Source organism: Mobula birostris, chromosome 16 (assembly GCF_030028105.1).
Source record: "Mobula birostris isolate sMobBir1 chromosome 16, sMobBir1.hap1, whole genome shotgun sequence".
Classification (NCBI taxonomy): domain Eukaryota; kingdom Metazoa; phylum Chordata; class Chondrichthyes; order Myliobatiformes; family Myliobatidae; genus Mobula; species Mobula birostris.
In genome coordinates, this window is record NC_092385.1 from 4,305,062 (window position 1) to 5,287,320 (window position 982,259).

General features: G+C 43.5%; 6 protein-coding genes across 10 annotated transcripts; 2 read left to right on the forward strand and 4 right to left on the reverse strand.

The window, feature by feature from the left end:
* Positions 1 to 42,749: 42,749 nt before the first annotated feature.
* Positions 42,750 to 533,763, reverse strand: eefsec (eukaryotic elongation factor, selenocysteine-tRNA-specific). Of its 2 annotated transcripts, XM_072280243.1 has the most exons (8): positions 533,434 to 533,763; positions 401,662 to 401,869; positions 374,094 to 374,190; positions 367,133 to 367,297; positions 272,515 to 273,144; positions 220,142 to 220,298; positions 63,295 to 63,508; positions 42,750 to 42,830 (listed from the first exon to the last, which is right to left on the reverse strand). In XM_072280243.1, exons 1-7 carry the CDS (start codon positions 533,708 to 533,710, stop codon positions 63,330 to 63,332), a joined length of 1,713 nt encoding a protein of 570 aa, XP_072136344.1. In that variant the 5' UTR covers positions 533,711 to 533,763; the 3' UTR covers positions 42,750 to 42,830; positions 63,295 to 63,329. The 2 variants fall into 2 exon arrangements, with proteins under 2 accessions (XP_072136344.1, XP_072136343.1); XM_072280242.1 differs by lacking the exon at positions 42,750 to 42,830 and having other exon boundaries at positions 63,172 to 63,508.
* A 1,513-nt stretch (positions 533,764 to 535,276) lies between these two features.
* Positions 535,277 to 616,880, forward strand: ruvbl1 (RuvB-like AAA ATPase 1). The gene is made up of 11 exons (XM_072280244.1): positions 535,277 to 535,529; positions 536,906 to 536,992; positions 545,479 to 545,611; positions 563,352 to 563,503; positions 567,527 to 567,616; positions 569,232 to 569,381; positions 576,984 to 577,047; positions 579,222 to 579,420; positions 585,211 to 585,313; positions 603,585 to 603,676; positions 616,549 to 616,880. Exons 1-11 carry the CDS (start codon positions 535,389 to 535,391, stop codon positions 616,706 to 616,708), a joined length of 1,371 nt encoding a protein of 456 aa, XP_072136345.1. The 5' UTR covers positions 535,277 to 535,388; the 3' UTR covers positions 616,709 to 616,880.
* A 45,387-nt stretch (positions 616,881 to 662,267) lies between these two features.
* LOC140210955 (protein transport protein Sec61 subunit alpha-like 1) lies at positions 662,268 to 692,185 on the reverse strand. Its single transcript, XM_072280246.1, has 12 exons — positions 692,006 to 692,185; positions 684,835 to 684,902; positions 681,280 to 681,345; positions 679,171 to 679,249; positions 675,936 to 676,067; positions 674,310 to 674,419; positions 672,999 to 673,152; positions 670,841 to 671,001; positions 669,043 to 669,240; positions 667,099 to 667,290; positions 666,807 to 666,883; positions 662,268 to 663,407 (listed from the first exon to the last, which is right to left on the reverse strand). The coding sequence occupies exons 1-12, from the start codon at positions 692,010 to 692,012 to the stop codon at positions 663,221 to 663,223; spliced, it is 1,431 nt and encodes a 476-aa protein (XP_072136347.1). The 5' UTR covers positions 692,013 to 692,185; the 3' UTR covers positions 662,268 to 663,220.
* A 34,224-nt stretch (positions 692,186 to 726,409) lies between these two features.
* On the reverse strand, positions 726,410 to 791,063 carry kbtbd12 (kelch repeat and BTB (POZ) domain containing 12). 2 transcript variants are annotated; one of them, XM_072280248.1, is made up of 6 exons: positions 791,020 to 791,063; positions 762,790 to 763,988; positions 753,543 to 753,813; positions 749,864 to 750,014; positions 728,766 to 728,963; positions 726,410 to 727,240 (listed from the first exon to the last, which is right to left on the reverse strand). In XM_072280248.1, exons 2-6 carry the CDS (start codon positions 763,866 to 763,868, stop codon positions 727,071 to 727,073), a joined length of 1,869 nt encoding a protein of 622 aa, XP_072136349.1. In that variant the 5' UTR covers positions 763,869 to 763,988; positions 791,020 to 791,063; the 3' UTR covers positions 726,410 to 727,070. The 2 variants fall into 2 exon arrangements, with proteins under 2 accessions (XP_072136349.1, XP_072136348.1); XM_072280247.1 differs by lacking the exon at positions 791,020 to 791,063 and adding an exon at positions 770,120 to 770,374.
* On the forward strand, positions 776,113 to 814,342 carry LOC140211302 (monoglyceride lipase-like). The gene is made up of 7 exons (XM_072281011.1): positions 776,113 to 776,264; positions 782,026 to 782,132; positions 786,787 to 786,923; positions 791,431 to 791,538; positions 798,755 to 798,844; positions 810,658 to 810,873; positions 814,169 to 814,342. The coding sequence occupies exons 1-7, from the start codon at positions 776,113 to 776,115 to the stop codon at positions 814,280 to 814,282; spliced, it is 924 nt and encodes a 307-aa protein (XP_072137112.1). The 3' UTR covers positions 814,283 to 814,342.
* Positions 814,343 to 859,432: 45,090 nt separating this feature from the next.
* Positions 859,433 to 973,769, reverse strand: mgll (monoglyceride lipase). 3 transcript variants are annotated; one of them, XM_072280251.1, is made up of 8 exons: positions 973,156 to 973,238; positions 937,541 to 937,830; positions 936,158 to 936,264; positions 920,127 to 920,263; positions 885,055 to 885,165; positions 880,837 to 880,926; positions 861,833 to 862,048; positions 859,433 to 859,641 (listed from the first exon to the last, which is right to left on the reverse strand). In XM_072280251.1, the coding sequence occupies exons 2-8, from the start codon at positions 937,543 to 937,545 to the stop codon at positions 859,528 to 859,530; spliced, it is 780 nt and encodes a 259-aa protein (XP_072136352.1). In that variant the 5' UTR covers positions 937,546 to 937,830; positions 973,156 to 973,238; the 3' UTR covers positions 859,433 to 859,527. The 3 variants fall into 3 exon arrangements, with proteins under 3 accessions (XP_072136352.1, XP_072136351.1, XP_072136350.1); XM_072280249.1 differs by lacking the exon at positions 937,541 to 937,830 and adding an exon at positions 973,560 to 973,767 and having other exon boundaries at positions 859,434 to 859,641; positions 973,156 to 973,298; XM_072280250.1 differs by lacking the exons at positions 885,055 to 885,165; positions 937,541 to 937,830 and adding an exon at positions 973,560 to 973,769 and having other exon boundaries at positions 973,156 to 973,298.
* Positions 973,770 to 982,259: the final 8,490 nt, after the last annotated feature.

Consider the following 982,259-nt stretch of genomic DNA (forward strand, 5'->3'; position numbering starts at 1 on the left):
TCAGAATAGAGGGATGTCCCTTCAGAATGGGGATGAGGAGAAATGTCTTTAGCCAGAGGGTGGTGAATCTGTGGAATTCATTGCCACAGGCAGTAGTGGAGGCCAAGTCATTGGGTATATCTAAAGTGGAGGTTGTTAGGTTCCTGATTCGTCAGGGTATGAAAGGTTATGGGGAGAAGGCATGAGAGTGAGGCTGAGAGAGAAATGGACCAGCCATGATCAAACGGCGGAGCAAACTCGATGGGCTGAATGGCCTAATTCTGCTCCTATGTCTTATGGTCTAAATATCCCCACTATCTGGACCATGGCATCTTCTCACTGTTCCCATCGAGCAGGAGGTACAGAAGCCTGAAGTCCCACACCACCAGGTTCAGGAACAGCTACTTCCCTTCAACCATTCAGTTCTTGACCCAGCTGGCACAACCCTAATCTCTACCTCAGTTTAGCAACACAATGACCTCTTTGCCGTAAAGAGGACTTTTTAAATTCTATCTGTATTCTTTCTGGTGTATGTTGTATCTGATTTATGTTTAATTTATGATTTTCTTGTGAATGCTGCTTTCCTGATACTCCGTTCCTGTGATGCTGCTGCAGATATGTTTTTCAAGGCGTCTGTGCAAACGTGGACTTGTGCAGACGACAATCAATGAATTTGCAGCCTATCAGTCTTTTGGAAAAAATATTTTGATTCATTAAATAGAACTGGTCCTATGAACAATGGCCACGAAAGTACCAACGCATCGAATTCTGCAGGGAAGATAATCCATCATTTGTTATGCATTTATATAGAGGGGCAGTGGAGGTTGGTTGTAGGGGATTCGCAGCCCGTTCCTTAGAGCCTTCAGCATTTTGGGCATCGAGGGAGAGAGGAAGAGGAGAGCCATCCGCAGTACCACCGATGCGGCAGAGAGGGCCTCAAGATGGCTGTGGCTCAAAAGAGGGGAGCCATGGAGTCATAAGTAGCTAGCCATCTGGACACAAGCTGGGGTCTGATCAGCCCCGGCTGGGTCATCTGGAGGGGGTTGTATGATGTTGAAAGACCCAAAACACCCGATGATTCCAGGAACACCACTGAAGATGTGTCCAGAAGCATCAGTAGATGTACGTACACAGCTATAGAGGGGCAGTACAGTAGCATAGTGGTTAGCACAACACTTTACAGTACAGGCGACCAAAGTCCTTTACGCTTTACAGGCACAGTCCAAAGACAGACCAGCTGGTAGGTTAATTGGTCATTGTAAATTGTCGTGTGGTTAGGCTGGGGTTAAACTGGGGGACTGCGGGGGTCACGGCTCCAAGGGTGGGAAGGGCCTATTCTGCGCTGTGTCTCAGTAAGTAAATAAATAACGGGTAAAGTTCAGTGTGGACAAATCCAAGTTGTTGCACTTTGGGAGGTAAGTGCAAAGTAAGTGGCCGCACTTCTAGAGGCAAGGATGTGCCGGGGATCCCGTGGTGCAAACCCATAGCTCCCTGAATCCGGCAAGATTAGATACCCTGCTCTGTGACGAACTGAGGCTGAGGCTGTGGCCTGCTCCCGCTGCCTCAGGCTTCGTGTCTGAGGACTCACTTTCACTCTAAAAGCTATTTGCTTATTTTTATTGTTTGTATGATTTGGTTTTATTTCTCTCTCTCTCTCTCTGCACATTCGATGTTTGGTGGTCGTTTGTTTCATGGGTTTCTTGTTTTGTGGCTATTGTAAGGAGACGAATCTCAAAGTTGCAGAATGTAATAAATGCACTTTGAATGGCCAAGAAGGCTTAAAGCTTACATTCATCGGTCAGGGTGCTATATAAAATTTGAGAAGTGATGTTGCAGCTACATTAAACTTTGGTGAGCTTGTGTTTGCAGTATTGGGTGGAGTCCTGACCTGATTTTACAGGGCTGAGGCGGAGGCTTTGAAAAACGTGCAGAAGAGGTTCACCAGGATGTTGCCTGGATTAGAGAGTCCTATAAGGAGAGGTTGGGTGAACTTGGATTGCCTCCTCTGAAGTGTTGGAGGCCGACAGGCAACCTGATGGAAGTATACAAAATTATGAGATGCACAGTACAGATGTGGTATATAATTCTTCAAGCTTCCAAACTTTCAAATTAATGTTATAGAATATAGAATGGTACAGGCCCTTTGGTTCACAACCTCTTAATCTACTCTAAAATCAATCTTACCCTTCCCATCCTCATAGGCCGCCATTTTCTATGGGTGTCTTAAATGTCCCTAATGTACCTGCCTCCATTATCACAGCTGGCACCCGCCAGTTCCTTGTAAAAAAAAATTACCTGACAACCCTCCATACTTTCCAACAATCACCTTAAGATTATGCCCCTCTTGTATTAGCTATTTCTACACTAGGAGAAAGTCTCTGGCTGTTCACTCTGTCTATGCTTCCTATCATCTTGCACACCTCCATCAAGTCACCTCTCATCCTCCTTTGCTCCAAAGAGAAAAGCCCTGGCTCGCTCAACCTGTCTTCATAAGGCATGCTCTCTAATTCAGGCAGCATCCTGTTAAATCTCCTCCGCACCCTCTCTAAAGCTTCCACATCCTTCCTATAATGGAGTGATGAGAACTGAACACAATATTCCAAGTATATATCCTCTCCAGAAAAACACAAGAGATTCTGCAGATGTTGGAAATCCAGAGCAACACACTCAAAATGCTGGAGGAGCTCAGCATCTATGGAGAGGAATACAGAGTCCATGTTTTGGGCCCAGACTTTTCATCGGACGTCAACCACTTCAAGTGTGACACAGGTGGAGAATGGAGGCACATTGGTGAGGCTAGAAGTTTTGACCTTCCTGCGTGGCCCTAAACGGATGAGGCGGTTAGGAGTCCATCACTAACAGGCCTTTCCAGCTCTTTGAGCTGTGTTGCCCGGCAGTCCTCTGATTTAATCCTGGCCTAATCACGGGAGAATTTACAATGACCAATTAACCTGCCAAGCAGTACGTCTTTGAACTGTGGGAGGTAACTGGAGCACCCAGAGGAAACACATGCGGTCACGGGGAGATTACACAAATTCCTTACAGACAACGATGGGAATTGAACCTGGGTCACTGGTTCTGTAGAGTGTTGTGCTAACCACTGTGCTACTGGGTCACCCTTTGCCCACGTTTCCAACTGATCAATACCCTGGTGAATTCTTTGACAGTCTTCCTCACCATGTACAACTCACAGCTTTTGTGCCACCTGTAAATTCACTAATCTGCTCGCCTACATTTTTATCCAGAGTAACACACACAAAGTGCTGGAGGAACTCAGCAGTTCAGACAACATCTACGGAGAGGAATAAACAGACCACGTTTTGAGCGAAGACTCTTCATCAGGATTTCCAGCATCTGCAGAATCTCTTGTGCTTTTCATCCAAATTATTCGTATGTATCACAAACGACAAAAGAGGTGATTTGCAAAGTAACACGAGCCCAGAGAAGGTAAAAATTCAGAAAGATGAACAAAATTGCCAAAGGAATTTGGAAGGCTGAAAGTTTGGAACTAAGTAGTTGGAAACAGTTGTTGGAGTATTTGTCTATTCTTATAGAGTCATGGCATCATAGAAAAGTACAGCACAGAAACAGGCTTTTGGCCCATCTAGTCCGTACCAAACTATTTGAACTGCCAAGTCCCATCCATGTAACTATCCAAACTCCTGGAGTCATAGAACTGTAAGTTTTCTGACAGTGATAGCACAAAGATATTGTAGGCTGTTTTTTAATTGATAGAAAGTGAGCTAGAAAGTTAATTATTCTTGAAATGTTATGAGAATTTTTTTTTAACAGAATGAGGTATTTTGGTAGAGCCAATATGTTGAAGGCACTTGTAAGATTGACAGAAACAACCCATGTACGTGTTTTCTGTTGGCAGCTCTCCATCAGTCTTGGATTCAGGACGTTCTTTACCAGGAGGTAGAATTGGTATTGAGAAATGTGTGAAAGGCTGAAGAACGCGTCCCAATAAGACCAGTGTGTTGGCGCATTTTGACTACCTACTTCAGAGGCATGGGAGACTCATTCCAAGTTAACATGGTGGAGAGAGTCTCCAGATTGCTATGTTGGCTGGAAGCAAGGCAACACTTGTGGGCTGCACAGCACAATCCTCACTGATTTGATTTGATGAAAATGACACACTTCACTGTATGTTTCAATGTACACGCGACAAATAAAGCTGATCTTTATTCCCCTCCCTATCCCAAGTATATAGTCATGAACTTTGGTAGAAGGAACCAAGGTGTAGACTATTTTCTAAACAGGCAGAAAATTCAAAGGGGCTTGGGAGTCCTTGTGCAAGATTCCCTGAGTGTTAGCCTGCAGGCTGAGTTGGTGATGAGGAAGGCAAATGTAATATTTGCATCCATTTCAAAGGGACTAGGATATAAGAGCAAGGATGTAATGATGAGGCTTTACAAGGCGCTGGTCAGACCGCGCTTGGAGTACTATCAGCAGTTTTGGGCCCCTTATCAAAGAAAAGATGTGCTCGCTTTGTAGAGGGTCCAGTGGAGGTTCACCAGAATGATTCTGGAAATGAAAGGATTAACATGAGGAGTGTTTGATGGCTCAGAGCCTGTACTCGCTGCATTTAAGAAGAATGAGAGCGGAACTCATTGAAAACTATCGAATATTGAAAGGCCTAAATTGAGTGGATGTGCAGAGGAAATTTCCTCTGGCGGGGGAGTCCAGGACCAGAGGGCACAGCTGGAGAATAGAGGGACACCTCTTTAGAACAGAGATGAGGAGAAATTCCTTTCGTCAGATGGTGGTGAGTCTGTGGAATTCGTTGCCAGCAATGGCCATGGAGTCGTTGAGTATATTTAAAGCAGAGGTGGATAGTTTATTGATAAGTAGGGGCATCAAAGGCTACACGGAGAAGGCAGAAGAACAGGGTTGAGAGGGACAATAAATCTGCCATGATGGAATGGCGGAGCAGACTCGATGGGCCAAATGGCCTAATTCTGCTCTTATGTTTTATGGTCTTATAGGGTTATGGACTAATTAAGAACCTATCAACCTCTGCTTTAAACGCACCCAATGACCTCACATTCACAGCCGTGGTCACTGCTCTAACTGTGCCCCAATAGACATTATGTAATTGTTCAGTGAACTTTCCAGTAATTACAGTACGGTTGCTTCTGTATTTTGGTTTTCAGCAGCAGGTTTCAAGCTACTTAAATCAGGGTGATTTTTTTGTTACTGGAATTTTTATCGTCTCTTGTCTGAGTATGAGACCATGAGAACTTTTTCCTTTGTATTTTCTTAATTCTCTCTGCTTCTCTTGTTCATTTTCTGCCTTTGTATCACTTATTAAAACAATGGTAAGCAAAAAGTTTTATGCCTCTTTCTTGACTTCTGAAGACCCTTTGGATCACAAACACATCAGCATCCAACAAGAGGAAGGGAAGGAAGAGTGAGGGGAAAAGGACAGGTGAAAGAAGAAAATTGTCCGGTGACTTCACAGTGAGGACATTCAGAATTAGATTTATTATCTCTGCCACAGGACATGACATTTGTTGTCTTGCATCAGCAGTATAGTACAAAGAGATAAAAATCAACAAATGGCACAATTAAATAGTGAAAGAAATGGGATGTTCCTGGACTGTTCAGAAAATCTGATGGTGGAGGGGAAGGAACTGTCCCTAAAATGTTGAGTGTGAGTCTTCAGGTTCCTGGACCTCCTCCCTGATGGTAGAAATGAGAAGAGGGCATGGTGAGGAGCCTTCATGATGGATGCTGCCTTTCTGAGGCACTGCCTTTTGAAGAGATCCTCGACGGTAGGGAAGTTGTGTCCGTGATGGAGCTGGCTGCATTGACATCCCTCTACAGCCTCTGGTGCTGATGCATCCAAACAGAGCGCTCTACTTCATAGAGCACAGGAACAGGTCATTCAGTTCAAAACGTTGTTCATTGTCATTCATACACGTATACCGCCAAATGAAACTCTGCTCCTCTGGAGCAAGGTGCACAATACAATACATAGAACTCACACCCAACACATAAGGTAATATTACCACAAATAAATTAACAAATCACAAGAACACCAGTCAAAAAGTAGACAGTAAAATGCTACTGCCGTTTCATACGTGATGAGACCTGGGCAGTGGCAGGGAGTTCAGTAGAGCCAGGGAAAGAAACTGTCTCTCATCGTAACAGTTCTTGTCCTAATGCTATGGTACCTCCTGCCTGGTGGTAGGGGGGTCAAACAGATTGTGGGACAGATGGGAGCAGTGCCTGACATTGCTGAGGACTCCACAAGCACAGTGCTTCTAGTTTATGTGCTGGATGGTGGTTGGAGAGAGACCCTGATGATTCTCTCAGCAATCCTCACAACCTGTCGGAGGGTCTTGAGGACAGATCCTTGTGGTTCCCTTACCTGACAGTGATACAGCTGGTCAGGGCACTCTCGATGGTGCTCTGGTAAAATGTGGTTAGAATGGGGGTGGGGAGCCTAACTCACCTCAATCTCCTCAGGGCATAGAGATGCTTCTGTGTTTCCTTGACCAAAGAAGTGGTGTTGAGGGACGAGGTGAGATCGTCCATTATGTGCACTCCCAGAAGATTGGTGTTCTGAACTCTCTCCATGGAGGAGCTGAGCATATGCAGTGAGAAGTGGTCACCTTCCTAAACTCCACAGTCATCTCTTTGGTCTTGTCCATGTTAAGACCCAAGTTGTTATGCCCATACCATTCTACCAGCTACTCTGCCTCATCTCTGCTGTTACAGATCCATTTACAGAGAGGTGTTAACTTAGTAATCAGTGCCCAAATAAACTAATGTCTTCTATCTACATGATTTTCACATCCCTCCATTATCTGCTCATTCATGTGTCTACCAAAGCCTTTTGAGCAACTCTGTTGTACCTGCCTCCCCAGCACCAACGGCAGTGCACTTCAGCCACTCACTGCTCTCTGTGTGAAAAAACTTGCCCTGCACATCTTCCTTGAACCTCCCACCCACCCCCCACCTTAAATGCATGCCCTCTAGTATTAGACGTTTCAACCCTGGGGTAACAGATGTCTATTGACATTTGTAATAGATTTGTATACATTGTGAAGGCGGGAGGAGAAGATGGCAGCGTGACGCAGCGCACACAGCTCTCCGGTGAAATGATATCGTATCTGTTAAACAGGGGCCGTGGACAATTCTGATTTGATGGAGACAGACTTGAGAAGGCACAGAGGAACATTTGGAGAAATTTTTGAAATGCCTGATTCGCTGCCGCTGCTACTGTGCAATCGAGAATCTCTGGAGGGAAGGCCCCAAAATCTCCGGCTTTGCCTGCTGCCGGCAACCGAGGCTGAGGTCGATGCATTCGGATAGAGATGGTGCTCGGTACTCAGTTTCGGAGGGCTGATCAGAGCTCGAAGTTTTCGGACGACTCAGAGTCAGACCGTGGTCGGGCATGGCAGGGAGAGTTTTCTTCCTTCTTCCGTCTGCGTGAGATGTGGGACTTTCCAGAGACTTTGAACTTTTTTACTGTGCCGTGGCCTGTTCTTCATCAAGTTATGGTATTGTTGCACTGTTGTAACTATATGTTATAATTATGTGGTTTTGTTAGTTTTTCAGTCTTGGTCTGTCCTGTGTTTCTGTGATATCACACCGGAGGAATATTGTATAATTTCTTAATGCATGCATTACTAAACGACAATAAAAGAGGACTGCGCATCCTCATAACCTAATCTGATCTAATAGTCCTTTGTGTTTTACAGCTAATGGAACACTTCTGAAGCAAGTACGGTATTTGAGAGGCCCATCTATGCACAGCAAGACCCCAAGCTACAAATCACGTGCTGCTGATGCTGAGTGAGTTTTGCTAAATACTGGGCAGCACTGAGGACACTTTGAAAGGCCATAAGATTGCTTGTACCCACCTGGTGTTTAAATGTTTGACATTTAAAATTTCCATACCAGGACAGTGCTAACCCTCTTACTGTGCATAAATGTTTAGTTTATTGTGTGGGCATTTGGGATGGGATGGGATGGGATAGGATGGGATGAGTAAATAACTCAGCACCTCAGCTAAAAACTCCATGTACAATTTAATGTCAAGATACTAAAAAGCTGGAGTTCACACTGGGACGAGCAGTCAAACTCAAAGTAGAGTTAATATGAAAGTACATACATGTCACCATATACAACCCTGAGATTGCTTTTCTTGCATTTGGCATTTACAGGAAAATAAAGAAGTACAACAGAATTTATGAAACCTATGCGTGTGTGTTCGTCTATCGTTGGCGTCGATGAGGACCTTGACACCATTATGATGGTGTCGAGACTAGCGTGTGATTTGGATTTAAGTGAGGGAGAGTCGCGCAGCGTCAGCCTCACTCTCTCTTCCCAATTCCCATCTGGATCCAGTGGCAAGACAGAGTCTAGACGGCTGGAGATGGGACTAGGCACAGTGGATGACCAGGACGTCTTCTGTGTCTTGTCCCACTCTACACGTTCCACGACGCTTGCAGAGACTGCCTTCTCAACCGTTGGACCTTCCATTGGTCTCATCCGCTCAATCCGCTGGAGTCTGTCTTCACATGCTGGGATAGACAACTCCCGATCTCACCGAGGGTTTGAGACCCGTCGGCTACCCTCACCTGGTTTAACCGGCTTGTCGAAGCCGTTGCCCGGGGTGTGGCCACTGTCGCATGCAAACAGCTATTGGGAGCCACAGGTGAGAGCTGAGTGCCAGGTGGGGACCAAAGGTGGACTAACCGCCTTGAAAAGGACGCGACATGTTACCTCACCAGAGGTGCTACCCCTCTCTGACACCCCATACACCCCATGAAAACTATACATAAACAAAGACTGACACAAAACCAATGTTCAACAAAGACAAATTGTATAAATAAAAAGGAATTGTAGCGACCTTGAAAGTGAGTCTATAGGCTGTGAAGTCAACTCAGAGTTGTTCTGAGTGAAGTTATCCACGCTGGATCAGGAGCCTGATGATTGTAGGTTAATAACTGTTATGTTTTTTTCATTTCTTATTTATTTCATCTATTGAGATACATGTGGAATAAGCCGTACCAGCCCTTCAAGTCGCGCCACCCAGCAATCGGAATAGAATCAGGTTTAATATCACCGGCATCTGACGTGAAATTTGTTAACTTTGTGGCAGCAGTTCAATGCAATACATAATAATATAGAAAAAAACTATGAATTACATATATACATATACTTATTTATTAAATAAGTAGTACAGAAAATATTAATAAGAGAAGTAGTGAGTTAGTGTTCATGGGTTTAATGCCCTTTCAGAAATCAGATGGCAGAGGGGATGAAGCTGTTCCTGAATCGTTGAGTGTGTGCCTTCAGGCAAAATTGCAAATGTCACTCCACTCTTTAAGTAGGGAGGAAGGCAAAAGAAAGAATTTATAGGCCAGTTAGCCTAACCTTAGTGGTTGGGAAAATGTTGGAGTCTATTATTAAGGATGAGGTTTGGGGGTATTTGGAGACTAATGACAAAATAAGTCAAAGTTGGCTTGGTTTCTGTAAAGGGAATTCTTGCCTGACAAATCTTTTAGAGTTCTTTGAGAAAGTTACAAGCAGGGTGGACAAAGGACAGGTAGTGGATGTCATTTACCAGGATTTTCAGAAGGCATTTGATAAGGTGCCACACATGAGGCTGCTTAACAAGATAAGATCCCATGGCGTTACAGGAAAGATCCTGGCATGGATAGAGGAATGGCTGACAGGCGGGAGGCAGCAAGTGGGAATAAAGGGGGCCTTTTCTGGTTGGCTGCGGTGAGTTGTGGCGTTCCTCAGGGGGTCAGTATTTGAACTGCTTCCTATTTCATTTCTTGTCATTGATTTGGATGATGGACTTGAATGCTTTGTGGCAAAGTTTGCAGATGAGATGAAGATAGGTGGAGGGGTAGGTAGTGCTGAGGAAGCAATGCAATTGCAGAAGGACTTAGACAAATTGGAAGAATGGGCAAAAAAAGTGGCAGATGGAATATAGTGTTGGGAAATGTGTGATAATGCATTTTGGTAAAAGGAACAATATCTAAATTGGGCGAAAATTCTTCATAATTGCATTGATATCTTGGGCCCAGGATAGATCTTCAGAGATGTTGACACCCAGGAATTTGAAAATGCTCAGCTTTTCCACTGCTAGCTGTTTGATGAGGACTGGTGTGTGTTCCCTCAATCTCCCCTTCCTGAAGTTCACAATCAACTGCTTGGTCTCATTGACGTTGCGTGCAAGGTTGTTGTTGTGACACCACTAAAGCACTCGAGCAGCATACCTCGCTCCTGTACTCCTCCTCGTCAGCATCTGAAACTCTGTTGCCAACAGCAACAGGTTATGATGATGATAGATTAATTTCCGAAGGCTGTGATTCAGGTGTGACTGAAGGCGGAGCAGGTGTTTTGGAATGTGAACCTGAAAGTAAAATAGATGCAAATAAGATTGGAGGGAGACATAACATGGCATTGTGTAGATGAATGGGGAACTGTGTTCTCCTTAACGTATTCCAGTCACTAAGGCTTGGCACTCGCCAGTTCTGAATGCTCCCTATTGCATAATTAGCTTGAATTTGTATGCACGCCTTGAATGGGCGCCTGCTTGGTGATGCTGTTTGGTATCACCTCCGCAGGGAGGATTGGAGCTCAGGCCAACACAATGAAAAGCACGTTGCTTTTCTTTGCTTTCTGGAAACAAGGACATTGTGCCCGCTTCATGCCAGCAATGTTCCCTGTCCAATTTCCAGCATATGCTCGCCTTTGACCAGTAATTGTTTTCTTATACACAAAAGCACTGCCTGCTCCAATTAAAACCCTCTGAAGGATAAATTGGCTTGAATCCAAGGATCAAGGAGCAACTTTATTTGCCATATATATTTACATGTATTTGGAATTTGCTGCAGTGTGTTGGCGTGACATGCAACAAAAACAACATTCAACAATTATAAATAATAAGGAATTCTAAAAATTAAAGCTAGAAGTACAGACATGGAATAAAGTGTGCGTCAATATGTAAATATCAACATTTATTTACAATGTAAGCATCATCATGAAAACTGGCAGAGTAGTAATGGGGGAGTAGATAGAGGCGATGGGGGAGGCTAGCTAGAATGGTTGATCTGATTAACTCTCTAGATGAAGAAACTTTTAAGCCGGCGTGAAGATTTTGCTTTAATAGCTCTATGGCTCTTTCCAGAACACTAGAGAATGCTTCCCCTCCCCTGTCTTCTTCCCCCTTCCTTTCCAGTCCTGATGACAGGTCTGGGCCCAAAACATTGACTCTTTATTTCTCTGCCTGACCTGTTGAATTTTTCCAGCATTTTGTGTGTCTTGCTCTTTCCAGAAGGGAACTTTTGGACTCTGATGAGAGCGTGTGTAAAACTATTAATCGAGAAGCAATCCCGGCTATTTTTTCAATTAGATTTTGTTCTTTCAAAGCTTTCCTAAATAAGTCGCTGCCCTAATTAATCAACAACTCAATTGACCGGAATCCAATGTATTTCTCGATGCGTGGACAGAAGTGGGCATGAGGAAGATAATGGAGACACAAGAGATGGGAAAAAGCTGGAATCCGCAGCAAAATCAATTCACAATGTTGGAGGCACTCAGCAGGTAAGGCAACACCTGTAGAGGGAAATGGACAGTCGGTATTTCGGGTCGGGACACTTCATCTGGATTCATCATCTTCATCATCATCATTATGTGCCTCGTCCTATGATGTAGGCAATCACGGTCTGTGACCATGATTGTTCTTGGTAAACTTTTCTACAGAAGTGGTTTGTCATTGCCTTCTTCTGGGCAGCGTCTTTACAAGACTGGTGACCCCAGCAATTATCAATACTCTTCAGAGATTGTCTGCCTGTCATCAGTGGGCGCATAACCAGGACTTGTGATGTGCACCAGCTGCTCATACGACCATCCATCCTCATGGCTTCACGTGACCCTGATCGGGAATTGGGCGGGGCGGGGGGGGTGGGGGAGGCTAAGCAGGTAGTACACTTTGCCCAAGAGTGACCTGCAGGCTAGGGAAGGAAGGAACGCCTTGCACCCAATGTTTCCTCTAACTTTTAGTAGTCACTGTGCGCAAAAATCTTACGTTGTGCAATTTTTTTTTCCTGTGACAAAAGTATGTGCGCTCTGAATGCACACATGGCACAGTTTATGTAGGTTTACAAAATATTTAACATAAAACTGCACAGAATAACAACAAAATAACATACATATTTAAGTCACAGTTATTTTTTCTCTCTCCTGTCTTTGGCATTTACCCATTCTTTGTAAATTCTATCTAGACTAATAGAGCTTCCATCCAGTTAATATCTTTTGATTCTCATTAACATATCCAAATGACATTCACCTAAACGGTTTCTCAGCTTGTTTTTGAGTTGATTCATTAGGCTAAAACCTTGCTCACTGTCCGCACTAGTCGCAAGAAAGATTCCCCCAATGTCCATCAGCTGTGCAAGGTTGCAAAACCGTTCCTTTTGAAGTACAAATGCCATAACTTGAGCAAAGTTTGAAATTAGTTTGGATTACATTTTTTCTTGCATGGAAAATTTGAAATCATTGAACTGTCTAATTATTACAGTATTTTCAGCTAGAAAATCATGATATTTTAGACATAGGGTATTAACTTGTTCATCGCCAAATGTGAAGTCACAATATGCAATTGCGGAGAAATCAAAAGCTGACCATTCTTGTACCTCATCTTCAGGAAACCTTTGTTCTAAATGAACACAAAGACTATTTATAAAAGTCAACAGCGAACTTGTATCTACTGTGATGTTTTCTTCACGTTGTTGGCTTAGCAAAACTTTAACTTTGTCACTCCACGAAACATTGTCTCCCAGATACTGCTTTCTTATCTTGTTAATTTTGCCTCATGCAAAATGAAGTGAATCAATTGATGTCAGGCCACTCTTTTGCAGAATCTTGCACAGTGCAGCCAGCTCATCAAAGACATCACTTCAAACCTGTAAAGCTACTTTGTATGTGATGGTTATCAATTTCTTGTGACAGTATTTAGCCACAGGGTCATTTGACAGATATTTTTCAATAAAAACTTAGAAAGCTATCTACAGGATTTGAAACAGATCTTTGTAAACTTTACGATATGAACATTGTCTGCCGTGATGCAGGTGTACAAACCGGAACAGGAAAGGTGAGGTGACGTAAATTAGTGACGTGCATTGTGGTATTTGAAAAACCGACTAACTAGTTAACAGAAACATTTAGCTAGAAGATTATTTTCAGTAAGTATAATTATTAATTACTACATTATTTTAGGTAACTAACCTTTTGTGCGCACATTGATTTCCTTTGTGCACTGGTTGAAAAACGTGTGTGCTCGTGTACACACGCACAGCTTGGAGAGAACATTGCTTGCACCTAAGGTGCCAATAACCTGCCTTTGCATTCTCCTGTCAATTGAAACAGTTCTGCCGGGCTTAGTAGCTAAACCGGATAAGAAAGCCAGGAGCAGGACCTGGCTGTCAGAGGTTGTTTGAGGCCCACACCATTGGGGGTATTTAATAGGTAGTGGGAGCTTGTCCCCATTACCAGCCCTAGCTACAACAACCTTAAGAAACCACTAGAAGTTTGAGGAGACTTGGTATTCAAAGATTCAAAGTACATTTATTATCAAATTATTTATACGGTATACAACCCTGAAATTCGTCTTCTCCACTGACAGTCGCAAAACAAAGAACCATGGAACCAACTCGATCAAAGAAAAATATTAAACATCAAAGCCCACTCTCCTCATGCGCAAAAATCACTCTAATGGTAACAAAAAATGAGCAAAAACACAGAATATAAAACACAAGGCTGAAAGGCATATTTCAGTTCACTTCAATATGTCACCAAGGACTAACAGATTTCTACAGATGTACTGGGGAGAGCCTTCTAACTGGTTGCATCGCTGTCTGGTGTGGAGGGGCCAGTGCACATGATCGGAAAAAGCTGCAGAAAGCTGTGAACTCATTCAGCTGCGTGGTGGGCACTAGTCTCCACATCAGAATCAGGTTCACTATCACCAGCATGTATCGTGAAATTTGTTAACTGAGCGGCTGCAGTACAATGCGATACATGATAATATAGAAAGAATAAATAACTAACTAAACAAATAAATTGATTACAGTAAGTATATATATGTATATTAAATAGATTAAAATAGTGCAAAACAGAAATAATATGAAAATAAAAGCAAGGTTGTATTCATGGGTTCAATGTCCATTTCGGAATCGTACAGCAGAGGGGAAGAAGCTGTTCCTGAATCACTGAGTGGGTGTCTTCAGGCTTCTGTACCCCCTCCCTGATGGTAACAGTGAGAAGAGGGCATGTCCTGGGTGATGGGGGTCCTTAATAATGGATGTCACCTTTCTGAGGCACTGCTCCCTGAAGATATCTTAGATACTGTGGAAGCTAGACCCAAGATGGAGCTGACTAATTTTTACAACTTTCTGTAGCTTATTTTGGTCCTGTGCAGTTGCATGCCCACCCCCTGAGCCAGACAGTGATGCAGCCTGTCAGAATGCTCTCCACGGTACATCTATAGAAGTTTTCAAGTGCTTTAGGTGACAAACCAAATATATGAAATATAGCTGTTGTCCTGCCTTCTTTATAGCTGCATCGATATGTTGGGCACCAGGTTAGATTCTCAGAGGTGGATGACGTTTTCAAAAAGGTGACACCCATCACTACGGACCCCCATCACCCAGACGTGCCCTCTTTTCACTTCTACCATCAGGGAGGAGGTGCAGGAGCCTGAAGACCAACACTCAATGCTTGAGGAACAGCTTCTTCCCCTCCATCATCAGACTTCTGAATGGTCCATGAACCCATGAACACTACCTGACTGATTCGCTCCATTTTTGCACAAATGGTTTATTTGTAACATTTCGTAGTATTTATGTCTAGCACTGTAATGTCATAAACCTGACTCTGAGTCTGATTCAATCAGCTGTTTGATGATAAGGCGATTGCTACACATCGAGTTGCATCTTTCTCATGCAGGGCCGTACCAATCAATTTTCAGCTACGTCTATTATATCTTTCATTTCAGTTTTGCCCTGTTCAAAGCTAGAAAGTTCAATTTCTGTCCCACCGGCTTCACACCCAATACCACGTGTTTCATCTTAAGTCAGAGGACTTTAACATGAATCAGACTCCTTTGAACTTTGCAATGGACAGTCTCAATAAGAAGCAAATGCTTTGAGAGGCTGGTCAAGGACTACATCGGCAGCTTGCTACCACTCAAACTAGATCCCCTACAATTCGCCTACCAGCACAACCGATCGACAGATTTTACAATAGACAGAACTCAACACTCACCGTCCCACACATTATGTGAGAATGCTATTCTTAGATTACAGTTCAGCATTCCCTCCAGGCTCGACAAGAAGCTGAGAGACTTTGACCTACACCCTGTCTTGTGTAGCTGGATCCTGGACCTCCTGTCAGGCGGTAACAGTGGGCTCCCTCACCTCTGCCCCTCAACACAGGTGCCCCTCAGGGCTGTGTACTAAGCCCCCTTCTTTACTCTCTGTATACCCATGACTGTGTTGCCACCCACAGCTCCGATCTGCAAATTAAATTTGCTGACAACACTACTCTAATTGGCCTAATCTCAAATAATAATGAGGCAGCCTACAGGGAAGAAGTCATCACCCTGACACAGTGGCGTCAAGAAAACAACCTCGCCCTCAAAGTCGTAAAAACAAAGGAACTGGTTGTGGACTACAGGAGGAATGGAGGCAGGCTAACTCCTATTGATATCAATGGATCTGGGGTTGAGAGGGTGAACAGCTTTAAGTTCCTCGACATAAACATCACCGAAGACCTCACGTGGTCTGTATATACCGGCTGTGTGGTGAAAAAGGCACAACAGCGTCTCTTTCACCTCAGACTATTGAAGAAGTTTGATATGAGCCCCCAGATCCTAATAACTTTCTACAGGGGCACAATTGAGAGCATCCCGACTGGCTGCATCACTGCCTGGTATGGGAACTGTACTTCCCTCAATCGCAGGACTCTGCAGTGAGTGGTGTGAACAGCCCAGCGCATCTGTAGATGTGAACATGAACTTCCCACTATTCAGGACATTTACAAGGACAGGTGTGTAAAAAGGGCCCGCAGGATCACTGGGGACCCAAGTCACACCAGCTGCTACCATATGGAAAACGGTATCACGGCATAAAAGCCAGGACCAACAAGCTCCAGGACAGCTTCTTCCACCAGGCCATCAGACTGATTAATTCATACTGACGCAACTCCACCCTGTTGTACATACTATTTATTATAAATTACTATAATTGCACATTGCACATTTAGACAGAGACATAACATAAAGATTTTTACTCCTCATGTATATGAAGGATAGAAGTAATAAAGTCAATTCAATTCAAATTCTCAAGCCTACTGGAAAGGAGGATGGTTTGACATGGGGTTAGAAACTCCATCCTGTAAAAACCCAGAGCTCCAGAAACAAAGACCTCATCCAGGGAGAGGAATGACCTTTGAAGATGGGCCACATCTGGGGACAACTTGAGGGTCTGGCCCAGGACAGGGCATTCTTACGACCTGCTGCCGGCAGCCTATGCCACAGTAGGGGTGATTGGCCTGAAGGCAAGAAGACCCTTTTGCTCTTCAGCTGCAGATTATTCATGTCAGTCATACCTGTTGCACCTCATCACACTGGGGTCTCTCTGGTTTCACCTTCAATCTTACCTACACCACAAGTACTCCCCGTACCTAATAAAGTTGGCCACTGTGTTCATCTACTGCAACCCATCCACTCCAAGGTTTGAAGTGTTGTGCATTTCAGAGATGTTTGTAATGTGTGGCTATTTGAGTTGCTGTCTCCTCGTCAGCTTGAACCAGTCTTCCCATTCTCCTCTGACCTCTCTCATTAACAACTCATTTTCACCCACAGAACTGATCACTGCATGTGTTTTGTTTTTGTTTTGTACCATTCTCTGTAAACCCTAAGGACTGTTGGGTGTGAAAATCCCAGCAGGCCAGCAGTTTTTGAGATATTCAAACCACCCTGTCTGGCACCAATAATTATTCCACGGTCAAAGCCACTCAGATCACATTTCTTCCCCATTCTGATGCTTGGTTTGAACAACAACTGAACCTCTTGGCCATGTCTACGTGCTTTTATGTGTTGAGTTGTTGCCTCATGATTGGCTGATTGGATATTTGCATTAATGATCAGGTGTACCTAATAAAGTGACCTTTCATCTTCAATCACACCTGCTTCAACTTTGTAGAACAGTACAGAGCTTTAGGCCCACAGTATTGTGCCAGCCCTTTAACCTACTCCAAGAACAATCTAAACCTTCTCTTCCACACAGCCCTCCATTTTTCTTTCATCCATATGCCTATCTAAGAATGTCTTAAATGTCCCGAATGTATCTGTCCCTACCAACACCCCTTGTCATGTGTGTTCCACACACCCACCACTCTCTGTGTAAAAAAGTCTACCTCTGACATCCCTCCCCTGTACCCTCCTTCAATCATCTTTAACTTATGCCCTGGTTAAAAAAGTCTCCGGCTGTCCACTCGATCTATGCCTCTTATCACCTTGTACTTCTCTATCAAGTCACGTTTCATCCTCCTTTGGTCCAAAGAAAAATGCCCTAGAACGCTCAATTTATCCTCATAAGACATTCTCTCTAATCTTGGCAGCATCTTGTAAATCTCCTGCGCACCCTCTCTAAAGCTTTCACATCCTTCCCATAAAGCGAGATGACTAGTATTTAATTGCACCCTTTTCATCCTTAAAGTCTTCTATCATCCCCTATCCACCTGTGTAACACCCGTTGCATATTCTAATGCATGTTTTAAATTTCCTTGCTCCTTTTCACCTTGAAATGTTGCCGTTAACCATGTGTTTAGACCTCAGTCACACCTGGATCCAGCTCATGTATCATAGAAACATAGAAACATAGAAAATAGGTGCAGGAGTAGGCCATTCGGCCCTTCGAGCCTGCACCGCCATTTATTATGATCATGGCTGATCATCCAACTCAGAACACCGCCCCAGCCTTCCCTCCATACCCCCTGACCCCCGTAGCCACAAGGGCCATATCTAACTCCCTCTTAAATATAGCCAATGAACTGGCCTCAACTGTTTCCTGTGGCAGAGAATTCCACAGATTCACCACTCTCTGTGTGAAGAAGTTTTTCCTAATCTCGGTCCTAAAAGGCTTCCCCTCTATCCTCAAACTGTGACCCCTCGCTCTGGACTTCCCCAACATCGGGAACAATCTTCCTGCATCTAGCCTGTCCAATCCCTTTAGGATCTTATATGTTTCAATCAGATCCCCCCTCAATCTTCTAAATTCCAACGAGTACAAGCCCAGTTCATCCAGTCTTTCTTCATATGAAAGTCCTGCCATCCCAGGAATCAATCTGGTGAACCTTCTCTGTACTCCCTCTATGGCAAGGATGTCTTTCATCAGATTAGGGGACCAAAACTGCACACAATATTCCAGGTGTGGTCTCACCAAGGCCTTGTACAACTGCAGTAGTACCTCCCTGCTCCTGTACTCAAATCCTCTCACTATAAATGCCAGCATACCATTCGCCTTTTTCACCGCCTGCTGTACCTGCATGCCCACTTTCAATGACTGGTGCATAATGACACCCAGGTCTCGTTGCACCTCCCCTTTTCCTAATCGGCCACCATTCAGATAATAATCTGTTTTCCTATTTTTGCCACCAAAGTGGATAACTTCACATTTATCCACATTAAGTTGCATCTGCCATGAATTTGCCCACTCACCCAACCTATCCAAGTCACCCTGCATCCTCTTAGCATCCTCCTCACAGCTAACACTGCCACCCAGCTTCGTGTCATCCGCAAACTTGGAGATGCTGCATTTAATTCCCTCATCCAAGTCATTAATATATATTGTAAACAACTGGGGTCCCAGCACTGAGCCTTGCAGTACCCCACTAGTCACCGCCTGCCATTCTGAAAAGGTCCCGTTTATTCCCACTCTTTGCTTCCTGTCTGCTAACCAACTCTCCACCCACACCAATACCTTACCCCCAATACCGTGTGCTTTAAGTTTGCACACTAATCTCCTGTGTGGGACCTTGTCAAAAGCCTTCTGAAAATCCAAATATACCACATCCACTGGTTCTCCCCTATCCACTCTACTAGTTACATCCTCAAAAAATTCTATGAGATTCGTCAGACATGATTTTCCTTTCACATATCCATGCTGACTTTGTCCGATCATTTCACCGCTTTCCAAATGTGCTGTTATCACATCCTTGATAACTGACTCCAGCAGTTTCCCCACCACCGACGTTAGGCTAACCGGTCTATAATTCCCCGGTTTCTCTCTCCCTCCTTTTTTAAAAAGTGGAGTTACATTAGCCACCCTCCAATCCTCAGGAACTAGTCCAGAATCTAACGAGTTTTGAAAAATTATCACTAATGCATCCACTATTTCTTGGGCTACTTCCTTAAGCACCCTGGGATGCAGACCATCTGGCCCTGGGGATTTATCTGCCTTCAATCCTTTCAATTTACCTAACACCACTTCCCTACTAACATGTATTTCGCTCAGTTCCTCCATCTCACTGGACCCTCTGTCCCCTACTATTTCTGGAAGATTATTTATGTCCTCCTCAGTGAAGACAGAACCAAAGTAATTATTCAATTGGTCTGCCATGTCCTTGCTCCCCATAATCAATTCACCTGTTTCTGTCTGCAGGGGACCTACATTTGTCTTTACCAGTCTTTTCCTTTTTACATATCTATAAAAGCTTTTACAGTCCATTTTTATGTTGCCTGCCAGTTTTCTCTCATAATCTTTTTTCCCCTTCCTAATTAAGCCCTTTGCCCTCCTCTGCTGAACTCTGAATTTCTCCCAGTCCTCAGGTGAGCCACTTTCTCTGGCTAATTTGTATGCTTCTTCTTTGGAATTGATACTATCCCTAATTTCTCTTGTCAGCCACGGGTGCACTACCTTCCTTGATTTATTCTTTTGCCAAACTGGGATGAACATTTGTTGCAGTTCATCCATGCAACCTTTAAATGCTTGCCATTGCATATCCACCGTCAATCCTTTAAGTGTCATTTGCCAGTCTATCTTAGCTAATTCACGTCTCATACCTTCAAAGTTACCCCTCTTTAAGTTCAGAACCTTTGTTTCTGAATTAACTATGTCACTCTCCATCTTAATGAAGAATTCCACCATATTATGGTCACTCTTACCCAAGGGACCTCTCACGACAAGATTGCTAATTAACCCTTCCTCATTGCTCAAAACCCAGTCCAGAATAGCCTGCTCTCTAGTCGGTTCCTCGACACGTTGGTTCAAAAAACCATCCCGCATACATTCCAAGAAATCCTCTTCCTCAGCACCTTTACCAATTTGGTTCACCCAATCTACATGTAGATTGAAGTCACCCATTATAACTGCTGTTCCTTTATTGCACACATTTCTAATTTCCTGTTTAATACCATCTCCGACCTCACTACTACTGTTAGGTGGCCTGTACACAACTCCCACCAGCGTCTTCTGCCCCTTAGTGTTACGCAGCTCTACCCATATCGATTCCACATCTTCCCTGCTTATGTCCTTTCTATTGCGTTAATCTCTTCTTTAACCAGCAACGCCACCCCACCTCCCCTTCCTTCATGTCTATCCCTCCTGAATATCGAATATCCCTGAACGTTGAGCTCCCATCCCTGGTCACCCTGGAGCCATGTCTCTGTGATCCCAACTATATCATAATCATTAATAACAATCTGCACTTTCAATTCATCCACCTTATTATGAATGCTCCTTGCATTGACACACAAAGCCTTCAGGCGCTCTTTTACAACTCTCTTAGCCCTTATATAATTATGCTGAAAAGTGGCCCTTTTTAATGCTTGCCCTGGATTTGTCGGCCTGCCACTTTTACTTTTCTCCATAGTACTTTTTGTTTCTACCCTCACTTTACACCCCTCTGCCTCTCTGCACTGGTTCCCATCCCCCTGTTGTGAACTAACCTCCTCACACCTAGCCTCTTTAATTTGATTCCCACCCCCCAACCATTCTAGTTTAAAGTCACCTCAGTAGCCCCCGCTAATCTCCCTGCCAGGATATTGGTCCCCCTAGGATTCAAGTGCAACCCGTCCTTTTTGTACAGGTCACGCCTGCGCCAAAAGAGGTCCCAATGATCCAAAAACTTGAATCCCCTCCCTCTTTCATGTATTAATATAGCTCTTCAAGCACATCTGTTCAAAGTTCAAAAACATCTTCTCAGATTCAAACACATCTGTTCAAAGATTAAACACATCTTCTCAGTCAAACACATCTGTTCAAAGATCAAACACATCTTCTCAGTTTCAAACACATCTGTTCAAAGATTAAACACATCTTCTCAGTTTCAAACACATCTGTTCAAAGATTAAACACATCTTCTCAGTTTCAAACACATCTGTTCAAAGATCTAACACATCTTCTCAGTTTCAAACACATCTGTTCAAAGGTCAAACACATCTCCTTAGTTTCAAACACATCTGTTCAGTTTCAAACACATCTGTTCAATTTACAAACACATCCATTCATGTACAAATACCTTCTGGTCAATGTTCAAGTTTTTTCAATTGTATAAAGAGTAAAAGGGAGGTGAGAGTTGATATTGGACCACTGGAAAATGATGCTGGTGAGGTAGTAATGGGGGATAAAGAAATGGCAGAGGAACTTAATAAATACTTCAGTGTTTACTGTGGAGGACACTGGCTGTATGCCGGAGATCCGTGAGTGTCAGGGAGCAGGAGTGAGTGCCATTGCTATTACAAAGGAAAAAGTGCTAGGCAAACCCAAAGGTCCTAAGGCGGATAAGTCACATGGACTAGGTGGACTACATCCCAGAATCCTGAGAAAGGTTGCTGAGGAGATAATGAATGTATTGGTCATGATCTTTCAAGAATCACTTGATTCTGGCATGGTCCTGGAGGACTGGAAAATTGCACATGTCACTCCACTCTTGAAATTTAGAAGAATAGGTGGGGGCCTCATTGTAACCCCCCCCCCCCGAATGTTGAAAGGAACACACACTACATGCTGGAGGAACTCAGCAAGCCAGGCAGCATCTATGGAAAAAAGTACTGTCCATGTTTCAGGCCAAGACCCTTTGGCAGAACTAACCCTAATAAGGGATAGTGTAGGGGGCAGGATAATGGGATTGAATGGGATCTGGGATCCGCCATGATGAAGTGGTGGGGTGGACTGAATGGGCTAAATGACCTAATTCTGTTCCTATGTCTTATGGTCTTATGGTTCAAAGTTCAAACACATCTGTTCAGGCACAAAAATATCTGTTCAATAATTAAACACATCTGTTCAGGTACAAACACATCTGCTCAATGTATAAACACATCTGTTCACAAACACATCTGTTCCAATTCAAGCACATCTGTTCAGGTTCACATACATCTGTTCAAAATTCAAATATATCTGTTCACATTCAGACACATCTGGGTAAGGCTCAGGCACATCTGGTTAATGTTGAGACACATCTGTTCAGGTACAAGTGTACCTGTTTGGGTACAGGCTGGTCTGTTCAATGTTCAAACACATCAGTTCTTGTAGAAAAACATCTGTTTTTTTTTATTTACTCATTTACGGGATGTGGGTGTCACCAGCTAAGCCAGCATTTAATGTCCACCTCTAGCTGCCCTCGAGAAGGTGGTGATGGGCTGCTTTCTTGAACCGTTGCGGTCCCTGAGGCGTAGGTCCACCCACAGGGCTGATAGGGAGGGAATTCCATGATTTTGATCCAGTGACAATGAAGGGATGGTGATATGTTTCCAAGTCAGGGTGGTGAGTGACATGGATGTGATTGTTCAGGTACAAACACATCTTTTCCCACTCAGGCACGCTTGTTCAGTGTCAGACACATCTGCTGAGTGTCAGACACATCTGTTCAGTGTCAGGCACACCTCACCAGGTTCAGGCATGTCTGTTCATGTGCAAACACATCTGTTCCAGTAGAAACACATCTGTTCGATGTTCAAACACATCCATCCACCCACCTTCCTCCCTCACCTGATCTCACCTATCACAGGCCAGGTTATACTCCTCCCCATCCCCCAACTTTTTAATACTGTCTTCTGTCCCCTTGCTTTCCAGTCCTGATGAAGGGTCTCAGTGTAAAACATTGACAATTCATTCCCCTCCATCCACAGATGCTGCTGTTCCTCCAGCACGACGTGTGAGAATTTTTAAATGAATTTTGTGGAAATCAAGACAGCTTATATGAAGTCAGAACATCAAGGGTAGGAACAAAGCAATGTCCTTATCTCATTGCAGTTCCTTGAATGTACCAGTTAATTGGAAATCCTTAATCATCCACTTAATGTTGTCACCCTGAGGGTTATTGGAATTAAGAGTAATTATACGATGGTGTCCAATTTAAAATGCAGGAATACACCTGCACAAAGCACCATGATTTCAATGTGAGTTAAAGATTGAAAGATTATCTTTATTTGTCCCATGTACAGTGAAGTGTGTCTTTTTGTGTCACAGTGCGGGATGTGCTGGGGGCAGCCTGCAAGTGTTGCCATGTTTCTGTTGCCAACGTAGCATGCCCACAACTCACAGACCCTTACCCGTACGCCTTTGGACTGTGGGAGGAAACTGGAGCACCTGGAAGAAACTCATGTGGTGACAGGGAGTATGTACGAACTCCTTCAAAGATCAGTGTGAATTGAATCCCAATCTTCCCATCGCTGGCACTGCAAAGTTTTGCTCTGCCTCTGGGCTACAGAGAAATCAACTATTCTAACTGGCCCTTCCGGTCCTTCGAGCTACACCACTCAATAACGCCTGATTTAACCCCAGCCTAATCATGGGACAATTCACAATGACCAAATAACCTACAAACTGATATGTCTTTGGACTGTGGGAGGAAACCGGAGCACTCGGAGGAAACCCACACGGTCACGGGGAGAAAGTACAAACTCCTTACAGACAGCAGCGGGAATTGAACCTGGGTCGCAGTACTGTAAAGCGTTGTGCTAACCACTACACTACCACGCCACCACAACGCAAGCGATGAACTCACCTGAAAATTCAGAGGTCATTGAGGAATAGAACATGGAAAGAACATCGATCATCAGGGACCCCCACCACCCAGGACATGCTCTCTTCCAACTGCTGTCATCAGGAGGAAGATACAGGAGCCCTAGGTCTCACACCACCAGATTCAGGAACAGTTTCTACTCCCCAACCTTCAGGCTCTTCAACCAGAGGGGATAACTTCACTTGCCCATCACTGAATTGTTCCAATTGACTCACTTTCAAGGACACTAACTTTCATTTGCTCAATGTATATTGCTTATTTGTTTATTATTATTTCTTTTTGGATTTGCACAGTTTGTTGTCTTTTGCACACCGGTTGTCCACTCTGCTGCAAGACAATGAATCTCAGAGCTGTATGTGGTATTCTTTGGAGCGTAGAAGGTTGAGGGGGGACTTGATAGAGGTATTTAAAATTATGAGGGGGATAGATAGAGTTGACGTGGATGGGCTTTTTCCATTGAGAGTGTGGGAGATTCAAACAAGAGGACATGAGTTGAGAGTTAAAGGGCAAAAGTTTAGGGGTAACATGAGGGGGAACTTCTTTACTCAGAGAGTGGTAGCTGCATGGAACGTGCTTCCAGCAGAAGTGGTTGAGGTAGGTTCGATGTTGTCGTTTAAAGTTAAATTGGATAGATACATGGACAGGAAAGGAATGGAGGATTATGGGCTGAGTGCAGGTTGGTGGGACTAGGTGAGAGTAAGCGTTCGGCACGGACTAGAAGGGCCGAGATGGCCTGTTTCCGTGCTGTAATTGTTATATGGTTATATGACATATATGTACTTTGATAATAAATTTACTTTGAACGTAGGATGTAGAACACAGAACAGTAGAGCAAAGTACAGTCCTTCCTGTCCTCATTGCTACCATCAGGGAGGAGGTACAGGAGCCAGAGGACCCACAAGCTACTATTAAAGGAACAGCTTTTTCTCTGCCATCAGATTTCTGAATGGTCTATGAACCCATGAGCAGTACCTCATTATTCCTTTTATTTCGCACCGTTTTGTTAATTACTATAATTTATCATTTTGTAAATTGCCATTAACCTTGTATTCTGCCTTCAGGTTTAACTTTCTGTAGGGAGAAGCTGCTTGTGAAGCTGAAAGGTCTGAAGGTACATACATTAGTCGAACCAGATGGACTACATCGCAGGGGCCTGAAAGAGGTGGCTGAAGAGATTGTGGAGGCATTCGTAATGATCTTTCAAGAATCAACAGATTCCGGAATTCCACTCTTTATGAAGGGAGGGAAGCAGCAGAAAGGAAATTATAAGTCAGTTAGCCTGAACTCAGAGGTTGGGAAGATGTTGGAGTTAATTGTTAAGGATGAGGTTTCATTGTTCTTGGAGCAAAGTGATAAAATAGGCCAAAGACAGCATGGTTTCCTTAAGAGCAAATCTTGTCTGATGAATCTGTTGGAATTTTTTGAGGAAATAATAGGCAGGATAGACAGACGAGAGTCAGTAGATGTTGTTTACTTGGGTTTTCAGAAGGCCTTCATTTCGAGAGGATGAGAGTACAAGAACAAGGATGTGATGCTATGGCTTTGTAAGGCATTGGTCAGACCACACTTGGAATATTGTGAGGGATGTCCATTCAGATGAAAAGGAATTTCTTTAGCCAGGAAGTGGTGAATTTGTGGAATTCTTTGCCACAGGTGGCTGCGGAGGCCAAGTCATTGGGTGTATTTAAGGGGAAGGTTGATAGGTTCTTGATTAGTTGGGGCGTGGAAGGTTATAGGGAGAAGGCAGGAGAATGGGATTGAGGGGGAAAATGGATCAGTCATTATAAAATGGAGGAGCAGACTCGATAGGCCGAATGGCCTGATTTTGCCCCTATCTCTTACGGTTTTATAATCTTATGAGGATAGACTGAGTGAGCGTAGGGCTTTTCTCTTTGGAGCGAAGGAGGATAAGAATTGACTTGATAAAGGTGTGCAAGATGATCAGGCACAGATGGAGTGAACAGCGAGAGACTTCTTCCCAGGGCGGAAGCAGCTAATACAAGACAACATCACTGAGCTGTGGCTGAAAGAAGATCATAGTTGGGAGCTTAATGTCCAAAGGTGCACATTGTATTGAAAGGACGGGTGGGTAGGCAGAGGGGATGGGATGGTTGGTTAAAAATGAAATCAAATCCTTGTGTGACATAGGATCAGAAGACCCTACTGGTAGTTATATACAAGCCTGCAAACAGTAGCCAGGACGTGGGATATAATTTACATTGGAAGATAGAAAAGTCATGTAATAAGGGTAATGTTACAATAGTCACAGGGGATTTTAATATGAGTGTCTTAACTCAGCCCACAAGGATTCAACATCTTCCAATCCCATGTCATATCTTTCTAATGATTTGATTCCATTCTTTACCAGCAGATTTATTATTATTCCCAGCAGAGCCGTGTCACTCCCTCTGCCGACCTTCCTATCCCTCCGATACACCATGTAACCTTGGTACTGCCTGACCTGTGGAGTATTTCCAGTATTTAAGTGATGGACATCTCTTAATCAAAGATTCACATTCATATTCAGATTTATTTCTCTCATGTACATTGAAACATACATATTCTGGCACCTCCATACCATGTACGGCAGAACACGCCATCGTCTGTAAGGAGTAAGTGCGTTCTCCCTGTGACTGCTTGCGTTTCCTCTGGGTGCTCCCATTTCTTCCCACAGTACAAAGATGTATTGGTTGTTTGGATAATTGGTCATTATAAATTGTCCCGTGATTAGGGGTTGCAGAGCAGCACTGCCTGAAAGGCCTGTTCCGCACTGTATCACAATAAATAAATAAATTACACAAACCACAACAAAACAGAACATACCAGACGACAAAGCAACAACAGGAAAACAAGCCCCTGCCCACTTCCCCCTAATGAACCCACCCTCAGACCTCTAAACCTCCTTGGTCTCCAGCCTCCACTGGACTTGTGGAGTTCCAGATATTGGGCTTTTGACTTGCTGAGCAGACTCACAGACATTCACAACCTCGAGGCTCTGGCCATCAGGCCTCAACTTCTGGACTCCCAATCAACCCTGGCACTTTGATCTTTGGTATCACCCCAGGGTTTGCCAATGGCGACAAAAGGCAGCACGAACTCCACGCCCTGAGCTCCAGACTTGCCAAAAATGGGACCCCAAGCACTAGGCCTCGAGCTCAGGTCTCACCAACTCACGTACCTAGGAGACACCCCCGTCCCCCATCCCAAAATCCAGTCAGCCATGAAATCGGCCATAAAGTGGCAGAACATCATCAAGGAGTCAGCCAACCTCCTTCTGCTTATACCAACGCGTCACTAAAGATAATTCAAAGCCAACAACATTGTTTAGGACATTTTCAATTATCACCATCCTGATTTCTCATCACCCTGTATGAACACGGACAGAGATGCAAACAAGGGTTAGCAAACAAAGGAAACTGGATTCCCGATATTAAACTACCGATCCATGTCAGTGAGATTGCATAAATGCATAGATAATGTACAATGGAGGGTGCGTGTTTTCCAGCACAACATCCCCATCAAATATTTATAAGATATATTCGCTTCCTTGCCATGTTTGCCAGGATTAATATGCTCCAATTAATGCTCCTTGTTGTAGATCTTGACTTGGCTTCACTCAGATAACCTGACCCTGTATTAAGACGTGAACTAAATATTGTTAGCTGTGCTCGGTTGAATCTGAAGTGAGCTGTCCCACATATATGTTAAAATTAAATACTGGAGCTCACGCACCCCAGCTCATGTGACATTACTATTTGTATCAATTTTTTTAAATTTCCATAATCTTTTTTGAGAGACACATTCTGTTTCCTAATTTTTCAACAAGCAAGTTGGTGCAGGTATCTCCGCTCAGCCCATTGTCCTCCACAATGATCATTTCGTTCATCTCCCCTCTGCTCAATGCCAATGTCCAGCTTCGCAAGGAGTTTGTACGTTCTCCCCATGACTGCATGGGTTTCCTCCACAATAGAAACTTAGAAACATAGAAAACCTACAGCATAATACAGGCCCTTCGGCCCACAATGCTGTGCCGAATATGTACTTACCTAGGGTTACCCATAGCCCTCTATTTTACTAAGCTCTACGTATCTATCCAGGAGCCTCTTAAAAGACCCTATCGTATCCGCCTCAACCACCGTCGCTGGCAGCCCATTCCACACACTCACCACTCTCTGCGTAAAAAACTTACCCCTGACATCTCCTCTGTACCTACTTCCAAGCACCTTAAAACTGTGCTCTCTCGTGCTAGCCATTTCAGCCCTGGGAAAAAGCCTCTGACTACCCACACGATCAATGCCTCTCATCGTCTTATACACCTCTATCGGATAACTTTCAACCTCCGCTGCTCCAAGGAGAAAAGGCCGAGTTCACTCAACCTGTTTTCATCAGGCACGCTCCCCAATCCAGGCAACATCCTTGTAAATCTCCTCTGTACCCTTTCTATGGTTTCCACATCCTTCCTGTAGTGACGCGACCAGAACTGAGAACAGTACTCCAAGTGGGGTCTGACCAGGGTCCTAAGTAGCTGCAACATTACCTCTCGGCTCTTAAACTCAATCTCACGGTTGATGGAGGCCAATGCACTGTATGCCTTCTTAACCACAGAGTCAACCTGCGCAGCAGCTTTGAGTGTCCTATGGACTCGGACCCCAAGATCCCTCTGATCCTCCACACTGCCAAGAGTCTTACCATTAATACTGTATTCTGTCGTCATATTTGACCTACCAAAATGAAGCAAAATGAATTGGTCATTGTAAATTGTCCTGTGATTAGGCTGGGGTTAAATTGAAAGATTGCTGGGTGCCAGGCTCAAAGGGTCAGAGGGGCCTTTCTTGTGTTGTATCTCAATAAATAAACACATTTCACCGTCGGCACTCCTCCAGCTCCTCCTGCCACAGCGGTGCACAGCAAGATCCCACAAAAAGGAAACCGGTCAGAGGTGCGAGGGCATCCCTTGCTGAGGTGAAAATCAGAGACACTCGGTAAGATTTGGCTGATCCTACTGCTGCCGATGTTGCTGGAGCCCATTGCCTCCTTTGTCCATAAAGCCAAAGTCAAAGTGGAGTTTATCGTCATCTGCACAAGTCTATGTACAAGTCTATCTACGTACAAGTTTATCGTCATCTGCACAAGTCTATGTGTGCACAGGAGCATTGAAAGCTTACTTTCAACGCATAACAGGCACATCGCATTAGAGACATGAGAAGCTAGTAAATTGTTAAATTGGTTTACTATGGCCACATGCAGATTCGTTAGGGATATATATGAGTTTTTTTAGCACATGGATGAAAGAAAAGAAAAAAGTATTTATTGAGATACAGCATAGAATAAGCCCTTCCAGCCCTTTAAGTTGCAGTTGAGTTTTAACCCCAGCCTAATCATGGGACAACAGTCTTTGGACTGTGGGAGGAAACCAGAGCACCTGGAGGAAACCCAAGCGTTTATAGGAAGAACGAACAAACTCCTTACAGGTAGCAGTGAGAGTTGAACCCGGGTCCCGGGTACTGTAGAGCATCGTGCTAACCACAACACTACTGTGCTGTCCCATGGAGGGCTATGTAGGAAGGAAGGGTTAGATTGTCTTTAGAGTCGGTTAAAAGGTCAGCACAACATCGTGGGCCGAAGGGCTTTACTGTACTGGACTCTTTTATGACCTACGTTTCATGGAGGTACAGTGAAAATCCTATCTTGCATACTGTTCATACAGATAATTTAATTATAACAATGCATTGAGGTAGTCCAAGTGACAACACAAACTCAATGCAGAATAGAGGGCACCCGTATGGGTCCTAGCTATGCCTGCCTTTTTGTTGGGTTTGTGGAACAATCTATGTTCCGTGCCTATTCTGGTATCTGCCCCCCACTTTTCCTTCGCTACATCGACGACTGCATTGGCGCTGCTTCCTGCACGCATGCAGAACTCGTTGACTTTATTAACTTTGCCTCCAACTTTCACCCTGCCCTCAAGTTTACCTAGTCCATTTCCGACACCTCCCTCCCCTTTCTAGATCCTTCTGTCTCTGTCTCTGGAGACAGCTTATCCACTGATGTCTACTATAAGCCTACTGACTCTCACAGCTATCTGGACTATTCCTCTTCTCACCCTGTCTCTTGCAAAAACGCCATCCCCTTCTCGCAATTCCTCCGTCTCCACCGCATCTGCTCTCAGGATGAGGCTTTTCATTCTAGGACGAGGGAGATGTCTTCCTTTTTTAAAGAAAGGGGCTTCCCTTCCTCCACTATCAACTCTGCTCTTAAACGCATCTCCCCCATTTCACGTACATCTGCTGTCACTCCATTCTCCCGCCACCCCACTAGGAATAGGGTTCCCCTGGTCCTCACCTACCACCCCACCAGCCTCCGGGTCCAACATATTATTCTCCGTAACTTCTGCCACCTCCAACGGGATCCCACCACTAAGCACATCTTTCCCTCCCCCACTCCCTCTGCATTCCGCAGGGATCGCTCCCTACACAACTCCCTTGTCCATTCGTCCCCCCCATCCCTCCCCACTGATCTCCCTCCTGGCACTTATCCGTGTAAGCGGAACAAGTGCTACACATGCCCTTACACTTCCTTCCTTACCACCATTCAGGGCACCAAACAGTTCTTCCAGGTGAGGCAACACTTCACCTGTGAGTCGACTGGGGTGATATACTTCGTCCGGTGCTCCCGATGTGGCCTTTTATATATTGGCGAGACCCGACGCAGACTGGGAGACCGCTTTGCTGAACATCTATGCTCTGTCCGCCAGAGAAAGCAGGATCTCCCAGTGGCCACACATTTTAATTCCACATCTCATTCCCATTCTGACATGTCTATCCACGGCCTCCTCTACTGTAAAGATGAAGCCACACTCAGGTTGGAGGAACAACACCTTATATTCCGTCTGGGTAGCCTCCAACCTGATGGCATGAACATCGACTTCTCTAACTTCCGCTAGGCCCCACCTCCCCCTCGTACCCCATCTGTTACTTATTTTTATGCACACATTCTTTCTCTCACTCTCCTTTTTCTCCCTCTGTCCCTCTGAATATACCTCTTGCCCATCCTCTGGGTCCCCCCCCCTTGTCTTTCTTCCCGGACCTCCTGTCCCATGATCCTCTCATATCCCCTTTTGCCAATCACCTGTCCAGCTTGTGGCTCCATCCCTCCCCCTCCTGTCTTCTCCTATCATTTTGGATCTCCCCCTCCCCCTCCCACTTTCAAATCTCTTACTAACTTTTCCTTCAGTTAGTCCTGACGAAGGGTCTCGGCCTGAAACGTCGACTGCACCTCTTCCTAGAGATGCTGCCTGGCCTGCTGCGTTCACCAGCAACTTTGATGTGTGTTGCAGAATAGAGGTTACAGTTATACTGTAGAGAAAGTGCAGTGCAGGTGGACATTAACAAGGCCATAACTAAGTAGTTTGTGAGGTCAGGAGTCCATCTTATTGTACAGCAAGTCTGTTCAATGGTCTGATAACAGCGGGGCAGAATCTGTCCTTGAGTCGGCTGGTATGTGTATCTTCTACCTGATGGGAAGGGAGAAATGAGGGAATGTTGTAGAGATCTTGCCTGGATTGGAGGACTTTCGTTCTGTGGAGAGATGGTATAGACTCGACTCATTTCCCCTAGAGCAGAGGTGGTTGATGTTTCAGATCGAATCTCTGCGTCAAGACATAACGTTCGTATGACCACTCATTACTGACCTTCACAACAATGACAACGATGGGTGATTCGACAAGAGATTCCTACTGGTTTAGAGCCACAGAGTCCGTACAGCACCACTGCCCTTCAGCCCATCTAACCTATGCTGATTTGGTCTTATGCTTCATTCCATCTGCCTGCGGCCGAACCATGCCCCTCCCATCCAAACTTCTCTTAAATGCTACAAATGAACCTCTATCCACTGGCAGCTCATTTCACACTCCAACCACCCTCTAACTGAAAAATCTCCCCTCATGTTCCCCTTAAATATTTCACCTTTTAAACCCAAACCCGTGATCTCTAATTCTAGCCTCACCCAGCCTGTGTACATTCACCCCATCTATATCCCTCAGGATTTTGTAAATGTCTGTAAGATCTTCCCTCATTGTAAAGTCCTAACGTATTCAGTCTTGTCCTATAATTGACGTGTTCAAGTCCTGGCGGCATCCTTGCAAATTTTCTCTGTACTCTTTCAATCTTATTGACATCTTTTCTGTAGGTAGGGGATCAGAACGTCACACAATACTCCATAATCGATCTCGCTGATGTCTTAAACAACTTCAACATAAAATTCCAACTCAATATCCTGATTTATGAGGGTTAATGTGCCAAAAGACCATAACACAATAAGACATAGGAGCAGAACTAGGCCATTTGGTCCATCAAATTTGCTCTGCCATTCCATCATGATTGATTTATTATCCCTTTCAACCCCCATTCTCCTGCTTTCTTTCCGTAAAAGTTTTCTTTATGACCCTGAATTCTCATATGCAAAAACCACATCTCCATGAACAAAATTGCAGAAGACATTCTCCAGGGTAGAACCATAGAGTCCTGGATCACAAAGCACAGAAATAGGTTCTTCAGCCCTTCTAGTCCATGCCAAATTAGTATTCTTCCCAGTCCCATTGACCTGCCCGCCATTCCTCTCCCATCCATGTACTTATCCAAACTTTTCTTAAATTTAGAGGATATTTAGATTATGACACGCAGTCCTCTTTCACTGTCATTTAGTAATGCATGCATTAAGAAATGATACAATATTCCTCCGGTGTGATATCACAAAAAAAAGGACAAACCAAGACTGAAAAACTAACAAAACCACATAATTATAACATATAGTTACAACAGTGCAACAATACCATAACTTGATGAAGAACAGTCCATGGCACAGTAAAAAAGTTCAAAGTCTCTCGAATGTCCCACATCTCACGCAGACGGGAGAAGGAAGAAAGCTCTCCCTGCCATGTCCAACCACAGTCCGACTCTGAGTCGTCCAAAAACTTCGAGCTTCCAACCAGCCCTCCGACACCGAGTACCGAGCACCATCTCTGCCGAACGCTTCGACTCCAGCCTCGGTCACCAGCAGCAGGCAAAGCCGGGGATTCTGGGGCCTTCCCTCCACAGATTCTTGACTGCACAGTAGAAGCGGCAGCGAACCGGGCATTTCAGAAATTTCTCCAGATGTTCCTCTGTGCCTTCTCACGTCTGTCTCCATCAGATCAGAATTGCGCATGGTACCCTATTTAACAAATACCATATCATTTCACCAGAGAGCTGCGCGTGCTGCGTCGCGCTGCCATCTTCTCCTCCCGCCTGAATTGGAAGACTTTAGTTATGGGGAGAGATTGAATAAACCTGTTTCCACTTTAGTTTTCCTCTAGCCAGAGGGTGGAACTCACTGCCACAGATGGCTGTGGAGGACAATTCATTGGGTATATCTAAACCAGAGATTGACAGGTTCTTGGTTACTAAGGGTGTCAAAGGTTACAAGGAGAAGGCAGGAAAATGGAGTTGAGAGGGATAATAAATCAGCATGATGGAACGGCGGAGCAGATTTGATGGGCTGAATGGCCCAATTCTCCTCCTATGTCTTATGATGCTATGGTCCTACAGAGAAAGGGGGCTGGGGTTGGGGGGGGTGGTGACCGGATAGAGGCCCACTTAGGCTCAATGGTCAAAGCTGCTGAGCCAGAGCAATCCGATTCATTAAACTGCCAAACTTAAAACAAAAGATGAAAACAGAGCTGGTTTTGCTTGAAGCCAAGGTTTGGAGGGCAACCAGTCTGCATCCAATAAAACAACCGATAGATAAGAGACACATCAGAAACTGGGTGCCTCCGACGCATCCTCGTCGGGTCCGCTCTCCGAGATTGAGACTGATACTCCCCAGAGAGGCGGATATATCAAGTTCAGCCATCTCTTCAAATCGGAAAGGAAATGCAGCAAGATACTAAATTAAATCCGCTATTGCGTCCTCTCAGTTACTTTCTGTTGACAAGGTCCAGACTCGCTTTAGTCTCCACTTGGCAACCGGGCTCGCGCTGTCTGTGATTCTCAGTACGTTGACATACTGCACAAGATGAAAGGAAATGAAAATTTGAAGATAATTATTCCCAAAATAAAGATGGCTTGATACACCCCTGGGTCATGGGCACAATAAGTTAAACAGCTCCCTGTGTCAGTCTCTGATCTATCACACTCCTCACCTCTGAAACCTCTCATCCCCCACACACCTCCCAGTCCCTGGTACATGTGTACCGTGTACCTACACAGGGAATCCCAATCACAGTTATAGAAATGTACACATACACACATTCTTAATCATTGGTGCACACACAGATAAATGTGCTCCAAGTCTCCCTATCTCCTCCATTCACTCACATACCTCCCTGCTGCCGTCCGTAAGGAGTTTGTACGTTCTCCCCGTGACCGCGTGGGTTTCCTCCGGGTGCTCTGGTTTCCTCCCACAGTCCGAGACGTGCTGGTTGGTAGGTTAATTGGTCATTGTAAACTGTCCCGTGATTAGGCTGGGGTTAAATTGGGGGATTGCCTGGCAGCACGGCTCAAAGGGCTGCAGGGGCCTATTTCATGGTGTAGCTCAATAAATAGGTAATACTCACACACAATCCCAATCACAGGCGTACACAGATATATGTAATCCGAGTCTCTCTCTCTCTCTCACACACACACACAGTCCTAATCACAGTCACACCAAATACAGTGAAATATGCAAACAATAGCAATCACAGTCACAGACATCCCACATACACACAGAGAGATAAATCCCAATCTCACACACAGACACAGACATACAAAGGTGTATTTATCACCTATTCTGACTGCACTCAACCTAACAGTCATTCTGGGCTGTTTCACAGGACCCTTGGGTTCACATTGTTGGATGTAGAGTCACATAAAGGCAAGGGCCGGTAAGCACGGAAGATTTTCTCCTCTTGAACGGCATTTGCAAGACTATGAAATGATGCTCCACTACAATAAGACCATAAGGCGTAGGAACAGCATGAGGCCATTTAGCCCATCAAGTCTGCTCCGCCATTCATTCATGGCTGATCCTTCTATCCCCCCTAGCCCCACTCTCTAGCTTTCTCTCCATAACCTTTGATGCCGTGGCCAATCAAGAACCTATCAAGCTCTGCCTTAAATACACCCAACGACCTGGCCTCCACAGCTGCCCGTGGTAATAAGTTCCACAAATTCACTATCTCTGGCTAAAGAAATTTCTCCGCATCTCTGTTTTAAATAGACGCCCCTCTATCCTGAGGTTGTGCCCTCTTGTCCTAGATTCCCCCACCATGGGAAACACCCTTTCCACTTCTACTCTGTCTAGGCCTTTCAACATTCGAAAGGTTTTATTGAGATCCCCCTTCATCCTTCTAAGTTCCAGTGACTACAGGCCCAGAGCTATCAAACATTCCTCGAATGATACCCTTTCATTCCCGGAATCATCCTTGTGAATATCCCCCGAACCCTCTCCACTGCCAGGACATTTTTTTCTTAGATGGAGAGCCCAAAACTGTTGATGATACTCAAGATGAGCCCTCACCATTGCTTTATAAAACCTCAGCATCACATCCTTGCTCTTGTATGTTAGACATCCTGAAATGAATGCTAACATTGCATTTGCCGTCCTCACCAATGACTCAAACTGCAAGTTAACCTTTAGGGTGTTTTGCACAAGGACTCACAAGACCCTTTGCAGCCCAGATTTTTGGATTTTCTCCCTGTTTAGAAAATAGTCCGTACATTTATTTCCTCTATCAAAGTGCATGACCATGCATTTTCCAACTTTGTATATCACTTGCCACTTTCTTGTCCATTCTCTTAATCAGTCTGTTCTTCTGCAGGCTACCTGTTTCCTCAACACTACCCGCCACTCCACCAATCTTTGTATAATCTGGAAACTTGGCAACAAAGCCACCTATTCCATCATCTAAATCATTGATATACAATGTAAAGAGAAATGGTCCCAACACCAACCCTTGTGGAAAACCACTAGTCACTGGCAGCCAAACAGAAAATGGTCCTTTTATTCCCACTCACTGTCTCCTATTAATGAGCCAAGGCTCTAGCCATGCCAGTAACTTCCCTCTAACATCACAGGCTCTTAACTTGGTAAGCAGTCTCATGCGTGGCAGTGTGTCAAAGCCTTTTTTAAAGTCCGAATATGCATTGCATCCCCTTTATCTATCCAACTTCTAATCTCCTTAAAGAATTCCAACAGGTTCGTCAGGCAAGATTTTCCCTTAAGGAAACCATGCTGACTTTGTCCTATCTTGTCCTGTGTCACCATAACCTCATCCTTAATAATTGACTCCAACATCTCCCCAACCGCTGAAGTCAGGCTAACTGGTCTATAATTTACTTTCTGCTGCCTTCCTCCTTTCTTAAACAGTGGAGTGACATTTGTAATTTTCCAGTCCTGAGTTTTGAAAGATCATTACTAATGCTTCTACCATCTCTACTGCGACCTCTTTTGGAATCCTAGGGTGCAGTTAACCTGGTCTGGTGTACCTTTAGGTCTTTCGGCTTTTTGAGCACCTTCTCCCTTGTAATAGTAACTGCATTCACTTCTCTTATCTTCTCTCACACCCTTCAGCATCTGGCACACTGCTAGCGTCTTCCACAGTGAAGACTGATACAAAATACACATTTAGTTTATCTGCCATCTCTTTGTCCCCCATTATTATTTCTCCAGCCTCTTTTTCTAGTGGTCCTATACCCACTCTCATCTCTCTTTTATTTTTCGTATACTTGAAAAAGCTTTTACATCCACTTTGATATTGTTTGCTAGCTTGCTTTCATATTTCATCTTTTCTATCTTAATGATTCTTTCAGTTACTTTCTGTAAATTTTTAAAAGCTTTGCAATCCTCTATCTTCCCACTAGTTTTTGCTTTGTTGAATGCCCTCTCTTTTGCTTTTACATTAGCTTTGACTTCCCTTATTTGCCACGGTGGTAGTATTTTGCCATTTTGAGTGTTTCTTTGTTTTTGGAATACATCTATATGCACCTTCCTCATTTTCCCCAGAAACTCACGTCATTGTTGCTCTGATGTTCTCCCAGCCAGTAAGGAGTTTATATGTTCTCCCAATGACTGTGTGGGTTTCCTCTGGCTGCTCTGGTTTCCTCCCACATTTCGGAGATGTACGGTGTCATCATCCTGCAATCCTCTGTGACTTGCCATCGAGCATTTGGCTTCAGGGTTTCTCGAGCACCTGCGTTTACTAATTGTTAGAGCCGTTAAGCCCAGGTGCTTTTGGTTTAATCTTGTCAAGGTAATTGTGAGCAGCATATCTTTTCCCGTTTCCATAATTATTTAAAGGGGACCCTCATTGTGCTCTGTTAAGCAGAGTCCTTGTGTTGAGAATGATTTGTTTCGCCATGTTGCTTGGTCATACCTCCGATGCTCTGTTGGTATACCTATGTCTAACTTTTGTTTGCAACTCTTCACTGTTCCTCTGACCCTGGGCTGAGTCGTCACTGGAGCTCTCCGTGACAGAGGTAGTCTGCCGTTCCTCTGCATGTGGGTGCAGTCCTGCGAGCGTGCACCGTGACACGACGAGTTAGGGTTAGTAAGTTGTTGGCAATGCTATGTTGGTGCCAGAAGCGTGGCAACACTTGCAGGTGACCTCCTCCCCAGCATATCCTCGGACTGTGTCGATCGTTGATGCAAAACGGAACATTTCACTTTGTGCTTTCATATTTCAATGTACAGTACATGTGACAAATAAAGCTAATCTTTCTTCTGTTCTACCTCAGTGCTCTGTGTTGTGTATGGACAGTCTGCAAGACAAGCCTTTCACTGTATCTCAGTACATGTGACAATAATACTTATGAACTCACTTTCAAGGATTCTTCATCTCATGTTCTTGATATTTATTGCTTTTCTTTCTTTCTTTCTTTCTTTCCACAGTTTGTTGTCTTTTGCACATGGATCGAACACCCAAGTTGGTGTGATCTTTTATTGATTATGTTATGGTTATTATTCTATAATGAACTTACTGAGAATGTCCCCAAGAAAATGAAACTCAGGGTTGTATGTGGTGACATGCACGTACTTTTATTATAAGTTTACTTTGAACTTTGAATTTTAATAAGCCAATTCCAATACCAATTGGTGAGCCATATAGCAATCCTGTAGCTTGATGAATATCATTTTTAAAAACAGCTGGTTTCTTTAAAACAAAAATCCAATGACCAGCTAAGCTTTACGTCGACCATTGTGATGAAGGGATTTGAACTCAGATCTTCAGGTCTCCGAACTTCAGCACAGACCTGTGTCCACATCACAGATCAACACAATCTGACTGATTAAACAACAACAACTTAGATTCGCATAGCACCTCATGAGAAGTAGGTGCTCTAAGAGGATGGGATGGAATAAAATTTATCTCCAAGCCACCTTAAGGACAGACTGAGGTGTGGGTTTCGGGGATATCAGAAAGGAAGAGAGGAAGGAAGGTTTGGGGAGGAGAGAACCTTGGCATCAGAAGGCACATGACCATCAAATGGTTTATCAATTAGTTTATAGACGCAAGATACGATGAAAAATGCTAAACTGATTTCCCAACCTACAGACTCACTTTCCAGAACTCTATAACTCTTGATCTCACTATTATTTATTTTAGATTTGTTTTCTTTTGCACATTGTTTTGTTGTCAGTCGTCATTTATGTTTTGTTTTTCATACATTCTATTGTATTTCTTTATTTCCCTGTAAATGCTTGTGAGAAAATGAATCTCATGGTCATACACGGTGATATATTCGTAACTTCACTCACCTCAACTCTGAACTGACTCCACAACCTACGGACTCGCTTTCAAGGACTCTACAACTCATGTTCTTAGTGTTATTGTTTTTATTTCCACAACCTGTCTTCTTTGTACATTGCTTGTCTGTCAGTCTTTGTTGTCATAAATTCTATTGATTTCCTTTATTATCATGTAAAGTAAATGAATCTGAAGGTAGTACTGTATATGATGATATACACTCAGTGGCTATCTTATGAGCTACCTCCTATACCTAATAAAGTGGCCATTGAGTGTATGCTCGTGTCTTCTGCTGATGTAGTCCATCCACTTCAGATTCGACATGTTGTGCTTTTCTGCCACTCACTGGATATTTTTTTCTTTCTCGCACCTTTCTCTGTAAACCCTAGAGATGGTTGTGCATGAAAATGACAGGAGGTCAGCAGTTTCTGAGACACTCAAACCACCCCATCTGGCACCAACAATCTGTCCACGGTCAAGGTCACTTAGATCACATTTTTCTCCATTCTGATGTTTGGTCTGAACAACAACTGAACCTTTTGACCCTGTCTGCAGGTTTTTATGCATTGAGTTGCTGCCACATTGATTGGATACTTGTACCTAAAAAAAAAATGGCCACTGAATATACATCAGGAAATTTGCTGTTTTGTAGCAGCAGTGCGGTACAATACACAAAAATTGTCATCAGTTATGAACAAAATAAATAGCACAAAAGATGAATAGTGAGGTAGTGTTCATGGGTTTATGGAACGTTCAGAAATCTGGTAAATCAAACAAGTGACCGACTTGGGGAGAAATGCTCATCTCTCTCAACGAAGCTACTTTCCTGGTGAAGATTTCACGAGGAACAAAGTGAACGAGGAAAGAGTCTGAAGACTTGGATTCTACATGCACAAGTGACCAATGAAGATGTCACTATGTTGAAAAGAAGAAGTCAGGCGGTGAGAATCAGCTTTCTGGTTTTGTCTCTCAGCAGTGAAACGCAAGGACGTGATGGGGACATGGCCAGCCCACACCATGAGCAATGATCGGCACAAAGTTTAACACACCTGTTAACTACACAGTCAGAGTGTAGTTTTACAGTACTGTGCAAAAATCATAGGCACATATATATAGCTAGGGTGCCTAAGACTTTTGCAAATACTGCAGTAATTTTATGCATTGCACTGTACTGCTGCAAAAAAAAACGAATTTCATGACATATGTGAGCAATGATAAACCTGATTCTGATATGGGTCTCTGGTGTGGACTGAGAGTGGGAAGGGGACAGTGAGAGAGGGAAATCACGGTTGGGAAAATGGGAAGGGGGAAGGGAGTGGGAAACAGCAGAGAGACCTGTAATGATCAATAAACCAATTGTTTGGAGTCAAATAACCTTACCTGGTGTCTCAGGACTGGGTGTACAACCCCACCACCCCTGGCACTCCTTCTCTGCCACCTGTTCCACACCCCTCCGGCGGTGCTCCACCCTCACCATTCCCAACATCCTTTGCTCCCGCCAGATTTACAAACGCTCTCCACTCCACGTTGACAAATACAGTCCTGTGCAAAAGCCTTAGGCACCCGATATATATATATATATATATATATATATATATATATATATATGCGTGCGTGTGTGTGTGTGTGTGTGTGTGTGTGTGTGTGTGTGTGTGTGTGTCTCTAAGACTCTGGCACGATACTGTACATACCACCCACAGAGATGGTTAGAATACATCAGTACATTGAGCTGTACAAAGAGAAAAACAAGAACAGAATGCAGGAAATCATAAACACAAGAGATTCTGCAGTTGCTGGAAATCCAGACAAGCACACACAAAATGCTGGAGGAACTCAGCAGGTCAGGCAGCATCTACGGAGATGAATAAACAGTCGACTTTCAGGCCGAGGCCCTTCATCAGGGCTGCAAGAAGGGGGGAAGACACCAGAATAAAAATGGGGGGGAGGGGAAGGAGGGCAAGCTAGAAGGTGATAGGAGAAGCCAGGTGGGTAGGAAAAATAAAGGGCTGGAGAGGAAGGAGCCTGATAGGAGAGGAGAGTGGACTGTAGGAGAAAGGGAAGGAGGAGAGGCAACAGAAGGAGTTGATAGGCTTTACAGTTTCTCGGGGTCATCGGCAGAGCAGATGCCGTAGCAACCCATGATGTAGCTGGATAGGATGCTTTCTATGGTAACTCAATAAAAATTGGGAACATAGAATATACTGTCGAAAGTACAGATCAGTACAGGTTCTTTGGCCCACAATGTTTTGCTACCCTTTTAACCCACTCTAAGATCAATCGAAACCCTTCTAGCATAGCCCCCCCATTTTTCTGTCATCCATGTGTCTATCTAAGGGTTTCTTCAATGTCCCTAGTGTAATCCCTCTTAGTTACATACACACAAAATGTTGGAGGAATTCGGCAGGTCTGGGTCCAGCCAACATCTGTGGGAAGGAATAAAGGGTCGATGATTCGGGCCAAGACCCTTCAGCATGCTGTATTTCCTCAGCTTTCTGAGGATGTAGAAAGATGGTGATCTCTCTCAACCACGGTATCTATATGGTTGGACTAGATCATGCTTTTGGTGAGACTTATACCTAGGGACCTGAATCTCGCCACCATCTCTTCAGCACCACCGACACGCAGAGGCAAGCCCAACTTGCATTCCTCCCCCTCCCCCTTATTCTGGCTTCTGCCCCCTTCCGTTTCAGTCCTGATGAACGGTCTCTGCTCAAAATGTCAACTACTTATTCCCCTCCATAGATTCTGTCTGACCAGTGTTTTGTGTGTGTTATTCTGGATTTCCAGCATCTGTAGAATCTCTTGTGCTTATGTTGTGTGCCCAACCCTGCTTCCTGAAGTCAATGGCCAGCTCTTTTTCTAAACATATACTGAGGGGTGTGATGCTGGGAATACAGATTCTAGAAGAGGCCTGAATTAATGTCGGGCATTTTAAAACAACACTCAGCTTTAAGGTGGGGGAGACAGGACAGTTTGTGAACCTTCAGATCAGTTCCCTTCTTGGCAACATATGTGACCATTTCACACAACCATAGCTCCATCTACAGGACTCAACCAGAACACACCAAAAACTTCAAATTAGATCTTAAATGTTTAATATCTCAGAATACAGCTTTCCAATCTATAACAGAATTGTTTTACTGGGTCTTGATGAAAGTTCTCGGCCCAAAATGTCAACTGTTTATTCATCTCCATAGATGCTGCCTGACCAGCTGAATTCCTCCAGTATTTTGTGTGTGTTGCTTTGGATTTCCAGCATCTAAACAGAGAGTTTTATTTGTTATCTGTACATCAAAACATTCAAAGAAATATGTTGATAAAATCAGCAAGGATTGTGCTAAGGACAGCCCGCAAGTGTCACCAAGCTCCTGGCGCCAACATGGTAGACCCACAACTTAATAACTCTGACTCATACAGCTTTGGAATGTGGGAGGGAATTGGAGGACATGGTCATGAGGAGAATGTACTCACTGCCCATTACGCTGCTGGCACTTAGGGCAACAATGAAGGTCCTCCTTCTCTGACGGTGTTCGGGGCTTCCTTCGTTGTGTCAGCTTTCACTACTGTCAGTCAGTCATGCAAGTCCCAGGTGGAGACTCAGGAATACAGTCACACTCAGATGTGGAAAGATTGTTCATTGCTGTGTCCATAACAATTTTGTTTGACCAGTCAGGGTTGTTAGCCCTGAGCTGAACCCCCAAACCTGGAGGACTGGTGGACTCTTAGTCTGATCTTACCCTTTGACCTGTTTGACATGGGTGACCCTACCAAGAGCCAAGCATAAAGCCCCGACTCCAGCCAACACAGCTCTCTGGCTCATTGAGGCATGTAAGCCTCCAAACCATGGAGGATGGGGACAGTGTTTAAGTTCCTTACAAACAGCAGTGGGAATCAAACGTCACTCTCACAGGCAGTGCTGCAGAGTGTGGTGCTGTGTTGTTTAGTAATTGTCTTATTGTAACGATTCCTCATACCTCTGGCCACTCATCTGTCAGTGTTACCACAGTCGCTGCTCTTCACTGCGTCCCTGTGGAGATACAAACCCATGGGGATTCACATAGCTTTTAATACAATCCAGTTCATACCCAACGCAGGACCAAATACACAAGATAGCAATGCAAACTCTGGGTGAGAAACAACTTGGGCACCCAGGCTGAAGAAAGCGTTCATACAAAAAGATCAATCCTCATCTATTTTTCTCCGGTCCTGGGGAAGAACCTTGGCCCAAAATGTCGACTGCCCTCTTTTCCATAGATGCTGCCTGGCCTGCTGAGCTCCTCCAGCATTTTGAGTGTGTTGCTTGGATTTCCAGCATCTGCAGATATTCTCTTGTTTGAGGTATTTATATTTCTTTCTTCATTTACAAGACCTCAGCATTGCTGACAAGCAAGATGCTACCAGCTGGCTTCGAAGAGGTGATATAGAACCTTGAACATAGAACACCACAGCCCAATACAGTACAGGTCTTTTGGCTCACAATGTTGTGCCGACCTTTTAACCGTCTCTAAGATCAACCTAACCCTTCCCTCCCACATAACCCTCCATTTTCCTGTCATCCATCGCTTATCTAAGAGTTTCTTAAATGCCTCTAGTGCATTTGCCTCCACCACGCCCCGGCAGGGTGATCAAAGCACCCACCACTCTGTGTAAAAAAACCTGCCTCTGACATCTCCTCATACTCTCCTCAGCAGGGTATAGCCATTGAGGGATTTGAAAATAAGAGTTTTAAATACAGTCTTCTGGCTAATCAAAGTATGGAAAAATGTTTGTGGTTTGAACATAGAGCAGAGTACAGGCCCTTCAGCCTGCAGGTTGTGCCAAAGATCAAACCAACCCTTCCCTCCCACAGAGCCCTCCGTTGTTCTATCATCCACGTGTCTTTCTAAGAGTCTCTTACATATCCCTAAGTATCTGCCTGTACCACACCCCCTCGGCAATGTGTTCCACACACCCACCTAACGAATTAAACTGGATTTATTTATCACGCGTACATCGATAGAAACAGTGCAATGTGTCATTTGTGTTAACAACCAACACAATTTAAGGATGTGCTGGAGGCAGCCCGCAAGGGTCACCACGCATTCCGGCGCCATGGTAACATAGTGGTTAGCGGGACATTATCAGGGTGTCGGAGTTTGGAATCAACTCCGGCACCTTCTGTTAGGAGTTTGTACGTCCTCCCTGTGAATGCTTAGGTTTCCTTTGGGTGCTTCAGTTTTCTCCCACAGTCCAAAGATGTCCTGGTTGACTGGTCATTGCAAGTTGTCCTGTGATTAGGCTGGTATTGAATAGGCGGGTTGCTGGGCCGTGTGACTCGTTGGGCCAGAAGGGCCTGGTGACCCCTTACACCAGATGCCCCTGACCATGGCGGCTGGATCATGAACTTGTGAGATGGTGTTGAAGAAGTCTTTGTGAGTTTTGTTTCAAACTCAGGAAATTTATTATCAAAGTATGTACAATAATATACTACCTTGAGATTAATTTTTGCAGGCATTTCAAATTTCAACGTACATTTATTATCAAAGTATGTATACATTATACAACCTTGAGATTTGCCTCCTTACAGGCAGTCACAAAACAAGAAAGACAAAAGTACCCATTAAAAAAAACCCATCAAGCTCCTAATGTGCAGAGAGAGAGAAAAAAAACACAAATCATGTAAACAATAAAAGCAAGCAACAGCATTCAGAACAAAAGTGACCCTATAGATGGGAAGCCCAGAGCAGGCATGTACAGGAAAATAAAGAAATACAACAAAATTTACACAAACCTGTACATAAACAAAGACTGCAAACAACCAATATGCAAAGAAATGCAAATAGTGTAAATAAAAAATAAATAATACTGAGGAAATGAGTTGTAGAGTCCTGGAAAGTGAGTCCATAGGTTGTGCAATCTGTTCAGAGTTGTGGTCAGTGAAGGTATCCATTCCGGTTCAAGAGCCTGATGGTTGAGGGGTAATAACTGTTCCTGAACCTGGTGATGTGGGACCTGATGGTTGAGGGTAATAACTGTTCCTGAACCTGGTGGTGTGGGACCTGATGGTTGAGGGGTAATAACTGTTCCTGAACCTGGTGGTGTGGGACCTGATGGTTGAAGGGTAATAACTGTTCCTGAACCTGGTGGTGTGGGACCTGATGGTTGAGGGGTAATAACTGTTCCTGAACCTGGTGATGTGGGACCTGATGGTTGAGGGTAATAACTGTTCCTGAACCTGGTGGTGTGGGACCTGATGGTTGAGGGGTAATAACTGTTCCTGAACCTGGTGGTGTGGGACCTGATGGTTGTAGGGTAATAACTGTTCCTGAACCTGGTGGTGTGGGACCTGATGGTTGAGGGGTAATAACTGTTCCTGAACCTGGTGGTGTGGGACCTGATGGTTGAGGGGTAATAACCGTTCCTGAACCTGGTGGTGTGGGACCTGATGGTTGAGGGGTAATAACTGTTCCTGAACCTGGTGGTGTGGGACCTGATGGTTGAGGGGTAATAACTGTTCCTGAACCTGGTGGTGTGGGACCTGATGGTTGAGGGGTAATAACTGTTCCTGAACCTGGTGGTGTGGGACCTGATGGTTGTAGGGTAATAACTGTTCCTGAACCTGGTGGTGTGGGACCTGATGGTTGAGGGGTAATAACTGTTCCTGAACCTGGTGGTGTGGGACCTGATGGTTGAGGGTAATAACTGTTCCTGAACCTGGTGGTGTGGGACCTGATGGTTGAGGGGTAATAACTGTTCCTGAACCTGGTGGTGTGGGACCTGATGGTTGAGGGGTAATAACTGTTCCTGAACCTGGTGGTGTGGGATCTGATGGTTGAGGGGTAATAACTGTTCCTGAACCTGGTGGTGTGGGACCTGATGGTTGAGGGGTAATAACTGTTCCTGAACCTGGTGGTGTGGGACCTGATGGTTGAGGGGTAATAACTGTTCCTGAACCTGATGGTGTGGGACCTGATGGTTGAGGGGTAATAACTGTTCCTGAACCTGATGGTGTGGGACCTGATGGTTGAGGGGTAATAACTGTTCCTGAACCTGATGGTGTGGGACCTGATGGTTGAGGGGTAATAACTGTTCCTGAACCTGATGGTGTGGGACCTGATGGTTGAGGGGTAATAACTGTTCCTGAACCTGATGGTGTGGGGCTCAAGGCTTCTGCACCCTCTTCCCAATGGCAGGAGCAAGAAGAGAGCATGGCCTGGATGGTGGGGGTCCTTGATGATGGATGCTGCTTTCTTGTGACAGCGCTCCTTGTAAATGTGCTCAATAGTGGGGAGGGCTTTGCCTGTAGTGATGGACTGGGTTGTGTCCACCACTTTCTGTAGACTTTTCCATTCCTGAGTTGTTGCAGATGGTACATACTGCAGCCACAGGGAATCACTGATGGTGAATCAGAATCAGGTTTATTATCACGGAGTGAAACGTTATGAAATATGTTTGTCATAGTACCGTACAGCACAGAAACAGGTCCTTTGGCCAACTCGTCAATGCTGACCAAGGTGTCTTCATGAGCAAGTCCTATGTGGAATGACACCGTATCAAAGATAGCTTAGCTCTTGGTAGGGTCACCCATAGCAGTAAGGGCAAGAGGGAGGTCCCAGACCAATGATTAAGACCTCAACAGTGGAGCTGGTGGAAGATGATGACACATCACAACGGCTGTGAAGATGAAGCAAGACGGGTCCCCAGTCACCTGGCACTCCATCTCACTGGACCCTGATCCCAATCTGTAAAGGAACGTGTGGTGGCTCCCTGTGCATCAGTCACCCCACCTTAAACAAGCATCTCCATTAAGACAATATGTTGTGTATTTAATATTCCAATAATATTTGAGCAATACTGTAAATACATTATTTGATTCAGAATTTTTTTTGTGTAAATTATTCATTATGAGTTATCTATAAGAAGTTCGTTAGTGGCATATATTATTACACCACCCTGTGCATGCCTCACTAAATGTCAAATGAAGTAGACAAGATATATCCAACTCCTGTGTTTGTTTTCGATTAGTTTTTGGAGTTTGAAAGCATAAGGACAGCTCCTTGGGAGAACATCATACTCAATTCGAGTAATTGCACTGCCATGCACTGGACTGCAGGAGGTTACAAAGGGTCATAGACACAGCAAGCTCCGTCAGGGCACAACCATCCCCACTGTTGAGGACATATTCAAGAGCTGTTGCCTCGGGAGAAGGCACCCATCACTATGGACCCTCATCGCCCGGGACACGGCCTCGTGTCATTATTACCATCAGGCGCACAGTCGACCATTCAGGAAGACACACATTCAAAGATTCAAGAACAATATCTTTCCATCCGTCATCAGATTTCTGAACAGTCAATGAACACTACCTCATTGTTCCTTTGTTACACTATTTATAACCATATAACCATATAACAATTACAACACGGAAACAGGCCATCTCAGCCCTCCTAGTCCGTGCCGAACTCTTACTCTCACCTAGTCCCACCGACCTGCACTCAGCCCATAACCCTCCATTCCTTTCCTGTCCATATATCTATCCAATTTTACTTTAAATGACAACATCGAACCTGCCTCAACCACTTCTGCTGGAAGCACGTTCCACGCAGCTACCACTCTCTGAGTAAAGAAGTTCCCCCTCATGTTACCCCTAAACTTTTGCCCTTTAACTCTCAACTCATGTCCTCTTGTTTGAATCTCCCCCACTCTCAATGGAAAAAGCCTATCCATGTCAACTCTATCAAGTCCCCCCTCAACCTTCTACACTCCAAAGAGTAGTAGTATATTTATAGCAACTGTCCTACACCTACGCTCTGTCCGCCAGAGAAAGCAGGATCTCCCAGTGGCCACACATTTTAATTCCACATCCCATTCCCATTCTGATATGTCTATCCACAGCCTCCTCTACTGTAAAGATGAAGCCACACTCAGGTTGGAGGAACAACACCTTATATTCCGTCTGGGTAGCCTCCAACCTGATGGCATGAACATCGACTTCTCTAACTTCCACTAATGCCCCACCTCCCCCTCGTACCCCATCCATTATTTATTTATATACACACATTCTTTCTCTCATTCTCCTTTTTCTCCCTCTGTCCCTCTGACTATACCCCTTGCCCATCCTCTGGGGTTTTTTCCCCCTCCCCCTTTTCCTTCTCCTGTTCCATGATCTTCTCATATCCCTTTTGCCAATCACCTGTCCAGCTCTTGGCTCCATCCCTCCCCCTCCCCCTCCCACTTTCAAATCTCTTACTAACTCTTCCTTCAGTTAGTCCTGACGAAGGGTCTCGGCCCGAAACGTCGACTGTACCTCTTCCTAGAGATGCTGCCTGGCCTGCTGCGTTCACCAGCAACTTTGATGTGTGTTGCTTGAATTTCCAGCATCTGCAGAATTCCTCGTGTTTGGTATATTTATAATATATTTTATGTCTTGCACTGTACTGCTATCGCCAAACAACACATTTCATTTGGTGATAATAAAACTGATTCTGATCCTGAGTTTGTTTAATTGCTTGAATTTTAATTCTCTGCTGGGATCTGTACACTTCCCAGGATGTCCCAGGGTGGAATGCTTTACTGTGTGGGTGGGAAAGGGGCATATTCTGCTGTGGTTGTTCTGATGAACATTGTGGGACATGCTATGACCTGAGTGCATGGAGATGCTTGTGGGCTGCCCTCAGCACATCCTTGACCATTTTGGTTGTTAATGCAAATAACACATTTCATTGTGTGTTTCAATGTACACATGATAAGTAAATAAATCTGAACAGTGCAGGTCTCTGGTTACTGGTTCAGTAACCTAAGCTATAGAACTCCTGTAATAGTTTGATGAAAATGTCCAACAAATCCAAAATACAAAGGGGCCTTCTATACCTGGGGAATAACAGTCCCTCCAATTATTTCTCACAGCTGCATGGACCAACCATTGCTCTGAGCAGGATTTTTTTCACTGTCAAGTCAAGTCAAATTTATTTATATAGCACATTTAAAAACAACCCACGTTGACCAAAGTGCTTTACAGATCAGAGCAGAATAGCTAAAATTACCAATTCGAGAAACACAGACACAACCAATAAGGCAAAGAGCTTATAGGCACAAAATAAACAACACAAGGGCCTAGGCATAAGCCAAAAATCTGCCACATCAGGAGGATTCAAACACTGGCAAATAAAAGTAAGTTTTGAGCCTGGATTTAAAAGAGTCGATGGAGGGGGCAGATCTGATAGGGAAAGGAATACTGTTCCACAGTGTAGGGGCTACAATAGCAAAGGTGCGGTCACCCCTGAACTTAAATTTAGATTGTGGGACAGCCAGGAGCCCCAAGTCAGCCGACCTGAGGGACCTGGAAGTAGAATAAGGGGTTAGAAGGTCTGTGATATAAGAGGGAGGGCAGCCCATTTAGGGCTTTATAAACAAACAGGAGAATCTTAAAATCAATTCTGAACCGCACTGGCAGCCAGTGGAGGGAGGCCAGGAAAGGAGTAATATGGTCCCTCTTCTGGGCACCTGTCAGGAGCCTGGCTGCGGCATTCTGGACCAGTTGCAGACGGGACAGGGATGACTGACTAATCCCAGTATACAGGGAGTTGGAGTAGTACAAGTGGGAGGATATAAGGGCGTGGATGACTTTCTCAAGATCTTTGAAAGAGAGAAACTGCTTGATTTTGGCAATAGTACAAAGCTGGAAAAAACTGGCTTTTACTACTGCATTAACTTACTTGTCGAGCTTAAAGGCGGAATCAAATATCACACCAAGGGATTTAACATGGGGTTTGACAAGGATGGACAGGTTACCAAGACTGTTGGTAATCACTTTGATGGAGTCAGGGGGGCCAAATAGGACAACTTCAGACTTGCCTTCATTCAGCTGTAGGAAGATTTGTGCCATCCAACACTTTATATCCTCAAGGCAGTTCATGAGGCTGGCTAGATTTGACTGGTCATTTGGTTTTAGAGGGAGATAAAGCTGTGTGTCATCAGCATAATAGTGGAAAGAAATGTGTTTTTGAATGATTTGGCCGAGGGGAAGCATGTATATAGAGAAAAGAATGGGACCTAGGATGGAACCTTGTGGGACCCTGCGGGAGAGACTAGCTGGGGGAGAAGAGAACTTGCCTATGTTGATGGAGAAGCTTCTATTTTTGAGGTAGGATGTGAACCAGTTCAAGGCAGTGCCATCAACACCAACCCTGTACTGGAGAAGGTCTATTAAAATGGCATGATCCACAGTATCGAATGTTGCGCTGAGGTCAAGAAGAATTAGGATGTCAGAGTCACCTGAGTCGGTAGAGAGGAGCAGGTCATTGTACACTTTCAGCAGGGCAGACTCTGTGCTATGATAACCCTTAAAACCTGACTGAAATCTTTCCAAGATGTTGTTTTGGTGTAAGTAGGGCAGCAATTGACTGAGAATAACCTTTTCGAGAACCTTTGACAGGAATGGAAGTTTAGAAATAGGTCTGTAGTTACTAGGTAAGTAGGGTCTAAGTTGGGTTTCAAAACTGCGCAGTATATTATTTTTTTTGTATATTAATTAGTTTATATTAATTAATTTGAGTCAGTATATTAATTAATTTTTTTTGGTAATATGTGCATCAAACAAATACAAACCACAACTCACAAGTAAACAATGTCAGGCAGTCAAAACAACTGACAGGCACAATGGGAAAAATAAAATGTTTTGATTAGATGGTGTCAGCGTTCAGCAGGCCGGTGGTTTAATAACAATGAGCTACTGACTAACATTCTGTGTTTATTGTTACAATTTGCTGCAATTTGAAACACGAACACTGCAAATACATTGAAGTTCTAAAACGTTTCAAAGAAAAGGTTATGGTGCATTTATTATTTAGAAAATTTATGGCTTATATTTATTAGCACCTAATTAATTACAGGGTATATCACAATTATATTAGCATAGATGTCAAAATTATTACCATGATATAAAAGAAAATTCCAGCTGTGAGGCAACAAAGGCTATGTGCATGGAAATATTTCAGTTACTGTGTGGCCATGTACACTCCCTCAATAGTCATCATCATCACTACATGTCATGTCGTATGACGTGGGTGATCATGGTCTCATAACCATGATCGTTCTTGGCAAATTTTTCTACAGTAGTTTGCCATTACCTTCTTCTGGGCAGCATCTTTAGAAAATGGGTGACCCCAACCATTATTAATACTCTTCAAGAGATTGTCTGCCTGGTGTCAGTGGTCGCATAACCAGGACCTTTGATACGCACCAGCTGCTCATTTGACCATCCACCACCTGCTCCTATGGCTTCACGTGACCCTGACTGGGGGCTAAGCAGGTACTACACCTTTTCCAAGGGTGACCCTGCAGGCTAATGGATGGAAGGAGCACCTTACACCTCCTTTGGTAGAGACATGTGTCCAACTCCCCCAACCCTCAGTATTAGCTCTGGAAATTTCAGTTTTGGATCATGAGTCCCAAGGAAGGTGAGAGAGTATCCCAGGAAAATCAGGAGAATATCCCAGGAAGAACATCTGGAATGCACTGCCAGGGGTGGAGGTGGAAGCGAATATGATAGAGCATTCAAGGGGCTCTTTGATAGGCACATGCATGTGCAGGAGATGAAAGGAGATGGACATTGTGTAGGTAGAAAGGATTTGTTTAGTTGGGCATTTGATTACTCATTTAATGGGTTCAGCACAAAATTGAGAGCCAATGGGACTGTTCCCGTGGTGTACTGTTTTATGCTCTATGGAACAAACTTAGTTAGCAAATTGATACTGTCAGTAAATCAAATGGATCACTGAGCTATCAATAAAAGGTTTCTGACACAGTGGTGTGATGGGTGTAAGAAGAGAGAGTTAAGTGTGCCTCTGGTCTGCCAATGGAAAAGGGTTCAACATTAGAACTGAGTGACCTGGGAGTACAAGGACAGGGTTCCTTGGAAGTGAATTGTAGGTGGTGAAGAAGGCATCTTGCACACTGGCCTTTATCAGTCAGGGTAGAGAGTATATTAAGGTTTGTTATGTTGCAGTTGTACAAGATGTTACCGAGTGTGCTTTTGGGATATTGTGTCCAGTTTTGGTCACTCTGCTGTAGGAACGATGCCATTAAGCTTAGTAGAATGTAGTATGTGATAGAAAAATAGAGGACATAGATCAAGTGAATAACCAGATACTCTTTTTTTCCCAGGGTGGAATTTTCTAATATGACCTAGCATAATTTTAATGCGATTGGAGGAATGTACAGTGGGGATGTCAGGGGTATGTTTTTTACACAGAGAGTGGTGGGTGCTTTGAACACCCTGTCAGGGGTGATGGTGGAGGCAGATGCAGGGTGGTAAAGCACGGCTAAAGTCCTCCCCACCATTGAGCATATCTGCATAAAACGCTATCGCAGGAAAGCGGCATCCATCATCAGGGACCCCCATTACCCAGGGCATGCTCTCTTTTTGCTACTGCCTCAGGACTCGCACTGCCAGGTTTGGGACTGGTTATTACCCCTCAGACATCAAGCTCTCGAATCAACGGGGATAACTTCACTTGCCCCCATCTTTGGGATGTTTCCACAATCAATGACTCTTCATCCTTTGCTCTTGATATTTATTGTTTAAATATTTATTATTATTAGTTCTTTCTTTTTGTCTTTGCACAGTTTGCTGTCTTTTGCACTCTGGTTGAACACCCAAGTTGGGCGGGCGGTCTTTCATTGATTGTGTTATGGTTATTACCCTATAGATTTATTGATTACGTCCACACAAAAATGAATCTCAGGGTTGCTCAGAGATACAGAGCAAAATCGGCCCTTCCAGCCCTTTGAGCCATGTCACCCAGCAGTCCCTCAGTTTAATCCTAGCCTAATCACAGGGCAATTTACAATCGCCAATTCACCTACCAAACAGTGGACTGTGGGAGGAAACTGGAACATCCAGAGGAAACCCACATGGTCAAGGGGAGAATGTACAAAGTTACAGGCAGCAGCGGGAATTGAACCCAGGTCACTTGTACTGTAAAGCTAGTGGTTAGCATGCCCAAGTTGTATATGGTGACATATATGTACTTGGATTATACATTTACTTTGAACTTTAGGAGCATTTAAGATACTCTTAGATAGACACATGGATGATAGAAAAATGGAGGGCTACGTGGGAGGGAAGGGTATTGTGAGCCGTAAGTCCTGAAGGGCCTGTACTGTGATGGCATGGTCTGTGTTCCATGTTCTAAATTCATGAGGGAGTAGATAGGGTAAATTTGCACAGTCTTTTCCCAAGTGTTGGGGAATGAAGAATTAGGGGCACAGGTTTAAGCAGTGAGGGGAGAGAGTTAATAGGACACTCATTCATGCAAACGGTGATGGCTACATGGAACGAGCTGCCAGAGGAATTGGTGAGAGAGTTAAGTTAACAGCATTTGAAGGGAACTTTGACTGATACTGTACATGATTAGGAAAGGAATGTGGGCCAAGCGTAGCAAATAGGACGGGGTCGGTCGGCACGGACCGGCTGTGTGCCTGTTTCCCGCAGTGTCAGATTGTGGAGAAGAGGAACGTCAAATTCAAGTAAATAATTCACAAATATTATTTATTTATTTGATACAAATTCACTTTGTTCGTCATGCAGAGTAACTCAGATTGCATCAATTTCTAGAAACCTGTATTTATACATTTCAGTGCAGTGCCTATAGATCTCTGATCTGAGTGAACTTGGCACGTGGTGCGACGTGAGACGGTGCACAAGATTACCGTAAGAATCCTGAGACCACCCACAGGTCTCCCTTTGTCCCAGTGCACATCTCAAGGAGAAATAAAACACCTCAGCAACACACACCAAATGCTGGAGGAACTCAGCAGGTCAGGCAGCATCCGTGGAGAGGAGTGTGCAGTCGACGTTTTGGGCTGAGACCATTTAATAGGACTGGAAAGGAAGGGGGCAGAGGCCCGAATAATAAAGTGGGGGAAGGGGTAGGAGTACAAGCTGGCAGGTGACAGGTGAGACCAGGTGAGGGGAAAGGGGGATGGGTGGGGAAAGGGGAATAAAGAAACTGGCAGGTGACAGGTGAGACCAGGTGAGGGGAAAGGAGGATGGGTAGGGAAAGGGGGGGGGTGAAGAAACTGGCAGGTGACAGGTGAGACCAGGTGAGGGGAAAGGGGGATGGGTGGGGAAAGGGGGATGAAGAAACTGGCAGGTGACAGGTGGAAGAGATAAAGGGCTGAAGAAGAAGGAATATGATTGAAGAGGAGAGTGGACCATGAGAGAAAGGGAAGGAGGAAGAGGAGCAGAGGGAGGTGATACCAGGAGCAGAGAAGAGAATGGGTAAGAGGGGAGCCCGAATCCAAAATGGAAAAAGAGAGCACTGTTATGCCTTAAGCACTAATCTTTATTTATTTATTCATTGAGATACAGGGCAGAATAGGCCCTTCCAGTCCTTTGAGACACTCTGCTCAGCAATCTCCCAGTTTAACCCTAAGCCTAATCATGGGACAATTTACAGTGACCAATTAACCTACCAACCAGTATGTCTTTGGACTGTGGGAGGAAACTGGAGCACCCGCAGGGAACCCACGGGGTCACAGGGACAACGTACAAACTCCTTACAGGCAGCAGTGGGAATCGAACCCGGGTCGCCGGTACTGTAAAGTGTTGTGCTAACCACTACACTACTGTGCAATGGGAATTGTACCCGGGTCACTGGTACTGTAAAACGTTGTGCTAACCACTACACTACCATGCGGTGGGAATTGAACCCGGGTCACTGGTACTGTACAGCATTGCGCTAACCACACTACCGTGCTGCCTCAGGTCACTCACATTAGCCCAGGACACTGGAGCGGTCTGCCCAGAAGTAGCTCTAGCTTCTCAGTGGATAGGTGACTGACTCAAAGGACGGAGCCGAGAGCTTAGGGGAGGCGTGTCCAGCTTGGGGCAGTGAGAAGATTACAGGACAAAAGGGTTGTGTTGGTTCGCAGGAGCAAGGTTGATAAGTTCCTTATTAGTCAGGGTGTCAAAGGCACAAGAATGGGGTTGAGAGGGATAATAAATCAGCCATGATGGAAGATCTCTGTGGGGCATCGGGCCACGGATACCAGGAAAGGACATGGGAGACTCAGGAGGAAATCTGGAGCAACAAACAATCTGCTGAAGGAACTCAGCGGGTCGAGCATCATCTGTGGGGCCCTAACGCAGGATTTTGACCCGAAATGTCAAAAATTTCCCCCCTCTCGTCCCCACACATACGCACACAGATTCTGGGTTTAACAGTCAAGTTAAAAACCAGGGGACCTGGTCGGCGTGGGGGTGGGGGTGGGAGGAACTAAATAAGTTCAGATGAAAGAGTTATCGGGACTGAAGAATACTTCACAGGCGTTCAGTGTAAAGCATCAAAAGTAGAGCAAACACAGTGAGCAGTTGCAGTTCTCCGGGTATGAATGTCCACACTGGAAGTCACAGTAAATGATCTGCCGATCATTACCTGAGAAACCGAGTGTGTGGGAAGCATTGCTGCAGAATGAGTCAGAATGGAACTGGTGGCTTGGACAGCTCACTCATGGTAACAGCCATAGGCTACCCTGGCATTTCCAATACATACTAGCAACCAATAACATACTCTAGACACTCAATGTGTACCAGATATGTAACAATCTCAACAGACAGGTACTGATTAAGGATAGTCAGCATGGCTTCGTACACAGTAGGTCATATCTAACCTATCTTACAGAGTTTTTTGAGGAAGTTACCAGGAAAGTTGATGAATGTTGATGAAAGATGGATGTTGTCTTTTGTTAGCTAGTGAACTGGATTAGCTCTGTGGGAGAAGCCAGAGAGTGGTAGTAGAGGGTTGCCTCTCTGACTGGCGGCCTGTGACTAGTGCTGTGCTGCAGGGAGCAGTGCTGGGTCCATTGTTATTTGTCATCTAGATCGTTGGGACCTCTTTTGGGACAGGCGTGACCTGTACAAAAAGGATGAGTTGCACTTGAATCCGCAGGGGACCAATATCCTAGCAGGAAGGTTTGCCAAGGCTATTGGGGAGAGCTTAAGCGAGAATTGCTGGGGGGTGGGAACCAAACTGAAGAGACGGAGGAAGGGGCTGTTGGCTCACAAATAGAGAAAGCTTGTAGGCAGTGTGAGAGGGAGGGAGGATAGGCAGGTGATAGAGAAGGGATTCGCTCACATTGATGGTCTGAGATGTGTCTATTTTAATGCAAGGAGTATTATGAACAAAGTGGATGAGTTTAGAGCGTGGATCAGTACTTGGAGCTATGACGTTGTGGCCATTACAGAGACTTGGATGGCTCAGGGGCAGGAGTGGCTACTTTTAGTGCCAGGTTTTAGATGTTTCAGGAAGGACAGGGAGGGAGGCAAAAGAGGTGGGGAGTGGCACTGCTGATCAGAGACAGTGTCACGGCTGCAGAAAATGAGGAAATCATGGACAGATTGTCAATGGAGCCTCTGTGGGTGGAAGTTAGAAATAGGAAGGGGTCAATAACTCTACTGGGTGTTTTTTATAGACCACTCAATAGTAACAGGGACATTGAGGAGCAGATAGGGAGACAGATTCTGGAAAGGTGCAGTAATAACAGGGTTGTTGTGATGGGGGATTTTAATTTCCCCAATATTGATTGGCATCCCTCTAGAGCGAGGGGTTTAGATGGGATAGAGTTTGTTAGGAGTGTTCAGAAAGGTTTACTGACACAGTATGTAGATAAGCCTACAAGAGGAGAGGCTGTACTTGATCTGGTATTGGGAAGTGAACCTGGTCAGGTGTCAGGTCTCTCAGTGGGAGAGCATTTTGGAGATAGTGATCATAATTCTATCTCCTTTACCATAGCATTGGAGAGGGATAGCAACAGACAAGTTAGGAAAGCATTTAATTGGAGTAAGGTGAAATATGAGGCTATCAGGCAGGAACTTGGAAGCATAAATTGGGAACAGATGTTCTCAGGGAAATGTACAGCAGAAATGTGGCAAATGTTCAGGGGATATTTGCATGGCGTTCTGCACAGGTACATTCCAATGAGACAGGGAAAGGATGGTAGGATACAGGAACTTAGTTGTACAAAGGCAGTTGAACATTTAGTTAAGAGAAAAGAAAAGCTTATGAAAGGTTCAAAAAACTAGGTAATGATAGAGATCTAGAAAATCATAAGGCTAGCAGGAAGAAGTTTAAGAATGAAATTAGGAGAGCCAGAAGGGGCCATGAGAAGGCCTTGGCGAGTAGGATTAAGGAAAACCCCAAGGCATTTTACAAGTATGTGAAAAGCAAGAGGTTAGGATGTGAGAGAATAGGACGAATCAAGTGTGACAGTGAAAAAGTGTGTATAGAACCGGAGGAGGTAGCAGAGGTACTTAATGAATACTTTGCTTCACTATTCACTACGGAAAGGGACCTTGGCGATTGTAGGGATATGCTGGAGCTTTTGGGAAGCATCAAGTTGGATAAGTCACTGGGACTGGACGAAATATACCCCAGGCTACTGTGGGAGGTAAGGGAGAAGATTGCTGAGCCCTGGCAATGATCTTTGAATCATTAATGGGGATGGGAGAGGTTCCGGAGGATTGGAGGTGTGCGGATGTTGTTCCCTTGTTCAAGAAAGTGGGCAGAGATAGCCCAGGAAATTATAGACCAGTGAGTTTTACTTCAGTGGTTGGTAAGTTGATGGAGAAGATCCTGAGAGGCAGGATTTATGAACATTTGGAGACGTATAATATGATAAGGAATAGTCAGCATGGATTTGTCAAAGGTAGGTCATGCCTTAAGAGCCTGATTGAATTTTTTGAGGATGTGACTAAACATATTGATGATGGTAGAGCAGTAGATGTAGTGTATATGGATTTCAGCAAGGCATTTGATAAGGTACCCCATGCAAGGCTTATTTAGAAAGTAAGGAGGCATGGGATCCAAGGGGATGTTGCTTTGACGATCCAGAACTGGCTTGCCCACAGAAGGCAAAGAGTGGTTGTAGATGGGTCATATTTTGCATGGAGGTCGGTGACCGGGTGGTGTGCCTCAGGGATCTGTTTTGGTACTCCTTCTCTTCGTGATTTTTATAAATGACCTGGATGAGGAAGTGGAGGGATGGGTTAATAAATTTGCTGATGACACAAATGTTGGGGGTGTTGTGGATAGTGTGGAGGGCTGTCAAAGGTTACAGCAGGACATCGATAGGATGCAAAACTGGGCTGAGAAGTGGCAGATGGAGTTCAACCATAAGTGTGAGGTGGTTCATTTTGGTATGTCAAATATGATGGCAGAATATAGCATTAATGGTAAGACTCTTGGCAGTGTGGAGGATCGAAAAGATCTTGAGGTTCAAGTCCATAGGACACTCAAAGCTGCTGCGCAGGTTGTCTCTGTGGTTAAGAAAGCCTTCATCAATCGTAGGATTGAGTTTAAGAGCCGAGAGGTAATGTTACAGCTATATAGGACCCTGGTCAGACCCCACTTGGAGTATTGTGCTCAGTTCTGGTCACCTCACTACAGGAAGGATGTGGAAACCATAGAAAGGGTACAGAGGAGATTTACAAGGATGTTGCCTGGATTGGGGAGCGTGCCTTATGAGAATAGGTTGAGTGAACTTGGCCTTTTCTCCTTGGAGTGACAGAGGATGAGAGGTGACCTGATAGAGGTGTACAAGATGATGAGAGGCATTGATCGTGTGGATAGTCAAAGGCTTTTTCCCAGGGCTGAAGTGACTAGCACGAGAGGGCACAGTTTTAAGGTGCTTGGAAGTAGGTACAGAGGAGATGTCAAGGGTAAGTTTTTTACGCAGAGAGTGGTGAGTGTGTGGAATGGGCTGCCAGCGATGGTGGTGGAGGCGGATACGATAGGGCCTTTTAAGAGACTTCTGGATAGGTACATGGAGCTTAGAGAAATAGAAGGCTATGGGTAACCCGAGTTAATTTCTAAAGTAAGTAAATGTTTGGCACAGCATTATGGGCCAAAGGGTCTGTATTGTGCTGTAGGTTTTCTACGTTTCGATGTTTCTATCAACGACCTGGATGATAATGTGATTAACTGGAGCAGCAAATTTGCGGATGACACCAAGTCTGGGGGTATAGTGGACAGCAACAAAGAGTATGAGAGGTTGCAGCAGGATCTGGACCAGCTGGAAAAATGGCAGATGGAAGTTAATACAGATAAGTGCAGTTTAACCAGAGTAGATCTTACACAGTGAGTGGTTGGGCACTGAGAAGTGTGGTAGGATAAAGGGATCTGTTAATCCAGGTCCATAATTATTAGAAAGTGGCGTCACAGGTAGACGGGGTCTTAAAGAAAGTTTTTGGCATATCGGCATTTATAAGTCAACGTATTGAGTACAGAAAATGGGATGCTGTACTGAGGTTGGATAAATCGTTAGTGAGGACTAATTTGGAGTATTGTGTGTAGTTTTGGTCACCTACCTATAGGAAACATGTAAATAAGGTTGAAAGATTGTGGAGAAAATTTACAAGCATGTTGCCAGGACTGGAGGACCTGAGTTATAAGGAAAGATTAAATAGGTTAGCACTTTATCCTTGGAAAGTAGAAGATTGAGAGGAGATTTTTGGTATACAGAACTATGAGGGGTAAAAGTAAGCAGGCTTTCTCCACTGAGGTTGAGTGGGACCACAACCAGAGGTCAGGGATTAAGGGTGAAAGGTGAGAAGTTTAAGGGTAACATGAAGGGAACTTCTCCACTCAGAGGGTAGTGAGAGTGTGGGCCAAGATGCCAGCACAAGTGGTGCATGTGAGTTCGATTTCAATGTTGGAGAGAAAACTGGATAGGTACGTGGAGAGTAGGCGTCTGGAGGGCTATGGTCTGGGTGCAGGTCGATGGGACTAGACAGTTTAAGTAGTGCAGCATGGACTAGATGGGCCAAAGGCCCTGTTTGTATGCTGTACTTTCCTATGATTCTTTATCTAGGATTAACAAATAGTCCTGACGAAGGGTCTTGGTCTGAACGTCGACTATTTATTCCTCTCCGTAGATGCTGCCTGGGCTGCTAAGTCCAGCATATAGTGTGTGTTACTCCAGATTTCCAGCATCTGCAGAATCTTTTGTGTTTAGGATTAACAATGATCAGTTTACACAGGATAACGTACACAGCAGACAGAATCTTCAGTGACGGTGTAAATGCAAACTATACTCAACCAAAGTGTATTGCCACCACACATTCAAGCTCCTAGACAAGAGCAATTAACCTTTCAGTAGTTATGTCTCTGGTGCTGAATCAATGCACAGTGCACCTGCAGGGTTGGAAATGGCTCCAATCTCAGGCAGAGCAAGAATGCCTGAAAGTGTGGAGGAACAGAGCAATCTTTGGGTTCACATCCACGGATCCCTCAAAGTTGCCGCACAAGTTGACAGTGTGGTTAAAAAGGCATGTGGTGTGTTGGCCTTTATTAGTCGGGAGATTGAATTCAAGAGCTGCCAGGTAATGCTGCAGCTCTGTAAGACCCTGGTTAGATGGACACTCCAGAGCCTGATTCTGTGCTGTAATGTTCTACGACTCTGGATCACACTTTGGGCATTGTGTTCAGTTCTGGTCGCCTCACTATAGGAAGGGTGTGGAGGCTTTAGAGGGGGTGAAGATGAGGTTTACCAGGATGCTGACTGGTTTAGTGTGGATATCCTGTGAGGATAGCTTGAGCGAACTAGGGCTTTTCTCTTTGGAGTGAAGGAAAGTGAGGGGTGACTTGATAGAGGAGTATCAGATAAGAGGCATACATAGAGTGGACAAGGAATGAATTTCTTGGGTGGAAATGTCTAATATGATGATTGGAGAAAGGTAGAAGAAGGCTGTCAGAGATAGGTTTTTTGCAGGGTAGTGGGTGTGTTGATTGCCTTGCCAGGGGTGACGGTAAAAGGCTAATATATTGAGGAGAATTTTAAGATACATTTAGAGGTAGGGACATTTAAGAGATTCTAAGGTACATGGATGATAGAAAAATGGAGGACAGTGGGAGGGAAGGGTTAGATTGAACATAAAAGTAGATTTCTGTTTTGCTAACCTGTCCATCCCTAATTTTTCATATCTATTTGGCTACACATTTGTAAACTCTTAAATTGCCTCACAAAGCCTCATCATCCGTAACACCATGACCAAGCTGCTAGTCACTGCTCCTAACACCTCACCTTTCTGTTGTGATCATGCCTCCTTTGTGTATGTGCAATGGGTAGCGCCACTACCTCACTGCTCCAGACACCCAGGTTCGATCCCGACCTGCCGTGTTTGAAGTTTGCACGCTCTTTCTGGTTTTCCCCAGGCGCTCCAGTTTACTTCCACCTCCCAAAGATGTGCGGGTCTGCAGGTAAATTGCCCCTACACTGTTGTAGAATTTGGTGACAGGTCATGCACAATGTTCCCTCTAAGTTGTAATGACCAGTATGCGCAAAAATCTTGCGCTGTGCAATTTTTTGCCCAGTGACAACAACGTGTGCTCACTGGATAATTTCTTCAATAAAAAGAATATAATTAAGCCAGTTCTAAAATCTGCAGACAAATCATTGCAAACTCCATGTTGTCAACACTGTCTGTATCAGAAACTGGAAAAGGAAATTATGTACGATTGTGAAATATACTTAACATGCCAACAAGGTAGAGGGTGACAATCGTTTGTGCGCAGTTTAAATTCCTTTGTGAGCTAGTAGCAAAATATGTGTGTATTCATACCATAGAGGGAATATTGGTGATGGGAACGTGGGGAGAAGAAAATAGGAGTCAATAAGTGTAAGTAATTGGAGGACGGCCAGGAAGTATTTGTGCGCCAAATAGCCTGTTTCCCAAGATATATTAGCCGAACTTTATAGAATAGATCAATAGTTAGATCAGTCAAGGCACTGAATTTAAATTCCTCATTTTCAAACCCTTCTGTAGTCGTCTTGCTCCACAATAAAGGTTGAATAGGTTGAGGCTTTATTCTCCAGAGTGCAGGAGAGTGAAGGAGCAGTTGACAGAGATATACAATTATAAGGGTATAAAGAGGGTAAATAAGCTGAGGATCTGAACTTCAAGCAGTAAATGAAAACGTCTGATGGTCTCCACCCTCTATCGTCTATCTGTCTTTTCCCTAGGGTCAGTAGGCGGGAACCTCTCAATAATCCAACCCTACGTCCCCATTGTGAGAGGTGGAAACGGGTAAGGCTGGCCAACAGGGCTCTGGTGAAGCTGTATAGGCCAGTACCCTGTACAGTGGATGCAATGGTTTGCAGAAATGTTGATGGAAAAAATCGATAGCCAAAGCTTCACTAGGAGCTAAGGGCCCAAGAAGAAGAAGGAGTAGGGGAGAGTTGGGGAGGTTTGCAAGTGACTGCGATCTTCGGACAGGATTTCCATCGACCTCACTTGTACACTTTTATAATGAAACCCAGCTCAGGGGAGCAGCAGCTCATCTCTCAGTCAGCCTTCTGAACTTGTTATTGAGTTCAGCAATTTCTGATCCAGCTGTGGGTAACGCTTCTTCTGTCCCAACCTTTGTGAGTTCGCTCGGGAAGTCAGACCCCAAATGTCTGCAAACTGGCAAGACCGCTGGAGGCTGGAGGCTAAGGTGGCCTGCCTGGGGGTTAGGGGACTGTGTGTGTGCACGGGTGGGTAGGTGGGATGGAGGAACAGGGCTTACTTTGCTGTTGTTGCTCTCTGGTTTGGTATATTCTCTTTTGTTGTGTTCTGCATTGTTCTGCTGAGGGTTGTGGGCATGCTGTGGTGGTGCCGGAATGTGGGTGTGTTGGTTGCGAACACAAATGACACATTTCATTGCAAGTTTCGATGTACATCTGATAAATAAAACTGAATTTGAATCTTGTTTCAGTTCTCACCCTGTGAACAACCCTCCCAACCCATTTGCATTTAATGTTTTCTGGCTTTCGCCCTACCCCTCTCCCCTTTCCCCCTGGCTTAACCACTTGCCTTAACTTTCTTCTTTTGCTGGTGTTAACTCCTGTTCCACTCTCACTGGAGACTTGTTGGACAATTTATGCTTTATATTATTAGTATTAGCACTGTAACAGGCTCTAAACAACCCGACTGGCCCAATTACACCCTGTGACCAATTAAGCCACTAACCTGTACGTCTTTAGAATGTGGGAGGAAAGCAGAGCACTTGGAGGAAACCTCCAGGTCATGGGCAGAATGTACAAACTCCTTACAGAGAGCGGCGGGAATTGAACTCTGAACACTGGCATTGTAATACCATTATTTTAACCACTACATTACCGTACCAGTCCACAGTCCCTGCAGCGTATAGATATGACCCATTTACATTTTGCAAGCCCTCCCCAAGCAGTGGTGTTTGGAGCTTGTCAGACCTTGCCTGTGCTGGTGTAGCTGATGTGGTACATTTGATCACCAGTCAGAACAGCCAGTGGACAGTGTCTATGAACTGCGTAGCCAGCTGGAAGTGAAAACCAACCCATCAGAAAAAATAATAGTGTTTTTTTTAAAACAGATCTTTCAGCAATCAAAAGGGATTAATTTCAATTTTATTCCTTCAAAAATGGTTAAACACACCCCAGAATCGAACTTTAAGGCAAGGAAACTTTAAAGGAGGTTTTAAATCCAATCCCACCTTTCAATAATCCTCTCCTTCGAAAATAAACACTTTTAAGACTGAATCATCTTTTTCTGTGGGTCGAATAAGTATCTCTTAAAGGCTAAGGTGATGGTTATGGGCTGTGCATCACTTTTCTCTTCCTCTGTCTTCACTGAGTCGCCCTTTGCACCCTTGGCTTTCTTCTTGCTGGTCAGTGCGAGCTGCTGCTTGGTTTCTGGGCTTAGCCCATCTGTGGGGAGAGAACACACATCATTATGCCAGAAAGTGGTAGAAACAGGTCCTCATGAACAGGTTGGCCAAAAATACATACCTCCCTACATTAATCCTGTTAACCTGCATCAGGTCTACAGTTGTGCAGACCAACCATTGCTCTGAGCAGGAAATTTCTACACGGCCTGAACACTGCACCACACTTTAAATAGTTTTAATTGTAATATGCATACTATGAATATTTAGAATGAAAACTTGAAAAATCACATTCTTTTGATTATATTTATTAATTGAAGGGAGTAATGAAATACAGTACAACAAAGAAAATCTTCCACATTTTGTAAACTTTTTCTAGCTGCGTCCAATTCTAGCTGCATGGCAACAAAGGCTATGTGCGTGAAAGCATTTCAGTTACTGTGCGGTCACATAGAGGGAACAATGATGTGCACTGACCTCCCCACCACCCCTGAAGATAATCACTAAGTCTTTTATGACATTGAGGGAATGGTTGTTGTGTAGGTACCGTGTTACTAAGTTCTCTGTCTCCTTCAGCTGAGCAAGGATTTGCATGGTACTCTGATGTCTAGGACAATGACCTAATCTAGAACGCAGAACAGTACAGCACAGGAACAGGCCCTTCAGTCCATGAGGTTGTGCTGAATTAGTTAATCTAGTAACTAAATGCTTCACCAAACTAATCCCTTCTGCTCACACAATGTCCCTATCTCTCCATTCTCTGCCCAATTGGTGGTTGTCTGTCACGTCCGACGATGACAGGAAATCTGTGCGGGAGGGTTTTTAAAATGGAAAAGTCATTTGAACTGGGGCAGTTCCACTCTCTTGACCTCAGAAGTCCAAGTCCAGTGGTACGAACAAGCGTCACAAACAGGGGTCTTCCTTGGTTGCAGTGGATGACCATGATTTTTTCTGTGACACGTCATGCCCTTCGCTTTCCGCGAAGTGTTGCAGTACCACCTTCCTGGCCATTGGATCTCATCCGCTCAGTCTGCCGGAGCTGACTCATTTAAGCCGCGTCAACTTAAGAGCCTTTTAAACACCTCTATCGTGTTTGCCACCATCACCACCACTGGCAGTACATTCCAGGCATTCACCATTCTCAGTGTAAGAATAAACTTGCTCTGCACATCTCTTTTGAACTTATCCCCTCTGACCTTGAAAGCATTTCCTCAAGTATTAGATATTTTGACCCTGGGAAAAAGTATTGACTGTCCATACTGTCTATGCTTCTCATATCTTTCACAACACTGAGTCATGTCATCTGCAAAAATTCTCTAATGACTCAGCAATAGCTGGGTGTATAAAGGAGGACAGGAGAATGAATACAGGGCCCTGGTGAAGGACTTCGTCAAATGATGCAAGCTGAATCATCTGCAGCTCAACATTAATAAGACAAAGGAGGTGTTGATAGACTTTAAGCTTGCACTGCTCCCTGTTACTGTAGACGGCGAGGACATGGTTGTGGTGAGGACCTACAAGTACCTGGGGGTGCACCTAGACGACTGACTTCAGTGGAGCACCAACACAGAGGTTGTGCACAGCAAGGGCCAGAGTCGCCTCTACTTCCTGAGAGACTGAGGTCCTTTGGAGTATGCAGGCCACTCCTCCAATTATTCTACCAGTCTGTTGTTGCCAGTACAATCTTCTGTGTTTGGTGTGCTGGGGCAATGCCATCAACACCGGTGATGCCAACAGGCTCAATAAACTGATTAGAAAGGCTGGCTTTGTTATAGGAGTCAAACTGGAGACACTGGAGGCTGTGGTAGAACAAAGGACCCTACAGAAAATCCTGGCAATTCTGGACAATGTTTCTCACCCTCTGCATGCCGCCTTGGCTGAACAGAGGAGAACTTTTAGTAATAGACGAAGGCAACTGCACTGCTCCAAAGAGCGCCATGTGAGGTCATTCTTACCCTTGGCCATTAGGCCCTATAATGAGTCAACCTACAGCCGGGGAAGTGATAACCCCCTCCTGTTAGACTGTTTGTAGTAATTTAGTTTTTATTCTTTCTACTTCTCTTCTAATATTTTTATCTGTGCACTTGTAATGCTACTGTGACACTGTAATTTCCTTTGGGATCAACAAAGTATCTATCTATCTATCTATCTATCTATCTATAATCTTAGAAACTTTTGTCAGGAGATGAAGTATCAGAATCTGAATATGAATCTTCTCATTAAAACATTCTCTGTTTTCCAAAGCTAAAATAAGCTGTGAAAGAGTTAACAAAACCCCCGTTCAAGCACTTCTCGTGTATTTCTGCGTATTCCACGACAGAAACTGTGGTATCTTTGGCATCGTTTCAATCACTGGCAGAGCCTGGGGAAAAGGTGGCACAAGGCACGCCATCACCACAGGGAGGAACTCAGACACAGGAGTTGAATAGGTTGAAAAGGTTAGAACTTTATTTCCTGGAATGTCGGAAAATTGGGAGATTTGATAAAGGGACTCAAAATTATGTGGTATAATTAAACAGAGCTTTGTAATGTCACCAAAGACTAGCAAATTTCTAAGAAGTACTGTGCAGAGCATTCTAACTGACTGCACCAGCACCTGGTATGGAGGGGACACTGCACAGGGTCGTTAAAAGCTGCAGAGGGCTGCAACTCACCCAGCTCCATCATGGGCACTATCCTCTCCAGCATCGAAAACATTTTCAAAAGGTAGAATCCATCAATAAGGAACCCCCCCCCCCCACCTCACCTATCATCCAGGGCATGCCCTCTTCTCATTGCTTCCATCGCGGAGGAGGTACAGGAGCCTGAAGACACACACTCAACATTTTCGAAACAGCTTCTTCCTTTCTGCCATCAGATTTCTGAATGGACATTGAACCCATGAACACTACCTCACTACTTTTACTTTCTTTTGGCACTAGTTATTCAATTTAATTTCATGTATATATGTGTACATATACAAATTAAATGATAATACTTTATACCTTATTGTCACCAAACAATTGGTAGTAGAACGTACAATCATCACAGCGAACAACAGGAATTCTGCAGATGTTGGAAATTCAAGCAACACACATCAAAGTTGCTGGTGAACGCAGCAGGCCAGGCAGCATCTCTAGGAAGAGGTACAGTCGACGTTTCAGGCCGAGACCCTTCGTCAGGAAACGTCGACTGCACCTCTTCCTAGAGATGCTGCCTGGCCTGCTGCGTTCACCAGCAACTTTTATGTGTGTTGCTTTAATCATCACAGCGATATTTGATTCTGCGCTTCACACTCCCTGAATTACAAATCGATAGTAAATATTAAAAATTTAAATTATAAATCATAAATAGAAAAATAGAAAAATGGAAAGTGCAAAAAAAAACGAGATGCAGGTCCGGATATTTGGAGGGTACGGCCCAGATCCGGGTCAGGATCCGTTCAGCAGTTCATTTATATACAAATTAAATGACAATAGGAAATATAAGTCTATTTCTTATAGTGATCTATAGGTTTTTTATGTATTGCGTTATACATGGGGATTGATGTTCTTGTTGCCGTTTCCGTGATTTGCTTTTTGTGCATGGGGAGGGGGTGCTGTTTTTGCTTTGAACAGGTTCCATGGTGTTCCTTTGTTTTGTGACTGTCTGTGGGAAGACGAACCTCATGGTTGTACACTGCATACATACTTTGATAATAAATGCACTTTAATACTGCTGCCGCAAATTTCATGACTTATATCAGTGATAACCTGATTCTGATTCTGAAAAAGTCAATGTCAAAGTAAAATCTATTTATAGTACTATTTAAAGTACTTATATGTTACCATATGCGATCTTGAGATTAATTTTCTTGCAGACATTTACAGAAAAATAAATACAATAGAGTTTATGAAACTATACATAAACAAACAGCCAAGGTGCAAACGAAGACAAGTTCTGCAAATAAAAATAATACTGAGACCACGAGTTGAAAAGAATCCTTGAAAGTGAGTCTGTAGATGGAATAAATTGTATAAAACAAAGAAGTAAATATATAAAATACACTGTGAATGCAAACTGGCATTTTCCACTGAGGTTGGGTGAGACTAGAATGAGAGATCATAGGTTAAGGGTGAAAGGTGAGCCTGAGGAGGAACCTCTTCACTCAGAGGATGGTGAGAGTGTGGAACGAGCTGCCAGTGAAAGTAGTGGATGCGAGGTCAATTTCCACATTTAAGAGAAGCTTGGATAAGTTTGGGGTATGGAGGGCTATGGTCCAGTGCAGGCTGATTGGAAGAAGCAGAATAGCAGTCCAACACTGAATATATGAGGTGAAGGTCCTGTTTCTCTGCTGTACTGCTCTGCAACAGAGGGCAAGTATGCAGGCAGATGAGGCCCTTGCAGGTATTCTGAATATGTACAGTCATACCTTATCTTGAAACACCAGATCAGATAACTAGTTCTGCTCCCATGACTGAAAACAGATTGCTAGGGCAGGCCGCCACCATGGATCTGACCAATCGTGAAGGGATTCCATCCACAAGACCCTGGTGCCTGGAGGTCTGCAGATTAAAGCAAGCTCATCACGGACTGCTTGGCAAGTGCAAAAGGTGGCAGACAGAGCTCCACCTAATCTCACAACCACATCTACCTACTTCTGAGGATTTCTCCGGTTATGCAAAACATGCTCCCTTTCGCTTGAAGGGGAATTGTGAAAGGCCAAAATATTCCCTTGATCATGTTAAACAAGGAACGGGCACTAACAGTACAGAATATGGAGTCTGCCAGCATATCGAGATGTCCGTGGAGGAATGCGGCTGGCTGGCACGCTCCAGGCTGCTGGAGTACATGCTGAGGGATGTATTAAAGCTCAGTGGGGAAGGACCACAGTGTAGGGATCTTCTGCGACTGGAGAGGGAGGGGCCGGGTTGGGTGAGATAGTCACTAAGTTATTATTGTAGTGTCCCACCCCAGGGGGCAAGATGCGTGGCAGCAGTGTTATTGGGGGTGTAGGAATATAATAGAACAGTACTGAAAGCATTGACTATGAACGTAAGAATGAAATTAGGTGCCACGATAGCGTAGCAGGCAGCAGGTAGCACAAATCTATTATAGCTGGAGCAGTTCTAGAGTTTGGAGCTCAGTTCTGGTGCGGCCTGTAAGAAGTTTGCACTTTCTCTCCAAAACTGCGTGGGTTTCCTCCGGGTGCTCCTGTTTTCTCTCTCAGCCCAAAAACATACCAGTTAGCAGGTTAATTGGTCTATGTAAATTGTCCCATGATTAGGCTAGTGTTAAATAAGTGGTGCAGCTCTCTGGACTGGAAGGGCCTGTTCTAAATAAAAAAAAAGGCATTGCACTGTTTATTCTTGTAAATATTTCTTAATCTTTTTAAAATCAGCCATGAGTAAATAGTAGAGTAAACTTGATGGGCTGAATGGCCTAATTCTGATCCAATGTCCTATGGTCTTATTATGAATACATCTATTTTAATAAAAAAATCTATTGTACTAATTTCCAGCATCAGTAATAGATGACAGGATCTATATTTAAAACTCCTGAACATTAGCCTGACTTAACCCTTTCAGGATTAAAGGTTAATTGCCAGTAAGAGAGACAGCTGACTCCACTGAAGTAACATGAACTCGGTTTCTCAAGGGATCCTCGGCAATTTACTACCTCATAATCACAAGTAGTTTATTGAACATGTTGCTTCAGAATTTATGGGCCTAAAATTAGATACTGAAGGTATTCTCTGGACAGTAATTGAGAATTAGAATCAGGTTTAATATCACTGGCATATGTCGTGAAATTTGTTTTGTGTCAGCAGTACAGTGCAATACGTAATAAAAACACACTAGATTGCAGTAAGAAATATATATATATAATTTAATTCAATAGGTAGTGCAAAAAGAGAGGGAAAAATTAGGGAGGTGGTGTTCATGGGTTAATTGTCCAGTCAGAAATCGGATGGCAGAGGGGAAGAAGCTGTTCCTGAATCGTTGAGTATGTGTCTTCAGCTGCTCTATGTCCTCCCTGATGGTAACGATGAGAAGAGGGCATGCCCTGAGTGATGGGGGTAATTAGAGAGGGGTGATACTTTCTCCAGGCATCACCATTTGAGGGTCTGCTGGGTGCCAGGGCGGTGAGTGCACACGATGGAGCTGGCTTAGTCTGCAAGTTTCTGCAGCTTTCCCCGATCCCGTGCAGTGACCCCCCCCCTCTGCACCAGACGGTCATGCAACCAGTTAGAATGCTGTCCACGGTACATCAGAACGAGAATCAGGTTTAATATGTTGTGAAATCTGTTGTTTTGTAGCAGCAGTACACTGCAATACACAATAATAAAAACCTGAATTTACACTATGCATATATACTATATACAGTATATATATGTACTCTCTTTTTGCACTACTTATCTAATTTAATATACATAAACTGAAATTAAACAAGTAGTGCAAAGAGAGAGAACAAAAGTACTGAGGTAGTGTTCATGGAACAATGTCCATTCAGAAATCTGATGGCAGAGGGGAATAATTTATTCCTACATCTGTAGAGATTGGCCTGAGTCACAATAATTGATAAAATGGACGCGCCTACTTGATGTGGTTGAAAATCAGGCTGAGTGGTGTCATAACAGCAACCTCTCACTCAATGTCAGCAAGACCAAGGGACTGAATGTAGACTTCACTTATTTATAATATATATTCTGATTGCACAGTTCATTGTCTTCTGCACTCTGGTTGATCTTTCATTGATCCTGTTATAGTTACTATTCTATAGATTTGCTGAGTACACCAGCAGAAAAGTGAATCTCAGGGTTGTATGTGGTGACATATATGTACTCTGATAATAAAATTTACCTTGAACTTTGATTGAAAGGGCTTTCATTTTGAGATTTTAATTTAGCTTCAGTTTGGGGGCATTTTTTCAATTTTTTTCCACACAGAGGGTGATGGGTAAATGGAAGGAGCTGCCAGTGAAAGCGGTAGAGGTGGACATAATTACAATATTCAAAGGACGTTTGGGCAGGTTATAGAATCATGGAGCAAGTCAGCATGCATACAGCCCGTTGGCCCAAACTGTCCATGATGTCCACTCGGCTAGTCCCAATTTCCTGTGTTCAGTTCCTCCAAGCCCTACCCTCCTTCACCCATATCTCCTGAAAGCCAACGTCCCTAAACCTGTTATCTTTACCTTTTATTCTGACAGAACATACAAGCTTTGTACTCTCAAATTTTCATTTTTGAAGGCCTCCAACTTTCCAAGTACACCTTTGCCAGAAAACAGCTTTTCCCAATTTACACTTGCCAGATCCTTTTTGTTACCATCAAAATCAGCCTTTCTCCAATTTAGAATTTCAACCTGCGGACCAGACTTATCTTTTTCCATAATTACTTTGAAACTAACAGCATCATGCTCACTGGATGCAAAGTGTTTCGCTACACTTTTAGCCAGAGGGTGGTGAATCTATGGAATTTGTTGCCATGGGCGGCAGTGGAGGCCAAGTTATTGGGTGTATTTAAGGCAGAGATTGGTAGGTATCTGAGTAGCCAGGGCATCAAAGGTTATGGTGAGAAGGCAGGAGAGTGGGACTAAATGGGAGAATGGATCAACTCATGATAAAATGGTGGAGCAGACTCGATGGGCCGAATGGCTGACTTCTGCTCCTTTGTCCTATGGTCTTATGGTTTTCACAAACTTCTGTCACCTGCCCTGTCTCATTCTCTAATAGCGGATCAAGTATCACACACTCTCTTATTGGGACTTCAACGTACTGATTAAAGAAACTTTCCTGAACACACTTAACAAACTCTATCTCATCTAGTCCTTTTACAGTATGGAAACACCAGTAAATATGTGGAAGTTAAAATCAGCTTCGATAACAGCTTAAAGTTTCTTGCAGCAGTCTGCGATTTTGCTACAAATTTGTTCCTCTGATTGTTGGGGGGGGGGTCTGTAACATAGCCCCATCAAGGTGGTCAAACCTTCCAGTTCAGGTGAAAACCCCCTCTTCTGTATGTCCTACTTTCCCTGGAAGAGAGCCCAACGATCCAAAAATCCGATGCTAACCCTTTAGCCCCGTGTTAAACTGCATAATCTTCCTAGTTCTGGCCTCACTAGCACGTGGCATGGGTAGCAATCCTGAGATCGCAATCCTTGAGGTCCTGTCCTTTAATTTAGCACCTAACTCCCTGAGCTCCCCCTGCAGAACCCCGTCACTCGTCCTACCCATGTCATTGGTACCTACATGGACCACGACCTCTGGATGTTCACCCTCCCACTTAAGGATGCTGAGGACTCTGCGTAAAAAATAGCAGTTTAAGGACAGTGTGGGTGACAGGGGCCATGATGCTCTCCTTGTGCACAAGTAAAATAAAAAGAATGTTTGAGTCATAAGAGTGCGTGTGTCCTGGGCCCAGTTAGTTTAGATATTTTATTTTATGTCATTATCAGCGATGACAAGGGTAGACAGTCAGCATCCTGGTCTCAGAGCAGAAATGTCAAATATGAGGGCACAGCTTGTTTGCTTTATTTATTGATTGACTGAGTAACAGTGTGGAATAGGCTGTTCCAGCTCTTCAAGCCGTGCCGCCCAGCAAGCCCCCGATTTAACCCTAACCTCATCACGCGACAATTTACAATGACCTATTAACCTCTCAACTGGTATATGACCGGCTGGTGGCGCAATGGCATCAGCGCCAGACCCCAGAGCGAAGGGTCCCGAGTTCGAATCCAAGTCGGGCCACCCTCCCCCCCCCCCGAGCACGCTTTCCATCCGTGCTGGGTTGGGCGTCGAGCTAGCCACTCGGCCTTGCAAAAAAAAGGGTCGAGTCAGGAACGTTCATATCATGACCCGGTTAATCCGAAAGGAGACCAATCCTGACACCACACAACAGACAAAAATGGCTGACTGTCTGGTGCGACATGCTAAAAAAAGAAACTGTTATATCTTTGGACTGTGGGAGGAAACCGGGGTGAGAGGGGGACAATTTAAAGGAGATGTGTGGGAAGGTATTTTTTTCACTCAGAGAGCGGTTGGTGTCTGGAACGGGCTGCCAGAGATGGTAGTGGGAGCAGATACAATAGAGGTGTTTAAGAGGCAGTGAGACACATGCGGGGAATGGAGGAATAATGATCACCTACGGCCGAAGAAATTTAACTTGGCATTAAGGTGAAGGTAGGCCGAAGGGCTTTTTCCTGTACTCTACTGTTCATGTTCCATGTCTTTTACCTGTGACCTCTGAAAATCCTGATGACACTAGGGAGAATAAGGTGGTTAGCGCGATGCTTTTGCAGCTCGGGGCATCGGAGTTTGGAGTTTAATTCTGGCACCGTATGCAAGGTGTTTTTGTACGTCTTCCCTGTGGAATGTGTAGGATTTCCCTGGGTGCTCCGATTTCCTCCCATGGTCCATAGACTTTCCAGGTCATTGTAAATTATCCCTTGATTAGGTTAGGGTTAATCGGGATTGTTGGGGGTTGCTGGGACGGCATGGCTCGAAGGGCCGACTCCACGCTGTATCATTAAATATATCAATAAACCAATAAACAAGCAAATAACCAGACAGATAGAGGTCACAGAAAAAGCATTTGAGAAAGCAGACAAAACGATGAGGGGTACAGATAAGGTAAATACAAGCAGGGTTTTCCTGCTGATTTTGGGTGAGACTAGAACTAAAGGTCATAGGTTAAGGGTGAAAGGTGAAACGCTGAAGGGGTACTTCTCCACTCAGAATGTGGGCTGAGCTGCCAGCAGAAATCCAAGTTCAAGTTCGATTGTCATTCAACCATACATGAATACAGCCAAATAAAACAGCGACCCTCCGGGGCCAAGGTACAAAACACAGCACCAACAGTCACACACAGCACAAGGCACATACAGCACATATCAGATAGCAGTAAAATACAGTCACACATAAAAAAAATACAGTCCAAGTCCCTGAGCCCATGCATGTTGCAGCAGAAGTAGTTCATGCAGGATCAATTACAACATTTAAGGGAAGTTTGGATAAATATGTGGATGGGAGGGGTGTGGAGGACAATGGCCCAGGTGCGGGTCAATGGGATGAGACAGAATAATAATTCGGCACAGACTAGATGGGCCAAAGAGCCTCCTTCTGTACTGTAGTGATCCATGATTCTAAAATAAAGAGGAATAAAATTACTTGACGGAGGAATTGCCTAGATCTGGTCCTGAAAACTTCACATTAATAGTCTGCGAAGGGGCTGTGTGACAAATTGCAATGGAACGAATGGCTTTTACACCGTGATTCACACAACATGACTGGGAGAGGAGAGAGCAGATAAATGCATTTGGTTTTCTCTTTCTCTCACAGTATGGTTGAAATACACTTCCCTCCTGTCAGCACTGCGTCTGTTGACAAACCGCCATCCCGTTGCCAGCTTATTTGCATTCTTGCTTTTGTGCAGTGCTGACTCACCTGAAGATACGAGGCTCTGGCCTCTGCTCTGGATCTTTTGGCTCGCTACAGGGAGATAAGACAGCGACCACAGTCGCTGGCAGCCTGATGACTGGCAATCGGCGCAGGCGATCTTAACAACAATGCCCGGACTGGCGACAGACTAGATTACAGCAGGCAAAATACCCGCAGCCTGAACAAAGCAGGCCAAGGGTGCCGAGGATGCCTGCGAGCTCTCACTTTGTGCTCAGCCCCTATTGCAACATGGCCTGCATGTAAACAGTGGGGAGAAGCAACAAGGGCGTTTCGAGGCAAACCTTCGAAACAAAAGCTGTCTGCAGATGCCTGCCGGCTCCCCATCTACTGGCAGAGCACCAAGTATGCTCTGACTGGAATTTTAAAACATACAGTATAATTGAGCAGGAAATAGGCCATTCAGTGGAGTCGAGCCAGACTAACAATTTTCCTACACGAGGATCTCTCACCGTACCAGCATTTCCTGCATTCCATTCAGCTTCTATTCCGTGAAGTGCTGAGGGGTATGAGGGGTTAATGCAAGTAGCCTTTTTCCTCTGAGGTTGGGTGAGACTAGAACCAGAGCTCAAAGTTCAAAGTAGACTTACTATCAAAGTACATATATGTCACCATATACAACCCCGAGATTCGTTTTCTTGTGGGCATTCACAGTAAATACAAGACACACAACAGAATCAATAACAGACTGTCCCCAACAGGATGGACAACCAGCGTGCAAAAGACAACAAACAATGCTAATACAAAAGAGAAAAAAAAAATAAATCGATAAGCAATAGAGAACATGAGATGGAAATTCCTTGAAAGTGAGTCCATAGGTTGTGGGAACAGTTCAGTGATGGGGCCAGTGAAGTTGAGTGAAGTTATCCCCTCTCGTTCAGGAGCCTGATGGTTGAGGGGTAATAACTGTTCCTGAACCTGGTGGTGTGAGTCCTGAGACTCCTGTACCTTCTTCCTGATGGCAACAGTGAGAGGAGAGCATGACCTGGGTGCTGGGGGTCCCTGATGATGGATGCTGCTTTCTTGCACCAGCGCTCCAAGTAGATGTGCTGAATGGTGGGGAGGGCTTTATCTGTGACGGACTGTCCCTACAAAAGACTGCAAAGAAAGCTGAGAGAATCATCAGGGTCTCTGCTCCATCCATCAGAGATATTTATCAGGAGCGCTATGTATGCAAGGCCATAGATCAATGATTTCTCTCGTCCGTCCATCAGGCAGGAGGTCCGGTAGCACTAGAACAAGAACTGTTGGGATGGGAACCAGAAGACAGACTACTGAACGACCTGCCACCAGCCAGGTCTCATCATGTATGAAGAGCCAGTAGTGTTATATTGTTTACTTTGTAACTTGCGTCATAAATACACCTTATTATTTGTTAATTGATTTGTGATCATTATGGTAATATTACTTTATGTGTTATATATGTGAGTTATATGTGCTGTGTTATGCACCTTGATCTGCAGGAATGTTGTTTTGTTTGACAATATATATGTCTAACAGTAAATTGAATGACAATAAACTGAACTTGGACTTGTATTTTGACTGCAATCAGCAAATTGCACTGACATTATCATAAACACAAGACATTGTGCAGATGCTGAGATCCTGAACAACACACACAAAATGCCGGAGAGACTCAGCAGGCCAGGCAGCATCAACAGAAAAGAATAAACAGTCGATGTTTTGGGCTAAGAGCCTTCATCGGGACTGGAAAGGAAGGGGACAGAAGCCAGAATAAGAAGGTGGTGCGAGGGGAAGGAGTACAACGTGGCAGGTGATAGGTGAGACCAGGTGTGTGGGGAAGGGGGGATGAAGTAAGAAGCTGAGAGGTGATAGGTGCATGAGGTGAAGAACTGAAGAAGAAAGAATCTGATAGGAAAGCCGAACATGGGAGAAAGGGAAGGCGGGCCACCATAGGGGGGAGATGGGTAGATGCCTTTAAGAGTGGTTGAGCACTTTTCTTAAATGTTCGATCTCAAGTTCCAGTGATGTCAAGATCAGCATTGGAAAGGAATGAGTGACCCTTTGAGTCCAGATCATAGAGGACAGAAACAGGCCCTTTGGTCCATCTAATATGTACCAAGCTATTACTCTACCTAATTTCATTGATCTGTACCTAGACCATACCCCTCCCACACAGGTCCTTATTTAGATTTCTCTTAAATGGTTGAAATTAAACCTGTATCCACCACATTCACTGGCAGCTTGTTCCACTCTCACACCACCCTCTGAAAGAAGTTCTCCCCTCATGTTCCCCTTAAAGATTTCATCTTTCACTCTTAACCCATGTCCTCTCACTGTATGTCAGCAAGACCAAGGATGGGATTATTGACTTCAGGATCAGGAAACCAGAGGTTCATGAGCATCAGAGTAACAGAGATGGAGAGGGTCAGCAACTTTAAATTCCTCGGTTTTATCATTTCATAGGATCTGTCCTGCACCCAACATGTATGAAGAAATCATGGCAGTGCCTCTACTTCTGAAGAAGTTTGCAAAGATTCGGCATGACATCTGAAACTTTGACAAACTTCTATAGATGTGTGGTGGAGAATGTACTGACTGGTTGCATCATGGCCTGGTATGGAAACACCAATACCCTTGAACGGAAAGTCCCCAGAAGGTAGTGGACATAGCCCAGTCCACCATGGGTAAAGTCCTCTCCACCATTGAGCACAATCTATACGGAGAGTTGTCACAGGAAAGCAACATCCATCGTCGAAGACTCCCACCACCCAAGACATGCTCTCTTCTTGCTGCTGCCATCAGGAAGAAGGTACAGGAGCCTCAGGGCTCACAGCACCAGGTTTAGCTTCACTCAGTGTCACTTGCCCCATCATCAAAATGTTTCCACAACAAATGGACTCACTTTCCAGGACTTTTCAGCTCTTGTTCACGATATTTATTGCTTATATTATTTCTTTTTGTTCTACTTGCACAGTTTGTGGTCTTCTGCACTCTAGATGAATACCCTAGTGGGTGGACTTTTATTGATTCTGTTATAGTTATTATTCTATAGACTCCTTGAGTATGCCCACAAGAACATGAATCTCAGGTTTGTATATAGTAACGTATATATACTGTACATTGACAATAAATTTATTTTGAACTTTGCACTTCTGAACTTTGAACATAATCAAAGATATTCTCTCTGCTCCCTCTCCCATTAGAGATCTATCTATTTGAAGCAATCTATCAGAATGTTTAAACATTATTTATTTTTTATGTAACTTTTAGATTTTTATGTCTTTGCTCTATACTGCTGCAAAACAACAAATTTCATGTCACATGTCAATGAAAATAAATCTAATTTGGACTCTGATAACCATTAATTTTACATGTCAATTAATGCTCATTTCAAAGCTGTTGAAATCTGCATCTACTTTGCACAGAGACTTCTCTGGCCTGAGGCAAACAGCAGGCAGCTACTCTATAACATTTAAGAAATATTTAGGCAAGGACTTAAGCTGGTAAATTGGTTTATTATTGTCACATGTACCAAGGTCCAGTGAAAAACTTTGCTGTGCCTGTCATCTATACAGATCATTTGATCACATTGCTACTTTGAGAGGTTACAAGGTAAAACAATAACAAAGTGTTACAATCACAGAGAAAGTGCAGTGTAATCAGATCAAGGATTCAAAGTACGTTCATGATCAAAGTACAGTATGTATGTAGAATTCAACCCTGAGATTCGTCTTCTCCACAGACAGCCACAAAACAAAGAAACACCATGGAACGCATTCAAAGAAAAAATTCCCACCAAATGTGTAAAAAAAGACCAAATTGCACAAACGTCAATAAAATTGAGTGAAAACCACATAATATAAAACACAAAATTGAAAGAGTCCAGGCATATTCAGTTCAGTTCAGTTCTAGTTTAATCTAGTGCTGTGACATCCGTTATCTGCAGGCATGCAGTGTACGGAATAAGGTAAATGAACTTGCTGCCCTGTTACAGATTGGCATGTATGATGTTGTAGGCATCACTGGATCATAGCTGAAAGAAGGTTATAGCTGGGAGTTTAACATCCAAGGATATGCCTTGTATTGAAGGGACAGGCAAGTAGGCAGAGGGCGTGGTGCTGCTCTGCTGGTAAAAATATGAAATCAAATCATTTGAAAGAGGTGGCATAAGTTCAGAAGGAATTGAATAAAACCATATGTTGCGGACAGAGCTAAGGAACGGTGGTAAGGATGTGGTCTACAAATTACGACAGGAGATAGAAAACGCATGCCAAAAGGGCAATGTTACAATTATCACAGGGGTTTTTAACATGTAGGTAGATTGGGAAAATCAGGTTGGTGCTGGATCCCAATACAGGGAGTTTCTAGAATGTCTACGAGATGGCTTTTTAGAGCAGCTTGTGGTTGAGTCTACTAGGGGATCAGCTATTCTGGATTGGGTGTTGTGCAATGAACTGGAATTCATTAGAGACTTTAAGGTGAAAGAACCCTTAAGTGATAAGTGGTACGGTAGCGTAAAGCTTTACAGTGTCAGTGATAAGGGTTCAATTCCCACCATTGCCAGTAAGGAGTTTGAAAGTTCTCCCATTACTATGTGTGTTTCCTCTGGGTGCTCTGATTTCCTCCCACATTCCAAAGTTTATTAAGTCGTGCGTATGCTATGTTGGTGTCAGAAGTATGGAGACACTTGAGGGCTGCCTCCAGAACAATCCTTGGGCTGTTTTGACCATTGATGCAAATGCCACATTGCACTGTATTTTTCAAAGTACACGTGACAAATAAAACTAATTTTAATCTTTATAGCGGTTGGATAGCAGCTGCCCTTGAAACATCATTACATGCAGGAAAAGATGGGCACCTGATCCTTGGCACAAACACAGTGGGCCGTAGGGCCCAGTTCTGTACTCAGTAGACAAACTGTCCACAGGTCCCTCCAGTAACATTTCACAGTTGCCACCAGTTAAATGCCTTACGTCAAATGGCCTTTTAGAGCTTCACAGATGCAGGGAGGTGAAATGGTTTCAGATTTGAGTCAAAGCCGAGGCAGCGGACAAGGGGGGCTTGGAGAAATGGTTTAAATCTGCAGCTACTCTGCTTGACCTTGAGAACACGGTACTTCACATTGTGGGACATGGAATTAAACTGAATCGTATTGGAGTCAACGACTTCCCCTTCCCTGCATTAACATTATTGTAATCTAATCACCCTTTAATATCCTTTCCTTCTTGCTTTGTCTCCATTTTCCCTTTCCAAATCCAGTCTCCCAACAGTTTACGAAAGCAGTAAGAATTTCTGGGCGCATCGGGTGAACAGGAAGCAGGGAGAGGACAACTGCAAGAGAGCAAGAATGGGTGAAAGGGAAGCAAGAGGAGTAAAGAGAAGAGATGTTTGCTGGAAACGTGCACCACGAAGCCATGATCCATTTATGTAGCAATTGCAGGCACTCTGGGCTGTTTGGAAACAGCTTCAGTTCCCACTGAGCTGCTGTGGACCCATTCACTGCTGGACAGAGGCACTCGCCGAGTCTGGGCTTCCACATGAAAGTGACGCCAGCAATTGGAAGTAATTTGCTGAACTGTTTGAAGATTAAATTAATCATGGCACCAACAAACAGCACTCGGGAAACAGTTTTGTTTTTATGCATTCTTTTCTGATTACCCAAAATGAAAGCCAAGAGACAAAACGTGCTCCTGGTGCTGGAAGCTGAACAGCAACAAACACGCTCATTCTCACTGCTGTGTTTATAATTACTTAATACTTGAAAAGACTGAGTCAGAATTTTTTTTACACTGTATACATTTGGTCTTTGTTCCTTACTATTGCAGCATGGTTCCCACTCTCTCTTATCAAGGAATGGAACTCTTTCCCATTCTGACTCCTGCCCAACAGTAATTGGCCTGTGGTTAAGTATCTGGCTCCGTCACAGCTTCCTGCAAGCACTTGTAGCCTTGATCTACAGAGGTGAATTAGCCAATCTTAACCCCCGGTGTAAGGGGAGATCCCGTGGGTCTCTGTGACACACAACCTCTTTTTCCATTAATCTGCTGCACTGACAGCTGGTATAATGGCAGTTTCAGTAGCTACTTCACACACGTCACTGTCCCACAACTGTTCATCTGTGCAATGCTTTGTCCATTGTGGAAAGAGTTACAGGAAAGATATCAAAGAGCACTGAGAAAATTTACAAGGATGTTGCTGGGCCTTGAGGACCTCAGCGATAGGGAAAGATTGAAAAGGTTCATCACCATCATTACGTGCCGTGTCATACGATGTGGGCGATCAGGATTGTTCTTGGCAAATTTTTCTACTGAAGTGGTTTGCTATTGCCTTTTTCTGGGCAGTGTCTTTACAAGACGGGTGACCCCAGCCATTATCAATACTCTTCAGAGATTGTCTGCCTGGCGTCAGTGGTCACATAACCAGTGGAGGGAAGGAGCACCTTACACCTCCTTGAGTAGAGACGTATCTCCATCCTGCTACCCAGTTTTATTCTCTGGAGCGTTGGAGGATGAGGGGAGATTTGATAAAATATGAGGGGTTTAGTTAGGGTAAATACAAGCAGGCTTTTCCACTAGAACTAGAGGTCATGGGTTAAGAGTGAAAGGTGAAATATTTAAGGGAAATCTGAGGGGGAACTTCTTCACTCAGAGGGTGGTGTGAATGTGGAACGAGCTGCCAGCAGAAATAGCGGATGCAAGTTCAAGCTTAGCATTTGAGAGAAGCTTGGATAGGTGCGTGGATGGGAAGGGCATGGGGTATGGAGGGCTATGGTCCAGGTGCAGCGTGATGGGATTAGGCAGAATAATAAATTGGCACAGAGTAGATGGGCTGAATGGCCTGTTTCTGTGCAGTAGTGCTCTTTGACTCTACAAATCATGACTTGGACTCTGAGTGGTTACTCATTCCCTTTCAGTGATGACCTTGAGGTCACTTATTAATACCGCGCCTCTGCATTGCACCATTAGAGTTACAGTTACTGAATCGTGGACGTGCTATGTTGATGCCGGAAGTGTGGCAACACAAGCGGGCTGCCCCCAGTACAATCCACGCTTGATTTGACTTGATGCAAACAACACATTTCACTGTATATTTCGATGTAATGTGACAAATAAAGCTAATCTTTATCTCTCTCTTTAATTAACCTGCTAACCTATGTGATTTGGAATGTGGGAGGAAATGGAGAACCCGGAGGAAACCCACGCGGTCACGGGGAGAACGTACAAACTCCTTACAGACAGCAGCAGAGCTAAAACCAGGTCCCTGGTCCTCTAACGGCGTCACACGAACCTCTACACTGCCCTGTTACGTATTCGTTTGACAGTAATCATGTATATAGTTAAATGACAATAAACTTGACTTGACTTCACTTCATATGTAAAGGTGTATAAGATCACAAGGGGCATAGCTAGAGGGAATGGGCACTGTCCTTTTCCCAGGGTTGGGGAATCAAGAGGGCATAGGTTTAAAGTGACTGGGGGAGATTTAAGAAGAACTTGAGGGGCAACTTCTTCACACAAAGGGTGGTATGTATGTGGAACGAGCTGCCAGAAGAAGTGGTTGAGGCAGGTACAATAACAAAAGACAACTGGACTGGTTCATTGATTGGAAAGGTTTGTTAAGCTGGCAAATGGGACTAGCTTGGATGGGGCATCTTTGGTCAGCATGGGCCAGTTGGGCCGAAGGGCCTGTTTCTGCGATGTATAACTCTAAAGCATCCTCCCAAAGTACAAACAACTAAAGATTTGCAACTGCAGTGCCACCTCTCTGACTTGTCAGGCAACACTGTTCCATTTCTAGACTCTTCACAGACCTACTAGAGGTGCTGACGCAGTGGTACATGGAGTCACAGAGTGACACAACACAGAAATGGTTCCTATGGCCCAACTCATCCATGCTGATGAAGATTACCATCCAAGTTACTTTCAGTTGCCAGCCTTTGGCCCATATCCGTCAGAACCTCTCCTATCCATGTACTTACCCAAATATTGTCTGAATGTTGTTACTGTGCCTGCCTCAACCATTTCCTCTAGCAGATCCTTCCAGAAGCTCGGCACTCTGTGTGAAGAAGCACCCCCCCCCCCCGCCCCCGTTCATTCTAGATCTTTCGTCTCTCACCTTAAGTCTATGCCTTCTAGACAACTCAGGCACCGGGCGAGATCGAAAAGGTCAGGGTGTCAGGTGTTGGGGCCCAAGGCGAGGGTCAAGCCGGATCAGCTCGCTGCCCTGAACTGCGCTCGACAAACTCTCTTTACGGACTCCAGTTCAGAACATTATTTCCTTGCGTTTATTGTCTGCATGATTTGTTTTTTTTCCCTCCGTACACTGGGTGTTTGAGGGCCTTCTTTTTAATGGGTTCTTTTTTTTGTGACTGCCTGTAAGGACACAAATCTCAAGGTCGTATAATGTATACATACTTTGATAATAAATGCTTTTTGAACTTTCCATGGGAACAAGGCCATATCTGTTTGCCCTATGGTTTTATACACCTTCCATAAAGTCACTTCTCAATCTCCAATGCTCCAATGAATAAAGTCCTAGTCTGCCCAACCTCTCCTTACCACTCAGGCCCTGTGTCCTGGCAATGTCCTCATGCACACTCTCTAATTTAATGATGTTTTCCTACACGAGGGCCACCAAAACTCTCCGCAGTACTCCAAGTGCAGTCTTGTACAACTGTGACATAATGTCCCAACTCTTGTACTCAGTGCCCTGACTAGGGAAGGCCAATGTGCCAAACACATACCACACCGCTGAGTCTGCCTGTGATGCTGCTTTTAGTGATTGGTACCTGTATTCCCCCTGGCTGCTCTGTTCCACAACACTCCCCAGGGGCTGACTGTGTACAGATGTGAATGATTAGAAAGCAGGTACTCCCATGGACTGCAAGGGTAACAAGGCAGGGAGATCTTCTGGTGATGATCACTAACACTGGAGAAGGCCCAGAAGATGATCCTGGGAATGAAGGGGTTAATGTATGAGGAGCATATGACGGCTGTGGGCCTGTACTCACTGGAGTTTAGAAAAATGAGGGAGCATCTCATTAAAATCTGCAGAATACTGGAAGAGCTAGATAGAGAGGATGCTTCTAATAGTGGGGGAGTCTAGGAGAGAAGGCACAGCCTCAGAATACAAGGACTTCCCCTTAGAACAGAGATAAGGAGGAATTTCTTTAACCAGAGGGTGGTGATCTGTAGAATTCACTGCCATATATAGCTGCAGTGGCCAAATCATTGGGTATATTTAAATTGGAGCTTGATTAGTAAGGGTGTAAAGGGTTAATGGGAGAAACAGGAGAGAGGAGTTGAGGGGGATAATAAATCAGCCAAGGCGGAAGGGTGAGCAGACTAGATGGGCTGAATGGCCTCTCGAAAGTCATACTCTCTATTTGTTTGTTTGTTTCTTTATTTAGAGATACAGCACAGAACAGGCCCTTCCAGCCCAATGAGACACACTGGCCAGTAACCCACCTACTTAATCCTAGCCTAACAGGACAAGTTATAATAACCAATTACTCTATTAACCGGAGCACCCAGAGGAAACCCACAAGGTCACAGGGAGAATGTACAAATTCCTTACAGACAGCGGTGGAATTGAACCCAGATCACTGGCACCGTAAAGTTTTTTAATTGCACCTGTGTACCCATACTTGTATGGAGGACAATAAACTCAACTTTGTGTTTGAATGTGCTCTGGGCAGCAGACTTCTGCATCCATTACCAGCAGCCCTGGGAGAATTACCAAAGGCCAGGTCCTGAAGGAATTAACCAGAGAGAACCACTGTGTGTGGGGGGAAATAAAGTTGTGGATCTGAAAAGCGATAAAGACGGGTTAAGAAAGTCTGCTAACACATGGACGTTGGAGTGTGATGAGGGGAAATGCAAAATTATCCACTTTGAAAAAAAATCATTGAATTATTTACAAGGCACTGGAGGGACCACACATTAAGTATTGCAGACAGGTTTGGACTTTTTATTTATTTGTTGAAGAGGCCATTCAGTAGGTTGATTACTGTACAATGGGACTGTACTATAAGCACGAATCATGCAGGTAGGGACAGCGCTCTCTGGAGATCAAAATGAGAGATGGTCACATTGAAACAAAAGATTCTGAGTGCGATTGATGGTGTAAGCTTTGTGAGGGCTTTTCTCCTTCGAGGAAGACTGGAAATTAGATATGCAATGTTTGAAAGTAAAGGGAGCTGAATTTAAGATGGAAATGAGGAAGAACCACAGCACAAAAAGAGGCCTCAAGTCTCTGCTTACTATCAAACTACAAGAGGTCTACGTATGACCTCAAGAAAGCCATCTCACATGCGAAGGGGCAATTGTGGGCTAAACTTGAAACAGAGAGGATGCTGAACAGTTGTGGCAGGGCTTGAATGTTATCACCTCCTACAAAGTGAAACCAAGCGACGTAAAGTGGCAACAAGGTTTTTCTCCCAGATGAGCTCAATACCCTGCATGCTTGCTTTGACCACCTTCACGAACTTCCACAGCCGACGACAACTCCGTGATTTCATTCTCTGAGGCTAGCGTGAGAGCATCTTCCAGGAGGGCAAACCCATGGAAAGCATCTGGCCCAGGCGGTGTCTGAGGAGCGACTTGGATCTGCTCCAATTTGCCTACTGTCACAACAGGTCAACAGCAGATACCATTTCATTGGCTCTTCACTCAGCTCTGGAACAGCTGGACAGAGAAGATGTACAGTATACATCAGGATGCTCTTCATTGACTACAGCTCAGCATTCAATACTATCATCCCCTCAAAACTAATCACCAAGTTCCTTGTGCAACTGGATCCGTGATTGCCTCACTTGCCGACCCCAGTCAGTTTGGACTGGCAACAACATCTCCACGATCTCCATCAGCCCCCTATTCTACTTGCTTTATACCTAAGTACTGCTCCAATGCCATCTTTAAGTTTGCTGTTGACAACACAGTTGCAGGCCAAATCAAAGGTGGTGATGAATTGGCATTTGGAGGGAGATTGAAAACCTGGTTGAATGGTGCCACAACAATAACCTCTCACTAAATGTCAGCAAAGAGCTAATTACTGACAACAGCAGAAGAAGCCAAGTGGGGGGGAGCATGTCCATGAGCCAGTCCTCATTAGGGGTTTGGAGGAGGAGAGGGTCAGCAACTTTAAATTCCTTGGCATTATCATTTCAGAGGATCTGTCCTGGAACCTGGGACCAGCATGAAAGTGTCGTTACAAAAAAGACAATCAATGCCTCTACTTTCTTAGAGGTTTGCACAGATTTGGCATGTCACCTCAAACTTTGATAGGTGCTCAATGGAGTCACAGAAAATGAATCTCAGGGTAAATTGGTGACATGTATGTATTTTGATATTAAATTTATTTAGAACTTTGAGCATTAATATCAGATCCACCAAAAACACATTTTTTTTTCTCTTCTGGGGATTGCAGATCTTTGGAATTTGTTAACTGATGGAGCTGTGAGTGACAAATCATTAGACATTTTCATATCCAAGGAAGATTTTCGGACTGCAGGCAAATTGAGAGTGAAGTGGGAATCAAGAAAACTGAGTTGAAGCCATGAAGAATTTTAGTCACAGAATGACAGAGTCACAGAATCACAGAGTGACAGGGTCAGAGTGACAGAATCACAGAGTGACAGAGTGACTGGATCAGAGTGACAGAATCACAGAGTCTCAGAGTCACAGAATCACAGAGTGATAGAGTGACAGAATCACAGAATGAGAGTGAGAGTGACAGAGTCAGTCACAGAATCACAGAGTGACAGAGTGACTGAGTCAGAGTGACAGAATCACAGTCTCAGAGTCACAGAATCATGGAGTGACAGTGACAGAATCACAGAGTCACAGGATCACTGAATCACAGAGTGACTGAATCACAGTCTCAGAGTCACAGAATCACAGAGTGACTGAATCACAGTCTCAGAGTCACAGAATCACAGAGTGACAGAGAGATTCACAGAATCACAGAGCCACAGACAGACAAAGTGACAGGGTCAGAGCCACTGAATCACAGAGTGACAGAGTCACAGAATCACAGAGTGATGGAGTCACAGAGTGACAGAAACACAGCCACTGAATCACAGAGTGACTGAGCCATGCAGAGTAGAAGACAGGCTCTTCATTCCAACTTGTCCATGCCGGTCACTTCCCCTAACAGCTAATCCCTTGCCCACATTTGGCCCAAATCTTTCCAAACCTTTCCTATCCATGTACCTGTCCCAATTTTTCTCAAATCCCTCTAAACCAGGTGTTCGCACCCTTTGTTATGCCAGGGCCCAAGGACATTATGCAAAGGGATCTGTGAGCCCCTGGCTGGGAATCCCTGCTCTAAACCTTTCCTGTCTCTGTACCCGCCTGAAGTTACTCAACACCATTATCATTCCTGCCTCTAACACTCCCTTCAGCAGCTCCTTTCACATACGCATCACCCTCTGTGAAAAAGCTGCCTATCGGGTCTTTTTAAAATCTTTTAACTCTCACCTTAGCCTTTAGTTATGGACTCTCCTACCTTGAGGAAAACACTTTGGCTGTTATGTTATCTGATTTTACAAACTGTAAGAGGTTCCCTCCTCGGCCCCCAACGCTTCAGGGAAAATTGTTCCAGAACAGAACACAGGATGTAAGACAGGACAGCACAGTACAGGCCCTTCGGCCCTCCATGTTGTGCTGACCCTTTAAACTACTCTAAGATCAATCCAACCTTAGGTACCTTACAGCAGGGTTCCTAACCTGGGGTCTACGGACCCCTCGGGGGTCTGTGAAATTGGATGGGAAAAAATTTACATCTTTATTTTCACTAACCACTAACTGAAATTTAGCATTTCCTTCAATTATGAATGTAGGCAACAAACCACAGTAGTATTAGCAGTCCCTGTGACTTTGTCACCAATAGAAATCAGATATTTTCATGTCACATTACAGATGTTACAACTATCTCAAAATATCATTTATGGCATGCTTATCCCTACGTGTTACTTAATGCCTTAATAAAAAAGCATATATATTACTGTACCACAAATTTGTTTTTTAAATTTATTTTGATTGCTGTATTTCAATATAATTGGTTTCTTTTGTAATCCTATGTCTTTGATTTTATATATTTAAATACATTAGAGTGGATAGAGGAGAACCAGTGGATGTGGTATATTTGGATTTTCAAAAGGCTTTTGACAAGGTCCCACACAGGAGATTAGTGTGCAAACTTAAAGCACACGGTATTGGGGGTAAGGTATTGATGTGGATAGAGAATTGGTTAGCAGACAGGAAGCAAAGAGTGGGAATAAACGGAACCTTTTCAGAATGGCAGGCAGTGACTAGTGGGGTACTGCAAGGCTCGGTGCTGGGACCCCAGTTGTTTACAATATATATTAATGACTTAGATGAGGGAATTAAATACAGCATCTCCAAGTTTGCAAATGACACGAAGCTGGGTGGCAGTGCTAGCTGTGAGGAGGATGCTAAGAGGATGCAGGGTGACTTGGATAGGTTGGGTGAGTGGGCAAATTCATGGCAGATGCAATTTAATGTGGATAAATGTGAGGTTATCCACTTTGGTGGCAAAAATAGGAAAACAGATTATTATCTGAATGGTGGCCGATTAGGAAAAGGGGAGGTGCAACGAGACCTGGGTGTCATTATACACCGGTCATTGAAAGTGGGCATGAAGGTACAGCAGGCAGTGAAAAAGGCGAATGGTATGCTGGCATTCATAGCAAGAAGGTTCGAGTACAGGAGCAGGGAGGTACTACTGCAGTTGTACAAGGCCTCGGTGAGACCACACCTGGAGTATTGTGTGCAGTTTTGGTCCCCTAATCTGAGGAAAGACATCCTTGCCGTAGAGGGAGTACAAAGAAGGTTCACCAGATTGATTCCTGGGATGGCAGGACTTTCATATGATGAAAGACTGGATCGACTAGGCTTATACTCATTGGAATTTAGAATATTGAGGGGGGATCTTATTGAAACATATAAAATCCTAAAGGGATTGGACAGGCTAGATGCAGGAAGATTGTTCCTGATGTTGGGGAAGTCCAGAACGAGGGGTCACAGTTTGAGGATAAAGGGGAAGCCTTTTAGGACCGAGATTAGGAAAAACTTCTTCACACAGAGAGGGGTGAATCTGTGGAATTCTCTGCCACAGGAAACAGTTGAGGCCAGTTCATTGGCTATATTTAAGAGGGAGTTAGATATGGCCCTTGTGGCTAAAGGGATCAGGGGGTATGGAGGGAAAGCTCCTCCAGGGTTCTGAGTTGGATGATCAGCCATGATCATACTGAATGGCGGTGCAGGCTCGAAGGGCCGAACGGCCTACTCCTGCACCTATTTTCTATGTTTCTATTATTCTGAGAAGGGGTCCATAGGCTTTACTAGTCTGCCAAAGGGGACCATGGCCATAAAAAAGTTTAAGAATCTTTGCCTTATATAGTCCCCCCTTCCACACACACATAGCCCTCCACTTTCCTATCATCCATGTGCCTATCTAACAGTCTCTTAAAGATCCCTAATGTATCTGCCACTACCACCACCCCTAGCAGCACGTTCCACCCACTCACTGCTCTGCGTAAAAAAACTACCTCTGACATCCGCCTCCCACACATTTCCTTAACTATGCCCCTTCGTTTTAGCTACTTCTGCCCTGGGAGAAAGAATACGGCTGTCCAATCGATCTGTACCTCTCATCATCTTGTACACCTCTATACTGAGAGCATCCTGACTGGCTGCATCACTGCCTGGCATGGGAACTGTACTTCCCTCAATTGCAGGACTCTGCAGAGAGTGGCGCGCACAGTCCAGCGCATCTGTAGATGTGAACATCCTACTATTCAGGACATTTACAAAGACAGATGTGTAAAAAGGGCCCAAAGGATCATTGGGAACCCGAGTCACCCCAACCACAAACTGTTCCAGCTGCTGCCATCCGGGAAACAGTACGGCAACGTAAAAGCCAGGACCAACAGGCTCCGGGACAGCTTCTTCCACCAGGTCATCAGACCGATTAATTCACGCTGATACAACTGCATTTCTATGTTATATTGACTGTCCTTTTGTACCATATTATTTATTATAGATTACTATAAATTGCACATTGCACATTTAGATGGAGATGTAACATCTCATGTATATGAAGGATGGAAGAAATAAAGTCAATTCAAGTCTCCTTTCATCCTCCTTCACTCCAAAGAGAAAAACCCTTGCTCACTCAACCTATCCTCATCAGACATACTCTCTAATCTAGAGAGCATCCTGGAAAATCTTCTCTGCACCCTCTCTAAAGCTTCCACATCCTTCCTATAATGTGACAAGCTGAAATGAACACAGTACCCCAACTGCAGTCTAACCAGACTTGTATAGAATATCTCTAAAACTCAAACCTTTCCTTCCTGGTAAAATCATCATCCACGTTTCTAATTCCATTCCAGTTTAATGGTATCCTACCCGTAAGGAGGCACCAGAACTGTACGCAGTGTTAAAAATGTGGCCATTTCAAAGTCAAAGTTCAAAAGTTCAAAGTAAATTTATTACCAAAGTATTTATATCATCATATACTACCCTGAATTCATTTTCTTTCAGGCATTCACAGTAACTATGGAGAAACACTATCGAATCAATGAAAGTCTGCACACAACAGAGATGGACAAACAATCAACGTGCAAAAGGCAACAACTATGCAAATATGAAAAGAGAGGAAAAAAGACAAAATGATGATAATGCTTATAATAATAATAATTATAGGCATCTGTTAGTCTCGTGAGACCATGGATTTCGTGCCTTGGAAGGTTTCCAGGGCGCAGGCCTGGGCAAGGTTGTATGGAAGACCGGCAGTTGCCCATGCTGCAAGTCTCCCCTCTCTACGCCACCGATGTTGTCCACGGGAATAATAATAATAATTAAACCAATGAATATTGAGATCTCAAGGCTAACAATCATGACTGGTAAAACAAAATTGTTACGGAAACAGCAATGAAGAATCCTTCTACACATGAGTGCAATAGTATTCCTGAGTCTCCACCCAGGACTTGCGTGACTGAGAGTAGTGAAAACCGAGAGGAAGCTACTGACATGATGAAGGGAGCTCTGGACACCACCAGAGATGGAGGATCTTCATTGCTGCCCTAACAGGCAGCAGTAATAATAATAATATCATTCAGAAAAATCTTGCTTTAAAATACAAATCACACCTTTCTATAAATACAAGCCTGATCCAGTTTTGGAGTCAGAAAACCACAAATGATATTACGACTGATCCATTATTGCAGATAGGACAATCCATAATAATCTTTCAGATATAATACAGGATAAATAAGCAAGAACAACTTATATAATAGATATAGCCATTCCAAACACACATAGCTTACAGAAATCAATAAATGAAAAACACCAGAAATATGCTGAATTAAAAGAGGAAATTGAAAGACTTTGGAACATGAACAGGGTACACATTGTCCCAGTAGTAATATCTATAACTGCTGTCATCCCAAAGGCACTACACAATAGCACTAAACAATTAGGGCTACACAGTAATATCTGTGTAAATCTTCAGAAAGCCACAAAACGAAACACCACTAGAATGGTGTTAATGTGGTAAATTGGATCAGCAAGTTTAATGTGGTAAATTGGATCAGCAAGTTTGCTGATGATACAAAGATTGGAGGTGTAGTAGACAGTGAGGAAGGTTTTCAGAGCCTGCAGAGGGACTTGGACCAGCTGGACCAGCTGGAAAAATGGGCTGAAAAATGGTAGATGGAGTTTAATACTGACAAGTGTGAGGTATTGCACGTTGGAAGGACAAACCAACGTAGAACATACAGGGCTAATGGTAAGGCACTGAGGAGTACAGTGGAACAGAGGGATCTGGAAATACAGATACAAGATTCCCTAAAAGTGTCGTCACAGGTAGATAGGGTCGTAAAGAGAGCTTTTGGTACGTTGGCCTTTATTAATCGAAGTATTGAGTATAAGAGCTGGAATGTTATGATGAGGTTGTATAAGGCATTGGTGAGGCCGAATCTGGAGTATTGTGTTCAGTTTTGGTCACCAAATTACAGGAAGGATATAAATAAGGTTGAAAGAGTGCAGAGAAGGTTTACAAGGATGTTGCCGGGACTTGAGAAACTCAGTTACGGAGAAAGGTTGAATAGGTTAGGACTTTATTCCCTGGAGTGTAGAAGAATGAGGGGAGATTTGATAGAGGTATATAAAATTATGATGGGTATAGATAGAGTGAATGCAAGCAGGCTTTTTCCACTGAGGCAAGGGGAGAAAAAAACCAGAGGACATGGGTTAAGGGTGAGGGGGGGGAAGTTTAAAGGGAACATTAGGGGGGGCTTCTTCACAGAGAGAGTGGTGGGAGTATGGAATGAGCTGCCAGATGAGGTGGTAAATGCGGGTTCTTTTTTAACATTTACAAATAAATTGGACAGATACATGGATGGGAGGTGTATGGAGGGATATGGTCCGTGTGCAGGTCAGTGGGACTAGGCACAAAATGGTTCGGCACAGCCAAGAAGGGCCAAAAGGTCTGTTTCTGTGCTGTAGTTTCTATGGTTCTATGGTCTGAAAGTTCCCAGCAATTGACAAATAAGTGTGCTTGGCTATGCCCGTACCTCAGGTTTTACTAGCTTGAGCTGGGAAAAAATATAAATAATGATAATAATAAGAATCAAGATGAATACATGAATTGGAGGGCTGTGGTCTAGGTGCCGGTAGATGAGACTAGGCAGAAGACCATGTTGGCATGTAGTAGATGGGCTGGATGGTCTCTTTCTGTGCTGTAGTACTGTATAACTCTATAGCAGACCCGCAACTTACTCACCCTACCTGTATACCTTTGGAATATGGGAGGAAACCAGGGCACCCAGAGGAAAGCCAGTCACAGACAGAACATACAAATTTCTTACAGACTGCGGTGGGAATTGAACCCCGTCCTTACATGAGTAGGAGCAGGTATAATGCACCCCATCCTGGGTACATCTCTCTGGATCAGAGAGACCTAGGGTGCAGGTACATCGTCATTAGAACATGGTAGCACAGGTAGACAGGGTGGTGAAGAAGGCATTTGTTGTGCTTGCTTACATCAGTCATGATACAGAGTACTAAGGCTGGAACATCATATTACAGCTGTACCTCTCTTCTCACTGCTCCCACCATCAGGCAGGAGGTACAGGAGCCTCAGGACTCACACCACCACATTCAGGAACAGTTACTACCCGTCAACCATCAGGGTCTTCAACCAAACAGGCTACCTCACTCAACTTCACTCAACCCAACTGTTTCCACAATCCATGGACTCACTTTCAAGGGCTCGTTGTCTCACGTTTTCAATATTTATTGATTGTTTTATTATTAGAAACGTAGAAAACCTACAGCACAATACAGGCCCTTCGGCCCACAAACCTGTGCCAAACACGTCCTCACCTTAGAAATTACCCAGGGTTACCCATAGCACTCTATTTTTCTGAGCTCTATGTACCTGTCCAGGAGTCTCTTAAAAGACCCTATCGTATCCACCTCCACCTCTTTACAGCAGCCCGTTCCACGCACTCAGCACTCGCTGCTTAAAAAACTTACCCCTGACATCTCCTCTGTACCTACTTCCAAGCACCTTAAAACTGTGCCCTCTCGTGCTAGCCATTTCAGCCCTGGGAAAAAGCTTTTGACTATCCACACGATCAACATTATCAAAGAATATTATTTATTCTTTTTGTATTTGCATGCTTTGTTGTCTTTTGCGTACTGGTTGTTTGTCCACCTTGTTTGGTACGATCTTTCATTGACTCTATTGTGTTTCTTTGTACTTACTGTGAACTCCCACAGGAAAGTGAATCTCAGGGTTGTATATGGTGGTGTATATGTACTCGGATCTTTGAATAAGGAGATAGAGGGAGAGGGGACGAGTAGAAGCTGACAGGTGATCGGTGAGACCGGGTGAGGGGGAAAGTGGGGAGAGGAGATAAAGAAGCTGGGAGCTGATAGGTGAAAGAGGTAAGGGCTGAGGAAGAAGCAATCTGATTGGAGAGGTGAGTGGACCATGGAAAGAAGGGAAGGAGGAAGGGAGCCAGAGGGAGGTGATGGGCAGACGGTAGAAGAGAAGGGGTGAGAGAGTAACCAGAATGAGGAATGTAAAAAGAGAGGACAGGAAGAGGTGAAGAATTTTCAGGGGTTCTCCACTCACCCATCTTCCCCCTCAGCTGGTTTCACTTATCACCAGCCAGTTTGCACTCGTCCCTTGACCACCATCTTCTTATTCTGGCTTCTGCCCCCTTCCAGTCTTAATGAAGGGTTTTAGCCCGAAACATTAACCCTTTATTCCTCTACACGGATGCTGCCTGACCTGCTGAGTTCCTTTGTGGGTGATGCCTGTAATTTTAATCTCACTCTTCTATCTTATATTTTAAACCTAATTTTTTAGATCTGGAAAGAAAAGGAGACTAAAGTATCAACTTCCACAGCGAGTTTGCAGTCCAGAGTTTTAGAAGCACCATGCCAAAACAAATGAATTTTTATTATTTTTTACAGCTCTGGCACAATGCACAAAGACACAAGGGTTGGGAATTAAAGCAGGGCTTCAGTAATGACTGAGAATTTATTTAGCTGATTTAATTCCCCTCAAATTTTGCATGTATTCTACACCAGCTCAGCTTCAGCTCCATTTTTATTTGATTTTCAATCTCTTCTCGTTATCCTGGGCATTTTTATTCAACAAATTTCATAAGAAACTAGTTCATATTTTAATTTACTGCTTAAGTTAGAATAATGTTCATCTCTGCCTGCTTCAGTCAACAAAAAGACATAACTTACATCAATCATCAACAAATAAAAAACAGTTTAAGGGTCAAAAAGGATTACTGTACTTGGCATCATATCTGGTTGGTGCCTGATAAGCATTACGTAACGGGAGATTATTGTCTTCTGTGCAAAGTTAGTGCCACCAATGAACGATCTGGAGAACTTTGTGCTGTAAAAATGAGGCAGAGGGATGGATGTAAGTGGTAGAGGTGAAGGACAGAATGGGCAAAAGTGCACAATGACACAGGTGAGGTGAAAATATAGAACAGAACAGGTTCCTTAAGGGTGTTATAGCCAGGGATGGTAATAGGGATAAGCTCCCACTACCTATTAAATGGTCCCAATGCCATGCATCTCAAATAGCCTCTGACAACCAAGTCCAGCTCTTGGCCTTCACGTGTGCCTTAGCTACTAAGCCCAGCAGAACCATTTCTACTGACAGGAGAAGGGGCAAAGGCAGGTACTGCTACCTTAACACCAGTCGCTTTGGGCAGAAAGGGCTCGTCAGCTGTCGTTGGCAGCTCATCCAGGAGAAGGAAAACTTTGGTCTCAAACATCCGCTGCCTTGTGGCTATACCCACTCATGGGGGAGGCTTCGGGAGTAAACCCCAAGGGAAAAATCCAGAGCTGGAGTCCTTAAAGCAGTCCTACATTGAGTTCAACGCTGACTGGCAACTCCTGTGACGCTGCTGGTGCCAAACTGTATCGACCTCTGCCGTTCTTTTGGGTTCATCAGATGTGTGGAGAGGGAGAGCCTGAGCATGGGTAATGGCTGACTCTATATCGCACTGCCAGACTTGTGTATCTAGACAGTGTGAATGCAACCTCCATGGTCGAGTCTGACTGATGGAAACCTCCAGAACGGCACAGGCCATTGTACCCTTTCAGTCAGGTTTTAGAGCAAACCTCAGCACAAAGACGACCTTTACAGAATTGTCAGCGACTTTAGGCTCAGCACTGATTCCAACAGAGTCTCAGTTCTAATTCTTCTAGATCTAAGTGCTGCCTTTGACACAATTGATCACAACATTCTCCTAGAACGCCTTGAGTACTGGGTTGGCCGTGCTGGTAATGCCCTTAATTGGTTCATTTATATATCTTATATGAAAACTTTTTGTCTGTCTTGGAGACCAATTTTCTAAGAGATACAAAGTACTATTAGATGTTGCTTGGGGAAGCAGTCTTGGTCCCCTACTCTTCTCCTTTACGTGCTCCCATTAGGAGATATCAATACAGAGCATAAACTTGATTTCCACAGTTATGCAGATAACACACAATTGTATTTCTCAGTTAAGCCTGATGATGATAACCCTGTCTAGCATTTTCTCTGACTTCTGGTTTGGCTGCGATAAAGAAATGGATGAGCAATAATTTCCTAAAATTAAATGAAGATAAAACTAAAATACTTTTAGCTAGAAGAGATAAACTTCTTGATAAACTTGGGAACTTGGTTTCCATTGTAAAATCAGAAGTAACAAGCCTGTTATCTTTGATTCACATTTGAATTTTAAATCCCATATGAAGAAAGTGACCAGAGCAGTATTTCTAGACTGAAGAAATATTGCTAAGGTATATCCGTTTCTGTCCGAAATGATACCGAAAAGCTAATTCACACCTTTATATTGAATTGATTAGATGCACTTTTAACTGGCCTTCCAAAGCAATCTATTGACAAACTTCAACTCATTCAGAATGTTGCTGCTAGACTTTTAACCAAAGCGAGGATGAGGGAACACATCACTCCCGTCCTGACTACTCTTCATTGGCTCCCTGTATCTTTTAGAATTGATTTTAAAGTTCTTTTTACTTGTTTTTAAAGCTCTTAGTGGTCTGGGACCAGAGTATATACAGAATCCTTTTTGTTTTATAATCTTGTTGAACTCTCAGGTATTCTTCTGCTGGTCTCTTAAATTTAAACAATCTCCCTCAGCCTATTTGAACTACGCTTCTAAACTGTGGAATTCAAAACCTAAAACAATAAGGGATACAGACTCAGTTGACACTTTTAAACACTAGCTCAAAACCTATTTATTTAACCTTGTTTTAAATTAACATCTTCTTGTCTTTTATTTTCTTATTTATTTTTATTTTTAACTATATTTGCACTTTTATCTCATTGTAAAACAATTTGGTCAGTGGCGGGGTGGAGGTAAGTCTCTACCAAAGGAGACGTAAGTCACTCTTTCCCTCCGCTAGCCTACAGGTCACCCTTGGACAAGGTGCAGTACCTGCTTAGCCCCCCTGATCAGGGTCACGTGAAGCCATGGGAGCAGGTGGCAGATGGTCATATAAGCAGCTGGTGCACATCACAAGTCCTGGTTATGCGACCACTGACGCCAGGCAGACAATCTCTAAGGGGTATTGATAATGGCTGGGGTAAAGACACGGCACAGAAGAAGGCAATGGCAAACCACTTCTGTAGAAAAAAATTAGCCAAGAACAATCACGGTCATAGAAAGACCATGATCACCCACGTCACATAATGATGATGATGACGAAAGCACATTGAACTACGTCATCTGTATAAAAAGGCCTAATTCTCCTTCTATATCTTATGGCTGAATAAAAAGGAATCTGATGGAAGAGGGGAGTGGATTATGGGAGAAAGGGAAGGTGGAGTGGCACAAGAGGGAGATGATAGGCAGGTGAGGAGAAGACATTGGTTAAAAGGGGAACCAGAATGGGGTAAGGAAGAAGAGCAAAGGGGCAGGGGAGAGAAATTACCGGAAGTTAAAGAACGATGTTCATGCCAGGTTGGAAGCTACCCGGATGGCATATGAGGTGTAGTTCCACCAACCGGAGAGTGGCCTCATCATGGCAGTAGAGGAGCCCATGGCCTGACATGACAGAATGGGTATAGTATAAGGAAGTGGAATTGAAATAGGTGGCGACTGAGAAATCCTGCCTGTTGCCACTGGTGCAAAGGTAGTCCATTGGTGTGGATACAGCAGATCGAGGGTGCTGCAGGAAGGGAGCTATTCTGACTGTAAGCCTGTGACCAGCGGTGTTCCATAAGGATCAGTGCCAAGACCTGATTTCTGAATGGACATTGAACCCACGAACAGTACTTTACTACATTTTTTTTTCTCTTTTTGCACTACTTATTTAATTTAACTTTTAATAAAAAATGTATATACTTACTGTAATTTACAGTTTTATTATTATGTATTGCAATGAACTGCTGCCGCATAACAACAGATTTCATGACATATGCTGGTGATATTAAATCTGATTCTGATTCCGAAATTTTCTCTGCTACTGTCATCACCTCTTAGAGGCCTGGCTCTAATTTTAAGGTTATGCCTCCATTTGAAACAGTTTCCTTTCTCATTACCTTCTTAAATTCTTTTAATGAAGTGGAACATCCCAGTCATAGCTTCTGCACTCAAGGGAATAGTGGGCTGTTCTGAACAAACTCTCTGCATAAGGGTCCTGTTTTAATTCTGGTGTTGGAGCCTCGATAGACAATTACAGTGCATGGTGAATTCGTGGAGGGGTTTTAAAGACAATTTATGAGGAGATGAGGAGATGACAATTTATGATGTGTGGGCACGTGGCCAAGTGGTTAAGGCATTCAACTAGCGATCTGAAGGTCGTGAGTTCAAGCCCCAGCCGAGGCAGCGTGTTGTGTCCTCGAGCAAGGCACTTAATCACACATTGCTCTGCGACGACACTGGTGCCAAGCTGTATGGGTCCTAATGCTCTTCCCTTGGACGACATCGGTGTCGTGGAGAGGGGAAACTTGCAGCATGGGCAACTGCTGGTCTCCCATATAACCTTGCCCAGGCCTGCGCCCTGGAGAGTGAAGACTTTCCAGGCGCAGATCCATGGTCTCGCAAGACTAACGGATGCCTTTACTTTATGAGGAGATGGGAGCCCTGTGTAGCCTCAGCCAAGTCCGTGAATAGGCCAGGGTGCAGGACAAGTAGTACACTGCATATGTTGGAACGAACAAACTGCGTGACATAGAACACAGAACAAATCCAGCAAGTAGCAGTTCTGTGGGTGAAAATGCCTTGTTAATGAGAGAGGTCAGGGGACAATGGACAGACCGGTTCAAGCTGTCACGAAGGTGACAGTAACTCAAATAATCATACATTACAACAGCAGTGTGCAGAAGAGCATCTCTGAATGCACAACACATTGAACCTTGAAGCTGATGGGCTACAGCAGCAGAAGATCACGAACGTATGCTCAATGGCCACTTTATTTGGTACAGGAGGTACGTAATAAGCTGGCCACCGAGTGTATGTTATTATGTACAGTACTACTTTGAGATTCATTTACTTGCAGACATTTACATGATAATAAAGGAAATCAATAGAATTTATGACAACAAAGACTGACAGACAAGCAATGTACAAGAAGACAGATTGTGCAAATAAAAACAATAACACTAAGAACATGAGTTGTAGAGTCCTTGAAAGCGAGTCTGTAGGTTGTGGAATCAATTTGGAGTTGAGGTGAGTGAAGTTATTCACTCTGGTTCAGCAGCCTGATGACGGAGGGGTAACGACTGTTCCTGAACCTGATGGTGTGGAACCAAAGGCTCCTGTACCTCCTGCCTGATGGTGGCAGTAGCGAGAACAGAAGACAACCTGGATGGTGGGGGCCCGTGATGGTGGGTGCTGCTTTCTTGCGGCAGCACTCCACGTGGATGTGCCCGATGGCGGGGAGAGGTTGGCCTGTAATTTTCAGCTAACTGCTATCATTTCCACACACAAAAAGTAGAGATGGATGGAGATCTTTGCACAGATCCCTGCAATGGCACTTAAAATAAAAGGTAAAAAAAAAATCACTGCATTGCACATTGGAATCTGAAAAGGGATAACTAAATTTAAGGATGTTCCTGTTAGAAGGGCAAGGATCTCTGGAGTCATAATGCCTTATAAAATAACTGACAGATTTTACACAAGGATAATCGATGGCAGATGTGGTTCAATGTGGTTCTTTTACACATTGGTTGTTTGTCAGGCTTTCTCTTGATATATTTCTTTATAAATCCCACTTTCCTGCATTAATCCCATATCCCTCTGTGTCCTGCTCAATCAAATACCTGCTCAGATGCCTCTGAAATATTGTTACTCTTCTTTCCAAGTCATGTTCTCAGTATTATTATATTATTTGTACAGTTCGTGCTCTCTTGCATATTTGTTGTTTGTCAGTCTTTGCTTAGATGTAATTTTCATAAATTCAAAGTACAAAAGTAAAAAGTTCAAAGTAAATTTATTATCAAAGTACATATATGTCAGTATATACAACCCTGAGATTAATATTCTTGCAGGGATTCACAGTAGGTACAAAGAAATTCTTCTACTGAGCTACAGAAAAAACAGAAAGTTGGTGGAAAAATTTTATTGCATTTCTTTACTTTCTTGTAAATGCCTGCAAGAAAATGAAACTCCAGGTAGTAAAGTTATAGAGTCATAGAAAAGTACAGTGCAGAAACAGGCCCTTCTGCCCATCTAGTCCATGCTGAACCAGTTAAAATGCCTACTGCCATCGACCTGTACCAGGACCATAGCTCTCCATACCCCTACCATCCATGTACCTATCCAAACTTCTCTTAAATGTTGACATCGAGCTCACATACACCACTTGTGCTGGCAGCTCGTTCCACACTCTTATGTTTGGATCGTTCAGATCCAAAGATGAATCTCTGATTGTGGTCCAGGCATTTTTTTTTTTGGTTTTTGATTTATTGTTGTCACATATACCCTAATACAGTGAAAAGTTTGTCTTGCGTACTGTTCATACAGATCAGATCATTACACAGTACAGCTTGTTCCACACTCTTACAACCTTCTGAGTGAAGAAGCTTCCCCTCATATTCCTCTTAAACTTTTCACCTTTTATCTTTAACCCATGACCTGCAGTTGTGGTCCCACCCAACCTCAGTGGAAAAAGCCTGCTTGCATTTACTCTGCCTATACCCCTCATAATTTTGTATACCTCTATCAGATCTCCCTTCAGTCTTTTGCATTCCAAGGAATAAAGACCTAACCTATTCAACCTTTCCATATAACTCAGGTTCTCTAGTCCTGGCAACATCCTTGGAAATTTTCTCTGTACTCTTTCAGCCTTATTTACACCTTTCCTGTAGATAGATTACAGATAGATGTAGGTTTGAGGGTCAGCACAACAATGTGGGCTGAAGGGCCTGTACTGTGCTGTACTATTCTAAAACTGCACACAAAACTCCAAATTGGGCCTCACCAATGTCTTATACAACTTCGGTATATGATGACATTTATATACTTTGATAATAAATTTAATTCGAATTTGGCTTTGAACACTGACAAAGAGGCAGGCCACCATCAAGGACATTTATACAGAAAGGTGCCGTAACATCATGAAGGATCCTATCACCCTGCTTATGGACTGTTTGTCCCACTCCCTTCAGGGAGAAGGCTATGTAGCATCAATGCCAGGACCACCAGACTCAAAAGCAATTACTTTCTCCAAGCAGTAAGCCTGCTCAACACTTCCATCCCTTCACACTCCTAACTACCACTACTTTATCATTTCCTGTCAGTCACCTTATGCAGACACTCCTGTGCCTAGTGTCAATTTATGGACATACAGTACAATCAATCTATGTATATAAGCTATTTTATGTGTTTATATTTATTGTATTTTTTATTGTGTTCTTTATCTTATTGTGTTTTTTGTTTAATCCTTTCCTGTCAGAGTCACCATATGTACAGACACTCCTATGCCTAGCGTCACTGTATGGATATACAGTCAATCTATGCGTATAAGCCATCTTATGTATTTATATTTATTGTGTTTTTTAATCATTGTGTTCTTGATCTTACTGTGTTTTTTTTGTGCTGCATCAGATCTGGAGTAACAAATATTTTGTTCTTATGTCCTGGAAGTGATATTTTGGTGAAAAGAGACACCAGTAGAATGAGGTAGGATAGATTTTGTAAACAGTACTGGGATATTAGAACAGTGGTAAATTAATGGATTAGTATCCAGAGATCAAAACTATTAACCTGGAGACACAAATTGCAGCCAGCGAATTTAAAATTCAAGTAATTACATAAATCTGAAATTTTAAAAAGTTTGTATCAACAATAGTGACCATAAAACAACCAGCTCAACCTTAAATTGGTTGACATGGTCCTCATAGAGGGATCAAAAGTGGAAAAGTGAGCAATTTCAAGTTCCTGGATGTCAAGATCTCTGAGGATCTATCCTGGACCCAACATATCAGTGCAGCTATAAAGAAGGCAAGACTGGCTATCTTTCATCAGGAGTTTGATTTGGTATGTCACCAAAGACACTTGTAAATTTCTACAGATATACCATGGAGAGTATTCTAACTGGCTGCATCACCAACTGGTGTGGGGATGGCGGTGGGGGGGGGCACAGTACTGCATAGGATCGAAATAAGCCTCAAAGAGTTGTAAACTTAGTCAACTCCATCATGGGCACTAGCTTCCCCAGATTCCAGGACATCTTCAAGGAATGATGCCTCGAAAAGGCAAGTCCATCATTAAGGACCCCCATCACTCAGGACGTGCCCTCTTCTCATTGTTACCATCAAGGAGCAGGTACAGAAGCCTGAAGACACACACTCAATGATTCGGGAACAGCTTCTTCCCCTCTGCCATCCGATTTCTGAATGGACATTGAATTCATGAACACTACCTCATTACTATTTTTACTTTTATTTGCATTGGACTGCTGCCGGGAAAGACAACAAATTCCATGACATACGATGGTGTTATTAAACCTAATTCTGATAGAAAAATGGAGTGTTGTGTCGGTTGGAAGGGCTAAACTGATCTTATAAGCTGGCAGAACATCAGTGGGCCGAAGAGCCCGTACTTTTTCTTCTTTTTCTCACTCTTTCCACCCTGCCCCCCCCCCCCCCACCACTGCTGGTCTGCTGTTTGGAGATATTTGGAGAGGCCAATCCACGCTTGAAAAGTTCTTTGGCAGTGTGGACAAAACACGACAGTTACATTGGGTTGTTAGTCGCTGTGCTGTAGTATTCGAACTTAGTATAATAGATGAGCTTCACTAGCCTTTGAAAGCTTTACTTGGTGATGCTGCTGAGTGCCTCAAGATAAAAATGAAGGTGATTGACTCATAACTATGAAGTCATGAGGTTCATGGGCAACTTGGCATTGGCAAGAAATGTTGACCTGCCCAGTGGCCAATAAGACCATAAGGCATAGAAACAGAATTAGGCTATTCACCCCATAGAGTCTGTTCTGCCATTCCATCGTGGCTGATTTAATTTCCTTCTCAACACCATTCTCCTGATAACCTTTGATCAAGAACCTATCAACCTCCACTTTAAATATACCCAATAATTTAGCCTCCACAGTCCTCTGTGGCAATGAATTCCACAGATTCACCACCCTCCAGCTAAAGACAGCTTTTACTCTCTGTTATAAAGGGATATCTTTCTATTGTGATGGGGTCCTGGAATTACCCCTATGGACTGTGCTTTTGAAAAGAGAGAGAAAGAGTTGTGGAACACAGACACCTTGTTCAAAAGAAAGAGAAAGAAAGAGAGAGAGGCAAAGACTGCTTTGAGTTGGTGTTATGGCTTTTTGGCAGCATGTTTACACTTTTGCAAGGACATTAGTAGCTTCCACATTCTTACAGAGAGAGAAGGGAGGAGCTGTTTGAGAGACAGTTGGTATTCAGCACGGTGAGATAAATAGAAGGTCAGATGATAGACCTACAGGCACATGGTTTTGGACACTGAATGAGCTTTGTAGTGCCCACAGAAAAAGTGGGTTTTGGAGGATCGATCAGGCAGATTGATCAGTGGCTCTTGCAGTGTGAAAAGGGTGTGACCGGTGGGGAGTTATTCGTGTGTCCAACCCTCACCTGGGTTGATAATTCCACCACAGAAGAACGGTCCCCTTTGTTGTGGTCACAGTTGGTGACTTCTAAAGGAGTTTGGAGGACAACGGGAAGATCGACGGTGTCAGCTCACCTGAAGACTCAAATCTCTCTCTCTCTCTCCAGCACTACTCAACTCAATACCACGAACTGAACTGAACTCATCATCGTACGACTACCTAATTACCCCTAGACTTGAAGAAGCTTGATTTTCATGTATTTCCACACTTATATAGTCATTGCTAACCTGTTTGATATATCTGCATTTATATTACTATATTGCGTAGTTACTAATAAATACTATTAGTTAATAGCAATACTGGACTGCAAAGTGTTTTCCATTTCTGCTGGTTCTTTAACCCGTCACGGGGTACGTGACACTATTCTGAGGTTATGCCCCCGGGGCCTCTCTGAGCATCACTGGTCAGAGAAACCCACATCCTGAGAACAAGCAAAGAAGTTCTGTTTACTGGATCTGCCAGTTGATTCTCTCTCCTGCTCATTGCTGTCTCAAAGAGAAAGGAAAAGGCTAGCTCAAAGGGTGGGAACAGGGTGGCAGGGTAGCAAAGTGTTTAGTGTGATGTTACTACAGCGCCAGCAACTCGGGTTCAAGGGGTCTGCATGCTCTGCATAGGTTTCCTCAGTGCTCTGGTTTCCTCCCACAGAAAAGCTGTACGTTTCCGGTTAGTGAGTTGTGGCCGTGCTATAGAGTCGTAGTGTCATAGAGTACTAGAGCACAGAAACAGGCCCTTTGGCCCATCTAGTCCATGCCAAACTATTATTTTACTCATCCCATCGACCCACATCTGGGCCATAGCCCTCTGTAACTCCTCCCATCCAAGTACCTACCCAAACTTCTGTTAAATGTACTCAAAACCGCATCCACCACTTCTGCTGGCAGCTTATTCCACACTCGCACCACCCTCTGAGTGAAGAATTTCCTCCTCAGGTTCCCCTTAAATATTTCACCTATAACCCTTAACCTACGACCTAGTCTCACCCCAAGTTGGCTCCGAAAACGTGATGACGCTTGTGGCCTGCCCCCAACACAAACCTCGCTATTTTGATTTGAGACAAATGCTACATTTCACTGCATGCTTCGATGTACATGTGACAAATAAAGCTAATTTTTACGAACTTCTTTCTGTGAGACACTGGCAAAACTTTCCTTGATCGCACTCCTGTGAAGTGATTTTATTGCTCTGATGACCCAGTATGAATGTGTGTGATTTTTGCTGGAAGGTTGAAAGAACCCTTGGCTTAATACGGTAATAAAAATTAAAATAAGGGAGAAAAACATATTAGCAGGAAGTTGTTTCTGCATTCATGGCTGATCATTCTTTCTTGACTTGGACAAATCAAATTGGAACATTTGACTCATCCTCCTAATTCACTTTTTGTTTTCAAGTTATTAAATTTTGAACATTTAGACAATCATCTGACATCAACATTTTGACAAACGGTTTTGAATGTGACCTGCCTCTTTAAGAGGTCCAGGCCTTTCATGTGGTTTTCTCTGATCTTTCCCTGTGATTCTCTCCCTTAAACGGAAGTTGTGCTTCATTCAGGAAAACAGCCCAGTGTCTTGCGTTTCTTTCAAATGGTCTGCTCCCTTGTGTAACAGCCAGTTGCCCAAATCCGAAAAAAAAGGAAACTTATAACGCAAACATCCCAAAATAGTGCATTGCTGTTTGATGAAAACTGTATTACTTATGATGTCTTACAAAGATCAAACAAAACCACATCAAAGAACTCGGTCCTTAAAGGAACAGCTCCGATCACAGGCGTTTACTCCCGCTCGTCGCTGTACTTGCAAATGTCAAAATGCCACCTTTTGAACCGCAATTAATGAAAATTGCTCAATTTTTAACATCACCATCACATGAAAACGGAACACATTCACACAATGATCTTCTCTTCATTGTTAAAACAGAGTAATGCGTCTCTCTGTTTTAGTTGGACTGCCAGAAGAAGGCACGGCAGTGGCTCTGTTTTATGAGCATTTTGAAATCTGGCATGTCACTAGAGACTCTTGAAAATTTCTACAGATGCACAGTGAAAAATATTCTGACTGGTTGCATCACCACTTGGTATGGAGATTCTACAGATGTTCAGTGGAAAGCATTCTGACCTCTACGGAGGCTCCAACGCACTGGATCACAAGAGGCTACAGAGGGTTATAGTCACAGCCAGCTCCAGCACGAGCACAACCCTCTCCACCATCAAGGACATCTTCAAAAGGCATGCCTCAAGAAGGCAGCATCTATTATTAAGTCCCCTCACCATGCCCTCTTCTCATTTTTACCATTGGAGAGGAGGTACAGGAGCCTGAAAACCTATGATTCGGGAACAGCTTCCTTCCCTTTGTCATTAAATTTCTGAGCAGTCCATGAAACCATGAAAACTACCTTGTTATTCCTCTTTTGCACTATTTATTGTAATGTATAGTGAAGATACGTCTCTGCCAAAGGATGTCTCTCCACCAGCCTGCATGTCATCCTTGGGCAAAGCGTAGCACCTGCTTAGCCCCCGATCAGGGTCACCTGATGCCATGGCAGCAGGTGGTGGTTGGTCGTATGAGCAGCTGGTGCATATCACAAGTCCTGGTTATGTGACCACTGACGTCAGGCCGACAATCTCTGAATGGCTGGGGCCACCCGTTTTGTAAAGACACTGCCCAGAAGAAGGCAATGGCAAACCACTTCTGTAGAAAAACCTGCCAAGAACAATCATGATCGCCCACGTCAAATGACATGGCACACAACGATGATGAACATATAGTAATTTTCAATGTCTTTACGCTGTATTACTGCCACAAAACACCAAATATCACCACACTTTAGATAGAGATAATTAACCTGATTCCGATTTTAGATTATGGAACTTCAGGACAAGACACGACGTTCTCGATCACTACATGATCAGGGCCTGAATTCTCACACACGGCATATTGTTGGTTCATTGACCAGGACAGTAAAGCTGACCATCGTTCATAATCCCTGTTATCTGGTGGTGATCTCTGTGTTTTGGTCAAGGAGAAGTTAAGACTCTTGACTTCACAGTCATCTTGTTACAGGCCTTACACCTTATTGTCTGCCTGCTCTGCACTTTCTCAATAAATGTAACACTTTATTTTGCATTCTGTTATTGTTTTCCCTTGTACTATCTCATGCACTGTTGTAATGAAATGATCTGAATGGATGGCATGCAAATACCCAGGTACATTTGACAACAATAAATCTATTTATTAAAAAATTTACCTTGCTGCAAGATGGCGCCAGCGACCAACGCGACGAATGGTGACGCCTGCAGACAGTTCCCGAAACTACTTCTTTTAAGTAGACTCCTGCGTGCGATTGGAGCCTGTAACTTACATCTTGATAATGTGTTTTTGGGCCGACCAAGTGATCTGGCACTTTTGCTGTCTCTGAGGGAATCTGGCCTGGTTAAGAGCGAGCTTTATAACAAAGTGTGTGGCCTAATGACGGAATGCAGGCACATGATCAGCTCCTAGTCTCGATCAACTTGCAGATTAAAGCCTCGAACAAAATTGAAATCAATGATGGTGAGATCGGAAGGCGAGTGGGTGCTCAGCACCTTTGGCCTGCGTTTGACCGGCCTCCCTCTCCCTCTTGCTCGCTGCTGCAGGAGGAAGGGGCAAGAGTCTTGAGTCTTGGGCAAGATTTGATCAGTGTGGTTTGTGGACTGGACTCGTTTTTTGAGGACTCTGCAGTTCATTTTATATGTGTTCCTGGTTACTTTTTCATTGCTATTTTATGTGTTTGATCAAGGCGGACTGGCTCTGCAGCTCCCAGTGAACAATCGACACAGCACTAAACTGAACTGAACTAAACTGAACTGTTTCGAGGACTCTGCGGTTTGATGTTTAATATTTTGTGTGCTATTTGCTCGCTTTTCTGCCATTTGTGCAATTTGTTCATTTTTTTGCACACACAGCATTTGATTCACACAGATAAAAGTTGCTGGTGAACGCAGCAGGCTAGGCAGCATCTCTAGGAAGAGGTACAGTCGACGTTTCTGGAAAATGAATGGATTCCATGTTGTTTCTTTGTTTTGTGGCTGTCTGTGAGAATATGAATCTCAGTGTTGTATACTGCATACATACTTTGATATTAATGAACTTTGAATCTTTGCCTGGCTGTCTGACCGGCTGTGTCACCGCCTGATTTGGGAACTATACTGCCCTCAATTGCAGGGCACTGCAGAAAGTGGTGCAGACCACCCAGCACATCTGTAGATGTGAACTTTCCACTATTCAGGACATTTAGAGCAGCAGGTGTGTGAAAAGGGCCCAAAGGATCATCAGGGACTCCAGCCACCCCAACCACAAACTGTTTCATCTGCTTCTGTCTGGCAAACAGTACCACAGCATTAAGGCTGGGACCAACAGGCTCCGGGACAGCTTCTTTCACCAGGCCATCACATTTCTAAATGCACATTGATCTGATTGCATATCGGACTGTACATACATTATGCAAAACAATTCTGTATACCATCTTAGTGTTTGGGCAATATCCTCCCTCATTTCCCTTCCTTATTGCCTGTACATAGTGTCAACAGATGCAACATAAAGATTTTTACTCCTTTATGTTGTGAGATGGAGGTAAAAAATAAAATTCTAATTCTAATTAAGAGAGCTATAGATAGGCTAGTGTCGCCGGTCTTTTAAACATTGTCAGTCTTCTTCCCGGGGTGGAAATGGGCTCAGGTGGTGTATGCGATCTTGATTTCAATGATTAAGAGAAGTTTGGATAGGTACGTGGATGGTAGGGGCATGGAGGGCTATGGTGCCCGAGCAGATCAATGGGAGTAGGCAGCTTAAATGGCTCGGCACACACTACGTGGGCTGAAGGGCCTGTTTCTGTGCTATCCTTTTCTATGACTCTATGATTCTATGACTTGAGGACCTAAGTTATAGGGAAAGGTTGAAATGGATAGGACATTATTGCCTGGAGCGTAGGAGAATGAGGGGAGATTTGGTAGACTCCATCAAATGACAGGACAATGATTGAAAGAATACAGAGAAAATTTACAAGAATGTTGCCAAGATAGGGTCCTAAAGAAAGTTTTTGACACACTGGTCTTCATAAATCTGAGTATTGATAACAGAGATATACAAAATGATTAGAGGTATACAAGATTATGAGGGGTGTAAATAGAATAAATGCAAGGAGGCTTTTTCCACTGAGGTTGGGTGAGACTAGGACTACAGGGTGGAAGGTGAATGGTTTAAGGGAAACTATGCACTCAGGATGGTGAGAGTGTGGAATGAGCTGCCAGTGGAAGTGATAGATGCGGCTTCAATTTAAGAGAAGTTTGAATGAGTACATGGATGGGAGAGGTGTGGAGGGCTGGGTCCGGGTGTGGGTCGATGAGACTGGGCAGAGTAACGAAATAAATGTGCTAAAGGGCCGGGTTCTGTACTGCAGTGTTCAATGACCCTGTGGTCAAACAGCTCTGCCTTAAGGAAATATTCTGTATCTGCCTTCACTTTAAATATTCCAGTATTTATAGACAACGCAGGGTTCAAAGGTGGGAAGGACATTAAAGGGAAAAAGTGCAGTGAAACTCCCCGGGTTTGAGGGCAGTTCCTCGCAGGTTGGCAGACAATAAATCTAACTGAGATCTGCAAGAAAGCGAGGGAAGAGGGGAATACAAAATGGTATTTAGTTACTCTGGCATGTCAGGGAAATGCTGGAATTCATTATTAGTGGCAACTAGACTTCTATGAAATCATAATCTGATTAGACAGCTGACATGATTTTTTATGACAGGGAAATAGGGTTTAACAATTTAATAGTTTTTTTGAATAACTAACAGAGGCAGTAGTATACTGTATCTGGGTCTCCAAGAGGCGTTTGAGAATGAACCACTGTTTCATAAAATAAAAGCTCACAGGAATTAAGGAAAAATATTAGCGTGGATATTGGATTAGTTAAAGGACAGAAAAAATGAGTAGGAATAAATGGGCCATTTTCAGAAAAGTCATACTGTTGTGGCGGGCTGCCATAGGTATAAGTACCGGGGCCTTGGCTATTCGTGACTTATTTTAATGAACTAGATGAAAAGACAAACTATAACATGTTCAGGGTCACTGGCAATATAACCATAGTGGTTAGCGTAATGCTATTACAGTACCAGCAGCCTGGGTTCAATTGTAAACTTACGACAGCTCCATCACAGACACTAGCCTCCATAGTTTGCAGGACATCTTCAGAAAGACGGCATCCATCTTTAAGGGTCCCTATCACCCACGCTCTGTTCTTATTACTACCATCAGGAAGGTGGTACAGAAGCCTGAAGGCACACACTTAATGATTTAGGAACAGCTTCTTCCCCTCTGTCATCCGATTTCTGAATGGACATTGAACCCATGAACACTACCTCACTACTGTTTTTATTTCCATTTTTTGCACAAATTATTTAATTTAATTATTATATATACTTACTGTAATTCACAGTTGATTTCTATTATTATGTTTTGCATTGTACTACTGTTGCTACGATGGCGCTTAACAGCGACTCTTTCAAGTTCATCTGTGGAAACAGCCTAATTTCTACCTCTGATGTCTCTCTTTCTCCTTTTCAGGGTGGATGGGGGTTGGAAACCATGACCTGGACTTACACTCAGACTTCGGTTCTTTGCAGTGGTGGGACCTGCTCCCAGGGGCTCAAGACCGGTCACTTTTCGAAATCCTAACGACGCGGCCATGAAAACCGGACGCGCCTTTGGGGTTCTGGGGCTCACGGCCCTGTGGACGAGCTGACTCTAAGGCAGTACTACTGACTGAAGCGTCACGGGAGAAAACAGAACGTCGGGAACAGCAGATCGGCTGTTGGGAGCTCTGTACTTAGCGAATTGTGCGCTCTCTCTCTTGTTGGTGGGGAGAACTTATTGCCAATTCTTGAGTTGGAGAACTCAGAAAGAAGGCATTGGGGCGGACTTTTATCATTGCAAATCAGCGAGTTGTTTTGTTATGTCTCCCCTCCCGCTGTGAAAGGGTGACATCTCTAATGGGGAGGGAGGGAGACTAGTATGTCAAATGGTCGGGTGAACAATTAGTTTTTGTTGTACTGCAGATCGTGGTCTTTCCTGGGGGTTTTGCTATTGCCTGCTTGGTAGGTGGAGGTTGCTGATGCCTTTTCTTGCCGAAGTAAGTGGGAGAGAGGTAGGGTCATTGCTTTGCCTGTTGCTTGTGTGTGGGAGGAGGGAATGGAGGGGCTTTGGGGTTCTGACATTTTTATTGCCACTCATTCTTTGGGGTACTCTTCTGCTTTCGTAGATGTCTGCGAAGAACAAGAATTTCAGGATGTATATTGCATACATTTCTCTGGTATTAAATGGAACTATTGACATATGCCGGTGATATTAAACCTGATTCTGATTCCTGCTGCTGTCTGAAAGGAGGTTTCCTCCGGGTGCTCCAGTTTCCTCCCACATTCCAAAGTTGTATGCATTAGTTGATTAACTGATCACATGGGTAAATTGGGTGGTGTGGAATTGTTAGACCAAGAGGGACTATTACCATACTGTATCTCTAAATAACTCCATAAAGAATGCATAAAAGGGCCACATAGTGATACACACAAAGAATCAGTGGAGAAAATTCAGTAGGCAGGGAGCATCTATGGATGGAGATGGACAGGACCCAGATGATGCAGTTCAATTTGAAAACCTGACTGTCCAGCTCCTGACCCACTGAGCTTATCCAGCTCCCATGTGTGTTGTTCCAGATTTCAAGCAGTTGCAGTCTCTTGTTTCTACAATGTCACGTTACAGCACACAGGACGCTGGAGATGGCACACTTGGGGCAGTGTGTGCAGTCCTGGTCACCCATACTATGAGATGGATATGGTTGAACTCGGGAGGGTGCAGATAAGATTCACAAGGAGACTGACTGACTGGAGGGGTTGTGTTATAAGGAGAGGCTGGATATGTCTATATACAGTATAAATTAAATAAGTAGTACAAAAATAGAGCAAGAAAAGAAAAAGAAGTGTTGGTGGAGGGTAAGAAGCTATTACTAAAATGTTCAGTGTGTGCCTTCAGGCTTCTGTCCCCCCGACTTGATGGCAGCAATGAGAAGAGGGCACGTCCTGGGTGATGGGGGTCCTAAATGATGGAGGCCACCTTTTGAAGATGTCCCCGATGCTGGGGAGTCTCGTACCATGATGGAGCTGACAAGTTTACAACCTTCTGCAACTTACTCCAATACTGTGCAATGGCCCCTCCATATCAGATGGTGATGCAACCAGTTAGAATAGTACATCTGTAGAAATTTGTGACAGTCCTTGTCATATGAGGAGCCGTTGATAGCTCTGAGCCTCTACTCACTGGAATTCAGGAGAATAAGGGGTGACATCATTGAAACCTATCAAATGGTGAAAGGCCTCGGTAGAGTGAATGTGGAGAAGATGTTTCCCATGGTGGAAGAGTCTAGGACCAAAGGACACGGTCTCAGAAAAGAGGGGCATCCTTTTAGAATGGCGATAAGGAGGAATTTCTTTAATTAAAGGGTGGTGACTCTGTGGAATTTGTTGCAACTGGTGGCTATGAAGGCCAAGTCACTGTGTATATTCAAAGCGGAGGTTGATAGATTCTTGATTAGTCAGGACATGAAGTGATACTGAAAGAAGGCAGGAGATTAGGGCTGAGAGGGGAAATGGATCCTGTCATGATGAAATGGCAGGGCAGACTCAATGGGCTAAATGGCCAAATTCAGCTCCTATATCTTATGATCTATAGTCTTTGAGATAGAGTTGATAGTCACAGTCCTTATCCCTAGAAAAAAGGGGTCACAAACTAGAGGTTACAGATTTAAGGTAGATGGGGATTTAAAAGAAGCTTGAGGAACAAGGTTTCCACACAGAAGGTGGTGGGTATATTGAACAAGATGGCTGACGAAGTCGTAGATGCAGGTGCAATTAAGATTTAAAAGTCAATTGGTCAGGTGCATGGATAGGAAAGGTTTAGAGCAGAGTTTCCCAACTTTTTTATGCCATGGTCCCTTACCATTAATGGAGGAGTCTGTGGATCTCAGGTTGTGAACCCCTGGTTTAGGGGGATAAGTGCCAAATGCAGGCAAGTGGCTAAGATGGGGATCTTCATGGACCGGACAAGAAGTACTGAAGGGCCTGTTTCTGTGTTGTATGTCTATGAATCATTGTCTCGGTTCAGTTTTAATCAATTTTCTAGTGCTCTATTTCACCTGGTTTCTAATTTTTAAAATTTTCAATTTCATCAGGGGTTGGAGGACACTTGGCATGACACCAAAGACTCTCACAGATCCTGCCTTTTAGAGTCATAAAGTACTACAGTAGAGTAACAGGCCCTTTGGCCCATTTAGTCCATGCCAGACTGTTATTCTGCCTACTCTCATTGATCTGCCCCAGGACCATTGCTCTCCATATCCCTCCCATCCATGTACTCATCCAACCTTCTCTTAAATGTTGCATTCAAACCCACATCCTCCACTTTGTTGGCAGCTCATTCCACACTCGCACCTGGACAACCCCAACTCTTATGTCAGAATGCTGTTCATTGACCTTAGTTCGGCATTCAATACTGTGATCCCCTCCAAGCTGATCGCCAAACTTCGCCAGCTTGGTATCAGCTCATCCCTCTGCAATTGAACCTTGGACTTTCTGACTAACAGACCCCAATCAGTTAAGTTAGACAACCTCTCCTCCACTCTCACCCTGAACACCGGCGTGCCTCAAGGCTGTGTGCTGAGCCCTCATCTGTACTCCCTTTTCACCTATCACTGCGTTCCTGTACACGGTTCTAACTCCATAATCAAGTTCGCAGATGACACCACGGTGTTGGCCTGATCAGAGGGGATGACGAGACGGCCTACAGGGATGAGGTCCAGCACCTGGCCGCGTGGTGTGCCGATAACAACCTGGCCCTTAACACCCAGAAGACCAAGGAGATCATTGTGGACTTCAGGCATGCTAGGAGCCACACTCTCGCCCCCATCTACATCAACAGAGCTGTAGTGCAGCGTGTATCAAGCTTCAGGTTCCTTGGTGTCCACATTTCCGAGGACCTCACCAGGTCCCTGAACTCCTCCATCCTGATCAAAAAGGTGCAATAGCGCCTTTATTTCCTGCGGAGCATCAAGAAAGCTCACCTCTGCCCCAGGATACTGACGGACTTTTACCGCTGTACCATTGAGAGCATACTAACCAACTGCATCTCAGTCTGGTATGGCAATTGTCCCGTATCGGACCGCAAAGCACTCCAGCGTGTGGTGAAAACTGCCCAGTGGATTATCGGCACCCAATTGCCCACCATTGAGAACATCTACCATAAACGCTGCCTGGGCAGGGCGAAAAGCATTATCAAGGATGCATCTCACCCTAACCATGGACTTTTTACTCTCCTCCCATCCGGTAGGCGCTACAGGAGCCTCCGCTCCCGCACCAGCAGGCACAGGGAGAGCTTCTTCCCTGAGGCTGTGACCCTGCCGAACCTCACATCACAGCGCTAAGCAGTATTGTACCCATATTGTACTGTCTCAGTACTTTTATATTTGTGTGCTGTAGCACTTACTTTTTATTTGCAGTTATTTTGTAAATAACACTATTCTTTGCATTTCTGATTAGATGCTAACTGCATTTCATTGGCTTTGTGTCTGTACTTGGCACAATGGCAATAAGGTTGAATCTAATCTAATCTCTGAGAGAAGAAGGTCCCCCTTAGGTTCCAATTAAACATTTCACCTTTCACCCTTAATCCATGACCTCTAGTTCTAGTCTCACCCAACCTCAATGGAAAAAGCCTGCTTGCATCTACCCTAGCTATACCCCTCATAATTTTGTATACCTCTATCAAATCTCCCTCAATCCCTACGTTCTAGGGAATAAAGTCCGAACCTATTCAACCTTTCCTTATAACTCAAGTCCTCCAGTCTCAGACTTGTAAATTTTCCTTGTAACTTTTCTCTGTAATCTTTCCTGTAGATAGGTGACCAGAACTGCACACAATACTCCAAATTAGTCCTCAAAGATGTCTTATACAATTTCAACATAAAATCCCAACTCCTGTACTCAATACTTTAATTTATGAAGGCCAATGTGCCAAAAGCTCTCTTTATGACCCTATCTACTTGTGATACCTCTTTCAAGGAATTATGGATCTGTATTCCCAGATTCCTTTGTTCTACCGCACTCGCCAGTGCTCTACCGTTCACTGTGTAAAACCCACCCTGCTTGGTCCTCCCAAAGTGCAACACCTCACACTTGTCAGCATTAAGTTCCATCCGCCATTTTTCAACCCATTTCTCCAGCAGGTCCAGCTCCCGCTGCAAGCTTTGATGGCCTTCCTCTCTGTCTATCACACCCCCAATCTGAAGTACAACCTCAGTTTCAGCATTATACAACTTGAACTTCTTATGGAAGCTTGCTATATACCAACTGACTACCAGATTTCTTGCAGTAGATGAGTGCTTCAAAGAATGCTTTACTTGGCACAAAATAAAAGCCCACATATAAAAGCAGCCTCTTATTTTTCTGTACTATTTTCTACACTAAAGTTGTGTTATCAATACAAGTTTCTGCTTAGCTTCTCTTCCCATTGCAAGGCAATTTACAAATCCAATTTTCCAGCTCGACCCACCCACACAGTCCCAGTCGAGATGTATTAAGAGAAAGACCAAGCTTTGATTTTTGAGAATTGTTTTTCTCAAATCCTAAGGAGGGCACAGGCATTTTCTGGCAGATAAAAGAGGAAGAAGCAGAATTGTATTTAAGAAAGTACAGCATTAAACAGCCTATATATAATTACAATGGTCATAGCTCAGGGCCAAGGCATGAATTACCATGATTTGAAGCAACGTTTTGCATTGCGTTTAATTAACAGTGATATTGATTATGAATTAAAATTGAACATCAGAGAGGGAAGAAGGGGGGGGGGAGGAAGAGGGGGGAGGGAGAGGGAGAAATGCACACCTCCAGCCCCACTATTATATTTATAAAACCATATTTTCAGAATCTGTTGTAAATTCTTTGTTTTTAGCTACAGCCCACCCATAAACAAAGAGACAGGACTGTAATAATTCAGCAGCAGCAAAAGAGAAGGATTTCTTTTAAGTCCCTGAATGAAGAGACAGAACCAAGCTAGTTCATTTGTCATTCCTATTTCTCTTTCTCCCTGCTCGCCAGAATCAACATCATTTTCAGAGATTCTCGACTGCAGCGAATAATGTCGTTAACTGTCATGTGTTAAATATATGTGAGTAATCACTTCTTGAGATGTTATCTTTGGTAATATTCCGCCTCAAACTCTGCCTCCCACCCACGTTATTCTGTAACCTCCAAACCCCGAATGCCACTTCTAATTAGATTCAAGATTCAAGATTGTTTAATGTCATTTCCAGTACACAAGTGTAAAGGAGATCAAAATAGTTCTTACTCTGGGTCCAATGCAGCACAAAAAAACAAAAAGATAAAGAAAATAATAAGAATAAATACATAATAAATAAGATGGCTTATATCCTTGGGTGGTGGGGTAGAAATACGTCTTCCCTCTGCTAGCCTGCAGGTCACCCTTGGGTGAAGTGTAGCACCTGCTTTGTCCCTCCCCTCGATCAGGGTCACGTGAAGCCATGGGGGCAGGTGGTGGATGGTCGTATGAGCACCTGGTGCATATCACAAGTCCTGGTTCTGGACCACTGACAGCAGGCAGACAAGCTCTGATGAGTATTGATAATGGCTAGGGTCACCTGTCTTGTAAAGACACTGCCCAGAAGAAGGCAATGGCAAACCACTTCTGTAAAAAAATTTGCCAAGAACAATCCTGGTCATGGAAAGACCATGATTGCTCAAGTCATACAACGAGGCACATAATGAATGAGCTTACACCCAGAGATTGATTGTATGTCCTTAGGTGGTTTATCAGCCAGTTAAACTATGGGGTCTTCACTCTAACAATGTACAGTGAAAAACTTGTATTTCCTTCATACAGATCATGATGTTAATTGAGGGGCAGAATACAATCCCAGCTACTGTGTAAGGTTGGGGTTTAATCATCACCACTTTCTGTAAGGAGTTTGTACCTTTTTCCCGTGACCATGTGGAATTCGTCCAGCTGCTCTAATTTCCTCCCTCATTCAAAAGATGTATGGGTTAGGGAGAGTATGTTGTGGGCATGCTACGTTGATTCTGGAAACATGGTGACACTTGTAAGCTGTCCACTGCACATTTTTGGACTTCGTTGGTTGTTAAGACCATAAGATATAAGAGCACTTGGCTCATCAAGTCTGCTCCGCCATTTTATCATGGCTGAACATGAGGAAGATAGCTTTTTAGAGCAGTTTGTCATTAAGCCTAATAGGGGATCAGCTATACTGGATTGGGTGTTACGTAATGAACCGGAGGCGAGTAGGAAGCTTAACATAAAAGAACCCTTAGGAACCAGTGATCACAATATGATTGCAAATTGCAACTTAAAATTTGATAGGGAGAAAGTAAAGTCTGAAGTAGCAGTATTTCAGTGGAATAAAGGAAATTACAGTGGAATGAGAGAGGAGTTGGCCAAAGTAAAATGGAAGGAGCTGCTGGCAGGGATGTCAGCAGAGCAGCACTGCCGTGAGTTTCTGGGAAAAATGAGGAAGGTGCAGGAGATGTGTATTCCAAAAATGAAGAAGTAGGTCAAATAGTAAAATAGTACTTTAATGGCAGTTACATACAAGCCTCCCAACAGTGGCTGGGATGTGGACCACAGGTTACAACAGGAAATAGAAAAGGCGAGTGTAAAGGGCAATGTTATGGTAGACATGGGAGATTTTAATATGCAGGTTGATTAGGAAATCAGATTGGTAATGGATCTCAAGAGAATGGATTTGTTAAATGCCTAAAATAGTACAACCATGGCTGTCAAGGGAAGTCAAAGCTATTGTAAAAGCAAAAGAAAGGGCATACGACAAAGCAAGTATTAGTGGGAAAATAGAGGATTGGGAAGATTTTTTAAACCTGCAGAGAGCAACTAAAAAAATCATTAGGAGGGAAAAGATGAAATATGAAAGCAAGCTAGCAAAAAATATCAAGGTGGATAGAAAAAGTTTTTTTCAAGTATGTTAAAAATAAAAGAGAAATGAGAGTGGATATAGAACCGCTAGAAAATGAGGCAGGAGAAATAATAACAAGAGACAAGGAGATGGTTGATGAACTAAATGAGTATTTTGAGTCAGTCTTCACTGTGGAAGACACTAGCAGTATGCCTGATGTTGTAGTGTGTGAAGGAAGAGAAGTGGGTGCAGTTACTGTTACGAGAGAGAAGGTGTTCAAAAAGCTGAAAGGCCTAAAGGTACATAAGTCACCCGGACCAGAGGAACTGAACCCTAGGGTTCTGAAAGAGGTAGCGTTAGAGATTGTAGTGACATTAGAAATGATCTATCAAAAATCATTGGACTCTGGCATGGTGTCAGAGGACTGGTAAATTGCAAATGTCACTCCACTCTTTAAGAAAGGAGGTAGGCAGCAGAAGGAAATTATAGACCAGTTAGCCTGACCTCAGTGGTTGGGAAGATGTTAGAGTCCATTGTTAAGGATGAGGTGATGGAGTACTTGGTGACACAGGATAAGATAGGACAAAGTCAGCATGGTTCCCTTCAGGGAAAATTCTGCCTGATGAACCTGTTGGAATTCTTCAAGGAGACTACAAGTAAGATAGATAAAGGGGATGCAGTGGATGTTGTGTATTTGGACTTTCAGAAGGCCTTTGACAAGATGCCACTCTTGAAGCTGCTTACCAAATTAAGAGCCGATGGTATTATAGGAAAGTTACTAACGTGGTTAGAGAGCATTGGCTGATTGTTAGGAGGCAAGTGGGAATAAAAGGATCCTTTTCTGGTTGGCTGCCAGTGACTAGTGGTGTTCTGCAGGGGTCGGTGTTGGGACCACTTCTTTTTATGCTGTATATAAATGATTTAGATGATGGAATGGATGGCTTTGTTGCCGAGTTTGCAGATAATATGAAGATTGGTGGAGGGGCAGGTAGTGTTGAGGGAACAAGTAGGATGCAGAAGGACTTAGATTAGGAGAATGGGTGAGAAAGTGACAAATGAAATACAATGTTGGTAAATGCATGGTTATGCACTTTGGTAGTAGAAATAAATGTATAGACTATTTTCTAAACGGGGAGAAAATCCAGAAATCTGAGACGCAGGGTGACTTGGGAGTCCTTGTGTAGAACAGCCTGAAGGTTAACCTGCAGGTTGAGTCGGTGGTGAGGAAGGCAAATGCCATGTTAGCACTCATTTCAAGAGGTCTAATTCTGAACTCTGTTGTTTCTCCTCCTACTACCTCGATGAACTGATGTGGTGAATGACAGTTAAGGACAGCATGGAAAATGTTTTTCACTGTACCTTGGTACATGAGGCATTAATAACCAATTTACCAGTTTATATCAGTGCATTGAGGTTGAAGTCTGTCATACTGAAACAGAACTGATCAAATGTAAACGCAGGAGATTCTGCAGATGCTGCAAGTCTTGTGCAACACAGACAAAAGGGTGGAGGAACTCAGCAGGTCAGGCAACATCTATGGAGGGGAATAAACAGTCGATGTTTCGGGCCAAGACCCTTCATCAGGACTGGCAAAGAAAGGGGGAAAGAAGCCAGAATAAGAGGGTGGGTGAAGGGAAAAGTACAAGTTGGCAGGTGATAGGTGAGACCAGGTGAGGGGAAGAGAGGAATGGGGGGAGGAGGAGGAATGATAAAAGAAGTTGGGAGGTGATAAGTGGAAAAGGTAAAGGGCTGAAGATGAAGGAATTTGACAGGAGAGGACAGTGGACCATGAGAGAATAGAGAGGAGGAGAAATGGAGGGAGTTAATGGGCAGGTGAGGAGAAAAGAAGGGGTGAGATGGGGACCAGAATGGGGAATGGAAAATGAGAGAAGTGGTAAGGGTGAAAAATTACCGAAATTGGAGAAATCGATGTTCATGCCATCAGGTTGGAGGCTGCCCAAATAGAATATGAGGTGTTGTTCCTCCAACCTGAGTGTAGCCTCATTATGGGAGTGGGGGTAAGTTTAACCTGCTGTGTTAGTCCATCCCTTAGATGGGCTAACGGTCCAGGCCCCATTGCTCAATGACCCTGCCAACTGAACCCTTTTCTTTAGTGCACATGGCCTGAAGGACCATCCTCTTTGATACGAGTGTACAAAATATAATCAATGTTTCTAATTTTATAACCACGTTCACTTGATTATCTGAGAGATGTGTAAAATGTGTGGAAATTTGCAACAACCTATCTACGCTAACCAGTCCTGATAAAGTGTCCCTACCCAAGACGTCCCAACCTCCAGAGGAGGTTCACAAGAATCCCAGGAATGAAAGGGTTAACATCTGAGGAGTGTTTGATGGCTCTGGGCCTGCGCTAGCTGGTGTTCAGAAGAATTGGGGAGGGGGATCTTATTGAAACCTATGATGTACTGAAAGGTCTGGATAAAGTGGTTGTGGACAGGATGTTTCCTATAGAGGGGGGAGTCTAGGAACAGAGAATTTCGGGACACCCATTTAGAACAGAAATGAGGAGGAATTTCCTTAGCCAGAGGATGGTGCATCTGTGGAATTCATTACCACTGGAGCCTGTGGAGACCAAGTCATTGGGTATATTTAAGGCGGAGGTTGATAGGTTCTTGATTAATCTGGGAGCGAAAGGCCATGGGGAGAAAACAGGTGAATTGGGTTGAGAAGAATTATAAATCATCCATGATGGAATAGCAGAGCCAACGCCATAGGCTGAATGGCCTAATTTTACTTCTATGTCTTATGGTCTTATGCCAACTGTCCGTTCCCTTCCATAGATACCTCCTGACCTGCTGAATTCCTCCAGCATTTTGTGTGTGTTGTTCTGGATTTCCATCATCTGCAGATTTTGTATTTGTGCCTTAACTACAGGTGCCTGAGGTGAGAATGCAATGTGTACTTTTGTGTGAATCTTATAGGTTGTGTGTCTGCACATCTGTGTGTGTGTGTGTGTGTGTGTGTGTGGGGGGGGGTGTGTGAGTGTGTGTGGGGGTGTGTGTGTGTGTGAGTGTGTGTGGGGGTGTGTGTGTGTGAGTGTGTGTGTGTGTGAGAGTGTGTGTGTGTGGGGGGTGTGTGGGTGTGTGTGACAGAGTGTGTGTGTGTGTGGTGTGTGTGTGTATGTGTGTGAGTGTGTGTGTATGTGTGTGAGTGTGAGTGTGTGTGGTGTGTGTGTGACTGTGTGTGGTATATGTAAGTTATCAGAATCAGGTTTATTATTCCTGACTTGAAAGTCATGACATTTGTCTGGTGGCACCAGTATAGAAAAGTAAAATTACTATAAATTACAACAAATTGATAAATAGTACAAAAGAAATGAAATAGTGAGGTAGTATTCATTGGTTCATGAACCATTCAGAAATCTGATGGTGGAAGGGAAGAAGTTGTTCCTAATCTGCTGAGCGTGTGGCTTCAGGCTCCTGTATCTCTACCCCAATGGTACTAACAAGAAGCGGACATGTTCTCTTAAGAAATTACTGTTAACTCTGTGTGCTTGTTATAATTGCTTTTCTGATGCTGTTGTTGCTTTAGAAACATAGAAAACCTACAGCACAATACAGGCCCTTCGGCCCACAAAGCTGTGCCGAACATGTCCTTACCTGAGAAATTACCCAGGGTTACCCATGGCCCTCTATTTTTCTAAGCTCCATATACCTGTCCAGGAGTCTCTTAAAAGACCCTATTGTATCCACCTCCACCATCGTTGCCGGCAGCCCATTCCACGCACTCACCACTCTCTGCATTAAAAAAAAACTTACCCCTGACATCTCTTCTGTACCTACTTCCAAGCACCTTAAAACTGCGCCCTCTCGTGCTAGCCACTTCAGCCCTGGGAAAAAGCCTCTGACTATCCACACGATCAATGCCCCTCATCATCTTATACACCTCTATCAGGTCACCTCTCATCCTCCGTCACTCAAAAGAGGTCCCAATGATCCAGAAATCTGAATCCCTGCCCCCTGTTCCAATCCCTCATCCACGCAATTATCCTCTACCTCACTCTATTGCTATAATCACTGTCATGTGACACAGACAGTATTCCCAATAGACAATATCCTGAGATGACTACCTTTGTGGTCCTGCTTCTCAACTTCCGTACTGACTCCCTCTGTTGCTTGTTGTGTTCTGTACTGTTCTTCCAAGCATTATGGCCTGCTATGTTGTCACTAGAATGTGTGGTGACTCTTGCGGATTGCCCCAGCACTGTCTAGGTTGTGTTGGTTGTTAACACAAACAACACATTTTACCATATGTTTTGATGTACACGTGATAAATAAATCTGAATCTGAATCTCATTGTTTACTGATTTTTTTTGTGGTCGTGTAATTTTGGCTGTGGTGGAAAATGAAGACAAGTCTTCATGACATTTGAAAATTCAATGGATTTCCGTTAATTGGGACACACCAGGACCAGTATATTTTGTCCCAATTAAGCAGCTGCCCCAATTAGCCAGTTTCATAGAAATAGTTTAAAAAGTATAAAAAAAACAAACTACCATTTAATTGTAACAAAATATGTATTTAAATGAAATACAGAACAAGTTAGAACACTACCACTAACTACTACAGTACGATAAAACTATTAGTTCCTAATAGTTATCGATGGAGGAATTAATCCAGTGGACGCTGCTGTACTCTTTTGATTGACTGTAAGTGAACAAAATCAATGCAGACACCTAGCGTAGATAATGGATTGCCTTTATACAATGCTATCAATGATTGTATCCTCCTAATCTTCATTTTCCTTGTAGCATTCAAGATTATTGTCAATACTTTCAAATTTTTTAGTAGTTCCTAACTTGAAGGAGTGAAATTGTTTCATTTTCACTCCAGGCCATTTCTGGCATCTCCAAGCCTGAATGATTGAAACCACAGTGAGCAAAAGAGTTCTGAATTGTCTTACTGCTTGTATCTCACCAACTATCAGTTTTTGGAAAACAAACACACACACCTGACACTATTTAAAAACTGCTTACTCTAAGCACAGTACAGTGTCTAACAGCCACACACATACACTTGATTGATGCTAGTTAGAAACTGTTTGGCAACAGTCTTCTGTCTAAGTTAAGTGACATAGAGTCCCAAATAAATGAAGGGAATCACAGCTATTCTTTTGATTAGTTTCTGTTCTTTAACAGTTAAGAGTCAAATAAGCAGCTGCTCCTATTAACTGATGGCACTATTAACGGAATCCACTGTATTTAATTTTGATTTCTAAGGAAGGCTATCTTCTTAGGCAGGTGGCGTGGTGAAGATACGTCTCTACCAAAGGAGGTGTAAGGTGCTCCTTCCCTCTGCTAGCCTGCAGGTCACCTGCATAGCCCCCTGATCAGGGTCACATGAAGCCATGGCAGCAGGTGGTGGATGGTCGTATGAGCAGCTGGTGCATATCACAAGTCCTGGTTATGCGACCACTGATGCCAGACAGACAATCTCCGAAGTATATTGATAATGGCTGGGGTCACCCATATTGTAAAGACACTGCCCAGAAGAAGGCAATGGCAAACCATCTCTGTAAAAAAATTTGCCAAAAGAATCATAATCATAGACCATGATTGCCCACGTCATGGACACGGCACATTATGAATAAATCTTCCTTGGGTAGACCTGTAATTGAGAAGACCAGTAACCTGCATGGTTTTAATTGAATTTTGTTTGCCCATTAAAATTGATTGGCACTTGTTATGAACGAGGCATAGTTACACATACTAAAATGTCTAATTCTGGGATGATTAAGTTGTGCACAGTTGAAGGACGACAAATTAAAATTGCTCAGGAAACCATTTAGAGGAAACTTTTATTGATGATGTTGTGACCGTTATTTGCAAAACAGACAGTTGTCCCTTGAGTTCAGGATAATTTGCAAGCTTCTCTTTGTATGGTTTCCAATTTGAAAAGATTTGATATAATTGCATCCACAAATCCAATTTTTGTGGGATTATTCAGGAAAATCGCATTAACTCAAAACTCCAGGGAACTCCTGTTAGAAGTGCTTCTTGTATAAAAACATAAATCAGAGAATAGTACAGCACAGTACAGTACAGGACTTTCAGCCCATGATGTTGTGTCAACTTTATAACCTACTCTAAGATCAATCTTACCCTTCCCTTGTGCAGAGCCCTCCATTTTCCTATCATCCATGTGCCTATCTCAGAGTCTCTTAAATGTCTCTGCCTCAAAATGCGTCTTAAAATTCTCTTCAATGCATCTGCCTCTACCATACCCCTGGCAGGGCATTCCACACACCCACCTCTCTCTGTGTAAAAAACCTACCTCTGACATCCCCCTATACTTTCCTCCAATCACCTTAAAATTATGCACATCCTCCCCCTCCCCCTCAGTATTAGCCATTTCCGCCCTGGAAAATAGTCTCTGACTGTCCACTCGATCTATGCCTCTTATCATCTTGTACACCTCTATCAAGTCACCTTTCATTCTCCTTCTCTCCAAAAAGAAAAGCCCTAGCTCACTCAACCTATCCTCCCATCTTCATAAGACATGCTCTCCAATCCAGGCAGCATCCTGGTAAATCTCCTCTGCACTCTGTAAAGCTCCACATCCCTCCTTGAGGGAGGCAACCAGAACTGAACACAGAACTCCAAGTGTGGCCCAACCAGGGATTGTATAATTGAAGTTCCAATCCATTTGTCTTTGGAAGTGGAATTCCTGTTGTTGGTGGCTACAACTCTTACTCGTCAGATTTTCGATTGCTTTGCATGCAAGAGTTATGTTATCCAGGCAATATACAATCCACAGGTGTTTTCTAAACAAGTACAAGTACAAGGAATCAAACTCAGACAAGTGTGAAGTGATACATTTTTGGAATTTAACCCAGGGCAGGACAAACACAGTGAATGGCATGGTCCGAGAGAATGTTTAGAGGAAAAGAGTGGCTTACTGATACAAGTCTATAGTTCCCTGAAAAAGGGGTCACAGTTTTACATGGTGGTGAGGAAGTAATATGGTGTATTTGCCTCCTTTGGGACTGAGATAGGTTCATTTAAACTTGAGGTTGAGAGGTTCTTGATTACAAAGTTCAAAAGTTCGAAATATATTTATTATCAGAGTATGTATACATTATACAACCTTGAGATTTGTCTCCTAACAGGCAGTAGGGGTGTCAAAGGTTATGGGGAGAAGGCAGGAGAACGGGGTTCAGAGGAAAAATAAATCAGCCACAATGGAATGGCAGAGCAGACTCGATGGGCCAAATGGTCTGATTCTGCTCTTGTGTGTTAAGGTCTTAGGGCCTTAAAATGCAGCTTTACAGGGGTATGATCTCACCTGGGTTACAGCTTGCTCACTCTGTCAGTGATAAGGAGACCACAAATTCCACCTGGGTGAAGTAAAATGCTTTTCCAAGCTATGCTCTTTTCTTGCTGCTGTCATCAGGTAGAAGGTACAAGAGCCTCAGAACTCACACCACCAGGTTCATGGAGAGTTACTACCCCTCAGCCATCAGGCTCTTAAACAAAAGAGTATAACTATACTCACTTAGGGACTCTTTTATCTTGTTATTTATGCTCTTAATAATTTGCTATTTATTTTTATTTGCATTTGCAGTTTGTTGTCCATTGACCCTGTTTACAGTAATTGCTAAGTATGCCTGCAGAAAAAGAATTTCAGGGTTGCATGTGGTGCCATGTATGTACTCTGTTAATAAATCTGACTTTGTCTTTACTGTGACTTTGTCTTTTGACTTTGAGAAACAGGTAGGAGATCCTGAAAGTCTTTAATTTCAGCTCCACAACTCATCTCCTCAGACCCCTACAGGACTTGTCTCCCCATAGGGTGGGAGGCAAGCGTTTTGTTATATTTTCCTATCAATATTTTATTGACTATCAACTTACAAATTAAAAGACTGCGTTACTTCCTCTGGTTTGGAAGTGCATGCACCTTCAATAAGTGCCAGATACCAATAAAAATTCAATGCAGTTTAAATATTGTCCTTAACAGTGTCATAAAACATAAGTAAACCTGAATGGGCAAAACCCATTTAACTATTGTGGGAGTCAACAGAGAAACAGTATTGGCTCTGAGCCACAGCCGGCCTGAATTATCCCAAGTTGTATTTATCTCGGTTAGGATTATCTGAATGGGACGGGGAACATTACTGTCAAGGAGATTTAATTTCTGCTCACCTTTATTCTCGTCTCATCTCCTGCCAAGGTTACATGTCACTGCGATGACTGTAATTCAACTTCCTATCCTCCTCTATCTTGTTGGCAACGTTTCTAGCTCTCAGGGGGGAAAGTTGTCTTTGGTGCTGCTTTCTTCTCCACAGGACATAAAACATTACAGCCTGGTACAGGCCCTTTGGCCCCCTGATATTGTGGCAACCTTTTAACCTACTCTAAGATCAATCTAACCCTTCCCTCCATTTTTCTTTCATCCGCGAGCCTCAGAGCCTCTTCAATGTCCCGAACGTATCTGGTTCTACCACCACTCCTGGCAGGATGTCCTATGCGCCCACCACTCACTGTGTAAAGAGCTTACCTCCGACAATCTCCTATACTTAAAACTACGCACCCAAGCCCGACTGTGAAAGGAGAAGGGTTGGACATGGGGCTAGCAACCCCATCCCATAAAAAACAGAGCCACCAAAAGCTCCAAAGACCTTATCCCTGGGAGGGGAAGGATCTTCAAAGAGGGGCCCAGGACAGAGGACCCTAGTGAGCTGCTGTTGGTGGCTTATGCACCAGCAGGGGTGATGGGCTTAAAAAAAAACTCAATGTACTTATGTGATGAAATGATCTGTATGGTTGGCATGCAAAGATTTTCACTGCTGCTGGGTAAATATAACAATAATAAATCAACTCAACTCAACTCAATCCAATTCTGAATCCTGATGAAGTTCTCAGGCTGAAATTGTGTTTGGTGTTGATTGTGTGGATTGTCAGAGGCTTTTCCCCAGGGCTGAAATGGCTAGCACGAGAGGGCATAGTTTTAAGGTGCTTGGAAGTAGGTACAGAGGAGATGTCAGGGTAAGTTTTTTACGCAGAGAGTGGTGAGTGTGTGGAATGGGCTGCCGGTGGCGGCGGTGGAGGCGGAAACGATAGGGTCTTTTAAGAGACCCCTGGATGGATACATGGAGCTTAGAAAAATAGAGGGCTATGGGTAAGCCTAGGCAGTTCTAAGGTAAGGACATGTCAGCACAGCTTTGTGGGCCGAAGGGCTTGTATTGTGCTGTGTTTCCTATGTTTCTAAATGTTGACTGTTTATTCCACTTTATAAAAGTTGCCTGATATCCTGCATTTTGTGTGTGTTGCTCAATTCAATTCAATTTAATTCAACTCCACTCAACTACAGAGCATCCCAAATTTTTGGAAGTTGTGGTTATAGACTTTGATGAACACGTTCCAAAATTCTATGGCTTCTGGAGTGTTGGAGGTGCAGGTAACCAGTTACTTTAAAAAGCTGTTCAGTGCAAGTGCATTTACCATTCCCATTCCTACTGATATTTTCTCAGTACCATCTTCCTAAATAAACACTAAAGTAAACATTACCTTTTACAAATGCTTGCCTTCTCCTGAGTTTTTTTTATCATCTTCTTTGCCTCTTACAGGCCCCACTCCTCTTACTGGATGGCCAGAGATCATTCTGGTTGAAGGAGTTGAATTGAAATGCCTCCCCACTATAAACTGCAGAGAGCTGTAAACTCAGTCAGCTCCATCATGGCCACTAGCCTCCCCAGCATCAAGGACACCTTGAAAAGGCGATGACTCAAAAAGGCGACATCCATCATTAAGGGCCCCATCACCCAGGCCATGCCCTCTTCTCATCAGGGAGGAGGTACAGGCGCTTGAAGACACACACTCTACGCTTCAAGAACAGCTTCTTCTCCTCTGCCACATGACCATAAGATATAGAAGCAGAATTAGGCCATTCAGCCCATCGAATCTGCTCCACCATTCCTTCATGGCTGATCCTGGATCCCAATGAACACCATACACCTGCCTTCTTGCCATATATTTTGATGCCCTGACCAATCAGGAAACGATCAACTTCCACCATCACATTTCTGAATGGACAATGAACCCATGTCCACCAACTTGTTATTTTTTACTCTCTTTTTGCACTACTTATTTCATTTGACTTCTTATATATTATTTTATATTAGAAATAATATTTTATATCATTATTTATTGCTTATATACATATATATATAATTTATAGTTTTTATTATGTTTTGCGGTGTACATTTGCTGCAAAATAACGAGTTTCACAACGTAGGCCAATGATATTATACCTGATTTTGATTCAGAAACCACCAAATATTGAAAGGCCTAGATAGAGTGGACTTGGAGAGGATGTTGCCTATAGTGGGGGTGGAGGGGGGGCTAGGACCAGAGGGCATAGCCTCAGAATAGAAGGACAAACCTTTAGGACAGAGATAAGGAGGGATTTCTTTAGCCAGAGCATGGTGACTCTGTGGAATTCATTGCCACAGATGGCTGTGGAGGCCAAGTCATTGGGTATATTTACAGCGGAGGTTGATAGTTTCTTGGTTGATAAGGGCTTCAATAATCATGGGGGGAAGGCAGAAGAATGGGGTTGAGAGGGATAATAAATCAGCGATGGTGGAATGGCAAGCAGATTTGATGGGCTGAATGGCCTGATTCTGCTCTCACGCCTTGTGCTCAGTGATGTTTGATCTCCTTGGAATCCAGATGGGCCAGGTATCCATGGGGGAGTTGTTGTGGTGTGTGATGATTTGAAGGACAGAATGCCAGCATTATAGGGAGGAAAGGTGACACCACAGGAGGAGTTGTGGGGGAAAGATGGTGGGGAACAAATGTCAGCGATCTATGTCATGTGAAAGAACCCCGCTTGTTAATATTAATACAACAATATTACCTCGGCATTAGCCTCTATACACCCATGCTTTGCAACGAATTGGAAAACACTGGCAAAGTTACCACATTCAAAAGGAACAGAAAATGAATAGGAAATAAAAGAGGGATTAAGAGGATTATCTGAAAGACCAAAGAGAATACCCGTCTAATTGATCGTTAATGGGGATCAAATGCCATATGGGACAGGGAGTATGTGTTTCGCCTGTTCATAGAACTATATGTAACTTTGTCATGTTGGTTTCATTTCACATTGCCCCAAAGTCCTTCTGTATCACGTTCACTAAAAAGTATGCTGGAAAGGTAATGAATTTTAATTGAAATAGGCCATCTGGGTATTGCATAGAACATAAAGAAGTACAGCACAGTACAAGCTCTTTGGCCCACGATGTTGTGCCAACCCTTTAACCTATGCCAAGATCAACCCAATCCTTCCCACCCGCACAGCCCTCCATTTTTCTATCATCCATGTGCCTGTCTAAAAGTCTCTTTAAATATCCCTAATGCATTTCCCACAACTGGCAGCAAGTTCCCCACATCTTGCTCTCTGCGTAAAATAACTACTTCTGACAACTGCCCTTAATTTCCTCCAAACACCTTAAAATTATGCCCCTTCCTATTAACCATTTCTGTCCTGGGGGAAAGTCTCTGGATGTCATCTCTCCCTACACCTCTTATCATTTATACACTTTTCATCCTCCTTCGCTCCAAAGAGAAAAGCCTGAGCTCGCTTAACCTATCCTCATAAAATATGCCCTCTAATCCAGGCAACATCCTAGTAAATCTCCTCCGCACCCTCTCTAGAACTTCTTCAACCTACAATCAGGCAGCCAGAACTGAACTATTGTGGTTGAACTTTGAGTATAAGAGTAAGGACATGATATTGCAACTGTATAAAGTTTGGTTTAGGCTGCACTTGGAGTATTGTGTACAACTGTAGTCGTCTTGCTAAAGGAAGGATGTGGAGGCTATAGAAAGGTGCAGAGGAGGTTCAACAGAATTCTGCCTGGGTTAAAGTGTACGAGCTCCAAGGAGAGGTTGCACAAATTTGTGTTGTTTTTTCTGGAACACGGTAGGCTGAGGGAAGAGCTGATACAAGCCCATAAAACTATGAGAGGTGTATTTCCCACGGTTGAATACTAGAGACCATGCACTCAAACTGAGGGGGAGCTAGTTTAAAGGAGCTGTGTGGGAAAAGGCTTTCACACAGAAAGTGGCGGGTGCCTGGAATGGGCTGGAAGGGCTGGTGGTGGAAGCATATCTGATAGCGGGGTTTAAGAGACTGTCAGATAAGTTCATGAATATGCAGGGAATGGAGAGATATGGATGAGATTTAGTTTGATTTGGCATTGTGTACAGCAGAGAAGTTGCAGCCTGCAGGACCTGTTCCCATGCTGTTCTATGCAACCTAATTGCTTTAATTACCTATCATGCCTGCATTAGAATTTAGAAAACCAATTTATTTGGTAGCGTTTATTACTATTGATGTGAGAGCATCTTTCAGAAGGGAGGCAGGATGGTATGGAAGCACCTATGCCTTTGAATGGAAAATCCAACTAGAAGTATTGGATACAGCCTAGTCCATCATGGGCAAAGTCTTCAGCGCCCTTGAGCACACCTACAAGGAGCACTATTGCAGGAAAGCAGGATCCATCATCAGGAATCCCCATCATTCCGGCCATGCTCTCTATTTGCTGCTACTATCAGAAAGAAGGTACAGGAGCCTTAGGACCAACACTACCAGGTTCAGGAACTGTTATTACCACTCAACCATCAGGCTCCTGAACCAGAGGGGATAACTTCACTCACCATTTATTCATTTATTTATTGAGATAGAGCGTGGAACAGGTCCTTCGAGCCACGCCACCCAGCAACCCCCGATTTAACCCTAGCCAAATCTCTGGACAATTACAATGACCAATTAACCTATTAACCAGTAGGACTCCGGGCCTTGGGAGGAAACCAGAGCACCTGGAAGAAACCCATGAGGTCACGGGGAGAAGGTACAAACTCCCTACAGACAGGAGTGGAATTTGAACCTGGGTCACTGGTGCTGTAAAGCGTTGTGCAAACCACTACAGTACCGGGTCATCCTTGACCCACCCCAACACTGAACTGTTCTTACAATCTATAGACTCAATTTCAAGGACTCTTCATCTCATGTTCTTGATATATATTGTTTTTTTTGTGTACTTGCACATCGGCTGTTTGTCCATCTTTTGTGCGGTCCTTCATTGATTTCTATTATGTTTCTTTGTATTTACTGAGTTTGCCCACAAGAAAGTGAATTTCAGGGTTGTACATGGTGACATATATGTACTTTGATAATAAATTTACTTCGAACCTCTGTGCAGCTCTATGTGCTCGATGATGAAGTCAGCTATGTAGGCAGGCAATGTACTATCCAAACACTCAGACACTGGGATACCGAAGCAATTGGAGTTCAACCCAACGGGAGACACCGTGGACTGACCAGCTGGAGTAAGCAACCAAACCTGACCCCTCTCTGATTCAGAGCTCTTTCCCCTGTTGCCATCTCTTAATCCCATTAGATTTGAATTTAGAACATAGAACAGCACAGGCCTTTTGGCCCACAATGATGTGCCGACCTTTTAACCTACTCCAGGATCAATCTAACCCTCCCTCCCACACAGCCTCCATTTTTCAATCATCTATGTACCTATCTAAGACTCTCTAGACTGCACACCGTCTCTGCGCACTGACTCTGACGCCTTCCTGGAGCAGATGGTAACGTGATCCGCACCAAGTCCAGTTCCTCCGCTATCGAGAAACTCTCCAGTGGGGTAGACCTGCAGTGATAACCAGCAGTATCTTGAGATTGTGAAAAAAGATGTAAAGCACAAACAATGGCACCTTTGGTTGGACCTGGAGCGGCCACTGTGACCATGAGCGCTGCCATCTTCCCAGAAGAGGAAAGTAATTAAAAGGAATCAGAATCAGAATCAGAATTGGGTTTATTATCACCGGCATGTGTCGTGAAATTTGTTAACTTAGCAGCAGTAGCTCAATGCAATATATAATATAGAAAATTAAAAAAAAGTAAATCAATTACAGTATATGTATATTGAATGGACTAAAAATTGTACAAAAACAGAAATAACTTACATTAAAAAAGTGAGGTGGAGTTCAATGTCATTTAGGAATCGGATGGCAGAGGGGAAGAAGCTGTTCCTGAATTGCTCAAATAACCACACGTCAGCAGAGCTTCTCTGAACCCACAACATGCCGAACCCCAAAGTGGACGGGCTACAGCAGCAGAAGCCTACACTGGGCTCCACTCCTGTGCCTAATAAAGTGGCCACTGGGTGTACTTCTGGACGGATGCAGCGAGCTTCAGTATGCTACACGCTGCAGGATAAATGGGGTATGGTTATTGTTGTGTTGCGAACGGCGGAACAAAGAGACAATGCTGAATTGTTGTCTTCATTCAACCCAGTTCTGTGACGGTGACAGCTGTGCTCCCACGTTTGGGGTGGAGCGGACGGGGATAACAAGAGATAACTTACAGGGTATGGGTTTCGGTTTTCCTATTACACAGATTAACATTTTTTATGACGGAGCTGGATATGCACTTTGATTGAGCCCCACACAGGAAATGTAACCAAGGTGACACATCCTCTCTTAATTTTACACAAAAGAGGTCAGTAATGCAAACCGAGGCACAATGGAATAAAAGGCTCGGTTTCTAAAATGTACATTTTGGTGCTCACAGTTCTCTCTGGTTTCAGCTGGAGATCAGCTCAGAGAAACACCTGACAGAACCTAGAAACAAGCCCTTTGGCCCAACCATTCAGTGCTGAACTGTTATCTATCCTGGGCCAAACACATTGATGTGATCATGAAGAAGGCATGCTAGTGGTTTCACTTTGTTAGGAGTTTTACAATACCTGGTACGTCCTTCTTGAGCAAGCTAGAGCAACTACTTAGCTGCGTACCCCCCCACCCTATAATCAGGGTCACGTGAACCCATGGGAGCAGGTGGTGGATGGTCGTATGAGCAAATGGTGCCTATCACAAGTCCTGGTTATGCAGCCACTGACACATGGCAGACACTCTCTGAAGGATATTGATAATGACTGGGGTCACCCATCTTGTAAAGACACTGCCCAGAAGAAGGCAATGGGTAATTACTTCTGTAAAAAAATTTGCCAAGGACAATCATGGTCATAGACCATGTTTGGCCTTGGCACATGCACCAGCTGTTCACAGATCATTATCGTCCACGTCATACAACTTGGCACATAATGATGATGATGGTTGCATGTTTCTATAGATGTGCGTTGGGGAGCATTCCCACTGACCTGCACACGGACCACTGCCCCCTATACCCCTCTCATCCATGTACTTATCCATGTACTTATTGTGAGTGTTCCTAATCTACTATCCTCTGCTTTAAATATACCCAATGACTTGGCTCCACAGCTGCCTGTGGGAAAGGATTCCACAGATTCACCACTCCCTGGCTTAAGAAATTTCTCCTCATCTCTGTTCTAAAAGGACACACCTTATTCTGAGGCTGTGTTCTCTGGTTTAGACTTCCCCACCATGGGAAGTATCCTCTCCACATCCACTCTATCAAGGCCTTAAAATATCTGATAGGTTTCAATGAGGTCACGCTTCAGTCTTCTGAATTCCAGTGAATACAGGCCTAGAGCCATCAAACGCTCTTCATATGACAAGCCTTTCAATCCTGGAATCATTTTCTTAATCATTCTTTGAACCCTCTCCAAAGTCAGCACATACTTTCTTAGACAAGAGGCCGAAAACTGCTCACAATACTTTGTGAGGCCTCACCAGTGCCTTATAAAACCTCAACATTACATCCTTGCTTTTGTATTCTAGTCCACTTGAAATGAATGCTAACATTGCATTTACCCTCCCCACCACAGATTCAGCCTGCAAATTAACCTTTTAGGGAATCCTGCACAAGGACTCCCAAGCCCCTTTGCACCTCAGATTTTTGAATTTTTTTTCTATTTTGAAAATAATCAACTCTCATTTCTTCATACAAGATGCATGACGATACACTTCTTGACACTGTATTCCATCTGCCAGTTCTTTGCCCATTATCCTAAAGTGTCTAAGTCCTTCTGTAGCTTCTCTACTTCCTCAAGACTACCTGCCCCTCCACCTATCTTCGTATTATTTGCAAACTTGGCCACAAAGCCATCACTTCCATCATCCAAGTCATTGACATATAACATTTAACGAAGAGGTCCCAAAACAGATAGTAACAGTGAATTGATAGTGATTTAATCTTGCTCATCCACTGGGTTCACTAAAATGTTGTGAAGTTAAAATATTGTAAGCAACACACATAAAAGTTGCTGGTGAACGCAGCAGGCCAGGCAGCATCTCTAGGAAGGGGTACAGTCGACGTTTCGGGCCGAGACCCTTCGTCAGGACTAACTGAAAGAAGAGCTAGTAAGAGATTTGAAAGTGGGAGGGGGAGGGGGAGATCCAAAATGATAGGAGAAGACAGGAGGGGGAGGGATGGAGCCAAGAGCTGGACAGGTGATTGGCAAAAGGGATATGAGAGGATCATGGGACAGGAGGCCTAGGGAGAAAGAAAGGGGGACGGGAGGAAGCCCAGAGGTTGGGCAAGGGGTATAGTCAGAGGGACAGACGGAGAAAAAGGAGAGAAAGAAAAAGAATGTGTGTATATAAATAAATAAATAATGGATGGGGTATGAGGGGGAGGTGGGGCATTAGCGGAAGTTTGAGAAGTCGATGTTATTACAATTACAAAATATTGTAATTGCTTACAGCAGGGTGGTGATATTACAGATTAATAAACACACACCGGTCATTATTGAGGGCTCAGTGGTGAAAGGGATGAGCAGCTTCAATCTCTTGGGCATCAACATTTGGGAGATGCATCCTGGGCCCCACACATTGATATAATCATGAAGAAGTTGTGCCAGTGGCTTCACTTTGCTAGGAGTTTAATGAGATTTGATATGCCACCAAAGACTCCTGCAAATTTCTACAGATGTACGTCGGAGGGCATTCTGATAGGCTGCATTGTAGCCTGGTACGGACGGTCCACTGCACAGGATTGAAAGAGGCTGCAGAGGTTTGTAGAGCCAGCCACCTCCATTATGGGCACAACCCTCGTCACTACTGAGGGCATCTTCAAGAGGTGGTGCCTCATCCAGGCAGCACTCTTCGTTAAGGAGCCTCACCATCTGGACATGCCCTCATCACGATGAGCTTGACAACACGCGCTCAACATTTCAGGAACAGCTTCTTCCCCTCCGCCTGCAGATTCCTGAATGGTGCGCGAACCCATGAACACTACCTCGCTCTTCCTTTCCTTTCACATTATTTACTTATTTTTGTAATTCAAAGTACTTTCATGTCTTTGCACTGTATTGCTACTGCAACACAACAAATTCCACATCATATACTCTAAGTCAGTGATAATATACCCTGAAGGGGTTTGTGAACCACTGTAATGACCCATTACAGTCGGTGTGGAAAGCTTGGGTATTCCAAGAGTTTTACCCTAGTAACCAAGTCATTGTTACAGTGAGTTACAGCAATGAAAATGGCCCTTCAGCCCATCAAGTCTGTGCTGACCATCAACCTACTATTTGCTCTTAACCTGGAATTTTCACATTTATTTAAATAATCAGAGAATCAGGTTTAATATCACTGGCATACAGTATGTCGTGAAATTCGTTGTTTTGCGGCAGCAGTACATTGTAATGCATAATAATAAAAACACTATTATTACACTAAGAAATACAAATATAAAACATTTAAATTAAGTAAGTAGTGCAAAAAGAGAGCAAAAGAAAAGAAAAATAAAGTGACGTAATGTTCGTAGGTTCATTATCCATTCAGAAACCTGATGGCACAGTAGAAGAATCTGTTGCTGAAACACTGCGCGTGTGTCTTCAGGCTCCTGTATCTCCTCCCTGATGGTAGCACTGAGAAGGGGGCATGTCCTGGGTGATGGGGGTCTTATTTTCAGGCATCCCCTTTTGAACTTGTCCCTAGTGCTGGCGAGGCTAGTGTCCGTGATGGAGCAGACTAAGTGAATAATGAAAGGATGGCAGTATATTCCCAAGTCAGGATCCGATGCTGATTCCTTCTTTGGCAGAACTCACAAGTGAGTATACACTGACTCAAAGGCTGCATCTTTTAAAGATGTTTTCTGTTTCATTTTACATCTGCAGTTACATTTTATGGCTCTTTCACCTTGTCAGCATCCATCATCAAGGACCCCCACCACCCAGGCCATGTTCTCTTCTCACTGCTGCCATCAGGAAGGAGGTACAGGATCCTCAGGATTCACACCAACAGGTTCAGGAACAGTCATAACCCCTCAACCATCAGGCTCCTGAACCAAAGGGGATAAATTCACTCAACTTCACTTGTTCCATCATTGAAATGTTCCCACAACCTATGTGTTCACTTTCAAGGACTCTTCACCTCATGTTCTCGATATTTATTGCTTATTTATTTATTATTATTATTATTATTATTTCCTCATTTGCATGGTTTGTTGTCTTTTGCACACTGGTTGAACGCTCTAGTCAGGCGGTCTTTTGTTGATTCTGTTATGGTTATTGTTTTATAGATTTATCGAGTATGCCCACAAGAAAATGAAACTCAGGGTTGTATATGGTGATATGTACGTATTTTGATAATAAAATTTACTTTGAACTTTCTCCTGAGAGTGTTAACAGCCAGGAAACGTTCTGAAGTTTTGCAAGACTGTAAAACAAACTTCAGCAAAATCAAACGTAAGACTCAAGATTGTTTATTGTCATTCTTCAGTAAGGAGAACGAAATTCAATGTAACACAAACCCAAACACTGGCGGAAATGTGAGGAGGGAGACACGTCAGTGAGGCTGAAGGTGGAGCAGGACGCAGTGAGTGGAGATGCCCTTTTTAAAAGACCCTGTCAGTTTTGGTAGCATTAAAGATGCTGACAGGGAGAGGGAGGTGAAGCAAGGAATGCCATCAGTCTGTTTTTTGATGTTACATAGTCAGTCCTAAATGGTGGATGTGTGCACTCCACAGCACTTGGCTGTTCTCTGGCATTTTCACGCTGGTGGTCTGTGCAGATGCACTCAATTTGGCATGGACCGGGTTCAGAAGTTCAGCTGGGATTCTTAACCTAAGGGTGGGGACCACACTGCTGTCATCACGTTCGACCCTCAGGGCTGAAACGTGGGAAAGAACTCATTCCTCCCTCCCTGTCCACTCACTCTCCCAAACCACCCTTCTCCCCTGCAGTTAGCATAACATTTTACGGAGCCAGCGACAGGGGTTCAATTCCTGCTGCTGTCTGTAAGGAGTTTGTATGCTCTTCCCGTTACCAGGTGTTCTGGTTTCCTGCCACCTTCCAAAGGTGTATAAGTTAGGGTCAGTAAGTTGTGGGCATGCCATGTTAATGCTGTAAGAGTCGGGAATTGTAGCCTAATTCTCGGTGCTGTAAAGCATTACGCTAGCCGCTACGCTAGCATGATTTGGATTCCAGTTGGTTAGTACTAATTTGGTACCATGCCATCAACATAAAATGACGGCACAGACAAGTTTTGACATACCGGGGAGAACGCAACAAAGTCCTCCAAACACCAGAAACAGATACAAAGAGATCTTTATTTCCCCTAACAGAAGAGCCGCTGTACCCTGTGGTTCTTGTAACACATTCCGACTCAAACTGCCACTGACAAACAATTGAAGTGGAAGAGAAGAGGAGAGGTGCTTCCTCCCTGAGGTGGAATGACTTTCACACGTGCACTGCCAGTCTCCCGGCTTCAATAGCAGGAGGAAATAACAGCAATAGTCTTCTTCGCGACATAATATCTTGACAAATGGGCTCCCACTGAAAAAAAAACACTTAACTTGCTATCAAGATTCAAAGATTTGAGAAAGTTATTGACCAAGATATGGTTTCAAGATCAGGGCCAAGTCATAGAAGAGACCTCATTGTACTCTCCCTTCATTGTTCACATCTTTTCCTGATTAGTAACTTGTTCATATCACAGAATGATATCTCAACCTCGTCCTTAATCCTATCCTGCCCTTGTGTGAATACTAGGAATCCTGGAAAATGAGGGCGTGTGCAGGAAATTTACGGGAGAAGTGCGCATGACTAGACTGTCCTGTCGGGTAAAACAAGACATTCCACGTAGGGACTGAAAGAGGGTAAGAGGTAATTTGATAGAGGTGTACAAGATGATAAGAGGAGTAGACTAAATGGCTTGCCAGAGACTTCTTTTCTCATGGTAGAAATGGCTAATACGAGGAGGCATAATTTTGAAATGATTAGAGGAAAGTATAGTGGGGGGGGGGGGGATGTCAGAGGTATGGTTTTTACACAGAATGTGATGGAATGCCCTGACAGGGGAGTTGGTAGAGGCAGATGCATGGATATTTAAGAAACTTTTAGATAGGCATATGGATGATAGAAAAATGGAGGACTATATTGGAGGGAAGGGTTAGATTGACCTTGCAGTAGGTTAAACAGTCGGCACATCATTGTGGGCTGAAGGGCTTGTACTGTGCTGTAATATGTAATGTTCTATGTATGACAATGAACTAATCTGAATTGTGTGAGAGAACTGATTGAAAACTTAAAAAGATTGAAATGCGTAAATAATCAAACATAATTTCCTTTCATAAATCTACATTAAATAATTAATTGTATTATTTTCTAAATGTCTTGATATTATGTCTTTTATTATAAATTGCAGCATGTTCCCCACCTCTGACAACAGGCTATGCATCTGTATTCTCAGTTTAGTCTCCTTACATACCAGGGCCACGTTACCTATTGTCCAGCTGCAGGAATCTTTTGGGATTTAGGTTATAAGGACGACACAACATGATGGGCCGAAGGGCCTGTGTTGCGCTGTACAGCTCTATGTTCTGTGTTTTTAAACCCGAAACACTCACTTTGATTCTTTCCCTGTAGATGCTGCCTGACCTGCTGAGTACTGCCCCCACCAAGCTCTAACTGTTGTCATCAGGAAGCCTCAGGACTCACTCCACCAGGTTCAGGAACAGCTATTACCCCTCAACCATCAGGCTATTGTATCAAAGTGGATAACTTCATTCAACTTGAAGTGGATAACTTCACTCATCCATCACTGAAATGTTCCCACAGCCTACGGACTCACTTTCAAGAACTCATAATCTCACGTTGTTGATATTTATTGCTTACTTATTATTATTTCATTCTTTATGTATTTTCATAGTTTGTTGTCTTTTGGTTGGTGCGGTCTTTCATTGATTCCATTATGCTTATTATTCGATTATGGATTTATCAAGTATGCCCACAAGAAAATGAATCTCAGGGTTTTATATGGTGACGAACTTTGATAATAAATTACTTTGCACTTTGCTTTGGAATTCTAGCATTATGATGTTTTTTTTAACCCAACGACCTTCGAAAGGGAACTGGATATACATTGTAGTCAAAACTCTGTGAGGATCCAGGGAACGATATTCGTGGACAGAAGCATGAAGAAGCTAAGGCCGATTTTTTTGACTTGCTGAGTTATTCCAACATTTTATTTGTATTTCAAGTTTTCCACTCCTGCATTTTCATCAACCCCAGCTCGAGATTTCAAAAAATATTTTAAAATGTGCTTACTAACTTTTCTCAACAACACACATCAAAGTTGCTGGTGAACGCAGCAGGCCAGGCAGCATCTCTAGGAAGAGGTACAGTCGACGTTTCAGGCCGAGACCCTTCGTCAGGACTAACTGAAGGAAGAGTGAGTAAGAGATTTGAAAGTTGGAGGGGGAGGGGGAGATCCAAAATGATAGGAGAAGACAGGAGGGGGAAGGATGGAGCCAAGAGCTGGACAGGTGATTGGCAAAAGGGATACAAGAAGATCATGAGACAGGAGGTCCGGGAAGAAAGACAAGGAGTGGCGGGGGGGAATCCAGAGGATGGGCAAGAGGGACAGAGGGAGAAAAAGGAGAGTGAGAGAAAGAATGTGTGTATAAAAATAAGTAAGAGATGGGGTACGAGGGGGAGGTGGGGCATTAGCGGAAGTTAGAGAAGTCGATGTTCATGCCATCAGGTTGGAGGCTACCCAGACGGAATATAAGGTGTTGTTCCTCCAAACTGAGTGTGGCTTCATCTTTACAGTAGGGGACACCGTGGATAGACATGTCAGAATGGGAATGGGATGTGGAATTAAAATGTTGTGTTGTTTACTAACTTTTCTCACCGTTTTTACCTCATCTTCTCTATTTGCAGCAATACACACAAAATGCTGGAGGAACTCAGCAGGTCAGGCAGTATCCATGGAAATGAATAGAAAGTCAACATTTCGGGCTGAAACTTTTCTCCAGGACTTTTCTATCTACTTGCCTTTTGATCACCGCTAAATCTTTTCTTAATCTCTTCAGGCTCCCATTTTCTCTACTTTCACTGTCGAACCAAAATGCTTCATGTCTGGTAGCATTCTGGCTAAGAACATCCATGCCAGGACCACCAGACTCAAAAATAGTTACTTACCCCAAGCAGTAAGGCTGATCGACACCTCCACCCACTAACACACCCCTTCACATTCACTGCCACCACTACTTTACCATTTCCTCTTACCTTATATACAGACAATCTATTAAGTAAGCTATCTTATGTATTTATATTTATTGTTCTTCATTTGTTTAAGTTTTTTTTTGTGCTCCATCAGATCCAGAGTAACAATTATTTTATTCTTTTTCACATTTGTGTACTGGTAACGACATTAAACTATCCTGAATCTTGAATTTCCTAACCTGCATATCCAAGTTCTTGGCATCTCTTTTACATGGTTCAAGTGCAGAGTACATTTATTATTAAAGTATGCATACTATATACAACTTCAAGATTTGTCTCCTTACAGGCAGCCCGGCAAACACCTAACGTGCAGAAAAAACTAATTGTGCAGACAATAAAAGTATGAAAATAACATTCAGAACTGAATTTCATGAAAGTGAATTCACAGCTGTGAATCTAGTCATCACTGCAATCGATTCAGAGTCCATTAGACCATAAGACCTTAAGATATAGGAGCAGAAGTAGGCCATTCAGCCCATTAAGTCTGCTCCACCATTCAGTCATGGGCTGATCCAATTCTTCCAGTCATCCCCACTCTCCTGCCTTCACCCCATACCCTTTGATGCCCTGGCTAATCAAGAACCTACCTATCTCTGCCTTAAATACACACAATGACTTGGCCTCCACAGCCGCTCGTGGCAACAAATTCCACAGATTTACCACCCTCTGACTAAAGTAATTTCTCCGCATCTCTGTTTTAAATGGACATCCTTCAATCCTGAAGTCGTGCCCTCTTGTCCAAGAATCCCCTATCATGGGAAATAACTTTGCCATATCTAATCTGTTCATGCCTTTTAATATTTGGAATGTTTCTAAGAGATCCCCTCTCATTCTCCTGAACTCCAAGGAATACAGTCCAAGAGCTGCCAGACGTTCCTCATACGGTAACCCTTTCATTCCTGGAATCATTCTCGTGAATCTTCTCTGAACCCTCTCCAATGTCAGTATATCCTTTCTAAAATAAGGAGCCCAAAACGGCACACAATACTCCAAGTGTAGTCTCACAAGTGTTTTATAGAGCCTCAACATCACATCCCTGCTCTTATATTCTATACCTCCAGAAATGAATGCCCACATTGCATTCACCTTCTTCATCACTGACTCAACCTGGAGGTTAACCTTCAGGGTATCCTGCACAAGGACTCCCAAGTCCCTTTGCATCTCTGCGTTTTGAATTCTCTCCCCATCTAAATAATAGTCTGCCTGTTTATTTCTTCCACAAAGTGAATGACCATACACTTTCCAACATTGTATTTCATTTGCCACTTCTTTGCCCATTCCTCTAAACTATCTAGGTCTTTCTGCGGGCTCTCTGTTTCCTCAACACTATCCGCTCCTCCACCTATCTTTATATCATCTGCAAACTTAGTCACAAATCCATTAATTCCATAGTCCAAATCATTGACATACATTGTAAAAAGCAGCAGTCCCAACACCGACCCTTGTGGAACTCCACTGGTAACCGGCAGCCAGCCAGAATAGGATCCAGGCCACAGCCCCAGTTCAGTACAGGGAAGAGTAACCCACATGGCCCGTCCCCCACCTCTAGCCCCAACACTCTGACCTTTTCAAACTAGCCCGGTACTTAAATGGGCAAACCTCAGGTCGCTGCTCGCTCTCGAGGATTATCAAAGTACATATATGTTACTATATGCTACATCATAAATCATTTTCTTACAAGTTTTTAGTGGAAAAAAAGAAATACAATAGAATTGACATAAAACTATGCATAAACAAAGACCGATAAACTATCAATGTGCAAAAGAAGGTAAATTTTTTTAACCCTTTTTTTGTGCAAATAAGAATGAATACTGAGAACATGAGTTGTAAGGAATCTTTGAAGGTGAATCTGAAGGTAGCAGTTGTCGTAACACTTTGCAGTGCCAGTTGTAAGGTGAGGGTTCAATTCCCGCTGCTCTCGGTAAGGAATTTCCATGTTCTCTGTCTGACGGCACCGGTTTCCTCCCACATTCCAAAGACCTACGGGTTAGGGTCATGGTTAGTGAGTTGTGGGCATGCAAAACTAGCACCGTTAGCTTGTGGGCTGTCCCCAGCACATCCCCAGAATGTGTTGGTTGTTGAAGCAAACGGTGCATTTCGCTGTATTACACAATGTTACGATGTGACAAATAAAGATAATAAAGCTAATCTTTAAAGAATTAGTTCATAGTGGTGAGTGAAGTTATCCACGCTGGTTCAGGAGGGTAATAACTGTTCCTGAACCGGGTGGTGTGAGACCTAAGGCTCCTGTACCTCCTACCTGATGGCAGTAATGAGAAGAGAGCATGGCCTGGACGATGCAGGTCCTTGATGATGGATGCTGCTTTCTTTGTATCATGCTTACATTCAGTAGTGATTTGAAATGCTTTACTCATTTTCCTGGTTTATCCATGAGCTTACAAAGCTAAGGGTCCAGTTGCCATCATTATGTACCATGTCCATGGTGTTGGCAATCATGGTTTCATGACCATTATTGTTCTTGGCAAATTTTTACACCAAAGTAGTTAGTCGTTTCCTTCTTTTGGGCCTTGTCTTTGCAAGACAGGTGACCCCAGCCATTATCAACACTCTTCAGGGATTGTCTGCCTGGCGTCGGTGGTCGCATAACCAGGACTTCTGATATGTACCGGCTGCTTATTCGACCATCAGCACCTGCTCCCATGGCTTCATGTGACCCTGATCGATGGTGGTGGTGGGGGGGGGGGGGACAGGTGCTACATCTTGCCCAATGGTGACCTGCAGGCTAGCGGAGGGTAAGAGTGCCTTACACCTGCCTTGGTGGAGATGCGTCTCCACCCCGCCTCCCTAAGGGTCGAGAGCTGTTTCTACAATCATCAGGATTTGCTGGGTGTGAGTCAGAGGTTATTTGAGCTAAAGACAGCGCAGAAAAGAGTCCCAAGGATGTTTCTGGGACTGGAGATCTTGAGTTTTAAGGAGAGAATGGATAGGCTGCGACTGTTTTCCTTGGAGCGAAGGAGAGTCAGAATCTGCTTTAATATTACTGGTATATATAACCATATACCAATTACAGCACCGAAACAGGCCATCTCGGCCCTTCTAGTCCGTGCCGAACTCTTACTCTCACCTAGTCCCACTGACCTGCACTCAGCCCATAACCCTCCATTCCTTTCCTGTCCATATATCTACCCAATGTAACTTTAAACAACAACATCGAACCTGCCTCAACCACTGATTCAACCACTATGTTCAAGGTAGCAGCTTGAAGATTTAAAGGAGACTCAAGGGGGAAACTTTTCACACAGAATGTGCTGTGCATGTGGAATGAGCTGCCAGAGTAAGTGGTAGAATTATAGAGAGCAGTACAGCAGGGATACAGGCCCTTCGGCCCAACCAGGCCATGCTGACCATGGTGCCCGCTCAGTTAGTCCCAATTTCCTGCAATCAGCCCATACCCCTCCAAGCCCCGTCCCTCCACGGACCTAGCCAAGTGTTAAATGATACTATTGAACCTGCCTCAGTCACCTCCTCTGGCAGCTCCTCCACCTTCAGCATGGAAACACACAGTGAAATGCGGTTTGTATCCACAAGCAACAGTCCAAGGATGTGCTGGGGGCAGCCGGCAAGTGTCGCCACGGTTCCGGTGCCAACATAGCATGCCCATGACTGACTGACCCTAAGGAATGTGCGAGGAAACCTGACGTAACTGAGGAAACACACACAGTCATGGGGAGAACCTACAAGCTCCAAACAGATGGCAGAGGGATTTGATCCCCAGCCTCACAGATGGGGCTGTAAGCGTTACGCTAGCCGCTATGCTTCAGTGCCACCCTATTGGCAAACTGGCTCCTTTAAGTGCCGCAATATTCTACGGCAAATGAAACGGGAAGAAAGTCGGCTGATACCAGAAATCAGAAATAAAAACAGACTGTCATAATGTAGCCCTGCTGAAACACAAACCTGAAGCCAGCCTTGAATAGAATTCCTGCCTCCCGCAGCACCAGCTGCATTGCTGAAGTAGCTTTCACAACTAATACGTCCAATCGTTACTTGAAAGAGCAGCTTGTTTCTTCAACGAATGAGTAATCTTGGCAATTCAAAGTTGATTAGAAGCTCTACATACACATTATAAACGGTTGCATATCATTCAAGCTGAAACGGGTGGTGAGAGTTACATCTCTTTCATCTTTGAGGATGCATTAACACAGCATGGTCGCGTGGTGGTTAGCACAACGCTTTACATTACAGGTGACCAGGGTTCAATTCCCATTGCTGCCTGAAAGGAGTTTGTACATTTTCCCCCTGACCGTGACGAGGTGCTCCGGGTGCTCTGGTTTCCTCCCACAGTCCAAATATGTATCGATTTGGGGTGATTAACTGGTTATTATATATTGTACTGCAATTAGACTCGTGTTAAATAGTTGGGCTGCTTATTCCATACCATTTCTTTAAATAAATAAATATGATTCACAGGGTAGTATATGGTGATGTATGTACTTTGCCAGGCAGATGGGGTTCATCAGCCACGGCTGGCAGGTCATCTACCAAAAGGAAAACTGATCACAAGCCTTCGCTGCCTTGTGGCTCTACCCACACATGAGGAAGGCACTGGGAGTAAACCCTTGAGTTCAACGCTGACTCATAACTCCTGTGACACCGCTGATACCAAACGGTATCGGTCTCCGCCGTTTCTCCGAACACATCAGCTGCATAGAGTGGAGCAGCCTGCTACATGGGCAACAGCTTGCTCCTGTATTGGCCTGGCTTACATACCAGCTTCAACGCAGTCAGCAAGGATGCAGCATCAACGGTTGACCCCGGCCAACGGAGGGCTGCACATGTACTTGATAATGAATTTACTTTGAACGTTGATAGAAATATCGATAGCAATTATGCATCATTAGCACAAAACTGTGCCCAGTGGACAATTGGAATCACTCTGAGAGAGTGGAATAATTCATTTTACACACAGTATTGGTTGCGTATTGCGTGCCTGATAGATAAATAAATAAGTACAAGCTGTTTCTCTGCCACCCAGCGATCCAAATGTACAGCGGATATAAATCTCTCCTGTGGCTGGTTTTCCATCCAGAGACCTCCAAAGTCAAATAAGCAAGAAAGAACATCAAACTATAATAATGGCTTTTCTCAAGTCTACATTGCCACCACGGGAGAGAAGATTAATGCAGGCCATAACTGTAAAGTATATGTTTTCCCCTAAAGCCATCTTCCTGGGCTTCCTCTACATTGTCTGTGTTTAACCTTCTGCACTCGACGACATTGCACTTTGCAAAGCTAAAACAAAGGATGGCTTAGTTCTGACTCCAGCTCTTTGTCGTCTGGGAAATTCAGTTACGGAGACTTCACTTAGGGGAATTGCTCGCCAGACTCTCTGAGGCTGCGCTGTCTCGGCACTAGGGGTTAATTTACAGACAGTAGAAGCCCTTGTCAGTGCACTCAAAGGAGTGACAGACCTAAGTGACCCAATCAACTTTTGGCTGACTAGCCTTTGCTAATGCTTCGGGCTAAAATAACTGAATGGTGCCAGGAAGATTTTTGGTTTTGGTGATGTTCTGGGAGTGACGGGGGTGGGAGACACTGGGGTTACTGCTAAGCCGTGATTCCACCCTGACAATAATTCCTCTGTTACTGCGAAGGGGAAAGGTTATGCAGAATATACACGGTGTAATAAAACTGTCTGAGATCACAAATGAAGGTTTTCTTAAGCATATAATTACTTTTTAAGAATGCAAAGGTCACTTTCATTCTGAGGATTCTGTTATATATTTAATAGTAGTTATCCTTTCCATTAATCATGCTGCACCATCACTAAACTGGTAAATTGGTTGATTACTGTCACATGTACAGAGGTAGTGGAAAACTTTGTTTAGTATGCCTTTTGTACAGATCATTTTATTACAGCAGTGCATCAAAGGAAAATAATTACAGAGAATGGAGTGTTACAGTTACTGAGAAAGCGCAGTGCAGGAAGACAATAAGGTGCAAGGTTATCGTGAGGTCCAAAGTCCATCTTATTACGCTAAGGTAGCTCTCAACAGTGTTAAAACGGTGGATTTTATTTATTTATTTATTGAGCTACAACACAGAATAGGCCCTTCTGGCCTTTTGAGCCATGCCACCCAACAATCCTCTGATTTAACCCTAGCCTAATTACTGGACAATTTACAATGACCAATTAACCTACCAACCAGTACGTCTTTGGACTGTGGGAGAAAACTGGAACACCCAGAGAAAATCCATGTGGTCACGGGGAGAACGTACAAACTCCTTACAGGCAGCGGCAGAAATTGAGTCTGCGTCGTCTGTACTGTAAAGCATTGTGCTAACCACTATGCTACCGTGTAGATGCTGTCCTTCAGCCTGACATACATTCTTTCTGGCTTTTGTACCTCCTGCCTAATGGGAAGGGGAAGAAGAGAGGATGTCGAAGGTGTGTGGGAGGAAATGATCCATGAACCAGTTGCAAACTGCATTTAAGTTGACTCAGAGCAAAGCAGACTTGATTGGCCGAAAGACTTAATTCTATTCACAAACAAGAGAAAATCTGCAGATGCTGGAAATCCAAGCAACACACACAAGGTGCAGGCCAGGCAGCATCTACGGAAAAAAGTACAGTCGATGTTTCAGGCCCAAACCCTTCGGCAAGACTGGAGAGAAAAAGCTGAGGAGCAGATTTGAAAGGGGGGGGGAGGGGAGAGGGAAGCACCAGGAGATGGGTGAAACTTGGAGGGGGAGGGATGAAGCAAAGAGCTAGGAAATTGATTGGTGAAAGATTGGTGGTTGGTTTGTCAGTGTGTAGTTTTTCATTGATTCTATTGTATTTCTTTGTTCTCCTGTGAATGCCTGCAAGAAAGTGAATCTCTGCGTGGTCTGTGATGACATACACATGCTTTGATAATAAATTTACTTTGAACTTTGGGAGGCAGTTTCAAGCAGGATGGAAATCACAGTGGATGCATTTTTCCAGGGAACTAATGAAGAACAAAGCTTGCAAACATAGAACATTACAGCACAGTGCTGACCCTTTGGCCCATGATGCCGTGCCAACCTTAAAACCTACTCTAAGATCAATCTAACCCTTTCCTCAAAGTTCAAAGTACATTTATTATCAAAGTACATATACCATATACAACCTCAAGATTGTGAACCCACTTAGCCCTCCATTTTTCTATTATCAATGTGCCTATCAAAGAGTTTCTTAAATGCTCCTACTGTATCCGCCTCTACCACCACCCCGACAGGGTGTTCCATGCACCCACCACTACCTGTGTAAAAACGTACCTCTGACATCACCCCTTATACTTTCCTCCAATCACCTTAAAATTATGCCTTCTCGTATTAGTTATTTCTGCCCTGAGAGAAAGTTTCTGGCTGTCCACTCGATCTCTGCCTCTTATCATTTCTCTGTAAGAAACCCACCTCAGACATCCCCGTATATAGAAGATAGGTGCATGAGGGCTATGGTCCCGCTGCAGATTGATGGGAGCAGACAGTTAAAATGGTTTAGTATGGATTAGATGGGCTGAAGGGCCTGTTTCTGCACAGAACTTTTCTATGCCTCTAAGAAAGGGCATCCTGGGTAATTTTCTACAACTGGGACCTGCTGTTTTAATTTGTGTGTCCTGCTGATCTTAAAAGACAGTTCCCATTCTATATAGTGCATTGCACAACCTCCGTTATCATACAACTGATGTGTTGGAAAAATTGAGCAAAGTAACACTTCCATAAACATCACGTGGTAATAGCCACATCACAAAGACCCTCTTTGAATCCTTTCACCAAGGTCTCACTTCGACGCCTCCTCCAAAAGACAGTCCTTGTTCAACACTACGCTGGGAGGGCGGCGTGGCTCCTGCCCATGATGAACTCATGATCTTCTGACCAAGACCTAGCCTTGATGGGCCGAAGAGCATGCTTCTGTGCTGTGATACTCTTTGACTCCATGGCATGCAAAGTTATTAGCAGAACTCCAGGGAACTTTTGTAGTGGAGCACTGAGTTCACACAGCCAGCCGGTGGTGTAGTGACATCCGCACCGGACTTTGAAGTGAGTGGTCCTGTGTTCGAATCAGGCCAGCTTGAGCATCAAGCTAGCAACTCAGCCTCAGACAAAAAGAAAACAGACAGATGCTAAAGAAACAGCAAGATTGCCACCCAATGCACCACAAGGCACGGAGAGGCACACAACAACAATTGATTTCACAGCATGAGCTTTGGAGAAGGCGTGTCATCGCACAGTAGCGTAGTAGTTAGTGTAATGCTTTACAATGCTGGTGATCAGCATTCGGGTTCAATTCCTGCCATTGTCTATAAGGAGTTTGTGTTTCTTCCTGTTGCTCCATTTACTCCCATATTCCAAAGGGGTATGGGATAGGGCTAGTAATTTGTGGGCATGCAATGTTGGCACAGGGAGTGTGGTGGCACCTGCGGGCTGCCCAGCACTATTCTCGGACTGGGTTGGTCATTGACGTAGATGGTACATTTCACTGGATCGATGTTTTGATGTACATGTGACAAATAATGCTTATGTATTGCACTGCTGCTGCCAAAAAAAACTTTATGACATATATGTGTGATGATAAACCTGATTCTGATATGGGTCTCTATTGTGGACTGAGAGTGGGAAGGGGGCAGGGAGAGGGGAATCATGGTTGGGAAAAGGGGAATGGAGAGGGAAGGGGGATGGAAGCACCAGAGAGACATTCTGTAATAATCGATAAACCAATTGTTTGGAATCAAATGAGCTTGCCTGGTGTCTCAGGACTCTGCATACGTGCACCCGCGTCACCCCCCCCCCAATCCCTGCCACTCCCTCTCTGCTACTTGTCTCCCACCCCTCCCACAATGCCCCACCCTTGCCATTTCCAACATCCTTTGCTCCCGTCAGATTTACAAACTCGCCCTTCACTCCACATTGGTAAAGACATCGCTGTGCAAAAGTCTCAGGCATCCCAGCTACATATGTGTGCCTAACTCTTCTGCACGGTACTGAGCAAGCTGGGGGTAGTGAGTTGTGGGCATGCCACGTTGGTGCTGGAGGTGTGGAGATACTTGCAGGCTGCCCAACACAATCCTCGCTAATTTGATTTGGCACAGATGATGCATTTCACTGTATGTTTCGATGTTTCAGTGTGCATTCAGCAAATAAAGCAAACCGTGCGGGTTTCACCCTTACCTTGGCCAGCGCATGGAATCAATCAAGCAGTCCTCAGGGATCAAACAGTAGCCATAGGTGAAGTGTCATTTAAATGTCTGTCAGTTCACTAAACATTGCCAACTGAATCTCAGTTTATGGGGACTATTGTCATCGACACAAGTCCACGGGTGCAAGTAAAAACTTATTTGCAAAAGCATCACGGGCACAGAGCATCAGATAAAGAACATTCACAAAATTAAATATAAATTAGACACAATCTTTACTGGAAAGAACACAATTAGAACAAAAAGCTCCATTTTAGTGCAAAGTGATTAATGTAGTTGCTACTACTAAGGTAGTGGTTAGGGTTGCATCAGTTGGTTCAAGCACGGAATGGTTGAAGGGAAGTAGCTGGTCCTGAACCTGGTGGTGTGGAAACTCAGGTTTCTATACCTCCTGTCCAACTGTAGTTGTGAGAAGGTGGTATGGCCTGGATGCTGGAAATCCAAAGCACAAAATGTTGAGGGAACTCAGCAGGTCGGGCAGCATCTATGAAGAAGAGCAAACAGTGCAACCCTTCCTCAGAACTGAGAGGGAAGGGGGGGGCACGGGCAGGGAAGAAGATGCCAGAATTAAACAGTGGGGAGAGGGGAAAGAAGCTGGCTGGAGGGTGACAGGTGAAGCCAGGTGGGTGGGAAAGGTCAGGGGCTGGAGAAGAAAGAATCTGATAGGAGAGGAGAGTGGACAAAAGGAGAAAGGGAAGGAGGAGGGGACCCAGGGGAAAGTAATAGGCAGGTGAGAAGAGGTAAAAAGGTCATAGTAGGGAATAGAGAAGGGGGAGGGGGGAAATTTTATTCTGTTGTTTTCTTGAGGCAGCCCCTCCTGTTGATAGTACCAATAGTGGGGAGGGAATCCACACAGATTGTGGTCTTCCGGTTAGGAAGTCGAGGATCCATATGATGTATTCTCATGAGATATTAGGCAACATCCACTACTCTCTCTGCAGCTTTTTACATTAGTGTGCATTTGAATTAACATACCAGGCCGTGATGCAACCAGCCAAGATACTTTCAACAGAGCATCTGTAGAAATTTGTTAGCCTGCTGGAAGTTAAGCCGAACCTCCTTAACCTCCTGAAAAGGTAAAGGTGCTGTTGCACCTTCCTTATGATTAGGGGCACAGGGCAGGTCCCTGATATTTTAAATCCCAGGAATTTAAAGCCGCTGACTCTCACCACTGCCGATCCCTCCCAGTGAAGACGGCCCCTTACTTCAACTTTTAATCAAATGGCCCGTTGCAAAAAGTTTGCTTGGAGCTTGCTCAAACCAGATTAAATGACAGGGCGACTGAAGGATTAAGAAAATGTGCTGTTACATTTTGTTGGCAATAAAGTTAAACAGGTTAGACAACATCAAGCTGTACATGCTGACCGGAATAAGCCCTGAGGTTAAGATCATAAATTACAGATTTAACAGAACCTGTGAGGCATCAGTTTAGAATAGAATAAAAATCACAAAGACTGAAAACTTGGGATATCCAATTACACTAAACAGACGCTAAGTAGGTCATTTACTGCAGCCGAAACATCCCGCGTGTGGCCTTTCCATCGTCCCTGTCAGATACTTAGCAAATTAACATCAGAATTGGTAGCAATATTTTCCAGATTTAACCATGCATTTAATAGTTCTTCAGAAGAGTAACGATTTAAGAGAGAATGTTTAAAAACACAGGAGATCCTGCAGATACTGAATATCCAGAGAAGCACACACAAAGTGCTGGAGGAACTCAGCAGGCCAGCCGATGTCTATGGAGGGGAATGCCCTCTAATCCAGGAAGCATCCTAGTAGATCTCTTCTGATCCCTCTCTAAAGCTTCCAAATCCTTCCTATAATGAGTCAACTAGAATTGAATACAATAGTCCAAGTGTGGTCTAAAAAGAGTTTTGTAGAGCTGCAGCATCATCTCATGGCTCTCGAACTCAATCCCCCGCATAATAAGACCATAAGACCATAAGATACAGAAGCATAATTAAGTCATTGGGACAATCAAGTCTGCTCTGCCACTTCACCATGGTTGACATATTTCCCTCTCGGCCCCAATCTCCAGTCTTCTCCCCATAACCTTTCATGCCCTGACTAATCAAGAATCCGACTCTGCCTTAAATATACCCAACGACTTGTCGTTCACAGCTGCTTGTGACAATGAATTCCACAGACTCACCACTCACTGACTAAAGAAATTCCTCCTCATTTCTGTTCTCAAAGGATGCCCCTCTATTCTGAAGCTGTGTCCTCTGGTCTGAGACTCCCCCACCAAAGGAAACACCCCCTTCACATCTACACTACTGAGACTTTTCAAGGTTTTATGATATGATTATGAGGACACGCAGTCCCCTTTTATTGTCATTTAGTAATGCATGCATTAAGAAATGATAAAATATTTTTTCCAGAATGATATCACGAAAAACACATGACAAACCGACTTAAAAACTAACAAAAACCTCATAATTATAACATATAGTTACAACAGTGCAAAGCAATACCGTAATTTGATAAGAACAGACCATGGCACAGTAAAAGTCTCAAAGTCTCTCGAAAGTCCCATCATCTCACGCAGACGGTAAACCTCCAGCACCGCCAACTTGCTGGTGCAGCATCCCGGAAGCATCCGACCGCAGTCCAACTCTGCGAAAAACTCCGAGTCTCCGACCACCTGTTCGACACCGAGCACCGAGCACCATCTCTGCCGAGCATTTCAACCCCGGCCCCGGCAACAGGCGATACGCAAAGCCGAGGATTTGGGGTCTTCGTCTCCGGAGATTCTCAATCGCACAGTAGCAGCGACAGAGAAGCAGGCATTTCAGAAGTTTCTCCAGATGTTCCTCCATGCTTCTCACATCTGTCCCCATCAAATCCGGATTGTGCATGGCCCCTAGTTACACATACAATATCATTCAGAATGGCCGCACGCACTACATCGCGCTGCCATCTTCTCCTCCCTCCTCCTAGTTTGACAGGTTTCAATGAGATCCTCCACTCATTCTTCTGAATTCCAGTGAGCACAGGCCCAGAGCCAACAAACGCTCCTCATACAATAAGCCTTTCTATCCAGGAATCATTTTTGTGAACCTCCTTTAAACCCTCTCCAATGACAGCACAGATGAAGACCAACACTCCATGTGCCTTCTTAATCACACAATCTTTCTTCCTTTTGAAGTGATCACTTGCTGTTGGTTTCAGTACAAGTTTGGAGAATTAGTAAAAGGTACAATTGGAAGTAAATGGTGTTTCACATAAGATGATATTAGAGTGAGGTAGAATGATCTGTTGTTATATTTGTAACACAATAAGACAATAGGAGTTCATTAAGGTTTTTATAACCAAGGGAGGTAGTGGGGATAAGCTCCCACTACCCATTAAATACTCCCAATGGCGTGTGTCTCAAATAGCCTCTGTCAACCGAGTCCAGCTCCTGGACTTCACATGTGGCTTAGCTACTAAGCCTGGAGGAACCATTTCTACCAACAGGATAAGAGGCAATGGCGGCTTACTGGTGCTTTAAAACCAGTTGCTTCTGGCAGATGGGACTCATCAGCCATGGTTAGCAGATCATCTAGAAGAAGAAAAACTCTGATCTCAAACCTCCACAGCCTTGTGGCTATACCTACTCATGGGGAGGGCTTCAGGAGTAAACCCTGAGGAAAAGTCCATAAGGCAGTCCTATGTTGAGTTGAACACTGACTGACAGCACCTGCGATGCTGCTGGTGCCAAGCTGTATCAGTCTCTTCCATTCCTCTGGATTCATCAGCTGTGTGGAGAGGGGGAGTTTGTTACATGGGCAACAGCTTGCTCTCCATATCGTACTGACCGGGCTTGTGTGACAGCTAGGACATAACATCCATGGTCAAACCCAACCAATGGAGGTCTTCTAGACATAGGAGCAGAATTAGTGCATTCGGCCCATCGAGTCTGTTCTGCCATTGATCATAGCTGATTTATTTTCCCTCTCAATCCCATTCTCCAGCCCCCTCCCCATAATCTTTGATACTGTAACTAATCGAGAACCTATCAATTTCTGCTTTTGCTTTGAAATAACTCCAAACAACCTACTCCAAAATCTTCAGACCACTTTTAGGTCAGATTTAAGTGGGTGAGCTGACATGGAAAACAGAAATAAATCTCCCCTGCTCATCAGATGCACAGAAGACAAAGGATAGGATGGCCTTCCACGGGCAGTAACTGACCTGGGAGTGTGACCCCTGAATGGGGATGATAAGAATTCATAAAGAAACTTTAACAATTCAGGATTTCATACACAATGAAACATATTTCAAATTATATCTCATTCTGGAAAAGGAGGCTGGCACATGGCTCGTCAAAGCAAAAGCAACAAAATTAAAGAGCTGGTTGTTGATCTTACGACCAGTTACCAGGGCAAGTGCTCCTTGTTACGTCAGCAGTTCTGATATCAAGAGGGTTGAGGGATTCAAGTTCTTAGGAGTGAACATCACCATGTCCTTTTTCACTCATGTCACACCAATGCACCTGCTTCCTCAGCAGGCTAAAGAAATTTGACCAATTTTCATCGATGCGTTGTAGAAAGCTTCCTGTATGGATCCACCATGGCTTGGCATAGCAACTGCTTTGCCCATGTCCGCAAGAGACTGCAGAGAGCTGAGTTGTGAACATAGCTCAGCACATCACGGAAAGCAGCCTCCCCTCCATAGACTCAAATTTCAAAGTAAATTTAGTATTAAAGCATGTACAGTATATGTTACTATATCCTAGTCTGAGATTCATTTCCTTGCAGGCATTTACAGAAAAAAAAGAAATGCAACAGAATTTACGAAAAACTATCCATCAACAAAGGCCGACAAACAAACAATGTGCAAGAGAAGGCAAACTGTGCAAATAAAAATGAAATTCTGAGAAAATGGGTTGTAAAGAGTCCTTGAAAGTGAGTCAGGAAGTAGTACAATCAGTTCAGGGTACTGAGCGAAGTAATCCAAGCTGGTTCAGGAGCCTGATGACCCACAATGTTTTCGGAACAACTTCCCCTCTGCCATCAGATTTCTGAACTGTCCATGAACCAATGAACACTACCTCACTTCTCCTCTTTTGAATTATGTATTTATTATTGTGACTAATTTTTTTTTGGGATGGCAGGGTGGGGATACTTCTCTACCAAAGGCACTCCTTCCCTCCACTAGCCTCCAGGTCACCCTTGGGCAAGGTGTAGAACCTGCTTAGCCTCACGATCAGGGTCACGTGAGGCCATGGGAGCAAGGGGCGGATGGCCGATTGAGCAGCTGGGGCGTATCACAGGTCCTGGTTATGTGACCACTGAGGCAGACATTGGCAATGGCTGGGGGTCACCTGTCTTGTAAAGACACGGCCCAGAAGAAGCAACGGCAAATCACTTTTGTAGAAAAATTTACCAAGAACAATCATGGTCATGGAAAGACCATGATCACCTATGTCACATGACATGGCACATAATGATGATAATGACAAATAATTTGTATTTATTTATTCATTTATTTTTCTTATTGTAACATCGTAATTTTTTTAAAGTATTGCCTTGTACTACTGTCGCAAAACAACAAGTTTCATGACATTTGGTAGTGATAATAAACTTGACTCTGCTTCTGCAGACTGGCCATTACAACGAGTCCTTCACTTGAGTTGTAGAAATGCACAGCACACAAGATTGCCATTGGTATCTTATTAGGCTTCAGACAACTCTATAAACCAGGGGTTCCCAATTTTTTTATGCTGTTGTCCAAGCCGTTCCAGGTTGGGAACCCCTGCTTTAAACCAAGGCAACTACAACATCTTTCTCTTGCTCATGCTTAAATAAAAAAAAAAATCTCTTTTTCTACCTCAAAGCCCCATGACCTGGACTTGTCACCCTACCCTTCCTCCTGCTACCATCTGCCCATCACCCCCTCTCCCCTCATCTGATTCCATGATACCACCCATTACCAACGAACTTCTCTCTCATCCCTGTCCCTCATCTCTTCACACATGCCCGCAGTCTTCATGCAGGCTCCTGACCTAAAAATTAACCATCTATTTTCATGCACAGATGCTCCTGGACCTGCTGAGCTTCCCAGCAGCTTGTGTGTTTCTCCAGATTCCAGTCTCTCGTGGCTCCAGAAGATCTATCGATGTTTTTACCATAATGGCTACTAGAGTCAACTTGGCTGTGAACTGGTCATGCATCTCATTGCTACTGGCATCAGCATCTGGTACCGATGAGCCAAAGCATAGATTCGGAAGAAGCTGCAGAGGGTTGTAATCTTCAGCCAATTTGATCATGGACACCAGCCTCCCCACCTTTGAAGACATTTTCAAAAGATGGTGCTTCAAAATGGCCACATCCATCATTAACGACCTCACCACCCAGGACATGTCCTCTTTTCATTACTACAATCAAGGATGCAGGTAAGGAGTCCGAAGACACACACATTTAAACTTTAGGAACAGCTTCTTCCCCTCCACCATCAGATTTCTGCATGGTCCACAAATCCATGAACATCTGCAGTGGTTAGCACGAAGTTTGACAGTACCAGCAACCTGGGTTCATTTCCCGCAACTGCCGGTAAGGAGTTTCTACATTTTCCCCCTGACCACGTAGGTTTCATCTGGGTGCTCCGGTTTCCTCCCACGTTCCAAAGATGTACCAGTTGGTGGGTTAATTGGTCATTGTAACTTGACCTGTCATTAGGCTAGAACTGAAAAAGAATTGGGAGCTTGCTGGAAGGCATGGCTCGAGTGGCTGGAAGGGCTTATTACACGCTGCATCTCAGTAAATAAATAAGTTAATTAATTGCCTCACTTTGATGTTGCGGTTTTCGCCAAGCGTGGCAAATAGCTTGCCGACATTTCATCACCAGTCAAGGTGACAACCTCAGTGTGCAGTCGAGGGCGCCACCTCGAATGGTGATGTAACTTCCGCAGGCTAATTGCCAAACGGCTAAAAACTGCAACATCAAACATCTCAACCTGAGCTGCTAATATCCATCATCATCCTAAATCACCTCAATATTTCGCTCTCTTCTTGCATCACGTATTTATCTCCAGTATCTGGATATTTATTTATTTTTCTTATTGTAGTTTATAGCACATATTATGTACTGCACTACTGCTGCCACAAAACAACAAATCTCATCAGATATATCAGTAATAGTAAACCTGATTCTGATGTGGACTGCAGGGTACTAGTGTGCGTTAGACTCAGTGTATGACTGTATTAAGCATGATGACTCCCACGGTGACACAGAGGTACAGCGGCCTCATAGATACACAATCCAGATCACAGATACGCAACCCGGGTTCAAAGATACACAACTCAGATCATAGATACACAACCCGGATCACAGATACACAACCTGGGTTTATAGATATACAACCCGGGTTCATAGATACACAACCCGGGTTCATAGATACACACCCGGGTTCAGAGATACACAATCCCGGTTCAGAGATATACAACCTGGGTTATAGATACACAACCCGGGTTTATAGATATACAACCTGGGTCATAGATACACAACCCAGGTTTATAGATACACAACCTGGGTCGTAGATACACAACCCGGTTCGTAGATACACAAAACGGGTCGTAGATACACAACCCAGGTTCATAAATAAACAACCCAAGTTCATAGATACACAACCCGGGTTCAGAGATACACAATTCCGGTTCAGAGATATACAACCTGGGTTATAGATACACAACCAGGGTTTATAGATATACAACCTGGGTCATAGATACACAACCCAGGTTTATAGATACACAACCTGGGGTATAGATACACAACCCGGGTTTATAGATACACAACCTGGGTCGTAGATACACATCCCGGGTCATAGATACACATCCTGGGTCATAGATACACAACTCGGGTTCATAGATACACAACCCGGGTTCATACACAACTCAGGTTCATAGATACACAACCCGGGTTCATACACAACTCAAGTTCATAGATAAACAACCCAGGTCAGAGATACGCAACCCGGGTCAGAGATACACAACCCGGGTTCATAGATACACAACCTGGGTTCATAGATACACAACCTGGGTTCAGAGATACACAATCCTGGTTCAGAGATATACAACTTGGGTTATAGATACACAACCCGGGTTTATAGATACACAACTGGGGTTCATAGATATACAACCCAGGTTCATAGATACACAACCCGGGTTCATACACAACTCAAGTTCATAGATAAACAACCCAGGTCAGAGATACGCAGCCCGGGTCAGAGATACGCAACCCGGGTTCATAGATACACAACCTGGGTTCACAGATACACAACCCGGGTTCATTGGTAGGTTCTGGAGCGAGGTGATGAGAACAAGAGGATAACACTTTGCAGTTGGTGTTAGATTAGAATCAAATCAAGGCTTGATAGTCAGCAGGGAGTCAGTGGTCTGTAGGATCTGTTCCTGTGCTGTTATTTACTGGGCTTCAGCATATTCTGATGCAAGGACACCTGAACTTTATCACTCTCAGAATAATTTACCACAAAGATACTGTGTTTTTTTTTTCCTGAAAAGTACCTGCACTGCTTTGTCCCTGGCATCGTCTTAATCCTTTGCTTTCTTCCTCTTGTTAAGAATATGAGGCATACCAGGTTGGCAGGTCTTTTTAACTCAGCATTTATAAGACTTTCATTCATGACAGATAATGAACATACCCTTCCACTTCCTTTACTTTCTGTCATAATAAAGGCTACGACTCTTTCTTTATTTTAACAAGAGTGCACATAATCTAACTGTCTACAAAAGAGCAGGTAAAGCACACCATTAACTTAAAACTAGCAGCTAATATTACAGCCTGGGCCGCCTAATCCAGCAGCTAACAATCATTCAATACTGAGAAAGGCTCGAAATAAACTTACTTAGAGAATGACAACAAATCTTCTGCCACAGACTCACCTGGTTTATTAACCAGGTTGCCTCTCCCAGCACAAAGCACTTTTAAAAATGTAGTCACTGTTCTAACTTAGGGATGTGGCAGCCAGCTCGACTGCTATAATCACAGTGATAAAGGCGTCATGGTAGCAGTCAGTCTCAGGCTTTACACGCCAGCGATCCCACTTCGATTCATGCCAAAGTCCTGTAAAGAGTTTGTATGTTTTCCCTGTCGGTTTCCTTCGGATGCTCCAGTTTCCTCCCACATTCCAAAGATGTATGGGTTAGGTTTCGCAACCTGTGGGCATTCTGTATTGATGCCGGGAGCACTACACGCTTGCAGGCTGACCCCAGCACAATCCTTGGACTGTGTTGGTTGTTGACGTAAATAACATATTTCACCGCAATGTTGGTTTGTTATGTGCTGTGTCGTATGACATGGGTGATCATGGTCTTTGACCATAATTGTTCTCGGCAATTTTTTCTACAGAAGTAGTTTGCCGCTGCTTTCTTTTAGCCAGTGTATTTACGGACAGGTAACCCCAGCTATTACCAATACCCTTCAGAGATTGCCTGGCAACAGAGGTCGTGTAACCAGCACTAGTGACAAATAAAGTTGATCTTTATCTTTATCTTGAAGAGTTAAGCTGTCTACTTGATTTTGATCATGAAAGAAAATATTAACCAAGGCACGAAGGAGAACCCCTTGCCCACTTTCAGAACAATATCCAAATTGTTAATGTACATCATAAAGTCATTGACTCATACAGCACAGAAAGAGGCCATTCAGTCCAACTGGCTCATGCCAACCAAGGTGCCCACGCAAGCAGGTCTCCTTTGCCCATGTCTCTCTAAACCTTTCCTATCCGTATAGCTGTGCAAATGTCTTTAAATGTTGTTCAAGTACCGACCTCTAGTAACTCGTTCCATGTACCCACCACCCTCTGTGTGAAAAGGTTGCCCCGCAGGCCCCTTTACAATCCCCCCTCATCTGAAATCTATGCGCTTTAGTTTTTGGTTCAAAGTTCAAAGTAAACTTATTTATTATCAAAGTGCATATATTTCACCATATACAACCCTGAGATTTGTTTTCTTGTGGGTATACTTAATAAAACCACAAGATAAAGGAGCAGAATCAGGCCATTTGGCCCATCAAGTCTGCTTCACCATTTCATCATGATTGATCTATTTCCCTCTCAGTCCCAGTCTCCTGCCTTCTCCCCAGTAACCACAACAGAATCAATGAAAGATGGATAGCCATTGTGCAAAAGACAATAGACTGTGCAAATACAAAAAGAAAGAAGAAATAATAATAATAAATAAGCGATAAATATTGTCAACATGAGATGAAGAATCTTCGAAAGCGAGTCCATAGGTTATGAGAACAGTTCCATGATGGGGCCAGTGAAGTTATCCCCTCTGGTTCAGGAACCTGATGGCTGAGGGGTAATAACTATTATTCCTCAACCATCAGACATGAAGGGGTTCCCTATCCCTGAGGAAAATAACTGTGTGCATTCACCTCATATTTTCATATACCCTGTAAGTATGCCCCTCAGTCCCCAGCACTGACCCCTGCAGCACACTGCTCTCCACTGATCACCAACCAGAGAAACAGCTATCCATTTTTATTGTTACATTATTATTGTGTATATTATTATTCTGTAATTATTATTGGTTAAATCTGCACACTGCGAAGTGTGTTTTTAAATGTTGCTGCTGTAATGAAAGAATTTCCCACGGGATCAATAAAGTAATTATTATTATTATGATTATGATGATGACTATTATTATGATTATTATCCAACACCTTCTATACATGTATGGTGGAAAGTATCTTAGCTGGTTGCATCATGCCCTGGTATGGAAACACCAATGTCTAGGAACAAAGGAAGTCTAAAGTAGTGGATACAGCCTAGTACATCACAAGCAAAGGCCTCCGCATCATTATGTATATTTACAAGGGGTACTGCCACAAGACAGGCTATGCCTTCTTCTCACTACTACCATCAAGAAGGAGGTACGGAAGCCTTAGGTCCCACACCAGCAGATTCAGGGACAGTTATTACCCCTCAACCATCAGGCTCCTGAACCAGTGAGGTAACTTCACTCACCTCAACTTCAAAACGATTCCATAACCTACAGACTCACTGTCAAAGACTCATGGTCTCAGTATTATTTACTTTCTTATTTGCTTTCTTTTGCACATTGTCAGTCTTTATTTATGTAAAGTTTTTCATAAACCCTGCTGTACTTTATTTTACTGTAAACAACTACAGGATAATGAATCTCTGGGTAACATGTGGTGACATATACATACCTTGATAATAAACTTACTTTGAATTTTAAGTTCCAAAAACATAATTTAAAAACCATCAACCTTACCAAGGTGCTACACTGGTTAATTTACATCTTCCTGGTAGCGCTTTACAGTACCAGTGACCTGGGTTTAATTCCCACTGCTGTCTGTAAGGTGTTTGTATGTTCTCACCATGATGTGTGGGTTTCCTCCAGGTGTTCAGGTTTCCTCCCACATTCCAAAGATGTACCAGTTGGTGGGACAATTGGACATTGTAAAGTGTCCTGTGATTAGGCTCGGATTAAAGCGTGGCTCAATGTAGCCGGAAGAGCCTATTCTGCCACGTACCTCAATAAATAAACATTTCAGAATCAGGTTTAATATCACTAGCATATGTCATGAAATTTGTTAACTGCAGCAGTAATACAATGCAATACATGATAATTAATATATTAAAAAAACTAAATTACAGTTATATATGTATATTAAATAGTTAAGTAAGTAGTGCAAAAACATAATTAAAAAGTAGCGAGGTAGTGTTCATGGGTTCAATGTCCATTCAGAAATCGGATGGTAGAGGGGAGGAAGCTGGTACTAAATCGCTGAGTGTGTGTCTTCAGGCTCCTGTACCTCCTCCCTGGTGGTAGCAATGAGAACAAGGCAGGTTCTGGGTGATGGAGGTTCTGGGTGATGGGGGTCCTGAATGACGGACGCTGCCTTTTTGAGGCATCGCTCCTTGAAGATGTCCTGGATACTACGGAGGCAGTGCCGATGATGGCGCTGAGCAAGTTTACAACTCTCTGCAGCTTATTTCGATCCTGTGCAGTAACCACCCCCCCCCGACGCTGATGCAGCCAATTAGAACGCTCTCCACGGTACATCTGTAGATATTTTCGAGTGTTTTAGCTGACATTCCAAATCTCCTCAAATTCCGAATGAAATAAAGCCATTCTTTGCTGTATGTTCAACGTACATAGCTAGCTAAATAGCTTTCAATGAAAACTTTATTTATGTTTAAATATTTCTTATTGTAAGATAGTAATTCCTTTTTGTACTGCTGCCACAATGACAAATGCCAGTGATAATAACCCGGTTTCTGATTCTTTAAGCAGCCATGTTTTAACATTGTACATTGTCACTTCAAGCCCGTATCTTTGCGGCTTATTTGTCTCTGGGATTCAAAGGAATATTTTAACTGAATGGTTTAGGAGTTACATTTGCTCCAGAGCACTGTTTGGATGATAAGCCATTCATTTTTTCAAACATCTGCTGAAGGTGGAGAGCCCTGTTTGGGGTGGTGACCACCACACAGTGACAAACTGGCTGCAAAAGATGGATTTTATTGCATCCTCGGCTGACATATCTCATTAAAGTACAAATCACCTCAGCAGGAGATAAAAGGGGACAGTGAAAGGGCTTGGAGAACTGAGCAGAGCTGCAACAGAGTGGATTCAGTTGAAATAAATACCTGACAGGACAGCAGGGACGAATGAGAGAACAGAAACTGAAGGGGAAGGAAAACTGAATGATTCTTCGGATGGAATGCAAACCTCCCTCAGGGTATCAGGCCTGGCTTCATTCATAGCAAGCATTTAGGAAGCTGCACTGGTTTTATTTCTTTCCCAGTTTGACCCCAATTACATTAATGAAATACCTGAGAGAGTTACTGCCTTTAGGATAGGTATTAAGCTTTTGTCTTTATGCTATCAGGCATCAACCTGAGAGAGGGGATGCCGGCGTGAGAGTGAAAGAAGGAAACTTGGAAGGCCGGAGTGAGGGATAGGGAATGAGAAATGGAGAGACAGCACGAGAGGCAGTGAGAAAGAGAGAGGGAGAGGAGGAGGGAGATGGGAAGACAGAGAGATGGTGAGGGAGGGTGATGGGGGGAGAGGGAGAGAGATGGACAGGAGGGGAGAGGGAGAGGGAAGGTGAGAATGAAGGAATGAAGGAAAGGAGGAGGGAGGGAAAGTGAAGGAGATGGGGGGAAGAATGAGAATGGCAAGGAAAGAGAAAAGGGATAAGGAGGGAGGAGCAAGTGTGAATCAAAATCCGAGCAGTTTACTATCACTGATATATGTTGTGGAATTTAAAAACGCAAACACGAGGAAATCTGCAAATGCTGGAATTTCAAGTAACACACATAAAAATTGCTGGTGAATGCAGTAGGCCAGGCAGCAATTTTTATGTGTGTTGTGGAATTTGTTGTTTTGTAGAAGCAATACAGTGAAATACATAAATAATTACTATAAGTTACAACAATAAATATAAATTAATAAATAGTGTACAAAGTGAGCAAATTAGTGAGGTAGTGTTCATGGGTTCGTGGACTGTTCAGAAATTTTTGAGTGTGTGTCTGCAGGCTCCTGTACCTCCCCTCCGATGAAGTAAGAAGAATTGGGAATATCCTTGGTGGTGAGGGTCCCAGGAGGCTGTGAGGATTACGTTAATGATGGATACACCTTGAGACATCACCTTTTGAAGAGGGGCTAGGTCCCACCATCGAGAGCTCTTTTCAATCCTGTGAATTGGAGCTTCCGTACCTCACAGTGATGCAACCACTCAGAATGTTCTCCATGGTACACTTGTAGAAATTTGCTAGTCTTTGATGACATACGTATCGAATATCCTCAAAATCCTAATGAAGCTGATGTAGCTTCTTTGTGATTGCATCACCATGCTGGCCCCAGATGGATCCTCTGAGACGCTGATACCCAGGAAATTGAAACTGCTCACCCTTTCCACTGCTGACCACTCGATGAGGACTGGTGTGGGTTCCCTCGACATCCACTTCCTGAACTCTACAATTAATCCCTTGGTCTTATGGAGTGAAAGGTACGTTGTAAAATAGTTGGAGAATCAGGCAGAAATACAGCAGAAGAGATCAGACAAAAGATTTTAAAAGATTAGCTCTATCTGTCAGATGTACATTGAAACATACAGTGAAATGTGCCATTTGGGTCAAGTTTAATCAGTGAGGATTGTGCTGGGGGCAGCCTGCAAATATTGCCACGTTACTGGTGCCAACATAGCACGCCCAAAACTTTCTAACCCTAATCTGTACGTCCTTGGAACATGAGAGGAAACCTGAATACCCAGAGGAAACCCACGTGATCACAAGGAGAAAGTACAAACTCCTACGGACAACGCAAGAAATGAACTCGAATATTACAGCTGGCTCTTTAGCTGCCAACTATTAAAAGCATTCTTTTCAACTAATCTCAGATCATTCCTTTTTGAGTACGCTATTTTATAATTTCTTTAGAACATGGTTTGAACTGATAAATTATTGCCGGAAAATGAAAGAGGTCAGAAATAGCAAGCGGCAGCAGAAGATACAAAGCATTAGACCAAAGGTAGGCCAAGTCTTAGCATGTGAAGTCACCTGGATGGACGAGATCTACAGTGAGATCCAACGGCAAGGAAGGCGGTTCTGCAACGCTCCACGGAGAGCGAAGGGCTTGACAAGGCACAGAGGATGTCACGGTCACTCGTTGCTACCAAGGAAGACCCCAGTTTGTGATGTTGTTCATACCAGAAGATATAGGAGCTGAATTAGGCCATTTGGCCCATTGAGTCTGCTCTGCCATTTCATCATGGTTGATCCATTTCCCCCTCAGCCCCAGTCTCCTGCCTTCTCCCCGTATCCCTTCAAGCTCTGACTAATTAAGCATCTATTGTTCATATCACTGGACCTGGACTTCTATAGTCGTGACTGTGGAACTGCCCCAGTGCAACTACTTTTCCACTTTATAAGCTCTCCTGCACAGGTTTTCTATCATAGAACATAGAACATAGAAATTTTCAGCACATTACAGGCCCTTCGGCCCACAATGTTGTGCCGACCATGTAACCTACTCTAGAGACTGCCTAGAATTTCCGTCGCACATAGCCCTCTATTTTCCTAAGCTCCACGTACCTACCCAAGGGACTCTTAAAAGACCATCTTCGGACACGATGGATAACCACTAGACCAAGTCAGAATACAAGCAACTGAATGTTGTGTGATAGAGCGCAGTTGAGGGCTGTATGTGGAAAAGAACACCATCAGGCATTGAACATGAGAGATTCTGCAGATGCCGTACATCCAGAGAAAACACACACACGATATGTGTTACTCTGGGTTTCCAGCATCCACAGAATCTCTTGTGTTCACAAAACAAGGAACTCAGCAGGCCAGGCAGCATCTATGGAGAAGAATAAACAGTTGACAATTTGGGCTGAGAGTCTTCATTAGAAATGCATTAGGGATTAGACCTTCAGAAATACTGTACAAATGCTTCAAGCTGGGTCCAGTCTTTTACAACAAGCACCACCTTTCCAAACCATCTGACTCACTTGGAAGTTAAAACCCTTATTTACATTTTTAGTGCGTTCGCTGTGCAACAATTGTTGTGCACCTTTAATAAACATCTTGTCCTGAGTTATAGGCAATGATAACTTACTTTCAACACAAATGGAATAAAATGCTCGAAAAGATTTACTGGCTGAATTGTTTCCAAAAATATTTACTCATTGTATCCATTACTTACAGTCTGGAGCACTGAGACAACACGGATGCTTGTCATATAAAACCATTCAACCCTTTCCTATAATGGATCAGGCCCAAGTGTTGGTTTTAAGTTACAAATCGGAACAGAATTCACATTAAGTCAGCAAGTGCCTTGAGACTGTTCAGGCCGTTTTTTTGGTGCGCGCGGCAAAAAAGACAGAGACTAAGAGTGAGGGGGAGGGAGAGGTAGAGAAGGAGGGAGAAAGAGAGGGGTGAGGGAAGGAGAGAGCACGAGAGAGCAAGAGAGAGATGGAGAGAGAGAGAAGGAGAAAGAGAGAGGTGATGAGGGATGGGGAGGGAGAGAGAAAATATGGCTGTATATAGTTTAAATTCATAAATTCAGGGACAAAAGTAAAGATAAAGAAAGATTAAGTTAGCTTTATTTGTCACATGTACTTCAAAACATCGAAACATGCAGTGAAATGCAGGGATCAACATGGTCGAATGGGCAGACGACAAGTGTCACCATGCTCCCAGTGCCCACGAAACTTGTCTACAACTTACTAACCCATACATTTTTGGAAAGTGGGAGGAAATCAGAGTACCCGGAGGAAATGGCTAATATAAGAGGGCAACATTTTAAGGTGATTGCAGGTAAGTGGAAGGGGGATGTAAGAGTTTGGTCAGTGCATGGAATGCATTACCAGTGGTAGTGGTGGAGGTGGACACACTAGGGACATTTAAGAGACTTAGCAGGAATATGGATGAAAGAAAAATAGAGGCCTATCTGAGGGCGAAGGGTTAGATTGACTTTAGAATAGGTTAAAAGGTTGGCACAAAGCTGTAGGTCAAAGAGGCTGTACTGTGCTGTAATCTTCAATACTTTCTGTTCTCTGTTCCATGTTCTATGTTCCATGTTGTTTTCTCTGTTCCATGTTCTACATTCCATGTTCCATGTTTTATGTTTTATGCTCTGTGTTCTATGTTCCATGTTGTTTTCTCTGTTCCATGTTCTACATTCCATGTTTCATCTTCTCTCTTCTAAGCTTTCTTTCCGGTAGCAATTTTCTTCATTTCATGTTGTCAACTCTTCGACAGATATTGTCCCCTGTGACTGGGCCTCTGCAATTGGAGTCTTGACTTTCTCAGATGGCGACTATCGTCAGTCTGAAATAACAGCTCCTCCTCAGTGACAATCAACACCCGTGCACCTCAAGAAAGTGTGCTTAGCCTGCTGTTCTACTCACTCTACACTCATGACTGTGTGGCTAGGCACAGATCAAATGCCATACATAAATTCACTGATGACACAGCTCTTGTTAGCAGAATTTCAGATGATGACAAGGAGGCATACAGAAGTGAGATAGATCAGATGGTTCAGTGATGTTGCAACAACAATCTTGTACTCAACGTCAGTAAGACCAGGGAACAGATTGTGGACTTCAGGAAGGGGAAGTCGGAAGACTCATTAGCGGTCAGCTGTGAAAAGTGTGAGCAGTTTCAAATTCTTGAGTATCAACATCTCTGAAGATCTATCCTGGACTCAACATATTGGAGCTATTACAAAGAAGGCATGCCACTGGCTACACTTCATTAGGAGTTTGAGAAGAGAAGCAGAACTAGTTTTCTTTTCTCTCTCTCTCTCTCTTCCCACCTCTACCTCAATTTTTAACAACGATACCTATTTCATTACAAGTTTGAGGAGGTACGTACTATGGTTCCACTGGTTCTAACTGGCTCCACCATTGTCTGGTATGGAGGCACCACTGTACAGGATTGTGAAAAAGCAGCAGAGGGTTGTAAACCCTGTCAGCCCCATCATGGCCAATAGCATCTCTGCCTTCGAGGACAGCTTCAAATGGTGATGCCTCAGAAAGGCAGCATCCATTGTTAAAGACCCATACCATCCAGGATGTGTCCTCTTCTCATTGCTACCATAGTATTGTTCTATGCTTAGCTTAGTACGGCAGACAGAAAATAACAAGTGTCATGAAAAGGCCAGTGATCATAAACCTGATTCTGATTCTCAATGATGGCAACTTATTTACTAATCAATAATAAATTTTATTAATCTGAATACAATGGGGAGGAAACCGAGTCTTTTTCCTCTTCTCACAATTTCTTTGTCCTCAATCAGTAAACTAACTTTGGCCCTGATGATCTAGTTGGCAATAAAGCAAACTGAATAGTTTGAACAAAATTATAGAGAAGAGAAAATGTTCGACAGTGCATTATCACTGTGTATTAACATCTGCTCATATTATCCTCGGGAAGAAGGAAACTGTGGCTCTATTGAGAATAACTGGTAAACACCACATGAACTGATTTAAGTAATTTTTATCTGTGATGTAACAGATCAGTAGGATTTGAGATTGTTTATTTACCGCAAGGGCAGGTCAGGTCAGCAATGGAAACATTATAAGCGGTTCGAGTGGGATTGGCTGTGGTCAGTTTGATTTTCTGCCTGTGTAGATCTGTATTGACTGAGGCTTGAGTCTTATTGTCATACAACAGGAAAACAGAAAAACCTATCCATGTCAGACAAGATGTCTATCTGAACGAGCCCCATTTCCCTGCATTAGGCCCTTTTCCCACTAAACCTTGCCTATTCATGTACCTGTCCATGGTACCCACATCCCCTTTCCTCAATTCCCTGCACCATTGGAACTTATCCTCCTTTACAAAGCCCATCAGATCCATTTCAATTCTTTTGATCATTAATGTCAACAGGCAATTTACAGCAGACAATTAAACCACCAGTACCTCTATGAGATGTGGGAGGAAACCAGAGCACCTGGAGGAAAGCTAGAAAAAACCTGCTATATCAGCTCAGATATCAGGAGGTCCACCCGCACATGGAGAACGATCAACACTTTGACAGGTGGAAAGGCAGACAAGATTAAAAAGATAATTAAAGTTTAGCTTTATTTGCCACATATAGATTGAAACGTACAGTGAAATGCACTGTTTGTGCCAATGACCAACACATTCTGAGGATGCGCTGGGGGTAGCCCACAAGTATTGCCGTGCCCACAACTTACTAACCCGAATCCGTACGTTTTTGGAATGTAGGAGGAAATGGAAGCACCCGGAGGAAAACAGCACGGTCATGGGAAGTAAGTATAAACTTCTTATAGACAGTGGCAGGAATTGAACTCTGATCATCGGTGTTGTAACTGCCATGCTACCGTGCTGCCCTGTATTGGTGTTGTTAATCTTTAAATTAAGGTGGCAGGATGGAGTTAACTCTCTACTGAAGGAAGTCTACAGTGCTCCTTCTTTTTGCTGGCCTGCAGGTCACCGTTGGGCAAGGTGTAGCACCTGCCTAGCCCCCTGATCAGGGTCACCTGAACCCACAGGAGCAGGTGGTGGATGGTCTTATGAGCAGCCGGTGCATATCACAAGTCCTTGTTACGCGACCACTGACACCAGGCAGACACAATCTTGGATAATGGCTCGGGTCACCTGCCTTGTCAAGACACTGCCCAGAAGAAGTCAATAGCAAACCAACTTCTGTAGAAAATTTACCAAGGACGTCTTTAAGGAGCGGTACCTCAGAAAGGCAGCATCACCATTAAGGACCCCCAGCACCTAGCACATGCCCTCTTCTCATTGTTACCATCAGTAAAGAAGTACAGAGGTGTGAAGGCACACACTCAGCTGTTTAGGATCAGCTTCTTCCCCTTTGCCATCTGATTCTAAATGGACATTGAACACTACCTCACTACTTGTTATTTTTATTTTTGCACTACCTACTTTATTACTTAATTCTGCACTATTTAATATACATATATATACTTACTGTAATTCAGTTTTTGTTCTACATTTATCATGTATTGCATTGTACTGCTGCCACAAAGTTAACAAATTTTACAAGATATGCCGGTGATATTAAACCCGATTCTGGTCACAAGACCATGGTCACCTACGTCTTTATATGAATGAGATGGGTTAGAGTAAAAACGGGTGATGGAGGGTTGGTGCGAACTCAAGGAGCAAAGGGGCTTGTTCACTTGCTGTTTGTCTCCATGACAAGCATGCAGTGTACTGAAGCAAAGCACTTCCTAGACGAGGCTTTATAAGGCATTGACGAGGCTTTATAAGGCATTGGTCAGACAGCACATGGAGTATTGTGAGAAGTTTTGGGCCCCTTACCTAGGAAAGGACGTGCTGGAATTGGAGAATGTCCAGAGGAGATTCATGAGAATGGTCCTGGGAATGAAAGGGTTAACATATGAGGAGCGTTTGAGGAGAGCCTGTACTTGCAGGAATTTAGGGGAGTTTGGTACATTCTCATTGAAATGTATCAAATATTGAAAGGCCTAGATAGAGTGGACAGGAAGAGGATGTTTCCTATAGTGTGTGAGTCTCGAACCAGAGAGCACAGCCTCAGAGTAGAAGAACGTCCCTTTGGAGGAGGAATTTCTTCGCTAGAGGGTGGATAATCTCTGGAATTCATGTCCACGGATGGCTGTGGAGGCCAAATCATTGGGTATATTTAAAGCAGAGTTTGATAGGTTCTTGATTAGTCAGGGTGTCAAAGGTTATGGAGAGAAGGCAGGAGAATGGTGTTGAAAGGGATAATAAATCAGCCATGATGGAATGGCAGAGCAGACTCGATGGGCTGAATTGCCTAACTCTGCTCCTGTGTCATATGGAGTAAATCCCAAGTTTGCAAAGCTTCTTTATAAGTGTGCACTTTCTCCCGGGGTAGAAAAAGCTAATAAGAAGGGGCAAATTTTATGGTAATTGGGGGGAAAAGTATGGGAGGCGACGTCAGAGGTAGGTTTTTTACACAGAGAGTGATTGGTGCATGGAACACACTGTGATGGTGATGATAAGGACAGATACATTAGGGACATTTAAGAGACTCTTAGGCACATGGATGATAGAGAAATGAAGGGCTAAGGGGGAGAGAAGGGAGAGGTTGAGTAGGTTAATATCTGCATAACATTGAGGGCTGAAGGATCTGCACTGTGCTGTACTTTGGAATAGAGTCATAGAAAAGTACAGCACAGAAACAGGCCCTTCGGCCCATCATACTGTTCAATCCCTTTCACTCTCCTACGCTCCTTTGCTCCAAGGTTTTAGGCTGTCCAACCTCTCCCTTCAACTCGGTCCCGCAAGTCCTCGCAACATGCTTGTAAACCTTTTTGCATGAGGGAAGAGGTACAGAAGCCTGAAGACACCACTCAGTGTATAAGGAACAGTTTCTTCCCCTCTGCCATCAGGACAATGAACCCATGTACACTACCTCAGTATTTTTATTCTCCTTTTTGCTCTCTTCATGCAGTACTTATTTAATTTACGTATAGACATAGAATATATAGATTTTTAAGTTATGCATTGCAATGTACTGTACTGCTGCTGCAGAACAACACATTTAATGACACATGCCAGTGATATTAAACCTGATTCTGATTCTGCAATCTTTCCAGTTTAATAACATTTTTCCCATAGCAGAATGATCAAAACTGAACATAATACTCCAAGTAGTTTTTTTAAAACTACTTTTGGTAATATGAAAAAATAACTGTGTACATTCTTGAAGCATGACGTGGAAGCAAATCATGATAGAATTACATTTCTTTAATTCAGCTTTAAGAGTGTAAACCTTATGTTCCTGCCATTTGTAATCAATCTTACTGTCAAGTTCAGTCAGGTTTTGCTTTGTTGGAACAATGGATTATTATTGGAAAACTTCCTAACTTGGACACTTTATATTAGAAATGAAACTACAAAAGACAAGTATCTTCAGTCAGATTCGGTTTATCCTTCGTGGAAGACGGAAGGTGGGGGCGAGAGGAGTGGTGGTGGGGGGGTGGGGAGAGTGGTATTCAGGGCAGACCAGACAGCTATACGATTGGTAGTCCAACCCTCAGAGGGCTGGTGCTGGTAGGTAGAGTGTTACTAGACCTTCGAAGCGAGCATTAAACCCACCAGATTCTACAGATGCTGGAAATCCAGAGCAACACGTACAAAACGCTGGAGGAACTCTGCAGGTCAGGCAGCTTCTACGGAGAGGAATAAGCAGTCGATGCTTCGGCCAAGACCTTCCATCAGGACTGGAAAGGAAAGGGGGAAGAAGCCAGATTAAGAAGATGGAGGGAGGGGAAGGATTTCAAGATGGAAGGTGATTGTTAAGACCGGGTCAGAGGGAAGGTAGGTGAGTGGGAAAGCGGGGATGATACTGGCTGAACTGCTGAGTTCAAAAAAACATCTGGAAATTAGGAAATGGGCCTTAAACACTACAGATTCCTCAGATGCTGGAAATCCAGAGCAACACAAGCAAAATGCTGGAGGAACTCAGCAGGTCAAGGAGCATCTGTGGAAATGAATAGATAGTCGACGTTTCGGGCTGAGACCCTTCTTCAGGACTACTTGGCTTCAATCTTTGCTGCAAATTCCCTCTTCCTTTCTAGTCCAGGCCTGAAACAATAACTGTTTATTTCTTTCCATAACTGCTGCCTAATCTGCTGAGTTTCTTCAGCAATTTTGATTGTGTTGCTAAGAAAAGAGCCTGAAGCCGCCTAGTCAAGAGCCAGCTCCTATAAAATTCATCTAAGTGATGTGTGTATGTGTCACTGGGATGGTCAGCCTTCATTGGCCCAGTACAATTGCAGCCTTCGTGAAGTACTGCGTTGTTGGGTAGAAAAATACAGGAAATCCTGGATTGATCCAGGGTTTAGCTGAATGACGTTTAATGCTTCTGAGCACTAAATGTTTTCTTGGAATTTACACACTGGTTAACTGCCAGGATAGTATGCAATTTGGTGTTATTTCCAAATGTTTGAAACTCTTGACCTTGGATTCAGATTTATATATCACATATATAGTATATCAAAGTATTCAGTGAAATGTGTCGTTTGTGTTAACTACCAGCACACAAGGACATAGCAAGATGTGTGGGGGCAGCCCACGAGTGTTGCCGTGCGTTCCAGCTCCACCACAGCATGCCTACAATGTTCAGCAGAACAACACAAGCAACAACAATAACAGAACAAAACAAGACAACAGCGAAACAAATCCCTTTCCCACACTCCCACCAATCCACCCCACTCATTCACACACACAGGCAGGACTCCAACCCCAGAACAAGCCACCTCCAAGCCTCCAGTTTTTGGCCTCGGACTCTCAGATTTAACCTCCGGGCCTCTGCCTCTGGACTTTGACCTTTGGGGATCTTCGGGGAGTTTGGGATGGATTCCAGGCAATTAAAAGCAGTTCATTTTGTGGATGGCAAACACTGCAACCACAGGGTGCCAGTGGCAGAGGGAGGAAGCTTTTCACTGACGTCTTGTAGACGAGAAGGCTTATCACTCTTCCCGTGTTGGAGATCTGTGTGGCTTCAGAGCAATGCTTGTGGATAACTGCCGCCAGAGGAGTTTCAGCAAAGCACTCATCCAGTCGTACCAATCTGTAAGGAATCGCAAGGGTAGCTCACTACTCTTTCCTAAAGGCAAGTCGTTCTGCCCTAGGGCAGCACTGTGGTGTAGCAGTTAGCACCACTTTGCATTGCCGGCTGGGTTTGATTCCTGCTGATGTCTGTAAGGAGTTTGTACGTTCTCCCCGTTACTGCGTGGTTTCCTCAGGGTGCTCTGGTTTCCTCCCACATTACAAAGATGTATGGGTTAGTAAGTGAGGGTTAGTTAGTTGCAGGCATACTATGTTGGTGCTGGAAGTGTGGTGACAGTTGTGGGCTGCCCAGCATTTCACTGTTTGTTTCGATGTACATGTGACAAAAAAAAGCTCATGTTTCTGGCTATCCGCTCTGTCATTTTGTACACATCTATCAAGTCACCTGTCATCCTCCTTCACTCCAAAGGGAAATGCCCTCGCTCACTCAACCTCTCCACAAAATCACATGCTGTCTAATCCAGGCAGTATCTCTTCTGCACTCTCTCTAAAGCTTCTACATCCTTCCTCTAATGAGGTGACCAGAACTGAACACAATATTCCAAAAGTGGTCTAAGCAGGGTTTTATAGAGCTTCAACATTACCTTGTGCCTCTTGAACTCAATCCCACCGCCCCGACCACTGAAGGCCAACGCACCATATCCTGTCAACTTCAGTGTCTCCACACAGCTAAGAATTCCGCATTAATCCTGTATTCTTCTATGTACTATTCTATGTTCTGTGTTCTATTCTGCTTCAAGTTCAACCTTTCAAAGTTAATTACTTCACACTTTTCCAGATTGAACTCCATCTGCCACTTCACAGCCCAGTTCTGCATCCTGTCAAATTCTGCTGTAACCTATGACAACTTTCCACAGTTCTTTCACATTTCAGTGCTTTTTATATTCAACAGGGCTAGATGCAGTTATTGAAGACTGTTCACATAGAGTTTCATCATTCAGATTTAATGACCAGTGACCCTTTAGAATACCAAATATCTTTTGGAAGCCTTCGAATTTTGTCCAGCTGGATTAATTGAGCGTCACAGTAGTGTAGAGGTCAGTGTGACGCTGTAGCAGCTCGGGTGTCAGAGTTCACAGTTTAATTGCATCTTCCTCTGTAAGGACGTTTGTACGACATTCCCATGTGTGCATGGATCTCCTCTGGGAGCTCTGGTTTCCTCCCACAGTCCAAAGACATACCGGCTAGTAAGTTAATTGGTCATTGCAAATTGTCCCCTGAATAGGCTGGGGTTAAATCAGTGGGTTGCTGGGCAGCACAGCTTGAAGAGACAGAAGGGCCTGTTCCATGCTATGCCATTAAATAAATAAATAATCAATCAATCAATCAATCAAAAATCAGCAAAAGTTAAAGGCATTATCTAAGATGACGGAGACACGAGATTTTCTGCAGATGCTGAAACTGCACACGAAAAATGCAGCATCTATAGAGAGGAATAAACAGCAAATGTTTCAGGCTGAGACCCTTCATCAGGACCTGAAAATGAGTGTCATGAACCTGTTTACATGTAGGGATTATTTCCTGGTTTAGAGGAATTGAGTGAGAAATATGAAACTCATGTTACTTCATGCATGGTAGTGTAGGAGTTAGCACAATTGCTTTACAGCACAAGCAATCATTTATCAGTGTTCAATTCCCACCACTGTCTATCAGGAGTTTGTACGTTCTCCCCGTGACCGTGGAGATTTCCTCTGGATACTCTGTTTTTCTCCCACATTCCAAAGATGTACAGATGAGGTTGAGTGAGTTGTGGACATGCTGTGTCGGAGCCAGAATCATGGTAACACTTACGGCCTGCCCCCAGCACAATCCCTGCTGATTTCAATTACATAAACATACAATTTTCATTGTATTTTCAATGTTTTAATGTTCAAGTGACAAATAAAGCCAATCTTTAGTCTACCATACACACCAGCTATGTCTATATCCCATTCTGTTCAAAGTACAATTATTATCAAAGTATTATACAACCTTGTGATTTGTCTGCTTACAAGCAGCCACGAAACAAAGAAACCTCAAAAGAACACATTATAAAAAAGACAAACACCCAATGGCAGAGAGAGAAAAAAGCAAATCGTGCAAACAATAAAAATAAGCAAATAGCTTCTGAATTGGAGTTTCACGAAGGACACAAAACCAGGCGTCACCGCAGCAGGAGCAGGCCACAGCCTGAGTTCAGTCTGGAGGATGAGTAACATTGCGGGCAGCGAGCAGAACCGGGTAGATCTGGTCCCGACATCTTGACCTTCTCAATCTAGCCCTGTGCTTAAGCTGCCTAAATATAGGGCTGTTCCTCGCCCTCGGACTGCTCTGGGGCCTGAGCCCTGTCGCTGTGATCCAGCTTATACCCCATCTTTCCAATTCGACCCAGTGCTTAAAGCAATCAGACACCGGGGCTTTCCTCGCTCTCCATCTTAAAATGGAAGCGAATGATAAAGTCAAGTAGCAGAGAAACAGGTCCTTCAGCCCAACTGGTCTACACCAGTTCCATTTGCCTCATATTCCTGCAAACATTTCCTATCCAGGTACCTTTGAAATGTTGTTACTGTAACTACCTCAACCATTCGCTCTGGCAGCTTGTTCCATTTACCGATCACTCTCTTGGCAACAACACTGCCCCTCAGGTTCTTATTAAATCTTTATCCTGCACCTTAATATGTCCCTACAGTTCCAATTCAATACGAACCTGAGGGGCAACTTTTTCATCCACAGTATGGTCAGTGTATAGAATGAGCTGCTAGAAGATGTGGTTTGTTCATTATATGCCATGTCCTATGACGTGGGCGATCATGGTCTTTCCATGACCATGATTGTTCTTGCAAATTTTTCTGCAGAAGTGGTTTGCCATTGCCTTCTTCTGGGCAGTGTCTTCACAAGACGGGTGACCGCAGCCATTGTCAATACTCTTCAGAGATTGACTGCCTGGTGTCAGTGGTCACATAACCAGGACTTGCCATACCCACCAGCTGCTCATACGACCATCCACCACCTGCTCCTGTGGCTTCACCTGACCCTGATCGGTGGGGGGGTTGCAGAGTTAAGCAGGTGCTGGACCTTGCCCTAGGGTGACCTGCAGGCTTGCGGAAGGAAGAAGCACGTTAAACCTCCTTTGGTAGAGATGTACCTCCACCCCGCCATCCAAGAGGAGGTGGTTGAAGCAGGTGTATTATAAACACAAAAGATTCTGCAGATGTTGGAAATCTTGACTTGAGCAACACCCACAAAGTGCTGGAGGAACTCAGCAACACTTCAAAGGCACTTGGACGGGTACGCAGATAAGAAAGCTTTACAGAGATGTGGGCCAAACACGGGGAAATGGGATGAGCTTAGATAGAAATCTTGGTCAGCGTAGAGTAGAGCAGACTTGATGTGCCAAATGGCCCAATTCTGCTCTCATACCCTCTGGCCTTAAGGATCAGAATCAGATTGGATTTGATTATCACAGACTGTGAAATTTGCTGCTTTGCAGTGGCAGGATAGAGCAAAACATAAAATTAAATGAGAAAGATAAATAGTGCAACAAAAAAGGAGTAATGAGGTGGTGCTTTTTAATTTTTTTTATCTAGAGATGCAGTGTTGAACAGTCACTTCCAGCCCTTCAAGCCGCGCCACCCAGCAACTCACTGATTTAACCCTAGCCACATCACAGGATTACAATGACCAATTAACCTATTAGCCGACCCATCATTGGAATGTAGGAGGAAACCAGAGCACCCGAAGGAAACCCACACATGGAAGTTACAAACTTGCTGATGAGGACGCCAGAAATGAACTCTGAACTCCGACGCCTTGAGCTGTAATAGCGCCACGCTATCCACTACACTACCGTGGCGTTCATGGGATCACGGCGCATTGAGAAAGCCGCTGAATCGCTGAGTGCAGGTCTTTGGAGTGAACAGATGCTTGATGGTTAGGGGCAGGGGGACCTGGTGAGCTAATGGGTCCATCTCTGTTTGCTTGATAGAACCCCTGAATGTGATCAGGTAGGTGCTTCAGATAGGGTACCCGGATTCGGCAGCACCAACGTGTGATACAAGGATGACAGCTGACTTCACAGAGGTGTACAAGATTATAAGAGGTGTAGATGGAGTGTGTGTGTGTGTGTGTGTGTGTGTGTGTGTGTGTATTGATTAAGCATTCCTGTTCATTTAAATAATTAATTACACATTATCTGTATGAATACCTGAAATGCATACATCATCACTTTACCCTGTGATACCTGCGTGCCTCACTTAAAGTGAACTCGAAGTCAGACCCGCATTTCGGACTCCCGTGCCTTCCTTTGAATTAGTTTAATGGTTTGAAGTTACAAGACATAACAGACAGCCAGAGATGGAAATGGCTAAAGCCAGGGGGCATAATTTTAAGGTGATTGGAGGTAAGTACAGAGGGATGTCAGATGTAGGTTTTTCATACAGAGAGCAGTGGGTACCTGGAACGCCCTCCCAGGGGCGACGGTGGTAGGGGCAGGTATATTAGGGGCATTTAAGAGACTCTTAGATGGGCACATGGATGATAGAAAAATGGAAGCTATATGTGAGAGAACGGTTAGATTGATCTTAAAGTGGGCTAAAAGGTCGGCACGATATTATGGGCCGAAAGACCTGCATTGTGCTGGACTGTTCTGTGTTCTATGCTCTACGTTCTATGTACCCCAGGATCAGTCTGTGTGAAATGGAAAAATATTTGTAGCGTGCAACAACTGATAGAACATAATTTACAGAAAAACTATTATCTGAAAGCCAACCATTCCTTTGAAAATATGTGTGGTCTAACCTCAGCGAACAATAAAACTGCTTGGACTTTTAATTTATTACATTCTTTTTTATCCATAAAAAGGAATTCGAGGATTCAAGTCTCTTCTCCCTTGAAAATGCAAACTGATAGAAATCTGTGTGTCCAATTCTAAACAGTGACCTTTCAAAAAGGTTAACATATGAAGTGAAAGAGATAAACGTCGTTAGCGGTACTAAGTTACAGCGATAAGCTGGGTAAGATGATCGACCAGTGCCGTGGAAAGCTATCTCTGTGGTTGCGTGCACATATCATCTGCAGAATTTACCTGACAAAAAAAAAACGGGACTTCTATAAGTGAAAAGGACAGACAGGAATATGGGGGAGGGGTGGAGATGGGGGGAAAGAGAGAGTCTTCAGTGAAATAACTGCAATGCAAAAAAAGCATGCCCTGGGTTTCAATCACTGCCTTTTAACCCTTATTATGCACTTTAGGGATCCAGTTCTGATTCCTATCAAAGCATTACAGTGAAATTTAATATTGCAAACTATTTAAAAAGGCCAAATGCATTCTTTGGCAGCCTCCCTCCCCCAGTACTGAGCAGCCATCTTGGCTCCAGAGGCCGATGAGTGGTCCTGCCACAGATGATCAAGGGCCCTTGAGCAGGAGGCTGATTTAAGGTTGGGAGGAAGGTGGGGGCGGGGGCAGAGAACTCCCCAGAGGAGACAAGCCGGCCAGTGTAACCCCTTTCCAGATCCATCCAAATAAACAATCAGACCTGCCCCGTGCCCTCACCAAAGGCACAGCTATTTACCTAACCCCTGAACTGCTCAAGTAATCAAATGCAGCTTATTAAAGGCACAAACACACAGAGCCAGGGATTCCTCAATAATCATTCTGGCTCATTCACACCTCCCAAAGGCACAGGATGTTTACGCAGACTCTATTTTGAAGAGAAAAACTAATACTCTGCAACCTGTTCAATATTTCCTTTTATTAGGGTGTGTATTTGAAGGAAAAGGACTTGAGTTTACGTAGAACCTTATACGGCCTTAGGAAGACCCAAAATACTTTAAACCCACATTGACCTAACTTCTGAAATGCAGGCATAGTTGTGGTGGCCAACTTAAAACCACGTAAGCAACAAAGACCATACAGTCGGAATCAGAATCAGAAGCAGGTTTATTAGCACTGACATATTTGTGCTTTGTCGTGAAATTAGTGTTTCGGTGGCAGTTGTACAGTGCAATACAAAAAATACTATCATGTACAAAAAGAACAATAAGAAATAAACAAGTAGTGCAAAAAGAGAGTAAAATCGTTCATGGACCGTTCAGAAACCTGATGGCGGAGGGGAAGAAGCTGTTCCTAAAGCAGTGTGTCTCTTCAGGGTCCACTACCTCCCAGATGATAGAAATGAATCAGAAAGAGAATGAGAATCAGGTTTATTATCACCGGCATGTGACGTGAAATTTGTTAACTTAGCAGCAGCAGTTCAATGCAATACATAATCTAGCAGAGAGATAAAATAATAATAATAAATGAATAAAATAAAACATAATAATAAATAAACAAATAAATCAATTACGTATATTGAATAGATTTTTAAAAATGTGCAAAAACAGAAATACTGAATATTAAAAAAAAAGTGAGGTAGTGTCCAAAGCTTCAATGTCCATTTAGGAATCGGACAGCAGAGGGGAAGAAGCTGTTCCTGAATCACTGAGTGTGTGCCTTCAGGCTTTTGTACCTCCTACCTGATGGTAAGACTGCGAAAAGGGCATGCCCTGGGTGCTGGAGGTCCTTAATAATGGACGCTGCCTTTCTGAGACACCGCTCCCTAAAGATGTCCTGGGTACTTTGTAGGCTAGTTCCCAAGATGGAGCTGACTAGATTTACAATCCTCTGCAGCTTCTTTCGGTCCTGTGTAGTAGCCCCTCCATACCAGAGCGTGATGCAGCCTGTCAGAATGCTCTCCACGGTCCAAGTATAAAAGTTTTTGAGTGTTTTTGTTGACATGTCATATCTCTTCAAACTCCTAATGAAGTATAGCTGCTGTCTTGCCTTCTTTATGACTACACCGATATATTGGGACCAGGTTAGGTCCTCAGAGATCTTGACACCCAGGAGGGTCCCTGGTGATGGATGCCGCCTTGCCGAGGCATCACCTCCTGAAGATGTCCTGGATGAAGCTGGCTGAGTCCACAGTTCCCTGCAGCCTCTTATTTTGGCCAGAGGAGCAGTCACAATACCTTTCCAGCCAGAATCTTGGAATCTGAGAGGGAAGATGGGGCCTTGGATTAAAGTTTAATCGGTAAAATAAATCCTACGGAATCACATCACTGACGATGGAGCCCACAGAGAACCAGTATCCTCTGGAGGACAGTGGAGTCCTCAGCTTCTGATCTAGAAGCAAATGATTGCCCACCTTGTTGAAATCAAGCACACTTTACTGTGTTAATGTCAAATTCCATTTTCTACTTTTATGAGGTAAATGTGAGCCCATTAAATATTGTGGCTGCCACATCGCTCCAGTGACCTCCACCTCGAAGTCAGCAGATCGGGGCCCAAAGATCATACCCATGCTCAGCAAGTTCTGGGGTCTAGGCCCAAAGGCCAAACCCATGATTGGTGAGAACTGGGGCAAAGTCCAAAGTCGGAGGCCCGAAGTCTTTGAGCCTTAGGCCACGGACTGGAGGCCCAGAGGAGGCCTGTCTGTGTGTGTGAGTGGCTGGCGGTGGGGGTGGGGGGGGGGGGAGAGGGCAGGAACGGTATTTGTTTTTTTGTCTTGTCTTGTTTTTTTGTTGTTGTTCTTGTCTTTGCTGCTGGTTTTGTTCTGTTGATCATTGTTGTTACTGAAATGTGTGGCGATTTATGCGGGCTGCCCCAAAAACAGCCTTGCGTATAGAAATTTAACACGAATGATGCATTTCACTGTATGCTTCAATGTATATGTGATAAATACTGTAAATAAATGTAAAATCTAATCCCCCAACACTGTCTATGTGGAGTTTGCACCCTCTCTCTGCAACCATGGAAGTTGTGAGGGAACTTTGTTCCTCCCACATCACAAAGAATGGTTAAGAATAGTTTAGGCAAGTGTTCAGAAAACTGTGGGGTGGGGTTAGGGTGGTGCTGACGTTGATTTAATATAACATTACAGCGCAGTAAGGCCCTTTGGCCTACAATGTTGTACCAAGCGTTTCACCTGCTCTAAGATGAGTGCAACCCTTCGCTGCCACATTGTGGCTGTTGCTCCTCTCCACGCCTTGTGGCAATTCTGGTAGCAACCTTGCCATTTCTTTAGCATATTTTCTTCTGTTTTGTTAAGACATGCTCTCTAATCCAGGCAGCATCCTAGTAAATCTCCTCTGCACCCTCGCTAAAGCTTCCATATCCTTCCTATGATGAGGTGATCAGAACAGAACACAAAACTCCAAGTGGTGTCTAACCAGGCCTTGTAGTGTGATCCACACACCCACCACTCTCTGTAAAAATCCTACCTCCGACCTTTCTCCAATCACCTTGAAAATACGTCCTCTCATATTAGCCATTTTCACCTTGGGAAAAAGTCTCTGGCTATCCACTCAATCTATTCCTCTTATCATCTTGTACACCTCTATCGAATCACCTCTCATCCTCCTTTGGTCCAAAAAGCGAAGCCTTAGAACATAAGAGATAGGAGCAGGAGTCGGCCATCTGGCCCATCAAGCCTGCTCCACCACTCAATAAGATCGTGGCTGATCTGACCATGGATTTAGCTCCACCTACCTGCCTTTTCCCCATAACCCTTAATTCTCCTACTCTGCAAAAATCTATCCAACCTTGTCTTAAATGTAGCTACTGAGGTAGTGTCCAATGTTTCGCTTAACCTTTCCTCATCAGATAGTTAGGGAGAATCTGAGAGAATAAATAACAGGGAAGTAAATGTGGGAATGCCAGCGAATAAATTGTCATAAGGAGGTATGAATATTGAGAAAAATAGCTTAAAAACAAATTAGAATAAAAAGTTCTAGGGCAAAACACACAAAATACTGGAGGAATTCAGCATGTTAGCTTGCATCACAAGAACTCTGCATGTTATCTTGAATTTCATGGTTTCTTCAGCTTCAGTGCACTTCCCCGTTAATTACTGCCTCAGCCTAGAACCACCACAACAGTCCTACGATCAGAGCTGACACCCGAGAGACTGTTAAACCTGCCAGAGCAAGCAATACTGATTTAAGAGATGTCAACACATGAAGAAATTAATCAGCAGATATCAATTAGCAGGAAATTAATATGCCCAAGGATTGGTTTAATCATGACCTGTCCCTTTCTCACTTCCAACTGATACTCCAGGAAATAGTATTTATCAGAGCTACACTATTAAGTTAAACCTTAGCAGGAGAAAGTGGGCAGAAGGGAGAGCAGAGCAGTTCATTTCTTTCAGAACCCTCACACTGGACATCGTTTTCAGCTTGCTGTCCCTGGATTTCAGCTTGATTATGGTAACTGCTCTGCCCATGACCACCAGAAATTGCAGAGAGCTGCAGACACAGCCCAGTCCATCAGTCAGACCAGCTTCCCCTTCTCTGACTCTGTCTATGCTTCCCACTGTCTCGGGAAAGCAGTCCACACAGCATGCCAACCACATACTAACCCTAACCGGAATGTGGGTGGAAACCGGAGCACCCGGAGGAAACCCACGCGGTCATGGGGAGAACGTACAAACTCCTTACAGACAGCAGCAGGAACTGAACTCCGGTTGCTGGAATTGCTAAGCATTATGCTACTAAGGAGGTTCAGGAGTCTGAAGACCCACATTCAATGATTCAGGCACAGCTTCTTCCCCTTTCTGATCAGATCTCTGAATGGTCCATGGGTCCAGGAACAGTACCCCACTGTTTCTTTTTGTTTGTATGAACTTATTTTGTAAGACCTCCAAGAAGACTGCAGCCTTGTCATGGTTGGGAGGCTTGCTTGCCTCAGTGACCCAGAAAACCATGTTGGCTGGAGTCAGGCTTTATGCTTCAGCTCTTGATAGGGTCAAAGGGTAGAGTGGTTCACCAGTCTTCCTGGTTCAGGGGTTCACCTCAGGGTTAACCACCCTCACTGGTCAAACAAAACTGTTAGAGTGCGACGGTATCCCCAAGTCTCCACCTGGGACTTGCATTACTGACAGTAGTGAAAACTGAGAGGAAGCGACTGACGTGATGAAGAAAGCCCTGAACACCACCAGAGACAGTGGACCTTCATTGCTGTCTGAAATACCAGTGGCATAATGGGCAGGAAATAAGTAAGTATTTGGCAAGAATGGACTCTTGACCTCACAGTCTACCTGGTAATGACCTTGTGTCTTTGCCTTACTGAGGGACACTGCACTGTCTCTGTAACTGTGACACTTCATTCTGCATTCAGTTATTGTTTTTCCTTGTTCTACCTAAATACACCATGTAATGAATTGATCTGCGTGGACGGTATGCAAGACAAGCTTTTCACTGTACCTTGGGACATATAACGATAATAAACCAATTTACCATTTCACCAATTTTAATTTATAGTATATTTGTCTTTACAGTGTCCTTTTCATGTCATATAAGACAGCGGACACGCACATAATGATGATGATAAGACAATGTTAATAAACCTGATTCTGATCCTGATTCAATTTCAAAGTTCAAAGTTTAAAGTTTAAAGGAAATTTTTTTATCAAAGTAAATAAATGTCACCATATACAACTCCGCGATCTTTTTTCTCTATGGGCATACTCAGCGAATCTATAGAATAGAAACTATAACAGGATCAATGAAAGATCAACCAGAGTGCAGAAGACAACAAACTGTGCAAACCCTAAAGAAATAACAATAAATAATGAGAACTTGAGATAATGAGATGAAGAATCCCTAAACCAAGATCATTGGTTGCAGGAACATTTCAATAATAGGGCAAGAGAGTGTAGTTGTCTCCTTTTATTTAAGAGGCTGACGGTTGAGGGGTAGTGACTATTCCTGGACCTGATGGTGTAAGTCCTGAGACTCCTGTCCCTTGTGCCTGGTGCAGCAGTGAGAAGAGAGCGTGACCTGGGTGGTGGGGGTCCCTGATGATGGATGATGATGGAGTTAACAAGCAGAAGATCCAGTTATCCTGCTAGTCACAGGAGTTAGCTGCGTGCATATTAGTTTCTACAAACCCTACATCACAACACTGACCATACTTCCAAGTGTAGTGGCTAGTATAACATCTACAGCGCCGGTGATTCCAGCCAGTGTGTGTAAAGGGTTTGCACGTTCTCTCTGTGACCGCATGGGTTTCCGCCAGGTGCTCCGGTCTCCTTCCACATTCCAAAGTTCAAAGTTCAAAGCAAATTTATTATCAATGTATGTATATGTCAGCACGAGATTCATTTTCTTGCAGGCGTTCACAGGGAAGCAAAGAAATACAATTGAATCAATGAAAAAGCTACACACAACACAACATGTTGGTCCAAGGCCTCCTCTTGTGCCACAAAGACGCCACCCTCAGCTCAGGTTGGAGAAACAACACCTTATATTCTGTCTGAATACCTTCAACTTGATGGCGTGAATATCTCCTTCTAGAAAAAAAATGTCCCTCACCCTCTCCTCTTCTGCTGTTCCCCACTCTGGCCCCTTACCTCTTCTTACCTACCCGTCACCTCCCCCTGGTGCGTCTCCTCTCCCCCTTTGTCCTAAGGTCCACTCTCCTCTCCAGCCCTTTACCTTTCCTACCCACCTGGCTTCACCTGTCATCTTCTAGCTATCCTCCTTCCCTCCCGCCATCTTTTTATTGGGCTGAATTCCCCCTTCCTTTCCAGTCCTGAAGAAGGGCCTCAGCCTGACATGTCGACTGTTTATTCATTTCCATGGATGCTGCCGGACCTGCAGAGTTTCTGCAGCACTTTCTGCGTGTGTTGCTGATAATCGAAGACTGACAAACAACTAATGAGCAAAAGAAGACAAACTACAAATCCAAATAAAGTAAATAAATAACACTGAGAGTGTACAGGTTAGGATTAGCAAGCTATGGGCGTGCTAAGTGCGACAACACAGCGGACTGCCTCCAGTACAATGCTCGGACCATGTCGGTCGTTGATGCAAACAATGCTTTTCACTGTTTGTTTAAATGTGGATGTTCCTTGGAACGTACACAAATGCCTGCTTGCATTTACAAATTATGAGGGGTATAGATAGGCTTTTCCCACTGAAGTTGGGTGGGACTAGAGGTCATGGGTTAAGGGTGAAAGGTGAAAGGTTAAAGGGGAACATGAGGGGAAACTTCTTCTCTCAGAGGGTGGTGAGAGTGTAGAATGAGCTGCCAGTGCAAGTGGTGCACACAGCTCGATTTCAACATTCAAGAGGGGTTTGGATAGGTACATGGATGGTAGAGGTATGGAGGGCTATGGTCCCGGTGCAGGTCAGTGGGAGCAGGCAGTTTAAATGGCTCAGCATGGACTAGATGGGCTGAAGGGCCAGTTTCTGTGCTGTACTCTTCCGTGACTCAATGTGGCAAAGAAATCTAATCTTTAAAAGTAATATTTTTCACAAAACTTATTCTATTTGTTTCATGGCACGCTGAGACATTGAGGTTGAGAGAAACGACTGTATGGAACTGTCCACTCTCACTGCATTGGGGTGATTTCCCGTGGTACAGATGCCACTCCTTTGCAGCTGTAAAGATGTTTGCACTCAAGAGGTCAAGAAGGAATGCTGCCTCTCGCGTGGTATTGATGGAACATAACACTTTCAAGAGCAGCTCTCTATTGAGAAGGCCTGCAACTAATAAGGCCATGGTTTATGGCTTCCCTTCACAAGCTACTAAAGATTTGATGGGTGAGCGCTGATAAGAATATTCACAACGTCAGATTAACCCACCAAGTCCAATGGATAGTTGTGTATTTAACTGACAGTCAGGGCCGCCACCAATAGAAATTATAATGCTGTGTACATTGTAAATACATGCTGGAATTTGTATTTATTCACATTTTAGTCCATATATGTACTTTTATCTCATTTTTATCTTATATTTTTATCTAATTTTTTAATTCTGTTTAATTGTTGAATGTTGTTGCTTTATTGCATATAGTAGTAATGCACCACAGAAATATCCGAATATATACAACAGACTCATCGGATGTTACACCACAGATACAAGCCCTTCTGAACTAATACTCTGCCTAGTTCATCGATCTGCACCTGCACCATACCCTTCCGATCCATGTACTGATCCAAACTTCCATTAAATGTTGAAATCGAACCTGCATCCACCATTCTCCCTGGCAGCTCGTTCCACACTCTAACCACTCTCTGAGTGAAGAAGTTCCCCCTCAGGTTCCCTTTAAGTATTTCACCTCTCACCCTTAACCCTGACCTCCAGTTCTAGTCTCACCCAACCTCAATGGAAAAAGCCTGCTTGCCCCCTCATAATTTTGCATACCTCTATCAAATCTCCCTCATTCTCCCACTCTTTAGGTCAGGGGTTCCCAACCTTTTTTATGCCATGGACCAATACCATTAAGCAAGGGACCTGTGGACCCAGGTTGGGATCCCCTGCTCGAGGGAGTAAAGTCCTGGACCTCCTCAACCTTTCCCTATAACTCAGATTAAGTGTGCAAAAGTATATGGCAAATGAAGTTGATTTCTGAAGTAATTAGGAAAGATTGTGTAAATAATCGATTTAGGAGCTCCTCGGATGCCAAATACAAATCTCGCTGTCTGACCATTGCCCTGGATAGTTCGCAGTTCTGCCAGTGAAGATGGGGAAATCAATGCATATTTTGGGGTTTCCTGTGATGTTAACATGTCCAACCTTGAACTCAACATGTGAAATATTCAGCAGTGTTATCTTAACCTTTGCAGAGTATTAGGGGTATGCTTTCATTATTTTCTGAAGAATGTGCTTCTCTGAATTCTTTGTGTGCAAAAAAAAAAAAGAAAAGTCAGATGTGGTGGCTTGAGTAGGAAGATATAAGCAAGTGATTTAGTGCATTGCACTTTCCCATAAAGAAAGGTTACTTTGGAAGTTTTGCAGATGGGAACTTGTAACTGAAACAAGAGACAAGTTTTTGATCACTATGAGAACTTGGATCCCATATTCTTTCCCTGTTCCTTTTAAATTAAAGTCAATGTAAATTTATTATCAAAGTATGTATATATCACCACATACGACCTCGAGGTTCATTTTCTTGCAGGCATTTACAGAAGAATAATAAAATACAATAGAATTTATGAAAACTGTACATAGACAAAGACTGACAGACAACTGATGTACAAAAAGAATAGTTGTGCAAATAAAAAGTTAATAAATAATACTGAGAACAAGAGTTATAAAGAATCCATGGAAGTGAGTCTGTAGGTTGTGAAATCAGTTCAGAGTTGATGTGAGTAAAGTTATCCACAATGGTTCAGGAGTCTGATGGTTTGTGGGGTAATAACTGTTCCTGAACCTGGTGCTGTGGGACCTAAAGCTTCTGTGCCTCCTTCTCTATCAGCTTTATTTGTCACAATTCACTGAATGTGTGAAATGCGTCGTTTAGCAGTCAGAGGATGTGCTGAGGGCAGCCTGTAAGTGTTGCTGTGCTTGTGGTGCCAACATAGGATGTCCAGTAATTACTAACACCAAACCATCCATCTTTGGAATAGGATCATAAAGTCATAGAAAAGTACAGCACAGAAACAGGCCCTTTGGCCCATCAGTCCATTGTGAGCCATTTAAACTGCCTACTCCCATCAACCTGCACCTGAACCATAGCCACCATGTACCTATCCAAACTTCTCTTGAAGGTTGAAATCAAGCTCGCGTGTACCACTTGTGCTGACAGCTCGTTTCACACTCTCATAACCCTCACGTTCCCCTTAAACTTTTCACCTTTCACCCTTAGTCTGTGATCTCTGGTTGTAATCCCACAAATCTCAGTGGGAAAAGCCTGCTGCATTTCCCCTACCTATACCACTCATAATTTTGAATGTGTGAGGAAACCAGAGCACCCAGAGGAAACCTACGCAGTCATGGGTAGAACGTACATGCACTTTACAGACAGTGGCGGGAACTGAACCCCGAATGGTGATTGCTAGCGCTCTAATAGTGTTACTTTAACCACTACACTACGATGCCACCACTACTTCTCTGGATCAAGTTCTATTTGCTGCTTTCCTCTTCAGATCACCTGTTTATTCCTCCCTTCCTGTAGTCTCCCTCCTGTAGATTACATGTGATTCTAATTCCATTGAAACATCACTGATATTCTGCCAAGAGAACTCCACAGGTTCTTCAATCCCTGGGTGAGGAAGTTTCTCCTCTATCTCACATAGTGAGGCTGCATTTGGAATACTGGTCCAGTTTTGTTCACCTTGTATAGGAAAAATCCCACCGAGCTGGAAAGAGTGCAGAGGAGATTTACGAGAGGTTGCCAGGGCTTGTGGGACTGTTGTGAAGAGTGATTGAGCAGGTTGGGATTGATTTCATTTCAAGTTCTTGAACCAAAGGGGATAACTTCACTCAACTTCACTTGCCTCATCATTGAAATGTTCCCACAACCTATGGACTAACTTTCAAGGACTCTTCATCTCATGTCCTCAATATTTATTGTTTATTTATCTATATTACTGTTTCTTCTTTTTGCATTTGCAAGTTTATTGTCTTCTGCACTCTGGATGAACACCCGAGTTGGGCAGTCTTTCATTGATTCTGTTATAGTTATTATTCTATAGATTTGTTGAGGGTGATCGTATAGAGATGTGGAAAACTGTGAGGGGCATAGATCGGGTGAGCGTGCACAGCCTTTTTCCCAATGCTGGGGAATCAAGAACTAAAAGGGCGCAGGTTTATGTTGAGAGGGAGTAGATTTCATAAGAATCTGAGGGGTAATGTTTTCATCCAAAGAGAGGTCAGTGTAGAAGCTCCCAGAGGAAGTGGTTAACGTGGGGATGTTAACAATGTTTAAAAGGTACCTGAGCAGGTACTTGGATGAGACAGGTTTTGGGCCCAAATGCAAATTGTGAGAAGTTCTGGACTCCTTATCTGAGAAAGGGTGTACTGTCATTGGAGAGGGTCCACAGAAGGTTCACAAGAATAATCCCAGGAATGAAAGGATTAACACATGAAATGCATTCCATGGCTTTGGGCCTGAACTTTCTGAAGTTTAGAAGAATGACGGGTAGAATTTCATTGAAACCTATTGAATATTGAAAGGCCTAGATGGAATGGATATGGAGAGGATGTTTCCAATACTGGGAGGGTCTAGGACCAGAAGGCACAACTTCAGAAAAGAGGAACATCCCTTTGGAACAGAGATGAGGAATTTCTTAGCCAGAGGGTGGTGAATCTGTGGAATCTGTGGAGGCCAAGTCATTGGGTATATTTAAAGTGGAGGTTAATAGGTTCTCATTAGTAAGGGTGTCAAAGGTAGGAGAATGGGGTTGAGAGGAAAATAAATCAGCTGTGATAGAATGATGGAGCAGCCTCAATGGACAGATAGCCTAATTCTGCTCCTCTGTCTATGGTCTTACGGTCAAATGGAACTACTTTCGATGGGGACCTTGGCTGGCATGGACCAGTTGTGCTGAAGGGCTTGTTTCCATGCTGTATGACTCTGTGACTCTTCATTCTCTGACAAGCTGTTCAGTTCTACATTAATTACAGCCGGAGATTAAACTCTCAGACCCCGTAAATGCTTAAGCAGATTTTGTGAACGGCATGGGAAGCATGCTTGGTTCTTATGGGTACAACTTTCAGATGGGAAGGAAGGCACATATCTTGGCTCAGAAACCTTCGCCCCATATCTAATCTGTAGTGTCCCAGTCCCAGACATCCCACCCTGCAAAAACTCATTTCAGGGAGGTAGCACCATCAATTTGCGGGAGACTCCTGGAACTTCCGGGAGAGGTGTAATGTCTGCAAGAGAGTAGCTCCTTAGCAGCGAGCCAGCTAGTTTAAATAACGTTGGCTATGCTAATGAACGAATGACACCTGTTAAACTCACCTCAACATGTCTTTTACAGTCTTAACCCACCATGGGCAATAGAAAAGTCACTGTTGCAATCAGTGCAGTGAGCAACACTGTCATTATTTTGACCCCTATTAGGCAGGGGTACACTTTAGGGTAGTCTGGGGTGATGTACGTTTTATATTTTCTTTTTTTGGGACACTCTGCCATGGCGCGTCCTCGTTTGCTTGCTCTCTCTCTCTCTTGTGTTCGCTCTCACTTGCTTTCTCTCTTGCTCTCTCGCTCGCGCGCTCTTGCTTGCTTGCTCTTGCGCTCTCTCGTGCTTTCTTTCTTTCGCTCTCAAAAAAATTGATTTCCGTGATATTGTATATAATTTGCAGGCATTAGGGAGCCACTATCAATATGTGGGAGACTCCCGGAACTTCCGGGAGAGGTGGGATGTCTGCAGTCCGAAAGTGTTTCATGATACAGTGCAGATGGAGCTTCACTCTGTGTCCTTCCCTACCTGAGCAACAGAGGCCCCACAGTGTTTGGTTGGTGTGACCACTCAGAGAAAGCTACAATTTAAACTGTGTTGCCCCTGCCCTGGAAGTGTTCGATGGCACAATGTAGACGGAATGTTATCTTATTAGGGACGAAGTTCCTTCAGGTTGTTATAGCCAAGAGTGGTAGAGGGGATAAGCTCTCACTACCTATTAAATATTCCTGATGGCATGCATCTCAAATAGCCTCTGGCAACCAAGTACAGCTCCTGGTCTTCAGAATCGGAATCAGAATCAGAATCGGGTTTAATATCTCTGGTATATGTCGTGAAATTTGTTACCTTTGCGGCAGCAGTACAATGCCATACATGATAAATATGGAAAAAAGTGAATTACAGTAAGTATATAGATATATATTAAATAGCTGAATTAAGATAAGTAGTGAAAAAACAGCAACTAAAAGAATAGTGAGGTACTGTTCACAGGTGCAATGTCCATTTAGAAATCAGATGGCAGATGGGAAGAAGCTGTTCTCGATTCACTGAGTGTGTGTGGTTTAGCTACTAAGCCTGGTGGAACTGTTTCTATTGACAGGAGAAGGGACAAAGGCAGGTTACTGGTGCCTTAAGACCAGTCGTTTTGGACAGAAGAGGCTCGTCAGCTGTGGCTGGCAGCTCACCTAGAAGAAGGAAGGCTCCGATCTCAAACCTTCACTGCCTTGTGGCCGTACCCACTCATGGGGAACGCTTCAGGAATACACCAAGGAAAACTCCGCAGCTGGAGTCCCTAAGTCAGCCCTACATTGAGTTCAGTGTTGACTGGTAACTCTTGCAATGCTGCTGGTGTCAGACTGTATTGGTCTCTGCCATTCCTTTGCTTCGTAGAGAGGGGGAGCCTGCTACATGGGCAACGGCTTGCTCTCCATATCGTATGCCCTAACTTGCAAATCATGTACGCAAACGCGAGGAAATCTGCAGATGCTGGAATTTCAAGCAACACACATAAAAGTTGCTGGTGAACGCAGCAGGCCAGGCAGCATCTCTAGGAAGAGGTACAGTCGATGTTTCGGGCCGAGACCCTTCATCCTGTCTGTAGTGTTCATGGGTTCAGTGTCCATTCAGAATCAGATGGCGGAGGAGAAGAAGTGACAATCTTTATTATTATCTTTATCTTTAAAAGGTTGGCTGAACATAGTGGGCCCAAGGGGGCTGTACTGTGCTTATATCAAGCCTATGTTATCCCTTCTTTGGAAGTGCATGAAGGAAGAAGTGGAGGGAATTTACTCTATGTTTAACCTGAGCGATGGGGCTGTATAGTGGAAACTTTCACCTGAGCTGAACTAGTCTTAATATACTTGGTGGGACAGCAGTGGTAGAGTTTTACCATACGCACTCAGTGGCCACTTCATTAATTACACCTGTATACCTGCTCGTTAATGCAAATATCTAATCATCTAATCATGTGGCAGCAACTCAATGCACACAAGCATGCAGACATGGTCAAGAGGTTCAGTTGTTCCCCAAACAGAAGAATGGGGAGGAAATGTGATCTAAGTGACCTCGACCATAGAATGGTTGTTGACGGCAGACAGGATAGTTTCAGTATCTCATAAACTGCTAGTCTCCCGGGATTTTTACGCACAACAGTCTCTAGAGTTTTACAGAGAATGGTGCAAAATACAAAAAAAAACATCCAGTGAGCAGCAAGTCTGTGGACAAAAACACCTTGTTAATGAGAGAAGTCAGAGGAGAATGGCCAGACTGGATCAAGCTGACAGGAAGGCGACAGTAACTCAAATAACCACACGTTACAACAGTGGTGTGCAGAAGAGCATCTCTGGATGCACAACACATCAAACTTTGAAGTGGATGGATGACAGCAGCAGATAGCTTCTGTCCTGCTGTTCTAAGATCATTGAATGGACTTCTTGTATAATAAGAGAGACTCTTGGCCTCACAATCTACCTCATTATGATCTTGAACTTTATTACCTGCACTGTACTTTCTCTGCAGCGTTTACACTTTATTGGGCACTGTTATTGTTTTGCCTTTATCTAGCACAATGCACTGTTGTAATGACTCGATCTTTATAAACAGTACGCAAGACAAGCTTTTCACTGTATCTTGGTACATGTGACAGCAGTAAACCAATTCCAATTTCACAACCAAATCTGGTGATTGGAGACGCAAGAGACAGCAGATGCTGGAATATAGAGGAACACACAATATGTTCAAAGAACAGCATCCGTGCAAGGAAAGAAACTCAATGTCTCGGATTGAATCCCTGCATCAGTCGTTTTTGATTTCTAATTAAATATTTCTGTACATATATGATATTTTCACTAATTAATGAAGTGTAATGCATTTTCAGCTAAATGAATTTAATTTTATTTGAAGTTTCTATTTTAAATAGCATTTCATTATTACATTATCTCATTCCTTGACGTAGAAGATCGTGAAGAACGTCATTGTGCTGTTCAAGGTCACGAGGGCAGTGCTGGGGTTGGGTTTCAAGGTCCTGGTCAGCTGCTCCAGAACACGGTCTGTCCTGTGGAGCACAGTAGATCAGCGCGGCTGCAGGTAGAGAACTCGTGGCACAGGGCGTGTTTAACCCAATGCAACTCCTTGAGACAGAGGTTCAGATCACTATGTGACTGTGTGTGTGGGCGGTGCAGTAGTGTAGCGGTTAGAAACATAGAAAACCTACAGCACAATACAGGCCTTTTGGCCCCCATGTCTTTACCTTAGAAATTACCTAGGGTTACCCATAGACTTTTATTTTTCTAAACTCCATGTATCTGTCCAGGAGTCTCTTAAAAGACTAATGCTTTACAGTGCTAGCGAACCGGGTTCAATTCCTGCCACTGTCTGTCAGTACGTTCTCCCTGTGACTGTGTGTGTTTCTTCCGTGTGGTCCAGAATGTTATGTTGGCACCAGAAGCATGGTGACACTTGCGGGCTGCCCTAAACACACCTTCAGGGCGTACTGGTCGACGATGGAAACGACAACGTTCACTGTATGTTTCGATGCACATGTGAAAACAACGCTACTCTTTAAGGGTCCTTAATTTTCCTTCACTCAATATATCACTAAAGCACCACTTCACTGTGTGTTGGAAATTGCTAGGGGCAGATAGTCCATTCATTACATGTCCACACATACTACAATTCAGTCCTGATGAAGGGATTGGGCTCATAACGTCAACTCTTTATTCCTTTCCATTGATGCGCTTTGGTCCGCTGAGATCCCCGTCATTCCAGACGCACCTATACAGCTCACTGGCTTGATGATTCACCGCCAAGATAGAGCTGCTGTGTCTTTCAAGGGCAGAGGAGGTGGAGTACACTTTATGGTTAATACCTCGTGCTGCACAAATGAGGCGGTTCTATCCCGGTCCTGATCACCCGAACAGAAACATCTAATGATCAAGTGCCATCCATTTTCTCTGCGGCAGGAGTTTTCAGCCATCATTTTGGTAGAGGTATATGTTCCACCTCAGGCCTATGTCAAGCAGGCTCTAGACGAACTGAGCGAAGTAATCAACAGGCATGAAACAGCACACCCTGATGCCTTCCCCATCATTTTTTTTGTATTTTTAACCAGGCCAGCTTGAAAAAGTCTGTAAATAATTATCAGCAATATATCACTTGTGGAACCAGAGAAGTCAACACACTGGACCACTGTTATACCACCACCAAGAACGCTTACTGTGCCATCCCATGTCCACACTTTGGAAAATCCAATCACGTAGCTGTACTTCTACTCAATAAGTGTAGACTGAGTCTGAGGACCACACATCAGTAGGGAGGACTAAGGACGTACGGACTGCTTTGAGTCGGTGGACTGGACAGTATTCAGGGATTCATCTTCGAATCAGAATGAATACGCCACGGCTGTCACTGATTTCAGTAAAACCTGTGTGGATGAGTGTGTGCTTACGAGAATGGACCATACATACCCGAATCAAAAGCCGAGGATGAACCAGGAGATTCGTAGTCTGCTGAGGCCCAGTTCTGCGACATTCAAACCTGGTGATCCAGGACTATATAAAAAGGCCAGGTACAACTTATGAAGGGCTCATGGAAAAAATTTTAGGCTTAAATCCTATCAGAAGGGATTAATAGCATCTATTTATGATATAATTATGAAAATACAGCCAGGTATATCTGATAAAATTAAAAATGAATGGGAAAGGGAACTTCAACCTCACTTACCTATACAGAAAAGGGAGAAAATTTTTCAGTTAGTTAGCTCTTCCTCTATATGTGCTAAACATACACTGATACAATTTAAGGTAGTGCATAGGGCCCACATGTCTAAAGATAAACTAGCTCATTTTTACTCCCATATAAATCCTATTTGAGTGACAGATGTCACTCTGAGATGGCTTCTTTGACTCATATGTTCTGGTCCTGCCCTCTCGGAAAAATTTTGGAAAGATACCTTTGATATCATTTCAACAGTTTTGCATTTTGACTTACAACCCCATCCTATTATATCAATTTTTGGTTTGCCAATGATGGAACATAGCTCTTTATCCTCTTCAGCCTGTCAGATGATTGCATTTATTACATTAATGGCCAGAAGGTCCATTTTATTGAATTGGACCTACTACATTTCAATGGTTTTCTCAAACTACAGTATATTATGTTTAAATTTAGAAAAAATCAGGTGTCATTTTTGATCCTTCGGTTAAATTTGAAGAGACTTGGAAGCCATTTATTCAACATTTTCATATGATGTAGTTTGACCTTTTCCAAATTCTTTTTATTAACTTAGAATATATGAATAGAGGAGTGGAGTTGACGACATTAATGAATGTATTCAATCTAATATATTGGTTCAGCCCTGTTTTGTTCTGTTTGTTTTTTTCCCCCCACCTGTTTTTTGGGGTTTTTCTTTGTGATATCCTTTTCTTTTTATTTCTTTTCGCTTCATGATTAATTATATTAACAGTTTGGAAGTCTATTACACTTGTAATATTTGTAATTTCTCTTGTATATGCTTATTACCAATAATGTAATTCCAATCTCTTTATATCTCTGTTGTTATTATGTTTATGAACTTGAAAACAAATAAAAAGATTAAAAAAAGAAAAAAAACTTATGAAGGGCTACCTCAAGAGCGAAAGAACAATTCCAATTAAATTAGATGCAGAATTGGATGCACATCAACTCTGGCGGGGTTTACAGGCCATTGCATCATGAAAGGCAGTGGTGCTCCACTCCCAGATGAACGCAACACCTTTAATGCATGCTTTGAAACGGCGAATAATACTGCAGCGCCCAGTGACCCTGTGATTTCTGTCTCAGAGACTGAAGTCAGGTTGCCTTCAAGCAAGGACTTGGACCCACTGCCTGTTGCCACAATAGTCTATAGTGGACGAGATCCCACTGGCTCTCTCATGCAGCCTTGGATTGCCTGGACAGTACTAATACGTCAGGCTGCTGTCTATAGACTGCAGCTCAGAGTTTAACACAATTATTCCTACAGTTCTGATTAAAAAGCCCCAGAACCTGGGCCCCTGTATCTCCCTCTGCATCTGGATCCTCAACTTCCTCACCTGAAGACAACAGTCAGTGCGGATCAGAAATATCAGCTCCACTTCACTGACAATCAACACTGGTGCACCTCAGGGTTGTGTGCTTGGCTCAGTGCTCTACTCCCTTAACTATGTAGTTAGGCATAGCTCAAGCACCATCTATACACTTGCTGACGACACAACTACTGTCGGCAGAATTTCAGATGGTGATGAGAGGGCGTACAGGAGCGAGATAGATCAGCTGGTTGAGTGGTATTGCAGCAACAATCTTGCACTCAACGCCAGTAAGACCATAGAACTGATTGTGGTCTTCAGAAAGGCTAAGACAAGGTAACACACATCAATCCTCATCAAGGAATCAGAAGTCGAAAGGGTGAGCAATTTCAAGTTCCTGAGTGTCAACATCTCTGAAGATATACCCTGGGCCCAACATATCGATGCAGTTACAAAGAAGGCATGCCAGTGGCTATATTCCATTAGGAGTTTGAGGAAATGTGGTATGTCTTCAAAGACAATCACATATTTCTATAGATTACTGTGGAGTGCATTTTTACTGGCTGTATCACCATTCTGGTATAATTCTACAGAGTACCGTGGAGAACATTCCTACTGGCTACATCACTATCTGGGATTGGGGGTGGGGCACTGGAGAGGATCGAAATAAGCTACAGCAAGTTGTGAACTCAGTCAGCTCCATCATGGGCACTAGCCTCCCCAGCATCCAGGACACTGTCAAGATGAGATGCCTCAAAAAGGTGGCATCCATCATTAAGGGCACCCCACCTCACACAAGGACATGCCCTCTTCTCATTGCTACCATCAGGGAGGAGGTACAGAAGCCTGGAGACACACACTCAATGATTCAGGAACAGCTTCTTCCCCTCTGCCATCCGATTTCTGAATGGACGTTGAACCCATGAACACTACCTCACTGCTGTCCTTTACTCTTTTTGGACTGCGTATTTAATTTAACTTATTAATTGTACAACAGTAATTTATAGCTTTTATTACTATGCATTATTATTATGTATTGCAATGTACTGAGGCTGCATAACAACAAATTTCATGACATATGTCAGTGATATTAAACCTGATTCTGATTCTGATTCCTCCAGCATGTTGTGTGTGTTACGCTTGAATCTTGAATCTACTGAGTGGGTGGGAGAGGCACACACCTAAAAGTAAAGCACCTATTTTAAGGAAAGAAATAATTACCATGCAGGGAATAACTTTGGAACCAAGAACATGCAGAAAGAAATATGACCCATGTGCAAAATCTTAAGTCCACTTAAAATTACATGTCCTCAAGCCAGCCTCACTGAAATAAATCAGTGTGCAGGATCTATCCTGTGCCTCTCAAGAGGAAATACCAAAATAGTTAAGATTCGACTCCTTAAAAAAAAATTATAATTTATTAAATAATTGAAGACATCCTGTGTTATTGTGGGGACATATATTTCCTTGTGTAGAGTGTGCGGCGTCACTATACGGTCACATAGAGGAAGCTTTTCATGTTTTCCTGAAATTATGTCAATTATCAGCATTAATACATCAAAGGTCAGTCTCCAGTCACTCGTTTGATGTTTGATCTGAAGTTGTTACAGAGAAATTTGCTGATCTGCGATTGCAGCAAAACGTTTATCCCGGCTCCCCTCCACGAATGCGCGTTAACGTTTAAACTGTCAACTCGTTAAGGGGAACCCACTAAAAGCCCATCTCGAGGCTTCCCTTTCATGTCAAAGTTTCCTTTGGCCAGTGTGTTGGGTGGATTTACTGAGTGAGCTGTTAGACCATAAGACGATGAAACACAGGAGCTAAATTAGGCCACTCACTCCAGGAGTGGTTGATGTGTATTTAGTGGTAGTCGGGGGGGGGGGGGGGTGTTAATGGGTGGAGGTGTTGATCAGCCTGACAGCTTGGGGGAAATAGCTGTTTCTGAGTCTGGTGGTATTGGCCATTCAGGAGTCTGCTCCGCCATTTGATCATGGCTGATGTATGGTATCTTCCCCTTCAATCCTATTCTTCTCGTAACCTTTGACACCCTTACTAATCAAGAACCTAATAACCTCCGCCTGAAATATCCCCAATTACTTGTCCTCACAGATGTCTGTGGCAGTGAAATCCACAGATTCACAACCTCTGGCTGAAGAAATTCCTCCTCACCTCTGTTCTAAAGGAACATCCTTTTAGTCTGGTCCTAGGCTCTCCCACTATAGGAAATATTCTCTCCATACCCTCTCCAGCTAGGCTTTTAACTATTCAATATGTTACAGAGGTCGCCCCTCATCCTAAAGTCCAGTGAGTACAGTCCCAGAGCCATCAAACCACTCATACATTAACGTTTTCATTCTCAGAATCATTTTCATGAGCCTTCTTTGGATCCTCTCCAATGTCAGCACATCCTTTCTTAGATATGGGGCCCAAAACAGCTCACAATACTCCATGTTAGGGACCTGAAAGGTGTTTAGATAGGCACATGAATGTGAGGAAATGGAAGGATATGGACATTGTGCAGGCAGAAGGGATTAGTTTGGCTGGCCATTTGATTACTAATTTAATTGGTTCAGGATAACTTTGTGGGCCAAAGGGTTGTATTGTTCTAAGTTCTACATGTGGTCTGACCAATGCCTTATTAAGCATTATGTGCAACACACATAAAAGTTGCTGGTGAACGCAGCAGGCCAGGCAGCATCTCTAGGAAGAGGTACAGTCGACGTTTCGGGCCGAGACCCTTCGTCAGGACAAAGTTGCTGCGTTCACCAGCAACCTTGATGTGTGTTGCTTGGATTTCCAGCATCTGCAGAATTCCTCGTGTTAAGCATTATATCCTTTGTTTTATATTCTAGTCCTCTGGAAATGAATCTCAAGCCTGGTTTTGCCTTCCTTAATACCCACTCAAGCCAGAAGTCAATCTTTGGTGAGTCCTGACACAACGAGGGAAGCCCTGAACACCACCAGAGATGGTGGACTCTCATTGCTTCCCTAAACCCCTGTGGTGTAGTGGGCAGTAACTGTGTAGCAGGGAATGGTTGGATGAATACACAATGATCTTAGGGTAGATTAAAAGGTCAGCACAATATTGTGGGCTGAAAGGTGTATACTGTGCTGTAATGTTCTATGTTTAACAGCTTTATTTCCAACTAAACACCTGATGCCCCATGTCCCTGTCTCTTCACCAATGTTCTGTGCATCTCATGCTTGGGAAAAATGACAACAGAATGAATCCCAGTGAAGTGAAGTTCAGATTTAAATCCACAAGGGCAATAGCTTCTTTTCAACAGAATCATTTTCTTCTATTTCCAAGAAATCGCCTTCAGCTCAAAGACTGGAATTGATTAATAACACACAACTCACTGGCCCTACCCCAGGCCCATCTGCACCACAGTTTACATGATATTTCCTACCTCTCTCACAACAGTTGATTCAGGAAATTACCGAGACCTTTAAAATTGCCGGCAAATCAGGCACCTTCATGTCGGGGAGGTATCAAGATGGCGGGGGGAGGGGGTGGGTAGTGGGAGCAAATTTCCTGGGCCAATAACAACAGCTAAAGCAGAGAGAGATCTGACAAGCCAAGCATTCAAAGAGCAATTCTCCCTCAGTCCTTACTCGGTCCAGAATTGAATCAAATTGAATTAAATTACCACAGGAAAAAGCCACTGTGGCTTTGAAAAAGTGTTTATGCTTCTATGGCAGTATCTACGGCAAAGAGTACAGTCGACATTTCTGGTCGAAACCCTTCGGCAGGATGGCACAGATGCTGTCTGGCCTGCTGAGCTCCTCCAGCATCTTGTGTGTGTTACTCAGATTTCCAGCATCTGCAGATTTTCTCTTGTTTATCCTTCAAAATTATATCCTGTGAATTTCTATAGCTCCTCTAAAACTTACGGGTGCCATGGTAGCGTAGTGGTTAGCGAGGCGCTATTACAGCACCTCAGTCCTGGTTCAGTTTCTGCTGCTGTCTAAGGAGCTTGTATGTTCTCCCTGTGACTGCGTGGGTTTCCTTCGTGAGCTTCCTCCCCCATTCCAAATACATACGGGTTAGGAAGTTAGAAACATAGAAATTAAGAAACCTACAGCACAATACAGGACCTTCAGCCCACAGTGCTGTGCCAAACATGTCCTTACCTTAGAAATTACCTAGGGTTACCCATAGCCCTCTATTTTTCCAAGCTCCATGTACCTGTCCAGAAGTCTCTTAAAAGACCCTATCGTATCCACCTCCACCACCGCTGCCGGCAGCCCATTCCATGCATGCACCTCTCTTTGCGTAAAAAACTTACCCCTGACATCTCCTCTGTACCTACTTCCAAGCACCTTAAAACTATGCCCTCTCGTGCTAGTCACTTCAGCCGTGGGAAAAACCTTCTGACTATCCACACGATCAATGCCTCTCATCATCTTGTACACCTCTATCAGGTCACCTCTCATCCTCCGTCGCTCCAAGGAGAAAAGGCCGAGTTCACTCAACCTATTCTCATAAGGCATGCTCCCCAATCCAGGCAATATCCTTGTAAATCTCCTCTGCACCCTTTCTATGGTTTCCACATCCTTCCTGTAGTGAGGTGACCAGAACTGAGTTCAGTACTCCAAGTGGGGTCTGACCAGGGTCCTATATAGCTGAAACATTACCTCTTGGCTCCTAAACTCAATCCCATGATTGATGAAGGCCAATGTACCGTATGCCTTCTCAACCACAGAGTCAACCTGCGCAGCAGCTTTGAGTGTCCTATGGACTCGGACTCCAAGATCCCTCTGATCCTCCACACTGCCAAGAGTCTTACCATTAATGCTATATTCTGCATCATATTTGACCTACATCTGCCACTTCTCAGCCCAGTTTTGCATCCTATCAATGTCCTGCTGCAACCCCTGACAGCCCTCCACACTATCTACAACACCTCCCAACCTTTGTGTCATCAGCAAATTTACTAACCCATCCCTCCACTTCCTCATCCAGGTCATTTATAAAAATCATGAAGAGTAAGGGTCCCAGAACAGAACCCTGAGGCAGACCACTGGTCACCGACCTCCATGCAGAAAATAACCCATCTACAAACTTCTGTGGGCAAGCCAGTTCTGGATCCACAAAGCACTGTCCCCTTGGATCCCATGCCTCCTTACTTTCTCAATAAGCCTTGCATGGAGTACCTTATCAAATGCCTTACTGAATTCCATATACACTACATCTATAGCTCTACCTTCATCAATGTGTTTAGTCACATCCTCAAAAAATTCAATCAGGCTCGTAAGGCACGACCTGCCTTTGACAAAGCCATGTTGACTCTTCCTAATCATATTATGCCTCTCATTAATGCTCATGAATCCTGCCTCTCAGGATCTTCTCCATCAACTTCCACTGCTAGCTCCTTTACTTCCTGAGAAAGCTAAAGAAATTTGGTCGGTCCCCTAACACCCTCACTAATTTTTATAGGTGCACCGTAGAAAGCATTCTTCTAGGGTGCATCACAACCTGGTATGAAAGTTGTCCTGTCCAAGGCCGGAAGAAGCTGCAGAAGATCATGAACACAGCCCAGCACATCACACAAACCAATCTTCCGTCCTTGGGCTCACTTTACACTGCACACTGTCAGAGCAGTGCTGCCAGGATAATCAAGGACATGACCCACGCAGCCAACACACTTTTCATCCCTCTTCCCTCCGGGAGAAGGCTCAGGAGCTTGAAGACTCGTATGGCCAGATTTGGGAACAGCTTCTTTCCAACTGTGATAAGACTGCTGAACGGATCCTGACCTGGTTCTGGGCCGTACCCTTCAAATATCCGGACCTGCTTCTCGGTTTTTTTGCACTACCTCACTTTCCCTTTTCTATTTTCTATTTATGATTTATAATTTAAATTTTTAATACTTACTATCGATTTGTACTCCAGGGAGTGCGAAGCGCAGAATCAAATATGGCTGTGACGATTGTACGCTCTAGTATCAAGATGTTTGGCGACAATAAAGTAAAGTAAAGTAAACTTACCAACCACTGAAGTAAGACTCACTGGTCTATAATTTCCAAGGTTATCTCTACTCCCTTTCTTGAATAAGGGAACAACATCCACAACCCTCCAATCCTCCGGAACCTGTCCCATCCTCATTGATGATGCGAAGATCATTGCCAGAGGCTCAGCAATCTCCTCCCTCGCTTCCCACAGTAGCCTGGGGTACATCCTGTCCGGTCCTGGTGACTTATCCAACTTGATGCTTTCGAAAAGCTCCAGCGCATCCTCTTCCTTAATATCTACAAGCTCAAGCTTTCCAGTCCACTGTAAGCCATCCCTACAATCACCAAGATCCTTTTCCGTAGGCAAAGCAAAGTATTCATTAAGTACCTCTGCTATCTCCTCCAGTTCCATATACACTTTTACACTGTCATGCTTGATTGGTCCTATTCTAGTTGTGGGCTGTTGACTCAAAAGACACATTTCACTGTATATTTCAATGTTTCGATGTGCATGTGACAAACAAAGCTAATCTTTCTTTTGTTCTACTTCACTGCGCTGCGTAATGATCGGATCTGTATGAACAGTATGCAAGACAAGCTTCTCACTGTATCCCAGTACATGGCAATAATATGCCAATTCCAATACCAGTTGGTGAGCCATATAGATATTTACAACAATCCAGTAACTTGATGAATAACATTTAAAAAAACACCTCCTTTGTTTTTGCAACACTGAGGGAGAAGTTGTTTTCTTGACACCACTGTGTCAAAGTGATGACTTCTTCTCTGTAGGCTGCCTCATTATTATTTGAGAATAGGCCAATCAGTGTAGTGTCGTCAGCAAATTTAATTAGCAGATTGGAGCTGTGGGTGGCGACATAGTCATGGGTATACAGAGAGCAAAGGAGGGGGCTTAGGACACAGCCCTGAGGGGTACCTATGTTGAGGGTCAGAGGGACAGAGGTGAGGGAGCCCACTCTTACCACCTGCTGGCAATCTGACATCCTTAAAGAATTTAACCAGGCTCATGAGGCATGACCTGCCCCTCACAAAGCCATACTGACTATCTCTAATCAGATTGCACTTTTCCAAATATAAATCCTTTCTCTAAGAATTCTCTCCAATAGTTTGTCCACCATTGAAGATAATTCTCAGGGTTATCCCTACTTCCTTTCCTGAACAAAGGATTAACATTTGCCTCCTTCCAATCATCTGGTACTATTCCTTTATTCAACAGGAATAAATTTTAATTGGAACTATTATAAATCCGCACACTTCAATATTGATTTTGAGAACCTAAAAGCCAGTAAATGTTTAAATAAAATTTGAAACAAATAAACTATCAAATTATACCTTTCTTCTAACAAATGAGTGATACATTTATCTTTTTCTATTTATGAAATACATTTGAAAAACTTGAGCGAGGGGGAGTTGTTAAGTATAGATTTGCACTGAGGTGCAGGAAGCAATATCCCTAAATACATGTTAACCTGAGCAGGAATACTGATTTCACTCCACGTTCAGTATCACTGACTCAATTCCCGAACATAAGCCATCCTCAGCCCATTCCTAGCAGATCATGGAGGAGGGGTGGTGGGAGTCAAAATATAAAAGATACAATAAAATGTCAAGGAGGATCCGGTTTCCTAAATCTGAACCTTTCAGGGTTATCTGATTAAACGATAACAAACCCCAAAGTGAACAGAAACATGCAGTCCCGGACCAGCAAACAGCAGCCTTGCATTAACTGAATCTTCACGGGAGTAAAGACAACTCTGGGGAGAGGGTATCAACGTTTGAAAGGATCGAAGAGATGCTAATGAATAAATACGATGGCTGAACTTGTAACATCTCCACGGATAGAGCAGAGCTCAGGGAGGGGGAAAGCAAGCAGACAGTTTAGAAAGTATTGTACACTGTGAGAGAAAACATCTTGCATATCCATGTGAAAAAAGGAAGCCAGACAAGAGTAGGTGAAAAATTCAAAGATTCAAAGTGCATCTATTATTAAAGTATGTATGCAGTATACAACTCTAAGTATATATCTCTTCAGCAACGATTTTTAAAATCTTTAGGAAACTAAAGAAAGTAGATTAATTTTAAATGTGAAGACGGAAACAGAGTCAGAATCAAGTGGTGGAATTTGTTGTTGTGTGAGAGCAACACTGCGCAAGGCATCAAAAAAACTAGAATAAAAATACCACAATAAAAAATAAATAAATACGTAGCGTAAGAGAGAAATAGCAAGGTAGAGCTCATGGACCATTCAGAAACCTTACTTATTTAGAGATACAGCGTGGATCGGGCCCTTTCTGCCCAACAAGCCACACAGCACAGCAACCCAGCACACTCAACGTTTCAGAAACAGCTTCTTCCCCTCCACCATCACATTTCGGAATGGACAATGAACCCATGAACATCACCTCACTATTTTTGCACTACTTATTTACTTGTTTAAATATATATATTTCCTACTATCATTTATAATAATTTTTCTGGCATCTTCTCCCTTCTTTGTTAGTCCTGAGAAGGGTCTCAGCCAGAAGCATCGACTATCTATTCATTTCCACAGATCCTGCTGACTTCCTGAGCTCCAGCATTTTGTGGGTGTTGCTTTATGTTTCCAGCATCTGCAAACTTCTTGTGTTTATAATAATTTTATTTATTGTTCTGTACTGCTGCTGCAAAGCAACAAATTTCACGACATACATCAGTGATAATAAACCTGATTCTAATTCTGAAAAATGAGTAGTCTATGGTCAGTTTTACCCTAATCAAGTGGGGCCAACACAAGTGCAAAAAAGTGGTATCAGAGAGAGGAGGGGGTCAGCAGCACACACCTCGTTCTCCACTCTGAACTATTCCCTTGCCTAAATGCAAGCACAACCATCTTTCTGATGTCGACTTCAGCCCCAAGCAGTACATAACTGGAATACTTCAGTCCACTCCAACACCTTGACTGCCTGAACTGGCAAACAACATTCCTCCGGACACACTGTGAAACCCAGCGAATTGTGGGAATTAAATGGTTCCCGATTGATCCGGACCACACAAATCCCTCCTGAACCCACACACCCAGCCTCTAGTTTGTTGACGGCATTCGGACTGGTTGCATCACGATCCGGTGGGGCAATTTGAATGTGCAGGGATGTAAGAAACTACAGAGAGCGGTGGACTCAGCCCAATCGATCATGAGCACCATTGTTCAAATTTACAGGAGGTGCTTCCTCAAAAAGGCAACACCCATCATCAAAGATGGCAGCTTCTCGAAGCTGCCATAGACAGGAGGTACAAAAGCTTTAAGTCCCACACCACCAGGTTCAGGAACAGCTACTTTCCTTTAACCATTCAATTCTTGAACTGACCAGGACAACCTTAATCACTACCAGAGTTTAGCAACACTCTGACCACTCAGATCACTTTGCACTACAATGGACCTAGTTTGTTTTTGTTCTAATTATGTTTTCTTGTAAAAATTATGTATAATTCTTTCCCCATGAATACTGCTTATCTGATGCTGTGTTCCTGTGATGCTGCTGCAATCATACATGTATTTGTGCATTTGACAATAAACTTAACTTTGACTTTGTCAAGTGAGAAGCAGCTTTGAAAGGCAAATAAGATGACACAAGGAATTTTTTTTAAATTTCAAATATACTTTATTCAAAAATATATACAATAAACCATTCAATAACTTTTCATCCTTTACATACGTTTCCATTATAGTCAGTACATATCCGTATTTATAGCCACCCACGTGGCACTCCAGTAGTTCAGCTTACCACATCATTGTTGAGGGGTATACTCCCCGCCCCCCGCCCCCTCCCACTCCCACGGGTGGAGAAACCTATACTGTGGTCCTTCCCCACCGGGCCCTTGCGGTGGCTGCACCGAGTTTCAATGCGTCCCTCAGCACGTACTCCTGCAGCCGAGAATGTGCCAGTCGGCAGCATTCTCCCACGGACATCTCCATGTGCTGGCAGATCATCAAGTTTCGGGCCGACCAAAGAGCGTCTTTCACTGAGTTGATGATCTGCTAGCAGCACCGGATGTTGGTCTCCGTGTGCGTCCCCGGGAACAGCCCGTAGATCAGAGAGTCCTCTGTTACGCAGCTGCTGGGGATGAAACGTGACACTAGCCCATCCATCCTCCTCCACACCCTCTTTGCGAACTGGCAGTGTGCAAAGAGGTGGGTCACAGACTTCTCTTCACTGCAGTCCTCCCGTGGGCAGTGGGGTGCGGAGACGATGTTCCGGGCGTACAGGAGGGCTCTGACTGGGAGGGCCCCTCTCACCGCCAGCCAGGTGAAGTCTTGGTGCCTGTTGGTGAGATCTGGCGATGAGGCATTTTGCCAGATGAACTGGACAGTCTGCTCAGGGAACCACCCCACTGTGTCCATCACGTCCTTCTCCTGCAGTGCCTGCAGGACATTACGTGCCAACCACTGCCTGATGGCCCTGTGGTCAAAGGCATTCTCCTGGAAGAACTTTGCTACGTAGGACAGGTATGCCGGCAACGACCAGCTGACTGGGGCGTTGTGTGGGAGTGGGGCCAGACCCATCCTTCGTAGCCAGGGCGACAGGTAGAACCTGGGCACATAGTGGTACTTGGTGCCCACATACCTGGGTTCTACACACAACCTGATGCAGCCACATACGAAGCTGGCCATCAGGGTGAGGGCGACATTGGGGACGTTCTTGCCCCCGTTGTCCAGGGACTTGTGCATGACGGTCCGTCTCACCCGCTCCATCTTGGATCCCCAGACGAATCTGAAGACAGTTCGGGTGATTTCCAAGCTGCAGGAGTGGGGGACGGGCCACACCTGCGCCAAGTACAGCAGCCCTGAGAGCACCTCACACCTGATGACCAGGTTCTTGCCCGTTATCAACAGGGAGCGCCCTCCCCACAGTCCCAGTTTCTGTTTCACCTTGGCAGTCCGCTCCTGCCAGTTCTTGTTGCACGCCTCAGCCCCTCCGAACCAGATCTCCAACACTTTCACGTGGTCAGACCTGATGGTGAAGGGGACGCTGGATCGGTCGGGCCAGTTGCCGAAGAGCATGGCTTCACTCTTCGTGCGGTTGACCCTGGCCCCCGACGCTAGCTCGAACTGTTCGCAAGTGCCAATCAACCTGCGAACTGACCTCGGATCAGAGCAGAAGACGGTGTCGTCATCCATGTACAGGGAGGTTTTCATTTGGGTCCCTCCACTGCCTGGCAGCGTCACCCTTCTTATGCCCTCCTCCCTCCTGATGGCTTCCGCAAAGGGTTCTATGCAGCAGACACACAAGGAATGACCCAACAACAGTGGTTCCTTTGCAAGACCATAAGACATAGGAGCAGAATTAGGCTATACAGTCCATCGAGTCTGCTCCACCTTTACATCATGGTTAATTTATTATCCCTCTCACCCACATGAGATTCATAGAATCAGAGGAGAACAGCACAGAAATGGGCCCTACGGCCCATCTAGTCTATGCTGAAACCACTTAAACTGCCTACTCCTATCAGGACCACAGCCCTTCATACCCCTACCATCCATGTACCTATCCAAACTTCTCTTAAACATTGAAATTGAGCTCACATGCACCACTTGTGCTGGCAGCTCGTTCCACACTCTCACCACCCTCTGAGTGAAGAAGTTTTCCTCATGTTCCCCTTAAATTTCTCACCTTTCACCCTTAACTCACGATCTCTGATTGTAGTCCCACCCAACCTCAGTGGAAAAAGCCTGTTTGTATTTACCTTATCTATACCCCTCATAATTTTGCATACTTCTATCAAATCTCCTCTCAATCTTCTATGTTTGTAAAGAATAAAGTCCTAACCTATTCAATCTTTCCTTATAACTCAGAGCCTACAGATCCAGCAGCATCCTTGTAAATTTTCTTTGCACTCTTTCAACCTTGTTTACATTCTCTTGCCTTGTCCCCATAACCTTTGACTCCCTGATAATTAAGAACCTATCAACCTCCACCTTAAGCATACCCAATGACTTGGCCAGCACAGCTGTCTGTGGCAAGGAATTCCACAGATTCACCACACATTGTAGGTTATGTTCAGTCATAAGTGACCCATTCACAATTTAAATTAAAAGCTTCTTCCACAAGGGACTATGGTAATTTGGAGTTAGGGTTAGGGGTAAGTCTAGATGGACCAAAGAGTCTTTTTCAGTGCCGTAGTGCTCTAAGATTCTATTTGACTCTAATAGTTATATCAGTGAAGTCACTTTATGAAGTGGACAATGAAATTCTGTTTTTCCTGGTCACTTTGTTTCAGATATTAAAGACACAAATGAGCCCTAGCACAGTCAGATACAAAGGGCTTTCTGTCTTGGACAATGTTATTCGCAGCCTGGCACCTCAACATCTAGTACTTGTCTTCTGTCATCAGATTTCTGAATGGTTTATGAACACTGCCTCACTATTTCTCTTTTGCTGTCCATCCATCTATTGATCTATCTATCTATGTACCTATCAATCTATCTACCTTTCTCACTATCAATCTATCCAAATACCTATCTATTGATCTATCTTTCTCACTATCAAACTATCCAGCTGTCTATCTATCTATCTATTGTAATTTTTAAATATCACATTGCACTGCAGTCACAAAATGACAAATTTCACAACAGATATCAGCGATAATAAACCGGATTCTGACTCTGTTTGAACAATATATTTCCATCTATTTGAGTGAGATTTCCAATTTTTGCTTGATTTGATGTTCAATGTGATCAGGACTGAGACTGGCAACTTATTCTCCCATGGACTTTCCTCATCCCACTGGCTGAAGCTAAATTTAATTTCAGGTCGCAGGAAGATATTCATGATTAATATTTAATATTCTTCTATGCGAGGCTTTTCTTGGTATTTTGTCTATCAGAATCAGCATCAGGTTTAATGTCACTGCATATGCTATAGAGGTTGGGTTGCCCTGTTGTAGGGAAGATAGGATTAAAATGCCAAATAGAATTACCAAATTGATCAGGATAGGTCTTAATTCGTTGGAGAATAAGGCACACATTATAGAAACATGAAGATTATGATAGGCAAGGGTAAGGTAGGCATTAACAGTTCTATCCCCCAGGGAAGAGGAGTTCAAAATGATAGGGCAAAGGGTAACACTAATGCTTTTGAATGGACAATCCTACAAAGGGTAGTGGATTCAGCCCAGTACATCACGGGTAAAGCTCTCCCAACCATTGTGCACATCTACGTGAAATGCTGTCGTAGGAAAGCAGCATCCATCATTAAAAATCCTCACCACCCAGGCCATGCTCTCTTCTCGCTGCTGCTATCAGGTAGAAGGTACAAGAACTTCAAGGCTCACATCACCAGGTTCAAGTACAGCTACTACTCCACAACCATCAAGCTCTTGAATAAAAGGGGATAACTACACTCACTTGTCCATCCATTGAGATCTTCCCACAACCAATGATCTCACCAAGGACTCTTTATCTCATGGTCTTGTTATTTATGTATATACACATTTGCACAGTTTGTTGCACTCCAGTTGATCTTTCATTGATCCTGTTATAATTATGATGCTATAGTAATGAACACAAGAAAATGAATCTCAGTGTTGTATGTGATGACATTTATGTACTCTGATAATAAAATTTACTTTGAACTTTGAAAGTGAGGGGGTAAGGATTTAAAAAGAACCTGAGGGGTGACTTTTTCACACAGAGGGTGCTGAGTATATGTAACAAACTGCCAGAAGAAGTGGTTCAGGCAGGTATAATAGCATCATTTAAGGAACACTTGGTAAATTGGTTGCCACATCTCAAAAGTTCAAAGTTCAAAGTAAATTTATTATCTAAGTACATATATGTCACCATATACAATCCTCAGCTTTGTTTTTTTTTGCCGGCATTCATAATGAATACAAAGAAACACAATAGAATCAATGAAAAACCACACACAACAAAATGGACAACCAGTGTGTACAAGACTATAAACTGTGCAAATACAGAGAAAATAATAATAATAATAAATAAGCAATAAATATTGAGACCATGATTGAGACCTTAATTCGAATGTTGAAAGGCATGGACAGAGTGGATGTGGCAAAGTTGTTTCCCATGGTGGGGGAGTCTAGTTAGAGAGAGCATGACTTAAGGATTGAAGGGCGTCCATTCAGAACAGAGATGCAAAGAAATTTTTTTAGCCAGAGGGTGGTGAATCTATGGAATTTGGGCGGCAGTGGAGATCAAGTCATTGGGTATATTTAAGGCAGAGGTTGATAGGTATCTGAGTAGCCAGGGCATCAAAGGTTATGGTGAGAAGGCGGGGGAGTGGGACTATATGGGAGAATAGATCAGCTCATGATAAAATGGTGGAGCAGACTTGATGGTCCGAATGGCCAACTTCTGCTCCTTTGTCTTATGGTCTTATGGTCTTTCATTCCCGCATTCATCCCTGTGAACCTTCTCTGAACACTCTGCAATGCCAGCACATCTCTTCTTTAATGAGGAACCCAAAACTGTTCACAATACTCAAGATGAGGCCTCACCAGTGCCTATAAAGCCTCAGCATTACATCCCTGCTCTTGTATTCTAGACTACTTGAAATGAATACTAACATTGCGTTTGCCTTCCTCACCATCAACTCTACCTGCAAGTTAACCTTTAGGGCGTTCTGTACAAGGACTCCCAAGTCCCTTTGCATCTCAGATCTTTGTATTTTCTTCCCAATTGGAAAATAGTCTGCACATTTATTTCTACTGCCAAAGTACAAGACCATACATTTACCAACATTGTATTTCATTTGCCACTTTCTTGCCCATTCTCCTAATCTAAGTCCTTCTGCAGCCTACCTATTCCCTCAACACTACTTGCCCCTCCACCAATCTTCGTATCACCTGCAAACTTGGCAACAAAGCCATCTATTCCATCGTCTAAATAATTTACATACAGCATAAAAAGAAGTGGTCCCAACACAACCCCTGCGGAACACCACTAGTCACTTGCAGCCAACCAGAAAAGGACCCTTTTATTCCCACTCACTGCCTCCTACCAATCAGGCAAATACTCTAACCATGCCAGTAACTTTTCTGTAATACCAAGGGCTCACTCTTAACTTGGTAAGCAGTCTCACGTGAGGCACCTTGTCAAAGGCCTTCTGAAAGTCCAAATATACAACATCCACTGCATCCCCTTTATAAACTTCTATAGACATACTGTGGACAGCATTCTGACAAGCTGCATTACTGTCTGGTGTGGGGGGCAGGGGCTACTGCACAGGACCGAAGGAAAATGCAGAGGGCTGTAAATTCAGTTGGCACAATCTTGGGTACTAGCCTGCAAAGTCCCAGGGCAACTTCAAGGAGCAGTGTCTCAGAAAGGCAGCGTCCATTATTAAGGACCTCCAGCACCCAGGGCATGCCCTTTTCTCACTGTTACCATCAAGTAGGAGGTACAGAAGCCTGAAGGCACACACTCAGCGATTTAGGAACAGCTTCTTCCCCTCTGCCATCTGATTTCTAAATGGACATTGAACCCGTGAACACTACCTCATTTTTAAAAATATATATTATTTCTGATTTTTGCACAATTTTTAATCTATTCAATACACGTAATTGATTTACTTAGCTGACTTATTTATTTATTATTGTTACTATTTTATTATTTTTTCTCTTCTTCTATATTATGTATTGTATTGAACTGCTGCTGCTAAGTTAACAAATTTCACGACACATGCCGGTGATAATAAACCTGATTCTGATTCTGATATATCCTACATGTAATCTCATCAAACAATTCCAACAGGTTCATCAGGAAAGATTTGCCATTTGAGTATTTCTTTGTTTTTGGAATACATCTATCCTGCACCTTCCTCATTTTTTTCCAGAAACTCATGTCATTGCTGTTCTGCTGTCATTCCTGCCAGCATCTCTTTCCAATTTACTTTGACCAACTCCTCTTTCATACCACTGAAATTTCCTTTACTCTACTGAAATAGTGCTACACCAGACTTTACTTTCTCCCTATCAAGTTTCAAGTTGAAATCAATCATATTGTGATCACTGTCTCCTAAGGGTTCTTTTACCTTAAACTCCCTAATCACCTCCAGTTCATTACATAACACCCAGTCCAGTATAGCTGATCCCCTAGAAGGCCCAACGAGAAACTGCTCTAAAAAACCATCTTGTAGGCATTCAGTAAACTCAGTCTCTTGAGAACCATTACCAATCTGATTTTCCTGATTGATCTGCACGTTGAAATCTCTCATGACTATCATAAAATTTCCCTTTTGACACGCCCGTTGTAATCTGTGGCCCACATCCCAGCTACTGTTGGGAGGCCTGTTTACTATTGCCAACAGGGCCAACAGGGCCCCTTTACTCTTGCAGTTCGATTAAGGTCACAGGTACATGGAAAGATGCGGCTGGGAGGAATAAGGGCTGAATGCAGAAAGTTGGGATTAGCTGGGAGGGCAACATTGTCAGCATGGACTGGTTAGGCTGAAGGGCTGTATTTTCTTTGACTCTAAACTTGTCTAGAAGATGCACTCCTCCACTCCAAGTAGGCAATGGAATAAAAGTTTAACTTTCTTTAAGAACTGCATAAGGGTAGGTATGTATTTCCATTAGATACAGGAGCAGAGTTAGGCCATTTGGCCCATCGAGTCTGCTCCTCCATTTCATCATGGCTGATCCATTTTTCCTCTCAGGCTCAATCTCCCGCCTTCCCCCCATAACCTCTCATGCCCTGACTAATCAAGAATCTACCAACCCGGTACACGGTAGTGTAACGGTTAGCGTAACAGTATTACAGCACCAGCGACCTGGTACACGGTAGCATAACGGTTAGCATAACGGTATTACAGTACCAGTGACCTGGGTTCGATTCTGCTGCTGTCTGTAAGAAATTTGTACTTTCTTCCATGACTGGGTGAGTTCCCTCTGGGTGCTTCAGTATCCTCCCACATTCCAAAAACGTATGGGCTAGGATTAGTAAGTTCTGTGTGAGCTATGTTGGCGCAGGAGGCATGGTGACCCCTGTGGGCTGCCCACAGCGCACCCTCAGACTATGTTGGTTGTTGACGCAAAGGACGCATTTCACTGTCTGCTTCTATGTCGTGTGACAAATAAAGCCTAACTTTAATCTTGAACCTCCTTCTCCCAACCACCAAGTCATGCCTATTGAAATACCCCTTACGTAACGGTTAGTGTAATTATATTGCAGCACAAGGAAACCAGGCTCAGTTATGTCGCAGTCTGTAAGGAGTCTGCATGTTCTCTTTGTGACCACAAGGGTTTCCTCCCCCCGTCCAAAAATGTATGGGTTAGTTTGACACATGGATGTATTTGGTCATTGTGGATTCATTGGGCCTGTTACCAAACTGTGCCTCAAAGTAAAATATTCAATTGATTGGAAGAGAAAAACAAAGCAAGACAAATAATTTAATTTCTTTTGCACAAACTCCCATAGCCCCTAATGATCCATCACAAATTCCCACAGCCCTCAATGATCCATCACAAATTCCCACAGCCCTCAATGATCCATCACAAATTCCCACAGGCCTCGATGATCCATCACACATTCCCAGAGGCCCTGATGATCCATCACACACTCCCACAGGCCCTGATGGCCCATTATAAAATTCTTCAGCCCACTGTGATTTGTCTCTGAGGCCAACATGAGAGCATCCTTCAGAAGAATGAGCCCACGGAAAACATCAGACCAGATGGGATATCTAGCCAAGTACTAAAGACCTGTGCTCATCAACAGGCTGGAGTGTTCACTGATATTTTTAACTTCTTGCTTCGACAGTCTGAGGCACCCGCCTGCTTCAAGCAGGCTACAATGAACGTGGTAACCTGCCTCAATGACTATCATCCAGTAGCACATATATCCACAGTGATGAAGTGTTTTTAGAGGTTGGTGATAAAACATTTCAACTCCTGCCTGAGAAGTGACTTGGCCTACCAGCACAACAGGTCCACTGCAGATGCTATTTCATTGGCTTTTTACTCAACCCTGGAACATCTGGACAGCAAAGATACATATATCAAGATGCTCCTTATCAACTACAACTCGGCATTCAATACTATCATCCCCTCAAAACTAATCAATAAGCTCCAACACATTGGCTTCAATAATTCCTTGTGCAATTGGATCCGGGATTTCCTCACTTGTGGACCGCAGTCAGTTTGGATTGGCAACAACATCTCCTTCATGATCTCTATCAGCACAGGTGCACCACAAGGCTGTGTGCTTAGCTCCCTGCTCTACTCACTTTACACTTATGACTGTGTGGCTAAGCACAGCTCCAATGCCATATTTGTTTGCTGATGACACCACTGTTGTGGGCCAAATCAAAGGTGGTGATGAATCAGCAGGCAGGAGGGAGAATGAAAATCTGAATGAGTGCAGCTACAACAACAACCTCTCTCTCAATGTCAGCAAGACCAAGCAGCTGATTATTGTCTGGAGGCCCATGAGCCAGTCCTCATCAGAGGTTCAGAGGTAGAGAGGGTCAGCAACTTTACATTCCTCAGTGTTATAATTTCAGAAGACCTGTCCTGGGCCCAGCACATAAGTGCAATTATGAAGAAAGTATGGCAGCTCCTTAACATCTTTAGGAGTTTGCAAAAACTTGATGTAACATCTAAAACTTTGACTATCTTCTATAGCTGTGCAGTGGAGTGTAGATTAACTGGCTGCATCACAGCCTGGTATGAAGAAACCAATGCTCTTGAATAGAAAATCCTACAAAAATTAGAGGATATGGCCCAGTCCGTCATGGGTAAAGCCCTCCCCACCACTGACCACACCTACATGGAGCGTTGTTGCAGGAAAGCAGCATCCGTTATCAGGGACACCCACCGGCCAGGACACGCTTTCTTCTGGATGCTTATTCAAGAAGAAGGTACAGGAGCCTCAGGATTCACAACATCAGGTTCAGGAACAGTAACTACCCCTCAGCCATCAGGTTCTTGAACCAGTGAGAATAACTTTACTTGTCCCATCACTGAACTATTCCCACAATCTATGGACCCACTTTCAAGGACTCTACATCTCATGTTCTCTATATTTATTGCTTGCTTTCTTGCTTATTTATCTATTTATTTATTTATCTATCTATTTATGTATTATTACCATCATCATCATTTCTTTTTCTTTTCTTGTGCTGCCCTGTTGATATGGTCTTTCATAGATTCCATTATGGTATTGGATTTATTGAGTATGCCCGCAAGAAAATGAATCTCAAGGTTGTATATGGTGACACATATGTACTTTGATAATAAATTCACTTTCAACTTTGCACTACGGAGTAAAGGAATTCTCTGGAACCATCAGCACGTGAAGGGTTAAAGCAGATTGGAATTTCTATTTTTGATTTTTAAGACACATTAATCAGCTATTTATTGTAAAACATTGGTCTGAAATGGTTTTAATTAGGAATTCTGCCAGGAAACTAACATCCGGTGCCATTTAACCACAAGCATTTTACGTCAAAAAAAGCCTTTGAAGAAGGAGTTCAGTTGTTGCATTTTGAATATGCCCTGAATAAAACTGCACATGGGCCAGAGGTAATGTACAGAGTGACACTGAGGAAAGAAAAACTCTCCACAGGAAACGTTTCCCCTTTCGCCACAAACCACGGCAGACACTCCCGCAGCCCCAAGCAGGGATCTGAACTGCACTTGACATCTACCCTCCACATCAATCATTTCACTCACAGGAACCTTTGCCAACAAAACAAAACTTGAATTTATGATGGAGCTCTTCATAACACTTGACAGCCAGCCAAAATTACTTTCAAGTTACCATAGGAAACACTGCATCCAATTTGTGCACAGAAAGATCCCATAAAAGGTAATGGGCGGTCATAAAAAGAAATACAAAGAATTATTTACAAGCTCAGGGTGTCACGGAGGATTTTACGACCAATAAGCTTGGGTGGCAGAGTAGCATAACCGTTAGCATATCGCTATCAGTGATGGCGTTTATTTTATTTTTAAAATAAAAATTAATTTTAACTTGCCTGTATTTTAAATGTATAGTCTTATTATTTAATGTATTAATAAAGAAGCACATACACAGTATTACTATATCACAAATCTGTTTTTTTAAAATATTTTGATAACTGTATTTCAATATAATTGGTGTCTTTTGTAACCCGATGCCTTTGATTTTATATATTTAAATCTCTATTTCTTGAGGAGACTGAGGTCCTTTAACATCTGCCGGACGATGCTGAGGATGTTCTACGAGTCTGTGGTGACCAGTGCTATCATGTTTGCTGTTGTGTGCTGGGGCAGCAGGCTGAGGGTAGCAGACACCAACAGAATCAACAAACTCATTCGTAAGGCTAGTGATGTTGTGGGGATGGAACTGGACTCTCTCACGGTGGTGTCTGAAAAGAGGATGCTGTCCAAGTTGCATGCCATCTTGGACAATGTCTCCCATCCACTACATAATGTACTGGTTGGGCACAGGAGTACATTCAGCCAGAGACTCATTCCACCGAGATGCAACACAGAGCGTCATCGGAAGTCATTCCTGCCTGTGGCTATCAAACTTTACAACTCCTCCCTTGGAGGGTCAAATGCCCTGAACCAATAGGCTGGTCCTGGACTTATTTCCTGGCATAATTTACATATTACTATTTAACTATTTATGGTTCTATTACTATTTATTATTTATGGTGCAACTGTAACGAAAACCAATTTCCCCCGGGATCAATAAAGTATGACTATGACTATATTATTCTGAGGAAGGGTCCATAGGCTTCACCGGACAGCCAAAGGGATCGGTGACGTAAAAATGGTTAAGAGCCCCTGTTCTAGAAGCCCATACCACATAGTGACCACTCTCTGGATGCTACAATTACCACCCCCCCCCCCCCCCGTTACTATTAAACTTTCCCTTCGCACCTTAAACCTACGGTCTCTAGCTCTTGACTCCCCAACCCTAGGTAAAAGACTGTGTGCGTTCACCCTGTCTATGTCCTACATGATTTTATACATTTCATGTTTGGCGTGGCATGAGAGAGAATCTGATGATGGCAGAAAGACTGGGCTCCAGTGACGGCAGAAATGAACAGATTTAGCTCTGGATCCTATGAGATTTGTCAACGATCGTCACCTAGCTCAGCCGTCTCCATTAAACCTGTATCCACTGATCCCCTCCATCTCTCCCTCTCTCTCAGTATGTTCAAGGAAAATGCACACGTACTGTGCAAGTCTTAGGTACATGTCAAAGAGAATTCTGTCAAGTGGAGATGCCTTCAAAAACAATGAAAAGTTTCTAAATATCAAAAACTTACCATAAAGAGCTAAACAGCTAAAAAACTAAATCAAATCAATATCTGATGTGACCAACACACACAGAATGCTGGAGGAACTCAGCAGGCTAGGCAGCATCTATGGAAAAAAAGTACAGTCAACGTTTCTGGCTGAAACCCTTCACCAGCCCTAAGGGTTTTGGCCCGAAATGTCAACTGTACTTTTTTCCATAGATGCTGCCTGGCCTGCTGAATTCATCCAGCATTTTGTACGTGTTGCTCGGATTTCCAGCAGCTGCAGATTTTCTCTTGTTTTTAATATTTGGTGTGACCATCCTTTGCCTTTATATCTGCACCAATTCTCATAGGTACACTGTTGTGCAGTTTTATAAGTAAATCAGTTGGTAAGTTGTTCTGAGCACCTTGGAGAATGTGCCACAGTTTTTCAGCAGATTTTGGTTGTCTTATTTGCTTCTGTCTCTCCTGGTAATCCCAGACAACCTCAATGATATTGAGATCAGGGCCCTGTGGAGGCCATACTATCTGAAATCATACAAAAACTCTAGGGTGCCTAAGTCTTTTGCACAGTACTGTATACCCTCTTCCAGAATGTAGAACACAGAACAGTAAGAGTACAGGAACAGGCCCTTCAGCCCAAGATGTGTCAAACTAATTAAATCTGTTTTAATTTTAGAAACAGCTTCTTTCCCTCCGCTGTCAGATTTCTGAATGGTCTATGAACCCATGAACACTGCCTCACTATTCCTCTTTTAAGTACAGAGATTTTTAAAATGTATTGCACTAAACTCCTTGGGTGGTGGGGTGTAGATATGTCTCTATCAAAGGAGGTGTAAGGTGCTCCCTTTCTCCATTAGCCTGTAAGTCACCCTTTGGCAAGGTGTAGCACCTGCTTAGCCCCTGTTCAGGGTCATGTGAAGCCATTGGTGGAGGTAGTGGGTGGTTGTATGAGCAGCTAGTGCATATCACAAGTCCTGGTTATGCAACCACTGACGCCAGGCAGACAATCGCTGAGGAGTATTGATAATGGCTGGGGTCACCCCTCTTGTAAAGACTCTGCCCAGAAAAAGGCAATGGCAAACCACTTCTGTAGAGAAATTTGCCAAGGACAGTTGCGGTCATAGGACCATGACTGCCCACGTCATATGGCACGGCACGTAACCATGGTGATGATCCAGCACTGAGGAACCTCTCCATCTGGGAGTGGCCTTTTCTCATTACTACCATCAGGGAGGAGGGACAGGTGCCTGAAGATTACAAGAAGTGCAATCGTTGAACAACCCACATGGACAGGAAGGCTCACGTCATACAACATGGCCCATAATGATGATGATGACTCTACTGCTGCTACAAAACAACGCATTTCACAACATATGTCAGTGATGATAAACCTGATTCTGATTCAAATGCCTGACTAAAGTAATCCCTTCTGCCTACACAATGTCCATATGCCTCTGTTTCCTGCACTTCAGGTGGCTATCTAAGAACCTCTTGAAGGCTTCCATCATACCAGCTTCAGCTGTGCTCGCCTCACACTTTTCAGAAACAATAATCACATGCCGTGTCTGCTCGTTCAGTCAAGCCATGTGCACCTTGTCATCCTCAGAACTGGTTTATTATCACAGACATACGTCGTGAAATTTTTTTTGTTTTGTAGCAGTACAGTGACAAACATTAAAACATTACTAAAAGTTACAATAAGAAATATGAAGTTAATTAAACAAACAAACATGGTACATGTGTAGAAATCTGCTCTTTGGTCTCAAAAGACTTTTCGAGCAGAAGTCTTTGGTCACATACTAAATCTCCTTAAGCTCATCATAAATTATAGCAGTTGTTGTGTCTTCTTTATGATTTCATCAATATGTTGGGCCCAGGATAGACCCTCTAAGATGCTGACACCAGGAACTTGAAGCCGCTCACCCTTTCCACCACTTGGCCCTCAATGAGGACTGGTGTGTTCCACATTGTTTACAATTGATTCCAAGCTTCTGCAAGTTTAGAAATTTTACTCCTCAAATCTGAAGCCACTCCTTGCTGTATTTTAGACATACTAGGCAGGAAGGAACATGGATAGGAAAGTTTTACAGGGATATTGAGTGCCATTCTGATTGCCAAGATGTTATTAAATCAGAAAGATTGCAGATGTTAATGAGTTCTGGCAGCTCGAGCTATAGGGAGAGATTGGACAGGCTGGGGCAATTTTCCCTGGACAATAGGTGGCTGAGGTCTGACCCTGTAAAGGTTTATAAAATCATGAGGGGCAATGGTGGCAGTCTTTTTCCCCAGGGTAGAGGAGCCTGAAAGTCAAGGGGCAAGATTCAAAGTTGACCTGAGGGTAAATCTTTTCACACAGAGGTAGGTATATGGAATGAAGAGCTGGAGAAATTGGTAGAGGCAGGTATAACGATATCTAAAATATGATTGATGGGCTCTTGGACAGGAAAGGTCAATGGCGATATAGGCCAAACGCAGGCAGGTTTCCATGATGTGGACAGCTTGAGTTTGAAGTAAATTTATTATCAAAGTACATGTATGTCACCAATTACAACCCTAAGATTCATTTTCCTGCACGCATACTCAATAAATCAGAATTATAACCATAACCATAACATAATCAATAGGAGACCATATCAACTTGGGCATTCAACTAGTGCGCAAATACAAAAAGAAAGAAATAAGAATAATAAATAAATAAATAAGCAATAAACATTGAGAACATGAGATGAAGAGTCCTTGAAAGTGAATCCATTGGTTATGGGACCATTTCAATGATGGGGCAAGTGAAGTTAATCAATTTGGTTTAAGGGCCTGATGGTTGAGGGGTAATAACTCTTCCTGAACCTGGTGGTGTGAGTCCTGAGGCTCCTGTACTACAGTACTTCATTGCAAAGCTGGACTGTACACTAATATTGTACAGCAGCCTGAAGAAGAAGGCAAATGTTAAGTTAGACCAGATTTGCTAAATACTGTGGACATTAACAATGAACCAGTTGGAAAGGTTGGGTACAAGGTGAATCGAGGTGGCGGCGCCCGGGTCCGAGAGAGAGGAACGACCAAGGACCCAAGGCTTGGATGATTTAAGCACCGGGCCAGATTGAAAAGGTCAGAGTGCAGGGGCCAGACGCGAGAAATGGGCTGGCTCAGCTCACTACTTAGTAAGGTTCACTCATCTCTACGCTGAACTGAGGATGTGGCCTGCAGCCAACAGTCTCCCGAATCGGCTGCAGTGATGACCGGCTTCATGGCTGTGGACTCACTTTTGTCAACTTCAGTTGTTTGGCTGGCTTTTGATGTTTACACAACTAGATGGTTTTCTGCCCATTGGGTGTTTGACAGTCTTTTTTTAATGGGTTCTATTGGGTTTCCTTGACTTGAGGCTGGCCTGTAAGGGGATGAATCCTAAGGTTCTATGTAGTATGCATACTTCAATTATAAATTTACTTTGAACTTTGATACACGAGCAACTCAAAATCAATGCAAATAAACCATGAAGTTCAAAGTTTAAAATCCAAAGTAAATTTTTTATCAAAGTATATGCCACCACAGATTCATTTTGTTGCAAGCATTCACAGTAGAAAAAAGAAAGGCAATAGAAGCAATGAAAAACTACACACAAACAAGACTGACAAATAACCAAAGTGCAAATGTGAATCCACAAAATTCTGCAGACGCTGGATATCTTGACGAACACTCACAGAGTGCTGGAGGAACTCTGCAGATCAGGCAGCAGTTAGGGAAAGGAATAAACAGTCAACGTTCTGGGATAAGGCCTTCTATCAAGATCTTGATGAAGAGCCTCGGCCTGAAACATGGTCTGTTTATTTCTCTCCCAAGTTGCTACCTGACCTTATGCAGAAAGTAAGAAGTTAATAACTCATCGCCTTCTACCTTAGGCCACGAACTTATCAATCACCCCGATGAGATATTAACTGACGAGTTATTAACCGCAACCTTTCTGCATAATCACTCAAAGAGTTGAACTGCATGTGCACGTAACGAGAGCTGTATAATTCATCTCCTTCTACCTTAGGCCACGAACTTATCAATCACCCCTGCTGTGGACACTTTCTGGAGGTCCAAGATCCATATGCTCCACGACCACTGGACTAAGTGTGAAAATGTAGGAGGGGACTATGTTGAAAAATAAATGTGCTAGGTTTTCTAAAATTGACTCCTTCTACCTTAGGTCACGAACTTATCAATCACCCCTCGTATATGAGCAAACTCAGAAGAAAATGTCACGGATAGATGGATGTCCGATAAACCATGGCTCAATATGCAAATAACTACATGCCAAGTAATATTTGAGGTGTGCATTTTCCCGTTTTAATTAACTTAAACCAAAGGTAAGAAAATCATAGCAACTTAACTACTGAAATAAGTTCATTTTATTAATAAAATACTCTGATATCAACAAGTGTCATCAATGCAAAGTTTAAATTTTCAATCACATTTCTTCCAAAATGCATCTCCAAACCACAGACCTACTTTATGTATCTGTTTGCATTGGTCAGTGGCAAGACAATAGTGATCTGGTGGATGATAGCAAGTTCTAAGAAGGTAATTTCATTTTAAATACCACATATTATTACCAAATTCAACCTACTTGTGCTCGAGAATGGAACTTCATGTATTGATTGGCTGAAGTTTATCAATAACTAACAACACCAATTTACTAAAAATATAGAATATACATCCAAAATTGGAATAAAAAGGAAAAAAATTAAGCATCGTTTGGCTGAAGTTTATCAATAACCAAAGACATCAAATACTAAAAATAAACAGAAAACACACTTAAGATTAACCAAAAATAAGAAAAAGGAAAATTTAAGCCCCAAATGTTGTCACTCATCCTAGAGCAAAATAAGACGCAGATCTGGGAAAGAGGGATCTAATTGGACAGAATTTTGTTTGGGAGCTCGCACAAGTACAAAGGGAGCAATTTACTTCTCCCTTGTTGAAATAATTCCTTGGCTAAGTGAGCACCTACCTGGAATTCGGATTTTGAATTTGCCGCTCTGGCCAAAGCCCCCATCGATCACTCCGACTTCACCCATTGACAGTTTGACCTTCATTCCAACAAACAGCTGTATGTTGGTCTCCTTCTTGAACAGGGAACGGCCAATGACACTATAATCGTCCAAGACCTGAAGGGGAGAAAGCAAACAGCCTCAGCGGGAAGTCAAACTTCCATTTCACTCCTTGGAAAGCTGACACTTGCTGGTGGAGTGCACTCACAGTCAAAGTTGAGTTTATTGTCATCTTCACAAGTACTTCTACACACAGGTACAATGAAAAACATACTTGCAGCAGCATCACGGGCACCTCCTCCATAGCTGTTACACTTTATTCTGCATTATGTTATTGTTTTACCTTGTACTCCCTCAATCAATGTGTAAAGGTCTGATCTGTATGAACAGAATCAAGACAAGCTTCCCACTGTATCTCTGTCCATGTGACAATCATAACCAATTCCTATACCAATACAGTGCTGGCTTTCGTAGGGAAAAGACAAGAAACTGGGGGCCATAGGACTTTCTGTATAAGTTCCAAGTTTTAAAGAAATATTACTAATAAAAAGAAATAAATATATTTAGCTTAATTGGAACCCTGAATGAAATGAATGGGAAAATATGGTAGATGGAGCAAATGAGGCAGCAAAAGAGCTTAGCCTGTGCGTGAGGGGAGCACGGCACGTCAATCTCTGCTCCTGCTCGACCGCGCACAGATCACCATTCACATGCTGCAAGGCAGCCAGCTGAGCCCCGATCCTCATCCACCTTCCAATCACTCATTAAACAGTGGCCGGGTGTGACGCAGCAGGACACCCTACAACACGCTCTAACAGCAAGTGATTATGGCAACTCTGTTTTAGATAATTAAGTGTTAGAAGTTGCCAGGTTTTCCATATCAAAATCCTTATCAGAAGGGGGTTAATATGGAAAGCCTGACATGGCCTGTTTTTGTATTAAAACAGTTATGAGTATCATGAACAAATTGAAGAATGGGCGGGGTTGTCTTCAGCAAGGCCAATGAATGAGTATGCAGCAGGAAGCTGGTTCAGTTTGCCTGCTACTGACCCATGGGTGTTATAATACTTTAAAAATGTGACACGAAGGCTTCTGTTACTGCAGTGGAGTCATCTTCCAGAAACTCCTAAACTGCTAAATGATGGTGATCTCCAATTATCTTTAACTAAGTTGCAACCAGATATGCAAAAACCCACTAGTTTGCATCAGGTGCAAAGATCTCACTAGTTTAACGTTCAAAGTTTAAAGCAAACTTATTATCGAAGTACATATACAGCCCTGAGATTCATTTTCTTGTGGGCACACTCAATAAATCCATACTAGAATGACAACCATAATAGAATCAATGAAAGACCCACTCCAGCTTGGGTGATCAACTAGTTTGCAAAAAAAAGAAAGAAAGAAAAAATAATAATAAAACATAAATGAGTAAAAAATATCAAGAGCATGAGATGAAGAGCCTTTGAAAGTGAGTCAAGCCCATTGGTTGTGGGAACATTTCAATGATGGGACAAGAGAAGTTGAGGTGAAGTTATTCGCTTTGGTTCAAAAGTCTGATAGTTGAGAGGTAATAACTTCCTGAACCTGGTGTTGCGATCCTGAGATTTCTGTACCTTCTTCCCAATGGCAGCAGCAAGAAGAGAGCATGTCCTTGGTGCTGGAGGTCCCAGATGACAGATGCTGCTTTCTTGCGACAGTGCTCCATGTAAATCTGCTCAATGGTGGGGAGGGCTTTATCTGCGATGGGCTGGGCTGGGCTGTGTCCACTACTTTCAATAAAATTTGCCATTCAAGGGCATTGGTGTTTCCATATCAGGCTGTGATGCAGCCAGTCAATATACACGCCACCATATCTATAGTTGTCAAAGTCTTAGATGTCATGCCAAATCTTTGCAGACTCCTGAGGAAGTAGAGGAGCTGGCATGTTTTCTTTGTAATTGCACTGAAGTGCTGGGCCCAAGACAGGTCCTGTGAAATGATCCACTGAGTAATTTAAAGTTGCTGACCCTCTCCACCTCTGATCCTCCAATGGGAATCAAATACCCAAAGAAACAATATCAAGCTCTTTTTCGTTGCTGGTTGGAGGAACATTATATATACCCAGTTCAGAGCTTTGAAATAGTTTTATTTTTCATATACACTTCGGACATTATATATTTAACATATAATAATACCTATAACCTGTTAAGGCACAGATTGAGAGCTTATTAGAATTAAATAAAAACTTTAGCAACAAACGTAGACGATGGAGGGTGGGGGCCAGAGAGGTAAATGAAAGTCACAAGAGGGCCATGAGCAGAAAGAGTTTGAGAACTGCAGTCACAGAGCAATAACACATGGATACGGGCCCTTCGGCACAACCAGCTTATGTTGACCACAGTGCCCACCCAATTTCCTGTGTTTGGAAGCCCCATCCCTACGTGCACCTGTCCAAATTCTTCGTAAATGATACCATTGTACCTGCCTCAACCACTTCCTCTGGCAGCTCGTTCCATACACTCACTACCCTCTCGGTGAAAAAGGTCCCTCTTAAATATTTCCCCTCTCATCTGAAACCTGTGTCCCTTAGCTTTGGATTGCCCCTACCAGCGGAAAAGATTGTAACCATCCACTTTATCTATGCCTCTCTTAATTTTAAACATTTCTAAAAGGTCACCCCTCATTCTCCTGTTAAGTTAAAGTCTGTCCTCAGCCTTATAGGCTCATCAGGCCGGTGCTTATGCCGGTTTCTGTGGCGTGAAGCGACTGAGAGTACGAGACTGCCCCCCGGATAGGACTCCAGTCTATCGCAAGGTTAACCCCCAGCATTTTGCCAGTACCCATTTTCATCTGGGTGGACTGGAGTAGTGTGTGGTTAAGTGTCTTGCTCATGGACCTCACAACCTTCAGATCGCTAGTCCAACACCATAACCATCTGGCCACGCGCCACATTCATTCTCCTGTGATTCAAGGAATAAAGACTTAGCCTAGTGAACCTCTTCCAATAACTCAGGCCTTCTGGTCTTGGTATCATCCTTGTCAAACTTTAATCTTGCTCCTGCCCCACACTAATAACAGCGTCTGAAAATAATGCCTCGGACTCTCCGCCCACACAGCTGACTGGCATTCACAGGTGTTTGCAGTGATGTACACACCACCTCAGCTCACAGAGTCACACACCACACAAAATGACCCTTCTTTCACCCATTATCAGTTAGAGTTCTGAGTACACCGTTGCTGATACTGTGACAGGAGCTCAAATCCCTCCAAGGAATCTTAAAAACAACAAAATTAGAGCAACACACACAAATGTTGGAAGAACTCAATAGGTCAGGCAGTATCTATAGAGAGGAATAAACAATTGACATTCCAGGCTGAGACCTTTCATCAGGACTGGAAAGGAAGGGGGCATGAGCCAAAACAGGAACACATGGGGAGAGGAAAGACAACCTAGCACTTGACAAGTGAGATCAGCCGAGGGGGTAAAATGGATGCGTAGGGGAAGAGTGATGAAGTAAGAAGCTGGGAGCTGATAGCTGGAGGAGGTAAGGGGATGAAGAAGAAGGAATCTGATTGGAGAGGAGAGTAGACCAAGGGAGAAAGGGAGACAGGAGGGATGCCAGAAGAAGGTGATGGGCAGGTGAGAAGAATGAGGGGGTAAGAGGGAAACCAGAATGGGGAATGGAAAAAGACAGAAGAGGGCAAGGGAGAGAAATTACTAGAAGTTAGAGAAATCAGAATCAGGTCTATTATCACTGAGATATGTTGGGAAATTTGACTGTAGCACTGTTGAATATCAATGACTGGCAGACAGCGAGGTGGTTGACTCTTGTTAGTTTAATCTCTAGGATGTTTCCTGTAGTGGGACAGTCTAGGATCAGACTGTACAGCCTCAAAATAGAAGGATGTCCCCTTAGAACAGAGCTAAGGAGGAATTTCTGTAGCCAGAGGGTGGTGAATCTGTGGAATTCATTGCCACAGGTAGCTGTGGAGGCCAAGTCATCGAGTATATTTAAGGCGGAGGCTGGTAGGTTCTTGATTAGTCAGGATGTCAAAGGTTACAGGGAGAAGGCAGGAGAATAGGGTTGAGAGGGATAGTAAATCTGCCATGATGGAATGGTGAAGTAGACTGAATGGGCTGAATGGCCTAATTCTGCTCCTATTTCTTATGGTCCTGATGAAAATTTGCTTGTGGCAGCATTGAACATAAATGACAACTGTCAGACAGAGAGTTGGCTGACTCCTATTAGTTTAAACTATAATGCACCAGTGCTTTCTGAGCCCAGTTCGACCCAAAACCCACGGCCACCAACTTCTGCCCCAGTTATTCATTCAAAATGATCAGCTGTCTTGTAGTAATCCTCTCCTTTCACTTTCAACAAGTGCCTGACTAACTGATTCCAGCGCCCGTGATGCGAGGAGCCACACAAAAACACCTCTCCACCAGTAAACCCGAGCAGCTCACTCGGCAGCGAGAACGTACAAATAATGGGCACAGTTATGAGGAATAAATAGCGGTGCAAAGGGCAGACCGATTTTATTAATGCCAGACAAAGATCAAAACCTCCTTAATGCCAGACAGAGACAACGTTAAAGTGGATTTCCCTACAACATAAACAAAAGATTAGGTAGAGAGAAAGTTGAAGGCCCCTTGCCTTTCTTGTTCCTGATGTCACATGAGCTGCGGAGGTAAAGACAGATCCCAACTCCCGATCTAATCTTCTTACAATCTATAGGAGCTTTTCAACATCCCTTGGTGAACTCCAGGCTGAGAGAAGACTTGATATTCAAGAGCGTTCAACCACACACACACACAAATCATTTTTACGTTTGCACTACATGTGTAATGAAAGTGGAAAGATTTCTGAAAATCGGGCGTTGTGGTTAAAGCAGCAGTGATCATCAGCTGGGGTTCAATTCCTGCCACTGTCTGCATGGTATTTGTACATTCTCCCCATGACCACGTGGGTGTGCTCTGAATGCTTCAATTTCCTCCCCCATTCCAAAGACGCACAAGTCAGGATAAGTTGTGGACATGTTATGATGGCGTAAGAAGCATGCCGACACTTGTGGGCTGCCCCCAGCACATCCTCATATGTGTTAGTCATTGATATAAATGTACACTTCACCGTATGTTTCGATGTTTTGATGTTTGTGTGACAAATAAAGCTAATCTTTCGCTCTTTCCTTCTGAATCTTTCCTGCACACTTTCCAGCTCAGTGACGTTCTTTCTGCTGTGAGGCAAACAGAATCCACTCTCTTCTAAACGACAAAGGTCAGTATGGTAAGGTAGTGTAGCGGTCAACGTAACACGTTCCACTGCCAGTGACGGCGGTTCAGTTCCTGCCCCGTCAATAAAGAGCTTGTACGTTCTTTCCGTGACTGTGTGGGTTTCCTCCTACATTCCAAAGATGTACGGGTTAGGGTTAGTAAGTCGAAGACATGCTATATTAGTGTCAGAAGAATGGTGATACTAGTCGGCTGCCCCCAGCACATCCTCGGACTGCGTTGGTCATTGACACAAACAACACATTTCACTGTATGTTTCAATATTTCAATGTACATGTAAGAAATGAAACTAATCTTAAATTTTTAAAGAATATAGAGTGAACTTCTTTATTCACTCATGACTGGGCAATTCTCATCCCAGATATTAGCCTTATGAACCTCTTTTAGATTGTTTCCATTACCACTGTAACATTTTTTAAATAAGGGGAACAAAATGACTAAATAGTTGCAACAGACACAAAATGCTGGAGGAACTCAGCAGGCCAGTCAGCGTTGATGGAAAAGGTCTGAGAACCTTCATCAAGACTGAATTGATGGCTTTGTGAGCTAGTTTGCGGACAATACGAAGGTAGGTGGAGGGGCAGGTAGTGCTGAGGAAGCAGAGAATCTGCAGAAGGACTTAGACTAACTGGGAGAATGGGCAAAGAAGTGACAGATGGAATATAGTGTAGGGAAGTGTATGGTCATGCACTTTGGTAGAAGGAATTAAGGTGCAGACTATTTTCTAAATACGGTGAAAATTCAGAAATCAGAATTGCAAAGGGACTTGGGAGTCCTTGTGCAGGATTCCCTAAAGGTTAACTTGCAGGTTGAGTTGGTGGTAAGGTAGGCAAATGTAGTGTTAGCATTTATTTTGAGGCAACTAGAATACAAGAGCAAGAATGTAATGCTGAGGCTTTATAAGCCATTGGACAAACCTCATTTGGAGTGTTGTGAGCAGTTTCGAGCCCGTTATCTAGGTAAAGGTGTGCTGGCATTGGAGAGGGTCCAGAGGGTTCACAAGAATGATTTTGGGAATGAAAGGGTTAACATACGACTCTGTACTTGCTGGAGCTTAGAAGAATGGGGGGTGGGGGGGATCTCATTGAAACCTATTGGATGTTGAAAGGCCTCAACAGAGTAGATGGAGAGAGGGTGATTCCTATGGTGGGGGAGCCTAAAACCAGAGGACACAGCCTCAGAGTCGACGGATGTCCCTTTAGAACAGAGATGAGGAGGAATTTCTTTGGCTAGGGCACAGTGAATCTGTGGAACTCATTGGCATAGACGGCTGTGGAGGTCAAATTGGGTATATTTTAGACAGAGGCTGATAGATTCATGTTTAGTCAGAGAGTTTATGGGGAGAAGGCGAGGAAATGGGGTTGAGAGGGATAATAAGTCAGCCATGATGGTATGATGGCACACACTTGATGGGCTGAATAGTCTAATTCTGCTCCTATGTCTTGAGGTCTAACCACTTCCTTGTTAAACCTTGTGGTTCAGGCACATTAACGTCCAGACCCTTCTGTCTTGATCTCCTCACTGTCTACCTGTGCTTACTGTCTACCCACCCTGTCCTCACTGTCTACCTGCACTGCACTCTCTCTGTAACAGTAATACTGTATTCCGCACTGTCCTCGCTGTCTACCTGCACTGCACTCTCTGTAACTGTAACACTGTATTCTGCACTGTTACCTGCACTTACTGTCTACCCACCCTGTCCTCACTGGTTACCTGCACTGCACTCTCTCTGTAACAGTAACACTGTATTCTGCACTGTCAACCTGCACTGCATTCTCTCTGTAACACTGTATCCTGCACTATGTTGCTGTTTTACCTTTTACTACCTCAATACTCTGTGTAATGATCTGATCTGTATGAACAGTATGCAAGACAAGCTTTTCACTGTATTTCAGTCCATGTGATAATAAACCAATTTATTAATCTTTCTCCAGTTACATATTAGTTTACCTTTAGATTCCTCTCATCAAGGTGCACACTAAACTCACAGTTTCTTACAGCAAAATCCATTTTCACTCACACATTCAATATATCTGTATCCAGTTGCTGACTGTTTCAATCAGTAATTGGTTTATTATTGTCATATGTTAAAGTCAAAGTAAATTTATTATCGAAGTACCTATATGCCACCACATACAATCCTGAGATTCATTTTCTTCTGGGCACACTCAATAAATCCATAACAGAATAATAATCATAACATAACATGAAAGACTGCAGCAACTTGGGAGTTCAACCAGTGTACAAAAACACTACCATGCAAATACAGACAGAAAGAAAGAATTAATAATAATAAATAAATAAGCAATAAATATTGAGAACATTAATGAAGAGTCCTTGAAACTGAGTCAATAGGCTGTAGGAACATTTCAGTGATGGGGCAAGTGAAGTTGAGTTAAGTTATCTCCTTTGGTTCAAGAGCCTGATGGTTGAGGGGTAATAACTGTTCTTGAACCTGGTGGTGTGAGTCCTGAAGCTCCTTATACCTTCTTCCTGACAGCAGCAGCGAGAAGAGAGCATGACCTGGCTGGTGGGGGTTCCTGGTGATGGATGCTGCTTTCCTGCAACAATGCTCCGTGTAGATATCCTTAATGGTTGAAAGAGCTTTACCTGTGCTGGACTGGGTCATATCCACTGCTTTTTGTAGGACTTTCCGTTCAAGGGCTTCAGTGTTTCCATTCCAGGCTGTGATGCAGCCAGTCAATACACATCTATAGTTTGTCAAAGTTTTAGATCTCGTACCAAATCTTTGCAAACTCCTTAGGAAGTAGAGGCACTGCTGTACTTTCTACGTCCTGGGCCCAGATAAACTAACACAGAGGAATTTAAAGTTGCTGACCCTCTCCACCTCTGTCCCTCTGATGAGGACCAGCTCATGGGCCTCTGGTTTCTTCCTCCTTAGGTCAATAAACAGCTCCTTGGTCTTGCTGATGCTGCATAGGAGGTTGTTGTTATGGCATCACTCAGCTAGATTTTCAGTCCCAAGTATGGGTATACAGTGAAATGTGCACGACCTAAATAGATCGTAATTAGCTTGTGGTAAGACAAAACAAAAAGCATGAAGAGAATGCAGAATAGAGTGTTACAGAGAAAGTGCAGTGCAGGCAGACAAATAAATTCCAACGGTCATGACCAGGGTAGATTGAGAGATCAAGAATTCACCTTGAACATCTGAGAGATCTGCTCGATAGTCTGATAACAGTGGGTTAGAAGCTGTTCTTCAGCCTTGTCGTACACATCCTCAAGCTTTTGTACCTTCTGCCCAGTGGAAGGGGGGGAGAAGAGAGAATGACCGGGATGGGAGGGGGTCCTTGATTATGTCTACTGCTTTCCTGAGGCAGTGGGGCGTGTAGACAGATTCAATGGCGAGGAGGCAAGATGTGCTGAGCTGTGTCCACAACCCTGCAATTTTTTAAGTCTTGGGCGGAACAATTGCCATACCAAGCTGTGATGCATCTGTATTACTGTCTTCATTGCAACATGCTCTCTTTACCGTCTCATTTATAATTGAGACACAAGGCCCCACAAAAAAAAATTCTGCTACCTGAGATCATGACTGATATGTAACCTAATCTCATACACTCACTCCTGCCACATTTCTACAAAATCCATCTACCTCAGGTTGAAAACTATCAGCATTAGTTGCAACACACATCAAAGTTGCTGGTGAACGCAGCAGGCCAGGCAGCATCTCTAGGAAGAGGTACAGTCGACGTTTCAGGCCGAGACCACATGAGTTTCAAAGAGTTTTGGACTTCCACCACCCCCTGTACATTTCTTAGCATCATTGATCTGGCTTTAAATATTTAGATTTCCAACAGCTTCCCTCTCTTAACAGAATGAAAACTTTGATCAAATCATCACTAATTATCTAGATTTCAATTAATAAATATTTGTCTGAGAAGCCTCCCTTCAAACCCAAACAGAAGTTTATAAAATTACCAGTGTCAAATCAGATTCAGATTAATTTCATTTATCACATGTACATTGAAACATACAGTGAAATGTGTCACTTGAGTTAACAACTAATACAATCTATGGATGTACTTGGTAGTGTCGTCACACATTCCGACAATGACACACTCCATAGATAGAGTGAACAGCCAGATTCTACAGGTATGTCTCAGGGTCAAGATGTCTAATACTTGAGGGCATACACTTGAGGGGATAGGGGGCAAGATCGAAGGAGATGTGCTGGAAAGATTTTTAACAGAGAGTGGTGGTCCTTGAAATGCACTGCCAGGGCTGGTGGTGGAGGCAGGCACAGTGCTGTGCAAAAGTTTTCGGCACATATATATATATATATAGCTAGGGTGCCTAAGACTTTTGCACAGTACTGTGTTTGTCAACACAGAGTGGAGAGCAAGTTTGTCAGTCTGGCGGGAGCAAAGGATGTTGGGAATGGCGGGAGGGGTGTGGGACAGGTGACAGAGGAGTGCCAGGGGCAGGGGCAGGGTTGGCTCTGGTACAGATACACCCAGCCCTGAGACACCAGGCAAGGTCATTTGATTCCAAACAATTGCTTTATTGATCATTACAGAATGTCTCTCTGGTGCTTCCCACTCCCTCCCTTCTCGCCTTCTATGATTCCCATCTCCCTGTCCCCTTCCCACTCTCAGTCCACAATACAGACCCAGATCAGAATCAGGTTCATCATCATCACTCACATACGTCATGAAATTTGTTTTCTTCTTGTGTCAGCAGTACAGACAATACATAAAATTACTACAGTACTCTGCACAAGTCTTAGGCACCCTAGCTATATACACACAGTATGTGCCTAAGATGCTTGCAGAGTACTGAATGTGTGGACATTATAAAGAGGCTAAGGTTAATTAGTTTAGCACCGTATTTGTGGGCTGAAGGGCTGGTCCTGTGCTACTCTGTTCAATGTACTTTAATCCTTGGAGTTCAGGAAACATTCTGGTGAACTTAGTGGCTTTCATGCTTAGGTCAATATACTGCATCCATTCTGAGACGTGGTTTCCAGAACAGCTCAGTGTCCCAGCACAGTACACACCCTACTTTCTGTACCCACTAACGGCACTGCGCCAGTGACCTGGGTTCAATTCCTGCTGCTGTCTGCAAGGAGTTTGCATGTCCGCCCCATGACCACCTGGCTTTTGTCCGGGTGCTCTGCTTCCTCACACATTCCAAAGATGTACGTGTTCTGGGTGCAATTGGGCAGTGCAGTTTTGTCAGGCTGGAATGGAATGACTTGCTGTATCTCTAAATAAGATAAACTCACAAGCCTTGTCACACCACCACAGAATCCAGTTCTTCACGATTAATAATTCAAAAATTACTTAACACAGTTTTGCGCATTTGCTCAAAATATTAGCGTCTTTGTGGTTCCTTAAGGTTGTTATAGCTAGAGGAGGTAGTGGGGATAAACTCACACTACCTATTAAATGCTCCCAATGGTGTGCGTATCAAATAGCCTCTGACAACCAAGTCCACCCCCTGGCCTTCATATGTGGTTCAGCTACTAAGTCTGGAGGAACCATTTCTACTGAAGGGTAGAGGCGGGTTACTGGCACCTCAAAGCCAGTCACTTTCGGCAAATATGGCTCATCAGCCATAGTTGGCAGCTCATCTAGGAGAAGAAAAACTCTGATCTCAAACCTCCACTGCCTTGCAGCTATACCCACTCATGGGGAAGGTTTCGGGAGTCAAGTGTCTTTCTCCACTAATACCGCTCACAACGCTGCTGGTGCCATTGGCAAATTCTGAGACGTAGCTACATTATTCAATGGAGTTGAGATCCTTGCTGGACAACTCTGGTCACACCCAGCCAGTCCTATACTTAGTCTAGCCTCTGTGGCTCAGCCAATTTCTTAATCAGTAATTCAAGTTCAAGTTGAAATTTAATTGTCATTCATCCATACATGAATACCCATGAATGTAGTCAAACCAGACAGCGTTACTCTGGGTCCAAGGTACAAAACACAGCTCCAACAGTCACACACAGCACAAGGCACAAAAAGCACATATTAGGTAGCCAGTCCATATAAGATATCAGTAAAATACAGTCACACAAAAAAACATAGTCCAAGTCCCCAAGACCATGAATGCTGCAGCACTCTGCAGTCAAACACAATACAGCTCGTCTTCTGTCGAGTGAATACTGAGGGGGGAGGCCGCGCGGACTCCACCTTACTGCCTCTGGTACACTGGTGGAGTGCCCAACTCTGACGCCTTCCCCTGGGTGGCTACAAATAGTTGACATTGGGGCTTGGGGCCTAGTCCTTGCTACAACTGAGGGCACACAGCTCCCTCGCTGTTCCCCAGTTCACCAATGAATCAAACTTGCAACATTCCACACCACGAACGTCCAACAGGGTCTTCCGATCACAAGAAAAGCAACTAAGATGATCACTTGCTGTTTTTCTGCACACCTCTCTGTCGCAGGCAGCATCACGGTCCACACCGACTCCGGCTCCTTCAGTTTCTCCGCCAACAAGCAACTCACTGATGGGATAGGCCTGCAGCACTTCAAGTTCTTAATGTCCAGCAGGTCTTTGCAATTGTAAAAACTACATTTAAAAAAGACAATAACACTTTTGGTTGTCCGTGCAGAAGCTGCTGCATCCGAGTGCTCCACCGTCTTACCAGAAATAAGATTTGCTTTTAATTCAACAACCTTTCATATTCCCCATCCACCTCTTATGATTCCACATGAATTTCATCCCCTGTCCTTCAAGTTCGATCAGGTCAACTAAGGTTGATCCGCCCTTTCCAATTCCATGCTGACTCATTCAGAACAACTAAAATTCTACAAGATGTTCTTGATCAAAGACTCCAACAATTTTGTAACAATAGACAATAGGGTAACAGATCTGTAATTCTCCTCTCCACTTTGTTAATGCATGACAAAGAACAACTTTCTAACCTAACCAAGGGCTTCCTGAATCAGAACGGAGGAACTAGGAGCAGGAATTGCCTCATCGAGCCTGCTCTGCCATCAATAAAACCATGGCTGATCTGACTGTGGCCTCATCTCCACCTACTTGCCTTTTCCCCAGAACACTTAATTCCTTTGCTATTCAAAATCTATCTAATTGTGTCTTAAATATATTTACAGAGGCAGCCTCATTAAACATATTTAAGACTATTAGGGCCAAAGGGCCTTTACTCCATGTTGTGTGCCTCTGTGCCTACTGGGACAGGCTCAGTAGAACAGCGGTCCCCAACCACCAGGCCGTGAGGAAACGATATGAGTCAGCTGCACCTTTCCTCATTCCCTGTCACACACTGTTGAACTTGAACATAGGGTTGCCAACTGTCCCGTATTAGCCGGGACATCCTGTATAGTGGGCTAAATTGGTTTGTCCCATACGGGACCGCCCTTGTCCATTATTTCCCCTGCTAAGGTTCCCAGATCCAAAAAATAACCTACCAAATCATACTAAATAACATATAAAACTGAAAATAACACTAACATATAGTAAAAGCAGGAATAATATGATAAATACACAGCCTATATAAAGTAGAAATAACGTATGTACAGTGTAGTGGGAAAGATAAAGGCAAAACCGATTTGTGGGAAAAAAAATCGGCACGTACACACATGCACACATCACATGCGCACACAAGTGCCCGCGCAGGGCTTCATGTCATGGTAGTCTTTCCTGGGGTAAAGTGTCCTGCGATTTGACTGCTACTTTTATCCCTTATTTGGGAGAGAGAAAGTTGGCAACCCTAACTGTAAAAGACATGTTGAGGTGAGTTTAACCCTACTTGAACACCGCCGGCCCCCTCTCCACCACCCCCGGTCGGCTGGTCCACAAGAATATTGTCAATATTAAATCAGTCCGCGGTGCAAAAAAGGTTGGGGACTCCTGCAGTAGAACATACCATACAATTGGAAGCAAAAGTATTCCAGGACATTCCAGAGGATAAAAAGGCTGCATTGAGATATTTTTCTTTTCTCTCTCCCAATCCATGACCTTTCTTTCTGGTCACTCCTTTTTTGTTGCTGTTCTGTGCAATTTTGATCGAGGCAGACTGGCGCTGCGGCCTGCAGATAGCAAGCAGTGTGGCATTGGATTGAACTGAACTGAATATGCCTGGACTCTTTCGACGTCTTTGCAATCTTTGTAATTTGGTGTTTTGTACTGTGTTTTTTTTTGTCGGTTGTGCGATTTGTTCTTTTTTTTGTGCGTGGGGGGGGTTTGATGTTCTTTAAGTGGGTTTTATAGTTTTGCCTGTTTCGTGTCTGTCTGTGGGGAAAACAAATCTCAGGGTTGTATACTGCACAAATACTTTGATAATACATGCACTTTGACTTTGACTCCTTTCTCTGCTTCGTCCCCTCTTTTCCTTTACAGAATACGTTACCCCTTAAGCACAGATTTCTTCAATGTACAGTGTAGTTGTAATGAGGGCACCTGGCATCTTCATCATCAAAGCAGCATCCATCATCAAGGACCCCCACCATCCAGGCCGTGCTCTCTTCTCGCTGCTGCCATCGGGAAGGAGGTACAGGAGCCTCAGGACTCACACCACCAGGCTCAGGAACAGTTATTACCCCTCGACCATCAGGATCTGAACTGATTCCACGACCTACAGACTCACTTTCACGGACACAACTCATATTTTCAGTGTTATTTACTTCTTTATTGAGATACAGCACAGAATAGTCCCTTCCAGTTCTTCCAGCAGCAGCGCCTAGCAAACCCTCAATTTAATCCTACCAACCAGTACGTCTTTGGAGGAACTCCCCGCAGTCACAGAGAGAACGTACGAACTCCTTACAGACAGTGGCAGGAATTGAACCCAGGTCGCTGGTGCCATAAATCTTTGTGCTAACCACTATGCTAACGTGACACCCCCTTGCACAATTTACTAACATGCATTGGTTACTTGTCAGTCTTTCTGTACGTACAGTATTTCATACATTCTATCTTTTCTGGTAAATGCCTGCAAGAAAATGAATCTCAAGGTAGGATATTGTAACAAAATGTTGGATTAGGGTGTAGAATTGTTATTTTTCTTTTTGCTTTACTTTCACACTGCTTGCTCATATTTTTATATAAATATCTATATTCATCAAATGGTTCAGTGAATTTTCAAATAATAATGGCACAGTTATTCCTGCTTTTTCCAGAAACTCCTTAGTTCCCGGTAGCAGGTGTCAGGCCTCTTGCATCTGGCTATCTTAAAGGTTAATAGTTATCACTGGAATTTGCTGTTATCTCTAGCCTGGTAAGAGATGATCACGACTACTTTTCAGTCTGGTCTTTTCTTTGTTCTCTTGACACTTCTTTACTCTTCTAACATTTAATAAAATGATTGTAAGCTACAAGTTTTATGCCTCATTCTTGACCTTCAAAGAACCTTTGGATCGGAAAAACATCAGAATCAAGCAACATACATACGCTCATAACAAATATACTTTGATTTTGACTTTACATAATGCAGTACTAGCTTCAATTATACCAACAACTACAGTACATACGATCCATGGTTGAAATCTTTAAATATTAACATCTTTTACCAAATAAGGTATCAGGACACTGTACTGCCAGCACTTGGGAAACTGAAACCTGTGAACTGGAAAGAGATTTAGAAAGAAAGGCAGACAGATTAGAAAAGGGAAAAAAAAGTGGAGACAGGGAGAAATGAACAATTCAACACAAAGTAGAAAAGAATGAAAAAGTGAACGAGAAAGACAAGAAAAAGGAGGCCACCCTGTGAAGATCACATTGAAGTTAAATGGGCTTTCACAGGAACTAGTTTCTTATTCAGATCCTCATTCCTGCTGTGGGCTTGGATTTACAGTAATTGCCTCATACACTTGTGTAAACATTGTTGGAAAAGCTGAGTCAAATATCCAGTTCATAACTAAAATTCTTTTTCTTAATGTTTGCTAACCTTTAATTGGCCTTTATCACAAAGGAATCAGAATTTTTTGGTACATTTTTACCTCCTTCCACTCCCCTCCCCCCACTCTCCGCTTTCCACAGGGATCACTCCTTCCGTAATTCCTTTGTCTATTCGTCACTACCCACTAATCTTCCTCCTGGCATTTGTCTCCCGAAGTGGCCAAAGTGCTACAGCTGGCCATTCACCTCCTCTCCCAGCTGCAATCAGGGCCCCAAACAGCCCTTCTGGGTGAGGAAACACTTCACACGAATATCTTTTAGGGTCATCTACTGTATCTGGTTCTCCTGGTGCAGTCTCCTCTACATTGGTGAGACCTGATGTAGGCTGGGGGACTGCTTTGTTGAGCACCTTAACTCCATCACAAAAAGTGAAATTTTCTGGTGACCAACCATTTCGATTCCTATCCCCCTTCCCGTTCTGACATGTCAGTCCACGGCCTTCCCTTCTATCATGATGAGACCACACTCAGGTTGGAGGAGAAACACTTCATATTATATCTAGATAGCCTCCAACCTGATGGCATGAACATTGATTTCTCCAGCTTCCAGTAATTTCCCCTTCCTTCCCCTTCCTTCTTCTTCATTTCCCCACTCTGGCCTCTTACCTCTTCTCCTCACTTGCCTGTCACTTCCCCCTAATTCCCCTTCTCCTTCTTTTGCTCTCATTAGCGACTCTCCCATCAAATTCCTTCTTCTCCAACACTTTGCCTTTTCCGCTTATCACTTCCCAGCTTCTCTCTTCAATCCATCCTCCTCCGCCACCTAGCTTCACCTACTACCTTCCAGCTTGACCTCCTCCTCTTCATCTTCTAATTCTGGCTTCTGCACCCCTTCCTTTCCAGTCCTGATGAAGGGTTTTGGCATGAAATGCCAACTGTTTATTCATTTCCATAGATGCTGCGTGACCTGCTGAGTTCCTCCAGCATTTTGTGTGTGTTGCTCTGAATTTTAGGAACAACTTCTTCCTCTCTGTCTGAACAGACAATGAACCGACGAACGCTACCTCCGTATTCTTGCTCTCTTTTTGCACTACCTACTTAATTTTTAAAATAGATATTTCTTATTGCAGTTTATAGTATGCAGTATTTTGTGTGTGGCAGTGTACTGCAGCCCCAAAACAAGTTTCACAACATCTCAAAGTTCAAAGTGTAAAGTAAGTTTTATTATCAAAGTACATACAGGTCACCAAACACAACCCTGAGATTCATTTTCTTGTGGGCATACTCAAATCCATAATAGAGCAATAACTATAATAGAATCAATTGAAGACCACACCAACTTTAGCATTCAACCACTGTCCAAAAGACAACAAACTGCAAATACAAAAAGAAAGCAAAAATAATAAATAAATAAGCAATAAATATCAAGAACATGAGATGACGAGTCCTTGAAAGTGAGTCCATAGCTTGTGGGAACATTTCAATGATGGGGCAAGTGAAGTTGAGTGAAGTTACACACCGAAGGGTCTTGGCCTGAAACGTTGACTGTACCTCTTCCTAGAGATGCTGTCTGGCCTGCTGCGTTCACCAGCAACTTTGATGTGTGTAGCTTGAATTTCCAGCATCTGCAGAATTCCTCGTGTTTGAGTGAAGTTATCTCCTTTGGTTTAAGAACTGAATGGTTGAGGGGTAATAACTGTTCCTGAACCTGGTGGTGTGAGTCCTGAGGCTCCTGTATCTTCTTCCTGATGGCGGCAGCGAGAAGAGAGCATGGGCTAGGTGGTGGGGGTGCTTGATAATGGATGCTGCTTTCCTGTGACATTTCGTGCAGATGTGCACACAGGGGGTGGGGGGCTTTACCCATGGTAGACTGGGCTGTGTCCACAGGCTTTGTGATAATAATCCTGATCCTGATCCTGATCCTGAGCATCAGAGTGATGTCAGACTCAGAATCAGAATCACATTTATTATCACTGGCACGAGCGGTGAAATCCGTTAACGTAATAGCAGCAGTGCAATGGGATACATGATAATGTAGAAACAAAAAAAGTAAATCAACTACAGTGTATGTCTATATATGTATATATATATATATATATATATATATATATGTATTAAATAATTTGATTAAAAATAGTGCAAAACATAAATAATATATATAGAAAAAAGTGAGGTAATATTCATGGGTTCAATATCCATTTAGAAATTGGATGGCAGAGGGGAAGAAGCTGTTCCTGAATCGCTGAGTGTGTACCTTCACGCTTCTGTACCTCCTTCCTGATGGTAACAATGAAAAGATATCTCACTTGAATTATAAAGCCTCTAGGAAAGATATCTGGAATATTGTATTTAAGAATGACCTTTCTACTTATGGAACGATATACTTTCAATAAAGGCCCAGCACAAAAAAGAGTTCTGCAGGCTACTTCCTGGTGTGGACGGGAAGAGAGTAAGCAGAATGAGTCAGTGCTCCCCAGAGATGAGAACAGCAAGAGGCGACCTCGTTGAAGCAAACATAAGTCTTGCAGAGCTATGACAAGAGACTGCCGATGCTGGAATCCGGGGCAACAAGCAACTTGCAGGAGGGTCTGAGTGGATCGAGCAGCATCTGGAAATGGGCAAAGGAAATGCCAAAGAAAGGAATTGCCAAAACACCTACGATTCCTCACCACCCACCCCCGCCCCTTCCCATCTCTCCAGGGTGCTGCCTGGATTAGAGAGTATAACTTATGAGGACAGGCTGAGTGAGCTGGGGCTTTTCTCTTTGGAGCGAAGGAGGATTACAGGTGACTTGATAGAGGTGTACAAGACGATAAGGGGCATCGATCAAGTGGAGAGCCAGAGACTTTCTCCCAGGGCAGAAGTGGCTAATACGAGGGGGCACAATTTTAAGGAGATTGGAGAAACAAGTACGGGGCATGTCAGATGTAGGTTTTTTTACACAGAGATTGATGGGTCTGTGGAACGCTCTGTGAGGGGTGTGTGGAACACTCTGTGAGGGGTGTGTGGAATGCTCTGTGATGGGTGTGAGGAACGCTCTGTGAGTGGCGTGTGGAATGCTCTGTGAGGGGCGTGTGGAACGCTCTGTGATGGGTGTGAGGAACGCTCTGTGAGTGGCGTGTGGAATGCTCTGTGAGGGGCGTGTGGAACGCTCTGTGATGGGTGTGTGGAACGCTCTGTGATGGGTGTGTGGAACGCTCTGTGATGGGTGTGTGGAACGCTCTGTGAGTGGCGTGTGGAATGCTCTGTGATGGGTCTGTGGAACGCTCTGTGAGGGGTGTGTGGAACGCTCTGTGATGGGTCTGTGGAACGCACTGTGAGAGGTGTGTGGAACGCTCTGTGAGTGGTGTGTGGAACGCTCTGTGAGTGGTGTGTGGAACGCTCTGTAAGGGGTGTGTGGAACACTCTGTGAGGGGTGTGTGGAACGCTCTGTGATGGGTCTGTGGAACGCTCTGTGAGGGGTGTGTGGAACGCTCTGTGAGTGGTCTGTGGAACGCTCTGTGAGGGGTGTGTGGAACGCTCTGTGAGGGGTGTGTGGAACGCTCTGTGAGTGGTGTGTGGAACGCTCTGTGAGGGCTCTGTGGAACGCTCTGTGAGGGGCATGTGGAACGCTCTGTGATGGGTCTGTGGAACGCTCTGTGAGGGGTGTGTGGAACGCTCTGTGATGGGTGTGTGGAACGCTCTGTGAGTGGTGTGAGGAACGCTCTGTGAGGGGCGTGTGGAACGCTCTGTGAGTGGCGTGTGGAACGCTCTGTGAGTGGTGTGTGGAACGCTCTGTGAGGGGTGATGGTAGAGGCAGATACATTCAGTACGTTTAAGAGACTCTCAGAAAGGCACATGGATGAAAGAAAGATGAACGTCTTTGTGGGAGGGAAGGGTGAGATTTGATCTTAGAGTAGGTCAATGGGTCAGCCCAATATCATGGGCCTGTACTGTGCTGTTCTGTTGTATGTTTTATGTACTGTAATTCATGCTTGAAAGCTAGACAGGTTTTGCTGTGAGGAGCTGTGCACAGCTTCATTTGCAGAGGATTATGCACAGGATTGGAAAAAAACTGCTGATGGTTGTAGGTTCATTATGGACAGCCTGCCCACCATGTACAGCTCTCAAGAAGGTAGCATCCAACATTAAGGACACTCAAACACGAGGAATTCTGCAGATGCTGGAAATTCAAGCAACACACATCAAAGTTGCTGGTGAACGCAGCAGGCCAGGCAGCATCTCTAGGAAGAGGTACAGTCGACATTTCAGGCCGAGACCCTTCGTCAGGACTAACTGAAGGAAGAGCTAGTAAGAGATTTAAAAGTGAGAGGGGGAGGGGGAGATCCGAAATGATAGGAGAAGACAGGAGGGGGAGGGATGGAGCCAAGAGCTGGACAGGTGATTGGCAAAAGGGATATGAGAGGATCATGGGACAGGAGGCCCAGGGAGAAGGGAAAGGGGGGGGGAACCAGAAGATGGGCAAGGGGTATAGTCAGGGGTAAAGAGGGAGAAAAAGGAGAGAGAAAGAAAGAATGTGTGTATATAAATAAATAACGGATGGGGTACGAGGGGGAGGTGGGGCATTAGCGGAAGTTTGAGAAGTCGATGTTCACGCCATCAGGTTGGAGGCTACCCAGACGGAATATAAGGTGTTGTTCCTCCAACCTGAGTGTGGCTTCATCTTTACAGTAGAGCAGGCCATGGATAGACATGTCAGAATGGGAAGGGGATGTGGAATTAAAATGTGTGGCCACTGGGAGATCCTGCTTTGACACTCACCAGCCAGGACGTGCCCCCTTCTCATTACTACCATCATGGAGGAGATACAGGAGTCTGAAGACCCACACTCAACATTTTAGGAACAGCTTCCGCCCTTCCTCCATCAGATCGATGGAGAATGAACCCATGAACACGACCTCATTATTTCACTCTCTTTTTGCACCACTTATTTAATTTTGTATATTTCTTATGGTAACTTTTTCACAGGAACCAGTTTCCTATTCAGATCCTCATTCCTGCTGTGGGCTTGGATTTGCAATGATTGCCTCCTACTCTTGTGTAAACATTGCAGGAAAAAGCTGAGTCAAATATCCAAATCATAACTAAAATTATTTTTCTTAATATGTGTTACCCTTTAATTGGCCTTTATCTGAATTTTAGGAACAGCTTCTTCCCCAGTCATCAGGTTTCTGAACCGACAGTGAACCCATGAACCGACGGCTCTCCGTTGGTCAGGATCAAAAATGGATTTTGTTTCTAAGCTGTTGAAGTTGATATGCAAGCCAGGGCAGTAAGATATGGAGAGCAATAGGTTGCCAATGTAGCAGGCTCCCCCTTTCCATGCAGCTGATGAATCCAGAGGAACAGCAGAGAGTGATACAGTCCGGCACTAGCAGCATTGCAGGAGCTGCCAATCAGCATAAGACATAGGAGCAGAATTAGGCCATTCAGCCCACTGAGTCTGCTCTGCCATTCCATCATGGCTGATTTATGATACCTCTCAATCTCATTCTCCTGCCTTCTCCCTGTAACCTTTGACACCCCGACTTATGAAGAACATCTGAACGTTGGGTTAAGTTGCTCTTCGATTGTGGCAACTTACTAGCAAACACTTTCTCACCATATGAGGAGACATCATCATTGCACTGTTAATTATGGTATGTCCTCAACTAGTCAAGATGGCGCCTGCATACAATGCTCCTTTGGTCGACATCTTCAGGATAGATCATATATTCCACTTCTTTTATGTCTTTTACGTTTGTTTTTCATCTTGATTGTGATTCTGGAACTGTTGGAGCCTGTGATTTGAAGTTGGAGATCGTTTGGGTGTTCCAGCGCTCTGCAGTCTCTTGAGAGGATTCTGGGAGCCAGAGGCAGCGTGAGCGAACTTTGTGGTGAGAAAGCTGTGGGATGGCTGCAGGGCGCAAGCTGGTGTTCGGTTGTATTTCACCAATTAAAGCTTCCATTGTTTGGTGATTAAAGTGACAAAGGAGATTGAAACATTGAGCCAAGGTGAGCGCCAGCTGCCTGCCTTTTGATTGCTGGTGGGATCGCTCTGCTATCAGAGGGAAAGGGCTGCTGGGCCCAGAGAATGTTACCCACATTCTCTGCATTATCTTATATGGACTTTGGTTATAGACAGTTTTTTTACATTCTGTGTTTTTCACCGAAACTTTCTCATTTTTTTGTATGCAGGGGAAGGACATTTGGGAGCTAATGTGCCTGTTCTGTTTTTGTTCATGTTTGTGCAGGAAGGAGGATTTGGGGGTTGGTGATTGTGCTGCAGTTCTTCTCTTTCTTGTTTTTGTGGCTATCTGGAGAAGAAGTTGTTCAGAATTGTATACTTTGATAATAAATTGAACCTTTGAACCTTTCCTCCAAATGCTTGCCGTTTCTATGCTTACCAGCTGTTAGGTCATCATTTCAGAAACTCAGTTGTGATGTGGGGAGGAAATCATGTCACTGATTGGCCGTGTGGAGAACTTCATGCGTTGTGGTCTGGAACTTTGCGCACATCAGCTCATAAATAGGATCGAGGTCTACATGCTTGTTCACAGAATTGTTGATGGATCTATTTCGAACCTATGGACCTCTGTTTTAAATATACCCATTGGCTTGAGCTCCACAGCCATCTGTGGCAATGGATTCCACAGATTCACCATCCTCTGGCTAAAGAAATTCTTCACCATTTACACCTCGGATTTCAACTACTGCACAGAGTCTTGTCATCTTCAGAAGTTTTCGGATGACTCTGCCATAGTTGGATGCATCAGCAAGGGAGATGAGGTTGAGTACAGGGCTACGGTAGGAAACTTTGTCACATGGTGTGAGCAGAATTATCTGCAGCTTAATGTGAAAAAGACTAAGGAGCTGGTGGTAGACCTGAGGAGAGCTAAGGTACCAGTGACCCCTGTTTCCATCCAGGGGGTCAATGTGGACATGGTGGAGGATTACAAATACCTGGGGATATGAATTGACAATAAACTGGACTGGTCAAAGAACACTGAGGCTGTCTACAAGAAGAGTTAGAGCCGTCTCTATTTCTTGAGGAGACTGAGGTCCTTTAACATCTGCCGGACGATGCTGAGGATGTTCTACGAGTCTGTGGTGGCCAGTGCTATCATGTTTGCTGTTGTGTGCTGGGGCAGCAGGCTGAGGGTAGCAGACACCAACAGAATCAACAAACTCATTCGTAAGGCCAGTGATGTTGTGGGGATGGAACTGGACTCTCTGACGGTGGTGTCTGAAAAGAGGATGCTGTCCAAGTTGCAAGCCATCTTGGACAATGTCTCCCATCCACTACATAATGTACTGGGTGGGCACAGGAGTACATTCAGCCAGAGACTCATTCCACCGAGATGCAACACAGAGCGTCATAGGAAGTCATTCCTGCCTGTGGCCATCAAACTTTACAACTCCTCCCTTGGAGGGTCAGATACTCTGAGCCAATAGGCTGGTCCTGGATTTATTTCCTGGCATAATTTACATATTACTATTTAACTATTTATGGTTTTATTACTATTTATTATTTATAGTGCAACTGTAACGAAATCCAATTTCCCCCTGGATCAATAAAGTATGATTATGACTTTGACTATGACTTATCTCCGTTCTAAATGGATGCCTTTACCAATAAGAAAGACTCATGTTCTTTCCACTCACATCCTGTTCACTAGGTCACGGGTTTCTGGATGGAATTCAGCCTTCAGCTGCTTTTTGTCCAAGATGGTCTGTGGGCAGTGTAGTTGTCAAAGAGCGCAGCGTAAGGAATGAATGAAAGACAATAAAATTATTAAAATAAAATACGAAAGGTAAAGGTAAAATGAAAGGAAGAATTAAGGAAATAATAGAAAAGGACAACTGGTTGCAAGCAAATAAGAAAAGGTTAAACAAGGAGGACAGAGCAGTAGAAACTACATACAAACACTGTTTGCTCTGGTTATCCAAAATCAAAGGTCACGAATTGAGCTTATCAAATGCAAGTTAGTTCGGGGCAAACATTTTGCTATCAATGATGTGAGGTCAGGAGTGCCACTGAGCTAAAGTGGTATATTATTGTCATACATACAAAATGTTGGTGTTTAGCATTTAAAAAAAAATTACTATATATTACTTTGTACTGCTGCCACATAACAATGAATTTCACGACACATGCCAGTGATATTAAACCGAATTCTGATTCTGATGTACCGAGGTACTGTGAAAAACTTTATTTTGCATGCCATCCACACGGATTAATTTATCACCTCAGTACATCGAAGTAGTAGAAGAGAAAACAATAACAGAAGGCAGAATAAAGTGTTACAGTTACAGAGAAAGTGCAGGCAGACAATAAGGTGCAAGGTTATAGTGAGGTCAAGAGTTTATCTTATCATTCTAGGGGGACGGTTTGAGAGTCTTATCAAATAGAAGCTGTCCTTGAGCCTGGTGGTACGTGCTTTCAGGTTTTTGTAACTTCTGCTCGATGGGGTAGAGGAGCAGGCAGAATGTCCGAGGTGGGTGGGATCTTCGATCATGCTGGCTGCTTTACCGAGACAGCAAAGGGAAGCTGGTTTCTGTAACGGGCTAGCTGCATCCAGTTTCTTGCGGTCATGACCAGGCCTTGATAGAGTGCATTGAAAAAAATTGGTGCAAAACAATAGGGGGATGACAACCTTTTTTTTTTAGCTTCCTGAGGATATAAAGATATTGGTGAGCTTTCTAAGCTGTGGTGTCCACTTCTACTCCCACCTCTGTAAGGAGTTTAGGTTCTCCCTGTTACCGCATGGGATTCCTCCGGTTGCTCTGATTTTCCCCCACATAGCAAAGATGTACCTGTACAAGTTAGGGTTAGTAAGTTGTGGGCATGCCCTGTTGGTGCTGGAAGCCTGGCCCCAGGATATCCTCAGACTGCACTGGTCTTCGATGCCATCAAAACATTTCACGGTATGTTTCGATGTACATGTGACAAATCTCTTCCTTTTTTCCATCTCACCTGTTGTACTGCCTATTATCTCGGTATTGGACATGAGAAGGTAGGAACACAGAACTGGTGCTGAGATCACCTTCAGAAGGGGAGCAACTAAAATCTGAACAATTCATTGCGGTGACCACTTTTAGATGGCAGGAACCAAACGGATGAATTAATGGTTGTTATATAACCCCACAGGACCATTTCCCTTCAACTATGTTTCACCCATCCTGCACCTTTTTAATCTGTGCAAGGAGCTTGCTCGCTGCATTCTTTCACTTTTGCTTTAAGCAGACTTTCTGCAACCAAGCGAAACCAAACAATGCATTTCTCAGACTTCAAACGAGTAAAATATTTAATTCGGCGTCAGTGCAACCCCACAGTTCGGCGAGGTACATAATGCGGGGAGGTATTTACTCACGCTATGGACTCTGAATAACCTAAGACATGCCACCCACAGCTCCTCGCTTTCAGGGCGTTTAAAGCCAATACAACCTGATGAGATGCTGCTCTCAGTCTTATTCTTCCCAGTCTGGAAAATTTAATATATAATGGAGACCTTTAAATAAGTGAGGTCACCCTCAGGTTCTCGGTCAGCAAATTGAACTGATCTTATCGGATTTTGACTCTGATATTGTTTTTTTTTCTCTCCTCGACATAATCCTTTGAGCCATGGATTGTCCTTGTGGTTTTTCTGTTGCTCTCGCTTTTAAATATTTATATTTCCTGAAAATTTCCAACAACAGCTTAAATCAAATTGCCTTTCTACATGTCTTTAATGTGGTGAAACATCTCAAAGGGCTTCAGCAAAACAAAGGACAACAAGCCAAGATGGAAATGTTTGCAGGCCTCTGGCTTGCTTTAAAATTACCCTCCTCTCCAACAGACTGGTCGATGAATGCTTGACCTGAAAATCTGCCAGTCCTTTTGGACGGAGGTCGAATTGCAGGAAATCAGGACTAGCTGGGTGGGCACAGTAGCCAGCATGGACTGGATGGGCCAAAGGGCCTGTATCTGCCCTGCACTTTTCTATGGCTCCTAGATCTCATCAAGTAAGCTCTGGCAGGAGACAGTCAATTCACTTCAATGAAATTAGTATTCCTACCAATGATCTCCTTACTACACACTCATGCAATTACCTTTACATCTGTGAGTTCCTGTTTGTGTGGGTGACTGCAGGAGGATAGGCAACTAACAAAAGCTGGCATGCCTCCTTTGAACCTCACTAATTTTTATCAGCGCACGTTAGAAAGCTTCACGGCTTGGGTCAGCAACTGCTCTGTCCGTGGACACAGTTCAACGCCGCACAAGAACCAGTCTCCCCTCCATGGACTCTTGTCTACACTCCTTGCTGTCTCAGTAAAGCAGCCAGCATGATCAAAGACCCCACCAATCCTGGACGTTCCCGCTTCCCCCCCCTCCCATCAGGCAGAAGACACAAAGAACGTCCCACCAGTATCAAGGTAAGTACTACCACTGTTATCAGATGCTTGAATGGTCCCCTAGTATGATAAGAAGGACTTTTGACCTCACAATTTTCCTTGTCATAGCCTTTCACCTTATTGTCTGTGTGTACTGTGCTTTCTCTGTAACCGTTACACTTTATTCTGTATTCTGGAATAGTTTCCCTTGTACTACTTCAGTGAACTGATGTGATAGAATGACTTGGGTGGATGGGATGCAAAATAAAATTTTCACTGTGTCTCAGTGTGACAATGATAAACCATAACACTTCTGACCTCACATCAATGGTGGCAAACGGTGTGCCCCAAACTAACTTGCACCTGATTAGCCCAATATATCACAAGCAAAGATCTTGCCACCTTTGAGCACCTCCAAAATGACCGCTGCCACAGGAATGCAGCATCCATCATCAGGGACCCCCACCACCCAGACCATGCCCTCTTCTCACTGCTGCCATCAGGAAGAAGATACAGGAGCCTCAGGACTCACACCACCAGATTCAGGAAGAGTTATTACCCCTCAACCAACAGGCTCTGAATCAGCATGGATAACTTAGCTCAACTCTGAAATGATTCCATAACCTGAGGAGCAGTGGGACCTGGGAGTACATGTCCACAGATCCCTGAAAGTCGCTTCACAGGTAGATAGGGTAGTTAAGAAAGCTTATGGGGTGTTAGCCTTCATAAATTGAGGGACAGAGTTTAAGAGTCACGAGGTAATGATGCAGCTCTATAAAACTCTGGTTAGGCCACACTTGGAGTACTGTGTCCAGTTCTGGTCACCTCACTATAGGAAGGATGTGGAAGCATTGGAAAGGGTACAGAGGAGATTTACCTGGATGCTGCCTGGTTTAGAGAGTATGGATTATGATCAGAGATTCAGGGAGCTAGGGCTTTACTCTTTGGAGAGAAGGAGGATGAGAGGAGACATGATAGAGGTGTACAAGATAATAAGAGGAATAGATAGAGTGGATAGCCAGCGCCTCTCCCCCAGGGCACCACAGCTCAATACAAGAGGACGTGGCTTTAAGGTAAGGGGTGGGAAGTTCAAGGGGGATATTAGAGGAAGGTTTTTTACTCAGAGAGTGGTTGGTGCGTGGAATGCACTGCCTGAGTCAGTGGTGGAGGCAGATACACTAATGAAATTTAAGACACTACTAGACAGGTATATGGAGGAATTTAAGGTGGGGGGTTATATGGGAGGCAGAGTTTGAGGGTCAGCACAACAATGTGGGCTGAAGGGCCTGCACTGTGCTGTATGTTCTATGTTCTAAACCTATGGATTTACTTTCAAGGACTCTACAATTATGTTCTCAGTATTATATATTTACTTTTTTTGCACATTGGTTGTTTGTTAGTCTGTGTGTAGTTTTCCATTGATTCTACTGTATTTATTTGCTCTATTGTGAATGCCTGCAAGAAAATTAATCTCAATTTAGGATATTCAATTCAATTCAATTCATCACATTTAATTGTCATTCAACCATACATAAATACAGTTAAATGAGACAGCATTACTCTGGGGCTAAGGTAAAAAACACAGCCACAAAAAAGTGGTCCGTGAATGCTGTAAAAATCTGCAGTCGACCACAATATAGCTTGTCTATGGTGACATATACACACTTCGATAATAATTTTACTTTGAACTTTGATTAAATAAACTCATGACCTTTGATTTTGGATAACCAAAGTTAAGTGTTCATAGTTTCTATAGCACTGTACTTTTTATTTGCGTGCTGCTAGTTGTCTTTTTTTATAATTTCCCTTATTTATCTTTTTCTTTTAATCATTTTATGGTCCTTCATTCGTTCCTTATGCTGCGCTCTTCGTCAACCACACTGCCTACTGACCATCTCGGACAAGACATCATCTCCAGACGCAGCTAAAGGCTGAAGTCCATCCATGAAACCCGGCATCCCCTGCCGATAACTGTGTGACATGTGCAGGTACGTAAATGCAACCACAAAGAAGGCGCTCCAGGGTCTCTGCTTTCTTAGAAGTTTGAGGAGATTTGATATGTCATCATAGTCTCTGACAGACTTCTACGGGTGTGTGGTGGAGAGCAGTCTGACTGGCTGCATCACAGCCTGCTATGGGAACTCCAAAGCAGAGGAATGCAAGTGGCTAGAGAAAGAGGTGGGTCTCAGCCAGTTCCACCACAAGTACATAAACGCAAGAGATTCTGCAGATGCTGGAAATCCAGAGCAACACACACAAAATGCTGGAGGAACTCAGCAAGTCAGGCAACATCTATGAAAAAAGAATAAAAGACATTTTGGGCTGAGACCATTCATCGGGATTTCACTCCACAGATGCTGCCTGACCTTTTCAGTTCCTCTAGCATTATGTGTGTATTACATGGGTACATATATCTGTACATGTATAGATTTTAATAAATTCTATTATAGTTCTTTATTTTCCAGTGAATGCCTGCAAGAAAACGAATTTCAATGAGCCACAAGAAGTATAGTACTATTCAAAAGTCTAAGGCAGATATATATAGCTAAGCTGCCTAAGACTTTTGCACAGTACTGTAGTAATTTCATGTATTGCACTGTACTGCTGCCACAAAAAAACCCAAATTTCATGACACTTGTGAGTGGTGATACACCTGATTCTGACACGGGTTTCTACTGTGCACTGAGAATGGGAAAGGAGGGGGAGGGGGATTATGGTTGGGAAAAGGGGGAGAGGGAAGAGACTGGGAAACACTGATATGGACAGGAAAGGGATGGAGGGTTATGGGCTGAGTGCAGCTCGGTGGGACTTGGTGAGAGTAAGAGTTCGGCACGGACTAGAAGGGCCGAGATGGCCTGTTTCCATTCTGTAATTGTTATGTGGTTATATGGTAATGCCTAATAAACCAATTGTTTGGAATTAAATGACCTTTCCTGCTGTCTCAGGACTGGGTTTGCCTACACCCACACCACCCCGCCCCGCCACTCCTTCTCTGCCGTCTGTCCCACATCCCTCCCTCGCCATCCCCAACATCCTATGCTCCCACCAGATTTACAAACTTGCTCTCTGCTCCACGTTGACAAATACAGTCCTGTGCAAAAGTCTTGGGCTCCCTAGTGATATCTACGTGCCTAAGACTTTTGCACAGTACCGTATGTACTATGATAAGAAATTTACTTTGACTTTGAGATAGGTTACCATATCAAAGGTGGCATGGCAGTATAAAGATTTAGAGCGCCAGTGGCCGGGGTTCAATTCTCACCGCAATCTGTATGGAGTTTATATGCTCTTCCCGTGATTGTGCAGATTTCCTCCGGGTGCTTCAGTTTCCTCCCACCTTCCAAAGACGTAAGAGATAGGAAGCTGTGGGCACGCTACATTAACAGTGGAAGCATGGCGTCACTTGCAGACTGCCCCCTGCACATCCTCAGACTGCACTGGTTGCTGACATAAAAACAATACATTTTATTGTACCTTTCCATGTACATGTGACAAATAAAGCTAATCTTAACTCAGAGGTGGAGACGAATCGAGTCCTCATCTATCCCGAGGAACTGCCTACGAGAGATGATGAGTTGTAATTAAGTATGTGTGAACGTGAATGATTGTGCTGGCGTTATGTGGTGGGGAGAGCAAGAGAGACAGAATCAGAATCAGGTTTATTATCACTCACAGATAAAGTGAAATTTGTTATTTTGTGGCAGCAATACAAGGCAACACATAAAAAGACTAAAAATCACAATAATAATATTTATATAAAAAATAAATTAAATAAGTAGTTCAAAAAGGAAGCATAAACAATGAGGTAGTGTTCATGGATTCATTGTCCCTTCAGAAATTTAATGGTGGAGGAGAAGAAGCTGTTCCTAAAATGTTGAGTGTGTGTCTTCAGGCTCCTGTATCTCCTGCCTTACGTTAGTAATAAGAACAGAGAAAGTCCTTAATGGAGGCATGGCCTTCTGTAGATATCACTATACTGGGGAGGCTAGTGCCCATGATGGATCACAGTGAACGTCTTCATGATGCTCACAGATGTCTATGAAAACACGCAATCAACGCTCTTAGAGATAGGGAAGGGAATTACAAGAGGAAGAAATGGTAAACAATACCTTGAGAGGGTTAGTCCAACCATGAAAGGCATGAGACAGACTTATCTTCATCCATCTTTAGAGGTCATGAACCTGTCGAACCTGTCAATATACAGCAACATGCTCACCGATTCTCACAGCCACTGTCACCACTAAACCAAACCTACCTAGCTCTCAAGGTTTTGCCCTCCCTGGTATACAGACAGTGTGGTTACATACTGCACTGATTTCAGAAGCCGGTTGTGACTTTTCTTTTCATTGAGTTGAACAAACAAAACCTTAAATCAAAATATTCATCATAGTTGACAGTCTGCATCTCAGCACCTCTGAAAATGGGCTCAAGTCCAGCGAGTACAGATCACTTGTCATATGGTAACTTGGCTTATTAATGTCACATGACCCATGATACAGTGAAGAACTTGTCTTTCATACTGTTGATACAGATCACCTCATTACAACAGCGCATTAAGATAGCTCAAGGTAAAAGCAGTAACACAATACAGAATAGAGTGTTACATATACAGAGAAAGTGCAGTGCAGGCAGACAATCAGGTACAAGGTCATAACAAAGGTAGATTGTGTGGTCAAGAGTCCATTTTATGGATTGCTCGATTATCTTATAGCAGCAGAATAGAAGCTGTCCTTGAGCCTGGTGTCTCCTCTAGTTTGGCACTAATAGGGTCAGCCATTGTCATTGGTCTTTCATACCCAATTCCCTTTTCTGTATCCGACTGCTCATATCCTGGGCATCTTGTCTCTCCCTGCAATGTGACTTAGTGTTTACAATGTAAATGGAAATGGAACTGGTTTATTATTGTCACGTGTACTGATTGGGAATTTGCTCTGTGTGTTGGTCTAGGTGCGACATGCTACAATAATAAAGAATAAAGAATTATATAAAGCCTTTCAGCATATTTAAAGCAGAGGTTGAGAGATTTTGGATTAGTCAGGGCATGAAGGGATAGGGGGAGAAAGCAGGAGATTGGGGCTGAGAGGAAAATTGGATCGGCCATGATGAAATGGTGCAGCAGCCTTGATGGGCCAAATGGCCTAATTCTGCTCCTATCTTATGATCTTTAAAAATAAAGTTAGAGATTGAAGTACAGATATGGAATAAAATGTGCATAAATACATAAATGCCAGCATGTATTTACAATGTGAACAGCTTTATAAAAAATGGTTTAAAGTGTTTACAGTGTGGTACAGAGACGGGTGGGGGGGGGTAATAGAGGGGGGAAGGGGGTAGACAACTAGAATGGTTGATCAGATTAACTGCCTGGAAGCACAAACTTTTAAGACGTTGTGAAGTTTTTGCTTTAGTAGCCCAGAAGGCACTTTCCAGAAGGGAGCTTTTGGTAAAGGTAGTTTGCTGGGTGGGTAGTGTCGGTGATGATTTTTCCTGCTTGCTCCTTTGTCCTGGACACACAGTGATGGTAGTCTGGAGCAACTGACAAATCACTGTAGTTTCTGTATTTTGTGAGAGGAGGCTGCAGCCAATCAGACAGTGATTTTCTTTTTAAAACTTTTTTTATAGCAATGCAGCACGGAGTTGGCCCTTCCAGCACTTCGACCCGTGCTGCCATGGGAACCCCGACAAACCCGATTAACCCTTTGGAGAACAGGAGGAAACCAGAACACCCGGAGAAAACCCACACATTTCACAGGGAGGACAGACGGAGAGTCCTCACAGTTGGTGCCAGAATTGAACTCTGAACTTCAGGATGCCCTGAGTTGTAATAGCGCCACGCTAACCGCTATGCCACCACAGCACCCCAGGTAATGGCTGATGTGAGGATGCGCTCTACGATGACAGTGTAGAATTGTGCCAGTATGTTCTGGGGAAGACGGAATTTTACCAACCAACGCAAGAAGTACATCCTCTGCTGAGCCTTTTTGCTAATGAAGGAGATATGGTTCTCCCACATGAGGACCTGGGAAATAATGATGCCCAGGAAGCTAAATGTTGAAACGGTGCTAACTGTAGAGTTGTTGATGATGAGCGGGTGGAGAAGAGACACATTTCTTCTGAAGTCGATATGCATCTCCATGGAGTTTAAGGGAAAAATATACATAAATGATAAATTATACTCTTTTGAAATGACCGCCTAGCTTTGCCTTTACACCATCACTGACCTCTGTTCTTGTTTCATCTCACTAGTTACTGACCTCATCCATGCTTACCTTAATTGGCAACACATCTATTCAATGATGTCTACCCAGACACCCAGCTTGCACCCGTAAACTGTAAGCTTGTTTGTTACTGCTTTAATTCAAGTTCAAACTCAGATTTATTGTCTTTTGACTGTACGTATATACAACCAAATGAAACAATGATTCCCCTCTGGACCACTGTGCACTCACAAAACATATATCACACAAAGCTCATAAACCAAAAAAATACCAAAAATAAGTTAATAAAAAAAAATTCAAAATACATGTAGTGTGCAGCACAGGTAAACAGTAAACAGCTCGCTGGCCTAGTGATGAGACCTCAGTGGTGGCAGGGTCCTCATTAGTCTCCCAGCCTGAGTGAAAAAGCTCTTACCCAACTCTGGCAGTCCTAGTCCCGATGATCCCGTATCTATTTCCTGATGATACTGAGTCAAAGAGATTATGGAATGGGTGGTAGGGATTCTTAACAAAACTTTGGGCCCTTTGTCTGCATCGCTCCCAGTAATCTTGGTAGTTTTTACTGTCCCCTGTAGGGTCCTGTGGTCCGATGCCTTGCAGCTTCCATACCACACAATGATGCAGCCAGAGAGGACACTCTTGTTAGAATGGGAGCTTTACATGCCTTAATGCCTGAATTTCCTCAGAACTTCACTCCCATCAGCCATTAGGCATGCTGACTTGCATTGGTTCCCACTCAGCAGTACTATAGTGTTATACTGACCTCTCCACATCCATGTTTGTCCATTTCTCTGTAGCAGCCTTCCTGGTCATCTGTGCGTTTTTATTTGTAAATATTCAACTTTATTACATATTTGGCCAAATACTTCTCACGGTAGGAGAATTATCTAAAAGTGCCGAACTATTAAACAATTTCTATAAAACAGCACATAAAACAAAACACCGACATGTCTTTATCTAGGGTAGATGAATTTTGATGCTGGAAGTTCTAATTTAGCTCATTTAATAAACTCAGTAAATTTCTTCCTGCCTGAAGAATGGTGATTTTAAAACTGTTTTCTCTTCCTTTGTGGAAACACTATGCTTCAGCTTGCCAATTGGAATAATTCCCCAAAATCACAAATGTACTTTGGGTTTGACTACAGATTTTCACCATCTGGGACGACACACATCATTAACGACTGACAATTTTACAGAGTGGGCAAGACCAAGGCAGATGGAAATAAACATCCATTTTGATGCACAAAACAGAAAGGCATTTTTTTTTTTGTCGATCCATGGCCTCCTTTTCTGCCATGATGAGGCCACTCTTGGGCTGGAGGAGCAATGCCTCAAACCTGATGACATGAACATCAATTTATACAATTTCCATTCATTATTTTTTCATCCTCCCCAATCTCCCTCCTTCAATTCCCCACTCTGTCCTCTTACCTCTTCTCCTCCCCTCCAGATCACCTACCTGAGGTTCCCTTCCTTCTTCCCTTTTTCCATTGGTCTCCTATCAGATTCCTTCTTCACCGGTCCTTTGCTTTTTCTAGCTAACCCCTCCTAGGCTTTCTCCTCCACCAACCAGGCTTCACCTATCATCTTCTAGTTTGCACTCCTTCCCTTCCCCCCCCAACCTTCTTACTCTGGCATCTCGACCCAAAATCTCAACGATTTATTCATTTCCAGAGATGCTATCTAACCTACGGAGTTTCTCCAGAATTTGAGTATTGCTCTGGATTTTCAGCATCTGCAGAATCCTTTGTGTTTTTTTTAAACTGCAAGTTTGGGAAATATTTCTGTTCAAAGAGACCTCAATATCCCATTTCTGCAAGGTAGTGCCCGGATCTGGGTGATGGGGTGGAGATACATCTCTACTAAGAGAGGTGTAAGATGCTCCTTTTCTCTGCTAGCCTACAAATCACCCTTGGGCAAGGTATAGCATCTGCTTAGGACCTCCCTTCCCCGCCCCCCCCCCCCCCACTAAATCAGGGTCATGTGAAGACAAGGGAGTAGGAGGTCGAATGAGCAGCTGGTGCATATCACAAGTCCTGGTTATGTAACCACTGACGCCAGGCAGACAATCTCTGAAGGGTATTGATCACGGCTGGAGTCACCATTTTGTAAAGACACTGCCCAGAAGAAGGCAAAGGTAAACCACTTCTGTGGAAAAATCTGCCAAGAACAATCACGCTCTGGACCATGATCACCCATGTTGTGCGGCACAAGATGGTGATAAAACATAAAAACACAAAGAATGATTAATAACCAATGTGCAGTAGAAGACAAACTGTGCAAATAAAAAAAATAAAACAGGATACGAGTTGTAGAGTCCTTGAATGTGAGTCCATAGATTGTGCAATCAGTTCAGTGTTGAGGTGAGTGAAGTTATCCACACTGGTTCAGGAGCCTGATGGTTTTAAGTAATAACTGTTCTTGAACCTGGTGGTGTGGGATCTAAGGCTCCTGTACCCAAGGCAAGAGTATCTAAAACAAAAGGGTTGCATTTAAGGAACAAGCTAGGGGGCTCAGAGGATTTCTGAATCTCCTACAAACTAGAGATTCTGCCGATGCTGGAAATCCGGAGTAACACACAAAAAAAATCTGCTGGAGGAACTCAGCAGGTCAGGTAGCATCTATGGAAAGAAATAAAGAAATAAAGAGTTGATGTTTTGGGCCTAGACACTTCATCAGGGCTACAAAGGAAGGGGGACGAGGCCAGAATAAGAAGGCGGGTGTGGGGGGGAAGGAGAGTGAACCATGGGAGAAAGAAAAGGAGGAGGTGATCCAGATGAGAGGCAGGTAAGGAGAAGAGGAAGCATAAGGGGGTAACCAGAATGTGGAATGAAAAAAGGGGGAAGGGCATGGGGGTGAGAAATCAAACCCACTTATAGTGTAACTGCTGTATTTTAAACAACATAGATTGGGACATAAACACTCTCAAAGGTAATGGGGAAAATAACTCCTTCAAAACAGCACTTTAGAATCACCTGAGGCAATTGTGTTGCCTCAATTTAACATACTGTTGGATAGAAGACTGCCTATTTTGTAACCAGCCATTCATCAGTAATCAGCAATTTTCTAAAATGGTACTTGAATTCAAAACATTTTGCCTTCAAGGCAAAAGTCCAACTCACTAAGGTAACCTGCCTCACAATTAGACAGCAATGAACCAGTCTTGTTAACACCAGATCCTTAATCTGACATCTAACACTAAGCACCTTCACCATCTTCTCATTACTATCATCGGGGGGCCGAGGGGGGGGGGCGGGGGGAAGAGACACACATTCAACATTTTAGGAACAATTTCTTGTTCCCTACTATCCAATTTCTGAACGTTCCATCAACCCATGAATACTACCGCACTACACCCAGCGGCCACTTAATTAGGTACCTACTCATTAATGCAAATATCTAATTAGCCAATCAGGTCTCAGCAGCTCAATATATAAAACCACACAGACATAGTCAAGAGGTTCAGTTCAAACATCAGAATCGAAAACCATAGAAACCATACAAACTACAGCACAGAAACAGGCCTTTTGGCCCTTCTTGGCTGTGCCGAACCATTTTCTGCCTAGTCCCACTGACCTGCACACGGACCATATCCCTCCATACACCTCCCATCCATGTATCTGTCCAATTTATTCTTAAATGTTAAAAAAGAACCCGCATTTACCACCTCGTCTGGCAGCTCATTCCATACTCCCACCACTCTCTCTGTGAAGAAGCCCCCCCTAATGTTCCCTTTAAACTTTTCCCCCCTCACCCTGAACCCATGTCCTCTGGTTTTTTTCTCCCCTTGTCTCAGTGGAAAAAGCCTGCTTGCATTCACTCTATCAATACCCATCATAATTTTATATACCTCTATCAAATCTCCCCTCATTCTTCTACGCTCCAGGGAATAAAGTCCTAACCTATTCAATCTTTCTCTGTAACTGAGTTTCTCAAGTCCCGGCAACATCCTTGTAAACCTTCTCTGCACTCTTTCAACCTTATTTATATCCTTCCTGTAATTTGGTGACCAAAATTGAACACAATACTCCAGATTCGGCCTCACCAATGCCTTATACAACCTCATCATAACATTCCAGCTCTTATACACAATACTTTGATTAATAAAGGCCAATGTACCAAAAGCTCTCTTTACGACCCTATTTACCTGTGACGCTACTTTTAGGGAATTTTGTATCTGTATTCCCAGATCCCTCTGTTCCACTGCACTCCTCAGTGCCTTACCATTAACCCTGTATGCTCTACCTTGGTTTGTCCTTCCAAATCTGCCATTTTTCAGCCCATTTTTCCAGCTGGTCTAAGTCCCTCTGCAGGCTCTGAAAACCTTCCTCACTGTCTACTACACCTCCAATCTTTGTATCATCAGCAAATTTGCTGATCCAATTTACCACATTATCATCCAGATCATTGATATAGATGACAAATAACAATGGACCCAGCACTGATCCCTGTGGCACACCACTAGTCACAGGCCTCCACTCGGAGAAGCAATTTTCTACTACCACTCTTTGGCTTCTTCCATTGAGCCAATGTCTAATCCAATTTACCTCAGAATGGAGGAAGAAATGTGATCTAAGTGACTTTGGCCGTGGAATGATTGTTGGTGCCAGGCTAGGTGGTTTGAGTATGTCAGTAACTGCTCATCTCTTGGAATTTTCATGCACAACAGTATTTAGAGTTTACAGAGAATGGAGTAATAAGCAAAAAGCATCCAATGAGGGGCAGTTCTGTCAGGGGAAAATGCCTTGTTAATGAGAGAGGTCAGAGGAGAAGGGCCAGACTGGTTCAAGCTGACAGGAAGGCGACAGTAACTCGGAGAAGCACACATTACAACAGTGGTGTACAGAAGAGCATCTCTGAATGCACTACATGTTGAACTTTGAAGTGGATGGGGTACAGCAGCAGAAGGTCACAAAGATACACGCAGTGGCCACTTTATTAGGTACAGGAATATCTAATGAAGTAGCCACTGAGTGTATCTTGTTCTTTTTTTGTATTACACTCAGGTTGGAGGAATAACACCTTATATTCTGTCTGGATAGCCTCCAACCTGATGGCATGAACATCAATTGCTCGAACTTTCGGTAATACTCCCCATCCTTCAGCACTCCCCATTCCCTTTTCCCTCTCTCTCCTTAACTGCCCATCACCTCCCTCTGGTGTTCCTGTCCCTTTTCTTTCTTCCATCACCTTCTGTCCTTTCCTATCAGATTCCCACTTCTCCATCTCTACCTCTTCTCCAATCAACTTCCCAGCTCTTTACTTCACCCGTCACCCCTCCCGGTTTCACCGATCACCTGTGTTTCCCCCTCCCCCTCCCCCCACCTTCCGACTCTGACTCCTCATCTTCTTTTCTCCAGTCCTGATGAAGGGTCTCGGCACGAAATGTTGACCGTACTCTTTTCCATAGATGCTGCCTGGCCTGCTGAGTTCCTCCAGCATTTTGGGTTTGTCGCTTGGATTTCCAGCATCTGCAGATTTTCTCTTGTTTGTTACTGCACTATTTATTTGTTTTCTTTAAAATATATTTCTTATTGCAACTTATAGCATTTTTGTATCGCACTGTACTGCTGCCACAAAACAACAAATTTCATGACATATGTAATGATAAGATCACAACAATCAGCTGAAAGTGTCCATCACCATTTAGACTCCCAACAGCCACAAACGGTTGAAGCCAATATACCGGGTAACACTGACCACAATCACAGTACTCTCTCAGTCTCTCCTCTGATTCAGATTCTGATTCCTTGCAAACCAGCTGGCTCTCCAATTGCAAGAAACAGATCTGCAGGCATACTTAGAGTAAACAGACAGTATCCTTTACCCAGGGAGAAAGGATCTTTAAAGATGGGCTAAACCTGGGGAAAACTTGAATGACTGGCCCAGGACAGGAAGGACTCTGGTGAGCTGCTGTCATCCTAAGAAGAAGAAGCAGTAAATACAGAAAATTTCTGCAAAAACTTCAAGGACAAAGCTTCAAAGCTGGGAGGTAGTGTGAAATGTGAGGAGGATGTTATGAGAATGCAGGGTGACTTAGACAGGCTGGGTGAGTGGGCAGATGCAGTTTAATGTGGATAAATGTGAGGTTATCCACATTGGTGGTAAGAACGGAAAGGCAGATTATCTAAATGGAGTCAAGTTAGGAAAAGGGGAAGCACAATGAGATCTAGGTGTTCTTGTACATCAGTCACTGAAAGCAAGCATGCAGGTACAGCAGGCAGTGAAGAAAGCTAATGGCATGCTGGCCTTCATAACAAGGGGAATTGAGTATAGGAGCAAAGAGGTCCTTCTGCAGCTGTACAGGGCCCTGGTGAGACCACACCTGGAGTATTGTGTGTAGTTCTGGTCTCCAAATTTGAGGAAGGACATTTTTGCTATTGAGGGAGTGCAGCGTAGGTTCACAAGGTTAATTCCTGGGATGGCAGGACTGTCATATGTTGAAAGATTGGAGCGACTGGGTTTGTATACACTGGAATTTAGAAGGATGAGAGGGGATCTGATTGAAACATATAAGATTCTGAAGGGATTGGACACGCTGGAGGCAGGAAGCATGTTCCTGCTGATGGGTGAGTCCAGAGCCAGAGGCCACAGTTTAAGGAAAAGGGGTAGGCCATTTAGAACGGAGTTGAGGAAAAACTTTTTCACCCAAAGAGTGGTGGATATGTGGAATGCTCTGCCCCAGAAGGCTGTGGAGGCCAAGTGTCTGGATGCTTTCAAGAAAGAGATGGATAGAGCTCTTAAAGATAGCAGAATCAAAGGTTATGGGGATAGGGCAGGAACTGGATACTTGTTGTGGATGATCAGCCATGATCACAGAAAATGGCGGTGCTGACTCGAAGGGCCGAATGGCCTACTCCTGCACCTATTGTCTATTGCCTATTGACAAGTACCAAAGACAGATTTTAGTAACATCTAAAGCAGAGTTGGAGGAGGCATCAATTTAGGGTGAGTGGGGTAAGATTTAAAAAGGACCTACATAGAACATAGAATGGTACAGCACAGTACAGGCCCTTCAGCCCACAATGTTGTGCCGACCCTTAAACCCTGCCTCCCATATAACCCCCCACCTTAAATTCCTCCATATACCTGTCTAGCAGTCTCTTAAATTGCACTAGTGTATCTGCCTCCACCACTGACTCAGGCAGTGCATTGTGATCTTTGAGAGTGTATGTTCATAGTCTTTGTGCTGGCACTGGGAAGGGCCCAGAAGTGGTCCACAAGACTGATCCCAGGAATCAAAGGGTTAACATATGAGGATTGTTTGATGGCTCTGGGTCTATACTAGCTGGTGGTTAGAAGGATGAGGGGGGAGATCTCATTGAAACCTATTGAATATTGAAAGGCCTAGAAAGAGTGGTTGTGGAGAAGGTGTTTCCTACAGTGGGGGAGTCTAGCACCAGAGGGCACAGCCTCAGAACAGAGAGATGTCCATTTAGAACAGAAATGAGAAGGAATTTCTTTAACCAGAGGGTGGTGAATCTGTGGAATTCATTGGCTGTGAAGACCAACTCATTGGGTATATTTAAGGCAGAGGTTGATTAATTCTTGATTAGTCAGGGCCTCAAGGTTATGGGGAGAAGGTAGGAGAATGAGATTGAGAGGGATAATAAATCAGCCAAGAGGAAATGGTTGAGCAAACTCATTGGGTCAAATGGCCTAATCCTGCACTTGGATGGGTACCTGGAGGGACATGAGCAGGAAAATGGCACTATCTCAGTGGACAGGTGGTGTGCATGGCCTCATTGGGCTGAAAAGACTGCATACGTGCTGTATTGGTCTATAAATACAAAGTCTGGCAAGTATTGGGACAGCCACATTATGCTTGGTTGATTTGAAATGGCAACATAACAGAGCCACTCTGTACGGCAGAATTACATACGGGCAAGGAAATCTTGACTAGTACAGATTTATTAACTTCAGTTTCATGAGTTGCCACAAATTGATTTGAACTCGGGAGTGGTGGGACACGATTGCAACACCATATCTGTTTCATAGTGGTTGATGGCACATTTCTTACAGAGCACAATGTAAACAGGCCTTTCAGTCCATCTAGTCCATGCCAGCCTGGTCTTCTGGCTTGTCCCATCTACCTGCACCTGGCTGATATCCCTTCAAACCACTCTCAAAGTCAAAGTAAAATTTATCGCCACAGTATTACCATGCTGGAGCACAGAGATGCTGACATCCACACTATGCCATCAAGTTCAAAGAAAATTTATTATCGAAGTATATACTGTGTATATTACCATATTCTTTCCTGAGGTTCATTTTTGCAGGCATTTACAGGAAAATAAAGAAATACAATAGAATTTATGAAAAACTGACAATAAGCAAAATAAAATTATTCAAATAAAAATAACACTGAGAACATGATGTGTAAGGAGTCCTTGAAAGTGAGTCTGTAAGTTGTCAAATCAGTTCAGAGTTGTGGTGACTGAAGTTATCCACACTGGTTCAGGAGCCTGATGGTTCAACTGCTCTTGAATTTGGTGGTGTGGGACCTGAAGCTTCCACATATTGATCCATGTACCGACCCAAAATTCTCTTGAATATCTCATCTGCCACTTCCATTGGCAGCTCATTCCATACTTGCATTACCCTCTGAGTGAAGTTCTCCTTAAATATTTCATGTTTCACCATTAACCTATGACCTCTAGGTCTCACCCAACCTCAGTGTAAAAAGCCTGTATGCATACAAGCCATCTATACCCATCATAGTTTTGATTACCTCAATAAGATCACCTCTCATTCTCCTGCACTTCAGGGAATGAAATCCCAACCTATTCAATATTTCCCTATAATTCAGGTCCTGAAGTCCCAGCGACATCCTTGTAAATTTCCTCTGCACTCTTTCAAATGTATTTATATCCTTCCTGTAGGTGAGCAGAGGTGGAGGTGATCATTTGGAGAGTTAATATTCTACAGGGTGAGGTAGAAGGATGTGGAAACAATTTGTTTAGAATGGGGAGCTGAATTTGAAGGGGCACACATATAGGAAATGAGGTTGCAATTTAAAATGAATTTTGATTGTTTTAAAAGGAAAACAATTAATTTAGTGAGCATTGAGATCTGTAGTTAAACAAGGCTTCCTACCACTGTAGAATACCCAAAGTGCTTTATAGCAAATGAATCAGCTTAGAAATGTGATTATTGTTGCGAGTTAGGAAATGCAGCAGCCACAATAGCAACGAGATAATGACAAGATCATCTCCTTCAGCAATGCTGACTTGGGGAATAATATTACCTTATGACTTAACAGGATTTTTACTCAGAAATAAAAATGCTCTTTTTTGAGGTTTGCAACTTCTAAAAAAGGAGCTGCACCATAGAATCAAACCCTCGTTCAAAGTTCAAAGTAAATTTATTATCAATGTATGTATATGTCACCATGAGATGTATATTTATTTAGAGATACAGCACAGAACAGGCCCTTCCAGCCCAACAAGCCACACCACCCAGCAACCCATCGATTTAAGTCCTGCTGAAGGGTCTCAACCCGAAACGGCGACTGTACTCTTTTCCATAGATGATGCCTGGCCCACTGAGTTCCTCCAGCATTTTGTGTGTGTTGCTAACCCGGCCTAATCACAGGACAATTTATAATGGCCCATTAACCTACTAACCGCTATGTCTTTGGACTGTGGGAGAAACTAGGGCACCCGGAGGAAACCCACGTGGTCATGGGGAGAACTCAGAAACTCCTTACAGATAGAACTGGATTTGAACTCCGAACTCTGATACCTCGAGCTGTAATAGAGCCACACTAACTGCTATGCACCCGTTTTCTTGCAGGCATTCACAGCAGAACAAAGACACACATTAGAATCAATGAATCAAAACCTGATAAACACCCAATCTTCAAAAGAAGACGAACTGCGTAAATACAAGTCAAGTCAGGTTTATTGTCATTTAGCTATATACATATGTATCGTCAAATGAGATGATGTTTCTCTGGACCTAAAAACACTTAATCAAGATAGACAGACAGATAGATAAATAATACTGAGAACATGAGTTGTAGAGTCCTTGAAAGTGAGTCTGTAGGTTGTGGAATCAGTTCAGAGTTGAGGTGACTGAATTTATCCACATTGGTTCAGTAGTGGTAATAACTGCTCCTGAACCTGGTGGTGTGGGTTCCAAAGCTCCTGTACCTCCTATCTGACGGTAGTAGTGAGAAGAGAGCATGGCCTGAATGCTGAGGATCCTTGCTGATGGTTGCTGCTTTCTTGTAGATATGCTCAATGGTGGGGAGGTCTTTGCCTTTGATGAAATTAGATCTTTGGATCTAATGGCTCAGCTTCTATCAGTGTTCTGTCAGCAATCGTTATACACTGCTGCCTCAATATTGTGGGTGTCATATAGAATTCCAGTGTAAGGTTATATCTGGGTCAGTATATTCCTGAAAGGCTAATTTTATCTGACCGAGGTTAGCAGCGAAAATGTCCCCAGACAACATAAATGTTGGCCACAGTACAATTAAGAAAGACAATATGTGGTAAGGATTAGTTTTTTTTTTGACATTCTTTTCTTTAACCCTTTATACACAAAGTTTCCTTTGTAGTTCTTGAAGCTGCACATGTGTTTTCTATCAAACCACAGCTGCTCAATCTAATCCAAAATATTTTGAGGGAAGAATTAAAGAAACAAGGATCACTTCAAATAAAAGCAACTTGTGACCGAGTTATAAAGTTATTGTCAGTATGCAAGTGCTGCCACAATTCTTAAATACGAAATGGGTTTCAGCTTACAGACCGTTTGGATAATGCCAATGGTCAGAAAACAACAAAACTCAAAATAGGTCCTGTGAACTACCCCAGCATCAGGTTACTGAAAATTTAAGAAAATATAAATATGTGCACTATACTACACAATCTGTTGAACAGTTGGGAGTATCCGAACATGCTGTATTACTGTGTGGTATGGAAACTGCACTGCAGCGGACAGGATACATCTACAACGGGTAGTTAAAGTTGCCCAAAGCATCAGCAGTGTCAGCCTACCTACCATCAAGGACATATAATCAGAATCAGAATCAGGTTTATTATCACCGGCATGTGACGTGAAATTTGTTAACTTAGCAGCAACAGTTCAATGCAATACATAATCTAGCAAAGAGAAAAAATAATAATAATAATAAATAAACAAGTAAATCTATTACATATATTGAATAGATTTTTTTAAAAATGTGCAAAAACAGAAACACTGTATATTTAAAAAAAAGTGAGGTAGTGTCCAAAGCTTCAATGTCCATTTAGGAATCAGATGGCAGAGGGGAAGAAGCTGTTCCTGAATCACTGAGTGTGTGCCTTCAGGCTTCTGTACCTCCTACCTGATGGTGACAGTGAGAAAAGGGCATGCTCTGGGTGCTGGAGGTCCTTAATAATGGATGCTGCCTTTCTGAGACACTGCTCCCTAAAGATGTCCTGGGTACTTTGTAGGCTAGTACCCAAGATGGAGCTGACTAAATTTACAACCTTATGCAGCTTCTTTGCAGCCTGTCAGAATGCTCTCCACGGTATAACTATAGAAGTTTTTGAGTGTATTTGTTGACATGCCAGATCTCTTCAAACACCTAATAAAGTATAGTCGCTGTCTTGCCTTCTTTATAGCTACATCGATATGTTGGGACCAGGTTAGATCCTCAGAGATCTTGACACCCAGGAACTTGAAGCTGCTCACCCTCTCCACTTCTGATCCCTCTATGAGGATTGGTAAGTGTTCCTTCGTTTTACCCTTCCTGAAGTCCACAATCAGCCTCTTTTGTCTTACTGACGTTGAGTGCCAGGTTGTTGCTACGGCACCATTCCACTAGTTGGCATATCTCACTCCTGTATGCCCTCTCTTCACCACCTGAGATTCTACCAACGATGGTTGTATCGTCAGCAAATTTACAGATAGTATTTGAGCTATGCCTAGCCACACAGTCATATGTATACAGAGAGTAGAGCAGTGGGCTAAGCACACACCCCTGAGGTGCACCAGTGTTGATCGTCAGTGAAGAGGATATGTTATCACCAATCTGCACAGATTGGGGCCTTCCGGTTAGGAAGTCGAGGATCCAATTGCAGAGAGAGGTACAGAGGCCCAGGTTCTGCAACTTCTCAATCAGGATTGTGGGAATTATGGTATTAAATGCTGAGCTATAGTCGATGAACAGCATCCTGACATGGATGTGCAGGTGGTCTAAAGCCACGTGGAGAGGCATTGAAATTGCGTCTGCTGTGGCGATAGGCAAATTGCAATGGGTCCAGGTCCTTGCTGAGGCAGGAGTTCAGTCTAGTCATGACCAACCTCTCAAAGCATTTCATCACTGTCAATGTGAGTGCTACCAGGCAATAGTCATTAGTGCAGCCCACATTATTCTTCTTAGGTACGGTATAATTGTTGCCTTTTTGAAGGAAGTGGGAACTTCCGCCCATAGCAGTGAGAGGTTAAAAATGTCCTTGAATACCCCTGCTAGTTGGTTGGCACAGGTTTTCAGAGCCTTATGAGGTACTCCATCGGGACCTTCCGCCTTGTGAGGGTTCACTCTCTTTAAAGACAACCTAACATCGGCCTCTGAGACAGAGGTCACAGGGTCATCAGGGATCTTCACAGCTGCAGTGGTTCAAAGGTCAAATTTAATGTCAGAGAAAAGTATACAATATACATCCTGAAATGCGTTCTCTCTTTCAAAGCAAGCATAGAAGGCATTGAGTTCATTTGGTAGTTCATCGCTGCCACTCATGCTATTGGGGTTTGGTTTCGCTTTGTAGGAAGTAATGTCTTGCAGACCCTGCCAGAGTTGCTGTGCATCCGATGTCGTCTCACCTTGTTCAAAATCGGCCTCGGCATAACATAAACACGAGGAATTCTGCAGATGCTGGAAATTCAAGCAACACACATCAAAGTTGCTGGTGAACACAGCAGGCCAGGCAGCATCTCTAGGAAGAGGTACAGTCCACATTTCGGGCCGAGACCCTTCGTCAGGACTAACTGCCATTTAGTCCTGACGAACGGTCTCGGCCTGAAACGTCGACTGTACCTCTTCCTAGAGATGCTGCCTGGCCTGCTGTGTTCACCAGCAACTTTGATGTGTGTTGCTTGGCATAACATACCTGGTTTTTTGGTACGGGTCTGGGTCGCCAGACTTGAATGCCACAGATCTAGCCTTCAGCAGATGACGTACCTCCTGGTTCATCCATGGCTTTTGGTTTGGGAATGTACAGTTAGTATTTGTGGACACACACTCAACCACAAAGGTTTTAATGAAGTCGGTAACAACAGTAGCATACTTCTTCAGGTTCGAAGATGAATCCCTGAATATAGTCTAGTCCACCAATTCAAAGCAGTCCTGTTGGCACTCCTGTGCTTCCCTTGTCCATACCTTCTTGGTCCTCACTACTGGTGCTGCAGTCTTCAGTCTCTGCCTATACTCAGGGAGTAGAAGTACAGCCAGGTGAGCAGACTTCCCGAAGTGAGGGTGTGGAATAGCACGGTAGGCATTCTTCATGGTGGTGTAACAATGGTCCAGTGTGTTGTTTCCTCTGGTATTGCAAGTGATCTGTTGATGGTAAATGCTCACTGATATTTTCAGACTGGCCTGGTTAAAATCTCCCAAAACGATGGTGAAGGTATTAGGGTGCACTGTTTCGTGCATGTTGGTCCCATTACTCAGATCATCTAAAGCTTGATTGACACTGGCCTGAGGCGGAATGTAAACTGCTACCAAAATGTCCCCAAAGAACTCCCATGGTAGGTAAAAAGGATGGCACTTTACTGCTAGATATTCCAGGTCTGGTGAGTAGAAATGGGACAGCACTGATATATTTGTGCACTAAGAAGAGTTATTCATGAGGCATACTCCTCCACCTCTGCTTTTGAGAGACTCTATAGATCTATCCTGACGGTGTATAGTAAACCCGTCGATCTGGATCGCTGCATCAGGTATGGAAAGGGTTAACCAGGATTCCATGAAACAAAGGACACACCTGGTCCTATTGTCCCTCTGATTCAGCACCCTAGCTCTGAGATCATCGATTTTATTCACCAGGGACTGCAAGTTCACCAGCAAGATAGTTGGTATAGGGAGTTTAAAACCCCGTTTCCTTAAACGCACTTGTAACTCCAATCTATACCTGCGCTTCCTCCAAGCTGTCCTCCCGTGGGCACTTCCGACCACAAATGTTATTGTTTCCGTCGGTTTTAAGCAGCGATAGTTCATTTAAATGCATTAAGACATCTTAGTTGACTATACTGACTTTGGAAGCAGTTGTGCTTTTTAGCTGTGTCAGGCTGAAAGGGGAATATTTAAACGTATCCATTGAGAGTACTGCTGCTACTCGAGTTGCGCCAAGGCGCCCCGGAAGTATACAGAACGATAGATAGCGAAGGGTGTCAGTAAAAGGGCAGCACTGTCATGAATGATCCCACCCCTTTTGTCCCACTCCCATCAGGGAGGAGGCTACATAGCATCCACACCAGGACAACCAGACTCAAAGACAGCTACTTTTCCCAAGCAGTGAGGCAGATCAACACCTCCACCCACTAACTCACCCCTCCACATCCCCAACCACCACTACTTTATCATCTCCTGTCAGAGTCACCTCATGTACAGACACTCCCGTACCTAGTGTCACTTTATGTACATTCAATTAGTCTATGTATATAAGGTAATCTTAGGAATTTATATTTATTGTGTCTTATATGCTTATTGTGCTGTTTTATGCAGCATCAAAACTGGAGTAATTTTTTAGAACTACAACATGGTTACAGGCCATTTGGGCCCGATGTTTACACCCATGTGACCAATTAAAACACTAACCCGTCTCCATGTCTTTGGAATTTGGGAAGAAAATGGAACACCACACAGTCACGAGCAGAATGTGCAAACTGTTACAGACAGTGGCGGGAATTGAACCCAGGTCGCTGGTGCTGTAATAGCGTTGTGGTAACCGCTACGCTACTCTGTAGCCGGATCAACAATCATTTCATTCTCCTTTACACACTGAAGAAAGATAGTAACACATCTTGCACCTTGGATCTTGAATCTGTTAAGCACACATAGGTTGTGTTGTCTGTATTACCCTTTTGATCTGTTACTTGACAAGATCTGTTCACTCAGATCTTATATGTAAATCTGCACTGCTATTGGACAAGACCAATACAGAGTCATTCCAATGCACAGGAACTCATGAGACAGCGGAGAGTAGTGGGCACAGCCCAGTCCATTGGGAGCACAGCCCTCCCTACCTCTGACAGCATCCACCACAGGTGCTCCCTCAAGAAGACAGTATCAAACATCAAGGAGTGCAAACATCTGAAGATCTAGAAGCTGTGGTAATGTGACTAGGCTTGGGAATTTATTTTATTGTATTTCTGAAGAGATCGATGCATGCAAGGCCCCCTATCCCTATTCTAACAACTTTCTACAGGAGCTCCATCGAGAGGGTCCTGTCTGGCTGCATCAATGTCAGGTACTGAAGCAGCAAGGCAGCGGTCCACAAGATCCTACAGAGGATAGTAAAAACCACTGACATGTCCACCGGGGTCTCCCTTCACACCCCCCACCCCCATTTCTGACATTTACCAAGAGTGTTGGATATAGGCGGCCTGAAGCAAGTTTAGGGATCCCTACCACAAATCCCACAATCTTTTGATATACTACCATCAGGAAGGAGGTACAGGGGCATCAGGACTAGAACTGCCAGACTGGGTAACAGCTTCTTCCCTCAGGCTGTGGAACTAATGAATACCCTGCCACCACTGAGGTCTCATCACTAGGACAATGAGCTGTTTACTGTTCACTGTTTACCTGTGCTATACATTTCACATGCATTTTGAATTATATTTATTAACTTATTTGTGGTAATATATAGTTTTATGTGCTGTGTGTGATATATGTATTATGGGTGCTTCAGGGTCCGGAGAAACAGTGTCTCAACTGGTTGTTTTCCTGTATATGTACGTACAACTTGAACTTGAAATTGACCTTATTTAGAGCGACAGCGTGGTAACAGACAGTTCTGACCCAACAAGCCTGCCCCGCCCAACCACACCCATAAACTGTACGTCTTTGGAATGTATTCAGACAACAGTTCTAAATACCAAGACCAACACAAAAAATGCTGGAACACCACCTAGATAAAAGTTCCTAACTTATAACCATATAACCATATAACAATTACAGCACGGAAACAGGCCACCTCGGCCCTTCTAGTTCGTGCCGAACTCTTACTCTCACCTAGTCCCACCGACCTGCACTCAGCCCATAACCCTCCATTCCTTTCCTGTCCATATATCTACCCAATGTAACTTTAAACGACAACATCGAACCTGCCTCAACCACTTCTGCTGGAAGCTCGTTCCACACAGCTACCACTCTCTGAGTAAAGAAGTTCCCCCTCATATTACCCCTAAACTTTTGTCCTTTAACTCTCAACTCATGTCCTCTTGTTTGAATCTTCCCCACTCTGAATGGAAAAAGCCTATCCACGTCAACTCTATCAATCCCCTTCATAATTTTAAACACCTCTATCAAGTCCCCCCTCAACCTTCTACGCTCCAAAGAATAAAGACCTAACTTGTTCAACCTTTCTCTGTAACTTAGGAGATGAAACTTGAAATGTCAACTGTCTATTTCCCTCCACTGACGCTGCCTGACCCACTCAGTTTCTCCAGCAGTCATCGTTTTGCTCCAGATTCCAGTACCTGCATTCTCCTGTGTCTCTGTACTTGCAAGATGTTCAATGTAGGATGTTGCTTGACCCACATCCTTTTAGAACATAGAACATAGAACTTTACGCGCCAGTTTAAAATGTGAGCAGGGCCTGTTAGGACTTGTCTGCGGAGCGGAAGATTGCTTGGGTTAATAGTAACCAGAGTTAATTAACAAGGGCCAATAAAAAAAGCGAGGTTTGAATGGAGTGGCCATTGTTGGAGTGGCTATTAAGTGAGTGGACAGTGTTAGAGTGGTCAGGCTTTGGCTCAGCAGGCTTGAAAGAGAACAGGCGCAGGCTAGAACTTAAACTTGAAAAGTTACAGGCATAACATGTGTAGGCGGGATGGTAGTTCAGGCAGTGAAATACTCCTCCTTTGAGATGAGGGATTTCAGGGTACTTAACAGCCTACCAGACAGCTATATCAGCAGGAGGTGCACCCAACTTCAGCTCCTGACTGACAAGGCCAAGAAACCGGAGCAGGAGCTAGATGCACTTGGGACCATCCGGGAGGCTGAGAACTTCATAGGTGGTCACACCTAGACAGCAGGATTCAGATAGTAGACCACCAAGAGAAGGAAGGGTTCCCCTTTGGCCATTCGCATCAGCAACAGAAATATCCCTTTGCATACTGCTGGGGAGGGTGAACTATCAGGACACAGTAGCAGCAAGGCCAATGGCACTGTAGCCAGCTCTGGGGCTCAGCAGGGAAGGGTAATGTCAGGCAGAGAAGTAGTGACAGGAGACTTGATAGTTAGGGGTTGGACAGGAGATTCTGTGGCCGTGAAAGAGAAGCTAGGATAGTGTGTGGCCTCCCAGGTGCTATGGTCCAGGATGTCTCAGAGTGGCTGCAGAACATTCTCAAGAGGGAAGGTGAGTAGCCAGAGGTTGTGGGGCACAATGCCACCACTGACATAGGCAGAAATGGGGAAGAGGTCCTGCACAGTGAGTATAAGGAGTTAGGGAACAGGCTGAAGAACAGGACCTCTAATATAGTCATCTCTGGGTTATTCCCAGTGGTACGTGCTAGTTAGGACTGGAACACAATGAGTGGCTGAGGAAGTGGTGCAGGGTTTCAAATTTCTGGATCATTGGGATCTGTTCTGTGAAAAGTACGACCTATATAAAAAGGATGGGTTACACCTGAATCCAAGAGGGACCAATATACTTGCAGCTGGTTTGCCAGAGCTATTGGAGAGAGTTTAAACTAAGTTGGCAGAGGCATGGGGACCGGAGTGATAGGGCAATTGGTATACAAGTAAATGCAGTGTGTAGTGAGACTATGAGGAAGGACAGGAAAATAGTAGGGCAAAACTGCAGCTAGTGAAATGAGTTAAAGTAAAACATGGGAGCAAAATCTAAAAAGGTGATGAATACAGGACTGAAGATGTTGTATTTGAATGCATGCGGTTTACGGAATAAGGTAGGTGACCTTGTAGTGCAGTTACAGATTAGCAGGTGTGATGTTGTGGGCATTGCTGATCAGGTTGGGAGCTGAACATCCAAAGATACTGTACACGTTGTATTGAAAGGACAGGCAGGTAGGTGGGAGAGGGTGCATCTGTTGGTAAAAAACGAAGTCAAGTTCTTAGAAAGAGGTGACAAGGGATCGGAAGATGTAGAATCCTTGTGGGTAGAGATAAGAAACTGCAAGGGTAAAAAGACCCTGATAGGAGCTGTATACAGTCCTCCAAACAGTAGCCAGGATGTAGGATATAAATTTCAACGAGAAATAGAACAGGCAATAGCCATGGAGGATTTCAAAATGCAGATAGATTGGGAAAATCAGGTTGGTGCTAGATCCCAAGAGAGGGAATTTGTAGAATGCCTATGAGATGGCTTTTTAGAGTAGCTTACGGTTGAGCCTACTAGAGAAAAGGCAATACTGGATTGGGTGTTGTGTAATGAATCAGATATGATTAGGAAGCTTAAGTTAAAGGAACATTTGGGAAACAGTGATCATAATATGATAGAATTCACCTTGCGGTTTCAGAGGGAGAAGATAAAGTCAGATGTATTATTATTACAGTGGAGTAAGAGAATTACAGAGGCATGAGAGAGGATATGGCCAAAATTGTTTAGAAGGGAACACTTGCAGGGATGACAGCAGAACAGCAATGGCTGGAGTTTTCAGGAGCAATTAGGAAGGTGTAGGATAGATGGATCCCAGAGATGAAGAAGTATTCTAAAGGGAGGATAAGGCAATCGTGGCGGGCATACAATATAGCAAAAATTTGTGTTAAGTTAGAGGATTGAGAAGCTTTTAAAAATCAACAGAAGGCAACTAAAAAACCATGTGAGAAAAGATGAAATATGAAATACATTGAAATATCAGGTAGGATACCAAAAGTTTCTCACGATATATAAAGAGTAAAAGAGGCAAGCGTAAGTATCGGACTGCTGGAAACTGATGCAGGAGAGGTAGCAATGGGGAACAAAGAAATGGCAGACGAACTTAATAAGTATTTTGTGTCAGTCTTTACTCTGCAGATATTGGCAGTATGCCAGAAATTCAAGTGTGTCAGGGAGCAGAAGTGAGTGCAGTTGCTGTTACAAAGGGGAAGGTGCATTGGAGGCCGAAATGACAAGTTCCTGGGTGTCAATATCTCGGAGGGTCTAATCTGGTCCCAACATATAGATGCAGACAGCGGCTATATTTCATTAGGAGTTTGAGGAATATTGGTTTGTCACCTAAACACTCAAAAACTTCTACAGATGTACTGTGGAGACCATTCTAACTGGCTGCATCACCATCTGGTATGGGAGGGGAAGTGCTACTGCACAGGATCATAGCAAGCTGCAGAGAGTTGTAAAATTAAACAGCTTCTTCATGGGTACGAGCCTCTGTAATATCCAAGACATCTTTAAGGAGTGGTGCTTCAAGGACCCAGGACATGCCTCCTTCTCATTGTTACCATCAGGAAGGAGGTACAGAAGCCCAAACGTACACACTCAGTGATTCAGGAACATCTTCTTCCCCTCTGCCATCTGATTTCTAAATGGACATGAACCCATGAACACTACCTCACTACTTTTTAAAATTTGTTTTTTGCACTGCTTATCTCAATTTAACTATTAATATACAAATATATACTTAAAGTAATTCAGTATTTTTCTGTATTTCTTTGTACTGCTGCCTTAAAGTAAACAACATTCACGACATATACCAGTGATATTAAACCTGACTCTGATTCTGAAGGTAGATAAGTCACCTGGACCAGATGGACTACACCCCAGGGTTCTGAAAGAGGTAGCTGAAGACATTAGAAATGGTTTTTCAAGAATCACTAGTTTCTGGAATGGTTCTGGAGGACTGGAAAAATGCAAATGTCACACCACTCTTTAAGAAAGGAGGGAGGTAGTAGAAAGGAAATCTTCAGCCAGTTTACCTGCCTTCAAGAGTTGGGAATATATTACAATCCATTATTTTGGATGAGGAATGGGAGGGGCAACTTTTTCACTCAGAAATTAGTCAGTATATGGAACAAGCTGCCAGAGGAAGTAATTGGGGCAGGTACATTAGCAACATTTAAAAGGTACTTAGACAGGTTCATGGACAGGAAAGGTTTAAAGGGATTTGCAGACAAATAGGACTAGCTTAGATGGGAACCTTGGTTGGCAAAGATCAGTTAGACTGAAGAATCTGCCTCCATGTTCTATTTTAAAATCTATTCAAGTTTCTTCAGTTGAAAAACAAGTAACTTAGTGGGTCAGGCAGCATCTATCAGAGGAAATGGACAGTTCACATTTCGGGTCGAGATCCTTCATCCCTTCATTGACCCAAAACATCGCCTGTCCATTTCCCTCCACAGGTGTCCCTCCAACAGCTCATTTTCATGCTCTAGATTTGATTATCTGCAGTGTCTTGTGCCTATGCTTTTAGGTTTTCTGCTTATTGCTTCATTAAAACAAATGGGAAATAGTAATGTTTCTAAAGATGTGGTGAAGATGGGTCAGATGTGCTTACCCTTTCCACTTGTCCTTCTTTATACTTTGACTTGAAGACCTTCAGCTTGGGCAGTGATACCTCGGCATAGTTTTTCTCCTCAAAGCCTTCCAGCAAGACCCCATGAAATGCGAGCCTGCAGGTATTAGTATGGATGTCAATGTCAAGCTTGGAGCCGATCACTAGGCACAGCCTGGGACAGGTGACAGGCTTCTCAAACTCGAGCAGGGCCCACTGCTGCCTGTGGGCTTGGGCTCCCTCAGTCTGGCCATCGATACCGCTGTCTTTGCCTGGCGACAAGTATTCTTCCTGATAAAGGTATTCCTTGTCAAAGTCAAAACAATCCATCACAGGGTCAGCATCAAAATCCTCTGGAGCCCGGCTGAAGAACATTACCCTGCTCATGACGGTCTCATGGCCAACAGTGATGTGGAACTTGGCCTTGGTGTGGACTGGTCCTTTGAAATATGGGATCTTCTTCACAGATATAACAGCAGCGTAGAGGGTGCAGAGGGACTCAGGGGAACAGACCAGGCCGCGTTCAAGCTGCTTGGGGTCAAATTGGGTGACGCAGATCCCTACCCGGTCACCTTGAATGGCGGCGTTCACCGGCTTACGGAACATTTGTATGGACTTGACCTTACGGGTGATCTGTGTAAGAGACAAATATCAAGAAGAAGCAGCAATTAGTGTACACTCAGTGGCCACTTTATTAGGTATACTTGCTCGTGAATTCAAATATCTAATCAGCCAATCATGTGCCTGCAACTCAATGCATAAACGCACGCGGACGTCGTCAACAGTTTTAACTGTTGTTCTGACCAAACATCAGAATGGTAAGAAGTGTAATCTAAAAGACTTGGATGGTGGAATGATCATTGAAGCCAGACAAGGTGGCTTGAGTATCTCAGAATCTGCTCATTTCCTGGGGTTTTCACACACAACAATATTCTGGAGCTTACAAAGGATGCTAAAATAATAAACCATTCAGCTCTGTGGGTGGAAACACCTTGTTAATGAGACAGGTCAGAGGCGAATGGCCAGACCAATTCAAGCTAACAGGAAGGCCACAGTAACTGAAATAACCACACAATACAGTAGAGTTGGGCAGAAGAGTATCTTTGAACATACTCCGGTTCAAACCTGGAAGTGGACGGGCTATGCCAGCAGGAGACCGTGAATATCCACTCAGTGGCCACTTTATTAGGTACAGAAAGAACCTAATAAAGTGGCCACTGAGAGTATAAAGTAGTGACAAGGGGATTAAAAAAAACAAAAAAAAGAGAGACAGAGAGTCAGAGAAGCTTACATCCTGACGAAATATTATCGCAAGAAGAACCTAGACCACTGTGAGATATAAATTATGCATGCTTATTCTCAGTATACCGCAACACAAAAGCAATTTACATGCTCTGCTATGATGAATATTATAGAAATACTGGATCCTTGGCTTCTGATAAAAAAGATGACCCTTTTTAGAACTCTCATGTTATTACTGCGGGCTTTGAAATCAAATGCCACATCTCGCCTGTCTCTGCCACTGTAATACAGGATATGACAGGACAAGGAAATCTGTATTCGTAAACTCATAACAAAGGTCAGACAGAGGCAGAAGCATTTACAGTTATTGAAAAAACTTCCACTGGAAATTGTAAAAAGAAACAATCTGCCTTATAAAAACAAAATCTGCACTAAATGGGAAGTTGAAAGTGTCAATAAATTATCGTGCAGCATTCTCTCACAATACAGTGGATTCCGGTTAATCGGGCCATCGGTTAAACAGGACAGCCGTTTATTTGGGACAACTCCTAAAGAACAAAAACTAGTCCGCTTTGCTGAACACCTACGCTCTGTCTGCCAGAGAAAGCAGGATCTCCCAGTGGGCACACATTTTAATTCCACATCCTATTCCCATTCTGACATGTCTATCCACGGCCTCCTCTACTGTAAAGATGAAGCCACACTCAGGTTGGAGGAATAACACCTTATATTCCGTCTGGGTAGCCTCCAACCTGATGACATGAACATCGACTTCTCTAACTTCCGCTAATGCCCCACCTCCCCCTCGTACCCCATCTGTTACTTATTTTTATACACACATTCTTTCTCTCACTCTCCTTTTTCTCCCTCTGTCCCTCTGAATATACCCCTTGCCCATCCTCTGGGTCCCCCCCGCCCTTGCCTTTCTTCCCGGACCTCCTGTCCCATGATCCTCTCATATCCCTTTTGCCTATCACCTGTCCAGCTCTTGGCTCCATCCCTCCCCCCCCCCCCCCCGTCTTCTCCTATCATTTTGGATCTCCCCCTCCCCCTCCAACTTTCAAATCCCTTACTCACTCTTCCTTCAGTTAGTCCTGACGAAGGGTCTCGGCCTGAAACGTCGACTGTACCTCTTCCTAGAGATGCTGCCTGGCCTGCTGCATTCACCAGCAACTTTTATGTAATCATGAAAATAGCCTGGATTCTCTTAACACAAGCAACACACATCAAAGTTGCTGGTGAATGCAGCAGGCCAGGCAGCATCTCTAGGAGGAGGTACAGTCCACGTTTCAGGCCGAGACCCTTCGTCAGGACTAACTGAAGGAAGAGTGAGTAAGGGATTTGAAAGTTGGAGGGGGAGGGGGAGATCCAAAATGATAGGAGAAGACAGGAGGGGGAGGGATGGAGCCAAGAGCTGGACAGGTGATTGGCAAAAGGGATACGAGAGGATCATGGGACAGGAGGCCCAGGGAGAAGGAAAAAGAGGAGGGGAGGAAAAACCCAGAGGATGGGCAAGGGGTATAGTCAGAGGGACAGAGGGAGAAAAAGGAGAGAGGGAGAAAAAGGAGAGAGAGAGAAAGAATGTGTGTATATAAATAAATAACGGATGGGGTACGAGGGGGAGGTGGGGCATTAGCAGAAGTTAGAGAAGTCAATGTTCATGCCATCAGGTTGGAGGCTACCCAGACAGAATATAAGGTGTTGTTCCTCCAACCTGAGTGTGGCTTCATCTTTACAGTAGAGGAGGCCGTGGATAGACATGTCAGAATGGGAATGGGATGTGGAATTAAAATGTCACACTTGTTCGTCATTACATGCCATATCATATGACATCTGTGATCATGGTCTTTCCATGACCATGATTGCTGTTGACAAATTTTAAAGACGGGTGATCCCAGCCACTGTCAATACTCTTCAGAGATTGTCAGCCTGGCGTCAGTGGTTGCATAACCAGGACTTGTGATACGCACCAGCAGCTCATATGACCATCCACCACCTGCTCCCATGGCTTCGCGAGACCCTGATCGGAGGTCAAAGCAGGTGCTACACCTTGCCCGAGGGTGACCTGTAGGCTAGCAGAGGAAAGCAGCACCTTACACCTCCCTTGGAAGAGACGTATCTCCACCCCACCAGCCACTTGGGACACTATGCCGCTTAATTGGGACAGGAGACTGTTGCTGAACAATTCCTAATTAGCATCAGATCTGTTCATGTGTGTGAACATTAGACACTGCACTGTGCTTTGAGTGAACGGATTTTAAATAGTGTCAGTTGCATGCGTTTGTGTTCAAAAAGCAATGACTTTTGTCACCAATAGTGGTGAAAAATAAGCAGTAAGACAACTCAGGACTGTTTCGCTCACTTCAGCTTCAAGCATTCAGGCTTGGAGATGCCAGAAATGGCTGGGAATGAAAATTATTTCACTACTTCAAAAACATTAGAAACTGTGAAGAATTTGAAGGTATCAACAATCATCCTGAATGTTACAATGAAAATGAAGATTTGAAGGATGCAATCTTCAAAAGCATTCTATGAAGGCAGTGCATCATCTACATTAGGTGTCTGTGCAGAATTTGTTCATTTAGTCAGTCAAAAGAACATGGCTGTGTGCACTGGATGAATTTAAAGTTCAAAAGTTAAAGTATATTTATTATCAAAGTATGTATACATTATACAACCTTGAGATCCGTCCGTTGATAACAAGTAGGAACTAACACACAGTTATATAGTACTGTAGTAGAATTGGTAATGTTCTACTTTGTTCTGTATTTCATTTCAATACATAATTTGTTACTCAATTAAATGACAGTTTGTTTTTATAAATGCCTTTTTAACTACCTCCATGAAACTTTAACTAATTGGAACAGCTGCTTAATTGGGCCAAAATGTACTGGTTCTGAGGTGTCCAAATTAACTGGAATTCACTCTATATGAAAACTACGGTGAATAGCCAGGTCAGCAGAAAAAGTCACTGGCTGCAGTCTACCACCACTGTCGGATTTGAATGCATTCAGCATGAAGAAGCAGGTGGGAAAAATCATTACGGACACTACTTCAAAGTAAATTTATTATCAAAGCATATATTAGTAGCATAGAGGTTAGTGCGACACAAGCACAGCTTGGGGCGTTCCAGAATTTTGAGTTCAATTCCGGCGCTGTCTGTAAGGATTTTGAATGGTCTCCTCTTGAACCAGCTGAGTTTCCTTCTACAATGGTCATTTACAATGACCATTTAACCTACTAACTGGTACCTAAAGAGTTAGTAGGTTAATTGGTCATTGTAAATTGCCCTGTGATTAGGTTTATGTTAAGTAGGGGTTGTTGGGTGTGTGGCACTTTAGGCTGGAGAGCCTGCTCTGTGTGGTTTTACTTATCAATCAATTAATCAATAAACACAATAGAGGACGTAGAGAAAAGAACAGTATATTGCACCTTGGCATTACTGGCTACCGTAGTTATGCAAGAAACCATATGCCTGATACTTTCTCTAATATATCGACTTTTACAGATACAGAGACCAGAAACAGGCCCTTCGGCCCAACACGTCATGGTAACCTGAGTTTACTCCCTCACCTGGTCCCAACTATCACCTGCCAGTTTGTACTCCTTCTTATTTTGGCTTCCTTTCCAGATGAGCAGATAGTGTAATGCTTTACTGAGCTTGTGATCACTGATAACCGGGGCTCAATTCCCACTGCTGTCTGTAAGGAGTTTGTATGTTCTCCGTGGGACCACGTGGGTTTCCTCCAGGTGCTCTGGTTTCCTCCCATGGTCCAAAAACATATGAGTTGGGGTTACTGAGTTACTAGCATGCTATGTTGGCACCGGAAGCATGGTGACACTTGCAGATTGTTCCCAGCATATCCTTGGACTGTACTGCTTGTTCAATCAAACAACACATTTTACTGTGTGTTTCCATATTTCAATGTACCAATAAAGCTAATCTTTAAGATAAATTTGGTAAAAGATACAGAATGCTTTAAATTATTGTCATATTAAATTGCTAGACACTCTAAATATATACACAGTGGCCACTTTATTAGATGCATCCTGTACCTAATTAAAGCAACACACATCAAAGTTGCTGGTGAACGCAGCAGGCCAGGCAGCATCTCTAGGAAGAGGAGCAGTCGACGTTTCAGGTTGAGACCCTTCGTCAGGACTAACTGAAGGAAGAGTGAGTAAGAGTACCTAATTAAGTGGCCACTAAGTGTATGTTTGTGGTCTTCTCCTGCTGTAGCCCACCCACTTTAAGGTTCGACATATTGTTCATTCAGAGATGCTCTTCCGCACACCACTGTTGTAGTGTGTCGTTATTTGAGTTATTGTCGCCCTCCTGTCAGCTTGAACCAGCTTGGCCATTCTCTCACTAACAAGGCGATTTTGCCCAAAGAACTGCTGCTTTGAAAGTTTTTTATTTATCATATCACCTCTGTAAACTCTGGAGAGTGTTGTGCATGAAAATCCCACGATTTCAGCAGTTTCTGAGATACACAAACTACCCAGCCTGGCACCAACAACCATTCCATGGTCAAAGTCACTTAGATCACATTTCTTCCCCATCCTAACGTTTGGTTTGAACAACAACTGAACCTCTTGACCATGTCTCAAACAAGGGAAAATCTGCAGATGCTGGAAATCCGAGCAACACACACAAAATGCTGGAGAAAATCAGCAGGCCAGGCAGCATCTATGGAAAAAGGCTTTATTTCTCCAGTCCTGCTGAAAGATTTCAGCCCGAAACATCGACTGCGCTTTTTTCATCAATGCTGCCTGGCCTGCTGAGTTCCTCCAGCATTTTGTGTGTGTTGTTCTTGACCATGTCTGCATGCCTTTATACAATGAGTTGATGCCACATGATAGGTTGATTAGATACTTACATTAATGAGCAGATGTATAGATGTACCGAATAAAGTATCAAAGAATGTATAAACTGTATAGTATAACTTTAAAATTGCATAGGATTACTGGAACACAAATATGAGGGGGAAGGATGTAGAGGAATTTTTTCATCCTGAGGGTGGTGAATCTGTGGAATTCATTGTCATGGATAGCTGTGGGGGCCAAGTCATTGGGTATATTTAAAGCAGAGGTTGATAAGTTTCTTGATTGATAAGAGCAACAAAGGGAGAAGGCAGGAGAATGGTGTTGGGAAGGATGATAAGCCAGCTTTGATGAAATGTCGGAGCAGACTCGATGGGCTGATTGGCCTAATTCTGCTCATATGCTTTTTGGTCTAATGTTTACCACAGGGGATTTACAGCAGTCCGTCAGAACACCACTTAACATATTAAAGTATTATCCAGCAGAACAGTTCAAAATGCAGAAAGTAAAAACAAAACTGCGTGTGAGTGCAGTTGACCTTGATGAGGAATTAAAAGAGCTATTTCTCCATTACCTTGTTCTGTAGATGGAGGAACAGTCAGGTAACTCTCTTCTGTTACTTAGGGGTCAGGCAATGAGTCATAAAGAGAAAACAAACATTAATTTGAAGATTGTGTACTGTGTGATAAATAGTCTCAATGCTCCATGACGTCTGGCAAGTTTAGTTAATGGGCTACACAACCTTGTGCATGAATTTGTTTGAAACTTAGTGTGAATGGATGAGTGGGAAAGGAGTAATTTGAAAACTTCACCAATATTCATGATATAGATTTATTTATCACGTATACTGCGAGACGTACAGTGAAATGCATCCACGAGGAAATCTGCAGATGCTGGAAATTCAAGCAACACACACAAAAAATGCTGGTGAACGCAGCAGGCCAGGCAGCATCTATAGGAAGAGGTATAGTCGACGTTGCGGGCCGAGACTCTTCGTCAGGACTAACTGAAAGAAGAGATAGTAAGAGATTTAAAAGTGGGAGGAGGAGGGGGAGATCCAAAATGATAGGAGAAGACAGGAGGGGGAGGGATGGAGCCAAGAGCTGGAAAGTGATTGGCAAAAAGGGAGATGAGGCTGGAGAAGGGAGAGGATCATGGGACGGGAGGCCCAGGGAGAAACAAGGGGGAGGGGGGAAAGCCCAGAGGATGGGCAAGGGGTATAGTGAGAGGGACAGAGGGAGAAAAAGGAGAGAGAGAAAAAAAAAATTAATAATAATAAATAAATAAATAACGGATAGGGTAGAAAGTGGAGGTGGAACATTAACAGAAATTAGAGAAGTCAATGTTCATGCCATCAGGTTGGAGGCTACCCAGACGGAATACAAGGTGTTGTTCCTCCAACCTGAGTGTGGCTTCATCTTGACAGTAGAGGAGGCCGTGGATAGACATATCAGAATGGGAATGGGACGTGGAATTAAAATGTGTGGCCACTGGGAGATCCTGCTTTCTCTGTTGGACAAAGCGTAGGTGTTCAGCAAAACGGTCTCCCAGCCTGCATCGGGTCTCGCCAATATATAGAAGGCTGCATCAGGAGCACCGATATATAGAAGGCCACTTCACCTGTGAGTCGGCTGGGGTGATATTCCGCGTCTGGTGCTCCCGACATGGCCTTCTATATATTGGCGAGACCCGACACAGACTGAGCGACCGTTTCGTTGAACACCTACGCTCTGTCTGCCAGTGAAAGCAGGATCTCCCAGTGGCCACACATTTTAATTCCACGTTCCATTCACATTCTGATATGTCCATCCACGGCCTCCTCTACTGTCAAGATGAAGCCACATTCAGGTTGGAGGAAAAACACCTTATATTCCGACTGGGTAGCCTCCAACCCGATGGCATGAACATTGACTTCTCTAACTTCCATAATGCCCCACCTCCCCTTCACACCCCATCCCTTATTTATTTATTTATTTCTCTCTCTTCCCCCCCCCCGTTTTTTTCTCCCTCTGTCCCTCTCACTATAACTCCTTGCCCATCCTCTGGGTTTTCCCCCTCCCCCTTTCTTTCTCCCTAGGCCTCCCATCCCATGATCCTCTTCCTTCTCCAGCCTGGTATCCCAATCACCTGCCAATCACCTGTCCAGCTCTTGGCTCCATCCCTCCTCCCTCCTGTCTTCTCCTATCATTTTGGATCTCCCCCTCCCCCTCTCACTTTTAAATCTCTTACTATCTCTTAGTCCTGACAAAGGTTCTCGGCCCGCAACGTTGACTGTACCTCTTCCTATAGATGCTGCCTGGCCTGCTGCGTTCACCAGTGAAATGAATTGTTTGCATTAAGAACCAACATGCCCAAGGAAGTGTTGGGGGCAACCTGCAAATGTTGCCATACATTCTGATGCCAACATAGCATACCCACAATGGTCGACAAGTACAACACAGAACACAACAGTACAAGTAACAAAAAAAGCAAAACCAGCCCCCTTCCTTCCTATCACCCTCCCCCCACCCCCCAACAAACACAGGCCTCCCACCCCAGACAGGCCACCTTCAGCCTCAAACCTCCAGCATACTCAGACTTGCAGACATTGGGGCCTTGACTTCCACAGCAGACGTGCAAAGGTTCGCAGAGACCTCAGCATGAACGACCATCACACAGCCAACTGATCTTTACAGAGGCAAAATTTTCAAAGGAGACCTCAAACCTTTTGAAGTGACATGAAGGAGTCAATTCCCAAACTGTTTGCATCATCTACAAGCCAGAACTAGGGATTACTAGGATACTTTCCTGTAGGAACAAGATGCTTGACAGCATCCAGCACAAAGTGACTAGCAGCATAATCACCACCGTAAAACACTCGGCACCTCCAAGGAAAACAAACCCAGCCTGTACAGTCTCTCCTCATGTCTGAAATGTTCCATCCCAGGCAACGTCCCCGTGAATCACCTCTGCACCTTCTCCAGTGCAATAAATCTTCTGCAGTCCAGTGACAGGAACTGCACACAGTACACCAGCTGTGTACTAACCAAACATTTTATAAAGCTGTACCATAAACCCCCAGTTCTTATATTCTCTACAGTGTTGAATGAAGGCAAGTATCTCAGGCACTTTCCTCACCGCCTCATCTATTTGGTAAGTCAACAAAGACAGTCGCAAATTTCTACAGATGTTCCGTGGAGAGCATTCTAACTGACTGCATCACCAGCTGGTATGGAAAGGCCACTGCACAGGATTGATATAAGCTGCAGAGAGCTGTAAACTCAGTCAGCTCCAGCATGGCCACTAGCCTCCCCAGCATCCAGGGCAGCTTCAAGGAGCGATGCCTCAAAAAGGCAACATCCGTCATTAAGGACCCCTATCACCCAGGACCTGCCCTCTTCTCATTGCTACCATCAGGAAGGAGGTACAGGAGCCTGAAGACACACACTCAATGGTTCAGGAACAGTTTCTTCCCCTCTGCCATCAGATTTCTGAATGGACGTTGAACCCATGAACCCCAGCTCACTACTTTTCTTGTGCTACTTATTTTATTTAATTACATACATATATACTTACATATATTCACAGTTTTTATTATTATGCATTAACAATGTACTGTAAACGTGGCGCAATGGCATCAGCACCGGACTCCGGAGGGAAGGCTCCCGAGTTCAAATCCAAGTCGGGCCACACCCCACCCCCCCCAAGCACGCTTTCCATCCGAGCCGGGTTGAGCGTCGAGCTAGCCACTTGGCCTCGTAAAAAAAAAAGGGTTGAGTCAGGAACATTCATATCGTGACCCGGTTAATCCGAAAGGAGACCAATCCTGACACCACACGCCAGACAAAAATGGCTGACTGTCTGGTGCAACACGCTAAAAAAAAACAATGTACTTCTTCCACATAACAACATATTTCACAACATATGCTGGCGATATTAAACCTGACCTGATTCTGATTTTTATCCTAGCATCAACCCCGTAGTACACTAATGATCACAAGCTTCCAACCACAAAAACTACCCTCTACCATTGCCCTCTGCTTATTACCAAGAAAACTTGGCATCCAATTTGCCAACATAATTAGTGTCTACTTTCTGAAGAGGCTGAAGCGAGCTGGACTTTGCACATCTATACTCACCTCATTCTACAGATGCGCAGTTGAGAGCCTCCTAACATGCTGCATCATGGCTTAGTATGGAAACTGCACTGCGTGGCTCTACAATGGGTAGTCAAAATTGCCCAACTCATCACCAGCACCAGCCATCAAGGATATATATACAGAAAAGTGCTGGAAAAAGCCAGTAACGTCATGAAGGATCCCACCCACCCTGCTCATGGGTTGTTTGTCCACTCCCAGCAGGACCACCAGGCTCAAAAACAAGCAATAAGTCTGATCAACACCTCCACCTACTAACCCACACCACCACAGCCCCAACCACCACTACTTTACATAAAAGTTGCTGGTGAATGCAGCAGGCCAGGCAGGACCTCTAGGAAGAGGTACAGTCGACGTTTCAGACCGAGACCCTTCGTCCTGAAACGTCGACTGTACCTCTTCCTAGAGATGTTGCCTGGCCTGCTGCGTTCACCAGCAACTTTTATGTGTGTTGCTTGAAATTCCAGCACCTGCAGATTTCCTTGTGTTTGCACCACCACTTTACCATTTCCGGGTCAGCGTCATCTTATGTACAGACATTCCTGTGCCAAGTGTCACTTTATGGACATACAATCAATCGATGTATATAAGCTATCTTAAGTATTTATTGTGTTTTTAATTATTATTGTGTTCTTTATCTTATTCTGTCTTCCAGTGCTGCATCAGATCCAGGGAAACAATTATTTCATTCAACACACACAAAATGCTGGGGGAACTCAGCAGGTCAGGCAGTATCTATGGAAATGAATAACAGTCAATGCTTTGGGCCAAGTCCCTTCTTCAGGACTGGAAAGGAAGATGGAAGATACCAGAATAAAAAGGTGGGAGCAAGGGAGGGGGAATAGCTGGAAGGTGATAGGTGAAGCCAGATGGGTGGGAAAGGTCAAGGGCTGGAGAAGAAGGAATCTGGTACAAGAGGAGAATGGACCATAGGAAAAAGGGAAGGGGGAGGTGATAGGCAAGTGAGGAGAGGTAAGAGGCCAGAGTGGAGAATAGAGGAAGAGAGAAGAGGGAGGGTAAAAAGATTACCGGAAGGAGAAATTGATGTTCATGCCATCCTTTACACTTGTGGACTGAAAATGACATTAACTAATCTTGAATCTCTAAACATTCAAGTGATTGAGACGCAATCTCAATGGCCCTTCATATGGCCTTAGGTCACCTGGACAATACAAAACACCTACGTCAGGATGCTGTGCGTTGACTATAACTCAGTGTTTAACACCATCATTCCCACAATCCTGATTGATAAGTTACAGAACCTGGGCCTCAGAACCTCCCTCTGTAATTGGATCCTCGACTTCCTAACCGAAAGACCGTAATCTGTGCAGATTGGTGATAACCTATCCTCCTCGCTGATGATGAGCACTGGCCCACCTCAGGGGTGTGTGCTTAGCCCACTGGAGTTTTGTGACATCTACTTCATAAATGTCACGTAAACAATGCAGCGACCCAGGTTCACTTCCTGCTGTCGTTTGTAAGGAGGTTGTGTGTTCTCCCCATGACCGCAGGGGTTTCCTCCCATGGTTAAAAGGAGTTACACCAAAGTACCTTCCCCTTCACCTATCACCTATAACCTTCCAGCTTGTACTCCTTCCCCATCCCCACCTTCTTATTCTGGCTTCTTACCCCTTCCGTCCCAGTCTTGATAACAGGTCTTAGTCCAAAGTGTCGACTGTTTATTCCTCTCCGTCGATGCTGCCTGACCTGCTGAGTTCCTCCAGCATTCTGTGTGTGTTGCTCAAGATTTCCAGCATCTGCAGAATCTCTTGTGTGTATTATCACTGACTTAATTGCCATAAGATTTATTGTTTTGCAGTGCTTAAATTGTTAAAACAGTATAAACTGTTTAAGTTTGAATTTAAGAATGTCAGGATATAAAAACAATGAACACAAGAATAAAGCTGCAATTTTTAAAGCTGTTAACTGTTTCATCTTGGTACCAGTGCACCAGACTGGGACATATGACCCCACATGATCTAAAACAGTATCCATCACGGTTATGAACACAAGAATGTGTGCATGTCTTTCTCTAAAAAGGAGCAAACTCACATCTTTTTGTACACACAGCTCTTCAGATTTAGCCTTCTAAAATATTGCCTTTGCTCTGCACAGCCATTCAATAGTTCACTTTGGTGGGCTTCAAGCCGGGGAACGGGAAGCCTTAATCATACTTCTGCTGTTCATAGATGAGCTTTGGCACATGTATATCAAAACATATAGTGAAATGTGTCATTTCTGTCAATGGCCAACACAGTTCGGGGATGTTCTAGGGGCAGCACACAAGTGTTGCCCTGCTTCTGGACCCAGTGTAGCATGCCCACAACTTACTAACCCCAATCTGCATGTCTTTAGAATGTGGGAGGAAACTGGAGCACCCAGGGGAAACCCGTACAGTCATGGGGAGGACGTACAAACTCCTTACAGAGAGCAGTAGGAATTAAATTCAGCTTGCAGGCATTGTAAAATTTAATGCTAACCACTACCTTATTGTGCTATCCCCAAAAGTCCTTGAGGTACTGCATGGGTTAAATCACACACTAAGCTGAAAGCAAGCACAGGGTATAGCAGTTATCTTCCGTCAGTGTAGGCTGTGTAAAACAAGAGGAAACTGCAGAGTATTAATGAAGGTAAGAGGCAGTAATTGCAGATAGAATGTCACGGCAACAGGAACATTTTTAGATGCTCCACACTGGATCACTTTACACTGAGGAGTCAAGTGGTTGATCGTTTCAGAAGGGCTCAGGAAGAGTCAACATATGTCAAGTGGTCCCAATGAGTAAGGATGAAAGATTAGCTTTATTTGCGACTGGTACATCGAAACATGCAGTGAAATGAGTCATTTTGCATCAACGACCAACACAGTCCGAGGATTACACTCTGGGCAAGTGTCGCCATGCTTCAAGTGCCAACGTAGCAGGCCCACAACTCACTGACTCAAACTGGTAAACCTTTGGAGTGGGGGAGGAAACCCACGTGGTCATAAGGAGAATGTACAATCTCCTTAAATTGAACCCTGATCAGTGATTGCTGGTGTTGCAAAGTGCTGCACTAACTGCTATGCTACAGTGCCTCAGGAGGCAAACCATGTTGTTAGTGCTATGACAGGTAGACAAGACCACGGTTTAAACCAAGGGTTCCCAAACGTTTTTATACCTTGGAATCCTCCCATTAACCAGGGTGTCCGTGGACCCCAGCTCAAGAACCTCTGGTTTACTTGTTGATTTTAAGACCATAATAAGGAAAAAACTTCAATGTTTTTTAAAAAGCTATGAGTAAAGAAATGAAGTAAAATCTTAAGAAAATGAGAAAATCTGCAGATGCTGGAGGAACTCAGCAGGCCAGACAGCAACTAACCTACCGACAGCTATGTCTTTGGAAACCAGAGCACCCAGAGAACGTACAGACTCCTTACAGACGGTGCCAGAATGCAACTCTGAACTCCGGAAGGCCCCCGCTGAGCTGTAATAGTGTTGTACTAACCACTACATTACCATGGTGCCCAGTGTATGTAGATGTCCAAATGAACACAAGGTAGACTTGTCAGCAAAATTTAAACCCATGGGGTAGAGTAGGACAGGTAAAGAAGCAGGTTGAAGGACAAAGACCAGGCTACAGAGCTGAACGGTTCCACCGATGCTGGAAATGTTGAGCAACGTACGCACACGCACACACAAAATGCTGCGGGAACTCATCATGTCAGGCAGCATCTATGGAGGGGGATAAACATCTGACGCTTTGGGCAAAGACCCTTCATCATGACTGGAAAGGAGGAAGTCAGAAGCTATGATATCTAGCATCTACATTTTGCTTTGATTTTTGGTATAATTGTTACTAATAATGACTCTGTGTCTTGCTTTGTTTTCTGGCTACTCTCCATTCATCTCCCTGTCTCCTGACTCCACACAATTCCACCCTCAGCCAGAGGAGCTACAGGAATCTGAAGACCCATCCTCAGTAATTCAGAAACGGCTTCTTCTCCCCTCTGCCATCTGATTTCCGAACAGTCCATCAACCTCAACTTGTTTTCTCTTTTTATTTGCACTCTTTATTTTGTAATTTATAGTAATTTTTATGCTTTTACACTGATAGATTGAATTGAATTGAATTGACTTTATTTCTTACATCCTTCACATACATGACGAGTAAAAATCTTTACGTTATGAATCCGTCTAAATGTGCAATGTGCAATCATAGTAATTTATAAAAATTTGTAATAAATAGAACAGTCAATGTAACATAGAAATACACTCAAATCAGCGTGAGTTAATCAGTCTGATAGCCTGGTGGAAGAAGCTGTCCGAGAGCCTGTTGGTCCTGGCTTTTATGCTGCGGTACTGTTTCCCAGATGGTAGCAGCTGGAACAGTTTGTGGTTGGGGTGACTCAGGTCCCCAATGATCCTTCGGGCCCTTTTCTCACACTTGCCTTTGTAAATGTCCTGAATCATGGAATGTTCACAACTACAGATGCGCTGGGCTGTCTGCACCATTCTCTGTAGAATCTTACGATTAAGGGAGGTACAGTTCCCATAAAAGGCAGTGATGCAGCCAGTCAAGATGCTCTCAATTGTGCCCCTGTAGAAAATTCTTAGGATCTGGGGTCCATAGCAAACTTCTTCAACCATCTGAGGTGAAAGAGGCGCTGATGTGCCTTTTTCACCACACAGCTGGTGTGTAGACCACGTGAGGTCCTCGGTGATGTGGATGTCGAGGAACTTAAAAACTGTTTACCCTCTCAACCCCGGATCCATTGATGTCAATAGGGGCTATGCTCTTTCCATTCCTCCTGTAGTCCACAACCAGCTCCTTTGTTTATGAGACATTGAGGAAGAGGTTGTTTTCTTGACACCTCTGTGTCAGAGAGATGACTTCTTCCCTGTAGGCCACCTCATTATTGTTTGAGATTAGGCCAATCAACGTAATGATGTTGGTAAATATGATTAGCAGATTAGAGCTGCGGGTGGTGACACAGTCACAGGTACACAGAGAGTAAAGGAGAGGACTTAGAATACAGCCCTGAGGGGGTCCTGTGTTGAGAGTCAGAGAGGTGGAGGTGAGGGAGCCCACTCTTACCACCTGCTGGCGATCTGACAGGAAGTCCAGAATCCAGCTGTACCAGGCAGGGTGAAGGCCGAGGTCGCTCAGCTTCCTGTCGAGCCTGGGTAGAATTATGGTCTTGAATGCTGATCTGTAGTCCAAGGACAACATTCTCACATAAGTATCCTTCTTCTCCAGATGTGTAGGATAGTGTATAGAGCTGTGGCTATTGCGTCATCTATCGATCGATTATATCGGTAGGTGAATTGTAGGGTATCCAGTTTGGGTGGTAGCATGCTGCAGATGTAATCCTTGACCAGCCTCTCAAAGCATTTGCTTATTATTGAGGTGAGTGTGACAGGATGCCAGTCATTCAGGCATGTTACCTTGGTCTTTTTGGTACAGGGACAATGGTGGAAAATTTGAAGCAGGAGGGTACTCTACACTGGGAGAGGGAGAGATTAAAAATGTCAGTAAACACACCTGCCAGTTGTACTGCAGCATTCTAAGTACTCGCCCTGGGATGCCGTCCGGTCCTGCAGCCTTGCGACTGTCCAGTTGTTGGAAACATCTACGTACCTCAGCCTCAGAGATGGCCAGGTTGCAGGTTGTAGTGGTGGCTTTCCTCGGAGGCTCAGAGTTAGCTACATCAAACCGAGCATAAAAGCGATTGAGCTCATCTGGGAGAGAGGCCACGGTGTTGGCGGCACCACTGTTTGGCTTTGAAGTCTGCGATGGTATGCAATCCCCTCCACAAGTCACGTGTGCTATTCGTTGTGAAGCTTGACTCAATCTTGTCCCTGTATTATTGTTTCGCAACCTTGATTGCTTTGTGCAGATCTTAGTTGCTTTTCTTGAGCTCCTGCTGATTGCTAGCAATGTAAGGTTTATGTTGCACGGTAAGTGCTGCTCGCATGGAATTATTGATCCAGGGTTTCCAGTTCAGGAAGACCCTGACCGACCTCTGGGGGACAACATCATCGATGCACTTCCAGATGAAGCACATGACTCCATCCGTGAACTCAGAGACATCCTCATCATGGAAGACATTCCAGTCGATGTCATTGAAGCAGTCCTGTAACATGGAGACTGATTGGTCAGACCAACAGTGGACGGTTTTAATTACGGCCATCTCTTGTTTCAGCTTCTGCCTGTACGTTGGCAAAAGCAGGATCAAAGAGTGATCAGATTTTCCAAAAGCTGGGTGAAGGAGAGCTTTGTAAGTGGTGCGGAAGTGAGTGTAGCAGTGGTCAAGTGTGTTATCTCCACGAGTGCTCACCTGGATGTGCTGACAAAACTTCGGAGCTAACATGCTGAGTGAGTGTGGTATAACAAAGGGATCTGGGAATACAGGTCCATAATTCATTGAAAGTGGTGTCACAGGTCGATAGGGTCGTAAAAAAAAGCTTTTGGAACATTGGCCTTCATAAAACAAAGTATTGAGTACAGGAGATGGGATGTTACGTTGAAGTTGTATAAGACATTGGTGAGGCTTAATTTGGAATATTGTGTGCAGTTTTGGTCACCTACCTACAGGAAAAATGTAAATAAGGTTGAAAGGGTACAGAGAAAATTTACAAGAATTTTGCCAGGTCTGGAGGACATGAGTTATAAGGAAAGATTGAATAGATTAAGAATTTATTCCTTGGAACGTAGAAGACTGAGAGGAGATTTGATAGAGGTATACAAAATTAAGTATAGATAGGGTAAATGCAAGCAGGCTTTTTCCACTGTGCAAACACATTCCCATTCCCATTCTGACATGTCTATCCACGGCCTCCTCTACTGTAAAGATGAAGCCACATTCAGGTTGGAGGAACAACACCTTATATTCCGTCTGGGTAGCCTCCAACCTGATGGCATGAACATTGACTTCTCTAACTTCCGCTAATGCCCCACCTCCCCCTCGTACCCCATCCGTTATTTATATACACACATTCTTTCCCTCTCTCTCCTTTTTCTCCCTCTGTCCCTCTGACTATACCCCTTGCCCATCCTCTGGGCTTTCCCCCCCCCTCCCTCTTTTCCTTCTCCCTGAGCCTCCTGTCCCATGATCCTCTCATATCCCTTTTGCCAATCAACTGTCCAGCTCTTGGCTTCATCCCTCTCCCTCCTGTCTTCTCCTATCATTTATCTCCCCCTCCCCCTCCCGCTTTTAAATCTCTTACTAGCTCTTTCTTCAGTTAGTCCTGACGAAGGGTCTCGGCCTGAAACGTCGACTGTACCTCTTCCTAGAGATGCTGCCTGGCCTGCTGCGTTCACCACCAACTTTGATGTGTGTTGCTTGTTTTTCCACTGAGGTTGGGTGGGACTACAACTAGAGGTCTCACAGGGTCGTGAGATTGTGGAATGAACTGCCAGTGCAAGTGGTGCATATGAGCTCGATTGGAAAGTTTAAAAGAAGTTAGGATAGGTACATGGATGGTAGCAGTACGGAGGGTTATGGTCCCGGTGCAGGTCGATGGGATTAGGCAATTTAAATGGTTCGGCATGGACTAGATGGACTGAAGGGCCTATTTCTGTGCTGTACTTTTCTATGACTCTATGACTGTCATTTTTTTTGTCTTTATGCATTACTGCTGCCAGAAAACAATAAATTTCAAACTGATTCCGAAAGTCACTATTAATGAATGGCAGAAATATTAAATAATTGGCATTTACTAGAGAGACTAAGCTGGCAAGTATGACATTAGAAGAGATCAATGAAGATATAAAGACATTTCAGACAAAGGGAGAAGATAACTGATGAACGAATCAAACTTGCCAAGAATTGCATCTGGACATAATGACAGTAATTAAGGAAGAAATAGTGAGGCACTACCAAGTGTATGCATATATATTCACTAAAAAATGAGCAGCATTACTGTGTGCAGCTAATGGGATCACTCTGTCTAGAAAGGGAGAAAGAGAGGGTGGTGAATACATCACAGGAAAAGCCCTCCCTGCCATTGCACACACTTACACAGGGCACTGCCTCAGGAAAGTTGCATCTATCATTTACTAATTTTACTTTATTTTGACATACATCACCGAACAGGCCCTTCTGGCCCTTTGCGCCGCACCGCTAGCAACCCGCCTATTTAACCTAGCCTAATCACGGGACAATTTACAATGTCCAATTAACTTACTAACCGGTACATCTTTGGACCGCGGGAGGAAATGGAGCACCCAGAGAAAACCCAGGCATTCCACGGGGAGGACGTAGAGACACCTTACATACAACATCAGAATTGAACTCTGAATGCCGAAGCCTTGAGCTGTAATAGCGTTACATTAACCGCTACACTACCATGGCGCCCTAGCATCAAGGAACCCCAGGCCATTCTCTCTTCTCACTGCTGCCATTGGGAAGGAGCTACAGCAACCTTATGCCCCACACCACTTGGTTCAGGAACAAATTATTACCCTTCAACCATCAGGCTCCTGAATCAGTGTGGATAACTTCATTCACCCAACACTGAACTGACTCCACAACCTACAGAACCTTTCAAGAGCTCGATAACTCATGTTCTCATTATTATTCATTTATAGTTGTTTTTTGTAGGTATATTGGTTGGTTGTCAGTTTTTGTGTGTAGTTTTTCATTGATTCCATTGTATTTCTTTGTTCTAGTGTGAATGCCCGCAAGCAAATGAATCTGGGTAGCATGTGGGGACGGATAGGTAGTTTGATAATAACTTGACTTCGATTTTGGTCAAGGGAACTACAGGCCAATTAACTTAATGTCAGTAGTAAGAAATGAGAGAGTCATTATCAAAGATGTAACTGTATCAAAGCATCTGGAAACTAAAACTAAAATAGGAATAGTCATAAGCAAGAATTTCTGCAGGTTTTGGAAATCCAGAGCAACAGGAGGATTCATGATAGAGACTCCCCAGTCGAAAAGAATAACTGTTGTTCCTCTCCGTAGATGCTGCCTGACCTGGTGAGTTCCTCCAGCTTTTTATGAAAAACAGTCAGCACAGCTTTCAAAAAGGAAGAGCCTGCTTGACTAATCTAATTAAATTCTTTGAGGATGCAACTGAAGTGTAGATAAGACTAATGCAGTGTACATAATGTATTTATTCTTACAAAAGGCCTCTGATAAATACTGCATTGTAGACTCATTACTCAGGTTAGAATCAGGTGGTGCCAGGTGACAGTCAGCTGAACAACAAGCAAAACTCAACAGGGAACCTGGGTTAACGCTCATCAACAACACACACAAAATGCCGGAGGAACTCAGCCGGCCAGGCAGCATCCATGGAAAAGAGTAACCAGTCGATGTTTCAGGCCAAAAACCCTCAGGACTGGAAACATAGAAACATAGAAAATAGGTGCAGGAGTAGGCCTTTCGGCCCTTCGAGCCTGCACCGCCAATCAGTATGATCATGGTTGATCATCCAACTCAGAACCCTGCACCAGCCTTCCCTCCATACCCCCTGATCCCTTTAGTCACAAGAGCCATATATAACTCCCTAAAGAAAGAGCATAAGTCAGAGATCAGCACCAGAGGTGGTGCTCCTTGTCTTTCACTTTCTTCCATGGTCTTCTGTCCCCTCCTATTAGATTCCTCCTTCTCCAGCCTTTTATTCCTTTCACCAATCGACATCTCAGCTCTTTACTTCACCCACTCCTTCTCTCCTGGTCTCACCTATCACCTGCCCCCTTCTGCCATCCCCCCACCTTCTTACTCTGACTTTTCACCTTTTTCTCCTGTCCTGATGAAGGATCTCGGACTTTCTCGTGTTTGTTAGCACTCGTCACACCGATGGAGAAATGGTGGGATGTGATGGTGTTCAGACGCCAGTGTTGGAATCACCGCTGCTTGAGGGTTTAAGGCCTTCCATTTGTCAGGTTTGACCATGGATGCTGCATCCCAGCTGTCTACGTGATATGCAAGCCAGGGCAGTACAATATACAGAGCAAACCGTCGCTCCCCCTCGCCACACATTCCACACAGTCCTCGATATAGCGGATGGTGGGGGAATCTAGAACCAGAAGGCACGGCCTCAAAATAGAGGGATGTCCATTTAGAACAGAGATGAAGAGAAATTTCTTTGGCCAGAGGGTGGTGAATCCGTGGGATTTGTCGCCACAGGCGGCTGTAGAGGCCAAATCATTGGGTATATTTAAAGCAGAGGTTGGTAGGTTCTTCATTAGACAGGGCATCAATGGTTCTGGGAAAAAGCCAGGAGAATGGGATTGAGAGGGAATATACATCAGTTATGATGGAATGGCAGAGCAGACTCAGTACGCTGAATGGCCTAATTCTGCTCCTATGTCCTATGCTGACTGGCAACATTTAAGATGGAGGGTGATAGGTTCTAAATTAGTTTAGGTGTGCAAGGTTACGGGGAGAAGGCAGGAGATTGGGGTTGAGAGGGAAATGGAGCAGCCATGATAGAATGGCAGAGCAGACTCGATGGGCCAAATGCAGACATCCCACCTCTCCCGGAAGTTCCAGGAGTCTCCCGCATATTGATAGTGGCTCCCTGACGCCCGCAAATTATATACAATATCCTGGAAATCGATTTTTTGAGAGCGAGAGAGAGAGACAGAGAGACAGAGAGAGCGAGTGACAGAGGTAGCGAGAGAGTGACAGAGCGAGCATCCTGATTGGTCTCTCTTTGTGCTAAGTAGACCTATCAGTTTTCTCTGTGGGTGGGCTTTACAGTCTACCTCTCTCTCTCTCTTTCATTGTCCATCAGTTAAGTTTAGTGTCCTGCAGCGCCATGGCAGAGTGTTGCAAAAAAAAAAAATAAAACATACTTCACCCCAGACTACACTAACGTGTACCCCTGCCTAATTGGGGTCAAAAATAATGACAGTGTTGCTCACTGCACTGTTTGAAACAGTGACCTTTCTATTGCCCATGGTGGGTTAAGACTGTAAAAGACATGTTGAGGTGAGTTTAACAGGTGTCATTTGTTCATTAGCATAGCCAACATTATTTAAACTAGCTGGCTAGCTGCTAAGGAGCTACTCTATTAATGTCCTATGTGATGAGGCAAAACTCCCTGTAGACTTGCTCAAAGTTGTAATAGAATAAAAAAAAAGACTCAATGACTCCATGATAAGTTGAGATTCAAAGAGCTCCGCCAGTTGATGAAGCTGCTTTTGGTGCTGCCAAATTCCAATTGTGATGTAGAAAGGGTATTCAGCATGATGCGTCACATTAAGACAGAATTCAGAAGTCAGCTGTCTCAGAAAACACTTGTGAATCTGATGTCTTGCAAAATTAACAAATTCATTGACACAGACTGCTATGAGGTTGAGACTTCCGACAAAATGGTCAAATCTGCCAAGCAAGCCACATCACAGTACAAGGAAAGTTTGCAAAAGAAATAGAAAAGCTATTTGCATTTATAGGCATCCGTTAGTCTCGTGAGACCATGGATTTGCGCTTTGGAAGGTTTCCAGGGCACAGGCCTGGGCAAGATTGTATGGAAGACCAGCAGTTGCCCATGCTGCAAGTCTCCCCTCTCCACGACACCGATGTTGTACAAGAGAAGGGCATTAGGACCCATACAGCTTGGCACCGGTGTTGTCGCAGAGCAATGTGTGGTTAAGTGCCTTGCTCAAGGACACAACACGCTACCTCAGCCAAGGCTTGAACTAGCGACCTTCAGATCACTAGACAAATGCCTTAACCATTTGGCCATGGGGCAACAAATGCATTTTTAGCTATTAGCATTGAGACTGCCAACAAAATACTCAACAAGGAATATATATATGTGTGTATGTGTGTGTGTATGTGTGTGTGTGTGTGTGTGTGTGTGTGTGTGTGTGTGTGTGTGTGTGTGTGTGTGTGTGTAAATAGTTTCAATACATACACCCTTGGAGGTTGACTGGGAGAGAGGATATGGGGTTGCGGGGGTGGTCGTGCTATCTCCCTGAAATGAGTTTTTGCAGGGTGGGATGTCTACAAATGGCATAATTCTGTTCCTATGTATTATGGTTCTAAAGACACCCTACCGCTACTGCTTACCATTTGTGTAAACATTCAGGTTTGGGAAGTGAAATTGAAAGCACAATCTCAGAGAGTGGTTCTGGAACGTGCTACCAGAGAGAGCAGTTTGGACTAAGGATACTTAAGGATGACCTGAATAAATACAGAGGGGCAACCAGTTGGCAGGTATGTTGACAAGGGTGAGGTGAAGGAGAATAGAGGGGATCTCCTGTGCCAGTATATGGAAAAATCCTAAAATGCAACACACACAAAATGCTGGAGGAACTCAGCAGATCAAGCAGCATCTATGGAGGGAAAAAAAAGAGTCAACATCTTGGGCCGAGATCTTTCATCAGGACTGGAAAGGAAGGGGGAAGGATTCAAAATAGGAAGCTAGGGGCAGGGGAACAGCTGGCAGGTGAGAGGTGAAACCAGGTGAGGGAGTAGGTGGGTGAAGTGAGAAGCTGGGTGATGATAGGAGCAAAAAGGTAAAGGGCTGAAGAAGAAGGAGATTCCTGCAAGTGTTTTGGCCGCCAACATAGCACGCCCACAACTTACTAACCTTAACCAGTATGTCTTTGGAATGTGGGAGGAAACCCGAGCACACTGAGGAAAGCCACGTGATCACGGAGAGAACAAACAAACTTCTTAGAGACAACGGCGGGAATCATACCGCGATCACAAGTGCTGTAATGCTCTTTGCTAACAGCTACACTACCATACCACCCTGACGGTTACCTTGTCACTGCACTGCACGGCAAGCACTTTAAATCACTGTTATTTACATTGTAAATACATATTGGTATTTATGTATTTATGCACATTTTATTCCATATCTATACTTTAACTTATAACTTTATTTTTATATAATTCTTTATTCTCTATAATTGTTGAATGTTGCTCTTTGTTGCATGTCGCACCCTGACCAACACATCACAACAAAGTTCTAATACATGTAAATGTATATGGCAAATAAAGTTGATTGTTGATTTTTGGTAGAAACATAGAAACATAGAAAATAGGTGCAGGAGTAGGCCATTCGGCCCTTCGAGCCTGCACCACCATTCAGTATGATCATGGCTGATCATCCAACTCAGAACCCTGTACCTGCCTTCTCTCCATACCCTCTGATTCCTTTAGCCACAAGGGCCATATCTAACTCCCTCTTAAATATAGCCAATGAACTGGCCTCAACTGTTTCCTGTGGCAGAGAATTCCACAGATTCACCACTCTCTGTGTGAAGAAGTTTTTCCTCATCTCGGTCCTAAAAGGCTTCCCCTTTATCCTCCAACTGTGACCCCTCGTTCTGGACTTCCCCAACATCAGGAACAATCTTCCTGCATCTAGCCTGTCCAATCCCTTTAGGATTTTATACGTTTCAATAAGATCCCCCCTCAATCTTCTAAATTCCAATTTGATCCCTGAGGTGAGGAAGTTTAACTTTATTACAGGCAAGTATGGGACTCCAGACCCACCTGTACAGTTGGCCCTGTACATCTCTCTGAAATGGTCTAGCAAACCACTTGATTCAAGGACAGAGGGACAAGTCATAAACGCTGGGCTTACTAGCAGTATCCTGTTCCCCAGGGGAAAGGTGGGGTGGGGTAACCACACTAGCTGTTGCAGTGGGTCGCAATCAGACAATACATCTACTATTGAGTACAGAACTGAACTTAAGGGTTGTTTTGAAGAGGAGATAGCAGGGGAGAAGGTGTTAAGATGCAGGGAGGAAATTCTACAATTGACAACTGCTGCTATTCATTGAGTCAGAGCATTACAACACAGAAAAGGCTATTTAGCCCATCTAGTTCATGGCGGGGTGGAGAGACATTAGAAATATGAACAAGATATTTCAAATAGAATCCTTCAACAAGGGTCTTATTTTATTAGGTTACAATATTTTTTTGAAGTTCTACGGAAAGTATTAACTTTTTTTAAAGATTAGCTTTATTGTCACAAGTACATTGAAACTGGGTGGTAGGGTGGAGATACGCTTTTACCAAAGGAGGTGTAAGGTGCTCCTTCCTTCCGCTAGCCTGCAGGTCACCCTTGGGCAAGGTGTAGAAATCAGGGTCACATGAAGCCATGGGAGCAGGTGATGGATGGTCGTATGAGCAGCTGGTGCATACCACACCTCCTGGTTTAGCGCCCACTGACGTCAGACAGACAATCTCTGAACAGCATTGACAATGGCTGGCAGCAAACCCTCCCCCCCACCCCCGATCAAGGTCATATCTTGTAAAGATACTGCTCAGAAGAAGGCAATGGCAAGTCACTTCTTTAGAAAAATTTGCCAAGAACAATCATGGTCTAAGACCATGATCACCCACATCATACAACATGGTGCATAATGATGATGATGAGCTGATGCTGAACTATCATTCTGCCTTGTCTCATAGGTTCACACCTGGACCATTGCCCTCCAAACCCCTCCCGACTATGTACTTCCACTGGCAGCTCATTCCACGCTTGCGCCACCTTCTGAGTGAAAAAGTACCCCTCAAATTCCCTTGTAATATTTCACCCTTTACCCTTAACCTATGACCTAAAGGTGCATAGTGGGCCAATAGAAAGTATTCACCCCCCCCACCTTGGAAGTTTTCATGTTTTATTGTTTTACAACATTGAACCACAGTGGATTTAATTTGGCTTTTCTGACACTGATCAACAGAAACAGATTCTTTTGTGTCAAACTGAAAACAGATCTCTGCAAAGTGAACTAAATTAATTACAACTATAAAACACAAAATAATTGATTGTGTTAAGTATTCACCCCCTTTAATATGACATACCAAATCATCACTGGTGTAGCCAATTGGTTTTAGAAGTCACATAATTAGTTAAATGGAGATCAGCATGTGCAGTGAAGATGTTTCAATTGATTGTAGTAAAAATACACCTGTATCTGGAAGGTCCAACTGCTGGTGAGTCAGTACCCTGGCAAAAACTACACCATGAAGACAAAAGAATACTCCAAGCAACTCTGTGAAAAGGTTATTTGAAAGCGCAAGTCAGGAAGGGGATACAAGAAAATTTCCAAGTCATTGAAGACTAAGGAGCTGGTGGTAGACCTGAGGAGAGCTAAGGTACCGGTGACCCCTGTTTCCATCCAGGGGGTCAGTGTGGACATGGTGAAGGATTACAAATACCTGGGGATACGAATTGACAATAAACTGTACTGGTCAAAGAACACCAAGGCTGTCTACAAGAAGAGTCAGAGCCGTCTCTATTTCCTGAGGGGACTGAGGTCCTTTAACATCTGCCGGACGATGCTGAGGACGTTCTACGAGTCTGTGGTGGCCAGTGCTATCACGTTTGCTGTTGTGTGCTGGGGCAGCAGGCTGAGGGTAGCAGACACCAACAGAATCAACAAACTCATTCGTAAGGCCAGTGATGGGGGGGATGGGACTGGACTCTCTCACGGTGGTGTCTGAAAAGAGGATGCTGTCTAAGGTGTATGCCATCTTGGTCAATGTTTCCCATCCACTACATAATGTACTGGGTGGGCACAGGAGTACATTCAGCCAGAGACTCATTCCACCGAGATGCAGCACAGAGCGTCATAGGAAGTCATTCCTGCCTGTGGCCATCAAACTTTACAACTCCTCCCTTGGAGGGTCAGACACCCTGAGCCGATAGGCTGGCCTGGACTTATTTCATAATTTACTGGCATAATTTACATATTACTATTTAACTATTTATGGTTCTATTACCATTTATTATTTATGGTGCAACTGTAACGAAAACCAATTTCTCCCAGGATCAATGAAGTATGACTATGACTACTATGAATATCCCTTGGAGTACAGTTACGTCAATCATCAAGAAATAGAAAGAACATGGCACAGCTGTAAATCTGCCTAGAGTAGGCCATCCTCAAAAAGTGAATGACTGTGCAAGACGGGGACTACTGAGAGAGGTCACCAAGAGACCTATGACAACTCTGGTGGAGTTACAAGCTTCAGTGGCTGAGATGGGAGAGACTGCGCATACAACAACTGTTGCCTGGGTGCTTCACCAGTCGCAGCTTTATGGAAAAGTGGCAAAGAGAAAGCCACTGTTGAAAAAAAAACTCCCATGAAATCTCGGCTAGAGTTTACCAGAAGGTATGTGGGAGACTCTGAAGTCAGCTGGAAGAAGGTTGTAAGGTCTGATGAAACTATAATTGAGCTTTGTGGTCATCAGACTAAACGCTATAACACTGCACATCATCAAATACGCACCATTACTACCATGAAGCATGGTGGTGGCTGCATCATGCTGTGGGGATGCTTCACTGCAGCAGGCCCTGGAAGGCTTGTGAAGGTAGAGGGTATAATGAATGCAGCAAAATACAGGGAAATCCTGGAGGAAAACCTGATGCACTCTGCAAGAGAACTGCAACTTGGGAGAAGGTTTGTTTTCCAGCAAGACAATGACTCCAAGCATAAAGCCAAAGCTAAACAGGAATGGCTTAAAAACAACAAAGTTAATGTCCTGGAGTGGCCAAGTCAGAGAGTCCAGACCTCAATCCAATTGAGAATTTGTGGCTGGACTTGAAGGGGCTGTTCAGTCACGATCCCCATACAATCTAACAGAGCTTGAGCAGTTTTGTAAAGAACTATGGGGAAATGGGGAAAATTTGCAGTGTCCAGATGTGTAAAGCTAATTTGAGACATATCCACACAGACTCAAGGCTATAATTGTAGCCAAAGGTGCATCTACCAAATACTGACTTGAAGGGGGTGAGTAATTATGCAATCAATTATTTTGTGTTTAATAATTGTAATAAATTTAGACCAATTTGTAGAAATTTGTTTTGACTTTGATACGGAAGAGTCTTTTCTGTTGATCAGTATCAAAAGAGCCAAATTAAATCCACTGTGATTCAATGCAGTGAAACAATAAAACATGAAAACCTCCGGGGGGTGGGGGGGGGAACACTTTTTATAGTCACTGTAAATACATAAGCTGCAGCATGTATTGACAATGTAAGCAGCTTTATAAGAAGTGTTTGCAGTGTAGTGCAGTGATGGGGGTGATAGATAGGGGTGTTAGATGGGGGTGTGGGGAGCTATCTAGACTGGTTGATCAGATTAACTGCCTGCAGGAAGAAACTTTAAGGCGGCGTAAAGTTTTTGTTTTAATAGCTCTAAGCACTCTCCAGAAGGGAGCTTTTGGAAAAGACAGTTTGCAGGGTGTGCAGTGTCTGTAATGATTTTTCCTGCCCACTTCTTTGTCCTGAACACATACACGTCCTGCAGTGATGGTAGTCTGCAGTCAATGACCTTTTCTGCTGACCTGAGAGTTCGCTGTAGTCTTTGTGTATTGTGAGAGGATACTGTACCAAACCAGATAGTGATGGCTCCTGAGGGAATAGGTAAACATGATAGGTCTGTATGTCAAACTGGCCATTTTGTCATTGCTATTACCAATTGTCTGGACTTACCTTTTTCATTTGCATTATTAATTTAAATTTAAATATTACAAATGTCTTGGTGGAATTTGGTCTCATGTCCCTAGATGGTTAGTCTGGCCCAGTTAGAATCTCTGTGTTGCTGTCAGCTGAATTAGCTAAAACAATATCCACTCACTGGAGGTATGTTGATGGTGGACCGCCGACACTAACAGGGGAATAGAGGGCTTCAGGAGAAAACAGAAAGGGATTTTAAAAAAACAACTGAAACAATTAAGTTGCCATTTACAATGATTTCCCCTCTATAAGCAATCACCCGATCAATCCTGGCACTAAGCCTCTGGCACCATCTACTGGGAGGCAGGCAGATCACTCAGTTTTCAGAAGGCTGCGTTTTTACCTGATGAGAAATTATTTTTATTTATTTAGAGAATACCACAAGCCTGAACTGCCCAATTAACCACAGACCCTTCAGGTAAAATATTTAAGGGGACCCAGAAGGATAATTTCTTCACTCAGAGGATGGTGAGAGTGTGGACTGGGCTGCCAGTGGAAGTAGTGGATGCAAGTTTGATTTCAACATTTAAAATGTAGGCATCCATTAGCCTTGCGAGACCATGGATCTGCGCCTGAAAAGTCATCACTCTCCAGGGCGCAGGCCTGGGTGAGGTTGTATGGAAGACTGGCAGTTGCCAATGCTGCAAGTCTCCCCTCTCCACGACACTGATGTTGTCCAAGGGAAGGGCATTAGGACCCATACAGCTTGGCACCAGTGTCGTCGCAGAGCAATGTGTGATTAAGTGCCTTGCTCAAGGACACAACACGTTGCCTCGGCTGGGGCTCGAACTCACGACCTTCAGGTCGCTAGTCCAATGCCTTAACCACTTGGCCACGTGCCCAAACATTTAAAAGAAGTTTAGATAAGGAGGGGTGCAGAGGGCTATGATCCAGGTGGGGGTCAATGGGATAGGGAGAATAACAATTTGGTAAGAACTAGATGGGCTGAAGGGCCTGTGCTATAGTGCTCTCTGACCCTATGACTCCAATAGGGGAGGTATGTAGGTATACAAGAGTATAATTTTCATTTATTTAGAGATATAGTGTGGTAACAGGCCACTCCATCCCAGTGAGCCCGCACTGCCCAATTACACCCATATGAATAACTACCCCATGTCTTTGGGATGTGGGACCCAGAGGAAATTCTTATGATCATGGGAGAATGTACAAACTCCTTACAGACAACAGTGGGAATTGAACCCAGATCACTGGCACTGGTTGTAATAACATTAAACTGTTACCTACCATAATTATTTTATGGATTGGAGATGAAATCTTCCTTGCAACAGGTCTTGTATGGGTGTTGGAGTACTGAAGTATTGAGTAAGGGAATGGAAGGCTAGCAATTAAGAAGTAAATTTAGGATGAGTTAATTTTTTAAAAGGTACAAGTTGTTCTGGTGGAACCAGAGGCAAAACATTAGGGAAAATGTGACGCAGAAATAAGTTTAAAAATATAACAAGCCTTCCTCATTTATATTATTATGTCATGATAACTTTGGATCTTTAGAGAAAAGTGTTGTAGAATGGGATCTGTAGGCTGTGTTTTCTTCACACAATTCACTGTATAATAACCAGGTAATTTATAAACATTCGTGTTCCCTTGTTTTACTCTATGACATAGAGGGATCAGAAGTGGAGAGAGTGAGCAGTTTCAAGTTCCTGGGTATCACGATCTCTGAGGATCTAACCTGGTCCCAGCATATCGATGCAGCTATAAGGAAGGCAAGACAGTGGCTATGTTTCATTAGGAGTTCAAAGGGATTTGGTTTGTCGCCTAAAACACTCAAAAACTTCCATAGATATACTGTGGAGAACATTCTGACAGACTGCATTACTGTCTGGTATAGTGGTGCGGGGGCGGGGGAGGCTACTGCACGACTGAAAGAAACTACAGAAAGTTGTAAAGTTAGTCAGCTCCATCTTGGGTACTAGCCTCCATAGTATCCAAGACATCTTCAAGTGGCAGTGCTTCAGAAAGGTGGTGTCTATTATTAAGGACCCCCACCACTCAGGGCACGTCCTCTTCTCATTGTTGCTATTGGGAAGGGGGTACAGAGGCCTGAAGGCACACACTCAGTGATTCAGGAACAGCTTCTTCCCCTCTGTCGTACAATTCCCGAATGGGCATTGAACCTGTGAACACCACCTCACCTTTTAAAAATGTATATTACTTTTGTTTTTGCACTATTTTAATCTATTTAATATACATATATATTTACTGTAATTGATTTACTTGTTGATCTTTTTTCTTTCTCTATTATCATGTATGGCATTGTATTGTTGCTGCTAAGTTAATACATGCATCTGATAATAAACCTGATTCTGATTCTATGTTCTAACTGCTGCTTATGAAACAAAGAGAAATTGCCGGAAATATTCAGAAGAGCAGGGAGAGTCTGTGGAAAGAGAAGCAAACTGAAGTTTTCAAAGATTCAGAGTAAAGTGCATTTATTATCAAAGTATACATGCAGTATACAACCCTGAGATTCGTTGTATATCAGTGAGCTGGAATCATAATGGGGAGAGATGGTAGTAAAAAGATTAAGGTTGCAGAGGAGGAGAAAGTGAACAGACAGGAGTAAGAGAGCAGAGGTTTGCCTAGGGCAGAGGACAAGGTGTTGAATGGAACAATTGGTGAAGGTGGCTTAAGAATGAAGGCTTAGCTGAAGGTTACAAATAAAGGACGCAGAATGTGAAAGCAGATTGGGAAAGAAATATAAAAATAACTGAATGGTGTAATTGAGTTACTAGGCTGGAATTGGTGAATTCAATGGTAAGTCTAGAAAGCTGAAGTTTTTTTCATTCCTTATTCCTTTCACCTTTTCCCTTTTCTCTGCAGATTTAAATTTACTTTGCTTCCAAAGTCTTTGTTCTGATGTAAGGTCATCAAGCTGGAACAATAGCCCTGTTTCTCTCTCCACAGATGCTGGCCATCTTGCTGAGTGTTTCTACTATTTTATGTGTTTTTTAACCATTTCCCATTATGGCCTGAACATGCTAATTGACACTGGCTCCCAGATAAGCAATGTTGTTCTTTCTAAATTCTCTCTTTAGTTTCATCCGCCTCCTTAAGCCTCACACAGTCTGAGAACTATGTATTCCTCCCACTCTGGCCATCTGTTCCACACTGTGGTAATCATTTCATTTTGAACCTTCAGCTGCAAAGGCTTGAAACTCCCACCAACCTCTCCAGCTCTCCTTCCTCTTTAAAGATGCTCCTTAAAGCCACCTTCACACAGGCAGCCTGCTCCACACTCTCAACTCCTCTAAAGAAGTTCCCTCTCACGTCCTCCTTAAATATTTCACCTTTCACCCTTAACCTTTAACCTAGTTCTACTCTCACACAACCTCAGTGAAAAAGCCTCCTTGCACTTACCCTATCTATACCCCTCATAATTTTGTGTACCTCTGTCATTCTCCTATGCTCTAGGAAACAAAGTCCTAACCTATTGATCCTTTCCTTATAACTGAGGTCCTCAAATCCCAGCAACATGTTTACAAAATTATTGATACCTTTCCTACAGGTAGGTGACCAAAACTGCACACAACACTCAAATGTGACCTCACCAACATCTTGTACAAATTCAACATCCCAACTCCTGTACTCAGTACTTAGATTTATGAAAGCCAATGTGGCAAAAGTACTCTTTACAACTCTATTTATGTACCTATGACACGAGTTTCAAGGCATTATGGATCTGTATTCCTGCGTCTTTCTATTCCACTTCACTCCTCAGTGTCCTACCCTTCACTGTAAAAGTCCTACCCTAGTTTGTCCCCCCTCAGTGCAACATCTTTTCTAAGACAGAAGAGCCACTCCAGGGTTACTGACAATTAGATTAGATTCAACTTTATTGTCATTGTGCAGCGTACAGATACAAAGCCAATGAAATACGGTTAGCATCTAACCAGAAATGCAAAGAATAGTTATTTACAAAATAACTATGAATAAAAAGTAAGTAAATTAGACGCCTTTCTGAACTGGCCCCAGTTGTACAATTAATCCTAATGTCAAACAGAAGTATAATACATCTGAGCAGATTTTGTCCTCCTGTGATCTACACTGGATTCCAATGCAGCTGAGTAATTCCCATTATAAAATCAGAAGGCTTTGGCGAAAGCTGTTCTCAGCCCAGTCAGCCCCTTAGAGCAATCCACTTCAAAATCAGAATCAGATTTATTATCGCTGGTTTGGATAAAATGGAGTATGTTGTTTATTTTGCAGCAGCAGTACAGTGCATGGACAATCACAAAAATAAATCGTGCAAAAAGAGGAATGATGAGGTAGTGTTCATGGGTTCATGGACCATTCAGAAATCTGTTGGAAGAGGGGAAGAAGCTCTTCCTAAAATGTTGAGTTGTGGGTCTTCAGGATCCTGTACTTCCTTCCTGATGAAGAGAGCATGATCAGGGTCGTGATGGATTCTGCCTTCTTGAGGCACCACCTCATGTAGATGTCATCAATGGTGGGGGAGGCCGTGGCTGTGATGGACTGGCTCAGTCTACTACCCTCTGCAGCCTCTTGTGACCCTGTGCTTTGGAGCCTCCATACCAGACGGTGATGCTGGCCAGGTTCTGAAGGACAGAGCTGACATATGGGGATATGGGCAGGAAGTGAGTGAATTAGCACCAGGATAAGTGTATCCGCAACATGGTGGTGTACACAGCACAGCAATCAAGTTCAATTCCCGCCACTGTCTGTAAGTAGTGTTCATGTTTATATCAAGTTGTTGTTGTGAATTCCATTGTACTACTTTATTTTCCTGTAAATGCATGCAAGAAAATGAATCTCTAAGTATATATGGTAACTTTAATAATAAATTTTACTTTGACATTATTTTTGCCACATGTCCCACTTGCCTTGCATATTGATCACTTTATTACAACAGTGCATTGAAGTCAGGCAAGGTAAAACAACAACAGAATGCAGAATAAAGTGTTGCAGTTACAGACATTTGCTGCTTGGTAGCATGTGTTATGCTACCAAGCACTGATATCAAATAAGATTGAAATCAATGAGGACAAAAGGGAAAGGCGAGCGACATTGTTCAGCGCCGCCTGCCTGTGTTTGACCAGTTTCCCCCTCCCTCGTGCTCACTCCTGCCGGAGAAAGGTGCAGGAGTCTTGGGTTCTAGGCAAGGTTTGGGGATTGGGCTCTGCGGTTCATGCTGTACGTATTTCTGGTTTCTGGTTATGTTGTGCAATTTTGGTCAGGGCGGACTGGCTCTTCCGCCTGCATTCAACAAATGACACAGCACTAAATTGAATTGAACTGAACTAAACTGAACATTCCTGTTTCAAAGACTCTGCCATTTAATGTTTAATATTCTGTGTGTATTCTGCTCATGTTTTTTTGCCATTTGTACGATTTGTTCCTTTTTGCGTGTTGAGTGTTTGATGTTTGCTTTGGTCAGGTTCCATGGTGTTTCCTTGTTTCATCGTTGTCTGCAGGAAGACGAGTCTCAGGCTTGTATACTGTATAATAAATGTACCTTGAACTTTGAAACATCACTTAGTCACGAATAATCTTTTTCAGCACTGCCAAGTTTGGTATTTGCCAAGATCACTTAGCTTCAGACCCCATTACAGCTTTGGTTCCAGAGAAGAGAAAGTGACTCTCTGAGACCTCAAGGCAGCATTGAACAGACAAGGAGATTTGGCAAACCTTGATTATGGCATCAAAGGGAAAACATTCAGTGGCTGGAGTTAAATCTCACATTCTGGAATTCGTAAGGAATCAGTATCACAATGAAATAAAGGGAATTACAGAGGCAAGAGAGAGGAGCTTGCCTGGTGGATTGGAAGGGGGATACTGGAGGGGATGATGGCAGAACAGAGGTGGCTGAAGTTTCTGGGAATAGTTCACAATAGTTCACAAGATAGATATGTCTCACAGAGGAAGAAGTTCTCAAATGGCAGGGCGAGGCAACCGTGGCTGACACAGGAAGTTAAGGACTGCATGAAAGCCAAGGAAAAGAAATATAATGTAGCAAAACTGAGTGGGAAGTTGAATGATTAGGAAGCTTTTAAAATTCAACAAAAGGCAACAAAAAAAAGCTATAAGGGAAACGATGACATATGAGGGTAAAGTAGCCGATAATATAAAAGGATACCAAAAGTTTTTTCAATAATATAAAGAATAAAATGGAGGTGAGAGGTGACATAGGACCACTAGAAAATAAAGCTGGGGAAGTAATAATGGGGGACAAAGAACTGGCAGATGAACTTACTACATACTTTGCTTCAATCTTTAATGTGGAAGACACTAGCTGTATGCCAGAGGTCTGTAAGTGTCACAGAACAGGAGTGAGGACCTTCAGACTTGTGATCTCAGAATTGCTACCTGTGCCACGTGACAGTGAGGCTAGACTGAGTACTTTGCGTCTGATTTCACTCTGAAAATCACTAGCAGTGTACCAGAGGTCCATGGCGTCAGGGAGCAGGAGTGAGTGCCATTGTTATTACAAAGGAAAAAGTACCAGGCAAACTGAAAGGTCTTAAGGTGAACATGTCACCCAGACCAGATGGACTACATTCCAAAGCCCTGAGAGAGGTTGCTGAAGAGATAACAGATATGTTGGTCATGATTTTTCAAGAATCACTTGATTCTGGCATGGTCCCGGAGGACTGGAAAATTGCAAATGTCACTCCACTCTTTAAGAAGGGAGGAAGGCAAAAGAAAGGAAATTATAAGCCAGTTAGTTTAACCTCAGCAGTTGAGAAAGTGTTGGAGTCTATTATTAAGGATGAGGTTTCAGGGTACTTGGAGACTAATGATAAAATAAGTCAAGGTCAGCATGGTTTCTGTCAAAGGAAATCTTGCCTGGCAAATCTGATAGAGTTCTTTGAGGAAGTAACAAGTAAAATGGACAAAGGAGAGGCAGAGGATGTCAGTTACTTGGATTTTCAAAAGGCTTTTGATAAAGTGCCACTCATGAGGCAGCTTAACAAGATAAAATCCTACAGCACAACAGGAAAGGTACTGGCATGGATAGCGGAATGGCTGAAAGGCGGGAGGCAGCAAGTGGGAATAAAAGGTTGGTTGGCTGCCGGTGACTCATGGTGTTTCTCAGGGGTCAGTATTGGGACCACAGCTTTTCAAGTTGCTTGTCAATGATTTAGATAATGAAATTGATGGCTTTGTGGCAAAGTTTGCGGATAACACAAAGATAGATGGAGGGGTAGGTGGTGCTGAGGAAGCAATGCAACTGCAGCAGGACTTAGACAAATTGGAAGAATGGGCAAAAAAGTAGCAGATGGAAATACAGTGTTGGGAGATGTATGATAATGCATTTTGGTAAAAGGAACAATAGTGCAGACTATTATCTAAATGAAGAGAAAATTCAAACATCAGAGGTGTAAAGGGACTTGGGAGTCCTCATGCAAGATTCCCAGAAGGTTAATTCACAGGTTGAGTCTGTGGTAAAGAAGGCAAATGCAATTATTTCAAGGGGAATAAAATATAAAAAACAAGGAGATAATGCTGAAGCTTAAAAAACACTAATCAGGCCGCACTTAGAATATTGTCAACAGATTTGGACCCCATTTCTCAGAAAGGATGTGTTGACGTTGCAGAGAGTCCAGAAGAGGTTCTTGAGGATTAATCTGGGAATGAAAGGGTTAACATATTAGAAGCACTTGGCAGCTTTGGGGCTGCACTCACTGGAACTTAGAAGAATGCAGGGGGATCTCATTGAAACCTATTGAATGTTGAAAGGACGAGATAAGGTAGATGTGGAGAGGATGTTTCCTCTGGTGGTGGTATCCAGAACTAGAGGGCACAGCCTCTAAATTGAGGGGTGACTTTTTAGAACAGAAGTAAGAAGGAATTTTTTTAGCCAAAGAGTGGTGAATCTGTGGAATCCTCTGCCACAAACTGCGGATGAGGCCAAGTCCGTGGGTATATTTAAAGCGGAAGCTGATTCCTGATTTGTCGGGGCATCAAGGGATATGGTGAGAGGGCAGGTGTATGGGGTTGAATGGGATCCAGGATCAGCCATGATGGAATGGCAGAACAGACTCAATGGGCTGAATGGCCTAATTCTGCTCCAATGTCTTATGGTCTTTTAGTCTTATAAGGAAGGAAAATGTAATGTTAGCATTCACTTCGAGAGGACTAGAATATAAAAGCAAGGATGTAATACTAAAGCTTTATAAGGCATTGGTCAGATCACACTTAGAGTACTGTGAAGAGTTTTGATCCCTTAATCTAAGAAAAGATGTGCTGGCATCGGAAAGGGTCCAGAGGAGGTTCATATGAATGATTCCAAGAATGAAATGGTTAATATATTAGGAGCATTTGAAGGCTCTGGGACTGTACTCGCTGGATTTTAGAAGAATGAGGGGTGGGGTGGTTTTTACTGAAACCAATGAAAGGCTTAAACAAATCGGATGAGGAGTGAACGTTTTCTATATTGGGTGAGTCCATATAGTGGAAGAATTTCTTTAGACAAAGTGTGGTGAATCTGTGGAATTCATTGCCACATACAGCTGTGGAGGACAAGTCACTGGGTATATTTAAAGCGGAGATTGATAGGCTCTTGATCAATGAAGGTCAGTCAGTGCGAAAACGGGCCCATCAGCCCAACTACTCCATGTTGTCCAAGATGCCCATCCAGGCTAGCCCAATTTACTCACATTTGCTCTATAGAGTCATAGAGAAGTACAGCACAGAAACAGGTTCTTCACCAATCTTGTCCATGCTGAATCTATTTAAACAGTCTACTCCCATTGACCTATACTGGGACCATAGCCCACCATACCCATATCATCCATGTACCTACCCAAACTTCTCTTAAACATTGAAATTGGGCTCACATGCAGCACTTGTGCCGGCAGCTCAGCCCACACTCCCAAGACCTTCTGAGTGAAGAAGTTTCCCCTCATGTTCCACTTATACTTCTCAGTTTTCTCCCTTAACCCATGACCACTAGTCACAGTCCCACCCAACCTCAGTGGAAAAAGCCTGCTTGCATTTACTCTGTTTATACTCATAATTTTGTATACCACTATAAAATCACCCCTCAATCTTCTATGTTCCAAGTAATAATTCAATCTTTCCATATAACTCAGGTTCTCCAGACCTGGCAACATCCTTGTAAATTTTCTCTGTACTCTTTCAACCTTGTTTACATCCTTCCTGTAGATAGGTGACCAAAACTGCACACAGTACTCCAGATTAGGCCTCACCAATGTCTTGTGCAACATAACATCCCATCTCCTGTACTCAATACTTTGATTTATGAAGGCTTTCTACCTACCTCTGACACCACTTTCAATGAATTATGGATCTGTATTCCCAGATCCCTTTGTTCTATCACACTCCTCAGTGCTCTACCATTCACTGTGTAAAACCTACCGTGGCTGGTCCTCCCAAAGTGCAAAACCTCACACTTGTCCACATTAAATTCCATCTGGCATTTTTCAAACCATTTTTCCAGCTGATGCAGATCCCTCTGCAAGCCATGATAGCCTTCCTCACTCTCCACTACACCCCCAATCTTGTGTCATCTTCAAATTTGCTGATCCAGTTAACCACATTATCATCCAGGTCACTGATATAGATGACAAACAACAATGGACCCAGCACCAATCTCTGTGGCACACCAGTACTCACAGGCCTCCAGTCAGGGAGGCAACCATCTTCTACTACTACTGTCTGGCTTCCCCGTCAAAGCCAATGTTAATCCAATTTACTACCATATCTTGAATGTCAAGCGACTGAACCTTCTTGACCAACCTCCCATGTGGGGCCTTGTCAAATGTCTTGCTGAAGTCCATGAAGACAACATCTACTGACTCGCCTTCATCCACTTTCCTGGTAACTTCCTCAAGACGCTCTATAAGATTGGTTAGACATGACCTACCATGCACAAAGCCATGTTGACCATCTTTAAAAATGCAAACACGAGGAAATCTGCAGATGCTGGAAATTCAAGCAACACACACAAAATGCTGGTGGAACACAGCAGGCCAGGCAGCATCTACAGGAAGAGGTACAGTCGACGTTTCGGGCCGAGACCCTTCGTCAGGTCAGCCTTTCTACGATCTTATTGTGTCGCTTGATCCGGCTTCTTTTAATGGACAGGCATCTCCCAGAGATGTGGGCCAGGGTCTCATTGGCCATTCCACATCTCCTGCAGGTTTTTACCCTTTCCTTAACTCCCTTGTTTCTTGTACAACATGTTGGATATTGTCCACATCTCAGCAGCATTAGGGTTCCTGACGAAAGGTCTTGGCCCGAAACGTCGACTGTACCTCTTCCTATAGATGTTGCCTGGCCTGCTGCGTTCCACCAGCATTTTGTGTGTGTTGCTTGACTACCTTAAATCAGTCCATCTCAGTCCAAGTACTCATATCCAGTATCTTACCTTCCAATAATTTTCCCACAACTGATGTCAGACTCACTGGCCTATAATTTCCTGGTTTATGTTTAGAGCCTTTTTTAAACAGTGGAAAAACATTGGCTATCCTCCAGTCCTCTGGCACCTCTCCTGTCGTTAAGGATGATTTAAGTATCTCTCCTAGGGCACCTGCAATTTCTGCACTTGGCTCCCGTTGGGTCCAAGAGAATGCCTTGTCAGGTCCTGGGGATTTATCCACCCTGATTTGCCTCAGGACAGCAAACACATCCTCCTCTGTAATCTGTACAGGGTCCATGAAGTTGATGCCGCTTTGCCTCACTTATATAGACTCTGTTTCTGTCTCCCGAGTAAATACAGATGCAAAAAAATTATTTAAAATCTCTCCCATCTGTTTTGGCTCCAATATATATATCTTTCTGTATTAAGAAAAAAATGCTTCAGTAACTACTAGATCTCTCCCATCCCCCCTTAAACCTATGCCCTCTAGTTCTTGATTTCCCAACCCTGAGAAAAAGACCGAGTGCGTTCCTTGTATCTGTAACTCTCATGATTTAGTACACCTCTATAAGTCATCTCTCAGTCTCCTAAAAGGCAGACGCTGGAGAGCAAAACATGTTAGCACAGCACTCAGCTGTTACTGCATGTCCTCAGTCCCCACACAGACATGTGAAACTAGCTTTAACCACTTCATCTTTCATTAAGGACCCCCACCACCTAGGACATGCCCCCTTCTCATTATTGCCATCAGGGAGGAGGTACAGGAGCCTGAAGACCCACACTGAATGATTCAGGAACAGTTTCTTCCCCTCTACCATCAGATTTCTGAACGGTTCAAGAATCCATGTACACGACCTTAACACATGCAGAATGCTGGAGGAACTCAGCAGGCCAGGCAGCATCTATGGAAAAGAGTAAACTGTTTATGTTTCAGGCCAAGACTCTTCCTCATCCTGAAGAAGAGTTTTGGCTCGAAACATCAACTGTACTCTTTGTCAATAGATGCTGCCTGGCCTGCTGAGTTCCTTCAGCATTCTGTGTGTGTTACTTTGGATCTCCAGCATCTACAGATTTTCTCGTGTTTGTGATACACTACCTCAGTATGATTTTTTTTGCTCTCTTTTTGCACTACTTATTTAATTTTTAAAAATATATTTCTTATTGTAATTTATAGTTTATTATGCATTGTAATGTACTGCAGCCACAAAACAACAAATTTCATGACATACTGTATACCAATGATATTAACGCAAACACAAGGAAATCTGCAGATGCTGGAATTTCAAGCAACACACATCAAAGTTGCTGGTGAACGCAGCAGGCCAGGCAGCATCTCTAGGAGGAGGTACAGTTGACGTTTCGGGTCGAAACCCTTCATCAGGACTAACTGAAAGAAGAGTTAGTAAGAGTCTCTTACTAGCTCTTCTTTCAGTTAGTCCTGATGAAGGGTCTTGGCCCAAAACGTCGACTGTACTTCTTCCTAGAGATGCTGCCTGGCCTGCTGTGTTCACCAGCAACTTTTACCAATGATATTAAACCTGATTCTGATTCTTTTCATTGCTACCATCAGGGTGGAGGTACAGAAGTTTGAAGACACACATTCAACATTTTAGGGACAGTTTATTCCTCATTGTCCATGAACACTACCTCATAATTTTGCTGTCTTTTTGCACAACATATATCATTGTAATGATATATATCTCATTGTAATTTATAGTATAGATCTGTATTGCTGCCACAAACAAGCTTAATGACATATGCCAGTGATAATAAACCTGATTCTAATTCAGAGTCACTCTGCCCTGTTGGCAATTGGTGGAATAGTGTGCCATCTAGTGAAATGAATGTTGGTGCAGAGAGGGACACCTCACTTAGAGGAGTTTATAAATGTGGGAAAGTGACAAAGAAACAAGATGCATTGACTAAATGTTGATCTTCATGGCCCTAACATTAACATACTAGGCCTAGCAGTCTAAAACTGGCAGCTTTACACACCACCAGATGTGAAGCCAAACTACAACATCTGATAAAAAATAATAATTATTATTATACAAACTCACAAGGACACCATACCTTACTATAAATACAAGCCTGGTCCAGTTTTAGAGACAGAATTCAACAAATTATATTACAACTAATCCATCATTACAGATAGGACAATCCATAATAACCATCTGAATATAATAATACACGGTAAACAAACAAGAACAACTTACTTGGTAGATATAGCCGTTCCAAACACACATAATGTACAGAAATCAATAAGGGAAAAGCAGCAGAATTATGCTGAATTTAAAGAGGAAATGAAAACACTATGGAATATGAATATACACTCACCCCCCTAGGCATGAAAAAGTTTGCCCTAATTATAAAGATCCCTTTATAATTTTTCCCCTCTAACTCTAAAGCAATGCCTACTAGTTTTGGACTCCACTACTCTGAGGAAAGTGCTGGTACAATCTGTCGACAGGTTGGACAAACTTGGGTTGTTTCCGCTGGAGCGGCAGAGACCTGATAGAGGTTTATGACATTATAAGAGGCACAGACAGAGTAGACAAACAATATATTTTTCCACAGGTTGAAATGTATAATACCGGAGGGTGTGCATTTAAGGTGAGAAGAGGTAATTTCAAGGAAGATGTGAGGCACAGAGAATGTTGGGTCCCTGGAATGGTGTAGAAGCAGATACATTACAGACTTTTAAGACCACAAACACGAGGAAATCTGCAGGTGCTGGAATTTCAAGCAACACACATAAAAGTTGCTGGTGAACGCAGCAGGCCGGGCAGCATCTCTAGGAAGAGGTACAGTCAACGTTTTGGGCTGAGGCCCTTCATCAGGACTAACTGAAAGAAGAGCTACTAAGAGATTTGAAAGTGGGAGGGGGAGATCTGAAATGATAGGAGAAGACAGGAGGGGGAGGGATGGAGCCAAGAGCTGGACAGTTGCGAGGATCATGGGACAGCAGGCCCAGGGAGAAAGAAAAGGGGAACCCAGAGGACGGGCAAGGTGTATAGTGAGAGGGACAGAGGGAGAAAAAGGAGAGAGAGAAAAAAAATGTGTGTATATAAATAAATAAATAATGGATGGGGTATGAGGCTTTTAAGATAGACAGTCACCCAAGTGTGAAGAAAATGGAAAGATATGGACATAATGCAGTCAGAAGAGATTAGTTATTTGATTACGAATTTAATTGGTTCAGTACAACATTGTGGGCTGAAGGGCCGGTTCCTGTGCTGTACTGTTCTATCTTCAATGTAATCCATTTTATTGATTCGTCTCATAAACACTTTGATCATTTTATCCTTCATTCTCCTATACTCCACAAGACAGTAAGACCATAAGACATAGGAGCAGAATTAGACCATTCAGCTCAGTGAGACTGCTCCGCCATTCAATCATGGCTGGTCTCGAATCCCACTGAATCCCATGCACCTGCCTTCTTACCATATCCTTTGATGCCCCAACCAATCAGGAAACGATCAACTTCTGCCTTAAATATACGCATGGACTTGGCCTCCACTGCAGTCTGTGATAGAGGTCTACAAGATTATGAGAGTCATAGACAGGATGGTTGGCCAGTACCTGTTTCCCAGGGCACGAACAGCAAACACCAGAGGGCATATGTACAAAGTTAAGGGAGGGAAGTTTAGGGGAGACATCAGGGGTAAGTTTTTTTACACAGAGGGTTGTGGGTGCCTGGAATGGTGGAGGCTAAAACATTAGGGGTATTTAAGAGCCTCTTGGACAGGCACATGGATGAAAGAAAAATAGAGGGTTACGGAGTAGTGTGGGTTTAATACTTTTTTTTAGGAATATATGGGTCGGCACAACATCGAGGGCCGAAGGGCCTGTATTGTGCTGTAGTATTCTAATCTAGTGTCTAGCATTCCACAGATTTACAATGCCATGGCTAAAAAAAAAAATTCCTCCTTACCCCTGTTCTAAAGGGTCGGCCCCTCAATTTTGAGGCTGTCCCCTCTAGTTCTGGATACCTGCACCATAAGAAACATCCTCTCCACATCCAGCCTGTGTAGTCCTTTTAACATTCAGTAGGTTTCAATGCGATGCTCACACATTCTTCTAAATTCCAGCAGGTACAGGCCCAAAGCTGCCAAAGGTTCCTCATATGTTAACCTCTTCTTTCTTGGAATCATCCTCGTGAACCTCCTCTAGACTCTCTCCAATGACTACACATCCTTTCTGAGATATGGGGCCCAAAACTGTTGACAATACTCTAAGTTCAGCCTGTCTAGTGTCTTATAAAGCCTCAGCATTATCTCCTTGCTTTTATATTCTATTCCACTTGAAATAAAAGCCAACATTGCATTTGCTTTTTTTTACTACAGACTCAACCTGTGAATTAACCTTCTGGGAGTCTTGCACGAAGACTCTCAAATCCCTTCACACCTCCGATGTTTGAACCTTCTCCCCATTTAGATAATAGTCCACACTATTGTTTCTTTTACCAAAATACATTATCATACATTTCCCAACACTATATTCCATCTGCCACTTTTTTGCCCATTCTTCCAATTTGTCTAAGTCCTGCTGCAATCACATTGCTTCCTCAGCACTACCTACCCCTCCACCTATCTTCATATCATCTGCAAACTTTGCCACAAAGCCATTAATTCCATTATCTAAATCAATGACAAACAATGTGAAAAATAGTGATCCCAATACTGACCCCTGAGGAACACCACTAGTCACTGGCAACCAACCAGTAAAGGCCCCTCTTATTCCCACTCACTGCCTCCTGCCTGTCAGCCATTCTGCTACTCAAGCCAGTATCTTTCCTGTAAAGCTATAGGATTTTATCTTGTTAAGCGGCCTCATGTGTGGCACTTTATTAAACGCCTTCTGAAAATCCAAGTAAATGACATCCACTGCCTCTCCTTGTCCACTTGTTACTTCCTAGAAGAACTCTAACAGATTTGTCAGGCAAGATTCTCCTCTACAGAAACCATGCTGACTTTGACTTTTTTCATCATTAGTCTCCAAGGACCTCAAAACCTTATCCTTAGTAATAGACTCCAACCCTTTACCAATCACTGAGGTTAAAATAACTAGCTTATAATTTCCTTTCTTTTGCCTTCCTCCCTTCTTAAAGAGTGGAGTGACATTTGCAATCTTCCACTCCCCCAGGGCCATGCCAGAGTCAAGTGATTCTTGAAAGATCATGACCAATGCATCTGTCATCTCTTCAGCAATCTCCCTCGGGCCTCTGGGATGCAGTCCAAGGAATAAAGACGCAGACTGTCCAATTACTCCCGATAGTTCAGTAGTGAGAGGCAGGATATGGAGAGAATTCCAGAGTTCAGGGCTCAACTAGAAGAAGGCAGATTTACCAGTGATGGAGCATGGAATTCAGGGAACACAAGGAACCCTGAATGGAAGGGAGCAGGGAGGGTTGTGCAGGGTCGGCAGAGAAAGGAAGCAGGGCCTAGGGACCAGTTGATAAGCATTTCGATGCTGCATTGAGGATGTTCGGATTGAGGAATGCGACAGTGTGGTAGAAGAGGTGGATCAGAATCAGGTTTAATATCACTGGCATACAATATGTCATGAAATTTGTGAACTTTGTGGCAGCAGTACAGTGAGATATGAAATAAAAAAGAACAAAGACCTGTAAAATACAGTAAATGGAATATATATACAGTATAATAGTTAAATTAATTAAGTAGCGCAAAAAATAAAAAAAGAAATAGTGAGATAGTGTTCATGGGTTCAGTTTCACTTCAGAAATCAGATGACAGAAGTTGTTCCTGAATCATTGAGTGTGTGTGCCTTCAGCCTCCTGTACCTCCTTCCTGATAGCAATGAGAACAAGGCAGGTTCTGGGTGATAGGGGTCCTGAATGACGGACGCTGCCTTTTTGAGGCATCGCTCCTTGAAGATGTCCTGGGTACTACAGAGGCAGTGCCCATGATGGACCTGACTAAGTTTACAACTCTCTGCAGCTTATTTCGATCCTGTACAATAGACCTCCCCCCACCCCCCCACCCCATACCAGACGGTGATGCAGCCTGTCAGAATGCTCACCATGGTACGGGCTATAGATCTGGGAATACCAATCCATAATTGTTTGAAAGCAGCATCGCAGGTTCATAAAAAGAGCTTTCAGCACATTGGCTTTCATAAATCTAAGTACTGAGTACAGGAGTTAGAATATGGAGCCTAATTCAATCCACACCTTCAGTGCTGTCTGTGTGGAGTATTGTGTACAGTTCTGGTCACCTACCTACAGGAAAGGTATCAAGACTGCAGAGAAAATTTACAAGGGTGTTGCCAATACTTGAGGATCTGAGTTCTAGGGAAAGTTTGAATAGGTTAGAATTTCCCTAGAGCATAGGAGAATGAGGGTAGATTCAATATTATGAGGGGTAGTGAAAGGATAAATGCAAGGAAGCTTTTTCCACTGAGGTTAGGGGTCACTAGATATAGAGATCATAGGCGAAGGGTCAAAGGTGAAATATTTCAGGGGAACATGAGGGGGAACTTCTTTACTCAGAGGGAGGTGGCGGTGTGGATCAAGCTGCCAGCAGAAGTGGAGGATGCAGGATTGATTTCAATATTTAAGAGACGTACATGGATGTGAGGGTTAGGAGGGCTGTGGTCCTGGTGCGGGTCGTCAGGATTAGGCTGAATAATCATCAGATTGGCATTAGCTTGACGGGCCGAAGTGCTTGATTTTGTGCTGTAGTGTCTATGGCTGTAACTGAAGGGGAGACAAGTTAGAAAAATAAAATCTTTGGTAGCAGACTGAGCAAGCCCAAGCATTCAGTCAGGAGGCTGAAGAGTACTTCATCACACTCCATACTTGAGTTGAGGATAATGGAAAGGCCATGAGACCATGTCATGAGAACAGAATTAGGCCGTTTGGCCCATTGAGAGTTCTCCTCTATTCTATAATGGCAGATTTATTATCCCTCCTAACCTCACTCTCCTGCTATTTCCCTATACAGGGGTCCCCAACCTTTTTTTATGCCATTGATCCCTACAATTAATCAAGGGGTCTGTGGACCCCAGGTTGGAAACCCCTGCTATAATCTTTGAAGCTCTTACTAATCAAGAACCTATCAACCTCCATTTTAAATATACTCAATGACTTGGTCTCCACAGCCTTCAGTGGCAATGTACTTCACAAGTTCACCAGTTCCTGGCTGAAGAAATTCCTCCTCATCTCTGTTCCAAAGGGACATACTTCTATTCTGAGGCTGTGTCCTCACACCATGAGACGTAGGAGCAGAACTGGGTCATTCGACCCATGGAGTCTGCACTTCTATTCGATTGCAGCTGATCTATTATCCCTCTCAACTCCATTTTCCTGCCTTCTCCCCATAATCTGCGATGCTTTAACTAATCAACAGCCTACCAACCTCAGCTTTAAATATACCCTGGTCCTGGACTTCCCCACCTTTGGAAGCAATTACACTAAGATGAAATTCTTGCCAGTGGATTGCTTAAACCCAGGAGGCTAAGGCTTATCCTCAGCCTGAGCCTGCAGTACAAGTGCCGCAGTAAAATCCACTGTTGCCATTCTTACCGTGATGGAGCTCGGACTGGGGGCTCCCTCCGGACCACAAGACTCAGGCAGGAGACACTGCAACCCAGTTTCCAAAATGGTTATAATTAAAATATAAATGGAAAGCTCACAGAAAGCCATTCCATGTTATTATCACATTAATCAGGGATCTGGGAAGGTGATTGACACAAAAATCCACTTCCGGCTTGCTGGAAGGCAAATTTCAAAGTTTTAGCCCTGCCAATAATACAAACTATTGCAGTCCATTGATGTGGTTATGACCGCCATTAATCACTAATTATCATTTCTATCAAATGAAAACGACGCACGCAGCTCAAAACAAAGTTGCATCTGCCACAGGCAAATTAATTTTTGCCGACTTATGAACTGGTTCCCCCTTCACTTAACTGGCTAGATTTGCAGTAACGGTCCACGCCACAAGTCATCAGACTTGTCTTTGCGTCTGTCCACATGCTACATGGAAATAATTAGATAGGTTTAGTACAGCCTGGTTGTTGAAATTAAATTTTAGGTTAAAGGGTGTGCAGGTTAGTGAGAAACGAAAGTGCTTTGATGCTATTAAGTGGACATTAATGTTGAGGTACTGCAGGCAGTTACACAGGAAAAGTCAGTGGTGATTTATTTATGTAAAGATACAGCACGGAACAAGCTCTTCCAGTCCACTGCCCAGCAACCCACCTATTTATCCCTAGCCTGATCACAGGACAATTTACAATAACCAATTAACCTACCAACCAGAACCTCTTGGACTGTGGGAGGAGACCGAGCGCCCGGAGGAAACCCCAGGCGGTCACGGGGAGAACGTACAAACTTCTTACAGAGGACACTGGAAGTGAACTCCAAACTCTGACGCCCCGAGCCGTGTAGCGTTACTGTAACCGCTATATGCCGTGGCGTGACGTATCACGAAATCACCCAGAATCAATGTGAAACACCTGCTGACACCAAGTTGCCAGTCCTGAGACGGACTGCATTTCAAATTGGATTCTCAATCAAGAGTCTCAGTGAAACGGTTTTAGCATCAAAGCTGTTCATTGAACTTTATTTACAAATGTTTGCAGGAACTGAAGTGAGGAAGCGGTCCTGTAAGGTTGTACTTCAAGTGTGTTCTTGACACCATGGGTGTGAGGGTGGGTAAAAGGCTTGAAAGTAGACAATTACGGCACAGTACAGGCCCTTCGACCCACACAGTTGTGCTGACCTTTAAGCCTACTCCAAGATCAATCTAACCATTCCTTCCCACGTAGCCCTCCATTTTCCTATCATGTCTAAGTGTCTCTTAAACGAGATTCTGCAGCTGCTGGAAATCCAGAGAAATAACAAAATGCTGGAGGAATTCAGCTTTACGCAGTCATAGAGTTACAGAAAACTACAGTACAGAAGCAGGCCTTTGGCCCATCCTGCCCATACTGAACCATTTAAACTGCCTGGCCCTATTGACCTGCACTGGGACCATAGTCCTCCATAACCCTCCTATCCACCTGTCTATCCACTCTTCTGTTGAATATTGAATTCAAAATCGCATCCACCACTTGCTCCGGCAACTCATTCAGCTCACTCACTATCCTCTGAGCGAAGACGTTTCCCCTGAAGTTCCACTTAAATATTTCACTTTTCACCCTTGGGTCAGGTGATAAATAAAGAGTCAATGTTTATTCCACTCCATAGATGCTGCCTGACTTTCTGATTTCCTCCAGAATTTTTTGTGTGTGTTGCTTTTAATGTATCTGCCTCTACTACCACCCCAAGCAGGGCATTCCATGCACCACCACTCACGATGTAAAGCTCTTTTCTTTGCTCTGGCGATGAACAGGTCGTTTAATGTCAGTCGCTGACAGCCAATGATCTTCTCCACTTGCTGCAACCTGGACTTGGAGAAGGAGGAGATGGCGGGAAACCAAACGGTGATAAAGGTGGCCACAACACTTTCAATGAAAATTCATCAGGATATGCCCTCAGCAGCAAGTTAACGTGAGACACAAGAGACTGTAGATGTTGGAGTCTTCAGCAAGGGACAAGATGCTGAAGGAACTCAGTGAGTCCAACCACAGATACTGTCTGATCCAATGAGCATTGTGGCTGTTCCTCAAGTTAACATGAGTTTTGTTATGGAAGAGCTCAGGAGCAGCACATACAGGACCATAAATGATCAATGTCTGAACGACAAGGATAAATTGTGCCAAAGGATGGAACCACTACGAAGACATGCGCCACTCATAGAACATGGAGCAGCGCAGCATAGGAACAGGCCCTTTGAACCGCAGTGTTGTGCTGAACTAGTAAACCAATCTCTGATGATGGATGCCATCATAGGAAAGCAGCATCCATCATCAGAGATCCCCACCACCCAGCTCATGCTCTCTTCTTGCTGCTGCAATCAGGTAGAAGAGACTCGGGACTCGCGTCACCAGGTTCAAGAACAGTTACTACCTCTCAACCATCAGGCTCTTGAACAAAAGGGGATAACTACTCTCACTTGCCCATCCATTAAGATGTTCCCACAACCAATGATCTCACTTTAAGGACTCCTGATCTCCTTATCTTATTTTCTCATTATTTATTGCTATCTATTTATATTTGCACAGTTTGTTTTCTTCTGAACTCTGTTGACCTTTCATTGATCCTGTTATAGTTACTATTCTGTTTGAGTTCTGTTTGAGGTTTGTTGAGTATGCCCACAAGAAAATGAATATGTACTTTGTATATGTACTTTGATAATAAAATTTACTCTGAACTTTGAGCTTTTAATTACACTAATCCCTTCTGCCTGGATATTTTTCTCCAATCTCTGCAAATTCATGTGTCTCTTAGACATCTCCTTTGTATCTACCCCCACCACCACATCCCAGGCACCCACTGCTTTCATCAATGAAACAATTTTAAAGTGTTATCCCTGCTATAATCTAGGAAGGCAGCAGTGAATTTGCAAACAGCAATCTCCCAGAAAAAGCAAAGTGATCATTACAAGATAATCTCCTTCCAGTGATGCGACTGAAAGGTGACTATTGGCTAGCATATAGAGGAAAACATCACTGGGCTTCTTCAAATTAGTAACATTTATATCACCTGATAGGTAGTGGTTTAATATCGATCTGTGTCAAAGCCTCACAACTGCAAGGTTCATGTATTACTGGGCTGAATTTTTAGAGATTAGTTTTATTTGTCACTTGACAGAACCACTCTACGATGGATGCCAAAGCATCTGTCTTGTTCCAGGCCCTGACACACCTAGAAAACAAGTATACTTACATCAGAATACTGTTTCTGGATTTCAGTTCAGTATTCAACATTATTGTCCCCGCAGACCTTGGTGAACAAACTCCTACTCCTCAGTTAAGTACACCACCGTGCAACTGGGTGTTAGGCTTCCTAGTGAACAGATCTCTGATAGTGAAGGTGCACAACCACTCCTCGCTCCCCATCATCCCCGACACGGTGCCCCCTAGGACTGTGTGCTGAGCCCACTGCTGTACACTCCGTCACCCATGACTGCACAGCCAAACACCTGAACAATCTAACTGTCAAGTTTGCCGATGGCACGACAGTGATGGGGCTCACCACCAACAATGATAGGGTGGCTTACAGAGAGGAGGTGAAAGAGTTCAAGTCCTGGTGTCAGGTAAGTAACTTCTTTCTTAAGTCAAAAAGACAAAGGAGATGATTCTCAGCTTCAGGAGAACTCACAACCCTGCCTTTACATTGGCAGCACAGCAGTGGAAATTGCAAGCAGTTTCAAACCCCTGGGAGTGCACATGACACACAACTTTTCATGGCCCCAGAAACATCCTACAGAGTCAAGAAAGCTCACCAACACCTCTGCTTTCTGAGGAGGCTGAAGAAAGCTGGACTTGGCACATCTATACTCACATCAGAACGAGGGGTCACAGTTTGAGGATAAAGGGGAAGCCTTTTAGGACCGAGATTAGGAAAAACTTCTTCACACAGAGAGTGGTGAATCTGTGGAATTCTCTGCCACGGGAAACAGTTGAGGCCAGTTCATTGGCTATATTTAAGAGGGAGTTAGATATGGCCCTTGTGGCTACGGGGATCAGGGGGTATGGAGGGAAGGCTGGTGCAGGGTTCTGAGTTGGGTGATCAGCCATGATCATAATAAATGGCGGTGCAAGCTCAAAGGGCCGAATGGCCTACTCCTGCACCTATTTTCTATGTTTCTATGTTTCTATCACTCTACAGATGCACAGTAGAGAGTTGTATCACAGTGTGGTAGGGAAACTGCATTGTGGCAGACAGGCAAGCTCTACAATGGGTAGTCTAAACTGCCCAGCAATTCACCAGTTCCAGGCTATCTGCCATCAAGGACATATATACGGAAAGGTGCTGGAAAAGGACGAGTAACATCACGAAGGATCCCATACACCCTGCTCATGGACCGTTTGTCCCACCCCTGTCAGGGAGAACGCCACGCCAGGATCACCAGACTCAAAAACAGTTACTTTCCCCAAGCAGTGAGGCTGATCAACACCTCCACCCACTAACTCCACCACTACTTAATTATTTCTTGCCAGTCACCTTATATAGAGCCAAGCGCCACTTTACGGACAATCTGTGTATTTAAACTATTTTACATATTTATACTTAGTGTGTTTTTGTGCTGCATCAAATCTGGAGTAACAACTATTTCATTCTCTTTTACCCTTGTGTACAGGAAATGACATTAAATAGTCTTGAATCTTGAACGTACATTGAAATATACGGTGAAATGCGACATTTGTGTCAACAAGCAGCTCAGTCCAATGATTGTACTGGGGGCAGCCCACAAGTGTTGCCATGCTTCTGGCATTAACAGAGCATGCTCACAACTCACTCGTACAACTTTCGAAACCCAGAGCTCCCAGAGGAAGTGCACCCACTGGCAGTGGCAGGAATTGTACCTGGGCTCACTGGTGTTGTAATAGCATTACACTAACCGCTATGCTATTACATTATTAATTTATCATCTTTTATAGAACAGTACAGCACATACAGGCCTTACAGCCCATGATGTTGTGCTGACCTTTTAACCTACTCTATGAACAATCTAACCCACTTCTCCTACAAAACCCTACATTTTTCTGTCATCCATGTGCCCTTCTCAGAGTCTCTTAAATGTCCCTAATGTATCTGTGACTACCCATCATCCCAGGCAGCAAGTTCCAAAAATGCACCAGTCTGTGCAAAAAATCTTATCTCTGACATCACCCTATAATTTCCTCCAAGCACCTTAAAGTTATGTCCCCTGGTATAAGCCAGTTCTGTCCTGACAAAAAAATCACTGGCTGATCATAGTCAATGCCTCTTATCATCTAGCACACGTTTTCATACCATAAGAACTGAAACAAGCCAGCTGATAGTACTTGCAAAATATCCCAATCTGCTTCAACCACCTAATTACTGCAGTGAGGGAAGTTTTTTGGCTAACTATGTACGCAAGCAGCAATTAACATAATATTTGTTAGTGTAGTTTGCAAAGTGAACATTGGTTCAGTTACAAACAAGAGAAAATCTGCAGATGTTGGAAATCCGAGCAACACACCAAAAATGCTGGAGGAACTCAGCAGGCCGGGCAGCATCTATGGAAATAATGAACAGGTGACGTTTCGGACCGAGACCCTTCACCAGGACTGGTTCAGTTACTAGGAATCATCCAGTGTTCCTTTTCACGTTACAGTATGCGTCTTTTCACATCCACAATGAATCACAGGAAGTTCAAAGTCAAGGTCAAAGAAAATTTATTATCAATGTAGATTTCAAGTCACTATATACTATCTCGAGATTCATTTTCTTGCAGGCATTTCAATATTCAAGATTCTAGATTGTTTGTTGTCATTCTTCAGTACACGAGTGTAAAGGAGAACAAAATGATTGTTACTCCAGATCTGATCCGATGTAGCATAAAAAATACACAATAAGCATAAAGAACATAAAAAACGCACAATAAATATAAAAATAAAAGGAATCCTATAAGACACAACACACAAGTAACTGTTTGAGCGTGGCTATATTTACATAAGATAAGCTCATCTACGTAGACTGATTGTACGTCCGTAAAGTGATGCTTGGTGCAGGAGTGTTTGTACATAAGGTGACTGACAGGAAATGAAGAAGTGACAAAGTGACTCTTGGCAAGATGAACTCTTTATTTACAGGAAAATAAAGAAATACAATAGAATTTATGAAAACCCATACATAAATAAAGACTGACAAAAAAACGTGTATAAGACAATTTGTGCAATATATAATTAGATAGATTTATAGGTACCCAGATAGATAAATAAAGAGAAGGTGAGAGCACTACAACACAGAAACAAGCAGTTCGGCCCATCTAGTCCGTGAGGAAACATTATTCTACCTAGTCCCATTGATTTGCACCAAGACCATAGCTCTACAAACTCCTTCCGTCTATGTAATTATCAAACCTGCTCTTAAATGTTGAAATCGTGCCCACACCCACCACATCTACTGGCAGGTCATTCCACACTCACACCAGCTGCTGAGTAATTAAGTTCCCCCTCATGTTTCACCTTAAGCATTTCCCCTTTCACCCTTAACCCCAGTTCTAGTCTCACACAGGGGGTACCTAATAAACTGGCCATTAAGTCTGATTCTGATTCTGGCTCTCAAACACAGTGTGTTAGAACATTCAAAAAATGCTGGAGAAAATCAGCAAGTCAGGCAGCATCTACAGAATAAAACAGTCGTCATTTCATCAGGACTGTTGGCCCAAAATGCTGACTGTTTATCCCCTCCATAGATGCTGCCTGACCTGCTGAGTTGCTCCAGCACTTTGTGTGCATTGCTCTGCATTTCCAGCAGCAGCACAATACTGATGTTAAAACATTCCAGGAAGAAAATTTGTAATCAGTACAATGGAATTGCTGGTCTAGAGAGGGGAGGTGGAACAGTCAAGCAATGAAACGATTAGTGGAGGATGTGTAGAGAATGCTATTTACCTGTAGTCAAATTCGGGTCCGAGGAAGGTCTGGTTAATTTAATGAAATTGTCGCAAATCATAATGCAGGGCAACAGTTATCCATAAACACACACCGTAATTAAAAACGGGAGTAAAACAAAGTTACTGCTCCTTACTTATTCTCTTTACTGCCCACAAGGCATTTAGTTTAATATTTGATTAAAGCCATTTTCATAGATATTATTAACATTCATAATGCGGCACATAATTTGCGTTTAAATTGAAAAATTGCTTTTGTATCAGAAAGATAAACTTAGCTCCAAAGCTACTTCTTTTTAAATTATGGGTACAATATTCAGGGAATTAAAACAAGCAGTGTCAATATACCTTCTAAATTAGCATCTAAATTCTGATTTATTCAGAGAAGATATGTGTGCCTGTTTAAAAGGAAGTTGCCTTTTCTATCACTATATCTTCTGCATGTTTCAAAAAGATCGTTTAACTTACTTCAGATCAGAGAACTGCATAAGCCCTTTAGGAAACTTATTATGGAAATGTAGAGCAGCATTTTGTGTTCATAAGATATGGGAACAGAATTAGGCCATTCAGTCCATCGAGTCTGCTCTGCTATTCCATCATGGCTGATTCTTTAATCCCTCAACCTAATTCTTTTGCCTTCTCCCCACAACCTTTGACGCCCTGATTAATCACAAACCAATCAACCTCTGACTTAAATATACCCAAAGATTTGGCCTCCACAGCTGTCTGTGGCAATGAATTCCACAACTTCACTACCCTCTGACTGAAAAAACTCCTCCTCTGTTCTAAATGGACGTAGTATTCTGAGGCTGTGCCCTCCAGCCCCAGGCTCCCCCACTACAGAAAACATTGTCTCCACAACCACTCTTTCTAGACCTTTTCAATAGGTTTCAATGAAATCCCCCATCATTCTTCTGAGCTGCAGCAGTCCAGAACCACCAAATATTCCTCATGCATTAATCCTTTCTTTCCTAGAATCAACTAATTCTAGAAAATAATGTAAAAATGTACAAAAATATTCAATTCTATCACATTTTTCATTAAAAAACAACTGTACCTGCACATTATGAACGTTGCAAAAGCTGTGGTCACACCAGAAATCTGCTTACAAAACAGCATCAAAATAATGTTCAATGCAAAATGGATTTTATGAAATCTTCACCTACTCATAAACGTCTCATAAACAGTGCCAGCAACCCAGGTTTAATTCCCGTCACCATCTATAAGGAGTAGTGTGTTCACCCATACCTGTACGGGTTTCCTCTGGGTGCTCTGGTTTCCTCCAACATTTCAAAGACATAGTACCCATCTACCTTCCCCCTCACCCGGCTTCACCTATCACCTGCCAGCTTGTACTCTTCCCCATTCCCCCCACCTTCCTCTCCCTTCCTTTCCAGTCCTGATGATCTGGTCCTAGGGTTGAGGTTCTTAACTGGAAGAAGGCCAAATTTGAAGAAATGAGAAAGGATCTAAAAAGCGTGGATTGGGACAGGTTGTTCTCTGGCAAGGATGTGATCGGTAGGTGGGAAGCCTTCAAAGGAGAAATTTTGAGAGTGCAGAATTTGTATGTTCCTGTCAGGATTAAAGGCAAAGTGAATAGGAATAAGGAACCTTGGTTCTCAAGGGATATTGTAACTCTGATAAAGAAGAAGAGGGAGTTGTATGACATGTATAAGAAGCAGGGAGTAAATAAGGTGCTTGAGGAGTATTAGAAGTGCAAGAAAATACTTAAGAAAGAAATCAGGAGGGCTAAAAGAAGACATGAGGTTGCCTTGGCAGTCAAAGTGAAGGATAATCCAAAGAGCTTTTACAGGTATATTAAGAGCAAAAGGATTGTAAGGGATAAAATTGGTCCTCTTGAAGATCAGAGTGGTCGGCTACGTGTGGAACCAAAGGAAATGGGGGAGATCTTAAATAGGTTTTTTGCGTCTGTATTTACTAAGGGAACTGGCATGAAGTCTATGGAATTAAGGGAAACAAGTAGTGAGATCATGGAAACTGTACAGATCGAAAAGGAGGAGGTCCTTACTGTCTTGAGGAAAATTAAAGTGGATAAATCCCCGGGACCTGACAGGGTGTTCCCTCGGACCTTGAAGGAGACTAGTGTTGAAATTGCAGGGGCCCTGGCAGAAGTATTTAAAATGTCGCTGTCTACAGGTGAGGTGCCGGAGGCTTGGAGAGTGGCTCATGTTGTTCCATTGTTTAAAAAAGGATCGAAAAGTAATCCAGGAAATTATAGGCCAGTAAATTTAACGTCGGTAGTAGGTAAGTTATTGGAGGGAGTACTAAGAGACAGAATCTACAAGCATTTGGATAGACAGGGACTTATTAGGGAGAGTCAACTTGGCTTTGTGCGTGGTAGGTCATGTTTGACCAATCTATTGGAGTTTTTCGAGGAGGTTACCAGGAAAGCGGATGAAGGGAAGGCAGTGGATATTGTCTACATGGACTTCAGTAAGGCCTTTGACAAGGTCCCGCATGGGAGGTTAGTTAGGAAAATTCATTCGCTAGGTATACATGGAGAGGTGGTAAATTGGATTAGACATTGGCTCAATGGAAGAAGTCAAAGAGTGGTAGTAGAGAATTGCTTCTCCTAGTGGAGGCCTGTGACTAGTGGTGTGCCACAGGGATCAGTGCTGGGTCCATTGTTATTTATCATCTATATCAATGATCTGGATGATAATGTGGTAAATTGGATCAGCAAGTTTGCTGATGATACAAAGATTGGAGGTGTAGTAGACAGTGAGGAAGGTTTTCAGAGCCTGCAGAGGGACTTGGACCAGCTGGAAAAATGGGCTGAAAAATGGCAGATGGAGTTTAATACTGACAAGTGTGAGGTATTGCCTGTTGGAAGGACAAACCAAGGTAGAATATACAGGGTTAATGGTAAGGCACTGAGGAGTGCAGTGGAACAGAGGGATCTGGGAATACAGATACAAAATTCCCTAAAAGTGGCATCACAGGTAGATAGGGTCGTAAAGAGAGCTTTTGGTACTTTGGCCTTTACTAATCAAAGTATTGAGTATAAGAGCTGGAATGTTATGTTGAGGTTGTATAAGGCATTGGTGAGGCCGAATCTGGAGTATTGTGTTCAGTTTTGGTCACCAAATTACAGGAAGGATATAAATAAGGTTGAAAGACTGCAGAGAAGGTTTACAAGGATGTTGCCAGGACTTGAGAAACTCAGTTACAGAGAAAGGTTGAATAGGTTAGGACTTTATTCCCTGGAGCGTAGAAGAATGAGGGGAGATTTGATAGAGGTATATAAAATTATGATGGGTATTGATAGAGTGAATGCAAGCAGGCTTTTTCCACTGAGGCAAGGGGAGAAAAAAACCAGAAGACATGGGTTAAGGGTGAGGGGGGAAAAGTTTAAAGGGAACATTAGGGGGGGCTTCTTCACACAGAGAGTGGTGGGAGTATGGAATGAGCTGCCAGACGAGGTGGTAAGTGTGGGTTCTTTTTTAACATTTAAGAATGAATTGATCAAATACATGGATGGGTGGTGTATGGAGGGATATGGTCCGTATGCAGGTCAGTGGGACTAGGCAGAAAATGGTTCGGCACAGCCAAGAAGGGCCAAAAGGCCTGTTTCTGTGCTGTAGTTTCTATGGTTCTATGGTTAAGGGTCTTGGCCTGACTACTACTTATTAAGTCCTACTTATTCCCCTCCACAGATGCTGTCTGTCCTGCTGAGTTCCTCCAGCATTTCGTGTGCATTTCTCGGGTTAGGGTTGGTAAGCTAATGGGCATGCTCTGTTGGCAATGCTTGCAGGCTGCCCCCAGCACATCTTCGGACTATTCACGCAAATGACTCATGACTTTCTCAGTTCTTATTTAAATTTATTCTCAAATTACAGAAGCACTATTTTATGATTTTGTAAATTATGAATTAAATTACAAGATGTGATATTAATCAAAATCAGCTTTAATATCACTGGCACAAGTCAAGAAACTTGTTGCTTTGCAGCAGCAGTCCATTGCAGTCATCACCATCATTATTGTCTGTATTTTATGACGTGGGCGATCATGGTCTCATGACCATGATTGTTCTTGGCAAATCTTTCTACAAAAGTGGTTTGCCATTGCCTTCTTCCTGGCAAGTAGAAGACGAGTGACCCCAGCCATCATCAATACGCTTCAGAGATTGTCTGCCTGGTGTCAGTGGTCACATAACCAGGACTTGTGATATGCATCAGCTGCTCATACAACCATCCACCACCTGCTCCCATGGCTTCACGTACCCTGATCAGCAGGCTAAGCAGGTGCTACATCTTGCCCAAGGGTGAAACTGCATGCTGGCGGATGGAAGGAATGCCTTACACCTCCTTTGATAGAGATGTATCACCACCCCACAACCCTATGTACTATGCAATAAAAACTATAAATTACAATAAGTATGTATAAAAAATAAATTAACTAGTAAAAAAGAGGGGAAAAAAGGAGAAAAAATCTGAGGAAGAGTTCATGGGTTCATTGTCCAAAATTTTCAAAAGGTTCAAAGGTTCATTTACTATCAAAGTATGTATGCAATATACAACTCTGAGATCTGTCTTCTCCAGATAGCCACGGAACAAAGAAAACCATGGTAGCCATTCAAAGAAAAGCATCAACCTCTGCCCCCACCCTCCATGCACAAAAAAACCTCACAAACTGCAACACAAAATCTGACGGTGGTGAGGAAGAAGGCGTTCCTGAATCGTTAAGTGTGTGTCTTCTGGCTCCTGTTATCTCCTCCACGATGGCAGCAATGAGAAGAGGGCATGTCTGGGGTGATGGGGGTCCTTAATGATAGATACCAACTTTTTGAGGCATTGCCTTTTGAATGTGCCCTGGACGCTGGGGAGGTAGTGCTCATGGAGGAGCTGACTAAGTTTACATCTTTCTGTCGCTTATTCTGATTGTGTGCGGTAGCCCCTCCATATTAACGGTGATGCATCCATTTAGAACATTAAATATTTTTGGATAAAATTAAGTCTCTATTTCAGGCTTCATCAAAATATTTATATCAGCATCAAAGCAATGTGTTAAGCCATCTGCATTGATTAACTAAATGATTTCACTGCACAGAAAGTCTGCTACACCACTGTCCCACAGAATAGTTTCAAAGTCTAGCAATGTTCTAAAAGGTTTCCACATTGGGAGGCTGAAAGTTCAGTTGAGGTCAGCGCAGAATATTATGCGCTGAATGCTTACTCCCGTCTGTGTTTATTTTGAAATGGAATGAACGGTTAATCATTCCAAAATGACTTTGGGGTTTACGTACAAGTGAGTGTTGCCCATGTTTAGGCAAAAAAATTGGCTGCCAACAGTGAAATCGCATAATCTGCTTCCTGTTGTGAAACCGTAATGAATTTATCTAAATGTTTTAGAAGAATTTTATCACAGGATACATCTCAAAATTAAAAAGAGGGGGAGGGGGAACTAACTCCAAAACTGCCCCGATCCCTTAGTGGAGCTGCAAATTATGTCCATAAGTAGATGTTTCCGTCTTCCCTGAACTGTCTGATGTGCTCTGTGTCACGCACCAACACCATGGACGGAACCCACAAAAGCAACAGAACTGAACATGATTTTGAAAGAATTTAGAATCATAACTGACAAACACATTGCACTCGAAGCACGCCACCAGATGGACCAAGTCAACAAAAAGGCTAAATCTTTAAAATATATTGGACTCTACAACTCATGTTCTCACTATTAATTGCTTATTTATTTATTTATTTATTGTTATCATTTTCATTTTCTCCCCCTCTCTTTTTGTACTTGCTGTTTGTTGTCTTTCACACCTGGGTTGTTTATCCATCTTATTGTGTATGGTTTTTCATTGATTCTATTGCATTCTTTGTATTTCCTGTGAATGCTCGCAAGGAAATGAATCTCAGGGTAGTATATGGTGACATATATCTATACATTGATAATAAATTTATTATGAACTTTAACTTTGAGGATATTTGCACTACTAAGATCCAAGGGTAGAAATTCAGAATAAAGGGACATCTCTTCAACTCCCCCTCCCCCACCCACCTTCGTTGCCATAGATGGGTGTGCAGCCTAGTCTTGGCTGTATTATTTAAGGCAGAGATTGATAGGTCTTTGACTGGTAAGGCGATTCAGACCCTCAGGGAGAACGCAGGAGAATGGTTAGCCATTGTTGAACAGGGAAGCAGACTCGATGGGCTGAATGGCCTAATGCTGCTCCTTTATCTTATGGTCCTATGATCTTATGGACTTCCTTGGTGAACGTTTTTGGATGTCAGAAAATACCAACAATCTGTCAGGGTAGAAGGCAATAATTCCAATAAGCCAATTGTACCTGATAAATGATCCATCCAAATCAACTCATTCAACTGGATTTTTCCAGTTGGTGTTCTTTCTTGTAAAAGTGTGCTGAATTTGCACTTAATTTATGTTTTTCTTGTGAAGGCTGATTATCTGATGCCATGTGCCTGTGATGCTGCTGCAACTAAGTTTTTCATTACACTTTGTGAAGATGACAATAAACTTGACTTTGACTTTGATTTTTAAACACCTGTACATTCAAAGTCAAATGTATTATCAAATTTCAAAGTAAAATTATTATCAGAGTATGTTCATGTCACCATATACAACCCTGAGATTCATTTTCTTGTGGGCATTCACAGTAGATATAAAGAGACATAATAGAACCAATGAAAAACTACAAACAAAAAAAGATGGACAAATAACTGTTCCTGGACCTGATGCTATGGGATCTAAGGCTCCTGTACCACCTTTTCGATGACAGCAGTGAGAAGAGAGCATGGTCTGGATGGTTAGGGTCCTTAATGATGGAAAGTAATTATGTGTTACCAAATACTACCTTGAGATTCATTTACTAGGCATTGAAAGGAACATAAGGAAATGCAAGCAACACACATAAAAGTTGCTGGTGAACGCAGCAGGTCAGGCAGCATCTCTAGGAAGAGGTACAGTTGACGTTTCGGGCCAAGACCCTTCGTCAGGACTAACTGAAAGAAGAGCTAGTAAGAGATTTGAAAGTGGGAGGGGGAGGGGAAGATCCAAAATGATAGGAGAAGACAGGAGGGGGAGGGATGGAGCCAAGAGCTGGACAGTTGATTGGCAAAAGGGATATGAGAGGATCATGGGACAGGAGGCCTAGGGAGAAGGAAAAGGGGGAGGGGGGGAAGCCCAGAGGATGGGCAAGGGGTATAGTGAGGGGGACAGAGGGAGAAAAAGGAGAGAGAGAAAAAGAAACACACATCAAAGTTGCTGGTGAACGCAGCAGGCCAGGCAGCATCTGTAGGAAGAGGTGCAGTCAACGTTTCAGGCCGAGACCCTTCGTCAGGAGAAAAAAAGAATGTGTGTTTATAAATAAATAACGGATGGGGTACGAGGGGGAGGTGGGGTATTAGCAGAAGTTTGAGAAGTCAATGGTAATGCCATCAGGTTGGAGGCTACCCAGACGGAATATAAGGTGTTGTTCCTCCAACCTGAGTGTGGTTTCATCCTTACAGTAGAGGAGGCCGTGGATAGACATATCAGAATGGGAATGGGACGTGGAATTAAAATGTGTGGCCACTGGGAGATCCTGCTTTCTCTGGCAGACAGAGCGCAGGTGTTCAGCGAAACGGTCTCCCAGTCTGCGTCGGGTCTCGCCAATATATAGAAGGCCGCATCAGGAGCACCGGACACAGTATATCACCCCAGCCGACTCACAGGTGAAATGTCGCCTCACCTGGAAAGACTGTCTGGGGCCCTGAATGGTGATGAGGGAGGAAGCGTAAGGGCATGTGTAGCACTTGTTCCGCTTACAAGGATAAGTGCCGGGAGGGAGGTCGGTGGGAAGGGATGGGGGGACGAATGGACAAGGGAGTCACATAGGGAGCAATCCCTGCGGAAAGCAGGGGAGGCGGAGGAAAAGATGTGCTTAGAGGTGGGATCCCGTTGGAGGTGGTGGAAATTACGGAGAATAATATGTTGGACCTGGGAGCTGGTGGGGTGGTAGGTGAGGACAAGGGGAACCCTATTCCTAGTGGGGTGGCAGGAGGATGGAGTGAGAGCAGATGTGCGTGAAATGCAATGTAATTTATAAAAAATCATACATAATCAGACTGACAACCAATGTACAAAAGAATACAAATTGTGCATATAAAAGTAATACTAGAACATGAGATCACAGCTATATAAGACCTTAGTCAGACCTCACTCGGAGTACTGTGTTCAGTTCTAGTCACCTCACTACAGGAAGGATGTGGGTTCCATAGAGAGAGTGCGGAGGAGATTTACAAGGATGTTGCCTGGATTGGAGGGCGTATCTTATGAGAATAGGTTGAGTGTACTTGGCCTTTTCTCCTTGGAGCAACTGAGGATGAGAGGTGACCTGATAGAGGTGTATAAGATGATGAGAGGCATTGATTGTGTGGATAGACAGAGGCTTTTTCCCAGGGGTGAGATGGCTAACATGAGGGGGCACTGTTTTAAGCTGCTTGGAAATTGGTACCAAGGGGATGTCAGGGGTAAGTTTTTCCACACACAGAGCGGTGGGTGTGTGGAATGCACTGCCGGCAACGGTGGTGGAAGTGGATACAATAGGGTCTTTTAAGAGCCTCCTGGATAGGTACATGGAGGGCTATGCATTAAGGAAATTCTAGGCAGTCTCTAGAGTAGATTACATGGTTAGCACAACATTGTGGGCTGAAGGGCCTGTAATACATAGAACATAGAATAGTACAGCACAGTACAGGCCTTTCGGCCCACAATGTTGTGCCAACCCTCAAACCCTGCCTCCCATATAAGCCACCACCTTAAATTCCTCCATATACCTGTCTAGTAGTCTCTTAAACTTCACTAGTGTATCTGCCTCCACCACTGACTCAGGTGCTGTAAATTTCCATGTTCTATGTTCTATAAGTTGTAAAGTGTCTGTGAAAGTGAATTTGTAGGTCATAAAATCAGTTCAGAGTTGGGAAGAGTGAAGTTAACCATGCTGGTTCAGGAGCCTGACGGTTGTAGGGTAATAACTGTTCCTGAACCTGGTGGTATAGGACCTAAAGCTCCTGTGCCTCCTTCCCAATGGTACGAGCAAGAAGAGAGTGTGGCTTGGATACTGGGGGTCCTTAATGATGGATGTTGCTTTCAAGATTTAAGATTCGAGATTGTTTAATGGAATTTCTGGTACACAAGAAGGAGGAAATAATTGTCACTCCAAATCCGACACAGCACAGAAAAAAACACAATAAGATAACAAAAATCTCACAATAGTTAAAAACACAATAAATATAAATACAAGATAGGTTATATACACAGATTGATAGCATGTGCATAATGTAATACATGGCAGAGGAATGTCTGTACACCAGATGATTCTGACAGGAAATTATAAAGTGGCTGGGGGTGTGGAGGGGTGGGTTAGTGGGTGGAAGTGTTGATCCATCTTACTGCCTGGGGAAGGTAACTGTTTTTGAGTCTGGTGGTCCTGGCTTGGATGCTTGGTAGCCTCCTCCTTGATGGGAGGGGGACGAACAGTCCATGAGCAGGGTGGGTGGAATCCTTTAAGATGTTACTGGCCTTTTTCCAGCACCTTTCTGTACATATACACTACTGTGCAAAAGTCTTTGGCACATATATACATAGCTAGGGTGTCCAAGACATTTGCATGGTACTGTTGCATTCCTCTGCATCTCACATTACTGAGTCATAGGAATACCATATTACACAGAAGAGTCAGAGCTGTCTCTATTTCCTGAGGAGACTGAGGTCCTTTAACATCTGTCGGACGATGCTGAGGATGTTCTACGAGTCTGTGGTGGCCAGTGCGATCATGTTTGCTGTTGTGTGCTGGGGCAGCAGGCTGAGGGTAGCAGACACCAACAGAATCAACAAACTCATTCGTAAGGCCAGTGATGTTGTGGGGATGGAACTGGACTCTCTGACGGCGGTGTCTGAAAAGAGGATGCTGTCCAAGTTGCAAGCCATCTTGGACAATGTCTCCCATCCACTACATAATGTACTGGTTGGGCACAAGGGTACATTCAGCCAGAGACTCATTCCACCGAGATGCAACACAGAGCGTCATAGGAAATAATTCCTGCCTGTGGCCATCAAACTTTACAACTCCTCCCTTGGAGGGTCAGACACCCTGAGCCAATAGGCTGGTCCTGGATTTATTTCCTGGCATAGTTTACATATTACTATTTAATTATTTATGGCTTTATTACTACTTAATTATTTATGGTGCAACTGTAACAAAAACCAATTTCCCCCAGGATCAATAAAGTATGACTATGACTATCTTTCTGTTCATTTATATTAACCCAGCTACTTCACTCAAATATCCCAATGCACTGCACAAAAACTGACTGACATTGGGTAGACACGGAAACCACAACCACCAGCAACATAAAGAATAGGCAAAACTTGCAGCTTTGAGAGAGCGCTCGTGTTCCTTCGCAAAGAACGCCCTGTTATATTTCATGGCCATTTGAATTACTGAAACAGGATGGTAGGCCCCTGCTTAAGTACTTTACCAAACAAAATAAAGCATTTTGTGAATATATTACTGGTGCTGGAACCAGAGGGTGAGGGTCAGCCGGTTCTGCTCTCTGCTCCGTGATGTTTACTCTGCTCTGTGCTGAACTGAGGCTGAGGCTGCAGGCCTGCTCCAGCTGCTCCAGGCTCTCGGTCTGACCACTCACTTTCACTCTAAACGCTATTTCCTTACTTCTATTGTTTGTGCAATCTTTTTTTCTCTCTCTCTCTCTGCACATTGGCTGTTTGTCATTTTTATTTTAATGGGTTCTTTTGGGTTTCTTGTTTCGTGACTCCTTGCAAGGACACAAACCTCAAGGCTGTATAATTGTATACATACTTTGATAATAAATATACTTTGAACTTGATTTGATTTGGAAATGCTAAAAATAGGGGCTAGAGTGGCATTGTACCGTTCAATGCTTTAGAGTACCAACTGTAAGATAGGGGTTCAGTTCTGGCTGCTGTTTATAAGGAGTCTGTATGTTCCCCATAATCACATGGGTTTCTTCTGGGTGTTCTGGTTTTCCCCCACATTCCAAGGATGGAAGAGTTTGGGTTAGTAATCTGTAGGCATGCTATGTTCGTGGTGGAAGCATGGAGACACTTGCGGGCTGCCCCCAGCACAAGTCATACTGTGTTGGTTGTTGACAGAAACAACGCATTTCACTATATGCTTCAATGTCACCACCATCATCATCATGTGCCGTGTTGTATGACGTGGGCGATCGTGGTCTCAGGACCATGATTGTTCTTGGCAAGTTTTTTCTGCAGAAGTGGTTTGCCATTGCCTTCTTCTGGACAGTGTCTTTACAAGATGGTTGACTCCAGCCGTTATCAATACTCTTCAGTATTATCTGTAGGACCTGACTGGTGGCGCAGTGGCATCAGCCGGACTTCGGGACGAAAGGTCCCGAGTTCGAATCCAGCCAGCCGGCTCCCCTGCACGCTTCCCATCCGTGCTGGGTTACGAGCTGGTGGTCTCTTTGGAAACTCACCCGGCAGAAGGCAATGACAAACCACTGCTGTCACTTAACTACGTCAGAGAGGCGTGGAGGGAAATCGCCCGCCAACCGGAGAAATTCCGGATGCGACGTACTTTTCCTTTCCTATTATCCATAGGACTTAAAAAAATAATATTGCGGCCTAATAAAATAAGACCCTAGTTGAAAGACTCTATTTAGAACATAAGACAGTAAGATATAGGAGCAGAATGAGGTCTGCACTACCATTCAATCATGGCTGATTTTTTTTTAACTACATTCTCTTGCCTTCTCCTTGTAGCTGTTAAACCCCTCAGCAATAAAGAACCGATCAACTTCTGCTTTAAATATAACCAGTGACTTGGCCTCCACAGCCGTCTGTGGCAACGAATTCCACAGATTCAGCACCCTCTGAATGAGGAAACTCCTTATCTCTGATCTAAAGGGGCATCCTTCTATTCTGAGGTGGTGCCCTCTGGTCCTAGACTCCCTTACTATTAGAAACATGCTCTCCATGCCCACTGTATCTAGGATTTCAGTATTCAGTTGATTTCAATCAGATTCCCCCACCCACCTCAACTCCCCTCAAGCAGCATAAGTACTTTAATGAAAAGGAATATCATAGCATTCAGTGACAAATGTTTTACATAATAAAATTTTAATTAATTTGAATCCAACTATCTCCAGAGGTACGAATCAACCATGTCAAGTCTAAAGATAAGATGGGGATCCTTCAGTTCAGTTAGGAACTGAAGAAAAACATGAATATATTGGAGTAACTTACATCACTGTGTGGATTAGAAGTTCATTATTCCTTGCTATAGGTGCACTCAACGTCACTAAGACCAGAGCTGATTATGGACTTCAGAAAGGTAAGACAAGGGAACACACACCAGTTGTCAACAGTCATGAGGGATTAATAGTGGAAAGGGAGAGCACTTTTAAGTTCCTGGCTGTCAACATCTCTGACGATCTATCCTGGTTCCAACAGCTACAAAGAAGGAACAACAATGGCTATACTTCATCAGGAGTTTGAGGAGATTTGGTATGTCACCAAAGACACTCACAAATTTCTACAGAAGTACCGTGGAGAACATTCGAATTGGATGCATCACTGTCTGCTATGGCGGGGGTGGGGCGTAGAGGGCAACTGCACAGAATCGCAGTAAGTTGCAGAAATATGTAAACTTGGTTAGCACCATCATGGGCACTAACCTCCCCAGCATCCAGGACACCTTCAAGGAGCAATGCCTCTAAAAGGAGGACACTCATCACTCAGGACATGCCCTTATCTCATTACTACCATCAGGGAGGAGGTACAGAAGTCTGAAGGCACACACTCAATGATTCAGGAACAGCTTCTTCCCCTCTGCCATCAGATTTCTGAATGGACATTGAACCCACGAACAATACCTCACTACTCTTTTATTTCCTTTTTTGCATTACTTATTTAATTTAACTATATAAAGACAAATTGCCTAAAAAAAGTAGTCAACCCCCCCCCATCCCAGAAGTTTTCATGTTTTATTGTTTTACAACATTGAATCACAGTGGATTTAATTTGGCAATTTTGACGCTGATCAACAGAAAAAGTAAGGAGTGGCGCGCCACACAGTCTTTCGTTCTGCACCTTGTAAGGCATGAAAATGCCCAACGCTGGCCTCTCAGGCCTGAGCCGACGTCATCATCATCATCAACAGAAAAAAAACTCTTTTGTATCAAAGTGAAAACAGATCTCGACAAATTAATTACAAATATAAAACATAAAATAATAGATTACATAAGTATTCACCCCTTTCAAGTCAGTATTTAGTGGATGCAGCTTTGGCAGCAATTACAGACTTGAGTCTGTGTGAATAGGTCTCTGTCAGCTTTGCACATCTGGACACTGCAATTTTTCCCCATTCTTCTTTACAAAACTGCTCAAGCTCTGTCAGATTGCATGGGGATCGTGAGTGAACAGCCCTTTTCAAGTCCAGCCACAGATTCTCAGTTGGATTGAGGTCTGGACTCTGACTTGGCCACTCCAGGACATTAACTTTGTTGACTTTAAGCCATTCCTGTGCAGCTTTGGCATTATGCTTGAGGTTATTGTCTTGCTGGGAAACAAATCTTCTCCGAAGTCGCAGTTCTCTTGCAGACTGCGTCAGGTTTTCATGCAGGATTTCCCTGTATTTTGCTGCTTTCATTTTACCCTCTACCTTCACAAGCCTACCAGGGCCTGCTGCAGTGAAGCATTCCCAAAGCATGATGCAGCCACCACCATGCTTAATGGTAGGGATGGTGAGTTCTTTTCAAATCTTTTTATTATTAATATTACCCAAAATTAACAGGAGTACATCAAAGTAAGCAACACTTACAATGTCTCAAGAAAAAAAAACATTATTTTAAAGATTGAAATATTTTTGGTAATAATTTTAAAAAACCCTACTAAGCAAGAAAAAGTGGGGGAAAAAAACCATTAGGTGTTCAACCCCGGAGCCATGCGTCATACAAACAGCTTCTAAAGATAAACATCAAACCGCCAGCAAGAAAAAAAATGTACCAAAAATTTACAATTAGATCGTGGAGGAAATCTATCAATTAACTCAAATGATAATAACGAGCAAGAGATGGTGAGTTTTTGATGATGTGTGGTGTTTGGCTTACACCAAACATAGTGTTTAGTCTGAAGGCCAAAAAGCTCAATTTTGGTTTCATCAGACCATAGAACCTTCTTCCAGCTGACTTCAGAGTCTCCTACATGCCTTCTGGCAAACTCTAGCCAAGATTTCACGTGAGTTTTTCTCAACAGTGGCTTTCTCTTGCCACTCTCCCATAAAGCTGCGACTGGTGAAACACCTGGGCAACAGTTGTTGTATGCACAGTCTCTCCCATCTCAGCCACTGAAGCTCGTAACTCCTCCTGAGTTGTCATAGGTCTCTTGGGTAACATCCCTCCCTAGTCCCCTCCTTGCACGGTCACTCAGTTTTTGAGGACAGCCTGCTCCAAGCAGATTTACAGCTGTGTCATATTCTTTCCATTTCTTGATGATTGACTTAACTGCACTCCAAGGGATATTCAATGACTTGGAAATTTTCTTGCATCCATCTCCTACCATGTGCTTTTCAATAAACTTTTTACGGAGTTGCTTGGAGTGTTCTTTTGTCTTCATGGTGTAGGTTTTGCCAGAATACTGACTCACCAGCAGTTGGACCTTCCAAATACAGTCGTATTTTCACTACAATCAATTGACCCTGACTGCACATGGTGATCTCCATCTAACTAATTATGTGAGTTCTAAAACCAATTGGCTGCACCAGTGATGATTTTGTGTGTCATATCAAAGGAATGAATACTTAGACAATCAATTATTTTGTGTTTTAAATTTATAATTAATTTAGATCATTTTGTAAAGATCTGTTTTCACTTTGACACGAGAGTCTTTTTCTGTTGATCAGTGTCAAAAAAGCCAAATTAATTCCACTGTGATTCAATGTTGTAGAACTATAAAACATGAAATCTTCGGGGGGAGGGCATTTTTTATAGGCACTATATATATACTTACTGGCATTTACAATTTTCCTTATTACGTATTTCAATGTACTACAGCTGCAAAACAACAAATTTCATGACATATGCCACTGATAATAAACCTGATTCTGATTCTGACAATGCATCACTCATTCATTTACTGTTCAATAAATCATCCAGCTGGAGAAGGTGTAGAAAAGATTCATCAGGACGCTGCCTGGACAAGATGGTCTGAGTTACAGGGAGAGGTTGGATCTTTACTCCTTGGCGTGCAGGAGAATGAGTGGTGACCTCATGGATATTTATAAAATCATGAGGGGCATGGATAAGAAGGACGGTCATAGTCTTTTCCCCAGGGTCGGGGCATAGATAAGATGGGAGAGATTTAAAAGAGACCTAAGAGGTAATATGGTCGAAGCAGGTATATTGCAACATTTGACAGGTACTTGGATAGGTATATGGAGGAAAGAGGCCATGTGCTGAACACGAGCAATTGGGACTAGCAGGGAGGTCTTGTGCTCGGTATGAAGGGCCTCTTTCCATGCTCTATTACTCAATAACTCTAAATTTAGTTACTAGTTAAATCTGTAAGAAATTTTAGTTTTGTAAAGTACAAAATCTACATGTGGTGGATATAGATTTTATTAAAGTTCAGCAAGGTTCCCAAAGGAGGCTCATTCTGTAAGTCAGGAGGCATGGGATCCAGGGAAAATTAGCTGTGTGGATTCAGAACTGGCTTACCCACACAAGAAGGCAGAAGATGGAGGGTATTTTGCCTGGTGTTCGATGACCAGTGGCATTTTGCAAGGATCTGTTCTGGGATCCCAGCATGTTGTGATGTTTATAAATGACTTGGATGAGGAAGTGAAAGGATGGGTTAGTAAGCTTGCAGATGACAGGAAGATTGGTGGTTTTGGATAGTGCGGAAGGTTGATATAGGTTACAATGATAAGATGCAGAGCTAGGCTGATAAGTTACACTTTGGAAGGCTGAAGTTGAAGGCAAAGAACTGAGAACTCTCTTGTGCCAAGATGAAGACACCTGCAGGGTGGAGGAGCAACACCTTATATTCCATCTGGGTAGCATCCAACCTGATGGCATGAGTATCGATTTCTCCATCCAGTAAACAAATTTCTCTGCCCCACTTCCTCTATTCTCCAACCTGACCTTTTACCTCTTCTCACCTACCTATCACCTCTCCCTTTCTCCCATGGTCCACTCTCCTCTCCTATCATATTCCTTACTCTCCAGCCCTTGACCTTTCCCACCCACCTGGCTTCACCTTTCACCTTCCAGCTAGCCTCCTTCCCCTCTCAACAGGAATTCTGCAGATGCTGGAAATTCAAGCAACACACATCAAGGTTGCTGGTGAACGCAGCAGGCCAGGCAGCATCTCTAGGAAGAGGTGCAGTCGACGTTTCAGGCCGAGATCCTTCGTCCTGACGAAGGGTCTCGGCCTGAAACGTCGACTGCACCTCTTCCTAGAGATGCTGCCTGGCCTGCTGCGTTCACCAGCAACTTTGATGTGTGTTGCTCCTTCCCCTCTCCCCACCTTTTTATTCTGGTATCTTCCCCCTTCTTTCTGAGTCTTGAAGAAGGGTTCTGGCCCAAAAAGTCAACTTTCTATTCATTTCCATAGATGCTGCCTCACCTGCTGTGTTCCTCCAGTATTTTGTGCGTGTTGCACTGAACAGGATTAATGGCAGGATTCTAAACAGTGTGGTGGAACATGGAGATCTTTGGGTCCACATCCATAATTGGCATGCAAGTCAAGAAGGTGCAGGGTGTGTGGACCTTCGTTAGTCAATAGCTGAGTTCAAGAGCTGCAGGGTAATGTTGCTGCTCTATAAAACTATTATACCATACAGCTCTGGTCACCTCATTATAAGAAGGATATGGAACCTTTAGATAGGGCGCAGGGGAGATTTACTAGAACGCTGTCTGGATTAGAGAGTAGGTCTTATGAGATAAGTTTGAGTGAGCTGTGTTGTTCTCTTTGTAACGAAGGAGAATGAGAAGCCATTTGTTGAAGGTGGATAAGACAAACGGCTTAGACTGAGTGAACAGTCAGCACCTTTTTTCCCAGGAGAAAGATGGCTAATGCAAGAGAACATAATTTTAAGGTAATTGATGGAAAGTACAGGGGGATGTCAGAGGTAAGTTCTTTACACAGAAAGAGGTGGGTGAATGGAACATGATGCTAGGGGTGTGTGGGTAGAGGCAGATGCATTAGGGGTATTTAGGTAGGCACATAGATGATAGAAAAATTGAGGGCAATGTGTGAGGGAAAAGGTTAGATTGACCTTGGTGCAAGTTAAAAGGTCAGCACAGTATCAGAGGCCAAAGGGCCTGTACTGTGCTGTACCTTTCTATGTTCTAACTGCTAAAGTAAATGAAAAGCATTGTGCACTCTGAGTAACAAGGGAAAATTAATGCAAAGTTGCAGGAAGGAAACGGGTTAGCCCACACCTGGAAAAAGCAGGTCCCTTTCTCCAGAATTCCAGGTATCAGCCTCTTGCCAGAAATTGCTTTCTATACATTGCTTTCTTAACAAAATCAGATCTAAAAGAGCTAATGAAAAGACCCCTGTTTTTTTGCCAACTACCATTTCTTATTAAGACTAAAAGTAAAAGTTAGGATCAAATTTCAGGCCTCTTAAGCAGTTAACCAGTTTTAGAAACAAGACAGAAGTCTGCATCACAGCTTCCAGCTCGTTTTTTTTTCTTCCTCACGGTCTGGAGACAATTGGGTCATTTTTTTCCTACTGGAAGAAAAAACATTAATTTCAGAAAAGGTTTCCTGAGGTGACTGGAAGAAAAATAAGGAAAGCAGAATCCAATTTTTCATTAAAACTTTTCTTCTTGGATAACCCCCAAAATATAACCAAGGAGATGAGAGTTGACAAGAAGAAGCTGGTGGTCATTAACAAAGGACCAGAATAAAACTAAACAAACCTATGCATCTAAAGATGAGTTAAAACAAGTAATTTTACTGATACTAATCGGTCAAAAAACATAGTCCCGTATTTGCTTTTCGGTTACCAATTCACTGTTTCAGAGAGTGATGTTCCCTCAAGGATCCAGGATCAAAGATCAACATTATTCGCCAGATACATTTACACTCATTGGAATTTTACTGTTGTATGTATAACAATTATAACAACGATGATGAATAAATGAATTGAATTGAATTGACTTTATTTCTTACATCCTTCACATACATGAGGAGTAAAAATCTTTATGTTGCATCTCCACCTAAATGCGCAATGTGCAATGATAGTGATTTATAATAATTATAACAAATAGAACAGTCAATGTAATATAGAGTACATTCAAATCAGCGTGAGTTAATCAGTCTGATGGCCTGGTGGAAGAAGCTGTCCCGGAGCCTGTTGGTCCTGGCTTTTATGCTGCGGTACTGTTTCCTGGATGGTAGCAGCTGGAATAGATTGTGGTTGGGGTAACTCAGGTCCCCAATGATCCTATGGGCCCTCTTAACACACCTATCCTTGTAAATGTCCTGAATTATGGGAAGTTCACAACTACAGATGTCCTGGGCTGTCCACACCACTCTCTGCAGAGTCCTGCGGTTAAGGGAGGTACAGTTCCCATACCAGACAGTGATGCAGCCAGACAGGATGCTCTCTATTGTGCCCCTGTTGAAAGATTTGGGGGCCCATACCAAACTTTCTCAATCATCTGAGGTGTAAGAGGCGCTGTTGTGCCTTTTTCACCACACAGCTGGTGCGTACAGACCACGTGAGGTCCTTGGTGATGTGGATGCTGAGGAACTTAAAGCTGTTTACCCTCTCAACCCCAGATCCATTGATGTCAATGGGGGTTAGCCTGTCTCCATTCCTCCTGTAATCCACAACCAGCTCCTTTGTTTTTGCGACATTGAGGGAGAGGTTGTTTTCTTGACACATCTGTGTCAGAGAAATGACTTCTTCCCTGTAGGCCACCTCGTTATTATTTGAGATAATAAATAATTATATAAAAATAGAATTATATGAATTTTTATAGAATTATGTTGCATATTTAATATTTTAATAATATGAGTAATCTTGTGTGTATCTATTGATTGACTATTATTGTTTAAATAATTCATTATGGGTTATATGTAAAAATACATTAATTGCATTCGTCATTACACTACCACGTGATAGGTGCACACCTTGCATAATGTAACCTCGAAGTTACACCTGCTTTTCAGACTCCTGTATCTTCCTTTGAGTTAGTTTAATGCTTAGAAGTTGCAAAACATAACAAATTATATAAAAAATAAAATTAGAGGTTAAACAATGGATATGGAATAAAATGTGGATGAATACATAAATCCCAGTATGTATTTACAATGTAAACAGCATTATAAACTGTGGTTTAAAGTGTTTACAGTGCAGTGCAGTAATAGTGGATGATAGACAGAGGTATGTCAAACTAACTTGAATGGTTGTTCAGATTAACTACCTCAGGGAAGAAAATTTTAGGATGGTGTGAAGTTTTTGTTTTAAAAACCCTACAGCACTTTTCAGAAAGGAGCTCATAGAAAAGGCTCCACTTGCCAGTGTGTCCAAATAGGTCCAGAAATAGTTCCACATAAATCCAATTTAGGAGATACTACTTTAACGTGAGAGTGGTGAAAACGTCAGGGTCTACAGAAGATAATGGATAGACATCCATGGGAAACTGTAGAAAAGAGTGTGGGAATGGGACTGTACAGACTACTCTATCGGGAATTAGCAGGAACTTGATTGGTTAAATAGAAACATTATGATACAGCAGAAGACTAACACTGAGACGGACAGAATCGATGCATTTAAAGAGAAATGATAAGATGTGAAGCTCTACCTGTGGAGAAAAAGAATGAAACTGATTGGATGAAGGACAGAGGAGAAGACACAATTTAACCACCTTTATATTATAGGAAAGATGTGGAAGCTTTAAAGAGGGCGCAGAGGACATTTAACTCAATTTGAGAGCATGTCTTATGAGGAAAGGTTGATCAGCCTAGGGAATTTCTCTTTGGAGTGAAGGAGGCTGACAGGTATCTTGATAGCGGTGTTCAAGATGATAAGAGGCACAGATAGAGTGGACAGTCAGACACTTCTTTCCTAGGGCGGCAGTGGCTAATAATAATTTCCAGGTGATTGCAGAAAATTATAGGGGGGGATGTCGGAGGAAGTTATTTTACAGAGAGAGTGGTGTGTGTGTAGAATGTGCTGCCGTGAGTGGTGGTAGAGGCAAATACATTTTTCTATCACCCAAAGAGATTCTTAGATAGGCACATGGATGGTAGAAAAATGGAGAACTATCCGGGGTGGGGGGGGGGAGGGCTAGATTGATCTTGGAGTAAGTTAAAAGGTCGGCACAAGATTATGAGCCAACTGGCCTTTACTGCACTGTACTGTTTTGAAGATAATTTGTCCTGGATTTTGTTACATTTCTTCCTACAGGTGAATGCAAGATGCCAGAGCCACCCAAAGCAAAATGCTGAATATTTAAGTTTATGTCTAAACACTATAAAGGTTTAGAGTGGTTAAGGTATTTTAGTTTAGGACACATTAGCTGTATATTATGAACAATGTAAATTTGATCAAGCGGTAGCAGATTATTATTGCATTGAATTCTAATTAATAAATGAACCACGTTGAAAACAGCAGGACATTTTTCCCCTAAAGCAGCAGACTTCTTAGCACTACATTCACAGAGAACACACAGAGTCACAGAGTCACAGAAAAATACAGCACAGAAACAGGCCCTTTGGCCCATCTAGCCCGTGCCAAACGAATTAAACTGCCTACTCCAGGACCATAGTCCTCTTTACCCCTACCATCCATGTACCTATCCTAACTTCTCCTAAACTTTGAAATCAAGCTCACATGCACCACTTGCACTGGCAGCTCGTTCCGCACTCTCACCACCCTCTGAGTGAAGAAGTTTCCCCTCCTCTTCCCCTTAAACTTTTCACTTAGCCCATGACCTCTAGTTGTAGTCCCACCCAACCTCAGTGGAAAAAGCCTGCTTGCATTTACCTTATCTATACCCCTCATAATTTTGTATACCTCTATCAAATCTCCCCTCGATCTTCACACAAGCTGAAAATTTGAGTACTGCTAACAGCTCTGGTCTACATCTTGTAATAATGGCCCAGGATCTCTGAAAAGATACAGCAGTCATTACATAAAACTGCTGTAAGAGGGTGTTTATATCTATCAAGAAGAACTGAATTGATTGGGGTCACTTGGAAAGAGGTTACTGAGACGTGATCTGACAGAGATGATGCTGAAAGGGCTTGGCACTGTACATATAGATGACTTATGCAGCATTCTCATAGAGACATAGAAACATAGAAAACATACAGCACAATACAGGCCCTTTGACCCACAAAACTGTGCCGAACATGTCCCTACCTTAGAACTACCTAGGCTTTAACCATAGCCCTCTATTTTTCTAAGCTCCATGTAGCCATCCAGGAGTCTCTTAAAAGAACCTATCATTTCCACCTCAACCACCACCGCCGGCAGCCCATTCCATGCACTCACCACTCTCTGCGTAAAAAAATTACCCCTGACATCTCCTCTGTACCTGCTTCCAACCACCTTAAAACAATGCCCTCTCGTGCTAGCCAATTCAGCCCTGAGAAAAAGCCTCTGACTATCCACATGATCAATGCATCTCATTATCTTGTACACCTTTATCAGGTCACCTCTCATCTTCCGCTGCTCCGAGGAGAAAAGGCCGCGTTCACTCAACCATACATACAGAACCATCATACTACATACAGAAACTACAATGAACCCTCGGGGCAGCGGAAAAGGTCACTGGCTACAGTCAACCACCAGTACAGGACTTCTATGTGTCCAGCACAAAGAAGTGGGCAGGAAAAATAATTGTGGATATTATCCACCTTGCAAACTGCCTTTTCCAAAAGCTTCCCTCTGAAATGTGCTCTAGGGCTATCAAAACAAAAACTTCACACATCTTAGAAGCTTCTTCCCCCAGGTAGTTTATCTGATCAACCATTCGATTTAGAACTCATCCCTACCTCTCTAACTATTACCCCCATCACTGCACTGTAGATGCTTTAAACCACTTCTATAATCCTGTTTACATTGTAAATACATATGGTATTTGTTATTTAAGCACACTTTACTCCATATACATTCTTTAACCTTTACCTTTTTAGTTTATATATAATTCTTTACTCTTTGTTAATGCTGAATGTTGTTGCTTTTTTATTGCATGCCACACCCTGACCAACACACCACAGTAAACTCCTAATACATGTAAACATATATGGCGAATAAAGTTGATCCTTAACATATATGCCTTTAGGAGTCAACAGACTGGGCTCCAAAAGAAATCAACTAGTCACTTAAATCCATTCATGATTCAGGAGAAACCAGCTTACCCAGTGAGAGGGAGAATGTAGAACTCGTAATTACAGAGAGGAGATGAGAGACAAGCAGTTATTGAGTCATCAGGTTATATAACGGAGAAACAGCCCTTCAGCCCAACTTGTCCATACCAACCAAACTCTCTACCTGAGATCGTCCCACTTACCTGTATTTGGCCAAATCCATCTAAACTTTCCTATCTACATACCTGTCCAAATCTCTTTTAAACATGTAAGTTTGGTATGTCACCAAAGACTCTAGAAAATTTCTACAGATGCACTGTGAAGAGCATTCTAACTGGTCGCATCATCGTCTGGTATGGAGGGGCCTCTGCACAAAACAGGGAAAAGCTGCAGAATATTGCAAATTCAGGCAGCTCCATCAGGATGAGCACTAGCCTCCTCTCATCAAGAATACCTTCAAAAGTATTCTTGCTGAATATCAGCAAGGGAGATGAGGCTGAGTACAGGGCTACGGTAGGAAACTTTGTCACATGGTGTGAGCAGAATTATCTGTAGCTTAATGTGAAAAAGTCTAAGGAGCTGGTGGTAGACCTGAGGAGAGCTAAGGTACCGGTGACCCCTGTTTCCATCCAGGGGGTCAGTGTGGACATGGTGGAGGACTACAAATACCTGGGGATACGAATTGACAATAAACTGGACTGGTCAAAGAACACTGAGGCTGTCACAAGAAGGGTCAGAGCCATCTCTATTTCCTGAGGAGACTGAGGTCCTTTAACATCTGCCGGACGATGCTGAGGATGTTCTAGGAGTCTGTGGTAGCCAGAGCTATCATGTTTGCTGTTGTGTGCTGGGGCAGCAGGCTGAGGGTAGCAGACACCAACAGAATCAACAAACTCATTCGTAAGGCCAGTGATGTTGTGGGGATGGAACTGGACTCTCCCACGGTGGTGTCTGAAAAGAGGATGCTGTCCAAGTTGCATGCCATCTTGGACAATGTCTCCCATCCACTACATAATGTACTGGTTGGGCACAGGAGTACATTCAGCCAGAAACTCATTCCACCGAGATGAAACACAGAGCGTTATAGGAAGTCATTCCTGCCTGTGGCCATCAAACTTTACAACTCCTCCCTTGGAGGGTCAGACACCCTGAGCCAATAGGCTGGTCCTGGACTTATTTCCTGGCATAATTTACATATTACTATTTAACTATTTATGGTTTTATTACTATTTATTACTTATGGTGCAGCTGTAACGAAAACCAATTTCCCCCGGGATCAATAAAGTATGACTATGACTATGGCTATGAAAAGATGATGCTTCAAAAAGGCAGCATCTATCATTAAAGACCCTGTAACCCAGGACATGCCCTCCTCTCATTGCTGACATCAGGGAGGATGTGCAGGAGCCTGAAGACACACACTCTCAACATTTTAGGAACAAATTCTTCTCCCTCTCTCAGTTTCACCTATCACCTGCCACCCTGTACCTCTTCCTCCCCTCCTCCCCACCTTCTTATTCTGACTTCTTCCCCCTTCCTTTCCAGTCCTGTTGAAGGGTCTCGGCCTGAAGCATCAATTGTTTATTCCCATCCATTGATGCTGCCTGACCTGCTGAGCTCCTCCAGCAGTTTGTGTGTATTGCTCTGGATTTCCAACATCTGCAGTACCTCTTAAGGCTGATTTATACTTATGCGTCAAATTGACTCCGTAAGTACGGCGTAGCCGTGTACCCTACACTGTACCCTACGTTGTAGCCTGACGCACACCTCCCCAAAAATGTAACTACACGTCGTGACAACGCAGACTGCAACAACTGTGATTGGTCCGCTTGGTAGCGTCACATTTCCTCCTACGCTGCAATAGCTTCCCATTGGGCGACTGAAGGGCAGGGAAGGAACTCTGGCTGCAATACTTTCCATAAAGCTTTACAGACCTCCAAAATTATGGAGGACCCTGTGCTTGACGCCAGTTTGTAGCTAGCTAATACAACCTGTTGACTTCCACCTGAAGCTAAAACTTGAATGGTGATTGCCAGTCTCTGAGTATATTGTGCGTACACTGATGTGAAATAAATGGTTGGAGACGATGAACCAAATTGTCAAATCTACGTGCCGACATCCGAAAATATTTGAAATGCATTTCCTCGTCCATGTCTCTCAGTGGCCAGACAAGCACAGAAAACTCACCCTCCTTCAGTTTCAGTCACCATTGTTTGAAGTTTGAGTTTCTTCGTGTTGAGTTTCAACACGAAGAAGCTCAACACAGTGGCATAGAAACCCCACCGCCAACTAGTGTTTTGGCGGTGAATTGCAGAGCGACGCAGACCAACGCACAAGTATAAATGCTCACAATGGCGTAGCCCGCTTGCGTAGGCTACGGCGTAAGCTAGTACACACAAGTATAAATCAGCCTTTAGACTGTAAGACATAGGAGCAGAATTAGGCCATTCAGCCCATCAATTTTGCTCCGCCATTACTTCACGGCTGATCCCAGATCCCACTCAACCCCATACACCTGCCTTCTTGCCATGTCCTTTAATGCCTTGACCAAGCAGCTTCTGCTTTAAATATACCCATGAACTTGGCCTCCACCACAGTCCGTGGCAGAGCATTCCACAAATTCACTACTCTCTGGCTAAAAAATTTCCTCCTTACCTCTGTTTTAAAAGGTTGCCCCTCAATTTTAAGGCTGTGCCCTCTAGTTCTGGATACCCCCACCATAGGAAATATCCTCTCCATATGCCCTCAACTCCGTTCTAAATGGCCTACCCCTAATTCTTAAACTGTGGCTTCTGGTTCTGGACTCACCCATCAGCGGGAACATGCTTCCTGCCTGCAGCGTGTCCAATCCCTTAATAATCTTATATGTTTCAATAAGATCCCCTCTCAGCCTTCTAAATTCCAGAGTATACAAGCCCAGTCGTTCCAATCTTTTGACATATGACAGTCCTGCCATCCCGGGAATTAACCTTGTGAACCTATGCTGCACTCCCTCAATAGCAAAAATGTCCTTCCTCAAATTTGGAGACCAAAACTGCACACAGTAAACCAAAACTGCACACAGTACAGGCCCAAAGCTGCCAAAGGCTCCCCATATGTTAACCCCTTCATTCCTGGAATCATCCTCGTGAACCTTCTCTGGACTCTCTCCAATGACAACACATTCTTTCTGAGATATGGGATCAAAATCTCTTGTGTCTAATTTATCAAGATGCTGTCCAGAGCAACACACACGAAATGCTGGAGAAACTCAGCAGGCCAAGGTGCATCTATGGAAAGGAATAGTTGACGTTTCAGGCTGAGACTCTTCAAAAAGACCGGAAAGGAAGGAGCTTCTTCATGCGGATTAAGAAGGTGGGAAAGGGATAGGAGTTCAAGCTGGAAGCCAGGTGAAGGGGAAGGTAGGGGGGGATGACAGAGGTTGGTTTTTCCACACAGAGAGTGGTGGAACATGCTACCGGGAGTGGTGATAGAGGTAGATACATTAGGGTTATTTAAGAGACTGTTAGGTAGACACATGGATAATAGAAAAATGGAGGGCTATGTGGGAGGGAAAGGTTAGATTGATCTTGAAGTAGGTTAATAGATCAGCACAACAGAGAAAAAGATTCACGCTTTCTTGAATGAGCGTACCATCCTCACCGATGTGTGACTGGAAACCTCAAGCCCTCGCATCAGGAGCACAGGTAGGATCCATGGGAGCAACAGAAGGAACACACCATCTCACAAACTATGCACCAGTGTAGCCCTGCCCTCAGTGGCCACCTCAGGGCACACTACACTGGGGTGGAGGCAAGCCATTCTGATTCGCAAGGGACCACAAGGGCAGACAATGACTGCCTGCTGTTACCGTTCCTAAAGAGCCCAGTAAACCCATCTGCAATGAATGCCCACTTGGATATGGCAGCGCCATCCTAACTTGCAGTAAAGTTCAGATACCACATTGGAATGGGACAACAAGGAATAGAACAAGGTTCGTTTCCCTGGCCATCTGTAACATTTGTACTTTCCCCCCTTGACCATGTGGGTTTCCTCTAAGTGCTCCAGTTTCCTTCCACGTTCCAAAATTGTACCAGTAGGGTTATGGTTAGTGAGTTGATCGCGTGCTATGTTGGCGCCGGAAGTGTGGCAACACTTGTGGGCTTGTCCCCAGCAAAATCCTTGCTGATTTGACCCAAACAACACATTTCACTGTGTGTGTTTTTTTAGAGATACAGCACAGTAACAGGTCCTTCTGTCCCAGCAAGTCGCTGCCACCCAGTTACACCCATGTAACCAATTAAACTACTAACTCATACACCTTTGGAATGTGGGAGGAAACCAGAGCACCCGGAGGAAACCCACACGGTCACAGAGCGACCATACAATCTTCTTACAGAGAGTGTCGGGAATTGAACCCAGGTCGCTGGTGCCGTGATAGTGTTAAACTAACCACTACGCTACTGTGCGGCCCCATTTGATGTACACGTGACAAATAAAGCTAATCTCTTTTTGGAAGGAGAGTTTGGCACATTGAGCAGCAACCTTGCTGTTTCTTTAGCACTTGTCTGTTTTACGAGGCTGAGTTGCTAGCTTGACGCTCAACCCAGCACAGATGGAAAGCGTGTAAGGAGCCGCCCAGATTTGAACCCGGCACCTCTTGTTCCAAAGTCCAGGTGCAGGTACCACTGCACCACCAGCACAGACCACTTAGAAGGAGAGACAGATCCCAATGGACTGAATGGGTTAGCCGTGATAGGGCATTCCAAAAAAATATGAAAACCAAAAATTTCCTGACTGTGACAAGCAACAATCACAGATTTTAAGTCGAGCTCAGTACTCCTTTAAAGCCTGCACTGTAAGCAGTAACCCAATCCATGCTTCCAGCTCTGATTCCTCCGAGATTATGTGCACTGCATTGACCAGGTCGCCTGACTGCCTTTAGGAGAGAAGTGTAAGCCACAACCTTCCTTCCCCGCTTATGGTTTGCATTAGAGCAGTTCTGCCTGGCTCCTTTCCCTTTGGCTCTTCTGGCTTCTGAATAATACACACCATTAAACTTATGACCTTCCTCCCAATACGAGTTATTAGTTAATGCAGCCCCGTGCAGATAGGAACAAATTGGTCGGTTTAATTGCAATGAAAGAAAGAGACACAGATGTCACATACATAAACTCCTGAGAACTCCACAAATTATCACTTCAAAAAAAAATTAAATCATTTTTAAAGAACTATCTTAGCAGAGTTTAAGAAAATACTTTGTCTCACTGGAATAAAAACCTTTAGGTTTTGAATCTTGCATTTAATTGTGTACATCTGATAATATATTGTATGGTCCAATTAAAAACACCATAATTTTTTACAATATAATTAATAATATGCACCAAGATCACACGAAACAAAAGATATGTCTCGTGTACAGAATTATTATGAGAGGTGACCCACAACATTAGCATTAAGGTTCTACACACAGATGCTGATGGGTGCATTGTGCCTTTTCAAAAAATTTTCCTGGAATTTCAGAGTATCAGTTACCTAGTGGGCAGAACAACAAGATTATACCTTGGTTCCTCTAATCTTGACATTTATTATTGTGAACTAAAATGGGAAGAAGGGATAAACCAGTAAATTACATTCTACACACACACAAAAAGCTGGAGGAGCTCAGCAGGCCAGGCAGCATCTATGGCAAAAAGTACAGTCGACGTTTTGGGCCGAGACCCTTCGGCAGGACTGTACTTTTTTGCAACAGAAGCTGCCTGGCCTGCTGGGTGCCTCCAGCGTTTTGTCTGTGCTGCTTGGATTTTCAATGTCTGCAGATTTTCTCTCATTTGTGATTAAATTACATTCTAGTTAGTTTGACACCCGATGGTGAGAAACTATTAGAATCCATCGTGAGCGAAACTACAAAAATCAAGCAGCTGGAAGAGGTGCGTATTCACTCGATCTACGTCCCTCACGATTTTATTTACCTTTCAATTTGCTAAGGTCTATGGTATAGCATAAATATGAGAGATTCTGCAGATGTTGGAAATCCAAAGCAACACACACAAATTGCTGGAAGAACTCTAGCCTATCCAAGCTGTCTCTATGGCTCATTCCCCCCAGCTGGTGGATACAGCGCAGTCCATTGCAGGTAAAGCCTCCCTAGCACTCAGCATCATGGAGCAGTGCCACAGGAAAGCAGCATCAATCATCAAGGACACCCACCATCCAGGCCACGCTCGATTCTCACTTTTACCATCAGGAAGGAAACACAGGAGCTCCAGATCCCACACCACCAGGTTCAGGAACGATTATTACCCATCAACCATCAGATTCCCCAGTGTGGATCACTTTACTCACTTCCACACTGAACTGAACTGAACTGAACACTTTCAAGGACTCAACAACTCATGTTCTCAATATGAATAAATGAATTAATTGATTGATTATTTATGTATTTGTTTAGTTTGCATTTGCACAGGTTGTCTTGCACAGTGATTGATTGTCAGTCTTTTTGTGTAGTTTTTCATTGATTTTATTATATTTCTTTGTTCTACAGTTCTGGTCATCATCATCATCAGGTGCTGTGCCCAGTTTGAGCTTTGACTGCCATGGCCCACACACTCCTGTTTCGGGTCAAGTGGATCAATTCATTCGTATTCATTTCCAGTTCTCTGGCTGCTGTCTCCATCATCATTTGTCTTTGTCTTCCTCTTGCTTTCTTCCCTTCAATCTTTCCCATAATTACCGTGTATTCTAACTCCTCTTTCCTAATCACATGTCCAATGAAACTACGTTGCCTTTTCATGATCTCATACATTATTTCTCTTTTTGTGTTTGCTATCCTCATTAGATATCATTTTGTCCATGATATTCTTTGCATCCTCTTCAAAAACCACATCTCTGCTGCTTCAATTTGTATCCTCATGTTACTAGATATTGTCCAACATTCTGAGCCATAACTGGATAAACGTAACATTTCAGTACTCTGAGGTTCTGGTAGCCACCCTGTAGGAGAACATGCAGGAAGGTTCCCAAGAATATGGCTTGAACGGGGGGGGGGGCGCGCGGGGGCTTGAGTTTTAAGGAGGCATTGGAGAGAACTGGAAAACTCCTACCACTGTTCACCTCTCTTTCCTTTCAATCCATTCCTGGTCCTTCCTTTCCTATATCCCACCCCCTCTGCCCTCCCCTCCATTTTCATCACTCCCTGGTTCTATCCATCTTCCACTGGTGCACTTCACCCACCAGATTTCCTCTAGTTCCATCTATTCATTCCTCCCTGAACTAATTCCCACTAACACCTTCCCTCCTGCACACTTTGTCCCTCCTGCAGTTTGTGACTTGCTCTAGATTCCCACACCTGCAGTCCTTGTGTCTCTTGGATAAGCCTGGGACTGTTATCCCCGGAGTGAAGGAGGATGAGGGACAACTTTGTAGATGTTCATTGAATCCTGAGGGGCATTGATAGGCTAGATAATGACAGTTTTTCACATAGGGTGAAGAGATGTAAAACTAGGTTTAATGTGAAGGGGGAAAAAATTAAAGGGAGAAAGAGGGGCAAGTTATTTTTTTAACACAGGAGGTGGTGGGTAATGGAACAAGTTGATAGAAGAGATGGCAGAGGTAGGTACAATTACAATATTTAAAACACATGTGGAGAAAGTAATGAGTAGGAAAGGGTGAAATAGTGGTTCCCAACATTTTTTATGCCAACGGACTCCTACTATTAGCCAAGGTGTCTGTGGACCACAGGTTGGGAACAACTGGTTTACAGGGATATGGGCCAAAAGCGGGAAAGTGAGTAGATAGACATTTTGGTCAGCATGGGTAAGCTGGGTTGATTTGTGAAGGTCCCTGAGCCAGTGTCTATGAGCAAAAGCTGATCAGCTAGTTCAGTTAGTTGCTTACAAGGGAGAACTGATTTTCTTAAACAACCATTATAACCACATTCAGGTTCCAAATCCCAATTCTAATTGCAGCAGAAAACCCAGTCAGAGGAATTGCTGGAGACTGTTGTTCCTACCCACCTGCACAGGAGTGTTCAACGCTCAGAAGTGATCAGTGGCCGAGCAAACATTCTGTACTAAGTAACCATGAGTGTTGCCACATGAAAAACAACTAATACCGTATCTGCGAAAGGATGTGCCAACTCTCTATGACTTATAGTCATAAAGTCATAGAAAACTTCAGCACAGAAAGAGGCCCTTTCGCCCAATTAGTCGATGGGAGAAGGCAGTTTACATGATTCAGCACGGAGTAGATGGGCCAAAGAGCCTGTTTCTGTGTGTATTTTTCTTTGACTCTAAGACACTAGTCCATGGTGTCCATTAATCTGCCTCGTCCCATTGACCTGCACCTGGACCATTGCCCTCCATAGTCCTCCCATCCATATACCTACCCAACTTTCTCTCAATTGCTGGAATTGAACCTGCATTCACCACCTCCGCTGGCAGCTCATTCCACACTCGCACCACCCTCTGAGTGAAGGTATTCCCCCTCAAGTTCCCCTAAACATTTCATTTTTTCATCTTAACCCATGACCTCTACTTGAAGTCTCATCCAACCTCAGTGTTTGCATTTACCCATCTATACTTCTCCCAATTTTGTATACTTCTGTCAAATCTCTCCTCAGTCTCCTGTGCTCCAGGGAATAAAGTGCTAACCTATTCAACCTTTCCCTATAACTCAGGTCCTCAAGTCCCAGTAACATCAATGTAAAATTTTTCTGCACTCTTTCAATCTTGACATCTTTCCTCTAGGTAGGTGGCTTGCTGAAAGGTTGAAGGGCATGAGGGCACCAAGTACTGGACTGTCAAATTACAACAAACATAAGATTCTGCAATTCTATTCTGTTTTAATCAGAGTTCAGAGTTCAATTGCAGCGTCCTCTGAAAGGAAGTTTGTATATTCTCCCCGTGTGTGAGTGGAATTCCTCCAGATGCTCCAGTTTCCTCCCACAGTCCAAAGACATACTGGTTAGTAGGCTAATTAGTCATTGTAAATTGTCCTGGAAAGGCCTGTTCTGTGCTGTGTCTCTAAATTAATTAATAAATAAATAATTTGGTGCCCACATTTTTTCAAAATTTTCATTGTTCCCTGTTCAATGTTCTACATTGTTCTGATGGTGTGTAGTAACCATACTTTGATACAGATGGTTGGATGGCAGCTGTGGATCATTCTGGGGCTTGATAAAAAGATATTCAAATTATACAGCACTATTCACCCTATAATTTATATTATAAATTATTTGTGCAAGTGTTAGTATCTTCAAGTTTCTGGTGTCAATATCTTAGAGAACTTATTATCGGCCCAATAGATGAATACATATACATTTCATTAGGAGTTGGAGGAGATTTGGAACGTCACCAAAGACGCCAGCAAGTTTCTATAGATGTGTAGTGGAGAGCACTCTGACTGGTTGCATCACCGTTTCATACGGAGGTGCCAATGCACAGGATCAGAAAAAGCTGCCGAGGGACGTAAACTCAGCCAGCTCCACCACCGAGGACATTTTCAAAAGGGGGCATGCATCATTAAGGACTCCCACCATCCAGGCCATGTCCCCTTGTCATTGCTACCATCAGGAGGTACAGGAGCCTGAAGATGGCTACTGAATGGACCATGAACCCATGATCACCATCTCAATATTTGCTCTCTTTTTGCACTACTTAATTGGTCTTTCTTATTTCTTAATGTAACACACACACACACACACACACACACACACATATAAATTACTATAACAACTCATAGTAATTTATTTTTGTCTTGAACTGCACTGCTGCCACAAAACTGATTTCACAGTGATAATAAACCTGATTCTGATGTTTCAAGAATCACAATCTCATTGCTTTATTAAACACCAAAGACTCCCAACTCAAACCTAGAAAGTTAGTCTTAAACCAACCTTCCGCCAATGCGCGAGAGTCACCATCATAAGGGAAGAACCAACCCTGCGTTAATGTCCCAATGAACGTATCACCAGTAACATGGAATATAGTCTGTTTCACAAACTCCAAAACAAACCCTGACCAATAACTATATAGCATAGAACATCGACATACAGTAGAATATAGAACACTACGGCACAGTACAGGCCCTTCAGCCCACAATGTTGTGTCAACCTATTAACCTATTCTAAGATCAATCTAACCCTTCCCTTCCACATAGTTCTCCTTGTTTCTATCATCCATGAGTCCAAGAGTCTTTTAAATGTCCCTATTGTCTGTCCCTCTATCAACACCAGAGGCAGCACATTCCATGTATCTACCAACCTCTGTGTAAAGGACTTACCTCTGACATCCCCCCTATATTTTCCTCCACTCACCTTAAAATTATACCCACTTGGATTAGTCATATCTTCCCTGGGAAGGTTCGCTGGCTTTCCACTCTATCTATGCCTCTTATCATCTTGTACACACCTATCAAGTCACCTGTTATCCTCCACTCCAAAGAGAAAAGCCCTAGCTTGTTCAAGCTATCCTCATAAGACATGCTCTGTAATCCAGGCAGCATCCTGGTAAATCTCCTCTGCACCCTCTCTAAAGCTTCCACATCCTTCCTACAATGAGGTGACCAGAATCGAAGATAATACTCGAAGCATGCTAGAAAAATCTTTATGCTTTAGTTTTTTTTGATATACTGCAAAGAGTGATTAAAACATAATAAACTAGTTTAGTTCAGTTTAGTTAAAATATTTTAGTTAGACCAATAGGCAACGTTGCCAACAGCACTGGAATTGGCTCCTGCAAGGCTCCATATTGATTGCTGTTGGACACACTGAGGTAAATGGACATGAGAATTTTCCCAGCATTTCATGCAGAACTGCAGCTGGCTTCTCTGCTACAGGATATGACTGTACAGGGGAAATTCTTGTCCAAATTGCAATTACCACAATTGAAAATGATTGGAGATTTCCTTGAGAAAGAATGAGATCTCCATGGAATTTCTTCCACCCATACTAGTGAAACGTTTATCAAAGGAGTCAGCAATCGATCTGTTGCTCAGCTATGGTTTTCTTTCAACAGAGCTGGTCAGACCTAACTGTATATGCATTAATTTTAGTCAATGTATGAACTAAATTTAACTAAGACGCCTTTCTGACTCTCACCTTGCTCCTATCTCTCCTGCAGGTGCAGAACTATTTTCAGCAGAAGGTGCCGCCCCATCAACCCAGTTTAAACCCTAGCCTAGTTACTGGAGAATTTACAATATCAATGACTATAAAAAACCCAGTACGTCTTTGGAATGTGGGAGGAAACCAGAGCACCCGGAGGAAACCCACGCGGTTATGGGGAGAACAGGCAGCAGCAGGAATTGAACTTTGAAGCTTTGGACCTTGGTAAGACACCATTTCTCCATTAACAAATTAAGACCTGTGTTGGAAAACTACTCAGTCAAGACAGCACCGTGACCTAATTTAATTATTGATATCTACTTCCTGCATTGCCAAAATTAACTATTGAATCAGAATCAGAATCAGATTTATTGTTCCTGACAAATGTCATGAAATTTGTTCTGTGGCAGCAGTACAATGCCTGACATAAAATATACCTTAAATTACAAGAAGAAATATACACTCATTGGCCACTTTATTAGGTACACCCGCTCATTAATGCAAATATCTAATCAGCCAATCATGTGGCAGCAACTCAATGCATCAAAGCATGCAGACATAGTCAAGAGGTTCAGTTGTTGTTCAGACCAGACATCAGAATGGAGAAGAAATGTGATCTAAGTAACTTTGACTGTGCACTGGTTGTTGGTGCCAGATGGGATGGTTTGAGTATCTCAGAAAGTGATAATCTCTTGGTATTTAGTCTCTACAGTTTACAGAAAGTGGTGCGAGAAAAAAAAAAACCAGTGAGAGGTAGTTCTGTGGGTGGAAGAGAGGCCAGAGGAGAATGGTCAGACTGGTACAAGCTGACAGGACAGTGACAATAACCCACATAACCACGTGTTACAACAGTGGTGTGTAGAAGAGCATCTCTGAATGCAGAACGTTTCAAACCATGAAGTAGATGGGCTACAGCAGCAGAAGACCATCATCATATACTCAGTGGCTACATTTAGTTCCGACAACCCCGATTTAACCCTAACCTAATCACGGAACAATTTACAATGACCAATTAACCTATTTGGTACCTTGTTCAACTGCAGGAAGAAACCAGAGCACCTGGAGAAAACCCACACATTCCACGGGAAGGATATACAGAGGCTCCTTACAAAGAATGCCAGAATTTGTTATGTTTTGTTACTCTAAAACATGAAAACTAATTGAAAAGAGAATAAGAAATCCAGGAGATAAGTCATGTACTTCGTTGTTACTATTAGTGAGATATGCACATATCACGTGGTGGTGTCATGATATATGCAATTCTCATATTTTTACATATATCATCATCATTACCTGCTGTGTCATATGATGTAGGTGATCATGGTCTTTCCATGCCCATGATTGTTCTTGGCAAATTTTCCTGCAGAGGTGGTTTGCCGTTGCCTTCTCCTGGGCAGTGTGAGCTCAGCCATTATCAATACTCTCCAGAGATGGAAGAGTAAACAGTTGACATTTCAGGCCGAGACCCTTCATCAGGACTTTCCTGATGAAAGGATTCAGCTCAAAACATCAGTTGTTTACTCTTTTCCATAGATACTGCCTGACCTGCTGAGTTCCTCCTGCATTTTGTGTGAGTTGCTCAGATTTCCAGCATCTGCAGATTTTCTCGTTTGTGCCTTTTCAGTGATTATTGGCCTGACATCAGTGGTCTTGAGATACGCACCAGCTGCTCATACGACCAACCACCACCTGCTCCCGTGGCTTCACGTGACCCTGATCCGGAGGCTAAGCAGGTGCTACAGCTTGCCCAAGGGTGACCCGCAGGCTAGTGCAACTGTAACGAAAACCAATTTCCCCTGGGATCAATAAAGTATGACTATGACTATGACTAGTGGAGGGTAGAACCACCTTGCATCTCCTTTGGTATTGACGTATCTCCACCCTGTCACTTACATACTGCATGACTCATTAAAAAATTGTTTAATCAAACCAGAATGCTTAATCAAACAATATATTTACAATATTACCAACAATACTGAAATATTAAATAAACAACCAAACAGAACTCCAAACTCTGCCGCTCCACAGTGTTGGGTTTAACTGCTATGTCACTGTGGCGCCCTCCTGTGCTTAATAAAGTGGTCACTGAGTGTGTGTGTATATATATAACAAAATAAACAGTGCACAAAGCAAGCAAAATTATTGAGAGAGTGTCAAACGTTCATTACACGTTCAGAAATCTGATGGTGGAGGAGATCGTTTATTGATAGAAATATGGAGGGCTATGTGGGAGGGAAGGTTACTTTGATCTTAAAGGTCGGCACAACACCCTGGACCGAAGGGCCTGTACCGTACGGGTAGTGTTCGATGTTCTGTTGGAGTGAGGTTAATTCATTTGGTAGTTTTCTTGTTACTGGTTTCGAAGGCTAAAGCCTGGAGAGCACTGTAAGGATCAAGGCATCAAATTCTAGGACAATGGTTCTCAAAGAATTGATTGTAAGCTTCAGAAAGGGTAAGACAAGGGACCCCATACCAGTCCTGATGAAGGGATAAGAATTGGAAAGGATGACTGTTTTCCAGTTCCTGGAAGTCGACATCTCTGAGGATCTATCCTGAGCCCAACATATCAATTCAGATACAAAGGAGGCACGACAGCTGCTATATTTCATTAGGAGTTTGAGAAGATTTGGTATCTCACCAAAGACACTCATAAATTTCTCCAGATGTACCATGGAGAGCATTCTACCTGGCTGCATCACCATCTGGTATGTGAGGGGGGGTAGGAACTGTACAGGATCAAAATACGCTGCAGAAAGTTGAGAACATAGTCAGCTAAGTCATGGGCACTAGCCTGTCCAGCATTCAGGACATCTTCAAGGAGTGATCCCTCAAAAAGAGGTGACATCCATCAATCACCGATCACCCAGGACGTGCCTTCTTCTCATTGCTGCCATCAGGGAGGAGGTACAGAAGCCTGAAAGTACACACTCAATGATTCAGGAACAGCTTCTTCCCCCCTGCCATCAGATTTCTGAATGGGCTTTAAACCCATAAACACTACCTCACCATTTCTTTTTCTCTTTTTACACCACTTATTTAATTTTACTTTATATAAATACTTTTACCGTGAATTAGTTTTTGTTATGTATTGCAATGTACTGCTGCAATGACATGTGCCAGTGATATTAAAGCCAGTAGGGATCAGAAGACATTTTACAGTGACTTAACATATTACAAGACTGTACTCCAGAATGAGGGGAAGGAGTCATGCTTTGTGTCCTATCTTGGTTCTTTGTGCTGCTGCAAGTATTGGCAATCAGAGACAAGTTGTAAGAAATAACTTTAAAGAAGAATTGGGTATAGAGAGGCTCATGTAACTAACAGTGACAGCAGTGATGGAGTGGAGAGTTAGTTTGGGAATGAAAACTGTGTGGTGATAATGCCGTACACAGTGGCTTGGAGTATGGAAATTAGGATAGGATTTTAGGTTAGAAAGAAAGGCTGTATAGTGTAGTGGGTGTGGCACAGCTGCATAGTGGTTAGCATAATGCTTTTCAGCGCCAGTGATCCAGGGCCCTATTCCCACCACTGTCCATACGGAGCGTGTACGGACTCCTCATGACCACACAGTTTCCTCCCACATTCCAAAGACGTACGGTTCAGGGCTAGTGACTTGTGGGCATGCTATGTTGGTGCCAGAAGAATGGCACACTTGTGGGCTGCCCCAGCACATCTTTGGACTGTGTTGGTCGTTGACGCAATATCGACACATTTCACTCTTTGCTTCAATGTTTACATGTGACAAGTAAAGCTAATCGTTAACTTTATATTTAAGAAAGAGATGGGTTTCTAGATGTGAGAGGTGTCAAGGGGTGTGGAGACGGAGTGGGAATATGGAATGGAGATAGAGGAATCACTTTGATTGTATTGAGTGGAATGTGGGAGCAATCCACACAGTCAGTAGGAAAACGTACAAACACCTTACGGGCAGTGGCAGGAATTGAACCCCAATCTTCCACTTGCTGACGCTATAAGGTGTTACACTAACCGCCACACTACCGTGCTCTCTTCTGCACTCTGTAGCAAGGATTCATCCATCCCTGCAACAGGATAATTTCTTTGTCCTAAATATTTAACTCAATTTACCTTATCTATCTGTCCATCTGTCTATCTATCTATCTACCTACTTACTCACTCGCACACTCCTTTTTTTTTATTTATTGAGATACAGTACAGAATCAGACTTTTCGACCCTTCTAGCCATGCCCCATACCAATCTCCCGATTTCATCCTAGCTTTATCACTGCACAATTTCCAATGACCAGTTAATCTACCAACCGCTACGTCTTTGGACTGTGGGAGGAAACCGGAGCACCCGGAGGAAGCTCATGCAGTTACTGGGAGAATTCCTTACAAGCAGGGTCGGGAATTGAACCCAGGTCAGCTGTACTGTAAAGCGTTGTGCTAACTGCTATTGTACTGTGCCACGCACCACCTCTCCCCCCATCCCCAGATAGTGACCCCTGGTGATAACCAGCCTGTTAAACTTGAGCCCTATTCAAACTCAAGTCACGTTTATTGTCATTTAACTGCATAAATGTGTACCAAATGAGTTGTTTCTCCAAACCAGGGTGTAAACCACGGTAGTACACATAACAAACAATAGCTTAGGAAAAGTAAGAATAAAATCTACAAATGAATTATGCATAAATAAACAAAGTAAAGTGCATTAATTAAGTATTGTAGGGAAAAAGTACAAATTATTCAGTGACACTTCGAGTGCAGAGTGGCAGGGAGTTCAGAAGCCTAATGCCCAGAGGGAAAAAACTGTTACCCATCTGACCGTTCTTGTCCTTATGCATTGGAGTCACCTGACGCGGTAAAAAGTCAGAGAGGATGTTGGATAGATCCTTGATAATAACCAAGGGCCTTGACTACACAGAATTCCTAATAACTCTAAATAAAAACTGCGAACTACAAAGGGTTAAAACAATATTGAAATGTTCAAAAGCACAAGGAGATTTCATCGCTGTGCACTGGAAAATTTCAAATCAATTTGCAGTTAATTTACAAAATCAAATGCACAGTAAAACAGAAACCTCAGTAGGCCAACTACAATCCCTCCAATCTACTTTGTGATTGCTTTAATGGTTTTTTTTTTGCTACGATCGCAGAATCTAATGATTTTTCTCTGTTAGCTCAAGTAATCATTGCCAGATGGTAATTACAGCGGGGTAAATGCACCGCAGTACATCTGAGCAGTCCAGCTTCACTGCTGGTCCCTCTGCAGCCCCAACACCCTGACTCTCTAATTAACCAAGTCACCAGAAACAAACACTATTTGAACACTTGTTATCGGCCTCATCTGCCAAACAGGATAGGCTGCTGCTGACTTGAATTCCTGTCAGCGGCATTCCCCACAGATTCCAGGAAGAAGCGAAGTTTGGTAAGCTGCTATTTGCAACATGGACCGAACATAAAGTAGGTCTCTGATGCTGAGCAGTTAAACAAGTTTCTGTTGCTAACAGTGAGGGGACAACAAAATAGATTATATATCCCCCCCAAAACGAGCTTCAATGTGGTTAAATGAAATAAGATCTGTGGGGTGCCTGGTAGCGTAGTGGTTAGCATGATGAAATTACAGCTCAGGGCTGGGGAGTTCGGAGTTCACAGTTCCAGAATCTGTCAGGAGTTAGTACATTCTCCGCATGAATTGCGTGAGTTTCCTCCCTCAGTCCAAAGATGTACCAGTTAGTAGGTTAATTGGTCATCGTAAATCGTCCTGTGATTAGGCTAGGGTTAAATAGGTAAGTTGCCGTACGATGCAGCCCACAGGGCTGGAAAGGCCTGGGCCGTGCTATATATCCAAATATAAAAATTAATACAACAGAAAGATACTGCCCCCGCCACCAAAGTGGCTGCAATTTGGTTAAGTGAAACAAGATTCAAGATACAAGCTTATTTATCATGTGTATATCAAAACATACAGCGTTATTTTGGAATGTGTGGCAACACTTGTGGGTTGCCTCGGGCGTGCTGGGAGTAGACCACATGTGTTGCCACACATTCTGCCACTAACATAGCCTGCCCTCCATATTCAGCAGAACAACACAGAGCTCAATAAGCAAAACAACAAAAGCAAAACAAGCCCTCTTCCTCCCTCCCCCCTCCCACCCACCCACATACAAAGTCCCTGTAGCCCCAAGACCAGCCATCTCCTTCAGTCCCCAGCCTCAAGCTGACCCGGATTCAGACCCAGACAGTGAGCCTTTGACTATCCCAGCGGACTCAAGGAGATTTGCATTCGCGTGGCTCTGGCCAATGGGCCTTAACTTCCAGACTTTCATTTTGACCAGTGGGCCTCAGTCCTCAGAACCACCGCCAGGACTCGCCGGTCACCAAACTCCAGACTCGCTGACGCCGGGACCTCGAACACTAGTGCTCAAACTCCAGTGTCACTATTTCGGGAACCCAGGGTGTCAACGGAACTCATTCCTTCTGCACACATGGAACTTCCACTCTAGGACCTGCCAACTCACTCACCCTGGAGTGTGGGGGTTGGATGGTACCAGCCTTCATCCCTGCTGGTCTGGCAGACCGATAACCAGCCGGACATCCTAGCCCAGACCATGGAGTTCCTATGTCCACAGCGCTGGCATTCAAATGTGGAGAAGAGACTTAAGACTTCTGCCTGTCCTTTAAATCCCCCACATCCCTGTTCTAAACCCTAACCTGCCTTCTGCCTCCGCTCTCTGTCCCCAAAACCATCAGCACGAATCAAAGAAATTTAAAAAAAAACTAAAACTGAGTTGCGACCTCAACAGAGGTTGCAGCTAGGTGCTATCTTGAAGGAACCAGTTTTGCAGGAGTGAGTGGTCAACAGTGAGGCTACCAGCCACGTGATCACATCGACTGTAGACTGCTGCAATATTCATGAACTCAGGGACTTCGACTATATATTTTTGTGTGACTGTATTTTACTGATATCTTATATGTGCTTGCTATCATATGTCTGCTGGTACTGTGTTTTGCACCTTGGCCCCGGAGTAACACTGTTTCGTTTAGCTATATTCATGTATGGTTGAATGGCAATTAAACCAACTTGAACTTGAGGTAGCGAAGCCTTAAGTCCCACACCACCACGTTCAAGAACAGCTACGTCCTTTCAACCATTTGGTTCTTGAACCAACCAGCACAACCCTATTCACTATCTCAGTAATAACAACCACTTTGATCAGTTTGCACTAAAATGGACAGTGTTTTTTCTGGTTCTAATTTTGTTATTTTTTGTAAATATCCTCCCGGGGGGGAGGAGAAGATGGCGGCGCGACGACAGCGCACGCGGCCACTTCAGTGATGAATATCTGTTATCTGTCAAGTAGGGGACCATGCACAATCCTGATTTGATGGAGACAGACGTGAGAGCACAGCAGAACATCTGGAAAACTTCTGAAATGTCTGCTTTGCTGCTACTGCTACTGTGTGTTAACCAGAATCTCTGGAGCTGAAGGCCCCGAAATCCTCGGCTTTGCGTATTTCAGCGGCCGGGGAGAGGTCGAAGGCGCTCGGGAGGCTGGTCGGAAGCTCGGAGTTTTCGGTTGGATGGACTCAGGGTCGGCTGGGGTTGGCTGCTTCCAAGGTATCGGCAAGTTGACGGTGCCTGGAGGTTTATGGCAGGGAGTTTGTCCCTTTTGCCGCCTGCTATCGGGGACTCGGAAGTCGATCAACGACTTGGGACTTTGAGACTTTTTTTTACTGTGCCTATGGTCTGTTCTTTATCAAATTATGGTATTGCTTTGCACTGCTGTAACTATGTGTTATAATTATGTGGTTCTGTCAGTGTTAGTCTTTGGTCTGTCCTGTTTTCTGTGATATCACTGTGGAGAAACATTGTATCATTTCTTAATGCATGTATGCATTTCTAAATGACAATAAAAGAGGACTGAGTGTTCTCGTAATCTAAAAAATCTAAATCTAAATTATGTATCATATATATTTAATTTATCTTTGTACCTACGGACAACCAATGGACACACTTTCAAGGACTCTACCATTCACGTTCTTAATATTATTTATTACTTATTTATTTATCACTATTATTATTTGATTTTTTTTGTATTTGTACAGTTTGTCTTTTACAGATTGGTTGGTTGTCAGTCTTTGTTTGTGAGTAGTTTTTCAATGAGTCCATTGTGTTCTAGCGTGAATGCCTGCAGGAATATAAATCTCAGGGTAGTATATGGTTACATATACGTACTTCGATAATAAATGCTAACTTTGACTTTGAACTTTGTCTTGTGAATGCGGTTTATCTGATGCTGTGTGTCTGTGGTGCTGCTGCAAGAAAGTTTTTCATTGCACCTCTGCACACATGGACTTGTGCAGATGACGATAAATTCCACTTCTGAGTTACTTGCAAACCAGAGGAAACATTTCCCATTTAGAACTTTAAAGACAGAGTCAGTGATTTCTGTTTTGAAGGAAGTACAAATAGCTTTGTGAAATATACACTTTAAAGCCTAGTCAAATATTATCTATTCCAAACTACAAAAATAAATGAACTGATGTGCTTAACTGTTGAGATTCTAGTGTTTCTGCTGCAAAAAAAATTAGAAATAAATGCAAAATAAAGTAAACTTATGTCTACAAAATACTCTAAACTCTAGCAGATTATAGACATTCCCGTCTGGAAGAAAACACCCAAGTGCTTCTGAATGCAGCTCTTCATTCAGGTTCTTTGAACATGTTACCTTGAGGGCGGGGATCTCCACGCTGTCATTGACACTGACGGACCCAGAGAGGATGGTCCCTGTCATCACGGTGCCCTGACCCTTGATCGAAAAACAGTGGTCAGCTGCCATGAGGAAAGAACCAGAGGGATCACGTTTTGGCATGTACGTCTGCGACATCAGGAGCTGTAGCGGGGGAGGGGAGCAGAGGGAAACAACAGGGGTCAATCACATACAAAGAATGTAAAGAGACCGGGCTGACTTCATTAAAAAAAAATTACAAGCATCATATTTCAATCAGATTACCCCTGGTTGAAGAGTAACTAGTCTTTCCATCATCAGCTCACAGCTGCTGTCTACAGAAAGTAGTGGACTGAGCCCAGTACATCATAGGCACATCCCTCCACACCTTCGCTGGGATCTACAAGAGGTGCTGCCTCAAGAAATCAGCATCCAGGCCACGTCACCTTCTCACAGCCACCATCAGGCAGGAGATACGGAGACCTGAAATATCACATTGCCAGGTTCAGGAACAGCTACTTTGAATATTCGGTTCATGAACTGACCAGCAGAAACCTGATCACTTGTAAGATAAATCCAGAATCAGAATCAAGTTTATTATCATTGACATATGCTGTGAAATATGTTGTTCTGCGACAGTGGTACAGTGAATACACAAAATATACTGTAAATTAGGAGGAGGAGAAGATGGCGGCAAGACAGCAGCGCGCACAGCCTCTCTGGTGAATGATATCTGTAATCTGTTAAGTAGGGGACCGTGCGCAATTCTGATTTGATGGAGACAGACGTGAGAGTACGGAGGAACGTCTGGAGAAACGTCTGAAATGACCGCTTCGCTGCCGCTGCTACTGTGTGGTAACCGGAATCTCTGGTGCAGAAGGCCCCGAATCCTCGGCTTTGCGTGTTTCAGCGGTCGGGGCGAGGTCAAATGCGCTCGGCAGAGGATAGCGCTCGGGAGGCTGTATCGGAGGGGCTGGTCGGAGGCTCGAAGTTTTCGGACGGATGGACTCAGTGTCGGCTGTGGCCAGCTGCTTCCAAGGTATCGGCAAGTTGACAGTGGCTGAAGGTTTATGGCAGGGAGTTTCTCCCTTTTGCCACTTGCTATCGGGGACTTGGGAGTCGATTGACTCGGGGACTTTGAGACTTTTTTTTAACCGTGCACATGGTTTTTCTTCATCACATTATGGTATTGCTTTGCACCACTGTAACTATATTTTATAATTATGTGGTTCTGTCAGTGTTAGTCTTTGGTTTGTCCCGTTTTCTGTGATATCACTCTGGAGAAACATTGTATCATTTCTTAATGCATGTATGCATTTCTAAATGACAATAAAAGAGGACAGAGTGTTCTCATAATCTAAATTACAATAAGACATTAATATGGACATAATTGAGAAGATGTGTACCACGGTTGGTTGGTGGTTGGGTTCTTCTACTTTGGCAATTTACTTGCAAACTTTTCAAGGAGACATCATCAGTGTGCTGTTGATTGTAGTGTGTCCTCCGAATACTTGACCTTCGTGTACTTTTCAGTCAGCTGAATGAACGTCATTTCGGAAACAGAGTTGCCTACAGGATAGCGGAGGGAAGGAGCACCTTGCACCTCCTTTGGTTGTGACGTATCTCCAACCCGTCACCCGAATATGTACGTAATAAGTAGTGCAAAAAGAGAGCAAAAATAATGAAGCAGTGTTTATGGGTTCATTGTCTGTTCAGAATTCTGATGACCGAGGGGAGGAAGTGTTAGGTGTGTGTCTTCAGGCTCCTGTACCTTGTCTCTGATGGAAGAGGCCACTTAAATTCCATTAAAGTACAACAGTGAACGTTAACACAGCTCAAACACATGGGAATGCAAATACAAATTCATTCTTTCTAAAAGTAGACTTGCAGAAGAGCCAGGGCAGATCACTCAGTATCCTAGCTCCATCTGCCTATCTTGCTTGGCTATATCTTTGGGCTCCCAAAACACTGCTGATAGTATAATTAATTTAATTGTATCAGAGTCCCTTAAGAAGGCAGCATCCATCATCAAGGTCCCTCACTACCAGGTCCCTCTTCTCATCACTATCAGCAGAGAGGAGGATACAGGACCCTAAAGATCCACTCTCAGTGATTCAGAAACAGCTTCTTCCCCTCCGCCATCAGCTTCTGAACAGTCCAAAATATCCATATTATTCTTGAGCAAATCATAAACACAAGAGATTCTAGAAGTCTCGAGTAATACGCACGAAATGCTGGAGGACCTCAGCAGGTCAGGGCAGCATCCATGGAGGAAAATTAACGGTTGATGCTTTGGACCGAGACCCTTCAACAACACTCCCAAAACATTACCTGTTTACTTCCCTCCACAGATGCAGCCTGACTTGCCGAGTTTGTAAAGCATTTGTGTGTATTGCTCCAGATTCTCAGCAAAAGCAGAACCTCTTGTGTTTACGAAAATTAAAAATTGAGATTACTGTGTCAAATCATGTTGAATTGGCTTGCTAAGCAGAAATGCAATGCACCAACACATCCCTGAGTCATATGTGGAGGATCAGACTCACTGACCATCCAGACTTCTGATCCCACAGCAAGATGCCAACTGGGCTTCAGGAAGCATCAGGCAGAGGTCCCTAAACCCTGAGCCCACCTGGAAGTGCTTAGCAGGGAAAAGCTGGGAATGAACTAAATTATTTTATTTTATAGAGTTTTTATTAATTAGAAACATAAAGAAATAATTAAAAGCATTAAACGGAAGTACAATAATTTAACATAAGTAACATTCCTGTGCCTTGACTCTTCATGCACACTGAATTTAATGGCATCACAGTTCTCCCATCAGCTCCAACCAAGTGTAGGATCAGTTTTAATTCCTCAGCATCATACTAGGCATTCCAAAGCACCTAAACACAAATTACGAGCAACATGCACAAAAGAGTGGAGGATCTCAGAAGTCAAGCAGCATCCATGGAGAGAATAAACAGTCAATGTTTATCTTTCATTCCTCCCGATGCCTCCTCCTCTGCCTCTGCAGCTTAAAGTTGGCCTTTTATTGTCCAACTCGAATGAAAAGATCATCAATGTGAATTGTTAATTCTGTTTCTCTTTCCACAGAAGTTGTTTGACCGGATGAGTATTTCAAGAACTTCCTGCATTTATTATTCCATGGAATCTCAGTGAGACTGAACTATTTTGTGATATTTATTGTTATACTCTATCCTTGTCCTCATTGGAGGATCTGAGGTGAAGAGGGTTAGCAACTTTAAATTCCTCTGTGCTATTATTTTGGAGGACTTGTCCTGGGCACTGTGCACAAGGACAATTATGAAGAAAGCACGGCAGCACCTCTACTTCCTTAGGAGTTTGCGAAGATTCAGCATGATGTCTAAAACTTTGACTAACTTCTATAGATGTGTGGTGGAGAGTATATTGACTGACTGCATCACAGCATAGTATGGAAACACCAATGCCCCTGAATGGAAAATCCTGCAAAAAGTAGTGGATGTGACCCAGTCCATCATGGGTAAAGCCCTCCCCACCATTGAGCACATCGACATGAAACACTGTCGCTGGAAAGCGGCATCCATTATCAGAGATCCCCACCATCCAGGACATGCTTTCTTCTCACTTCTGCCAGTAAGAAGAAGGTACAGGAGCCTCAGAACTTGTACCAACCGGTTCAGGTGCAGTTATTTCCCCTCAACCATCAGGCTCTTGAACCAAAGGGGATAACTTCACTCAACTTCACTTGCTCCATCTTTGAAATGTTCCCACAAGCTATGGACTAACTTTCAAGGACTTTTCATCTCAAGTTATCAATATTTATTGCTTACTTATTTATATTATTGCTTTTCTTTTTGCATTTGTAATGTTTGTTGTCTTCTTCACTCTGGCTGAACACCCCAGTTGGGCGGTCTTTCATTAATTCTGTTATAGTTATTATTCTTTAGATTTTTTGAGTATACCCAAAAGAAAATGAATCTCAGGGTTGTATATGGTTACATATATGTACTTAGATTACTTTGAACTTTGTCCATCAACAGCGCTGGGTCTGTTATTCCACAAGTACCAGATCACATCAGGCTTGCACCAGAGTTTCACTCAAATGGTTGGGCCTAGTTGGTTTCAAATTGAGAAGACTAACCCAACAAATATTTCTTATATAGAGTTATTGTCATATGGAGCTATAGGTATAAAGAAATATTCATATTTATAAAGATCTTCCTGTTCCTTTAAATATATATGCCATAGCAACTTACTGCCAATGTCCTAGTCCAACCACATAGATGTTACAGCCAAGAAAGCTTGCCAGCATTTCTACTTGCTCACAAGGATAAAGAAATGTGACATGGAGAGAATTCTGACTGGTTGCATCACTCTTGGGTGTGAAGGTCCAACACACAAGACTGAAAAAGACGCAGCTCCATCACAGTCATAAGCCTCCCCACCATCAGGGACATTTTCAATCTCTCATTGCTGCATTCAGAAGTTTCCACCAGTGACAAAAGGGCAACAATTATACCAGTGCCCAAGAAGAGCAGTGTGAGCTGCCTTCATGACTATTGTCCAGTAGCACTCACATCTACAGTGATGAAATGCTATGAGAAGTTGGTCATGGCTAGAATCATCACCTGCCTCAGCAAGGACCTGGATCCACTGCAATTTGCCTATTGCTACAACAGGTCTATGGTGGACACGATCTCAATGGCTCTCTGTGTGGCCTTGGATCACCTGGACAACACAAATATCTATGTCAGATGCTATTTATTCCCTACAGCTCAGTGATTAACAGAATCATTCCTAAAGTTCTGATCGAAAAGCTACAGAACCTGGGCCTCTGTACCTCCCTCTGCAACTGGAGTGTTGACTTCTTAACCAGAAGGCCACAATCTGTGTGGATTGGAAATAACATCGCCACCTTGCTGACAATCAACACTAGCACACCTCAGGGACGTGTGCTTAGCCCACTGCTCCACGCTCTCTACACCCATGACTATATGGCTAGGCACAGCTCAAGAAGACTAGAATAGAAAAGTAAGGATGCAATACTAAGGCTGTATAAGGCACTGGTGATGCCTCACGAAATATTCTGAGCAATTTTGGATGTGCTGAAATTGGAAAAGATCCAGAGGAGGTTCACTAGAAAGATTCTGGGAATGAAAGGGTTATCGTATGAGGAGCATTTAACGGCTCTGGGCCTGTACTCACTGGAATTTAGAAGAATGAGGGAGGATCTCATTGAAAGACTGAATGAATGTTGAAAGGCCTAGATATGGAGTAGATGTGGAGAGGATATTTCCTATAGTGGGGGAATCTTGGACCAGAGGGCACAGAATAGAGGAATGTCCATTTAGAATGGAGATGAGGAGGAAGTTCTTTAGCCAGAAGGTGGTGAATCTGTAGAATTCATTGTCACTGGCGGCTGTGGAAGCCAGTTCATTAAGGAGTTAAGGCAGAGGTTGATAGGTACTTGATTAGTCGGGGCGTGAAAGGTTATGGGGAGAAGGCAGGAGAATGCAGTTGAGAGGGAAAATAGATCAGCCATGATCAAATGGCAGAACAGGATGGGCCAAATGAATCACTTCTGCTCCTATCTCCTATGGAAACCTCAAAACATACAATGAAATGTCACTAACACTGTCCAAGAATGTGCTGGGGCAATCAAGTGTCACCATGCTTCTGGCACCAACTAGCATGCCTACAACTTACCTTCACAGTCGTAACCAGTATGTCTCTAGAACGCGGGAGGAAACCGGGGCACCTAGACAAAATCCCCACAGTAATGGGAAGAACGTGCAAACTCCTCACAGACAGCGATGGCAATTGAATCCGGGTCACTGGCACTGTAAAGCATTGCACTGACTGCTCTCCTGCATCCCATTAACAATATCAAGCGCTGCAGAGATACCCAGGGTGAAGGGTGCTGATTCCCAATGCCAATCCTTGTCCATTGTGTCCTGCCGGATTATTTCTGGTTACTTCCAGCATATTTCAAGCGGCCACTCTTTTAATCCCATCCTCCATACAAGCACATTCTTTACCGGGGTGGTAATGGGGGACAAGCTCCCACTATTTACAAAAATGCTCCCAAAGGTATGTATCTCAAGTCGCCTCTGACTGCCAAGTCCAGCTCCTGGCCTTCATGTGGCTTAGCTACTAAGCCTGGCAGAACCATTTCTACTGACAGAAGAAGGGGCAGAGTCAGGCCACTGGAGCTTTAAAACCAGTCACTTCAGGCTGATAAGCCCCATCTGGAAGAAGGAAAACTCTGATCTCAAACCTCTGCTGCCTTGCGGCTATACCCACTCATGGGGAAGGCTTTGGGAGTATACCTAAAGCAAAAATCCAGAGCTGGAGTCTCTAAGGAATTCGTACGTTGAGTTCAAAGCTGACTGGCAACTCCTGCAACACTGTTGGTGCCAAACTGTAAAGGTCTCTGCCTTTACTTTGGATTCATCAACTGCTTGGAGAGGGGGAGTCTGCTACATAGGCAACAGCTTGCTCTCCATATCATACTGCCCTGAGTTGTGTATTACGTAGAACAGCTAGGTCACAATATCCCTAATCGACTTCAACCATTGGAGGGCCTTACCATACAAACAGTTTCTCTAATATTTTCTACACTTCTGAATGCAATCAGTGTACAGAAGAGAGATTCAATACATGGGCAGAGGAGAAAGGGAACCTAGAAGTCACTAATTTTATATTTTATAAGTCTAGGAACTGTTTTCATGAGGGACAATTTGCTAGTTGCCTCAGGGATATACTGAAAGGTTTCTTTGAACTTTTATTACAGCAATAAGACATTTCATTATGAAATCGGTGACCATGCAAACTGAAAGACAATCTTGTAGGGAAAATCCTTCCCACCTGAGCCCTCTCTCTAGTTGAATCATAAAGAATAAACTACCTTCGTTTCATCGCAGTGCCAGCTCTCTCATCCCACAACCTTGCTGAGTCAGTGAGTGGAGGTGATGCTTACCTCAATGAGCTCTGAAATGCCTTGTGGAGTCACTGTCTCTGGAGCATCTGGTCCTCCAGGCTTGGCAGCAACAGGAATGATGGGACACCCGTTAAACCTGCAAAACAAATCACAAGTGCCAACTCTCTTACAGCAGGAAGGAAATTGAGGATTTGTTCATTTATATTTTAATACAGCACTGCTGCTACCCTGCAGTGCAGGGTTCCTTCAGGTTGTTATAGCCGAGGGTGGTAATGGGGATTAACTCCCACTTCCTATTAAGTGCTCCCAATGACGTGTGTTTCAAATAGCCTCTGACAACCAAGTCCAGCTCCTGGCCTTTACATGTATCATAGCAACAAAGCCCAGCAGAACCTTTTCTACTGACAGGAGCAGGGACAAAGGTGGGTTACTGGAGCCTTAAAACCCATTGCTTTGAGCAGAGGGCACTTGTCAGCTCTGATTGGCAGCTCATCTAGGAGAAGGAAAACTCTGAAGTCAAACCTCCATTGCTTGTGGCTATACCCACTCAGGGTATAGGCTTCGGGAATAAACCCCAAGGAAAAATCCGGAGCTGGAGTTCCTAAGGCAGTCCTACATTGTGTTCAATGCTGATCAGCAACTCCTGCAACGCCATTGATACCAAACTGTATTGATCCCTGCTGTTCCTTTGGGTTCATCAGCTGCATGGAGAGGGGGAGCCTGCTGCACAGGCAACAGCTTGCTCTGCATATTGTACTGCCCTGGCTTGTGTATCATGTAGACAGCTGCCTAACCCTGCCAACGGAGGCCTCAACAGCTTCTACACTGCCACAGACTGTAAAAAAATATAAGATTAGCTTTATTTGTCATATCTACCCTGGCATCAATTCTAAAAAATAAAATATTTCTTTTATGTACATTGAAACATCAAAGCATACAGTGAAAAGCATTGTTTGCGCCAACGACCAACACAATCTGAGATGCGCTAGGGGCAGCCGATAGGTGTCACATGCTTCTGGCACCAATGTAGCATGTCCACAACTCACTAAACTTAACTCACACTGTACGCCTCTTTAGAGTGTTAGAAGAAACTAGGTCACCCAGAGGAAACTCACACATTCACGAGGAGAATGTATAAACTCCTTGTAGACAGCAGTGGTAATTGAAACTAAATCTGTATAGCGTTACACTGTCCGCTATGCTACCACAATCCTGTTCTTGAAGAGAGAGGGTGAGGGAATTTGCTTCAATCAGACATACACACAAGATCTTGAGCCAAAGGTGATCACCTTACAAGGTGTCAAGGTAATATTTATCAGAACATAGGCAAGAGCTAGGGTTATATCTAATCTATTTCCCCTTTGAATAGATGCAAAGTGTCCTGGTAAATTGGCACAGCTGAGAAGTTACTAACATTAAAAACAGTATCTAGAGACCTCAACTGGTATTTTCAGTGGTCTTTAATTTTCAAAATTCTCTATTCTCCTCTGTGCCCTTCCATTAATATTTGTTGGTTCACACTCAAACAAATTAATCGGCCATTTAATATCATTCTTTCTATAACAATGGGTTAGACTGTTTGTGGAAGTAATTGCAAGTTCTAGGTCAGGCTGGGAAAAGCACTGGGACTAAAGTTTGCTTTGAAGGAGACAGCTATCTTTCATAAACACGAGAAATTCTGCAGATGCTAGAAATCCAGGGCAACACACAAAATGCTGGAGAAACTCAGCAGGTCAGGCAGCACCTATGGAAATGAATAAACAGTCGACGTTTCGGGCCTAGCCACTTCTGCAGGATCCTGCTTTCTCTGGCGGACAGAGCGTAGGTGTTCAGAGAAACGATCTCCCAAGTCTGCGTTGGGGCTCGCCAATATCGGACATCCCACCCTGCAAAAACTCATTTCAGGGAGGTAGCACCATCAATTTGTGGGAGACTTCCGGGAGAGGTGGGATGTCTGCAATAGAGTAGCTCCTTAGCAGCCAGCCAGCTAGTTTAAATAACATTAGCTATGCTAATGAACGAATGACACCTGTTAAACTCACCTCAACACGTCTTTTACAGTCTTAACCCACCATGGGCAATAGAAAAGTCACTGTTGCAAACAGTGCAGCGAGCAACACTGTCATTATTTTGACCCCTATTAGGCAGGGGTACAATTAGGGTAGTCTGGGGTGATGTACATTTTATACTTTCTTTTTTTGGAACATTCTCCCATGGCGCGCGCGCGCTCTCTCTCTCTCTCTCTCTCTCTCTCTCTCTCTCTTGCTCTCTCTTGCTTTCTCTCTCGCTTGCGCGCTCTCTCTCTCTCGCTTGCTCTCGTGGTCGCGCACGCGCACACTCGCGCTCTCTCTCTCTCTCTCGTGGTCGCTCTCGCGTTTTCTCTTTTGCTTTCTCTCTCGTGCTCTCTTGCTCTCAAAAAAATTGATTTCCGTGATATTGAATATAATTTGCAGGCATCAGGGAGCCACCATGTGGGAGACTCCCGGAACTTCCGGGAGAGGTGGGATATCTGCAATATATAGAAGGCCACATCGGGAGCACCGGACGCAGTATATCACCCCAGCCAACTCACAGGTGAAGCGTCGCCTCACCAGGAAGGACTGTCTGGGGCCCTGAATGGTGGTGAGGGAGGCAGGATCTCCCAGTGGCCACACATTTTAATTTCACATCCCATTCCCATTCTGATATGTCTATCCACGGTCTCCTCTACTGTAAAGATGAAGCCACACTCAGGTTGGAGGAACAACACCTTCTATTCCGTCTGGGTAGCCTCCAACCTGATGGCATGAACATTGACTTCTCAAACTTCCACTAATGCCCCACCTCCCCCTCGTACCCCATCCGTTATTTATTTATATACACACATTCTTTTTCTCTCTCTCCTTTTTCCCCCTCTGTCCCCCTCACTATACCCCTTGCCCATCCTCCGGGCTTTCCCCTCCTCCCCCTTTTCTTTCTCCCTAGGCCTCCTGTCCCATGGTCCTCTCATATCCCTTTTGCCAATCACCTGTCCAGCTCTTGGCTCCATCCCTTCCCCTCCTGTCTTCTCCTATCATTTCGGATCTCCCCCTCCCCTTCCCACTTTCAAATCTCTTACTAGCTCTTCTTTCAGTTAGTCCTGACGAAGGGTCTTGGCCTGAAACGTCGACTGTACCTCTTCCTAGAGACGTTGCCTGGCCTGCTGCGTTCACCAGCAACTTTTATGTGTGTTGCTTGAATTTCCAGCATCTGCAGAATTCCTCGTGTTTGTGTTTTTACAGTCACATACTTTTTCTTAAAAGAACCAGACTTCACGGAGAGATTCAGTATCTGAAAATAACTAATTGAAAAGTGTTTGTCATTCAATGCAGGCAGATAACTTTATAGTTTAATAAGGAGTTGATTAAAGTGTGTGACAGATGCCAGGTTTCTTCCAACTTTATGCAATATTTTCCTGGATGTCGGATCTGAAGATTGCCAGAACGAAGGATAACAGGTTCTGATTAGGCTTTGAAGCATTTCTGTCATTTTCAACCACTGAGGTCAAAATGTCAGAGGACCATTTACAATCGCATTAAATATTAAGTGAAAAAAATGAAAACACATGTTGCAAAATGGAGTAATTCCTTTCCCCCTCTGAGAAAATGCACATTATAACAGGGAAGATTGCCTACGCTTCTTCAATTTGATTATGCGGACTCTCTTGTGGGTGGCCTTCCTCTTCCTAACTCTCCACGAAACTCAGCTACCTGTGACGTGGATCCCACCCACTCTTGTCCCCTATCACTCACGCTTCACCGCGTTCTGATTACAAAACACCACGACTTTTAAGGTTTCATCCTTGCCTTCAGATCTCTCACTCCCTCTTCAAATTTGTAATCTCATCCATCACAGCAGCATTCCAGGATATTTGTGTTCCTCCATACGTGACCCCCTAAGGAACCCTGAATGTAATCACTTCCCTGCAGGTGGCCGTACGTTCAGCTGCCAAAGCCTTAAGCTCTGGGATTCCCTCCCCAAACCTCTCTGCTACAGTGTTCCTTACAACTGTTTCCTTAAGTGTGATTACATGGGAGTAAATTGCATACTTGTTCCTCTCAAAGATTGAAGATTAGTTTTATTTGTCACATGTACATCGAAATACAATGAAATGCATCGCTTTACATCAATGACCAACACAACAGGGAGGTATGCTCGGGGCAGTCTACGCTTCCACTGCCAGGAGCCCCCAAAAGAAATCCTCACAGTTCCAGGGAGAATGTGCTAACCCCTTATGGACAGCGGCGGGAATTGAACACCAGTCTTCCAATTTCCGATCACAGGAGCAGTAAAGCTGTTATGCTACCATACTGCCTGGGGTGAGGGTAGATATAGTTAGTGTGTATTCTTCTTATACTCAGCCCCCAACTCTCAGCCTTTCATTTGAAAAGAAACAACACAGTATATGAAAGTTCTGGATCAATTTTATTGTCATCTGACTGTACATATTTACAACCAAATGAAACAACGTTCCCCCAGACCACAGTGCACCCACAAAACATATCACACACAGCACATAAAACAAAATATTACCATAAATGAGTATAATTCAAAATGCAAGTAGTGCACAGCACAGGAAAACAGTAAACAGCTTGCTGCCCTAGTGAAAAGACCCTGGTGGTAGCAGGGTATTCATTAGTCTCACAGCCTGAGGGTAGAAGCTGTTAACCAGCCTGACAGACCTAGTCCTGATGCTCCTGTACCTCCTTCCTAATGGTAATGGGTCACAGAGATTTTGGGAGGGGTGGTAGGGATCCTCAACAGTGCTTCAGTCCTTTTGTCTACAATGCTCCCAGTAAATGTCACAAATGGGGAGGGGGGATGGGGGGAGACCCAGGCGATTCTCTTGGTGTTTTTTACTATCCTCTGTAGGGTCTTGTGGTCCAGAGTCTTGCAGCTTCCATACCACAGAATGATGCATCCAGACAGGACACTCAAAGGTGCTCCTGTAGGAAGTCATTAGAATGGGGGCAGGGAGCCTTACATGCCTCAATCCCTTCAGAAAGTTTAAAGTTTAAGACAATTTAAAATAAAATATATTAAATAAGCAGTACAAAAGAGAGAAAAAATACTGAAGAAGTGTCCATGTGTTCAATGTTCATTCAGAAATCTGATAGTAGAGCGGAAGAAGCTGTTTCTGAAATATTGAATGTGTGCCTTCAGGCTCCTGCACCTCCTCCTTGATAGTAGCAATGAGAAGAGAGCATGTCCTTCTTGACTATTGACGAGGTTTTCTCCTCACTTAGAAAATAGTGCATGCCTTTAATCCTTCTACCAAAGTGCATGACCATACACTTCCCTATATTCTTTACCTATTCTCCACATCTGTCAAAGACCTTCGACAGACTCCCTGCTTCCTGTACACTACTTGCCCTTCCATTCTACTTTTGTACCGTCTGTAAACTTGGCGACAATTCTGTTATTGATATATAACATGAAAAGAAGCAACCCCAATACAGACTCCTGTGGAATACCACTAATCACAGGAACCAACCCAACTCTTTGCTCCTGCCAATCAGCCAATTCTTTATCCATGCTAGTATCTTTCCTGTAATACCATGGGCTCTTTTTCTGTTTAGCAGCCTCATATGTGGCACCTTGTCAAAGGCCTTCTGAAAATCCAAATAAAAAACATCCACTGATTCTTCGTTGTCTATCCTGCCTATTATATCCTCAAAGAATTCTAACAGATAGGTCAAGCAAGATTTCCTCTTCAGGAAACCATACTGACTTTGGCCTATTTTATCCTGTGCCTCCAAGTGCTCTGAAAACATATCCTTAATAACGGACTCCAACATCTTCCCAACCACCGAAGTCAGGCTAACTGGTCTATAATTTCTTTTCTTCTGCCTCCTTCCCTTCTGAAAGAGTAGAGTGACAGTCCTTGGTAATCTGGTAATTCTCTAAAGATCATTACTAATGCCTCCACAATCTCTTCATCTACCTCCACAACCTCGAAATCAGTAACAGGTTTAATATATCAAAGACATATGCAGTGATATTTGTTGTTTTGCGGCAGCAGTACATAATAAAGGAGTATAAATTACAATAAGAAGCATATACAGTTTAATAAAATAAATAAGTAGCGCAAAAGAGAGGGAAGAAAGTACTGAGGAAGTGTTCATGGGTTCAATGTCCATTCAGAAATCTGATGGTAGAGTGGAATATTCGTGAAACATTGACTGCATGCCTTCAGGCTCCTGTAACTCCTCCTTGCTAGTAGCAATGAGAAGAGGGCATGTCCTGTGTGATGGGGGTCAGTCATGACGGATGTCACCTTTCTGAGTTAATCGCCTTTTGAAGATGTCCTCGTTGCTGGAGAGACTAGTGCCCATGTTAACACTTACTGAGTTTACAACTTTCTGCAGCTTTTTCCGATCCTGTGCAGTGGCCCCTCCATAGCAGACGAAGCGATCATTCAGATGCAAACTATTATCCTCATCCATCAGGCTCCTGAACCAGTGCGAATAAATTCACTCATCATTGCTTCTACGATCTACAAATTCACTTTCAAGGATTCCTTACAGAGTCATGTTCTCAGTTTTATGTTTTATTATTTGCACACAGTTTGTCATCCGTTACACATTCGTTGATAATCTTTGTTTCTCTATGGTTCTTCATAGATTCTACTGTATTTCTTTACTTTTCCTGTAAATGCCTGCAAGATAATGTATCTGTGTGGGCACATGGCCAACTGGTTAAGGCATTCGACTAGCAATCTGAAGGTCGTGAGTTCGAGCCCCAGCCGAGGCAGCGTGTTGTGTCCTTGAGCAAGGCACTTAATCACACAGTGCTCCGCGGCGATACTGGTGCCAAGCTGTATCGGACCTTGCCCTTCCCTTGGACAACATCAGTGTCGTGGAGAGGGGAGACTTGCAGCATGGGCAACTGCCGGTCTTGTATACAACCTTGCCCAGGCCTGTGCCCTGGAGAGTTAAGACTTTCCAGGCGCAGATCCATGGTCTCGCAAGACTAACGGATGCCTTTATTCTATATAATGTATCTGGAAGTAGTGTATGGTAACAGATACACACTTTGATAATAAATTTATTTTGAAGTTTAAATTTCACTTAACAGGTCCACACTTGACTGTCCCCGAGGAATTTGTACACATATAAATTAAGGTTGGCCCTTAGAACTGGGCCAATAATTTGCTTACTAATATTAAACTAACTGGAATTGAATTATTCTCTTTTGGTACAACCGGGCCACACTATCAGTCCACTAATCCTCTGGTACCACTCCTGCAGCAAGGGAAGATTGGAAAGTGATGGTCACACCCTCTGCAATTTCCTTCCTGGCTCTTGGTTAAAAGCCTGGAATTTTCCATTCATAAGTGTTAAACTCCTTAGTAATGATTTTTTTTATTATGTGCATTTCCTCTAATTGAGTGGCAGTATGGCAATACATCACTACTAAAGGTAAAAAGTGCCCCTTCCCTCCACTCGCCTGCAGGTCACCCTTGGGTAAGGTGTAGCACCTGCTTAGCCCCCCAGTTGGGGTCATGTGAAGCCATGGGAGGAGGTGGTGGATGGTCGTATGAGCAGCTAGTGCTTATCGCAAGTCCTGGTTATGCGACCACTGATGCCAGGCACACAATCTGTGAAGAGTATTGATAATGGCTGGGGTCACCCGACTGTAAAGATGCTGCCCAGAAGAAGGCAATGGCAACCCACTTCTGTAGAAAAATTTGCCAAGAACAATCATGGTCATGGGACCTTGATCACCCACATCACAAGACAGCAGCATAAAATGATGATGATGATCTCATTCAATATTTCATAAAACCTCTTCATAATATCTGCATTATGTTCCCCTTTTGTTAGGACAGTATTCTCCTTCATCAAGTGCCATTTTGATCCTTAACAGAGTCTACTTACCTTTGTTACCTTCATGTTCTTATTGTAGTTACGAAACATCTTTGGTTTTTCTTTGATATAGAGTTGTAGAGTTAATACACAGAGAAAGAGGCTCTTCGGCCCAACTGGTCCATGCTGACCAAGTTATCCTATCAAAGCTAGTCCCATTTGGCCTGTAACCTTCAAAATCTTTCCAATCCATGCACCTGTTCATCGGTGTTTTAAAAGCTGCTATTGTACTTGCCTCAACCACTTCCTCCGGCAGCTCATTCCACACAGATACAACCCTTCATGTAAAAAAAACGTTGCCCCTCAAGTTCTATTAAATCGTTCCCTCTCGGATTGAACTTATGACCTTTAGATAAGTGTGAAAGAGATTCAAAGGGTGAATTTTGATCATTAGGTCCATCTCTCAACTTCTATAAAGTACTTTTCCATGTTGTAGCAACAAGGAATACATATTTGTATCATCATCTAAATTGTCCAACCCCCTCAGCCATATCCATAATCCTTTATGTCAGGGGATCCCAAACTTTTTTATGCTATGGACTGATACCATAAAGCAAGGGGTCCATTTATCCAAAGTTTGGGAACACCTGCTTTTTGTGGTGATAAAGAGATGCGACTAAATTCGAGTTCAGTCACTTAGAAATACAAAGCTTCAAAGCTTTGCAAAATTCCAGAAGCAAATCGATTCAAACAGAGATGGGAACAGCATGGAGAGCTACAGTCCAGGTGTGGGTCAATGGACGTAGGCAGATAATAGTTCAGCATGAACTAGATGGGCCAATAGGGCCTGTTTCTGTGCTGTTGCGCTCTATGACTCCATGATTCTGAAAAACATTTTTCTGAAGAAACACAGACAGGAAAATTAAGTCTGTACTTAATTGGCGGCATAGAGAACCATTTCAATGAGAACTTCCACACTTCACACATCCAGCGGCTGACACTGAGCCTTTAGTGTGCATCTAATTACCTAAGAGTGATCCCTACCACAAAGACTACCACTCTGAGGGAACATTTCTGAGTGCAACGAGACACAATGTTTAGCACTTGGGGGTCTGTGTGCATTTTCCATCACTATGGTGGATTTGTGGAAGAACAATAAAATATTAGAGTGAAAGAATTGAACATTAATAAGTACAACAGAGTTTAATTCGATAATTTCCAACTATATTCTACTAATAGGTCATGAACTCCAGACTTGATTGATAAACTTTGCTAGGAGTCAAGAAGCAACATAAAAAACCTGGCCAAGGACAGGAAAATAAAGCAAAATACTGGAGAATGGATGAACACAAGATATTTTGGAGGTGCCAGACTTCTAGAGCATCACACACAAAGTACTAGAGGAATTTAGCAGGTTAGGCAGCATCTATTGAGGGGAATAAAGGGTTTCTTCGTCAGTCGAAGAGAATGATGAACGGTCTTGGTCCAAAACATCGACTGTTTATTTCTCTCTATAGACGTTGCCTGACCTGCTAAGTTCCTCCAGCATTTTGTGTGTGTTGCTAGATGACACCAGGTTAGGTACATATGCATACACAACAGATTACATATTCACTGCTTTGAATTGAATTGACTTTATTACTTACATCCTTCATATACATGAGGAGTAAAAATCTTCACGTTACGTCTCCGTCTAAATGTGCAATGTGCAATTTATAGTAATTTATAATAAATAATATGTACAACAGGACAGTCAATATAACATAGAAATACAGTTGTGTCAGCATGAATTAATCAGTCTGATGGCCTGGTGGAAGAAGCTAACCCAGGCTTTTATGCTGCAATACTTTTTCCCGGATGGTAGCAACTGGAACAGTTTGTGGTTGGGGTGACCCTGGACCCCAATGATCGTTCGGGTCCTTTTTACACACCTATCTTTGTAAATGTCCTGAATAGTGGGAAGTTCACATCCACAGATGCCCTGGGCTGCCTGCAGAGTCCTGCTTGTTACCTGCTGGCATTTAGGCTGCAATGAAGGTCTTCCATCTCTGTCCTTGGCCATCTTCTATACTGTGCCCCAGGTGTGGTTTAGGATCCTCATTTCTGGCTCTACGGTACGGCGCCAAGTTGTCTTTGGTCCCCCATGTTTCCTCCACCCTTCAGGGGTCCTCTCGGTTTTCACTCATTCCAGTCATGCAAGTCCCAGGTGGAGTGTCAGGAACACCATCACACACAGATATAGAGGGATTCTTCATTGCTGTTTCAGTAAGTTTTTTTTTCACCGGTCAGGTTTGTTAGTCCTGAACAGAACCCCCGAGGACCGGTGGAACACCCTTAGTCTGGCCTCTACCTTTTGACCTGTTAGGCATGGGTGACCCTACCCAGAGTCAAAGCACAAGGCCCTGGTTCCAGTCAACTTAGCTGCGCAGGTCACTGAGGCATGCAAGCCTCCAAACCCTATACAAGGTTGTGGTCCTCTTGGAGGACCCAACAGATTAATGCATTATTATAAGCATGTTGAAAGGATGCAAGCAACCTCAAGAGAAAAAGATTCCAGTGCTTTCCCGGTGTATATGATGACCTGGGATCAGGTCAGCTGGTATCTGCAGGATTCCTTGTGAATACAAAGCAGTGTATATTGGCCAGACGGGGCACACGGTGGAAACCCGCACCAAGGAGCACAGGAGGTGTATCCATTTAGGTTACCTGGAGAAATCAGTGGTAGCAGAACGCTGCATTCACAATGCCTGTAGGATTGACTTCGATGGCACAAAACTACTGTGCCGCGCCAATGGCTTTTTGGATCACCTAAAGAAAGCCATTGAAATAAAACTAGAAAAGAATTTTAACAGAGACGAGGTGTCACTCTAAGTTAGAACTGGAATTAGATTGTAAACAAGATGGGAGAGCAGAGATCTGATTGGATGAGGACTAACCAATAAGGAGGGACGGAATACAGGGATATAAATATCACCGGACTAGACCTGTCCAGGAAATATCCATGAAGAAGATGGCAGAGTTTGTCATCAAAATTTCAGTTATAATCGATATCTGTTCTTGGCTTGAAGCCCAAGAAGAGCTCATTCATAATCTCAAGAGAACTCATGTCATTCTAAAATGTGTATAGTTACGTACAGAAATAGAAAATGAGCATGCTCCCTGACCTGCTGAGTTCTCTCCATCTCTGTTCTGGAGCAATGCACTGATGCAGCTCACCGAGGTTTCCTTTATATCCTCAAGGAGAAAGGGAGCAAGCAAATGAATGTCCACAAGCAATGGTGACTTTACCATCAGCACTGTATTCGCTGAATGAGTGAAAATGGAAGTTGCACACAGTGAGATCAAACTTACATTCTCCACAAACTCTGAGGTAATTCCTGAGATCTGGGGTTAAAAACCCACCCCAAATGTGGGAATACCAGTGGAACAGAGCTGTGGGATGCAGGCTGCAGCAAAGCTCAGTCTCACAGGAAAGGCCCGGCACACTTGCCCGATCAGAGTGATACTGTTGAACTTAAAGTCAAGTTCAAAGTAAATTTGTCATATGTTACCAGTCAGCAAACTTAGACAGCTTCATCACGGGCAGCAGCCTCCCCAGCACCCAGCATCCAGCACCAAGAAGTGATGCCTCAAAAAGGTGGCACCCACCACCCAGGTCATGCCTTCTTCTCATTGCTACCATCAGGAAGGAGATACAGGAGCCTAAAGACACACACTCAGTGATTCAGGAACGGCTTCTTCCCCTCTGCCATCTGATTTCTGAATGGAGTTTGAACCCGTGAACGCTACCTCATTACTTCTTTTTCTCCTCTTTTTGCACTATTTAACTTTTTAAATGTACACCTACCCCTTACTGTAATTTACAGTTTTTATTATGCATTACAATGTACTACTCCCACATAACAACACATTTCATGAAAAATGCCAGTCGATATTAAACCTGATTCTGATTCCTAGATTCATTTCTTGCCTGCATTTACAGGAAAATAAAGAAATACAATAGAATTTATGAAAAACTTTACATAAGTAAAGGCTGACAAACAACCAATGTGCAAAAGCAGCCAGAGTGCAAATGAAAAATGAATAAATAGATAAATCAATAGGTAAATAATACTGAGAACATGAGTTATAGAGTCATTGAAAGTGGATCCTCAGCTTGTGGAATTGTTCATTGTTGTGGTGAGTAAAGTTACCCATGCTGGTTCAGGAGCCTGATGGTTGAAGGGTAATACCTGGACAGTGTGGTAGTAGTGAGAAGAGAGCATGGTCTGGACGTTGGCGTCCTTGATGATGGATGTTGCTTCCTTGTAACAGCGCTCCTTGTAGCTGCACTCAATGGTGGGGAGGGCTTTGCCTGCAATGGACTGGACTATATCTGAGTCCATCACAGGGTCTTGACCTGAAACATCGACTGTTTACTCATTTCCACAGATGCTGCCGGGCACGTGGCCAAGTGGTTAAGTCATTGGAATAGCGACCTGAAGGTCGTGAGTTCGAGCCCCAGCCGAGGAACCATGTTGCGTCCTTGAGCAAGGCACTTAATCACACATTGCTCTGCGACAACACTGGTGCCAAGCTGTATGGGTCCTAATGCCCTTCCCTTGGACAACATCCGTGTTGTGGAGAGGGGAGACTTGCAGCATAGGCAACTGCTGGTCCTCCATACAACCTTGCCCAGGCCTGCACCCTGGAGAGTGACTTTCCAGGCGCAGATCCATGGTCTCGCAAGACTAACAGATGCCTTTTAGATGCTGCCGGACCTGCTGAGTACCTCCAGTATTTTGTGTGTTGTTTGGATTTCCAGCATCTTCAGAACCTTGTGTGTTTAGAGAAGGATGTTTCTTGCTTCATGACAGAACCTTCCAAATAGGTAAAAACCATTCTCTATACTGATGTGATACGTGTGCCAAAGGAGAAAGAAGTTTTAAAGTGAGATTTAAAATAAAAGCAACACACACAAAATGCTGGAGGAACTCAGCAGGCCAGGCAGCATCTATAGAAAAGAGTAAACAGTTGACTTCTCAGGCTGAGACCTTCTATCAGTCCTAATGAAGGGTCTCGGCCCGAAACAGTGACTGTTTACTCTCTTCCATAGACGCTGTCTGGCCTACTGAGTTCCTCCAGCATTTTGTGTGTGTTGCTTGGATTTAAAGCATCTGCTGATTTTCTCTTGTTTAAAATAAAAAGGTCATGTTTTAGTTAGACTAATAGCAAAGTCCATGAATTTTAACTAAAATTATATAATTACATTGTTATTTCTGTAATCATGACCTGGAAATTGGTGCAAAATTAATGACTAAATGCTCAACATGTTAAATTATTTTCAAATTAATACACTGGATAACAAAGATTTTGCTTCCTGAATACCTTTAGGTGTATCTTATGAATTTTGCGCTACTGATCATGAAAATCACCATGAAATTTCCTTATATTGCACCTTTTCTTAATAAACATGTTTATTTCAATTCATAATTCAAGTCAATTAAAATGTTGCCTACAATAAGCTGGAAAGTTTCCTATCTTGTCCAGGCATGCTTGGGCATGCTTAGGTGGCATGGCTGCAGCATGGCAGGACAGGTCTTAATAATAATTATTGGGTTCAGGACTGTAAGGATGGAATTTGCTATCACCAGGCACAAAAATTTCTATGAAGGATTTTGATATTTGAGACAGATGCTTCCCAGAATAACTGATGCCAAGATTAAGGAAAGCATTTTTGTTGGCCTACAAATCAAACAGGTCATCAATGACAGGCAACTTGAAGAATTTCTAGTGGAACCGGAGAAAATCACATGGTAGGCATTCAAGGAAGTTGTTGAAATTTTTCTCGGCATCTACAGTGCACCAAACTACATGCAGCTGGTTGAAAGCATGCTTCAAGCATATAAAACCATGAAATGCAATATGTTACTAAAGATTCATTTTCTGCATTCCCATTTAGACTTCTTCCCTGCAAATCTTGGTGCTGTTCATGACGAGCATGGTGAAAGGTTTCATCAGGACATTGCAGTCATGGAGAAAAGATACCAGGGCAACTGGATTCCATCAATGCTGGCAAATTATCGTTGGACACTTAAGCGAGAAGCCTCAGGCACTGAGTATAAATGAAAATCATTAACAAAATATTTTTTACTTAGTTGAACTATTGCAAAGCATCAGCACCATTATGCAATTAAACACATTACATTCAATAAAAGTTAATTTGTTGTTTCTCCAAATTCCAACGTGATACAAGTAGCCTGAAATTATATTTGTGTTCATCTTCAAGCAGTCTATCATAAACAAAACAAAATTCTGAGGAAGCAACACTTTTGAAAAAAATTTGTTGTCCCGTGTTAATCCTTATTATAAAAGTCATCAAAAGGAGCAAAGCCTTTCTCACACATTAAGGCTTGCATATTTTAAACACAGAAAATCGTGAAAGTGAAAATTTAGTTTTGTTACCGGCTTTTCAGGAATAAAAAACATAATGTATTGGTTAGCACAACACTTTACAGTAGCAGTGTCCTGGGTTCAATTCCCACTGCTGTTTGTAAAGAGTTTGCACGTTCTCCCCATGACCGTGTGGGTTTCCTCCGGGTGCTCCCGTTTCCTCTCACAGTCCAAAGACGTACCAATTGGTAAACTAATTGGTCTTTGTAAATTGTCCTGAGATTAGGCTAGCGTTAAATCGGGGGTTGCTGGGCAGCCAGGAATGAAGGGCTGTAAGGGCCTACTTCGTGCTGTATCTCAATAAATAAAACATTAAAAATCCAAAATGGTTAAGGATCAAGGATCAACATTATTTGCCGTGTACATTTACAAATATTAGGAATCTGCTGTGGTGTGTTGGTCAGGGCACAATGTGCAACGAAGAACAACATCCAAAAATTAAAAGCATAAATAATTATATTGAAACATAAAGGTTAAAGTTCAAAGTAAATTTATTATCAAAGTACATAGACATCACCATATACAACCCTGACATTCATTTTCCTGTGGGCATTCACGGTAAATACAAAGAAACTCTACAGAATCAATGAAGAACTGTACACAACAAAGATGGCAGCAACCAACATCCAAAAGACAACAAATTGTGTAAATACGAAAGAGAAAAAAACAAAATAATAACAAGGATATATATATTGAGAACATGAGTTGTTGAGTCCTTGAGAGTGAGTCCATAGGTTGTGGAATCAGTTCAGAGTTGGGGTGAATGAAGCTATTGGTTCCGCTTCAAGAGCCTGATGATAACTGTTCCTGAACCTGCTAGTTTGAGACCTGAGGCTCCTGTACCTCCCGTTGGGAGTAGTGAGAAGAAAACGTGGCCTGAATGATGCGGGTCTTGATGATGGATGCTGCTTTCTTATGGCAGTGCTCCATGTAAACAGGCTCACTGATGGAGAAGGCTTTGCCTGTGATGGACTGGGCCAGATTCACCACTTTTTAATTTTATTTTTATTTATTTAGAGATACAGCATGGAACAGGCCCTTCTGGCCCAACGAGCCACTCATTCAGCGCTAGCCTAATCACAGGAAAATTAATCTACTAACCAGTATGTCTTTGAACTGTGGGAGGAAACTGGAGTACCTGGAGGAAAAGCAGGGGCACACAGGAGGAGCGTATAACCAAGGTGTAATTGTGTTGTGCTAACTGCTACACTACCATGGTGCCCTACTTTCTGTAGCCTTTTCTGTTCCTGTGTATTGGTGTTCCCATCCCAGGTTGTGATGCAACCACACCATGCACAGGAAGCAAACAGGAGCAGGGAACAATTTCCTTCGTGTTAGAGGTTGTTCATGAAAACAAACTGGCTCATTAAAAATGTCACTCATGGTCAAAGAAAAAAATGAAAGGATTAAACACTTCAGATAGGTAAATGGTTTATAGAAAGGCCATTTTTATGCTTCAACTACTATACATAAATTGTTTACAGAAAGAGCCACTTTGTACTTAAAAGCGAATCACTGGGTTTTAATCCTTGTTTTTTATTTCATACCAATTGCCGTGATAAGTGGATATAACCACATAAAATCTTCACAATTTACAAATTTGTTAAAATATTAAACAGAGCTGGCTTGCTTGAAAAGACAACTGTTACATTACATAAAGCACATGAGAATTGATTCCCCACCCCAGAAAGTAAAGGGGGACATTTACTACGTAAATGGATTAACTTGCAATTTAAACAAGATGTATTCCACAAATAACATTATATCCCTTATTGCTAAATACATTTCCATTCCAAACCTATTCAAATGTAACAGGCTATTTGGAGTTCAACATTTGCCCACAGGCAGGGCATACTAAAATGTAAATTAATAAATTAGATATCTACATCTGCACAGGCAAAAAAAACTCAACTGAACCCTACAGGGGCAATTAGAACAACAAATTTTGAACTCTGCACATTTGGTCACGCAAATTCAGTAGGACCATGGCAATATCACAAGAACAATACAACAATTCATCTTTTATATCCTTACAGAAAACGCTTTCAGGACATCTTTCAATCTCTGCAGATACCTTCAGGAGTCTTCAAGCCCCACAGGCATTTCATTTAATTTCTTTCAGAGTTAAGAAGTGCAGGGTTATTTTTCAAACTAAACTTAACACAGAATTCAGTTTCATAAGGAGCAGGAATCCAGAGGTACATTAATATAACCAGAGACATCGTCGGCTTGCAAAATGAAAATTTCAGTGTTTAGAGGAAACACCTTGACTTTAAAATTAAATGTTTATTCATACTGAGAAGCCAGTCTCACCCCATCTTGCTCTTCCATCCCGGTCACTTTTCAAGATCTGTGCTCCTCCAATTCCAGCCTCTGCTCTTCGTTCAATTAATCTCCCTAAGGCCATAAACTCTGGAATTCTGATTTTAAACCTCTTCTTTTGTACCTTAAACTTCAATAAACACTAAATCATTGGTCAAACAGAATCAGAACTGCAATCAGAATCAGTTCTGTTCGTGCCATCTCATTATAGAAAGGACATGGAAGCTTTAGAGAGAGTGCAGAGGAGATTTACCAGGGTTCTGCCTGGATTGGAGAGCATGTCTTATGAGAATAGGTTGAGCGAGCTAGGGCGTTTCTCTTTGGAACAAAGGAAGGTGAGAGATCACGATAGAGTTGCATAAGATGATAGAGAGGCATCGCCTTTTTCTCAGAGCTGAAATGTCTAATATGAGGTGACTGGAGGAAAGTATAGGAGGGATGTCAAAAATAGGATTTTTTACACAGAGAGTGGAGGGTGTCTGCCAGGAGTGGTGGTAGAGGGAGATATCTTAGTTAGATTTAAGAGACTTAGATAGACATGTGGATGAAAGAAAAAATGATGGACTGTGTGGGAGGAAAGCATTAGATTGATTTTGGAGTAGGTTAAAAGGTTAGTACAACATCGTGGGATGAAAGGCCTGTACTGTGCTGTACTGTTCTGTGTAATAACTGTATATCAAGTAAATTCACTCAAGCATCTGAATATCTCCTTCTGTGGTTCAGTGATACAGTTTGTATGAAGTGCATTCTATTTTCTATTTTTGTTGCTATATAAATGCATTTTTCTTTCTAGAGGATAAAGATAGGAAAGAAAAATTAAAAAATAAATAAATCCCTTTGCTCTTCATCTCCCCACTCTGGCCTCTTACCTCTTCTCCTCACCTGCCTATCCTCTTCCCTGGTTCCTCTCCTCTTTCCCTTTTTCACATTATCAACTCTCCTCTCCTATCAGATTTCTTCTTCTTCAGTTGTTTGCCTTTTTCACCTATCACCTCCCAGCTTCTTACTTTATCCCCCCACACCCACCCACCTGCCTTCACCTATCACCTTCAAGCTTGTTCTCCTCCCACATCTTCTTATTCCGATATCTTCCCCCTTCTATTTCCAGTCCTAATGAAGGATCTCAGCCCGAAACATTGACTCTTTATTCCTCTCCATAGGTGCTGCCTGACTTGCTGAGTTCCTCCAGCGTTTTGTGTATTACCTCACAATCTACCTCATTATAATCTTGCATATTACCGTCACCTGCACTGCAATTTCTCTGTCACTGTAATGGTTTATTCTGCACTCTTAATATTTTTCTTTACCTTCTATTTTATTTACATATCTTTTATTTATTGCAATACAGCGTGGAATAGGCCCTTCTGGCCCTTTGAGCTACGTCACCCAGCAACTCCCCGCTTTAATCCTAGCCTAATAATGGAACAATTTACAATGACCATTTAACCAATTAACTGGTACGTCTTTGGATTGTGGGAGGAAACTGGAGCATCTGGAGGAAACCCACATGGAGAGAACCTACAAACTCCTTACAGGCAGCGATGGGAATTGAACCCATGTCGCCTGTACTGTAAGGTGTTGTGCTAACCACTATGCTACCATACCGCATGTTGTTGTAATAAATTAATCTGTATGGCCAGTATGCAGGACTTTCACTGTACTTTGGTACATGTGACAATTTACCAGCTTAAAACTAAATAGAAACAACAGGAATTCTGCAGATGCTGGAAATTCAAGCAACACACATCAAAGTTGCTGGTGAACACAGCAGGCCAGGCAGCATCTCTAGGAAGAGGTACAGTCGACGTTTCAGGCCCAGACCCTTCGGTCTCGGTCTGAAACGTCGACTGTACCTCTTGCTAGAGATGCTGCCTGGCCTGCTGCGTAAAACTAAATGGGTTGGTATATTTGAGGAATGATAAGGGTTAGAAGCCCACTTGCTATTAACTAGTAATATCTAGAAAATAAGTTGTAAAATTAGTCAGCTCCATCATGGGCAATAGCCTCCACTGTATCTAAGACATCTTCAAGGAATGGTGCATCAGAAAGGTGGTGTCCATTATTAAGGACCTCCATCACCTTCTTCTCATTGCTACCATCAGGGAGGAGATACAGAAGTCTGAAGGCACACACTCAATGATTCAGGAATAGCTTCTTCCCCTCTTCCATCCAATTTCTAAATGGTCGTTGAACACTAACTCACTACTTTTTTTTTAAATTTCTGTTTTTGCATAATTATTTTAATTAGTTAATGCAATTCTTTTTTTTCCCCAAATTTATCTAGTACTGCATTGTACTGCTGCCGCAAAGTTAACAAAACTCATGACATATTCTAGGAATTTTCAACCAGATTCTGATTCTGATAAGGAGGACAAAGTAAGGAAATGGTGAACAAAATGGAAGATGAGATACTGAAAAACATAAGGATCTGAAAACCAATGAAGAAGAATATCACACAAAAAGAACACTCACACATTTCTTGCAGGAGAGTAAAAGAGCAAGGAGTAAAGGGTTCTTCACATATTCTAATTAAACAGCCAGGATAAACATCAGATGGGCTCATGTTTCATACTGGCTCATTGCTGATGTACAGTACTTGACTGAAACAGCCCTTTTCCAGTCCATTGACTATTTCCAAGTTAACATTTTTGGCTTCCACTCACTTCATTTTGAATTCATCCCAGCTGAAACACAGAATTCCACTGGGAGGACCTGAAACGGTTGTTTTATTTGGAAGCAGGGAAGCAGAGAGAAGTATAATAAAATTACGCTCTGGCCACATCTCTTGGAAGAAAAGATTAGAGAAGGAAAGGTTAGAAAAGTTATCATAAGAGAAAAGCAAAGATGAAGGAAACAAAATCAAATCTGTATTTAGACAAGAGGGATTAACAATCTGAACCCTCAAGAGAAGCGAGTTACATTATAATTCATGTTCCATTGAACGGACCCACCCAAAATATTAATCTATTTTTGTCTTCAGATGTGGACAAGCATATCAAATGTTTATAGGAATTTTCCATTTAAATAAATCATTGGTTAATTTCCACAGGAGATTGGCTGTCATGGTCCAACCAGGTAGATGCCACAGCCAAGAAAGCTCAACCAGGTAGATGCCACGGCCAAGAAAATGCCCTCTACTTCCTGAGGAGGCAAAAGAGATTTGGAATTTCCGCTTTGACCCTCAGCAAGACTCAATGCACCATAGAAAGCATCCTATCCGGTTGCAATACAGCTTTGTCCAGCAACTGCTCAGCCTGTGACTACAAGAAACAGAAGAGAGTTTTAGCACAGCTCAGTACAGAAATCAGCTTCCCCTCCATGGATTCTGTCTGTTCGTCTTGCTGCCTCAGCAGAGCAGCCAGCATAATCAAAGACCTCACCCACCCTGGGCATTCTCTCTTCTCCACTCTCCCATCAGGCAGAAGCTATAAAAGCCTAAAAATGTGTATCATGAGGCTCAAGAACACCTTCTGTCCAACTGATATGACTAGTACCAAAACATGGACTCTCGACATCAAAATCAACCTCATTATGGCCTTGCACCTTATTGTCTACCTGCACTGCACTTTCTCTGTAACTGTAACACTTCATTCTATATTCCGATATTGTTTTCCCTTGTACTGCCTCAAGTACAATTGGAATGAAATGATCTGTATGAAAGGTACATAAGACAAAATTTTTCACTATACGTGTGACAATAATAAACTAATTTACCAGTTAGAAGGGGATATCTGCAGCTCCTTACAGACCATGCTAGGGAACTGGAGTTGCATACGAGAGAATGAGGGGGTGATAGACAAGAGCTATAGGGAGGCACAGGTTAAGTATCCAAAAATCCAAAATCCTAAAACTTTCAAAATCCAAATATTTTTTGAGTGCTGACATGATGTCAAAAATGGAAAATTCCACAAGGCGCTGGTAAGGTTCCCAGGCGATGCACACCACAGACAGTTCTGAGAAGTGATCTTCATATGTAATGAACAGAAGTTAATGAAAATTAGAAAAACACATTACAAAGTGAAAAATGAAGACCTTGATCGTTGGTTGAAAGAGAGGATTTATCAGCATCAGAGTGAACATATGGCATACTGATCATGAAACAAGCAAAGACCTATCACGATGAACTGAAAATTGAAGGTAATTGTGAATATTCAGCAGACTGGTCTTAAAAATTTAAGAAAAGCCATGGCAATAAGTTTCTAAAGATTTGTGGTGATAAAGCATCTGCTGATCATGAAGCAGCAGGGAAATTCATTAGTAAGTTTGCCAAGAACTTCACAGATAAAAATCTAACACACTGAACGGCTGCATCAATACGCATGACCAACAAGACAAAGACTGCTTACCGATAGCACATAAATTCAGAGTCAGGACTGATGGTGATACCAAACAGTCACTGACTATCCGCCTGGGTGGGAGAGGTAGTGATCATCATCATCATCATCATCATCAGGTGCCATGCCCAGTTTGACCTTTGACTGCCATGGCTCACACACTCCTGTTTCGGGTCAAGTGGATCAATTCATTCGTATTCATTACCAGTTCTCTGGCTGTTGTCTCCATCATCATTTGTCTTTGTCTTCCTCTTGCTTTATTCCCTTCAATCTTTCCCATAATTACCGTGCATTCTAACTCCTCTTTCCTAATCACATGTCCAATGAAGTTACGTTGCCTTTTCATGATCTCATACATTATTTCTCTTTTTGTGTTTGCTCTGTTCATGACATCCTTGTTAGATATTCGTTTCATCCATGATATTCTTTGCATCCTCCTCAAAAACCACATCCCTGCTGCTTCAATTAGTTTCCTCATGTTACTAGATATTGTCCAACAGTCTGAGCCATATAACATAACTGGATAAATGTAACATTTCAGTACTCTGAGGTGGGTTGTCATGCCTAGTTTAGTGTTGGTCAGTATACTCTTCATTCTCATAAAGGTGTCTTTTGCCATCCCTATTCTTCTTTTGATGCCATCTGATGACACCCAGCTTCCTAAGTAGCAAAAGTTCTGTACTTGTTTTACATCTTCCCCATTTATTCTCAGCCTGCAGATAGGATTCTCTTTCTTTTTAGACATCACCATACATTCTTTTTGCGATTGATAGATAGACCCATTTCTGCACTTTCTTCAACAACTATATCAATTAAGTTTTGTAGTTCTTCCTCCGTACTTGCAATTAACACAGTGTCATCCGTATATCTGAAATTATTGATGCTTTCACCACCAACTTTGATTCCCAAGATGTCTCTTGTTTTTTTGTAATATTGTTTCACTGTACACATTAAACAAATCAGGGGAGAAAACACACCCTTGTCTAACGCCTCTCTTGATTTTCGTAAACTGATTCGCTTCTCCATCTATTCTCACAGCGGCAGTTTGTTCCCAGTACAGATTCCTGATTAGGCGGAGGTCTTTCGAATCTAGATCTAGAGTTTCCTGTAATATTTCAAATAACTTATTGTGCTTCATTTTATCAAATGCTTTTGTGTAGTCGATAAAACAAACAAATCTTTTTGCACTTGAATAGCTCGTTCTGATAGTATCCTTAACATCAATATCACGTTTCTTGTACCTTTGTCTTTCACAAAACCACATAGTTCTTTACCTATTTACCTATAGTGACAGCTTACCTTTCTGAAGGTTCAATATACATGTCATTGTTTCATGCAGAATCCCACCCCTCACCTGTCATAGTTGCCATGGAACGGGTGGCTGTTTGAAATCAGTGGCGGATCTGAAGCCAGTCACAGCACTGGAACACCATCGAGGGCAGTCATTCAACTCCGACAGTCTGTGGAGGACCCAGCTCCATCGTGTCAGACTCTGCTCCAGCTGTGGACTGTATACTCTGTGAGCTTCACTCTAGTTGCACGTATGCTGTATGTGTAATGCAACTGGTTTTCGTATTTAGACTTGGGTCCCACGTTTGGCGGCACAGTAACATAGTTGCTTTATGAAACCAGTGACGCAGGTTCAATTCCCGCTGCTGCCGGTAAAGAGTTTGTATGTTCTTCCTGTTTTCCTCCCACAGTCCAAAGACATAGTGGTTGGAAGGCTAATTGGTCATTGTAAATTGTCCCATGACTAGGCTAGGATTAAATCATGGGATTGCTGGGCAGTACAACTTGAAGGGCTAGAAGAGCCTGTTCCATGCTGTATCGCAATAAATAAATAAATAAATAAATCTCCTGGGCATCTCATTATATAGATGCAAATATTCCAAAATCCAAAATCCAAAACACTTCCCACCCCAAGCAGGGGTACTCCAGCTGTAGTCACTCCTGAGTTAGAGGAGGCATGTAGCTGAGGGAAAAGAAATAGTTGGATACTCAGAGTACCCCTGCGACCATTCCCCTCAATAATAAATAATTTTGGATACTGTTGTTGGGAGGGAGCGGAAATGACCTACCGGGGAAAGCTGCAGAGACCAGATCTCTGGCACTGAGTCTTGCTCTGTGGCTCAGAAGGGAATTAGGGGGACAATAGAATGCAGTGATGATAGGGGATTCCAAAGTTAGAGGAGCAGACAGGAGTATCTGTGGACGTGAAAGAGATTCGCGGATGGCATGTTGTTTCCCAGGTGCTCAGAGGCGTCTCAGATCGGGCCCACAGTACTTTAAAGAGGGAGGGTGAGCAGCCAGAACTCGTGGTACATATTGATACCAATGGCATAAAAAGGAAAAGGGATGAGGTTCCGAAGAGAGAATATAGAGAACTAGGCAGAAAGCCCAAAAGCAGGACCTCCAGGGGAGTAAGCTCTGGACTGCTGTGTGCGGCACACGCCAGTGAGGGTAAGAAAAAGATGATTTGCCGTATGAATGTGTGGCTGAGGAATTGGTGCAGGGGGCAGGGTTTTGGAGCTCTGGATCATTGAGATCTCTTCTGCAGAAGTTATGACCTATACAAAAAGGATGGGTTACACCTGAACTTGTATTCTGAGGCAGAGTCTTCCGTCCTAAATCGTCAGCACAATCCTTGATAATTTGATTTGATACAAAAGACACATTTCACTGCATGTTTTGATGTATATGTGACAAATAAAGTTTACCTTTAATCATTAAAATGCCATCTTCCTACGAAATGGCTTACATACTACCCAGCAATGTGGTTGCCTCTTAAAGATTATCTGACCCAGCAAAGTCCAGCAAGCACTCAACGATTATCAGAGGGTAATGAGTGCTGGTCTTGTTGGCATCACCAAGATCCCAAAAATTTAATTGAAAGGACAATGGTTAAATTGAACCAGGCGATGTTCAAAGTAAATGTATTATCCAAGTACATATATGTCACCATATACAACCCTGAGATTTGTTTTTTTGTGGGCATACCCACTAAATCCAATAACCATAATAATTAATGAATGACCGTACCCAACAGGGTGGAAAACCAGTGTGCAAAAGACAACAAACTGTGAAAATACAAAAAAGGGGGAATAATAATAAATAAATAAATAAACAAACAAACAGGCAATAAATATCGAGGAAATGAGATGAAGAGTTCTTGAAAGTGAGTCCTTAGTTTGTGGCAACATTTCAGTGATAGACAAGTGAAATTGAATGAAGTTATCCGCTTTGGTTTAAGAGCCTGATGGTTGAGGGGTTACAACTGTTCGTGAACCTGAGGCCCCTGTACTTTCTTCCTGATGGCAGCACTGAGAAGAGAGCACAACCTGTGTGATGGGGTCACTGATGATGGACGTTGCTTTCCTGTGACAACACCTCACATAGATATGCTCAGTTGTGGAGAGGGCTTTACCAATGACGGACTGGGCTGTATCCACCACTTATTGTTGGATTTTCTGTTCAAGGGCATTGGTGTTTCCATACCAGGCTGTGATGCAGCCAGTCAATATACTCTCCACCACACATGTATAGAGGTTTGTCAAAGTTTTAGATGTCATGCCGAATCTTGGCAAACTCTGAAGGTAATAGAAGCATTGCCAAGCTTTCTTCATAATTTCACTTCTGAAGCCAAGGACACGTCCTCTGAAATGATAACACCGAGGAAATTAAGGTTGCTGAATGGCTCCGTTTCTAATCTCCCAATGAGGAGTAGATCAAGGACCTCCGGTTTCCTCCTCCAGAAGTCAATAATCAGCTCCTTGGTCTTGTTGACATTGAGTAAGACATCGCTGCTGTGGCACCACTCAGCCCGATTTTCAATCTCCCTCCTATATGCTGATTCGTCACCACCTTTGATTTGACTGATAGCAGTGGCATTAGCCAACTTAACAATGGCATTGGAGCTGTGCATAGCCACATAGTCATGTGTAAAGCAAGTAGAGCAGAGGGGGCTAAGCACACAGCCTTGCGGTGCATCTCTGCTGATGGAGATTGTAGAGGAGACGTTGTTACCAATCCAAACCGACTGGGGTCTGCAAGTGAGGAAATCAAAGATCCAATTGCAAAAGCAGGTATTGAGACCAAGGTCGTGAAGCTCATTGGTTAGTTTTTAGGGGATGATAGTATTGAATATTGAACTATAGTCCAAAAAGAGCATCCTGATGTATGCAGCATTGCTGTCCAGATGTTCCAGGATTGAGTGAAATGGCATCTGTTGTGGACCTATTGTGCCGGAAGGGAAACTGGTGCATATCCAAGCCACTTCTCCGGCAGAAGCTGATATATTTCATCACCAACCTCTCAAAACACCTCATCACAGTGGATGTAAGTGCTGCTGGATCACTGTCACTGAGACAGGTTACCACGGTCTTCTTAGGCACTGGTATAATTGAAGCCTGCTTGAAGCAGGTGGGTACCTAAGACTGTTGAAGTGAGAGTTTAAAGGTCTCAGTGAACACTCCAGCCATTTGATCAGCACAGGGCTTTAGTGCTTGGCCAGGTACCCCATCTGGGCCAAATGTTTTCCCTGGTTTCACCCTCCTAGAGGAATCTCTTATGTCAGAGAGCCGAGATTCTCAGTAACACAAGCCATTCAATCGGAACATATAGAGTAAGTTCTTTTAACCATCTCAATATTTCCTTCATCAGGACTCATGGGTGTTGAGAAGAATACTTTGGGATCTTGGTGTTGCTAGTATTTAAGAAGAAACCAATCTGATGGAGGTTCTCAGCGTGAATAGTCAATTGTTTATTCCTCTCCACAAATCTATCACTAGATACTCCAGAAATATTGAAAGGTCTGAATAGAACAGACATGAAGAGAATGTTTCCAACAGTGAGAGAGTTAGCAAAGCCTCGGAATACATGGACGCCCCTTTATAACAGAGCTGAGAAAGAGTTTCTTCGGCCAGAGGATGGAGAATCTGTGGAGTTCATTGACACAGACGGCTGTGAAGGCCAAGTCACTGGGTGATTGGTTCTTGATTAGTCAGGGCATCAAAAGTTACAGGGTGAAGGCAGGAGAATGGGGTTGAGAGGGAAAATAAATCAGACACAATTGAATGGTAGAGCAGAGTTGTTGGGCCAAATGGCATAATTCAACTCCTATGCATTATGGTCTTATTGAAAATGTCATGACATATATTTGAGTTTGGAACACAACTCAGTAAATTCCGCCATCTCCAACGGGATTCTGCCACCAAGCACATCTTTCCCTCCCCCCTTAATTTCCGCATTCTGCAGGGATCGCTCCCTATCTCCCTTGTCCTCTCATCCTTCCCCACTAATCTCCCTCCTGGCACTTATCCTTGCAAGCGGAACAAATGCTACACCTGCCCCTACACCTCCTCCCTCACTACCATTCAGGATCCCAAACAGTCCTTCCAGGTGAGGTGACACTTCACCTGTGAGTCTGTTGCGGATCATTTACTGTACCCGGTATACAGTATCAGTCCAAAACCACTTCTACTGTCCCAATGAGACCACATTCAGGTTGGAGCACCAACACCTTATATTCTGTCTGGGTAGCCTCCAACCTGATGGCATGAAGAACAACAGGAATTCTGCAGATGCTGGAAATTCAAGCAACACACATAAAAGTTGCTGGTGAATGCAGCAGACCAGGCAGCATCTCTAGGAAGAGATACAGTCAACGTTTCAGGCCGAGACCCTTCGTCAGGACTAACTGAAGGAAGAGTGAGTAAGGGATTTGAAAGTTGGAGGGGGAGGGGGAGATCCAAAATGATAGGAGAAGACAGGAGGGGGAGGGATGGAGCCAAGAGGTAGACAGGTGACTGGCAAAAGGGATGACATGAAGATTGATTTCTCGAACTTTCAGCAATTACCTCCCATTCATGATTCCTCATTCCTGTTTCCCTCTTTAAAGGTTTCAAAGGTACATTTAATGTCAGAGAAATGTATGCAATATACATCCTGGAATGCTTTTTCTTCACAACCATCAACAAAAACAGAGGAGTGCCCTCAAAGAATGAATGACAGTTAAACATTAGAACCCCAAAGTCCCCTCCCCAAGCTCCTCTCCCCCTTGTGTGTAAACGGCAGCAAGCAACAATCCCCCCTTCCCCTCCGACAAGAAAAAAAGCATCGGCACCCGCCACCGAGCATTCAAGCGTGAGCAAAGCAACAGCAAAGATACAGACCTGCAGTACCCCAAAGGCTACCTGTTCACCCGGTATTCGACATACCACAGGCTCTCTCTCTCTCTCTCTCTCTAATAAGGGAGAAAGACATGTTTCCGTTTCCCAGCTCTTCATCTTAACCCCTCACCCCTCCCAGTTTCACCTATCACCTACCACCTTGTAAATCTTCCTACCCCACCCCCCCCCCACCTTCTTGTTCTGATCTCATCTTTTTTTCCACTCCTAATGAAGGATCTCAGCCCAAAAAGCCAACTGTTTACTCTTTTCCATAGATGCTGCCTGGCCTGCTGAGTTCCTCCAGCATTTTGTGTGTGCTGCTTGGTTTATCAGCATCTGCAGATTTTCTTGTGTTTGAGATTCTACAGATGTTGGAAATCCAAAGGAACAAACACATACTGATGGAGAAACTCAGCAGGTCAGGCAGCATCTATACAGCAGAATGCAGTGTCAACATTTTGGGCTAAAACCCTTCCTCAGGACGTTTTGTGCAGGAAGGGTAGGAAGGAGTGTTTAGGAAGCTAACCTTGTATTCTCCAGTGTCTTCTGCATTTTCTTGGTCATTTTGTCTATCAACACCTGTTTCTTTGCCTCTGGAAGGAGGTCAATCTTGTTCAGGACCACCACCATCCGTGGACACGTAATTTCACCGATCACGAGGCACTCTGCTGACTGCGTCTGCATCCCCTTTGTCACGTCAATGACTAACATCATCAGGTCAATAATCTGCGAACCTGCAGGACAACAGACAGTTTGCTTTAGATTGCCTGAAGTAAGCTGCATCATGAAATACTTTAAAACACGGTAGTGTCGGAACACTATTACAGCGATAGTGACCCGGGTTCAAAATACCACACACACATCAAAACAGAAACAAATCCAATAAGTTAAGATCTTTTGAAGTGCACCGGTTTCCTGTTGCATTTGTATTAAAAATAAGCATCCGAAGGGTTAAATTTAATTGCATGCTTTTCCTTACTGTTTTTAGCAGGTTGACGGAATCAGTTCACAACTGAATACACCCAGAAATATTTTCCAACGTCTCCTTCCCTGTTCTATATTTATAATATATCAAATCCAGCTGGAAAGTGTTCCACCGATAGAGTCAGAGAGTTATACAGTATGGAAATTGACTCTTCAGACCAACTCCATCCAGATCAAGTGACCTATCTAATAAAAACTAACAATGTGATCATAAAGAGAATTGGGTTATAAGGCCCCCCAGAGCCTGGCCGTCCAATCAATAAGATCACATCTGACAAAAAGTCAAAGTCAATGTAAATTCATTATCAAAGTACATATATGCCATCATATACTACATTGAGATTCATTATCTTGCAAGTGTTTGCAGGAAAATGAAAAGACTATACATAAATAAAGACCATCAAAAAAGCAATGTGCAAGAAAAGACAAATCAAATATGTATGTGTGTGTGTGTGTGTGTGTGTGTGTGTGTGTGTGTCTATGTATGTACAATACACGACATGTAAAACTGCATATTAGTTCCTAATAGTTATCAATGGAGGAATTCATCTGCCGTGTTCTGTTGATTGACTGTAAATGAACAAAATCAGCGCAGAGACCTAGTGTATATAAGAACATAAGAAACAGGAGCAGGAGTCGGCCATCTGACCTGTCGAGCCTGCTCCACCATTCAATGAGATCATGGCTGATCTGACCATGGACTCATTTCCACCTATCTGTCTTTTCCCTCTATCCCTTAATTCCCCTACCATGCAAAAATCTATCCAATATATTTACTGAGGCAGCCTCTGCTGCTTCATTGGGTGGAGAATTCCACAGATTCACCGTTCTTTGGGAAAAGCAGTTCCTCCTCAACCCCCGAAACTTGAGACTATGTCTCCTAGTTCTAATCTCACCGACCAGTGAAATCAACTTTCCTGCCTCTGTCTTTTATATCCCTTTCGTAATTTGCTATGTTTCTATAAGATCTCCTCTCATTCTTCTGAATTCCAGTGAGTATATTCCCAGGTGACTCAATCTTTCTTCATAATCTAACCCCCTCATCTCTGGAATCAAACTGGTGAACCTCCTCTGCACCATCTCCAAAGCCAGAATATCCTTCCTCAAGTAAGGAGACCAGAACTACACTTAGTACTCCAGGCGCAGCCTCACCAATACCCTGTACAGTTAAGAGCATACCCTCCCTGCTCTTAAATTCAATTTCTCTCGCAATGAACACCAACACTCCATTTGCCTTCTTGATAGCCTGCTGCACCTGCAAACCAACCTTTCGTGATTCATGCGCAAGCACTCCCAAATCCCTCTGCACAGCAGCATGCTGCAATTTTTTACCATTTAAATAGCAATCTGATCTGCCATTTTTCCTTCCCAAGTGGATGATCTCACAGTTACCAACATTGCATTCCACCTGCCAAACCCTTCCCCACTCATTAAACCTATCTATATCTCTCTGCAGACTCTTCGTGCCCTCAGCACAATTTGCTTTTCCACTCAATTTAGTGTCATCAGCAAACTTAGATACACTACACTTGGTCCCCTCTTCCAGGTTGTTAATGTACATCGCGAACAGTTGCGGGCCCAGCACCGACCCCTGCAGCACACCGCTCACCACTGATTGCCAACCAGAGAAACACCCATGTATCCCAACCCTTTGCTTTCTATCCGATCCTCTATCCATGCTAATACGTCACCCCCAACTTGATGCAACCTTATCTTATGGATGTCTTTTATGTAGCACCTTATCAAATGCCTTCTGGAAATCCAAGTAAATAACGTCCATCCACTGTGCTCCTCTCTATCCACAAAGAACTCCAGCAAGTTTGTCAAACAGGACCTGCCTTTGCTGAATCCATGCTGCGTCAGCCTGACGGATCCATTTCTTTCCAGTTGCCTCACTATTTCTTCTTTAATGATAGCTTCAAGCATTTTCCCAACTACAGATGGTAAACTGACTGGCCTATAGTTACCTGCCTTTGCCTATATCCTTTTTTAAACAGTGGGATGACATTTGCCTTCTTCCAATCCGCTGGACCTGCCCAGAGTCCAGAGAATTTTGGTAAATTATCATCAAAGCCTCTGTTATAACCCCTGCCACTTCTTTCAGTATCTTGGGATGCAGACCATCAAGACCAGGAGATACGTCTATCCTTGGGCCCACAAGTTTGCTCAGCACTACCTCTTTAGTGACAGCTATTGTATCGATATCTTCACCTCCCATCACATCAATATCATCTCTCTTTGCCATGTTAGAAGTGTCCTCCACTGTGAAGACACTCTTTCTAAGAGGATCCCTAACTACAAGATCGCTAATTTTACCTGTCTCATTGCACAGGGCCGGATCTAAGATAGCACATTCCCCTGTAGGTTCAGTAACATGCTGCTCAAGAAAGCTATCATGTAGGCAATCTACGAAATCCTCTTCAAGACTGCCTCAACCAACTTGATTCACCCAATCTATGTGCAAGTTAAAGTCACCCACAATAACTGCCGTTCCTTTCTTACATGGCTCAGATACTTCTCTGTTTATTGCCTGTGCCACTAAAATGTTATTATTCAGTGGCCGATACACCACTCCCACCAGTGATTTTTTTCCTTTACTATTCCTAATCCCTACCCGGATGGATTCAACATTCTGCTCATTGGATATTATATCGTCTCTCACTATTGCCCTGATCTCATCCTTAATCAAGAGCGCTACCCCACCTCCTTTACCTTCCTGCCTATCCTTCTGTATTACCTGATATCCTTGGATATTTGATTCCCAATCCTCCCCACCCTGCAATCACGTTTCTGTAATGGCCACTAAATCATTCCCCTTTGTATTGATTTGTGCTACAAGTTCACTGACCTTGTGTAGATCATGGACTGCCTTCATACAACGTTCTCAATGATTGCATCCTCCAAATCTTCATTTTCATTGTAACCTTCAAGATTCCATAATTACCTCCATAACTCCTAACTTGTTGAAGTAGTGAAATCATTTCATCTTCACTCCTGGCCATATCTAGCATCTCCAAGCCTGAATGCTTGAAACCATGGTGTGCAAAACAGTTCTCAATTGTCTAGCTGATAATTTCTTGCCAACTATCAATGAGAATAAACACTGCTTTTTACACACAAACACATGCAACTAATGCTATTTAAAAACTGATCACTCTGAGCATGGTGTAGTGTCTAACAGCCATTCATATGCACATGACTGATGCTAGTTAGAAACTGTTCGGCAACAGTCTCCTGTCCCAATTAAGCAGCATATTGTCCCAAGCAAATGAAGGGAATTCAGCTATTTTCTCAATTTGTTTTTATTCTTTAAGAGTTGTCCCAAATAAGTGGCTATCCCAATTAATTGATGGCATAACTAACTGAAATTCACTGTATATATGTGTGTGTTTATGAATATTTTACATATATATAGTGTGTGTGTGTGTGTGTATGTATGTATATGTATATATATATATAGATAGATAGATAGATTTATATAGATATATGTAGAGTGTCAACTAAAACACTCAAAAACTTCAACAAATGTAGAAGGACCCCTACCATCCAGGACATGCCCTCTTCTCATCATTACCATCAGATAGGAGGTACAGAAGCCCAAAGGCACATTCTGTCTTCTGCTCCCTTCCATCAGGCAGAAGATACAAAAGCTTGAAATTCGCACCACCCGCCTCAGGAACCATTACTATCTCACTGTTATTACACTATAGAACAGATCATTGAAATGGAGAATAACACTACACCTGTGCAAATCCCCAGAGCATACGGTGAACCCCTGTCTCAGAAGCTGATATCAGAACATCCTTCGGGAGGCATCAGGCCCCAGTGGTGTACCTGTGCCAACTAACCAGCTGAAGTGTTCAAGGACATCTTCAACATCTTACTGCTGTAGTCAGAGTTTCCCCCTACTTCCAAGAGGCATTAATCGTAACAGTGACTAAGAAGAGCAGGGGGGGCTACCTCAATAACTACTGCCCAATAACACTCAAATTTACTATGATGAGGTGCTTTTAGCAGTTGTGAGTGGAAGTGAGTTTGCAAAGGGAGTGAGGGTTTGAGAGAGGGAATAGGAGTTTGTGAAGGGAGTGAGAGTTCACAAGGGAGAGAGAGTTCGCAAGGGAGACTGGGAGTTTCCAAGGGGAAGAAGGGAATGGGGATTTGGTTGGCAAGGAGGCACATAATTAACTTGAAGAAGGTTTAAAATTCTTCTGACAGTTTCTCCTATAATAAACTATTGTACCAAAATGTTTGTTATTTGTCTATTTATTGATCAGTTGTGAAGGTTAAACTCTATTAACTGTGCAAAAACCTTCCCCAAGGAAAAGAGAATTACTAGTACAGCAAGTGCTTTTATACAAGATGTTGTAAATATTTCAAGACAATGGTTTATTAAAAATCAGCAGATTGAGGAAATACAGAACTTCTACCCAGCCACACAGACAATTAAAGATTCTGACCTTAATGGGTAACAGTCCACACTCGTTAGAAGGGACCTATCCAATTTGAGTTGGTGGCAAGGACGGAACATGCAATGTTAGCATTCATTTCGAGAGGACTAGAATATAAAAATAAGGATGTAATGCTGAGGCTTTATAAGGCATTGGTCAGACCATACTTGCAGTATTGTGAGCAGTTTTGATCTCCTTATCTAAGGAAGGATGTGCTAGCATTGCAAAGAGTCCAGAGGAGGTTCATGAGAATGATCCAAGAATGAAATGGTTAACATATGAGGTGTGTTTCATGGCTCTGGGCCTGTACTCGCTGGAGTTTAGAAGAATGAGGGGTGATCTCATTGAAACCTATTGAATATTGAAAGACCTAGACAGAGTGAATGTGGAGAAGATGTTTCCTATAGAGGGTGATCTAGGACCAGGGGGCACAAGATACAAGGACATTCCTTTAGAACAGAGATGAGGAGGAATTTTTTTATCCAGGGGGTGGTGAATCTGTAGAATTCAGTGCTACAGACATCTGTGGAGGCAAGTCATTAGGTATGTTTAAACAGAGTTTGCTTGGTTCTTGATTAGTAGGGCCGTCAAAAGTTTACTGGGAGAAAGCAGGAGAATGGGGTTGAGAGGAATAATAAACCAACCATGATAGAATGGCGGAGAAAACTCAATAGGTAAAAATTGCCAATTTTGCTCCTATGTCTTATGGTCTAATGGAGACTGCTAAAAAGATTATTTTGTTCCTTTCTTCCCTTGGATGGGCCAACATCTCATCCAGCAGTCTTACAAATGACAATTAATTCATTACACTCAACAGCTACCCAACTGGCAGGAATGAACTTGCAGATACCACTTAGACCAGAGATTTATTTTGGTACTCAGCAGCAGTCAATAAACTGTTAAATTGAATGCTTGCGTTCATGGACCTGCTGGGTATCATCCAAGTATGAAATCATCAGGGAATTGTGCTGAGGGGTCAGGTACATAAAAGTAACTGTAGTGTCCCAGATTGGTTGAAACAGAGAAAAACCTTTATCCAGCAAGTTCTACAAACAGTTGGTTAAAAGAAATGAAGCATCACAAATGGCTTCAAGGTGTTTAATCATTAGCACCACAATCCCTTTCCCAACACAACAGTATGCCATACAGCTTTCTGTGTTGAAATTTATACAGCACAGATCTTTTCATAAACATAAGAGATTCTGCAGATGCTGGAAATCCAGAAAAAGGCACACAAAATGCTGGAGGAAATCGGTAAGACAGGTAACATCTATGGAGAGGAATAAAGAGTTGATGTTCCAGGCTGAAACGCTTCATCAGGACCCTCCATTCCCTGCTTGTTCATGTGTCTGTCTAATGGCCTCCTATCAGTCAGAAGATACAAAAGCCTGAAAACACATACCACCAGGCTCAAGGAGGACTTCTACTCACTGTTGTAAGACTATCGAATTGACCTCTTATGTGGTAAAATAGAGTCTTGGTCTCATAATCTACCTCATTCTGACCTTTGCACTTTATTGTCAACCTGCACTGCTCTTTCTCAGTAACTCCCTCCTTCTCTCTTTTTCCATTTCCTCATTCTGGTTCCCCTCTCACCCCTTCACTTCACCTGCCCATCACCTCCATCTGGTGACCCTCCTCCTTCAAATTTCTCCTATCATGCACTGTCCTCTCCTATCAGGTTCCTTCTTACCCAGCCCTTTACCCCTTCCACCTTTCAGCTCCCAGCTTCTTACTCATCTCCTCTTCCCCACCCACCATCTCCCTCACAGGGCTCGCCAGTCACCTACCACTAGAGATTTTGCAGATGCTGGCAATCCAGAATGACACACACAAAATACTGGGTAAACTCAGGTGCCTCCAGCACTTTGTACAGAATGCTCTGATGTTCAAAGTAAATTAACAATTACAATTCAAAGTACACTCTGTAAAACTTCAGATGACCTCGAATTTATTGCATTTTGGGGAGTGAGTTCCAGCTATCTGCCCTGAGGGCTGTGATACTCTATCCCAATGTGGTGTACTGTCTTCGCTCTATCCACCTTATTAACACTTAACATCTAAACATCCTTATTGTAATAGGGTAAATAATCGTTGGAAAATTGGATAAACTAGGGAAGTTTCTTTGAAAAAGAAGCTGAGGTAAAAGTGACACACATAAAAAGCTGGAGGAACATAGCAGATCAGGCAGCATCTATGAAGGAGAATGAATAGTTGACATTTCATCAGGAAGCAACACACACACAAACTACTGAGTTCCTCCAGCATTTTGTGTGTGTTGCTTTAGATTTCCAGCACCTGCAGATTTTCTTGTGTTTGTGACTCTTCATCAGAACTGATTTTGTGTGCAGATCTTTTTACTCTTGGTGGAAGCTTCTAAAACCAAAAATGACATTACAAATGAAGAAAAGTATTCAAAAATTAAACAGCAGAGAAATTTATTTATTTGTTTGTTTGTTTGCTTGCTTGCCTACTTATTGAGATACTGTGCAAAGTAAGCCCTTCCAGCCCTTCAAGCCACACTGCCCAGCAACCTCCCAGTTTAATCCTAGCCTAACCATGGGATTATTTACAGTAGCCAACTGACCTATTAACTGGTATGTCTTTGGACTTTGGGAGGAAACTGGAGCATCCGGAGGAAACCCTCACAGTCAGGGGAAGAATATATAACCTTCCTACAAGCAGTGGCAGGAATTGAACCCAGGTCGCCTGTACTGTAAAGTACTGTGTTAACCACTACGCTACCATGCCTCAAATTGACCATAAGTGATAAGATGCTGTCACAAGATTCTCCTCAGGGCCAGCACTCAAGCTTGTTTTATTGCAGACGTCATTGTTGAAGGCTAAACATGACTATGTGCATGCTGTAATGTATCAAACATCCATGGGAAAACAAGATTTACGGCAAGGAAAGAAAAATGATTCCAGCTGAGAATTCTGGAACGATCAATAAAACTAGCTATGACTGCTGTGCAGCCAGGAGGAGAGCAGTATTTGTATTTCAGAAATAGGTGTGTTTTATTTTATTTAGAAACATAGCACGGTAACAGGACTTTCCAGTCCAACGAGCCCGCGCCGTCCAACACATCCATGTGACCAAGGAACCCACTAATGCGTACGTCTTTGGAATGTGAGATGAAAACAGAGCACACAGAGGAAACCCACAGGGAGAAAGTACAAACTCCTTACAGACAGCGGCGGGAATTGAATCTAATTCACAGGCACTGTGAAGTGCTATGCTAACTACTACAAGACTGAACCTCCCCCATGCTGTGTTAAGAAACTTTTATTTAAGTGTTTATGGGGAAGAAAATATATACAAAATGTATTGTTTTCCCTAATGGCATTCTGTTAAATTAATGCTGATAGCATCTCGTTGAATTATCTGAAAACCATCACACTTCATCAAACCATACAATTCAGTGGCAAGAATCTGCTCTCCACATTACAGTCAGAATGAGAAGCAGGTGTAATATCACTGACATAAACTCAATGGCTCTTTATTAGGTACACTTGTACACTTGCTCGTTAATGCTAATATCTAATCAGCCAATCATGTGGCAGTAACTCAATGCATAAAAGCACATAGACATGGTCAAGAGGTTCAGTTGTTGTTCAGAAGAGGATAGAAATATGATATAAGTAACTTTGACTGTGGAATGATTGTTGATGCCAGATGGGATGGTTTGATGTGTCACGGTTTGGTACAGCAACTCCTCGAGCCAAGACTGCAAGAAACTGCGAAGAATGGGCAAAGCTCAGCATATCATGTAAACTATCCTCCCTTCTGTAGACTCTGTCTACATTTCAACCTGCTTCAGGAAAGCAGCCAGCATAAATCAAAGGGCTTACTCACCCCGGACAGCTTCAATTCCACTGATATCAGATACTTGTACAATCAGATGGTCTCACAATCTACCTCATTATGATCTTTCACATTATCATTTACCTGCAATTGTGCTTTTTCAAAGTTCAAATTACATTTATTATCAAAGTATGTATACATTATACAACCTTGAGATTCGTCTCCTTACAGGCAGCCACAAAACAAAGAAACCCAAAAGAACCCATTAAAAAAAAGGAGACAGTCAAACACCCAATGTGCAGGGAGAAAAAAATGTGCAAACAATAAAAGTAAGCGTAAATAACATTCAGACCAAAAGTAAGTCCATAGAAACAAAGGCCAGAGCAGGCCACAGCCACAGCCTCAGCTTCAGTTCAACGCAGAGCCGAATAAACAACATGGATCCCTCAGACATAGAGCTCAGAGCAGCCAGAGCAGGCCACAGCCTTAGCCTCAGTTCAAAGCAGAGCCGAGTAAATGCCACAGAACAACGAGCAGAACCAGCCCGACCCTTGCCTCTTGTCCTAACACCCAGCCTTTTCAATCCATCTGGCCAGACATTTAAATCATTCAAACATTGGGTCATTCCTTGCACTAGGACTTTGCCTTGAACATGCCTTGCCTCACTGGACTTCAAGCAGCACCACCCTAAATCGGAAGGTAGCCTTTATAGTTTATTCTGCATTGTTATTCTTTTACCTAGTTCTACCTCAATGCACTGTAAATGATTTGATCCATATGATCAGAATGCAGGATAAGATTTTCACTGTATCTTGGTACATGTGGCAATAATGAACAAATACCGTTGCGTCTTTTTCCCTCTCCCATCGGGTAGAAGGTACAAAGCCTGGAAGCATGTACCACAAGGCTAAAGGACAGTTTCTACCCTGACTATTGAATGGACCCCTAGCATAACCTAGGATAAAATGGTCTCTTGACTTTACAAACTACTTTGTCAAGCCCCTGCACCTTACTGTCTGTACCTGTAGCATTCTGTTACTGTTTTCCCTCAATACACTGTTGTAAGGAAATCATCTAGATGGAAGACATGCAAAACAACAATATCACCGTACCTCAAGTCAAGTCAAGTTACTTTTTATTGTCATTTCGACCATAACTGCTGGTACAGTACACAGTAATATGTGACAATAATAAACCAGAATTTCTGTGTGACTTGGCTATCAACGTCCCCAGTCTATGCTATCCTAAGTCTCACATTCTCGTCAAAGTTTGCTACATTTTGAAGTTTTAGCGTAGCAGCTGGCGCAGCCCTCTTACAGTTCGGAGTTCAGTACCGGCACCGCCAGTAAGAAGTTTGTATGTTCTCCACGTGACCATGCTTGTCTCCACCGAGTGCTCTGGTTTCCTCCCACTGTCTAACGACGTAGAGGATAGTAGGTTAGTTGATCATTGTAAATTGTCATGTGATTAGGCTGGAGTTAAATAGGTGGATTGTTGGGCGTGCGACTTGTTGGACCAGCTCGAAGTACATTTATTATCAAAGTATGCATACGCTATGCAATCTTGAGATTCATCTCCTTACAGGTAGCCACAAGACAAAGTAACCCAAAAGAACCCATAAAAAAGGTGTATAAGATGATGAGGAGCATTGATCATGTGGATAGCCAGAGGCTTTTTCCTAAGGCTGAAATGGCTAACATGAGGGGCAGAGTTTTAAGGTGCTTGACAAGGGGGATGTCAGAGGTAAGTTCTTCACACAGAGAGTGGTGGGTGCGTGAAATGCACTGCCGGTGACAATGGTGGAGGCAGATACGATAGGGTCTTTTAAGAGACTCTTAAATAGGTACATGGAGCTTAGAAAATAGAGGGCTATGTGGTAGGTAAATTCTAGGCAGTTTTTCAAGTAGGTTACAGGGTGGGCACAATATTGTGGGCCGAAGGGCCTGTAATGTGCTGTAGATTTCTATGCTCTATGTTCCATGACTGTCAAACACCCAATGTGCAGGGGAAAAAAAAAACAAACCATACAGACAACTAAAGTAAGCAAATAGCATTCAGAACAGAAGTGACTCCACAGACATGAAAGACAGCCAGAGCAGGCCCCGTACTTTCCTCCAGTCACCCTGGTAAAACTATGCCTCCTGGAAGAAAGTCTGTGGCTGTTCACTCGATTTATGCTTCTTACCATCTTGTACACCTCTGTCAAGTCACCTCTCTTCCTCCCTCACTCCAAAGAGAAAAGCCCCAGATCTTTCAAGCTTTCCTCAGACGACATTTTCTCTAACCCAGGCAGCGCCCTGGTAAATCTCCTCAGCACCCTCTCTAAAGCTTCCACATCCATTCTATAATGAGGCGACCAGAGCTGAACACAATATTCCTGCCTACCCTACAAGCAATCCAACCCTGCCCTCCCACATAGCCCCCCATTTTTCTTTCCAGTATCTCTCCTTTTATGTACAATTCCAGCTTTCCCTTCACAATTACACGCTCTGTAAGGTTTCAAATACAGCATCTGGCTGACGTTTGAAATCAATCTACCCGACCCAATACTTCGCTGCATTGCTGGCAAAACCAGGATCTAAATACTTGAGGGTGCATTGAGCATAGAAAAGGATTCTTTGGTCTCAGAATAGCTTTGCCTTACAGTGTTTTAATACATTTCAGATAAACAGGTTAAGGTCTCCATTAAATAGCAGTCAGAGGAATGTCATATGATCATTTTAAACCTGCAGTCACATTTACTGCCAACAGCTTCAAAGTTGTCTTCTGCCCATCAGCACCGAAATTCACAGGGAAAAAATGGTAATTAATTAAATTTGCCCTTTTTAAAGACAGCTTCCTTTGGAAACTATAATTCATCACAGACTACACGTAGGAATTTCACTAAGGGCTATTACCCAGAATGCACTGGATATAGTAGGCTCAAGTAATCATTATATTCATGTGGTTCAACACTCTACTGCATGAGAAGCCTCCAAAACAATACAAGACTGACATTAATACAGCATGTAATATGTGGGAATAAGTCTGACATGTTATGAAAGTAAATATTATCAATTTGGATGCAAGTCCATACAAATACACATCAAAATCTGGAATGGCCAGACTTTTGACGGCAAAATTATTGGTGAAAGGAAGTTACTGGCCAAGTTACGGTGGAGCTCACCCATTTTCCATCTGCATATTTATTATTCATCTGAACTACTGAAGCAGGAACCTGTAGCTCAGTCGGAACATTCTTACCATTATCTTGAAGGATTATGACTAAAAGAGAAGATAAAGATTAGCTTCATTTGTCACATGTACATTGAAGCATGCAGTGACAAGTGTAGTTTGCATCAGCGGCTAACACATTGGCTTAAAGAGAAGATAAAGCATGGCTTAAAAAGATGAAGAAAAAGAATAAAGAATGCTTGTCACATCTATGTCAAAATATACAGTGAAATGCGCCATTTGCGTCAACCACCAATACACTCTCAGGATGTGGTGGGGGCAGCCCACGAGTGTCGCCAAGCTTCCGGTGCCAACGTAGCATGGCCACAACTTACTGACCCTAACTTACGCATCTTTGTAATGTGGGAGAAAAACAGAGCATCCAGAGGAAACCCACGCAGTCATGGAGAGAACGTACAGCATCCTTACAAACAGCGGTGGGGATTGAACTCTGATCGCTGGTGTTATAAAACATGGTGCGAATGACTACACTACTGTGGCGATTTGCAGAGGGCCTGACACCTCTCAAAGTGGTTAAGGCTGGTACAAAAGTATCATTTAAGAATACTATAAGACATAGGAGCAGAATTAAGCCATTCAACCCATCAAGCCTGCTCCGCCATTTCATCACGGTCTGATCCATTTTCCCTCTCAACTCCATTCTCCTGTCTTCTCCCCATAACCTTTCACGCTGTGAATAAACACGAACCTATGAAACTCTGCTTTAAATATGCCCAATGACTTGGCATCACAGCCACCTAAGACAACAAATTGCACAGATTCACCACTCTTTGGCTAAAGAAATTCCTCCTCATCTCCGTTCTAAATGGATGTTCCTCTATTTTGATTCTCCCACCATAGGAAGCATCCTCTCCACATCTACTCTATCCAGGCCCTTCAACATGCAATAGGTTTCAATGAGATTCCACCCCCCCCCCCCATTCTTCTAAATTCCAGCAAGTAAAAGCCCAGAGCCATCAATCACTCTTCACATGATAAGCCTTTTATTCCTGGAATCGTTGTTGTAAACCTTCTCCGCACCCTCTCCAATTCCAGTTCATCTTTTCTTAGATAAGGAGCCCAAAACTGCTCACAATAGTCCAAATGCAGTCTGATCAGAATTACATTCTTGCTTTTATATTCTACTCCTCTCAAAATGACTGCTAATGTTGCATTTGCCTTCCTTACCACGGACCATGGTCTTATGGTCTTATGGACTCAACCTGCAAGGTAACTTTTAGAGAATCCTGCACAAGGACTCTCAAGTCCCTTTGCATCTCTGATTTCTGAATTTGCTCCCCATTTAGAAAATAGTCAACCCTTTCATTTCTTCTCCCAAAGTGCATGACCAGACACTTCCTGACACTATATTCCAGCTGTCTCTTCATTGCCCATTCTCCCAATCTCCCTGCTGCTTCAATACTACCTGCCCTTCTACCTGGCTTCATATCTTCTGCAAACTCGCCCACAAAACCATCAATTTCATCATCCAAATCATTGACATATAATGTGACAGGAAGCGGTCCCAACACCGACCCCTATGGAACACCGCTAGTCACCGGCAGCCAACCAGAAAAGGCCCCCTTTATTCCCACTCTTTGCCTCCAGCAAGTCAGCCAATGCCAGTATCTTTCTTGTAATACTAACAGCCCTTAGCCTCACATGCAGAATCTTGTTAAAGGCCTTCTGAAAATCCAAGCAAGCAACACCCACCATCTCTCCTTTGTCTATCCAATTTGTAATTTCCTCAAAGAATTCCAATAGATTTGTTGGAATATTCAAGAAGCACTTGGATAGGTGCATGGAGGAGCAAGGAGAGGGATTTGGCCCAACTGCAGAAAATTGGAGCCAGCTGGCTGGTCACCGTGGCCTCATGGACTGGTTGGGCCAAATGGCCTGTATCCTTGCTCTATTACTCTCTGACTCTATGGCTCTTATGAAGTGCATAAGAAGCACTACAATGTCAGAAGGACTACAATCACATAACACTAGCTTGAACACCAAACGGAGTTTACCGGGTAATCTAGCCAGTCATCATCGACAAACACCTGACGAAACAAAAATATGGTTGTAATCATATTGTATCCGAAAATATTTCCTGTTTCTAACATTACACATTAAAAGCACTTCATTCGCTACAAGGTCTTCACATTTCTAAAAGATGCTAAACATCCACATCATTTCAAGTTGCTTTGGCTTTGCAAAGATTCAAGATTCAAAGTACATTTATTATCAAAGAATGCATAATCACACAACCTTGAGATTGGTCTGCTTACAGGTAGCCGTGAAGCAAGAACCCCAAGCAGACCCAATTAGAGAAGCATAAAGGCCAACACCCAATGCGCATAGAGAGAAAGAGAGAAAAAACAGAAGTCATGCAAACCAACAGAAGCTTACACACACGAAGCACAGCTGCCTGGGCAATCTCACAGCTCAGCATCATAGAGAAAGGAGGAACATCACGGAAGAGTAAGTAAAATCGGTCCCACTCTCTCCTCCAGTCCCAACACCCCTGCCTTTCCAGTATATCTGGGCCGGTGTTTAAATTGTCCAAACAGCGGATCGCGGCTCGCATTAGGACCCAGGCCCCGCCGCAGCGAACCACTCCAGGCCTAAACCACGCCCCCCCAGCAAATCGCTCTAGGCCTAGACTTTATCACCCAGCCTGAAACTATTCTCGACGTCTCCAAATTGGCTCGGCACCTAGAGTGATCCAACCTTGCACCCGGGTTAGTTGGACGGGCAACGAAATTCCTCTGCCTCAACTCCTCCTCTCCAAATCACTCACTTCGACTCCATCTACGTCGATTTTGCAACATACCAGCACAGTTCATCCCTTGAATTTGCTTCACCTTCACTCGCCTCTTCATTGTTTGTGGTTATAGTTTACCACAATTTACTTCAGCAAAGGTGTTATTAGTGATATTTTTAATCGAATTCCTTGCCTTTTGAACTACCAGTAAGCTGTCACTCACCTTCAGTTAGCGCCATCTTAAACCAGAAGTTCATCTAAGGATTAAAGATCCCATGTACATAAAAATATACAGTGACATGTGGTGTTTGCATCAGCAGCTAACACAGCCCTGAGATGTGCTGGGGGCAGACGCAAGGTTTGCCATGCTTCTGGAGCCGACGCAGCACACCTACAAGTTACTAACCATAACTCATAGATCTTTGGAATATGGGAGGAAACCGGAGCGCCCGGAGAAAACTCACTCATTTGCAGGCAGAAAAAACTCCTTACAGACAGCGGTGGGAATTGAACCCTGATCGCTGGGCTGTAAGAGCGTTATGCTAACCACTATATTGCGTGTCGCCATCTGATCTGCGAGCTTCTCAGACATTGCAGGACACCCTCATTACTGATTAATGTGCAAAACTCTCCGCAGAGCAACTGGAACCCACAGACATTCAACTTAAGAGGGTGAATGCCAAACCCTTATAATGACATCATTCTGACCAGCTCGGCTTCCAAAGTTGTACTGTATGTCTCTGATGAAAAACCACATGTATATTAAATTTACATAAAAATGCTGTGCAGATTTATAAAATTTATTGACCATGTAGAACACAAGCCAGCCATGTAAGTGTTAGCCTTTCCCAAATGCATTACAGAGGAGAGATGCAATTCCGGCTCTCTGCGGCAGACAAAGCAGGCAGCTGGATTTCTATAAGCTACATCTGTGCATGGTTTAGTGGACTTGGCAAAGGTTTCAGTTCGTGAGTAAACTACTGAAATATTAAAACAATAAATAGAGCAGAATTCCCCTTTAAGCGCTTTGCAGGCTATATTTGAACTTCTGGTTAAACAACATTCGATGAATCCCCTGAGTGATTCCAGTATTCCTAATATTAACCTTCTATTTCAAGCACAATATTGCAGCCGGTCAACTCTGACATTGTCTATTTTGGCAGTTCAATTAACAGTAAAACAATGCAAGAACCTATGTAAATTATAAATTTGTTGTTACCAAACTGAAAATCTTATAGTTTGACCTGAGGAGCTGCAATGATAACTTGGATTCCCCACTCTCTTGGCCTCAAGTATCATAGACCCTCAGTAAAGCCCAGAATAACTTAAGATGAACTTCCAGCAATCGGAAATTTGTAATTAACAAGCTGCGTGTAGTTAAGGCAGTTTTTTAAAAAAATTAATTACTATCATATGCTTGAAGAATACAAGACTAACCAAAGTGGCCTGCAAAATAAAAATCTTTGTAAAGAAATTATATGTGGTATTCTAGGTCACATGTCATTGATTCAGGAATCCTATACCATTCCTGGGGAAATCTTAACTCGTTCTCAACTGAAACCACTGTCTAGTCCCTTGCTTAAGATCACCACGTCCTCCCTTTTATACAACTCAACGCAAATGCTACTGTCTCCCAAAAGAAGTCCTCCGTGTGCATTTCCTAGTTTCTCCCAACCAACATGAAGCCCTGCTTACTAATCTTCTCAGGTAGTCCCTCAGGATCAAGGATAGCCTGCTTGCATTTTATAGGTTCTGAGGTGGTTGGTGAGAACCACAAACTCTTCTTCAGATCAGGCTAGGAGGCCCGAGTGGAAAGCTTGAGCTGCTCCTTCGTAAAGCGAGATTCAAGGCATACGATGTGTTGGCTTTCTTTAGTTGGGGGATTGAGCTATGAGGTAATGTTGCATCTCTATAAAACTGGTTAGACCACATTTAGAGAATTATGTTCAGCTTTGATCTCTTCATTAATAGGAAGGATGTGGAAGCTTTAGAGAGAGTGCAGAGGAGATTTACCAGGATGCTGTCTGGATTAGAGAGCACGTCTTATGAGGATAGGTTGAGCGAGCTAGGACTTTTCTCTTTGGTGCAAAGGAGAATGAGAAGCAACTTGACAGAAGTGTACAATATAATAAGAGACACAGACTGAACAGACAGTCAGAGGCTTTTCCCAGACAGAAATGGCTAACACAAGAAGACATCATTTTATGGTGATTGGAGGAAATTACAGGGGGGCATTAAGAGGTAAGCTTTTACACAGAGAGTGGTGGTTGTGTGGAATGCCCTGACAGGGATGGCAGTAGAAGCAGATACTTTAGGGAAATTCATACTCTTAAATAGACACATGGATGATAGAAAAATGAAGGATTATGTCAAAGGGAAGGATTGGATTGATCTTAGAGAAGTTGAAAAGGTCGGCACAGCATTATGGGCCATAGGGCCTGTACTGTGCTATATTGCTTGATGTTCTCTTTCTCCACTCATGAGGACTCCTTTCTAATCCCAATTGCAAGGACTCAACATTCTCCAGAGAATCCTGAATACTCTTGCAATTTACTTGGTTATGGGTCAGAAATTGCCGAGTCAGTGGAAATATTGCACATGTCAGAAGGTGGATGTGAACACAACCATAAAGTTTTTTTCTTCTGTCCACCTGGTGACCCTTCCTTTGAGAGAACATGGAATAGAGTGAATACTTCCAGAGCCTGGAATTAAACACAAGACTGGCAAAGATTGTCCACAGCTCTGGCAAGATAAGGTGGGTGGTGACAGTCTTTTCCACAGGGTAGTAGAGATCAAAACTAAGGGGCATAGATTTAGGATGGGGGTGGGGGAAGATTTTGAAAGGGACCTTAGGGGCAATTTACTCATGTACTCATGAACACTACTTCATTATTCCCTTTTTTGCTTTATATTGCTGCTGCAAAACAACAAATTTGACATCATACAAGGCAGCCATAGTAAAACTGATTCAGAACAGACCACAAGACATCAGAGCAGAATTAGGCCATTTGGTCCATTGGGTCTGCTCCGTCATTCCATCACGGCTGATTTATTATCCCTCTCAATCCCATTCTCCTGCCATCTCCTCATAACCTTTGACACCCTGACTAATCAAGAACCTATCAACCTCCCTTTAAATATACCCAATCACTTGACCAATGACTTGCTCCTGAGCTCTATGTTTTTTTCCACAGACATAGCCTGACTTGATGAATATTTTCTAACATTTTCTGTTTAAATTATAGAACAAGGATGCCAGTAGACAGTGAGTAGCCAGAGGGTAGTGAATCTGTAGAATTCAGTTCCACAGACGGCTGTGAAGGCCAAGTCATTAGATGTATTTAAAATGTTGGTTGATAGGTTATTGATACCCCTAATGTACCTGTCTGTACCACTACCCTGGCAGAGCATTCCACGCACCTAGAACTCCTGGTGTAAAAAAAACTTATCTCTTGACATCCTTCCCTATACTTTATTCCAATTACCTTAAAATTATGCCCTCTTGTATTAGCCATTTCTGCCCTGCAAAAATGTCTCTGACTGTCTACTCGATCTATGCCCTCTTATCACCTTATACACCTATCAAGTCACTTCTCATCCTCCTTTGCTCCAAAGAGAAAAGCCCTAGCTTGCTCAACTTTTCCTCAAAATATATGCTCTCTAGGCCAGGCTGCTTCCTGGTAAGTCTCTCCTGCACCCTCTTTAAAGCTTCCACATTCTTCTTACATTGAGACAACCAGAACTGAATACAATACTCCAAGTGTGACCTAGCCAGAGTTTTATCGAGCTGTAACATTATGATCTTGACAGAATCAGAATCAGATCAGGTATATTATCACTGACAAATGTCATGAAATTTGCTGTTCCACAACAGCAGTACCATGTAATAAATAATATGATTAATTATAAAAAGAAATATATTTTTAAAATAAATAAGTAGTATAAAACAGAGAAAAAAAAGTGAGATAGTGTTCATGGGTTCATTGTCCATTCATAAATTTGATGGTGGAGGGGAAGAATATGTTCATAAAATGTTGAGTGCATACCTTCAGGCTCCCGTTCTTCTGCTGTGATGGTAGTAATGAAAAAGGACATGTCCTGGGTGATGGGCATTCTTAACAATGGACGCCACCTTCTTGAGGCATCGCCTTTTGATGCTGGGGAGAGTTGTGCCCATGATGGAGCGGCCTGAGCTTGCAACCTTCTGCTGCTTTTCCCTGATCCTGTGCAGTGTCCCTCCATGCTTGACGGTAATGCAACCAGTCAAATGCATTACATCACGGTACATCTGTAGAAGTCAGCTTGAGATGTCATTGAGGAAGATAAGGTCTAAATTGTCTGAGGTGCTTCTCCATCTTGCAGTGATGGCCCATTACGCCACTGGCGTTTACAGCAGCAATGAAGGTCCTCTATCTCTAACTGTCAGTAATGCAAGCCCGGAGAAGACTCAGGAATACCATCCCAATCAGATGTAGGAGGATGCTTCATTGCTGTTTCTGTAGTTTGTTAGCCCAGAACTGAACCCCCGAACCTGGAGAATCCTTAGTCTGGCCTCTGACCTTTGACCGGCTTGGCATGAGTGATCCTACCAAGAGCCAAAGTATAAAGCCACTGACTCCAGCCAACATAGCTCTCAGGGTCATCGAGGCATGTAAGCCTCCAAACCCAAGAGAGGTTGTGGTCCTCTCGGAGGTTGCAGTGATGCAGCTTCACACATGCATAATAGAGGGAAGGTGGAGACTAAGCCTCCCCTCCAGCCAGCCTGGGATTGCAAGACATTTGGGTCAGTGGATTTGTTTTCTGTGTTACAGTTAAGTTAAATGGGGAGTACAATAGCTAGCTCAGTGATGTGAACGGCTGCCAGCCCTGGTCCAGTGGAGAGCATGCAGGATGTGAGCAGCTCAACAATAAGATTAAAATCTAGGAAATCAGATAATAAATGTAAACTCTACATAAACACTCAGTTTTCCCTTGCACACAGCCTATAATCTATTGGAAGCATTGTTTGACAAATGTGGTCAGTTTATCAGATTACCATTTGCATTACTGGTAAATTTGTTTATAATAAACTTGGAATCATTGTAGTTTATTGCCAGGAATGATCAAAAAGGTTTTTATTTGACAAGCACTTCCTTTTTCTATTCCAATTTTAAATGTACAACTTCTAAGGTATTAGAAAAGTATGATAGGAAGCAGAGCTCAGTAATGCTGGTGCCTTTAACACTAACAGTAGTACGTAGTAGTTGCAGCCCAGTCCATCACAGGAAAAGCCCTCTCCACCATTCAGCACATCCACACGGAGCACCGTCACAGGAAAGCAACAGACATTATGAAGGACCCACCACTACCCTCGCCATGCTCTCTTTGCACTGCTGCCATCAGGAAAAAGGCACAGGATTCTCAGGACTCACACCACCAGGTTCAGGAACAGTTATTACCCCTCAACCGTCAGGCTCTAGAACCAGAGGGGGATAACTTCACTCACCCCATCACTAAACGGGACTCACTTTCAAACACTCTTTATCTCATGATCTCCAAATTTATTTCTTACTTATTAATTATTATTTCTTTTTCTGTATTTGCACAGTTTGCTGTTTTTGTGCACATTGGTTGTTTGTCCATCCTGTCGGGTAGGTCTTTCATTGATTCTGCTGTGTTTCTTGGACTTACTCTGTATGCCTGCAAGAAAACGAATCTCAGGTTTCATATGGTGACATATAATACAACACACACACACAATGCTGGAGGAACTCAACAGTCAGGCAGCATCCATGGAAGTGAACAAACAGTCGACATTTCGGGCCAGCACCCTTCAAATTTACTTTGAACTTTTGAACTAGAGGTCATAGATAAAGGATGAAAGGTGAAATATTTAAGGAGAACCTGAGGAGGCACTTTTTAAACTCCGAGTGTGCTATGAGCTTCCAGTGGAAGTGGTGGATGCAGATTTGATTGCAGCATTTAAGAGAAGTTTGGATAGGTACAAAAAAAGGAATCTAGGGCTGTATACGGTGACACTTTGATCATAAATTTACTTTGAACTTTGAACAGTAAGGAGCACATGTGTACATTCTTCACGCGAATAGTGAACACTACATGTCTGTACAGTATATACTGCACATTATTATTCAGCTTCATTTATCACGTGTACATCAAAACCTGCAATGAAAGGTGTCACTTGCATTAACCAACACACTCAAAGATGTGCTGGGGCAGCCCATAAGGGTCACCACACATTCCAGCACCAAAGTAGCATGTCCCAAAGCTTGGCAGCTCAACATAGAACACAACACAAGCAAAACAAACCGCTTTCCCCCCTCCCACTCACCCGTGGACATTCACGGTCCTCTGACCACAATACTGTCCACCTTCTTTAGTGTCCAGACTCAGACTCAGACCATTTATTTGTTGGGATACAGCACAGAACAGACCCTTCCAGCTGTTCCGAGCCGCGCCACCCACGATCTCCCAATTTAATCCTCGCCTTATCACAGGACAATTTACAATGGCCAATTAACCTATATGTCCTCGGACTGTGAGAGGAGACTGGAGCAACCGGAGGAAACCCATGCGGTCACAGGGAGAATGTGGCAGCGGTTTATGTATTGCCCTGTACTGCTACTACAAAGTAACAAACTTCACATCACATCAAGGATCAAAGATCAACTTTATTCGCCATATATATCTATGTGTATTAGGAATTTGCTGTGGTGTTTGGTCAGGGTGTGACACTCAACAAAAAGCAACATTCAGCAATTATAAAAAATAAAGAATTATACAAAAATAAAATTATAAGTAGAGATATGGAATAAAATGTGCATAAATACATAAATATGTCAGTGATAATAACCATGATTCTGGATATTTGGTAGATCTAGTAATATGAATCACCGTGACCCACTCCACCCACTGAAGCGTGCAACCCAAGCTAACAGCTGCGCTGCTGACAAGGTACGGCAGTGTTGCTGATGTCATCATTTGGGTGAGATGTTATACTCTGGCTGCTCTATCGATGGAATGGAAGAGATAAAGATGAAGGGATTTATCTCCGGTGCCCTGGATAATCATTATCCTTCAACCAGCATCACTAAATCAGTTTATTTGGTCATAATCTCATTTCTTGTTGAGTATAAAGTGGCTGTCGTGTTTCATATATTACAGCAGAAACTATTCTTAAGCAGTCAAGCAACTTGGAACATCCGGAGCAGATGAAAAGCACTCTATAATGTGAAGCGTTCCGAGCAATGTTATATTTCCAGCTTTCATTTCATCGTGATACCAGGAGATTATAGTAACAGTAAAAGAGTAATTGTTTAAATTATATTAGTGCCAGACCATGACATTAGTAAGGAATTATGTAGTGATAACTGTCCATACAATGGAATCAGCATTTACTAAATGCCAACTGTGGAGATGATCTTGGTAGATAAGGTAACTATGCATTTCACATTATATTCTCAGTGCAGATTTCATTAATGCTTTGTAATTTTTTTTGCTGTGAATTGGTAAATTAGTCATTTAGTTTACTGAGGCCCCTCTGTTGGTCAGGGTCAACCGTGAATGTTGCATCCCAGCTGTTTACGTGATATGCAAGCCAAGGCAACATGATATGGAGAGCAAGCTGTGGCCCCCATGCATAAGGCTTCCCCTCTCCACACAGCTGATGACTGATACAGTTTGGTACCAGTGGCATTGAGGAGTTGCCAGTCAATGTTGAACTCAATGTAGGACTGCCTTAGAGACTCCAGCTCTGGATTTTTCACTGGGGTTTGCTCCTGAACCCTTCCACGTGAGTGGGTGTAGACACAAGGCTCCAGAGGTTTGAGATCAGAGTTTTCCTTCTCCTAGATAAGCTGCTAACCACTGCTGATGAGCCCCATCTGATGTGACTGGTTTAAAGGCACCAGTATAACACGCCTTTGTCCCTTCTCCTGTTAGTAGAAATGGTGCCACCAGGCTTCATATCTTAGGTACACTGAAGGCCAGGAGCTGGACTCGGTTGTCAGAGGCTATGTGAGACACACACCAGTAGGTGCATCTAATTGAGAGTGTGAGCTTGTTCCCATTACCAAACCTGGATATAATAACCTTAAAAAACCATATGGATTATTATTGTCATATGGACAGTGAAAACCAGCCTTGCATAGCATTCATAAAGATCAATTCATTGCAACAGTACATTGAGACACATAGAATAGTACAGGCCTTTCTACATTTGCGAGGATGCTTCCAATGTTGGGAGAGACTAGGACCAGAGGGCACAGCCCCAGCATAGAATAATGTCTCTTTGAACAGAGTTGAGGAGGAATTTCTTTAGGCAGAGGGTGCTGAATCTGTGGAATTCATTGCTACCACAGAATTTGGATTATTTTGTGGAGACAAGAGTTGGTGTAATCTGTGGAAGCCAAGTCATTGGGTATGTTTAAAGCAGATGTTTATCTGCTCTTGATTAGTATGGGTGTCAAAGGTTACTGGGAGAAGGCAGGAGGATGGGGTAGAGAGGGATAATAACTCGGCCACAATGGAAGGGTGGAGCAGACTCAATGGGCTGAAAGGCCTAATTCTACTCCTATATCTTATGGTCTTCTGGTCCTATGGATGTTGTTGTTGCTGTTCCTTTCCGGCATCGGTCGGCAACCTTGCCATTTCGTTAGCACTTTGTCTGTTTTTTTATGAGGCCAAGTTGCTCACTCAAGCCTGCACAGATGGAAAGCACGCAAGGGCCAGCCGGATTTGAACCCGGGACCACTCACCTTGAAGTCTGGTGTGGATACCAGTACACCACTGGCCGGCTATATGGATACTGTGCTGACCAAGATGAATCTAACACATCCCTCCTACATAACCCTCCATTTTTCTTTCATTCGCGTGCCTATCTAAGAGTCACTTAAACGTCTCTCATGTACCTGCCTCTACCACCACCCCTGCGAGGGCGTTCCAAGTACCCAACACTCCCTAGGTAAAAAAAAAATCTACTTCTCACATGTTCTCTATATTTTCCACCAATTACCACAAACTAATACCGCCTTACATTAGCCATTGCCGCCCTGGGAAAAGACACTGGCTGTCCACTCTATCAATGCCTCTTATCATCTTATATAAGCAGTACAAGGTAAACAATAACGGATTGTGGAATAAAGTGTAACAGTTACAGAGAAGGTGCAGTGCAGGTAGGCAATGAGGAGCAAGTTCAGAACATGGTAGACTGTGAGGTCAACAGTCCATCCTAGCCTCAGGAACCATTCAATGGAGTACAACCAGCAGGGAGAAGCTGTCCTTGAGCCTGGTTGTCTGTGATTTCAGGCTTTTGCATCTTCAGCCCGATGGAAGGAGGGAGGAGGGAGAAGAGAAGATGCCTGGGAGAGGGGAGCCAGTGCAGGGAATGTAACCCTTCCATTTCAAGTACCTAGTTTTAGCATCAGGCACTCCAGCCCAGGGACAGCACACTAAGTTTCAGCCACGTGGTGCAGCTGCCAAATGCCTGCATCCTTTCCACTGCTCCATGTTGAGAGGATTTTATTATCACTGACTAGTGTTCCATAACTCCACATAAAGTCTGCAAGCGTAAACCGAATCAGGATCAGGTCACGAATTCCAACTTCCTTTGTAACGTAAATGGATGAGTGAACATAGAACATTACAGCACAGTACAGGCCCTTCAACCCGCTATGTTGTGCCGACCTTAAACATACCCAAATACTTGGCTTCCACAGCTGTCTGTGGCAACAAACTCCACAGATTCACCAGTCTATGGCTGAAGAAATTCCTCTTCATCTCTGTTCTAAAAGGACAGCCCTCTATTTTGAGGCTGTGTCCTCTAGTTTCAACTCCCCCACCATAGGAAACATCCTCTCCACATCCATTCTATCGAAGCCTTTCAGCATTCTATAGGTTTCAATGAGGTCACCCCTCACTCTTCTGAATTCCAGTGAATATGGGCCCAGAACCAGAGCTCCTCATATGATAAGCCTTTCAGCCAAGGAGGACTGGTTAAGATCTTGCTCATTTTCAACCTCCGTTCTAGAAGTCAAGGGCAATAACCATCAGATCAACATGAAACTGTTATAAATTCAGCAGCAAAGATGTCTTTTCCTGAGTTCAATACCCTACCCCGAAACCAAACAACTCTCTTCTGAAACAGGTGGTTGCCCACCATAGTGTAATAGACCAGCTGACTTGATTAGTGGATGGCACACCGATATTTAATTTCACAGGGTGGTAAAGTGCAGAAAGAAGCCATTTGGAAAATGAGTACCATTTTCAGACCATTGCCCCTTACTGCACAATTTCTCCTTTACAATCCATCCCAAGAATCAGTGGTATATATTATTTTGCCTGGTCTTTATTTTTTTGCGGAGACTTTTTTTATAATTGGATAAGGATTCTTGCAATTAAAGTCCTGCTGCTCCTCTCGATGTAGTTTGATTCATCTATCACATGCCCATCAACACATTCAGTGAACTGCACCATTTGTATTAACAAACAGCAGACTCAAGCATGTACTGGGGAAAGCCTGCAAGTGTTGCCACACATTCCAGCGCCAACATTACACTGATGTAATGTTCAACCTTAGGTGGTGGGGTGGAGCTACGTCTCTACGAAAGGAGGTGTAAGACGCTCCTTCCCTCTGCTAGCCTGCAGGCCACTCTTGGGCAAGGTATATCACCTGCTTAGCCACCTGATTTGATCAGAGTCACATGAAACCATGGGAGCAGGTGGTGGATGGTCGTATGAGCAGCTGGTGCATATCACAAATCCTGGTTATCTGACTGCTGATGCCAGGCAGACGATCTCTTAAGGTAATTGATAATGGCAGGGGTCACCCGTCTTGTAAAGAATCTGCCCAGAAGATGGCAATGGCAAATCACTTCTGTAGAAAAATTTGCTAAGAACAATCATGGTCATGAGACCATGAACGCCCACGTCTTATGACACAGCACATAATGATGATGATGATTAATGTTTTACCAAACAACACAAGCAGCAACAACAACAACAGCAGCAAAACAAAGCCCTTTCACATCCCTGTGTGTGCGTGTCACTTTTACCTCAGCTTCTTTTCCAAAGAAAACTTCCCTAGTTTATCCAATTTTCCAACAATTACTTACCCTATTACAATAAGGATGTTTAGATGTTGAGTGTTAATAAGGTGGATAGAGCGAAGACAGTACTCCACGTTGGGATAGAGTATCACAGCCCTCAGGGCAGATAACTGGAACTCACTCCCCAAAATGCAATAAATTCAGGGTCATCTTAAGTTTTACAGAGTGTACTTTGAATTGTAATTGTTAATTTACTTTGAACATTAGAGCATTCTGTACAAAATGCTGGAGGCTGCTGAGTTTACCCTGTATTTTGAGTGTGTCATTCTGGATTGCCAGCATCTACAGAATCTCTTGTGTTAGCTGACTGGCGAGGTCACGCGAGGGTGAAGGTGGGTGGGTGGGTAGGAAGAGGGGATGAAGCAGGAAGCTGGGAGCTGATAAGTGGAAGAGGTAAAGGGCTGAAAGAAGAAGGAATTTGATAGGAGGGGAGAGCGGACCATGGGAGAAAGGAAAAGAGGGTCACCAGATGGAGGTGATGGGCAGGTGAAGTGAAGAGGTGAGAGGGGAACCAGAATGAGGAAGTGGAAAAAGAGAGAAAGAGAGAGTTACTGAGTAAGTGCAGTGCAGGGTGACAATAAAGTGCAAAGGTCAGAATGAGGTAGATTATGAGATCAAGGCTCCATCTTACCATATAAGAGGTCAATTCAATAGTCATACAATAGTGGGAAGAAGCTCTCCTTGAGCCTAGTGGTATATGTCTTCTGCCTGATAGGAAGCTGTTAAAGAGACACGAGCAGGTGGGGAATGGAGGGTTCTTATGAAGGATCTCGCCACAAAATATTAACTCTTTGCCCTCTCCATAGATGCTACCTGACTTGCTGATTCCTGCAGCATCTTGTGTGTGTTGCTCTGGATTGCCAGTCTCTGCAGAGTCTCTTGTGTTTATAAAAAGATCTGCGCTGGACAAGTGGGTATTTTGAATGCATTTCATAACTTGTAATGCAATTTTTGGTTTTCGAGTTTTCTACCACGAGTAAAGAGATCTGCACACAAAATCAGTCCTGTTGAAGGGTTTTGGCTCAAAATGTCAAATGTTTATTCTTCTCCATAGATGCTGCCTGACCTGTTGAGTTCCTCCAGCATTTTGTGTGTGTACTTTTACCTCAGGTTCTTTTCCAAAGAACACTTACCAAAATTCTCCAATCTTCCAACATTTGAGAATTATTTACCCTATGCAATAAGGATGTTTAGACATCGAGTGTTAATAAGTTGGACACACTGAAGGCAGTAAACCACGTTAGGATAGAGTATCATAGCCCTCAGGGCAGGTATCTGGAACACAGTGGATCCAGGTCAACTTAAGTTTTACAGACTATAATTACGAGACTTTTTTTGGGTAACAATACCGCTGATTACAGAGCTAAGTGGAATGAGGTACAAATCAGCCGTGCGCAAACCAAAGGCTCCAGACGCTAAATGACTTCCCTCCTGTTTCTATGATAAAAAAAATTACGGAAAACTTTTACTTCACAATTCCACATTTTAAATGACAGAATTTTAAAAAGGCCAATTCCCCTTCTTTTTTGAAGTGTCAGTCTTTCAGACCACTCCATCAGAAGGCACACTTCAAAGTATTCGTCAACCAGAACTTGGTCCTTGACTTAGAATCTGTGCCACAGCTACCCAATGTTGATAAGACATCAAAAAGGATAAAATACCAAATAAAAACAAGAAGACCTTGGAAACACACAATGCTTTTGCTGAAATTTTTAAAAATCACCTCAGAGAAACAGCCAGGGTAAAGGAAGATCCAACTTCCAGTAATTTTTCCTCTCCCCTTTCTCTCTTTTTCATTACCTCACTCTGGGCCTCTTACCTCCCTCCTCCTCTGCCTAACACCACCCCAAAGGTGCCTCTCTTCCACTTTCTCCCATGGTCCACTGCCCTCTCCTATCAGATTGTTTCTTTTCCAGACTTTTGCCTTATCCACCTATCACCTCCCAGTTTCTTACTTCAGCCCCTTCCCCCAGGTACCTGGCTCCACCTATCAGCTTCTAGTTTGTCCTCCTCCCCCTTCACCCACCATTTTATTCTGGCACCTCCCCCCCCTTCCTTTCCAGTCCTGATAAAGGGTTTCGGCCCAAAAAGTTGACTGTTTATTCATTTCCATAAATGTTGCCTGACCTGCTGAGTTCCTCCAGCATTTTGTGTGTGTTGCTTTGGATTTCCAGCATCTGCAGGATCTCCTGTGTTTATAATTGTGACCATGCTGAAGAAAAGAAACAATCTGATTGTGATAACCACAGGACAGTCTGCTTGTGGTGATGTTAAAGTCATCATCACAGTCCTCCCCAAGCAGCTCTCCCGTCCACAGAAGATCCTTTCCCTGAATCATAGTGTGAAATCCATCCACTTAGAGCAGGATTCCCGACCTTTTTTATGCCACGGACCAATACCATTAAGCAAGGGGTCTGTGGACCCCAGGTTGGAAACTCCTGATCTAGAGGGACAACAGACATGATCATTACCACCTGCCAACTGAAAGAGAAATGCAGGGACCGGAAGTATGCCTTTGATACCATCAATTGGCAGAAACAGAGGAGCATCCTTCTGAAATTTGACTGCCCACAGACATTCATCTCATCATACATCTACTACATAATGGCATGCCCAGATGGAAAAACCAATGACCAAGAACAGAAATGCTTACAAAAAGCAGCAGTCCATCACAGGAAAAGCCTTCCCCACCATTGAGAACATCTACAAGCAGCACTGCCACAAGAAAGCAGCATCCATCATCAAGGACCCCCACCATCCAGACCAGGCTCCTTTCTTCTTGTTGCCATTGGGTAGGAGGTACAGAGGCCTTGGGTTCCACACCACCAGGTTCAAGAACAGTTACTACCCTACAACTATCAGGTTCAGTGTAGATATCTTCATTCACCCCAACACTGAACTGACTCCACAACCTACAGACTCACTTTCAAGGGCTCTACAACTCATGTTCTCATTATAATTTATTTAATTATTTATTTATAGTTTTTTTGTATTTACACAATCTCCCTTCTTTTGCATATTGGTTGTTTGTCAGTCTTTATGTGTAATTTTTCATTGATTCTATTGTATTTCTTTGTTCTACTTTGAGTGTGTGGAATGGGCTGCCGACGACAGTGGTGGAGGTGGATACGATAGGGTCTTTTAAGAGACTCCTAGACAGGTACATGGAGCTCAGAAAAATAGAGGGCTATGGGTAACCCTAGGTAATTTCTAAGGTAAGGACATGTTCGGCACAGCTTTGTGGGCCGAAGGGCCTGTATTGTGCTGTAGGTTTTCTACGTTCCTATGTTTCTATGTCATCGGCCCAACATTCCTGGCTCTGGCGACTCTTGCAGGCTGCTCCCAACACATTCTTGGTTGTGTTGGTTGTTTACGTAAACAACATGCTTCACTGTATGTTTTGATGTACACATGATAAATAAATCTGGATCTGAATATTCTTCACACTCTTTCTCGCAAGAATGGTGCACCTCACCAAAAAGACTCCTGCTGGAACTAATGGGAAACCACTCAACGCATACTGCCTTCTCTCTAGAACCAAGGTCACTCCAACCTCAGTCACACCTACAGCACACATTTATGCTTGGCCAAACATTGTCAACAACTTTTTCATCAAAGAACACAATAGAATGGGCCTGACACATCACAGGTCCCTACAGGTCAACCTGACACTGCTACATAGGAGTGCACCCCAGCAAGGGACATCAAGGGAGCAGCAGAAATCTCATGATCTACAAGGCAACAACTACCTTTGTCATGATGTATGATTCAGGGATTGGACCAACCAGAACAGATTGAGATTTAGATTCATTTAGATTCATTTATTTATCACATGCACATTGAAAGCACAACAGCACGTTGACTTCCTTAGACGTTTGCAAAGATTCAGTATGACATCTAAAACTCTGGCAAACTTCTAGAGATGTGTGGTGGAGAGCATCACAGCCTGGTATGGAAGCACCAATGCCCTTGAACAGAAAATCCTACAAAAAGTAGTAGATGCAGCCCAGTCTATTGTGGGTTAAGCCCTCCCTACCATTGAGCACATCTACGTGAAGCATTGTTGCAGGAAAGCAGCATCTGTCATCAGGAATCCCCATCATCCAGGCCATGCTCTCTTGTCACTGCTACCATCAGGAAGAAGGTACAGGAGCCTCAGGACTCACACCACCAGGTTCAGGGACAGTTATTACCCCTCAACCATCAGGTCCCACACCACCAGGTTCAGGAACAGTTATTGCCCCTCAACCATCAGGTCCCACACCACCAGGTTCAGGAACAGTTATTACCCCTCAACCATCAGGTCCCACACCACCAGGTTCAGGAATAGTTATTACCCCTCAACCATCAGGTCCCACACCACCAGGTTCAGGAACAGTTATTACCCCTCAACCATCAGGTCCCACACCACCAGGTTCAGGAACAGTTATTACCCCTCAACCATCAGGTCCCACACCACCAGGTTCAGGAACAGTTATTACCCCTCAACCATCAGGTCCCACACCACCAGGTTCAGGAACAGTTATTACCCCTCAACCATCAGGTCCCACACCACCAGGTTCAGGGACAGTTATTACCCCTCAACCATCAGGTCCCACACCACCAGGTTCAGGAACAGTTATTACCCTACAACCATCAGGTCCCACACCACCAGGTTCAGGAACAGTTATTACCCCTCAACCGTCAGGTCCCACACCACCAGGTTCAGGAACAGTTATTACCCCTCAACCATCAGGTCCCACACCACCAGGTTCAGGAACAGTTATTACTCCTCAACAATCAGGTCCCACACCACCAGGTTCAGGAACAGTTATTACCCCTCAGCCATCAGGTCCCACACCACCAGGTTTAGGGACAGTTATTACCCCTCAACCATCAGGTCCCACACCACCAGGTTCAGGGACAGTTATTACCCGTCAACCATCAGGCTCTTGAACCAAAGGGGATAACTTCACTCAACTTCATTTGCTCCATCACTGAAATGTTCCCGTAACCAATGGAATCACTTTCAAGGACTGTTCATGTCATGTTCTCAATATTTATTGCTTATTTATTTATTATTATTTCTTTTCTATTGTATTTGGACAGATTGTTGTCTTCTGAACACTGGTTGAACACCCAGTCGGTGTGATCTTTCACTGATTCTATTAAGAGTTATTATTCTATTATGGATTAATTGAGTATGCCCACTAGAAAATGAATCTCAGGGTTGTTTGTATATGGTGACATTTATGTACTTTGAACTTTTGAACTTTGAAACATACAGTGAAATGGCTCATTTGCATTAACAATCAACACAACCTAAGGAAATTCAGGGGAAGCCCGCAAGTGTTGCCATACATTCCGGTACCAATATAGTATGCTCACAATGTTCAGAAAGTCTTCAACCTATGGGCTTCAACCTCCGGTAATGACTGCAGGACATGCCAATCATGACACTTTGAAATCCAGGCCTCAACATCCAGACTCACATGGACATCCGACCCTGGAGGACTCCAACCTGTCCTCCGATCACCTGCTCCTGCCCCTGACTCTTCATTTACTGCCACCTGATCTATAACTCTCCCTCATCCCTGTCCCTAAATCCTGCAAGTCCCCATTCTGTCCCAAAATCATCACTACAAACCGAAAAACCACTGCGTCTGAGCCACGACCTCAACGAGATTGCAGCCTGACGCCATCACACTAGAACACAGCAAAATAGGAGGATTAGGCCATCAGGCCCTTTTTGAGTAGTCTAGCGATTAGCATGATGCTAATACAGCACCAGCTGTAAGATCAGGGTTCAATTCCTGCTACTGTCTATAAGGAGTTTGTATGGTCTCCCTGATACCACGTTGGTTTCATCTGGGTTCTCCACTTCCCCACAATCGAGTGATGTACCAGTTACACTTAGTATGTTGTGGGCATGCTATGTTGGTGCCGAACATGTGGTGGCACTTGTTTTCCCCCAGTGCAATCGTTGCAGATTTAATTTGATGCAAATGACGCATTTCACTGCATATTCTGACGTACATGTGACAAATAAGGTTAATCTTTAACCTATCTTTTTGAATCAGCATCTTTTAATGGGATCTTGGCATATCTATACCGGTCCCAACTCCACCATTTCTCCATACCCCTTTATTCCTCCATTAAATGATGATCCAACTCTACTTTAAATACTTCTATCACCTGGCTCGGTAGAGAATGCCAGAGAGCAGGCACTTCAGCTGTAGAGAGGGACTGCCTATGTTGACTCACATCCACTGAGCGGATAGCCAACCAATGTCCACAACTGATGAAGGTTCTCAGCCCGAAACGTCGACTGTTTGTTCTCCTCCATTGATGCTGTCTAACCTGATGAGTTCCTCCAGCACTTTGTGTGGGTTACTGTGGATTTCCAGAATGTGCAGAATTTCTAGTGTTAATGATCTTATTCATTCATAGGTAGCCTCCAACCTGATGGCACGAACATCGATTTCTCCTTCCAGTAAAAAATATTTATTTGTCCCTCCCATCTTCTTCTATTCCCCACTCTGACCTCTTACCTCTTATCACCTACCTATGACTTCCCTCTAGGTCCACCCTCCTTCTTCCCTTTCTCCCATGGTCCACGCTCCTCTCCTATCAGATTCCTTCCTTTCCAGCCCTTGACCTTTCCTATTCACCTGGCTTCACTTACAATCTTCTAACTATCATCCTTCCCCTCCCCCTCTTTTTATCTTCCCCCTTCCTTCCCATTCCCGAAGAACAGTCTCAGCCCATAACGTTCATTCCCATAGATATTGCCTGAGGTGCTGAGTTCCTCCAGCATATTGTGTGTGTTGCTTTAGATTTCCAGCATCTGCGTGTTTATCCATTCATATTGCCTTCTCATATGAAGGCTTTCAACACAACTCATCTGATTTTCAAATGGAAAAAAATCCTTTCAAATAATGTATTCATAAGTACTATACCCTTTCATCACCATTATCATTATGTGCCATGTTGTATGACTTGGTGATCATGGTCTCATGATCATGGTTGTTCTCGGCAAATTTTTCTACGGAAGTGGTTTGCCATTGCCTTCTTCTGGGCAGTGTCTTTATGAGACGGGTGATCCCAGCTATATTCAATACTCTTCAGAGATTGTCTGCCTGGCATCAGTGGTCGCATAACCATGACTTGTGATATGCACCAGCTGCTCATACGACCATCCACCACCTGCCCTCATGGCTTCATGTGACCCTGATCAGGGGCTAAGCAGGTGCTACACCTTGCCCAAGGGTGACCTGCAGGCTAGCGGAGGGAAGGAGCACCTTACACCTCCTTTGATAGAGACGTATCTCCACCCCACCACCCAATTATAACCCTTCAATACTGAATGAAAATAAAGTGGTTAATCAAATATCTTCACTTCCAAAATAAATCTACATACTGAGAGAATAAAGTGGTTAAACGTATTTACCCAACTCTGCACGGTTTTGTCCAAATTAAAGGTTAAATTCGAGTTTATTGCCATTGGACAAGTCCATAAGATGCCCAAATGCAAAGAGAAACTTGCTTGTAGCAACATCACAGGCACAGAATATCATTTAAACAGCATACAGCATTCACAAGAAAAAATATAAATTAAAATTAAATTATACAGAATTTTGACAAGAAAAAACAAATTAGAACAAAAAAATCAATTTTAGTACAAAGAGGTCATAGTGTTGCTAAACTGCAGTGATTAAAGTTTAAGAATCGACATAGTTATTCTTGAACCTGGTGGCGTTTAATGTCTGGACCTTCTGTCTGATTGCCAATACATTTTGATAATACATCTGTTGTGCTCTTGATTTTTAAGTTATTTTTATGGCCTAATGGTTGTCTCTAAGAGGACTGTGGAGTTAAACCCAAATCCAGTGCACAGACACAAAGTGGGGACAACTAGGTTAGCTCAGAAACACAAGAGACTCAGCAGATGAAGGGTCCCAGCCCAAAACGACAACTGCTTATGTTTGCTTATAGGATGCAAAACTGGGCTGAGAAGTGGCAGATCATGGAGTTCAACCCAGATAAGTGTGAGGTGGTTCATTTTGGTAGGTCAAATATGATGGCAGAATATAGCATTAATGGCAAGACTCTTGGCAGTGTGGAGGATCAGGGGGATCTTGGGGCCTGAGTCCATAGGACACTCAAAGCTGCTACACAGGTTGTCTCTGTGGTTAAGAAGACATACGACGCATTAGCCTTCATCAATCGTGGGATTGAGCTTAAGAGCCAAGAGGTAATGTTGCAGCTATATAGGACCCTGGTCAGACCCCACTTCGAGTACTGTGCTCAATTCTGGTCACCTCACCACAGGAAGGATGTGGAAACCATAGAAAGGGCGCAGAGGAGATTTACAAGGACGTTGCCTGGATTGGGGAGCATGCCTTATGAAAGTAGGTTGAGTGAATTCAGCCTTTTCTCCTTGGAGCAACGGAGGATGAGAGGTGACCTGACAGAGGTGTACAAGATAATGAGAGGCAGATAGTCAGAGGCTCTTTCCCAGGACTGAAATGGCTAGCACGAGAGGGCATAGTTTTAAGGTGCTTGGAAGTAGGTACAGAGGAGATGTCAGGGGTAAGTTTTTTTACGCAGAGAGTGGTGAGTGCGTGGAATGGGCTGCTGGTGGTGGCGGCGGCGGAGGAGGCAGAAACGATAGGGTCTTTTAAGAGACTCCTGGATGGATACATGGAGCTCAGAAAAATAGAAGGCTACGGGTAAGCCTAAGTAGTTCTAAGGTAAGGACATGCTTGGCACAGCTTTGTGGGCCGAAGGGCCTGTATTGTGCTGTAGGTGTTCTATGTTTCTAACTCAGCACTGGTGGACTGCTGCACTGACTAGATTAGACTGAGGCACTGCTCACCAGACAAAGTGAATGCAGGATTCTATGCCACCATTTTGAAGATGGGAATGGTTACTGGCAGTGTACTGGCCAACTTTTATCACTCAATCACCAAAATATGTCATCAGATCATTAACACATTTTTCACCAGCTTGCTTAGTTTATGTTCTTTTTTAATATAGCCAACATATTTCATTGACTATAAATCATCTTGGCAATACCTCATACAGATTGCCTAGGAACAATACTGTACTGCAATTTTTCAGCCTCCTTCACAATATCAGGATCAAGGATCAAGGATTAATTTTATTCACCGTAAACATTTACATGTATTAGGAATTTATTGTCATACGTTGGTCAGGGCACGATTCAACAAAAACAACAACATACAACCATTACAAAGAATAAAAAGAGGTTAAAGTACTGACATTGATTGAAATGTGTATGAATACATAAATGTACTTACAATGTAACAGCATTTTAAAAAGTGGTTTAAAATGGTTACAGTTAAATAACACAGGTAATAGATAGAGGGGGTAGGGGTGGAGTCTAACTAGAATGGTTGATCAGATTACCGGTAACTGCCTGGGGGAAGAAACTTCAAAGATGGCGTAAAGCTTTTGTTTTAATAGCCCAAAGTGCTTTCGGAAAAGGCAATTTGGAGAATGGATAGTGTTTGCCATTATCCTTTCTGCCTGTATCTTTGTCCTGGACACATATGTACAAGTCCAACAGTGATGATCAATTGCTACAGATGTACTGTGGAGAACATCTAGTCGGCTGCATCACCAACTGGCATGGAAGGGCCCCTAAAAAGTTGTAGAAAGTTATGGACTCAGTCAGCTCCATTACGGACACTAGCCTCCCCAGCATCCAGGATATCTTCAAAAGGTGATGCCTCAAAAACCCGCCATCCATCATTAAGGACCCCCATCACCCAGGACATGCCCTCTTCTCATTGCTTCCATCAAGGTGGAGATACAGGAGCCTGCAGACACACTCAACATTTCAGGAATGGCTCCTTCCCCTCTGCCATCAGATTTCTGAATGGACAATGAACCCATGAACACTACTCTTTCTTTCATTGTTTTGGTCTCTTTTTGCATGACTTATTTAATTATATATTTGTACGATTCTTTAATTATGTATTGCAATGTACTGCTGCTGCAAAACAATAAATTTTGCGAAATATGTCAGTGATATTAAACCTGATTCTGATTCAATGATCAGGTGATGAGATTCAAATACATTTGCTGGTCTATATAACAAGGGTGTTTATTTTGGTACTAACTTAAAAGCTCAGACATGCTATTAACTTGCCAATGCTTTTATGACACACAAGTTCTCAAACAGAAAACAGTGGCAAAAATTCTTTCTAAAAAAGGCGTTTTTTTCTCCTGCTGACAAGGCCAAACAATCTTCATGCTGAAAAGTCTGAAGCTCTCCCAGCCTGGGATATTGGCCTTTATTTAAAAGATTTGTTACACTGCACTACAAGGATGTAAAAAAAATAAGTACACTTTCAACTATCCACTACAAGTGTGTGACTGTTGTTTTTAAAGAACGAGTCGTCTAATTGCAATCCAATTTACATTCCATTATTAGTTTCTTGCCAAACTTAATACAACAGTTGAAATGGATAAAATAAAATGGTTAAGTGAATAAAATTACTTGGCAAAGTCAGAAATAGTTTTCCTTTGTAGTTACGTTTTTTTTATATGTCTTTGAATATCTTGAAACTTTTGCTCAATCTGTTCCCCAGATCCAAAAGTAATTCTGGAGCCCACTTCCTGAAGCCAAAAATACTGAGTTTGCACATTTGTTAAATTTGAACGAAGAAATACAACCAGAGGTTAAAAACTTCCCACAAATGTGAAATTAAACTTACTTTCTGGGTCCAAGAAATTATTTTTGTTACCATCCCCTTGAACTTTCCCCTACAGTGATTAAAATGTTCTTGAAGTTCCTCACAAAACTAAAAGTATACATTGTACACCTAAACTAAAAAAAAAATTGGAGCGGCTAATAATGTGTTTTCATATGACCTTTTGTGATCTAGATGAGTTCTCCTTGCCAAGAGCCACTTTGTCATATTACCATTTCCCGTTAGAGTCACCTATGTCCAGATACTCCTGTACCAAGCGTCACTTTATATACAAACATAGTCTAGGTATACAAACTAGTCTATGTATATGTGTGTGTGTGTATGTGTATATATATATATACACACACACACACAGCCAAATCAAACAGTTACTTGGACATTGTGTTTTATAGGATTGCTTTTAAATTTATATTTACTGTGTTTTTATGCTTATTGTGCATCAGATCCAGAGCAGCAATCATTTCATTCACCTTTACACTCAAGCACTGAAAAATGACAATAAACCATCTTCAATCTTATATTTCATTTTAAAGTGACTACAATGACAAAAATAAAAATGAATAAAACACTGATCAGCTGAGAGGTTTAATTGAGAAAGTAAGGTAAATTAGCAAATTCAGCAGCATTGTATTCAAATAAAATCAGTCAACTCCAGCAACGTGAACATTGTGTGTGTATGCAAATACACCCTCCTTGTGGAAATTTAAAGCCAGTACATGAAGGAGTGGAACTTGCTTTCGACTAACATACTGTTCGGTGACCACTTTCCACATGTAGGACTGCAACCTGCTTTTAAATACTTACTTCAGGGTGACCACGTTACACGTGTTGGACCAGAACTTTCTTTTAAATAACATACTGCGAGGTCAGCACCTTACATAGCCTGCTAGCATGGAAAACCAAGCCCACTTGTTAGTCTGGCTACTCCCTAAAAGTACGGCAGAGGGCTGTCTGTATGATTGATGCAGCTCCTTCTCCTGAACTCACGTAAAAGGGCTTTTGGAAACAGGAGAAAGTGATTAGCCCCAACAATCCCATCCTGTTTTCATACATCAAAAACATCTGCCCAGCTCTTCACCCTTGAATAGTCCTCTCCCACTCCGGGGATACACTCAAATGTACACCAACATTTTCCATACTGGCTGATTCAATGGATATTGCTTCCTTAATTATCCACACAACTTCCCCTTAAACTCAGAACATCCTCACTAAACTCCTAATTAAAGTTTATTTAAATAAAAAAAGTTTCACAGTTTTAAATCTCTTGAGTTTTTGCATCAATTTGAATAGTTTTAAATTTTTTTTAAAAAACAAGGCCATCTAGAAGCTTTTGCCCTATATCGGTAAAGTTATTTGGAATGAAGGTACACAATAACAAGTTTTAAAAGGTTGTTGGACAGCTGCATGGGTTCAAATGCAATGAAATAGGACTAATTTGGAAGGCCAACTCAGTCAGCATGGACCAGTTGGGCCAAAGGGCCTGTTTCCATGCTGTGTGATTCCAAATAAGACTCAGAGGTGTTTGGAAACAAAAGCAATGATGCAATAACAGAACAGTTTAATTGTTATTAAATTTATTATTAAAATTATTAAATTATTATTATAAAAATAATTAAATTATTAAAAATGGGGAACTTCTTTACTCAGAGAGTGGTAGCTGTGTGGAATGAGCTTCCAGCAGAAGTGGTTGAGGCAGGTTCGATGTTGTATTTAAAGTTAAATTGGATAGATATATGGACAGGAAAGGAATGGAGGGTTATGGGCTGAGTGCAGGTCGGTGGGAATAGGATAGGGTAAGAGTTCGGCACGTACTAGAAGGGCCGAGATGGACTGTTTCCATGCTGTAATTGTTATATGGTTATAGTTTGGGGAGATAATTTAAATCATTTAGTACCACTTTGATCTCATAAAGAACTGGAGGAAAACGCTAGAGGAACTCAGCAGGTCAAGCAGCTTTTATGGAAATGAACAAACAGTCGGCGTTTCAGGCCGAGATTCTTCCTCAGGACTGGAAAAGAAGGGGTAAGACACCAGAATAAAAAGGTGAGGAGTGGGGAAGGAGGATAGCTGGAAGGTCATAGGTAAAGCCAGGTGGATGGGAGAGGTAAAGGGCTGGAGAAGAAGGAATCTGCTAGGAGAGAAGAGTAAGGGAAGGAGGAGGGGATCCAGGAGGAGATGAGAGGCATGTGAGGAGAAGAGGTGAGAGACCAGATTGGTGAACAGAAAAAAAAAGAAATGGGAGGGGAAAAATTACCATGAGAAATCGATATTCATGCCATCAGGTTGGCAACTACCTAGACTGAATATGAGGTGTAGCTCCTCCACCCTGAGAGAAGCCCCATTGTGGCAGAAGAGGAGCCCATGGACTGACATGTTGGAGTAGGAATGGGGATAGGAATTAAAATGGCTGGCTAATAGGAATTTCCACTTTTGGTGGATGGAGCAGCGGTATTCGACAAAGCAGTCCCCCAACTTATGTCTGGTCTCATCATTGTAGAGGAGGACACATCAAGAGCACCAGATACAAAAGACAACCCTAATAGATTTGGAGGTGCAGTGTTGCCTCACCTGGAAGGACTGTTTAGGTCTAACTAGAAAACTCCTGATAAGTTCAAAAGATCAAAGTAAATTTAACAAGGATGATTCTGGGAAGGAAGGGTTTAGCATAAGAGGAGTGTTTGATGACTCTGGCCCTGTACTCACTGGAGTTTAGAAGATGAGGGGGTATCTAATTGAAACCTATCAAATATCGAAAAGCCTAGATAGAATGGATGTTTCCTGTAGTTGTGGAGTCTACCGCAACTTCAAAACAGAGGGATATCCATTTAGAACAGAGATGAGGAATTTCTTTAGCCTGAGGGCATATCAGTGGAATTCATTGTCACAGATGGTTGTTGAAGGTAGGTCACTGGGTATATTTGAAGCAGAAGTTAATAGGTTCTTGATTAGTCATGACTTCAAAGATTATGGGGAGAAGGCAGGAGAATGGGGTTGAGAAGCATAATGAATCAGCCATGATGAAATGGCACAACAGGCACGATCGGCCAAATGGTCTAATTCTGCTCCTATGTCTTATGGGTATGATGGAAATTGTCAGAGTTTCTGGGCTTTCTTCAATGAAGTACTAAGTTCACTCAGAATTCATTTCTCTTCCCATTTTCCAACTGAACCTTCAATTATTCTCTAAGCTGCTTTCTCACTGAGATAATATGTTGCATTGGAAATATTGCTTCAAACTTGCTGTTACTAAATAAACACAGGGAACCTACTCACTTTCACAAGACTCCACACTGCAAACCAAGCTCTCACTTCTGGCACTTAGAGCAACACCTACAGAATCCTGGAGCATCTCAGCAGGTCAGGCAGCATCTATGGAAGGAAACAGCTGACGTTTCAGGCCGAGACCCTTCATCAGATCTCAGGATGTCAACTATTTTTTCCCCTCTATAGATGCTGTCTGACTTGCTGAGTTTCTCTAGCATTTTATGTGTGTTGCTCGCAATTTCCAGCATCTGTAGAATCTCTTATGATTTCAAAATGTGAATCACAATCTGAGATGAGGGGAAACGATGGAGCAAGAGCTGGCAAGTGCTAGGTGGATCCATTTGAGGAAGGGTGATAGGCAGATGGGAGGAGTCAATGTCAAAAACAAAGTAAACTTATTATCAAAGTACGTAAGTTGGTATACTCAAAGATTCAAAATACATTTATTATCAAAGAGTGTATAAATTATATAACCTGGAGATTTGTTTGCTTACAGGTAGCCACAAAGCAAGAAACCCAAAAGAACCCAATTAAAGAAAAAAATATAAAGACCAACTATGATGCACAAGAGGAAGAGGAAAAAATACAAATCATGCAAACAACTGAAGTGAACAACAACATTCCAAACCAAATGAGTCCTCAGGTCTGAACCCTGGAGAAGCCTAGAATAGGCCCAAGGCCTATGTCACCATATACTACACTGAGATTCATTTTCTTGCAGGCATTTATAGAAAAATAAAGAAATATAATAGAATTTATGAAAAACTATTCATAAACAAGGGCTGACAAACAACCAAAATGCAGAAGAAGACAAATTCAAAGATTCAAAGTACATTTATTATCAAAGTATGTATGTGGTATACAACCATGAGGTTCGTCTTCCCACAGACAGAAATTGTGTAAATAACAAAAAATAATTAAAACTGAGAACATGAGTCCTTGAAAGTGAGTCCATGGGTTGTAGAATCAGTTCAGAGCTGAGGTGAGTGAAGTTATCTATTCTGGTTCAGGAGCCTAATTGTTGTAGGACAATAACTGTCCTTGAACCTGGTGGTGTGGGATCTAAGGCTCCTGTACCTCCTGCTCAATGGTAGTAGTGAAAAGGGAGCATGGTCCGGATGGTGGGGGCCCTTAATGATGGATGCTGCTTTCTTGTGACGGTGCACTTTGTAAATGTGCTCAATGGTGGGGAGGCTTTTGCCTGTGATGGAGTAGGCTGTGTTTACTACTTTTTTGAGTAGTTGGTCATTTGCTGGAGTATCAAGGGACACAGGTGATGTCAAATTAATGGAATTGAGGTGCAGGTCAGCCATAACCAAAGTGAATGAAGAAAAAAGCTCAAGGGACCAAGTAGCCTATTCATGCTCCCTTGGTCCCATGAAGAGATTGTTGTGTTGGGCTGAATAACTACCTACTGCACTAATAAGAATGGAATAATGTACATCATTGTTAAGGTGTAAAAGACCATGTAAATGAAACTACCGCAACCCACAAATCAACCTGAAACTCGCAGCAATCTATAACCAGTCTGGGAGAAACTCACTGCTGCTCATTTTCATTGAACTCCATGTACTTGTGTTTAAGCTGAAGTCTCCAAATCCCAACGTTTCAGATACAAAATGTAATTGTAAAATAAAAATAATACAGTCCATCTCATTCCTGGGTATAATTTTAAAACATCATTCCTCTGTGAAACTGGGTATTTCACTGTGCAAGGGTGAGCATACAAATGTAAATAGCATGCCAAGCCATATACTGCATTTATCATGCAAAGAAAATTATATTGAAGCCCAGTAGCTCAGTGAAAATGTTATATTTACTAATAGCATCAAGTAAACTACTGTCATAGCCTTGGGTCATAATGTTCAACTGTATGTAAAGATTAATTTTATTTGTTTACTTACAGAGAGCAGCGGGAATTGAACCCAGGATGCTTGTGCTGTTAAGCTTTATGCTACCGTGCCGCCCTAATTGTAGCTTTAGGAATGTTTCATTGTGGACCCGGTCATTAAAAGGAGAAATTCGTATCATCAGAGTCACATTTAAAATGTGTCAGACTAGAAAGGTTCAACATTTACTCATAGCAATAGTGATGCTTCAGAAGAAAAATATTGGCAGAGTTTCTAAACATCAGTACAATAATTTCAAGATCATATCGCCAACAAATTTACACTGACATATAAAAAAACAACTGGCTAGGGGGATCTCAGTGAGTTCAGCAGCATCTGTGGGGGCAAAGGAACTGTCAATATTAAAGGTTAAAAGCCTAAATTAGAATCATAGTTTTTACTCATCAATTAACAAAGAACTATAATGCAAAAATAAAACTTGATACTCGCACTGAATCTTCACATATATATCAGTGACTCTGGGTCAAGGACCGGAGGTTCGAGGCCCGATGTCTGCAAGTCTGAGGGACCGGGACCAACGACTGGAGGTCCAGAGGTGACCTGCCATGTCGGTGTGTGACACATGGTGAGTTGGGTGGGACGGTAGGAAAAATGTTTGTTTTGCTGCTCGTTTTGTTGCTTATTTTGTTCTGTTGTTGTTACTGCTTCTGGTGTTGTGCTGCTGAATATTGTGAGCTAACTATGTTGGCTGAGAGGAAAATTGGAACAGCCATGCCGAAATGGTGGAGCAGACTTGATGGGCCAAATGGCCTAATTCTACTCCTGTATTTTTTGGTCTAATGGCTCAGGAACGTGAAGCAACACAGTGAAATTTAACACAAACAATTGTGATGTGTTGCACTTCAGTAGCACCAGTAGGTCTTAAACACAGCGAATGGTAGGGCACTGAGGAGTGCGGTACAACAAAGGGATCTGGGAATACGGATCCTTAATTCATTGAAAGTGGCAACGCAAGTAGATAAGGACGTAAAGAAAGCTTTTGGCACATTGGCCTTCATAAATCAAAGTACTGAGTGCAGGAGATGTTACGTTGAAGTTGTGTAAGACATTGGTGAGGTCTAATTTGGAGTACCATGTGCAGTTTTGGTTACGTACCTACAGTAAAGATGTAAATAAGGTTGAAAGAGAGTACAGAGAAAATTTACAAGGATGTCACCAGGACTGGAGGACTTGAGTTATAAAGAAAGATTGAATAGGTTTGAACTTTATTTCTTGGAACGTAGAAGATTGAGGGGAGATTTGAAAGAGGCATACAAAATTATGAGCGATATAAACAGGGTAAATGCAAGCAAGCTTTCTCCACTGAGGTTGGGTGGGATCAGAACTAAAGGTCATGGCTTAAGGGTGAAAGGTAAAAAGTTTATCGGGAACATAAAGGGAAATTTCTTCACTCAGAGGGTCATGAGAGTGTGGAACAAGATGCCAGCACAACTGGTGCATGCGAGCTCGATTTCAACATTTAAGATAAGTCTGGGTAAGTACATGGATGGAAGAGAGGGGTATGGAAGGCTATGGTCCCAGTGTAGATCAATGGGAGAAGGCAAATTAAATGGTTTGGCATGGACTAGATGGGCTGATGGGCCTGTTTTTGTATTTTGTTAATGATTCTGAGACCTGTGGTTTGCCCCCAGCACATCTTTGAGTGTGTTGGTTGTTAATGCAAACAACACATTCCACTGTATGTCTCAAGTTACAGATGATAAATAAATCTGAATCTGAATTTGAATAGGAATACTTAATTTCACATATTTCCCCCACCATTCGAACCAATCCACACCAATGTCAATCACATTTTCTGCGCTGTTCTGTGCATGAATCATGGAATAAACAAAGAACTAGAGCAATGTTATCACTGTGCTTTTTATAGAAACCGAGCAAGCTAAAGAAATCAGAATCAGAAACAATCAGATGAGAAAATCTGCAGAAGCAACATGCGCAAAATCTGGAGGAACTCAGCAGGCCAGCATCTGTGAAAACGAGTACAGACGATGTTTCAGGCTGTCATGATGAAGGCTTTCGGCCTGAAACACTGACTGTTTACTCTTCTCCACAGATGATGCCTGGCCTGCTGAGTTCCTCCAGCGTTTTGTGCGTGTTGCTCAGAAACAATCAAGTTTATTATCACTGACATAAGTTGTGAAGTTTGTTGTTTTGAAGCAGCAGTATAGTGCAATACCAAAAATATGCTATAAATTACAAAAACAAATACTAAATAAATCACACACATACACGACTGTAAAAAAGTCATAGGCACATATATGTCTATATGAATGGGAAATTCTACAAAAGATAGTGGATTCAGCCCAATACATCATGGGTGAGGCCCTCCCAACCATGGAGCACATCTACATGAAACGCTGTCATAGGGAAGCAGCATCCATCATCAGAGATCCCCACCACCCAGGTTTTGCTCTCTTCTCACTGCTGCCATCAGTTAGAAGGTACAAGAGCCTTAGGACTCACACCACCAGGTTCAAGAACAATTACTACACCTCAACCATCAGGCTCTCAAACAAAGGGGATAACTACACTCACTTGCCTATCCATTGAGATGTTTCCACAACCAATGATCTCACTTTAAGGACCCTTTATCTCATGTTCTTATTATTTATTGCTATTTATTTATGTTTTCATTTGCATAGTTTGTTGTTTTCTGCAATCTGGTTGATCGTTCATTGATCCTGTTATAGATACTATTCTGTGGGTTTGCTGAGAATGCCCACAGGAAAATGAACCTCGGGGTTGTATCAGGTGACATATATGTACCCCAATAATAAAATTTACTTTAAACTTTGATTTCTGATGTCAACTTTTCAAAGTGGGAAAACTGGTCATTTACTTGCTTGTCCCTGTGAGATACAAATCCAGTAAAGGTAGCCAGTACAGTTACTTGTTAAAATTCAGCTTCAGCGTTTCAGTGGCAGAGATCACAATGTTGTTTCTGTTATGGTGTTGCCTCCAGCAGTCGTAAAGTACACTGCAGATGATATTACCCCCGGACAAATGGCATCTTCTGAAGTACACATTATAGCATTTTGTTTTTAAAAAAGCAAATTAATTTTCGATCCAAAAATAGGATAGCTTTTTGCTCCGTGGTGCCTCTGCACATCTGTTTGAACCTTGGCAATAATTCACAAATCATTGACTTCAAATATACATAATTGGCTACAAAGTCGCTTGGAACATCCTGGGGTTGTATAATGTACTTTATTATAGACATTTGTTCTTTGTTTCTTTGAATGTACAACTAAGACTAGGCATGTGAGAATTAAATGCATTTGTTAAAACTCCTGATTTTGACACTCGATTGTGGGGTGAATCTGACTACGAGCTACATACTATATATCACAAAAAATGTTACTGTATAATATTTATTTAACAAAATTTATAAATTGTTTTATCCTTGGTCCAGGAAGAGGAAAGCCAGAGCAAATCTTTGTACAACTGTCCACCAGCTGATTTTCCATCTTATCTCAGAGAAACTGCTCGATGTTCAGAGTTTCTATATAACTTAGCTTCATCAGTGAGAACTAAAACTTGGGGGCTGAACTAACAAGATTACAAACACCTCTTCCTTCTATTTCTGGTTCAGCTGCTTTTACTATTACAGATCAGTCTATGTGGACGTGGTCAAGTGTGTTTGCTCACGACTTTGCTGTCTTTTTGCACTACTTATTTATTTTTTTTTATTTCTTATTTTAACTTATGGTAGATTCTATATATTGCACTGTACTGCTGCCACAAAACAGCAAATGTCAGGACATACGTCGGTGATAATAAAGCTGATCCTGATTCAAACTGTCCCAGGTACCGAGTGATGGGATGGGAAATGGAGGTGTGTGCCTGTGTGTAAGAGAAGAGAGAGAGTAACAGACGGAAAGAGACAGAGACAGACAGAAAGAGGGAAAGAGACAGAGACAGACAGTGACAGAGAGAGAGACAGGCAGACAGAAAGACAGAGAGAGAGAGACAGAGACAGAGAGAGACAGACAGACACAGACACAGACAGACAAAGACTGAGAGAGACAGAGACAGAGAGAGAGACAGACAGACACAGACAGACAGACAGAGAAAGACTGAGAGGGACAGAGAAAGAGAGAGACAGAAAAAGACAGAGAGACAGTGACAGCGAGAGAGAGACAGAAACAGAGCAAGAGAAAGAGACAGATAGAGAGACAGAAACAGATAAAGTGAGTGTAGGAGAGAGACAGATGGACAGAGAGACAGAGAGAAGGAAGGCAAAGGGGGCTGGAGGCAAATGGTGTAGGAGTGGGGTTCAGAAGAGAATGAGTCTGAGACTGGAAAAGAGGATGGATGAGGAGAAGCGAAAAACAGAGGTAAAACCAAACTCTGTTAGACCAACCTATATTTTCTCCAGAACAGGCAATGGGCAGACTGCAGGTATTCCTGCCAACACTAACCTTACAGCATAGTGCAGGAGGAAAGTGTCACAAAAATCTATTCCTGGGGGAGTTGAGAGGAGAAGGGGTTAATCACAGTATCACACTAGGCATTCTTAAATGAAAACACACAGGCACACAACCCGATGGAGCTCAAAAGAAGCTGCTGAGAAATGTTAAAAAACATTAGTAATTAAAGAAGAGAAAGACAGAGGAAGTGATATTTTAAAAAATGGCCCAAGTCAGGAATCTAAATCACCATGACCAAACACAGAGGGTCAAACCCCCAAGCACTTTCTGCTTCCCAATGCGTGCCTCACGTTTCCAGCAAAAATCCAAGTTAATCTGACAATATCGTGTAAATTTCCTTTAATGTATTAACCTCTAAATGTGGATGAGGACCAACTGCCCCTACCAACAAAAATACATTTCTTTCCTGTTATGTGATCTCTAAAAATACACAGGCACACACCCCCCCACGTGCACGCGCATAGGTAATTTCTTTAGACGTTCAATATAGTGCTTAGTTTCAATACATAGAGCTTTTGTATTTTCAGAACTAGCTAGAGGATATTTAATGTAATAATTAATTCTGTGTTTCATTTGCCAAGATTCAAGCTATGTAAACAAAGCACCTTCAATTACATAAATCCGGCGCCAGTTATTTACAATCACTGTACAATATATCAGGACCTCAGAAACTAATGTTGTTTAATGTACATAAACACGACTTTTATATGTATATTCGATAGAATCGTTGAAATGTCAGTACATTGTTCTGTCCCTGTGTTAGAACAGGGTCTACACTGTACTTCATTCGTTGTAATGAACTTGGTGTTGCCTTCAACAGGGTTTTATAAATCATGTCTTTATTTCTGATGCCAGATTGAAATTGGAGCTATCTAGTCTGACCCAATTTCAATCCGTACTTTAATATTTCTTTTTGTTAACTGTTTATTTAATTTCCTATGAAATTATGTAATTGGCCCTGCTTTAATAGCCATTTTATTTATTTAGAGACACAGCACAGCCCAATGAGCCAGCACTGCCCAATTACGCCCATGGACCAATTAACCTACTAACCCGTATGTCCTTGAAATGCAGGAGGAAACCAGAGCATTCGGAGAAAACCCCACGCAGTCATGAGGAGAACATACAAACGCCTAACAGACAGCAGCGTCACTGGTGCTGTAATAGCATTATGATAACCACTATACTACCGAGCCCTGCATTCCTCATATAAACAGCCTTTCCATGAAAAGCTCCTTTGGTCTGCTGACGTTCTTTCTCCCTAAGCATCCCCTCTATTCTCATGCATTAAAAGAGATAATTTAATCAAAACCAGATAGAACAATCCTGAACAATAAGTGTAAAGAAACTTTAATGCCAAAGGACCTGTTGAAAATGAGCAGCTCGCTTTCTGGGAAATAGCAGTTTTCATCATACTCCTGACAAATTATCCACATGATAATTATTTTGCCATTTAATTAACTAAAAACATTCCTTAAAAAATATGAAAAAAAATTGTTTTTAAAAAAAATTAACATTTGAAAGTGGATTTCTCAAGAACCAAGTATATGATCAAAACTTCAGGACATAAACACAAAGTTATGAAATAATATTAATATTAGATGCTGCCTGACCTGCTGGGTTCCTCCAGCATTTTGTGTGCGTTGCTAATAATATTAATACACTGACTGGCATTTTTCCTGCAATCTACACCTCTTAAAACACATTAATTATGCATTCATCTCGTGGCTGTCCACTGGATCTATCTACGTGAAAAATGACAGCTGTATTTATCTACATAATAGACAATGTACTTTGAAATTAACTAAAATTGCTTTTGAACTGTTTGCGGCACAATATGCTGGTTTATGGACACATGTCCTTGCTGTCAGATTAAATCTAAATATCTTAGACACATCTACACTGAAAGGAATGTATTGATGGTAAGTAAAATTAAATCATTTACATGAATTCCAAGAAGTAGCTCTTCATGTGTAATAACTGAAAATGAGACATTCCTATAAAGTTACAAATTTCAGTCAGTAACCTCCTTCGTAGATTGTGTTCTACAAAGTGGAACCAAAAAAGGATCTAGGACAAAAAGAGTTATCAGATCCTCTAGATTTTGCTGTGTTTAACTGTAATTCACATTTTCTATTGCTCTGAATCAGGTTTAATATCACTGGCATGTCATGAAATTTGTTGTTTTGCAGCAGCAGTACATTGCAATACATAGTAATAAAAAACTATAAATTGCAATAAATATGTATATATACACACATAGTTTTTATTACTATACACAGTGCACATGCATTCATTTTCCATTCAGAAATCTGATGGCAGAGAGGAAGAAGCTATCTGTAAAATGTTGAGTTTGTGTCGTTAGGTTCCTGTACCACCTCCCTGATGGTAACAATGAGAAGATGGCTTGTGCTGGTGATGGGGGTCCTTAATGACAGATGTTGCCTTTTGAAGCTTGCTGCCATAGCAATCACCTGTGTAAATAAATGTACTTAGATAGTCCAGTGAGTTTTCGTCATTGAATTCTTTTAAGAAATCTTAAAAGAATCTGGTTGGAAATGTTACAATTGAGTTTGGAATGTTAAGAATGAGCTTCACTAAATCTGCCTGTTGAAATACAGACAGAAAATTGATATTTACAAACGTTAATTACAGCAAATATTTAAAGATAATGCAAAATTCAAAATACACATGCTACAGATTAATGCACTGAGACAGCCCCTTTACATTTGCTTCCCTCTAACCATTTTTCTGAGAAGCTGTTTGAAAGTGACATTAAGTTAACTGATGCACATAACATGATCAATGCATTCAAATAGATATGTATCCGTCAGAAAATTAATTTTACATGTAGTGGGGAAAAGAATTTGAAACATTTTTTGGAGCTTCTGGTTTCAACAAAATTAACGCAAATTCCACGCATTAAATTTTTCATGTGGAGCCTACAATATTGCTTGAATTTATGTTCAGGACTCATACCAGACACCACAAATTTTTGCTCCACGCTTGGTTGCCAGCTCTAATTTTCATAAAATAATTAGAAACAGGAAATAAAACTAGAATTCCAAGTGCAGTTTTAATACCAAAAAAAGATCCAGAAATACTGATTTTAAATCCCATCATTTCAATTAGAAAACTAAGCGCTAATTTATATACATTAAAAAAAAGGAAATACCAATTTTAAATCTTGTCATTTCCATTCAAAATACTGTACAAAGGCTTGTTAATTTTTAGGGAAGAGACTGGATGTCTTTTTATTTAAAGGAATATAAAAATATAATTGCATGCCCCAATGAACTATTCAGACTGCACTTTAGGGATGACTCAAAGAAAGCACTGAAGCAGAGTACCCAGACTCTTCACATTACACCCTTGTACTTAAACAAAATATACCTTATTTTACATTTTTTTAAATTACTTATTTTTTTAATTTTAAGTTTCACACATGTTTTTCTCCCTTTCAAGAATATTTTTCTTATTCTTACATTTAAAATATCACACATATTTCTTGTTGCTTGAAAAACAGTGCTGGAAATCCTCTTATAAATTAAAAAAACATGCACCTTTTACAGGGTAATAGACAATGAAGAGTAAGCGTATAAGAATGTTACTGAATAAGAAAAAGCAGGAACTACGCAAGTTGTTACACAAATAAGTGGTGCAGAAACTGTGTCTTCAGCCTAGCTTTTGTACATAGTTTATAGGTTATTTGTCAGTCTTTAGCAATGCCTCGAGAAGGCGGCACCCTTCATTAGGGAACCCCATCACCCAGGACATGCCCTCTTCTCATTGTTACCATCAGGAAGGAGATACAGAAGCCTGAAGAGACACACTCAATGATTCAAGAACAGCTTCTTCCCCTCTGCCATCTGATTTCTGAATGGACATTGAACCCATAAACACGACCTCACTACTTTTTTTTCCATTTTTATTTTTGCACTACTTACTTAATTTAACGGACTTTGTGTGTGTATTCTAACTTATGTGTAATTTTTCATAAATTCCATGGTATATCGTAGACACAAGAAAGTCTGCAGATGCTGGAAATCCAAAGATTTCTTTGTTTTTTTCTCTTTTGGTATTTTTTTATTTTCCTATGAATGACTGTAAGCAAATGAATTTTTCATGTAGTATATAGTAACATAAATGTACTTTGATATTAAATTTACTTTGAACTTTGGACATTTAGGTAGCCCATACTGGTACTTATATTCCACACATTGCTCCTCCCATTTGATTCAATTAACCATATCCAATCCCTCCCGATGCTAGGTTAAATGCAGGAATACAGAACACCTTAACTATTCCACATGGCACCGCACTCCATATTTTAACCACATTCCGGATAAGGGAACTTCAATTTCTTCTTTCATTTATTAACCATTAGTGACTATTTTGTACTTATGGCCCATAGTTTTTGAACTTCCCCATTGTATACATGGTGCACAGTTTTAAAGAAAAGATAAAGATTAGCTTTTTCTGTCAAATGTACAGTACTGTGCAAAAGTCTCGGGCACATATAAATATATATATAACTAGGGTGGCTAAGACTTTTGCACAGTACATATTTGTCAATATGGAGTGGAGTTTTATAAATCTGGCGGGAGTAAAGGATGTTGGCAATGCCGAGGGTGGAGTGCCGTGGCAGGGGTGTGAGACAGGTGGTGCAGGTGCAGAGTCCTGAGACACTAGGCAAGGTCATTTGATTCCAAACAATTCGTTTATTGATTATTACAGAATATCTCTCTGGTGTTTCCCACTCCCTCCCCTATTCCTTCCCCTTTTCCCAAACATGATTCTCCTCTCCCTGCCCGCCTTCCCACTCTCAGTCCACAAGCAACCTAGATCAGAATCAGGTTTATCACCACTCAAATATATCATGAAATGTGTTTTTTTGCAACAGCAGTACAGTGCAATATATAAAATTACAACAGTACTGAGCAGAAAGCCTCAGGTACCCTCGGTATATACATATGCCAAAGACTTTTGCACATTACTGTACATCTAAACATACAGAGCAATGGCTTGATCACTGAGGATTGTGCTGGGGGCAGCCCACAAGTGTTGCCACAGTGCCAGTGCCAACATAGCATGTCCACAACTCATTAATCCTAATTGTATATCCTTGGAATGTGGGAGGAAACCCACGTGTTCACAGGGAGAACATACAAAATTCCTGACAGACAGCGGCAGGAATCAAACCTCAGTCTTACAGCTGGTGGTGTAAAGCGTTACATTAACCACCACGATACTCTGCCGGGATTCAGCTCCAAACTCTGAGCTATAATAGCGTCGCACTGCCCGCTCCACTAACTTTGGTACAGTAGACCACCTGAATCAGAATCAGGTTTAATATCATTGGGATATGTTGCGAAATACGGTTTTTGTCGTAGCAGTACAATGCAACACAATAACGCATATATATAAATTAAGATAATAGTCCAAAAATAGAGCAACAAATAGTGAGGTAGTTTTCTTGGGTTGGTTCATGGTCCACACGTAGAACTGTGATAGTGACCACATAATCATATATTTTTAAACTATAATGATTAAAACATCAGGGACAATTCCCTCTCCCCTTCAACACAGCAAAAATGTAATTTTTTACATTTATCCAGGAACAGAAAGGTCTCCGGTTTAACTTCTCCTCCAAGGGATAGGGAAATGTAATACAAAAAACGCTTGAGATTGTCTGCTCAAGATGAAGTATAATCTACTCCAAATTCCCTCCCATTTGAGTGGAGAGAAATCTGTGCTAATTAGGAACACAGGAACTTCTGCAGATGCTGGAAATCCAGAGCAACACACACAAAATTCTGGAGGAACTCAGCAGGTCAAGCAGCATCTATTGTTGTTGTGCTCCTTTCCACGTCTTGTGGTGCATCAGGCGGCAACATTGCCATTTCTTTGTCTGTTTTTTACAAGGCCGAGTTGCTGGCTCGATGCTCAATGCAGCACAGATGGATAGCATTCAACAAGCCAGCCGGATTCGAACGCAGGACCATTCGCTTCGAAATCCAGTGTGGATGCCAGTACACCACCAGCCAGCAAAGGCAGCATCAATGGAACTGATTAAACAGTCGACGTTTCCGGCCCAGACCCTTCTTCAGGACTGATCAGGATCAGGATCTTATTTGACATGCTTCTCTCATGTGGTATTGGAAACCATTGAAGATTTGGATCAGGCAACTTTTAGTTAAATATATATTAGATTTGCATTTATTTCAGAGATACAGTGTGGAACAGGCACTTCTGGCCCTTCGAGCCGCACCGCCAGTAATCCCCTATTTAACCCCAGCCAAATCTCGGGACAACTTACAATGACCAGTCAACCAGTACATCTTTGGACTGTGGGAAGAAACTGGAGCACCTGGGAGAAACACACACGGTCACAGGGAGAACATACAAACTCCTTTTGAAGGAACCCCTCTTAAAACCACCTCTGTAGCTTCCTTTTGTTTTTAAGAGCCATGTCAAATAGAGTAAGAAATTACTATAATCGCCACCCAAAATATGCTTTCTTTGTAGATAAGCAATTAAACAGTACATTGTTACATCAGATCTGTGTTCTCTGGTACCACTGACAATTATGGAGAGGTGGGCAGGCTAAATTTATACATTTAATATTTTAGTTCTGAATTACGCTGCAAGAGTAAAATGAAAGAGTAAATCGAAGTATAGATGGCAATAATGCAACAAAAATTGATTCCACAATCTACAGATTCACTTTCAATCCTCACAGAGGGATCAGAAGTGGAGGGAGTGAGCAATTTCAAGTTCCTGGGTGTCAATATCTCTGAGGACCTAACCTGGACACAACATATTGATGCAGCTATAAAGAAGGCAAGACAGTGGCTGTATTTCATTAGGAGTTTGAGGAAATTCGGTTTGTTAACTAAAATAATCGAAAACTTCTACAAATGTACCATGGAGAGTATTTTGGCTAACTGCATCACCGTCTGGTGATGGGGGGTGGGGTGGCTAATGCACAAGATCAAAGTAAGTTGCAGAAACTTGTAAAATTAGTCAGCTTTATCATGGGTACCAGCCTCCATATTATCCAAGACATTTTCAAGGTGTGGTGCTTTAGGAAAGTGGCGTCCACCATTAAGGACCTCCACCTCCCAGGACATACTCTCTTCATACTGTTACCACTGGGAAGGAGCTACAGGAGCCTGAATGCACACACTCAGAGAGTCAGGAACAGCTTCTTTCCCTCTGCCATCCGACTTCTAAATGGATATTAAACCTGTGAACACTACCTCACTACTTTTTTAGATTTCTGTAATTTTGCACTATATATTTAAACTTTTTAATAAACACACACACACACACATATATATATAGTTAATGTAACTCAAATTTTTTCTCTATATTTATTTATCATGCATTTCATTGTACTGTTGCCATTAAGTTAACAAATTTCACGACATATGCCGGTGATATTAAATCTGATTCTGATTCTACAACTTTGGAGAGAAATGAATTAGCTTAAGTTTCAGGAAGAAATTGCAGCCAATATGGCCAGAGTTACAATGCTCCTACATCACATTTCTTTTATGCTTTTTAAAATTTATTTAGAGATATTGTACAACGTGGAATAGGCCCTTTCTGTCCTTCGAGCTGCGCCACCCAGCAACCCCCGACTCTAACTTAATCACGGGACAATTTACAACAACCAATTAACCTGCTAACCGGTACATCTTTGGACTGTGGGAGGAAACTAGAGCACCCAGAGAAAACCCACACATTCCAGGGGGAGGACATACAGGGGGCACCGGGATTGAACTCCGAACTCCCGAGCTGTGACCTTATTGCGCTACTGTGCTACCATGCCGCTAATCTCAGTATTATCTATTTACTTATTATTTTTATGCCGTTTGTCTTCTTTTGCATATTGGTTGTAAGCCTTTCTTTATGAGTAGCTTTTAATTGATTCTATGTACATGTATTTCAGTATTTTATTGTGAATGCCTGCAAGAAAATGAATCTCAGGGTAGTATATGATGATATATATAAAAGTTCAAAGTTCAATGTAAATGTACTATATTATATGATATGATTATTATCAAATTATGTCACCAAATACAACCCCAAGATTAGTTTTCTTGCAGGCATACTCAATAATTCCATAATAGAATAATAACCATAATAGAATCAATGAAAGACCACACCAACATGGACATTTAATGTGTGTAAAAAACAACAAACTGTGCAAATACAAAAAGAAAGAAATAATAAAAATAAATGAATAAGCAATAAATATCGAGAACATGAGGTGAAGAGTTCCACAAAGTGAGTCCATAGGTTGTGGGAATATCTCAATGATGGGGCAAGTGAAGTTATTCCCTTTGGTTCAAGAGCCTGATGGTTGAGGGGTAGTAACTGTTCCTGAACCTGATGGTGTGAGTCCTGAGGCTCCTGTACCTCCTTCCTGATGGCAGCAGTGAGAAGAGAGCATGACTTAGGTGGTGGAGGTCGCTGATGATGGATACTGCTTTCCTGCGACAACCTGTGCTCAATGGTGGGGAGGACTTTACTGGCTATATTCTGGGCCATCTCCACTCCTTTTTGTAGGACTTTCCATTCAAGGGCATTGGTGTTTCCATACCAGGTTCTGATGCATATACGTACTTTGATGATAAATTTACTTTGAACTTTGAAAAACAAGATCATAACAGCACTCATTCATAGCAACATTAAACAACCTCTAAACAAAGACAAGGGGCATTGTGGTGAGAATCTTGATGAGGGCTGATCACAACTAAAACCTTCCAGTGATCAGACACCTGAGACAAGATTAAGCCAAACAGAAGCAACACTGAAAGGTCATCCAAGCTAATACAAATATATTCTTGCAGGAATCTCAGCAAGGACTATAAAAAGTCTATTCAGCACTAAACATGGCAGAGGTGGCTGAGGACAAGGACAGAAAGCCATGGAATTTACACTGGGAATAAATTAGTAGGGCTTTAAATAGAAATGCTTTTAAAAAATGTTAAAAATTCTTTTCTGTTGGATGGCTTGTAGGCTGAGCATTGGACTAGGCGATGTTAAGACAAGGCTAAATGTCAATTCAAAGTCACTCCGATATATTGCACTTGACATGCACCACAGTGTGGCTATAACGAATTTTTTCTGCCCACTTTAATACTCCTCATACACACACTACTTAAAGTATTCATGTGATCAAGTCAAGCAGTGCATGGAAAACAAAAAGGTCAAGTTCAGAGACCCTGGGTGCTAATACTTTGCAAGTATTGCAGATGTTATTTTTCTTTATATTCACTTTTTATAATGCTGTTTACATTGTAAATAACTTAGTATTTATTTATTTATGCATATTTATAAGGGGTATAGATAGGTTAAATGCAAGCAGGCTTTTTCCACTGAGGTTGGGTGGGATAACTAGAGGTCATGGGTTAAGGGTGAAAAGTGAAAAGTTTAAGGGGAACATGAGGGTAACTTTCTTCACTCAGAAGGTGGAACAAGCTGCCAGTGCAAGTGGAACATGCAAGCTTGATTTCAACGTTTAAGAGCGGTTTGGATAGGTACGTGGATGGTAGGGGTATGGAGGGCTATGGTCCAGGTGCAGGTCAATGGGAGTAGGCAGTTTAAATGTTTTGACATGGACTAGATGGGCCAAATGGCCTGTTTCTGTGCTGTACTTTTCTATGACTCTATTTTATTCCATATCCATACTTTATCCACTAATTTTATTAGCTTTTATTTACTTACATATAATTATTTTTAAGTAATTCCTTTCTTTATAATTGTTGAATGTTATTGATTTTTGGTACATGTTATTTCGTGGCTGTTTGTGGGGAAGACAAATCTCAGGGTCGTATACTGCATGTATACTTTGAATCTTGAATCTTTGACCAACACACCACAGCAAATCCCTAATACGTGTAAATGCACAAGGCAAATGAGTTTGATCCTTGGTCCTTCACGTCTCTTCATGAAGCACCAAGGATCAATTTTATTTGCCATTAACTGTCCCCTGAACTAGAACTTCTAAAAGTTTTTTTTTAATCATAATGCCTTCTAAATATCAAAGACAGTTAAGAATTACTACTTTGAACTCAGTTAAAGTTATCAAATTTAAATCTTTTTTTAATGATTCTACGATTTTTTTAAGTACATTAGGGCAAAAATTATGTCGGAAACATTTGGAAGTATTTTACTCCCCAACTTCCCTTTCATTAATGTTTTGGAATAACATCACACGTTTAACATATGCAATTCACTGGCTGTTCACCTCTCCTCCCCTCCCCCATACCTTGTAACTTTGCTGTTCCCGAACAGAGCTCACATAGAGAAAAATTTCAAAGATTAAAGGGAAGGGTATTGACTGCTGCCTCCCTCAAGAAAAAAAAAGTCAGTTTTTAATAACATTAAACATGACTGCTCATGACTATGATCATTGTTCTGGTGACTGGTTTACATACAGACAGGACAGATCAACAACAGGGTCGACCCGCGTCAAAAATGAATCGAAGAGAAAACGTGCAGACTGCTTCTTCCTACAGACAATGCGGTCAGGTACAGTACGGAGAAACGGCAGCTTCTGTCTTTTACGAAAGGTACTGCGCCAACAAGGACGGAGCCAGGGGCTTCACTCTCGCGCATCTTTAAAACTTGTCTTTTTTAAAATTTCAAACCTACCCCAAAGCCTTTTAAAAAAAACGCAAATCAAGACACTGTCAGCCGTAGAGCTGCGTAAACCTTCCTCTTCAGTGCCACGTCACGACAGAGGTTAACTAAGCTTTTCATTAAGCGTGAGAAGTCCCTGGTTTCTACTCGTTATTACACTCATTTGGCAGACTAGAGTAACAACCGTGTGCCCTAGATTAAAATACATTTACACCTCAGCCGAAGAGGGTTTGCATTCGATTTTGCTGCGCCTCAGACTGGGAGCCTCCCGTGTTGACAGTTTCGTGCAAGTTTAACGTGCAATGCTCGATTATAATTCACACACACACCATCCACAAGGCCACCGACTTAAGGAAAGATATGTCACTTGCACAAATACACACACAGAGCCGTGACTCTCAAACACAGCACCTGTGGGCCTCAGGTGAAGGAAGCACCACCCCACACTCACACTCACCCCACCCCCGATCGTCACTTTACAAAGGCCATTAAATAAATGAATTTCAAGTGAATAGCCCCTAAGCGCCCCAGGAATTTATTTCTTGCAACACACATAAAATGCTGAAGGACTGCTGCCCGAAACATCGACTGTCCTCTTTTCCATCGATGCTGCCTGGCCTGCTGAGTTCCTCCAGCATTTTGTGTGTGTTGCTTGGACTTCCAGCATCTGCGAATTTTCTGCTGTTTGTTTCTTGCACTCAGCAAAGCGGTGAGGAGAATTTGAGGGAGAAGAATGGGGGTCGGGGAGAGAAATAGGGTGAAAAGGAGAGGGGAGAGAAATGGCGCGAAAGAAGGGGAATGGGAGGGAAATAGGGAGGGGTAGGCGGATGAGGCAAAGGAATGGTGAGGTGGGGGGATCAATCTCTGAGGAAATATCTCAGGTTAAGGCGTCCAGCGCCGAGAGAGAACAGGTCTTGCGGCGGCATAGCCCGTAGGTTATTGGGTGTCATACCCGTACCCTACCTGTGTAGTAAAATATGGCTCACGTTAGTCTTTCATTTTACTACTAGCACTTAAATGCTTTTAAGACCATCTTTCTGGGGGTGGGGTGGGGTGGGGTGGGGTGGGGTGGGGTGGGGTGGGGTGGGATGGGATGGGATTGGGAGATTTATTTCTAAGGGCCCTACGTCTGGCAGTCAACTTTGAAAGAACTGAGCGTAAACCAAGATTGCAAATAGTATTGCGCTGAAGAGCGGGATTTTAAAACTCGTCAGTTATCAGAAAAAAAAATCTTTATTCTTGTATACAGAGAATTCTCCGCAATCATCCCGCGATGATTTGTGTCCCCTGTCCCTTTTATTCCTCGCCGACACTAATGAAATAGTGCGAAGTAAACGCGAGGATGGAAGATGCACTTGACGGCTGATGGAACGTAACAATGTATGGCGACACATACTTTGATAATAAAGATATTTTGAACTTTGGTCACATTTCTTCTGACTTGTAACTGGACTTCAGGCTGTCCGGAGAAGCGTTCGAAAGGAACGTGATAAAATTAAAATAAATGGCTTTCATACAGGTAACAACCTAAAACTCAGCTGTGTCTTTCTCAATGGCCATCAAATACAGAATCAGATTTAATATTTGTTTTTGTCTTTGCGGCAACAGTACAACGCATTACATATTAGGAAAAAATAAGATTACAGTAAGTATACATATATTAAATAGTTAAACTAACTAAGTAGTGCAAAAATAGAAATAAAAAAGTGAGATAGTGTTCATGGGTTTAATGTCTATCGAATGGCAGAGGGGAAGAAGCTATTCCTGAATCGTTGAGTGTGCCTTCAGGCCCCTGTATCTCCTTCCTGATGGTAGCAATGAGAAGAGGGCATGTTCAGGGTGCTGGGGCTCCTTAATGATGGATGCTGCCTTTCTGAGGCATCGCTCCTTGAAGGTGTCCCGGAGCTGCACCGTTTACACTTGCACCGGCGGCCTCTTCCCATCGGGAAAGCGGGTACAGGAGCCTGAATATACACACTCAATTATTCAGAAAGAGTTTCTTCCTCTTCGCCATCAGATTATCTGAACGGCCCATGAAAACGACCCCATTAATCCTTTTTTTTTGCACTATTTATTTTTGTAATTAACGGTTATTTATATCTTTACCCTGGACTGCTGCCGCAAAACAACAAATTTCACATCATTAAGTCAATAAATCTAATTCTATTATACACACAAGGGATTCTGCAGATGCTGGAAATCCAGAGCAATCCACACAAAATGCTGGAGGAACTCAGCAGGTCAGACAGCATCTGCGAAGAGGAATAAAGAGTTGGCGTTTCGGGTCAAAACGCTTCAACAGAACTAGAATGGAAAGGGGGGGGGTAGAAAGGGCTCTTATTCTATTAATCCTCAGTCCCACTCAGTAGCTACACTAATACTACAGTCGTCGACATTTATTCAGGAGGAAAACAAAAGCCAGGTGGATTTTTTTCGACAGCGGTTTCCGCTTAAAATCTCAACACAAATAATTACTTTAAGTGCTTATGACTGGCTCCTGAGGCTGGGGAAAGGGTCTGAGCTCATCACCGAACGCACTGACCCGGTTTAATGCCCAGTGTCGATTACAGATCGTTAACTCAAAGCTGACCTCAATCAAAACATTTAATTCAAAATAATTTTACCTCGATAGAGGCTGCGTTTTTGTTTTGGTTCGAGCGTAGGCTTAAACTCAGACCCATCAGTTAATGAATTAAAATACTACGTCCTATCTGACTGTCAGATTGTTAAACAACTCACACTTATTTGACTAACTTCGCAGTGCGGGTTCAAAGTAATTCGACGCCACTTCACTGGTAAATTCAATATTCAAGATTGTTTAATGTCATTTCCAGCACACAAGTGTAAAGGAGAACGAAATAATTGTTACTCCGATGCAGCACAAAAATACTAAGGTAAAGAACACAATAAAACATAATTTTTAAAAACACCATGCGTAACATATCTTATATACATTAGAATGATAGCTTAGTCTCCACTCGGTTTTCTGCGCGGAACCGTCGCATTTACAGCAATACCCAGTTAATCAGTTGGTACATACAGCTCCGAACTAGGCTAAACTCGACAATTTCCTCTTTAATTATCAACCCTTTCAGTCCTCTGCTGGGGAAACTAGCCTTGACCCTCCAGTAATCGCTGCCACGATCGATCAACTCTAACCTTACGAAACAAGCATTCAGCCCGAGCCGTGATTCGGGCTTTCTTTAATCAACTAAGCGAAGTCTTAGCAAGGCGCGGAGAAGTCTTTTGTTTTTATTCGGATGAGGGAGTGAGTGCTCTGACCTGCTCTCCGAGCTAGTTTCAATTCTCGCCGCTAAATGTGGTAAAATTAACAAGGGTTGGAAATAAAATGCGAGGGGGGGGGAAGAGTGCGGTAAAATTCAGTTTATTTTTGTATTTCTTCCGTTAGGTCGAAAGCCTGGGATGTTTGGATTGGAAGACAGAAGCCGCAGCGGAGCAGCGTTACCCGCGTAATATTTCTCAATGCAAGCGCGCACGAGAATTATTAAACATTGTTTTTCAAAGGAACAAATCGAAATATTTAAGGATTAACACCAAAAAAGTTGAAAAATTAAAACATATATAGGAAATGGAGGCAGCGCTAAAATAAAAACAGACCGTTTAAAATTCGAGGTTAAGTTTCAAGATTGTTTAATGTCATTTCCAGCACTCAAGTGTAAAGGAGAACGAAATAATTGTTACTCCGGATCCGATGCAGCACAAAAAACATAATAAGATTTTTTAAAATGACACTATAAATACGTAAGATAGCTTGTATAAATATATAAAGTATGTATATTAATTATATTGTATACATATACATAGATTGATTGTATGTCCATAAAGTGGTACTAGGCACAGGAGTGTCTGTACACACGGTGACTGGCAGGAAATGATAAAGTAGTGATGGTACAATAATGATTTAAATACCGCGGATACTTTAATTTGAATATTTTTTTGATATACAGTAAGTTTAAAATTCAAAGCCGGTGTGATCGGTCTTCTAACGAGTTACTGACACTGCCTCCTATTATTGGCGCAGTGTTACGGTTTTGTATTAAAATTAAATATATCCCGGAGAAAATGCAGATTTGTGGATTGGAGGTATTTAAAGTTCAAAGAAAATCGATTATCAAATACACTTATATCACCATATGCAACCTCGAGGCTCGTTTTCTTGTAGGCATTCACAGTAAATAAAAGAAATGCAACAGGATCGAAATAAGCTGAGAGTTGTAAACTCAGTCGGCTCCAACCTGGGCACTCGCCTCCCCAGCATCCAGGACATCTTCAAGGAGCGACGCCTCAAAAGGGCGGCGACAATTATTAAGGGCCCCCATCACTCAGGATATGCCCTCTTCTTATCGCTACTATCAGGGAGGATGTACAGGAACCCGAAGGCACACGCTCAACGGTTCAGGAACAGCCTCTTCCCCTCTGCCATCCGATTTCTGAATGGACATTGAACCCATGAACACTACCTCACTACTTTTTACTTCGGTTTTTCTGTTTAATTTAACTATTTTATATATATTTATATATATATATATATATATATATTATATATACTGTAACTACTGTAATTCACATTTTTTTCTATATTTATCATGTATTGAATGATAGGGCTGCTGCAAAGTCAACAAATTTCACGACATATGCTGGTGATATTAAACCTGATTCTAAATCAATGAAAAACCACACTCAACAGGACAAACAACCAATGTGCAAAAGTCAACAAAATATGCAAATACAAAAGAAATAAAAGAGAAATGATGATAATAATAAAAAGCAAATTAACAATAAATATCAAGAACATGAGATAAAGAGACTCAAAAATGAGTCCATAGGTTGAGGGAAGTTCGGTGATAAGGTGAGTGAAATTATCCATGCTGGTTCAAGAGCGTGATGACTGTAGAGTAATAACTGTTCCTGAACCTGGTGGTGTGGGACATGAGGCTGGAGGAACTTACTGGGTCAGGCACCATCTATGGAGGCAAACGGAGGGTCCAGACCTTACATCAGGACTTCCATTCAGGGTCTCAATCTTAAACATCTACCTGCCTCCACAGATTAGATTAACTTTATTTGTCACAAGGTACATCAAAGCACACGGTGAAATGTGTCATTTGTATCAATGACCAACACAGTCCAAGGACGTACTGGGCGCAGTCCATAAGTTTCGCCATGCTCCTGGCACCAACGTAGCATGTCCACAACTTGCTAACTAAATCTAATCTATGCATCTAGAATGTGGGAGGAAATCCAAGCAACCAGAGGAAACCCACGCGGTCAGAGGGGAATGTACAGACAGTGGCAGGAATTGAACCGTGGTTTCTGGTTCTGTAGAGCATTACACAATGGCCCACCCACACATACTGTTCAGTCTGCTGAATTCCTCCAGCAGATCGCTTTTTTTGTTGCTCCATACTTGTGGAATCTTGCTTCACACAACATGTACCGTGACGAGCATTGTAACTGGCTCCATCACCGTCTGGTATGGGACACAGGATCAAAGTAAGCTGCAGAGAGTTGTAAGCTCAGTCAGCTCCATCATAGGCACTACTAGCCTGCGTAGTATCCAGGATATCTTCAAGGAATGATGCCTAAAAAAGGCAGCGTCCATCATTAAGGACCCCCATCACCCAGGCCGTGCCTTGTTCTCATTGCTGCCATCAAGAAGGGGGTACAGAAGCCTGAAGGCACACACTCAATGATTCAGGAACAGTTTCTTTTCCTCTGTCATTCAACTTCTGAATGGACATTGAACCCATGAACACTACCTCACTTCTCAATTTCTATTTTTGCACTACTTATTTAATTAAACTAATATATATATTTACTGTAATTCACGGTTTTGTTCTATTATTATGTATTGCATACTGTTGCTGCAAAGACAACAAATTTCTGACATATGCCAGTGATATTAAACCTGATTCCGATTCTGAAATATCTAAGTATTGGGAATATTCTTACCCTGTGACAAATCGTTTACTATTTTCTAACAGGAGATGAAACCCAGCCCAAGTAGACTGGTGAACCCAGTCCTCCCCTCAGTCAGAGGCTGGTGGTATAAACTAGACACAATCAGCATCAGAATCAGGTTTATATCACTGCATACTCTATGTCATGAAATATGTTGTTTTGTGGCGACGGTATAGTACATAAAAGCTATAAATTACAATAAGAAATATATCAAAAATAAATAAGTAGCACAGAAAGAAAGCAAAAATAGTGAGGTAGTGTGCATGGATTTTTAAACGTCTTAAAACAATGTCGCTTACTTAAATATCTATGGCTGTGACTGTGGATTTCAGCTGTAGTAGTTCTAAATGGGAATATCTGATGATTCCCATCGGAGCTGCATGCAAAGAGTCGCCACTTATCAGCAGCATCATATGCCTTCATTGCCTTCAGAATCAGTTTGAATCTAATCAGCCTCGGCCCAGTAGTTTCAGCGTGCATGTCGTTAATATATTCCTGGTATGCAGGCATTGCCTGAGAGGTCAGCAGTTACTGCCTCTCTCTGACTGCCTCTGGTAGGGGTTGTCTCTTGGGTCATTTCATTGATGGGCAGGGAGTTCCAGGAACTGGAAAAGTATCTGCAATTCCCTCACTGTGCCTTCATTGCCCATAAATGAAACAAAGATGAACGTAATTCCAAGTCAGATATATGAGACTTCGACGGAAACCATTCATCGCTTTTCCATATGCCTCGTATCCCTGACTTTTTAGTGCGTGAGTGTGCATATTTGCAGGGGCAATTAGAGTTGCTAGAGGAACTTAGCAGGTCAGGCAGCATCTATGTAGGGGAATAAACAGTCAGTGTTTCAGACCAAGACCTTTCATCAGGACAGGAAAGAAGCCGGCTTTTTCCCCCTTTCTTTCCAGTCCTAATGAAGGGTCTCAGCCTTTACTCCTTTCCATACATACTGCCTGATAAGCTCAGATCCTCCAACATTTTGTGTGTGTTACTCTGGATTTCCAGCATCTGCACAATCTCATGTGACTTGTGTTCCAGTAGCGTTTAGAACACACAGCGGCCACGGCTTGCCAACAACAGAAGTGTGAACGTTTAAGTAGACTGGGGATTGGACTGAGTGCTGATTAGGCAAGTTGCCCTGACTTTAAGGGTGTGGATTGTCAGGATTGTTGAAGTCACATGGATCCCAACCAGTACAGGGTTGTTTGGGGAGCAAATAGCCGGTCAAGTACTGTACGGGAATGCTGCAGACCAGCACAGTCCAGGCTGCAGGAGTACATGTTCAGTGCAGTCACTGTAAAAAGCTCCCTGAGGAAAGACCATAGTCTGAGCTCCTTCCATTACTGGACATTCAGGGCTGAATCTAGAGGAGAAGCCTCTGAAACAATGGAAGGGGGCATTTCCTCAGTTGGACACATGAAACTAAGGAACACCCTGTCGCCAGCACCAAGTTCCCACCACTAGGACAGCAAGCTGTTTACTGTACTCTTCACTGCTTACTTGTTTACCTGTGCTATGCAGTACATACATTTTGAATTATACTTTAAGAGTCATAGAAAAGTACAGCACAGAAACAGGCCCTTCAGCCCATCTAGTCCATACCAAACCATTTAAACTGCTTACTCCCAATAACCTGCAACCAGGACCATTGCCCTCCATCCCCCTACCATCCATGTACCTATCCAAACTTCTCCTAAACATTGAAATTGAGACTGCATGCACCACTTGCGTGTTGGCATCTCATTCCACACTCCAATGATCCTCTAAGCAAGGAAATTTCCCCTCATGTTCCCTTAAACATTTCCCTTTCTCACTTAAGCCATGACAGATAGATTTAGTCCCACCCAGCCTCACTGGAAATAGCCTGCTTGCATTTACCCTATCTGTATCCCTCATAATTTTGTATACCTCTATCAAATCTCTCAACAATCTTCTACGTTCCATGGATAAAGTCCTAATCTATTCAATTGTCCTTATAACTCTGGTCCTCCAGTCTCAGCAACATAAGGTCTGCACATAAGGTGAAATATTTATTGGGAAACTTAAAGAAGGAATTTCTTCACTCAAGAGGGTGGTGAGAGTGTAGAATGAACTGCCAGCATAAGTAGTGGATGTGGGATCGATTGCAACGTTTTAGAGAAGTCTGGATAGGTACACGGATGGGAGGAGTATGGTCCAGTTCAATGGGACCAGGCGGATTAAATGGTTCGGGGTGGACTAGCTGGGCCAAAGGGTCTGTAGTGCTCAATGACTCCAGTCAGTGGCACTTTTCCCCTTGATTCTATGCATTCTGTTTTGCTAGGTGTCTGTGATGCCACTCCTCAAATGTCAGGCATTCCCACCTCAACTTTAGAATTCATCACCTTTTGCCGTACTTGGATCAACCTCAAAAAAAGTTTGGAAGTTACTTATGTTAATTTGGAGGCCACCATTGGAGACATGCAGACTCTCAGCAGAGCAATACCTTCAATCCCACTGTTCATCCACTACCTACCCTGAAGAAGTTTCAATCTTCTCTTTGACGGGGTTTCCTCTCTCACTACTCCCCTTCACCTATCATCTTCTAGCTTGTACTCCTTCCACTTCCTTCTTGTTCTGGCTTCTAATCACACCTCCCCCCATCCAGTGCTGATGAACGGTCTCGGCTCAAAATGTCAACTTTTTAGTTCTTTTCGTGGAAGCTGCCTGACATGCCAAGCTCCTCTAGCATCTTTGTGTGTTCATCCCCATATCTCTCTGTATCACTGATATTTACACTCTCTCATACACCCATCAAATCCCCTTTGAATTGTTTACCAATTAACTGCACAATGAGGTACAGTAGCCACTAATGCTGACTGATCCTGGTGGAACCCTAACAGAGCAACAACAAACTACTTCATTCAGGATTGCTTAATGTTATTTCCAATACACAAGTGTAAAGGAGAAAAATTCTTACTCTGGATCCGATACAGCTCAAAAAAAACACAATAAGATAAGCATAATAATAAAAAACAAAATAAATATAACTACATAAAATAGCTTATATACGTAGATTGATTGTATGTCCATAAAGTGACGGTAGGCACAGGAGTGTCTGTACATAAGGTGACTTTGACAGGAAATGATAAAGTAGTGGTGGTTGGGGGTGTGGAGGGGTGGGTTAGTGGGTGGAGGTGTTGATCAGCCTTACTGCTTGGGGAATTTGGTGGTCCTGGCATAGATGCGACGTGGCCTCCTTCCTGATGGGAGTGGGACAAACAGTCCATGAACAGGCTGGTCTGGTAGGATCCTTTATAATGTTACTGGCCCTCATCCAGCACCTTCCTGTATATGGGTCCTGATGGCAAGAAGGCTGATGCCAGTGATGCGTTGGGAAGTTTTGACTATTCGTTGTAGTCTTCCTGACTACCGCAATACAGTTTCTATACCATGCAGAGTTGCAGCTTGCGAGAATGGTCACTACTGCACATCTGTAAAAGGATGTGAGTATATACGTGCATAGTTCAGCTCTCTCAGAAAGTAGAGGTACTGGTGAGCTTTTCTAATTGTTTAGAATGTGTTGTGGAATCATGAGAGGTTGTGTGAGATGTGAGGAGTTTGAAACTGCTATTCCCCATTCTGGTCTCTTACCTCTTCTCCTCACCTGTCTATCACCTCCCCCTGGTACCTCTCCTTCTTCCCTTTCTCCCATGGTCCATGCTTCTCTCCTATCAGATCTCCTATCTTTTACCTTTCCCACACACGTGGCTTCCCCCTTCCTCTCCAGTCCTGATGAAGGGTCTTGACCCAAACTGTCAACTGTTGGCTATTTCTACAGATACTGCCTGACCTGCTAAATTCCTCCAGCATTTTGTGTGTTTTGCTCACTATGTTCTATTGTTCTGGTTGCAACTCTAGCCAGTGGAGTTTTTGTCAAATAATATTGATGAAACTAAGAGATGAATAGACGGCCAGATCTGAGCTACACTGGGATCTTGGAGTGTGATTGTACAAGGCCATTAGAAGTGAGAGGAGATTGGGTATGTCAAAAGACTCTGACAAATCTCTATGGACGCATGGTGGTGAGCATTCCGACTGGCTGAATCACAGCCTGGTATTGAAGCTTCAGTGCACAAGGTTGTTAGATACCACGGAAGGTTGTAGACTCAGTAGCTCCATCACGGGCGCAACACTCCCCTACCCTGAGGTCATCTTTAAGTGGCACCTCAAGAAGAAAGCATCCATCATTAAAAACCCTCAGCATCTGGGATGTGGAATTCATTGCCACAGACAACTGTGGAGGTTATGTCAGTTAGTATATTTAAAACGGAGGTCAATAGGTTCTTGATTAGTAAGAGTATCAAAGGTTACGGGACAAGGCAGGAGAATGGGGTTGAGAGGGATAATAAATCAGCCATGATGGAATGGCGGAGCAGACTCAATGGGCTGAATGGCCTAACTCTGGTACCATGCCTTATGCTCTTATAATCTTCTTGTTACTGCCCTCTAGGGGGTGGTACAGGAGCCTGAAGATCTACATTCAATGATTTACAAACCACTTCTTTCCCGACATTTAAAAATAAATATAATGTATTTATTTTTGTAATTTATACATAGTGATGTCTTTGCACTGTACTGTTGCTACAAGCAACAGATTTCACGTTATATGTCAGTCATAATAAACCTGATGGATTCCTTAAGGTCGTTCTAGCCGGGGGCTGGTCATGGAGATAAGTTCCCACCACCTATTAAATGCTCCCAATGGCATTGTGTCTCAAATAGCCTCTGATAACCAAGTCCAGCTCCTGGCCTTCGTATGTGGCTTATTTACTAAGCTCGGCGGGACCATTTCTACTGACAGGAGAAGGGGCAAAGGAAGGTTACTGGTGCCTTAAAATCAGTCGCTTCAGGCAGAAGGGGCTCATCAGCTGTGGTTGGCAGCTCATCTAAGAGAATAAAAACTCTGATCTCAAACCTCTACTGCCTTGCAGCTGTACTCACTCATGGGGAAGACTTTGGGAGTAAACCCTGAGGGAAAAATCTGGAGCTGGAGTCCCTAAGACTGTCCTATGTTGAGTTCAACGCTGACTGGCAACACCTGCAATGCCACTAGTACCAAAGTGCATGGGTCTCTGCCGTTCCTTTGGGTTCCTCAGATGTGTGGAGAATGGAAGCTTGCTCCATGGGCAACAGCTTACTCTTTATATTGTACTTCCCAGCCTTTGCATAGCTAGACAGCTAGGGCTCATCATTCATGATCAACCCTGACCAAAGGAGGCCTCAGAATAAATCTGATTCTGAAAACAACAATGAGGATTTTAAACTAGTGTGTTGTTGGTGGACCTGGAGCCAGTATCGCTGAGCATAGTTGTTCCAAAGGAACAGAGTTTGCTCTGAGTTAGAATGGTGCAGTACATATACAGCATATATATGGGTTAGAATCGTGCGGTACATCTATATGAAGTTATGGGTTTTGGTAATTCCAAATCTGGTCACAGTCAAAGCAGAGTAAATAAATGAGTAAAGCTATTGCAAGAGGAAAAGAAGTGTAACCTCAAAAGATGAAAAAAAAACATTTTTCCAAGTTATTTTGAAGTACACAAAATTAAATTCAAGTTAAAATCAGGTGTTCATTACACTATACTGCCAAACTATACACAGATGGTTATAGGCAAAATAAGAATATTTTGAACAATAAAATTAGCCACAGATTTTTTAAAATCCTTTAAAGAAAATTAGAAACACAAGCAAAATGAAAGTTTGTGAACTTATTTTATACATCAAAAAGTTCCCCATGCTATCCCCTCATACCATACAAATCAGCTTTTCACAATACAATAGCACATTATCAGATTGTTCTTGCTATCACTACCATTTACCATTACGACATAATAATAATCCAAGTTTACAATGGCACCCCTAAACCCAGAGTATGCCGTGAAACACATAAGAGTAAAGACATGGACCAGCAAAGTTTCAAACACATGACATTCTGCAGATGCTAGAGAAATCCAGGGCAATGCACATAAAATGTTGGAGGAACTCAGCAAGTCAGGCAGCATCTGTGGAGAGGAATAAACAGTTGAAACTCTTCATCAGGACTGGAAAGGAAGGGGGAAGAAGCCAGAATAAGAAGGTGGTAGGAGAGGAAGGTGTAAAAGCTGGCAGGTGATAATAGGTGAGACCAGGTGAGGAGATAAGCGGGTGGGTGGGAGTGGCAGATGAAGTAAAAAACTTGGAGGTGATTAGTGGATGAGGAATCTCAGGGTAGTATCTAGTGAGATATATGTACATTGATAAGAAATTTACTTTTAACTTTTCAGTCAACAACAATATTCCCTCTATTTTTATAGCTGCATGGACCAACCATTGCTCTAAGCAGGAATTTTTTTACATTGCCTGAAAACTGTGCGACACTTCAATAAAACATTATATTAAAAAAATTCCAGCTGCACAGCAACAGAAGCTATGTGCACGGAAGCATTTCAGTTACTGTGCAGCCATGCACCTTCTCAGTTTAGAGGAACAGTGAGCAACAACACCAATAATTGGTCATTCTCAGATCCTTTTGGGATGTTGCTGTGCATAAAATGGTGCCACACTTGTCTCTGTCGTAGTAGTATCATGTTCTATTCAAAAAGCCTTGTGATATTCCAGCTGTGGTACCAGGAAGATAACAAGAGTTACTTTCCAGTATGTTGTTATTTTTAAATTTTATTGAAGATTTTCTCCTTCCTCTCCACACTCCCCTTCCCTCTGCCAGTATGTTACACATTAGCATATTGCTGCTGGATGGAAAACAGTACAATGCACCACAAAATTAGCCTAGGGAAAGTTGCCGCCCATCGCCAAGGGCTTGACTTGCACTACGAATTGAGATCTAATTGATGGTGTGCAGATATAGTCGATCACAAAACCTACATTTACTCAGAGCGAACATGCTTTACTGCAACTCTATTTTCTTTTTTTAAAAAACATTAGTTATTGTTTATCGCGGCTTTTTCTACAAATTTGTGCTGTTTCTGTTCAAATCCTGTCCTTCAGCGGCCCGTCATCTTTTGCGATTCAGCATCTAATGTGAGCAGTGCCAATACATGTTAATCCATAATGGCAGCTGGTGGCACCATCAGAAATGAACATAGAGCAGTACAGCACATTACAGGCCCTTCGGCTTACGAGGTTGAACAGGCTTGGACTTTATACATAGAACATAACAGTCAGCACAGGCCCTTCGGCCCCAATGTTGTGCCAACCTTTAACCTACTCCAAGATCAATCTAAACCTTCCCACCTACACAGCCCTTCATTTCTCTACCATCCATTTACCAATCTAAAATTCCCTTAAATGCCCCGAATGTATATGCCTCTACCAGCACCCCTGCCAGTGGATTTCTTGCACCTACAACTCTCAGTGTAAAAAAAACTACTTCTGACATCCCCCCCATACTTTCCTACAATCACCTTAAAATTATGCCCCCTCGTATTAACCATTTCCACCCTTGGAAAAAGTCTCTGGCTATCGACTATGATTCTTATCATCTAGTGCACCTCTATCAGGGCAAAATGCTTTCAACTTTTCCCATTATGGCACAGTTCTTTTCTGATTTGGCTGTTACAAAAATCTTTGAATTAGAAAAAAAAGGTTTTTTTAGCTTCATAGTCTCTACTAACTGAATTAGTCTCAGCAGGGTCAGCATTTATTACATGATAACAGAAAAAACCAGGTTCAATATCAGAATCAGGTTTATTATCACCAGCATGTGACATAAAATTTGTTAACTTAGCAGCAGCAGTTCAATGCAATACTTAATATAGAAGAGAAAAAATATTTAAAAATAATAAAGTAAATCAATTACAGTATATGTATATTGAATAGATTAAAAACATGCAAAAACAGAAATACTGTATATTAAAAAAAAGTGAGATAGCGTCCAAGGGTTCAATGTCCATTTAGGAATCGGGTGACAGAGAAGAAGCTGTTCATGAATCGCTGAGTGTGTGCCTTCAGGCTTCTTCTGTACCTCCTACCTGATGGTAACAGTGAGAAAAGGGCATGCCCTGGGTGCTGGAGGTCCTTAATAATGGACGCTGCCTTTCTGAGTCACCGCTCCTTGAAGAGGTCCTGGGTACTTTGTAGGCTATAACCCAAGATGGAGCTGACTAGATTTACAACCGTCTGCAGCTTCTTTCAGTCCTGTGCAGTAGCCCCTCCATACCAGACAGTGATGCAGCCTGTCAGAATGCTCTCCACGGTACATCTATAGAAGTTTTCGAGTGTATTTGTTGACATGCCAAATCCCTTCAAACTCCTAATAAAGTATAGCCACTGTCTTGCCTTCTTTATAACTACATCGATATGTTGGGACCAGTTTAGATCCTCAGAGATCTTGACACTCAGGAACTTGAAACTGCCCACTCTCTCCCACTTCTGATCCCTCTATGAGGCTCTATAAGGCGCTGGTGAGACCTCACTTGGAGTACTGTGGGCAGTTTTGGTCTCCTTATTTAAGAAAGGATGTGCTGACGTTGGAGAGGGTACAGAGAAGATTCACTAGAATGATTCCAGGAATGAGAGGGTTAACATTTGAGGAATGTTTGTCCGCTCTTGAACTGTATTCCTTGGAACTTAGAAGAATGAGGGGAGACCTCATAGAAACATTTCGAATGTTGAAAGGCATGGACAGAGTGGATGTGGCAAAGTTGTTTCCCATGATGGGGGGGGGAGTCTAGTACGAGAGGGCATGACTTAAGGATTGAAGGGCGCCTATTCAGAACAGAAATGCGAAGAAATTTTTTTAGTCATAGGGTGGTGAATCTATGGAATTTGTTGCCATGGGCAGCAGTGGAGGCCAAGCCATTGGGTGTATTTAAGGCAGAGATTGATAGGTATCTGAGTAGCCAGGGCATCAAAGGTTATGGTGAGAAGGCGGGGGAGTGGGACTAACTGGGAGAATGGATCAGCTCATGATAAAATGGCGGAGCAGACTCGATGGGCCGAATAGCCGACTTCTGCTCCTTTGTCTTATGGTCTTATGGTCTCTATGAGGATTGGTATGTGTTCCTTCATTTTACCCTTCCTGAAGTCCACAATCAGCTCTTTCGTCTTACTGACATTGAGTGCCAGGTTGTTGCTGCGACACCACTCCACTAGTTGGCATATCTCACTCTCTCGTCACCCTCTCGTCACCATCTGAGGTTCTACCAACAATGATTGTATCATCTGCAAATTTATAGATGGTATTTGAGCTGTGCCTAGCCACACAGTCATATGTAGATAGCAAGTAGAACAGTGGCTAAGCATACACCTCTGAGATGCGCCAGTGTTGATCGTCAGTAAGGAGGATGTTATCACCAATCCACACAGATTGTGGTCTTCCAGTTAGGAAGTCGAGGATCCAGTTGCAGAGGGAGGTAGAGAGGCCCAGGTTCTGCAACTTCTCAATCAGGATTGTGGGAATGATGGTATTAAATGCTGAGCTATAGTCGATGAATAGCATCCTGGCGTAGGTGTTTGTGTTGTCCAGGTGGTCTAAAGCCATGTGGAGAACTATTGAGATTGTGTCTGCTGTTGACCTACTGTGGCAATAGGCAAATTGCAATGGGTCCAGGTCCTTGCTGAGGCAGGAGTTCAGTCTAGTCATGACCAACCTCTCAAGGAGGTGAGGGGCTACTGCAGAGGATTGAAATAAGCTGCAGAAAGTTGTAAACTTAGTAAGCTCCATCATGGGCACTAGCCTTCCCAGCATCCAGGATATTTTCAAGGAGTGATGCCTCAAAAAGGCAGCATCCATCATTAAGAACCCCCATCACCCAGGGCATGCCCTGTTCTCATTGCCATCATCAGGAAGGAGGTAACAGAGCCTCAAGACACACACCAAATGGTTCAATAATAGCTTCTTCCCCTCTGCCATCAAATTTCTGAGTGGACATTGAACCCATGAGCACTACTTCACTAATTTTTTTATTTCTGTTTTTGCACTACTTCTTTAACTATCATATATATAACTATTATATATATATATTCTTCTTACTGTAATTTACTTTTATTTTTATGTATTGCAAAGTACTGCTGCCAAATAACAACAAATTTCACAACTTATGATAAATGATATTAAACCTGATTCTGATTCTGCTAAGGGATGAAAAGATGACTAAGTAGATAGCCAGAGAATTTTTCCCAGGTTGGAAATAGCTATTATGAGGGGGCATAATTTTAAGGTGACTGGGGAAATGTACAGGAGGGATGTCAGAGTAAGTTATTTTTAAACAGAAAATGGTGGGTGCATGCATGCCAGGGTGGTGGTGAGGCAAATAGAGGCAAGAGTATTCAGGAAACTCTTAGATAGGCAAGAACATCATTCATCTAAGAGTATACTCTTCAATGGATGACAGAAAAATATCGGGCTATGTGGGAGGGAAGGGTTTGATTGATCTTGAAGTAGGTTAAAAGGTTGGCACAACATTGTGGGCCGAAAAGCCTGTACTGTTCTATATTCTATGTCAAACAAGAGAAAAAAATATTCAAGAGAAATGGAAGGCCTGCATTAAAATTCTGGCTCACTTAAAATTGAGCTGAGAATTTCAAGATCAAATACATCCAGAACTTTGGGTAAAAATGGTCGAAGTGTGCATAATGATAGGGTTGGGCAGTCAGTGAAACACTAGATCTGTTTTGTATCTGGGGGTTAGATTTCCAAGTTCAAATCCTAATAGTCAGAACCCGAGCCAACAAAAGTAATAGGCATAAACAGATGCAAAGCCATGCCACTTCCTCACATTTACAACCATGATTAATGCAATGTGCCCCAGAATTCTAAAGTTATACACAGGGCTAAGTACCCAGCCACCTTAAACATTGTCATGGCTTCAGAAGGAAACGACAGCTTGCTGGAAGCAAATTTCATATTTACCCTTTTCAACTTCTGCCTGATGAATGACAGAAAAAAAAATATGTTTCTGAAAACAAACCATTACAAGTAGGCGGCTGAAGAGCAAGTCACTTCTTCATACTAAAGCTTTACAGTGAATCTATGTGACCGAATTAGTCACAAACAAAATACAGATGGTTAAAACGCGATAGCTTTACAGGGCTCCTAGGGATGTGGGTACTTCATATTTGAAACAGAAATTAAATAAGAACTTGGATTTAAAGGACTCAAGGAACTCTTGAACTTTTATTCCCTTTTCGTTGCCAACAATTTGCTACAAAGGGAAATGGAACGCATTGTATGGACATTGCAATTATCCCCATACTATTTGTACTCTTGAAAGAAATTAAAAGCAGTACTTTTTATTCCCCACAAATGTACATTTGTTTTGGAAAGGCTTGATAAGTTAACTGGATGGTGTACCATCCAGATCAGAAGGTCCTGGGTTTAATTCATGAATTCTTTGGCTGAGTGATAAACATCATCCAGGATACTGGGGGGAACTCCTCCGCTCTTCTTCAAAAAGTCTGCGTGGGATCCTTCACATCATTATAGGATAGAACAGTAGCATAGTGGTTAGCACAACGCTTTACAGTACCAGCAACCAGGGCTCAATTCCCACTGCTGCTTGTAAGGAGTTTGTATGTTTTCCCTGTGACCACTCAGGTTTCCTCTGGGTGCTCTGGTTTCCTCCCATAGTCCAAAGACATACCAGTTGATAGGTTAATTGGTCATTGGAAATTGTCTCATGGTAGGCTAGGGTTAAACTGGGGGGTGCTGGGTGGCACAGCTCGAAGGGCCAATTCCACTCTGTATCTCAATAAGTAAATAAACAAACAAATATCCATTCAGAGGTGTGTGCGTGTTTTCATCACATTAACATCTCAAAATGGTAGTAACTCCAACAGTGCAGTGGAGTGTTCCCTCAGTTCTGATTATACACTCATGGATCTAGATAGAAAATTAAACAATCCATTCCACTGGTCCTGGGCGGGGTTGCAGTGTGAGCTTTGAAAAGGGTGAAGAAAGGCTTCAGTGAGATGCAGACATGTTATGTGAATACCAAGCAAATGACGAGATGAAATGCAATGCGGAAAATTCAGGACAGGCATTTTTTTAAAATTATAGATGTTTGAAAGATGTTGGTATCCGAAAGCACTTATCATGAAGATCCTTTTACAATATATGAAAACAACACTGAACTGCCATGATAGCAGGAAAGGTCACTGCCTGCAGTCTACCATCACTGCAGGACTTGTATGTGTCTAGGACAAAGAAGCGGGCAGGAAAAATCACTGCAGACACTACACACCCTGCAAACTACCTTTTCTAAATGCTCCCATTGAAACTAAAACTTCACACTACCTTGAAAGTTTCCTCCCCCAGACAGTTAATCCAATCAACCATTCTAGATAGACTCCCCCCTCCCTTGATAACCTCCATCACTGCACTGCAGATGCTTTAAACTAATTTTTATCATGTTGTTTCCATTGTAAATACATGCCGGTATCTAATTATGCACATTTTATTCCATATTGGTAATTTAATCTATAACTTTGTTAGCGTTTTACATAGAGTTTATATTATATATATAAAACACTCAAGTCATAGAAAAGTACAGCACAGAAACAGGCTCTTTGGCCCATCTAGTCCATGCCTAAACCATTTAAACTGCCTACTCCTATCATCGTACACCCGGACCATAGTCCTCCATGCTCCTACTATTCATGTACCTTTGCTTCAACGTTGATATCGAGCCGATATGCACCACTTGTAGCTGGCAGTTCATTCTACACTCTCACAACCCTCTGAGTGAAGAAGTTTGTCCTCATGCTCCCCTTAAACTTTTCACTTTTCACCCTTAACCCGTGACCTTTAGGTGTAGTCGCACTTAACCTCAGTGGAAAAAGCCTGCTTGCACTTACCCTGTCTATACTTTTTATAATTTTGTATACCTTGATCAAATCTCCTTTCAATCTTCTACATTCTCAGGAATAAATTCCTAACCTAATCAATCTTTCTTTATAACTGAATTCCTCCAGACCTGGTAACGTCCATGTAAATTTTCTCTGTACTCTTTCAACCTTATTTACAGCTTTCCTGTAGGTAGGTGACCAAAACTGCACACAGTATTCCAAATTAGGCCTCACCAATGTCTTATATAACTTCAACATAATATCCCATCTCCTGTACTCTATACTTGATCTATGAAAGTCAATGTGCCAAAAGCTTTCTTCATGACCCTATATGCCTGTGATGCCACTTCGAATTAATTATGGCCCTGTATTCCCAAATCCCTCTGTTCTACCATACTCCTCAGTGCCCTACTGTTCACTGTGTAAGACCTACCCTGGTTGGTTCTACCAACGTGCATCACCTCACACTTGTTCGCACTAAATTCCATCCGCCATTTTTCAGCTAATATTCCCAGTTATGATTATATATATGAGAAATTCTTTATAATTATTAGATGCTATTGTTTTTTGTTGCATGCTGCACCCTGACCAGCACACCACATCAAATTCTTAATACGTGTAAATGTAGATGGCAAATAAAGTGGATCCTTGGTCCTTAATATGCAGAGACTGCAAGCTTTTAGATAGTCGAGTGCTTTGTTGACCTTTATTGCAAGAGGATTTGAGTGCAGTGGAATGCACAGCAAGACAAACAGGTGCAGAGAGCAGTGGGTTGTGCCCAACACATCACGGGCGCATCTCTCCTCACCATTGGTATCATCAATAGTAAGTGCTACCCCCAAGAAGGCGATATCCATCACCAAAGATTCCCACTTTCCGGGCCATGCCAACTTCTCACAGCTACCAGCGGGCAGGAGGTACAGAAGCCTGAAGCCCCACACCAGCAGGTTCAGGAAGAGCTACTTCCCTTTAACGGTTCCTTTTCTTGAACCAATTGACACAACCTTCATCAGTACCTCAGTATAGCAGCATTATGACCAATTTAATCACTTTGCACCGAAATAGACATTTTCTATATTGTGTTCTTTCTTATAGATGCTGTGCATAATTTATGCTTAATTTATGACTTTCTTGTGAATGCTGCTTATCTGATTCTATGTTGCTGTGATGTTGCCGCATGCTCTTTATTGTATCTGTGCATACATGCACTTGTGCACATGACAAATGCTTTGATTTTGACAAGAATAAATATTATTTGTTAATTTATTTGTGGTAATATTACCTTATGTGTGGTTTGTGAGTTACATGTACTGTGTTGTGCACCTTGGTCCAGACGAACATTGTTTCGTTTGGTGCTATACATGCGTACAGTTGAATGACAATAATCTAAACTTGAATTTGATCTAAGTTACAAATCCCAGTGAGACCACATCTGGAATGCTGCACCGTGACAGACTCAAGGAAGAATATATTTGAGATAGAGGGCACATAGCGAAGGTTTACCAGATTGATCCTTGGGAAGGCAAATTTTCAGCATATCAGAGGATATATCTTGAGCTCAACTCATTGATGCAATCACATCAAAGGCACACTAGCGGCAATATTTCATTAGGAGTTTGAGCAGATATGGTGTCACCAAAGACTTTTGCAAATTTCTGCAGATGTATGGTGGAGAGCATCACAGCCTGGTATGGAGGTTCCAATGCACAGATTCAAAAGAGGCGGCAGAGGATTTTAGACTCAGCCAGCCCCATCACAGGCACAGCCCTCCCCACCACCGAGGACATCTGGGGGGAGGAGGAGAAGATGGCGGTGCAACACAGCGCACGCGGTCACTCCAGTGGTGATATCTGTTATTTGTCAAGTAGGTATCGTGCACAATTCTGATTTGATGGAGACAGACATGAGAGTATGGAGGAACATCTGGAGAAACTTCTGAAATGCCCACTTCGCTGCCGCTGCTACTGTGTGGTCCAGAATCTCCGGAAGAGAAGGCCCCGAATCCTCGGCTTTGCTTGTTTTGGCGGCCGGGGTGAGGTCGAAGGCGCTCAGCGGAGGATAGCGCTTGGGAGGCTGTATCGGAGGGGCTGGTCGGAGGCTCTAAGTTTTCAGACAGACGGACTCAGTGTCAGCTATGGTCAGGTGCTTTCAATGCATCGGCAGTTGTTGGTGCCTGGAGGTTTATGGCAGGGAGTTTCTCCCTTTGCCACCTGCTGTCGGGGATTCAGGAGTCAATCGGGACTTTGAGACTTTTTTTTACCGTGCCCATGGAATGTTCTTTATCAAATTATGGTATTGTTTTGCACTGCTGTAACTATATGTTATAATTATGTGGTTCTGTCAGTGTTAGTCTTTGGTTTGTCCTGTTTTTCTGTGCTATCACTCTGGAGGAACATTGTATCATTTCTTAATGCATGCATGCATTTCTAAATGACAATAAACAAGGACTGAGTGTCCTCATAATCTAATCTTCAAGAGGCGGTGCCTCAAGAAGTCGGTATCCGTCATCATAGACCCTCAGCATTTGGACATGCCCTCTCGGTGTTACTGTTATCAGCGACGAGGTACAGAAGCCTGAAAACCCACACTCCACCTGTTAGGTAGGGATAGCTCCTCTCCGCTCTGCCATTGGACATCTGAACAATACTTCATTATTCCTTTTTTGTATTATTTATGTCTTTTGTAACATACTAATTTTTATTCCTTGCACTGTACTCCTGCTGCAGAACAACAAATCTCACACAATACGGGACTGTCCAAAAGTCTTGGGCATCCTAGCTATATATATGTGCCTAAGATTTTTGCACAGTATCAGTACATCTGTGATAATAAACCTGATTCTGATTAGAAAGACTGGAACTATGTTCTTTCGAAGAAACAACGCTAACATCATAAATGTACAAATTTCTTGTGGGGTTCAACAGGATAAATTCAGGATTCTTGTCTGGCAAATCTAGAACAAGACTCAGTCTCAAAATAATACATCAGCCATTCAGGAGGTACGAAGAAATTTATTCCCCAAATTGGTAGAGAAGCTTCAGAATTTTCTCCCCAACAAGGATATGGAGGATTTGTCGCCAAGTATATTCAAGCTAATCAAGAGATCTTTTGGTGTTCTGGGAATGTGGCATTGATTTAAAACATTTCTTTCCATGTAAGGCAGGCAGGGTGCAGGGGAGATTGATCAGGATGTTGCCTGTAACACAGAGATTCAGTTGTGAGGAGAGATGGGAGAGGCTGGTTCTGCTTTCCCTGGAATGGAGGAGGTTAAGAGGGAAGCTGACTGAGGTCCTGGTCCATCATAATTACAGGAAGCAAAGCATTTTAGTATCTAGATTACAGCATCGCGGTGTGTAGATGAGAACTGAAATTGCTTTTGGTCAAGTGCTGGAAGATGGGATTGATACAGACAGATGCCTACTGGTCGAAAAGGATGTGCTGGGTGGTACGGCGCACTTCCATGCTGTCTGAGTCTATGACGCCATGGGACACAAAGGGCCATTAGGCGTACTCCTACTTCTATCTTGATGTTCGTTTTACATCCATGGAGATGGAAGAATTTGTGCCTTGTCGTTAGGGGTGGGGTTAGGATTTTGGGAAAAAAAGAGATTAGTGTTACTTGTCATATTTACATTGAAACTTCGAAACATGCAGTGAAATGTGTAATTTAGCGTCAAGTCAAATCAGCGAGGATTGTGCTGAGCAAGCCACAAGTGTCACCCTTCCAGAGTCAATATAGCATGCATACAACTCAGTAACCCTAACTGTACATCTTGGGAATGTGGATGGATACCGCAGCACCCGGAGGAAACCCATGCAGTCAGAGAGAGAGCGTGCAAACTCCCTACAGTGGCAGGAATTGAACCCAATTCCCTGGTGATCGCTGGTGCTGTAAAGCTAAACCCTGACTGCTATGCTACAATGTCAGAATTAAATGCTCAAGAAAAATTTAAAAAGTCAACTTGACATGATGAAAAATTTTGAAGGGACAATGGAATGTGTATATTGGTCGAGTTTGGCATCATTTCTGTAGACCGTCCTCTCTACCCCTGCATCCCCTCCCTAAAAACAAATAATTTTTTTCATTCAGAAAATATGGTGAATGGAAGTATTCTGAGGTTCTACAATTCAGCTCCTTGACTGTTAATATGAATGTAATAAACAGAATATCATGGAATATATATGCACAATGTAACCCTAATGCACCATTTTGACACAACAGTCATTGTTTTTGCCTCCCTCACACAAAGAAACCACTTAAGACATCCTCTATGCAACACATTTTTGTACTGCTCCATAAGATAGTGTTGTGTAGCAGAACAGAGACTCCAGTGTATTTTGGAAGCAGCCAAGGAAGTTCGGGACTAGGAAGGTTTGCATAAGCTATTTGCAAGTTCATATAAGAGAAGCAACACAAAACAGAACTTCACATTAATCTAGCTTGCTAGTGGCATTGTTCCTGGAGAAGGGGTGAGGTTGCTTGAAGGGCTTGATGGGCAAAATGCACCGACTGCTGTGACAACCAGTCAAACAAGACTAGAACAATCAACAGAGGCTCGGTTATCCAATGGAAGCCAGAGAAGTAGCAGACATTCAGTAATTAGCTTCTGTGTTCTGGGGGCAAGGAACGGGAGTTGCGGTGGGGGGGGGGGGGCAGGCTCCAACCTGGGTGTAGGCTTTAAACTGCATTACAGTGACCCCTACTGGAAGTGTGCATGCACTCATGTTCATTAGGTGTCGTCAGGATGGTTCCTGGTTACAGCATCGTCAGACAGAGATAGAAACGAGATTCCACCCCTTCACCCTCAGTCTTCTAAACTCTAGGGATTGTACTCACTAGAGTTTAGAAGAATAGGGATACCTACCAACTATTGAAAGACCTAGATAGAGTGGATGTGCAGAAAATGTTTCCAATAGTGGGAGAGTCTAGCATCAGAGGACACAGCCCCAGGATAGAAGGATAAACCTTCAGAACAGAGCTGAAGATGAATCTCTTCAGCCAGAGAGTGGTGAATCTGTGGAATTCATTGCCACAGATGGCTGTGAGGGCCAAGTCATTGGATATATTTAAAGCGAAGGATGGATGTTAGGTTCTTGATTAGTAATGGCGCCAAAGGTTATGGGAGAGAAGGCAAGGGAGTAAGACTGAGAGGGACAATAAATTAGCCATGATGGAATGTTGGACCAGACTTCCTGGACTGAAAGTCTCATGGTCTTACGAAACAAGTTATTGAGAATAGTAACCCTTATATTTCTCCTCTACTTTGTTTCTCAGGTGAACATGATAGATTCCATGGCACTATTTGACAAAATAAGTTTAAGAGGGACATTTAAGAGACTCTTAGATAAACACACGGATGAAGGAACAAAGGAGGGCTATGGAAGAGGGAAGGTTTAGATTGACAACATCGCGGGCCGAAGGGCCTGTATTGTTCTATGTTCAAAAATACAGAAGTGTTCTCCCCAGGAAATATTAGACAGCCTATATGAGCAGCATTAAACAAATATCAACTTCATCCAGTCTTTAATTCACTGTTGTTTGTATATGCTTTCAAAGCACAGAACAGGCTGTCACATTCCCCATATTAAAGGATTCAAAGTTTCAAAGCACATTTATTATCAAATATTGTATAAATTATACACCTTGAAATTTGTCTGCTACAAAGCAAGAAACATGAATAACCCAATTTTTTAAAAAGACCAAAAACTACTGCACTGAGAAAGAGGGAGAAAAAAAAACACAAATCATGCAAACAATAGTAGCAAGCCAATAGCATTCCGGAGCAGACTGAGTCCCAGATCCACTCGCAGAGCTATCAGAGTAGACCCAAGCTTCAGTCCCCAATTCATCACACCAGCGAGGCAGAAACACACAATAGCCTCTCAAAATCCACTTGGCACTCAGTGTGATCCAACCTTGCACCCGGGTTAGGTGGACGAGCATTGAAACTCTTCCGCATTGACTCCCCTCCAAAATGCTCAGTCTATCTCTGGCAGCAATACCAAATCTATCTGCTACCCCTGCTCGAACATGTTGCACCTCACAATGCCTCCACATGGCTCATCCCCCAAACCAGCCTCGCCTCCACTGGCCTCCTCACTGTGTCGATAGTTCACCACAACTTGTTTCAGAAAAGATGTTATAAGTAATGTTTTTAGTCGAATCTCTTGCCTTTTAATCCACTAGTAAGCTGTCACATGCCTTCGGTCATGCCATCTTAAACCAGAATACGTATATACACATAGTACATATCACAAATGTAACTACATTTGTGGCAGCAGTGCAGTACAATACCTAAAAAAACTTTAAGAAGCATATAAAAAAATATAAGTAGTGTCAAAAGACAGCAAAAAAAATGAGGTAGTATTCATGGACCATTCAGAAATCTGATGGCGGAGGGGAAGAAGCAACCCCTAAAACATGAAACATGGGTCTTCAGGTGTTATTTGACTTTAACACTCTTCGGAATGCCCAACGGTAGTTTTAAAATGTAAATTTCTCTTCCCTTTTAGTTACAACAAACAAAATCGGCAGACTGGCATTTTTCTGCTGGTTTGTGTGCCTTTGTTTTGTACAAGAACCATGCAGAGGTTACACTGCATCACCTGCCAGCAATCTGACACTGAAGGAGAAGCCAGAGGGGAAAAAATCAAAAGTAATGCAAACTGCTCACATCAGGGTGTCATTTCAATTTCACAATGTTTTTTGTCAAAACCCTTCTGCATCAACTGTAACATTAACAGGAAAACCAGACCAGGCAGAGCTCAGAACCCAAAAAATCAGTTGCATGGGATTCTTGCCAACTCTGGATCTTAGACACAAGGTCAATCCCCTGGGTCAATTCATTACCCTTTCATCCATTAATCAGTTTTCAAACATAAAAAACATTTAGCAAAGAAAAATGCCTCTCATGAAAAACAAGAGCTTATTCATTCATTAAACATACAGTGTTTCTATAACTAGCTTCCCTCATTGTTAAAAATTTGACTGAGTATAATTCTTTGATCACCCCCACACTTAAACAGAATGTCCCTTGGTAACTTAAAGTGGGACGGAGTGGGTAGAAGAATCATTTAACAATTAATATATACATCAATTTGGAATTATTACTATTTCTGGTCTTTACTACTGGCAACATCTACCTGACAGTCAGAGGACAAAAAGCAATTAAAAGCAATGGCCAGATCTGATAGCAGAGAGATCTGAAATTCTTGCCAGCACTGTAACAAAAGCCCCAATGTCAAGGGCTAATTCAGGTGATCAAGCTCCTGTCTTTTAGTGTTAATGTAAGACTTCCGCAGAGGAATCTTATGTTGTGACTGAAAGACCTAAAGAGAGGAAACAATTACTGTCATCAGAATCATCACCGCTGTCTCCCCGATCGTACATTTACTCCGCCCCAAAGTATGAGATTTTAATCTCAGACGGCAGTCCCCGAGTAGCCCTCAGGGTTTTGATTTCAGACAAATTACACTGTGGGAAAACTGATGATAATATTAGTCAGCAAGTGCAACTCTGAAAGCATTGTCTTCTGTCCATCAGGCGATGCTTGTACAACAATGAATCTCTCTCTTTGCAGTGTTTTGGGTATTTTCCTTCCTTTTTTGGTTTAAGTATGCCAACTGACATCATCGTGTAGCAGGGCTGTTTTATAGCAGTGAATAAAATAAAATTATCCTCTTTCTATATCAGGCATTTCTCAATTAGTGGTAATTAGCTCTTATATTTAAGATTAAAAGATCAAAAAGGATTAAAAACACATATATATTTCTAATCAGAATCAGGTTTATTATCACTGATGTATGTTGTGAAATTTGTTGCTTTGCAGCAGCAGTACAGAACAAAATGTAAAAACATTTAAAATTATAATTTAAGAAATATATATATATAAAAAAATAAGCATTGCAAACAAAGAGTAAAATAAAAGTAAGTTGGTGTTCATGGGTTCATTGTCCATTCAGATATGCTCCTCTGCATAACAAGTGGTTATTTCAGTTTTACTGTTACCTTCCTTCAGCTTAAGCCACTCTGGCCATTTTCCCCGGACCTCTCACCTTCACTTCTGAGCAGGTGAGAAGAGCTCTGGGGAAACTCAGGCATGGCAAAGCAATGGGACTGAATGGTGTGAACCGCAGGGTCCTGAAGGAATATACTGAGCAGCTCTGTGGAGTTCTCCAGCGCATTTTCAATCTGAGTCTCAGCCTGGAAAGGGTCCCAACTGTGTGGAAAACATCATGTGTGGTTCCAGTACTCAAGAAGGGCCAACCGAAGTCTTCATAGTCATGGTCATACTTTATTGATCCTGGAGGAAACTGGTTTTCGTTACAGTTGCACCATAAATAATAAATAGTAATAAAACCATAAATAGTTAAATAGTAATATGCAAATTGTGCCAGGAAATAAGTCCAGGACCAGTCTATTGGCTCAGGGTGTCTGACCCTCCAAGGGGGGAGTTGTAAAGTTTGATGGCCACAGGCAGGAATGACTTCCTATGACGCTCTGTGTTGCATCTCGGTGGAATGAGTCTCTGGCTGAATGTACTCCTGTGCCCAACCAGTACATTATGTAGTGGATGGGAGACATTGTCCAAGATGGCATGCAACTTGGACAGCATCCTCTTTTCAGACACCACCATCAGAGAGTCCAGTTCCATCCCCACAACATCACTGGCCTTACGAATGAGTTTGTTGATTCTGTTGGTGTCTGCTACCCTCAGCCTGCTGCCCCAGCACACAACAGCGAACATGATAGCACAGGCCACTAGAGATTCATAGAACATCCTCAGCATCGTCCGGCAGATGTTAAAGGACCTCAGTCTCCTCAGGAAATAGAGATGGCTCTGACCCTTCTTGTAGACAGCCTCAGTGTTCTTTGACCAGTCCAGTTTATTGTCAATTCATATCCCCAGGTATTTGTAAGCCTCCACCATGTCCACACTGACCCCCTGGATGGAAACAGGGGTCACCAGTACCTTAGCTCTCCTCAGGTCTACCACCAGCTCCTTAGTCTTTTTCACATTAAGCTGCAGATAATTCTGCTCACACCATGTGACAAAGTTTCCTGCCGTAGCCTTGAATGTCTACCGTCCAGTGGCCCTGACCTCACACATCATGAAAACGCTAGAGAGGCTGGTTCTGGCTCACCTCCGACCCCTGGTCAGATCAGCCCTTGATCCCCTGCAGTTTGCCTAGCTACAGGGGATTGAGGGCATTGGAGTCAACAACGCTGTCATCTACCTGCTGAACAGAGCCTACTCCCATTTCAATAAGCAGGGCAGCACTGTGAGGATCATTTTTTTTGATTTCTCAAGTGCCTTCAATACCATACAGCCCTCATTGCTGGGAGAAAAGCACCAATCATGCAGGTTGGCACTTCCATTGTATCCTGGATAACCAACTACCTGACTGGCAGATCACAGCTTGTGCGGCTTCAGAGCTGTGTGTCAGACATGTCTATAAGCAGCACTAGGGCCCCACAGGGGACTGTATTGGCTCCTTTCCTGTTTATCCTGTATACCTCAGACTTTAGATACAACACTGAGTCATGTCATCTGCAGAAATTCTCTGATGACTCAGCAATATTTATTTATTTATTCGTCCCACAATGTGAGGGAGCAAAACTCTTTGCATTATAATTACGTTGCAGTGTACAGACATGTGAATTTATAAGTCTAATGGCTTGTAGAAGATACAGTTAGGTGTATAAAGGGAGGATGGGAGGATGAATGCAGACCCCTGGTGGAAGACTTTGTCAAATGGTGCAAGCTGAATCATCTGCTGCTCAACATTAGTAAGACTAAGAGATGGTGATGGACTTTAGGAAAACTAAGCCTGCATTGCTCCCTGTTACTGTTGATGGTGAGGACCTACAAGTACCTGGAGGAGTACCTGGATGAGACTTGAGTGGAGGATCAACACAGAGGCTATGTACAACAAGGGGCAGAGTCGTCTCTCCTTCCTGAGGAGACTGAGGTCCTTTGGAGTATGCAGACCTCTCCTTCACGTGTTCTACCAGTCTATTGTCGCCAGTACAATATTCTACCCGGTGGTGTGCTGGGGCAATGGCATCAACACAATTGATGCCAGCAGGTTCTATAAACTGAATAGAAAGTCTGGCTCTGTTAGAGGAGCCAAACTGGAGACACTGGAGGCTGTGGTAGAACAGAGGACCCTATGGAAATTCCTGGCATTCTGGACAGTGTTTCTCACCCTCTACATGCCTCCTTAGCTGAATGGAAGAGAACTTTAGACTAAGACAACTGCACTGCTCCAAAGAGCACTATATGAGGTCATTCCTACCTTCAGCCATTAGGCTCTATAATATCAACCTCTAGCCAGGGGAAGTGATGACACCCTACTGTTAAACTGCTTGAGGTAACTTATTTTTTTAATTTATCTTCTAATAATTGCATATTTGTGCACTTGTAATGCTACTGTGACACTGTAATTTCCTTTGGGATCAATAAAGTATCTATCTATCATTAAGGTATTTTCACCACAGAACTGCTGCTCACTGTATTTTTTTTGTTTTTCACACCATTCCCCGTAAACCCCAGAGATTGTTCTGCATGAATATCCCAGGAGATCAGCAGTTTCTGAGATACTCAAATCACCCCATCTGGCACCAACAATCATTCCATGGTCAAAGCCACTTAGATCACATTTCTCCCCATTCTGATGCTTGGTCTGAACAAGAACTGAACATCTTTACCATGCTTTTATGCATCGAGTTGCTCTCATGCACTTGGCTGATTAGATATTCAAATTAACAAGCAGGTGCACAGGTGTGCCTAATAAAGAGGCTACTGAATGTAATAGTTCCCTTTTCATCCCCATTTTAAAGTATTCCTTGATGTATTTAAGATTAGCAATCTGGTGTAGCTTTATAGATACAGCTGAGAATTCGCTTATCAGGAAAAGGAAGCATTTTGGTTGGGGATCCATCCCTCCATCTGAACGTAATCCAATTTAAAATCATTGAAAATAATTTTTGAAGACCAGAGCACAAGCAAATTTCTTAAATATTTTCTACTACAAAATACTTGACAATATGATGACTAGAATCTGAGCATCCATGAAAAGTTCAAGACCCTTCCCCAACCACACACTCAGTATTGTCAATGATCCCTCCCATCCGTCCAACAATCTCTTTGACCCCCTACCAACAGGCAGGAAGTATTGTAGCATTAGGACAAGAACTGTTGGGTTGGGAAACAGTTTCTTCCCCCAGGTCGTAAGACTACTGAACTCCCTGCCACCACCCAGATCTCATCACGCATGAAGCGCCAGCAGCATTATACTGTTTAATTGTTAAACTTGTGTTGTAAATGCACCTTACTATTCTTGTTAATTTACTACTTAATGTGTTATGCTTGTGAGTTATATGTACTTAGCCGCAATGCCTTAATCTTTTAAATCTAGTTTGGCATTTAAATTGGCTAAACACTGGTTTGTTTTTTGCACTCATTGCTTCAGTGCGGCCCAAAGTCCACCCCAATGATGGCCACCACAGCCATACTTGCATTCTCGAGAGTCCAGTTCACCGAATCCTTCAGGATAGCACAGAAACACCAATCGTACAGATGGTTCAAAAGCACAAGTCCCAAAGGGAAATTACAGGCTGCAGATTGCACTGATCGTAGTCAAGAAACAGTATATTTTGTAGAATAGTTACCAGTGAAAGGGGTCAGCCTGGTGGACAACTGGGCCTGCACCTGCTGCAGAGTCATCCGACCTGATCGATTACCTACCAGTTTGTCTCACCCCTCCATCAAAGCCCTGCATGTATGATGTCTACACTCCCAGTCCCGATGCAGGGTCTTGGCTCAAACGTTGACAGACCCTCTACAGATGCTGCCTGACCCACTGAGATCCTCAGCTAGTTTATTTTTCACTCATGATTCCAGCATCTTGCTCCCCCAAGCCAAAGCCAAACTTCCTCATTCTTATTTTCCCATCCAGAATGGTGCACCCCCACATAAGTTCCATTAAGTGTTTCTTCAAAACATAATGCCTCAAAGAAGGCGGTGACCTTTATTAATAGTCAATACTTTATTGATCCCGGGGGAAATTGGTTTTCATTACAGTTGCACCATAAATAATAAATAGTAATAGAACCATAATAGTTAAATAGTAATATGTAAATTATGCCAGGAAATTATGAGATAAGTCCAGGACCAGCCTATTGGCTCAGGGTGTCCGACCCTCCAAGGGAGGAGTTGTAAAGTTTGATGGCCACAGGCAGGAATAACTTCCTATGACGCTCTGTGCTGCATCTCGGTGGAATGAGTCTCTGGCTGAATGTACTCCTGTGCCCACCCAGGACATTATGTAGTGGATGGGAAACATTGTCCAAGATGGTATGCAACTTGGACAGCATCCTCTTTTCAACACCACCGTGAGAGAGTCCAGTTCCATCCCCACAACATCACTGGCCTTACGAATGAGTTTGTTGATTCTGTTGATGTCTGCTACTCCCAGCCTGCTGCCCCAGCACACAACAGCAAACATGATAGCACTGGCCACCACAGACTCGTAGAACATCCTCAGCATAGTCCGGCAGATGTTAAAGGACCTCAGTCTCCTCAGGAAATAGAGACAGCTCTGACCCTTCTTGTAGACAGCCTCAGTGTTCTTTGGCCAGTCCAGTTTATTGTCAATTCGTATCCCCAGGTATTTGTAATCCTCCATGTCCACACTGACCCCCTGGATGGAAACAGGGGTCACCGGTACCTTAGCTCTCCTCAGGTCTACCACTAGCTCCTTAGTCTTTTTCACATTAAGCTGCAGATAATTCTGCTCACACCATGTGACAAAGTTTCCTACCGTAGCCCTGTACTCAGCCTCATCTCCCTTGCTAAGAACATGCCCTCTTCTCATTACTACCATCAGGGAGGAGGTAAAAGAGCCTGAAGGCACACACTCAACATTTTAGGAACAGCTTCTTCCCCTCCACCATCAGACTTCTGAATGAAAATGAACCCATAAACACTGCCTCACTTTTTGCACTATTATTAATATTTCTTATTGTAACTTATACCGTAATTTTCAATGTATTGCACTGTACTGCTGCAGCAAAACAACACAATTCATGACATTTGTCTGATAATAAACCTGATTCTGATTCAAATTCATGGATTGAAGCAAGCTCTTATGTGGCCATGGCTTTGTACGTTAATGTCAAACAGTCCACTTTCCTTCACTTTCACTTGCTTCTCCACTCTCTCTGTTGTTTCACACGTACCATTAGACCATAAGACAAAGGAACAGAATTAGGACATTTGCCCCATCGAGTCTGCTCCACCATTCCATCATAGCTGATTTATTATCACTCTCAATCCGTTCTCCGACCTTCTCCCCGTAAATTTTCACGCCTTTAATAATCAAGAACCTATCAATCTCCCCTTTAAATGTACCCAATGCTTGGCAAATTCCACAGATTCATCACTCTCTGGCTAAAGAAGTTCCTCCTCATATCTGTTCTAAAGCAAGGGTTCCCACCCTAGGGTTAATGGTAGGGGTTCATGGTATAAAAAAGGTTGGGAACCCCTGTTCTAATGGGATGTCCTTCTACTCTGAGACTGTGCCCTCTGGATCTAGACTCCCCCGCTATAGGAAAAATCCTCTCCATGTCCACTCTATCTGCGCCTTTAAATATTTGATAGGTTTCAATGAGATTCCTCCCTGCAATGTTCCTGTTTGTTTTTCAACACTGCAATTCAGTGACTGAGCAGAGTGTTCTGGATCTATCTCTGGCCACCGATGAAGCAAATAATCTCAGCCTGCTCCTAAGGGGCATGTGCAGTCAGGACAAAGTCCTCCCCACTTATCACTAAGTAGATTAAATTCATGCCCATGTGCACGTATGTACAATGTGCATCTGTTTAAAGTGCCCCTACTAGAGCAGTCAAATTTAAATGCCTGTGCACGCCTTGCTGATTTTCAATCTGCTTCAAATTACTGGTTGACTTTTGTCCAGCCAAATGCTGTTTGTAGCATGATGCTGCCTTAGATACCTCTGTAGTCGCCTATGTTACAGCAAAAATAATTTAATGCACAACATATACACGCACATCAAATTTTATCAGGAGAATAACCCATAACTGAATATCTGCCTTTATTGGCCCTGCAAGTCAAAGCTGTGAAATCCGGCATTTTGTTTTAATGGTGTGACATCGCACAGAAAGAAATTCATTGAGTCCAGTTCCATAAGTTGCTGAAATGGAAACTAAATGAGTCTCTGGCTCGCACCATGAAAGTTGCCAAATTATTGTAAAAGTTCAGCTAGTTCAATAATGCCATTCAGAGAAGGAAACTACCTGATCAGGCTCACATATGGTTCTTGTCTACACTACGTGACTGGGTCTTAATGCCATGCAGAAATCCCTACTCAAGGAAGATCAGTATTGGGTCAACTGGAACTGAACAATAAATGTGGCCTTGACAGCATCGCCTACCTCCCAAACTTAAAAAAAACTGCGTTGATTGCAAATCCCCAAAAACACCAGAGGAGCTTTCTGTCTGGTTGCAACACAGCTTCAAAGCCCAGGATTGCAGGAGTCTTCAGAGGGTTGTAGACTCAGCCAGTTCAGTCATGGGCACAACCCTCCTCAGTATCAAGAACGGCGTCAAGAGGTGGCTCCTCAAGGCGGCAGCATCCATTACTTAGAACCCTCATTATCCGGGACATGCCTTCTTCTCATTACTACTGTCGGGAAGGAGGTACAGGAGCTTGAAGACACACACTCATTATTTTAGGAACAGCTTCTTCCCATCTGCCATCAGATTTCTGAATGGTCCATGAACACTACCTTGCTAATCATTTTCTCACACTATTTATTTTTGTAACGTATAGTAATTTTATGTCTGCGCTGTACTGCTGCCGCAAAACAAATTTCACATTACATAAAACAATGATAATAAACCTGATTTTAAAAATATATTTTTCTTTGTTAGTGAAGCAATAGGTGTCACATTTTAGGCAGGACCAGAAGGTTTAGTAGTAGAACATTCAATGTTCCCACAAAATTGGCCAACCATTCTACATATTTTCAAAAGCTTCACAAAACATCATAAGTTGACCTTTTATACCTCCAGTAATAAGAATGCCTATTGTTCCTTTCAGATTATTTATAAAGATTGAAACTATTTAAAGTATGGTAAACAAGTTTACATAATTTCTTACTCCATTAGACCATAAGATATAGGAGCAGGATTAGGCCATTTGGCCCATCGAGTCTGCTCTACCATTTCATCATAGCTGATCTAATTTTACTCTCAGCCCCAATCACCTGTCTTCTCCTCATATCCCTTCAAGCCATGACCAATCAAGAAATCTGCCTTAAATATACATAAAGACTTGGCCTCCACAACTGCCTTTAGCAAAGAAGTAATGAAGAATTCAATAGCAATTCAAAAATGAAAATATGAGGAATCAAAACGTAGCATTATGCCTCATTAATTATTTGGAAAAAAACACATTCTGTAAAAATTAGCTTTATTAGTCACGTGTGTATCAAAACATACACAGTGAAATGTGCCATTTGTATCAAATCAAATCAGCAACAACATGCTTGGGGCAGACCACAAGTGTCTGGTGCCAATATGACATGCCCACAACCATCCAGCACTTGCCCATACATCTTTAGATTGTGGGAGGAAGCTGGAGCACCCAGAGGAAACTCATGTGGTGATGGGGAGAACATTCAAACTCCTTACGGAGAACGGTGGGAATTGAACCCCAATTGGTGAACACTGGCACTGTAAAGCAATTCTGCTAACCACAATGCTACTGTGCACTCTGTACTGCTAACAGACAGCTAAACTGTCCTTCACTTATTGGAAGTGGCAGTAAAAGGACAGACTGTCATAATTGTTCACCAAGATGACGTCTGAATTAGAGAATTTTAGCTACAAAGAGAGTTGGGATAACCTTGGATTATTTTCCCTGAGTGCCAGAGACTGAGGAGCAATAAAACTATCTGGTAAGATAGTGAGGTGCTCAGACGCAGCGGCCACTCCAGGTCCAATCAAAGGCGCTTTTCTTCGCCCTGCACTTCTCCTTTTATGATTGGAAGCCACTGCTGGATAGTAAGAACATCAAGAACTCTAGTTCTACCCCGTCAGCAAGTTGCTCGATAGGAATGGAGCTGGATTTATTACATGCCATTGTTATGTGTCGTCTGGACTAGTTGTGTACTAGTGTGTCGAGATGGTGCACAATCCAAAAAGAGGTGCAAGTGATTGTCTTGGATGTTTTTATTGTGATCACAAGATTCTGTTGGACATCAGTGACACAGAATACTACAAGTCTGGTTCACTGGTTTATTGGTGAGACCAACAGCGGGGGAGCTGTGTTGCCTCAGATGTTGCACGGACAAGACCCTCGTGCCTCGGAGTCGCCTGTTGCGGTTGCCGGCGAAGGAGACGCCAGAACTGGCTATGCGCCAGCGGATTTCATACTGGATTGGGAGCTGGCCTTTCCCATCAGTGCTGCCCTCCAGTGTTCGCTCAGTGTGAGAACAAGCTGGACCAAGACAATTCAGTGATTTGGTCCATATCATTTTTCTCTTTGTGATATGTTTTTCTGAATCGTAACTATATGTGCAATTTGTGCTATGTGCAGAGTGCTGAATGCTGTTCATAATATGTTTTGCACCGTGACCCTGAAGGAACGCTGTTTCTTCTGGCTATATTCATGTATGGTTGAATGATAATTAAATATGAAACAATATAAAATTATGACAGGCCTAAATGAAGTATACAGTCATCTCTTTTGGGAAATGTCAAATACTAGACAGCACAGCTTTAAGGTGATGGGGGGTGGTGTAGTTTAAAGGAGGCAAGTTGTTTTTCGTTTTATACAGTGAACGGTAGATGCCTGGAATGCACTGCCAGGGGAGTAGCGGAAGGAAAAAACAGTAATGCTTCAGAGGCATTTAGACAGGCACGTAAACAAACCATAAAGCATAGGAGCAGAAGTGGGCCATATGACCTACCGAGTATGCTATGCCAGTTGATCATTCCATTCGAATGGAGTGATACAGATCTTGACTAGATTGACATGATCGGTACAGATATTGCAGGCCAAAGGGCCAGTTCCTGTGCTATTCTATGTTAGAAGATTTCTGTGTTCTTCAAAAAGTGATTTTGTTTTTAACTAATAAGTTCTTTAATAACCTCCCTGACAAGAGAAAGGACTTCTGTTTAACACTTATACCACAAGGCAAGATATTAAAATAGGCCACTAGACTTTCAAGAAATTTATAATCTACACTAAGAATTCTATTTCGGTTATTCCAGCAAACTATCAAAATAAACTGATATGTTTTTCAGTATATACTTGGGAAGTAGCTGTTCATTAAACAAAAAGGATAATCCCTTCTTCCAGGATGACAAAAAAGATTAAACACGGCTGAAGAGGAAAGTAAAAGCAACATTAGATACGGACTTAAACACAAGAAATTCTGCAGATGCTGGAAATCCAAAGCAACACACACAAAAAGCTGGATGAACTCAACAGATCAAGCAGCACCTGTAGAAATGAATAAACATTCGACATTTTGGGCCAGGACCCTTCATCAGGCCTGGAAAGGAAGGGGGAAGATGCCAGAATAAAAAGGTGGTGGGAAGGGATGATGGATAGCTAGAAGGTGATAGGTGAAGCCAGGTGGGTGGGAAAGGGAAAGGGCTAGAGAAGAAAGAATCTGATAGGGGACTAGAGTGGAATATCAGAGAAAGGGAAGAACAATGATCTGCCAGATTCAGTAATAAACTAGATTAGATTAGATTAGATTATGAGGCCACGCAGTCCTCTTTTATTGTCATTTAGTAATGCATGTATTAAGAAATGATACAATGTTTTTCCAGAATGATATCACAGAAACACATAACAAACCGACTTAAAAACTGACAAAAACCACATAATTATAACATATAGTTACAACAGTGCAAAGCAATACCGTAATTTGATAAGAACAGGCCATGGGCACGGTAAAAGTCTCAAAGTCTCACGAAAGTCCCATCATCTCACTCAGACCGTAAACCTCCAGCGCCGCAAACTTGCCGATGCAGCATCCCGGAAGCATCCGACCACAGTCCGACTCTGAGTCTGTCCGAAAAACTCCGAGCCTCCGACCAGCTCTGCGACACCGAGCACCATCTCTGCCGAGCGCTTCGACCCCAGCCCCGGCAACAGGCAAAAGGCAAAGCCGAGGATTTGGGGCTTTCCCCTCTGGAGATTCTCGATCACACAGGACTTTTTCACACAAAATGCTGGTGGAACGCAGCAGACCAGGCAGCATCCATAGGAAGAAGTACAGTAGACATTTCGGGCCAAGACGCTTCGTTCTGATGAAGGGTCTTAGCCCGAAACGTCAACTTTACTTCTTCCTACAGATGCTGCCTGGCCTGCTGCATTCCACCAGCATTTGTGTGTGTTGTTCATTACAGACCCTTTGGTCCACAATGTTGTGCTGACCATGTAACTTACTCTAGAAATTGCATAGAATTACCCTTCCGCATAGCCCTCTACTTTTCTAAGCTCCATGTACCTATCTAAGAGTCCCTTAAAAGACCTTATCGTATCTGCCTCCACCACTGTCGTCAGTAGTGCTTTCCACACACCCACCACTCTGTGAGAAAAATTTACCCCTGACATCCCCTCTGTTCCTACTTCCAAGCACCTTAAAATTATGCCCCCTCATGTTAGCCATTTCAGCCCTGGGAAAAAGCCTCTGGCTACCCACACGATCAATGCCTCGCATCATCTTATATACCTCTATCAGGTCACTTCTCATTCTCCATTGCACCAAGGACAAAAGGCAAAGTTCACTTGACCTATTCTCCCAAGGCACACTTTCCAATCCAGGCAGCATCCTTGTAAACCTTGTAATTTTACGTGTTCAACACAACAGATATCAGATTCGTGATTCAGAATCAGAATCAGATTTATTATCACTGGCATATGATGTGAAATTTGTTGTCTTGTGGCAGCAGTAGAGTGCAAAGACATAAAACTGTATAATTACAAAAATAAGTTAATAGCACAAAATAAAACAGGAGTAATAAGGTAGAGTTGAGTAACATATACAAAATGCTGAGGGAATTCAGGTCAGGCAATATGTATGGAGGAAAATAAATAGGCAACATTTCCAGCTGAGTTACTTCATCAGCATCCTCAGTCAGATAGTGTTCATGGGTTCGTGGGCAATTCAGAAGCTGTTCCTGAATCACTGAATGTGGGTCTTCAGGCTCCTGTTCCTCCCCCCTGATGGCAGTAATGAGAAGGCAAGTAAAGCTTTCCACAGAATTAAAAAGTTAGGAAAGGTGGGGGTGACAGGTCATGGTGTAGGTTTGCAATAGTATTATAGAAAGATTATAGTCCCACCAGTGTTCCGATATTCCTGGTTTTCATATCTATTACAGAAGCACCCAGAGCACAACTCCCTGTAAACTGCATTTTAACACAGTTATAAACAAAAATAAAATGAGAACAGAAAGGAACAAATATAACAAAAAAGGGATTTTTTAAAAATGAATCTCAGGGTCGTATATGGTGACATATACAAGTTCAAGTTCAAAGTTATTGTCATCTGTCTATACATATACACAACCAAACAAAACAATGGTCCTCTGGACCATAGCACGAAACATATATCACACACAGACATAAAACAAAATATCTGCACAAACAAGTTAATAAGTATAATTCGAACAGCATATAAGCGCAGCATGGGTGAACAGTAAACATTCAACAGTATAGTAAACAGCTCAGTTCAAAAGTTCAAATTTCAAAGTAGATTTATTTTCAAAGTAGACAGTATACAACCTTGAGATTTGTCTTTTTCCACGCAGCCACAAAATGAAGAAATGTAATAGAACCCGTTCAAAGAAAATCCCCCACACAAAGATCACCAGATACCTAATGTTCAAAAAAAACCGAATCATGCAAACAATAAAAAGTAAACAAATAACATTAACTATAGGCTCCCCAAAAGTGAGACCCAGTACTGTGCTGATGGCTGCAGGCCGCTGGTCACAGCTGCAGAGATCAGCGCTAAAGCACCCGGAACAAAATAGTAAAAAAAAAGAAATAAACAAAACAAAACACAAGGAACATGAACTGCCAAGTCCCCAAAGCAAGTCCAGTGTGGACAGCATCCAGTGCTGAGGTGAGCCCAATGGTTACAGGCAACAGCCGCTCCAGAACTTGGTGGTGTGGGACCCAAGACTCTTGCATCTTCCGCCTACCAGCAGCAGCAAAAGGGACCGGTCAAATGCAAGCGGACAGTACATATGTGCTGCATAGGGGTCTGTGTTGGGACAGATTCTTTTTACTTTATATGTCAGTTATTTGGATGACAGAATTGATGGCTTTGTTGCAAAGTTTGCAGACTATACAAAGATAGGTAGATAGGCAGGCAGTTTTGAGGCAATAGAGAGGCTACAGAAGGACTTAGACAGATTAGGAAAATGGAAAAAGAAGCGGCAGATGGAATACAGTGTTGGGAAGTATATGGTCATGCGCTTTGGTAGAAGAAATGAAAGAGTAGACTATTTTCTAAATGGAGAGAAAATGGAAAGATTTGAGGTGCAAGTGGGACTTGGGAGTCCTTGTGCAGGATTACCTAAAGGTTAATTTGCAGGTTAAGTCTGTGGTGAGGAAGGCAAATGCAATTCAAGAGGACTAGAATATAAAAGTAAGGATGTAAAGCCCCACTTGGGACTACTGTGAGCAGTTTTGGGCCCCTTATCTTAGAAAGGATGTACCGAAACTGGACAGGGTTCAAAGGAGGTTCACAAAAATGATTCCAGGATTGAATGACTTGTCACAGGAAGAGTGATTGATGGCTCTGGCCCTGTATTCACTGGTATTCAGAAGAATGAGGGGTAACCTAATTGAAAATTATTGAATGTTGAAAGGTTTCAATAGAGTGGATGGGGAGGAAGCTTCCTGTGGTGGGAGAGTTTAGAACAGAGATGAGGAGGAATTTCTTTAGCCAGAGAGCAATGAATCTGTGGAATTCATTGTCACAGGCGGCTGTGGAAGCCAAGATTTTACATATATTTACGGCAGTTATTGATAGATTCTTAATTGGTCAAGGCATGAAGGGATACAGGGAGAAGGCAAGAGATTGGGGCTTAGGGTAAATGGATCAGCCATGGTGAAATGGCAGAGCAGACTCAATGGGCCAAATAGCCTGATTCTGCTCGTATATTTTTATGTTCTTGCGGTCATTAGGAATTGGCACAAAATCTCATCCACGCCACATCGCTTAGAAGATCGCAGAAGCACCAGATTGTTCAGTCAGCCCAAAAATAGATTCTTAAAAGGGAAATTACAGGCTGTAATCGATCACAGTTCATAAGAAGAAGTAAATTTAAAAGAAGAAAACTGTAGACTAGTCTTATAAACTGACTTCAGGATGTCACCACTGGTCACTGGCACTATCATGCTTGTTGTCCTAGTGACGAGACCTTGGTGGTGGCAGGATATTCATTAGTCTCACAGCCTGAGGGAAGAAGCTGTTATCCACTTAGTTTGAACTTTGAAATGCACTTGGAATTTCATGAGCTAATTTCAATATAATGGCTCGGAAACAAACGATTTAAACACTCAACTGTCTGATCACTGAAAATTGCCCAGCAATTTCTGCCTTGATTTTGCAAAGATTTTGTGCTTTAGGAATATGATAAAAAAAATGATCATTCCACATGTACTTGCAATTTTACAGAAATAAATATCAAAAATTGTGTATAATTTATTTTAGATTTTCCCGTGAAAGCTACTTACCTGATGCTATGTGTCTGTGATACTGTTGCAAGTAAGTTTTTAATTGCACCTGTGTATATAAGGGGTGTCCAGGGAGGGGTAGCACCTCTGGTGAAGGGGCTTGCCGAGTCCATTCTGGGGCAGTTCACTTCACTTTGGCCCCTACCACACCCTCAGCTCTCACCTGTGGCTCCAAGTAGCCATGCGACAGCGGCCACATCCCATCACACCACTTTGACAAGAGGGCTAAACCAGGTGAGGGTAGCCAGAGGGCCTCACACCCCAGTGAGATGGGGGGGGGGCATGCCTGTCCCAGCATGTGAAGTCAGCTCTGGCAAACTGGGAGGATGAGATCCACAGTGAAACCCAATGGCCAGGAAGGCGGTTCTGCAACGCTCCATGGAGCAAAAGGCATGACAAGGCACAGACAATGTCATGGTCATCCACTGCAACCAAGGAAGACCCCAATTTGTGACACTTGTTCATACCACTGGACTCAGACTTCTGACGCCAAGAAAGTGGAACTGTCCCAGTGCAATGGCTTTTCCACTTTTAAGACTCTCCTGCACAGGTTTCCTTCATCATTGGACACAATGGACAACCACCAAAAAAACCATATGACGATAAACTAGATTTGAAAATATTACACTCAATATGTCGAACAGCATCGGTTGAAAGACAAAGAGAATTAAGAAAAAACAAACTGAGAAGACACTTTGTCAGAAGCAGGAGAGGAAAAACAAGCTTATTTTAAGTTGTAAAACAGTCTAAAGATGGATGGGTAATGAAACCTCCCTGATAGGGTCATAAACACAAGAGATTTTGCAGATGTTGGCAATCCAGAGTAACACATACAAAATGCTGGAGGCACTCAGCAGGTCAGGCAGCATCTATGAAGAGGAATAAACGGCCAATGTTTCAGGGTGAGACCTTTCATTAAGACCTGCTGAGTTTCTCCAGCATTTTGTGTGCATTATTTTCTGATAGGCTGAAGCTGGGGTTGTTGCGGGGATAAGCAGTACACAAACTCAGCTGATTAAAGAGGCCAGTTGCAATGAGGAAACATAAACAACTTATAGCAATAAAATGAGGGGGAAGTCAACGAGCAGTGAGAACACATTTTTTCTACCTGGTTAGAACATTTCACTTGGAGAGATTGGGTAGGCTGAATTTTTTTCCCCAAGAGCAGAGAAGGTGACCTGGTAAAGGTATTCAAAATTTCAAAGGGAGGGATTGTCAAATAAGATAGATAATAAGGATATCTTTCCTGTGGTAGGAGTATCAAAGACAACAGGGTTTATGTTCAGCATGAGGAGGAGAAGGTTCAGAGATACTGTTCCCTCCAAACTATGCGGGTGCACGGCTGCGCAGTTACTGAATTGCTCCTGTGCACATAACCTCGGAATGTTCTTTTATATAATGTTAATATAATTTTGAAATTATGCTAATATAATTTTGAAATCTATGTTAATATTTTGTGAAAACTTATTATGTTGATGAATATAGTGCATTAATTTTCTAAATAATAAACAAACCACAACCTCTACTTTGAAACATTTTAGAACTTCAACATAGTTACATCATCATTGTTTCAAGTTCCAACATTGTTACAAATTGTAAGGATAAACACAGAATGGAAGTCAGTTAACAAACCGCCAACATGTTGAATGCCAACGCCATCTATTCAAAACGTTTTATTTTTGTCATTGTGCCTGTCAGTTGTTTTGACAGCTTGACATCATTCACTTGTGTTGTGAGTTGTGGTATGTGGGTGTTTATTGTGCATATTACAAAAGAAAATTAAAGTGTCGCGCAGATTACAGGCCGTGTAAGAATTTCCTGCTCAGACCAGTGATGGTCCGTGCAGCTGTAAAAAAAATCTGTTTATAGGGGATCTGAGGGGGAGTTATTCACACATGGTGTGGCTGGAATCTGGAATACGCTGCCTAAAAAGATTGTAGAGGTAAATATTTAAGTAGTTCCTTGACAAGCACTTATATCACCAAGGTTTAGAAGGCTGTAGACCTAAGGTATGCAAAATTATGAGGATAGGGTAAACACAAGTAGGCTTATTTTACTGAGGCTGAATGATACTAGAACAAGACGTCATAGGTTAAGGGTGAAGGGTAAAATATTTGAGGGAAACATGAGACGAAATAATGAGATCCACCAATGAGATTGTGTGGTCGAGAGTCCATCTTATTCTACTAGGAAAATGTTCAATAGTCTTATAGAGGCAGGAGAGAAGCTGCTCTGATCCTGGTGTTATGTGCTTTAATAAACACGAGATATTCCACAGATTCTGGAAATCCAGAGCAACACACACAAAATGATGAAAGGTCAGGCAGCATCCATGGAGAGGAATAAACAGTTGGTATTTCAGGTTGAGGCCCTTCATCAGGGCATTTAGCACCTTCTTAACCACCCAATCAACCTGTGCAGCAACTTTGAAAGCTTGAGACTCCAATGAGGAGGAATTTCTTCAGCTAAAAGATGGTGAATCTGTGGAATTCATTGCCACAAATGTCTGTGGAGGCCAAGTCATTGGGTATATTTAAAGCAGAGGTTGAAAGGTTCTTCAGTGGCAAGGGTGTCAACGGTTATGGGGAGAAGTGAGGAGAATGAAGTTGAGAGCAAGAATAAATCAGCCATGATGGAATGGTGGAGCAAACTCAATGGACTGAATGGCTCAATCTGCTCCTATGTCTTCTAATCTTATCAGGACATGAGCTTTCAGGCTTTGGTATCTTCTGCTTGATGGGAGGGGGTGAAGAGAGAATGTCTGGGGTGGGTGGGGTCCTTAATTATGTCTGCTTTCCCGCGGCAAAAGGAAATGTAGACAGAGTCAAAGAAGGGGAGGCTAGTTTGTGAGATGGATTGGGCTGTGCTCACAGCCCCTTCAGTTTCTTAAACAGTGCATTTCCCAAATCAAGCTATATTTTGCTCGGTGTTCCTTCTTCTTGGTTTGTTCTTGGCATTTTCTCACCACTGATGGGCTGATATCCTGATCACTTCATAACTGCTTATTCTAATCCTTCATAAATCAAAGTATTGAGTACATGATGTTTTTCAGGTCTAACTTGGGAGTATTGTGTGCAGTTTTGGTCATTTACTTAGAGGAAAGAGTGCACAGAAAATTTACAAGAATTTTGCTGGACCTGGAGGACACGAGTTATCAGGAAAGGTTAAGTAAGTTAGACTGTATTCCTTAGAATGTAGAAGATTGAGAGGAGATTTGATAGAGGCATATAAAATTATGAGGGCTATAGAAAGCAGGCTTTTTTCAATTTGGTTTGTGGGATTACAACCAAAGGTCATAGGTTAAGGGTGAAAGGTGAAAAGTTTAAGGGGAACATAAGGGGAAACATCAGTGGCGTGGAGAGGGGAGACTTGCAGCATGGGCAGCTGTCGGTCTTCCATACAACCTTGCCCAGGCCTGCACCCTGGAAAACTTCCAAGGCGCAAATCCGTGGTCTCATGAGACCAATGGATGCCTATATATAAGGGGAAACTTCTTCACTCACAGGATGGTGAGAGTGTGGATCGAGCTGCCTGCATAAGTGGTGTATGCAAGCTCGATTTCAACATTTAAGAGAAGTTTGGATAGGTACATGGGTGGTAGGGGTACGGAGGGCTATGGTCCCGGTTCAGGTCAATGGGAGCAGGCAGTTTACATGGTTTCAGCATGGACTAGATGCGCTGAAGAGCCTGTTTCTATGCAGTACTTCTCTAACACCTGCCCATTAAGATTTACCCACAAGACGCGGCAAGCCACGGATAGATCATTTGACTCTGACACAATCTTGCAGTCTCTCCAAAGAACCTGTCTTGAATTATTTGTTTTAGTTCAGATGTCATACTCATGTTTCTCATTAGCAATTAGCAGCTGGTGCAGCGGTTAATGGTGTTGCTTCACAGCTTCAGGCACCCAAGTTCAACCCTTACCCGGAGTGCCAGCTGTGTGGAATCTGTACCTTCACCTCAGTAACCATGTGGCTTTCTACAAGTGCTCTGACGCATTCATAGGGTAAACTGGCCACTGCAAATTACCCCTTACGGTAGGTAGGTGGCAAAAGAATCAGAAGAGAAGTCAGCGGGCACGTAAAACTAAAAACGAGCAGGAGTGGGGTTGATGGGATTGCTCAGGAACAAATAAGCATGGTCTCCTGGGGTCAACAAGCAAGTAAAAATAGAAAATAACTAGAAAAGAGGAAAAAACAAGATGGAGATTGGATTTCTTTATCGAACAAAAAGGAGGCTAAAAATGATGCTCACCGCTGAGGACATCTTCAAGAAGGCAATATCCGTCATTAAGAAGTCCCACTACCCAGGACGTCCTCTCTAATCATTAATACCATTAGAGAGGAGGTACAGGAGCCTGAAGACAGACACTCAACTCAATGTTTTAGGAACAGCATCTTGCCCTTCCACCATTAAATTTATGAACAGACAATGAACCCATGAGCAATATCTCTATATGTATATTTCTTTTTTGCACTATTTATTATATATCTATATTACACACAGTACTGTACAACAGTGTGAGGCGAATATACTGTAGATAACTAGGGTGCTTAAGATTTCTGCACAGTACTGTAATTGTCAATGTGGAGCGGAGCGCAAGTTTGTAAATCTGGAGGAAGCAAAGAACGTTGGGAATGGCAAGGGTGGAGTGCCGCAAGAATGGTGCAGGACAGATGGCAGAGACGAAGTGCCAGGGGCAGAGTGTGGCGCAGGTGCAAACACACCCAGCTGAGACACCAGGCAAGGTCATGTGATTCCAAACAATTGGTTTATTGATCCTCCAGGATGTCTCTCTGGTGCTTCCCGCTCCCTCCCCTCTCCCTTCCTCTTTCCTCAACCATGATTCCCTTCTCCCTGCCCTTTCCCACTCTCAATCCACAATAGAGACCCACATCAGAATCAGGATTATCATCACTCACATATGTCATGATTTTTTTTTTGCGGCAGTACAGTGCAATACATAAAATTACTACAGTACTGTGCAAAAGTCTTAGGCACCCTAGCTATATATACACACTATCCTTGTTATATGCAAGGGATACGTTCCTCGAAGTTGACACATTATGTGAAATCGCATAATGTGAATAACTATTTAAATGGATAAAATAGGGATGGGTTCCAGAGGGCTTCCTAAATATGTTTTATCTGTAATTTATTCACATTTTCATACCAATACGACACAAAAGCAGTACTACAAGACAACATTTGTATTATATTTAATCAATTTAAGGTAATATTCAATGTAATAAATCATAGAAAGTTAACATCCTCTGGTGTACAGTACTCACCAACAGTGGCAGGTGTGTTCGCTCCGGGAGATGAGTGGTTGTTGTGGTGTTGGGCAGTTTTACACGGATAAGGTGGATGGTTGTGGTCGTCAGGATCATATCAAGCACAGCAAGGGGTAAAGGAAGACTCACAGAACTCTTGGAACTGCCAGCAGCAGAAGATTACAGCGATTTGAATAAAGTGGTGAGGGTTGTTTGCTTGGTAGCATTTTGTTTCTCAGCATATATTTGCTTGTAGGGAAGAAGGGTTGACGGCAGGGAACGACTGAAATGCTGACTCCGTTCTAAACTTGGGTCAATGTCCATCGCCATTTGTGCCAAGTGTTCCGACTTCCACCATTCCCTCACCGTCGGTAAACTCCTGGGATTTTCAAAGTTGTCTGTTGCTTGCAGCATCTGAGAGATAGTTCACCGTAAAAAAACACGCCTTGAATGTGGATCACACCAGTCGAGTGGTTGAATCAGCGATGTTGTGTTAGGCGGCAGAAAACGCACTGTTATGTTAGGATGAATGCTGTCCAAATGTTTAGGATGGGCTGGTGCATTGTCAAGCAACAAAAGAACTTTAAAGGCAAGATTCTGTTCCCAGCAGTAGTGTCCCAGAGCTGTGTTACCTTCAGCTGATGCCGCGCTGTTTATAATTTCCAACTTGTTTTCAAGTGTTAAAGCGGTTTTCTGCCGCTCGGCTGACAGCCCAAGACATGACATCGGACGCATAGTTAAATATTTCAAGCACAAAATCACTGCACAGTAGGTAAAATCAACAAAAGTTTAAGATCGTGCATCCACACCCTGCCAAAACCAATGCGAGAGTGGTGGGAGAGAGTTTGTGAGGCGCGCACACCTGACTTGTATTGGCGGGAAAGCGGTGCTTCTCATCCCAACAGAGAGACTGTGAGGCGTGCGCACGTGACTTGTATTGGCGGGAAGGCAGTGCTCCTCGCATAACTGTGAATTTTGGACGCATATAACGAGACGTTGGTAGAAATAGGGTCCTCGCATAACTGTGAATCCACATAGTCTGAAGACGCATATAACGAGGATAGGGTGTATGTGCCTAAGACTTTTGTATACATTGAGTGTGTATGTGTGTGTGTGTGTGTGTGTGTGTGTGTGTGTGTTGTGAGGTGTCTAGTGCAGTAGTGTAGTGGGTAGTGCTTGTTACTCTCACTTTCAGCTTCCACCACCAGCCAGCAGTCTTGTGGAAAGGAGAGCTGAATGTGTAAGTCTTTCCCTGCCAGTACGTAGCCTCTCCAACAACAAGCCTCGTGTAGTTCCTCCTTGCTGGCAACACATGGAAACTGAACTCCTTTTGGACTCAGGCTGAACTACAGAGGACGGGGAGGAGATCTGGCTCATGCACATGTAGCATGTAGGCTCACCGGTGTGTGGACATGCGCCAGTGCTAGTGAACTAGATCTCCAGTTATGGGTAAATAGCCCCACTGCCTTGTGGCCAGCCTCAAGAGAGACGAAGGCTATGGGAGTAAACCGTAGACAGCAAATCTGGAGCGGAGCCCCTAAGGCGGCCGGATGTCATTCAACATCCTTCCGGCAGCTCCTGCAGCCAAGCTGGTGCCAAACGTATTGTTTCATAAGCTTTCCTTTGGACTACAGTGGTGAGGCTTGACAACTGGGCAACTCAGGGTCTCCATACATTTCACCCAGGCTTGTGATGATGATCATCATTACCCATTGTCCTTCGAGACAGATGGATGCCAAATATATGTCTATGTATATATACAAACAAAAACACATATATCACTTATTGTTATTTTTAATATTTAAACTTGTATGTACATTATTATATATTTTATATAGTATATTTTATGTATTACACTGTACTGCTGTCGCAAAACAACAAATGTCAGTGATAATAAACCTGATTCGGATTCTGATTCTGAAGTAAATGTAGACAAGTAAAAGCACTTCAGAAACAAATATGCAAAATACACTTTCAGGGGAATTGTACAACATAAAAAGGGAAACATTAAATAAATAGGAAACAACCAGAGGGGGAGAAAACCCAACAGGAAATAAGAGGAAGTGTGTCAGAATATCCTACAGGCTGCTTTCATTAGAATCAGTCATTCTTTTACAGGTTTAATTACAGTAGACTCCCTTCATATTGTAAGGCTGTCTGATATTTTCCAGTAATATATGAATATTTAAGCACTTAAAAGTACAGTGTTTACTCCTACATTAACTTGCAAAAGGCTGCTCCTACTTTGACAAACGCCAGCAACAGTAAATTTTAAAGTCTCTGCCCAGCTGAGTTCCCTAGTTAGGCACTGAGTTGTTGCCAGGATCCTCTCCAAAGGGAGGGATTTGAAAAATCAGACAGAATGGCAGTCTGGCCTCCTCTCTCAGCAGCTGATGATGCTTTGGAAGCTGGCTGCCTTCCTACCCGTGGATGACGCACAGAAGGAGGCGAACTATGGGACTCCATCTTTTAAGTATTCGGCCTCAAGGAAAACTGCAGCCAGCTCCTGATGGCTTAGTGGATAAGCCATTGGTGTGGCACTGAGCCACGCAGATCTGGAATGTCCTGGAGTCAATTCGCAGCCTGTGCTGAGTTAGCTGATTCTGGCAGGACCGGCAGAGGAGACCATGTAATTAACCTCAGCACTCCTGAGCAAGGCAGCGGGGAAAATTCATCAAACATTCTCGTGCCTATGCAGTAATAATTCCACAGTGTCAATGTGGTCATGTGCAAGTAACATAATCTCTTCAGAACCTCAAGCCATCCTACCCCTCACTTGCTCCAATCATCAGACCATAAGACAGAGGAGCATAATTAGGCCATTCATCCCATCAAGTCTGCTCTGTCACATTCAATCATGGCAGATTTATTTTCCCTTTCAACCCCTCTCTCCTGCCTTCTCCCCATAAACTTCGATGCTTGTACTAATTAAGTACCTGTCAACCTCCATGTTAAATATACAAATGACTTCTACAATACCTCTACGTTCTCTGCACTCCTCCAGTGTTGTCCTTGTGCTCATCCGTCCCTCATCCTGCCACTATATATTGTTCAAATATTTATTGTTTCATATATATTATGGGGAGCGTTCAAGTTCGCAGCTTTACAATCATCTCAAGAGGCACAATGTTTGTGAAGCAGATAATATCATTACCTCAGCTCTGTAAGTCCTCACATCTCTCTCCTCATTAATACCTACTCAATAATGAACCCTCTATTCCCCTATCCTCATGTCATCTTGTTTAGCTCTGACAAATTTTTTAAGGCAGTATGAGAGCATAACGGTTAGCATACACTTTCAAAGTTCAATGTAGATTTATTATGAAAGAACATAAAGTGCATGAGCACTAGGCTTCATAGTATCCAGGACATCTTCAAGGAGCAATGTCGCAAAAAAGTGGCGCCCATCTTTAAAGACCCCCATCACCCAGGTCAGGCTTTGCTCTCGTTGCTACCATCAGGGAGAAGGTATAGAAGCATGAAAGCTCACACTCAACAATTCATAAACAGCTTCATCCCCTCTGTCATCTGATTTCTGAATGAACATTAAACCTATGAACACTACCTTATTACTTTTTTAATTTCTATTTTTTGCACTGCTTATTTTACTGTTATACACACACACATATACATATACATACATACACATACACACACTTACACATGATCCTTACTGTCATGCAGCTTTGTTCTCTTTTATTGTCTTGCTTTGTAACACTGCTGCACAGTTAACAAAGCTCATGACATATGCTGCTGATATTAAACCTGACTCTAATTATATGTCACCATATACAACCCTATTTCATTTTCTTGTGAGCATACTCAGTAAATCAAAGAACCAAAACAGAATCAAAGAAAGGCCATACCCTACAGGGTGGACAAACAAACAATGTGCAAAAGATAGCAAACTGTGCAAATACAAAAATAAATAAATAATAATAAATAAATAAGCAATAAATATTGACAGCATGAGGTGAAGAGTCCTTGAAAGTGAGGATATAGGTTGTGGGAATAGTTCAGTGATGGGGCAAGTGAAGTTGAGTGAAGTTATCCCCACTGGTTCAAGAGCCTGATGGTCGAAGGAGTAATAACTGTTCCTAAACCTGGTGGTGTGAGTTCTAAGGCTCCTGTACCTTCTTCCTAATGGCAGCAGGAAGAAGAGAGCATGTCCTAGGTGATGGGGGATCCCTGATGATGGATGCTGCTTTCCTGCGATAGCATTTTGCATTGATGTGCTTAATGGTGGGGAGGATCTTACCCATGATGGACTAGGATATATCCAATATTTTTGTAGGAATTTCTGTTCAAAGGCATTGGTGTTTCCATACCAGCTGTAATGTAGCCAGTCAATATACTGTCTACTACACATCTATACAAGTTTGTCAGAGTTCTAGATGCCATGCCAAATCTTCGCAAACTCCTAAGGAAATAGAGGCCCTGCTGTTCTTTTTTCGTAATTGAACCTCTGAAATGGTAACAGTGAGGAATAAAAAGATGATGATCTTCTCTACCTCTGATCCCCTGATGAGGACTGGCTCGTGGACCTCCAGCAGTCAATAATCAGCTCCTTCGTGTTGATGACATTGAGTAAGAATTTGTCGTTGTGGCGCCACTCAGCCAGATTGTCAATCTCTCTCCTTATGCTGATTCATCACCACCTTTCAGTCGGCCTACGACAGTGGTGTCATCAGCAAACTTAAATATGGCACTGGAGTTGTGCTTAGCCACACAGTCATAAGTGTAAAGTGAGTAGAGCAGGGGGCTAAGCACACAGCCTTGTGGTGCACCTGTGCTGATGGAGATTGTGGAGATGTTACTGCCATTCCAAACTGACTGGGGTCAGTGTGCAAATCAAGGATCCAGTTGTACAAGGAGGTAATGAGGCCAGTGTCTTGGAGCTCATTCATTAGTTTTGAGGGGATGATGGTACTGAATGCTGATCTGTAGTTGATAAAGAGCACCTTTGCTGTCCTGATGTTCCAGGGTTGAATGAAGAACCAATGAAATGACATCTGCTGTGGACCTGATCTACCACTAGGCAAATTGGAGTGGATCCAAGTTGCCAGCTGTAAGATTGGGGTTCAATTCCCGCTACTGTCTGAAAGGAGTTTGCACATTCTCCCTGTGACTACGTGGGTTTCCTCCCACATTCCAAAGTCATACGGGTTAGGGTTAGTAAGTTGTGGGCATGCTATGTTGGTGCTGGAAGCATGGTGACACTTGTGGACTGAACCCAGCACAATCCTCGCTGATTTGATTTGATTTGACACAACAGTGTACTTCACTCTATGTTTCGATGTGCACATGACAAATAAAGCTAATTTTTCTTTAGTTCTTGGTACAGATAGATTCCAGTGAAGTATCATGAAATGTTTTTATGATACATGAGGGACTTGTTGTTGAGCAGTATTCTGATCAATTAATTTAAATATACACCAGGGTCCAATGGAATCCTTTGCTTGCGTGAAGCTCCCAATATAAATCATCTACATAGTAACAAATACAGCAACAAGCTCATGAACAAGAGAATGATGCAAACACAGAAACACAAGCAGAAATACTAAAGCAACAATAATGAATGAGGTAGAATTAAAGGTTCAAGAATGTGGAAGATCTACTTTCACCTTGCCCATTGCTAACAGTTTCTTCATTAAGCCTAGTAAGAACTACCAATAGTAATCACAAACTATTTCTCCAAGCACCACATTCTTACTTTCCTCTAACAACTACTGCCATCTACTGTAAAGCAAATATAAAAATCAGTGGACCTTGCTAAAGAGGAAAAAAATCACTAACTGCTGCCCAACAATATTCACCCTCTGTGATCCAGGCTTTGACAGAGGAAGTAATATTTTTTTAACTAAAAGAGATCTCTACTCAGAGGATTGAGAAAATATTACTAGACTTTCACGATTAAGATGTTATTTTTAATAGAAAATTTTATAAGAGCTCGAATGAATTGAAATTAAATGTCACATCATTAGAACACCCCAAAGTATCTTGAAGGTAATCACACATAAATAAAGTGTGGTAATTTTTGTAACTGAGTTGAACAAAGCCACCAATGCACACACAGTAAAGATATACAAATAACAAAAAGACAAAAGTGATGTGATAGTGATTTTATAAAATATAGTTAAGCATTCGAAAGAGTGGAAGGATGGTAAAACAACGTGGGTGACTCTGTGTTGTCCTCTGAACTTCCTGCGCTAGCGAATGATTTCACGGGTAATTAGGAATCAACAATAAATGCTGGTTTTATAACCACCCCGCTATAAAATGAAAGGCAAAATCAGATTCAGATTTACTATCACTAACTTGTATGATGTTGTTCACGGCAGCAAGTACATAAAATTACTACAAATGGGGGAATGTCAAAGGTAGTATTTTCTACTCGGAAATGGTTGGTGGGTGGAGCACCATTCCAGGGGTGGTAGTAGAGACTCTTAGCTAGGTGCATAGATGATAGAAAAATGGAGGGTTATATGGGAGGGAAGGATTGGATCAATCTTAGAGTAGGTCAAAGGGCTGGTACAACATCATGGGCCAAAGGGCCTGTACCATGCCGTACTGTTCAATGTTCTATGTCCTGAACTATAAAAATAAATAAGAACATAAGAAATAGCGCAAATAAAAAGGAATGACAAGATAGTGTTCATGCACCATCCATAAATCTGATGCTGAACGGGAAGAGGTGTTCTTGAATTGTTAAGTGTAGATCATCAGGCTCCTGAACCTATACCCGATGGTAGAAATGCGAAGAGGGCATGCCCTGGATGGTGACGGTCCCTAGTGATGGATGCTGCCTTCTTGAAGCACCGACTCTTGAAGAGATCCTTGATGGTGCGGAGGGATATGTCTCGATTGGAGCTGGTTGAATCTACAACCCTGTGCAGCCTCTGACGTTCCTGTGCATTGGAGTCTCAATACCAGGCTGTGATGTCCTTGTTGCTGTTTGCATGATTTGTTTTCAGTATGGGAGGATTGAGGCTGACAATTTTCTTGGAACGGGTTCCATGGTTTTCTTTGTTTCGTGGCTGTCCATAGAGAAGACGAATCTCAGGGTTGCATACCGCATACGTACTTTGATAATAAATGTGCTTCGAACTGTGATGCCACCAGTCAAATCAATGATGAGCAGTTTGGAAGTAGAGTGCATCTTTTGATGCCTGCTGCTTCCAACACATGGCCTTGCTGTTATCAATGATAATCCACGTGCTCTTTCGCCATTGGAGTGTCGATGGCCAGAGACTCAGAGCAGCCCACTTCACATTTTCAGACAGGCTTTCAGAACATCCTTGATATTTCCTAGGTTTGACGTTAACATATTACAGAGCATGTCCTTCCTGGGACCAGTATATACGTGTCATCATAAAGTACGCAGGACAGTACCTTCACCTTCTTAGAAGTTTCTGTAGATTCAGCACGACCATTGGGCAAGAGGTACAGAAGCCATAGGTCCCACACAACAGGTTCAAGAACAGTTATTACTCTACAACGTTCAGGCTCTTGAACCAGCACGGATAACTTCACTCACCAGAGATTTGAATTGATTATACGGACTATAGACTCACTTTCAAGGATTCCACAACTCATGCTCTCAGTATTATTTGATTTGGACAATTGGTTTTGTCCAATCACTACCACATTGGTAGTTTGTCAGTATTTTTATATGTATAGTTTTTTTCATAAATTCTATTGTATTTCTTTATTTTCCTATAAATGCTTGCAAGAAAATGAATTTCACGGTAGAATATAGGAACATATATGTATTTTGATAATAAACTTACTTTGAACTTTGGTGACAGAACTCAGAAAAGATTGTTTTAGACACCTGCGGTCAGACTTATGAACTATGTGAAATGTACCCGTAGATTTCAACACTTCAACACTTTTGCGCCAAAGTAAAAATATTATAAAAACATTTCGCAGAGGACGGTGCTCCTGGTGTAGCCAAATGCAGACTGAGAGATTGTTTCATAAAGCAACTTCACTTCATCTGCTGTACCAGCCAGAATCTCTTGATGGCTGATTATTTTAACCTCACTTCCCATTCCCACACCGATGTGTTTATTCCTGGCCTCCTCTACTGCCAAGTTGAGGCTAGATGCAAATCAGAGGAACAGCACCTCATATTCTACCTTGATAATCTCCAACCTGACAGCATGAATGTTGACTTCTCTACCTTCCAGTAATGACTCCCTTTTGCCCTCTCTTTTTCCCTATCCCATCAGTCCCATCACCCCTTCTCTTCCCCACTTCACCCCCACATGCCTTTATACTGGCTATTTCCTCTCTTTATATCCAGTCCTGAAGAAAGGCCTCAACTCAAAACCTCGACTGTCTAATTCTCTCCGTAAATGCTACCCAAGCAGGTGAGAGTTCCTTCAGCACTTAGTGTGTTGCTCACAGAGCACTGAGTTTCTGAACAGGCAAGGTATTTCATTCAGGATCACTGATGACAGAGTGATGCAGCACTTCCCCTTAAGGTATAAAGGGAACTATAATAATTTTTTTACGTGCTTAGAAATACTCACAGGTCAGGTAGCATTGAAAGAGACATAATGTTTCAGATCATGATCTAAATTACTAGATTATCTTTATCTGTCATGTGCTCATTGAAACGTACCATGAAATGCATTGTTTGCATCAATGACCAACACAATTCAAGAATGTGTTGGTGACAGTCCACAAGTAGCGTGTCCACAACTTACTAACATTAACTCGTACGACTTTGAAATGTGGGAGGAAATCCATGCTGTCATTGGGAGAACGTACAAACTCCACACAGAGAGCTGAAGAATTGAACTCAGGTTTTTGGTGGTATAATTGCATTGTGCCAGGGTTCCCAACCTTTTTTGTGTGCCATGAACCCCTACCATTAATCGCAGGTCCTTGGACCCCAGGTTGGGAAACACCTGCATTACACTAACCACTACATTACCTCGCCACTCTGATCTTTCATTAGAACTTATTGAAGACCATTGACTTAAAATGCTAATTCAGATTCTCTCCCCATACTGCCTGACCTGTGCGTTATTACAGCATCCTGTTTTTATTTCAGAATTCCAGCATCTGCAGTTTCTTGCCTTGAGGAAAACTTTATACCATATAAATACTCTACAACAAAGAAATTTGTTTGGCTAGTGCTCAGCGGCATAAAAATACTACCCATGGGAAATTATTCCACTTTGGTTGAGGAGGACTGTTCCTGAAATTAGCATTGATTTCTTCAGGGGCTAGTATTATTATCAATTGAAAAAGTAAAGTCTTCTGCATGCTCCTTGAACTTCAAAACAGTACTACATATCAGGGTTTAAATCAACAGTGATCCATGATTAGAACAAGGCCAGAAACTGTGGGAATCTGACCAGACCTACTGATGTCATTCTTAAAATAAAATTGCTCACTATGAAAAAAATTTCAAGAATCTTTTTCCATGTTAAAAATGTTTGAAAATAGTAAAATTTCTATTGATGTTCTACAATGTAGAAATCCTACTTTATCTTCCAAAACATAACTTGGATAACACTTCATAGAAGCCAAGGGGCAATGTTCACTTGAGTAAAGATTAAGATTAGAGATTCAAGATTACCTGTTATGTTTTGTGCAATTGAAAACATTAAAATAATTAAAAGAAAGATGGAGCTGAGGCGAGTACGTTAGTTTCTTTTTAATTTTAGCGAGTCATGTACTTATCACATAATAGCATCGCAATGTATGCAATTCATGTATTTTTTTTTACATATAACCTGTAATGAATTTAAACAAAGAATGCTTAACCAACATATTTACAAGATAACTCAAATATTACTGAAATATGAAATACAGTACAACATTCCTCCCTGCTGAGCTATAAACTCCAACTCAATATAGAGTGCATCTCAAAGGAAGGTAGGCAGAGGGGGAGGCGTGGCTTTATTGGTAAGAAATGATATTAAATCATTAGAAAGAGGTGATATAGGATCAGAAGGTGCAGAATCTTTATGGGTTGAGCTAAGGAATAGCAGGGGCAAAAGGACCCAGATGGCAGTTATTTATAGGCCTCCAAACAGCTGCAGGGATGTGGACCACAAATTACAACTGGAAATAGAAAAGGCTTGTCAGAAGGGCAGTATTATGATAATTGTGGGGGATTTTAACATGCAAGTAGATTGGAAAAATCAGGTTGGCACTGGATCTCAAGAGAGAATTTGTAGAATGTCTGCGAGATGGCTTTTTAGAACAGCTTGTTGTTGAGCCCACTAGGGGATCGGCTGTACTGGATTGGGTATTGCGTAATGAACCGGAGGTGATTGGAGAGATTGAGGTGAAGGAACCCTTAGGAGGCAGTGATCATAACATGATTCAGTTCACTGTGAAATTAGAAAAAGAGAAGCCGAAATCTGATGTGTCGGTGTTTCAGTGGAGTAAAGGAAACTACAGTGGCATGAGAGAGGAACTGGCCAAAGTTGACTGGAAAGAGACATTGGCGGGAAAGACGGCAGAGCAGCAGTGGCTGGAGTTTATGCGAGAAATGAGGAAGGTGCAAGACAGGTATATTCCAAAAAAGAAGAAATTTTCGAGTGGAAAAAGGATGCAACCGTGGTTGACAAGAGAAGTCAAAGCCAAAGTTAAAGCTAAGGAGAGGGCATAGAAGGAAGCAAAAATTAGTGGGAAGACAGAGGATTGGGAAGTCTTTAAAACCTTACAAAAGGAAACCAAGAAGGTCATTAAGAGAGAAAAGATTAACTATGAAAGGAAACTAGCAAATAATATCAAAGAGGATACTAAAAGCTTTTTCAAGTATATAAAGAGTAAAAGACAGGTGAGAGTAGATATAGGACCGATAGAAAATGATACTGGAGAAATTGTAATGGGAGATGAGGAGATGGCAGAGGAACTGAACAAGTATTTTGCATCAGTCTTCACTGAGGAAGACAGCAGGATACCGGACACTCAAGGGTGGCAGGGAAGAGAAGTGTGCGCAGTCACAATTACGACAGAGAAAGTACTCAGGAAGCTGAATAGGCTAAAGGTCGATAAATCTCCTGGACCAGATGGAATGCACCCTCGTGTTCTGAAGGAAGTAGCTGTGGAGATTGCAGAGGCATTAGCGATAATCTTTCAAAAGTCGATAGATTCTGGCATGGTTCCAGAAGACTGGAAGATTGCAAATGTCACTCCGCTATTTAAGAAGGGGGCAAGGAAGCAAAAAGGAAATTATAGACCTGTTAGCTTGACGTCGGTGGTTGGGAAGTTGTTGGAGTCGATTGTCAAGGATGAGGTTACAGAGTACCTGGAGGCATATGACAAGATAGGCAGAACTCAGCATGGATTCCTTAAAGGAAAATCCTGCCTGACAAACCTATTACAATTTTTTGAGGAAATTACCAGTAGGCTAGACAAGGGAGATGCAGTGAATGTTGTATATTTGGATTTTCAGAAGGCCTTTGACAAGGTGCCACACATGAGGCTGCTTAACAAGATAAGAGCCCATGGAATTACAGGAAAGTTACATACGTGGATAGAGTGTTGGCTGATTGGCAGGAAACAGAGAGTGGAAATAAAGGGATCCTATTCTGGTTGGCTGCCGGTTACCAGTGGTGTTCCACAGGGATCAGTGTTGGGCCGCTTCTTTTTACATTGTACATCAACGATTTGGATTATGGAATAGATGGCTTTGTGGCTAAGTTTGCTGACGATACAAAGATAGGTGGAGGGGCCGGTAGTGCTGAGGAAACGGAGAGTCTGCAGAGAGACTTGGATAGATTGGAAGAATGGGCAGAGAAGTGGCAAATGAAGTACAATGTTGGAAAGTGTATGGTTATGCACTTTGGCAGAAAAAATAAACGGGCAGACTATTATTTAAATGGGGAAAGAATTCAAAGTTCTGAGATGCAACGGGACTTGGGAGTCCTCGTACAGGATTCCCTTAAAGTTAACCTCCAGGTTGAGTCGGTAGTGAAGAAGGCAAATGCAATGTTGGCATTCATTTCTAGAGGAATAAAGTATAGGAGCAGGGATGTGATGTTGAGGCTCTATAAGGCGCTGGTGAGACCTCACTTGGAGTCCTCTGGGCAGTTTTGGTCTCCTTATTTAAGAAAGGATGTGCTGACGTTGGAGAGGGTACAGAGAAGATTCACTAGAATGATTCCGGGAATGAGAGGGTTAACATATGAGGAATGTTTGTCCGCTCTTGGACTATTTTCCTTGGAGTTTAGAAGAATGAGGGGAGATCTCATAGAAACATTTCGAATGTTAAAGGGCATGGACAGAGTGGATGTGGCAAAGTTGTTTCCCATGATGGGGGAGTCTAGTACGAGAACGCATGACTTCAGGTTGAAGGGCGCCCTGTCAGAACAGAAATGCGAAAAAATTTTTTTAGTCAGAGGGTGGTGAATCCATGGAATTTGTTGCCACGGGCAGCAGTGGAGGCCAAGTCATTGGGTGTACTTAAGGCAGAGATTGATAGGTATCTGAGTAGCCAGGGCATCAAAGGTTATGGTGAGAAGGCGGGGCAGTGGGACTAAATAGGATAAAATGGATCAGCTCATGATAAAATGGCGGGGCAGACTTGATGGGCCGAATAGCCTACTTCTGCTCCTTTGTCTTATGGTCAACTATATACACAGTATACTATATAATACAACTACTATACAGACATCCTCAGCATAGTAAATTATAAATTGAATTGAAATGAATTGACGTTATTTCTTCCATCCTTCACATAGGAGCTTAGGAGGGTTAATGGTGCCTAATGGCAACTCCTTTGCTTGCATCTTCAGAAACAGCTCTACTTCCATCTTTAATATCTCTATTTTTCCCTTTCAGGTTTCTTTTGAAGACCTTGACCTGGAGTTACACACTGACTACAGTTCTTTACGGGAATGGGACCTGCTCTCGGGGTTTCACAACTGGCCGTTGTTCAGCACACCAAGGGCTTGGCCTAAGAGATCTGCTCACCTTCGGAGGCCCGGGATCTCCTGCCTCTGGAGACAGGGGAATCGGAGGTCGGTGCCTCTGCAGGAGATCGGTGCGCAGTTGGAGACAGAAGATCTCTGGCTGTGTGCCCGAAGATCCGAGATCTTTGGGCACAGAGCTTGGAAAAAGCGACACAACAGACTTTTAACATTGTAAACCAGTATGTTTGTCATGTCGGGGGGAGAGAGGGGGGGGGAGGGTGGGGAGAGGGAGGGAGGGGGAGGGGGAGGGGGGCCAGTGGTATATCGAATGCTGGGTGAACAACGTAGTCTTTGGTGTACTGCAAGTCTGTGTCTTTGCTGTTGCCTTGTTCACGCTTGAGTGCTCAGTGGTGGGTGCTTTTTTTTGCTGGTGCGGGGGGAAGAAGGATTGTTGCTTGCTACCGCTTTGTGCGGGAGGGAGGGAAGCTGGGGGTGGGAAATTTGGGGTTCTAACATTTAACTGTCGTCCATTCTTGGGGGGTACTCCTCTGTTTTCGTAGATGGTTGTGAAGATAAACCATTTCAGTATGTATATTGGGTACATTTCTCTGACATTATGAACATTTGAAACCTTTGAAACATACACAAGGAATAAAAATTTTTACACTGCGTCTCCATCTAAATGTGTAATGTGCAATCATAGAAATTTATAATAAATAGAACAGTCAATGTAACATAAAAATGCACTCAAGTCAGTGTGAGTTAATCAATCTGATGGCCTGGTGGAAGAAGCTGTCCCAGAGCCTGTTGGTCCTGGCTTTTATGCTGCGGTACCGTTTCCCGGATGGTAGCAGCTGGAATAGATTGTGATTGGGGTGACTCGGGTCCTCAATGATCCTTCGGGCTCTTTTCTCACACCTGTCTTTGTAACTGTCCTGAATAGACAATAGACAATAGGTGCAGGAGTAGGTCATTCGGCCCTTCGAGCCAGCACCTCCATTCACTGTGATCATGGCTGATCATCCACAATCAGTATCCAGTTCCTGCCTTTTCCCCATAACCTTTGATTCCGCTATCTTTAAGAGCTCTATCCATCTCTTTCTTGAAAGCATCCAGAGACTTGGCCTCCACAGCCTTCTGGGGCAGAGCATTCCGTACATCCACCACTCTCTGGGTAAAAAAGTTTTTCCTCAACTCCGTACTAAATGGCCTACCCTTTATTCTTAAACTGTGGCCTCTGGTTCTGGACTCACCCATCAGCGGGAACATGCTTCCTGCCTCCAGTGTGTCCAATCCCTTCAGAATCTTATATGTTTCAATAAGATCCCCTCTCAGCCTTCTAAATTCCAGTGTATACAAGCCCAGTCGCTCCAATCTTTCAACATATGACAGTACCGCCATCCCGGGAATTAACCTTGTGAACCTACGCTGCACTCCCTCAATAGCAAGAATGTCCTTCCTCAAATTTGGAGAACAAAACTGCACACAGTACTCCAGGTGTGGTCTCACCAGGGCCCTGTACAGCTGCAGAAGGACCTCATTGCTCTTATACTCAATTCCCCTTGTTATGAAGGCCAGAATGCCATTAGCTTTCTTCACTGCCTGCTGTACTTGCATGCTTGCTTTCAGTGACTGATGTATCATAGGAAGCTCACAACTACAGATGTGCTGGGCTGTCTGCACCACTCTCTGCAGAGTCCTGGGATTAAGGGAGGTACAGTTCCCATTCCAGGCAGTGATGAAGCCAGTCAGAATGCTTTCAATTGTGCCCCTGTAGAAAATTCTTAGGATTTTGGGGCCCATATCAAACTTCCTGAACCATCTGAGGTGAAAGAGGTGCTGTTGTGCCTTTTTCACGACACAGCCGGTATGTACAGACCACAAGAGCTCCTTGGTGATGTGGATGCCGAGGAACTTAAAGCTGTTTGTCCTCTCAATCCTAGATCCACTGATGTTAATAGGGGCTAGCCCATCTCCATTCCTCCTGTAATCCACAACCAGCTCCTTTTTTTTTGCGACATTGTCCCATTCAGGCCTAAAGATTTAATCGCAACAGAGGTTTTCTTACTCTTTTGGGATAACGTCCTTCCTGACAAGGGGGATCATTTTGGTTGGCAAGTAAGACTTGTGGCTGTGGTTCTGGGGCCTCCTCTGTGATGACTGTAGAAATTGACTCTAAAAATAAAGGAAGTGGTACCGACAGCGGTAGACACCTTTCTTCTCTAATAATTGACTCTGTCCTCCTCAACTGATTGATGTGTAGTCTCCAGATGATTCCAGACACAATCTCCACTGTGTAAGAAAGTAGTCCTGTTCTGTCTTTAATCTTTCCGAGTACCCATTTTTGATCACCTCTGTAGTCCCTCTCCAGGACTGCTTGTCCAGAAGTGAAACATTAAGGAGCCGTCAATTTTTCTCGGCTGTTTGTCCTACATACTACTTCTGAGATTGGGTTTGAGGTGATCCAAGCATGAATACAAGGGACGGCCCAGGAACAGCATTGCCGGTGAGTTATTGTTTGTGGAGTGGGTTGTATTACGATATGCAAGGAGGAAATTAGCGAGCTTCTGATTCAGTGTCAGTGTAGTGTGTTCTGCTGACATTGCTCACAGTGTGTTCTTTAGAGTCTGGACAAATCTTTCCACCAAGGCATTTGTAGCTGGCAGATGTAATATGTCTTATTCCATTTATTTTCAGGAACAACTGAAGCTGTGGTCCACTGTCACTGACTAAGTGTTCTGGAACAACAGTCCTTGTGAAGAGACTTCTCAACACATCAACAGTCTGCAAGGCTGTAGTTGCATCCACTACTATCAAGAAATTTGTGTCTGGCAAAATCCACATGAATCCTCTGCCAGTGCAATGTAGGCCATTCCCAGGGATGGAGAGGCACTGCTCTTGGCATTTTCTGGACTTGTTAACATCCTAAACAGTGCATGGCAAGCTAATCAATCTGCTGATTTATGCCAGTCCACCAGACAAAGCTACGAGCCAACAGTTTCATTTTAACCATGCCTAGCTGTATCGGGGTAGTGGAGGTATAATTTGTCCATCTGTGCTGATCAGCCCATCCTTAACTAAGCTGTTCCACCTTGAACACAATCTGTTATAAGTCAACATGATGCTTTCAGATCAGGTCATGCATAGCACATACCTCCACCGCACTGTTCAGGTGTGTTTCTGGGATACAGGGGCTAGGGACCATTGTGCCTGTTATCGCTGAGCAGCAGTGAACCATCTGATTGGCCTATCAGAGTTCTCTTGGGAACTAGTTGACTTGATCAGCACTTCTGATCTGGCTATTGTTCACAATCGCACTTAATAAAAAAAATGACCAGCATGTGACTCCTCCAGCAATGTAGCTCTCAGCTTAGTTAGTACAACAACTCTCAACCTCCACATCATAGAGCAACCTCTGTCAAGAGCAATTTCATCCTGGCACTGGTAAAAATAGGAGAGCTGGAGTTTCCACTGCACATTCCAGCCATTTTGGGTGGCTATGTAGGCCTGAGGCAGTGTGGAGTCTTTTCTGGTTTCTCTTTGAATCATCTTTGTTGTAATAGGGAGAACTTCAATTTTCATGAGGGAGAATACGTCAAAAGGAGTGTCTTTTTTTGTAATTTTTCTGGTATTTCCTTCCAAGTGCAAATAAAACAATTCATTAGCGTTTCCATGATTAGTCATCCTCCACTTTGATGCTGTAATTGTGTCCCCCAAGAAACAGAGCCCATCTGGACACTAGTGGTTGATGATCAGTAATGAGGGTAAACACTCTCCCATACAAGTACTGGTTGAAATGTTTTACTCCAGACTCAAGGCCTGTCAATCTGCGTGTACTTTTTCTCTGCAGCGGTAAGAAAAGGTGATGCCAAAGCTGTGGGGCGTTCATTTGCATCATGCATGACATGTGGCATGATTGCACCTATAACATAAGGCAAGATTCACCAGACAATGTGGATCATAACGTGTCAGTACAATGTCTGACGTCACCATTTCCTTTACCTTTTTGAAAGCCACCTCATATTGCTTTGTCCAATGCCATTTCTTCCCAATCTGTACAAATGAGTTCAAGGGGTAAAGCCAGGTTTGGCAGGAACCTGTTTTAGTAGCTGACAAGTCCTAAAAAGGACCGCAACTGCAACACATCCTTTGGCCTTGGGGCAACCACCACTACTTGAATTTTCTCAGCATACTTGCGTAATCCTTGTGCCTTAATGGTGTGACCACAGAAGGTGATGCTTGGTTTAAATAATTCACACTTGTTGCATCATGCCCTGAGTTGAAATCTACCTAATCTTTTTAACATTGCCTTGAGATTTTGGAGGTGCTCCTTGCTGTCTTTACTGGTAAAAATGTCATTCAGGTAACACTGAGTGCCTGGGCAGCCCTTGCAGCTCCTGGTCCATAGCTTTATGCCAGAATGCAAGGTGCAGATGCTACTCCAAAAATAAGCCTATTATAGCAATAAAGCCCTTTGTGGATGTTTTTGGTGAGCAACACATTGGACTTTCTTCCATCTCCATCTGTAGGTAGGCCTCAGCTAAGTCCACTTTGCTGAAGTGTTTCCTCCAGAAAATTTTGTAAAGATATCCTCTATCCTAAGCATCGATCTACTTTCAGTACTGGGTTGATGGTGACCTTAAAATTGCCATAGACCCTGACCCATTCTTCTTGGCTACTGGGACAACTGACATCGCCCGTGGGCTCCACTCAGCCTTGGAAAGAATTCCTTCAGCCTCCATGCAATCTAGCTCACTGGTTACATTATCACGGATGGTATAAGGAACTGGACAGGTTTTAAAAAACTTGGATGTGACATTTAAATTTAACATTGTTTTATCTTTGATATGTTTTCCAGTGCCATCCTTGAACATTGTTGTGGCATCATCCAGTACCTTTCCTAATTCGCTTTCAGTTTACTCTATAACAGGGGTTATGGCATGCAAATTATGGATGGATCTCCAATCAAATTGTAATTGTCTCAGCCAATGACATCCCCACAATGTTGGCCTCCTGTTTTTAATCCCATACAAGCCCAATGTGGCTTGTTGGTCATTGTATTTCACTGTTGCAAATGTCATTTCCACAGGAGTTATCTTTTCTTCAGTGTAAGTTCTTAGTTAGATATCTGCTGGCTTCAGTTCACTATCTTTGAAATGCCATTCAAACTCATTTTGTGGAATGACTGAAACAGTCAAGCCAGTGCCCAATTCCATTTTAATTAATTTGTCGTTCACTTCTGGTGTAAGCCAGATTGCTCATCTCATCTTAGTTTTCACATTGTAAATCTCAAGGCTACCCTTATCATTATCAGATTTTCCATCAACAACATGTGGATTAGTGCTCTTTCGAAACGGTAACTTGACTTTTTAGCTTTTTCTCTTCCCTGTGCCATCCATCTATTTTTGGTTGCCCAACATGTTCTTTGTATGTCCTACTTTTTGTACTTCCTGTAAATTTCACTTTTAAAACTGCATTTGTCTGGTGTATGCAAGCCCCTGCCACAATTTGTTCAGCCAGACACACTCCTGTTTAGACCAAGGGTTCCCAACCTTTTTTGTTTCATGGACCCTTACCATTACCATGGATCCCTGGTTTAGACATTGCCATTTTGTTCATGCTCACTTTCATTTCTGTCTGTAACTCAATTGCGTTTCTGTCTGCTATTTCCATGATATGGCTATTTCAACTGTCCTTTTAAATGCACGTTGTGTTTCAGTTAGAAGTCATTTTTAAATGTTTTCTTCTAAGATTCCACAGACTAAGTAATCTCTCAATGCATCACTCAGCCCAGCATTGAACTGATAACTCTAAGACAATCTCCTCAATTCAGCTATGCAAGCTGAAATTGACTCCCTTTCCTTTTGATTTGACTTATGAATTTGAATTTTGAATTTATTTAAATCTTACATCCATCCCACAACGTGAGGGAATAAAAATCTTTGTATTATGACTCCATTGCAATGTACAGACATGTAAATTTATAAGTCCAATAGCTTGTAGAAAGAATCTGTCCCTTAGCCTGTTGGTCCTGGTTTTAATGCTGTGGTACCATTTGCCAGATGGAAGCAGCTGAAACAGTTTGTGGTTGGGTGACTGGTATCTTTGATAATCTTCCAGGCCTTCTTTACGCACCTGCTGCTGTAAATGTCCTCAGTGGAGGGAAGTTCACATCCACAGATGCGCTGGGTAGTCTGTACCACTCTCTGCAGTGCCCAGCAATCAAGGTTGGTGCAGTTCCCATACCAGGCAGTGTACAACCAGTCAGGATGCTCTCAATGGTGCCCCTGCAGAGGGTCTTGAGGATTTGAGGGCTCATGTCGAACTTTTTCAGTTGCCTGAGATGGAAGAGACGCTGTTGTGCTTTTTTTTTTTGCCACACAGCCAGTGTGTACAGTCCAGGGGAGATCTTCAGTGATGTGTACACCAAGGAACATGAAACTACTAACCCTCTCAACTGCAGTCCCATTGATGTTGATCTGGGTGAGCCTGTCTCCGTTCCTCCTGTAATCCACAATCAGAGTTTGTTATCTTGGCACCACTGTATCAGGGTGTCAGGGCGTACAAGAGCAAGATATGCCAATTAGTGGAGCGGTGTTGCAGCAACAACTTGGCTCTCAACATCACTAAGACGAAAGAGCTGATTGTGAACTTCAGAAAGGGTAAGACGAAGGAACACATACCAATCCTCATAGAGGGATCAGAGGTGGAGAGAGTGAGCAGTTTCAAGTTCCTGGGTGTCAAGATCTCTGAGGACCTATCCTGGTCCCAACATATCAATGCAGTTACAAAGAAGGCAAGGCAGTGACTAGACTCATTAGGAGTTTGAAGAAATTCAGCACGTCAACAAAAACACTCAGAAACTTCTATAGATGTACCGGGGAGAGCATTCTGACAGGCTGCATCACTGTCTGGTATGGAGGAGCTACTACACAGGACCGAAAGAAGTTGCAGAGGGTCGTAAATTTAGTCAGCTCTATCTTGGGTACTAGCCTACAAAGTACCAGGACATCTTCAAGGAGCAGTGTCTCAGAAAGGCAGCGTCCATTATTAAGGACCCCCATCACCATGCCCTTTTCTCACTGTTACCATCAGGTAGGAGGTCTAGCAGAAGCCTGAAGGCACACATTCAGCGATGCAGGAACAGCTTCTTCCCTTCTGCCATCCGATTCCTAAATGGACATTGAATCTTTGGACACTACCTCACTTTTTAAATATGTATTATTTCAGTTTTTGCACAATTTTTATCTATTCATTATACATACACTGTAATTGATTTACTTATTTATTGACTTTTTTTCATTATGCATTGCATTGAACTGCTGCTGCTAAGTCAACAAATTTCACGACACATGCCAGTGATAATAAACCTGGTTCTGATTCTGAATTCTTATTCTGATTCTCTGTAGGCTGTTTCGTCACCACTAGAAAATAAGGCTGATTAATATATGTCATCTGCAAATTTGATCATCAGATTAAAGCTGTGCGTGGCAGCACAGTTGTCGGTGTAAAGGGAGTGGAGGAGGGGACTCAGGACACAACCCTGGGGGGCACCTGTGTTGATGGTCAGAGGGGTAGAGGTGAGGGAGCCCATCCTTACCACCTGGAGGTGATCCAACAGGAAGTCTAGCATCCAGCTGCACAAGGTCTCTGAGCTTCCTGTCAAGTCTGGAGGGAATTACGGTGTTGAATGCTGAACTGTAGTCCAGGAATAGCATTCTAACGTAGGTCTAGTTGAGAGAGGACAGTGTGCAGTTCTGTGGCAAGGGCGTCATTGGTAGGCTGGTCACATCAATAGGCAAATAGAAACCTAAAGTGTTCTGTAATTCACAATGTTCCTGCATTATTTTCACAATATCAGCAAAGCTCATTTCATCTGGTTTGGTTGGAACAGTCAAACTTCTAAGCCAACTGTATGCTTTTGAACCTGATGCCCTCAGCAAAATTGATTCTTGCTTCTCATTGGCTATTTCATTTACTTCAAAATACTGCTCTATTCACTCAGTGTACATCAGCCAGTTATCTATTGTGCAAGTGAACACTGTCTTTCTAATGTAGCCAGCTATTTCTGCCTTTTTTAAAGATTTATGATTATCACCAGGTATCCACTGTTTATGAACCAGTTTTCTTCTGTTTTCTGTCTTTTTTTAAAAGTCGATTGTCTTTCATTTTATAATGAAAATGTGCTGCTCTGAAAGAAAAAAATTCCCGCACTCTTTATAAACTCGAATGTTTCTCCCTGTGTTTTTTTTTATAACTTAAATGTCTCGCTGTGCTTAGTCATCTCGGCCTCATTTAAAACTTCCTTGCCGTCACTGTTAAGTTTTATGCAATCAAAAACATTAAACTAATTAAAAGAAAGACATTGGAGCTGAGAGAGTTGAATACGCTAGTTTTGTTTTACTTTCAGCGGAGCATGCACGCATCACACGGTAGCGTCATGGCATATGCAATTCTTTCTTTTAAACATACAGACATAATTAATTATTTGAACAAAGAATGCTTAATGAACAACATATTTACAAGAGTTTCAAAATTACTAAAATATGAAATATACAAGTAACTGTGCATCGGAACATAAAGACAGATGTGTCTTTTGGATCAAAACAAATCACCGAGGACTGTGCTGGGTATCCTGCATGTGTCGCCACGCTTTTGGCGTTAACATAGCACGTGTACAACTCACTAACCCTAATGGTATGTCTTTGTGGGAGGAAACCGGAGCACACAGAGGAAACCCACACAATCACAGGGAGAACGTACAAACTCCTTACAGGCAGCAGTGGGAATTGAACCCTGATAACAGATTACTAGTTGACACTGTACAGCGATGTACCAACCACTACACTACCATGCTGCCCCATAACAAGATGACCAACCACTGACCTGCTACCATTGTAATAAGGAGCTGGTTGACGGTGATATCCAAGATGATAATGCCATTGTATGTCATGAATGGGTGATCAAACTCCCTCTTACTGAAACTAGTCATTAAATTTTGTGGTAGGAGTGATATTTGTACTTATCAGCCCATGCCTGAATGCAATCTCAAAGTTGAAATTAAATTCATCAATGTATACCTGCTCATTAATGCAAATATCTAATCAGTCAATCATGTAGCAGCAGCTCAATGTACAAAAGCATGCAGACCTGGCCAAGAAGTTCAGTTGTTATTCAAACCAAAGATCATAATAGGGAAGAAATGTGATCTAAGTGACTTTGACTGTGGGATGATTTTGGTGCCAGGGGATGGTTTAAGGATCTCAGAAACTTAGCTTTAGACCATAAGACCATAAAATATATGAGCAGCGTTAAGCCTTTTGGCCCATCAAGTCTGCTCTGCTGTTTTATCATGGCTGATCCAATTTTCCTCCCAGCCCTAATCTCCTGCCCTCTCCCCGTATCCCTTCATGCCCAGACCAATCAAGAATCTATCAATCTCTGCCTTAAATATACATAAAACTTGGCCTCCACAGCTGCCTGTGGTAAAGAATTCCACAGATACACCCCCCCCCCCCCCCCGGCTAAAGATGTTCCTCTTCATCTATGTTCTAAAAGGACACCCCTCTACTCTGAGGCAAAAAAACGTGTTAATGAGAGAGGTCAGAGGAGAATGGTCAGACTAGTTGAAGCTGACTGGAAGGTGACAATAACTCAAATAGCCAAAGTTACAACAGTGGTGTGCAGAAGAACATCTCTGAACGCACAACACACTGAACCTTGAAGTGGATGGGCTACAGCAGTAGAAGACCATGAACATACACGCAGTGGCCACTTTATTAAGTACAACGGGTACCTAATAAAGTGGCTACTGAGGGTACGTCATCAAATACCACCTTGAAATTCATTTTCTTGCAGGCACTCATGGTTAAAAAAAAATAGAATTTTATGAAAAACTACATAAAGAAAGTTGTGCAAAAGACAAATCGCAAATAAAAATAATACTGAGAAAGAGTTACTTAAAAAAAATCTTAAAAAAAGGGCATTCAGGAGAAAGTGATTGATTTGGATATCAGATGCAAAGGCAAGATGGCAGGAGGAGAAGATGGCAGTGCGCCTGCGTGTGTGCAGCCCTCCGGTGAAAAATGATATTGTATCTGTTAAATAGCGGCCGTCGACAATTCTGATTTGATGGAGAATGGACGTGAAAGCACAGAGGAACATCTGGAAAGATTTCTGAAACGCCTGTTCGCTGCTGTCGTTACTGTGTGGTCAGGAATCTTTCAGAGGGTAGGCCTCAAAATCCCCGGCCTTGCCTGCTTTTGGCGAACGAGAAGGAGGTTGAATCGTTCGGACAGAGATAGCGCTCAGTACTTGGTGTCGGAGAGCTGATCAGAGCTCGAAGTTTTCGGATGACTCAGAGTCGGACTGCATGGCAGGGAGAGTTTTTCTTCCTTCTCCCGTCTGGACATTTGAGAAACTTTGAACTTTACTGTGCTCATGGACTTCTTCATCAAGTTATGGTATTGTTACACTGTTTGTAACTATATGTTATAATTATGTGGTTTTGTCAGTTTTTCAGTCTTGGTCTGTCCTGTGTTTTGTGATATCACACCGGAGGAAATAATGTATCATTTCTCAATGCATGCATTACTAAATGACAATAAAAGAGGACTATGTGTCCTCATAATCATCATAAGACCTGTACAGATGAGTGAACAAGTGTAAGAAAAGTAAAGACGACTATTTTAAAGTTACTGGTTATCACAAAGGAAATGCGGTGTAAAAGTGCAACAGCAAAGGCATTTGACATGGTGCCGCACATAAGGCTGCTAAACAAGACATGGTATTACAGGAAATATGCTAGCACGGACAGAAGACTTTTCTGGTTGGCTGCTGGTGACTAGTGGTGTATCTGCCTCTTTCACCACCCAACGGCTGGTGAGAACACTCCGCTACAGAGAGGAGAGACTGCCTGACAACGTGGCATTGTGATTAATACAGGACATCGCAAAACAGCCATATGGCAAGCCAAGCATAGGACCTCTATTCGAAAGAGCTACCCATTGTTCCATTTCCTCCTTGCTATTAGAGCAAGGAACGTGATGATAAGTGCAGAAGTGAAGAGGGACAGCAAGGAGCGGTGGGGGGGGGGAGGACAAGGTGGGGGGTTGGGGAAGAGAATGTGAGAAAGCAAGTCAGCAAGGCAGAGTTGGCTGAATTCCAGTTAAGGGTAGGAAGCAACACTGGAGGCAATCTACAGAACAGACACTTCAGTCTTTTGTGTCTACACTGGCCATCAGGGCCCTACCTAGAGTAGTGCCATTTTCAACACTTGGTTCAGTCTTTCCACAGTGGCACTGGAAAGTTTATGAACCCTATAGAATTTTCTCTATTTCTGCATAAACATGACGTAAAAAAGTGACCAGATCTTCACGCGTCCTAAAACTTGGTAAAGAGAACCCAATTAAATAAGTAATAGTAAAAACATTATACTTGTTCATCTATTTATTGAGAAAAATTATCCAATATTATGTGTATTTGTTGGAAAAAGTATGTGAACCTTTGCTTTCAGTAATTGGTGTGACCCCTTCTACAGCAATACCTTCAACCAAACATTTTCAGTAACTGTTGATCAGTCCTGCACATGGGCTCAGAGAAATTTTAGACCACTCCTCCTTACAAAACTGCTTCAGCTCTGGCATTTTGGTGAGCTTCTTTGACGAACTGCTTGCCTCAGGTCCATCCGCAACATTTCTATAGGATTAAGGTCAGGACTTCGACTTCGACATTCCAAAACAAGAATTTTCTTCTTTTTAAACCATGCTATTGCTGATTTATTCATGTTTCGGATCTTTGTCTTGTTACATTATCCAACTTCTATTATGCTTCAGGTGACAGATTATTCTCCTGATATTCTCCTGTAAAATGTCTTGATACAATTTTGAACTCACTGTTCCCTCAACAATTGCAAGCTGTCCAGGCCCTGAGGCGGCAAAGCAGCCCCCAAACCATGACACTCGCTCCACCATGCTTCACAGTTGGGATGAGGTTTTGGTGTTGATGTGCAGTGCCCTTTTTCCTCCATAGGTAGCAATGTGCTTTTCTACCAAAAAGTTAAATTTTTGTCTCATCACAGAACGTTGTCCCTGAAGCATTGCAGAACATCCAGGTGGTCTTTTGCAAACTTGAGATGTGCAGCGATGTCTTTTTTTGGAGAGCAGTGGTTTCCTCCTTGGTGTCCTTCTCTGAACACCATTCTTGTTCAGTGTTTTCTTATAGTGGACACATCAACAGAGACTTTAGCAAATTCTAGAGATCTCTGCAGTTCTTTTGCTGTTACCCTTGTGTTCTTTTTCACTTCCTTCGGCACTGCACGTTGTGCTCTTCGTGTGATCTTTGCAGGACGCCCACGCCTAAGGAGAGTAACAACAGTACTGAGTTTCTTCCAATTGTAGGCAATTTCTCTTACAGTGGACTGATGAACACTCAAGACTTTAGAAGTACTTCTGAAGCCTTTTCCAGCTTCATGCATCTCTATAATTCTTCTTCTAAGGTCCTCTGAAAGTGGTTTTGATCGAGGCATGGCGCACATAAACAGATCTTTCTTGAGAACAGCAGGCTCTGTCAGTAACCTGACTTTGTGTATCTTTTTTTTTATATAGGGCAGGGCACCTCTGCAACCCACACCTCCAATCTCATCTCATTGATTAGAACACCTGACTCCAAATAGCTTTTGTAGAAAGCATTGCCCCAGAGGTTCACAGACTTTTCCCAACAAATACTTGTAATAATGGATCATTTTTCACATAAATAACAAACAAGTATAATGCTTTTTTCTGTTATTTATTTAATTGGGTTCTCTTTATCTACGTGTGGGCACGTGGCCAAGTAGTTAAGGCATTGGACTAGCGACCTGAAGGTCGTGAGTTCGAGCCCCAGCCGAGGCAACGTGTTGTGTCCTTGAGCAAGGCACTTAATCACACATTGCTCTGCGACGACACTGGTGCCAAGCTGTATGGGTCCTAATGCCCTTCCCTTGGACAACATTGGTGTCATGGAGAGGGGAGACTTGCAGCATGGGCAACTGTTGGTCTTCCATATAACCTTGCCCAGGCCTGCGCCCTGGAGAGTGAAGACTTTTCAGGCGCAGATCCATGGTCTTCCAAGACTAACGGATGCCTCCTTTATCTAGTATTAGGACATAGATGATTTAATCAGATTTCAGGTCATATTTATGCAGAAATAGAGAAAATTCTACAAGGTTCACAAACTTTCTAACACCACTGTAAGCTGCTGCATTTCAAGTATTCATCTAAATATTTCTTCTCACCACTCTCTCAAGACGTGCATTGAATATTTCAAATACCATCTGGATTAAAAAAAACTCTTTCTCAAGTCTCCTATAAATAGCCTATACCTCGGGGGTAGGGGTGGAGATACATCTCCAACAAAGGAGGTGTGAGGCGTTCCATCACCCTTGGGCAAGGTGCTTAGTCACAGCTCTCCCCACCCCCACAATCAGGGACACAGGTCACATGAAGGCACGACAGCAGGTGGTGGATGGTCGTATGAACATCTGGTGCACATCACAAGTTCTGGTTATGCAACCAATGACACCAGGCAGACTATCTCTGAAGAGTATTGCTAACAGCTGGGGTCACCCAATTTGTAAAGACTCTGCCCAGAAGACAATGGGAAACTATTTCTGTAGAAAGATTTGCCAAGAATAATCATGGTCATGGAAAGACCGTGATTGCCATGTGTGGGCCATAATGATGATACATTTCGCCTCTAGGAATGCCTTCAATGTTCCTCAGTACTGCCAAGGGTCAGATCATTCATTGTCTATGTCCTGAACTCATCTGTCCTTCCAAAATGCATCACTTCACATTGTTTAAGACTAAGGAGTTACCATTTCTCAGCCTTTTTTTTTTTTACCAACTTGTTCACATTGTCAGGTAGCTTTACAATTCTTCTCTCTATTAACAACATAACACAGACAGAATTGATCATGAGGGCAGCCTCTGAAACACTTGCTTTCATCAGTCAAGGCACAAAGTACAGGAGTGGGGATGTCATGGTGCAACTGCATAAGTCCTTTGTGAGACCACACTTGCCACATTGTGTATAGCTCCTGTTCTGAGAAGGGGTAAGGTTAAGCTGGAAAGGGTACAGAAAAGATTCATTGTACTATTACCAGAACTGGAGAATCTGAGTTATAGGGATAGATCTCTCAAGTTGCCACACAATTTAAGGAGATAGTTAAGAAAGCATATAGAGTGTTGGCCTTCATGAGTCAGGAGAATGAGTTCAAGAGCCATGAGGTAACGTTGCAAGCTCTGTACAACTCTGGTTAGAACACACTTTGAGTATTGTGTTCTTTTCTAGTCACCTCATTATACAAAGGGTGTGGAAGCTTTAGAGAGGGTGCAGAGGCGATTTACCAGGGTGTTGCCTGGATTAGACAGCATGTCTTATGAGGATAAGTTGAGTGAGCGAGGGCTTTTCTCTTTGAAATGAAGCAGAATCTGAGATGACTTGATAGAGGTGTCCAAAATGACAAGAGGCATAGATCAAGCGGACAGCCAGAAACTTTTTCCCAGGGCAGAACTGGCTAATACGATGGGACATAATTTTAAGGTATTTGTAGTAAAGTATTGGGGGGGGGGGGGAAGAATGTCAAAGGTAAATTTTCTACATGGATGGTGGGTATGTGGATGGTGGTAGAGGCCGCTCCATTAGGTATATTAAAAGACTCTTAGATAAGCACATGGATCTAAGAAAAACGGTGGGAGGGAAGGATTAAATAGATCTTAGAGTAGGTTAAAAGGTAAGCACAGCATCATGGGGTGAAAGGCCTGTACTGTTCTATCTTCTATGATAGATAGGCAGGGGCTTTTTCCCCCTCTGGAGCATAGTAGGCTAATTGGCAATGTTACAGAGGCATATAAGACCACAAGGACAATAGATAAGATAAATGGTCAGTCTTTTACCAGAGTAGGGGGAGTAAAAGTCAAAAGGTACAGGTGAGAGGGGAAAATTTTAAAGGAACTCTTTTCACTCAAAGCTGATGTGTCAATGGAACAAGCTGCAAGTAGAAGCTACAGAGCTGGGTACATTTACAGTACTTAAAAGACATTAAGAAAGTTACATGGTAATAAAATGTTTAGAGGAATATGGCCCAAATGCAGCCAAATGGGAGTAGTTCAGGTAGACAACTTGGTTGGCCGAAGGGCCTGTTTCCATGCTCTATGACAACACAGTTTCATATCATCTCTTTACTAATGAGCCCTTCTTCCTTAATGTAGGTTCAGATCCTTTTAATGTATGTAACATGTTGCTGGCATCCCATCACAAATCTCCACGTTACACCACTGCTCCAATTCCAGCACAACCTTCCACTGTCAATCACGAACAAGAGAAAATTTGCAGATGCTAGAAATCCAAGCAACACACACAGAATGCTGGAGAAACTCAGCAGCCAGGCAGCACCTATGGAAAAGAGTACAGTTGACGTTTCGAGCCGAGACCCTTCATCAGGACCCGAGAAAAAACGATGAGGAGTCAGAGTCAGGTGGGGGAAGGTGAGGGAGAAACACAAGGTAATAGGTGAAACTGGGAACGGGGAGGGGTGAAGTAAAAAGTGGGGAAGTTGATTGGTGAGAAGGGCAGGAGAAGGGGGAATCTACTAGGAGAGGGCAGAAGGCCATGGAAGAAAGAAAAGGGGGATGAACACCAGAGGGAGGCAATGGGCAGGCGAGGGAATAAAGGTGAGAGAGGAAAAGAGAATGAGGAATAGTGAAGGGGGGCACTATCAATTCTTATTTCCTATTTTGGAATTAATTTGATAAATGGATTCCTTAGTATCCTGAGTAACACACAAAAAGCGGGAAGAACTCAACGTCAGGCAGCACCAATGAACAATCGATGTTTCGAGTCAAGAGCCTTTATTGGACCAGCGGGAGCTGCTGACTTACTCTAGCGTGTTGTGTTACCCTAGATCCCAGATCTACAGCTCTTGGGTCTCTTTGAACCAGTCTCCCACGTGGAATCTTGTCAAAAAACTTACAGAAGTTCACTATCTCCATCAGCGCATCTGGTCGCCTCCTCGAAAAATTCCATTGGGCAGATAAACGCTGCCCGTGGCAGGGGCGAAGCTTGGGTGTCACTCTGTACAACAGAAGAGAGACCAGTGGAAGGGGTGGATGCAACACTCACAACACGCTGGAGGAACTCAGCAGGTCGGGCAGCATCCGTGGAAAAGATCGTGGAAGGGGTGGATGGTTGGAAAGGAAGGTTGCGGAGCCCCGGAGCGCGGTTTTTCAACCTGTCCTACCTCCAATGATGGTCCTGATAAGCGAAGCATGGCCCGGGCAGTCCACCAGCGTGACCTGCAGTTTGGAGTACTGCGGCGGCCCGAGATGCGGCGGCGCGGCCAGGCAGAAGCTGGAGAAGCCCAGGTCCAGGGTGATGCCGCGCTCCCTACTCTGCGGGTTCTTGTCGAAGGCCGCCGTAGACGCCGTGGTGCTCAGCGCCCGAGCCAGCGCAGTCTTGCCGCTGTCAATGTGTCCGAGCACCCCAATGTTGAAGTTCAGGGTGTCTGCCGCCGCCATGGTTGCCAAGAAACGGAGGGGGACGGTTCAACCAGACGGAACACATGTTGTGCACCCACTTCAAAACCCCCCCCGGGATGGAACGAAAGTTTCCACCTTACCAGCTTTACTGTTTGCGAAAGGAGATTGTGTGGATGCTGAGAGTCTGAAATAGAAACAGATGTTATTAAAATTCAAGCCAGCCGGCACCATGGTGCGGTGGGAAAAATACTTTTCTATTTGATGGTTTTTATTAATTTCTCTCTCCACAGGGGCCGTCTGCCTTCCTCGTCACGGACTATTCCAACTGAATCAAATCAGGGTTATTACAACTAAAATATGTGAAATTTGTTGTTTTGCAGCAATGAAAAGACATAACAATCGGTAAAGTTACAAAATAGATTAATAGTGCAAAACGAGGTAGTTTCCTGGGTGCAGGAATTGTTCGTAAGTCTGGACGGGGGGTGGGGGGGGGGGGGGGAGGTGGAGAGGAAACTGTTCTAAAACGCAAACACGAGGAATTCTGCAGATGCTGGAAATTCAAGCAACACATCAAAGTTGCTGGTGAACGCAGCAGGCCAGGCAGCATCTCTAGGAAGAGGTACAGTCCTGACGAAGGGTTTCGGCCCGAAACGTCGACTGTACTTCTTCCTAGAGATGCTGCCTGGCCTGCTGCGTTCACCAGCAACTTTGATGTGTGTTGTTCTAAAACGTGTGGGTCTTCAGACTCCTGTACCTCCTCTCAAATGGTAGTTACATCTTGCTCTCCGCTTCTTTCCTTCTTGAGAAGATCATCAACCAAAAAGCCTATTTATCTCTCCAGAAATTCTGGCTAAACTAAATTTTTCTGATTTCAACATCCATACCATTTTTGCACGCATTGTTGGGGTATAAGCTCCTTTGCAGAAACTATTTTATTTTACTTGTCAGAAAGATTTTATTGTTTCGTGAATCAAGTAATAATCGCCAGCTTTCCAGCAACGTCCATGAAAAATGAAGACAAAGTAAAACGTTGGTACGGTATACAAAACATGCAACGGTATAGTTAGAAATACATTTCAGAATTCTTAAACTCAGATTTTAACATCTTTACTGAAATACATTTTAAATATATAACCCTTCAATTCACTATATGAATCTTTAATTCACTATATATTCTAAAATTATAAATATAGTTTTAAACTATCAATACTTAAAATGTTAATTCAAATCTATTAAGATTAGGTCTGAGGTAAATATTAATTTATTTTGCTATATATAATTGCTAATATTCGTTGACGGAGATCCCGCACACCCGTTTCTCGCCGCCCATTGGTGATAATATGATTGATCGCTGAATTGTCCAATCGCAATTAGGGATGTATTTTCCAGCGACCAATAATGGAAGCAAAATCAGGTGATTTCCGTTGGTGAGAACGCGATGGCCGCCCTTAACGACGGAGACGGAAGTTGAATGCAACCTATCTTGCTCAGAGTTCTTAGCAATGATTGACGGAGAGGGGACCATCAGACTACAGGAGTGCTTTGATTGGCGTTGGCATTAGCCAATGTAATGCGAGGGTAGGCGTTGCTTGGTGCTAGCGAGGTAGGTAGCAGCTGAAGATCCTGCCTCACTTAGTAACACGCGCTGTGTTCCGTGGAAGAGCCGCCGCTTGGTTCGGATTCTGAGTTGAGGTGACCGGAGCAAAGAAAAGCAGCGATGAAAATCGAAGAGGTTAAGAGCACCACAAAGACCCAACGGATTGCCAGCCATAGCCATGTGAAGGGCCTGGGCTTAGACGAGAGCGGCCTGGCCAAGGCGGTGGCCGCCGGGCTGGTGGGCCAGGAGAACGCCCGGGAGGTGAGTAGCAGCGCCGGTGGCAGGAAATCTCTCCCCGACCCTCAACCAACGCTGGCTTCATCCACCCAGCCGTTTCCTTCTCTTCCCCCTCCACTCCGGATCTGCCTCCGTTCCCCTGTCCTTCACTCCTTCCCTCTCCCTTCCCCTGCATCACCTCTCCTGTTTTCATTCCCCTGTCCTTCCTTCCCCAGTCACACTTCCTGCTCTATTCCCTCCAACCACTGTCACCGCTCCCCTTACCTGGCTCTATCTGCCTTTTACTCCCTTGCCTGCTTCCACCTGCCCCTTTCTTCTCCCAGACTCCATCCTTCACCCCTCGTCATCCTTATTTTACCCCTTCCTCTCTCCTTTAGCTACCTTCCCTTATGCATGCTCCTCAGCCTGAAATGTCAACAATTCCTTTATCCCTTCATGGATGCTGCTTGACCAGATGAGTTCTTCCATCATTTTTTTTTTGGGTTAGGTGAGGGAAATGCACCTGATGTGCATATGTGTTTCTAAAGAGCATTTGGAAAGTTGGGGTAAATTAGACATCGTGGAAAATGTGAGCCTTAGAGTAAAAGGCTCCATGGCAAGTAATGCTGGTAATCAATAATGATATTGGGTAGTGGAGGATTACAGTGAAAAGATAATTGAACTGGAGGAAAGTTGAGTTTTGTGGGGTTCAATGCTAGGAACACTGCTTTTCTTGATATTTGAAGTTGGATATGATGCTAGCAATTTCAGAATTCTGTCCATGATACAAAATCTGATAGTATAGTGATACATGAGGACTTCAAAGAGATCTGTTTTAGTAGAATGGGCAGGATGGGTAACAAGTGAGGAGTGAAGTTTCACTTTGGTAGAAAGAATGAGAAGAGACAATATAAACGAGGGTACAGTTCTCAAAGGCCCACAGGATAATTGAAATAGGGGATATTTGCACACAAATCTTTGGAAAAATAAGTATTGAAAATTTGGTTATAAAAGCTTACAGGGTCTTTAGTACTCTCTGCCTCCTCTAGAGTAAAAATACCATGGTATAATCTATAAAGTGAGTTTGATGATGAAAGGAGAATTGTCCTCACTTGTGTCTCACACTTGAGGAAATAGATTCTGGAGTGGATGCAGAATAAGTTTAACAAATTATTCAGTGGAGAAGCAAGCTGGCTTTGTAGTTACACAGAAGAAAGTCAGATTCTTCCCCTTGGAAAAGTGGAGGGGGGGATGAGACTCCAAGAAGGTCTGATAGTAGTATTTAGAATCGTGATTGGAGAACTTGATTTATTGGTGCAGGCTGTCAAAAACTCTATTTAAAGTTTTCTGTTAGAGATGAAGCACACAGTAGATCCTATTTGTATATAGAAAATGTATTGAGTGTCTTTCTTTTCCCATAGGCTTGTGGGATCATAGTGGAGCTGATCAGAAGTAAGAAGATGGCTGGAAGGGCTGTCTTATTGGCTGGACCTCCAGGAACCGGCAAGGTACAGTGGGCGTTCGCTGATCAGAATTTTTCTTAGACACTGAGGAACCTGGCACCTTTCTACTGCATGGGCTGCAATGGTTGTGTTAGGAAAAAAATAGTTCATCACTGTGAACGTGGGTTAAAAATGCATGTTGAGATCCCAGAGTGGTTGGCATGGAATTCAATTTTGGTATTGTCACATATACCAAGATATAGTTTTTAAAAAAAAATTGTTCTGCATCAATCACATTACATTGAAGTAGAACAAGGTAAAATAATAACAATGAAGAATAAAGTAAAGGTATCCCAAAAAATTGCGGTGTAGGTAAACAATAAATTCAAGATCATAATGAGATAGATTATGAGGCCAAGAGTCCATCTCACTGTGCATGAGATTGTTATATTTTAGTATTCTGGGCAATAACATCCCATCTAGTTTGCTAGTGCCTTTGTGGTGAGATGTGAGGGCCAAATATCTACATTGCCTGACCTGGCTTGTACATGATCGCTGGTAGAATTTTAAATGCCGTGTGAAATTACTTAGTAGGGCATATAGCTGCAATATTAAAAATGGAAATAGGATAACAACAAGGTTGACCTCCTGACATTCACACTGGCACCACATTTACTCACAGACAGATCAAGCTCAGAGTATCCTTGCTAACACCTGGATACAGGTGTTTAAATTGGGTGAGCTGTCCAGTAGTCTTGTAAAGCATGGCTTTGATCACAAAATCGTACTTCACAGGTGATATTATTACAATCCCTGGGTACTATCTGTCCCTTCGCAGGAAGCGACCACCACAGAGCTGTACAGGAGGGAGTAGCCCTAGGAATTCTTAACCTGCTCTGCTACTTACTTACTACTCATTCTGCTGCTGGCATTTAGGGCAGCAATGAAGGTCCTCCATCTCTGGCCGTATTCCTTCATCTTATCAGTAGCTTTCTTTCAGTTTACACTACTGTTATCCATGTGAATCCTGGGTGGAGACTTAGGAATGCCATCACATTCAGATGTAAAAGTATTCTTCTTTGCTGTTTCCATTACAATTTTGTTTTACCAGTGAGGGTTGTTAGCCCTGAGCTGGGCCCCCGTACCTGGAGGACTGGTGGTTCACTCTTAGTCTGGCCTCTGCCCTTTGACCTGTTTGGTGTGGATGACCCTAACAAGAGTCAAAGCATAAAGCTCTGACTCCAGCCAACAGCTCTCTGGGTCAATGAGGCACACAAGCCTCCAAACCACAACAAGGTTGCGGTCCTCTTGGAGGCTGCCCTCCTTCCTGATCTAATTAAAGACCTCGTGAATTCTCATGGCATTAAATCAGATGTGGTCAAGGATACCTCCTCCTGAATACCATCTGCTCTCCTTCAACTGATGAATTACTGTTGTTATCCATGCTGAACAATGTCTGAAAGAAGCTCTGGATAGAGTAGGCCATAGAACGTATCCTGTGTCAGTGATTCAGTAACCTGTACCTCCTCCCTGATGATAGTAATGACGTGCATGTCCTGGATTGTGTGGGGGGGGGGCGTGCGGGGGAATTCTGCCTCTCAAAGATGTCCTTCAGAGTGGGAAGGCTAGTGCCCATGATAGAGCTGACTGAGTTTCCAGTTCTCTGCAGCCTGTGACATTTCTCTGCTTTTGAGCCTCCATACCAGGCTGTGATGCAAACAGTCGGAATGCTCGGCACTGTATATCTATAGACATTTATATGAGTCTTTGACATACAAATTTCCTCATTTTCCTAATGAAGTGTTGTCACTGGCATGCCTTCTTCATGATTGTATCACCATGTTAGGCCCAAACAGATTATCAGAGATTTTGACACTGAAGAACTTGAAGCTACTCTCCCTTTCAATGAGGATTGGTGTGTGTTCTAATTTTCTCTTCCTGGAGTCCACAATCAATTCCTTGCTCTTGCCGACATTGACTGTGAGACTTTTGTGATATTGCTCAACCAGCTAATCTTTCTCAGCCCTATACGTCACATCATTGGCATCTGAGGTTCTGCCGCCAACAGTTATGTCATTGGCAAATGTATAGCTGATGTTCAAGCTGTGTCTAGCCTCACAGTCATGAGTGTGGAGAGAATAGAACAGTGAGCTAAGCACACGTTCTTGAGGTGCGCCTCTGTTGATTGTCAGTGAGGAGAAGATTTTATTACTGATCCGCACTGACTTTGGTCTCCCAATAAGAAACTCATTTGCAGAGGGTGGTACAGAGGCCTAGGTTTAGAAGATTGGTGATTGATACCAAGGGGATGATGATATTGAGCACCTAGCTGTAATCAATAAACAGTAGCCTGATGTATGCTTTGCTGCTACAAGTGCTCCAGAGCCAAGTAGAGAGCCAGTAAGATTGCATCTGCCGTTTACCTATTGTGCAGTAGGTGAATTGCAGCAGGTCCAGTTCTTTGCTTGGGCAGGAGTTAATTCCAGCCAAGACCAACCTCTCAAAGCATTTCATCATGATAGATGTGAGTGCTACTGGCTGATATTCATTCAGGGAGCTCGCCCTGTTCTTGGGCGTCAGTATGATTTCTGTCCTTTACAAGCAAGTGGGTACCTCAGAACACAGCAGTGAAAGGTTGAAAATGTACTGGAAATCTGAGATCACTGTATGCTGTGGGGAATTGCATAGGTGCTGTATTCTCCCTTTCAAAGCAAGCATAAAAAGCATCCCTGCCATTTATGTTGTTAGGTTTTGCCTAGAGGAAATAATAGCATGTGAAACCCTTGTCACAGCTGTCATGCATCCAATTCTATCTCTAATTTCACATAAAATTGGATTTTTGCTCTCAGTGGTTTTCTGTAGGCTGTGATGCAGTCAGTCAACTTGCTCTCCACCACACATCTATAATTAAGTTTCTCGGAGTTTTTGATGTCATGCTGAATATTCACTAACACCCAAGGAAACAGAGGTGCTGCCGTGCTTTCATCATAGTTGTCCATGTGTGTAGATACCAGGACAGGTCCTCTGAAATGTTAACACTGAGTAATTTAAAGTTGTTGGCTCTCTCCGCCTCTGATTTCCCGATGAGGACGAGCTCATGGACCTCCAGTGACATCCTCCGTAAGTCAATCAGCTCCTCAGTCTTGTTGACATTGAGTAAGACATTGTTGTTGTGGCACCACTCAGCAAGATTTTCAGAATCCTATATGCTAATTCGTTACCACCTTTGATTTGGCCTATGACCGTGTTGTTATCAGCAAATTTAAATATGACATTGGAGCTGTGTTTAGCCACGCAGTCATAAGTATAAAGCAAGTAGAGCAGGGGGCTAAGCACACAGCCTTGTGGTGCACCTGTGCTAATGGAGGTTGTGGACGCAATGTTGACAATCTGAACTGACTGGGGTACCTTGGTTTTAGTACCTTCAGAATCAGGTTTAATATCACTGGCAGATGTCATGAAACTTGTTAACTTAGCTGCAGCAGTACAGTGCAATACGTGATAAAATAGGGAAAATAAGTAAATCGTCCTCTCCCCCCCCCGCCCCCCCAATTCAACATGTGGATGAACAGCGCAGGCTTCCACTGTCTACATTCCTTCCTTGCCCTGCACCTGCCATCCACACCTCCACATACTGACTGTTATCGTGCCAATCTTCACCTCCCCCAGCCCCCAGCTTCCACCAACTCCCCAGTCGTCATGGACTCTCCTTCACTATGGAGCCAGGTGAGAAGGGCTCTGGGGAAACTCAGACACGGCAAAGCATTAGGACAGGATGGTGTGAACCCCAAGCTCCTGAAGGAGTGTGCTGAGCAGCTGGGTGGAATTTTTCAGTGCATTTTCAACCTGAGTCTCAGCCTGGAAAGGGTCCTGACTGTGTAGAAAACATCACGTGTGGCCCCGGTATCCAAGAAGGGCCAACTGAAAGTCTTGTATGACTACCGTCCTGTGGCCCTAACTCGCATATCGTGAAGATCCTAGAGAGGCTGGTCCTGGCTCACCTCTGACCCCTGGTCAGATCAGCCCTTGATCCTCTGCAGTTTGCCTACCAGAGCATATTGGAGTCGATGATGCTGTCATCTACCTGCTGAACAGAGTCTTCTCCCATTTAGATAAGCAGGGCAGCACTGTGAGGATCATTTTTCTTGATTTCTCAAGTGCCTTCAATAACATACAGCCCTCATTGCTGGGGAGGAAAGCTCCATTCAATGCAGATTGGCACTTCCATTGTGTCCTGGATAATGGACTACCTGACTGGCAGACCACAATATGTGTGGCTTCAGAGCTGTGTGTCAGACATGGCTATAAGCAGCACTGGGGCCCCACAGGGGACTGTATTGGCTCCCTTCCTGTTTATCCTGTATACCTTGGACTTTAGATACAACACCGAGTCATGTCATCTGCAGAAATTCTCTGACTTGGCAATAGTTGGGTGTATAAAGGGAGGATGAATACAGGGCCCTGTTGGAGGACTTTGTCAAATAGTGCAAGCTGAATCATTAGCAGCTCAACATCAGTAAGAAAATGTTGATGGACTTTAGGAGGATTAAGCCTGCATTGCTCCCTGTTACTGTTGATGGTGAGGATGTGGTGAAGACCTACAAGTACCTGAGGGTGCACCTGGATGACAGACGTGAGTGAAGCACCAACACAGGCTGTGGAGAAGGGCCAAAGTCACCTCTACTTTGTGAGGAGACTGAGGACCTTTGGAGTATGCAGGCCTCTCCTTCACACGTCTTACCAGTCTGTTGTTGCCAGTTCAATCTTCTATGCCGTGGTGTGCTGGGGCAGTGGTATCAACACATTTGATGCCAACAGGCTCAATAAACTGATTAGAAAGGCTGGCTCATTTATAGAAGTCAAACTGGGCACGCTGGAGGCTATGGTAGAACAAAGGCCCCTATGGAAATTCCTGGCAATTCCGGACAGTGTTTCTCACCCTCTGCATGCCTCCCTGGCTGAACAGAGGAGCACTTTTAGTAGTAGACTGAGACAACTGCATTCCTCCAAAGAGTGCTATATGATGTCATTCTTGCCCTCGGCTATTAGGCTCTATAATGAGTCAACCTATATCTGGGAAAGTGATGACCCCTTCCTATTAGACTTTGTGGTAATATAGTTTTTATTCTTTCTACTTCTAATATTTTTAGCTGTGCACTTGTAATGCTACTGTGACACTAATTTCCTTTGGAATCAATAAAGTATATATCTCAATTACAGTATGTGTGTGTGTATGTATACATATATTATAAATAAAATGAGGTAGTGTTCATGGGTTCAAAGTCCATTTACGAATCAGATGGCAGGGAAGAAACTGTTCCTGAGTCACTGTGTATGTGCCTCAAAGCTTCTGTACCTCCTTCCTGATGGTAACAATGAGAAGAGGGCATGTCCTGGGTAGTGGGGGTCCTTAATGTTGGACGCTGTCTTTCTAAGAAGATGTCTTCTGATAGGTGTCTTGGACACTACAGAGGCTAGTACCCAAGATGGAGCTGACTTCACAACTTTCTGTCACTTTTCGATCCTGTGTATTAGCCCCCCACCCCAATACCAGACAGTGATGCAGCTTGCCAAAATGCTCTCCATGGTACGTCGATGGAAAGGTTGGAGTGTTTCAGGTGAGCCCTGTCTTGCCACCTTTATAGCTGCATCAATTATGTTGAGACTAGGTTAGATCCTCAGAGATCTTGACACCCAGGAATTTGAGATTTCTCACTCTCTGCTTCTGATCCCGCTATAAGGATTGATCTGTGTTCTCTCATCCTATCCTTTCTGAAGTCCACAATCAGCTCTTTGGTCTTATTGATGTTGAGTGCAAGGTTGTTGCTGTGACACCACTCAACCAGCTGGTATAGCTCGCTCCTGTGCGTTCTTGCGTCTCTGTCTGAGATTCTGCCAACAATGGTTATATCATCAGCAAATTTATAGATGGCATTTGAGCTGTACCTAGCCACATTCATGGGTATTGAGAGAGTAGAGCAGTGGGCTAAACACATATCCCTGAGGTGCACCAGTGTTGATAGTCAGTGAGCAGGAGATGATATTACCAATCTGCACAGGCTGTTGTCTTCCTGTTAGGAAGTCAAGGATCCAATTGCAGAGGAAGGTACAGAGGCCCAAGTTCCATAGATTATCGATCAGGACTGTAGGAATGATGGTGCTCAACACTGAATTATAGTCAACAAACAACCTCTTGACGTGGGTATTTGTATTGTCTGGGTATTCTAAGGCTGTGTGAAGAGCCATTGAGATTGCATCTGCCATAGACCTACTGTGGACTTGTGCAAATTGCAGTGGGTCCGGGTCCTTGCTGAGGCAGGAGTTGATTCTGACCATGACTTCTCAAAGCGTTTCATTACCATAGCTGTGAGTGCTACTGGATGATAGTCATTAAAGCAGATCACACTACTCTTCTTGGGCACTGGTATAATGTTGCACTTTTGAAGCTGGTGGAAACTTCTGACCGTAGCAATGAGAGGTTGAAAATGTCCTTGAATACATTTGCCAGTTCATAAGCACAAGTTTTCAGAGCCTAACCAGGTACTGCATCAGGGCCAGCCACTTTGCAAGGGCTCTCCCTCCTGAAAGACAGCCTGACATCGGCCTCTCAGACAAATCACAGGGTCACCAGATGCAGCAGGGATCTTTACAGTTGTAGTTGTACTCTCCCTTTCAAAGTGGGCATAAAAGGCATTGAGCACATCTGGTAGTGAAGTAATGTCCTGCAGACCCTGCAAGAGTTGACATGCATCCGATGTTGCCTCCAACTTCACTCGGGTTTGTTTCTTTGCTCTTGAAATTGCCCTCTGCAAGTCATACCTGGTTTTCTTGAACAGTCCTGGGTCGCCAGGCTTAAATGCCTCAGATCTAGCCCTCAGCAGACAACGAAACTCCTGGTTTATCCACGGCTTTTGGGTTGGGAATGTACAGTAAGTTTTTATAGACACATGCTCATCCAGACAGGTTTTAATGAATTTGGTAACTCATCCAGATTCAAAGATGAATCCCTGAATACAGTCCAGTCCACCGAGTCAAAGCAGTCCTGTAAGCGCTCCTGTCCTTCCCTTGTCCATACATTGATCCACACTACTGGTGCTGCAGTCTTCAGTCTCTGCCTATACTCGGAGTAGGAGTACAGCTAAGCACTCTTAGACTTTACAATGTAAGGGCATGGAATAGCACGGTAAGCACACTTGATCTTGTTACAACAGTGATCAGGGTCAACCATGGATGTTGTGTCCTAGCTGTCTAGATACACAAGTCAGGGCAGCACAATATGGAGAGCAAGTTGTCATCCATGTGGCGAGCTCCCCCTCTCCATGAATCTGATGAATCCAAAGGAACAGCAGAGACTGATACAGGTTGGCACCAGCAGCATCGCTGGAATTGCCAGTCAGCGTTGAACTCAACATAGGACTGTGTTGGGGACTCCAGCTCGGGATGTTTTCTTTGGAGTTTAGTCCCAAAGCCTTACCTGTGAGTGGGTATAGCCGCAAGGCAGCGAAGATTTGAGATCAGAATTGCTTCTAGCTGCCAACCATGGCTGTTGAGCCCCATCTACCCGAAGTGACTAATTTTAATGTGCCAGTAACTTGTCTTTGCTCCTTCTCCTGTCAGTAGAAAAGGTTCCACTGGACTTAGTAACAAAGCCATGAAGGCCAGGAGCTGGACTTGGTTGCCTGAGGCTACTTGAGATGTACGCTATTAGGAGCATTTAATAGGTAGTGGGGGAGCTTATCCCCACTACCACCCCTGGCTAGAGCAACCTTTAATTTACCACATTTGATATCACAGAATGGCCCACAATATTGGATATAGAATTCTGGCTGACATAACGTATATTTGCCAAATATTTGGAAATGTATTTTTGCAAGTATTTGGTTGATCAACACCTTGTCTAGGACAATTAAGAATAATAAATTGTTGGTCTTTACAGTGGCACTGTTATCACATCTATTAGATTAGTAACAGATTAGAATGAATAAATACCAGTGATGGCACTTTGCTTATTAAAATGGGAAGTTATGTAATTTGGTGTTATCTCATCCTATAAAATTTCAACATAGACCATAAGACAGAGGAGCAAAATTGGGTGTGAATAAACCACGTATTTTATGAGCTAGCCATGTTTTAAACTTAACCATTGGAACTTGGCGCTGGTGTTCTAGTAATAAGACCATAAAACAAGGGGGCAGAATTAGACCATTTGGCTCATCAAGTCTTCTACACCATTTCATCATGACCAATTTAGTTTCCCCCTCAGTTTCACAACCCCATTCACCTGCCTTCTCCACATAACCTTTAATAGCCTTGCTTGACCCAAAGGTTTATTGCTGTGTCTCATTTAAAAGATTTTTATTTGCAATTATGATACTTTGTTTTTAATCTAGTTATGAATGCCATTTTTTTTTACCCTATAGTTGCATCCCTTCTAACTTTAACCAACTTGTCCTGCTGGCAATTTGAAAGATTAATTTGATCAAGTTATTCTAGACCTTTTCCATTTAATGCTGAATGTGTGTGATCACTGACTATTTGTTTACTTTTTGCAGACTGCTTTGGCTCTGGCCATTGCACAGGAGCTGGGAAACAAAGTACCATTCTGTCCTATGGTGGGAAGTGAAGTCTATTCAACTGAAATCAAGAAGACAGAAGTACTTATGGAGAATTTCAGGCGAGCAATTGGTGAGTAGTCAGTTTTAAAAGTGTGAGTGGTAGGTTTTAAATCTATCTGCCGACTTTGTGTTTTTACATATAACCACCAGAAGGTTCTTTTGTGTAGCAATAAAGTTTGTCTTTAATTGTGTAGAAATGTAGTTAATTTAAGGTAGACCTCTTCCCTAAACACATTGAACTAATGAAATTATCATACTTTCTGTTATTAGATGGGTTATTACTTAGTGATTAAAATGTGCCATTTTATAATGCAATTTCTGTAGCTAGTAGCAAGGTCAAGTTCATTGTCATTGCATGTGTGCACAGGTGCAAAGAAAATCTTGCAGCAGCATCAGAGGCAAATAGCATCATATAAACAACATTCACAAGGAAAATAAATTAAAGAAAAGTGAAGGTGTTAATAAACCAGGTGTTTTGAGTTAGCCATGTTTAAACTTAACTGTTGGATCTAGGTCCTGGTGTTCTAGTACTAAGACCATAAGGCATTCACAAGGAAAATAAATTAAGCTTAGCTTAACTTAAAAAGAAAAAAAAGTGTAGGATTCAGATTTGTCAGGTAAGATTTTCCCTTGAGAAAACCATGCTGTCTACAGTCTACTTTATTATGTGCCTCCAAATACACTGAGACCTCATCTTTAGTAATCAACTTGAACATCTTTCCAACCTCTGAGGTCAGACTAACTGTCCTAAACTTTCCTTTCTTATGTCTCTCTCCCTTGTTGAAGAGTGGAGGGATATTTGCAATTTTCTAGTCTTCCGGAATCATTCCAGAATCTAGTGATTCTTGAAAGATTGTTACTAATGCCACCTCTATCAGAACTCTGGGATGTACACTATCTGGTCCAGGTGACTTGTCTACTTCAGATTTTAGTTTCCCAAGGACTTTCTCACTAGCTATGGTAAATTCACACACTTCACGTCCCTGACACATGGAACTTTCACCATACTGCTAGTGTCTTCCATAGTGAAGAATAATGCAAAATAGTTCTTCAGACATCTGCCATTTCAGTATCTTCTCCCCCCCCCGCCCCATTACTACCTCTCCATCATTTTCCAGCAGTCCGATATCCGTTCTTGCCTCCCTTTTACACTTTATGTATCTGAAGAAACTTTTGGTATCCTCTTTAATATTATTGGCTAGCTTACTTTCATATTCCAACTTTACCTTAATGACTTTTTTTTGCCTTCTGTCGGTTTAGATTATGAGAACACTCAGTCCTCTTTTATTGTCATTTAGAAATGCATAGATGCATTACGAAATGATACAATGTTTCTCCGGAGTGATATCACAGAAAACAGGACAAACCAAAGACTAACACAAAACCACATAATTATAACATAGTTACAGCAGTGCAAAGCAATACCATAATTTGATGAAGAACAAACCATGGGCACGGTAAAAAAAAAGTCTCAAAAGTTCCCGAGTCCACGATAGCAGGTGACAAAAGGGAGAAACTCCCTGCCATAAACCTCCAGGCACCGTCAACTTGCCGATGCCTTGGAAGCAGCTGACCGCAGCCAACCACAGCCGACAGTGAGTCCATCCGTCCGAAAACTTCAAGCCTCCGACCAGCCCTTCGATACAGCCTGCCGAGCGCCTTCGACCTCGCCCCGGCTGCTGAAACACGCAAAGCCGAGGATTTCGGGGCCTTCTGCTCTGGAGATTATGGTTACCACACAGTAGCAGCATTAGCGAAGCGGGCATTTCAGAAGTTTTTTAAAGCTTCCCAATTCTCTAACTTCCCTCTAATTTTTCCTCTACTATATGCGCTGTCTTCAGCTTTTACAGTGGCCTTGACTTGTTAGCCACAGTTGTCATCTTTCCTTCAGAATACTTCTTCCTCTTTGGGATGTATATATCCTGTGCCTTCCAAATTGCTTCCAGAAATTCCAGCTATTGCTGCTCTGCCGTCTTCCTTGCTAGTGTTCTTTTCCAATTGGTTCTGGGTAATCCTCTCTCATGCCTCTGTAATTTCCTTTACTCTACTGTAATACTGATACATCTGACCTTAGTTTCTCCTCATATTTCAGGGTGAATTCATCATATTATGACCACTTGCCCCTGGGGGTTCTTTTACCTTAAGGTCTCTAATGAATTCTGCTTCATTGCACAACACCCAGTCCAGAATAGCTGATTGTCCAGTGGGTTCATCAACGAGCTGCTCTGAAAAGCCATCTCATAGACACTCCAGAAATTTCCCTTCCTGTAATTCAACACCAACCTGATTTTTTTTTTTTCCAAACTACCTACATATCGAAGTCCCCCATCACTATTGTAACATTGCCCTTTTAGCATGCATTTTCTATCTCCCATTGTAATTTGTAGGCCACATCCTAACTACTATTGGGGTATATAACTCCCATCAAGGTCTCTTTACCCTTGCAGTTCCTTGGCTCTATCCATAATGATTCATCACCCTCCGACCCTATGTCACCTCTTTCTAATGATTTGATTTCATTTTGTACCTACAGAGCAATGCTGCCCCTTCTGCCTTCCTGCCTGTCCTTTCAATACAATGTGTATCCTTGGACATTAAGGTCCCAGCTATAATCTTTCAGCCATGATTCAGTGATACTTGCCAATCTGCACCTGTGCTGCAAGTTCATCTACCTTAATCAGAATCAGGTTTATTATCACCGGCATGCGACATGACATTTGTGAACTTAGTAGCAGCAGTTCAATGCAACACATAATCTAACAGAGGGAAAAAATAGTAATAAATAAAACATAATAATAAACAAGTAAATCAATTACATATATTGAATAGATTCTTAAAAAATATGCAAAAACAGAAATCCTGTATATTTAAAAGTGAGGTAGTGCCTAAAGCTTCAATGTCCATTTAGGAATTGGATGGCAGAGGGGAAGAAGCTGTTCCTGAAATGCTGAGTGTGTGCCTTCTGGCTTCTGTATCTCCTCCCTGATGGTAACAGTGAGAAAAGGGCATGCCCTGGGTGCTTGAGGTCTTTAATAATGGACGTTGTCTTTCTGAGACACTGCTCCCTAAAGATGTCCTGGGTACTTTGTAGGCTAGTTCCCAAGATGGAACTGACTAGATTTACAACCTTCTGCAGCTTCTTTCAGTCCTGTGCAATAGCCCTTCCATACCAGACAGTGATGCAGCCTGTCAGAATGCTTTCCACGGTACAACTATAGAAATTTTTAAGTGTATTTGTTGACATGCCAAATCTCTTCAAACTCCTAATAAAGTATAGCCACTGTCTTGCCTTCTTTATGATTACATCTATATGTTGGGACCAGGTTAGATCCTCAGAGATCTTGACACCCAGGAACTTTAAGCTGCTCACTCTCTCCGCTTTTGATCCCTCTATGAGGATGAGTACGTGTTCCTTCATCTTACCCTTCCTGAAGTCCACAATCTTTCGTCTTACTGACATTGAGTGCCAGGTTGTTGCTGCGGCACCACTCCATTAGTTGGGATATCTCACTCATGAACGCCCTCTCGTCACCATCTGAGGTTCTACCAACAATGGTTGTATCGTCAGCAAATTTATAGATGGTATTTGAGCTAGGCCTAGCCACACAGTCATGTGTATACAGTGAGTAGAACAGTGGGCTAAGCACACACCCCTGAGGTGCGCCAGTGTTAATCATCGGTGAAGAGGATATGTGGCCCAGGTTCTGCAACTTCTCAAACAGGATTGTGGGAATGATGGTATTAAATGCTGAGCTATAGTCGATGAACAGCATCATGACATAGACGTTTGTGTTGTCCAGGTGGTCTAGAGCCGTGTGGAGAGGCATGGAGATTGCGTCTGCCATTGACCTATTGTGGTGATGGGAAAATTGCAATGGGTCCAGGTCCTTGCTGAGGCAGGAGTTAAGTCTAGTCATAACAAACCTATCAAAGCATTTCATCACTGTCGATGTGACCGCTATGGGCGATAGTTGTGAAGGCAGCCCACATTATTGTTCTTAGGCACTGGTATAACTGTTGACTTTTTGAAGCAAGTGGGAACTTCTGTCCGCAGCAGTGAGAGGTTGAAAATGTCCTTGAATACTCCTGCTAGTTGGTTGGCACAGGTTTTCAGAGCCTTACCAGGTACTCCATTGGGACCTTCTGCCTTGCGAGGGTTCACTCTCTTTAAAGACAGTCTAACATTGGCCTCTGAGACAGAGATCACGGGGTCATCAGGTGGTCCTGCGTATACTCCTGCATTCAAATACAACACCCTTTCAGTCCTGTATTCGCCCTTTTCGATTTTGTCCACCTCCTGTATCTCTCCACCCTTCCCATTCACAACATCCTTTGCTCCCACCAGATTTGCAAACTCTTTCTCCATATAAAAAATGTGTGTGTGTGTGCCTAAGACTTTTGCACAGTACTATAGCTGGACAGATCATCGATTTAGATCTTTTAATTTATTTACATGGAATGACTGTATATGCATCTTTAGGTGCAATGGGCATGCCATTTGGGGTCAGAAGCATGGCAACACTTGTGGGCTGTCCAGCACAATCATCACTGATTTGATTTGACGCAAAAGACCCATTTCACTGACTCAGCAGGTCAAGCAGCTTATATGGAAATAAATAAACTGTTGATGTTTTAGACCAAAACTCTTCAGGATCCATTTCACTATGTTTTGATTCAAAGGTTCATTTAATGTCAGAGAAATGTATACAATATACATCCTGAAATGCATTTTCTTCGCAAAACATCTATGAAAAGAGAGGAGTGGCCCAAAGAATGAGTGACAGTTAAATGTTAGAACGTCAAAGCCATCCCCCCCCGGGCAAAAATAAAGCGCACCCGCTACCAGCATTCAAGCATGAGCAAAGCAATAGCAAAGACACAGACTTGCAGTTACCCCAAAGACTACATTGGTCACCCGATAATTCCACGTGCTGTAGTCTCGTAGTCCCCCTCTCCCCCTCTCCCCCTCTCCCCCTCTCCCCCTCTCCCCCTCTCCCCCTCTCCCCCTCTCCCCCTCTCCCCCTCTCCCCCTCTCCCCCTCTCCCCCTCTCCCCCTCTCCCCCTCTCCCCCTCTCCCCCTCTCCCCCTCTCCCCCTCTCCCCCTCTCCCCCTCTCCCCCTCTCCCCCTCTCCCCCTCTCCCCCTCTCCCTACAGGAGAAAGAGGTGACCCCATTCCATTTTCCAGCAAGCGGGGAGACATAACAAACAACTCGCTGGATTACAATGTTAAAAGTCTGTTACTTTGTTTTTTTTCAAGCTCTGTGCCTGGAGATCGCAAGGATCCCGGGTTCCCAGGCACAGTTGATGTTCCGACTCACCCAACGACACACAGGTCTCCTGGGGTGACACCGACCTTTGATCCGCCCGTCTCCAGTTATTGAGATCTTAGGCCGAGATTTTGGCATGCCGAAAAGCGGCCAATTGTGGAACCCCGAGAGCGGGTCCCATTCCCGCAAAGAACCATAGTCAGCATGTAACTCCAGTTTAGGGTCTTCAAAAGAACACTGAAAGGAGAAAAAATAGAGATATTAAAGATGGAAATAAGACTGTTTTCGAAGATGCAAGTAAAGGAGTTGCTGTTGGGTGCCATCCTTTGACAAATAAAATTAATCTTTAAATTCTTCTGAATCTGGGCACCATTGTCGGCTGTTCCAATCATCTGATACCTTCCAAGCATTTAATGGTTTCCACAATACAACTTTGTTGCTTTACAATTATCATTTGTTATAAATGCCAGACTTTATTTAGGTGTTGTTTTTGTTGGGGGGGGGGGCTCAGTTTGTCTGTCAATTTGTCTGATTTTTTTTAAGAAATCAGTAAATTTTGCAATCTTTGGAAATGTTGCTCACATCTTGCCTTGGTTCCAAATCAGCTTGGCAGTAAAAATTTCAGTTGCATGAGTACACAAACACCTCTACTTTTTGAGGAGGCTGAAGAGAGATGGACTTTGCACATCTGTACTCGTGTCATTCTACAGATACACAATATAGAGCATCTTGACAAGTTGCATCACGGCATGGTACAGAAATTGCACTGCAGAGGACAGGAAGGCGCTACACTAAATAGACAAAACTCTCCAACACATCACCAGCCCATCCACCATCAAGAACATGGATAGAGAAAGATGCTGAAAAAGGGTCAGTAACATCATGAAGGATTCCACCACTATGCTCATGGATTGTTTTTCCCACTCCATCAGGGAGGAAGCTATGTAGCATCCATGCCAGGACCACCAGACTCAAAAATCAGTTACTTTCCACAAATAGCAAGGCTCATCAACACCTCTACTCACTAACCCACCCTTCTACACCAACTACCATTACTTTATAATTTCCTGTAGTTACCTTGTATAGAGGCACTTCTGTACCTGGTGTCGCTTTATAGACATACAATCTATGTAGATAAGCTTTCTTACATGTGTATTTTGATTTTTTAAATTTTTGTTTGATATATGTTAACAAATTTCACATATATGGAACACATATTTCACATACTGGTGATAATAAATCTGATTCTGATTGTTTTATTTGTGTGTTGCATTGGATCCAGATTAACAATTATTTATGTTCTTCTTTACACTTTTGACTTTATACAATCTTGGATTTAATACTGTGTTGCTGTGTGCCATGAGGTAAGCATCTCCAACACGGTCTGAAGAGGTTGCTTCATAATCATCCCAACAAGATCTTGACCCATTGATTCTGAGAAAAATGAAGCTATTGGCCATACCTGCCTTTTATGTAGCTGTCAAATTAAAAACTCCAAGAGAAATAAAAGGAGAGAAGCTCACGATATTTCCTTGAAGTGATGACGTGCCCTGTCGTGGTTTTAGTAATTCAACCTTGCAGATGAAACTGTTGTCAGCATTGTTGTCAGTTTGAGAGATAAAGGCAGTGGAGTTAAATCACTTATACAGCCTGCCTCATTGATAAGCAAGCACATTCTCTGAATGTCAGAATGGGAGAACTTTGTGAACAAATAACTGACCTGTTGAAAGATTGGGATGTTTCAGCAGAGAATCTCTCCACTGCTTTCAACCTTCGATCCACCTGGTTCGGACTAAATCCAGCCATTGAGAGAATCTTCCTTTTTTTTTATTCAAAGATGTCAGAGATGAGCTTAATATTTATAAAATAGTTATGCAGTGTAGTTGCCATGAATTAGACTGCTTAAAGTTTCAACAATTAAATAAATGCTCTCTTTATTTTTTAAATGTCTCATGCTCTAAATTTTTTTCTTTTATACACATAACTCTCGTACATTGTAAACAGTCCATTCTCTGACTTATTTTTAATGACACCAGTGGGGCTGTCAATAAGATAGGATATCAAGGATGGTCCTGCAAAATAATAATGACCGTGCTTTCTTCAGCAAACACGTGCATTTTTCAAGGAAGATATAAAGATTAAAGATCATGAAAGTTAGCTTCATTTGTCACATGTACATCGAAGCATAGTGAAATGCATCTTTTGGGTCAACGACCAACACATTCAGAGGATCATGCTGGGGGCAGGCTGCAAGTGTCACTATGCTTCCAGCGCCAACGTAGCATGCCCACAATTTACTAACCCTAACCCGAATGTCTTTTAGAATTTGGGAGGAACCCAGAGGAAACCCATGCAATCACAGGGAGCACGTGCACTTTACAGGCAACGACAGTAATTCAACTCAGGTTGCTGGCACTGTTGCTACTCTACAGTGCCGCCCTTGATACTGATTAAGAGTGGAATTGCTGTTGTTGACCATCTTCTTATCTGTCTGTGCTGTATCTCTTGTGTTAACACCATAGATCAGGATTTGAACACAAAGTATCCCATCCAGGACCACAAAGGTAGTAATCTCGGGATTATTGCCTGTGCATATCGCCAATGAGTATAGGAATAGAATGAGGTGGAGGATAAATGTGTGGCTGAGGGAATGGAGCAGGGAGCAGGGATTCAGATTTCTGGATCATTGGGACCTCTTTTGGGGCAGGTGTGACCTGTACAAAAAGGACGGGTTGCACTTAAATCCTGGGGGGAACCAATATCCTGGCAGGGAGGTTTGCTAAGGCTATTGGGGAGAGTTTAAAGTAGAATTGCTGGGGGGGTGGGAACCAACCTGAAGAGACTGGAGTTGTCTCACAAATAGAGAAAGCTTGGAAACCAACGGTTTGAGATGTGTCTATTTTAATGCAAGAAGTATTGTGAACAAAGCGGATGAGCTTAGAGCGTGGATCAGTACTTGGAGCTATGATGTTGTGGCCATTACAGAGACTTGGATGGCTCAGGGACAGCAATGGTTACTTCAAGTGCAGGGTTTTAGATATTTCAGGAAGGGAGGCAAAAGAGGTGAGGGGTGTGGCACTGTTCATCAGAGATAGTGTCACGACTGCAAAAAAGGTGGACGTCATGGAGGGAGTCTCTGTGGGTGGAGGTTAGGAACAGGAAGGGGTCAATAACTGTACTGGGTGTTTTTTATAGGCCGCCCAATAGTAACAGGAATATCGAGGAGCAGATAAGAGAAACAGATCCTGGAAAGGTGTACTTATAACAGAGTTGTAGTGATGGGAGATTTTAATTTCCCAAATATCGATTGGCATCTCCCTCGAGCGAGGGGTTTAGATGGGGTGGAGTTTGTAAGGTGTGTTCAGGAAGGTTTCTTGACACAATATGTAGATAAGCCTACAAGGGGAGAGACTGTACTTGATTTGGTATTGGATAATGAACCTGGTCAGGTGTCAGATCTCTCAGTGGGAGAGCATTTTGGAGATAGTGATCATAATTCTATCTCCTTTACAATAACATTGGAGGGAGATAGGACCAGACAAGTTAGAAAAGTGTTTAATTAGAATAAGGGGAATTATGAGGCTATCAGACAGGAAATTGGACACTTAAATTGGAAACCAATATCCTCAGGGAAAGGTATGGAAGAAATGTGGCAAATGTTCAGGGGATATTTGTGTGGAGTTCTGCATAGGTACGTTCCAATGAGACAGGGAAGTTATGGTAGGGTACAAGAACCGTGGTGTACAAAGGCTATAATAAATCCACTCAAGAAAAGAAAAGCTTACAAAAGGTTCAGAGAGCTAGGTAATGTTAGAGATCTAGAAGATTATAAGGCTAACAGGAAGGAGCTTAAAAAGGAAATTAGAAGAGCAGGGGCCATGAGAAGGCCTTGGTGGACAGGATTAAGGAAAACCCCAAGGCTTTCTACAAGTATGTGAAGAGCAAGAAGATAAGACATGAAAGAATAGGACCTATGAAGTGTGACAGTGGGAAAGTGTGTATGGAACCGGAGGAAATAGCCGAGGTACTTAATGAATACTTTACTTCAGTATTCAATATGGAAAAGGATCTTGGTGATTGTAGGGATGACTTGCAGCAGACTGAAAAGCTTGAGCATGCAAATATTAAGAAAGAGGATGTGCTGGAGCTTTTGGAAAGCATCAAGTTGGATATATCGCCGGGACTGGATGAGATGTACCCCAGACTACTATGGGAGGTGAGGGAGGAGATTGCTGAGCCTCTGGCAATGATCTTTGAATCATCAATAGAGACGGGAGAGGTTCCGGAGGATTGGAGGATGTTGTTCCTTTATTCAAGAAAGGGAGTAGAGATAGCCCAGGAAATTACAGACCAGTGAGTCTTACTTCAGTGGTTGGTAAGTTGATGGAGAAAATCATGAGAGGCAAGATTTATGAACATTTGGAGAGGTATAATATGATCAGGAATAGTCAGCATAGCTTTGTCAAGGGCAGGTCGTGCCTTACGAGCCTGATTGAATATTTTGAGGATGTGACTAAACACATTGATGAAGGAAGAGCAGTAGATATAGTGTATATGAATTTCAGCAAGGCATTTGATAAGGTACCACATGCAAGGTTTATTGAGAAAGTAAGGAGGCATGGGATCCAAGGGGACATTGCTTTGTAGATCCAGAACTGGCTTTCCCACAGAAGGCAAAGAGTGGTTGTAGATGGATCATTTTCTGCATAGAGGTCAGTGACCAGTGGTGTGCCTCAGGGATCTGTTCTGGGACCCCTACTCTTTGTGATTTTTATAAATGACCTGGATGAGGAAGTGGAGGGATGGGTTAGTAAGTTTGCTGATGACACAAAGGTTGGAGGTGTTGTGGGTAGTGTGGAAGGCTGTCAGAGGTTACAGCAGGACATTGATAGGATGCAAAACTGGGCTGAGAAGTGGCAGATGGAGTTCAACCCAGATAAGTGTGAAGTGGTTCATTTTGGTAGGTCAAATATGATGGCAGAATATAGTATTAATGGTAAGACTCTTGGCAGTGTGGAGGATCAGAGGGATCTTGGGGTCCAAGTCCATAGGATACTCAAAGCAACTGCGCAGGTTGACTCTGTGGTTAAGAAGGCATACGGTTTATTGGCCTTCGTTAATCATGGAAATGAATTTAGGAGCCGAGAGGTAATGTTGCAGCTATATAGGACCCTGGTCAGACCCCACTTGGAGTACTGTGCTCAGTTCTGGTCGCCTCACTACAGGAAGGATGTGGAAACCATAGAAAGGGTGCAGAGGAGATTTACAAGGATGTTGCCTGGATTGAGGAGCATGCCTTATGAAAACAGGTTGAGTGAACTGGGCCTTTTCTCCTCGGAGCGACGGAGGATGAATGGTGACCTGATAGAGGTGTATAAGATGATGAGAGGCAATGATCGTGTGGATAATCAGAAGCTTTTTCCCAGGGCTGAAATGGTTGACACAAGAGGACACAGGTTTAATGTGCTGGGGAGTAGGTACAGAGGAGATGTCAGGGGTAAGTTTTTTACGCAGAGAGTGGTGAGTGCGTGGAATGGGCTGCCGGCAATGGTGATGGAGGTGGATACTTTTGGATAGGTACATGGAGCTTAGAAAAAATAGAGGGCTATGTGTAAGCCTAGTAATTTCTAAGGTAGGGACATGTTTAGCACAACTCTGTGGGCTGAAGGGCCTGTATTGTGCTGTAGGTTTTATATGTTTTCTGTGTTTTTCTATCCATGTTGCTACACATCAATTTGGACAGATAAGCATGTATTCAATGATAGTGTAGGGACTTCATCACTATTGTCCCTAATTACTACTGATTCTGAACTTAAAGAGGGGTAACTTTGAAGGTATGAGACGTGAATTAGCTAAGATAGACTGGCAAATGACACTTAAAGGATTGACGATGGATATGCAATGGCAAGCATTTAAAGGTTGCATGGATGAACTACAACAATTGTTCATACCAGTTTGGCAAAAGAATAAATCAAGGAAGGTAGTGCACCTGTGGCTGACGAGAAACTAGGGATAGTATCAATTCCAAAGAAGAAGCATACAAATTAGCCAGAGAAAGTGGCTCACCTGAGGACTGGGAGAAATTCAGAGTTCAGCAGAGGAGGACAAAGGGCTTAATTAGGAAGGGGAAAAAAGATTATGAGAGAAAACTGGCAGGGAACATAAAAACTGACTATAAAAGCTTTTATAGATATGTAAAAAGGAAAAGACTGGTAAAGACAAATGTAGGTCCCCTACAGACAGAAACAGGTGAATTGATTATGGGGAACAAGGACATGGCAGACCAATTGAATAATTACTTTGGTTCTGTCTTCACTAAGGAGGACATAAATAATCTTCCAGAAATAGTAGGGGACAGAGGGTCCAGTGAGATGGAGGAATTGAGCGAAATACATGTTAGTAGGGAAGTGGTGTTAGGTAAATTGAAGGGATTGAAGGCAGATAAATCCCCAGGGCCAGATGGTCTGCATCCTAGAGTGCTTAAGGAAGTAACCCAAGAAATAGTGGATGCATTAGTGATAATTTTTCAAAACTCGTTAGATCCTGGACTAGTTCCTGAGGATTGGAGGGTGGCTAATGTAACCCCGCTTTTTAAAAAAGGAGGGAGAGAGAAACCGGGGAATTATAGACCGGTTAGCCTAACGTCGGTGGTGGGGAAACTGCTGGAGTCAGTTATCAAAGATGTGATAACAGCACATTTGGAAAGCAGTGAAATCATCGGACAAAGTCAGCATGGGTTTGTGAAAGGAAAATCATGTCTGACGAATCTCATAGAATTTTTTGAGGATGTAACTAGTAGAGTGGATAGGGGAGAACCAGTGGATGTGGTATATTTGGATTTTCAAAAGGCTTTTGACAAGGTCCCACACAGGAGATTAGTGTGCAAACTTAAAGTACACGGTATTGGGGGTAAGGTATTGATGTGGATGGAGAATTGGTTAGCAGACAGGAAGCAAAGAGTGGGAATAAACGGGACCTTTTCAGAATGGCAGGCGGTGACTAGTGGGGTACCGCAAGACTCAGTGCTGGGACCCCAGTTGTTTACAATATATATTAATGACTTGGATGAGGTAATTAAATGCAGCATCTCCAAGTTTGCGGATGACACGAAGCTGGGTGGCAGTGTTAGCTGTGAGGAAGATGCTAAGAGGATGCAGAGTGACTTGGATAGGTTGGGTGAGTGGGCAAATTCATGGCAGATGCAATTTAATGTGGATAAATGTGAAGTTATCCACTTTGGTGGCAAAAATAGGAAAACAGATTATTATCTGAATGGTGGCCGATTAGGAAAAGGGAAGGTGCAACGAGACCTGGGTGTCATTATACACCAGTCATTGAAAGTGGGCATGCAGGTACAGCAGGCGGTGAAAAAGGTGAATGGTATGCTGGCATTTATAGCGAGAGGATTCGAGTACAGGAGCAGAGAGGTACTACTGCAGTTGTACAAGGCCTTGGTGAGACTACACCTGGAGTATTGTGTGCAGTTTTGGTCCCCTAATCTGAGGAAAGACATCCTTGCCATAGAGGGAGTACAAAGAAGGTTCACCAGATTGATTCCTGGGATGGCAGGACTTTCATATGAAGAAAGACTGGATGAACTGGGCTTGTACTCGTTGGAATTTAGAAGATTGAGGGGGGATCTGATTGAAACGTATAAAATCCTAAAAGGATTGGACAGGCTAGATGCAGGAAGATTGTTCCCGATGTTGGGGAAGTCCAGAACGAGGGGCCACAGTTTGAGGATAGAGGGGAAGCCTTTTAGGACCGAGATTAGGAAAAACTTCTTCACACAGAGAGTGGTGAATCTGTGGAATTCTCTGCCACAGGAAACAGTTGAGGCCAGTTCATTGGCTATATTTAAGAGGGAGTTAGATATGGCCCTTGTGGCTACGGGGGTCAGGGGGTATGGAGGGAAGGTTGGGGCAGGGTTCTGAGTTGGATGATCAGCCATGATCATAATAAATGGCGGTGCAGGCTCGAAGGGCCGAATGGCCTACTCCCGCACCTATTTTCTACGTTTCTATGTTTCTATGTTTAATGCTCATCCCAGGAAAATATTGTTTCTTGAAGAATACACAAAATGCTGGAAGAACACAGCAGGTCAGACAGCATCTGTGGAAATAAATAGAGTCAATGTTCTATAAGGGGTTTCTTCTTTTATGTTACTGCTAAGGTGAATAAAATGGCTTCTCTGTGATGTTAACTGCTGAGACAGTGGTTCTCTCGCTAGCAGCTTGTTTGGGTTATATTACTGATAAGAGAATTGTATTCATTTGCTAACCAATTGGGATAGATGTTCTTTCTTATGTGTCTGTAAGCTACTGTTTTCGTGAGCTTTGAAGGCAGAAGGTGCGATGGGGACAGAGGGAGGAGATGCGATGCTGTAAGCTGGGCGACAGAACGGACCCCGAGCGGGAGTCTGAGGCCCTGGGATTTGGGGAGGAGAATCGAAGAGGAAGGATATGCTGGACGCGCTTTGGTCGACCACCGTGGTTGGTCCCAGGTGGCGGGTCCAGGGGGTCAGAAGCAATCGCATGGTGTAAAGAAGACCCCATTCATTGAGCTCTAACGGTTGTGCACGATGTGGTTGAACTTTGATAAGACTGGCACCTTTTACTTTCCTTTTATATTTTATCTCTATTAATTAGAGTTCCAGTAAGATCTATAAAGTGTATTCATTTAATCGCATATGGTGTATTGTCTCTTATTTGGCAGGGTGGGGTACATCACACAGCATCCACACAAACTTGATTACCCAGTTTGGCAGGGCTGAAGGCTGCTCCCCCTAGACGAAAGCGAGCTGAGTGAGCCGGAGGCTTACCAGGGGGCTACAGTTTTAAGCCAAGATCATTCACCCGGACTGGAAAGGAAGGGAGCAGAAGCCAGCATAAGAAGGGGGGAGGGGTAGGAGTATAAGCTTAAAGGTTTATCGATGAAGCCAGGTGTGTAGGGAAAGAGGGAAGAACCTGGGAGTGGATAGGTGGAAAAGGTAAAATGCCGGAGAAAAGGGAACCCAAGGGAGGTGATAGGCAGCTGAGGAGAGGAGGTAGGAGGCCAGAGTGAGGAATAGAAGAAGGGGAAGGGGAAAAATTAGATTAGATTAGATTCAACTTTATTGTCATTGTTCCAAACACAAATACAAAGCCAATGAAATGCAGTAAGCATCTAACCAGAAATGCAAAGAATAGTGTTATTTACAAAATAACTGCGAATAAAAAGTAAGTGCTACAGCACACAAATATAAAAGTACTGCGACAGTACAATGTGGGTGCAATACTGCTTAGCGCTGTGATGAGAGGTTCAGCAGGGTCACAGCTTCAGGGAAGAAGCTCTTCCTGTGCCTGCTGGTGCGGGAGCGGAGGCTCCTGTAACGCCTACCAGATGGGAGGAGAGTAAAAAGTCCATGGTTAGGATGAGATGCATCCTTGATAATGCTTTTCACCCTGCCCAGGCAACGTTTATGGTAGATGTTCTCAATGGTGGGCAATTAGGTGCCGATAATCCGCTGGGCAGTTTTTACCACATGCTTGAGTGCTTTGCAGTCCGATACGGGACAATTGCCATACCACACTGAGATGCAGTTGGTGAGTATGCTCTCAGTGGTACAGCGGTAAAAGTCCGTCAGTATCCTGGGACAGAGGTGAGCTTTCTTGATGCTCTGCAGGAAATAAAGGTGCTGTTGTGCCTTTTTGATCAGGACGGAGGAGAAAATACCAGAAATACCAAAACTTGGAGAAATCGATGTTAATGCCATTACGTTGGAGGCTACCAAAATGGAACTATTACTCCTCCAACTTGAGAGTGCTCTCCTCATGGCAGAAGAGGCAGCCATGGACTGACATTTGTTTATGTTGTTTCTTGGTTACTTCTGTTTGTTTTGAATGCATTTTGGAATACAATTGCAAAATAAATACCTATTTAGAAATTAATCTTGTATTCATTATTCTGCTCCTTCCATTGATAGCGGCTAAATTTCCTCAGGTTCTATGTCAGACTCCAACCATAACTGGTATGAATTTGGTAGATGGAGTTAGAGGAAAAGTCGTAAGATTAGAATGTGCTGTGGCATGCATTGAGAACTTGTATCTGCACGAAAGCAATTTGAGACGTGAAGCACACATACTCAATGTGCTGAAGTACGTGTCACCCGATACCTTGCCAGGCATCTTGGGAAAACTACAAGGACCTCAAAGAAGTTTTTTTTTGTTTTTGTCTCTTTATTTCAAAGTTGAGAACCGTTTTGGGTCACTCATCTTGCATGTCAGCCAAGTGTTTGAATTATTAGCTATGATGAAATATTTTTAGGAAATAAAACACTCAGAAATGAATAATGTAGTTGTCTTTTCTCGAAACACTATTGATTCACTTACTGGTAACTGAACACAGAGCCCCAAAGATCAAAATTGTGTTTGGTCTCACCAAACTCTGTATTTAAGCGGAGACTTTAATGATGAAATGTCTTGAGGTTTAGTTAATTTGCCAACCCATTTGCAGTTTAGCTTCTCCAAATAATCCTGTCAATCTTCATTTGGAATTGCATCTTTTTTGAGTAAAAGTTAAGTTGATTTAATAACAGCACATTAGAAACAGATGAGCTGTTTTTACGTTGGTGCCAATGAAATGCTTTCAGTGCCTGGTTTGAAGTGAAGAGCTCGTGCATCATAAGATATTCACAATACTGGAAACCATTTGGCCCATGTCTATACTGGTCAAAAATAAATGGCCCTACCAAGTCCAGTCCTCTGGCATTGGGCCTATATCTCTGTGGCTCATGGCTTGTCAAATATACAGTGGCATGCAAAAGTTTGGGCACCCCTGGTCAAAATTTCTGTTTCTGTGAATAGCTAGGCGAGTAAAAGATAACTGATTTCCAAAAGGCATAAAGTTAAAGATGACACTTTTCTTTAATATTTTAAGCAAGAAAACTTTTTTATTTCCACCTTTTACAGTTTCACAGTAACAAAAAAGGAAAAGGGCCCAAAGCAAAAGTTTGGGCACCCTGCATGGCAGTACTTAGTAACACCCGCTTTGGCAAGTATCATAGCTTGTAAACACTTTTTGTAGCCAGCTAAGAGTCTTTCAATTCTTGTTTGGGGGATTTTCGCCCATTCTTCCTTGCAAAAGGCTTCTAGTTCTGTGAGATTCTTGGGCCATCTTGCATGCACTGCTCTTTTGAGGTCTATCCACAGATTCTCGATGATGTTTAGGTCAGGGGACTGTGAGGGCCATGGCAAAACCTTCAGCTTGCGCCTCTTGAGGTAGTCCATTATGGATTTTGAGGTGTGTTTAGGATCATTATCCTGTTGTAGAAGCCATCCTCTTTTCATCTTCAGCTTTTTTACAGACGGTGAGATGTTTGCTTCCAGAATTTGCTGGTATTTAATTTAATTCATTCTTCCCTCTACCAGTAAATGTTCCCCGTGCCACTGGCTGCAACACAAGCTCAAAGCATGTTCAATTCACCCCCGTGCTTAACAGCTGAGAGGTGTTCTTTTCATGAAATTCTGCACCCTTTTTTCTCTAAACATACCTTTGCTCATTGCAGCCAAAACGTTCTATTTTAACTTCATCAGTCCACAGGACTTGTTTCCAAAATGCATCAGGCTTGTTTAGATGTTCCTTTGAACCTTTTGACCACCCCGTGGAACACATTGGTTTTCTCCGGGTTCTCTGGTTTCCACCCATAATCCAAAAACGTACCAGTTACTAGGTTAATTGGTCATTGTAAATTGTCCCGTGGTTAGGTTAGTGTTAAATCAGGAGTTCTCTTGGGCTGCTGGGTGACGTCGCTCAAAGGGCCAGGAGGGCCTACTCCAAGCTGAGTCTCTAAATAAATAGATTGCTTCAGATCTATGTAGTCACAGACTGCAGAGAATAGTTAAAGCAGTTCCCCCCACCATTGACAGTTTCTACAGGAGGCACTTCTTCAAGGACCCAGGTTCTATCTTTGAGGTCCCCCACCGTCCAGGTTATGCCTTCTTCTCACTGCTCCAATTGGGCAGGAGGTACGGAACCCTGAAGTCCCTCACCACCGAATTCAGGAACAGCTACTTTCCTACAGTCATTGTGTTCTCAAACTGACCTGCACAATTCTATTCCTAACTCATTTACGAAATTCTACTGACTTTCTCTATGATCTTGTCTCTGTTGGTGTTTTATTTTGCACTGACGTCTTGTTTTTGCAGTCTTTTTTTCTTCACTCTCTTGTATAATTTGTGTTGTATGTTGTCTGAACCTACCTATATGACTGATGCTACTTCAGGCAAGTTTTTCATTGTACCTGTACCTCACTGAACTAGTGCACATGACAGTAAACTTGACTTGATTCAAAACCAGCCCCTCACTGGTCAGAGCATGGTGGCAACAGTTGTTATATTAGAGCCAGATGGGGTGGCTGCCGTGAGCACTGGAGAGAAACCTTTGAAGTGAAAACACTGTAATTATATGAAACATTTGCAAAGGCATCTATTTTCTTGTTTTCTTCTCCCACCCAACATGTTCGTGATTTATTGTCTGCTCTAAATGTTTCTCATGTTTTTTCAGGCCTAAGGATTAAAGAGACAAAGGAAGTTTATGAAGGCGAGGTCACAGAACTGACCCCTTGTGAGACTGAAAATCCCATGGGTGGTTATGGAAAGACAGTCAGCCACGTTATCATTGGGTTAAAGACAGCAAAGGGCACAAAACAACTGAAGGTATGGAAAATTGTTCGTGATTGTGTTGATAGTCCTTCTGTTTTGGCAAGGGATAATAACATTCAAAGAAGAGACCATTCAACATTTTCCAGCAATCAGCAAAGAATTTCAGAGAAATTCCTTTGAATAATGTCACTAAGCTATTTGACAGCCATTCAAAAATTTCAGACTGGCCCTCAGAATGCTATTTTTGTCTTTTCAAACTTGGCTATAAGTTGCTTGTCACAGAGTCTTGCGCACAGAATTGGGCCCTTCAGCCCACCGTATACGTACCAAACTTTTGGCCCACATGCACCATTCTGTTTGCCTGCATTACGTCCGTATCCTTCTAAGCCTTGCCTACAGGGAAACACTTAAATATAGTGCAGTCTCAAATTGGAGGTGGGCTGATTGGATGCAGCTGCTAAGGAAAAAATTACAACTGAGCATTTTAAAGTCAAGGTAGTAAGAGATCCAGTCAATATGATGCTCAGCGTTAGTCTGTCAAGATTGCAGCTCAGGCATAGTTGTGTTTTTTGTAATATAGTTTTTGAGGATCATAGGATGTATTTGGGGACAGGATGGGAGGGGGGAAGGAATGGAGTATGTTTTGCTGTTGTTGCTTCGTATGTTCTGATATATTGGTTCTGCAGAGCATGGTGGGCATGCTATGTTGGCGCTGGAACATGTGACATCTGCAGGCTGCTCCAGCACACCCTTGGGTGTGTTAGCTGTTAATGCAAATTGCACATTTCACTGTAAGTCTGATAAATACATTTGTAGCTCAGAGGTCACTTATACCTATAAGGGTAAGAATCAAAGACAGTAAGATTAAGGAACTTTGTTTTACAAAGGAGTTGAGAAATAGAAGGAAACAAGCATCAAGTACTGGCAACCCCAGCATTACAACTGTTCAGATTACAAGAAAATGCCCTTGCAGAATGCCCAAACCACCACCCAAGATTTTGAGATGCTCTCGCATAATTTTATTTGGGGATGGGAAGGTAAGTACGTTTCAGCTTTTGTTTCTTGATTTGTGTAGATGACATGACTTCACTCAAAGGTTCAAAGGTCAAATTTAATGTCAGAGAAATGTATGCAAGATACATCCTGAAATGCTTTTTCTTCGCAAACATCCACAAAAACAGAGAAGTGCCCCAAAGGATGAATGGAAGTTAAATGTGAGAACCCCGAAGCCCCCTCCCCACGCACGTATGCAGCGGCGAGCAACAATTCCCCCCTCTCCCCATGGCAAAAAAAAGCGCACCCGCTACTGAGCACAGGCATGAGCTAAGCGATAGCGAAGACACAGACGAAAGTCACCCCAAAGGCTTCGCATTTCATCAGACATTCGACAACCCACAGGTTTTCTGTCCCTGGCAAGGGAGAGGGAGGTGTCCCCTATTTTCACAGTGAGCGGGAGTCATAACAACAACCCGCTGGTTTACGATGTTAAAAGTCCGTTTTGTCGCTTTTTTTGAACTGTGTGACCAAAGATCACAAAGACCTTGGGTCTTCGGGCCCACGGTGAAAGATTTTCCGGCCTTCCCAATGACACACAAGTCTCCTGCCGTGACACTAACCCTCGATCCGCCTGTCTCCAGAACCCTGAGATCTTAGGTTTCCGACCACGATCGAGACTCTCACACCAAACCCTTGGCATGTCAAATAATGGCCAGTCATGGAACTCCGAGAGCAGGTCCCATTCCCGCAAAGAACCGAAGCCTGTGTGTAACTCCAGGTCAGGGTCTTCAAAAGAACCCTAATCAGGAAAAATAAAGGTATTAAAGGTGGAACTAGAGCTGTTTCTGAAGATGCAAGCAAAGGAGTGGCTATTAGGTGCCATTATCCCTCCTAAGCTCTGTAATAATGCTACTTTCTCGGAACTCTCTAACACAGGAGTCGCCTGTATGTACATTTATTTTCTACTGTCTTATATGACATATAGGAAAAAGGAAGAAATTAGGCAGGCAAGAAGAGGCTATTAAATTACCTTATCAAATAAGAATAAGGGGAATCCTAAAGTCTTTTATGGGTCTATTCAAAGCAAAGAGGTAGGAAAGAAAGAGGTGCTTGCCTCAAGGGCTGCAAGGATATTCAGTGTATGGAGCTAGGGGGTTATGAGTGAGGTCCACAATGAACACTGCTTCATCTTCGCCAGGGAGGGGGAAGTGGAGGATGAGGAGGTACACGGATGTTCTGAAACATGTGTCTATTAGCAAAGAGTAAATGTTAGCAATATTTCTGCATATTATGGTGGATAAGCCTCCAGGTCCTGATAGGATCTAGTCTAGGGTACTACATGAAGTGAAAGAGATCGCTGGGGCACTAAAAAAAGATATTTGCACCTTCATTAGCCAGAGGTGAAAGTACAGAGAACTGGAGGATAGATAATACATTCAAAAAGGGCAGTCGAGATACTACCAGAAAACTACAGGCAGCTCAGCCTTGGATCAATAGTGGGGAAATTACCAGAAAAAAAAATGTAAGAGACAGAATTTGTTCACTTGAAAAGATGGACTGATCAGGAAGAGTCAACATTCGTTTCTTTGCAGGGGGATTCCTGCCTCGTGAATCTGAAGATTTTTGAGGGAATAACTTATAACAGTGTGGTTATATTTATGTGGACTTCAGTGCTTTTGACAAAGTTCCACAAGGCTGTCTGATCCAGAATGTTAGGATACATGGTATCTAAGGTGTTTTGGCAAACTGAAACCAAAATTGACTTGGTGGTAGGAGGTTGAGGTAACAGTTGAAGGATGTTTTACTGACTGAAACCCTGTAACCAGTGGTATACCACAGGGATCAGTACTGATGTAAGTGGACTGATTCGTAGGTTTGCTAATGACGCAAAAGAATCGGTGGGGTCATGGGCAGTGAAGAACGCTGTGAAAAGATAAAGCGAGACACAAACCAAATGGAAAGTTGAGAGGAGCTGAACTGGAATTTAATCCAAACAAGTGTGCAATAATATATTTGATGTCCCAACATGTTAACAGGACATGTACAGTAAATAGAGGCAGAAGTGTTGATGTACAGAGGGGCTTGGGTGCAAGATAACCTCTTCCAGAAAATGGCAGCACACTTTGATAGGGTAGCAAAGTGGACATTCAGCATGCTTGCCTTCACAGGCTGAGACATTGAGAATAAAACTTGGAATTTTGTATTTCAACTACTGGTTAGACCACACTTGGAGTATTGTGTACTTTTCTCATTGCCACACTATAGAAAGGATGTGAAAGCTTTAGAAAGAGTGGCAAAGTGATTCACCAGGATGTTGCTTTAAATGGAGGACTATAGTAATAAGGAGACCCTGGAGGGCTGAGTTTATTCTCAGTGGAATGAGGGAGGCTGAGGGTGACCTTTTAGAGGTTTACAGAATTGAGGGGCATTGATAGGATAGCTAATCTTTTTCTTTGTTGGGACAGGGAGTCCAACATCAGAGGGTAAAGGTTTAAGATGAGGGGAAAGATTTAAAGGGAGTCTGATTTTAAAGTCCCCCCTCCCCCCACTGGATGGTGTTTATAAGGAACATTCAGTCTGTTAGGAAGTAGTGAAGACATACTGTTAACAATGTTTAAGAGACATTTAGCCAGGTTCTTGGATAGGAAGGGAGAAGAGCAATAATATTCTAATGTGGGAAAATAGGATTAGTGAGGGTTGGCATGGACAAGTTGGGCCAAAGGGCCTGTTGCCATGTTGTACAACTCTGACTGTTATCTCACTGTACCATTTCCTCTGGTTGGAAATATCAGCCAATCCCTGTGTGTGTGTGTGTGTGTGTGTGTGTGTGTGTGTGTGTGTATAAAAATATAATCTACCTTCAAACCTTCAAATCTCTTTTTAAAACTCCTCTACACCTTAAACCTATGCCCTCTTGTTTTGATGCACCAACCATGGGGAAAAAGACTCTGCATATCTAACCATCCAGTTGATCAGGTTGAGTTTTGTGCATGGTTAACCACGGCGAGCATTTTTGCACATTTTGTTTTAATCTTCAGCGACTCTCTTTTGTGTAATAGTGTTACGTGTGTTGCCTTTCAGCTTGATCCCAGTATCTATGAGAGTCTACAGAAGGAGCGCGTTGAAGTTGGAGATGTGATTTATATTGAAGCAAATAGCGGAGCCGTGAAGGTAAATTTTCCAAATTTTAACCGGATCAAGTTGTTAACACAGCTTCTGTGCAACTTCATTCTAGGTAGTTTATTATAGGAGGGAAAATTCCACATTTTAAATGTTGAATAGGTTTTGTCAAAATGTCAGAGGATTAAAAACCTGTGGGGAGTTTGAAAGTTGTGTACAAGCTGTAGGTATTCATTTATGTGTCTATGAATGTTTAATAAAACTAATACACTGCTTCTGCTTAACTTTGTTTGGACATGAAGGGCTTTAAGGGCATTGTAGTTGAATTCCAAGCAAAATAAATGAGAAACCTTTTCTTTACTGGAAATGCGAAAGAAACAGTGAGAATTGCTTGAAGTAGTGCTAAAAGGATGTGAGACAGTAGCTGCACTTCACTTCCAAATCTGTGTTAAACACTGACAATTAACTTCTGTTATTGGATTACTGTTTGCCCCTAAATGTATCTTAAATATAAACAAAACAGAATGATTCTAACTGTTGTTTAGGTGCTTGAAACTTATACAGTTTACAGCCATGTCCTTCCTGGACTGTTGATCTGTAAAACACAGCCGGCTGAGAAGATTTTAAAATGCTAACAATTCCAGCAATTAATGTTAAATTTAGTTTATTTAAAAAAAACAAGACAATCCTTGATGGTGTAGTGATGATAGAATGGGTAAGTTGAAATATCAGTTTCACTGCCTGATCTTGGGAACAGATCATTAGGGATTCTAAATTTAGACTTGCTTCCCCAGAGAGGGAGGAAAATCAGCCAGGTTCCTTGCCATTAATATGGTGATCCTTGATGTACAAGTATGTAGAGCACAGCTGCAAAAGAGAGCTTGCTTGCAATCTTAACACGATAGTCTGCCGGTGTGTACCGTCTGGTATTAATACGTGAAAGGTGTTTGCTAAAGGGTCACCACTACAAGTGGAGTAACACTCAAAATTCTGCATGCACTCAGCAGGTCGGGCAGCATCTATGGAGAGGAATAAAAAGTCAAAGTTTCAGGCCAAGATCCTTCAAGAGTCTTGGATTTCCAGCATATGCAGAATCGTTTGTGCTTACCAGTGCAAGTGGAGCCTATATTCCAATAGGCTGCAGTTGAAACATAGGGAGACAAGAAGGGAGAAAATTGGCAAAAAGAAATGCAATAATCTAGTGTGTTGATCCTTTAATCTATTCATTACTAAGTCAGTAGGTTCTGTCCATGAGAGCTTTAAATGATTATGAAAAGTTGCTAAGCATTTTATCAGCACAAGTTAACACATGCTGAGCCATCCAGCTGCAAAGTGACCCTAACATGTTTACTGAACTGTGGTTAATGTTTTCTGTTGTATGGGATCCTTTAGTAAGAATAGCAAATTTAGAGGTACGGTGAAAAAGGCCAATTTGCTGGAAAGTTAAGTTGCTTTTGGCAAGAATCGAGGTGGACAGGTGGGCTGCCTTTGCTTGCCAAAAACAAGGGAGACAGTTGCAGTCTGTTGACAAAGGCCTGTCAATCCCATAATTGTGCATCGGGGCCTCCCCAGCTGCCTTTCTTTGAATCTTATTTGGAAAGAGAGTTGATAGTGCACCTGTTGTATTCCCCCCCCCCCCCACTGCACCCCTCCTCGGACATCACAGAGGCAAGGCAGGTGTGATACGTATGCCACAGAATTTGACCTTGAAGCTGAAGAGTACGTTCCACTGCCAAAGGGCGATGTTCACAAGAAGAAAGAAATCATACAGGACGTGACATTGCACGATCTAGATGTTGCCAATGCAAGACCACAGGTAATAAGCATAACGTTATTCGGATTCACTTGAGGTGGGGTTCTCTAATGTGCAACCTGAAAATGTTTGCAGTGATAAATTCATTGCAGTTATTGCAAATCATCGGTGGGTGTTTGTGCATCAAAATAGGGCTGAAGTGCTTTCACATAAGCAGTTGATTTTCCTTGGGGAAACACACACAAAATGTTGGGGAAACTCAGCAAGTCTATGAAGGGGAATAAACAGTCAGCAGTCATCAGGACGGGAAAGGAAGGGAGCAGAAGCCAGGACAAGAAGGGTGGGCTGGGAGGAATTTCCTTAGAATTTTGTGCTTTTAGTAAAGGGGCGCCAGATTAGTATAGTGCTTAACACAAAGCTATTACAGGCATTCAGAGTTCAATCCCGACGCCATCCCTATGGAGTTTATATGTTCTTGCCATGAGCACTAGGGTACTCTGGTTTCCTCCCACAGTCCATTGATGTACCAGTTAGTAGGTTAATTGGTCATTGTAAATTGGCCTGTGATTAGGCTAGGGTTAAATAGGTGGGTTGCTGGGTGGTGCAGCTTGTTGGATCATTAGGGACTGTTCCGTGTTGCATCTCTAAATAAGTATAAAATCAGAAAACTGCGAGCCTGCTAATAAGGTTGATCAAATTTTGGGAACATTGCTTGACAGAAGACTGCCAACTTGAGTTCTAAAAAGCCCCCTGACTTTTTTTGTACGGTGCCTGTGAGATAATTTATATCCAAATAGGCATTAAGAATCTGAATTTAACATGCCGCTCAAATGGTAGAACCAACAAGGTAAAATATCTAAGTATGAGGATAGAATATGGTCTCATCCCAGTGTGCAGTATTAACCCAGAATCTTCTAACCTAAAGCAGCAAACAATCTGCTGAAGGACACAGAAACAACAATTTCCTTCTCCCACCCATGCACGGTTCCAGTACCTGCATTCTCTTGTGTCTCTGTTCTAACCTGAAGACCAGAATGAAACTGAATCAAACTGCCACCCCCTAGATGTACATCAGCACTCCATATTATGGAAAATAGAATACTACTGCACAGTACAGGCCTTTCAGCACATGCTGTTGTGCTGACCATTTAACCTGCTCCAAGATCAATCTAACCCTTCTCTCCTACATAGTCCTCATTTTTCTATCATTAAGTTTCCTTAACGCCCCTAATGCCACCCCTGGGAGGGTGTTCCACATGTGTCTGCTTTGGGTAAACTGGTGAGGGCGTTCAAACCAGTTCACCTGTTCAACTTGTCATCTAAGAATAATTAAATAAAGTATTATTTTGTATTGTATTGCTAATGTAAGGTATGGAAATTTTCAGTTACATAAACAATGTTAGAGTGAAACCTTTCAATTCTTAATCTTCCAACATATAAAAAAAGGACAAACTGAGTAACAAATTATGTATTAAATGAAATACATACCAATTAGTACACTAACAATAGTACATATTACTAGAAAACTGTATTACTTCCTAAGTTATCGATTGAGAAATTCATCCAGTATATGCAGTGAACAAAATCAGCACAGACAACAAGTGCATAATTCCTAAATTCAGGCACCTTCATAATTCCTACCTTATTGAAGTGGTGAAATCCTTTCATTTTGTCTTTCAGCTGTTACTGAGCAGAACAGTTCCGAATTGTCTTACTGCTTATTTCTCACCAACTATCAGTGACAATAGTCACGACTTTTTGATCACAAGCACATGCAACTGTCGCTGTTTATAAATCTGTTCACTGTAAGCACAGTCTAAGGGCCACACGTGTTTGTGACTGATGCTAGCTAGAAGCTGCTTGGCAATGTTCTGTCCCAATTAAGTGACCTGATTAATCAATGACTCAAATATATATATCTTCATATATTTCCAGAGGACGAAAAATATAAGACCTAAGATATAGGAACGGAAGTAGGCCATTCGGCCCATTGAGTCTGCTCGCCATTCAATCATGGGCTGATCCAATCCTTCCAGTCATCCCCACTTCCCTGCCTTCTCCCCATACCCTTTGACACCCTGGCTAATCAACAACTTAATCTATCTCTGCTTCAAATGCACCCAAAAGCTGCCAAACATTCCGATACGGTAACCCTTCCGTTCCTGGAATCATTCCCGTGAATCTTCTCTGAACCCTCTCTGATGTCAGTATATCCCTTCTAAGATGAGGAGCCCAAAACTGCGCACAATACTCTAATTGTGGTCTCATGAGTGCCTTATAGACCCTCAAAACATCATATCCCTGCTCTTATATACGATACCTCTAGAAATGAATGCCTTCTGCACCACCAACTCAACCTGGAGGTTAACCTTTAGGGTATCCTGCACAAGGGCTCCCAAGTCCCTTTGCATCTCTGCATTTTGGATTCTCTCCCCATCTAAATAATAGTCTGCCCATTTATTTCTTCCACCAAAGTGCATGACCATACACTTTCAAACATTATATTTCATTTGCCACTTCTTTGCCCATTCCCCTAAACTATCCAAGTCTGTCTGCAGGTACTCTGTTTTCTCAACACTACCTGCTCCTCCACCTATTTTTGTATCATCGGCAAATTTAGCCACAAATCCTTTAATCCCATAGTTCAAATCATTGACATACATCAGAAAAAGCAGCGGTCCCAACACCAACCCCTGTGGAACTCCACAGGTAACTGGCAGCCAGCCAGAATAGGATCCCTTTATTCCCATCTCTGTTTTCTGCCGATCAGCCAATGCCCCACCCATGCTAGTAACTCCCCTGTAATTCCATGAGCTGTTATCTTGCTAAGCAGCCTCATGTGCAGCACTTTGTCAAAGGCCTTCTGAAAATCCAAGTACACCACATCTACTGCATCTCCCTTGTCTACCCTGCTTTAATTTCCTCAAAAAATTGCAGTTGATTAGTCAGGCACGATTTTCCTTTCAGGAAACCATGCTGGCTTTGGCCTATCTAGTCATGGACCTGCAGATACTCCGTAATCTCATCCCTAACAATCGATTTCAACAACTTCCCAGCCACTGATGTCAGGTAACAGGTCTATAGTTTCCTTTCTGCTGCCTCCCACCCTTCTTAAATAGCGGAGTAACATTTGCTATTTTCCAGTCATCCAGTACAATGCCAGAATCTATCGATTCTTGAAAGATCATTGTTAATGCCTCCACAATCTCTCCAGCTATTTCCTTCAGAACCCAAGGGTGCATTCTATCGGCTTCAGGAGATCTATCCACCCTCAGACCATTAAGCTTCCTGAGCACCTTCTCAGTCGTAATTTTCACTGCACTGGCACTCTTGAATGTCCGGTATACTGCAGTTGTCTTCAATTGTGAAGACTAATGCAAAATACGCATTCAGTTCCTCTGCGTCTCTCATTACAATATCTCCAGCGTCATTTTCTATTGGTCCTATATCTAACCTCAACTCTCTTTCACCCTTACATACTTTAAAAAAGCTTTTAATATCTTCTTTGATACTAGTTGCCAGCTTCTTTTCATAATTCATCTTTTCCTTCCTAATAACCTTCTTAGTTTCCTTCTGCAAGCTTCCCAATCCTCTTTCTTCCCACTGGCTTTGGCTTCCTTGTATGCCCTCTCTTTTGCTTTTACTTTGGCTCTGACTTCACTTGTCAGGCACGGTAGTGTTCTTCTTATTTAGTATATATGTATGTTGTACTTCCCTCATTTTTCACAGAAACTCCAGCCATTGCTGCTCTGCTGTCCTTCCTGCTAGTGCCTCTTTCCAGTCAACCTTGGCCAGTTCCCCTCTCATGCCATTGTAATTTCCTTTATTCCACTGAAATACTGACACATTGGAATTTAATTTCTCCTTCTCAAATTTCAAAGTGAACTCAACCATATTGCGATCACTGTTCCCCAAGGGTTCCTTAACCTTAAACTCTCTTATCACCTCTGGATCATTGCACAACACCCCATCCAGCATAGCCGATCCCTAGTGAGCTCAACAACAAGCTATGCTAAAAAGCCAACCCTTAGACATTCTACAAATTCTCTCTTTTGAGGTCCAGTACGGACCTGGTTTTCCCAATTCGCTTTCATGTTAAAATCCCCAACAATTATTATGACATTGCCTTTCTGACACACCTTTGCTATCTCCTGCTGTAATTGGTAATCCATATCCTGGCTGCTGTTTGGAGGCCTGTATACAACTGCCATTAGGGTCCTTTCACACTTGCCATATCTTAACTCAACCCATAGAGACTCTACACCTTCCAATCCTAAGTCATTCCCTTCTGATGATTTAATACACAGGGCCGCACCACCCCCTGTGCCTACTAACCTATCTTTCTGATACACCGTGTATCCTTAGACATTCAATTCTCAATGGCAGCCATCCTTTAGCCAAGTTTCAGAGATGGCCACAATGTCATACTTGCCAACCTGTAGCTGAATTTCAAGATCATCCATTTTATTTCTTATGCTGTGCGCATTCAAATATAACATTTTCAGTCCAGTATTTGTTGCTTTCTGTTATAACTGCACCATGCCTCTATTGCCCTGAAACTCATCCCACTGGCTGTGATTATGCCTCATCTCCTGCCTGTCCTTTCTATCATCTCTGTTGCATGCTATCTTTGATTTATTTCTTTTTTTCCCCTTCACTCTGGTTCCCATCCCTCTGCCAAATTAGTTTAAACCCTCCCAAACAGTTCTATTAAACCTGCCTGCTGGGATATTGGACCCCTTTGGGTTCAGGTGTAACCTGTCCTTTTTGTACAGGTCGTACCTCCCCCAGAAAAGGCCCCAGTGATCCAGGAACCCAGATATAGGAGCAGAAATAGGCCACTTGCCCACTGAGTCTGCTCCGCCTTTCTATCATGGCTGATTTATTATCCCTTTCAATCCCATTCTCTTGCCTTCTCATTTAATTCTTTGACGCCATGACTGATCAAGAACCTATCAACCTCTGCTTTAAATATATCCAATGACATTGCATCCACAGTCATCTGTGGCACTGAATTCCACAGATTCGCCACCCTCTGACTGAAGAAATTCCTCCTCTGTTCTAAAGGACATACTGAGGCTGCGACATCTAGTCTTGGACAAAATCACTGTAGGAAACATCCTCTCCTTATGCACTCAGTGGCCCTTTCAATATTTGATAGTTTTCAATGAGATTCTCCCCCCCCTTAATTTTTCTTAGCTCCAGTTACTACGAGTCCACAGCCATCAAACACTCATCATATGTTAGCTCTTTGACTCCTGGAATCATTCTTGTGAACTTCCTCTGGACCTTCTCCAATGCCGGCACATTCCTTCTTAGATAAGAGTCCCAAAACTGCCCTCAACTACTTCATATACAATCTGATTAATGCCTTGTAAAGTCCCAAGCAAAGGCTAATTTTTTTTATACATCTTGCATTTCAGATTTCCAGGTTTTGAATTATGCCTTTTAGTTATCGTAATATCTACTGAGGTGTACAACAGGCATAAGCGCAGAACTGGGTGATTTATAGAATGCCTACGTGATGGTTGAGCCTACTAGGGGAAAGGCAATTTTGGATTCGGTGTTCTGTAATGAGCTAGATTTGATTAGGGAGCTTAAGGTAAAGGATTCCTTATGAGGCAGTGATCATAATATAATGCATTTCACCCTGCAGTTTGAGAGGGAGAAGATGAAGTCAGATATATCAGTATATCAGTGGAGTAAAGAAAATTGCTGAGGAGCTGGCCAAAGTTGATTAGAAGGGGACACCAGCAAGGATGACAGCAGAACAGCAATGGTTATTTCTGGGAGAAATTCAGAAAGTGCAGGAAAGATGCAGAAGTATTATAAAGGGAGGATTAGGCAACCATGACTGACAAGGGAAGTCAAAAACAGCATGTAGCAAAAGAGAGTGCGTATAATATAGCAAAAATTAGTGGGAAGTTAGGGGATTGGGAAGATTTCAAAAACCAATAGAGGGCAACTTAAAAGAGAAAAGATGAAATATGAAGGTAAGCTAGCCAGTGATATCAAAGAAGATACCAAAATATTTTTTTCTGATTATATGAAAAGTAAAAGAAGCAAAAGTGGATATTGGATCATTGGAAAATGATGCTGGAAAAGTAGTAATGGGGGACAAAGAAGTGGCAGACAAACTTAATATGTGTTTGCATCAGTCTTCACTATGGAAGACACTAGCAGTATACCAGAAATTCAGGGGTCAGAAGCAAGTGTAGTTGCTATTACTTAGGAGAAAGTGCTTGGAAAGCTGAAAGGTCTCAAAGTAGATAAGTCTCCTAGACTAGATGAACGACACCCCAGAGTTCTGTAAGAGGTAGCTAAAGAGATTGTGGAGACATTCGTAATGATCCTTCAAGTATCGTAGATTCTGGAATGGTTCTGGAGAATTGGAAATTGCAAATGTCACTCCACTCTTCAAGAAGAGAGGGAGGGAAAAGAAAGGAAATTACAGGCCAGTTAGCCTGACTTAAGCGGTTGGAAAGATGTTGAAGTCCATTATTAAAGATAAGGTTTCGGGGTACTTGAAGGCACATGATAAAGGCAGCATGGTATCCTTAAGGGGAAATCCTGCCTGACAAATCTTTGGAATTTTTTGAGGAAATAACAAGCATTATAGACAAAGGAGAATCAATGGATGTTGTTTACTTGGATATTCAGAAGGCCGTTGACAAGGTACCGCACATAAGGTTGCTTAACAAGATAAGAGCCCATATGCAAAGATATGAGCATGAATAGAAGATTGGCTGATTGACAGGAGGCAAAGAGTCGGAATAAAGGATTGCCTGCTGGTGACGAGTGGTATTCCACAGCGATCAGTATTGTGACTGCTTCTTTTTACATTATATTTCAACAATTTGAATGACAGAGTTGCTGGCTTTGTGGCCATGATTGCAGATGATACAAAGATGGGTCAAGGGTCAGGTAGTGTAAGAGAAAGCAGAGAGTTTGCAGAAGGGCTTTGACAGATTGGGAGAATGAACAAAGAAGTGGCAGGTGGAATATAGTATACGAAAGTGTATGGTCATGCACTTTGGTAGAAAAGGAGTATGAGGAGTGTTTGATGGCTCTGGGCCATACTCATTGGAGTTTAGAAGAATGAGGGGTTCTCTTTGAAACCTATCGAAGATTGAAAGACCTAGAAACAGTGGATGTAGAGAAATTATTTCCTATAGTGGATGAGTCTAAGATCAGAGGGCACAGCCTCAGAATAGAGAGGTGTCCATTTAGAATGCAGATGAGAGGAATTTCTTTAGCCAGAGCGTAGTGAATCTGTGGAATTCATTGCCCCAGGTGGTTCTTGAGGTCAAGTCATTGAGTATATTTAAAGGAGAGGTTCTTGGTTAGTTGGGGTATCAAAGGTTATAGAAAGAAGGCAGGAGAATGATGTTGAGATGGATAATAAATCGGCGATGATGGAATGGCAATGCAAAATCGATGGGCCAAGTGGCCTGATTGTGCTCCTACGTTTAAGTAGAATGAGGATTTAAGTCATTAGGTATATTTAAAGGGGATGTTGCGGGGAGAAGGCAGGAGAATGGGGTTGAGGGGGATAATAAATCAACTATGATGGAATAGTGGAGCAGACTTGATGGGTTGAATGGTTTAATTCTGCTGTTCCAGTCTCAGCCAAATTGATCTCTGTTCTTAATTTTGACTATCCAGGGTGGCCAAGATATCCTGTCCATGATGGGTCAGCTAATGAAACCAAAGAAGACAGAAATCACAGGTGTGTTTAATACAACAGATTCTGAACACTGCTCTAAGCTTGTGAATACAGTTCTCTTGAGAATCCTTAGATAACATACAGTGCTTTACAGCTTTCAGATTAAGGACATGCAGTCCTTCATGACTTCATAGATTCTGATGTAAACAGATTTCCCCAGAATTATATCTTTTTCAAATTTTAAGGGGAAATTGGAAAATCTATTATCTGTGACAGTAATCTATATATTAACACTACAGATTTCTTGCTCTCTCTCTCTCAAGTGCTGATGTCGAAGTGCACTCATTTAAAGACTGCAGGAAAATTCTAAATTTGTCTAAGCCAAGTAATGGTGCAGTGGTTGTACGTAAATGTGCTGTTAAAGTATTAAAAGCACACGTCAACATGCATTTCCTTCAAACATCAGGAATAAGGCTACTGAGTCCATCAAAGCTTATACCTCATGTTTGGAATGCCTTTTAAAATCTGAGTTTTTAGTTTGCTTAATAGATTATTTCCAAATCTTTAACTTGCTTTGAGTAAAGAATTTATATTAATATATCAATTTTAAAAATACTTCACACTAATTTAAATTTTCATCCTACTGGGCTAACTTACTTTGAAGTAATATTAGAATCACAAGCTCCAGCACAGAAGGAAATCACTTGTCTCATTGCGCCTGTGGCAGTGTTCACACTTCAGCTGAAGCAATTTACTCTAATCCCTTTACCGTGTATCCTTTTATTCTTCTCCTTTTCAAATACTTATCTAATTCCCTTTTAGAGATGTTATAGTTTCCGCTTCAGTAACCACTTGTGATAAAATATTTAGTGTGCCGAAAGGGAAGAACATGTACACGTCTGTGTACCTTCTAACTTTTAATCTTTCTGGTGATGATTGTCAACTATTTACTATTGTGTATGGATGTTTTAGGTCAGGCCTCGACTCTGTCCACATCTATTTTATAGTATTTTGGCCTTCTAGTCTTCCCTGTGAAGCTATTACTTTGCACTTTGGACACACTAGTATGGACTCCATTTATCTCCTCCCTTTCTGCTTTCTTGGCCTACAATAGTGTTCCACTGCAATATGTGGACCAGATTGGATGTAGTTCACTCAAATGATAGCTGATGCCGATGAATGCATCTTCTGCGTAATAAAGCCTCTCTATGACCTCTCTGGCCTGCACTCTACCATTCTGGTATTTAATGAGCTTTCTGTTTGCTTTTTTAACTTGCTTCTGCATATTTTCTCAGCATTGAAACTGACAAATCTAATACTGTTCTCAGATTCCTTCCTGGATTTCTCTTTGCTGCTTCTGTTCTCTTAATGGTATACTATGTTGTTTAATTGTTCAATATATCAACATTTAACAGGAGTTAGTACGAGGCATCATTTGTCATTTCATTGCCCACTGAATCACCAACCTTCAGCAAATAATTCAACTCTGTACCTACAGTTTGTTTTCCAAATTTAACTACCCGCCGGGTTGATTTCTGTCTCTTTGTTTAAGGGCTAAAATCACCACTAAGCATTAATCTCCCCCTCCCCCTCCAGCTTTCAAATCCCTTACTCACTCTTCCTTCAGTTAGTCCTGACGAAGGGTCTCGGCCTGAAACGTCGACTGTACCTCTTCCTAGAGATGCTGCCTGGCCTGCTGCGTTCACCAGCAACTTTTGTGTGTGTTACTAAGCATTAATAACTTGAGTACTTTTTCATCACAAGACACAATTATCTAAATCAGGGCTTCTCAACCTGTGTTTGACAGACCCCTTGCTGAATGGTATTGGTCCAGGGCAGTAAAGAAAGTTGGGAGCCCTTGATCTAAATGCATATTCTACCCTGGATTTTCATTGACTTTGCAATTATGTAAGCTCTTGATGTTTTTGCAAGGTGAGGAGCTCTGTGGCGTTCTAATAGCCTGTCATATTCTGAGATCGGCAGGATGCATAGAATCTTAGAGTTACAGCACAGAAATAAGCCCTTCAGCCCCACTCATCCATGCCACCCAAGGTGCTTGCAGTGTCCAATAACAAAATAGTGGTAGTATTTTATGCACATATTCTTCCACAATACCATTGAGGGACATACTAAAGTAGTTCCTGATGTTTATCACTCAACCATGGCTACACAAAGAAGACTAAACAATGGTCTTGGTTCTTTCTTCCTGAAATTAAAAGTTAACTTTCATATTGCAGACAAACTACGGGCTGAAATTAATAAGGTTGTTAATAAGTACATCGACCAAGGAATCGCCGAGTTGGTTCCAGGGGTCCTCTTCATTGATGAAGTGCCTATGCTTGACATTGAGTGCTTCACTTACTTGCACCGGGCGCTTGAATCCAGCATTGCCCCCATTGTTATTTTTGCTACAAACAGAGGAAACTGCGTTATTCGGTAAGAAAACTGCAAAATGTACTTTATTATACATAGTTTCATTAAGTTATTTGGAAATAAAAGGGGATAGATATTTATTTTCATTTTTTGACTGGTAATATGCCTGTTCTAGAAACTACCAGTTTTGCTTTGAATCAATGGAAAGAAAATTAGGGCTGTTGGAGTCAAGATTCAACCCCAGGCTATCTGCTATGGGTAAAATTAAAACTAAGAGCAGTTGAGAAAGTACACTCAGTTGTTTCTTGATCACTTCCATGTGCTAGCTTCTCTTGCTCAATCTGTACCTACATCTGTTAATTATTCTGAAACAGTTGTCAAAATTAGTCCTACATAGACACAGCAAGGAACATGTGGACTTAATGGACTAGACTGGGCCATTGTGACTCTTTGCTTCCCTGAACGGTGTTAGTGAAAATGAATGAGATTTATGACAATCCAATAATTTTGGGGTCCACTTCACCAATTACCATAACCATGATCACTCTTTATTGCACATTTGTTTGAATAGCTGAGCTTAACTTCTACAGTTGCCATGATAATATTTGAATTTGCAGCTCAGGTTTATCAGCTTCGGCCTGGGGTTCCCAACCTGGAGTCCACGGACCTCTTGGTTAACGGCAAAGCTCCTGGCATAAAACAGGTGGGGAACCTCTGGTTTAGGCCCTGGGTTACTTGTTAATGGGTGTTTTGAAGAAGCACGAGCAAGCACAATGGTGATCTACAACACTTAGCTAAAAGTTGTCAAAATCAATTTGTTGTCCAGCGGCAGTACAGTGCAATTCAATGCAAAAAGTGAGGCAGTGTTCGTCATCCATTCAGAAATCTGAGGGCAGAAGGGAAGAAGCTGTTCCTGAATCATTGAGCGTTTGTTTTCAGCCTCCTATACCTCAGCCCTGACGGTAGTAACTAGGGCATGTCCTGGATGGCGTGGATCCTTCATGATGGGTGCCACATTCTTGAGGCACTGGCTTTTGAAGGTGTTGATGGTGGGGAGGCTATTCCCATGCTGGAGCTGGCTGCATTTACAATCCTCTGCAGCTTTGCACAGAATCCTTCTCTCTGCGATGTTAAGTTGGGGGGTGCAGTGGGAGGTTGGGGGTGAATGAAATTTTGCCAGGAGTCTGCTCCTTTTCAGATAACAAAGTAGGATAGTTAGTGTACTCACCAAATACAGTACATCATCTCTAAAAGATTGCACCTACGGTCCTGTAACTCACTATAAATATTCCATTAAAGATTCCTCCCACCAATTCATGCAATAAACCTTCAGCTCACAGCCTATTGACTTGAGTAAGCTGATTTGAGCAAGGAGCACCTGATCTCATTGTCTGAAAATATTTGCTTATCGATAAAGAGTTATATTTAAAGATATGTGATTATTCTGAGAAAGATTGGATATGTCAAATGTTTGCATTGGAATTATTCCCTTACATTGGCTTTGAATGATGTTTAGACTGAGCTCTGATGACAATGGAAGTCATTAAGGTTGCTTTGGACAAATGTTTATGGTAAGCAGGAATCTAGAGCTTACAACATTAACTTGGATAGTTGGAAGTGGATTCTTTGTCCATGTACTTTGGGAAGGTGTATAGTGTATCAGAAAGTAAACCAAATATCTTAATAAACTAAGCGACTTTATGAACTAACCTTGTTTAAGCTTAACTATTGGATCTAGGTTCTAGTGATAAGGCCATTAGACAGAAAAGCAAAATTAGGCTATTTGGCCCATCGAGTCTGCTCTGCCATTCAGTCATGGCTGATTTATTTTCCCATTCAACCCCGTTCTTCTGCCTTCTCTCTATAAAATTGACACCTTTGCTAATCAAGAACCTATCAACCTCCTATACAAGAGCATAGAACAGTACAACACAGGAACAGTGCTGTGCCAAGCTAAAAACCCAAAAAGCAAATCAAAAACACCCAAAACCCTCCTACCTACACCATATCCATATTTCTCCATTTTCTTTGCATCCATCTGCCTATCCAAATGTCTCTTAAAACCCTGTAATATATTTGACTATATCACCATTCCAGGCATTCACAACTCTGAGTTTAAAAAAACCTCAACCCTCACATTCCCTTGAACCTACCCTCTTACCTTCAATGCACGCCTTCTGGTATTAGACATTTCTATCCTGGGAAACAGATACTCTATCTGTACCTCTCATAATCTTGTAAACCCCCATCAGATCTCCCCTCAGCTTCTAATGCTCCAGAGAAAACAACCGAAGCTTATCCAGCCTCTCGTGATAGCACATGCCCGCTTAGCCAGACAACATCTTGGTAAACCTCTTCCGCACCCTCCTCAAAGCCTATAGTGAAGGGACCAGAACTGTACACAATACTCCAGATGTGACCAAACCAGACTTTTTATAAAGTTGCAGTATAACGTTCTGGCTTTTGAAGTCAAGGCCTTGACTAATAAAAGCAAACATTCCACAAGCTACCTTAACCACCCTGTCGACCTGTGTAGCTATTTCAATGAGCTGTGAACTTGGGTCCCAAGGTCTTTCTGTTCAGCAACACTGATAAGGACCTTGCCCTTAACAGTTTACTGTCTCCTTGCTTTCACTCTACCAAAGTACAACACCTCACATTTATCTGTTTAAACTCCTACCATTTCTCAGCCCACATCTGCAACTGATCTAAATCGTGTTGTATTCTTTGCCAGTCTTCTACACTATCAACAATTCCACCAATCTTGGTATCATCTGCAAATTTACTAACCGCATTTTCATCCAGGTCATTTATATACATTACAAACAGCAGAGTCCCAGCACAGATCCCTGTGGAACACCACTAATTATAGACCTTCAGCTTGAATAAGTCCCTTCAACCATTATCCTCTAACTTCTATGCGAAAGCCAGTTCTGAAAATGTACACAATGATGTGACCTCCACAACCTCTAGCAATTAATTCCACAGATTCACCATCCTCGGGCTAAAGAAATTCTGCCTCATTCCTCATCCTTGTGTTCTGAAACAGTGCCTACTGGTCCTAGGCTTCCCCCACTATTGGAAACATCCTCTTCACATCCACTCTATCTGGAACTTTCCATATTCAGTAGATTTCAATCAGATCCCTTTCTTATTTTCCTAAACTTGAGCGTGTTCAGGCCCAGAGTCATCAAATGCTCCTAGTACTCTATGTTAACCCTTTCATTCTGGGGCTTATTCTTGTAATCCTCCTCTGGGCCCTCTCCAATGCCAGCATATCCTTTCTTGGATATGGGGTTTAAACTACTGACAATACTTCAACTGTGATGACCTGTTCAAAAACCTTGTCATCTTTAGTTTTATCTAAGTGTAATTACTTCCTATGCTGTGCAGAATTTCAGAATCAGGTTTAAAATCACCAGCATGTGTTGTGAAATTTGTTAACTTAGAGTCAGCAGTACAATGCAATACATGATAATGTGGAAAAAAATACAGTATATATGTATGTTGGATAGTTAAAAATAGTGCAAAAACAGAAATAATAAAAGTAGTGTTCATGGGTTCGTGTCCATTTAGGAATAGGATGGCAGAGGAGAAGAAAGTGTTCCTGAATTGCTGTGTGTTTGCCTTCAGGCTTCTGTATCTCCTCCCTGACGGTAACAATAGGAAGAGGGCATGTTCTGGGTGATGGGTCCTTAATGATGGACACCACTTTTCTGAGACATTGCTCCTTAAAGATGTCTTGGATACTATGGAGGCTAGTACCCAAGATGGAGATGACAAATTTTACAACTTTCTGTAGCTTCTTTCGGCCCTGTGTAGTAGACCCCCACCACCACCGCCAATCCACAGTGATGCAGCTTGTCAGAATGCTCTCTATGGTACATCTGTAGAAGTTCTCGAGTGTTTTAGGTGACAAACCAAGTCTCTTCAAATTCTTAATGGAATTCCTTAACTTGTTTACCTGTAATTAATGATATAACAATTAGACTAACTAAATTTTCATTCTGACATATTTTATTTCTTTCCTCTACCAAAGTACTGACACTTGCTAGGCTATAGTTTTATTCATAGCAGCTGCTTTCCTTTCTTCTCTCCTCCCCCCCCCCCAAGTAGTGTTTCCCCCCGCCCCCAGTAGTGTTTCCCCCACAGACTGTGCTGGTCATTATGTTCTGTGGAATGGCTTGCTAATGTCAGAAAATTGCTTGTAGGAGCATAGGCCATCATTGACCAAGACTGAATGAGCTTTTACTATGCTGTCATTTGGGAATTTATAGCGTAAAGAGCTTGCCCCACTACTTTTTCCTTACCCCAGTTCAGGTAGGGCCTTCTTATCATGTCAGGCATTCAATTTCTTTTCTTTCCATTTCCCTCTGCTGCATTCTAATGACTCCAGTTTTCACTGCACATGTGCAGCTTTGCAATATGTCATTCAAGGGGATAATTGTAAATGTACAGAAGTCATGAGATAGTAAAGGATGAAATTGCCTTTTTACACCTAAATGCAACCAGCTAAATGAATCTGAAGAATTCCCGCTGCAGTATCCACTTGCATTTTAATACTTTTAACTTTTATCCCCATTCTGAAAACTTTCAGCAATCTGTGTCCTTATAGCCACTCAATTTGTCACCTGACCATCTGCCCTTAAGATCAAAAGCACAAGAAATTCTTCAGATGTCAGAAATCGAGAGTAACATGCACACAATGCTGGAGGAACTCGGCAGGTCAGGCAGCATACATGGAAAGGAATAAAGAGTTGGTGTTTTGGGCCAAACCATTCGATAGGACAACTCCATATTAACAAGCACGATAGCGTTATTGGCAAGCTATCTCTCTGTCAGGCATGATTCAACAATACATTGTCTTGTAGCGCCAAGATTAAATGTCTATCCTTTTCATAGGTGCTGCTTGAGCTGCTGAGTTCTTCCATCATTTTGTGTGTGTGCTGCCCCTTAAGATCATTGTTCAATTTATTTTCAGCAGTAAACTAGGATATTGCCAAAATTAGAGGGTCTGAGTTAGATGGCGAGATTGGCCAGGCTAGATACTTATTCCTTGGAATGTAGTAGAAACCTTATAATGTTTGAAATTATGATATAAGGTGGGCAGTCTTTTCCGCAGGGTAGGAAAGTTCAAGAGTAGGGGGCATAGATTTAGGATGCCAAGACTGTCTATATTCCAAAGACCATCTAAGCTGAGATCTAATAATTCGGCGAGTCCCATGAAATTAACCAGGCCACTTTCCAATTTGTGCAGACCACTATCACTTGATAAGTCAAGGGTTACACAGATTGCAATCCTCCAGTTTTCAATTTAATTTCGGTACTACAAGACGATGTACTGTTGTGTCGTGGCTGACAGAGATATCTTGCCAATTATGCTATCGTGTGTGCTAATTAAATTTTTGAATGTTTTCTTGGCCAAGGGAATAGGTGGAACAGACTAACGATTCCTGTGTTCATGTTGACATAGCTCCATCTAGCGGCACAGATGTGCTTTGTTTAGGAAAAAAATCTGCCGCAAAAACAAAGATTGCTTTGAACTTCAGCAGTGTCAGCACTGAGATGGATTGAACTGCTTGAAATTTTAATCTATATGTAAATTTAATGCAATACAATTAACTAAATGGAATTACTGGGACTCAACAACTTTTACATGCAATTTATAATGCAATTCATAATCTAAATGGGAAATGGGGTTTATTTAAATAGCTGTTTTATTACTTATTTTTTTTAAAAGAAAAGCTTTTTTCTGAAGCTGATGTGGAATTTCAGGCACACTGCCAAATGAGCTGTAACTTTCGTCTTATTACAGTCTGCTCATTGAACTTGATGGTGTGTTTCTTTTTCCAGAGGTACGGAGGATGTCGTATCTCCCCACGGAATCCCACTTGATCTTCTGGACCGAGTCATGATCATCAGAACCATGTTGTACACTCCCGATGAGATGATGCAGGTACATATGACTTTTTCAGCCCAAGTGGTGTGCAGTAGGGGAGAAAAGTTTCCCTTTTCCCCTCCCTTCAACCTTGCAGGAACTGACTTATCTTCCTGGAAGCACCTACAATCTTGCCCAAGTGATCACTCACACAAGAGGAAGGATTTGAAGGTCCCTTGGAAAGAATTTAGTAGAAGGGTTGCAGGATGTTGTTAAGTGTTGAGTATCTGAGTGATAGGGAAAGGTTGAGAAGGTTAGGACTTTATTCCTTGAAACATAGGAGAATGAGGGGAGATTTGATAGAGGTATACAAAATTATGAGGGGTATAGATTGGGTAAATGTAGGCAGGCTTTTTCCACTGAGGTTGAGTGAGACTAGAACTGGAGTCCTGGGTTAAGGGTGAAAGGTGAAATATTTAAGGGGCACATGAGGAACCTCTTCACTCAGAGGGCAGTGAGAGTAGAACACGCTGCCAGTGGAAATAGTGAATGTGGGTTTGATTTCAGTACTTACGAGTAGTTTGGGTAAGTACATGGATGGGAGGTTTCTGGAGGGCTATGATCCAGGTGTGCGATGATTGGACTAGGCAGAATAATAGTTCAATGTGGACTAGATGGGCTGAAGGGTCTGTAACTGTGCTGTAGTGCTCTGACTCTATGGCGGCATTTAAAGTTGAAAGGTTAGACTGGAGTAACTGGGCACACTAAATGCTGGAGGTGAGTTCATAGATGCGGGTTAGACAGCATCTATGGAGAAGAATTAAACAGTCAACTTTTCAGGCCAAGACACTTCAGGAGGAGCTGGGTTGCTCTTCTTGCATCAAAGAAGGTGGAGAGGAGAATTAATCAGAGATGTGCAACATCATGATTATATAAATGGAAGAATTTGTTCTAATTAGTAGAACACAGATTATAAACTGATAGGGAAACGTACAATGGATTCCTGTAATTGGGCCATCAGCTATTCATATTCTGGTGCAGTGTGGGCAAGAGGGAGTAATGACTGTGGTTAGTGGTTGGGTTGTTCACTCTTTCCTTTCGTAGCTGCCACTTGTTCTCTGCAGCACAGTGGAGGCCTCTCTCATGTAACACAGCTTTCTCTTGAACAGATTTCCTCTAGGTGTATTCATTGAGTGCAATGTCTTCCCAGATTTTAGATGTCATGTTGAATTTCTACAGGTTGATTTTGATGTTATCTTTGAAGCCTCATAGGGACAATTGCAATATTGTAAAACATTCACTTATGGATATCTTAAACTAATTATTAGTCCAAGCTTAGAGTCATAGCTTCCTGTATCTTTTAGAATCGATCTTAAAGTTCTCTTGATTTTAAAACTCTCAGTGGGGACTGGATTACCTCACAGAATTGCTTTCATTTTATAATCCTGCTTGAGCTCTTGGGTTGTCTTCCACCAGTCTCTTAAATATGAAATATAATTGGCAGCTTTTTAGAACTATACTCCTGAACTGTGGATTTCAATACCTAATAAAACTATAAGGGTTGCAGGCACAGTTGACACTTTCAAACACCCACTCAAAGTCTATTTAGTTAACTTTGCTTTTAACTAAAATCTTATTGTCATTTATTTCCCTCCCACATAACCCTTAATTTTTCTATCATCCATATGCATATGTATGGGTCTCTTAAAAGTCCCTAATGTATCTGCCTCTACCATCACCTCTGGCCACACATTCTACACACCCACCACTCTTTATGTATTTTTTTAAAAAGCTACCTCTGACGTCACCCTCCCCCCCCCCCCCATACTTTCCTGCAATCACCTTAGAGTTATGCCTTCTGGTATTAGCTGTTTCCACCATGGGAAAAAGATTCATAGGCAATTTGACCACTGAAGCCAGGGCTTTGGAGGGACTTTACAGCAGTTTGAAGCTCTCTTCCTCCAAGGGCAATAGGTGCAACCACCATCATTAATTTTAAACCTAAGATTAATGTATTTTTGTTACCCAAAGGCATTAAAACAATATGGGGAAATAAGTGAATAGATGTAGTTGGATCACAGATTAGGGTTGCTTTCAATGAATTCCTGAATGTACTTGAAGGATTGAGTAACCTGTTTCTGTAGCCCAAAGAATAAGCAACAGGTAAGGAATTTAAATTTTTGCAATAATGTGAGATGTATCATGTATTTGACAAGTATAGAATAATACTGGTGTAATCTAAAAAGTAAGAGGCTTGGATATTTCCATGTTCAAGTTTCCTGTTGTAAGCATGCATACACAAGATATAAATGTCATGAAAATCAGTTTTATGCAACCCCAGCACAGAACATTACAATCTTGACAAATATAAATTACATCAACTTAAATTAACATAAATTATACTTTATTTGCACAAGTTATGGGCAACAATAATTGAAGTAGGATAGTGGTTGCATGTTGTTCAACACATCAGTGAAGCTGAATTTCAGAAACGATACAACCTGGAGGCAGTATTATTTTATTTTATATAGACATGCAACGCAGAAGAGGCTCTTCTAATCCAATGAGCCACGCCGCCCAGCGACTCACCTATTTAACACCAGCCTAATCGCATGACAATTTACAATGACCAATTAACCTACTGACCGTTACACAATTAACTAAACCTAACCCGTATGCCTTTGGACTGTAGGAGAACATGGAGGAAACCCACTTAGTCACAGAGAGGAAATACAAACTCCTTATAGAATTGACCTCCAATCTCCTACACCTCAAACTGTAATAGCGTCACACTAACTGGTACACTACCATAATACCCATGCAATACCTATCATACAAACACCCAAGTTGCGTACAGATTCTACACACGGTTGAGCATTTGGAGACCAATGACATGGATTTGATAGCTGCTGCACAGCTGCAGCCATCCCTTGCCATGTGGAGTTTTCAGCTCAAGACCTCTACTTCTAGTCACACCCAACCTCAATAGAAAAAGCCTGCTTGCACTTACCCTATCTATACCCCTTATAATTTTGTACACCTCTATCAAATAACCCCTCATTCTCCTGCGCCCCAGGGAATAACGTCCTAACCCATTCAACCTTTCCCATTAACTCGTGTCCTCAAATCCTGACAATATCCTTGTAAGTTTCCTTTACTCTTTAAATCGCATTGATATCTTCCAGCTGATGAATCATTCTTCATGGTGGGAAAATTCACTTTTATATTTCAGGATCATCTTTAATTATCTTAAGCTGAGCCTATCAATATTGACAAACCTTTAGTCTTGTCATTGTGTGTTTCAAAATTCAACCTTCAGTAGCAGGCAAGATTTGGAAGGGAAAATCTATACCATTTGTTCTGCTGGGTATCCTTTCACTATTCAAGATGATGTGAACATTTTTAGTATCCACCCCCAGTCTTTAATGAAAGCTTAGTGACAGCTCTATACCCTGTCATATCCTCCCCATCACCAGCACTCCTGATAGAGCACTGAAATTGCTGTTGTGGTTTCTTTTTTGAGTCCCTATATGGTTTGACAGGTGCCAGATTATTTCAACAGCTGTAGCAGGTAAAAGCTGAACAGCTCACGAGGCTACTGTTTGTGAATGGCATTGACTTTCTTTATTTCAGATATTTAATTTTGTTTTCTTAAACTGTGTTAAACTATTCAGTAATTCTGAAAGGGCAAGTTAAGTGAAATTTGTGAATTGTGTGAAACCAGAGCGTGGCAACTCGTTGCAAGCTTCTCTCATTACTTCTATTAGAATCATTCTCTTTTAAATCTAAATTCAGCCTCGTACTACCTAGATGTACTTATGATATGAAATTATCTGTATTGATGGTGTGCAAAGTTTTTCCACTGTATTTTGGTACATGTGCCAATACTAAATTAATATTTAGTATAGACCAAAAGACATGGGAGTAGAATTAGGCCATTTGGCCCATCAAGTCTGATATCCCTCTCAAACCCATTCTACTAAGCAACACACACAAAATGATGAAATGCTTTGAGAGATTGGTTATGACTAGATTGAACTCCTGCCTCAGCAAGGACCTGGACCCATTGCAATTTGCCTATCCTCACAATAGGTCAATGGCAAATGCAATCTCCATGGCTCTTCACATGGCTTTAGACCACCTAGACAACACAAGCACCTATGTCAGGATGCTGTTCATCGACTACCATTCCCACAATCCTGATTGAGAAGTTGCAGAACCTGGGCCTCTGTACCTCCCTCTGTAATTGGATCCTTGACTTCCTAACTGGAAGACCACAATCTGTGCAGTGTGCAGGGGTGTGTGCTTTGCCCACTGCTCTACTCTCTGTATACACATGACTGTGTGGCTCAGCATAGCTCAAAGACCATCTACAAATTTGCTGACGATACAACCATTGCTGGTAGAATCTCACGTGGTGACGAGAGGGCATACAGGAGTGAGATATGCCAACTAGTGGAATGGTGCTGCAGCAACAACCTGGCACTCAACATCAGTAAAACGAAAGAGCTGATGGTGGACTTCAGGAAGGAACACATATACCAATCATCATTAGGGAATCAGAAGTGGAGAGAGTGAGCAGCTTCAAGTTCCTGGGTGTCAAGATCTCTGAGGATCTAACCTGGTCCCAACACATTGATATAGTCATAAAGAAGGCAAGACAGCGGCTATACTTTATTAGGAGTTTAAAGGGATTTGGCATGTCAACAAATACACTCAAAAACTTCTATAGATGTACCGTGGAGAGCATTCTGACAGGCTGCATCACTGTCTGGTATGGAGGGGCTACTACACAGGACCGAAAGAAGCTGCAGAAGTGTGTAAAACTAGTCAGCTTCATCTTGGGCACTAGCCAACAAAGTACCCAGGACATCTTTATGGAGCGGTGTCTCAGAAAGGCAGAGTCCATTGTTAGCACCCAGGGCATGGTCTTTTCTCACTGTTACCATCAAGTAGGAGATACAGAAGCCTGAAGGCACACACAGTGATTCAGGAACAGCTCCTTCCCCTCTGCTATTCGATTCCTGAATGGACTTTGAAGCTTTGGACACTACCTCACTTTTTAATGTACAGTATTTCTGTTTTTGCACATTTTTTAATAATCTATTCAATATACATAATTGATTTACTTGTTTATTTATGACTATGTTTTATTTTTATTATTTTTTTCCCCCTCTGCTGGATTATGTATTGAATTGAACTGCTGCTGCTAAGTTAACAAATTTCACGTCGCATGCCAGTGATAATAAACCTGATTCTGAAATGCTGGAGGAACTCAGCAGGGCAGACAGTATCTATGGAAAAGAGTAAATAGTCTTCTTCAGGACCTCTTGGCCCAAGATGACATCTGTTTACTTTTTTCCATAGCCTTCTGAGCCTGGCCTTCTGAGTTCCTCCAGCATTTTGTACATGTTGCTTTGGATTTCTAGCACCTGCAGTTTTTCTCATGTTTGTGAACCCCATTCTCCTGCCCTGTTTCTGTAACTTTTGATGGCCTTTCTAATTAGGAGCCTTTCAAACTCTGCTTTAAATATATCCAGTGACTTCCACACATTCACCACCCTCTGGCTAAAGAAATTCCTCTTCATTTCTGTCCTTGTAATCTGAGGCTGTACCCTCTGGTCCTAGACTCTCCCACTACGAGAAACAGCATCTCCACATCTCCATCTAGGCCTTTCAATATTTGATGGTTTTCAATGAGATCCCCTCTTATTCTCTAAACTCCAGTGAGTTCAGACCCTGAGCCATCAAACGTTCCTCATATATTAACCTGATCATTCTTGTGTACCTCCTTTGGATCCTGTCCGATGCCAGCACATTCTTTCTTAGATAAGGGGCCCAAAATAGTCCATCTTCGTTATATGCTTCCTTTGCTTTATTGGTTAGATGAATATCAGAAAGGGAAAGCTAACCAGTCTAGCAGATCTGGATGAAACTATGCATTGGACGTTATGCAGAAGGCATAAATGCATCCCATCCCAATAAGATGTGGGGTCCATGAATCTACCACCTCTAAAGATATTACCATGATGTTAATTCAGTTCTGTTTAAAAGTGTCCTCAAAAATACATTGGCAAATATAATATCACCTATTTGGAAAATGGAGAATTATCACACAAGTGAATAAAAGGAATCTAAATTTGAGATGCATCATTTTGACGGTGTGGTTTGAGCTTTATGCTATACCTACCCCTAGGGTGTTCAGTAGGACTATATGGGCGGGGGGGAACCTTATTCTTTTCAAAGGAGAACTTTATCCTTCTTGGCATTCCTTTTGAGATTAAGAATTACTTATTTTCACTCTAGTTTTGAGGTGACTAAAAGATCAATGAGAAACCCTCAGTTTCTGTCTCAGGTAAGGTGGAGGCACATGGTGGTAATTTGGGAAGCAGTGCAATCCTCCAAACTGGGCTACATGCTCCTTCTCCATCTTGGATAATATATCTCAGGGATCCCCTTGAGTCACTGACGTTATTGCAAACTTTTGAGGAGAATTTTAAAACATCCTTGAGATAGGCAAGACTGCAGATCTTGGAAACCTACAGCAAGAAACAAAATGCTAGAGGAGGTGTTCACATTTCAGGTCAATACCTTTCATCCAGAGTAGAAAAAAGAGGGAAGGGGTGATAGCTAGGATAAAAACGGTGGCGGGGTGGGGGGTAGAACGGCAGGAGAAAGGGTGGAGCCAGAGCTGGCAGGTGATAGATGGATCTATGTTAGGATGGGGATGATGCAAGAAGCTTGGAGATAGTAGGTGGAAGTGATACAGAGCTGAAAAGGGTGGAATCTGATAGGCGAGCACAATGGACCAGAGAATGAAAGGGAAAGAGGTGGGGAGGGGAACCAGAAAGAGGAATGTGTATGCGATGGACAGATGGAGAGGACAAAGAAGGGGGAGAAAAGGGTTGACAGGAGGGCTAGTGGATAGGGGGAAAGAGGGGAGTGGTCTGAACAGCTTGAAGTGTTTTGTCTAACCATTTGGTCGCACCATTAAAACACCAATTACTTTTATATGTAGTAGACAGGTCATGGTGACCTCATGCATTAAAGTTCAAAGTAAATTTATTATCAAAGTACATGTATGTCACTATATACCACCCTGGAATTCATTTTCTTGTGGGCATACTCAATAAATCTACAGAATAATAACCACAATAGAATCACTGAAAAACCGCCCAAATGGGGTGTTCAACCAGAGTGGCAAAGACAACAAACTGCAAAAAAAAAATGCAATAAATATGAAGAGTCCTTGAAAATTTGTCCATTGGTTGTGGGAACATTTCAAACCAGACTCCCCACACTCTCTTCTGTGTTCTGTGTATCTAATCTGAAATTGTTCTTTCTTGAGAAGTACCTGGTGGAACAGAGTACAGGTAGGTTTATTTTGTATTTGACACACAATGTAGCTGCTCTGTGACTGTTTATAAAAATGTAGAGATGCATTATTCTGCACCTAGCCTGTGCTCTACTTCTGGGAGTGGAGGAGATTTATTCAAACCCATACTGTTATTGATGTGAGTATCCACGGCAGCCACTGAATTCCTGAAATGAATAATGTTCTATGACATTAACAAGCCTCCCTCCTCCCTGATCAAGTCCAAACAAACAGTATGACAATTTCTAATGGACTTATATTTAACATTTAAAAGGTAAGAATGACATTATTTTGCATATTCTTGCAACTGAAATAATTAGTTGCACAGCTTGACAATAGTAGCCTCTTTGTAATGTTCAAAGGCTTGCAGGCAGAAAGAATGCCGATTGTTAATAGCTGGTTCAGAGCTGGTTTGAATCATTCAGCAGCCGAAGTGATAAGGACCTCCTGGATAATGATGCTATGTGTAGTATCAGAGAGATAAGTCTAGGAGTAAGAGTTTTGTATAATGCCAGTTATTTTTCACTCTGGCACTATTGTAAACAAGAAAGTAACAAAATGATCACTAAATCAATAAACAACATTTAGTCATTTAGAAAGGTGTAGCGGATTATATGGACCCTATATATATATATAGACGTTTAACCAACATTACCAGCAAAATGAACTACAAACATGTGAGTGCTTGATTTCAGTGAAAAGCTAAAGCTGTCATCTGTCTTGCTCCAATTTCATGAAATATACACAAGACATCTTTGCTCGCCTCCCATTGAGCTTTATTTTAAAAAAGAGAGAATTTAAAACCTATGGCTAAATACAAGATGCTTTCCTATGTTGTTTCTGCCATTCTTGGCTTTATTATTTCAAAATTATATAAAACTGGTTCCTTTTTTCAATCAGTGTCCACTTTATTAGGTTCACTTGCTCATTAATGCAAATATCTAATCAGCTTATCATGTGGCAGCAATTCAATACATAGAAGCTTATAGACATGATCAGAGGTTTGGTTGTTGTTCAGACCACACATCAGAATAGGGAAGAAATTTGATTTAAGTGACTTGACCATAGAATGATTGTTGGTGCCAGATGGGGTGGTCTGAGTATCTCAAACAGCTGTTCTCCTGGGATTTTCATGCACAACAGTCTCTAGAGCATGATTTCCCAATATTTCTTGTGCCATGGAGCCTTGCCATTTACCGAGGGGTCCATGGACCCCAGGTTGGGAACCCCTGGGGTAGAGTTTACAGAGGATGGTGCAGAAAAAAAACATCCAGAGCGGCTGTCTTGTGGGCAAAAATGTCTTGTTAATGAGACTGGCCAAACTGACGGGAAAGTTAACAGTAGCATGCAGAAGAACATCTCTGAATGCGCAACACATCAAATCTTGAAGTGGATGGGCTCCAGCAGTAGAAGACCACACTGTTCCACTCCTGTACCGAATAAAGTTCCCACTAAGTGTATTGTTGCCATGCCTTTTTATTTGTGGGTTGTAGGTGTCACTGGCAAGGTCAACCTTTAATTGTCCTTGAGGAAGCACTAGAGAGCATCTTTCTGAAGGGACTCGCACAATGCTTTAGGGTGAGTTTGGTGCTGCAACAGTAAATTTTAACCCAGTAATGATGAAACTAAGTGATATTTCCATGTTAACTACGATGTGCAACCTGTAGACTGCTGATGTCGGTGCCAGAATGTATGACGATACTTGCAGGCTGCCCTCAGCACATCCTTAGCTGTGTTGGTTGTTAATGCAAATGACACGTTTCATTGTATGTTGTGACATGCATATAATGAGTAAATACAAACGTAAATGTGAATCTCATCCGTCAGGTTGATATAGAGGTTATGGCTCTGAGAGACACTATTGAGTTAATGCCATGCACTTGTAGACAGTGCCTACTGCTGCAGCTGTGAATCACCCCGAGTGGAGGGAGTCATGACTAGGGTAATGGATGTATGTTTATCATGTGGCTGATTTGTCCCAAACGTATTGCTGCCACTGCAATAGCATTCAACATAAAAAGGGTATACCATCTGCAGAGTATTCATTCTGACTAACCTTTACATAGAGTCTAAAGGAAGCCTGTGCTAGAGAATATTGGAGTATCTGCTCCAAAAATGTAGGGACGCTGTTGCATATGAATCCTGCACTAAGTCACAGTCTACATTTTCGTGGCATAACTTCAGAAACATTCCAGGAGAGGTAATACAGAGCAAGTATTGTCAAACAGTAATATTATCTGGACATTTGGTTGACTGGAACCATCAAAAATTCTGACCTGAATGCATAAGACATAGGAACAGAATTATGACATTTGAGCCCATTGAGTCTGCTCCGCTATTTCATCATGGCTGATTTTATTATCCCTCTCAACCCCTCCCTCCTGCCTCCTCCTTGTAACCTTTGGCCCCCTGACTAATCAAGAACCTATCAACCTCCACTTTAAATATACCCAATGACATGACCAAGTGCAATACTGTACATCACCTTACCAACTTGCCCAATTTGTTGATGTAGAAAATTGGAAGATCACCTGTTTTTGTTTTAATAAATTCATAAGAATAAATAGCCCCACTCTCTGTAAGGTCCAACAGTATTGTAAACCAAACCAAAATGAGGAAAAAAGAGCATTCAAGACAAGTAAGGGAAATGATAATGAAGCATAAATCTGGGGAAGGGTAGAAAACCATCTCAAAGGCACCGAACATATCTCTGAGCTCAATGCAGTCCATCGTGAAAAAGTAGAAAAGAAATATGAAACCACAGCCATATTGGCTAGGTCAGGCTGCCCCTATAAACTTAGTCACCGGAGAAGAATGGCATTTGTACGAGAAGCTACTGTGACACCAACAGTCACTAAATGACCTCATCTCATGATGGCTGCATCTGGAGATGAAGTTCATGGCTCCACAATCTCTAAGGCCTTGCACAAAAATGATATTTATGGAACAGTAGCAAGGAAGAAGCCTTGGCTTTTTTTTTTAAAAAAAGCATATCCTTGCCCATAAAGACTTTACAAAGCATCACTGAGAAAATGCTGTAAAGATGTGGAAGGTGGTCTTGTGGTTGAATGAAACTAAAATGGAACTTTTTGGCCTCAACACTAAGTGATATGTGTGGCATAAATCTAATACCGCACATCAGCCAGGTAACACCATACATATTGTACAGTTTGGTGGAGCTAGCATCATGCTTTTCAGTAGCAGGGACTGAAAATCTGGTCAGGATTAATGGGAAGATGAATGCTACTAAATACAGGTAGCCTGGATAAAAACCAGCTGGCCTCTGCCAGAAAGCTTAAACTGGGGGGGAAATTCGACTTTCAGCAGATCAACAACCCAAAGCACACTGCCAGAGCAACCATGGAGTGTCTTCAAATGAAGAAAAGTGATATTCTTGAGTGGCCTAGTCAGAGTACTGATCTTGACCTGATCAAACATCTCTAGTAAGACCTCAAGATTGCTGGCCACTGCCACTCCCCAGCAAACCTAGCACAGATTGAGCTATTTTTCAAGGAGAAATGGGCAAATCTTGTTCCATCATCTTATGCAAAACTAATAAGAGACAGGCTAATCCCTATTGACATCAGTGGATCTGGGGTTGAGAGGGCGAACAGCTTTAAATTCCTCAGCATACACATCAGAGGATCTCATGTGGTCTGTACATACCGGCTGTGTGGTGAGAAAAGCACAACAGTGCCTCTTTTACCTCAGATGGTTGAAGTTTGGTATGAGTCCTCAGATCCTAAGAACTTTCTACAGGGGTACAAATGAGAGCATCTTGACTGGCTGTTTCACTGCCTTGTATGGGAACTGTACTTTTCTCAATCGCAGGACTCTGCAGAGTGGTGAGGACAGCCCAGCGCATCTATAGATGTGAACTCCCACTAATCTGGACACTTACAGAGACAAGTGCATAAAAAGGGCCCAAAGGATCATTGGAGACCCGAGTCACCCCAACTACAAACTGTTCCAGCTGCTGCCACCCGGAAAATGGTACTGCAGCATAAAAGCCAGGACCAAAAAGCCAGACCAGGACAGCTTCTGCCACCGGGCCATCAGGCTGATTAATTCACACTGATACAATTGTATTTCTGTACTATTTATTACCAATTACCATAAATTGCACACTGTACGTATGGGCAGAGACATAACGTAAAAGATTTTTACTCGTGTGTGAAGGATGTAAGTAATAAAGTCAATTCAATTCATATCCAAAAAGATTACTGACTGAAATAGTTACGAGAGTTGGTTCAACTAAGTACTGAGCAAAGGGGGGAAGAACACTTTTGAACTGCTGACATTTCAGTTTTTAGGTTTTCATGCTTTACAATTTTCCCTATTTTTTGGGCTCAACTGAGTAAAAAGGCGCATGTGATTATAAAAATTCTCAGTTAAATTGATCAAAAATCCCTGATTGTAATCACTTATGAGCGGTCTGAATACTTTTACAAGGCACTGTATATTTAAGGCAGGGGTTGATGGATTCTTGATTGGTCAGGACATGAAGGGATGTGGGGAGAAGGAAGGAGATTAGGGTTGAGAGGAAAATTGGATCAGTCATGATGAAATGGCGGAGCAGACTCGATGGGCCAAATGGCCTAATTCTGCTCCTATATCTTATGGTCTTATAGTTACAACAGCATTGGTTAAGACGTTTTTAGATAGCCATTTGAATAGGAAGGGAATGAGGGATATTGACCATAACAAGCAGATAGATCTTAGAAAGATCAGCACAGAAACAGCCCATTTAGTTCATCCAGTCCACAACATACTGTTGTTCTACCTAGACCCATATAACTTTGTATACCTCTGTCAAATCTTTCCTTATTCCCCTACACTCAGAGAATAAAGACCTGACTTATTCATCCTTTACCTCAAGTCCCAGCAGCATCCCTCTAAATTTTTTCTGTACTCTTTCAATTTTAATTGACAGCTTTCCTGTAGGTAGGTGACCAGGTGTGCAGTTTGAATTGGCATCATGGTTAGTACAGATATTGTGGGCTGAAAGATGTGTTCTTGTGCTTTACTGTCCTATGTTGTAATTGTTGACCTTACACACCTAACATTATTGTAGCAAGTAGTATTTTGCCATGTTTAAATTTACTTATGAGGAAATTGAATGAGACAAATAACACAAGGAATTCTTCAGATGCTGGATGTCTGGAGCAACACTCACAGAATGCTGGAGAAACGCAGGCCAGGCAGCATCTATGGAAATCAATAAACAGTTGACATTTTGGGCCGAGACCTTTCTTCAGGACTGGAAAGGTAGGGGGAAGATGCCAGAATAAAAAAGGTGGTGGGAAGAGGAGGAGGAGGAGGAGGATAGCTAGAAGGTGATGGGTGAAGCCAGGTGGGTGGAAATGTCAAGGCAAGGAGAAGTAGGAATCTGATAGAGGAGAGTGGACCATAGGAGATAGGGAAGGAGGAGGAGACCCAGGGGAAGGTGATAGGCAGGCATAAAGAGGAAAGAGGCCTAAGTGGGGAATAGAAGAAGAGGGAAGGGAGTTTTTTTTTTACAGCAAGGATAAATTGATGTTCATGCCATCAGGTTGGAGGCTACCCAGATGGAAATAAAGTGTTGCTCTTCCACCCTGGGAATGGCCTCATCTTGGCACAAGAGGAGGCCATGAATCAACATGTCAGAACGGGAATGGAAATCAGAATTAAAATGTTTGGCCACCAGGAATTACACCATTTTTCTTTCTCTTTGTCGATGTATGTCTTTAGTGTCTTGGTCTGTTTAGTTTAGATTGCATATTTGTGATGACTATCTAATAATGCAGTGTTGGAGAGTGACTGTTATTTCAGCAGACTGTAGCTATGACAGCTTTTGCTCTCCGAATCTAGGTGAATGGACTGGAATTTCCGTTCTAGTAAGCAGTGAACTCTTTTTGCATGAATATTTGCCTTGACTAGTAGAGTATTCTTCCAACTTCTGTTGGGGTAAGTGCAGAAAACTTTACCATGGAAAGTTTGTACGACTAATTTGTTACTCTGTGAGGTTCCCTGTTTAGGAAATCTTGTTAAATGTGCATTAGCATGAATAAGTACCATATGCGGTCTGTTAATTCTGATGGGCCAATGTGTGAAGTCATGTCACACCAGCAGATCACAGATATTCAGTTACAAAGAATTATGACTTTAGAGCTAGATGTCGAGTGGTGTGCCAGGAGAGCTGAAATAGAAGAGATTGTTCTGTGTAAGTCTGTCCTTGCAAATAACACAATAAACTTGCTTATGGAATTGAATATGATTTATCTGCCAGTGATGAAGCTGTAGGTAAGGTGTATTATATCAAAGGTCATACTACTGTGTTCCAATAGTTGGTGTAAATCACATGTCTGTCAGTGACAAATTATGTGGCATATGCAGGAACAAGTGCATTAAGTCAATACTGCTTAACTTTACGCTAGGGAATCCTTGCTACTTGTGTTTAGAGCCACTGTTTACACTTAAGAAAGCCGTGTACAAGGCTCTAGAGACTTAAGTCCATACAGTAATCTTGTTCATGGAAGTTGAAACAACTGCAGTTATTAGTCATTTCAATATCCCAAAGCATTTTGTACATAATGAAGTATTTTTGAAGAATGGGCAAAAACACAATGAAAACCATAAGAGGTTTTTTAAACTGTACCAAAGCACAACAAAAAACAACTTTGTTTTGCATACCATTCATAGAAATAATTTCATCACATCAGTACGTCAAGGTAATACAAGGGAAAAGCAATAACAACGCAGAATAAAGTGTTACAGTCACAGAGACAGTGCTGACAGATATTAAAGATCAAGACCACAATAAAGTAGCTTGCAAGGTCAGTACACCATCTTATTGTGCATGGACAATAGGTGCAGGAGTAGGCCATTCGGCCCTTCGAGCCAGCACCGCCATTCACTGTGATCATAGCTGATCATCCACAATCAGTGTCCAGTTCCTGCCTTATCCCCATAACCTTTGATTCCGCTATCTTTAAGAGCTCTATCCATCTCTTTCTTGAAAGCATCCAGAGACTTGGCCTCCACAGCCTTCTGGGGCAGAGCATTCCATATATCCACCACTCTCTGGGTGAAAAAGTTTTTCCTCAACTCCGTTCTACATGGCCTACCCCTTATTCTTAAACTGTGGCCTCTGGTTCTGGACTCACCCATCAGCAGGAACATGCTTCCTGCCTCCAGCGTGTCCAATCCCTTAATGACCTTTTATGTTTCAATAAGATCCCCTCTCAGCCTTCTAAATTCCACCATAGTCATAACAACGAGGTAGAAGCAATCCTTGAGCCTGCTAGTTCGTACTTTCAGGCTTCTGTATCATCTGCCCAATGGAAGAAGGGCAAAGAGAGAATGTTGGGGAGGGTGTTTTCTTTGGTTATGCTATCCACTTTACTGAGGCATGGAGCTTGGGGGTGTGCCGAGAATAGAACTTGTTCCTGTGCTCTGGGCTCTGTCCACAACTGTGGTGTTAGTTGAGATGAGGAATATACATTACTCAGGAGTTGTTCAAGGAACAATGTCTCATCTTTAAACCTTGAGCTATTCTCAGATCTGCATGTGAACACCTAGAATGCATTTCAAGGGCCTAGGTTATAGGGAGAAGTTGGGCAGGCTAGGACTTTAGTCCTCAATGTAGGAGAAAGGTCTGAAAAAGATGGAATCTAACAGGAGAGGACAGTGGAGCATGGAATAACGGAAAGGGATCGGGGTGGGGTACCATTAGGGAAGAAGGTGTGGGTGATAGGCATAAGGAAAGGCTGGGGGTGGGAAAAGGGATGGGGCAAAGGGATCCGTGCTAATTTTGTCATCTGTTGTTAGTCTTTCAAAAGGTCATGTGACCAGTAAATTATATTGTGGACTCGTGGCTAAAATTGGAAATGTCTGCAGATAAGCCCATCAGTAATCTTTCCATAAGGCAACAAAGGGGAGAAACTAGACATGGATCTCTTGGCTCATAAGAGAAAATTGATCAGTCCTGTGCAACAACAAAAAATGGCCTGCTCTGTTGTCCCAAACTTACAATGTGCGTTTATAAGGAAAGTACTTCTTATTTCAGACAGCAGTTGGACTGCTTTCACCTAGATAAAATGAAACACTTTGAAATATCTTTGGGATTGATAACAAAAGAACAAAAAAACTTAAGGTGTTTGGCAGTAGGATCAAAAACAGCTCAAGTACTTGTTCTTTACAACTCTTGAGTGGTTAAGTTTTATTAGGCAATTCCTAGTAGCTTAGAAGGTTATAGATTCAGTAGTGGCACTCAAAAGGGTTTTGGAGATGTACCTGAAGGAGAAAAAATTGCAGGGCTTTGAAAAGGAGTGTAAGGCTAATTGCAGCCTGGTGTAGAAGTACTAATGCATTTGAACGGAAAAGCCTAAAAAAGTAGCGTATACGGCCCAGTCCATAATGGCCCCACCATTGAGTGCATCTACATGGAGCACTGTTGCAGGACAGCAGCATCCATAATCAAGAACCTCCACCATCCAGGCCATAATCTCTTCTCAAATGCTGCCTGACCTGCTGAGTTCTCCAGTATTTTGTGTGTCATGCTCTCTTCTTGCTGCTGCCATCAGGAAGAAAGTACAGGAGCCTCAGGACCCACACCACCAGCTTCAGAAACAATTACTACCCCTTAACCATCAGGCTGTTGAATCAGAGTGGATAACTGCACTCAACTTCACTTGCCCTTTCATTGAACTATTCCCACAACCTATGGACTCACTTTTAAGGACTCTTCATCTCATGTTCTCAATATTATTGCTTATATGTTGTTATCATTATTATTTTCTATTTTTTGTATTTGCACAGTTTGTTGTCTTTTGCACATTGGTAGTTTGTCAGTCCCATTGGGAGTGATCTTTTGTTGATTTCTTCTATTCATAATGTCCACAAGAAAATGAATCTCAGAGTAATATATGGTGACGTATATGTACTTTGATAATAAATTTATTTTGAACTTTGAAACCTAATTCATTGGGTGGATTTGTAGAATCAGAATACAGCCCACAAAGCCAATTTTGGTGGTTGTGAAACAGTTTTTTTGGATAAAAATCTTCATTTGGGGGTGAGCCATAATGTACTGTATAAAGAGAGTTGATAGCCTACATGGCTTTATGATGGGCCAAATAGCCATCTTTCTCCTATAGTTCAGGAGTTAGATTGCACACTGTTGTTGGATAAAGGTGTTAAATCATTATTTTTCTTGTAGTTTAACTTTTCTATGCTTGCTCATGATTTTTATATAATTACCAATATATGTTTAAATTTTTAGTAAATTTCTACTAATTGTAGTAAAGCTGATTCTGTATTTTCTAGAAGTTTCTCAGTTTTTCCGCAGCAAATTTCTCGCCATTTTTATCTGATTATTTAGTAGGTTAATTGTTATCACTGGAAGGTTGATGTCTCTAGTCAGAGTATGAGGCAACTTCTTTTCCTTTGTATTTTTTTTGTTCTTGTAACTCTTAATAAATGGCCACGACCACCAGGCTTTATTCATGACTTCTGAAGATCCCTCTGGAACAATATCACCAGATCCAACACTGTGAAACAAATGATTTGGGGAGAAACATTTGTGTTTATGCCTTGTGTGAATAAGCTACTTGTTGCTAGAGACATGCTTTTGGAATAGTTCACGTGGGACACCTAGAGGACATGGAAGCTGTACCCAGAACTTCAGAGCTGGCATGAAATCTAACAGAGATCTGTTTTTAATGAGACACATTTAGACTGGTAAAACTATTCTAACAATCTTGTATCGGGCAGAATGCAGCAATATGAATGCTCTGCTGCAACATTTTGATGATCGCTGATTTAGCCACAACATTATCATCAGCCATTTGTTCAGTACGTGAGGCCTGAAATCTGGAATTCATTAGGGTTAGGGTTAAGGTCCCTCAACTTCCTTGCCTCTTCTATTATTTTGTATTGCAACTCTGTCATTAAATTTGTGTCACAGAGTGATGCGCCATGGGAATCAGGTTTTTCATAAAACCATTAGACCATGAGACATACCAGAATTGGCCATTCAGTCCATCAAGTCTGCTCCGCCTTTCCATCATGGCTAACTTATTAACCCTCTTAACACTGTTTTCTTTCCTTCTCCCTGTAACTTTTGATGCCCTGACTAATCAAAAATCTATCAAATCTATCGTCCTTTGCTTTAAATATACCCAATGACTTGGCCATCACAGCTGTGTGTGGCAGTGAGTTCCACAGATACATCACCCTCTGCTGAAAGAAATTACTCCTCATCTCTGTTCTAAAGTCATCTCTGTACTTTGAGGTTGTGCCCTCTGGTCCTAGACTCTAGCACTATATGAAACATCCTCTCCACGTCCCCTCCATCTAGGTCTTTCAATATTCAATAGGTTTCAATGAGAGTCCCCCCTCATTATTCTAAACTCCAGTGAGTATAGAGCCAGAGACATCAAACACTCCTCATTCCTGGATCATTCTTGTAAATCTCCTCCCTTGGACCCTCTCCAGTGCCAGTACGTCCTTTCTTGGATAAGGAGCCCAAAACTGCTCTCGGTATTTCAAATGCCGTCTGGTCATGGCCTTATAGAGCCTTAGCATTACATCCTTGCTTTTATGTTCTCAAAATGAACATTGCATCAGTTCATGGGTGTGTACGCCATCTATTAAACGCCTATTTACACTAATCACATTTAATTCCCATGTTCTCTCCAACTCTCCTTTATCTGCTCTAATATATGCTTTTGGTTTCGTGTCACCTTTCATTTCTGAGAAGCAACGAGGGGCCTTTTGCTGTATAAATTGTTGTAAAGTAGAGCAAATATATTTTTAATGTAAATGTCCCACTCTGCTATCTATAGCCCAAAAGCAAATGAGTCTTTGAGCTGCATAATTATTTGATAGTGAATGGGGCATTAATTAATGCTGACAGGAAGATCAATTGTACTGATACTTACAGGATCTGCCGTTCTCGTATTCTCTTACTCCCCCGCTTTCTTCTTTCTGCAGATAATCAAGATCCGGGCACAGATTGAAGGCATCAGCATCACGGAGGACGCTCTGCTTCACTTAGGGGATATTGGCACAAAGACAACTCTGAGGTGAGTACCCATTGCCGTTTTGTGAAGGAATAATGGCTCTTGTCCAGACCTGGATAGTGTCATTTTTCCCCCCTCTTCTGACGCTGGTGAGCAGGAATGATTTGCTGTTCTCCCAGTGCTGGCTCTTTCAGGCAGCCGAGACAAGGGTTTTAAATCATCCTGTTTAGCTGCAGCCAAAAACTCTTCACTGGCAGTATTTAATTTTAGCCAGCACTGTAAAATAACAGTTTCAGTAATAGCTATTGGTTTCACCTTGTCACAGGAAGATAAATGGTGCTATAGGTAGGGACCCACGGGATTAGACACAAAAGGTTTCTGTTCTTTTAAAAAAAAATCTTTATAAACAAAGGCAGCTAATGAAACTTTGGAACTGGCACAGATATCAGCCATCCAAAGTTCTTGTCTGAAGGTTTATAATAGTGATATTTTTTGCAGAAGAGCAAAAATTAAAAGCTGTTCAGTAGATATATCCAAGAGGTTTAAAGATCAGTATTCTTTCAATGCTGCCTTTTCACATGCTGACAGAGGTGGTTTCTTAATTACCTTTTTGCATCACGTACACCTCGCTGAGATTTGTATGGGAGGCAGACATGAGTGGGTGGGGGGGTGGGAGTGAGGGTGGAAAGAGAAATAGACTCGCAAGCTTCTAATTCCTCATCTACATTCCCATTGTTGCCTTTTCTTCTCGGGGTGCCTGATAAGGAATAAGAGGAGGTAATTTTGGTTCAGTGAGGGGTTGCCCAGAATTAACCTCAACATAATTGTGGACTCAAGCCGTGCACGTAGAACATTACAGCACAGTACAGGCACTTTGGCCCACAATCTTGCACTGACCTTTTAACCTACTCCATGATCAATCTAAACCTTCCCTCCCACATAGTCCTCTACTTTTCTATCATCAATGTACTTATATAGGAGTTTCTTAAATGCCTCTAATGTATCTGCCTCTACCACCACTCCTAGCAAGGTTTCCACATTCCATTGGCTGTGTAAAAAAAATAATAATAATCTTACCTCTAATATTCCACCCCCTCTCCCCTCCCCCGTACACTTTCCTCCAGTCACCTTAAAATTATGCTCCCTTGTATTAGTCATTTCCACCCTGGGAAAAAGACTGGTTATCCACTCAATCTGTGCCTTTTAGTATCTTGTAAACCTCTATCAAATCACCTCTCATCCTCCTTTGCTCCAAAGAGAAAAACCCTAGCTTACTCAGCGTTTCCTCTTAAGACACTGTCTCTAATCCAGGCAGGCAGCATCCTGGTAAATCTCCTCTACACCCTCTCTCAGAGTTTCACGTGCTTCCTATAATGAGGCGACCAGAAATGAACACAGTATTCCAAGTATAGTCTAACCAGAGATTTATGGAGTTGCAATGTTATATGTCCTGCCCTATCCCACACAGCCTGTTAAAGGTAAAAGAAAGATTAAAGACCAGCTTTATTTTCGCTTGTACATCAAAACAGTGAAATGCATTGTATGTGTCAATGACCAACACAGTCCAAGCATGTGCTGGGGGCAGCCTACAACTACTGCCTTGTCCCAGCGCCAGCCTAGCATGCCCACAACTCACTAACCTCTACTTCAATGGAATATAGGAGGAATCCCAATGGAAACGCTCACAGTCACAGGGAGAACATGCAAGTTCCTTACAGACAGTGGAGGGTATTGAACTCCAATCACTGGCACTTTAAAGTGTCATGCTAACCGCTACACTAATGTGCACATAGTACTATATTTGTTTGTGTTTTCACTTTCACCCTCACCGTGCAGGTGCTGCTTCTGACATGAGACAAGTGCATTAACTAGGACCTCGTAAAGCGTAGTCACAAATTCCTCTCACTTTATTCATCTTGCCTTTACTAGAGATATGTTTGTTATTGTCACATATTCCAAGGTACAGTGAAAGGCTTTATTCTGTATACAGATCATTTAATTACAACAGTGCATGAAGGTAGTACAAGGGAAAACAATAATATTATCATCATTATGTGCCATGTTGTATGATGTAGGCTATCATTATTTCATAGAAACATAGAAAGCCTACAGCACAATACAGGCCCTTCGGCCCACAAAACTGTGCCAAACATGTCCTTACCTTAGAACTACCTAGGCTTACCCATAGCCCTCTATTTTTCTAAGCTCCATGTATCCATCCAGGAGTCTGTTAAAAGACCCTATCGTTTCTGCCTCCGCCACCGGCAGCCCATTCCATGCACTCACCATCCTCTGCGTTTAAAAAAAAGCAACAACTTACCCTTGACATCTCCTCTGTACCTGCTTCCAAGCACCTTAAAGCTATGCCCTCTCGTGCTAGCCATTTCAGCCCTGGGAAAAAGCCTCTGACTATCTACACAATCAAGGCCTCTCATTATCTTATACACCTCTATCAGGTCACCTCTCATCCTCTGTCGCTCCAAGGAGAAAAGGCTGAGTTCACTCAGCCTATTCTCATAAGGAATGCTCCCCAATCCAGGCAACATCCTTGTAAATCTCCTGTGCACCCTTTCTATGGTTTCCACATCCTTCCTGTGGAGCAGAATTGAGCACAGTACTCCAAGTGGGGTCTGACCAGGGTCCTATATAGCTGCAACATTACCTCTCGGCTCTTAAACTCAATTCCACGATTGATGAAGGCCAATGCACCGTGTGCCCTTTTAATTATAGAGTCAACCTGCGTAGCAGCTTTGAGTGTCCTATGGACTCAGACCCCAAGTTCCCTCTGATCGTCTACACTGCCAAGTGACTTTCCATTAATGCTATATTCTGCCATCATACTTGACTTACCAAAATGAACCACCTCACACTTATCAGGGTTGAACTCCATCTGCCACTTCTCAGCCCAGTTTTGCATCCTATCAATGTCCCGTTGTAACCTCTGACAGCCCTCCACACTATCCACAACACCCCCAACCTCTGTGTCATCAGCAAAGTTACTAACAATCATAACCATGATTGTTATTGGCAAATTTTTTCTACAGAAGTGGTTTGCCATTGCCTTCTTCTGGGCAGTGGCTTTACAAGTCGGGCGACCTCAGCCATTATCAATACCCTTCAGAGATTGTCTGCCTGGCCTCAGTGCTTGCATAACCAGGACTTGTGTTATGCATCAGGTGGTCATACAACCATCTACCACCTGTTCCCATGGCTTCAGGTGACCCTGATTGGAGCGCTAAGCAGGTGCAGCACCTTGCCAAAGGGTGACCTGCAGACCAGTGAAGGGAAAGAGCATCTTACACTTACTTTGGTAGAGGCATATTTCCACCCTGCCACCCAAAAACAATAACAGGATGCAGAATAAAGTGTTACAGTTACAGAGAAAGTACAGACAGACAATAAAGGTGCAAGGTCACATTGGAATGTGAGGTCCAGAGCCCATCTTATTGTACTAGCAGACTGTTCAATAGCCGTATAACTATGTGATAGAATTTGTCTTTGAGCCTGGAGGTATGTACTTTCAATGATTTTGTATCTTCTGCTCAATAGGAGCAGAGTAAAAAAGAGGATGTCTGTTGTGGGAGAGGTCTTTCATTATGTTTGTAATGGAAAGCTTGTTGACGTGGGAGTTGAGAGAAAATGCAGAGAAACTTCAGGAGGTCATGCACAAGATATTGGAGCAACTCAATGGGCCGCCAGCGTCTGTGGGGAAAAATGGACCAACAACATTTGGGTTGAGACTCTTTCATCAGAACTCTTGACCCAAAACATTGACCATCCATTTCCCCACAGAGGTTGCCTGACCTGCTGAGTTGCTCCAGATTCAGCATCTGTTGTCTCCATTCAGTAGGTTGTAGATGGGCTTAGTGAGTAGATAATGACTGGCAGATGTGGAAAAATGTGAAGTTGCCCTCTTACTATCTCAGTAAGGCAGTCGATTGCCTGGCAAGCGGTAAAGCTCCTGGAAAAGATGGCATCCCACCTGTGGTCATAAAGGCTGGTAAGAAGTCTGCTCTGCTACACCACCTGCACAAGCTTCTCTGCCAGTGCTGGGAGGGAAGGCCAGTGCCTCAGGACACGTGCAACTCCAACATCGTCGCCCTCTACAAGAACAAAGGCAACCATGGTGACTGTAATAACTACCAAGGCATTTCACTTCTCAGCAGATTTTTTCTCATGTGGTACTCAACAGGTCTACAGGCACTGGCTGCTTGCGTATGCACAGAATTACAGTACGGGTTCCAAGCAGGATGGTCAACATTTGACATGATCTTCTCACTACGCCAGCTGCAGGAGAAATGCTGAGAGCAAGGACAACCACTGTACATGGCTTTCATTGACCTGACAAAGGGCTTCGACCTGGAGAGCAGAAAGGGCCTCTTCGCACTGCTCCAAAAGATTGATTGTCCCCACAAGCTCCTCAGGATGATCATATCTTTCCACAAAGGCATGCAAGGTACTGTCTGGTTTAATGGCTCATCCTCTGATCCCTTCCCATCAAGAGCTGCATGAAGCAGGGCTGCATACTGAAGACACTCTTCAGCATCTTGTTCAGATGAGCTAAATCTTTTTTATGCTTGGTTCAATGTTGCTAACACTGAGCCCCCTAAGGAGAATCGCTGATGAGACCTGCAGCTTGGTCATCTCTGAGGCCGAAGTACGCAGGTGTTTCTAACGAGTGGACAGCCGCAAGGCTGCGGGACCGGACGGCATCCCAGGGCAGATACTCAGGATGTGCGCAGCACAACTGGCAGGTGTGTTTACAGATATTTTTAATCTCTCCCTCTCCCAGTGTAGAGTGCCCCCACTTCAAAACATCCACCATTGTTCCTGTACCTAAAAAGACCAAGGTAGCATGTCTGAACGACTGGCGTCCTGTCGCACTCACCTGAGTATTAAGCAAATGCGTTGAGAGGTGGTCAAAGACAACATCTGCAGCTGGCTACCACCCACACTAGACCTCCTACGGTTTGTCTACCGACATAACCGATGGACAGATGACGCAATAGCCACAGCTCTACACACCGTCCTTACACATCTGGAGAAGAAGGATGCTTATGTGAGAATGCTGTTCTTGGACTACAGTTCAGCATTCAACATCATAATTCCCATCTGACTCAACAAGAAGCTCAGGAACCACCCTGCCATGTGTAGCTGGATCCTGGACTTCCTGTCAGATTGCCAGTAGGTGGTAAGAGTGGGCTCCCTCACTTCTGCCCCTCTGACCTTCAACACAATTGCCCCTCAGAGCTGTGTCCAAAGCCCCTTCCTTTACTCTCTGTATACCCATGACTGTGTTGCCACCCACAGCTCCAATCTGCTAATTAAATTTGCTGACGATACTACATTGATTGGCCTAATCTCAAATAATAATGAGGCAGCCTACAGAGAAGAATTCAACACCCTGACACAGTGGTGTCAAGAAAACTTCAATCTCCCTCAATGTGGCAAAAACAAAGGAGCTGGTTGTGGACTACAGGAGGAACGGAGACAGGGTGACCCCTATAGACATCAATGGATCTGGGGTTGAGAGGGTGAACAAGTTCCTTGGCACACTCATCACCGAGGATCTCACGTGGTCTGTACACACCAGCTGTGTGGTGTAAAAAGCACAACAGCGCCTCTTTCATATCAGGCGGTTGAAGAAGTTTGGTATGGGCCCCCAAATCCTAAGAACTTTCTACAGGGTCACAAATGAGAGCATCCTTACTGGCCGCATCACTGACTGGTATGGGAGCTGTACTTCTCTCAATCGCAGGGCTCTGCAGAGAGTAATGCGGACAGCCCAGCGCATCTGTAGATGTGAACTTCCCACTATTCAGGACATTTAAAAAGACAGGTGTGTGAAAAGGGCCCGAAAGATCATTGGGGACCCAAGTCACCCCAACCACAAACTGTTCCAGCTGCTACCATTCAGGAAGTGGTATCGCAGCATAAAAGACAGGACCAACAGGCTCTGGGACAGCTTCTTCCACCGGGCCATCAGACTGATTAATTCATGCTGATACAATTGTATTTCTACGTTATATTGACTGTCCTGTTGTACATACTATTTATTACAAATTACTATCAATTGCACATTGTACATTGGGACAGAGACGTAACATAAAGATTTTTACTCATGTATATGAAGGATGTAAGCAATGAAGTCAATTCGTTCATTCATTCATTCATTCTCTCCCTGTTACTGTCCCTGGGCTTCATTTCACCAGAGGACAGCATATACCACCACACCAGAAGCATTAGCAGGTTGTCCACCTTGCACATCCGAAACCAGAGACCAAGTGCAACTGGTACTGATGATGGAGTTGCTGTTTGCAGACGCTGCCTCCCTGACATCACACTCGGAGGAAACCCTCCAGAGGCTCATCAATTGCTTCACACTCACCTGCAGAGACTTAGGTTTGACTATCAGCCTCAAGAAGAGAAACATCATGTGCCAAGATGTCAACAACACACCAAACATCTACATAGGTGACTATACCCTCAATGTGGTGGATGAGTTCACCTACCTTGGCTCCACCTTCTTAAGCAACCTCTCCCTTGAAGTTAAACTCAACAAGCAGATTAGCAGAACAGCAACACCGATGTCTCGTTTGGCAACAAGAGTCTGGGAGAACTCCATGGTGACCAAGAACACCAAGATGAAGGTCTACCAGGCCTGCGTGCTCAGTACACTCCTGTGGGGCAGTGAAACATGAACAACCTACTCTCACCAAGAGCGCTGCCTAAACACATTCCACTTCCGCTGCCTCAGAAGAATCCTGAGCATCACATGGCAGGATCATGTCCCAAAGGAGCACATTCTAGAACAAGCAGGCATCACAAGTATGTTGGTCCTCCTCACTGTCACATCAGCTACATGGAGAATGGCCAGATCCCCAAAGACATACTGTATGGAGAGCTTGCCACCAGCACCAGACCCACTGGAAGCCCAGCCCTGTATTATTGAGACATCTGTAAGTACAACATGAAAGCAGGGAACATTGACCGAACAATTGTGGCACCCAACCGCAGCAGCTGGAGACAGACCATCAAGGCAGGTGCAAAGAGGAGCGAGCAGAAGAGAGAAGAGCAGCGGGAAGCAAAGAGAGAGCACAGATGGCTAACGGAATCATCAACATCAGCACTTCCCAGCCTAGCACAACATTCACTAGCAGAAACCACAGCAAGACCTGCTGCTCCAAAATTGGACTACAATGGACTGACCCGTAGCGCACACTATATTTCCATTGTCCTTTAAGACAGATGGATGCCATCATCATCAATGACTTGGCAGATGTGGAAAATGTGAAGTTCTTCACTTTCTTAAAAAGAGAGTAGAAAAGTGTTTTCATAAATGAAGAATTAAAATGTGTCAATCTTCAGGACAACCAGGTTCTCCTTGTACATAAATTACTTAAAGATAACAAGCAGGTAACAGAAAACAAGTAGAAAGATAAATGAAATGTTGCCTTTGATTGCAAGTGGATTTGAGGACAAGAGTTAAAGACATGTTACTGAAATTGTATAGGGACCACTCAAGGAGTATTGTGTGCAGTTCTGATCTTCTTACCCAAGGAAAGATTCATTTGTGATCGAGGAAACAAAACGAAGGGCTGGAGAAGAGGGTGTGGTTGAAGTAGGTTGGATCTGAACCATCTAGAATTGAAAACAGAGGGATGTGATCATATTGAAGTGTACAAGATCCATATGTGACATAACAGAGTCAGAGGAGGGATGATTCTTGTCCTTAAGTCTGGAATGACCATCTGAGTACACCTGTTTTACCTGTACAAAGAGTCACGTACAGGTAAGAACATTTCTTCATGTACCTGAAGACAGATGCATGAAGAAATGTTTTTGACTATACAGTGTGACTCTTTACAATCCTATACTTAAGAGGACTTAAGGGCACACAATCCCAGAATAGGTTCAACTTGGAAGTCAAGTTAATTTTCCATGTGTGGAGATATATTGGGAAATGCATAACATGCCATGGAGTGAAACTAGCCAGTTTGATCTTTGAAGGAGATGATACAGATCAGGTGGATTTCCATCTGTGCTGCTTTATAATGGGGGAATGAAGGATGGTGCAGTAAAGTGTGCCCAAATGAGGAACAGTTGATTACTTATCAGTAGGTTATAGCTAGGTCAGTAACTATGGATCACTAAGATCCCTCTTGCCTTTCCTTTCAGCTAGTGAGATTCATTTTCTTGCAGGTATTATAGGAAAAGTAAAGAAATACAATAGAATTTGCAAAAAACTATACATAAAAAGGCTGGCAACCAAGTACTGTGCAAAAGAAGACAAATTGTGTAAATTTAAAAGATGCTGAGAATGTGAATTGTAAAGAGTCCCTGAAAGTGAGCCTATAGATGTTCAGAGTTGAGGTGACTGACGGTTCAGGGCCCTGATGCTTGTATGGTAATAATTGTTCCTGGTCCTGGTTCATACTACTGCACCACCGATGGTAATAGTGAGAAAAGATCATGGCCTGGATGGTGGGGGTCCTTGATGATGGATGCTGCTTTCTTGTGACAGTGCTCCATGTAAATCTGATCCCAGAATCGAAGCAAGAAGGCTGCGAGTGGAACGTCTGAAGGGATTTTCGGACCGAAGGCATTTTACTGCTCGGGGTTAAGAGAGGCAAGACTGCACAGGCGCGTGATGTCAGCCAGTAGAGAGCGGGAAGAGTTTAAAAAGGCGTATGCCATATACAGCGGGCAGCAGAGTGAGAGGGCTTTGGCTCAAACGGGGCTTCAGCGAAGAAGGGTCAAGGCAAAGAACTGATTCACAGAGACACACAGATAACAGTCTTGCTCTTCCCCTTCTCCCGTGGTCCTCTTCTGCTAACATCCTTTGCTCTGACATGGCAGGTGAGCCCAGACTCGTGCCATGCTCCTCCTGTGACATGTGGGAACTCAGGAAGGGACAGTGTCCCTGAAGACCATGTGTGCAGGAAGTGTGTCCAGCTGCAGCTCCTGATAGACCACATGGCGGCACCGGAGCCACGCATGGACTCACTTTGGAGCATCTGAGATGCTGAGAATGTTGTGGATAGCACATTTAGTGAGTTGGTCACACCGCAGTTTAAGGATCTGAGGAAAGATAGGGAATGGGTGACCAACAGGAAGAGTAGTCGCAGGTAGGTAGTACAGGAGTCTTCTACAGTCATCTCCCTCCAAAACAGATGTACCGCTTTGGAGTCTGTTGGGGGAGATGACTCATCCGGTGAAGGCAGCAGTAGCCAGGATCATGGCACCGTGGGTGGCTCTGCTGCGCATGAGGACAAGAAAAAGAGTGGCGGAGCTGTTGTGGTAGAGGATTCCATCGTAAGCAGAATAGATAGGAGCTTCTGTGGCCGCAAACGGGACTCCTGTGTGGTGTGTTGCCTCCCGGGTGCAAGGGTCAGAGATGTCTTGGAGAGGCTGAAGGGCATTCTGAAAGGGGAGGGAGAGCAGCCAGCTGTCATGGTGCATGTAGGTACTAATGATATAGGAAGAAAGCGGGATGAGGTCCTATAAGCTGAATTTGGGGAGCTAGGAAATAAAGAGTAGGGCCTCAAAGGTCATCATTTCAGGATTATTACCGGTGCCACGTGATAGCCAGAGTTGGAATAGCAGGATAGCTAGGATGAATATGTGGCTTGAGCGGTGGTGCAGGAGGGAGGGTTTCAGATTCTTGGGGCATTGGAACCGCTTCTGGGGGAGGTGGGACCAGTACTGTCCGGATGGTCTCCATCTGGGCAGGGCTGGGATCAATGTCCTAGGAAGATTGTTTGCTAGTGCTGTTGGGGAGGCTTTAAACTAATATGGCAGGGGCATGGGAACCCACACAGAAAAGAAGAGGGAAGTGATGCAGAGACCAAAGCTGGAGTTAGTGAAGAAAAAAGTAAAAGTAGAGTGCATAAAAGTAAAAAGCAAAGATCGCATAGATCACTAGATTCTAAAAGGACAATGAGTATAAGGGCACTTTATCTGAATGCCCGTAGTATTAGAAACAAGGTTAGTGAACTTGTGGCACAGATCAGTACCAAGGATATGATTTAGTGGCCATTACAGAAACCTGGTTGCAAGGTGGAGATGACTGGGAATTAAATATCCAAGGGTATCAGGTAATACGGAAAGATAGGCAGGAAGGCAGAGGAGGTGGGGTGGCGTTCTTGATTAGAGATGAGATCAGGGCGATTGTGAGAGACGATATAAGATCTACGGAGCAGAATGTTGAGTCTGTCTGGGTAAAGATTAAGAATAGTAAAGGGGAAAAAAATCACCGGTGGGCATTGTCTATAGGCCACCTAATAAAAATATTGCAGTGGCAGAGGCAATTACCCAAGAAATAACTGAGGCTTGTAAGAATTGAATGGCAGTTGTCATGGGGGATTTTAACTTGCACATAGATTGGGTGAATCAGGTTGGTCAAGGAAGTCTTGAGGAGGACTTCATAGAATGCATCCGTGATGGCTTTCTTGAGCAGCATGTTAGTGAACCTACAAGGGAAAATACTATCTTGGATCTGGTCCTGTGCAATGAGACAGGTAAGATTAACGATCTTGTCAGGGATCCTCTTGGAAAAAACTGATCATAGTATGATTGAATTTCGCATTCAGATGGAGGATGAAATAGTTACATCTAAAACGAGTGTATTATGCTTGAAGAAGGGAGACTGCAACGGGATGAGGGAGGAGTTGGCTAATGTGGATTGGGAGTACAGGCTATTTGGTAGGACAGTTGAGGAACAGCGGAATACTTTCAAAGAGATTTTTCACAGTGCTCAACAAAAGTATATTCCAGTCAAAAGTAAAGACAGTGAGTGTGGGGACAGCCAGCCTTGGATAACTAAGGAAATAAAAGATAGTATCAAATTAAAAGCTCATGTACAAAGTTGTAAAGAGTAGTGGGACACTGGAGGATTGGGAAAACTTTAAAAAGCAACAGAGAACAACTAAACAAGAAATAAGTAAAGAGAGGATAGAGTATGAAAGTAAATTAGCACAAAATATAAAAACAGATAGCAAAAGTTTTTATAAATATATAAAGTGGAAGAGGGTAGCTAAAGTCAACGTAGGTCCCTTGGAAGACAATAAAGGGAAATTGATGTTGGGTGATAAGGAAATGGCTGAGGCATTGAACGACTATTTTGTGTCGGTCTTCACGGTGGAGGACATGTCTAATATGTCAAAGAAGGATGTTATGGACGAAATGGGAGGTGAGGACATTGATAAAATCACTGTCACTAAAGAGATAGTGATGAGCAAACTAGAGGGCCTGAAGGTAGATAAGTCCCCTGGTCCTGATGGGATGCATCCCAGGGTGCTGAAGGAATTGGCGGAGGTTATAGTAGACGCATTGGTAATCATTTATCAAAACTCTCTAGACTCTGGGCAGGTCCCGGCGGATTGGAAGACAGCAAATGTCACGCCACCTTTTAAAAAAGGATGTAGGCAAAAAACAGGCATCTATGGGCAGTTAGCTTAACATCTGAAGTCAGGAAAGTGCTTGAAGCTGTCATTAAGGAAGAAATAGCGAAACATTTAGAAAGGAGTGGTTTCATTAGACAGACTCTGCATGGATTCAGGAAGGGCAGGTCCTATTTGACAAACTTGCTGGAGTTCTTTGAGGACATAATGAGTGCAGTGGATAGAGGGGAACAGGTGGATATGGTATACTTGGATTTCCAGAAGGCATTCGATAAGATACCACACAAGAGACTTATAAGATTCGGATGCATGGAGTCGGAGGAAGTGTATTGACATGGATAGTGAATTGGTTAACCGATAGAAGGCAGAGAGTTGGTATAAATGGGTGTTTCTCCAGTTGGCAGTCAGTGGTGAGTGGGGTGCTGCAGGGGTCAGTGCTGGGTCCGCAGCTGTTTACCATTTACATTGATGATTTGGAAGCGGGGACTGAGTGTAGCATAGCAAAATTTTCTGATGACACTAAACTGAGTGGAAAAGCAAATTGTACAGAGGATATGGAGAGTCTGCAGAGCGAAAGAGATAGGTTAAGTGAGTGGGCCAAGGTCTGGCAGATGGAATACAACGTTGGTAAATGCGAGATCATCCACTTTGGAAGGAATAATAGAAGAGCAGATTATTATTTAAATAGTGAAAGATTGCAACATGTTGTTGTGCAGAGGGACTTGGGAGTACTTGTGCATGAATCACAAAAGGTTGGCTTGCAGATACAACAGGTTATTAAGAAGGCCAATGGAATGTTGGTCTTCATTGTTAGAGGGATTTTATTCAAGAGCAGGGAGGTCATGCTGCAACTATACGGGGTACTGGTGAGGCCGCACCTGGAGTACTGCGTGCAGTTCTGGTCTCCGTACTTGAGGAAGGATATACTGGCTTTGGAGGCAGTGCAGAGAAGGTTCACCAGGTTGATTCCAAGGATGAAGGGGTTAACCTATGAGGAGAGATTGAGTCACCTGGGACTATACTCTCTGGAGTTCAGAAGAATTAGAGGGGATCTTATAGAAACTTACAAAATTTTGAAAGGGATAGATAAGATAGAAGTAGGAAAGTTGTTTCCATTGGTAGGTGAGACTAGAACTAGGGGACATTGCCTCAAGATTCAGGGGAGAAAATTTAAGACGGAGATGAGGAGAAACTGTTTTTCCCAGTGAGTGGTGAATCTGTGGAATTCTCTACCCAGGGAAGCAGTTGAGGCTTCTTCACTAAATATATTTAAGATACAGTTAGATAGTTTTTTACATAGTAACGGAATTAAGGGTTATGGGGAAAAGGCAGGTAGATGGAGCTGAGTTTACGGACAGATCAGCCATGATCTTATTGAATGGCGGGGCAGGCTCGATGGGACGGATGGCCGACTCCTGCTCCTATTTCTTATGTTCTTAAGTGTGCTCAGTGGTGGGAGAGGCTTTGTCTGGAATATACTGGGGTGTATCCACCACTTTCTGTGAACCTCTTTAATATTTGTTTGTGTGGCAGGTACGCTGTGCAGCTCCTCACCCCTGCAAACCTGCTGGCGAAGATCAATGGAAAAGAAGCCATCGAGAAAGAACACGTGGAGGAAATCAACGAACTCTTTTACGATGCCAAGTCATCTGCGAAAATTCTTGCTGAGCACCAAGAAAAGTACATGAAATGATAAGTGTATGAATGGGCCAAAGAACCGAGGTGGTCTGTTGGGAAATTAAAAGAAACTGTAATGGAAGTACCCAGCAAGGTCATCAGATCTTGCAGAAAGGAGGCAGGGCAGCATTGGGACAGAAGATATCAAAATGGAAATTGTTTGTTAAATAAAATATTTTTATTTGAAATGGACTTCCAAATTGTCCATTCTTAGAGCTATTTTTTTCTTTTTATTGGGAGCTTTGTAAGAATGGGTAATATGTATGCCACTCTCTCTCTTAATCATTGTTAGAATCTATATTTTTCAACGGGAAATGGTGGTGTGTCATCCTGGGGAAGGCACAGCAAAATTAGAGGTAGGCGCGAATCTAAAAATACATGGTGACTGTTATCACATTGAAGGATATGGTTCTTGTGGAGACTGGTGATAGATGGTGTGAGGCTGTTTCCTGTGTCGGGGGTTTCCAGAAATAAGTGACATTAATTCAGGAGAAGGGTTCAGTTAAAGATTTGGGTGAGGAAATATTTATTCTAAGGATCGTAAATCTTTGGAAAACTGTATCTTTAGTATTTAGTTTTCAGTATTTGCGAATATTTGAATAGATTGTTAGATTATTGATGGTGAGAATTCCTAAATTTGCTCTAGAGCAGGGGCTCCCAATCCTTTTCATGCCAAGGACCCCTACCATAAACGAAGGGTCCACGGACCCCAGGTTGGGAACCCCTGCTCGGGAACCCCTGCTGTACAGTGATGATTGCTGTTTTGGGTTAGGTGGATACTTGCTAGGAAAGGGTAACTCTGAAATGGGGCACAGCAAAACGAGTTCCTGGTAAAGAGTCTCAACCCAAAATGCCGGCTGCTTATTCCCCTCCATAAATACTGCCTGACCATCTGAACTCCTCCTGCATTTGATGTGTATTGCTCTGGTTTTCCAGCATCTGCAGAATTTCCTGTGTTTTTTATCTATTACCTTCCAAGAACACAAGAAATTCAGCAGTTCAGAGAGTAGTTGTATAAGATGATAAGAGGCATTGATCGTGTGGATGGTCAGAGGCTTTTTCCCAGGGCTGAAATGGCTAGCGCGAGAGGGCACAGTTCTAAGGTGCTTGGAAGCAGGTACAGAGGAGATGTCAGGGGTAAGTTTTTTTTATGCAGAGAGTGGTGAGTGTGTGGAATGGGCTGCCGGCAATGGTGGTGGAGGCGGATACAATAGGGTCTTTTAAGAGACTTCTGGACAGGTGTATGGAGCTCAGGAAAACAGAGGGCTATGGGTAACCCTAGGTAATTTCTCAGGTAAGGACATTTTCTGCACAGCTTTGTGGGCCAAAGGGCCTATAATATGCTGTAGGTTTTCCATGTTTCTATGCTAGTATTTATGGAGAGGATGAAGGGCAAAAATATCGAGTGCATAGTCCCCTCCACAGATGCTGCCTGACCTGCTAATTTCCTCCAGCATTTTGTGTGCGTTGCTCTAGATTTCCAGCATCTGCAGAATCTCCTGTGTTTATAAAACAAATTCCAGATCTCCTGAGCTAGACATTGGCTAATCGGCACTCCAGAATCAGGTTTATTATCACTGACTTATCTGATGTAACATTTGTTGTTTTGCAGCAGCAGTACAGTGCAAAGACAAAATACTGTAAATCACAATTTAAATAGTGCAAAAAAGTGATAATGGGATCGTGTTCATGGATTCATGAATTGTTCAGACCATTTAGCTGTCAGCAACCATTAATGCTAAGCCTTGCAAATATAGGCCCCTTTGGTAAGAAAAGATGTGCCAGCACTGGGGAGGATCCAGAAGAGGTTCACGAGAATGATCCTGGGAATGACAGGGTTAACATACAAGGAGTGTTTGATGGTTCTGGGCTTGCACTTGCTGAAGTTTAGAAGGATGAGGGCACATCTCATTGAAAACTTATCAAATATTAAAAGGCGTGGATAAAGTGGACATGGAGAGGGTGTTTCCTTTAGTGGGGGAAATGGGGTTGAGAGTCCTAATAAATCAGCCATGATGGAATGGCAGACCAGATTCAAGGGGCCAAATAGCTAAATTATGCTCCTATATCTTATGGTCTCATCTCTTCAATATTTCCTCTCAACCCCATTCTCCTACCTTCTTGCCATAACCTTCAAGTACTTAGTGATCAAGAAGCTAATCAACCACCACTTTAAATACACCCAATGACTTGGACTCCACAGCTGCCTGTGGCAACAAATTCCACACATTCACCACCTTCTGGCAAAAGAAGTTCCTCCTCATCTCTCTTCTAAAGGGACATCTTCCATTCTGAGGCTGTGCAATCTAATACTAGATTCTCCCACTATTTGAAACATTCCCTCTGTCTAGTTTATACGGGCTTTTCAATATTTGGTAGGTTTCAATGAGATCTACTCTCATTCTTCTAAACTCCAGCGAATACAAGTTCAAAGACTTCACTTCTCATATGTTAACCCATTAATTCCTGCAAACATTCTGGACCATGTCAACACCAGCACATCTCTTCGTAGATCCTTTTTTCTTTCTTCTGTCCCAGTAACTAATCCAACAACCATAAGATACATACTCAGCAGGTCAGGCAGCATCTGTGGAGAAACAGAGTTAAGCTTCCACCAGATGCTGTTCGTTTGTTATGTGCCATGTCTTATGACGTAGGCGATCATGGTTTTTCTATGACCATGATTGTTCTTGGCAAATTTTTCTACAGAAATAGTTTGCCAGTGCCTTCTGGGCAGTGTCTTTACATGACAGATGACCCCAGCAATTATCTACGCTCTTCAGAGATTGTCTGCCTGGTATCAATGGTCACTTAACCAGGACTTGTGATATGCACCAGTGCTCATACGACCATCCACCACCTGCTTCCATAGCTTCACATAACCCTGATCAGGGGGACTAACCTACACCTTGCCCAAGGGTGACCTGCAGGCTAGCGGAGGGAAGGAGTGTTTACACCTCCTTTGGCAGAGATACATCTCCAAACTGCCATCTTGCCATCAGATGTACTTCTTTCAAGGTGTAGAAAAAATGGGAGTGGGGGAAAAGAACACAAGTCAATGTCTGTGATGGTGAGTACGGAAGAATTAATTAACAAAGGTAATAGTGGGTGCCCAGAGTACAGTAATGGGATAAAGTCTGTCTGTCTGGGTACCATATCTGATGCGGACTTTGGTGACCATGGTTTTCCATATAGATCTATCCTTCGCTTTTTGGATGACTTCCATTTCCTCGATGTGTGGCCACCTGGCTATGCTTTTGATGTACATAAGCCAAGGTCTTCCTCTAGGTTTGCTCCCCTCAATCTTTCCAGAGAGTATGAGTTTTTCTAGTTCATCTTTCCGCATGATGTGTCCTAGGAATCTGAGTTGTCTTTCTCTTATTGTTGGTATGAGTGATCGAACTGCTTGGGCTCTTCTGAGAACTTCTTCATTTGATGTGTTTGTGGTCCACGTTATTTTTAACATTCTCCTGTAGAACCATAATTCAGCTGCTTCTAGTCGCTTTCCCATTGCTGGGGAAATGGTCCAGCATTCACTTCCATAAGTCAGGATAGAATAAATGTAGCACTGCAGTATTCTGTTTTTAGTGTACGTGCTCATCTTTCTGTCGTTAATATGGTCTTCAAGGGGGAGAATCAGCACTATTAAAAATAAAATATGCTGGAAAGATTTTGAGCCTCAGGACTCACACCATCAGGGTCATAAACAGTTAATACCCCTCAACCATCAGGCTCTTAGTCCAGTGGCACAATAGCACTCGCCCCAGTACTGAACTGTTCCCACAACCTATGGACTCACTTTCAATGATTCTTCATCTCACGTTCTCGATATTTATTACTACTTTTTTTATTTTGTATTTGCACGGTTTGTTGTCTTTTGTATATTGTCCATCCTGTTGGATGTGATTCTATTATGATAATTAGATTTAATAAGTATGCCACAAGAAAATAAATCTCAGGGTTGCATATGGTGACATTTATGTACTTTAATGATAAGTTTATTTTGAACTTGAATTGGGACTAGATGTGAATCTTGGTCAGCATAGACGGTCTGGTCTAGAGGACATTTTTCAATACTGCATGACTCAGTAAAAACTTTTCTGGTCACCAGTCCTTGGTCTTGCTTCTGGTGAAATAAGACTTATAAGACATAGGAGCAGAATTAGACCATTCAGTCCATCGAGTCTGCTCCATCATTGCATCATGGCTGATTAATTAACAGCTCTCCTGCATTCTCCCTGTGACCTTTGACACCCTTACTAGTCAAGAACTTATCAACCTCTACTTTAAATATACCCAATGACTTGGCTTTCACATCTGTCTGTGGCAATAAATTCCACAGATTCACAACCGTCTGGCTAAAGAAATTCCTCCTCTGTTCTAAAGGGATGCCATTCTATTCTTAGACTGAGCCTTCTGTCCATGGACTCTTTCCACTATAGGAAACATCCTCTCCACATCCACTCTATCTAGGCCTTTCAATATTCAAATATTGAAAATAAACAGCCGGTCAGCTTTACTGACAGGTAGAACCTCTGACATTCTGGTAAGTTGCTTTTCTGCCATTCCTTAGACCCTTCTTATCCTTTCCATAATATGGAGCCCAGAACTGTTCCCGTTGGTTCTAACAAAGCCTTCATAATTCAAATGTTATAGCTTTTTAATTCTCTAGTTCTGTAACTGAAACAAAATAAATGCCTTCCTGTGGTGAATTGACCGCACTGACCACTAAACTATGGGCCACTATAATGTTTAAGATGCATTTGAGTGCGAAAGGCATAGAAAGTTAGAAGCCATTAGGTAAACAGGTTTAGTGTGGACAGTAGGTATCCTGATCAGTGCAGAAGGCTCATGCCTGGTTGCCTTGTTATAGAAAAGCAGCGGAGGCTTTAGAGAGGGTGCAGAGGAGATTAAGTAGGATGCTGCCTGGATTAGAGAGCGTGTCTTATGAGGAAAAGTTAAATGAGCTAGGGCTTTTTACTTTAGAGTGAATGACTTGATAGAGATACATAAAATGATGAGGCATAGACAAAGTGGGCAGCCAATGTCTTTTTTCAAGGGTGGAGATGGATAATATGAGGAGGCATAATTTCAAGGTGATCGGAAGAAAGTATAGAGGGCAATATCAGAGGTGGTTTTCCAACACAGAGTAGCGGGTGTGTGGAATGACTTGCCGGGGTGGTGGCAGAGGCAGATTCCATAGAGAAATTTAATTTGTGCGAAAGAAGACAAATTGTGTAAATTTATAAGATGCTGAGAATGTGAATTGTAAAGAGTCCCTGAAAGTGAGCCTATAGCTGTTCAGAGTTGAGGTGACTGATGGTTCAGGGCCCTGATGCTTGTATGGTAATAATTGTTCCTGGTCCTGGTTCATACTATTGCACCACCGATGGTAATAGTGAGAAAAGATCATGGCCTGGATGGTAGTGCTCCTTGATGATGGATGCTGCTTTCTTGTGACAGTGCTCCATGTAAATCTGATCCCAGAATCGAAGCAAGAAGGCTGCGAGTGGAACGCCTGAAGGATTTTCGGACTGAAGGCATTTTACTACTCGGGGTTAAGAGAGGCAAGACTGCACAGGCGCGTGATGTCAGACAGTAGAGAGCGGGAAGAGTTTAAAAAGGCGTACACCATGTACAGCGGGCAGCAGAGTGAGAGGGCTTTGGCTCAAATGGGGCTTCAACAAAGAAGGGTCATGGCGAAGAACTGATTCACAGAGACATACAGAAAACAAGTCTTCGTCTTCCCCGGGGGGAAAAGGCTGCAAACACAAAGACACAATCATAGGTAAGTCCATGGTAGTATAAGAGGTGGTCTGTAGTGTTCCATTGCTGAGGTAGGGGTAGAGTTGTACAGGTCAGTTCAAGGACACGATGATTGAGGGGAAGTAGCACCACTATTTATAAATGGTGAGGTAGTGGAAAGGATCTCCAGGTTCAGGTTTTTGGGGATAAACATCACCGAAGAGTTCTCTTGGATCTAGCAACACAACTTTGATAGTAGGGAAGGCGCAACAGTGACTATACTACCGGAGGGGCTTAAGGAGAGCTAATCTGCCCAATAATTGCTGGCCAACTTTTACCGATGTGCAATAGAGATCATACTGACATACAGAATGACAGTGTGGTACTCTCACTGCAGCAAGACAGATCACAAAGCGCTCCAGTGGCTCAGCACATCACTGGGACTCAACAACTGGACCTGAGACAATCTACAACTCTCGGCACACTAGTAACATCATTAAAGACCCATCCCATCCCAGACACTGTCTGTTCAATCTCCTGCCATCTGGTAAGGGATACAGAAACACCTTAGCCAAGACAGTAAGACTGAAAATCAGCTTCTTTCTGAGGACTGTTATGCAGCTGAATAATGCTACACCCTGGCTTGCCAATGGCCTTTGAGTGTTACAGACTATCAAAGTCACTTGTTGCATGTAAATATGGGAATTTTAAAAAATTAAACCGTAATGCATGCATTGTAAATACCTTTTGCATCGACCGGAGTAGCAGTGCAATCTCATTGTCTTGAGCAATGACGTTGAAGTTCTGTTTAGCTGTACCTGAACCTGGTGGTGTGGGACGTTAGGCTTCCGTGCCTCGTGTATGATGGGAGCAATGAGAGAAGGGCGTGACCCAGACAGTGGGGATCCTGAAAGATAGAAGCTAGGTTCCTGAGGCAATACCTTGTACAGATGCTGTCAGTGGTGGGGGGAGCTGTGGTCTATGATGGATCGTGTTGTGTCCATTACACTCTGCCACCTCTATGCATTGGAAGTGCAGTATCAGACTGTGATGCAGTCAGGATACTTTCTTCAACACATCAGTAGAAGTCTGTTAAGAGTATGTCCACATACTCTTAACCTGCAACACATGAGATATTTTTGTAGGTGTTTGGATCAGTTCATTTGTAGGTAAGTATTCTATTGCTTTTCCATGCCATCGGAATTGTACTCCTCTGGTATATAAAGTCCTGTCATTGACATGTGCTGGGGTCGATACCAAAGATCAAAGCCCGAAGGTTGATCAGAAGTTGAGGCCCAGTGGCTGAAGCCCAGGATCTATGAGTATGTGAGTCCAGTGTGGAAACCAGAGTCCTGATTTCTGTGAGACCAGTGGAGGTCAGAGACCCAGAGGCAGCCTGCCCTTGGGTTAAACCATAAGACATAAGAGCAGAATTAGGCCATTCAGCCTACTGAATCTGTTCTGTCATTCCTATATGGCGGATTTATTAACCCTTTCAAACCTATTATCCTGCCTTCTCCCCTTAAGCTTTAACACCTTTATTAATCAAGAACCTATCACCCTCTATTTTAAATATACCCAATGACTTGTCCTCCACACCAGTCTGTGGCAATGAATTCCACACATTCACCACTCTCTGGCTGAAGAGATTCCTCCTCATCTCTGTTCTAAATGCATGTCTCTCTACTCTGAGGATGTGTCCTCTGGTCCCACACTGGCAGCATCCTCCGCACATCCACTTTATCTAGATCTTTCAATATTTGACTGTTTCAAATAGATCCACCCTCCCTCAATCTTCTAAACTCCACTGAGTACAGACTAACTGACCTATAATTTTCTTTCTTCTGGCTCTCTCCTTTCTTAAAGAGTGGAGTGACATTTGCATCTTTCCAGTTCTCTGGAACCATTCCAGAATCTAGTGATTCTTGAAAGATCATTAATAATGCCTCCAAAATCTCTTCAGCTTCCTCTTTCAGAACCCTAGGATGCAGTCCATCTGGTCCAGGTGAATTATCTACCGTCTGACCTTCCAGCTTCCCGAGCACCTTCTCCTTAGTAATAGCAAAAACACTCATTCTGACCCCTGACACTGTCAAATTTCTAGCATAAAGCTATTCTCTTCCACAGAGAAGACTGAAGCAAAATATTTATAATCCATTACAGTACTCGCAAATTTCTACAGATGTACAGTGGAGAGCATTCTAACTGGCTGCATCACCGTCTGGAATGGTGGTGGGGGGCACTGCACAGGATCGAAGCAAGCTACAGAGAGTTGTAAACTCAGCCAATTCCATCATGGGCATTAGCCTCCGCAGTATCCAGCACACCTTCATGCAGGATGGTGCCCATCATTAAGGGCCCCCACCACCAGGTCATGCCTTGTTCTCATTGCTACCGTCAGGGAGCAGGTACAAAAGCCTGAAGGCACACACTCAGCGATTCAGGAACAGCTTCTTCCCCTCTACCGTCAGATTCCTGAATGGACATCGAACCCATGAACAATGCCTCACTATTTTTTTTTAATTGCACTACTTACTTAATTTTATTTAAAAAAAAATATATATATATTCACAGTAATTCAGTTTTTTTTATTATGCACCCATGGTCCTGACCGCAGTTTATATACCACCAGCTGCCGATTATAAGCAAGCACTCGCGAAACTGCACGATGACGTCTGCAGGCAAGAACCAGCCCATCCTGACACATTTCAAGTTATAGTCGGCGACTTTAACCAGGCCTGTTAGAAGAAAACAAAGCCCAATTATCACCAGCACATAACCTGTAGGTTCCAACACAGGAGACCACTGCTGCAGTACGGTAGGGAATGCCTGTTATTCCATCCCGAGACCGTATTTTGGCATTCAGATCATTTGGCTGGACTCCTGCAACCTGTATACTGACACAGCCTAACGAGCAAGGCCCCAGAGAGCAAGACAACCAGAAGGTGGTCGCGGGTGGCAGAGGAACGGTACAGGATTGCCTCGAGTCAGTGGACTGGGCCATCCAAGGACTGGAATGACCACACCAGGGTCGTTACAGACTTTATTAAAACTGCTGTGGATGAGTGTGTCCCCCAGGAAATCATTCAGGGTTTACCCCAGTCAGAAACCCCGAATGAACCATGAGATCTGGAATTTGCCGAGGGCCAAATCAGAGGCATTCAAGTACAGAGATCAAGAAAGCTACAAGAGGTGCAGGTATGATCCTGGAAAGATTTTGCTCTAGACTGAAATCAATGAGGGATGTAGACAGCTGTGGCAGGATTTGAATGCCATAAACTCCTACAATGTTAAATCTTACGACATAGGAGGCAGCTGATGAACTCAATCCCTTCAGTGCTCACTCTGACCACCAGAACAGGGAGGAACCATTAAGCGCCTCCATATCTCTGGTGATCCTTTGGTCTCAGTATCTGAAGCTGATGTGTGGGCTGCCTTCAGAGAGTGAATCCAAGGAAAGCATCTGGTCCGGACAGAGTACCTGGAGCAGTACTGAAGATCTGTGCTGACCATCTGGCTGGTGTGTTCACGGGTGTCTTCAGCCTCTCGCTCTGGCAGTGAGTAGTACTTATTATGTCAATGATTTGGTTAATGAATTGATGGCTTTGTTGCAAAATTTGCAGACTATATGAAGATAGATGGAGGGGCAGGTAGTTTTGAGGAAGTAGAGAGGCTACAGAAGGATTTAGACAGATTGGGAGAACGGGCAAAGAAATGGCAGATTGAATATAGTGTCAGGAAGTATATGGTCATGCACTTTGGTAGAAGAAATGAAAGAGTTGACAATTTTCTAAATGGAGAGAAGACACAAATAAAACTGTGAGAATACAAATAAAAATACAAAGGGACTTGGGAGATCTTGTGCAGGATTCCCTAAAGGTTAATTTGTAGGTTGAGTCTGTGGTGAGGAAGGCAAATGCAATGTTAGCATTCATTTCAAGAGGACTAGAATATAAAAGCAAAGATGTAATGTTGAAACTTTATAAAGCTCTGGTGAGGCCTCACTTAGAGTACTATGAACAGTTTTTATCCCCTTATCTGAGAAAGGATGTGCTGAAACTGGAGAGGGTTCATGAAAACGCTTCCAGGATTGAATAGCTTGTCATCAGAAGAGTGTCTGATGGCTCTGGGCCTGTATTCACTAGAATTCAGAAGAATGAGGGGTGACCTCATTGAAACTATCAAATTGAGAAAGGCCTTGATAGAGTGGATGTGGAGAGGATATTTCCTGGGTGGGAGAGTCAAAGACTGGAGGACATAGCCTCAGAATAAAGGGGTGTCCTTTGAGAACAGAGATGAAGAGGAATTTCTTTAGCCAGAGAGTGGTGAACCTTTAGAATTCTTTGCTACAGGCAGCTGTGGAGGCCAAGTCTTTATATATATTTAAGGCAGAGGTTGATAGATTCGTGATTGGTGTTGTAATTGAGGAAATAGATTCGATAGGTCTCAAAGGCAAGGACTCTGGACACACAGTCTTGGTAGTAAAGGATTTTATTTACAGAAGGTGAACAAGGAAAATGGCAACAGAAGCAACACGCACACGTGCACAATTTACAGTAGTCAGATCGGCAATAAAACACACGTGGTCAATAACGGACATGGGTAAATCACATGGGAACAAAGTACTCGTGCGCACACACGCACACGCACACACACACACACACACACACACACACACACACACACACACACACACACACAACTAAGGGAAAAGTCAATACGATACCCACCACCCCTTGACTCTGAGCAGGCACGGCTCAATGATATTAAGGACAATAATCAACGCTCCCAACCCTATTCAATGCACAGCTCACCAACAGTTTCTCCAGCGCCGTTCCACAGTTCTCAGCCTGAAGTGAAGCAGGGTGGCCCCTCGGAGGTGGCAAAGAGAGCAAGTCCAGCCCATGTGGCACCCTTTTAGTTCAGGAGAGCTGGAGGGTCCAGCCCAGGTAATTCACAGGGGGCCAATGTCTCAGTGCCAGCAGAGTTAAACTGATTACAAAGGCCAATTGCCCGAGGCCAAGTACAAGGCTAATTAAAGGGGCCAATGGTTAGGTGTGCATTGATGGGTGGGGGGGGGGTCAAACCTTGATTGGCAGGTGGCATGCCTTCCAACCAGGTAGTGGCCAGTGCTGTCACATGACAGTCACGATCCCTCCAATACAATTGGTCAGGTCATGAAGGGATATGGGGAGAAGGCAAGAGGTTGGAGCTGAGAGGTACATTGGATCAGCCATGATGAAATGCTGGGACAGACTCAGTGGGCCAAATGGCCTAATACTGTTCCTATATCTTATGGTCTTATGTTCAAAGCAGGCTCCAATCATTCCAGTGTCCAAGAAGACCATGGTAACCTGCCTCAATGACTATTGCCCAGTGGCATTTACATCCACTGTGATGAAGTGTTTGGAGAGGCTGGTGTTGAAACATCTCAGCTCCTGTCTGAGTGGCGACTTGGATCTGCTCCAATTCGCCTACCAAAGCAACAGGTCCACAGCAGATGCCATCTATTTGGGTCTTCACACAACACTGGAACATCTGGACAGCAAAGATGCATACAGCAGGATGCTCTTTATCAATTAAAGCTGAACAATTAATAACATCATCACCTCAAAACTAATCAGTAAGCTCCAAGGCCTGGGCCTCAATACCCCCTTGTGCAATTAGATCCTGGATGTCCCCTCTTGTCCCCTGTCAGTCCAGATTGGCAACAACATCTCCTTCACAATACCCATCAGCACAGGGATGTGTGCTTAGCCCCCAGCTCCACTCACTTTACACCTGTGACTGTATGGCTAAGTACAACTCCAACACCAGATACAAGTTTGCTGATGACACGCGGTTGTGGGCTGTATCAAAGGGGGTGATGAATCAGCATACAGGAGGGAGATTGAAAATCTGGCTGAGTGGTGTAATAACAAAATCCTCTCACTCAGTGTCAGCAAGACCAAGGAACTGATTGTAGACTTCAGGAGAGGGAAACCAGAGGTCCATAAGCATCTACTCATCGTAGGATCAGAGGTCGAGAGGTCAGTAACTTTAAATTCCTGTGTGTCACTACCTCAGAGAACCTTTCCTGGACCCATCCTATAAATATAATTGCAAAGAAAGCACGACAGCACCTCCACTTCCTCAGGAGCCTGTGGAAAATTGGCATGCCATCAAAAACCTTGGCAAACTTCTATAGGTGTGTGGTGGGAAGTGTATGGACAGGCTGCATCGCGGCCTGGTACTGAAAGACCAATGCCTTTGAGTGGAAAACCCTACAAAAGGTAGTGGATTCAGCCCAGAACATCATGGGTAAAGCTCTCCCAACCATCGAGCACATCTACACAAAACGCTGCTGTAGAAAAGCAGCATCTGTCATCTGAGATCCTCATCACCCAGGCCGTGCTCTTTTCTCACTGCTGCCATCAGGCAGGAGGTACAGAAGCCTCAGGACCCGCACCACCAGGTTCAAGAGCAGTTACTACCCCTCAACCACCAGGCTCTTGAACCAAAGGTGATAACTACACTCAGTCTATTTCCGGTGCTCCCACAGCCAGTGGTCTCACTTTAAAGAACTTTGTCTTGTCATTTCATGCTCTCGTTATTCATTGCTACTCACTTATATTTGTATTTGCAAAGTTTGTTGTTCATTGATCCTGTTTACCGTTACTGTTCTATAGACTTGCTAAATATGCCCACAGGAAAAAGAATCCCAGGGTTGTAAGTGATAACACATATGTACTCTGATAATAAATTTTACTTTGAATGTTGTATTGCACTGTGCTGCCGCCGCAAAGATAACAAATTTCACGACATATGCTGGTGATATTAAACCTGATTCTGATAAATAAATGAATCTGAATGTGGTATGTAACGTGGGGTGGGTGTAAGCATAGTTTGGGTTATAGCACATAGAAACCCCACTCATCTTTGGGATGAGGGATAATCAGTGTGGTATAGGTGGGGGGCAGCGTTTTATTCTTTGCTAATCAGTTTCCCATTGTGGACACTAAAGAGCGATCACTCAGTAAATCCAGTTGATGTAACAGAGCACCCTTATAAACGTTCAGCCACATACATCTCACAGCAGGATGTTTTTACAACCTACTTCACAAGCCAGTGTAAGGCTGAGGCATTTGTTAAAGCAGAAATGCCAACAGAAATGTTTGTTTAATCTTATCAGTGTGACAACGCAATCTAAGAACAATTATAGCCAGGACGTATTTTAGACCCTTTATTGCAACTGTGCTTGCGAGTGTGTTCTTGCCACAGGCTAAATTACTGCTTCAGGACAGCAGTCAACCAATAGAACCGGTTATATTTGCAGGTAAAACAGTCAAGGTTAAATCAGAAGGTTTTTTTTCCCCTCTATAGCTTCTGACTAGTTGTCAAGATGGCGCTGAACCGCATTGCCCCATCAGGGTCGAGGCTCAGATTTGGTTGTCATAGGGACGATTTTGGGGACAGAATGTGGAAATTAGAATGGTACAGGCTCTTCGGCCCATGATGTTGTGCCAACTCTGAAACTAATCCAGACATCCCACCTCTCCCGGAAGTTCCGGGAGTCTCCCGCTTATGAATAGTGGCTCCTTGATGCCCGCAAATTATATACAATATCACGGAAATCAATATTTTTGAGAGCGAGCGAGAGCGTGAGAGAGGAAGCAAGCGAGAGAGAGAGCGCGCCATGGCAGAGTGTTCCAAAAAAAAGAAAATATAAAACGTACTTCACCCCAGACTACACTAAAGTGTACCCCTGCCTAATAGGGGTCAAAATAATGACAGTGTTGCTCGCTGCACTGTTTGCAACAGTGACTTTTCTATTGCCCGTGGTGGGTTAAGACTGTAAAAGACATGTTGAGGTGAGTTTAACAGGTGTCATTCGTTCATTAGCATAGCTAACGTTATTTAAACTAGCTGGCCAGCTGCTAAGGAGCTACTCTATTGCAGACATCCCACCTCTCCTGGAATTCTCCCGCAAATTGATGGTGCTACCTCCCTGAAATGAGTTTTTGCAGGGTGGGATGTCTGACTAATCTAACCCTTCCGCCCTATATAGCACTCCATTATAGTTCACCCAGGGTGTGAATCTCCTGTGCACCTTCTCCAAAGCCTCACAGCCCTCCTGAAATCAGGCAACCAGAATGGGACACAACTCTCCAAGTGTGGTCCAACCAGAGATCTACAGAGTCAGAATCACTGGCCTGTGTCGTGAGGTTTGTTGTTATGCGGAAACAGTACATTGCAATGCATAATAATAAAAATTGTGAATTAAAGTATATGTATGAAAAGTTAAATTAAATAAGTAGCGTAAAACGGTTCTGAGGTAGTGTTCATGGGTCCAATTCCATTGATGGCAGGGGGGAAGAAGCTGTTCCTGAATTGCTGAGTGTGTACCTTCAGGTTCCTGTACCTCCTCCCTGATGGTAGCAATGAGAACAAGGCATGTCCTGGGTGACAGGGGTCCTTAATGGTGGATGCTGCCTTTATGAGTCTTCGCTCCTTGAATTTTTGCTTGATACTACAGAGGCTAGTGCCCACGATGGAGCTGACTAAGTTTACAACTCTCTGTAGCTGATCTTGATCCTGTGCAGTGCCCCGCCAATGATGCAGCCAGTTAGAATGTTCTCCACGATATATCTGTAGAAATTTGTGAGTGTCTTTGGTAACATACCAAATCTCCTCATGCTCCTAATGAAATATAGTTGCTGTCGTGCCTTCTTTGTAGTTGCATCAGTACGCTGGGCCCAGGACAGATCCTCAGAGATGTCGACACCCAGGAACTTGAAATTGCTCGCTCTCTACATTTCTGATCCCACTATGAAGATTGGTGTACGTTCCCTCGACGTACCCTTTCTGAAGTCCACAATTGTCTTTCAGCCATGACTCTGTGAACTGCAACTTTTACCCCAGAACTCAAGCCCCAACCATGAAGGCCAGCACCTTCTCAATCACCCTATCAAATTACACTACAACTTTGAGGGGTCCCTGGATGTGAACCCCAACATCTCTCTCCTCCACTACACTGTCAAGACCCGGCCATTATACCCTGTGGAGACAGGTTAAGATTTAGGGTCAGGGATGCAAGGGATTTAAAGGTCAGACTGAAGTCCAGGTTGGCGTACTCTGTGATTGAAGGCCTGTGGTCCCTGAGGTCAATGCCTGAGGTTGGTGGGCCCTGTGGATGAAAGCTGGTGAACCCTGCCAGGTTGCCGAGTTCTCTTAGGGCAGAAGGACCCGGGATCATAAGTCTATTTTCCTCAGAAAGCAGAGGTGGGATCGGATGCCTCGACTTTCTGAGGAGGGTGAAGAGAGATAGACTTTAAACATCCATACTCACATCATTCTGCAGATGCGCACGAAGATGCGCACAAGCTGCATGACTGCCCGGTTCGGAAACTGCACTGCACCAGACAGGAAGGCTCTTTGTCGGACAGGTAGTCAAAACTCTGCAACGGGTAGTCAAAACTGCCCAATGCATCACCAGCACCAGCCTACCCACATCAAGGGCACTTATACAGAAAAGTGTTGAACAAAGGCCAGTAACATCATGAAGGATCCCAGCCATCCTGCTCATGGACTGTTTCTCTCACTCCCATCAAGGAGGAGGCTACGTAACATCCACGCCAGGACAACCAGACTCAAAAACAGTTACTTTCCCCAAGCAGTGAGGCTGATCAACACCTCCACCCACTAACTCACCCCTCACATCTCCAACTGCCAATCCACCCCTCACATCCCCAACCACCACTACTTTATCATTTTCTGTCAGTCTCTTGATGTACAGACTCTCCTGTGCCTAATGTCACATTATGGACATACAATCAATCTACAGGATATATATAAGCTATCTTATGTATTTATATTTATCGTGCTTTTTATTATTATTGTGTTCTTATTGTCTTTTTTTGTCCAGTATTGGATCCGGGCTAACAATTATTTTGTTCTCCTTTTACATTTATGTACCAGAAATGACATTAAGCATTCTTTTTATCTTGAATCTATGTGAACAGCAGCTTGAGGTCTGAAGTACAGGATACCAGTATCGGTGAGTCCTGGGATTGACATCAAAGTTTGAAGCACAAAGTTCAAAAACTGAAGGTGGCAAATCTAGATTTCAAGACCCCTCACATGTATCTCCTCCATTTCTCGTATATCCTGGCTCACCCCATCTTCCTGCCATATTAATAATGATAGTGTCCCTCTTGTTCTTACCTATCACCCCATCAGCTCCCACATCCAACACATCATCCTCCAGAACTTCCACCACCTCCAAAGGGATCCTACCACTAAACATATCTTTACCTTCTCCCCCCTCCATTTTCTGCAGGGATCACTCCCACCATGATTCACTTGTGCATTCATCCATCAATCCCCACTAATCTCTCTCCAGGCACTTATCCCAGCAAGCAGCATAAGTGCTACACCTGCCCCTACACCTCCTCTCTCACCTCCATTCAGGGCCCAAAACAGTCCTTCCAGGTGAACCAACACTTAACCTCCGAATCTGTTGGGATCATTAACTGTATCCATTGCTCTCCATGTGGACTCCGCTACATTGGTGAGACCTGTCATAAATTGGGGGACCACTTCATCGAGCACCTCTGCTCCATCCGCCACAAGAGGGTCTTCCTGGTGGCCAAACATGTCCAGACGTCGGAGGCCTGAAAGATTCTTGTCCTCAGGTTGGAGATCCGTGTGTGTGTGTGAGTGGGATGGTGGGGAAGAGGCTTGTTTCCCTGTTGTTGCGTGGTCATGATGTGCACTGCCAATATCGAAACCCAAGTGCAGAGGAAAGACAAACTCCGATGAGAGATGCAAAGATGGCACCAGCAAACAACACAACCAAAGGGCAACATCCTCCAGGTATCACAAATATCACAGAAGCCTCAAGCCTATCAACAAAGAACAAAAACACAAGGAACTCTAAATGATTAATGACTCTCATTAAACAACTATTAACCAATGCAGGTGCTCTAAAAACCTCGACATCCAGTGCTCTCCGGCACCCCGCACTGGCACGAAGAGCTCATTACAGTTGTTGCTTACATCGTGAACATGCTGTATTAGTGCTGGGATGTGTGATGATGCTTGCGGGCTGCCCCCAGCACACCCTTAGGTTGTGTTGGTTGTTAACACAAACAACACATTTCACTGTATGTTTGGATAAATAAATAAATCGGAATTGGAATCCTCGTCGTCAGGCCCTCAGTATGCATCACGTTTTCTGGCACTGGGGTGGATGTTGAGGCACACTTGGGAACTGCGGACTTTTCTGCAGCAGGGCCAGGAGGTGGGCGATGGAGGAAGCTGGAGAGTGGTCTGTGAACGGCTACACTCCTTTCACTGTTATCGGGGGGCTTCCTCATGGTCAGTGTGAGTGGCCTCGAGTTTCTCGACGGTCTCTTCTCCGCTTGGCCATGGGCACTTCTTTAATGAACACAGCCTTGAAGGGGAACATGGTAGCGTGGTAGTTAGCAAAACGCTTTGCAGGGCCAACAGCCTGGTTTCAATTCCTGCCATTGTCTGTAAGTCAAGTCAAGTTTATTGTTGTTTTGACCATAAGCTGCTGGTCCAGTTCGCAGTAAAAACCAAACAATGTTCCTCCAGGACCATGGTGCTACATGAAACAACACAAAACTACACTAGACTATGTGAGACAGCACAAGGCTGCACTAGACTACGTAAAACAGCATAAATACTGCACCAGACTACAGACTTGCACAGGACTACAAAAAGTGCACAAAACAGTACAGGGCAGTACAATAATTAATAAACAAGACAATAGGCACAGCAGAGGACAAATTACAATATTCGAAGGGAGAAGATGGTGGCGTGACGCAGCTCGCAGCGGCCACTCCAGTGGTGATGCCCGTTATTTGTCAAGTAGGGTGCTGTGCACAATCCTGATTTGATGGAGATGGACGTGAGAGCATGAAGGAACATCTGGAGAAACTTCTGAAATGACTGCTTCGCTGCTGCTGCTACTGTGTGATCCAGAATCTCCAGAGGGGGAGGCCCCGAGTCCTCGGCTTTGCTTGTTGCTCGACAGCCGGGGCAGGGTCGAAGCACTTGGCAGAGGATGGTGCTCGGTGCTCGGTGTCTCAGAGTCCGCTGCGGTCGAGTGCTTCCAATCGGCAAGTTTGCGGCTCTTGGAGGTTCATGGCAGGGAGAGTTTCTCCCTTCTACTGTCTGCGTGAGGTGATGAGGCTATCAGGACTTTGAGACTTTTTTTTACCATGCCCATGGTCTGCTCTTTATCAAATTACGGTATTGCTTTGCACTGTTGTAACTATATGTTATAATTATGTGGTTTTGTCAGTTTTAGTCTTGGTTTGTCCTGTGTTTCTTGTGGTATCATTCTGGAGGAACATTGTATCATTTTTTAATGCATGCATTTCTAAATGGCAATAAACGAGGACTGAGTGTCCTCATAATCCAATATAATAATAAATGACGTAGATGTCAGTCCGGACCAAGTATTGAGGAGTTTGCATGTTCTCCCTGGGGCCGGGTGCTCCGGTTTCTCACGGGTATGTTGTGGGTGCCAGAAGCCTGGTGATATTTGTGGCCTGCCCCCCCCGGCACATCCTCGGACTGTGTTGGTCGTTGACCCAATGACGCATTTCCCTGTACATTACAATGTTTCAATATACATATGACAAAGTCACCTCCCAGCTTCTTACATCATTCCAACTCTTCCCCACCCCCCCCCACCGGGATCCACCCCTCTCCCCCAACCCTCTGCAACTTTTTATACCTGCTATCCACCCTCCTTCTATCCATAAGACATAGGAGCAGAATTAGGCCATTCAGTCCATCGAGTCTGCTCCACCATTCCATCATGGCTGATTTATCAACTCTCTCAACCCCATTCTCCTGCCTTCTCCCCATCAACTTGACACCTTGACTAATCAAGACTCTATTAACCTCTGCTTTAAATATACTCAATGACTTGGTCTCCACAGCTGCCCATGGCAATGAATTCCACAGATCTGGCACCCCTCTGGCTAAAGAAATTCTTCCTCATCTCCATTCTAAATGGATGTCTTTCTATTCTGAGGCTGAGATTCTATTCCAATCCTGATGAAGGGTCTCGTTGTGAAGTGTCGACTGTCTATTTCCCTCAGAGTTTTTCCAGTGTCTTGTGTGTTGATCAGCTGAGTGGAATTTCTTGGTTTAAAATCTTTATGTTATCTTCTTCCCCAGCAGGGTCTCCGTCTTGGCTTGGCAGATCACACTTGACACCAGCAATGTTTCAGATTCCTTTCAATGGCATCAGTCAGGTGTCACAGACAGGAAGTTTTTAAATGTAAAACTGCAGAGTGGCACTTTCTTGTTAAAGGTTACACTAAGAATATGGAATCAATTATTTTTCTCTTCAATCTGTTCTTTTTGCTTCTTGTGTTTTAAAGTTTTAACAATAAAACTTGCTGTCGACCATGAGGGACTTCGAACTTTTGACCTTGCCTTTTAGAATTCACTGATAAATTTTTAGATTGTTTTGTTTCAGGAGCAGTTTCTTCACCACTACCATCAGACCTCACCATTTTTTTCTTTTTTTAAATCTCTTTTTGCACTATTTATTTAAGTTATTTATATGTATTATATATACTTACTGGACAGTAATATGCAAAAGTCTTAGGCACGCAGTATATAGCTAGGGTGCATAATTCTTTTCAACAGCACTGTATTTGTCAGCCTGGAGCAGAGAGCGAGTTTGTAAATCTGGCAGGAGCAAAGGATGTTGGGAATGATGAGCGTGGGGCGCCATGGGAGGGGTGTGGGACAGGTGGCAGAGAAGGACTGCCAGGGGTAGGGGTGGCACGTGTACAGACACACCCAGATCTGAGACACCAGGAAAGATCATTTGATTCCAAACAATTGGTGTATAGATCATTACCGAATGCCTGGCACCAACGATCATCCCACAGTCAGAGTCATTGAGATCCGCAACTGAACCTCTTGGTCATGTCTGCATGCTTTTATGAATTGAATTGCTGCCACATGATTGGCTGATAGTTGCATTAATGAGCAGGTGTATCTAATAAAGTGGCCACAGAATGCATGTTAGTGATAATAAACCTGATTCTGATTCTGATATAACAGTAGATTCCCTATTATACCTGCCTTATGGAGAAGAGGAGTTCGGTGGGTAATAAAATGGACGAGTTGACAGCGCTAGTCAGGAGTCAGAGAACATTTCGGGAGTGCAGTGTTATGTGTTTTACTGAAACATGGCTGCACGTGGACATTCCATGGAGGGCTTCCAGACCATTCGGGCTGACCGGAAGCGCACTGAGAGTGGTGAGCGTAAAGGAGTTGGGGGCTTGCTGTTCTGGTTAACAACGGATGGTGCAATCCTGGTCATATTGCGATCGAGGAACGTGCTTGTAGACCGGATATTGAACTTCTTGCTGTTGGACTCCGGCCATATTCCACCGAGATACAACACTGGGCGTCACGGGAGGTTGTTCCTGCCTGTGGCCATCGAACTTTGCAGCTCCTCCCGTGGAGGGTCAGTCACCCAGAGCCAATAGGCTGGTCCTGGACTTATTTCCATCTGGCATAGTTTGCATATTCTGTTTGATTGTTTGTGGTTTTTGTATTGCTATATTTATGCTCTATTCTTGATTGGTGCAGCTGTAACGAAACTCAATTTCCCTCGGGATCAATAAAGTATATCTATCTATCTATCTATCTATCTATCTACCAGATCTGGCACTTTGTTCCAGGGTCACAACATTCTGAATTCACTAAAGACCCTCACCATCCTGCACGTGCCTCTTCCCATTTCTACCCTCAGGGAGGAGGTACAGAAGCCTCAAGGCACGTACTCAATGATTCAGGAGCAGCTTCTTCCCCTCCACCATCAGATTTCTGAATGGCCCATGAACATATGAAACCAATCAGAATCAGAATCAGGTTTATTATCACCGACAGATGTCATGAAATTAGTTGTTTTGTAGCAGCAGTACAGTGCAATACATAAACATTTGCTCTAAGTTACAATAAGAAATGTAAAAGTCTGAATAGGTAGTGCAAAAAGAGAGGTCTTGTTTATTAGATTAGATTCAACTTTATTGTCATTGTGCTAAGTACAGATACAAAGCCAATGAAATGCAGTTAGTATCTGACCAGAAATGCAAAGGATAGTGTTACTTACAAAATAACTGCAAATAAAAAAAGTGCTACAGCACACAAATATAAAAGTACTGAGACAGTACAATATGGGTGCTTAGCGCTGTGATGTGAGGTTCAGCAGTGTCACAGCCTCAGGGAAGAAGCTCTTCCTGTGCCTGCTGGTGCAGGAGTGGAGGCTCCTGTAGCGCCTACCGGATGGGAGGAGGGTAAAAAGTCCATGGTTAGGGTGAGATGCATCCTTGATAATGCTTTTCACCCTGCCCAGGCAGCGTTTATGGTAGATGTTCTCAGTGGTGGGCAATTGGGTGCCGATAATCTGCGGGGCAGTTTTCACCACACGCTGGAGTGCTTTGCGGTCCGATACGGGACAATTTATGGTCGATTTACGAACTGATGGTAGAGGAGAAGTAGCTGTTTCTAAAATGTCATGTGTGGATCTTCAGGCTCCTGTACTTTCTGTCCCGCAGTAATGAGAAGGGGGCATGTCCCGGGTGGTGAGGTTTTCAATGACGGACACGGTCTTTTTGGGGCTGTACCTGTCAAAGACGTCCTCAACAATGGATGTTATTCCTTTTTCTTTTGCAGTTTTCATTTATTTTTCTAATTTAATGAAGAAAATCAGGCATTTTGGAGAGAAAATAATTACAGCAAAGTCAAAGAAACAAGCCTATTACATTGACTTTAAAGTTAAGTGGGTTTACAAAAGAAACACTGTGGTTATTGTTCTTGATTGGTCTACATGCAATCAAGCAAAAATCTGCAGCATGGTCACCTCACATGAAAAGCTGGGGAATGGAATCTGTTTTACACGAATAGGGTGAGATTACCACAACCACACTGTGAATTGCAGATTTATGCTGTTTGATCGGGGCGCCACGTTGGCGTAACAGTTAGCACGAAGATATTACAGCCCAGAACGTTGGAGTTCGGAATTCAATTCCAGCAACCATCTGTAAGGAATTTGTACATTCTCTTCATGACCACGTGGGTTTCCTCCGGGTGCTCCAGTTTCCTCCCACAGACCAAAGACGTACCGGTTGGTAAGTTAATTGGTCATTGTAAATTGTCCTAAGGTTAGGCTTGGGTTAAATTGGGCGGGTTGTTGAGCGGCGCGGGTTGTTGGGCCAGAATAGTCTGCTCCACTCTGTATCTCTAAATTAAGTAAAATTCTGGATGAACCCAGCAGATCAGACAGCATCTATGGGGAGGATTAAACTGATGTTTTGGACCAAAAACCCTTCTTCAGGAATAGAAAGGAAGGTGGGGGGGGAGCCAGAATAAGAAGATAGAAACATAGAAAGCCTACAGCACAATACAGGCCCTTCGGCCCTCAAAGCACATGTTCTTACCTTAGAAATTACCCAGGGTTACCCATAGCCCTCTATTTTTCTAAGCTCCATATACCTGTCCAGGAGTCTCTTAAAAGACCCTATCGTATCCACCTCCACCACTGTCGCCAGCAGCCCATTCCACACAATCACCACTCTCTGCGTAAAAAACTTACCCCTGGCACCTCCTCTGTACTTACTTCCAAGCACCTTAAAACTGTGCTCTCTCATGTTAGACATTTCAGTCCTGGAAAAAGCCTCTGACTATCCACACAATCAATGCCTCTCCTCATTTTATACACCTCTATCAGGTCACCTCTCAACCTCCGTTGCTCCAAGGAGAAAAGGCCAAGTTCACTCAGCCTATTCTCTTAAGGCATGCCCTCCAAACCAGGTAACATCCTTGTAAATCTCCTCTGCACCCTTTCTATGGTTTCCACATCCTTCCTGTAATGAGGCAACCAGAACTGAGCATAGTACTCCAAGTGGGGTCCAACCAATCCTCCACACTGCCAAGAATCTTACCATTAATACTATATTCTGCCATCCTATTTGACCTACCAAATGAACCACCTCACACTTATCTGGGTTGAACTCCATCTGCCATTTTTCAGCCTAGTTTTGCATCCTATCAATATCCCACTGTAACCTCTGGCAGCCCTCCACACTATCCACAACACCTCCAAACTTTGTGTCATCAGCAAGTTTACTAACTCATCCCTCCACTTCCTCATCTAGGTCATTTATAAAAATTAGAAAGAGTCGGGGTCCCAGAACAGATCCCCGAGGCACACCACTGGTCACCGGACTCCATGTACAATATGATCCATCTTATAACCACTCTTTGCCTTCTGTGGGCAAGCCAGTTCTGGATCCACAAAGCAATGTCCCCTTGGATCCCATGCCTCCTTACTTTCTCAATAAGCCTGGCATGGGGTACCTTATCAAATGCCTTGCTGAAATCCATATACACTACATCTACTGCTCTTCCATCATCAATGTATTTAGTCACATCCTCAAAAAAATCAATCAGGTTCATAAGGCACAACTTGCCTTTGACAAAACCATGCTGACTATTCCTAATCATATTATATGTCTCCAAATGTTCATAAATCTTGCCTCTCAGGATCTTTTCCATCAACTTGCCAACCACTGAAGTAAGACTTACTGGTCTATAATTTCCTGGGCTATCCCTACTCCCTTTCTTGAATAAGGGAACAACATCCGCAATCCTCCTATCTTCTGGAACCTCTCCCATCCCCATTGATGATGCAAAGATCATCGCCAGAGGCTCAGAAATCTCCACCCTCACCTCTCACAATAGCCTGGGGTACATCTCGTCCAGTCCCAGTGACTTATCCAACTTGATGCTTTCCAAAAGCTCCAGCATATCCTCTTTCTTAATATCCATATGCCCAAGCTTTTCAGCCTGCTGCAAGTCATCCCTACAATCGCCAAGATCCTTTTCCATAGTGAATTCTTGAAGCAAAGTATTCATTATGTACCTCTGCTATCTCTTCCGGTTCCATACACACTTTTCCACTGTCACACTTGATTAGTCCTGTTCTCTCACCTCTTATCCTCTTGCTCTTCATGTACTTGTAGAATGCCTTGGGGTTTTCCTTAATCCTGTCTGCCAAGGCCTTCTCATGGCCCCTTCCAGCTCTCCTAATTTCCTTCTTAAGCTCCTTCCTGCTAGCCTTATAATCTTCCAGATCTCTATCATTACCTAATTTTTTGAACCGCTGGTAAGCTTTTGTTTTCTTCTTGACTGGATTTACAACAGCCTTTGTACACCACGGATCCTGTACCCTACCATCCTTTCCCCGTTTCATTGGAACGTACCTATGCAGAACTCCACACGAATGTTCTCAGAATGTTTGCCACATTTTTGCTGTACATTTCCCTGAGAACATCTTTCCCAATTTATGCTTCCAAGTTCCTGCCTGATATCCTCATATTTCCCCTTACTCCAATTAAATGTTTCCCTAACTGCTCTGTTCCTATCCCTCTCCAATGCTATGGTAAAGGAGATGGAATTGTGATCATTATCTCAAAAATGATCTCCCACTGAGAGACCTGACACCTGAACAGGTTCACTTCCCAATACCAGATCAAGTACAGCCTCTCTCCTCTTGTAGGCTTATCTACATACCGTGTCCAAGAAACCTTCCTGAGCACACCTAACAAACTCCACACCATCTGAACCCCTTGCTCTAGGGAGATGCCAATCAATATTTGGGAAATTAAAATCTCCCATCACGACAACCCTGTTATTATTACACCTTTCCAGAATCTGTCTCCCTATCTGCTCCTTGAGGTCCCTGTTACTATTGGGTGGTCTATAAAAAACACCTAATAGAGTTATTAAGCTGGGGGAGGGAGAGAAGTAGAAGCTGGCAGGTGATAGGTGGGACTAGGTGAGGGGCAAGATCAACAAGGGGTGATGATGTGAGAACCTGGGGGTGTGATAGGTGGAAAAGGTAAAGAGTGGAAGAAGAAGGAATCTGATAAAAGAGGAGTGTGGACCATGGGAGAAAGGAAAGGAGGAAGGGAAGCAGAGGGCAGGTGAGGAGAAGGGTTGAAAGGGGAGCCAGGATGAGGAAAGGAAACACAGAGAAAGGTTGGGGATCATTTATAGTATTTCATATGCAAACCAAATTTCATTGATCTAAGTAACGATAATAATTGGTGATGAATCTATGGAATTTGTTGCCACGGGCGGCAGTGGAGGCCAAGTCATTGGATGTATTTAAGGCAGAGATTGATAGGTATCTGAGTAGCCAGGGCATCAAAGCTTATGGTGAGAAGGCGGGGGAGTGGGACTAAATGGGAGAATGGATCAGCTCATGATAAAATGGCGGAGCAGACTCGATGGGCTTCTGCTCCTTTGTCTTATGGTCTAATTCTAATTCTCATCGTGAAGCCTCTTGGAAGATTCGCGCCTCTCGTTCACATCGTCGCCATTTCTGGGGGTGTGTGACTGGGGGCAAGGCCCGAGTTTAGAACGATGCACCGATCTCCAGTTCCAGTCGCTGAGCGAACTTCTTTCTTCTCGTGAAGGAAACTCGGCGTTCCTGTTAACTCCCGCTCTGTCTGAAAATATCTTCCCAGAGCGGAGCCAGGGAAATGAATGTCTGTGCGACAAGAGATCGGTGTCACTTCAAGCGGCGGCTCTGACACCCTCTCTCACAGCCCTGTGACACTCTGTCACGCGATGATTAATGTAAGAAAACTTTCCCCTCAATCTTTTCTCCCCTCCCGGATTTCTCATTATCCATGTATCTATACATCAGGAACAAGAGTGCGGGAGAAGCAAATACGACGCTTTTTTTTCATATAAAGAGCTGACAGGCAGATTGAGGGCTATATTATGGGAGGCGCTGGCGCGGGTTAATCAGCCCTTCTGAATAGACCTGTCAAGACGGCAGCGAGAAGGAATCCCACTCTCCCTCCGAGGCTCTGCCCAGCCCTCGCCCAGGACTCTGAACGCACTCACTCGGATGAGACAGGCACGATTAATGTCCCTGGCCTCTCGCAGCCCCTGCTAACTCCACCAGTCCATCTGGGTTGCTGCAGATAAGATGCGAGCCGCTTGATTGCCTGAGCTGTCAGATCACAATGGGGGGGGCAGCGGGAGTCCTGGGCGGCGTGACTGACAGATCTATTATGGGAGGTCTTTCTTCTCTCCCTGTTTGCGGCCATTAAGCACGCAGGCGAACGGTGGGGGGAGAGAGAAGGCTCTCTTCTCTCTCACACCACAATGAATTCGTCCACCGGCCGCGGCAGAGATAAAGACCTATCAATTTAGACCATTCTTTCTCGGACTGAGAGCAGTTTGATTAATGGCGAATGCTTCAACCCCATTTTTTTTCTCTCCGTTTCCTCGTTCGTGAACCCTGTCAACTATCAAAGGAGGTCACAAATGAAATAAGAAGGGGCTGGAAAGACACCAGAAGCTTCTATCATACCAGACTAACTGTAAAACACAGAAGCAGGCAACTACAGAACGCTGCAGCACAGTAAAGCTCTTCAGCCCACCATGTTTGTAGCCCATCATCTCTATTAGGCCATAGGCTGCCGACAGCAGCTCACTAGAGCCCTCTGTCCTGGGCCAGGCCAGTTTTTCAGGTTGTCCCCAGGTATAGCCCATCGTCGTATTTCCTCCCTCCCCCAGGGATGAGCTCTTTGCAGCTCTGTTAGCCTTTCAATAGCTCTGTGTTTTTAGGGGATGGGGTGGCGCCATGACCAACCCTCCTTTCAAAGCCGGGCTTGGGACCATCCATGGTGGATTTCCACGATGTTGTGCCTTCTCGAAGATTATTCTGACCCTTCCCTCCTACATAGCCCTCCATTTTTCTTTCATCTGTGTACCTATCTTGTCATGGTCCGGTCCATGAAATCCGCATTCCGGTTCACAGTCCGGTCCATTGATCCTTGTTCCGGGTTTTCCTGTTTTCTCCCCTGTTCTGTTGGATGCCTTAATTGAGGCACCTGATTCTCATTTCGGTCTGGCACATAGATACCTCTGCAAACCAGGGATTGTTTGCTGGACTGTTCCCTTCCCTTCTGCTTCCTTCTGAACCTCCGCCTGCAACCTCAGCGGTGTCCCCATCAATTTCAACTGCTGGAGTGAGACCGGAGCCTTGCCACGCCAAGGGAAGGAACTATCTATTGTTGAGTTTGGAACTGTCTCTGTGTCCCTGTGTTTAGTGTCCGTGTTCTGTGTACGAGTCCTGGCCCTATGTCGTGTGCTCCCCAAGGAGGGGTCCCGGCTCTGTGTTCCTGTGTTCCAAGAGCAAGTCCAGGCACTGTGTTCCAGCCCTGTCCAAGTCTGAGCTTCGTGTCCTCGCCCAGCCCAGGAATATCTCACCCACCTCGTTCTGTGCTGGAGATTCCTCATCCTGTACTGGATCGTCCTCATCCGAATCCTCGGCAGTGCCCTCAGCAGTCATCCCGTCCCTGCGTCCTAGAAAGGGTCCCAGCCCTGCACTCCAAGGAGGAGTCCCAGCTCTGTACCCAAGAGCCTTACCAATCCGAGTCCAAGAGTTGAGCCAAACCTAGTCCAAGAGCCTCGTCCTGCCCTGGAGTTCCTCGTCCAGTCCAGGAGTCTTTCATCCAGTCCAAGCCACATCCAAGAACCTCGACCAGTCCAAGCCACGTCCAAGAACCTCGTCCAGTCCAAGCCACGTCCGAGAACCTCATCCAGTCCCAGTCCAGGCTTCGTATTCCCAGTACTCTCTAGTGTCTAGTCTGTTCCTAGTCTCAAGTCCTCGCCTGGATCCGGGTTCCGAGCCCGAGTCAAGACCCATGTTCCGGGTCCCCGTCCAGTCTCTGGCTCGGAGTCCTAGCCCAGGCTCCTTGTTCCTAGTTCCACGTCTGGTTCCCGTGCTTCCAGCCCAAATCCTAGCCCAGGCCCTGAATCCTAGTCTCGTCCAGGGCCTGTGTCAATGTCCAGCATCGCTTCTTCCCAACTTCCCTTGCATTCTTGATTAACTTTGTCCAGTTCCTAGAAATGCAGTGTCTGTGTCTTGCATTTGGGTCCGCTCCCATCTCGCCCCTTATATCATACCTAAGTTTATTAAATGCTCCTAATGTATCTGCCTCTGCCTCCATTGGCAGGGTGTTCCACATAAGGAGGAGGAGAAGATGGTGACACGAAGCAGCGCGTGCGGCCGCTCCAAAATGCTATCTGTATTTAAGTAGGGGCCGTGCACAATCCTGATTTGATTGAGCCGGACATGAGAAGCACGGAGGAACATCTGGAGAAACTTCTGAAATGCCTGCTTCGCTGCCGCTGCTACTGTGCGATCGAGAATGTCCGGAGAGGAAGGCCCCAAATCCTTGGCTTTGCCTGTTGCCTGTTGCCAGGGGTGGAGTCGAAGCGCTCGGCAGAGATGGTGCTCGGTACTCGGTGTCGGAGAGCTGGTCGGAGGCTTGAAGTTTTCGGACGGACTCAAGAGTCGGCTGTGGTCGGGTGCTTCCAGGGTGCTGCATCGGCAAGTTTGCGGCGCTGGAGGTTCATAGCAGGGAGAGTTTTCTTCCTTCTACCGTCTGCATGAGATGATGGGACTTTCAAGAGAATTTGAGACTCTTTTTTTACCGTGCCCATGGTCTGTTCTTTATCAAATTACGGTATTGTTTGCACTGTTGTAACTATATGTTATAATTATGTGTTTTTTGTCAGTTTTTCAGGCTTGGTCTGTCTTGTGTTCTGTGATATCATTCTGGAGGAACATTGTGTCATTTCTTAATGCATGCATTACTAAATGACAATAAAAGAGGACTGTGTGTCCTCATAACCTAATCTAATCTAATCTAATACCCACCACTCGGTGTAAAAAAAAACTTACCTCTAACATTCTGCCTAAAAAGTTTCTCCATTACCATAAAATTATGACCATTTCCACCCTGGGGAAAAGTCTCTGGCTGTCCATTCTATCTATGCCTCTTACCTTATACTCTTCTATCAAGTCACCCCTCATTCTCCGCTTCAGAGAGGAAATCCCCAGCTCGCTCAGCCAATCCTCATAAGACATGCTCTCTAATTCCTGGTAAATCTCCTCTGCACCCTCTCTAAAGCTTCCACATCCTTCCTGTAATGAGGTGACCAGAACTGAACACAATTCTGAGTGTGGTCTGAGCAGCTGCAACATTACCTCATGGCTCTTGGACTCAGTCCCCTGATAACACGCAATATTGAATCTCCAGCTCTCCACAAAACGTTCAGATTGTTAGCACAAGAGTTTCTGCAGATGTAATCCAGAGCAACACACAGAAAATACTGGAGGAGCTGAGTAGGTCAGATAACGTCTATGGAGAGGAATAAAACAGTCGATGTTTCATCCAGGTACACTACCTCACTATTTCTTCTCTTTTTTGCTCCCTTTTTGCACTACTTGTTCAATTTAATTTTAATATATATTTCTTATTGTAATTTATCATTTTTATTATAATGTACTGCACCGTACTACTGCCACAAAACAACAAGTTTCACAACATATGCCAGTGATATTAAACCTGACTCTGATTTTGTTTGGTTGCAATCTGTGGTGAGGTGGGTCAGGACACCACATTCCAAAACTTCCCACCAACTAATGTAGGAGGCTTTTTTTCCCCCCAGAATACAGTAAATTGGCTTATTATTGTCACATGCGCTGAAGTACAGTGAGAATCTTTGTTTTGCATGCCATCCATAGAGATCATTTCATCCATGCCATCCATAGATATCATTTCATTACAACAGTGCATCGAGGTTGGACGAAGGAAAACAGTAACAGAATGTAGAATGGGGGGGTGCTCGGTAGCATAGTGGCTCATGTGACACCTAATAGCGTAGGTAACCTAGGTTCGATTCCTACCCTTAGGAGTTTGTACATTTTCCCCATGACCATGTGGGTTTCCAATTTCCCCCCACTTTCCAAAGACGTACATGTTAGGATTAGTAAGTTGTTAAGCATATTATGTTGGTGTTGGAAACACGGCAACACTGACTGTGTTGGTCGTTAATGTAAATGAAGCATTTTACCTTACGTTTTGTTGTCTCAATGTACACGTGACAAATGAAACTGATCTTTCATCTTTACAGACAAAGTGCAGTGCAGGCAGACTATGTGGCAAATGCCAGTACAAGGTGGATTGTGAGGTCAGGAATCAGTCTTATGGTACTAGGGGTACATTCAATAGTCTGATAACAGCCGGGCAGACATTGTCCTTGAGCCTAGTGGTATGTGCTTTCAGACTTTTGTACTTCCTGCCCAGTGAGAGAGGGGAGAAGAGAGAACGACTGGGGTGGGTGGGGTCTTTGATTGTCCGACTGCTTTACTGAGGTAGAGAGAAGTGTAAACAGAACCCAGAACATGAAATGTTACAGTACAGGCCCTTTGGCCCATGATGTTGTGCCCAACTTTAACCTTCTCTAAGATCAATCTAACCCTTCTCTTTGGGTGTTGGGCTGAGGTACATCTCCACCAAAGGAGGACTGAGACTCTCCTTCCTTCCACTAGCCTGCACGTCACCCTTGAGCAAGGTGTAGCACCTGTTTAGCCCATCGATCAGAGCAGGCAGTGCAAATCACAAGCCCTGGTTTTGCGACCTCTGACGCCAGACAGACAATCTCTGAAGAGTATTGATAATGGCTGGGGTCACCCGTCTTGTAAAGACACTGCCCAGAAGAAGGCAATGACAAACAACTCTGTAAAAAAATTTGCCAAAAACTATCATGGTCAGGCATAAACCATGATCGCCCACCTCAAAACATCATGGCACATAAAGATGATGCTGAACACCTCCCAATAACACAGCTCTCCCTCCATTTTTCTGTCATCCATGTGCCTATCAAACAGTCCCTGAAATGTCACTACTGAACGAGCCTCTACCACCACCCCGGCTGCACATTCCGCAAGATCCCCTCTACAATTTCTTCCTACCTATTCTAAACTTCTACCCAAAAAGCACACACTTACTGCCCATTACTGTGGGCTTGTTTGATGTGACTGCGCATGAGACTGTGCAGAGAGGATCATCAGGACATCACCGGGAGGAGGCAGTTCACTGTGAAGAGAGACAGAAATAAATTGGGCTTGTTTTCCTTTGAGTGGACAAGGCTGGAGGGAGAAGTAACAGTGTACAAAATTTTATATTTTGGGTAGGGCGGTAACGTAACGGTTACCTTAACGCTAAGACAGCACCAGTAACCTGGTTTCAATTCCCACTGCTGTCTGAGAAGAGTTTGTATGTTCACCTCGAGACATTGTGGGTTTCCTCCTGGTGCTCTGGTTTCCTCCAACATTCCAAAGATGTACACGTCAGTCGGTTACCAGCCTCAGAATAGAACAGCATCCCTTTAGAACAGAGATGAAGAGGAATTTCTTGAGCAAGAGGGTGATGAATCTGTGGAAGCAGACGGCTGGGAAGGCCAAGCCATTGGGTATATTTAAAGCAAAGGTTGATAGGTTCTTGATTAGTAATGGTGATAAAAGTCCCATGGACAAGGCAGGAGAATGGGGGTGAGAGGGATAATAAATCATGACGGAATGGAGGAGCAGATTCAATGGGCCAAATGGCCTAATTCTGTTCCTATTATTTTATGGTCTTATGGTTAATAGGGCAGCGCGGGCTCATTGAGCTGGAACAGCCCATTACTTTTTGCATGTCAAAGTCCTGAGGAGACACCGGATTGCGTAGAGGGAAAGGGAGTTTAAAAGAAGCAAGTGGGGGCAGTTGTCACATTTTGCATGCCACATTTCCTGAGGAGACATTGGATCACGCATAATTAGGCACTTGGCAAGGACCAATAAAAAAGAAGTTAGTGGAGTGGCCATTATTGGAGCGGCCATTGTGGGAGTGGGCCAGTGGTGGAGTGGAGAGTTGAAGCTTTGGCTCACTGAGGCTTCAACGAGGAAAAGTGTAGGCCATAGATAGATTTTTTTCATTATTTATTCTTCCTTTATTTCTTATTGCACATTTAAAACCTTGGGGATGCCAAGCTGGATAGTGGAATGCTCCTCTTCGGGATGTGGGAAGGCAGGGGGAACTCCAGTGTGCCTAACGACTACTCCTGCCAGAAGTGTAACCTGCTGCTGTCAGAACCACGGATTCCGCAGTGCAACAGATACGGCAATTGTGCTTGTGGATTTGCATGAGTCAGCTAATTATTATTTAATCGTGATAGTATTTAACTCCATACTTGTTGTCGTAGTGCGTGTCAAGACTTGGACAGAGCACAATGTGATCTCAGGATGTTCCTTTCAGCCGCAGTGTAGGCTTCGTTTTCCCATTTGAGAGTTTTAGCTAATGGCCCTTTGTTTATTTTTCCCTTTAACACTGTTCACATTAAAGTTTGTGAACTATCGACCTGCTTCAGTGTCTCTCACTCCACACTTGGGCCAGATCCGAACCTGGTAACAGCAAAGAAAACCTGAACATTAAACGAATACCGCTAGTCTTCAGAGTCAGTTGACTCGGAAGTCCAATTTCTCAGGGAAGGCTGAAAACAAACAGGCTGCGAAGCGCTGCTGTGCTCTGTCCGAGTCTCGACAAGCAGTACGACAATAAATACTGCCAGGATTAAATAATAATTAGCTGACACGTGCAAATCACAGGCGGAACTGCCGTATCTACTGCGCTGCCGAATCCGTGGTTGTGACAGCTGCAGCTTCTAACAGACCATGTTAAGGAGTTGGAGCTGGACCTGGATGTCTTACTTATTATTTATGATTTATTGTAATACCTGCACTGTTTTGTGCACTTTTTGCAGTCCTGGGTAGGCCTGTAGTCTAGTGTAGTTTTTGTATTGTTTCATGTAGCACCATGGTCCTGAAAAACGTCTCGTTTTTACTGTGTACTGTACCAGCAGTTATGGTCAAAATGACAATAAAAAGTGACTTGACTTGAACTTCAGATCATTTGGGAGGCTGAGGGGTTGATGGACAGGACATATAGGGAGGTGGTTAAACCCAAGGTGCAGGATGCAGGTAACCGGATGTCAGTCAGAAGGAGGAAAGGAGATAGGCAGGCAACAGCTGTTGATCACCCTCAACAGCTTTGGATACTGGATATTATTAGGGAGAAAGACCTGGCAGAGGAAAGCGACAGCAGTCACGTCTCTGGCATGGGTCTGGCTCTGTGGCTCAGAAGGGAGGTGGGCAGAATAGACCAAATGGAGCGACAGGGGATTCATTGGTTAGGGGAACGGAAAAGAGCTTCTGTAAATGAGAACGAGGTTCCCAGATGGTTTGTCACCCCCTGCCAAGCTCAGGGACATCTCGGATCGAGTCCACAGTATTCTTCAGTGGGACGGTGAGCAGCCAGGGGTTGTGGTGACGAAGTCCGACAAAGAGAGCTCACGGAGTTAGGTGCTAAATTAAAGGACAGGACCTCCGGGTTGTGATCGCAGGATTGCTACCCGTGCCACATGCTAGTGAGGTCAGAACTAGGAAGATCATGCAGTTTAACACATGTCTAAAGAGTTGGTGCAGAAGGGAGAGCTTCAGATTTCTGGATCATCGAGCTCTCTTTCAGGGAAGGTGGGACCTGTTCAGAAGGGATGGTTTGCACCTGAACTAGAGGGGGACAAGTATCCAACCAGAAATGTTTACTAGTGCTGCACGATGGGGTTTTAAACTCTGGTTGCAGGGGGATGGGACCCAGAGCACCAGAACAGATAGTGGTTGTGGAGCAAGATGTTGAGTTTACGTAGAAAGCCAGGAATTGAAAGATTAAGCACGGTAGGATTAATGTTCTGAGCTGCGTATATTTCAATGCAAGGAGTATCGTATGAAAGGTGGTTTCATATGTTATGGTTGGTATTGTATGGCTGGCAGTCCAGTGTTTCGGGGTTCTGTAGTTTTAGACATGATCGAGCAGGTGGGATTAAAGGAGGAGGGGTGGGATTACTAGACAGGGAAAATATCACGGCAGTGCTCAGTCAGGACAGGCAGGAGAGCTTCAGCAAGGCTTTTTGGGTAGAAGTGAGTAATAAGGAAGGTCTGGCCACATTAATGGGATTATATCAGACCATCCAACTGTCCATGGGATTTAGAAGAGCAAATTTGTAGACAGCTCGCAGACTGCTTCAAGAAACGTAAGGTTGTTATAATAGGTGATTTTAACTTTCCACGTATTGGCTGGGACTCCCATGCTGTAAAAGGACTGGATGGGAAAGTGTTTGTCAAATGTGTTCAGGAAAGTTTCCTTATTCAGTATGTAGAAGTCACAACTAGAGACAGCATGATACTAGATCTCCTATTAGGGAATAAGACAGAGCAGGTGACAGACGTTTGTGCAGGGGGACACTTTGCATCTAGTGATCACAATGCCGTTAGTTTCAAAGTAATTATGGAAAAGGATAGGTCTGATCCTCGGGTTGAGATTCTAAACTGGAGAAAGGCCAATTTGGATGGTATCAGAAAGGATCTAGCAAGTGTGGATTGTGACAGGCTGTCTGACGAATCTCATAGAATTTTTTGAGGATGTAACTAGTAGAGTGGATAGGGGAGAACCAGTGGATGTGGTATATTTGGATTTTCAAAAGGCTTTTGACAAGGTCCCACACGGGAGATTAGTGTGCAAACTTAAAGCACACGGTATTGGGGGTAAGGTATTGATGTGGATAGAGAATTGGTTGGCAGACAGGAAGCAAAGAGTGGGAATAAACGGGACCTTTTCAGAATGGCAGGCGGTGACTAGTGGGGTACCGCAAGGCTCAGTGCTGGGACCCCAGTTGTTTACAATATATATTAATGACTTGGATGAGGGAATTAAATGCAGCATCTCCAAGTTTGCGGATGACACGAAGCTGGGCGGCAGTGTTAGCTGTGAGGAGGATGCTAAGAGGATGCAGGGTGACTTGGATAGGTTGGGTGAGTGGGCAAATTCATGGCAGATGCAATTTAATGTGGATAAATGTGAAGTTATCCACTTTGGTGGCAAAAATAGGAAAACAGATTATTATCTGAATGATGGCCGATTAGGAAAAGGGGAGGTGCAACGAGACCTGGGTGTCATTATACACCAGTCATTGAAAGTGGGCATGCAGGTACAGCAGGCAGTGAAAAAGGCGAATGGTATGCTGGCATTTATAGCGAGAGGATTCAAGTACAGGAGCAGGGAGGTACTACTGCAGTTGTACAAGGCCTTGGTGAGACCACACCTGGAGTATTGTGTGCAGTTTTGGTCCCCTAATCTGAGGAAAGACATCCTTGCCATAGAGGGAGTACAAAGAAGGTTCACCAGATTGATTCCTGGGATGGCAGGACTTTCATATAAAGAAAGACTGGATGAACTAGGCTTGTACTCGTTGGAATTTAGAAGATTGAGGGGGGATCTGATTGAAACGTATAAAATCCTAAAGGGATTGGACAGGCTAGATGCAGGAAGATTGTTCCCGATGTTGGGGAAGTCCAGAACGAGGGGTCACAGTTTGAGGATAAAGGGGAATCCTTTTAGGACTGAGATTAGGAAAAACTTCTTCACACAGAGAGTGGTGAATCTGTGGAATTCTCTGCCACAGGAAACAGTTGAGGCCGGTTCATTGGTTATATTTAAGAGGGAGTTAGATGTGGCCCTTGTGGCTACGGGGATCAGGGGGTATCGAGGGAAGCCTGGTGCAGGGTTCTGAGTTGGATGATCAGCCATGATCATAATAAATGGCGGTGCAGGCTCGAAGGGCCGAATTGCCTACTCCTGCACCTATTTTCTATGTTTCTATGTTTACTGGCAAAGGTGTACTTGCTGTAAGAGGCCTTACAAAGTGAAATTTTGAGAGTATAAAGCTTGTATGTTCCTGTCAGAATAAAGGGCAAGTTTAGCGAACCTTGGTTTTTGAGAGGTATTGAGGCTCTGGTTAAGAAACTAAGGATGTGCATAGCAGGTATAGGCAGGAAGGAGCAAATGAGGTACTTCAGGAGTATAAGAAATGCAAGGGAACACTTAGGAAGGAAATCAGGAGGGTGAAAAGAAGACATGAGGTTGTTCTGGCAGACAAGGTGAAGGAGAATCCCAAGGGCCTCTACAGATATATTTAGAGCAAAAGGATAGCAAGGGATAAAATTTGTCCTCTGTAGATCAGAGTGGTAATCTATGTGTGGAGCTGAAAGGGATGGGGGAGATCTTAAATGGACGATTTGCATCTGTATTTACTGGGAGGATGGACACAGAGACTTTAGAAGTGAGACAAAGCAGTAGTGAGGTCATGGACCTTGTACAGGTTATAGAGGAGGAGATAGAAACCATAGAAACTACAGCACAGAAACAAGCCTTTTGGCCCTTCTTGGCTGTGCAGAACCATTTTCTGCCTAGTCCCACCGACCTGCACACGGACCATATCCCTCCATACACCTCCCATCCATGTATCTGTCCAATTTATTCTTCAATGTTAAAAAAGAACCCGCATTTGCCACCTCGTCTGGCAGCTCATTCCATACTCCCACCACTCTCTGTGTGAAGAAGCCCCCCCCACCCCCATATTCCCTTTAAACTTTTCCCCCCTCACCCTTAACCCATGACCTCTGGGTTTTTTTTTTCTCCCCTTGCCTCAGTGGAAAAAGCCTTACGCACCTGCTGCTGGAAGTGTCCTTGGCGGAGGGAGGTTCACATCCACAGATGCGCCGCGCTCTCCGCACCGCTCTCCGAAGGGTCCAGCGATCAAGGTTGTTGCAGTTCCCGTACCAGGCAGGATGCCCCTGTGGAAGGTCTTGAGGATTTGGGGGCCTATGCCGAACTTCTTCAGTCACCTGAGATGGAAGAGATGCTGTTGTGCTTTTTTTTCTGTCACAAAGCCGGTGTGTACAGTCCAGGTGAGATCTTCGGTGATGCGTATACCGACGAACTTGAAACTACTAAATAAGATTGAAAGAGTACAGAGAAAATTGACGAGGTTGATGTTGCTGTTAGTCGAGAACCTGAGTTACAGGGAGAGGTTGAATAGATTCGGACTTCATTCCCTAGAACGTAGGGATTGAGGGGAGATTTGATCGAGGTATACACAGTAATGAGGGGTATAGATCGGGTAAATGCAGGCAGGCGTTTTCCACTGAAGCTGGGTGAGACTAGAATTAGAGGTCATCGTTCATCCATCGTTGACGTCGATGAGGACCTCGACACCAGATGCAGATGCTGTCGAGGCTAGCGCGTGATTTGGATTTAAGTGAGGGAGAGTTGCGCAGCGTCAGCCTCACTCTCTCTTCCCAATTCCCATCTGGATCCAGTGGCAAGACAGAGTCTAGACGGTTGGAGATGGGACTAGGCGCAGTGGATGACCAGGACGTCTTCTGTGTCTTGTCCTGCTCTACACGTTCTACGACGCTTGCAGAGACCGCCTTCTTGACCGTTGGACCTTCCATTGGTCTCGTCCACTCAATCCGCCGGAGTCTGTCTTCACATGCTGGAATAGACAACTCCCTATCTCACCGAGGGTTTGAGACCCGTCAGCTACCCTCACCTGGTTTAGCCGGCTTGTCGAAGCCGTTGCCCGGGGTGTGGCCGCAGTCGCATGCAAACAGCTACGGGGAGCCACAGGTGAGAGCTGAGTGCCAGGTGGGGACCAAAGGTGGACTAACCGCCTTGAGAAGGACGCGACATGTTCCCCCACCAGAGGTGCTACCCCTCCCTGACACCCTATACACCCTAGAGGTCATAGGTTAAGGGTGAAAGGTAAAATGCTTAAGGGGAACATGAGAGGGAGCTTCCTCACTCAGAGGGCGGTGAGAGTGTGGAGCGAGCTCTCAATACAAGTGGTGGGTGCAGATTTGATTTCAACATTTAAGAGAAATTTGGATAGGTACAGGGATGGGAGGGATATGGAGGGCTATTATCCGGGTGCAGATCGATGGGACTATGATTAATGGTGGGGGCTCGGTAGCATAGTGGTTAGTGAGAGCTTTCTGACTGTCTGGTGTGGAGACTCCAATGCACAGGATGAAAGAGGATGTCGAACAGGGGTTTCCAACCTGGTGTCCACCGCTCCCTTTTGCTTAATGGTATTGGTCCATGGCGTTAAACAATGTTGGGAACCCCTGATGTAGAAGGTTGAAGTCTCAGCTACCTCCATCATGGTCACAAACTTCCACACCATTGAGGGCATTTCCAAAGGCAGAGCCTCAAAAAAACGTGACATCCTTCACTAAGGGCCCAGATTATCTCCCTACAACAACCAGGGAGGAGGGTACCTGAAGACCCACATTCAAAGTTTTAGGAACGGCTTCTTCCCCTCAACAATCAGATTTCTGAATGGACAATGAATACTCCCTTGTTATTCCTTTTTTTTAAAACACTATTTATATATTTTGTAATTTTATGCTTTTTGCACTGTATTGCTGCCACAAAGCCACACGTTTCTCGTCATATAAGTCAGTGATATAAGCCTGTTATGTCATTACAGTCAAGATCTTAAACTAAATTTTCAGTCGCGCTCTCTGTGCAAAGATGGTCGTCTGTCTCCCTCTGCAGGCTGCCTGGGGTAGTGCGACCATTGAATTCCGCCGAGTGAACCGGGAGAGGGTGAGGCAGGGGGCAGGCAGCAGGCAGCAGCTCCAAACAAAGTGCCGGGGACAAGCAGTCATTGTTTGAACACCTGCAGGTCTCTCTGCAGATGGTGAGTGTAAACGAGTGGCTGCTTCCACCAGACAACAAGCTTTGCTCTTTTGCCAGGAAACAGGAAAAGACTGTCACAACAAAAAAAAATTGGCAAACGACTGCAAGACCAAGGGATCAAGGCATGAAGCCTTCGGAAAATGTCAGGGCAAGGAATTGCTTTTGTGTTAACACAAACACTATCTTAAGGGAAGCTATACAGATGCTGGGGCCACCTTGCAAAATCACAGGTCACGTCTGTCAGAGTGTATCCGGAGCCAAAACTCCAGCTATAACGACATACTCATCACTGCCTCGCATCTAAGTGATCCCCTTTCTTTGCTCTTTTCCCTCCCATGAGTGTGTTTTTGTTGGTACGTAGTCGCAATGGAGTCCGTTCGATATTGGGGGGGAGGTGGGGGGAATCACGAGTAGCTCGTTTCTGCAGCGACGAGGTTTCACCGCTAACTTTACGTTGGAGGCTGAGGGGAGACCTTTTGGAATTGGTTTATTGTTACCACATGTACTGAGATACAGTGAAAAGCTTGTCTTGCAAACTGCTCATACATCAGATCATTACACGGTGCATTGAGGTGACGGTTGTCGGATGAAACCTGTGGGGGACAGTTTTTAAAAGTGGAACACTGGGAAAGTTCCACTCTCGACCTCAGAAGTCCAAGTCCAGTGGTTGAAACAAGCTTCACAAACTGGGGTCTTCCTCGGTTGCAGTGGATGACCGTGACGTGTTCCGTGCCTTATCATGCTCTTCGCTCTTGCCGCCATCCTGACCGGTGGGTCTCACCGTAGACCTCATCCATCCAGTCCTCCAAAGCTGATTTCGCATGCAGGAGAGGTATGTCCCTAACTCAAAGGGGGTTGAGACCCCTGGCTACCCTCACCTGCCTGTCGAGGCAGTGTACCGAGGTGTGGTCCCTGTTGCATGAAAACAGCTACTTGGAGCCACAGGTGAGAGCTGAGTGGCTGGTGGGGACCAAAGCGAAGTGCGCTGTCCCGGAACGGACAGGACTAGCCCCTCACCGGTAGTGCTACCCCTCCCTATACACCCCATACATTAAACCCTCACTGATTGACACAGGACTGGGCAAGTCAACAGCTACAGAAAGATGTAAGGTGTAAGTTCATAACGAGGTAGATCGTGAGATTATTGCCTCCACAGACGCTGCCTGACCTGCTCAAATCCTCCAGCATTTTGTCTGTGTTGCTCTGGATTTCCAGCATCTGCAAAATCTCTCGTGTTTTTTTATAGTACTTCATCTATGTTTTATAAAATATATGAGAGGCATAGACAGCTGGCATCTTTTCAGAAACAGGATTAGGTTTATTATTAGTCTTATAGGATATAAATTTTATGTTTTGTAAAATTATGACAGCTGGTATCTTTTTCAGAATCAAATATATGACGTAAATTTTGTTGTTTTGCAGGCTGTAGTACAGTGCAAAGACATAAATTTGCAAAATATTATAAAACGGATCAGTGCGCAAAAATAATGAAGTAGTGTTCATGGACAGGCCAGAAATCGGGTGGCAGAGGGGAAGAAGCTGTTCTTGAATCGTTACGAGGGTCTTCAGGCTCCTCTACCTCCTCCGTGATGGTCAAAATGATTAATACCAAAGACCACACCCAATGTGTAGCGAAAGGCTGAACAGGTTAGGACTTTATTCTGTTGAATATAAAGGGGAGATTTGATAGAGGTATACAAAATCACGTGGGTTATAGATAGTGGAAATAAAAGCAGTTTTCCCCCCACTGAGGTTGGGTGAAATTAGAAGTAGAGGGCATAGGTGAAAGGTGAAATATTTAAGGGGAACCTGAGAGGGAGCTTCCTCGCTCAGAGGGTGGTGCAAGCTGCCAGCACAAGCGGTGGATGCAGGTTTCATTTCAACATTTCATTTCGTACGGCCAGATTTGGGAACAGCTTCTTTCCAACTGTGATAAGACTGCTGAACGGAACCTGACCCGGATCTGAGCCGTACCCTCCAAATATCCAGACCTGCCTCTCGGTTTTTTTGCACTAACTTACTTCTCATTTTTCTATTTATGATTTATAATATAAATTTTTAATATTCACTAATTTTAATATTTAATACTTATAATCCAGGGAGTGTGAAGCACAGAATCAAATATCGCTGTGATGATAGTATGTTCTAGTACCAATTGTTTGGCGACAATAAAGTATAAACTATATAACATTTAAGGGAAGTTTGGGTAAGTGTATGAATGGGAGGGGTATGGAAAACCATGTTCTGGTTGCAGATCAATGGGACGAGGCAGTTTGATTTGGACTTGATGGGCTGAATGGCCTGTCACTGGGCCACCCCAGCAGTTTCCTGTGGTCTTGGGCAGAACAGTTGCCATACCAAGCTGCGATGCATCTATCTCTTTATTACCATCGAGGAATCCTTACTGTGAGAGCTTCATTCTGGGACCAACAGTGCTGATGCATCAGTTCCACATTACCTCTCCTTATTTCTCTGTCTGCTTGTTACCCTCTATCAAACTATCCATCCCCTCCTCCACCTTTACATACACATACGACTAGTAACTGCCAACAGCCCAGTAACCAGGCAGGATGGTTTTGGATGTCTTGGGAAACCAGAGCACCTGGAGGACTTGCAAACTCCACAGAGAAAGCAACAGCAGTCAGGACTGAATCCAGGGTCTTGGAGCTGAGTACTGACTGCCACACAACCACACTGTCCCTAAGATAGAGCAGAGGGAAATGATGGAGACAGAAACAGAGAGAAGGCAGCAGAGGGGAATGAACCAGAACCAATACTCTCTCTATTTTTTAACAGTTGAGCGCACCAACCATTGATTTGAGTAGGATTTGTTTATTTTTACACAGCCTGAAAGCCGCACTGCACTTTAAAAATCCAGCTGAGCAGCTACAAAGGTTATGTGCATGGGAGCATTTTAGTTACTGTGCGGCCACGCACCCTGAAGGGAAGTTACTAGAACAGTCAGAAATAGATAGAAGCAGGGATTGCTTGGGAAGGCCATTCTCCAGATTAATGAGGTAGCAAACAATAGAGACAGAAATATAGACACAAATCGGACAGGTAAGGTTAATTGCCGTTTGTGTGTAGAGGGTAGATTCTGGGGGGATATTGGCAAGGGTGTGGAGAATAAAATGGGATTATGGTAGGATTAGTGTAAATAGGTGTTTGATGGTCAGTGTGGACCTATTAGGCCAATGGAGCTGTTTCCAAACTATATTAAAAACTAGGACGGAAATCTTTGGTTCGACCACACTTCTGTGGACTTTACATGTTGTCTTTGACAGGTGGTGACTCTGTGGAATTCATTGGGTACATTTAAGGTGGAGATTGATAGATTGTCAAGGTGTCAAACGGTACTAGGAGAGTTCAGAAGAATAGGGTGGAAAGGAAAGATAAATCAGACACTGGAATGGCGGAGCAGACTCGATACAGCGAATTACCTTAAACTGCTCCTCTGCCTTATGATCTGATGAATTGCGTAGGATTCTCTCAGGTGGTCTGGTTTCTTCCCACAACTTAAATGCAGTTGGGTTAACAATTGTAAGTTGCTGAGTGTGTGGCTTGGTGGTAGAATCTGGGGATGGTGGATGAAAATACCAAGTGAGTAACATGAAGGAGGTCATCACCTGCCTCACCCCTCCCCTTCGCATTTTATGCTATCGCCCCTTTATCTTTTAGTCAACTTGGAAGGTCGCAACCCGAGTGTTAACTACCTATTTCCCTCGGTAGATGCTGTCCGATCCACTCAACTCCTCCAGCTGTTTCCTTGGTGCATCAGGTTCCAGAATCTGCAAACCCATCTGTTACCCACTGAGGGATATAGACCACATGTAGGCATATGTGCAGTGTACAGTTGGCATGGAATACAGAGGCTGTACTGTTCTATGAAAGGACAGCAGATAGAACATAAAACATTGCAGCGCGTTACAGGTCCTTCAGCCCATAATGTTGTGCCAACCTTTTAACCCACTCCAAAAATAATCTAACCCTTCCCTCCTACTATTTTTCTGTGATCCATGTTGCTTTCTAAGAGCATCTTAAATATCCCTAATGTATCTGCATCTGCTGATCTTTAGAATTCTAAAGAGGGTTTGGATTTTATTGAGTATATTTAAGAGCTGATATCAATATATTTTTGTATACTGTATTAAGGGAAATGGGGGTGGGGGGTTAAGAAAGTGGGAAAGTGGGCCAGAGACAAGCTCAGACAATGAACTGTAGTAGTTAAGGGGCTGCCTGGATTTAACGTGTTCAGGCAGTAGAATGGGTAGTTATGGTGTTCAGTCCAATGATTAATATTTTGGGTACTATGGGAATCAAAAACTTCGTGATGGGGGTTAAGGGGTATTAATGTTCTCACAACCAACTGCTGGTTCTTGCTTTGCTCACACGAGCTGCTTGTTCCAATGGGATGTGACTTACAGCATGCACACCATCATCAGCATTATGAGCTTTACAAATGGCCAATGTCCAATTCCTACCACCTGGAATGATAAAACCTCAATCTCTCAAAAGTGTGATAATCACACCAGTGCTCAAGGACAACAGAGTGAGCTACCTCAACAACTATTACCCAATTGCACTACTGTGATTAAGTGCTTTGAGAAGTTGGTCATGGACAAAACAGTTTAAGAACCTGGACGTGCTGCAATTTGCCCGTCACCACAATAGGTCAACAGCGGATGCAATCTCACTGGCTCTCCATTTGACTTGGATCACCTACCTCAGGCTGCTGTTTGATTACAGCTCAGCATTCAACACAATCATACCCTCCTTTCTAATCAATATGCTTCAAAACCCGGGCCTTTCTACCTCTCTCTGAAACTGGATTGACTTCCTCACCAGGAGAGCACAGACTATCAGAAATAACATCTCCTCACTGACCATCAACACTGGTACATCTCACTACTCTCTACACTCACGACTGTGTGGCTAGGTACAGCTCAAATGGCATCTCTAAAGTTGCTGATGACAACTATTGTTGGTAGAATTCCAAATGGTGATGAGGCAGCATACAGGAACGGAACAGGCCAGCTGGTTGAGTGGTGTTACAAATCAACCTTTCACTCAACATCAGTTGACCCAAGTTTCTGAGAGATGGTCTGCAAACCGTTTCTCAGCTTCTGGTCTTAATTAGACTAAAAAGATTTGAAGGAACACAGTCATTAGATTTTGTAGGTGCTGGAGGAACTCAGCAAGTCAGGCAGCATCTATAGAGAATATAAAGTTGACATTTTGGGCCAAGGTGGGGTCTTCGCCAGAAACATAGCTGTTGTCTGACGTGCTGAGTTTCTCCAACATTGCCACACAAATCTGGGCTCATTTTCTTTCTGTAGAGGAAAGGCACACTAATGTCAGTCTTCATCTGAAACATTAATACAAGGAGCAGAATTAGGCTATTTGGTCCATTGAGTCTGTTCTGTTACCTCATCGTGGCTGATCCAATTTTCCTCTCAGCTCCAATCTCCTGCCTTCTCCCCACGTCCCTTCATGCCCTGACCAATCAAGAGTCATCAACCTCTGCCTTAAATACACATATAACTTGCCCTCCACAGCTGTCCGTGGCTAAGAATTCCACAGATTCACCATTCTCTGGCAGAAGAAATTCCTCATCTCCATTCTAAAAGGATGCCCCTCTATTCTGAGGCTGTGTCCCCTGGTCTTAAGACTCTCCCACCATAGGAAGCATCCTCTCCACATCCACTGTATCACGGTTTTTTACTAATCAATAGGTTTCAATGAGGTCACCCCTCATTCTTCAGAACTCTAGTGAATACAGGCCCAGAACTATCAGACACTCTTCATATGACAAACCATTCAATTCTGGAATCATTTTCATGAACCTTCTTTGAACCCTCTCCAGTTTCAGCAGGGGCTCAAACCTACTCAAAATACTCCAAGTGAGGCCTCACCAGTGCTTTATAAAGTTGCAAAATTACATCCTTGCTTTTATATTCTAGTCCTCTTGAAATAAATGCTAACATTGCATTTGCATTCCTCATCACAGACCTGACCAGCAAATTAACCTTTGGGGAATTCTTCATGAGGACTCCCAAATCCGCCTTGCGTCAGATTTTTTTTGTATTTTCTTTCCATTTAGAAAATAGTCAACCCTTTCATTTCTTCTCCCAAGTGCATGACCATACACTTCCTGACACCGTATTCCATCTGTAATTTTGTTGCCCTTTCTCCGAATCCAAGTCCTTCCATAGCTTGTCTACATCTTCAGAACTACCTGCCCCTACTCCTAGCTTCCTATTGTCTGCAAACTTTGCAACAAAGCCATAAGTTCCACCATCCAAAATATTGACATGTAATGATAGAAGAATTGGTCCCAGCAGACCCCCGTGGAACACTGGTAACCAGCAGCCAAACAGAAAAAGCCCCCTTCATTCCCACTCTTCGCATCCTGCCAATTAGCCACTACTTTATCCATGCTAGAATCATTCCTGTAATACAATGGGCTCGCAGCTTGTTAAGCAGCCTCATGTGTGGCATCTTGTCAAAGGCCTTCTGAAAATCCAATTACACATCATCAACTGCTTGTTACTTCTTCAAAGAATTGCAGATTTGTCAGACAAGATTTTCTCCAGGAAACCATGCTATGGCCTATCTTATCATGTGCCTCCTAATACCCCAAAACCTCATCCTTAATAATTGATTGCAACATCTTCCTTACCACTGAGGTCAGACTAACTGGCCTATCACCATCTCTCCCTTCTTGGAGTGGAGAGACATTTGATGCTGAAGGAATATGTAATTTGCCAGGCTTGTTAGAAGCATAGCTGGAAGCCAGAACAGCTTAGGCTATTAGACATTGGAGTAAAATTAGGCCATCAAGTCCGCTCCATCCCTTGATCACGGCTGACTTTTTCCCCTCTCAACCCCATTCTCCTGCCCTCTCCCCGTAACCTTCGATGCCCTTCAAATCAAGAACTTCTACTTTAAATATACCCAATGGCAAGGTCTCCACAGCCGTCTGTGGCAATGAATTCCATATATTTGACACCGCCTGCTTAAAGAAATTCCTCATCCCTGTTCCAAGGGGTTGTCCTTGTATTTTGATGATGTGCCCCCTGTCCAAGACTCTCCCACTATTGGATCATCCTCTCCATGTCCACTCTATCTTGGCCTTTCAATATTCAGAAGATTTCACTGAGACCCTGTCCAATGCCAGCACATACTTTCTTCGATAAGGCACCCAAAGTCTGTATTTCTGTGTTGGTGTGGAGCATGGACTCGCATCTTCACAGATCTAGCTCGGTGGTACAAGATCAATCAGGAAGACGTTGTCAAAACGCTTTTATTTATAAAGTCTGAATTCAAAGCCAACAGGTGTTGGAGGGGAACAAACACTGCTGTGTGGTTTAGTCACTGCCAATACATATGGGAATGCATAGAAATTCCATTTATTCCAAACCGGAACAGAGAACTTATAGAAAGAAATCCTGAAACATATTACACTCAGCAAGAGAAGGCATTGAAATATCAGCACAGCAGAGGGACGTCAGTTTCTTCTGAATGCATGAGGAGGACTCTGTACAACTCATGGAATTTCTACTGGTAGGAGCAGGGAGGTACCGAGGCCCAACACTGTAAAATGAACTCAGGAATACCACGTGCACTTCTCTCACCTGCCTTTCTATATGCATCCTGCACTCTCGTGCCTACTCTGGGTTAGTGAGCCAGAGAAAGTGTCCCAGTTATGCAAGACATAACCAAACAACTGAACAGAAGGCAGTGAGGGGGAAAGGGGACGCATTTTCATGCCCCCAGCTGCCCAATACTTGCTAGACTCACCCTGTAGACACATGGAAACTCTTAATTTATTCAGCCTAACACTGAGGGAAAAAGCCTGCGATTTACAGTAATTAAATGAATTCACCCCAGACTTTTGTTCCCTCTTTCAATTGGGGTGAGGGGTGGGGAGTTAGTGGAAGTAAATGACACATCAATACAACACTCACACAAAGAACACTCTTCGCATGGTGGTCATTTGTGCTTTTAACCGTAATTAAACAGATGCCACAATTTGCTTTTTAGCACACGGTGCCAAAAAAAATGAAAACAAATTAACCCTTTGTCACCCAGAAGCCTTACAAGCTCTCCTGTGTAAAAGGAAGGGCAATGGTAGGTGAAAAAAGGTTTAAGACAATCTCTGCTGTGATTAATTCTGAAATTTCTCAGGCTTCAATCATGAATATACTTGGGAACGGAGATGCTCCACGCCATTAGAACAGCAGGGCTCCCATGCTTCCCACTTCGCTTTGTTCCTTCACAAAGATCTCAAAGTACTGGTAGATAATGGTCACAGCCAGTAAGATACCAGTCCCAGAACCAATAGCCCCCAGAAAGTCAGCAAGTACAGAGAGTGCACCAATGCAAAGACCACCAAAAGCAGCAGCAGTGGGAATATATCTGTGGGGAAAAAAACAAAATAAATACTTATTAGTCAAAGTAAAAGTAACATTTATTATTTTATTTTATTTAGAGATACAGTGTAGTGTCCAAGAAAGGTTAGTACCCCTGGTGAAGGGGCTTGCTCTGTTCATTGCAGTGGACACCTAGACTATGTTCCCTCTGCTCGCAAGGTCCTGTCATTCACTGTGCATGCCTCAGCCTGATTAGCCTCTCCCAAAATGTCACACCTCACCTTCTTCAGGAATAAACACGTCTGCTCTTCCTCAGGCCACTTTACCAACTCAGTGAAATCCTTCTGTAGCCAAAGTCCACCACCCCTCACCACCAACATTCAAGCCAGCTACATATACCTCTATGCTGGCGTCCACATCATTAATATACAAAATAAACAAAGGTGTCCTAGTACTAACCCCAGCAGTACATCACAGGCTCCTAATCACAAAAACGATGCTTCCCCATTGCCCTCTTCTGCATTACCCTCAGTGGGATTTTTATTCTGCACCTGTCCCTAGCAAATCTAAAGTTCAGGTAACCAATCCCAGATGCCATGTAAAAATGATGGAGCTCACATGTACCTAGTGCTGGGAAACAAGAGAACATTGCATAAAATGGCCTCCAGGTGGAGCCAGAGAGACAGCAGGCCTGAATTAGAGACGAAATGTCCTAGCCCAAATCATCGACTCTTTACTGCTCTCCATAGGAACTGCCTGTCTGCCAGCATTCTGAGTGTCTCTAGACTCCCAGAATCTGAATTTCGAATACAAAATGTGTAGCAAGTGTTCCGTCCAGTAATTGGGATAGCAGAAAGGACATAGATTTAAGATGACAGAAAAGAACTTTAAAGGGGATCTCAGTGAGTATTTTTATTAAAAGCACACAATAGTTGATATCTGGTACCAGGACAGGTGGTGAAATCAGAAGCTTAAGAGGCATACAGATACAACCCTAAATGCAGGAATACCAGCATGAACACGATGGGCTGATGGGCGATGTAATGATGCAGCTCTGTAAAACTCTGGTTAGGCCACACTTGGAGTAGTGTGTCCAGTTCTGGTCACCTCACTATAGGAAAGACGTGGAAGCATTGGAAAGGGTACAGAGGAGATTTACCAGGATGCTGCCTGGTTAGTGAGTATGCATTATGATCAGAGATTAAGGGAGCTAGGGCTTTATTCTTTGGAGAGAAGGAGGATGAGAGGAGACATGATAGAGGTATACAAGATAATAAGAGGAATAGATAGAGTGGATAGCCAGCGCCTGTTCCCCAGGGCACCACTGCTCAATACAAGAGAACATGGCTTTAAGGTAAGGGGTGGGAAGTTCAAAGGGGATATTAGAGGAAGGTTTTTTTACTCAGAGAGTGGTTGGTGCGTGGAATGCACTGCCTGAGTCAGTGGTGGAGGCAGATACACTAGTGAAATTTAAGAGACTACTAGACAGATATATGGAGGAATTTAAGGTGGGGGGTTATATGGGAGGTAGGGTTTGAAGGTCAGCACAACATTGTGGGCCGAAGGGCCTGTACTGTGCTGTACTATTCTATGTTCTATGAGAAGATCTATTTTCCCTTGGAGGGGCTGATTACAAGTAATTTGCAGTAGGACTGGAGAGAATATGAGGAAATCTTTCACCAGGTGCCTGAAAGAGCGAATGGGAACAAAATCTCAAAGTATTTAGGTGCATGCAAGAGCCACAGAGTGAAACTCTGCCGTAGGGTATGATTAGCTTGGCTCAGTACAGACATAATGCACCAAATGAATGTAACTTCTGCAATTCTCCTCGATGGTATTTTCACACAACTGTTGACAAAGCCACTCATATCAGAATCCAATTTTAAAAGTATTAACTATGGTTTTATTACTATTTATTATTTATGGTGCAACTGTAAGGAAAACCAATTTCCCCCGGGATCAATAAAGTATGACTATGACTATTAACGATGGACTTATTTGTCCATCATTAAACAATCACCAAGTTTTAAAAAATTGTGAGTGATATGGTGTAAATGGAAGCAGACCTTTTCCACTGAGGTTGGGTGAGACTAGAACTAGGTCTTAGGTTAAGGGTGAAAGGTGAAACATTTAAAGGGAACATGAGGGAGAATTTCTTCACTTGGAGTGGAACAAGTTGCCAGAAGTAATGGATGTAACATTTAAGAGAAATTTGGATAACGCAAGGAAAGAGTTAAATTTGATTCCTCCTTTACATAAGCTAAAATAAATTTGAAGTTGGTAAGACAAAATGGCGTTAGCCTGAAAGACTGTTTGGAGAAAGTAAAAGAAGCACAAGTCTAGCCTTGAGATTAGATACTGATGAGTTCATGTTTGTCTGGGGAAGGCGAGGTCATTGCGCAGGTGCCAAACGGTGCCTTATTATGGGAAAATGCTGAGTGAAAAGGGTTTTGAATGGCATTAAAAGGGGCAATCTTCTCCTACACAGGGTCATAACTACTGCTAGAGCCAAGAGTTGGAAAAAGAGACAAGAGCATTTAGAGATCGACAGAGAGAAGGCTATGTAATATTTTTTTTTAACGAATCTGTGGTTCCCTCCAGCGTTCAACAGATCAGCTCATTAAGTGGATAAGTATTAGTTTGTTTTCTATATTGCTACCTAATTTACCATGCTTTACTTTCTGATTTGCAAGTTTTACATAACTCTAATAAAGTGATATCTTGTGATCTACACGAGTATAAAGTCTCCTTTGCAAATACATTTGCGAAGGCCCCTTGCCAAATCACAAAAGATCACGGAATGAATTTTAAAGTATTTGTATTAGAGGTAAGTACACGGATAGGAGGGATATGGGGGTTATGTCCAGTTGTAGGTTGATGGGACTAGGTATAACAACAGTTCATCACAAACTCAGTGGGCTGAAGGGCCTTTTCTGTGCTGTAGTGCTCTAGGACTCTAAATTTCCAATCTTTTAAGCAGACACATGCATCTGATAATCGCTCTTCCCCCACCTCCCCCTGGTTTACCATTTGTAAATTCAAGTCAAAATCTTCAGTGCTGGTTACAATCAATTGCAGCAGGGCTGTGTTAGACACCATATCGCATTGTCTCCGTTCTCCATCTCCATAAAGGGAGCCAGGATTGGAGTGGGAACTGAACCATATCGGATTGATTCTGAGAACGTGGCAAGTGCACGTGCTTCCATTCTGGCAGGCCTGGTTTGTAGCAAGCTGCCCAGCAGGTACAGTGGCTAACATGACCCAGTAAAAAACGTTTCATTCTACTGCTCTGCTGTTGTTCTTGTCCACGCATATGTAACAGTACTCATGTCATCACTTAACAGCAGCAGGGACACTGGATCAGGTCAAGGAACACTCAGGAATCTCAGCAGAGATATCCAACTATAAGATCCGATGTCAATGTGGTTTGCAGTTAATAACTCACCTGTTAAGCTCGTGGACCATTGAGGTCTCGCGGTGCCCTCTCATCACCATCTGCTGTTCTTTTAGTTGCTTGGCAACCTATATTTGAACAAGAAATGGCCAATTTTAGAAAGATTTTGGAAACAGCTTCAAGCCCTCCATCAGTGAAGCTACCAGGGTTACCTCAAATGTAGATGAAGTAGCATAGATTATAGTTAACTTTAAAATCAATAGATTAGATAATAAAAATAATGAAAAATAATAGCTCAAATCCCTCAAATAGGAAGTTAGTTTCAACTTCTCAAAATACTTACGTCCTTGGCAGAAGAACCAGATACTTCAATCCAGGTTTTGGAGAAGAAAGCACAGGAACCCAACATGAAAACGATGTAGATCACAGCATGCACAGGGTCATCCAGCACGGAGCTGAATGACTCAGGAGGAGACAGGTAATAGCAGAGACCACCAACAGGATACGCACGTGCCGGACCACCGCCTGTGTTATCCTTCAAAGGGAAGAGGAAGTGTTATACACAAATGACAAAGATATCAAACCCCTCAGATCTTGAATCTAGTCCAGTGCACTGTGTAATGAATAGATCTGAATAAATAGTACGCAAGGCAAGCTTTTCACTGTTTCTGACAATGTGATCTTGTGTGGTTTCCTCCAGGTGCTCCAATTTCCTCCCACAGTCCAAAGGTTAAATGGTCACTAAATTGTTCAGTGAATAGGCTAGGATGTGCCTCGAAGGATTGGAAGGGCATATTCCACACTTTACCCCAACAAATAAATAAACCTTTCCTCTCACCTTAAATTTATGCCCTCTAGTTTTAGGCTCCCCTACCCTGAAGAAAGAACTGTGACAATCTAACTTGTTATTCACCTCATGATTTTATGATCCCCTTAAGTTACCCTTTATCCTCCTTTGCTCCATGGAACTCAGTCTCTCCTGATAACTCAAGCCCACTGCTCCAGGTACCATCTTGTTAATTTTTCATGGACTCTCAAGAACATTTAGAGTCACAGTAAGATACAAGTGTGGCCCTTCAGCCCACTAAGATAGCATCAACCACCCATTTCCACTAATTCTGTACTCACTTTTAGAATTTTAAAACACATGCTCCTCATATTCCCATATATACTTCTCCCGGATTCTACCATTTGTCCACACGCTAAGGGCAATTTATCATGGCCACCTACAATCAGTGATGTTTCCCTGGTGTGCTATCTCTACAAAAGGAGGTGTAAGGTGCTCCTTCCCTCCGCTAGCCTGCAGGTCACCCTTGGACAAGGTGTAGCACCTGCTTAGCCCCCCCAATCAGGGTCACATGAAACCATGGGAGCAGGTGGTGGATGGTCATATGAGCAGCTGGTACACATCACAAGTCTTGGTTATGTGACCGACGCTAGGCAGACAATCTATCTCTGAAGAGCAATGATCATGGCTGGGGGGGGGCAGGGTGGGGGGGGGGTCATGCATCTTGTAAAGACAAGGCAGCAATGGCAAACAACTTCTGTAGAAAAATTTGCCAAGAACAATCATGGTCAGAGACCGTGATCGCCCATGTCAACAGATACAGCACATAATGATGGTGATGGTGTGTGCTACCCAACAGTCATCATTTAAGGCATCAGATCACCATCACTTGTTTGTGGGAGATTGCTATCTGCAAATCGGCTATGCTGTCCTAAACTATAGTAATGGAAAAGCTTTAAAATTGATTCACTGAGAAGCAATGGATGTTGCCAGAAGTGGTGGTGAGGAGGCAGATAAAACACTGGTGTTTAAGAGGCTCTTTCACAGGCAAATGAATGTGCAGGGAATAGAGGGATACGTACAGCCAGAAGGGATTAAGTGTTATTTACTTAATTATTTCAGCACAACATTGTGGGCCAAAGGGTCAGTCCCTGCACTGTCCAATTTTCTAATCTACCGAGCTGCAGACCTTTGGGATGCGAGGGGTAACCAGGGCACCAGAGGAAATGCCACACCACAGGGAGCACTCAGGGTCAGGACGGAGAACCGCACCTGATACCAGGAGCACCTTCAGCACTCCAATACTGATCTGGCTCATTCTGCGTATACAATATATTTCTAACACTTCTAGCAAATGTCAAATCTCTCCTTTAAGGAGAATACACCTGTCTAATATAATAGACTAATATAAAATGTAGAAATGCCTCTAGGTACAATCACAGAATCCACATTTACTATGACCTTTTAAAACTTGCTGCCCACTGAAGAGATTCTACTTACAGACCAGGTGCCCAGCAGGTTGACCAGGAAATTGCCACTGAATCTTGTAGACAACATTTGGGAGATGACGTAGAGGTTGGAGACCAGGGCAGACTGAAGGATGATAGGAATGTTCGACGTGTAGAAAAGCTTGATGGGATAGGTGTTGTATTGTCCACGGTAGCGGGCAGACTTGATTGGCAGATCCACTCTGAAGCCCTGCAAGTCAATACAGGATTTAGTTAGAGATACAGCACGGCACCAGGCCATTCATGCCCAATGAGGCCTCATTACCCAATTAACCTACTAACCCTCATGTCTTTTTGGAATATGGGAAGAAAGCAAAGAACCCAGAGGAAACCCTTGCAGTCATGAGGAGAACGTACAAACTCCTTACAGACAGCGGTGGGAATGGAACTCCAATCACTGGCACGTTACACCATTACTAAAAATTTACTAGGAATCAGTGTCATTTGACGCCGAGACCAACAATGATAAAAAGGACTGAAAACACCAGTAACAGGTTAGAACAGCAGTACTCTGGTACATTAAGTATAGAAAATGTTCTGAGACACTGGGGACAAATGGAATCTCAAAATTCAGCAATACTTGGGTTTATATATCTCTGCACAACTTGATTCAATCACTGCCTTCCTGAAAACAAAACCTATCTGTAGAGAGAAATCAACAGCAGAAATAGTTGATTAATAGTTTGTGTTCTCAGTCAGCTCTGACATTAATTCTGTGAGACCGGGGTCTCTGTCCTCAGAAGCCTTTAAACCAACTATGTGAATTACTTTGTCCCAGTAAATGTTTGAACATTCAGAGGTGGTGCACACCGTAGTATATAATTCAAAGGAATTATTTGTCAACCCAAAATATTGAAATAAACAATGTCACTACAATAAATGAAATCGTATTGCATCACCTACCATTGATCTTAAGATTGTAAAGGTTCCTTAAGGTTGTCATAGCCAAAGGAGGTAGTGGGGATAAGCTCCCACGACCTATTAAATGCTCCCAATGGTGTGCATCTCAAATAGCCTCGACAACCAAGTTCAGCTTCTGGCCTTCACGTGTGGCTTAGCTACTAAGCTTCATGGAACAGTTTCTACTGACAGAAGAGGCAAAGCCGGGTTACTGGCACCTTAAAACCAGTCTCTTTGGGTTGTTGGGGTTCATCAGCCGTGGTTGGCAGCTCATCTACAGACTTCCAGTGCCTTGCAGCTTTACTGATTCATAGTAAAACTTTGGGAACAAACCCCAAGGGAGAAATCCAGAGCTGGAGTCCCTAAGGCAGCCCTCCGTGACTGTCCAGAGATCCCTGCGACGCTGCTGGTGCCAAACTATGTCAGTCTCTGCCGTTCCTTTAGATTCATCAGCTGTATGGAGAGGGGGAGTCTGCTGCATGGGGAACAGCTTGCTCTCCATATCATACTGTCTCGACTTGGGCACTGCTTGCGTATCCTGTAGACAGCTAGGTCATCACAAAATACAATGTTGTTCCTTTAGATAGAGATGAGGAGGAATTTCTTTAGCCAGGGGATGACAAACGGTGGAATTCATTGCCACAGATGTTTGGAGGCCAAATAACTGGGTATATTTATAGAAGTTGATAGGTTCTTTGTTATCATGGGTGTCTAAGGTTACAGGAGAATGGAGTTGATCAGCCATGATCAAATGACAGAGTTGATTCAATGAGCCAAGTGACCTAATTCAGCTCCTATATCTTATGGTCTTATAACATTAACTAGTGTGGGCATAGACCAGAAAGACAAGCAACTAGTTAATTTATGTTTGACAGCACCGGTCAACTCACCTGAAAGTATATCACTACAGCAAAGACGAAGATGGTTGCAATGAGGTTCATGAGGTTTGGCAGGTTCTGACGGTAAAAGGCTTCACGAAGAGCACGGACTTTGTCCTGTCGCGTGGCCAGGAGATGGAAGAGGGCAATGATTGACCCCTCAAATTCAGTCCCTATTGCCATTAAAAACAGATCACGAACAATACATTAAAAGACTGACAATACTGACAGGCACAACCCTCCCCACCATCATGGACCTCGTGAAGAGATGGTACCTCGTGAAGTGGCATCCACGATTAAGGATCCTCAGCATCTGGGACATGCCACCTTCTCATTACTACCACTGGGGAGGAAGTACAGGAACATGAAGACCGGCACTCAATTTGGGAACAGCTTCTTTGGGAACACTACCTCATCTTTTTTGCACTATTTCTGTAACTTATAGCAATTTTGTGTCCTTGCACTGTATTGCTGCTGCAAAACATTCGTACATCACTTAAGTCAGTGATAATAAATCTGATTGATATTAAAATTATCCCACTATTTGTATTGGAACATGACAGAGGACAGTCACCACATTCTAGCCAAGCTCAGGGCAGAAGCAGAAAAGGGACCAGGTATAAAACTGCATCACATCATTCTGAAAGTCTGTTTGTGGGTTCTCCAGTTAAAGATACAAGATTACACAAGTTATAGTTCTGTGTCAAAGTCCAAGGTATCCTAGATAAGTTTAAATGGCATCAGATGGTAAGGCCTCCACAGAGCCCTGATCTCAACATCGAGGCCGTCCAGAGAGACAGAAGCAACCAAGACAAAGTCTCCTGAAGAACTGCATCAAGTTCTCCAAGATTCATGGAACACCTTACCAGCCTATTTTATTATAAAACTACACAATAATGCACCTAAGAGAACTGATGCAGTTTTAAAGGTAAAGGTGGTCACACCAAATATTGATTTGACTTAGTTTTTAAAAAAACTTTTTAATGTCCTTTCATAGTACATTTTTTGATAAAAGCTTTTCATTATTTTTGAAAGCATCTTTGCTTTACAGAATTATTTTTTTTTTAAAAACACACATGCTTAGGACTTTTGCACACGACTATACGTGTATAGAAAAGCCATACGACTGACAGCTTTTGTACAGATGGTTGTATTTCCTTAAAATTTAAGCCATCATATTCTTATAAAAAAAAAATCAAACTCTATTCACCATACTGAATTTTTGGCATATTCATGCGTCAGGCATTTAACTACGTTCCTTTAATAGAGCATCACTAATTTTGCTCTTTGTCTGCATCCAATGGTGGAAACTGGTGACAGCAAAGTGTTAAGAAAGCCCAGAGTAAGAAAACCTCCCCATGCCTCGGTGCATAGGATACAATGACCAGTCAAGCCCCTGGGGAAAATATTTGTCCATTTGTTTGCCAATAGTTATAGCCTCTCCATCTCTAAAGGGCCACTTCTGGAGCTTTTGCTAACTCGTATCCCTGCACCACAGCCACAAGGTAATATTACAGCTAAATCAAACCTTGGTTAGACCACACTTGTGAGTACTGTGTTCCGTTCCGGTCACATTAGCGTAAGGACACGGAAACATTAGAGGATGCAGAGAATGCTGCCTGGATTAGAGAGCGTGTCTTATGAGAAAAAGCTGAGCTAGTTAGGGCTTTTCTCTTTGAAGAGGGGCGACTTGACAGAGGTGTACAAGATTATAAGAGGCACAGATTGAGTGGACAGCCAACACCTTCCCCCCTCCCCACCCCTAGTGCGATAATGAACAATACTGGAGGACATTCTTTTAAGGTGAGTGAAGAAATGTTTAGGGGAGATGTCAGAGGTAGGTTTTAAATACAGCGTAGCAAGTGTCTTCAATGCACTGCCAGAAGTGGTGGTACAGACAGATACATTTAAGAGACTCTTAGGCACATGGATGAAAGAAAAATGAAGGGTTTGGCCTATGTAGGAGGAAAGGGTTAGATTGATCTTAGTGTAGGTTGAAAAGCCCATAGTGTTCTATTTCTCTAATATGTATCCTTTCTCAATCGCCTCTTCTCTGAGAAATAAACCTTTCACTACTTGTTAAATCACAGCTAAAATCTCTTCTGCAAAACTGTGGCAATATCAGTGATGGATTGTTGCATTGTCATACAGGGACTGACTTTCCACCTACCTCTACCAGTGTTCACTGTAGTAGGACTGAAAGCTTTCCATACGATGGTCTCACAGATGTTGGTGGCGATGAAGAGGGAAATGCCAGAGCCCAGGCCATAACCTTTCTGCAGCAGCTCATCCAGCAGCAGGACGATCAGACCTGCGACAAACAACTGTACAGAGGAGTTTATAAACCCTGGTGAAACTCTGCTTGGAAAAAGCAGTACAGCTGTAGCACTTTAGTCTTAAGTTGCTACCATTTTCCAGTGTAAAGTGCTTCTAGTTTCATTTGTCACAAGCACATCGAAACTTACAGTGAAATGCACCATTAGAGTCAACGACTAACAAGTCAAGGATGTTCCGGAGTTAAGGAAGTGTTTCCATGCTCCCAGCACCAACATAGCATGCCCATAACTTACTAATCTTAACCTGCAAATCTTTCGAAAGTGGGAGGAATCCAGAGCACATGGAGAAGACCCATGCGGTCATGGGGAGAACATACAAAATACTTATAGACAGTGAAGAAAATTGTGATCACTGGCGCTATAAAGCATTACGCTAACTACAGAATTCTTTCCTAAACTACATTTGGGAAAGTATGCAATATTTATGGCACTCTTCTACACCATCAGGGGAGTAAATCCAAATTTATGGCAATAACCACAGTAGCACAATGATTAGTCTGGGATTTCAGGACTTTGGTGTTTAATTCCAGCACCATCTGTAAGGAATCCCCATGGAGTGCGTGACTTCCCTGGTGCTCTGGTTTCCTCTCACAGTCCAGACATACCGGGTAGGTTAAATGGTCATTGTAAATTGTCCTGTGGTTAGGTTACGGTTAACTGAGTTTGTTGGAGTTGCTGGAGTGCCATAGTTCAAAGGGCCGGAGGGGCCTACTCCATGCTGTATCGCTAAATAAAATAACTAAATCATTTACACCAGGTCATCATAATTTCAGTATTCACTAAACAATTTTTTGAACATTGATATGCCACGAAAGGCTCAATGGCCAGGTCATTGCTCATACAGGGGATAAAAAAAAGACAAGTTGCATTCAGCCAACTATAGACTAAAGTCAAACTACAAAGGGAATCTCAAAGATCAAGGTCAGAAAACTAAGCTTGAACTGGGCAAATTAAGGAGTTTCTCTCCAGAATTACTTAGTGGTCATGATAACTGCTAAGCCATAGCACAGAAAAAGCCCATCACCACTCACACTCAACTATTGCTGCATTAACTGCATTTACCAGCACCTGATCTGCAGCCTTCTGTGCCGTGATTCAAGTGCTTGTCTGAATATTTAAACGTGTGAGTGTACCTAACACCTTACCTGAATAATGATCAAGAGACAGATGCCAGCTCCCATTTCTGATGGATCTCCATACATCCCAGTCATGACGTATACAATTGCTTGTCCGATAGTGATGATCATACCGAAAACTGTGGGGCAACATGCCACGATTGAGAAACAAACCAAAGTACAGCGAAGGAATTATTTGTATATATTTAGCTAATGAAAATCTCAACCAATAGGATTCAATGTGATGCTGAACGGAAAGTTCTCCTCTGCATTCTACTATTGCTTTTCCAAATGCACCACTGTAATGAATTGATCTGCACGGACACATGCAAAACAAGTCTCTCTCTCTCTCCCCACAACCCCCCCAGCTCAATAGATGGGACAATAATAAATCAATTTACAAATTTACCAGCTTATCTTATGCAAGGAATCTAACTTGAGGGAAGCAGAAAATTTACTAGACTAATAATTTGTAGATGTCAGTATTGCCAAATATCAAAAACTACAATATGCTGGGATTGATAAAAGCTCAATTTTATTTGCATATACATTTACAAATATTAGGAATTTGCTGGGGTGTGTTAGTGTGCCATGCAACAAAAAAAGTTATAAAGAATCATATAAAAAGTTAGAAGTACAGATATGGAATAAAATGTGTATAACTGCATAAATACTAGTGTGCATTTAAGTCATTCACATGAGAGAATAGCGTCAGACCATTAAATGCTCAACGTTTGGTTCAATTTCTTGTTTCAGTCCCCAGAGACACGGGCACAGTCAAAACATTTTCTCCAGGGCCTTGCAGAGACTTGTTCAATAGGCTCATATTATGAAAAATGTCTTAGTGGGCTCACTTCTACAGCCATTCTTCATCTTCTAACCTACAAGATGCACCTTTTGCAATGTTTACAACAACAAAGTGACAGGCCAGCAGCTGAGTCACTATGTGTAAATATTCCTTTAGAATGAAAATTTCCCTCCAATTTTTGCTCCCATAGTCAGTTGGCAGCACGCAAGGGGAAGTTCGGGGAGGTAATTTGGAAGGAAGGGGCCAATGTCACAGCCTAAGTTGGGCGAGTCCATTCAACGCTCAGAAAACGCACTTCACGCTCATCAGCCTACCTTCCTCCCCTCCGTGCAATACAGCGCTCACCAATTATCAATGGCCTCCCCTATCTCATGTCAAAAACCAAATAAGCACGGTCCTACTGTGCACTGCCTTACTGTGCTGAGAGACCTGTAACAAGATTGCTAACGGGGCTGCTCGGTCAGTACCCACCACCGTGAGAGCTAGCATTGCACATTGCCAGAAGTTCAAAAAACAATTTTAAAAAAAAATCACAATCTCTCACAGAACCCGAGATGAGAAACTCTGAATTAGTGGTTATAAAATTTATCAAGGAATCCAAAAGAAAATTAAAGGATTGAGCATATACGTGAAACTCACTACCTCGGAGTTGTGTAACTTGCACAGGATGCGTTCAGGATGAAGCCACATAAAGAAACAGAAGATACATTCATACAGCAGATGAACAATACGGAAAGAACATGTAGCATGAATGCAGGTGCACACCACAGGACAATGGCCACTTTTTCCCCCTACAACTGCAATAGAGCTGCAGGCAAATTTGTATCAAAATGCAACCTGATACTTACGTTTTTGTGCTCCATTAAAGAGAGCTCGATCTTTGGGAGTGTCACCAACTTCAATTATCTTTGCACCTGCCAGAAGCTGCATGATGAGACCAGAGGTAACAATTGGTGAGATACCGAGCTCCATCAATGTGCCTAAGATTTAAAACAAAAGACATGGTTTTAGTATCAACACTCCAGAATTTTTCACCAACAATAATGTTGGCACTCCACAATCTCAGAGCTCCCTTGCCCTACAATGCTCGTTTCCACCTCCTATCCAAGATCCACAAACCTAACAGCCTGGGCAGGCCCATCAGGAAGGCCTTAAAGTTCTCTGCTTCTTTCTAAACAGACCAATATCCTTCCCCTCAACCACCACCTTCCTCCAGCTGGCAGAACTGGTCCTCACACTCAACCATCTCTTTCGGCTCCTCCCACTTTCTCCAACCAGCAGTCCTGATGAAGAGTCTCGGTCTGGAATGTCAGCTGTTTACCCCGCTCCATAGATGCTGCCTGACCTGCTGAATTCCTCCAGCATTTTGTGTTGTTACTCAAAAACTATTGAAGTGATCCACATCAAATCTAAAAAGGAACTGCAGTGTCAATGACGTCGGCAGATGGAGACAGGGCAAAGTTTAATTGATGTGGATTGTAGATTTGGACTCAAATTCAGTTTTTATGTCGCGTTCTATTTCTAGTCGCTATTCTTTTGTTACTGAGGAATTTTGAATTGGACGGCCTGCAGATAACGAACACTGAGCTAAACTGTACTGAAATATGCCTTTTGTGTTTTATATTGTTTCCAACTTTTTTTGTTGCCATTTGCACAATTTTTTTTGCATGTGAGGAGGGAGATGGTTTGATTTTTCATCCTTCTTCTTTGAACAGGTTGGTTCCATAGTTCTTTGTTTCATGTCTGCCTGTAGGGAAGATGAATTTCGTGACTGTATACTGCATACATATTTTCATAATATGTACTTTGAACACTAAAGTTAAAATGCAAAATTTTGGTGTCTGTGGAAAAAAAAAATCCTTCAATCAATTCTGCTACTTCATAGCTCTAACAGCCTCAGTTTAATTCTAACACTCTGCAAGCTCCAGAGATACCTACCTTTCCTGTGGCCATGTGGGTTATTCCTGTATATTCCAGGTGCCCCCCCCCCCAAAGAAGCAGGCCAATTGGCTACCGTACATTGTGTGTGTGCACACGCATGTGTGAGAGAAAACAGGGCACAGGGAATTGAAAAGGGAAAATGGGAATCCTTAGCTAGTAATCATATTGCTATAGGTTGAAGAGACTCTTTTCTGTGAGATAAGTTAAGACAAGAGATCAAGAGATAATACTTCCAGTTGTACAAACTGGGATGGGAAATACCAACAAATGTTCACAATGCTGAATACAACAATGCTCTACAACTTTAGGAAATTTCTACAGAGTAAGCACTCTGTTTCATCACTGCCTGATATGGAGACACTATTGCACAGCATCAAGAGGCTGCAGAGGGTTGTAGACTCAGGCCAGCTCTTTCACAGACACAACCCTCCCCGTCATGGATGACATCTTCAAGATGCAATGGCTCAAGAATGCAGCATCCATCACGAAGGACTCTCACATGCAGGACATGTCTGGTGATTCTGTAGCCTGAAGATCCACACTCAACAATTCAGAAACTGCTCCTTCCCCTCTGCCACTAGATTTCTGAACAGTCCATGAACACTACCTCATTCAAAAGTGCATTTTTTGTATTTTACTGCTGCTAGCAAACAACAAATTTCGTGATAGTAAACCTCATTCTTATCTAGTTTGCAAAGTAACAAAGCAAAACATTATTACACCACAATTTCCACATCTCACTGGAGATAAAGATTAATAGAAAGATGATCTGCATCAAACAAAGTCACATAATTGCAAGGCATAAGGCCATCCCTCAGCAAGCTTATCCTGTTAAGTTCCAAATGTCTGTGATGGGTTGCTTGGTCTGGTGTCATATTAGGTAAGGAACCTACATTCTGAACAGTCTTTGCTTTACTAATGTTTTTAACCACAGAACCACAGAACTAAGCTTTGCTTCACAAGAAGAGTACACACAAAAGAACTACATGACACAGAAGATATCAGATCATGGTCACAACTGTCTGCTTCAGCAGTAACTGATTTGGGATAGTTTCTGAAAAGTGCGTAACATTCTCAGTGCTTTCGATCTCACCGCACACAAAGATCACTTAGCTTTTATCTATTAACGCACACTGCACACAGAATGGTTGTACCTTAGAAGGGTCTAGTTATTCAGTGTAACGTGCTGTAAGGTTTCACTGCTAATGTAATGGCTTTTTTGTAATGTTCACTACTGAAGTAACGGTTTTTCTGTAGCAGCAATGTTTGAGTTATCGAGATTTTGTTGCCCTGTCTTGTGAATCTGGAAGCAGTCGATTTTGCAGGCTTTTGCCAGAGAGAGGGAGAGAGAGAGATGAAGAAAGAAGACGGGAATGGAGAGATTTGGTAGACCGCCGGACGGGGTGGACTTGGAGCAGGGGTCCGAAGGGCAACAATGATCGGAGGAGGTCGATGGGGATCGATTGGCCTATGAGTGAGCTCCAATTTTGTGCGCAGACTGTTTAATAAGACTTAGGCCTTTTTAAAAATATTTTGTTTCTCTACGTACTAACTATATAGTTAAAGTAAGAGTTATAAAGTTTAATCGTTTAATCACATATTATGTACTGTTTGTTATTTTGTGGTACTGATTTGTAACAAGGGACACATCTCACAGCATCCACCCAAACCAGATTTCTTAAGTTTGGCCGGGCAAGAGTTTATCACTCCCTTTATTAAGCCGCTGGGCGAAGCAAGTATTACATCAGCAACATAGACATCAAGGCAGAGCAAGATAACAATACAGCAATAACTTGCATACTTGAAAATTGTAAATAATTTGAAATTAAGATAAATTATATAATCTACAAAAAAATCCCTGGAGAGGTTAAATATTATGAGTGCCAGTTGTTTCCTCCTCAAAAACTGGAGCGGAGCCCATGGGCATACTCAGCTCATTCTTGACTCGCAAGTCCAAAACATACGTGCCTGGGAGCAACAGAATGCTGATGGTTTTGCTCCAAACAACCGGGCTAATGAGTAAAGCTCCAGTCCAAAGGCAGGTCTAACACAATATGAAAGGGAGGCAAGTCCTACTTGATAAACTGACAACTATTGCTCCCAACTGGGACATGGAACTCTATCTGAAATAAACTTGATTACCTCTGTTTGAAGCTAATATAACTCGCATCCAGTAGAAAGGATCTGCAGAATCTGAGGACATGATGCCAAACAGAGGAATCTACAGAGGTTTAAAAACAATTATAAACAATAGTTTTAATGAAACATTATCTAAAGATAACAAGTACACTGAAAGCAAAAATTACTGATACGAGGTGGCATAATTTTAAGGTGACTGGAGGAATGTACAAAAGGTATGTCAGAGGTAGTTTCTTTTTTTAAAACAGAGAAATATAGGTAGATAAACCAGAGAGATATACCTGGTCATAGAGATAGACACGAGGGACATTTATGACGCTCTTAGACTGGCACATCGTCCAAGAGGACCACAACCTGGTTATAGAGTTTGCCTCAATGACACAGAGAGCTATGTTGGCTAGAGTCAGGAATGCTTTACCTCTTGGTAGGGTCACCCATGCCAAACAGGTCAAAGGGTACAGGCCAGACTAAGAGTGGTCCACCAGTCCTCCAGGTTCAGGGGTTCAACTCAGGGCTAACAACCCTGACCGGTCAAAAAATAATTTAGGACATTCATTGCTGCCTGAAACACCAGCTGAGTAACAGACATTTGACGATGATGAGATGGGCACGTGGACCAATGAAAATGTAAGAGGAGAGGGTTAGATTGATCTTGGAGTCCGTAAGAAGGTCGGCCAAAGAGCCTGTGCTCTACACAAGGGGTAAAAGTTCAGAAACAAAAAAAGAAATCACCGAGTAAAGGTTGCTTCAGTTAGCAGAAGTCAACATTCCCACATGTATCTACGCATGGCTTGTCATTCAAACAGACTCTTGTAATTTATCCCCCAAATGTTTGCAAGCAGTACTTTGCAATGTGAACTGAAACAGAAGTTTCACTGAGCTCACAGGCAGTGCCTAGGCTGATGCTGAGTTGTTCATCTGGTTGTAAACTTAAGACAGTTCAACCATGGGGACCAGCCTCCCAGTATCCAGGACATCTTCAAGGAGTGATGCCTTGAAGGACCCCCATCAGCCAGGACAAGCCCTCTTCTCATTGCTACCACCAGGGAGGAGGTACAGGAGCCTGAAGGCACACACTCAGTGATTCAGGAACAGCTTCTTCCCCTCTGCCATCAGATTTCTGAATTGACATTGAACCCGGGAACACTACCTCACTATTTTTCTCTTTGTGCACTACTTATTTAACTTTTTAAAATACATTTATACTGCAATTTAGTTTTGATTACGTATTGCAAGTACTGCTGCTGCATAACGACACATGCCAGTGATATTAAAGCCGATTCAGATTCTGTTTACGTTTTTTTCTACTTTAACCTTATGGTTTGGCCACAACTGAACAGCTGCTCCAAAGGGCATTTAACCGAAGGTCTGAGTCACATACAGGATAACCTGGCAATGCTGGCAGATTCCTTTCCCCAAAGAGAGATAATGAGGCAGACAGATTTTCAACTTGCCATGGATGGTCCCACCCCGACTGCGAAAGGTGGTGGTCTGGGCATGGGGCCAGCAACCCCATCACATAAAAACCTAGAACTACAGACCTCAACCCTAGGAGAGGAAGGATCTTTGCTTAGAATACATATGAAGTCATCTGGTGAAAGCAGAAGCTCCAGGGCTGATCAACCTTCGGTCCTGGACAGAGAACTCTGACTAGCTTCTATTGGTAATGGGCTTAATAAGACAGATTCTCACAGTAATTTGGTGTTCTGATTATCTTTAGGACAAGATCTCTTTTCTAAGAGAACAATTTAACATTCACAGCTGCCATGCTGGAGTTTGACATTATTGGGTGGTTAAACAAAGTTCTGGGTCTTGATTAGCCAGGGCACCAGAAGATATGGGGTGAAGACAGGGGAGTGGGGATGACTGGAAGAATTGGATCAGCCCATAATTGAATGGCGGAGCAGACTCAATAGGCCGAATGGCCTACTTCTGCTCCTATACCTTACGGTCGTCAGTCCTGAAACAACCACAATACCAGCACAGAACCCCTTTTACTAGAAATACATCTGAAGCAAGTAACTCAAATATGTTACTAAAGTTTGATTTTGTTTATTAGCCCAGATGCTTGACTACATGAAACAAGTAAAATATAGCTGTAAAGGTACTGACCTGGCAACAGACCAAGAAGATGAAGAGTGTAATGGCGGTCCATAATACTTTTTCTCTGAACTGAATCTGAAACAAAAACAATTAGAACATTGAAACGCAAACAACATTGAAACATTTGTTCAATGCAAATGGAGAGCATTCGAACCGGCCGAGTCACCTTATGGTATGGGGGGTGGGGTTACTGCACAGGATCGAAATAAGCTGCAGGGAGTGGTAAGCTTAGTCAGCTCCATCATGGGCACTGCCTCCGAGTATTCAGGGCATCTCCAAGGAGCGATGCCTCAAAGATGCTGCATCCATCAGCTTGTTGCTACCATCAGGAAGGAGGTATAGAAACCTGTTCCAATTCAGTAACAGCTTCTTCCTCTTTGCCATCCAAATTCTGAATGGACATTGAACCCATAAACATTACCTTAACTACTTTTTTAATTTCTATTTTTTGCACTATTTAACTATTTAATATGTTTAATATGCAAGTATTGTACAGTTGCTATAAAAACAGTACAGCAAATTTCCTGACATATGTCAGTGATATTAAACCCGATTCTGATTGCAATGACAGGATATTATAAACAGGAAGAGCTCCCTCCACATCAGAGAAACTTGTGGGTGCTTTGTATCTTGTGTATTCGCCCCTTATGTAGTAAACGTTTGAATATGAATACCCGTCTTTGTATGAGGTGTTTTCTATTTTTCTTTCCCAAATGGCCTGGCGCTGATACCTGCATTCTAGAAACTGCTGCCAGCAAGATGTTTCTCTCCACCCATCCCATCAATAGTTTCTCAAAAAGCTCATACTTTAATTAAATCACTCTTCAACATCCTATATGCACAGGAGTCTCAGTTATGCATCCATATCGACAGGAAGGAGGGCTACAAAAACTTAAACAAAGATTTGAATGTTATTGCTAAGTCAAATCTAGAATATATTTCATGCCAGATGCGGCCAATTTTTTGCTGGCAGGATTAGAGAAGGAAAATGCTTACGATGAATTAGTGAGTCATCTAGAAAGTCATCAGAGAGAAGTAAAGAACCTCGTCACACTACCTAATATCCAATGCCAAAATTTGTATAAACGAGAAAGCCTGCAGATGCTAGAAATACAAAGCAACACACCTATGATCTTTCAGCTATCCTCCTTCCCCTCCCAATTTTTTTTATTCTGGCGTGTTCCTTTTCCTTCTCAGTCCCGAAGAACAGTCTTGGCCCAAAATATTGAACAACTATAAATTTCCACAGATGCTGCCTGACCTGCTGAGTTCCTCCAGCATTCTGTGCAAAACTTATAAAAGTTCAATGACATCATTTGTAATACAATACTAAAGTACCAGTACTCTCTACTCCCAAACCCCACCACAAAATTTCCGTTCTTAATCTTTAAAATCATACAACAGATCACACATATAACTCTACATTGTTATAAACCAATATTCCACTTCCCCTTAAAGTAGGTCAGCACATTTCTCAAATCAAACCCATTTTGAATAAAGCACATTTATAAAGAGCGCTGGAAACATGGATCAACAGTATACTTGGACAAAGTCAACAGCGTTCATCTCATCTATCAGGAGGCCTCCTCAGGATGCTGGTAGCTACAAGCCCTTGTACCTAGATTTGCTGTAACTGTTCAAGCACGAAAGCAAGTGTATGCAAGGTATGGTATCTAGCTGGTAATAATTTCCTTGTTCCTCAACCTAGCAAGAGCATATCTGAAATATCTCTTGTAGGCTGGTTTATCATGTCTATACAAATATAATTTCCATTTCTTTGAAGTGTCCACAACACTAACTTAAGAATATTTCATCACCCGTGACTAAGCCTTAATCTCCAAGTGATAATAATTTAGCAATTAAGCATATCCCCAAAACACTCCGATAGCAAGAAACCTAAAAATAACACCCAGGCATGAGAGAGAAATCCACTTCTGCTGCATCTTAATGTGTCACTGCAGAGAGCAAAGAACACATATCCAGTAATAAAATCTAGACTGAATCTTCCATTGTGTAATGAGAGTTATTTTAACAGAGTAGATATGCATTTGTAAACCAGATACATTACATAATGAACATGTACATTATATGGAACTCTGTATGTCCTCCCCGCAGAATGCGTGTGTTTTATCTGGGTGCTCTGGTTTCCTCCCATAGTCCAAAGATGTACCGGGTAGGTTACTTGTTCATTGTAAATTGTCCTGTGAATAGGTTAGGGTTAAATTGGGGTTACAGGGTGGGGGGGTGTTGCCTGGCAGTACAGCTCTAGGTGTCTATTATGCACAGTATCTCTAACTAAATAAATACACTAAACAGGTAGATGCTGAGATTTTGCCAATGGAAGGGGTGGTTTGATTAAACAAAAATGTCCAGTGTCCAGTATTACTATTATTGTTCAATATTATGAAAAAGCATTAGCAGTCCTGAGGTGCATAAAGGTACAGATAGCACAGTAATGCAGTGGTTAGCACGATGCCTTACCGGCAGAACCACCAAGAGGATCGATCAGGACAAGGCAGTAGATGTTGTCACAGACTTTAGCAAGACTTTCAACAAGGTCCAGCATTGTAGACTGGTCTGTGGGGGACAGTTCACATGGAATCCAGGGCAATTCAGCCAACTGGATACAGAACCAGCTTGTTGGAAGGAGTTGAGTTTGGGGGTGGGGAGTTTTCAGTCTTTTTCAATGCAAACAATGCACTTCCTTGTATGCATCCACGTACATGAGATAAATTAATCTGAATCTGGAGGCTGTGACCAGTTTGTCATAAATACTGACAGTTTGGATGACTAATGTAGGTGGTACAATTAGCAGGTTTGCAGATTATACCAAAAATAGTGAACAGTGAAGATTGCCTAAGATTAGAGCGAAGTCTACAACAAAAGGGCGCACACTTAACATGGGAGGGGAGGGATTTAAGGGGGAATCTAAACAATATTTGCCACAGAGTGGTGGGCACATGGATCAAGCTACCAGGGACATGGTGGAGGTGGGTATAATGGTAACACTGACATTTGGACAGGAAAAGTCTAATGTAAACTGCTAATTTATTCAACCTTTCCCTATTACGCAGGTCTTCAAGTCCCAGCAACAAAAAGTTATCAAAGAACAGGTTTTCCAGCATCATCCTCAGAAGCATTTTGTGCAAGAGAAATAACAGACTTTTAAACTATTTATTGTGATGAGTTACACCCTACCACTCAATGGGTTTAAGAGACCAATGTTTTAAGAATGAGACTGCAAGCATCTTTGAGAAAGCATTCAAAGAAGAGAGTCAACAGTTCAGGACATTGAAGATATGCAGTCTCAGTAATACTGTTACCTTGGTTTAATTCTTCAGTCAATCTCATGTGTTGCATTATTTAATTAGATCTTGTTAATTTTAATCAGTCAAATGACCTGCTCTACTTTTCTTTTTAGGACATTAATTGATGCTAGATTTCTGGTGGTATTTCACTGGATTATGAACTTGGGATCTCAAGGCAGTATACAAATACACAGTGTTACCACTATACAGTAGAATAAAAAAATCAGCAGATGGAAGGAATGGTTGATGAATTTACCTTTCTTTCTGGTTTCTGGATTTCTGGTAACACAGCACAGAACGGCTTGATAACTTCAAGGAATTTTACTGGGGGGAAAAGACAGCAACATTAGCATCTCAAATGTGGAAAAACAGAAACAGGACTCAATACCCCCACCCCTGCCCCAAATGGCTGGGCTGGATAGAGAACCTTACTGGTGATCAACAAGTAACCCCATTTCATTTCACAAAACCTATGCTTCATCTATGTTTAATGGTTAATGCTTCCAAAATGAAGCTTGAGTGCTGATCTTGCAAAGGTCAACTAGAACAAGGACCAGATCTTCATGGGGACTCATTAATATATCCACTTTTAGAAATGCTATTGATTGCCTAAGGAGCTGGAGACAACAAAGCCATAAAAAAAAAATCAAAAGACATATACAGGATATCTAAATCAGCAAGTGCACCATCCTGAAGGGCCTTTGACTCAAAATGTTAACTTGTTTTTTCTTCCTATGGTGCTTGACTTGCTGGATTGTTCCAGTAAGTCCCCCCCCCCCCCCCCCACAGCATTAAAGACCATTCTACAAATCAAAAGCAAATTTACACCATACAGTATTCATGTTCTATTTACAGACTTTGACTTCATACCAGTAAAACTGCCCATTCCAATATAGCATGGAATAGGACATCCGTTGCAGTTTTATACTATTACCTGACCTCAAGTAAAAAGCCAGATAAAGCACACAGAACATTCATATAACCCCAGCCAGCTCCACCATGGGCAATAGCCTCTCCACCATTGAGGACATCTTCAAAAGGTGATACCTCAAAAAGGCAGCATCTGTCTTTAAGGACCCCACCAACCAGGACACGCGCTCTTCTCATTACTAACAGTGAGGAGATACAGGAGCCTGAAGAGAGACACTCAACATACTCACTAAATGTTAATCTTTAATATATAATCTTTATAATTTAGTGGGCACGTGGCCAAGTGGTTAAGGCATTGGACTAGCGACCTGAAGGTCGTGAGTTCCAGCCCCAGCCGGGGGAACGTGCTGTGTCCTTGAGCAAGGCACTTAACCACACATTGCTCTGCGACGACACTGGTGCCAAGCTGTATGGGTCCTAATGCCCTTCCCTTGGACAACATCGGTGGCGTGGAGAGGGGAGACTTGCAGCATGGGCAACTGCCGGTCTTCCATACAACCTTGCCCAGGCCTGCGCCCTGGAGAGTGAAGACTTTCCAGGTGCAGATCCATGGTCTCGCAAGACTAACGGATGCCTTTTTATAATTTACAATATTCATGTTTTCCACTGTACCGCTGCCACAAAATAACAAATTTCACACCACCTGTCAGTGATAACAAAATTGATTCTTATTCAAATTGAGTACACAAATATTCATTTCCTAGAAATTCCTGATATTTGAGTGCATCTTAAGTCAAGTAAGACGTTTTGGTAATATTATTCAGCTGTAAGAAAAGGCTCGGAACCCTGGCCTGATCTGGCTACTCTAATGGCCAAAGCTGAAGCCAAACACAGCCAGCAGCAAAGAGAGAGAACGGAACAATGAGTAACTTGAGGGGTCAAATGACTTTATCCACTCAGGAGATCCAACATAAATAGCCCAGAACTAAATTTGTAATAAACAGATGAAGACTGGCAAACACGTATATATGGAAAAGACCAGAATCAGATTTATTATCACCGGCATGTGATGTGAAATTTGTTAACTTAGTTATAACAAACTGAAGATAAAAATACTGAGAACAGAGGTCACAAAGAGTCCTTGAAAGTGAGTCTGTAGATCATAGATCAGTTTAGAGTAACATTGAATGAAGATATCCATATCGGTCCAGGAGTCTGATGTCTGTAGGGTAATAACTGTTCCTGGTTCAATGCTATACATTTACACTGGACCCTTCTCTGCCCCTTATAACACACTCGTATAGATCAACATCTGGTATGGAGGGGCCACTGCACAAGATCAAGATAAGCTGCAGAAAGCTGTGAACTCAGCTAGTTCCATCATGGGCTCTAGATGCCCCAGCATTCAGGACAACTTCAAGGAGAGAAGCCTCAAAAAGGCAGCATCCATTATTGAGGACCCCCATTACCCGGGACATGCCCTCTTCTCATTGCTACCATCAGGGAGGTACAGGAGCCTAAAGGCACACAGTTGGCCATTCAGGAACAGCTTCTTCCCCTCCAACATCAGATTTCTAAATGGACATTGAGCTTATTTTTCTTTTTGTTATATTTAAAAAGTTAAACAAAATAGATACTTACTGTAATTTTGTTTTTATTATGCATTGCAATGTACTGCTGCTGCATAACAACAAATTTCACATTTGCCAGTGATATGAAACCTGATTCTGATACTAAAAGTTTTCAGTCCTGCATCCATGTCATAAAACAATTGCTTTATTAACATGGAAGGAAGAAACTTCAGTTTTTTTTTTTTACTGAGTCTGAGTTATTTTTACTTTTCCATGTAGTGATTAATATTTAAAGTTTAGCAAAATCCAGGAGCCTCAAAACTGTTAAAGTATTTACAGCACAGAAATCAACCATTTGCCGGTGTAAAAGTATCAAATGAGTCACCCAACTAGTATTAGTAAATAAGCCTGTGCACTTCAGAAAAGCAGAGACTTGGGTACAATTTAATTTTTAGGATTAAAGTTTGTATTTCAGTAGACCAATTAATTCAATTAAATGCCTTGCAGACTGTATGAAGCCATGCTTATACCATTTTAATAGAAAACTATAGGGCATTGATTCTTTAAAACCAAATTTGCTGTGTAATAAAAAGTGAGCCAATGGAGCCTACATCCTAAGAGAGGTGCCCATTATGGAAATCAGTGCCACTGTGATTTTCCAGACACCGAAGGCCCAAGGATTTTGGAAAGGATTTGTTTGTAGCACGAAAAGCAGTGCTGCACAAGGCATCAAAGACTGCCTCTTGGCTTTGCAGGTGAGTTTGAATTCAGATAGATTCAATGGGAAATCTGGCAACACTCAAGTTGTCCTCATAAGAATCTAGATAACAGAACAAGAAATCAAAAAACCTCCTCTTCAGGTTGGGGCAAGTACGCCACTGAAGTTTGGATTAAAGCATGCAGGTAAAACGTGAGGTATCAATCATTACTTTGTGTCCAGTAGCAAATCCTTTCAAAATTGCTGCTGTACCAAGACATTTGGATTTTTACGCTCCTGCGTCTACAGAACCTTTTGTGTTTGCAGTTTTACATGGCAGGAGATGTGCATTAAATCTTGTTGATACAACCTTTAATAGTGTTCAGCTACGTATGCCTCAGGACTTCATGTCACAGGTTAGATTCAGGAATAGAACAGGGACATTAAATGGCAATGCATGTCATAAAACAGTTGCATATGATAATAATTATATTGTGGGGTGCATCATGTTCTAATTTCATGTGTTGAGAGGAAGGCAAAGAAGAAGAAATTATCTGGACACTGAAAGAACTAACAGATCTAAGTGTGCGAGATATCATTGACACTGCGTGGGATCAATCAATGTGGAAAGCCACGATCGCCCAAGCATGTAACGCGCAAGGCACATGAAGAAGATTTATTTTTATTTTGTGTCTTCTATATTATGCATTGCATTGCTGCTGCTAAGTTAACAAATTTCACAACACATGCCAGTGATAATAAACCTGATTTTGAAGTTAACTTTGTTGGTAATTAAAGATTGTATGTCTTAGGGCATATAAAAGTTCATCGCTCTCTGCATGGGAAAGAGATAAGGGCTGCCAGGAGATCACACTAGACAAGAGCTATAATTGTGTTTTCTTGTAGACATCTTTTTGAAATATTGGCAATTTCCCCCCTAGTTTCTGTCACCTGGAGGAGGGTGTATGGTGTTGAAAGACCCGAAACACACGGTGATTCCAGACACATCACTGAAGATGTGTCCAGAGGCATCAGTAGATGTATGTTTGATTTTGATGCACCTAATAAATAATCTTGTAATAAAGTGCTAAGCAACTCCAGTCATTTTCCTTTGGTAAAATTAAAGGTCATAACCCACGTTTTTAAACACAGGTCCCATAAATACAGATATTGTTACCAAGGGCACAAAAACGTGACCATGTGCACACCAGTACAGTTGGAATCTAGACTACCAATGCGTCATGGTTGCAACCAATCTTTTTAAAAAATTAATAATCCAAATTATTTAAACTTGCCTGGCGAACATCATTGTGCTTCAGATGTACAAATGTTTATCTAATACACTACTACAGGTATGCAGAGAAAAAAAGCAGGTTGATTTTACAGTTGAAATGGCTGCCTTCATCATTACATTGAAAATGTAACTACTTTAGAATTTTCACACGTGCAGTTTAACACAAATCTCAGCTGCTGCCAACTTTTTAGCACTTCTCTGCAGGAAGGAAGATTTCTGTGAAGTGCAAACACCCAAGGAAAGTCATTGAATTTATTTGGTATTTATAAATTATCCTTGATGTTACACTCCCCCCAAAAAATTATGTATGGTTACATAAGGTACAGGCTTTCAATGACAACTTCTCTAAATAAAAACATTGAACTTGGATGAAATGTTCTCCTTCTGAATTTGTGTCTGCAAGGCATCCCAGTTGCTAGATACCAGACATCTGATTTAAAAACATTGCAAAGGGAAAAATGGCACTTTTCTTCAAATTTAGAAGCACCAGCAGTTCCATTAGCTCAGCTGGTCTGCTCACTTTCCCTGTCTACACATGCTAATTGATGTGCACTTTGTTTTAATTACTCATTTAGCTCTCACCATGTAATTGAAGCAATTATTCCCTCTTTCTCATGTAATGGCTCATGCCTCTGTACTGAAACTCAACATTCATACATATCATAAATTATTAAACATATTTGAAGTATTAGAACTACCTCTGGTCAACATCAATCATTTTGTTTGTTTATTGAGAGAGTGTGGATTAGGCTCTTCTGGCCCTTCAAGCCATGCCACTCAGCAATCCGATTTAATCCTAGCCTCATCACCGGTCAATTTGCAACGATCAATTAACCTACAGTACGTCTTCCGACCATAGGAGGAAACCCATGTGGTCACCGGGAGTACGTAAAAACTCCTTACAGGCAGAAGTAAGAATTGAACCCAGATCACTAGTACTAACCACTACGCTACTGTGCCGTCCCAAAAAGGTTGACAGTTTAAAAATTATATGATCCAGTTTCAGCCTACAATTTAATGTAACACTTTCAGTGGTGCAGACGTTTGAATGGGATGTACTGTATAGCTCTCAGGATTAAGTACTGTATCTTACAGTCAGTCATACAGCTCAGAAATAAGCACTTTGGCCCATCTGGTCCACGCTAACCAGAATGCTACAAAGCTCATCCCATTTGGTAGTTGTTTGGCCCATAGTCAAGCTAAAACTTTACAACCCATGTACCCTGACCAGTTGTCTAACCCTCCATGGAAGACTACCACGTGGAACCTCATCAATGGTTGGACTGAAATCCATATAAACCACAGCTACCGCCCTGCTATCATCAACTTTCTTGATCCTATCATCAAAAAACTCATCAAGCTTGTAAGACAACTCCCATGCACAAACTCCATGCGAAAGTCAAAGTACATTTATCGCAGTATGTGCATAAGACAGAATAAGATCATAAGAAACAGAATTGGGCCATTTGGTCCATCAAATCTGCTCTGCCATTTCATCATGGCTGATCCATTTCTCTCTCAGGCCCAATCTCCTGCCTTTTCCCCACATCTCTTCATACCCTGACTAATCAAGAATCTATCAAACTCTGCCTTAAATATACCCAATGACTTGGGCCTACACAGCCAACAGTGGCAATGAATTCCACAGATTCACCACTCTCTCTGGCTAAAGAAATTCATCATCTCCTTTCTAAAAGGACGCTCCTCTATTCTGAGGCTGTGTCCTCTGGTCTTAAGACTCCCCCACCATAGGAAACATCCTCCCCACATCCACTCTATTGAGGCCTTTCAACATTTGATAAGTTTCAATGAGGTCACCCCTCATTCTTCTGAATTCCAGTCAGTACAGGCCCAGAGCCATCAAACAAGAGCTCCATATAACAAGACTTTCAATCCCAGATGTTAGACACAATGTTGAGATTTGTCTCCTTATGAGAAACCACAAAAAACATGCCCCAATCTTATGGTATAATTTTTTAAAAAGCAGAAATTTTTATTCGTACTCTGGCCAAAATTTATCCATAACAATTTGGGCATTATTTCAGTATTCAAGGGAAATTTATTGATGCAGTTTCCAATGACTGTAGCTAAAAGGTTCACTGCCAATTATTTGTTTCAATATCCTGAAGCAACAAAGTACATTATAAAAAATGCTATCTTTACTTTTTAATGCAGTTAAAACTACCAGGCATGAGCTGCACCATAATTAAACAAAGATGTTATATAAACAAGACCTATCAGGTCTCATCGCAACTGAACACCTCATCTGGAATTTGTAATCGATCGGGTATCGTTATCCAACTTAAATTACGCGATTAAATACAAAATGTGGAAAAGTAGCTTTAGATATCACAAGCAATTTGAATTTTAAGATTGTGTTTTCAGGTCACATACAAATGCAATTTGCCCAGGTCCCTCCATAGATGCTGCCTGATGGCTGAGTTTCTCCAGCAACTACAGTCTCTTTTGTAGTCAGCAAATCAAAACCATTGACTCCACGGCGACAACCTCCAGTGAGATGTCCAGCGGAATCCCAGAGTAAAAGGATTCGAAGAGCCAGCCCGGGAGAAATGGGGGAATTCAGACATCTTTTGCTGCTCCTTAAGGACCCGTCAGCACTAAAAGAACTGGCCTACGTGGCGTTTAAACCCCACACCTCCCCTTCACCCCTCAACGTTTACCACTCGGCGGACCCGACAAGCAAGGACAGGCTGGGAAGGATGACATTCTCCGACACCTAGGGCGCGGCTCCAACAACTGAATCCGGATTCATGGGACTGGAAATACTTGGCACCCCACCACCTTCCCCCCATTTCGAGTCCGGGATGAGCTCCGCATCACCAAGTGCCTGTTAGGGAACAGAATTGGGCCTTTTAGCTCAAGCCCGACCCGGAAAGAGCACCGGGAGGAAATGAAAGGAGACCCGGGCCGCAAATTACGCGAGGCCGAGGCTTGGCCGGAGCGGAATGGATTCTTCCCTTCCGGGGATACTTACTGCCCATGGTTGCCCAGTTGTCGTTGCCCGCCGGAGTTCACGTGGCGAACCGTGCTGCTGGAGAGGGGGGAAAGGGAGAGAAGCAAGATCTCAGTCTCGGTCCGGAGCTCCGCCGCCGGCCGCTCCGCTCAGGAAGAAAGTCGCCTTACGGGGTCTGAACGACACGTCAGCGCCGAGACACGTCCGTGGCCCCAAGCAGCCAATCACAGCACACGCTCCCGTGACACGTGATCAAGTGGGGCGGAAAGCCCCGAATCCCCGGTGGAGGCCACGTGACCCAACTGACGGAAAGACCCGAACGAGAGCCGGCCGGTTCGGCTTCGATCCTAGTGAGGCGTCAAAAAGTCAGAATTGAAATCAAATTTATTATCACTGACATACGACACGGGAGGCATGAGAGACAAGTTGGCCAGAATTAATTGGAAAAGAACACTAATAGGGATGACGGTAGAGCAGTAATGGCTGGAATCTCTGGAAGCAATTTGGAAGGCACAGGATATCTACATCCCAAAGAGGAAGTATTCTAAAGGGAAGATGACACAACCGTGGCTGACAAGAGGTCAAAACCAACATAAAAGCCAAAGAGAGGGCAGATAATAGAGCAAAAATTGGTGGGAAATTAGAGGATTGAGAAGCTTCTAAAAACCAACAGAAAACCAAAGTCATTAAGAAGGTAAAGATGGAATTCTAAAGTAAGTTAAAGAATAATATTAAAGACAATACCAAAAGTTTCTTCAGATACATAAAGTGTAAAAGAGAGGGGAGAGTGGATATCGGACAACTGGTAAATGATGCTGGTGAGGTAGCAATTCTTTTTACCTTATATGTCAATGATTTAGACGAAGGAATTAATGGCTTTGTTGCAAAGTTTGCAGAGGATACGAAGATAGGAGGAGGGGCAGGTAGTTTTGAGGAAGTAAAGAAGCTACAGATGGACTTAGATGGGTTAGGAGAATGGGCAAAGAAGTGGCAGATGGAATGCAATTTGAGAAATGTATGGTCATGCACTTCACTAGAAGAAATGGAAGGGTTGACTTTACTAAATGGAGAGAAATTACAAAAGAATCTGAGGTACAAAGGAAATTGGGAGTCCTTGTGCAGGATTCCTAGAAGGTTAATTTACAGGTTGAATCTGTGGTGAGGAAGGCAGATGTGAATATTAGCATTCATTTCAACAGGACTAGAATATAAAAGCAAAGATGTAGTGTTGAGATTTTATAAAGCACTGATTAGGCCTCACTTGGAGTATTGTGAGCAGGTTTGGGCCACTTACCTAGGAAAGGATGTGCTGAAACTGGAGAGGGTTCTAAGCAGATTCACGAAAGTGATTCCAGAATTGAATGGCTTGTCATTGAAGAGCATTTGATGGCTCTGGGCCTGTGTTCACCAGAATCAGAAGAATGAGGGCTGACCTCATTGAATCCTATCAAATGTTGAAAGGCCTTGATACAGTGGATGTGGAGAGGATGTTTCCTATGATGGGAGAGTCCAAGACCAGAGGACACAGCCTCAGAACAGAAGGGCATCCTTTTAGAATGGAGATGAGAAGGAATTTCTTTAGCCAGAGGGTGGAATTCTTTGCCACAGGCAGCTGTGGAGGACATCTTTAATGTATATTTAAGGCAGCGGTTGATAGATTCTTGATTGGTCAGGGCATGAAAGGATATGGGGAGAAGGCAGGAGACTAGATGGGCCAAATGGTCTAACTCTGCTCCTATATTTTATGGTCATGATGGAATGGCCGAGCAGACCTGATGGGTCATATGGCCTAATTCTTCTCCTGAGTCTTAAGGTCTTATAGAAATTGGAAAAAGTCTTTGGTGATGTACCAAATTTCCTCAAGCTTCTAATGAAGTAGAGCTGCTGGTGTGTGTTCTCAGTGATTGCATCAATGTGTTGGCCTACGTAGGGCAACATCGTAGCCATGTGATTGATACATATATATAAAACAGCATTCCGAATGCTTTTTCTATATTATAAACAGAATGCTGTTTATAAACTTCGATCCACGCTGCTAGCAGATCAGAATCAGGTTTATTATCACTGGCATGTGTCGTGAAATTTGTTAACTTAGCAGCAGCAGTTCAATGCAATATAATAATATCATCATCATCATCATCAGGTGCCGTGCCCAGTTTGAGCTTTGACTGCCATGGCCCACACACTCCTGTTTCGGGTCAGGTGGATCAATTCATTGGTATTCGTTTCCAATTCTCTGGCCGCTGTCTCCGTCATCATTTGCCTTTGTCTTCCTCTTGCTTTTTTCCCTTCAATTTTTCCCATAATTACCATGCATCCTAACTCCTCTTTCCTAATCACATGTCCAATGAAGTTACGTTCCCTTTTCTTGATCTCATACATTATTTCTCTTTTTGTGTTTGCTCTGTTCATGACATCCTCATTAGATATTCATTTTGTCCGTGATATTCTTTGCATCCTCCTCAAAAACCACATCTCTGCTGCTTCAATTCGTTACCTCATGTTACTAGATATTGTCCAACATTCTGAGCCATATAACATAACTGGATAAACGTAACATTTCAGTACTCTGAGGCGGGTTGTCATGCCTAGTTTAGTATTGGTCAGTATACTCTTCATTCTCGTAAAGGTGTCTTTTGCCATCCCTATTCTTCTTTTAATGTCCATGTCGCACCTGCCATCAGCAAAAGTTCTGTACTTGTCTTATGTCTTCCCCTTTACATAATATAGAAGAAATAAATAAATAAATAAATAAGTTGATTACAGTTTATGTATATTGAATAGATTAAAAATCATGCAAAAAACAGAAACAATATATATTTAAAAAGTGAGGTAGTGTTCAAGGGTTCAATGTCCATTTAGGAATTGGATGGCAGAGGGGAAGAAGCGGTTCCTGAATCGCTGAGTGTGTGCTTTCAGGCTTCTGTACCTCCTACCTGATGGTAACAGGGAGAAAAGGGCATGCCCTGGGTGCTGGAGGTCCTTAGTCATGAACGCTGCCTTCCTCAGACACCACTCCTTGAAGAAGTCCTGGGTACTTTGTAGGCTAGTACCCAAGATGGAGCCGACTAGATTTACAACCCTCTGTAGCTTCTTTTGGTCCTGTGCAGTAGCCCCCACCCCATACCAGACAGTGCTGCAGCCTGTCAGAATGGTCTCCATGGTACATCTGTAGAAGTTTTTAAGTGTATTTGTTGACATACCAAATACCTTCAAACTCCTAATGAAGTACAGGCGCTTCTTGCCTTCTCTATAACTGCATCGATATGTTGGGACTAGGTTAGGTCCTCAGAGATCTTGACACTCAGGAACTTGAAACTGCTCACTCTCTTCCTTTCTGATCCCTCTATGAGGATTGGTATGTGTTCCTTCGCCTTACCCTTCCTGAAGTCCACAATCAGCTCTTTCGTCTTATTGACGTTGAGTGCCAGGTTGTTGCTGTGGCACCACTCCACTAGTTGGCATATCTCACTCATGAACGCCCTCTCGTCACCATCTGAGGTTCTACCAACAATGATTGTATCATCAGCAAATTTATAGATGGTATTTGAGCTATGCCTAGCCACACAGTCATGGGTATAGAGAGAGTAGAACAGTGGGCTAAGCACACACCCCTGAGGTGCACCAGTGTTGATTGTCAGCGAGGAGATGTTATCACCAACCCGCACAGATTGTGGTCTTCTGGTTAGGAAGTCGAGGATGCAATTGCAGAGGGAGGTACAGAGTCCTGGATTTTGTAACTTTTCAATCAGGATTGTGGGAATGATAGTATTAAATGCTGAGCTATAGTCAATGAACAGCATCCTGATAGGTGTTTGTGTTGTCCAGGTGATTTAAGGCCATGTGAAGAGCCGTTGAGATTGCAACTGCCATTGACCTATTGTGGTGATAGGCAATTTGCAATGGGTCCAGGTCCTTGCTGAGGCAGAAGTTCAGTCTAGTCATGACCAACCTCTCAAAGCATTTCATCACTGTTGTTGTGAGTGCTACCAGATGATAGTCATTAAAGCGGCCCACATTATTCTTCTTTGGCACTGGTATAATTACTGACTTTTTGAAGCAAGTGGGAACTTCCGCCTGTGGCAGTGAGAGGTTGAAAATGTCCTTGAATACTCCCACCAGCTGATTGGCACAGGTTTACAGAGCCTTACCAGGTACTCCATCAGGACCTTCCGCCTTGCGAGGGTTCACTCTCTTTAGAGACAGGCTAACATCGGCCTCTGAGACAGAGATCACAGGGTCATCAGGTGCAGCAGGGATCTTCTCAGCTGTAGTTATATTCTCCCTTTCAAAGCAGACATAGAAGGTGTTGAGTTCTTCTGGTAGTGAAGCATCGCTACCATTCATGCTATTGGGTTTCGCTTTGTAGGCAGTAATGTCTTGCAAGCCCTGTCAGAGTTGTCATATATCTGATGTCGCCTCCAATCTTGTTCGAAATTGTCTCTTCGCCCTTGAAATAGCCCTCTGCAAATCATACCTGATTTTCTGGTACGGACCTGGGTTGTCAGACTTGAATGCCACAGATCTGGCCTTCAGCAGACGACATACCTCCTGGTTCATCCATGGCTTTTGGTTTGGGAATGTAGAGTAAGTCTTTGTAGGCGCACACTCATCCACACAGGTCTTAATGAAGTTGGTAACAACTGCAGCATACTCATCCAGGTTTGAAGATGAATCCCTGAATACAGTCCAGTCCAGCGATTCAAATCAGTCCTGTAGGTGCTCCTGTGCTTCTCTTGTCCAAACCTTCTTGGTTCTCACTGCTGGTCTTCAGTCTCTACTCAGGGAGTAGAAATACAGCCAGGTGATCAGACTTCCCAAAGTGAGGGCGTGGAGTAGCACGGTAGGCATTCTTGATGGTGGTGTAGCAATGGTCCAGTGTGTTGTTTCCTCTGGTATTGTAAGTGATCAGTTGATGGTAATGGCTTCATGATTTTTTTCAGATTAGCCTGGTTAAAATCTCCCAAAATGATGGTGAAGGCATTCGGGTGTGCTGTTTCATGCATGTTGATCCCCTTGCTCAGATCACCTAAAGCCTGACTGACATTGGTCTGAGGTGGAATGTATACTGCTACCAAAATGATCCCGATTTAACCCTAGCCTCATCACAGGTCAGTTTACAACGACCGATTAACCTACTAACCGGTACGCCTTTGGGCTGTGGAGGAAACTGGAACACCCGGAGGAAACTCACGCATTCCACGGAGAGATTGTACAAATTCCTTACACCGGATGTCAGGATTGACCTCTGAACTCCGAGCTGTAATAGCATCACGCTAACTGCTACACTGCCCAATTGTACAGTTGTATACAATTTAAACATAAGTTATACACAATTTTTTTTTAACAAGGAAGAACACAATTAGAACAAAAAAAACCCAGAAAAGTCAATTTCAGCGCATAATAATCAAGTTGTGGGAAACCACTGACTAATGTAAAGTGACATTAAGGAAGGTAGTGACAGGTAATTTCATGTGGAGTTTCTTGATTGTTCTTTGGGTTTCTTTCCACATCGCCACGTATGGGTTAATCACAATAACTTTGCCATATAGTGTGTGAGTGTGCGATAGATTCGGGGGGTAGTTGACGGAACGAAATGCAGGCAAAAACTAATGACAATGTTTTCCGGAAATGGAAGAAGCTGGAATTTTGCACAAATGACAGACTGCTGGAGGAGCAACATCTACACCACAGGGACAGGCCAGACAGCTCACAGAATTTGTGCAAGCTAATCTCATCTGTCTGCATGTGGTCTAAATCACTCCACTCCCTGCCTGTTCATATTCCTGCCTAAGTGTTTCACGGTGGGAGTCCTTGATGACGGATGCTGCTTTCCTGTGTCAGCGCTCCTTGTAAATGCGCTCAGAGGAGGGGATGGCTTTGCCCGTGATGGATTGGGCTGTGTCCACCACTTTCTGTAGACATTTCCGTTCCTGGGCATTGGGGTTTCCGTAGCAGGCTTTGATGCAACCAGTCAGGATACTCCACTGTGCACCTATAGAAGTTTGTCACTCCACGAGGACCACAACCTTGTTGCCGGGTTTGGAGGCTTGTGTACCTCAAAGCCCTGGAGAACTCTGTTTGGATGGAGTCAGGGCTTTATGCTTTGGCTCTTGGTAGGGTCACCCATGCCGAACAGGTCCAAGTGTAGAGGCCAGACTAAGAGCGGTCCACCAGTCCTCCAGGTTCAGGGGTTCAGCTCAGGGCTAGCAACCCTGACTGGTCAAACAAAACTGTTACGGAAACAGCAATGAAGAGTCCTTCTACATCTGAGGGTGATAGCATTCTTGAGACTCCACCCAGGACTTGCATGGCTGACAGTAGAGAAAACCGAGTGGAAGCTACTGACGTGATGAAGGAAGCCCGGAACACCGCCAGAGATGGAGGACCTTCATTGCTGCCCTGGATGCCAGCGGCACAATGGGCAGTAAGTACGTAAGCTTTGTAATCTACTGCTGCCCCAGGACAACAAATTTCATGACATATATCAGTGATAATCAACCTGATCCTGTTTCAATGTTATCCTCAATATTTTTATATTCAGTAACTCTCACAGTGAGAAGGAATCTTTCCCTCTCACATCCAAATAATGTGTGGCGACAAAAGAGATTCTGCAGAAGCTGGAAATCTGGAGCATCACACACAGTATGTCAGAAGAACACAGCAGCTCAAGCAGCCTCGACAGAAGGAAGTGAACCAGGGTGTTTCAGGCCGAAAACAACAACAGCAAAACGTGCCCCTTTCCTCCCTGTCACACTCCCCCAAACACAGGTCAGGCCTCCAGTCTCCAGGCCCTGGCTATCGGGCTTCAACTTCCAGGCTCCTGATTGCCCTTTCAGTCTCAATCTTCAGTATTGACCCCCACTCTACCGATGACAAGACCCCAAATACCTAGCTTCAGCTCCAGACTCGCTGACTGACTGGCACTCATGCCCCCTGCTTTACATGGACATCCAGTACTGGGACCTACCAACCAGGGACGGCCTGATGCCCACCTGCCCACATCACTTGCCTCCGGGCGCAGTGTGGAGGCCTGGACTCTTAGCCTAGAGATTAGCCACTGTAAATTTCTGCTACTATGTAGGTCGGAGGTAGAATCTGAGAGGAGGGAGAAGAAATTAATGGAGCGTGAAGAGAATAAATAGTGTGGGTGTAAATGAGTGCCTGATAGTTGGCACAAACTTGGTAGGCTGAATGGCCTGTTTCTATGCTGCACCACAATAACTCTCTCCCTAATTTCTAATTATTTTCAAAACTATTTCCAGACTGTCCTTTCTGAATTATGCACATGGATGCCCAAATATCTCCAGTCTCTCAGCAGTTAGATAAGTACTTCCCCTTTCCTTGTCAAAATGGGCAATTTACCATTTTCCCAGATGTTTGCCAGATCTTTGTCCACCACCTCCACAGATTTGAATTCATAAACCAGAATGCCATGCAATGCAGGGCTGAGGTAGTCTTGTCCCATCAGGCACCATGGTTCTACTAAGCTGGTGTTGCCCCATTTAGCACTGTGATACTACCGAGGAAGTGTTGGACCATCAGACACCATGATACTACCGAGGAAGTGTTGGACCATCAGACACCATGATACTACTGAGGAAGTGTTGGACTATCAGACACCATGATACTACTGAGGAAGTATTGGACCATCAGTCACCATGATACTACTGAGGAAGTGTTAGACCATCAGACACCATGATACTACTGAGGAAGAGTTGGACCATCAGACTCTATGATACTACTGAGGAAGTGTTGGACCATCAGACACTATGATACTACTGAGGAAGTGTTGGACCATCAGGCACCATGATACTACTGAGGTAGTGTTGGACCATCAGACACTATGATACTACTGAGGAAGAGTTGGACTATCAGACACCATGATACTACTGAGGAAGTTTTGGACCATCAGACACCATGATACTACCGAGGAAGAGTTGGACCATCAGACACTATGACACTACTGAGGAAGTGTTGGACCATCAGACACTATGATACTACTGAGGAAGAGTTGGACCATCAGACACCATGATACTACTGAGGAAGTGTTGGACTATCAGACACCATGATACTACTGAAGAAGTATTGGACCATCAGACACCATGATACTACTGAGGAAGTGTTAGACCATCAGACACCATGGTACTACTGAGGAAGTGTTAGATTATCAGACACCATGATACTACTGAGGAAGAGTTGGACCATCAGACACCATGATACTACTGAGATAGTGTTGGACCATCAGACTCTATGACACTACTGAGGAAGTGTTGGACCATCAGACACTATGATACTACTGAGGAAGAGTTGGACCATCAGACACCATGATACTACTGAGGAAGTGTTGGACTATCAGACACCATGATACTACTGAAGAAGTATTGGACCATCAGACACCATGATACTACTGAGGAAGTGTTAGACCATCAGACACCATGATACTACTGAGGAAGTGTTAGATTATCGGACACCATGATACTACTGAGGAAGAGTTGGACCATCAGACACCATGATACTACTGAGATAGTGTTGGACCATCAGACTCTATGACACTACTGAGGAAGTGTTGGACCATCAGGCACCATGATACTACTGAGGAAGAGTTGGACCATCAGACTCTATGATACTACTGAGGAAGTGTTGGACCATCAGGCACCATGATACTACTGAGATAGTGTTGGACCATCAGACTCTATGATACTACTGAGGAAGTGTTGGACCATCAGACACCATGATACTACTGAGGAAGTGTTGGACTATCAGACACCATGATACTACTGAAGAAGTATTGGACCATCAGACACCATGATACTACTGAGGAAGTGTTAGACCATCAGACACCATGGTACTACTGAGGAAGTGTTAGATTATCAGACACCATGATACTACTGAGGAAGAGTTGGACCATCAGGCACCATGATACTACTGAGGAAGTGTTAGATTATCAGACACCATGATACTACTGAGGAAGAGTTGGACCATCAGACACCATGATACTACTGAGATAGTGTTGGACCATCAGACTCTATGACACTACTGAGGAAGTGTTGGACCATCAGACACTATGATACTACTGAGGAAGAGTTGGACCATCAGACACCATGATACTACTGAGGAAGTGTTGGACTATCAGACACCATGATACTACTGAAGAAGTATTGGACCATCAGACACCATGATACTACTGAGGAAGTGTTAGACCATCAGACACCATGATACTACTGAGGAAGTGTTAGATTATCAGACACCATGATACTACTGAGGAAGAGTTGGACCATCAGACACCATGATACTACTGAGATAGTGTTGGACCATCAGACTCTATGACACTACTGAGGAAGTGTTGGACCATCAGGCACCATGATACTACTGAGGAAAAGTTGGACCATCAGACTCTATGATACTACTGAGGAAGTGTTGGACCATCAGGCACCATGATACTACTGAGATAGTGTTGGACCATCAGACTCTATGATACTACTGAGGAAGTGTTGGACCATCAGACACCATGATACTACTGAGATAGTGTTGGACCATCAGACTCTATGATACTACTGAGGAAGTGCTGGGCCATCAGACACTATGATACTACTGAGGTAGTGTTGGACCATGAGACACCATGATACTACTGAGGTAGTGTTGGACCATCAGGCACCATGATACTACTGAGGAAGTGTTGGACCATCAGGCACCATGATACTACTGAGGAAGTGTTGGACCATCAGGCACCATGATACTACTGAGGTAGTGTTGGACCATGAGACACCATGATACTACTGAGGTAGTGTTGGACAATCAGGCACCATGATACTACTGAGGTAGTGTTGGACCAAGAGGCACCATGATACTACTGAGGTAGTGTTGGACCATCAGACACCATGATACTACTGAGGAAGTGTTGGACCATCAGACACCATGATACGACTGAAGAAGTATTGGACCATCAGACACCATGATACTACTGAGGAAGTGTTAGACCATCAGACACCATGATACTACTGAGGAAGTGTTGGACCATCAGGCACCATGATACTACTGAGGTAGTGTTGGACCATCAGGCACCATGATACTACTGAGGTAGTGTTGGACCATCAGACACCATGATACTAATGAGGTAGTGTTGGACCATCAGACACTATGACACTACTGAGGAAGTGTTGGACCATCAGGCACCATGATACTACTGAGGTAGTGTTGGACCATCAGACACCATGATACTACTGAGGAAGTGTTGGACCATCAGACACTATGATACTACTGAGGAAGAGTTGGACCATCAGGCACCATGATACTACTGAGGTAATGTTGGACCATCAGACACCATGATACTACTGAGGAAGTGTTGGACCATCAGACACTATGATACTACTGAGGAGGTGTTGGACCATCAGACACCATGATACTACTGAAGAAGTATTGGACCATCAGGCACCATGATACTACTGAGGAAGTGTTAGATCATCAGACACCATGATACTACTGAGGAAGTGTTGGACCATCAGGCACCATGATACTACTGAGGTAGTGTTGGACCATCAGGCACCATGATACTACTGAGGTAGTGTTGGGCCATCAGACACTATGATACTACTGAGGAAGTGTTGGACCATCAGACACTATGATACTATTGAGGAGGTGTTGGACCATCAGACACCGTGATGCTACTGAGGAAGAGTTGGACTTTCAGACACCATGATACTACTGAGATAGTGTTGGACCATCAGACACTATGATACTACTGAGGAAGTGTTGGACCATCAGACACCATGATACTACTGAGGAAGTGTTGGACTATCAGAGTGGTTTCTTTACGAGATGGGTAACCCTAGCTGTTATCAATACTCTTCAGAGATTGGCTGCCTTGTGTCACTGGTCGCATAACCAGGACTTGTGATCTGCACCAGCTGCTCATACGACCATCCACCACCGGCTCCCATGGCTTCATGTGACCCCAATCAAGGAGCTAAGCAGGCGCTATACTTTGCCCAAGAGTGACCTGCGGGCTAGCGGTGGGAAGGAGTGCCTTAAACCTCCTCTGGTAGAGACGTATATCCACCCCGCCACCTACTTATCATACTAGGAAAATAATAGTCCAATAACAGCGGGATAGAAGCTGTCTTTGAGCCTAGTGGTATCTGCTTTCAGGTCTTTATGTCAACATGTGACTGCTCTTGGACTGTATTCCCTGGAGTTCAGGAGAATGAGAGGGGATCTCATAGAAACATTCTGAATGTTAAAAGGCCTGAACAGATTAGATATGGCAAAGTTATTTCCCATGGAAGGGGAGTCTAGGACAAGAGGGAATGACTTCAGGATGGAAGGACGTCCATTTAGAACAGAGATGCGGAGAAATTACTTTAGTCAGAGGGTGGTAAATCTGTGGAATTAGTTGCCACGAGCGGATGTGGAAGCCAAGTCATTGGGTGTATTTAACGCAGAGATAGATAGATTCTTGATTAGCCATGGCATGAAAGGGTATGGGGAGAAGACAGGGGAGCGGGGATGACTGGAAGAATTGTATCAGCCCATGATTGAATGGCAGAGCAGTCTCGATGGGCCAAATGGCCTACTTCTGCTCCTATATCTTATGGTCTTATGGTCTTCTGCCTAATGGCAGAGGGAGGAGAGAGAATGTCTGGGTTGAGTGAGGTATTAGTTTATGACTGCTTTTCTGAGGTTGTGGGAAGTGAGTCCATGGAGAGCTGCTTTATATGAGCATTCTGCAAGACAAGGTGACAATAATAAACCAATTTACCAATTTCTACACATGTACTGTTGCAAGTTCTGAGTGAATGCATCATGGTCTGGTACGGCAGTTCAAAGTTGCAGGACTGTAAGAAGCCGCAGGGAGTTGTAGGTTCTGCCCAAAACATCACAGGCACATCCTTCCCCATCATCAAGAAAGCAATAAATGCTATCTAATATCCCCAGGCCATCTTCTCACAGCTACTATTAGGCAGAAAGTACAGAAGCCTGAAGTCCCACACCGGGTTCAGGAACTGCTACTTCCCCTCAAACAATCGGTTCTTGAACTGACCAGCACAACCCTAATCACTACAGCTTAGTAACACTATGAATGCTTTGATCATTTTGTATTAAAATGAATTTAAGATTTATTTTTCTAATTAGAGTCATAGAAAAGTACAGTGCAGAAACAGGCCCTTCGACCCATCTAGTCCATGCTGAACAATTTAAACTGCCTACTCCCATTGACCTGTACCGGGACCATCCCATTTACAACCTCATCTTGAATGCTGAGCGACTGAACCTTCTCGACCAACCTTCCGTGGGGGACCTTGTCAAATGCCTTACCAAAGCCCATGTAGTCCACTGCCTTGATTTCATTAATTTTCCTGGTAACTTCCTCAAAATACTCTATAAAATCGGTTAGACATGACCTACTACATATGAAGCCATGCTGACTGTCCTTAATCAGTCCATGTCTATCCAAATACTCATATATTTGGGGGAGGAGAAGATGGCAGTGTGATGCAGTGCACGCGGCCGCTCCGAATTGATATCGTATTTGTGAACTAGGATGCCGTGCACAATCCTGATTTGATGGAGACAGCCGTGAGAAGCACGGAGGAACATCTGGAGAAACTTCTGAAATGCCCGCTTCGCTGCCGCTGCTACTGTGTGATCGAGAATCTCCGGGGGTGGGGGGGAGAGGACTCAAATCCTCGGCTTTGCCTATTGCCTGTTGCCGGGGCCGGGGTCGAAGTGCTCGGTGCTCGGTGTCGAAGAGCTGGTTGGAGGCTCGAAGTTTTTGGATGGACTTGGAGTCAGACTGTGGTCGGGTGCTTCCAGGGTGCTGCATCGGCAAGTTTGCGACGCTGGAAGCTCATGGCAGGAAGAGTTTTTCTTCCTTCAACCGTCTGCGTGAGATGATGGGACTTTCGAGAGACTTTGAGACATTTTACCGTGCCCATGATCTGTTCTTCTACCAAATTACTGTATTGCTTGCACTGTTGTAACTATATGTTATAATTATGCGGTTTTTGTCAGTTTTTTAGTCTTGGTTTGTCTTGTGTTTCTGTGATATCATTCTGGAGGAACAAATTGTATCATTTCTTAATGCATGCATTACTAAGTGACAATAAAAGAGGACTGCGTGTCCTCATAATCTAATCTAATATATCCGGTCCTTTAGAATACCTTCCAATGATTTTCCCTCTACTAATGTCAGGCTCACCAGCCTATAATTTCCTGGTTTATGTTTAGAGCCTTTCTTAAACGGCGGAACAACATTAGTTATCCTCCAATCCGCTGGCACCTCACTTGTCTAAGGATGATTTAAATATCTCTACTAAGGCCCTCAGTTTCTGCACTTGCCTCCCGCTGGGTCTGAGGGAACACCTTCTCAGGCTCTGGGGATTTATCCACTCTGATTTGCCTTCTAGACAGCAAACACTTCCTCCTTGTGCCTTTCCTGTAAAACTTGTGTATAGTTTCTGTTTAATTTATATTTTTCTTATTTTTCTATTTAAGCTATATAGCTGTAATGCTGCTGCAGGTAAGGTCCTTGTTGAGTTGAATTGACTTTATTACTTACATCCTTCAGATACATGAGGAGTAAAAATCTTCACGTTACGTCTCCTTCTAAATGTGTGTAACCTGTGTAACCCTCAGGTTTGGCTGTCAGTATTAGTCTAGGGAAGACAATCTCTGGCCCCACCAAGCGTGTGAGATTGAGGTTCAAAATCTCCTGTTTGGGTGGATGCTGCGTGATGTGTCACCCTGTTACAAATCAGTACTACGAAATAACAGACAGCACACCATATGCAATTAAATGAGTTAACTTCATACTTCTTAATTTGACTAAAGGGTTAGTAAAGTAAAACAAAAAGGAAAGGGCCCATTTTAATGTGCACAAGTTGGAGCTCATGGTTTCCCCTTCGCTGGTCCTCCATCGATTTCCTCGGGCTTCATTGACTCCCGGCCCTACTCTAAGTCCAGTCCGTCCTGCTGTCTATGACCTCTTCATTCTGGCAACTTCTTTCTTCATCTTCAGCCGAACAAAAGACCCAGATCACCTCATTCTCAGGCACACAACAAGGGAAAAACACTCCCTTCATTGTACGGTGCACATTCCAAAGCCCCCGTTATTTCTGGCCATAACCCAAACATTGCTGCTACAGAAAAACCATTACATTAGTAGTGCTTCTACAGAAAAACCATTACATTAGCAGTGAAACCTTTCCCGGGGGAGGGGGGGTTACATGTGCAATTTCAATAGGTTTCAATAGATACATTTAATGTCAGAGAAATGTATACAATATACACCCTGAAATAAATAGTATGCACACCAGGACAGTCAATATAGCTTAGGATTACAATTGTGTCAGCATGAATTAATCAGTCTGATGGCCCGGTGGAGAAGATGTCCCGGAGCCTGTTGTTCCTGGCTTTTATGATGTGGTACCGTTTCCCAGTTGGCAGCAGCTGGGACAGTTTGTGGTTGGGGTGTCTTGGGTCCCCAATGATCCTTCAGGCTCTTTTTATACACTTTTTTTTGTAAATGTCCTGAATAGTGGGAAGTTCACATCTACAGATGCGCTGGGCTGTCCGCACCACTCTCTGCAGAGCCCTGCGATCGAGGGAAGTACAGCTCCCATACCAGGCAGTGATGCAGCCAGTCAGGATGCTCTCAATTGTGCCCTGGGAGAAAGTTTTAGGATTTGGGGGCCCATACCAAACTTCTTCAACTGTCTGAGGTGAAAGAGGCGCTGTTGTGCTTTTTACACCACACAGCTGGTGTGTACAGAACACGTGAGATCCTCGGTGATGAGTGTGCCAAGGAACTTGTTCATCCTCTCAACCCCAGATCCATTGATGTCTATACGGGTCACCCTGTCTCCATTCCTCCTGTAGTCCACAACCAGCTCCTTTGTTTTTGCCACATTGCGGGAGAGGTTGTTTTCCTGACACCACTGTGTCAGGGTGTTGAATTCTTCTCTGTAGGCGGCCTCATTATTATTTGAGATTAGGCCAATCAATGTAGTATCGTCAGCAAATTTAATTAGCAGATTGGAGCTGTGGGTGGCAACACAGTCAGGGTATACAGAGAGTAAAGGAAGGGGCACAGCCCTGAGGGGCACCTGTGTTGAGGGTCAGAGGTGTGGAGGTGAGGGAGCCCACTCTTACCACCTGCCGGCGATCTGACAGGAAGTCCAGGATCCAGCTACACAAGGCAGGGTGAAGGCCGAGGTCTCTGAGCTTCTTGTTGAGTCTGGAGGGAATTATGGTGTTGAATGCTGAACTATAGTCCAAGAAAAGCATTCTCACATAAGCATCCTTCTTCTCCAGATGTGTAAGGACGATGTGTAGAGCAGTGGCAATTGCGTCATCTGTCGATCAGTTGTGTCGGTAGGCGAATTGTAGGGGGTCCAGTGTGGGTGGTAGCAAGCTGCAGATGTAGTCCTTGGCCAGCCTCTCAAAGCATTTGCTTATTATTGAGGTGAGTGTGACAAGACATCAGTCGTTCAGACATGTCACCTTGGTCTTTTTAGGTACAGGAACAATGGTGGATGTTTTGAAACAGGAGGGCACTCTACACTAGGAGAGGGAGAGATTAAAAATGTCAGTTATGCCTGTTGCACTCTGAGTACCCGCCCTGGGATGCACTTGTGCATGTGATAATAAATTCAACTTTGACTTGGACTTTAAATGAATGATTGCTTTCAGTCCAATGTTTCCCAGTGACTATAGTGTTCCACAGATGGCCTGCTTACATTTACTCTGAAGGTGATGTGTTTAAGTTGCTTTTGTCCTCATTCATTTACTATTGATTTAGATTTTAAAAAACATTGTCACTTAGAAGTGCTTTCCAAATCCTGTTGCAGCACAAATAAACTACGAATCGAATACCACTCCTGTTAGAACATAGAACGTATGACAGTACAGGCCCTTCGGCCAACTATGTTGTGCTGACCTTTTAAACTACTCTAAGGTCAATCTAACCCTTCCCTCCCACATAGTCCTCTACTTCTCTTTAATCCATGTGCATATCTAAGAGACTCTTAAATGACCTCAATGTGTCTGCCTCTACCACCAATTCAGGTCCTACCTGACAGGCACCTACCACTCGCTGTGTAAGATCTACCTCTGACATGACTCATTGCTTAAAATTATACTCATTCATATTAGCATTTTACACACTGGGGACAAAAGTCTCTGGATAGCTGCTCGATGTATACTTCTAATTACAGTTTCTCCTACACCTCCGTCAAGTCACCTCTCATCCTCCTTCACTTTAAAGAGAATAGCCCTAGCTTCCTCAACCTATCTTTATAATACATCCTCTCTAATCCAGGCACCGTCCTTGTAAAACTCTTCTGCACCCTCTCTAAAGCTTCCATATCCCTCCTATAATGAGACGACTAGAACTGAACACAATATTCCAAGTGTGGTCTCATCATGCTATGTTGGCACCAGAAGAATAGCGACATTTGTGGCCTGTGCTGGTTGTTGACAGAAGCAGCACATTTCACTGTATGTTTCGATGTACATGTGGCAAATAAAGTTTATCTTTTCTCTCACTGGGATTATCTTGCACAAAAGTGGACTTACTTTTGGTCTAGTTGTGTTCTTCCTAGTAAAAATATTGTAACAGTGACTGTCAGTCTCCCCTTTCACTGTGAAAACGGGTGATACCTCTCTGTCCCTTGTTAGTGAGAGAGAGAGAGAGCCTGTGACATGCCAAACTGTAGGGTAATCAATAGTTTTTGTTAACTACAGATCATGGTCTCTCTTTGGGGTGCTTTGCTGTTGCTGGGTGGGTGTTGGATGCTGACACTTTTTTGCTGAAACGGGTGGGGGGAATGGGGGAGGTTGATGCTTTGATACTGCTTGGCAGGGGAAGGGGGGGCTTAGGGTTCCAACATTTTTCTGTTAGTCATTCTTTTGGGGTTCTGTTTTTTGTAGATGTCCATGAAGATGTGTATTTCAGGTTGTATACTGTATACATTCTCTGATAATAAATGGAACCATTTGAAATAGGCTTGGGTTTTCTGTTATAATTGTGTTCTTGTAAAAACTGTGCATACTTTATATTTAAGTTGTGCTTTTCTTGTGAAAAATGCTACTTATTTGATGCTTTGTGACGGTGATGCTGCTGCAAATAAGTTTTTCATTGCAACTGTGCAGACAAGGACTTGTACATGTGACCCCCACTGCCAAGACATATTCTCTTCTTGCTGCTGACATCAGGAAGAAGGGACAGGAGCCTCAGGTCCCGGACCGTCAAGTTCAGGATCAGTTATTACCATTCAACCATCAGGCTCTCTAACTAAAGGGGATAACTTCACTTGCCCCATCATTGAAATGTTCCCACAACCCATGGACTCAGTTTCAAGGATTCTTCATCTCATGTTCTTGATGATTATTGGTTATTTATTGATTATCATTATTTCTTCCTGTATTTGCACAGTTTGTTGCCTTTTGCAAACTGGTTCAATGCCCAGGTTGATGCAGTCTTTCATTGTGGATTTATTGAGAATGCCCATAAGAAAATGAATCTCAAGCTTCTATACGGTGACATAGATGTACTTTGATAATAAATTTACTTTGAACTTTGAATAATCTCAACTTTGAGTTTTTATGCAATGTATTCAGTTATGTTGCAGGTGTGAGATCCAACCAGTGGAGGGCACCACTGCTTCATTATTCACATAATGTTTTGTGCCTTCCTGGACCACTGTTATATTCCAGACTAGTGTAGAATTCTGTCAGTTGTTGGGGTCAGTTCTCTGTGTGTGCACTAGAAAAGTAGCAGGGCAAACATACAATTCCATAATGAGGCTGGAAAAGCTGGGCTAATCTCCTTAAAGTAGGTAAGGTTGAAGGAGCAACACACTATGGTGGAGAGTATCTGGCTGCATCACAGGCTGGTATGGAAACATCAATGAACTTGAACGAAAAATCCTACAAAAGGTAGTGGATACGGCCATTATGGGTAAACCCTCCCTACCATTGAGGGGTAATCACTGTCCTTGAACCTGGTGGTCTGAGTTCTGAGACTCCTGTATCTTCTTCCTGATGGCAGCAGTGAGAAGAGAGCATGTCCTGGGGTGCTGGGAGTCCCTGATGATAGATGCTGGTTTCCTGCAACAAACCATATCTACATGAAGTGTTGTATATATTGTATGTATAATATATATGTACATATATAATTATATATGTAATGTAATATATGTACACATATTATATTACATACATAATATAATGTACATATATTATATTATATGACCAATTTCGGAGTATTGCATGCAATTCAAGTCACCTACTTACAAGAAAGTTATAAATAAGATTGAAAGAGTACTGAGAAAATTTGCAAGGATTTTGCCAGGACATGAGAACTTGAATTATAGGGAAAGGTTGAATAAATTAGGACATTATTCCCTAGAGCGTAGAAGGTTGAGGGGAAATGTAATAGAGGTATACAAAATTATGAGGTTTATATATAGGGTTGATGCAAGCAGGCTTTTTCCACTGAGGTAGGATGAGTCTAGACTTAGAGGTCTGAGGTTAAAGGGGAAAGGTGAAATGTTTAATAGGACTGGAGTGGGAAATTCTTCACAGAGGGTGGTGTGAGTGTGGAATGAACTGCCAGTGGAAGTGGTGGATGTGGGTTTGATTGCAGTGTTTAAGAGAAGTTTGGACAGGTACCTGGATGGGAAGGATATGGAGGGCAATGGTCAAGGTGGGGTCAATGGTTCTAGGCAGAATAACAGTTCAGCACGGATTAGATGGGCTGAAGGCCCTGTTTCTATGCTGTAGTTTTCTATGACTCTATTAATTCAGTCCTCATGGTTTCAACCTCAAAGCTGTCTGACTCTATAATTGTTCAAGATACCCACAGGTCATGGAGGTACAAGTTGAGGTTAGGAAAGGACATCCCCTAATGAGAAAGACATTGGTGCAGAATATCCAACCCTACCTCTTTCCATCAATGATTAAATTATAAAGCTGTAATAGTAATGGCAGCCAAGGTCAAGCTCAGATTGTAATTGAATTTATGCCTGAGCCTAATGACCTCTGCTCCTCTGATGGTAGAATTAATTTACTTAGTTCACTTTAGGAAGCATCACAAAACGAGCCTGCGGGTGCTGGTTTCAGAATCACAGGCAGGTTTATTACCACTGAAATATGTTGTTTTGCAGCAGAAGATTACATAAAAATGCTATAAATTACAGTAAGGGATATATTTTTTAAAAATTAAATAAAAGACCAAATATAGTGCGGTAGTGTTCATGGGTTCATGTACTGATGAGGAATGTGATAGCAGAGGGGAAGAAGCTGTTCTCAGAATGTTGAGTGTGCGTCTTGGGGCTCCTGTACCTCATCCTGATGGTAGTAATGAGAAGAGGGTATGTCCTGGCTGGGAGTAGTCCTTCATGAGGATGACCTATTTGATACATCACCTTTTGAAAATGTCCTCGATGCTGGGGAGGCTCGTGCCCATGATGGAGCCGGCTGAGTTCACAACTTTCTGCAGTCTTTTCCAATCCTGTGCAGTGGCCCCTCCATAACTGACTGTCTTGCGACCAGTTAGAATGCTCTCCATGGTACATCTGTAGAAATTTGCTGGAGCCTTTGTTGACATACCAAATCTCCTCCGGCGTGCTTTCTTCATGATACTGAGGTTGACAGCAGTAGTTAAAACTGCAAGGCCAGAATGATAGCCCTGATTGACTACGCAAAAGGCGATGACCGAAAACAGCAGTATCCATCATTGAGGATGCCCACCAGCCAGAACGTGTCTGCTTCTCGTTATTACCATCAGGGAGGAGATCCGGGAGCCTGAAGACCCACACTCAATGTTCCAGGAACTGCTGAATGGACGATGAGCCCAAAATTAGAATCAGGATCTGATTTAATATTACTGACATCAATTATGAAATTTGTTGCAGCAACAGTACAATGCAATACGTAACAAAATTATATAATACAGTAAGTAGTGCGAAAAGTGAGCCAACAAATAATGAGGTAGTGTTTCATTGTTTATTAGCTCATTGAGAAATCTGATGGCAGAGAGGGAGAAGCTGTTTCTAAAATACTGAGCGTGGTTCTTCAGGCTCCTGTACCTCCTCCTCGATCGGAGCATGTCCTGAGTGATGAGCATTCTTCATGATGGATGCTGCCTTTCTAAGCCAGCACCTATTGAAGATGTCCTCGATGCTGGGCAGGAGAGTGCCATGAACACTACCTCAATATTTTGCTCTCTTTCAGCACAACTTGTTTATTTTTATTAAATATACAGTATATTTCTTTTTTGTAATTTATAGTATATTTTACGTACTGCACTCAATTGCTGCTGCAAAGCAACAAATTTCATGACATGTTTTAGTGATAGTAAAGCTGATTCAGATTCCAATTCTACTGTCCATTCCCTGGTGATAATTGTTTTCCCTTACCAGTATGTCGCAGAACAGCAACCCTACCCTCCTACTCTGCCTGGCTCCACTCATTACCAGCATGATGAGGCCACTCTCAGCTTGGAGGAGAAACACTTCATATTTTGTCTGAGTTGCCTCCAACCTGATGGCGTGAACATCGATTTCTCCAACTTCCAGTAATTTTACCCCCCCTTCCCTTTCCCTCTTTCATTCCCCACTCTGGCCCCCCTCTTACTCTTCTCCTCACTTGCCTATTACCTCCCCCCGAGCCCCTCCTCCTTCCCTTTCTCCCAAGGCCCTCTCTCCTATCATAGTTCTTCTTCTCCAGCCCTTTACCTTCTCTACCATTCACCTCCCAGCTTCTTACTTCATGGCCTCCCCCACTCACCTGGCTTCACCTATCATCGTCTAGCTTGTCCTCCTTCCCCAGCCCTACTTTCTTCTCACCTATCTATCACCTCTCCCCTAGTGTACCCCCTTCTTTCCTCTCCCCTCTCCCATCAGATTCCTTCTTTTCCAGCCAGTTACCTCTCCCACCCACCTGGCTTCACCTATCATCTTCCAGCTATCCTTTCCCTCCACCCATCTCTCATTCTGGATTCTTCCCCTTTTCTTCTAGTCCTGAATGGTCTCAGCTCAAATCTTTGGCTCTGTTCACTTCCACAGATGCTGCCTGACCTGCTGAGTTTTTCCAGCATTTTGTGTGCATTGCTGTTTATTTTCCGCTCTTTACTGGCATGTGATTCACCAAGCCTTTGTGTATAAAGCAAATTATGAATGTAAAGAGATGTTATGTAGAAAGTCTTCCTAATGTTAAGATTTATTTTCAATTTTGTTTTATTCACCAAGGGAAGCTAGAACTGTCAACTTAGATTTCCTGAGGTGATGTTTATAGTTCAAAATCAATGATTTTGCATCTGAGGTCATGACCTTCCACAGATGTGCAGTTGAGAACATCCTAACATGCTGCATCACTGCATGGTATGGACACTGCACTGCAGCAGACAGGGAGGCTCTGTAACGGGTAGTCAAAACTGCCCAATGCATCACTGGTACCAGCCACCAAGGACATAGATACAGAAAGGAGCTGGAAAAAGGCTAGCAACATCATGAAGGATCCCACCCACCCTGCTCGTGGACTGTTTGTCCCACTCCCATCAGGGGGGAGGCTGCACAGCATCCACGCCAGGACCACCAGACTCAAAAACAGTTACTTCCCCCACCCCTCAGGCTGATTATCACCTCCACCCATCAACCTACCCCACTGCTCCCTCCCCCCACTACCTACACATCACCCCGTGTCACTTTGTGTACATACAATCAGTCTATGTATATAACAGTTACTCCTACGTTGTGTTTTATAAGATTGTTTTTATATTTATTGTGTTTTTGGGCTTATAGTGCATTTTATTATACTGCATCCGATCTGGAGTAACAATCATTTTGTTCGCCTTTACAATCCTGTACTGAAGAATGACAATAAACAATCTTTAAACTGTAATCTTGAATGACAGATAGCCTTAAACAGATTTCATGTCTATTTCAACTCCCGCTTAATCCATTCAGTAGCTAAGGTCTTCCTAGTCCCCAAAGTGCTTTACAAATCAGTGTCAAAATCAGTTTACTTGTCCCTAATGTACTAAGAGACTGCACAGTGGTGTAAGAGTGACACAGTGGTGAAAACAGAGTTCAAAGTAAGCTTAATATCAAAGTTTGTATATGTTACCATATAGTACATTGAGATTCATTTTCTTGTGGGCAATTACAGGAAAGAAGAAATACAATAGAATTTTGTGAAAAACTGTATATAAACAAGTTCTGGTCACCTACCTACAGAAAGGCTATCAATAAGATTGGCCTAATCTCAAATAATAATGAGGCAGCCTACAGAGAAGAAGTCATCACACAGTGGCGTCAAGAAAACAACGTTTCCCTCAATGTCATAAAAACAAAGGAGCTGGTTGTGGACTACAGGAGGAATGGAAATGGGCCAACCCCTATTGACATCAATGGATCTGTGGTTGACAGTGTGAACAGCTTTAAGTTTCCCGGCATAAACATTGTTGAGGATCTCACGTGATCTGTACATACTGGCTGTCTAGTGAAAAAGGCACAACAGTGCCTCTTTTACCTCAGATGGTCGAAGAAGTTTGGTATGGGCCCCCAAATCCTAAGAACTTTCTACAGGGGCACAATTGAGAGCATCCTGACTGGTATGGGAACTGTACTTCCCTCAATCGCAGGACTCTGCAGTGAGTGGTGCGGACAAGCCCAGCGCATCTGTAGATGTGAACATCTCACTATTCAGGACATTTACGAAGACAAGTGTGAAAAAAGGGTCCGAAGGATCATTGGGGACCCGAGTCACCCCAATGATAAACTGTTCCAGCTGCTACCATCTGGGAAACGGTACCGCAGCATGAAAGCCAGGACAAACAGACTCCGGGACAGCTTCTTCCACCAGGCCGTCAGACTGATTAATTCATGCTGATACAACTGTATTTCTATGATATATTGACTGCCCTGTTGTACATACTATTTATCATAAATTACTATAAATTGCACATTTAGACGGAGATGTATTGTAAAGAATTTTACTCCTAAAGTCAGTTCAAAGTTTGAAAGAAAACAGTCAAAGATTGAGGAAAAACCAATGTGCAAAAGAAGACAAACTGTGCAAATAAAAAATGATACTGAGAGTATGAGTTGTAGAGTCATTGAAAGTGAGTCTGTAGGTCAGTGCAACATAATCAAGGACACCTCTCCCCAGGACATTCTGTCATCTCCCCTCTCCTATCAACAGAAGTTAATAAAGCTCGAGAGCACATACCGTGAGGCAGAAGGACAGCTTCTCCCCACTGTTATCAGACTCTCGAACAGACCGCCCGTATGCTAAAAGATAAACCCTTGATTTCCCAATTGCACCTTATTGTCTACCTGCTCTGCACTTTTTCTCTAACTGTAACTATCCTTGCTGATTTGATTTGATGCAAGCAATGCATTTTATTTTTATCTAATTAGAGATACAGCACAGAACAGGCCCAACGAGCCGCACTGCCCAGCAACCCATCGATTTAACCCTTTCCTAATCACAGGCCAATTTACAGTGTCCAATTACCCTACTAACTGGTATGCCTTTGCACTGTGGGAAAAAAACCAGAGCACCCAAAGGAAACCCACTTGGTTCACAGAGAGAATGTACAAGCTCCTTACTGATGGTGTTGGAACTGACTCCAAACTCCAGAATGTAAGAGCTCTGTGCTAATCACAATGCTACCGTGTGCCCCATTTCACCGTATGTTTTGATGTACATATGACAAATAAAGATAATCTTTATTAAAGCAACACACATCAAAGTTGCTGGTGAACGCAGCAGGCCAGGCAGCATCTCTAGGAAGAGGTACAGTCGACGTTTCGGGCCGAGACCCTTCGTCAGGACTAACTGAAGGAAGAGCTAGTAAGAGATTTGAAAGTGAGAGGGGGGAGGGGGAGATCCAAAATGATAGGACTACAGTGGATGCAATCTCGCTAGCTCTCCTCTCAGCCTCAGATCACCTGGACAATAGTAACACGTGCCAGGCTGCTGTTTATCAACTACAGCTCAACGTTCCACACAATTTTACCCTCCATTCTAATCACCAAGATCCAAAATCTGGGCCTCTGTACCTTCCTGTACAACCGGCCCCTTGACTTACAGATTGGGAGACGACAGTCTGTGCGGATTGGAAATAACATCTCCTCCTTGCTGACAATCAACGTTGGCACACTTCAAGGATGTGTGCTTAGCTCACTGCTCTAGTCTGTCTACACCCACGATTGTGTGGCTAGGCACAACTCAAGCACCACCTATAAATTTGCTGACGATACAACTGTTGGGAGAATTTCAGATGGTGACGAGGGGGCGTACAGGAGTGAGATAGGTCAGCTGGTTGAGTGGCATCACTACAACAACCAGGAAGGGGAAATTGAGGAAGCAAGCACGAGTTCTCATGAGAGATCAGAAGTGGAACGGGTGAGCAGTTTCAGGTTCCTGGGTGTCAACATCTCTGAGGATCTATCAGGGGCACAATATACTGAAGCAATTACAAAGAAGGCACAACAGTGGCTATATTTCATTAGGAGTGTGAGGAGAATTCTTATGTCACCAAAGGCAGTCACAAATTTAAACAGATGTACTGTGGAGAGCACTCCAACTGGTTGCATCACCCTCTGGCATGGAAGGGCCACTGCACAGGATTGAAATAAGCTGCAGAGAATTATACTGTCAGGCATCTCCATCATGGGCACTAGTCTCCCTAGCATCACGGGCACATTTATAAGGTGATGCTTCAAAAAGGCAGCATCTTCACCCAGGACATGCCTTATTCTCATTGCTACCTCAGGGAGGAGGTATAGGAGCCTGAAGACACACAACTCAACGTTTCAGGAACATCTCCTTCCCCGCTGCCATCAGGTTTCTGAATGAACGGTATTTTTCCCCTCTCTTTCTACACTGCTTACTTACTTTCATTATATATACAAATTGTAATTTGTAGTTTTTTTATTATTATGTATTGCCAAGTACTGCCGCCACAAAACAACAAATTTCATGACACATACTTTATACTTTATTGTCACCAAACAATAGATACTAGAATGTACAATCATCACAGTGATATTTGATTCTGCGCTTCCCGCTCCCTGGATTACAAATATTAAATATTAAAAATAGTAAAAATTAGTAAATATTAAACATTTAAATTGTAAATCATAAATAGAAAATAGAAAAATGGAAAGTAAGATAGTGCAAAAAAACCGAGAGGCAGGTCCGGATATTTGGAGGGTACGGCCCAGATCCGGGTCAGGATCCGTTCAGCAGTCTTATCACAGTTGGAAAGAAGCTGTTCCCAAATCTGGCCATACGAGTCTTCAAGCTCCTGAGCCTTCTCCCGGAGAGAAGAGGGACAAAAAGTGTGTTGGCTGGGTGGGTCGTGTCCTTGATTATCCTGGCAGCACTGCTCTGACAGCATGCGGTGTAAAGTGAATCCTGACGAAAGGTCTCGGCCCGAAACGTCGACTGTACCTCTTCCTAGAGATGCTGCCTGGCCTGCTGTGTTCACCAGCAACTTTGATGTGTGTTCCAAGGACGTAAGATTGGTTTGTGTGACGTGCTGTGCCGTGTTCACGATCTTCTGCAGCTTCTTTCGGTCTTAGACAGGACAATTTCCATACCAGGTTGTGATGCACCCCAGAAGAATGCTTTCTACGGTGCATCTATAAAAATTAGTGAGCGTTTTAGGGGACAGGCCAAATTCCTTTAGTTTTCTCAGGAAGTAAAGGCACTGGTGGGCCTTCTTGGCAGTGAACTCTGCTTGGTTGGAGCAAGTCAGGTCATTTGTGATATTGACCCCGAGGAAGTTAAAACCTTTGACCTGTTCCACTTGCGCACCACCGATGTAAATTGGGTCGTGCGGTCCGCTACTCCTTCTGAAGTCAACAACCAATTCCTTTGTCTTGCTGACGTTGAGGGATAGGTTATTGTCTTCACACCATGCCAGCAGGTTCTTAATTTCCTCTCTGTACTCAAACTCATGCCAGTGATATTAAACCTGATTCTGATTCTGATTCTGAATCATAGCACAGATGAATGAGTGGCCGAGGAACTGGTGCGGAGGTTCCAGGTTTTTAGATCATTCTGGGGCTGAGTTGAACTGTACAAGAGGGACAGGTTGCATCTAAACAGGAGGGGACCCAATATCCTAGCTGGGAGGTTCACTAGTGCCACTCAGGAGGGTTTAAACTACCCTGGCAGGGGGGTGGGAACAAGAGCACCAAGACAGAAATTGGTGGGATGGAGAGGAAGGTAGATGTTGGGGCCAGTAAAAACAGGCAAGTTATAGTTGCAGGTTACAGCAAAATTATAGTTATGATAGGATGGATGGATAGATAGATATGGATATGGATGGATGGTAGGATGGATAGTTTCAAGTGTGTGTATTTTAATGCTAGGGGTATTTAGGTGTAACTGATGAACTTAGAACATGAATCAGAACCTTGATCTATGATGTTGTGACCATTACAGATACTTGACTGAGAGAGGGACAGGAATGGGTGCTTATTCCCAGGTTTTGGTGCTCTAGAAAAGGTAGAGGAGGTAAAGGAGTTGGGGGGAGGGCTGCATTCCTAATCAGGGACAATATCACAGTTGCACACAGAGGAGACATAATGGAGGGCTCATCCACTCCTCTTTATGGCAGAACTCAAAAATAGAAAAAGTGCAATCATTCTGATGGGATTGGCATTGGGGAACAGATACATAAGCCGATTAAGGTCAGGTGTGAAAACAACAGAGTTGTTGTCATGGGGTCTTCAACTTCCTTCATATAAACTGGGACCTCCTGAGTGCAAGATGTTTAGATGGGGCAGAATTTGTTAGGTGCATCCAGGAGGGTTTCTTAATTCAATATGTAGATAATCCAACAAGCTAAGAGGCTATATTGGACCTGGTGTTTGGATAATGAGCCTGGCCAGGCGACTGACATTTCAGTGGGTGAGCAGCTAGGGAACAGTGACCACAACTCCTTATGCTTTAAGGTAGCTATAGATATGTGTGGACCCGGCAGGAGAGTATTACATTGGAGCAGGGAAAATTACAAGAGCATTGGGCAGGAACTAGGGAGAGTTAATTGGGAGCAGCTGTTTTTGGGCAAGTCCACATCTGACACATGGAGGGCATTTAAAGACTACATGCACAGAGTATAGGACGGATATGTTCTAGTCAGAGAGAAGGACACAGATGGCAAGGTAAGAGAACCTTGGATATCAAGAGAGGTGATGAATTTACTCAAGAAAAAGGGGAAGAATGTAAAGTATGCAAAGCTTAGGAAGCTGGAGTCAGGAAACAGAGTTCTTAAGGATTATAAAGAATCCAGAAAAACTGAAGAAGGGAATGAGGAAAGCCGGGAGGGGCCACGAAAAGTTCTTGGCAAGTAGGATTAAAGAGAATCCCAAAACATTCTATGTATACATCAGGAGCAAAAGAATAACTAAGGAGAGGGTAGGACCATGCAAGGATAAGGGGGAGAACATTTGCTTAGCTGTGGAGGATGTGGGTGAGCTCCTTAATAAGGACTTTACATCAGTATTTGCCAAGGACAAGGGCATGGATGATAGGGAGATTAGTGCCAAGCATATTAATGTGCTAGGGTATTTTGAGTTAAAGGAGGATGTTTTAGTAAGGCATTTGACAAAGTCCCTCATGGGCAGTTCATCCAGAAGATTAAGATGCATGGGGTCCACAGCGAATTGGCTGTTTGGATTCAGAACTGACTTGGTGGTTGAAGGGACTCATTCGAGCCAGGGGTCTGTAATTAGTGGCATTCTGCAGGGACCTCTGCTGTTTGTAGTGTACATAAATGACCTGGATTAAAATGTAGATGGTGGGTTAGTAGGTATGCAGATGATACAAAGATTGATGGTGTTGTGGACAGTGTAGAAGACTGGGAAAGAATACAATGGGATATAGATCAGCTGCAGACATGGGTAGAGAAATGGCAGATAGAGTTTAACTCAGTCAAATGTGAAGAGTTGCACCTTGGTAGGTCAAATATAAAGAGACAGTACACTGTTAAGGGCAAGACCCTTGACAGTGTTGGTGAGCAGAGGGATCTTGGAGTCCAAGTTCGTAGCATCCTGAAAGTGGTTAAACAGGTTGGTAGGGTGGTTAAGAAGGCATCTGGCATGCTTGACTTTGTTAGTTGAGGCACTAAGTTCAAAAGTCAGGAAGTTATGTTGCAGCTTTATAAAACTCTAGTTAGGCCACATCCAGAGTGTTGCATACAGTTTTGGTCACCCATTATAGGAAGGATGGTGAGGCTTTGGAGAGGGTGCAGAAGAGATTTACCAGGATGTTGCCTGGATTAGAGGGCATGGACCAGCTTGAGTTGTTTTCTCTGGTGTGGGGGAGGCTGAGGAGAGATCAGACAGAGGTTTCTAAGATTATGAGCGGCATAGCTGGAGTAAACAGAAAATATCTTTTTCCAAGGGTTGAAATGTCTGATGCCAAAGGGCATGCATTTAAGGTGAGATCAAAGGAGACGTGAGGGGCAAGTTTTTTACACAGAGTGGTGGGTGACTGAAATGCACTGCCCGGGGTGGTGGTAGAGGCAGATACATTAGGAACATTTAAATGACATTTAGATAGGCACATGAATGTGATGAAAATGGAAGGATATGGACATTGTGTAGGCAGTGGAGATTGCGTTGCCTATTTGATTACTAATTTAATTGGATCAGCACACCATTATGGGCCGAGGGCCTGTTCCAGTGCTGTACTGTTCTATAGCCTCTATTCTAATAATAAGCCAATTCCATTTCCTATGTTCATGCTGTTGCCTGACAGCTCCAGTGACCTGTGTTCTGTCCTGACCTCCTGTGCTATCTGTGTATAGGTACCTTATTTTAGGGATTAACTTTATCTGTCATATGTACATCAAAATATCAAAACATACAGTGAAATCCATCATTCGCGGGACAGTTTGTCTTCTTTCGCTCATTGGTTGTTTGTCAGTCTGTGGTTAAGTAAAGTTTCATAAATGTTATTGTATCTCTTTAAATGCCTGTAAGAAAATGAATTGGAACCAGGATCAGAGTCAGGTTTAAAATCACCGTGAAATTGATTAACTTTGCGGCAGCAGTACCATGCAATACAGGATAACAGAGAGACAGAAAAACACTGTGAATTACAGCAAATAAATATATACATAATAAAAGAGTAGTGAGGTAGTGTTCGTGGGTTCAATGTCCATTCAGAAATCTGACGGCAGAGGGGAAAAAACTGTTCCTGAATCACTGAGTGTGTGCGTTCAGAGTCCTGAACCTCCTCCCTGACGGTAGCAATGAGAACAAGGCATATCTTGGGTGGTCCTGAATGATGGATGGCGCTTTTCTGAGGCAGAGCTCCTTGAAAATGAATCTCACGGTACTACTGTGCATGGTGACGTATATGTACTTTGAAAATAAATTTAAGAGGAATCTCATGGTATTACTGTATACAGTGGCATACACGTATTTTGAAAATAAATTGACCTTGACTTTGACCCTCCAGCTGTGCCTTCAGTCTCTGAGATCCTAAGTTAGAGACCAAGATCCATCTGGCTTTCTGAAGTTGAGCAATTCTATTAAATTCTATTATATATTTTAAATGATGAACGTGTGTGTTTATCAAAACCTGAAGCAGATACCTTTCCACTAAGATAAAACTTGTTCAGTCATCAGAAAGTTAGATGGGGTACAAGTCCACATTATAAGATGCAGCTGTTTCACTCTCAAAATCATTTTACTTCATGTAAACTGTGATAATGGCTGATTGGTAATGCTTTTACTATGGAGCTACTATGCCCTTAATGCCTTAACTAGAAGTTTATTTACTGCACATTTCAAGGATTAAATCTGTGGGTATTTTATTAATTTAAAATATGTACAGGTTTAATCCTCAAATTCTGCAGCAGATAAATTCCAGCAAGTATTCAAAGGCACAGTAACTTCATAATATAGAATTCAAAGATTAAATCTGTAGGTATTTTATTTATTTAAAATACCTACTGATTTAATCTTCAAACTCGGCAGCAGATAACTTCCAGCAAAAGATTTAAGTTCTTTGTAACACCATAGTACAGAATTGAAAGATTAAATCTATAGGTATTTTATTTATTTAAACTAAGTTGAGTGACCTGGTGCTTTGCTGTCTCCGAGGGTGTTCGATGAGGAAGCATGTGGCCTCGGGGCTGAGAAGTGAGGAGACAGGATGCGAGCCCATGTACAACTCCATTTCTCACTGATTGGAGTGATGAGGAAGATTGAAGTCACCGAGATGAGAGCGGAAGGTGGGCAGGTGTTCAGTGCCGTCCCCCAGCCTCTCACTTGCTGGTGCTGGAGGAAGGTGTCTGCAGGTAACGGCACTGGAAGGAAGGTCCCTGCGCTCGAGTGGTCCCTCCCTCCCCCTCGCTCGATGCTGCTGGAGTCCTGGGTCTCGGGCAAGGTTGAATCAATGCAATTTCCGGATTGGACTCTGTAAGTTCACATCATGATACCTGGACTATTTCGATTTTGTGTTTTTCATTCTGTGTTTCTTGTTTGGTTTTTTGCCATTTGTGCGGTTTGTTTCTTTTTGTGCATTGTGGGGGTAGGGGAGAGTGCTTGATATTTTTATTTGAACGGATTCCATGGTTTTCTGTGTTTTGTGGCTGTCTGTGGGGAAGATGAATCGCAGGGTTCTATACTACATACATACTTCAATAAGAAATGGACTTCGAAACTTTGCAGTAAAATAAGGGCATAGTAATTCCACAGTTCATTATTACAATTTATAAGACCTAAAACTAATAAAGGTATTCTGGCAACACACATCAAAGTTGCTGGTGAACGCAGCAGGCCAGGCAGCATCTCTAGGAAGAGGTACAGTCGACGTTTCAGGCCAAGACCCTTTATCAGGATTAACTGAAGGAAGAGTTAGTAAGAGATTTGAAAGGTATTCTGGCCCGCTCTCTTCTTGATGCTGGCAACAGGCCTAATTCAATGGGCAGCACATTGTGTGCGCAGGGTCTCAAAATACTAGAGGAAACAGTGGCCAGCTTATCCATTACAGTGAGCGTCTGAGGTAAGATATTGGCTCAACACACAGAGCAAAAATTGCCGGAAGTTTCTTCAGATATATAAAGTGTAAAAGAGATATGAGAGTAGATATTAAACTGCTGGAAACTGATGCTGGAGAATTAGTAATGGGGGACTAGGAAATGGCAGATGAGCTGAATAAGTATTTTGTATCAGTCTTCACTGTGGAAGACATTAGAAGTATGCTGGAAGTCCAAGCGTGTCAGGGGGCAGAAGTGTGTGAAGTTGCCATTACTAAGGAGACGGTTCTTGGGAAACTGAAAGGTTTGAAGATAGTTAATCCACCTGGACCAGATAGTATACAACCCAGGGTTTTAAAAGAGGTGAATGAGGAGATCATGGAGGCATTAGTACAGATCTTTCAAGAATCAATTGATCCTGGCATGGTTCCGGAGGAATGGAAACTTGCAAATGTTACTCCACTCTATTAGAAGCGAGACAGGCAGAAAAAAGATTTTAAAACCATAAGATATAGGAGCAGAATTAGACCATTGGCCCATCGAGTCTGCTCTGCCATTTCATCATGGCTGATCCAATTTTCCTCTCAGCCTCATTCTCCTGCTATCTCCCAGTATCCCTTCATACCCTGACCAATCAAGAATCTATTTACACCTGCCTTAAATATACATAAGGAGTTCACCTCCACAGCTGCCTGGGGCAAAGAATTCCATGGATTTACCACCCTCTGGCTAAAGAAATTCCTCCTTTTCTCCATTCTAAAAGGATGCCCCTCTATTCTGAGGCTGTGTCCTCTGGTCTTAGACTCTCCCACATCTTCTCCACATCCACTCTATCAAGGCCTTTCACCATTTGATAGGTTTCAATGAATTCACCCCTCACCCTTCTGAATTCTATTGAATACAGGCCCAGAACCATCAAACACTCTTCATATGACAAGGCATTCAATCCTGGAATGATTTTTGTGAACCTCATTTGAACCCTCTCGAGTTTCAGCACATACTTTCTAAGATAAGGGGCCCAAACCTGCTCACAATACTCCAAGTGAGGCCTCACCTAGTGTTTTATAAAATTTCAACATCACATCCTTGCTTTTATATTCTAGTCTTCTGGAAATGAATGATAACATTACATTTGCCTTCCTCATCACAGACTCAACCTGCTAATTAACCTTTAGGGAATCCTGCACAAGGACTCCCAAGCCCCTTTGCACCTCAGTTATTTTTTGTATTTTCTCTCTATTTAGAAAATAGTCAATCCTTTCATTTCTTCTCCTAATTGCTTTAAGTCCTCTGTAGCCTACTTCCTCAAACCTACCTGCCCCTTTACCCATCTTCATATCACCTGCAAACTTTGCAACAAAGCCAACTATTTCATCATGCAAATTACTGACATATAACGTAAGAAGAGTCGGTCCCAACACAGACCCCTGTGGAACATCACTAGCCACCGAAAGAAAAGGCTCCCTTTATTCCCACTCTTTGCCTCCTGCCAAACTGCCACTGCTTTGCCTATGCTGGAATGTTTCCTGTAATACCATGGGTTCATAGATGGTTAAGCAGCCTCACGTGTGGCACCTTGCTAAAGGCCTCCTGAAAATCCAAGTCGCAACAGCAATCAATTATCGATTATCTATCCTGCTAGTTATTTCTTCAAAGAATTCCAGCTGATTTGTCAGGCAAGATTTTCCCTTAAAGAAACAATGCTGACTATTGCCTATTTTATCATGTGTCTCCAAGAACCCAGAGATCTTATCCTTAATAATCGACTTAAACATCTTCCCAACCACTAAGGTCAGATACCTTCTTGAAGAATGGAGTGACATTTTCAATTTTATCAATCTCCTGCAACCATTTCAGAATCTAGTGATTCTTAAAAGATCATCACTAATGCCTCCGCAATCTCTTCAGCCATCCCTTTCAGAACTCTGGTGTGTACACTATCTGGTCCAGGTGACTTAGCTACCTTCAGACCTTTCAGTCTTCCTTCTCCCTAGTAATGGTAACTTCACACACTTCATGCCCCCTGACACCTGGAATTTCTGCCATACTGCTAGTGTCTTCCATAGTAAAGTCTGATGAAAAATAGTTATTCAGTTTGCCTGCTATTTTCCTTGTCCCTCATTACTACATCTTCAGCATCGTTTTCCAGCAGTCCAATAGCCAGTCTCACCACTCTTTTACTCTTTATGTATCTGAAGAAACTTTTGGTATGCTCTTTATTGGCTAGCTTACTTTCCTATTCCAGCTTTACCTTAATTACTTTTTTAGTTGTCTTCTGTTGGTTTATAAAAGTTTCTCAATCCTCTAATTTCCCACTAATTTTTACTTTATTATACGCCCTGTCTTTGGCTTTTATGTTGGCTTTGACTTCTCTTGTCAGCCACAGTTGTGTCATCTTTCCTTTAGAATAGTTCTTCCTCTTTGGGATGGATATATCCTGTGCCTTCCGATTTGCTTCCAGAAATTCCAGACATTGCTGCTTTGCCATCCCAACCCTGCCAGTGTTCTTTTCCAATCAATTCCGGCCAACGCCTCTCTCATGCCTCTGTAATTCCCTTTACTCCACTGTAATACTGATCCAACTGATTTTAACTTCTTCTCCTCAAATTTGTGTGAATTTGATCATATTATGTTCACTTGCCACCTAGGGTTCTTTTACCTCAAGGTCTCTAATCAATTCTGGTTCATTGCACAACACCCAATTTAGAATAGCTGATCAACCACAAGCTACTCTAAAAAGCCAACTCTAGAAATTCCCCATCCTGTAACCCCACACCAACCTGATTTTCCCAATCTCCTTGCATATTGAATTCCCCACGATTATTGTAACATTGCCCTTTTGGCATGCATTTTCTATCTCCCATTGTAATCTGTAGGCCACATCCTTACTACTGTTTTGGGAGTCTGTATACAACTCCCATCAGGGTCTTTTTACCCTTGCAGTTCCTTAGCTCTAGCCACACTGATTCAATACCTTCTGACCCTATGTCCCCATGGTCTGGAGGAGCGTTATTTTCTATTGTCAGATGACAACAAACATGAACTTTGGGGTGCTGTAGACTTAGGCAGGTCCAACCCTCCATCTCCCCAAGATGCAGTGCTTCAAGAAGGCAGTACTGTATCCATCACCATCCTCTCCATCTGGAACGTGCTCTCTTCTTGTTATTACCATCAGGGCCCAGGAGTCCGAAGACCCTCTATCAATGACTCAGGAACAGCTTCTCCTCCTCCACCTTCAGATTTCTGAATGACCCATGAATCCATGAACACTGCCTCATTATTCCTTTTTTGTGCTATCTATTTATTTTGTGTTTTCTAGTAATTTTATGTCTTTGCACTGTACTGTTGCAGCAAAGCAACGAATTTCACAACATACACTCTGGCCGCTTTATTATGTACACCTGTACACCTGCTCGTTAATGCAAATATCTAATCAGCCAATCACATGGCAGCAACTCAATGCATTAAAGCATGCAGACATGATCAAGAGGTTTAGTTGTTGTTCAGAACAAACATCAGAATGGGGAAGAAATGTGATCTAAGTGACTTCGATGGGTGGAATGAATGTTGGTGCCAGAAAGGGTGGTTTGAGTACTTTAGAAACTGTTGATCTCCTGGGATTTTCACACACAACAGTCTCGAGAGGTGACAGAAAATGGTGCAAAAAACAAAAAAAAATCCAGTGAGTGGCAGTTTTGTGGATGAAAATGCCTTGTTAATGAGACAGGTCAGAGGAGAATGGTTGAACCAGTAACTCAAATAACCATGCGTTGAAACAGCATCTATGAACATACAGCACATCGAACCTTGAAACATCAGGGCTACAGCAGGAGACAATGAACATAAACACATGGCCACTTTATTCGGTACAGGAGGTTTTAATAAACCTGATTCTGAATGTGTGTGTGTGTGTGTGTGTGTGAGAGAGAGAGAGAGAGAAAGATAAAATGATATCCTTTGTTTAACATCTCATTGCAAAGTCTAAGACTAGGTTATTGCATGCAGATATCCGGAGCTATCCAACCAAGCCCTGGACAAGCTTAGAGAAAGGCCAAGTGGTATGAAGTCCATCTCTCACTGGTCGACCAAGTCAGGGGGTGGTGGAATGAGATCCCTGGGGTTAAGCCTGGCAACCAGGCAAACATCGTAGCTGTCATGCATGAGGACATTGTGGGCCACCACATTCCACTGATTTTCCCAAGGATCTAATTCCAAAATATTTTTGACGATGACTTCATGTCGATCTAGGGAGAGAATAAGATACAAAGGTCATATAACATAAACAAGTCTCTACGGTGTTGGACTGGACTGCATAATTGTGATACTCTTTGTGGTTTAACTTTCCTATGCTTGTTTGCATTTTTATATAATTGCCGATTTACATGTATTATTCAGTGTGTTTTTAGTGGTTGCAGTTTCCTCTATTGTTTTGGCAGGTATTGCACGGGGGCTATCTTATCGGCTAATTCAAGCAATGGAATTTGCTGTTATGAGTAAACTGATATAAGAGGATCAAACCACGTTGGCTGTTTCACTTAGTCTCTGTTCTTCCCCTTTGCCACTAGGCTCTTAGTCTTTTACTCTCTCTCATTTCATTTTCCCTCATTTTGTTTGTGGAACGCTTAATAAATGATTGTAAGCAACAAGTTTAATGTCTCTTTCTTGACTTCCAAAGGACCTCAGATCAAAAAGCATCAAGATCCAACAGTGGCAACATAGAACATAGTCTCTCTGCTGGAGAGACTCAGTGGTTTGAGCAGAATCGGTGGGAGGAAAGGAACTGGCAAATGTTTCCGGTTGAAACCCTGAGTGTGGAGAGGGGAGATGGTGGGTATGAAGAGTGGGAGGGCAGTGGTAAGAAAGGATTCAGAGGTAACTGGTGGACTGAGAAGTGGAGAGAGGAGATGGATGGTATGAAGAGGGAGAGGGGTGTGGCAAGAAAGGATTCCAAGGTAATTTGTGGATTGAGGAGTGAGAGGGGAGATGGCCGGTATGAAGAGGGGTAGGGGAGTGGCAATAAATGATTCTAAGGCAATTGGTGAATTGAGGAGGGGAGAGGGGAGATGCCCAATGTGAAGAGTGGGGAGGGGAGTGGCAAGAAAGCATTCCGAGGTGACTGAGGAATGGTGTAAGGGGAGTTGGAAGACAGTGGCAGATGAATGACAGACAGAGGCAAAAATCAACAGAGAAAAGGAGGTGGAGAGAGAAATTTAGAACTAGATTCAGTTTCAGATGTAGATGAGATTTAGTTTTACTTATCACATGTACATCAAAACATACAGTGAAATATGTCATTTGTGTTAACAACCAACACAACCTGAGGCTGAGCTGGGGACAACGTGCAAGTGTCTCCACATATTCTGGTGTCAACATAGTATACCTACAATGCTCAGTAGAAGACAGAATGACAGGGACACCCACATGGGCCCATGCTATGGCTATTTTGTTGGATAAATGGAACAGGGCCTGCTCCTCTGCTGTTCTCTCTTTCCAAGTACAAAAGGGATTCTGCAGATACTGGAAATCTTGAACAACACACACACACACACACACACATGTTTAAGGAACTCAGCAGGCGGGGTAGCATCTACGGAGGGAAGAAATCAGTTGACATTTTGGGCCGAGACCCTTCATCAGGACCTGCTGACTCCATGGACACTGCCTGACTTGCTGAGTTCCTCCAGCATTTGTATGTATTGGACTCATATTATCTCTTTCACCTGAGTCTGATTGACTCAGACCAGAATCAGTTCTCGAACGCTTTCATACCTGCACCACGAAATGCCCCGCAGACATACAGCTTCTCATCCACCACCCCAGCATTTGTAGAGTTGGTTCTCAGTGAGAGAATTGGTGATGGCAGTGGAGGTCCCTTCCTCCAGAAATCTCCGTCAGGGTTGTATATTTCCACTGCATCCAAACATCTCCTAGCCTGTCCACGGTCCACTCCCTGGCAGCCTATACCACCTTAAGTAGAATAATTAATTATTAATTGCATTGAATCACAGAACAATACAGCTCTTTGAGTTAATAACAGTGCATCCCGTTATGATAAGGACCAATAACAATTAACTGTAAACATGCAACTATAAGGGCACAGACAGATCAATAACGATGTATTGGATATTGATCCTCCAAGAGCACCATAATTTTGCTGTGGTTTGGAGGTTTGCATGCCTCAGTGACCTGGAGAGAGACGTTGGCTGGAGTCAGGACATTATGCTTTGGCTCTTCATAGGGTCACTCATGCCAAACAGGTCAAAGGGAGCCAGACTAAGAGTGGTCCACCGGTCCTCTTGCTTCAGGGGTTCAGCTCAGGGCTAACAACGCTGACTGGTAAAACAAACTATTACAAAAACAGCAATGAAGAATTCTTCTACATCTGAGTACGATGGTATTCCTGAGACTCAGCTTGGAACTTGCATCGAAACATAGAAGACATACAGCACAATACAGGCCCTTCAGCCCACAAAGCTGTGCCAAACATGACTTTACCTTAGAAATTACCTAGGGTTGCCCATAGCCCTGTATTTTTCTGAGCTCCATGTACCTGTCCAGGAACCTCTTAAAAGACCCTATCGTCTCCGCCTCCACCACTGTTGTTGGCAGCCCATTCCATGCACCCACCACTCTCTGTGTAAAAAAACTTATCCCTGACATCTCCTCTGTACCTACTTCCAAGCACCTTAAAACCATGCCCTCTTGTGCTAGCCATTTCCACCCTGGGAAAAAGCCTCTGACTATCTGCACAATCAATGCCTCTCATCATCTTATACACCTCTATCAGGTCACCTCTCATCCTCTGTCGCTCCAATGAAAAAAAGGCCGAGTTCACTCAACCTATTCTCATAAGGCATGCTCCCCAATCCAGGCAACATCCTTGTAAATCTCCTCTGCACCCCTTCTATGGTTTCCACATCCTTCCTATAGTGAGGCAACCAGAACTGAGCACAGTACTCCAAGTGGGGTCTGACCAGGGATATATATATAGCTGAAACATTACCTCTCAGCTCCTAAACTCAATCACACGAGTGATGAAGGCCTGCGCTATGAACTTGGACCCCAAGATCCCTCTGATCCTCCACATTGCCAAGAGTCTTACCATTATCTGCGATCATAATTGACCTACCGAAATGAATCACCTCACATTTATCTGGGTTGAACTCTGCCACTTCTCAGCCCAGCTTTGTCCCACTATAACCTCTGACAGCCCTCCACACTATCCACAACACCTCCAACCTTTGTGTCATCTGCAAATTTACTAACTCATCCCTCCACTTCTTCATCCAGGTCATTTATAAAAATTACGACGAGTAGGGGTCCCAGAACAGATCCCTGAGGCACACTGCTGGTGACTGACTTCCATGCAGAATATGTCCCATCTACAACCACTCTTTGCCTTCTGGATCCACAAAACAATGTCCCTTTGGATCCCATGCCTCCTTACTTTCTCATTAAGCCTTGCATGGGGTACCTTGTCAAATCCATATACACTACATCTACTGCTTTACCTTCATCAATGTGTTTAGTCACATCCTCAAAAAATTCAATTAGGCTCGTAAGTCACGACCTGCCTTTCACAAAGCCATTCTGACTATTCCTAATCATGTTATGCCTCTCCAAATGTTCATAAATCCTGCCTCTTAGGATCTTCTCCATCAACTTACCAACCACTGAAGTAAGACTCACTGGTCTATAATTTCCTGGGCTATCTCTACTCCCTTTCTTGAATAAGGGAACAACATCCACAACGCTCCAATCCTCCAGAACCTCTCCCGTCCCCAGTGATGATGCAAAGATCATCACCAGAGGCTCAGCAATCTCCTCCCTCACCTCCCACAGTAGCCTGGGGTACATCTTGTCCAGTCGCAGTGACTTATCCAACTTGATGCTTTCCAAAAGCTGTAGCTTATCCTCCTTCTTAATATTTACATGCTCAAGCTTTTCAGTCCGCTGTAAGTCCTCCCTGCAATTGCCAAGATTCTCAAGATCCTTTTCCATAGCGAATACTATAACAAAGTATTCATTAAGTACCTCTGCTATCTCCTCACATCACAGCGCTAAGCAGTATTGCACCCATATTGTACTGTCTCAGTACTTCTATATTTGTGTGCTGTAGCACTTACTTTTTATTCGCAGTTATTTTGTAAATAACACTATTCTTTGCACTTCTGGTTAGATGCTAACTGCATTTCATTGGCTTTGTATCTGTACTCGGCACAATGACAATAAAGTCGAATCTAATCTAATCTAATCTAATCATTAATAGTTTTTTGTGAATGCTGCTCATCTGATGCTCTGTGTCTCTGATGCTGCTGCAAGTAAGTTTTTTATGGCCCCAGTGCAGATGACAATAAATTCGACTTTGACATTGACTTTTAGATACAACCGGAACCCAGCATTCTTCACGGGTCTGTTACTTATCCAGTTCCCCAGTGATTTCTACTACTGAGTCTATCTTCAACATTTGGTCAGCACAGCTATTACATCTGGCAACACACTTCATATCCAAAATAAATGTTTCCTTATTTCCTTCCAGTAGTTAAATTTGTGTATTCTATTTACCAAGAGATGACAAATTTATCCAGGTCATAGAACTGTAGACCTATACAAGTCCGTGGCGACCAAGTTACCTAACTGAGGTAATTCCATTGGCAACTCAGTGGTCAAAGTCAAGTATGTTGTCATATGCACCAATACATGTATGTGGGTGGTGAGGTGGTGATACGTCTCTACCAAAGGAGGTGTAAGGAGCTTCTTCCCTCCTAGTCTGCCGGCCGCCCTTGGGCAAGGTGGCAGGGTGGAGATACATCTCTACCAGAGGAGTTGTAAGGCACTCCTTCCCTCCGCTCGTCTGCAGGTCACCCTTGGGCAAGGTGGCAGGGTGGAGATACGTCTCTACCAGAGGAGTTGTAAGGCACTCCTTCCCTCCGCTAGCCTGCAGGTCACCCTTGGGTAAGGTGTAGAACCTCCTTAGCCCCCCCAGTCAGGGTCACGTGAAGCCATGGGAGCTGGTGGTGGACGGTCTTATGAGCATCTGGTGCATATCACAAGTCCTGGTTATGCGACCACTGACGCCAGGCAGACAATCTCTGAAGTGTATTGATAATGGCTGGGTTCACCCATCTTGCAAAGACACTGCCCAGAAGGAGGCAATGGCAAACCACTTCTGTAGAAAAATTTGTCAAGAACAATCATGGTCATGGAAAGACCATGATCACCCACGTCGTAACGACATGGCACATAATGAACAAACGAACGTGTATCTACAAGTTTGATGAAAAACTTGAACAATATATACTACAATAGAATGGAATATTCCAGAAAGGCAGCATGGTAGTGTAGCAGTTAGCGTTACGCTATTACAGCACCAGTGACCTGGGTTCAGTTCCCACCACTGTCTATTGTACAGATGTACTGTGGAGAGCATTTTTACTGGTTGCATCACCGTTTGGTATGGGGTAGGACACTGAACAGGATCAGAAAAAGGCTGCAAACTCAGTCAGCTCCATCATGGGCACTAGCCTCCCCAGCAACATGAACATTTTCAAAAGGCAATGCCTCAAAAAGTTCATTAAGGACCCCATCACCAAGGGCATGCCCTCTTCTCATTGCTACCATCGAGGAGGTACCGGAGCCTGAAGACACACTGTAGATTTCGGAACAGCTTCTTCCCCTCTGCCATCAGATTTCTGAATGGACATAACCTCACTATGAACACGACCTCACTTTTTTTGGTTCTCTTTTGCACTACTCATTTAATTTAATTTTATATATACTTCTTATTGTAATTTAAAGTTTTTTTTATTAGTTTGTATTGCGATGTACTGCTGCCACAAAAAAAAAACAGATTTCACAACTTATGCCAATGATGTTAAGCCTGATTCTGGTTCCCCAGTGACCTCATGGGTTTCCTCCGGGTGCTCCAATTTCTTCCCTCATTCCAAAGATGTCGTTAATTGGTCACATTGGGTGCAATTGGATGGCGTGAGCTCGTTGAGCTGGAAGGGCCTGTTACCGTGCGGTGTCTCTAAATTTAAAAAATAGCCAAAACAGAGTGTTATATCTTCAAAGTTTAGCCGTTATTGTAACATGGCTAGAAAACAATTTGGAACATTGAAGGTTGCCATAGAAATTAAAGCCCTTCTCTTCATTATGTGGAATTTGAATGAAGATCTCAGCAGCGTGGTCAAGTTATAAGACCACCATGAGAAGACTAGGTTATTCCCTTTTCTCATCTCCTCTATCTCTGTCTCGTCCATTCTCAGGATGGGGCTTTCCAGAAACCTGAGTTGTCCTAGTTCTACAAAGAATGGGGTTTCCCTTCCTCGATGCTGCCCTCTCCTGCATCTCCTCCATTTCAGGAACATCTGCCCTTAGCCCACCTTCCCACCACCATAACAGGCACAGAGTTTTCTTTGTCCTTACCTACCACCCCATGGGCCTCTGCATCCATTCTTCATCAGCTTCAGCGGGATACTATCTTTTCCTCCTCCAACCCTTTCCAGAAGAATTGATTTCTTCTGGAATGTGCGGAGTCTTTGTAACTCTCTTCCTCAAAGCAAAGAGTATTGAAAGAAGAGTCTTGTAATATCTTTAAGGGAGAAATGGCTAGATTATTGGAGATCAAAGAGGGTGTTTCAAATGACATGTGATAACTAAATGTATCTGAATCTGAAATTGAAGATATAAAAGCTGCTATGTAACTGCAGGTTCTTTTTCTATAAACCAACTATTGAGTAAACATTGTAGACTACAAAAGGGAAAGGGCAGGAAAAAATTAGCAACACACAGATACGAGAAAGTCTGCAGATGCAGGAAATCCAGAACAATGCACACAAAATGCTAGAGGAACTCAGCAGGTCAGACAGCATCTATGGAGAGGAATAAACAGCCAAAGTTTTGGGCTGAGACACTTCATCCAGTACTGAGAGGGGAAGGTGCCTGAATTAAAAGAGGCTAGCTGGAAGGTGCCAGGTGAAGCCGGGTGGGTGGGAAAGGTCAAGGGCTGGAGAGGAAGGAATCTGATAGGAGAGGAGAGTGAACCATAGGAGAAAGGGAAGGAGGGAGGGGACCAGGGGGAAGCAATAGGCTTGTGAGAAGAAGTGAAAGGTCAGACTAGGGAATAGAGGGGGGTGGGTAGCCTTTGTTTACCGGAAAGAGAAATCGATATTCATGCCATCAGGTTGGAGGCTACCCAGATGGAATATAAGGTGTTGTTCCTCCACCCCGAGGGTGGCTACCTCTTGGCACAAGAGGAGGCCATGGACAGACACATCAGAACGGGAAGGGGATTTGGAATTAAAATATTTTTCCACTGGGAAAAGCTAGTGTTATTTTAGATAACCATATCTATTCCTCACATTCCCGTTTCACATTTACCCCTGGAATGAATCAGCAGGTTACTTGTCAGATTAAAGACTATTAAGACAGATGAAGCGATATTTGCATTCTGCAGCTCATGTCAATGTTATTAAGCTGTCATGTCATCTTAACCACAAACTGCCTGAGCCCAGCCAGTTTGGCACACATGATCATCAGTTCTTCACGCACATTAACCAGTGCCGGTTACTCCTTTCAGGAATCAGCACTCTGCCGATATATCTCTCAGCTTGTGTCCTGGCCCCCAAAATTTTATTTTTATTTTTATATATTTTATTTAGAGATACAGCACGGAACAGGCTCTTCCAGCCCAACGAGCCGCATCACCCTGCAACCTGTCTGTTTAACCCTAGCCTAATCATAGGACAATTTACAATGACCAACTAAACTACTAATATTAAATCCCCCCTCCCGGGAGGGGGGAGAAAATGGCAATGCGATGGCAGCGCGCATGGCCACTTCGGCGATGATATCTGTTATCTGTCGAGTAGGGGACCGTGTACAATTCTGATTTGATGGAGACAGACGTAAGAGCATGGAGGAACATCTGGAGAAATGTCTGAAATGCCCGTTTCGCTGCCGCTGCTACTGTGTGGTAACCGGAATCTCCGGAGCTGAAGGCCCCGAAATCCTCGGCTTTGCATGTTTCAGCGGCCAGGGCGAGGTCGAAGGCGCTCGGCAGAGGATGGCGCTCGGGAGGCTGGTTGGAAACTCAGAGTTTTCGGACGGATGGACTCAGGGTTGGCTGGGGTCGGCTGCTTCCAAGGTATCGACAAGTTGACGGTGCCTGGAGGTTTATGGCAGGGAGTTTCTCCCTTTTGCTGCCTGCTATCGGGGTCTCAGGAGTTGATCGACTCGGGACTTCGAGACTTTTTTTTACTGTGCCCATGGTCTGTTCTTCATCAAATTATGGTATTGCTTTGCACTGCTGTAACTATATGTTATAATTATGTGGTTCTGTCAGTGTTAGTCTTTGGTTCGTCCTGTTTTCTGTGATATCACTCCGGAGAAACATTGTATCACTTCTTAGTGCATCTATGCATTTCTAAATGACAATAAAAGAGGACTGAGTGTTCTCATAATCTAAATCCTATAGAATGTTGAAATGCCTTGAGAGAGTGGATGTGGAGAGGATATTTCCTGCGGTGGGAGAGTCTAAGACCAGAGGGTGCAGTCTCAGACTAGAGGAACGTTCATTTAGAAGGGAGGTGAGGAGGAATTTCTTTAGCCAGATGCTGGTGAATCTATGGAACTCTTTGCCACAGACAGCTGTGGAGGCCAAGTCATTGAGTGTATTTAAGGCAGAGGTTGATGGATTTTTGATTACTCAGGGCATGAAGGGACACAGGAAGATGACAGGAGTTTGGGAAATGTATCAGCCATGATGAAATGGTGGAGCAGACTCGATGGGCCAAATGGCCTGAGAGGCAACTTTTTTGCACAGCAGGTGGTAGATATATGGAGCCAGCTGCCAAAGGGAGGTAGAAGCAGTGTGATGGAATAAGGAGACCACAGACAGATAAAATTTAATACAGTGAGGAGGAAACAAAGACAAGTTAATATTAACTGTAACTCTCAAGGGCGACGATAAACAATCTGCTGGAGGGTGGAGGTAGGAATCGCTGATGTTTCAGAGGGGAGATAGCCAGTATTAAAAGGATTATCAAGTCACGTCTTTGGAATGTGGGAGGAAACTGGAGCACCTGGAGGAAACCCAAGTAGTTCAGGGGGAGAATGTATGAATTCCTTACTAACAGCACCAGAATTAATCTCTGATCATCAGAATGCCCTGAGCTGTAATAGCATCGTGCTAAACGCACTCTTCCCCCGCCTTCAACTTCCTGAAAATGCAAATGAACCTGCAGGAACAGCTCAGTAATTCCCTTCCAATCGACCCATCTCTCTGCACCTTTTACTCCTCATTTGTAAATTGGCATGAGGGAAACTATGCCTTGTTTCTCTGTGGTGTGGTCATTCCAGAAGAAGGATGAGGCAAAGAAAGTTGACAGGACTTGGAAAAAATGCTCCTCAGTGGAATTTTTAACATTGGATTCTCGCACAGAATCCAAACCCCCTAACAGCCAAACTCTTCTGCTGAAACATCTCCCTCCCACAGCCTCTCACCCATTGAACATGGGAAGTACAGCACAGTACCTCAGAGCGTAACCATAAGGCGATAAGGTATAGGAGCAGAATTAGGCCATTTAGCCCTTTGATAATATCTATGCCAAACAAACACAATAGACAATAGGTGCAGGAGTAGGCCATTCAGCCCTTCGAGCCAGCACCACCATTCACTGTGATCATGGCTGATCATCCACAATCAGTACCCTTTTCCTGCCTTCTCCCCATATCCCATCACTCTGCTATCTTTAAGAGCTCTATCTAACACTTTTTTGAAAGAATCCAGAGAATTGGCCTCCACTGCCTTCTGAGGCAGAGCAGTCCACAGAACCACAACCCTCTGTGTGGAAAAGTTTTTCCTCAACTCCGTTCTAAATTGCCTACCCCTTATTCTTAAACTGTGGCCTCTGGTTCTGGACTCCCCCAACATCGGGAACATGTTTCCTGCCTCTAGCGTGTCCAATCCCCTAATAATCTTATATGTTTCAATCAGATCCCCTCTCAGCCTTCTAAGTTCCAGTGTATACAACCCCAGTCGCTCCAATCTTTCAACATATGACAGTCACGCCATCCCGGGAATTAATCTTGTGAACCTATGCTGCACTCCCTCAATAGCTAGAATGTCCTTCCTCAAATTTGGAGACCAAAACTGTACACAATATTCCAGGTGTGGTCTCACCAGGGCCCTGTACAGCTGCAGAAGGACCTCTTTGCTCTTATACTCAATTACTCTTGTTATGAAGGCCAGCATGCCATTAGCTTTCTTCACTGCCTGCTGTACCTGCATGCTTACTTTCAGTGACTGATGAACAAGGACAAGGACACCTAGACACCTGTCCTGTCCGATGAATATCCCTGTAATACTGTGGTACTTTCTAACTCCCTCTTAAACACCACTATCGGATCTGCCTCCATCATCACCGCCGACAGCCCAATCCAGGCACCCACCACACCCATGTAAGAAGTCCTTCCCTGCACAAAGTGCTGGAGGAACTCAGCAGGTCAGGCAACATCTACCGGAGGGGAATAAACAGTTGACGTTTTGTGCCGAAACTCTTCACCAGAAAAGGAGAGGGCAGAAGCCAGAATAAGAATGTCGTGGGGTGGGGACGGAGTACAAGCCGGCAGGTGAAAGATGAGCCCAGGTGAGGGGCTCACGGCTCAGATGCTGCTCAACCCATGGAGGTCAACCGGGAGTTCTTTTCTTGCAAGACACACAAAATGCTGGAGGAACTCAGCAGGTCGGGCAGCATCTATGGAAAGGAATAAACAATCAATGACCAAGACCTTTCAACTTGGCCTGAAATGTCACTGTTTATTCCCCTCCATAGATGTTGTCTGACCTGCTGTGTCCCTCCAGTATTTCGTGTGCCTTCCTCAAGAGATCTTCAGCACCTGCAGAATCTCATGTCTGTGTCCATTTCAAATCTTTTTAGTCTAATTAAGACCAGAAGCTGAACTATGGTCTCCAGAAGCTTGGCTACATGAATCTGAGCTCGTTTCCTTTCTCTAGGGGAAAGGCATACTTTGAGAGTTAACCATCATCTGAAACATTAATACAAGGCCCCACTATCAATGTCATAAATACAAGAAAGTCTGCAGAAGCTGGGAATACAGAATGAGACACACAAAATGCTGAAGGAACTCAGCAAGTCAGGCAGCACCTATGGAATTGAATGAACAGTCAATGTTTCAGGCCGAGACCCTTCTTCAGAACTGAGAAGGAAGGGTGAAGGTGCCTGAATAAAAAGATGGGGAGAGGGGAAGGAGGCTAGCTAGAAGGTGACAGGTGAAGCCAGGTGGCTGAGGAAGGTCAAGGGCTGGAGAGGAAGGAATCTGATAGGAGAGGAGAGAGGACCTTAGGAAAAAGATAAGGAGGAATGCCCAGGCGGAATGATAGGCAGGTGAAAAGAGATTTCAGTTTGAGACCCTTCAGGTTGCCCCACACATCTCTTTTAAACTTTCCCTCTCTCACCTCCAATAGCACGTCACATTTTTATATTTCTATATTGCTAGGATGCATCACAACCTGGTATAGAATCTCCCATTTTCCTACATTATATGCTGTGTTGTATGACGTGGGCTATCATGGTCTTTCCATGGCCATTAATGTTCTTGGCAATTTTTCTACAGAAGTGGTTTACCATTGACCTACTGGGCAGCATCTTCACACAACGGGTGACCCCAGCCATTATCAACACTCAGGAGATTGTCTGCCTGGTGTCAGTGGTGGCATAACCAGGACGTGCTATGCACCAGCTGCTCATACGGCCATCCACCACCTGCTCCCATGGTTTCACATGACCCTGGAGCCAGGGGAAGGGGGGTTTGTGTCTAAGCAGGTGCTCACCTTGCCCAAGGGTGACCTGCAGGCTTGTGGAGGGAAGGAGAGCCTTACCCCTCCTTTGAGACTTACCTCCACCCTGCCACCCAACTCCGATGTACAGATTGAAATAAAAGCTGCAGAGGGTTGTAAACTTCATCCTGGGCATCAACCTCCTCAGCACTGAGGACATCTTCAAGAAGGTAGCATCCATCCAGCCTTAAGAAGGTACTTAGCGGGAGGAGCAAAAGATATCGCCAGAGGTTTTTGTGGACGAGGGCAACTCTTCAAGTTCATCTACGGAACAGTTTAAATCTTCACTTCTTGTGTTTCTTTTTTCCTTTTCAAGGTGGCTGGGGTCCTATTGGAGTTCATAACCCACAGCTGCGCTCAAACTATGTTTTTCATGGTCGTGGATTCTCGCTCTTCGGAGCTTGCCAAGTGGCCCGCACTTCAGTATCTCTAAGAACAGCTTGGACAATGTGCATCTTCAGGGTGCAGCCGTGTGGACGACTCGACTCCTTGCCAATGTCACCAACTAAAGCATTTTGGGAGATCGAAACATCAAGATAGCGGGGGTGGCTGTACTCGAGCGATCTCTTTCTCTCTGACTCAATGGTGAGGGAGAGTCTGCTGATTCTTAAGTTGGGAGAATTCGAATAAGCAACTCTGCAGACTGTAACATCGAAACAGCAAGCTGTTGGCCTCCCCTCTTGCTGTGACAAGAGCAATGACTCTCTCTGCCTTCTCAGTGAGAGAGAGAGGGCCTGTTGAGATGTCGAAGTGTTGGGATGGACAGTAGTTTTTGACAGACTCTAGATCATGGTCTTGGAATTGCTTGTATGGTGGGTGGTGGGGGGGGCCTGATACTTCTTGCTGGAACAAGTTGAGGGGAGAGGGAGCATTAATGCTTTGCTGTCGCTTGTGTGCGGGAAGGGGAGGGGGGGGCTTTGTTTTCTGACATCTTCCGTCATTCATTCTTTGGGGTTTTTTTTTCTCTGTTTCCTGGACATCTGTGAAGAGCGAGAATTTCAGGTTGTATACTGTATACATTCTCTGATATTAAATGGAACCATCAAACCATCAGTAAGAACCCTCAACACATTGCTACCATCAAGGAGAAGGTACAGGAACCTGAAGACACACACTCAATGTTTTAGGAACAGCTTTCTCCCCTCTACCATCAGATTTCTGAAAGGTCCATAAACCCATGAACACCAGCTCACCACTTTGCTTTCTTTTTGTACTATTGTTTTCTTTAATATATATTTCTTACCGTAACATGGTAAATTTTTATGTATTGCACTGTGTGGCCGCCATAAAATAACAAATTTCATGACATATGTCAGCGATTCTAATTTTATCATAGATTCATAGAAAACTACTGCACAGAAGGCGACTCCTTGGCCTATCTAACCAGTTAAATTCCTGTCATCTGCATCCAAAACATAGCCACCCATACCCCTGCCTTCCATGTATTTATCTAAATTTCTATTAAACATTGAAATCGAGCTCACGTACTTATTGGGGAAAAGGCTCTGACTGTCTACCGTACCCATGCCTCTCATAATCTGATAAACTTCTATCAGGCCTCCTCCCACCCCCAGCATAACCTAACCAGAACTAAGCTCCTAACAGCTTCCTGAACTCCCACCCTCCAGAAGTAGAGGCAAGATTACAACAGCTTTTTGTTATCAGTCCATGACATTTTATAATGTATTTCCTAGAGTGAAAATGACTGATACAATGGGGACTAATAGTAAGGTGATTGGGAGAAAGTGAGGAGGGATGTCAGAGATAGGTTGTTTTACACAGAGCGTGATAGGGGTGCAGAACGCCCTGCCAGAGGTGATGGTAGAGGCAGCTACATTAGGGACATTTAAGAGTCTCTTAGACAGGTGCAATATTGAAAGAAAAGTAGGTAGAAATAATGTTTTCAAGAAGGTCAGCATAACTGCCCCACTAAAGTATTGTCTCTTTGTGTATTTTCTCAACTTTCGACTTAAGACCATAAGAAGTAGGAGCAGAATTTGGCCATTTGGCCCATCGAGTCTGCTCCACCATTTCATCATGGCTGATCCATTTCCTTCTCAGCCCCAATCTCTTGCCTTCTCCCCATAGCCCTTCATGCCCTGACTAACCAGGAATCACCTTCTTGACACACTGGCCTTCAACAGTCAGAGCATTGAATATAGAGGGTGGGAAGTTATGTAGTGATCATACAGGGTTGTCAGTGAGGCCACGATTGGAATACTCTATTCATTTTTGGTCAATTTGTTATGGGAAGGTTGAAAAAACGATGCTTCAAAAAGGCAGCATCCATTATTAAGGACGCCCAATACCCTGGACATGCCCTCTTCTCATTGCTACCATTAGGGAGGAGGTACAGGAGCCTGAAGACACACACTCAATGATTCAGGCCCAGCTTCTTTCCACCTGCCATCCAATTTCTGAATAGACTTTGAACCCATGAATGCTATCTCACCACTTTTTAATTTTTATTATTGTATTATTTATTTAACTATTTTTACATACGTGTGGTCGCATAACCAGGACTTGTGATACGCACCAGCTGCTCATACAACCATCCACCACCTGCTCCCATGACGTGGCCCAATTGGGGGGGGGGTCTAAGCAGGTGCTACACCTTGCCCAAGGGTGACCCACAGGCTAGAGGAGGGAAGGAGTGCCTTACACCTCCTTTAGTTGAGGCATATTTCCGCCTCACCATCTAACAAATACAGAAGCTGAGAAAATAAATATGTAACATCTGAAGTGAATCTTCATCATTTAATTTGTAGCCTGTTGCTGGACTTGTTTATTTTTTCAAATCTCAGGAGAAACAGATGGTTACCCTCTTGACCATTTGGTCCATGTCACTGTCTTCACCACAGTTCATATTGTGACTCATTGTATTAAAATAAATCTCCACTGCCCCTGTGTCCTACAGGGTCTGCTCAGGCATTTTCTCGTTCTGTTTTTTTTTTAATGTTATTTATTTAGAGGTTAAGCACCAATGCAGGGCTGGAAGATTAGCGATTAGCCTTATGTGTCACATGTATACCAAAACTTCGAAACATACAGTGAAACAACCAACACAGTCCAAGGATGTGCTGAGAGCAGCCCGCAAGTGTTCTGCTGCCAACACAGCATGCCCACAACTCACTAACCCTGACCCGTACGTCTTTGGGGTGTGGAAACCAGAGCACCCAGAGGAAACCCACACAGTCATGGGTTGGGGGAGGGGTGGAATGCACAAACTCCTTACAGACAGCAACGGGAACTGAATCTGGATCACGGGCACTATGATAATGTTACGCTATCACGCCACCCCTGCACTCTACTGCATTCAAACCAATGGTAGGGCTTTTCTTTTCCCAGGACTTAACCACATTTATAAAGAAATCAAAGAGAAAAAAGCCTTGATTGTTCACTAAATGCCAAGGCAATTGAAATCGATTTGGTCGGGTTCCAAACGAGAGGATTCCGTTGCAGGTCAGCGTTCTTTAATATGGTGGGAACAGCCAAAAACTCATTTAGGCCCCTCGTTAGATAGAAGCGGTCTAGTTTAACATTCTTCCTGAACTTTACAGAGAAAGAATATGTTTCTCATTAAATACTCATTATAGTACATCCCCCCCCCACCACGTTAGAATGCTTTCACTTCACAAAAAGGCCTAATTGTTCAATGGGTAATCTGTTTTTCATAACTCACTTCCAACACATCACTGTATCCATGATCTTTGTTTTGACTTCCTCTTTGTCCCCCTGTCCCTCTTCCTTTCCAAATGCTCCTTTCTTCCCACATTCTTGTCATGTCAGGCGGTGTTGAAGTACTTACTAATGCAAGCCAGCAAAATCATGAAGGATTCCACCCACCCTGCTCATGGGCTGTTTGTCCCACCCCTGTCAGAGTAGAGACTACGCAACATCTATACCAGGACTACAAAAACCTAAAACAGTTACTTCGTCCAAGTTATCAGGCAAATCAACATCTTCACCCGTTAACCCACCCCACCACTCCTCTCCCTCATTTACAAGTGTAATGCCCTGTTTAAGATTTCTACTGCTAATGTTGTGGGATATTCCATTTAGCAGCTTTTTGTAAAAGCGGCAAGTCCTGCTGGTATAATGTTTTGGTTTTGGCTAAAGATAAGGGGCTGTGATATGCAACTTAGGACTGTTGTGTCAGCCAATCAGAATGACAGATTTGGGAGAAGATTATAGAGAGATATGTGATTTCTGGAGAGACGGAGAGATTTGTGACGGACGCTGGTGGGGGTCTGTGGTCTTTTGGCTGGAGATGCAGAGAAGATCAGGAGAGACCAGGGTTCTATCTGACGGGAAGATGTGATTGCAAGGAGTGTTTTGCCAGATGAAGGAGTCTAAGATAAGAAGCTCTACCGGTGATTGGTGATGAGAATTCAGCACCGCGGTAACAGTTAAACCCAGCTTTTGAAAGATATGAGCTCCAATATCATGTGCACATTTAGACTGGTTTACCTGTAATGGGCCCTTTTATTTTTTTCTTTTCTTTCACTTACAACCTGTTTTATAAAGCTGAAATTAGTAAATATACTTGTAAGGGGTTTCTTCTTTTATGTTACTGCGTATGTTGATTAAGATAGCTTCTTTGTTATGTTACATGCTGAGGAAGTCTCCAGCTAGCAGCTTTCTTGGGTTATAACAGATAACAGAGTAAATGAACCAATGGGTGTCCACGTTATTTTTTTCTTGGGGTGACACGCTGTCTCATATTGCTGGGAACCAGGGGGTTTTGGCGGGGAGTCGGAGGAGAGACCGTGAGGATGACGGACGTGCGGGGAAAGCTCAGGTTGATCACTATGGGTGATCCCCAGCTGCGAGTCGACGGGGTCAGAGTGGTCCCGAAGAGGTCCCCGAGCTCCAATGTGTGCGCGAAGAAATTGAACTTTGATAAGTCTGGCGCCTTTTCCATTCCTTTTTTGTATTGAATTTCTATTAATCTCATTGACTTAGTAATATCTATAAAGTGTATTTGGTAAAACGTACACTGTGTGCTGGCTGATGACTGATGTTTGAAGCCGAATCAGGTGGCGTTTGTATAGCAACCAGCACAACCGGGAGACGAGGTGAGCGGCGGACAGGGTTTCCCCTGGATAAACACCCAATGTAGCTGAGCGTTACATAGTTCTTTATAATTTTATGCAGTGTATGATCTATTATTCCTTGCTGACCGATAATTGTGCACGGGCAGTATTTACAAGGCGTTTGCCCAATCGAGGTTCCATTAATCAGAATATCCCAACTTTCCCGTTTGGTTGAACCCCAAATCATACTGGCCCTAGATGTTAGATGTTAAATGTTAGTCCTGACGAAGGGTCTCGGCCCGAAACGTCGACTGTACCTCTTCCTAGAGATGCTGCCTGGCCTGCTGCATTCACCAGCAACTTTGATGTGTGTGGCCCTAGATATATAGTGTTTATGAAAGGTGGCCTTCTCACCATTGGGTTACATGGCTGTTAGCAAAGTTTGCTATCAAGCCAAGTTTGCATATGAGCTCACTGAGGAGGTTAGACCAGCAAGTAAATCATTTTGTTCCCCTTCACACTTGTCAACCGAAGCATGAAAATAAACAATCTTGAATCCTGAAAAGCCTGGTTATAGATTCAGCAGCCCCATCTCAGACACAACCCTCCTGACCATCAAGGACATCGTCAAGAGGTGGTGCCTAAGTACTCTTACCATGGGGGACACGGCCCCTTCTCATCGCTACCATCAGGGAGGAGGTACAGGAGCCTGAAGACCTACATTCAATGATTTAGAAATAACTTCTTCCCATTCACCATCAGAATTCAAATGGTTCAATTTAATATCAGTGAATGTATACAATATACAACCTAAAATTCTTACTCTTCACAGAGACAGACAATGAATCTCTGAACACTACCTAGTTACTCCTCTTTCACAAAAAAATTATTTTACTATTTATATAATGGTGCCAAAGTCCTAGGTCTTGGGCAAGGTTTGTAAACTCTGTAGTTCATGTTAAGATGTGTTTCTGGTTTTTGGTCATTCGTTTTATTATTGCTATTTTGTGTGATTTTGAATCAGGGTGACATGCAGATAATGAATGCTGAGCTGAACTAAATATCCCTGGACTCTTTCATAAAAAGATAGAAACATAGAAAGCCCACAGCACAATACAGGGCCCTTCGTCCACAAAGCTGTGCTGAACATGTCCTTACCTGAGAAATTACCTAGGGTTACCCATAGCCCTCTCTTTTTCTGAGCTCCATATACCTATCCAGGAGTCTCTTAAAAGACCCTATCGTATCCGCCTCCACCACCGTCACCGGCAGCCCAGTCCACGCACTCACCACTCTCTGAGAAAAAAAATTTACCCCTGACATCTCCTCTGTACCTACTTCCAAGCACCTTAAAACACCTTCGATTTGGTCTGTGCTCCATGCTTTTTTTTTATTACCATTTGCGCAGGTGGTTTTTCTTTTGCATGTGGGGGAGGAGTACGCTTAATGTTTATTCTTTGAACAGGTTCCACGGTGTTTCTTTGTTTTGTGGCTGTCTGTGGGAAGATGAATCTCAGGGTTGTATACTGCGTACAGACATTGATAATAAATGTACTTTGAATCTTTGAACTTTTTGTCTGCTGTCACAAAACAATAAAAAACCGTCTGAAATTTGAATTAGGCCACTGTTTTTCTTGCACTATGTTAATAAAGGCTGATCAGCACCTCAATTTAGGACCTTAAAGAGATTTGGCACTTCACCAAATACTGCAACACACTTCTACAAGTGCACTGTTGAATCCTGACTGGTTGCATCATTGCCTTGTGTGGTATTCCTAAAGCACAGGAGTATGAGAGGCTGCGCAGTCGTGGATGCAGCCCGGTCGATCATTGTCACAGCCTGGGTGAGTCATGGGCATGGCCCTCCCGACTATTGAGAGTGTCAGGAAGGTCACATCTATCATCAGGAATCTCATCTTCCCACAGCTACCATCAGGCAGGAGGTACTGAAGTCCTAACACCACCAGGTTCAGGAACAGCTGCTCTCTTCTGTTCATATGTTAAGCGAATGCACCTAACATTCTCTATGTCTGTGTCCGACATCTCCCCAATCACCTTAAAGTTATGCCCCCTCGTATTACCCTTCCTATAACAGAGTAACCAAAAATGAACAAAGTACTTCAAATCCGGCCTCACCAATGCCCTATGTGATTGTTACAGAACCTCCCAACTTCGCCACGACGCCAAGGTAGCATAGTGGTTGGCACATTATTACAGCACGGGGCGTTCTGGAGTTGGGAGTTCAATTCCAGCACCATTCCGTAAAGAGTCTCTGTACGTCCTCCCCATGGAATGCCTGGGTTTTCCCTGGGTCTTCCGGTTTCCCCCCCCACAGTCCAAAGACGTACCAGGAAGGTCAATAGTCATTGGAAATTGTCCCATGAGTTAATGGGGGGGGGTTGTGGGGTTGCTGGGCCAGCATGGCTCGAAGGGTCAGAAGGGCCTACTCCTCACTATGTCACAAACAAACAGATAGATAAGTAAATAAATAAATATATGAAGAGGCATAGAACACTTTAGCAGAACAGTTATGTCGAACTTCCCTAAAATATTAGATCTGCCCCAACTGGGGAAGGGAGCCCTGAATCAAAAGAGCATGGTAGTTTGGTTAGGATAATGGTTTACAGCAGCGGTCCCCAACCACCGGGCCGCAGACTGGTACCCGGCCGCAAAGCATGTGCTACTGGGCCGTGAGGAAACGATATGAGTCAGCTGCACCTTCCCTCATTTCCTGTCGCGCACTGTTGAACTTGAACATAGGGTTGCCAACTGTCCCGTATTTGCCGGGACATCCCGTATATTGGGCTAAATTGGTTTGTCCCATACGGGACCGCCCTTGTCCCGTATTTCCCCCGTTCCTATGAAACCTTTCGTGCCGAAATGGCGCAAAGTGAAGAAGCAATTACCATTAATTTATATGGGAAAATTTTTTGAGCGTTCCTAGACCCAAAAAATAACCTACCAAATCATACCAAATAACACATAAAACCAAAAATAAACAACAGTAACATATAGTAAAAGCAGGAATGATATGATAAATACACAGCCTATATAAAGTAGAAATAATGTATGTACAGTGTAGTCGGGAAGATGAATGGAAAACCGATTTGTGGGGGAAAAAATCAGCATGTACGCGCGTGCGCACATCACATGCGCACACAGGTGCCCGCGCAAGGCTTCATGGTCATGGTAGTCTTTCCTGTGGTAAAGTGTCCCGCGATTCGACTGCTACTTTTGTCCCTTATTTGGGAGTGAGAAAGTTAGCAACCCTAATTGTAAAAGACATGTTGAGGTGAGTTTAACCCTACTTGAACACCCCCCACCCAACCGGGTCAGCCAGTCCGCAAGAATATTGTCAATATTAAACCGGTCGGCAGTGCAAAAAAGGTTGGGGACCCCTGGTTTACAGTGACAATGATTTGGTTCAATTCTTGCCGATGTTTGTAAAGAATTCATAGGTTCTCTCTGTGACTGAGTGAGTTTCCGCTAGGTGCTCTGGTTTCCACATTCCAAAGATGTACGGGTTAGGATAAGTAAATTGTGGGCATGCTCTATTGGCGCCTGAAGCATGGTGACACCTGAAGGTTGCTCCCACCACATCCTTGGACTGTGTTGACCGTTGATGTATTTCACTCTGTGTTTCAAACGGCCAAACTCTATGTTTTATAACCCGAAAGCATCACCACTCAGCACAAAGACAGCTTATAAAACCATTGAATGGTTCCCAAGTACGGTAAGTTGGACTCTTTCCCTCACAATCTACCTCATTATGATCTTGCACCTTATTATCTACCTGCACTGCACTTTCTCTTTAACTGTAACACTCTATTCTGCATTCTGTTATTGTTTTCCCTTCTACTACCTCAGTGCAATGTTGTAATGAACTGATCTGAATATAAGACAAGGTTTTCACTGTAGCTTGGTACTTGTAACAATTAGACACCAATTAGATTTAGTAACAACAAACACAAGAGATCCTGCAGATGCTAGAAATCTTGAGCATCACACAGAAAAAGATGAATGGCCTTGATAGAGTGCATGCGGAGAGGATGTTTCCTATGGTGGGAGAGTTTAAGACCAGAATAGAGAGGCACCTTTTTAGAACAAGAGATCAGGAGGAATTCTTTAGCCAGAGAGTGGTGAATCTGTGGAATTCTTTGCCAGGCAGCTGTGGAGGCCAAATGCTTATGTATATTTAAGGCAAAGGTTGATAGGTTCTTGATCAGTCAGGGCATGAATGCATACAGGGGGAAGGCAGGAGCCTGGAGCTGAGAGGAAAATTGGATCAGCCATGATGAAATGGTGGAGCAGACTCAATGGGCCAAATGGCCTAATTCTGCTTCAGTATCTTATGGTCTATGGTCTTAAAATGCTGGAGGAACTCAGTGTCAGTCAGTGTCCACGGAGAGGAAAAATCAGTCGATGTTTCAGGTCATCAGGACTGGAAATAGAGAAGGCAGAAGCCAAAATAAAAAGGTGGGGATGAAGCATCAAGCTGGCAGGCGGTAGTTGGGCCTGAAGAAGGGTCTTGGCCTGAAATGTCAACTGATTGCTCTTTCCTATAGACGCTGCCTGGCCTGCTGAGTTCCTCCAGCATTTTGTTTGTGTTGCAGGCGAGAGGCGAGGGGGAATGTGGTTGGGTGGAGGAGGGGAGATGATGTGAGAAGCTGAGAACTGATGGGTAGAAGAGGCAAAGGGCTGAAGATGAACAAATCTGACAGGAGAGGACCATGGGAGCAAGGGAACCAGAGGGAGATGAAATGGGGAGGTAAGGAGAAGTGTTGAGAGGGGAGATGGAATGGGAAATGGAAAAAGAGAGGAGGGGGAAGGGTAAAATTACCAGAAGATGGAGAAATCCACGTTCATACCGTCAGGCTACCCAGAAGGAATATGAGGTGTTGCTCCTCCAACCTGAGTGTTGCCTCATCATGGCAGTAGAGGAAGTCAAGGGCGGACATGAATGCGGAACCCAGAAAGTCCCTCCTGGTGAAGCAGAGTTTAAGGGAACTCCCTGAAGGGCCTCCTCTGCCCTAAAGAAACCCAGAACAGATTGAGTGGCCTCTTTGCCGAGCATCTGTTTTTAGTGTGTACTCTGTGCATTGGCCACTGTAAGTCCAACGGACATTGTCCACATGTGACTCCACTACTCTGGCTCATTGGCTCTTAATGGCTGTCACGAATGTCTATCATCACCCACAGCCCAATTACAAACTAGGAAAAACTAACATTCCACCATCCAGACTGCAGATGCTGTGTGAGGAACCATAAATCCATAAGACATAGAGTCATAGAGCACTACAGCACAGAAATAGGCCCTTTGGCCCATCTAGTCCATGCCAAACTGTTATCCTGCCTATTCCCATTGACCTGCACCCAGATCATAGCCCTCTATACTCCATCCACCCATGTACCTATCCAAATTTCTCTTGCATCCACAACTTGCTCTGACAGCTTGTGGTGGATGCGGGTTTGATTTCATCATCTCAGTGCCTCCAGTCTTGGTGTCACCTGCAAATTTGCTGATCCAGTTTACCATCTTATCGTCCAGATCATTGGTATAGATGACAAGCAACAACAGACTTAACACCAATCGCCGCGGTACTCCACTAGTCACAGGAGCAGATTTAGACCATTTGGCCCATCGAGTCTGTCCCCCATTCGATCATGGCTGATTACTTTTTCCTCTCAACCCCATTCTCCCCATAACATTTGACACTCTTATTAATCAAGAACTACCAATCTTCACTTTAAATATACCCAATGACTTGCCTTTTGGTTTATTTGGCAATGGATTCACCACGCTCTGGCTAAAGAAATTCTTCCTCATTTCTGTTCTAAAGAACGCCCTTCTATTGCCCTTTCTGGGGCATTCCCCCATTCTATGATGATATTGAGAGGATCTAGAAGGCAGGTGTGGCAAGGTGACACTGGCTAGGATGCTAAAGCTTGGTCGATGCCCCATTCCTTACCCAGGACATAAATCTCCCGATTGAGGACAGCGGTACTGAAGCGATATTTGGAGAAACGCATGGGTCCGCATTCTGTCCACTTGTCCCTCCTTGGGTCATAGCGGAACATTCTGTTGCTGAGCCAATCAGGTTCATCGTCAGGGAGGTCCATCTGCAGAGCAGAAAGCACGGCAAGGTGGAAGCCCGAAGGGGCTAGCGTCACAGGAAGGCTCACCAAACCGCTAACCAACGCGGATCGCCCGTCCCGCGAGCATAACTAAACACACTCATCAGTGTCATGCAGAAGATGCTGGAAGGAACTCAGTGGGCCAGGCAACATCTGTGGAGATATCTACAAGGCCACTCTCAGGTTGGAGGAGCAACACCTCATATTCTAATGGCATGAGAACCGATTTCTATAACTCCTAGTTATTTCTTCCCCCCTCCATCTTCTCTTTTCTTCTGTTCTCCGTTCTGGCTCCCCTCATTCCCCTTCTCTTCTCCTCACCTGTGGTTCACCTCCCCCTGACGCCCCTCCTCCTTTCCTTTCTCCCATGGTCCACTCACCTTCCCTATCAGAATCATTCTCTTTCAGTCCTTAACTTCTTTCACCCATCACCTCCCAGCATCCTACTTCACCCTCTCCCCAACTCACCTAACTTCCCCCTCACCTGATCTCACCTATCACTTGCTACCTTGAATTTCTTCCCACTCCTCAACTTCATATTCTAGCTTTTTATTCCTTTCTTTCCAGTCCTGTTGAAGGGCCTCAGCCTGAAACAGCGACTGTTTATTCCCCTCCATAGATGCTGTCTGACCTGCTGAATCTCTTGTGTTTGTAATCAGTGGAGGGAAATGGCCATTTGATGTTATGGGTTAAGGCCCTTCATCTGAGTGGAAAATAGAGGGTAGGGATGGCCATTGTAAACAGGTGGAGGGAAAAGGTGAAGCCAAACTCAAAGTTGAGTTTGTCATCTGCGAAAGTCCATGTGGGTACAGGTGCCATGAAAAACCTCCAGCAGCATCAATAGTACAGAGCATCAGAGCAGGGGCCGAGTGTATGGTCATGCACTTTGGAAGGACAAATAAAGAATTAGACTACTTTCTGGGAAAATTCTGAAAGCAGAAGTGCAAAGGGACTTGGGAGACCTCGTGCAGTATTTCCTGAAGTTTAACTTGCAGGTTGAGTCAGTGGTAAGGAAGGCAAATGCAATGTTAGCATTCATTTCGAGAGGACTAGAATATAAAAGCAAGGCTGTAATGCTGGGACTTTTTAAGGCGGTGGTCAGACCACATTTGTTATATACTGAGCAGTTTTGGGCTCCTTATCTAAGAAAGAATGGGCTGGCATTGGAGAGAGAGTCCAGAGGAGGTTCGCAAGAATTATCCTGGGAGTGAAAGGGTTAACATTTGAGGAGTGTAGAGGGCTCTGGGCCTGTACTCACTGGAGTTTAGAAGGATGAGGGTGGATCTCATTGCGATCTACTGATTATTGAAAGGCCTAGACATGGAGAGAAAGTTCCCTGCAGAGGGAGAATCAATGACCAGAGGGCACAGTCTCAAAATACAAGGATGTTCCTTTAGACCAAAAATGAAGATGAATTTCTTTAGCCAGAGGGTGATGAAACCGTGGAATTCACTGCTACAGTTGGCTGTGGAGGCCAAGTCATTGGGTATATTTAATAGGTTCTTAATTAGTCAGGGCATCAAAGGTTATGGGGAGAAGGCAGGAGAATGGTGTTGAGAAGTAAAATAGATCAACCATGATGGAATGGTGAAGCAGATTTGATGGGCTGAATGGCCTAATTCTGCTCCTATGTCTTATGGTCTTAAGGTTTACAAAGGGATATGTGGATCTGGGTGAGGCAGATGGAGGACATTACTATTTTCACTCTTTCTTCCTCTACCCTTCCCTCCTCCTCCTCATACTTGTACTTTTCCTCCATCTTTCAGTTCCGATATCTCAACATTTGAGACCCTTGATGCAGTTAACAGTCCCGATGCAGGGTTTTAACCCAACGTGTCAACAATCCCTTTCTCCTCGGCAGATGCTCCTTCACTATCTGAGTTCCTTCAGCAGGTCATTGATAGCTCCTGGTAAAATCACAGCATGCAAAGACATTCAGCATATCCATATCGGCCCAGACAGCTCCCAGACAGCAGGGAAGAACCTGTGCCTAAACTGGTGATAACCTTCTAAGAAAATTCTTTCATGTGTCATGGTAATTTTGAACAGATATTATCATTCATTAATGAATTAGTAACAATAATTATTTCTCTTCAAGAAAAGGATAAGTCTTATTGCTTTCCAAAGTTCAAAGTTTAAAGTAAATTTATTACCAAAGTACATATAGTACAGTGCAAAAGTCTTACACATACACACACACACACACACACACAGCTAGGAATCCTAAGACTTTTGTACAGTACTGTAGTAATTTTATGTATTGCACTGTACTGCTGTCACAAAAAAAAAACAGACTTCATGACATATGAGTGATGATAAACCTGACTCTGATATGGGTCTCTACTGCGGACTGAGAATGGAAAGGGGGCAGGGAGAGGGGAATCATGGTTGGGAAAACGGGAAGGGAGAAGGGAGGGTGGGGGAAGCATCATAGAGACATTCTGTAATGATCAATAAACTAGTTCCTTAGAATCAAATGACCTTGCCTAGTGTCTCAGGGCTGGATGCGTCTGCACACGCGCCACCCCCACCCCTGGCATCCCTTCTCTGCCACCTGTCCCACACCCCTCCTGCGGTCCTCCACCCTCACCACTCTCAACATCCTTTGCTCCTGCCAGATTTACGCTTCACGTGGACAGACAGAAGTCAAAGGGCCTGTACTGTACTGTAATGGTCTATGCTCTATGTACATACAGTACTGTGCAAAGTCTTAGGTATACATAAATAGCTAGGATACCTAAGACTTTTGCACAGTGCTGTATTTGTCAACGTGGAGCACTTCCCTGCTCCCTTCCCACCCTCAGTCCATGGGTGACCCAAATCAGAATCAGGTTTATCATCACTCACATACATCATGAAATTCTTTATTTGCGACAGCAGTTCAGAGCAATACATAAAATTACTACAGTACTATGCAAAGGTCTTAGGCACACTAGCTATACATATATATGCTTAAAACTTTTGCACAGGACTGTATATGTCACCGTATACAATTTTCTTGCAGGTATAGTCACTAAATAGAAGAAAAGGAAATAATAATAATAAAAAATAAATAAGCATGTCTTCATTGGTTTACTACTAATAAAGCACAACAAGGTCAGATTGAAATAAATGCAGCACGAAACGTGTAATTACCATTAACAACCAACACACTTGAGGGTGTGCTGCGGGCAGCCCGCAAGTGCGCCACACATTCTGGCGCCTACACAGCATGCCTGCGATGCTCAGCGAGACAACACAGAACACAACAAGCAACAACATTTCTCCCCATCACCTGCCCATCCATGCACATTCACAGTCCTCTAACCTCAAGATAGACTGCTTTGGGCTCCAGCATCCAGTGAACTAGTTCAAAAATTACAACCTGTTAAGCAATGATTATTATTTGAGGAATCGAGGGGCAGCACTGCATGCTGTGTGCCGGCAAAATGATTGCATCTGCCAACTTGGGCACGCGTGCCATAGGTTCGCCACCTTGTGTATTTGCATGCACAGCTCTGCAAGTAACTTAACCTGGGGTGTCCATCCTCCCATCACATAGATCTGGTTGCCCACGGTGACCGTTCCGTGACATGCCAAAGGCAAGGGTAACGGTGCAACGCTCCTCCACTGGCCTGTCTCCAGGATGCACTTGTCCACGCAGTTTGTGATCATGTACCTATTCTTCAACTTCATCTGGCCTCCGATGAGGTACAGATTGCCCTGGACTGTGCCCACACTGTAGAGCTCTCGGAAGGGAGCAGTGCAAAGCTTCTCCCAGTACTGGTTTCCACGAACATGGTACCTGAATGGTGTGCAATAGACGATTGTTAACAGTAATTCCTAAAATAGTTAACCCTGTTCACTTGACTAATTACTCCACCATAGGTACCAGCCTCTGCAGCATCGAAGACGCCTTAAAATGGTGGCATCCATCATTAAGGACTCCGATCACCTAGGACATGCCCTCTTCTCATTAGTACTAAGGAGCAGGTACAGGAGCCTGAAGATATGGACTCATAGCTTCAGGAACAGCGTCTTTCCTTCCACCATCAGATTTCTGAACGGTCTGAAAATAATGAATTCTATTGCACCAATTGGCCTCTTTTTGCATAAACCAATAAGTAGTATTTATATATAATTACTATACTAAAATATATTTTATATTATACATATAGTGTCATTTTATGTACATACAATCAGTCTATGTATATAAGCTAATCTTATGAAAATACAGTTCAACCCGCTGCTCCGTAAGGTTTACTTGTCTCTGCGCTGAACATAGGCCTAACGGAAGGCCTTCTAGATCACCTGCAGTGATGAACTGGCTTCATGGCTGTGGAGTCACTTTCATGAATTTCAGTTCAAAACACGACTTTGCCTACTTTTATTGTTTGCCTGATTTGTTTTTTGTTTCTCTATACATTGTGTTTGTCGTTCTTTTTTTACGGGTTCTGTTGGGTTTCTTTGTTTTGTGGCTGCCTGTAATGAGACGAATCTCAAGGTTGTATACAGTATACATACTTTGATAATAAATGTACCTTGAACTCAACAGTTACTTGTACATTATGATTTATAGGATTGTTTTTATATTTATATGTATTGCATTTTCTAATTGTGTCGCTTGTGCTTTTTTTTTTAAAAGCTGTATGAGATTGGGAAAACAATCATTCGGTTTTCCTTTACACTCCTGTACTGAAGCAAGGCAATAGACAGTCTTGAATCTTGAGTATATTTCTTGCTGTGATTTCTAGTATATTTTTGCACTGTACTGCATAGCTGCCACAAAACAACAAATTTAACAACATACGTCAGCGATAATAAACCTGATTCTGATTCTCATTCTGAATTCTGGCGATGAGACAATTATTCCACCATTAGCAATTGAAGGAATTGTTATAAAATGCTCGTGGATCTCAGCAGGTCAGGCAGCATCTACGCAGGAAAATGAATAGTTGGCATTTCAAACTGATTCTCTTCACAGATCCAGAAATCCATCAAGAGTCATAGAGCACCACAGCACAGAAGTAGGCCTTTCTGCCCATCTAGTTTGATCTGCCTAGGACCATCTACCTGCACCCGGACCATATCACTCAAACCCCTCCCATCCATGTACATACTCAAACTAACCTGAACTTGTGTGCAGTTCAGCCAGCCCAGCTCCAGGAAGGATGTGATTAAGCCAGACAGGCTGCAGAAAGGATTCATGAGGATGTTGTCTGGACTGGAGAGCTTGAGTTAAAAGGAGATCTGAATACTCTGAGGCGGCTTTCCCAAAAGCCAAGGAGGCTTAGGGGTGACCTTATAGGAGTTTATAAAATCATTTTAGATTCCTGGGGGGGGGTCTAAAACTAAAGGACACGAGTTCAGGGTGAGAAGGGAAAGAAATAAAGAGGATCTGAAAGGCAGGTTTTCCACACAAAGACCGGTGCGTGTGTGCAATGAGGAAGTGGTAGAGATGGGTACAATTACAGTGTTTAATAATCATGGGAGGAAAGGGTTAGTCATAGTCATACTTTATTGATCCCGGGGGAAATTGGTTTTCATTACAGTTGCACCATAAATAATAAATAGTAATAAAACCATAAATAGTTAAATAGTAATACGTAAATTATGCCAGGAAATAAGTCCAGGACCAGCCTATTGGCTCAGGGTGTCTGACCCTCCAAGGGAGGAGTTGTAAAGTTTGATAGCCACAGGCAGGAATGACTTCCTATGACGCTCCGTGTTACATCTCGGTGGAATGAGTCTCTGGCTGAATGTACTCCTGTGCCCAACCAGTCCATTATGTAGTGGATGGGAGACATTGTCCCAGATGGCATGCAACTTGGACAGCATCCACTTTTCAGACACCACCGTCAGAGAGTCCAGTTCCATCCCCACAACATCACTGGCCTTACGAATGAGTTTGTTGATTCTGTTGGTGTCTGCTACCCTCAGCCTGCTGCCCCAGCACACAACAGCAAACATGATAGCACTGGCCACCACAAACTCGTAGAACATCCTCAGCACCGTCCGGCAGATGTTAAAGGACCTCAGTCTCCTCAGGAAATAGAGACGGTTCTGCCCCTTCTTGTAGACAGCCTCAGTGTTCTTCGACCAGTCCAGTTTATTGTCAATTCGTATCCCTAGATATTTGTAAATACCTGGAATTCTAGGAAAATGAACTGCTCAGGAGATCATTGAGACCCAAATATTGGACCCAGAAACAGTCTACAACTCTTGATGCCTATGGCACACTCGTAACATCATCCAATGATTTCATTCCTCGGAACATAGAAGACTGAGAAGAGATTTGATGGAGGTATACAAACTTATGAGGGGTATAGATAGGGTAAATGCAAGCTGGCATTTTCCACTGAGGTTGGGTGAGACTGCAACCAAAGGTCATGGGTTAAGGGTGAAAGGTGAAAGGTTTAAGGGGAACAGGAGGGAAAACTTTTACACCCAGAAGAAGTGAGAGTGTGGAATGAGCTGCCAGCACAAGTAGTGCATGTGAGCTTGATTTCAATGTTTAAGGGAGGTTTAGATAGGTACATAGATGGTAGGGGTATGGAGGGCTATGGTCCTGGTGTAGGTTAATGGGAGTAGGCATGTTAAATGGTTCAACATGGACTAGATGGGCCAAGGGGCCTGTTTCTGTGCTGTACTTTTCTATGAATCTATGACTGTAAAGACCCATCCCATCCCAGACACTGTCTGTTCAATCTCCTGCCATCTGGTAGGAGATGGAGAAACACCTTTAGCCAAGACAGTAAGACTGAAAAACAGCTTCTTCCCGGGGGCTGTTGTGCAGCTGAATAATGCTACACCCCGGCTTGTCAATGGCGTTTGAGTGTTAAGGACTATCAAAGTCACTTGTATGTAAATATGGGATTTTTAAGCCATACCGCATGCATTGTAAATATCTGTTTTGCTCGGACTGGAGTAGCACCAGAATCTCATTGTCCAGAGCAATGACAGTAAAGTTCTATTTCATTCTATTCTATTTATGGGCCAGATGAAGGCAAATGGGACTAGTACGTTAGCATGGGCTAGATGGGCCGAAGATCCTGTTTCTATACTGCATACCTCTATGAATTGAACAACCATTTTAGTTAGGCTCCTCCACCCTTCTCTATCTATTACCTCAGTCACCGCACTGTGAACACTTTAAACCACTTTTTATAAAGTTGTTCACATTGTAAATACATGCTGGTATTTATGTATTTATGCACATTTTATTCCATATTCCATAGCTCCTTGAGAGGTCGAGAAGGTGGTTAAGAAGGCTTGTGGAATACTTGCTTTTATTAGTCGAGGCATTGAGTTCAAAAGTCCAGAGGTTATGTTGCAACTTTATAAAACTCTGGTTAGGCCACTCTGGAGTATTGCGTACAGTTGTGGTCGCCCCACTATAAGGAAGGATGTTGAGGCTTTGAAGAGGGTGCAGAAGAGCCTTACCAGGATACCGACTGCTTTAGAGGGCATGTGCTATCGCGAGAGGCTGGATAAAGTCTGGAGTGGCGGAGGCTGAGGGGCGATCTGATAAAGATTTGTAAGATTCTGAGAGGAATAGGTAGAGTCAGCAAGGTATCTGTTTCCCAGGGTAGAAATGTCTAAAACCAGAGGGCATGCATTGAAGGTGAGAGGGGGTAGGTTCAAGGGGGGGTTGTAAGAGTTGAGTTTTTTGCTGTGGTGGATGCCCAGTATGGTGGTAGAGGTAAATACATTAGAGGCTTTTAAGAGACGTTTAGATAGGCACAGGAATATGAGGAAGGTGGAGAGATATGGACATTGTGTAGGTAGGAGGGGTTAGTTTTGGGGGCTTTGATTTACTTTTCAGCTGGTCCAGCACAATATTGTGGGCCGAAGGGCCTGTTCCTGTGCTGTACTGTTCCCTATTCTATGTTCATACTTTAATCTCTAACATTATGTGACGAAATGAAAGAAGTCTTGAACAGTTTCCTCAGTGTGAACAACAGAGAAACAGGTCCTTTAGCCCAGTGGTGCACGACGGTGCTTGTTCTCCACACAGCTCTTGTTCCACCCAACCTGTCAGTATAATCTTTCTCCCTCGTGTTTACCCAGCTTCCCTTTAAATGATTCCATCTGCTCAATCTCTTCCCGACCATGGAAGCATAAACATTTCCTCCCAAATTCCATCCTAAATTCATTACGTGACCCATAGGTCCACGGTATGTCAGTCACTGCCTGTGGATTCTACCATAAGCAGAATCAGATCTATTTTTACGCTGACAAAACCACTCTGAATTTTAAAGACTTCTCACAGGGCGATTACTCAGCCTTCCTTTTCCCGACCCCCAGCTGAATAAATCTTTCCAAGTAATCACAGACGCTCAGGTTTGGTGCAATGTTAGGTTTAATTTGTGCCTTCTCCACTGCCTCCATGTATCGTACACAATAAGAATAAAACTGTCTCCAGCAGTGGTCCAGAGGACATGCATACAGATTTTCTTTAGCTTTGTAATCATATTCCTTTGGAAATTGATCAAGATGTGTCTGAAGATATACGGTGTACAACCCATGTTCTCAATATTATTCATTGCTTATTTATTTTTATAACTATTGTATTTGCACAGCTTATTCTCTTTGGCACATTGCTTGCTCGTCTATCTTTGTGTGTAGTTTTCATGGCTTCTATTGCATTTCTTTACATCAGCTGTGAATGCCCACAAGAAAATGAAAATCAGAGTAGCATAAGGTAACACATAGTGCACTGTACGTAATTTGATCGTTTCAGGCTGATGAGGCTCGTCAGCTGCAATTGGGAGCTCAACTAGGAGAAGGAAAATTCTGATCTCAAACCTCTGCTGCCTAGTGGCTATACCCACTCATGGGGAAGGCTCAGGGAGTAAACCCAGAGGGGAAAATCTGGAGTTGGGAGTCCCCAAGGCAGTCCAATGTTGAGTTGACTGCCGATTGGCAACTCCTGCGACGCGGCTGGTGCCAAAGCATAACCGTCTCTGCCGTCTCTTTGGATTCATCAGAGGCATGGAGAGGAATCTGACAGGAGTGGAGACTGGACAATAAGAGAGAGGGAAGGAGGGGGGGACCCAGGGGAAGGCGATAGGCAGGTGAGAAGTAGTACGAGGCCAGAGTGGGGAATAGAGGAAGAAGGGAGGGGTTAGAATTTTTTTTAAACCAAAAGGAGAAATCAATATTCATGCCATCAGGTTGGAGGCTACTCAGACGGAATACAAGGTGTTACTCCTCCACTCTCCTCCATCACGGCACAAGAGGAGATCATGGACCGACATTTGGAACAGGAATGGGAATCAGGAATGAAAATGTTTGGCCACCGGGAAGTTCCACTTTCAGCGGATGGAGCGGAGGTGTTTTTTTCTTATTGCATTCTTTAACATATATTACTTCTTTTAATGATGCAGCTGTTTCAGTTCAGCGTGACCCCGATGACCCTCAACAATTCTCACAGATGCACCAGAGAGAGCATCCTATAGAGCTTGGTACAGCAACCGCTCTGCCTGTGACTACAAGAAACTGCAGAGAGTTGTGAACTCAGCTTGGCGTATCACAGGAACCAGCCTCCCCTCCACGGACTCTTCTCACTGCCTTAGTAAGACAGCCAGCAATTAGAAATGAACACAATTCAGAGGATTCAAACAATGATTCCCCTTCCTACTTTTTCCCCTCATCTTTTTCTCTCCAGTCCTGATGAAAGGTCTCAGCCCAAAATGCCAGCTGTACTCTTTGTCACAGATGCTGCCTGGCTGCCAAGTTCCTCCAGCATTTTGTGTAGGTTGCCTGGATTTCCAGCACCTGCAGATTTTCTCATTTGTCAAAAGATTCAAAGTACATTTTTTATCAATGTCTTTACGCAGTATACAACCTTGAGATTCGTCTTCTCCACAGGCAGCCACAAAACAAGGAAAACCATGGAACCCGTTCAAAGAAAAACATCAACCCCCCCCTTGCACAGAAAACAGATTGCACAAACAGCAACAAGAAAGGCGAGTGAAAACACAGAATATAAAACTCAAAATTGAGAGTCTGTATTCCGTTCAGCACAGTGTTCATTACTTGCAGGCTGACCCGATTCAAAGTGGCCCAAAAGAGCAGCAGGAACTACAGTCTGATCCACAAACCAGAGACCCAGAACTTCGGTAGCATCCTCCAACACCGAGGCAGGGAGAGACTATTTGAATGCAGGGACCTTCCCAAGGGAGCAGTGAGCAAGACAGAGAGAGAGAGGCACCATCGCATGCAGCCACCTCCCTCGGGCAGCAGCGACCGAAAGGCTGGTGGACGTCGCTGAACCCTAGCCCGCCTCGATGTTTTCAATCTCCCTCGATCATTTAGCCGGGGAGATCAGCGAGAGATGGGGTCGATCCTGGGCTCACGTCCCACCTCTGAGCTTTTCGGCCTCGAGGCCACTCGTCTCCCAGAAACTTCTCAGAGACAGCAAAGTACCAGATCGCTCAAACGGCCCGAAAACACCTCCCCCAAACTGTAGCTCTCAGGCCCCAACAGAACCAGAACCACTTTTAAAAGAAAAAGAAGACATGAAAAAAGTGAATAGAAAGAGTTTTGTGGACCATCTGGAGAATGTTGCCTATGGTAACCATATAGCCATACAACAATTATAGCACGGAAACAGGCCATCTCGGCCCTTCTAGTCCATGCCAAACTCTTACCCTATCCTAGTCCCACCGACCTGCACTCAGCCCATAACCCTCCATTCCTTTCCTGTCCATATATCTATCCAATTTAACTTTAAACGACAACATAGAACCTGCCTCAACCACTTCTGCTGGAAGCTCATTCCACACAGCTACCACTCTCTGAGTAAAGAAGTTCCCCCTCATATTACCCCTAAACTTTTGTCCTCTAACTCTCAACCCATGTCCTCTTGTTTGAACCTTCCCCACTCTCAATGGAAAAAGCCTATCCACGTCAACTCTATCTATCCCCCTCATAATTTTAAACACCTCTATCAAGTCCCCTCTCAACCTTCTACGCTCCAAAGAATAAAGACCTAACTTGTTCAACCTTTCTCTGTAACTTAGGAGATGAAACTCAGGCAACATTTTAGTAAACCTCCTCTGTACTCTCAATTTTATTGACATCTTTCCTATAATTCGGTGACCAGAACTGTACACAATACCCCAGATTTGGCCTTACCAAAGTCTTATACAAATTCAACATTACATCACAACTCCTATACTCAATGCTCTGATTAATAAAGGCCAGCAAACCTTTAATGGTAGCGTAGTTCTTCTTCCAGGTACTCAAGCGTGACCTAACCAGTTTTACGTCCCAAGTTTTATATTCAACAACTGAAACACGCTCATTGGTAGAAAAATATGAGGGGCACAGATGGGGTTAATGGTAGGAAATCAGAATGATGGAGAGCAGGTTCAAGGGATATTCTACATTATCATCTGTTCTATGCCAAGATTCATTCCGTCCTCTCCACCGCCCATCACACCTCCACAACTACCTAGGAAGCCTATAGCATAAATTTCTCCTTAATTCAAGACAATACATTCAGAAAATGTTACGTGTAAAGATGCACACAGTTGCAGAAATAATCTTGGGATTAAAGTTTAAAGATTAGCTTTATTTGTCACATGCACAGTAAACTGTGTCATTCGCGTCAATGACCAACACTGAGGAAGTGCTGGGGGCACCAAGCACCAGACAGTGGCCAGGAACGGGTGGTTCCTGCAGCCGGAAATGTTTTTCCAGCAACAAATGTGTAGCATCCTAGTTACTGGTACTGAGCCAACCTAGAGCCTGGAAAAAATTCACTTGCTCCTGACAGCTTCCTCAAGTGGATCTCATAGAACGTAGGACAATAAATAGATTAGAGATTAAAGATACGGTGAAATGTCGACGATTGTGTTGGGGGCAGCCCGCAAGGGTCTTCATGCTTCCGGCACCAACATAGCATGCTCACAACTTGCTAACATTACGTCTTTGGAATGTGGACGAAACCCACGTGGTCACTTTTAGAGCAGCAGGGTGGGGCAGTGGTTAGCGTGATGCTTCTCAGTGACCGTGACTGTGATCAGGGTTCAATTCACAATGGCGTGTTATGTTGAAGTTGTGTACGACATTGGTGAGGCCTAATTTGGAGTACTGTGTGCAGTTTTGGCCACCTACCTACCGGAAAAATGTAAATAAGGTTGAAAGACTGCAGAGAAAATTTACAAGGATGCTGCAGGTTTAGAGAATCTGAGTTATAAGGAAAGACTGAATAGGTTAGGACTTTATTCCTTAGAATGTAGAAAATTGAGGGGAGATTTGATAGAGGGGTACAAAATCATGAGGGGTATAGAGAGCGTAAGTGCAAGCAGGCTTCTTTCAGCAGGCTGGCTATCATTACAGAGGTCATGGATTAAAGGTGAAAGGTGAAAAGTTTAAGGGGAACGTGAGGGGAAACTTCTTCACTCTGAAACAGAGTGGTGAGAATGTGGAATGAGCTGCCAGCGTAAGTAATGAACGTGAGCTTGATTTCAATGTTTAAGAGAAGTTTGGATAGATACATGGATGATAGGGGTATGGAGGGCTTGGTCCCAGTACAGGTCGATGGGAGCAGGCAGTTTAAGTGGCTCGGGATGTACTAGAAGGGCCGAAGGGCCAGTTTCGGTGCTGTACTTTTCTATGACACTGTGTTTAATTTCCACCACAATGTCTCACCTCAGGATAATAGAGGAACAAATTTTTATCCACTCCTTCGTGCAGTCCCTTCACCTGATATCCGGGTGGCTCTTTACTCAGCTACCTCCCCGGTAAAGAAATCCTCCACGGTACTCACCTCACTATCTCCACGTCCTTCGTCTTCTGCCTTGATAGTTTCGCCGCTCCAGCTTCACCGGTCAAGATAATGTCGTTACTCTCTGTCACAACTCCACTGGAGACGTACCCCAAAGTTTCACCGTATCTTGGTGACACAATGTAATAAGACTTCTTGGTTTTAGGAGCATAGCAGTAGTTGGCCTCGGTATAACTGCGATGCCTTGACTTTATCCCTTGGCCATTGACACCAATGCAGAGGAGGCAATCAGTGCTCTCCATCCCATAGCGAAGACTGAGTTGTGGCTGCTGCTCTGCCTTGTGAATGGTTTCTATAGCAACCTGAATCATGTTATAGCATTCCACGTTGCTGAGAAGGACTGTGTTTCTTTTAAGGGTCTCCCTCAAGAAGGTCGGACTTACGAGCACCAACCTTACCTGCTTCAGGAGTTCCACGAGGTGTCCCACCCGTGACCTCCGGTCATGATTAACCCATCGAAGAACCAAATCCAAGATGGTCTCCTCACGCGAAATGTTGAGATCATCAGAGCAGATTAAGGGCAGCAGCTGATGCTCCTCTATGTCTAGAACTTCCTCCTGCAGACACACCTCTGCGAAGTGCCGATGAAGGTATTTACTTGCCTGCTCAGACAGTTCTTCAGCTCCCAGTTGCTTTGCAAAGTAATAAACCCCGAGGCAGTTTGAGGCATCCATATGATCCAACATGTACTTCTGGCAGGCCAGGAAAATGGCTTCCATTTGGAGGAAGTATGCCATAGTGGCCACTCCTTGGACGTTGGAGTTGGTGAGGCACAGATCAGAACTGTACATGTAGTTTAGGATGGTAGCCACACTCTCTGGCTGCACGTCGTGCAGCGTGACTTCCCTCTGGCCGCACTCTGCCAGGCCGCAGGTGAACATCGCCTTGAAGTATGGGCTGAACGTGGCTAGCAGGAGCCGATGGCACGGGAACCTGGACCCTTGCGTCACAAGCACCACATCGGTCAACTCATCGGCGTCTTTCATTCTGTTGATGCGATGAAGCAGCTCCAAGCTGTGTTTGACCTTAACACTGTTCTCAATGTCCATCACAGCTGCCATCTTTGCCTTCTCTGTTTAAATTTGGCTTTCTAACCAATTGGTGATACTTACAATCACTGTTATTATACGAGTTTCATGGCACCACAGTTTGTAACACCCATGAAGCCTAATCTTCATTGCCTGTAAACAGAAAAAAAGATGTGTTGTTCTGAACATCTCGCTCTCAATAATTCAGCAACAGCTTCTTCCCCTCTGCCATCACGTTCTCGAATGGCCCATGAACCCATAAACACCACCTCTTATTTTAGATTTCATCTTTTTTTTTTTTTTAGATACACCTGGTGGAAATCTGTTCAAGATGGAAATCTGCTACATGTGAAGAACCTCTGCTGTGCAGCAAGGAACCAGCAGCAGCTGTGAAAGGTGAGACTGAACAACCAAAAGACCCAACAGCTAATCACTTCCACTTGCCTACATGGCACCAGAATGTGTGGATCCTGGACTGGCCTCTCCAACCACCCAAGGGATCCAGAAATAGACAATCACTTAGGAGAACATCATGCACAACTTGAATGATTAAACTACTACCACTGCTAGGAGTCCCGATGAAGGGTCTTGGCTCGAAACATCGACTGTTTACTCTTATCCCATAGATGCTGCATGGCCTGCTGAGTTCCTCCAGCAATTTTTGTGTTCCCTTGATTTCCAGCATCTGCAGATTCTCTCGTTTGTGATTCAACTACTGCCTTTTATTTATTTACTAGGATCAGCACATACAATGGGCTGAATGGCCTGCCCTGTGCAGCATGGTAGTGTAGCAGCTAGAATAATAGTCATAGTCATACTTTATTGATCGCAAGGGAAATTGGTTTTCGTTACAGTTGTACCATAAATAATTAAATAGTAATAAAACCATAAATAATTAAATAGTAATATGTAAATTATGCCAGGAAATAAGTCCAGGACCAGCCTATTGGCTCAGGGTGTCTGACCCTCCAAGGGAGGAGTTGTAAAGTTTGATGGCCACAGGCAGGAATGACTTCCTATGACACTCTGTGCTGCATCTCGGTGGAATGAGTCTCTGGCTGAATGTACTCCTGTGCCCAACCAGTACATTATGTAGTGGATGGGAGACATTGTCCCAGATGGCATGCAACTTGGACAGCATCCTCTTTTCAGACACCAGCATCAGAGAGTCTCTAATACCTTACAGAGCCGGCAATCAGGGCTCAATCCTCACTGCTGTCTGTAAAGAGTTTGTACGTTCTCCCCATGAATGCGTGTGTTTCCTCCAGGTTTCCCCCCACATTTCAAAGACATACTGGTTAAGGCTAGTAAGCTGTGGACAAGCTACGTTGGCGCTGGAAGCATGGCAATACTTACGGGCTACTCCCAGCACATCCTCAGACCGTGTTGGTCATTGATGGAAAAGCCGTGTTTCACTGTCTGCGACAAATAAAGCTAGACTTTAATCTTTTTTACTGCTCTGTGTACAATGACCTACTTGAGGAAGCTATCAGGAGCAATTATGTCCGGGCTCTCGATTGGCTCCGAACCAACTAGGATGCTCCACATTTGTTGTTGAGAAACATTTCTGGCTACAGGATCCAATTGTTGATCCTCCCACTGTCTGGTGCTCAGTGTGATGGGCTCAACTCCAGTGTGTCGACACAGAACCCAGAGTTTGTGGAGAAGTACCCATTAACCATAGAAACTACAGCACAGAAACAGGCCCTTTGGCCACTCTTGGCTGTGCTGAACCATTTTCTGCCTAGTCCCACTGACCTGCACACGGACCATATCCCTCCATACACCTCCCATCCATGTATCTGTCCAATTTATTCTTAAATGTTAAAAAAGAACCCACATTTACCACCTTGCCTGGCAGCTCATTCCATACTCCCACCACTCTCTGTGTGAAGAAGCCCCCCCCAATGTTCCCTTTAAACTTTTCCCCCCTCACCCTTAACCCATGTCCTTTGGTTTTTTTCTCCCCTTGCCTCAGTGGAAAAAGCCTGCTTGCATTCACTCTATCAATACCCATCATAATTTTATATACCTCTATCAAATCTCCCCTCATTCTTCTACGCTCCAGGGAATAAAGTCCTAACCTATTCAACCTTTCTCTGTAACTGAGTTTCTCAAGTCCCGGCAACATCCTTGTAAACCTTCTCTGCACTCTTTCAACCTTATTTATATCCTTCCTGTAATTTGGTGACCAAAGCTGCCATTTTTCAGCCCATTTTTCCAGATGGTCCAAGTCCCTCTGCAGGCTCTGAAAACCTTCCTCACTGCCTACTACACCTCCAATCTTTGTATCATCAGCAAACTTGCTGATCCAATTTACCACATTATCATCCAGATCATTGATATAGATGACAAATAACAATGGACCCAGCACTGATCCCTGTGGCACACCACTAGTCACAGGCCTCCACTCAGAGAAGCAACTCTCTACCACCACTCTCTGGCTTCTTCCATCGAGCCAATGTCTAATCCAATTTACCACCTCTCCATGTATACCTAGCGACTGAATTTTCCTAACTAACCTCCCATGCGGGACCTTGTTAAAGGCCTTACTGAAGTCCATGTAGACAATATCCACTGCCTTCCCTTCATCCACTTTCCTGGTAGCCTCCTCGAAAAACTCCAACAGATTGGTCAAACATGACCTACCACGTACAAAGCCATGTTGACTCTCCCTAATAAGCCCCTGTCTATCCAAATGCTTGTAGATTCTGTCTCTTAGTACTCCCTCCAATAACTTACCTACTACTGACATTAAACTCACCGGCCTATAATTTCCCGGATTACTTTTCGATCCTTTTTTAAACAACGGAACAACATGAGCCACTCTCCAATCCTCCGGCACTTCACCCGTAGACAGCGACATTTTAAATATTTCTGCCAGGGCCCCTGCAATTTCAACACTAGTCTCCTTCAAGGTCCAAGGGAACACTCTGTCAGGTTCCGGGGATTTAACCACTTTAATTTTCCTCAAGACAGCAAGCACCTCCTCCTTTTCAATCTGTACAGTTTCCATGGTCTCACTACTTGATTCCCTCAATTTCATAGATTTCATGCCAGCTTCCTTAGTAAATACAAACGCAAAAAACCTATTTAAGATCTCCCCCATTTCCTTTGGTTCCACACAAAGCCGACCACTCTGATCTTCCAAGAGGACCAATTTTATCCCTTACAATCCTTTTGCTCTTAATATACTTGTAAAAGCTCTTTGGATTATCCTTCACTTTGACTGCCAAGGCAACCTCATGTCTTCTTTTTGCCCTCCTGATTTCTTTCTTAAGTATTTTCTTGCATTTCTTATACTCCTCAAGCACCTGATTTACCCCCTGTTTCCTATACATTTCATTCAACTCCCTCTTCTTCTTTATCAGAGTTCTCAATATCCCTTGAGAACCAAGGTTCCTTATTCCTATTCAATTTGCCTTTAATTCTGACAGGAACATACAAACTCTGCATTCTTATACTGTACCTCTCAATGTCCAACCCTATGTCCCCTTTGTGAGAAGTGGAAATGGGTAAGGCTGGCCAACAGCTGTATAAGCCAATGGAACTCCAAGGAGATTCTCGATAGCCTATGCTCGATTGGGAGCTAAGGGCCCAGGACAAGAACTAACCATTCTTACTAAGTAGTCAAGTCAATAGACAATAGACAATAGGTGCAGGAGTAGGCCATTTGGCCCTTCGAGCCAGCACCGCCATTCACTATGATCATGGCTGATCATCCACTATCAGTATTCAGTTCCTGCCTTATCCCCATAACCTTTGATTCCACTATCTTTAAGAGCTCTATCCAACTCTTTTTTTAAAGCATCCAAAGACTTGGCCTCCATAGCCTTCTGGGGCAGAGCATTCCATGTATCCACCACTCTCTGGGTGAAAAAGTTTTTCCTCAACTCTGTTCTAAATGACCTGCCCCTAATTCTTGAACTGTGGCCTCTGGTTCTGGACTCACCCATCAGTGGGAACATGCTTCCTGCCTGCAGCATGTCCAATCCCTTAATAATCTTATATGTTTCAATAAGATCCCCTCTCAGCCTTCTAAATTCCAGAGTATACAAGCCCAGTCGCTCCAATCTTTTGACATATGACAGTCTCGCCATCCCGGGAATTAACCTTGTGAACCTACGCTGCACTCCCTCAATAGCAAGAATGTCCTTCCTCAAATTTGGAGACCAAAACTGCACACAGTACTCCAGGTGTGGTCTCACCAGGGCCCTGTACAGCTGCAGAAGGACCTCTTTGCTCTTATACTCAATTCCCCTTGTTATGACTTCACTGCCTGCTGTACTTGCATGCTTGCTTTCAGTGACTGGTGTACAAGAAAACCATCTAGAGCTTGTTGTGAGTCTTCAGAACAAACCCAGAAATGTCACTGGTATGGAACATGGACTCACTGGATTATCACTGCATAGGAAGAGACCACTGGGCCCCTCAGCTCATGACAACTCTCAGCATGCGAAATCCTTTTAGTTCTCTTCCCAGTTCACATCCCCATAGACTGCAAACCTTCTCCGTACTCCAATATCTATCCAATTCCCTTCTCAACGCAATGGCCATATCTGCTGCTAGTTTCAGATTCATTTATCTATCTCATGGACATCAAAATATACAGTGAAATGCATCATTTGTGTTAACCAACAAAAAAATAGGGACATGCTGGGGGCAACCTACAAGTGTCACCACACAAAGTTAAAAATAAATTCATTATCAAAATGTCACCATATACTACCCTGAGATTCATTTTCTTGTAGGCATTCAAAGTAGAAAAAGAAATACAATAGAATAAACAAAAAACACAAAACAACCAATAAGGCAACATTTACAATACAATAAATACAGATAATAAGGATAATAAATTAACACTGAGAACATGAGTTGTAGAATCCTTCAAAGTGAGTCTTCAGGTTGTGGAATCAGTTCGGTGTCGAGCTGTGTGACGTTGTCCACACTGGTTCAGGAGCTGATTGTTGAAGGGTTATAACTGTTTCTAAATCTGCTGTTGTGGGACCCAAGGTTCCTGCACCCCTTTCCCGATGGCAGCAGTGAAAAGACAGCATGGCCTATGATGGTGGGACTCCTAGATATTGGATGTAACCCTATAGTTCTATGGAAGTTACCACTGAACCCTGAGTAGTCTCTCAGGCAGATTTGGTTGATTTATTGATCACATCGAAACGTACAGCAGGATCCATGGTTTGCATTAATGATCCAAGACTGCGCTGGGGCAGCCCGCAAATGTTGCCACACATCCTGGTGCCAACATAGCATGAGCACAATGTTCAGTAGAATAACAGCAACACCACCAGCCCTTTTCCTCCCACCCACTCGTTCATGCAGACAGTCCTCCAGCCCCTGGAATGGCCACCTCCAGGCCCTCAGCCTACTTTGGACACATGTGCATATCAGGCCTCTGACTTCCCCAGTGGATCTGCAGACTCAGGACTTCGGCCACTGGCCTTAGCTTCCAGACTCCCCATTGACCCTGGGGCTTCGGTCTTCCATATCACAACAACTTGCCGAACCCAACAATCCCCATTTCTCCACTGATTTACCTTCTTGGTTTAGATTCACTGCCACATTTGCCTTTGCAAAAAGACCATCACCTCTTGAAAGCAGTTCTTGTTTAACCAGACTAATAAAACGCCTCCATGGAAGTCCCAAATTAACAGTGCACTGATGATGTCTCCTCGTACGGGAATGAAATGTTTGCAAATGGATTGCCGTGATCGGAGAACAACTCAACCCAACTGGCTCCAACACCAGCTGTGAAAGGAGGAGTGTCGGGTATAGGGTTAGCCAACCCCGTCCCGTAAAAACCCAGCTCTACAGGAGCGTCAACAAAAGCTCTGAAGACACCATCAGTGGGAGAGGAAGAGTCCACCAAGGAGGTGGGCTACACCTGGGGGTAATTTGAGGGACTGGCCCAGGACAGAGGACCCTGACAAGCTGCTGTCAGTGGCCTACGACCCAGTGGCAGTAATGGGCTTGAGATGAAAAGAAAAGAAGCCACACCACTAACTATTTTAACTCTGTGCTGATCTCAGTACAAAAACCCTTAATTGTTTTGTAAACATAAAGCAGATTTTATGCAAGGACTCACTGTAAATACGTTTGGATATTTATATGAGCTACATGCCTTAATGACCTAGCCTTAAAAATAGAATCCGGACATCAACACCACTGCTGACAACTTGCACTGAACAAATATAAGGATTTATTTGACGGAGGCAATTCCCTTTCCACACAGCAAAGCACAGCATTTTAAGGAATTACTTATTACTTACCTCTAATACAACCTCATTAAAATCTTGCTGAGGAGGCAAGGAACCTTGTCAGATCCAACTTATAACCCAGTGGCAGGTGGTTTGAGACTTCAGAGACAGAGAACTCGTTGAGAACTTTGCAATATTATTACAGAAAAAAACTATAACATTTACATAGAACTTTGCAATACTTTTGTCTAGACATTGCATAGTTCCATAAGAAATAGAAAGTACTTGTAAATCCTTATTTTTTTCTACGTTTATAAGACCATTCTATTTCTGATCTTCCCGTGGTGTTTATGGCATAAACTGATTGGTCTACACCTCCGCCATCATTATTTCTTCTGTTTGGTATATAGTCGTTCTATTGGCTTATAATAATGTCAATCATATGAATCACAATACAGCATTGTGGGGGATGTAGTTTTACAAGATAGCAGCGTTTAACTCCTTTGGGGCCAATTAGTTATTAATATTGATACTAATTTTATTTTTAATTATATTAAGATATTTTTAATTATATCAGCAAAATTTCCCATTCTTCCTCTAATCTCAAACAAGAAAAAATCTACAGATGCTGGAAATGCAAGTGTCTATGGAAAAGAGTGAACAGTTGACATTTCGGGCCAAGACCCTCCAGCCTGATGGCATGAACAATGACTTCTCTAACTTCCGTTAATGCCCCTTCGTACCCCATCCTTTCTTTCTTTCTTTATTATTATCATTATTATTTTTTTCCCTTTTTTCTCTCTCTCTTTTATTTTTCCTCTCCCGTCCCTCTCACTATGACTCCTTGCACATCCCCTGGGCTTTCCCCCCCACTTTCTTTTTCCCTAGCCCTCCCGTCCCATGATCCTCTCCCTTCTCCAGCCTCGTATCCCTTTTGCCAATCACCTGTCCAGCTCTTGGCTCCATCCCTCCCCCTCCTGTCTTCTCCTATCATTTTGGATCTCCCCCTTCCCCTCCCACTTTCAAATCTCTTACTATCTCTTCTTTCAGTTAGTCCTGATGAAGGGCAACTGTACCCCCCTATAGATGCTGCCTGGCCTGCTGCGTTCACCGGTATTTTTTGTGTGTGTTGCGTGACCCTTCATCAGAACTCTTTCCACAGATGCTGCCTGGGTTGCTGAGTTCCTCCGGCGTTTTGTGTGTGTTTCACAGAATAATCTGAGTTAATAATTTTGCAGGTAACACTAAAAAAAAGTACAAAGTCTTTTGTAAATTTATTATCTATGTACATACTGCATATGTCCCCATATACAACTCTGAGATTCATTTCCTCATGGACATTTACAAAAACAACAAAAATAATTATTATAAATTAATGAACAATAAATATTGAGGACCTGATATGAAGATTTCATTGTTCCATTGTTTAAAAACGGTTCTAAGAGGAAACCTAGCAATTATCGGCCTGTGAGTTTGACGTCAGTGGTGGGTAAATTGATGGAAAGTATTCTTGGAGATGGCATATATAATTATCTGGATAGACAAGGTCCGATTAGGAACAGTCAACATGGGTTTGTGTCTGGAAGGTCATGTTTGACAAATCTTATTGAATTTTTTGATGAGGTTACTAGGAAAGTTGATGAGGGTAAAGCGGTGGATGTTGTCTATATGGACTTGAGTAAGGCCTTTGACAAGGTTCCACATGGAGGGTTAGTTAGGAAGGTTCAATCGTTAGGTATTAATATTGAAGTAGAGAAATGGATCCAGCAGTGGCTGGATGGGGGACGCCAGAGAGTAGTGGTGGATAACTGTGTGTCAGATTGGAGGACGGTGTCTAGTGGTGCCTCAGGGATCTGTACTGGGTCCAATGTTGTTTGTCATGTATATTAATGATCTGGATGGTGGAGTGGTAAATTGGATTAGTAAGTATGCAGATGATAGTAAGATAGGTGGAGTTGTGGATAGTGAAGTAGGTTTTCAAAGCTTGCAGAGAGATTTAGACCACTTAGAAGAGTGGGCTGAAAGATGGCAGATGGAGTTTAATGCTGACAAATGTGAGGTACTACATTTTGGTAGGACTATTCAAAACAGGACATACATAGTAAATGGTAGGGCATTGAATAATGCAATAGAACAGAGGGATCTAGGAATAATGGTGCATAGTTCCCTGAAGGTGGAATCTCATGTGCATAGGGTGGTGAAGAAAGCTTTTGGTATGCTGGCCTTTATTAATCAGAGCATTGAGTATAGGAGTTGGGATGTAATGTTAAAATTGTATAAGGCATTGGTAAGGCCAAATTTGGAGTACTGTGTACAGTTCTGGTCACCGAATTATAGGAAAGATGTCAATAGAATTGAGAGAGTACAGAGGAGATTTACTAGAATGTTGCCTGGGTTTCATCTCCTAAGTTACAGAGAAAGGTTGAAAAAGTTGGGTCTTTATTCTTTGGAGCGTAGAAGGTTGAGGGGGGACTTGATAGAGGTATTTAAAATTATGAGGAGAATAGATAGAGTTGACGTGGATAGGCTTTTTCCATTGAGAGTGGGGGAGATTCAAACAAGAGGACATGAGTTGAGAGTTAAAGGGCAAAAGTTTAGGGGTAACATGAGGGGGAACTTCTTTACTCAGAGAGTGGTAGCTGTGTGGAACGAGCTTCCAGCAGAAGTGGTTGAGGCAGGTTCGATGTTGTTATTTAAAGTTAAATTGGATAGATATATGGACAGGAAAGGAATGGAGGGTTATGGGCTGAGTGCAGGTCGGTGGGACTAGGATAGGGTAAGAGTTCGGCACTGACTAGAAGGGCCGAGATGGCCTGTTTCCATGCTGTAATTGTTATATGGTTATATGGTTAAGAGTCCTCGAAAGTGAGCCCATAGGTTGGGGGAATAGTTCAGTGATGGAATGAGTGAATTTGAATGAAGTTAACCCCTCTGGTTCAAGAGCCTGATGGTTGAGGGATAATAATTGTTTCTTAAGTGTTAATCATACGTTGCTTAGCAACCTGGTTCTTTATACCCACCCCCACCTCCAAAATGCATTTCATTGTCTTTGGCAAGAAACCCAGCTTAAATTTGGTGAAATGATAGGGAATGAAGGGGCTATTTATTTATTATTATTTCTTTCTCTCTTTTTGTATTTGCACAGTTTGCTGTCTTTTGAGTGCTGAAGCTGGTCCAGTCTTTCAATGATTCTGTTATGGTTATTATTCTATAGATTTATTGAGTATGCCTGAAAGGAAATGAATCTCAGGGTTGTATATGGCGACATATATGTACTTTGATGATAAATTTACTTTGACCTTTGAAGTGCCCCATCATTTCCCGTTGACTCTAAGATCATCCTGATAAAGATTCTTGGCCACTGTACATTTCCCTCCATGGATGCTGCCTGGCCTGTTGAGGTCTCCCAGCATTTCTGATGAATTGCCATATAGGAAGGAAATTGAAAATGTTGTTGAGCGGTGCCACAATGACAACCTCTCAATCAACATCAGTAAAACCAAAGAGCTAATTATTGACCACAAGAGGAAGAACTTGGGGGTCCATGAGCCAGTGCTCATTAGGGGATTGATGGTGGAGAAGATCAGTAACTTCCAGTTCCTTGGTGCTGCCATATCAGAGGATCTTCTGTGGCACCAGCACATAAATGCCATTTCAAACAGAGTACAGTAGCACCTCTATTTTCTTAGAAGTTTACACAGATTTGGTGTGTCATATAGGCAGCGTCCATTATTAAGGACCTCCAGCACCCAGGGCATGCTCTCTTCTCACTGTTACCATCAGGTAGGAGATACAGAAGCCTGAAGACACACACTCAGTGATTCAGGAACAGCTTCTTCCCCTCTGCCATCCGATTCCTAAATGGACATTGAATCTTTGAACACTACCTCACTTTTTTTAATATACAGTGTTCCTGTTTTTGCACTTTTTAAAAATCTATTCGATATATATATACTGTAATTGATTTACTTGTTCATTTATTATTATTATATTATTATTTTTTCTCTGCTGGATTATGTTTTGCATTGAACTGCTGCTGCTAAGTTAAAAAATTTCATGTCACATGCCAGTGATAATAATCCTGATTCTGATTCTGTGCCGTCTAATAAAACTTCGACAAACTTCTGTAGATGCACAGTGGAGAGTATCCTGACTGGTTGTATCACAGCCTGGTATGGAAACACCAATACCCAAGAACAGAAAAGCCTACAAAAAGTAGTGCAAACACAAGGAAATCTGCAGATTCTGGAAATTCAAGCAACACACATCAAAGTTGCTGGTGAACGCAGCAGGCCAGGCAGCATCTCTAGGAAGGGGTACAGTCGGCGTTTCAGGCCGAGACCCTTCGTCAGGACTAACTGAAGGAAGAGTTAGTAAGCGATTTGAAAGTGGGAGGGGGAGGGGGAGATCCAAAATGATAGGAGAAGACAGGAGGGGGAGGATGGAGCCAAGAGCTGGACAGGTGATTGGCAAAAGGGATATGAGAGGATCATGGGACAGGAGGCCTAGGGAGAAGGAAAAGGAGGAGGGAGGGAAAGCCCAGAGGATGGGCAAGGGGTATAGTCAGAGGGACATGGAGAGAAAAAGGAGAGAGAGAGAAAGAATGTGTGTATATAAATAAATAACGGATGGGGTACGAGGGGGAGGTGGGGCATTAGGGGAAGTTAGAGAAGTCATGTTCATGCCATCAGGTTGGAGGCTACCCAGACAGAATATAAGGTGTTGTTCCTCCAATCTGAGTGTGTGGCTTCATCTTTAAAGTAGAGGAGGCCGTGGATAGACATATCAGAATGGGAATGGGATGTGGAATTAAAATGTGTGGCCACTGGGAGATCCTGCTTTCTCTGGCAGACAGAGCGTAGGTGTTCAGCGAAACGATCTCCCAGTCTGCGTTGGGCCTCGCCAATATATAGAAGACCACATCAGGAGCACCGGACGCAGTATATCACCCCAGCTGACTCACAGGTGAAGTGTCGCCTCACCTGGAAGGACTATCTGGGGCCCTAAATGGTGGTAAGGGAGGAAGTGTAAGGGCATGTGTAGCACTTGTCCTGCTTACAAGGATAAGTGCCAGGAGGGAGATCAGTGGGGAGGGATGGGTGGATACTGCTCAGTCCATCTCAGGAGAAGCCCTTCCTATCATTGAGCATATCTACAAAAAGAGTTGCCATCACAAAGTAGCCTCCTCCATCAACAACCCCAACCATCCAGGCCATGCTGCCTACTGACTGTTACCACAGGGAAGGAGGTACAGGAGCCTCAGTTCCCCCACCACCAGGTTCAGGAACAGTAATTATCTTTCAACCATCAGGCTCCTGAACCAGTGTGGACATCTTCACTCACCATAGCACTGATCATTGAGATGATCATTGTGGCTAAAGGGATCAGGGGGTATGGAGGGAAGGGCAGGTACAGGGTTCTGAGTTGGATGATCAGCCATGATCATACTGAATGGCGGTGCAGGCTCGAAGGGCCGAATGGCCTACTCCTGCACCTATTTTCTATGTTTCTATAACCTCTGGATTCACTTTCAAGAACTCTACAACTCATGATCTCAGTTTTTATCTATCTATCTGTTTCTTTAATATTACTAACTTCATTTTGCATTTGCGCATTCTGTCTGTTTCTGTGCGCAGTTACATTGTACTTCTACTGTGAATACCTGCAAAAGAAAATGAATCTCAAGGTTGTAAATAATTACTTTGAATTTTGAACTCTTATGTGTGTTGCCCAGGGCAATTAGAGATGTCATTAAAACCTGGTCTGTCCCGTGGCGTCGCGATACAAAAAACAAGAGCTTTGGAAGAAACGCGTCTTTTTGCGGAATGCAGAGTCGCCGGGCGTTCTGTCATTGTTACGGTTGTACCGAGGGGTTGCGTTCCATTCCAGCTTCACACTCTTGCGTTGGCTACGAGGGTTGTGGATGTGTCCGTGTATCAGTGGACACAACTGCCCTGGGGGATGTTACCAGACCTACCGCGTTTGTTGTCCTTCCTAGCTCGGGGGGCATCAACACCACCGACGGAGCCGTAGTCACCACTACCCACCTCCGGCACTGAGTGACAATGGGCAGCGGCTGCTGCTGCCGGTGCTGTAAGCGCCGCCGAAAGAACCGAGTGAGTCCCCACGGTTTACCTTACAAGGACTTCCCGCACTTTGTCAACCGGGACGGGAATTACCTGTTCTGCAGGTACTGGGAACCTGCAACAGAGCCCAGGTGAGCGTAACTTGGAGTTGGACGTAGAGAGAGCACAGACTGATATAGTCTGGTACCAGTGGCGTTACTGGAGTTGCCAGTCAGCATTGAACCAGAATGAGAATCAGGTTTATTATCACCGGCATGTGACGTGAAATTTGTTAATTTAGTAGCGGCAGTTCAACGCAAAACATAATCTAGCAGAGAGAGAGAGAGAGAATAATAATAGTAAAATAAAAATAAATACACAAGTAAATCAATTACGTATATTGAATAGATGTTTAAAAAGTGTAAAACAGAAATACTGTATATTAAAAAAGTGAAGTAGTGTCCAAAGATTCAATGTCCATTTAGGAATCGGATGGCAGAGGGGAAGAAGCTGTTCTTGAGTCACTGAGTTACTCAGGAACGGCGTCAGGCCTCTGTACCTCCTACCTGATGGTAACCATGAGAAAAGGGCATGCCCTGGGTGTTGGGGGCCCTTAATAATAAACGTTGCCTTTCTGAGACACAGCTCCTTGAAGATGTCATGGGTACTTTGTAGGTTAGTACCCAAGATGGAGCTGACTAGATTTACTACCTCCTGCAGCTTCTTTCGGTCCTGTGCAGTAGCCCCTCCATACCAGACAGTGATGCAGCCTGTCAGAATGCTCTCCACGGCACAACTATAGATAGTCCCATCTCCAGACGTCTCGACTCTGTCTTGCCACTGGATCCAGATGGGAATTGGGAAGAGAGAGTGAGGCTGACGCTGCGCAACTCTCCCTCACTTAAATCCAAATCACACACTAGTCTCGACCCTATCATAATGGTGTCAAGGTCCTCAGCGACATTGACGATGGACGAACACACATAGAAGTTTTTGAGTGTATTTGTTCACATGCCAAATCTCTTCAAACTCCTAATAAAGTATAGCAACTGTCTTGTCTTCTTTATAACTACATCGATATGTTGGGACCAGGTTAGATCCTCAGAAATCTTGACATCCAGGAACCTGAAACTGCTCACTCTCTCCACTTCTGATCCCTCTATGAAGATTGGTATGTGTTCCTTCGTCTTACCCTTCCTGAAGTCCACAATCAGCTCTTTTGTCTTACTGACGTTGAATGCCAGGTTGTTGCTGCCGCACCACTCCACTAGTTGGCATATCTCACTCCTGTATGCCCTCTCTTCACCACCTGAGGCTTTACCAACAATGGTTGTATTATCAGCAAATCTATAGATGGTATTTGAGCTATGACTAGCCACACAGTTATGTGTATATAGAGAATAGAGCAGTGGACTAAGCACACACCCCTGAGGTGCACCAATGTTGATCGTCAGTGAGGAGAATATGTTATCACCAATCCACACAGATTGTGGTCTTCTGGTTAGGAAGTCGAGGATCCAATTGCAGAGGGAGGTACAGAGGCCCAGGTTCTGCAACTTCTCAATCAGGTTTGTGAGAATGATGGTATTAAATGCCGAACTATAGTCAATGAACAGCATCCTAACGTAGGTGTTTGTGTTGTCCAGGTGGTCTGAAGCCTTGTGGAGAGCCATTGAGATTGCATCTGCCATTGACCTATTGTGGCGACAGGCAAATTGCAGCGTGTCCAGGTCCTTACTGAGGCAGGAGTTCAGTCTAGTCATGACCAACCTCTCAAAGCATTTCATCACTGTCAATGTGAGTGCTATCGGGCAATAGTCATTAAGGCAGCCCACATTATTCTTCTTAGGAACTCGTATAATTGTTGCCTTTTTGCGGTAAGTGGGAACTGCTGCCCAGAGCAGTGAGAGGTTGAAAACTCAATGTAGGACTGCCTAAGGGACTCCAGCTCTGGATTTTTCCCTTGGGGTTTACTCCTGAAGCCTTCCCCATGAGTGGGTATTGCCACAAGGCAGCAGAGGATTGAGATCAAAGTTTTCCTTCTCCAAGGTGAATTGCCAAATGCAGCTAATGAGTCCCATCTGCCTGAAGCGACTGGTTTTGAGAACCCCACCCTTGCCCCTTCTCCTGTCAGTAGACATGGTTCTGCCCAGCTTAATAGCTAAGCTCACGTGAAGGCCAGGAGCTGGATTGTCAGAGGCTGTTTGAGGTGCACGCCATTGAGAGCATGTAATAGGTAGCGGGAGCTTGTCCCCATTACCACCGCTGTCTATAACAACCTTAAGGAACCATTATAAATTACAATAAGAAATATATTAAAAAATAACAAATAGTGCAAAAGGAGAATGAGATAGTGAGGTAGTGTTCATGAGTTCATGGACCATTCATAAATCTGACGGTAGTGGGAAAGGATCTGTTCCTAAAACGTTGACTGCGGGTTTTCAGGCTCCTCTATCTCCACTCGATGGTAGTAGTGAGAAGGGGACATGTCCTGGATGGCAGGAGTCCTCAATGATGGATGCTGCAATCCTGAGGCACTGCCTTTTGAAGATGTCCTCGATGGTGGAGAGATTAGTTGCCATGATGGAGCTGGCAAACTTTACTACCGTTTGCAGCTTTTTCTGATCCTTTGCATTGATGCCTCCATACCAGACAGTGATGCAACCAGTTAGAATGCTCTCCAGAGTATATCTGCAAAAATTTGCTGGAGTCCTTGGTGACATATCAAATCTCCTCAAATTCCAAATGAAGAATAGCTGCTGCCGTGCCTTTGTAGTTATTGCATCAATATGTTGGGCCTAGGACAGATCTTAGACCATTATACCATAAGATATGGGAGCAGAAGTAGGCCAATTGGCCCATCGAGTCTGCTCTGCCATTCAATCTTGGGCTGATCCAATGCTTCCAGTCATCCCCACTCCCCTGCCTTCTCCCCATACCCTTTCATGCCCTGGCTAATCAAGAACCTATCTATCTCTGCCTTAAATACACCCAATGACTTGGCCTCCACATCCGCTCAAGGCAACAAATTCCACAGACTTATCACCCTCTGACTAAAATAATTTCTCTTCATCTCTGTTCTAAATCATCGTCCTTCAATCCTGAACTCATGGCCTCTTGTCCCAGACTCCCCTACCATGGGAAATAACTTTGCCATATCTAATCTGTTCAGGCCTTTTAGCATTCGGAATGTTTGTATGAGATCCCCCCTCATTCTCTTGAACTCCAGGGAATACAGCCCAAGAGCTGCCAGACGTTCCTCATATGGTAACCCTTTCATTCCTGGAATCATTCTTGTGAATCTCCTCTGAACCCTCTCCAATGTCAGTATATCCTTTCTAAAATAAGGAGCCCAAAACTGCACACAATACTCCAAGAGTGGTCTCACAAGTGCCTTATGGAGCCTCAACATCACATCCCTGCTCTTATATTCTATACCTCTAAAAATGAATGCCAACATTGCATTCGCCTTCTTCACAACCGACTCAACCAATTTCTACCGTCAAAAAAAGTCCCAGGCTATCTACCCTGTCAGTACCTGTCATCATTTTAAGAACTTCTATCAGATCACCCCTCATCCTCTGAGGCTCCAGTGAAAATCATCAAAGCTTGTCCAATCTCTCCTTATGTTAGTTAATTCCTATAACCATCATAGAATCAAAGAAAGGCCACACCCAACAGTGCTGCCAAGCAACCAGTATGCAAGACAACAAACTGTGCAAATACAAAAAGGAAGAAAAAAAAGTAATAATAAATCAATAAGCAATAAATATCTAGTACTCAAGATGAAAGGTCCTTGAAAGTGAGCCCGTAGGTTGTGGGAACAGTTCAGTGAAGTTGAGTGAAGTTAGCCCCTCTGGTCCAAGAGCCTGATGGTTGAGGGGTAGTAACTGTTCCTGAATCTGATAGTGTGAGTGCCGAGGCTCTTCTACCTTCTGCCCGATGGCAGCAGTGAGAAGAGAGCACGGCCTGGGTAGTGGGGATCCCTGATACTGCTTTCCTGCAACAGTGTTCCATGTAGATGTGTTCAGTTGGTGGGGAGGCTTTACCCATGATGGACTGGGTCATATCCACTACATTTTGTAGGATTTTCCGATCAAGGGCATTGGTGTTTCTAGTGAAGCTCTTCCGCATGCTCTCCAAAGCCTCCACATCCTTCCTATAATATAAAGAGCAGAACTCTACACAATTCTCCAAGTGTGGCTTAGCCACCTCTCCCTCCCCCGCCCTCATACCTGCAACTGATCTGTATCCTGCAGAGGGGTATAGTCTCAGCCAGTTCCGTCATGGGCACCACCTTCCCCACCACCATGGACACCTTCAAGGTGCAGTGCTTCAAGAAGGCAGCATCCATCATTAAGGACCTCTTCTCATTGCTACCATCTGCGAGGAGGTACAGGAGCCTGAAGACCCACAGACATTGATTTAGAAACAGCTTCTTCCCCTCCACCATCAGATTTCTGAATGGTCCATAAATCCATGAAGGTGACCCCTTTGTTTCCCTTTTTTGATAAACCATTTATTTTGTAATTTACAGTAATTTTACATCTTTGCACTGTACTGCTGCCACAAAATACCAAATTTCATATTGTAAAGGATAGATTATAAACCTGATTCTGATGGCAAAAACTGAAAGGTGATAGGTAGAAGTGACAAAGGGTCGAAGAAGATGGAATCTGATAGGAGAGGACAATGGAGCATGGAACAAGTGGAGGGGGTGGGGAGGGAAAGAGTTTGTGTGTGATGGGCAGATGGAGATAGTGGACGATGGGAAGAGATAGGAGACAGTTGAATCAAGAGGAATGAGAAAAAAAAAATCAAAATGGAGGAAAAGGGACAGAGGGGAGTGGTTACTGGAGGTTTGAGAATTCCACATTCATGCTGCCAGATTAGAGACTGCACAGGAGGAGGAAGATTAGGTGCTGTTCCTATAATTTGCAGTTACCCTCAGCCTAACAGAGGAGGAGGCCATGAACGGACATGTTGGCTCGGAATGGGGACTGCAATTAAGATGGAGATCCCAGCTAGCAGGTAGGTGGAGCAAAAATGCTCAACGAAGCTGGATCTGGGTTGGTTGAATCTAGACAGGTCGCAAATGCAACAACAGCTGGTGTTGGAAAAGAGGCAATGTAAGAGAGCCTCTGCTCCATGTTCAAGGGCCACCGTTGCAGATGTGGGACAACCGTGGACGGGTGAGATGTTCTGCTGGATGTTGGGCTGGAAGACCAGTGTGGACGAAGGCTAGTGGCTCCACTAGGGTTAACGAGCTGTCGACAGGTTCCAGAGTTTGAATTCTATGCAGGCGGGAGGAAGGGAGGTCTGATTAATCAGAGAGACTGCAGTTTGAGGCCTAGTGTTCAGGGTCCTGTCAACAGCAAGTCCAGAGTTTGACGCCTAGTATTCGATGATCAGTGGATTCCCCTTGGTGGGTGCCAAGGAGCGAGACCAGAGGGTCAAATCAGAATTCCAGAAGCTGAGGTTCATTGTCCGGAGCCCAGGTCTGCGAATCTCTGCAATCGAAGGCCTAATGTCTGTGTGTCCAAATCTGAGACCACTGGAGGTGGGAGGCCCGAAAAGGCAAACTGTCTTGGGATTAGAGGACTGTTTATGTGCGTGGATGAGAGGGAGGGACGGGGCTTGTTTTGCTGTTGTTGTGTTTAGTGTTTTGCTGCTGAGCATTGTGGGTATGCTATGATGACGCAGGAATGTGTGATGTCACTCACAGGCTGCCCCCAGCACACTCTTGTCTGTCTTTGGTTTTGATGCAAGTGACGCAATTTACAGTATGTTTTGATGCACAGATGATAAAAAAATTTGAAACCTGAATTTTGATGAAAAATACATTCGTGAGCTTTACTTTTCTTAGATATTTGCTGTTCCGCTGGTATTTCTTCTCCCATCTATTTCTTCCAGGGCGATGCTGATGATAGTACATGGTGCAGGCGAGCACAGTGGTTACTATAGCGACTTCACCTCAATTTTCACTGACATGTCCTTGTTTGTATTTGCACACGATCACTGTAAGTATTTACGATTATAAGCAGCATAGACAGTCACAATCTTTTCCCTCAGCATAGAAAAGTCTGACCCCAGAGGACGGACTTTTAAGGTGAGAAAGGGGGGGTTTAAAGAGGGTGTGAAGGGCAATTTTTTTTAATGCAGAGAGTACAAGGGATCTAAAATGGGTTACCAGGGGTAGTAGTGGAAGCAGGCAGTTTTGTGGAGTTTAAGAACATAAGACATAGGAGCAGAATTAGGCTATTCAGCCCATTGACACAGTTCTGGCATGCGATCATGGCAAATTTATTTTCCCTCTCAATCCCATTCTCCTTCCTTCTCCCCATAACTTTTGATGCCCCATTTAATCAAGAACCTATCGACCTCTCCTTTACCCAATGACTTGGCCTCCACAACAGTCTGTGGCAATGAATTCCACAGACTCACCACACTCTAGCTAAAGAAATTCCTCCTTATCTCCATTCAAAAGGGATGTCCTTGTATCCTGAGTCTGTGCCCTCTGGTCCTAGACTCTCTCACTATTGGAAATCACTACTCCCCATCCACTCTATCTAGGCCTTTCAAAATTCACCGAGTTTACACCTTTTAGGAGCTGGTGGTAGACCTGAGGAGAGCTAAGGCACCAGTGACCCCTGTTTCCATCCAGGGGGTCAGTGTGGACTTGGTGGAGGATTACAAATACCTGGGGATACGAATTGACAATAAACTGGACTGGTCAAAGAACATTGAGGCTGTCTACAAGAAGGGTCAGAGACGTCTCTATTTCCTGAGGAGACTGAGGTCCTTTAACATCTGTCGGACGATGCTGAGGATGTTCTACGAGTCTGTGGTGGCCAGTGCTATCATGTTTGCTGTTGTGTGCTGGGGCAGCAGGCTGAGGGTAGCAGACACCAACAGAGTCAACAAACTCATTCGTAAGGCCAGTGACGTTGTGGGGATGGAACTGGACTCTCTGACGGTGGTGTCTGAAAAGAGGATGCTGTCCAAGTTGCATGCCATCTTGGACAACGTCTCCCATCCACTACATAATGTATTGGTTGGGCACAGGAGTACATTCAGCCAGAGACTCATTCCACCGAGATGCAACACAGATCGTCATAGGAAGTCATTCCTGCCTGTGGCCATCAAACTTTACAACTCCTCCCTTGGAGGGTCAGACACCCTGAGCCAATAGGCTGGTCCTGGACTTATTTCCTGGCATAATTTACATATTACTATTTAATTATTTATTGTGCAACTGTAACAAAAACCAATTTCCCCCGGGATCAATAAAGTATGACTATGACTATGTTTCGATGAGATCCCCCCCTCATTCCTTTAAACTCCAGTGAATACAGGGCCAGAGCCATTAAACACTCCTCATATGTTAACCCTTTTACTCCTGGGATCATTTTTGCAACCTCCTCTGGATTCTCTCCAATGTCAGCACATTCTTTTTTAGATATGGGGCCCAACACTGCTGTGGTCTGACTGATGATCATGTTTCTGATCAGTATGAGGGGAATAGACGATACGTAGGAGGCAGGACACTTAGTATAAATTGGCTTCAATATGGGTGCAACATCGTGGGCGGAATGGCCTGTACAGAGCTGTGCTGTTCTATATTCTGTGTAAGTAGAGTCTTCGTCTGGTAACACCAGCGTGAGATTCCAGCAGGAAGGTGTTTACAAGCAGAGGCTGCTTCCAGTTGCTTTCTGCCTCCGCACTACAGAGATGAAAGATGAGTTTTATTTTGTCACGTGTATATCAAAACATCAAAATGATTGTGGAATGCGTCATTTGCACCGACGACGTTCACAGTGTCCCCTGGCAGGACTGGACCCAGGAGCAGAGGAACGGCAGAATCTGTCACGGTGAGTGCCGGCAACGACTGAACCCAGGAGTGGAGGAACGTCAGACGCCCCACGAAGAGACAGAAAGAAGAGGCTATACCCAGCAATACCAACAGAACATCAGAGGCACGCACGAGGCAAACCATTCACCCCAAACACAAGGAGTCTGCCAAAGTGCTAATTGAGAGTTCCCTTTAAATAATCATAGACTGTGGGAAACCTGTACCAGTCACAATTAACTTGACCAGATTAAACAGAAAATACAAGGGTTTAATGACTCTCAAAAAGACAACAACTAGTAAATGCAGGTACTCGAGAAACCTGGAAGCCCAGCGCTGGAGGCCTGCTGCGCTCATGTCAACGACAGAAACAATCTGAGGAGGTGCTGGGGGCAGCCCCCAAGTGTCACCATGCTTCCGGTGCCAACAGCATGCCCACTATGTACGGACCCTAACCTGTACGTTGTTGGAATATGGGAGGAAACTGGAGCACCTGGAGGAAACCCAAGCAGTCACGGGGAGAATGTACAACCACCTTGCAGGTAGTGGTGGGAATTGAACCTGGATCGTTAGCTCAGTAAAACATTGCGCTGACCACGACGCTGACTGTGCTGCAAGAGGATTACACCAAATTATTGCCTTCACCGTCATTTTCACATCCTTGTTCCTCCATAAATAACAATAATAAATCTGAGCGGACAAGATGTCGACAAGGAAGCATTGAACGCCTGGCTCAGAGTTGGAAACTTCTTCCCAGAAACAGAAGGGTTCCTTGTGGCAGTACAGGACCAGGTCATTACCACAAAAAGTTATTAAAATACACAATAGAAGGCCAACAAATTCAAGATGATAAATGTAGAAAATACCAAGAGAGACCAGAAACAATCCAACACATTACAGGATCCTGCAGCAGTTTAACTCAATCTGATTACTTACACAGGCACAATCAAGTGGCAAATATCTTTCACCAAAATCTTGCTTTAAAATACAAACTCATAAAAGACGTCATACTTCACTATAAATACAAGGCTGATCCAGTTTTAGGGTTAGAGTCCCACAAATTATATTACAACTGATCCATTATTACAGATAGCACAATCCATAATAACCTTCTGTATATAATATTACAGATAAATAAGCAAGAACAACTTAATTAATAGATACCGCCTTTCCAAATCACATAACATACAGAAATCAATAAATGAAAAACACCAGAAATATGCTGAATTAGAAGAGGAAGCTCAAAGACTTTGGAACATGAACAGAGTACACATTGTCCCAGTAGTAATATCTGTAACTGGTGTCATCCCAAAGCCATCACACAATAGCATTAAACAATTAGGCCTGCACAGCAATATCTATGTAAATCTTCAGAAAGCCACAATACTAAACACCACTAAAACAGTCTGAAAATTCCTAGCAATTGACAAATGAGTGTGCTTGGCTATGCCCATACTTCAGGTTTTACCAGCTTGAGCTGAGAAAAAATAAAACCAATAATAATAACATTTATAAATCACTTTTTAGACAGACGATGTAATTCAAAGTGCTTTACAATGGGATAAAATGCAAACATGAAAATAAAAGACAAGAAGGTGTTCGTTAAAAACAAGGTTAAATAAATAAGTTTTGAGCCAGTGACCATAAGACATTACAGCAGCATTACACCATTTGGCCCATCAAATCTGCTCCACCATTTCATCATGGCTGATCCATTTCCTTCTCAACTCCATTCTCCTGCCTTCTCCCAATAACCTTTCATGCCCTTTCAACCTCCAACTTAAATCCACCCAGTGACCTGGCCTCCACAGCCACCTGTAGCAATGAATTCCACAGATTTGCCATCTTCTGGCTAAAGAAATTCCTCCTCTTCTCTGTTCTAAATGGATGCCTATCTATTTTGAGGCTGTGCCCTCTGGTCCTAGACTCCCCCACCAAAGGAAACATACTCTTCACATCCACTCTATCAAGGCCTTTCTACATTTGATAGCTTTCAATGAGATCTCCCCTCATTCTTCTAAATTCCAACGAGTAAAGGCCTAGCAATCACTCTTCATACGATAAACCACATCAACCAATTCAGGCATATTTATTACCATATGACTATCAGGTTCCTAAACCAGCATGGATAACTTCAATGATCACCTCTCTGATCTGATTCCACAACCTACAGACTCACTTTCAAGGACTGTTAACAGCTCATGTTCTCAGTATTATTTTTGATTTGCCCAACTTGTCTTCTTTTGCACATTGGTTGTTTGTCAGAGAGGGTCAGCAAAAGGGTTCATGAACTAAGTAGCAAACTTGCACTTTTCCATTTGAACCTTGTAACCCAATGAACTTTTGTAGCCCATTGTCCTAAGTTTAGACCTGCAAACAACAGCCAGTCTTTCACAATCAGGATGCAGCACTGAGAGGAGATGGCAAAAAGAGGAACTTGCACTCATATGATTAAGCCTCTTGTCTGTACAATGATTAAAAATATCTTACCTATATCTGCTTGTACATCAGTATAACCTTAACTGAAATTGCTCTGTAACTCAGAGCCTTGCACATTTCTGCAGGCGCTCCGTGACATCAGGCTGAATAAAGGTATCACAACTTGAGGTCTGGTCTCTGGAGTCAGTTTTCTTCAACGGTACAGTTTTTCGTAAATTCCGTAGTTCTGTTTTCCCCTGTAAGTGCCTGCAAGATGCTGAATCTTAAGGTGGTATATTGTAACATAGAGTATATAAACGTGAATAATAAATTCACTTTGGACTCTGAAATTTGAGCTCTCCTTCCCTCTGTCTAGTACTTCTTGGCTTTTCTTTTTCCATTTGCAGTTGGCCATGGGCAGAGTGAAGGCAAGAGGCTGACTGTGCCTGATTTCAGTATTTACGTCCGTGACTGCCAGCAACACATCGACATGATGAGAGACCGATACCCAACACTGCCCCTGTTCCTGTTGTCGCAATCCTTGGTAAGCAGCTGTTGCTGCAATGGAGATGCAAGAGGGGCTGCAGATGCTGGAATCTGGAGCAACAGCCAAGGTGCTGGATCAGGAAGCATCTGTGTGTGGGGGGTGGTGGGGGCAGGGACAATGGGCAGATCCAAATGAAGGGTCTCAACCAGAAATGTCAACTGTTCATTGCCCTCCACAGATGCTGCCTGACCCACTGAGTTCTTCGAGTATCTGGGTATCTCATGTATCGAGGCACTTTCTACACATTATAGAATCATAGCACACTTTAGCACGGAAACAGGCCCTTTGGCCCATCTAGTCTGTGCCTGTTATTCACTTAGTCCCATTGACCCACACCTGAACCATGGACCGCCATACCGCTCCCATCGTGTACTTACCCAAACTTCTCTTAAGTGTTACAAGCAAAGCTGCATCCACTATTTCCACTGGCAGCTCGTTCAACATTTGCACCCACCCTCTGAGTGAAGAAGATTCCCTCAGGTTCCCTGAAGTATTTTGCCTTTTACCCTCAACCTATGACCTATAGTTCTCATCTCACTCAATCTCAGTGGAAAAAGTCTCCTTTTATAGAAGAACATAAGAAAATAAGAAATAGGAGCAGGAGTAGGCCACCTGGCCTGTTGAGCCTGCTCCACCATTCAATAAGATCATGGCTGATCTGGCCATGGACTCATCTCCACCTACCTGCCTTTTCCCCATAACCCTTAATTCCCCTGCTATGCAAAAACCTGTCCAACCTTGTCTTAAATATACGTAGTGCACTGAGGTAGCCTCCACTGCTTCATTGGGCAGAGAAATGCCCCTCGTTCTATACCCCTCATTATTTTGTATACCCCTATCATATCTCCCCTCTTTCTCCTATACTCCAGGGAGCAATTCAGAATCAGAATCAGGTTTATTATCACCAGCGTGTGTTGTGAGATTTGTTAACTTAGCAGCAGCAGTTCGATGCAATGCATAATATAGAGGAATAAATAAATAAATAAATAACAGTATACTGTATGTATATTGGAGATTAAAAATCATGCAAAAACTGAAATTATATATATTGGAAAAGTGAGGTAGTCTTCACGGGTTCAATGTCCATTTAGGAATCAGATGGTGGATGGGAAGAAGCTGTCCTTGAATCACTGAGTGTGTGTGTGTCTTCAGGCTATTGTACCTCCTACATGATGGTAACAGTGAAAAAAAGGCATGCCCTGAGTGCTGGAGGTCCTTAATAATGGCCACTGCCTTAAGTCCAAACCTACTCAACCTTTATTCAGCCTTTCCCTATAGCTCAAGTCCTCAAGTCTCAGCAACATCCTTATAGATCTTCTCTGCACTCTTTCACTCTTATTGATATCTGTCCTGTAGGTACAGTAGATGACAAGAACTGCACACAATACTCCAACTTTCAACATAACATCCTAACTCCTGTTCTCAATACTTTGGTTTATGAAGGCCAATGCACCAAATGCTCTCTTTATGACGCTGTCTACTGAACCTATGACATCACTTTCAAGGAATTATGGGCCTGTATTCCCAGATCACTCCTTCCATTCACTGTGTAAGTTCTACCTTGCTTTGTCTTCCCAAAGTGCAACAGCTCACATTTGGGGGACAGGGTCACAGTTTGAGGATAAAGGGGAAGCCTTTTAGGACCGAGATTAGGAAAAACTTCTTCACACAGAGAGTGGTGAATCTGTGGAATTCTCTGCCACAGGAAACAGTTGAGGCCAGTTCATTGGCTATATTTAAGAGGGAGTTAGATATGGCCCTTGTGGCTAAAGGGATCAGGCGGTATGGAGGGAAGGCTGGTACAGGGTTCTGAGTTGGATGATCAGCCATGATCATACTGAATGGCGGTGCAGGCTCGAAGGGCCGAATGGCCTACTCCTGCACCTATTTTCTATGTTTCTATGTTTCTATTTGTCTGCATTAAATTCTACCAGTCATTTTTCAGCCCATTTCTCCAGCTGATCCAGTCCCACTGCAAGCTCTGATAAGGTCCCTCAATGTCCACTGCACTCCCAATGGTGTCATTAATATGACTGATATGTAATGGAAGTAAATAAGTCAAGAGTCCTGATGTAGGCTCTTGTCAAATGTTTTTTTCATTTCCACAGATGTGGCCTGACCTGCTGAGATCCTCCAGCATTCTGTGTCTGTTGCTTTGCATTTCCAGCAACTGCAGAATTCCTCATGGTTATGCACTCCTGTGCGGAGGGAGCGACTGGGGTTGTGCTGGTCGGTTCAAGAACTGAGTGGTTGAAGAGGAGTTGCCTGTTCCTGAACCTGCTGCTGTGAGACTTCCGGCTTCTGTACCTCCTGCCTGATGGTAGATGTGAGAGGAAGCCATGGCCCGGCTGGTGGGGATCTCTGATGATGGATGTTGCCTTCTCTAGATGATGGGGAGAGATTGCCCATGATGTATCAGACACAGTCCAATACTCTCTGCAGCACCTTGCATTCCTGCCCATTTGAATTGGCATACCAAACTGTGATGCAGCCAGTCAGGATACTTTTCATAGTCATAGTCATAGTCATACTTTATTGATCCTGGGGGAAATTGGTTTTCATTACAGTTGCACCATAGATAATAAATAGTAATAGAACCATAAATAGTTAAATAGTAGTATGTAAATTATGCCAGTAAATTATGAAATAAGTCCAGGCCAGCCTATTGGCTCAGGGAGTCTGACCCTCCAAGGGAGGAGTTGTAAAGTTTGATGGCCACAGGCAGGAATGACTTCCTATGACGCTCTGTGTTGCATCTCGGTGGAATGAGTCTCTGGCTGAATGTACTCCTGTGCCCAACCAGTCCATTATGTAGTGGATGGGAAACGTTGACCAAGATGGCATGCAACTTAGACAGCATCCACTTTTCAGACACCACCGTGAGAGAGTCCAGTTCCATCCCCACAACATCACTGGCCTTACAAATGAGTTTGTTGATTCTGTTGGTGTCTGCTACCCTCAGCCTGCTGCCCCAGCACACAACAGCAAACATGATAGCACTGGCCACCACAGACCCGTAGAACATCCTCAGCATCATCTGACAGATGTTAAAGGACCTCAGTCTCCTCAGGAAATAGAGACGGCTCTGACCCTTCTTGTAGACAGCCTCAGTGTTCTTTGACCAGTCCATTTTATTGTCAATTCGTATCGTATTTAAGAGTACATATCAGCTATAAGGATGGCAAGACAGCGGCTATATTTCATTAGGAGTTTGAAGAAATTTGGCTTGTCAACTAAACACTCAAAAATGTCTATGGATGTACCGTGGAGAGCGTTCTGACAGGCTGCATCACTGTCTGGTATGGTGGGTGGAGGTGGGGGGGTGCTACTGCACAGGACCAAAAGAAGCTACAGAAAGTCATAAAATTAGTCAGCTCAATCTTGAGGACTAGCCTCCATTATATCCAAGCCACCCTCAAGGAGCGGTGACACCCACCATCACTCAGGACGTGCCCCCTTCTCACTGTTACCATCAGGGAGCAGGTACGGGAGCCTGAAGGCACGCACTCAATAATTCAGTAACAGCTTCTTCCCCTCTGCCATCTGATTTCTTTTGCGTGTGCGTGCGTGCGTCCGTGATGATGTCTTTTTCATGGCTTTTACAAGGCGCGGAGCGAGGGAGAGACTGTGTGGCGCGACACCCCTCACACAGACATTTTTGCGGTATTTTTACCCTTTATTTTACGAGGTCGAGTTGCGATCTCGACACTCAACCGGGCACGGATGGAAAGCGTACTCGGGAGCGGACCCGACTGGTTTCGAACCCGGGAACCTCCGCTCCCGGGTCCGGCGCCGATGTCATTGCGCCACCAGCCGTCCCTTGCCATCCGATTTCTCAACGGACATTGAACCCACGAACACTACTTCAATATGTATTATTTCTGTTTTTGCACTATTTCTAATATAGTCAACATACATATATAAACTTACTGTAAATTATTTATTTCTCTTTCTATATTATCATGTATTGCATTGAACCGCTGCTGCTAAGTTAGCAAATTTCACAACACATGCCGGTGATGATAAACTTGATTCTCATTCTGATTCAGTAGAAGTTTGGTGGAGTATTCAGTGACAATCTGATCTCACTAACCTTCCTTCTGATTATGTCTCTGTGCTGAGTCTAGGACAGGGACGTTAAACCCCGGGAACTCCTCCACTTTCTCTGCCGGCAATCTCCAACGTAGATTGGTGAACGTTCCCCGTCCTGAAGTCAATAATCAGCTCTTTAGTTTTACTAGCGTTGTTTAAGACGTTGTTGTAGCATCACTCAACATGGTGTCCTATCACACTCTAGTAAGCTCACTTATCACCATCTGTGATTCATCCAACAGTGGTGTCATCAGTAATTTGAATTCAGATTAAAGCAGGGGTTCCCAACCTTTTTTTATGCCATAGACCAATACCATTAAACAAGAGGTCTGTGGACCCCAGGGTGGGAACCCCTGGAAAGTCTGTGTCCAACCCTGCTGAATTAATAACTCCATCTGTTCTTACGTTCCAGGGAGCTTCGATTACACTCAATGTAGTGACCAAGAGACGAGATATCACTGGGCTGATATTTATGGCACCGTTAGTGCAAGTGAATGCTGATTCAGTGTCAGCATCCAGGGTAAGAACACCACAGATCTTTCAATCATTCCGATTAGTCTGTTAAAACAAGGCGACTGTAGCTGTATATTTGAAAGGTTGAGGGGCAATTGGCACCGTAGAACCCAACACAGATCAGCCACTTTCACATTCCTACTCATATTAAGATTTATTTATCACATGTACATCGAAACATACAGTGAAAAGAGTCATTTGTGTTAATAACCAACATAAGGAGGCTGCCTGTAAGTGTTGTCACACATCCCATTGCCAACATAGCAAAGTTCAAAGTTCATATAGAAACTACAGAACCATAGAAACTACAGCACAGAAACAGGCCCTTTGGCCCCTCTTGGCTGTGCCGAATATTTTCTGCCTAGTCCCACTGACCTGCACACGGACCATATCCCTCCATACACCTCCCATCCATGTATCTGTCCAATTTATTCTTAAATGTTAAAAAAGAACCCGCATTTACCACCTCGTCTGGCAGCTCATTCCATACTCCCACCACTCTCTGTGTGAAGAAGCCCCCCCCCCAATGTTCCCTTTAAACTTTTCCCCCCTCACCCTTAACCCATGTCCTCTGGTTTTTTTCTCCCCTTGCCTCAGTGGAAAAAGCCTGCTTGCATTCACTCTATCTATACCCATCATAATTTTATATACCTCTATCAAATCTCCCCTCATTCTTCTACGCTCCAGGGAATAAAGTCCTAACCTATTCAACCTTTCTCTGTAACTGAGTTTCTCAAGTCCCGGCAACATCCTTGTAAACCTTCTCTGCACTCTTTCAACCTTATTTATATCCTTCCTGTAACTTGGTGACCAAAACTTAAAACAATACTCCAGATTCAGCCTCACCAATGCCTTATACAACCTCATCATAACATTCCAGCTCTTATACTCAATACTTCGATTAATAAAGGCCAATGTACCAAAAGCTCTCTTTACGACCCTATCTACCTGTGACGACACTTTTAGGGAATTTTGTATCTGTATTCCCAGATCCCTCTGTTCCACTGCACTCCTCAGTGCCTTACCATTAACCCTGTATGTTCTACGTTGGTTTGTCCTTCCAACGTGCAATACCTCACACTTGTCAGTATTAAAATCCATCTGCCATTTTTCAGCCCATTTTTCCAGCTGGTCCAAGTCCCTCTGCAGGCTCTGAAAACCTTCCTCACTGTCTACTACACCTCCAATCTTTGTACCATCAGCAAACTTGCTGATCCAATTTACCACATTATCATCCAGATCATTGATATAGATGACAAATAACAATGGACCCAGCACTGATCCCTGTGGCACACCACTAGTCACAGGCCTCCACTCAGAGAAGCAATTCTCTACCACCACTCTCTGGTTTCTTCCATCGAGCCAATGTCTAATCCAATTTACCACCTCTCCATGTATACCTAGCGACTGAATTTTCCTAACTAACCTCCCATGCAGGACCTTGTCAAAGGCCTTACTGAAGTCCATGTAGACAATATCCACTGCCTTCCCTTCATCCACTTTCCTGGTAACCTCCTCAAAAAACTCCAACAGATTGGTCAAACATGACCTACCACGCACAAAGCCATGTTGACTCTCCCTAATAAGCCCCTGTCTATCCAAATGCTTGTAGATTCTGTCTCTTTGTACTCCCTCCAATAATTTACCTACTACTGACGTTAAACTTACCGGCCTATAATTTCCCGGATTACTTTTCGATCCTTTTTTAAACAACGGAACAACATGAGCCACTCTCCAATCCTCCGGCACTTCACCCATAGACAGCGACATTTTAAATATTTCTGCCAGGGCCCCTGCAATTTCAACACTAGTCTCCTTCATGGTCCGAGGGAACACTCTGTCAGGTCCCAGGGATTTAACCACTTTAATTTTCCTCAAGACAGCAAGCACCTCCTCCTTTTCAATCTGTACAGTTTCCATGGTCTCACTACTTGATTCCCTCAATTCCATAGATTTCATGCCAGCTTCCTTAGTAAATACAGACGCAAAAAACCTATTTAAGATCTCCCCCATTTCCTTTGGTTCCGCACAAAGCCGACCACTCTGATCTTCAAGAGGACCAATTTTATCCCTTACAATCCGTTTGCTCTTAATATACTTGTAAAAGCTCTTTGGATTATCCTTCACTTTGACTGCCAAGGCAACCTCATGTTTCCTTTTTGCCATCCTGATTTCTTTCTTAGGTATTTTCTTGCACTTCTTATATGCCTCACGCACCTGATTTACCCCCTGTTTCCTATACATTTCATATAACTCCCTCTTCTTCTTTATCAGAGTTGCAATATCCCTTGAGAACCAAGGTTCCTTATTCCTATTCAATTTGCCTTTAATCCTGACAGGAACATACAAACTCTGCACTCTCAAAATTTCCCCTTTGAAGGCTTCCCACCTACCAATCACATCTTTGCCAGAGAACAACCTGTCCCAATCCACGCTTTTTAGATCCTTTCTCATTTCTTCAAATTTGGCCTTCTTCTAGTTCAGAACCTCAACCCTAGGACCAGATCTATCCTTGTCCATGATCAAATTGATACTAATGGTGTTATGATCACTGGAGCCAAAGTGCTCCCCTACACAGACTTCTGTCACTTGCCCTAATTCGTTTCCTAACAGGAGATCCAATATTGCATCCCCTCTAGTTGGTCCCTCTATATACTGATTTAGAAAACTTTCCTGAACACATTTTACAAACTCTAAACCATCTAGACCCCTAACAGTATGGGAGTCCCAATCAATGTATGGAAAATTAAAATCCCCTACCACCACAATTTTCTGTTTCCTGCAGTTGCCTGCTATCTCTCTGCAGATTTGCTCTTCCAAGTCTCGTTGACTATTGGGTGGTCTGTAATACAATCCCACTAATGTGGCCATACCTTTCCTGTTTCTCAGCTCCACCCATAAGGACTCAGTAGACAAGCCCTCTAATCTGTCCTGCCTGAGCAGTGCTGTAATATTTTCCCTAACAAGCAAAGCTACTCCCCCACCTTTCATTCCTCTGCCTCAATCACATCTGAAACATCGGAACCCTGGAATATTAAACTGCCAGTCCTGCCCCTCCTGTAGCCAAGTTTCACTAATTGCTACAACATCATAATTCCACGTGTCAATCCACGCCCTCAACTCATCCGCCTTCCCTGCAATACTCCTAGCATTGAAATATATACACCTCAGAAGATTTTTACCACCACTCACAACCTTTCTATCAGCGGATTTGCTTAAACTTTCAATATCATTTATTTTCACCCCAGCCACACTATCAGCTCTGGCACTCTGGTTCCCATCCCCCTGCAAATCTAGTTTAAAGCCTCCCCAATAGCACTAACAAACCTCCCTGAAAGGATATTGGTCCCCCTGTGGTTCAAGTGTAACCCATCTCTCTTGTACAGGTCCCACCTGCCCCAGAAGAGGTCCCAATGATCCTTAAATCTGAAACCCTGCCCCCTACACCAGTTCCTCAGCCACTTGTTCCTCCTCCAGAGCATCCTACTCCTACCCTCACTGGCACCTAGCACAGGTAGCAATCCTGAGATTACCACCCTTGAGGTCCTGCTTTTCAACTTCCTACCAAGCTCTCTATACTCACTGTCCATAATCCTGGGTTTAATTTTCCTGCAGACATTCACAGTAGAACAAATAAATACAGCAGAATCAATGAAAAATGGCACAGAAAGATAGACAAGCAGCCAATGTACAAAACAAGACAAACTGCGCAAATGTAAAATAATAATAATAATGGTAGATAGATACTTTATTGACCCCAAAGGAAATTACAGTGTCACAGTAGCATTACACGTGCACAGATATACAAATATTAGAAGAGAAGTAAGAAAGAATAAAAAACTAAGATACCACAAACAGGGGAGGGAGTCATCCCTTCCCCAGCTATAGGTTCACCCATTTTAGAGCCTAATGGCTGAGGATGAGAATGACCTCACATGGTGCTCTTTGGAGCAGTGCAGTTGTCTTAGTCTATTACTAAAAGTGCTCCTCTGTTCAGCCAAGGCGGCATGCAGAGGGTGAGAAACATTGTCCAGAACTGCCAGGAATTTCCAGAGGGGCCTTTGTTCTACCACAGCCTCCAGTGTGTCCAGTTTGACTCCTGTAACACAGCCAGCCTTTCTAATCAGTTTATTGAGCCTGTTGGCATCACCGATGTTGATACCATTGCCCCAGCACACCACACACATAGAAAATGTACTGGCAACAACAGACTGGAAGAACATGTGAAGGAGAGCCCTGCATACTCCAAAGGACCTCAGTCTCCTCAGGAGGTAGAGGTGACTCTGGCCCTTCTTGTACTCAGCCTCTGTGTTGGTGCTCCACTGAAGTCTGTCATCCAGGTGCACTCTGAGTACTCACAGGTCCTTCCCACATCCACGTCCTCACCATCTACAGTAACAGGGAGCAGTGCAGGCTTAATCTTCCTAAAGTCCATCACCATCTCCTTTGTCCTACTGATGTTGAGCTGCAGATGATTCAGCTTGCACCATTCGACAAAGTCTTCCACCAGGGCCCTGTATTCATCCTCCCATCCTCCCTTTATACACCCAACTATTGCTGAGTTATCAGAGTATTTCTGCAGATGACATGATTCTGTATCTAAAATCTGAGGTACACAAGGTTAACAGGAGGGGAGACAATACAATCCCCTATGGGTCCCCAGTGCTACATATAGCCATGTCTGACACACAGCTCTGAAGCCACACAAACAGTGGTCTGCCAGTCAGGTAGTCCATTATCCAGGATACAATGGAGGTGCCAATCTGCATTAAACGGAGCTTTTCCCCCAGCAATGAGGGCTGTATGGTATTGAAGCAACTTGAGAAATCAAAAAACATGATCCTCACAGTGCTGCCCAGCTTATCCAAATGGGCTCGGTTCAGCAGGTAGATGACAGCATCATCGACTCCAATGTGCTCCTGGTAGGCAAACTGCAGGGGATGGAGGGCTGATTCGACCAGGGGTTGGAGGTGAGCCAGAACCAGTCTCTGTAGGGTTTTCCTGATGTGTGAGGTCAGGGCCACTGGACGGTAGTCATTCAAGACTTTTGGTTGGTCCTTCTTGGATACTGGGACCACACATGATGTTTTCTACACAGTCGGGACCCTTTCCAGGCTGAGACTCAGGTTGAAAATGCACTGAAAAATTCCACCCAGCTGCTCAACACACTCCTTCAGGAGCTTGGGGTTCACACCATCCTGTCCTAATGCTTTGCCATGTCTGAGTTTCCCCAGAGCCCTTCTCACCTGGCTCCGTAGTGAAGGTGAGTCCATGATGACTGGGGAGTTGGTTGGAGGCGTGGATGGTAGGTGCAGGGCAAGGAGGGGATGTAGACAGTGGTAGCCTTTGTTGTTCACCCACGTTTTGAACTGGAGGGGGAGAGGGAGGAGTGGAGGTGTTGGTGCTGAGGGGGCATTGGGTGCCTTGGCATCTGGACTGGTGTGTGAGGAGGGTGTAAACAGGAGGGCAATTGTCAAACCTACTGAAGAATTGGTTTAACTCATTAGCCCATTCCTGGCTGCATTCCAAGTCTCCACAGCTCGGCTGATTGAAGCCAGTGATGTTCTTCATGCCTCTCCGCACCTCCCGTGTGTTGCTCTGCCCAAACTTGTCCTCCAGATCTCTCCTGAATTCCTCTTTAGCAACCTTGATCTTCTCCCTTAGCTCCTTCTGCACGTTTCAATTCCTCCCTGTCTACTGATCCAAAGACTCTCTCTTTGTTGTTGAGAAGAGCTTTTAGATCCCTGGTGACCATGGTTTGTTGTTAGGGAAGCGGTGAACAGTCCCCGATGGTATTACGGTATCCACACAGAAGTTGATGTAGCCAGTGATGCAATCACTAAGTCCATCAACGTACTGTCCATAAGAGGGTGTATGGGGTGTCCAGAGAGGGGTAGCACCTCTGGTGGATGGGCTTGACACGTCCGTTCTGGGTCAGTTCACTCATTTTTGCGCCCCACCGGACGCTCAGATCTCACCTGTGGCACCAAGTAGCTGTTTGCATGCGACAGTGGCCACACCCCGGTACACCGCTTCAGAAGGCGGGCTGAACAGGCTAAGGGTAGTCTCCTACCCCAGTGAGACAGGGACGTGCCCGTTCTAGTGTGCGTGGTCAGCTCCAGCGGACTGGGCAGATGAGATCCAACGGCCAGGGAGGCGGTACTGCTACGCTCTGTGGAGAGCGAAGGGCATGACAAGGCACAGAGGACGTCACGGTCACCCACTGCTACCAAGGAAGACCCCAGCTTGTTCACTGGACCCAGACTTTTGTGGTTGAGAGAGTGGAACTTACACAGTGCAACAGCTTTTCCACTTTAAAAACTCTCCCACGCAGGTCTCCCGTCATCGTCGGACAACCATCACAGTGGGTGGTAGTGTGGAGGTACACCTTTAGCAAAGGAGGTGTAAGACACTCTGTCCATCAGCTGACCCAAGGGTAAGGAATGGTACCCGCTTAGCCCCCTCCCTCCCCGCTCAGGGCAATGTGAAGCCATGGGAGCAGGTGGTGAATGGTGGTATGAGCAGCTGGTGGGCGTGGCAAGTCCTGGTTATGTGATCACTGACACCAGGCAGACAATCTCTGAAGAGTATTGGTAATGGCTGGGGTCACCCATCTTGTAAAGACACTGTCCAGAAGAAGGAAATGGCAAACCACTTCTGTGGAAAAGTTTGCCAAGAACAATCATGGTCAGAAAATCAGAATCAGGTTTAACATCACCAACATATGTCGTGAAATTTGTTAACTTTGCCATAGCAGTACAATTCAATACATGATAACAGAGGGGAAAACTGTGAATTACAGTAAATATATATGTATATCAATTTGTTAAGTGAAATAAGTAGTGCAAAAACATAAATCAAAAAAGTCGTGAGGCAGAGGGGAAGAAGCTTTTCCTGAATCAATGAGTGTGTGTCTTCAGGCTCTTGTACCTCCTCCCTGATGGTAGTAATAAGAAGAGGGCATGTTCTGGGTGAATCCCTACAAGTTCGTAATCTTAACTAAATAACAGGACCTGCCCCTCGGTTTTTTTGCACTACCTTACTTTACCTTTTCTATTTTCTATTTATGATTTATAATTTAAATTTTTAATATTTACTATCGATTTGTACTCCAGGGAGCGCGAAGCGCAGCAACAAATATCACTATGATGATTGTACGCTCTAGTATCAATTGTTTGGCGACAATAAAGTATAAAGTATTTCTTTCACTCTCCCAACTCTAGATGTGCTGCAACAGCATTTTATATTACCTGATGCCAAACTTAACCGTGGGAAATGTGGACCCCCATTGGCTGTCAAGTTCAGCAGAAGAGGTAAGTTTTTCCCTTGTAGCAATCATGTGAATTCTCTACGGAGATGATTTTGTGAGTAGAAGATCTCGCGAGGAAATTGCGGCATCCACACTTCTGATGGGTGGACAAAGTAGCAAATGATGGTTGGTCGTAACAGTCCTGCAGTGTTATCCTGGGAACTGTGGTGAAAGTTAATGAGTGAAGGTGCTGATCAGCCTTACTACTTGGGGAAAGTTACCGTTTTTGAGTCTGGTGATCCTGGCATAGGTGCTATGTAGTCTCCTTCCTGATGAAAATGGGACAAACAGTCCATGAGCAGGATGTGAGAGATCCTTCATGACATTACTGGCTCTTTTTGACACTTTTCTATATAAACGTCCTTGATGGTGGGCAGGCTGGTGCCAGTGATGCATTGGGCAGTTTTGACTGTCCGTTGTAGAGCCTTCCCGTCCATCAGTGTCCATATCAAGCAGTGACGCAACTTGTTAGGATGTTCTCTGCAGCACATCTGTAAATTGACAGGTGTATAAATGTGCACGGTGCAGTTCTCTGCAGTCTCCTCAAACAGTAAGGGCGGTGGTGAGCTTCCTTGACTGTGTACGATGTGTTCTGGGACCATGAGAGTTTGTGTGTGACGTGCATTCCCAGGAGTTCGGAACTACTCGCAGTTTCCTCTGTTGTGTTGCCAATATAAAGGGGGATTTGAGTGGCATGAGTTCTCCTGAAGTTGATAACCATCTCCTTCGTCTTGTTGACATTAAAGAGGTTCTTTGCCTGGCACAACATCCACATCCTTCCATTCTCTGTATGTTTATGCGTTTAATAACTTGTAAAACGCCACCAACATATCTGCCTCTACTACCACTCCAGGCAGCCCATTTCAGGCACCCACCAGAGAGAGAACTTGGGATCCAAGTTCACCGCTCCTTGAAAGTGGCCACACAGGTCAATAAATTGGTTAAGAAGTGTTATGGACTGCTTAACCACAAACAAGAGAAAATCTGCAGGTGTTGGAAATCCAAGCCACACACACAAAATGCTGGAGGAATTCAGCAGGCCAGGCAGCATCTGTGGAAGAGTAAACATGTAAACAAGAGTAAAGAATCCTGAAGAAGAGTCTGGGCCCAAACAGTTGACTGTTTACTCTTTTGCAGAGATGCTGCCTGGCCTGCTGAGTTCCTCCAGCAGTATGTGTGTGTTATGGAATACTTGCTTTTATTAGTTCTGGTTGCCCCACTTTTGGAAGGAGGCTGAGGCTTTGGAGAGGGTGCACAAGAGATTCACCAGGATGCTACCTGGTTTAGAAGGCATGTGCTCTCATGACTTGAGGTGTTTTCTCTGGAGCGCTGGAGGCTGAGGGGAGGTCGGACAGAGGTTTATAAGATTATGAGAGGCATGGATAGAGTCGACGGGGAGTGTCCATTTCCCAGGGTCGAAATGTCTGATACCAGAGGGCATGCATTGAAGGTGAGAGGGGATAAGTTCAAGGGGTATTTGAGGGGTAAGTACAAGGGGTATGTCAAGGGTAAGTTTTTTACTCAGAAAGTGGTGGATGCCTGGAATACACCACCTGGTATGGTGGTAGAGGCAAATACATCAGAGACTTTTAAGAGACATTTGGATAGACACATGGATGTAAAGAAGGTGGAGGATATCAACACTTTGTAGGTAGGAGGGATTAGTGTTGGGATGTTTTTGATTTGCCTTTTAGCTGATTGGCACAACATTGTGGGCCGAATGGCCTGTTCCTGTACCGTACTGTTCTATGTTCTCATTTACCTCAAGACAGCAAACCCTTCTCCTCTATAATTTGTATAGGGTCCATGAAGTTGATGCCAGTTTGCCTCAGTTCTGTAGACTCTGTCCATCTCCTGAGTAAACGCAGATGCAAAAAATTAATTTAAAGTCTCCCCTATCTCTTTTGGCTCCACACATGGATCACCAATCTGAAATTCCAGAGAACTAGTTTAGTCCCTTGCAATCTTTTTGCCTTTAACATATCTGTAGAAACCCTTGGAATTCTCCTTCACCTTGTCTGCTTGAGCAACTTCAGGCCTTCTTTTAGCCTTCCTGATCTATTTCTGAAGTGCTCTCTTGCATTTCTTATATTCAATAAGCACCTCATTTGTTCCTACCAGCCTATATCTGCTATGCACTCCTTTTTGCTCTTAACCAGGGCCTCAATATCTCTTGAAAACCAAGGTTCCCTACGCCTATTGTCTTTACCTTTTATTCTGACAGGCACATGCAAGTTTTGGACTCTCAAAATTCCACTTCTGAAGGCCTCCCACTTACCAAGTACACCTTTTCCAGAAAACAGCCTGTCCCAATCCACACTTGCCAGGTCGTTTCTGATACCATCTAAATTGGCCTTTCTCCAGTTTAGAATCTCAACCTGCAGACCAGACCCATCTTCTTGCATATTTACTTGAAACTAATGGCATTGTGATTGCTAGATGCAAAGAGTTTCCCCACACAAACTTCTGTCAACTGTCCTGTCTCATTCCCTAATAGATCCAGTATTGCACACTCTCTCGTTGGGACTTATACATACCAATTAAGGAAACTTTCCTGAACTCATTTGACAAACTCTATTTCATCTAGTCCTTTTACAATGTGGTAGTCCCAGTCAATATGTGGAAAGTTAAAATTACCTACTATAACAACCTTATATTTCTTGCAACAGTCTACGACCACCATACAAATTTGTTCCTCTAAATCCCTAGGACTGTTGGGTGGTTTGTGATAAGCCCCATTAATATGGTTACACATTTCTTATTACTCAGCTCCACCCATAAAGCCTCACTAGACAAATTCTCCAGTCTGTCCTTACAGAGCGCTGCCAATGACATTCTCTCTGACTAGTAATCCTCCTTTAATCCCTCCCGTTCTATCACGTCTAAACCAACAGAAGCCTAGGATATTGAGCTGCCAGTCCTGCCCCTCCTGCAACCAAGTCTCACTAATGGCTACAGTGTCATAATCCCAGGTGTTGATCCACGCCCTGAGCTCATCTGCCTTTCTGTTGTTGTGAAACTTGTTTTGCAGCAGCAGTACACCGCAAGACATTTAAAAAAATTACGATAAGTTGCAATCATTAATTAAATAAATTGGGCGAACAAGAAATAGTTAGTGTTTACGGGTTCTTGGACTGTCCAGTAATCTGATGGCAGAGGGGAAGAAGCTGTTCCTAGAACATTGTGTGAGGGTCTTTGGGTTCCTGTACCTCTTTCCTGATGGTAGCAATGAGAAGAGGACATGTCCCAAATGGTGAGGGTTCTTAAAGTTGGATGCTACCTTCTTAAGCACCACCTCTTGAAGATGTTCTCAATGATGGGGAGGTTTGGGCCCTGATGGAGCTGAATGAGTCCACAACATTCAGCAGTCTCTTTTGATCCTGTAGATCCCTCTGTACATGAACACTCTTAGGGTCCTGCCACTAAAAGTGTACCTTCCCTGTACGCTTCATCTCTCAAAGTGTAACATCTCACACTTGGCCTTGCGTATGGTGCCATTGAACGTCAAAGGTGAACTCAAAGGAGGCAGAGTTCCAGTGAATGGAACTGGTCTCCCATGGGTGGAGAGGGAGTGCAGGAAACATAACCAGAGGCCAAAAGTTTCAGAGTGAACGCCGAGTCCACTGTCAAATGCATCTGTGCATGTGTGCCCAGATGCACTGAAAAATTTAATTGCGGTAGCATCACAGTCACAGAGCATCAGATGAGCATCATTCAAAAGAAAAACATTGTACCATTTCTTAATGCATGCATTACTAAATGACAATAAAAGAGGACTGCGTGTCCTCATAATCTAAAAAAATCTAAACATACATACAAATCATATACGATTTCTACAAGATAAAGAAGCACAATGAGAAAAAGAATCTATTTTAGTGCAAAGTGATCAGTAAAATATTGTTGCTAAACCGTAGTGTTTAGGGTTTTGCTAGTTGGTTCAAGAACCAAATGGTTGAAAGGAGTTAACTAGTGGCGTGGGACTTAATGTCACCGGGTTCGGATATGGCCCAAGTGCGGAGCGAGAGACACTGAAGCGGTCGATAGTTCACAGACTTTAGTGTGAACAGAGTTAGATGGAAAAGAAGACAATAAACACTAGGCCAAACAGAGCCATTAACTAAAACTCTCAAATGGAAAACGAAGCCTACACTGCAGCTGAAAGGAATAACTAAATATAAAACGAATACCGCTAGTCTTCAGTCAGTTGACTCGACAGTCCAATTTCTCAGGCAAGGCTGAATGCAAGCAGGCAGCGAAGCTTTGCTGTGCTGGGTTCAAGTCCCGACAAGCACTAGGATGGAAAGAATGGTCAAGTACTATCACAATGAAACAAATAATTAGCTGACATGTGCATATTCACAAGCACAATTGCCGCATCTATTGCGCTGCCGAATCCGTGGATGTGACCCTTCAGGCTTCTGTACTTCCTACTTGATGGTAGATACAAGAAGATGGTAATGGCCAGACGGTGTTGCCTTTTTGAGGCAATGTCTCCTGTAGGTATATACCAAGGTGGTGAGGGATGTGCCCGTGATGTTTTGGGCAGAGTCCACTACACTATGTAGCTTCATTCGAATGCCATACCAAACCACAATGCAACCAGATAGGGTACTTTCAGTTGTACCTCGGCGAAGTCAGATGGCTGATTATTTACTGCCTGTTGCATCACTGGCATTTAGGGCAGCAGTGAGGGTCCTCCATCTGTGGCTGTGTTCACAGCTTTCTTCATCGCATCAGTAGCTTCCTCTCTGTTTTCACTACTGTCAGTCTTGGAAGTCCCAATGGAAACTCAGGAATACCATCACACTCAGATGTAAAAAGATTCTTCATTGCTGTTTCCATTACAGTTTTGTTTGTCCAGTCAGGGTTGTTAGCCCTGAGCTGAACCCTTAAACCTGGAAGACAGATGGACCACTCTTAGTCTGGCCTCTACCCTTTGATCTGTTTGACATGGGTGACCCTACCAAGAGTCAAAGTGTAAAGCCTTCACTCCACCCAGCATAGCTCTCCGGGTCATTGAGGCACAAGCCTCCAAAACCCAACGACAAGGTTGTGGTTCTCTTGGAGGAGATGACTGATTGTCAGAATTTAATTGTACAAAGGAAACAACTGAAAGAACAAATGTTAAATGTTTTATTTAACTGTGCACAATTCCCCAGCACGTACCTTTGCTCTGTCTGCCACAAAAGGCAGATATTCCAGTGTCCATTTCAATGTGACCTCCCATTCCCATTCCGATATGTTGGTTCATGCCCTCCTCTACTGTGCCAAGATGAAGCCACTCTCAGGCTGAAAGAGCAACAATTCATATTTTGTCTTGCTAGCCTGCAACCTGATGGCATGAACATTAAATTCTCCAACTTTCAGCAATTTCTCCACCTCTCTGTTCTCTCGTTTTTCCATTCCCCATTCTGGTTCTCCTCTCATCACCTCTTGCTCCTCACCTCCTTTCTCCCATGGTCCACTATCCTCTCCTATCCGAATCCTTCATCTTCAGCCCCTTACCTCTTCCAACAATCACCCCCCAGCTTTTTACTACATCCCCGCTCCCCCACCCACCCAGCTTCCCACTCACCTGGTCTCACCTATCACTTGCCAGCTTGAACTCCTCCCCCTCCCCTTACCTTCTTATTCCAGCTTCTTCCCCCTTCCTTTCCAGACCTGATGACGTCTCGTCCTGAAACACTGCCTTCTTATGCCCCTCCATAGACGATGCTTGACCCATGGAGTTCCTTGAGTATTTTTTCTGTGTGTTACTGTGGTTTTTTTTTTCAAAGCGCTCACACCACCAGATTTGGACCCCAGTCTCTTTTGTGATGCGTACATTTCCCTGAAGAGTTTTGTCAGATCAGTGAACAGATGTTGAGATGGATATGGGAGGAAGGAGAGACTACTGATTTCCTAACAGATGTCGGTTATGGCAGCACTTGTTCAGAGGTCATCTGGTGCAAGGGCACGATAGTCAGTGCTGACCGCTCTAATGTCTAAAGTTGATACATTGTGGTTGAACACTCCTCACTATGAACAAGACAAGCATTCATCTTCTGGGTGTAGAATCCTTTCTGACCTCAGCTGCACGACAACCAAAATATGATTAAATTAGATTAGATTAATTTATCACATGTACATCAAAACATACAGTGAAATGCATTGTTTGCGATAACAACCGACACAGTCAGAGGAGTGTTGGGGGACAGATGGCAAGTGTCGCCATACCTCCGGTGCCAACATAGCATGCCTACAATGTTTGGCAGAGCAACACAGGGCACAAGAAAGCAGAACACAACAAGCAACACAACAACAGCAAAACAAGCCCCTATCCTCCCTCCCACCGACCCACACACGGTCTGTCCTCTCACCCACCCACACACAGTCTGTCCTCTCACCCACCCACACACACGGTCTGTCCACTCACCCACCCACATATGGTCCGTCCTTTCACCCACACATGGTCTGTCCTCTCACCCACCCACACATGGTCCGTCCTTTCACACACACACACACACACACGGTCTTTCCTTTCTCCCACACAAACACACACGGTCAGTCCACTCACCCACGCACACTCTCAGTCTGTCCTCCCACCCCCACACACACACGGTCTGTCCTCTCACAAACACGCACACGGTCAGTCCACTCACCCACACACGCACACATGGTCTGTCCTTGCACAAACACACACACACACACACACACACACACACACACGGGCAGTTCTCTCACCCACACACACACACACTCACACACACACACACGGTCTGTCCTCTCACCCACCCACACACGCATACGGTCTGTCCACTCACCCACCCACACATGGTCCGTCCTTTCACACACACACACACACACACACACACACACACACACACGCGGTCTTTCCTTTCTCTCACACAAACACACATGGTCAGTCCACTCACCCACGCACACTCTCAGTCTGTCCTCACACACACACACACACACACACACACACACACACACACACACACGGTCAGTTCTCTCACCCACACACGGTCTGTCCTCTCACCCACCCACACACACGGTCTGTCCACTCACCCACCCACACATGGTCCGTCCTTTCACACACACACACACACACACACACACGCGGTCTTTCCTTTCTCCCACACAAGCACATACGGTTCGTCCACTCACCCACACACACTCTCAGTCTGTCCTCCCACCCACACACACACATGGTCTGTCCTCTCACAAACACACACACACACACACACACACACACACACACACACACACACACACACACACACACACACACACGGTCTGTCCTCTCGCCCAACCACACACATGGCCAGGTTTCCATCTCCAGGACAGACCTAGAACATAAGAACATAAGAAACAGGAGCAGGAGTCGGCCATCTGGCCCGTCAAGCCTGCTCCGCCATTCAATAAGATCATGGCTGATCTGTCCGTAAACTCAGCTCCACCTACCTGCCTTTTCCCCATAACTCTTACTATGCAAAAATCTATCTAACCTTGTCTTAAATATATTTACTGAGGTAGCCTCCACTGCTTCATTGAGTAGAGAATTCCACAGATTCACCACTCTCTGGGAAAAGCAGTTCTTTCTCATTTCCATCCTAAATCTACACCCCCAAGTCTTGAGGCTATGTCCCCTAGTTCTAGTCTCACCTACCAGTGGAAACAACTTTCCTGCCTCTATCTTACCTATCCCTTTCAAAATTTTATATGTTTCTATCAAATCTCCTCTCATTCTTCTGAATTTCAGTGAGTACAGAACCAGGTGACTCAATCTCTCCTCATAGTCTAACCCCCTCATCTCTGGAATCAACCTGTTGAACCTCCTCTGCACTGCCTCCAAAGCCGGTATATCCTTCCTCAAGTATGGAGACCAGAACTCCACACAGTACTCCAGGTGCGGCCTCACCAGTACCCTGTATAGTTACAACATAACCTCCCTGCTCTTAAATTCAATCCCTCTAGCAATGAAAGCCAACATTCCATTTGCCTTCTTGATAACCTGCTGCCCCTGCAAACCAATCTTGTGTGATTCGTGCACAACCACTCCCAAGTTCCTCTGCACAGCAGCATGCTGCAATTTTTTTACCATTTAAATAACAATCTGTCCTGCCATCCTTCCTTCCAAAGTGGATAACCTCACATTTACCAACATTGTACTCCATCTGCCAGACCCTTGCCTACTCACTTAGCCTATCTATATCTCTCTGCAGACTCTCTGTATCTTCCGTACAATTTGCTTTTCCACTCAGTTTAGTATCATCAACAAACTTAGATACACTACACTTGGTCCCCTCTTCCAGATCGTTAATGTATATTGTGAACAGTTGCAGGCCCAGGACTGACCCCTGCAGCACACCGCTCACCACTGATTGCCAGCCAGAGTAACACTCATGTATCCCAACTCTCTACTTTCTATCAGTTAACCAATCCTCTATCCATGCTAATACATCACTCCAACTCTATGCATTGTTATCTTATGGAAAAGTCTTTTATGTGGCACCTTATCAAACACCTTCTGGAAATCCAAATAAATAACATCCATCCACTCCGCTCTATCTACTGCACTCATTATATCCTCAAAGAACTCCAGTAAGTTTGTCAAACAGGACCTGCCTTTGCTGAATCCATGCTGCGTCTGCCTGATGGATTGATTTCTTTCCAGTTGCCTCACTATTTCTTCTTTAATGATAGCTTCAGGCATTTTCCCAACTACAGATGTTAAACTAACTGGCCGATAGTTACCGGCCTTTTGCCTACATCCTTTTTTGAACAGTGGCGTGACATTCGCCTTCTTCCAATCACTGGGGCCTGCCCAGAGTCCAGAGAATTTTGGTAAATCATCACCAAAGCCGCTTCTATAACTTCTGCCATTTCTTTCAGTACCCTGGGATGCATTCCATCAGGACCAGGGGACTTGTCTATTTTCAGGCCCAAGCGTTTGCTCAGCACTACCTCTTTAGTGATAGCTATTGTATCGAGGTTCTCACCTCCCATCACATCCATAACATCTCTCTTTGACATGTTAGATGTGCCCTCCACTGTGAAGACCAACACAAAATAGTCATTCAAAGCCTTGGCCATGTCCTCATTCCCCAATATCAATTCCCCCTTCTCGTCCTCAGAGGGAACTATTCACTTTAGCCACCCTTTTCCACTTTATACAATTATAAAAACTTTTACTATCCATTTTTATATTTTGTGCTAGTTTATTTTCATAATCTATCTTCCCTTTCATTATTGCTCACTTAGTGGTTCTTTGTTGCTTTTTAAAATGTTCCCAATCTTCCAGTTTCCCACTACTCTTGGCGACTTTGTACGCATGAGCTTTTAGTTTAATGCCTTCTTTTATTTCCTTAGTTATCCAAGGCTGGCTCTCCCCACCCTTACTGTCCTTGCTTTTAACTGGAATGTACTTTTGTTGAGCACCGTGAAAAATCTCTTTGAAAGTCTTCCATTGTTCCTCACTGTCCCACCATATAGCCTGTGTTCTCAGTCTATATGAGCCAAATCCTCCCTCGTTGTAGTCTCCATTGTTTAGGCATAATACGCTGGTTTTAGATTGAACTATTGCACCCTCCATTTGTATGAGAAATTCAATCATACTGTGATCACTCTTTCCAAGAAGATCCCTAACTACAAGATCACTAATCTTACCTGTTTAATTGCACAGGACCAGATCTAAGATAACAGGTCCTCTTGAGGTCCTCTGGGCCTCCAATCTCCAGTCGCCAGGATCTGGCCATTAAGCTTAAAGTTCTGAACTTCTGAACAACCTTCTGGCTTCAGTCTTCAGCATTGGTCCCCAGACTAGCCGATGGCAGGACCCCGAACTTCAGGCTCAAACTCCAGTCCTTAATTAGGTGGAATCTTTACTTACTGAGAAATAGGAGCGATTTGTAGGTTGGATAATTTTCTATGTTTTGGAAGATATTTTTTAGAAGGTTGTTTTAGTCAAGTTTAAGTTTATTGCCCTTTAACCATATACATATATATAGCCAAACGAAACAATATTCCTCACAGTACATATATCGTGTACAGCACATAAAATAATACTAACACAATAATATTAATAGTCAATAAAATATATAAACACAAGAGATTCTGCAGATGCTGGAAATCCAGACAAACACACACAAAATGCTGGAGAAACTCAGCAAGTCAGGCAGCAGATATGGGAATGAATAAACAGTTGACGTTTTGAGCTGAGATTCTTCATCAGGACTGAAAAGAAGGGGGAAGATGCCGGAACGAAAAGGTGGGGAGAGGAAGGAGGATAGCTAGAAGGTGGTAGGTAAAGTCAGATTGGTAGGAGAGGTCAACGGCTGGAGAAGAAGGAATTTGAAAGGGGAGGAGAGTGGACCATAGGAGAAAGGGAAGGTGGAGGGGACCCAGAGGGGAGTGATAAGCACGTGAGAAGAGGTAAGAGGCCAGAGCAGCGAAGAGAAGAAGAGAGAAGAGACAAGGAAAAGAACTGCAGAAGGAGAACTCGAATTCATGCCATCAGGTGGGAGGCTACCTAGATGGAATATAAGGTGTTGCTCCTCCACCCTGAGAGTACCCTCAGCATGGCAAAAGAGAAGGCCATAGGCCAACATGTCAGAACTGGAATGGGGATAGGAATTAAAAAGTCTGGCCACTGAGAAATGGCTGATGGAGCAGAGGCGCTTGACAAAGCGGTCACCCACATCTCCCTCATTTCCCAGACATCTGCACTCACTCCGTCATCCCTCCACTTTAACAGGGATCGAATTCCTCTTGTCCTCACCTGCGACCCCATGAGCCTCCGCATCCAATCAGGGATCACTCCTTCCCTGATCCCCTTCTCCATTTGTTCCCCTCCCCCCCACCACTAATCTCCGTCTTGGCACTTATCCCTGCAAGCGATAGAAATTCTCATCCTCCTCCCGTACAAGACTGCAAACACTCCTTCCAGGTAAGGCAACACTTCACCTGCAAACCTTTTGGGGTTGCCTACTGTATCCAGTGCTTCCAATGCAGTCTCCTCTATATTGGTGAGACCCGATGTAAATTGGGGGACCGCTATGTTGAGCACCTCTGCTCCATCTGCCAAAAGCAGAATTTCCCAGTGGCCAAATATCTGAATTCTGATTCCCGGTCCACGGCCTCCTCTTATGCCACAATGAGGCCATTCTCAGAGTGGAGGAACAACACCTCAAATTTCTGTCTATTCACCAATCTGGCCTCTTACCTCTTCTCCTCACCTGCCTATCACCTCCCCCGGTGTCTCTCCTTCCCTCTCTCCTATAGTCCACCCTCCTATCAGAATCCTTCTTTTCCAGCACATTACTTTTCCTACCTGTCACTTTCTAGAAATCTTCCTTCCCCTCCCCTGACCTCTTTATTCTGATGTCTTTCCCATCCTGATGAAGGGTCTTGGCCCGAAATGTTGACTGTTTATTCATTTCCATGGATGCTGCCTGACCTGCTGAGTTCCTCCAGCACCTTGTGTGTGTTGCAATAGAAAAGTATTCTATAGATGTACAAGTGGATATAAAGTGCATATACAACATATAGTTAAATATTCAACAGTATAATGTTACTGGCACTCTCATAAATAACTTGTACTGGGTGGTAGCAGGGGATTCAGAAGTCTCATAGCCTGGGGGAAGAAGCTGTTACCCTGCCTAACAGCCCTTCTTCTACTACTGCGGTACCTTCTGTCTGACAGTCAGAGATCAAAGAGATGGTGGGATGGATGGGAGGAGTACATGACAATGCTTTTGAAGACTTACATAAACACTATGTCTGTTCCTCCTCTGTTTAAGCCTCTCACGGGTTGTGTTTTTGGTTTTTATGCAGGTGCAAAAGATCGTGGACGACCCTCTCAGCATCTTAGGACCTTATAGGATGAGATATACCATCCAGGTGTTAAATGCTGTGGCCAAGCTCAAGGAGATAATGCCCACCATCACAGTGCCTGTGCTGATTGCACATGGTGAATTAGATAAACTGTGTGAAATCAAAGGCTCTTTCCTCTTGTATAAGAACGTGGCTAGCCAGGACAAGACACTGAAGGTTATTCATTTTCCTATGTTTTAGATGAAGTTGCGATCCTCTGTGTACAGCACTGAAAGAGGAGATGATTGAATCAGTTAGGATTTTTATTTCCCTGAATCATAGAAGAATGAGGTTAGATTGATTTTAGAGTTAGGTTAAAAGGTTGTTACTGTTGTGTTTTGCAACTCCAAAACATTAAACTAATTGAAAGGAAAACAAGAGAGTGGGGAATATGAGTCTAACTTCGTTTTCACTTGAAGTGAGGCATGCACGTATATCATGGCGGCGTGACAACGTATGCCATTTACATACTTTTACATATAATCTGCAATGCACTATGCAAACAACAAAGAATGCTTAATCAAACAATATATTTACAGTATTACCCAAATATTACTGAAATATTAAATACACAACAGGCACAATATCACGGGCAGAAGGGCCTGTGCTGTGCTGTAAAATTGTATGTTCTATTTGATGAAGGCATGTAAAATTATGAGGAGTATAGATAGGACTAATGTAAGCAGACTTTTTCAAATGAGGTTGGATGAGTCTAGAACTAGAGGTCATGGGTTAAGGGCAAAAGCTGAAATATTTAAGGAGAACCTAATGGAGAATATCATCACCTAGAGGGTTGTGACTGTGGAACGAGCTGTCAGCAAAGTGGTGGATGTGGGTTTGATTGTAACATTTCAGAGAAGTTTGGAAAAGTACTTGGAGAGAAGGGGTATGGAGGGCTATGGTCTGAGTGCAGGTCAAAGGGATTAGGTAGTATAACAATTCGGCATGGACTAGATGTGCCAAAGGGCCTGTTTCTGTGTTGTAGTGCTCTATGGCTCTATAACTCTATGAAACGTGCACTTGGCCAAACTCATTCATGCTTACCACATTATCTACTTGAACCAGTTCCATTTTCTGTATTTGGTCCATATCCCTCTAAATCAGAGGTTCCCAAGCTGTGGTCCATGGACCATTTGGTTCACGGTATAGAAAAATTTCTGCTCTAAACCCACAATTTACTAACCCTAGCCCATACTGTGCAAAAGAGGAATGTGGGAGGAAACTGGAGCACCTGGAGGAAACCATGAGGAGAATATAGAAACACCTTACAGAGAGCAGCGGGAATGGAACCCTGATCCTAATCGTTAACACACTAAAGTGTTACTCCTACTGCTACGCTACCATGCTGACCTTCACAAGGTCACCTCCTCAGCTTTCTAGACTCTGGGGAAAGAGACTCAGCCTATCCAATCTCTTCTTATAAGCCAAATCCTCCATTCCTACCAGCATCTTTTCCACACCTTTCCTGCTCAATTAATTCTTCCTATGCCTCAGGTGAAAACACAGCTGCCCACTGTATTCCGAGTATGGACTCACCAATGTCTTGTACAGCTGGAACCTAATGAGCCAATTCATGTATTCAGTGCCCTGACTGATGAACACAGGTGTGTTAAACTTTGTGCTAATCATTGCTCATGGTGTGGGCTGGCCATGTCCCCGTCACGTCCTTGTGTTTCACTACTGAGAAACAAAACCAGAAAGCTGATTCTCACAGCCTGACTTCTTCTTTTCAACATAGTGACATCTTCATTGGTCACCTGTGCATGTAGAATCCAAGTCTTCAGACTCTTTCCTCGTTCGCTTTGTTCCTCATGAAATCTTCACCAGGAAAGTAGCTTCATTAAGAGGGATGAGCATTTCTCCCCAAGTCGGTCACTTGTTTTATTTACCAGATTTCTGAACAGTCCATAAACCCATGAACACTACCTCACTATTCATCTTTTGTGCTATTTATTTTGTTCATAACTCATGGCAATTTTTATGTATTGTACTGCACCGCTGCTACAAAACAGAAAATTTCCTCATGTATATCCAGTAGCCACTTTATCAGGTACACTTGCACACCTGCTTGTCGATGCAAATATCCAATCAGCTAATCATGTGGCAGCAACTTAATGCATAAAAGCAAGCCAACATGGTCAAGAGGTTTGGTTGTTGTTCAGACCAAACATCATAATGGGGAAGAAATGACTAAGTGACTTTGACTGTGGAGAGAATTTTGGTGCCAGATGGGGTGGTTTGATAATCAGAGAAACTGCAGATCTCCTGGCATTTTCATACACAACAGTTTCTAGAGGTTACAGAGAATGGTGCGGTAAATGAAAAAGAACATCTGGTGAGTGGCAGCTCTGTGGGCACAAAAACTTTGTTAATAAGAGAGGTCAGAAGAAAATGGCCAGACTGGTTCAAGATGACAGTAACTCCAATAACCACACGTTACAACAGTGGTGTGTGGAAGAGCATCTCTGAGCGCCAACACGTCAAACCTTGAAGCTGGTGGGCTACAGCAGAAGACCACAAACATACACTCAGTGGCCACTTTATTAGTTTTGCTTTGTTTGGCCTTCAGAAGTAACTAATTGTTCATGGAATCAGACTGTGTTATTTCAGGTGTTACAGAACATTGAAGAGTACAGCACAGAAACAGGCCATTCAGCCCGCAGTGTTGTGTCGAACTAGTTAAAAAGCAAATCAAAAACACCCAAACACTAATCCTCCTACTTACACCATGTCAATATTCCCCCATCTTCTTTACATCCATGTGCCTGTCCAAATGTCTCTTAAAAACCTCCAGAGTATTTGCCTCTAAAATGACAGGCAGTGCATTCCAGGGGTCCACCGCTCTCTGAGTAATAAACTTACCCCTCATGTCCCCTTAAACCTACCCTTCTCACCTTCAGTGCATGCCCTCTGGTATTAGACATTTCAATCCTGGGAAACAGATACTCACTGTCTACTCTATCTTTGTCTCTCATAATTTTAGAAAGTTTTATCAGATCTCCCCTTAGCCTCTCACGCTCCAAAGAAAACAACCCAAGTTTGTCCAGCCTTTCATGATAGCACATGCCCTTTAAATCAGACAGCATCCTCTCCAACGCTTCAGCATCCTTCCTATAGTGTATGCAGTTCTCCAGGTGTGCAATTTATGTCAGTACAAAGTTTTCTGTGCCCTTAAATTCACTTGGCTTCTTTTGTTAAATCAAACCCAAGGTGTAGAAATGGGCTCTCGCATGGGCTCCAGCAATGCCTGCCTTTCGTTACCTATTTGAACAGTCCATGTTTCAAGCCTTCTCTGGTAATGCTCCCCAACTCTTTCTGTGTTACGTTGATAACTGTACCAGTGCCCCCACTCTAAGCTCACCAATTTCATCAACTTTGCCTCCAACTCCCGCCCTGCCCTTCAATTGACTTGGTTTCTATTTTGAAAAATCTTTCCGTATTGCTGTTTAGTTACTGTCTTCTCTTCCGCTAGATCTTCAAGAATGCTTTGCACCATATACATAAGGAGACACCAAGCATCGTCGCAGAACTCAAAGTGCTGATTAGAAAGTGGCTTAGGGACCATCTACCACTGGTGGTAGACTGATTCAACTCTAAAAAACGTTTCTAAGCATCCTTCTAAAATGTCTTGAGGTTGAATATGTTGTCAGGGGAGGAGGTTTGGTTGTGGGGGGGAGAGAAGTGTCTGGGAACAAAAGCAATTTCTGGATACCCAAAAAATACATAATTAATTAAAACTGTGTCAACATTTGCATTTGTTGATCAACTGTCTAAACTTTTGGTAGCCTTTCCGCCCCCCCTTCCCTCTTTTTCGATTCGCACTCTGGCTCCCCTCTTACCTCTTTGCCTCTCTTCATCTGCCTATCATCTCCCTCTGGTACCTCTCCTCCTTCACCTTCTCACTCTCCTCTCCAATCAGATTCCTTCATCATTACCTTTTCCACCTATCACCTCCACATCAACGCCCCCCCCACCGGCTTCTTACTTCATCCCCCTCCCCCAGCCATCTGGCTTCACCTATCACCTTCCAGCTTATCCTCCTCCTCCTCCCCCCACCTTCTTATTCTGGCTTCTTTCCCCTTCCTTCCCAGTCTTGATGAAAGGTCTTGGCCTAAAATGTTGAATCCTTTTTTTACATTATGAGGACACACAGTCCTCTTTTATTGTCATTTAGTAACGCATGCATTAAGAAATGATACAATGTTTTTCCAGAATGGTATCACAGAAACACATGACAAACCGACTTAAAAACTGACAAAAACCACATAATTATAACATACAGTCACAACAGTGCAAAGCAATACTGTAATTTGATAAGAACAGACCATGAGCATGGTAAAAGTCTCAAAGTCCCTCGAAAGTCCCATCATCTCATGCAGACGGTGAGCCTCCAGCGCCGCCGACTTGCCGACGCAGCATACTGGAAGCATCCGACCACAGTCCGACTCCGAGCCTCCGACCAGCTCTCCGACACCGAGCACTGAGCACCATCTCTGCCGAGCGCTTCGACCCCGGCCCCGGCAACAGGCGATATGCAAAGCCGAAGATTCGGGGCTTCCCCTCCGGAGATTCTCGATCGCACAGTAGCAGCGGCAGCAAAGCAGGCATTTCAGAAGTTTCTCCAGGTGTTCCTCTGTGCTTCTCACAGCTGTCTCCATCAAATCCAGATTGTGCACAGCCCCCTAGTTACACATATCGATATCAATTCGGAACAGCTGCGTGCGCTGTGTCGCGGCGCCGCCTTCTCCTCCCTCCTAGATTATCTTTATTCATCTCTGAAAGTGCTGCCTGACTTGCTAAGTTCCTCCAACATTTTGTGTGAGTTACTCTTGTTTTCCAGCATCTGCAGAATCTCTCGTGTTTATAAAAACTCAAAATAATGTGTAGCCAAGCCAGTAAAGGCACAGACACATTTCCGTTGTTGATGAGAGTGAAGAAGTAGAACACAGAAGCAACAGGACTTTTGGCCCACAATGTTGTGCTGAACCAATTAAATTAATGTATGGGGTCTTTCTTTTTTTGTTAAATTTAAAATGGCTTCTTTGTTATGTTAAATGCTGAGACAGTCTCTAACTAGACAGTTGCTTGGGTTAATACAGACAGCAGGGTGCTATTAGCCAATGGGTAGTCATGTATCATTTTGTTTTCGGATGAAAATACTGTCTCATATGACTGTGGACGGGGTTTTTGGCGGGAAGTTGGAGGAGAGACGGGGAGTCAGAGGAGAGACGGGGAGTCGGAGGAGAGACGGGGAGGACGGTGGAGAGACGGGGAGTCGGAGGAGAGACGGGGAGTCGGAGGAGAAACGAGGAGGACGGTGGAGAGACGGGGAGTCGGGGGAGAGACGGGGAGGACGGGGGAGAGACAGGGAGTCGGAGGAGAGACGGGGAGGATGGAGGAGAGACGGGGAGTCGGAGGAGAGACGGGGAGGGCGGTGGAGAGACGGGGGAGTCGGAGGAGAGACGGGGAGTCGGAGGAGAGACGAGGAGGACGGTGGAGAGACGGGGAGTCGGAGGAGAGACGGGGAGTCGGAGGAGAGACGAGGAGGACGGTGGAGAGACGGGGAGTCGGAGGAGAGACGGGGAGGACGGCGGACGTGCGGAAAGGCTCCGTTCGATCACTTCGGGTGGTCCCGAGTCGTGAGTTGACAGGATCCGGGTGGTCGTCAGGAATTGATTGAGCTCCAACGGTTGCGTGCGAAGAACTTGGACTTTGATAAGTCTGGCGCCTTTTTTTTCCCATTACTTCCTTTTCTGTATCGAATTTATATTAATGTCATAGAATTAGTAATACCTATAAAGTGTACTTGTTAAAATTTACTGGGTGTGCTGGCTGATGATTGATGTTTGGGCCTGATTCGGGCGGCCACCGACTCCGTGGGAAGCGTTGAGGCAGGTGCTGGGTGGGATTTCCCCTAGACATATACGAGCCAATATAACTGAACATTATGAGTGGGGGCTACCGCCCGGATCTGGATTTTCCGTAAAGCTGTATAGTCGTCGCGATAAGTAGTGTGAAGATGGATTGAGATAAGATTGTAAGTTGGTGTGAATTAGAGGAGGTACCGGTGAATCATGCGTGCATGCATGACCAACTAAACTAATCTCATTTGCTTACACAGTGTCCATATCCTTCCATTTCTGGACAGACTGGTAGAGCAGTCTCTGCTTCTATATGGTGTGGCTTGTGGTCTAGTAGATACCCTGTACACACCAGTGTGTTAGTATATAAAATGTGGAATTTGCTCAAGCCACAAAAGGCAACATATTTCATGACAAGTAACTGTGATAACAAGCCTGATTTACACAGTAGCGACCAGAGATTTACCATTTTCACAGGAATGTGAACACAGTCAGGGAGTTGGTTACAAATTTACCCAGTAAAATCTCCTTCAACCAGGAAATTAAAACTATGGTCCTTTGGCACTACTTTATAGTGCAACTTCATAATATTTGTAAAACTATAAACCTTGGAGTAAAAAGCTGAGTTGATTGTATTCGAGTTCAATTTAAACGCTTCAGAGAAATTTGGACATGGATGGGGGGGGTATGATCCAGGTGTAGCTTGATGAGTCTAGGCAGATTAATAGTTTGGCAAGGACTAGATGGGCCAAAGGGCCTTTTTATGTGCTGTAGTGTTCTATGACTCTGTGACCCTAATAATCTGATTTTATTTCACATTTACCATAAAATGATGTTCATACTTTACTTGGGTAGGTAAAGAGGTGAATTATTCTACTCTCGTCTTTAATTACTTTCTTGCTCTGATCTGCGTTATTACCTCAAACAACAGATTATGCAGGGCCTTGCATTTGTGACAATCTCTGGTTCCTCTTTGTTGGGACACTATTCTCCTGATATTTGCAATTGTTTTGATCGTTACATGCCATGTCATTTGACATGGGCAATGATGGTCTTTGCACGACCATGATTGTTCTTGACAATTTTTTTTACAGAAGTGCTTTGCCATTGCCACCTTCTGGGCAGCGTCTTTACAAGACGGGTGACCCCAACCATTATCAGTACTCTTCAGAGATTGTCTGCCTGGCATCAGTCATCACATAACCAGGACTTGTGATATACACCAGCTGCTCATATGACCATCCACCACCTCTTCCCATGGTTTCACGTGACCCTGACTGGGAAGGGGAGGGTTTGTTGGTGAAGCAGGTCCTACACCTTGCCCAAGGGTGAACTGCAGGCTAGTGGAGGGAAGGAGCACCTTCTCCCTCCTTTGGTAGAGACGTGTCTCCACACCGTCACTTAATTTGCAATTGGTACTGGTTTGTTATTATCACATGCACTGTGATATTGTGAAAAGCTTTGACAATGGGCCATCCAGCCAGCTCATTCCAAACTTAATATATTAAGGTAGAACAGAAGAAAATGCAATAATAGAATGCAGTGTTACCGTTTCAGAGAAAGTGCAGTGCAGGCAGATAAATGAGGAATCAAAGATTCATAGTCATAGTCATAGTCATACTTTATTGATCCCAGGGGGAAAATAGTTTTTGTTACAGTTGCACCATAAATAATAAATAGTAATAGAACCATAAATAGTTAAATAGTAATATGTAAATTATGTCAGTAAATTATGAAATAAGTCCAGGACCAGCCTATCAGCACAGGGTGTCTGACCCTCCAAGGGAGGAGTTGTAAAGTTTGATGGCCACAGGCAGGAATGACTTCCTATGACGCTCTGTGCTGCATCTCAGTGGAATGAGTCTCTGGCTGAATGTACTCCTGTGCCCAACCAGTACATTATGTAGTGAATGGGAGACATTGACCAAGATGGCATGCGACTTGGACAGCATCCTCTTTTCAGACACCACCGTGAGAGAGTCCAGTTCCATCCCCACAACATCACTGGCCTTACGAATAAGTTTGTTGATCCTGTTGGTGTCTGCTACCCTCAGCCTGCTGCCCCAGCACACAACAGCAAACATGATAGCACTGGCCACCACGGACTCGTAGAACATCCTCAGCATCGTCCGGCAGATGGTAAAGGACCTCAGTCTCCTCAGGAAATAGAGACGGCTCTGACCCTTCTTGTAGACAGCCTCAGTGTTCTTTGACCAGTCCAGTTTATTGTCCATTCGTATCCCCAGGTATTTGTAATCCTCCACCATGTCCACACTGACCCCCTGGATGGAAACAGGGGTCACCGGTACCTTAGCTCTCCTCAGGTCTACCACCAGCTCCTTAGTCTTTTTCACATTAAGCTGCAGATAATTCTGCTCACACCATGTGACAAAGTTTCCTACCATAGCCCTGTACTCAGCCTCATCTCCCTTGCTGATGTATCCAACTATCAAAAGCCTCAAAGCCTCAAAGTACATTTATTATCAAAATATGTACACAGTATACAACCACAAGATTTTTCTTCCCACAGACAACCATGAAACAAAAAAAATGGAATCTTTTCAAACTCCCAATGCATAAAAAAGAACAAATTGGGCAAATGTCAAAAAAATGAACAAAAAACACATAATATCACGCCACAGAGTCATTGAAGCAGTCCAGCAATGTTCTGTTTCAGTTCAGGTCAATTCAATCTAGTGCTGTGATGTTCATTGACTGCAGGCTGCAGAACTAGTCCTTCTCTCCCCGAACAAAATCGCACAAAATGAAAAAGAAGCAACCAGAAACCAGAAACAAAAAAGAGATAATCTATATCAGACCAGAGTCTTAAAACAGTGCAGCAGAAGCTGTCCTTGAGTTGACAGTATGTGTTCACAAGCTTTTGATTCTTTGGCCGGGTTGGGGGGGAAGGGAGAATAAGTGGGATGGGACAAGTCATAAGTTATATTGACTGATTTCCCACGGCAAGATTGAATAAAAGGTTTGTTCAAGAGTGACGCTGTCCTTGAGCCTGGCAGCATGTGTTCTCAAGCTTTCGTATCTTCTGCCCGATAGGTGGGTGGCAGAGTGAGAGAGATCATGATTACAGTGGGAGGATGGTTTTCATGGCAGACTGGATTGTGTTCACAACTGTAAGTTGTTACGATACGTGGTTTTCAACCCAAAGATAAAAAAATGGTGTTGAGTCGCTTGGCACATTTGTGCAAGGGTGTTTATTAAATGTATCAAAATTTAAACTTAAAAAAAAGAGTGCTAATAGCGAAAAGACAACTGCCAATATTTACAAAAAGATATAAACCAGAAAACACAATTAATATCTCCAGTGCGAAGCCCTGGCAGCTCGATCTCTCTTTCTCCTACCGAGAATGATGAGCACTATTTTGTTTAGGCACCACATACTACCTTTAATTACCCACAAAATTAAAACCATAAAGTTAAGATATGGGAGCAGAAGCAGGCCATTCAGCCCATCGAGTCTGCTCCACCATTCAATCATGGGCTGATCCAATTCTTCTGATCATCCCCACTCCCCTGCCTTCTCCCCATACTGTTTGATGCCCTGGCTAATCAAGAACTTTGATGGTAAGTTCATGGAGAAGATCCTGAGAGGCAACATTTGAAGAGACATAATATGATTAGGAATAGTCAGCGTGGCTTTGTCAAAGGCAGGTCACGCCTTACGAGCCTGATTGAATTTTTTGAGGATGTGACTAAACACATTGATGAAGGTAGAGCAGTAGATTAGATTATGAGGACACTCAGTCCTCATTTATTGTCATTTAGAAATGCATGCATTAAAAATGATACAATGTTCCTCCAGAATGATATCACAAGGTTTATTGAGAAAGTAAGGAGGCATGGGATCCAAGGGGACATTGCTTTGTAGATCCAGAACTGGCTTGCCCACAGAAGGCAAAGAGTGGTTGTAGATGGGTCATTTTCTGCATGGAGGTCAGTGACCAGTGGTGTGCCTCAGGGATCTGTTCTGGGACCCTTACTCTTTGCGATTTTTATAAATAACCTGGATGAGGAAGTAGAGGAATGGGTTAGTAAATTTGCTGATGACACAAAGGTTGGGGGTGTTGTGGATAGTGTGGAGGGCTGCCAGAAGCTACAGTGGGACATCGATAGGATGCAAAACTGGGCTGAGAAGTGGCAGATGGACTTTCAACCCAGATAAGTGTGAGGTGAGGTGAGGTGGTTCATTTTGGTAGGTCAAATATGATGGCAGAATATAATATTAATGGTAAGACTCTTAGCAGTGTGGAGGATCAGAGGGATCTCGAGCTCTGAGTCCATGGGACACTCAAAGCTGCTGCGCAGGTTGACTCTGTGGTTAAGAAGGCATAGGGTGCACTGGCCTTCATCAATCATGGGTTTGAGTTTAGGAGCTGAGAGGTAATGTTGCAGCTATATAGGACCCTGGTCAGACCTCATTTGGAGTACTGTGCTCATTTCTAGTCGCCTCACTATAGGAAAGATGTGGAAGCCATAGAAAGGGTGCAGAGGAGATTTACAAGGATGTTACCTAGATTCGGGAGCATGCCTTAAGAGAATACGTTGATTGAACTCGGCCTTTTTTCCTTAGAGCGACGGAGGATGAGAGGTGACCTGATAGAAGTGTATAAGATGATGAGAGGCATTGATCGTGTGGATAGTCAGAGGCTTTTTCCCAAGGCTGAAATGGTTAGCACAAGAGGGCACAGTTTTAAGGTGCTTGGAAATAGGTACAGAGGAGATGTCAGGGGTAAGCTTTTTTACACAGAGAGTGGTGAGTGTGTGGAATGGGCTGCCAGCGACAGTTTCGGAGACGGATACGATAGGGTCTTTTAAGAGACTCCTGGATAGGTACATGGAGCTTAGAAAAATAGAGGGCTATGGGTAACCCTAGGTAATTTCTAAAGTAAGTAAATGCACCCAATGACTTGGCCACCTATGGCAACAAATTCCACAGATTTACCACCTCTGACTAAAGTAATTTCTCCGCATCTCTGTTCTAAATGGACGTCCTTCAATCCTGAAGTCGTGTCCTCTTGTCCTAAGGTTAACTTAAGAACACATATGAATCAGAATATGATGCACCCTACAATGTAGTTACAAACACATTACATAATAAACTGAAGTATATACCTTAAATACAGTATACCAACAACATATACTCATATACATGTCCCCATTACTAAAGAAATAGAATATTCATGAAGTGTATGGTGGAAAAGGCATCAAAAAGCCAACCTGTATGAGAAGATACCGGGGAAGATGTTGAAGTCACACTCAGCGCCATGACAACAGAATGTCAAGTCAATGTTTAAGTGTGCAGAGTGTGTTTACTGACTGCTCTCCTTCACAAAGTTCACCAATCCCTCACCACATTCTTATACACAGTACATATTTTCCCCTTTGACTGATATATTTCACTGATGTCAAAAGCAACAAGACAAAAAACAAAGACATTATATCAGAAGAACAAATATGAAGACCGTAAGTGTTCTTACTCTTTTTCATTTTGCCTCTGCCTCAGCATCTTCCAACTAGTTGCTTATCTTGGCTACTTTGTGCTCCAAACTCTTCTAATGTCCCAAGGAAATGTACAGGCGGTTGTTGCTATCTGTGTCCTGACATCTCTGCACCTAAGAGGCTGTTTACACATTATAAACTCAGTGGCTACTTTATTAGGTACGCCCGTATACCTGCTTGTTAATGAAAATATCTAATCAGCCAATCAGATTGCTGCAACTCAATGCATAAAAGCATGCAAACATGGTCAAGAGGTTCAATTGTTGTTCAAACCAAACATCAAAATGGGGGAAATGTGATCTAAGTAACTTTGACCATTGGTGCCAGATGGGGTGGTTTGAGTATCTCAGGAACTGCTGATCTCTTGGGATTTTCATGTAATCTCTAGAGTTTACAGCAAATGGTGTGAAAATTTAAAAAAATCAGTGAATGGCAGTTCTGTGGGAGAAAATACCTTGTTAATGAGAGTGGTCAGAGGAGAATGGCCAGACTGGTTCAAGCTTCCAGAAGGCCTTTGACAAGGTGTCACATATGAGGCTGCTTACCAAGTTAAGAGCCTATGGTATTACAAGAAAGTTACTAGCATAGTTAGAGCATTGGCTGATTGGTAGGAATGGGAATTGGCTGAATGGGAATAAAAAGATCCTTTTCTGGTTGGCTGCCAGTGACTAGTGGTGTTCCACAGGGGTCAGTATTGGGACCACTTCTTTTTATGCTGTATATAAATGATTTAGATGATGGAGTAGATGGCTTTGTTGCCAAGATGATACGAAGATTGGTGGAGGGGCAGGTAGTGTTGAGGAAACAGGTAGGATGCAGAAGGACTTAGACAGATTAGGAGAATGGGCAAGAAAGTGACAAATGAAATACAATGCTGGAAAATGCATGGTCATGCACTCTGGTAGTAGAAATAAATGTGCGGACTATTTTCTAGGGGAGAAAATCCAGGAATCTGAGTTGCTGGGGGACCTGGGAGTCCTTGTGTAGAACAGCCTGAAGATTAACTTGCAGGTTGAGTCGGTGGCGAGGAAGGCAAATGCCATGTTAACAGTCATTTCAAGAGGTCTAGAATACAAGAGCAAGGATGTGATGTTATAAGACACTGGTGAGGCCTCACCTTGAGTATTGTGGACAGCTTTGGGCCCCTCATCTTAGAAAAGATGTGCTGGCATTGGAGAGGGTCCAGAGGAGGTTCACAAGGATGATTCCAGGAATGAAAGGGTTATCATACGAGCTGGTAGATCTCCCTCGTCCTGCTTGCACGACCCGGTGATGATGGTTCCATCAGTTTGACCAGAATATCTTCCACCGGGGCCCGGTGACGTCATCGTTCAGGATGGCAGCTTAAATCAACAGCTCCTCTGGAAAATCGCATATTTTGCCCCGTTAATCCATCAAGTATAAGATCTTTTGAAAATATCTGAGTTGATAAGGGGAGAAAGAATGGAGATTAAAAAAAAAGCATCACTGCGGAGCGGATGGAAGAGAGAGGTGCAGGGCGCGGCGAGGCTGATGCTGCGTCTCATTCAGGCGAAGCGGCAAATATGATAAAGATTTTGAAAGAGATAAGGGAAGTCCAAAAAGATATAAAACAGCAACTCAATGATATAAAGTTAGAGCTCGCCAACGTCAATCAGAAAATAGCGGTGGCAGAGACTCGAATTGAGAAGGTGGAAGATTGCGTGGACAGATACTAAGTAAGACGATAAAAATATTAAATCAACAGGAAAGTAAATTGCTTGACCAGGAGGGAAAATCGCAACGGAAAAATATCAGGATTTATAATGTTCCTGAGGGAGCGGAGGGATTGTCGATGATAGAATTTGTAGGCAAGCTGCTGAGGGACGCCCTGAAGGTTCCCCTGACTTTGGAGATTGAAATTGAGAGGACGCATCGTTCGCTTGTCCCGTGGCCTCCCGGAGACAGAGAAAGTAAATTGTGCTCAATAGTACTTAAATTCCTTTGATTCAAGAGTAAGGCAGAGATTCTACGAAGGGCCTGGGGTAAGAAAAGGGCTTTTTGGAACAGGAAGTTAATATATTTCGATCATGATTACTCACCCCCCCCCCCCCGGCGATCCTACAGAAACGGAAGGAATATTCCGAAGCAAAACGAATATTAAAGCAAGAAAAGATTAAATTCCAAACCCTGTACCCTGCTAACTTTAAAAGTGCTGATAAACTAAACGGAAACAAAAATAGATTATAATGAGGATTTTATATTACGTACTCAATTTTTAAAAATTCATTTATTCATTATTCATTCCTTTTTCCCCACCTAAATGAAAATATATACATGGGAGGAATACACAGGGAAGTCATTTCTGTGTAATGGACATAGATTTTTTTAAACGCAAACAACAGGAATTCTGCAGATGCTGGAAATTCAAGCAACACACATAAAAGTTGCTGGTGAACGCAGCAGGCCAGGCAGCATCTCTAGGAAGAGGTGCAGTCGACGTTTCAGGCCGACGAAGTCCTGACGAAGGGTCTCTGCCTGAAATGTCGACTGCACCTCTTCCTAGAGATGCTGCCTGGCCTGCTGCATTCACCAGCAACTTTGATGTGTGTTGCATAGATTTTTTTACTTTTATAGGTACTGCAAAGGGGGCCGTCAACCCACTGGTAGGAGGGGCTATACCCCACGGCTAGAATTTTCTTCTAGCCCAACCCAGGGTCATCTAGAAACCCCAGCCTTGGAATCACACCTTTGTTACCTTTTTTTCTATTATTCACGTTTCTTGGCTCTTATTTTTTCAGGGAGTAGATCGACTAAGTTATATTCTTCAAATTTCAATGATATACTAACAGATAAATACACATGGCTAAGGACAAAGTAAAATTCATTTATTTTAATGTCAATGGGCTGTTGAATCCAGTCAAGCGCGGTAAAATTCTATCAAAAATGAAAAAAGGACAAGCCCATGCAGTACATTTACAGGAAACTCACTTAAGTGATAATGAGCATGGAAAATTAAAGAGAATGGGCTTCACTAATTTGTCTTTCTCCTCATGTAAATCAGGACATAGAAGAGGAGTTGCTATTCTCATCTCAAGCAAGCTACATTTTGAAAAAGTATTTGAAATGGGAGATAAGGAGGACAGATATATTCTGGTAAGGGGGAATATACATGGAAATCCAGTTACTTTATTGAATATATACACACCCCAAGAAGTGATATATATTAGCTTCTTCCAGAAAATTATTAATATTATGGTAACAGAAAGAAAAGGTCTCTTGATATGTGGGGGAGATTTAAATTTACAATTACAACCAAAGTTAGACTCTTCCAATAGAAAAACTTATGAAGCAAAGTCCTTACATAAGAAAGTTAACACTCTTTTTGAAGATGTTGGTCTAATTGCTATATGGAGGGACCTTTTCCCCGACAGAAGGGATTACACTCATTATTCTGCCCTCCATTCCCTATATATAAGAATAGACTACTTCATAACATTTGGAAAAGATAAAGACAGAATAAACACCTGTGGAATTGGGACAATAGATGTAAGGGACTATGCACCTATATATTTATCTGTTGGTTTTGACCTACAACCAAAGAATACTATTTGGAAACTAAATTCAAGTACACTCAATGATCCCTATTTTAAGGAACAAATTAAAAAAGAAATTGGTCTTTACTTAGAATTCAATGATAATGGAGAGGTTTCACCTCCCATTCTATGGGATACTCTGAAGGCTGTCTTAAGAGGGAAAATTATAGTGATACCATATAAGAAAAAAATAAGAATTAATACATTAGAGGAATTACAAAATAAGCTGAAGGAACTAGAAAAAAAAACACAAATTGAGTTTAGCAGAGGATACACTAGAGGAAATTTTTAAAAATAGGAATGAAACTAATAGTTTGGCTACACAAGAAATTAGAAAAAGTTTTAATGTTTCTGAAACAGAGACACTACGAAAGTGGTTCTAAATCTATGAAAATACTGGCATGGAAACTGAAAAAATAGATAGCAGAAAATACAATTCATAGTATTAGGGATCCAAGAACAAAAGTGATTAAAAAAAATAAGCTAAGTGAAATTCAAGAAGCTTTTGAAATGTTTTACAAAACTCTATATTCCAAAGTTCCAGGGGGAAGCATAACCCAAATTGACACCTTCCCAAATTCTTTAGAGTTACCCACTTTAAGCAAAGAACAAAATAGAATGATAACTGCTGACATAACTGAAGCTGAACTAAAAACTGCAATTAGTAGGCTTAAATTAAGCAAGTCACCAGGATCAGATGGATATACGGCAGAGTGGTATAAAGAGTTTAGAAATGAGTTAATTCCTGTTTTGCTCCCCACACTGAACTAGGCCCTAAGAAAGGCGCAAATGCCACCCAGCTGGAAGGAGGCGATAATCTCAGCTATACCGAAAGAAGGCAAGGATAAAATGGAATGTGGGTCATTTAGACCAATATCTGTTCTTAATGTGGATTATAGAATATTTACCTCCATCTTGGCCAAATGATTAGAAGAGTTTCTACCCACACTGATACATAACGATCAGACAGGTTTTAGACAACAACGCCAAACACAAGACAATATAGGAAGGACACTTCACATTATGGATCATATAAAAAAATGAAATTGAAGCAATAGTGATAAGCATGGATGCTGAAAAGCCATTTGATTTGGTTAATTGGAATTTTCTTTACAGAGTTTTACATAGATTTGGTCTATATGACACAGTTATTAAAATGATACAGGCACTATAAGACAATCTTACTGCCAGGATTAAAATCAATGGATATTTATCTAATAGATTTACCCTAGAAAGGGGCATGAGACAAGGTTGTGCATGGTCACCGCTACTCTTCGCATTATATCTGGAACCATTAGCTCAACACATCAGACAAAATGAAGATATCAGGGGAATTACTATTAAAGGGACAGAGCATAAATTGGCCTGTTACACGGATGACATTTTGATCTATCTAGGGCAACCAACACACTCTTTACCTAAATTGATGCAATCCTTTGAACAATATGGCCAATTATCAGGATGCAAGATCAACATAGATAAAACCCAACTACTTTCATATAACTATAGTCCACCCAGAGAAATTGAAAGTAGATATCCTTGAGCATGGCAAACAGTCCGTCAAGTATTTGGGCATCATTATGCCAAAAGATTTGGCAAGATTATCAGAATGCAATTATCAGCCTATATATAAAAAAATTAAGGAAGATATAACAAGATGGATCCTAATTCCTTTTCTTGGTCTCAGTTCAAGGATTGAACCTATTAAAATGAATATACTGCCCAGACTACTATATCTCTTGGATGAGCACATGATCACAGTGAATGACGGTGCTGGCTCGAAGGGCTGAATGGCCTACTCCTGCACCTATTGTCTATTGTCTTTCAGACCCTACCAATAGAGGTAAACCAAAATCAATTCAATGAATGGAACAAGATGCTATCAAGATATATACGGCAAGGTAAAAGGCCTAGGGTTCATCTCAAAACTTTGCAATTAGCCAAGGAAAAGGGGGGGAGGGGGGAGAATGGGGCCTACCTTCTCTTAGAGATTACTATTTTACAGCACAGTTGAGAGCTGTGATATGCTGGTGCAACCCATCATATGGCACTCAATGGAAAAACATTGAGGAGAGGATACTTTCCATCCCCATACAGGCAATTTTGGCTGATAACAACCTACAAAGTTACATAAATAATATTGACAACCCGTGGGTGAAATGGACTCTTAAAATATGGAAAACTATTATAAAAGAATATAAACTAGAGAGGGACATTGCAATTTTAAAATGGTGTGCATATGACTCGGATTTCACGCTGAATAAACTGGATGCTAGATTTAAGGACTGGACAACTAAAGGAATAACAGCTATTTGCAATATAATGAAAGAAGGAACACTGGTCAGTTGTGAAATGCTCAAAGAGAAACACTTATTAGAAAAACAAGACTTTTCCCGGTATTTACAGATGCCACATTATGTTAATAGGACGGTTAAAAATGTAACCAAGGCAAGTACATGTCTGATAGAGCTATTTAGAAAAACATATAATTCAGACAACGATAGTAGAACAATTTCAAGCGTTTATAAGGGTTTGTCAAATCTTAAAACACATTCAACTTCATACATTAAAATAAAATGGGAGAAGGAAGGAGGGATAATAATATCTGAGGAAGACTGGACAATAATATGGAGGTATCAGTGGAAATGTACCAGTTCACAGAAATGGAGGGAGTTCGGGTGGAAAAACTTGATAAGATATTTTATTACACCCTCTCAAAAATCCCAATATGATAGTAACCCCCGTGCTTGCTGGAGAAATTGTGGAAATCAAAATGCAAACCATTATCATGTTTTCTGGAAATGCCCCGTTATCAAAGACTATTGGAGTGGGATACATAATGCCTTACAAGACATCCTTGAATATGAAATACCCTTAGAGAGTAAGACCATATATTTTGGGTAAATACCTCAATCTTCTCCATGGATTGTCACCTTGTCGTGGTGGAGAAGCTTGTATGGTCCTGAGATCCCGAGAGCGATGCTGTCTGGAGCTATGCTCCTGGTAGGGTCACCCATGGCGGTAAGGTCGAGGGTGAGGTCCCTGACAAAGAACAATCCAACCAAGACCTCAACGGTGGAACAGGCGGATGAAGATACTTCGAACTCAACGGCTGTGAAGGCGGACGAAGGCTGCAACAAATCCATCAGCTCCAATCGTCGTGGTTTCCATGCCACTGGAATCAGTTGGTTGATTTGTGAAGTATCGTGTGCTTCTTGGAGTGCAACATTAAGTACACATTAAACAAATGCACGCACAGGCATCTTCACTCTGTGGGCCCCTTCTTCAGAACGAAGACCATCATCCTCAACCTCGAGGGATAGCCATGACGACGACCTCAAGAATAGTTGAAAAAAGATAAATATTTAATGAATGTACTGCTGCTGGCTGGTAAAAAGACCCTTACCAGGAAACGGTTATCACAGGAGAGCCCAACTTTAAATGTATGGATGGAAATTACAATGGACATTTACAAAATGGAGAAGATAACAGCATCTGTTAATCATAAGTTGGAACAATTTTATTCATTCTGGAAAAAATGGTTTAACTACATAGCACCTCATAGGCCTGATTTCATTCTCACAAGACAATGAACATGTTGTAAAAAAAAAGATCACTCCCTACTCTGTACATAGTTTTCTTCTTTCGATTGTTCTTTCTTCCCTCTCCTTTCTATGTGTATACCTCAGATAAATATTATGTGGAGATTTGTGACAAATATGATTATATGATATATATGTACAGTATCTGAAATACATCTTATGGAAATGTTTGTTTGATGATGAAATTCAATAAAAAATAAATTACAGAAAAAAGAGAAAGGGTTATCATACAAGGGATATTTGATACTCGCTGGAATTCAGAAGGATGGGGGGAATCTCATTGAAACCTTTCGAATGTTGAAAGGTCTAGACAGAGTAGGTGTGGAAAGGATGTTTCCCATGGTGGGAGACTGTAGGACAAGAGGGCACAGCCTCAGGATAGAGGGGCGCCCTTTCAAAACAGAGATGCGGAGAAATTTCTGTAGCCAAGGTATGGTGAATTTGTGGAATTTGTTGCCACATGCAGCTGTGGAGGTCAGGTCATTGGGATACTTAGGGCAGAGATTGATGGGTCCTTGATTGGATGTGGCATCAAAGGTTACGGGGAGAAGGCTGGGAACTGGGGTTGAGGAGGAGGAGGAAAAAAAAGGATCAGCCATGATTGAATGGTGGAGCAGACTCAATGGGCCAGAGTCTAATTCTGCTCCCATGTCTTATGGTCTAAACTCAGAAGAGCACCTCTGAACACACACAACACTGAACCTTGAAGAGGATGGGCTACAGCAGCAGAAGACCACAAAATGCACTCAGTGACCTTAGGTCAGGAAGTCCTTTATAAATTGGCTATTGAGCATTAACTGTACTCGAGCACACAAAATGGTCTCGTGGAGGAACTCAGCAGGTCAAGTAACAAATCGTAGACACAAGAGATTTTGCAGATGCTGGAAATCTGGAGCAACACTGCACGAAAGTGGGGCGGCATTGTTAGGGTAGCAGTTAGCGTAATGCTATTACCCAGTGCCTGCTACCTGGATTCAGTTCAGTTCTCTCACTAACTATAAAGAGTTTGTAGATAGATAGATACTTTATTGATCCCAAAGGAAATCGCAGTGTCGCAGTGGCATTACAAGTACACAGATATACAAATATTAGAAGAGAAGTAAGAAAGAATAAAAAATAAGTTACCTCAAACTATCTAACAGGAAGGTTCATTATTTTCCTAGCTATAGGTTGACTCATTATAGAGTCTAATGGCCAAGGGTAAGAATGACCTCATATAGAGCTCCTTAGAGCAGCGCCGTTGACTTAGTCTATTATTAAAAGTGTTCCTCTGTTCAGCCAAGGCGGCATGCAGAGTGTGAGAAACATTGTCCAGCATTGCCAGGATTTTCCATAGAGTCCTTTGTTCTACCACAATGGCAACTTATTATTGTGTATGTCCAGTTTGACTCCTATAGCAGAGCCAGACTTCCTAATTCCTTTGTTCTACCACAGCCTCCAGTGTGTCCAGTTTGACTCCTATAACAGAGCCGGACTTTCTAATTAGCTTATTGAGACTGTTGGGTGTGTTTCCTGTTTTCTCCTGCATACTAAAGATGTACAGGTTGGGGTTAGTGAGTTGAGTGCATGCTATGTTGGTGCAGGAAGCCTGGTGACACTTGCAGTCTGCCCCCAGCACATCCTTGGACTGTGCTGGCTATTGATGCAAACGTCACATTTAACTGTAGGTTTCAATACTTTGATGTACATGTGAGAAATAAAGCTAACCTTTATCTTTATTTTTCAACATCATTGACACAATTGAGAACTCCCTGCTTGGCCGAGATGGCAATACTTTTATTAATTACCGTCTCTACACTGCATCAAATCTTTAATCATCTTGAACACTTCAATTAACCCCCAGCCCTTCCTTGTAATCTGCCTCCGATCTATCATTCAGGCTGAATCCATCATGATTCCGTATGGCAGCTACCCGTGAACACAAGAAACTGCAGAGAGTTATGGACACAGCTCAGCAGATCACAGAAACCAGCCTCCTCTCCATTTACTGAGCATCCCCAAAATGCTGCAAAGTCAATAAATTAGATTTGTAATGTAGGAACTGCATGAGCCAATGTGCAAACAACCAGTGTAGGGGAAAAGTCTCAACCCGAAACATCAACTGTCCATTTCCTTCCACACATGAAGGTCGACCTTCTGAGTTCTTCCAGCATTTTGGTTGTTGCTTAAAATAACATGAAAGTGCAACAACTCACATTACCCGGATTAAACTCTACCTGCCACCTCTCTGCCCATATCTGTAACTGTAACTTCTCGGTAAGGCAGCCAGCATAATCAAAGACTCCTACTACCTGGGACATTTTTTCTTCTCCCCTCTGCCATCAGGGGGAAGCCTGAAAACTCTTTCCACCAGGTTCAAGGACAGCTTCGCCTCCACTGGTATAAAACTATTGAGCAGTCTCTTGGCATTATAAGATAAACTCTTGACCTCACATCGTCTGCCTGTACTGCACTTTCTTTGTAATTTAGAGAGAGAGATACATCACGGTAACAGGCCATTCCAGCCCAATGATCCCGGGCCGAATAATTATTATAATAATTATTTGATGAACAGACTTATTGACCTGTAAAACTGAGCAAAACTGAAATTGTCTAAGGACCTCCAAACAGACCATGTAATAGGACACAAGAAAAATATTTAATTATTTGGGTGTCCATGTTAACTTCGTTGCCTGTTGCTGAAATGTGCTTAGCCAAGGAACAACTCTACAGCCATTTGGTCCAACATGCCTGACTGCTTTTCATTCACAAGATACAGATATCATGGGCAAAGACAGTATTTATTTCTTCCTTCATTGAATTGCAGCATGTCTGGTTAAAAGATTTTTTTAAAATCAAAGTTCCAGGATATCATGAAAGTGACACATGAATACAACAAAGTTGGAGGGACATGGGCATTGTGTAGGTAGGAGGGTTTCATTTTTGGGGTTTTTTCTGATTACCTTCCAATTCCCTTCACTCACTGTGAATTCAGCTTGTATTCACTTTGCAGGTGAAATGTCGGTGCAGCTATGCCAAAAGAGCATAGAGCTACAAAGCTACAAAGATTTATACGGTTATTAGTAATAGAATAGTAAGTACACTAAGTACAATTGTAACTCTTCATTCTGTGTTCTGTTAGAATTTTACCTTATGCGACTTTAATGCACTGTTAAATTTCACAATGTATGCCAGTGATGTTAAACCTGATTTGGATGCTGATTCTGGCTCTGTTGGAGTGTGGTTGCCCAGGGGCGAGTGACCGTCTGAGCCGGACTCCAGGATCTGCCAATAACGCTTTTGAGTTAATATTGGAGAGAAGGCCCGAAACATCAACTGCACTTTTTTTTTCCATAGATGCTTCCTGGCCTGCTGAGTTCCTCCAGCATTTTGTGTGTGTTGCTCTCCATAACCAACTGAATAAGCAGTTGGAAAGCACTCCTTCAAACAGAGTCACTCTGCTCCATTGTCACAAGGATTGTTACAGAAAATCTTTCCTTCCAAATGCAATGAGCACATACAACAGTTCATCTCTGTGTGACAGGAGAAAACACATCATTGTGCATTAGCCTTTGTGTTACTATTTTGTACAATATTATTCCACATTATTATCCCCTGCAAACAGAAACAGGTGAATTGATTATGGGGAGCAAGGACATGGCAGACCAATTGAATAATTACTTTGGTTCTGTCTTCACTAAGGAGGACATAAATAATCTTCCAGAAATAGTAGGGGACAGAGGATCCAGTGAGATGGAGGAACTGAGCGAAATACATGTTAGTAGGGAAGTGGTGTTGGGTAAATTGAAGGGATTGAAGGCAGATAAATCCCCAGGGCCAGATGGTCTGCATCCCAGAGTGCTTAAGGAAGTAGCCCAAGAAATAGTGGATGCATTAGTGATAATTTTTCAAAACTCGTTAGATTCTGGACTAGTTCCTGAGGATTGGAGGGTGGCTAATGTAACTCCCACTTTTTAAAAAAGGAGGGAGAGAGAAACCGGGGAATTATAGACCGGTTAGCCTAACGTCGGTGGTGGGGAAACTGCTGGAGTCAGTTATCAAGGATGTGATAACAGCACATTTGGAAAGCGGTGAAATGATCGGACAAAGTCAGCATGGATTTGTGAAAGGAAAATCATGTCTGACGAATCTCATAGAATTTTTTGAGGATGTAACTAGTAGAGTGGATAGGGGAGAACCAGTGGATGTGGTATATTTGGATTTTCAGAAGGCTTTTGACAAGGTCCCACACAGGAGATTAGTGTGCAAACTTAAAGCACACGGTATTGGGGGTAAGGTATTGGTGTGGGTGGAGAGTTGGTTAGCAGACAGGAAGCAAACAGTGGGAATAAACGGGACCTTTTCAGAATGGCAGGCGGTGACTAGTGGGGTACCGCAAGGCTCAGTGCTGGGACCCCAGTTGTTTACAATATATATTAATGACTTGGATGAGGGAATTAAATGCAGCATCTCCAAGTTTGCGGATGACACGAAGCTGGGTGGCAGTGTTAGCTGTGAGGAGGATGCTAAGAGGATGCAGGGTGACTTGGATAGGTTGGGTGAGTGGGCAAATTCATGGCAGATGCAATTTAATGTGGATAAATGTGAAGTTATCCACTTTGGTGGCAAAAATAGGAAAACAGATTATTATCTGAATGGTGGCCGATTAGGAAAAGGGGAGGTGCAACAAGACCTGGGTGTCATTATACACCAGTCATTGAAAGTGGGCATGCAGGTACAGCAGGTGGTGAAAAAGGCGAATGGTATGCTGGCATTTATAGCGAGAGGATTTGAGTACAGGAGCAGGGAGGTACTACTGCAGTTGTACAAGGCCTTGATGAGACCACACCTGGAGTATTGTGTGCAGTTTTGGTCCCCTAATCTGAGGAAAGACATCCTTGCCATAGAGGGAGTACAAAGAAGGTTCACCAGATTGATTCCTGGGATGGCAGGACTTTCATATGAAGAAAGACTGGATGAACTGGGCTTGTACTCGTTGGAATTTAGAAGATTGAGGGGGGATCTGATTGAAACTTATAAGATCCTAAAGGGATTGGACAGGCTCGATGCAGGAAGATTGTTCCCGATGTTGGGGAAGTCCAGAACGAGGGGCCACAGTTTGAGGATAGAGGGGAAGCCTTTTAGGACCGAGATTAGGAAAAACTTCTTCACACAGAGAGTGGTGAATCTGTGGAATTCTCTGCCGCAGGAAACAGTTGAGGCCAGTTCATTGGCTATATTTAAGAGGGAGTTAGATATGGCCCTTGTGGCTACGGGGTCAGGGGGTATGGAGGGAAGGCTGGGGCGGGGTTCTGAGTTGGATGATCAGCCATGATCATAATAAATGGCGGTGCAGGCTCGAAGGGCCGAATGGCCTACTCCTGCACCTATTTTCTATGTTTCTATGTTTCTATTATTGCACAATGGCAACTTATTATTGTGTATATTATTATTCTGTACGTTATTATCAGTTAAATCTGCACACTGCTAAGTGTTTTTTAAATATTGCTGCTGTAACAAAAGAATTTTTCACTCAGGATCAATAAAGTATATTTTTAGATTAGATTATGAGGACACTCAGTCCTCGCTTATTGTCATTTAGAAATGCATGCATTAAAAAATGATACAATGTTCCTCCAGAAAGATATCACAGAAACACAGGACAAACCAAAACTAAAACTGACAAAACCACATAATTATAACATATAGTTACAACAGTGCAAAGCAATACCGTAATTTGATAAAGAGCAGACCATGGGCACAGTAAAAAAAGTCTCAAGTCCCGATAGCTCCATCATCTCACGCAGACGGTAGAACGGGGAAACTCTCCCTGCCATGAACCTCCAAAGCACCGCAAACTTGCCACTGCATTGGAAGCACCTGACCTCAGCCGACTCTGAGTCCGTCCGAAAAATTCGAGCCTCCAACTAGCCCTCCGACACTGAGCACCGAGCACCATCTCTGCCGAGCACTTTGACCCTGCCCCGGCCACTGAGCAATAGGCAAAACCGAGGACTCGGGGCCTTCCCCTCTGGAGATTCTGGATCACACAGTAGCAGCGGCAGCGAAACAGGCATTTCAGAAGTTTCACCAGATGTTCCTCCGTGCTCTCACGTCTGTCTCCATCAAATCAGGATTGTGCACGGCACCCTACTTGACAGATAACAGATATCATTCACCGGAGTGGCCGCTGCGAGCTGCATCGCACCGCCATCTTCTCCCGATAAGATAATATTTATTAATATTAATCAGAATCAGGATTAATATCACTGGCATATGTCATGAAATTTGTTAACTTTGCAAAGGCAGTACAGTGCAATACATAATAATAGAGAGAAAAACTGGATTACACTAAGTATATACAGTATATATATTAAATAAGTAGTGCAAAAACAGAAATAACAAAGTAGTGAGGTAGTGTTCATGGGTTCATTATCCATTCAGAAATCGGATGACAGAGGGGAAGAAGCTGTTTCTAAATTGTTGAGTGTGTGTATACTTCAGGCTCCTGTATCTCCTTATTTATGGTAGCAATGAGAGCAATGCATGACCTGGTGATGGACAAGGCTTTTTTGAGGTTTCACTCCTTGAAGGTGTCCTGGAGGCTAGCGTCCATGATGGCCAGTGAATAAAAGCAGTTGCCTTGAAGCCAAGGTGAGTCTATTGTCATGTGGTGTTATGTACAGTGAGGTACTGGGACAGTGAAAACTTTATTTGCAGGAATATCACAAACATGTAGATACAGACAACACGCAGAAAAGGCTTGTGCAAAATACAAGACATAATTAGGGAGAAGTCCATGAAAGTGGAAGAGGTGATCTGTCATGTTCCATTGCTGAGGTGGGGTCAGTATTGTGCAGGTCAGTTCAAGAAACTAATGTAGCAGGGAAGTACAGTAGCTGTTCATGAACCTGGTAGAGTGGGACTTCCAGCTTGTGTCCCCCTCAGCTGATGGTCAGTGGGAGAAGAGGGCATGGGTAGATGGTAGAGATCCTTGATGACAGATGCCTACTTCTTGAGCAGCGCCCCGTAGATGCTGACAGTGGTGCGGAGAGCTGTGCCTTGATGGACTGGGCTGTGTTCACTAATCTCCACAGCCTCTTGTTTTCCTGGGCTTTGGAACTTTGTACCAAGCTACGTTTCAACTAGTCAAGTTGAACAAACAAGAACTAGACTATTATTTTTTCCAGGAAGTTCCTGGACTAAATCGTGCAATATTTATAGAGTTGTGCAAAGTTTATCCATCCTTTTAATCCCTAATACAACAATCCCTGACAGACACATTCTGTTTACTGTATCTGACTGGCATTAGAGAAAAAACAACCCTAAGCACGTACAGCTGCATCTCCAATAAGAAGTCCAAGTGATTTGTAACTCACTAGTTATGCTTTAACTGACTACAGTCACAAAAAAACAATGTGTTCAAGTGGCCTGGGCAAAAGAAGCAGCAGGTGGAGTTGGTCTCTTAATCCCAATAACCCACCCTACCATCCAATAAAATCAGGATTGACTGTACATTGCGACGGAGTCATAACACAAACATTTTTACTCCCTCACGTTGTGGGATGGATGTAAGATTTAAATAAATGAACAAACAAACAAACAGGCAGACAAACAAATGGATGGATAGATAAAAAAAACAAACAGACAAATAAATAAATACATACTTATTGGCCTTAACTCCAACTGCCTGACCTGCTGAGTTCCTGCAGCAATTTGTGTGTGGTGCTTTGAAACATAGAACAAAACGTGCCTATCAGAGTCCATTAAATCTGCCTAATGTATCTGCCGCTACCTCTACAATGCATTCCACACACCCACCACTCTCTGTATAAGGAACCTACCCCTGACATCCCCCTTATGCTTTCCTCCAATCACTTTAAAATTATACCCACTGTATTAGCCATTTCCACTCTGGAAATGGCTAATACAGTCTTTGGTTGTTCACTCTATGCATGCCTCGAATCATCTATACACTTCTATCATGTCACCTCTCGTCCTCTTTCACACTAAAGAGAAAAGCCCTAGCTCGCTGAACCTATAGACATTCTCTCTCATCCTGGAAAGCTCCTCTGCACCTTCTCTAAAGCTTTCACATTATAATGTGGAATTTAATGCTCCTTGTTTTCTGTTGAAGATGATGTTAGCTATTCCTCTGGTCAATTTCTCGCTCCGCAAATTCTTCCAGGGCTCTGGTGATGATAATACATGGTGCAATAGAGCACAGTGGGCATTACTAAACATTGCCTCAATGGTGTTGAGGGAGTCCTACGTTGCATTTGCACATGTTGATGGTGAGTATTGCTGGCCAGATCCAAACTCTGACATGGCCATCTTTCATCAACGAAGAATCGAGGATCAAATTTATTTATCAAATACATATACATGTAATAGGAATTCTGAAGTGTGCTGGAATGATATGCATCAATAAACAACAACGTTCAACAGTTATGACAAATAAATTATTATATAAAGTTAGAAGGATGGATATGGAATACAATGTGCATAAATACATAAATACTAGCATGTATTCACAATGTAAACAGCATTATAAAAAGTGTTTTAAAGTGTTTACAGTGCAGTGCCGTGACTGAGGTAATAGATAGAGGGGGTGGGGTGATAACTAGAATGGTTGATCAGATCAGGTGAATAGCCAGTGACCTATTCCCAGGGTACAAATCGCTAACACCAAGGGGCATAATTTTCAGGTGATTGGAGGAAAGTATAGGGGGGACATCAAAGGTAGGTTTTTTGTAACACTACGAGTGGTGAGTGTGTGGAATGTGCTGACAAATGGTGGTAGAGGCAGATACATTAGAGACTCTTAGATTGGCACATGGATGAAAGAAACTGGAGGCTATGTAGGACAGAAGGGTTAGATTGATCTTGGAGTTATTTAAGGGGTCAGCACAACATCGTGGTGGAAGGGCGTGTATTGAGCTGTGATGATCTAAATGTTATATTCTGTGTTCTATGTGTGCAGCAAATTGAAAGTCAAAGTAGGTATTTTACTCAGTTACATAAGACCAAGATGATCCAATATGAAACCCACCAAGTAACCCACACGTAGCACCAATTGTTTTGTTGCTGTTCACAAGTAGATTACATGCTGTTAGCCTCTGTATTATAGCTGATATAATCAGAATCACAATCAGGTTTATTATCACCGATATGTGATGTGAGGATTTGTTAACTTAGCAGCAGCAGTTCAATGCAATACATAATTGAGTGGAGCGAGAAATAAGGCTTCTGTACCTTCTACCTGATGGTAACAGTGAGAAAAGGGCATGCCCTGGGTGCTGGAAGACCTTCGTAATGGTCACTGCCTTTCTGAGACACCGCTCCCTAAAGATGTCCTGGGTACTTTGTAGGTTATTACCCAGGATGGAGCTGACTAAATTTACAACCCTCTGCAGCTTCTTTCGGTCCTGTGCAGTAGCCCCTCCGTACCAGACAGTGATGCAGCCTGTCAGAATGCTCTTTACGGTACAACTATAGAAGTTTTTGAGTGTAGTTGTTGACATGCCAAATCTCTTCAATCTCCTAATAAAGTATAGCCACTGTCTTGCCTTCTTTATAACTACATCTAACCAGGTTAGATCTTCAGAGATCTTGACACCCAGGAACTTGAAGCCGCTCACTCTCTCCACTTCTGATCCCTCTATGAGGATTGGTATACGTTCCTTTGTCTTACCCTTCCTGAAGTCCACAATCAGCTCTTTCATCTTACTGACGTTGAGTGCCAGGTTGTTGCTGTGGCACCACTACACTAGTTGGCATATCTCAATCTCTCGTCACCCTCTCGTCACCAACTGAGATTCTACCAACAATGGTTGTATCATCAGCAAATTTATAGATGGTATTTGAGCTGTGCCTAGCCACACGGTCATGGGTATATAAAGAGTAGAGCAGTGGGCTAAGCACACACTGCTGAGGTGCACCAGTGTTGATTGTCAGCGAGGAGGAGATGTTATCACCAACCCGCACAGACTGTGGTCTTCTGGTTAGGAAGTCGAGGATCCAATTACAGAGGGAGGTACAGAGGCCCAGGTTCTGCAACTTTTCAATCAGGATTGTGGAAATTATGGTATTAAATGCTGAGCTATAGTCGATGAACAGCATCCTGACGTAAGTGTTTGTGTTGTCCAGGTGGTCTAAAGCCGTGTGGAGAGCCATTGAGATTGTGTCTGCCATTGACCTATTATGATGATAGGAAAATTGCAATGGGTCCAGGTCCTTGCTGAGGCAGGAGTTCAGTCTAGTCATGACCAACCTCTCAAAGCATTTCATCACTGTCGATGTGAGTGCTACTGGGCAATCGTCATTAAGGCAGCTCACATTATTCTTCTTAGGCACTGGTATAATTGTTGTCTTTTTGAAGCAAGTGGGAACTTCAGCCCATAGCAGTGAGAGGTTGAAATTGTCCTTGAACACTCCCGTTAGTTGGTTGGCACAGGTTTTCAGAGCCTTACGAGGTACTCCATCGGGACCTTCCACCTTGTGAGGGTTCACTCTCTTTAAAGACAGCCTAACATCGGCCTCTGAGACAGAGATCACAGGGTCACCAGGTGCAGCAGGGATCTTCACAGCTGTAGTTGTGTTCTCCCTTTCAAAGCGGGCATAGAAGGCGTTGAGTTCATCTGGTAGTGAAGCATCGCTGCCATTCATGCTACTGGGTTTCACTTTGTAGGAAGTAATGTCTTGCAGACCCTGCCAGAGTTGCCGTGCATCTGATGTCGCCTCCAACCTCGTTCAAAATTGTCCCTTCACCTTTGAAATAGCCCTCTGCAAATCATACCTGGTTTTCTGGTACGGGTCTGGGTCGCCAGACTTGAATGCCACAGATCTAGCCTTCAGCAGATGATATACCTCCTGGTTCATCCACGGCTTTTGGTTTGGGAATGTAGAGTAAGTCTTTGTAGGCACACACTCATCCACACAGGTTTTAATGAAGTTAGTAACAACTGCAGCATATTCATCCAGGTTCAAAGATGAATCCATGAATACGGTCCAGTCCACCGATTCAAAGCAGTCCTGTTGGCACTCCTGTGCTTCCCTTGTCCATACCTTCTTGGTCCTCACTGCTGGTGCTGCAGTCTTCAGTCTCTGCCTATACTCAGGGAGTAGAAGTACAGCCAGGTGAGCAGACTTCCCGAAGTGAGGGTGTGGAATAGCACGGTAGGCATTCTTCATGGTGGTGTAACAATGGTCCAGTGTGTTGTTTCCTCTGGTATTGCAAGTGATCTGTTGATGTTAATTGCTTAGTGATTTTTTCAGACTGGCCTGGTTAAAATCTCCCAAAACGATGGTGAAGGCATTAGAGTGCGCTGTTTCGTGAACGTTGATCCCATTACTCAGATCATCTAAAGCCTGATTGACATTGGCCTGAGGTGGAATGTAAACTGCTACCAAAATGACCCCACAGAACTCCCATGGTAGGTAAAAAGGACGGCACTTTACTGCTAGATATTCCAGGTCTGGTGAGCAGAATTGGGACAGCACTGATATATTTGTGAACCAAGAAGAGTTGATCATGAGGTATACTCCTCCACCTCTGCTTTTGAGAGACTATAGGTCTATCTTGACGGTAAACCGGTCGATGTGGATCGTTGCATCCAGTACGGAAGGGGTTAACCAGGATTCTGTGAAACAAAGGCCAAATATGACTGGTTCCCACAACTGGCACAATGAGAGGGCAGCTTGCAGCTGGCTTGTGTGTTAATTCACATACGATTAGGTTACAAGGCAGGAACGATCTTTCCATGCGGACTTATAAACAATTGGTGCATCTGTGTAAACACTGGATAAGGTCACTGGAATATGATGCTTAGAGCAAGCACACTGAATATGTCTTAGATCTTTATTAAGAGGATGTACTTCTAAATTGGCCCTGATCCCTAAGAGAAAGGGACTGATCCAGAAAGTCAGCAGGCATGGAAACTTGGCATAATGAATTCAGAAACACCTAGCCGACAGAAGGCAGGGAGTGGTAGTAGATAGAGTGTATACTGCCTAGAGATTCATAGCTAGTGGTGTTCCACAGGGAACTGTTCTTGGACCCCTACTCTTTGTGTGATTTTTAATCAGTGGAAGGGCGGTTTGCAGATGACATGAAGGTTGGTGGAAGGTCGTCGGGACATTGGTAGAATGCAGAGATGGACTAAGAGGTGGCTGACAGAGTTCAACCCAGAAAAATGTGAAACGGGAAGGTTGAACATGAAGACAGAATATAAAGTTAATGGCAAGGTTATTAGCGGCGTGGAGGAACAGAGGGACCTTAAATCCAAGTCTATAGATCTCTCAAAGATACTTTGCAAATTGGTAGGGTAATCGCTAGATAATATTGCAGATCTACAAAATTCTGGTTTGACCACACTTGGAGTATTGTGCTCAGTTCTTCATTATAGGAAGGATGTGGATGCATCAGAGAAGCTGTAGAGGAGTTTTACCAGGATGCTGCCTGGATTAGAGAGCACGTCTTATGAAGAAAGGTTGAGTGAGCTAGGGTGCTTCTCTTTGGAGTGAAGGAGGATGAGAGGTGACTTGATTTTTATTTGCTGCTTGTCTTCTTTTGCACATTAGTTGTTTGCCAGACTTTGCTTATGTCTAGTTTTTTTGTAAAACTCTTTCATATTCCTGTAATGCTGCATCGCATTCAAAGTGTCACTGTTTAATTTGTTCTGTACACTACAATATTTCATTTATGCTCTCTACTTTGTTTATGTGTAATTCACTTGTAGATTACATTTTTACTTTCCCTAAACTATTGAGTGTTATGTGTACTACTGTGCTTTACACCTTGGTTTGGAGAAACATCTCGTTTGAAGGTATACATGTATACAATTTAATGACAATAAACTTGACTTGACTTGAACTGGCATAAATGTCTGAAATAAAATAAACTTCAAGGTAGTACAGGGTAAAGTTTGATAATGAATTAACTTTGAACTTTGACTGGATAGAGCTATAAGAGGCATAGATAGAGCAGGCAGCTTCCTCTCTTTTCCCAGAGCATCAGTGGCAAATACCAGACGACATCCTTTAAGGTGAGTGGAGGGAAAGTTTCAGGGAGATGTCAGAGGTAGATTTTTTACAGAGAGACTGGGGGGATGGCTGCATTGAACACACTGCCAAGGGTGATACTTTAGGGACAGTTAAGAGACTCTGAGAAAGGCACGTGGATAAAAGAAAGATGGACGGTTTATTGGCTATGAAGGAGGGGAGGCTTAGATTGATTATTGAGTAGGTATATAAGGGCCTGTACTGTACTGTACTGTTCTATGTTCTGTATTCTACATTTACAGGATTCACAGTGCACAATACAATTTTTATCAATTCACCATTGAAAGCATCCTATCTGGATACATTACAGTTTGGTAAGGCAACTGCTCTGCCTGTGACCGCGAGAAACAGCAAAGAATTGTGGACACGGCGCAGCACGACTCAGAAGCCAGCCTCTCTCCACGGACTCTGTCTGCACCTCTCACTGCCTCAGTAAAGCAGCCAGTTTGATCAGAAACCCCACCCACCAGCTCAGTCTCTCTTCTCCCCTCTCCCATCAGGCAGAGGATAAAATGCCTGAAAGCACTTACCATCAGGATCAACGAGAGCTTCTCCCTCACTGTTATAAGATGATTAAATAGTTCCCTAGCAAAATAAATTAGATATTTGACGTCACAGTCTAACTCATTATGAGTGTGCACCTTTATCAGTTACCTGCACTGCACTTTCTCTGTAGCTGTTACACTTTATTCTGCACTCTGTTATTGTTTTACCTTGCTCTACCTCAGTATGCTGTGTTACGATTTGATCTGCACAAGTAGAGTATGCAAGACAGGATTTAACAAAACAATTCCAATTCCAGTTCCAATATTCGGCTACATATTGCCCCAACAAAAAACAATTATTTTCCCCAAGCAGTAAGGCTGATCAACAACTTCCACCCACCAAACCACCCCCCTCCATAATCCCAACCACCACGACTTTATCATGACCTGCCAGTCATCTTATGTACAGACACTCCTGTGCCTCGCGTCCCTCTATGCATATACTATCAATCTGTGTATATAACCTATTTTGTGTATTTGTTATGTTTTTTGCATTGAAACCATTATTTTATTCTCCTTTATATTTGTGTACTGGAAATGACATTAAATAATCTTCAAATGAAATACAGGCAAATGAAATTAGAGGAGACAGAGAAATGGGATTAGAGGAGACAGGGAAATGGGATTAGAGGAGACAGGGAAATGGGATTAGAGGAGACAGGGAAATGGGATTGGAGGAGACAAGCAAATGGGATTAGAGGAGACAGGCAAATATGGTTAGAGGAGACAGGCATCACAGTCGGTATGGATGCGGGGGCAAAAGGATTTGTTTCAGTGTTGTATGTTTCTATGATTCGAAGATTAAAGATTAGCTTTACTTGTCACATGGCTCATGGAAACATCGAAACATACAGTGAAGTGTGTCATTTCCATCAACGAATAACACAGTCTGTGGATGTACTGGAGGCAAGTGTCACCATGCTTCTGGCACCAACATAGCATGCCCAGGATTTATTAACCATAATGTAACACCTGTGTGCTGCTTGTCTTACCTCATGTGACTGGTTGGTGCACACTTTATGAGAGAAGTCTAATTACAGAGTGCTACACCAGGTGCTAGTGGCCATCAGAAGCTCTAGGTATCAAAAGGAGGCAGTGAATAGAAAACATACAGTCATAGTCATACTTTATTGATCCCGGGGGAAATTGGTTTTCGTTACAGTTGCACCATAAATAATAAATAGTAATAAAACCATAAATAGTTAAATAGTAATATGTAAATTATGCCAGGAAATAAGTCCAGGACCAGCCTATTAGCTCAGGGTGTCTGACCCTCCAAGGGAGGAGTTGTAAAGTTTGATGGCCACAGGCAGGAATGACTTCCTATGACGCTCTGTGCTGCATCTCAGTGGAATGAGTCTCTGGCTGAATGTACTCCTGTGCCCAACCAGTACATTATGTAGTGGATGGGAGACATTGTCCAAGATGGCATGCAACTTAGACAGCATCCTCTTTTCAGACACCACCGTGAGAGAGTCCAGTTCCATCCCCACAACATCACTGGCCTTACGAATGAGTTTATTGATTCTGTTGGTGTCTGCTACCCTCAGCCTGCTGCCCCAGCACACAACAGCAAACATGATCACACTGGCCACCACAGACTCGTAGAACATCCTCAGCATTGTCTGACAGATGTTAAAGGACCTCAGTCTCCTCAGGAAATAGAGACAGCTCTGACCCTTCTTGTAGACAGCCTCAGTGTTCTTTGACCAGTCCAGTTTATTGTCAATTCGTATCCCCAGGTATTTGTAATCCTCCACCATGTCCACACTGACTCCCTGGATGGAAACAGGGGTCACTGGTACCTTAGCTCTCCTCAGGTCTACCACCAGCTTCTTAGTCTTTTTCACATTAAGCTGCAGATAATTCTGCTCTCACCATGTGACAAAGTTTCCTACCGTAGCCCTGTACTCAACCTCATCTCCCTTGCTGATGCGTCCAACTATGGCAGAGTCATCAGAAAACTTATGGAGATGACAAGACTCTGTGAAGTAGTTGAAGTACTGGAAGTAAGTTTTGTTTATAAAAAAATAGCAATATATACAAAATATTTACACAAGTAAGAACAATTTAAAATTCTAATATTCTGTTTAGGTTCCAAATCTCAGTTATCAAACAAAAACCAAATTCTTCTTTAGTTGGTAAGGTTCATTAGAATAACTTTTATTACTCCAATTTCTCTAACCAATTCGATCTAGTGTTATTCCTTATTTAGAGGTTTACAGACAAAAATTTGCCTTTTTATTTATCATTAGTTAGTTAGGAAGCATATTGAATTCCTATTACTAAGCATTATGGTTAAACTCAGTTTCTGTTTCAGGTCAGTATGCTTACAAATTCAAATTCAACCTTCCCCCCAACCAAATATATATATGTATATACACGCACACATACATACACAGCTTAACTCCTTTCACGACATTTTCTCCAAAATTCTAACTTTTAAACAAAGTAAATCTCATTCAGTCACTTATCAAAGTCCTTGCTAAAATAATCAGTTCTTCCAGAAAATCAAATTCAGATCCCTTGAATGAGAAATAAAATTATTAATCTGACCATATTGAATCCACAACATAGTGAGGCATTCCATTCCCCTGCTGGTTCATTGATCTTGGGTGGGTTGCCATGTTGTTTCTTGGTTCATTGGATGAAATGGAGAGTCATCCACAGAAAGTCAATTCGCACTACTTACACAGAAAAAACTTGACCAAATCCCTTGGTTTGATTTAACAGAACCAACTCCCAGTAGAGAGCTTGGATCCCAGTCACAACTGATATCATCTCGCTATAGCTGGTGCTTGTTATAGCTGTAGCTTCAATAAACTTTTTATTGATATCGTGTCTCGTCCTGTGGTTTCACCCTGAGTAGGGTAGACATACTAACTACGCATTCCTTTGGATGGCCCCCAAGATGCTGATGTGTGTATATGTGCTGCAATCTTACCGGAAGTTCACAAGTCCTGGTTATGCGATGACTGACACCAGGCAGACAATCTCTGAAGAGTATTAATAATGGCTGGGGTCACCCATCTTGTAAAGGCACTGCCCAGAAGATGGCAATGGTTAACCACTTCTATAGAAAAATTTGCCAAGAACAATTATGATCATGGAAAGACCATGATCGCCCACGTCATATGACATGGCTCATAACGAACAAGAACAGCACAGCACAAGAACACACAGTGGTCCACAGTATTGGTGCTGACCGTGGCGCCAATTGAAACTAATCCCATCTGTCTGCATATGGTTTAATCCCTCATTCCCTGTCTGTTCATTTGCCTGTCTAAATGCCTTTTAAATGTTGCTGGCATATTTGTTTCCATCACTATCCTTTGCAGCAAACCCTTATAAATCTCATTTAAACTTCCCCCCTCTCACCTTAAGGCTATTTCATCTAAAATAGGGGTCCCCAACTTTTTATGCCATGGACCAATACCATTAAACGTGGGGTCACTGGAACCTAGATTTGGGAACCCCTGATCTAAACTATTATACCATGGGGGAAAAAGACCCTGACTATCTATTCAATGCTGTAAATGTCTCTCAAAATGTTATAAACTTGTATCAGATCTCCCCAAGTCACAGATACTGTGGAGAAAACAATCCAAGTTTGACCAAACTCTCCTTGTAATGCAGACTCTCTAATCCAGGCAACATCCAGAAGCTCTTCTGCACCCTCTCCAAATCCTCCACATCATTCCTGAAATGCAACAACCAGAACAGCGCATAATATTCCAAATGTAGCCAAGCCATGGTTTTCTGCAGCTTCAACATGACTTAGGCCCATTGACCCAACCAAAGAAACATAAGAAATAGGAGCAGGAGTCGGCCATCTGGCCTGTCGAGCCTGCTCCGCCATTCAATAAGATCATGGCTGATCTGGCCATGGACTCATCTCCACCCACCTGCCTTTTCCCCATAACCCTTAATTCCCCTACTATGCAAAAATCTATCCAACCTTGTCTTAAACATATTTACTGAGGTAGCCTTCATTGCTTTATTGGGCAGAGAATTCCACAGATTCAACACTCTCTGGGAAAAGCAGTTCCTCCTCATCTCCGTCCTAAATCTACTCCCCCAAATCTTGAGGCTATGTCCCCCAGTTCTAGTCTCACCTACCAGTGGAAACAACTTTCCTGCCTCTATTTATCTATCCCTGTCATAATCTTATATGTTTCTATAAGATCTCCTCTCAATCTTCTGAATTCTGGCAAGTACAGTCCCAGGCAACTCAATCTCTCCTCATAGTTTAACCCCTTCATCCCTGGAATTGGAATCAACCTGTTGAACCTCCTCTGTATGGCCTCCAAAGCTGGTGTATCCTTCTTCAAGTAAGGAGACCAGAACTGCACTCAGTACTCCAGATGCGGCCTCACCAGTACCCTATACAGTCACAGTATAGCCCCCCTGCTCTTAAATTCTATCCCTCTAGCAATGAAGGTCAACATTCCAATTGCCTTCTTAATAGCCTGCTGCCCCTGCAAACCAACCTTTTGTGATTCATGCACAAGCACTCCCAAATCCCTCTACACAGCATACCTTATGCATTCATGGGGCCCATATCCATTGAGCCTTCAAAATTGCTGCACAGGTTGATTGGTTGGTTAAGAAGGCAGAGTAGCGTAGTGGTTAGCGCAACGCTTTCTAGAACAGGCGACCCAGGTTCAATTCCCATTGCTGCCTGTAAGGAGTTCATACGTCCTCCTCCTGACCATGTGGGTTTCCTCCGGCTGCCCCAGTTTCCTCCCACAGTCCAAAGATGTGGTGGTTGGCAGGTTAATTGGTCATTGTAAATTGTCCCGTGATTAGGCTAGGGTTAAATCAGGGTATTGCTAGGTGCCGTGGCTCGAAGGGCCAGAAGGGCCTCTTCCACATTGTAAAGTAAAGGCATCCGCTAGTCTTGCGAGACCATGGATCTGCGCCTGGAAAGTCTTCACTCTCCAGGGCGCAGGCCTGGGCAAGGTTGTATGGAAGACCAGCAGTTGCCCATGCTGCAAGTCTCCCCTCTCCACGACACCAATATTGTCCAAGGGAAGGGCATTAGGACCCATACAGCTTGGCACCAGTGTTGTCGCAGAGCAATGTGTGATTAAGTGCCTTGCTCAAGGACACAACACGTTGCCTCAGCTGGGGCTCGAACTCACGACCTTCAGCTCGCTAGTCCAATGCCTTAACCACTTGGCCACATGCCCACTATATCTCCGCACTGTATCTCAATGAATAAAAATCAATAAATACATATGCTCTGTTGGCCTTCATTAGTCTGGGGATTGAGTTCAAGAGCCGTGAGGTAATGTTACAACTCTATAAAACCCTGGTTAGAGCACACTTGGAGTATTGTGCTCAGTTCTGGTCGCCTCATTACAGGATGAATGTGGAAACACAACATTCCAAGTTATTTACTGCATTTACCCACTGGAGTCAAATTCTTCTCTCAAACCAGCAAAAACACTTTAGCAGCACTTCAGTCCTGCTGAAGGGACTCGGCATGAAACACCAACTGTACTCTCTTCCGCAGGTGCTGCCTGGCCTGCTGAGTTCCACCAGCATTTTGTGTGTGTTACTATCAGCACTTTAGAAGCTGTTGTGAGAAAACAGAATAAAAGCGCACTGTGCCTTTGACAGTCTCAGGATAACCTGATGGTGTTTTTCAGGCAAGAACAAAATTGGTTGAAGGGTTGGCGCTGTCGTCATTCAAAAAATGCCGTGAGTGTAGGAAAACACTAAGTTCCCAGATGTATAAAAACTCTGTTTTCTCCTTTGAGATGCTGAGCTCTATTATTACTATTAAAATTTCCTGCAGCATTCCTGATGAATGAACCATTTCCTTCTTCATCTTGATGTGTAAGGAAATTGCTTGCACAAGGTTGGATGAAGAGAGGATTATTGCAAATATCGAAAGATCAACACTGAACGAGGGCAGAGGTGAACTGGGGAAGATGAAAAAGACCAGGAAGGAAACACTCGGAAAATCTCAAGCTGTTTTATAAATACATAAAAGGAAACAGTATAGGAAAGGAAAGGGTGGTTCCTGTAAGAGACACATCGGGCTACACGTTCATATATCCAAGATACATCTGTCGTAAGACAATACAGATGACCTTTATTTGTCACTTGTACAGTACTGTGCAAAAGTCCTAGACACATTTATATAGCTAGGGTGCCTAAGACTTTTGTACAGCACTGTTGTAGTAAATTTATGTATTACACTGTACTGTTGCCGCAGAACTATATCATGACATGTGAGTGACAATAAACCTGATTCTGATTAGATTAGATTAGATTATGAGGACACACAGTCCTCTTTTATTGTCATTTAGTAATGCATGCATTAAGAAATGATACAATGTTCCTCCAGAATGATATCACAGAAACACAAGACAAATCAAGACTGAAAAACTGACAAAAATCACGTAATTGTAACATAGAGTTACAACAGTACAAAGCAATACCATAATTTGATAAAGAACAGACCACGGGCACGGTAAAAAAAAAAGTCTCAAAGTCTCTCAAAAGTCCCATCATCTCACACTGATGGTAGAAGGAAGAAAAGAAACTCTCTTCCTGCCATGAAACTCCAGCGCTGCAAACTTGCCGATGCAGCACCCTGGAAGCACCAGACCACAGCCAACTCTTGAGTCCGTCCAAAAACTTTGAGCCTCCGACCAGCTCTGCGACACCGAGTACCGAGCACCATCTCTGCCAAGCGCTTCAACCCCGGCCCTGGCAACAGGCAACAGGCAAGGCCGAGGATTTGGGGCCTTCGTCTCCGGAGATTCTCAATCACACAGTAGCAGCGGCAGCGAAGCAGGCATTTCAGAAGTTTCTCCAGATGTTGCTCCGTGCTTCTCACGTCTGTCTCCATCAAATCAGGATTGTGCATGGCCCCTACTTACAAATACAATATCATTTCAGGGCGGCCGTGCGCATTGCGTCACGCCGCCATCTTCTCCTCCCCTGTGGGTTGTATGTGGGTTGTATTGTGGACTGAGAGTGGGAAGGGGGCAGGGAGAGAGGAATCATGGTTGGGAAAAGAGGAAGGGAAAGCAGAGGGAGGGAGTGGGAAGCACCAGACAATTACAGCACTGTACAAAAGCTAGAGGCAACCTAGTTATATATATGAGCCTAAGATTTTGCACAGTGCTGTATATTGAAATATCAAAACATGACAGTGAACTGTGTTATATGCTTAAACAACCAGCCCAGTCTGAGGATGTGCTGGGGGCAACCAGCAAGTATCTCCACGCTTCTGGTGCCAACAAAGCATGCCCACAACACTAACCCTAAGCCTAATCGTATGTCTTTTGGAATTGGGAAGCACCCGGACGAAACTCACGTGGTCACAGGGTGAACATACAAAATGCCTTACAGGCAGCAGCGGGAATTGAACCCCAGTCAGAGATCGCTGGTGCTCCAAATTGTTGCACTAACTGCCACGTTACTCTGCTGCAATTTGCATCTATTGTCAAGGAAGGAGATATCACACTAATGTTAACAGCAATGACACGACCGTGGTGGGTCTCATCAGCAAGAACGATGAGTCAGCATACGGAGAGGAGGTGCAGCGGCTAACGGACTGGTGCAGAGCCAACAACCTGTCTCTGAATGTAAACAAAACAAAGGAGATGGTTGTTGACTTCAGGAGAGCACGGAGTGACCACTCTCCGCTGAACATTGATGGCTCCTCCGTTGAGATCATTAAGAGCACCAAATTTCTTGGTGTTCACCTGGTGGAGAATCTCACCTAGTCCCTCAACACCAGCTCCAAGCCAAGAAAGCCCAGCAGCATCCCTACTTTCTGCGAAGGCTGAGAAAAGTCGATCTCCCACCCTCCATCCTCACCACATTCTACAGAGGATTTATCGAGAGCATCCTGAGCAGCTGCATCACTGCCTGGTTTGGGAATTGCACCGTCTCGGATCGCAAGACCCTGCAGCGGATAGTGAGGTCAGCTGAGAAGATCATCGAGGTCTCTCTTCCCACTATTACAGACGTTTACACCACACGCTGCACCCGCAAAGCTAACAGTATTGTGAAGGACCCCACGCACCCCTCATACAAACTCTTCTCCCTCTTGCCATCTGGCAAAAGGCACCGAAGCATTCGGGCTCTCACGACCAGACTGTGTAACAGCTTCTTCCCCCAAGCCATCAGACTCCTCAATAATCAGAGCCTAGACTGACTGACACCTAGACTCCTGTGCACTTTATGTAGTCCTGTGCAGGTCTGTAGTCTAGTGTAGTTTTTATGTTGTTTTACATAGTCTAGTGTAACCTTGTGCTGTCTCACATAGTCTAGTGTAGTTTTATGTTGTTTCATGTAGCACCAGGGTCCTGGAGGAACATTGTTTTATTTTTACTGTGTACTGTTCCAGCAGCTTATGGTCAAAATGACAATAAACTTGACTTGACTTGAGAAGGAAGAATATGAAGTGTTGGAAATTATAAACATAGGGAGGGCCACAGACGTAGATCATACAGCTTTGAAACTGGCCCTTCGGCCCAGCTGGTCCCTGCTGACTGCGTTGCTCAGCGAGCTAGTCCCATCTGCCCACACTTGGCCCATAGACTTTTAAATGATCTCTATCCATATAATTATCTCAATGGATTTAAAACGTTGCTAAGGTGCCTGACTCAACCATTATTCCTGCAGCTGATTCCAAATACACACCACCCTTTCTGTGAAGCAGCCGCCTCCGATGTCCCTTTTAAATCTCTTGCTTCTGATCTTAAATCTGTGCCCTCTGTTTTTAGCACCCCTTTCCCTAGGAGCTGTGATAGCATTGTGTTAGCCACCCCTATTATCCCTCCTGACTTCTTTTCTCCCTTCCTTACATTCTTCAGAGCGTCTGTTTGATTTTAGCTTCCTAAACCTCATATGTTTCCTTTCTCTTCTTGACTAAATTCACAACCTCTCTCCTGATCCAAGGTTGTCTTACATCGTCATCCCCACCTTTCCTTCTCCCAGAAGCAAACCAATCCTGCACTCTGTTCAGTTGCTCTTTAAACAATCCTCATATATCAGATGAGGACTTGTAATTTGATTCCTGCCAATTAAATTCTTTCCACAATTTAACACTTGGAATATTGTGTGTTGTTCTGGTTTCTATGAGAGAGGAAGGGTGTGATTAGCTGGAAAGGAAAGAGAGTCAGAATCCGGTTTATTATAACGGACATGTGTTGTGGAAATTTTAAACATAACAGATTCTGCAGATGTTGGAAATCCTGACGAAGGGTCTCAGCCAGAAACGTCAACTGTTTATTCCTCTCAATAGATGCTGAGTTCAATGGCTCCATTTAATTTCAGAGAATGTATATAATATACAGCCTGAAAATCTTACTCTCCACAGACAACGGTAAAACAGAAGAAAACCCCTAAAGAATGAATGACAGACCAAACATTAGAACCCCAAAGACCCCTCCCCCAGACAACCAGCAGCAAAAGCATCAACACCCCCACCCAATTATTCCAGCAGAAAGCATCAGCGCCCCCACCACCCTCCATACAAGCACCAGCAGAGCCCCCAAAGAGAGACCAGGGTCTACAAGTCCATCAGAAACCACGTCAGAAATCAAATCATTTAACCTCTGCAGCTCGTCGGATGATTGCATTTCTTACTTTAATGGCTAGAAGATCCATTTTGCTGAATTGGAAAGAGATTAATCCTCCTACCATATTTCATTGGTTTTCACGAACTATGCTGTGTTTAAATTTGGAAAAAACTAGAAGTGTTGTTTATGACCCCTCTATTAAATATGAAAAGACTTAGAGGCCATTTATTCAGCATTTTCATATGATGTAATTTGACCATTTCCAAACTTATTTGACTTCTCTGTAGTGTTGGTTGAGAGGAACGGAGTCGTCGACATTAAGGTTTTCTTTTCTCTCTTTTTTTACGATGTTAAAAAACAGCCCAGGACTTTTTTTTTAGTTTAGTTGATTAATCCTGTTTAGATTAGTTTTTTTTGGGGGGGGTTATTTTTTTTCCTTTTTCATGATTTTTTTTTAGATATCTTTCTTCGTTTTATATTATTCATTTGTATCTGATATGACTGGGAGTTTTATCATTTAAGTGTTATCTGGCTTTATAATCAGTCGTGTTAATTATAACAATGTATTCCCAATAACTTTGTACTGTTACCATATCATGTTTATATCTTTATGAAACTAACAAAAAGATTGAAAAATAGAGAAACCATGTTCACCAGACAGTTCAACATGCCCCAGGCTCTCTCTCTCACTAACAAGGGAGAGAGAGGTGTCACCTCTTCCACCCACAGCAAGAGGGGAGACCAACAGGTCACTGTTTCGAAGTTACAGTTTACAGTGTTGCTTGTTTGAGCTCTCCTGACTCCAGAATCCAGCATTTTGCGTGTGTCGAGAAATTTGTTGTTTTGTGGCAGCAGAATAGTGCAATACATTAACAAATACTACAAGTTAGAATAGGAAATACATTATAAAATTAAGTTTGCAAAAAGAGAGCGAGACGGTCAAGTTGTGTTCATGGGTTTGTGGATTGTTCAGAATTCTGATGATAGAGGGGAAGGAGATGATGAGTGTGCACCTTCAGGCTCCTGTACCTCCTCTCTGATGGTAGTAATGAGAAGAGGGTTTGGTGATGGTCATTACTGGTGGATGGTGGAAGCACTTAATGATGGATACCACCTTCTTGAGGCATCTCCTTTTGAAGATGCCCTCGATGCTGGTGCCCATGATAAAGGTGGCTGAGTTTACAACCCTCTGCAGCCTTTTCTGATGCTGTGCAGTGGCCCCTCTATATCAGGCGGTGATGGGACCAGTCCACCGTTTACCATGGTGGCTGGGGGGATGGGGGTGAGCATCGGTATGGAGGGGTCATCAAGGATCAGCTATTCAGTCATAATCAGAATCAGGTTTATTATTACCAACATATAAAGTGAAACGTTGCTTTGCGGTAGTAGTACAACGTAAAACATAAATGTTTCTATAAGTTACAATAAAAAATATATTTAAAAGTGCAAAAGAAGAGCAAAAAGTGAGATAGTGTTCATGGGCCATTCAGAAATCTGATGGTGGAGGGGAAGAAGCTGCTGCTAAAATGTTAAGTGTTTGTCTTCAGATTCTTGTACGTACATACTCGCTGATGGTAGCAATGAGGAGGGAGAATGTTCCTGGCTGTGTCCTTCATGAGGCATCACCTTTTGAAGATTTCCTTGATGGAGCGAAGGCTTGTCCCATGATGGCGGTTGAAGGGCCTGTACTGTATTTTAATGGTCTATGTTCTATGCATGTACAGTACAGTGCAAAAGTCTTAGGTGTGAATATATATATATATATATATAGAGAGAGAGAGAGAGAGAGAGAGAGAGAGAGAGAGAGAGAGAGAGAGAGAGAGAGAGAGAGAGAGAGAGAGAGTGTGTGTGTGTGTGTGTGTGTGTGTGTGTGTGTGTGTGTGTGTGTGTTTCAGGATGCCAAAGACTTTTGCACGGTACTATATTTGTTAACGTGGAGCAGAGAGTGAGTTTGTAAATCTGGTAGGTGCAAAGGATGTGGGGAACGGCGAGGGTGGAGTGCCATGGGAGGGGTGTGGGACAGGTGGCAGGGAAGGAGTGCCAGAAGTGGGGTGTGGCGAGGGTGCAGAGACACCCAGCACTGAGACTCCAAGCAAGGTCATTTGATTCTAAACAATTGGTTTATCGATCATTACAGAATGTCTCTCTGGTGCTTTCCGTTCCCTCCCCTCTTCCTTCCCCTTTCCCAACCATGACTCCCCTCTCCCTGTCCCCTTCCCACTCTCAGTCCACAATAGAGACCCAGATCAGAATCAGGTTTATCACCACTCACACATGCCATGAAATTTGTTTTCTTCTGTGGCACAGTACAGTGCAATGCATAAAATTACTACAGAACCCTTGGCACTCTAGCTATATAAATGTGCCTAAGACTTTTGTACACTACTGTAGGAAAGTTGATTGAAAAGGTTGGGACTTTTTCTTTGGCGTGAAAGAGGCAGAGGGCTGAACTTATCAAGGTGTATAAAACCATGCAGACTATGGATAAGGTGAATGGACACAGTCTTGTACTCAGGGTAGGGAGTCTAAAACTAGAGAGCACAGGTTTAAAGCAAGAGGGGAAAGAACTAAAATGGATCTGAGAGACTGGTTTTTCACACAGAGGATGGTGGGTATGTGGACTAAACTGCCAGAGGAGCTTAGTAGGTAGGAGGCAGGCACAATTACAATGTTTAAAAGATATTTTTTTTAATATATTGACATATAATACAGAATAGGCCTTTCAGGCCCTTTGAGTCGTGCTGCCTAGCAAAGCCCGATTTAACCCTAACCTAACTTATAATGACCGATAATCTACCAACTAGTACATCTTTGGAAAGTGGTAGGAAACCAGAGCACCTGGGGAGAACATACAAACTCCTTACAGACAGCAGTGGGAATTGAGCCGAGGTCACTGGTACTGTAAAGCATTAGTTAACCACTCCGCTACCGTGCTGGTACATGGACAGGCACATGGATAGAAATGATTTAGAGGGATATAGGCCAAACAAGGTAAACAAGGCGGGAGGAGAAAATGGCAGCGCGCGCAGCTCTCCAGTGAAATAATATCGTATTTGTAAGTAGGATGCCGTGCACAATTCTGATTTGATGGAGACAGACGTGAGAAGGCACAGAGGAACATCTGGAGAAATTTCTGAAATGCTCGGCTCACTGCTGCTGCTACTGTGTGATCGAGAATCTCCAGAGGGAAGGCCCCAAAATCCCCAGCTTTGCCTGCTGCTGGCGACCGAGGCTGGGGTCAAAGCATTCGGCAGAGATAGTGCTCGGTACTTGGTGTCAGAGGGCTGATTGGAGCTCGAAGTTTTCGGACGACTCAGAGTCAGACTGTGGTCGGGCATGGCAGGGAGAGTTTTCTTCCTTCTCCCATCTGTGTGAGATGTGGGACTTCCGAGAGACTTTGAACTTCTTTACTGTGCCCATGGCCTGTTCTTCATCAAGTTATGGTATTGTTGCGCTGTTGTAACTATATGTTATAATTATGTGGTTTTTGTTAGTTTTTCAGTCTTGGTCTGTCCTGTGTTTCTGTGATATCACACCAGAGGAATATTGTATCATTTCTTAATGCATGCATTATTAAATGACAATAAAAGAGGACTGTGTGTCCTCATAATCTAATCTAAATGGAACATCAGAATCAGGTCTAATATAGGCGGCATATATCATAAAATTTGTTGCTATGCAACAGCAGTACATTGCAATACATAAGAATTAAAACTGTAAATTATATATAAAGTTAAAATAAATAAATTGTGCAACAAAAGAAAAAAATAGCGAGGTAGTGTTTATGGGTTCAATGTCCATTTAGAAATCTGATAGCAGAGGAGAAGACGCTGTTTCTGAATTGTTGAGTGTGTTTCTTCAGGCTCTGTACCTCCTTGCTGATGGTAGCAATGAGAAGAGGGCATGTCCTGGGTGATGAGGGTTCTCAATGATAGATGCTGCATTCTGAGGCATCACTCCTTGAAGGTATCTTCGATGCCGGGGAGACTCGCGCCCATGGTGGAGCTGGCTGAGTTTACATCTTCCTGCAGTTTATTTTGATCCCGTGCAGTGCCCTCTCCCCCCACACCAGACAGTGATGCAGCCAGTTAGAATGCTCCCCATGGTACATCTGCAGAAATTTGTGAGTGTCTTTGGCGACATATCAAATCTCCTCAAGCTCCTAATGAAATATAGCCGCTGTCATGCTTCTTTGAAAACTACATCAATATTCTGGGCCCAGGATAGATCCTCAGAGATGTTGACACCCAGGAACTATAAAATGCTCACCTTTTTCTCTTCTGATCCCTCAGTGAGGACTGGGTGTGTGCCCTTGTCTACTCCTTTCTGAAATAATAATCTATTCTTTGTTCTTACTGATGTTGAGTGCAAGGTTGTTGCTGTGACACCACTCATCCAACTGATCTATCATCCTCCCGTATGCCTTCAAGTCATATACTCAGATACGCGACTTGGGTGGCACGGACAGGCTGGCATGGTCCAATCAGGCTTTTACTGAGCTTTAACATTACCTCGTGGCTCTTAAACTTAATCCTCTGACTAATGAAACCCAACACAATATACATTTTCTTAATCACCTTATCCAACTTTCATGGCAACTTTGAGGGATCTAAATAGCTCATCACCTTATTTACATCATGGGCCAATACCATTAAGCAGGAGGTCCATGAACCCCAAGTTGGGAAACCCTAATAGGGGTTCACTGCTTCATCACCTTCTTAATTCCTTCCCGGTCTTCCCGTGCTTTCCATCAACTACACAGGGACATACTGAGAGTGGCTGGTGAATTCAATGTGCTGAATAGAAATTGGATCAAAGACAAGAATCACAAACAGGCAACTTATAAAGAAACCAGTCAAATCTATACTAGAGTTGAATATATTTAGGGAGAGACTGAGGTAAACATGATGCAAATAATTTAAAATCAGCTACTGGTACCAAAAACTTTTATTGAGAACAGTATGTTTAAGTAGTTATTGGCCACAAACTTAGAACAAATTACGACAGAGCACTGGACATATGGACTTCCTTGTCCATCTATCGATGGAGTGAATGGGGATATACTTCTTCTATCCCCCTTTGCCTTTCCATTAAATGTTAGTTCTCAATTAGTTGCCCTGCTCCAGGGTTACCTCTATTTGCCCCAATCCAAGAGGCAACAGAACTCCCAATATGGACCTTAAGGATTATGCTTAGATATTGTGAAGAGGCATGCACAAGGGCGAGAGTTGGTTCAAATCCAAAGAATGACAACTTTGGAACTCACCATTCACACATCTGAGCCATCAGCCAGCCAAATTCCTAGAATTGTGACCTCATAAGCATGTTCTCTCACATTTTGCCAAGAATAGTGTCGACAAGACAGGAATGTTACCAATCCCCACAGGATCACCAAATTATCAGTAAAAAACCTTCATCAGGAACTTTTCAGCTCTACGTGTTCCCAAGTAGAAAGAAGACCAGGCTTTATTTGTACCATTGCACAGTTGCAACGCGTAATAAATGAGTCCATCACTGATACTAAAGGGGGGGGGGTCTAATTCCTGACGGGAGTTGGGCCCTCATGGTTACCAAGCTGCTGGGAAGGGTGACCCTTCACAATGCCGTGCACTCTGCATAATCACTGCTTGTTGTCCGTACTTAGCAATCTGGTTCCTCAAGCTCTTGTAGTTCATTGTAAGGCTGCGTCACATCGCCCCCTTAGTCTGCCTATAAGAGGTAAGCGGGGGAGGAGGTTAGGTGACCGGTGACCAACAATTCAGAGAACGTATGAACTGGAGTTACAGGAGATGATACACAATAGATCTGAATACTCTCCCTGAATCCCCCAGTTCCATGTACAGGGCACCAACTAAATCAGTCAATGTGAGATGCAGCTTCAAGCTCACCAAGTGGTCCCAGAACATCACCTGACATTCCACATCAACATCAGTCAGACTGGAAGGCAAAGAAATGAGGGAGAAAGATACAATAACAAAAAAAACCAGAAGAATTGCTCCTCGTTTATATACATAATAATGTAATAGAAAACATTAATGGTTAAATAAGAAGCATATTCTAATCTGCAGCTGAAGCTATTGTGGAGATTGACGTTCTATGTATATATTGCAAGTTATTTACAGCGCAACAGGATGGACAGCCATTATATAAAACAAATGGGCAAATAAACCTGATTTGAATTCAAACTTGCATTGAATAGAATCACATGTTCATATATTGTTTTTTTTATTTAGAGATACAGGCCCTTCCTGGCCCGAGGAGCCCACACTGTCCAGTTACACCCATGTGACCAGTCAGTCCACGACCTCTTCCATTGCCACAGAGAGGCCACTTTCAGGTTGGAGAGGCAACAACTCATATTTCATCTGGGTAACCTTTAACCTGATGGCATAAACATAAGGTTTCTCTAACTTTCAATAATTTCTATACCCTCCCTTACTCTCTTTTTCCATTCTCATTCTTACCTCTTCTATCATTCACCTCCCTCTCGGTTTCCCACCTCCTTCCCTTTCTCCCATGTAACACCCTTTTCTCCTATCAGATTCCTTCTTCATCAGCTCTTTATCTTTTCTACCTATCACCTGCCACCTTATTACTTCATGCCCCCCCTACCATCCACACACCTTCCGACTCACCTAGTTTAACCTATCAAATGTCAACTTGTACTCCTTGCCCTCTCCCTCAATGTTCTGGCTTCTGCCCCGGTCTTCTCCAGTCCTGACTAAGGGTCTCGGCCCAAACTGTCAACTGTTTATTCCTCTCCATCGATGCTGCCTGACCTGCTGACTTCCTCCAGTATTTTGTGCATGTTGCTCTGGATTTCCAGCACCTGCAGAATTTCTGGTGTTTAGCACAGGATGCAACCCACAACGTTTTGCGAAGTTAATTAAACCGGGTAACTAAACCATTAATTAAATCTGTACCAAGAAACAAATTGGAATAGCTGTTGATTTGGGATTGAGGAATGAGCGTTCCACACGTGGAAGCATCGGAAACACAAGAAAAATCCTCTGATTTTTAAAAAGTTTTTTTTATTTTGTCAGTCAAGAGTCATGAAATTAGATTTTCCCCTCAGCCCACCCCACTCCCCTCCTCAAACATTCATCCCCAATATAAATTAAACAGATTCCATGATAAACATTCTTATTTTCAGATTGGACTCATATATTCACCGGAGGCAGCCTGTCATTCAACCACGTTTGTATTAATGAAAACACTTCCTTCACGACCTCTGGAAGCTCCTTGTGAAGCTGGTGGAAGCTCTCCTCAAAAACCTGGACAAAATTCAAAGAGACCAAGATGATCACGCAGAAATCTTGGCACTGAGGTGCCCCATTAGCTCGGATACAGTTCACCGACACACAGCAGGCAATTGAATATTACTCTAAAACTGGATTTAGGAGATGGGCTTGACTGGAGAAGGGGTGTTTCAGAAGAAAGAGAGAATGGAAAAGATGATAATTCAGGAAAACAACAGAGGTAACAAAAATAAACAAACTACAACTAAAGGGGCAAGTATATTCAAGATGCATCTGCATCTTACATAGAATATAAAACATTACAGAGTAATATCTACCTCTTATAGTAGACTAAAACACTGGTACAACCTTGTGCTCTGAATTGTATTGTGCTGTTCACAGAACACAGAACATGGAAGAGTATAGCACAGTACAGGCCCTTCAGTCCACAATGTTGTGCCAATTTTTTAACCTACTCAAAGATCAGTTTAACCCTTCCCTCCCACATAACCCTCTATTTTTCTATCATCCATGAGCCTATCTAAGAGTCTCTTAAATATCCCAAATTTATCTGCCTCTACCACCACTTTCTGTGTAAAGTACTTGTCTCTGACATCCCCCCTATGTATTCCTCTAATCAACTTAAAACAGGAGATCCCCCCGCCACCCGGGGTCCACAGACATAAAAATGGTTGGGAACCCCTGCCTTCGAATTATGCCCCTGGTATTTGCCATTTCTGCCCTGGGAAAAAGTCTCTGGTTCTCCACTGATCTATGCCTCTTATCAGGTCACCTCTCATCCTCCTTCGCTTGGAAGAGTAAAGCCCTAGCTTACTCAACCTACCTTCATAAGACATGCTCTCTAATCCAGGCATCTTCCTGGTAAATCTCTCCTGCACCCTCTCTAAAGCTTCACATCCTTCTTATAATGATACAACAGGAACTGAACACAATACTCCAAGAGCAAGGAAAGTAAGATTTACCAAGACATTGCCTGGACTTGGGGACCTAAGTTACTAGGAGAGGTTGTGTTGGCAAGGACTTTAATCTGGGACTGTAGGAGATTGAGGGGTGATGGACAGAGGAGGTAAAATCATCAGGGGCACAGACATGGTGAAAGTACACAGTCTTTTTCCCAGAGAGGGGGTTGCTAAACATGAGAGGAGGTAGGTTTAAGATCGGACATGAGAGATCTAAAATGGATGTCAGAGGCAGCTTTACGCGGAGGGTGGTGTGTACTCAGAATGAGCTGCCAGAAACAGGGGTTAAGGCTCTCAATCTTCTATATTCCAAGGAATAAAGTCCCAATTTATTGAATCTCCCCTTATAACTCATATCCTCCTGACCTAGTAACATCTTCGTAGATTTTCCCTGTACTCTTTCAATCTTATTTACATCTTTCCTGCAGGTAGGTCACCAAAATTGCACACAGTACTCCAAATTAGGCTTCACCAGTGTCTTATACAACTGTTGCTGCAATTGAAATACATCCAAGGTTGGAAAGGAAGATTAAGTCCATGAGACATAAGAGAAGAATAAAACTTAAGAGGGACATTAACTATATTTAAAAGACATCTGGATAAGCATATAGATAGGAGTGGTTCGGAGCAGGGGTTCCCAACCTGGGGTCACCAGACCCCTTGGTTAGTAGTAAGGGTCCATGGCATAAAAAAAGGTTGGTTTAGAGGGATATTTTGGGCAGATGGGACTTGTCGGCCATGGTTGGCAGCTCATCTAGGAGGAGGAAAACTCTGATCTCAAACCTCCGCTGCCTTGCGGCTATACCCACTCATGGGGAAGGCTTCAGGAGTAAACCCCGAGGGAAAAATCCAGAGCTGGAGTCCCTAAGGCAGTCCTACGTTGGTAACTGACTGGTAACTCCTGAGTCACTGTTGATACCAAATTATATTGGTCTCTGCTGTTCCTTTGGGTTCATCAGATGTGTGGAGAGGGGGAGCCTGTTACATGGACTACAGTTCTCATTTCATACAGGCCAGGCTTGTTTATCTAGACAGTGAGGACGCAATATCCCTGGTCGACCCTGACTGCCGGAGGCCTCCCTCCCTCACTCACTCACTCAGAGAGATATGGACCAAACACAGGCACATGTTGGGCACCATGGTTGGACTGAAGGGCCTACTTCAATGTTCTATTACTCTCTGGCTCTAAGGCTGGACAGTGATCAAGTTCTTAATTTAACCGAGACGTTTAGGGAAGAGAGAATCACCTTCAGTGTTTTGTCAGTGCTGGTTACCACCTCGAACATGACGTGTGAGCCCTTAATGTTGCACATTTTGTCCGCATCGCCGTGTAAGATCAGCACTGGCGCCGTGATGGTAGGCAGTATGTTCTCCAGACCGGTTAGTGCATTTAACAGTACAGCAGCAAATCCCACCTTCATGCCTCCGTGGTAGCAGAGAGGGTCTTCATTAAAGTTTTGAACCTGAAAGATCCAAAAGATATCATGATAAATGCTGGGGGCTCAGTAATCTTTAACTGTCTGCCTGCTCTGCACCCTCTCAGTAACTCTGTAGTGATGCACGCCACTTTCTTGAGGTACCTGCTCTTGAAGATGTTCTCAACGGTGGGGAGGCTCATACCCATGACAGAGCTGGCACCATTGGCGGCCCTTTCTTTACCCTCCTGCGGTGCCTCCTTACCAGGTGGCGATGCAAAAGGTCAGAGTGCTCTCCGGCAAACAGTCCTGTGCTAACTTTCTCGGGCCATATATATAGCCAGGGTGCCTAGGGCTTTTGCACAGTACTGTATTCGTCAGAGAACAAGATTGTAAATCTGGCGGGAGCAAAGGATGTTGGGAATAGTGAGGGTGGGACACTGCGGGAGGGGTGTGGGACAGGTGGCAGAGAAGGAGTGCCGGGGTGGGAGTGGCGTGGGTGCAGACACACCCAGCCCTGAGACACCAGGCAAGGTCATTTGATTCCAAACAATTGGTTTATTGATCATTACAGAATGTCTCTCGGGTGCTTCCCGCTCCCTCCTCTCTCCCTTCCCCCTTTTCCCAAACATGATTCCCCTCTCCCTGCCCCCTTCCCACTCTCAGTCCACAATAGAGACCCATATCAGAACCAGGTTTATCATCACACATATATGTCATGAAATTCATTTACAATTGGCTTTCATTAACTTTGATTCCTTCCGCTTGTCATAGCCATGGAAACAGTGGGGATAAGCTCCCATAATGTATTAAATGCCCCCAGAGATGTGCATCTCAAACAGCCTCTGACAACCAAGTCCAGGTCCTGGCCTTCACATGTGGCTCAGCTGTTAAGCCCGGGGGAACTATTTCTACTGAGAGAGGAAGGGCCAAGGGTGGGTTACTGGTGCCTTAAAACCAGCTTGTTCAGGCAGATGGGGCTCGTCAGTTGTGGTTGGCAGCTCACTTAGGAGAAGGAAAAGCTCAGATTTCAATCGTCCGCTGCCTTGCAGTTATACCCACTTATGGGAAAGGCTTTGGGAGTAAACCCCAAGGGAAGAATCTAGAGCTGGAGTTCCTAAGGCAGCTCTCTATTGAGTTCAATGCCGACTGGCAGCTCCAGCGACACCGCTGGTGCCAAACTATATCAGTCCTTGCTATTCCTTTGGATTCTGCACGGAGAGGGGGTGCCTACTGCATGGACAACGGTTTGCTCTCCATATCGAACTCCCCTTGCTTGCATATCACCTCGACAACGACAAAGCAATATCAATGGTCGACCCTGACTAATGGAGGGCCTCAGACAGAGATGCCTGCTTACGATTGGCCTGCATTTACCAGTGTGCAGGCTCCAGTGTACATTTGTTCACCTAAATTTATTGGAATTACAATTCAAGTTGGTTTATTATTGTCACATATATCAAGGTACAGTGAAAAGCTTGACTTGCATGCTGTTAGAACATAAAACAGTGCAGCACTGTACAGGTCCTTTACTCAACAATGTTGTGCCAGACTTTTAACCTGCTCTAAGATCAATCTAGCCTTTTTCTTCCACATCGCCCTCTATTTTTCTTTCGTCCATGTGCCCGTCTACGTCTATTAAATCTCCCTCTCCTCCGTGGATTGTCACCTTGTCGTGGTGGAGAAGCTTGTGTGGTCCTGAGATCCCGAGAGCGATGCCGTCTGGAGCTATGCTCCTGGTAGGGTCACCCATGGCGGTAAGGTCGAGAGTGAGGTCCCTGACAAAGAACAATCCAACCAAGACCTCAACGGTGGAACAGGTGGACGAAGTTACTTCGAACTCAACGGCTGTGAAGGCGGATGAAGGCTGCAACAAATCCATCAGCTCCAATTGTCGTGGTTTCCATGCCATTGGAATCAGTTGGTTGATCTGTGAAGTATCGTGTGCTTCTTGGAGTGCAACATTAAGTACACGTTAAACAAATCCACGCACAGGCGTCTTCACTCTGTGGGCCACTTCAGAATGAAGACCATCATCCTCGACCTCGAGGGATAGCCACAACGAAATCTCTCTAATGTATCTGCTTCTACCCACCAACCCAGGCAGCACATTCCATGCACCTACCACTCTGCAAAAAACCTACCTCCACCTCTGACATCCCCGCCGTCTTTCCTCCAATAGACTTAAAATTATGCCCACTCATATTAGCCACTCGTGCCCTGTGAAAATGTCTCTGGCTGTCAATCTATGCCTCTTATCAAGTCTCCTCCAGAACATAGAACATAGAGATGTACAGCAGGGGATCAGACCACTCGACCCACAATGTTGTGCCAAACCAGCTAAAAAGCTAAGCACAATCTACATGCCCTTACACTTCCTCCCTCACCACTATTCAGGGCCCCAGGCAGTCTTTCCAGGTGAGGCAACACTTCACCTGTGAGTCGGCTGGGGTGATATACTGCGTCTGGTGCTCCCGATGTGCCCTTCTATATATTGGCGAGACCCGACGCCGACTGGGAGATCGTTTTGCTGAACACCTACGCTCTGTCCGCCAGAGAAAGCAGGATCTCCCAGTGGCCGCACATTTTAATTCCACATCCCATTCCCATTCTGATATGTCTATCCACAGCCTCCTCTACTGTAAAGATGAAGCCACACTCAGGTTGGAGGAACAACACCTTATATTCCATCTGGGTAGCCTCCAACCTGATGGCATGAACATTGACTTCTCTAACTTCCACTAATGCCCCACTTCCCCCTCGTACCCCAACCGTTATTTATTTATATACACACATTCTTTCTCTCTCTTTCCTTTTTCTCCCTCTGTCCCTCTGGTTCTCTCATATCCCTTTTGCCAATCACCTGTCCAGCTCTTGGCTCCATCCCTCCCCCTCCTGTCTTCTCCTATCATTTCGGATCTCCCCCTCCCCCTCTCAAATCTCTTACTATCTCTTCTTTCAGTTAGTCCTGACGAAGGGTCTCGGCCCGAAACGTCGACTGTACCTCTTCCTAGAGATGCTGCCTGGCCTGCTGCGTTCACCAGCAACTTTGATGTGTGTTGCTTGAATTTCCAGCATCTGCAGAATTCCTGTTGTTTGCAATACTCCCGATTCGGCCTCACCAATGCCTTATACAACCTCATCATAACATTCCAGCTCTTATACTCAATACTTTGATTAATAAAGGCAAATGTACCAAAAGCTCTCTTTACGACCCTATCTACCTGTGACGCCACTTTTAGGGAATTTTGTATCTGTATTCCCAGATCCCTCTGTTCCACTGCACTCCTCAGTGCCTTACCATTTACCCTGTATGTTCTACGTTGGTTTGTCCTTCCAAAGTGCAATACCTCACACCTGTCTGTATTAAACTCCATCTGCCATTTTTCAGCCCATTTTTCCAGCTGGTCCAAATCTCTCTGCAAGCTTTGAAAACCTTCCTCACTGTCCACTACACCTCCAATCTTTGTATCATCAGCAAATTTGCTGATCTAGTTTACCACATTAGCATCCAGATCATTGATATAGATGACAAATAACAATGGACCCAGCACTGATCCCTGTGGCACACCAGGGAAGAAGGATCTCAGCCTGAAACATTGACTGCTTATTCATCTCCGTAGATGCTGCCTGACTTGCTGAGTTCCTCCAGCATTTTGTGTGCGTTGCCTTGGAGCATCGTGCTCAGTTCTGGTCGCTGCATTGTAGGAAGATTGTAGAAGCTTTGGAGAGGGTGCAGAGGAGATGCTGCCTGGACTGGAGAGCATGTCTAATGAGGATTGATTGAGTGAGCTAGGGTTTTCCTCTTTGGAATGAAGGAGAATGAGAGGTGACTTGATGGAGTTGTACAAGATAAGAGGCATAGATAGAGTGGACAGCCAGAGACTTTTTCTCAGCATGGAAATGGCTAATATGGGGGGGGGGGACTTTCAAGGTAATTGGAGGAAAGTATAGGGGGAATGTCAAAGGTAGTTGTTCACACAGAGAGTGGTAGCTGCATAGAATACCCTGCCAGTAGTGGTGGTAAAGGCAGATACATTAGAAAATTTAAGGGACTCTTAGATAGGCACATGGATGATAGAAAAATGGAGGGTTATGGAGGAGGGAAGGGTTGCATTCATCTCAGAGTAGGTTAAAGGTGTCAATGCAACAACATGGGCCGAAGGGCCTGTACAGTGTTGTACTATTCTACGTTCTGTGTCAGAGCACAGCGGAAATTTACAAAGATCTGCTGGGACCTGAGGGACTGAGTCGTGAAGAGGGACTGAGTTGTGAAGGGAGACTGAGCTGGTTGGGCCTGTTTTCATTGGAGTGCTGGAAGCTGAGGGGTGACCTTACAGAGGTGTATAAAATCATGAGGGGCAGTGTTAGGGTGGATGCATACAGTAATTTGCCTAGGGTTCAGGGGAATCAGGCTTAAGCTGAGAGGAGAGAGATTTAGACCATAAAACCGTAAGACGTAGGAAGTAAAATTAGCCCACTTGGCCCATTGAGTCTGCATGGCTGATTTACTATCCCTCTCAACCCCTTTCTCCTTCCTTCTCTCCATAACACTCAACACTCTGACTAACCAAGAACCTATCAACCTCTGCCTTAAAAACACCCAATGATTTGGCTATGCAGCTATCCCTGGCAATGAATTCCACAGATCTACTGCTCATCTCTGTTCTAAATGAGCGTCACTCGATTCTGAAACTGTGCTCTCTGGTCCTGAACTCCTCACTACAGGAAACATCCTCTCCACATCCACTCTGTCTAGGCCTTTCAATATTCAACAGGTTTCAGTGAGATCCCCCGAATTCTTCTAAACTGCAGCGAGTACAGGCCCAGAGCCAACAAATGCTCCTCGTACGTTAATTCTTTCAATACCAGAATCATTCCTGTAAGCTTCCTCTGGGCCCTCTCCAATGTCAGCACTTCTTTTCTTAGATAAGGATTCCAAAACTGCACAGAATACTCCAAGTGCTGTCTGGCCAATACCTCATAAAGCCTCAGCATCTCTTATATTCTAGTCCTCTCACAATGAATGCTAACCTTGCATTTGCCTTCTTTACCATCGACCTAACCTGCAAGTTAACCCTCAGGGAATACTGCTCAAGGTCTTCCAAGGCCCTTTGCAGCTCTGGGTTTCGAATTGTCTCCCCGGCTGGAAAATAACCTATGTCTTTATTCATAAAAACATAGGAGCATAGAAAACCTACCCCTACAGCACAATACAGGCCCTTCGGCCCACAATGCTGTGCTGAACATGTACTTACTTTAGAAATCACCTCGGGTTACCCATAGCCCTCTGTTTTTCTAAGCTCCATGTACCTATCCAGGAGTCTCTTAAAAGACCTTATCCTATCCGCCTCCAGCCCATGGCAGCCCATTCCATGCACTTAACACTGCCTGCGTAAAAAAAAATTACCCCTGACATCTCCTCTCTACCAACTTCCAAGCACCTTAAAACTGTGCCCTCTTGTGTTAGCCATTTCAGCCCTGGGAAAAAGCCTCTGGCTATCCACACAATCAATGCCTCTCATCTTTTTATACACCTCTATCAGGACACCTCTCATCCTCCGTCACTCCAAGGAGAAAAGGCCAAGTTCACTCAACCTATTCTCATAAGGCACGCTCCCCAATCCAGGCAACATCCTTGTAAATCTCCTCTGCACTCTTTCTATGGTTTCCACATCCTTCCTGTAGTGAGGTGACCAGAACTGAGCACAGTACTCCAAGTGGGGTCTGACCAGGGTCCTATACAGCTGCAACATTACCTCTCGGCTCCTAAACTCAAACCCATGATTGATGAGTCACCCATATGCTGTCTTAACCACAGCAGCAGCTTTGCATGTCACAAGATCGCAAGATCACAAGACAAAGGAGCAGAAGTAGGCCATTCGGCCCATCGAGTCTGCTCCGCAGCTCCCCCATGAGCTAAACTATTCACCTAGCTAGTTCCAATTTCCGGCTTTTTCTCCATATCCCTTGATACCCTGACTAATTAGATACCTGTCAATCTGCTCCTTAAACACCCTCAATGATCGGGCCTCCACAGCTGTATGTGGCAATGAATTCCACAAATCCACGACCCTCTGACTAAAAAAATTTCTCCTCATCTCTGTTTTAACTGGGTACCCTCTAATTCTAAGACTATGGCCTCTTGTCCTGGACTCACCCACCAAGGGAAACAACCTTTCCACATCTACTCTGTCCAACCCTTTCAACATTCGAAGTGTTTCTATGAGATCCCCTCTCATTCTTTTATGCTCCAATGAATACAATCCAAGAGCCGACAAACGCTCCTCATATGTTAGCCCCTGCATTTCAGGAATCATCCTCGTAAATCTTCTCTGAACTCTCTCCAACATCAGTACATCCTTTCTAAGATAGGGGGCCCAAAACTGCACACAGCCTTTCTAAGATAGGGGGCCCAAAACTGCACACAGTTTTGTCCTATGGACTCAGACCCCAAGATCCTTCTGATCCTCCACGCTGCCAAGTATCTTACCATTAATACTATATTCTGCCATCATATTTGACCTACCAAACTGAACCACCGCACACTTATCTGGGTTGAATTCCATCTGCCACTTCTCTGCCCAGTTTTGCATCCTATTGATGTCCTGCTGTAACCTCTGACAGCCCTCCTCGCTATCCACAACACCCCCAACTGTTGTGTCATTTATAAAAATCACAAAGAGTAGGGTTCCCAGAACAGATCCCTGAGGCACACCACTGGTCACCAGAGTCCATGCAGAATATTACCCGTCTATAACCACTTTTTTGCCTTCTGTGGACAAGCCTTCTGTATTCCTTCGGCCAAAGTGCATGATCATACACTTCCTTACACTATATTCCATCTGCCACTTCTTGTTATTGAGTCATAGAGTCATAGAAGAGTACAGCAGCAAAAACAGGCCCTTGGGGCCCATCTAGTCCATGCCAAAACCATTTCAACTGCTTATTCCCATTGACCTGCACTGGAACCATAGCCTGCCCCCCCCATACCCCTACTATCCATGTACCTATCCAAACTTCTCTTAAACATTGAAATAGAACTCACATGCACTATTTATGCTGGCAGCTCATTTCACACTCACGACCTTCCGAATGAAGAAGTTTCCTCTCATGTTTCCCCTTAAACTTCGCACCTTTCACCCTTAAGTCATGACTTCTGGTTGTAGTCCCATCCAACCTCAGTGGAAAAAACTTGTTTGCATTTACCCTATATACACCCCTCAAAATTTTCTATCAAATCTCCTCTCAATCTTCTACATTCCAAGGAATAAAGTCCTAACCTATTCAATCTTTCCTTGTAACTCAAGTGCTCAAGACCTGGCAAAATCCTTGTAGATTTTCTCTGTACTCTATCATCCTTGTTTACATCTTTCCTGTATGTATGTGACTAAAACTGCACACAATAATCCAAAATATCCTTCACCAGTGTCTTATACAACTTCAACTTATCATCCCATCTCCTGTACTCAATACATTAATTTATGAAGGTCAATGTGCCAAGAGCTTTCTCTGTGATGCCACTTTCAACAAATTATAGACTTGTATTCCCAGATCCCTTTGTTCTACCACACTCCTCAGTGCCCTACCATTCACTGTGTAAGACCGACCCTGGTTGGTCCTACCAAAGTGCAAAACTTTGCACTTGTCTGCATTAAATTCCATCTTCCATTTTTCAGCCCATTTTTCCAGCTGATGCAGACCCCTCTGTGAGCCGCGTTAGCCTTCCTCACTGTTGACTGCACCCCCAATCTTCCTGTCATCCGCAAATTTGCCGATCCAGCTAATCACATTATCATCCAGATCATTGACACAGATGACAAACAACAAAGGATCCAGCACCAATCCCTACAACAAACCATTAATCACAGGCCCCCAGTCAGAGAGGCAAACCTCTACTTCCACTCTCTGGCTTCTCCCACAAAGCCAATGTCTAATCCAATTTACTATCTCATCCCGAATGCCAAACGACTAAACCTTCTTGACCAGCTTCCCATACAGGATCTTGTCAAATACCTTATTAAAGTCCATGCAGACAACATCCACTGCCTTGTCTTCATCCACTTTCCTGGTAATTTCCTCAAAAACTCTAGAAGATTGGTTAGACATGACCAAACAAGCATAAAGACATGCTGACTATCCTTAATCAGTCCATGTCTATCAAAATATATACTGTATCTGGTCCCTTAGAAATTTCCCACAAGTGATGTCAGACTCACTAGCCTGTAATTTCCTGATTTGTGTTTAGAGCCTTTTTTAAACAACAGAATAACATTGGCTATCCTTCAATCATCTGTAACCTTTCTTATCACTAAGGATGTTATAAATATCTCTGCTAGGGCCCTGGCAATTCTCTCAATTCATCTAAGTCCTTCTGCAGATTCCCTGCTTCCTCAACACTACCTGTAACTCTATCTATCTTCATATCGTCTGCAAACTTGGCCACAAAGCCATCGATTCCATCATCCAAAGCATTGACATACAATATGAGAAGAAGCGGTCCCAACAACAACTCCTGTGGCACACTATTATTCACTGGCTGTCAACCAGATAAGACCCCATTTATTCCCACTCTCTGCCTCCTGCCAGTCAGCCAATCTTCTATCCATGCTAGTATCTTTCCTGTAATACCATGGGCTCTTATATTGTTAAGCAGCCTCACATACAGCACTTTGTCAAAGGCCTTTTGAAAATCCAGGTCACCAATATCCACTGACTCTCTTTTGTTTATCCTGCCTTTTATTCCCTCAGAGAATTCCAACAGATATCCCCTTAAGGAAACCATGCTGACTTCAGCCTCATTTATCATGCACCTCTAAGAACCTCAAAACCTCATCCTTAATAATGGACTCCCAACATCTTCTCAACTGATAAAGTCAGGCTAACTGGTCTGTAATTTTTCATCTGCCTCTCTTCCTTCTTAAAGAGTGGAGTGACATTTACAAACTTCCAGTCCCCCAGAACCATTCCAGAGTGCAGTAATTTTTGAAAGGTCATTGCTAATGCCTCCACAATCTCTTCAGCCATGTCTTTCAGAACCCTGGGGTGTAGACCATCTGGTCCAGATAACTTATCTACTTTCAGATCTTTCAGCTTCCCAAGCACCTTCTCCTTAGAAATAGAAACGACACTCATTTCTGCCCCAACATTCTCAAATTTCTGACATACAGTGAAGACTGCCGCAAGATACTTAAGTTTTTCCACCATTTCTTTGTCCCACATTGCTACCTCTCCAGCATTATTTTCCAGCAATTCAATGTCCACTCTCACCTCTCTTTAACTCTTATATATCTGAAAAAACTTCTGATACTTTTGGCAAGCTTACCTTCATATCTCATCTTATCTCTCCACATGATTTTTCTAGTTGCCTTCTGTTGGTTTTTAAAAGCTTCCTAATCCCTAACTTCCCATTCATTTCTGCTATATTGTATGCCCTCTTTTGATTTTAAGCAGTCTTTGACTTCCTTTGTCAGCCACGGTTGTCTCATCCTCCCTTTAGAATACTTCATCTTTGGGATATATCTATCCTGCACCTTACAAGTTGTCCCCAGAAACTCCAGCTATTGCTGTTCTACTGTTTTCCCTGCTAGCGACCCCATTCCAATCAAGTTTGGTGAACTCCTCTCTCATAAGCCATGCATTCCTTTGCTCCACTGTAATACTGATACATCCGACTTAGATTCTTCCTCTCAAAGTGCAGGGTGAAATATATAATATTAAGATCACTCCCTCCCAAGGGTTCCTTTTCCTTAAGCTCCCTAATCAAATCCGGCTTATTACACAACATCCAGTTCAGAATTGCCTTTCCCATAGTGGGCTCAGCCACAAGCTGCTCGAAAAAGCCATCTCCAAGGCATTCTACAAATTATCCCTCTCTTGGGATCCAGCACCAGCCTGATTTTCCCAAGCTACCTGCACATTGAAATCTCCCATGACAATTGTAATATTCCCCTTGTTGCATACCTGTTCTATTTCCCAGTGAAATTTATATCCCACGTCCTGACTACTGTTTGGAAGCTTGTTTATAACTCCTATCAGGGTATTTTTACCCTTGCAGCACCTTAACTCTGCTCACAAGGGTAGGAACCTCAGGGGCAATTTTTTCATCCACAGGGTAGCGGGGATATGGATCAAGCTGCCTGAAGAAACGGTTTAGGCAGATATATTAACAGCATTTATAAGACACCTGGAGAGGTACCTAAATAGGAAAGGATTGAGGGATATGGGCCAAACATGGGCAAATGGGACTAGTTTAGACCATAAGACCATAAGATAAAGGAGCAGGATTATGTCATTTGGCCCATCAAGTCTGCTCCTCCATTTCATCCTGGTTGATCTAATTTTCCTCACAGCCCCAATCCCCTGCCTTCTCCCTATATCCCTTCATTCCTTGACCAATCAGGAATCTATCAACCTCTGCCTTAAATACACATAAAGACTTGGCCTCTTGATTGTGGCAAAGAATTCCATAGATTCTCCACTCTCTGGCTAAAAACATTCTTCTTCAACTATTTGAAAATCTATTCTATCCTTCAACTATTCTGAAAATCTATTGATTCTTGAAAGATCATTACTAATGCCTACACAATCTCCTCAGCCACCTATTTCAGAACTCCGATGTGCACACCATCTGGTCCAGGTGACTTATCCACCTTCAGACCTTTCAATTTCCCAAGAATCTTCCCTCTAGTAATGGTAACTTCACACACTTCATAACCCCTCACACCTGGAACTTCCACCGTATCTTCCACAGTGAAGACTGATGCAAAATTCTTATTCAATTTGTCTGCCATTTTCTCGTCCCCAATTACTACCTCTCCAGCATCATTTTCCAGTGGTCTGACATACACTCTCACCTCTCTTTTACACTTTGCGTATCTGAAGAACTTTTAGATATCCTCTTTAATATTATTGGCTAGCTTACTTTTGTATTCCAGCTTTTCCTTCTCAATGACTTGTTCAATTGCCCTCTGTTGGTTTTCAAAAGTTTCCCTATCTTCTAACTTCCCACTAATTTTTGCTCTATTATGTACCTCTCTTTGGCCTTTATGTTGGCTTTGACTTGAATTGTTGGCCACGGTTTTGTCATCTTTCCTTTAAAATACTTAGGGATGTGTATATCCTGTGCTTCCGAATTGCTTCCAGAAATTCCAACCATTGCTGTTCTGCTGTCATTCCTGCCAGTATTCTTTTCTAATCAATTCTGGCCAATTCCTCTCTCATGCCTCTGAAATTCCCTTGACTCCACTGTAAAACTAATACATCTGACTTTAGATTCTCCTTTTCGAATTTCAGGGTGAATTCGATCATATTATGATCACGTGCCCTAAGGGTTCATTTACCTTAAGGTCTCTAATCATTTCGGTTTATTGCACAACACCCAATTCAGAATAGTTGATCCTCCAGTAGGCTCAACCATGAGCTGTTCTAAAAAGACATCTCATAGGCATTCTAGAAATTATCCCTATTGAAATCCAACATGAACCTAATTTTCCAATCTACCAACATATTGAAATCCCCCATGATTATTGAAAAATTGCCTTTTTGGCATGTATTCTCTATCTTGAGTTGTAATTTGTAGACTGCATCCTTACTACTATTTGGGGGTCTGTATACAATCCCATCAGGGTCTTTTTACCCTTGCAGTTCTTTAGCTCTATCTACGATGATCAACAGCTTCTGACCCTTTGTCACCTCTTTCTCATGATTTGATTTCACTTTTTTACCAACAGAGCAATGCTACCCCTCTGCCCTCCTGCCTGTCCTTTTGATACAATGTGTATCCTTGGACATTAGGTTCCCAGCTATAATCTTCTTTCAGCCATGATTCAGTGATGCTTACAACATCCTGCATTCCAATCTGTAACTGATCTTTAACTATGCTACTAGTTCATCTACCTTAGTCCGTATATTGCGCGCATTCAAATAACACTTTCAGTCTTGTATTCACCCTTCTTGATTTTGTTCGCCTTTTACGTTGCAACTCATCCTGTTGACTGCAATTTTGCACTCTCAACAGCCTCTGATCGCTGCACATTGCCTCTGTTTGTAAACCAACTGCGTCATCTTCAGAAATATTACTCCAGTTCCCACTCCCCTACCAAATTAGTTTAAACCCTCCCGATCAACGCTAGCCAACCTGACCACAAGAATATTGGGCACCCTCGGGTTCAAGTGTTACTTGTCCCTTTTGTGGAGGTCATACTTTCCCAGGAAGAGATCCCAATGATCCATAAATCTGAACCCCAGCCTCCTGCACCAGTTCCTCAGCCACGCATTCACCTACCATACTCCTACCCTCACTGGCACGTGGCTCAGGTGGCAAACCAGAGATTACTACCCTGGAGGTCCAGTTTCTCAGCTTTCTACCTAGCTCCCCAAAATCTCTCTTCAGGACCTCCTCACCTTATCTCCTCTGTCATTGGTCCCAATATGTACCAATAATATGTATTAGGTGGGAATCTTGGTCAGAATGGACCAGCTGAGCTGAGGGGCCTGTTTCTGTGCTGTGTGACTGACAGCTTTTACATGTCCTTTCTGTCAAAGAACACCGAGGTTGTCTACAAGAAGGGTCAGAGCCGTCTCTATTTCCTGAGGAGACTGAGGTCCTTTAACATCTGTCGGACGATGTTGAGGATGTTCCACGAGTCTGTGGTGGCCAGTGCGATCATGTTTGCTGTTGTGTGCTGGGGCAGCAGGCTGAGGGTAGCAGACACCAACAGAATCAACAAACTCATTCGTAGGGCCAGTGATGTTGTGGGGATGGAACTGGATTCTCTGACGGTGGTGTCTGAAAAGAGGATGCTGTCCAAGTTGCATGCCATCTTGGACAATGTCTCCCATCCACTACATAATGTACAGGGTGGGCACAGGAGTACATTCAGCCAGAGACTCATTCCACCGAGATGCAACACAGAGCGTCATAGGAAGTCATTCCTGTCTGTGGCCATCAAACTTTACAACTCCTCCCTTGGAAGGTCAAACACCCTAAGCCAATAGGCTGGTCCTGGACTTATTTCCTGGCATAATTTACATATTACTATTTAATTATTTATGGTTTATTACTATTTAATTATTTATGGTGCAACTGTAACGAAAACCAATTTCCCCCGGGATCAATAAAGTATGACTATGACTATTGTTCAATTCTCTTCAAGTGTCCTCAATAATCGATTAACCAGGCTGTTCCAGAAACATCAGGATCACAAGGGCAATGCTGCCCCACCCTGTTATGGAAGTTGTGGCATCATCATCATCATCATCATCATCATCACCCCAGCCATTATCAATACTCTTCAGAGATTGTCTGCCTTGCATCAGTGGTTGCAAAACCAGGACTTGTGGTATGCACCAGCTGCTCATACAACCATCCACCACCCACTCCCATGGCTTCACGTGATCCTGATTGGGGGCTAAGCAAGTGATCTGCAGGCTAGCGGAGGGAAGGAGCGCCTTACACCTGTTTTGGTAGAGATGCATCTCCACCCTGCCACCAAAGCAAGTGTTAAAATAATGCCCAGGCAAAGATACATTGCAGATGGCGTACAGACAGCCCAGGGAAGAAAAGCTTTGAAGAGCTTAGCTTCCCTTTGCATAGCAGGGGACCGGAGCCATTTGGCATATGGAGATAAGATAAGCATGTAACAGAAGATGCAAGCTACGCATACCAACACATTACTAACTTCAAAGTATCACCATTAGTTAGCTTGAGGTTTCTATTGAATTTTAACATCTATATCGTTAATGGCGATTGATTTTGCAAGCAAGAAATTTGAACATTGATTGCATCTTGATTGTCAGTCTTTGTGTGTAACTTATCATTGATTCTGTTGTATTTCTTCGTTCTACTGTGAGTATCTGCAAGAAAATGAATCTCAGTGTAGTGTACAGTGACATACATGTACTTTGATAATAAATTTACTTTGACTTTTGAACATATGTAGTTTACAAATGGTCATTATTACTGCTAGTTAATTTCTGTATAAAAATAGCACTTCTCTGCTCAGACTTCAGAACTGTGTGGGTGACAGGGGCCCGGGCTCTTCTTCTTGTGCACTTGTCAATAAAGTGCGATCAAAGAACGACTGTGAGTTTTCAGAGCCCAGTTAATTGATGATAACTCGGCCAGTGAGAATCTATTCACCCTATTCCTTCCTCATCTATTACCCTCACCTCCCATCATAAGGCATTGCATGATGCCATCACCAAAGATACAACACTTGCCCTTTTCAACACTTCCTTTCCAACTTTCCAGGGAGCCAGACATTCCAGGTGAAGCGGCCATCCACTTGCAGTGTCCTGTATTCAACGTTCACAGTGTGATTTCCTTAACGCCGATCGGGTGGCCACCTCTCAGACTACCTGCTCAAAATCTGCAGAGGTGGCCTGAGCTTCCTGTTCCCTGCCACTTTAATTATCCACCCCATCCCATCCTGACCTATTGGTCTTTGACATCCTGTACTATTACAATAGGGCACAATTCAAACAAAAGATTTTAAAGACTAAAGAATAGCTTTAGTTATCACATGTACACCGAAACATACCGTGAAATGCATCTAATCAGTGAGTATTGAGCTGAGAAGCCCACCACAGTTCCAACACCAACATGGCATACCCACAACTATACATCTCTGAAATGGTACGGTCCTGAATCTGACTATTCTATAGGTTAATTGTTATCACTGCTACGTTGTTATCTCTAATCTGAGTGTGAGACAACCACAACTTCTTTTTCTTCATCTTTCTTTGCTCATTCTTCGTTCTTGTAACACTTCACCAAAAAAAAGTTCAGGAGCCTCAGGACTCACACCACCTGGTTCAGGAACAGTTACAACCTCTCAACCATCAGGCTCTTGAACCAACGGGGACAACTTCACTCATCTCATCATTGAAATGGTCCCACAACCTATGGACTCACTTTCAGGGACTCTTCGTCTCAGGTTCTCGATATTTATTGCTTATGTATTTCTTATTATCACTTTTTTTCTTTTTGTGATTTCACAATTTGTTGTCTTCTGCAACTCATGTTGAATACCCAATCTAGGTGGCTTTTCATTGATTCTATTAAGGTTATTATTATATAGATTTATTGAGTCTGCCCACAAGGAAATGAATCTCAGGGTTACATTTGGTGACATATGTGTACTTTGATAATAAATTTACTTCGAACTTTAAATTTTAAATATGGTCATAAACAACAAGGTTTATGCCTCATCCTTGACTTCCAAAGAATCTGTGGATCACAAAGACACTAGGATGAAACATAATGAAGAAATCCTACCTGAACATCCTTAGATAGATAGATATACTTTATTGATCCCGAAGGAAATTGGGTTTCGTTACAGCCGCACCAACCAAGAATAGAGCATAAATATAGCAATACAAAAACCACAAACAATCAAACAACAAAATGCAAACTATGCCAGATGGAAATTAGTCCAGGGCCAGCCTATTGGCTCAGAGTGTCTGACCCACCCTTCCTCTAATATCCTTCAAACTCCCAATGGCCACACTTTGAGTACACAAGTCAAGCTGCCTTATTGACTCTCAAAATCAAAGTCAAAGCAAATTTATTATCAAAGTATGTATATGTTACATAGAATATAGAACAGTACAGCACAGTACAGGCCCTTCGGCCCACAATGTTGTATCGATGCTCAAACACTGCCTCTCATAATATCCCCCACTTTAAATTCCTCCATATACCTGTCTAGTAGTCTCTTAAATTTCACTAGTGTATCTGCCTCCACCACTGACTCAGGCAGTGCATTCCACGCACCAACCACTCTCTGAGTAAAAAACCTTCCTCTAATATTCCCCCTGAACTTCCCACCCCTTACCTTAAAGCCATGTCCTCTTGTATCGACCATATACAACCCTGAGATTCATTTTCTTGCAAGCATTCACAGTTGAACAAAGAAATACAATGAAAACTATATGCAAAGACTGACAAAAAACAAATATGCAAAAGAAGACAAATTGTATAATTAAAAATAATAAATGGCACTGTGAACCTGAGATATAGGGTCTTTACAAGTGAGTCTGTAGGTTGTGGAATCAGTTCAGAGTTGAGGTGAGTGAAGTTATCCATGCTGGTTCAGGAGCCTAATGGTTGAAGGGTAATAACTGTTCCTGAAGCTGGCGGTGTGGGTCCTAAGGCTCCTGTATCTCCTTCTTGATGGCAGTAGTGAGATAAGAGCGTGGCCTGGATGGTGCTTTCTTGTGGTAGCACTCCTTTTAAATGTGCTCAATAGTGGGGAGGGCTTTTCCTGTGATAGACTAGGCTGTGTCCATCACTTTTGAAAGGCTTTCTCTTCCTGGGGATTGGTGTTTCCATAGCAGGACATGATACAATTAGGCAGGATCCCTTGTCAATGCCACCACCTCAAAAATAAAATTTGAACAGAAGAGCAGAAGAACAGGCCATTCAGCCCACAATGTTGTGCCAAACCTTTTAAATTAATAACCAAGTGGCCAACTGAACTGATCTCTGTTGCCGACGCAATATTCATATCCTTCCATTCCCCTCACATTCATGTGCCTACCTGAACACCATTTAAAAGTCTCTAAAGTATCTCCCTCTGCCACCACTGCAGACTGCACATTCCAGGCACCACCACTCTCTGTGTAAAAAACAACTGGCCTTCACATCGCCTTTGAAATTACCCCCTCTCACCTTAAATGCATGCCCTCCAGATTGAGACATTTCAATCCTTGGGCAAAGATACTGTCTCATTTACTCTATCTATGCCTCTCACAATCTTATCAGATCTCCCTTCAAGCCTCTGTCACTCCAGAGAAAACAACACAAGGTTGTCCAACCTTTCATTATAGCGCATGCTCTCGAATCCAGACAGCATCCTGGTAAACCTCTTCTGACCTTCTATAAAATCTTGACACCCAAATTTCAAAAAGTTCAAAGTTCAGAGTAAATTTGTTGTCAAAGTACATATACGTATGATATCACCTTATACCACCCAGAGATTCATTGTCTTGCGGGCATTCACAATAGAAACAAAGAAACACATTTGGATAAATAAAAGACCATACACTGCAAAGACAACAAACACCAATGTGCAAAAGAAAACAAATTGCAAATTCAAAAAGGGTAAAACATAATAATAAATAAATAAGCAATAAATAAGGGGTTAAGGAGCCTGTGCAGAGTACCCCTGTGGTCATCCCCCTCAACAAGAGGTATATCACTTTAGATACTGTTGGGGGTTGACCTAACAGAGGAAAGTCACAGTGGTCAGGTCTCTGGCACTGAGTCTGCCTCCGTGACCCAGAAAGGAAGGAGGGAGAAGAGGCACAGTGTGGTGATAGGGGACTCATTAGTAAAGGGAATGGACAGGAGGTTCTGTGGGCAAGAACGAGATTCCTGGGTGGTATGTTGCCTCCCCAGTACCAAGGTCCAGGATATCTCAGATTGAGTCCTCAGAATTCTTAAATGGGAGGGTGAACAGCCAGAAGTCATGTAGGTACCAATGATATGGGTAGAATGAGTGAGGAGGTTTTGTATAAAGAGTTCAGGGAGTTAGGTGCTAAGTTAAAGGGCAGGACCTCCAGGGTTGTGATCTCAGGATTGCTGCCCATGCCATGCGCTATTGAAGCCAGAACTAGGAAAATTATACAGTTTAATATATGGCTAAGGAGTTGGTGTAGGAGGGAGGGCATAAGAATTTTGGATCATTGGGTTCTCTTCCAGGGAAGGTTTGCACCTGAACTGGAGGTGGAACTAATATCTGTTGTAAGGAAGGCAAATGCGATGTTAGTATTCATTTCAAGAGGACTATAACATAAAAGCAAGAATGTAATGTTGAGACTTTATAAAGCACTGGTGAGCCCTCACCTGGAGTACTGGGAGCAGTTTTGGGCCCCTTATCTTCGAAAGAATGTCCTGAAACTGGAGAACGTTCAAAGGAGGTTCACAAAAAATGATTCCAGGATTAAATAGCTTGGCATATGAAGAGCATTTGAAGGCTCTGGGCCTATATTCACTGGAATTCAGAAGAATGAGAGATGATCTCATTGAAACCTATCGAATGGTGAAAGGCCTTGATTGAGTGGATGTGAGAGGTTGTTTCCTATGGTGGGAGAGTCTAAGACTTGAGAACACAGTTTCAGAATAGAGGGGTATCCTTTTAGAACAGAGATGAGGAGGAATTTATTTTGCCAGAGAGTACTGAATCTGTGGAATTCTTTGCCACAAACATCTGTGGAGGCCAGGCCTTTATGTATATTTAAGGCAGAGTTGACAGATTCTTGATTGGTCAGGGCATGAATGGATACGGGGACAAGGCAGGAGATTGGGGCTGAGAGGAAAATTGGATCAGGCGTCATGAAATGGTGAAGCAGGCTCAATGGGCCAAATGGCCTCATTCGGCTCCTATATCTTATAGTCTAAGTACTGAGAACATGAGATGAAGAGACTTCGGAAGTGTGTCCAGAGGTTTTGAAATCAGTTCAGTGATGGAGCAAGTGAAGTTGAATGAAGTTATCTCCTTTGGTTCAAGAGCCTGGTGGTTGAGGGGAACTAATTGTTCCTGAACCTGGCAGCATGAGTCCTGAGGCTCTTCTACCTTCTTCATGATGGTCGTAGTGAAATTCATGAATGTCCTGGGTGGTGTGGTCCCTGGTGATGAATACTACTTTCCTGAGAGAGTGTTTTGTTTTGATGTGCTCAGTGGTGGAGAGGGCTTTACCTGTGATAGACCGGGCCATCCTTCCTATAATGAGCCGTCCATAACTGTCTTGAGCTGTGACTTTGACTGGCTCACACTCTCAACCATAGAAACTATTAACCCCATTCGTCAGAAATGTTAAGCCGAACTCACCTCCTTTTCATCTCTGGATAGCCACTGTGGATTCATGACTCCCAGGGACATATTTGGCATCAGGTGACACAGCAGTTTGGTACAGAACACCTGGAGAGGAGGAAACAAGGTAAGTACAGATGAAGCATGTGACCTTATTTTGATCTATGTTCTACCTCAGTCATTCCAAGACTCTATCAGCTGCAAAGAAAAGATTTAAATCCCTCAAAGTTGCCACACAAGTTCATTGGGTAGTTAAGAATACATATGGGGGATTGGCCTTTATTATTCAGGGGACTGAGTTCAAGAGGAAGATCTGCCAACAGGAAGATGGTACAGGAGCCTTAGGACCCACACCACCAGGTTTAGGAACTCCTCAACCATCAGGCTCTTGAACTAATGGGCCCAGACACTGAACTGTTCCCACAACCCATGGACTCACTTTCAAGGACTCTTCATCTCATGTCCTCAATATTTATTGCTTATTTATCTATTATTATTATTTATTTTGTATTTGCACAATTTGTTGTCTTTTGCATAGTAGTTGCATGTCCGTCCTGTTGGGTACTGTCCCTCAATTGATTCTGTTATGGTTCTTGGATTTACTGAGTGTGCCCGCAAGAAAATTAATCTCAGGGTTGTATGTGGTAAGTTTAGCAATAAATTTACTTTGAACTTTGAACGAGGTAATGTTACCGCTCCATGAAACTCTGGTTAGCCAATACTTGGAATATTGTGTTCATTTCTGGTCGTCTCATTATAGGAAAGATGTGGAAGATTTAGAGAGGGTGCAGAGGGGGTTTCCCAGGGGGCTTCATGGATTAGAGGGCATCGCTTATGAGGATTGTTTGAGCAAGAAAGGGCCTTTCTCTTTGGAGATGAGAAGGATTACAGCTGATGTGATAGAGGTGTAAAAGATGACCAGTGGAAAGCCAGAGACATTTTCCCAGGGTCGAAATAGCTAATACAAGAGGGCATAATTTTACAGTGATTGCAGGAAAGTATAGGTGGGGTGTCAGAGGTTATTTTTTTTACATAAAAAGTGGTGGATGTGTGGAATACACTGCCAGGGGTGGTGGTAGAGGCAGATACATTAGGAACATTGAAAAGATTCTCAGATAGGCTCAAGGATGATAGCAAAATGGAGTGCTCAGTGGAAAGGAACAGGTAGATTGAATTTAGAGTAGATGAAAAGATGAGCACAATATTATGGGCCAAATGGCCTGTACTGTGCTGTAGTATTCTATGTTCTATTGTTCTAAAGTGTATGTCTATTAACGTTAGAACTGACACAAAGTTTAGATTGGAACTCGGATGTGATTGATTATTATTCAGACGAAACATAATCAATTGGGATGAAAATTCTTTGGCAACTACCATAATATTCACTCTTTAAATTCCTCAAACAGCTTTGGCAGTAACATAACCGCTGTGGCTCAGGGGATCAAAATCTCAGCTAGGAAGTGTTGTACTCTATGGACTGTGGCAAGATCCATTTGGAAGTTTTGATACAGAAAGTCATGGAGTGCTACAATACAGAAACAGGCCCTTTGGCCCATCTAGTTTTTATTGTGCCTGGTCTCATTCACCTGCACCTGCACCATAGCTCTCCATACCCTTCCCATCCATGTACTTATCCAAACTTCTCTTAAATGTTGCAGTTGAATCTGTATTTATCACTTCCACTGGCAGCTCATTCCACACCCTCACACCACCTCTGAGTGGAGAAGTACCCCCTCAGGTTCTCCTTAAATATTTCACCTTTAACCCATAACCTATGAACCTGGATGGCAGACGAGTGGAGCGCCAACACAGAGGCTGTGTACAAAAAAGGCCAGAGTTGCCTCTACTTCCTGAGGAGAATGAGGTCCTTTGGAGTAAGTAGGCATCTCCTTCACATGCCCTACCACTCTGTTGTCATCAGTACAACCTTCTAAGCAGTGGTGTGCTGGGGCAATGTTATCAACACAGTTGATGCCAACAGGCTCAATAAACTGATTAGAAAGGCTGGCTCTGTTATAGGAGTCAAACTAGACACACTGGAGGCTGTGGTCGAACGGAAAATCCTGGCAATTCTGGACAATGTTTCTCACTCTCTGCGTGCCACCTTGGCTGAACAGAGGAGCACTTTTAGTAATAGGCTAAGACAACTGCGCTGCTCCAAAGAGCGCTACATGAAGTCATTCTTACCTTCAGTCATTAGGCTCTATAATGAGTCAACCTACAGCCGGGGAAGTGGTAACCCCCTCCTGTTAGACTGTTTGTGGTAACTTATTTTTTATTCTTTCTACTTCTCATTTAATATTTATACCTGTGTATTTGTAATGCTACTGTGACACTGAAATTTCCTTTGGGTTCAATAAAGTATCTATCGATCTTAGAAGTAGCCTGACATATTCCCAAGAGTGAAGGAAAGTGAGAAAGTGGCTATCAAAAAGAAAAAAGCAAAAACAATTCTCGCTCCTAAAAATAAAGAACTAATTCTCAAGGAAAAGTGCACACATGTTAAAATTGCAAACTGAAAATGAGCAACTGTTATTTTTCCTCATCTGCAGGAATGTGTTAGTAATCTTCCAGCTGGATTGCTCACTACAGTTTCCAATGTAAACATTGTGAGATGTGTGTTTTTTCAAAGGGACAGAATGTGTGAAACTTGTAATGTCATTCCTTTCCAGAAATGGTTCTCCCATTAGGTTATACTTAGCAGTGTGGAGGAACAGAGGGATTTGGGGTTTAAGACCATAGATCCCTCAAAGTTGCCACACCAGTTGATAGGGTGCTTATGAAGGTGCATAGTGTGTTCTTCATTAGTCAGGGGATCGACCAAGATTTCAAGATCAAGATTCAAGTTTATTTGTTGCAGGTATATCAAAACATAAAGTGACGTGAGTTCAAGAGCCGTGAGGTAACGTTGCAGCTCTATAAAACTCTTGTTTCAGCCATGCTTGGAATATTGTGTTCAGCTCTGATCACCCCATTATTGGAAGGATATGGAAGCTTTGGACAGGATACAGAGGAGATTTACTAGGATGGTGTCTAGATGAGAGAGCATGTCTTATAAATGTATGTTGAGTGAGCTGGGGCTTTATTCTTTGGAACTGAGGATGAGATGACTTGATAGAGGTGTAAAAGATTATGAGAGTCATAGACAGCAAGGACAGCCGGCACTCTTTACCCAGTAATGGCGAAAACCAGAGTAATCTGTTTAGAGTGAGGAAGATATTTTATGGGGGTTGTCAGAGGTGGGACGTTGCAGAGAGCATGGTGGGTGTGTGGAACATGCTGACGGGGTTGCGCAAGAAGGCTGCATAAGGAGCCTGCTTCTTGTGGACCCAGTGGAATGGAATCCCAGCAGTAACATGGACTCAGCTAGTTTCATCGGGGTCCAGCTCTCCCCAGCGTCGAGGAACATGTACGTGAGTTGGTGTCTCAGGAAGGTGACATCCAGCACTAAAGAGCCCCAACATTCGGGCCATGCAGTTTTCATGCTGCTACCATCAGGCAGGAGCTACAAGAGCCTGAAGACCCACACCTCAGCCCCACTACCATGAGGTTCTTGAACAAAAACTGTAACACTATCTCGGAATAGATTTCTTTTCCCCTCTCTCATCTTACACTAGTATTGTACTTAGTTTGTTATGTAAGTAACACAAATTCGATGTTAATTTCATTTGATATTAACTTATATTGTTTGTAATGTACTGTTCTGCAGAAAGAATCAGAATCAGGTTTATTATCACCGGCACGTGTCGTGAAATTTGTTAACTTAATTTTCATGGGATACCCTGTGTATCTATTCCCATGACAATAAACTTGAACTTCGAGCTTGAACATAAGCTGGGAGTTGGAATAGGTGAGATGCGTGGACTGACTGAACTCAAGATTTGGCAGTGTCGCTAGCGAAACACTATTACGGCACCAGCCGCCCCGGTTCAATTCCAGCTGCTGTCTCTAAGGGGTTGGCACGTCCTCTCCATGACCGCGGGGGTCTCTTCCGCGTATTCCGGTTTTCCTCCCACATTCCGAAGACATATGGGTTAAGATGAGTGAGCTGTGGGCATGCTATGTTGGCACCGGAGGCATGGCGACATTGCACACTGCCCCCTGCACGTCCTTGGACATTCCAAACACCGTAGGGGTTAGTAGGTGGTGTAATTTGTGTAGTACGGGCTTGTTGGGCCGAAGGGCCTTTTACCGTGCTTTATTTTCTGCGTGCTCAATGAGTCAGCTGACTATTACCTTCCAGGGTCGTGCTGACTCAGGATTCAGGGTAACCAAAGGTGAAATGAAGATCGCCCCGGCGATGTCTTCTGGTCTGTCGTGCATGGCATAGATAGCAATCAATCCTCCCTGAAGTACAAGAGCACACAGGGCTACATTAGCGAGGTGAGAGAAGGCTGTTAATCAGCTCACACCAGCTCTGCGCGGCTTGATCATTTTTGTTACCTCCGAACAGAACATCATTCAGTTAATCAGAGTGTCAAATCCACACTGCATGTCCCTGTTCAATCTCTGCCTTTCTAAATGAAGTCTTGTCCCATCCCATTAAAATGTGACAGCATTCTAACTGGTCAATCACCAGCTAGTGTGGAGGGACCACCGCACAGGATCAGAACATGCTGTAGGAAGTTGTAAATGCAATCAGTTCCATCATGGGCTCCAGCCTCCCCAGCATGGAGGACACCTTCAAAATGTGATGTCTCAAAGAGGTGGCACCCATCATTAAGGGCCCCCATCACCAGGACATGCCCTCTTCTCATTGCTACCATCAGGGAGGACGTACAGGAGCCTGAAGACCCACACTCAACGTTCTAACAACTGCTTCTTCCCCCCCCCACTATCTGAATGGACAACAAACTCTTGCAAACTACCTCACTATTTCTTTCAACACACATAAAGGTTGCTGGTGAACGCAGCAGGCCAGGCAGCATCAATAGGAAGAGGTACAGACGACGTTTCGGGCCGAGACCCTTCGTCAGGACTAACTGAAGGAAGAGCTAGTAAGAGATTTGAAAGTGGGAGGGGAAGGGGGAGATACAAAATGATAGAAGACAGGAGGGGGAGGGATGGAGCCAAGAGCTGGACAGTTTTTCCCTTCCTGTCTTCTCTTATCATTTCGGATCCCCCTCCCACTTTCAAATCTCTTACTATCTCTTCTTTCAGTTAGTCCTGACGAAGGGTCTCGGCCCGAAACGTCGACTGTACCTCTTCCTAGAGATGCTGCCTGGCCTGCTGCGTTCACCAGCAACTTTCATGTGTGTTGCTTGAAATTCCAGCATCTGCAGAATTCCTCGTGTTCACTATTTCTTTTCTCTTTTTGCTCTCTTTTTCCACTACTTATTAAATATATTATATATTTGTTCCTATTGTAATTTATACTTTTTAGTAATGTGCACTGCAATGTACTGCTGCCGCAAAGCAACAAATTTCACAGTTCCGTGGCTGTGGCCTGTAGCCATCAGGCCCCTGGACCGGCTGCACACGGAACCGGCTCTGTGGCTGTGCACTCACTTTCAGGGACCCAGCGGTTCATGTTCTGTAGTTTTTTTTTATTGTTTGCACGATTTGCTCTTGTTTTTACACATCAGGTGTTTCGTGGTCTTTGTTTTGAGGGTTTATTTTGTGGGTTCCAATGTGTTTCTTTGTTTTGTGGATGCCTGTGAGAAGACAAATCTCAAGGTGGTATATACTTCAATCATAAATGTACTTATGAATTTTTGTTGAACTTTTGATATGCCAGTGATATTAACCCTGATTCTGACTCTATCTGTCCGGACATAACAGCTACTTAGAGAGGCTTGAGTAATTTACCTGATTCCCACCTTTGCAAACACTATTAGCAGCTCCCCAATACTCCAGCATCGTCCTTCCTCTCATTCAGTTTCATTCCCTAGAACTAAGGTGTATGAGATGATAAGAGCCATTGATAGAGTGGATAGCCAGGGACTTCTTCCCAGGCACAATCAGCTGAAACAAGGCATAATCAGGTGATTGGAGGAAAGTAAAGGGGGGGAGGGGAATTTCAGAGGTACATTTATTGCACGAAGAATGGAACACCCTGCCAGGGGTGGTGGTAGAGGCAGATACATTAGGGACATTTAAGAAACTCTTAGATAGACACATGGACAATAGAAAACCAGAGGGCTGTGTAGGAGAGAAGGGTTAGATTGATTTTGGAGTGGGTTAAATGGGCCAAAGAGCCTGTACTGTGCTATATTCTATTGTTCTAAATCTAGACCAGCATATAGTCTCAGGATTGTTCGGAATGCAGTACAACAACCACTAAGTCCTTTCAGCAGATTGTTTATAGCTTTGGAACAGTACAGCAAAGAAAAACGTCTGTGCTGACCATAGTGCCAATTCCAACTAGTCCCATCTGACTGCACATGGTCCATTCCCTCCATTCCCTGCCTGTCTAGGTGCGTCCTGTCATATCTGCTTCCATCAGTAGTGAAGCGGTCTGCGCAATGCTTTACAGCGCCAGCTGTAAGATCAGGGTTCGATTTCTGCCGCAGTGCAAAAAGACAAGGAAAAAAGTGGTTCGATGTCCATTCAGAAATTTGATGGCGGTGGGAAGAAGCTGTCCACAAAAATGTTGAGTGTTTCTCTTCAGGCTTCTGATGATAGCAAGAAGAAGAGGGCATGTCTGCTGGCACTTCATTCCATGCTCACACCACCCTCTGACTGAAGGCGTCCCCTTCAAGTTTCCCTTAAATATTTCACCTCTCACCCCTAACCTATGACCTCTAGCTCTACTCTCACCCAATCTCAGTAGAAAAAAACCTGCTTGCATTTACCCTATCTCATCATCATCATCATTATGTGCCATGTTGTACGATATTGGCAATCACATTCCATCCACAACCATGATTGTTCTTGGCAAATGTTTCTACTGAGGTGGTTTGTCATCGCCTTCTTCCAGGCAGGGAATTTACAAAATGGGTGACCACGGCCATTTTCAGTGCTCCTCAGAGGTTGTCTACCTGGCGTCAGTGGTCGCATAACCAGGACGTGTGATCTGCACTGGCTGCTCATACGACCATCCACCACCCGCTCCCATGGCTTCACACGACCCTGATCGGGGGGCAAAGCAGGTGCTACACCTTCCCCAAGGGTGACCTGCAGACTAGTGGAATGCCTTACACCTCCTTTGGTCGAGACTTATCTCCACACTGCCAGCCATACCCTATCTATATACCCCTCATAATTTTATAATCCTCTATTAAATCTCCCCTTGTTCTTCTACGTTCCAAAAAATAAACCCCTAATCTATTTAGCCTTTCCCTATAGCTCAAGTAGATTCTGATGATGTTTCATTTTTGCAGCAATATTTTGTTTGCCCCAGTCCTTTTTCTTCAAGCCTGATGTGTAATTAATATTCTGTGTGCTGTTTGAACCTATGCGTCTGTGATGCTGTTGGAAACAATTTTTCATGACTTCATGATGACTGGTAATCATTAAGTGTGCTTACTTTCGTATATGGACAGCAATAAACTCAGAAACTTGGTTCTGCGTGCCATCCGTACAGATTGTTTCATCACATCAGAAGACTTATAAGGTATAGGAGCAGAATTAGGTTATTCGGACTGTCGAGTCTACTCTGCCATTTCATCATGGATGATCCATTTTCCTCTCAGCTCAATCTCCTGCCTTCTCACCAAATCCCTACATAGTCATAGTCATACTTTATTGATCCCGGGGGAAATTGGTTTTTGTTACAGTTGCACCATAAATAATAAATAGTAATAAAACCATAAATAATTAAGATAGTAATATGTAAATTATGCCAGGAAATAAGTCCAGGGCCAGCCTATTGGCTCAGGGTGTCTGACCCTCCAAGGGAGGAGTTGTAAAGTTTGATGGCCACAGGCAGGAATGACTTCCTATTGCGCTCTGTGTTGCATCTCGGTGGAATGAGTCTCTGGCTGAATGTACTCCTGTGCCCACCCAGTACATTATGTAGTGGATGGGAGACATTGTCCAAGATGGCATGCAACTTGGACAGCATCCTCTTTTCAGACACCACCGTCAGAGAGTCCAGTTCCATCCCCACAACATCACTGGCCTTACGAATGAGTTTGTTGATTCTGTTGGTGTCTGCTACCCTCAGCCTGCTGCCCCAGCACACAACAGCAAACATGAGAGCACTGGCCACCACAGACTCGTAGAACATCCTCAGCATCGTCTGGCAGATGTTAAAGGACCTCAGTCTCCTCAGGAAATAGAGACAGCTCTGACCCTTCTTGTAGACATCCTCAGTGTTCTTTGACCAGTCCAGTTTATTGTCAATTCGTATCCCCAGGTATTTGTAATCCTCCACCATGTCCACACTGATCTCCTGGATGGAAACAGGGGTCACTGGTACCTTAGCTCTCCTCAGGTCTACCACCAGCTCCTTAGTCTTTTTCACATTAAGCTGCAGATAATTCTGCTCACACCATGTGACAAGGTTTCCTACCGTAGCCCTGTACTCAGCCTCTGACTAACCAAGAACCTATCAACCTCTGCCTTAAATATGCATAAAGATTTGGCCTTCACAGACCCCTGCGGTAATAAACTCACCACTCTCTAGTTAAAGAAATCTCTCCTCTTATCCATTCTGAAAGGACGTCCCTGTGTTCTGAGGCTGTACTCTCTGAATACTGAGGTAGTACAAGGGAAAATCAATAACAGATTGCAGAATACATTGTTTGCAGTCACAGAGAAAGGCAGTGCAAACAGTAAGGTGCAAGGCCACAAGGTAGATTGTGAGGTCAAGAGTCCATCTGATCATTCTAGGGAGCGGTTCAATAGTCTTACAGCAGGACCCACCGTTCTCTGTGAGGAGTTTGTACGTTCTCCCTGTGACTGCGTGGGTTTCCTCCCACATTCCAAACACATACGGGTTAGGACTAATGAGTTGTGGGCATGCTAGCTGCGCGCCAGAAGCACGGCAACACTTGTGGGCTGCCCCCAGCACGTCCTCAGACTGCACTGGTCTTCGATGCAAATGGAATATTTCACTGCTGGTTTCGGTGTTTCAAAGCGCATGTAACAAATAAAGCTAATCTTTATTATTCCACTGGTAAATCCTCCCCACCTCGTTCTTGCAGGGCTCTGGTGATGATACTACACGGCACTAGAGAACATAGTGGGGCATACGGCAATGTTGCCACAATGCTCGTCAACCAGTCCCTCTTTGTGTTTTCCCACGATCACAGTGAGTACTGCCCTCTGACTGTTAACTCCTGGTGGGAAACTGTTCGCCCCCAGCATCACCATTTTCCAAAGGATTGACATACGTGGGACAAATGATCAACTATCTTGAGAGGACTCCTGAAGCAACCTTAGTTAAATTGGTTTATTATTATCATGTGTACTGGTGGCATGTGCCTTCAGGATTTGTATCTTCTGCCCCATGGGAGAGCATGGATAGATGGGGACTGGAAACAGCACTGCACAGGAACGGAAAAGCCTACAAAAAGCAGTGGACACGGCCCAGCCCATCATAGGAAAAGGCTCTCCCCACCCCACCATTGAGCACATCTACATGGAGAACTGACACAGGAGAGCAGCATCTCTCTCTTCTCTTCTCACTGCTGAAATCAAGAAAGTGGTGCAGGAGCCTTAGGGCCCACATCACCAGATTCAGTAACAGTTATTATCCCTCAACCATCAGGCTGTTGCACCAGAGGGGATAACTTCACTCACCCCATCACTGAACTGTTCCCACAACCTATCAACTCACTTTCAAGGACTCTTCATCTCATGTCCTCAATATTTACTGTTTATTCATTTATTATCATTATTATTATTATGGGGTGTATGGGGTGTCAGGGAGGGGTAGCACCTCTGGTAGGGGAACATGTCGCGTCCTTTTCAAGGCAGTTAGTCCACCTTTGGTCCCCACCTGGCACTCAGCTCTCACCTGTGGCTCCCCGTAGCTGTTTGCATGTGACAGCGGCCACACCCCGGGCAACGGCTTCAACAAGCCGGCTAAACCAGGTGAGGGTAGCCGACGGGAATCAAACCCTCGGTGAGATAGGGAGTTGTCTATCCCAGCATGTGAAGACAGACTCCGGCGGATTGAGCGGACGAGACCAATGGAAGGTCCAACGGTCAAGAAGGCAGTCTCTGAAAGCATCGTGGAACGTGTAGAGCAGGACAAGACACAGAAGACGTCCTGGTCATCCACTGCGCCTAGTCCCATCTCCAGCCGTCTCAACTCTGTCTTGCCACTGGATCCAGATGGGAATTGGGAAGAGAGAGTGAGGCTGACGCTGCGCAATTCTCCCTCACTTAAATCCAAATCACACGTTAGTCTCGACACCATCAATAATGGTGTCGAGGTCCTCATTGACGTCAACGATGGACGAACAACAACATCATTATTATTGCTTTTTATCATATTTGCACAGTTTGTTGTTTTTTGCACATGGGTTGTTTGTCCATCTTGACGTGTGCGGTTTTTCATTGATTCTATGTTGTTTCCTTGCATCTACCATGCATGCCCACAAGAAAATGAATCTCAGGGTTGTATACAGTGACATATATGTACTTTGATAATAAATTTACTTTTTGAACTTTCCATCATTAGTCAAGCTCTTGATCCAGCATTTGTAGTTTATCTTGTTTGCACATTGATTGTTTGTCAGTCTTTGTGTGTAGTTTTTAATTGATTTTTTTTTTTTTGTTCTACTGTGACTGCCTGCAAAAAAAAATTAATCTCAGGGCTATATAAGAGACCATAAAATATAGAAGCAGGATGAGGCCATTTGGCCCATCGAGTCTGCTCCACCATTTCATCATGGCTGATCTATTTCTCTCAGCCCCAATCTCCTGCCTCTCCCTATATCTTTTCATGCCCTGACTAATCAAGACTCTATCAACCTCTGCCTTAAATATACCCAATGACTTGGCCTCCACAGGTGCCTGTGGCAAAGAATTCCCCAGATTCACCACTCTTTGCTGAAGAAATTCCTCCTCAATTCCATTCTAAAAGGACACCCCTCTATTCTGAGTCTGTGTCCTCTGGTCATAGTCTCCCACCATAAGGAACATCTTCTCCACATCCACTCTATCAAGGTCTTTCACCATATGATATGTTTCAATGAAGTCACCCCTTATTTTTCTGAATTCCATGAATATAGGCCTGGAGCCCTCAGACTTTCTTCATATGACAAGCCATTCAATCCTGGAATCACTTTCATGAACCTCCTTTGAACCCTCTCCAGTTTCAGCACATCCTTTCTAAGATAAGGGGCCCAAAACTGTTCACAATACACCAAGTGAGGCCTCACCAGTGCTTTATAACGCCTGCCATAGTTGGATGCATCAGCAAGGGAGATGAGGCTGAGTACAGGACTACGGTAGGAAGCTTTGTCACATGGTGTGAGCAGAATTATCTGCAGCTTAATGTGAAAAAGACTAAGGAGCTGGTGGTAGACCTGAGGAGAGTTAAGGTACCGGTGACACCTGTTTCCATCCAGAGGGTCAGTGTGGACTTGGTGGAGGATTACAAATACTGGGGATATGAATGGACAATAAACTGGACTGGTCAAAGAACACTGAGGCTGTCTACAAGAAGGGTCAGAGCCGTCTCTATTTCCTGAGGAGACTGAGGTCCTTTAACATCTGCCGGATGATGCTGAGGATGTTCTACGAGTCTGTGGTGGCCAGTGCGATCATGTTTGCTGTTGTGTGCTGGGGCAGCAGACTGAGGGTAGCAGACACCAACAGAATCAACAAACTCATTCATAAGGCCAGTGATGTTGTGGAGATGGAACTGGACTCTCTGACGGCGGTGTCTGAAAAGAGGATGCTGTCCAAGTTGCATGCCATCTTGGACAATGTCTCCCACCCACTACATAATGGACTGGGTGGGCACAGGAGTACATTCAGCCAGAGACTCATTCCACCGAGATGCAACACAGAGCGTCATAGGAAGTCATTCCTGCCTGTGGCCATCAAACTTTACAACTCCTCCCTTGGAGGGTCAGACACCCTGAACCAATAGGCTGGTCCTGGACTTATTTCCTGGCATAATTTACATATTACTATTTAACTATTTATGGTTTTATTACTATTTATTATTTATGGTGCAACTGTAACGAAAACCAATTTCCCCCGGGATCAATAAGGTATGACTATGTCTACGACTATGACTACAAAGTCTCAACATTACATCTTTGCATCTATATTCTATACTTTTGAAATGAATGCTTAAATCACATTTGCCTTTCTCACCCTAGACTCAACCTTTAGGGAATCATGCACAAAATCTCCCAAGTCAAAGACCTTCTGAAATCCAAGTACACAGCATCAACCGATTCTCCTTTGTCTATCCACCTCGTTACTTCTTCAAAAAGTTCCAACAGATATCTCAGGCAAGATTTTTCCTTGACGAAATCAAGCTGACTGCAGCATATTTTATCATGTGCCACCAAATACCCTGAGACCTCATCCTTAATAATCGACTCCAACATCTTCCCAAACACTGAGGTCAGACTAACTGGCCCATAGTTTCCTTTATTCTGACTTCCTCCCTTCCTGAAGGTTGGAGTGACATTTACAATTTCCCAGTCTTCTGGAACCATTCCAGAATCTAGCGATTCTTGAAAGATTATTACACATAGTGACATTTCTGTATTTTGATAATAAATTTACTGTAGTTTACTTTGAGGGGAGAAAAAAGAACATCTGGCGTGGGAGGGATGAGCTGGCCCAAAGATCCTGTTTCCCTGTCAAATGACTCCATATCTGACATGGCAAGAAGATCCATCTTCAAACAAGGAGACCAAAACTTCACCCAGAATGCAAGGTGCAACATCACCGCTGCAATAACATCTTAATATCACAGGTCCTTGCTCCTTATTGCCTTCCTGCACTGCATTTTCTCTGCACATGTAACTTGATGTTTTGTATTCCCTTGTCCTACCTCGGTGTACTCAGGTATGGAATGACCTGTCTGGATGGCATGCAATACAGCCTTTAAGGAGTTTGTCTGTTCTCCCCGTGACCGCATGGGTTTCCTCCGGGTGCTCCAGTTTCCTCCACATTCCAAAGACACACTGCTTGGTTGGTTACTCGGTCATTGTAAATTGTCCCCTGATTAGGCTAAATTGCGGATTGCTGGCAGCGTGGCTCAAAGGCCTACTCCACGCTGTATCTCAATGAATGAATAAAACAAAGCTTTTCACTTTTACCTTTTGAAAAAATAATCCAATTAAACATGGTCATCCAGTACAATGAGATAGTTTCCTGACCTCACAATCTACCCCAATGTGACCCTTGCAACTTATTGTCCGTACACGCTGCACTTTCTCTGGGAGTGTAACACTTCATTCTGCAATCTGTTATTGTTTTTCCCTTGTAATACCTCAATGCACCAGCCTCCCCTCCATGGACCCTGTCTACACTTCTCACTGTCTCAGTAAAGCAGCCGGCATTATCAAAGACCCCACCCCTGACATTCTCTCTTCTCCCCTCTCCTATCTGAGAGAAGATACAAAAGCCCGAAAGCACGTACCACCAAGCTCAAGAACAGTTTCTATCCCACTGTTATCAGGCTCTTGAACAGACCTTTTGGACGGTAAGATGGACTCTTGCCCTCACCTCAGTACGATCTTGTACATCGCCGTTTACCTGCAGTGCACTTTCTCTGTAGATGTTGAACTTTATTCTGTATTGTTTTGCCTTTCTCCTACCTCAATAAACTGTAAAGATCTGATCTGTATGAACAGTATGCAAGACAAGCTTGGTACATGTGACAATAATAAACCATTACCAACACCAGTCATAAAATGATCTGTACAGATGGCATGCAAAACAAAATTTTTCACTGTACATATTTTGGTTATCAGCATCATTTTTCACATATACATGAAAACATCAAAACGTACAGGGAAATGTATTGTTTTGAGTTAGTCTGAGGACGTCGCTGGGGGTAGCCCACAAATGTTGCCACACTTCCAGTGCCAACATAGCAGGCCAACAACCTTTACCGTACATTTTTGGCATGTGGGAGGAACCTGGAGAACCCAAAGGAAACACACACTGTCACAGGGGTTGGGGGGGAGGGGTGGAAATCGTACAAAACTTCTTAAAGACGGCAGCAGGATTCAAAGATAATTGGCCAATTTACCAATTTAATGGAGGCATAAAAGACTGCAGGTACTGGAAATCTGGAGCGACACACACATAATGCTGAGGGATCTCAGCAGGTCAGGGTGCAATTTACCAACTTCCCAATTTAAACCAACTAAAAGATGTCCTGTTCCTGTAGTCAAATTGTTCTGTGCAAGTTCTATCATAACTACCCTGTCCTTGTATTCACTGCCTCACCCAATGATAATAGATCTGTCTAATGCATCACCAGCATCACCCTTTATTAGTGGGATCCTGTTCTGCTGCCTTGTCTGCCTATACAATTTGTCTAGATGAATATCTTTCCTTAAATTCTTCGCAAAATCTTCATACAGCTCCCTGTCTCCTCTGAAGCCCTTCTCTCCTGCAGAATTTACAGTGCAGATCCCACTTGCCAGCTCTGCCGTTTTTTGCATCACCCTCACAGCATGGTGCACAAAAATACAGCATCGATTCCTCGAGCATTAACAGAGTCAGGGCTTTTTTTTTCTACTTTTGGATCTCAATTAAAGAGCCTCAGGCAGTGAGTGTTAGGCTTTCACATGCTGGGATCTCATTCACAGTCACACACTGGAACTGCCTCGTTGCAATTTACAATTTAATTAACTGCTCTTCGCTGGAAGCCTGAAACTACACTTCCTGTGGAGTAACACACACAGAATGCTGGAGGAATTCAGCAGGTCAGGCAGCATCTATGGAGAGGAATAAACAGTCACCGCTTCATGTCAACACCCTTCATCGGGACTGGAAAGGGAGGGGGCAGAAGCCAGAATACAAAAGTGGGGGGAGAGGAAGGAGTACCAGCCGGCCGGTGATAGGTGAGACCAGGTGAGGAGGGAGGTAGTGCAAAGGGGAGAGGAGACGAAGCAAGGAGCTAGGAGGTGATAGGTGGAAGAGCTAAAGGGCTGAAGAAGGAGGAATCCAATAGGGGAGGAGGGTGGACTGTAGGAGTATGGGAAGGAGGAAAGGAACCAGAGGGAGGTGAAGAGGAGAAGGGGTGAGAAAGGAACCAGAGTGGGGAACGGAAAGAAAGGGGGAGGGGAGAGAAATTACCGGAAGTTAGAGTATTCAATGTTTATGCCATCAAATTTGCGGGCTGCCTGATGATTCCTGTGAAGAATTTTGGAAGGTTCTTCTGATACAGTAAATTAGCATTATTTTCCTTGTTAGTGTAAAGGTATCCAGAGAAAGAAAGCAACAGACATCAAAGTTGCTGGTGAACGCAGCAGGCCAGGCAGCATCTCTAGGAAGAGATACAGTCAACGTTTCGGGCTGAGACCCTTCGTCAGGACTAAGGGTCTCGGCCCGAAACGTCGACTGTACCTCTTCCTAGAGATGCTGCCTGGCCTGCTGCGTTCACCAGCAACTTTTATGTGTGTTGCTTGAATTTCCAGCATCTGCAGAATTCCTCGTGTTTACAGAGAAAGAAAGATTGTGTTTTGCAAGGAAAAACATTCCTACATTGGGAGATGTTAAGAAGTTAACGTTTTTTTCCCCCCCAAGGTGGGAATATGAAACACTAGGGGGACAAAGGGAAATATGTAAGGTGAATTGTTGGGCAAGGTTTTTTACTCAGAGTGGAACCCGCTTTCAGGGATGATGACATGATGGCAACATTTGAAAGGCATTTAGGCAGACAGCCACATGAACAGGCAGGGAATGGAGGGATATGGAGCATGTCCAGCAAATACATTTTTACAGTAGTTAGTTTTCTAATGGCTTGCCCCTTCACTGCAATGTGATAAGACCATAAGACAAAGGAGTGGAATTAGGCCATTTGGCCCATCAAGTCTGCTCCACCATTCTATCATGGCTGATTTATTATCCCTCTCAACCTCATTCTCCTGCTTTTTCCCTGTAACCTATGACTCCCTGACTAATCAAGAACTTATCAACCCCCCACTTTAAATACACCCAATGACTTGACCTCCACAGCTGTCTGTAGCAATGAATTCCCCAGATTAACCAGCCCCTGGCTAAGTAAATTCCTCTACATCTCTAAGTGGATGACCTCCTCTACTCTGAGGCTACGCCCTCTGGTTCTAGACTCCCCCACCATAGGAAACATCCTCCCCACATTCAGTCTATCTAGGCCTTTCAATATTCAATAAGCTTCAGTGAGATCTCCCCTCGTATTTCTAAACAGTAGTGAATATGGGCCCAAAGCCATCAAGCTCTCCTGGTATATTAACCCTTTCATTCCCAGGATCATTCTTGGGAACGTCCTCCAGACAGTCTCAGAAGCACACCCTTTTTTAGACAAGGGGCCCAAAACTGCTCACAATATTCCAAGTGTGAACTGATCAATGCCCTATAAAGCTTGCTTTTCTATTTTAACCCTCTGGAAAAGAATGCTAACATTGCATTTTCCTTCTCACTACAATGACCGCAAATGACTGCAACTGGAATTCAGAGTTCAGAGATTAAATCCCAATGAGAAAGATGTGGAATTTAAATTCAGTTAATAACGAGGGATTTAGAAGTAGATCAGTCATTTGCGATGATGACCAGATTGAAATCCCATCCGTTTCACTAATTCCCTTGGAGGGGAACACAGAACATAGAAGATAGAACACAGAACACAGGAACAGGCCATTCAGCCCAAAATGTTGTTCCAAACAAGCTAAACAATAAATCAAAAACACCCGAACACTAATCCCTCCCACCTACATGATGTCCATATCCCTCCATCTTTCTCACATCCATGTGCCTATCTAAATACCTCTTAAGGGCCCCTAATGTATTTGCCTTTATCACCGTCCAAGGCAGCACATTCCAGGCATCCACCGGTCTCTGAGTAAAAAAACTTACCCCTCATATCCCCCTTAAACCTACCCCCTCTCACCTTCAATGCATGCCCTCTGGTATTGATTATTCTACCCTGGTAAACAAATACTCTCTGTCCACTCTGTCTATGCCTCTCATAATCTTGTCAATCAGATCTCTCGTCAGCCTCCACCGTTCCAGAGAAAACAACCCAAGTTTGTCCAACTCTTATGATAGCACCTGCCCTCTATACCAGGCAGCATCCTGGTTTTGAGGGCATGCTCTCCAAAGCCTCAATATCCTATCTACAGTGAGGTGACCAGAACCGTATGCACTCCAGACGTGGCCTAACCAGAGCTTAACCAGCGTTTTGAGGATTCTGGCGGTTCCCAGAGATTTTATAATCAACTGCCTTACACCTTGGCAGTTAAAGATTCAAGATTCATTTATTATCAAAGAATGTATAATTATTCAACCTTGAGACTTGCTTGCTCACAGCTAGCCACAAAGCAAGAAACAGAAAAGAACACAATTAAAAAAAAAGACGAACACTAGATGAACTAGAGAGGAAAAAAATACAAATCGTGCAAAACAATTGAAGCTAACAACAGCATTCAAACCAAAACTGAGTCCTCAGATCCGAACCCCGGGGCAGCCTGGAGCAGGCGCAAAGCCTCACTAATCAGTTCATCATATTACCGGGCCTGGAGAACAGCAGCTGGGGCAGTCTTCATAGCCTCCATGCCATGGAGATGACCATTGTGGAGAATGAGTGAAATTGGCTCTCTTCCCAACGGAAACCCTGTCTTTTCAGTCTCTCAGGGCCGGTGTTTAAATTTACTAAATAACAGAACAGCAAAAGGCTCCAGCGCCCTGGAGAGACGAGTGACCATCACGGAGAGCAAGCGAAATTGACTCTCGCCTCCAATCTGGGCTGGTGTTTAAATAGTCTAAACAGTGAATTGTAACTCACACCGGGGCCCAGACACCGCTGCTGCACAAGGCTCTGAGCCCAGATTTCTTTGCCCAGTGACTTGCTCCAGGCCCAGAACCAGATCCCACTACCTATTAAATGCTCCCAATGGCGTGCGTCTCTAATAGCCTCTGACAACCAGGTCCAGCTCCTGGACATCATGTGTGGCTTAACTACTAAACCCAGCAGAACTGTTTCTACTGACAGGAGAATGAAAAAAGGCGGGTTACTGGCACCTTAAAACCAGTTGCTTTAGGCAGATGGGGCTTGTCAACTGTGGTTGTCAGCTCATCTAGGAGAAGGAAAATTCTGATCTCAGACCTCCGCTGCCTTAGGGCTATACCCACTAATGGAGAAGGCTTCAGGAGTAAACCCCTGAGGGAAAATCTGGAGCTGGAATCCCTTAGGCAGTCCTACGTTGAGTTCAACAGTGGCAACTCCTGCAACACTGCTGGTGTCAAACTGTATCGGCCTCTGCCGTTCCTTTGTATTCATCAGCAGTGTGGAGATGGGGGAGCTTGCTCTCCATACTATACTGCCCTGGCCTGCATAGCTAGACAGCTAGGACGCGACATCCATGGTCAACCCTGAACCATGGTGGCTTCATGATGTACCTTTCAAAGAGTTTCTTAAGTGTCCCTAATGTATCTTCCTCTACCCCCACCCCTGGCAGGGTGTTCAATGCACCCAGAACTTTCTGTGTCAAGAGCATACCTCTGACATACCATCTATACTTTTCTCCAATCACCTGTAAATTATACCTACCCCTTGTGTTACTATTTTCTGCCCTGGGAAAAAAGTCTCTGGCTGTCCACTCGATCTACGCCTCTTAGTGCCTTGTTGAATGTTGTTATTTTTTGTTGCATGCTGTTCCCACACACCACAGCAAATTCCTAATGCATGTATGTGAATAAAGTTGATCCTTGATCCTTCACCCTCCAAGAGGACCACAACTTTGTCTTGGTTTGGAGGCTTGCATGCCTCAATGACCCAGAGAGCTATGTGGGCTGGAGTATGGGCTTTTTGCTTTGGCTCTTGGTAGAGTCACCCATGTCAAACAGGTCAAAGGGTAGAGAGTGGTCCACCAGTCCTCCAGGTTCGGGGGTTCAGCTCAGAGCTAACAACTCTGACTAGTCAAACAAAACTGTTACGGAAACAGCAATGAAGAATCCTTCAACATCTGAGTGTGACAGTATTCCTGAGTCTCCACTTAGAACTTCCATGGACTGACAGTACTGAACACCACGAGGAAGCTACTGACATGATGAAGGAAACCCTAAACACCGATAGAGATGGAGGACCTTCATTGCTGCCCTAAACAGCAGCGGTGTAATGGGCAGTAAGTAAGGTGATCCTTCAAACCCACCTTCCCAAGGGTGATCAAGGGTGGTCAATAAATTCAGACAGGGATTCCAAAATCTGCATAAATAAGTAAGAATGAGATGCCAATGCTCAGAAGCAGGTGTACGGGAACCTCCGAAGTTCAGCATTCCATTTGAGCAATTTGAGTTTAATCTTCCAACATAATTTCTTCCAACCCCACCCACCGGCACCAGAAGCAAGACAGCAACTATGTTTCATTAGGAGATTGACGAGATTTGATTTGTCACCTAAAACATTTATAAACTCCTACAGATGTACAGTGGAGAGCACTCTGACTGGCTGCATCACCGTCTGGTATTGTGGGGGGGGTGGGGGATGAGAGGGGGGCTACCGTACAGAGTTGAAGTAAGTTGCTGCAAGTTGTAAAACTAGTCAGCTCCATCTGTAGCACCCAAGACATCTTCAAGGAGCGGTGCCTCAGGAAGGTGGTGTCCATTATTAAGGACCCCCACCACCCAGGACATGCCCTGATCTCGTTGCTACCATCAGGGAGGAGGTACAGAAGCCTGAAGACACACACTCAATGATTCAGGAACAGCTTCTTCCCCTCTGCCATCCAATTTCCAAATGGACATTGAACCCATGAACACTACCTCACTACTGTTTTAAATTTCTGTTTTCACATGACTTATTTTAACAACTATTTAATATACATATATATTCTTACTTTAATTCAGTTTTTTCTATATTTATCATGTATTTCATTGTACTGCTACCATAAAGTTTACAAATTTCACAACATATGCCGGTGATATTAAACCTGATTCTGATTCTGAAGCGGCCGTCTGAGCTATGATACTATGAGTTAGGAGTACATAGCTCAGAGAGAGCGAATAATCAGCTGATGTAAATTCAAATCACATCATTCTGAAAACTGGATTTTGTTATTTAAATAAACTTGGCATTGGAAAGCGAGTATAAATGATGGTGACTGTCAAATTATTAGATGAATCTAAACAACGGGCTGTGTAAGTAATATCGTTAAGGCTTGAGAATCTGTCGTGCCATGAGATTTATTGGGAAGGTGTTGGGGAGAGCATCTAATCTGCCTTTATTTCTCTCCCATGGCTGCTTTGGATTTAATTCTTTATTTGCTTGTGCTAAGCAATGTTTATTTAAATCAACAAGCAATATAAATCATAGAATCAAAGAGCACTACAGCACAGAAACAAGCCCTTCAGCCCATCTAGTTCATGCTTCTGCCTAGTTCCAACGACCTGTACCCTGCCCATAGCCCTCCATAGCCCTCATATCCATGTATTTAACCAAACTTCTCTTAAGTTTTGAAATTGAACCTGCATTCATCATTTCCACTGGCAGCTTGCTCAAGGCTCGCACTATCCTCTGAGTGAAGAAGTTACCCCTTCAACATTTCACCCTTCACTCTTAACCTTCGTCCTCTAGTTCTAGTCTCACCCAACCTCAGTGGGAACAACCTGCCGCAGACAGTGACTCGGCCAGTTGGAATGCTCTCCACAGTACATCTGTAGAAATCAAACACACCATGCTCTATTCTCACGACTACCATCCGGCAGGAGGTTTATATACAAATCTTCAGATTTCTAGCTGTAATTTATAGCTTTTTTTTAATGCATTGCACTGTACTACTGCCGTAAAACAACAAATTTTGCGACCTGTGTCAGTGACATTAAACTTGATTCTGATTCTGAATAGCTCACACGGTTGAAAATAAAACTGATTAGAAATATAAAGTAAGCATCACTTGGAATTTTAAAAAATCACAATTAACACTCTGTGCTTGTGTGTGAATTAAAATCAGCATGAATCAATGTAACATGGAAATAAAGCCCGTCTGAACAGAGGAACTTGTTCCCTCTCTGTGTCTCGCTCCCACTGTGTCTATCCCACTTCATCCTACAGTAATTAGGAGCCCTATTGAGCCTGCTTTGTGTAGTTGCATCTTAGATTTCTGTTCCTTTCTCCACTCAGCACCATCTCACTGACCTCCCTGCAGACTAAATGTTACTGTTTAAAGTGAATGAACTGAGCACTCCAGTGTGTGCATTCCACCCTCCCCTTAGCGTACAGCAGCGGTTCCCAACCTTTTTTTATGCCACGGCCCAGTGCCACTAAGCAAGGAGTCCGTGGACTCCAGGTTGGGAACCCTTGGTATACCGTTTGAGCTCCCTCAAATCAGCAGAGTTCTGGACCACTAACCAGGAGACACAAGTCTGAATCCCAGCAAAGTAGCATAGAAACATAGAAAACCTACAGCACAATACAGGCCCTTCGGCCCACAAAGCTGTGTCGAATATGTCCCTACCTTAGAAATTACTAGGCTTACTGTGATAAACCATAAATATATGTTGTAACTGAGTTACCTGTCTGGACACGCCCCTCTGCTGACTGCTCCTGTGGCTCCTCCCACAGAACCCTGAATAAAGGCGATTGTGCCATTGTTCCTCCTCTCAGTCCAGGGCAGATACTCAGCATGGATGAGGTCCCATTCTACTGTTAATAAAAGCCTTTCAGTACTTACTCTACTTCCAGTCTTTTGGAGTAATTGATAGTGCATCACTTACCCATTGCCCTCTATTTTTCTAAGCTCCATGTACCTATCCAAAAGTCTCTTAAAAGACCCTATCGTATCCGCCTCCAACACCGTTGCCGGCAGCCCATTCCACGCACTCACCACTCTCTGCATAAAAAACTTACCCCTGACATCTCCTCTGTACCTACTCCCCCAGTACCTTAAACCTGTGTCCTCTTGTGGCAACCATTTCAGCCCTGGGAAAAAGCTTCTGACTATCCACACGATCAATGCCTCTCATCATCTTATACACCTCTATCAGGTCACCTCTCATCCTCCATCGCTCCAAGGAGAAAAGGCCGAGTTCACGCAACCTGTTTTCATAAGGCATGCTCCCCGATCCAGCTGGGAACAAGGACTGTTAGGATGAAAAGCAGCTTCTTCCCGCAGTCCATGCGACTACTGTTCTAAAGGGTCATCCTTCCATTCTGAGGCAGCTCTCTCCCACTGTTGGAAACATCCTCTCCACATCCACTCCATCTAGGCCTTTCAATATTCAATTGGTTTCAATGAGATTCCCCCATCTAAGGCTCATTTATTATCAAAGTATATATGCAGTATACAACTCTGAGATTCTGCTCCTCCAGACAGTCATGAAACAAAGAAAAACCACGCAAGTCAGTTCAGCAAGAAACAGCAAACCCACCAACATGATCATCAGCCACCCCGTCCACATGAAATGCAACAAGAACATCGATCCCCAAATCCCTCTCTTCCTGCACAAAAAAAACAAGAAAGAATGTGAAAGCACAGAATATAAAAACCATAAGATTGAAAAAAAAAAGTCCATATTTCAAAATCCATATGCAAAAACCTCAGTAACATTCACCAGCATCATCAAAAGAGAGGCTTCGGGCACAGCAGTAGGCCACGCTGGCTTCAACTTCAGCAGTAGAGCGATCCCACCAGCAATCAAAAGGCCATCAATGCTCACCCTCCGCACTTGCCTCACTTCTGCATCACTTTAATCAGTGAATAATGGAAGCGTTACTTGGCAAAATGGAGCTGAACACTGGCTCACGCCAGTCTTGAAGTTGTTTCACCTCGAGGTTCGTACTCGCTAGTTCCCAGAACCTCCTCACAGACAGCAAAGTGCTGAATTGCTCGATCAATCTCCAAACAGCTCTAAGTTTCATAATCACATTCAAGATGAAAAACAGACGTAAAAGAAGTGAAGTAAATGGTTTTGTGGTCTATCCAGAAGATGTCGACTGAAGGAGCATTGTACACTGGCGCCACCTTGACCAGAAGGGAAAAAAACAGCCAGATCTCACCAACTCAGACCTTGTCACCACCCACATCTCATCACTTATGAAGGACCAGTAGCATTATTCTGTTTACTTTCTAACTTGTGTCATTCTGAGGCCTCCGTTGGGCAAGGTTGGCCATGGATGTTGCATCCTAGCCATCTAGATATGCAAAGCCAGGGCGCTACAATATGGAGAGTAAGCTATTGCCCACATAGCAAGCTCCCCCTCTCCACACATCTGATGAACTGAAAGCAACGGCAGAGACCAATACAGCAGTGTCACAGGAGTTGCCAATCAGCATTGAACTCAGTGTAGGACTGCCTTAGGGACTCCAGCTCCGGATTTTTCCCTCAGGGTTTACTCCCGAAGCCTCCCCCATGAGTGGGCATAGCCGCAAGGCAGTGGAGATTTGAGATCAGAGATTTCCTTCTCCTAAATGAGCTGCTAACCACAGCTGATGAGCTCCCTCTGCCCAAAGCGACTGGTTTTAAGGCACCAGTAACCCACCTTTACTCCTTCTCAAATGGTTCCACCGGGCTTAGTAGCTAAGCCACATGTGACAGCCAGGAGCTGGACTTGGTTGTCAGAGCCTATTTGAGGTGTATGCCATTAGAAGCATTTAATAGGTGGTGGGAGCTTGTCCACATTACCAGTTCCAGCTAGAACAACCATAAGGAACTTGTGTCATAAATGCACCTTGTGCTAAATCAGAATCAGGTTTATTATCACTAGCATGTGTCATGAAATTTGTTAACTTAGCAGCAGCAGTTCAATGCAATACAAAAACTCCCATTGAGGTATAGCCACTGTCTTGCCTTCTTTATAGCTGCATTGACATGTTGGGACCAGGTTAAGTCCTCAGAGATCTTGACACCCAGGAACTTGAAACTGCTCAATCTTCTGGAATATATTTTATTATTTGTTAATTTATTTGTAGTAATATTACTTTATGTGTTGTGTGTGAGTTATATGTACCTGTACTGCATTTTGCACCTTGGTCTGAAGGAACATTGTTTCATTTATTGATTTACGTGTGTATAGGTGAATGACAATAAACTTGAACTTCAACTTAAATTTAACTTTAAATTTAAATAAATCAGGATTTATTTAAGAAATGGGAAGCATTGGAAACACAAATAGTATGCTGATCATGAGGAAGTCCATGAGAATGATCACTGAAATGAAAGCATTACCTTATAGGGAGTGCTTGATGTCTCTGGGCCTGTACTCACTGGAGTTTAGAAAAATGACGGGGGAATATCATTGAAACCTATCAAATATTGAAAGGTCTGGATGGAATGGACGTGGAGAGGATGTTTCCTGCAGTAGGGGAGTCTAGGACCAGAGGGCATAGCCTTAGAATAGAGGGATGTCAATTTAGAACAGAGTTGAGGAGGAATTTATTTAGGCAGAGGGTGGTGAATCTATGGAATTCATTGCTAAAAAACAGCTGTGGAGGCAATGTATATTTAAAGCGGAGTTTGATAGGTTCCCGATTAACAAGGGCATCAAAAGTTATGGAAGGAGGCAGGAGAATGGGATTGAGAGGGATAATAAAACAGCCATGATGGAATGGTGGAGCAGACTTGATGTGCCAAATGGTCTAATTCTGCTTCCACGGTCTTATGGTCCGATGCTGGGAATCTGGAGCTACAAACAAAGACACTGAAGGAACTCAATGGGTTGGGCAGCATCTGTGGAAGAAAATAGACCGTCGATGTTTTGGGTCAAGACCTTACAGCTCAAGTGTGCTGACATTTCTTGCAAGAAAGGTTGAGTACAGGGCCATACACCTTACTGAATTTAGACAGCCTTGACAGAACTGCACTTGGAGTAGGTCTAGTCTCCATACCGAAGGAGAGATATACAGTACATGTCGTGGAGAGAGGGAAGAGAAAATAATGGGTACCTGATGCAGGGTTTCGACCTGTAACATCGACAATTCCTTTCCCCTGTAAGATGCTGCTTGACCCGCTGAGTTCCTCTAGCAGACCTTGTATTGTTATAGATTACTGCGCCTTCTGTCCTTTTGCATCTCCAGGAAATTGAACTTTTATTTCAGCCGGGCAGCTGTGAATCTTTGGCAGGTTGTGGAGGCAGAGGCAATGAGGGTAAGTGAGACAGATGTTTGAATAGAACGTTGAAGCCTTTCTTGCTGGGCTTACCATGTACTGGCTGAGAAAATGCTCCTGAGGGCAGTGGAACATGGAACATAGATCGGTACTTCACAGGAACACGCTCTTCCCACCTTGTCATGCCAGTTCAAACTAATCCCACCTGTCTGCACATGTTCCATATCCCTCCATTCTCTGTCTGTCAGTAACGATGCATTCCAGAGGATCACCACCTGCTATGGAAACACTACTCCTCACCTTTTTGTAAAAATCTACTCATCTTTTTTTCTCCGGTCCTGCCGAAGGGTCTCGACCCAAAACGTCGACTGTACTTTTTTCCATAAGTGCTGCCTGGCCTGCTGAGTTCCTCCAGCATTTTGTGGGTGTTGCTTGGATTTCCAGCAACTGCAGATTTTCTCTTGTTTATGCAGACATCCCACCCTGCAAAAACTCATTTCAGGGAGGTAGCACCATCAATTTGTGGGAGACTCCCAGAACTTGTGGGAGACTCCCAGAACTTGTGGGAGACTCCCAGAACTTCCGGGAGAGGTGGGATGTCTACAATAGAGTAGCTCCTTAGCAGCTAGCCAGCTAGTTTAAATAATGTTAGCTGTGCTAATGAACAAATGACACCTGTTAAACTCACCTCATCATGTCTTTTACAGTCTTAACCCACCATGGGAATAGAAAAGTCACTGTTGCAAACAGTGCAGCGGGCAACACTGTCATTATTTTTGACCCCTATTAGGCAGGGGTACACTTTAGTGTAGTCTAGGGAGACGTACGTTTTATATTTTCTTTTTTTGGAACATTCTGTCATGGCACGTGCTCGCTGTCTCGCGCTCTCTCTCACTCTCACGCACTCGCTTTCTCGCTCTCTCTCTCTCTCGTGGTTGCTCTCGTGGTTGCTCTCCTGCTCGCTCTCTCGCACACTCTCTCGCTCTCTCTCTCGCGCGCTCTCGTGGTTGCTCTCTCTCATGCTCTCTCTTGCTCTCTCGCGCGCGTGCTCGTGGTCGCTCTCTCTTGCTCTGTCTCGCGCTCTCTCGCTCACTCTCAAAAAAATCGATTTCCAGGATATTGTATATAATTTGTGGACATCAGAGAGCCACTATTAATATGCGTGAGACTCCCGGAACTTCCAGAAGAAGTGGGATGTCTGTTTATGGAATGGAAAGATCTACAGAAAGTGGTGGACACAGCCCAGTCCATCACAGGCAAAGCCCTCCCCACCACTGAGCGCATCCACAAGGAGCGCTGACAAAAGAAAGCAGCTTCCATCATCAAGGACGCTCACCACCCACGACATGCCCTCTTCTCGTTGCTACCATCAGGAAGGAGGTACAGGAGTCTTAGGCCCCACACCATCAGATTCAGGAACAGTTATTACCCCTCAACCATCAGGCCCCTGAAACAGTGTGGATAAAAATTTCACTCATCTCAACACTAAACAACCCATGGACTCACTTTCCAGGCCACTACAATTCACGCTCTCAGTATTATTTATGTATTTATTTTTATATTTCATATTCAATTTCTTTTACACATTGGTTGTTTGTCAGCTTCTGTGTACAGTTTTTCATTGATTCTGTTGTATTTCTCTGTTCTACTGTGAATGCCTGCAAGAAAATGAATCTCAGGGCAGCATATGGTGACATTTACATACTTTGATCATAAATTTACTTTGAACTTTGAACTCCGTTCACGTGTCTGTCCAAATTGCTCTTAAATGACACTGTGATATCTGTTTCCACCAGTTCCCCTGACAACCCATCCCAGGCACCAACCAGTCTCAGTGTAAAAATGGCTTGCCTTGTAGATGTTAACGTTTTAATCCTGACCCATTTCAACTATGGGCTAACCCAGCAATTCCTCAGACTGCGTTGGTCATTGACACAAATTACATATTTCGATATTTTGATGTACATGTGACAAATAAAGCTTATCCCTTATCTGTAAATCTTTAGCCTCATGTACATAGAACATTACAGCACAGTACAGGCCCTTTGGCCAACTGTGCTGACCTTTTAACCCACTAAGATCAATCTAACCCTTCCCTCCTACTGTGTCCGGTGCTCCCGATGCGGCCTTCTATATATTGGCGAGACCCGACGCAGACTGGGAGATCGTTTTGCTGAACACCCACGCTCTGTCTGCCAGAGAAAGCAGGATCTCCCAGTGGCCACACATTTTAATTCCACATCCCATTCCCATTCTGACATGTCTATCCACGGCCTCCTCTACTGTAAAGACAAAGCCACACTCAGGTTGGAGGAACAACACCTTATATTCCGTCTGGGTAGCCTCCAACCTGATGGCATGAACATTGACTTCTCTAACTTCCGCTAATGCCCCACCTCCCCCTCGTACCCCATCCGTTATTTATTTATATACACACATTCTTTCTCTTTCTCTCCTTTTTCTCCCTCTGTCCCTCTCACTATACCCCTTGGCCATCCTCTGGGCTTGCCCCCTCCCCCTTTTCTTTCTCCCTGGGCCTCCTGTCCCATGATCCTCTCATATCCCTTTTGCCAATCACCTGTCCAGCTCTTGGCTCCATCCCTCCCCCTCCTGTCATTTTGGATCTCCCCCTCCCCCTCTCAAATCTTTTACTAGCTCTTCTTTCAGTTAGTCCTGACGAAGGGTCTCGGCCCGAAACGTTGACTATACCTCTTCCTATAGATGCTGCCTGGCCTTCTGTGTTCACCAGCAATTTTTATGTGTGTTCTTCCTACATCAGCCTCCATTTTTTTTATCATCCAGGTTTCTAAGATTTTTTTTTAATGCCCCTAATTGTGTCTGCCTTTACCACCACTCCTGGCAGGGTGTTCCATGCACCACCCAAACTCTGTGTAAAGAATTTACCTCTGTCATCCCCGCCACCCCCCCCCCCCCCAATACTTTCCTTCAATCACCTTAAAATTATGCCCTCTTGTATTAGCCCTTGGAATACGTCACAGGCTGTCTACTCAATTAATGTCTCTCATAATCTTATACACCTCTATCAAGTCACCTCTCATCCTCAGTTACTCCAATGAGAAAAGCCCTAGCTCACTCAACCTATCTTCATAAGACCCGTTCTCTAATCCAGGCATCATCCTGATAAATCTTTGGAACCTACCTAAAGTTTCCACATCCTTCCTATAATGAGGTGACCACAACTGAACGCAATGGTCTAAGCAGAGTTTTATACAGCTGCAACATTACCTCACGGCTCTTGAACTCAGTCCCCCGACTAACGAAGACCACACACCTTATGCCTTCTCAATCACCCTATCAACTTGCATGACAACTTTAAGGGATCTCTGCCGTGGACCCCAAGATCCCTCTGTTCCACCACACGGACAAGAATCATGCTGTTAACCTTGTATTCAAATTCGATCTTCCAAGGTGAATCACTTCACACTTCTCTGGACTTGACTTTATTTACTTAGAGAGACAGCCTGGTGACAGGCCTTCCCGGCCTGCGTTGCCCAATTTCACCCAGGTAACCAATTAACCTACTAACCTGTGTGTCTTTGGATTGTGGGAGGCAACGGGAGCACCCAGAAGAAACCCATGAGGTCACGGGGAGAATGTACAAACTCCTTATAGACAGTGCCAGGAATTGAGCAATGGCTGCTGACGCTGTAAAGTGATGCGCTAGCCACTGTGCTGCCTGGGTTGAAGTCCACCAGCCACTTCTCAGCCCAGCTCTGCATCCTGTTAATGTTGGGTTGTAACCTTGGACAACCTTCTCCATCTATTGCTCTCATAACTTCACCAACTTCTACCAGGCCGCTCTTCAGCCTCTGGCGTTCCAGTGTATAGCTCCAATGCATACTTCCGATTCCTAGACCCAGCAGACTTTCGTGCCTGCAAGCTCTCCGCACACTGCTCGCTTATCCACTGCTTCCTAACTTCTTGATTCAAGTACGTATCAGGGTACTGGTTGTAAAGTAATTTATTTCTTTGTGTTTCACCAGATGTATTCTAGTTCAAGTTTATTATTCAAAGTTCAAAATAAATTTTATTATCAAAGTACATGTACGTCACCATATACAACCCTGAGATTCAATTTCTTGTGGGCATACTCAACAAATCTATACATTCATAACCATAACACAATCAATGAAAGACCAGCCAGTTTGGGTGTTCAACCAGAGTGCAGAAGACAACAAACCGTGCAGGTACAAAAATAAGAAATAATAATAAGCAATAAATACCAAGAACATGAAATGAAGAGTCCTTGAAAGTGAGTCCAATGGTTGTGTTAACATTTCAGTGATGGGGCAAGTGAAGTCGAGTGAAGTTATCCCCTCTGGTTCAAGAGCCTGATGGTTGAGGATGGTTCCTGAACCTGGTGGTGTGAGTCTTGAGGCTCTTGTACCTTCTTCCCGCTGGTAGCAGCAAGAAAAGAGCATATAAACAACCAAATAAAATGTTTCTCCAGATAACGGTGCATACCACACACAGCACATAAAACAAAATATTACGAAAAATAAGTTAATAAAATGTAATTCAAAATGCAGCACAGGTAAATAGTAAACAGCTTGCTGTCCCAGTGACAAGACCTCAGTGGTGGTAGGGTATTCATTAGGTTCAGAGCCTGAGGATTGTCAATTGCGATGTCAGCATTAATTCCCCATTCCTTTGAGTCTCTACAACAGACAGTGCGTGCACAGAAAGATCCCGGTGACAGTGGCCACACCATTCCACGGACCCTGCTTCAACCTTAACTTCAGGTAGTACAGTAGTGTCGCGGCTAGTGCAATGCTTCCGAGTGATCGCTGACTGGGATTCAATTCCTGCCGCTGTCTGTACTGAGTTTGTACGTTCTCCCCGTGACCATGTGGGTTTCCTCCCACAGTCCAAAGATGCACTGTTAGGGTTAGTACATTGTGGGCATGCTATGCTGGCGCCAGAAACGTGGCGACACTTGTGGGCGGCTCCCAGCACATCCTCAGAGTGTGTTTCTTGTTGACACAAATGGCACACTTAGACCAGAGGACAGAATTAGGCCATTTGGCCCATCGAGTCTGCTCCACCATTTCATCATGGCTGATCCATTTCCTTCTCAGCCCCAATCTCCTGCCTTCTCCCCGTATCCTTTCATGCCCTGACTAAAAAGAATCTATCAACCACTGCCTTAAATACACCTAATGACTTGGCCTCCACAGCCACATGTGGCAATGAATTCCACAGATTCATTCGCTCTCTGGCTAAAGAAATTCTTCCTCATCTCCATTCTAAAAGGACGCCCCTCTCGTCTGAGGCCGTGGCCTCTGGTCTTAGACACTTCCACCATAGGAAACATCCTCTCCACATCCACTCTGTCAAGGAAGGCCTTTCAACATTCGATAGGTTTCAATCAGGCCACCCCTCATCGAAACCCGTTGAATTTCTTTCCACATTCCAAAGACACATTGTTAGCGTAGTAATTTTTGGGCGTGGTATGTTGGTGCTGGAAGCATGGCAACACTTTGGGCATGTCCCCAGTACATCCTAGGACTGTGTTGTTGATAAAAACGGAATATCTTACTGAATATTTTGATGTACGTATGACAAATAAAACTAAAACTAAACTCTTTACTTTCAGGCGCTGTCTGTATGGAGTGTGCACGCTCTCCCTGTGACTGCATGGGTTGCCCTGGGTGTTCCAGTTACTCTCCCCTCATCCCAAAGATGTACAGATAGGCAAGTTAACTGGCTGCTGTATTTTGATTAGTGCATGAGTGTGTGGTGGAATTTGGGCCAAGTTAATGGGAGATTAAAATGGGATCTATACAGGCAGAGTGTAAATGGGAGGTTGGTGCTAGCGTGGAATCATTCAACTTCAACGCTTGTTTCTATACTGTCTCCCTTTATAACTCAATGACTGTAATGAGATAACGAGCAGATAATCTTTTATAGAGCCGTTGTTTGAGAGATAAATACAGGTACATGAAGATCCCATTCCTAAAACAGCAGTGGAAATACTGATACGTCATATTACTGCTGTTGAGTAAATAACCCAGGTCGATCCCAACACTTCATCTCACTACTTACTTCATTGACTTTCTTAGAAGTTTGCAGAATTCAGCATTTCACCAAAATCTTTGACAAACTTCTGAAGATGCAGATTGGACAGTATCCTGACTGGTTGCATCTCGACCTGGTATGATAACACCAACGCCCAGGGATGGTAAAAACTACAGAAAGTGGTGCATATAGCCCAGTTCATCACAGGGAAACTCTTCACCACCATTGAGCACATCTACAAGGAGCACTGCCACAGGAAAGCAACATCCATCATCAAAGACCCCCACCATCCAGGCCATGCTCTCTTCTCGCTGCTACTATCACCTGGCAGAATGCTGTGACCTTAGATCCCACACCATCAGGTCCAGGAACAGTTATTACCCTACAACCATCAAGATCCTGAACAGACGTGGATAGCTTCACTCAACACAACTCTGAACTAATTCTATGACCTACAGACTTATTTTCCATAAGACCATAAGATATAGGAACAGAATTGGGCCATTCAGCCCATCAAGTCTGATCCACCATTCCATCCTTACTGATCTATTATCACTCTCAACTCCATTCTCCTTCCTTCTCTCCGTAACCTTTGGTGCACTAACTAAACAAGAATCTAACAATCTCTGCTTTAAATATAACCGATGGCTTGGCCTCCACAGGTGTTGGTGGCAATGAATTTCACAGCTTCGTCGTCCTCTGTCTGTAGAAATTCATCCTCATTTCTGTTCTAAAGGGATGGCCCTCTATTCTGATGCTGTGTAAATACCAGCAAGCAAATTAATCTCAATGTAGAATATGGTAACATATACTGTATGTGCTTCAATAACAAATTTACTTTGAACTTACTTCCAGCTCCCACCACCCATTAGCTCCTCGCTGGCTAACCCACTGCCATTTGGAGCAGATATCTGTGATCTGAGTGTGCTTGTTGGCACACTGGACAAATCAGATATTAGATTCACTCCCAAACACACTGGGCAATGCACACCCAGTGGAGAGACTGCGGAGGTAAAAGCTGGCGCCCTTTCTGCCTTGTGGAGTTCCCTGTTCAGGGGGCTGAGAGAATGGAGCTAGACCAGCGCAGGAACAGGCCCCTCGGCCCATCGTGTCTTGGCTGACCATGATGTCAACCTTCCCGCTCTGAAGAAGACTGGGCAGGGACTAAAGGAACAGATGATATTCTGTGCATTGCATCTGCTCCAGACCTGATCATACTGCTTTCTGCGTTCTCTCAATGGCTCAAAGGTCAATCAGAGGATGAATTAATCATTAAGCAACATGCCCCTCGCCCCAGGGGCTCCGGCTGTTAAACGAATGCACGGTTAGCTTTCTTGCTGCAAAAAGCACCAGAACTAGTCAAAGAGCTAATAACAGAGATGTCCTCAGCACCCCAAACATCAGGACTGGGCTGAAATATCCACAAGATCCAGGAAACCGGATTAACAAATAATTTCAATGTCACTGCAGCAAACTGCCTTCTGATATCTAATTAGCCACAATGTCTGGTAATTAACACTTTGGAGCACACATGCAGGGGTCAAGCCACTGCGATGTTTCAGGATGAGAATGCAACACAGCCTTGAGGAATATTAAGGTACAAATGTGATATATAAAATTATGGCAGATTCAGATTTTTTTTAAATCAAGGATCAAACTTATTCATCATATACATTTACAGGTATTAGGAAATAGCTGTGGTATGTTATTCAGGGTGTGACGTGCAACAAAAATCAATAACATTCAACAATTATAACGAATAAAGAATTAAGTTTAATGGAAGGGGCCCATGGCATATCAAAGATCGGGAGCCCCGATTTAGAGTTACAACACACTAAAAGGTCCTTCCAGCCCAGTGAGCCCACATGGCACAATTGGACCTATGTGACGATTTAACCGTTCCAAGAGGACTGCAACTTTGTCGTATGGTTTGGAGGCTTGCATGCCTCAAAGACCTGGGGAGCTATGTTGGCTGGAGTCAGGGCTTTATGCTTTGGCTCCTGGTAGGGTCACCCACGCCAAACAGGTCAAAGTGTAGATAACAGACCAAGAGCGGTCCACCGGTCCTCTAGGTTCAGGGGTTCAGTTCAGGGCTAACAACCCCGATTGGTCAAAAAACAAATTGTTTTGCCAACAGCAGTGAAGAATCCTGCATCTGTGTGTGATTGAGGACCCTGATCCACACCTGGGGCACATCAGAGAAGATGGTCAAGGATAGATGAAGATAGAGGATCTTCATTGCTGCCCTAAATGCCTGTGGTATAACAGTCAGTAAGTTCGTAAGGCTAATTAACCTACTATTGCCGTACAACTTTGGAAAGTGGGAGGAAACAGCCCGATGACCTACAGCTTATTTGGGAGAGTGAACAGGAGATAGGGAGGGGCTACAGGGGATGAGTCACCCTGAGGCTGCAGGAGTTAGAAAAGTGGGTAACGGTCAGGGAAGGGATGGGAAGAGCTCAGATAGTAGAGAGCACCCTTGTAGCCACCCCCCTCGGTAATCATTATCTCGTTTTGGATGCAGTTGAGGGGGATGACCTGACTGAGGACGATCAAGGCGATCGGGTCTCTGGCACTGAGCCTGGTACGGTGGTGCAGAAGGGAAAGAGAAAGATGAAGAATGCAGTAGTCATAGGGGATTCCATAGTGAGGGGAACAGACAGGAGGTTCTGTCAGCCTGATAGAGATACCCGCCTGGTGTGTTGCCTCCCAGGTGCCAGGGTACAGGATGTCTTGAATCAGGTGCAGAGTATTCTGAAGGGAGAGGATGAGCAGCCAGAAGTCTTGGTACACGTTGGTACCAATGACATTGGAAGAAGATGGGAGGAGATCCTGAAAAGAGAATTCAGAGAGTTAGGTAGGAAGCTGAAAAGCAGGACCTCCAAGGTAGTAATCTCAGGATTGCTGCCTGTGCCACATGCTAACGAATGCAAGAATAGCACGATCAGGCATATTAATGTGTGGCTGAGAATCTGGTGTAGGGGGCAGGGCTTCAGTTTTCTGGATCATTGGGGCCTCTTCTGGGGGAGGTATGACCTGTACAAAAAGGATGGGTTACACCTGAATCCAAAGGGGTCCAATATCCCAGTGGACATACTTAATAGAGCTGTTAGGGAGGGTTTAAACTAATTTGGAAGGGGACTGGAAACCAGAGTGATAGGGCTGAGGAAGAGGAAAACAGAAATAGATCAAAGATAGTGTGCAGAGATGATAGAAAAGACAAGCAGGAGATGAGGCTTAATCACAACCTGTGGGATGAGTTACAGGGCAATAGAGGAATGGTGCAGTTAAAACAGAAAGCAACAAATACTGGACTGAGAGTGTTATATTTGAATGCACGCAGCATAAGGAGTAAAATGGACAATCTTGAAATTCAGCTACAGATTGGCAAATATGAAGTCGTGGCCATCTCTGAAGCTTGGCTAAAGGATAGCTGCCATTGGGAGCTGAACGTCCAAGGATATACGGTGTATCGGAAAGATGGGTTAGTAGGCAGAGGGGGTCATGTGACTTTCTGTATAAGAAATAATATTACATCATTAGAAAGAGATGACATAGGATTGGAAGCTGTAGGGTCTCTATGGGTTGTGTTAAGAAATGGCAAGTGTGAAAAGGACCCTAATGACAGTTGAATACAGGCCTTCAAACAGCAGCCGGGATGTGGATTACAAATTACAGCAGGAGATAGAAAAGATGTGTCAGATGGGCAATATCATGATAATCGATGGGGATTTTAACCTGAAAGTGAATTGGGAAAACTGGGCCAGCACTGGACCTCTAGAGAGATCATTTGTAGAATGTCTAAGGGATGGCTTTTCAGAACACCTTGTTGTTGAGTCCACTAGGGGATCGGCTGTGCTGGATTGGGTGTTGTGCAATGATCTGGAGGTGATAAGAGAGCTTAAGGTTAAGGAACCCTTAGGGAACACAGATCACAATATGATCGAGTTCACTTTGAAATTTGAGAAGGAGAAACTAAATTCCAATGTGTCGGTATTTCAGTGGAATAAAGGAAATTACAATGGCATGAGAGGGGAACTAGCCAAAGTTGACTGGAAAGGGGCACTAGCAGGAACAACAGCAGGGCAGCAATGACTGGAGTTTCTGCAATAAATGAGGGAAGTGCAAGACAGATATATACCAAATAAGAAGAAATTTTCGAACGGAAGAAAGACACTAACGTGGCTGAGAAGTGAAGTCAGAGCCAAAGTAAAAGCAAAAGAGAGGGCATACAAGGAAGCCAGAGCTAGTGGGAAGACAGAGGATTGCGGAGCTTTTAAAAACTTGCAAAAGGAAACTAAAAAGGTCATTAGGAAGGAAAAGATGAATTATGAAAGGAAGCTGGTGACTAATATCAAAGAAGATACTAAAAGCTTTTTTAAGTATATAAAGGGAAAAAGAGAGTCGAGGGTAGATATAGAACCAATACAAGATGACGCTGGAGATATTGTAATGAGTGATGCAGAGATTGCAGAGGAACTGAATGCGTATTTTGCATCAGTCTTCACAGTGGAAGAGATCTGCATTAAACCAGACATTCAAGAGTGTCAGGGAAGTGAAGTATCTGCAGTGAAAATCACGACTGAGAAGGTGCTCAGGAAGCTTAATGGTCTGAGGATGGATAAATCTCCTGGACCTGATGGAACACACCTTCGGGTTCTGAAGGAAGTAGCTGGAGAGATTGCGGAGGCATTAACGATGATCTTTCTAGTATTGATAGATTCTGGTATTGTACTGGATGACTGGAAAATTGCAAATGTTACTCCACTATTTAAAAAGGGTAGGAGGCAGTAGAAAGGAAACTATAGATCTGTGAGCTTGATATCAGTGGTTGGGAAGTTGTTGGAATCAATTGTTCGGGATGAAATTGTGGAGTACCTGGAGGCACATGACAAGATAGGCCAAAGCCAGCATGGTTTCCTGAAAGGAAAATCCTTCCTGACAAACCTACTGCAATTCTTTGAGGAAATTAAAGCAAGGTAGACAAGGGAGATGCAGTAGATGTGGTGTACTTGGATTTTCAGAAGGCCTTTGACAAGGTGCCGCACATGAGGCTGCTTAGCAAAATAAGAGCCCATGGAATTACAGGGAAGTTACTAGCATGGGTGGAGCATTGGCTGATCGGCAGTAAACAGAGAGTGAGAATAAAGAGATCCTATTCTAGCTGGCTGCCGGTTACCACTGGGGTTCCACAGGGATCAGTGTTGGGACCACTGTTTTTTATGATGTATGTCAATGATATGGATTACGGTATTAATGGATTTGTGGCTAAATTTGCAGATGATACAAAGATTGGTGGAGGAGTGGAAACAGAGAGCCTACAGAGAGACTTAGATAGTTTAGGGGAATGGGCAAAGAAGTGGCAAATGAAGTACAACATTGGAAAGTGTATGGTCATGCACTTTGGTGGAAGAAATAAACGGGCAGACTATTATTTAGATGGGGAGAGAATTCAAAATGCAGAGTTGCAAAGGGGCTTGGGAATTCTTGTGCAGGATACCCTAAAGGTTAACCTCCAGACTGAGTCGGTTGTGAAGAAGGCGAATGAAATGTTGGCATTCATTTCTTGAGGTATAGAATATAAGAGCAGGGATGTGATGTTGAGGCTCTATAGAGCACTTGTGAGACAACACTTGGAGTATTGTGTGCAGTTTTGGGCTCCTTATTTTGGAAAGGATATACTGACATTGGAGAGGGTTCAGAGAAGATTCACAAGAATGATTCCAGGAATGAAAGGGTTACTGTATGAGGAACGTCTGGCAGCTCTTGGGCTGTATTCCCTGTTGTTCAGGAGAATGAGGGGGGATCTCATAGAAACATTCTGAATGTTAAAAGGCCTGAACAGATTAGATATGGCAAAGTTACTTCCTATGGTAGGTGATTCTGGGACAAGAGGGCACAACTTCAGGATTGAAGGATGTCCATTTAGAACAGAGATGCAGGGAAATTACTTTAGTCAGAGGGTGGTAAATCTGTGAAATTTGTTGCCACGAGCAGCTGTGGAGGCCAAGTCATTGGGTGTATTTAAGGCAGAGATAGATAGGTTCTTGATTAGCCAGGGCATCAAAATGTATGGAGAGAATGCAGGGGAGTGAGGATGACTGGAAGAATTGGATCAGCCCAAGATTGAATGGCGGAGCAAACAGAATGGGCTGAATGGCCTACTTCTGCTCCTATATCTTATGGTCTTATGGAAACCAGAGTAGCCAAAGGCAAACCATATAGACATGGGGAGAATGTACAAACTCCTTACAGACAGCAGCCTCAAGAAACATACTCAGGTATCTCAACAGGGACAGAAGAGTGAAGAGTCAGGGTAACAAATATGCCAAGGCATGGTAGTGTAGTATTTATCATAATGCTACTACAACACCAGTTATAAAATCAAGGTTCGACTCCTGCCGCTGTCTGTAAGGAGATTTGTACGTTCTCCTTGTGACTGCGTGGGTTTCTTCCACAGTGACTTGCGGACCGCTCAATCCTCACTAATTTGATTAGACGCAAACGATACACTTTGCTGAATGGTTTGACGTACATATGACAAATAAAGCTAATCCTTTTATCCTTTTTGTCTTTTAAGGTTTAACAGGCTGCAGACCAGGCGCCGGTAAGTAGGATTAATATGGACAGGATGATGGCTAGCATGAACATGGTGGGTGGAAGGGCTTGTTTCCGAGCTGTGTGACTCCAACTCAACGTGCTTTGCAGAGAGGAGTGATTGGCAAGCATCAGGAGGCAGAAGGGAATTTTCTTTCTTTATTGAGATACAGTGTGGAGGAGGCCCTTCCAGACTTTCAAGCCACACCGCACAGCAACCCACAGATTTAACCCTAGGCTAATCATAGGACAATTTACAATGACCAATTAACCTGCCAATGGTACGTCTTTAGACTACGGGAGGAAACCAGAGCAACAGGAGGAAACCCAGGCGGTCACAGAGAGAAAATACAACCTCCTTACAGGCAGTGTCGAGAAATGAACTCGAGTCGCTGGTGCTGTGAGTGTTGTGCTAACCACTACGCCACCATGGAACACAATCTACAAACCATCTCTGAACAGGTTAGTGTAGGGAAGGGAGGAGATGGGGATAGGAAGGGAGGAGATGGGGATAGGATGGGAGAGGGAGATGCTGAGGAAAAAAGATTGGGAATGATCTGTAGGAATATAGATCCTGGTCACTTAAGGCCAGATGGAATGGAGGACAAATGAGGAAAAGATGCACAGAGGGACAATGAAGAAGTTATAAAGCATGATATACATCCTTACTGATACCACCCCGAGATAGCCATCCTGAAGAATTTTTACCCACCAGACACAACTAGTTCCTCCCTACCACCACTCTCCTCCATCTGGCAGAACTGGACCTCACTCTCAATAACTTCTCCTTTGGCTCCTTTCACTCTTAACAGGCGACGCTTCACCTGTGAGTCTGTTAGAGTCATCTACTGTATCCGGTGCTCCCAGTGTGGCTTCCTGTATATCAGTGAGACCCGACGTAGATTGGGAGACCGCTTCGCCGAGCACCTGTGCTCCACCAGCCAGAAAAAGCGGGATCTCCTACTGGCCTCCCATTTTAATTCAACTTCCCATTCCCATTCCGACATGTCAGTCCATGGCTTCCTCAGTGAGGCTACGCTCAGGTTGGAGGAGCAACACCTTATATTCCATGTGGGTAGCCTCCAATCTGATGGCATGAACATAGATTTCTCAAATTGCCCTCCCCTTTCCTTCACCATTCCCATTTCTCTCTCTCACCTCATCTCCTTACCTGCCTATCACCTCCCGCTGGTGCTCGTCCTCCTTCCCTTCTTCCATGGCCTTCAGTCCTCTCCTATCAGATTCCCCCTTCTCCGGCCCTTTATCTCTTTCACCAGTTGACTTCACAGCTCCTTACCTCACCCTTCCCCCTCCCAATACTGCCTTTTCCTGTCCTGATGGAGGGTCTCATCCTGAAACGTCAAATGGTTCCTTTTTTTCCATAGATGCTGCCCGGCCTGCTGAGTTCCTCCAGCATTTTGTATGCATTACTTTGATTTCCAGCATCTGCAGACTTTCTCTTGTTTTAGAGTTTTTACCTACTCTCTCGCCACAGATACACTTGTGAGAATAGGATCATGTGTGTGTTCAACCCATTTTATTCTAAAGACACTTACCATGGAGTGTGCCAACAGGAAGATCTTCAGATCTGGGAAACGGTATTTCATCATGTTGATGTGCTGTAGGCAGTCACGGACGTATACACTGAAGTTAGGCACGCTCAGGCGCTGGCCTTCACTCTGCCCGTGGCCAACTACAGAAGGAGGCAAAGAACAGCAAGTAAGTTAGATTGAACAATTGGATGAGAAGGTCCTTCTGAAACAGAGCTTGGCATCCTTCTCAATCTTTGTCTCAAAACATTGCATGTTGGAGCCTCTTATATCCAGGTGTTCACAAAAAAACATAGAACATACACTCAGTGGCCACTTTATTAGGTATACCTGCACATTTGCTCATTAGTGTAAACGCCTAATCAACCAATCACGTGGCAGCAAGTCAATGCATAAAAACATGCAGACATAGTCAAGGGGTTCAGTTGTTATTCAGACCGAATATCAGAATGGGAAAGAAATATGATCCAAGTGACTTTGACTGTGGAATGATTGCTGGTGCCAGATGGGGTGGTGTGAGTATCTCAGAAACTGCTGATCCCTTGGGCTGTCCGCTCGATCTAAGCCTCTTATCATCTTATCCCTAGCAAGTCACCTCTCATCTTCCTCCTCTCCAAAGAGAAAAGATCTAGCTTGTTCAGCCTTTCCTCATGGGACATACTCCCTGATCCAGGCATCATCCTGGTAAATCTCCTCTGCATCCTCTCCAAAGCTTCTACATCCTTCCTAAAATGAGGTGACCTGAATTGAACACAATGCTCCAAGTATGATCAGACTAGGTTTTTCTAACACTACAACATATCATCACAGCTCTTAAACTCAATCTCAATAAATTAAAAGCAGACTGATATATCTTCCCTGATTTGATCCAGCTGCTCTCTCTATTTGGTTATAATTTGTAACTACTGAGTTAAAAACAAACTTCACATAAATTGTGGAAAAAAGTACTGCTGATTGTTTCTATTCTTGCCAGTTTATCTTCGTTAGAGATGATTCATACTTTTCATTATCATTAGTTCAAGCTCTTAACATATTTTACATATTCGCCTCAATGTTCCAGTTTCCACAATTAGCCAGTCTGCCTTTAACTCCTATTAAGGTAATCTATTTTCTCATGTCTTTAATTCATTCCCAATGGATTTAGCCTCTAAAACACTATAGTTGTGTTGTTGCTATCATGGGATCAAACTCTCCTTATCGCCTTCCCCAGATTTTCTGATTATGACATTATGTGTACTTTGTTTATTAAGAGTTACAGCGTGGAATATGCCCTCCCGGCCCAACGAACTGCACTACCCAGCAACCTACCTATTTAACCCTAGCCTAATCACAGGACAATTTTCAGCCATTAACCTGCTAACTGGTACATGTTTGGACTCTGGGAGGAAACTGGAGCACCCGGTGGAAACACAAATGAACACAGGGAGGATGCACAAACCCTTTACAGATGGCATCCGAACTGAACTCCAAACTCTGACGTCCCGAGCTGTGATAGCGTCACTTTTGTGGGCTGTGGCACCGTATATAATGTCAAGGATTCTGACTTTAATTGCCACGTTAAATCATCTCTGACACTGCAGAACAAGAGAGCTTGTTGTTGACTTGAGAAAAGGGCGGGTGGGGGGGTGCTGCACAATCTCTGACTTACATCAACTGTACCGAGGTTGAGAGTGCTGAAAGCTTTATGCTCCTAGGAGTGAACGTCACCACTAGCCTCTCCTGCTCCAGCCACATAAATGCCACAGTCAAGAAAGCTAACCAATGCCTCTACTTCCTGAGGAGGATATGGAAACCTGGTATCTCTCTATTGACCCTCACCGATTTTTATCGAGAGCATGCTGTCCGGATTCAGTACATCAGAGCTTGGTATGGCAACTGCTCTGCACATGACTGCAAAAAGCTGCAGACAATTGTGGACACAGCTCAGTATATCATGGAAACCAGCCTTCCTTCTATGGACTCTGTCTACACTTCTCACTACCTTAAGAAAGCAGCCAGCATAACCAAATACCCACACGGAACATTCTTGCTTCTCACTCCCACTCATCGGGCAGAAGATACGAAAGCTGAAAGCATGTACCACCAGGCTTTATAACAGCTTCTATCCCACTATTGAGTGGTCCCCTAATACAATTGTATGGACTCTTGACTTCACAATCTACCTCGTTGTAACTTTGTACTTTGTTATCCAACTGTACTGAACTTTCCCTGTAACTGTAACACTCTGTGTGTGGTTTTGTTTTCCTTGTACTACCGCAAAGCCCTGGTATAATGAAATGGTGTTTATAGATGGATGCAAAACAAAGTTTCTTGCTGTATCTCAGTACAGGTTGGTCATGACCAGAATTAAATCCTGCCTGAGCAAGTACTGCAACTTGCCTAATGCTTTAACAGCAGACACAATCTCACTGGCTCTCCACTCTGGTTTGGAGTATCTAGATAATTGCAAGGCATACCCCAGACTGCTGCTTAGCAATTGCAGATTGACATTCAACACCATCAGCCCCTCAGTGTTCATCACCACCTACTAAACCTCAGCCTCTGTACCTCCATCACCAGGATCCTCAGTGGGAGACCACAGTCAGTACAGTTTGATAGTAATGTCTCCTCCTCATGGACAATCAATATACAGGCTCACCTCCAGCATGGGTATTTTACCCACTGCTCTGCACTCGCAACACCCATGTCTGTGGAAATGCCATCTATAAACTCCCCATTAACAGGACTGTTGTCAGCAGAATCTCAGATGGTGATGAGGTGGTCTACAAAGTACAAAGTAAATTTTATTATCAAAGTACATATCTCATACAACTGTGATTCTTTTCCCTGCGGGCATACTCAGCAAATCTATAGAATAGTAACTATAACAGAATCAATGAAAGATCAACCAGCGTGCAGAAGACAACAAACTGTGCAAATGAAAATATAAATAAATAAGAATAAATATGAAATAATGAGATAAAGAGCCCTCAAAGTAAGATAATTGGTTGTGGGAACATTTCAATGATGGGGCAAATGAATGTAGTTATCCCTTTTCAATCAAAAGCCTGATGGTTGAGGGGTAGTAACTGCTCTTGAACCTAGTGATGCGAGTCTTGAGGCTCTTGTACCTTCTACCTGATGGCAGCAGCGAGGAGAGGGGATGACCTGCGTGGTGGAGATCTCTGATGACAGATGCTGCTGTCCTACAACGGTGTTTTACATAGATGAGCTCATTGGTTGGAAGGGCCTTACCCATGATGCACAAGGCCAAATCCACTACCTTTTGTGGGATTTTCCATTCAAGGGCATTGGTGCTTCCACACCAGGCCATGATGCAGCCAGTCAATACACTCTCCACTACACATCCATAGAAGTTTGCCAAAGTTCTAGATGTCATGACTAATCTCCGCAGAATCCTAAGAAAGTACAGGCGCTGCCATGCTTTCTTTGAACATAGAACATAGAATAGTACAGCACAGTACAGGCCCTTCGGCTCACAATGTTGTGCCGACCCTCAAACCCTGCCTCCCATATAACCCCCCACCTTAAATTCCTCCATATACCTGTCTAGTAGTCTCTTAAACTTCACTAGTGTATCTGCCTCCACCACTGACTCAGGCAGTGCATTCCACACACCAACCACTCTCTGAGTAAAAAACCTTCCTCTAATATCCCCTTTGAACTTCCTACCCCTTACCTTAAAGCCATGTCCTCTTGTATTGAGCAGTGGTGCCCTGGGGAAGAGGCGCTGGCTATCCACTCTATCTATTCCTCTTATTATCTTGTACACCTCTATCATGTCTCCTCTCATCCTCCTTCTCTCCAAAGAGTAAAGCCCTAGCTCCCTTAATCTCTGATCATAATACATACTTTCTAAACCAGGCAGCATCCTGGTAAATCTCCTCTGTATCCTTTCCAATGCTTCCACATCCTTCCTATAGTGAGGTGACCAGAACTGGACACAGTACTCCAAGTGTGGCCTAACCAGACTTTTATAGAGCTGCAGCATTACATCGCGACTCTTAGACTCTATCCCTCGACTTATGAAAACTAACACCCCATAAGCTTTCTTAACTACCCTATCCACCTGTGAGGCAACTTACACAAGACAGGTGTGAGACACATCAGCTGGTTGAGTGGCATTGCAATAACAACTTTGCACTCAACATCAGCAAGACCAAGGAAATGATTATCCGCTCCCCTCCATTGATGCTGCCTGACCCACTGAGTTCCTCCACCAACATGTTCCTCCAGATTCCAGCACCTGCAGTCTCTTGTTGCTGCAATTAAACCTTGACCCTCTCACCTTCAACATATACCCTCTAGTTCTTGATTCTCCAACACTGGGGAAAAGATTGCATGCATTCACCCTTTTGATGTCCCTCAAGATCTTACTTAAAAGAGAGCATCTCTGACTCAGGAAGGAGCCTTAGGTCCCATACCACCAGATTCAGGAACAGTTATTACCCTATAATCATCAGGCTCCTGAACCAGTGGAGATAACTTTACTCACCTCAACTCAGAACTGATTATACAACCTACAGACTCACTTTCAATAACTCTACAACTCAGGTTCTCAGCATTATTTATTCACTTATCTATTTATTTAGTTGTTTATTTATTTAATATTTGTCTTCTTTTGCACATTGGTTGCTCATCAGTCTTTGCATGTAGCGTGATTCTATTCTATTTCTCTTATTGAGAATACCCACAAGAAAATGAATCTCAGGGATGTATATGGTAACATAATACATTTACTTTGAACTTTAAACTGACCAAGCAGTTTTGCCAGAGTCCTGCACTAGACGGTTCACCCATCAGGAGTTCTCAACCTGGGGTGCATGAACCCCTCAGTTAGTGGCTAGGCTCCATAGTATAAAAAAGGTTGGGGACCCCTGAAATGGTGTACTCAAGTCATCAAGTTTAATGTCTTTTAACTATATACACATATATAATGTATATAGAAATAAGCCAACATTTTGCTGAACCGGGGTTTACAGCACAGTAGTATACATAACACATGTAGCAGATAATTTATGAAAGTCAGGATAAGATCTACAGATGAAATATGCATAAATAAACAAAGTAAAATGCATATCTAAGTATTGTAAAATACAGAACAGATTAACCTGTGACACTTTGAATGTGATGTGGCAGGGAGTTCAGTACCCTAATGGCCTAAGGGAAGAAACTGTTTCTCATCCTGACCATTCTTGCCTTTGTGCATTGGAGTCTCCAGCCTGATGGTAGAAAGTCAAAGAGGATGCTGGATAGACGAGTGGGATCCTTGATAATACTAATTATTAATAATAGTAAGTCTCTGGAGAGGGATGGGAATCTACAACAGGTGGTGAGAGAAGATTGTTCAGAATTGCATTCACTTTACATGCTTGTCACCTAAACACTTCCCCATAAAACATCCAAACCCTAATATTAACAACACGTGTCTGGTGCGTGAATTCACCACCCTCGTCAATCTCTTTTAGAGTAAAGCCTCATTATAATGCAGGCATTGCATCCATGTGCCTGCATCTCCACGTTCTCTGAATCCAAAGGTCTCCCTGAGCAGCCTCCCACCCTTCCACACTCCATAAATTTGAGCTCATCTGAAATTCCAGCTGATAGAATTGCATCACTAATGAAGACTTTTGGGCGGTGTTTGCTTTACAGAGTTATCCAATTAATCCTCTTCATCTGCTCTTTTCCCCGGAGCATCACCAATTATTTCTTTGAACATTTTATTTTTAGTTCAATAACCTCATCAGAGAATGCATCCAATTTAAGACAATGAGTAAAATGAGACCATTCAGCCCACTGAGACTACTCCACCATTCCTCATGGCTGATTTATTATCTCTGTCATCCCCATTCTCTGGCCTCCTCATAACCTTTGATGATTTTACTAATCAGGAACCTCTCAATGACACAACACACATCAAAGTTGCTGGTGAACGCAGCAGGCCAGGCAGCATCTGTAGGAAGAGGTGCAGTCGACGTTTCAGGCCGAGACCCTTCGTCAGGACTAACTGAAGGAAGAGTGAGTAAGGGATTTGAAAGTTGGAGGGGGAGGGGGAGATTCAAAATGATAGGAGAAGACAGGAGGGGGAGGGATGGAGCCAAGAGCTGGACAGGTGATAGGCAAAAGGGGATACGAGAGGATCATGGGACAGGAGGTCCGGGAAGAAAGACAAGGGGGGGGGACCCAGAGGATGGGCAAGAAGTATATTCAGAGGGACAGAGGGAGAAAAAGGAGAGTGAGAGAAAGAACGTGTGCATAAAAATAAGTAACAGATGGGGTACGAGGGGGAGGTGGGGCATTAGCGGAAGTTAGAGAAGTCGATGTTCATGCCATCAGGTTGGAGGCTACCCAGATGGAATACAAGGTGTTGTTCCTCCAACCTAAGTGTGGCTTCATCTTTACAGTAGAGGAGGCTGTGGATAGACATGTCAGAATGGGAATGGGATGTGGAATTAAAATGTGTGGCCACTGGGAGATCCTGCTTTCTCTGGCGGACAGAGCGTAGATGTTCAGCAAAGCGGTCTCCCAGTCTGCGTCGGGTCTCGCCAATATATAAAAGGCCACATCGGGTGCACCGGACGCAGTATATCACCCCAGTCGACTCACAGGTGAAGTGTTGCCCCACCTGGAAGGACTGTTTGGGGCGCTGAATGGTGGTAAGGGAGGAAGTGTAAGGGCATGTGTAGCACTTGTTCCGCTTACACGGATAAGTGCCAGGAGGGAGATCAGTGGGGAGGGATGGGGGGACGAATGGACAAGGGAGTTGTGTAGGGAGCGATCCCTGCGGAATGCAGAGGGAGGGGGGGAGGGAAAGATGTGCTTAGTGGTGGGATCCCGTTGGAGGTGGCGGAAGTTACGGAGAATAATATGTTGGACCCGCAGGCTGGTGGGGTGGTAGGTGAGGATCAGGGGAACCCTATTCCTAGTGGGGTGGCGGGAGGATGGAGTGAGAGCAGATGTACGTGAAATGGGGGAGATGTGTTTTTTAGAGCAGAGTTGATAGTGGAGGAAGGAAAGCCCCTTTCTTTAAAAAAGGAAGACATTTCCCTCGTCCTAGAATGAAAAGCCTCATCCTGAGTGCAGATGCGGTGGAGACGGAGGAATTGCGAGAAGGGGATGGCGTTTTTGCAAGAGACAGGGTGAGAAGAGGAATAGTCCAGATAGCTGTGAGAGTCAGTAGGCTTATAGTAGACATCAGTGGATAAGCTGTCTCCAGAGACAGAGACAGAAAGATCTAGAAAGGGGAGGGAGGTGTCGGAAATGGACTAGGTAAACTTGAGGGCAGGGTGAAAGTTGGAGGCAAAGTTAATAAAGTCAACGAGCTCAGCATGTGTGCAGGCAGCAGCGCCAATGCAGTCGTCGATGTAGCGAAGGAAAGGTGGGGGACAGATACCAGGATAGGCACGGAACATAGATTGTTCCACAAACCCAACAAAAAGACAGACCTCTCAATGACAATGGCTTTAAATACACCCAATGACTTGACCTCCACAGTCATCTGTGGCAATGAATTCCATAGATACACCACCCTATGGCTAAAGAAATTCCTTCTCATCTCTGTTCTAAAGGGACATCCTTCTTCTCTGAGGCTGTCCAACACTCTGTGACTACAGGAAACATCATCCCCACATCCACTCTACCTGAGCTTTTCAATATCCAGTAGGTTTCAATGAGATTCTCCCCAGCCCCCATTCTTCTAAAGTACAGGCCCAGAGTCATCAAGCATGACTCATATATTAACCCTTTCAGTCCTGGACTCATTCCCAGGAACCTCCTCTGGACCCTCTCCAATGCCAGTACGTAATTTCTCAAATAAGGGGCCAAGAACTGTTCACAATACTCCAAGTGTGCTCTGACCAATGCCTGATAAAGCCACAGGATCAGGCGTCCATGTGAGCTGCAGACATGAGGGGCAGTACACAAATCGGCAAGTTCAGAGTTCGCCATCCCGTCATCGGCTAGTCCTGGTGTCAATACCAAAGATCAAAGCCCGAAGGTCGATCAGAAGTCAAAGGCCGATGGCCGAAGCCCTGGGTGTACAAGTCCTGGAGTTCACTAGGGAAGCTAAGAGTCCCTTTGTTTGTGAGTCCAATGAAGGCTGGAGCCACGGAGGCTTCTCCTGCAGTTGGAGGACTGTCTGTCTGTGTGGGTGGGTGGGTGGTTGGGTGGAAGGAACCTTTAAGCTACTCTAAGATCAATCTAACCATTCACTCCTACATAGCCCTCAGTTTTTCTATATTCCATGTGTTGATCAAAGAGTTTCTTAAGCACCCCTAATGTACTTGCCTCTACCAGCATTCCAGCACTCACCACTCTCTGTGTAAAAAGAACTCCCCTTTGACATCCCCCTATACCTTCCTCCCTTGTATTAGCTATTTCCATGCTGGGAAAAAAGGTCTCTGTTCATCCACTCGATCTATGTCTCTTATCATCTTCTACACCTTTGTCAACCCTCCTTTGTCCTAGAGGAAAGCCTTAGCTTGCTCAACCTATCCTCACAGGACATTCCCTCTTGTCCAGACAGCCTCCCGTGTGCCGCTGGGAGGTAAAAGGGGATGCCCATGAAACAGAAGATAATGGAAATTGCCAAAATAGACACAAGAAAAGCAAAAACGCTTGTTTCAACCTAAAATGAGTGGCTAAAGGACAGATTTAACTCAGAACAGAATCCATCATTGAGGACCCCACCATCCAGGCCAGACTTTCTGCTCACTGCTGCCATCAAGGAGGTGGTACAGGAGTCCCACACCACCAGCTTCAGGAACAGTTATTACCCCTCAACCATCAGGTCCCACACCACCAGGTTCAGGAACAGTTATTACCCCTCAACCATCAGGTCCCACACCACCAGGTTCAGGAACAGTTATTACCCCTCAACCATCAGGCTCCTGAACTAGAGGGGATAACCTCAACTCTGAACTGATTCCATAAACTATGGACTCGCTTTCAAGGACTCAAGTTCTCAGTGTTATTTATTTACTTATTTGTTTATTGTTTTTTCGTATTTGCACAGTTTGTTTATCAGTCTTTGTGTGTGACTTTTCACTGATTCCATTGTATTTCCTTATTCTCCTGTGAATTCCTGCAAGAAAATGAACCTCAGGATAGTATAAGGTGACATATATACACTTTGATAATAAATTTACTTTGAAATTTAAAATATGGCTTCAACCAAAATTGTACCAGGTGGTTCATTAGGCTAAAGCAACCTCTGGCCATGCCAAAGGAGCCAGAGATATTTGCATCTCAATGTCAACACAAGAGAACCAGAGAGAAGTAAAGACAATGTCAGGAAGGGAATTAGGTATATTTTTATCAAGTAAAAATATGCAAGGCTGCAGCAAAAGATGGGGGTGGGTACAACTTCAGAGGTGTTGCTGGGTACAATAGGTTGATGGATGTTCTGCTGCACCACGTGGATTTATTTTATTTCATTTAGAATCACAGTAGAGTGACAGGCCCTTCCAGCCCAGCAAGCCTGCGCTGCTTAATTACACCCATAAGACCAATTAACTACGAATGTCTACATCTTTGGGAATTGGGAGGAATCTGGAGCACCCATGTTTGCACACTAGTTGAACGCCTAAGCTGGTGCAGTCTTCCATTGGTTCTATTACGGTTATTATTGAGTATGCCCACAAGAAAATCAATCTCAGGGTTATATACGGTAACATATATGTACTCTTGACTTTGAGCTTTGTGGTCATGGGGAGAAGGTACAAACTCGTTACAGACAGCAGCCAGAATTGAACCCTGAATTGTTGGCACTGTAACCACTACGTGACTGTGTCATCCCTATATCATGATTGTATTTCCCCTAGCCTCTTAACCTTTCAAATATCCGCCCTGCTCCGATTCTAACCTCCTGAATGTTCTCAATTTTAATTTTTACTTCCTCTCCCTGGTAAAATGCCTTCTGTAAACCTCTCTGTTACTCTTGCTTCCTTTGAGACATTCTTTCAAACCTATTCCACCCAGCATTGAGCCATCTCCCCCAAAGTTTCTTTAAATCAAGTTTGCATCCTCAGAGTAAAGGGACACCCCCCCAGGATAGAGATGAGGAGGAATTTCTTCAGCCAGAGTTTATTGAATCTGTAGACACGGATGGTATCCAGTCTGCTTAAGACAGATTGATATGCCCCTGATTGGTAAATGGGTTAGGGTCATGGCAATAAAACATGAGAATGAGGCTGAGGTTAAAAAAAAAAACACATGATTGAATGCTGAAATAGACTCAATGGGCCAAGTTGGCTAATTCCGCTCCTATATTTGATGGTCTTATATCTTTACTGATACCCCTGTGAATACTCCTGTAAAAAAAAGTTATGAACTCCATTTCCTTACTCCACAGACCAGGATCTGGCATGATCCTGTGTGAGAATTGTTCTGCTAGGGTGTTAGAATGTTAGAGTGTTAACTGTGGGCACGTGGCCAAGTGGTTAAGACGTTCGACTAGCGATCTGAAGGTCGTGAGTTGTGAGCCGAGGCAGCGTGTTGTGTCTTTGAGCAAGGCACTTACTCACTGCATTGACACTGGTGCCAAGCTGTATGAGTCCTAATGCCCTTCCCTTGGACAATATTGGTGTCGTGGAGAGGGGAGACTTGCAGCATGGGCAACTGCTGGTCTTCCATACAACCTTGCCCACGCCTGCGCCCTGGAGAGTGAAGACTTTCCAGGCACAGATCCATGGTCTCGCAAGACTAACGGATGCCTAAGAAGAGTGTTAACTAAGTGGATAGCTCCATTCAAAGTCAGGAGGTTATCAAATCCAGAATTCAAACAAATTAGGGATGAGATTCAAGTGAACTAATCATTAAAGGGTGTTTTTGGTGTGTAATAGAATAGAATCGAATAGAACTTTATTGTCATTGCTCAAGACAACAAGATTGCATTGCAACTCCAGTCCATGCTAAACAGATATTTACAATGCATGCGGTATAGCTTAATTACTGGGTATGTCACATTAAGTACTGGGGTATGCCATATTCTTGAAGGTATTGTTCTACAGAAAAGATGGCAAACTCTAGCCTGTTCAACTGGTATTAGTAGGTCAGCTATGTATTCAAAGGCTGCAGTCATTAAATGTATATTTAAAATCTCTTGGCACCATTCATAAAAAATCTCTTGATAGCTCGGCCAACTTTTTTCCCCTCAACCAACACCCTAAAAATAAGACTCATCCCGTAACTTTTAGGATACCAGGAACAGGAAGTTGAGAGAAAGGCATATTCTGTGTTTATCATAGCTACAGTAAGAAATTACATTTATTTAACCATTAACCACATTTTGTTTCAGGTATTGTCATAATACAAGTTATCTCAGAAAGCAAATCCAAAGCAACACACACAAAATGCTGGAGGAACTCAGCAGGTCAGGCAGCATCTATGGAGGGGGAAAAACAATTGACATTTCGGGCCGAGACCCTTCATCAGGACGGAAAGGAAAGGGGTAGAAGAGGTGATCCACCTAGAGGAAAAGAATTTTAACAAAGACGAAGATCTTGCTCCAAGTAAGAACTGGAATTTGATTGTAAACAAGGTAGGAGAGGAATCCTGATTGGATGAGGACTAACCAATCAGGACGTGCAGAATACAGGTGTATAAATGCCACCAGACTAGATTTGCCCAGGCATCATCCCTGAAAATGATGGCAGAGTTTTTCATTGAAACATTGGTTATGATTGATTCCTTGGCCGGCTGGTGGTGCAATGGCATCAGCGCTGGACTCCAGAGCGAAGACTCCCGAGTTCGAATCCAAGGCCACCCCCTGAGCACGTTTTCCATCCGTGCCGGGTTGAGCGTCAAGCTAGCCACTGGGCCTCGTAAAAAAAAAAAGGGTCCAATCAGGAATGTTCATATCGTGACCTGGTTAATCCGAAAGGAGACCAATCCTGACACCACACGCCAGACAAGAATGGCTGACTGGCTGGTGCGACACGATAAAAAAAATTAATTCCTGTACCCAGCCCAAGAAAAGTTTATTCATTATATATGCCGGGAAAGCACTAGACCCTTTTTCCGATGATCCATCTGTTCACAGCACAAAAATTTAACCTTATAGAATTCACAAATTACTAGAGAAAGTAAGTTGGTCTTCATCAGTCAGGGGGTTGAGTTCAAGGGCTACGAGGTAATGTTGCAGCTCTATAAAACCCTGGTTAGACCACACTCCGAATATTGTGTTCAGTTCTGGTCAGCTCATTATAGGAAGAATATGGAAGCTTTAGAGAGGGTGCAGAGGAAATTTACCAGGATACTGCCTGGACTAGAGAGCATGTCTTAAGGAGTTAGGATGAGAGAGCCTGGGCTTTTCTCTTTGGAGTGAAGAAGGACAGGCGGTGACTAGATAGAACTAGACAAGATGATAAGAGACAGAGATTGAGTGGACAGCCAGACTTTTTCCCAGGGCAGGAATAACTAATATGAGGGGCATAATTTTAAGGTGATTGGAGCAAAGTAGAGGAAGGATTGTCAGAGGTGAGTATTTTTTTTAAACACAGAGAGTGGAAAACCCTGCCACGGGTGCTGGTAGAGGCAGATACATTAGGGACATTTAAGAAACTCTTACATAGAAACATAGATGATAGAGAAATGGGGGGCTATGTAGGAGGGAAGGGTTAGATTCATCTTAAAGTAGGTTAAAAGTTTGTCACAAATTGTGGGCCAAAGGGCCTGTACTGAGCTATAATGTTCTATGTTCAAATACAGGTAACCCATAAGACCATAAGACATGGGAGCAGAAGTAGGTCATTTGGCCCATCAAGTCTGCTCTACCATTCAACATGGGCTGATCCAATTCTTCCAGTCATCCCCACTCCCCTCCCTTCTCCCCAGACCCTTTGATGCCCTGGCTAATCAAAAACCTATCTATCTCTGTCTTAAATGCACCCAGTGTCTTGGCCTCCACAGCCATTTGTGGCAACAAATTCCACAGATTTATCACCCTCTGACTAAAGTAATTTCTCTGCACTTCTGTTCTAAATGGACGTCCCTCATTCCTAAAGTTATGCCCTCTTGCCCTGGATTCCCCTTCCATGGGAAATAACTTTGCCATATCTAATCTGTTCAGGCATTTTAGCATTCGGAATGTTTCTACGAGATCCCCCCTCATTCTCCTGCACTCCAAGGAATACAGGTAATCTCATCCCTAACAATCGATTCCAATGACTTCCCAACCACTGATATCAAGCTAACAGGTCTATAGTTTCCTTTCTGCTGCCTCCCACCCTTCTTAAATAGCGGAGTAACATTTGCAATTTTCTAGTCATCCGGTACAATGCTAGAATCTATCGATTCTGGAAAGATCATCGTTAATGGCTCTGCAATCTCTCCAGCTACTTCCTTCAGAACTCAAGGGTGTATTCCATCAGGTCCAGGAGATTTATCCACCCTCAGACCATTAAGCTTCCTGAGCACCTTCTCAATCGTAATTTTCACTGCACATACTTCACTTCCCTGACACTCTTGAATGTCTGGTTTAATGCAGATGTCTTCCACTGCGAAGACTGATACAAAATTCGCATTCAGTTCCTCTGCCATCTCTGCATCTCTCATTACAATATCTCCAGCGTCATTTTCTATTGGTCCTATATCTACCCTCGACTCTCTTTTTCCCTTTATATACTTAAAAAAGCTTTTAGTATCTTCTTTGACATTAGTCACCAGCTTCCTTTCATATTTCATCTTTTCCTTCCTAATGGCCTTCTTAGTTTCCTGCTGCAAGTTTTTAAAAGTTTCCCAATCCTCTATCTTCCCACCAGCTTTGGCTTCCTTGTATGCCCTCTCTTTTGCTTTTACTTTGGCTCCGACTACACTTCTCAGCCACAGTAGTGTCCTTCTTCCATTCAAAAATTTCTTCTTATTTGGTATATATCTGTCTTGCACTTCCCTCATTTATTGCAGAAACTCCAGTCATTGCTGCCCTGCTGTTGTTCCTGCTAATGCCCCTTTCCAGTCAACTTTGGCCAGTTCCCCTCTTGTGCCATTGTCATTTCCTTTATTCCACTGAAATACCGACACATTGGAATTTAGCTTCTCCTTCTCAAATTTTAAAATAAACTCGATCATATTGTGATCAGCGTTCCCAAAGGGTTCCTTAACCTTAAGCTCTCTTATCACCTCCAGATCATTGCACAACACCCAATCCAGCACAGCCGATCCCCTAGTGGGTTCAACAACCAGATGTTCTAAAAAGCCATCCCTTAGACATTCTACAAATTCTCTCTTTTGACCCAAACTGCTTGCATTACAGAAATTCACTCTTGTAGAATTTACAAATCACTAGCAAGAAATTTGAGATGTAGGATAAAATTTGATCTTACAGAATGCATGTGAAAGTAGCAGATAAACACAATTACTTTTTCATTTTGTGTTCCTTGTCACATACGTAGGTGCTATAGAAAATCATGATTTGGACCATTTTTTAGGAATACTCCAAAACTGTAACACAGGATTTGCCTGTAAGGCTATGATGCAGGAATCTGAAACAAGAATAAAGGTGCCAGAAGAACTCAGCCAGTCAAGTAGCATCTGTGGAATGAGAAACTAGTCAAAGTTTCAGGTTAGGGACTCTTCTTCAGAACTGTTGGGTAGAGCTCTTTATAATATGTTCTTCTGAGGGATGTAGACTTCACAGGCTGAACCAGCACTTGAGTGCAGGGACCGGGGGGAGGTGCTTGGAATTGGAATATTATTGTCTCATTACTGATGTACAGTGAAAAGCTTGTCTTGCATACTGTTCATACAGATCAGATCATTACACAGAGTATTGAGGTAGAACAAGGTAAAACAATAACAGAACGCAAATTAATGTGTTACTGTTGCAGAGAAATTACAATCCAGGTAAACAGAGAGGTGCAAGATCACAACGAGGTCAAGAGTTCATTTTATGATAATAGACATAGGTGCAGGAGTAGGCCATTCGGCCCTTTGAGCCAGCACTGCCATTCACTGTGATCAGGGCTGATCATCCACAATCCGTATCCAGTTCCTGCCTTATCCCCATAACCTTTGATTCCGCTATCTTTAAGAGCTCTATCCATCTCTTTTTTGAAAGATCCAGAGACTTGGCCTCCACAGCCTTCTGGGGCAGAGTATTCCACATATCCACCACTCTCTGGGTGAAAAAGTTTTTCCTCAGCTCCGTTCTAAATGGCCTACCCCTTATTCTTAAACTGTGGCCTCTGGTTTCTGGACTCACCCATCAGTGGGAACATGCTTCCTGCCTCCAGCGTGTCCAATCCCTTAATAATCTTATATGTTTCAATCAGATCCCCTCTCATGCTTCTGAATTCCAGTGTATACAAGCCCAGTCGCTCCAATTTTTCAACATATGACAGTCCCAGAAATTAACCTTGTGAACCTATGCTGCACTCCCTCAATAGCAAGAATGTCCTTCCTCAAATTTGGAGACCAAAACTGTACACAATATTCCAGGTGTGGTCTCACCAGGGCCCTGTACAGCTGCAGAAGGACCTCTTTGCTGCTATACTCAATTCCCCTTGTTATGAAGGCCAGCATGTCATTAGCTTTCTTCACTGCCTGCTGTACTTGCATGCTTGCTTTCAGTGACTAATGTACAAGAACACCTAGATCTCGTTGTACTTCCCCTTTTCCTAATTTGACTCCATTTAGATAATAATCTGCCTTCCTGTTCTTACCACCTCACATTTATCCACATTATCTTGATACTAGGGGACACTTAAAAAAACTGAAGCAGTACGACTGAAGCTGCCCTTGAGCTTGGTGGCACATGCTTTCAGGTTTCTGTACCTTCTGCCCGATGGGAGAGGGGAGAAGACAGAATGTCTGGGGTGGGTGCGGTCTTTGATAGTGAGGGCTGGTTTACCAAGCAGAAGTATAGACGGAGTCACCAGCTTACCAAGGGTGACTTTGGGAGTTAGCAGCAACTGCTGGGAACTGATTCTTGCTCAAGATAGTTGATCATTTGCCCCACGTATCTCAATCCTTTGGAAAATGGTGATGCTGGGGGCGAACAGTTTCCCACCAGGAGTTAACAGTCAGAGGACAGTACTCACTGTGATCATGGGAAAAGACAAAGAGGGACTGGTTGACGAGCATTGTGGCAACATTGCCGTACGCCCCACTATGTTCTCCAGCGCCGTGTAGTATCATCACCAGAGCCCTGCAAGAACGAGGTGAAGAGGATTTACCAGTGGAATAATAAAGATTAGCTTTATTTGTTACATGCGCTTTGAAACACCGAAACCAGTAGTGAAATATTCCATTTGCATCGAAGACCAGTGCAGTCTGAGGACATGCTGGGGACAGCCCGCAGGTCTCCATGCTTCCAGCACCAACATAGCATGCCCACAGCTCACTAACCATAACCTGCACGCCTTTGGAATGGGCGGAGGAAACAGGAACACCCGGAGGAAACTCACGCAGTCAGAGGAAAAGAAAGAAAAGATTAGCTTTATTTGTCACATGCACAGTGAAGCATCAACACACACAGTGAAATGCATCGTTTGCATCAAACCAAATCAGCAAGGAATGTGTTGGGCAGCCCACAAGTGTCGTCACACTTCCAGCGTCAACATAGCACACTCCTACATTTCTTGCACTGTGGGAGGAAACCACACAGTCACGGGGAGAATATAGAAACTCCTTATGGACAGCAGTGGGAATCAAAGCCCAATCTTACGGCAGGTGTGTTGTAAAGCATTGCCTAGCCACCACGCTACTGGCCACCCCATGAGGAAGTGACAGAGGTGGGTACAATAACATTTGAAATTTTATTTAGATAGGTATGTGGATAGGAAAGAGTTAGAGAGATAAGTGAAATGTAGGCAGATAGGACTTGGGAGCTCCATTGTCAGCATGGATAAGTTGGCCAAAGGACATGTTTCCATGCTGTATGATTCAATGGGATCTGGCATGGAACCTTCACCTGTAAGTGTGCTGTCTCCACTGTCCACTAATCCATTCAAAACAAGTTTAATTATCATTCAACCAAACATGAATACCCATATATGCAGCTAAAGAAGACAGTGTTACTTCAGGGCCAAGGTGCATAACACAGTACCAACAGTCACACACAGCACAAAGCACATACAAGATAGCAAGGACATAAAGCTATCAGTAAGATACAGCCATGGCCTTGTCTTCAGTGAGCAACACATACAAAAAAAACTGGAGGAACTCAGCAGGTCAGGCAGCATCCATGGAGAAAAATGAACAGTCAATGTTTCAAGCTGAGGCCCTTCATTCATGAAGAGCCTTGTCCCACAACGTCACTGTTTATTCCCTCCCGTAGATGCTGCTTGACCTACTGAACTCCTCCAGTATTTTGTTTGTGTTGCTCAGCATTTCCAGTATCTGCAGAACCTCTTGTTTATAGTTCCACATCCAGCATTAAGTTTTTCACTTTGGGCTTCCAACCCATTTATTCCATCTATTACCTCATTCAGTGCCACCCATGAGCTTTGCATTCCTCCACTTCCATCATTTTTATCTTTGGCCGATGTATGTTCAGCTAGCAAGTCCTCGAGCTCATAAATCTCCTCTCAAAACCTTTCTGCATTTCTCTCTTGCTTTCTTCTCCTCTTCTACCAGCTTCTTTCCAGCCTTGACATCCCATTGCATGTCTCGGTATCATTCTTGATCTGGTGATTGTAGCCTGGTTGGACCACACGGGAGTGTTGAAGACATGGAAGCTTTAGAGAGGGTGCAGAGGAGGTTTACCAGGATGCTGCATGGATTAGAGAGCATTTCTTATGAGGATAGGTTGAGCGAGCTGGGGCTTTTCTCTTTGGAGTGAGGGAGAATCAGAGGTGGCTTGATAAAGGCATTAGTAGAGTGAACAGCTGGCGGCTTCATCCCGGGGTGGAAATGGCTAATATGAGAGGACGTAATTTTAAGGTAATTATGAGAGGAAGGTATAACAGGGATATAAGAGATTGTTATTTTTTTTAAACACAGAGTGGTAGGTGTGTATAATATGCTGCCAGGGGTGGTGGTAGAGCCCAGTACTTCAGGGAGATTTAAAAGAATAATATATAGGCACATGGATGATAGAAAAATTGAGGACTATGTAGGAGAGAAGGGTTAGATTGATCCTGGAGTAGGTTAAACGGTCAGCAGAACATTGTGGGCTGAAGGGCCTGTACTGTGCTGTATTGTTCTATGTTCACCTCTTCTACCAACACCCTTTCTGATTTGATATCTCATCATATGTCTCAGTCATTTCTGACCCGGTTGTCTTTCCTATGAAGCACTGAGAAATTTTCCATGTTACCAGGCTACTGAAATGCGACACACTAATCTCCAGAGGAGCTCAGCCGGTTAGGCAGCATCTATAGAGGGAAATAGACAGTCAACATTTTAGACCGGAGCCCTTCAACAGGACTGGAAAGAAAGATGGGAGAGAGCCAGTCCCCCGTGCATGAATACAGAAAAACATGTTGGTGTGATATCCTGAGCTGGCGATTGTTGGCCCCATTTCCTGTGCATTCTGCCACATCCAGCTGGACAAAGAAATAATCAGTTTTAACAATGCTCCCACATTCATACATTGGGAGCAAGTCTCACTACACTCAAGAGCAACACACAAGGCACTGGAGGAACTCAACAGGTCTGGCAGCATCTGTGAAGGGAAATGGACAGTCAACATTACAGGTCAAGGCCCTTCATCTAGATTACTAGTCCTGATGAAAGGTCTTGAACCAAAACATTAACTGTCTACTTCCCTCTGCAGATGCTGCCTGACCCACTGAGTTCCTCCAGTACTCCTGAGGAGACTGAGGTCCTTTAACATCTGTCGGACGATGCTGAGGATGTTCTACGAGTCTGTGGTGGCCAGTGCGATCATGTTTGCTGTTATGTGCTGGGGCAGTAGGCTGAGGGTAGCAGACACCAACAGAATCAACAAACTCATTCGTAAGGCCAGTGATGTTGTGGGGATGGAACTGGACTCTTTGACGGTGGTGTCTGAAAAGAGGATGCTGTCCAAGTTGCATGCCATCTTGGACAATGTCTCCCATCCACTACATAATGTACTGGGTGGGCACAGGAGTACATTCAGCCAGAGACTCATTCCACCGAGATGCAACACAGAGCGTCGTAGGAAGTCATTTCTGCCTGTGGCCATCAAACTTTACAACTCCTCCCTTTTGAGGGTCAGACACCCTGAGCCAATAGGCTGGTCCTGGACTTATTTCCTGGCATAATTTACATATTATTATTTAATTATTTATGGTTTATTACTATTTAATTATTTATCGTGCAACTGTAACGAAAACCAATTTCCCTCAAGTTCAATGAAGTATAACCATGACTATGACTATTTTGTGTATTTATTCAAGATTCCAGCATCTGCAGTCTTGTGTGTCTCCTCCTGGCTCAAGCAATTGTGTTGTCCAAGACCTTTTGTTTGGGTAAGAGCTATACTTTGAAGATGAAGATGAAGATAGATTAAAGACTAAAGAATAGCTTTATTTGTCACATGTGCATCAAAACATTAAAAAATACAGTGAAATGCATCATTTACATCAATGGCCAATTTCAAGTTGACATGAGTCCTGTAATTGTTAACTGTTGTTGTATGTAGAGTTGTTGAACTATTCTGCTTTCTGTTTAATCTTGTTGAGTTTATTTTGACTGGGACGGGTTTTCCGAGGACTGTGATTATTTGAAATGGACTCCTGACCAGCACTTAGCATGGGGTCCTTGTGATTCGAGAATGATTCGTCTCACAGTGTTGTTTGGTTGAGCACCAACGTTCCATTATTTCTATGAATAAACTCTTGTTTCTGTCTCCACATGGGAGTCCGTCGTTTCTCCGCACCTGGGTTCAGTTGTTTGTCAGCTCACACCATGACAACTCCATGGATACAGCCAAACAAGACAGTGTTTCTCTGGAGCCAAGGTGCAAAACACAGTACCAACAGTCATACACAGCACAAAGCACATATAGCACATATAAGATAGCAGTAAACATACAGTCACACGCAAAAATACTACATAATGTAGCCCAAGTCCCTGAGTGACATAATTTGCAGATTGATGGTGCATGGATGTTGTCAGTAAGGATGAGAAGCTCTCAGCAGTCCACAGGCAAACATTAATATGCATGCATACACGCAACCCAGCTTGCCTTGCACCAAATGAACACTGGAGGGCAGCACTGGCAGGACAGTCCCCAGCCCAGCATGGACACCATGCTACTCCACCTCCTGTGTCTCCCCTCCTGGATTGCTGCAACAGGCAAGCCCACGGCTTGAGGCCTAGTCCTCGTTACCCCTGAGGCCAAGAAGCTCCCCTGCCACCAGTCTCTCCAATAAACCATACTGAAATGGACTTGCAGTATTTTACATTATCAATGTCCAACAGGGCCTTGCAATCACAAGAAAGACATCGAAGATAATTACTTGCTGTTAGACTGCACACTGTCTTCATGCACCAACTCTGATGCTTCTCCGAAGCAGGTAGCAAAATGCTCCACACCAAGTCTAGCAGCTCCAGCTCCTCTGCCAATGAGTAGCTCACTGGCGGGGACACAAGCCAAGATCATGCTGGGAGGAGTCTGCAAGTGTCACCACCACCACCCCCACCCCCCCCCCCCCCCGCCGGTGGCAATATAGCATGCCCACAGCTTACTAACTCAGACCCGTATGTCTTTGAAATGTGAGAGGAAACACACTTGGTCACTGTGGGAACATACAAACTCCTTACAACAATGATGGGGATTGGACCCCGATCAGTCATTACTGGCTCTGAAAAGCATTGTGCTAACCACTACACTACCGTTTGCCCTACATATTGGGGAACAGATCATTCTTCTTTAGCCCATCCAAGCAGAATATTTTCTGAAAATGCACGTCAACAATTTGGATGATGAAATTGATTGGTTTGTGAACGATACGAAGATAAGTGGAAGAGCGGCTTGTGTTGATGAAGCAGAGAGGCCGCAGAAGGACTCGCACAGATTAGGAGAATGGGTAAAGGGGTAGCAGATGGAATACAGTGTCCGGACGTGTATGGTCAAGCACATTGGCGGAAGGTATAAAAGCATAGGCTATTTTCTAAGTGGAGAAAAATTCAAAAAAACCATGGTGCAGAGGGACTTGTGCAGGATTCCCTAAAGGTTAATTTGCAGGTTGAGTCAGTGGTGAGGAAGGCAAATGCAATGTTAACATTCATTTCAAAAGGACTCAGATTCAAAAGCAAGGATGCAATGTTGAGGCTTTTTATAAGGCACTGGTGAGGCATCATTTGGCGTATTGTGAGCAGTTTTGGGCCCCTTACTTAAGAAAGGATGTGCTGACGTTGGAGAGGGTTCAGAGGAGGTTCACGAGAATGATTCCAGGAATGAAAGGGTTATTATATGAGCAGTGATTGAAGGCTCCGGGCAGGTACTCACTGGAATTTAGTGAATGAGAGGTGGGGTGGAGACCTCATTGAAACCTATTGAATGTTGTAAGGCCAGGATAGGGGATGTTTCCTTTAGAGGGGGAGTCAAGGACCAGAGGGCACATCCTCAAAATAGAGGGGCGTCTATTTGGAACAGAGATGAGGAGAAATTTCTTTAGCTAGAGGGTGGTGAATCTGTGGTAAATCACAAATACAAGAAAATCTGCAGACGCTGGAAATCAAAGCACTGCAAATGCTGGAGGAACTCAGCAGGCCAGGCAGCATCTATGGTAAAGAGTAACCAGTCGATGTTTCGAGTCTGTTGAGTTCCTCCGGCACTTTGAGTGTGTTGCGGTGAACGTACAGAATTCGTTGCCACTGGCAGCTGTGGAAGCCAGGTCACCGGGTGCATTTAAGGCAGAGGTTAATGATTAGTCGGGGCGTGAAAGGATACAGGGAGAAGGGGTTGGGAGGGAAATGGATCAGCCACGATGAAATGGTGGAGTGCATTCAATGGGCCGAATGACCTAATTCTGCTCCCATATCTTATGGCCTCTCAATTCATGTCTATGCAGAGTAAGGGGCAGTTTGAATCTATCGAAGGACATCCCATATAAACATGCTCACACAATAGAGTAACAACGAGCTCCCAAACACAGGCAGTGGAATAGGGATAAAAGAGTTCCAGGATCTTATACTTCTTGATATCCTCAATATTAACCAAAAGAGACGGATGTCAATGCGGTCACAGGGAGAAGTACAAGCAGCAGTGGGAATTGAACTCGGATTGCTGGCATAACACTAACTATTACTCTACCATGCAGCCTAAACATGTTCTAATTTGTTTGGTTCCACACGTTGGCCGAAGCGTCTGTTTCTTTACAGTACTGTTCTCTGGACTCTGCTTGCTTCAGAGGTTACATGGCCAGGCCAGGGAGCAACATCTCAACAAGGAGTTAATGGCTTCAGTGAGGAGAGGGTGGGGAAGGATCATGGACCAGATCTGGCAGGGAATTGGCTGTCAGCCAGGCTGCTGACTCTGGCTGGAATCCAGCCTTGTAAGAATGCTGTTTACAGCAGGTTACAAGACAAATGAGTAGAAAGTAGTGTTGTGAGTTTCATGGTGAACCAGAATCAGAAAGGCCAGGCCTTCCACTGCTCGGGGTTGACTATGCCGTAGCTGTCTACATGATACACAAGCCGGGGTAGTGCGATACGGAGAGCTGCTATTGCCCTTGACGCGGGCTCCCTCTCTCCCCGCGGCTGATGAATCCAAAGGAACGTCAGGGACTGATACAGTTCGGCACCAGTGGCGTTGCTGGAATTGTCAGTCAATGTTCAACTCAACGTAGGGCTGCCTTAGGGACTCCAGTCCCGGATTGTTCTTCGGGGTTCACTCCCGAAGCCTTCCCCATGTGTGGGTATAGCCACAAGGCAGCAGAGGTTCGAGATCAGGGTGTTTCTTCTCCTGGACGAGCTGCCAACCATAGCTGACAAGCTCCTTCTGCCCGAAGCGATTGTTTTAACGTGCCACTTTTTCCCCTTCTCTTGTCAGTAGAAATGGTTCCACTGGACTTAGTAGCTAAGCCACACGTGAAGACCGGGAGCTGGACTTGGTAGTCGGAGGTTATTTGAGACGCACACTATTAGGAGTATTTAATACATAGAGGGAGCTTATCCCCACTACCTCCCTTGGCAATGACAACCTTAAGGAACCAAACAATATTCTGTATATTAAAAAAAATCAATTAAATAAGTAGTGCAAAAACAGAGCAAAAAATAGTGAGGTAGTGTACATGGGTTCATTGTCCATTCAGAAATCTGGTGGTGGGGGGAAGAAGCTGTTCCTGAAACACTGAGTGTGTGTTTTTAGGCTCCTGTACCTCCTCCTTGATGGTAGCAATGAGAAGAGGGCATGTCCTTGTATTGGGGGTCCTTAATGATGGATGCTGCCTTTTTCAGACATTGCCTTTTGAAGATTTCATACAAAATGTGATAACCTTCACTATCACCATACCCATCTCAACATCCAGTCACTTCACACCCAACTAAGTGGTTATCCAAATGTAATTACTGTGTATTGTAGGAGTTATGACAACCCATGTGTGCACTGTGTGATCCCACAAAAGGCAATGATGATGTCAGCTGAGTAGTGGATCTTATCCAAGGCATCGGTGCAAACCTCCCACTTGGTAAGGCCTAATGTTCAAGGCCCCATCAGCGGCATGTCCAGAGTTTGAGGCCTAGTATTTGATTTGTTGGGCACGTGGCCAAGTGGTTAAGACGTTCGTCTGGTGACCTCAAAATCGCTGGTTCGAGCCTCAGCTGTGGCAGCGTGTTTGCGTCCTTGAGCAAGGCACTTAATCACACATTGCTCTAATGTCTGTGCGAGGAGTGGCGCCCCACACAGACTTCCAATCTGCGCCTGGTAAGGCATGAAAATGCCCGACGCAGTCCTCTCATGGACTGAGTTGACGTTCCCTCCCTCCATTTGATTATCAGTGGGCCCTGGGGTCAAAATCCAGGATCAAGGAACAAGGGTCGTGTCGGAAGTCTGTAAGTCAATTCCGTTGACCAGAGCCCCAGTCTGCGTATCCGTTGGGGAAGTCGAAGGCCCAGTGTCTGTGAGTCTGAGTCCGGGACTGCTGGAGGCTGAAGTCCGAATAAGGCCTGTCCTAAGGTTAAAAGATGTACATAGGTGGGAGGGAGGAACAGGGCTTGTTTTGCTCATGTTGTTAGGTTGACTATTGTGTTCCGTGTTGTTGCGCCGGGCATGGTGGTTGGGCTATGTAGTCGTTGGAGTGTGTGGTGACATTCGCGGGCCTGCCCAGCACACCCTCGGGGGTGTGGGTTGTTAGCTCAAACAACACATTTTTAGGTTTAGGTGTACACATGATAAATAAATTAGAGTCTGGAATCCTGAACCCTTACTCAAAAAGTGATCTTTACCTTCGGTGCCTATCGGGACACTGGTATGAAGTCTGATCTGACTGAAATGTTCCCTGAGCACAGCCATTCCTCTATGCAGAGATCCCCACAGTTCTACACTAGGGCATCAGCCGAGGCTGTATGCTTGGATCTGAGCCATCGTTCACTCCAGGTGCTACGCAAGGCTTTCTTGGAAACTGTTCTTGGAAATTACCCTTGGAAAGTAATTTAAGACATACAATTATAATACAGCCACTGTCTTATGCAACTGTGTGTCCATTCCCATGCTTACTTGCACCTTGCACTTGTCTATCCTGTGCAAAACCCATCTTGGTGCTCCAGATTCCCTCGGATCCTGTCCTGCACCCTGTTCTGCGTATGTGTGCACCCCAGCTCTATGCGTTTGTGCAGTCCCGTCTTATGCACTCTTACTGTGCTGTATCGCTAAATAAATAAAAAATTAAATTCTTGCATCTAATACAGGCAAATGGGATTAGTAGATCAGCAACAAAGCTCAGTATGGAATTGATGGGCTGAAGGGCCTGTTTCCGAGTTGTATGGTTCTGTAACTCCAGCACTATTATTGCCAACATGATTTTCTAATTTTTTTTATTTTTATTTGATTTCTTCCCAAGGTGAGGGTGGTGGGGCTGGAGTATTGGGGCTGAGCTCCCACTGCCTATCTAATGCTCTCAATGGTGCACGTCTCAAATAGCCTCTGACAACCAAGTCCAGCTCCTGGCCTTCACGTGCGGCTTAGTTACTAAGCCCAGTGGAACTGCTTCTACTGACAGGAGAAGGGGCAAGGGCGGGTTACTGGCACCTTAAAACCAGTCGCTTCAGGCAGATGGGGCTCGTCAGCCGTGGTTGGCAGCTCATCTAGGAGAAGCTCTGATCTCAAACCTCCGCTGCCTTGGGGCTATACCCCCTCACGGGGAAGGCTTCAGGAGTAAACCCCAAGGGAAAAATCCGGAGCTGGAGTCCCTAAGATCATCCTATGGTGATTTCAACGCTGACTGGCAACTCCTGTGATGCTGCTGGTGCCAAACTGTATCAGCCTCTGCCGTTCCTTTGGGTTCATCAGATGCGTGGAGAGGGGGAGCTTGCTACATGGGCAACAGCTTGCTCTCCATATTGTACTGTCCTGGCTTACATACCTAGACAGCTAGGATGCAATACCCATGGTTGACCCTGACCGGCGGAGGCCTGACACAATTTTTATTTAGAGATACAGCCCTTCCAGCCCAACGACACTGTGCCACCCAATTACACCCATGTGGCCAATTAACCTACTAACCTGTACGTCATTGGAATGTGGGAGGAAACCAGAGCACCCGGAGGAAACCCACACTATCACGGGGAGAATGTACAAACTCATCACAGGCAGCAGCAGGAACTGAACACAGGTCGCAGCTGGGGGAGGGGCAGAGTGAAACTGGGATGGGGGAGGGGAGGGGGAGGGAATTACCGGAAATTGGAGAACTCAATGTTTATACCAAGGCCTGGACGGTATAAACATTGAATTCTCCAAATTCCAGTAATTCCCTCCCCCTCCCCTCCCCCATCCCAGTTTCACTCTGCCCCTCCCCCAGCTGCCTATCACCTCCCTCATGGTTTCGCCTCCTTCTACTACCCATTGTGTTTTCCCCTATTCCTTCTTCACCTTTCCTGCCTATCACCTCCCTGCTTCCCCTCCCCCACCCCTTTATCTTTCCCCTTACTGGTTTTTCACCTGGAACCTACCAGCCTTCTCCTTCCCACTCTCCCCCCCACCTTCTTTATAGGGCCTCTGCCCCCTCCCTCTTCAGTCCTGACGAAGGGTTCCGGCCCGAAACGTCGACTGATCGTTTCCACGGATGCTGCCCGACCTGCTGAGTTCCTCCAGCATGTTGTGAGTGTTGCTTTGACCCCAGCATCTGTAGAGTATTTTGTGTTTACGATTCCCAGCTAAGCTAGTCCCATTCACCTGTATTTGGCCTAAATCTCTCTAAACCACTGGCTAGTTTAAATATGAAGTCCCCCAAGATTATCGAATTACCTTGTTATACAGGCTTCTACTTTCCTGATTTAACTTTGACCTACATTACTGCTACGCTTTGAGAACATGCTTACAATCCCCACTATTTCTTTCTCTTTCTTAGCTCCTTCCAAACTGGACCTGCTGCTTTTTCCCCCTACTCATTCTTAATCATCAAAACTGAGTAGTCTTTTCCACTTTGTCAATGTCTTTGAAAAGTTAAATAACCTGAACTATTTAGGCTCCAGTCTTGGTAGCTTTGCTACCAAGTCTGGGTAATGACCAGTAGACAGTCTCCTGTCACTCAGTAGCCACCCTGTGTGCTCTTCTGTTTCTATAGCCCATCCCACCAGAAACCTCCCTACCACCATTTAGTTTAGAACCACTTAAAGGTACTTGGACGGGTACACAGACAGGAAAGGTTGAAAGGGGTGTGGGCAGAATGGGGCTAGCTTCGATGGGCATCATGCTTGGCATGGACCATTTGGGCCACAGGGCTTGTTTCTGTGCTCTGTGAAGTCCACAGATTCACAACCATCTGGCTGAGAATCTGTATCTGACTGATGCCACCACCAATTTGTATAAGACCACAAGACATAGGTTCAGAATTAGGCCATTCGATTCATTAAGTCTGCTCCACCATTTGATCATGGCTGATTTATTATCCCTCTCAACCCCATTCTCCTGACTTCTCCCTGTAATCTTTGATACCCTTACTAATCAAAAATATAGCAACCTCTGTTTTAAATGACTTGGCTCCACAGCTATCTGTGGCAATGAAGTCCACAGATGCACTACCATCTGACTAAAAAACTCCTCTTCATCTCTGTTCTAAAGAGACTTCCTTCTAATCTGAGGCTGTGACCCCTAGTCCCACTCTTGGAAACTTCCTCTCCATGTCTAGTTCAAAATTTAGGAGGTTTCAATGAGATCCCCACCCCACTCTTCTAAACTCCAGAAACTATCAAATCCTACTCATATATTAACCCTTCATTTACAGGGTCATTCTCTCAATCCTCTTCTGGACCCTCTCTTAGAAATGGAGAAAAAATGGCTCACAATACTCCAAATGCAGTCTGAGCAATGTCTTATATAGCCTCAGTGTTACATCCTTGTTTTTATATTCTAGTCCCCTGAAATGGATGCTAATGTCACATTTGCCTTCCTTACCACTGACTCAACCAGCAAATTAACCTTTAGGGAATCCTACACAAGGACTCCCAAATCCCTCAGCACCTCAGTTTATTTGTATTTTCTCTCCATTTAGAAAATAGTCAACCCTTTCATTTCTTCTAAAGTGCATGACCAAACACTTCTTGGCACTGTATTCATTTCTTTGCCCATTCTCTTAATCCGTTTAAATCTATAGTCTTTCTACTTCCTCAAAACTACCTGTTCCTCCACCTATCTTCATATCATCTGCAAACATTTCAACAAAGCCTTTAATTCCATCATCCAAATCATTGACAAATAACATAAAGACAATTGGTAGCAACACAGACCCCTGTGGAACACCACTAGTCACCGGCAGCCAGCCAGAAAAGGCTCCCTTTATTCCCAAACTTTGCCTCCCGCCAATCAGCCACTGTTTCATCCATGCTAGAATCTTTTCTGCAATGCCATGGGCTCATAGCTTGTGAAGCAGCTTCATGTGTGGCATCTTGTCAAAGGCCTTCTGAAAATTCAAATACACAACATGAACCGATTCTCCTTTATCTATTCTGCTTGTTACTTCTTCAAAGAATTCCAACGGATTTGTCAATCAAGATTTTCCCTTGAGGAAACTTTGCTGATCATTCTAAATTCTGCCATTTCCAGTGGGATCTCACAACCAAGCACATCTTTCCCTCCTCGCCACTTTCTGTTTTCCACAGGGATCGCTCCCTACGCGACTCCCTTGTCCATTCGTTCCTCCCCATTGATTTCCCTCCTGGCACTTACACTTGCAAGCGGAACAAGTGCTACACCTGCCCCTACACCTCCTCCCTCACTACCGTTCAGGGCCCCAAACAGTTCTTCCAGGTGAGGCAACACTTCACCTGCGAGTTTGCTGGGGTTATCTACTGTATCCAGTACTCCCAGTGTGGTCTCCCGTACATCAGGGAGACCCGGTGCAGATTGGGAGACCATTTTGCCGAGCACCTATGCTCCATCTGCCAGAAAAAGTGGTATCTCCCAGTGTCCAACAATTTTAATTCCACTTCAAATTCCCATTCTGACATATCAGTCCATTGTCTCCTCTACTATCGTGATGGGGCCACGCTCAGGTTGGAGGAGCAACACTTTATATTCTGTCTGGGTAGCCTCCAACCCAATGGCATGAACATTGATTTCTCAAACTTCCAGTAATTGTCCCCCCACCCACCTTCAACATTCCCCATTCCCATTTCCCTCTCTCACCTTATCCCTTTACGTGCCTCCCATCACCTCCCTCTGGTGCTCCTCCCCAATCTCTTTCCTCCATGGCCTTCTGTCCTCTCCTATCAGATTCCCCCTTCTCCAGCCCTTTATCTCTTTCATCAACTGACTTCCCAGCTCTTTACTTCACCCCTCCCCTCTTCCTGTTCCACCTATCACCTACAACCAGGTACTTCTTCCTCCATTCCCCCCTCCCCAACTTCTTACTCTACTTCTCATCGCTTTTTTCCCCCACTCCTGATGAAGAGTTTCAGCCATAAGTCTGGACTGTTTACTCTTTTCCACAGATGCTGCCTGGCCTGCTGAGTTCCTCCAGGTTTTTGTGTATATTACTCTGATTTCCAGCGTCTGCAGATCTTCCCTTGTTTGTGATGCGATGTCTCGGTCAGCATAGGCAGGTAGGGCTGAAGGGCCTGTTTCTATGTTGCACTCTATTTCATCTTCCAAACTCTATGTTGGGGCCGTCCTTCCGTATCTGGTGCTCCTAAAGTGGCCTCCTCGACACTGGTGAGACCTGACGTAAATTGGAGGACTGCTTGGGCAAGCATTTCTGCTGTATCCGCCTAAAGTGGACTGTTCTTGCAGTGAACCGTTTTAATTCCTATCCCCAAGACACGATGAGGCCAGTCTCAGGGTGGAGGAGCAACATCTCAATTTCCCCTCGGTAGCCTCCACCCTGATGGTATGAACATTGATTTCTCCTTCCAGTAACTTCTCCTCTCCCTTCCCTCTTTTTCTATACGCAACTCTGGCCTCTTACCACTTATCCTCAGCTGCTTATCACCATCCCCTGGTACCCCACCTTCTTCTCCTTCTCCTATGGTCCACTCTCCTCTCCAATCAGATTCCTTCTTCTCCAGCTCTTTACCGTTCCCACTGATATGGCTTCACTTATCACATGCCAGTGCATCCTCCTTCCCCTCTTCCTCACCACCCCCCCCCCCACCACCACCACCACCTTTTAATTCTGGTATCTTCTTTCCTTCCCAGTCCTGATGAAGAATCTCAGCCTAAAGTGTTGACAGTTTATTCATTTCCATGGAGGCTGCCAGACATTGTGGATCACCCAGCGTTTTGTGTCTGTCACTTTGGAATTCCAGAATCTGCAGAACCTCTTGTGTTTAAGGCCCCCTGTTTCTTCAACACTACCCCTCTATCTATCTCTGTTCATCTGCAAATTTGGCCAAAAAGCCATCAATTGCTACATCCAGTTCATTAACATCACACATCATTAACACAAAGTTTTCCCTGAGTGGTTCTCTTTGTAATGCAGTCTCCTGGTGCTTTCTGCTTAAACTTCTTAAATTCATTCTGATAGGCTCGGGGATTCTGTGTTACCTGTATTATTTAAGTGGGTGCCTGATTAGCACTAATTACAGAGTCCTAGATTTCAGAATGTTACTTCTCGAGATGCCGCTCGGACAAGCTAGCGATGTTCTTTTGGAACTCTTATGAATAAATTCTAGTCGCCGTGCCTACATCAGAGTCTGCCTTTCCTCCGCACTTGGGTTCCGATATTGCCAGCACACATCATTTCAGTGTTGCTGCTGCAACACAACAAATTTCATGACAAAACACATAAGAGGCTGGAGGAACTCAGCAGGTCGGGCAGGACCTGATGAAGGGTCTCGGCCCAAAACATCAAACGTTTATTCATTTCCATAGGTGCAGCCCGACCTGCTGAGTTCATCCAGCATTTTGTGTGTGTTGCTCTGGATTTCCAGCACCTGCAGAACCTCTTGTATTTAAGATTCCCTTTTCTTCAGCACTGCCTGTCCCTCTACCCATCTCTGTATCTTCCACAAACTCATCGATTCCAATATCCAGATCATTAACATATAACAGGAATAGAAACAGTCCCAACATTGACCCCTGTGGAACACCAGCAGCCAACCAGAAAAGGCCCCACTCTTTGCCTCCTGCCAGTTAAAAAATCTGTCCATGCTAGGATCTTTCTTGTAACACCATGAGCTCTGCATGTGGCCCTGTTAACAATGTTTGTGGTTCTGCCTTTCAGTTCTAGTTAAAGTTTAATTGTCATTCGTCCATACATGAATACAGCCAAATGAAACAGTGTTACTCTGGGGCCAAGGTGTAAAACACACTACCAATAGTTATTCACAGCGCAAGACACACAAAGCATATATAAATACAGTCACACACAAAAAAAAATAGAACGAGTTCCTAAGTCCATGAATGTTGCAGCAGTCTGCAGTTGAATACATCTTGTCTTCTGCCGAGCGATCACTGGAGACCAGCACCAACTCAAGCATGGACACTACACAACACAACCTCCGGCACTCCAGTGGAGCACATCAACTCCAGTGCCTTTTTCCTGGGCCGCTGCAAACAGGGAACACAGCAGTTTAAAGCGTAGTCCTCGTGAGGTCCGAGGACACACAGCTCCCTTGCCATCTGTCCCCATCATTCACCAATAAAACAGTGAATTGGACTTGCAGCACGCCATACTACCAATGTCTAAAATGGTCTTACGATCAGGAAAGACTATCACTTGCTGTTACACTGCACACCTCCCTTATATACTGACACCTCTCTGACGCAGTAGCATCACGGTCCATACCAAGTCCTCCTCCTTCTGCTTCTCCACCAGTGAGCAACTCACTGATGGGGTTGACCTGAAGTACTTTAAGTTCCAGTGGGGTCTTGCGATTGTAACAAATATGCTTAAAAAAGACAAACACCACCTTGGTTGTCCCTGTGGAAGCTGCTGCATCTGCGTGCACCACCATTTTAAGTGCTCCTCTCCACTCAATTCTCTAAGAAATTGCCCAAACCATTTCAAATGAAATTCTTCCAAGCAACTTCCCTCTCTTCAGTAGAACTTCTACGTTACTTGTTTGTCAATGGACCATGGCAACTTGAATTTACCCTTCCCATTCGAACTTCCTGCCCAACTACAAGAATTCCATATACAGTGAATCACCCTCTTGCGCACAACAGAGAAATTCAGAAATCTTTGGACTGTTTGACTAAAAAGTGAAATTTGTTTAAAAAGGCAACTCAGATTTCTGTTCCATTTGATGGCCCCAATCTCCGAGGCAGTTTCATAATCACAGCACACGGAAAATGATTTTATTAATTACCAGAGTTTCTGCAGATATTGGAAATCTGCAGCCACACGCACAACACGCCAGAACAACACAGGAGGTGAGGCAGCAACTGCAAAGTGGAATAAACAGTCGACAAGGAGTTCTTCAAGGACTGATCCTTCAAAAAGGTATTATTAGGGACTCCCCTCACCCAGGACGTGCCCTCTTCTCATTGCTGCCATCAGGAAGGAGGTACAGGAGCCTGAAGGCACACACTCAGCGATTCAGGAACAGCTTTGTCCCCTTTGCCACCAGATTTCTGAATGGACATTGAACCCATGAACACTACCTCGCTATTTTTTAATTTCTATTTTTGCATTACTTCTTTAATTTAACTATTTTATAGATAAACTAATAAATATATATATACTTAACTATTTTAAATATATATAAATAATAGTTAAATTAAATAAGTAATGCAAAAGTAGAAATAAAAAATAGAAATCTGGTGGCAGAGAGGGGAAGAAGCTGTTCCACAATCATCGAGTGTGTACCTTCAGGCTCCTGTACCTCCTTCCTGATGATAGCAATGAGAAGGCATGCCCTGGGTGATGTACCTATCGTTGTTGTTCCTCCCTGTGCCTTGTAGTGCATCGGGTGGCAACTTTCCCATTTCTTTAGTATTTTTGTCTGTTTTTTTACAAGGCTGAGTTGCTAGCTCAATGCTCAACACAGCACGGATGGAAAGCGTGCAGGGAGCCGGCTGGATTCGAACCCGGGACCACTCGCCTTGAAGTCCGGTGCAGATGCCACTACACCACGAGGTGGCAGATACAAACTGTGAATTACAGTAAATATATATTTTTTTCTATTACATTGTACTGCTGCCACAAGACAACAAATTTCACAACATATGCCAGTGATATTAAACTGGACTCTGATTCTGACATTTCAGGCCAAGACGATCCTGATGAAGGGGTCCCTGTCCGAAAATTATTCCAATTGTGTTACAGTTACTGAAAATTTATCAAGAACCTAACAGAGTTCCTGTGACATTGGCCATACTTAAAATCATGAGGGGTAAAGACAAGATGAGAGCATACTGGCTTTTTCCCAGGAATGGGGAATCAAGATCCAGAGGGGACAGGTTTAAGGTGAGAGGGAAGAGATTTAATAGGGAACTGAAGGGCGACTGTTATATCCTGAGGGTGGTCAATGTATAGAATGAGCTGCCAGAGGAAATGGTTGAGGCAGGTACATTAATAATAATTAAAAGGTACTTGGACAAGTACATGGATGGAAATGTTTAGAGGGATATGGGGAAAACTCAGGCAAATTTATTATGCCATCAGAGACTAGCAAATTTCTACAGATGTATTGTGGAGAGCATTGTGACTGGTTCCATCACCATCTGGTCTCTAGGCCCCAATGCACAGAATCAGAAAAATAACACAGAGGGTTGTAGACTTGGCCAGTTGCTTCACAGGCACTACCCTCCCCACCAACAAGGATATCCTCAGGAAGTGGACATCCTCAGGATCTTCAAGATGACGACATCCATCATCCATCATCCTCACCACCCAGGGCATGCCTCTTCTCATTACTACCATCAGGGAGGAGGTCCAGGAGCCTGAAGACCCACACTCAATGTTTTATAAACCACTTCTTCCCCTCTGCCATCAGATTTCTCAACGGTCCATAAACCCATGAACACAACCTCACTATTTTGCTTTTTATTGCACTATTAATTTATATTTTATATATCCTTAATGTAATTCATGGCAATGTTTATGTATTGCACTGTAATGTAATGAGTTCTTTGGGCCTGTGTGAGGCGCCGGAGAGCACTGGGCTCTGAGGTTTTTAGTCATAGTCATAGTCATAGTCATACTTTATTGATCCCGGGGGAAATTGGTTTTCGTAACAGTTGCACCATAAATAATAAATAGTAATAAAACCATAAATAGTTAAATAGTAATATGTAAATTATGCCAGGAAATAAGTCCAGGACCAGCCTATTGGCTCAGGGTATCTGACCCTCCAAGGGAGGAGTTGTAAAGTTTGATGGCCACAGGCAGGAATGACTTCCTGTGACGCTCTGTGTTGCATCTCGGTGGAATGAGTCTCTGGCTGAATGTACTCCTGTGCCCACCCAGTACATTATGTAGTGGATGGGAGACATTGTTCAAGATGGCTTGCAACTTGGACAGCATCCTCTTTTCAGACACCACCGTCAGAGAGTCCAGTTCCATCCCCACAACATCACTGGCCTTATGAATGAGTTTGTTGATTCTGTTGGTGTCTGCTACCCTCAGCCTGCTGCCCCAGCACACAACAGCAAACATGATCGCACTGGCCCCCACAGACTCGTAGAACATCCTCAGCATCGTCCGGCAGATGGTAAAGGACCTCAGTCTCCTCAGGAAATAGAGACGGCTCTGACCCTTCTTGTAGACAGCCTCAGTGTTCTTTGACCAGTCCAGTTTATTGTCAATTCGTATCCCCAGGTATTTATAATCCTCCACCATGTCCACACTGACCCCCTGGATGGAAACAGGGGTCACCGGAACCTTAGCTCTCCTCAGGTCTACCACCAGCTCCTTAGTCTTTTTCACATTCTAGAGCACCAGAATTGGTTAATTGTTGCTTAACGAGAGTCATTAGTCATTTAGAGATCCTTGTGTTTTTCTCAAGTGACTTTCCTTTTATAATGCAGGCTCTTGCTGCCTTCTGCTGAAGCTTGTTAGTTTATTTTGATAGGCTCAGAGATTCATGCTTACTTGTCTTATTTAAGTGGATACCCGATTATTGCTAACCAGGAGGTCTTAGTTTTGAGAATGTTTACTTCTCTCAGTGCTGCTCGGTCGAGCCACCTAAGTTCTTTAGGAATTATTAAGAATAAACTCTGGTCATCATCTCTACATCAGAGTCTGTCTTTCCTCTGCAACTGGGTTCTGATATTGTCAGTGCACTTCGTGGCCGCGCTGTTGCTGCAACACAACAAATCTCATGACGACACACGTAAAATGCTGGAGGAACTCAGCAGACCGGGTAGGACCTGATGAAGGGTATCAGCCCAAAGCGTTTATTCATCTCCATAGATGCTGCCCGATCTGCTGAGTTCCTCCAGCATTTTGCCTGTGCTGCTCTGGATTTCCAGCATCTGCAGTTTTAAATTTCATGACATATGCCAGGATAATCAAGGACACGACCCACCCAGCCAACACACTTTTCGTCCCTCTTCCCTCCGGGAGAAGGCTCAGGAGCTTGAAGACTCATACGGCCAGATTTTGGGAACAGCTTCTTTCCAACTGTGATAAGACTGCTGAACAGGTCCTGACCTGGATCCGGGCCGTACCCTCCAAATATCCAGACCTGCCTCTCAGTTTTTTTGCACTACTTCCCATTTTTCTATTTTCTATTTATGATTTATAATTTAATGTTTTAATATTTACCAATTTTAACTATTTTTAATATTTGATATTTGTAATCCAGGGAGTGTGACGCGCAGAATCAAATATCGCCGTGATGATTGTACGTTCTAGTACCAATTGTTTGGCGACAATAAAGTATAAAGTATATGTCAGTGATAATAAACCTGATTCTGATTTGTAGATGGGAATCTTGGTCTGCGTGGACCAGATGGGCTGAAGAGCCTGCTTCTGTGCTGTAAGACTCCAACTCTTATTTAGTGTTCGGATCACAACAGTGACTTTATCTGCATTGTAAGTCCACTATGCAAACCACCCATGATGAAGTACGAACATAATTAACATACATAGACAGGTCAGGACAATTGCTGACGCTAAATGAATCCGCAAGCCTGTTTGACATTTTGAATACAGTATGGGATGCCTGAATAGTGCAGTTTACAAGAACCAGTGTCGACCAAATCCCCTGCTGCATACTACTTGCCTTCAGACGTGATTAATCAGCCGCAGTCAGCACTTCCCCAAGCATCCATACATTGGGCTAATGATCTGAATTGACCTTTCACTGAATTGCTTAGGCTAAAAGTTCCACAGATCCATTAGCCTGGATATTTCTCTCTGCAGCATTGTCCATTTTCTACCCCACCTTACCTCCGTTCCTACTTGGGACATGTTATAGCATATTCTGGACTTGGGGAGTTAGCAAACTTTAACTTCAGCCACCAATCTTCAGATCTGAATAGAGTGTGTAGATTAAATTTAAAATGCAGCTCTGGACAATGGGTTCCTAAAAGCCGAGAACTACAGAATTGGAAGACCAGAAAATGATGGTTTAAAATTCACTTGGGTGTTTGTAGCGTGGGTATGAAGAAGGAGGCGTGAAAGTTATATGTAATTCAATGGGTAGCATTGTAGATACATTGTAAATATAGAATTGTCCTTTGAGCTTTACCATATAAAACATCATGTAATATTTTGCGGGCTTCTTCCTCCAAAAGGGTCTCAACATGATACCTGCCGTGTCTCATTTTATTGAATAAAAGACTGCTCCATATCTACCACCTACGTCTCTCCAGAGACTTGGTGCACGCGACAACAGGACACAGTTGTTGCCGAAATGCCCCGGCCATCCAGGCCATGCTCCCTTTCCACTTCAACCATCGGGCAGGGGGTACAGGAGCCTCAGGTCCCCACACCGCCAGGTTCAGAAACCGTCAGACTCCTGGCCAGCGTGGATAACTTCACTCACCTCAGCTCTGAACTGATTTCATGGTTTAAAGGCTCACCTTCAGGGACTCTACATCTCATATTCTCGGCAGAACAGAGATGAGGAGGAATTTGTTTAGTCAGAGGGTGGTGAATCTGTGGAATTCTTTGCTACAGACAGACGTGGAGGCCAGGTTATTAAGTATATTTAAAGCGGAGGTTGATAGGTTCTTGAATAGTCAGAGGGTCAAAGGTTACCTGGAAAAGGCCGGAGAATGGGGTTGAGAGGGATAATAAATGAGCCTTGATAGAATGGAAGAGTATACTCCATTGGCCGAATGGCCTAATTCTGCTCCAATGCATGGGTCTCTTTTTTTATTTGCATGAGTTGTCTTCTTTTGAATATTGGTTGTCTGTCAGTCTTTGTTTATGTATAGTTTCATAATTCTTTATTTTCCAGTAAATACCCACGAGAAAATTAATCTGGTTTGTATCTGGTGACATATACATCCTTTGATCATAAATTTACTATAACTTTGATTTTCTCTGTTCAGACGCAGATTCAAATTCAGATTCATTTATTCACCACAACTACATCAAAACATACAATGAAAAGCATCTTTTGCATTCACAATCAACACCACAAGTGCTGCCACACATTCCAACACCAATATAGTATACCCACAATGTTCAGCAGAACAACACAAGAAACAACAGCAGCAGCAGCAGAATGTCCCCCTTTCCCAGCCTCCCACTCACACACACAGACAAGCCTCCAACCCCAAGACAGGCCGCCTCCGGCCGACAACCTTCAGACCCTGATCTAAATTCGCAGACTTCAGTCCTCGGACTTCTGGACACGCTGACCCAGACGCTTCGACATCCGGACTCACCAGCCTTCAACCTTCGGGCTTCTACCTCTGGCATTGACTCCTGGATTTGCTAATCACAGGAACTTGGGCCTCAACTTCCGGTCTGTTCCTTCTGTTCTATTCCTCACCCACCCCAGTATTACAGATTCTGAATTACTGGACCTTCATTCAGGTCTCACGTCCACCTTTACTTCACCAAAGAGGAAGGTCTTTCAGTCCAATTTAGATAAAGATTAATTTTATTTGTCACATTTACAAATAAGGGCCTGTTCCACGCTGTATATCAACAAATAAATATCACCTGCAGCGTAACAGCAGAAGCCAAAGCTTATTTTCTAAAAAAAGGTAAGGTAATTCTTTCCCAGCGTACTCCCTGCTTTATCTCATTCATCTTGAACCACTCAAACAAGGTCTCTTTGTGTATCACTTTGTTAGTTGTGGGATCTTGCTGTGCATGGATTACTACGGCCTGCTACTTCATTATTTATCTATTGATTTATTTAGGGATACAGCTCTTCGAACCTCGCTCCCCTGACGACAAGCATGATTGCCTTGGTCTGTGCCTGACCCAGCACAAGATGAGAAACTGCTACGTGCGTGTTCTTGCAGAAATGTGGCTCCGGGACACCATCAATCTTCGGGCCATGCCACGTGCATTAATTTTGTTTTGTGACTGCATGTGTTGTTGTAACTATATGTGCTGAGTGCTGTGTGTGACTGCAGGCACTGTGTGATGCAGCTTGGCCCAAGAGGAACAATGTTTCTTTCAGCTCTATTCACACATTTGGTTGAATGACAATTAAATTTGACCTTTCACTTTACTTTATTGTCACCAAGCATTTGATACTAGAGCATACAATCATCACAGCGATATTTGATTCTGTGCTTCGTGCTCCCTGGATTACAAATCGATAGAAAATTTAAATTATAAATCATAAATAGAAAATAGAAAAGTGGAAGTAAGGCAGTGCAAAAAAAAAAAACCGAGAGGCAGGTCCAGATATTTGGAGGGCACGGCCCAGATCCGGGTCAGGATCCGTTCAGCAGTCCTGAACTTCACTTTCCAGTTTTGTGTACTTATTGAATGTGGTTAATGTAACTGCTTCAACCACTTCCTCTGGCAACACTTCATGGATGGTTACAGGGAAAATGCTGTCCCTCAAGTTCCTAGTAAACCTTTTCCCTCTCACGTTCAACCCTATGCCCTCTGTTTCTCGGCTCCCCATTTACATTGACCCTATCGGTGCGCCTCATGATTTTACACAGGTTTAGTGGTAATAGTAAGACAGTAAAACATAGAAGAAGAGTTAGGCCATTCATTCACACATAATATAGCTATAGAGCACCCTGGTCAGACCCCACTTGGAGTACTGTGCTCAGTTCTGGTCACCTACCTACAGGAAGGATGTGGAAACTATAGAAAGGGTGCAGAGGAGATTTACAAGGATGTTGCCTGGATTGGGAAGCATGCCTTATGAGAATAGGTTGAGTGAACTTGGCCTTTTCTCTTTGGAGCAACGGAGGATGAGAGGTGACCTGATAGAGGTGTACAAGATGATGAGGGGCATTGATCGTGTGGATAGTCAGAGGCTTTTTTTACCCCCCAGGGCCGAAACGGCTAGCACGAGAGGGCACAGTTTTAAGGTGCTTGGAAGTAGGTACAGAGGAGATGTCAGGGGTACATTTTTTTTTACACAGAGAATGTTGAATGTGTGGAATGGGCTGCCGGTGACAGTGGCAGAGGTGGATACGATAGGGTCTTTTATAAGACTCCTGGACTGGTACATGGAGCTTAGAAAAATAGAGGGCTACCCTAGGTAATTTCTAAAGTAAGTAAATGCACCCAATGACTTGGCCTCCACATAACAAGGGTGTTAGGGTGGATTCCCTTAATGGAGAATGCCTGTTGCATGACTTTGTTTAACGTGGGATGACTGATGCAAGGGCAGCCACCACACAGTCCTTGACAGATCAGGTCAGGGTCCAGTGGCATGGAATGCAAGATGACTGGGGACCCGTCACTGCCATTGTGATGTGTCATCTGCTGTCAGCTCCACCAATGAGCCCTTGGTAGGGTCCTTCTTTGTCTGGAACCTTCCCCTTGACCTTCCCATCATGGATGACCCTACCAGGAGTTAAGCTCCAGACAGCATTGCTCTCAGGATCTAAGGGACTCACATGCCTCTCCACCACAACAAGGTGGTGAACCTCAGAGAAGTTTGTCCAGCCCCTAAAGCCAAGTCCAGTGTGGGAATTTTATCAAAGTACTTTGGAAGTCCTAAAGTAACAAAATATACTTTCTAGCCATAGTCTATACACTCAGAGTAAAGCCTACACGCAAGAGCTTTGCCACAACCTCCCAATTTCACTGCCTGTCACCAATGCTCCAGGGACTATCCTCTATGATTTACTCCAGAACTCTGAAGGAGATGAATTTACTTCAGCCTGGAGTTCTAAGATGTTTGAAACTTTTGTTTTCTCTCCAAATCATTGAAACTCAAAGCTTTTCTTTGTTTGTTTTTTTTTGGCAGAGTATTTGACCCCTGGTCCACCTACTCCCACATAGTTCATGTGGCAGCCCCGCTCTACACAACGGAGGACTGGCTCTTGTATTCCATCCTTTAAAAACTGTAGCTCCCAGGAGCAGCTCATTACTGGACACAGCAGCCCTGGCACTGAAGAAATCCCAGACCGAGCATCCACACGCCTACACGCCTACTCTGACCGCAGTAACAAGGCAGGACATGTCTGGCACTGAGCCATGGATTTGTGGGAAAGTATTGTCACTCTTGAGTCAGAAGGTTACTAGGTTCAAGTCCTATTTCAGAAGGAAAAATGCAAAATCTCAGCTGGTGCATCAGTACTGGTCTGGGCAGGCACTGTAACTTGATCACCATAGAAAATAGAACAATAGAGCACAATACAGGCCCTCTGTCCCATGATGTTGTGCCAACCTTTTAACCTACTCCAAGATCAATTAAACCCTTCCTTCCTACATAACCCTCCCTCCATTTTTCTATCACCCATGTGCCTATCTAAGAGTCTCTTATATGTCCCCAATGTATCTGCCTGTACCAGCAGCCCTGTCAGTTCATTCACCGCACCCACTACTTTCTGTGTATACAATCTACGTCTGACAACACCCCTATAATTTCCACCAAACACCTTAAAATTATGTCTTCTAATTTTAGCCAGTTTCATCCTGGGAAGAAGGTGCTGGCTGTCCATTTGATCTATGTCTCTTATCATCTTATACAACCCTATCAAGTCTCTTCTCCTCCTCCTTCACTGCAAAGAGAAAAGCTGTAGCATGCTCAATCTAGCCTCATAAGACACAACATTGTGGTAACTACTCTCTGCACCCTCTCTAAAGCTTCCACATTCTTCCTGTAATGAGGTGACCAAAACTGAACACTATACTCCAACAATACCCTTTAAAAGACATATTGACAGGAAAATGCAGAGGGATGCGGGTTGCTGCCTTTGGGCAGGAGGTACAGAATCCCTAGGTCCCACACCACTAGGTTCAAGAACAGTTATTGCCCTACAACCATCAAGCTCTTGAACCAGTGTGGATAACTTCACTCACCACAACTCTGAACTGATTTCACAACCTACAAATTCACTTTCAAGGACTCTACAACTCGTTCTCAATATTTCTTTTTTACTTGCACAATTTCTCTTCTTCAACACCAGGAGTTCCCAACTTTTTTATGCAAGGACCAATACCATTAATCAAGAGATCCATGGACCCCAGGGTGGGAACCACTGTTCTACATATTGGTTGATTGTCTTTGCTTGTATATTGTTTCATAAATTCTATTGCATTTCTTTATTTTCCTGTGAATGCCTACAAGAAAATAAATCCCAAGGTAGTATATGGTGCAATATACGTACATTGCTAATAAGTTTACGTTATCTTTGCCTATGCACAAATTCACATCTACCTCATATTTACTGAGGAGCTGTGTCTCTGCTGCCTCTCCCGTCTTCATGTGCTGAAGGACCACTACTAACATTCGAGATGCTGCCTCTCGGATGAAAAGTCTTCTCAAACAGGCATAAAAGAAACTCATAGGACCATATCAAAGAAGAGCAGGGAACCTTCAAACAAAATCATGAATATCGTCTAGACACCATCGCACTGATGTCACTCTGGATTTGCTACTCTACAATGGAACCTGCACTTCAAAGTCAAAGTAAATACACTATCAAAGTAACGTTTATCTCACCATATACTGTACAAACTTGAGATTTATTTGCCTGTAGGCATTTACAGGAACATAGAGAAATACAATCAAGTTTATGGAAAAACTATACGAAACTCTATTCCTGTCACACTGGACACTCACCAGTATGCTTACCGACAGAACCACTCTACACAGATGCCATAGCATCTGTCATTCACGTGGCCCTGACACATCTAGAAAACAAGGATGCTTATTTCTGGATTTCAGTTCAGTATTCAACACTATTGTCCCACGGACCTTGGTGAACAAACTCCTACTGCTCGTTCTAAATACACCACTGTCCCACTGGGTGTTGGACTTCCTAATGAACATGCCCCAGATAGTGAAGATACACAACCTCTCCTCCCTCCCCATCTTCACCAACATGGGTGCCCTCCCCCCAGGGCTGTATGCTGAGCCCACTGCTGTACACTCTGCTAACATATGCACAGTCAAACACCCCAGCTATCACATCGTCAAGTTCGCTCTTAACACAGCAGTTGTGGGGGTCAGCACCAAAAATGATGAGGTGGCCTACAGAGAGTAGGTGGAAGAGCTCAAGGCCTGCTAGCAGGCAAGTACTTCTTCCTCAATGTCAACAAAAGGTGATGGTTATCAACCACAGGAGGGCTCGCACCACTCACACCCCTCTTTACATCAGCAGCACGGTGGTGGAAATTGTGAGCAGTTTCAAACTCCCAGGAGAACACAACCTCTCCTGGTCCCAGAACACATCCAACACAATCAGAAAAGCTCACCAACACCTCTGCTTTCTGAGGAGGCTGAAGAGAGCTGGACTAGTAAAGGCATCCGTTAGTCTTGCAAGACCATGGATCTGCGCCTGGAAAGTCTTTATACCCTCCAGGGCGCAGGTCTGGGCAAGGCTGTATGAAAGACCAGCAGTTACCCGTGCTGCAAGTCTCCCCTCTCCACAACACCAATGTTGTCCAAGGGAAGGGCATTAGGACCCATACAGCTTGGCACCAGTGTCACCGCAGAGCAATGTGTGATTAAGTGCCTTGCTCAAGGACACAACACGTTGCCTCGGCTGGGGCTCGAACTCACGACCTTCAGGTTGCTAGTCCAATGCCTTAACCACTTGGCCACGTGCCCTCAATGTGCCCATAGCTGGACCTTGCACATCTATACTCATGTCGTTCTACAGATGCGCAGGAGAAAGCATCCTTACAAATTGCATCATGGCTCGGTCTGGAAACTGCACTGAGGCAGACAGGGAAGGCTCTACAACAGGTGGTGAAAAGTGCCCAACACATCTCCGGCACCAGCCTACTCACCATCAAGGATGTGCATACAGAAAGGTGCTGGAGAAGGGCCAGTAACATCGTGATGGCACCAACCAAGAATAGAGCATAAATATGCCCACCCAATAGTCAACGAGACTTGGAAGAGCAAATCTGCAGAGAGATAGCAGGCAACTGCAGGAAACATAAAGTTGTGGTGGTAGGGGATTTTAATTTTCCATACATTGATTGGGACTCCCATACTGTTAGGGGTCTAGATGGTTTAGAGTTTGTAAAATGTGTTCAGGAAAGTTTTCTAAATCAGTATATAGAGGGACCAACTAGAGGGGATGCAATATTGGATCTCCTGTTAGGAAATGAGTTAGGGCAAGTGACAGAAGTCTGTGTAGGGGAGCACTTTGGTTCCAGTGATCATAACACCATTAGTTTCATTTGATCATGGACAAGGATAGATCTGGTCCTAGGGTTGAGGTTCTGAACTGGAAGAAGGCCAAATTTGAAGAAATGAGAAAGGATCTAAAAAGCGTGGATTGGGACAGGTTGTTCTCTGGCAAAGATGTGATTGGTAGGTGGGAAGCTTTCAAAGGGAAAATTTTGAGAGTGCAGAGTTTGTATGTTCCTGTCAGGATTAAAGGCAAATTGAATAGGAATAAGGAACCTTGGTTCTCAACGGATATTGCAACTCTGATAAAGAAGAAGAGGGAGTTGTATGAAATGTATAGGAAACAGGGGGTAAATCAGGTGCTTGAGGAGTATAAGAAGTGCAAGAAAATACTTAAGAAAGAAATCAGGAGGGCAAAAAGAAGACATGAGGTTGCCTTGGCAGTCAAAATGAAGGAGAATCCAAAGAGCTTTTACAAGTATATTAAGAGCAAAAGGATTGTAAGGGATAAAATTGGTCCTCTTGAAGATCAGAGTGGTCGGCTTTGTGCGGAACCAAAGGAAATGGGGGAGATCTTAAATAGGTTTTTTGCGTCTGTATTTACTAAGGAAGCTGGCATGAAATCTATGGAATTGAGGGAATCGAGTAGTGAGACCATGGAAACTGTACAGATTGAAAAGGAGGAGGTGCTTGCTGTCTTGAGGAAAATTAAAGTGGATAAATCCCCGGGACCTGACAGAGTGTTCCCTTGGACCTTGAAGGAGACTAGTGTCGAAATTGCAGGGGCCCTGGCAGAAATATTTAAAATGTCGCTGTCTACGGGTGAAGTGCCGGAGGATTGGAGAGTGGCTCATGTTGTTCCGTTGTTTAAAAAAGGATCGAAAAGTAATCCGGGAAATTATAGGCCGGTGAGTTTAACGTCAGTAGTAGGTAAGTTATTGGAGGGAGTACTAAGAGACAGAATCTACAAGCATTTGGATAGACAGGGGCTTATTAGGGAGAGTCAACATGGCTTTGTGCGTGGTAGGTCATGCTTGACCAATCTGTTGGAGTTTTTCGAGGAGGTTACCAGGAAAGTGGATGAAGGGAAGGCAGTGGATATTGTCTACATGGACTTCAGTAAGGCCTTTGACAAGGTCCCGCATGGGAGGTTAGTTAGGAAAATTCAGTCACTAGGTATACATGGAGAGGTGGTAAATTGGATTAGACATTGGCTCGATGGAAGCAGCCAGAGAGTGGTGGTAGAGAATTGCTTCTCGAGTGGAGGCCTGTGACTAGTGGTGTGCCACAGGGATCAGTGCTGGGTCCATTGTTATTTGTCATCTATATCAATGATCTGGATGACAATGTGGTAAATTGGATCAGCAAGTTTGCTGATGATACAAAGATTGGAGGTGTAGTAGACAGTGAGGAAGGTTTTCAGAGCCTGCAGAGGGACTTGGACCAGCTGGACCAGCTGGAAAAATGGGCTGAAAAATGGCAGATGGAGTTTAATACTGACAAGTGTGAGGTATTGCACGTTGGAAGGACAAACCAACGTAGAACATACAGGGTTAATGGTAAGGCACTGAGGAGTGCAGTGGAACAGAGGGATCTGGGAATACAGATACAAAATTCCCTAAAAGTGTCGTTACAGGTAGATAGGGTCATAAAGAGAGCTTTTGGTACATTGGCCTTTATTAATCAAAGTATTGAGTATAAGAGCTGGACTGTTATGATGAGGTTGTATAAGGCATTGGTGAGGCCGAATCTGGAGTATTGTGTTCAGTTTTGGTCACCAAGTTACAGGAAGGATATAAATAAGGTTGAAAGAGTGCAGAGAAGGTTTACAAGGATGTTGCCAGAACTTGAGAAACTCAGTTACAGAGAAAGGTTGAATAGGTTAGGACTTTATTCCCTGGAGCGTAGAAGAATGAGGGGAGATTTGATAGAGGTATATAAAATTATGATGGGTATAGATAGAGTGAATGCAAGCAGGCTTTTTCCACTGAGGCAAGGGGAGAAAAAAACCAGAGGACATGGGTTAAGGGTGAGGGGGGAAAAGTTTAAAGGGAACATTAGGGGGGGCTTCTTCACACAGAGAGTGGTGGGAGTATGGAATGAGCTGCCAGACGAGGTGGTAAATGCGGGTTCTTTTTTAACATTTAAGAATAAATTGGACAGATACATGGATGGGAGGTGTATGGAGGGATATGGTCCGTGTGCAGGTCAGTGGGACTAGGCAGAAAATGGTTCGGCACAGCCAAGAAGGGCCAAAGGGCCTGTTTCTGTGCTGTAGTTTCTATGGTTCTATGGTTCTATAGCAACACAAAAACCACAGACAATCAAACAACAAAATGCAAACTATGCCAGATGGAAAATAAGTCCAGGACCAGTTTTTTGGCTCAGGGTGTCTGACCCTCCACGGGAGGAGCTGCAAGTTCGATGGCCACAGGCAGGAACAACCTCCCGTGCCGCCCAGTGTTGTATCTCGGTGGAATACGGCCGAAGTCCAACAGCAAAAAGTTCAATATCCGGTCTACAAACACGTTCCTCTATTGTAATATGACCCGGATTGCACCATTTGTTGTTAACCAGAACAGTGAGCACCCAACTCCCTTACGCTTACCACTCTCAGTGCACTTCCGGTCAGCCCGAACGGTCTGTAAGCCGTCCATGGCAAAGTTTTGATCGGGTATGTCCTCGTGCAGCCCCGTTCCAGTGAAATACATAACACTGCACTCCCAATAAGCTGTCTACTATATTGTGTTTTTTTTAATATTGTATTCTTTACCTTATTGTATTTTTTCTGTGCTGCATCAGATCCAGAGTAAACATTATTTTGTTCTCCTTTATACTTGTGTACTGGAAATGACATTAAACGATCTTGAATAAATCGAGACTGTAGAACAACCAACATGGAAAAGACAAACTGTGCAATCTGTGGAGAATCCGGTCAGAGCTGTGGTGAGAAGTTATCCTCAATGGTTCAGGAGTCTGATGGTTGTAGGGAAATAACTGCTCCTGAACCGAATGGGGGGAGGCTCACTGAAACTCCTGCAAGAAGAAAGCATCGTCTGGGTGGTGGGGGTCCTTGATGATGGATATTGCATTCTTGTGGCAGTGCTCCATATTGCAGTGGCGGGGCGGGTTTTTCTTGTGATCGACGGGGCTGTATCAAGTACTTTCTGTTCTGTTCCTTGGCATTGACATTTCCATACCAGGCCTTGGTGCAACCAATTAGGATACTCTCCACTGTGCATCTATAGAAGTTTGTCAAAGTTTTAGGTGACAGGCCAAATCTACGCAAACTTCTAAGCAAGTAGAGGTACTGCCGTGCCTTCTGTGTAATGGCACTTACATGCTGATCCCAGAATAGATTGTCTAAAATGATAACTCCAATTAAATTAAAGTTCTAGCTCTAATCCCCTAAGGATGACTGATTCCTGGACCTTTTACTCTTTGTTCTGTAGTCTATAATCAGCACTTTCGTTTCAAGGCAAAGACGTTATGGCCAATAAATCACACAGTATGTGAAAGTGAACATGCAGAAGCAATTCCCTATCAATGCTTTATAATAGCTTTCAGCCCAGATAAATGTGAAGTATTGCATTTTGGAAGATCAAACCAGGGTAGGACTTATACAGTGAATGGTAGGGCCCTGGGGAGTATTACGAAACAGAGGGACCCAGGGATGCAAGTCCACAGTTCACTGAAAGCAGCATCACAGGATGATGAAGAAGGCATTTGTCACACTGGCCTTCAACACACAGGTTACAGAGTGTACGAGTTAGGAAGTTAAGCTGTAGTTGTACTAGATGTTGACAGGGCTGTACTTATTATTATGTAGAGTTTTGGTAACTCTATTAAAAGAAAGATGGTATTAAACTAAAAAGAGTGCAGAAAAGATTTACCATAATGTTGCCTGGACTTGAGTTACAAAGACAGGTTATGTAGACTCAGACTTTCTTCCTTGGAACGTAAGAGATTAAGATGTGCAAACAAGGGAAAATCTGCAGATGCTGGAAATCAAGGTAATGCACACAAAATGCTGGAAGAACCCAGGAGAGCAGGCAGCATCTGTGGACAAGAGTAGAGAGCCGACATTTGAGAAGTGACCTGATAATGGCAAATAAGATTATGAGGGGAATAGACAGAGTGAAAGATCCATCTTTTTCTCCCTCAGGGAGGGGGATACTAAAAACAAGAGGGCATTGGTTTAGGATCAGAGGCAAGAGATTTAAAAGAGGTGTCCAGGGCAGCTTCTTCACACAAATGGAGTTGCATATTTGGAGTGAGCTGCCGGAAATAGCGGTTGAGTCAGGCATATTAGCACATTTGAAAGCCATTTAGATAGGTGCACTGATAGGAGAGGTTTAGAGGGCTATGGGCCAACAGTGAGCAGATAAGACCAGATTGCTGCGCAACACAGTTGGCATGGACCAGATGGGCCAAATGGCCTGTGTCCATGCTGTAGGACTCTGCAGAGTTGGAGCATGGGAGAGTGGGAGTGGGATAGAAATGTTCTGGGTCAAAACCTTGCAGCAGGGCGTAAAGGTTGTAGTTGTCGTATTCTATAACCCAAAGGAAAGTGACAGCTATCATTTTTCTCTGCTAGCCCTTTGAAAGATTTAATGAATAATTCCCACCAACTCAGATTTTCCAGTGGTCCAGGCAAACCTGAGGCTGGTATCCATTTATGGAAACTCCTAGTGAATCTGCTCCATTCACTTTTACAGGGCAGTGCTCTGGAAATCAGACTACCCACTGCCTGAAATAATCATCATACCTCCCCCTGGTGATTTTTGCCAATTATCTTCTTGCAAACTAGCTGCAGAAGCAAATTTTCCCTTGTAACTGGAGCACTGGATTCAGTTCTGATTGCCCCATTATAGGAAGGGTGTGGAGAATTCGGAAAGGTTGCAGAAGAGCTTTTGAAGGGGGCAAGAGGATGTCCCCACCATCGAGGACATGTTCGAAAGGTGCTATCTCAAAAAAGGCAGCACCCATCTTTAAGGACCTCCCACCCCCCACCACTCAGGACATGCCGTCTTCTCACTGTTACCAACAGGGAGGAGGTAGAGGAGCTGTATGTTTTAGAAACAGCTTCTTCCCCTCTGCCATCAGATCTCTGAGCGGTCCATGAATTCATTACACTGCCTTACGATTTTGCTCTCTTTTTGCACTTGTATGCTTCTTATAAGAAAGGTCACTCTTGGGATGGAAGAGAACCACCTCATATTCCATTTGGCTAGCCTTCAACCTGATGGCATGATTACAGAGTTCTCCTTCTGACAAACAAACTCCCCCCCCCACTTCCTCTATTCCCCACTCTGACCTTTTACCTCTTCTCAGCTGCCTACTACGTCCTCTTGGATCCCCTCCCTTGTCCCTTTCTCCTCTGGTCCACTCTTCTCTCCCATCAGATTACTTCTTATCCAGCCCTGACCTTTCCCACTCACCTGGCATCACCTATCACCTTCCAGCTAGCCTCTTGCCTCTTCCACCTTTTTATTCTGGCATCTTCCCGCTTCCTTCTCAGTCCCGAAGAAGGGTCTGGGCTGGAAACATTGACTAACTATTCTCTTCCTTAGATGTTGCCTGACCTGCTGAGTTCCTTCAACATTTTGTGGGTGTTGTTTTGGGATTTCCAGCATCTGCAGACTTTCTTGAGTTTCTTGTTGTAACTTATAGTATTTTTAAATGTATTGCCTGGTACTGCTGCTGCAAAACAACAAACTTCAGGACAGGTCAGTGATACTAAACCTGATTCTGACAAACTTGGGTTACTTTCTCTGGATCGGTGGAGGCCGAGGGGAGACCTGAGAGAAGTTTATAAAATTACCAGAGGCATGGATAGTGTAGACCACCAGTATCTTTTTAAGGCCAAATCAGGGCATGCATTTCAGGTGTGGGGGGAATTTCAAAGGAGATGCATGTTTTTTTTTTGCACAGAAAGTGGCAGGTGCCTGTAACGTGCTACCAGGGGTGGTGACGGAGACACCTAGGACAGGGGTGCTTAAGAATCTTTTACATAGGCTTGTGAATGTGCAGAGAATAGAGGGATATGGACCATGAAGAGATCAGAGTAATCAGGATTCACTAGTTTAACACAATCCAGTGGGATGAAGGGCCTGCTCCTGAGCTGTATGTTCTAGGTTCTATATAATTTCACGTTTCAACAACAACAATGACCATTTTTTATTGAAGCACCACATAACATACCCCATCCTGGTGCCTCAGGGCTTGTTGTGGCAACTGTTCTGCCTTAGGGTGTAAGAAGCTGCAGTGTTATGGATACAGCTCAGGAGCCAGCCTCCCCTGTACGGACTGTCTAAACTTCTCTGTTCAACAAGCTCTTGAACAGAGGGGATAGCTTCGCTCACCCCAACACTGAACTAACTTCACAGACTCTTCATTTCATGTTCTCGATATTTATCATCATTATTATTATTATTTTCTTCTTCATTTGACCCATGAAGACCCTGGAGAGACTTGTTTTGGAGCTGCTCTGGCCTGTGGTCAAGCCACACTTAGATCCCCTCCAGTTCACCTACCAGCCCCGACTAGGAGTTGAGGATGCCATCGTCTACCTGCTGAACCGTGTCTACGCCCACCTGGACAAGCCAGCGAGCACTGTGAGGGTTATGTTTTTTGACTTCTCCAGTGTGTTCAACACCATCCGCCCTGCTCTGCTGGGGGAGAAGCTGACAGCGATGCAGGTGGATGCTTTCCTGATGTCTGCTGACGATGCTGAGGATGTTCTACGAGTCTGTGGTGGCCAGTGCAATCATGTTTGCTGGGGCAACAGGCTGAGGGTAGCAGACACCAACAGAATCAACAAACTCATTTGTAAGGCCAGTGATGTTGTGGGGATGGAACTGGATTCTCTGACGGTAGTGAATGAAAAGAGGATGCTGTCCAAGTTGCATGCCATCTTGGACAATGCCTCCCATCCACTACATAATGTACTGATTGGGCACAGGAGTACATTCAGCCAGAGACTCATTCCACCAAGATGCAACACAGAGCGTCTTAGGAAGTCATTCCTGCCTGTGGCCATCAAACTTTACAACTCCTCCCTTGGAGGGTCAGACACCCTGAGCCAATAGGCTGGTCCTGGACTTATTTCCTGGCATAATTTACATATTACTATTTAACTATTTATGGTTTTATTACTATTTAATTATTTATGGTGCAACTGTAACGAAAACCAATTTCCCCCAGGATCAATAAAGTATGACTATGACTATTTCTTTGTACTTACTGTGAATGCCTGCAAGAAAATAAAACTCATGGTTGTTTATGCTGACATATCTGTACATTGCTAATAAATTTTCTTTGAACTTTGAACAATGGCCCCACCCACCCCAGTCATTCTCTCTTCTCCCCTCTCCTGTGGGGCAGAAGATACAAAGCAGCGCCCACAAAATGCAGAGGGATCTTTCCCACATCTTTGGAAAAGAGTAAAGAGTGGACACTTTGAACGTAGACCAGCCTGAAGGCATGTACCACCAGGCTCAAGGACAATTTCCACCCTGGTGTTATAAGGCTATTGCGTGGTCCCCTATTTCGTTAACGTGGACTCGACCTCACAATCTATCTCATGATAACCTTGAACTTTATTGCCCGCCTGCACTGCTCTTCTCGGTACCTGTTACACTCTATTCACTGCAACACACTCAAAGTGCAGGAGGAACTCAGCAAGTCGGACAGTCTCAATGGAAAAGTCAATGTTTCAGACCCTTCCTCAAGAATCAGCCTGAAACTGTTTGCTCTTTTCCATACACGCTGCCTGGCCTGCTAAATTCCTCCAGCATTTTGTGCGCGTTGCTTTGAATTTCCAGCATCTGCAGATTCACTCTTGTTAGTGACGCTGTATTCTCTCTTGTTGCTTTCCCTCGATGCACTGTGTAATGTCCTGCAAGGATGGCACACTAAATGTCTTTCACAGTATCTCAGAACATGTGACCAATTTAGCTTTCAAATGTACGGCAATGCATATGCAAAGCTGTTCGAGATCACGGCGCTAACATCAGGTTAATGCACGGCCCAGGAAGGCGAAGTAAAAGTTTGGCGGAGACCATAGTGTTAAGTGAGGCAAGCTGTCTGGAAGATCGTAAACTGGGGGGAAGAGGGCGGAAGGACGGGAAGTTCATAGCGTGGGAATCAGAATGCGCGGCGGCCAAGACTAGGGCGAACCGATCGGGGCAGAAAGAGAGAGAGAAACTTGTAGAGTGGGAGAGGCGGCCTGAACAAAGATGCGAGAATTTTTTTCAATTGCTTAGGGGAGAATTCAAGATTGTTTGTTGTCATTCTTCAGTATACGAGTGCAAAAGAGAACGAAGAGATTGTTACTGCGGGTTGTTTGCAGCATTAAAACACAATCAGCATAAATAACAGAATAAAACGTGAGTAACAGTTATATACATAGACAAAGTCACGCTAAGTAATATGTAGTGGCGGTGGGGCGGGTTGACAAGTGAAGGTGTTGATCAGCCTGACGGTTTTAGGATGGATGTAACTGTTTTTGGGTCTGGTGGTTCTAGAACATAGAACTCTACAGCGCATTACAAGCCATTCGGCCCACAATGTTGTGCCGACCATGTTACCTACTCCAGAAAGTGCCAAGGTTCTCCTGTCCCGTGCATTGATGCCGATAAATGACCTGTTGACTACGTAGCCTCTTTCCTGACGGAAATAACCTATCCGAACCAATTTGGTTAAACTCTTTACTGACAGAAGCGGGAATCGAACTCAGGTCTATGGTTCTGCAACACCGTTATGCTAACCGCCACCGTTTCGCCCCACGGTTGTAAAGGAGGGGGCACAAGAGGGAATTGCCCGTGCTATAAACGAGCCCGCGTATCCTTTGACCTTCACATCGATTATCCAACCGCGCCCTTAATCCAAAGAGATTTATATCCCAGTCCCTGTCCTTATTAATTGGATAAACGGGCTTTGATTTTCTCATTCAACAGCGGAATGGAAGCAGCTCTGAACTCGAGGAAACATTACGTCAAGTTCCTTATTACGTATTGATTTTCGAAGCTAGGAATCGCTTGCTAGCGCGTATATTAAAGGACTTAATAAGCGTAATTGTCTCCAGTGTTCGCCTGACACCTGAGAATGCCGTTCCCTCCGATATCAGCATTGCAACACGCCCTCTAGATCCCTACCAAACATTCTGCTTTCTAACCGGCAATGATCAGATATACTTTTACAGTAACACACACGAAATGCTGAAGGAACTCAGCAGGTTCGGCAACATTAGGAACAGACAGGAAGACTCGACGTCTCGAGCCGATACTCTCATACAATCACTTATGTCTTACTCCCATGTGACTTCCCAAAACGCATTCCCTTAAAAATCTCTTTAAAATTCCTAATGTATCCGCCTCTACTCCCACCCTCTGAAAAAAACACTTGCCCCTTACACCTCCTTAAGACAACCCTCTCACCTTAAACGCATGCTTTCTGGTATTAGATATTTTATCCCTGGCAAGCCTAATAACAACCCTGTCTACTCTATATGTCTCTCACAACCTTATCTCCCCTCTACCCCCGCGGCTCCAGAGAAAAGAATCCAAGTTTGTCCAACTTTCCAGCTGATCTATTTCTGATTGGTTAATTGATGCCAAAGTGCTGGGAAGAACTTGTTTTGCACACCACCTGTACCCGATGAAGGGTCTTGGCCCAAAACGTCGACTCCTCATTCCTCTCCGCAGAGGCTGCCTGACCCGCTGTGTCCCTTTAACGTTTTGTGCATGTTACTCTGGGTTTTCGGTATCTGCAGAATCCCCTGTGTTCACACCTGCACAGTACACGCCACGATAAACTCACTGGCCGCCTCGAGCCCTCTGAGGGACAGCCACTCACGGAGGGAGCTTACCTGGGGGGAGTTGTAGGTTCCCAGTAGCGACAGTACAGGTAATTTCCATCCTCGTTGACAAAGTGCCGCAGGTCTCTGTACCGCAGCCCTTGAGGGGTCAACCGGTCCTGCGTCTTCTGATGCATAGTGTCAGTGCAGCAGCTCTTGGTACACATGGTTAGAGCGAGAGAGAGAGAACAATTTAGAAAGTTACACCACTGCTGTGTGTTTCTAACTGTTTATGGACAATAAGGTCCGCGCCATGATGTCAACTCTCTGGGGAGCCGTGCCCTCTACGATGCGAACGCACTCTCATCCCGACACGCTGGCGTTCGAAACGGAGACAGAACTCCGGGGTGCCCTCAAATAAATAACCGTAACGGAGCACGGAACAATGACAGAACACGGGGAAAGGGAGTCCTTACCTCGTTGTCAGAACGTCTGCTCGACCGAGCTCTCGCCGCTCGCTTCACATTGCGCTCTGAGATCTTGTGGAAGGTTTTTTTTTAACACTTCCTTCTATGCAGATCGCGGAAACCACATTGACTGCCTCTGGCCGTCCCCGTCCTCGTCCACCCCTCCACGGGCTAATTTAGGGTTTTGTTTCAGCGAGAGGAGGAAGCTCTTTGTGTGCGTTCGCCAGCAATCTATTTCTGCGCTTTGCCACAAATAACACACACAGACACACATACACAGAGAGAACACTTCACTGTTCACGTGAACGGCTAGGCATTTGTGTCGCTGGGAATCCGATGTCGCTAATTGATTCTCTGCTTCTGAGGTATAAGGAAGGGGTCAAAAACAGATGTTCCTGATGAAGCGTCTCGGCTCGAAACGTCGACTGTTTATTCCCCTCCATAGATGCTGCCTGACCTGCTGAGTTCCTCCAGCATTGTGTGGTTGTGTGTGTGTGTTGCTTTAGAAATACTTAGTGTGCCAGGCAGCATCTGTAGAGGGAGAAACGTGGTGACCTGTCATCAGAAGCAGTATTTCCCCTGAATAAGTCAAACATTTGCCTTAAACCTCCCGTACAACCATTCGGTTCCTGAACTAACGGGCACAACCCTAATGTTTCACGAAAATTATTCCAGGATTGAAAGGTTTATCATATGAGGAGCGTTCGGTGGCTCTGTGCCTGTACTCACTGGAATTCAGAAGAACAATAGCTCATTGAAAGCTATCGAATGTTGAAAGATCTCCATAGAGTGAATGTAGACAGGATGTTTGCTATAGTGGGGGAGCCTAAGACCTGAGGACGCAGCCTCAGGTGAGAAGGACATCTATTTAGAATGAAGATGGAGGAATTTCCTTGGCCAAGTGGTTAAGGCATTCGATTAGTGAGCTGAAGGTCACGAGTTCGAGCCCCAGCTGAGGCAGCATGTTCTGTCCTTGAGCAAGGCACTTAACCACACAGTGCTCTGCGACCACACTGGTGCCAAGCTGTATCGGCCCTTGCCCTTCCCTTGGACAACATCGGTGTCGTGGACAGGGGAGACTTGCAGCATAGGCAACTACCGGTCTTCCATACAATCTTGCCCAGGCCTGCGCCCTGGAGAGCGAAGACTTTCCAGGCGCAGATCCATGTTCTCGCAAGACTAACGGATCCCTTTGGAGGAATTTCCTTAGCCAGGGAGTGGATAATCTGTGAAATTTGTTGCCACAGGTGGCTGTGGAAGCCAAGTCTTTGGGTGTTTTAAGGCAGAGGTTGGTCAGGGCATGAAGGGTTACAAGAGATTGGGCGCTGAGGGAAATGGATGGCCATGATGAAATGGAGGAGTGGACTGAATGGGTCTAGTTCTGCTCCCACACCTTATGGTCTAATCATGACAGTTTAGCAACATGAGCACCATCTTGATCAGAGTCAGGATTATTATCATTGTGAAATTCATTATGAAATGTGAAATTCAGGGAAGCTGACACAAAGTGACGAAGGAACTCAGCAAATAAGAGGAATAAACAGTCATAGATTCTCTTGTGTGTATGTCATGAAATGTGTTGTTTTGTGATAGCAAGTATGGCGTAAAACATAAAAAAATGTACTATAAATTACAATAATAAATATAAATAGAGTAGAAATAGAGCAAAACAGCGACAGAGTGTCCATGAGTTCATGGACTGCTCCGAAATCTATTTATTTAGTTTCTGAGATACTGTATAGAATGGAACAGGCTCTTCCAGCCCTTCGGGTCACGCTGCCTGATTTAACCCTTGCCTATTCACCAGACAATTTACAATGACCAACCAACCTAGCAACCGATACGTCTTTGGACTGTGGGAGGAAACCGGAGCACCCGGAGGAAACCCACGTGTCACGGGTAAAACATACAAACTCCGAAACCTGAGGAATTCTGCAGGTGCTGGAAGTTCAAGCAACACACATCAAAGTTGCTGGTGAATGCAGCAGGCCAAGCAGCATCTCTAGGAAGAGGTACAGTCGACGTCTCGGCCCGAAACATCGATTGTACCTCTTCCTAGAGATGCCGCCTGGCCTGCTGCGTTCACCAGCAACTTTGATATAAACTCCTTACAGGCAGTGGTGGGAATTGAACCGGGGGTCGGTGGTACTGCAAAGTGTTGTGCTAACCACTATGCTACCATGCCAGGCAGAGGGCAACTTTAGTAAAAAAAATCTCTCAACCCAATTGGTCAAGGAAAGTGTTCATGCACCAGTGACCCTCATCTCACCCAACAGTATTCCTTTCCTAAAAAAAACAAGAGGTTCTGCAGACGCTGGAAATCCAGAACAACACACACTAAATGCTGGAGGAGCTCAGCAAGTCAGGCAGGAATGAACAGTCGACATTTCAAGCTGAGACCCTTCATCAGGACTGGAAATGAGGGGGGAAGAAGGTGGAATAAGAAGGCGTGGGAGGTGAAGGAGTACAAGCTGACAGGTGATAGGTGAGACCAGGTGGAGAGGAAGGTAGGATGCTGGGTTGGGCCTATTCCTTACCTTTTCACTTTAAACTGTAGACCTTGCTTCTCCTTAAATATTGTTTTTCTGTTCATATCTATTTCACTTGGTGGTACATTCCACATCCTAACCACAGAGTAAACACAATTCTGTTGTCGCATGGCCAAGTGGTTAAGGCATCGGACCAGTGACCTGAAGGTTGCTAGTTCGAGCCTCAACTGAGGCAACATGTTGTGTCCTTGAGCAAGGCACTTAACCACACTTTGCTCTGTGACGGCACTGTATCGGCCTTAGTGCCCTTCCCTTGGACAACATCGGTGGCATGGAGAGGGGAGACTTGCAGCATGGGCAACTGCCGGTCTTCCATACAACCTTGCCCAGGCCTGCGCCCTGGAAACCGTCCAAGGCGCAAATCCATGGTCTCACGAGACTAATGGATGCCTATAAAATACAATTCTGTGAGATAATAGTACAGTTATTCATGCCTAGCTTGTATTCGGTCTCAACCCTTCAGGTGGACGGGAGAGGGGAGAAGAGAGAATGTCTGGGATGGTGGGGAGTGGGGTGGTCTTTCGTTGTGCCGGTTGTTTTATCAAGGCAGCCTACAGAGTCCATGGAAGGGAAACTGGTTTCTGTGACGTGTTGAGTTGTGCCCACAACTCTCTGCAATTTCTTGTGGTCACAGACAGAGCAGTTAATAATAATAATAATAATAATAATAATTTTACTAATAGAGCACTTTTTATACAGGCAATGTAGCTTAAAGTCCTTTACAATGGTATAAAAGTGCAAACATGAAAATAAAATTAAAAAATTAAAATAAACATGAAAAAAGAGAAAAAGATGTTCAGTAAAAGCAAGGTTAAATAAATAGATTTTCAGCGGGCGTTTAGAAGTGTCAACTGACTCTGCAACCCTTACAATTTTAGATATTGAATTATAGTTTAGGAGCATAGTTCAAAAAAGCTGACCTGGCAATTATCTTTTGAGGGAGATTGTTTAAATTTAGGAGACTGGCAGAAACAGAACTGAGAGCTCGAGCAGGATTATAAAATGAAAATAATTCTGTGGTGCACTCTGGTCCCAGACCAATAAGAGTTGTCATAGCAGGCTGTGATACGTCCGGATAGGACGTGGCCAAGGGCAAAGATTCCTTGGAAATGACTGTAAAGAGAGATGGGTGGCTGGTGTCTAGAACAGAGACACACAAGAAAATAGAAGCAGGGGCAGGCCACTCAGCCCCTCTAGTCTGGCCTGCCATTCAATACAATCATGGCTGACCTCAAGATTCAAGATTGTTTAATGTCAAGCAATACACTCAAAATGCTGGAAGAACTCAACTGGTCAAGCAGTATCTATGGAAAAGAGCAAGCAGATCACATTTCAGGCCGAGACCCTTCAGCAGGACTGGAAAAAAAGGTGATGTTAGAGCAGAAGGTGGGGGGAGGGGGGATGGGAGGAAGAAGTACCAGGTGGTAGGGGACAGGTGAAACCAGGAGTGGGGAAGGGGTGAAGTTAAGAGCTGGAAAGCTGATAGGTGAAAGAGATAAAGGGCTCTGGGTCTTTTCAATGACTTCAAGTCCCTTGGCCCTGATCATTTCATTTTCACCATGGACATCCAGTTCCTATACACCTCCATCCCCATCAAGAGGGCATTAAAGCTCTCTGCTTCTTTCCAGATAACACACCCAACCTATTCCTCGCGCCCCCCCCGCCCCCAAACCACCACCACTCTCATCCATCTGGTGGAACTGGTACTCATTCTCAATAATTTCTCCTTCAGCTCCTTCCACTTCCTTCAAACCAAAGGTGTAGCCATGGGCACTCACACAGGACCCAGCTATGCCAGCCTTTTTGTTGGCTACTTGGAACAGTCTATGTTCCAAGCCTACACCGGTATCACTCCCCAACTTCTCCTGTGCTACAACGACTACATTTGGGACTGCTTCCTGCACCCATGTTGAGCTTGCTGACTTCATCGACTTTGCCTCCAACATCCACCCTGCCCTCAAATTTACCTGGTCCATTTCTGACACCTTCCTCCCCTTGCTCAAGAACACACATGCTGCCTCAGCCAAGGCTTGAACTAGTGACCTTCAAATCACTAGATCAATGCCTTAACCACTTGGCCATGCACCAACACATACATACATACACACACACACACACACACACACACATACACACACACACACACACACACACACACACAAATATATATGTGCTTGTGATAGTAAACCTGATCCTGATTCTAACTTTATTTTTTATATGATTCTTTATTTGTTGTTAACTGGTGAATGCTGTTTTTTGTTGCATGTTCCACTGTGAGCAACGCACAACTGCAAACTTCCTAATACACGTAAATGTACATAATGAATAAAATTGATCCTAGATCCTTCATCTTTGAACAACCCTCTCATCCCAGCAACTATCCCAATGAATTATCCCATAGGTTGGAAAATTTAATTTTTAAAATGTATTTGGAGATGCAGCACAGAACTGGCCCAATGAGCCACACCGCCCGGCAACCCACATACGTGTCTTTTTTTAATACTAGCTCAATCACAGGATGATTTACAATGACCAATTAACCCACTGACCTGTGTGTCTGGGAGGAAACCGGAGCACTCAGAGGAAATCCATGCAGTTCACGGGGAGAATGTACCAACTCCTTACAGACGGCGCCAGAATTGAACTCCAAACTCAGGAAGGCCCTGAGCTGTAACAGCGTTGCGCTAACCACTGCGCTACCGTGGTGCCCACTTTCTCTAGTGCAACGGAGACCGAGGAAAGATTTGACAGCAGTTTATAAAGTAACGTGAGCAATAGATAGAAGGTTGACGTTTTCCACCCAGGACCGAAATGTCCAACAGTAGAGAGCCAGAGGTGAGTGAGGAAAAGCACAAAGGAGATGTTGTTATCCAATGTCTCAAATCTGTGAATCTCAGTGAGCTTGCTGGGGAAGTCTGTGCTCAATGCCTGTGCATCTGGGACCAGCGGAGGCTGGAAGTTAAAGATGGCCTGTTTGGGGTGTGTGTGTGTGTGTGTGTGTGTGTGTGTGTGTGTGTGTGTGTGTGTGTGTGTGTGTGTGTGTGTGTGTGTGTGTGTGTCTGTGTGTCTTGTTTCGCTGTTGTTGTTTTGTTGCCTGTTGTGTTCTGCTGAGCATGATGGGCATGCTATGTTGCTGCAGGAATGTGCAGCAACACTGGCGGGCTACCCTCGGGTGTGTTGGTTGTCAGTGCAAACAGTGCATTTCACTGTACTGTATGCTTCGATGTACATGTGATGAGTAAATCTGAATCTGGATCTGAAAGTGTGGGACAAGTATTTTACAGAGTGTGGTGGGTGGCTGGATTGTACTGCCAAAGGTGGTGGTGGTTTCTGTGTTTCTGTTTCATACAAACCCATAAAAGATTCTCGGAAAGGCTCATTAATATGCAGAGAAGGAGGTTTTCAAGTGATGTGTGGGGAAAAGGATTAGATTAGAAGTATGGCGAAACCTGCACACTGCCCCCAGCAAATATTCACACAGTGTTGGTCGTGGATGCAAAAGAAACATTTCACTGTATGTTTCAAAGTTTCAATGTACATTTGGCTAGAATTAGAGGTCATGGGTTAAGAGTGAAAGGTGAAATGTTTAAGGAGTGTTCCATGAGCTGGAACTTGTTCACTTAGAGAGTGGTTGAAGTGTGGAACAAGCTGTCAGTGGATGTGGGTTCCATTTCAAAATTCAAGGGAAATATCGATAAGTAAACCTTTGGGGAGGGATATGGAGGGCTTTGGTCTGGGTGCAGGTTGATGGGACAAGCCACTGTAGTAGTTCAGCATGGACAAGATGAGCCAAAAGGCCTGTTTCTTTGCTGCAGTGTTCTCTGACTCATGCGACAAATAAAGAAAATCTTCATCTTTAGATTAATTAGGTTTAATTAGTCGGCACAACACTGTGGTCGAGGGGCCTTCCCTTTTTTCCAGTGTTAGTATAACATTCATGAAAGCAGTACTTGAGGTTGCTCAGAAGTTCACCTCTTCTAGTCTCTGACACCCTAGCAATAAAGGTCAATGCACCATTGGTCTCCTTGACTATTTGCTACACTTGCGTGTTAATTTTCTCAGTTTCATGCTTGATGGAAAGCTAAGAGGAATTTCGCCGTGTGATGATTTTTTTCTCTCCCATGGGCTCTTGCTTCTCCCAGATGATTCCTTGGTTGGGGGGAACGGAATACGTACATATGCAATACTGAGTTCAATGAATCAGCTGACCTCTTCAAAGTTCAAAGCAAATTAACTATCAACGAACATATATGTCACCATGTATAACCCCTAAGATTCATTTTCTTGCAGGCATTCGCAGTAAACGTAAAGAAATATAATAGAATGAAAGGCTGCACAAAGCACACAAACAACTGCAACAAACTGTGCAAATACAAAAAGAATAAATAAATAAACAAACAAATAGGCAAATAAATAAATAGGCAGGTGTTCCCATAACCAATGGACTCACTTTCAAGGACACTTCATCTCATGTTCTTGATATTTATTGCTTATTTACTTATTATTGTTATTTCTTCTTCTTGTATTTGCAGTTTGTTGTCTTAGACCATAAGACCATCAGATATAGGAGCAGAATTAGGCCACCTGGCCCATCGAGTCTGCTCCGCCATTTCACCATGGCTGATCTAATTTTCCTCTCAGCCCCAATCTCCTGCCTTTCCCAGTATCCTATCATGCCCTGACCCATCAAGAATCTATCAACCTCTGCGTTAAATATACATAAAGACTTGACCTCCACTGCTGCCTGTGGCAAAGAAGTCCACAGATTCACCAGTCTCTAGTAAAGAAATTCCTCCTAAATCTCCATTCTTAAAGGAAACTCATCTATTCTGAGGCTGTGTCCTCTGGTCTTAGACTCTCCCACCATAGGAAACATCCTCTCTATCAAGGCCTTTCACCATTCAATAGGTTTCAATGAGGTCACCCCCCATTCATCTGATTTCTAGTAAACACAGGCCCAGAACCATCAAATGCTCCCCATAAGACAAGCCATTCAATCCTGGAATCATTTTCGTAAACCTCCTTTGAACCCTCTCCAGTTTCAGCACATCCTTTCTAAGATAATGGGCCCAAAACTGCTCACAATACTCTGTGAGGCTTCACCAGTGCTTTATAAAGTCTCTACATGACATCCTTGCTTTTATATTCTAGTCTTCTTGAAATGGATGCTAACATTGCATCTGCCATCCTCATCATGACTCAACCTGCAAATTAGCCTTCAGGGAATCCTGCACAAGGACTGCCAAGTCCCTTTGTGCCTCATTTTTTGTATTTTCTCTCCCTTTAGAAAATAATCAAGCCCCTTTCATTTCTTTTCTACCAAAGTGCATGACCATACATTTCCTGACACCGTATTCCCCTCTGCCATTTACTTGCCCATTCTCATAATCTGTCTAATTCCTTCTGTGGCCACTCTACCTCCTCAAAACTACCTGTTCCTCCACCAATTTTTATATCATCTGAAAAGATTGCAATAAAACCATCAATTCCATCAACCAAATCATTGACATATAACATAAAAAGAATCGGTCCCAACCCAGATCCCTGTGAACATTACTAGTCACTGGCAGTCAACTAGAAAAGGCTTCCTTTATTCCCACTCTTTGCCTCCTGCCAATCAGCCACTGCTTTATCTAGGCTAGAATCTTTTCTGTAATACCATGGGCTCATAGTTTGTTAAGAAGCTTCATGTGTGGCACCTTGTCAAAGCCCTTCTGAAAATCCAAGAAAGTCGACCGATTCTCCTTTGTCTATCCCACTTGTTATTTCTTCAAATAATTCAACAGATTTGTCAGACAAGATTTCCCTCAAGGAAACCATGCTGACTATGGCCTATTTTATCATAATCGACTCCAACATTTTTCCAATGATTGATTTCAGACTAACAGGCCTATAGTTTCCTTTCTCCTGCCTCTCTCCCTTCTTGAAGAGTGGAGTGACATTTGCAATTTTCCAGTCTTCTTGAACCATTCCAGAATCTAGAGATTCTTGAAAGATCATTACTAATGCCTCCACAATCTCTTCAGCCACCTCTTTCAGAACCCTGGGGTGGACACCATCTGGTCCTGGTGACTTATCTACCTTCAGACCTTTCAGCTTCCCAAGAACCTTCTCTCTAGTAATGTTAACTTCATGCACTTCCTGATCTCTAACACCCGAA

What these genes read in the sequence shown, in the direction of transcription:
- eefsec (XM_072280243.1), bottom strand. Translation starts at nt 533,710, where the DNA reads ATGGCGGCGGCAGACACCCTGAACTTCAACATTGGGGTGCTCGGACAC. An exon ending in AAGACACTGGAGAATACAAG is followed by an intron (nt 374,191 to 401,661) that starts GTTAGCTTCCTA and finishes TTTGTTTTGCAG; the next exon opens with GTTTAACGGGTGTCCCATCA. An exon ending in ATTCAAAATCCGAATTCCAG is followed by an intron (nt 63,509 to 220,141) that starts GTAGGTGCTCAC and finishes CTCTCCCCACAG; the next exon opens with ATGGGCTAAGCCCAGAAACC.
- ruvbl1 (XM_072280244.1), top strand. Translation starts at nt 535,389, where the DNA reads ATGAAAATCGAAGAGGTTAAGAGCACCACAAAGACCCAACGGATTGCC. An exon ending in GAATTTCAGGCGAGCAATTG is followed by an intron (nt 545,612 to 563,351) that starts GTGAGTAGTCAG and finishes ATGTTTTTTCAG; the next exon opens with GCCTAAGGATTAAAGAGACA. An exon ending in AGAGGAAACTGCGTTATTCG is followed by an intron (nt 579,421 to 585,210) that starts GTAAGAAAACTG and finishes TTCTTTTTCCAG; the next exon opens with AGGTACGGAGGATGTCGTAT.
- LOC140210955 (XM_072280246.1), bottom strand. An exon ending in CTTTAATGGAGCACAAAAAC is followed by an intron (nt 674,420 to 675,935) that starts GTAAGTATCAGG and finishes GTTGCCCCACAG; the next exon opens with TTTTCGGTATGATCATCACT. An exon ending in ACCTGCTGGGCACCTGGTCT is followed by an intron (nt 667,291 to 669,042) that starts GTAAGTAGAATC and finishes TTCCCTTTGAAG; the next exon opens with GATAACACAGGCGGTGGTCC.
- kbtbd12 (XM_072280248.1), bottom strand. Translation starts at nt 763,868, where the DNA reads ATGGCAGCTGTGATGGACATTGAGAACAGTGTTAAGGTCAAACACAGC. An exon ending in AAGGACGTGGAGATAGTGAG is followed by an intron (nt 753,814 to 762,789) that starts GTGAGTACCGTG and finishes CACACCATTCAG; the next exon opens with GTACCATGTTCGTGGAAACC. An exon ending in CGGGGCATTTCGTGGTGCAG is followed by an intron (nt 727,241 to 728,765) that starts GTATGAAAGCGT and finishes TTCTCTCCCTAG; the next exon opens with ATCGACATGAAGTCATCGTC.
- LOC140211302 (XM_072281011.1), top strand. Translation starts at nt 776,113, where the DNA reads ATGGGCAGCGGCTGCTGCTGCCGGTGCTGTAAGCGCCGCCGAAAGAAC. An exon ending in ATTCAGTGTCAGCATCCAGG is followed by an intron (nt 791,539 to 798,754) that starts GTAAGAACACCA and finishes TCCCAACTCTAG; the next exon opens with ATGTGCTGCAACAGCATTTT. An exon ending in TGTCAAGTTCAGCAGAAGAG is followed by an intron (nt 798,845 to 810,657) that starts GTAAGTTTTTCC and finishes GTTTTTATGCAG; the next exon opens with GTGCAAAAGATCGTGGACGA.
- mgll (XM_072280249.1), bottom strand. Translation starts at nt 973,280, where the DNA reads ATGCATCAGAAGACGCAGGACCGGTTGACCCCTCAAGGGCTGCGGTAC. An exon ending in TGTCTTTTCCCATGATCACA is followed by an intron (nt 920,264 to 936,157) that starts GTGAGTACTGTC and finishes CTCCTTCTGTAG; the next exon opens with TTGGCCACGGGCAGAGTGAA. An exon ending in TCCTGTTGGCACACTCCATG is followed by an intron (nt 885,166 to 920,126) that starts GTAAGTGTCTTT and finishes CTTGTACTTCAG; the next exon opens with GGAGGATTGATTGCTATCTA.